Source organism: Equus caballus, chromosome 17 (assembly GCF_041296265.1).
Source record: "Equus caballus isolate H_3958 breed thoroughbred chromosome 17, TB-T2T, whole genome shotgun sequence".
NCBI lineage: Eukaryota > Metazoa > Chordata > Mammalia > Perissodactyla > Equidae > Equus > Equus caballus.
In genome coordinates, this window is record NC_091700.1 from 67242245 (window position 1) to 68395677 (window position 1153433).

Genomic DNA, 1153433 nt, shown 5'->3' on the forward strand with positions numbered 1-1153433 from the left:
GTGATCCAGAGAATGATAAACTGTTATTTTTAAGCCACCCAATTAGAAAGTGACATGCAGCATATAAACAGGCAATATATTGGCATTTTATCACCAAACATCCTAAGTTGACAACCCATACAACTGAACAAAATGTTACAGTGTGGGACAGGCCATTGTGAAGGCAAACTGCTCTCAGGCCAAGATAAATACTATTACACGTGACCTTTCAGAATAGTGAGGCTTCAAAAAAATAGCAGATGAAGTAACCCTTACTAATAATGAATATGAAGAGAGAAATACCCTAGGATGATGAAGACAGACAAATAAAAGTGAAGGCAGAATTTAGATCAAGGGTGGTTTAAGAGCATGCACTGCATTTCAAGAAACCCGTCACTTAATCAGTCTTTGTGCCTAAGGTCCAAACCCGTAAGTGGCAGTGGAGACTATTTCCTCTGCTGTAAGAGGCAGTGGGGCCCTATGCAACAGTTTCCCCATTTCCAAAGAGAAAGAGTAGAAATGATGATGATTAAGGTCACAGCTGGGTTTGAAGTTCTGTAATATTTAATGTTTAGGTACATATTTTCATGCAAGAATTCAAACACTATTGGATATTAGGAAGAACGTTGCTTTAGGAATCAGAAGCCTTGGATTCTGGTCTCAGCTCTGTGTGAATGTGTGGCCTGTGATAAGTCATTTGACTTCTCTGTCTCTTAAGTTCCTTATGTTAAATAACAAAGGTCTAAGTGCTCACTAAGGTCTTTATTATATTTAGAAAAATCTATGTTTCTACAAGGCTGGGATACCACACTATTGACTGCCTGAATAATCAGGTTGTTTTTGCCAAATAACATTAGGTACAGAGACAACTATGTTTTAGATGACAGAGCCCTTCTAGAAAACAAAGACTTCTTATAGAGAGGAGATCTGAAGCCTAGTGCAAAAGCACATAGATGATGTTAAAGAGACAGGACTGAACAAGGTGACTGAGGGAGGGAGTGTGGATAGAGAGGTCGGAAGATTGAGCCCAACCTCTTGACCTCCAAGATGGTGACGACATAACAAAGGAGACTGAAGAAGCCTGTGAGATTGTAGCAGAAACAAGAGAAAATGGAGTCCAGAAGGCAAAGGAAAGAAAACATGTTATGGAGGAGGCGATAATCAATGTTGTCAAATGCTATTGATCCAAGGATGATGGGGGTTGAGAACTGCCCATTGCATTTGGCACTGTGAGGTCATTAGCAACACTGATAAGAGCAGCTTCATGGAGTGGTGGGCATGAAGGCCCAACTGGAGTAAGTTCAAGAGAGAATGGGAGAGCAGAATTTTTGTTTTTTTGCTCAAGGGGGACGAGAATGATGCAGTAGAAGAGAAAAAACTGATGACGCAGGAGCCAATTGGCAACAAAGAAACAAATAAGAAAGCAAAGTAATTTCAGATTGTGATAAGTCCTGTGAAGAAATCAAATAGGATGTGGGATCCAGGGAAACATTTGGATCTTACTGTAGATAAAACAGCTCAAAAAGGCCTTTCTGAGATGTTTGAGTTGAGATATGAAGATTTTTTTAAAGAGGTAGGGGTCGGGGAGAGAGCGATTAGCAGAGGAAATAGAAAGTCCAGATGACTCAGTTCAGCCTGAAACATTTGGGGTGCAGGGAAAGAGCTGGTATGGCTGAAGAAAAGCGAGCAACAGAGATAAACTGAAACTGAAGAGTAGACAGGTCCCAGATCTTGTCATTGTGTGTAGGACATGACAAGTTTAGATCTTATTTAAGTGGAAAGGAAAGTTCCTGGATGATTTTAAATAGGAGAATGTTTTAATATGACCATTAAAAACATTGTTAATAGTAATTTTATCATCTTGCATTTTTTAAGTGCTTTATGGTTTCTAAGTGCTGAAGCTCATAGATGGAGGCTCCCAGAGTTCAAATCCTTTGCTAACCGTCTTAGCATAGACCCGAGCACTGAGCTTTGTGCAGAGTGTGAACTCAAACGCAGCTTGACCACTTGTAAAGCCAGTGATTGTTTCCACCACTCTGCAGTCTGCTGTTCTCACCCTTGTCCATACTCGCCACACCCGGATCTGTCCCTATCATTACTGCTCCTCAACAGAAGCTCTCTACTCCTGTCCCATTGCTCTTTTCTTTGATTCGTGCACACATCAGGATTAGCCCCCAGCACTTCTCATTTTATGCCTCCTCAACACTTACCAAGAAGGTAACCTCCGTTCCTCCTCATCCTGAACTCCTACAGTTATTGTTGTCTGTTGCCCTTCATTTTATGTGATTATAATGACTTCTTGAAGCCAAGAGCCGTGTCTTATACTTTCAATTAATCTTACTATGCACAAAACAGGGGATAATGGGGACTAACATACTCCTCGGATAAACTAAGCAATGTGTTTCAAAGGTCAAAAGTTGTTTTCCTTTGGAGCTATAGAACTTGTCCCCTATATTTTCTGACAAGGGTCAGTGAAATAACTACAGTGGACACCATTTCAGAATTTCTGGGTAAAAGAGGTCTGGAACTACTGGAAGACATTGTGTGTGTTAGAAGCGATGCTCTGTAAGACACTGGGAATGTTTACTTTTACCAAAAAGATAAGCTTTTCACATTTGTTACATTCATTGTTCGAGACACCAGAAACTTGCCTTCTAACAAAAATTGAAGAGACCGGTTTTTAATGGCAAACTTACTTTGATTGGTAAATGAAAAATTCAGTATTTCAAGCAGAATAGAATAAGAATTATGGCATATATGTAAGGCTGGGTTACTAGAGACTGATGTATTTGATTAAAATTGATCATATTTGTTATTGAAGTATATGAATTGCGTTTTAAAAGCCTATAACATAGTTCTTCACCTGACTCTATTAAATTTTCAGGTTAATTTGCCAGATGTTTTGATCATTAGTTTTGGGCATAATTCAATGAGCAAAAGAACCCTATTAAGTCTTTGAAACAGAGAGAGGACTTCCAAATTAATGACCTATTTTGATCAACACATAGTAAGGAAGACTGGCTCATTACGTTTTTAGATTTCTTCTTCTTGTTTTTTTTGAGGAAGATTAGTCCTAAGCTAACATCTGCTGCTAATCCTCCTCTTTTTGCTGAGGAAGCCTGGCCCTGAGCCAACATCCATGCCCATCTTCTTCCACTTTATATGTGGGATGCCTGCCACAGCATGGCTTGATAAGTGCTGCATAGGTCCACAACCGGGATCCGAACCAGCAAACCCTGGGCCGCCAAAGTGGAACGTGCGAACTTAACGACCATGCCACCGGGCTGGCCCCATACTTTTTTTAGACTTCTGTTTGGAGTTATTTGCATATGATTTGTTTTCAAATACAAAAAGCATTTACTATAAAATAAAACGTAAAGATAAATACCAACTTCAGGTCTCCACATAGGCATAGAGCTGATCTTAGTGAAACTGTGACCTAAGTGGCTCAGGGACAACGTGGGATTTACCTGTCAGGCTGAAATCAGAAAGTCAGTGACTGAAAATGTTCCATTGGCTCAAGTGGCCCTAACCCATTAAGATGCCCCCAAATAGGAGAGCTGAGAAGTCCAGGTGGCCGCCATCTCCACCATGGAAATGGGCCGAGATAAGTGAAGCTTACTAATATTTTATTTATTTCCAATCAGCTGCAGCCACATAGAAACAATATGACTACGATGGCTTTATTCATTGCCGAAAAGTTTAAGTTGTTGAAGATTTAGTGCAAGATATGACCATCCCTACCAAGTCGTTCAGTTTACATGCAGAGACTGTTGAGAATTTTATTTCAGTGCTGGCCGTAAAAGAAGAGCAGCACGAGATTCATCTGTCGTGTAATCTTTATCACCTTATGTAGGAATAAAATTGTTCCTTTTGAGTTTAAAGGCCTGACATCAAAAGGCAAAAGGAAAAACCTGACCCTGAAACTGAAATTGCTTTACTTGTTAAGATGGAAGAATCATGCACAGCTACAACCTTTATTATAGGCAGGTTACAAAAGTAAGGAACTACTTTTACAGTAAGTCAAACTGTTAGATCATACTTTTACACCACTAAATCCTAGCAATATAAAAAATAATCTGTCAGGAAATCTACAAGTGATTCAACAGCAAGTTGGGACTTGGAAACAAAGAGGATTGCATAGTACCCACCTGTATCAGCTTAGCTATAATTATGTAGATAAAATTATGTGTAATTTTTTTCATTCGGTAACCACTTATTCAATTCAATTCAATAGGTAATAATGGAGAGCCTGCCACATACAAAGCACTGTGTTAGGCACCCCTAGAGAAGCACAGATATATAAGATATGGTCCCTGTTCTCAGGGAGTTTACAGTCTGGTCGAAGAGATGGACAGATACACACCTAAGTCAAATAGAGGTCTAGCTGTGACAAGCGCAATTTGAAATGATAGTGTAACAGAAAGTGCTATTAATTTTGCCTGGAGGATTCAGGAAGGCTTCAGAGAGGTGAATGGTGAGTAGAACTTCTACAAGCAGAGAGCAAAGAAAGGGCTTTCCAAGTAGAGGAGCAATACGATGGAGAGTATTTAAGTTTTGCTGGAAGATAGAGTCATGGTAGGTAATGGTTACAGGAGAATTTCTGTGAGGGAGGGGTTGCAGATGGAATACTGGAGCTGAGGAGACTAGTCTGAATGCCAGTGAAGCTTTGATGGAGACTAGAACTAGAGTATTGACAGTGGGAATGAAAATGAACCAGGGGCTTTGTGGGACTTGTGATTCTGCCTTGATCATGTTCTTTCTTTGTACCTAAAATTACTTCCTGAGGATTTTCTGCTCATCCTTCAAAAATCAGCCGCATAAACACCACCAGGTGAAGCCTTCCTTCACCAACTCAGACGGCATATGGGCCTCCATCCTCGGTGCCGCCACACCATTTGGATCAAACGATGCTTGGAATTCTCACAGGCTGCATTCCACATGAGCAGCACATTGAGAGAAGGGCTTCATTTTGGATCGGTCGTTTGCAAGGGTAGTTTTAGGTGGAGGTGGGCAGCAGGCAGTTGGTATCCCCATCTGTGGCTCAGAAAGAACACAGAGTTTAAGGTAAAGATTTGGGACAAATTTGCACAGAAACGGCCATAGAATTAGATGAAATTTAGGGGAAAAGCATGACTCAGTTTAGCATAGTTTGAGTTTCAGAAGTCTATAAGATATTCATATTTTATTTTTTAAATTCAGCACTAGATGTGGACTTACGTCTTTGATGAACTTACAGTCTAGATACGTATGATCAAAAACAGAGTATGACATTTGGTTGTAGGCTCAAGGTTTTTACTGAGGAAATTTAAAACTTGATAATAGAAATTATTATTAATATATAATAAACCTTTTCTAAAAAATTCTAGGTATCTCTATTTTAATAAAACAATTGAATGCCTAATTGGGGCTTATACTACTTAGGGACTGTAGGTCATAGTTATTAGCAGAAGGATGCTGCTTATATGAAAATCAACAATTAGCATTCAAATGTAAGTCAATTTGCAACTGAATAAATCCTGTTGCAAGAATAAACTCAAGCGTGCATTGAAAGCGGTTACTAGTCCTCCATCCAATGCCAAATCACTAAGTCAGCTCAGGAAAAGGCCAGATCTGTAAAATCATTCTCTGGAAGACGTAATTGTGAGTCTACAGAAAAAAATTGTGAAGCCTCAGAACTTACCTAAAGTTACAATTTCGAGAAAACTATACAATTTATTTTGCTGCCAACTATACTGGGAAAGCTGTTCAGAAAGAACTTTTTCTAAAGGGAAAAAGAAGTTATGTCTTTGCTTTACGATTTTCTGTCCCAAGCATCAATAGATCTGGAGTTAGGATATCTTTTTTCCCTGTTGGATTCTACATAAGAGGAGAGAGGAGGAAAGTTTGGGGGTAAAGGAGTACATAAAGCAGACCCTACAAGCGAGGAAGGGAGGATGAGAGAGAGTGGAAAAGGAGACTTGGGAATGAAAAACTCGTGACAAAGTTCAAGAAGGTGGGAATAGGATCAGGAACAGAGGGAGAAGGAACACCCAGGGAGGAAGATTCTGAAGGCCATCAGGCAGCCTGAGAGGAACCGAGAAGAGCCTTAGCACAGAAGACCAGCAACACTGCCTTAAATAAGAGCACAGAACTTAAAATATAGAGCAAATTTAGTAAAAATAGGCCAGTGTAGCATGCCTCAGCAATGGTTCTCAAAATTTTTCCACTGGGCATACATGATTGAGAATGTTCCTATGGTCTATGCTCTAATGGGAGTATATAATTTCTGGCAAATTAACTGTAATTTCACCTAATTCTCACTCACTCAAGAAAGCCTATCAAGGTGCAAATGAGAAAGAGCGACATTGAATCCCCTCTCATCTAGACAAATCACTCACATGCATGAGCCAGAAAATGAGAAAGAGAAGGTCCTGAGCTGTGGATTAAGGGGATAATGTGCTATTAGGGAAATGGACAGGGGGCCTTTTGTGTTTCAGCCTTTTCAGGTATAGAGAAAGGAAAGAGCTTTGTGGAACTGTGGACTCATGAGAACCTCTGATGAAAAAGTTGTTCAAATAAATGAGTCTCAAGAACTAAAAAATGCGTTAAAGAGAAAAGCCTTGGATGCTGGGCGAAAACTGGGGAGAACTAAGGTGGAGAGGATATGAGCAAAAATGGCGGGCAGACGGAGAATGTAGGAGAGCAGAGACCGGACAGCTGTTCTGGTCTGTCCATATTTCTCTGTTGGGCAGAGAGCAGGCATCGCCCCAAGATGCAGGGCCAGGCTGGGTGATGGAGCCAAGTTGCAGGGTCCTCCATCAAAGCGGTCTTTTTGTTCTTTTGGTCACAACAGGCTGGTGGGTGAGATATACCAGTTTATTCCCCTCTGTCCCCTTTCTTTAACTTATGAAAGCTCCATGAGCAATGTGTATTTTTAAGTCTTTAAGCACCACTCAGTCGGAGGGGATTTTCCACAAGGACTTACAAAAATGCAGATTACACTGTAAAAATGCTTTTCAGTCAATAAAAGTCCTGTTTTACTGAGCAAATTTCTTTATGATGTTTAACTTCGGTGCAGGTCCTGATTCAGAGAAGTGAAATTTGGAGTGAGAAGGAAAAACAATGCGGAAAGAAGAAAACCCCAAGATAGCCATTTAAAACCCCACAATCAGACCTTGTTTATGTGATAGGGACTCAGAGCTTTCTCTTAAAAAATGCATGTGATTAAGAAAATACTTTGAGAACCTAATAATAGGTCCCTGAAACCTGAGCTCCACCTCTCCTCTTTCTAACGCTTGGGAACGCAGTTAATAAGAATGTATGTTTTTAATACACTGATTCTTAGCAACAAAGTAGTTCTTTAATTAGTACAAAACTTGAATAATGCATTGCCTATTATTGTGCACGGCACATAACATTTGGTAACTTGTACTGGCAGATTCGTTTACATATGTCACCACTGTACCTGTAATTTAGTTTAATGCCAGGTCAGTGTGCCAAGTGTAGGTGTCTGTGTGTTTTTAAAACTTTTCCCTACAGTTTGTTCATGGGCTTCACAGTAGTAACTAAAACAGTGTCTATATTAGGAAATCATTATCAGTCAAAGGGACTGTCTCTTGCAGGTATCCACAATATTCCTTCACTGACGCTAGGGCACTGAGTAACTCACTTTTTAGGGAATTATTTAATATTCTGTTAAAAAATGGGAAATACTGGCTGAAAGTGTAGTCCACTGTCCATAATTTTGCCAAGAGTGGTGCTGTCATTTAAGTGAGTTAAGTCAAAATAAAAACACAAGACTTGAAATGAACTCAGGAGACCCAGTCGGATGGTTATTTCATAGGAAAGACCAGATGCAGGGGATCTGACGAATCTTTTCTGGTTTTAATTTTATTTTGTTTCCCACATCATAAGATACAGTTTTCTGATCCAGGGAATCATTTCTTGGAGGACAAATCAAATTTTCCCACATGACTAATTTGCCCAAAAGGAGGATGTCCGATAAAGAATGCATGCCAGACCCTTTCTACATCAATCTCATCACAGCCGTCTTGTCTCCACAGGTGTTGCAGCTAGAAGCTTCAGATGAAAAAGAACTCCAAAAAAAAAGAGGCAAGCTCAATTCGCAACTATTTAAAACCAAGCTCCTCTCTCCTGAGGAACTGTCAGTAGGAAGTGTGTAGTTTATTCTCTCACTCCACACCGGATTTAAATGGGCAGATAGCAGCAGGATTTAAAACTTTTTCGTCATGACTTAAGTCCCTAAGATTTGGAGTATTTTGTTTGTCTGAACGTCTAACCAGTACAAACCTTAACCATCAATATTAAAATGGAGAATTCTTTCCTTTGGTATTCACAAGCATAACATACATAATCCTTTATCTCTGGCAAAGCTATTAGCTTTTTGGCCTTTGGCTGGTCGATGTATACAGTATCTATAGTTATTGCATGCAAGTGTTCTCAACTGACTTGCAAACCCTTTGATCAAACCAGCTAAACTTGATTTTCCAGATCATTCCAGAGACAAGGCGCACATCTATCAGCTTTACAAGTCCTGGCAAGCACTCAAGACCCCATGCTCCCCCACTCCCTTCATCAGAACCAAAGGTAAACAGGGAGCCAGTTCTCATTTAAATACGTAGCATCAGGATCTTGCCTCAACTTTCACAGTTGTAGCAGCAGAAGAAAAACAACAGTTGAAGTAAGAAAAAAGTTTCCTTGGCAAAGACGCCAAACTAAATAATGACACCCAAAGCAAAAACATGCTTCACTGAAACTAAACTTTAGTCAATTCAGCCTACTTAAAACAAAGCTTTTTTTGTGATTTCAAAAGTGAACATTGTACTTTGCTCTGGCAGCCATTTCTATGTTTTTGAATGATCTGATTATGCATAAATCCCTGGCCTACAGGCCTTTCAGCACCCCAATCCCGAGAGTGATTTGAAAACATGACTGAAAATTTCTACATACAGTGCCTGCCTTTTTCTTCCTCTTAACCTTTTAAAACATACACTTCGAGTGACAATGTTTTGACATACATTGTCATTGTGTATTTTCTCTCTCTCTCCCTTATTACTTTGGAAATATTTATAGAAGATCAAAGTCTCTACTTCCTGCTGCCTGGGAGCTCACAGTCTTCATCACCCCATCATCCACCTCTTGCTTCGTTGATGCGCCATCCTATTGACTTCCCTGAGGCGGAATTATTTGAAGATGCCATACGTGTCCACCTTTGCAATTTCTGCAATTTAGGGTAGGGAGGTAACAAACGAAAATCAGATTTTTTTTTTAAATAATTGAAGCGGTGATGTCAAGGTCTTCATTTGAACAGTGACATAGATACTTGCTTGATGAGTAGCAGAGTATAAATGGTACACGTTTGAGAATACATGGTGGCTTAGAAGAGATTAAAGAAGCAGAGGAACACTTTCTCAGCGCCATTTTTCCTTGGAGGAGTTCAGAGCTAGCAATGCTGGCACAGTCCTTAGAGAAAGTGCCCTTTGAGAGGCGACAGTTCATTGGAGAGAAATCCCTATCATTTTGGTTAAATTCCTAAATGTGCCATCACATTCTGTACTCAGGAGTTTCCTCTGACATTAACAGGACACTTTCCTTACCTCTGTCTACAGTGTCATCTGGTAGCTCTCTGTTAACTCTTGTTTGGCTTTGCAAAGCAAGTTGATTGAGGATTGCCTCTCCCACTGGGACCATGCAGGTATGAGTGACAAGCATGGTGAAGCTAGAAAGGACACTTTCTAACCAGGGCAGACGCTCCTAGGGGACCGCAGAAATTTCAAAGCAAATTTTTCACAGGTGGCTCCAATGCCCTAGTCTAGCCATGAGTTCTCTCTTAAAGCCAACTCTGGGATAGGGCAAGTCCACAAACCGTCATGGGACTTCCCTGAAAAGTTATTGTTGCTCAGACCAGCCTTTAAGAACAGATAACTATATCTAGAGAGAGAAAATTCTTGCGGGTCTCAGCAGCTGTTGACACCTGTTGCTTACTCTACCTTTTGTGTGTATGTGTAAAACTGCACTCTCCTGGTTTTTTCTCTTATCCCCTCTGACAACTTCTTCTCAGTCTTGTTTGCTCTTTCTTCTCGTTCTAGATATGCTAGCTAGATAACATTATCTACTGGGAGAGTTTCAATTGCTTACTATGTAGTGAGGATTCTCAAATCTAAGTCTTGAAGCAACACTGCTGGTTGGGGTTTCAGAGTCATGTATCCATCTAATTACCAGACAGCTGCTTTTGAATGTCCCCCAGATACCTCAGACTCAACCTGCCCCAGACTGTAATCAGATACACAGCCCCTTCTGCCCTGTGACCTGTGACCTGCCTCTCAGTGAATAGCATCACCTTTACCACATTTGTTCAAGCCATAAACCTGACAGTCCTTCTGATTCTTCCCCTTCTCTTAATTCACACATCTAGTCAAACCAGGTCCTGTTGATTCTACCTCTCCAAAATCTCTTAGATCTTCCCATTTCACTCCATCTCGTCTGGGAATTGCAGCACATAGCTCTGCACCATCTCCTGCCTGGATTCTGAATTGGACTCCTTGCCCTCAGCCTCAGAGACTGAAGTTATAGCCTTTCTAAACTATAACTCCAACCTGCCAGTCTCTTGCCTTAAAGCCATCAATGGCTCCCCTTTGCTTTTACGATAAAAGCTAAATCCTTTAACATAGCTTATGAAGTCTGCGTATTCTTGGACTCTGAATACCCCTATGGCTTTATCTCTTTCCCCTTCATCTCTCAAATGCCACCCTCCAGATTCTCTCCTTTACATCTCCATCTTCTCTCATGCTGTTTGTTGCCTTTTGCCTGGTTATGTTTGTTCCTCCTTATATATGGATGATGCCACTCAACCGTCAAGTCTTATTGAGATGTGGCTGTGTTTAGGAATCCTTCTCAAATATTTCAACTCTGGGTTTTAGTGCCTCCTTTTGCCCCTCTATACTCCTGCACATCATAACATTTATCTCTGTGTATATGATTGTAAATTCTTTAAGAGTTTCTGTTTTTCACTCTCCCTCCACTGTGACGGCAGTGGCTTGCAAAATGTCCAATATGTAGTGGGTAGTGAATAAAATATTTGGGGGAAAAAAAGAACAAATGAAGGCATCAAAACAGTGTCCATCAATACTAGAAGGCCATCTTACTGGGTGAGGCAAATCATATATCTCCTTCATTCCTGAACCTAGTGCTGGAGAATCATATTTAATTGAACAGAGAGAGAAGGTTAAGGAAATGTTAGGGCTTGAAGGATTCTTAGAGATTGTTTTCATTTCATAGATGAAATAACAAAGATCCAGGAAGAGTAAGTCACTTGATTATCAACCCATAGGATGACTCTGGTACCTCCTGTGCCAGCGTCCTCTTTTTTCAGGCTTTTTAGTTTTTGCCACTTTGCTGTGTATGAAATAGTAGCCCACTTTTTGAGTTTGTTTTAATGTGTGTGTTCCTGACTACTATTGAGTTGAAAATATTTCTAATATTTATTGGCCAATTGGAGTTTCTCTTTATTCAGTTGCCTATTTATATCCTTTGTCAATTTTTTATTGTGTCATTTTTTTCTTACACATTTTTAGGAATTCTTTATATATTCTGCATACTAATTCTTAGTAATTTATGCGACTTGCAAATATCTGGTAAATTTGAAGATAGCTATAATCTGTGACCCAGTAGTTACATGCTTAGGTATATATCCTTGACAGAAACTCTCTCACATATGACCAAAGAAACACTTAAAAGGATTGTTCTTGTGGTGCTATTTGTAAAGACACAAAATTGGAAATAGCCTAAACGTACATTCAGTAAATGAATGAATCATTAAATTATGGTATATTCACATGATGGGAATAGAAGTTTAAGTGAATGAACTGGCTCTATATGTTATCAACATAGATGATGTCAGAAAATATAATGACCAAAAAAGGCAAATAATAAAACAATACACACAGTACTCCATATTCATAAGTTTAACAATCCCACAAAACAATTCTAAATAATATTTATAAGCACATACATACAAGGTAAAAGCAGAAGACACAATGCAGAAAAGTATTTTCTTCTAAGGAAGAAAACGGGATAAAGTCAGGGTGTTCAACTGGATCTATAACACTTTTATTTTTTAAAAGAAATTTTGGAAAATATAGCAAAATTAATGTGTGTTCATTCTGAGTTGTGGGAACGGATGCCTGTTATACTATTCTCTGTATTGTTTGTGCATGGTTGAAATATGTCCTAATTAAAGGTTCTGGCAACAAGGTATGCCAGAACCTTCTTTCAGGCAGAAGTGACAGAATATGCACATCTTTGAGGCCTGGAAAAACAGGATGTATTTCAAGAACTTATAGATGGAGTGATGGGGGAAGGTTCTGGTGAAGTGGGTGGTAGGAGAAAGGCAGATCATAAAATACCTTGCTAGCTGACCTGGAGTTAGGAAGAGCTGTAGACCTATGAGCATTGTAATTCCTGAAAGGAGAAAGAGATCAGTGAGAATAATCGTGTTTGATTAAACCTTTACAACCCATTTATATGAATAGATTAGAGGAGCTGAAAGGAACTCAAAGGTTATCTCATCCAACTCCTTCATTTTAGTCACAGAAAAATGAGGTCCAGAAAGAAAAGGGAGTGCATTTTGTAGAAGGATATAGGGATGCAACTAATCCAATCATGCAATATATTTTTACTGCCTGACTTCTTAATGAATGTGACAACTAATTGTACTGTAGAGATAGAAGGTTTTTGATCAAATGGAACAGAAGATGCATAAATTTTGATTAGAAGGTATGGATATTGTTTTGACTAGTGGGACATAATGCAAACTTTTGGGCAACAAACAGGTAACACCAAGTAGGCAGCTGCCTGTGATATAGGGATTTTAGAATGGAAAGACACAGGACATTAAAGGGGGACACTGGACGTAAACCACCTTACAATTGTGTCTGGATGAGACTTCCTTGTTGGCTGATCAGTATCGTGTTGGATCCCTCTAGGCTTTTATGGCTCCAATAAAGACTATCTCATTAGGTGGCCCAAGGCCAAGAGATAACTGTGAGGACCTTCTGTGAAGATCTACAAAAGGTGACCTAAGGCGTCACCACCATTGAGGTGGGTCACTGTGATTTTTCTCAGGGACTTTCTTCTGATATGGGCAGGTTGTAAGACTGGAGAAGCACCAGTGATGCCCATCTTTGTCTTGGTGACATCTCCCAGAGGCTCACTATCAGGTCCAACCCCAGGTAAAGGTGAAGGAGCTTGCATGAACCACTCTGTCCAAATTAGCTTACCCATCACAATTGACCTCACATTCCCCCAGTTAGAGATACTGGTCTGTAGGCACAAGAGGGGCTTGATGTCTCCTTTGACATGAACATATGGAGCTGGTCAGAGAAGAGGTTCTTTTGAAGGTATCTCCAGGAGATTTTTGCACAGTATATTAATACTATGACCAATACTATGATTAATACCATGTTGAATCAGATTAGCCAATTGCATTTTAAAAGGAATAGGGAGATTTGTCCTAAAGGGGTGAGATGCAAGACTGGCAAGTTGATGAAAATCTACACCAAATAAAAAACATCACAGCCTTAAACTTCTCTTCGACAACTCTTACTCAGACTTTGCCAACTCTAAGTCAGGTTAGGTACCTCTATTTTACATGTTCTCAAAACTCTGCATTTTCTTTTGTAGCACTCATCAATATTTTAATTAAATGCTCATTTGAGTAATAAGAGTTTAGTGTTTATCTTTCTAGATAGACTGTAAACCCTATGAGTGCAGGGAACACACCTCTCTTATTGTTTGCAATATCCTAGACCCCTCGCCTGGTGTTTAGTTTATAGTAGGCGCTCAACACATGTTTGTTGAATGTATGTGATCAAGTGAGTGAATGAGTGAATGAATGAGTGTAAGAAAAAAGATGAGTGACTGAAGAATGAGTGAATTGATGGGTGGTATTGAGGGAGCAGCAGGAATACTAATGAGGAAAGCAGGCCCATATAGGCCACTATGGATGAGGCCTTGTCTTACAAGCAATCAACCTGAAGTGTGGCAAGGAGGAGCAAAGGTTTTAGTGGCAGGAAGGAAATATCCTTGAGTAGTGGGAGTACCAAGAACCTGTTTCTGAGAATAAAGGAAATTAGTTATCCCTGGAAGTATTCCAAAGTCAAATTTGACCTATTTCTTAATCTTCCTTGAGTTGACCACATCAGAATGCTCTGAGCGATTACAACAATGTCACGCCACAACCTCAAAAGACAATGACATCTCAAGGAGGACCGTGAAAGTGTCTCTTTAAATATACATTTAGTCACTATGGAATTTTTAAGTTTTGGACCTTGGTAATCCTCAAAATCTTTACACAATGGTTCGTTGTAACTGGCATTGTCTTTTATGACTTAATTGAATTACCCGTTCATGAGATGACTCAGGACATAAAGGCATTGCATAAATATGACATATTATTACTATACTATAACCATTTGATTCCAGACAACTTACCTTGAATTCACTTCCACTTTCCCATGACATTTAAATCTTGGTTTTCAAGATTCCCAGAACAGGAAGTACAAAAAATTCAGAAGAACACAGAATTCAGTTGTCTATGTGATCTAGCTACACCCTTGTTTACCTTATATCTACATTAGTCAAAAATATGTAAGTGTTATATGATATAAAATATTTTATCTTTGGTTCTGGGTTGAGGAATAAAGGTATAGATTTCATGATGATCATCACTGATCTTTACTTTAATAACTGATACTTCAATTCATTTCCTGGTTCAGAATAAACTAAGAACTCCAGGATAGTACTGCTTCTTTTGAACATGTCACATGTACTTACAAGTTAAAGGAGTAGTTATAATCAAGCTTGGTTTTGATGTACTGTTTCTGTAATAAGGTGATATCATTAGTATTTCCAAAAATGTAACCTCCTTTTGTTGAAATTGTGTATATAGCAACATGAAAGCTTTCCTTTCTTGTTTGGAATAAACAATGATTTAATTTTTTTAAAATTAATAGACTTTACTTTTAAAAGCAGTTTTAGGTTTCCAGAAAAATTGAGCAGAAAGTACAAACAGTTTCCATTACCTCCTTTCTCCTTCACTCCTATAGTTTCCCCTATTATTAACATCCTGCATCACTGTGGTACATTTTTACAATTGATTAACCAATATTGATATATCATTATTAACTCATGTCCATAGTTTACATTAGGTTTCACTCTTTGTGCTATCCAGTTCTATAGGTTTTGACAAATGTATAATGTTATGTATCCATCCATTACGGTAACATACAGAATAGTTTCACTACCCTAAACGTCTTCTGTGCTCTACCTAGTCACTCCTCTCTCTCTCCACCAAACCCCTCAATGATTTAATTTTATGTAAAATAGAATCATATTTTTCGGATAGCAACAAAGAATAATGTCAGAAACATGATAAAAACTAAAGGGACATATATAATATTTTATTCTCATTACACTATTATTTTCATCTTATTACTCCAAGCTCTGCTTTTGAAGAATACATTAATAAATTTTAATTTAATTAACTTCTCAGAATGCTTACCAAGTAATTCTTTTGATCTATTTTTGTCTCTGATGATAGACCCCACCCTTCTGGAAAAAAAGGACATGTCTAGAATAAAAAAAGAAATTTTTTTCCTTCCTTTCCTCCTCCTTTCATTGAAGGTGAGAGGCACTAAATTGTCAACTGTGGTTCATTTTTGAGTACCATTACCTCTTATCCCCAAGTTGCCAAAATAATCATATACCCCCATCAGTAACACCATCTTTAGCATTACTATCAACATCATAAAGAATCTTTATTAAGTGCCAGCCCTGATGGCCTAGTGGTTAAAGTTTGGTGCACTCCATTTTGGTGGCCTGGGTTCAGTTCCTGGATGCGGAACCACACCACTCATCTGTCAGTAGCCATGCTGTGGCAGTGGCTCACATAGAAGAACTAGAAGGACTTACAACTAGAACATACAACTATGTACTGGGGCTTTGGGGAGGGGAAAAAAGAGAGAGAGAAATATTGGCAACAGATGTTAGCTCAGGATGAATCTTTCCTAGCAAAAAAAAAAAAAGAAGAAGAATCTTTATTGAGCATCTATGTGTACATGATGCTGTTAGGTCTGACCTATCGGAAGGAACTGTTTGACAGTCATTCTCTAGATCCCTAAGACTTGTCCAGAGATTTCCCTGCCTCCCAGATGAGGTGCTTTTCACTTGGCATTAGGGAAAGTTTTCACTTAGTATTGCCAAGCAGTCAGGGTTAGATTCCTGGTATGGTACCTTTTCTTCCAACATTGCTGTAGTGTGTTGTAGAATTAAAGCAAATGTGAAAAACGGTAGAGGTGGTGTCTCTCCATTCTTGACCAAAGGAACAGGAATGTCCCAGCTCTGTAGCAACTGAACTCCTTAAAGAACAGCTTGCCTAATTCATATGAACGTTACCTTCTTTAGCAATCATAGACTCCAAAATGTCCTCTAGAGCATGGTACTTGTTGAATGGTACAATGTTGAATACATTGCCATGGTTGCTCCTCTAATTAATAAAAAGACTGTGTTGAGTTTAAAAACAACTAATTCTTTTCATGTCTGAGTTACTTTTAGTAGCTATTATAAATTATTACCTTCCTCAACATCAGAGGTGTCTTATGACTAAAAAAGGAGACAGCCCCCATGATGCTCCTTAACAATGATGCTTATGTTTCTTTTGGTAAACTCATAATGTTAATTACACTCTGCAACAGATGGAGTGCCTTCCATCAAGGACCTCAATGCACTTTACAAATGTCATGAGTCATCAAAGCCCTTCTATAATGGAGGTAAGTATCTGTGGCCACAATTTTGATTAAAGAAGCACAAAGAAAGTAAGTGTTTTTGTTTTTAAAGTGGAATTTGTTTTAGTCAAAAGATTTAGTTATCATTTAAGAAGGCAGAGAAACTCAATGAATATTTATTGAATGAAACTTGATAAGTAAAAATGAATGAAATGGTTCATCAACAAGATTTGGTTGTCCTGGCAATGAACACCTGGACCATATTAATTATTTTGAAGAGTCACAGATGAATAGGTCAGAAGTTATCTACTGCTAATTAATCCATCTTTGCAATGATTAGTGTAGAAAATAGCTATTTAACCATCATAATGAGACGGCAAATTTAGAAAATGGAAACAGCCAAAGATTTTCATAACATGATACAGAAACATTGAAATTTCAAGCCATAAGATTCCAGAGATTATTTAGTCAAGCACTTTCATATTTCAGAAGAGAAAATTGAGATCCAGAAAGGTTAATAATTGGCTTGCATGAAGTCACTCAGCTTTTAAAACCTTAATTTAAGTTCTTTATACTCCCTCCTGTTTCAGAAAGGGTTTAATGTGGCTCAGTCACTCAGCTGGTTGGTGGCATCGCTAACTAGAATCCGGGCTCCTGACCTTAACTGATACATCTTCCCACTAAATTCCATTTTAAAAAACTTTCACAAGGGTCTTTCTATACTCTAACTATCATAAAGTCATAGCATGTGCAAGTTGTAAAGAGGTTGCTTTTGTTGATCTTCCTTTTTCAATTGGTAAGGAGTCTGATATTCAGGGAGTTTAATGGAATCACTCAAGGTCCCAAGACTAGTTACTGGCAGACAGAAGCTTAGAATCCCCATTGCCTCTCCTTTCACTACTTCAGAATCTGGAATTTTAATCTATTAGTCAGGATCCTGGTCACCAAAACCACTAAAAGAATTTTGTCTTGATTTTTTTGAAAGCATCTTTTACTAAAGACAAATGAGAAATAAACAAGCTAATATTAAGGATTTTAAAATGAAAAAAAATGTCCAGGACATGTCATTAGGTCAGTAATCATTAAGATTCCACCCATTTATTTGATATTGTTTACACTTGTGGATCCAGACAATGATGACTATTATTTATCATAAGAACACTGTGATACTGAAGATCCCAAAGTGCTTACTGAATTTTTAGAGACTGAACTATCTCCATTCAAGGTTGTGTATTTTTATTTATGATAAAAATCAGCTACAGTAAGTAAAATGTATGGCAACCCTCATTGAACAAGAACATCTAACTGAAACGACACGTTGCGTCTTAACCATCATTGATAACCAAGAATTTCTAGCATTTTTATGTGTTTTAAGTTTGCATCATCCCATTCTACAACTCCAATTCTTTTATTAAAACAGGGATAATACCAAATAAAACAGAAAAATACTTGAGTGAGTTTCAAGATGGTTTTTTTCTCTTATTTTAAGAGCCTTCCTCCCTGTAGAGGTTGTCATACAAGTAAATACTTTGGACCATCTAGTCTACCTTTTTTTGAAAAGAAAAATTCCAAAATGAAGGCTTTCATATCAAATAAATCTTGCAATACAATAACACTTTTCATTTGTGTAGTGTTTTTAACTGAAGCTGGTAATGAACGTGGACAATTCTTCAGAGATCTCTATGAGCTGGTGAAATAGACTGCTCCTATCACTGAGATGGAAAAGCTGAGGACTAGGGGGTAGGGTGGAGTGGTAAGGGGAGTGATCAGACTGTCCTTGAGTGATATAGGGAACAAGTTATCAAGCGCTCCTGCTATGTCTTCAATTTTAATGCTAGACTAGCAGACCTAGGGAGGTTATATCAGGCTTTGATTCTGAAAATACTCAACTCCAGACTTACTTGCTGTTGCTCATGTTTATTCTGCTGCCTTTACGTCTTGTTTCCCTGACACACACAAGCTCACCACATGAAAATGATTCCCTGCTATTTGTATAGGAAATTAACGATAGAGCTCCTCATTACTCTGTTTATCTCTCTGTGCGTACTAGGGTTCTTGGAAGGTTGTAAGTGGAATTTGTACTGTGAGTTGAATATTAATAAGATAAGGAGAAGAAATAAGTTTCTCCTTCCCTTTAAAGCCTCAAATTGGCTGTGTGATCAGGAACATCAGCTCACATGGGTAGGCCTAGGCGTCCCACCTCTGTACCCGGTTCCTCATTAATACCTCATGACAACTTAATGGCATCACTTCAAGACAGTTTGGATTTTCTAAGTAAAACACTCAAGAAATCAATATCCTTTACTTGAGTTAAATGCTTTGTTTTATTAGGAGAACTGTGAAATTTTAACACACTACTCTTCTTTTTACCTTCTTTTTGAAGTATGGTAGAGGGTTAGCAATGACATTTAGCACAAAAAGCAAAGCATTTCAAACTCCTAAAATAAATACATCAATATGCTATTTTATTACTGTATTCTGTAAGTGCAAATGCTTGTTTCTGTAGATTTTTCCCTCTGGCAGGGTTTTACCTCCTTTCCTTGTCTAGGCTCTTAACTTCAATATAAAAGAGGCAAGGGATCTATAGAAAAACAGTCGAGGTTTATATGCAAATGAGGATTAAAAAGAGAACACTGAGATGGGATAGTTGAGACTGTTCAAATTTTTTTCTCATTCTTCCCCAGAGCTGACTGATAGGTAGACCCAGAGGCAAAGTTTTAATCAGTGGTTATCATGCTGTGCTCTTACGTCTTCCACCATCTGAAAATACCAAATTGTTTAACAGCAGTTGAACAGGAATCCTCATAACATCTTTTCAAATTAAATAGACGGCTTGAATTATTAGCCTCATTTGTTAGAGATAGAAATAGGGATATTAATTTGTATTACCTGAACTCCGAAACATTGAATCCTAACTAGTCACTCAAAGTCTAACTTAAACTTCTTGCCCTAAGAATTTGAATTCAGATCAGTTCAACAAACAGATAAGGAATTCTCAACTATGTGTCAGGCACCAGGCTGGTTAAAGATTGTAGTGTAGGTAGGAAAACAGAATCAGAGTTAAGTCAAGCTTAGTTTTCAGGCCACTGATTCTAGCTTTTAAAATTGCGACTGTTTAGAATTAAGTACTTTTCAATGTATTGTGTTCTGTAGTTGGAAAAAAAAAGTGGAGAGAGCAATGTGATGCCCCATAAATACTCAGATATGGGAATGGAGTGAATAATTGGTAGCTAAGTTATTTCAAACTGGAATAAAATTCAAATTTATTTCTATATAAGAGACATTTAAAAATTTATTAACCACGGCTCCTGAAAATTACTATAACTTTTAAGAGCCATTCTATCAATGATAATAACTGACTATCATAGGCAAAGCATGGTCCCAGGTGCTGAGAGGATCCAGAAATGAGAATCCAAGGGGCTTACTCAGAGCAAGGTTTACCGCTAGGTGCTAGCATGGAACATGTGCTTACATAGAGTCATGACTTCTATTTTACCAATAACGAAAGTCTTAACGTCATTTTCCTGCATACCCAATCAACAGCTTTGGTTTATGTCGCCTCTCACTTTCAGTACAATCTATAGAACTTTTCCATTGACAATTTCTTACTGTATCTTTTTAGCATCCAATTCAGTCATTATTACCTCCATTTTATAGACAACAAACTGAAATTATTAAGCAGTTAAGTCAGTCGTTCAAGGTCAAGCAAAGTCTCCTGACTGCCCCGTTCATTTTTTTTTCACTAAACTTCCCTGCCTGAAGAAGGGTGATTTGAGCTTCCTAGCAGAAAGTTGAAGGCACTTGATAAAATTTTGTCAGTGAAACTTTCTTTAATTAAAAATATTTTATTATAATGCTTTTACAAAGAAAAGAAGGAAAGAAAAATACATCTCTTGCCATCTTGCCACTCAGTTTCTCTTTTTAGATGAACTTCTATGCTCATATAAAATTTTTAAAATGAGATCAAATCACGTAAACTGCTTTGTGTCCAATGAATGTTGAATGATTGTATGAATCAACTCTATGAATGAACTATAAAAGAATTTTGCCCTTTCCTTGTGGCACGTATTCTCTGCCTTCCATCATTTATTTATTACATTTTTTTTTATGTGAGGAAGATTGGCTCTGAGCTAATATCTATTGCCAATCTCCTCTTTTTGCTTGAGGAAGATTGTTGCTATGCTAACATCTGTGCCAATCTTCCTCTACTTTATGTGGGATGCCACCACAGTGTGGCCAGACAAGTGGTGCTAGGTCTGCACACGGGATCTGAACCTGCAAACCCTGGGCCGTCAATGTGGAGCACGAACTTAACCACTACGCCACTGGGCTACCCCCAATTTCTTGTTTTCCAAGTGAGGATTTAGTTGTTTGGGGGTAAAATTCATCTTTATTTTGAATCTCCTCGGCATGTAGCACTGTGCACTGAGCAGAGTATGTACTCAATAAACATTTGCTGAATGAATGAATGATTATCTCCATTGCGGGAAATAAAACATGACCACGTTGATTCTCTGCTCATGGAGCTCCTTGCTGGCTGTGGCTGGGTCTTTTCTATTGCTAGTAGCCTAGCTGGGAACTGAAGGCTAACTTAGAAGTCTGGGTCTCATATTTCCAGTGTCCCTCTCAGTAGCTACCTGATTCCACACAGGTACTCCATAAATGTTTGCGGGTGAAAAGAGAAAGAAAAGGAGGAAAGAGAGAAAAGTTGCTTATACTAATGCTTCACAATTGTTGCATGTTCTGTAAGGGCCAGGAACTGTTTTAAATGCCTTACCTACATCATGTTGTTTACTCTCTGCAACAATTCTGTGAGCTAGATCCAATCAGTATCGCCATTTAATAAAACCTAAGCACAGAGAGAGTAGTCTGTCCAAGCTCACTGAGCTGATAAGTGGGAGAAACAGGATTCAAACTCAATGTTCTTTATCACCGAGTTATTCTGCCTCTTGGTACAGCCACTTGGAGTTTCAGTATAGCACAGGAGGAAAGAAGGAAAGAATGGTTCCTAGCAGAGAATCCGCGACAGCCAACGTATGAGAGTGGAGAAAGCACTAGAGAAAGACCCAAAAGTCCTATATCTCAATAATAATTTTTCCTGATTCATTTAACTTCATCTAATGTCTCAACACAATTCTCTAATCTGCTAAATGGGTATCATTATTCTAGAAGTACTTTATTCAGAGTTGTTGTAAATTTATGTGAATACGATTTGAAATGAATAAAGTACTATAACTATGAAAGCTGAATATTTTGATAGCTCTGATATACACGGCACAGTATATTTTATCTGTCATTCTCAACAAATATAATTGACTTTATTCAGCTGAATAGAGGCACCGTGCATTATTAGATTCTATAGATTCTTTACAAATGCTGTTTGATAAAATACAGACATTTTTTGTATTATTATAGACTTTTTATAAAGTTTTTGTGATAGAGCATGGATGGAATCTCAGTTTAAAACTGGGCACATCTGGCATTACCCAACTCCCTCACAGCACAGTGGTGGGGGTGGTGGCCGGGGAGGGGGTAAACACATAATCAGAGGAAAGAGCTCCACCTACTGATCGGCAAGGTCACTTCCTACCACACCCTTGAAGTCAACCTAACACACAGCAATAGGAACACAATTACCACTGCCACCACCACACACATACGCAAACACAAAAGCTCTATCATTTATTGAGCATTTATTATTTGCCAGGCAATTGAAAGTTTTGTCCATCAATCCTAACGACAATTCCAGCAACAGTAGTTAACAGACACTGAATCCAGGCCACCTGGGCTCAGAGCCTGAATCTGCCATTTTCTAGATGTGTGGCTTTGGGCAATTTACCTAATCTCCCTGGGCCTCCATTTCCCCACGTGTAAAACAGGGTTTATAATAATTTCGACCTCATTGGGTTGTTATGAGGATTAAATAAATCAATATTTGTAAAGAACTTACAAAAATGCTTGGCATTCATTCAGTTTGTGAGATAGATTTTAAAAGGAAAAGAATGGGTAAGGAAGGTGAAGCTTAGAAAAGTTTGCCTCTTTAGGATTTCTGTGACAAAGTCAGGAGTTAACACAGACTCTCTGACCCCAGTGCCAGTGCTCTTAAACACTAAGCTATCCAGCTTCTTACTATGTGCCTGTATGATGAAACACAACCTAAAGGAACTAAGGAGGCCATATGATTAGGTTCTTATCTACTGAGGATGATTTGCAATTTGAATTAAATCCAGTTTAACCTTTTCCATCTTATCTTTTCCATTCTTATCTTGGATTCCGAATCATTCCTCAATCTCCTAGCTTCGTTAATTGTTGTTACAAGAATTTTCATGAAAAATAGCAAAACTTCCCCCAAAGTATGATGATCCTGGAGCACTTTTCTTTTTATTTTCCTTATTATTTTGTGCGCCCTTCCTAAGCGTCTCCTTGCTATTGCTTGCAAACTTCTCATATCAAGCTTCTGTCTCAATCGACTTGTTAAAGTCACTATTCAACTCTTGATATAAAGGCAAGCAGCAGTGATAATAATCTGCTCATTATGTCGAACTGACTCATGGGAATGTTCACGGAAGTCATAAAACTTGGTGTTTACCATGGAATTGAATTAGCACGAACTGCTGAGGCAATGACTTAAGCTTCATTGGAAGAATATAGAATTTAGGTGATAGGGTGGAACACAGTGCTAAGAAATATTAGAGGAAAGTTCTAAACATCAGCAATCCCAAAATGAAAATAAGTCAGAGACAGAGCCATAGGAAAGCCAGCAGCATATTGCTTCTTTTCCTCCCTAAGTCAACATATTAGAAAGTGTAGTCACAACTTAATGATATATGAGATGAGATAAAATATTTATTTGGGGAAATTATTAGAGATTTATTACACCATTTTAGGTATGGTTGGATCTCTCTATATTTTACATGGGATTTACAAAATTTGTTAAGCTCCCAGGGAGAAACAAAGGTAATTAAAATGTTGGCAAATAGAATATATGAAGAAAAATTAAAGGACTGTGGGGAATTTAATCTGGTGGAAAAAAGCAATTAGGGATAACCTAAGTGGTTTCAAGTCTATGGAATGTTATTTATTAAAGAACCAAGTATTTGTTCTCTATTTCAATAGAGATCAGAAAGAGAAATGGCTTAAGTTGCTGCGAGAAAGCTTATGTTTACATACAAGAGAGAACTTCTTGATTAAACTCTAGAACTTACTAGGGAGGGAAATTGTGGGTCTTTGCTTCAGGAAATCTTTACGAATTGAAGAGGTAAGCCCTGGGTAATCTGATGTGGTGTTGGATTGAAGCAGAAGGCTTAAGCGGAATTTCTTTAGGTCTCATCTAGTATTTAAATGCCATGATTGCATAACTAAGAATTTGTCCACAAAGCAGGAAGAGAAGCAGACAGAACAATTAGGCATGGCCCATTTAGCAATGCAGTTGCTCTTCTTGAGCGAAGATTTTGGAAATCTGTTTTGAAGCAGAGTTACAATGTCATAGCCAAAACCTTGTAAACACCTTGGAAGGCCCTGGTCAGGCATTCACTTTTTTAAATCTTACTGAGAAGGTCAATTTGGGTAGCAAAAGACATGCTCATTGCTTTCCATTCATGTGGAAATTTGTGGCATCTATGTGTGTATCTAAAAAATAATTCATGTTATAATAAACATAATATTTTAGATAAATTTGTCTGATATGGACACAATTTAGTCAGTTACTTTTTGGTAGTTTTCTGATGGTAGATCTTAGATTGAAATTAAAAGCTGTTGTCAATATCTGGGGGTGATGATGAGATGTTTCCCAAGATTTGGGAAATAAAATTGCCTCCCTCCCCCCGTTTAATTAACTGTCCTTAAAGTTAAAATTAGGAAATTCCTACACAGTGGATATGATTAGCCATATGTATAAGGTGAATGAGGAGTTTGGGAACAACTGACATTTCAATCAAGGTAAACTGAGGAGAAATATCAGAAAGGAGAGGTAGGCTGTGGTTACAGCTTTATAACTCAGTCTGTGGAAACTTCAACGTTTGCTTCCTATCCTGTCTTGGAGAAAGCTTCCGTGAATACAACGAGGCTCATCAACTTTCGAAGCTTAGAAAAGGCCAAGTCACTGAAGCCAAAATGATCAGGGGAGACTTTGGTAAGACTTTCCTCTATTGGCTGAGCATCTCATGCTACTTAAGATTTCCTTGGTCCTTGTGCTCTGATTCCATCCCTTCTCACCAAGCAGCCTTGAGAAGATCTGGCTTTCCACGTCACTTGACAATCGGAGAAAATGTATTGATCTGCCAACTCAATCCTTCCACCCTTCCTGACAGTTAAATTTTTCATAGTGAATGACTTATAGATCAGTCCCTATGCGTTGGACTAATGTAAGTCTACTCGGGAGAGATGGCTCACCTGTCGGCCTGCTAATATTAGTGGTCTGAATCTTTTGGTTTCATATCCTGGTATGGAAAGTCTCCCCTGATAACTTTGGCTTCTGTGACTCTGCTTTTTAAAACATATTTGTATTCAGGTGATTCTTCTTCTCCAGCTCACACAGCTGAGAGCTCCCTCACTAGTTCTAGAGGGTGGAAGTGAGGAGACTGGGTTAAGATTTGGGGGCGGGAGGTACTGAGAGAGTCTCAGGCTGTCTGGCAAGTGGATAATTCTCATGCCAGAACTGTGGTGTGGGAGATGACTCACAAATTCTGCAGCCACGTTCATCAGACACTTTGTATCTCAACTGTTTTGAAATATAACAGCCCCAGTATTTACTCAAACACATCTTAGCCGTTTCCTGCATGCTTTCCAGTGCTCCAATAGAATGGTTTTGTCTAGATGACTGGAACTTATGGTGCCATACATCATAAAACTGTAGAGACGTATGTGTATTAGTTTCAGATGGTAATGGATTTCCTGACTCTTGCACCAGCACTCTGGTGAATCTCACCACCACGGTGCCTCCGGTTGTGACCTTATCAGATTTCATAAGCTAAACAGGCCTTGGCTGAGGCTGTTCGAATGGCAGTGGTCCAAGGAAAACCAGGTGCTACAGGAAGTGGAATTGGTGATTCAGTCAGGTGCATTCTTTCTTATGATTCAGGCTGACCCACTAACTAATCATTGTGAGTGGGCACTCTGCTCTCAGGGGCGCTTGTGAATAAGATGTATAATACAGGTCTTAATCACGTTTGCTGACTGACGGGCTTTCATAGACATTGCTCTATGCAATGCCTTCAGAATTTCAAAATGGAGGAATTGATTCTCTTGTGGTAATGAAAATTGTTGGTAATACCATTGTAGGTGTGCTATAGGCTCTACTTCCTATCCTTACTCAGTACTGAAGCGTGGAGTACGTTATTGAGTACTCGAGGCATTTTGCTTCAGAGCTAGTTTTGCGCTTGGCAGTGAGTGTGTTTATTCTGGGATTTTCTTTTTTAGTTTGTTAAATCTTTAGACTTTACAGCAATATATGTAAGTAAGGTAACTTGTTTATTTCATTTATTTGTTTATGTTCTCTCTTTAGGATGTAAAAAAGACTACTAAATAGAAGCAAATAAATTAATAAATAAGAAAACCAAGGCAAGAAGAAAATATGACTAAGAAAGTAAGGCCAGACAGGAGTGAGGAAACATATATATATATATATATATATATATATAAAAATAAATATATATGTGTTTAGCATATATATATATGTATATACTAAAATATCTATAGGACATATTATAGCCAACCTATAAAACACAATTATAACAAAAGTATTCTTGCCTAATTCAGAGGAGAAAGTCAGCATAGTGACTAAGCTCTTACTCTTTGCCGTGAGACAGGTGTGGGTTTGCATCTCCACTCTGCCATTTACTTACTAGCTGTGTCACTTTGAGCACATTACTTCATGTCTATACTGTGAAATGGAGATAAGAATAGTATCAGCCTCAAAGACTTATTCATGAGTGTCAAAGATAGCTCACGTAAGGGCTGGCCCCAAGGCCAAGTGGTTAAGTTCATGCGCTCCACTGCCATGGCCCAGGGTTTCGCCGGTTCGGATCCTGGGCGCGGACATGGCACTGCTCATCAGGCCATGCTGAGGTGGCATCCCACATGCCACAACTAGAAGGACCCACAACTAAAATATACAGCTATGTACTGGGGGGATTTGGGGAGAAAAAGCAGAAGGAAAAAAAAAAGCCCATGTGAAATGTTTAGCATATGTGTGACATGGTTTATCAAATGGTAACTATTTTTATTATGATTATTATATTAATTCCCATAACTTTATGATTGAATAGAAGAGTTCCAAGTTGCCTTTTAAAAACATGTGTCCTTTTGCAGATTGGAGGAGGTATGAGTCCAGCAGGCCTTGAAGCAGATGGCATCGTTCATGGCCATTTTCTTCCCAAGCTGCGGGGCGGGATGGCTCAGTGACACTGCTGACCCTCCTTCCGGGCTGTAACGGGTTCCTGCTTTACTTCAGGCCTGCTTTGCCCTTTTCCCTTTCAACTTTTCAAGGGCTATATCCATGTCTCCTAAAGGTTTTGATGGTCAATACAGGGATCAGTTAACAATATATTCATTAATTTTTTTTTCTTTTTTGTGAGGAAGATTGGCCATGAGCTAACATCTGTGCCAACCTTCCTTTACTTTGGAAGTGGGGTGCCTCCACAGCATGGCTGATGGGTGGAGTAGGTCCATACCTGGGATCCAAAACTGCGAACCCGGGCCACCAAAGTGGATCGTGCAGAATTTTAACCATTTGGCCACGGGCTGGCCCCAATATGTTTGTTAATTTGATAAGCAGTGTAAGTTTCTGGGAATGAAGTTTTCTGGTTCATTTTCACTCCAAGGTGGTAAGGAGATGGACTTGTCTTGGCTGCCCCTCGCTGTCCATGGCCTGGAGAAAATGGAATCTTCCCAGGGCTTTGCAAAGACCTTACGGAACCTGCAGGGCTCGTCACCTAATCCCTCCCTCTATTCTTCCTTATTGAGGAGCTGTCCCTGCTTCACTGCCACAGGCACAACCACCCACTTACCTAGAGTGAAACTTTGATCCTGAAATGCCAGAATCATCTTAATGAAGCTGAAGCTGCCCTGGGCAGGATCACGGCTCACTATGCATTTGGCGAAATAAAAATCTGCCAAGGAAGTTACAACCAAGGAAGTCAGAGGAAATTATCCTTCAAAAGCATCTTTTCAGGCACCCCATATTTTCCTTCCAACATTTCTTCTTAAAATAGAGAGATTAAAGTTTATATATAGTTCAGGTAAATTCAAAACTAGAAAAACTTTCCATCTGAGAATAGGCCAGCCATATTTGGAGTGACAAGCTAAATGTGCACATTCTAGAAAAGAGCTCCTTGAGCAATACGTGGTGTTTCCTCAGCATCTTCTGTGAATTTTCTCCCCTAATAGATATGCAACTAAATAGAGTAGCTGAATTTCTAAAATAACATTTCTGCACTGGAGTTATTTGTCCTAGGAAATTCTTACCTGAGTAAGTTCGGAGCTTACATTTCAAACTTTTCTATGGTCTCTGAACTTGTGCTCTTCTCAAATAACTAAATATGATTACTTTTGGTGGGCTGTGGAGTCAGGGTGTGTTCAAATCTCAGGTTAAGCACTGACTAGTTGTGTGACAAAGCAGAGCATCCTATTCTTTTAACCCTAAATTTTCTCATCTGTAAACTAATTATTAATAATAAGGTTGTAAAGATTAATACATGTCAGTTGCTTAGTGCACTGCCTAGTAGATACAATTCATGTTAGTTGCTACAATTATTATGGTCATCGTTATTTCAATGTTAAATGTTAACTTCAAAAGTGATCAATTTAAAGGATATGATTGTATAATTTAGTGTATAATTTACAAAAGAAAAAGTTCAAGGGCACATGAACTTGTCAAGAAATGTTCAAATTCACTAAAAATCAGATAAGTGCAAATTAAACACTGACATAATTTTTACTACAGAATTGGAAAAGACTATTGAAAATGATAATCTTCTACTTGGGCAAAAGTATAGTTAAACAGGCCAGCCCTCCCAGACCTAAAAATGAGACTGTAAATTGGCATAACCCTTTGGGAATGCAACTTAATCTGTATCAAGGGTTTTAAAAGTTTTCACACTCTTTGACCCTATAATTGGGTATGTACCATATAGAGACAGCCAGTGAGGGTGTCAAAGATTTTATTAAAGCATTATATATAATAATGATAAATGCAAACTAATGTGTGAAAATAGATGAATGGTGAAATCTACCATTGGAATATTATGAAGTTTTAAAATAATAGTTTCAAAGAACACTCAAGGTTAAGAAAAATACTCCTATGATATTGTAAAACTGAATAGCTTATGTGATCTCACTTTTTAAATATTATATTAAATATGTATCAGCCATGTCTTTTAGATGTCTCCACATGGATGGCCAATAGGCATCTCAAACTTGACCTATTTAGATCCAACGTTTCTTGTTCCCAGCTACCAATCCCTAAGTCTATTTCTCCTCTAGTCTTCCCAATCTCAATAAGGGAATTTCTATCCTTTCAGCTGTTCCAGTCAGATATCTGGGATCTTTCCTGAACTTTTCTCTTTCTCTCACACCTACAATCAATCCAACAGTCAATCCATTCTCCTCTCCTCTTAAGCCATCGAGAATCTGACCACTTTCCACCGTCTCCCACTGCTTCTTCTCTGGTTCAAGCCTCAGTCACCTCCTAGCTAGATCACTGTACAGGTCTCTTAACTGGGATCCTTGCATCAACCCTCCATGCTGTTTTCTCAGTACAACAGCCAGAACGAGCCTTAAAAATGTGTCAGATCACGTCACTTCTATGCTCAAAGGCCTCCAAAATAAAAGCCAGATCTATGTATTGGCCTGCAAAGGCCTTCCTGATTGGCATTTCTGCTCTCCCTCTGCATTCATTCTCTACTTTTCTTCTAACTCAAACTGTTGGTTCCAGCCACACTAGCCCCTTGTGTTCCCAAGACCCACCAGGCACCCTCCCTTCCCCTCCTCTTACCTCCACCTGGAATGCTCCGTGTGGCTGGTGCTGTCACTTCCTTTAGGGCTTCACCTACATCTCATCTCCTCACATGGTCACTCGTGTTGAAAGATACCCCAGCTTGATCCCAATATTTCCTCTCCCTACCTGCTAGACAGCCTTTTAAAAGAGCACTTGCCACCAAATGACTTTTTGTACCTTCCTTGTTCACTTCCTCTCTCTGAATGGAAGAATGGAAGCCCTCTGAGAGATGCTGACTTTTCTTTGTGCTCACTCTTGGATCTCCACTACTTGGAACAGTGCCTGCCATACTTGTTGAAAAAAGGAACAAGTGTACAAATATGTGATGTATCTCTACATGAATTTGATGCTTTTTATTTCCTTGTTGATACTCATCTGTACTTAAATTTTCAAAAATGACATTTTTTTCTACTTTTATTGTCAGAAAAAAACCCACTATAAAATTTTTTTTAATTTTTAGTTTGTTAATTGCTGATATTAAAGGGCTGACTGAATACATGAATCGACCCTTTTCTGTATTTTGTCTTGGATAGCTCACTATGACGTCCAAATCAAGATGAAGTTCTTTGTCTTTCCTTAACTCTCATTTTCTCTCTTTTATGGCATTATTGAAAATATCATATTTTCTGTACTTTCTAAATCGGAATCTGTATTCTGCTTGTGAGTTAGCTCCTTGCCCATCTGTCCACTATTATTACTACTCCTATTAATACTTCAATTATTTTGCTATCTGTAACCTTTACCTTTCTATCTTCTCTCTCCACTTCTTCCAATATAGCAAATCCTGTTTTGAGGTTGGTGTATCTGTGCACATTAGAAGGACACTAATATCTGTAGGATGCCCAGGTTCTGGGAACCTGGCCAAGTCATGTTACACATACTATACCTTTTCTTCCTCAGAATAACCCTCTTTAGTGGTTGTTATTACTCCGTATGATAATGGGGAAGCTGAGGCTTTGTGAGTTTAAGGAACTCACTGGAGAGCACATAGCTAGGAGGTGACAGACAGCACGCCTATCTGACTCCAAAGTCCACACTCTTTCCACTTTTCATAATGTTCCGTGGTTGCCTCCCAGCTCTGCAATTTGTTTATTTATTTGTCCATTTATACACTCCCTCCTTTCAGAAAGGATTTGAAGGAGATGACACTATTATTATTGTTACTAAGCTCTGGCATCTGCCTCCCTACTGTCTAAGCCCAAGAGGTTGGGGAGGATGGCATGAGCTACAGGTGGACTGTGGGAGAAAGTTCATCCTGTCACCACAACCCATCCTCTTAGCATCAACTACCAAGAGTGGTGAACTTGCAAGCGCATCTGAGATGTGTCCCCAGGGGCAGTGTAGGGGGTGTTTGCTATAGGACGTTTCCAAGCTTAGATTGGTAAGTTTAGTTTGGTAACCACTGTACTAATAGCTCTTTGATCTAGGGCTTTCATTAGTCCTTTCATTACTTTTCCTTTAGACTTAAAAAAAAATGCTAAGTATATCCTTATTCAATCTTCTTTGTGGAGAAAAACTCCATTAGTTTTTATGAAGGGAAAACTAAGATCTGTGGAGTAGCACTTTAAATGTATTATCTTGTTTATTCTTCACAAATCCCTGTGAAGTAGATCCCATTATCTTTTTTTTTAACAGATGAAGAAATTTGCATGGAGGAAAATTAAGTAATTTGCATAGCAGGGTCCTACTATAATTCTATTGGACTTTAAAGTTTATTTTCTTCCTACCACCCTATGAACTCATTCTACTTTTACATATGCAAATGTTGGATATGTTGGACTGTGGTTTTGAAACCCAGGGTCTTTTTAAAAAAGAACACATAGAATAGTTTCAGAATGTGACTGCTGAGGAAAACGGTAATATTTCCATCACGTAGAGAAACGCAGCCTGCTTTACTGGGCTTCACAGGAGGTACGAGCACTGGCATGCTATCGATGCATGTGTCTATGACTCCCTTTGTGATCTGAAATATGTCTCTACATGTTCGTTTGTAACATCACATGTTGATATTCCTCACCAAAATTAACATTATCAAGCCGCTTTGATGTACAAACTGCATAAGAAAGTTTAAATATTGACTTGTCTGGGGACAACATGGGCGTTAACAAAATGGCTTTCTTGGCTCCTTTTCGGATTTAGACTTATATAATGGTATTGCTAAACTAATACGGAGGCCGTATATTATTAATGATCCATCACTTATCTAGAATGTGACCTTCTAAACGTTGCTTGCACTTGGGAAGAATCAAGTTCATCTCGGATGGTATTTAAGGGACTGTAGAAGTAAACTAGTTCTACCAGTGTCGGGAAACTGTGAGTCATCTCGACTCTCATGCTATCTGACTCTGAATGAAAAAGGGCAATGTTCACATAGAAACCGTAGAACTTGTCACGTTAAGAACAGACTGATCTTGTTCTAACCCTCTTGCAGAACTCCAGATACCCTTATATGAGGAAAAATTTTCAGAAATTAGTAAAATAAGGTTCATCCTTAAGGAATGTGACTAACACATCGGGGTGAGTGACTCAAAACAGGAGAAGGGGGAGATAATTGTAGTTTTAGCATTTGAACAGTTTTGAGTTACTTGAGTTTTTAAAAAAATCATAATAACTCATTGTTTTCATATTTAGAATACACAAAAATTTCTACATCTCACAGATTTGAAGGAAAATCAACTGCTGGACAGAAAAAGATACCAAATTTAGTATCCAATGGATAATATCTTGCTATTATTATCTCATAAAAAAAGGGCAAATACTTGACACATTTGCACATTGATCTTAACGCATGATCTTAATCCCATGATAATTTCCCAAGATAATTTTCTATTGTCCACATTTCTCTGAGTGCTTCGTGCCACTCCCAGGCTTGTGTGTGAGTGATTAGGTCTACAGGCTTGTGGGGACAAGAGCACATACAAGTGCATGCGAAGGTAATAGCCAGCCCTTCAGGGATGTCAGATGTGCTGAACGTTGGAAATGGGCAATGATCCGTGTTTGATGACCTGTGCCAAATTGCAAAGAGCAAACCGGCAAAGTGAGTTTTATCACTCACAACCATAGTTTTGGAGATGGCAGAGAGGCATAACTATCTAGTCAAATCCCTTATTATATGGAAGAGTGAACTGAGGGTTTTCTTGTAGCTTATATCTCTCCTTTCATAATTATACCCTCATGAAATTGTTTACCTCACCACACCATGAGGTCCACAGTGCTCTCTGGTATGTTCTCAGCACTTATTGCCTAGCACATAGATCCTAACTAAATACCTGTTAAATGACTAAATAGATGAAGGAATAAATGGATGGATGAGTAGATGACAGAATGAGTCTCAAAGAGATTGTGCAAGTGCACACTGGGAAACCCAAATCTTTCTTATTTTTCTTTCTATGCTATAGTCCCCGTGACTTCTCTGTTTAGATGAGTTAATCAAATCCTTATTCTCTTTTAAACCTTATACTGTATTCCTGGAAACGCTGCCTACTCTTAGCGGCACTGGGCCCCGTCCTTTCCCCATTATCACCTCTTTCCCAAAGCTTTGCTGAGTAACTGGAAAAAAAGTGATTTCTTCCCCAATGCCACTTTGTCTGAACATGTAGCAACACATGAGTCAGTCTTCACTTCTAAGACACAATGGAGATTTCCATTGCTTGTATTTGCTATAAATATTTACTGCCCTGATCTCTGATTTACTTAATATTAACGCAATTGTCTGAGTAGCCTCAGACCTTTGATATATCTATACTAGTCTCAATATTTGTTTAAGATCTCAAACTACTTTAGGTTCTAAATTTGGTAAATATGGGATCCATGCCAATTAAGGCTCCTGACAAAGCTCAAAACACTATGCCTTTTTTTCTGGAATGCTAGGTGTTGTTCTAGAGAATGTCTGTCTGCTGTCCATCTATCTACTTATCCTCAAATCCTTCTCATGATCTTATGGGGTAGATGATGTTATCCCTTTTTTTTTTTTTTTTTTTTCAGATGAGGAAGCTGAGACTCCAAGAAGTGGAGCGACTTTTAGAAAGTCCCAGAGCCAGGATTCAAATTGAGATGGGTCTGATTCTTCAGATAAAGCTCTTCCCATGACATTAGGCACTTACTTCTTTCCACCCCATATTTGTGAAGGCCATTTGAAAGCACTGGGACCATTAAGAACTGACCATTGTGTGCCCACCAGGGCAGACAACTTCTGCTCCATCACCCCTTGCAGGCCTATAGATTCTGGGAAGACATAGAGAACATGAGAGAAAAGAGGATGTAGAAAGCTATTCTCTTGCCACATCTGTCAGTCCAGTTTATAGTGTCACGAAATGGGAAGTAAAGAGTAAAGAGATGGGCTGGCCCCGTGGCCGAGTGGTTAAGTTCGCGCGCTCCGCTGCAGGCGGCCCAGTGTTTCGTCAGTTCCCATCCTGGGCGCGGACATGGCACTGCTCATCAGACCACGCTGAGGCAGCGTCCCACATGCCACAACTAGAAGAACCCACAACGAAGAATACACAACTATGTACCGGGGGGCTTTGGGGAGAAAAAGGAAAAAAAAAAAAATCTAAAAAAAAAAAAGAGTAAAGAGATGTGAATATGGTTCTTCATAGTCTCAGAACCAAGGCTCATTAATCTCCCCTCCATATGTATGGGAACACTTTACTTTTTCTTAATTGAGGTCAGAATACCAAGTTGAAATAGGAAGTTCAGGGCATTCAGTCAGTTATAGCTTAAAAGCCATTTACATATTCTTTATCATTGCTGCTATAATGATATTCTCACACTTCACCTTTGTCACAGCAATCGTTCACTCAGTCTCCATCAGAATACTATGTTTGTTTTGATTTACTAGACATGCAGTGAGTGTCTATTTTGTGGGATTCACTCTTAAAAGGTACGAGGAGGATGTAAATATGCATCTTGACACCTCTGTTCCTTTTCCAGTGGAGGGGGAAACATGCAATTCTTGCAAGCTAAACTGAGATCAACAATATATATTTGCTTATTCACCAATTCCATCAACAAGCATTTATTAATCTCTATGATGTGGAAGACAAGCTATTAGAATAAAAGGCAGACTGATGATTAACTTAAAGGATGTGCAGATAAGGAGATTTAAAAGAAACAGAAACTACAAAGAACAGGGAAGTTTTCATAGAGGATGTGGTGTTTGCACTGGATCTTGATAACCTGGGAAGGGAAAGCACCTTAAGTAGAAGAGCCCGTACAAATATAAAGAGATGGGGCCAGGTTACAGAAGAACAGCAAGTAGTACCATTCAATTGGAAGAAACTTTTTTTTTTTTTACCTGAGGAAGATTCACCCTAAGCTAACATCTGCTGCCAATCTTCCTTTTTTGTATGTGAGCCACCACCACAGCATGGACACTGATAAATGAGTGACGTAGGTCCATGCCCAGGAACTGAACTCCAGGCCACTGAAGTGGAGCGTGCTGAAATTAACCACTAGGCTACTGCGGCTGGCCCTGATTGGAACAAATTTGAAGAAAAGAAGTGGGGCTAAAGAGGACTAAACACCTTCTGGAAGAGAGGGACCATATCTGACAAGATTGCTTTATGAGGACTCAAAATATACTTGGAGTGATGCTCGAACCTCACAAATCACAAGAGTAGATCAATATGCTAGCAAACATATTTGTGGAGGACTTGGTGGTGATGGTGGTGATAATAATGACGGTGATGATGATTGTGGTGATCTGGTGATAAGAAGAAGATACTCAGTAGGAAATAGGTTATTGGAAAGAGAATGGAAATCCCACATTTTTTCTACACCACATTATTGGTGAAAACTATCCTAATTCTACTTAGAGAATGCAGCATCAAAGATGGCATAAGGGAGATCATGGAATTGATAATGCAGTAGATTTAATAGGCAGCTAAACTAATTAAAGAAGGCAATGAATATAATGAGAACGATCAGGCTTCTTTCAAACAAAAGAAGACTCAATTAAACACAAATAAAACTGGTAACAAGGAAACAATCTAAGAGATATAATTAACCTGTAGAATTTAGTGTCATATGATAGAATTAATGGATAGTATTAATTTAAGTAGAACTGTAAGATTTAAAAAGCATTTGGCACGTACATGAATAAGCAATGTTATTTGTATCGAATATCCCCAGAGATAAGTACTGTTATCATTTGTTAATTTTACTTAAGATGCTGAACTATATAGTCTATTGCTTGCCTTTATGAAATTCAATGAATATGAGAAGCTTACATTACATAGCCTTGAGGTAATTAAGAGCCACATAAATTTTATAGTATAATGTCATTGAAATAAGAAGTAGAATCAACATGACAATCTATGTTTTTGCTGCCAGGAGTGTTCTGTTTTTCAAAATTTCCATTAATATTATTTCCAGTTAAATTTCAATGTTCCTATGATGGCTTCCATTACTGCCCTAGGGAGATTATTCTTTAAAATAATAGTTGTTACCATCTAGCAACTTTTCTGCAGTCAGGAGCCTCCTCTTCCTCTATCCATCAACTAAATCTCTCTTCCAGATGTACACTCTCCAAAAAATGCAAAAGTCGTCATCGAAGTCTTATATGTATTTATTTCCTCCTTCTAATAGTTGCAACCCCATATTTTAGAGTCCTTTTTTCCTGCACTTGCGTCTTGCATTTATTTATTGGTTTGACAAACATTTTTGGAACACCTGTTTAACACACTGACAAACCCGAATGGCAGAGAGGGCAATGGCTTTGGAATCTATCTATCTGGTGGGTCAAGTTGTGGATCCTGGCTTTGGTATGTAACAGCCACGTGACCTTGGACAAGTTTAACCAGCTTGAGCCTCAGCTTTCATTTGTGAAAGGGGATGGAAATGCCTGCCTAGCAGGGTTCTTGTGAGGATTTGAGGCAATGTCAATCTGGTACCTGGCATACGGCAGGCAGTCAAGAAGGGGTAACCATCTGGGCTGTTTTCTCTGCTCTATGGAAAATGTCCTGGGCTACTTTAGTTTTGCACTGCTGTGTCCTAGGAGAGAATTCAGAGCAAAGTGTCTTTTAGCTCTTCTCCATGTTCACTACTTTCTACTGCTTTTTTTAATATATTTTACTTCTGGAATTTCACTTTATGCCTAACTAGACTCAGAGTTTCCCTAGTTGCTCCCAGTGTTCTTGCCTGTTTTCCAGAATGTGGTATACTTGCATTAGCCCATTAGGCTACATGAAGGCCACCCCTCTTCCTCAGAGGGGTCACCTTGAGGTGAACAGCATTCCCTTGTCCTTTCTTCCAGATTTACAGGCTATCATAATGATAGGGAAGCAAAAAACTTTATTTTATGAAATAATTTTGTTTCTGATTTACAGGAAGGAAATGATTTCAAAACAAGGAGCGTTTTTCTAGTGTAAACTTTCTAAGAGGGGTGAACCGTATTTGTGGAGTAGCAGAGAAAATTTTTAACCATTTGTTTTGTTACTGGCTGCAAAACGGACAGAATATTACGAAGTTGAAACATAACATAAAATGTACCTGCTTGTTTTCTTGTTGTTAGCTTATATTTTTAGTGCTTGGCTGTTGTTTTAGCTTTGGATTGTTTTAGAAGTATGTCAAATAGATATTGCACCCAGATTTGCAAATGGAAGGAAAGGAGAGAAACACCCCCAGGACAAAGATAAAACAAAGAGACAGAGAACGCAACAAGATTCAGGTTGTCAAGGGGTAGGAATCAGTGAGTCTGTAAGTTTTACTGAGAAGTCAGAGTTTGCAAAGCACAGGAGCTGCAGTAAGGTTGGCTTCCAATGTCTGGTTTACTGCGTTAACTCCAGAAGTATCTGTGGACTAAGTGACAGCAGCTACTTGGCCTCACCAGTTCTCCATATAGGAGACCCTTTTCTCCTGGTCCTTTTATTCTAACCTCATAAGGCAAGAACTTCTAACTTCTTGGGACTATTGGGAAGAAAGCTTTCGCCTTTTCTATCACCCACTCCCCCTCGAAGTCATCACAGGAGCAATGGGCTGAGGTCAGGAAAGGAGACATCACAGGTGTAGCTCAGGTGTTCCAGGTCTCCCCATTTTCTAGTCTAGAGTCCCTGAAGGGTGGAGACTAGACACATCCTTGGCCTATTCCCGTCTCTCCCATGCGAGACACACCTGACTCAGGGCCCAGCACCTCCTCCCTAAAGACAGGGCGGAGGCCCATCTGGGCTTTGGGGCCTGGTGGGTGCGCTCTTTCTGCAGACTTGGACATGCTGCTTCACAGATTCTCCCCACAGGGGATTCTCAGTCTAGATTTCTGGAAAACTTGAAAGAAGCCTCTTTTCAGCTAAAAAGACAAGTCCTATTTTCCAGTCCAGGCTAATAACTAACACACAAGGTATTTGGACTCTTATCTGACTTGTGAATGTATGTTTCAATGAGTGCCAGTCTCAGAGGGGCTAAGGGGATGAGGTGTGTTTAATGATCCCCTTTGCAAAATGCAAAGCTTCAGACCTCTTTATCCCATGGTGAATTCACTGGGAAAGCTTGAGAAATAGGCCCCAGGGCTAATTTGTATCAACAACAACAACAGCAACGAAAACCCTTGGATAGATGGAGGCTTCGGGCTCAACAGTGGTGGGAGGTGTGGGTGCTTATTAAATCACACTGTTCACTGGTCTTTTAAATGTAAAATTTAAATTTTATTAGGTTGCTTATTGAACACAGTTATATTTGTGCATATAGTCTAAAGTATGGTGTAGCTGTAGGAGGCTTGTTGACCTACATGGCAGCCTGATGTCTCTCTCCCCTATTCCTTTTCTCCAGTGGAAACCACTTTTCAATTCATGTAACTGGTTGTTTTGGCATTTACCTCCAAATGGCTAAAAAATACCCTTATTTTGCTACTTCTTGATTTTGAAGTTGTAGACATTCCTTGTGTACTTAGGCTTTGTTGACTACCCACTTTGGAAAACAAAGATTTAGGTCTTTTTCACACCTCATCTTCTACCACACAACAACCTTCCCATGCCCCATTCTCCTAATATGGTTATATTGTAACATTAGTTAGTTCAGTCTTCAGGATTGGGTTATTGTGATTGTGAAAACATTCTTAGCAGCTGAATTTTATAGTATAATGTAATTGCCATTCCTTTTCTGCACTACTTTTTGGTTGTTCATGGAATTAATAACTATCTTTAATTCATGCCCAAACTTGTGCCTTTAGTGCATCGGTTATTCTACCAGTCTCACTTTTGGAAAATGTCCCTCCTGGAGATGACTGACTCTAGCATGGACTGGCCTGCCTCGTTGCTGGTGCTCCACTGTCTTCTTGGGATCTCTTTTCACTATAATCCTGAAGATTCCCTTCTGTTGCTCTTGTGTTGGATCCCTTCCTTCCTGGACACTAGGCCTTCCTTGTTCTTTACACGGAGAACATCCTCTGGTAGCTTCCTGCCTGAAACACTCAGTCTGGAGGAATCAGACTTTATTTTCCCGGAAGATGAGTCTCTAGTTGTATAGCCTCCCTCAAAGTTAATAGAAGTGAGTTACTTTCTAAGATTTAAGATTTTCCAAGTAATTTTATATTAGTCCTGGGTTATACTCCCCTATAAGAACCATCCGTCAGAACTTTATCTGAATTTAGAGATTTAGCTTATCATCATAGTGGAAAACTGAAATTTAATAAGCCTACAAATACACACACACACAAAATCTTATGTGTGTTTTATATGTGTATATATATGTAATACATACACACATACACACACACAACTTTACCTTGAAAATCCCAAATGACTGACTACACAGTGTATCATCTTGCCACTGCTGCTATAACAAATTACCACAAACTTAGAGGCATAAAACATCACAAATTTGTTATCTTACAATTCTGAAGGTCAGATGTTAGAAATGGCTTTCAATGGGCTAAAATCAAGGTGTGGATATGGCTGCATTCCTTTCTGAAAGCCCTAGAGGAAGATCCATTTTTTGCCTTTCTCAGCTTCTAGAAGCTACTTACACTCTTTGGCTCATGGGCCTCTTCCATCTCCAAAGCCAGCAATGGCCAGTCAAGTCTGTCTCACAATGCCATCTCCCAGGATCTGACTCGCTTCTCTTTTCCCCATTTAAGGACACTTGTGATTACATTGGGGACCACCCAGGTAATCTAGGGTAATCTACTTATTGTAAGGTCAGCTGATTAGCACCCTTAACTCCATCTGCAAGTTTGATCCCCGCTCTTACCCTGAAATATAACACAGTCGTAAGTTCTGGGGATCAGGACATAGACATCTTTGGATGGCCATTATTCAACCACAACATGCCGGAATTCTTCCTTCCTCTGAAATGTACTCATTTTTGGATTAGACAATCTTTAACTTTTCACACTGAAACTATCAGTTTAACAGTTTAGGACAGTTTAACAGAAAGTGAACAATAATTCATCCAATCCAAACTTGAGGGGCAATTTAAATTGGGAAACAGGCAGCTGGGACTCTGCATTTATCCTCAGTTTACCAACTTCTTTGGCTTTGATAAAAACAGATATATTTCTGTCATCATAATTTAAGTAGAGAAAGTATTTTAAATCACTTGGTCCCAAAACACTCAGTTTAAGGGGTTTGCTCAATTACATAGAAATGCAAGCTTTTACGTTCTTCACACTATTTCGAGTGGCTTTGCTTACAGATTTATTTCACACAATTGATTTAAAATAAGTCGTTAGTGTCCTTACACCAGTACTGAAAAGAATTGTAACAGCAGTATATGCCACACAATTAAAATAACATACGTGGGCGCACACACACACACACAACCATTATTGCCTCCCTATTATTAATGGTCTAAAAGTCAGAGTCAAAATGGAGAGATTTGTTGTAAAGATATTAACACACTAATCATCATAGATTATTGCTAGAAGAGATACGCTGAAAGTTAAAATAGCAGGCATTTTCCGGGAAAATGAATATGCAACATTCCGAAGGGCTGCATCTTTCATTGCTCCTTCTAATAGGCTCATGGTTTCATTTCCTTTGTTTTGCTCAAGTCAGTAATGCAAATGTTAAGCTCCTTTTCTCTATTAGTGCCCCTTAAAAGTAAATTGATACTTTGGAGCTTTTAAATGGACCTAAATGGTTTTCAGGCATTTTCATTTCTGTTTTCTACTAGCCAGGGAGACCCTCAGAGTGAGGAGCCATGCCTTCTTTGTAACTCCTCACAGCTCCTGCACAGTCCATTATGGGCTTAGTAGGATTTTTGTTGTTCACTTGGGAATACAATAGTCCGTCAGTAGATGTCTGTAGAAATGAACAGGAAATAAACATTGTTTACATGGGAGAACAGTAGAACTTCTAAACTATTTACTTAAATTTTTAAATCCTATTTTTGAGTTGCGACTCAGTATAGAAAACTAAGGGTTTTATAAGATATCTTTGTACATTTTACTTAACATTGGTGACACTGTCTCTTTGACCCCAGTGGTTAAAGAATTGATTAAAGTAAGTTGGAGTTGAGCTTAAAACCATTCATTCCCTCCCACTCCCAAAGTTTCTAATTGCTTTGGGTGCCCGATTTAGAGACAGCCAAAGCCTTATGGTTTTACCGAGCTATAAATTAATAGACAACTCAGAAAATGTGTGTGGGTCATCTTCCATCTCCAAACTTGGTGGAGCAAATTGCAACGGATGACTCATTTCTCATGGATCCAGCATGTTAAATCAATGAGCGTGTTTGCTTGAATCTTGTCTCCTAATGAGCTGAAACAGATAGAACATTTCTCATGCATCCAGATGGGATTATTTTGGAAAGTAAACTAATGCACATGCCCACACAAAATTCCTCCGCTATCTCTGGCCAGATTCTGTTAGCTGCTCACCAAGATGATTTACCAGCACTACAAGACTGAGCTGCTCCTTAATATTATTGGCTCCATAGGAATTCTTCCAGCAGACAAACTTTTCTGTTTTGCTTTGCTCAACTTAATAATACCCTGTACAATATTTTCCAGATATTGTGAGTTTGCGTGTATCCAGGAATGTGGGGCAGGATTCAGTTCTATTACAGTAGGTGGAATTCACTTAATATGGTTGGTTGACTTGGGATTGATTATTTATGTCAATAATTGCTAACATTCAAAATTATTTCACTAAGTTTATTGCCCTTCATATGTAAAATTCTCTTACAAGTCACTAAGAAAAAGTATAAACAACCCAAAAGAAAAAAGTAATTTACTTTGGTTGCGTAAATTGGAATAACTTCTGGAGGGCAATTTTCCAGTGTGTATCAAAAGCCCTAAAGAGTATACTTTCTGTGCTGCCCGCAATTGTGCTTCTATGATTATATACCAAGGAATTAATGATAGCCATGTATCAGATCTTAAAAGAAATTTCATTGCAACACTATTTGTTAAAAACTAACAAACAAACAAATGCAAAAACTTGAAATAACCTAAATGTCTAAAAATAGAGAATTGGTTCATACTAGCTCTGGGCCTCCGAAAAACAGAAGCTAAGATAAAATTAGGAATACAAGAGGTTTATTAGGGTAAATCCTTTTATTTATTAGGGAAAATAGGGAGGGAGAGCCATCAGACCATAATGCAGGTCTCACCCTCGTGAAAGAGAGAAGGAAGGAAGGAAGTTTGGGTGGAAAAATACAGCCGAACAGTTTGGGCAAGGTTGATAGGCAATGTCAAGCCAAAGCTGCCGATCAAAAAAGTCCTGTGTCTCTCAAGAATGCTCATGGGAAATGTGACCTTTGCTCAAATTCAGTGGTGGATTCAGAGGGCAGCAGCTGAAGCCATCAGTCAACTATACTCCATGCTGTAGGAGATTTGAGAGGAGCATTTTCACTGCCACCATGTGTTAAATAAGTTCTGGCATGACCACACATTTAATCATTCAAGTGAAGTAGATGAATAATTGTTGACAAGGAAAAATGTTTATAATTTATTTTTATTTATAGTTATATTTTAAAACTTATTAAAATATTAATATACTTAAATTTAATTAACTTTACATTCTTTATCATAAATGTAAAGTAATCACAGATCATTTTTATACCTTTTACAATTTGGGAAAAGAAAACAATTGAGATAGGAAAACACTAACATAATTGTCACTACAAAGACAATTCAATTACTTTGTGTTTACTTTTTTTTTTTTCTACTCTTTGAGGCTAAGATATGCTCACAATAGTGAGAAAGAAACTTATGAATTCAATATTGTGCATGGGTCAGTAATATATGAATATTAGATTGGGGAAACTATTCTAGTTAAAATATAAGGCTGTTGCTGAGGCTATTGCTTTAAAATATTTAAAACTGAAATTTATTTTATTTTCTGGAAAAGAAGTATGTATAGTGGATACAATAGTGAGTAGAGAAACAGATCTTTTTGATTACTTAGGACTTTGCTGCATAGGGAATACAAGGAGAATAACCAAGTGTAACGAAAAATACCAATAATGAGTCATACAAGTTTACATTACAATGAGTTTGGGGCCTTATCTGTTCAACCAAGGCAGTGGATGCATGGGAGATGAGCCCCCACCAAGGGTGAGGAGAATAGGTGGAGAAGACGAAAACCCTCCCACTGAGGTAGGATTTTACATATGCCTATTCTGTTCCATGTTCTTACACATCCACCTGTGAAGTACATCATTCGATGATGATTAATAATTGCTGTGATGATGACCTTTATACATGCCAATTTGCAATTAGCTACCTGAGACTGAAAAAGGAATTTTAGAGCTGGAAGCAACCTTAGATTACACTAGTCCCATGATGCTCTGTGAACAAGAGTCCCATGGTCAAATACGTTTAGATATTGCTACATACTATAACCCCCCAATTTATGATAGTAATTAGTATTTTAAAAGATGTGAGCAATTGTGTCTTAAAACTCCATTTAATTTTGTTTAATACAGCATTTCTGAAACGTAAATAAAAGTAAAACTCTTTCTTCACATAATACCTATTAACCCAGTGTGTTCATGAAAGACACTGTGGGAAACCAGAATCTTATCCAATCTTTTCATTTTCATATGAGAACTCTGAGGCTGAAAGGGGTTAAATTAACTGTGCAAGGTCACACAGATGAGTACTGGGAGACTGGGTCTTGAGACCAAGGCCAGCTGGCTCAATAGTGATACTAACTGTGTTCGTAGCTCACTCTTCCTACTATTAAAGTTGTCATGGCCATTTTACCATCTTCTTTAGATAAAGGTAGTTAGACTAAGTAGCCCTTTGGGACATGAATAAAAACATCCAAAATAGCTGTTTCAGAAAGCATCCAAATTATTTTGAAGTATACCAAAAGGACAAGTGGAAAATAAGATTTGTTATCTTTTTCCTTCCTCCTCAGCTACTGTTTTGATGATGTGTTTTAGATTATTGGGCTGAAGAGCAAGCTTCCTTGAGGAGCTGCCTCTGAGTAGCAATTTATTATTGCTTCTGAAATGATTTTGAGTTATGTTTCTTTTATTGGATTCCATCATGGAATACTACAGAGTATACTTTTTCTTTGATGCTTTTAGAGTTATTATGGAGGCGTCCATTCGGCCAAATGGAAAGCAGATTAAAAAGCAAGCATCTAAATGTGTGCTTTGGGGTGATTGTAGATTCTTTGTCTCCTAGGGAGACTGAGCAGCTGTACCCTCAGGTTGCTCCTTCTCCTGCCTTGAAGGCTGAACTAATTTCCCAAAAGATTAGAAGTAGATTGATGTAAGGGTATGCAGGCTGGGGTCAAACCATAGGCTAACTGGCTCTTCCAGTTGTTGATGTTTTTGTTAAAGTTTCCAGTGATCTTGATGCCTCATGTTGAGTAAGAGATCCAAGAATGTAGCCAGGTTGCTGGAGTGAAACCAACTATACAAATTCTGAAGCTCTGCTGGGCGCGCACCAAGAAACACAGGTGGTCTTACCGAGCCACTTCACTCAGCCCAGCCTAAGAAGAGCAGCAAATACCTGGGTGTGTTTATTATTCTCTAACAAATATTTTCCCATTATTTCATTTTTAAAACAACCAAAGATGAAGCTTGTTCAGCTGTAAAAATGAATTTCTGTCTTGATTCGGTTGACTTTTCTTTTGTATTTTTCTCAGTAAAAGGGAAAAGAGAAAGTGCTGGGAAATAGCAATTATTTATACAAGAGCATCAATTAGGGAGTCCTCAAAAGAAAGTTTAACCTGACATTTTTTGCAGAGGGGAGATAGGGGTCTCTTGGCTTACTCAATTATTTCTGGACTGTTCCACAAAGACCCTCTGAGTGTTTGTTTCCACAGAGATCTTGACAAACACTAGAGACTCATCCACCGGAGTGAATTCCCTCAGTGAAACCGCTCTCTGCCAAGAGTCAAAGGTCACCCCAGTGGAGTGCCGTCTTCGTGTTCAGCCGCTACGGAGTGTCTGGAACAGAGTGAGAACAAAAATTATCCTAGTTTGGTGCCCCTTGACTCTTTCGGGAAGAATCCCAACAAAACTGCCACTGGGAATTCAGAAAGCACATTTGGAGACTGGGAAAAGGCCAGGCTAAACAGAAGAGAATGGCGATTTAGAGACAATAAGATAAAGGAAATAAATGACTCAAAGAAGAGCTTTAAGCCAATATTTACACCCATATTGCCATATTTACAGCTTAAACACTATGCCCCGAACATGCAGGAAGTAAGTTTTTATGAGTCTCTTAATGAATGTTAAGTCAATAATATCCCAAACAATGGGCCCCAGTGAACTTTCTTATGAAGCCATACAGGGAGTTATTCAAATGGAGTCAGAGGCAGTTGAACTCTGTAATGCACATTTTCAGAAAAGAGATTTTCAAATTAGCCATTTCTAATAGGATAGAAAGCCTTTTAGACATGTTTATTATTAAAGAAAGTCATAACGTAGAATTAGAGGACCTCTCCAATGCCTGACTAAAAACATCTATACAGTTGATTTTATTGTCAACAGAAGCGATGGTCAAGGAACAAGTGCCACCATCACCACCATCATAAGAGACTAATTACCCATGTAGACAAAACTAATTAAAAGGGCTAATTAGCAAACTAGTACATGCAACTGTAAAGTTCATGGCAGCTAGGCAACTGAGTAGGCAGAATGGATTTTATCAATTGGTTGGTGCCATGTAATCAGTAACTGGTATTTTTTTGGTGGTAGAGACATCTGACCCATATTGGCTGATGGGCATGTCCAGATGAAGGATCAATAAGGCAGAAACACTCCTGTATCATACAGCACGCGCCCAGCAAGAATACCACTGAGCTCTTTGATCTTAGGGAGATGCTAAGACAGCTAAGACTTTTGAAACTTTTATTTATTTTTCATGTGTCCCATTGTTCAGTGCCATCTGGCTGCATTTACAATTGTAATAGAAAATGACAGTCCTGCCAGTCTTTCTTGAAATGTCCAAGACCACGCAAAACAAACCTCCTTCAGAGACCTGCCCCACTGGTGCATATCACACCAGATAACCAGCATCACAGAGTAGGCCTCATATTTTGGGAGCATTCAGTCTTGAAAATTCTGACTTTCTAAAAAAAAAAATCCTCTGATCAAAAGAAGATAGTATTCTGATTGATGACTTGAATACAAATTAGGAGAAAATTATCACATCTACTGACAGTCAAATAGAGCATCACATTCAATTCGCTACCTGTAACAACTGAAATCTCATTTTCACACAATTTAAAGAGAAAGTTGTTTATATAGCTGCTAGCCCTTTTTTCAAAGGAAAATAGTGTAATTATTCAGGGGAATGTTACTGTAGCATCGTAGAGGTAAAACCAGTAGAGAGAAATGAAAGTTCAAATTCTGGCCGTGGGGAATGTGGGGCTGTGCAGGCCACGGACGTATAAACTCACTTCTCTGAACCTCAGTTTTCATTGGCAAAACTGACATAGTATCTGTCTTCTAGGGTTGTGGTAACAATTCACTATTTGTGTACATGCAATTATGTTGCACGTTGCCTGGCAGCTTCCATGAATTGAAACTGGGGAACTGTTTCTTACTGTCTATTTCTATCAATTGATAGAAACCTGTGGTGGATTTCCAAGCATGTGTCCTCAGGAGACAAAGCAAATGAAAAAGGCAGTTAATAATGATCATGTTAATATTATTATGAAAATAGTTTTGACCTCATTGACTCCCTGAAAGAGTCTCACTCCCCGCTCCCAGGGTTCCCCAGACCAAGCTTTGAATGCCGCTAGACGTTTGAACCTGGTGGCTGCGGAGAAGCCCTAAGAGAAGTAGTAAGAAGGAGAAATAGGAAAGGGGAAATTGAGCTGAATCCTCCTTTGTTGCGTATTTTTACCAAAATCTCCAGGCAAAATGTGTCAGGCAGGTGCCAAATACGAGATGGTTGCTAAGGAAAGACAAATTAAAAGATGTGTTGATGATCCTCAGGAAGATTAAATGAGTTGGCAGATAAGAATAGGATTTCCCCCACCCCACTCAGGTTCTAGCCCCTTATTTTTTTCTTTTTAGCTTTTTATATCATGCTTTAGAAATCAATGCTCCTTTAAAATCGACCCCTGTTAATATTATTAATTTACTGCCATACTTGTGATTCTAAGTGACTTAATTTAGGGAAAGCCTTTACTCTCCACACTGTAGGTGCAAGAAGTTGATGAGAGGTGAGCTCTGGCCCAGAGATGAATGACGAATGAGTTGATCAGGTGATCTACAAAGAGGACTCATGTGAGCAGTGCTGAGAGTGGAGGCTGGAGCCCAGGGGTGGGTCTCTGAGAGGTAAAGGGGATTAGAGGACGTCAGGCCAGGACAAGGGGTGGGGCTCACACAGCAGAGTAAAGGAGATCAGAAACCTCTCCTCAGGTGTGTAAGAGACCAGGAATGATGCACAGGTGAGAAGGACTTTTCCTGGGAAAGCAAAAATTCCCATTATTGGGATAGAGGTAAACATACATCCAATGTTTTGTCTTGGCAATCAAAGCTTAGTGTTTCAGGTGCTCAGAGCCTCAGTTCCTCCTTTTAAGAGCTGCAAATAATCTGTTTAGGCATGTTTATTGTAAATTAAGTAAGCAGGTGAGGATCCTGTGCAAATTTCAAACTACAAAAGATTCTAGGAAAGTATGCTTATGGCACATCCATATTTTAATCATGAAAATTTGGAAGAAAAGTGACTATTTTCAATCTCAACTATTTTAACAAGTCACAGAATAAAAATCAATGGAAAGAAAATTGGCCTGCTATATAATTGATAGCTTCAAGAATTGAACTCAGCATTGTAGTTTCTTAATTTTTAGATACAATTTGTACTCAATATGATAAATCCAAATGATGTAAAAAAATGGAGGAAAACTACTATTATATTCTAAGAAAAGAGTGAATGGGCACTTAATAAAAATAAAGTATATGAAGATATATTTTTATATTCCATTTTCATTTAAAACTTAACCATGATATTGCTTGCTCACAGATTCACCCTTCTACTGACTTTTAACAAGTTTTTTTCAACACAAAGTATTGAAGTACTCTTAAAACACTCTGCTTTTTGTACAAATTTTTTTTCTTTTGCATACAATATAATAGTTCTCTTACTCCTGTTGTTCTTTAAACAATAGTATTTTCCAAAAATATATTTTGTTGACATTAGTTCTACAAGACGAATGTAAGCGTTTTTCAAAAAAAGTTTCATTATCAAAGGAGTTTGGAAAACCATGGATTCAACAAAGAAGATTCTTCATATTAGTACTTTCATGAGCCTTTGTTATGAGAATGTTCATCAAGAAATTTCAAGAAGGTTATCCGGAAGGAAATGCTTCCAAACTTGGTTTGAAAAACATGGTTTCATCGTGGATCTATTAACATTTCTGAGAACTAGTATTGTGAGTGAAAGGCTTGAGAAATGCTGCTTTGCACTAATGGACAAAATGACTGGATTTGTACTTAATATCTTTGCAGAGCTATGGCATTCTAAAATTCTGAAGGAGACTTCTTTAGGATTCAGGAAAATAAAAATGTCACATAAATATGGCAGACCTATCACTTTAATATTTTGTTGCTTTTCAAAGTGAATATCAACAAAAGAGCTTAAGTTAAAATAACTGAGGTAGGAGACTGTCATACGAGAAATTACTTTTCTCCTGCTCTCCCATTCTCAGGGAGAAAAAGAATAGGTAAGAGGGAGACTCTGCTTCTGAAAAAGAGAATGCTTCTATTGTGGAGGGAGGTGTAAGTCCTTATATATGTACATAAGAAGATAAAGTTTCAATTTTCTGCAGGTCACTTGTCCATGGCCACTTTCTCATTTGCCTTTGCTGGGGCTCACACCTGGGCAGCACCAACTGGCAACATGGTCAGTTTCTTGCGAGGACTGAGGGGGCGGGAGGGGTGATGCAGCTAATGGACAAGGAAGCTAGCTGTCCTCCACTGTTTTCAGAATTGGAGCTTTGTTATTTTGGTTGAAGTGTTTCAAATACCCAGAATTCAGACATATCTACAGTTAAATATAAACCCAGAGACACTTTGCATGGAGAAATATGCAGGATTCTTCTAATGCCTTCATTTTCAATCCTTATACTACTATTGCCCTTTATTGTCACAGATGCTCCAGAATTGACTATTCTTGCTTTATGAATATGTCCAAACATTAAATCAACAGTCTATTCAAAATTAAACGGTTCCTATTTTAAGTGGGCTTAACTAGGAAGAAACGTACATTAAATACAAAAAGCACTACAGCGAGTTTATAATTTAGTTAAATCATTGTCCCTCTTTATAGAATTCCCAACTGTCACACAACCCCAGGGCTCCTTGGATCCCTTCAGCTACTCTGAAAGTGCCTTAATTTTTGAACACACTTCAACAGCTGTTATAAACCCATTTGGTCTACAGTATAAGAGAAAAGTACCTGCAAAAAACAGTAGGAGTGTAGGAGAGGAGGAAGGCTGAGGTCTAAACCTAATTAACCAGCTCAGAAACTTACCAGCACCCATGAGTTAATATCTTCTTTCAACAGTGACAGCATTTGATTTTCTATATTTATATTTCTATGTCCTTGTGCGTACAATGTGAGCTTTGTTTTGCTGTCTCTGCTCAGTGTTTTGCATCCCTTTATGACAGGCAGTAACCGTAGCTGGTATGTAATGTACCTGGGGGTGGAGAGTTGCTGCAGTCTCCTTCTGGGCAGGATTCTAGCCAACATGACCGTGATATTTTCTTCTTCTCTGTCCCTCCAAACTTCCTCAGTTTAACGACAGTCTTATGTTTTATTTGTTTCTTCTGATCTGACATGTTTATGTGAGGGCAGTTCTAGGACACATAAAAGTCAGTTGCAGGCTGGTAATTATTGACCATGGTTTTATATAGCACCTCATGTGGTAAGGAGATAAATGCATAATCACCTGGTAATATGAAAAACTCTGAGCGAAGGACCAAAAGACTTTGTCATTTTACTCCACCCTCTGTGAGTCAGTGAGATGGATTGAATTATAAACCAGAAACCAGCACTTCAGTTTGATGAAACTCATCCTAAAGAGGAAAGTGTCGCTACATGTTGGCAGTTTATAAATGTGATGAGCTGCCCTAATCCATTGGAACCAACATGTCCTTAATAATAGCAACATTCTTTGTAAATTAAATAGCTATTATTTTTTCAAAAAACCTGTCAGGATATGCTTATGCAGTGATGCACATGTGCTCATAGGCATTTTCATTGTGTCAAACATATAGAAAAATATAACCCATTTGGGAATTTGTAAAATGATGCCAGCATCTTGGTATGTAAAGGCCTCGACCGAACCTGAGCTAAAACTATGGAGTGATTTTCCACATCTGGAAGAGCTGAGTCCTTGGTAATATATGTCACAAGGTCATTGTACATCAGACCCCCAAATCAATCCTTCAGCGAGTATTAATTGAGCACTTATTCTGTTCCAGGCACAGTGCCGAGAGGCAGCATAGAAATGACAAGGATCTTACGTATCCATTTCCACTTCTCTGCCACTTACTTAACCCTCTCTAATTAGCAAGAATATACTCTAGGTTTCTTCTTTTGTCTCATGTGAGGAGGTCCCCTGCCTCTAGGGAGATGACCGTCTCTGGGCCTGTGCCTGTAAGACTGCCCCTGCAAAGGACACTTCACCCACAGAAAAAGGAGTGGGTTATGTGGTGGCTTAGTTGAAAAGAAGTTTATTTCCAGCATGCTGCTAAGTTAACCTTTCTTTTTCTTCTTGTAACACCGCGGACCTCAGGAGAAACTGTCTAGAATTATGTTAGAGCACATCAACAATTCTTTGCAAGGTATTTAATGACCTGATGATTAGAACAGGTAGGGATTGTTACATGAAGACACTCAAGAAAGGCTTAAAATAATTCAATAATATAGAGAAATTTTCTGACATGCCATACAGATAAACTACTGCCAGAGTCATCTTAAATGTAAGGCTTTATCTTTGATACATCTGCTTATAACCTTGGTAACGACGTATCTGAAGCAGACAGGATACGGCAAACTGGGAAGCCAGGAGTATAATTAGGGGCCTTATTATCAGCAGATCTCAATGGAATGTTATCAAGGTACTGCTGAAAATTGCAAATATTAAGTTTGGAAAACCTGATGGTTGCTGTTTTGTCCATAATATTTGAAGTGAGAACAGCAAATGAACAGCATAAATCAGAACCATTGTATATTTAGGCTCTGCCTGCATAAGGGCACACAAAGGAGAAGGTAGTTGGGGGGGATAAAATCCAGCTTGCACCGTGCTACTGGGCCATGCACCCTAAGGTGAGGCTGCAGCTGCCAAGAGGGCTGCCTTCTTCATATTTGCACAAAGGTGCTGAATGGGGTGGCCCTGGCATGAGCACAATTGTCTTCCAATGGCAGATTTTTGAAAGTTCTGTCAGGCCAATGGAATAGGAGGCAGGCCTGACATGGCTAGGATTTGGAAAGGGCTGTCTTACTGCTAGTGGGGGGACTAATTGCAGCAAGGATTGCTCTTTCCCCAAGCAGGCTGGCCACACTTCAATGATTCCAAGTTACTGGGCAAATCTGGGGGTTAAAGAGTATTGTTGGTCCACCCACCTCCTTTTCCTGGAGAATTATCAAGGACCAAGATTTCCCCAGAGCTAGAAGAATTACTGAGTGGAGTCTAGCCCTGTTGAGATATTGCAGAGTAAATTTCCGCTGAAGGCCATGTCTCTTGTATCTTACCTCCTGAATCAGGGTTGTAGTTTAAAAGTCTGGTCCAAAAGGATTGCAAAAATATAGAGCCCAGACTTAAAGCTGCTCTCTGCATGGCGTGAACATATTAGTGCGTATGAGGTCCTGGGTTTCCAGTGTTATCACACACCACTTCCGTGAAATCAAGTTGGATCTCATTGACTTTGTGGAATCTTCCATATCTTAATGTGATCCTCTTTTGTATGTGTATAATATGAGAGTGTAACAGCTGAAGGATTACCACACTGCTCCACTCTACATTTCCCAGCTCAAACACGCACACACATACCAACCACTATCGGTACCAGTAAAATTAAATAAGAGAAGCTATCAGGAAATAAAGAGGCATAATAGAGACTTTTTTGAGGAGAGAGTGAGGCCAGGCAAATGGATTTTAAAATTCTGTTTCTATGACTGCACTACATTTATAAGCTGAAGGCATCAATAGTTGACATTGCTCATAGAATACCAAGGGAAAATTTCGAAAAGGAAATATCTATTCTCTTATTACCCAAATGTAAATTCTATGTGCTCTTGAAGTATGCCCTTTATTTAATTTTAATGCATTTTAAATTTTAATATGGATTACTCTACATGAATCACCCTCTTTGTTTTCAACACCATTAGCACACAAAAATTGAGGAAGGGATTCTATTTTCTGGCAATTTAAAGTATTTTATGAAGTGTAGCACATAATATTACATCTTCCATAGAGGAAGGACTCAATATTTGCTGAAGCAATTTCCATGTGATATGTTAGCTATGATCTACCATAAGTAGGTAATGACTTCCTATATTTCCAGCTTAAATGGATTCCTGTATTGCCATTCACATTTTTTTTAAATCCTTGGTTTTCAATAAAACCAAGGCATCATTTTATTAGAATATGTTCACATCTCTCTCAAAGACTTCTGCAATCAAAAAGATTCAAAATCAATTGTTCTGAGCCAAATTATTTTCTTATCCTATAAAGAAACTCTATAAGGTCTGAATTATTTTCTATTTGAATAAATCCAGTGATTTGAAAAGCCTGTATTTGAGGCATGGCTTATTTAAGTTAGTGGGCTGGATGTAGGAGCAGACAAACATATTAAAAAAAAAAAAAAACAGAAAAAGATTTGGCTCATGTTTTGGTGTACTTTTGACTTTGTAAAGAAGAAAAGACAAATACGCAAGTAACCATGATGCACGTAAGAATGCAAAAAATGTTAGACAAGAGACCCCCAAAATTGAGACGGAAGTTAGAAGGCAAGGCTGGGGCAGAAGGGAAGACATCATGGAGAAAAGTGAAGAAGATAGCATGAACAAAGGCAAAGTGGGAGGATGGCTTACGGAGAACAGAGAGCAGTTTCACTTGTTTAGAGTAGAAGGCACATAAAAGGGAGAAGTTGCAAGCCAGGCTGCAGGATAGGTCGCAACCAGTTTGAAAAAGGCCCTGAATACTGGATATAGGCAATAGCATCCTGTTAAATGTTGAATAACTAGATAATGGGGTGGAGGAAGGGTTGCTAGATTTGTAGTGCATGCTGGTTTTCTATTCCCACATGAGGCCGCTGAAAGTGGAATTGGGAAGAGATGCTAATACTCAGCCTTAGTGAGCTGGGGCAGGTCTGCTCTAACACCCAGGTGGCTGGGTATTAGTTGAAGCTATGAGAAGGGATGAAATTGCAGAGGGAGAGTATAGAAAAAAGAAAACAAACAAACAAAATGGCCAAGACAGACTCTAGCTTGCCTGCATTTAAGGATGGTGAGGGTGACGTGGAGGCAGACGGCAGAGGAGCTAGAAGTTAGGAAAACGGGAGATCATGAGCAAGAGTCACAGAAGCCAAAGGAGAAGAGAGAATACCACGACTGCAGAATTCTGCTGAGTTTGGCAGTTAAAAGAAATTTGGGGATATTTAAGAGAACAGCTTTAGGAAATTGGTAGTGAAAGAATTCAGAATATAAGGAATTAAGAATTGAGTCAGTGGTCCACGGGTTTATGTTTATTAGCAACCACTATTGGGTCATATTCAAATAATTCCACTATCTAAAGGAAAAACCGTATGGATAATTAAAATAAACATATGAATTAGTTCCAAAAAGCCAAGTTCACAGTCCCACAACCAAGATTTTGGCAAACTCTCTACAACTGAGCTGGTTTGAGATGCTTCAGTGGCTTTCAAATTCTCCTCTATTTCTTGAATCTGTCTGTTCAAAGAAAGCCTCTTCAAGGCTTATCCATGAGCAATTAGGCACGATATATGAGGTCATTTTTTTTTTTTTTTTTTTTTTTTGGCTAATCCCATATTGAAAAGAACTTTCAAAATGGTTAAATCTGCAAAGTCCATTTAACTCTTACAAGACCCTTTGGCGCTGCCCACATTTAACCTCCCACCGCTTCTCCTGCTACCTCCATCCTTTTACTGCTGTCCTTCTCTCAAAAAGCTAAGAGCACAGGAACCTCAGCCTTCAACAAGAGTTCTCCAAGCTCTTTGGGCCACAGAATTGTCTACATACTTCCGATCCTTCTCAGGCCCTTTACCTGGGTTGACCATGAGCTTTATTTTACAAACTAAGACTCTTTGGAGAGTGAAAGAGTTGTATCAGTAATTACACTGGCACTGTATGCTCACTCCACCTTTACCTCGTTTCTGAGAAGGCTTGCCAGATGAAGCACAGGACACCTAGGTAAATTTGAATTTTATATAGATAGTGGATAACTTTTTAGTATAAGTATATCCCACACAATATTAGGACTTATACTAGAACTGGGTGTAGGTTTATTTGCTGAATCTGGCAACCCTACCCATGAAACCTTTACCCATTTACTCAGGCAACACTTTATCTATACACAGAGCAGCAAGACTGTTCTGACCCAAAACTGGCTACATGATTTGCAGGGCTTGGTGCAAAACGAAAATGTGGGGTCTCCTTGCTGAAAAATTGTTACACATTTTAAGATGGTAACAACAGAGCATGAAATCAAGCATGAGGCCCTTCTAAGCATAGACCCTTGGTGACAGCTCAGATCATGTGCCCATGTAGCTGGCCCTGTTTTTACCATTTGGTATGGTGTGTTTTGCTGCAGTGAAATCTGGAGATATTTTCTCTTCCATGTATAAAATAAACAAGTAGAAACTAGCATGCTTTGAACTTGGGATTTTGATGAAACATTCTGAGTGATAATTGCATTTGGAGTGGATCTTGATTATAAGGTACATGAGAGTAGGGATCATATCTGACTTGCTTACCCAGTGCTTTGTATAGTGCCTGACACATGGAAATCACTCAATGTGTTGAATGACTGTCTTATAGGCACACAGGTAGTATGCATTTACCTTGAAGTGGCATTAAAATGAAATAAAGGACACATTTCAAAAGCAATTATAATTTCCATTTGAGTAATAAGAGATCAAATGGCAAAAATGCACCATAATATTGCATATTATGTAATATGTATGTATGTATATTATGTAGTGTTGTGTGTTTTCCTGGCTTCTCCAGTTGGTGAATATATGATCTCATTTGCAGTAAATGCCCACATCTAGATGCTCTCAGTTCACCTAATAGATAGGTCCTGACTTTGCCGCAGGTTCCCCTCCCTAAGTATTTCTGAGCAATCTTAGGAGTGCTATGTGTAAGTCAAGTGTCCCCTATGCCACGGTGTTGGTGTTAGACAAGTCTCTTGCTCTCAGAGTCTCAGGATGGTTACAAATGATGGAAGCTCCAGTGCTTGAGGCTGTGGCTGTCCCTCCACATTCCTCTCATGGCCTCTTTGCTGCTTTTGGACATGGTGTCACAGCTGCCTCTCTCCTCCGGACCAATGGCTCTCACATTGCCTGTGGTCAAGTCTTCTATGGCAGGCTCCCACAGCAGAGTGGTTTGGGTTAAAGTCACACAATCCTTCGATTTGTACCACTCAGGGGCTCCAGGGATGAAGGGCGCTGGGTCAGTGGTGGCCACACACAATCCTGGACTCTCCAGCATCAGGCATAGGAGTCAAATGATGTTCTGTTTACTTCCAGGCTCCCATTTTTCCATCTTAAGAGGTGAAGGGACATTGTTTCACATGCATCAGTCTAATCCTGAACCCAAGTATGGTCAGAGTTCAAGATCTTTCCCAGGGGCCGGTCCTGTGGCTGAGTGATTAAATTTGTGTGTTCCATTTCGTCCCGGAGTTCACTGGTTTGTATCCTGGGCACCAACCTGACACTGCTCGTCAAGCCATGCTGAGACGGCATCCCATACAGAAGAACTAGAAGGAGTGACAACTAGGATATACAACTACGTACTGAGAGGCTTTGGGGAGAAAAGAAAAAGAGGAAGATTGGCAACAACTATTAGCTCAGGGCCAATCTTCCTCACCAAAAAGCAGTGAAAAGAAAAAGAAGAAAAGAAAGAAACTGTTGGGAAAGAAAAGATCTTTCTCAGGGGAGGCTGGGCCCCAGGCAAATCCAGGATATATTGGGCTTCTGTACCTGCGGTCCCGAATAACCTGTGATAATTGTGAGGCCTGTCTGCCCAGTATACACAAGAGGCATCTGGGTGATGGTTCTGTCTGTTTTTGTAATGTTGCAGGGACAATGAAGAGTCCTCAGCTGACATTGTAGGAGGATGAACAAATATTTGCATTAAATATTTAAATTCTAGAAACTTCTTTTTTGTTCTATGCTTATTATTTATCCCTATTTTGTATTACATATTTTTTCCTAATTTTTTACTAAGTAATTTTCCATTTTCAAACTTTTTCACGAAAGAATTATCTCAGGTGAAACCAAGTAGGCAGTAGTCTTTTACTGTCCAATCCGGCCTGATCATGGCTTTACTCAGGAGTCAACTCCGGGGCAGGCATTGTGTCTTCTGAAATGTGGTTTATAAACTCTTCAAAAACCATAAACCTATTTTTAATGGATTGTTTCTTATTTATACAACTTATTGAAAAATTTATCCTTAACATTTCGTGGTTAATCAACACCAACTCAAGTGGCAGGCACCAAAATAACCTTTTTCTGGTATAAATGTGCACTACTTTGTTTTTATATTTTACATTATATATTTCTAGGTTTTCTTGGGTCTATATATTCATGTCAGATATATGTAATACTATATATATAGTTTTCCTTTTTCCTAAATTTGGACTAAATTGAATGATTGTAATAAGTTATTAAATGCTGATCAATAATGTGAACGTTTAACAGTAATTTTCGTGTTACATTAATGTTTATGTTTTCTGGTGAGATAATTATATTTAAGAAGTGACCTAAAGCATAGATGATTATTTCTAAACTGGATATACCCGTGTAGATGATGCATAAAGACATATAACAGATTACTTTCAAGACTGCATCATGAATTTCAGATGAAATCCATGAGTTGAAGACCACACATTTGTCTTAGGAGAATGTTTCTTTTCATTCTGTAAAAGAAAAAAGTTTTGGCATTCTTAAGTTTTGAGGCAGCAGGATGTGGTGGAAACCACCTTGGTTTGGGAGTGGTAGTCCTGAGCAATAATCTCCAGCAACTGCTAACTGCGTGAACGTGGGCACATTACTGATCTCTCTGAATCTCAGTTTACTCACTTGTCGACTCAAAGGCTATAAGGATTCAAGGAGCTAATGCAGGACTCACGGCTTTAGGAATGAGACCATGTGCTGTTGACTGAATAACCAACTTTTTGTTTAAAAATTTTTATTTGCTATAAATGTTACTCCACTTTTCCTCATTAGCTGTTAATTATCCTATCCTCTTGTAATTCCTTCCCAGACCAGCCCATAAACTGTGGAGCCAGCACAAGAACATAAATGGAGGCCCATATACCATATGTCTAAATATTTACAAACTATAGATCAAGCTGCCACACTGCTAAATTAAATATACGTTGGCTTCTGACTTGATAGATCTGCATTCACAATGGCCTGAAAGGCTAGTTTGAATTTAGAATTCTCTGATTCTTTGGGTGATGTGGTGGGATGAGGAGAGCTAGCCCCAGTCTTTGGCCATTGGTCTGTCAGCCTTCTCCTCCAACCCCCAGTTCCCACCCACATTATGAGGCTTCTCATGCAGATCTGTATGGATACCTCAGCTCAGCCATCCAAGCTTCTTCCACACTCCCCATAAACAGTCACTTCTTGACCACAAGCTGGGCCTAATGATGTGTACATCAGAGGGTAGATACACTCCACCCTCAGGAGAGTAGACCAGGTAAGAGGCCACACAGGCCCTGGGTGCAGATTTAGGGCCATGAGCGCAGCAAATTCTGGGATTCCAGATACCCAGAACATAGTCTAGATGTGGGATAGGGGTGGGACAGCCTCCTAGTGGATGTATACTCTAGTTCCATGGACCTTTCATTCTATGTGAAAGAGAACAGTTAAGGGAAAGCCAAGGCAGGATCAAAGCACAGAGCCCAGGGCTGAGGTCATCTTCTCCAGATCTAAAGGCAGTGCTTTCCTGTCCTGTCTAAACACTTGGGTACTGTATTTTCCAAAAATGAGCTCTAAGGATGTTACTAGCCTTGCACATGGTAATGTATATTATGAATCTCCAAGATTTATGACCACGGAACACTGGGAGTGTGTGTGTGTGAGAGTGTGTGTGTGTACACCTCCATAGGATAGGGTTTGGCAAAAGCTATTCTAATCTCTAATGTCATGCAGTATTTATTTCTCTTCCTCCAACTGCCTCTTAAATGTAGGAGGTTCTATCTTCACTTGCTTTTATTTTCTTGTCCTATATTCTTGCTATGATTTCATCTATATCCAAGGTTTTAATCATCAGCTACATTCCAATGATTCCAAACTCTCCATCTCTCACTTCTCTCCTGAGCCCCATACTTCTATCATCTCTACCGGGATACACAAATTCCACAGGTTGAAAATTCAACTCATTATCCCCCTAGTCTAGTCCTGCCTATCCCAATCTGCTCCTAGGGTGAGTTGCTTCTCTCCGTTAATGCTTCATCATCTACCACTGTTTCATCAGTTGCCCTGGTCAGAATCTCAGAGTCATCTTTGACTCTTTTCTTGACCTCACCTCCTCCCCAATTTTTCTCCAGATTTTGTTGATTCTGTCTCCTTGGTATTTCTCCAGTCTCTCAGATCTATCATTTTTCAAGGGTCTCATCATTTCTTGCCTAGATTCCTGCAATTTCCCATTTCCCCAATCCTTCTTTTACATTTCAGTGAGAGTATTCCTTTATAAATGCCAAGCAGTTATAAAAGACTGAGGAAGCTTTTCATATATTGATATGGAAAAATCTCCAACATATATTATTAAGTAAAAAATAAATAAGTGCAGAACTGGACATAGATGTTAAGTGTTATGTAAACACAGAGGAAAATAAGAATATATATTCATATTTATTTGTATTTGCAAGCAACTAAGAAAAGTGGCTATCTGTTTGATAGGAGCATTTGAGATGGATGTTTTTGGGTAGAGATGCATAAGAGATAATTCATTGTATACGTTTTTGATTGTTTTGATTTTTAAAATGTAAATGTACTAAATTCAAAAATTATTCAAAAATTTAAAAATATATTTAAAACTATATATGCATTATTTTGTAATTATTACATATAATGCATAATAAATAAAATGAAACAATTAAAGAATAAAAAGTTAAAAAAGTTATATATCTAATCATGCCATTGCTTTGCTTAAAATATTTCTTGGGTCCACTATTACCTTCAGTACCAAGTGCAGACCGTTTAGAATGGCATAGAAATCCTTTCAAGATACAGATTTTGTCCACTTCTGCAGCCACATCTCTTTCCACAGCCTCATACCTCTCGTTCTATGGTCATATTGAATGGTGTAATCATTCACATCACATATCACAGTCTCTCATGCCCACATGTTTCCACTATTTGGAATGCCATCACATCCGACTTGGTCAGCCTATTCATCCCAAATCAGTCTTCAGGACTTGCCTCAAACATCATCTTCTTTCCCCTAAGGTGAATCAAGTGATTTTCTTCTCTCCTGCTTTATCACTCTATACCTTTCTTTCTTATTGTACTCAGTTCTCCACAGTGTATTGACTTACGTGATTCCTGATCTAGGCTGTGCATACATTAAAGATGAAGACTATCTTGTATTCATCTCTGTATCTGAAGCACACAATGTAGGGCTTATTCAATGAATTTATACATGAAAAATGAATCAAAGAATAAATGAGGGAACGAGTGAATGAGTGGGGAAAGGAGATACACAATGCATCCTCTCTCCTGTAGGACCCTGCTATGGACCCAGTTGGAACCCGTGAGAGGAGGACATTGTCTTGTACTTGACTGTTTGGTGCACCTGACTTATGGAGGCTTGATTTTGGTACAGCTTCTACACCTGATTCATGTTGTTGCCAATTCCTCATACCTAAATCAGAATTATCCTTTGAAAATTAGTTCCAAGTGTTTTCTTCCCCAACCTGAATAGTTTAGCTTAATATTTTCATTTCACTTCAGCTTTCCGAGGAAGGGTCATTTTCCCTAATGATCTTTCCAAATTTTCACTCAAGTAATTTTTGTTGAGGGAGATTATAAAACTCCCATCTCAGTGTTAGGGTTCAGCTCTGGAACAAGAAGACAGAATAAAGAAAAAAAAAATGTGTTTTTTTCCCTCACAAATAATGCTCATGTGTAATGATCAAACACAGTGTTTCATTCTCTACATAAAACTGCCAAAGAGAAGAGTTCAATGTTCTAGGGAATTGAGATTTAAATTACTCCAGGGGCCACAGAACAATTATCCTTCTAAAATTAGCAATTTCTTTTTTAAGTTTTGAGAATGCATTTTAATTACTATGGGAATGAACTTCCTTAGAAAGACGTGATCTCTCCAAATAATGCCCCAAAACTAATTTCGATTAGCAAAATCTAAGATAAAAGAGATCAATAACTAACCTTTTACTCCGGGTTCTAAGTAACCTGCATTCACGAGGAGTGGCAGATTCATCTGGAACTCTACGCAGCGTTGGGCCCATTCCTCTGTTTCCCAGGCAGCAGATCCTAGAGATGAGGCTGCCCCAAGGGCTCTGGGAAGATGCTTGCTGCTCAGGACGTGTGATGGAAAGAACCCAAAGGACCAAACCTCAGCCCACTGACTTCATTTTCCAAGAGTCTGGTTTTATTAGACAAAATTTTCTACTTTGATATTATTCCACTTCTTTGGGCTCTGGACCCATCAGTACCACAAGTTCATAAAGATCTTAATATTAAAATGGATTCTGTTCATGGGCTACACTGAGAAAATTATTCTCTTGGACCTAACTACTTGAATCCAACTGCTTGTTTTTTGCATTTTAGGTGAAGTCTGATGCTTTGCCTATCATGGTTCTGATGAGATGTCAAGTTTGATCAGGCCGTATTCTCAGAACGCTTTAAAACTGAGTTAGAGAACATGCACTCTGAAGAATGTGTTAGTGTTAGGATTTCCAACTTGTGACTGAAGCAACAAAAAATTAAATAACTTGCCCAGAGCCACTAAATGAATCATTGTCAGTGTTAGACCTTAGAGTTTGGAACTGAGACTTCCTTGCTCATTCACGTTACATATAAACTCAAACACATTTCTTTCTCTCTCTTCACACACACACACGTGCGCACACACACACACATTGTATTGTACACAATAAGGACATATTTTGTTGCCTATTATAAGCTGAGCTAAAAACGCTAACTTTATGCTTTTAAATGTCAGAGTCCTCAGGAATGTGAAACACATAGTTAGAACATTTACGCCTCTATTTTTCTAAAGACCAAAAGGTAATTTTAATATAGATGTTAGTACCCATGAAAGGCATCAGATAAATGGATATAATGCCCCATTTCTTCCATTGATGTGCAGAAGCTATCCAGCCTTTTACAACATATTTTTTTGGTAAAATCAAGGGCACTGAGGCATTTTGGTACCTTCTGTTTGGGGGCATCTTTTGGGGAGAATTTGGACAAAGAGATTAATGCATTTTCAGTAGGATTTCTAACTAGATCCTTCCTGGACACAGAAGCTGTGATGACTCCTGCAACAATATCTTCACGTCTGACAAGCCTATTCGTTCATAACTTTTCTGGTTTGCCAAAGAACGACACAGCCTCACTCCTCTCCTCTCAAATCCTTGGGCTGGCACTTGGCATACCTGTCTGTGTGATTTGGCTCTATGTACCTTCCTCTGTATTTAAGTAAAGTTAGTCTATTATTAATCATGGATTTCAATCAGTGACTTATTAATAATTCTTCCAGTAGCTCGTTATAAACCTCATCTGTACTACTATTTTAGGTCATTACTTGAGTGGGTCGACCCCATAAGAAAACATTTGTTAGGTACTCTCTGGCAACATCTGTCAGGCTTGGGCTCCCTGTCCTTGGGTGTGATATTGCTGCTACAGGCCAAGATAACACGGATTGGAAGAGGTGTAAATCTGACAGCCAGAAGTCGACAGAAGAGGGGAAATGAACGTGTATAATAGGTTTGTTTTGAGGGAAGACAGGAATAGTCATAATGAGCCCCAAAAAGGACATTTACTTAGAAGCAGATTTGAAACCTGGCATATGAAAAGAGTTCTAGAGTTAAATATAACCTCGTTGCTTATCCAAGTGTCGATTTATGAGTCAGTTCTGAGAGTTAAATGAAAAACTTATCATAAAACAGTTATTAGAATATAGAATCCTTAGTTTTCTCTATGCATTTCATTGAGTTTAGTTCACATGCTGTGGTTCAGCAGCGTTCTCATACATAAATACAGGATAAACATCTGTCTAAACACATTAAAAACATTATTTATGCTTTAGCCTAGAAATTTGCTAGTTTTGTTAATATCCAAAACCTTTCTTTTCAAATTTGTGATTATGGGGTGAGGTTGCACTCCAGCTAAAATTTCGTCTATGAGGTTTAAAATATTTAAAATACATGATGTGCTTCACAATGTGAAGAGCTTTAATTTAAGACTGAGGACAAGAAGCAATAGGGGGAATTTTTTTGTAGCGAACAATCAAGCAATGAAGAAATCTAAGGTAACATTTTCTCAGTGTTTGCCACCATAAGCATTGGTCAACCCAAGTCCCAAACATTCTTCTAGAATGAGGAGAAGGATTGACGGCAGTATTCTTTTTAAATGAGAACCTTGGAGAGAAGAGAGTTGACTTGGAATTATGAAGACCAACCAGCTTTTTGGTGGACAGCCAAAAGCCTTCTTGTTGGAAATGCCCATGTCTTTCCCAAATCATTTGGCTCACCTCCTGATGTAATTGCATCTGAAAGAGAAATATTTAAATGGGCTGGAGTGAGGGTAATGGAAGGATTTCAATTACCAAGTTGCATACTGGATTACTTTAAGTGGCATAAATCGGCCTTAAGGCAAACTCACATATCAGGCCCAGCATAGCTTTCCAATGCAATATACATCTACCCTCTCTGAAGGTAACACTGTGAGCTCTTAGGTAATGTAAAACAAAGGTTAGGAGTCAAGATGTAATTTGAGCAGAAATCTATTGGGAAATACAAATCATAATTTCAAATGTGGAATAAGGCCAAGATGATCAGGCATGCTGAAATAATGGTCAAGGGGCTTTAGGTAAGTTTGAAATGATATAAATGATTTTAAAAATTCATGTAAATATATATTGAGAAATATTTAGAGGCACTGATAAAAAGCAGTTCCAAAGTTACAGAGCAAAACATAATATCTTGAATATCTTAGCAATAAAAAAAAAATCAGTAACTTTGCATTTAAACACTTAAGCAAAATAGAATTGAGCTTAGTGCTAAATGTAGATATACATGTTTTACTGTCTAGCTCCCACGTCATTGGCTGTGTGTGAGCAAAGCCTACTTATTGAGTGCTGGAACGGTTTCCAGGCACAGAGATAACTGGAGCTGTGTACATTGAGCGATGCAGTTCTCTTTCACATGACTTCTTGTTCTCCTGTTCTTCACCATTCTTGCCTCTTTGCTTCCTTCTCACATAGATGCTATCCTGTAACGCCTCCTAAACTCACCTGTCTTCCTCCTTCCCCACCTAAAACCCACCTCTGTCCCAAGGCTGGCTTCCTCTGTGAAACCATCACATTCATTTTACCCACTTGCCAGGGCCCATCTGACTGGAATGGCGTCTTCTAAACTTTTCCCTGTTTCCTCTTTCCTAAACTCCTTTGCTACCTGGTCAAGTCAGTCAGGTATATCTGCATTTTATATATGATTTTCTGAAAAAGGGACTTGAGACAAGACCATGGTAAAACAGCCTATACCTGGAAAACAGCATAATTAAAATAATACGATAAGGGTACAAAAATAGGCATATATGTTGATGCCACATTAAGAGGCCAGAAAGGGAATCTGATGAATTCATATAGATAACATTTACTGATCACTTACTATGTGCTGGATGCTACATTTACTTGTTTCATTGTCACACTGAGCTGATGAGGACGTCATTAGAGATAAAGAATCTGAAAGTTGAAGTAACTTTGCCAAGACCAGCTAAAGCTAGAGCTAATATTAAATCCAGGCCATTGGGCTCCAGAGCCAGATCTTAACTTTTACACTCTACTGCCTCTGAAAAATGAAGTTTAATAAAGTGGTTGGGAAAGTAATCATTAACTAATAAGTATTTTGGGTATAACTAGCCTTGTGGTATTTTACACTGTAAGTCAAAATGAACCAGGGAAAGTGTTACATATTTTTTAAGCCATGGAAAAACACTGGAAACCACAACATAAAATTTATTTTGACTCTGTAGGAATGATAATTTTCTAATTATTGAACAATACAAAATGTTACAGACACAAAGTCACACATTTGTCTACAATCTATTACATATTATAGTATTGACTTTTAAACTTCATTACAGTTAAAAACAATAAAATAAGACTCCAAAAACCAGCAGAACAAAAAAATATTTGTGACAAATATGATTAACAGAATTCATACCTCCAATGTATAAAGAGCTTTAATATTTAGAAAAGTACAAAGATCTCAAAGAGCTAAGTTAGCAAAGATGATTTGCCTAACAAGAAATATAAATAATGGTGAATAAATTTGTACTGGTCAGGCCACATACAGAGTGTTAAAATTATTTGTTTAAACTAATTTTATTATAAAAGGAATACAGAAAAATTAAATATACTGCAAAGACCAAGAATGATGAGAGATTTGAAACAATTGCAAATGAGGAATGGTGACCAGTGAGGCCACTGGGGAAAAAAGAGTTGGGGGCCTTGGAAAATAGCAGGAGGTGATGCCAAACAAGATGACCAGGTAATCATGTTTGGCTCATGGGGACCACCAGACTTGAGCTTGGAAGAAGGCTCAGAAATTAGGATGTGGCTTATAGCAGGAGTTATCAAATTTTAACTTGCCTCAAAATCACCTTAGAGCTTTTTAACACATAGCTGGGCTCCACTGCCAGTTTCTTATTCAGTAGGTTTGGAGGGGGCCCACTGACCACATTTCTAAGAGGTTCTCTGGTGATGCTGATGCTACTGGTCTGGAGCCCAAACTTTGAGAGTCACTGGCTTATAGAATTATCCATATGTATATAGCTGAAGTTAGGAAGTACAATGAAATCAACAATGGAGAAAAGGAGGGGTAGAAGGAGACATGGAGAAGGAGACGGGAAAGGACGGAGAAAGATAAACAGAGAGAAAGAGAAGCAGTAGGCATTTAAGGAGGCTGCAAGGAAAAAGGAAAACTTTCTTCTCACCAGAAAATATCTAGCCAGGGCAGCTGAGTGGGGCTAGAGAGAATTACAGGACAGGGCAGACTGATATCACTCTAAATTTATGATCATCATTCTCTCACCCTGCCCTACTCTCTTTCTTTCCCTTCTCTGCTAAAGATTGAATAACTAATAATCTAGCACAGCCCAGCCCCCTGCACCCCAACCTTGACTTCTTAACTAGCTCACATTCCTTAACTTTCCAAAGTCTATCTCCTACCTTCACCTCGCCATTGAAATCATTTTCTTAAGAGACACTGAATCTGTAGATCTGTTCTTGGTCCTATATCCTTAACAGATTAACAGTGTTTGATGGTTCTGTCCAGTCACTTCTACTACCGAACCAGGTTCGTTTTGCCTGTCACATGAAAAGCCAATCACCAAGACAACAAGTTTGCTGCAGAGAAAGGGTTTATTCACAAGGCAGCAAAGTGAGGAAACAGGAGGAAAAAAATCTCAAATCTGCCTCCCTGAAAAATGGGGATTGAGAATATTTATGGGATAAAGGGACAGGGTGGTCTGAAGTGTGGGAACAGATGATTGGAGGTAAGGAGAAGGAAGGTAATTGATGATCTGTGCAAGTATAGTCAAGCTTCATGGCTCTTCATAGGATGCATGTTTGCAAAATGTTGGCATTAGCATGATCTGAAGGTGGAGTTTTTGGCTCCCTGACACAAGGAGTTCACCTATCGGACACCTGTGCAGGCCCCGTTGATGGGTTGGTCGTCTTGACCAGCCTGAACCAGACAGGGGTCAACTCTTAGTTCCTGAAAAACAACTCAGACATCTGTTACCATGGTGACCCAAGCATCAGGGAGATGTTATCTATGAGGAACATAGTGGGAGTCAGATAATATATTGCCTACGCAGTGCGCCTAACAACAAGTGGGCAAACAACTAAAGACTACAATTAATAATTGCCAAAAAAACACTTTAGTTACTACCTACCCAATCATTAATGGCTAACTGTCCATGGGTTTCACTTCCCCCTTGTTTTACCTGACACACACTAACCTGGTTCTTTTTCTAAATCTTGGATCCCTGACATGATTCTCTACTTTTCTCCTTGTTTATAATGTCTTGTATCTTAGAGTAAAGCTTTTAGAATAAATTCTTCTAAGGTTCTCCAAAATTCCTTTCTTGTTACCAGAGGAGATAAGTATATTTTGCCTAGTTTAGCATATGAAGATGGTAACATTCAGTATTTATAATTTAGTAAATATTTATTGAGTGTCTATGGGGTGTCATGCCCTGGAGACACTACAGTGAGCAAACATGATAAAGCCTTTGCACTTATGAAGCTGACATTATAGTGGGGAGGATACAGACAATAAACTAGTTAACAGATAAATATATGAGGCAATTACAGCCCACAGCCCATGAAAAATACTCTAAAATGAAAATAAAACAAATTGATATAGTCGAATATCCCGAGGACGCAGTACTTTGGGTTAGGAAACTCAGGAAGACTTCTTGGAAGAGGTGATACTGAGCTGAGATCTGAATAACAAAAAGAAACAAGCCTGGTGAAGATTTGATGACAAAGCCTTTTAACAACAGGAAGGAGGTCAATGTGACTGGAGTGTAGTAAGTGAAGGGGGAGGGGGAGGTGGTGAGGCAGACAGACATACAGGACAAGATCACATGGGGCCTTGAAGCCCATGGTGACGTGTTTGGACTTTATTCTTAATGTAATAAAAATCCATTGGACAATTTTAAACAGCAAATCATTATTTTCGGTAAAGATGCTAAGGATGAATGGTTGGCTACATGTAGTTTTCTCCTCTTATTCCAATGACTTTGCTGAAATAATAGTAAAGGAATAAAAAAGACATAAAACTTTAAGAACTATGATAAAAGGAGAGGAGACAGCAGGAGCTAAAGCATTACCACATATTTTTGGAAAATGGAAACAGATGGACAGAGGAATGGTAACTGATTTAGACAGAAGCAGGTAATTATAACCTAAAGTATTTGCAGAGAATACCAAAGAGGAGTGAGTCAATTCTTAGTGCCTAGGACTGAAGTCATGAGGTATCATGAAGAGCAGGGTGGGGCAAAGGTCTGGAAATAGAAAGAATGGATGAAAGTTTGTATATGAAGCTGTTAGTCTCCAGATGCCCATGCTCAGTCACACATCAAGAGGATGTCTTCTATGGTGAAAAAAGGAACATGCATTCTATGGAGAATTTGAACATGAGTGCCAAAGGAATCAGGGGCACATGGTAGAGTGAAGGATGGGTATGTGCAGCTTGGGGATGAAAATATATGGTTAATCTAAAGCCTGCAAATTGAGTAGAGCAATTCCCATCAACTTTTACTTGCCTGTTGCATGAATGTTGGTCTATACTCCACAGGCAAGAAACTCAAGGAAATTGTTCTCAGAAGAAACAGAAAAGTCCCAGAGAGCATCCTTTCAGATGAGTCCGTGACTGCTCAGGCTACAATGAAGCCCACCACTTGATCAGTCCTAATTAGGGACTAGAATGGTTTCCAAGCACTATCAAATATAAACTAGGAGATAGTAATAATCAGACATTTGAGAAAAACCTCTAATTTATCTCCCCAGTAAAACAATGGAGATAAAAGCAAACAGAAAAGAAATCTCAGAGGAAACAAAGGAAAATCAGAGAACAGCATAATTGTTTTTTAAAAATCTCTGATATTATTAGGAAGATAAGATATTCCATATCTAATATGAGATCAGGAAACTATAAAAAAGGAATCAACAAAGAATAAAAGTTTAGATGAAATGAAAAATACAAGAAAAGAGTTGGAAAAAAAGTTGAAGAATCTTCCTAAAAGTAAAACAAAAAACAAAATGATGGGGAAAAAATGAAAAGACAAGATGTGGAGGGTCAGGGTGTCTAACATTTAACTCAGAGTATTTCAGAGAGCTAAGAAAAGACAGGAGAAGATATTATGAAAGAAATAATATAAGAACACTTCCTCCAATCCGAGGACATGAATCTTTAGGTTGAAAAAGTTTACAGAATTCCAAGGAGAGTGAATAAAAAAGACATACTTCAAGATATACCATCACGACATATAAAAGCACCATGGTAGAAAGGTTTCTAGAAATTTCCAGAAAGAAAAAGGTTACAAAGGATCAATGTTTAACATACCATTCAACTTTTCAATAGTAATGATACCACTGACAAAAGACAATAGAGGAATGCTTACAAAGTAACAAAGAACATTATTTTCAATCTAGAATTTTATACCCAACCAAATTATGGTTGTTTACAAATAAAATAAAATGATTTTCAGACATTTGAGTCATGTGAGATCTCAAAAAGATTACATCCACAAGTAAAACAAAATATGTATGAAAGAAAACTACCTAGCTGTAGATTAAAATATACTTAAAATAGAGAAAACTTTGATAAGTTTTAATAAGAAAATAGTAATATTACTATTCTGAGAGAAATGGGGGAGGGGGTGGCAGGGAATGGTAGTATAGGAGAGCCAACCATAAAAGGAAGCCAGTAGGTAGTGTCTAAATTCAGAAATAAGGGAATAGAAATCATATTATTTAGAAACGTGAAAGTAAACACCAGAAAAAAACAAGGAAATAAGGGGTAAAAATAGATGAGGTAAAGAACAGCTGTTTTCCACTGAAATTTTTAAATACTATCTTATGTTTTAAAATTATGTTTATTTATTACTTTGACCAAAAATAAACAAAATTTAAGGCAAAGTTTTCCTGTGGCAGTTTGGAGACTACATTGTAGAGAGGCCAGAAGGGAAATTGGCAACTATTTCCATGGTCCGGGTGAGAGATGACAGTGACTTGGGTCAAAGGGTAGTGGTAAAGAGAGAAGTGAACAGATTCAGAGTGTGTAATGCAGCTGACTTAATTTACTGGGCTATTGGCTGTGTGGCTGGAGGAAAAGAGAATCATCAAGGATGACACCTAAGATGGTAGATGGTAGTATCACTTGTTAAAGAAAGAAAACTAAAGAAAAACTTGATTGGTGGAAACATCAATCAAGATTTCTGGTTTGTGCATATAAACTTTGACATTCCCATCCAAGAAGTGTGTCAGGGAAGCATTTAGATGGTGTTATGGGGAATTGTGTCCCCCCAAAAGATGTTGAAGTCCTAACCCTGAGTAGTTGTGAATATGACCTTATTTGGAAATAGGGTCTTTGCAGATGATGAAGTTAAGATGCCATCATTAGTGTGGGCCCTAATTCAATATGAATGTGTCCTTATTAAAAGGGGAAATTTGGGGCTGGCCCAGTGGTGTAGTGGTTAAGTTCGCACACTCCACTTTGGCAGCCAGGGGCTTGCAGGTTTGGATCCTGGGTGCAGACCTGGCACCGCTTTTTGAGCCATGCTGTGGCAAATCCCACATAAAGTTGAGTAAGATTAGCACAGATGTTAGCTCAGCAACAATCTTCCTCAAGCAAAAAGAGGAAGATTGGCAACAGATGTTAGCTCAGGGCCAGTCCTCCTCACACACACAAAAAGGAGGAGAACTTTGAACAGAGACAGACACATATAGAGGGAAGATGATGTGAAGACACAGGGAGAATGCCAACTACAAGCCAAAGAATGTCTGAAGCTTCTAGAAGACATGAGAGAAAAATGAAATAGATTCTTTCTCACAGCCTTCAGAAGAAACCAACCTTGCTGATATCATGGTTTTGGACTTCTGCTCTCCAAAACTGAGATGTTGTTCAAGTCACCCAGTTTGTGGTCCTTTGTTAAGTATATTTTAATCTACAGCTAGGTAGTTTTCTTTTATATAGGAAACTAATATAGATAGATGTGCTTCTGGAGATTTGAGAAGAAGAAATGGTGGCAGTACACATTTTGGAATCTTAGGCACGTAAGTGGCATTCAGAACCAGGCGACTGGAGGAAATCAGTTCAGTAGTGAGTGCAGATCGGTAAGAAGATAAGGCTTAAGAATCAGGATTGAGATTGCAGTGCTCTCATATTTAGGGATTGAGCACCAGGGAGGAGTCCCCAAAGGAGATGAGAGGATAAGTGGCCAGGGAAGTAGGAGGAAACCAGGCGAGTGTGACGTTATGGAAACCAGGAAAATCTTTTTTTGTTGTTTTTTTTAAGAGGAAGTGGACAGCTGCTCAGATGACAAGATGAAGACAGAGATCAGTGCTTTTGGAAACATGGCACTCGCTATTGACTTGAGAATGCCAATTTATTCTATTCGAAGAGGGTTGAGGATAGAATTGTGGGTGAGAAAGTGAGGACAGTAACTAAAGAAAGCTCTTGTGAGATGATTTGATGTGAAAGAGATCAGAAAACATAGAGACGTGGGATCTGAGGAACAGTTTTAAGTGATGGGAGACAACGGTGTTGGCCAGATCACCTTTAGAGATGTTATGTGACAGAGATAGGTGAAGAGCAGTCCTAAGAGAGCTAAAATCCTCAATAAAAGACAGTAAGTGTCCAAAAGGAAAATGAAGAAGTAGATGAGTGGTCTGTATAGTGTCAAAGGACTGGGGACTTTTGATAGAAGGTGGAAAAAAAATGACTTAAAAACCACAATGTACCCCAACTCCAGGCTCTTGTCTATAGAGATGCAGGAGGGCAAAACAGCCTCCTTTGAGAAGGATGCAGGAGTTATGACTTGTGATCAGAGTCCCTCACTTGTGCTGGCCCCACCCAGGCAGTGGTGGTCATTTTATATTTGTCTTTTTTACGTGCATTGCCCCAGGTATTTTATATTTTATTTTACTTCTTTTCTTTTCTTTAAAAGGGCTTCCCCAAATTGTATGCATTTCAGGACTCCGGAAAACCTGGATCTACTCTTGCTTAGAGGGATGGGTGGGCCGGGACTGCAGATAGTCTCAGTTAGTTTGAGAGTCAAGAGAACATTCAGAGAAAAGGTTAATGAAGTAGGGGAATTTGCCAATGACACATGGTGAGATTCAGAGAGTCTACTAGAAAGAGAAGTCTCTTCCCAGGGGCTTACAGGTCACCATCTGCAGAGAAAAAGTGGAACACAGTCTTCAAGTTTCTCTTGATTTCCTTCATGGAAGTTCCATTTTAAAACAAGGCATGCCCGCTTATGACACTTGCCTTTGAGTATAGTACTGCCCTTCATCCACTGGTGGAACGACTTAACATGAAAAGATAAAGATAAAAATGAACCATTGATAGCTTCATTTCTTTGTGTAGGCAAAGAGTTTCTTAAGCAGGATGGGAAAAGTGCTAATTTAAAGGGGAAAAATAATAAATTGATCTGCATTAAAATTAATAGGTGTTTCTCAAAAGATACCATTAGAAGAGTAAAAAATCATGCCACGGATTGGGACAAGACACTGCTTGCAATATTATACAGACCGAGGACTTGTGTGAGAATTGTAAAAAGCTACACTCTATGTGATTTTTGTTGAGTTTCATTACAGTCTTTGTCTTACACATAAGTTTTGTTTTATTACTGTGTTTCTGTTTTATTTTACAAAAATGGGATCATACTGTACATGATGGTTTGTACCCTTCCCTCCTCATTCAATTTAGTGGTATATTACAAGTAATCAGATCTTAGAACTGTAAGGCACAAATAAAACTGTTTAGTCTAACCATTTTTTATGTCAACGTCATTTTGTTTGTTTAATTAAGATATAATTGACATATAGCCTTATATTAGTTTCAGGTGTATGACATAATGATTTGTGTCTGTATATATTGCAAAATGATCACCACAATAAGTCTAGTTGATTGCTGTCACCACACATAGTCACAAATTTTCTTTTTCTTGTGATGAGAACTTTTAACATCTACTCTCTTAGCAGCTTTCAGATACAATATAGTATTGTTAACTATCATCACCATGCTATACATTACATTCCCAGGACTTACTCATCTTATAACTGGAAGTTTGTATCATTTTGCCCACCCCTTGCCTCTGGCACCCACTAATCTGTTCTCCATTTCTTACAGAGTCCCTGAGCAGTGAAGGGACTTGCTCCAGATTACATAACTGGTTGAAACTGGTGGAGTATTGTGTCCTGACCCGTGGTCCACTGCTCCTTGTCCTGGGAGAGAGTCTTCCAGAAGGCTTTGCGTTGATCCTTTGCTCTCACCCCAGGCTATATCCATTAAGTGCCTGCCTCTTTTTAAAAAATATTTGTGAAAGTCAGCTTCATAATTTTTTTCACTAGCTCATTTTTTGGGGGTGTCCAGATTCCTGTAGGGACGAAATTTTGATAAATTATAACATCCCTTTATCCCCAGGATAAAAAAGAAAAACTCTTCGGGAGTAAGGAGGAAGAGAAACATTCACTGCTAAGAAAGGTTCAGGTTGCAAACTTCTCTTGCTTATTTATTGAGGTTAAAAGTTAAACTGGATTAGGACAATCATATTTTTCTGACACATTGACTTGCTTCTTAAGAAAACATATCTAGCTTTTTTTCATGATTCATTTCAGTAGAAAAGCCAGAAGTTATGTTCTTATGCTGAGTAGAAACACTGAAGGCCCCTTTGTGAGGGATTTAGCTAGCTACATGTATTTATTTGGCTCATTTTTTTCCCCTCTAGGCTAAATTTGACTTAAAATTTGTGCATGGAGCAGGAGGAGAAGTATTTGAGCTCATTTTTGTGATTTTCCATAGACAAAATTAGCACCAAATTTATGGGTTGTTAGCATTGTTCTTCAAGCTGTGGCGAAGGAGGTTTTCTCATTGTCACCAGATCCTTCTCTCTCAATTCCCTCCAATTACTTTTTCTCTAGGTTCTCAAGATCTGGCTCACTTTGCATTGGTGAGTAAGAAGAAATGGGGCTGAGAAGAAAATCAAGAGATGCCAACCTTCAGAATAACAACCATGTGATATGAAGAAATCTCCCCTCCAAATAGACTTTCTGCTGTACATGTGACCTTTCATTTCATATGTCCCTTCTGTTTGCAGAGGTCACAACCTCCATATGTAGAAATTTCCCATTATCATTATCCGAAAGTTTCAGGTATGAAGCACACTTTCCATTTAAGTTTTCATTAGAATATAAATATGACTGTTTTCTGGACAGAGAACTGAATTTCACACCCACCTAATCCAAAATGGCCAGAAATCACTTACCATGACATTCCTCACTTCATAATGGGAAATAACTTTATTGTTTTTATTCTGATTATAAATAATTTAGGAAATATAAAGGAGAAAGTGAAAATTCTACACAATCCTACCACTGAAGGATGACTGTTGATATAATTTTGGTGTATATTCTTCCTTTAAAAAGTGGGATACTATTATAAACATTCTTTTTGTAACCTAGCTTTTTTTCAATTAAACGTATATTTGCCTTTTTGTATGTCAATAAATATAAATTTCAGACAAACTAACAATTGGGAGAAGATATTTGCAAACCATATATCAGATAAGGGGTTAATATTCCAACATATACAAAGAACACATACAGTTCAACAACAAAAAAAAACCAACAATCCAATTAAAAAATGGGCAAAGGATCTGAACAGAGATTTCTCCAAAGAAGATATACGGATGGCCAACAGGCATATGAAAAGATGCTCAACATCATTAGCTATCAGGGAAATGCAAATCAAAACTATGATGAGGTATCACCTCACTCTGGTCAGAATGGCTATAATTAACAAGACAGGAAATAGCAAATATTGGAGAGGATGTGGAGAGAAGGGAACCCTTGTACACTGCTGGTGGGAGTGCAAACTGGTGCAGCCACTGTGGAAAGCAGTATGGAGTATCCTCAGAAAATTAAGGATAGATCTACCATATGATCCAGCTATCCCACTGCTGGGTATTTAGCCAAAGAACTTGAAAACACAAAGGCATAAAGATACTTGCACCCCTATGTTTATTGCAGCATTATACACAATAACCAAGACTTGGAAGCAACCTAGGTGCCCAGGAAGGGACGAATGGATAAAGAAGATGTGGTATTTATACATGATAGAAGACTACTCAGTCATAAGAAATGATGAAATCCGGCCATTTGTGACAACGTGGATGGACCTTGAGGGTATTATGCTGAGTGAAATAAGTCAGAGGGAGAAAGTCAAATACCGTATGATCTCACTCATAAGTGGAAGACAAAAACAATGACAAACACATAGCATTGGAGATTGGATTGGTGGTTACCATAGGGGAAGCGGGGAGGGGGAAGGGCAAAAGGGGTGATTAGGCTCACATGTGAGGGGATGGACTATAATTAGTTTTTGGGTGGTGAACATGATGTAGATTACTACACAGAATTAGAAATATATTATCATGTACATCTGAAAGCTATATAACGTTATAATCCAATGTTACTGCAATTAAATAAATAAATAAAATTTTAAAAATAAATAAATATAAATTTACATCCTAAATGAATGAGTAATAGTCCATCTATAAATGTACCATATTTATTTAATTAATTCAGTATCAACAGACAGTTTACACTTTCTGATTTTTGCCAACATGTGAATCCCTGTGATGAATATCTTTATGTATAATACATTTTGCTCTTCTCCAATCAATTCCCGAGGAGTAGTCCTTAGAAGGAGAATTTCCACGTCAAGTGATTTGTACATCACTAAGGTTTTCAATACATATAGCCATATTTCTCTCTAGAAAAGTTTTACTGCCTTACAGTGTCACCAACAATGTATGAAAGTGACATGTGTCTTTTATCCTCATCAGTATACACATTATGACTTTAAAAATTTGTTCTCAGTCTACTATGTCAAAGAACTCTATCCCAATGTTATATTAATTTGAATTTCTTTGATTATCAATGAGGTTGAGTATCTTTTACATTTGCTGTGTGTATGTCTTATGATGTAAATTTTTGCCCATTTTTCTATGGGAGACCAGTTTTTTTAATTGATTTTTAAGAACTCATGTATTAAGTGTAGTAACCTCTTGTCCATTACATATTTTACAAATTCTGTCTCTAGATTTTGTTTATGGTATCTTTTCTCCACAAAAGATTTCATTCTCGTGTGGTCAAATCTATAAATCTTTTTCATAATGATTTCTGCCTTTGAGTGTCATGTTCAGCAAGGCTATCTAAACTAATTTTTAAAAAGAAAGACACACTAACCTCCTTGTATACTCAGTAATGAAAAATATTTATAGATTAATGACAGAAGCATCTCTGGATTACTGGAGAACTTCAGGCTGAATATTTTTTAAGCATAGAATTTACAGAAATTTTTACTCATTGGGATTTACTTATGGCAAGTCAATGAAAGACAAAAAAAAAATCTGTAATTCACAATTACTTTGTTACTGTACTTTCCTAGAACTCAGACTTAAAATAAGCTGCATTCTGACATTTGGCATTGACAGCCATCTATTCTTTCTTTCTGTCTTTATTCCATGCTGAGGTATCCATTTTGTTTTCCTGGTGAGTAATAAGTTTAATAGAGATAAGGCTGAGTAAATAAATAATATTGAAAAGCACAATGCTTTAAAACTCTAAAGTGATACAGTGACATCATAACAAAGATTAGAATAGTAATACTTCGTAAACTAATGTTTAAATTTACTTAATTGCTGTTTCTGTAACTTACTTAAGTTACAAAAAGTAATAGACTTGAATTTTCTCACAAGCTAGAATTAATCCAGGAATCTCAGTTTTTAATGGGCAAAAGTATAATCACAGTTTCTCTCCTTTTCTTGGAAATATTATAAATTTTGTAGAGACACTGGAAAGGAGAGGAGAGGAGGGAGATAATGGGAGGGAAAAGGAAGGACAGTCTAGACATGGGATATTTTTCATGTCACATCATTCTTTAATTCTATGGAATGAATTCATCTCCTGGATACAGGACTTTGGAATTTAAAATGCTCAAAATAGGTTAGGTTTTGAACTTCAATAGCATTTTTGAAAAAAACAAAAAAAGCATAATATTTAGATTTTTAAAAATCACTTCATAGTGAATCAAAATACCTCTTATCTTTCTTATCAGTTTTGGAAGGAGCTTCAAAAAACATCCAGTGTGCCTGAGCACACTTAATGTCCAAATTCTCTGTACTGCCCTGGCCACCAGCAGCTCTGGCCACTAGTGACTTGGCACAAGTTTCCATCTGCTTTGGAGATGCTTTGGAGAGAGGTCTTGGTCCTGTAAATCTTTCTTTTTGGCTTTATCTCTTTTGGTATATTATGACCTATTAATAAAATGTTAACTTAAAAATTTCCCGTGAAAACATTTCACAGCCTGGGTGTTGATCTGTATAATTTACTCAGGTTGTAGGTAAATAGTAAATACTTTTTATTGCATTGCATCTAATCTGGGTTCTCAGGAGTATTCAAACATAAAATGCTTTACGTAGAATGACTAATTGTTGTCTGAACTAGGATGCCTTTAAGAGTGAGAGGATTGTAGGAATTATTAATAATTAAGCCAGAATAACAGGAATAAATTGGTAAACCAGGTCAAAGAATCACCCCATTTAGAGAAAAATCATAAAATATGTGGGAATATTGTCATAATTGAATATAAACCCTTCTTGAGATTGCTTATTTAAATTTATCTCTGAATGCTTTGATATCTCAAAGGAGGAGATAGATTCTATAACTAACTCTTTAATCTGATCATCTTCATTAAATTTAAAGCTTCCTAGTCCCCATTCCCAATAACCTATAGTTTCTTTCTTTCTTTTTTTTTTTTCATGAGGTTGAGGAGTGGCAAGTGGAAAAACCACATGGAAGAAGATACCACTACCAGAAAAGGCTTTTACAGCCTGTGTTTATGCGTCTTTTATCTGTATGTTTGCTTGTTTCTGATGACTGTTAAATGTTTGTAAACCTCTAGTTAGAGGCTTACTGGATTAGAATGTAGCTTGTGTATAGTAAATATAAACCACAGTAATAGCTAATGAGCAGTATAACACGGTATGAGTAAGCAGATAATAATCATAGTTAGTCATTCTACACATATTATCTTAAACTCATAAAAACCCTGTAAGGTACCATTAGCCCCATTTTACAGATGAAGAAAATGAGGTTCACTAGCTTGCTAAAGGTCACAAAGTTGGAATGAAACAGAATCACTGTTTGAATCCGAACCCCATGATCTTCACCCTACGTGTTGTCTCTCTCTTAAAAAAGATGTGCAGATTGCCCTTGTCTACTCTCCATCATCATCTCAAATTTTCTCTTGGATGATTAAAGACCTATAATTACAATATAATATTAAGTATCTTTTCCAGCAAAAAGAAATACACTGTTTATGTTGTCTATGGAGTGGGTCTCCTTGCCTACCTGTTACGCCTGCTTTGCCAACATGTTTAACCAAATAGAAGTGTAACAGCTTTCCACAACTGATGGTTGTATACCAGTGACAGGAGTGATATTATTTACTCACTTAGCCACAATAGTTTTGGAGGTTTTAATGGACTAAAAAATAATAATCTTTTCCTGAAACAGATTATACCCTGCTTGTTTATTCTCCCAGGATGGCAATCTGCCGTGGTAGCCAATTTAAGCCACTTCTTATGTAGTTCTGTCTATGGTACCCCGCAGCCACAGCACCCCCGTCTCCCTGAGCCCTATTTAGATAACAAGTGCTAACAGGCCCCTGATTACTGTGGAAACTGTTCATAGGAACACAGTCTGATGTGTGATGACACACTAATGAGCATAAACACGATGCCATTGATTATACATAATAAGGATACCCTCACCAGAGACCTGCCTCAGTGTGTTTGTAGCTGGAGGAAGACTAAATCAGAGCCTCCTGTAGAACCAAGGTCCAGGAATATTGGAAACACTGGTCCTGAAAATTCTAGCAACTGTTATGTCCATTCCCTTTAAGACTGACCTGCAGTCCACCTACTAATACACTCTAGAGTCACTCTGAGGTGAAAGGGTATGTGTTCCTGCTCTGAAGCATTTGCAGTCCATCTTCCTGAAGGCAAAAGTGAAGATTGTTGGTCTCTTTGCCAATCACTTTTTTCCCACTATCCCATGAAATTTGGCATGCTGGATTAAAGCATTTATTAGACCAGAGTTTTGCTGTATCTTTTCTAAGTTGGCCCTTCTCCACTGCTTATAAACATATCAAGAGTCCCCTGATTCTAAAAACAAAAACCCACAACACAAACCTCACATTTGTTTAACAATGCCTCCCATTCAAATTCTTGCCCCATCTCTAGCTTTTTAAATTGATGTTGTCATACTTTTCAAAACTTCCTTTCTTTAAAACCATTTTTAATGATTTAATTTTTTAATTTGAGACAATCCTAGCCTTTCAGGAAATGGGCAAATATAGTATAAAATACTTTTTCTCCCCAAACCACTTGAGAGTAAGTTGCCACATGATGCCCTATCACTCTTAAATATTTATGAATTGGGACAGAGACCTCAATAATATTCATCTCTGTATTCCCCACAGTGAGAAACCACACTGCCTTCTCCAACATTCTGCCATTGGAACTGCTGAGCCTTAGGATATGTATAACTCAACTTTGCTAGACAATGCTAAGTCTTCTCCAAGGGGATGTCAGACTTTCTGAAAGAGTCTTGCGTCCTCCACCTTCTTCATTAACTAATCTTTCTTTAAGCTTAATCAGGCCGGTCTTTACTCCTGGGCCTCTGCAGCAAGGGCTCCTGTGAAGATCACATCAGACCACTTGCTATTCATGATCTGATGTTCTTATTTCCTACTCTTATTCTCCTTGGTTGCTTTGGCAGCACTTAACATATTTTACCTCCTTGTACTTTTTTTTTTTTTTTGAGGAAGGTTAACCCTGAGCTAATGTCTGTGCCCATCTTCCTCTATTTTATATGTGGGACACCTGCCACAGCATGGCTTGACGAGTGGTGCATAGGTCCGCGCCTGGGATCAGAATCAGTGAACCTCGGGGCACGGAAGCAGAGTGAGTGAACTTAAAACTGCTAAGCCACCAGGCCAGACCCTACCTCCTTCTCCTTTTTGAAACTCTATCCTCCTGATTGGTTTCATTCATTTGTTTATTCGTTATTCAACAAATATTTTTTTGTTGACCACCTCTTATGATCTAGGTACTCTGTTAGGCATTGTGTGTCCAATGTTGAATATGACAGAGAAACTTTCTGCCCTTATGGAGCCAACATCAAACTGAATTAATTATTTTAAACCACATTTTGGATCATGCCACTATGTGGTCAAATACTTTTAATGCCTTTCTCTAAGAACAAACTTTATAGTCCTTTATTCAACATCCTCCTGCATAACACCCTAGCTTACCTTTCTTTTCTTGCTGTAATCTTTCCCAGAGCTATCCTTTCCTTCGGTGGTCTCAGCCCTATGTGTAAGAGACCATGTGTTACTTGTCTTTGTGTACCTCGAGTCACCTAGCATAGTGCTGGCACATCATATGAGCAGAAAACGTTGTCAAATTGACATGAAGATTGTCCCACGAATAATCAGCATCAATAAGTGTATGGCATAAGACTTCTACACTAGAGTCAGTAGGAGTAAGGTCACACATTTGAAGTATCGTTTATTGAAAAAAAAATTGCAAAAATCCATCATTGTGCTATTTTAGGGCTTTTAGAACTCTAGGATTCATCCTGCTTTTAGACTATTTTTAGTCCTTAAACCTAATGCACCAGAAGCTGAATTAGCTCACGTTTATTTCATGTGCAAAATAAATTTTCTCTTACAGATTAATATAATAATGTACCTTCAAACAATGTTGCCTAATTAATGCATTTCTATGAAGGACTAGCTTATGAAAGTTGACCCAGGAACTCAGACTTGATACTGTGTTGTGACACAAATCTTCTTATCATTATTTACTGTAAAACCATGATAGATTTTTATGTTATTATTGGAGACACAGACCCTATCTCTTTCATCTCCATATTCCCTACTCCTAGAGAAAGCATACTGCTTCACACATGTGCGTTCAAAGTATCTAGTAAGTGAATACACAAACAGGGCAGCCACAAGGAAGGCTCTGTGCTGACCTAGAAACTGGGTCCAGTTATGCCAAACAGGTCCCTGCATGCTAATGACTGACTTACTATCAAGGCCCTTTAGATAAGATAAGCTTTCTTTTATATTTATATAAGAGAAAGCTATTTAAGCTCTTTATTCCACTTTTTTCCTCCCACTTTATCAAAATTAAATGATACATCTTTTCTCAGTCTATTCACAGAGAATTATAATAGATTTTGATCAAAAAAGATACGTGTCTTCCTTCGTAAGCAGCCTTCAAACTACCTTGTACATTGAGATCTGTTACAGTTATAAGGGGGTACATCTGAGAATAGGAAACTGCAGAGCAGTCCCTGGAGACCTTCCAGAATTTCAGAATATAATTTTTGCCCATCTACATCAATCAAGGGAAACTGGTAATGAGAAGTTCAGAAATCAACTTTTCCCTTGCCCTTTATCTGTGATTTACATTTGTTGAAAGATGGGTTATTATCAGTTGAAATTCAGGATATCACTTCTCTGCCAATTTAGAGACTAGTAATTGTGACTTTAACTGGGAAATCATTTCAAAATTATAAGTAATGCTTTTGCAGACAGAAAAATCTCTTCTTGTCAAAGTGCTAATAGAGCACTGAAAAAAAATCCCGGGGCCCAAGTGAGAGACACTCTTCCTGGGAAGGGCTTAGAAGGACAAGCACTGGTGCTTTTCATACAGTTGTGACTCTGATCCAAAGCAGCTTGGTGAGACTCATTGAAACTGTCCCCCTCCCACAGTAGAGCGAGGTGGAGCGGGATTTGGGAAATCTCAAAAAGAGAAATGAGACTATTGTCAGAAGGATAGTCATGTAAATTTGGAAACTAAGGCCTCATGGCAGTAGGATTAGGAAATAGTGCTTAAGTTCAATTGATTCTATCATCAGACGAGCTATTTTTAAAAATGTTTTCTGAAACCTTCATATAGTCTTACTGGGGTGCGGTGCTTATTTCCTCCTTCCTTTATCTTGGCAGAACATCCCCATAATTGGTGTCCCACAAGGAAATGCCAAATCCTAACATCAGACGGTTCTACTCAGAGCAAATAAAAATTATTCCACATTTTCCTTTGCAGGTCAGTCATTATTACTATTACCCGTTATATTTGTAAGAATGTACCCAACTGTTTAATACATTTCTAGCCATTTGAACATAGATTTTTAAAGATCTGAGCTTTAGTAAAAATCCAACCAAAGGAGAGAGTAAAGCTTGATAGTACATGAGACAAATAATCAGATATACTTCAAAGGTTAGTGGCCTTATCAGAAACGAGGATGTTTCAAGACAGCTTTCTTCCAGCAGCTCCTCAAATCCAAGTGTGGGCTGGGAGGGGCAGGAAGGGGAGGCAGTCGCAAAGTGTCCCTGTCCTGGAGTCGAGATGGTCCATTTCAGGGTTAATCGTAATAGTTGAGAAGATGCCCAGGGAGGAAGGTGATCTTCCAAGTCGTCAGGATTTGCAGTCAAGCTTAACACCTCTTCTCACACTGAGAATCAAACAAGGATCAGGGGCAGTCCTCAGCCACAGGTGTGAGCCAAAGTAGCCTCAACTTGCCATTGGCCGTCTTCCAGATCTTCAAATCTCTGTTAAAATTGTTGCCTACTGTTGAACTCTAGTCCTAGGAGGTGGCTTGACCTTTCTTTATTAGTTAAAAAAAAAAAAAGCAGGAAGGACTCCTTCTTTTTTAGATTTTACCCTGAAGTGCATTCTGCACTGGATAAACCGGAGGTTAATGACACTGCTTGAGTTTTCTAGTTCTGTTCACAGCAAGACGAACGAAGGAGAACATTCAGATGTGCACTTCCAGCAGTATCAGTGCTTTCTGTCCCCTTTGGAAGGGACAAGAAGACTTTCTACCAAAATGTTGTTGTCTCTTTTCTTCTCATTCTTCCTTAAAAAAATACATTCTGAATATCCATGCCATTTATTATTATTATTACTGGTATTATTATGTGAGAAATGAAATATACTCAGTCACTAAGGAGATCCAACAACGGGCTAAAGTGGTAAGATGATTTTCTCTAGATTTTATTCTACATTATCAAAGCCCCCAAATTCCAAAGCGTGAAGTTTGACATCATGAGCGGTTTCAAAGAGTTAGCAAGTTGAAACAGATTTGTGTAAGAGTCATGGGTACTTTTTATGATAAATCATTATTTATTTAAATTCAAGTAAACATTATCTACTAACCTGTGTCAGAACAAGGTGTTCATATTTTACCTGATTCTTTAAGCAAACCACATTAAACTTAATGCCTCCCAGGGATTGTGCTGACACACCTGTTTTCTGAAGCAGCATGTCTTCTGTGAGAAATACATTCCAAGTAAGTAAATAGGACATGAGGCCATTTTATAATTTGTGCCAAGGTAAAACCAGAAAGTACCTCCTAAGTTAAGTCAAATAAAAACAGAAATATTTGACTGATTTGTCTACTCATAACCTTATGTCATTAATTCAGGTTATCTCTATTTGTCTGAAGCTGTTTAATTTAATCTGGTCTTATAAAATATTGTTACTGAGTTGATGCCAAAACCTACTTTGTGATGTACTCTGTGTTTTCAATACTGGAAGAAGTTCAGACGAAATGTACTTTAAATGTATCAGCATTATTTTTATTTTTGTCTTAATTATTTATAGAGTGTTATAGCAAAATAATATGAACCTAGAATATAACTTTTATTTTTTGTATTTTATTTTACTTTTCAAAAAAACTTTAGGTGCTGAGACTGGCCCCATGGTGTAGTGGTTAAGTTTGGTGCACTCCACTTCAGCAGCCTGGGTTCACAGGCTCGGATCCCTGGGACAGACCTACACCACTTGTCAGCCATGCTGTGGTGGCAACCCACATACAAAGTGGAGGAGGATTGGCACATATGATAGCTCAGGGCTAATCTTCCTCAAGAAAAAAAAGGTGAGGAGGATTGTCAGCAGATGTTAGTTCAGGGTGAACCTTCCTCAGAAAAAAAAAAAAGAACTTTATTTAGTTATGATTAACATACAGAAAGCTATACATATTTAACATATACAACTTGATGAGTTTGGTGATAAGAATACTCTGTGAAACCATCACCACGATCAAGGCAATAAACTTACCCATCACCTCCAAAAGTTTTCTCCCTTCCTCTTTATTTGCTTACATATTACATTTTTTTCCTTTGTGGTAAGAGCACTTAACGTAAGATCTGCCTTCTTAGCACATTTCTAAATATACAATACAATGCTGTTAACTACAGTGTCTATGCTGGGCAGTAGATCTCTAGAACTTATTCATCTTGGATAACTGAAACTTTGTACCATTTGACCAACACCTCTTCATCTCCCCCTTCTCCCAACCACAATTCTGCTCTCTGGGTCTATGAGTTTGGCTATTTTAGATTACTCATAGAAGTGGGATCATGCAGTGTTTGTCACTCTGTGACTGGCTTATTTTACTTAGCATTATGTCCTCCAGGTCCATCCATGTGGTTGAAAATGGCAGGATTTCCTTCTTTTGTAAGGCTGAATAATATTCCATTGTATGCATACATCACAGTTTTTTATTGATATATAACCACATAACATTATATTAATTTCAGGTGTACAGCATAATGATTCAATATTTGTATATACAGTCATGTGTTGCATAACGTCATTCTGGTCGACAAACTGCATATATGATGGTGGTCCCACAGGATTAGTACTATATAGCCCAGGGGTGTAGTAAACTATACTATCTAGGTTTGTGTGAGGACACTCTATGACATTTACACAATGATGAAATCTCCTAACAACACATTTCTCAGAATATATCCTCATCATTAAGCAACACACGATCATATTGCAAAATGATCACCACAATAAGTCTGATTAACATCCTTCACCATATATTGTTACAAGATATTTTCCATGTGATGAGAGCTTTTAAGCTTTACTCTCTTAGTAACTTTCAAATATACAATACAGTATTACTAACTATAGTCACCATTCTGTTCATTACATCCCCATGACACTTATTTTATAACAGGAAGTTTGTACCTTTTTACCCCCTTCACTCATTTTGCCCAACCCCACCCCCCACCTCTGGCAACCACCAATCTGTTCTCTGTATCTATGATACATTTTGATGTTTTGTTTTGTGTTTTGTTTTGTTTTACTTTAGATTCCACATATAAGTGAGATCATATAGTATTTCTCTTTGTCAGACCTACTTCACTTAGCATAATGCCCTCAAGGTCCACCCATGTTGTCACAAATGTCAAGATTTCCTTCCTTTTTATGGCTGAATAATATATACATATACACACACACATATATAATTGTGTATATATATCACATTTTCTTTATCCAATCACCCATCCATTGACACCCATCCATATCTTGGCTATTGTAAATAATGCTGCAATGAACACGAGAATGCATCTATCTTTTCGAGTTAGTGTTTGCATTTTCTTCAGATAAATACCCATAAGTGGAATTACCGGATTATATAGTAGTTCTTTTTTCCCCCCGAGTTTTATTGAGATATAACTGACGTACAGTATTGTATAAGTTTAGGGTGTATAGCATAATGATTTTTTCCTTGTGTTGAGAACTCAGGATCTACTCTCTTAAGAACTTTCATATATACCATACAGCAGCGTTAACTATAGTCATCGTGTTGTACATTACATCCCTAGTACTTATTTATCTTATAACTGTAAGTTTCTATATCACATTTTCTTTATCCATTCATCCTTCGATGAATTTCCTCCATGTCTGGGTTATTGTGAACAGTGCTGCAATGAGTATGGGAGTGCGAACATCTCTTCAAGATCCTAACTTCAATTTTTTTATATACTCGGAAGTGAGATTGCTGGATCAGTTGGTAATTCTATTTTTAAGTTTTTGAGGAACCTCTATACTGTTATCCATAGCGACTGCACCAATTTACATTCCCACCAACAATGCACAAGGGTTCCCTTTTCTCCACATCCTCGCCAACACTTGTTTGTTTTATTCTGTTGTTTTGGGTTTTTTTTATAACAGGTGTGAGGTGATATCTATTGTGGTTTTGACTTGCATTTCCCTGATGATTAACGATGTTGACCTCCTTTTCATATACCTGTTGGTCACTTGTGTATAGTCTTTGGTAAAAAGTCTATTCAGGTCCTTTGCCCATTTTTAAATTATATTATTTGCTTTCTGCTATTGAGTCGTAGGAGTTTCTTATACATGTTGGATATTAACCCCCTTCTCAGTTATATGGTTTGCACATAGTTTCTCCCATTCTGTAGGTTGCCTTCCTTTTGTTGATTTTTTTTTTGGTACAGAAGTTTTTAGTTTGATGTCATCCTACTTGTCTCTTTTTGCTTTTGTGTCTGTGCTTTTGATGTCACATTCAAGAAATCATTGTTAAGTCCAATGTCTGAAAGCTTTTAATGTTGCTTTAGTTTTAAAACATTATCCCATTGGGCTCCTTAAGGATCTTAACGTGTTTAGTGTATTTCTTAACTATTTCTTGAACAGAAATGTGATTGACTCTACATCCTTCAATACTCAGTTTGCTGTAAAGCCGATCTAAAATTCTTCTCTATCCTCCTATTGCCTTTTGTCCTAATCCTTCTGTCACGGGAGTTGTCAGGCAAATACATATTATTACTTGCAGACTCTTCTCAGTCCTTTCCCAGATTGTCATTTCTGGGTGTCTATTCTTTCCTGTATGTCCCATAACATCTTACATAGTGCCTGGAATATAGTAGATGCTCACTAAAAGTATTCAGTAAGCAAATGAATGAACTAGTTAGTGCCTTAATTATTTAAGGTCCTGGAATTGAATCATTTGAAAATCCCATGAACGGCGAAACAGAAATTTTTAGTAGCACTATGTAGAGATACGCATTCATAGACAGGAAGCTTCCTTGCTGCTTATGACTCTTTCAAAAGGCCAAAAAAGAAAGCAAAATAATAACCTATACATCAAAACACTAATTTTATTGGATGATCAGATTGATTGATTTAATTAAAAAAATTTTTTAGAAAAACCTAACCTGTCAAAACAAGAAAAATACTTTTACCCTTAAGAATTCCAGATGCCTGATATCAACGTTCATGTTCTGAGACACACATCTTTGGCGATGGTTTGTTTGTTTTTGTTGGTACAGAAATTGGGCTGCTGTAACAGAACCATAAACGGCTGTGTGAGATGGAATCTTGAGTATCTAAAGGTATTTAAAATAAATATTTCCACCCTCAAGCTTAGCAATTTCAAAACAGATGTCTTCTATCAAAGAAAGTAGCAGATTTTTCTTTAACTTGGCAGGGACATTTGTATTTGCTATACTCTCGATTCCCTGATAAGGAAGGGTTTCTGTTTTGTTTTTTCGTTTTTCACGGTTTAGAGTCCTCCTCTAAGAGACAGAGGTAGTGTGGTGCACTGGTCAAGGACGTGGGCTTGGTAGGCTGGCAGCACTGAGTTCCACTCCCAGATCACGTGATAACCATAGCTGACATTTGTGGAGCGTTTACAAGGTGCCCAGCATTGGGATACTTTTCTTTACATGAATTATTTCATTCAATTTTCACCACTCAGAAGCTATTATTATGCATATTTTTCACATGAGGAAACTAATGTTTAAAGCATTAAGTAAATTTTCCAAGTACAATCAGCTTATAAATGGAAAGATAGCTTTTGAATGCACGTCTGTTGAATACTATAGCCCGTATTTTAACCATTACATTGTTAAATGCCTACTAACTGTGACCGTGGGCAAATTCCTACACCTCTCTGCATCTTGCTTTGTTATTGTGGGGGGTACAGAAATTAACCTCTGCAACACTCAGGACAGTGCTTGGTACAAACTAAGTTCTCTATAAATCCTAACCTAGAAATAATTACGATTTTTGCTTTTAACAGCCAATTGTCTGTTAGACAATTAGATAAGAAGGAAAAATAATCTTTTACATTGTATCCTTCATTCCTTCCTGTAACTCTAAATTTCCATCTGGGTTTATTTCTCTTCAGCCTGAAGAACTCCCTTAGCCTTTCTTGTGGGATGCATTTGTTGGCAACAAATTATCTCCACTTTTGCTTTTCCAAAATTTTCTCCTTTTTTTCAGCTCTATTGAGGTATAATAGACAAATAAAATTGTAAGATAATTAAAGTGTCCATAGTGGTGATTTGAGATAAGTATATATTGTGGAAGGATTCCCACCATCTGGGTAACACATCCATCACCTCACGTGTTTATCTTGTGTGTGTGTGTGTGTGTGTGTGTGTGTGTGTGTGAAAACATTTAATTCTACTGTCTTAGCAAATTTCAATTATATGATACAGTGCAATCAACTAGAGTCACCATGATTTACACTATATCCTCAGACCTATTCATCTTACAGCAAATGTTTGTACCCTCTGACCAAACTCTATCTGTTCCCCCGACCCAGAACCCCTGGGAACTACTTTTCTACTCTGTTTCTGAGAGTTTGACTTTTTTTTTTTTTTTAGATTCCATGTATAGGTGATACCATGCAGTATTCATCTTTCTCTGTCTGGCTTATTTCATTTAGCAGAATGTCCTCAAGGTCTTTCCATGCTGTTGCAAATGATAGAATTTCCTTCTTTCTCATGTGTGAATAATGTTCCATTGTATATATACACTACATCTTCTTTACCTATTTACTTGTCTATGGGCACTTAGGTTGTTTCCATATCTTGGCTATTGTGAATGATGCTGCAATGATCATGGGTGTGTAGACATATCTCTTTTGATATCCTGTTTTCACTTCCTTTGGATATATAGCAATTTTTAATTTTTGAGGAGTCTCCATATTGTTTTCCCTAATGGCTGCACCAGTTTACATTCTCATGAAATTTTCCTTATTTTGCCTTCATTTTTAAAGGATATTTTTATGGAATATAAAATTCCAATTTATAGGTTTTTTTTTCATTTCAGCACTTTAAAGATGTCATTCCATTACTTTCTAGCCTCCCTTGTTTCTGATAACAAGTGAAATGTATTATTTTGTTCTTCCTCTGTATGTAATACGTTTTTTTTTCTGGCTGCTGTTAAGACTTTATCTTTGGTTCTCAGCAAACATGCTTAGGTGTGTAATTTATTCTATTTGGAGTTTGGTGAACTTTTTGGATGTGTGTTAATGTTTTCATCAAATTTGGAAAATTTTTGCCCAATCTTCCTCCAGATTTTTTTTCTCCTTCATCTCTTTCTTCTTACCTTTTGGGACTTTAAGTACATGTATGTTTGACCACTTGACACTACCATATAATTTATTATAGTTCTGATCAATTTTTTTTCAATATTTTTCTCTCTGTGGTTGTTTAAAAAATTTCTATTGACCTCTCTTCAAGTTTACTGATCCTTTATTCTGCATTGTCCAATCTGATGCTGACCTTGACAATGCTTTTTAAATTCCAGAAATTGTATCTTTTAATCCTAGGTGAATCATTTGTTTGTTTATCAGAGTTTCCACTTTTCTCTTGAAATTACCTATCTTTTCATCCATTTTCCTGAAGATCCTTTAATATATTTATTATAGTTATTTTAAAGCTCTTGACTAACAATTTCAGCATCTGAGTGATCTGTGAGTCTGTTTCTATCAATTAACCTTTTTCTTGACTATGGGTCATTTTCCTGTGTTTAATAACTTTTAATAATTAACAGTTATTTAATTTTTAATGCACATTTACTCATTAAAAAATTTATACTGGACACTGTGCGTGATGATACATTATAGAGATTCTGTGTTCTGGAGTTTCCTCTGAAGAGTACTGACGGGTTTTTTCAGCAGGTCGTTAAATGACTGGTGGATCACCTTCGTTCTGCCAATATTTGGTTTTAGTTTTGAGCTTTGTTAGGGTGGATTTATTTCAGTTTCAATCTTAGTTCTGGGATGTGATTCTTCCTGCTAAGGTGTGGCCCTTTTGGGGTTTGACTAGAAAGTTCAAGATGTTCACCAAGCCCTGTGAGCAGGACATTCAAATCAAGTCTGTCCCCCCAGAACAAGGCAGATGTTGAAATCTCTGCTCAGCTCTTTCAGTCGTCCCGCATTTGATTTCCACTGGAAACATTGTACTCTTATTTCTCATTGGTATTCTTATGTCTCATTCGTGCTGTTCAGGAGTTAGATAAGAATCTGAAGGTAATTTGGTGCAGATTTGAGGACCATCTCCTTTTGATGACTGCTTTATTTGCAGAATTTCTCCCTTCTGTTTCCAGCTGCTTTAGCAGTCTTGAACTCTGGCTTCTGACTTCTCAGCACAGGAGAACTTCTGCTTTTTGACTGAACTCTAGACCCCACATGCTGTAAGGACTGGGGATTTCCCTTAAAAGAAAAGCCAGAAAAATATGTATCTCACCCATTTGTTTCCACTATTTCAAGGATCATATCACCTCCATTTTCTGCCAGCTTTTGGTTGTTCTTCAGTACCTCAGGCAGTTGTGTTTTATATTTTGTCAAGAGTTTATAATTGCCAATGGCAGGAGCATTATTCTGGTATATGCTACTCTCCTATTACCAAAAGCCAGAAGCAAACATTTTCAATAAATTACATTATATATAAATAATCTTTTTATCAATGAGGTGCTATCAATGTTAAATTTTTTTGACATAGGACCACATCTGGCCATCGAAAGTGCTTTCTAGTTATAAGCCATCATCATTAGAGGAATGACTTAGAGCTTATAAGGACAACTAAAGGGTAGGAGACAACTACAAAAGAGAAAATCATGGTACAAGTGGAGCCCTACAGCAGTTTGAACTCATGATAACCTGCTGTCACTTGCACAGCATCCACTGCAGCTGTCTGTGGAGTCTTTCTGTAGCCAGATGTTGTTTCTGAAAAAGCCATTGTAGAGTTCATAAACTCAAGCAAAGCCTTTTAGTTCCGACCTGCTGTGACTAATATGCTGATCGTTCAGCAGAAAGAGAAATCAAAGAAAAATACAAGACTGATGAAATTTAGAAATACTATTCTACATTGAAATGAAAAAAACTCATTGGATGCAGATCGTGTTCATATGCTCCTACTTCAAAGGATGGAGAAAATCGTGATGCATAATGTGATCATGTAAAATGTGTGGTACATCACCTGTTTACGGAGTTCTATCTAGTGTTTCAGACTATAGTTGCCTTTTTTTTTCTTTTTTTGAGGAAGATTAGCCCTGAGCTAACTACGGCTAATCCTCCTCTTTTTGCTGAGGAAGGCTGGCCCTGAGCTAATATCCCTGCCCATCTTCCTCTACTTTATATGTGAAACGCCTACCACGGTATGGCGTGCCATGCAGTGCCATGTGCGCACCCAGGATCCAGGCCCGCGAAACCCGGGCCCCCGAGAAGCGGAACGTGCGAACTTAACTGCTGTGCCACCGGGCCTGCCTCTATAGTTGCCTTTAAATGCAGCTATGAAGATAAATACTGACTCACGAAACGACAGGTGGAATGAAAGTGAACAGATATTTATCAAATGCCTACCATGAAGAACCTATGCAGAGTACCTAAAACACTGACTTTGTTTTAAAAGTTGTAAATGCAATCAAAACTTTGTGAAAAATGACTGGACAGATAAAAGTTTTAGGGAGCCCTACAACTTGAACTAGAATTTTTTGAAAATTGAGAGCAGCAACTCATAGGAAAGGAGGATGATATCCAGATACAGGGATTAACATAACCAAAATCTGGGAAATAAAATGGCGTGAGACAAGACAGAAAGTCGGTTTAATTGAGGCGCTGTATATATGGAAAGACATGGGATTGAGTTCATAAACTGGGGTCACAAAGGGTGGAGAGTGTCAAATATTAGGGGGAGGAGTTTGATCCTCCCAATAGGACATTTTCTAAGTCTAGAAAGTAGTAAAGGGACAATTTTATACTTAAAGAAAATATCTTTAATGGGGAAGGTGTATTTGTTATCAGGATAATATTACACATTCAATTTTGCCTGGCATTATTTCTGAAGTTTTTTCTTAATAAAGAAGAGAAAACATAGTATACTCAAGCAGCAGAGGAAAAAGTGAGAGACACATTCTACACTTAACGGGAGCTTAATTACTGTGATAATAATGCAGATAATTATGATGCTGAAATACGAAGGGAAAGGCCTTTCGCACAGCATAGCCGCTCCTTCTTGCATTTACCCCTTTTAGGAGCATATTTCTACTCTGGTGTGGTCAGATACTTTGATGCAGCCGTTTTATGGAGCTCATGCTGAAGTTGACATAAAAGGGACATCTATTTTGTGTACTGAATTGTACAAATTCACCTTTTGTGAATTCATTTATTCAGCCAACCATTTATTAATTAACAAATATTAATTGAGCATCTACAACATGCCAGCATTATGCTAGGCACTGGGCAAACTAGATGATGAGTTCCTTCCTCCATGGAGCCTACTTTTTAGAGCTTGCTCCTTATTCTGCTCCCTCTGCCTCCCGGAAGCCACAGGCTTGCTGCCCAACCTTGTCCCTTCAGAGTGATACACAATCCAGCCTGTTTCAGTTTGAAACCTCAGCTTCTCTGTCTTCTCTCCTCTTGTCTTTCCTTCCTACTCTCGTATAATCTTGGAGACTTTCCAGAGTAAGACCTAGGCTTTCAGAAGTACTCCTTTTACATTCCAGCCTGCATGAAGAACAGCTCCAAGTTGCTCTCAGCCTCCTAGGTTGGAAGCAAGCCCGAGACCTTGTTAGGTGTTGGGAAAAATAAGCTGGAAATTGACCTACTTTACCTTGAACAAACCAGTGATGATGTTGATTAACATTCTACTTTAAGACATAGTAAGGGTTCTTTACGGCATACATAGTATAATGCCAACATACTTTTCCCTCAGCCTATTAACTTAGTGACTCTTCTTTCATGTTATCTCCTTTGTTGAAATAAAGCAACAACCATAGCTCCATCATGCAATTTTATTATTTTATTTGCTCTTTCATGGGAGGAATAAATAATGTTAAAATGAATCCTAATGTTCTCTTTCGTGAGAAGAATTAAATTATTTCTTGAGGGTGAATTATTTTTTCATATGATACTGTGCAACAACAATTCAAGGTAGATCCCAAAGCAGTAGAACCTATCATCAGTACTCTGATCTCCTTGTATTCTGGTGTATCAGTGACCTGCGTGTGTAAAGTCAAGAGAGGCCAGGAGCCACTCCAGTCCAGTGCTAAGAGCAGAGTAGGTGACTCATGGCTTATGAACTCTTGATTTGTAGAAATCAGTTTTATCTTGGGCTGACTGTACTGGTATCCACAATTCTAAATATTTCAGTACCTTGTGGATAGCCTTCCAGGCATAGTAAGAAAATGAATTTGTTTCGTGTTCATTGACAGGACATAACATTTATCCCATTCAGTGGATTTTTCAATAGCTAGTAGCAAAGAAGTTCTCGTGGCAGAAAGAAACCTGCATGTAACCATGTCAATTTAGTCCAAATATCTTAGCGAGGTCCATAAAAATATTCTATGTAATAGTGGGCATACCAAGATAAAGATTTATGAGAATGAGAAATTATATTTCACTTTCATTCTCATTCTTTTTAAAGGGATAGTTTCTGCTTTAAATCAAGAACAAATTCCAAAATAAAATGTCTATGAGTGGAACATTTAACATCTTCTGAATCTTAGCTAACACAAGGACTTTTTAATTTCTTTTTCATGGTGGGCCTTATTGTCCTCTTTATATCCAGAATCTATATTTAAAAAAAAATCAACTCTATAGTTAACAATACAGTACTGTGCGCTTTAAAATATGTTAAGACAATAGATCTCACGTTAAGTGTTCTTACTGAAAACAACACAAAAGAACACAAGGAAATTTTGGGAGATGATGAATACGTTTAGTACCTAGGTTGTGGTGATGGTATCACAGGTATATGCATATGTCCCAACTCATCAAGATGTATACATTAAATATGTGCAATTTTTTGTATATGAATTATACTTCAATAAAGCTAAAAAAAATGTAATCGTGTTTACGTCTACTTGAGTTGATCAAATGGTAAATTTGCTTTTCAATAAAGACAGTAGAAGATGATTCAAGAGTCCTCACTATGAAAAGCTGCCAGAAACCTCAATCCCCTATTCTCCAATTCCAGAGTTCAGGCTACCTCAACTCTGTCCTACTGGCATGACTGGGCCACAGGACATACCATCCTGTAAATGGGGGCTATGTTGCCAGGCTTCCTAATAACCCATTTGAGAAGCCTAACTTATAAAATATTTCATAGCTATCATTAAGTGTGAATCCAGTGGAATCAAGAAGGAGAATTTAGATATATAAGTATAGTAGACACTTGTTGGGTTATCTGACTTCCTTCTCTGGGATTCATCCTTTACCTTCATCCACTCAGTCATGGGAGCGGGTTTCTGACAGCCATCTTTATGCATCATGAGACTGTCCAACAAACTCCAGCTTTATTGGTCCAGAGGTAGACACCTGAAATCAGCTGAGCCTAGCAGAGTCCCTTTCTTGACAATTTTGAATGGATCCCAATCTCAATCTAGGAGAGTGAAAGAAGATGTAAACACTTGAGTCATGTTTTCTGCCACATAGATCAGAGAGCAGAGAAAAGAGTCTGGAAAACCAGAGGGAGACAAAGAGAAGCTGAATGATGGGAAGAAAGCTTTGGTAGGGAGTTGGGGGCTGTGGGGAGGTTCCCCATGGCTATCCCATTTCTGGCATTTTGTGAATGCCCATACGTTTTTTAAAAATTCCCTTAGACCTCTCAGGGATCTAGGGGTTTCCCAGCATGCATATAATAAATCTGTTTCTTTTTGCTTTAACTATGTCAAGTTGATTTCTTTAATTTGAACCCAAAAGTCCTAACTAATACTAGAAGAAAAGTTAATTCTAAAACAAAATTTCAAATACGTTTACAGTAGAAGTTCATTAGCTATGTCCATTTTTCCAATTCATATCATGCACATTCCCTTTGTCTAATTAACTCGAGAATTTCATGTCCTAGATTTGCTAAGTCCTTAATGCCTTAACATGTCCTTCCTTCTGCTTGTCATGCCTCCCCTTTTCTACCTAACCATCAAAATCTGGGTCAAAACTCAGGTATTCCAGGATATCATCACAACAAACCAACCCATTCTGGTTTCTTCTTAATTGTGTTTCTAGCACCTCTCCACAGTCTAGAGACCACGCTATATTGTTTTGCATGTGTTTAAGTGTTGCCTCAAAATTATTCTTAAATTGCTTTTTCTGCTAATATTTTTTCTCCAAAGAGACAACAAATTATTTGACAAAATAGATAAAATATTTTACTCCCTATTTTACTATTTAGCTTTAAATAGCTCCAGAGCTATGAATTGCATACCACAGGTGCCCATAAGTACGTGTGAACCGTCTCTAGCACATCCTAAATGAGTCATCAAAATCCCAGCTTCATGATACTAGAAGTAAATATTTGAAAACTATTGACTTAAAGAAAATCAGAGAGTGATGACGTCTGGAAAGGCCAAAATGTTAACCATCCAAAGTTTACCTATGATGCATTACTTCCCTCATAAGTTTCCATTTCTAAAAGAGAAGCATGTCAGAGTTCTAATGCAAATTCCTTTATGCATAATATATTTGGATGACTAACCACAGAGGTCTCTCCTTCTGTAAAGAGCAGCTCTCCTAAGAGTCCAGTGCCTTGGATTAGATTTCCCAGGTCTAATTCATCAATAGATGCAGTGAGTGATAAACTCTGCAGGAAGAGCACACACTTGCAGAGAAAACACCAAAACTGTGGAGAGAATGAGACATCTGAAAAAGTGTCTGAAAAAATATAGGAGGAAAATTTTTAGATTCTACTCTATAATCTACAGTCAGTCATTAAAAAAATTACCATTCTCGACTGACGAGACTGTTCTTTAATTGTTAGATGTGTCCTAAAACATTTTTAAAATTCATCGGCAATTAGGGAATAACGCGAACAATCTATAAGAATTCTTATCCTAATGGTTTCAGAGGATCAGGAGGAAGCGGTTGTATAAGGCTGGAATACATAGAAATTTTCTCTAATGAGTCTCAATTTTTATATTGTCACATGCCCTGAAGCTACTGGGATGAGAACATTTTTGCAAATCTAAAATAAATAACTGGAGTAGGTCTGTAACTCACAGAAAAACACAGCGTGTTTACATGAATACCTCTTCTACTTGATTCCTTTGACCTGAGAACTTGAGTGAAACTCTGAAAAAGCTGCCAAGTTCCAAAGCTGGGAACAGACCCAGCCCAGAGTGATTTTTATCCTTTTCCTCTAACTACCTGGAAACATCATCTCAAGTAGATAGGGGTTAAAATCTTACAATTCCATTTTTACTGATCTTTATTTGCGATACTTTCGAGACTGCATATACACTAAGAATGACAAGCTATTCTGTTTTAATCATCTGTTAGGTGTGGACAAATTTAACTCAACCAGTTTTTTTTTTGCTTTTTCTTCCTATTTCTCCATCTCTGCCTTCTCAAATCCAGTACACCTTGGATTTTTATCCCATGTTTGCTTTTGCCTCAACGTATTTTGATCTGTCAAATCTGCTTCTTCTTAAACTTGCAGACAACCAGTTTTCCCCCAGCTGGGGCTCTGACAGGACAGTATCTCTGCTTGTGTCTTGGGTCAAAAGGCCTTTGAAAGGCTTGTCTGTTTAGGAACAGCCAGTAGGGAGCAGGCAAGGGTATTACCTGAGGCAGGGCAGGTGGAAGGCCAGCAGAAGAACCGTGCTGGCAGGTGATTCTTCTCTAGCAGGGTAATGGCCACACCCACTGTTGCTGCCCTGAGACCCTCCAGGCTTTCTGCTCTTTCCTGGAGTCTGCTCAAGTACTGGCCACTTCACCCACTCGTGTGTCAATTGCTCCTTCTTCTAGTCTTAGCTCAATACATTTGACTTCAGGATCAGCAAAGTAGGCATACTTGCTGTCTGACTCAGAGCGTAGTTGACCATTTTTAAAAATAGCAATTTATTACTCTTCCCAAGTTACAGACTTATTGGCTAACTGGACATCCATCAAAAGGCTTGCCTGGTTCTTACTTGAGCAACTATAAATTGGGATTTCTCTAGCCAAAGTTTCACGTGAGGAGCCATAGAGTTTTTAGGCAAAGCCATTCCTCTATAGTCTACCAACTCTTAGTCAATGTATGGAAACATCTCTCAAAGACACTTGCCCTCCTTTCAAGAATAAAGCCTCTAGAACAGTCACTCAATTCACTCTTCCTCTCTGTCTCTCCTTATCTTAACCTGTCTCATGATGTCATGAAAAATTAGACATTTCTTATGATGTGGCTTAGGGTCATAGTAAGATATAATAATAACATATAAATATCAGACCTTAAAATAACGTAAACAAGCAAAATGTAACTTTAGCTCCATAAACAACATCTTGTTTCCTTTTTCTTTTTTGATGTCTCCTTAGATTGACCCATATCACAGCATCATTTCAGTTGAAATATTTTTTTCTTCATTGGTATTATGGTTCCCATATTTTGTGAATGATCTGCCATTTTTTGGTGTACGTTGGATTTCAAATTTTTTAAAAAATAAAATTATCTAATTTGCTTTTTAAATAAATTTTTGACCTATCATGCCTGTAATAATATTTTTCCCATGTGGGTCATTACACTTTTTATAATAGAAAGGAATAACTTTCAGATGTAGGGAGACTTTGGAATGTAAGTTTGAGTCTTTTAGAAATTCAAATAACCCCAACTTTTGGATGCAAACAAAATAGAGAGACTTGCAAATGTTTGTGACTCATAATAGAAATGTGCCCTTTCATCCAAAGAATTTTTCAGTATTTAAAAAATGCTGGTGAGAATGCAAAATGGTCCAGTCACTTTGGAAAACAGTTTGGTGGTTTCTTACAAAACTAAACATACTCTTATCATGTTATCCAGCCGTTGTGCTCCTTGGTATTTACCCAAATAAATTGAAAACTTACGTCCACACAAAAACCTGCACACAAATGTTGATGGCAGGTCTATTCATTATTGCCAAAACTTGGAAGCAGCTAAGATGTCCTTCAATTGGTGATGGTATAAACAATCTATGGTATCTCCACACAATGGGAAATTATTCAGCAATAAAAAGAAATGAGCTATCAAGCATAAAAAGATATGAAGGAAATTTAAATGCTTATTGCTAAGTGGAAGAAGCCAATCTGAAAAGGCTAAATACTGTATGATTCCAACTGTATGACATTCTGGAAAGTCAAGACTATGAGACAGTAAAAGGTTGCCAGGAATTTGGGGAAAGGGAAGGAGGGATGAAAAGGTGGAGCACAGGGGATTTTTAGGGCAGTGAAACTATTGCCGTACACACCACAATGGTGGATACATGTCATTACACAACTGTCGAAAGCCATAGAAGGTATAAAAAGAAGAGCGAGCTCCAATGTAAACTAGGCACTTTAGTTAAGAATAATACGTCAATATTGGCTCATCAATTGTAACAAATATGCCACAGTAATGCAAGATGTAAATAGTAGGAGAAACTTTGGAGAGTAGAGGTGGGGTGTGGAATAAATGAGATCTCCCTGTACTCTCTGCTTAATTTTTCTGTAAACCTAAAACTGCTCTAAAAAATACATTCTATTAATTTAAAACAAAACAATAATGAGCTTGCTTCTCCTGGACTGTGACTGGGTAAGAAAGTCTTAAGGGCTTTCAAGGACCCTTCTGGTAACTTCATGGCCCTTCAGTAGAATGGTAGGCAGAATAAATATACTCACTAAGTACGTCTCGAGTGCCAGCCTTTTTGTGAGGCGCTTTCCATGCATTAGCGCAGTGGAGCCCTGTAAGGTAGGTTTATACGAGGCGTTGAAGCTTAGAGAGATTACGTAATTTGACAAAGGCTGCGGAGACAGGAAATGGTAGAGCCGAATTTCAAATCTAGCTCTTTCTGTTTGAAGGAAGAAAAGAGGCAGGACCCCTTTCCACTCCTGAGGGGGAAGGGGTACAACATAGGGCTAAGAGGAGCTTTCCACCATCCTGCAAAGAGCTCACCCTCATTATTACTATGTGGGCCTCAGAAGCCAGTGCCACAGCAAGGCCTATGATGGCCCTGTCCCCATCCCTGGTTCCCCTGCTGGGCAGGGTACAGCTGGGATTTGAGGTCTCTCCTTGACGTAGCTGTGAGCTCCTGAGTCAGAGGGACAACACAGTAGGGGAAGAATACTTATGTGGAAGGCCTGCACAGATGATCTGGCATTAATATTATATAGTACAGAAAACACTTGCAACATCCTTTATGATCCTCTCAGGATATTTTTATTACAATTATGAGTAACAGCCCTTGAAAGGTAACGCCCGCAGCTCTCAATTTACCCAAGCAACTACATATTCTTTTCTTTACTTCTGCTCTTACATTGAAAGAAAAAAGTTTCAGTGCCTACACATTACCTTTGCTAATTTTGAAAGAGAAGGAAAACCTGCAGAATCAAAAGCTCAAATAGCTCACTTTAAAAGCCCTTGAGAACAAGAGAGAGTTTCATGTGATTACATTAATAGCAGTGACAAATGCATGTAAAACACTTAACCGTGGCCTGTGATGCAAAGAAAACCCATTTAGGTGTCATTCATCTTTTTCACATTAGCACAGTGAGTACTCTGCTTTATCTTCTTCTCAGACAACACTTGAGTTACAATGCTGCGTTTTCCAGAAACCAGCTTTCCAATTTTTCTTTCTAGCGCCCTTTTAGAGAGATGGTGAAAACTCTGAAACCGAAAATATAAAACAAAATCTTTCCTTCCCTCCAATTCCATCTCTCTAAAAAAATTCTTTGGAAACACTTTCTCTTTGAAGGGACATAATTTTTATTTACCCATTGGTTATCTCTAGTACTTTTCCTCCAAAGGAGATAAACTATGCAAAATAAGCTCTAATCCCTGATAAGGTATGTCCAAACTCAGAATCATGAGCAGAAGGGAAATAGGGGAAGGAATGAACAGGAGTGATGGGGGGGGGGGGGTGGAGAAACGGGGTAGGGGGTGGGGAGAAGACAACTGAAGAAGGGACAGAGGAATGAGAAATGGGTGCTCTGAACATGTTTCCTACATGCCCTGAACCCAGCTTCCTACAGTCATGGATCTGTAGAGCATTAAAACTTCAAGAAACTTTACCAGTTGTCACCCCCGCTCCCCTCCCCATCAAGTTTTACAGGTGAGAGAAACTGTATGATGTGGAGAAAAAAAATTTTTTTATTGCCAGTCAAGAGACCTGCATCTAACTACTCGTGACCTTGGCAGGTCACCTGACTGCTCTAACCTTCCATTTCTCTACTAGAAAGAGTAGGAGTTGGGCTTGAAGATTTCATTGCCCCTTTCATCTCTGGCTTATCTGAAAAACCATCCTGGAGAAGTTACTTGTGCAAAGCCATATAGCTAGTTAGAGGCAGGGCCAGGCTAGATCTAGGGTCTCCTGAGGAATCATTAAGGTTTTTATAGCTTCCTTTGGGTGGAGTGGTTTGCAAAGATGTTTATTCCGTGGGCTAATGCAGGCGCCCATCTTTCTGAGCTGCTCTGTGTTTCTCCAAACCTCTTTACAATTTTGTCCTCTGTTTTCAAATTTTTCTTGGCGGGTCAAGTCAGCCTGTACAAGATATCCTAGCACTGCAGCCTGGCTCATTTTTACTGAGAAGGTGAGAAACATAGAAAAGAGCAGGCTATTTACTAATGGGAGCAATGAGGCAGTGCCTTGCTAGAGCAGGAAGAGGAAATCTGGCGGGTAAGTGGTTTGGAGTACAGGGGTAGAGAATCAGACCCTCTGTCCCCACACCAGCCTCATCCCATCCCCCACAGCTGGATAGAGGGACTCTGGGACTCAGTTGGTAGGAGGTCCAATGTTGGCTGTCTCTCCTCTCTGCCATCCAAATACACATTTAAAGACTCCCAAAGGGATTTCTTGCAAACTTGAGTTTCTGATGTGGAAGGAAATGTTTCCAGATATTAAAAAAAAAAAAAAATCACAACAAGCTCCAACATCACACAAAAGAAAAGAAAATACTTACGTTGAAACTTTGAAGGGATATTAAGTAAGAGACAGAAGCTTGGTTATGCCAGATATGAATGCCAGTACTATAGGAAAGAACCTCATAAAACATATCAAGCCCAGGCAAAAATAAAACAAGCAAAAATAGAATATCATTTGAACTAGAGCAGGCTCATAAATTCAGCTCCAAAATTACAAGCCGACACACATACCATATTGTACAACTGACCCTGAAAAGGGGGAAATTAGCAATAAAACAAAAAGCTTTTAAAAGTAACATAGTGAAGTAGAAAAAAAACCCACAAAGCTACAAAAGTCAGAATAAGTACTATCTGGGAAGAAACAGCAACAAAATATGTGATTTTCCTTTTTAAAGATTCTGGATTGCAGTGTGCATCTGAGACGGTGGATGAGTCAATATGGGTGGGTAGGTTCAGTGTGTTTGACAAATAAGTTTTGCTTCTCACCAGGACATTTGGATACTACATAAATAGAAACCTTCTTTTCATCTCCAGAAGCATAAGGAAGTGCTTTCTCAGAGAGAATATTTTCCTCAAATCACTTGGAAAAGAGAAAGAACATTTATTTCCATGTTTCTCATATCTAGCAAACTCTGTTGACCTCAGCTTGAACTTGAAAACATTGTTCTAGTACAGCCTCTCTATAAATTCCACGCTTGCCTTTCTTTACCATCTGCCCATCATCTCGGAAACATCATCTCCTGCCGTGCCTCCCACATTCAAGAATGCATTTTTTGTCTTGGGTGGGTGGGGTCGAATCCCCTCTGGTGTAAATGCCAGTGTGTGAGGTTGTGCATGTGCGACTGGAGGCGGCCACAGCCTCCCAGCAAACCTCCAGTGGTTGCAGGGGCCTTGTGCTGGTTGATCAGGCTATGGTGCTGAATGCTGGGTAACACAAACTGTCGGTCGCCTTAGCAGCTACTTGTTAGATCAAGGTGTTCTTTTTACTTGGCTGAGCCTATAGCTCATACCTTCTGGGGCCTGGAGAGAACAGAGGACCCTCCTGGCACTTACGTGAGAACAAGGTCCAAATGCAGTGTTCACTGTGCCAGGCTGCTGTGTTTCTGGAACACCAAGCTACTCTCCTATCCATTTCCGCCCTGTGTCGAAAGCAGTAGCAGAGGCAGCTCCCGGGCTGCCATGTTGCTAACCTCCTGTTGCCAAGGCCCAATGTTTGTAGGGCAAGAAGTGGGTTATGTTTTCGGAAGGCGATACTCTGCTCTCCAGTTGCTACCTGCTTCTTACCCATAGCGTTCAGAGCTTTTCAAATTTAAAATTCAAATTTGCCATTCACATCTGGTATTATCAGACTTGTTTATTTCAAAAGGAGAGGGAGGGAAGATGAATATATATATGCCTGAAAGAGCAAAAGGAATTGTCCCGAGGAAACAGACCAGGTGCTTGTGTTTTTCAATTTATTTGTTCCTCTGCTTATTCTCTTTGAGTTTCTCCTGTTTAGTCTCTGACCCACAGTTGGATCTAGAATACAGATCACTATCCTTGGAAGGAACTGAATAATTAAAGGTCATTCAATATACCATCATTCTTTTATATATTCTCCAAGGGAAAGGCACTTAGGGCGAATAATACTATACGGTTCAATTTTGTGAAAGTAGAATTCTCATTGTAACCCTAGAATGCCGTGTTTTCTACTCAGCAGAGGCCCCGATGCTCATTCTGAGATAGTTGCCTTTGTGTTTATTTGCCAGGGTATGTAATAGGGTGAACATTCTAGCACTTCATTTCTTCAAAGAGCCAATGTTTGAAAATCTCAAATATTTGTACTTATCTTAATTGCCAAATATGTATATATATTTAATGGCCAAAATATATGTATTTATTTTATTGCCAAATACATATGTGTGTGTATTTATATATATTTGATTATCATATATATGTATTTCCACATATTCTGCTTTTAAAAAGCTCAGATTTTCTCTGTGTTTTCTTTTAGATCAAATCTTTTTTTAAAAATTGAGATATAATTGGCATATAACATTGTATTAATTTCAGGTGTACAACATGATTCGATATGTATATATAGAAATGATTAAATGATTATTACAACAAGTTTAGTTAAAATCCATCACCACACAGTCACAAATTTTTTTTCTTGTGATGGGAACTTTTAAGATCTCTTCTCAGCAACTTTCAAATATGCAATACAGTACTGTTAACTACGGTGGCCATGATGTTCATTACATGCCCAGGACTCATCTTATAACTGGAAGTTTGTAGCTTTTGACCACCTTCACCCATTTCCCTCACCCTTCCTTCCCTTGCCTCTGGCAACCACAAATCTGTTCTCTGTATCCATGAGTTTTTCAGGTTTTTTAAGACTTCACATACAAAGGAAATCATACAGTATTTGCCTTTCTCTGACTTATTTCATCTAGCATAATGCCCCCAAGGTCCATTCGTCTTGTTGCAAATGGCAGGATTTCCTCCTTTTTTAAGGCTGAATAATATTACATTGTATGTATATATACACACCACATATTCTTTATTCACTCCTCTGTCAATTGACACTTAGGTTGTCTCCACGTTTTAGCTATTGTAAATAATGCTGCAATGAACACAGGAGTGCAGATGTCTTTTTAGATGATTTCAGTTCCTTTGCACAAATACCCAGAAACGGAATTGCTGGATCATATGATAGTTCTACTTTTAATTTTTTGAAGAACTTCCATACTGTTTTACATGGTGGTCTCACAGTTTGTACTTTCAGCAACAGTGTAAAAGGGTTCCTTTTTCACCACATCCTTGCCAACACTTGGTATTTCTTCTCTTTTTGATAATAGCCATTCTAACAAGTGTGAGGTAATATCTCACTGCGTTGGGTTTTTTTTTCCGGCACCTGAGCTAATATCTGTTGCCAACTTCTTTTTTTCTTCTTCTTCTTCTCCCCAAAGCCCCCCAGTACATAGTTGTGTATTCTAGTTGTAGGTCCTTCTAGTTGAGCTATGTGGAATGCCACCTCAGCATGGCTTGATGAGTGGTGCCATGTCCGTGCCCAGGATCTGAACCAGTGAAACCCTGGGCCCCTGAAGCAGAGCACGTGAACTTAAGCACTCGGCCATGAGGCCAGCCTCTCACTGCAGTTTTGACTTGCATTTACCTCTTGATTAGTGATGCTGAGCACCTTTTCATGGACCTGTTGGCCATTTCTTATTTATTTACTTATTTATTTTGATGGTATCCTAATTTATTTATTTCATTATATAAATTTCAGGTGTATATCATTATATTTCGATTTCTGTGTAGATTACATCATGTTCACCACCCAAAACCAAAATACAACCCAAGCTGGCCATTTCTATGTCTTCTTTGGAAAAATATCTATTCAGACACTCTGCCTATCTTTTAATTGGATTTTTTTTTCTATTGAGTTGTAAGAGATCTTTTTATACTCTGGATATTAACCTCTTATCAGATATATGATTTGCAATATTTTCTCCCACTCCATAGGTTGCCTTTTCATTTTATTGATTGTTCCCTTTGCTGTACATGCTGTAAAGAAGATTTTTGGTTTGAAGTAGTCTCACTTGTTTATATTTGCTTTTGCTGACTTTGCTTTTGGTGTCAAATCCAAAAAGTCACTGCCAAGACCAATGTCAAGGAGCTTACCTCCTATTAGATCAAATCTTAAATATAAAATACAATAGCATTTTTTTTTTTCCTGAGGAAGATTCACCCTGAGCTAACATCCACAGCCAATCTTCCTCTTTTTGTATGTGAGCCACTGCCACACCATGGCCACTGACAGACGAGTGGTGCAGGTCCATGCCAGGGAACCGAGCCCGGGCTGCCAAAGCAAAGGACACCACACTTAACCACTAGGCCACTGGGGCTGGCCCTACAATAGCATTTAATTGCTATTTACCTATTAAATATAAAATTTCCATGAATATTGAATATTCCGTGAGTATGATATTGGGCATAGGAATTCCATAGATTTTGTATGGCAGTCCTTTTTTGCCTGTCTGTAGAAATACTGGGAAAAGGTTGAGACACATACATGTATATTTCTCCTACTGGGGAATGTCTGGTTGAATAGAGTGGCAGGATTTTTCCACTTTGGGGCAGGGAGCATGGGTTGCACTAGGGGGAAGCTGAGATTTAAGTTGCACTAATAAATCTAGCTACTTTAACTCTGGGTTGGAAATGCTTGATTTTACATTAGCTGTTGCTTCCTGTCTAGAGGGTTTCCCAACATTTTTCACGTGATGCTATTCATAGAAAATAAAAATACTTATATCACAAACTGTGGTAAACTTAAGAATATCTGGAACATAGTTGAGGATCTTCTAAGGCTGCCTAAGGACTGAGCGCACCCTGCTCTCACAGCACGCCAGTTAGAATCTGCACCCTAGGTCAGCAGCCCTGGCTAGGCAGTTTACAAAGCAGGCAAGGTTTGCTTTTCTCCCCATCTTGATCAAGATGCTAAAAGATGCTGTCACTGGGCTTTTAAATGTCCTACATGTAATGATCAGAGCTGTTCAAGGTATGAAACACAAATCAGGCAGTTGCATATCTGAATTATGCTGATTTATCTTAAAAATGTATCAAAGAAAACAAGTGGATTATTTTTCATCTTTACTGCCAATTACTTTGTTCTGGCTGTCCTGCATGTCTTACCCAGGCTTGCCAACATCCAAAAATCACTCGTTTATTGGTCCCAGTTAAAACTTCCATTCTCTGGTAATTAAAGTAATTCAGGCTAAGATGAGAACAAAGTTTAACTCCATCTATTGAGAAGAGTTGGTGACCATAAATCAATCTTTAATTATTGGAGTGTGCAGTGAAACAGCAGGCATTCTTAATTTCCTCACAAGTTCTCTGGACTTTCTCCGCCTATTTACCCCATTTTTCAGGAAGTAGAATACAGGGAAGCAGTTTTCTGTGCCAAAGAATCTCATGGGCTTCCCTCCCCTTCCTCCCTGGAATCCCTCCCTTTCTTCCCAGGTTCAGGAAGAAAAGAGCCATTAATTTGAGAGAACGTGTATTGGCACAAGTAGCTGAATTCTCAACACTTATGTCAGAACTGGATGAGAAGTATTTCTTTTATCCCTTATCAAATTGGCTTCAGTTTGCTTTCAGGCTAAAACCATCAAAATGTCTGAAAGCTCAGCTCCATGATCAAAAATGGAGACAGTGATTATACGATCAAGGAGATAAACCAGTTTGCCTCCTGCTTACAGCTGCTGCTTGACTGCTCACTGGCAGCATGGCACTATGGTGAGGGTAGCCGGGCAGGCTAATGGCAAGAACCAGACTTGGAAGTGGAAAGACTTGAGTTTATATCCTGATTTGGCCACTTCCCAGAGTGGTGATTTTGTGTTGATTGCTGAAGCTCTCTGAATTGTCTCTGTTTCCTCATCTGTAAAATGGGCCATTAACCCTAGCTCAAAGAGTTGATGTGCCAGTGAAATCAGATGTTAAAGCTGCCGAGCACATAGAATCCCATCTATAAGAACTAGTTGGAAATTAAATGGATGGTGCTAAACTGTGGTTTCTTTAAGACATTTCTCAGGCCTCCACCCTGCCACATGGTTTTGGATTTTGATTAGGGGAGTCCAGAGGTAACTATTTCTTTCCACTCCGGTCTTGGAGGTAGGAAAGAGATTAAGTAGAACTTGTCTCTACGTTTAGTCTGGCCCCAAATTTCTAATCCCAGGAAGCTGGAAATCCCTGCAGGGCTGGTTCCACCATCCTCGACACCTGCGTCTCAGAAGCAAAGTCTGGAGTCAAGATCTTGGGGATGTCTCTTGTTCCCTCTCATCAGGACCCAATCTCCATCCCTGGTGCACAAGCAACAGTAATTTTTTAAGAGCCTCAAGTGATCCTGGTGAGAACGACTGCTTTAGATATTGCAGATCTAAGAGACGTGGAGGTGTTAGAGGTCAAGGTTGGAGTTGGAGCTTTCTGATGACTCCATGCTAGAGAGCCTCCCTCTCTCAGGGGTTTCAATCATTGAGGCAAGGGCAAGAAAGAAGGAAGTGGGGTAAAATTAGCTCCACCTGGAGCAAGTCTTGGGCGATGATAAGCAGCCCTCTCTTGTCTGCTTGTAAATTCTAATTTTCTGAGTAGCTGTTGAATAACAGAACACTGCAGATTTTTTACAACATAACTCCAGAAGCCTCATTTAAGCTGATATCATTATGGACTTTCAAGTCTCCTGCCTACATTTAGTTCCTTTATTTCTGAATTAAGAAGTACTTAAAATGTAATGACTTACTTGAATTGCTTGTTCTCTAATGGTGGTTACAGCGCTGTGCTCTTCAGCCACTGCACATGGAGGATATTTTGATCAAGTCAGAAAGAGCAACATGAAAGCGTTCAAATTATGGGAACAGAACCAAGATGTCTTGATTTCCAGTCCTCTCTATCAATTAAACCACATAATAAAACTCGGGGAGGGCTACTCCTCTCCTTGAAATAGTGAGATGCACACGTTTTTCTCTTTTACTGATAGGGCTCTCTGACCAGCCAAAATGATCGCATTTCTCTTCTGCCTCATCTGAAGAAACTCTTTCTCACCCAGCGACATCCAGTTTCTGCTTTCATTCTTGTTTATTCACACCCCCAAATAAATTGAGGGTCATTTTGCTAGATACCATGGCTCCCCCTCTCCCGCCTTGTGAACAGACTCAAACTGAGTAAATAGTAATCCTAAGCATCTTAAGGAACCATAAACAATATCTACTCTGTCACTGTTAAGTAATTAGGAGCTACCTTAAGAACTGTAAAAAAATAAAATTTAATGCAAAAATAAATACTTCTGACTTAGACATCTGCGTGAAGGGATTTATTTAATTACCTGATCCCAAATTAAAGTCAAAGAGCTTCACTGTCCTTCTCCCCAAAAAAGATATTAATATCAATCATCAGGGAGAAAATTTATAACCCATGGAGTTCTGATGTAACCAAGATGGATTTAATTACCTTCAGTCAATTCGGGCAGGACCGCCTAAGGACAGTCATGAAAATAAGCTCCTACTATATCAGAACCTGTCTCTAATCTTAATGATAGGAGGGCCAAAGAAAAGAAGAAATTTTTACCGTCTAACTTGCAGATAGTGGCTGTCGTAGGAGCTGTGGGTGATATTCCTACAGAGGAGAGCACTTCAGAAAGCGAGCTCTCAAGGTTAATTACTGGTTCACTCTGCATAGTGGAGTCCTTCATTCCATAAATACATAGCGAGCGCAAGGCACTTGTTAGACACAGCACAATGAGTTTATTGGAGGTGTAATATCTCGTTAGGCGGGTGTAGTGACTCTGTTAAGTGGATCAGCTAGACTTGCTTGGGTTTAGTGTACCCTGAATTTAAAGTGATCTTTGTGTCCCCGGTCCCATGGCAGCCTTACAAATTGTTTACAAGATTCTTGAAAATCATCCATTTATTTCTGCTTTCAACTTTAGTGTTATGGAGTTGGGCTCTACAAAATTAAAATTCTTTACACTTTCTTTCTACTTATAGTTTCATCACTGATAAATTTCCTTGATTTCATTCTCTCTTCTTATATATGCCAGAGGCTTATCAATATGTTGAAGTATTTATCAATATAAAAGTGAACTGTATATACAGATGATTGTTATATATCATAAATATATAAAGCACATATTATTAAGTGGAAAAATAAGGTGCCGAACGATATCTATATTGTAATGGGGAGTGTTGGGGGACTGGAGAAGGAAGGCAGTTTTTATTCCCACCTTCTGTACCATTGACATTCTTTACCATAACCAACTTTAATAATAATATAAAATAACTGTTTTAAATGAATTAGAGAGTCCAGACTGATATTAGACAAGGGTTCATTTAGCACACTGGGCACCTATTTTTGACGTTCAGTGGTGTCAGCCCTGTGGGCTTAGGCTTCAGTTAAACTGAACTTGATTGTGCTTTTGATAACTGGCAGTGTGTCATCAGGGTGGATTGCCAAAACACTTAGGGGAAGTCACTTGATCAACTTGTCCTTGGCACAATGGCCGTTCTGAAAATAGACATACTCAAGTGAAATGAGTTATACTAAAAACTTACTCCAAACGTTCAGTTAACTGAGTACATGTTGTGTTTGAAAAACACGTTTTAAAATGTAGAATTGTTTTATACTGAAGTGAAAAGCCCTGCCAGAATTACAGTATTTACTTTTGAGACATGTCCTCCTATGATCTGGAGTGCACTTCTGGGCTGGCTCTCCCTTGTGCTGGTCCATTTAGGGATTGCTGAGCACTCAGGGCATATGCCAAAGCAGGAAAGATTCCTGTGTCTGGAAGTGACAGAAAACACGTAGACAAATTTGCTAACACAACTACAAACATACACAAAACTAGGAAAAATCTTTTAGCAGTAAATGTGACATAAATAGGGTTACCTTTTTTATTATAAAATGAGCTTTCACAAATTCATTCAACACACACAAAAATAAATGGACAAAGGCTTTAATCCAACAGTTCCTAGAGGAAAAGCACTTCATCTATTCATTAATTTAATACAATTTTGTCTGAGTCCTTGAGACAGGAGCCTGACCTATTTGTCACAAGGTCTCTCAGTGAGACTGATCAGTGTTTGAAACCAGGAGGAGAGAACCTCACCTCCTACATATTAGGAGCTTACATTGATATTCCTGGTCTTGTGACCAAGAGAACATCACTTTAACTTAAACAAATGGACTTGTTAGGAGCACTCCTGATACCTCCCCAGCGCAGAGGAGTATCGTATACTGTGCTTACTTAGTTTGTAGTTTTCATACAGCTGGACTCACTGTAGCTGCCAACAAAATGAAACACCAGTTCAACCCTGGTACTCTTCTTTAGCCTCTGGGCTTCACTTCCTGCATGCACCATTTCCATTGTGCCTCACATTTCTGTTTACCCCTCCTCACCTTCTGCTGGCTAGTTCCCATTTGGTGATTTAAGACACAGAGATTAAGAGAAGGTGGAAGCAATAGGGACAGAGCAAGTAGATAAATTTATGAACTACTTCAGAGACTGTCTTGACAGAACTTGACAATTTATTGGACGACAATTTAGTGCACAATTTAAGGGGGGAGTAATGGACGGCGCCCAGGTTTTTGGTTGAGGATCTGGGAGATCGTAGTACCAGTAAGTGAAATGGGAAAATTATAGGAGAAAGGGTATAGGAAAGAGATCAATTCAGTTCTGAACATGCTGAGTTTCAGGCATCTGCGAGATCCCAAAGAAGAGGCTGTCGCTAAGAGTTTGGTTATCACCTGGAGTTAAGTAGAGAGATCTGGGGTGGAGATACATATTTAGTTGTCATCAACATAAAGATGGGAATCAAGCCATCCATGGGTGTGGATGAGATTGCTTAAGATTTGTTTGTAGTGTAGATGATAAATAGGCCCAGGCTAGAGTCCTGAGTAACCCCAATTATTTAGGGTTGGGTCAAGGAGGAAGAGCTAATAAAAACAGCGAGAGAAGTGGAAGGAAAATTGGGAGTGTGCCTTGGTTCACACTGATCGCTTTCCCCGGAGTGACCTCCCTCTCTTCTTTGTGTAGTAAAATACAGCTAATCCTAAGACATCTCAAATGTCTCTTTGAGGAAGCAAAACTATCTTGATTCACTCTCTACTCCCCCAAGTGCCATAAAAACTGCTCTCTTTGCTCTGCTTCTATAGCACTTCAGACAAAAGCAAAATTGTGAATGTAGCCACGGAAGACACCTCTCCCCCCCACTGCCCCTCCCACCTCCACCATTTTCTGAGCTAATAGAGAGTAAGAATATGACAGGTGATTCTAATTTATCTTTGTGTCCTAGCACCAAGCAGCACATATGAAACGGTCAATAAGTGTTGAATTAATTTTATTTGCCTGGCATTGAAAATTTGTTCCTCATTCTGATAAAGATTTCAGCCCACTGGGACACACTATTCAGGAAAAATATCTGTAAGTTTTTAAGAACTCTTGCTTTATAATGAAATCTACTTTTTGTCTATGTTGTAAGTTAATTAGTTTGTTATTATTCATACCATGCCCACTTCTAGAAAGGATTCGAGATAGGTTGCAATGAGTCACATGAATAATTATATCTTGAAAAACAGCATGAAAGCATCATGCAATGGAAAAAGGTGATAACATTACCTGGTAAATTAGACCAAGGAAAGTTGCTGCAATTGAGATTAAGATATAGTTTTGCACTTCACAGCAGACAAGGTGATACATTCCCTTTTTCTGAACAGCCCCGGGATTTTGTGGGACTTTGTGTAGGTGGAGGACAGCACATGGGAACATTACTCAGACCAGCTAAAATTCTGCTGGGCTTAATTATATCCTTTATTTATTTGCAATGCCGTACATAATATGCTTATGAGTGGCCTGTGATTTAGAATAACAAGAAAATAACTCTCTCACTTGCAGAAAAAAATTAATAGGCCTTCTGTCCTGCAGAATGAGAATTCTTTCTTAAGGTAAAAACATTTGAAGCTATCTCATAATGGTGCTTTTAGAATATGTTGCTTGGGAACATTTGACAAAAAACTACCATAAATTTAGTAACCCCTAAATATTTTCTATTTATTAAAACATAATACTATCTGAAGGTATTTTTAAGAGATGGCACAAATATTTGCATAAGATTTGATGTACAGTACAGAGACACTGCTTGGTGAACACACAGATTTGAAATGTTTTTGTGGTAACCCCAGGAGGCTTCCGATCAGAGAAAGGGGGGACTGCTATCTAAGTGAGTGTTTTCCAAGTTATTATTGTAATTTGTTTGTTTAGTTGTAACTGGCTGTGTAGCTCTTTATTCAAAGAACTCATTCTTTGTTCAAAGAACTCTGGAGATCAAGAAGTCTGGTTAAGACTGGAATTGGAGTCAACCTGACTAGGGTCCAGAAAAGAACTTATAAAAAGCCTATTATCATCCCACTGAAATTATACTAAAGAGAAAATATTAATAAATATCACCAGTTTTCCTGCATGATTATGAAGAGCTTGGCATTTATCGTTACCTTCAGCATATTTGTTTAAATATCCATGACTCTAAAATAGGCACTGCCTTTATTTTTACATCTCAAAATTGCAAATGTCTTCTGAGAACTTTCCCCAAGTCCTAGAAGATTCTTTAGATCATATATTAGTCAAATGTGGACTTTAAGGGGGAAACGATACTCTGTATTTACGATATAAAGCCAGATGGAATTCAGATTTTTCAAACCTCTACTAAAAGAAAGGGAACTTTGAGATAAGTTCTCTCCCTAGGTTTTGAAGTTCCCCCTGCTGCTAGTGCATCACAAAGCCCATGCTGTAATTTTATTCTGTAATAGAATTTTCCTCTTCTCAATATTTCTAGAATTCAAAAGAGGTGACTTTGATTCACAATTTCTTTAGCTCACCTTCAATTCCGAATGATGGTGAAATACAGGGAATCCGGGCCTCTTTCTTGGTGTGTCTTAAACAAACACATACACACCCTCAAATTGCAGCTAAAATCCACACATAAAAGAACAAGATTATTCTTCTTTCACAAACCAGCACTTCTGAATCAGCCCTCAGTATCATTGTGGGACATCTTCCATCTCATGGATTATCTGTTCTGTGACTTAACATAGAATCCTGGACCCTGAGAATTTGCTACTGACTCAAGCTCCTTGAAAGCAAAGAAGGTTTCCTACCGAACCTTTTATTTTTGGCAGCATTTAGCATAATCTGGGTTTGCAGAATTTAATTAAATTAAATGCAGATCCTTATCCAAGTATACAAGAGGATAGGTGTCTTGCTGTCCTCTCCACCCTTCCAATCCCATCCTCCCATCTCATCCTCTGCCCAAATTCTACCCCCAGTCATCAGGAACTTCCTTTAATTCCCAGAATTCCTCTCCCTGGACTTGCATCTGACCTTTCGCAAATGGTATTCCCTTCTAGTGGGACATCCTTTTCTATCTTTTACCGGCTACAGCATACTAAATTTTCAGGTCTATGCTTTTTTGCCTCTTTCTGGGAATACTTTATAATTCTTCAAGTCTGATTAAGTATCCTTCAAACTTAGCTCCCATAACATGCTTTGGAATTATAGCCCTCATCAAACTATTGTAATTGAAATATCCCCACTAGCTTGTAAACTTGAGGAAGGCAGGCAGGTTATGTTACTTTATTTACCTGCATATCCTCAGGATCTTAGCACAATGACTGAGACCTAGTAGGTGCTCAATAAATACTTGGATAAATAAGCACATGGATGAATAGATAAGTGCAACGACCAGGAATTCTTTCTCAAGAATCCTTTCTCCAAGAATCTCTTTAGCAACTACTACTTCATTGTTGGCACAGTGGCATTATTTTAGGTAAAACTCTGTTACTGTGTTTATTTAAAAAAATTGCTGAAATTGCTTATGAAGCTGAAAGTGCCATAGGATCAAATCTTGCAGCCATGTTCACATCATTCTGTTCTGTGCAGGCAAGGATGGAACGTGGGCTCCTTGCCTTCAGCTGAAGAATGCTAACCTGGCCTTCCTCCTCCAGTGTCTACTTTGTCAACTGGTATGCCATTGGATATGGGGATGTGGTCTCTTTATTTTCATTCATTCAACAAGTATTGATTAATGGTCTCTTGCAAGAACAACAAAAAAAGCTGTGGACTTGGCAGCCACTCAAGAACCAGAATTCCACTGAAGCATGCCATCGTCTCAGCAATCATGAACCAACAAATGCCAGGCAAGGAAGGAGTAAAGGGAAAACCTTCACAAACCATTCTGAGAGTGCTCTTTAAGCTATAAATATGTATTGGCAAAATCCTTTGATCAAGTTTCAATATGTGCCTTTCCTCACAGAAAGAAATCATCTCCACCCTCTCTTAAAAAACAGATTAAGACACACTTAGAGCCATCTGGAAGAAGATGCTGGTTGATTAGGGTTCAGTCTCTCTCCTTAGAGAACAGCTTACACAAAATTACACTGAATAGAGTTTCAGAATCAAGCTGCTTTTCCCTTTTCCTTTTTGTGCTTTGCAGAATGCATAGTGATCTCTCTTAAGACATTTTTCTCTTTTATTTCCTAGTCCCTTTCTGACAGAAATTCTTTTCTTTGCAGAGAAATAAGGCTTTTCTTTCATTGCCTCTATTCCCTTGATGACATGAAGTATTCAATCACAACCAATTTACAGATAATGTGCTAGTTTCTTGTGTGTGTTTGTCAGTTTCGTCACCTGTGCCAGATTGTCAAATACATGCCCTAGATAACGTCGATACCTTAGTCAACAAGTTCCATCGTGTTTCTAAATGGAAACGTTCTGGAAATTTTCCTCTTGGCTTTTTTCTTCTTCATGCCTGTACCTTTTTGGATGACTCTGAATTGGGTGTTCTCTGCCTGGCTAGTGCCTTATGCTCTGTCCTTCTAGTTATAGAGTTAACCCTGTTAGCTGTTTGTTCAATCAGCTTGCGAACAAGGTGTCGATTTAATTGCCTAAGTAACTATAGGTCATCAGCTGGGAAATGCAGAAGAGATTAGAACAAAAGGAACTTTGCAGCAGCAGGTCAGAAAGGCATCTGGAGGGTCTTCACTCAGCCATCTATCCTGATCTTATCAGTGGCAGTCAGCTGAGCTGAAGCCCTTAAGGTGGTTTCTGCTTTTCCCTACAAAGGAAAGGAAAAATCCAAATGATATGAAATGCCGCAGAGTCTAGCAATCCAATTTTTCAGTGTTGTTTGAGTAAGGTAGCTTGATAAATTTTACTTGCAAGTGCAGCACAGCGGTGGTTGGAAATAATTTTGATTTTGGTGGTGGGAAGGACAGGCAGAGGGGAAGAGTTTCTTGATCACATCACTATTAGTGATCTAAATTACCTTGCTAAAAGTGAAGCAAAAGGTAAGAAGCAAGGTACCTACAGACACAGATTTCTATCTCTAGACCTCTATCCTTAGATTTACGCAGCCAGACTCTCGTTTTCTCTCTTAGCCAATAGCAGGAGCTGTGTGGACGAAGCCTGTTGCCTCTTCCTCGATAAGCTGACAACCATAATAAAAATTGGCTTGTGCCTAGATTGTGGCATGAAGGTGGCATCTAGTTTTATGATCAGCTAATGATCAGTCAGTGGGAAGCAGCTATGGTTGGGACAACAGTTAGAGGCAAAAGTACAGTCATGCGCTGCATAACAATGTTTGGGTCAATGACAGATTGCATATATGACAGCGGTCCCATAAGATTATAGTGGAGCTGAAAAATTCCTATTGCCCAGTGATGTGGTAGCTGTCATAACATCATAGCACAACACATTACTCACAAGTTTGTGGTGGTACTGGTGTAAACAAACCTACTGTACTGCCAGTCGTATAAAAGTGTAGCATAATTCTGTATAGTACATAATACTTGATAATGACAATAAACGACTATCTTACTGGTTTATGTATTTACTATAGCACACTTTTTATCATTATTTTAGAGTGCACTCTTTCTACTTACAAAGAAAAGTTTACTGTAAAACAGTATGCCATGTTATATTGGCGGAAACCTCACAGATCTCGTGTTTATTGCATCTCTTGATTGCATTATTTTCTCTGTGCTTGATTTAATCTCATGTTGTTTTGTCCATCATGGCCCCTAAGTGTACAAAATCCACTGCTAATGTTGCCAGTAAGAGGCCCTGTTGACTGACTGATCTGGAAATAAAATCAAAAGTGATTAAGGAGTACAAAGGTGGAAAATCAGTGATGGTCATTGCTCGTCAGTCAGGCATGTTCCATTCCACCACAGGTACCATCTTGAAGAACAAGAACAAAGTGACGCTAACGGATCTGCTTCATTGAAGGCAACAAGACTAATAAAAATTTGAGAAGGGCTTATATCAGACATGGAGAAACTTCTAATGACCTGTGTTGAAGACCAGACACAGAAACGTATCCCTCTTCAAACCACGACAATTGTGGCCAAAGCAAAAATTTTGTTTGCAATGTTGAGTGAAAAGGCTGGACCCAACTATGATGTTGAATTTACTGCTAGGTCTGGGTGGTTTAAACGATTCCAGAATCATTATTCATTACATAATGTGAAAGTGAATGGTGAGTTTGTGAGTGCTGATATGAAGGCAGCTGAGGAATTTTTGGAAACTCTAGATAAGCTGATTGTGGAGGAAAATTACTTGCCAGAGCAAATATTCACTATAGATGAAACTTCCCAATTCTGGAAACAGATGTCTGAAAAGATTTTCATCCGTAAGGAAGCCAAGTCAGTGCCAGGTTCCAAGGCTTTTAAGGACAGGATAACAGTCTTGCTTAGGGGGCAATACTGCAGGCTGCAAATTTAAACCCTTTGTGATCTGGCACAGTGAGAATCCCTGGGCCATCAAGCATATCAATAAGCACACACTGCTAGTGTACTACAGGAGCAATAAGAAGTGGTGGATGACTCAGCTCCTCTTACAAGATGCCCTCCTGAATTGCTATGCTAGCAACATGGAGAAGTACTGTTTGGAGAATAACCTACTTTCAAAAGCTTGCTTATTGTTGATAATGCTCCTAGACATCCTCTTTTTAATGGTGATTTTCATCCCAATATCAAAGTGATATTTCTCCCTCCAGACAACCACCTCTTTGATCCAACCAACAGATCAAGGAGTTATAGCAGCTTTTAAGGCCTACTACCTGAGGAGGACCTTTGCCCAGGCCATTGCTACAATTGAGAAAGACATTGAGAAGACATTGATATAATTCTGGAAGGATTAAAACATCTATGACTGCATCAAAGCCTTGCTTGGGCTTGTGGTGATGTCATCAAGGAGTATATGAATGGCACCTAGAAGAACATATTCAAGAGGTTCGTCCACAGCTTCACAGGATTTGCCAAGGATGAGGAGGTTGCAAAAATCACCAAGGCTGATGGTTGAGATGCAAACGATTTTAACCTGGGTTAAAGGACGAGGAAGACACCGAGCAGCTCCTAGAGGTGATTCCTGAGGAGTTGATTAATGAGGAGCTGTGGGAACTGGGACAGGAAGACATACCTGAAGAAGAACAAGAGAAAATGAAACTACAGATGAGGAAAAAGAAGAAAGTTCACAGTGATGCGTTTAGCAGAAGCTTTTGTAGACCTTAACAAGCTTCATAAAAACTTTGAAAACATGAACCCCAACACCAAAAGGGTTTCACTAAGAGTAAGACATGTTCGTGATGCGTTACCTGCTTACAAGCAAACCTGTGATGAAACAAAGAAACAAACCGAGCAAACCACCATGGGCATATTTCTGAAAAGAGTGACACGTCCTCAAGAAGAGCCTCAGGAAGGTCCTTCAGGAGGTATTCTAGAAGAAGGCATTGTTGTCATAGGAGGTGGCAGCTCCATGCCTCTTAAGACCTTCCAGTGGGACAAGATGTAGAAGACAGTGACATTGATGATCCTGACCCTGTGAAGGCCTAGGCTAATGTCTGTGTTTGCGTCTTAGTTTTTAACAAAAAAACTTTAAAAAGTAAAAACAAAATTCTTTTAAATAGAAAGAAGCTTATAGAATAAGGATATAAAGAAAGAAAATACTTTTGTATAGCTGTACAATGTGTTTGTGTTTTAAGCTGTTAATACGAAAGAGTCAAAAACTTTAAAAAAAATTAAAGTTCATAAAGTAAAAAACAGTAAGCTAAGGTTAACTTATTATTGAAGAAAAAATGTTTTTTTAAATAAGTTTAGTGTAGCCCAAGTGTACGGTGTTTATAAAGTCTACAGCAGTGCACAGTGACGTCCTAGCCTGCACATTCACTCAGCACTCACTCACTCACTCACCCAGAGCAACTGCCAGTCGTGCAGGCTCCATTCATGGTAAGAACCCTAGACAGGTGCACCATTTTTTATCTTTTGTACCATATTTTTACTGTACCTGTTCTATGTTTAGATACACAAATATTTAACACTGTGCTAAATTGCCTACAGTATTCAGCAAATAACATGCTGTACCAGTTTGTAGCTAGAAGCAATAGGCTATACCGTAGAACCTAGAGGTATAGTAAGCTGCACTATTTAGGTTTGTGTTAAGTGCATTCTATGACGTTTGCACAACAATGAAATTATCTAATGACGCATTTCTCAGAACTTATCCCTATCCTTAAGTGATGCACGGCTGTACTAGGTTCTATGGTCTCCGTGCAGGGCTGACTTCATGGGCGTGTGACCACAAACAGTTGCTTAAAGGACTCTACAGTTGGTTTAACACTCTGCTATTGCCTTCCTGAGATTTTTAATAATTTTTGAAGAATGGGCCTTTCATTTTCATCTTGCGCTGGGCCCGGACCAGTCCTGTTTTCAAGACACTATTGAGACATAAAAAGCGTTGTGGAAAAGTGTGTATAGCATGTGAAAAAAACCAGCTCTACGTACCTACACTTTAAACCACTCTCATTTTCTCCCACCCTGCTGACACACACACTTAGAGACAATTTTGAGTGGTAGTTAAGAGTACGGAGTCTGAGCTAGATTGCCCAGGTTTTGAAATTACTATAGGTAAGTTACTATACCCTTTGGTGCCTCAGAGTCCTCATCTGTAAAATGGGGTAAAAATAATGCCTATCTCATAGAATTGCAGTAAGAATTAAAATTAAAAATAAGTTAAACATTTATTTAGACAGAAGATATTTTTAATGCTGAAAAACACTATAAAGTTCAGAAAAAATAATATAATATTTTTATTTATTAATTGACTAACAAACCTTTAAAACACTTCCCCCTACATATTTGCTGCATAATCTTTGCCTAATCATGTGACAACTTTTTTTAAATAACATTTATTTTGTTGTTCTCTCTCTTTTTTTTATGCTTTTTGATGAAGAAGATTGACCCTGAGCTAACATCTGCTGCCAATCTCCTCCTTTTTTTTTCTCCCCAAAACCCCAGTACATAGTTGTATATCCTAGTTGTAAGTTCTTCTAGTTCTTCTATGGGGGATGCCACCACAACATGGCTTGATGAGTGATGTGTATGTGCGCACCCAGGATCCAAACCGGAAAACCCTGGGCTGCTAAAGCCAAGAGTGCAAACTTAACCATTATGCCACCAGGGCCAGCCCCATGACAATTTTATAATATTTTCTTCTAGGAGAAAAGAAAGATATTTCTATTTCTTGTGAAAATAGAAAGATAATTCAGTGTTTTCTGTCTATATATTTTTAATCAGTGTTATTGAGGTATAATTAACATACCATAAAATTTATCATAGTGAGTGCACAGTTTGCTGATTTTTAGTAAGTTTATATAATTGTACAACATATTTTAAAACATATCCATCAACCCAGAAAGTTCTCTTGTGCCCATTTGCACTTGTTTTGTTGAATTCATCCTTTAGTCTTTTATTCTTTTTAATGATATTGTGAATGGAATTGTTTTCTTAATTTTATTTTCTGATTGTTTGCTGCTAGTATTTCATACAATTGATCTTTTGGTTTATTGATCTTGTATCCTGCAACCTTGCTAAACTTATTAGTTATATAGTAGTTTTTTAAGAAATAGATTTCTTATGATTTTTCTACATATAGGATCATCCCCTCTGCCAATAAAGACAGTTTTACTTTCTCTTTTCCAATGTGCATGACTTTAATTTTTTATTCCTGCATTATTGCACTGCCTAGAAGCTCCTGCACAATGTTGAATGGAAGTTGCGAGAGTGGACATTCTTACCTGTTCATTTTCTTAGGGGGAAAGTGCTCAGTCTTTTACCACTAAGTATGATGATAACAGTTTAAGTTTTCTTGTTTCGTTTTTAATGCCATTAACAGGTTGCAAAAATTTCCTTCTATTCCTTGTTTGTTGAGAGTTGTATCATGAATAGGTGTTGCATTTTATCAAATGTTTTTCCTGTATCTACTGAGATGATCATGTAGGTTTGTCTTTTATTCTATTAATATGATGTATTATATTAATCAATTTTCAGACATTAAACCAACCTTGCATTCCTGGGCAAAAGTATATAGTCCCTTTTCATATGTTGCTGGATTTGATTTGCTAATATATTTTTGAAGATTTTTGCATCTATGTTCATGAGGGGACATTGTTCTTCAGTTTTCATTTCACATAATGTTTTTGTTTGGCTTTAACATCAAGGTCAAACTGACCTCATAGAATGAGTCAGCAAGTGTTCCTTCCTCCTCTATTCTCTGAATGAATTTGAGTAGAGTTGGTATTATTTCTTCCTTAAATATTTGAGAAAATTCACCAGTGAAGCCATGTGGACTTGGACTTTTCTTTGAGGAAGGATGCTTAGTTACTAATTCGATTTCTCAATTTCTTAAAGATCTAGTCAGATATTCTATTCTTGGGGGAATGTATAAAATATGTGATTTATACACAATCTATACTTGCTGGTTCCAGAAATGTTACACTTTTAAGATTTATAAATTGAAGAATTCTGATAAATTATATTTTGTGCAATTCCCATCAAAAAGGGGGGAAAAACTGTGGAATGTTTATAATTTCATCCGTTATATGACTGAGTATATTCCTGACAAGAGACAACTTCTGTTTTGCATAGACTTCAGTAAGAACAGAAACCTCCACTTATAATTTTACTTGTCTGATGTCTGTAAGATTTTGCCACAGACTAGCTTCTGGTTCTGTATAATTTATAACTAGTTTCACTTCTACTATGCATATGCCTCCAGTGCTGGGTGCTGGGTACTCTGATGCAGTGTCATATAATATTGAGCTCTGGTCTGAATACCTTTGTGTCATGATACCATGTGGGCTGAAAAAATGGTTAGTAGTAGTATTCATCGAAGTCAATTCTACTTTGAGACCGCTATTAATAATGTGACTATACACAGAAGTGATTGCAAACCACATAAAAAATATCCCACTAAACCCAAGCTAAAAATATCCTCAACTCAATTTCCTCTTAGCTGGAACCCCAAAATGCCTGTGGCCACTCCAATGCTAATGAAAAGGGAGAAAGCATGACAGAGTAGGACGAGAAAGAAACAGTTTTTTATACCAACTGAGATTAAATTATCTAACTTTTGCAAATATTATAAAATTTGTTCTATATGAATATATTGCTGGGTCCCTCTTAGAGTCTTCGAAGGGGTCCATGCAGATAAGGAGCTCTGAAGCTCACTTTATGAGTTTCATGGTAAATGGTAAGTCAACCTCTGGGTAGTAGAAAGACTGACTCCAAGAAAGACCTTCCTCTCGGCATCTTTACAAGGTATGTAACTGATCTGTTGAATAAAACTTCTGGGCTGTAATTTTCTCATGTGAAATAAAATTAGCAAAAGTAATTGTTGACATTATGAACCACTTCCTGCATGCTATGCACTTTAAGTGCATTATCTCAATTCTCACAACCTTTTAAAATAGGCTTTATTAAAATCCCCATTTTACAATTAAGGAAACTAGGTAATTTTCCTGAAACATACTAGTGATTACCTCATATCATTGTTCTGTGCAGTTAATGTGAAAACAAATACTAAATGCCTTGTACATTCTGAAACATTATACCAGTCGCCATCAGTGAAAGCCCTTAAGTGTGAGAAATTTGTCTGCTTACCTGTAAGTCAGGGTACCATTAAATGGCCAGATTGAGCAAAGTCAGGCCCTGGAACATCTCCAAGCTACCATTACTGCTCACCAAGATACAAGTCAAGATACAAGTCTGATTGCACACAGAACAGTGCATTGGTTTTCAAACTTTACTCAACATAAGAATCACGAAGGGGCCGGCCCTGTGGCCGAGTGGTTAAGTTCATGCGCTCCGCTTTGGTGGACCAGGGTTTTGCAGGTTCACATCCTGGGCGTGGACATGGCACTGCTCATCAAGCCATGCTGAGGCAGCATCCCACATGCCACAACTAGAAGGACCCACAACTAAAATCTACAACTATGTACCAGGGGGCTTTGGGGAGAAAAAGGAAAAATAAAATCTTTAAAAAAGAAAAAAAGAATCATGAAGAGGGAATTGCGCTTGCTGAATAACGATTCCTGGGAATTATCTCCAGATATTGTGATTCAGACAGTCCAGGATTGGCTTCAGGATTTGCATCTTTATTAAGTATTCTGGGTGATTTTGATGTAGGGGTTTTTGGGTTCTAGATTAAGCACAGAGGGACTGGCTCTTGGGGGAGGAAGCTACCAGCATACTCAGTGTTATTTTTCTCTGTGTCTTTATATTCCAACCTCAAAAACAGGGAATGAAAGAAAAATTTGTTTACTCCATTTACTTGCTGATGCTTCTAGGACTTCGATACCTCTGGGGAAGTGATCCTGCATTGTTAAATATTGTTTCTATCTTACTGCGAGTGAGTTTCACATGTTTTCTTATAAGGGTGGGTTTTCATAGGAAGGGAGTTATGAGGACACTAGGTCACTGAGACCTTTCCAAGGAAAGAAAGGGCATGCAGCTGGGAGGAGAAACTTGCCAATTTCTTCATTTTACCTACACCGAGTAATCCCAGGCATGGCCAGAAAGTAACTTGTTACTTTATGAGACAACTATGGGCAGACCATGGCAGTAATTCTGCCAGCTTAGAATCCAGCTAAAGGAATAGGAAGATTTGGAGTTTAGGACCAATTACTAAAGTCAGAGCCTAAAAAACAGTCTGAAAGTCACCATCAGAAGGAGACTCTATGTCAGATTTCAACAGATTAGAGATATGGTATTTCCTGTCAAGTTTGTTCACAGATATTGCTATGACCAGATGTCACTGAGGTACCTCGTCCTTTGAGGTGTAAATAAAACTCAGTTGAACCATATTCCAGGTGAATTTAGTGAACTGGGAGCCTCTGAGTTCTCTCTTTCTAGAGCAAGAGTCAGCAAATTTTTTTCTATAAAGAGCCAGATAGTAAATATTTTCAGCTTTGTAGGCCATACCGTCTGTCACAGTTACTCAACTCTGTCACTGAAGCAGCCATAGACAACATGTAAACAAATGAGCATAGTTGTATTCCAATAAAACATTATTTATAGAAATAGGTGGAATCCAGATTTAGCCCAAGGGCATAGTTTGTGGACACCTGTTCTAGAAAGTGGAGACGGCTTACTGCTTACCTGCATATCGCTAACTCTGAGCTTCTGCTTTTGCTGAATTAGTTCAGTTTATTGGTCATTTTATCATCCCATGAATCTCTCTCTCTCTACTCCACAATTTGTAAGGCCAGAAATGGAGTTCCAGCCCCTTGTGTAGAAGCTTATTTACACTGAAATCCATTCAGGAACCCATGTCTAACCATAAGACATGTCTCTTGTTGGTAACTTGCTTGGCATGTTCCAAACTGTTACATAATTTTCAGCTGACTCACTCATTTTGATGTGGAGAACAGGTTGCACCACCTCCTTCATAGTGGAGGAAGCAGGAATGGAACCGATGGCTTCTCAGCAAATTCTTGCAGGCAGGGGAGACTTCTGGGGCTCCATATATTACTCTGTAAACTGACAGTTTCCAAGTTAGTACACCAGATTAGACTGGTCTGCTATCAAATTGTCTTCTCCATGACAAAAGTATGGGTTGCTCCATGACACTTGGAATTCAAGAAATGTCACATTTCCCAAGTTTGATAAATCATGTTAAATACAGACTCAGCTTTTTATTTTCCAAGATTTCTGAGAAGTCCAAAACTCAGTGATTTTCAGTGCTCCTCTCCTCTACTTTGTGCTATAGAAGGACCTCAAGATTTAGGGGGTACAGGAAAGTAGATGACAACAGCACCATTCCTCAAGTTCTGTGTGCTTGTGGCTGCCATAGTCCATGTTTTAATGGTTTGTTCAAATATGGGCAGCTGTCAGGCAGTCCGAATTGTTCCATCCACGAGTGACTTGAGGACTTTCACAAAAGCTCCCAAGATCACAGGATTTATTTCTCAGCCCTTCTAGCTGCAAGAAGCTGCATTTTAATGGGCTTTGATCTATGTCACTGTGCAAACTAGTCTTCTGATACTCCCCAGTAGCAAACCAATTTCCTAGGAACTTGGGTGCTCCCTCACTAAATTTTAAATCATCAAGTCTCTGAACCCCTGTATTCTTAGGCAATGCAGGTCAATACTCTTCTGGGGTCCAGAATGTCAGAAGTACAAATTATTTGTCTTACACAGTGATTTATTTTGTTTTAATTGAACTTCAATACCTTTAGACTGGGCATGTAATCTCCAGTTTACAATCACCACCGCTCTCTATTATCTTGTTCCAACTGGCCTTATTTGTTGCTATTACCTGTCTAGTCTTGGAGGGGTAGTGGAATAATTCCTTTTTTTTCTTCTTGAAGAGTTTACAGTAGTAGGAAATGATAGAATTTTATTTCTCCATAGAGTATTTTACTACATAAATGTTTAAACAAACCACTTTGTTGTGAAGATTCTATTTATTCTAGCCCAGTGATTCTCAAGGTATGGGCCTTGGACTAGAAGCATCAACATCTCCTGGGAACTTGTTAGACATGCAAATTCTCAGGCCCTACCCCAATCCACTGAAATAGAGTTCTGGCAGTGAGGCCCAGTAATCTATATTTCAATAAGCCTTCCAGGTAATTTGGATGCATGTGCAAGTTTGAGAACCACTGTTCTAGAATATGTTATATTTTGGGAGTGATAATCCTCTAGAGGAAAATCTGTCATTTAGAACTAATGGTAATGCTCAGATTAGTCCTTAGTCCTCCATCCCTTTCTTTCCATACTCTCTTGGAGGGAATACTCCCACAAAATTTTAATTGATGCCCTCTTGTGGCTATGAGAATTTCCAAACATATAACTATACTCCTGACCTATTATTTTCCTTTTGGCATTTATCATTGTTTCATTCCAGGAAAGCTCAGTTTTAATGTTCTGACATTATTGGAAACTATATTATTCATCTTAGCCTCCCACACAAATTTTTCTTCCCTCTTTTTTCCTTTATCGTCAATGACCCTGTAGCAAGACTGGCTCTGGCCAGGGTAGGTTGAATGAGTCACTGACTTCAGGTGCAAAATTTAAGGGGGCACCAAAAATCTCAGCAATCAAGATAAGTAATATTTTAATGAAATGTTTTTTCAAAGTTAAAATTAGTGTGAGAAAATCCATGATGAACACAATCAAAATTTTTTGAAAGACAAGCTTAGTGCCTTGTCATACCAAACCATTTTGGCTTGAGGCAAAAGGAGAGATCAGTAACACTGATCCTGTCTTTATTTAAAATTTTGATATTTTGTTCATTGTGGATATCTTTTCATAAAATTTTATTTTAAAAAGTAGGGCACTAAAATATTATTTATCTTGGTTACTGAGATTTTTGGTCACTTAAAGTCTGTGCCTCACTCACCTCACCAAATCCCTGAAGGTTGAAGTGTCGAGGTTTCTCCTTTGTTTTACATACAAACACAGTTCTTTCAGAAAGGTACCTCTTACTCTTCTCTGTTCTCAGAAGTCTCTGCTGATTACAGATGGAGTCAGCAGGCAGGAAAGAAAGTTGATTGTATGGAGTGATTTGAGAGGCACTGAAGTCACCTAACCTGTCAAACTCATCTTCTCCCTTTGTTTTAGGTTATTATGGAATAGTTGATACTTTGGTCCCAGAGGAAATTAAATACATTTTGGTTTCAGGTTCCAAAGGGGATACAGAGAAAATTTTTGGATTCCATAAGTCTCCCTTGTATCGGTTCAGCAAGTGATGGGGCTCCTGGAGAGCAAGTTCCAGGGTCAGCGGAGTGTCAAAAGGGAAGGTAGGAGCCTTGGAGGAGAGGAAAAAGATCACCACTTGCTCAGGGCTGATGGCTGTCTGCTCATCATCTCGTTAACAATTGTAGACTCTGTGTATCTTAAACAATCTTATATTTGCTCATAGACTGCTTTGTAATTAGTCTCTAGATGAATCAGATATGTATATTTATCTTCTCCAACTAGATTGCACTTTTTGATTATAGAGATCATGTTCTCTCTTTTTTGCATCCTATTCTTTGAAGAGGATGAACTAAGTAGCCATTCCAGAAGCATCATCTATGCTACATTTGATTTCATTCATTCAGTCTTTTCTTTATTCAGTTCACAGTAGACTTGAGATCAAATAGAATTGAGGAGATGTCACTGAATCAATCAAATCGGCACTAGAAAAAGTTAAAAGCCTCGTTGCCTTTGGTGTCTACTAACTGCTGACAGTTACAGGGAGATAATCTCCATTCTCCAGGAGCTTCTTAAGCATGGAGGTAGATGCTTCTATGCAGATATATATAAATAGTACTCATAAAATAACTTAAAACATTAAATCAACGTATCAAAGGAAATTGATGGTTAAATCACATTCTTAAGGAATAGCAGCGTTTCTTTCATATGTTTCCAAACTAAATGCTATGTGTACCCACAGCCAAACTCGTGGGTCTTTGAAGATGTAAGCATTCTGAGCACAAATTCACCTTTCACGCAAAAATTCCAAAATCCAGCCCACAAACATGCCCTACATAAATCACCAAATCGTCTCTTCAGTTGTAATACCATATGAATTAAGGTGTTGAGAAGGTTTTCCTTTTTATAGCAGTCCATTCAGTATCTTTTAAAGTCCTCAAAATTGTCAGGTTTCTAGAGTTTGAACCCTAATAAATAGACTTATGCCTTTGTTTGTATTTAGAAGTTCACAACATAGAATTTCAAGCTCTGACCTGTTGAAGACGTTACCTTAGTAGAGTGAGATTTTATTACTATGGTAACTTAACAAGATAGAGGTATTAAGAGTAATTTTGCCTAGCACTTTCAGGAGAGTTTGCCATTTATGACTTGAAATTACTGTCTTACATTAAAAAAAATATTGAGAGATTATCTTTAGATAGTGCATTTACTTTTATATTCTTTTATATTCCAGAGCGAATTTACAAGCGTATTGAACAGAGCAAGTATCTTTGGAACATTTTTCCACTGGTGAAAACTTGTTCCGCTTCTGTGGGGCTTTGTGCCATCAAGACAGCAAATATGCCAATCCACTCTGCTCGGCTCAGCAACTGCAACAGGCAAGGAGGAAACTGCGTCAACTGCGTGACGACTTAATTTGTTTTGAGCTGATGAATGGCCACGGGAGATGCCAACAATTGATGGAATAACGCAATTCCTACGTCATGGTCCCAGAGATTCACCTAGAAAGCCACATGTATAAACATCTTCTAGAGGATAATGCCCCATTGCCCAGTTCCCTGGGACACAGGGTACAGAGACCTCACTGCAGTTGACCTCCAAATCTGTGACGTACATGAGCATGAACGTACAGAAGAAGGACATGATATCTATTTCTATGTATTATATTTACAGAAGACTGCAAAAGGATACCTGGATGTCTGACACAAGGAAGGGCTCACAATAGTATTATGCACGTTCTTTTCAAGATTGTGTAGCTCATGACCCGAGGAAGGGAAAGTACTCTCCAATGGCAGTACTCTCCAATGGCAGTACTGTCCTCCTGGGGAACAAATGAGTCACAATAGGAAGAAGCCAAGGCCTTCGGAACCATTTTGCACAGTATTATGTATAAACAAGTCATGAGACAACTTAGAGTGGGATGAGGTTAAAAGGAACTTTGCTTTTTAAGTTTTCAAATGATCTACAAGCACCATCGCAGGAGAAATGGGAGAGAAAAATTAATGTGTGTGTGCATGCATGTGTGTGTTTTTCTTGGTTCTTGGTTATTCCTCTGAATGTCAGCCTTCCAAGGTTTCTCTGCTCCTACAATACCTGCTGAGCATAAGTCGATTCCCTTTCAGTTGGATATAATTTGCAGCCACATTGTCCTGTCTAATAGGAACAAAAAGCAGCCAGAAAGATTTCCGGAGGAGCAGCTGGCACATGCAAATGCGAGGCTGCTCATTTTAATTTTGGTTGTCATGACATTTCCTCAGTTACCTCATTGACCTGAATCACACTTCCTTACACTGCTTTCAGCCTTACTATCTGGAAGATACAGACTTGTTTTCTTACTTGGATAGCCCAAAGAAAAACCATGAGCAAGTCTGGATGTTATGGTTCTCTTAAATGTTGGACATATGCAGAAAATGTCATTTGAAGCTATAACCTACCAAGAATATAATTGAACAAGCCTGGCAGTCAAACATTCAGTGAGTTTCTTTCTTCACCAAAGAGCCATTCCTGGATGAAATCTTCATTTTACAAATTGAGAAAGATATGCTCATAAATGATAAACATAGAGGCTGCAAAGCATATATGGCTAAGAGAAATAATAAAATATAAAGATATTCATGTGAAACCTACTGGACGGCACAGACATGAATTTATGTACGTTCTATGAAGCAATCTGCCCTCATTTCTCCAGGTAAATGTTTAAGAAATGCTATTCCTCATCTTCACTATAGCTGGCATGATGGGATTGGTAATAGCTCTCAGTTCTCTTTCAAAACAGAGCAGAAAAGTATTGGTCAAATCATTGCAATCACTGTAATTTGTCCTTAGGAAGACATTCAATGCCTATTCTAGCTTTTTTGATGATAAATATTAAAAATTTTGGTATACATTAGACAAGTACATTAACCAGTCACTGACACAAAGAAACATGATAAGCAAATTAAAAACGGAAGATGTGTTCTCATAGCAAGAGATACAGCATTGTTTCCAATAATAAAGAAAGAAAGAATTAGCCCTGATTGATATATACATGGCCAATTGTTATATATAATCAGCCTTTTGGAGTAGTACTATGGAAAAATAAGTGAAATCAATGATTACAGTAATAATCATCTGCTTATTTTATCAATTCATATGAAAAAAATTTAATTTCTTATTAGCTGTTTTCCACCATTTGTGTTTTTGCATATTGCTAAGAAACGGAGTTTACTAAACTAGTTGCTGGTGGAAACATGGACAAATACAAGTAGAACCTGTGTTCGTTTTCATTATGTCTAACCCATGAAAAAATTCAGACTAGTCTTTCCCAGAAGTGGTGAGGGTACACCGTGTCTGAGATCAGATGGTCAGGTGTGCAGCCTTTGTGAATAGGCCTGTTCTGCTAATATTTACCAAAGACCACAAGTTCCTGTAGCTGGAAGATATAGGAGCTAACCTATTGTTCGAGCAAACTGAAGCTTTCTTTGGAAAATCTTGGCAATGGGAAGTGCATTTGCGTATTTATTTATAACAACTGTCATACATTTTTCTCTCTACAGAAAAATAAGTCTTTAATTTCCTATTGAAGTTGTTCAGTTGACAGAAAATTTTTGTATGCAGCAGCCTCATGTATAAAACATGAAGTAGGAACAAACTACCAGTACTATATGAAAATCTTCTGAAAGAAAAATCTTTTTAGTTTGAGTCATTTACATTGGAAACACAAAGATGATCTTATTAAAATCGGTACTGTATGAAGTAGATGGCTGAAATAATTTTCAAGTTTCATCTCTTAGGAGTCCAGATAATATCATAGTAAATTGAAACAGGCACATGGTGATAATTTTAGAAATGGGTTTGCAACCCAATTATGACAACATTTTTTTCATAGTATCTTCTACTGTGATATTTTCCAAATATTGGAGAATACTAGAAAACATATCATGGAGATATACGATCTACATTATCTGCCTGACTTTTAGTAGCTCATATGCACTACCAGTATATATCATTTCCCAGACTTCAGCAATGCCTTAAAGTGCACCATTGTTCATAGGGAGATGCCATCTGAGAAAGGAACCTAGCCTATCAGAGAACTCGATCCTCAGTCTTGATTCTAGAAGGCTACCAAACCCCTTTATTTATTCAGACTCTCCTGCATTTGCCTTACTGGCCATAACCTAGTCTCTGGATTCCACAATTACTCCTTTTAAGCTGTGAGACTGGGTCAAATCAGAAAGTCCACAGTAACACCGGCAGGTCCTCTGAGCCTAACACATTTTTCAGAAATTCTGAACGCTCTTTACTTACCCTGACCCCTGTCCCCAGCCTAAAAACATATTTCAACAGTGATCTGGAGACCTTCAAATAAACCTCTATCTTCTGAAATGAAGCTAAGTTTTCTGAGCAGGTCTTGGCTAGCTTAAGCAGCAGCACAAGAACTCTCTGGACACAAAACAAAACAAATACAGTACTTTACCAACTAATTAGCTTTCTGATTGCTGAGAGGGAATTTTAAATTTCCATATCTTCCTCCTTTCTGACATGCTAACTTGGTCTGGTATTAGTTTAGGCATATTATGGCAAAAGACATGTGTCTTAGCCTATCTGTGTAAGTACATTCTTTCCATCCGAGTCAATCAAATATTTTTATTGAGTTGCTTCTATTGCTAAGCACTGTGTGAGGTGCTATGGGTTTTACAAAGAGGCTGAAGATTCAATCCTGAGTTTCAGGTTTACGATTCAGTTGATAAAACCAAATTAATGGAAGTCGAAAAAGCAATGCATTGCTAAATTATCCAGTATTGAATTTAGCATGACAGAAGTTCACAGAATAATGACAAAATACGTGAGAGCTGAGTTGAGGAAGGTTCAATGAATAGAGTAACACTGCAGCTGTTTAATGAAGGATGGTCCCAACAGGCAGAGTGGTGGAGGACAGTCTTCCAGAAGGGGACAACAGCATTTAGCAAATACTGCAAAATGGAATGAGCATCATAAAATTGGAGAATAGGGAAGAAAACTATTGCACTTTTATTCCATATTTATAAATATGAAAGATAAGTCATATTTTTTATTCAGACATAATTGTTTTAACCACTTAACTTCTTGCATATGCAATACATTATTCCAGACATAAAGTGGTCACCTGAAAGAGGAAGAATCTTCTCCTTGGCTTTTCTGGAATGTAAGCGCAGTTTTTTTTCTTTAAGGCTAGGAAATTGGCATGTTAAATATGCTAACTTCCTTCTGAATGCAGAGTGAGATTTAGGGGATGTAATTTTAACAGAACCCAATGCTAGGTAACTTATTGCATCAAGTTTTAAATACCATGATCAAAAAGGAAAACATATTTCTTATTAATTATGACAAAATAAGCTACCTTTAAAAGTACCTTAAGCTTCTCAGGGATCTAAAGATGCAGAAAGATAATTGCGATGTAGTTCAAATCTAGTTTGTCCCATAGGGTCCACCATGCACGCCCCATGCCTATGTGTTAGCATGTCCTAGGTTTGGTAAAACTGTAGTTACCTCCCTACGGCCAAACTATTTTTTTGTAAAGGAGCAGTGCCCAAAACAGTCAAAAAGCCTGGCTTCCCAAAGCGTTTTTACGATTTCAAGTTTTGAGCAAAGTCTCTAGGAATATTATAGTGTCGTAGAGTTTTAGAGTTTGAAGATATCATAAAGATCATTATCTGGCCCTTTCAGATTACAGCAAGGAGAGTTAAGCTGTATTGGAAGTACCATCTTGTCTTTGCTTTGCTGCAGACTCTGACCATGCTGGACCCCCTTCTGAACCTCCTCAACTGTAGACACCCTGCAGTCTGCTTCTTGGAGTGCTCTGAGTCCTGCCAAGGTGTGGCTGGACCCCTGGGACTGGGAGCCTACCCTGTGCCTGATGACACTGGGTAGAGAGCGGAGACCACAGGGCTTCCAGGTAGTCAACAAGCGAGGAGCAGCTTCAGCAAATGCAAGAATGACGATGACTCTGGTGAGTGTGAGGCCAGAGGAAGGTCCTGCTTTACTCTCTTTCCATGTGAAATTCAATCTTTTGACTAAAATTTAAAAAAGAAACAATGAATGTAGATGTGGAGGAAGACATTTACTTAAAAGTTGCAAGCCATGTTCTACCTTTCGAGATAGAGGCTCAAATCCATAAAGCTAACTGGGAGAAACCCTATAATAAGCATTTTTTGTTATGTAAAAGATAGAGCAAAACTTTATCCTAGTTCTTAAGGGGAAACTTAAATATAGTGAAATAAATTAGACTTAGATGTTTCCAACTGAAAAGTTAAGTTCTCTGTTTAATGTAAATTTAGTTTATGTTTCAGCAGTTGCTACCTAGCAGCCAATGTTTGTTTTCTCTGTGCTGAATTAGACTCTTCTGGCATATTTATTATGGAGTAAGCTTGAAGAGTGATTTCTTCTCTGAGGTCCCCCCACCCGCAGGAAAGTTGGAGACATTTCAGTGAGGGATGGCTTTCAATAAGGAAATATCTTACCCTGGAGGAGTCAAGAAATAAAGGAGGTTTGGTGGTATGCAAGTTGGACTAAAAGACTGGTGTCTATTTAAGACTGAATAAGCCAGATTTGGGAAAATATATTAAAGTTGGAGTGCCATATATGGGTCAGGTGGAGGCCACAAGACCAGACTACACTCCTAAAGAGAGAGTTGTGCTTTCCCCTAAATGCAGTGGACGATCTGCTGTCCATCCCCCTGGGAAGGGGCGAAGCTTGCGACTGCAGGTCAGGACTGTGGGCTTTAAACTGTCGGGTTTAGGGGAGCTACTGGAGGCTTGTCTCCTCTCTGAAGCCTCATCGGATGCAAGTAAAGCGGATGTGCTAGAAGACACACCTGTTGAAGGGTGGTTGGCTGTCCTTTTCCAGATGGCAGCAAAGTATCATTTAGGGACTCATGGAAGAATGTCGTCCTGGCCTTGGGGCTGAGGGCTCTGAGCATACCCACGTGTAACCTAGAATTTATTCTGTATGTAGATAGTCCCTTCTATTTTCCATAAACTTTCAACAAAGCCTGATTAAAAGTTACCACCTGGGAAATGCAAATCAAAACTACACTAAGATATCACCTAACACCCATTAGAATGGAAAAAATAGCCAAAACAAAAAGTGACACATGTTGGAGAGGTTGTGGAGAAAAAGGAACCCTCATACACTGCTGGTGGGAATGCAAACTGGTGAAGCCACTATGGAAAATAGTATGCAGATTTCCCAAAAAATTAAAAATAGAAATACCGTATGACCCAGCCATCCCACTATGGGGTATCTATCCAAAGAACTTGAAATCAGCAATTCCAAAAGTCCCATGTACCCCTATGTTCATTGCAGCATTATTTACAATAGCCAAGATGTGGAAGCAACCTAAGTGCTCATCAATTGATGATTGGATAAAGAAGATATGGTATATATATACAATGGAATATTACTCAGCCATAAAAAAGGATGAAATCGTCCCATTTACAACAACATGGATGGACCTTGAGGGTATTATGTTAAGTGAAATGAGCCAGACAGAGAAGGACAATCTCTGTATGATTCCATTCATATGTGGAAGTTAAACATGTAGACAAAGAGAGCAGATTAGTGGTTACCATGGGAAAGGGGACTGGGGGTGGGCACAAGGGGTGAAGTGGTGCACCTAAAACATGGCTGACAAACAATAATGTACAACTGAAATTTCACAAGGTTGTAAACTATCATAATCTTAATAAAAAGTAAAAAAAAAAAATGAGAAAAAAAAAAGTTACCACCTGGTGTCTGCCGGAAGGAAAGAGCAGTGTCCCCGTTCAGAAGCCACAGGGCTGGTCATATTGGTGGTCATCAGCTGTTACAGACTGAATGTTTGTGCTGGTGTGATAAGTAAATGCACAAAGAAGACTATGAGTGACCTGAACGTGAGCAAATGGATGAGAGCACCATCATCTCCCCTCAGAGAGAGCCCAAAGATACTCTGAAGCAAATTAATTTATGGTAAACATGTAGGTAGGACTCAAGCTATAATTTGGGGAACTTTAAAAGGAAATATGACCTTATTTTATATTCATGTGTATCTGAGGCTTGAACACTTAATTATACCTATTTGTGCAGGAAGTACCAGACCCTGCTCTCTCCTTTACTGGTGATCACAGAAATCATCATGCAACAAATCATTTTCCAGAAACTCTTGAATGGTTTCTTTAGTTAAATAAGTATAGGATGACTACTGGGCAGTCTGTACCTGGGTGAAAAGTATAACAGGAATCCCTTGTGGCGTGACCAAGGCTAGTTCCTCACCATACTTCTTAATCAGCATAGCTAATCACTAGAGAGGAGTCTGATAAATTGAAAAAGGAACCTAGGGACTTTTGAGAGAAAGGGACCCCAGCCCTGCTCATCTATTGGAGTGGACCACGATGGGGAGGCCGAAGTTTGCAGGAAGCACATTAAGATTCTTCAAAGAGAAACATATCAAAAAAACAAGGGATATGGGGGCGGTGACCCTTGGCATATACCAGAAGAAGGCTGTTAAAAAAAATGTGGTTGAGACTGGAATTCCCTTAGGGTCCAGCTGTGCTGGCACATTGTTGGGGGTTGGGATCCAATGCTAAGCATTTGAACCTGGGATACCTTTTGGTTTAGGTATGAGGTGTCATTGCAGGATGGATATGCTCTTGTGGCACAGTGCAGGTCTAGTTTTGAACAGCAACATTCAGTGGTAGCAGAAAACAGAGTAGTGGTGCAGGATTAAACTCCTCCTCCCACAGGACTGAGTAAGCCTTGAGGTTCTCAACTTAAAAGGGGTCTGTATGTGTGTGGGAGGGGAAGACTTTCCAGGGGAGGTCTCAAGAGTGAGATACTAGACTTCCCACTAACAAGTCATATGGATGCTTATTGGAAAAATAAAGGAATTTGACTGCTTTGTACCCCCATGTTAATGAATCAGAACATGCTTGTTACATTTGTAAAATTAAAGAGAAATCACAATGTTACATTGTGTAGGGTAATCCCAAATCACAATATATACTGGGATTTCTCTCTCATGTATATTAATTTAAATGTGAGGTTCAGGGAACCTTAGATTAGCAAAAACCCTAGAAATCTTAAAGAAGATTTGGTCTCTTCTGGAAGGTCCATGAGAGTGAGTCACAGCACAGAAATACCTTTGCATGGCTGACTACAGTCTACAGACTAATTCCTAAATCTCTCTCCTAACTGATTTCAGTGGAAGTCTGAAAGAAGATAATATGAATACTGGGTAATCTGTCGACCTGTGGCTTCTCATTATATAGTAGTTGATTCAATATTTTAGCTTGTTGCATTCATATACCTCTTCATAACTGACAAAGCACTTTCACATATATTATGTTATTTGTGCCTCATGGCAACACTGATGGCTATGTAGAGCAGTGATTACTAACTCCATCAATACATGAGGACACTGGGGCCCAGAGAGATTAAACGATACAACTATGAACATGTGCAAAAGAGTTTAAATTTAAAGAATAGATACTTATTAATTACTGAGGAAAAAATAGCAGCTTTACTGTGAAGACACATGGCAGAGACCACTTTAACCAAGTGATGAAAGTTACCATCACCAAAAATGAGACATATCAATATCATGTACCTCCTGATATTACGCACTGAGAAGCGCACATCACTTTCGTATGATTCTTGACAGAACTACTAATCTGAATCATGAGAAAATATCAGACACATTCAAAATGAGAATCATTTTACCATATTGGCCAGAACTATTCAAGTGTCAAGATCATAAGAGACAAAGAAAGACTGAAGAACTGTTCCAGATAGTAGGAACGAGAAGGAACCATGACAACTAAATGCAATTTGGGAATCTGGATCCTGGCCCTGAACAACAGATTAGTGGAAGAATTGGTGAAATTTGAATAAGATCTATAGATTATTTAATAACATCATCATCAATGTTAATTTCCTGATTTTGCTGATTGTACTGTGTTTAAGTAACACGTTACCATTTGGAAAAGCTGTGAGAAGGGTATACAGGAACTTTGTATACTGTTTTTGCCACCTTTTTTTTAAGTCTAAAATTATTTCAAAATCGAAGTTAAAGCAAATAAATAAATAGATTTTCTCCCTCAGCCAAACCCATTTTTACCTTCAATGACAATTTACAAACTTCAAAATTCAACTGGTAATCTAAATAAATGGACTATTTTTGCATTATTCAAACCCACGGATGATGCTCCTATGGGACTCTTCTGTGTTCTACTGTAGAATTCTGGGGAGGTATAAAGCATGGTGGTCGAGACTATAGGCCTCGGATTTGGATGGACAAATCTCAGCCCTGCCACTTTCTACATATGTGACCTCAATTTCCCTATCTGAAAAACGGGGCTAAGTAATGGTATCATAGGATTGTTGTGGGATTGAATGAGTCAATGCATGCTAAGTCCTTACCACAGTGCTAGGTACAGCTTCCAGCTTTTGGACTATGATTGAATTTAAATAAAAGGGTGAGAAAGGATAATTTCCTGGGCCAGTCACCACTTTGTGTCAGAATGGCTCCTTTGGTTGATATTTCACCAACTTAAATGGACATGCTTACTCAAAAACTGTTTAAAGAATGCTCGCTACTCATAAAAAAGGGAAAGGATGTCATTTACACAAATTCCCCAGGGATATTTTGAAAACGATAAGTGAATCTCAGCTAAAAGCTTGCCATGGAAAAGATCTCAGCCGTCACCACTGTATCGGTAGTCGGTTGGGTACTTTCACTGGAAAAGAGAGTGAAAAATAGAAGCTCTGCCCAGAGTTTCAGTGCCCATGATGGAGAGCAGGGAAGAAACCACGACTACTTCGGGAGTCCAGCAAAACTTGCCCCGAGTGGGCGGACAAGGCTTTCAACAACTTGGAAAGGCTCTTCAAAGAACAATTAAAAACAACTTCCCATGGTGGGAGGTGAATCTGGCTGGGAAACTCCTGCTTTCTTTCCCCAGGGTAGAATTCCCAGGCTTCTGGATCCTGGTGAAGCGCCCTTGGCATTGGACTCCAAAGTATGTTCCCGTTTCACTTTCCTGAGGCTCCAAGTGGTGGTTTGAGTACACAGGGTGAAGGACATCTGGCTCTCCTGAAGCTGTCAGAGATTTGCAGTCAGCAGGTGGGGGTTGGAGGTTTATGAAAATAGTGGAAAGAAGTTCATTCTGTGGACAACTCTTGGCCACGGGTGTTATTTATTTCAAATTTTATACCGCTGAGCTCCTGTGGGCTTACTACAGATCAATTCATAAACAAACACACGCTAAGTTGTGTCCTGGGGATAAATGATGAGTTTATGTGACTTTGGGGTTGCGTGTTAGAGGTAAGAAGGAAGCCACAGCTAAGGAATCAGTGTAATAAACTGAAATTCCAGGCTACACCCCTATTTGGGCAAAAGATTGCAGAAAAGTCCATGAACTATATGAAAGTTTTAAGACACTGAATTAATGTCTTCAACATTTCTAAAAAGAATTACTGTAGACTAAAGGCAATAAATAATTCCACAGAGCATCCAGCTTTCTTTAAGAGTGTATGGAAAGACATAATAAATACTTTGGAGACCTGAAATGTTCTATAAAATAACTTTAATATGTATTTAATATTTCCAAAAGCAGTGATCCAAAATCATATTTATTCAATCATCTTACAAATATCTATTGAGTGTCTATTATGTGCCAGAACTATATATGAGCCAAGATTCTAATCATGATAAATATTTTTTGATGACTTGATAGTTTCCCCTTCATAAGAAAGCTTCTACTTTTTGATGTAATGAGCATCAAGAGACCCCCTTCCCAACTCAAATTATATCCCCGTATAGCAATTCTTTGTGCACACACCGTTATCTTTGCGTGTTTAAAGTGATGGAAACTCATTGAATGAAAGGATGAGTAATCATGAGAAGGTTATGGATGGCAGTCCTCTCTGAGCAGTGCAGTAAAAGGGAGGCTGTACATTCCAAAATTATACACGAAAAAGAAAGATGTTTATTTCTTACTATGAGATCAATCTCAATGAGATCTTGGGAAGAAAAGCCATCATCAAAGAGAAAGAATCATAGTGATTCCATGAGATCATTTAGCCTGCAAGTCCAGAATGTCTTTTTGCAATGCAAATGTAACAGGTAGGCAAAGATATAATTGAAAGAGAAGAATGAGTGGAAAATAAGGAGGAGAAAATTACATTAGAGAGGGACAGGATCAGGCAGAGAAAGAAAGAGATTAAAAGTAAAAGAAAAAAAAAAGTGGATACCCATGAAAGGAGAGAGAGCACCCCCCCTCATTCCCCAAGTGTGATGCAGTAGTGCGTGGAGCAGAAGCTGCCCTGTCTGCTTCCTTCCATCCCTCACCCTCAAAAGAGGTTCCTGCCCACGCAGAATGGTCACAAGCTCTAGATAGGATACCACCCCACGATTTGATGTCAAGGTCAGAGAAAGATCACTCTGAGAAACTGACTCTAGATGAAAAGTAATATTCACTAGATAACTTTGCTGTTTGTCGAATAACCCAGAGTGGGAAATGGTTTGTAACTGAGTTGCTGATGGAATCAGCATGTTTCTGAGTTCCATCAATAGAACTCTTCATTATATTATGACATGTTCAGCATGAGGTAATAGTGATTTTGGTAAGTAGTAAAATAGTAATTGGACAGTTAAGAATTTGTTAGTGTAATTTTTTAGTTTATTCACCTCACACCATGGGAAAGAGGCATTTCTCTGACAAAAACAGTTATTCCAACCACTACAAGAGTGAATTTGGTATTTGGAAAGAGGATTCTCTCTCTCTCTCTTCTCTCTTTCTTTCTTCAAATCCGCATCTGCAGATTCTGCGTCCAGGAGTCCACATCCCGAGGGGGTTCTACATCCACAGATGGAAAGGCCTAAGATGGTTGCTTCCATACTGAATACACACAGATTTTTTTCTTGTCATTATTCCCTTAGCAGTACAATATAACAACCATTTACATAGCATTTACATTGTATTAGGTATTATAAGTAATCTAGAGATGACAAAGTATATGAGAGTATGTGTATATGTTACAAGCAAGCACTACATCATTATATATAAAGGACTTGAGCATCTGGGGATTTTAGTATCCATGGGGGTCCTGGAACCAATACCCCCAAGATACCAAGGGATGACTATACTCTTACTACCTCTGCTCTTAAACTACCCATCCTCTCTGTTTGGGAACACACCCTCTAATTCCTTAACCCAGCATAACAGTCTTCAGTACCCATTTTGCTTGACTTCCCTGAGATATTAAAACTACTGTTTGTGAAACTCTCTCATTATTTATTTTCTAGAACATGCTCTCTCTGTTTCTCCCCTTACCTCTCTGACACTTCGGTTTCCTGTAGTGGATTTCATTCCTTCTCTTCCCCTTCAGTGTTACCGTTTGTGCTAGAGCTCAGTCCTGGGCTCTCTTCCCTCAGCACTCTCTCAGTGTGAAACTCATCTTTTCTCCCATGTAACCCACTTATTGCTCAGCACTCTCAAACGCAAACTTCCAGGCTGGTTTCTTCTCTATCACTGCAGACCAAATAAGTAAAAGTCAACGTGTCTGAAAATAAACCCATATTTTTCCTCCCAAACATGTTCCTACCATCTTTCTTAGCTTGATGAATAGTATGTCCATCCTGTAAGCAAGCAACATGGAGCAAAACTTGGGTTTCTTAGACTCATCTCCTCCTCTCATCTCCCATGTTCTAACCTTTACCTCCTTAACATTTGCCAAATCTGTCTTCTCCGTTCCATTCTAACTTCTATGCCTCAGTTCAGACACTTAAACACCTTTTTATTTTGGAGAATTTTAATATTTTCCTAACTGATTTTCCTTCTTCTATTCTTGCATACCACTATTGACTATCCACACAGAATGATCGCTTTAAAATTCAAATCTAACTAAATTACTTCTCTAACTTATAACCTGTTAACAGCTTCTCTTTGCTTAATGGCTCTTAAACGCGCTTAGTGTGGGATATAAGGCCTGATACATCCCGCCTTCTGCCTGACCTCCAGCCTCTTTTCTTCCCACTACCACAGGCTATGGTCTAGTAATAAAAAAAAAATTGAACTGAACAGCGGGAGCAGAAGATTCTACAGGCTTTTATCATGTCTAAAAGGATGGTCTTAAATAGCTAAGATGTTTCCTTAAATAGGCTTTATGTTTCCTTTGCTGCCATCAGCATAAACTCCAATTTATGGGTTTTGTTGAATTTTGTCATTATTTGATGTTTTTTTCATAGCCTTCAATCTTATTTACACTGGCTGTGGAGGGACCATGTGTTGATCTCACACCATATATGATATTTGCTCCCCTTGAGTAAAAAAGTCTGCTTCATGATCTAACAAAAAATGGAAACATTTAACATTACATTGCCAGAATCTGAGGATCTCTAGCAATAGCATATGTCATTAATCTCAGCCTTTGATAATCCAAGAAGTATGGAAAATTCCCACCTCCTACACTTTTGCAGGATTCACAATTCTGCCAAGTTTTGTAGCTCATCAGGATATTTACAAGCTAAACGCTGAGCTGTGGAAAAAAGAAATCTTCACGTCTTTAGTTAGAAGCTTTACAAAGAGCGTTCAAACAAGGCAGAGTGGTGAGGGAGGCAAAACGCTGGACGGTCCGGATTCCACTTCCGGCTCTTCCAGAAACAATGGGTGTGATCATGGAGAAGTTCCTAAACCTTCTAGGACTCAGTTTCCTCATTTGGTAAACAAGAGCCATGGCTGATCTCTAAATTACTTCCAGCACTAAAATAAAACAAAACAAAAACTTTGACAATTTTCTCTCCAATTCCTGCCCAACTAATGACTCTAGAATGTTTCTTTCACGTGGAGGGGAAATATAAATAGGCTTTCGTATTTTTCAAAACTAAGTGCTCTTTATTTAGTGCCATCAGCCCTTCATTGACTACAAATCAAACTATGTCCATTTTTAAGTAGTTACTGAAAAGTTGAGGGCATTTTCTTTTCTCACCAACTGATCCTGTGGATAACAGTCTTTCACAAACACTGACAGTGAAGGGCACGGCCTGAGGAAAATTTCTTCTTCTTGCTTAAAAAGGGAAATCAACCTTTCATCTGAGTAAGAAAAATCCTAGAGCTTTTACTACTCTGAAGTTAGCATGGAAAGATGAATGTTTAAAAAACTGTAACCAGTGAGTGGCTCACCCTAATGAGTAAGGAGTCAAGACCGGCGAAATAAGGGGAGGGGGGGAGCGCTCATGGAAGGCGAGCTAAAGGAGCAGTTCTGCTACAGAGGGACTCACCGCGCCACTCTAACATCCTCAGTTCTTCAACACTTCCCCAAGGATATAAGACTCTTCTCTTTCCTTTCAGAAATATAACAGATAGATAATGTTTGGACTAAAATCAAACAGAAACCACAGACAGCATTTCAGCCTCTCCACGTTGGAAATCATGACATGCTCTGGGTGACCATGTTTTCTGTCACCCAGAAACACAATTACAACACAATTAAGTCATAAATCACTAATAAAAATATATCTGAAAAAGAAATCCCATACATTTGGAAATTAATATATATAACATAAAGAGATATAGGGAATCATAATGTAAATTACAAAATACTTAGAACAGAAACATAAAAAATTACGTATCAAAATTTGTGGGAAGAAATTAAAGCAATAATGAAAGAAAATTTTAGTTTTAAATGTATATTAGAATGAAAATTAATGAGTTAAATGGCCAGCCAAAAAGTTAGAAAAAACACAATTGAGTAAACTCAATGAAAAAAGGAAGAGAAGAAACAAAAAAGAGCAGAAATTACTTAAAATATACTTAATGCCTTGGAGAAAAACAACCAAATGAATAGCTTATTCTTTGAAATGCTAATAAAATAGACAACTCTTTGGTGAGATTTCTCAAGACATAAAAAGAGAAAAGAAATAATAAATAACGTTGGAAGTAAAAAAAGTGGGGCATATCTGTGGATGCAGCCTAGATACAAAATAAGAAGAAAATACTGTCAATAATTTTGTGCCAATAAATCTACATATTTGAATGAATGGACAATTTCCAGGAAGAAACTATAACTTATCAAAATTGACTCAAGAAAAAATAATACACCTGCATAGTGCACCCCTCAACACATATGCATATATATAAACACCAAGCACTGCCCAGGCCATTTCACGAGTTCTACCAAACATTCATGAATCAGATCATCCTTGTCACATCCAACTGTTCCAGGGACACGAAAAGACCAATAGCTCCTGATACTTTGTATGGGCTCATCCCATTCTGATCCTTTAATCAGAAAAGGGTAATATGAGAAATAAAAATTATACATTGATCTCCTTTGTTCTCACTAATGTAAACTTTCTTTTAAATAGAGTAAGCCAAAATCTAGCTACGCATTTATTTAAACACATTGCACCACATTAACAGATTAAAAGAATAAAAATTATATATTACATTATTTGATACATAAAAAAATCAATAAAACTTATCAACTTCTGATATGATAAATACTCTTAGCAAACTAGGAATGAGAGTGATCTCCTCATCCTGATAAGAAACGTCTTTCAAAAAAAACTTTAACAAGAATCATACAATTCAGGAAAAATTTAAAGCATTTCTTTAAAACATGGAAATAGGGATCAAGGAAATGATGCCCACTATCACTATTTAAACTGGAAGTCTTATCCAGCACAATAACATGAGAGAGAGAGAGAGATTAGAAAGAAGAACCAGTCTGGCATTATTTAGAGATGATATGATTATCAACATGGAGAACGCAAGAGAATGTACAGCAAATTAAAGAGAGTAAGGGAATCCAGAGAGGTTGTGAAATAAATGATCATTATTCAAAAAGCAATAATTTGACTTTACATGATCCACAAACAGAAAATTTAATTTTAAAAATGTAATATTAACAATAACAACAAAAATATAAGATACCTAGGAATAAATCTAATAATGGTATAACAAGACCTTTTTAGAAATAATTATAAAATTACTAAAAGATATTAAAGAAGCTCTAACTACATGGAGAGAAAAAACGTGTCCAGAGGTAGGAAGAATCAATATTAAAAATGATGTCAATTCTCTCATAATGCAGTCACATTATGCAAAGCACAGACCATTATCTGATTCATTACATTACAACCAACCAATGTGCCAAACACTTACTTTGTTCTATTTTATGTCTAAAACAGTATTAATAAAAGCCAAATCAAACTGTGTCAGTTTTTAAGTGGGTACTGAAAAATCGAGAGCACTTTTTTCCTCACCAGCTGACCCTGCTGGTAATACCATTTCACAAACTCTGACAGTATGATGTACAGCCTGAAGATAATATGCAACACTCTTTAGGCAAAGTTTTCATTGGGAGATTTTTACTAGTCAGGGAAGAGTCTTGGTGGCCAATAGGATTATAAAGTTCCCTTTGCTTCTGCTCACTCTCCTACTCTGATCTGCTGAGTACTGGCTCCACCTGTGCCCTCAAAGTAAGAGGGAGAGGCACGTTGTGTTTTGCTATGTTGGGTAGTCACAGAAGCTGAAGATTACCCACTTCTTTGTGTGGAGCTAGTTCTCTGCCTGGCGAGGAGCAGAGGAGCTTGTAGCCAGGCATGGTCCACCTCAGCCTCAACCCCATTAGCCTACAGAACCCTGGCCCATTCCTTAAGCTTCCCAAGTGAAGCTGTGGGGCAAGGCTAAGATGGTAGCAGTGCTTCCTGGACAGTTGGTGGAATCGAGCTTTACTGCTTGGCTCACAGACATAGCTGAGAGGCAGTCCTCTTGCTCAGGATTGGGACTTGTTTGCTTATTAGCAGGCCCATGACCGTGCTGTCAAAGGGCTGTGGCAACACCAGAGATTTGATCCCAGAACCGAACACTGGGGGAGAATGTTGTGAGCATTTCACTCTGTCTCTCTCATTGAAGCATCTGTCTTCTACTGCTAAACATCTTTCCTTTCTCTCTTTCCCCCTCTATCTACATCCCTTTTTTCCCTCTCATTCTCATCTGTACAACATTTCTCCTGTCATTTTCACTCTGTTTCATCATTCTCTATCTTTTTTTCCTTACTCCTCTCTCCTTATCTCCATTTGCTCTTTTCCCATCCTCTACTACTTTTCCCTACCCCATTTTCTTCAATTTCTGGGTATGTCCCCAGGCCTCCACCAATTTCCCTAGGTCCTCTTCCTCCTTGACCCTATTCCTTAGCCCTCCTAGCATACACTGTTCTAAAACGTTTCTGCTTATCATCTCATGGCAATATGTAGGCCCCTTCTAACAAGAAGAACTAGCAAAGCTCCCAACACAGCAGATGTGCATTAAGAGAAAAAAAGATCATCCAGATGAGGTTCTGTGCTCCATGAACTTCCAAGCCGCCTCCTCTCCTGGCAAACATATTTCTTTATTTTCTTTTTTGTGTAGGCAGATAACATTTCAGATAATACTCCAGAGATTAATTATCATGAATTAGCCCAATGCAGTTTTTATAGCTATGCTTTTTATTATTTTATAGTTAAATATTGGCTTAGCTGGGAACCCAGAAACTCTCACCAGAGCTCTATACCTAAGATACCAACAAGACTATTTCACAAATAACTGGATACTCGTGTGCTTATGAAAACTGTAATTATTTTCCTGTGCCTCAAGAAATTAAAGACCAATGACTAGCCTGTATTTCAGAGGGAAACAATGTCCTGGCTGACCCGATTTGGAGAACTGTTTTCATCTTTGTACCTCAGTACCTAACACAGTTCTTGGTGTCTAAGAGAATCTCAGAAAGTGCTAGTGGAAACAAATATTGGTTCCCATCCAATGTATCCTCCTGGGATCCCTAAATTCATAACTGAAAGGGTCTCATATGATTACATATTTCCACTCCTGCAACAAAACAAAATATGCATGTAAAAGATTAGCATGACTGAATTATTTCTTGGCATTTGAATAGTCATTTACAATTGCAAGCCATTTGGTAGTTTTCATGGCTATTCATCATAAAAACTCTATGGAAAAGGGATTTTTACAAATTTACTGACAGAAAATCCAAGGAAGAAAACATGCATATATCCTCACAAGGGACAGTTTTTCCCCCAGTTCAAAACAAGAACTAAGAACAGAAAGGAAAATGATCTACTGTGACATATTATACAAACACAGCTTTTTTGAGTAAAGAAAGAACATGAACAAATGGTATGAACAGGAAAAAAAATACTAAAGCAACCCCAATGACCTCAAAAATCTCTGGGTTTGCCAGTTTGCTAGACTCTTCAGCTTTCTCTCAGTTTTCCTCTAGATAACTAAAGACATAGCAGTTTAACAGCAAAGCCCAGTGCTGGATTACCCAGTGGACATTATTAGCACATGTTGGGAGCACCAGTAAGACAGAAGCACAAAAATTATTATTTTTTAAATGGTTTCAAAAAGCATTTCAAACTAGCCACCTCAAGAATCAGAATCTTTTTTTTTTGTTTGTTTCTCTTTTATGTTTTAGTTTAGGAATTTTTAAAAATTCAGAATTATATATAGCAGAGGGTGAGGGAGCTATAGCATGTGATAGTGTAGGGCCTCTAAAAGGCCAACCCAGGTAGGACTCTCTCATAAAGCTTGTCCACTGATTCCTCTCTAAAGTTCTTACTAAAATTTTTATGTTTTGAGCACATAATCATACACATGAGCAAAAATGAATAGGCTAGGTAGCCATAAAGAGAATAATCAAAACTGCCAAAAATAGTAATCTGACCCATATTGACTACTACACATAATCAACACAGCACATTAAAAGTATTAAGCATAGATACTGTGAGAGGTTGGTGGATTCCAAAAACAATCTTGCTCACAATTATGCCCAGGACCAGTTCCAGCCCTTAGCTCTCTTCTCCCCATCCCGCTATTATGGAGCTGAGACTGGAGATTTGTTAGCTAGGGCTGATCCTGTGTTTCTCACTGGACCAGGATGGTCAGGAAGAGGAGAGCAATATAGAGGTGTGAAGAACAATGGGCTTAGGAGTGAGACAGACCTCACTTTGAGTCCTGGCTCTTTTACTTACGAGCTATGTAATCCTGGGCAAATTTCTTAAAATCTCTGACTATAGGGACAATAATACCAACTTTGTAGAATGTTGGGAAGATTAAAGGAAGAAAATACATGAAGACCTAGAAAATATGTGAAAGCCAAATTAGTACAGTGAATAGGTATTGAGTAAATGGTAATCATACGGTAATCATAGCTCGGTCACCTAGACAAGAAATCATTCATTTACTCAACCAACATTAATTGTGCACGTAGTATGGGCCAAGTACTGAGTTAAGTGCAGAAATGGGCTGTAGACTGTTCCTGATGTGGGGGGAAATGTAATATGGAAACTGGCATTGAGGAAAAGATATGTAATGTCATAGAAAGTTGCTCTCAACCCCTTGTCAGAGAAAGCCAGATATTCCTGCTTCTACAGGACAAATTATCAAAAATCAGAGGGTCTGTAAAGTTGATAAGCCCAATACCAGGCAAAATTAAAACAAGTATTGCCATTTCATGCATGGCTTTCCTGTTTTAAACTCCTCTTCTCACTGGGTGAGTTAGCTCCAGTCATTTAGATGCTAAAGTCAGGCTCCTACCAAGGTTGCTTGGACCTCAGCTCCAAACAGGATTGATCGGTTAAGGAAGGGAAAGCAAAGTAGTTCCTGTCCCCTCCCTATGGCATAGAAAAGTCGACACAGGGTTTTTTCCTCTCTCCTCTATCCCCATAGTGAGAAAACTCCACTCCAAAGAGAACAATCTAGTTGAAATAAAGAAGTAAATATTTACCTCTAACACAGCCAGAAATTCAATTGTTAGAATTTTTTAAAGTTTATCATCCAGTGCTACAAGACACTATAGACTCTGTCAGCCTTTACAACCTTAGTGTTAATTTGTTTGATATTTCACTACCTTCTCCATAATTCCCTTAACCAACAGCTGAGGGAATGAGAGTTTTGCCAGGATGACAGCCTTCTCCTGTAAGGACCCTGAAAGCTCTGGTTACCTCAGTGCAGTAGACAGACTAACAGCCCTCCAGGGATTGTCCTGATCCTCGGAACCTGTGAATATGTAAAGTTACAGGGGGAAAGTGATTTTGCAGGTGTGATTAAGTTAAAGCTCTTGAGATGAGGAGAGTATCCTGGATTATGCAGGTGGGCCCAATCTAATCACACGAGTCCTTAAAAAAACAGAGAACCTTTCTCAGCTGTGACCAGAGAAAGACATGTGACAACAGAAGCAGCCTTAGAGACATGCCAGGTTGTTGGCCTTGAAGGAGGAGGAAGGGGGCCGTGAGCCAAAGAATATGTGGGGCCTCTGGGAGCTGGAAAAAAAATGGATTCTCTTCTAGAGCCTCTGGAAGCGATATAGCTCTGCTGACACCTTGATTTTACCTCAGTGAGACCCGTACAGGAATTCTGTCCTGAAAGTAATAAATCTGTGTTGTGTTAAGCCAATAAATTTGTGGTAATTTGTTACAGCAGCAATAGAAAATGAAGACACCGAGGACAAGGAAGCAAGAACTCTAGGCAAAGAGGGAGGAAGAAGAGGCAGGGCAGTGGGAAGGGGACTTGAGTCAGTCCCCTTCCTTCATGCAGAGACTACGAAGCATGAGCCCCATGCTGGCTGACCACGGACAAAAACGGAAGCTGGGTATTGAAATATAATAAGTCACGTACATGTTTGTTCACTTTAAAACAACTTGGTTCTCCATTCTGGGGCATTTCTTCTCTACAGATCTCTGTCCTTATTGTATATCACTGTTACTGTTTATTACCTTCCCGGAGTTTCTTATGAAGGTCATTATTTTGTTTCTTTTCTGGATTATTTGTTTAATAGTTTATTTCACATTTGAATATAAGCTCCCTTATTCCACATTAAACTGCAAGCTCCAAGAACAAAAGGATTACATGTGTCCATTCATCATCGTATTTGCAATGCCCATGCACTGCAGAGTGAACAGGGGCATGTCTGTCTGTCTTCTGAGCCTGTCATTCCCTCCAAGCCCACAGTCTACCATGGAATTCTAAGGAAGATAGGCATGAACAAAGAAGGAAGTTTGTCCTTCAGTATTTCATGGTTAAGGAACTGATTTGTTTACAGCAGCTAAATCATTTATTAAAGTTCATTTTGTTTTGTTCTCTGGGGTTAACCTCAGTTTTCAGATATGTGAACTATTGACTGTTAACTTTTAATATGACCATGGAACAATTCTGAGAATCAAAACACTAAAACGGTCACCGTACAAGGACAAGAAAATATGTGGTTTTATTCAGTGAATCAACTTAACATAGAAAGTCTTTGAAAATTACAAGGAAATTGATCCTAAGGGAAGCCAAAGGCTAGTAGATTGGACCAGCCAAAGGTCATATATAAAAAGACTAGGTGGAACTAGAAAAAAAAAAAGAAAACTAGGACTCATGATCTTCAGTTTAGAAGTTTTGAGCTTTTTCTTGTTTTCCTTAGGCACCATCTTTCCCCAGCAGGCCCATCTGAAAGTGGGTGGGACCCAGACAAATTCTAGTTGGCTATTTTTTTTTCCAACATTTCACTCCCACTCCTCCAAAAAATATGTTTATATTGGTGAAATCGGGTGAAAAGATTTATGAGCCCTGGTTTTTATAAGCACCAAGTGGCTGAGGTGGAGAGGTAGGAAGGGGCCCTTCCCTCATCTGCTACTTCCCTCGACCAACCTGGGGGATGTGCCATAAGCCCCTCACAGCATTGCCCAAGAGGCCCACATTTGGCCCTTTCAAAGACGTCCAAGACAGTCAGAGGCTCCCACAGGAATTAAGTTTATTGCTCTTCTCTTCCCCATCTATTCTCCCATTTCCTCCCTTTCTCCCAAGATCAGCCCGCTCCAAGTTTCAGTCTTATTACCTTATCTTGTGACAGGCTTGCAATGCTAGGGACATCTCCCTGTTTTATTATTTTTCTTTGTTTTCCCACCTTCTCTGATAATCAATGGGTGAGGTAATCACGATAGAATTCTTCTCCTCTTTTTCCTTTTAAAATTGTTTTCTCCTTAGAAACAGTAGAATGGTGGTTATCAGGCGCTAGAGGGAAAAGGGGAGTCATTGCCTAGGAGGTACAGAGTTTCAGATTTGCAAGAAGAAAAGGTTCTAGAGATCTGTTTCACAACAATGCGAATATACTTAACACTACTGAACATTGCTGGACTTTTAAAATGGTTTAGATGGTAAATTTTATGTTATGTGTGGTTTTTTTAATCACAATATTTTTTAAAGAAAAGGAAATTAAAAAAAGGTTTTTTTCTCCTGAGCTCTGGGCTTTATGCTTTTGAGTGTTGAATTAGGTACCAAATTTAATCAAATGCTTATTCACCTAAATTCTTTTAGAAACAGAATAGGTGGATTATCTTTGGGTTTGCTCAAATCATTATTTCTTACTTCACAGACCTGACTTTAACAATGTGGAAGTATACATTCCAGGAATAATAACTGAGCGCCAACTATTTGCTAAGCACTGGGGGAAATTCAAAGATGAATTGCACAAAGCCATTATTTACTGAAGTTTATGCAACTAAACAATAATGATGATATTAGAGTTGCCATTTATCATGGTTACTCTGTGTTAGAAACTATATTACATGTTTTATATAAATTATCTCTTTATTTTTTTAACAACCTAATGAAGTAGGTAATTTTTCTCTGATTTTATAGTCTTTTAGTGGAGTTAACATGTACCAACTCAGAAAGAGAAAATAGGATGAAGATCTATTGAAATCGAATTATATATATTAATGTCTATGTGCTAACAGAGTGCTGAAAAATCTTACACATGGCATTTTATCTCCATTTTACAGATAAGGGAATTGAGGATCGGCTAGGTTAAGAGAATTACTAAAGGCCATTTAGCTAATAAGATAAAGAAATGTATCTGAAACTGGTGTCTGGTGGATCCTCAAGGCTGCATGAATCTTACCACCACACCATGTGACCTTCCTATACAGCAATAATACAAATTAGAAAGTGGTTAAGTGTGTTAGGATTCTATATGAAATAATGTAGGAGACTAGAGAAGAAGAGATTTAAGGGGAGTTAGTGAGGTGAGAAAGTAATCTAAGAAGGGGAAACAAGGGGCCAGCCCCATGGTCAAGTGGTTAAATTCACGTGCTCTGCTTCCATAGCCTGGGGTTTGCTGGTTCGGATCCGCGGCAAGGACGTAGGCATTGCTCATCAAGCAGTGCTGGTGGCATCCCACATAGAAGAACTAGAACGACCTACAGCTAGGATATACAACTATGTACTGGGGCTTTGGGGAGGAAAAAAAAAAAAGAGGAAACAACATATGCAAAGCAGCAGAACGAGGAATGCAGAGTTTATATGTGGTAAACAAGCAGTGGAGTTGGCAGGAATCTTCCAGGCAAGAGGTAGAGCAATCGGAGATCAGATCGGGAAGCCACACAAAAGCCTGGGCCTGCAGGACCTGAATGTCAGTTTAAGGGGTTGGACTTCAATATCTATATGGTCGAAAACCATTAAGATTTTTCAAGCAGAGAAACTACAGGACCAAGAGCTGTGCTTTAGGTATGTTTATCTCGCAAAAGTGTGAGATGAACTGGGAAGGTGTTAGAGAATGAAAAAAAACTAGTTAAACTTCTCTCTCCTTAATTCTAACTCTTTTTAGGTTAACAGCAGCCTTAACACTGGAAACACATCATCAACATATTGAAATCAAGGATTCAATAGTGCATTTGCCTCAAACGATGTGGTTTTAAATAAATTAAATATGATTATTTTTTAACATTTGCCCTTAAAAGTCTGTAGGTTTAAAACATAATTTGAAGTTCATTTTCCAGGGAGGAATCCAATTTGGCTTTTATTGTTTCTGGTCAGATATTATATGATTTTATTTTTTTACTACAAGTCTTTAGAATGGTTCACAGATGTTGTTGCTAAAATAGATCCTTCTGGAACTATTTGGTTTGAGAGAATCTCTGTTGCCATGGATTAAATTAATAGAAGACCTCGTTTAAAATTCAAGGCTATCCTCAAATTTAGGAAATAGTATTTCCTCATATTTGTACAAGGCAGTCATGGGGGCAAGAGACATTTGGAACACTAACCATCAGTCCACATCATTGCACTTATGGTTGAGCTATGCTGTGTTCAAATTAAAGATCATCTCTCCCAAGGAGAGAGAGATCAACCAGGTTAATGGTTTTATAAATTAAGAAATACATGTTCCTACTTGGTTAGTCATACTGAAGAAATATGGTTATTAAAAGAATACCTACGGCTTAATCATACACATGAATATGCTGAAATTTAACAGACCATTCATTAGAAATAATTTAACAAAATATAGTCAAATTTAAATATCAGCTAAACATCAACTGAGTCCTACATGAACTGTCATTGCACATTTGCATCACCCAAAATGTATTCCTGGTCTTCTCTTTCACTCTTCCCCTTGGTAAGCTCAGCCATTGCCACTAAGCTCAAGCCTTCATTGTTACTCACTTATGAGGGATTTGCATGTCTGCATCTCCAGTCCTGACCTATCTCTCAAGGTCCAAATCTATGACATTCTATTATGCATCTCCCCATCAGGCACTCAATGCTCAAGATGTCCAAGCCAAATTTACCATTTTATCCACAATATTGTTGCTCCTGCATCTGATGCCCAAAGTAGGACCTCTACATCAGCATTTTCCAGATCATGTTCCAGGAACATTAATCCCCAAAAAGCTTAAATTTGAAAAGAGATTTATGGTCCACCAAGTCTGGGAAATTCTACATACCATATCACACTTTCTTGGAGTTTCACAATGAAAATCAAAATTCCTTAGGCTCTTAGGTCTCCTGCAGTAGAAAACATGTTTATTTTGTTTATCCCAGTATTTTACTTGATGTTGGACCCCTTTTGCGTATAGCATCTATTAACATTCTGAAAAACTAGTGTTTACAAAACATACTTTGAGAACAGCGACTATAGATCATTTTTGACTCCTTTAATTGCTACGTAAAATTCATCACCTCCTTGAATAGTTACACCTAAGAGTAAATCTAGAGCCAGACTACCTGAATCTACTTCCTGACTTCACCATTACCAGTTGTGAGATCTGGGCAAGTTACTTAATCTCTCTTTGCTAAGTTTTCATATCTTTAAAATGGTTGCCCTTTTTAGAAAAAGGCTGTAGGATTTAATGAAGTAATGTATGCAATGCACTTAGAATAGTGCCCGGAACGTAGTATTCACTCAAGAAATATTCACTTTTTTTTACTATTATTGTTACCTCTAAAGTGTTGCTCAAATATTTGCTGTCTCCCATTGCCCTAGACACTTCCATGGTTTCGGTACTCATCATTTCTTTCTTGTTCCATAATAATAATAATAGTAATTTACACTTAGTGTGGTTCTTTATAGATTTACTGGATGTTTTCACGTACACTATCCAGTTAACCTAATAAATACTTTACTTACTCTGTTCACAAACTCTCTACTTTGCAATTCATTCACCACACTGCCATTTAATTCTTTTTAAAGCACAAATCTGATGATGCCATTCCTATGCTCAAGGACATTTAATGACCTTCCATTATCTATGTAATAAAGGGAAGTAACAGCTCCTCATCAGGTAGACAGACCTCTGACTTCACCCTCTGCATCACAAAAATGTATAATCTAGCCACACTGTACCACTCCTCAAGTTTAGAACATACAATGGGCTTTCAGACCACTTGGCTTGGCTGGTACTGTTTTTTGTATTACCTTGGATACTCTTCTTTCACTTATTAGAAATCTTATTCTTTAAGGTCCACCTCAAACTTTACCTACTCCATGAAATATTTCTCAATTCTACCCAGTTAGCATTCTCTTGTTGATTCTACATTTTTCAAAAAGATATATGACTCATATAGTATTATGTTCCATCTCACACAATTAATTGTACAGAGATAACCTTCCACGTTAAATCATGAGCTCAGTGAGAGGTGATGTCTGATTCATTCTTTCATACTTTACAAATCAAACACAATGCCTTAGACATAGTAGTTTTCATATAGATATTTATTCACTAAATTTGCCTATAAAAAGGGCTTCTTACTACTCATTAGTGTATACCGCACCTTAGACAAATATTACACTTAAAAGAATCAATTGGTTGGTAATTCTTTCCTTGCCAAAAGTTTCTACTCTTTACAAAATAATTCACAATAGGATTCCTTTAATGGGGAAGTGAGCCAGTATCTTTAAATAAAAACACAATTACATGGAACTTTCGTAAAACACGCCTACGACACACACCTGTATCCACCAACCATCCCCAGATTCTGCGTTCTTGGGATAATACCATGTTTTTGTTGGGATTCTCTTGGAATAAATATAAAGGCCAATTAATACGCTGGCCCTATAATAATATCATATCTTCATTTTTCCAATGGAGACTTCCTGGTTGGCTCTCAGAGAGGTGATCTAATCTATAGTCTCACTCCCTAATCTAAGTTCACTTTCAGGTCAGATGTCCCCAGCTTGTTTCTGATTCAATGACCTCATCTCCTTCAAGGGAGCTGCTCTTCCTTCAAAAGCTGCTATTGGAAAATCACACTGGAGACTTACCTACTACAGAGGCAAATTTTCCAGATCTGAAGTAGAGTATTTCTTGCTGTGCATTGTTCTCAACACCTTCTCGGCCTGTTGACTGGTCTTGGAAATTCTGGCTAGAAGTAGGAGGAATAACCCTTTAATAAACCTTCCATTTTCTTACAAGTTTAATCAAGCATTTAATTACAAGCATTTAATTAATCTGTTTCCCAAAGAAGTTTAAATTCTTATGCTTGAAAAGCATATTTTCAATTTTTTCTCACTCTATGACTGCCACCGGATTCACGTGTCAGGTTTAAGCAGGAGACGTCTCTGTGGCATGAAGAAATTTGAGGCCAGTATTATACATCACATTCTCTTTGTTCATCTTAATATTTACTGATTCACACACATTACACACAATCTAATGCTCTGGACGCTCAGCCATTGCTGCTTCCCATGACTTAGATAGTTTGATTCCATTTTGTCAGTTAATGATAAACTATTATCTATGCCTGCTACACCTCTGCCAAGAGCTTTTTTCTAGAAACTACTTTATAGTTATTATCTAATCTTTATAAAACCATTGAGGAAGTTTTCCCATCTAACAGACGGTAAATGATTAAGGAGAAGACAGTTTAAGAACCTGCTCAAGGTAACACAGTAATTCAGGGATGGAATAATACTGAGGGTTCCCAATGTTCATTTTCCATAGTTCAATCTGCAAACCTCCCAATATTATCTTAGTTCAAGTTTATTTACTGTTGCCATACTTTTCTTAAAAATCATTGAGTGGCTAAATAAAATGAAAGGATGCATATGCATCTATAGAATAGAGTTACAAGTGCTGATTCTATTATTGTTGTTCACCAACTCTGGCTGATACTCACATATTTTTGAAACAATTGCTTGATTACAAAAGCAGTTATAACCATAGGTGTAAATAAGTACATAAAGTTATTAAGACTTTCCCTGCAAATTATGTGAATTGCCAAAATAATTTTGAAGGCTATATTTTATCTTTCTTTAAATTAAAAAAAATTTTAATACTCTTTCCTAGAATATATTTGTATTCATTTCAGTGGTACACTGTGCCTTTTATTAACAATTATAATTTGTTGTTGAGCAGCAAGTGGATGGAAAAAGTGAGAAAAATGCTCAATCTGGGAGGTATTTTCACAATTCTGATAGCTATTGAGTATAGCAATAGTTTGTACATAAGTAGAAAGCACATAATTAGTAAGTACTAAATGTCTTCATTTTTTCTTTTACAAATTTCATTATATCAGATTTAACATGCTCCCTTTTTTCTAGAAGATTAAAGAGCCTAAAATCACCTTGAGTTTTATGGGTTATAATAATTTAATTCCTTCCCATTTTGCAAGTATTCATAAAGTTTGAACACTGGGCTAGACACTGGAGTGTAAACCCACCAAAACATAAGTTCCACAATAGAATGGAGCTTCCATGAACAAAGGGAGTTAGTTGTTTCTGATGGACTTCTACTAGTTTAAAAAGTGCCTAGAATCTAGTAGATGCTCAATAAATATTTGTTGTATAAGTAAGTAATGCTCTGGGGAGGGAAAGAGGGATGCAAAGGTGAATATGATGCCTTCTCTCACTCCTGGGGGTCTGAGGAACATTTGGAGATGGTTCCACTATTGATATTCAAGAGCAAACCAATTTTCAAAATAAATATTACAGTCTACTTTTTTTTTCAAACCTACAAAATTTTGGTATGTGCAGTTATCTTATAAACACTGTATGATTTTATTTTAAAGACATCCTTATCTAAAACATATATGATAAAGACAGAAACATTTTAAGTCTTTTTAGATGCATTTCCACATCCTGTAAATCTTGTGGCTCTAGAGTTTCCGATTCATTGCGGCAGACCACCTCAGTGCAAGCACTTGGCTTTGAGCGTCAGAATAAATTTTGTTAAAACTCACTGTAAGATGATGGGCTTGAAAGTTAGTCACTGTCAAGAAAGGGACTTTCATATGTTATCTCAGCTCCTCCTGCATGCTGTATCAACAGCTAGGCCTTGGTGACCTGACTACAGAGCGTGTGGTGACCTTGCCCACCAATAACCTTATTTTCTTTCTCCTGGGTCCACAGAGAGCCTGCATTTCCATTCTTCTTTGCAGTCAGGTGTAACCATGTGGCTAAATTCTAGCCAATGAAATGTAAGTTGAAGTGCTGCCTGCCACCTCCAGGCCAGGTTCAAAATTGCCCCACAAACACTCCTTCCAGATGTCTGGGGTGAAGGAAACTCCTGGGATAAACTTGGAAGCTACATGGCAGAGCAACTGCTAGACTGAGTCCCTGAATGACTACATGGAGCACATCGTAGCTTATTTTCCAAGATGGCCACCATCAATTCCTTCTCTATCGCATGCACGTACCACTCCCCATCAAGAGATAAAGTCTATTCCTCCATTCCTTTTAAATCTAGGTTAACCTTATTGAGCTGATGGTCGAACAGAATAAAATGTCATTCTAAAACTGCCTTGAAGCTCCCATTGAGGCTGCTTGGAACCCAGCCACTACACTGTTAGGAATCCTAAGGAGCCCTGTACATAGGTCCCTAAAAACTAGTTTCAACTTGCTAGCCATGTGCGTATGTTATTCTGGTAGGCTATCCTCCAGGCTTAGTAGAGCTGCCTTAGCTGATATCATATAGAGCAGAGAAGAACTGCCCAGCAAAGCCTTTCCCAAATTCTGAATCAACAAAATCATGAAATATGACAAAAACAATGTTGTTTTAAAATGCTAAGTTTTGGGGTAATTTATTATGCTGAAACACTGTCTTACCTCCACCTCATCACCACCCTGGAATGTATATGTATAAGAAATAAGTTTCTAATTTTTACCAGCTTTATTGAGGTATAATTAACAAACAAAAATTATATATATTTAGTGTATACAACATGATTTAATATACGTATACATTGTGAAATGATTACCACAATCAAGTTAATTAGTATATCCATCACCTTACATTGTTACCTTTTCTGCCTGTGTGTACTGATGAGAACATTTAAGATCTACTGTCTTAGCAAATTTCAAGTATGTATTATTATTAACTGTAATCATGCTGTACATTAGATCCCCAGAATTCACTCATCTTATAACAGGAAGTTTGTACTCTAATTTAACCAACATCTCCCTATTTACCCCAACCCCAGCCCTTGGGAACCACTGTTCTACTCTCAGGTTTTATAAGCTTGACTTTTTTTAGGTTCCACATATAAATCATATCATATAGTATTTGTCTTTCTGTATCTGGCTTATTTCACTTAGCATAATATCCTCCAGGTTCCCCCATATTTTCATGAATGGCAGAATTTCCTTCTTTTCATGACTAAATAATATTCCATTGAATGTATATACCACAATTTCTTTATCCATTCATCAGTGGAGACTTAGGTTGTTTCTATATTTTGGCTATTGTGAATATTGCTGCAGCAAATATGGGAGATATTTCTTCAAGATACTGAATTCATTTCCTTTGGATATATACCCAGAAGTGGGATTGCTGGATCATATGGTAGCTCTATTTTTAATTTTTTGAGGAACCTCCGTACTGTTTTCCATAATGGCTATACCAATTTACATTCCTACCAACAGTATACAAGAGTTTCCTTTTCTCCATATTCTCATCAACTTATTCTCTCTTGTCTTTTTGGTAATAGTCACCGTAACAGATGTGAGGTAATATCCCATTGTGGTTTTAATTTGCATTTCCCTAATAATTAGTGATATCCAGAGCCCCTTTTTGTGTACCTGTTGGCCATTTGTATATCTTCTTTTGAAAAACGTCTTTTTAGGCCCTTTGCCCATTGTTTTAATGGGTTATCTGGTGTTTTTGGCTATTGAGTTGTATGATTTCCTAGTATATTTTAGATATTAACCCCTTATTGGATTTGTAGTTTGCAAATATTTTCTCCTGTTCCATAGGCTTCCTTTACACTTTGTTAATTGCTTCCTTTGCTGTGCAGAAGCTTTTTATTTTGATGTAGTTCCACTTGTTTATTTTTGCTTTTGTTGCCTGTGCTTTTATGTCATATCCAAAAAATGATTGCCAAGATCAATGTCAAGGCAGTTTTTCCCTAGGTTTTCTTCTAGGAGTTTTATGGTTTCACATCTTACAGTTAAGTCTTTAAACCATTTTGAGTTAATTTTTGTGTATGGTGTAAGATAAGGGTCCAGTTTCATTCTTTTGCATGTGGATATCCAGTTTTCCCAACACCATTTTTTGGAGAGACTGTCCTTTCCCCATTGTGTATTCTTGGCACCCTGGTTGACGAACAACTGACCACATATGCATGGGTTTATTTCTGGGCTGTCTATTCTATTTCATTGGTCTATATGTCTGTTTTTATGCCAGTACTGTACTGTTTTGATTACAGTAGCTTTGTAATATAGTTTGAGATCAGGAAGGGTGACACCTCCAGCTTTGTTCTTCTTTCTCAAGATTACTTTGGCTAATTGGGGTCTTTTGTAGCTTCTATTATTTGAGCCTACATGTTTAGGTTTAGGTTTAATTGTCATTACAGGAGAAGGGAGAGGTATATCTTCTTCCTCTAGTATGAGTATTGTGAGAAGAGAAAAGTGGAGGCAGCAAGAAGAAACAGAGTCAAACTGTCCTGATCTCCTTTCTCTTGACTGAAGTTCAAGAGGTAAGGAGAAGCACTTGAAATACACTGAGGGAAACACTCAGGGCAGAAGGGCTTCTGCCAAGCTTCCCATTTAGGATTCTTAGAGGAAATCCTTCCGCAGGCTGTCTTTGCAGTCTCGGGGCACAGCGTAGCGTGGTATGCAGGGAGAGGGCTTGCACACACACAAGATAGCCTCAAGTCGCAAGTGGAATATACAGAATCCAAAAGTTCCCACATGTTCTCAGTGTGGGGGTGGGGTACAGTTATCTGATCACTGAGATGGAGAGCTTTGGTTGGAGTTGCTCTCGGCGGGTGCAAAGTGCTTCCAAAGCCAAGAGCTGGAGAGTTGACAGGGACAAGTTTGGAGTCATAACAATACCATAGAGGAGGTAAGGGGAGCCATGTCTTTGGGGAGTATGGCCAAGTCCTGTCAAACTGAGAGTGCAGCCTACAAGTTACACATGTATTAGACTTCGACAGCAGATATCCCCAGACTATGTAGGAACACAGGGACAGGAGTCAGGCAACTTCTGTCTCCAGTCCAGGCACAGCCCAGAGCAACTGAGGACCTGGTCTCCCCTCTACCACCATGAAGTTACTTGAATCACACTTCTCTCTCTGTGTCCACACACCATCCATAAGAGAAGTAGAAGAGAGAAGGTCAGAAAAAGAGAGTCTATGCATTTTATCTGAATGAGACTGAGAATTTATCTAATGAGACTGTTTAAATTATTGAATCAAAAAGCACTTATTGAATTGGTCTATAATATTATATTATTACCTAGCATTGTGGGTATTTACGAAGAAAATCAGATCAATTACAGGAAAAAATGAAGAGAACACATTTTCTCTACACATTGGAGTGTAGTTCGAGTGCATTTGTGACCCTACATTTGGGGATATATGTAGTCATCCAAGTTTTCTAGATAAACAAATCAAATCATTGAAGTCAGAATTACATCCATGGCACAGCAGACACTAAACTTCTTTTAGCGCTCAGCCCAGTACTTTTTTGGTAGCCTCTGCTGCTTCTTGTCCCCATATTCTATATTTATTATCCTGCTTGTGACTTAGGCTTCAGATGTAAACCTTGGACTTAGTTTGGGATCTAGTTATAACTGTAAAGGGGAGAGAGAGAAAGAGTAAGAGGTGCTTTTGAGAGATTTACCACAACACACACACACACACACCCACCCACATACAAACACATACAAACTCACATAGATTTGAACAGTAAATATTTTCTGTGTATTTATACACACACACACAGAGGCAAACGTCGCAGGGTACTTGTGTGCATGTGCACAAAGTTGTGTCACAGCATGTAAATAATTTATTTTATGTAACGATCCTGTGGAACTATGGACATCTGGTGATTTTTCTTAGGCTTCGGGTGCTTGTTGTTCCTGTGCCCTATGGAAGAATGTCTGAAGAGGAATGTGGCTTGTTTGCCAAATACTCTAGTCACCTGAGGTCTACCACTTCTAGGAGGAAGTGAAGGGTTCTACATTGCCTTGATCTTGAGGGAATATCCTTGGGGAGTATAAAAGCTCACCTCAAGCTAAAAGAGAGTTAGGAAATCTATGATCTGCCTCTGGGAATCATAAATGAGTATTAAATAGCTGTTAAAAGTGTGATATCTTGCAGCACTATATAGATTTGCTTCCACAAGCAACTTTATAGGGCTGTGGACATTTTTTATAAGAATTAAATGGTCTTGGTGGGCACAAGAGAGTAAAGATGGCTCTCTTCATGTGCTGTCATGTTTCCAGAGGGTCCCAGCAGTTCTTGGCTATATGAGGAAGTGAGACACAGTGGTGACCCTACAGAAGATTGGCTAAAGGAAAAAACTATTATCAACAATTACTCAAAGGAGCCCACACAGAGGGGAGCAGCTACCACAGGAGCTGTAAGTGTGAGCCAATGGAAGTGACTAAGGAGAATCACACAAAGGGGGTCCTATAGAGGAATTCTTCCCTATAGCTTTCAGAGTGAGTTTTTCTTTTTGGGTGAGGAAGATTCACTCTGAGCTAACATCCATTGCCAGTCTTCTTCTTTTTTTGCTTGAGGAAGATCAATCCTAAGCTAACATCTGTGCCAATCTTCCTCTATTTTGTATGTGGGGTGCCTCCATAGCATGGCTGATGAATGGAGTAGGTCCACACCAGAGATCTGAACCGCGAGCCACGAAAGTGGAGAGTGCGGAACTTGAACCACTTGGCCACAGGGCCAGCTCCTAGAGTGAGTTCTTCTTAAAAGAGAAGGCAATCAATCCACATTTTCTATTTATAGTCATATAGGGGTAAAATGTGAATTTCCTTATCAAAAAATTAGATGAGTTGGAACTTCGGAATCTCCAAGTTAGGGCTTATGTCAACACAGAGACTCTGCACACAGCTTCTCAGCCTTGAGAGTAGATTCAGGGAAAGAGTGCTGCATAAATATAAGGTGGTAAGTGGTAAATGATTGCTCTTGTAACCTTATATTAAAATCAACAGAACTCCAGTTAACAGTACTTTTCTTCTGCGTTTGAAATACAAACTAGAAAACTGTTGAGTCTGAAGAGCCTCTTTTGAACACTGCTGGCACCTGTGAAAGAATTTTTTAACACTATCACTCTTGAAACAAAGCTGAAGAGTAGCAGGCTCCCCAGTCTTTTAAGAAGCCCCCAAAATCATGAAAAAAAAGGACCAGCATATAAAAGAGGAGTGTTCAGTTATTCTGCTGGCTCTTATTTGATTTCTAAGGTTTAAATAGATATAAAATTCGTCTGTTAGAAGTACTCTCTGTGTCTCCGATCTTTGTTCTTAGGTATAACCACAAGTCTTCAATTACACTGAATCTCTATTCTCTAATTTATCCATTTTGCTTTTTTTTTCTTTTCCCACTGAGGAAGATTCACCCTGAGCTAACATCGGTTGCCCATCTTCCTCTTTTTGCTTGAGGAAGATCCACCCCGAGCTAACGTTGGTGCCAGTCTTCCTCTATTTTGTATGTGGGTCGTGGCACAGCATGGCTGCTGAGGAGTAGCGCAGGTCTGTACTCTGCAACCCAACCCAGGCTGCTGAAGTGGAGTGTGCCAAACTTAACCACCAGGCCACAGGGTCATCTCCCATTTTGCTCTTTTTGACCCTCACACATTTTAAACCTTAAGTTAGTCATGCCCCCAAATTCATTTTTCACATACATGTTTTTTAACTGTTAATTTCAATTATAACTATCTAAGAGGTTGACACGTTCATGCTAAGTACAGTTGTACTTTTGCTCCTTAATACACAGTCTAACCACTTGGAAAGTCTTCCATAATCTTTTTTTTTTTTTGTATTTAATGTCTTTTGACCCAGTGGATTAGTTTTATAATGACAACTTGACTTAAAAAGAAATCTTGGAACAAGAGCGATGGCCCTTTGGAGTGCCTTAATCACAGAGCAAGCAAAGAATCAGAATGAGATCTGGAATATTTCCATTTCAGAAGATCTTTAGTAAAATAAATCCATATCCATGTTTTTTATGAAAAATAAAGAAACTGGAAACAGCAACTCCTTGGGAGTATGATGTTGGGATTTGTTGAGTGGTTGGAGTCTGTGATTATATTGGCTCTTAAGCTCCAGAGAGTAACCTTCATAGCCTGTTGCCTAAGGCAATTATTCTCTAGTAGGATACTTTTTAAAAAGAGCAAGTAAGAAAATTCAGCCACGTTTCATGCAAGTTCCCTTACCTTTCTCTTTGCATCAATGAATTACACATAGAATGGAAGTGTACTTGATCCAATCAACTGACTCCAATTGAGTTTTTACTTCTCAATATTCAAGGGAGAAATTGAGAGTATTGCTCATCTATTCTGATTACATGTGGTAACAAGACTATATAATATGATTGTAAGATAGAGAAGAGTAGGTCTTATAGCCAAATAGATAGAAAGGCACTTTCAGGATCCACTGGGAACAGGAGGAGACACTCTGGTCCAGATAGGAAAAGTAGACAGAAAAATAGAGGGAGAGAATATAGAGAACAATGGGGAAAGGATTTAAGTTTCCCTTTACTCTGGCAACTTTAGAGTTTTTGGTCTTTGATGGAAAGTAAACTACACAGGCCAAGAGCCACTGTGCAGTCTACGCCTTCCTAAAAGACAGGAAATGAAGCTATCACAGGATTCAACTGGCAGGGAAGGAGAAAGGGCTGGCACTGGTGGAGAGAAGAGAGTTGACAGAAAGGGAGCTTAAAGATCTCTGGCCACTCTTAAGACTTAGTGGATGCAGTTTGGTCTTGGGAAACTGGCAGACTGAACACAGAAGCAAATACATCCTGAGGTCATATGCTTATTTGAGAAACGAAACAAAATATCTTTGAAAGTTATTGCAGACTGAGATTTCTCAAGAATCCTCAGTATCCATATGTAACCTACTCCTTTAAGGAGTGTATGTGCATCAAAAAGAGATGAATAACTGAAATATTCAACAAAGCAAAATTAAAAATAAATTCATGTATTTCTTCAAAAAGTTTTGTTGATTCTCTAGTACTTACACATTCTAAGCACTTGGGACTCAGAAAAATCTGTTCCTTCTTGTAGCCTATATTCTTATAGAAAAAGAGAGACCATTAACCAAAATAAATAAAGCATATAATATGTAAATTGGTGATAAGTGCTATGGAGAAAAGCAAAGCAACCAGAAAAGTTCTCACCAATAAAGTCGTATTTGAGCTCAAACTTGAAGGAGGTGAGGGAGCATAGCAAGGGGGGAAAATATTCAGCAGACAAAATGACTAGCATAAAAGCTCTAAGGCAGGAGAATACTTGACACATTCGAACCAAAGTTCAGAATAGAATAGATGAGAGAAAATGTAGAACTGAGGTCAAAAAGGTAACTAGGAGTCATATTATGAAGAATCTTACAGGTCATGTACAGGAGTTATTTACTTCTACATAACAAACTATCCTCAAACCTAGCGATTTAAAACAACAGTTATGCTTTATTTTCTTACAAATCTTCAGTTTAGGCAGGGATTTGTGAAATGGCTAATCTTTGTCCCACCTAGTATCAAATGGGGCATATCATCCGGGGGCTGGAGCATCCACTTAAATGATGGCTTAGTCACATGCCTGGCAAATTGATGCTGGCTGTGATCTGGGAGGTCAACCAGAACCATGGGCTATGTGTCTCATTAGATTCTCTCTTCATGATCTCTCTACAGGTGTCTTGGGCTTCCTCACAGAATGATGGCTGGGTTCCAATGTCAGCCTTCCAAGAGAACAATGAGGAAATGCATGGCATTTATGTGACCAAACTTTGGAAATCACAGAGTATCACTTTTGATATACATTATTGGTCAATTCAACTTTAAAGTTCTGTGCAGATTCAATGGGAAGGAACACAGACACCATTTCTTGATGAGGGCTCCATAAAAGCACGAGGGACAGGAGATATTGTGTGGCCATCTTTGGAAAATACGATCTCTCATGCCACAATAATGGCTTTGGAATATACTCTGAATGAAATGAGTGGCCGTTGTAGTGTTTTGAGCAGATGAGTAACTTGAGTTTTCAATATACCATTCAGTCTTCTCTGTTGAAAATAGACTATAGTGAGAAAGGGCTGAAATAAGACCAACAGTGAAGACGCTATTGCTATAATAGGGTGACATGTGAAGGTGGCTTGGACCAGAGTTGTAGCAATGGAGTGAAGAAGTCTTAGAAAAAGAGGAGTCAAAAATAACTTCAAAAAGGTCATCCTCCTTCTGTTATAAATGACTAACTTTTATCAGATAAGGTCTCCCCCCAAAGAATAATTAGAAAATTGGATAAAACATGAAAAAACCCAAAACATCTGTATGAAGCCAGCAGAAAGTTCCCAATGCATCCAGGGCTTGAGGATATAAGATACCAAAGGGAAGGGCAACAAAAGAAGTGAGCCCAACATTTCATGCTACTCTTTCCTTTGAGTCATTTGCTGGTTTATAATTGGGGCATGTCTGAGAGCTGAAAAGCTGAGCCGAAATATGAGAGCGACTGGCAAATAAGTTTAACAGAGTTGTCAGTAATCTCAAGGGCCTAGAGAGACAAAAATTGGAGTCGAAGGCTCTGAAGGCAGTCAAGAGTAAAGGGAACAGGATCTTGGACAGCAGAAAAGTGCAACAGATGTAAAAAAGTGAGCTAAACGTTTGATGCTGCTTTCCCTCTTCAGAAGAAGCCTTCCAAAAGGCGTAGGAGCTGAGCAGCACCATTTAATAATGGTGTTAACATTTCTAAAACTGACAAGAACTCTCAAGCCACTGATTCAAGAAGTGCTATCAATTCAAACAGAAAAAATATAAGGAAACTACACTGAGTTACAACACAGAAAAACTACTGAAATCCAGAAACCAAGAAAACATTGTAAAGATAGCCAGAGGAAAAGGAAACACTAGCTATAAAGAAGCAACATTAAAATGATAAATGACATCTGAATTTTTAATAGAAATGATGGAAGCCAGAAAACAATGGATAATATCTTTGATGAAACAAAAGATTCTCAAATGGTATTTCTGTGCCAAAAATATATGTATTTTATGGATTTTGAAATCAATTTCAGAATTACACTCCAGTAAAGTTAGTTACGTTCCTACAAATGATATATGAGAGTGCTTGTTTTGTTGCATTCAATAGCACAGGCAATTATTATAGTCTTACCTTTTCTAATTTAAAAAATAAAATACTATTTAATTGTCATCTCAAATTATATATATTTTTTTTTTTTTTTTTTTTTTTGAGGACGATTAGCCCTGAGCTAACATCCGCCACCAATCCTCCTCTTTTTGCTGAGGAAGACTGGTCCTGAGCTAACATCCATGGCCATCTTCCTCTACTTTATATGTGGGATGCCTGCCACAGCATGGCTTGCCAAGCAGTGCCATGTTCACACCTGGGATCCGGACTGGTGAACCCTGGGCTGCCAAAGTGGAACATTTTAACTTAACCGCTGCACCCCCAGACTGGCCCCTCAAATTATATACTTCTGATTATAAATATGAATGCTTATTCTTTTAATACTATGTTTGGCTGCTCTACTCAAGTTTTCCTATGTCTAGCCAATCTTAGAGGTTCGCAGTTTTGTTGACTCCCCACTGATTATTACTGTCTTATTACAAAGCAAAGCTCTTTACTGTGTTGTCTTTATTTTGTATCTGACTTCTTTTTTGAGCTCAGCTATTGGATCTAGAGTTTTCAGCTGATTCTCTTGGGTTTTCCAGGTAGTAAATTTTATGCTCTGTAAGTAATGATAATTTTGTATAACTAAGAGGTATACTTCTTATCTCTTTTGTTTGCTTTTTTCATTTGGTGGACCTCCAGAATAATACTGAAAAACAGTATTATTCTATTGTAAGTTTCTTCACTTTGCACCATTTATATAATAATGTTGGCTCTAATTTGTGATAAATATACTTTGTTATATAAGTATTCTTCTATTTATAGTTTACTGAGAGTTTTTTAATTAAAAAAAGTGTTCAGTTTCATCAAAGGCATTTAATATTTATTATAATAAATGTGTTTTTGTCTCTTTTATCCTATCACTGTGGTAACTTACATTAATAGATTTCCTAATATTGAACTATTGCTGCATTCCTAAAATAATTGCTATTTTTAATGCCCTGATGAATTTGCTAATTTTTATTTATGATTTTGTATCCTATAATCTTAGTTCTGCTTGCTCTCTGTGTCAAGTTTTAGCAGCAGGTTCTGCTAGCCACAGGTAATGAATGAACTACCATGTCCATAGTTTTATGTGCTCTGTTATGGCTTCATTAGCATAAACACAATTTATTCAAACAAGATTTCTTAGAAATTTATCATGTGACTAATGGAGAGGTGCAGGAAAAGGAGCAATTCTTTGACAACTTTGTTGATTTCTTTTGCAGTTATTTGTTCCTTTGTTGTTGTTTTGACTTTTCCCTGTTTTCCATTTTTTAAATTTATATAGTTGGAATAATTATGCATTTCATCAAGATTTTCAAGTAGATTAGCAAAGAACTGTGGATAGTATCCTCTCATAATTTTCAATTTCCTTTGGGTCTATCGTTATATCATCTTTCTAATAATATTGTGTATTTACAAATTTTTCTGTTTTTCTTGATTAAAACAGGTAAATTTGTCTATACTTTTCACTGAAACTGATCTTATTATTTACAAATCCTATTTATTTCTATTTTATAAGATTATCTTCTGCTTTTACATTTTTGAATTGTAAATGCTTTCCCTTTCCCTTTCCCTGGCTTTCTTTGGATTTATTTTGTTGCTACGTTTCCAGCTTCTTGGGTTGCAAATGTAATTTATTTAATTTTATTCTTTGTTGTTTATCAAATAAGGTTATTTAAATTTACGTATATCTTGGCTGTGCCTTATAAGCATCTATTCTTTTACACAGAAATTTATACACAAACAAGAACAACTTCAAATGTCAGTTCCTGAGAAATGTATCTAAAAGCCCATATAAAAATGATGTTAATATGCAAAAAAAGTGTGAATAATTTGAGAAGTACAGTGAAATTTCAATTAGCTGTAACCAATCGACCGGAACCATTCAACTGGATTTCTGTCTTGTTTTCCATTTTTAAAAGCAAATTGTATGGGGGAAAAATTGCTCACATAAGGTATATATTAAAAAAAATCTTCAAGGGGCTGGCCCAGTGGCATAGTGGTTAAGTTCACACGCTCTGCTTTGGTGGCCTGGGGTTTGTAGGTTCATATCCCAGGTGTGGACCTAGCACCACTCATCAAGCCACACTGTGGCAGCATCCCACATAAAATAGAGGAAGATTGGCACAGATGTTAGCACAGTGACAATCTTCCTCAAGCATAAAGAGGAAGACTGGCAACAGATGTTAGCTCAGGGTCAATCTTCCTCACAAAAATAAATAAATCTTCAAGGGGCTTACTTGCACCAATGCATATTCATTCCAAATTTCCATACCTTTTTCAGTTCTTATAATGACCAATCAAGTTCAGAAGGATGTCCTGAGGCATCGCACCAATGTGGTGACAAAGTGCTCCCCAGTGCAGAGACACAATTCCTTAAAAAAGGCCTGTGACACTTTTTCTGCTATCCCAGAGAGGAACTGTCTATTATGTCATCAGCATGAACCTGGACTGTTTCCGGATTGTCTTCTAAGTCATGTACAAATTTTCCCATTCAAAGGAATCTAATTGAAAGGAGCCCTTGCCTCAGTATGATGCCACACCCAAATGAAGCATGTGGTTTTCTTTGTCTGTGGCATCAGTGTCGGGAACCAGGTGCAATGTCCCTGGCAGATCACAAGATGTGCCTTCAACACAGGCCACCCTCAAAGGATGTTTTCTTTCACTTCCATGTGTTCTTTCCAACTTGGCATGGGACGGGAACTTTAGGTTTGTTTCTGGAGCACCCTTTGTTTTTAAAATGCTAAGATTCATTTCCTCATTTTCCTTGGCAAAAAATAAAACAATAATAATAATATTAACACTTAGCACTAACAGTGAGAACCCAGAGAAAGATTAAAAGTGGCAGCTAATTAGGCCACTCCACTAGATAGCTGCATTCAAGAGGACACTCAGAAAATTCACTTTAAAACACCAATATGTACCTAATCTCAAACTTTTCCATTTTCATATACTTATCATGATTTTACTGTACCTCAGTCAAAATTAGACAGAAGATGATGATCTTATTCTGACTCTCATTCAGTGTTCACCACAGCACAAACCTTTCTTTACAGGGACAAATGTATGTCACTTTTACCGTGCTTTCTACCTTACCTGCCAAATGCTTGTGAGTTTCTCTTGGTTCTTGTACTTGCATGGTCACACAATGTCTTCTTTAAGAAGGAGAAATAAAGGAACTTGAATAAAACAAACAATTGATATTGATCTAAGCTCACTACAAAGGAAAGCAATTAAAGGACAGATCATTATTTCGCTGGTGCAATTTTTAATCACTCCCACAATAAATTCTTGACCCTGATTATCCTGCAACATTCAGAGATTTGGGCTATTGTGTTCCAGGTTTCATGCAGTATAGTTCAATTGAATTACCTCATGAATGTGATCAAGGCAGGTTTCTTTGGTTCTTGTTTTAGTAAGTACTGTCTTACTCATCAGCTGGGTTTTCTTTTGAAAGACCCTGGACAAATAACTTCAATAATGAGAAAGAGTTTACAGAAATGTAGCTGTGTCAACAAGAAATGAATTTCCATTGATGGTTAGTCTAATTGTGTCTCGTATTTACTCAATTGAATTCAGATGAGAGGTTCAAATTTAAGCTGTATCTTTAGCAACTTTCCTGCATTCTATGTAGTAGAATAAAATGGAATAGTTTAAGTTCCTGTTGGAAGGAAATAAATTTTGTTCCAGTATGACGAGTCTTCAGGGTATATTCCTCATTTTAAAAAAATAAAATAAAAATATGTATAAATCATTGTTTTCACTGCATGGATTTTCTGTTCATTGCCTTCTCTAAATACTGAGCTACTCATAATTTTGGAATAATGGCACTAGATATTGTAATATAGCATTTTGTATTTAACATGGTTTCATCTCTCATTACTTCATGTGAAAATCTTTTCTTTCTATTTTTTGCACTAAATTACTTTATTCCTAGTCTAAGCATGGTTTTGTTCTGCCACTTACTGTTTTTCGGCTATGTTTTCCCTCCCCGATTAGATTATCATGCCCCAGCAGAAAGGGGGGCATATCTTTCCTTCTTTGTATCTTTAGCATCTAGTTCAGTCCCCTAAACAGTAAAGAAGAAAGAAATTTTTGCTGATTATGATTTGGAATTTGCTCAATGAAAATCATAAAAAGAAGAGTGAGAAAATATTAATGTAATACATGTAATAGTATTAGAACAGAGACGATCAATATTTGTGAAGCAAATAGGATATACCTGGCACTCTATATGCATTACGTAATTTAACCCTTGAGGTGGCTGTTTATTAGTTCCACTTTTCCATGTGGAAATGGAGACTCGGCGAGGCGAGCTTCAGGAACCTGACCAGAGCCTAAGAACTGCAGAGCTCGGTCTCAGGTCTGGCTGACTTCAAAGCATGACCTCTTTCTGTTGTGCCATGATGCTTTTCATGACAACGTTAAAACTCAACTTCTGCTAGAAACTAGGTCTTACATTCAGTCTGCAAGAACCAAACAATGTTTCTTGCTGCCAAACATGGTGATTTCTTTTCTTTTTCTTTTTCTTTTGAATGTTAGAGGGGAAAGCAACTTGTCACCATACTATGCAGTTAGACTATGGACTATTAAAGGACAACTCTGGAGACTAGAAATCCAGGTGTTGGCAAGGTTCATTTCTTCTGAGGCCTCTCTCCTTGGCTTATAGATGGCCATCTTCTCCTTATGTCTTCATATGGTCCTCCTCTGTACCTGTCTGTGTTCAAATTTCCTCTTCTTTTTTTTTTTTTTTTTTTTTTTAAGATTTTATTTTTTCCTTTTTCTCCCCAAAGCCCCCCGGTACATAGTTGTGTATTCTTCGTTGTGGGTTCTTCCAGTTGTGGCATGTGGGACGCCGCCTCAGCGTGGTCTGATGAGCAGTGCCATGTCCGCGCCCAGGATTCGAACTAACGAAACACTGGGCCGCCTGCAGCGGAGAGCGCGAACTTAACCACTCGGCCACGGGGCCAGCCCCAAATTTCCTCTTCTTTTAATGATACTAATCATATCGGATTAGGGCCCATCTCAAAGAATTAATTTTAACTGATTACCTCTTTAAAGATCCTATCTCCAAACACAGTCACATTCTAAGGCACTGGGGTTTAGGACTTCAACAGATGAATTTGGGGCAGTGGGCATGAAATTCAGGACATAACAGATTGTCAGATCTCTTTTCATTTTTAATGGCAATACAGCTGAAAAGAGGAAAACTAAATGCCATTGATTCTTAACCAACAAGGAGGAGTGGTGTCTTAGAATTAACTTGAGCATTTTTCTGAAGTATATCTCTGTCCCCTCATCCACATGGCAGTTCTGATTATTCAACATTTTCCCCCTGCCCTAGGTGAGAGCTACCATTATAATTTTTAAAAGCTAACATTTATTGGACACTTGCTATCTGTCAGACACCATCAAGTGCTTTATGTGGACTAATTTATCTAGCCCCCATGAAAACCCCATAAGAAAACTCTATGAGATGTTAGTATTATCTTCATTTTATAGATAAGAAATCTGAGGTACAGAGAGGTTAAATAACTTGCAAAAGCTCTCGAAGCTAGTAAATTGAAGATCCAGGATTCAAAATCAGCATATCTGGCTCCAGATCCCATGCCCATACCCACTGCACTAGCCTCTCTCATCATAGTGTACCTGAATTTCAGGAAAGCATTTCTCATAATACTTCATGAACACATTGATATATGGGAAACCGAATTATGAAACAGTTAAGTAGGTCCATAACTTTTGAATGACTTTTCTTGAAGAACATTAGCTAGTGAATTAACTATAACATGGCAACACAGTCTCCACTTTCACGCCACAAGCCTCTTTCTTTGGTCCTGTTCTAGTCTGTATTTGAATCAATGACTTACAGAAGAACGAAGACAAGACTGTCAAATTAACAAATGAGATTGAACTTGGAAGGGTGGAAAATATTTGTACTTTAGAACTAGGATTTGTATTTCAGCTTTCTGTGAGAAGCAACTATGAGGTAATACACAAAGGGGACCATTTCTTTGAGGGCTAAGGTCAACGGAAGGGGGATCGCTTAGCCCATGGGTTCTCAGAGGTATTACAAAGGGAGGCTTCTTGGTCTATCTTAATGTTACCTTCAAGTCTTCCTGGTAGAAAGGTCGTGAAGAACATGAGGACATGGAATCAGAAGGAAGAGAGGTGACTTAGTGAACCCCAACATAGGCATAGAGGGATAAGCCCCACCTAAAATCTCACTCATGAACCAAAGATCTTAACTCTAAGACTTCCAAAATTTTGAAAATTTCCGTGTTTGTTTTATTTTTTAAATCTTGTTTATTTCTCTGTAGTCATTAGCAGGAAGACTCCCAAACCCTTGAAATCACAAAAGGCCTATGTGATAACCTTTGAAAAGAGCAAGTAAAGGGGAGCTGAAGATATAGTTTCTTGCTCCTCCCAGGGCGGGGCTAATGGGAAGACCCCATGGAACAGAGTGACTGGTGACAGAGGTCAAGTGCTTAAGGTCTGCCTGCAGGCAAGAAAGGGAGGTCCGTGAACTGTCCAAGGTTAGGGAGGGGCCCTGGGACATGAAAACAGAAAATCCTGATAGGGCCTCTAGTAACTGGAGTTATTCAGTATATAGACAGGAGTATTTTTAAGATAATGAGATTCCTGCAGAGGACGGATAGAGTTATAGAGGGGATGGGTGTTGAGGATAAGGGGTGTTGTAGATTCTATTATGAGTCTATTGATTCTATTATCACTGAGACATGGAAATTAAATATAGATGGATTATTTCAAAGGATAGTTCCAAGTCCAGAGGTTATGCCTAAGATTATACATTGATAAAAGCCTGTTGTATATTTGCATAACTCTTTACAGTAAACAAAGTGTTTTCACAGACTTTACCTCCAATATGCACATTATCTTCTTTAATTATTCACTAGTCAAATCACTCCAATCTAGCTTCCACTTCTACCACTCTACGAATTGTTTTCAATAAGTGACCTATTTTCTACATAAAATCAATGTTTTTCATCCTTATCTCATGAGACTCAAACTCTTTCTGCTCCTGCCTTCAGTAATGGCACACAGTTCCACTTATACTCCTGTCTCTCTGACCATGCCTTCTTGATCTCCTATTCCCATTGCAGGCTCTTCGTGCATCTTAAAAAGTCGGGAATATTTAGGTTTTTGTCCTTCCTCTTGTCTATTTCTCAAACTCCAAATCTTCTTGGACAATCACTTCTAAATCCATGGCTTCAACCAGCAACTAGTTACCCATGTTTCCCAAATATCTCCAGCCTAGTCACCGTTCCTGACCTTCAAATCAGTTTTTCCTACTGTATACTGAACATCTTCACTTGGACATCCCAGAGGATTTTCAGATCTGGCATGTCTAAAATGGAATGAATCATCCGGCCTTCTAATTTTCTCCTTGCTTCTCTCTCAGTGTTTCCAAAGTTGTTGGATTATAACATTGTTTCCCAACATCCAAACCGTTAACTCAGAGATTGTTCTGGATCTTTCCCTATTTCACACTCATAATCAGTCACCAAGTGCTGTTGTTTCCTAACCATCTCTTGAACCTGTCCCCTTTTGCCACCCCCTTTGTTATTGCTGTAACTCCCATATTAACCGTCTTTTGCTGGACAACTGTAGAAACTCCCTGCTGCAGTCTTAGATTTCATCAGTTCAACCTCCACCTCACAGCCTAAGAGCTCTTTCAAAAACACAAACATTACGGTGCCACTGCCCTGCCACACTTGCTCACCACTGCCTTCAGGATTAACAAACAAATTTTACACCTTGGCATGGAGTTCATTCTGTCACATTTCTACATTTGTACCTTACCACCCACTCCTCCTTCCTAGACACCACATGTGTAAGTCACATTATGCTCTGGATAGTTCCCCATCACATATCCTCTGCCACACCTCTGTGCACATGTTATTCCCTCTGTATTGACCATTTTTCTCATTCTCTCTTCTACTCAGCTCAGACATCACTTCCTTTCTGACATCTTTCCCAGCTGTCCCTTCCCCCTGAGGAATTAAGAGTCTCTTCCATGTTCCTCTGGCACCATGTGCAAAACTCTATATTGATCCTTATTCTGTATTTTAACAGCCCATGTATGAATCTATCTCCTTCAAAGATGTAAACTCCTTAAGCAGATACCATGTACCAACTCTCTTTGTGCCCCAGCAACTAACAAAGCACCTGATTTGTAGTGGATTACAAGCATCTACTGAATGAACAAAGCGCGTTCTGCCCAGAGAAAAAATCAGCCAAAATAAAAAATCACTGAGAAACCTATAAAAAGTGATTGACTTCTGTTGCAGTGCATTTGAGCATTAACACAGCTTGTACATCTCTGACAGGCATGCCTACATCACCTAGGATCGGTGACCTCCAAAAGTTCTAGCACTACTCTTGCCTACTGCTAGTGCTAGGACTACAGGAAGAAAGAAACAAATGAGGTTTGGGGAGGCACCCTGGCCTTTTATGATCACTCATGCCCTTGACTGGCTTCCTAGATACCCCAACCTCCACATTCATAAGCTTTACCAAGAGATAATAAAGAGGATAAAAAAGGGGAAACATTTATAAAATGAGGTTAGAAGGGCACTTTGGAGAGGCCCAACATGAGCAAACAGGAAGCAAAAGTTCAGCTCTCTAGAGAAGAAAGAGAGCATCATGTCCCATGGCTCCCATCTGCAAGGGGAGCTCAAAAAACAGTTCACGAAACAAAGTCACGGATCCATCCATGAATCAGAAGGGAGACACTGCATGTCAACTGGCAGGGCAAGAAATTCAGAGACAAAAGGTGTGTATCTCACCTGAAAGTGGGTAACGTGTGACCTTAAAGAAAATTGCAAAGCAGGTAACCCAAGGCAGGCCGAATGCCCGTGGGAGGTGGCAACAAGTTTATGCCGCAGTAGTCAGTTGTGTGGTCTCTGTCGGCTTACCTTCTGTGGACAGTGTCCTAAATCAGGGGCTGTGAGATAAATCCAACCCATGGCCTATTTTTGAACAGCCTGTGAGCTAAAATAACTTACATTTTAAAAATATTGTGAAAAAAAATAACAAAGAAGAGTATGCACCAGAGACCACATGGCTGCAAAGCCTAAAACACTCACTATCTGGCCCTTTCCAGAAAAACTTTCCTGACTCCTGTGCAGAGCCTGCTGTACAGCTAAGCCTTATATTCTACTTACTTCTAGAATAGTTTATAGAACTGCACGCTCTGGGGTGAAGTTTGTGAAAATTATGCTCTTATTACATTATTATGGCCAATTTGGATTTCTCCATGTTAGAGGTTAAAAAGTGGACTTCATTATCTTGCTTCTATGTATGATTTCTATTTGTGTAGAAAGCCTCTATGTTCCAGTGAGGGAAAAGCATAGGATGGAAGGTAGGAGAACTGGTTTCCAGTGACAACATCAGAACTGGTTATAGATCTTAGGCAGCTCACTTAACATCTAATTTTCTAACGTTCTAATTTTCTAATCTGCAAAATGGGGATAATGCCAGCCTTACTATCCTTGCATGGTGTGAGGATTCAGTGAGATAACAGATGTAGCATGCTTTGCAAAGTTGAAAGGGAGATACAAATAGAGGTATTATTATAGATGATGACATCATCAACCCTTAATTATGACTACTTTGGGGGAAGATGAAAGACAGATAAATTAAACATTAGTTATTAGTGGAACTTTTTTCTCATTTATTCTTTTATCTCTTTCCTTTTTAAATCTTTAATAAAACTAACAAGTGTCAGGGCTGATTGAATTTAAAGTTTTTATCTCTTAATTAAACAGATTTGAGTATTTGTTAATTGTATATTATGTGCTCAGTACCTATGGGAGGAGGGAAAGTGAGCAACGAATGGCCAAAGGCATCATTAGAATTAGAGGAGAAAGGAAGCAAGAAACCTAGAAAATTAAAAAAAAAAGCAAAGCAAAACAAAAAACCCCTTTTAGGATCAAAACCCATCTCTTTAAAGCTGGTTAAAATTGTTTCCATTCAGGACCTAACTCAAGGTTAACCTGCCTGGCAGTGCCATGAACTCAAATACAGTCTGACATTCTCTTCTGCATCAGAGACAATGCTATTTTTACTAGGCCCTATTCCACTTCCTTTTCCTGAGCACACAGGAAGACTGCATTTCTCAGCATCCCTTGCTGTTACTTTGGGACATATTACTGGTTCTGGCCAATGAGTTTAAGCATAAGTAACATGAATTACTTCCCAGTCAAAGGATAAAAGGACAGCGTGAGTTTTCCAAGTACCCTCTTTTCCCTTGCTCTGGAAAGCTCATGGAAGCTCCATATCAACATGGCAGAGACATAAGATGGAAATGGCTTCAGTCCCTGAACCGAGCCATAATTTGAAGGGGAGATATGTGGGCGAGATGGAAGCATCTCCTTTATATGAAGAAGGAAGTTTCTTTTTTGAAATAAGTCACTGGGATTTCAAGATCTGTTTGTTAATGCAGACTTAGCCTATTCTGACTAAGACATTTTCCCTCCAGGTTGGGTATCATAATCAATATTATTCTTTATTGAAATTCACAATTCAATATTTTAAAAAACTCATTGTTATTACTGAGACCATAGAAATGTTAATTTTTCCACGTTTGTCTTTCTGTACACCTTGTGTATCTGTCTACACTGTTATCCCTAACACTAGACCCAATAAATCACAATTATTTGTGGGTTAGGGCTTGTTCAATGACTGTATATATATATATATATATATATATTATATATATATATAATATATATACACATATATAGATAAATGACTCATCTTACATATATATTATATATGATATATATATATGATTATATATATAATGACTCCTGTCTTAGAGCCTTAGTTGTTTCTTCTACCTAAAACATTCTTGCCCCAGATGTCTCCTTCGCTAACTCCCTTATCTCCTTTAACTCTTTGCTTATGTCTCATCTTCTCAGTGAGGCTCGCTCTGACTATTCTAGTTAACATTACAACCTGCACCTATGCACACACACACACGCACACACATACTCACACATACACTACAAATCCCTCATACTCTACTCTATTTTTACCTTTTTTCTCATAGAAAATTTTACCTTCTAATATATTATACAATTTTTTTAAAAAAATTATTCTATTCAATGTATTGTACAGCTAGAAATAATTACTGAGTTATATTTGATAACCAATTCTGCATGGAAAAGTCACAGTTCCTAATACAGCAAGAGTTACAAACATAAATACAAGAAGTCAAAGGCATCAAGAAAATGTAGCTTATTTATATCCTATAACTAGTCTAATTTTCCCCACCTTGCTATAGAGCAGGGGGAAGATTAAATTTGAGAAGTACCCCAGCATCTTCTGATGCAGTTGGTTGTGGGTAACTCAGCTTAATCTTACAAACGCCCTCCAATTCAGTCTGCTCCTTCTCCAGGCAATGCTAGCTGAGTGGTGGGAGATGCTTGGCAACAGAAGATGGAGGCTTGGATCTGCGCACGCAGGTGCTTGGGCCATCTTCTGGGTTCACTGGCTTGGATGACATTACATCATGCCTTCCTGACTGCTGGGTGTCCTGCTGGCATGTACTGCTGAAGTCTGCAGAAGAGAAACTTGGGGTCTGTTCACTTGGCTTGACCAGGGCCTGATCATGTGGCCCCCACTTTAGCCCTAAATGGTTGGACCCATCTCTATCAATCTCACCCATATTCTCTATTTGGCCTCTAGATAGACCATAAGCACTATTGCCTCAGAGAAGTGTCACTTTTTCCCTTGTCATGGAAGCCTTTTGGAAGGGCTGCTGGCAATGGAGGAATTCTAGGTCCATGCCACTCCACCTGGCGGTAGAGGGAGGTTTAGAAGCGCTGACTCCAGCCCTCTCTCTGCTTAACTATTCCTTAGCATAATTTTTGCTCCCATGTGGCCACTCCACTTAGATGGTTGGGGAGGGGTCCCCCTCTGAAACTATGCCCTTCCGGACTCCCAACTGGAAAGCAAGGCAAAAAAACCATTGCTTTTGGCCTTCTCATTCTAACATAAACCTCTGGGCATCAGGAGGCTATGAGATGGCACTCAGTGATCTCTACCTTTGGATAATCATACTTTTGTGTACTTTTCTCCTTTTGAATGTGGGCTGGACTAGTGACTTGCTTCAGATGAATAGAATATATCAAAAGTGATAAAATGTCACTTCTGAGACTAGGTTTACACAAATATTGTGGCTTCTGTCTTGCTCACTTTCTCTGGCTTTCTCACTAGCTCACTCTGATGGAAGCCAGTTGCCATGTTGTGAACTGTCATACAGAGAGGCCCACATGGCAAGCAACTAAGGGAAGCTCTGGTCAGCACCCAGCAAAGAACAGGGACCCTCAGTCTAACTGCCCATTAGGAACTAAATCCTTCCAACAACCACAACCACCATGTAAGCGAGCCTCGAAGTGGATTCTCCTTCAGTTGAGCCTTCAGATGAGAGGTAGCCTTGGCTAACACCTTGATGTCAGCCTTATGAGAGGTCCTTGAGCTAGAGGACCCAGCTGGAGAATACCCAAATTCCTAACTAACTCACACAAATAAAAGCCTGTTGTTTTTAGTCACTAAGTTTTGGGTGAGGGGGAAGCATTGGTAATTGTTTATTTCCTCTACCTCTGCTCCCTTTTTCTCACTCACTCCTGGGAGAGAGGGTGTGGGATGTCTACTTCCTCTTCCTGAATGCTCAAAACTCCTTCTATGTCAATGTCAGCCCTCTTTTTCCCTAGGGCAGTGAGCCTCATGGTCAAGCTACTACAAGCACGAAGAAAAGCCTCTCCGCATTATGGCAGAAACCATATGGTTCTTTATAAATGGGAAACACACTAGCAATCAGAGACTGCTGGTAGGGGAGGAGGGCAGAGAAGAAGAATTCTTTAAGAACCTTGAGATATTAATTTTATTATATTAGGAAAGATGACTTAGAGCAAATGTTAAACACTCTAAAGTGGGAATGCAGTTCTGCCTATAGAGGAAATATGAGCCAAATTTTCTGACTCAGAAAATTATTTATTCATTCTTTTTGTAACTATTTATTGATTCCTTCTGTGTGCCAGGCAATGGGTTAAGCACTGTGAATCGAATGATAACTAAGACCCAGTCCATTCCCTCAAAGAGTTTATAATCCAGTGGTAGAAACAGACAAGTAGTCAGGCATCATAGGTCACACATTGTAGTGTAATACAGTGGGTAGCATGCAGGGGACCAGCTAATCCAGTCCTGGAGTCCAGGGAGACTTCTTGGAAGAGGTGATGTCTGAGCCCAGCCCTGAAGGACTGGGGGAATCAGTTCAGTAAAGCTGTGGGGAGAGCATGTCAAGCCAAGGGAGGAACATATACAAAGCCCAGAGAGAGAATGGGTGGCAAGTTTAGGGAAATGTGAACAATTCAACAAATTAAGATGTGAAGAGATGGAAAGTGTTGAGAGATGAGCAGAAAATTCAGCTGTGAAATTTTCAAGAGGAGCCTTATAAATTATAAGAATTTTGAACTCTATTCTGAATAATAGGAAAGTCATTGAAGAGTTTTAAGTAGTTTAAATCAAGTGTAACTATAAATATATAAAAAGTAATGGAAAACTCAAACCAAAAAAACTGAATGTATGAGAATATTTTCATACTTGGGGGAAATGGGGAGGACGTTCTGAAAAAAGATCTCAAAAGAACAAACCAAAAGAGAACAGGTGGATTTGATTACATCAAAATTACAGATTTCTGCTCAATGAAGGACTCTATAGGCAAAGTTAACAGGGAGCCAGAGATATCTTAAAAAGAGAGAGAGATTATATCTAGAATGTCTAAGCAACTCCTGAAAATTAGCAAGAGAAACACAGAGTATCCAATAAAAAAAAATGAGGGAAGGATAAAAATGGGCAATTCAGAGAAAAGAAGGCTGACTGGCTTAACCTTACAAGTGACTGGAGAATTGTAAATTAAAACAACTTGAGATACCCCTCTTCACAATCAGATGGGCACAATTTAGAAAGTCAAAGGAGGTTGTAAGTAAGTAGGGAAATGAAATTCTCAGCCATCACTGGTGAGACTGTGGGTTGGTGCTGACATTTTGCACAGCAGTCTGTTAGAACTCGGTGAAATTCAGTATACTAACAAACACCCAATGATACAGCAGGAGAATACTACTTCTTGTATATGTCCCAGAAAATTCTGCATAAGTCCACAGAAGACACGGATGAGAACGATGATTGAATACATGGTGGTTTGCGGTAGCAAAGAGTTGGAAGTAACCTAGGTGTCCATCACTAAAGGCATGCATGCACATATGTGGTACTTGCTGCTGATGGAATATGTAGAAGTGAGAAGAAATTAGCTAAATAGACACGTATCAGCATGGAAGATCACAAAAATAAATTACTGAGTGAAATAAGTATAAAATAGAATGAGGTTTATAGCACAACTCCATTTATTTCTATTTAAAAACACTGTTTATATAAATTTAACAACACGCATTTTCAAGGAGGCATATTTATCTAAATAAAGAAGGAAAGTGGAATGGAAGGACATATATTAAATATAATTAAAAGTTGCTATCAATAAGGTTGTAAGAGAATGGGAAAGAGGATAAAGAAGAAAAACAATAATAATGAAATAAGAAAATAGCATTAAAACTGTGCTGAGTTGAATAGTGTCCCCTCCAAATTCATGTCCTTCCTGGAAACTCAGTCTGTGACTTTATTTGGAAATAGGGTTGTTGCAGAGGTAATTAGTTAAGATGAGGTCATACTGAAGTATGATGGGCCTTTAATCTAATATGATTGGTGTTCTTATAAGAAAAGAAGGGTCATAGAGACAGACACGCACAGAGAGAAGACAGCGTGAAGACACACAGGGGGAATGTCATGTGACAATAGAGGCAGAAATTGGAGTGATGCATCTACAGGCAAGGAATGCCAAGGATTGCTGACAACCACCAGAAGCTAGGTAGAGACAAAGAAGAATCTTCACCTAGAGCCTTCATAGAGAGCACAGCCCTGCTGACATCTTGATTTCAGATTTCTATCCTCTAGAATTGTGAGGCAATACATTTCTGTTGTTTTAAATCACCAAATTTGTAATACTTTGTTGTGGCAGCCCTGGAAATCTAATACAAAAACAGGAAAAAAAAGGCCCTGCCCAGACCCATGAAAATGGCCATGAGCTGATATATATGCCCCTAAGTTACTAGAACAAATAAAGACTATGGTGGAATTCTTTTTGGGTTTTTTTTTTTTTTTTTTTTTTTGGTGAGGAAGATTCGTTCTGAACTAACATCCATTGCCAATCTTCCTCTTTTTTTGCTTGAGGAAGATTAGCCCTGAGCTAACATCTGTGCCATTCTTCCTCTATTTTGTATGTGGGTTGCCACCACAATATGGCTTGACAAGTGGTATAGGTCTGCACCCAGGATCTGAACCTGTAAATCCGGACCATGGAAGTGGAGTGCATTGGACTTAACCACTACGCTATGGAGCTGGCCTCTGGAATTGGGGGACAATATTAACATTCACATGGGAAGGCAACACCATGCTGTCTAAGACATACTCCATAGGATTGTTCTTTGCCAGGGCTGTGGTCCATTTAGGCTGCCTCCACGGTTGTGGAAGAGTAGCCAGCAAAGAAGGTGTTCCTTCTTCAGTACATATTTAGAAACACAGCCTGAACTTGCTTAATCAAGGTAGGAGTAGAAAAAAAAAGTCTGCCAATCATTTCTACAGAGGTTCTTAGGTCCCTATCAATGAAGTTTATTCCTGAGAGTGATTATGTTAAATTATGATGAGGAACAAAAACACAAAAACTGGCCCCAAACCTCAGTTAACTGTTGGCACTTGAGGAAAAGTAAGTGAGCATCTCAGATTATACCCTAAAATCTGATTTGTTCCTAAAAAAAGTGAACACAAATTGCCCCAGAACTGATGGTCTGAGTGTCTTCTTTAAAGTTATTGTTACTTTGATTTAGGAAGCAGAGGCCGCTAGTTCCTAAAGCAGTTGCCTGTACCTGTTAAAACTCCCAGTGGGGCCTTTCTTCCCTGCTTACACCCCTCCCACAGCCTTTCAGATCCAGGACCTTAATATCAGAAAGAGTCTCAAGACACATTCTCTAAATCAGTGGTTCTCTATCTATCTACCCTCTACCTATCTATCTAGCAACTATTTATTTACTTGTTTTCCAGATTTATTGAGGTATAATTGACAAAATTTTAAGATACAGAAATTGTATAACGTGATGATTTGATATACATATACATTATGAAAGCATTCTCCCATCGAATTAGTTAACACAGCCATCACCTCATATATTTACTCTTTGTTTTTCTTTTTGGTGAGAACATTTAAGTTCTACTCTTTTAGCTAATTTCAATTATACAATATGGTGTCATCAACTATAGTCACCGTGGTATATGTTAGATCCTCAGACCTTATTCATCTTATAGCTGAAAGTTTGTACCCTTTTACCAACCTCTCCCTATGTCCCTGACCTGGTAGTTCTTAATATAGATTGTCATAAGATTCACTGGGTGATGGTTAAACTGTGGATTCCTCAGGCTCATATCTCCCCAAACCTTCCCCTCACTTCCCCCACCCCACCCTCCACCATGTTCCCCTAGAGATTCTCATTCAGGAGCTAAATTGGAACCAAAATAATCTGCATTTTATTAAACAAAAAATACTTCAGGTGATTCTAATGTAGATTCTCTGACAATATTTTGAGAAACAATTTTCTAGACTTTCCAAATTTAATGTGCCTAAGATTCATGTGGAGTCTTGTTAAAATGCAGATTCTGATTCTCATTAAGTCTAGGGTGGGACTTGATTTCCAGCATTTCTAACAGGTTCCCAGGTGATGTGGACACAGCTGGTCCACCGACGACACTTGAGGTGAGAAGCTCTTAAAATCGGGTGCCCCAGCTGCATCACAGACCAGTGGATTCAGAATCTCTGGGAGTGGCCCCCAGAATCAGTAGTTTGCAAAAACTTCTAGATGATTCCAGTACATAGCTAGGTACTAGGCTACAATGCCAGTAGCCACTTCCAGGTGGCAATAATAACTTCTAACTCACAGACTTTATCCAGGCAGAGATTAACAGTAACTGGTATTTCGAAAGAAGAAATGACTAACTTCAAAGGAGTGAAATTTAAGAAAAATAAAGCCTTGGTATAACCATAATATTTTTTATTGAACAAAATCTTATTTCACAATTGTTTTACTGCCTCAAAGAACACTGGAATTACTCTCCTCATGTTATTTTCCAGCTAATTAAAAACTGGCAGTTGTGGATAGACCTTATGTTTTTGTCACTTGAGAGTCAGAGTTTATTGTGATATTTTTTCTCCTTTGTGTCTGGATTTCTAAGCCTCCTGATTTCTACTCCTGATTTTTAAGCCTCTTACTGTACTGGTTAAGCAGCAGAATAGTGGTTCTGAGACACGGCTGGAGAGCCCTCCACATGCCCCTGTGGGTTAACAAGGGTTAGAATGTAAAAGACATCAGGACAGTCACATACTCGGTACAAGTGTTGCCCAATTTCCCTCAACCGAGCACCCACCTGTGGTCAGGAACTGCCTTCTGGCGGCAGATAGCTGATTGTTCTGCCCAAATCTGGAAGCCGGGTTCCAAACCTTTTTTCCCTTTTTTTTCTTCCTCTTGGTGGCCTTTTCCTTTCACCCAATGATTGATCAACAAGGAAGCTATTTATGTAATTAAATTCAGATTTCTATAACTCCCACCTGCTTCTGTGGTAGCTTCAAAGGGGCTTCCTCCATGACATTAGCACCTAGGAGTCAACCTTCTTCAGTTCCTGACCATTCAAGGGGATGATATACGTGTAAAGTACCTTGTAAACTGCATTCTGCTAGGTCCTCTGATTGTTGATAGTAGTAGTTACTCAGGAGAAGTCTTTTTCTGAGGTGATCAGGAGTAGCATTTGGCCAGATAATCAAACGTTTGTCTAAAACAAAGAATTGTTTTAAAATAATGTAAACTATCAAAATGTACTTTAACCTACAATATTCGTAGGCTGAGTTGGCATTCAGCCAGCACATGCTGGCATGGCTGTACAATTGTCTAAGTCTGAGCATCCTTTCTGATGGGACAGGCATTTGTTCGAATTGGTAAGTGTCAAAACCACACTGCTTATGAAACATTTGAATATAATCTCTGTATATTCATCAATCTTTTGACGTAGGATCAAAGTCATTTCTTTGAGTGTAGGTCTTCTCATGGGAATTCTGATTCTTTCTTCCCATAAATCACTTCTATAACATATCATCCTGAATTTCTGGTTTTAGTTTCTTTTGTGTACAATGAGAACTAAAAATCACTTTAAAAGCAGAATACAGATTTTTACAATTTTAAGATAATCCCCCCAATCTTTTAGAATATCTCACACACATTTCTTTTAACAGAAATTTTTAAATCTCACCATAATGAGTCTTGACAAAACATTCAATCTAGTTTTCATAGAATCCGCAACTTTCTTTTCATACTCATATTTATATTCTATAGGTTTACAAAATATCTAATTAAATTACGCAATTACAAGAACAAGCACAACTGTCATACATGTTTGGGCACAAACACAATGATCCTCGTCAACATATAATTCAACTGGTGGGAGTGGATGTTTGCAGGCATACTAGAATTTACCCTACTAGTTGCAAGGGTTCAATCTACCAGGGATGTTGATACTTGACAGAAATACATGAAGACAATGGTATTCCATCATTTTTTGACCTACAAAACCTGCAATTCAATATGGTTCAACCAGAACTTTCACAGAGTGATGAAAAGCTGTTCTGTGAGTTAAGTGCAGATCAACTAAAGAGGCTTCTATTGTAATATTAAAAGAACAGATATGCTTTTCAACACTGTGCTTCCTCTTTAAAATTTTTGGGCTGTACTTATAGATGGCGCTGATCCTTCTGCCAAGCATTTCACAAAAGCTTTCCTCTGACTCCAAAAGAAAAGTTCTTTAAAAAAATCCTAACGTTAAATATGTTTGGGAAACACCACATACCATACCTATCTAGGAGATTCATAATGCTCATTAGCATATTAAAGGCTCTGAGAAGTCCCACAGCAAAGGCCTTTGTTTAACTTTGTTTACCTTAGGGTTTCATAAATTTATTGACCAAAGTAGGCCGTTTCATATAACATCTAATCCTGAAGAGCTAATGTTTAATGAAACAAATACACGTTAGTAAACACTACCCAACTAGTATTAAGGAAAGTATTATTCTGATTTTGCAGCAGATTAAACAAACACTGTCTTAATATCTGTTCAAAACAGCACAATTTGTGCAGGTGTCCCAAAGCACTATACAAATTTCATTTAGTGGCAATGTTTTCCCCTGTACAAATAGAGAAACAAAGATATAAAGATGCATTAGGTTGCTTGCCAGAATACACACAATATTGAGACAAACTGGAACCAAGGCCCACATGTCCGAACAATGATTTCTAAGCTGTGTTTACAAACAGAACCAAATTGCAAATCATAGACACTTGCCGTTTCCAACTGCAGTGTCTAGTTAAGTAAAGTTCTGCCTTGGTAATTGTATTTTCACTTAATGAATTTTAACTGAAAACACTTGTAAAATTCAAACATATGTAATTTTTGGTATTTTTCTTCACATATTTACTTCTTTAGGGGTAGTCAATAGTTAGTCTCTTTTGTTAACTGAGTGAAGAAAGTAGAAGGAATCCTTTACCACTCACTTAAACATACATCTTATTGAGGAGTAGATTATATTTCTTCATGTTATTTTAACATTAAATCAAATTAGAACTAAGGTAAAAAGTGTACTCCTTGAACCAGAAATAGAAGACAAGACTTTGGAGCTCCTGGGTCAGAGTAACACTGACCTATGTATTAGATTGCTGGTGACTTCCATCAGTAATTGAGAGCAGAGACTCTATAAAATCTCCAGCAGCTACAGGGACTCAAGGATCTACTCTCTTAGCTCAGAAGCTCATTGAAAAAACAGGACATGAATATATGGCTCTCTGTTGGCGAGATTCCGACCTTGAGAGAATGAATCTCAGTCATTTATAAAGTTACACAGATTTATGTGTTCTGAAGCTTGTCAGAATAATGGGTATTTCCCAGCACTTTGGAATTGCATGCTACGTGACAGGGGAATAACTTTCAGAGCATACCTGCTCACCCCTCTGCCAGGGCTGGGAGGTGGGGAATGGTGATGTGCGACTTAAGAATCAGATTTATAGACATCCTTGCTCCATATACGTTATCTTTGAATACTCTCCCACAATAGGGCCTCATTGCCTCTGTCACAAACAATATCTGTTATTTCAGAACACTGAGGTGCTTTACCTCAAGGCCGAGCGAGAGTTGTCAAATAGAGATGAAGAGCCTTTTGGCAAAAAAAGTGCCCTTAAAATGTTTACCTTCTCATACCTAATGGTTTTAGATCATATCTTATTAGCCTAGGAGACCATTATATAAAGTACAATTATGATCTCCTTGACATTTTCTAGGATTTCCAATTCAGCTTTGCTAATGGCTATAACTTCATTGCTTTTTTTTTTTTTAATTTAATGCCATACAGTCGTGGAAATGCAGTTTATAATAATGTGGACTACCCAGTGTGCACTTGCAGTAATTACACAGAATGTCAACAGCCTCTCAAGCTGGGTCCTGTGTTGATTGCTTCTTGTGACAATCTTATTTGGTCAACTTGTTAGAATTACACCTCTACCTGCAAGCTCCTGCCCCTCCAAGAGTGTTCAAAAAGTGTTCTCCAAACTTTCGATTTGATCTCATGTATTGAGTTTAATATTCCCCAGATTATAGGAAGAAATTATAGCTGGGCCTAAGAATGGGATAACTGTTCCCATGGCCAGTATCTCACGCATGCTGTCAGCAACCTGCAATCAAGAAACATCAACTGAGCGTCTATTATATATTCGACACTGTTTTAGGCACTAAGGACACTGAGCTGAATAAGATCCTCTTCTGCTTCACTGTTATGTGTTGAAGTAAGAGAGTTCAGAAGCATCTTTCCACCCACAGAAAAATTTCTTCACAGACGAAAAATCCCACAGGAATTAAAACGAGCCACTGAGTTCTATTCCAAATCCCTTTTCCTTTTTTTCCATTTACAGTTTTTTCCTCCCTGGGTCCATGCTATCTAGAGGTCTGGTTATAAACAGACTTTATGTGGTCCATGACTTGGTAAATAAATAGCTAAAATTTATGTGGTGCCTATGCTGTACTGGGCTCTGTTATAACCACTTATGCATAATCCTCATCATAAATCTATACAGCAGATATTATTAGCTCTACTTTATAGATGAGGAAACTGAGGCACACAGAGATTATTTTTTTTAATTTAACACAGCTTGTGAGTGGAGGATCTGAAGTTTGAACCTTGATTATTTGCAGTCAAAGAGCCTGATACTGCTCTGCCATTAGGAGGGAAGTCCTGATAAAGGATCAGTATGGCAAATTAAACAATATAGTCCCCAGAAGATGATTAACATATGTCATAAAACCAGGCTGGCTGAAAACCAAGCGGGTCAGGACAGGAAAAGAACAAAGACTTTTCCCTTAGCCATCCCTGCTTCAGTACCTAGGGCACCAATTCCTTTGTAAAGAGGGATGGGGTTAAAACAAGAACAGCCCTGCGTGTGATTGTTTTGTTTTAAATACACTAACACTTAGATTAACTGCTTAGTGTCCCACAAAGGTGATCCCACAGGAGAGATTCACTCAGCCAACCTACCCAATTGTGTTCTAGTTGTAAAGTCCTGAATTAAAGGCACTCCCTCCAGGATTATTATAGTAGAAGTCTGGACAGGTAAGTGGCACCCCATCTAACAACGGCTGCCACAGTTCTGGTGAATGAAATGGGCACCTCTTATAGAATCTGATTGAACACGCTCATGCAGGTGTAGGAGTACTCCATTTTATCCGTACGATTTATTATTTTGATAATAAATTACACGTAGGAAGCCAGAAGAGGGTCCAAATTACACTATGTTCCCAGTAGACTAAGGAGAGGCTGCATCTTTGCAAAAGCCTGCCAGGGGATTTTCCTGAGACACTCATTATTTTTCAGCCCATTCTGAATCTACAAAGAAGGGGTGAAGAGGTGAATAGGTTAACTGGTCAGATTAACACGAGGTCTCAGAAAGTGCTAAATTAGATGCTGGGAAGTGTTAAACCATTGATCAAAGAGATGCCCCGCCTGCTACTCAAGAACCACGTTTATTCTCAAGGCCAGAATCTCTGACGTTAGATTTTCTCTTTACAGTATCGATCATATTTTTTACCTGCTTGACTGGTTAACGAACAGGTTTGGTCCTGTCACTAGATTTCTTCAGGGTTAAAATGTGAAAGAACTGTAAAACGCTTGTGTTTATTTGAATGGGCTCCTATTTAGTTCTCATTGTCTTTGAATAAAATTTATTACATGCCACTTATGTTCTTTTTAAGCTATTTGATTATCTTTTTTTCTGACTACAAATCCATTTGAGTCTGGCTAAAATAAGCTCCAATGTTTATTTATGATTCTCTTGGTCATTGAGTTAATTTTTTGTCATGCTTTAGGTATTATGCTAAAAATTATTGGTTATACAACTTTTATATATTTTTATAATTGTGTTGGCAAAAAAACCTAATCTTCTACCAATATATCTGAATGAGTCACAGATGCATAGAAAGAAGATGAAATGTGTTTGAGAAGTTTACTTTTTGCCACATATTTATAAAAGAAAGGCTTTTTACTAATGTTCCTTCATTATACTGCATTACAGCTGGCTTTACAATCTCAGATCTATGCTGAACACTGAGCTTTCAAAGCTTTAGTGCAACTTTCTATAAGTTAATGTAACGTAGATATACTTATAGTATTAAAAATAATGAAAATATGGGGTCTTATTATGGATGAAATAGGAAAAACTACAATACTACCTTAAAGTATTCATTCAAATTAGATGAATTAACTGACTGTTAAGTTATTGCCTCTTACTCTTCAGTAACTGACAAAGTATGTATGAGAAATAAACAGATAAAATAATAATATGTCATAGCATCATTAAGATGTGCTATAATAGTATTCGCGATGAGAAAATCATAATAAAAGAGGATGTTTCTCAAAAAAAACCAGATCTAGAATTGTACGCTAAAAGTTATACATCTGTTATGTTTGCCAAAACTTGCTGAGCTATGCAACTAAGATCTGTGCATTTCACTATATGTCAACTATTTCTCAAAAAATTGTACATGGCTTAGAAGTTTATGAAAGGGTGGGCAGAAGTACACTGGTGAGCATTTTAGTGAAAATGTTTAATTTAATTTTTTAAAATGATATACAGTAAAACTGTTTTATGCACAGTTGTATAAATCTTAACACATGGATAGATTCATGTAATCACTGCTACAATCAGGATACAAAACAGTTCCATCACCTCAAAAACTCCCTCATGTTATCTATCCATAGTCACAATTTCCCCACACCCTAACCCTTGGCAATCACTGATCTGTTCTCTCTTCCTGTAGTTCTGTCTTTTGGAGAATGTCATATAAATGGAATCACATAGTATGTAACCTTTTGAGACTTGCTTCTTTCACTCAGCACAATGCCTTTAAGATTCATCCAAGTTGTTCTGTGGTTCTATAGTTATTCCTTTGTGTTGCTATATAGTATTCCATTGTATGGATACCACAATTTGTTTATCTACTGAAGCCATTGAAGGACATTTAGGCTGCTTAAAATTTTGGGCAATTATGAATAGAGAAGCTGTGAACATTTATGTGCAGGTTCTTGTGTGACCATAAGATTTTATTACTTTAGCCTAAATGCCTAAGAATGGGACTGCTGGGGCGTATGTAAGTCTATGTTTAACTTACAAGAAACTGCAAACTTTTCCAGAGTGGCTGTTTCATTTTTGCATTTCCACTAATTCCAGTTGCTCTTCATCCTTTCCAGTGTTTGGTAGCATCATCAGTATTTTTTTAAGCCATTTTAATAGATATATATTAGCAGCTCATTATGGGGTTTTTTTTTTCATTTTTTTCTGGAGGATCGGCTCAGAGCTAACATCTGTTGCCAATCATCCTCTTTTTTTTTCCCTTTCTCTCCCCAAAGCCCTAGAACTAGTTGTATATCCTAGTTGTAGGTCATTCTAGTTGCTCTATGTGGGACGCTGCCACAGCATGGCTTGATGAGTGGTGAATAGGTCTGCACCCAGGATCCAAACCGGCAAACCTCAGGCTGCCAAAGTGGAAAATGCAAACTTAACCACTCAGGCACAGGGCAGGCCCCTCATTGTGTTTCGATTTGTGTTTCCCTAAAGGTAATGATGTTGAACATTATCAAGAATTGTTAAAAGTTTGAGAATTTATCATACTTGCATGTTAACAAGTTAGACAACTACTATTTCAAAAATATTAACAAAAAACATGAGACTCCTGAGTCAAAGACAAAGGACATTTGATTGCTCTCAGCAGCAGCAGTAGCTAGAATATCAGCATTTGCACTGGTTCTCTAAGCCTCATTTCCACAGGGTGACATGAAGACAGCCAGATGATACCTGCATGTGCAGAGGATTTAGTTACACGGAAGGAACCCTGAGTTTAGAGAACCCAAATCTTTTATAATAGGCAACAAGCTGTTCTACCCCTACTGTGAGGGAGATAGCATCTCTGCCTTCAAAAGGCTGTTTGCTACACAAATATCCTTGAAAAGATTGTTTGAAACAAAGGCAGCCTGTGCCTCTGATCCAATACTTGGGGGTACAGCAGAGAACAAGATTCTTGTTCTCATGGAGATTACAATATAAAAGAAGAGCTGGGAAAGAGAGGTCCTGGAGGAAATTTGGCCAATAGCATGTTGTTAAAATAGCCAAGCCTGAATAACTAAGGAGGAGAGAAAAGAAAGGAACATTCCCAAGCTGCAAATTTGTTTTCAGTAAAACTTTATTTTTAAGCCTTTAGGCCATGTTAGACATTCAAAACGTGTATTAAATAAGGTCATAAAATTTGATATTAACATGCATTTAAACAAAAGGTATTTTGCAATTCCATCCTGGACGTTAGACTGTTTAACTTAGTGACTGTGATCAAGCCACTTACTTTTTTTTTTTGGCAGTTGTATTTCCACATATAAAATTCGGGCAAAAATATGTGTTTCTATTCTTTTCACAGGAAGACTGGGGCCCATTCAAGTAAGGGCTGCAAACTTTTAGCTCCAAGTGAAATTTTCTATTCTAGTATTATGAGAATCTTTAAAATTAGAAGTTCTTTGCTTTTTGTAAATGTTTCTAAGTGGGACTCTTTCCTAGACTCCTTCAAAGTTGTTTCAAGGTGGGTGGTCCTAGTGGGAACAGACATCCAAAGCTTCTGCTGGATGAGCATCAGGGGTTGCACCAAATTATCTGCCTGGATGTGAGTGCCTCTTCTAGGGTTCATTGTAGCAATCAGTACACAGAATTCTGAATCGCCAGGGGGATTTCACATGTGCTCAGTCAGTTGTTCCTCTATTTTGCCACATGATAGCCATTATTTCCTTCTCTCCTGTTCTGGGTCCCTGTAGAGATATCCTTTGATGCTGCTGCTGCCAACCATCTCAGTTATATTGCTGATGCCCTTAGAAGGCTCCCCCACCAGTGCCCACTGATCATGCCCACACTACAGCTGTCTGCAGTATTTATCCAGAAGGTATTAATGTCCAGGACACTCGTTTCTCTGTAAGGCTGACTTTATCTTCCAGAGCTCCTGGCAATGTCTTTCATCATTGTCAATGCTGCTAGGCCTGGGCTGTCACTTTGCACTCTTACCATCCCAAGCAAATTTTAGTAAATTCCTCCCTACATTTTTCTGTTTGTCACTTGTTTGATTTTTCTGCCCTTTTTTTGGCCACATCATGCCTTTTGGTTAAGGATTCTTTAGGAGCTAGGCCAAATATCTGAGCGGCAGACATGGTGTGCTTCTCACAATCTCTTCTCCCTCTCCCACATCAGCCCTGTGTCCTTGAGTCATTGTCTATCACTTAGGTTGAGTCTTTTCATAGGATCCCCTTTAGTCCTTCACTCAACCTTTAAGGGCTCACCTCTGTTATCCTGGAGACACGTCAGATTTGCTGAATCCTAAGTGCACACAGAATCACTGGCTAGATATTTATATATATTCTCCAAGGCTAGTGACATTTCACATTTCTGTTAGGCAGTCAATATTCTCAATATATTTGTTTCCTATATTTTTGAATAATAATATTAGCTAATATTTATTTAGCACCTCCTATATACCAGGCACTGTCCCAAGCCCTTTATAGGCATCATCTTATTTAATTTTCTCAATCTCTTGTGGGAGGTGTTTTCTTGTCCCCAATTTACAGGTAAAGAAACTGATGCCCGAGAAGTTAAATACCTACCCAAGAACACACACTAAGAGTGAAAGAGCTGAGTTTCCAATGCCAGCTGTCTGCTTCCAAAGGCTGCAGTGTGAGACCCTGCCCTCTCTCATGCCACTGGAAGGATGCATATTACAGCCACATATGAAGTCTGTAACAGGACCCTCTAGTCTGATTTAATTTTATTTTAAATATTGCTTTTAAATTGACATCATTGTGTCTACATTTTTTCTTGGCTTACTTAGTCATTCTCATACTTTTTCTCAAGTTCTTTTGCAGAACAAAATTTTGTTAAAGAAAATATTTCATAAGGAAGTAAAATTATATAAAATGTAATCTTTCCAGAGTTTTATATCCAACTTGCCCCCATTTTGGTTAAATACACTGAAAAATGGTTTGTTTGCTGGAATGAAATTGCTCCTTTAAAAATCAGAGATAAATCTGGACAAATAGTAAAGCATTATTTCCCCATAGATAACTAGTAGAAATCTCACATCAACCAGAAGTGCCTTGCTCTGGAGCTCTGGCAGGGAAATTATGCATATTGGGACTGGCAAGGGACTGCGGCTCCTTTAACCTGAGCCCAGAGATGGGAAGTTCCACTGCCCAGGTCTGCAAATCTTCTGTCTTGTTGTTTGGCAATTTGTGTGTGTTAATCATTCACCTCAAGGAGTTCTTAAAGAGTATTTATTCCCAAAATAGAGATGTGGAAGTCAGCCTATACCACTGGGCAATAACTCCATCTCCTGTAACTTTCCCATAGGAGTAAATCTGATCAATGTCACTGTTGTTGAAATTATACAAGCGAACCAACTATAAAGTGGAATTTCCCCCCTGGCGCCCTCCCTCTTGTTTTCGTGTACTTTGTAACCTGAGGAGAAGTTTCCATGAGGAAGCAGAGTCTATGCTGAAGTTACTGAGTGATGTATGGAAGATCTCAAACACAGAAGCTGCCTTTAAGACTTTGCAAAAGAATAAAACTCTGTTATGTCCACGATTGACCTGTGCAAGTAGAATGCTAAATGTTTTCCTTTGCAGTGGCGTTGGCAAGGTTCGTTCCCTCATGTGAGGATCTTACAAGATGCCCACTGTTCTCCATTCTGACATCCCCATGGTGATAGAACTACCTAAAAAGCACTGCCCATGAGAGATTTTCATCCTTTGGCAATGATGCTCATTCATGATTGTGCGGGCAGCATTCCTTACTTTACTTAGGAAAAGATTTCTTACTGTATTGTTGCCTGCCTAAATATAAGCTAAATATGAACAGAAAATGGAGAATTGAGTTAATTATCTAATAACTGTGGTTAGTATTTAGATTATTTGAAACAAAAGCGAGTAGGCTTTCTTTATTTTTTCTAGAGTATTTCTTCAAAGCCATGTAACTTCTCATATGTAGTTATACTTGAGTTTAAAGCTGTTGAAGCTTTTTTCTCCCTATTTCTTCCTTATTCAAGGCTGTTTATTATCTTTCCCATTTCGATTTTATTATGGAAATTGGTATAAACATGTGAACATTTCCGAAACACACCATTTAACAGAACTGAATCAAAAAGAAAAATATTTTACCTGGAAGTTTTAGACATTTGACAGATGATGTTTACGTTTATTTACTTTCTAAGAGAATTACCTGCAATCTAACTTGAGATCTAATTTTGAGGGTTTTGCTTTGGGTACTGGTGCTTAGACTCACAGGATGAATTCAATGCCATTTAATCTTTATCTCTGGAGTTCACCTTGGTTCTAAACTGAGGAGAACCTTTGATCATAAGTACAGTCTACTTCCATAGAAATCCTGAACAATTCCTGGATCCCCACATCTGTGACACCAGGGACTTTTTCCTTCTCCTTAGATATAAGGTGAAATTGCATAAAGGGACTTGGGAAAGCTGCTAAGGTGGGATATTGAATCCTTGTTTCTTTTGTACAGGCATCATGTGCTGGGTTCAGTACCTGACATAGGAAAATAAAGCTTAGCTGAATGAATAGGTAAAGGCTAAAACCATCCAGAGAAATAATCATTAATTTGTTTAATTTGTTAGATTTTGCCTGTTGGCATTTTCTTTCTCAGTTGAATGGTTGTGTCACTAAATGATGGCTGGTGTTGTCACTGGGAGCTAGTAATTCTGTGGTGATACTAGAAATAGCTCTAGCTAACTGTTGCTGGGCGCTCCAGTGTACCTGGCCTGGTGCTATATGCTTTACATGTAATCACTCATTGCATCCAAACAACCACCTTATGAAATTGAGGTAATTTCTATTATTCTCATTTATAGATGAGGAGTTCGCGTCACAGAAAGGCAATTATATTTTGAGTGCTTATTAAATTCGGTTGATCAGGAAGGTGGAAAAGAAAGGAAATGGAACTAACATGATGGTGAGTACCTAGTACTCACTATTTAATTAAAACCAAAAGAACACTGAAAGGAAGAAATTTTAACCCTCTTTTAGGCAGGAAGACTAAAGTTCTGAGAAATCAAATTATTTCTTGAATATACTTATCTAGAACATGAAAGTAACACGAAATAAATCCAAGATTCCTCAGAATCTGCCTCTTCACCATAAGTAAGGAATCCAAACAGCAGCCTTCCAGTGCACCGTGTGCAGTTTCACTTGATTTCTATGGAAGTAGACTGTGCTTATGATCATAAATTTCCCCTCCATTTGGAACCAAGTTGGCTATAGAGATAAAGCTTAAACGGAATTTGTATTAGTTTCCTAGGGTTGCTATAACAATGTACTACAAAATGGGTGGCTTAAACAGCAGAAATTTATTGTTTCACAATTCTGGAGGCTAGAAGTCCAAAATCAAGGCATCAGTAAGATTAGTTCCTTCTGAGGGCTGGGAAGGAAAGATCTCTTCAAGACCTCTCTCCTTGGCTTGCAGATGGCCATCTTCTCCCTGTCTCTTCATATTGTCTTGCCTTTATGCAAGTCTATTTCTGTGTCCAAATTTACCCTTCTTATAAGGACATCAGTTACATTGGATTAGAGCCCACCCTAATAACCTTGTTTTAACTTGATTACCTCTCTAAAGACCCTATTTCTAAAAAAGGCCACATTCTGAGATACTGGGAGTTATGGTACCAACACATCCTTTTTTTTGAAGAAGAGACACAACTCAACTCATAACAGAATTTAATTTCAGACTTTACAGAAAATGAGATATAGTAGTCCTGTGGTGGGGCTTAGGACTCTGGATGCTTATGAAGCATCTCACTTGACATTTAATCCTGATATTCAGGCTTGATTGAGAACTAACCACTGGCTAAGGAACAAAAACAAGAGAAATAAACACAGAGAGTGCCCGATTCTAGACACTATAACAAGTAATATTGAACTTCTCTCCTAACTGAGAGGTATGCTGCATCTCCCCACTCATGAGACCCCAGGAAGAAAAAGTACTCTTGCTTGGGTTTCCTCCTCCCAAGTTTCTAGTCCCACTGACACAGTGATCGACTGTGGCCTTTTCACCCTCTAGAGAAGTGCGGAGGGTGGGCTTCTACTGTAGTTGGAGGGGCTCTGCTGCTTCAGCAGGAAGATGGAATTGGATTCTCTCCCGTAGGTTCTTCAGATCCGGCACTGTAACAACTGGGTTCCACACTGCTTGTGTTTATCTTTTGAACAGTGATAAGCTGCACTCCCTCTTTTCTTAGAACATCTGCCTTCACATTTTGCTTAGTTGGCATGTAAGATAAATGTAATTTTGATATTCACTTGATCTACTGATGTGGGACACAAGGCAGAATCCAGGAGACACCTTTAGTACAAAGATATTCAGGTGCAGATTTATCTGGAAATATTTTCAATGGTCAAGGACATGTGTTCTCTGTAATAAGATTCTGAAAGCTTACAAGAGAAAAGATAAGAAAGATCTCTGAGGCCAAACTGGTGGTAAATATCGCATTGTTATCTCTGCTGATAACACACTTGCTGCTTATTATGGGACGTGCACTATAATGGTGATAGAGTGAGTGAGGGACTGAGAAAATTGGAAAATCCTAAAACGAGTGAAAAGTTATTATTTTGCAGACACATGCATGCCCACATGTACATGAGAGAGAGAGAGACCAGGAGAGTGAGAGAGACAAGAGGAACCCTTCAGAAGTATTTTTGACACATTCATGGCCTGCTCCTAGAATGCACAAAGGTATAATTAAGTCAACAAAGTCTCCTGAGAGTCTCGAGCCCAGGAAACTGTTTATTTTTACTCTAGGACCCAAGGAGCAGTACTTATTAAAGGTAGGTGATTTCCTAGTTGTGGGAACAGAGTCATAGATTCCAAAATCCCCCAAAGTCTGATTTCTCTCATTTACCCGCTATTCACTTTCTTGGGCCTGGTGTCCTGTCTGGAGATTCACCTCCCCCTGGTGATAGACAGAAAGAATAACCTTATCTTTTATGTGAGATCCATTCTTGACTCCAACTGATGAGGCTTGAACTTTGTTTGTCCCAAAAGAAAAACCATGTCAGATCACAACCCAATAATCTTGACATTCACATGAGAGATGCACACTAACACTCATAAGTATGTTGATACTTCATAATCTCAGTGTTCTTTTTGATTCATCCACAATGTTGTTCCTAGTATGGATTGTGCCCGTTAGCTTTTTGGCTTTATGAATCTTAGGCTATAAGGCCTGATAAATGCCTTAGGCAGGATAGAAATATGTTCAGATTTGGATGGGAAGGGCTCATAGAGCAGGTACTGAAGACCACAGGACTCAACCGACCAGGTGTTGTTATACATATCACTCTCATTCTCCCAGCTCCTGACCATCCACAGCCATCAGCAATTACTAGAAGATAGAGCCCAGTTAGCTCCTATTGTCCAAGATCCAGCCCCAACTCCTCTCTCTCCAGGCCTTTCCACTTTTAAAGCAGCTCATTTTCATGTATAACTTTTCAGCATTGCATAAAAGAGTTCAAGACGCAAGCTTCACTCTTTTAGTTGTTTGCTTTAATGCAATTACTTAAAACAAGTATTTCTTTTTTTACCATGCATATCAACACATATTTGTCCTCCTTGGGAAATGATTCCTATAACTGTGTGGGTATTTTTTTTGGCTTTCTAATAATAATTTAATTATCTTATGTTTTAAAATGTTTGAAAATACTATTTGATTCAAAAAGAGGTACATTGTCCCAATTTTTTTATCAATAGGGTAAAAATGTTTCGCTCTGTTTACCCAATTCTCCAGATTTCAATAGCTTTTCCTATCTAATCTAATTTACTCCAGACTCTCTCATAAGGCATAATGGTATGAGAAAGCCATGAGGTATAGAAAAAAGTATAGCAATGAGAAATAGTGACATATAGCGGTAATATGCTAAATTGTGGTTCATGGAGGCTTTATGATGGGTTTCTCTGTCTACAATATGTTTATCCATCTTGTCACCTTCCACATGTTCTGGGGAGGTTAGGGACTGTGATTTATTATGCATTAAAGAAACTAGCTCATTGTGGGTACAAAAAGAATGCACATGCATTTTCTTATATAAACTTTAACTAGCCAATAGAAAAGAATCTGGTTTTGAAGGGGATGATATTATTTACAAAGAAATCATTTATTAGATTTCCCTAAGGAGTATTTTTGATAACAAGCACCACTCCAGATCTGGGCACAGAGCCCTGAAGATGCATAAAAAGAAAGTCAGTTTTGGCATAAGTTATGATGAGCTGTAAATATTGAACAAAAGCAAAATTTCCAAGTAGTAACTGTTCAACAATATACAAAATGAAGGAAAAGCTTCACTAACTTCCCAGAGGGAAAACATAAGGAGTTAGGAAAAGAATTAGTATACTCTTTTGTATGTCTTTTGAATCGGAAACTTCTATTTAAGTGGAGTATGGATAATCCAGAATACTTACACAGTAAAGGCAAAAATGTTTTTTGATCCACAGATGTCCTTATATTTTGAGTCAAACAATGCTTTTATTATTATATAATGATAGCCAGTGCATCTTGTCACTCAAAAGATCAATACAAGTGTTAAAAAAGTCATAACAATTTCATATTTTAAAAAATGTGAAATCTAATAAAGTCTGAATTAATTACATACAAAAAATGAGAATAAATCAAAATTTACCTGTTTATATTGCAGTTGCAATCCATACTAAGAGCACATCTGAAAGGACAGCAGTAAGAACAGAAATAGAGATAGGACCTTAAGGTTGTAGATGTATGCCGTGATATCCATCTCCACTTTCCTCTGTACGTTATTCCTAAACCAGGTTACAAGGAAATTGATTAATGAACTATTTCCATAGTTCACTAGTGGCGAGCCTGGCATTGCTTGCTTTTTAGTGCTGTCTTTAATGATACATAGCAGCCAGGCACCTCTACAAAATGTGAAGCTATAAGAAAGAAATTTTGAGCTAGACAAAGGGAAAAAGAACTGTATCCAGGAACTACAGTTCCACATAAGCCTGAAATTGTTTTTAAAATAGCTTAATTTTTTTAAAAAAACCACCTGAATCTAAACTCTGTGAAACACTTTTGGGAGAAGTAGAACATGTAAAAGCCCATTAAGACCGTGGAGGATCCAGGGACACCACCCACACACTCCACTGTCAGTGCCCCATCTTGCTGTCCCCTATGAGCTCCTCAGTAATAAAACCCCACCCTACATGAAGCTGTGTAATTTATCTCATAAAATGAGTTTTGATGTCTGAGAACACACCCACTAAAAGGGAATCAGAAATGTGTTGGATGCCAATGGTAGAAAACTTGCATTTAAAAACTGGCCTGTAAGCAAGCAAAGCAGAGATCAGATATTCGAGGAGATACTGACAAACCATCGGTGCTGATTGTTTTAATGCTTCTGGGGTTTATTTTAAATTAATTCCTACCAAAATGCACAAAGAACTTACTTCAGGTGGCACTTTTAGTTTATAAGCCACAGTAGATGCCAAGAAGAGTAAGAGATCAGAGAGGAAATGCTTGTGTTTCTTGAGGAAGGTAGTTTATGGGAGGGAGAAGGCACCTGCTCACTAGGCACATCATTAGTTAGGACTTCACTAGAATACTGTGTTCACTTTGAGGTCCCATAAATGAGATATAACTTGGAAAACTGTGTAGTCAATCCTTAAAAAGAAAAATCCCAGTGAATAAAAACTACCTTTACAGCTATCATCTACAAGAGAAGCCTGAAGAAGAATAAAGGATATAAATTATAAAGATGTTACCCTCTTCACTGAAATAAATACAAGAGGATAATTAAGTCAACGCAATTTAAAAAGTAACGTGAAGAAGAAAGGATATGCCTTAGGAAGAATATACTTACTTATCTAGTTGTGAAACTTGGGGCTTTTAGTAAGGAACCTTATTTTTTGGAGGCTATTTAAGAAACAGTTACTCAGCTGACTTTATGGATGGTTTTCACGTACTTATGATTTAAGGGAGAGGGGGGACAAGATGACCTCTTGAGCTATTTCCAACCCCATACTTAAACAAGTAAGGTTTAAATAGAGGTGAAATTTATAACAAAATACTGTAGGAAATATAAACACATGGAAATGTCCAGCTGGCCATCGTAATACTCATTAATATGTTAAATATAAAGCAAAATTATGCCTTAATGTTGCTGATTTATTTTAATAGAACCACTCATGGAAGATGTATTGCTGTAAAAGGTTAAAATGGCCTGCTTTGCATGCACAATTTAATATATAGCCCAGGGAAAATCCAACCACAATCTCTACTGATTTGGATGTTGACATTATCATTTGAGAGAGTATGCTGCAAATGCATATTTGAAATCAGCAGGGTTTGCCAAAAGAATTAGAGGATGACTGAACACGCTTTGGATTTCAAGTAATAACAATGTAAAGAATGAAAAAAATCTGGACTGTAAAGCTGCTTCTTCTTCTAAAGATTCACATACTCAGGCCAAATTTTATCATCATCATTCATTCATTTATTCATTGACAAGCATTTATTGATTCTTACTGTGTACCAAACAAAATGAGTAGCGCTGGAGATTCAGTGGTGAGCAAATCAGGCAAAATCCCTGTTTTAGACTTGTAGTCTAATTGGGAGCTTAAATATTTGTGAGAGAAGATAGCCAATAAATAAGTAAACCAATAACATTATCTTAGGGTCTCATGGATTCAATGAAGGAAAGAAATGAGGTGATTTGATAGAGAGCAATTGGGTAGGGTTGAAAGAGATAGAGTTGGGGGCTACTAGACAGTGTGGTCATGGATGGCTTGGATCAGAAATCAGGAAGTCTGGGTTTTCACTCAACTTCTGCCACCAACCAGCTGATCGGCTGGTTGAAAAAGGACATCTGCGGAATAAGCAGGTTGGTTAGACTAAATAATTCCAGAAACTTTTTAAGAGCCTATGGTAAATAGAATGGCCCTTAAAGATGCCCCCCAAATCTTTAGGCCTCCAAAATCCCCGGAACCTGTGAATATATTATGTTGTGTTACAAAGCAAAGGGGACTTTGCAGTTGTGATGAAAGTTAAGCACCTTGAGATGGGGAGATTATCCTAGATGACCTGGGTGGGCCCAATGTAATCATGCAAGTCCTTAAAAGTAAAGAATTATTTCTTCTGGTTACAGGAAGGAAGGCAGACGAGAAATGCAGCAGAGATATGCAACAAAAAGGGAAGTTGAAGAGATTCAAAGCATGAGGAACTCCACTCGCTGTTGCTGGAAGGGTTCCATAAAGAAAGCGTGAGATGGAATTGTGCAGCCTCTAGGAGCAAAGACCAGCTTCCAGCTGACAGCTAGCAAAGAAATGGGGGCCTCAGTGGTACAACCTCAAGGAACTGAATTTAACCCACAACCTGAATGAGTTTGGAAGCAGATTTATCCCCAACTCTTCCAGAAGGGAATGGAGCCCTGCTGACACCTTAAATGGAACCCAGCCTATGAGATTCCAGGCAGGGGACCCAGCTGAGATGCACTGTGAGATAATAAATGAGTGTTGTTTTCAAACAGATAAATTTATGGTAATTTGCTATGACATCAATGGAAAACTACTACATAGCCACTGAACCAAAACATGGGAGTGATCCCCTTCTCCTCCTTGTCTTCCATCCCTCACACTCACCCACCCACATCTCCAAACAATCAATAATTCCTATCAGTTTTACCTCCAAAACATGTATTGACCCATTTTCTCATCTCCACAAAATTCAACTTCATCTCTCACCTGGACTGTTCCAAAACTGGTCCCTCTACCTCTATTTATTTTGACTCTTGACCCTCAATCTGTCCTCCAAATTGTAGATAATAATTTACTTTTAAAAATGTAATCATGACATTTCTTTTCATGAAACCTTTCAATATTTCCACTAAACCAACAGATTCAACTTCAATCTCTGTGGAATACAAAAAACATTCATGGTATGGCTCCTATCTACCCTTTCCAGCCTCTTGCCCCACTCTGCCTTATTCTTTATGCTTTCATGATGGAGAAGTGTGATTTCCCTTCAGTACCACCCTTAGAGCCAGGCACGCAGCTTATCTGTTCTGAACTGTGCTCTTTAGAGGGCCTGGTTCCGGTGCTCCCTGGTCTTCCTCACAGGTGAGTTGTCCACGTGACTAAGGGGAAGAACTCACTCAGAATCCATGCTTCCTCCTTGTGGGCCATGCTACTGATGTCTGGTCTCTCAAATTCCGTGGACAAAAGGCCCCCCAAAGCACTTCCAGCACTTGCAAGGGTCTCTCCCCCAAGTTTATGCTTCAAAGCATAGACCATGTCTCTGGGCAGGTCTGAGGTGGGCTGGCCAAGGGGCAAATGTTAGCACTGTTGCCAAAGAGAAGGGGGTGGGCCAGGCAGCTAGAGCTGAGAAAAGAGGAGGGTGGGCCATAGGCTAGGGGCTGGCTCTCTCCTCACTATCACATTTCTAGCTTGGAATTCCAATAAGTTCCAGAATTCCAATTTATAACCTGGTCTTCCAGGATGTTATGAAGGTATGTTTGTCAAGGTAGGGGGATAAAACTTATTGTATGTAGCAGTTTGTTAGCTTGATTTATAACCCTAAATATTTAGACATAAGGTATGCAGCCTCCATTTGCAATCTTGCCCTGATCCCTGCAAGCATCAGGCGTGTTTTTTCTCCACATATCATGCCTTTATGTTGTTTCCTCCTGCATGCCAGGCTCTTCCCACTGCCTGGAAGAACCTGCCACCATTCTTCACCTGGCTAACTCTCATACATGGTTCAGCATTCACATCAGCAGTTGCTTCCTCCAGGAAGCCTTCAGTGACTTTCCAGTGCCCCTTCCCAGTCAACATGCCCACATGTGAAGATAATTTCTCCCCTACACTGTCAGATGAAGAAGAGAGCATACATTTTATTCATTTTGTTGTCTCACTACCATGGTGTCTGGCACATGGTATGGGTTTAATTAAAGTCTGTTGAACTGAAAACTGAAAGCAAATGGTTCATTCAGAATATATTCAACCAACATTTATTAAGGAATAAAATAGCACAAAGTGGAGCAGAAAATTAGCTTGTGTGTTTTGGCCGGGGGGGGGGGGGGTGGGGGTGGGGGGCAGATGTGGCAAATTCCTTGTTCCAGGTCACAGAATGGTAATAGTTGACATTTCTTGAACACTAAGTATTTGCCAGAAATTGACTAAGTATTTTACATGGGTTACATTTAACTCTCACAACTCTATGAGGTAGGAACTATAATTATCTTCATTTTATAAATGAGGAAACTGAGGCATAGAGAGGGTATGCGACTTGCCTATGGACCCAAAGCCAGTAAGTGATAGAGCCAGGAGGGGCTCCAAAGCCTCAGCTTTGACCATCAGGCCATGCTGCTTCCTGACACCTCCCACACATAAAAAGGAAGCTAGACCCATAGGGCCTTTTTGAAAAAGAGAAGATAGCAATTGTAACCCTCAAGGTCATGTGTAAATGTTAGCTGAAAGCTAACTGCATGCATTTCAGGAATAAATATAGGAACATCTGAAATGTGTAAATAACAATAAGATTGAAGGACAATTTGGATTAAAATAGGAAAAGTATAGTACTCTGTTGAGAGGGAGCTGGGGGTGTGTCCCAAAGGAACCTGGGAGGTCTTGTCTAGAGACCCTCACTGCAGTAGAGTTTCTGGAAGCTTCATAACACAGGATGTAAGAAGGGAATGTATGGGGGCTGAGCTGGTCTTCAAATCCAAAATGTAATACCAACATAAGTTTTACATTAAAATGTTTTAAGACATAAATTGTTCTTCACAACAGTTTTTCATTTAAAAAAGGAGTTGCCACATTTCCTAAAATGTTATTTAAGGCCATTTTACATACCAACTAATTGGACTAAATTATTATTTTTTAAGTTGAATTCAGAAAAGCAACTATTTTGCCATTTGGGGAAACTACGTTCATGCCAAATAAGCAGTAATATTTATAGCAGGCAAAAAACTCACCCACAAACTCTTTTGTAATAAAAAAATTTCTCTATTTTGTTATAACTGAACTTAATGTTCATTTCTATTTCCGCTTTGGCCAAATGGTTGGAAATTTGATCTCAGTCCATACAGTGTGGTTTCCTACCTCTACCTTCACCTCCTCTCTGCTTCCCCCTGGCCTAGGTCTGAATTTAGGGTGGCTTACAGGGTGTTGAGGCGTCAGAAAGGCTGGAGGGAGGGATGACATGCACACTAGCATTTGTGATGCATCCTTGTCTCAATCCTGCCTCCAAGCATCATTTTCCTTGTAGGTCGTTGCTGCCTCCCTCCTCATTCACAACCTCAGACCTCTTCTGAGGTTGAGGCTCTCCCACTTTTGTACCGTGTTCTCTCTCTCACGTGCAGGGGATCATTCCATTGGTTCTGTGACAAGGAGTAAGATGAAAGTCTGGGGCCTGTCCCCCCAACACTGCTTCTGCATCCCAGTCATGAAAGCTGGAGATGCTAGAAACTCGCTCCCACTCCAGTGGCTGGGGACTCAGATCCACTTTGCTCTTGGATCTTCCAACTACATCTGGGGTTTCTATGATGTCCTGTTCCCCTAGGCATTTGGCTAAAGAAAAGCAGGTCACAGGCTCCTTGCTAGAAACCAGCAATGTCTAAGATCTCTCCATCTGACTTTTGAAATTCTCCTTCCTCATCCCAGATAATCTTTATCAAGCAGGTGGTAGGAAGTCTTGCTCTTACATCTTTATGCATTGGTCCAAATCTTTCGTCTATTCCAGGATCTAGGCTTACGAATACCAAAGCCAGGGATACACTTTTACGACTTTGCAATTTCTTCTCTCCCTTGACACTGTGTACAAGAAATTTCCAACTTGCTTGGGCTAAAGAAACAGCCACAGGAGTCGGGGAGGGGGCAGCAATGCAGTAAAACTTACATACCACTCTGCCACAGCTTGGAGAAAGGCACCAGACAAGGAATCAGGACAGTGGGAGTTTGCCCATGTGATCACAGGAGGTCACTTCCTCTCTAGGACATCGTTTCTCTATCCATATAATGAGGGGTAAGAGGAGACAATTTTCCACATTCTCTTTTGACTCTAGAAATGCTACGTTAACTCATTCTTTTGAAAAATCTTCATCTAGTTCTGGTGCCTTTGAAATTCTGCAATCATATAGTCACAGTAAGTAATACGTGGTGCCATGATCTACACCCCACTCCTACCCATTTGCCATGGAGAAGTAGGACCTCTTGTTCATAATTGAGGCTAATATCTAATTTACATAGCTAAAAAATTTCAGTAACAGATTTGTCTGATGTAACTTAAAAGTTTAGTCTTCTAAAATTTGAGACCTTATATATAAAGGCTTCTCATCACTCTCTTTTAATGTGTTCTAATTAGTAGCAATATTTCTTATTTACTTTCTATGAACTTTTCAGTCTCCTTGTTATTAGAACTGGGAAAAAATTTGAGAAGGTCAATGAGTACCTGAGTGAGAGGTGTTTTACAAAGGAATTACAATTATATCTTATGAATATTTGAAAAGTGACTTGTTTTCAGAAAAATTGGGGACTGTTTTAAACAATGTTTCCAATTTTAAAAATAAATGACACAGTAAAAATCCATCAGCCATGGTCAAGTGTCCTTTTGACAATGTATTCCAAAATTCAGAGAGAAAAACACCTACCAAGTAATATAATAAAAGAATCATGGCTGGCTTCTAGGCCACTAAGAGAAGTAGAAATGAAGTCATATTATAAATACCACACAATGCTCTAAATCAGTGTGGCAGAAAGTCTATTTATGTTGCCTGCTAGCTCCCTTGTTATTATTTCGTTCTTACTAACATAGTTGGTATGTTAAATATAGTATATGTGCTATAAAACACTAAGGGCATATTTTCAGTTCTCAGACAGCATGACAAGAAAATTCAAATAAAAGTCTAATTTCAGCTTTGATGCCAATTACTCCTGTGACTTTGAGGAAGTCCTTTAACTCCCATTTGCATTAAGAGTTTGAGAAAGTGATTTCTCAGAGTTCTATCAGCCTTAAAATGATTTCATTCTGTATCTTTATCCTTAGCTGTAAAATAGAGACAAAATATTTATTCTATCTATCTTGCAGAGTTGATATGAGAATTAAAGACTTTTTTACCTAATAGTGTCTTTAATTTTGCATTTACGTTATTGTTTGCTTAATACCTATCACCTCAGTAGGCCATTAGCTTCACAAGGGCAGGAAGAGTGTCTGTTTTACCCACTGCTGTATTTCCAGGACCCAGTGCAGTGCCTGGCACATCACAGATGCTCAAGTCATACGTCTGTTGAGTGAGAAGCCAAACATGAGTGTTTACATAGGGTATTGAAAACAGGTGAGCAATATCTTGACCTGCTTTCTCAGAAAAAAATTATAGAAATGTGGCTATGTTTTATATCAACCATTGATGGAAACCAAACTCCTTTTTTAGAAGAGAAATACCCTAAATTAGAGTTGCTTGAAGCATGGCCCACAAACCAGCCACATCAGCATCAACTGGGAACTAGTTAGAAATTCAAATTCTCTTTCCCCACCCCAGACCTACTGACAGAAACTCTGGGAGTGGAGGCCAGCAACCTTTAGCTTAACAAGCCCTCCAGGTGATTCTGACGTACACTAAAGTTGGAGAACCACCGTCTCAAACAATCTCCTTTACATATCTTCTTTACGTATTACGTGTCCATTCTTTTACTTCTCTCAGATTAGCTTAATAGAGTCAGCCCAAAGTTAAGTTCTCTAGCTTCATTTAGACAATGATAACAATTACATCAACAACACTAATAATAGCTAATGCTTTTTGAATACTTACTATGCTCCAGGCCTTAATTATAACACGTAAGTCTCATACAAACGTATGAAGTAACAAATATTATTCTATCTATTTTATATCTCAGAAAACCAAAATTGTATTAGATTTTCCTATGGTCAATGAGCTAATGTTTCAAATCTCAGTAGCCTGGTGCCAGAGCTGGGCTTTTAACTACTACATGATATAAATTCAGTGCCAAGCTCCTGATTGAAGGGAGACCCCTCATGTTTTAGATCCCAGCCATATAATGAGGGGCACGTGTGAGCAAGTCCATACAGCTGATCCCACTCCACATTCAGAGGATTCAGAAGCACCTTCCCAGGAGATGGGTTATGGGATGCCTAATATTGAGGTCAGATTTTTCCTTAAGAATTCTCTTTGGATCTTTTCTCATGCAAGGGTGAAATTGTTTAGCGTTGTCTACATGAACTTTGGTGAGTGCCAAGAACCATGATTATTTTCAGTTTGGCAGAGTTGATACTAATCAGCCATTTCTGGAAATATTTAGAGAACACTATCCATTGTTTCTTGAGATTTATTTTCTCCCTCATCAACCCCAAAGGAGAACTTAGAAAATGGAAGAAAGGAATAAGTTGATGTAGGAAGGGAACTAGAAAGGAAGAATATGTAAGAGGAGAAAGAAAGAAGTCAGATGTTGAGGCCTTCTCCTCTGTCTCTCACCGCCATTGTAGAAAGTCTCAGCTGTGATAAATCAAGGAGGAGGAGGTAGACTGAGACCCGCCTTGTCAGAGAATTATGGCAGAGAAAGTGCAGCAGAGGTGCGAGCAGCTGTACTGGAACTAGATGTGTGGGCCTAGGGAGACCTACTCTACTGAGTGGAAGCAGTCTGAGGCTAAATGGCACCTGTGGCTGGCACATCTGATACTGAAAAATAAGCAAGGAAGGCAGCAAATGGATGCTGCTCCAAGGCAACAGCTGATGGAGCTCCCAAGGAGAAGTTGTGCTAATAGAGCTGGCTGCCACAGGCTTCCTCTGAGAGCTCTCGTCGGGGAGCCTTGCCTTTTCAATACCATCCAGGGTGGTCTCTTCTAGGGGCCAGGTCCACGGCAGTGAGAAAGAGCAGAGAACACTGTTGACTGAGTGCCAACAATGCAAGGCATTTTACTACTCTACAGATACAAATCCAGTTGAACCTCCCAAACTACCTATGGGGTAGGTGGTATTACATCCCCCACTTTACAAATGAGGACATTGTGGTTCAGAGATGTTAATTAACATGTCCAAGATCACCAGCTGGTAAGTAGTAGAGCCGCTCAGCCTTCTGTTTTATTCTATCAGAGCCTGTTTCTTAAAATGATGAGAGGCGGACAGAGAATTTTAGGAAACAGAGCTACTTCCTCAGGCTAAATAGGAAACTCTTGAGTGAGATCAGACCTCTCCAGTGATTTGTTATTGCTCTTTTACGTGATCTTTTTGGAGCTTAATTAGGTCCCTGGTTGGAAATAATCAAACACTAGCTTATGAATTTAAATAATCACTATATGTAATATAATTTCATTATTCATATATATATATGAATCCTTCTGTTTTGCTTATAAAACTGATCAGTGTTTCCCAAGGGCATCAGTCTGAGGGCAAAATTGAGATCATACTAATCACTTTTCTTTGAATTTCATAGTCACATACCACTAAAGACCCCCTCAACACCACCTCTAATTATTATAGAGTCTCTAAGGATGTCTCACGTGGGCTCACTAACACATCTTCTCATCTACCATGTGGCGTCCACCATTTTCTTCTTTCCTGCTCCTGGCGATGTCAACTGCTGTGTCCGCTCATCCTCACAAGCAGAGATGCTTGAATTGGGTTGACAATTCTCACAGCTGGCCATCTGGTGCCTTTAGAACTGTGGGTGCTGCTGGCACTATTCCCGTGCCGTGGACTGGGTTGACCTACTGCCAAGAAGCATGATCATGCCTGCATCTGGCCACCTGAGACATTCTTACTAGACCACGACCATGGCTAACAACTGTCTCAGAATGTACCTTGCGTTTCCAGAGAAGGAGACATATTTCTTGCGTGGATTTTCCCAACAGTTTGCCACATGTGACCAGACATGTCTGAAATCAATAATTTATATGGCATAGGTTCAAACTGGGACACCCCTGCATGTGTGTGCATGCATGCACACACACACCCTGCACTTTATGGTTAAGTGGTCAGTATTGTTGCAAAGCTTTAAGTACAAGGAAAATCAAGGTTATATAAAATATAAAGTAGTAATGACTGCACTTTCCAATCATGTAATTATACTAATTTATTTTTAATGCTGAGAGACTTGGCCAAGATTAAGGAGGATGAGAAAACCCTATTAGAACAGGACAAATTAAATGAATAGCAAGAAAATGTTCAAAGGGTACGTACTTTTGCTCCTCTTATCACTGATGTTTTCCACAAGAGGCATGAAGCACTTTCTATCAGAATGGAGTATCCTTTGGATGCTCTTATTGGGTATTATGGCCAAGATGTTCTAGAATACCCAAATACCCATTGGGCCAGCTAGCCTCTGCTGTAGGTCCCCTGATATTGATGGAGCAATGCAAACAAAGCAATGAAAGACACAGTATTGTACCTTGATATGCTGAGTCTTGGGTTCTGAACTCCAAGACCAACCTCTAACGAGCTGGACAGGACCAAGCAGAAGACTGCTTTTCCCTAAACTAATAAAAGATAAACATTATGCTAAGTAAAAGAAGCCAGACAAAAAAGGCCACGTATGTATGATTCCATTTATACGAAGTGTCCAGAATGGCAAATACTAGAGACATAAAGTTGATGAGTGATTGCTAGGGGCTGAAGAGAGGGGAAATTGGGAAGTGACTGCTAGTGGGTAAGAGGTTTCTTTTTGGGGTGATGGAAATGTTCTGGAATTAGACAGTGATGACAGCTGCACAACACAGTACTAAATCTACACAATATACTAAATATACTAGTATACAACATGCTAAACACCACTGAATTATACACTGTAAAATAGTACATAAAATTTTATGTTATGTGAATTATATCTCAATAAAATTTAAAAAGTAAAGTTTTTGTTAAAGCAGGCCACAAAGGCTATTTTATTTTTTCACTCTGTCCCCCATCCCAAAGTCAAAACTCAGCTCTAGCCGTGCAAGGGAAGGAAAGACTAGAATCACGTCTTTCTGCCAACATCAGGGAGAAATGAAATCAGAAAGAAAATAAACAGCAAGAACAAAAAGAAAGTGGAATAAAAAAGAGCATGTTTCCTTCTAGTGTCCAAGACCAAGTTGGCCTGAGCTGGACAGGAGCAGAAGTCTTGGTCTGACTACCAAACTGGAGTGAGAAGACATCAAAAAAGAAAGTGCTGGAACCAAAGCGAGGTCACAAGAGCCTGCATCCTCCCGTAAGTGAGCAGGCCTGGCCCTTAGCAGGAAGAAGCAGAGAGAAGATAGCTAGGCGGATATGTATGGCAATGCTTGTCCCTTAGAAAAGAAATCTTCCATTCAATGTCTTGGCATTAGACAGACAACATCAAAATTCCTCCTCCTTGGGGAGGATTAAAGGGAGGAGAGGGCAGAGGTCGCTTCTTTTCCTCAGAGTCCAAATACACGTTACTAACTGCAGGTAAAATAAATGAAGAACACCCACAGAAAAAAAAAGGTAAAGAAATTGGGACAAAAATAAAACTCACCTCAGTATTTTCTGTTATCCTTTAACCCTTTTCTGTATTCCAGAGGCTGCCATGCTGGGCTCCTTGTATCAGGGAATGGTTGTTAGCAGCAAGTTAAGAAAGCTTCCGGTTTTCAGTAAAAGTGTAGGTCCTGAGGGAACCTGACAGAATTCAGAGTAGAGACAGTGTATCAGAAAGAGTACATAACGAGTCTCCACTCCACTCCACCCCATAATTCTTCCACTAAATAAAGACTCCCTGAGAGGTAGGAGAAGTGTAGAATTGGAAGTGAAAAGAGAAGAATTTAGATGCTGGTTGGTTTCTGAAACAGACCCTCAGTTTCTTTCCCTCTCATTTTGTATGTTTTTTTTTTTTTTTTTTGAGGAAGATTAGCCCTGAGCTAACATCTGCTGTCAATCCTCCTCTTTTTTTTTTTTTTTAAAGATTTTATTTTTTCCTTTTTCTCCCCAAAGCCCCCCGGTACATAGTTGTGTATTCTTCGTTGTGGGTCCTTCCAGTTGTGGCATGTGGGATGCTGCCCCAGCGTGGTCTGATAGGCAGTGCCATGTCCTCGCCCAGGATTCGAACCAACAAAACACTGGGCCACCTGCAGCGGAGCACGCGAACCCAACCACTCAGCCACGGGGCCAGCCCCACCAATCCTCCTCTTTTTGCTGAGGAAGATGTGTGCTAACACCTGTGCCCATTTTCCTCTATTTTATATGTGGGACACCTGCCACAGCATGGCTTGACAAGCAGTGCGTAGGTCCACGCCTGGGATCCCAGCCTGTGAACCCCAGGACGCCTAAGTGGAGCACGCAAACTTAATTGCTACACCAACAGGCTGGCCCATTTTTCCCTCCCATTTCTGAGGAACGCCAAGGTAGGGAATAGCAAAGTGTTCTTAATGGGTTTTAGAAAACCTAGAGAAGGGACCTGTGCTCCATTTTATGGGCTTACACCAGAAGATATCTTAGGACGCTCTTGAAGAAATGGCTTCCTCCTGTGTCTCGGTAGTTAGGGTCTTAGCCTTACTGGACCCCACAACCCAGCATGACTTAGAAGAAGTAGGTTGGTTCTTGGAGTAGCACAGAATTGGCTCACAGGGCTCGTGGAAAAGTTAAGACCCTGTGGGAAGGGCCCTATGTAGACAAATTGCAGAGGGCCAGAGGGGGCAAGTGCTATCTCAGAGAGTATAACCTTCAATAGCTGGTCAATGCTCAGTCCTCATCTTACTCAAACTACCAGCACTGTTGATTATAGCTTGTCATTCCCTTCTTCTTGAGGCACTTTCTTCACCTGGTTTCTAGCTTTTGACATTTTCTGGGTTTCCTCCTACCTGCCTGATCTCTTTTTCTCAGTCTTCTTTATTGAAACCTCCTCTTTTACTCTATCTGGAAAGCCCAGGGGTTCGGTGGTATCTTTGCTTCCCATCTACATATCTATACTTATTTCTTCTTCTACATTCACTCATTCTTATGGTCAAATGTCATCATATCAGAGAGGGCTTGTCTTGACTAACCTATTTGAAATAGTAGCTCCCACCTGGGAATTCCTGTCCTCACAGGCCCTGAGCTATTTTTCTTCATAGCATTTATCACCACCTAACAGTAAGTACATATATATTTACTTATATAAGTAAGTCTGTATATTTGTGCCTACGAAAGCAGAAACACTGTCTATTCACTGCTATATCTCAGAGCCTGAAACACTGCCTGTCACATAGTAAGCACTAAATAAACATTTCTTGAATGACTAAATGATGGCATGATGTCAGAGGATCCAAAGTCCTCCTCCTTAAAATTCTGGAAAAAAGAGGATGGAATGCCAAATAGATTACAATTGATTTCCCAGTATTGCTGATGAAAATGAACTTGTATTAAAACTAAATTGAACAAGGAAAGTTTTCTCTCTTGCAAATTTGAGTTCTGTTTTGAGCTTCATAATCACTCACAAATAAAATTAAAGTTCAATTGAGAGGTATTTATATAGTACTGAGCAGGTCTCAACTTCTTACTTTTTTAGTCCCAACACACTTGACAGATATAACAAACTTTCATCTGAAATGGTGGCTAGTTTCAAAATAAAGGTTGGGTAGGGTGAGGAGATAGGAATCCCAGAGACTCTCAGATTTCTTAATGAGGATATGTGTGTTTTAAAAAAGCTTAATGATTTTGAGACAACTTGCTATACTGCTTGGGGACACTGGTTTCAGGGTGATAAGATGACTAAGATACCAGGTAAGAATAAAGGCACACCTAAAAATACTTCAAAGTACGCAAGAAAAAAATGTGATGCTGGTTCTAAGAAATAAAAATAGAAAAATTATGGTGGCACTGAAAGAGAAATTTCGCAGAATAGAGAATTACTTTAACAAATGATTTTAGGAGAGAAAAAGACATCGAAAGAAGGTAAAAGTGGGAACAAAGAAAAGTCTTTTGTGGGTAGAGTTTTTAATATACAACATCTTATTTAACGTTAGCATGAGTGAAGAATGAAGAAGAAATGTGAAGATTCCTTAAAGAAGCATTTATTCTACATCCACTCAGGTTTAATAGTGGGGTCAGTGCTGAGGAGACTGAGGTGCCCTCACTGAGGGTCACAATCTTATTGGGAAGGCAGACAAGACCAAGGACAAGGCCAATACAATATCAAGCTACTATGGAGGCTATGTGTGTATATACACACACACATGCACACACACACACACACAGTGTTCTGAGCATACAGCAGAAGCACCTCTCCCAGCCTTGGGCAGCAATGGATATTGAACTTACTAGCAAAGTCTCCCCAGATGTTACAAAACCTAAGGACAAGGAGGAATTAGCCCAAAAAAGAAGGGGTGTTTAAGGCAGGCTGGGAGTGGAAGAAAGCAGTTCACAATATTCAATCAAGTACAAAGGTACATAGACAAGAGAGAGCAAATGATTTGGCAGCAGAAATTCCAGCAGAAGCACAAGCTCCTGGGTTGGCTGACACCATGGCTGAATTCCCCCTAATGAGTGGCCTGCCTGCCCACACCTTCAGCTGCTCTTTAGTGGCAAATAGGAGAAAGATGAAAATGACCAGACTCTTGGCATAAGGAAAGCTGTCTGGGGGTGAGGGTTAGAAAAAGACAGAAGGAAGGTAGTAGAAACAGATAGATATTGGTTATAAAATCATGTGCTGTGTGACCTCAAGGGACGGCGGTTTAGGAAAATTACAGGATCTGCTTAAATAAGAAAGGTGGAATGAACATTATAGTTCTAGCAAGAGAACACCTTTATTAGGCAAAGGTTTTCCATGTAGAAGGTTTAAAGCTGCAAGAGTACAGGGGATGTTAGATACTCCCAGTGGGTTTGGCATCTCCCATCTCAGAGTAGGACACGCAGGAGTATACAACGTGGCCCTCTCAGCTTCTGGCTCTGGGATATGTGGATCCTTCCCAGAGTCATTCTAAGGGCACTGCAAGGAAAAGTAGAAAAAGAGACTGTCTTGTGAATACCACCCCCTGGTATCTTTGGCAGGTGATGTCACATTGCAGTAATGTTTAAATACGTATGGATGTGTATTTGAATGACTGTGACTCACGACATGAGGAATCAAGTAAACCTAGGCAAGTCCGTCAAAATAAGGGACAACAATATTGCAAGTGGAAGAATGGAGGAAGTGTATAGTTCCTGGGCATACAATTTAAAGGGGAGGAAGAAACAAAGAGAATTGGGAAAATAGAAACAAACAAATGGAAAAGAACCTAATGGTGGGGAGACCTGGAAGTTGCTATAGAAAAGAGGGCAAAGTCCATTAAGCCTTTTCTGCTGCCAGGTCTCCGCCAAGCCACCTGTTTTACGGCCTCTGGAGCAAGAGGCAAACAGAAGGAGATCTGTATGCCTGCACCAGTGGAAGGAGGATTAGGAATGATGAATATAGAATTGTTTTATAGTTTAATGAGCCTCTCTTTCAACTTTAGGGAGACACTGACAATGTGTGGCAACAGTGGAGAAAAGATTTTTGAATGCATAAGAGCAACTGATGTAAAAATGTACTAACTACCCACTTCTCACCTTTATTCCCTGAAATCCATGTCTCCAGGCAACACATCTTTCCTGAATGCACACCTACAGAACCAGCCACAAGCAGGATGACTATCTAGATGTCAGACAGCACTTTGGAATCCAAAATGATCTCAGTATTTCCCTCTCTGGTTCACCAATCTGGCTCTCTTCCTGGGTCTCCTCCCAGAAAATGTCACTATTATCTAGTTGTATAGGCAAGAAACGTAGAAACTGTTGCTGTTCCATTGGTTCAATCCACACACCCAGCCAACACTTAAGTGCCATTAACAACAACAGTCATTTAATGCTCACATCAGCCATATAAGGTTTATAATTTTATACCCATTTTATTTTATTTTATTTTTGCTAGGAAAGATTCACCCTTATCCAACATCTGTTGCCAATCTTACTCTTTATTTCCCTCCCCAGAGCCCCAGTACCCAGTTGTAAATCCTTCTAGTTCTTCTATATGGGCCACCGCCACAGCATGGCTACCAACAGATGAGCGGTGTGGTTTTGTGCCCAGGAACCAAACCTGGGCAGCTGAAGCAGAGCACACCAAATTTTAACCATTGGGCCATCAGCTACTTAGTGCTAAGCTAGTTAGTGATAAATGAAATACAAGACATGCAAAACAGCTTTCATTGTACTCAGAATAAAAGTCAAAAGATTCTTTAAATGGCCTCCAACAACTAGCCTCTAGACATCCCTCCTTGCTTATCTCCTACTGCTTTCATCCTCCCACTCCCTGCTCCAGAGTCTAACCATTTTGCTGGTCCAGGAATTCAAACTAAAGCTCCTAGCTTGGCACCCGCTGGCTCCTCTTCCTGGAAATATCTCCCTGCTGGGTCCTCATGCTCCTTCACAGATTCTTCTCTGTGTCACTACATTAAAGATGCCCACTCTGAGTGCCCTCTCTAGGACAGCAGCTGCCACCCAGTGCTCCCTTTCCCCTTTCCCAGGTATATTATTCTTCAGCACATTCATCAGCACCTAAAGTCTATCCCAAAGGCAGGACCTTTGGCAACTGTGTTCACTCTGTGTCTTTGGTACCTAGAATATTTATTGCTATGGAATGGACACCTTATAAATATTTGATAAACGTGAATTCAACCTGGCAATTGCCTCTTAGATCCATCCTGTCTTCTCCACTCCCACTATTTTGCCTTGCCTCAGGGGGTCTTCATAGCTTGTCAGGATTATTCCATGACCTTAAATGATGTTAAATCATCTCCCTACTTCCAGTCTCTGTTCACTCAAATCCATTATTCATCTCTGAGTTGCCCAGGCTAAATTAGGCCACCCATGGCACCCTGGACATGCCTTTATTAAAACCCATACCATATATGACAACAGACTTTCTTGAGGAACAGAGTGTGTCTTGTTCATCAGTTTGTCTCTAGCACTTACCCCAGTGTACAGCACAGAGAGTCATTCAATAAATATTTGTTGAGAGAAAGAATAACTGTCTTCAACAACAGTATTCCCAACAAATGCAGAAGTAGTCCTGTAGAACTGATCTGAAGAGCAACCTCAGTGCCTGTTTAAACTCTGGGCCTCATCACGTTAAACATGAAAGTGATACTATTGCTTCAACTGTGTAGCCTTTCAAGATCAAATACAAAAAAGATACACTTTAGAAGGAACGAAGGAAGGGAAGAAGGAAGAATTCCCGAATTAGAAGCTTTCAACTTTGGGCACTTTGACCTGCTTCTCCTGCGCTGACCATCTCTCCTTCATAATCATCATGCCCTCAGTGTTGCGAAACTACCTCTCCTGCTAGGGCCACGTCCCCAGGTGTTTCCATGGCCACACCTTGCATTCGAGGTCACTAGTGCAGCATCATAGCCACTCCCCCTACTGAGATAGAGGCTGAGGGAGAGAACAGAGAATCCTGGGAGAGGCAGAGAATTTGGGGAGAGAATGGAATTCTGTGGGAAAGAACAGAGCATTTTGGGAGAGAACTGAGGATTCTGGGAAAGAGAAGAGAAATGTGGGAGAACATAGAGGATTGTGGGACAGCACAGAGAAGTCTGGGTGAGCACAGAGAATTGTGGGTGTGCACAAAGGATTGTGGGAGAAAACAGAGAATTGTAGGTAAGAACAGAAAATTGTGGGAAAAGGAGGCAATTTCAGGAAAGAAAACATTGTGGACAAAGAATTCATAGGCTGCTCTCCTACCAGCCTTTCCCACAGGATCCACCCTCCTCAGTTCTGGCCACGCCTTCACAGTCTGTCTGAGTCATGCCCCTCCCTCCTAAGCCGGGATGTCTTTGCTCCTTCTTGACCCCCCTCCCCCACCGCCGCCCCACAACTCCTCCAGCTGAGATACCAGGGGCAGTTAAGCATGGCCATACCCCAGCACGCCATCACAGCCACTGAGAATTCTGGGAGAAACATGGAATTGTGGGAGAAAACAGAGGCATTGGGGAGAGAGAATTGTGGGAGAGAAGGGAGACTTGTGAGAAAGAACAGAGACTTGTGGGTAAGAACAAAGAATTGTGGAAGAGGCAGAGCCTTTGGGCAGAGACAAGGAATTGTGGTAGATACAGATAAATGGCCTTCTGCGCTTCACCTGGGCCCTCCTGTAGGGGCCATATCCCCTCCGTTATGGCTACGCCCCTGCACTCCGTCTGGACCCGGCTCCCTCGTGCCCCCCACCCCACTCTCTTTGGAATTGACAACTGCCCAGCCCTGCGCCTGTGCTTCTTCACGGCCACGCCCAACCTTCTGAGGCCATGCCCCTCGGCTCTGCAGGGCCAGGATTTTCCTGGCTGAGACACACCCTTCTCCCCTGTCTATCATGCTTCTCTTTTCCAGACCAATCCTCTGTGCTTGGTCCTACCGCAGTCTCCCAGGCAACGTGGTTTTCGTTCCCTCCCGGATGCTCCCTATCTCCTATTGCCCTCTTGTGGTGGTCAGGGTGGGTCCTCAGATCTCAGCTGTGGGCACACCCATGCCCTTTGGGACTCGCTCCCTGTGCTCCATCGTAACCACGCCCCCTCCGGCCCACCACACCCCTTCTGTAAGGCCACGCCCCTACCGGCTGGGCCTTCGCAAAGGCGCTCTCTCCTGTCTACGTTCCTTCCCTCACTCTCCTTTCCTTTCCCACCAAGACCGCCTTCCTGGGTGGCCCCTGTGCTCGTCCACGGTCACTCCCCTCCCACTATAACCACAGCCCATTCACTCAGCCTATTCATGCTCCTCTTGTCCAGCCACGCCCCTTCTTTAGTCTCTGCCACACGCCTCCAGACAGGGCCATCCCTTTCTCTCTGAGCCCGCCACGACCCTGCACTCCATCAACCCCACATCCCTGCAATGCACCGTGGCCCCGCGCATCCAGTCCCTGCAAAGCTCTTTGTGCCCTGTCCCAGCTCAGCCCACTGTGAAGGGCCACGCTTCCTTTTCTTCAGAAACCCTGGAGCGGGCAGGGCCTCCAGGTCTCCTGAGAAACCCACTCAGACCCAGAGCTTAGCTCCAGCAGCATTTGTAGAGTGAAAATTGAAGCTTGTGGACCCATGATCCTTGCCTCAAAAACGACTTTCTTCAGGTTTCTCCCAGCTCCAAACACCACGACTTGATAAACAGAGACTGGATTGTGCAGTGAGGTAACACAAGTGGTAGATGCGTTATGGAAGGTGTTCCCTCCCTCCTGCGATTTTTCATATCCGCTAAACCCGTGTTCCTTCCAGCTGGGTTTCATGTCCTCTAACCCAACTTGTGAACCGTGTTCCTTCTGGCTCATTAGCGGACCTTAAGTGTTAGGCAGATATGTGGGGTAAGCACATTCCTCTACTTCCTGAGTCTCCTCCAGATGACCTTTCCTAGGCACCTAGTGCCCTGCTGCTGTCTAGGGCCTGTCAAGACAACACCACACTTAGACTGATCCTGTGGTTGCAGCTCTGAGCTCTGAGATTACTTTGCTATCCTTACTCCTTCCATTTACAACTCTGCTTCCGCAATAAAGTGGAACCCCCCCCCCCCATCAAGGGGTTAAAACCAGCTTTCTTTCTGTTCAAAAATCTCTGAACAATACTTAGAAATAAACTTAACTAAGGAGGTGAAAGACTGTCGTTTTTTGTAAGGTGAAAACTATATTGGTAAACTTTATAGGTAAAAACTATAAAGCGTTGATGAAAGAAATTTAAAAAGACACAAATAAATGGAAAGATATTCCGTATTCATGGATTGGAAGAATTAACAGTTAATTGCCTATACTACCTAAAGCAATCCACAGATTCAGTGCAATCCCTAACAAAATTTCAATGGCTGTTTTTTTTTTTTTTTTTTACAGAAATAGAAAAAGAAAATCCAAAATTTACATGTAACCACAAAAGACCCAGAATAGCCAAAGCAATTTTGAGAAAGAAGAACAAAGCTGGATGCATAGCACTTCCTGATTTCAAACAATGTTACAATGTTACAGTAATCAACAGAATGGTGCTGGCATAAAAAGATGCATAGACCAATGGAACAGAATAGAGAGTCCAGGAATGAACCCATTCATGAACTGTCAACTAATCTTTGACAAAGTTGCCAAGAATACAAAATAGGGAAAGAATAGTCTCTCCAACAATACGTGCTGGGAAAACTAGATATTGACATTCAAAAGAATGAAACTGGGCCCTTATCTTACAGCATACACAAAAATTAACTCGAAATGGATTAAAGACTTATACGTAAGACTTAACTGTAAAACTCCTAGAAGAAAACACAGGAGAAAATCTTCTTGACATTGGCCTTGGTGATAAGTTCTTGGATATGACACCAAAAGCACAAGCAACAAAAGCAAAAATAGACAAATGGGATTACGTTAAACTAAAATGCTTCTGCACAGCAAAGAAGACAATCAACAAAGTGAAAAGACAACCTGCAGAATAGGAGAAAATATTTGCAAACCATACATCTGCAATGGGGTTAATATCCAAAATACGTAAGGATCTTTTACTACTCAATAGCAAAACAGCAACAGCAACAACAACAACAACAAAACATCCAAATAACCCAATTTAAAAATGGGCAAAGGACCTGAATAGACATTTCTCAAAAGAGGATATACAAAGGCCAATGGGTGTATGAAAAGCTACTCAACATCACTAATCATCAGGGAAATGCAAATCAATACTACAATGAGATATTACCTCACATTTGTTAGGACGGTTATTATTAAAAAATAAATAAAGATAACAAATGTTGGTGAGGATGCAGAGAAAAGGGAACCCTGTGCACTGTTGGTGAGAATGTAAACCAAAGCAACCACTATGGAAAACAGTATAGAAGTTCCTCAAAAAATTAAAAATAGAACTACCATATGATCCAGCAATCTCACTTGTGGGTATATTTCTAAAGAAATTAAAATCAGGATCTCAAAGAGATATCTGCATTCCTATGTTCATTGCAGCACTATTTACGACAGCCAAGACAATGTCCACTTACGGATGAATAGATAAAGACAATGTGGTATTTACATACAATGGAATATTATTCAGCCTTTAAAAAGAAGAAAATTCTGCAATTTATGAAAACATGGATGAACCTGGAGGACACTGTGGTGAGTAAAATAAGCCAGACACAGAAGAACAAATACTACATGATCCCACCTACATGAGAAATCTGAAATAGTCAAACTTATAGAAGCAGAGAGTAGAATGGTTATTACTAGGGACTAGGGGGAGAGAGAAATGAGGAAGTGTAAGTCAAAGCGCACAAAGTTTCAGTTATACAAGATGAATAAGTCCTAGAGATCTACTCTACAGCATAGTGCCTATGGTTAACAATATTGTATCGTATACTTAAAAATTTTGCCAAGAGAGTAGATCTTATGTTGTGTTCTTATTACATAAATAAATAAATAGGGTGGGAGGAAACTTCTGGAGGTGATGGATATGTTTAGGGCCTTGATTGTGGTGATGGTATCATGAGTGTATACTTACCTCAAAACTCATCAAGCTGTGTACATTAAATATGTACAGCTTTTTGTAGATCAATCATACCTCAATAAAGTGGTTTTAAAAAAAAAGAACTTCACCAAGGATCCAGAATAATTGTCATTGAGAAGGGTATTTTCTCAAAATCCTGCAAGAAAATAAATTTGATTCTTGCTCTCAAACTCCTTTCCTCATCTTTTTCCTTTGGCTTCACGAAACAGAAATGGAACACAAAAATGTGATGAATGGAAATATCATTATGTTTAATGTTGTTCTCCTGGAATGGTTTGCTTTTTAGAAAAATATTATTAAATAGCTAACAAAACATGCCAAAAGGCAAAACATTAATTTAACTCAGTTCAATTGTCTAATACCTGTATACAATTCAAGCTCTTCATGACATTACAACTTTACTCCCTGAAATTCATGTACCCTCAATTTCAAAACACAATACTCTTATGCCTTCTTTAGGTTTCAGAAACCACTCCTCTACTGCATTTTAGTGATTATACTTTTTTCCTTTTTGCTATCTTGTATGAATCATGTAGACAAAAGGGTATATATTGTACATATATGTACATGTTTATTTAAATCTTGATAAAAACTATAAAACAAAGAAGAAGTCTCTGAACAGACTTTCCTGGGGAAAAAGCCCTTTCCATTAGCCACTCAGTCACTTATTCATTCAAAATCATATTTATTGAGTACTATGCATGTTCCAGTCACAAATAAGAGAAGCCTCAAGGAGCTTATAGCCTGAAGTTTCCCCAGCTTGGCTTGGGATAAAACAAGAAATGACTAGAAAGTTAATGAAGGTATGGCAATGGGTCAAGAGGCGGAAAAGGACCTGGTAATCACAGATCTTCTTGATCCAATCAGTAGGAATATTTTTGAATAGCAAACATAGGAAGCCACTTTTATAGTGCTTACTACAGTCATTTATACAATAAATTCTCAGTCTTCACTGAATGTTGATAAAAAGAAACAGCAGCTTTGATGAAGAAACACTAGCTGTGAGATCTGTACAAGTGTTAATAGCTAAAGCTCCAAATGTTGAAAGCAAATTGTTTTTTAAAAATAAATCAGAGTGTATTCAAGATTATCACTATTATAATGCTGCTTTCAATCATTTGCTTTGTTAAGTGTGGAGAGAAAGGGGTGTAGTTACAGTCTGCTAGTGGAAATTGAACTGGATAGAGTGATGGGAGAGTATCACTAAGGTGAGCTTCATCGATCATGTGCATGATGGTAGAAGAAAGGTTGAGACTTCTGTCTTAGATTATCTTCTTTATCATTTCTCTCACTCAGGCATTTGACAGACTGTGCAGATGACAAGTGGAAGTTACACTCTCTAAAACACATATGTCATACTGAGGTTGGATTCATGTGCTCTGGAAACTAGATGACCAGTAAAAAGTTAATATTCTACCTTTAAGTCATGAAGCTACATTGGTACTCCCTTAGCATATTAGTTTTCTATTGCTACATAACAGCATCCTACTAATTTAGTGGCTTAAAACAACTTAATTTTTTCATTTCACAGTGTTAATGGGTCAAGAGTCTGGGAATAGCTCAGCTGGGTCTTCTCAGGGTCTCCTTAGGTTGCAATCAAGGTGTCTGCCGGGCTCTGATCTTTTCTGAGGCTCAGGGTCCTCTTCCAAGCTCACTGGTTATTGGCAGAATTCAGTTCTTGTGGCTCTAGGACTGAGGCATTCAGCAACTAGAGCTCGCTGCCCAGTCTTCTGCCACTGCCCTCTCCACATCATGGCAGTTTGCTTCTTCAAGGCCAAAAGGAGAATCTCTCTGACTTCTTTTAAGGGCTCACCTGTTAAGGTCAGGTCCAGGTTCATCTTCCTAATTTAAAGTCAACTGATTAGAGACTTTAATTATATCTATAAAATTCCTTCACAGCAGTACCTAGATTATTGTTTGAATAACTGGGATAATATGTACATACTAGGAGTCAGGAATCTTGGGGGCTATCTTGGAATTCTACCTTCTACACATGAAATGGAAAACATTTCCTTATTTAAATATTTGTTCCTACTAATGTTTCTGCTGAGATTCTTGAGGATCTAAGAATTGCCTTTCACAATTTTAATTTTGGGGGAAATGTTATCTTCTCAAAACTCGTGCAGAGAACAGTTGCTCTTCTTGGCCACTTTGGATACACTTCAAATCGAAGGAACTTTATTTTTTTAATAGATTTTCTATGACAAACTGCGGGAAATTGTGTGGAAAATAAGACCGGTTAGTTGCAAGAAATGTAGATCATGAAAGAGACTCCACAAGAAGAGGTCAAGGTACCACTAATTAAGAAAAGATTGTGTTGAATAGCCAGTCACCTGGATTAAATTAAGTCCATTTCCTTGGATACAAGGCGCCTGGACTCTGACAACCAGTCTGTTCTAGAATCCCTGTGTGCCTTTTCAGTAACCCACAGAAAATTTGGTATTCAATAGTTTGAGTCCATAAATCCATTAAAAAAAATAAGAATGCACATTACTCTCTGGGAGGTCTGTTTGTTCTAATGAGCAAAGAATAAAATAATTATCTTACACAATGCTGCAGGTGTAGAATGTAAGAGCAACTTCAATAACTCTATGTGCCATTGATGATAGGTCTCCAGTGAAAGAACATTTTTAGATCTCTCTTTTCTCATAGTTTCTTTTCTTGTAAAGTAGCTGATGCCAAAATTAGTTCAACTGCTCTTTTTCGGGGCCTTCAAAAACTGCAGTCATGTTATTGGTTCTTTTGTTTAATACATTCTATCCATATGTTGCTGGCTGGCCTATTCAGAGCTCAAACCTTTGTGTAAGCCCTTGGGAAAAGATGTGTGGCCTCAATTTTGAGTCAGACAGTGCGGTTTCTCTACTTGACTCTGTCTTTGACTTATGTTAAGTTTCTTTGGTTCAATTTTTAAATGCCAATAAAGGTGAAAATATCAATGGTGTTCCAAAACTAATTTTTTTTTGTCCACAAGAAATTGTGAAGTCCTTAAACTATGAAGTCTAGTTGAGTAGCATTATTCAAAGATGCATCTGTGTCTTATGTTTTAAGCCACATGCAGAAATGGATTCCTTTGTAAATGATGATTGTCCTGTCAATAGTTTACAAAATGCCAGCTGCTCAAGTAAAAAAAACAAAAACAGAGCAAAACTTGGCCCTGAACTTGAAAAAAATTAAAAACAGAAGGTTTTTTAAAAATGAAAGCAGTTTCGTTGAATTAATCAACAAGTAAATTGAAAAACAATAAAAATTAATTTAAAACACTTCTGAGTTCTAGAAATACGGTTGCTAACTGCCTTCTCCTCCCCACCCCTCAGCAGATGATTTACCTTACTTTGCTGGGAAAATAGACCACCCCAGGCAGAATCGCTTCAACTCACTTCCCAAACCTTCACTGCACACTTACCTGCTGGTGCTCTATGAATGACTGTTGGAAGAGGAATGGATGGACGAATGCAGATCCCCATTTTTGATTCCTTTACTTTTGTCAAGTAGAAGACATCCTCTCCACTTGCTTAACTAAGCCTTTGGAGACCAAGTCCTTCATCTGTGCTTTGGCCCCTTCCTCCAAGGCAGTTCTTGGATCCTCCTTCATCGGGGACCTGGCTCCATCAGTTGATCCTTCTCTCATATAACTTCCATCTCTCTTGGCTCTTTCTATTTTTCCATTAATAAGTAAACATGCTTCAACTCTTTTCTCTGATGGGTGTTTGTGTCTGTATACACATGTGTATATATTATTACATGTACACACATATATATATATGTCACAATTTATTTAGACATTCCCTTGTTGATAGCTATTTGGTTTGTTACCAAATTTTTGCTCTTATAAACATGTCCTTGGCTCCTTGCATGCAAGTGTGACAGTTTCTCTAGAGCAATGGTCCTCAAGGATCCTATCCCAGACCCATTAAGATAAAATCTTCAAGGCTGTTTCTTAAAAGTCTTGCAGATAACTCTAATGAGCAGCTTCAGTTGAGAACTATAGCTGTAGGGTAAGAAGTAGAAAATCTGAGTAAGAGGACATGCACATTTCATGCTTTATCACATATTGTACAATTACTCCCCAAAGTAGTTGTACCTATTTTATATCCTATCAGTATGGTAAGACTTTTTCTGCTTACTTGTTACCATGTGGTATTGTCATAATTTTCATTTTTCTCAATCCAGGTGTGAAATTGTATTTTATATTATTTTTGTTTTGATTTACCCCGAGTACTAGTGAGGTGGAGCATCTTTTATGTGTTTTTTCATTCTGAATTTTGCTTCTGTATATTGCCTGTTCACATCTCTTGTCTGTTTTTCTGTTGGTGTGTTTGTCCTTTTCTTATTCATTTATGGTGGTGTTCAAAATATGTTCTGTGTAATAATCTTTTTTCTAAATGTACAAAGTATCTTCTCCCAGTCTGTTGCTGGTCTTTTAAACTTGTGGATTCTTGAGTGATACCACCTGGGTTCAGTTTCCAGCTCTACTGCTTATGCTAAGTTGTTCGTTCTTAGAACTGGAATTGGCTGTTCTAGACTTTTTCTCTTTCATATGAATTTCAGTATCAATTTGTGAAGTCTGATGAAAATACGTCAGAAGTTTTTGGAATTGCATTGAATTTGTAGACTAATGACATCTTCAAGATGTTGAGTCTTTCCTTTCTTGAAAATGGGGTATTTCTCCGATTACCTAAGAATTCTTTCATAATGACCCTTCATATCATCTTAATATTTTAAAAATTATTCCTTGATATCTATTTATAGATTTTATTGCTTTTGCAAATTAGATCTTTTTATTATGATTTTTACTTGGTTATTATTGATGTTGAAGAAGGCTATCAATTTTTATATGTTGAAACTTATCAAGTAATCTTGCAAAGTCTTATTGCCTCTAGAATATCTTGGCTTTTTGCTTGTTTTTGTTTTTGTTAGTTTATTTTTTGAGGAAGATTAACCTTGAGCTAACATCCACCAACAATCCTCCTCTTTTTGCTGAGGAATACTGGCCCTGAGCTAACATCTGTGCCTGTCTTCCTCTACTTTATATGTGGGATGCCTACCACAGCATGGCTTGCCAAGCGGTGCCATGTCTGCACCTGGGATCCGAACCGGCGAACCCTGGGCCGCCAAAGCAGAATGTGCACACTTACCTGCTGTGGCACTGGGCCGGCCCCTCTACTATCCTTTTTTATTCATGTCATTTTCTTCAGAATTAAAGTCCAGAAGGGAGTGTCATGGGCTCTAATCCTGTTGCCAGGACATGGATCTTCTTAGCTTTGCAAATGGGAGATGGTATCTATTTTTCTCCAGGACTCTTGAAATCAGGAACTCTCCAAACAGCAAGGGGAGTTCACATGCTGGGCAGCCAACAACATGAAAAAATCCATTGTAGCTTCTAAAATTTTACTAATAGGCAGTAGCATGCTAGTAAATGTTTAACAACTAGCACTCCAGGGGAAAGAAGCACTGATTTGTAGCATTTGCCAATTTCTGGGGTGAAAGTGTCCACTATGTTGAATCTCAAGTTATCAATGCCATGTTTCTTAACTCACAGTTGGGAAGAGATGAACTCAATCCTCTCTCATGAGCTGGTATGAGCAGTCTCCTGAATACCGCTGCAATAAGTATGATTGTTATGTTTGATTTCTACTTTACAACAAATGACAACAAAAAAAATCCCATGTTCTTCTTTAGTTACAGCCATTCATGGCAGATCGTCATGAGAGGATTGGCTACATATGCTAACTCCATCGCCTCAAATCATTCATTCCTCACCTCTACTCTAAGTCTATCCACTCTAATATATATTATATTATTAGGTCGTGGTGGCTAAATTCTTTGAACACTTTTCCATACTTATTGAAGCATTCTCTACCATGAACTTTTGTGTGTTTCATGAAACTCTTCCATTAGTGTCTGCAACACCAGATTCTTCTGTGGTCTCTCTGAAACTCAACCTGGTCTTTCTCATTTCTCTTATAAACATCCCTTTTACTGTCCTGCCTTTGAATGCTAGGATTCACACAGCTCTGTCTTGGTCTCTTTTCACACTCTATGCCACCATCTATAAAATAGAGATTCCTGATTCTACATCTTCAGCTTGGTTATTTCCATTGAGGTCCAGACCTTTACAAGTAGTTCGAACTGCTTTTGGACAATTTTACCTGGAAATCTCCTTGGCACTTCAAACTCAACATGTTTAAAACTGAACCTGTCACCTTCCACTCATCTTATTCCTCTGTTCCATCTCCCACCTTCTTCCACCATCCCAAGCCAAAACCTTCTCCTTATCAAAATCAGAAACATGTGAGTGGTCTTCAAGTCTGCTCTTTCCCTAACCCACATCCAATTATCACTTAGTCTCATAGATTCTTCCATTTGCAATACCATGGCCTAAGATGAAGCCACCACTAACTCTTGATGAATGCAATATCTTCCTCATTGGCTTTCTTGCCCCTCTACAAGTTATTTACCCCAAAACCTAGTGTTCTTATTCAAAGGCATATCTAATATTGCCATCTTTCTACTTAAAATCCTTCAATGATTCCCAAAAGTCCTCAGAAAAAAATATATTTTAGTAAGACATTCATGGTCTGTATTGCTAATTGTGACTGACTCCTCGACATCCATTCCCAGTCCCATCCTTTTACTAGACAGTGCGCTTTTACTAGATCTACTCTCTTGCTTCAGAGTAGATCCTGCTTAGTCTAGCCAGTCTTGATGATACCACGTCCCCCTGTCAGTGATTGATTTGGGAACCCAGGGCTGAGACAATTAATGCCGAGCATTCCACTGGTGACATTTATTGATGGAGCTATGGATATGGTGATAAGTTGACCCAATCTAAGACTAAAGTGAGGAAGTATTATTCTACAAATAGAAGAGTTCTCTCTCTCCCCATGTTGAGGTTAAAAAAAAAAATTATGTAGCCTTGGTTACTCCTGGCTGCTATCTTAATAGGCTAAAGTTGATGCTGTGGAAGGCAAAGGAAAACTATGGAAGAAACCAGTCAACCCCGAACATGCCATAACTTATTTTTTTAAGCTGATTTGAAACATCCTAAACATTATATGACTCTTCATGATCTAGTCCCTAATTACCTTCCCAGCTTCACCTCTCCTTATTTGTCTTCTTACACTCAAAGTGTCCTCTGAGGACCAGCAACATTGGTATCATCAGAGAATTGATGAGAAATACAGAAACTCAGGCCCCACTCTAGACCTACTGAATCAGAATTTGCATTTTAATAATATTCCTAAGTGACCATATGCACATTAGCGTTTGAGAAGTGCTGTTCTTGACCAGCTGTTCTCAAAGTCTGGCTCCCAGAACAGCAGCAGCAGCAGCAGCAGCAGCAATATCACCTGGGAACCTACTAGGAAGACAAATGCTCAGAACCCCAGAGCTACTGAATCAGAAACTCTGGGGGCAGCATTCCCAGCAATGTTTTAATGGCTCTGTCACGTCTCTAACACCACGTATAGGATTTGTGCTTTTAGGTGATCCTGATACGCTTCGTCTCTAGACCACTCTTTGAGAACTAGTGGTCTATACCACTGTTTCCTAAACTTGGCTCCATGCTGAAATCAGTCAGGGAGCTTTAGCAATTACTGATGTCTGCATGCCACTCCCAGAGAATTCTGACTTAATAGGTGTGATGTGCACTGGGGAGTTTTCAAAGCTCTCCAAATGATTCCAATTTTCAGCAAATTTGAGACCACTCATCTACACTCTAACCATACTGAGCTGCTTTTGCTGTTTCGCCAAAACGACAAAGCTTTCTATCTCTTTTTCTGAACCAAATCACTTGGTTTTCCTCTCTCACCTTTTCTTTCTTTACCTGACTGACTTGTATTTGCCCTTTACAACTGGGTGCAGGTGTCACCTTTTGCAGGAAGTTTTCCCTGACGGCCAAGTTTGGATTAAGTGTCCCTGCCATGTACTTATGTGGCAGCCAGAGCAGTTCTCACACTGTATTCCACTTTGCTTCTTCTGCCTTGTCTTTCTTGTGAAATTATAGTCTTTTTGAGTGTGGTAAGTCAGCCATATACACTGTTTCATTCCTTGTGTCTAAACAATACCTGGCACAAAAATGGGTGCTCAATAACTATTTGATGAATAAATACATTAGGGGAAGAACTGTGTCTTCTACTTCCTTTGTGATTGTCATAGTTACTCAAAAAATAATTATTGAATTTTTTTATAATTGCTTCTTAAAGGAACTCTTTAATTTAAAAGCCTCCAAATAAAACTACTAAGTGCTACAGATGTAGGAAGATTAGGGGAAAATAAAGCTAGAGAAACTTGGCTAACACCATTGATTTACTGCTATATGAGGACTGCACATTGTGTAAATGGAGTGAGTTTTCACTGGGACCAGGACGTGGAATCTAAGACTCGATTACCATGATGACTCCCATAGCATCAATGTGATTAGGAGCCTGGGTTGGGGGCCAACAATTCCAGCTTTGCCACATACTCATTGTGTGTCTCTCAGCAGCTACTTGACTTCTTTAAGCCTCAGAGTCCTTACTTCTATGATGGGTGTAGTAGTATTTGCCTCACAGGCATATATAAGGCTTAAAGGAGATGATATTCTTCAGGCATGGAGCACAACACCTGGTTCCTAATGAGTATTCCATGTGTGGGAGCTAAGGGCTAATAAGGTATTTCTAAATCCCATTCAGACTTGTGGGTAGAGTGTGGTGCCATCTTTGCTAATCAAACTATTTTTAAAATATAAGCTTGGTCTCCTCATTTTATATTTAACTCCTGATTATCCAGGGGCAAAACCAGAAACTGTCTCTACATCTACTCCTTCTCTGCCTCTGCATCCTCACAAACCTATGCTCTTATAGGTATTAGTTTCACTTCTTTCTTCAGAACGATAGCTGCATCAGAAAGTAATGAAAATCCCCAAAAGATGGACAGAAGGAACAGAAGGATGAGAGGGCTAATTTGTGGATAACTGGCTCACAAGCAACAAATTATTGATTCTGATTGAAAGTCTTGGGGATGCAGACTTCCACAGCAGACGCCAAGCTATGCAAGAGGAAAGGAATCATATAATTTCCCTGGAGGTTGAGTTGTGGCCCACAGATATAAAATATAGCCCTTTGTGTGCTGAATGCTGAACCAGGGCACATTAAGACAAGAAATGTTTATTTATAGGCATCAATAAAGTGAAAGCATAAGCTGTATGAACAGAATTGGGCTGGTCAAGGACAGCTAATTCCTGCAAATACCTTGTTACTCATTGAATGTAAATGATCTACTTCTGCATTTTATCATGTTTACACAGTGATATTTTGTGGTGGCTGCTTCCAGGTTTATGTGTATTTTTAATCTGGGAAAGTCCAGGGCTTATTCACTCTTATGTTGAATAAAAGGTCATTGGTAAAAATCAGGAACCAATCTAAAACAAGAGAGGGAAAGCAAGTTTTGCCAAGTGTGTCCCAACTTATTTCAATATTTTCTCAAAAACTCGTTGTCTTGAAACAAGAAACGGCTTCTCATATCACAAATAAAAGATCAGATATTTCAATTAGGTAAGCAACAACCACAAAAACAACACTCCAAATGGTGCCCTCTGTTTTCATCAGAGCCACAGAGAGGTACCTTTGCGTGGATATAATGGGTAAAAGGGAGTAAAGTGAGGGGACAATAAGCAGGATTCCAAACTTCAGATATCATATTTTATTTAAATGATCTATTATCCTATGAAGTTGTTACTACGCATTATCCCCACTTTACAGATAAAGAACTTGAACATCAACAAGCCTGATTTACTTGCCTAGGACTCACACAGCTAATAAGCCATGGAGTTAGCCGCCAAACCTGGGTTTATCAGCCTAGTCTAATCTCAAGCTTTCCTCTAAGTATGAATTTTGTTTGTTTGGAAAAAAAAATGTTGTGGGTATGTGTGTGTTTTCTTTATTCGTTATACAATCAACAGCTGGATAGAAGAGTTCATTAGCATATAGTGGTTTAAACATGAGCTTGAGTTCTAGGGCTGTCTACTAGTCACGTGACCTTTGATGAATTTGTTAAACTTTGTGAACATCAGCTGCCTTATCTGTAAAATGGGATAATATTAGCAGCAAGATTGTTCAGCAGATAAAAATAACAATTATGCAAAGCCCTAAACACAGTGCTTGGCATATGATAAATGCCCAGTAAATGTGAACTGTTGTTTGTAAGTGCATTTTGTGCTCAAGGCTTTGGGTCAAGTGTTTATAGGGGATAGAAAGTTGAAAAAGATTATTGTTCTCAAGGAACTTGGCCAGAAATTAGAGAGACCTTGCCTTTAGAGATGACATAGGGATTTTGTTTCACACATAGGAGAGACAATTGGGGGGACTGGATTTTGTATGCTGAATAAATGTGAGTTCTGTATACCTGAAAAAAATCATCATTTTCTGTGGAATTTCTACAGCATGAAAATTCATGATGAATTTCAGCCCATTACTATTATCACACCAAACATTCTGTTCAAGCATGAAAAAAACAATTGTGTCTGCCAAGTGACAGAGTAGTTTAGGAAGCTAAAAAGGACAGCGAGTGAATTTATTAATAAATATAAAATTCATAAATATGAATTTATTCTTCATATATAAGAATAAACATATAAATTATATATATAAAACATATAATCTAAAATCTGTTTTGTGATGCAACATTTCTAATGTAAATATTCCTGGTAAGGCACAGAAAATTTTTTAAAAAGTTTTAGTAATCTTTCTGCTGCCTTGACCAGTTCTCAACTACACCCCTGAGGGATGTTCAGTTCTCCTAGAGGAAATAATAGAAGTTTACAGGAAAAAAAGTACTTTACAATTCTCCCAACCCACGCTTTTGCATTTCTAGTCTTCTTCCTATTTGCTCTTTAAAAAAAAAAAAAATTAGGCATTTGATAGCAGTTTGCAATCAAAAGCAGACTGAGTAGTGAAAACTATTATCAAAATAGGTTTGATTTGCCCAGAACCCTCAAATAAGAGATATACCTTCAATAAAGCAATTTGCAGGAAACTTCTTTTCTAAACATTGTCCATTTGGACATTAGATGGAATAATCCTCCTGGGTATTAGATTGTGGCTCATGGTGTATGAATGTGTGTGTTGACAATTCCTCCTACTCAACAGGGAGTATGCAGTTGAGTAACAGTCCTGTACTTCTTAGGCAGAATTTCCCTGAACAAAACCATAAACTAGGTAACGATTATTTTCCAGGGCTCTTATCTCTCCTTCATGAACCTTTGCACACTTCCCCCTTTACCCCATGGCACTTCTGTAACTCCCAACCACTGCAAGCAACCACCACCACCACCACCACAAACACAGCACAATTGCAAGGGGGCAGTGTTTGTGCTATCATCATTCTTCCTCTTAATCCAAAATTGCTCTTCTAAAAACATTGTTACAGACTCATTCATACTAACATGTGACTGTCAAAGCAACCACTTTTGCCCTTCCAGGCTTATTTAGTAAGTGATAAGAAGCCTTTGGCAAATAAATGAAGTCTAATGTGTCATTTCAAATACTAACTGCACAAATAGGGAATACATTTACTGGGAAGTGGGCTAGAAGGGGTATTTTTAGCTGGCCCCGAACTAAAGTAGCTACTAATCTGTGTATGCTTAAGCCAGGTGGTGGGTTTATACTTAAGTAGCTGTGATGTCCTTTGTTCCAACCTTTAAAGCCCACACTTAGATAGAAAAATATCGCCCTTACTTTCCCAGAGTTCGCAGGGAGATGGCTGGAAACTCCACATAAGGCAAGGACGATGATAAAAAGATCTTTGCCTTACATCTGGTTGAGAACCTGGAAGTCCTAAGGACAAGGTGTTTTGAGAGAGGTAGAGGGGCTGAGCCACTGTGTGCTCATTCTTTCACCCAAGTTCACGAAACAGACAAGTTACTCCTGTTCCTTTGCAGGGGAACACGGAGGGGTGGAGGATGGCAGGAGTTATCTTCCTGAACTTTCCCTCCTGCAGAGTAAAGTGGAAATCGCTTCCTCTATGAACTTGACAAGCCAGGAATGACAACAAAGCCCTTCCTGAAGGCTAACTTTGGGGGAGGCTCCGGATCACGCACTTTGTTTATGTGATCCCTTATCCTGTGTATACCTTACAACACCCCGGAAGCTGGTGTTATTACCCTCAGTGTTAAGACGTCTCCTCAGGCAAGGAACTTGCAGGCCTTACTCTGCAGGTAAACTGAATAACCAATATCTAAAAACATTTCCATCTGCCTTAAAGCAAATCCTCTCCTCTCTGCTAACATTTTAAATATCTTCAATCTTCTGCAACAAAGACTAAAGCTGTAGCTCTACCGGTATATTTTATCAAGTTTCTTCCTTAACTTCTATCCTCAAAACACTCACTGGTACAGCCTTCTACTTAGCTCCTTTAGCACAAATGGCGAAGAATCCATTTCCAATTTTGGTAGAAAGTCTTTTTTTTCTCATCATGGATCAAAAATGCCATCATCACACCATTTGTCAACAACTGACTGAGGTCTCTCTCAATCTTCTTTGCATTTACATCACACATGTCATATTTGTGAATTGATGTCAACAAGCCAATGGCTTTATCTTAAGTCTAAGGTAGAGGAATCACTCATCAATAACACACTCACAAGAAGTAGGACTATAAGAAATATGATGGGAGAGTCCTTCTTTAGGTGATAAGGAAGTGAAGAGACGTCAAACACCAGTGCCTATATGGAGCTTTATGGAGCAGTTAACCTTGAGACTGTGCTGTAAGTAAAGATTAAACTGCAACCTCTGGTTAACAGATTTATAGAGCTTTACAAATACCTTGGTTTCACTATTTATGCTTTTATCTACTTCTGGACTTTATTACTGCTTTCTGTCCAGTGATAGTCTTTATATACACAGAATGCCAAAAGATTAAACAGTGAAAAGAAGTCAAAAGGTTTCCTTTGTCATCTTTGATGTCTTAAAGATTTTAATAGAGAGGCACACCTTCCATCAGTTAGAGATCCACAGAAAATGGCACCCCTTTCCCCTGCATGGGTGACAAGTATTTCACAATTCACAGTCCCCAGATAAAGGGAAAGAAAACATCAAAGTAGTAGCTCTTGAGGGTCATGGTGGAAAATAACTAGCCCATGATTAGCAGTTCATTGCACGTGCACAAAATCTCAATATTTACTTCATATGATACAGTCAGCATATTGGTAAATGAATATGTCACAGTTATACATTGCACAAAAGAGACTATTGTTTTGCTTTTGTGTGAATAAAGACAGCTACATCAGTGTAGAAGATGAATTTAAAAAAAAGAAAACGCAAACGTTTTTAGGCTCCATCTGGGTTAAATGATTCTAATATGACAGAATCTTTCACAAAAGACAGGAAATGACAATGTTAGAATGAAATACATTAATTTTGGAAGGAGAAAGAAAACATCAATTAATGGTGTGAGGAGGTGGCCTGTTCCCGCTTGCCCTAGCTCTGAGGAAGTATTGTGTAAGCTCCTGCCTTCATGTTCCTGAGGTGCCTACTGTCACAGGGGCGAGCTACCAAGCCATGTGAATGCTACGATGTGAGGGAAAACAGCATTTCTGACTAGAAAATTAAGTTTCTCTACAATTCTACCTACTCAGCAAGAGCTATAGTCAACACATTTTTTTCACTTGAAGAAAACAATTTATTTTCTGATTGCAACGAATTTTGTATACCAGCTGTCATTCTGGGTTTCAAAATACTTTATCATATAATATGTTTTTAAAACACAACAGTAATCAAATGATCAAATGAAACTATTTCTAAATAGAGCTCATATATGAGGAATAGTATCAATTTAGGACTTTCCAAATGTGAATTGTCTTAAAGATTTTCTTTGGAAGGATGAAAATGTATTAAAGTCACAGAAACAAAAAGACTTTTTTTTTATTGTCATAAGACTTGGTGGATTGAAATCATGAAAAGGTAATCAGATGCTAATGAGCGTGGGCACCGGCAGAGAGTCTGAGCAGAAACTTTCAGGTAAATTGACACCTTGTAATTTTAAGAATTTTTGAACTTTTCACAATATTCTGTCTCCGTAAAGTGCTTTGATATGTTGCTAAAATTCTATTTTTTAATTTTTGAAAAAAGGAATTTCATATTTCACCACAGTGTGTGTGTATATATATATATATATATATATATATATATATATATATATAGGGGAGTTTCAGTGAAAGATTATGGAATATAATTTGATAAGCCTCCTACTAATGCTCATTTTGACATGTGAGTAAATTTTTAATTATCAGTTATGTTATTGTGCCATTTCTTTACGAAAACCTAATGTATTTGAGTGAATGTGAGCATGTGGGTGTGTGTGTGTGTATATAAGGAAGTGCATTTAAAATATGACATAATTTTCAAAAAATTTACCAGAACATTCATTTTTAGGAATAAAAATATCACTCACTCTCTATTGCCTAAATAATAAAGGTTAAATTTCAGAATTTAGCCTTATGGCCTTCTGTTATGGAATCCAAAAGCACCCTTTCCATTTTATTGTTTCTGTTCTCCTCATTAAAATCCTACTTATAAATTGGATCATTTATGTAGCCATCAAATATTTATTGAGTGCTTACCACATGCCAAGCTTTGTGGACTCAAAGATGAATAAGGCACAATTTCTGCTCTCAAACAGCTCACAGTCTAACAAAGAAAAAGATATGTAACCAGCTACTTACAGTATTATAAGTGCAATGTTTGATGTGTGTTTAAGGCACAAGAGGAAATGCCAGCCAGTTCTGTCCAGATAGGAAATAGATTCAGGGAAGATTATATAGGGGAAGTAATAAATAAATTAGAATTCACCAAATAGACACACAGAAAATGATGTTTTAGGCTAGGGGAACATGAACACAGGTACAAAAGTTTGAGATAAGAATGTAGGTCTGTTCAAGTGCAGATGTTTGACTATTGCTGGAATACAGAGTGCAGGGGTTCACCATCTTCCAAATGCCATCCATCCATTAAATCCTTTGTTCTTTGCTCATTCTGTCATTTCTGCAGATTAGAATGGATAATGTTGGTTGCTTATGGGAACCTGATGACTTTGACATGACCTTGGACCAGAGTCTCTCAGCCTTGGCACTACTGATAGTTTGGACAGAAGAATTCTTTGGTTTGGAGGACTGTCCTGAGCACTGCAGTATGTTTATTAGCATTCTGGGATTTTACCCACGAGCTGCCAGGAGCAACTCTCTCTACTAAGTCATGACAATCAGAAATGTCCCCAGTCATTGCTGAATGTCATGAGGGGGGAAAAATCACCCTCTGTTGAGAATCACTAACTTAGATCTCTGTGTCCATACAGTCACTTTAATATTGATAAGGGTTATAACCCTACTAATTAGGAATGATTATAAGGAAAAAAAAAATTCCATCATCTTCAAAAGTCTTTAGGACTATATGGATACAATTAAATGTATCAAGAACCAAATAAACGCAAGTCCAATCAAATAGAATTGCATTGGGTGTGTCTGTGTGTATATATGTGCATGTATAGACTACTCTGAGGATATGGAAGAATTAGGTAATAAAACAATATAGCCCAGGAATATGGGGTACATAACCACCTTTACTAAATTATAGATTTCCTATTCTGTGTTAGAAATAGATCTCCGTGTTTATAACCCTATAGGTTTCCCATCAGTGTTGAGAATTATGTATCACTGTCTCAAATGAGATCTCTAGTCACATTCAACTTCAACCATCTGAGAAGGTAGCCCTCAAACTATTTGAAATCTCAAAATTGTTTCCTTTTAATTCCAAGAAAATTTATAATTAAGTATAGAAATATTTGGGAATCAAAATCATAGTGTTAATATTTTTGTGTAAGGAATTTCTGTATATTTGGTATTTTATACATTTGTAATAAATAAGAGAATAACTAAGAGAACGTGTCCCGTTAGAAGCAAGTCTTGTGAATCTAATTTAAAATATGTAATTTAAGCAATGATTTTAATTTTTAAAATTTTAAGTTGAAATCTTATAAAATTTATATACAAAATTGGAACACCTAAAGAATTTAAGAATCACCATATCTAAAGTTGAATAGATTTATAAAAGCATTTAATTCTTGGTACTGCTTGTTATTAATCTATTAAAGTTCTTAAAAGAGAAAGCAAATACATTACATTTACAAATTCAGTTTTTAATGTTTAAGGGAATTTAATTGTTTGGAGCCCCCTACAAATAAATGTTACATTTGCTAGATTTATAAACATAATACCATTTGAATATTGAAGTAAACGGTTAAAGCAGAACTAAACTTTGGAATTTTTACTTTAATAATTACATCTTTATTTTTTTAATGAAATAACTTCTGCAAAGTCTTTTCTGACTAAGGATATAACCTCAACCTCAAGGACCGAAAAACCTCAAGGACATACAAAACACACTAGAGGGATAAGGCATCTTCATAATGATGATCAAACCTAACATTACTAATAATGGGAGAAACTCACCTCATGTCCCTCCTGATGCAAGGCACTAAGGAGGGTACATCACCTATGTAGTCCCTGCTAAACAAATGTTTAGTCTGAATCTAATCGTAAAGAAAGAAATCTAAACTGAGACACCTTCAAAACAACTGTCCTGGATTCTTTACAACTGTCAAAATCATGAAAGAACATCATCAAAACAAGCAAAAAAATAAAACAAAAAAACCAACAAACAAAGCAGGGAAAAAAAGCAGGGAGGGGAGGCTAATGACTCTGTAACCCTTGATTGGATCTAGATCCAAAAATTAAAACTCTATAAAAGACATTACTGAGACATTTTCACAACTTTGATGGGAATAGATCCTTGTTCTTAGATGATAGATGCTGAAATATTCAGAGAAGTCTAGAGATGTCCACAATTTGCACTTAAGCAGTTAAAAAATGTGTATACTTTGTGCACTGTGAATCTAGGCTGGAGAGTATATGGATGTTCACTGTTCTATTTTTGAGCTTTTCTGTAGGTTTTTAAATTCTCGAAATAAAAAATTGAAAAAACATCTCAACTCTCATTGAACCTCAGTTTTGCTCCCTTATGAACCTCATGAGTCTCAGGAGAAGTTGACCCCAACTTCCAGCACAAAGGAACTGGCCTTATCTAAGGATTTCCTTGTTAAAGATTGGCTCAGGAATGTGCTTCTTTCTGAATTTGGACCAATGAAACTGGAAGAAAGGTTTGCTACAAGTTTTCCTTCCTGTTTCCGCTTGTGGGAGAGATTCTGTGAGCAAGTCTCTCTCTTCCTCTTTTATGCTTGTACATGAGTGTGAGGCCTGGGAATTTTGCAGCCATCTCACTTACAGTCCAAGGAAGAAGCTCCCAGAAGGAAAGAAAAGGGATAACAAAAGTTTCAGGGAGGTAGAACAGGAACCACTGGATAAACGAGTGGTCTTTCTTATGGGAATCAACTGATTCCTCTATTGTTTAAGCTGGTTGAAATACTTGCAGCCAAACACATCACCTGATATGAGCCTTAAGCTGAAGCTGCCTTCACACTCAAATGCCACATCCCTCATCATATGACCTTAAGATCTCCATTCCAAACTGTAACTGGCACCAGAATTTTCATGAGGAAGGAGCTACCTTTATTTAGCAAAATATTTTGGTAGGGCAAAAGGTAAGACTCTAAAGTCAGGGAGACAAAGACTAGCCTGAGCAACCAAACAGATGGGTGTATTAGCCAGGGTTCTCCAGAGAAACAAAACCAACAGGAGGTGTGTGTGTTTGTGTGTGTGTGTGTGTATCTATCTGTATCTCCAGATAGATTTATTTTAAAGAATTGACTCACATGATTGTAGAGGCTTGGTGAGTTCAAACTCTGATGGGGTGAGCTGGCAGGCTAGAGACTCAGGGAAGAGTTGCAGTTCAAGTCCAAAAGCATCTGCTGACAGAACTCCTTCTTTCTAAGAGGCAGTCAGTCTTTGTTCTATTAAGGCCTTTAACTGATTGAAGGAGGCCCATGCACATTTTGGAGGGTAATCTGCTTTACTTGAAGTCCACCTATTTAAAATGTTAATCTCATCTGGAAAACACCTTCACAGAAACATCCTGAATAATATTTGACCAAATATCTGGGCATCATGGCCCAGTCAAGTTGACATATAAAATTAACCATCACAATGGATAAATTGCTCAGTGCGAGAAATGAGCACACCTGGATTTGCCCTAGGAGATGGTGGGCACAGGAAAAGGAGAGAGACCAGTCAACCAGAGGTTTTCAAACTATATTTTTTACAGTGTGCCTTGTCACATGCATGCACATGTTTACATAACTGAAACAAAGGCTACGCTTCATCTTCTATGCTTTCTTCTCTTCCATTCCATTCCATCCCATCCTATCCCATCCTATCCCATTCCAGTCTTTATTTAACTTCTGAAAATGTTCATCTTGACCCACAAAATGGAATTCATTGCCACTAACAGGTCACAAAACTTCAGTTTGCAAACAATGAATATACAATTTACATGTGCACACTCGTGTGTGATGTATGCGTGCATGCATGTGTAGTAAGTCAAGGAAGAGGCTGACAGGACAGGAAACAGAGATAGTACACATCAGACCTTGAAATGATCCACAAACCAAGAGAGTGAGGTGATTGTAATAATGCAAGCAGTTCCGCCTCCCTTCCCTCCAGTGCTGCACACACCCTCAAAGTTCGCAGAAATCTTGGGGAGGGCTTTGGTCTTTCACTGGGCATGGAATTATGGATCCAAGCACCTGCATGCACTGTAGACCTCAGGGGACATGGAGGCCCAGCTGACTATCTGTGTTATAGAAGCCATTCTCTCTACCTTTAAACTTCCATAACACCATAGCCAGTTCTGGTAGTGATTTTCCATTCATATTTTATACTATAGAAACTGTGTATTTATTTTTCTTGCTTTTTGGTGAGGAGGATTGGCCCTGAGCTAACATCTGTTGCCAGTTTTCCTCTTTTTTTCTCCCCAAAGCCCCAGTACATAGTTGTTTATCCTAGTTGTAAATCATTCTAGTTCTTCTATGTAGGATGCTGCCACAGCAGGGCTTGATGAGTGAAGGTGTGTAGGTCCATGCCCAGGACCCAAACTGGTGACCCCCGGGTTGCTGAAGCGGAGTGTGCAAACTTAACCACTTGGCCATGCAGTTTGCCCCCAGAAACTGTATTTATTTACCCTAATAGGCTGTAACCTACTTCTGGTCAAGAATTATGTCTTAGGCACAATTTTCATGTCCCATATCAATTAGGAACGTATCTATACAGAGTAATAACTCAAATATGTGCTTTTCCTTATTTTATGCATGCAAAAATTGTTAGTAGTAACCACAATAACATGACTTGTTATGAGTGGCAAAATAAATAAACTTTATGAAATTTCCTAACCATTCTTCCATGTTTTAGACATATCAAATATATTAAATGCCCACTTAAGATACATAATATTGTTATGTGTATATATATATATATATATTACAAAAGAATTAACATCAATGCCCAAGTGAATGTGTGGATTCATGCTGAACATATTATAAAGCAATGGCTCCAAATCAGCAATGAAAGGTGAAGTAGGGTCCACCAACCCCAGTTCGGCAACAGAATATACTGGCCACACTGCATCAAGGGCCCTGAGGATGATCACTAATTTAACCCTTCATGACCACATCTACCTCATGACCTCGTCTATGATCAAGATCAAGAGTTCAGATGAATCTGGGGCAGGAGCAAGGCCACCCTTGAGATGCTGAAACTGACTTGAATCTCTGGTACAATCTGAAAGCTCTAAGGTACCTGGACATCACAGTAAGTCATGGGACAGACAAACAGTGCCTTGCAATCCTCTCCACAGTGATGGATTATAATATATGCATGTAAACTGTAGTTATAATAAGAGTAAAAGGGGGCATCATGATGGCTATACATGTATTTAAGCAATTCTGGTACATTGCTGAGTGAACCCGTTTTTAGCATACTTGCTTAAATCTGATGCTGTTGACATCATCATAGCCTGATAAAACTGAGTTTCACATACACACACACACACACACACACGAATCTAACACAGTGAAACTATAAAAGAAAAAGATGATGTAAAAGTTGTTCCTGTACAAGGAAAATGTAATTTATATCAGAAATAGACAATCACTCAAGTGTATGGGGTGTGTAGGCGTTCATTGGTGAATTTAGACTAAACAGGAAGTGATGTAAATTATACTTATTACACTGCTGGGAGAGAAATATATTAAATCCAGACAGCACTCGGACAAAGCACAAGGAACTCATTGTGTTTAAGGAAACCAGGCAACTGGTGGGAAGACAATGTACTATACGGTATGAAAATCATCAGTGGCCATTTGGGACTAAAATAATATTTTAGGAAGTATGATTTTGTTCTACCACTGAAATATTTTTTCTTTTTTGATAAATCCCCAAGGTATTCTAATCTTAATCACATTGCTGTTTCAGTACTTTTAACTATTTCATGCTGTTGTTTTGTAATCATTAAATTGGACAGAATAAGAAACAAAGAAACCATCAATGTTTAGGTTAGAAACATCCAGAGAGAAGTTGACGATTGAGGAAGTTTTGGAATTATCTAGCACCCATATAATTCCACCTACTGTTGAAGTATCCAGGAACGAGTTGGTAGAAGAAACACTGACAAATAAATTACCTTGAGAGTACTAAATATCATGTGATCTATTCCATGAGATTTGTCTCATTGGTCTATCCTTAAGACAAAGCCTCCTGAGGTGAACTGTAAAACAAACAAACAACAAAGCTGGTGAGCTGGTTTGGCTGCTTGTGTGGCCTACAGACAACTCTAAAAAAATCAGGCTAAAGATGTATAAATCTAACGTCCAACTTACCATTTTGTTACAAAGTCATATCCAAAATGAAGTAATTGAATGAATTAGGTTCAGCCTTGCAAGTTACCACCATGCTTCATCAGTGTAGAACAAGACAGACTTTCCTAATTTATTGTCCCTGCCTTAATAGAATATTTCTAAAATGGCATATCTAAAATCTTCACAAATAATTTAGTAAAAATGTACTTATGGTTTATTGCCTCAATTTTCAATGAATCTTACAACCTTTTAAAGGTGAGTAGTTTCTTTTGTAAAGTTGGTATTACGACTATCATGAAAGTACCAAGGAAGATGTCACTGGGCGAGGAAATCACTCCCCTAGGACCCTTTCCTTTCATAGTGCTCAAAACAGCTGGCTTTGGGAAAGTCAAAATAACAGTGCACTGAGCTTCCCAATGAATGCGGAAGGAGTGTGCTTAGATGGGAATGAAGTGTTAAGAGCAGCCCCCATGGCTTTCTCTTGCAGTGTCCTCGAGTGGAACAGAACGATTTCACAGAACTCAACGTTCATTTGGAAATGGATTTGAATCAGTAACAAAGTGAGTCAAAATCGACTTAAGTCTCTGATTTTTATGAGTTGTTAAACTATGGTTTACTGAGTATGAAATGGATAGTATTTTGTAGGTTTATTTGTATTTATTTGCATGTACACAATCAAAGTTATTTGTTGAATATTTCTACGATATTCATTGCTATTAACTCTCTCTCCCATCTTGACCCCTGCTCTCTACCTCCCATCCTTTCTCCATCCCCTTAACCCTTAGCCCTTTACTAGCTGAGGACACCAATCCTGGAATCAGACTGACTGGGAAAGTTGCCTAACCTGAGTGCCTCACTTTTTCATTTATAAAATTAGAAGAATAATAGAACCTAACTGAGGATTTTTGTAATGAATAAAGGGAACAGATACAATGCTTAGAACACTGCCTGGCATCTAGGAAGTACTCAAATATTGCTTTAATTATCATCTATCACCATTCTACATAATTGTTAGTAGTATTTACTGCCATTCTCATTGTAGAATGGATTTTCCTAGTACATCTTCAATTGAAGGACACTATATAGGAAGATACTTAAACAGATTTTTTGACTGCTTATTTTAGCAATTATTTAAAAGATATTCTACTCATTAATGACCTTATTTTCAAAAGCCTTATAATCCAGTTTTCTTAAAAATTTACAGAAATAAACCAGCCTTGGCATGGCCTAGACGGATCATTCTACACTTAAATGATACACAAAGTCTTAAAACTTCAATTTTAGACTCCAAAAGATATATTTTTTTATATCACTTAATATTTCTGGACCACTTTTTAGTTTTACATTCATTAAAATATCAAGTTAGGAATCCTGATTTAGGTGCTAGTTTATGAAATAAAAACTCTGTTCATTTTTTAGTATAGAGTCTATCTTGTTCCGTGTTTTAAATTACTATACACAAGTGGTAAAGCTTTTCATAACAAAGGTTTAATTAGAATGCTTAATAACTATGATTTCCAAAGTGTCTGAGTCAGCCTTAGTAATAATTAAGGAGTTTTGTTCCATACAAAATGCTTTATTTAACCTTCATGCCTTCATTCAGATAATTATACAAATGCATACAGTTAAAGGTTTAAACTCTATTTCGGTTCACAGCTCAATTCATAGGAAAGTTGAATACAGAAAAGCAATGCACCAACAGAATATGTCTGAGACACCATTAAAAACGATAACACTTGTTCATTTAAATCTGAGAATAGACTGGAATAATCATCCTCTGAGAGAATCTCATTAGGAGGGTCTCCCTTTACATTATCATAGGGCAAAAAAAAAAAAAAATCACCATTTTACAGTAAAAGAAAAAAAGCTCTGAGTATATTTACAATACATACACTATACATAAATACAAGAACAACACTTACATAATATTAATAAACTTATAACAGGGGTTGCCTAAACACTACAGAGTATATAAATGCAGAGGAAACTATTGGGAAATTAGATCTTTAGATAAGCTGGAGAAATAAATTCATTTGCAATTAAAACTCTGAACAGAAAACCAAATGAAGATTTAAGAAATTAACACATTTGCTTGCCAGCATCATTGGGGGCTTTCTCCTTTAATGCGTAGGACCTCCTCTGGGCACTCTAACTCTCTGGGGTCAGAGACCCAAGAGGCTTTTCTAAAATTACATCTGTAAAGTGAATCAGACGCAGCACATCTATTTCAATTTGCTGTTCAGAGGCTTCAAGCCTACAATAACTGTTTTGTAAACTAAAGGATGTTTTTGTATTTTTACACAGACAGATCTTGTGATCCAAACATCATGTATAATAAGCTAAGTGTCAAGGAAAAGGAAAAAGATGCCTGCTTGGTTTGGCCAAAGATAATATTTTTCTTTATTCCCATGTATTTTTTCAAATATGACTGAGAGATTTATTCAAAAGAATATGACATTTGAATTGACCCCCACACACCAAGAGCAATGTCTAGACTACTACTAATTATAACTAAGTCATTTTAAGTGGCAGGTGGGTATCTTAAAGGTGGTCTGTTCTCATCGTTTCACAACACAAAGTTCTGAGTACATTCTTCTATGGACAAACATGGATTTGCTGGTTTCTCTTTTTTTAAAATGAGCATGTTATGATACACATAATTGCATTATGATGCAGGATGACATAATACATAAGACGATGTTTTCAAGCTGGTTTTGTAAGTAGTTATCTCACATCCACGGAGAGTTGGTTTGCCATGTGATGCAATGTGTCCCACATAAACATGAACAAAACAATACAGCCACCATTCCATGGGAGGATGGTGATTTTTAGAAATGAATTTTTAAACACAACAAATTGTGGACAGACAAGTTGATAGGAAAGAGCCTTGAATATAGGCACCAGTGCCCCAGTTCAACAATATCCATCCAGTGTAATAACGTTTGAGGAACAAAATATATATTGTAGTCTGGATGTAATTACAAAATTCTATGGGAAAACTAGAAATACAAGTAGGGCAAAAGCATTTTCTATAATGTTTTATGCTGTATCTTTGGAGCATGAAATTAGCAGAAAGGGAAGATGTTGGTATGTCCCTAAAATACTTTACTTTTTGATTACTTGAGCACTTTTACTAGAATTTGCCCCCAATTCTACCCTTCTATTCACCCTCATTTCTCAACAAAAATGAATCCCTGTGAAAGTCTTGGTAAGCCTGCTTTGGAAAAAGCAAGATATAATAATTCACACAAAGAGTCATTGGTTCTCGCTTTGCACAAAGGGCAGACTCTGTTGTCTCAAATATTTTAAATTTCTAGATATGAAATTCAGAAAAAAAATACTGATGTGACTATTTCCACTATTCATGTCTTTTCAACTCACCTAAAGTTGTGGTTTTGTTGTTGAGAAATTATTGCTTGTGAAACCCAATTAACCGAGAAGAGAGCCCCTTTTCACAATGGGTCGTGCACACGGAACGCTTGCTTTCAGCAAAGAAGAGAATTTGTTTATACAGGTTTTATCTCTTCCCTCAGCCAAGTAACAAGGAGAAAGATCATAATTCAGGAGATTCATTTCAGAAGAAGAAACACCATGAGAAATGACATTCTCTTAATGTTTTCTGAGTCCATTAGTACTTCCATGAATCAATACTGTCAGAGACCTTGTTCTACACAGAAAAGGGGAGGGAAGGTTCATTTCCCTGATGTTGCACAGCTTTTTACGCAAAATTCAATTAAAATAACAATAATACTATAAACCAATTATTTATAAGACTATTTAAAACATTCCAAGGCAGTACTGTTAAGTGAGAAGTCTGAAAAGGACTTACAGGTTCTCTCTCCTTGCTCATCATCTGAATGTTTGTGATTGCCACCCCATTAACCACCACCAGGAGTAGGCTCTGTTATTAACAACTAGTTCCATGGAGGTTAAAATTTCAAATGCAACTTAAGCAGACTCTAGAAGGTCACATAGGTGGCAAAATTTTTACTATACCTACAAAGAAATAGGTAGAATCGAGAAGACCCACTCTGGCTCAAATGCTACGAAGTAGGGAAGAGTTTCGATGCTTTTGGATCTCTAGGCCAAACATTTAGGTGGAAAGCAACAAGTTCAGGGAGACACCTGGTTGTTGCTGTTTGTTTACAATGATCCTTCGTGTATGACTTTCCAGAAGACTGATTTCAAATATTATGTACCACCGTCAAGTTATGTGGTATATCATGTAGATATATCTTGGAAAATATGATGACTACAAATCCATAATAGAACTACTTAAGAGTTAGAAATACGGAAAGTTGGCTGCTGGGAACACACGTGCAGTGTGGTGTGGTGGAAATACAGGTTTCAGAGCCAGAGATAGGTAACTTCACATTCCCACTCCACCGTTCACTATTTTTGTTTGTGGACAACTCTGCCACCCAATTCGTGCCTCAGTTTCCCATGCACAAAATGCAGAACTGTTGTACAGATTATAAATAATGTGTCTAAAAATTACCAAGTACAGTGCTTGGCACACAGTAAGTGTTTAATAAAGAATAGTTATTATTTTCATGGTTTGCTGAATTTTTGACCTTTCAAGTTCTTTTAGTACTCTCAGACAACTTGCAGAAAGCAGTCCAGTCAGAAGACTTGACTTCAGTGAGTTTAAGGAACTCACCAGCTTTTCTTTGACACTTAATTATTTTACACCCTTATCCTGGCACATTTCTTTCTCCTTTTCCTTCTTTCTGAAACTTGGAAGAGGAAATGGTAGATGGTTTTCTAGGCCTGTGGTCTGCTTCTGGAGAACACTGTCCATCATGGTAGTCTTCACTGTCTAAAGCCTGAGTATTTAATCACAGTCATACTTTCTAAATTGCTCTTACCAAATGTTTGGCTCAGAAAGAGTATAATTTTACTGATAGCCCTCAATAGCTTGTTTGGGTGGATGTGTGCTCTGAGATGGTAGGGGTGGAGAATTTCCAGGGCTCTTGACTATTCATATAATCTCACTGTATATTTCTATTCATGACTCCACTTTTAGCAGTAAAATAATTATAGCAAAAATGTGTGAAGTTCTGAATGTAAATCTGGTAATTTCCAGGACTAACTGCAAACCCTGGTTAAAGGCTAGGCTTACTAAGTGTCAGCTGTACTTCAGTAGACTGTTTAGGGAGAAATGATGTGCCAATATTCATTTCAAAATTAGGGAAAAAGGAAATGAAGAAATGCAAAGATGGATTTGTGCATTTGGTATTCATGGATAAAATAAGGTAAAACAAACAAGTATTTCTAGTGTTTTGCTCTAAATAAATTGGCCTTTGTTAACTGAGCAAAACTTTCTGAGCCACATACAGTGATTCATTAAGTTTGGGGCAAATCACAGTGAAGTTTTTATCTCAAAATTATAATCGCCATACGCCATTAGTGTACACTGAAGATAACCTTAATGTTCAGATTTGCATTCTTACATTCTAGAAGAACGATTAAATTAGGAAATGCTAACGTAAACAAGATTAGGTATATTTAATAAGACACAAAAGAATTTTTGAGGGAGTGTGCACAGATTCAATTTGCTACATGCATGTATTTACTCTAAGAGCGTGTTTCCCAAGTGTGGAGGAAAAACCCAGTCTGATGAAGAATTATTGCTGTGGAAAAGTAGAGGAGTATCTCATTGGTCATAATCTTTATTGACAGGCACTTTCAGCTTTTAATTCATTTCTGAAAATGGGCATTAGCTTATTCCTATTGCCAGTATAGATTCACTTAACATGTGGCCATATCCATAGCACTTAATCTTGTTAACATGTAGCTACTGCTAAAAGTATTCCCTCTGGAATTCAACAAGAATAAACACCTGTATAGTTTTTTTGATCAAGAACTACTTCGTTGAGGAGGAAGATGACTGAGAAAAGAAAACCATTGCTAGATGCTTCTCTTTACCACAAGTAAAATCCTGTGCAGCTGTTTTCCCCTTTTTAGACAAAGACATTTTGAGTTTGGAATCAGTTGTCTGTAACTTAAAATGACTTCATTGTGTTTTAAACCATCCTGGCTAAATTGAGACAAGTGGCCACTCCATTTTGTCAGAGCACAAGGAATGTATTCTGACAAAGTGGAACAGAGTTCCCATGGCAATATCACTAATTGTGTGTAAGATATACAAGGCATATCCGAAAAAGTTTTTTTTTTTTTTATTGTGATGAAAACTAGAAGCTCTTTTTCCCAACATACTTCATCAAACTATTTACAACCTCTGTAAAATTTGTGAGTTTGAAAATACTTTTTCCACTATCACGTTACGAATACAATAAAATATCTTCCCTCTATTTTTTAAAGATGCAGTATCCTCCTATTTCATTTTCTTATGAAAATCTGAATTTCTATTGCAATTGCACGGTATTTAGCATATTTAAAGTACCAATGGACATGGGTTACTAAACACACATTACTCTATAATGAAACTGAGAAAATATAGCATTTTAAATTTTTTATGTACACTTCTTAACTATAAAATGCGAGCAAAGTCATATATAGCATTATAAGCTGATTCCCTAAGATAAATAACTTACATTTCTACACAGCATGGATTATTACAAATTCACTCTTTTAAAAAAGTTCTTTGTTGATATTGATTAGCCCATTGGCTGCTGCATATGCAGGTGTGTATACAGGTGTGCATGTGTTGGGGGTGCCTGTACAGGTAAGTGGAAGGCAGTGTGGGATAAGTAGAAATGTGACATGAAAGATATGACTTACCAAATCCCTTTTCTAAACAAAACCAAATCAAACTGAAAGATTTTTTTAATGAGATGTACTACCTCAGAAAAACTGAAGGAAGAGATTTGGTCAATGAAGCTGTAGACCACGTTTACCTCCTAAATTTACAGGCATCAGTAAAGAGCAAAATCTGAGACTAGATCGTGGAACATGAGTATTAAGGCTTCCTGGGCCTATTACGAGTCATAAGAATTATGTCACGTTCAGTCCCTTATCCGAAGGCTATAACTCAACATATCATGGATGCTGGTATTCTTAACACTGCTTAAATTCTGTCAACCCTTACTATAAATGTTAAGACACCTTTATAACAACATCATGGCTACGCTGCTAAGCAGTCATAACAACGTAACAAAGGCGTATTAATACATTTGAAGGCCTCACCTCACCAGATTTATTCAATTGCAGCTTTGGTAAGTATAATAAAGTACAGAAAAGGAATACTGCATCTTTATCCATATACATGTTGTCATTCTAATGAACTGATTTCAAAGTGCAGAATTATATTTATGTTTAAAACACAAATAACAATTTGAAGTTAAAAAAAGTTGTATAAAAATGAACACAATCTTTGTATAAGCTATTCCAAATTTCAACTATCATGAGAATGGCCTTTCTAATCACCCAGAACTGGCATTTGTAAACACTGTGGCATTTTAACTTCCCCTCCCCCAGACAATCCTCGTCCTATTTTGTACTTAAACTTCAAAGTGAATAAAAAGTGCTCTTTTTCTTAAAAAAAAAAAAAACAACGTGGTTCATGTTACTGTTATTCAACTGCTTTTGAAAATAAATGTCCCATAGTGTTTTGTGAAAAGTAATGCCAGGCAATAGTATAATCTTTATGGTGAAGCCATTAGGAATTTCAGTCTAAATGCCTTAATAGAACTTAAGACAAATCATCAAGCAGGCTTCTCAGAGTCCACACACAATCGACAGGATGGGGCTGGAGATGGAGGGGGAAGCGTGACTCTTTTCCCAAACAACTTAAGATTAGAAGAATATGAAGAGGGAATCTATTAAAACCTCAAAGTCTGAACCTCATAACTTTTCAAATAACATTAACTTCCTTGAAATCAATCTCGACAATGCAAAGAGACAGGTCTACTGTAGCTTCTCAAGCCAGCATAGCCACCTGTGTATAAGTTCCCAAACATGCATGTACATCCAGCTGCAAACTGAGCAGCTTCAAATTTAAAACCAAAGAATGCTTCTAGTTAGGGAACAACTGACAAGCCGTTTGGATTCTACTCCTTTTCTGTTGTTCATCATCTACTGTGCTTTTTCAAAGAGGCTAGAATGGACATAAGACGAAATGGAGGAGGCTTTCTCATGCCTGAAGATATTCCTACCTAAAAATCCAATTCCTTCTCTCCCAAACCACTTTCCTTTCCATGGGGAAACATTTGTAGAAAACGCAGAATCTCCTATGTCCCAAGACAAACCCCAAATAAGTGTCAGCCCTGGGGTGAGGTCAGCAACTCATTCACTGCTTGTGCTTGGATCCCTCCTTAGAAGTACTGATACGTCAAAAGGGGGAAATGGCGTAATGCTGACAGGTTTATCAGTGAACTTACCGTCTCAGTCTGGTTTCCACTTTCAGAGGGTGAGGAGGAAAGCTCACTTCCCTGAATCTTTCCTGTGTTATTAGAGAGGAGCAGCTCATTTAGTTCTGTGCTAAATTTAAATCAAGCTGTCACTCAGGAAGCACCCACTGCCTGTCAGTTCTGTGAATTCTAAAAAAATTCCTACCTGTAACACTCTCGAGACATGTCTCAGCAGAGAAAAGAACCGGCCTTCTTGTGAGAGCAGGCAGAATTAAATCAAGTCCACACTTCACCTGAGCGATTCACTTACTACCTGCCAACCAGGTTCCAGGACTAGCAGAAAGGGCTTCAGGGTTGTGTTCGCCACTCTCTGAGTTCTTTGCCACTGACTGGTAACCAAGGCTGGCATGCACCAAGAAAGCTCTTTCTATCCAAACTGGGCACAGGCAATGAGAAGTAGGAGTTGCATACAGTACAGATAAAAAACTTTCCAGTTGGTAAAAAAACCCCAGTGCTTGGTGGGTAGTAGATTGTGTAGCTAAAGAAGCTATTTATCAATAGAATTGCAGCCCTTGTTGGAGGAAAATTGCCTGATGAATTTTTCAGACCTGGCAGAAAATGTAGAGCACATAGTTTTGAAGACAGAATTTGACCTGAAAATCATTATGCTGTTGCTTGAACATTAAAAAAAATTCCTTTTGATACCATCCAACATAATTGTCCTTATTTCACTGTTTATAGTTCTTGCTTCATCAGAATAAGATTATCTGAATTAGAAGATGATCCTAAAAAGGATAATTCTGCAACCAGGAATTATTTCAGAATGTTCAAACATTTAAAAATGAGCTAGTAATATTGTGAGGTTAATTTGTGCAATTCCCCAAATCAAGTGTTTATAATTAAAATATATTGCAAACGTCTATGCTGGCAACCTTTTACATCTAAGCTATAAAAAATCTTAACAACAACAATAACATAAGACCTTGCCAATCCCCTTAGTCACATAAAGCTGAAAAAAACAGCTTTTAGTGGGGAAAAAAATAGGATAATTTTTCAGAAAGAATGCTTGTTGGTGATGTATTGCTTTGTTTACTGTATACTTTACTAATCGCAAAAAAGGCTTGTAATTTAGGGGGTTGACGGGACTATAACTTCCTCTCACCCTCAGCATAGGGTGAGTGGGTTCAACATCCCTGCGGATGCCAATGCAGAACCACTGGGTCCTAACACAGTTTAGAAAATGAAATCTGTAAAGAAGAACCTATTGGAGAGTCACTTGTCCTTGGCTCTCCAAGTGAGGAGACTAGCACCATGTCAGGCTTTCCTCAGGGAGCACTCCCTTTCCACTGACTCGATTCCAAGGAGAACTGACCCATTAACCCAAGAGTGAATTCCCTGCTATGCCTCTCTGGCCTTTCTAGTCACTAAATAACTGTTTTCAAACAAGAAAAGGGGAGCATAATCTTTAATTGTGGTACTCAACCAAGCAGGACAACAAACAGCAGAAAGATTACCTCAGTGCTGTAAATGTAACCAAGACATCTAAAATGCTGGGGTGTTTTTCACAATCCCTTTAGAAAGTATGAAAATTGGTAACGTGAGTCCTCAGTGAAGTTATTGTAGGAAAGTCCTTTTATTCATTATTGCTTTTCTCCTCAAGAGGCGCATTATTTCCATCTCTGCTTTGTCTGATTTTTCATGTTCACTGACTTTGCCTGGGCAGCCCCACCTCTTACCTTGGTGCCAGTGTGTCTAAGAAAAGTTTTTTTCCCCCGATTCCTTGTAACCAAATACTAGGGGCAGGAAGAGATGATGCCTAGGTGACAGAACACTGCAATTTGAAGTGGGGCAGTAGTTTTTTAGACAGGCTCTTCCTATTCAACTACAGAACACCTCTGTGCCAGTCCATGCCAGGGCAGACACCAGGACTAGACTCCAACTGAAATGTCGCTGTCCCTCTGCTTGAACAGATGAACAAAACAGAATCAAACAAAACAAAAACAATCAACAACAAACAAATGAAAGCTTCAATGTTGGGTTTCTTCAGGGCATGGCATAATGACAAGGTGCGGGTGATATCTACTTGTTGCCATCACTATTGCAAAGGGCTGCCTGAGTGCCCCTTTCTTTTCAGGTAATGGAACCTCTCCAACAGCTTCTTCTTTTCTACTGTCATGCTGCTTGCTGGTAACAGATTGGATGTGTGTTCTATCTCAGATAGCAACTAAAATTTTTGTAAAAAGGGGTTAAGGGGTAGGATGATGGGAGAATAATCCAAATTTAAAAGGTCTTGCTCTAGCCATCAATTTGTGGTAGATGACCTTTAAAGTATCGATAACAAAATGTCTGACAGCTCAGAAAATGTACAAGCTACAAACATCTTTAAATGGCAGAGTACACAGCACGGAAAACAATGCCTGTCTCTTCAGCATTTGTGTCACCAATCTCCCAGGCCAGCGTGAAGACGTTTCTTGTGTAGTCGCGATGGGGGTTACCTTCAGACCGAAAGGAGAAGTGTTACTTCTTTTTCCTGCTCTGGTTTCAGACATCGTGGGATGGTGATGCCCTTTTGTGTTAACACTGTGAAGGGGATTCAGCCCTGCTGAATTGGGTGCTGCAAAGAGACCCAGCTCTTACGCTCAGCTGGACAGGTCGCATTCCTCACACCAGCATATGCCTCCGGCGGTGCAGTGCCAAGTGGTCTGACCGGGAAAAGCTACGATCGCAGTCCGCGCACTTGAATGGCTTTACTCCCGTGTGTTTGCGGTAATGCCTTGTCAGTTCATCCGAACGAGCGAACTTCCAGGTGCAGCCTTCCCAGGTACACTTGTAGGGCTTCTCTCCTGGAAGAAACAAAGGGACACACGCTTTGGTGCTCTGTCACTTTTCCATAATACCAAGCGAGCACTGTATTTTGGGAAATGGTTGGTCTCCATGGATCTTCTATTTGGTAATCCTCTGTCAGGAAACCTCACCATCCCAACAGCGGGTGTGGGGTCAGACAGGTTGGGGTTTCAGTCTCGTCTCTCCTGTTGTGACATCTGGCAAGTCAATTAACACTTGCATCCTTAATTACAGGTAAGTTACTTCACAGTCAAAATATCAAAAGGCAGAGACTGATTGCTACTGGATATAATCACCACTGACAGACTCAAAAGGCATCTTAGAACTCTACTTAGGTTGATTTGGTTCTAAGGCTGAAACTCACAAAGAATTACAAAGGGTAATTAACTATGTTTTGTTTCAATACTCCCCCAAAATGTCCATCACTTAGCTGGTTTAAGTCTATTTTCGGATACAAAGTCCATTTATCAGTCACTGAGAATATCTGCAAAATTTCATTACGATAAAGCATTCCACCCCACCGCACCCCCAAACCAAGTGTTAAGTACATACTATTCATAAACATCTACTTTTTGCTTGTCTATTGGAAAAGAATCCTAGGTATCTTAATAGTATAAAGTTTAAACACCATTTTCAGTGACTTAAGAATTAGGGCGAGCCCTGAGGAATCAAGTTGGTCCTAGTGTTGAAACTCACAGTAAAAAGCAGTCTGGAGAAGTATGTAATTTGACCAGGTCCTCAGCCAACTTGTAAGGACAGTAAAATATGCAAAGGCTTTGCTGGGAAAAGATACACTATCCATTGTCCAAATGAGCTCCCAGGGGGAGCGGGACAATAGTTGACCCAGGTGTGCTTTTTCCTGGCTCTCATTCAGAATGGAAGCCCTGTCCCCATGCAACCCCACAAAAACTGATCTCTCCTCTGCCCCTTCCATCCGATAGTCAACAACATACTGTTTGGTCACACATGGCCTCTGGTGAAGAAGGCCTCCGACAGAGAAGGGATCTATTTGCTGTTCACTATGAATAGAGCTGCAAAGTGAGTATTGATCACCCCTCTTTACAGATGAGAAAACTGAGGCTCAATGTAGTAAAATAACTTGCCCAAAGCTGGTAAAAATATGAGTTTGCCTCCAAATCCAGCACTTTTCACTATGCTATGGTGGAATGGCTAATTCTTTCCCCACATAAACTTTGTCAAATCCTCAGACAAAGTCACTTCAACTTTCTTAGGTACTCCCAAATTACTCACTTCCTATTTCTAGCCAATCACCTATCACAAAATATCATACAGATTTTGTTTAGATGCCTTTCTCCTCTACCAGTTTCCGAATACGTGGAGGTCAAAGACCATGCCTCTACCATTTCAGTATCTTCAGAGCCTAGATAGGTGCCCAGCAAGTGACTGAATGAATGAAAAAAACTGCCACACACACACACAGAGGCAGGTAGACAGGAAGCTACTAAGCCCTGTAAATGACATGTACAAGTAATGCCTACATGGGAAAACTAGACCGAACTGGACCAACATTTTTTATTCAACTCTTCAATAAATGCTGTTTATATGGGTCCTTTTTGGATCAAGTGGCCCTTTCAGAAGTGAGTGAATAGTATAGACCAGTCGAATCTAGAAATGTTGATGCATTAATTGTGGCCCAGAGAAAGCTCCAGGTTACTCTGAAAGGGCTTCTTTGAAGTAGAAGCCTACTCTATATCTTTGGCAACTGTTAATATGCTTTTATTTACATGTCATCCCTATAATGCTTTGAAATTTACATCATGAGCATGGGTTCTAATGAGGTGACATTGATATAAATCATGTCTCCAAAAACACATTCATCTCTTGGGCATTGAGCTCAACTGAACTCTTCATCACCAACAGGCATCTCCTAGCTATCTCCTGTGTTACTATGGAACCAGCTACAGAGTTTTCGGCCTAAGAAGGAAAGAATAAAGGATTTTCTTAATCGGGGAAAAGCATTTCTCAGTCGTGTGGTAGGAGGACATGTGTCTCTATCCTGGTGAAGAAGTGTCATATGAGTCTGACAGGGATTAGAAAAGCTGTTGGATCCTCACCTTGCTGTTCCAGATAAAGTGAGAGGAAGGGCTCCATAACTAGGATGGGCCAGGAAGTAAGGAGGGGCAAGGAGAAGGAGACAAGAGCTTCCAGACTCACTTCAAGCAAGATGTTAGCGACTGGAATAGCCCACCATCAGGACAGTTTATTGGCTCAGGAACTCTCTGGATTTCCTTGCACACCCAATTTAGGCACTTAATATTCTCTAATTCCTTCCTCAAAATTATAATAGCCATACTTTCACTTTCATTTTGGCTCTTTAATAATGGTATTTGTGTCTTTTCCACTTGAAAATTTATAGCAGGGGGTGGTAAACTGTGGCCCCCAGGCCAAATTCATTCTGTGGCCTGTTTTTTTGTAGCCTGCAAGCTAAGAATGGTTTTTCCACTTTTAAATGGTTGAGGAAAAACCCCAAAAGTAGACTATTTTGTGGCATGTGAAAATTATATGAAATTCAAATTTTAGTGTCCATAAATAAGTTTTCATTGGAACACAGCCACATTCATTTGTTTATGTATTGTTTATGGCTGTTTTCCAGTGATGGCAGCATTGAGCTTTGCAACAGAGAATGAACAGCCTACAGTGCCTAAAATATTTACTATCTGGCTCTTTACAGAAAGTTTGCTGACACTTGATGGAAGGGAGAGGCACCTCTGCTTTTTGTATGCTTTCTGATTATGTTAACTTACTGAATTGGGGTACATAATATACATTGTGAGTTTGGGATGGGTTGGGTGAAGGAATATTTTGGCCATAGAATAATCACTTATTTTCAACTTAGGATTCTCAATTAAAATTCTAATAGTCTCTCAGTAACAAACACACATGATATTTATGTCAAATACTTTAAATTGAGAGTTCTGGGCAAAAGGAAATAAGTGATTCTCTGAAAAGGCTCACCCAATTCAATCAGTTTTCAAAATATCTTCAGGATCTTTTCCGCTTGTTAAAAAAGTACAATAATGAATAAGGTCTTCCCTAAGAGGGTGAGGGTCAGGATGGAGTAGGGTTCGGAATGTCTCTATATGCTTTACCTGGTAATCAAAAGAGCAATGATTCTACACAGTGATGGAGTGCCACCCCACCCCCTTTAACTCAGTTGTGTTACAATGGCCGCGCTGATGAATGATGATGAATTACTATTCTACTGAATTGGGGGAGGTGGACACATGGAAGGAAGTTCCTAGAGAAAGTGGGAGCTTAGATGTTTGGCATAGTTTCTAAGATGGATATTTTAAAGAAGGAGGGGCAGGGAAAGCAACAACTGACAGCAAGGATTTTGGGGAACCCACCAATGTGGAGCAGAAAACTTAGCGCAAATCTGAAAAGTAGCCTGTGAGGTAGAATCAAGTGCAATAAACGATCACGAAAGACAGGGAAATAGGTCTCAAAAACACAAGAGGCAGCTATGTCCCCACATTGTGAGTAAAACCAATGAAAATGATATGTAAGCTTACAAGCTGTTAGAGGCAATGGGAATAATAAATGTATATAAGAAAGAATGCTGGGGCCAGCCCGGTGGCATAATGGTTAAGTTCCTATGCTCCACTTTGGCAGCCTGGGGAATGCAAGTTTGGGTCCTGGGTGTGGACCTATACACTGCTCATCAAGCCATGCTGTGGCAGCATCCCACATACAAAACAGAGGAAGATGGGCACAGATGTTAGCTCAGTGACAATCTTCCTCAGGCAAAAGCAAAAAGAGGAAGATTGGCAACAGATGTTAGTTCAGGACCAATCTTTCTCATTGGGGAAAAAAAAAAAGAACGAATGCAAACCTTCTCCACTGGCGGAGGGAGGAATGATATCAGAAAATAGCAGACAACTATGTGAGTGATAAACGAGTTTTCCTTGAAAATTTTCTTACAAAAATGTATGCTTTCTTTTTTATATCCCAAAAAAGTCTCATGCATATTCCCTGCTGCCATTAATGAAACTGGAGTTTGGGTCTTTCTCCACGCTTAAAAAAAAGAAAACAGGATCCTCAAATCTCTCTTCAAAATTAGAGGCTGAGCTCTGGGGGTGGGGGAGAGGAGAAGGCTCCTCTGACCAGGCAGAGAGCTGGCTTCTGCCCCTCACTCAAGAGAGACCTAGGTATCCATGATAGCCGCCCACTGCCTAGCATTTCATTAAAAAAAAAACAAATCAGTAAATGCTCTCTTTGGACTAGTCAAGTTTTAGACATGGATGCAAGAATAATCTTAGTGGCTACTGCATTGTGTTAAACTGCAGATTATATTTTATGCTTGTACTTTGAAGCGATTTAAAGGGTACAATCTTATAAACAAACGAAGATAGAAACTAACCGCATGATGTGAATCAAAACTAATTAAAATAACTACGTTTGTAAGATATATAGTAATATGCATAAACAAGCCCTGAAAGGACATGAGGAAGAACAAACAGAATCCTTCTTCCATCCTGCCTGCTTTCCTTTAAAAACCTGGTAGAAAGTAGAAGGCTAAATTTAATGTCAAAAAGTCAGTGGTTGGGACAGAATGGTAGGTGAATTTTCCATGAAAATTTTCCTATGGAAAGAGTTGGCTTGGACAATAAAAGGGGTCAGGCACCTCCCAGAGTGCGTGCTTCTACTGTGCACAGCTGCTCTGCATCAGGCTGAACGATGGTGACAGTAAACACAATTTCCAGTAATTTCTTCAGGAATAGTGAATTGTACTTAAACTCATTTGAATTAGAATTCTGCAAATGTGTTATTCAAAACTGTTTTCCCTAGAAATAAGCTACAAATAAAAACAGCATGCTTACCTTCTTCCTTCCTTGTGTCTAACTCACAAGTACACTTAGAATCCCTAGTGGCAAAATCTTTGAAAATATATTTAACATTTTTCAAAATAATCGGGTTTTGACTCTACCATCAGGTCACCTTTGATTTTTTTTCGAATCCTGTGAAATAATGAAATTACAGAAAATAGTATGGTACATGTCTTTACCAACAAGTCTTAGTAAGCGATTGTTTTGTTTAAGTTGAGACATTAAGTTGCTCATGGATAAGAAAAATCAAAGGACACAAGCTGGTGAAAATGGCTTCATACCAGGATACACCCTGGGGTGGAGTTTACTAACATCTAGGTCTTCAGTTCTGAAGTGAAGGTCTCTATGTTCCATGTCAAACCCATACGACATTTCCACCTTTTTCATATTTTTTTAAAAAAAGAATCCGATCATTTTTCAGCGCCTTGTCTTCTTCCAGTTCTTTAAAAAGCCTGAGCCAAACTATGAAAACTATGAAAAAGGAAAGTGTTAACCAAAACTAATAGCAAGAGCTTCTATTTTTTTAAGAGAAAGAATCCCATAAAGACTAAAAAGAGAACATACCAAAAAAAAAGAGGCTTTGTTAATTTTCATTCTAAAACACTCCTTTTAATTCCATATTGGGGGTTCATGTTAAGTACAATTTTATATGCATATTAACCTGTGTGTGTGTGTGTGTGTGTCCTGGGGGAATAAAGACTCCCATCAGGGTTTTTTTTTTTCTTGAAACAGGCGACAATCTGATGTATTATGAGAACCACTGTCTCTTTCCATTTTAGTTAAAGAAAAGGATTAAGAGTCACTAAACGTGTTTCCATGACATTTACCCAGCAGAAGACATAATAAAGTCTAAAGAAAACACCAGGGATTGAATAGATTCCCAAAACCCACGAAACAAAAATAACGTTTTCAGGTACCTCCCATTTCACCACCTGAAATGCTGAAAGGTAAATGTGTACTGAGACAAAAGACAGGTGTCCTTTCATATTAAAATGACATGTGAGCAACACACATAAGAGGAATGTGCAGTTGAAAAAACTTGGGTCAAACAAAACACCGACATTTTCCTATCAGCTTCTATTATTTTCTAAAGCAACTGAAAAGAAACACCTTTTGCAACAGGAAACACAGGCATTTTCTTCAGTTCTGAAGTGCATTTCTGAAATATGGCCCTGTTTAACTTTTATAAGGTTACGGGCCCCAGACACTGACAAATGAGCTTCATTACACCCTAGGCTCAACATATTTGCTGTGACAATCTACTTCATTTGAGGAATGGTATTTGCATATGAAGGGAAAAAAACCCAGAATCAAGATTCCTATCTTGTCTTCTGGTTTCTGTTACGTTAAAAGTTCACAGAATTTTAGATGTGGAAGGAAATGAGGTGCTTTTAAAATGAAGAAATAGAACCTGAGAGCTGAGATTACAAGACCCCTGACTTGTCCAGAGGTAGACAGGCTGCCTTCCCTCTTGGTCGTGTTAAGGTGGCATAAAAGTGCACAGATTTTGAAATGAGGCAGAATGCATGGTCAAATGCAGGTTCAGTCACCAATTCACGATCCGATCTCAGGCTAGAGCTGAGTTTTCTGAAACACCATTTCCCCATCTGTCAAATGGGAAGACTCTTGCTGCTGTGAAACTTAGAAGTACACGTGCCACATGCCTGGTAAATGAGAGGTGCTCAATAAGGGATATCGAAATCTTATAGTTATGAAACTCAAGATTTTTGTTTTTGCTAAGAGATGTAAATAGTATAAAGTTAAAAAGAGATCCTGTTTGTTATTTCAAGGAATGAATTAAGGTTTTCAGGTAAACGGATGTCAAGCCCGATCCTGATTTTCCTAACATTTTAAGTAAAAACCTACTTTATAGGCCAAGTAGACCAACTGATTCTACAACTTGTTTGATCAGTTTGGTTTTGCCAATTCAAACAAGGGATCAATATGATACTCTCCTTCCAGCTGAATGGGCTGGACAGAATTAACTATCTTTTTCATTATGTGTCAACAAGGCCAAGTGGGTCTGTTCTTTCCTCTCCGTGCAATTCTATAATGGATTTCTTTGATAAAAATAATATTTGCTAAAGCATATAGCACTTTCCACGTACCACACTTTGCTCTAAGAGCTTTATGGATCTGAACTCTGTTAACTCCGACAGCTTCCTAATGAAGTAGTTGCAGTGACCAGGCCCACTTCACCCAGTGAGTATGTGGTGGAGATGAGATGTGAACCCAGGGAATCTGACACCAAAGACCATGGTCTTAACCACTACTCTGTAATGTTCCTCAATACTTTCAGTCACTACTTTAATAAACCAGGCTATCTGGTCAAAACTGGACAAGAAGACTGAGAATATGAATTAGCACTTAAAAGACAGACAACGTGTTAACACAGAGGCTTGCCCTCCTCATCCAGAAATCGAATATAAATGAACTAAAATATCCCATAATAAAAATACACTTTACTGAAAGCAGAAAGTTCAAGGTCTAAGGATAATGCTTTATTCGGCTATCTGAGTTTATATTTTCATGTAGTGACAATATTTATTTTCCTATGTTTCTAGTTACTTTTTCCTCAGTTTCTTTTGTAGAGACCTCATCCTTTACCTGTTACGTAAATGTTTACCAAGATTTTGACCTTGACTTCTTCTCACCTGCACATGTTCTCCTTGGCTCCCACCACAACTTCTAAGAGAATGATTACTATGTCTACCCCTGTCTTTTTCCTAAGCTCCAGAGAAGGGTAAAGAGCATTTCCAATTGGCAGTCTGAAAGCAACCTCAACACGACCCAAACTTTACTCACCATCTACCACTTAAACAAGACTTGTTCCTCCTTCTGTTTGCTCTCTGGAGAAAAGGGAACCTCATTTACTCAGATATCAAGTCATAAATCTCTGCAGTTGGAGAGATTTCTTGGGCTCTTTCTTACCTGTTATTCTCTACCTGCCGCAACCCAAGTACTACACCTGCCAGTTCTGCCTTTCAAATATCTGTGCAGGCGTCCTCTGCGGCACATCCCCACAGTGGTGGTCTGCCTGTCCTTAGAGTCTCACCATCTTTCACCAATGTCAACTTCTCATGGTTCTGTTTCCCTGTCTTGTGTCCTACTCTCTCCAATTTATTGTCTGCACTGTACTGAAGGAAAACTTTCTGAAACACAAGATGATCATGTCACACCTTGTCACCCTGGGCAGACCTATATTAAAACTCTCATCAACCCCCACTGTGTTTGCTGGTTGTCCTGTCTGCTCACCCCAGTCAGCAGTGTAGTGCGGACGATGGCTCTGAGCTTTCTTCATCTCTATATCCCCAGGGCCCACCACAGTGCTCTGTGCTGATAAACGCTCGTTGATTAACTGAATGAAACTACTTTAATTCAAATATCTTGTATTCTTTTAAAAATATAACAGACAAAAGTCAACTTAAGAGTAATCTATTTTGTGAAACAAAGAGAATCCATCACTTGCGTTCTACCCCTTCTATGATCTTTTCTATTCTAATGAATTAAAATACATATTTTTAAAAAAGGGAAATAAATTTGGGAGGTTTTATTTAAAACTAGTGTCATTTAAAGGTCCAGTCTGCAAACAAATATCTCCTTTTAACCCTTTAAAATCAGTAATATGATGTGACTGATGAGCCTTCTATTTTGTTGCTCAAGTGAGCATTAATTATTTTAATCTTTAAAACAATATATTTACTTTATAATTCTTTTATTTATTTATTTTTTTTGCAGGGAAAGATTCACCCAGAGCTAACATCTGTTGCCAATCTTCCTCGTTTTTTCCTCCCCAAAACCCCAGTGCAAGGTAGTATATCCTAGTTGTAAGTCCTTCTATGTGAGCTGCCACCACAGCATGGTAACTGACAGATGGGTGGTATGGCTCTGTGACCAGGAAGTGAACCCAGGCCACCAAGGCAGTGAGAGTGCCAAACCTTAACCAGTAGGCCATCAGGGCTGGCTCTACTTTACAATTCTTTTTATCTTAGTTACAAAGCTTTTTTTTATTGAATTATCTTAAGTATTATAAATAAACATTTTCTTATATTCTTTAATGGTGAATATATTTTCTACAAAAGCACAGTTCCTCAGTATCTTTGATAATTCCATTAAAACCATATATTTTATATTAGTAGGAGTTAATTTTGCCATTCAGGATAGGACGACCAACACTCATAATTTTGTCATTCTTTGGCAGAACATGAGAAAGTACAAGGGCTGGGGATATTATTACTCTACTCCTTACAACACAGTTTTGATGGCTGAATGGATAAAATAAACCCAAAAGCAAAGGATGGAAAATGGGGTGCATGGTCAGAAGATCCCATGGCATTTTTAACTTTCCACTGTTGCTGAGAATCTGGGTGCTAACACAAACAGAATTAAGAAACAAAACTCATTTAGCAATTGATTTACTTAACTGAGGTAATAATTGGTAGGCTGTTTTTAGCAGCTTTTACTTTTCTTAATCTATGAAAAAGATGAATTTATTTTTTAAATAAGTAAGATAACACTTTAAAAACCAAATTGAACCAAAGAGGTACAGTCTTGGTATCTACATTCAGATAATTGTAAATCTTAGGTTCAACATGTTTCTAAATAGTAACTCTCTATGACAGCTTAAAGTAACTCTCTCTCCATGAAGGAAAACAAGTGTAACACTTTCACAGCATTTTGTTACTGATCTAGATTTTTTGGATTCCTTTTTAGAGATGGTACTTTTCCGCTTGTTCGCATGGGTAGGTGATGTTCACCACATCCCTGTCCTCAGGACCAGTTACCCCTTCAGTGCTTCTGTAGCAACTTGTATGGAGCTCACTCATGGCTCTCCCATCCTGCTTTACACGGCGGATATTTGCAGACGTAGCTGTCTCCCCCACCAGATTTAGAACTCCTTGCTGTCTTCCTCTTTACAGCACACCCATTACTATTCAGAGAGCTGGGCACTGAGCAAGCACTCAAGAGTTGCCTATTTAATTATTAATGCTTCTGGTCCTTATCTTCTCACTGGCTTTCTAACAAAGTAAAATTTTAGTAGACTGGGAAAAAAGACCAGTTCACATTAATGAAAAGCCTAAAAACAGACCATTTAAAGTCGCTTGCTATCTTATTACTTCAAAGTACCTTAATGACTAACTCCAAACAGGCAGGTACTGTTGGCTGGACATGCACAGAATGTGGCTCTAGTGGGGAGAAGACTGGCAGGTTATTAGCGGATGCGTCTGAGCCTGGGTGTAATGACAACAGCACAGGTTCTAGAGAAACTGGAGTTTGAATCCCAGTTCCACTACTTGTCCACTACATGACAGTGGACAAGTGCTCCAACCTTTCAAGGGATTTACAGATGCGATTAAAGTATGTGGCGCGCTAGCAGGGCTGAGCACTGTACCTGGGACCCTGGCAGGTCCTCAGGAAATGTCAGCTCTCTCCCGCCTATGGTCTGTATCTGTTCACGGCATTCCTTACTCCTGACCACACACACCAGACGTCTTCAAATCTCCCTCTCCCCTACCCTCATGTCCAGTCAGATGCCATGCCCTGTGGTTTCTCCTGCTCCAATGTTTCCCACATGCCTTCTTTTTTGACCACTGAATTGCTGCAACAGGGAAATGTCCAAGTGCTCAAGGGTCGGGGAGGAAGGAATTCTAGGGAAGGAGGGCAGTCACAGAGCTTAACAGCCGAGGTGACACTGAGGCAGTTTCCAAAAGTAAACAGGAGTTTACCAACTAAAGAAGCATGAAGAAAGGAAGCCCCTTGGCAGGCCAGTCCAGGTAGCGGGAAGAATGTGTGGATGAGTTCCACATAGCTGGGCGCATCTGGCGAGTCATCCATTTCTATGGCTGAGGAGTAGGGGGAATTGGGATAGGGCTGGAAAATGAGGTTAACAGATGAACAGGAATCAGATGAGAAGGGCCTGGCATGCCCAGATTAGGAAGATGTCCCCAAATTCCCTGACCACAATAGACAGCTGCCATTGTATTCTTTTGTCATTTCGCTTGTACCTCAATTATAAGGCTTTGCACTCTTGGCCTTTGTTATGATTACTTATACGAATCTTATCTAGTAACTTACGGACAAGTTCACTGAAGTTCATTGAAGAGGGGGCTATGCCTTTTTCTGCCTCTTTCAAGAAATCATCTATATTGCCTTAAGCATGGAAAATGCTCAATAAAGGTTTGTCTTGTTGAATTTGTCTATGAATGTGTCCTTTCAAGTGGAAGACTATGTTTTACTACATATTTTAAATATATCCCTTAAAAGATCATTTATACTACCATTTTATTAAAATGATGCAAAAATGGCTTATTAAACAACAGCTTTACTCCAACTTTTTCTGAATTATATACATTTTAAATTAGTAGAGTCTGAACTAAAGAGATTATATAATTAGAGTTGATTGTGATGAGTGTATACTACATTATCCAAACTTTTTGGCCTTGAACCCACTGGTGACAATAAGAACACATATCTTTATCAGCGTCCATACACACACAATTTCAATACGACAAATAATTATTGAGTTCCTACAATGTGTTAGTCACTGTATCTACTGGGGACATAAATGATGCCCTCTGTGGTAATTATGCAACAACATGCTATGTTTATCTTCAGAGTTAAAACTGAAACAGAAAACCTGAGATTCACTGAGTTAACTAGCTTGTCTAAGTTCACCAGTCAGTTAGGGGCCAATGACAGATTGAAACTTTTGTCTCCTGACTTCAAATCTAGTGCTATTTCTATTATAGTTCCCTATTTCTCAGCAGTTACCAACATGACTCATATTTGTGAGTTGTTTAGCCAGGACTTACAAACACTTTACCAGGAGAAGATTTTTACCGGAAAAATGGCAGTTTGCTCTCAAGTGATTAATTACCTGGGCATCACTAAGCCCTACGCCTTGTCTAACAATGAATCCTTACAGAGCGTCTGACATGGACTTTTACATAGAATGAGTTACTTAATTAATGAAGAGAGATGTGAAATTATAAGCAGCATCCCACTACTGGAAGGTAAGATCTAGCAACTGCAAGACTTGTGAACAAAAAGCCACTAAGAGGCACAACTGTCACAAAGCCCATGACTTTCCTCGTAGGAATATCATCAAATCATTTCAGAATCTTATCCAGTGAAATAAGATGTCAAATTAGAAGCAATAAATATAGAAATAGTAGTGAGAAGTGATGAGGCAAGTAAAAAAGTGGAAAAGCATGGAGTCTGTAAGCATTTAGGATCGGGGGTGTGTGTGTGTGTGTGTATGTGTGTATTCCAAGATATCAATATCTGATATTCTAGCACACACTAGTTACAAAGGCTTCATTCCTCAAGGCAAGAGGTAAATAATGCATCATTTCCTTCATCTTTCAAGGTAGGGAAGGACATATTTTAGAGACTTTAAAATCAAAATTGGTTAATATTTTTAAAACACCCATATGAATGAACTTCCTTGATGTGTAAAATTTAGACATGAATTATTTTTGATAAAGCCAGACACATAAGAAATGGGATTGCTTTACATCTGCTAATTTTGAAAATTTAGGTGTATAGTTTTCACATGAATTAAAATGAATATTAGACAAGGTTGGCTAAATGAGCCTCACAGATTTATTAAAGAGCAAGATATCAAGTGTGAATATAAAATAATTCCAGATTAATTTGAAACTGAATATTTTTATATGTTGAAATTACTTTTTAAAAAATCTTGCTTTAAGTTTATCTTTATCTTGCCTTTTCCTTGTTCATCATTAAATTGCAATATTCTGCAGAACACTGATAATCACGTCATGTCATACATACTATCAGAGGATTCCAGCTGACTGTTTTTCAAACCCTCTTAGACTAGACCCAACATCTGGTTGCGGTGCACCATCTAGTGGCTGCAGGAATCACTGATGCTGGGTGGTGTTTGCTTGTACTTACTTTTTAGAAAATACTTCAGCATATATTTTTAGAAAATAATGAGAATTCTGAACAGCAATACCAAATTCACAAAACTATGTTCTTCAACAATTCATATTTGAATCATTTAATAAGCAATAAAATTCTTAAAATGAAATGAGAGAAATTCGTAGTACATAGTAGTTACGTATAGCACAGATTTAAATGACCGTTAATTTAAATACACTGTATATTCATTTAAATACACTGTACACCGCTTCATGCAGAGGAGACATACAATTTATACCTGTGAATAGAAACAATGTACCTGCTGACACTCACACGTATGTGAGTGCTGAGATATTTATTTTTTCCTCCTTTTTAATGTGCCTTAAATGATTTACCACAGGTAGGTGTTAGAAAAGGCATTTAAAAATATTTGGTCAAACCTTTATGGTATTATCTAAACTGCACATTCATGAATATACACTTTATTTTTAAATTTAAAAAGGTACTCTTTAGGATTTCTTTTTTTAACTCTAAATTCCTTGCTAAAATCTAGAAAATATTCTTCTTTCACATTCTTACAAATATGTTTAATTTACTGTATATGTCCTAAATAAACAGATGACTGATCATGTACGGAAAGCACAAAAGATCAAGTGTTACAGGTAAAATTAAAGTGAACTTTCCAAAGAAAGTTTCTCATTGCTACTTGCTCACCTCCCATAGCGTGCGTAGTTCTCATAAGTCATCTGTTATAATCCCAACTCTACATTAATTATTATTGGTCCCACACAAATAACTTACTCAACATGCCTGAAGCAAAGGTAAGGCTAAGAAGATATTTATTAAAAGCAATGCAAGCCAGTCTGAATCCCTATAGAAGTAGTGTTGATTTCAATTTGAACACAAAGTTACGAAATCTCACATATAATTATAAATCAGAAACTGGTATGGGCTCACTTTGAACCACTGACAGCAAATCAATCAAATTTAATTCTTTCTTTCGAGAAGTATTACTTGACTGATAGTTCAGGAGATTACGCCTTGCAAAGAATTAAGTATCTCTTTGCTAAGTGGATGAATGGATTTGGCATATCTTGGTTGGGGCAGGAATTCCACAAGGACTTTTTGATGTAGCTGTGAGATGGAGAAACGTAGACCGGAGGGAGGACAATTAGGTGGATTCTTAGCTGTTGGTTAATGAATTAAGACCCACTTTGATGGAGGTCTCTAGGATCACATCTCAGGGCTTTTTCTTGAACCTGTTCTACTCAATACCTGGCAAAAATGGAGAAGCTGAAGGAGAGAGCTAAAATACTAAAAGCAAGGTAGGCAGGGAGAAGTTTCAACGTCATTTCAATTTATTATAATAATGGGCCCAAATCAATAAAATGGATGTATAATAATTATTTCCCAGAGTCAAAAGGATATGTGCAGCCTTCATAATAATGATCCTGTCTTGTATCTCCCACAAGAGATGAGCTAGCCTGTGGCTAAACACTTCTAGTGAGAAGAAATCTACTGCTCCCAAGGGAGCCATCTTTCAAGGGACAGGTCCAACTATAGTCACAACATTGCATGCTTAGGTGTAAAAGAAATCAGTTATAGGTAGAGGGGATGGAAAAATCCAGTTTTCAGCAGTTTTTGATTTAGATGACCTAACAGAGAGAGTCAACTGCTAAAAGACTTAACATTATCTTTGCATCTATTAACAGAAGTCCATCAACAAGGCCTCTTTCCTCAGTTTGTGGTGTGAAAACTTTGAGAGACACAGTGATAAGATGGAGTCTATCTATAAAAATGTGGTTGAGAGAACTAAGGGGCTCTGACTTAGAGAAATGAAGATGCCAGGGGTTCATGACAGTGTTTGAGGAGCACCAGGATGAGGAAGTAAAAATCAGTGTGATAACTGGAGCTATCCCATTCAAACAGAAGGTACTGAGAGCCAGACAATGCCATAAGACACAATTCAACACTGTAAGAGATGAGGACGCTGCCCTCACAAATTTCACCCAACTTGTCTTGCAGAAGAATCAGCTCTCTGTCGCTTGAAGTGCTTAAGGAGAAGTGAGAAAATTACTGTTGTGAGAACAATACTCAACCAGGAGGCACACTTGTGCAAAGGAGATGATGACAACTACCACCACCAGGTCTTATGAGGATCAAATAAAAGATGTAAGTGTGCAGAAAACTGCATAGTAGGGACTTGCTCTCTGTAAGAGATGACATGCAAGGGAGTCCCCTAATAGGAAACAGACTAGACTCTGACGTATAAGGTCCATTTGGAGTCTATGATTTCATCTTATTAATAAGTCAAGATAATTAATTCTGCTATAGCATTTGAGGTTTATATTGCTTTGAATTATAATGTATACATCAAGTCTCCCTATTTCACAGTATATGTTAAAACCTGTAAGATGCAATGCTATAATGCCATGGAATTAAACCCTTTCATAGTACCTAATAAAACTTCTCTTCTCTTTCTTTTTTTGTTTTTAATTTTGTTTTTTTAGGAAGGTTAGCCCTGAGCTAACTGCTGCCAATCCTCCTCTTTTCGCTGAGGAAGACTGGCCCTGAGCTAAGATCCACGCCCATCTTCCTCTACTTTATATGTGGGATGCCTGCCACAGCATGGCTTGCTGAGCGGTGCCATGTCCGCACCCGGGATGCGAACAGGCAGACCTCGGGCCACCAAAGCAGAACGTGCGCACTTAACTGCTGTACCACCGGGCCAGCCCCTCTCCTCTTTCACTGTTCATCACTTTGATAAATGGAATGGAGGTGTCTGTGTGAAAATGAGACTAATATGTATTTCAGAAAGTTCAAGGAAAACAGGAATAAATCAAAATATATGATGATTCACTGAAGAAAGATCATTCTCTTTCTCTCTTTTTTTTTTTTTAACAGAAATGCTCCCATAAAAAGTCAGTCATATGACCTGATCATACTTATTACTATGATTTGTGTTCATTATCTACTGACAGGATGGAACATGTTTATTTCACTTTCATGTCTTGAGACTCATTCTTTGCCATAATGATAAAGAAATTGATTCAAAAATAATGCCTAAGAAATAGATGAAAATCTCTCCTGGGGAAGCTCAGGATCAATGGAGAGGGAAGAATCTGGAATTAAGTAGAAAAGGGAAAGGAGTGGGAGCAGGCAAGAAAGATGGAAGGGGAGTTTGCAAAATGTGTTGAATTATCTCAGAAATATTAAAAGTATAATGTGTTAGATGAGCAAAAATAAACTCTCGATTTTATAATGCTTTTCTGACTTCAGGCAAGCCTCCTGTGCCATAACTTCACTGCAAAAAATGGCGCCCCGCCTCAACGCTTGAGACATGAAGCAGTCTCTGTATAGCAGCTCTGGAAATAGTCTGATATCAGAACATGACTAAATAAATGGCAAAGAATGCTGATTTAAATGATTTTGCTAGCTTGACTAGGAAATGGTCTATATAGCGTGGTTATGTTAAATATTTGAGAAGGGAGTACTATTTACACAGCCCCATGGAAGTCTATTATATTTGAAGTTTCCAGTTAGAGGCAGGTGCTGGAGTCTGATTCCTGTTCAGGACAGTCACTGGCCTGGGTTTGCTCGATCTGTGACATGTTGCTACCTGGAACGTGTATAAATGAATTTCCCTCTTCCATCTGCTTTGTTGACCTTCACATATTCCAGTCACTAGTCACTTTTCCTACAAAAGACAGCGTAATTGTGGGGCCCTCCTCCCACCTTCAATCTCTTCCCAGAGCCTCCCACTGGCAGCACCCAACAGGATCCAGAACAGAAGGAGGCCAGGCGATGCTGGCTGAGGGTCACATAAGACGGAGGATGGATGGCGTGAATGGGGTTAAGTGAAGAGTCACCAGCTTCTTTCCTAAGTGGGTGGATGGGGGGGTAGGTGGATGGGTAGACAGGTAGATGGGTAGATGGACGGATGGATGGACGGATGGACGGACGGGTGGATAGGTGGGTAGATGGACGGATGGACGGACGGGTGGATAGGTGGGTAGATGGACGGATGGACGGACGGGTGGATAGGTGGGTAGATGGACGGATGGACGGACGGGTGGATAGGTGGGTAGATGGACGGATGGACGGACGGGTGGATAGGTGGGTAGATGGACGGATGGACGGACGGGTGGATAGGTGGGTAGATGGACGGATGGACGGACGGGTGGATAGGTGGGTAGATGGACGGATGGACGGACGGGTGGATAGGTGGGTAGATGGACAGATGGACGGACGGGTGGATAGGTGGGTAGATGGACGGATGGACGGACGGGTGGATAGGTGGGTAGATGGATGGATGGACGGACGGGTGGATAGGTGGGTAGATGGATGGATGGGGTTGGTGGACGGATGGTGACAAAGTTAGTGAATCACTTGTGGTCTCAATTTCCTTCTTTTTAAACTGTGTATATTAAAAATCCTCTCCATATATTAAAAAAACACAGTAAGAATCAAATGAAATTATGTGGAAATATTTTTGTAAACTCCTCATAGTACTATGTATATGCCAATTTTATTTTTTTTTTTTGGTATTTATTTGGTATTTGGGGGATGAGATTGAGGAGAGAAAAACATGATCTAAGTGGCAGTTAAAATGCTAACTTTAAGAGAAGAGAATAATTTTGTTCAGTTTGTTGTTTGATGTGCTATGTGAACATTTTAAAACCTGATAAACTAGACAATGATTAAGTGGCTGGCGACGTTGATTACGAAAAACACTAGATCCCTGTGTTCACATCATTATAAAAGTCCTTAAGGCATAGAAGAAATACTTCATTCACTGCTAAAGGTCATTAAATCTTAAGCCCTTTCAAGTGAGAGAGAGAATGCATTCCACTTAAACTAAACTCAAGATGCACGTAAGATGGGTGAGTACAAAACACCATTCCAGCACACTCATGGCTCTGGAGTCAAGCAGCTGACCTTTTCTGGACTCTCACTGACCCTCAGGTGAGAAGCCCTGTGGAGCTGTACCTGTATGTGTCCTTCGATGAGCCTTCAGGTGAGAACTTTTTGTGTACACTTTGTTGCATCCCTCAAAATCACATCTGTGGATACGCCGTTTTCTGGAGTCTGGGGATTCAGACCGTCTCTGGCGTCTTGTGCTCTCAATACTAAATGGTGAAATTGAACTGGAAAAAGAAAAAGTGGAGTTAAACAGTGAGAAATACAGCACTCTGCTTTGGTTGTAGTGATATGAGACCTTAGTCTCATAGTCTATAGCTTCAAATAGACTTAAGGTCCCATGTCCACATTTCCCACTGTCACTTTCTCGGACACATTGCATTTCTTAATCTCAAAAGCAAGCAGCTGGACCTGTTTCTGGTGAAACACTCCTAGGGAGAGAAAGACATGCTGAAAACAACAAGACAAAAATGAAAACAGTGGTAGGTGAGCAGATCCTCATCATCAAAAGAAACAATCTGATGGTGTTAAACCCTCAAGTTTTGAACTTCTGCACACTTACAGAGAATATTTTAAGAAGCCCTGTTATAGACAAATGACAAAATGAATGCACTTAATAAGTAACATGAGGGTCTGAATTGCATGTGACAACATAAAAAATCATGTAAAATCACAATGTACATTTCAAAACAAGCGAGGTCGGGTTGAAAGAAATGACATCAGTACATCAGTAATATGACTCATGACAAGCTACATCTCTTCGGTAAAATGCACCTGACATTTAACTTTTCCAGTTGGTGGTTTTTCACGGTGAGGAATAAAGAGTATTGTATTTAAAGATTAGCTGTACCACTATTATAAAAAAAAGTTTTAACTATGAAATTTGGCCCTGACTTGCATGTTGTTTAATCTTAATGCCACAGGAGAAAAACAGGATTAGTCTGTAATGTCAGGTAATTGATTAACACGTACTCCTTCAAAGCTTAATTCTCTTTTGATTGAGATAGAAATGAAGAACATGACTCACCTTTTTTAGTTATTCATGAAGTTCTTTAAAATTACAGTGAAATACAATAAAAAAGCAATCATCCTTATTTGTACTATAAAAAATTTACCACTGTTAATATTCTGATCTATTTTCTTCTAGCTTTTCCATGTGTTGATGCTTTTAAAATTTACTTTTTAGAAATAATTACCTCTTTTTAAAAAACCAAACATTACAGATAAAGATAAATCCCCCTTGTCTTCCATCATCATCCTGATCCCTTCTCCTCCCAGAGAAGTTTCTTTATCTTTATCTTTTATCTTTATCATCAGTTTTCTTTACATACTTCCAATTCTTTTTAACTATGCTGACGTATACATATCTACATTCACAGAAACTCATAATATTGTTTTTTTTAAAGAGAAACAATATCATGCAGTTCACATCATTTTGCAAGTTCTGCACCTGCCTTTTCACTCAACATTAAGCATCTGAGATTTATCCATGTTGATACAAACACTGTGATTTATTTGAAGAGCTATATACCAAAATTCATTGATTCTAAGATGAATTTTTTCATATTTTAATGTCTCTAAAATCAGGATGCTTCTTTGAACTGATGGCTTGTCATAGTTTGATATAATTTTATTCTTTATTAGTGGTACATAAAGTAACGGTACATCTTACAATAGGGCAAAAGTAATTCATTTCTTGAATATCTAGTCATGAAAATAAATATGAATCTTGGCGCTGAGGATCTCAAAGACAGAAACTTTTATGTTATGATATGTTGGACTTATTTTAAATTGAGAAAATGATATGGTATTTGTTTCCTTCAAATTATAACAAAGTCTATAATAAGAACATTTTGTTTTGCACAATACTTTCTACACACTAATATGGAGAAGTCTAAATGTAACTGCATAGTCACACACACAGATCGTTTGGCTTGGAGTTGATTTCAGCTATTTATTTTGCTATGTATTCATGTATACAGAGAAAAGTAAAAAATAAACCTGGAATCAAAATCAAGTAAGTACTAAGCAAGTCTTTAAGGGACTAAGGAAGTAATGTTGCTATACAGTCCACTGACCGCTGAACTATACCCCAGGCTGAGAACAGAAAACAAGGGCTGCAGAGCAGCATGACACGACTTCACTAAGAGTTCTGAATTTACATCAAAATAATTAAGGACATGTTAGGTGGATGGCCTTAATGCTACAAAACGTCATACCCTGGTTTTCCTATTTTAAAGTGAAACATTTTAGGACATTATGAAGAACAACCACTTAAAGGGATCTGTGCAATAAAAATTAAAAATGTTTTAAAAAGGTATGTGCAATGAATAGCTGCCCCCAGCAAAGCTGGCTTTGAAATGACATTCCGTGGGTAAAATTTCTCTTTGGTTCCCTTTTTTAAATGGCAGAGATGTCTTCAGAAGGTGTCAAAGAACCGGCTGGGCTGTACCCTTCATAACTACTTATTTGATCTCTTTGTGGAGAGGTAGGAAGGTAAGTGAGGCTGAGGGAAAAGGGGATCAAAAGTGCAGAACTTAGCAGAGGAAGGGGAGAGGACAATGCAACGCCACAGAGCTCTGCTGTTATACTGGGGCCCACAGCATGGTCCCACGGCTGGCGGGCACTGTAGGTGGATTTGGGATTTGGGGGTTTGGCCAAGCTAAGTCTATGGCAGGAAATGTCACTCGAGGTACTGGTACCAAGTATTTCTGTATCTCTAGAGCCTAGAAGATTCAAGAAATGTTTGCTAAATAGAGTGAATGAATGAATGAATGGACGGACACACATATTAAATAAATCACGTATTCCTAATTTCTAATTTGATATAGTCAATCAGTTAATTAATCCTTAATTGGCTAATTAATCCTTACTAGGATCATTTGATTGCAAGTCTTCGGAAAATAGTCACTCAATTCCTCACTCTTACTCTCATTTCCCTAAGTTTCATATTTTAAATGCTATACAAAGTGGCTACTGAATATCAGGGAGTCTGGATAATCATTAAAACCACATGTACATAAGTGCCTCAGTTCTTTGCTCTAAGTTCAAGAGAAGGGAATTTTAAAGCATTGCTTACAACTAAAATTCTCAGTGGGAGGCCACTGGGATTCTTCTGAACATGCATAAGATACAGGTGAATGAAATAAAAATCTTCTCTTTGATCCTAGTAGGCGTCTGGGTAAGTGGGAAAGGGTGAAGGAACGATCCCTACTCTCAGCAATGTCATCCTGACCGATCTCACTTTGAGGCTCATAAGCATGGGGTTTGGTAACAGAACAGCTATAATTACACTTCGGATGTTTCGATTCTGCCCTTTCTATGCTTTCTGAGCAATGTGCCCTTTGTTTAGAAGGCACTTAAGGTACCCTCAATAGCTTGCAAGCTGACTTCTGTGCTTTAAAAGTTGGTCTTGTTAAAAAGAATGGAAATGCGTAAGCAACTACTGCACGCGCCAGCTTAGGATTCTTCCAACAGTCCTTAATAATAAGCTTGGTATGATGAAAATGGTGGAGGTAAGACAGTTGTTAGTGTGTTCCCAGACTGTACTAAACATATCTGTACAGTTCAAAGGAACAATAACTAAAGCCCCACTCCCTTCCCCAGAAGGTGAGCCCATTTCAAGTGTTGAATGAACACCTGAGGGGCCTCACAGGCACCTCAATGTAATAATTAGAACCAGAGAGAACAAATGAGTGACTCATGACTTCAGCTTCACAACAGTCCCACTTGGAATGGCAAGTTAAATCAGAATTAAACCCAGAGAGGCTTGAAAAGTCACATCCAGGAACAGCTCTATTTAAATAGAAGGCACTGCCTGGCTGCCATGAAGGAAATGAAGTTTAACTGTAATCAGCAGGTAATAAAAGACCATTTGTCATGTGTGACCTTAGTGTGATGAGATGCCCTTCAACTAAAATTGGAGTTTCCGCAGGACTTAAAAAAAGCCAGGATATTCTTTTAAGGCTGGAAAGAGGACTCACACATCCCAAATTTTAAAACAAGAGCAGAAAACAGTGGAATAGAAGGTGCTTTAACAAATTCACACATTCAATCTCAAAAGAACTCCAAGGAGCAGGGCTGAGGATAACAATGACCGCCGACATTTACAGAATGCTTCCCACGTGCCAGGCACTGCTCTGAATGCTTTAAGCTTCAGAGCAACTCTCTGAGCTCGATATTATTAGTTTCTTTAGTTTACAGATGAGGAAACTGAGGCACAGAGAGGTTAAAGCCAAAGCCAAAACAAAGCAGATGGCCACACCAGGATTTGAACCCATGTGGTTGACTCCAGAACCCAATCTTAGTTATCACGTTCTACTTATTCAGACAGATGCAGGTAATATAAACCAGCATATGACAAAAGATGAAAAAACAACAAAATAATCTGTATCATTTAAATTTTCCCTCTAACCCAATTATTGAAAACAATAACACATAAGAGCATTCTTAAATAGAGGCTGCTGTAATGTCATATACTTTTCTCTTGAGAACTTTAAGGTAAACTGTTTTATAAATACTGCCAGCAGAGGTATTCAACAAAATTACTTACTATTAATCTACCTAAGAAAATACTTTCTTAAGATTTTTGTAAAATATCTACTTATTTCCAGAGACATGTTTTCAGAAGGCTGAGTTTGGCAGCAGCATGCGACTATGTCTCCTTTGACCATCCAGGCCACAGAACTAATTCTTCGCCGCCAGTTCAATTTATTTACAATTGTACCAAAAAGGATTTCGAGTTGGCTGCATAATAGAGTTACCTTGAGGGAATGGGGAACATCCAGTTTTAAAAGTCTATTTTGTACTATTTTCCAAAGTTTATTTTACAATTATTTTGAATAGGATATTAAATGTCACCTACTGGAATTCTGAATTGGCTTCTGCCACAGAATACATGTAAATGAGAGCCGTTTCCTTGTTAGTAAATCAAACACCAGGTTGCGAATAAAATATGGAGGCCATAAGCCAAAAAAAGAGTTGACGAGGGTTTCTGTTACCCAGGAGTTACATAAGTCTTAGTAATAAAGATTCTATTCACGGGGACAAGCCAGACATTTGCATTTTTTTGCAGGCCTCCTCTTAGCCAGCAGATGGCTCTTGGAAGCAGGAATCTTCATACTCATCTTCCATACTATGACAGACTCGATCTAGCTCCTGTCAAACCACGTCAATGACTCTTCTATGATATTCATTGGGGAAAAGGTGCTTCTTAGATACACTCTCGATCTCATCCCCAGAAGCTACATTGCAAGGCAGCACAGATTCACAGGCAGGAAGTTCCTCTTTCCTTCCTGCCTGTAGTTTCCTACAGGAAACTACTTTTGAACAGATTGAAACTGTAAGATTAGTAGTTGCCATCCTTTCCAGAAGCTGTGACTAAGGCATTATACCACTTCACATTCAAATTTGGATTCAATAAAAATGAATTCATTTTCACAAAATGTACAAATCAAGAGTAACACTTGTTAAAATGTCAAAAAAACCTCAATATTGGCATATATTCAACTAGAATTTGGTATTTTTTATCACAAAACAGAACATGTCCAAATGTATTTTTCATTATTGTTTTAATTTATAAGTGAAATCTACTAATTAAAAGATAATGGGTTTACAAGTGAGGTTTTTTTGGGGGTGGATTTGTAGATAGAGTCACAGTATATCACGAATCTATTTTACTTAAATATAATATCTGCTACTAAGTATTTTTATTACTTTCTAGACCATTAAAATACTCAAAACAGTTACCAGCTTATCCTTCTGCACTTTTTCGATTCATCATGTTTTAGCAAGTTAAGATCATAGGCTATATTAAGCAAAAGGTTTAAAGATAAAATAGAAAAAAATGAATCATTAATGACATTAGCAGTGATTGGTTTTATTATCAAACTTTTATGATGAATTTAGATTACAAGTTGATGGTCTGCTAACAAAAAAGATCCATTTCAGATATACAGTATCTATCCAAAATACTTTTGGGGGAACACTGTAAGCATTGAAAAGACTTTACCCTATAAAATCAATGCATAGTGTACGATGGAATGAGGGCTCTGAAGCAAGAGTGGATTTCTGAATTACACTAGACACTGAATGGAACACACATACCTCAATGAAACATTCAGATGAACTTTTGCACAGAATTTCTTCAGAAAACATTGAGGTTTAAAGTAAGTTTAAAGCCAGAGTTGTAGCTTGATGGATCATTTGAATCTTAAAAAAACTTTCTAGGCTTGAACAGGATTCATCAGTTTAATCTGAATGCCTTTAAGGCAGGCCGTGTCCTCCCCAGTTTCGCATGAGCCCTATACTCCATATTGGCTTATAAGGGCAGCACTTTACATTAATCCGGTGGTATAGCCCTTGAACCCATCTGATACCGAGACCCTCTAGAACAGTGCTGTTAGAAAAATAAGTTCTCCTTATTTCATTAAAGATAAACTTTATACTCTTCAAGAATGAGGAGTTGATCTTGTGCAAGACTCTCTCTAGAAAAGCTGGCATCTCGACAGATGCTTGAAAGAGTGAAGGGAAAGGAAGGGAAAAGGAGCATGGGGAACACAGTTGACCCCATGAGGACTTTACCAAGTGCATACACTGGAGTCTTACCATAACACTCCTCTAGGGCTGAATTTCATACAACGAGGCTAATTTTTCTCATTCAGGATCTTATTATAAGGCAGATTCACTAATAAGGTAGTGCTATGGATGTACCCCAGACAATGACAGTTTATAATAAGTCTATGTTTTAAATATTAAAACATATATAAAATTTTTCAAATATACAGTTCTAATGAGATATTGTAATGCAACCATAAATAAGCTTTTGAAGTGTCCATCAAAACAGGTCTCCATCTATTTTATGCTCATCATTAACCAGGTCTATGTTACACTAGAGATTTGTTTTATTAAAGAGCACTGAAATTATATTAGTTAACTATCTCGTACTTAAGCTTATATGAATAATTTAAACAGTTTTTATTGCTCGTATGGGGATATATAAATAACAAGACCAAGCAGAACACATTGGTGATATTCCACTTAAGTTTTCGTTGGCCAAAAGGGCTATCTGGTGACACAAACAGGCACTTCTCCTACCATAAAATGTGTGTGTATTTGAATTTTGGAGAAAAACAAAAATCTTCCCATCTAATGAAGAAAATATTTTACCTGTTTTTTATTTCTTTTCCTGGAAACTTTACTTATCTCTGAATACTCTGCCAAATTAATGCTGAAAAAGTAAGAAGTAAAAAGTAAGAAGGTATTAATGTGGCCCAAATTCATACTTGAAAGACACTTAGAAAATGAGGAAACTAAGGCTTAGAAAGTTAATTAAACTAATTACTGTTCCAAGGCCACACAGCTATAGTGGCAGAGTCGGAACCAGAGGCCCAGTTTCCTGACTCCTTGAGCTAGGACTTTTCTACTTTCTAATGAGGTTGTAGAAACATCTGTGTTATAATTTATACTTAATATAAAGGAAAATCTGCTTGGTAATACTGATACTCGTTTTTTTTTTTTACATCTGATAGTTACAACTAGAATCCCCACCTTATTTACTTTTTTGCTTTGGCTGCCAGGAAACTCAGTCACAATAGCCCAGGATGTGATGTATTTATTTTCCACTCTACTATACAACTCCCAACCCCAAACGATATAGTTTTAATTTTACATAGTAATTTTTAAATGTATCTCATTACATTTTTTCTGAACTAGGTAAAATGTTAATGATAAACAAGGGAAACAAAACAAAACAAAAAGCACAACATCCTGCTCAAAAATAGAGAAAAACGTGAAATTAGAATCTGGACTTTTTTTATTTTTTGGTGTGGAAAATTGGCCCTGAGCTAACATCTGTTACCAATCTTCCTCTTTTTGCTTGAGGAAGACTGGCTCTGAGCCAACATCGATGCTAGTCTTCCTCCACTTTGTATGCAGGATGCTGCCACAGCATGGCTTGATGAACTGTGTATAGGTCTGCCCCCAGGACCCAAACCCATGAACCCTTGGCTGCTGAGGCAGAGCATGCAAACTTAATCACTGTGCCACCAGGCTGGCCCCTGAATTTGGATTTTAATATACAGACTTCTAAATTAAAGTTTTGTGACCAATAAGCTCATATTACTATCTTTAAGAAAAAAAGAAAACAAGAATCCTATTTTTTGTTGCTATTCCTGCAGAAAAAGCATAGACTGTAATCTGAAAATCTAGATAGGAACTATAGCTTATTATAATTTATTAGCTACAGTATCTTAGCCATTTAATCTCTTTGATTTTCAGATTCCCATAGCTCAAATGTGGAGCTGTCAGGAAGACTAGCCTAGAGTAACGTAAACCCAACTCAATGTCCAATATATCTCCAACACTTCTAAACCTTGGCTTCCTTCTTCTTCCTTTGTTGGTTAATAAAAATTTTATTAAGATCTAATTTACATACAATAAAATTCACCCTTTAAAGTGTACAATTGTGTAGTGTTCATTATAATCACAATGCTGTGGAACCAATCACCTCTATCTAGTTCCAACATATTTTCATCACCACAAATGGAAACTCCACACTCATTAGCAGTCATTCCACCTTCCCCTCAGCCCCGGGCAACTACTAATCCACTTTCTGTCTCTATGGACTTGTCTATTCTGGACATTTAGTAGAAACAGAACCATACAATATGTGGCTTTTTGTATCTGGCTTCTTTTGTTTAGGATAGTTTTTGAGGTTCATCCACGTTGTAGCATAAATCAATACTTCATTCTTTTCTATAGCTGAATAATATTCCATTGTGTAGATATATCACACTGTTTATTTGTTAGTTAATGGATATTTAGGTTGATTCCACCTTTGGGCTGTTATAAGCAATGCTGTTATAAACATTTGTACATGTTTCTGTGTGGAAATATGTTTTAAATTCTCTTGGTATATACCTAGGAGTGGACTTACTAGATTAAATAGTAATTCTACGTTTAATATTTTGAGAAGTTATCAAACTGCTTTTCAAAGTGGCTATACCATTTTATAATTTCACCAGGACTGTAAGAAGGTTGTAATTTCTCCTTATCCTCACCAACACATGATGTGTTTTGATAGTAGCCATCCTCTTGTGTGTAAAGTGCTATCTCATTGTGGTTATGATTTGTAATTTCCCTAATGACTAATGAAGTTGAGCATTTTTTCATGTGCTCATATGATATTTGTTTATCTTCTTTGGAGAAATTTCTATTCAAATACTTCGCCTATTTTTAAATTGTGTTGTCTTTTTATTGTCCAGTTGTAAGATTTCTCTATATTCTGGATATGTCATCAGATAAATGATTTGAAATATTTTCTGCCAATTTGTGAGTTGTCTTTTTAGTTTCTTGACTGTGTCCTTAAAGCACAGAAGTTTTAAATTTTGATTAAGTGCAATTTAATATTTCTTTAGTTGCATGTGTGTTTAGTGTTGTATCTAGGAAGGCTTTAACTAACCTAAGGTCTCGAAGATTTACTCCTATGTTTTCATGTGAGATCTTTATAGATTTAGTTCTTACACTTAGATCTATGATCCATTTTGAGTTAATTTTTGTATATGGTATAAGAAAGGAATCTAATTTCATTCTTTTGCATGTGGATATACAGTTGTCCCAGCATTATTTGCTGAAAAGATTATTCTTTCTTCATTAAATTGTCTTGGTACCCTTGTGAAAATCAATTGACCATAAATCTAAGGGTTTATTTCTGGACTCTCACTTCTATTAAATTGATATATATGTGGACACTTATCCTGGTACCACATTGTCTTGATTTTATATCTTTGAGATAAATTTTGAAATTTGAAAGTATTAGTCCTTCAATTTTTTTTCAAGATTATTTCCACATGAATTTTAGGGTCAGTTTGTCAATTTCTGCAAAAGAAAATGCAGTTGAAATCTGAATAGGGATTGCATTAAATTTATTTACCATTTTGTGGAATGCTGCCTTCTTACCAACATTAAGTCTTTCAATCCATGAACAGGGGATGTCTTTCCATTAAGATTTAATTTTTTTAATGATCCTTTATACTTTTCATTGTTCAACTCTTTTACTACTTTTGTTAAATTTATTCCTAGGTATTTTCTTCTTTTTCATGCTACTGTAAATAGAATTGCTTTCTTAATTTCATTTCCACATTGTTCATTGTTAGTGGACAGAAATACAACTGAATTTTGTACATTGATCTTGTATCCAGCAACCATGCTGAACTCATTTATTAGTTTTGATGGTTTTTTGGGGGTATTCATTAGGATTTTCCATATACAAGATCAAGTCAATTGCAAATGGAAATAATTTTAGTTCTTCTTTTCCAATCTGGATTTCTTTTGTTTCTTTTTCTAAACTGCCCTGGCTAGAATGTTGAATGAAAGTAGTGAGAATGGACATCCTCGTCTTGTTCCAGATCTTAGCGAAAGCATTCAGTCTTTCACTATAAAGTATGTTAGACGTAGGTTTTTCATAAATGTTGTCAGGGTGAAGACATTCCCTTCTATTTCTAGTTTGCTGAGTGTTTTTGTCATGAAAAGATGTTGGATTTTGTCAAATGCCTTTTCTGCATCTATTGAGATAATCATTTGGTCTTGTCTTTTAGTCTATTAATATATTATATTGATTAATTTTCATGTGTCAAAGCAGCCTCATTCCTGGGTTAAATCCCACTTGATCATGGTATATAATCATTTTTATATGTTGCTAGATTTAGTCTGCTTGTATTTTGTTGAGGACTCTTGAGTCTACATTCATAAGGGATATTGTCGTCCAGTTTTCTTGTGATGTCTTTATCTGTTTTTGGTATTAGTATAATGTTGGCCTCATAGAAGAAGCCAGAAGTATTCTGAGCTCCTCCTTGACCTTAGGTTCCATGATACCATATTTACACCAAGTATTTCTATGCTACTCTCACCTAGAGCTTCTCATATACCACTAAAGTCTCGGGCCATATTGTCCATCAAATGAACAGTCCTGGTTTGTCTCTATTCACCTAAGAAGAAGGGTTAGATAGAAACTTTGCAAGTTTTAAAGCATCATGTAAATATTACTTTCCTAATTTCACTCTTTTCCATTATTGGTAAAACACTGTCCACAGATCCCAGGATCAGAGTATCGTTAGATACTACTGGTAGTCTCTCAATGGTACTGTACTGTTTACAGTAAACTTACTGTGTACTAGAAAATACTGTGGGTGGCATAATATCACCATATATAAACTTAGAAGATCATCACAAAAATTATGGACAGGTAGATAGGACAGATATTGTTACTGGCAGTCTTATAATCTGAGAAAAGAGTAGCTCAGAATGGTAAAGTGCCTGGGCAACGATAGACTAAAGAGCTCCAGCTTACACTTCTCCCCACATCACATCTTTCCCATAGAAAAATGAAAAATCTTTAATACATCGAGATGACACTACTAAACCTCCTGCACCATATTTACTGATGATTAAATATCATTTGCACTGTTGGCATTTTTCTACTTGGCTTCTTCCTGCTGAGAAAATCAGTAAGATGAGAGAGTTTAAATTAGTAATAGTCAGTAGTATAGGAATTTTTCATTTAATGCTATTGACTCAATGAAATAAAACCACAAATATTTCCTGTGAGTTCACCACAGGAAAGCAAGTGAGGCATGCAAAGGCATCCTCAGAGAGTTTATCATCTGGAGAGGTATAGGATATGGATATTTACCTACCTAAAAGAAGTGAAAAAAGTCTAAAATCTTTGCCAATTCTATGACGTGCACATCTAAGCACTACCCATCGTCTAAACTTCTGGGAGGTTTATAGTCTCAGGGCTATGTTGGCCTCTAGCATTAATCCTGAAGCTAAAATCTCCACTAACTCCAATTTTCACATCAAGAACCACCACATAAGTTCATCTGAGTGTTTAGTAGCCTTTTTTACTACAGCTGTTGAGGGGCCCCTGTGGCTGTGGCTCTCTTTCTTGTGCTCCCTGTATTTGTAAAACGCTTTTGGCTACCTCTGTGCTGCTCTCTGGTCCCATCCAGCCTCAGGTAACTCTTCATCTTGCTGGCGTTCTCTCTTTCCTTAATCTCTTCTCTGGTTTCTTCTCCCACTTCCATCTCATCTTTATTCAGAGAGAAAAACAACAAATTCCTTCCCGTGGCACATGCAGGGCAGCTTTCCACTGCCAAAAGCTTTGAGGCTAAGGTTATACCCGAGTCCTTGGCTGGAAGTGGGAGTGGGGTTCAGCTTTCAGTGTACCTCCAAGCATTCCTAAAGGCACATTTTCCACATCAAAAGAGTTTTGTTCTAGAGGAACTTGGTGCCAGCTGTTAAGATAATGAAAACTTCTCCAACTCATTATGTATGCAAATCGTTATTCTATGAGCCATAAAAATGATATGTGATAAAGAGAGGAATAATAAAGTGCTGTGGGAATAAAGGAAGAGAGTGTCTAATTCTGTTTGAGAAGACCAGGGCAAGCTCAATGTAGGACACCGACAAGTGGGTCTTGAAGAATACTGATAAGCAGGCATGTGAGTGGTAAAGAGAAGGCAGAAGAGAAGAGAACAAGGATGGCCAGGGCCAGGTACCATGGACAGTGAATGTTCCCTAATAGAGAACTGCATTTTGTAGGTCCTGGAAGTGTCAGGATTTTTTTTTAAGTCTTAGGAAGAAAATTCTGCCTTATGAAAGTAGAATTCATAGGTAAGGAAGTAATTAAAGTCAAAGCCTTTATCAATTAGGGAGCTATTTATTGCCATCATCTAAGCAGTGGATTATACCTGAAGCAGAGCAGTGTCTTTAAATCTGAATCAGAGGGGACCAATTCCAAGGCTTTTCAGAAGTAGATCTCTCAGTTCTTGGTGACTGACTGGATAATGGCTGATACGGGAGAGGGAGGAATGAAAGGTGACCCCAGGAGCTCAACCTGGGTGACCAGGATAAGAGTAAAGGCATTAACCAACCCAAAGTCCACAGAAAGAGTGGCAAGATAGGAGAAGCTGGTGATTAAAATTAATCCACATATAAACAACAGATTTATGTTTAAAAGACAACAGAGTGGCACTTCCTTTTCATATGCTAGACAAGCAATAATTTAAAAGGGTAGTAGAAAGTAGTAATAAAGAAGTATTTTCAGGGATAACGTGAATGGATTTTATAAAAGAAAACTCATAAAATAAATTTAACTTAACAGTAATGGAATTTCAGTAAGAACTGTCCAATCTGTAATTCTAAAGGCCAGGTACTTTGTAGAGAGAATCAGACTAAAAATGCAAAGTTTTTGTTTATTCAGTCAATTAACATTCATTAAACTTGTTTAGGGATATTACTAAGTTTGTAGTTGACAGTTTACGTACTTGATGCCCTAGGTGATTGCTTTTCTGATTGGTTTTAATTATAGGAGTTTGTTTCTCAGGACCTCAAAGAGATCCACTTAAGCAGAGGAGAGGATGAAGGGATGAAAGAAACAAATGCTAAAGCACTTGCTAGCACCTCCGGCAGCTTGCTGAGTGTTTTACATGAGTTCAGAACAATCAGAGTAAGATCTTGCTGTTCCATTTTTACCTGTGTCTTAGAAAAATTTACTAGCTTCCCTAATTCTGGATTTTTTTTTCTATAAAACAGTAATACCGATCTTCCAGGGTTATAAGAAAGATTAGGGTCATGAAAATAAAATACCTTGTATGGACAGGTGGGTATTCAGGAAATGACTGAAGTTTCCGTTGTCTAACTCTGAGCTAACCTCAATTATGAACCCCATTTTACAGATGAGGAATCTGGGATTCAGTCAAATTAAGTGACTCATCCAAGAGCACAGAAACTAAGAGGTGAGTGCTGTCTGTTTTTAGTAATTGTTCCCCCAATCACCTAAAACAGCGCCTGGCAGAGCAGGCACTCAACAGAAATCCGGTGAATATTAATGAAAAGCATCGCTCGTCTATGCTCCTCCCCTTCTCTTCACCTCTGAATGCTGCAGGGTCCCTGAGCTCAGTCCTCTGGCCACTTCTCTTTTCTATTTTTTATTTGCAGATGTTGTTATTGTCTATAATTTTAAAAATAATTTTTATCTAATGAATTTTTGAGGTAACACTGGTTTATAACATTACACAAATTTCAGGTGTACATCATTACATTTTGACTTCTGTGTATGGTACATCATCTTCACTACCCAAAGTCTAATTACCACTTTTCTTTTCTGTTTCAACTTTTTCCCTGGGTGATGGCATTTGTTTCCAGGCTTCCTAGGGAATGCTTCATACACCATCTTTTTGCATGCCACTCATTTCTATTTCTATAGCTCCTCTTTCCTGAGCTCCAGACTTATGTATCTTTGTGATCTTCCACTTGTGTGTCAATTAGACATCTTTAATTTAACACGAAAGTTGAACATGTGATATTTTCCCCAAACTCACTCCTTCTCCAGTTTTGTCTTTCTCAGGAAATGACTGCTACTCTCCTGGTGGCTCAGAACAAAAACAGGAGTCTTTTGTGATACTCTCTTCCACTTACGAACTATTAACAGGACCTATTGGCTCAACTTTCAAAATGTATCCCAAATTTGAATCCTTCTCCCCTACTTCACGGCCATACTCAGCTCTTACCAGCCTTTCTGCTATAGCAGGAATCCCTGCTTCTGTGCCCTTCCTCCTTCCCCCCAAAGTCTTTTTGCTTCTTTTATGGTAAATAGACAAAGCATAAAATTTACCCCTTTAACCATTTTTAAGTGTGCAGTTTAGTGGCATTAAGTACATTCACACTGTTGTGCAACCATCACCACTATCCAGGGCCAGAACTTTCTCATCATCTTAAATAGAAACTCTGCTTCCAATATAGTGTCTCCTTATCTTCCCCATCCCGCTCAGTCTCTGGTAACTTCTACTGCATTTTTCTGTGTCTATGAATTTGACGACTCTAGGTAGTACCGCATATAAGTGGAATCACACAATCTTCATCCTTTCGTGTTTGGCTTATTTCAGTTAGCATAACATTTTGAAGATTCGCCCATTCTGTAGCGTGTATCAGAATTTCATTCCTTTTTAAGGCCAAATAAAATTCCATTGTATGTAGATATCATATTTTATCCATTCACCTACTGATGCACGTGGATTGTTTCTGCCTTTTTGTTATTATGAATAATGCTGCTATGAACACTGCTGTAGAAGTATCTCTGTCTTCAAATTTTTGGATATAAACCCAAAAGTGGAACTGCTGGATCATAGGGTAATTCTACGCTTAACTTTGAGGAATTGCCAAACTGTTTTCCACAGCAGCTGCATCATTTTACATTCCCAACAGCAATGCAGTCGGGTTCTAATTTCTCAACATCCTCACTAACACACGTTATTTTATTTTATTATTTTTTTTAATAATTGCCATCCTAATGGCTGTGAAGTGGTCTCTCATATTCTTCTTAATAAATGAAACAATGTCCTTTCAAAACACCAATGGTTTCCCATTTCACTTAGAACAAATCCCCAAGTCTTTTTTATCACCTCCAAGGCCCTATAGAAACTCAGATCACATCATTCTTTCTCTAGCCTACTCTGCTCCAGCCACAATGGCCTTCCAACTGTTCTGGAATAGGTCAAACTCATTTTACTCAGGGCCTTCAATCTGGCTAGTCCTCTGCCTAGAATTATTTCTCACCATTATCATATGCCTTCTGGTCTCACAATTCATTTCTCAAATCAAATGTCACTTCTTCAGAGAGGACATCCCCAGCACCCAATCTACACAGCCTCTCCCATCCCCTACACCCACACTCTCTTACTGTCCACTGCTTTATTTTTCTTCATATCGCTTATCAGTCCTAACATTATATGGCATATTTATTTGTTCATCATCCATCTCTTTCAGCAGAATGTGAGGTCCATGTGGGTGGGGACCTTTTCTTCTTCACTTTTGTATCTGAAGTTCCTAAAACAGTGCCATGCAAATCATAAGCACTAATTACTGAGGAATGTGTGGCTATATGTTTACAGAGGCTTAGTAGTTTGGTATATTTTAAGGTCGTAATCTACTTATTTTGTCATTTTCATCAGAGATGACCAAATATTCTTTGATGCCTGGAAACATATATATCTTTTCCTCTCTTTTTGTGTGGGCAGGTTGCTACTCTCTATTCTTCAGTCAAGAAACAAGTATCTACTGATATATATTCTGGATAATAACAATAAGACCGTTAAGCATTTAGTTGTGCCCAGCATTGTGCTAGGTGCTTGCTACACGTTACAACTCATTTTCAGAGAAATTCTATAGGGTACTTCCACTTTACAGATGAGAAAGTGAAGCTCAGAAAGGGTAGACTGCCCAGGATCACACAGCATGTTAAGTGGCAGGTCAGGAATTCCAACTCTGCAAGACATCACACTCAGCGATTTGGAGGCCACAGAGAACTATATCCCACAATTCCTACCTTAAGGAACATGCTGTTTAGTTAGTACCATGATGAGGCATATACCCACACACACAATTTAAAAGACGTGACAATAGAAGGGACAATGAATCGGTGTTCCAAGATTGTCTGTGGTCATTCAAGGAAATTAGAAGAGGGAGCCACCCCTCCAGGTGGAAGTCATCCCAGAGGAAGTGGGATTTGAGCAGGCCCTTGACCGTTGAGTGGGAATTAGATAAGGGAGGTGTGCGGTGAGGTGCAGAGGGTCACACTCCAGACTGGGTGACTCACCTGAGCACTGGCCAAGGACAGAAAAGAATGAGGGGCATTTGGTCAAAAATGAACAAAGCAGTCTCCAGGAACTTCAGAGTTTGCCTCTGGAGAAGCAGAGGAGGAAGAACGTGAGCTGATGTTTATCGAGCACTTCATAAATGATGCCGAGCACTGTGCTATGTGCTATGGAAGGATTACCTATTGAATTTTCAGAACAACCCTAAGAGATTGAGGCTATTAGCCCCATTTAACAGATGGGAAAACTGAGACTAAGGGCAAGATAGGAACGCATAGGAAGAGATAAGGATGCATAGACTGTCTGGGTAAAGATTTCGAATGTTGTGATAAATGACTTGTCTTTGTTCTATATGCACCAAGAGTCTTTTCCCCCGTGACTTGAAGTTTTACTCTCATCTGAATAATGACCAGTGCTGCTACCCAGGAGTGGCCTTAAAACTCTATCAGTTCTCCCTTCCCAAAGCTATCGTGAACATCACATGAAGCATGCACGCATCAACACAAGTCTGCCAGCTTCCATTCATTCTAGATTGTCACTCTTAAGCCCTACTAATTGAAATTCCTTTCTTGCCCCAAACATACCCCTGGTTCCTACATTCAAGAATCTATTTTCCAGCCATCAAAACCTATATAATGTAACTCATCTTTAGAGAAAACGAATGTGCAGTTTGAGAACTGTTTCATAGACTAGTGACATTAATTAAGAATGTTGTCTCCAGAAAGCCAGAAGTTTCTGTGAATTACAATCTATTCCTTCCAAGTCAGAGAACTAATTGTCAACAAAATAAATATTAGCTTCTTCCAGCTACCAATATAAACTATAGTACTTTAAGACTATTTGTCTGACTCCAAGAGTCAGTAAAATGACTTATAGGTTAAAAAATTCAGTATTTTATGATCTTCTCCCATTATCTCATAATTTCTACAAGTTTACATAGTATCAGGTGATGTAAGTGTCTATATGTTAAAGATCATATTGTCAAGTAGGAACTTCATATACTACAAAGCATTTGTGGTACTTTTGTTATAGGTAAGGTGTATATCTCCACATAATGCATATATGGCTTCTGAAGAACAACATAAAGGTTGGTTGTCAGGTGGGTTGCTGCCATGCAGGATTAATAGGGTATGTTGTGATCAACCAACTGTTCAAACGTGTTTGACATCATTGGTGCAAGTTCAGGTTCATTCAAAGCGCCAGTAAGGCAGAAAAGTGAAACATTGTTCTTATTATGAAAGAGGATAACCAAAACAGAAGGGCTTCCCAGTGGAAAATTACATACTAATAAATACACTCCAATATATATCATATAGTTTCTCGCTTTCATTAAAAAAATTTAGAACCTTGAGGGTATTATGCTGAGTGAAATAAGTCAGAGGGAGAAAGTCAAATACCATATGATCTCACTCATAAGTAGAAGATAAAAACAATGACAAACAAACACATAGCACTGGAGATTGGATTGGTGGTTCCCATAGGGGAAGTGGGGAGGGGGGAGAGCAAAAGGGGTGATTAGGCTCACATGTGAAGGGACGGACTATAATTAGTTTTCGGATGGTGAACATGATGTAATCTACACAGAATTTGAAATATATTATTATGTACATCTGAAAATAAATAAATTAATTTTAAAAAATTTAAAGCAATAAATGAAACATTTTCTTGTTTAAGTTGTAGTTCTTTATATATACTAACTTCTAAAAATAAATTGATGCTCTAATACAAGAGATTATGATTTCTGAGATTTTTTCCCCCTATTTCCCAATCAATACAATATATTTCTTTTTCTTTTGTCTTCTATCTAGACTACCTGAGGGCAACTTCTGGGGCCCTTCAAAAAGCTGATGTGTCCATAAATCTAATAAGTCACTATGGAGCTTAATGTATTCAATGTATTACTGGCAATGACACTGCAGGACTAAGCATGAGTTATCAGAAAACATCTGTGAATCAGAAACAAAGTTCGTACTAATTATGACTTTAATTTTCCTTGTTTATTGGGTAATTAAAATATACTTTGAGGTAGAATAGCAAGGCTTTGACTTTTGCTAATTCTGTGCATGAATATGATGCATTTGTGGAAATATATGAAACTGTCTCATTTAGCTTTACCTGAAATGTTTTTTTTTTTTTAAAGATTGGCTCCTGAGCTAACAACTGCTGCCAATCTGTTTTTTTCTTCTTCTTCTCCCCAAAGCCCCCCAGTACATAGTTGTATATTCTAGCAGTGAGCGCCTGAAATCTTTTTTTTTTTTACAGCAAGAAGATTAGTTAAAGAATATGTACACTATCAACGAGAACTAACTAAGCATCTTCTTTGGAAAAATTTCTGTGTGAGTCTCTTAGAAGGTGACCAAATTGGGCAAATGCACTTTGGCATTAACATGTGACTGCAAACCAATGATACAAAAACATCTGAAGATTATATTCTGGCAGATGTGAGAAATAGCTTAATTATTAAAATCAAGACTATTTAACTTTCTTAAATCCACTCATTCAGCATACATTTTTAAGTGCTCACTCTATACCTGTTTTTGCATATCTTTTTATGAAAAACAGACAAGTAGTAAAAGACATTGTCTCTGATCTTTAGAACTTAAAATGTGGGTAAGTAAAGTAAATGTGTATTATGTTTGCGAAACAACATCAATAATAAAAGTAATGCAAAGACCAAATGTGAGCAACTATGGAGTGATTCAGGCAGAATCTCCGTGTGCCCAGGAATGTAAGAGAGTGTACGATTATCCTAAAAGGGCTGCATCATTGAAAAGTTATAAAGGACAAAGACCATGATAAGCATTGCCATGACGATGTTCATGTAGCTGCCACTTATGACTATTATTATTTTTGCACTCCGGACTGCTGGCCGTCTGTTATGGGAGGAGGGAGTTTGTGGTTAAGTCTTTGGCACTGCAGTCAGGTCACCTGGCCCCACCCACCTAACTGTGCAACTCTGGAAAAGTGACTTAAGGCCCCAATGCCTCAGTTTCCCTTTTATAAAATGGGACAAGTAAACGTATTTGCCTTATAGGATTGCTGGAAGGATGAAATGAGTTAATACACATCAAGCATTTAAGACAGTGCCTGCTACTTGGTTAGCCTCAATAAATCTTACCGCACTGTGTCCCCCAATTCTGGGCTGGGAATATATTAAATATTTTGTTGTTTATCTTAAGGGAAACTGCAAAAGGGCTCAAATAAAATTCAGTTAAAGAAAAAGCATGTCAATATAGTCAACAATACTGTATTATAAACTTCAAAGTTACTAAGAGACTCAATCTTAATTGTTCTCACCACAAAAAGGAAATTATAATTTTGTGACGTGATAGCGATGTTAGCTAATGCTATGGTAGTAATCATATTGCAATATATAAATGCACCAAACCGACATGTCATACACCTAACACCTCACAATGCTATACGTCAATTATCTCTCAATAAATAAATAATAATAATTTAAAAAAACGTGTGTCATATAGCCCATACAGGATGCAGAAGTGAAGGCATAAAGTCAGTAGAAATTTTAAGGAGTTCTATGTCTTTCAAAAGGTTGAAAGTGCTCCAGGCAAAGGTTGAAGGAACTAACACACCATTTATGTTTCTTTTTTCATTACTGTTATCTGATATTCTCTAAAGACTCTTTTGCCCCACTGTAGACTACTAATAATTTCTGAATCATTCTTACATTTATATTGAGATGATAAACAATCAGAAAACACATTAAACTAGCTTTGCTAATAATGTCAGTATGTGTAAATTTATCTGGGGTTAGCACATCCTTGGATAATTTTGTTTTTAAAACAAGCTGTCTAATTTTTGAATCCAAATCATAGTTTTTTTGTTTTAGCAGAAACATACTACCTTCTGAGGTGTGTTAATTAAAAACTGACAGCATGCACAGGAAGACACAGCCGGCTATTTGTCCAGACCTGATCTGGTGGGCTATGAGGATACTGCACTTGTACAACTATCCCACTTTGTGGACTGTGTGACCAAGAACCTGTGACCTGTTTGCATGTTCTCAAAGTAAGAAGTCTTCCCAGAGACAGTCACACGAGAAGGGACTGAAACACTGTTGACAGTCGCAGGGTAAAGCTGCTTACGCCTTATCACAGAAGATGATTTACAACTAGCCATGTCATGCAGCCTTTTGTTTTGTAAAATGAGTTCAATTCTTGATTTAGTGTTTCAAAGTAACTAGTTAGACTTTCTTTGCCAAATGTTCTGTTATCTCAAGAAGCAGGAATCTGGGAAAGCAGTCTTGAAACACCATCTATGAGTCCTGAGGGGAAAGAATGCTGTGCTCCAGCATATGCGTAAGTGCGAGAGCCTCTGCAGCTCACAAGTGTGTGGGCAGACTTTTAGGAAAATGCGGGAGAAACAGCAGAGCAGTCTGCTCTGACAGACAGTACAACTTATGTATGAAAAGCTTCCCCATTGCTAATGCAATTTACACATCCATAAGACAGGCTTAAAAATTCCAGAAGCAAGGGCAAAACAGAAGGCGTAAAATGGGACACAGTCTTCAAGTGCTAACAGCAGTTTTACATATCCCATTTTTTTAAGTTTATAATAACCCCTTCCATTCCTGTAGCATCTTTCCTCTGAGAAGTGAAACTTCCTCTAGAGATGTTTTATTTAAAGTTCCCATTCACCTTGACAATGTTTCCATGGAACAGAAAGAAACTTTCCTGCATCTTATAGGAGGCAGAAACCAAAACCCAATAAGATGAAAAATGTCCACGTGATGAGCACAGAAAGAGAGTGACTGAAAAACTCATGCATGCTCTGCCGTGGCAACCCAGAATGCCTCCCATGCTCAAAGAGCCTGCCAATGTAGGTCCCTACAGTGGGTTCCACCAACAGTGCTCCAAAGACCCGCAAAAGCTTTGGGTTGGTCAAATATAGCTGTGATTTCAAAGCCTTAAACTCTGGTTTCCTTGTGGGTCAAGAACTTTGCTTTCAGATTTATAAAGACTAATAGCAAAGACTTCTTTGCAATCTCCTGGATCACAGTTATTCTTACTGTCCTTAGGCCAACAATACATTCTCTCTTAACTCCATGACAGCTGTCTTAAACCACGTACCATGGAACCTTTAGAGCTTCAGGATCACTGTTTTGAATTATTTCAATTTCAAGTATGTAAGGCTAATAAAATTAGACTACAACTCTCATTTTGACTCCCAATTATAAATTTTGCTTATCAACAGCTCCTTTGCTCTCAGCAGTTGACTTCAATACAAGAAATTAGACATCTAAATCTATAGGAAAATTTATACTAACAAAATACTGCCATTTTCTCTTTAAATATTCCATGTAAGGTTTAGTTTTAAAAATTATCTGTTGCTTTCAAAAAATCTCAAGAAGATGTCACTGTGAGAGTGGTCACTTATTTAGTGTTTCACAAATTACTGAGCACCTACCAAGGGCGAGCACAGTCCTAAGCTCTGGGGATTCAGCAGGGAAGGAGGCAGTGATGCTCCTGCTCTCGTCTGTTACACATCAAACACGTGCCACCAAGTGACAAGAGATTTCACATTCCTGCAGCCACTTACAGTGACCTTTTAAAAGAGGCTGGAAAGCCTATTGACATGGTGAGTTTCAAACCCAAACTGCAGAGGATTCTCTGGTTTTGTGGTTGTTGAGCAGAGTCAATTTAATAAAATGCAGGGTATTTAGAGACATGAGCAAACGGAAAAAATGATAGAAGCAAAGGGCAGGCTTATTATTTTAGATTCTTGCTATAGGCATTAGAGTTGGGGAAGATTCCTGAGTATTTAAGGTGCTCTGTGGAATGCGCACAATTTTTCACTTGGAAAAGCAGAAAATTTTAAGAAGTGAACCGGACCTTTGAAATTACCTGTTAGCTTTACTCCAGTCAAATGTGAGTTCAAAAGAGATTTCAGTCTCTACTTAGAGCATTACAAATAGTAATTTCCTTTCACTGAGCTTTTTGGTATTAAAATCCTAATAACTAACAATAGCTAATATTATACAGCAATTTAATGTTTGCCAGATACTTTGTTAAATCGTTTACAAGTATGATTTTATTGAGTTCTTCTAACACTCTAAGATGATAGCATTATCATCCCCATTTTACAGATGAGTAAAATAAAACTCAGGTAGATTAACTAACCTTAAAGAGAATGAGGTCAAACAGCAGAACATCAATCTTCTTAGGCACCGAGGATATGAAATGGCACGTCATAGTTTTTCAAGTGAGAGCTCAGTATGACAATCTGATATTTCCTTTAAGAAAACATTTCAGCCAGAAGAGACAATAGTCAACTATCCTGTGAGGGACGTGATAGGGCTCAGCCTCCCACTGCTCACAGGAATGATTATCCCTCAGTTCTTTCATATCACCCTCGTATTAATTTGGAGAGCCATAGTTTAGTCATGTTCTCCTGAGAATAAAGGAAAAAGTTATCCTTAGTCCCATGCCTCCTCTGCTTTTTTGTTCTCTTACATAAGAAAATCCCCTATTTTTCTGTTAGCTTCTCCACTTATGAGAATAGTTGCTAAAAAGGAGGCAGGGAGCAGCATGTTACATTTCAGATGGACTGAGGACATCAGCTTTATTGGATAGTAGCTTCCTCCTCTTCTCTGGCTGCACTCTATTTCTAAAATCTGAGCTTAAAGTATGAGCAAATGTGAATGAGGCACAGTCATCTATGAATTACACAAGCATTGCATGTACCAGACGTTGTTACTATTACTCACACTTACAGAATACTGGCAGAAGAGGTGTAATATGACTTCCCTCAGGATAAACTTTTCTTATATACAGAGTCTTAAATCCTGTTGTCTGATCAGTGCTATCTTCTATAAAACAGACTATGCTTTAAGATCCTGAAAGCATCAGAGAATTCAGCTTTGCCTGAAGACTTATTATGTGATTATTTAACAAGTTGAATATGCTTAGAAATTAAGGGTATAAAATACTAGAAAGAATGATCTCTTATTCAACTAAAATTACACATAAACTTCTTTTGAAACGGCTTCTAAAAAACCTACAAAAAGATATAATATGCATACTATATTACATGCATGGGTTTATGAGCATTTATGTGTATTTGGAAAAACCTGATTCAAGAAGCACATTTAAAAAATTGTTTTGCTAACAGCCTACTTCAGAATCACCAATAATTTCAGAATAGTCACCTTATTTTTAAAGTTCCACTGTGTTAATGAGAAAAACCAAGGCTGTGGTTTCTAAGAAAGTTGTGGCATCCAAGAAAAAGATAAAAATCATATTATTAGAAATACAATTAGAGTTCTTATAATTCACTAGTTCCTTGTGGCAGGATTATTTCAAGCATTGCAGAGAGAAAACTAATCTAAACCTTTACAAAGGTTTTGAAAAGCAGTTTCAAGAACTTCAGTAACCTCTCATGTTTATCCAGAAACTCTTCTTTCTCCCATCTACAACTATTTTTCCATACTTCAAACAAAACCAAATGCCAAGATCTAAGGCATCTTTGTAATGAAATAAAATAGATCTGGTATGTTTGCTTTTAAATTCTCCTTCCATAAACAAGGACTCAAGTCTGACTTTGAGTAGCATAGGTTAGGAGATCCAGTGCTAAATTTGGAATGGAAAGATCTGGATATGCCAGCTCTGTTGCACAGTGACTTTGTTATGTGCAACAAATCACTAAACCTCAATTTTGGACCTTAATTTCATCACTGACAAAACGGGGTCAATAATACCTAATGTTGAGGAGTGACATCAGCATCATGACAGAGTGAGCTCTTCTCTTAGACTTCCCCCCCACAAGACACAATGAAAAGGACACTCATAAACCAACAGAAGACATTCACAAAACACAACAGATGTTTAAGAGACCCACACAACCATATGTGTGACGATGGAGGTGCTGGACCCTCCAGGGGGCAGTGGAAGGAGGTAAGGGGACCTCCTCTGCTTCCCCCAGTGGTAGTGACCTAGGGTGTGGGATAGCATGCAGGTCTAAGAGGAGAGGGGGAAGTGGGAAGTCCTCCACAGGAACATCTTCACTCTCTGAGATGCCTCCCAGCCCATGGGAAAGCTCTACACTGAGGATGCTAAGCAATTGCAGGGGCATATTCAACAAGCCAAGTACCCCAGGAGGGCAGAGTGAGAGTGCCGCTGGGATTGTGCACATGAAAGAAAGTGCCCTTCCCCACACCTGACACACCAGCTTGGCTGGTCTGCCAAAGCAAGGGACCCTCATCAGAGTGCCGGCGCATACATGTCTAAAGCAGCAGCAGCCAGCAGGCAAACGCAGCCAGGCTCTGTCAGGATAGCTTCCAAAGGACAGGCACAGCTGCCAGGGATCATGGCAGGCTCAGAATAGCCAGGTCCTGCCCCCATCCAGTGGTGGTAGGTGGATCTGCGACCAGATACTACCACTATGTGAAGGCACAAATCCACCCCATCAAATAGTATGAAGACATACATTAATAATCCAGACCAGAAGGAAAATGACAAGCATCTAGAAATCAACCCTGAAGGCACAGAAATTTACAATCTAAATGACAGAGAATTCAAAATAGCTATCATAAATAACAAGTTACAAGAAAACTTAGATAGTTCAATGAAATTGTGAATAAAATTAATGAACAGAGGGAATTTTTCATAAAAGAGATTGAAACTATAAAGAAAAAACAATCAGAAATGTTGGAGATGAAAAAGCAATGAATGAGATAAAGAAAAATCTGGAGTCCTTAAATAACAGAGCTGATATTATGGAGGACAGAATCAGGAATTTAGAAGACAGAAATATAATGCTTTAGATGGCAGAGGAGAGAGAACAAAGACTAAAAAGAAATGAAGAAATTCTCCAAGAAATACCCAACTCAATTAGGAAATGCAACATAAGGATTATAGGTATTCCAGAGAGAGAAGAAAAGGAGAAAGGATCAGAGAGCTTGTTCAAAGAAATAATAGCCAAGAACTTCCCAAACTTGGGGAAGGAGCTGGAACTACAAGTAAAAGAAGCTAATAGAACTCCTAATTACAGCAAAGTAAAAGGCCTTCTCCAAGGTATATATTAGTAAAACTAGCAGAAGTCAATGACAAAGAAAAAGTATTAAGGGCAGTAAGGGAGAAGAAAATAACCTACAAAGGAACCCCTATCAAGCTTTCAGTGGATTTCTCAGCAGAAACCTTACAGGCTAGGAGAAAAGAGACCGATATATTCAAAATTCTAAAAGACAAAAACTCTCAGCTAAGAATACTCTATCTGGCGGAAATATCCTTCAGATATGATGGAGAACTAAAAACTGATAAACAAAAGCTGAGGGAGTTCATTGCCATGAGAATCCCCCCTACAAGAAATGACCAAGAAGGCCTTCATATGTGAAAAAAAAAAAAGGATTTATAAAGCCTTGAGCAAGGAGATAAATAGGCAGACAAAATCAGAAAATTGCAGCTATGAGAACAGGTTAGCAAACAATTATAACATTAAATATAAAGGGAAAGAAAAACATCAAAAATAACTATAATCACTTCATTTTAACCACAAACTCACAATACAAAAATGGAATGAGCTGTGACAACAATAACTTAGATGGGAAAGTGGAAAGGGATGGAACCCGCTTAGACTAAGGAAATAAGAAGCTATCAGAAAATGGACTAGCTCATCTATGAGATCTTTTTACAAACCTCACTGTAACCACTAAAGAAAAAGTCAGAAAAGAAACACAAATGATAAATAATGAGAAAACCATCACAGAGGACCACCAAAATGAACTGGCAGTTCGAAATACACAGGACAAGAAACAAAGGAAATACAGAACAACCAGAAAATAAGTGATAAAATGGCAGCACTAACCCCTCATATATCAATAATCACTCTAAATGTAACTGGACTGAATTCTCCAATCAAAAGACACAGAGTGGCCGGATGGATTAAAAAACAAGACCCAATAATATGCTGCCTCCAGGAAACACATCTCAGCTCTAATGACAAACACAGGTTCAGAGTGAAGGGATGGAAGAGGATACTCCAAGCTAATGGCAAACAAAAGAAAGTGGGCGTTGCCATACTTACATCAGACAAAGTAGACTTCAAGACAAAAAAGGCAATGAGAGACAAAGAGGGGCAGTATATAATGACAAAAGAGACACTCCACCAAGAGGACATAACACTTATAAATACATATGCACCTAACACAAGAGCAGTAAAATACATAAAACAACTATTAACAGACCTAAAAGGAGATAGTAACAGCAACGCAATAATAGTAGGGTACCTTAACACCCTACTTACATCAATGGATAGATCATCCAGACAGAAAGTCAACAAGGAAATAGTGGACTTAAATGAAAAACTAGACCAGATGGACTTAATGGATATATATAGAACACTCCATCCAAAAACAGAATACACATTCTTCTCAAGTGCACATGGAACATTCTTAAGGATAGACCATATGCTGGGAAACACGGCAAGTCTCAATAAATTTAGGAAGATTGACATCATCCCAAGCATCTCTTCTGACCATAATGCTATGAAACTAGAAATCAATGACAAGAAAAAAGTTGGGCAAGCAACAAATATGTGGAAACTAAACAACACGCTACTGAACAACAAATGGATCATTGAAGAAATTAAAGGAGAAATCAAAATATATCTGGGGACAAATGAAAATGAAGATACATAATACCAACTCCTAAGGAATGCAGCAAAAGCAGTCCTATGAGGGAAATTCATAGCAACACAGGCCCACCTTAACAAACAAGAAAAATGTCAAATAAGCAATCTTAAACTACACCTAACAGAACCAGGAAAAGGACAACAAACAAAGCCCAAAGTCAGCAGAAGGAGGGAAATAAAAAAAAATTAGAACAGAAATAAGTGAAATTGAAGCCAAAAAAACAGTAGAAAGGATCAATGAAACTAAGAGCTAGTTCTTTGAGAAAATAAACAAAACTGACAAACCCTTAGCCAGACTCACTAAGAAAAAAAGAGAGAAATCTCAAATAAATAAAATTAGAAATGAAAGAGCAGGAACTACAATAGACACTACAGAAATACAAAAGGTAATAAGATGATACTATGAAAAACTGTATGCTAAAAAACTGGACAATCTAGAAGAAATGGATAAATTCTTAGACTCATACAACCTCCCAAAACTGAATAAAGAAGAAATGGAGAATCTGAATAAACCAATCACAAGTAAGGAGATTGGAACAGTAGTGAAAAATCTCCCCAAAAATAAAAGTTCAGGACCAGATAGTTTCTCTGGAGAATTCTACCACATATTCAAAGAAGATTTAATACCTATCCTTCTCAAACTATTCCAAAAATTGAAGAAGATGGAACATTTCCTAACACATTTTACAAAGTCACTGTGATCCCAAAGCGAGACACGGATAGAACAAAGAAGGAAACTTACAGGACAATATGGCTGATCAACACAGATGAAAAAATCCACAACAAAATATTGACAAACCAAATACAGGAATACATTTAAAGGATCGTACACCATGATCAAGTGGAATTTATACCAGGGACACAGGGATGGTTCAACGTCTGCAAATCAATCAATGTGATACACCACATTGACAAAATAAAAACCACAAGATCATCTCAATAGATGCAGAGAAAGCATTTGACAAGATCCAACATCCATCTATGATAAAAACTCTCAATAAAACAGGTATAGAAGGAAAGTACCTGAACATAATATAGGTCATATATGACAAAGCCACAGCAAACATCATACTCAATAGGGAAAAACTGAAAGCTGTCCCTCTGAGAACAGGAAGAAGAAAAGGGTGCTCACTCTCACTGCTTTTATTCAACATAGTACTGGAGGTTTTGGCCAGAGCACTTAGACAAGAAAAAGAAATAAAAGGTATCCAAACTGGCAATGAAGAAGTGAAACTCTCACTGTTTGCAGATATGGTTGTATATATAGAAAACCCTAAAGAATTCACTGGAAAACTATTAGAAATAATCAACAATGACAGAAAAGTCACAGGTTACAAAATCAACTTACAAAAATCAGTTGCATTTCTATACTCTAATAACAAAGTAACAGAAAGAGAACTCAAGAATATAACCCCTTATGCAATAGCAACAAAAAGAATAAAATATCTAGGAATAAATTTAACCAACGGGGTGAAAACTATAAGACATTATTCAAAGAAATTGATGATGACATAAAGAAATGGAAAGATATTCCATGCTCATGGATTGGAAGAACATAGTTAAAATGTCCATACTACCTAAAGCAATTTACAGATTCAGTGCAATTCCACTCAGAATCCCAACGACATTCTTCACGGAAACAGATCAAAGAGCCCTGAAATTCATATGGGGCAACAAAAGACCCTGGATAGCTAAAACAATCCTGAGAAAAAAGAACAAAGCTGGAAGTATCACAATGTCTGACTTCAAAACATACTACAAAGCTATAGTAATCAAAACAGCACGATACTGGCACAAAAAGAGACACACAAATCAATAGAACAGAACTGAAAGTCCAGAAATAAAACCACACATCTATGGACAGCCAATCTTCAACAAAGGAGCCAAGAACATACAATGGAGAAAGGAAAGTCTCTTCAACAAATGGTGTTGGGAAAACTGGACAGCCACATGCAAAAGAATGAAAGTGGACCATTATCTTACACCATAGACAAAAATTAACTCAAAATGGATTAAAGATTTGAAGGTAAGACGTAAAAGCATAAAACTCCTAGAAGAAAATACAGGCAGTACACTCTGACATCAGTCTTAGTAGCATCTTTTCAAATACCATGTCTACTCAGGCATGGGAAACAAAAGAAAAAATAAGCAAATGGGACTGAGAATAAAGAGCTTCAGCAAGGCAAAGGAAACCAAGAACGATACAAAAAGACAACCCACCAACTGGGAGAAAATATTTGCAAATAATATATGCAACAAGGAGTTAATCTCCAAAATATACAAAGAACTCAACAACAAAAAAACAACCACCAGATCAAAAAATGGGCAGAGGATATGAACAGACCTTTTTCCAAAGAAGATATACAGATGGCCAACAGGCACATAAAAAGATGTTCAACATCACTAATCATCAGGGAAATGCAAATCAAAACTACAACGAGTTATCACCTTACACTTGTTAGAATGGTTATAATCAGCAAGACAAAGAATAACAAATGTTGGAGAGCATGTGTAGAAAAGGGAACCCTCATACACTGCTGGTGGGAATGCAACCTGGTGCAGTCATTATGGAAACAGTATGGAGATTTCTCAAAAAATTAAAAACAGGAACACCATATGACCCAGCTATCCCACTACTGGGTATTTATCCAAAGAACTTGAAATCAACAATTCAAAGAGTCTTATGCACCCCTATGTTCACTGCAGCATTATTCACATTCATTATTCACAATAGCCAAGACACCTAAGTGTCCACCGGATGATGATTGGATAAAGATGAGGTGCATATATATATATATATATATACAATGGAATACTACTCAACCTTAAAAAAAAGACAAAAATCGTCCCATTTGCAACAAGATGGATGGACCTTGAGGGTCTTATGTTAAGGAAAATAAACCAGACAGAGAAAAGACAAACACCGTATGATTTCACTCATATGTGGAAGATAAACAAACACATGGACAAAGAGAACAGATTAGTGGTTACCAGAGGGGAAGGGGGTTAAGGGGTGGGCACAAGGGGTAAAGGGGCACATATGTACGGTGACGGACAAATAATAATGTACAACTGAAATTTCACAACATTATAAAACTATTATGACCTCAATTAAAAAATAATACCTAATGCTAGTGTCCCAAAGGTTGGTTGCAAATTTCCCATGAGAGACTGGATGAAACAGCATTTTAAGAGGAAAAGTGTAGGCTCCTTCTAGTAGGGATCTTTTCAAGACAGGTCTTCATGAACCCTTTATGGCAAGTCAGTGCTAGGAGTGGAGAAGAGGTAACAGGATGGTGGACATCTTGGAGCCTGGGTCAGCTACATGGGAGCTGGCCTAGTATGTGGGTGAGGGTAGCAATGGTGAGCCACACTAGAGTAGGGGAGCACAGGAAGTGTGGAGCCCCAGGGCTGTAGGAACAGGTATGTGGGCACTGAAGAGCAATGCAGAAAGGAAAGGAAAGCATGTGTTGCCAGGGCCGGCATGGCAACGTGATGCTCATCACGAGCAAAATTTCTATCAGGATATTAAGAAATAAAACTACAGAGTGAGACAGACATATAGATACAGATACAGATATAGACACTGTAGACACACGTGAATGTTTGGGTGTCCCCCTACTTTCTTAGAGTTCATAATTTTCTGCATATAGTCAGCCTTCAATGAGGGCTAGTGTTTCAGAAATGAGGAATGCTGATTTTACACATCCTGCTGTTAAATCCTGAGGTGATGGTTGCACTTAGAGGTATAGAACACTCTGGCTTTAGCCAGCTACATCCTCTGGACCAAGGCCTGCTAATATAGTCAGTCACTTTATGAGCACCTAAAATTATGGCTATTATTGATTGATTAGTATAAACAACTCATTCATTTATTACTTGAGAAGTTGTGGTTAATGCATCTGTATTTAATTTTAAGATATGGCTCATTACCATAAATCACCAGCAGTATGGGGCTATTTTTGTACGTGTGTTCTTTGACCCCTGGGGACATAAGAGAATGTACATTGCAAATGCACATTCATTTAAAGGCTATGTTTCCTGTGGGAAAGAGGTGAACTACTCTTATCCAGTTGTGACTAAAATCAAGAAGTTTGAAAGAGTTCACCAGGAATGGGCCGTGTCAATAGCCAGGGAGCAGGTTCTGGTTTTCCTCCTCCAGCGCACTAAATCAGATATTTAGGTCAACTGGAATGAGAGCTGAAGGACATACTCTAACCAATATAATTACAATCATGCATGTTTCTAACTGTTAAATGTAATTATTATTATCCCCAACATGTATCTAAGGTCATATTATACCCAGACTTGTGACAATGACTGGTTTCATATTTTGTGAAAGTATCACATGCAAGAATTACTATATTTCACATACTAAGTCAAAGTACCAAGTACACAAAGAAAAAGGAAATGCTCCTTTGTCAACACTTGTTATTGTGCTGCACATCTGTAATTTCTAGAACTACAGGCCCCCAAATCCATTATGAGCACCGACTTATAAAACTAAACAACTAAATCAACAATGGTGGAAAAACATTAGTGGTCATGTGATAAATGATATATCATTTTTACATTTTAAGGATAGTAATGTCCTACTAAGTAGGTAGTACATGCTGTCTACACCAGGCAAAAGACTGTTATTGAATGTCTGATGCCTTCAAAATGGGTCTCTAAACCCAGGAGAAATCAGCCTTCTAATGACATTTCACAGTGGGGCAGCATCAGGCTGGTGAAGATACACAGGTGAAAGCAACAAATGAAAACACTGCATAGCAGTGTGTATATGTACAGGTGGGCAAACAATGATGGGACTGTATTAGTCCAATTATTTTTCAGTTAACACACGTGGTAAACCACAGTAGGAGAAGCACTGAAGGGGCAAAGGCAATGGAGACAGACACATTTCTTTAAAACTTAACAATGAAATGAAAAAACGTAAATAATTTCTACTCATGAATTCTATTATCTTGAACAATGCTAACTCCCAGGGCCAACACATGATGTAGTATTTAAATATGTTAAACTGGTAAGGCATATTTCATCAATGACCCTACCTGTGACAAAAAGGTGACATTATCTTTATAAAAGACCATTAACACACAGCAGCAACATAACTTTGCTAACTCATTCATGGGAGTCTGATCTTTTCCCCCAACGACAGAAGCTCCTTGAGTGTATTTCTACATTCCCCACATTAGACACTATGGCACATAGTAGGTGCTCAAAATATGTCAGACTCCAAATTAACAAATTATTGTAATTGAGCAAATCTTGGAAAAATTATTAAAATATTCCAGAAAATATTCTAGAAGAATTAGAACACTTAAGTTTAAAGTGATGCCCCATCCTCTTCTTTCTTCCTTCTTCAAATATTTCTTGAGTGCCCTCTAGGTAGGGGCCAGACCTTCTGGAAGGTACTGGGGATGTAGAATCTAAAAGACAGAGGCAGACATACCTATGCATAAACATTCACACACTCAAGGGTGTGATGGAAATACTTGGTAGAGACCCAGAGGAGTAAGTGATCAATCTAATCTGTCATCAGCCAAAGGGTAGGGACTTAAGTTGTGGAGAAGGCTGTTATCATTAAGAGAGATTATGCAAAACGAGATGGAACTTGAGAGAACGTGAACAGTTAAAAGGTAGGTAAAGGAGGAGGAGTGAACAAGAGGGATGTAGTAGAAATTTTAAGGCCAGCTTAGTGTATCATATTGGAGAATTCAGTTAACCAAGGGCTCAAATTGATGATCTGTAAAAGGATCAAAATACTTTGTAGACGTTGAGATAATTAATATTAGTTATATATTAGCTATGGCCCTACATAAACTAGTTTTGCATCCCCTTAAAATAATAATAGTCAACATTTATTGAGTCTGCTAAAACACTGTCCTTAGAACTGTATATGTATTAGCACCTTTAATCCTCACAATAACCATGGGACAGCTATTAAGAGCAAGCCCTACTTTACAGATTAGGAAACCAAGGCACAGAGATTGGAAAAGATTTGCCTAAAGTTACAGAGTTAATATGTGGAACTGAAATATGAAAATAAGCAGACTGATTCTTTAATCTCTACTCTGTTCTGCCTCTCCTCATTTCAAAGATTAAGATAACATCTTGTAAGCTATTTCACAGAATGGTTATGAGGAATAAATGAAAGGCTATGTATAAAACTGAGTGAAACTATAAAAAGCTTAAGAATGTAAAATATCATTGAAAGGTGGTTCTGACAAAGTACACTGTCCATTTCCTGAGGAAGTCAGACTTCACTGTTTCCCTTTGGAGAGCAGTGTTGAAAACGAGGAGTTTGTGGAGAATCACTTTGGAGATGCACCTATCACCAGAGGATGAATTATTCACCAGCAATATAACCAGGCATGCCTAGAAGCAAATTACTGATTTAAGGATCCATTTCTAATTCCGTATCCGGTTCCCTCTGGCACCAGGTAGCACATAACCCACACTGAAGACAAAGACACACACAAACGACATTTAGATGATTGTTTTTGAGGGAGTAGATAATCAGGAGTTGGAATTTTAACAAAAATAAGAACATATATGATCCTGCTCTGTTCAGACCTTTAATCTGAATTAATACTTTATGTTTTAATCTGTTGAGCTCTGAGAAAGAGACATTTTGTTGTATTTTGTTGTAGAGGAAAATGGTGGTAAGGAGTTTGATGACTTTCTTAAGGCCAAACAGCCAATAAACGTAGCAGACAGGATTTGAACTGGCATCACCTGATCCCAAAGCCTGTGCTTTTGCCACTGAGTTGCTTGCATTTGTGTTTTTTATATTTATTCACCCAGGTCAGTTTTAAAGGCCTGAAACAAATTACTGGAGGATAGAAATCTACATTCAGTACTTCAGAGGCCACATCTCCCTCTGTGGCCAATTACACTACTAGATTTGCTTTGATGGACATTTCCTATAGAGTAAATGGTCTCCCCTTATTATCATCAGGAGGCCCTTTTTCGTGTGTGCTCTCAGACCATGTGCCCACAGCTGCTATGATCTTGGGGAGGTCCAACTTCTTAGCTCTTGGAAAGGTAAATTATTTAACTCTTCACATCAACATGCATTGACACTTCGCACAGCGCCACTTACTATCTGTTGAGTGAGTAAATGGATTAAAAAGAAAAAGACATTCATTCTTTGGTTCATCTGAGGACGTCATATGCCTTAATCCCGTTAAACCACAGAGCCAGCATTTAAATCTTGTTCCAAATCCTATTTCCAGAGTTGTGATGTTTGTGGGTGCTTGCATCGTTGACAGTGTGCCAATAAAAACTAGCAAGTTGATTTTTAAATCCATCAATGTACACAAGAAACAAAAAAGCCATTGAATGAGCACATCCAAAGGACAAAGAATTAAAAAGAAAAAATTACCCATACAAAGTCCATCCAGGAGGTGACCCTTTTTTATCGGACTAATTACAAGGAAATATAAAAGGGCAAGCTTTTATTAATCAAGCTTTTTTCACTCAGCCATGAAGAACTGCTAGGCAGGAAGAAAGCAAAGAGACAGGGTGTTCATATAAGCCTGAGAATTACGTTCAGAATCAAGTGGATCAGAGGGAAGGGAGTAAATGGAAGTCAGGTGGAGGTAAGAATTGGCATCCTAATCCTTTATAATACTATATGGTTTGTGGAAACAAGAAGAGAAGAGGAAAGCTATCAAATATATAATTTTAAGGCATCAATAAAGGAGGTTACACTTAAGAGAAAAGTGAACAGTGACAAATAATCTTGCCTTCCATAGCATAAAGTACTTTCCTATCTAATCTCCTCCATTTATTTCCATATCATCCTTGAGAAACATATAAGCAAGAGCAGGCATGATGGACTCCATTTTGCCCCAGATCACATAATTAGAGACTGACAGAACAGGTCCCAGATCTCTGAAATTCAGGTCAGCATTCTACCATTATCCTTCAAACATTTTGTCCAGTATAACAAACAATTATAAGCAGAGAAAGGGTAGAGATGATGTAACCAATGTTTAAAGATATTCCTAACATGAAAAAATTCTTGTTGCCTTCTGAATCTGAATACTTTTACTTTTTTAAAAAAATACTGAATAAGGAATGAGAAACAGCCGTGAAAAAGTGGAGGGGAAGGCACCAAAGCTAGGGGATCGAAGTTCTGATCCTAGCTCAAATTCACTGTGTAAACTTGAATAAAATTCTCTAAACTCTCTGGGTCTCAGTTTTCCCAACAACAAGATAAGGATGTTGAAAGAGATTATTCATTTCATTATCAATATGCCCTGAGCCTGATGTACCATGTGCTGTCTTGGAAGCCAGTAAATGATGGTCCTCACAATGGAGGGTCTCCATCTGGAGATGAGAAGGTGGGAAGATCATTATACACAGGCAAACAAATGATGACAATAATTCATGATGAGTGTGATAATTTAGTTCATATAGTGGCATTAGATCAGAGAGGAAGAAAAGGCTAATGGGATGGGAAATTATAGGGAACACTTTGCACAGAAGAGAATTCTTAAGCTGACTCTTTTAGAATTAGTTTCCTTGGTGATCAAAGTGTTTTGGAAAATATAAGTTTGGTGTGGCTGGAATGTCTGGTCCATGCAGGATGGAAAAAATTTAGGAAAAGTGAGGTGGGAAAGGAGGAAAAGAATTGTCTTGCAAAGGGTTTCAAAAGTTATGCTACGGGCTTTAAATTTCTAAGCAATGGCAAGGCAGGACAGAGTTGTAAAGAGAGGAGCAATCTCATTTGCATTTTACAAATATCACTGTAGGCATGACGAAAGTTGGATTTGGGGGTGGGGGGGGGAGTAGAAAGAGCCTGAATCCAGAGACCAGTTAGGAGCTTAGGTTAATATTTCAGGCTAGAGATGAAGAAGAGCGAATAGTGCCAAGAAATATTTAGGAGACAGAATACTGGGTGATCAAATAGATGTTGGATTGACAGAGTTGGAGTTCCTGTGAGGCTATGAGGCTTCTGGCTTAGGTGACTGTGTGGATGGGGAATAGAAAGAAAGTTGGGCTTGGAGGATGTGAACAAATAGATTCTTTTCCAGTGCTAAAGTCTTTTCATGGAAGGAGGTCAGGGTCACTGCTGTTTTGGGAAAAGGTGCTTTCATGTATTAAGATCTATTTATTTAGTTGTGGTTGGGTGTCTCACCAAGCAGCCCTGGGCTAGACATATATGGGGGCAAGTGGCATCATTTTATGATGGGCTGTTGACAGTATGCACAGGTGAGGCAAAGAAATTGACTGAAACTTGAGTTATCTGCATCCTGAGGACACATACAGGCTGCCTTAAGTGCATCATTATAGCTTCTGTCTGATTTACCTGTGGGTACCTGTGGCTTGACCACTGCACTTTAGATCCACTAGTTGATACTTTGCAAAAACTTTTATCTTCATATTTTTTTCATCTCAAAAACTTTCTGTCCCTCATCATCAAATATAGACACACGTATACACCCTAGGTGATTATCATTTATATGCCAATGGTGCCCACATTTGTATCTATATACTTGCCCTCTTCTTCACGCTCCCAACCACAACCACAAGTTGCTCAGACAAAAACTAGGTGTCATCCTTGATTATTCTCTTCTCTTCATTTTCTTCCATAAGAAATTGCTGTTGACAAGGCCTTCAAAATATACTCATCTACTTCTCTCTCTCCACTGATACTAGTCTCAGCCATCATCCTCTTTCTCCTCAACCACTGGCCCAGCCTCCTCACACATTCTCCTGCCTCCAGTCTTAGAATCCTTTCTCTACAAAGCAGCCAGAGTGAGCCTTATTTCATTCTCCTCCCATGGCTCCCATTACACCCAGACTACAGACTGCATGCTTCTGTCCTGGCCAACCTCTCTGACCTTATCTTATTTCACCCACCTCTCACTTATGTTTTTATGTTCCTTCAATGTTCCAAATTTTTTCCTATCCTAGGGCCTTTGTGTGAGTTGTTTCCAGCACCTGGAATAATTTCCCCCAGATCCTCATGCAGCTGGTTCCTTCTCACTCAGCTCCCAGCTTCAGTGTCACCTCCTCTCAAGAGGCTTTTCTCTGACCAAACTCCTTGGATAGCTTTCCAGTCAACTCGAGTCATATCCCTGTTGTATTTTAATCAGAGCACTTCTGCTACTAGACACTTGCTGCTTGTCCGTCTTACTCTACTACATGGTAAGCTCCACGAGAGCAGAGGTCCTGTTTGCCTTATCAAATATGGTGTCCCCAGAGTGCAGAAAAGTGGCAAGATCATTGTGGGCACAACGATTTTACTGAATGAAGGAACAAATGAATGAACGCAAATATTCTAGAAAAGTGTTTATTTGAGGAAAAAAAATCTATTGAGTAAAAAGAAAAATAATTTCTGGCAATTCCAAAAGTGATCAGGTTTGTAAGAGACATAAAATGTAAATACTTACATTGTAACTTAAAATTAAATACACGCTGAGAGAAAGAACAAAAATGGAAAACAAGTGAAGGCCCACAGGGCACCAAGGCAGAGAAGAGACTTGGCTAATGCATTCTAAGGAGGCAGTAGGGTTTAAAATAAACAAGGAACTCTCTGATTGCTTTCCTCATTTTCTGAAAGTTATTGCTGAAACCTTCTGGTATTTTTTGAAGCCCTTTACCCCCTGATGACCATTACCATCATCAACAACATTCAGTCAAATCTTTCATTCAGGGGACGGGAGAGGGACAGACATGTAAACTCACACACATATTCTCTTCATGTTTTCTCACCATTCCAGGCCAGTATGTTTTGCTTTAGTGTTCCAGGAGGCACCCTTCACAGTCTCCAATGTGAATAGTGCCCCCTGGGGTTGTGCAATATGGCAGTCCTGAAAAGAGAATCACAAGCCAAATGTGGCAGCACCACCTTTCTGGCTGTCTAGGTTTCTTTAGGAGGGAGGCTTTTCCATTAAAAATGTCCTGACAAGACAATTAAAAAAAACTGTCATTGCTATGTACAGTCAGTTCCTAATAACCAAAACAAAAATGGGCCAAAGTGCATATTATTCTTGCGGCTGGGGCTGCACTGGTTTTAGGTTTTAGCATAGCTTGGGCGACTCAGGGTCCCTTTCTCTTAACGGTATTCCCAGGACTCTCTGCTCTCATATCAAAGGTTTCCCTCCTACCTGAACTATCCTGAGAGAAAGGAGAGCATGAGCCCCACATTTCAATGAGAATGGAGCCTTCAAGGAGCTCCTGAGGTAATATCTGTGAGATGGTGTGGATTATGGAAAAGACATTCTCTGTTAGCCAGGATAATAATGACTCTTTCAAATAATTTAGATTGTATTGTACCGAAGGAAGACTTCCAATGACTTCACAAGCTTTTATGATCAATAACAAGGCTACTGTTGGGGAAAAAAAAAAAAAGCACTAGGGTAAAATTTCATAGGAAACACTGGCACACTATCAATGGGGAAGGGGATAGAATGAGTCTAGTGCCACTTAGAGTAGAGACTGAGTTGACTGGCTGCATTTCAGTGCTATGATGATATGACATCAGTGTCTACAAGATCATTTCATGAGCGCTCACAGTCCATGCTAAATTTATCAACTTTTACCTCTAGGTGGCAGCAACTTTCTTCTGTTCTCAACAGGGTTGCCTTTGGCCTTTGTTTCCTACCTCCAGTCTAATTCCATACTTCCTTCTCTTTCTCAAATAAATACTTCACAGCCTGTAAAGTTTGGGGAAGATTACTGTAAGGCACTTTCACTGTAAGAAATCAGTCCATTCTTGCGGTTAAGCTACAGGGTTCTTTAACGAGCACAAAATAATTCAGGGCTAAAGTGAAAAACAACAGAAAGCTATTTTTCTTTCTTTCTCCATACCTATCAATTGCAAGCTCTAAGGAAAGCAAGATGTCTTTTTCATTACAGTCCTCTGAGGAAAAAAGGTAATGAGTAGAGAAATGGGAAAATAGATGGAACTGGAGAGATTTCTAGCTTACAATAACATTAATCCTATGGGTGATTTAAATCATTGCTTTCCAAAAGATGTAACCCGATATGTCCATTTATGAAGGCATTCCAAATATAGGAAGGAAGAGAAGATTTAGTCATCATACAAAATTGGTAACATACGGAGAGTTACCCTTCTGTTTATTTGGCCTTCACAGAAACCGAAGTAAACTGGTTCCATCTATATTCTAAAAAGCTATCATTTCTCACTAGATGTAACATGCGCCCTTTCTGAAGCACCTATTTACCTAATGTATTGAACCAGAGTCCTACCTACATTATTCACCTCCTCAGGATTCTAAATTGTTAGCGTTAAGGACTCAAGAGAGGTGAAGTAAATTATGGATTCATTTGAGGCTACAACAAATGCTAGGTGTGTCAAAGGATCACTCAGGTGGTAGTAAAAAGATTCCTTTTATGTAAAGTCAACATTTGATTACGGGCTAATACCTAAGGTTTATGAAGTACTTTCTTTCAAGGTGATGCTATGAAGTGTATTATCTCTTTTACACTTTTCACAAGACCTAATTTGAATGCTTTGGGTCAGACACCATTCGTTCACTCATTTAATAGAAATACTGACGTGTAGGAAGCATGAAGACTAATTTAGCATAAGTGACAAATTTATACCAGAACCCAAGCTTGTTGACTCTAGTTTTATTTATTTCATAGGCGGTTCCTCTGTTTTTGACTATTTTATGTATCTTATCACAATGCGTATTTGGTTTTAAAGGCTGCATTTTTAAATATGGGACTCAAAGCAGGATTTCTGGGAAAATGGTTTGAGGGGATTAGAATCAAAAACTCTAAGTTTCAAGACGAATGGAGTCTATTTTGATTAAACATTGTTCTTATGCTTTGGCAATTCAATAATCAAGAATAAGACCTGATAGAAGCCACTTATTTTAGTTACTAATTCTACAGTACCTTCATTTCATCATCCAAAATACAAGAAAAGATGGCCTCCAAGGAATAACATTAAAGTTCATTAACTACCTTTAATGACAGCTTCTAGTTCACTGAATAGTAGGGTGAGTGATGGGGCTAGTTTATGAAGCACAGTCTTTCCCATCACTGTTGGGTACCAGCACCTCATCTTCCCGTAGGAAACTCCTCATTACATGTGGTCTTAGTGGGATTGTTAACCAAGGCACCCTCCCTCTCTTGGCCAAGGCAGGACACGTGAGCCAGGGTGGGGCCAATCAGACTTTGGCTTCCTCAATAGATATTTTGAGAGATGATTTCAAGGAGCTGGAGCTGACGCTCTAGGGATGCACCTGCTTATTAAATCCTGCTCCCAGGATTCTGGGTACGTCCTGCTTCCTGTGTTTCCTGAAGCCCAGCTCCTGTTTTCCCTTCGACTCCATAACCCACCTCGGGTCCTTCTATCAAATTACCTTTTGCTTAAGTTGGCCAGACTCAGTTAGTTTCCATTACTTCCAACAAAAGAACCTCACCTGATAAAGGAGACTAAACTGAATGAAAATTTAGATAGAATACAAGCAGACAGTGGATTCCAGTAGGATCCTCAGCTCTCCAGCTACTTATTAGCTGTGGGCTTATGTGGAATTGCTGTGACTAAAACCTGTGTGATATTGGGTGGGTTTTAATCTACTGTTCTCTCCAAATTGATTAAAAAATATATTAATTATGAGGATATTGATCCTACCTTAGGTAATCTAGGGCTATATTAAGAAATGTAACAAATACCCAATTTTAAGGAAATTACTAAGAAACTTTATGAACATCTAGTGGTCAGTTGAGAAAAATTATAGTGAGATGAGAACATACATAATTTGAAAATTGCTAGTTCACTATCCATGTGTATACAGAGAAATCTCCATTGCTAGAAAGATGACACTGCAAATATGACTGACAGATGAAAACCAAAACAAAACTGCTGGTATACACCCATCATTCTCAGAGGGGAATCCCTTAAAGATTGATGATCTTGAGCAGCATTTCCAGGATATTCAAGAACACATTAGGATTTTTGATTGGCTCCCAATATTAGCCATTATTCTTTCAAATATATATTTAGAAGACAGTTATAATCAGCTAATATTTTAGCCCAAATATATACACTGAAAAATATTATGAAAGACATAAAAAATGCAGCCTCTCTAGCTATATATAAAATAAGATCTTCATTTTAATTTGATATGTTAATTATAACATGGTTCATACTGATGCTATCATAGATAGATTTTTTTTTCAAATTGGGACACAGTTTTTTTTCTGCATTATTCACTGACCCCCACCTCCTCTTGTTCTTCATGTTTTAGTACAGCATGACCATTATTTTAAAGTTCTACATCTGAACAAGTTTAACAGGGGGGGATTGTGCTGGAGAATAATGCACACTGCACAATTTAAAGCTCTAGATAAAAAGCTGTAGTTTAAGTAGCTTTCCCAGAGTAAATCATGATTTGCGATTATATAATTTTAAAATATCCTTAAGTGTATAAAACCAACCTAAAAAAATGACAGTTACATGAAAAATATGCTACAAATCCCAGAATTATGAACAATTCATTTTGTTATTTCTTTTTCTCCTCCCTAGTTTAGATTTAATTTGCTCTTCTTTTTCTGGTTTCCTAAGGTGGAAACTTAGATTATCCATCTGAGATCTTTCTTCTTTTCTAAAAATGCATTTGATGCTATAAATTTCCTTTGCTGCATTGCTTTTGATGCATCTCACAAATTTTCATAAGCTATGTTCTCATTTTTAGTTAAAAATACTCTTTAGAGGCCAGTCCAGTGGCGTACAGGTTAAGTTCACGTGCTCTGCTTCAGCGGTCCAGGGTTTGCCGGTTTGGATCCCGGATGCAGACATGGCACTGCTCATCAAGCCATGCTGTGGCAGGCGTCCCATATATAAAATGGAGGAGGATGGGCACGGATGTTAGTTCACAGTCAATCTTCCTCAGCAAAAAGAGGAAAATTGGTGGTGGATGTTAGCTCAGGGCTAATCTTCCTCAAAAAAAACCCCAATATATATATATATACATATATATGTTTTTTAAATTTCTCCTTTGACCCATGTTTTATTTAGAAGCATGTTGTTCAGTGTCCACATATTTTTAGATTTCCCAAACAAGTCCTTTTGAATATTGAACTAATATCTCTCAGTTATGCTAAAATCAGTTAATATAACAGAGATGTTTTATTACAAGATAGTACCACATCTAACTACAGTGCTGAGAAGACGCCAGGAATCAACAGAGAGGATACTGACACGCCCTATTATAGGTTCTTATATCAGGTTTTCAGCCAGATACTAATATTATTCTGAGCAGCAGGTTGGTAAAAAGAAGACTCATGGACTTTTAATAGAAAAATGTCTCAGAAGTGGTGATCTTTATGGCTCAGTATGTTCTTAGAGTGCTAATTCTCCTATAATTAAGGAAATAATTACAGAAAATAACCTACTTTAATTTTTTCCCCCAAATCATCTTTATCATGACTGAAGCAACACTAGACACAAAAATCAGTTGATATAAATGGAATGTGAAACACTTTGATCATGAGGTTTCGTGCTAAAATTCTAGGTAATAGAATTTAGGCGAATTAGACCACAGGCCTTTAATAAGGTCAATCTAAGAGATAGTACACAAGTTTAAAGCATACATAATCATCACCAAGCTAAATCTGAGGAGGTGGTGGAAGTAATTAAAGAATTTAATAGCCAATACTGGATTATAACATAAAAAAAGACATGAATTTGGAGGGATTTAATATGTAGCAACACCCTGGGGGTACTTCTTTTCATTGTAATTCAGAGAAACTGCAAACTGGCTCATGATTACACGAACTGCATCCCATTTTCCAAATCTGTTATCAAACATTGGAGAGAACATGCTTTCAAACCAAATCTAAAGGCAACCTGCTGTTACTTATTTGCCAACACATATGGATTAAAAAAACCACGAAGGCTAGGCAGACATTCTGGGAACCAGAACTTTCACATATTCAAGTCCATACACGTTGTCATAATTTTTGCTCTGTAAGTCAAAAAGCAAGGCAGTAGAATGGTCTGGTAATTAAAACAACATAATCAATATTATCTATAAATAATGAGCACGCAAGGATCTGCAAGATGATGAGTAAACATTCTGGCAGGGAGCAGCCGCCACATACTGGAGTGGGCAGCAATGTCTTCCTTAAGCCTCTCCTATTTCTCCTCTTTCTCCGCCCATCAATATCATGGGGATTTCCCAGAAAAAGCCTTCTGCTTAGCTCGTAATGAATTAAGCATCCATCTTACTTAATCCTTAGCATTTCTCTTGCTCCACCCACAGGTAGCCAACTGCTACACAGGGAAAGATGACTGGACAGTTGTGCAGAGATCTGGGTTTATGTCTACATCTGACACGTTACATTTTTGTCTTTGGGCCTTATTTCTACATTTGGTAAGTGAGGAGTTGAACTGAACTTGATGATGTTTACCTTTCCTTTACAGCTCTGAAACTGATAACCACTACATTTGGAAACGCTCTGGCCCTCCTTAAGGGGATAGCTCTACTCCAGCTCTCTGAGAGGTTTCCAACATCAGCAACCTGAGTGCCTTCCTCTAATAACGCAAAAGGTGTAAACAAGAAGGAATGTTCTTATTTTTATGACAAAAATCCATACTAGTTACATCCTTCAGAAAGATTCTATGAGGTCAAGTCTAACATTTGCAACTGTATACATACAAATATTTAGGTTCACTGTAGCACTATATATCCAACAATATAACATCAAAGTGTAAAAAGGCTCTTGCTGCCCTCCACAAAAATAGATGACACAGAACTTTTTCACATCCAAATGTGAAATGTGATTCACACCCAGAATGTGTCATAATTTGCATAAATACTCTGTTAAAACTAGAGCCTCTTTGTGTACATAGCTACATAACATCTCGGGGATGCTGGTAAGAAATAAATTATAATTGAGACTGGTAATGGCAGCATCCAATGGGTTAGAGAAAATTACTTCTATTTTCCTGATGACAATTCCTATTAATAATACTTTATTTTCTGTGTCATTATATAAGTAACCCAGAAAGTCATCCACTACTGATCTCACATAATAGCCCTTGAGAGATGTTTTGGGTGCACATCACAACCACTACTACCACCATCATCAAACAAGGGGATATGCCCAAATCCTTGAAAACTTTAGGAATGGAAAAGCGTGGAGGGAGAAGCAAAGAGGAGAGAAGAAAAGGTGAAAAGCTAAAAATGAGCATATACTAATGAGTGTGTCTTTGGCATGCTCACACTGATCCCAGAAATTTTTGGAGCCTTAAGTCAACTTCAGTGTTCAGTTCAGAGATATTCCCCACCAAGCCCGTCCCTGTCCTGCTCCAACCTACACATACACACCAAACACAGGTTCCAGATTTCTATTATCTCTTTGGTGATAAAACAGCTGAAGGATGACTTGGAAACAGCCACTCTCTGGGTTTGATATCAGAATAAAATAGCTTCATGCAAAAAGATCTGCAAAGAACAAAAGTCTATCTGCACATTCAACTCTCTAATAAGGTTTGTCCCATTTTCCACATTTGCCCAAAATGGAGTAAAATATTTTTTGTTGGCATTATCATACACAAGAAAGAGTGGCAAATATTCTAAAACAGGTTTATATAGTTATTGGACAAGGGAGGGTATGATCACCTTTACTGAAGGCCAATGATGAAGGAAAATGGAGAGATGTGACAAATGAAATAGAGAATGAAGTTCACACGCTGAAGTTCAAAGGCTTCATCAATCCTCAAATCAATAAATATTACTATAGCGGAGTGGCAATGAGGGGAGGGCCATCCTGACGGACAGAGTTTATGTCTGGCCTGGATTGCTACCTTTGATTAACTAAATATTAAATGAGTCATACAATGACCTCATGTTCTTTACTGGAGTGCTAATATATCCTGCAAGAAGTTCCTATTACCATTCTTTAATCCCTGGGAATTACCATATAATTATAGCAAACCTGGGTCCATCCTAACATCTGTCACTGGACCCCTGACATCCTGGTGCTTTCATCTCCTTCCTGGATTTGTACATCTGTTACCACACTTTCTTTCCATCCCAGCAGGTTTGTTTGCCTTGAACAGACATTCTTTTCCACACATTTCTTCAACTCCAGAGGAAACGCTCCCACAGGAATGAGGCCAGTGGATGCGGCCTCTCATATTAACATTATGCAAAGAAAAACACTACTTAAAATTTTAAACCATCTTTACTCAGTAATAAACACTGGTTTGATAGCTCAACCACAGCCATTGACACTTACAACCTACCAATTGTTATGCATTCCTTATGCATGACTTATAACTTCAAGGCTTTTTATCTTTTACTGAGGTTTAATTGCTTATTTGATGAACAATATTTTTTAAGTGAATGGAGCATTTGCTAACCCAACTTCACAAAATCATCCAACATCACTCACGTGTAGTGTTTGCAGATCTACCTCAAGCCTGAGCCAAACGAGCATTGAATTTGACATCTAATTCTATAAACTATCCCAAACTTCTATTTTGGGGAGAGCAACTATCACTTTCCCTTCATCTCCATTGCTAGCATGAGTATTGAAACTTTCTGGATTTTCAGAGCCAATATTTCATAAAGAAATAGCAAGTGTTTATCACTTAATAGATGTAGATGCTGAGTGAGTCACTGGGCTTCTTCCTAGCCAGGAGATTTATTTCCATCTACCAGCCTCACAGTATCTACCTAAGGAAAATTCAAGGTAGTATATGTATAATAGTAATTTTAACTAATTCATGACCAAACAAAGCACACGTATTAAATCCATGTATGTTCTTACGGTGGTTAATTTAGAAATGTCTCTAGGTCCTTGCGTATGTGTTTCAATCTATAAAGGAGGCACTATCTCAAGCTCTCTGTTTTCCTACTAATTCTGGGTCTTTATTCAAAAACCTTCTCTAGGATGGGTTTTCTGGAAGTCCCTTCTTCTTTTATAATTTCCTCCTTCTCTACTAGGCACTCTCAAATTGGTCTTAAACAGAGTTGATAACATGTATCTCTGAACATTACACTTTAAATATATCTCCTTAGAGCATTATCCACATTTTATTATATATGTTGTCTGTGTGATATCATATAACATTGTATATTATATATGTGTGACAACACACACACACTCTTCCCCTGTAAGACATTGAGCCCCGTGAGGATAGAAACCACGTTTTATTTATCTTTCTAATCTAGTGCTTTTCACAGTGCCAGGGACTGTAAATAAATGTTGCTGAATTGTAAAAGTCAAATTTTCTCAAAGCTAGTAGTAAAAATCCTTTTTGTTTTTCATGGATTACTTCACTGGAGATAAAAGTAGTTTAAACTTACTAACCAAATAATGTGCTATGAATTATGTAGGAACAAGTTATGGTATTGCAATACTGCAGAAAGGAAAAGGGAAGGAAAGAAAATTTGTTATTTAGTCAGTGTTCCACATTTAGTTACCGAGAAATAAGCTGTAGAAACTGGATCTCATAACTGACAATGTGGTACTCTATCCATTAGCTTAAGTTGCTCGCTTGAGCATCTCATATTCTCTATATGGAACAAGGTTTCTTTAGTACAATATGTCTTTTCGTGAGAAGAAACATCAATTCCATGCAGTCAAGAAAGGACCTGATTTCTCCCTTTCCTTTTGTGTAATGGCCATGAGCATGATCATTCTCTAAGCTTTCCAGGTTTAACGGGGGACAATACGCTTTAGTGGCTGTGAGAAACCACGAAGGATGCCCCAGCTTTCAGAGAGTGTGTAAGCAAATGGCTGTATCCTCTGTGCTCCATTTCCCCCTCTGTGAAAAAGAAAAGCATAATATTTAACAACATCACCAAGCTATTGTGAGGGTTAATTAGATTTAATGGGGGAAGGGAGGCGAGCTGATTAGGCACTATTCAAAGTCAAAGAATCATTATTTTGTGTCTAAAAATAATCCTGATTTAGGAGTAAAATTAATTTAGGAGCTCCATCTTTGGTAATCATCTTCCCATACTTTAAAAAAAGCCATAGTTTTTAATCAAAATCCAATTTTAAGCACAACCCAATGAAGTAAAAATGGAGTTCTGTAAATTTCCATTCACCTTTGAAGAAATACAGTATACAGTTCAATTTTGTCTTTTTCTTCTCTTCCCTTCTTTTGAAGATATATTACATGTAGAAAAGTTAATTTTGTTGATAGAGTAATGTAATCAAATATGGATTTTAACCCTACATTAATTTTTTTTTGTTTCACATGAAAGATTTGTGAAACACCTTCAATTGCTTCTTTAAGGAATCAACAATCAATGTTTTGTGGTTGAAATAACTTTTCAGGTCATTTCTGGTAAGTTCCATCCATATTTTTGTTCAAGAACTAGTTAGTGAAAGATCTTTGTATTCCCTAAATTAAAAAAAAAAAAAAAAAAATCCCTGGATATTTAAGGCTCAAGTCAGAAAAAAATAATACTAAATACTAATCACCAAAATTAACAAAATAGATTAACTAACTACGAAAATCTTCTTGAGAAGTGGAAGTTGGTACTTGAGAAAAATCTGAGTGGTCACCCATATCTCACTAAAAAGCTTACAGTATCTTTGAAAAAAGGGAACTCTATCATGTTTGTTTAGAACTTTCTGAAGGAAAGGGACACTACACAGCTCAGTTAGTGGAAAAGTATTCTCTATGGAGCAGTGGGAAGAGTCCTCTTTTGTTTGAACACAGCCCTATTAAAATTTCTCGTAAGACATAAATTCTCTTAACTTAGACTGTATACTCACCAAGCAAACTTCTGATTATTCATTCGATTTCCCCGGACCCTTGACACTGGGGACGGATGTACCCTGTAGGCAGATGAGAGTAATCCAGTCACTGAAAGAGCATATTCACAATTATAAATGAGCAAACAAAAAGGGATCTGGTTTATAAATAACCTCTTTTAGATTTGCCTAATATAAAATCCCCCAGGTTTGATCACATCTTAGTAAATGGATGCAATTAGATTTCTTTGCCTGCAAACCTGCTCTCTCTCTTTCCTTCTTTACTACTTCTAACACAACAAGGGTTTATCATAATGTTCACTGTGAAGACCCCCCAAAAGCAGGACTGCCAGTTTTAATTGACTGATTCATTCTTTCAGTTCAACAAAAAGTTACTCAATACCTAATCCTCGCCAGGCGTAGGAGTGGCTAAAAGTAATGTAAGCTATGATGCTAACCTTCAAAGGGTTCTTTCTGGTATGTGTTCCCAGAGAGGGGGCACAAAGAAACAGTCTTAGTACACACCCTTCAATTTCTAGATTTAAAACCCTAAAAAGCAAGATAAGGGGCCAGCCCAGTGGCACAGCAGTTAAGTTCCCACTTTCCACTTGGGTGGCCTGGGGTTTGCCAGGTCAGATCCCAGGTGTGGACCTATGCACTGCTTGTCAAGCCATGCTGTGGCAGGCATCCCACATATAAAGTAGAGGAAGATGGGCACAGATGTTAGCTCAGGGCCAGTTTTCCTCAGCAAAAAAGAGGAGGATTGGTGGCAGACACTAGCTCAGGGCTAATCTTCCTCAAAAAAAAGCAAGATAAAATTCATCAGGATATGCTACTCCAAAATATACTACTTTGGCATAAGGATTATTTTGAGCTGAAGGCAACTGAGTAGATATAGGAGGAGCTCTCTACCCTCACGTTATATGCCTAAAAGCAGGACATAAATTTCCCTTTTGTAAAGGAAATTTTCATTTGTAAAGGTGTCCCCCTCTCCCATACTAGGAAGAGGAGTACAATGCACAACTCCTATCACCAGAGATGGCACCAAGACGTGTCTGCATAAATAGCCCTTAATTACGATTAGTTTCCCCCATACATTTTTAGTCACCTTCCTGCAATCTACCTCCCTAGAAGGCCACATTCCCTTCTCTTTTGACTACTCACTTCTCCACAATTTATTACCCTTTGTTAAAATGGTATATAAGCCCCAAATTCTAACCACCCCTTTGAGTTACTCATCACTGAGTACTCCCACATGTGGGCATGTTACATGAATAAACTGTTTTTTCTTCCCTCTTGTTGATCTGTCTTTCGTCAGTATAATTTGCAGGCCCCCAGACAATGAACCTGAGAGTTCATTAATAATAATGAACTACAATAATCTCCTCTATAATCCAAATGTCCAGGAAAAGAATCCGTGGGGATGGGGGAAGAAAGAAGGATGAAGAGGTATTTCTAGGAGAAAAGTCTTCTAAAGTGATGCTCTATAGCTGGAAGAGGAAGGCAAAGTCAATTCAAAACTTTAGCCACATAGTGGAGAAGTGAAGACTATATTGTTTTATAAGCTTCCAGGGTTGGACTCATCCACTGGAAATAGTTTAAGCTTCCAGGAACTGCTGATATCTTCCAATCAGGAGCTAGCTGCTGAGCCTCCAACCCTTTGTGGGTCATTAACTGGCGACACAATATGCCCTACTTCCTACTTCCTTGTGGCCAACTTCCTGCTTTGTTCTATCTTTACTGAGATTTGTGAGACCTAGGCAGTCTTTAAGTTTGTGTTATCTTTCTTGCTATGTCTCAGACATTTCTCTTATTTACAAGACAAGAAGGAAAGAACACAGGGATTTTAAACTGGTCTTAAAGTCCAGTTAGAACCAATAGTTCTAAGGTTCATTAGAACCCCAGCTCCCCACAGTTGTTTAGCAAGTGAAAATCTTTACCAAACAGATAATACACCTCTAGCCCCTCGGTAGGGCCAACTGCAATCTTCCTGTAAATTCAGAGCCAGATGCACTTTGCACTCAGAAGGCTTATTTCTTCCAACATCCCTTATTAACATTCTTTTCCTCACAGCGCTTCTCAATGGCTGCTGCAGCTGAGCTGCTCAGTACAGATTTTCCGCTTGGCATGGGGGAGGGGGTGTTAATTATGCAGAAAGATGGAGAGAGGCCAGACAGCCCCTCTGGTGAACTGTCTCATTCAAGCACGGCCCACTTCCTGCTGTTTTGCAGCTACAAGGATCACCTGTTGGTCTTGGCATCCATCCAAAGTGAGGCCTAGCGGAAATGACAGACTCGGCTAGCAATGAAAGCCAGCTCATATTCCAGAACCCCAAAATGGGAAGAGAGAGAAAAAAACATGCAATAAAAATGCATAAGAATTATACAAAAGGTAGCAAGACTCATATTTTCTTCTCTTTTCCTCTTTTTGTCTGTCTGCTTGAACTATCAAAATGGAATTGCAAGGCAAAAAATGTCTCCCCACTTAAAGCCCCCTGACCCAAGAGAAAATGCAGGAAACCATCTTGAACCTTCCCTATAACCCCATTGGGCTATCGGAGTCCTACTTTATTACTAAATAAAGCTTTAAGGAGTAACAGCCCAAATACGCTCAGTTCTTTAATTCACTCTAACATCCTTTGAATGTTTTACTTTTATTGCCCCTCCTTAACCCTGATATTTCTAGTCTGATGAGAGAAGTATTCTCTTATTGATGCTTCTGATTGCATATATTAATGCAGAAAAATGGGCCTGTTTAACCTATAATTATAATATTCTCTAGGTATTTGTGTATTTTAGCAAAATTTCATTGATCCATAGGTCAAATACTGTAAGTAAATAATTTCTATAGCAGTTTAACACTCTTTATAGAATTCCTGATTGTGTGCGTATGACCAAATAATTATAAGGTTTCCTAAATTAAAACAGTAAAACAAGAAAGTGAGTAAATTGATAACCTGGAGCCGATTTCATCCGATGAAGTAGACCATAAAGGTTGGCATTTCAGCTACCCTCCAAAATTTCTCTTCAAAAGGATATGCAGTATTTTTGTGAGCTCAGTCTCTACATTGTGACACTTTTTGCCATCGCCTACCTTTTTTCCACATATAGCAGCCAGGCAGGTAGCAAAGTCAAAACCCCAGTAGGAGAAACCACCAGCTAATCTGCATGTCATGCATTATTCATGACCTCCTGATTCCTGCACCTGCATCTAGGCAGGAAGCTTGCAGGGAATGTTCATTATGCTTCTCTTAGCCTCACACAGGCTCGATTACTGCTAAGCTACTTTGTTCTGTAACTAAGGGTTTCAGGCCTTAGTACTAACCGCTGGATACAGAAAGAAAAAAAACCCACGATGTTGAAGAAAAGGGCAATCTTGGTTGTTGTGTAACATACATTGCATCCTACAATGTGCTCTTCTGAGACTGACAGTTTATCAGATGGAAATGCTCACATTTGGTGATTTACATTATATGGAAAAAAGGAAGCTATACCATTAACTATACATATATATAATGTACACATGGTTGGTATACATTAACCATGTATACCAACTGTTCTATTTATATACACTGCCTCATCTGAGGCAGAAAGCATGTTTATAATTTTACCCAATGCAAGGCTTAATTTAGCTTTCTTGCTAAGCATGTGAGAACTTTTTAGATATCTTAATATAAAAAAGACTCTTCCTTCTTTGGGTAAACCACCAGAGAACCTGACTTTCAAATCTTACCTTTTAATGACTGACACTTACAGTTAAGAGAATATGACCACTCTGATTTTCAATGTCTTCACGAACCCACCTAATAGGCTGGTGGCTAGAGATGGGATGTGAACCCGAATATCCAACACATACTATTGATTACACTAATGAACAGCTGAGGAAGGATATCGATCCTACCCTTTTACTAGCGCCACCACAAAAAAGCTGTGACAACTTAAATCCAATCTTATAGTCCCGAATGGAATTAGGATGAAGTGGTTAAGAATACAGACTGTGTAACCAGTCTGCCTGGGATTGAATTCCAGCCCCACCATTTACTATCAGTGTCATTTTAGGGCTAGTTACTTAACCTCTCTGTGCTTCAGTTTTCTCCTCTGTACAAATGGAGGCAATAATAGCAACCACTTCCTAGGGCTGTGAGATTTAAATAGGTTAACAGTTGTAAAGTGTTTAGAACAGTGCTTGGTACCTAGGATACAGTCAATATATGTTAGCCATTATCACCAGCAATGCTGATTGCATCAGAAAGGATGGTATGAGGGAATTGGTCTATCCAGCTAATTCCAGGGCATTGAGATAATGTCCTACAGAGCCTGCAGTCCTAACTACTATGCTTATGTGACTTTACAAAAGGTGAGGAAATAGCAAAGGGAAATGAACACATACAGAGTAACATGAACCAAATACTGTGGTTTATAAGGTCTGGCTTACTCTCTGGTATCTCATTTTTCTGTTCTATGTTGGAGGATCTATCTTCTGTTTACTCAGTTGCATAGTATTTCAGTGATGTCCATTCAAGAAGAAATCACAGTAATCACAGCAATACAAAACCACTCTCATTGACTAAGCTCTTACTATGAGCCAGACACTTTAACTGTAAGTACTTTAGACACATTATCATATTTTATCCTCATATCATCATTATTCACATTTTATCTTTGATAAAATAGCCTTAGAAGAGTTAAGTAACTTGCCAGGGTCACACAGCTAGTGAACAGCAAAATCAGAACTTGAACACAGGTATGTCTGACCTAGTCTATTCCAGATTATTATCCCATCCTTATGAATTCATATATATTCTCTCCACACCACCCTAGAGGATGCAACAAAGTAAATAAGCACCAGGGGCTTTAATGAGAGATTTAGCATTTATTTAAACCCAGCTGAACATTCTACAGTGTAAGTAGATACAAAATGAAAGAACTGGTTTTCCTGGCCTAAAATCCGCACTGGACTGAATAGTAAGCATGTGGTTACTCACAAGAAATAGTCATAGTAATGTACTTCATTCTCACTTTAACTGTTTATGAAAATTCCTTGTTATTAGCACCGCTATTTAGATACATAATGTACAATACATGTAAGTTTTAGACGGTGAAATTCATTCTAGCTAAATCCACTTCCTCACTTCCAGTTTTTTCTAGAACTCAATCCAATCCTGTTTGTGTCCACACTCTCTGATGAAATCATCCTTATCACGGTCATGAATGGCCTCCAGGTTTCTAAATCTAAAGGTTAATTCTCAGTCCTCATCTCAAATTCTCAGCAGTAACTGCTGTAACTGATCATTCTATCCTTGAAAAGGTATCTTTACTCAGCATCAGTGATATTCTTCCGGCTTTCCTCCTCTTCTTCTTTTTTTTTGCCTGAATCTCCTCCTCTCATTCTTTTCAACTCTAAAGGTCGGCATGGCCGGGGGATCACTTTCCCATTACCTTTTTCTTCCTAATTTCAACTCACTCTCTAGGTGAAAAACTTTACACTATAGCTACCCTCACACCCTTGATGATATCATCCCATCTAAAGGTTTTACAGGGGGCCGGCCCAGCGGCGCAGCAGTTAAATGCGCACGTTCCGCTCCCGGGCGGCCCGGGGTTCGCCGGTTCGGATTCCGGGTGCGGACGTGGCACTGCTTGGCACGCCCTGCTGTGGCAGGTATTCCACATATAAAATAGAGGAAGATGGGCACGATGTTAGCTCAGGGCTAGGCTTCCTCAGCAAAAAGAGGAGGACTGGCAGTAGTTAGCTCAGGGCTAATCTTCCTCAAAAATAAATAAATAAATAAATAAAGGCCTTACATACTATCCATATTATAATGACTCCCAAATTTCTATCTCCAGCCCTATCCCAAAATATTCTCTGAATACTCAGGGTTTTCAATCCAAACTTTTTCCTTAAAAAATTTTTTTTTTAAAAAAGGTGTTCCTTTCCATATCTTCCTAGTCTCAAAAATGGCATCATTCACCCAGTTGCAACCTTGGAGTGATACTTGAGCCCTTTTATGCTCTCATGACCTATGTGCTAGAGAGGCTGCTTAAGACTGACAAAAATCAGAATAATTACATCACAGCCCAATAAAATATTTATTGTAGAAAATTGCTCATCTAGTAAGATCAGAGATTTTATATCAAGGTCATGAGAAATTGTGTACAAATATTTTCTATTCCTAAGTCCAATTTTTTTCTGTTATGTAATAAAATTATTAGCCCATACTTTCATACATAAATTACTCCAATTACTTGACATAATACATACTTTAACAATTCAGTTTACTACACGTGTGGAAGAAAAGATTAATCTAAAATAATTCCACAATTATTCTTAAATACCAGAATTTTTCTATTCAGAATCACATCAAAGATAATTTTAAAATAATTCTTGGTATTGCTCCCTTCTTTTACACAGTTGTTCTGAATACAAATTCTCATGATTACTCGGGTTAATTTGGATGTTTTTATTTTAACATGTATACATTACACTTGACCAAATGAAAATACGAGCATGACTCCAGTGTTTAAACGAAGTGGGCCTTTTTTATTCTCAGCTTATATCAAGCCAGTGATTAGATGACCATTAGGAATGCCATATATTATTTAAAAGTTCTTTTTTCTCCCTCATTATATTTCTGTCTCTCTCATGCAAAGCCACTGATGTTATTTTTAGAAGAGTGGCTGAACTTAAACGTCATAGAGAATTAATATGATTATTTTTCTCACTGTTTTGAAATACCAGTATAACTTTTGTTAAAAATATAGTGGTTTGAATGGAACAACGTGAATTTCTGCTCTACATCCATAGAATGAGGAATTCTAAAAAGAGATTATTTGGTTTGCATAATTATGTTAATTAATCCCAGCCTCACTGCCCAACATCCCCACTTCCTCTCTCTGTGGTAGTAACACTGAAGGTTCTCCTCCCTTGTCACCTGGTTAGCTGATGCTTAACTCTAAGAAGCCACTCCCAATCTCGAAGTCTAAGTCAATTCACTCTAAGTTCTCACAGCACAGGATATTTAGCACACGTTAACTGAAGATTACATCTGCTTGTCTGTTTAGTTTATTTTGTCTGTCTCCCCAACTAGACAGTGTGCTCCAAGGGGACAAGGGAGCTTTTCTCTTTTTGCTCACTATCATATCTCCATTACATGCCACAAAATGGGCACTCAATAAATATCCGTTGCATAATCAGCCCTATTTCACTACTAGACTATAACGTCTAGGGTGGATGGCAATGATAATGTCTGTCTAAGTCACCATTGCATCCTCAGAGCTTAGCATAGTGCACAGGAGATAGATAACAAACATATGTTAAGCCACAAAATGTAGAATAAGGATAGAAAGTTTTAGACTTAGAAATGTGAGCTATTTCACTGAATTACTGGACACCTGTAGAGCATGCAGAGCTTCAATAATTGCTCAATATTAACTAAATCCAACAAACTTGACTCAACAGCTCCTCTCCATGACGTCTGGCATCGTGGAGTAAGATAGGCTCTTTGTCCTCAAGCAGCTCAGAGTCTAATTGCGATAAACAGGTAGAAAATATCATAAAAGAGGGTAGGAAAATTAAAAGGGATATCAAGTTTTATTGGAATAAAGCACTATTCTCAAAACCTTCTCCCCCAAACCGTTTTCTGCACTAGAGCCACAGTGCTATTTTTAAAAGGCAAATCTGTTCTTCTTGCTCCATTATCCCTTTAGTGGCTTTTTATGGCTCCTGAAATGGACCTAAATCTCAACATGGCCTAAATGATTATAACCTGGCCCCTGCTCACCTCTCCAGCTTCACTTTTCAACAATATCCCCCTCTCCACTCCCCTGATTTCTGTGATCCAGTCACCCTGGTCTCTTTCAGTTTCTCTCTCTCAACTCAGTGCCTTTGCACATGTTGTTCCTTTTCTAGAGAACCTCCAACAGGCTAGTGAACTCTTACTCATTCTCAGCTCTCAGCTCAAATATCACGTCGCTTTCCCTGACTCACTAAACCCGATTAATCTCTATTTTACAGACTCTCATTATTCTCTGTGTTTGTCCTCCATAGCACGTATTAGGCTTGTAGTTATATATAGACCTGATTGTTCAATGAAAAGCAGAACTATTTCTCCTTAGCTCTCCGCTATATGCCCAGTATTGGGGCCCATCTCTGGTACAAAGTAGGTACATATTAAATAATGCTCTGTAAATAAAAGGCGATGACGAGAACTCATAATAGTAGCCTTTCTATCTTTCCTAAGATTTGCTCTTGTAGTAATCTGGAAAAATAAATATGTAAATATATATAATTATTTAATGCATATATTTAATATTTATTATATTTAATGTTGTATTTATATTTTATATGTGTATTAAAGATAAAGTACAAAGTGGAAGAGAGGCAAGTGAAAAGTGATGTGGCCTGGGTGTTGTACAAGAAAAATTTTGGCCCCACAGGAGATGGATTCTTTGGATGTACATGAGCCTGTGTCCAGCAATGTCTGCACAGAGACCTATAGCAGGCCAGGATGCCAAAGCAGACATGCCCATCACTTTCTCACCTATGGAGAAATCTGTGGAAAATTAGGGAACGTTGTGGAGAGACTGGTGGAATTCAAACGAGGTCTGTTGTTTAGTTAATAGCGTTGAATCAATGATAATTTCTCAGTTGGGATAACTGTACTATGATTATGTAAGACATAAACATTAGGGAAGCTGAGGGAAAGGTATCTGTGACTCTCTATAGTATTTTTGTAATTTTTAAATTCTAAAATTATTTCCCAATAAAACATTTTTGAAAGTGCTATTCCTTTGTTGGGATAAGTATATAAGTATATAAGCAATACAGATCTTCTAAGAATTACATTTTCCCTGTTTTATTTGGGATGTCGTTTTTCATTCTTTTCAACAGTTATTAGTGATAACATTAATTCTACATGTTTATAAATATAGAGAATACATGTGTGTGTACACATGCTCTCTTCTTTTTTGTTAGTAAATAAATTTATTAATCAATTCTACTACTTTCACCATCATGGTTTTTGCATACACTGGGTACAGAATTAATAACAAGAGGTATGTTGAAAAGTGGTAGACAGAAAGGGGTAAAAGAAAAAAGATGACAACATTTTAAAAGGTCAATAGAAATAATGCTATGGTGAGATTTGGGGCGGGGGGAGGCAGAATTTAGACTATGTCTACTGAGCAAAAACTCATATTGTGGAACTGACATTAATCCAGGTAATATAGATCCCAACATCCTGCTTTGACCTGAGATACCTTGATAATTACTTCAATTTTCCACTTCATTTTGCACGTATATAAGTCTGATATATTATTTTTCAGCGTTCAGTGTATGGTGCATTAAGGTTCCTGCCCTCTAACGTGTAAACTGAAATACTTAGATTTAGGCGTTAGTGCGGACTGAGTTGGAGGGATTTCATGAAGCGACAGACATTCTGACTGGCAGTGATTCTATTAGTCACACTGGTAATGCCTTTTACTTGGTGTGTTCTGTGGGAAAAGAATAGTAAGTAGTTGAAGAATCACTTCAAATGCTTTTACTGCCTCTGGTTGCATTAATTTTGAGATGCCTCATTTAGGCTAAAAAAAGAGGCAAAGTTAAAGTATGTAATATGGGCTTTTCGTCACCCCAAATTGGATCTATTACAATTTAGCATTTTCTCCAGAAGGTGTTATAGCTCACTAGGCTGTACGATTTTTCCTTCGAGTAGGACAAAATTTTACATCATTTGGTTCACAGGCATAATGAAAATGGCATAAACTAGACTCTAAAGATGACAAGCCATCTCTAAGGAGAAAATGTAGCTTACATTTCACTTACAATAAAATTTAAAATGCTAGAAAAACCTCAATTTGCTAATTATGTGTAATCACTATCTTTAATTATTTTAAATAATGCGTTTAAAGAAAATGAATCTATGCATTTGTGTGTGTGTGTATGTATAAATCCTGATTTGTTGTTCTTTAAGTGGACACCAAATGAATTAAAGGGAATGGTACCCAAGAGATGGATTCAGTACAGAATCACAGAGCAGTCTGATTTGTAGACAGCTGGAGAGGCAGTCCTCTGTCAAAACTGACAGCCAAGAAGCTTGAAGGACTTTAAGGCAAAGGAGCCAGGAACTGACCACTAGCTTATGCAGAGACATCTTATTTCAGAACTTGGCACCTGAGACCAAGAGCTGCCAAACACATCAATGAGTACCCACAGTGCTAAAGGTCTTGTGGAGATTAACAAGGAGTACATCAAGTATCACACACCAGCTTATTGACAGGATTGGACAAATAGCAATGCACCCACCATGTAAGTGCATCCAAAATGCACCAGGCCTTCTACAATTGATCAACATTCTTTACACTAGTTGTGTTCAAATTCACCATTCCCTCCTCTGCCCCACTGCCAGCCACTAGTATTCTCTTTCCTCTGCTTCATGTCTCATTGGCCCAAGAGGCTAGAGTTTATCCTGCAGAAACACATATTGGCTATTATTATATTAACAATATAGGCAAATTAGAGCACAGCTGGTTTCGTTATTTTGGTTATTTCTGAATTTGATACAGATCACGACATCATTGCTGTGGTTGCTTATGAAGCACCCTACCATCATTGTGACTGGAAACAAAATGAACAGGAAAGAACTGATTAAAATGTATTAAGTGCTACTATGTTTAAGGCACCTGCCAATCATTTTAGAATAGTAAAGTAACCTAAAATATGGCCTCTGTCCTTAAACAAAGACTGTGGTCCAACTGGGTCAGTATACAAAAGCACCGGAAAGGTTAGATAATAACACAAGATTAAGATCATCAGGTTCTCTAAACAGAATAGCTGTCGCAACACAGTAGACAATGAAATAATGGAAACATTGGTTACTTGAAGAGGCCAAAGGGAAAAATCACTTCAAGTGAATGGTGTGACATTTGGGCTGCATCTCACAGAGTACAGCTTCTGAGAAAGCACAGGGAAACAGGCAGGTGTGCAGGTGAGGAAAAAGCTATGAGCCAACAGGAAGACTTGGAAAGATAAGCCAAGTATGTCACTACTTTAATTGGAAGAAGGAGCTCATGCAAGGGGGTGCAGCCCCAAAGGTGGAGTGTCTTTGTGACTGGTGATAGATGTTTTGGGATTTTTCTTCTAGAAAGTGCAAAGCTCCTAGAAGATTTCATTTCAGAGAAGTAATGTTATCACATACGAACTCATCTGCAAGTCGCGTGCACAATGACTGGAAAAAGGATGCCTAACATCAAGATAATCTTGATGATACCACAATAGTTCACATGTAAAGGGACAAAAGTCTAAACCAAAGAGGTCTTGAGGGAATGGAGAGAGACTAGATGACATCATAAGATTTGGCAACACCTGTTGACACTGGATAGTGGAGGGTAAAGGAAATACTAAAATTCTGAGAGACTAGAGGAACGGAGGGACACGTGGTTTTAATTTTAGGCAGCTGGAAACGAATGACTGCAGTTCAGGAGGGAGGGCAGACTTACAGGAATGGATCCTATTTTTTCATAAACAAGAGGGGAAAGCTGCAGCTGAAAAAGTAAGATTTTTAAAGAAAAACTACCAAGGCAGGGGGTGTGAGGATGCTGATTGACACACTTATGGTTGGGGCAAGAGGAAAAGGAAGAATCAAGGAATTAGAAAGAAAAGTCAGTGAGATAGGAGGAAAATTAATAGTAAAAAGACTATATGACATGTAAACAGAGTCAGTTGGTTAAATTTTTTAAAAGGAATGGGAGTGAAGACTGAGTAAGAACCATTACAGAGGTCAATCATGCACCATCATAAGAATAGAGTTTTGGTAAAGCTACAAAGAGATGATACGTATCAGGCTCTAGAGTGTTAATGCTTCAAATTGGGGATAAAAGAGAGAATGTCGAAAAACAACATCTGTTTGAGCAGCATTTCCCTGAAAGGAGAGAAGCAGCTGGGATAGCCTATTCCAGACAAAAGTCATTTGGTTTTTCTTTTTTTTATCAAGAAAATGGAAATATAATTCTGTATGTTAGATGGAAGGTGCAAATGAAAAGGAGAGATTGAGAAGGGAAAACTGAGTAACAAACTCTAGGGGAGCGAACTGAGCAGGTGATGTTCCCTAACACTCAGCAGCTACACAGACACAAATATTTTCCTCAAAGTGAGAGCTTTGTACTGTGCTAAGAGTTTTAGCAGACAGCCTCACTTATCCACCCAATGCCTATGAGGTAGGCGTCATCGAGCCCATTTTGTAGATGAGCAAAGCAAGGTTGGGGGGTTGTTGATATCCAGCCTGAGGTCACACTCTAGAGCGGAAACTCAAGTGCAGACCTGACAGACTCCCACATCACCCTCTTCAACAACGCCCCACTCTGTGTATATTATAAACAAAGAAGTAGCTCTATTTTTAAAAGACGTTAAGTGAAGATTAGCCAGAATAGTATATAGCAAAATTTAGTTATAATTTCATGTTTACCAAATGATGTTTGCTTGCAATTGAGAATTATCTGTATAAGTAGTCACGAAGTAGTCTGAGATCTTTAGATCTTTAAATCTAATTTGTATATCGAAATATTGCTTACAATATACATATCAGTCTGTACATATATAGTATAATATAAAAAAATATTGGTCCTTGCCCCAGGTGCCTGGCACAGAGCTCCTAAAATCCTTGCAATTTCCTAAGTGATAGCAGTGTCTTTCATTATTCATAACAGGCTTCTTTTGACTATATCTGAGTTTATGCTAATAAAGTGACTCAGGGTGGGGCCCCTAGACAGCTTCAGCATGAGGGCTGGTCACCAGAAAGACCAAACAAGTCACTGCAGGGCTAGAACTTTCAGCCCCATCCCCATGGAGGGGAGAGGGGCTGGAGATTGAGTTCAATCATTAATGGCCAATGATTTCGTCAACCATGCCTATGTAATGAAACTTCCATAAAACCCCCTAAATGACGGGATTCAGAGAGCTACCAAGCTGGTGAACACATCAACATACTGAGAGGATGGTGCGCCTGGAGAGGGCATGGAAGCTCCACACCCCTCTTCCCTACACCTTGCCCTATGCATCTCTTCCATCTTGCCGTTCCTGAGTTGTATCCTTTATAATAAACCAGTAGTCATATGTAAAGCACTTTCCTAAGTTCTGAGAGTCATTCTAGTGAATTACTGAACTTGAGAGAAGGTTGTGGGAACCCTCCAATTTGCAGGTGGCCAGACAGAAATGTGGATAGCCTGAGGACCCCATATGTGGCTGACATCTAACATGGGGCAGTCCTATAGGACTGAGCCCTCAGCCTGTGGGGTCTGTGCTAACTAACTCTGGGCAGTTGGTGTCAGAATCAAATTGAATTGTTGGACACCTCGTTGGTGTCAGAGGATTGGAGAATAGGTGCTGTTTGGAAAAACAACCATACAATGCATTATTCAAATAATTTTATATTGAGCTTCCAGAATACTCATATTTTCCCTGTGGTGTGGACAAACATGAGAATAATGCATATAACATCATTGTTAACAAGTGCAATTATGATTTTTGAAGTCTGGGTAAGTTAAACCATCTCTTAAAAAATCTGCCAAATTTTTGTTGGGACTATTTTCCCCCAATCATCATTATTAGAAAATGTGGAGGGATAAATGGCCATAAAATAGAACTAACCCATATTTAAATCTACCAATCCTGATACTCTCTTTTAAATAATCAAGACAAACTGAATTTACAAAATATGATTAGAGCAGTTTGCTTAAATTTGTAGTCCCTGATTAAATACAGATGTTATGCAAAATAGGCTGGGTCTGGAAATTGCCCACAAATTCAACTTTATTATTTAGTATTATTTTTGCTTTGAAAAAAAAAAGAAGGCAAAAGCCTTCAGAGTCCTTGAGATATCTGTAGAAATAAGAAGAATAGAATAAAAATTTCATACATGTACTAAGAAACAACATACAAAGCGTAGGTCTAAAAATTGCATATTACCAAACAGTGAAAGAGAAATACCATGATTGTGTAAAAAAAAGAAATGATAAAGTTGAAATAGAACCAAGTGATGTTTTCACTCTTGCATTTCTGCCCTGGAGATCTGAGAAAGAAAGCAATAGGATTCAGCTAGTTGTACAGGGGTAAAGTTACCATTCAATATGTGAAAATAATAATTAATAAATCAAAACAATTTCTTAGTTTTTACTGTTTGTCGGGCCCAGTGCTAGGCAGTGGTCATGTAAAAGCACATCAAATATTGCCCCCAGCCCTGAAGGACTTTCCAGGCTAGTGAGTTCAAACCTCATAGGAATTTCAAGAAAGGGCTACACAGGGCATGGTTAGGAGTACAGACTCTGGATCAAGCTACCTGAGTTCGTCCACTGCCGGATTCTACCACTTACTGGTTGAGTAGTCTACAGGTAACATATCTAATCGTTATGCCTCAGTTTTGTCATCTTTATAGTGGGAGTACTTACATTCTCTCATTCAGAACAATGGCCGGAGCACAGCCTGTGCTAGCTAAGTCTTAGCTGCCATTATTGTCTTGTCTTCCCCTCCTAGAGTCCCCATGTTGCAGTGGTGATGTCTGCTCAGGGCTGCCCCACATCTCTGGGTCGCATCTTCCTCTTAAGCAAGAGCAATTACTAGTAAGAGGATTCTATGTCTCTGGATATTGGGTACGGTGCTAAAAGCTAAGAGACTACCATAGACTATCTCAAAACATCTAGCTCCCAATTTGTATGCAACTAGGGGACTTCACCATGAAGAAACGCTTTACAATAGCTTAATTTTTGAATAAAAAGTAACCAGAGTATTGCAACATCTTTTAAATAGCAAGATAAACTCAAATCATTGTAGGTGTAGCAGACTGCAAAATCTATAAGAATCCCGGAGTAACCAGTATTTTGGACATTAAGTGTTAAACCAACTGTATAAATTATCTGCTGATTAGGAAATACGGGCCAGTGGTTGCAAGGTGACTTTAGCTTCTTTTTAGTTTTGAGCCTATTCATATTCAGATTTGGTGCTGATTTCACATCAGATGAGTGGCTGGCACGGGAGTCAAGAGTTTACTGTACTGGTGTCAGGGGCTCTAATCTGCCAAGTCGTCTCCTAATTGTGGCTGTGTTTACAAAAGTATCATCAATCTGGGCAGGGCAAAACAGGACAGTCAGTCGGACTGATTCATTATATTCTGTATGCTGAGCAGTGCTAAAGAGCAGGGACCTTGAAATTCCCTTCGGCTCGCATAAGCATCACTATGCTGAACACATGCCTGCTCCCCTCTTTGATTCATTCATACCATGCAAAGCAAATCACGGACAGATTAACTTATGGCTTTTTTAGGTAACAGCATGACCAAGATAAGGGTTCAAAGACTCCGAAAATAGAATATTCCTATTTTGCCAAATGACTGCGAAATACCAGTATAGTCTCACGAGTGTCTGCATATACCTGACCTTTTTACCTTGACCATGAATTAATCCACAAATATGCAGTTTGGAAATATATTTGCACAACATTAAATTCAAATTATGTCTTCCTGTTCTTCCTATTATCTTTTATAAAATCTTAACATCTTCGTGAACTTTAATATGCTTTGCTTTTGCAAACCATACACAGGGCTAACACAGACACATCCTTATCAGTATTGGCTATCATGTTTAATTTCTGTATGTATATTATGCTAATTCAAAATATTTCAATGTAACGAGCTCACAGAACACTGCTGAATTTACTTGGAATCCCAACAGCCTTTTTAAAAATGACACCAACATTTTTATTTCTGAGAAGAAATGCCTGATTTAAATCATTTCTCTTTAGTAACTGTTCCCCCCGGCTCTCAAAAATATACAGAATAGGCTTTCTATGAAATAAAAAGAGGGAAAAAGTCACAATTTCTGCTTCTTCTTTCACAGCTTAACCTCTGCAATGAGTGGTCGACATCCGACCTAACTCTTTTGCATCTCTTTCTCTTTTTACCCTTTTATGATCTGGCTTCTATCTCTACTGTTTTAGTACCAGTTTTATTTCAGTAAAAGTTCACTTCAGTAATTAGCCTTGTTGACTCCCCACTTCCCTCATACCAGACCTGAAACCTGTGTTCTCTTTGTGCCCACGTCTCTGTGCTGTCCCCCATCTCTGACACACGCCTCGCCATCTCCTTCTTTTGCTCCTCCTCTCCCCTTAGTCGCCACCGGCTTCATTAGGGTACGCCATGCTGGCGTCTCCCAAAGTCACATCTTTACCTCCAATCTTGTCCAAATTCTAATTTTGCTATTCCAACTCCTCACTAGATAATGTTCACTGAGATATCCCACTATTAATACAAACTCAACGTATAACAAATTTATATTCTCTCCGTTACCAATTCTCCACCTATGTTTCTAATAGTAAAATGAGCATTTTTCAAGTTAACAGAGTTCAGAGCCATGTAAGTATTGTTGATTTCTTCCCTTATCCCTTATAGCCAATAACATTTGTTGATTGACTCTGAAATGTCTCTGAAATGTCTCGACTCGCCTTTATTTTCTCCTGCTCTTGCAATCCTTCTAAATGAGGTGGTTACTATCAGACATTTAGTACACTTGTGTCTGCTGGATGCCATGCATCAGTCTCTATCCCTACTAATCTATATGACATACTGCTACGAGATGAGCCATCTGGGCAGATATGGAAGTGGCTTACTCAGCATCCATTCCAGCCTCTTGTTTTTTGACTTCCTAAAGAAGAGGGTCTGGAAACGTAAAAATTACATTTCCCAGAACCCCTTGTAACCATGGTTCTGTGTGAGCTAGCTTCCCCCAAGCTGAAGCAAGGCAAATGTGAGGATGTGAGGAGGCAACTCTGTGCCGGGGCGGGGGGGGGGGCGGTTCTGGCAAGAATGACAGCAGAGGCGTAAGTTTTTCTGCAGCAGCTGGGAGGAGATTCCAGCATCCAATTTAGAGGTGCAACTGGTAGGTGGGGGCTGTCAGAGGTGTTTTGGTAGAAGTGCTCTGTTGGCATAATATCATTTAATAACTCTCCTTCGGCATAAACTGTTAGAGTGGATACTACTATCAGTAACTAAGAACCCTAGAACACTTTCCTAAACTACTCCTCTCCTTGTATAACCCTCAGTTCAATAACCATCAAGGGGGTTCCTGGTGTCTAAAGAATAAAGCCCTAACTCCTTAAAATCACATTAAAGACCCTGGTCCTAAGCCACTAACGTACTATTTCACACCACCTTCCATAAGAATCTTTCCCTCCAGGCTTGTGTTTTTTGGGCTATAGGGCTTTGGCTTACCCCATTTCACTTATTGGCAATGCCTTTCTTTCTGCCTCCAACATATACATCCTAACTACCTTCCAAAGCACAGAACAAGCCAACCTCTTCCATGAAGCCCTCCATGACCACCTTAGGCAGGAGTCATTTTTCTGTCTGGCCTCCTCTAGACAGACAGGCTATATTATATTGGCAGAGTACATATTTTTCACTTATGTTTTTATGTTGACAATTCTTTATGCATATATTCATAAAATTTCTCTCTCTAATCTTCATTCTTGAGGAACTAAATTATATCATCCATAATAACAACTCTATAGCTAATTTATTCAGCACCTACTATTTACCAGGTGCCTGTTGTAGGTGCTTCTCATGTCTCATCCCTGAAACAATCATGTGACAACCTTGGTTCATCTTATGTGTGATGAAACAAACTCCGAGAAGTTATATAGCTTGTCCAGGGCCATACAGTTAGTGAGAGAAACAGGATTTGCTCTCTAAGGTGGAAGCCCAGGCTATATTCTTTCCAGGGTGAAGTACAATCCCTTTCACAAAGATGGGGCTCAATCACTAAATTATTTTTTTCAAAGGAACATTTCTTGAGCATTTACTATCATGCCCTCTGCTAGGCAAGTTGTAAGCATTGTTTTATTTAATACACTCAACCACCGATGATTTAGATACTTTACATGTTGCAAAAGATGAAAAAAACAAACAAACTGCAAGTAAGAGAAATTAAGTAACTTGTCAAGATCACAGAGCCAGGACAGGGCAGTTCTGGGGTGGGGAGCCAAGCATTCGGCCCCAGAGCACATGCACTGCACAGCAGAGCAAACACTTCTGTTCCCAAGACACAAGGATTTGACAGGGAGACCATTCAATAAAATGGTTCATAGAAAATGTTTTACTTTTAAGAAAAAACAGTAATAATAAGGTACACACAGTGCATTTTATTACAAGAGCCATCACGAGTACTGCGACAATTAAAAATTTCTAGTTTTCAGAAGGTAGAAACAGTCAAACAACCGAACATTTAACAGGAAGTCAGGGAAAAGAGAAGGACAGGATGAGCAAGAGGAAGCTGGGGAAAAAGAATCTCAAAAAATGAGAGGGTGTCACCTGACACATTAGTCCACCCCATACCAGCCCACATATATCTTCTTTAATAAAAATAATTTCTGGCTGAATTTCTCAGGATACTCTTGTTAAGTCTCCTTGCTAAACAGGATACTCTTCTTTGACTAATTCTTTTCCTATTTAATTTAAGCTTAATATGCAAATTTGTAGTTTGTTGTTTACCTATTGGTTTTCGTAAAGTTTTTTCCCTGGTAAAATTATCACTACGTTAAACTTAGCAAATGCAGACAATTATATTTCTTCTTGGAACTCATACATAACTAAACTTATTTCAAATCTTGGATTTCAAAGCAACAGATGTAGAAGTTTCAGCAGGGAATTTGAGTAGTAAGCTGTAGTGCAACTTAAATTTGTCATCCCTTTACGAGGGTCTTTTTGTTCCTTTCTCCATATTCTTTTTGTCATTCAGGAAATCAATGAAGAGACAAAATGATGGCCTACAGAAAACAATAGATATACCCACGTTTCAAATGCATGTGAAGGCAGGTGTGTTTTAGAAGCAAACATTCAGTGTGATAATACAGGGCGGTTCCCAGTGTCTGCCAAGAGCAATTCCACAAAGGATGGGCCTGCACTGGGCATGTAGAAACCACCTTTGTGCTCCGGTACCACACATCACACTCCCTTTGTCTACATGCCTGCTTTCCAGTTCTTTTTGAAAAGATTTTGTTCCTTTCATGAAATTGCTTGTATCTCTTTTTGCATTTTTGTTTCAGAACATCTCAACTTTATATATTAAATTTCAGATTAAGTAACCAGCTAGACAAATGTAAATTCTCTGCAATTAATTTTCTTATGAAGTGTGAAACTTGAAGCTACACCTTCTGCTAATTACGATACACATAAAAGTCAGAGTCTTGTGAAAACTGACTTGTTTTCATGCCTTCACACTCAATACCATACCTGTAGTTTCAGCAAACTGTTGAGTTCCTGCTCAAGACAATTTCACACTTTGTGTGCATTTCAAAATAGTATGTTGCTATTTCTGAAAGCTATTAAGACTTCATTTTCTTCGAATTATAACAGTTTGAGTCATTAATAAAACTCACAAGTACTGAGAATGACTTTTTATTTTAGAATGGTTGAGTTAAGAGCACAAATGCTCTTGATAACACACAATGGTTTCATACATTGCATCCTCTAAAGGGAAGGTTTGCTGCCTTTGTTTTTCTACAAATATTTTCAAACATCCGTCTTTAAGTGAGGCTAGGACTGCTGGATCATGTGATATCCTACATTTGGGAAGTACTTTAGAACATCCTCACACACGTTGTCTCGTCTGATCCTCATAAAAGTCCTACAGCAGGAACACAGGGGCCACTGTATTTCCATTCTGTAAAAGAGCACTTTGAGGGGTTCTGAGACTTGTTAGGCATCACAATAGTGCTAGTCAGACAGACATGAGCACCAATCCTAAACATCTTTCTTTCTCTGGTACTAAGACAGAATTTGGAGCCAGAGAACACTCTGGAACTCATCTGATCCATGCCCACCTCATCGCCAACCTGACCAGAGATAATACTATATGACTTGTTCAGGATCATAGAGTGAGATTTTGGCCACACAGGGATTAAGAACTCCTGTGTTCTTCCAGAATGCAATGGAAAGGAGGTTTCAGAGTCAGATACGGCTAGGTTTGGAGCATAGTTCCAAAATACATTTATGATCTTGTGCAAGTTACCTAAATTCACTCAACTTTAGGTTCCTCATCCCTGAAATGAGAATACTAATACCTACCTTATGTAGTTGTGGGGATGAAAAGAGATAAGAGATGTGGTGTGCCTGACTCTTAATCATTACCCAGAACACATTATTTTCTTCTCTTCTTTCCAACTCACTATTTACATAATGGTACCTAGCTTTCAAATTTCATTTCATAAACTAAAACACGTCAGCAATCCATAGTTGCTTACAAAAATAGGTTTTAAATGTCTTTGTTGCTGACCTTTATAGGTAATCCTTACATTTCTTTTAATTAATTGCTCAATCTTTTCATTATATATCGTCCTTTTCATTAATACTAGACAGTAAAACTTACTATTCTTATTACAATTTAAGGTTTTTAAAATGGAAGCCAAAACCCACATCAGTCTGTTCCAGCCAATACATTTGTTTTAACCTTGATAATTTCTTTTTAAAATTGCACTGACATTAGAATGAAGTTAATCATCCCAATTATCAAGTATTTTGTGAAGTGACCCATGCTGACACTATTTTGCAGCAATAAAGACCAATACTCTCTAGGGTGGTGGTATTCAAAACCAAGTAAGGGAGGTACACACACCTGTATATTACATTCTATCTACTGCACGTAGTATTGGGCATGATCTTCGGTCACATTGCATAGAAAGCATCCTTAGAGAATGCTGATTGTTTCCCTCCTCGTAGTCTAATGGGAGAGGAAGGAGAAGGGATCCTTATCTCCATTTTGCAGATGTGAGTACTGAGGCTGGATGACCTGCATCAGAGGCAGCAGGGCATGGAGGCAGAATTTAAATTCAGGATTAAGGACTCCCAGTGCCTGGGCTTCCACGAAATCATATTCTCTCTTCCATGCAAGTCCTTCCTGTTCTTCCAGGAAATAGAAATAACACACAGCATGGATAAAAAATTTTCTATTCTGATCTTGACATTTTTGATGAAAAGGAGGAACTGTCCCTTAGCAAGTATGTTCTGCATATCAAGTTCACCAGAAATCAATTTTAACAGAGTGCATTTGCATTCCTCACAAGATTCCTAAAACAGCTCCCTAAAACACTTATTTTGTTTTCTTGAAGTTATCTGAAAATTAAATGGACACACAAAAAATATGATAGAGTATGTGTAATCTACACTTTTTATAAAAGAGAAAATTTTTACTAGATTTAATTAATGCAAGCATATATTCATGCATCTACTCAGATGTAGTGAAAGCTACAATTTATTATTACGCTATTGTCTAAGGATGCAGTTGAAATTAGAGGTGTTTTTATATAAGTGATATTGTAGCAGAATTTCTATGCAATTTGTCATATTTCCTCACTGAATTGACAGTGTTGCTGCCACATTAACTGTTTGTCATTCCAAATAAGCTGTCAGGTCATAAAAAAAAATTTCTGTCTTCTTTAGGGCAAAATTTTATGGCTATTCTCCTAAAGTCTTGCAGAAGTGACTTTGGGTGTATATGGATGACACCAGCATCCTGCCTCTAGTTATTACGCAGAATCTCATGCTCTGCATATCTAGGTATTAATAGTTCCCTACCTTTAACTGTTCTGGCATTATTTTTCCTGTACTTTGATCTGTTTGTCTGGTTGTTAAGTTTTCAATTATACTATACTGGATACATTTATATAAATTATCTCAAATTTCTTTTGACATGGGAAAGGGAGTAAGTAAAGAAACACAATATTCAGTCCTATGTCAGATCAAACGTCATGGCTATTAGTCTGACATTATGATCCTCGCGGACCAGAGAATACAGTCATCAGAACAGAATCTAGTTCACTAGCATCATGCTGGACTAATCTCAAATATTATTCTCACAACATGCTACCTTGGTTGGTAGAATGCACTACACATGGCAAGCCACTGACCTAAATCAGCTGTTTTCAACGGCTTTTCTGCCTGTGTCCACAGACATGTAATTCCCACATTCACATACACAGTCATACAGACACAGGCAAGTAGACACAAACCAACCCAGCTTCTGAAGGTCACTCAGTATGGCTATGGGAAAGACAGCAGGTTAAATACATTTCCGGCCAGTGAGTTGCAACTCCACTCTTTCCTCTCAACCTATTCCAACATACCAGCAAGTCTTAACCCACCAATGGTACCCACACCTTAGATGAAAACTGCTAGCTCTAGAAGAAGTCTGTTTACGATGAAATTGTATCCCAAAGTATAAGAGATAAAAGCGAAATCTACTTATAACAAATTTATTTTATGAATGAAAATCCTTAATTACTATAAAGTGAATATGAAAAGAACAATGTGTGTTGATAAACATTAAAACCTGACAGTTTTACTAATTTCAATGGCAGCATCCAAATTATCTTGCATTTTGTTTCATTTAAAGAGTATAAAAGAATATGGATCCATTGAAACTCATAGTTAAAAATAGTCAGAGTGTTTAACAAGCCACCTACAATCTCAGAATCCTCTTCCATTAGAATAAATTATCACACTGGGCAGAGAAGTATTAAAATAATCTAGGTTATTACTGGGTAGAAGGGTATAAGGAAACTTCTAAAGTATTCAAAATATTCTATATCTTGATCTGTGTGAAAGTCACATGAGTATACTCATCACTGAGCTATATATTTATCATCTGGATACTTAAGAATGTGTCATAACTTAATAACAAAATATTGACCCAGAAGCCTGAAAAAGAGTAAGGGAAATTTTTTTCCCGCAAGATTGGCCCTGAGCTAACATCTGTTGCCAATCTTCCTCTTTTTTTCTCCCCAAGCCCCCAAGTACATAGTTGTATATCCTAGTTGTAGGTCATTCTAGTCCTTCCATGCGGGATGTCACCACACCACAGCTTGACGAGCAGTGTGAAGGTCCATGCCCAGGATCCAAACTGGCGAACCCCAGCTTGTTGAAGCAGAGTGTGGGAACTTAACAACTCGGCCATGGGGCCAGCCCCTGGAAATTTTTGTTTCAAAGTTAATTATTAAAAATTTCTAAAAAATTTTGACACTGTTTATCACTATTATTAAAGTTAGAAAATAAGAACCAAAATGATTTCTAATATATTACCTTGGCCACACATGCTAAACATTCACTTGTTCTTATATGACTGACTGCTAGGCCACAGGGAGGACACGTGCTGAACACACATGCCTGACTTTGCCTGGCGTTTAATTGAGTCTGGCACATGTGTGCTTTCGTGGTGTACTCAGCTGTGCAAGTTTATGTGAGTGGACATCTGTAGACATGAATTTGAAAAGAACTAGAGCAAAGTGACAACGTTTATAACCAATGATATGTAATAAAAAGAGTGATAACAGGAAGCAGCAACGACTAATGTTTATTGAAGCTTTACTACATTACAGGCACTGTGCCAAGTTCGTGCATTCATCACCTCAAGAACTGCTTTTACGGGAATTTTCAACATATGAGCAGAGATGGGAGGAGATCTGTTTGGTGATTTGGCCCCAAATAAAAGAAGCTGGTAGTACAAATTAACATACTTATAGGCTCCAAGTCTGCAAAATTTTGGTAGGCAATTCCAATAAGTGATTGTGTTATAATTGCAATTTTAAAAATAACTAAAATTCATTAAAATGAACCCTAAATACTTAAAATCCAGGATTCTATTGGTGCCATCTTGAAAAGCATCATTGAAGCAACGTTTCTGGCACAGAACTCTCATATCCTCCTTCTAAGAGTTTATGGTTGACAAACTCCTTTTGTTGGCTCACAATAACAGTTAATAAGCTTGGAGCTGTGGGTGAATTTCTTGGATTAGGACTCCTTTCCTTAACACCTACTGTCTTCGTAATTAATATTTTTCACATGTAAAGTTCTTGATACTTTTAAACTGTATCTCTTATAAATCATCTATTACCCTTAAATTAAATCTTAAGAGTTTTATTTCTAAAACTCTAAATTCCAAACTCTTACTTGATTATTCAAATTGAAGTAACTGACTGTTAAAGAACAGATATATAACTGTGAATCAAACTGTGCTAAACCACAAGATGCATGCTCTCTTACGTAAGGTGAAGCTCTCATTCTAGACATAGCTGTATATCATGATAGTAGAGTAGAAATCCAAAGTTTGGAACCACAGGACTAAATGGCAAAAGATACTGAATGGTAGCCAGAAGTTACTCTGTATTTACCAAGGAGGGCTCAGGTCTTTCAAGCGTGTTGATAAATTACTGACTCAATATGTAATAGACCCAAATAGGACCTGCGAGATAATTTCGTCCTTTGTTTGCTTGTTGGATAAAAAGAAAGGCCTAGAGAGGTTAGGCGCCATGTTCTAGGTCTACTGCTTGACAGCTGTGGAGAAGAACCAGTTTTTCAAGCCACAGTCTATACAAATAACCATCACTACTCTGGCTGTCATCTTATTTTTCTCATCTCCCTTATAGCCACATTTCTACATTGGCTTCCTCAAAAATCTTAGGTTCCCACTCCTTCAGCACTCATAATTCCATCCCAGCCTGCTGCATCCAGGCTTATCCGTCCTTTTTACAACTCAACTAGATCTGTGCTGTCTTGAGTTCATTTCTTGCTGAAGTGAATAGATTCTCATTTTTCATTCTCCTGGAACCTCAGAGGGACAGGACCTTGTTGAAAACCACTCCTCCCTATTGTCTCCGTGCTTCTCTTAGCCTCTCTTCCCTTTGATTAACTCTTCCTCCTTCACCTGCCTCCTCTCTGCAGCTCTTCCTCCAAAACTGGGTCCTGGGCATCCTGTTCTTCACTGTGAAATATTGAACAGATCCTATTTTAAAGATTAAACAATCATTAGAATGCCTAAAAAAAAAAAAAGACTATCGACACCAAAGGTAGTTGAAGACGTGGAGCAACTGGAACTCCTGCACACTGCTGGTGGGAATGTAAAAGAACACAACTACTTTGGAAAACTCTTTGGTAGTTTCTTATAAAGATAAACATCTAACTTTTGATCCAGCAATTCCTCTCCTAGGTATTTACCAAAGAGAAATGAAAACATCTGTCCACAGAGGAGTTGCCCACATGTTCACACAGCTTTAGTACAATAACCCCAAACTGGAAACAACCCAAATGTCCATTATCAAATGTCCATACACTCAAACGACTGGATAGGGGCTGGCCTGGCGACATAGTGATTAAGTTCATGCACTCCACTTCGGTGGCCCAGGGTTCGCCTGTTAGGATCCCGGGCGCAGACCTACACACTGCTCATCGAGTCATGCTGTAGCAGTGTCCCACATACAAAGAATAGAGGAAGACTGGCAGAGATGTTAGCCCAGGGAAAATCTTCCTTAAGCAAAGGAGGAAGATTGGAACCAGAAATTAGCACAGGAACAATTTTCCTCACCAAAAAAAAAAAAAAGAAAAAAAAAGTGAATGGATAAACAAATGATGTTACTTCCACATAATGGAATACTACTTAGCAATAAAACAACATGAAAGAATCTCAAAAACATTATGTTGAGTGAAAGAAGACTGGAAAAAAGAATTCATAGTATACAATTACACAAATGAAGCTCTGGAACTAATCCCTGGTGATAGACACCAGAAAGTGGTTGTTTGAGGGTTGGGAGAAGGCAGTGAATTTACTGGGCCGGGGGAAGGACGAGCATGGGGACACAAGGCAACTTTCTGGGTGATGGAAATGTTCTGTATCTTGATTTGGGTAGTAGTTAGATGAGTACAGTATACAACTTTGAACTGTACCCTTAAAATAAGTATCTCTTATTGTATGTAAATAATACCTCAAAAGTAAAAATAAATAAACCTCAATAATCATCCTTATGCTAATGACTCCCTTACTATCTTTCCAGTCGTCTCTAATCAGTTCCAGTTCAAGAGCTCCAAATACCAACAGGACAGTTCCATCTGGATGTTTCATCGTTAAACAAACAAAACAAAACAAAAAATCACTGTCTTCCTTAAATAGAGTGCCACCACGCCCTCCTCTCAATTAGATTATTCAGTTCAAAGGCACAGCCATTCTTTTTTCCTTCATCTTATCCTGTAGATATCCCTTAGTTATCACTAAAGCTATTCATTCTTCCTTTAAAATACAAATCATAAATCCTTTCCCTTCAAGACAGAGCACAAGAAAGAGCACTTTTAACAAGTAGAGGGAAATCATATCCGATTGGGCAATATTAGTGTCACTCCTTACTAGTTCTATGATAGCAGCTGTCACTTAACTTTACTGAGTCTTATTTTCTTCACCTGTAAAATGAAATAATTCATTCATTGCTATATGAAGGAACATAGTGAGATACACAAATAAAAATAAATTGATAATTATAAAGCACTACATTTTTAATACAACACTTAGGGTTATTGTTACTGATACTGGTTCAGAAGTCACCACTGAAGCCTGGCTCAGGCCCAGAGCTGCTCACGTCTGAATGATTTCAATAACTTCCGATACGTTCTTCCTGATTTTTGTGGGCACATGACCAACGTGTTACTCATTTTCATGACTAATAATTTACCATGTAATCTCTTTTAAAACACTAGTATAATTTTGATCTTTTAAAGATATAAGTGGCACAAACCTCCCATTTGTTTCAAAGTAGCTGTCAATCTGGAAGCTTGGGTAAAATGTAGGGGTAAAACGCCAAAGCTATAAATATATTTTTTAAAACCAGGTTGATTTTAGTACGTAAAGAGATTACATGCTTTTAATTCAGTAACTATTTCATTTGTTCTCTTGAACATTGGAACAATTTCTAATTTTGCTGGATAGTCTCACATTGTAAAACTTTTACTGGTCTGCTGACTTTACTTAGATAATCAGCTTCATAAAAAAGCTGTAGTGAAAAAGTAATATTTTAACCCACAATGTAATCTATACAACAGAAGATGAAAAGAAGATATTTTAATCTCTTTACTTAAAAAAATCATTTATTTTTTCTAATCGACTTTCTGGTTTGCATTTTCCTATCATATATTAGGAAAGTTTCTCTAAATGTACAACTTAAAATTAATTTTATATTTGCATTAGAAAGTGGAAAGTGCAATGGGCCAGCCCAGGGGTGCGGTGGTTAAGCTCGCACGTTCCGCTTTGGCGGCCTGGGGTTTGCCAGTTTGGATCCTGGGTGAGGACATGGCACCACTTGGCAAGCCATGCTGTGGCAGGCATCCGACATATAAAGTAGAGGCAGCTGGGCATGGAAGTTAGCTCAGGGCCAGTCTTCCTCAGCGAAAAGAGGAGGATTGGCAGCAGTTAGCTCAGGGCTAATCTTCCTCAAAGAAAAAGAAAGTGGAACTTGCAAGAATCACTTGCCCATTTTCTCTCACTTGTCATAGTGCTTACATATTCAGAACAAAATGGAGAATGGAGGCACAATTGAAGACCAAAACACTTTTTTGCTGAAAGGTCATAAAATTTTAGCTGAAAGATTTTGTTTTCAATTATCTGCATAATAGCTTCAATTTTATATTTTATTTGTGTTTTGTCACTATTATAGCCTACAGTAATGCAATTCCAGAAATCCAGGGGGAAAGGCACAATAGCTGGTGTTATTTTTTGTCATTTTGTGCACCGTAAGAGGTTAATCAATGTTAATTTGGGTTTAGAGACTGAACATAACTATATTTCACAGATTTTGCTTATTCAGCTAGAATCAGCCTCTTGTCAAGCTCTATATTTTTGTAATAGCACTCTATTACACTTGGCAAAATAAAACATTTCCAATCCTACAGACCCAGGAGATAAGGTTTTACACTATGGTAATCCAGATGTCAAGACACTACTTGTTATTACTGATTTAAAAAAGAAATGTCATTAAGTGACTCTAGGGAGAAGAATTTATGAGATCCACCAGAACTATCTAGAAATTTATAAGAGAACATGACTAAAATTTGCTAAACTTAGGAAATTTGATTTTTTAAACAGGTAAATTAATTTCAATTGCTTTATAAACAATAGTTTTTCTTTTCCAAAATATTAGTACATTAGTCATCACTCCCCTAAAGCTCCCCAACTCCAGGGGAGGAATATATTTCCCTACCCCCCAATGCGTGGTTTGGTCACATGACTTGCTTTGGCCAATGGGGTGTTGGCAGATGAGTGATGCGAGCAAAGGCTTAAAATGTGTTTGTGCTATTGGGCTTGCCCTCTTCTCCTTGCCCTGAGAAATATATGACCTGGGTTGTCTGTTGGGTTTAGAAAAGTGAGACACACGAACAGTGCTGCCCCAACAATCTGTGGACCCACCTCAACTGGCCAGTTGATGCATGGAAGAGAAGTAAATGTGTTATGGTGGTACATCACTCAGTTTTGGAACGGCCGTCCAGACAACATTATAGCAGCAACAGATAATTGATTAAAAAACCACCTTGATATTAGATTTGAGGTGGTGCTAGTAATTTTTTTAAGTATTAATTTAAACTTTAAGCTTGATGGCAGACATTACTGGTTAACTGACTCAGTGCTCGTCCATATTTTTCTTTTCCTTAGCCATAGTCCAATAACTGGGTCCATGTAAACCAGTTTTGGCCAAGGAGATATAACCAGAAGTCACAGGGTGAAGCTCCTGAGAAAGCTTTTTAAAAGTGTCATGGCTGGCTGATGTGTTCCTCTGGTTACTTCATTTGTTTGGCTTCCATTCCTTTCATTCTGACTGTAATAAGGACAGGATACCTGGAGATGTGACAGTCTTCATATAACCATTGGGAAGAAAGCCACAACTGAAGGACAACAAAACAGGAAGAGAGAGGAACCTTAAGAATATTCTTAGGAACTCCACCAGCCTGTCCTGCTTACCCCGGACTCCTTGTTATACTAGAAAAATAATTCTATGTTTGACCTCTCAAGTAAGGTTTATTGTTATTTGCAGTCAAAAGTAACACTAACCAATATTTAGAAGGATATATAGATAGGTAAATAGGTAGACAGATAGGTACTTAAGGTAAGTAGAGAGAGAGAGAGAAAATTTTATTCAAATTATTAGAAAAGATCCAGGATTCTATGTACAAATATTTTTCGAGTCAGTCTAATATAAAAAATTAGGTCAATAAAATGATTGGTTCAGCTAAGATTATCTAATTATTTTTAAATTAAGTCAAAGCTTCAGTTTTTATATATTAGATTTACTTTTCCATAAGTAGAGATAAAGTAACACTAATGATATATCAGATAATTTTGAAAAAACATTTTGACAGAATTAATTTTATTTTATAATTTAAAGTTTGGAATTCTTTCCTCCACACTAATAATTTTGCAGAAGATTAGTCATAAATGTGCTGGCATTTTTACTATACTAACTGCACTTGGTTTGGGATTTAACTTTTAGGATAAACCATGACGCATGATGTATTAGATTTCAACTGGGTGGTAACTCTCAGCCACTTGATTGTGAAAGTAGATGGCAAAATATCACTGCAAAATGTCCACGAGATTCACTTTTATCTAAGATATCTTTTTCCATATATATCAGATTTTCTGATAGAGCAGCAGATTCTCCATGAAAATGTATCCTTCAACTTTTTACTTTCATTTGATACATGTAAGTAAATGTATTCAATGAGATTCAAATGTGTGGAAAAGTGCTATAAAGTAAAGGAAAATGACGGCACAATGGCTATAACTCAAGAAGAGTAATAAGAAGAGTGTCTAGACTATTTGACTCAACATAGAAGAGATTATATCCTGGTGAATTGAGTTAATTTCAGATATATTACAGCATGGTTTTCTATCATGTATACTCTCTCTGACTATATTAATAAATGAAATAGTGATGAATAGTTCCAGGAACTTGTAGTGAAACATTAATATTTCAACATTATCACTGAGTATCTATGTCAACACACATCAAAAATGCATGAGAAATGACTACCTACGCCCACTAGTTACACCCATTAAGAATATATATATGAGAAATATAAACGTGTACATAAATTTGCAATGTGATTATAGGTGGAACACACAGCAAGAAAAAAGGCTGCATGAGGATCTCACATGGAGATCAAGTAATTGAAAGCAAATTAATACTTGCAATCAGTTTGGAGTAGACTGTATGACCATATGAAATACCATTATATTTTAGATTATGATTTATCTTAGAAATTACCAATGCTAAAAAATGTGTTAAACATAAAAGTAGCAAAACTAAGTAGCCACTCTCAGGTAAAAGTGGCTCATCAATTCTATCCATGATGTAACTTTGGAACGCCCTACTTAAAAAATAAAAATAAAACAAAAAGCTTGGCTTTAAAAAGTCTGATTTCTATCTATTTTTAAATTGATCACCAAGAAGTAATAAACTCACACGAGAATGAGGCATGACAGTTTGAAAAACAAGTCAACACCCACTTAAACCAATAACTTCCAAGTGAATAGGAAAGCTAAAAAAATGTTTATAGTATATCAGAAGAAGAAATTCAATTCAATTCAGGTTGGTTGTTTTTTTTTTGTTTTGGCTAAATAACTGCAGACTACCTTAGAAAAAGATAATTTTTATCATAGCATAGAGGAGAAAGTGTGAGTGGATAAAGAGATCAGTCCTGGCTCCTTCTCCCTAGAGATGTGATGCTAGAATAATTAGGTGGTCTCCATGGAGCTCTGTTTCTTCTGTAAAATTAAAGAATTCTAATTAATGTTCTCTAGTTGGTCAGTGACTTTATTTGTTCATTCATTCATTCCAGAATATTCCTGCCTTGGGGTCTCCGCACTTGTTATTCCCTCTACCCAGAAAGCTCTTTCTTTAGATATCCTTGTGACTTGACCTCACACCTCTTTAGGTCTCTCCCAAAACATAACCTTATCAGAGTTCTTCCCTGAACACCTTACATAAAATAGTAAACCCTGTCGACCACCTCCACTCTGCCTAGCACCCACATCCTGCTACCCTGACTTCCAGAGTACTTACCTTCTTCAGAAATACTGTATTTTTATAGTCTGTCTCCTCCCACCCCCACCACTAGACTATAAGCACCTTGAGATCAGAGTGATTTTGTCTATTTTATTCAATGCTATTCCAGTGTTTAAAGAAAGTGCTTGGTCAGGCACTGTGCTAGCTAGCCCAGGAGATACAAGAAAGGCTAGAATATATTACCTGCCCTCTAAGTAGCTCAACTTATCAGAAAGTCTTACATATATAGACATGGGAGCACATATATACATACATATATAGAAAGATAAATTTACAAAGATACATATATATGTAAAATGTACAAAGATAATATAGACACACCACAAGATCCTGTGTCTAACTGTGGAAGTGTGGACATCTAGGCAGCACTATCCCTATCCACATATTCACAATGATGTACATGGCACCTTTTGGGATGTACAGTGTACAACCTGCACAAACATATCCAGCTTCCTTGAGACTGGTATCTGTAAAACACAAAGTTGATCATGCTATTCCTACTTAAAACCTATTGATGTCTCCCCACTGTCTACAGAATAAACTCACCCTTCCTGATCAAGTCCCTACCTACCTCCTCAAGCAGCCTCATCTCCCATCTCCCCACCACACTCACTTATGCACCAGTCATTATGAACTATGCCCCCCTACCACATGTCAATGCGGTATTATCTATCCAGACAGTTACGGGCCCTCCTTCTGTTCTCTCACTGCAGCTCTTCATGCTTTTATCCCATTGTGCTTGAATTCATCTTACATATTTTGATTCTGAGCTCCTTGTGGTAAGGTACCACGCAATCATTCACCCTATATCTCTAGCATGTGACACAGGGTTGAAGAAATGAATTAATTATTCACCGAATGAATATGTGACTTAATTTGGTAATTCAAGAAACAATTCAAATATCAAATTATTGGCCACACTTGATCACACTTTTCTTAATTTAAAGAGGGAACAACACTGTCTCAGGGACTGTGTATGGCTGTACAGTCTCATCTTGCTATTAAATACCCAGGGACTGAGTTATTTAGTGATTACTGTTTTTAATTTGTCTTTTTTTAGGCTTGCAGGGCTGTTGGGCTGATGAAGACTAAGTATACTCTTTAGGCTTTATCTGTGTTCATTCACAGAAAATTAGTAGCTTTTTCTGACCTCCTTCAAAAGAAAAGTGACCTAAAAGCGTTTATCTCCTCTGTCAAGAGAGTGAACGTCTCTCAGACTTACCCATCAGTAGCACCCAGATCAGCCATGATAGTCACTACTAGAGAGCTTGACTCCCATCTGAGATCTGAATCAAAGTTACTTCTTTGGTAAGACATGAAGTGGGGATTTAAAGGTATCCCAAACACGTTAGGCTTATTAAATAAAAATATAAGTTTTAATGAGACAAGAATCTGGGAAAGAAGAGGAAAAACTGAAATCATCTGACATATTGAGCTCTCTAGCTTTTTCTCTGGGCACAATCAGCTCAGTTGGGTTCATTCTAATCAGCAGATAAGGGAAGAGACATGATTGAAATACTATCAAATCTTTCAGTCATAGGGTGCAAAATAAGATGACATAGTGCCATTTGAACACTTGGACAAACTTTTCCTTTTATAGTTTGACAGAAAGCAATTCTAAAAGGGATGTCCATTTTTCTGGTTTGGGAATGTCAGTGCATATGTTTATACTGAAACATACCTGAAATCACATTTTTCCCAGCAATAATTTCTTTAAATAAAATAATAGTAATAGTGAAATTTATATAAAGAATGATATATTTTTATTTTATTTTCTCACATTTCAATATAATGTTGTGTGTGATTCACAGAAGCAGAATGCCTTTTAAAAAATATTGAGAAGGCATTTGATAGAATTATTTCTCCCTAAAGCAGATTGCATATAAAGTAACAAATTTAAAGATGAAAAAATTATGAAACTTTTTCATAAAAGTTGTATTCTTATTGAGGTTCATGGCTCAAAAACCCTTGCTAATTTTAGATAGCTACGGTTTAGAGATTTTAAAGCCACAACATAAAAACAGGAGCTGCCTTCATAAAGTAATATGAGTTTATAGTCAGATAAACTTGGATGTGAATATGAGCTCTGCAAATTATCAGCTGTAGGACGACCTCTGGGGATAGAAGAAACCTCTCTGGGCTTCCATTTCTTTACACATAAGATAAAAACACAATCATAGGGAAAATTAAAGGAAAACTATGAGTTTTCATAGAATCTGCCAAAAAGTAGGCTGTCAGTAAAAAAAAATGAAAAAATGAAAAAAAGAAAAATGAAAAAAAAAACCCAAACACCCAAGATTTCTAATCCTTCTTTGATCATTAAATGTAATTTTCTAAATTAAGAACCACGATGTGTGAACTAGCAACAAAGTATGAAGGAAGCAATAGGATATATACTATATCTGTTCTTTCAAAGAGTATTTCAATGAAAATGTACTGAAGATAACACTCATCACTTCCAGACATCCTTAAACTGTTTTCCTTTAAGAAGAGGGGCACTTCACATGAGCAATATAATAAAAACAGGAGGAGGAAGACAGTGAAGTGTATTAATTAGCTTAAATGTAACTGACAACGAAACACTTAAAAAGAATACCCTTTTAACAGATGCAAATATCAGGGCTGCTGGCTAAAGCAAAAAGCTACTAACGCTACTAATTTATGTTTTTTTTGTTCCCTCTGAGAGTTATAATCAAGGTGAGAGAGGGTAGAGTACTCAGATATGGTATGTGCTAAACAGTGACATGCATGCACCAACTTTGAAAGGACTGACTCCTGAGAAACACAGGTACATCTTAACATCTTCATCTGCTTCCCCCACTCTCCACTCTACCCTTCGCTACTTCACTCTTACTCAAAGTATTATATCTAGATCTGTATCCTTTTAATTTAAGGCTTGTTCCTGGTGAAATAGAAATCTCTCTGGGGAGAGCCCTCTTTCAGATATTCTTATTCATTTACCCTTTAGTTTGAAGGAAGTTGATTATTCTACTCACATTAACAAACGAGGAGTATGAATGTTTGGAATTAGAGAAAAAGAAAAAGGGGTACAGAAAGAGGCTCTGGGAACCAGAGCCAAACTTTACCTATTTAGAAAATATCATTATTTTGCCTCGGGTTAGAGTTAATTACAATAATTTGCTCTAATCATGCGCCTGTACCTCTTTTTTCCAAACACTTATTTCATAATTATGTTTGTCAAGTTGTTAAGGGTAATGACCCTATTTTACCGTGGAGGAAAAAAACCAGACCAAAACACAACAGATGTTCTATGAATTGCTGGAAGTTGGCTTTGTCGGAATTACTGAATATATGGTTTCTGACTCAGACAGTTATCTCTACAATTGAAATAAGACAAGGGCAGAGCCTGTCTGAGGACCTCTCTCTGTGGCCTGTTCTTCCAATTTATCTGAATTCACTGACGCTGCATTGATAAATTGAAATCAAGTGAATCAGTGAAAATTTCCGACATGATCAGTTCAAGCACAGTTCAGGAGCCTCAGCACATAAATCTGTATAAATTGAGGTGACCTCAGGTTGCTGCTCCAGCCAGCAAGCAATGTTCTTTTGTATTTAAATACAGGAATATCTGAATATTTGGGGGAGTGGGGTGGGATGCAATTTTGGCTAACAACTCCTGCATATCAAATCAAAGCAAACATTTTTTAAACCCAAAATTTAATAAAAGTTCATTTGAAAAACCAGTAAAATGCTTAAGACCAGACATTTAGGAAAAGAAGCCATTTATTAGCATATTAAGGTTTAGCTATGTAAATATCCTAAAAGCAATAAAGTAAGTCATGAAATTAAAAATTCAAATTATAATGGTTATGGCATGAGATAAGACTGTGAACCTGAATGGGAAAAGAGACAAGAGCTTCAGTTAGAGATATTTACCCAGCGGGTTAGCGTCTTGTTTTAAGGGCTGGCCTAGCACAAGGCAATTTCATCCCTCTCTAGTGTCAATCTTCCTCAATAGCCTTGTCCTTTCCCATCTTTCCCCTTCTCTTCCTACACTCCACCGGTGGCCAATGAAATAAGAGGCAAGCCTGTGACTTCTTCCTGGACCATGACTCCTTATGTCTTTAATTGGAAAGCAAATGTGAACTGGTTGCCCAGGGCTTTTAAAATGTGTTACCTCTATTGCACATGTCACCCCTCTACCTGCAGACATCCTTCTCAACCCAATTCTTGGGAAAGTTCTGCAAGTGTGGGAAATAGATCCACAAATGCTTTTTGAACTCCTCTCATCTTTTACAAGCCAAGCTGATGTTTTAGTCTTTTACTATTTAGTACATTATTTTATTGATCATATTATACAGGAATGTTTGTGGGTTTTTTGACAGCCTTTTAATTAATAGAAGGCATCAAGATCCAAAGGCAAACAGGAAAAAGAGAAAAGAGAAATTAACAGTGAAACAGTGATATGTACTAAAGAACCAAAGAGAAACTAAGAGAAGCGCAGATAGACATGTTCACAATTGTACACACTGGAAGTTAACTTTGGGTAAACCTAAGTACAGATGTTTTTTTAATTCTTTAAAAAGAATTATATATTTATTTGTCCCAGAATAAAATTTTCCTCAATATATTATTGCAAGTTTTGAAACGTATCTATATTTAAAAGGTCTATCTCTGTAGAACATTCTTTTTGCTTCACCTAACAGTATCTTAGCACTTCCCAGTGTTTACACACACATACTCCTTCTTGAATGATGGTTAATTAACTATTGATGGGTCCTGGCATTCAAGGGCTTCCCAGGTGACAGCTCAGTATTCTCTACTAATCGTTTAATGAAAACACTTACATGAATAATGGATCTGGCATTTCCCTAGATACACATGCAACTTTTGTAATAGTAATAAGGGCAGGCAGATGCACAGTTATACAAAATATTGTGGCTTGAAAATGTTTTCACAAAGCAATTCAGAGAGATTATGTTGAAAATAAAGATCTAGTTTCTGAGGTTGCTATTAAAAGTTTCACATTAAAATACACTATGATATCATAAGCACATAATATTAAAAGTCCAAAAATGGTAATACTTAGGAAGTTAGTATCATTATTTGCTATATGAGCCTCAAATGGAGTAAGCATAATTTAGATTTTAGTAATCACAGTTCCAAACTTTAAAGTTTGAATTAAAAGATATACATATCTCTAAGCACACACACACACACAAATTACATATGTATTATAATGATACAGGAAAACAACGTTATTAAAATGTCTATGAAACTTAGTACCAACCTCAGAATTAAAACTTGTCATCTAATTTTACAGATGAGAAAATGGATTCCTGAATCTTAAGGTTTAGCTCACACAGAACCAGCATCACTCTGCTGATCACTCAATTAGCCAGGAAGTGACTCGGCATGCTACCACCTTAAATACAATTCTAGCAACTCCTTTGATCAATGCCTATCCTGGTTCAAGTGAACATTTACTTTGCAGAAACTAATTTACTACAACCAGTTATTTCAGCAAATGAGAGAAAAAAATGTTTTTATAAGTGTTCAAATGGAAGTAACAGATATTATAGGCACTCTTAGAAAAAGATGTTTTTGGAGTTGGAAGTCCAAAATTTTGTCTTGTTACCATTTACTATATGACTTTGAACAAGTTATTTAACTTCTCTGATCCTCAGTATCTTCATCTGTAAAATCAGAATAATGACAGTTGCAACATCTGTACTTCCGAGTTATCATAAACTTGTAAGACACACCATTACTGCTACCACTATACTGCTACTCATCCACCATTAATCGAAGCCGAAGCCTTCTACGTGCCAAAACTCTGTGACTTGTTTCTTTCACATTGTAACTATATCACAGCCTCACAATAGTCTTGTAAGGTAAATATTCTGATTTTCTTATTATACATGAAGAAACATCTCAGTCGTTAACTAACTCGCCAAAAGTCACATCGCTATTAGGAGCTGGAATATGAATCTGAATTGAGATCTGACTCCAAATTTCATTTTAGATCCATTATATCCTGTTTCATCTACTATATCATATATATTTGTGTGTATACACATACATATATAATGTAAATACATATTTTCTATATAACAGAGATAGCATTCATTTTATACACACACATATACATGTATGCTTTAAATTCTAAAACGTTACACTAATTTTTTTTTTAATTTCAAGGCCTAATGAATGGAACAGAGTAGGTACTTAACCAATATTTGGGAAAAAGGAATTAATAAATGAGAGGGTAACCAGGATCATTTTGAGTAAACTATTAATTAACATGTGTGTCAGCATAACAGTAGCTATTTAAATCTTCGTCTTCTTCAAGATTACGTTACTAAAAATTATTCTAGAGAAAAATACACATGGACTAGCCGTTAAGTTCAATTCTAGATACAGAATTGACAGTAACAGAAAAGCAGCTATTTTCAACACACAAGGGCTGAAATCAAACTCTGTGGTGCAACTAAAAGGAGAAATTTTTCAAAGTGGTAACATAATATATCCCAAATTTAAAATTTCAAAAAAGTAATTCTGTATTTTCCTATCAAAACAAGATAATAACACTCGCCATATTTTATTTCTCTTGACTATTCTATATAAATAATAATAATGATGATAATTAGATAGTGATATTCAAAAAGAACAAGATTTTTTTTTTTCAGAGTTAAGGAGAAGGGGCAGGAGGTATTTAAAAAGATGCACAGAAGTCTTATTTCTAATCAAAACACAAATTTTCAACTCCGTAAAACACTCCACACTTTCCCCTAATCTCCTCCCAAAGAACATAAGGCTGAATGGAAAGATGCTGGCAGGTGTGCCAGTTCAGAGCTAGAATGACAGGTCTGGGGAACAGGAGAAGCTGTTGTTTCCATTATCCATTGAACACCTTGGCAATTCTTATTTCATCCTGAGAATGTGATACTTACTCTTGTACTGCTCTGGCTATGGAAAGGGCCGTAGATCCAGTTTCATTAACGCTATCTAAGGTCACATTTGGCAGGTCATCATCATCACTGTCACTTTTACTTTGTCTGGGAGATAGGCCTCGAGGGTCCATTTGTGCTGGGGAAAAAAGGCATATATAATGAATTAAAATTAGTGTGCAGAAAGTTAACCTTGTCCTGGACCAACATCAAGCATGGAATGTCTCTTCTGTGTATATCACACACATGGAATTCTCTAGAAATCTGGGAATTAGTGAAAGTGACGTATTTTATGTACTGAGCACTCACTGACTCTTTTCCTTTGTTCATCTGATTTACAAAACTCCCATTAGCTCTCAACAGTTTCAGGGTACGATTATAGAATAGAAACTACAAAATCCACAGCATTACCAACTCCTGAGGGGTCAGAAGCTGATTAGGTAGCTCATGAGTTACTGTTCAACCCTCTGGCTTCTCCTTGCTTCTGCTGCCAGAGTTCTGGCCATTTCACTGCTCGTTAGCTCTTTCCCTGGAAAGTAGGAGCATGACGGAGAGGAGATTTTATTTGCTTATAGCTCTCACAACAAGCTTAAAGAAGAACAAGGTTTACAAGACTAATGAAGTTTTAGGCATTTTTTATACTTGAGTGAACTGTTGTCTCGCAGTTCATTATTGCTCTACGTGGAGACATGAGTGTAGAAAAATGACAAAAGTAGTAGCATTTTAAATACGGGTTTATATGTTCTAGGAAGTGTTTTCCATCTCTATCTTGATTTCATTTCTCCAGAAGGCATTTCCAGATGATTCTCCACCCACTGTGAACTTGCCAAAGCAAGAAACAGCCCAATGATCTAACCCCTGTTGATCGAGATGAACAGATCCTTTCAAATGAGAGGATGACCATCAACATTTAACATGTTAACACATATTTTTAAAAGTTAGATTTCATTTCTACATCCGTCTCTCTATGAACAGCTTTAGCAACTACTGCCTAGGATTTCCATCAACCCTCACCTCAAGCACAAAATAAGCACATCTTCTAAATGAAAAGTTCTGCACTAGCTATACAATTGCATTGTTAAAATACACGACTTCAACCCCAGTGAGCTCCAACCAGAATGGGACTCCTCAAACCTGCCTACGTAAGATTTCTAAAACCACCACTGCCCACAAAGGAAAGCAAAATTCACTTAAAATCATGGTTACAATGACATTTGGGTACATTTACAATTCCATTTTTTTCTCAAATCAACTGTTTGTCACCGTGCATCATACATGAGGTAGAGACACAGGGAAATGCTGATATTTCACCACGTTTTACTCACAAGAACACAAATTCTTATGATTCTACCTAATATTTACAGTATGAATAGAACAACTATACCTAAAGAGTTTCAACCTATTTCTTGCTAAACTTAGTTAGGAAGGAACTTATATCTGTTGAACTTAGTGCACTAGTGTATCTGACACACGTTCTGCCTGTAAGTACAAACATACCAAGATATACTTTGAACAACAGAAGTCTTACTAAATATTGGTTGAATTAAAGAGAAAATAATTCAAATTATCGAAAGCAGTGGTCCTCAACCGAGGAAAAAAGTGCCCCCTAAGAGACATTTGGCAATGCCTGCAGACACTCTAATTTGTCACAACATGGTGGGAGGGGAATGCTATTGACATCTAGTGGGCAGAAGCCAAGGATGCTGATAGACATCTTACAATACACAGGACGGTCACTCCCCCACAGCAAAGAATTAACCAGTCTAAAATATCAACAGTACCAGGTTGAGAAATCTCAATCTAGAGATTTAAGAGAGTTTGGACACACAAAGGCATTGCATCTTATGACTTTCAATTGCATAATGATGTTCTAGTTTCAGTCAGTAGCAAAGAAATTAAATCATATATTGGATTATCCATGTTTTCTGGTCCTGTCCTCAAATAAAACAATTCACTGTCACGTGACTCAGCACTCACAACTTCTACAAACACAGCATTCACTTCCTCAAATGCCAGGACTTATACAGTGACACTTAATAAGTTTTTCAATGTTTTCTTTGTACCACACATGATGTGACAAAGACTATTTTCCATCTGATATCTACAGAATAGATGGGAGATGTTGGAGAAACTATTTGCAGAAGAAAGCAACCAGTTCCACAACCACCTGATAACAGAGAGTTACTTAAGCATTCATTCACTCCACAGGCACTGAAGACATCATATCATTTAAGATTTATTTTGGCTGCAAGCAACTGAAACTGCCTCAGACTAACTTATATTAAATGAAGTGTACTGGAAAGATATTGAGCAGCTCACAGAATGGAAGGTAAGATGAACAACGAGCACTCAAGTAGCACAGAATGATGTAGGCATTTCAACCAGGAATTCATAGACAGTTCTTTTTTTGGACACTCCTGTTACAGAATGATTCATTTAGCAGTCATTCATAACTACTCAAATTCAGCCAAGAAAATGAGTATCAGATCTACCTAGGCTTCCAAATCACATATTGTGTGGTGTTACATGTGCCTGCAAATGTCAACAATTTAACAGTTAAAGTTGTTGAAACATCATGTGTGAAGACTCCCTTTGCCAAGATACCATATTAACAAATAGCTAAAGAAAAGAGAATATTCTGGTGGTCCCATTTTGTCCAAGAGAACTAGAGCTCTCATAGGTAATTAATACGATTCAAGGAAGATATGGATCTGGCTCTGAAAGTTAAAGTCTAGCTGTATGAAAGATTCCAAGTAACTGGTGTGAGAGTTGATCATCTAAATTATGTTATGTTTATATCTTAATGAAAGTTTAAAATATGCTAAATATGGTATCTCTTTCAATGTACTTTTCAGGAACATTATAATTGGTGATTTCTTTCCAATATTTTCAATAAATATTATGAAATACATCTGCTACCATCATGCTGGGAAACTCTTTTTACCCATATCTTCAGCCAAGTTGAGGAAGTAATTAAAAAGGCTTTTTAAAATCTGCATTGCTGATTAGGTCAGATGATTAGCTTATCTACATACTTGCATAATTCCATTCTATTTTTATTAAATGTGGGATGGGGACATCTACCCTAGTTAACTTCCAATAGTCTTTGAGTTTCTCAGCTCATTTAAGAAGCACTGATTCTCTGGGGTGCCCACTCAGAGAAAATGGAAAAGTTGCCTGGGTACCACAACCAAAAATATATCTACTTCCCTAAGTAAGACAACAGCAGATGATCTAAGAACATCTGAAAATAATTTACATTTAAGAATTTTCTCCTCTTAAATGAAAAAGAGATCAGACAGTTTTGGGTATCCCAGCTCATTGCTGCTGGAAGTGTCATTCCTCTGAGTTAGAGGTATGGTGGAACACTGTGTGAGCTTCATCCCATATGACAAAATCCCTGGGAAGATAACTACAGAATCACAACGCATGAAGCTGAATCTACTTCACTCTTACTCTCAAATACCCACCTCCAGTAAATTGTTACTGGAAAGATCCCCCCAATAAAACATGTCTCTCTATATCCAGGCCTTTTTGTGATTGCTTCCCATAATGACTCTGGGCTTGGCTATATGACCTGATGTGGCCAATGGGACATTAGTAAATGTTACAAAAGCAGAGGCTTGAAAAGCACTTGCAAATTGGGTTTCCTCTCTCTTGCTGTTTTTGGAACCTAGGTACCACATGAAGAAGCTCAGGAAAACCTAAGACAGATGCTGCTCAGCTGGCAGCCAACCCCGATTGATGTCAGTGAGCCATTTTAGAAGACTGGCCACATTCCAGCCACCAGATGACTATTGCCTTATGACTGACCGCAGGTGAGACGAGCATGAGAACTTCCCAACTAAAAACTCATTTCAAATTTTTTGACTCACAGAATTGCAGGCAAATAAAATAGCTGCTATTTTAATCAACTAAATTTTGGGGTCATTTGTCATACAGCAATACAAAATCAATGCATCACGTTACTCTCCTAGTTCCTTCCGGAGACATCCTGACAATTCCTGGCAATGATTTCCCAGAAAAACTTGTGCCACAATTACAGTCAGCCTATCACACTCTTCTCTATTTTCCTTCCAAGAGTCAACCTTGCCATAGTGACATAAATTTAACTGGGCTATTAATATTAAAAGGAAAATAAAAGCCACATACTATATATTTACTTCTCAATCCAAAATATGCAAAATGTATTCACAGGTATTTTGGCTATAGAGGCATCATCTTTGATCCTGCCTCAGAGGCAGGCTTCTGCTGGAAGGGGCCATCCAGTTGGTATCACTGCTCAGGTGAATAAAGTTTTTCTCTTCCTTCTTCAAGCTCATAGTTGATGAGAGGCTCGTATGAGTGGATCCTCCCAGGAATGTGGTTACCCAAAGCTATTATTTCATGTTTGCCTCTCTGTGACTCACATAAGACATTAAACTTTTCTTCCCCACCATGTACCAGTGGGCTGACACAGACACAGAGGCATCAATGTCCATTCTCACCTCCCCAACCTCAGCCTACATGCTGTCAAAAGATTAACTGCTCTCAGAAATAAACTGGCCCATTCAACTACTCTTAAAGGAAGTTTTTCCATAAGTCACTGTATCAAATGTGTACAACAATCTATGAACACACATTGAAACTTACAGACTAACATTTCCTAAACAGAATGAATCACAGAACGAATTATTCAATCCCCTTTACCTCTGCCCACCAGGGTTGGAGGGGAGAGGGGCGCACACAGATGGAAGGGGTGTGAGCTCAGATGGGCAGCAGCAGAGTGCTGCTAGACTTTCTCTTCCCCTCTTTCAGCCACTGACAGGCTGCCTGCTACCTGCAGTGGCCCTCGTTGTTCACCCTGCTGAGGCTGAAGCATGTCCCAGTTAGAGAAACCTTGGCTTCCAAGAGGGCTGCTGCTTTTTACTAGAGAGAAGGGCAGTGGGACAATGAGGGAAGGGGGCTAACTGTGTTGGGGGGAAGGCTGTTCAGGGGGAAACTTCATAGCATCAGAGTTCTGGCCTTAGAGAACAAGGGTGTGACTTCTGGCACTGTCTCTTGCAGCCTTCTGACCCTGGGCAATTGATTTCCCACCATTAATCCTGTTTCTTCCCCTGCCACTGCTGTTGTGAGAAGTAAATGAGATAAACGATGCAAAGCATTTAGTACCCTGTCTGGCAGTCAGTAGTCCATCATCATTCCGTTTGATCCTGACAATACATCTGGTGCTTCTTTAACCACAGCCCCTTATACAACACTTTCTAAATCCCTCCCTATCTCCTGGACTGTTCAAACTGGTCCATGTACCTAAACTGAAAATACCATTACAGAGGCAGAACATATACTGGATACTATATAAAACCACTGCTTCGGGGCAGGCCCAGTGGTGCAGTGGTTAAGTTCATGCGCTCTGCTTTAAAGGACTGGGGTTCGCTGGTTTGGGTCCCTGGTGTGGATCTAGCACCACTCATCAAGCCATGCTGTGGCAGCATCCCACATAAAACAGAGGAAGACTGGCATGGATGTTAGCTCAGTGACAATCTTCCTCAAGCAAAAAGAAGATGATCGGCACCAGATGTTAGCTCAGGGCCAATCTTCCTCACAAAAAACAAACATAAACCACTGCTTCTCTTGATCCAAACATTCAATTATATATCCAGTCAACGGATATTTATTGGGTATCTGTGAGGTACCAAGAACTCTTCTGCGTGCTCGGGAGAGAGCAGTGAACAAGGCAGATAAAAATTTCTGCTTTCATGGGGTTGGCCCAGTGGTGTAGTGGTTAAATTCGCGTGCTCCACTTCAGCAGCCTGCGTTCATGGGTTTGGATGCCGGGTGTGGATGCACACACTGTTCAACAAGCCATGCTGTGGCGGTGTCCCACATATAAAATAGAGGAAGACTGGCACAGATGTTAGCTCAGTGACAATCTTCCTCAAGCAAAAAGAGGAAGATTGGCAACAGATGTTAGCTCAGGGCCAAAAAACAAACAAACAAAAAATTCCTGCTTTCACACTGGGGGGAGACTGATAACAAAAAAATAACTAAGGAAAACACATTCTCTGTCAGATAATGATAAGCTCCAGGGAGAAAAATAAAGCAGGGAAGGGGCTGCTGAGAGACAGGTGGGCAATTTTAGAGAGGGTGGCCACAAAACCCTCGTGGAGAAGATGACATCTGAGTAAGGGGCTGAGGGAGGCCTGCAGATATGGGCGGGGGTTTTTTGGAGAGGGGGAGGTGGCATTCCAAGCAGAGCAAACAATTGGTGCAAAGCTCTGACGTGGGACTGTGTCTTATGAGCCTGAGGACCTACAGTGAGGCTATTGCTGGAGCCAAGAAAGAACAAAGTGGATGAGGACAGACAGAGGAGGGTATGCAGAGTACGGAAGGCCCTGGTGACTAATGCAAGGGTTCTGAGTTTTGCTCTGAATGGGAAGGGACACCACTGGAGGGCACTGAGCAGAACGACATGATCTGAAGTATGTCATTTGATAAGGATCACCCTGGCTATGTGAGCCTGGAGCACAGGGGGTGATCCAGCTAGAGATACAGGCATGAGACTCATTGGTGACATTAATATTAATATTCTCTAAAAACCACACCACCTTTTTTTCTCTTTGGCCTCCTCATGCTGGCTACACATATATCAGTCAATTAAAACTCAGGACTATTACCTGAAGCATGCTTTTCATAATATATTTGTACAACTCATATTCTGACCTCATTTGGTTTCAGAAGATCAGTTGTTCAAATATATGCCTGATTTTTCTAGCATATCAAAATACATGATGAGAGAAAAATTCATGAGCAAATAAAGCTTGACTCAAAGTGCGGTGAAGTCCAAGATTAGAACCAGCTCTCCAGGGTCCCACTCTACTTACTGATGTTTCAACAATGCTGTTTCTTACCTGCTTTACTTTTGTTAATGCTAATGAGACTGTCTGCCTCTATACAGTGGCAGTGGTGATTGTCTACATAACCCCAAATGAAGATTTAAAAATCCAATCAATTACATAAATCCTGGGATGTTGATAATGAATAGATAAAATATGCAATTTATGCATATTTCCCCCAACTCCTATCTGCACACTTGACAGTATAATTCCTTCTGCTTCCATTATATTAAAAAATAACCTCCTACCATTCTTATCATTCCCTAGTGCAAGGTCCACGTCTCAGTTATAATGCCACTGGACTTCTCTACAGCTTTCAAGACTGTGGTTCTCTCTCTTCATTTTCACTTCCAGCCTTTAAAACTCTCTCCCCACTTGGTTTCAGGGATGGGCACACTAAGGCCTGTGGGCCTTGTTTTTGTAAATAAAGTTTTATTCAACCATGCTCATTTATTTGTCTCTGGCTGCTTTAGTGTTACAATGGTAGAGTTGAGTAGTTGTCATAGAAACCATATGGCTCACCAAAAAATACCATTTGGCCCTTTAGAGAAAGCATTTGCTGACTCTGTTGTATATTATTTAATTTCTCTTGGGGGTCTTTCTCTCTCACCTTCCTCTTCACCTCCTCTTTCTACATACATCTAAACATTAGTTTTCCCCTTCAGCTTCCACTATCTACTCTGTTCTTTTACCTCTCTTTATTGGTGAGTTTCTCAGTAATTCCAACAATTTCTACAATTTGAATTCCTATCTCAGAGGAGATGAATACCAAATCCATGGACCAGCTCTAACCTCTCCCCTAAACTCTAGTCTCATATTTCCAGCATCCTGCTGTACCTGAATGTCCAAAAGTCATTTCAAACTCAAGTTCTATTCTTCGAGTGTCGATTTTACCCATCATTGTCCTGGTCACCCAGGTTCAAAACTCTCCTTCATTTCATTTGTCCCCCTCATTAAATCAGCTGCTAACTACTGCTGCTTTTACCCCACAATTTTTCTGGAGCCCCTTCCTTTCTTTTCCTACTGCTTCTCAATGAACTTTCTCAAAAGTATTGCAGCATACATTCATCCCATGTAGTATTTCTCTAGTAACTGAATGAATGCAGGACTTCCCTCAAAACATTTCTTATTTGAAAGCCTTACATTTTTCCCACCATCTAACAAATAAGATTCAATAGCCCTCCCCACCATTTCCAAAATTTGTTTTTCACTTGAAACTCTTATGAGTCTTATTCCCAAAGCCCCTTAATCCAGCTGTATCTGGCTATTCCCTTCCACCCATAACTTAGTCAACAAAAATCTACCCTTTCTACAAAAGACATCTTCTTCATGAACTTTCCTTTCATTTTCTAATAAAATGCAAACATTTCTTTTAAAAAATACCCTTATTTAGTATTTATTTATTTTTATGGCACTCTTGCACTTTCTATTTTGAATCATACTTAAATAAATACTTATTTTACATCCCTTATTATTCTGTCTACTCCTTGAGAGGAGAGACCGTATCAATTATACTCCCTTGTACACAGTAAAAAGTAATATTTACTGATGAAGATGATGGTAATAAATGCAGGTCTCACAGTGCTTCCTAGATGGCAAAAGATTCTGCAAGATAATGATAAAAGTGTCTATTTCACATTTTATTTTAAAAGTTACATTCTAGCTTATATTCTAATATTAACATTTGTGGGGGGAAAGTCACAATCATTAAATTTCTATTACTCTGTAGTAAAGTCTTAGATAATTATATTTGGGGTTTGAATAGGCCAAGGGATGACATGGAATGAAAATGTTCATGATTTTTATTTGCTTTTTAGATGAATTACATTTAACAGGCTTTTCTTCCCTTTCTGGAAAATATTTTAAATACTTCAACATATCTATCATTTCTATGACATGACTTACTCCTTGGAAATGGCAATGAAGCAATTCAATCTTTTAAAATACAGCTTAAAAATCGATGCTTGTTTAGATTACCACAACAGCGACTAGGATTTCATTTTTCTAAAGAATCATGACTAAAACTACTTTTCTCATTCGTAAGAAGAAATTGAATAAAAATTTACAATTGTCTTGTGTTCATTGGAAGGATGTCGCAGAGCACAAAAGGCTTTTGGGATTAAAAAGAGTTCATAAAATTTTCCATTAATAAGTTGGCTTTTCACTATGCTTGGTAACCTGATATAACTCTCCAGAGTCGGCCAAGAGCCCTGAACTCTAAGAGCCCTCTGAGCTATCACTATACCCATTACCATTCCATTTTGTCAATTCCTCAGAACCGCTCAAAACCCAGGTCAACCAGCTCCAACTGATTTATTCAAAACTGAATCCATTTCAGGCAGAGATGACTTAAAATACTTAATAATAAAATGATTTTGTGGTGTGTACATACAGTGAATAATAAGATCACCAAACTCATTTTCATCTGTAATCCACATAGAAGATGGTTTTAGGCATTAATCCATGGCCTTTTAATTTACTTTTCTTATTTCACTTAGTTGGTCTTTTTGCTCTATCTGTGTTTTCTGATTCGTAGACCACACAGAATTGAATCTTTCAAGAAATAGCCTGAGATCTGCTGTAATAGTTTTAAGTACCACTGAATCATGGTCCTCGTCTTAGGCACTTTAGATACAATATTTAAGAAAGGGCAGAAAATCTACCTTGGACTTAACAGTTCTCTTTCTACATCGGCTATGCCAGGTACAGTTGGTTGGCATGTAAATAATTTACCAAAGAAGGGTCTTTGCTAGTTTAAAAGTAAAAAGATTTTTTAAAAAAAAGTTGGCATGCAGAACTACTGTGGTGCATTTAGAATCAATGTTGCTGCTACCCTCCACCTCTCTTCAGATAGTTTGTTCTCCATGTCTCATTTTATAATATACTTAAACCTGCAGATTAAAAGTAAGTTCTTATATGTAACAGTGACTTAATTCGTCCTCTTAGACACCCTTGGAATTCTTGAAGATATGTTCTAACACCATCAAAAATCCTCACAATTGTGAATTACTTATACACGCCACTGGACTTCTCTACAGCTTTCAAGACTGTTGGTTATCCCTCTTCATTTTCACTTCTGGCCTCTTTTTAAAACTCCCTCCTTCCTTGGGTTCAGGAATGGGCACCCTTGTCCCCACACACTGTAATATATTGCCATCTAGAGTTACATATTTGTTTTGCACATCCTCACATCATTTTTTTTAAATTTTATGAACATTTTCTCTCTCATTTGATTGGTAATTTACACCCACAACCACATACAAGCCTTTGCCCCCAACAATTCACAAGAGTTACTGTGTGGGCCACAAGCAGAGAGCAGAGAGCACCACTAAGATGAGTGCTTGTAGATGTGGAAGCTCCCTCATGAACTGACTCCCAGTGTGGTCTTATGACTCTAACTTGTAATTCAGCAAAGTATTTATGTGCTACGTAACAGACTTCTGGGACAACTGTGACCAGCAGAGATCTTAGCTGTGCTGTCTGTGAATGCCCAGGGTTAGTGTGCTAAAATCACATGTAATTTGTCTTTATGAGGACAAACAGAGGTGCTGACTCTTCTCTTTCTAGTGTGTTGCTTAGCATCATCCTATCCTGGGGTGAATAACTATTCAAAAATGACCTGTAAATATCTTTGGGCCAAAAAAGCAAGTATTGCCACATTTTTTTCCTCGGTTTCAATCCAGGTTGAAGGATGCGTGTGTTTACATCCTCCTTTTATGCAAACTCCAAAGAGAAAAGATTGCTCTGTAAAAGTGGATTAAAGGTGTTTCCCATAGCAATTCTATGTTTGGTATGCTTTTATAAGAAAGCATAATTATATTCGTTTCCATTAGTCCATAAGAAACACGTATTCTCTGTAGTTTTGGTTTTAAAGAGATGTTATGTTGATAATATGCTAAAAACTGCAGCTTGAGATGATAAATTATCTAGTCTCTGAGAAAGCCGGTGAGATCCCTACCACCCGGGAATGGAGTCATGACCTCCTTTTGCTTCAGGTACCACCTCTACACTGGCACTCATCTGCTCAGACCCTTCCTGAGCCCAGGGACTCAAGCCTCCAACATGGTTAGGGAAGGAGCCCATACAGGCAGGTGGCGCTGTTTTCAGAAATGACTCGAAGAATAGATCAAAGTTGTAATTTTCTCTAGAGACAGACTACGTAAAACAAAAACTTTAAGAACATAGCTATAATATCTGCTATATTTGGAGCAGACATAGAAAGCAGACACTAGTCTTTTTTGCTTTCCTAAACTTAAACTGGGCTTATACTAACTTCTTTATGAAGATCATCTTGGTGCCATGAGGAGAAGAGACAGTTCCTGAAGAAGACAGGGCTATGACGGAGGGTAAGGTCTTGGGCTTTCCTAGGTAAAGGTCTCGTAGGTTTGCAGTGCTTGAGGTCAGTATGTCAAGGGGTTAAACACAGATGTTTGATATTGTTTTCTTTGAATACAATAATAAAGACAAACAGAAGTGGTAAAAACCAATAACATTTATGTTTGGGTAACTTCTGAAATTTATAATGTGCTAATAATATGCATTTTGAATATCATTTACCCCAATTTCCTTTAACCAAAGCTGCCAAGTCACCTCAGCACTAAGCCTTAGCTGTCTCTGAGGCCAAGCTGAAATCTGAGAGGCCCGGATGGCTCATTACAATCCATGCACATTCCAATGCTAATAATAAGAGAGATCTTCCTATGTGTCCACCACATTTACACTATTAAATAAGGCATCAGGGGCCAAATCGACTCTTCACTATTTTTATTCCTTTTTCTCCTTTGACTACCTCAAATCCTGAAAATTGTTTCTTCCCATTGTCTCTCATTCCCAACCAACTTGGATGTAAAAGACAAAATATGAAGAACCATTTAACATATGATCCAGTATTTGCTGTCTCATAAACTTGCTTACAAAATGAAGTTTAATTACTTAAAGCTTTTCTTTTATGTCATTTTTAAGAAATTTCAAACATACATATAATGACCACCTTATTTATTCTCCCAAAAGATTTAAAAAATCTTAACATTTGCAGTATTTCCTTCAGATCATTAAAAAAAGTAAAATATTAGAGGAGTCAGCTCTTTGTATTTTTTTCCCTATTTTGTTTCCTCTTCTTAGTATCCTGGTGTATATCCTTATGCAAGTTTTCATGCTTTAACTATGTATGTGTCAATGAACAATGACCAATACAGTTTTGCTCCTTTAAAAACTGTATATAATGATATTATATTCTACAATTTGGTTATTTTCACTTAACATTACATTTGAGATTTACTTATACTCTTTCATTTTATTTGTTGAATATAGTATTCCATTTTGTAAATGGACCACCATTGCAGTCATGCGCTGCATTACGATGTTTTGGTTCACGACAGATCACATATACAACATTGGTCCCATGAGATCAGTACCATATAGCCTAGATGTGTAGTAGGTTATACCATATAGGTTTGTGTAAGTACACTCTATGATGTCTGCACAAAGATGAAATAGCCTAACGATGTATTTCTCAGCACATATCGCTGTCATTAAGGGATGCATGACTGTATTTATCTGTTCTCCTACCGATGGGAAATTAAGTTGTTCATAATATCCACTGTTAGAAATGCTGCTGCAAGATTCCTACAATGTATATCTGGTAATATAATTATAGGGTATGCATATCATCAGTTTTATTAGACATTGCCAAATTGCTCCCCAAAACGGCTGAATCAATTAACTCTCATTGATGTATGAACATGCCCATTTCTCCATATCATAAGACAGTATTGCCAGATTTAAAAATTCTTCAAAAGTCTACAGTCATTTTGTATATCTATTCTCCTCCCAAACACAAGAAGGACTTAGCATGCTATAACTACCCAGTGAATATTCCCACCTTCCTCAAGTTATTTTCATTATAGTCTTAAATTTTGGTTCATGTTTTACTGTCAAGAGTTTATCAAAATTTCTCTCTTTATGCAGATATTTATTTACATTTTTAAAACCAGTTCTAAGCTCACCTTTCTTTTTTTCAGTTTTTTTACTTCTTTCAAAAGTATATCCTTTAGTTCCTACAGCAAATTTATGTGCATGGTAAACTCTTAGACAGTCTAGGTCTGGATTTTTTTTTAACTGTCAATTGAATTTGCTTTAGCTGAGAACAGAATTCTAGGATTCCTCAGCCCTTTGAAGAGACTACTGCATTGCTTTCTGGCATTCATTGTTGCTGCAGTCTTTGCCATTCTTTAATTCCTTTGTAGATAAGTCTTTGAGATCTTCTTTATGACTCATGCTTGACAACTTCACTGCTATGTGTCTTGATGTAAATTTATTTTTAGTTATTTGTTTATACTCTAAGATTCATGACTTCCCTTAATTCCTCCAAATTTCCAGATATTTCTCTGAACATTGCATTCTATCTACTGTTATTTTATAGAAGTCCTTTTAGATAAATTTTGGAACACTTCAATTCATGTCTCAATCTTTCTTTCATGTTTTTGTCAGCTTTTCCATTTTGTGTTATTTTCTAGGTAAAATCCTCAGGATGATCTTTGAATTCATATTCTTCCACTGAAGTTTCTCAACATGTTCCAGTTGCCAAAAAAAGAACCTGGGAATTATCCTAGATTTATTTTTACCTTCATCCATGACATCCAATTGGGCAATAAGTTCTGTCCATTGGATTTCCATTCATACTGCCTCTGCACAGGCCTTGAGGAATTCCCATCTGGCTTCCTAAAGTAGGCTCCTAACTTTCCTCCCCTCCTCTAGTTTTACTACATTTAATCCTTCATCCACAAATCTGAATGTTACCACGTTATTCCCGCCTACTTACAGGCTTTCTGCGTCTCCCTGTAGCATTCAGTAAATATAGACTCCTTAACTTGGCACACAAGGCCTATGATAACCAGATCCATGAATATCCCTGCAGCCTCATTTCCATTTCTTATAAACACCCTTCATTTGAATCATACCAACCTACATAATCTACCCATCTACCAGGATGCACTATGCTCTTTCATATTTCCAGGACATTGTATCTTGCTTTAAAATTGCCTTTTTTCTCTGAGAAACACCCTTCTCCTGAAGTCATCTGAACCACACCCTCCTGACCACCAAGCTTAGTGCTCCTTCCTTTGTGATCCTCTATGGGTCTACACTTATCTGCATTACAGAACTCTTCTCACTATCATTGTTTCGTCTCCTTTATTCACTGGACTATAAGCTTCCTGTGGGCATTATCTGCGCATTGTGCACTGTACATGTGGCTGAACCACAAATGTGCATTAATCAAATAAATAAGTGAATAGGAAGGGATATACTGGACAATTCCTGGGTTAGGGAAAGGTTAAAAAAAAAGAAATTAGATATTTTTAAAAAAATTTCTTAATATTTTAATCTGGCAGTTCAAATTTTATTTATTTTTTTGCTAAGGAAGATTCACGCTGAGCTAACATTTGTTGCCAATCTTCCTCTTTTTGCTTGAGGAAGATTTGCCTTGAGCTAACATCTGCACCAGTCTTCTATTTTGTATGTGGGTCGCCAGCACAGCATGGCTACCAACGAGTGGTGTAGGTCACACCCAGGAACTGAACCTGCGCCGTCGAAGTGGAGCACATGGAACTTAACCATTAGGCCACAGGGCCAGCCCCAAATTTTATTTAGTTTTGATAAAAGAATAAGAAAGCAAGAAAGAAAATAAATGGGTGCTGTAGTTATCATATTTATTTAAATAACAAATATGAAGACTTTTTTTTCACCATTTAAATGGTACAACACAGGGAATAAAATTCAAGAATTTTATAACTTGTCACCTAATTTCATTTAGCTTATAAAGTACAACAGTTCCTAGGTAGTATCATTTTTTTAATATAAATATATATACATATACATTATATGTCTGCATGTATTCATGTGTGTGTATTTATATTTATATATACATGCATAAAATTTAAGGTACAGTTCCCAGCTCTTCTTTGAGTATATTCTAACATGCCCAGATATGAGACGGCTACTGCATCCTGTACCTTACAAATATGCAAGACCTCTCAAAATAAACTACCCACTGACTGATTAGTAATAATATGGCTGATATTTCTTCTATCCTCTCTGGAATAAGGTATGGAATAAATAAGGATAACAAGTAGAGTCCCAAGTCTGTGGTGGGTTACTCTTGCTGTTACGAAGGACGATTTTATTCTTAATGCTTGTTGTAATTAAAAATACAGAGCACAACACCAAAAAATAGCTAAAACAATTCAGTGGCCTACTTAGACTTGTACACGGAAAACACTGCACATTTCCACTTAGATCAGATCACAGAAAATTATAGAGTTAAAACTAGTTTAAGTTATAGTTGAAAGAAGGTTTACTCTTAAGTAAGAGAGACATATTTTGGTGATTAACATAAAAAATGATCACAATTAGCCAAGGAAGGGAAGAAATGGGCCTGTTAATAGCTGCCCTAGTTGTGCAAGGTGGATAATGCGATAATAAAACACATAATTGGAGGTTTACTACCTTGATTACTGTAGATTATACCAATGGGCACAACAATGCCACTAAGCAGAGCATCACCAGTTAGAGCTCATTTGTTAGATGATAAATGGATCATGTTCCAGTATAACCAGGACTTTGAGAATGTGTTGAAAAATACTCGCTAACACATATCATGATATCAATCAATTTCGGACAGCAGAAAGTATTTTATTCTTTGATAAACTTAATTAAAATAGTAAAAGAACTAAAAAACATTAAAAAAATACTATATGAGACTTTGAAGCTATTCTATGTAACCAAACACATTTTATGCAATTTTATGTCCTGATTTTGAAGAAGGCATTTCTGAACATCTGCCATATAAACTGGGATAATTCTAAAATTGTAATGTCATAATGATTATTAGCTATTGGATAGTGCTAAGAATTTTATTGAACTCATTAATCTAAGAAAAGTAAATAGAATTACAACAGTAATAATAAATGCTGGCTGTATTTTTATTTTGTAGTTTCCCCTTGTGTTTTTCAGAAAATAACTACTACCACAACGAGGCAAGATATAACAGGCACGTCTGTGTTGTGTATGTCTGTCGAACCAATTCCCTGCTCAAGAGAGCTCCAGGCAGAGACCAGATATGTCTAAAAATGACACAGACGTCAATCTCTGAAACTCAGTGAACCACATTTTGACAAAATTTCCCTACACCTAGAAATGTTAACCTATAGCTTGAGGCTTGTTTTTAATGCTGCAAGATGCTGGAGAAATGGAAATACATAATATGGTACCACAATGCCAATATTTAGCAACATGGAATTGTTTCATGCAATTTATATGCATATATACTTCATTTTATATATGCAGTAGATTTCATACATAACAAATTTTAAACTCTGACAAAAACCAAAATAATTAAAAAATATAATGTACCTAATTTGAGGAAATATGGAACTGGGCTATTTAATATTGACAAATTCTCTAGATAACTAAGGCACACCTTTTTAAGTATTAAGGCCAAGTATGGCAAAATGACAAAATGTTTTGATTTTACTCAAAGCTCTACCACTAATAAGCTGTGACTTTACAAGGAGTAGAGGAAATTACATGAGTATCAGTTTTCTTTTCTGTAAAAGACTGGCAAAAATAGCTAGACATTGGTTATTGTAAAACTTAAAGATGACGAATGTCAAGCACAAAGAACATGCAGGCATTCAAGAAAGGTGAATTATTTAAATGATTTTTAGTAAATATCTTTATGAGATTTATTATATACTTTGTTGCCTAGTTCAAATAGATTGACCATAATTTAACCTTTCTTTCATTATTAATGGTCATTATTTCAAAAGCAATTATTATGCCGTAATAAAGTATTACCTCCAAGGACTGAAGAGGTGTTGTAAACCTATTTCAGCTCGAAAGATCTTGCTGTGATTTTTCAAGTTATTTTAATAATAATTTCGGCACCTTCTTTGTTGGCTGCCACATGTTACCCTTAGTGTACCTAGAGATAAAGGGAGTTTCCTATTCTGGCAGGGAAGTTGGCACATGAGAACCTCAGCGGGTATCAAGCATCTGTAGACAGGTAATGCAAAATCAGTAGATCTATTTTCTTTTACTACAGAAAACTACAGAAAATGAAATGCTATAAAATGTTTGTGGCTATTGGGAATACATAAGAAATCTATTAAGACAACATTTTAGGGGACTCGAATTATAAAAGTAAAAACTGAGAAACATTCCTCTCAGCTATTTCTCTTCCGCAATTTTTTTCCATTAATTTCTCTCTATGCACAGCTGGAAAATCGTGTTCACAAAGAATGTAAGAAGTATATCTAAACTAAGAGTTAAAAGCCTTTCTCTTTCACAGAAGGAGAATCTCAGATGCTCTTCTATAAGTAATTCATAGTTTATATCATGCATGCAATAAATATTTTATATCCTATGCAATGTGTGTGTGTGAGGGCATTACAGCCTAGAATTCAGTGAAACTACGCTACTCTTCATCCTTTATGTGGCCTCCACTCTCTGCCCTCATTGTTCACTCCAATACTTTCCCCTACTCTGGGTAGCAAAATCGTATGCTTCTTTAACTTTCACCTCAAATGCCACCTACTCTACCTTCATTATAACCTATGACTTGCTCCAGAGTCTAATTCATGTTCTCTGGAGATTTACAATCTAGGTCTCTAGAAGGTTTCCTTTGTTTTAAAGGGCTCTGTTTTTACAGAGGACTGATTTAAAACACCCACTCCTGACAAAGGCAACACCAGAGATGATTAGGGAGCCCTTGGAGTTAGCACAGAAGAGAAAAAACTGCAATCACCAAGTTGACAATTCCTTCTAAATACAGAAGATTCGACACAATTCAGACAGAGCTCCTTTCGATTTGTGCTTAGGTTTGCTTAATATACCTTTAAGATTAGAGATCTCTGGAAGGAAACCAAATCTTTGTTTTATGGCTACAACAAATGGCCCCACCACGGTAAATATGTCATTTATTCTTTCTCACAAAGACACATTCACTGCATAGTGCAAATAAAAGTTGCATTTTCCTTCTACTTAAGGTTCGTTAGATGAAATTTATGTTTTTCAAATGCACTGCAAACACCAAAAACTGATTGTACTGTTATCAGCTTTTAAATCAAGACAGCTTGCTATCTGGTAAGGACAGGAGAACTGGTCGATTTATTTCATAAAATTTTATGTACAAAGAGACAGTGTCTATGAACTTAATGGAGAGAATATAGAGTCTGGAGGGGTAATTTTTATTACAGTTTATAGTAGGATTATCCATACTCCACAGTTTTCAGATTTTATTGAGATTTTATGGGACTATGATGCTGACGCAGTTAACTGCAGTGGGGTAGGAGGTATAATTTGCTTCACCCTGACTGAGAAGTGAAATTGGAGTTACTACTATATAAGGAACCCAGGCGACTCTATTAATTGCCTGGATCCAATCAAAGTCATTATTTACCCTAGTTTCACAGGTAAAATATTTTACCTGAGAGTAAAAGAATACACAAGAACCGACTCTAATTTTCATACAGCAGTATCTTTTCATTTAGACTGTTTCGAAGCCATAAGAATATGTCTCACTACAGGGATTTGACTCCAGAAGCTAGTAAAACCTAAACCATATCAAGCAGTTATAATGTGCCACCAAATATCATTCTTTAATATGAAGTACTATGAAATAAAACAAACTTGGGAAACAGCAGAAACAACATACCCAAGAACACCCTGGAATAACTGATGGCCCAGTGACATAAAATAGTAACAGCTTTGGGAATGGTATTCATTCATTCTGCAGACATTTACTATTTATTATGTATCAGACATTGGATAAAGCAGTAGGGCAATAATATAGAGATCATTATAATATAATACAACTATATGTTATAATATATTTGAGTCAAATATATTGAGCCAAGATATTTTATATATATATTTATATATAAAATTTCATATATACATGAAATAAATTGCTTACAATTTGGTATGCGTCTTTCTACAAAAGAAAGCATTTGAACCACGTCTATTGCCAGAGAAAGAAAAGGCCTCCCAGGAAAAGGAAACCACAGGGATAAAGGCAGAGTTGTCATTATGAAAAGCCACGGAAATGGTGGCTGGGATAGAGGACATATTTGGTGGAATGGCAATAGATGGGAGTGGAGGGGTTTCAGAAGCCAGACTGTGAGGATGTGAGACTCCCTGCTGGTTATCATTTTATGTTGCTGTTTTGTCTCCTTTACCATACAAAGGAAGGATCCTTTTATGGTTAGAGTTTAGGACTATAGACCAACACTGGCCACAGCATTCCTAAGCATCTCATACAAAACATGGTACCTACAGCAGGATACATTCATTCATTCATCCGTTTATTCATCTCTTCAATCAATAAATATTTATTGAGCATTTACTAGTGTCAGGCACAATGCAATGTGTTAGGGAAATATTAGCTAATGAGGCTTAGATGGATTTTGGGAAAGCTCAACCCTATTTTATTCTTGGAAGTGAACATTTATAACAATACATACCACGTATAAACATATGTTTATACAGACATATGTAAAACAATAAACATATAAACAATTACAGCTTTTGTCAACAGGGGAGCTTCTTCTTATTGTAGGTCACCCAAGTCCCACTAGGTCTTTCTCTCCCCCAGGAAACTGAGAAACCCATTTGCCATGAGGTTATCTTCCTAATTCTACCCTGTTTCTACCGAACTTCTCCTACACCCCCAGCTACTGAGAAGGCAGTTCCTTTGATGAATTCTCCAAGGGCCACTCCCAGTTATCCCAGTTTCACCAAATTCTCCTATTTTCTGTCTTCCTGAGTTTTCATTGTTTTAACACATAATTCTCCATTTACCTATTATTTTTTCTCTATGACATTCAAAAAAACATAATAGCACACAAGTTGACATATACATGCTTCCATTTATCCAACAAACATAATCCATCGTTCAAAAAAAAAAAAACCTAAGCACAGATACACAGAAAGTAGCATTTTATTCCTACTAAAGAGAAGCAACATATAAACACACAGGACAGGAAGTAGGACACAAGTAGATAAAAGTTATGTTTTTTCTTTCTGGTCCAAGTTAAGTACAGTCCTTTCTTAAAAAGATACCAGATCTCTAAAAACAAAGTAGATAAGTTAGGTTTCAAATTCAGGTTCAAGTTTTACTTCAAAAGGGCACAATTGGGGCTAGCCCCGTGGCCTAGTGGTTAAGTTCAGCATGCTCCACTTTGGCAGCCCAGGTTTGGTTCCTGGGCACAGACCTACACCACTAGTCAGTGGCCATGCTATGACAGCAACCCGCATACAAAATAGAGGAAGACTGGCATGACCCACATAGAAAATAAAGGAAGATTGGCATGGATGTTAGCTCGGGGCAAATCTTCCTCAGCAAAAAAAAAAAAGAAAAAAAAATTCACCATACTACCTTACAACCTCAGGCTAGGTGGGAAAATCTGGGAGCAATTATAGAATATATAACTAGACTATAGGGTTTCTCTGACTTTCATTGTTTTAAAATTCTACCACTAGATGGCAGTACAAAGACTGCCCTTTTCAATGCAGGTCTCTTAGTTCCACAAGGCATCACTTCTAGGATTGGTGATTTGGTGAGATACAGAAGAGAAAGAAGAATCAAGATTCAGAAAAAGGTAGAGTGGTGAGGGGTAGAGGGAGATAGAGAAGAACAACTGGGAGGAGGGAGAAGCATAGAGAAATGGAGGTAAGATGGAGAGTGAGAGGGCAGAGAAAAAAGGTGAAACCAAAGAGGGCACTTGGAGAATGAGGTATGGAAAGGAGCTGAGGTGAAGATGAGAGAACTCCATTACGGTCTTTTTCAAACCTTTTGGACAGGAACCACAGTAACAAATACATGTATTTCAACATGACTCAGTACACACGCGCACACACACACACAGTTACCACATCTGCAGGTACATAAATAAATAGGTTACTGAACAAAAGTTTCACGATATAATACTTATTTGAGGGATACTCTCAAATATTTTTTTAGTTTACTCCATTCTATTTAATTTCTTTAAAACTGATGATTATGAGCTACTAAGTTTATTTCAAGATTCACCAACAGAAAAATGATCTGCAGTGTGAACAATACTGTTTCAGTGTACTGTAAACTAAAGCCGGCTTTTAAGGGAAGTTATTTTAAAAATTGCCATAGCTGGGAGTAGGGGACATTCCTGGCCATATAATCAATCCATAAAATAATTGTTGAATAAATGAACTAACGAATAGAAAGAAAAAGATGGTGAAGCCACCTGGTCATGAAAAACACATACAGTTAGCCAGTGATCAGAGTGGCATGTCACCCACATACAGGTGGCTAGAGGAAAATGGAATATGTGATCATTACTCTGTAAATTGGTAGCTCTTCTTTTATTTAGTAGATAGAAAGGCAAATATCAACTTACTCTTTTCTAAAGAACACAAAGCAGAATACCAGTTAATCAAATTATTCATTAACAATGGAAAATAGGTAGAGAGAAAAAGCTGAGAAAATAGTGACATAGTTTGGAACACAAGAAGAATTACTAAGGGAATAAGAAAAAATAAGGAACAGAAACCACATCCAGAGAGCTGTAAATAATTAAACAGCCAACTTAACACAGTGCTGGCAAAGATTCTAAGACCAAGTTTCCCTCTTGGATCTTATATTCTTCCTTCTTTCATTTGTTCCTATAGGTCTTAAGAGACACTCGGAAAAATGCTCATTTGCTAAATATATATAAACATATGTATGTGTATACAGACAGATAAATAGATATCTCTGGAAGTTTCTTGCAATGAGTATTATAAACATCCAAATATCATCAAAATATTCTATAAATACCTGCAATCTAATATGTAAAATAAGAATTTCCTTGTAGCATAATAGCACCCCTACTACTTGAAATTAGAAGCCTTACATTTAAGCAGGAAATATATTTTTCATTACATATATAATTTTATATTTCTCAGGAAAGAAAAAATTTGCTTTTTAAAAATTAAACCACAAAGAAAATGAAAGATATATTTCAAAATCCAGTATGTAATGTTCAATGATTTAAATATCAGTACAGAAAACTTTTCAGGTGTGGTGAAAAATGAATGTAGAGACAACAGAATATTATATTAGTAAAATATCACATTTAAGCATACACTTGAAATTAGGTCCTTCTATTATAGGAGAAACTTGTCCTAACAAATTAAGATGGCGTGGTAGTTATCACATCATAACAGAATGAACACAAAGTTCACTTTGTTAACCCCTTGCTTTAGCTACGTTATCTAATAAATGAATCTCTCTCTTGTTTACATCTTTACTTCCTTAAGTAACATCTACCTCTGAAGTGTCATCTCTCTCTTAACATGAAATCCCTCCAGTGTCCATACTTTCTCCTTTTCTTTTTCCCTTTGTACCTTCGTTTACTATTTAACTGTGGGAGGTGGGAAGGCCAATCAAACTCACTCCTGACACTTTACACTTTACAAGGAGCTTACCTAGAGTTTTCTGTTTTCTGCTAATTCTCTTAGAACAATATGGACAATGTCTCCTCTGTGAGCCAGTTACTACCATCAAATCTCAGAAGTAACCCAGTCAATGCCAGAGAAAGCAGAGGAACTGACAGACTGTAGGTATTTCAGATACATAAGAAGATAAGAAGCCAATTTTTTAATAGAATCTATTCAACCTCTTGCACATGCCCAAGTGAAAAAATATGGATAAGTTTCTCTCCATGTTGAAAATCCAGTAAAAGCAAACAAATGACCAATGAATCTGTATAAAATAAAGTCTTCTGAACTCCTATTATCCAAAAATTCAACTTTTCTTAAATATTGGCTGACTGCCTTTCTCACTATTTAACAAGTTCCTGTCTTTGTTTTCTAAGGACAGTACTGAAACACTCAAGTCCTATCCAAGTCTCTATTTAAGAACAAGGAGCCACAAGTCAGCAACACTCCAGTCCCGTTTCCCAATAAGCAACACTAAAAAAATTAATTAAAGAACATAAGTAACTAGATGGTTTGTCAATAAAAATCAAATTCAGAATTAAAATATGAATCTATACCTAGTAGTTATCATTCTTAAACATAAGCAGGAGAATAAATTTACCAAAGGAAGCTGTGGTAGTTCATGCACTCAAGAAGCAAAGACAACCGTACACACAAGCACAGGTCAGCTGCCCCGGACTATTCTGGTCATATGGACAGATGACACCAGGATTCCACTGAATGGTGAACTAAAAGAGGACGGTCATGTGTAGGGTAGACAGAAGAAGCAACTCTGTGACAAAATGAACCATGGTCTGAAAGAAAACATCATTAACATCAACAAGTGAGAGAGCTGACAGCAGAAGAAAATTGATGAAACAAAGACATGTGAAATGGGGACTTTCATGGGAGCAAAACTACAGTTGCATTCAATGGTCAGGAGCTACAGTCATAACCTCCAACCAGCTTTGCAGCAATCACTGCGATGACCATATTTCCTTTCACAAATATAAATGGCACAGGACTAAAAATACACTTGTGGCTTCTTCCTGTAGGCTGCTGAGAAAAGCAACAGCCTGCAGGAAGAAAATGGGGTGTGAGTATTTCAGAGTTGCCCATGGCCACATCCCTTTGAAACTCCCGGATGAGTACTACAAAAATAAGGTATATTTTTGGAAGATTCTTCACTTCATCTAAATATATTTAAAAAACAACACTTTTAAAGGAGATGACCGTAGAAATCACGCGCCCAAGTGGGGTTGGTATCTTAAAAGGAGTATCAACATGGTCTAATAAGATATTTGGGGGAAAAAACACTTTATGCTTAAAGATCTAATCGCATATACGTTTTAAGTCAGGAATAATGCACTTATGACCTATAATAAGTTACTTCAAAAGTGACCCCTACAACAAAGTCCTAATGCAATAAATATGTTTTCTAAAATTCTGGTGGACTGGGCTGCTGGGATGTATTTTAATGAAATAAAATGTGGAGGCATAAGAAACTGGAGCTGAACTCTTTCCTCTAGGCAATCTGTTTTATTGCAGTCATGTGGACATTTGACGGGTTTGGGTGACTAAGGAGAAGACAATAACAGAGAAAGGTGGGAGAAATAACAGACCATCTATATAAACTAATAAAGAAGAATGGGATAGTGGTCGGGGAAGAAAACTGGGCAATAGTGAAAAGCCCACCTGGCTGCCCTGGGCTTTTCAGTCTAAAGCCATCGATCAAATACGCCCTAGCTGGAGCCTCATTCCTGGGCATCAACGTGATATTACTTGTTCCGTCAGGTACATGGAGAAAGAATCAGCTCAGGTATGGGAGGGAGGAGATAAGTCTATTTTTTTTTAGCTCTTTAGTTGGATTTTCACAGACTTGGTATTGCCCCTTAAGTATTTTGAATTTCTAAAATGCAATATCTATTTTAATACTCCAATGTAAAAAATGTCTTTAAACCACAAATACACAAATTATACTGGGCTCATCTTTTGTTTTGAATTATTCTGTACATTCCACTAGGTGGTGAATGAGAAATGTTTGATCTTATCTTTATATTAATTCTAGTATCGTTCTTACAATTCTCAATGGAACTCAAATTTTACTGAACTTTTATTTTTTGCTTTTCATTGTCTATCTTAGATCACTATCTTCTATGTTTGCACTTCCTTTCATTTTCCACTACGTATCTTTTTTCCTAAGTATTTTGTCAATCTAATAAATTGACTTCAGAATTTGGGTTAATTACTGCGAGATGCAGGTTACTTCCACAGTATAATATAAGCAGCTAACATGCAATTAAGGACTTTGCTTCTATAATTCTTCCTCTCTAGAATTATCCATTTTCAACTATCTACTGGATTATTCTTGACAGAATACAAATATGCTGTATTATCTCTCTCTTTTAAAATCCCTCCCTTGAGAGCTTAAAAGCCTCTCCAGCTATCATTCCATTTCTCTACAACTCTTTCCAGCAAAACTCCTCCTAAGAGCTGTCTTGGCTTCGTCTCCTCTCCCTCACCCATCATGTGAACACGAACTCACTTCAGTAAGTCCTTTATCCCTACCACTCCACTGACACACTGTCAGTGTCACCAATGACCTCTACTCTCTCGCCAAATGCTCAATTCTCAGTCCTTATTTTATTTGGCCCCTTAAGCAGCTTTTGCTACAACTGATGACTCCTTCCATGAAACACCTTCTTCACGTGCATTCCCTTTAACATTCTTCCTCTTACCTCACTAGCAGGATCAGAAGGAAGGAAAAAGAATCCTAAACACACCCACTCTTCCATCAAGGCCACAACGAACCAAGAACAACTTTGCTTATAATTTGTTATGGCCCTCTATGCTTTTCTGCTACTAAGTATCTGTAAAACCCAATGAAAATCTCCTGAGAAATCTACCAAAAACTTCCCCAGGCTGGACTGAAATTCCTTTCTGAGGTCAAATAATCCCTTGAGGGTCTTGTTTATAAATAACACGTCTCAGATTACGTAGTAACAAAACGCGGGGCCAGATCAGTCCATAGGCTGTTCCCTCTCCATGCACAGCCCTCCACCTCTCAGCATGACCACTTTGGAGGCTAACTGCTACTTGTCCTTCTGGTATCAAGAGGAAAAATGTCTTCCTCAGGAGACTTTCTCAGACACCCTCTCTCTCATAGCTCTAGTGTGTTTGTTTATGGTACCTTCCAGAATATCACGCTGTTTTTCTTCACCTCATGTATTTCATTCAAGGCCCAACTGAGATATCTCGGTGCCCTGGGCTAGCTAACAACTTGTCATTCCTTTAGATCAAAATTCTTTAAATACTTGGATGTGCTGAGGTTCTATCCTCCTTAGACAGCTTTCTCAATCCTCTGCTGTTAGCCAGGCACACCCATGTGGACGTTTCATTCTACCACATCCCCAAACCCCAACCATCTCCTTCTGAGCAGCACAGTAAAAACATTTCTTCTGACCATATGTAACACCTTCTGTGAAAACACTTTTCTCAAGTACAACTTTCTCTATCTGCAATTATAACTACATTCTCTCCCCTGGGCAAATCCATGGCTGGTCTATGTTTTAATCCAAGTTTGTCCACAATTATCAGTTAATTGTTTAATGTCAATATCTCCCAGTAGAATATAAACACTCTGAGACAGAAATAGCATCTGTTTTGTTCAACACTATATTCACGGTGCCAATAAATAGCCTGTTACCTGATAGATACTCAATAAATACTTGAATGGACAAATGACTCAATTCACATGACACTTTATCTTAGACACGGATGTGTACATTCACAGTTCTTGGTGTAATGTGACATATAAGGTAATTTATTTCTCTACCAGAGACCAGATATGTTATATCAACTTCAATAGTAATTAGCCAGTATAGTCATTTACATTTACGTGAGTTAGTTTTATATTTTTATCAGTAGCATTTTGAAAATCCAAATCCACTACTGCCCTTTCTTTTGCTCATCCATACCAGATACACAAGTCCTAAGCAGGAATGAAAACAGGGGCTCCCTTTATCACTCAGTCATTTCATCCTGGCCCCCTGCCCACTGGATATCTGCAAAATAAAGACCTGAACATTACTGAAATGCCCTTTCCTCTACTCATTCTGTGAGGTAGGCAGCCCTCCTTCAGTAGACATTTTTACCATCAACTAATTAATCAGTTAAACAACAAAAAAAAACATAAAATGCTATAGCAATATTTGTAGAATATGGTGATTATAAAAACAATACAGACTAATAAAAAGAGAAAATATGGAATGTTTCCAGACAATTTCTCATATTAAACTCTCATCCCTTATAATATGTTATAGTATCATCTTTGAGAAGCATTTCTTTTTTTTGAGGAAGATTAGCCCTGAGCTAACATCCCCTGCCAACCCTCCTCTTTTTGCTGAGGAAGACTGACCCTGAGCTAACATCCATGCCCATCTTCCTCTACTTTATATGTGGGACTCCTAACACAGAGTGGCTTGCAAGGTGGTGCATAGGTCTGCGCCTGGGATTCAAACCGGTGAACCTGGGCTGCTGAAGTGGAGTGCATGAACTTCATCACCACACCACCGGGCTGGCCCCGACAAGCATATTCTATACCAACTTCTTGGGAGCAGTTTTTCATTTTTAAATTCAGTAAGTTTTTTTCCCTCCAACTTTCTGTTTTCACAGGACAGAGAAAACATTTCTGAACATTGTTGCTTCAGGTATTTTTAGGGGAAGATAATAATGATAAATAATTGCAAACATTTGATATTGATCAATGCTAGACATTGACACATAAGCTCTTAATTAATCTTCCCAATAATCTTCAAAGATAAATCATGTTCTTATTACCATAACAAAGGAAATGAAGATTAGCGAAATTAATACCTTTCCCAAGTCCAAAGCCATAAATGAGAGAACTAGGATTCTAACTCATCCATTCTTGATCCCCAATCTCATGCTCCTAATGTCCACATCACAGTCCAGTATGTTTACAATTATATAAATTTTTATTCTTTTTTTTTTTTTAAGGAAGATTAGCCCTGAGCTAACATCTGCTGCCAATCTTCCTGTTTTTGCTGAGAAAGACTGGCTCTGAGCTAACATCCATGCCCATCTTCCTCTACTTTTTATATGTAGGATGCCTACCACAGCATGGCTTGCCAAGTGGTGCCATGTCCGCACCCGGGATCCAAACCAGTGAACCCCAGGCCACCAAAGCGGAACATGCACACTTAACCGCTGCGCCACCAGGCCAGCCCCTAAATTTTTATTCTTGTGATGAGAAAACTACTGAGTAAAAAACATTGCATGAAACTAACAAACATACAGCACAAGTCTTAACAAAGTTCTTCTGCAGAGATATATTTTCTAGAGAATTAAATTTCAGCAGTATACATTATATAATATAGACTTTAAATAGAAATAACCCTCTCCTATAAAATGATAATGGAAAATAAAAGAGACCTCTCTTTCATTTCCTTCAATAGTGCATAAAAATTGCAAAAAAAAAAAGAAAAGGTCACGAACAATGTTAAGATCCTTATCAAGCAACTTCATAATAAAAGCAACATTTCCCTTAAGCGGTATCATATGAAGACTGGATTCTATGGTATACACACATATATAAAATAATGTAATATGCAAGGTTGAATTTTACTACTTGTTAATTCCCAATTCTTAAAAAACGTATAGGCCAATCTGTAAATTACAAAAGCAAATAGATACTTGATGTGGCCTTCAGTCATGTTGTTATTATTCAAATCAACGAGCTCATCTCGATCAGAAGTGTCAGTCACATGAGAGGGTTAAGCTCAAGTAAAATCCATGAAAGCCTCCCTACTCCCTCTTCTACTTACTCATGAAGAGGGTGGTGGAATTAGCTCCTGGCCTTTGCTCATAACAGCACACAAAAGAGAGGTTGTCTGGTAAGCACAGAGGGCCTGAATCTCAAGTTTGCAGTCTAAAATCTCTGATTACTGTAATAAGTCATGAGATTTTCACTTGGTAAAACTGGGAAGGTGAAATTTATTTCATGCGCTGTGAAGAACCTCAATGCAGATAAAACAATAACTTGCCAAAGGTGAATGCACAATTTTATAGGGTATGTTTGCAAAAATTTCTCTAAGTTCACAATCAGATGTTATTCCTATGCATTGAAGCCTACCTTATTATACAAGAACCAAAACAACCACGTTTACTAGCATTTTATGAGAATGTTTTATGTATTCGTCAATCATATTTTAATTATGGGCCTCAGTAGTAATATGGTATCAAAGCAAAAAGTAATACAACATAAGTCTTAATCCATCAACATTTCTAGGCTCTGAAGACAAAATACACACATTGAACTCAGCTTAAAAGGGAATAAATCAATGATCATAGGCATTTTACATTTCCATAGGAGAGTGACTTTTTTTTAGATTCATGGGAAGGGAAGAAAAAAGTTGACAGTATGATACTATTATAATTCATTCTAGTAAAAATAGGAAAGAGAAAAAAGAACTTCGATAATAACTTCATGATCAGCTGCATAACTATCGTACATAATTAAGTAAGTAGGTATTATTAAATACCATCATAAAATAAAGTATCTTCCTGCCTTCTAAACCCTAGAAGGGAATATTAATATTGCATGTTGAAATATTTCCATCATACTGAGTCATCCTGTCATTTAAAATGATAATAACTTAGACTTATACAAAGATAAGAACTCAAGCTACATGAGACTTTCGAGTAAAACACCTAACTTTAAAATTATTTTAATGGCAACTTAATTGACAAGTTACTCAAAAGTGAATGATCAGATTCCAAGCACTACAACTTCATGGCCTTTTATATCATTGTCATCCAAATAGTTACAGTCTGAACAAGTGAAAGAAGAAACATCCTGATTCACTTTTAAAAACCTCACAATGGATCATTGCTATGAGGAATTTATGCATTTATACTTTACAAGCAGGTACACTAACTACAGATTGTCCTTCCCATCTGAGTATTTGAAAGTAAACATTATTCTGCAAATTTAGATATCTGAATTATGACATTAAATAACTTGATACATAAAAATACAGACTAATACTGACTCATATACCTATATAAACATGAGGTTGGTTCCTACTAAACTGTGTTCTACTCAATAGCAATCAGCTGGTGTCTCTGTGATGTGCACAGAACTTCTTTGGATGTAGTGATTTAGGGTCTACACACTGAATAAAAGAATAGTTACCTCTAGTGCTGAAATAAATCAAGGCTTCGCCTGTGTCCCTTACCTTTGCCATGGCTTCTCCCATCCTCCAAAAGCGGCACTACAATAGTGTTGTTCACATTTCCAGGTGACCGCACAGCTGTGTAGACAACAGGCACCGACTGTACCACCACGGGGATGCGGTGAACATGACTCAGTTTGTTAGACTGTAAATTCATGGGACTTGAAGGCGGTACAGGATGGATAATGTGCAAAAACTGCTGGCCTCCCACACCAGATGCAGAGGCAACAAGGGGCCCTGGAGTTAATACTGTTGACGAGGATGATGCTGAAGATACTGATGTTATAACAGTTGGGGATGAGGCTGGACGACTAGAAGACGATGAAGAGGTTGAAGTTGAAGAAGGTGAGGAGGCAGACGCTGTCATGGAAACTGGGGAGGATGAAACGGCTGTGGGGGATGTCCTGGCTTTGTTGATTGACAAGTCCACTGGCTCAGTTTGTGTTTGGAAGTGATCTACAGATAATGAGTCCTCCGGGGGCTCCCCTTTCACATTATTTAGCAACAAGGGAACAGCTTCCATATCGGGGTAGTTGTGGACGTTTGGAGACTGTGGGGAGAAAAATGGAACATATATTTGTATTTGTTAGTCATACATTTTAATAGATACATGATTTATCACTTGAATGTTAAAAATTTTTCTCTTATTGCTGTGGAACATTAATTCTTTCTCCAAATATCGGAAGGACTGTTCTGTAACAGTCATCATAATTAAAGCTGAGAATACAAAAGTACAAAACAGAGTAAGAGAAGGCCTCTGTCATACAGACATTTTCATCCTACTGAGAGAGACAGATAAAACTGTTAAAATCCAGTGAAATAAGTGTTCTATGAAGGAGAAAGAGGCCACGGGAACCTAACAATGAACAGCAGTTTTACATAAAATCTTCTAAAAGACAAGTTGGAAAGCAAAGCATTAGCTACTTAAAGCTCTAAATCCAACTTATTTAATTAAAAACATTCATTTTGTTGGTTTGATCCATCACTGAATTTATGAGTCTCAGTTTCCTCAGTTACAAATTAATGGGAATTTTGATTAGATAACCTTAAATGTTCATTCAAGCTCTAAAATTCCACAATTTCATGATTCTAACTTTTACTCAACACTATCATAATGTGGAAGCATAATATTATCTGGGAACATACTAGGAAAACTCACTGGGACATTTCACCTTTCACATTTGGTGCAAGAGCTATCATATCATTCTCATTATGGGCAATAAAAAGGGGCCTAAGGTTTTCCAACCTCCCACATCTGATTACTAAATGATTCAATACAAATCGTGTCTAATAAGTGGATTACAACTTAACTCTTCGTATGACAACGTTTTCTCAACATATAGAACTACAATAGACATTTTAGGAAATAATAATTTTAGAGAAAATGTATTTGGAAAATTTAAATTGTCTGTGACTGTTTTGTTTAATTTAAGATAATGATAATAATTGTGTCCAAGTTAATTTTTGTTCTTTTAAGTTTTAACGAGCAAAATTTAATTGTAATAATAATGAAGACGCTAAGATTCTACCCAAACTAATGGGTTCATATGTTATTTCTGGGCATGACTATATTTTATTCTTACACTTACTCACTCATAAATTCAACAAATATTTCTTGAATGCCTACTTCCAAGGCCCAAAATGACCCAAGAATTCTATTAGCATGTGTCAGTCTAGCCTTAACAGAGAGAATCAGACTATAACAGATTATTTTGGCTACATCTCATTTGACCAGGCTAACACGGACATTATTGTTCTATTATATGAAGACTAAAAAACCCTTTTTCAGCTTCATTATGGTATCAGAACAACAATATCTAAAATTATACTAAATTGGTTCATTTCATTCTTTGTTTAATAAAAGATTTTGGTTTGCTATTCCCCCACAAACTTGAACATACACTTAAAGGAACAAAACATGTTTCTTAAGACCTTCTTCATAGAATATAAATTACAGCTCCATTCAAAATACACAATAGGCAGTCATACAAGGGAATTTTATTCAACAACAATGATGAAAGAAAGAAAATAAGTCAACAATGGTACCAGATGAACTTTAAAAAGGAAAATGGGCTGATTTTTATTGGGTTTTTCTTCTGACTCTAAGTTAACATGGTTACTTACCCACGAAAAGATAAGAATTAGAAAACATAAAAATGAACCATCCAAAATATCTTCTCTATGAAATTCTAAATAAGATTGCATTTTATGTGCTGAAATTGAGAAATAAGTTTTTTATTCTTCTCAGACATTAAAAAGCAAAAGAAAACAACAAACACCATAAACTGAACTACTTACACAAAAAGTTATTAGCATTATTTACTCTTCTAACTAAGATAGCGTTTCAACTGGTTCCCAGCATTATCATTTAATTTCTTTGTAGAACAATGTAAGATGTTTCTTATATTATGTTATACCCATAAAGAAATTATTTGTTGAGGCTGCTTTCATAAAACATACCAATTGGTTGGTCATTAAAATTATAAAATACATCACTAGGCACATATTATCAAAAACTGTTTGACTTCAAATATAGTCTTGATTAGTTTCTCCTTTTACTGTATTAGGCATATCAAAAATTCTAATTTTGAAAGTTTTTCTCTTCCTAACTATTTAGATAGAGAGAAGGTTCCTACATATGTTTACAAACCAAGGGCTAAGGTGTGATTCATCACTGTAGAAACATTTCATAACGTAAATGAAAGACTACTTCAGCACAGACTATGACAATACAGGAGGTAGTAAATATGGAGCTTATTTGTAAAGCGATGGCTTCTGAGGTATCAAGCTTCACTGAGCTTTGCAAACTGCTCAGACTTCTCTAGCTTATGAACAGGAGTCACCTTTTGTAGGTACCTGCTTAATCCCTCACTAAGAAAAATATTTATTCCTTAAGCTGTTTTACAGCAAGAAAAGAGTATGCCTCTTATAATTCTGTTGTATATACTACAAAACTATGAAGATCAAATATTAAGAGCCCCTAGGAACTTTCAAATACTTGAGAATTACATAGCTTTTGCATGAGCTCAAACCAAAATACAGAAAATGCTCATAAGAATAAAGAAGGATAACCCAAACCTTTGGACCAAAGACATATCTTATTTGGAACCTTGGACATATTTCGCATGAATTTATAAGCGTAAACATCACAGAGGCACATGTTGGTTCCTTTTCCATATGTAACAGTTGAAATGCAGCCAGCATGTCCAAGAATAATGCCTCATCAGTATAAAGAGGACAACATCCTTATTGTACCATTCATCTCTTTACAGTGTTGATATAACATTATATCTTCACATACTAATCTCTTCTACTGTGATAATGTGGCAGGTAAAGCCATCCATAATTCCAGCTTCAGGCTGCACATACATATATGTAAAGCCAGCGGTACTGCATAAATATGGCGTCAAAACAGTTATAGTGTATTCTTGATCCTGAAATTACCTTAGGAATTCATTTCTTTACTTATAGAAAGTGGAAAATTGAAATGCATTGGTTCTAAGGTATGAATCCATCAATGTGGAGCTGTAGGGAGGCGCCGGGCATGCAAGAGACAGCCAAGAGAGAGAACCACAGCTGCGAGAAACCAAAGGAAAACACCAAATAGGAGAAATTAAATAAAATAACTACAAGTACTTGAGAAAATAGGAGAAGATATGAGTATGTTACTAGGAAACAGCCTTTAAGGGGTAGGGACACTGGAAAAAATAGAAATAATAAAGAAAAGTTATATGTTTTAAGCATGATGGGGAAGTGAAACTTCTGAAAAAAGAACAAAGGATTCTATATTAAAATTTTACCCTTGGTTACCAACTACTCAATTCTTGATACAAAACTGAGGGACTCCTCATAGCAAACTCAACTAAGCATTGTTGGTTGTTTGTTTTAAATAAAAGCCTATCAAGATTTTTGCTTGGGGGTAGGTCCTGTGGCCGAGTGGTTGGGTTCACACGCTCCGATTCGGAGGCCCAGGGTTTCTCTGGTTCAGATCCTGGGCATGGACATGGCACTGCTCATCAGGCCATGCTGAGGTGGTATCCCATATGCCACAACTAGAAGGACCCACAACTAAAATATGCAACTATGTACTGGGTGGATTTGGGGAGAAAAAGCAGAAAGAAAAAAAAAGAAGATTGGCAACAGTTGTTAGCTCAGGTGCCAATCAAAAAAAAAAAAAGATCTTTGCTCGGGACTGGTGACTTCAGCTGAATTTTTGCTGAGAGTAATTTCATTTTCCAAAAGATTATATAATATCCCTCGAAAGGTTCCACAATAATTTTTTTCATAAAATGTCTTAAGAAATAATTGCATAAATACACACAAAAGTGCAGCAAGGTAAATACAACAGTTTGTTTAATAAAAAATGTGTATGTGAAAATCTAAAGATAAACATAAACAGGAATATGTCATCACATATTATCATTTTCTTCAAAAGTTTGAAAGTCAGTTTTATTCATAATAGTCCAATCAATAAAATATTACAAATACTATCCTAGCAAACATATTCCTTTCAGTCATCTGGGCATTACATGTGAGCTTTCCTAATCAGATCATCTTTTTCCTGAATGAACTTTTTAAAAGGTAACTTCACTTTCAGGTATTTTGTTGAATGAATGTAAAAAATGAATTCAAAACCTCCTATGTGTTAGTACCCAGAGTACTAGATGCGTTTCCCACAGTCAGCCATTCCTATCAGCTGAATCTTATTATGATCTGCCGGCCAATAAAAAGCATTTTTAATACTTAATGGTCATATATTTTAATCACCTGGTAATCTTAAAAAAAAGAAAAAAAAAATATCTGGACACCATCCTATGTCTGGAAAGCTCTCCAGAGATTCTTACGGGTAGTCATGGTTGAAGACCACTTGGGTAATATTCTCCTGGATGTTATCCAAGATTTCTATGCTTTCTGTTTCATCTTTAATGGCCCCAGGCATTTTGAGAGATGTGGCACCTGTGCACACACACACATGCACCCACAGACACAAACAAGATGACCCCAACTATCCATCCAACCATCTCTCCATTCACCGATTCATCCATCTATCTTGTTTTAAAACAAATTATGTTTAATTTTATTAATTTTTCGAGAAATAATCTCATGGCAGTTTTTAGAAAGGATTATAAAGTGACTTGCCCAATATTACATAGCTCGTGGCTTAACTGTTACAAGAATCTTTGCTTCATGGCCTATTGTGTGATTATTATAGAAAGAAAATTTGATTTGGACAGAAAAAACTTGAATTCATGACCTACACTGTCACTTATCAGCTGTGCAATTTTGGTATCGTCATTAAAATTCTCTAGGTCTGAGTTTATCCACCTATAAGAGAGAAATATTAATTCCAAAACTATAGAATTGTTGCACAGATTGAATTAAGAGAATTAAGTACTTTTAAGTGAAACAGAAACGTGGGAGAGAAGCAAGTGAGCTTCCCCTGTTAGAACTAAAAATTCCAAACACAACCTAATCTGTTAGGAAAACTCTCAGAAGGGACTTGACTCACTGAACTCAGCATAAGATACATTCTGATGCATAGTCACATAAACACAGCCACCGTGGAGGTAGAGTGTTTGCTAAACAACCAAACCGACGTCTATAGTACAAAAGTAGCTGAACCAGTTGAAATATTGTGGGTATTTTTAGGGTCTGCATATGACTTAGACACATTTTCTCTTAAAATATAGAAGATGGTTTCTGAACTTTATTTTCCGTATTTTTCAGCTTAATTAGATTGACCCACAGGATGATCATGTAATAATTGATGGAATATGTTTTAATTGATTGGTCTGATTTCTTAATTCCACAATATAAATAACCTATATCAATCCATAGTTCAGTTTGTATCGATTATGACAATAATATATAAATATATAAATAATTGTTTTGGTACCTTGGCCATTCTTTAACAGTCTTCTCATGGGATGAAACAGCAGGGCATTATTCGCTTCCTGTGTCTCAGTAGAAAATTAGCTTATATAAGTTGCACTGTCTGACTTGGTGATTAATTGAGCATGTACTCTTCACGGGAGGTGCTTAGAGAAGTTTACTCTGCACTCATGTAAAAAAGGAATTAAACTAAATCTGTGACTCCCTCCCTGTGCTTATTGGAGCCTTTAAGTTATACTGCATTATTTTCAATGCAAGTATATTTTAATTGAGCCAGCGACAGTGGTCTAGTGGTTGAGATTCGGTGCTCTCACTGCCGTGGCCTGGGTTCATGTCCTGGTCAGAGAACCACACCACCCAAGTGTCGCTTGTCAGACTGTGGCAGTTTCATGTTGTTGTGATGCTGAAAGCTGTGCCACCGATATTTCAAATACCAGCAGGGTCACCCATGATGCAAAGGTTTCAGCAGAGCTTCTAGACTAAGACTAGGAAGAAGGACCTGGTCACCCACTTTTGAAAAAAACTGGCCGTGAAATCTCTATGAACAGCAGTGGAGCACTGTCTGATACAGTGCCAGAAGATGAGAAGATGGTGCAAAAAGACTGCACGCGGCTCCGCTCTGCTATACACTGTCGGAATCAACTCAAGGGCTTGAGACCAACACTTTCATTAAAGTGCTGAATTCCTTTTTTTAAATGAAGTTCACAGTAGGTACTTGCCTTAGTTTTCATGCCTTAGTTTTCCTCAATGGTAAATGAAATTTTAAAAACATGAGCACCAAACTTAAAGCAAGCAACCTGCTAAATCTGGCCATTTTTGTTCTAAGTGTAAAAATCACCAAAAAGAACATTGCGAATAGAGTATGCAGATCACTTTCCTCTCTACTGTTTTATTGTACTAAAAAGAAAAGTCTGTTTTTCAAGAATCGTCTTGCGTGTGCCCTGATGGTCATCATTCACCTTGCTTTCAGCCCAGTGAATTTTCTTGACTCTACATGTTCAAGGGCAAACTCTTAAATGCCGTGAAAGCGTGACTTGATAAAAGAAACCAAGAAAAAAATTACAGCAAAGAAAACCAAAGAAAGGAGAAACAAATTGTAGTTCCTCTGAAAGTACAGATGAGAGAATAAAAGGAAACAAGGAGAAATATCCTACAGTGACAATCTGGAACTTGGTTTCAAAAGTACTGAATGAGTTATCTATTGCATGTAAGGGGAAGGCATTTGAGTGAATATTTAATGCAACTGTTTCATCTCAAGTGTTAGTTTGAGAGATGATTAACTCCTTAAGAAAATTCAGAACATGTGTGTAATGTCATGGACTCTCTGTCCTTCTACATTTGTTTTTATGCTTTCACATTTGAACTGAAAATGCTAGCCTTTAAAAAGGGCTCCATACACATATTTAAATTTACACCGTATTTCCCTTATTTCCTAGATATTTTGTTTTTCCATGACCTATTTATTTCCCTGGCTTTCATGAGTCATAATATTTACTCAAAGGAATCAGAATCTATGTTAACAGTTGACTGCAAATCTGCAACTCTGGTTTGGCATGTGTGTGCTGTGAAGTCGGGGCAGTGTCAGGCGAGAAAGATTCTCCTCTAGGGTGGTGGAGGATAGACGGCATTCTGTTCATGCATTTTTAAAGTAAATAACAGACATTCCTAAACAATGAAGACTGACAAACACGTTTGGACATGAACATAATGTATTATACGTTATATGTAAATATATAAACATTTAGCAAATAAATATTTTATTTCACCACATAATCAGTGAATACTCATCACATTTGCTAGATTAGAACATTGTCCTCAAGATATTAATTCACTTAAGTCCTATTAACCTGAACAAATGACATAAGGAAGTAATGTCACTAAACCAAATGTCACAAAAGGAAGTCTAGGATAGTTTTGTTCCTATTCTCTTACAATTACTTTTAAACTGAACCTCACAAAGCATGAAAATATGTCTTAAAAATAAGATTTATGTGGGGCTGGCCCTGTGGCCAAGTAGTGAAAGTTCCATGCACTTCACTTCAGCGACCTGGGTTTGCGGGTTCAGATCCTGGGTGTTGACCTACACCACTCATCAGCCATGCTGTGGAGGCATCCCACATACAAAACAGAGGAGGATTTGCACATATTTTAGCTCAGAGCTAATCTTCCTCAAGCAAAAAAAAAAAAAAAACCACACACACACACACACACACACACACACACACCCCCCAAAGAGAAAGGGGCGAATCTTCCTCACCAAAAAAACAAATAAATAAATAAAATAAGTTTTATGTCAACTATATGAGACTTTGGAAAAAGCAAAACTACAGAGACAGTAAAAAGATCAGTGGTTGCCAGGGGCTTGGAGGACGGGAGGGGAGGAATGAGTAAGTGAAGCGCAGGGCATTTTTAGGGCAGTCAAATTCTTCAGTATGTTACTGCAATGGTGGATACTTCGCTATGCATTTGTCAAAACCCACAGAACTGTACAACACAAAGAGTAAACCTTAATGAAATAATAAGGTGTGAATATAAGTTAATTAAATCATTAAGTGTACAAATGTACTGCACTACCACAAGATTTTAATAACAGGAAATTGAGCAGGAGGTGGGAATATGGAATGCTTAGGTAGAATCTGCCAAATTATTCTTATTTTTTTAATAGATTTATTTATTTTATTTTAATTTTTATTTTTTTCGGATGTACATCTTATTTCGAATTCTGTGTACATTACATCATGTTCACCACCCGAACACTAATTATAGTGCATCCCCTCACATGTGAGCCTAATTCTTTAAGTCTAAATCAGTACCACAAAGATAAATTCCTCTAATTATTTTTTAAAAATTCAATTCAACATTAATGCTGTTAATGAGATTCAATTGTCTATTATTTTGTCTACCATTCTTCACAATTAATCCAAACCTATTACCACAACACTTGTAAATCTAAAAAAAAGAGAGAACTGTTACAGGCTTATCTTTTCTACCTCATGACAGGAAATTTTTTTGTTCTTTTGGTTTTAAATTATTATTATTCAGCAAGTGATTTAAAATATTAAAGTTTCACTATACATGAGATGAAAAACATGTCTTACAGACTTTTAGAGGTAAAAAGTTCATTTGCAGGCCAGCCCCAGTGGCCAAGGGGTTAAGCTGGGTGTGCTCTGCTCCTGAGTGCAGACCTACACCACTTGTCTCTCACTGGCCATGCTGTTGTGGTGGCTCACATACAAAAAGAGGAAGACTGGCAGTGGATGTTAGCTCAGGGTAAATCTTCCTCAGTACAAAAAAAAAGAAAAAAACAAGAAAAGGGTCATTACATCTTCATCCTAGGCCATTGCCTCACTGAAGTACCTTAGGCAAATGTTTTGTGCTAGTTGCATATTTTAAAATATGCAATAGTGTTTACCATTCTCAAACAGGTTAATCTTCTTTGTTATTAGATAGACTGCTTTCGATTTCATAAAATGTTCACCTTTATGGTATTTCTGAGTTTTCTCTCTAAGTTATTTTGATAATGATACATTCACAGTAGAATATATCAAATTTCAGAGACAAGAAAACTTGATCTCAGAGAGGTTGAGATAGCCAGATGATACATTTGGAAACCCTAACACATTACAAACATAAAAAGCAATAATATGTAAAGGGAGGTATATTTGCAAAATGTAGGTTTTACTTTTGGCATATTTAAAGCAAGCAAGTAGTTAAGAAAAGCCTCTATATGTTTCTCTTCTCATAGAAAATGCCTTTCAAGAGAGTTTGACACCCAAGCCAAAACAAGACTAACGGCAAAGTTGAGAGAAACGTCTCTTTTCCCACCTATCCCTGGTATCAGAGGCGGAAAGTGGCTCTACTAGAAAAGCAATAGTGTTTAAATGCCCCAGGATATCATGAGCCGTAGATTTAATTCCATCTCAGCTCACTAAAAAATTAGTGAAATGTCCTCATGCAAACCAACATTTTTAAAAGCCTGGGTTTTTGGCTCCCTGGTAAATGAAGTATAGATTCCAGCAGGTTTTTCTGAGGATCTCAGAGGGCAAAACTGTCTGACGGTGTTTTAAAGTGGGCCCCTTTTTAACTGTGATGGCCACAGGGCACACACAGGTGTACATAATAAACACATTTATTTGGAAAATGAACTGTACAAATCAAGTCTCTGTTGATTTGACCCATCAAGACCGGCATATGAGAAGGCGAGAAGGGGCAGCCTGGAGCCTAAGGGATGGCAGAGGCAGAAACTGGAGAGCAGAAAGGAGCACAACTGATGCGACTGAAAAAGAGAAGCTGCTGGCCAGGCAGGACCCCTGCTCAGTGGGTGTAACTTACAACGACAGGGGAAAGTTCGGCTCAGTACTCCTCTCGGCTGGGATGCTTATTTATGAGAAATAAGGATTTTTTTACATGATAATAGTAATGCTGACAATAACGTAGTAAAATGGACACAATCATGCTGCAGGATAGCAATGTTAATGGGTACACACTTTTAGGAATGCTGTTAAACTATGTCTTAAGAACCGTAAAATACCTGAAAACCAATAATTACATTTTTAAGAATCTAGGCCACTGCCACGCCCCCTCTCTTCTTCCCTCTCTCCCCTCTCCTTATATATGTACACGAATACCCACAACACACACCCTCTCAAGCAGGCAGGGAGTGACTTTACATTCAGGGTCCATTCAAAGTCAATTCCTAATTATTTTATTCTGAAAAACAAAACAATGTTTGGAAATGACATCCTCAGTCAATACCAGTGTTGGCTCTACGAAATCACCAAAGAGAATATGCTTAAAAAAAAAAAGGAGCCAAGGGGGGAGGGCACTAAGGGTGAAGTGGTGTACCTACAACATTAATAATAACAATGTACAACTGTAATTTCACAAGGTTGTTAACTATCATAATCTTAATAAAAAAAAAAAGGAGCCAAGGAATGTTAACACAGATTTAGTCATGATTCCTGCGGAATAACCTCACAATTTCAAGTGCTGGCACTGTGAAGAAGCTTTCAAAAGACAGTCATTCTGTTAGAGAGATTATATATTTACCAATTATTTCAATATCACGCAAATAAGCACTTCAGGAGGCTTTAAATCATCATTGTCAAGCAAATTAGACAAGAATTGAGATGACGTGTTCCAGAAAACTCTATTAGATGACTTAAAAAGTGAGGACAGACATTGACGTTGAAGTTGCATATGAATACACTGAATGAAATAACATCATAAAATTTGAGAGTCTGGAAAAATTTACCATTTTAAAATGTATACACTATTTTATACAAAACGTGATTTTGAATTTGTTGTGTAATCTATCAAAATATTTTAACTATTAAAGCTGAACTATCTATGAGTTTATATATTCAAGTTGGTTACAAAAATTTCCTCCTGGGAAAATAGAGGATAACCTAATGTAGGGACTCACATTTAGACATAGATGGCAATTTGGGATTCTGACAAAGATGTACCCAAAAATATTTAACTTTGCCTTATTTATAGGAGTAGTAAACATTAGAAACAACCAAGTGGGCTTAAAAAAACAGAATAAAGTTTGGAACAATGGTCTTAACCCTAGCTATGAACTAGAATCATCCGTGAAACATTTTAAAGTTTCAGGCCAGAGATGCAGTAGGTCTGGGATATGATTTAGGCACCAATGATTTAAAAAGCATCACAACGTGATTCCAAAGATCAGGCAAGTTTGAGAAGTAATACTCAACAGCATGAGAAATACCATCTATACAATGTTAAGTTAAAACATATTTAAATATAAAACTGCACATAAAGAATGAACTTAATTTTGGCCTCCCCCCCCCCAAATATTTTTATTTATATATGAAAATAAGAAAAAAGGGTAGAGGAACTACTCCAGAATGTTATAATGGTTTCCCCATCTGGTGAATTTGTGGGCGGTCTATATTTTCTTTTTTACTTTTTTCCTAAGTTTTCCATATCTTCTACAGTGAATTTGTGCTACTTTTAAAATAAAAAGAAGTGTTATATTTTCAGAGAGATAAAAATATGATATATAAAATATATTTTAACGAAAAATCTAAAAAGGGAACAGAGGCATTTATAATTTTTAATCTGGCTTTTCCTAGATTCTAGTAAACCATGTTATTAGAAGAACATTACTATACTACACCGTTATTAGAAGAAAACAAAAAATTATATTAAAAGTGCAGTTTGCCAACGGTGTTACTACTATCAGTTTTAGATTGGTGGCATGGTTATTCTACAGAAATTAATGTATCTACCCATATAACTGGAAATTAAAGAAAAGAGCTAAATATAATTGACATGCAATTTCAGTAACCCCAGTGGGTTAAAATTACAGATTTTTCTGGAAACCCCAAGCTGCTGCATTACAGTTTACAGGGAAAACATCTTCATACTTGACAAACTAATGCAAATGATTATATAACAGTGTATAGGTACTACAAAACTTTTCATGTTTGTGATGAAAAGCTTTCACTCACTAAGTATTTAGTGAACATTAGCGCAGAATCAGCACAGTACTATGATAAATGCGAGGATTCTACAGAAGGGTTTTAACGCCCCCCTCCCCCAGAAACAAGTCTTTCTTTTTCCCTCTGTAGAGAATTAACGAGAATTTCATCACTTTTTTAGTGAACTGCATTCAGAAGACATGCAACGTATAAGCAATGGGGAACGTTTCAACCCCGTGCTGTAAAAAATGGAGGGCATTAAAAATGAATTTGAGGAAACAAAATTGTGCTCTTTAATTGAACTTCTTCAGAGTGTACACACAAAATAAGTCTGCATACAAATAAGTATTATAGAGACTTTACAATCATAAATTAAATACTTAATTACTAATAATTAAATAATAAAGATTATTAAAAATGCAGGAAAAATAGATGGTTATACTTCATGTTTACTACAACATTATCTGGTAGAAATTTCTCCTCTAGTGTTATAAATGAAGAGAAACAGTCTCACAGAAGGTGGAAGAATTGTCCGGGGCCACAGTGTAATGTGGGTCTGTGATGCAAACCTAAGAGTGATTCCTAAGACTGAACTTATTCCCCCACGCTCTTATCAGCCCTGGGACAGTGGGAGCTCATGTCCTTATTTGAGAAATCTTTTTCATGCAGTTCATGCGAAATTAGTATTTGGCAATAGCCAACTGAAGAGAGTATAAAAATGAGCACCGCCTGAGCAGCTGTCTTCTAAGCACCCACTCCCTTCCCTGCTCTATCCAGCAACATACAGACTTAATGGCATGAGGCAGGTATCGGTGACCCACATCATGATGTCGATTTCTTTAATTTCTTTTTGTTCTCACATTAAGCTTTAGCTAACAGCAATGAGAAAAATCATTCTTAATTTACGCATAACATCCCACATTTTGTGAATATAAGTTTGAAAGAAATGAAAAAAGATGGGAGAATAAAATGGAAAAAAACAAAAGCCTAATTAGATTTGTGAGCGGTACAATTACAAATCTAAGTGGAAATATCAGCTTACCACTTAGTTAACTTCTTTTGTTCCTTTTCTTTTAAGCCAAACACTCAGAAATGAAAAAAACATACATTGTCTTATTTTTAACCAATGACGCAAGTCTTTTGATAAAAATAGTGTAATAAAGTGTAACTTTTGTAAATGGAACAAGAAGTGAGAGGCAATGCAGATTTGTAAAAAGGGACTTGTCTGAACTCTAGTTTAAGCTCTATCTTACATGACCAGTTCACTCACCATCTCTTTTCTAATTGAAAATGACCTGATTATGCTTTTGCACACTCAAGTGTCTCTTATCAACTCCAGCCTTACAGATTTCACTTGTCTTGAGTTAGACACCACTCTCCTGTGCTTCCAAAGCGCTCTGAGGTTTGTGTCCTTCCCTAAGGAAGCTGAGAGCCACTGAAGACACCATTGTTATCTGGTTCTTTCATAGGCCAGCACCTATCACAGTCCCCGGTACAAAGTAAGCACTTAATTAAAACTCATTAGTAAAGCTCTAATTGCTCTCTAATGCCCTGATTAACTCTGAAATCAAATAAATCTATGAAATTACCCCATGTCTGAACCTAAAAACAAAAAATATACTTATTAACTTAATTATAACATATAAAAATTAGAGTTGAAGTTTCCATCAGCTCATTTTCACTAAAAAAAGAATTTATTAATTGTCATTTTATTTTATTTTTGCTGAGGAAGATTCACCCTGAGCTAACATCTGTTGCCAATCATCCTCTTTTTGCTGAGGAAGATTTGCTCTGAGCTCACATCTGTCACCAATCTTCCTCTGTTTTTTGTAGTGAGCCACCATCACAGCACGGCCACTGATAGATGAGCGGTGTAGGTCTGTGCCCAGAAACCGAACTTGGGCTGCTGAGGCAAAGCACACCAAACTTAACCACTAGGCCACTGGGGCTAGCCCTTAATTGCCATTTTTATTAATTCCTCTCACTATAGCACTTTGTGACTAGTTTCAATATATTAAAAAATAATTTTTAAAAGAAGAGAGTATAGAACATTTCCAAAGGGCCTAAAACGTAATGTACGAGTTACATTTTGTATTTTTGTTAGTAAGTACATCCCTTTTGTTTTTTTAAATAAACAGAAAATGCATAGATAGAATTACTGAGTATTCTCAGTAATAGAAAGTTAAAAGATAATGTTCTCTCTTGTTCCAAAATTTAGTTTTAATATCTATCAAAGTCCCCGAAGTTAGTTATGATTCTGTATGTATTTTTTCTGTCAATTGGGAAATAATACATAGAAGGGATATTATAAATCTTATAATTAGATACGATAAATGTAAGTGTCTGATCCCTGTTAATTTTCCAGCCCATGGTAACAAATAATAAATGCTACTTTAATCCCTTGGGTGGGGATGCCCTGTACCAGGAAACTCATTTCCCTCCTTCCCTCCAAACTCTACCGCATGCTTTCCATAGATTTTATTCTGCCTCCCTTTCTCTCCTCTTCCCCTGATTGCTTACTGTGCTCAGCTCCTTTATGCTAATTTTATTTGACTAGAACTTTTGCCTACCTCCATTCCAGGGTCTCCAGTTTTACCTACATATCTGATATCACAACTCAGGGCAGGGGCGATCAGACAAGTCTCCACAACAAAGACCAAAGGTCAATACTGCCGCAGTTGAGAAACCTTGCACTAAGCTAGCATCCTTCTGCTACCATCTCTTTTCCTCTACCATCCTGCTTTCCTCTCTTTTCTAAACTTTTTTAGATTCTTTTGTTTTCCTCTCATTTTTTCCTCCTCAATTTCTTCCATACGGGATAATCATGTAACAAATCCACACACTCCAAACATGAGTACGTACATCTCTGTGGGTATGTGGGATGGTTTATGTATTGGGATGAATGCTAGTTAGCATGTTGAGAGTCCTGTGACTTCTTAGCATACAGTCTACTTAAAAACTATAGGAGGAGTGAGAACATGCACAAAAATTAATGAGGCATTTATATATGCAGATGTGTGTATTGTGTGTGTCTGTTCATATGTGTCCATCTTGTAAGTATTTATTGTTTAGTTTTCATACTTGTGCTTAAGTGCATGAACAGAAGAGTGCAGATATACCTGTTTTTTGTAAAAGTCAAGGGGGGCTGGTGTTGGGTCAGAGAGCTCAAGTCACAAGCACGGTTGACGATTCCCAACTCCATTAAGCATCTGCCTTTCCTCTAGGGATTCTGGATATCAGCCCAGAGGATGGCTACTGCCAGCTAAATCTAGACATCAAACCTGAATCATCTTTACCACATATAAAAGCTTAAAGCATGTATATCTAACACTTAGAGACATATGTACACGCATTAAAGTGGACTCATTTAATCCTCACAACATCCCAATACAGGAAACTATTATTAATCACATTTTACAGACAGGAAACAGAGACTTGGAGCGGTTATAAAATGTGCCAATGGCTCTACAGGTGGTAAGCGGCAACGTCAAGACACAACTTTTAGTGATCTCTGACAACAAAACCCATGGCCTCAACTGTAATGCAATATTGACTCCTATGATTGACTCTATAATGTATGCCTACAGGAGATTAGGAGAGACAGAAATTACTGCCATAAAACAGTCTCCTTTTATTTCGTGCAATTTAAAGAAGACTATAATTTTTAATAAAGAAGAAAGGGTCAAAAAGTAAAAGCTTTCATGGACTTCACAAACATATACTAGCAGGGTTGTTTTCCTTTATTAGTTTTCCTTATAATACCTCAAAGAAAACAACTGTACATTATTCAATTATTTATTACTGAATAAATAAGAAAAAAGAATCAGGCACATTAATCACTTCTTTGATCCTATGAGATAAAGTTACTCTGTGTTTTTTGGATTTAAATGATGCCCGTGATGAAATCTCAAATTAACTATTAAATAAATAAGCAAGCTCACATTTACATGGTTCATTCTCTTCTTAGCATCACTGCTTTCAGTTGCAGTAAAACAGCCAACGTTCAGTTATCTACAGTCTTACAAGGGATCGCAGTACAAGTAATCCCAAATGACAGATAATCCAAAAAGCATTTATGTTGGGTTTTAAATTCATTATATGATTCCAGCAGATTTACTGCCATAATTATATTCTTTTTCTCAGGCTCATATTAAAATTCATTTGCATTTCTTGAGCACAAGCCAACTGACAGCAGAAGGGGGGTATCCCAGACACATGCTGGATGACAAAGGAAGTCGATTTGCCATTAGCAGCTTTTCCTGTAGATAATCGACATGAAGATAATCAAGAATTGATCGTGAAATTGCATTCTGTATTTATTAAATGTCTTATATGATTACTTAAAGAGGATATAATACAATATGACAGCAGAGGTGTGACGAGCATGGGCTGGGGACACTAACAGACTTACGTTTGTGCCCTGGCTCTGCCCTTGTTCTGTGATCACAAGCAAGTTGCTAATCTTTCTAAACTTCAGTTCCTCACTTACAAAATAGTGCTAATATTTGTACTTGCATTTTAAGGGAATTCTGAAGATTAAATTATTGAATGCACACAGCCTGACACAATTAAAATTAGTTGCGGTTGTATTTTTTTCTTGTAACTATTATTTTACCAGTTTTACACTAGCACTGAAACTAGAGATTACCACATCTGATAGTTTGTATCAGTTTAGCTTCCACAAAATGACACAGCCTTGATTATTCAATAAATTATATAGCACACTGTAGGGTCAAATGTTAAAATTTGTTCACAATCTGCTGCAACAGAAGACAGCTGGACATATTTATGATGTAAGTATCAAAACTAACTGCAAAATACTAGAGACACACAATTTCTCGTTTTAAATCCCTGGGCCATATATGTTTCAGAATTCCAACTTTTAGCATTTTAGGAAGGTAATAGGATACTGTCAAGAGGGTTTGGGGTGGAACTGCATTCTCAGACACATGAATATTTCTTCAGTAAAACAAATGAGAATTTACATTGATACAAATAAACACTATAAATATCTGCACATCAGTTCAGACCAGGTTTTAATTCTAAATGAGTTTTTTACAAATGTGAACATTTTAGGACTTTTAAGGATTTTAGAATTACAGATAAGAGATTGTAAAACTGGATTAAATAAAAGTATACCAAAAATACCAATTCTACAATTTTTCATTAATATTCTGCTACATATCACAGAATTATAGGGTCAGATAATTGAGGAATAAAAAATCCTTCTCTTGGTTTGCATAAATGGCCCTGGATAATTTCTTGTCAGTGCAACTCTAAAACGCAATTCAAGCGTAATTTTATGAAGGATATGGCATTGTAGAAAGGTGACAAAAAGATGGCAATATCCATTTACCCTTGTATTTCAATTAGGTATTAATTTCTCTCATAGCTGTATTTTACTGGTGAGCTGGATTAAATGATTTGATTTGAGTTTTAATAGTCTATTAAATTTTTTGATGCTTTGACTCATGAGTAGATGAGATAGAACACAAGCAATATGATAGGAAAAGTGGCTGGGTTCTTTGCGAAAAACACTGATTTATACTCTCTTTTCCCACAAATACACTCAACTTGAATCAGGTTGTAAATATTCCCCTAAGATTATGTAGAAAGATAACATTTTGTCGTATATTTGCAAAAGACTGAAGGGAAGGGTTTATACCATTCACTGACACATGAATATTCTTAGTATAAGAAAAAGAGAACATTATTAACTACAAATCTACTATATCCAATCAGAAGGGTTTCAAATTACAAAGGAATTCAGAAGTTCGTCTGACTGCCAAGGCAAGACTTGCTGAAAATTCTGTTCACCAGGAACATCAATCAACACAAAGTTCATCATTCAGGCTGTGCTAAATTTTCTAGAACACCTGACGTGAGAAGTTCACAGAGAAATGATGAAAAATATGTGTAATAAAAGTGGTATATAAAGAAAGACCATAAGAACAAGAATTTTGTAGAAGAATTAATGTTGGCAACTCTGAATAAAGTTGGTTGAGAGTAACAGTTTTCAATTTAATCTAAAATTAAGGAGTAATTAAGAATTAACAAGTTTAAAAGCTTCAATTGTCCAAGTACATGTATAGGGAGAACCTTGATAGAAACTATATGACGAAAGACATATATACCATTACATAATAATAATAATAATAAAAAGAAAGAACGAAGGCAAAAAAAGGAATCTCCAAATAAAGCAAATGTTAAAGGTCAACTTGATAGGTGAATTTTAAGCATGACTTTGTGCTTCTTGTTACTATACACAAGTAATATATGAGTAGCTCTATAGATCACATTACCTCAAAAGGGGACTGCACACATTTTTCACCATTGTTTCAAAAGACACATTAAACGGCAAAACTTTTTCATGAGGGCCTTCACGGCTAGGACCCAAACTGATCTGACAGAAAATAACCTGTAATAATCTAGACAATTCATATCAGAGAAAATGGGGGAGAAGGGCTAAATTTAATTTCAGCTAAGGCAGACTAGTTTGTATAAGATCAACTTTCCTACTGGGAATAATAATAATAAAAAAAACTGGATTAAACTTCAAAAAGTGCAATTCTAAGACACAGGAGAGCAGCTAAAGCACCCAAGACTCGAAGGTCCAAGATCCAAAAAAGAAAGAAACACAGTGAGAGGAGCAATCATTCTATACTACTTTATCTTTCAGGCATAATCACACTGTCTGGTATTCAAGTAAATATTACAAAATATTCTAGGCAACTATTCCAAATCACTTAAAACTAAAAGGAGAAAAATTGACAATAAAAACACTCACTAGTGATTTAGAATTTTCAGTTATCAAACATAGCCTTTCAAATAGCTGTCGTAATATACTTAAGAAAACAGAGACAGAAAATTTGACTCCAAAGTTGGAATCCACACACACACACACACAAGCCAAATATAAATTCCAGAAGAGGGTCAGCCCCAGTGGCTTAGTGGTTAAGTTTGGGGCGCTCCACTTTGGCGGCCCAGGTTCAGTTCCTGGACGCAGACCTACACCACTCATCAGTGGCCAAGCTGTGGCAGTGACCCACATACAAAAAGAGGAAGATTGGCAGCAGATGCTAGTTTAAGGTAAATCCTCCTCAACAAAAAAATAAACAAAAATTCTAGAAGAGAAAAATACAATACCTGGCATTGAAAACTTGATACCTATGTTTAACAGCAGAATAGACACAGTGGAAGAAAAGATTAATGAACTGAAAGATGACTAGAAATTTGCCAGAATGAAGTCTCTTGGAAGGGAGGGGTGAGTGGGATAGTAAGATATTTTAAAAAGCATAAGACATATGAGATAGACCTTACGTGCGTGTAATTGGAGGCTCAGACAATTGGAGCTCCCAACTGGAGCAGACAGAATAGGAAATAGGGCAAAGTAACACTGAAAAACATAATGGCCAAGAATTTTCTAACCTGATGAGAGATATTAAGTTGTAAATTCAAGAATCTCTATGAATATCAAGCAATAGTTTAAAAGAAACTACTCAAAAGTACCGAGTAAAACAATGACCTTGAAAGTAGTTAGTATTTGAAAGAAGAATTAATTTTCAACAAAAATGATGAAAGCCAGAAGAGAGTGGAAGGGCATCTTTAAACTGCTGAAAGAAAAAAATGCAATAACTGACAATGTTGATACTTTTCTACCAAAAAACAAGATAAAATAAAGACATTTTAGGGGCTGGCCCCGTGGCCGAGTGGTTAAGTTCGCGCGCTCCGCTGCAGGTGGCCCAGTGTTTCGTTGCTTCGAATCCTGGGCGCGGACATGGCACTGCTCGTCAGACCACGCTGAGGCAGCGTCCCACATGCCACAACTAGAAGAACCCACAACGAAGAATACACAACTATGTACCGGGGGGCTTTGGGGAGAAAAAGGAAAAAAATAAAATCTTTAAAATAAAATAAAATAAAATACAGACATTTTAGACAATAACTGAGAGAATTCATAGCCAGCAAAACCACAAAAAATGAAATACTAATGAGCATTCTTCAGGCCCAAGGCAAATAATCTCAGATACAAAATTACAGAAATAAAAAAAGAATAAAGAGAATTGAAAAAAAGAAAAAAGTAAATATGTAGGTAAATCTAACTGAATAATGACTGTACATCAATAATAATTGTACCTTGTTGGGTTTAAAATGTAGGACAAAGAAGGGGAGAAAAATATATAGTTAAAATGTCCCAAGATCTTTGCATTATCTAGAAACAAGTGAAAGTACCAATCTACGGTGGACGTTAACAAGCCAAAGAGGCGATGCAATCTCTAGAAAAATCCATTAAAAATAATAAAATCATATTTACACTAAAAAGCTAGAAAGCCTAATAATAAAAGGGAAAAACAGACAAAAGAAAATTTCTTGATTAATGCAGAGGAAGCATGCAAGGATAATAGGAAATACTACAGAACAAAGGGAATAAAAAACATACAGTAAGATGGTATATTCAAATGTAAAATATACGAGATTCTTAAATTAAGTAATCTAGTTTTTTTATGCTTTTTAAATTTTTTTATAGTTTAGATTTTTTTAACAACTTGAAGTTGCAAATCTTTTTTTTTTTTTTAAAGCTTGGCACCTGAGCTAACAACTGCTGCCAATTATTTTTTTTCCTGCTTCTTCTCCCCAAATCCCCCCAGTACATAGCTGTATATTTTAGTTGTGGGTCCTTCCAGTTGTGGTATGTGGGACGCCGCCTCAGCTTGGCCTGATGGGCAGCGCCATGTCCGCGCTCAGGACCCGAACCAGCGAAACCCTGGGCTGCTGCAGCGGAGCGCGTGAACTTAACCACTCGGCCATGGGGCCGACACCAAAGTGGCAAATTTTGAATGTAAGAACATAAAAGTTGAAACTGAAAGAATGAAAAAAGTATTATTAGACAAATACTAAGTATTTTTTTTAAATACTGGTATTTAAAACAAGTATTAAAAAAAGGACTGATATAGCTGTAGCAATACCTGAAAATCTAGACTGTAAGCCAGAATAATTACTATGAACTAAGAAGGACATTTCATTATGACAAAATGACCTCTCCAACAGGAATATATATCATAATTCTTAATTTGTATTCATTTAACAAGAAAAAATATCAAGGACTAAAACGAGAAATAGACAAATTCATAAATATGGTGTGAGATTTTAGCACAACTCTCTCAATAGCTGATAAAAAAATGAGTAGGGGTATAGAAGATGGGGGGAAAACCCACAATTAACAAACTTACCTTAGTTGACTTATTTAGAACAATGTATCTGATATCTGCCTGATAAACACTGTTTTTTAAGTACTCATGAATTACTTATCAGAATTTGACCACAGAGTGAGCTATAAACTAAGTCTTAACGGATCCCAAGACTTAAAATTATTCAGCATATGTTCTCTGACCACAGTGCAATTAGGCTAGATATCAATTACAAAAAGATAACTAGAAAATTCCCAAATACTTAGAAATTAAGCAGTGCGTCTTGAAGTCAACCTACAAGTTGACAAATTAGCACAAAAATTAGACAATATTTTAAATCCAATAAGAATAAAAACATGATATGTGAAATCTGTGGTATATAGCTAAAGGTGTGATTAGATAAAAATTTATGCCCTTAAAGTACATATTAGAAAAGAAGAAAGGTTCATAGTCAATGATCTAAATATCTATCTAAAGAGGTTAGAAAAAAAGCAAATTAACTCTAAATAAAGGATAAGAAGAAAAAGATGACAGCAGAATTAATTAAACAGAAAACAAACACACAATGGAAAACTTGAACAAAACCCAAAACTTGTTATTTGAATAGACAAATAAACACATAGTAAAACTGATTTATAAAAAAAAGAGACAGAGAGAGGGGGCAGTCATTACCAACATCAGGATTGAGAAACAGAGATTTAAACCCACAGACATTAAAAATATAATAAGAGAATGTTAAAAACAGATTTATGCTAACAAGTTTTAAAATTCTGATAGAACGAAGAAATTGTTTAAGTACAATTTATCAAAACTGACACAAGAAAAAATGGAAAATATGAAGGGTCCTGTATCTTTTCAGAAATTGATTTGACCCTGACTAAAAGAACCCTAGGCCCAGATTTGCTTCACAAATTAATTATTTCAAACACATTATTATAAAATAATTAACAAATAACACAAATCTTACACAAAATTTTCTAGAGAATGAACAAAGAAGAAACATACTCTAAACGTTTTTATGAAGCTGACATATTTTGTTATCAAAACCTGACAAAATTCAAGAACAGGAAAAACTATAGTTTTAGAAGTCAGGATAGTCATTATTATTGAAGTTGAGTGGTGACTTTGATGGGGCATGAATGGGGCATATAAATTCCTGTTTCTTTATCTGAGTGGCAGTTACATGTCTGTGTTCACTTTGTGAAAATTTCACAACCACACTTATACTTTGTGCACTATTGTGTGTGTATGTTGTACATCAAATTTTAAAAAAAGAAACTTACTTGAAACAATAAATGAGAGCCAAGTCCTTAGTTTAGAGTTTTCTGGAGGTCAACATTAATCCATTAAACAACATTATGTGTGCATTGTCTGAAGAATAAAGTCATTATGTAGATGTACCGTTATTCAGAGTAATTTTCCTGCTCCTGTCCATCAAAAACAATTATTAAAAAAAGAGAAATGCCCTTGCTGAAATCTAGCCCAACTACACTGATGACATTTTTCCAATGTCAAAAATGAAAAACACATTTGATGTGATTCTCTTAGAAAATCCACTTAAGTTTTTATGGCTATTAATATTTTTCTAAACATGAGCCTACACTATGCATGTAATAGTACACTGTAAATTTCAACAAATAGAGCAATACATCTTTTCTAGGGTTTAATTTACATTTGAAAATTATACTAGAAATATCTGTCCAATTTCTCATAGATTTTCTACAATCATTCTGCAATTACATAGCTAAGATGAATCAGTATACATATATGTAATGTATTCAGCACTTATATTTCCTGGCATCTTGTCCTTATAGGTACTCATTAATAGTCACTAAATGAAAGAATGGACTCGTGACAAACCAGATGGTCTCTCAATTTCTCTCCCACTGAAGATTTCGATTTCTTCTGAAAAAAATTGGTCTCTCCTTTTCTAAAATTTAGAGGATTGTTCTTTGAGGGAACAAGTACTGAACAGTTCTATATTTTCTGACCCTGACTAATTTATCTTTTGTAATTCAAAATCAAGAAGTTTCTAGTAGAGCCACTCTGATTCTTTCTGGAGATCTTTCTCACATGACCCAGTTAGATCACTCATAGAACCTCTCATTTATTGTGAACCAGAGTAACTTTTTTGCTGTTTGAAGCACTCTAAAAAGTCAGCTTTTCTAAGTTCACCCCTTTGCTACCATCTCCAGCTTTTCTTTTCTTACATTTACAAAGTTCAATATAAATTCCTTTTCTCCTCAGGTTGCCATCATTTTGACATCACCAACCAGTTCTTCCTTCTTATTCAGAACCTAATCAGAGCCTCATCAGTTTCACCTCATTGCTTCCTTTTCCATCTGGCAAAAAATAAACAAATAATGTAGCAAGTCAGAGATTTCCCAGATGCCCTAACACTACACTCCAATATTCTACTTATATGATTTAAACAATTTACACATTATCTCACTGATTTTTACAACATTGTAAAACACATGTCAACACAAATTTAGTTCCATTCTATAGTCTTTGCTTTTCAAATATTTCCCATTTTGAAGTCCATAGCTTGCTATTTATTCTGACATAGAAGAAAGACATTCTCGAAGTACTTAAAGGTAACTGCCAGAGGGGGGTGTGTGTGTGGGGGGGAGGGGTTGTCTGTAGACTAGTGGTCTTAAATATAGTCAAAGTGATACTTTGTCCTCGTGCCTATATTGTCATTCAGCTTTATGATGTCCATAATGCCAGAACATTTGCCTTCAGAGCTCTGATGAGGTTTAAGTAGAGAAAAACAGAAGGTTAAAGTGGAAATTAGTGTAAAGGGATGATCATTGAGAACACTCTAAAATTAGCTACAATGAAGATTTCCCTCTAAACCTTGCCATCTCTTTTGTCCTTCAAATGTATTTTTGCTATCCAGTGAAAATCCTAGTCTCCAGACTTCTTTGCCTTCTCTTGTTGATATCCCTTTTTTTTATTTCTGGTCACCTTTGTACTAAAGGTAGTTTTTTGTTTGTTTGTTTTTGATTAGACCTGAGCTAACATCTATTGCCAATCTTCCTTTTTGGTTTTCTTTTTTGCTTGAGGAAGATTAGCCCTGAGCTAACATCTGTGCCAATCTTCATCCATTTTTTCCTTTTTTTGAGGAAGATTAGCCCTGAGCTAACGTCCACGACCAATCCTCCTCTTTTTGCTGAGTAAGATTGGCCCTGAGCTAAAATCTGTGCCAATCTTCCTCTATTTTATATGTGGGATACCTGCACAGCATGGCTTGATAAGCAGTGCATAGGTCCACATCCAGGATCCAAACCGGTAAACCCTGGGCCACTGAAGCAGAGTGCATGAGCTTAACCACTACACCACTGGGCCAGGCCCCAATCTTCCTCTATTATATACGAGGGTCACTGCCACAGCATGGCTGACAAGTGGTGTAGGTCTGCGCCCAAGATCTGAACCCATGAACATGGGCCGCCAAAGCAGAGCACACTGAACTTAACCACTAGGCCACAGGGCTGGCCCCCTAAAGGTAGTTTCTTTAGGGGATTTAGGAAAAAATCCTATTTAGCATTTTACACAATATATAAACAAGTACACAACAGAATACTGTACTAGATACAATCAGCTACTGCTTACCATCCATTGCTACTGCTTACTCATATCTCCCCAAAACACAGGAGCTAGAACATCAAAGTCTCTTATATTACGGTTCTCAACTCTGCCAGCGAGATGTCCTCATGCAAATACTAGAAGTTAGAAGTGAGATGGAGGTCATCTTCTTGCTGGTGTGGCTGCTAGTCACAATACTCAACAGGTCAGGGTGAGCCTGCCCATCTGTGGGAGAGGCAGTTGTATCAGCAGCAGTAATGGCAATAGCATCAGCTTTCCAATCTCTGCTTCACAGCTTTGGTGGTGTGTCCTGAAATCAATGGTACAGAGGCAAACCCAACTCCCATCCCTCCCTCTCTTCAATGGATTATGCAAACATCTAATTCTCTACAGTAAATTCCTGCCTGCTTGAAATTCCACTCAATTCCTAGAGTGGTTACTAGTAACTGACTTAATTGTTAGGAGGTTGGAAAAGAGATAATATGAATACAGATAAGAAATGTAAAGAGGAGGAGTAACATGCACAATTACCCATCACCAAGCACATGCTTTCTAGGTTCTTAACTCAGTGTAAATGGAGCTCCACAGTCCCACACCGCCTCTCACATCCCTCCACTCTCCCTGTCTGAAACCGCATGTAGTTTCCTTACATTCTTGACACTTCTGGGTCCTTCACCTATTCTGTTACCTCTGAACCGAGCTACACAATTCTCTCCCAACCACTTTTTCTCCACCCTCAACTTTTTCCTAATTCCTTTTTCCTAATTTCCTAATTCCTACATCTTTAAGATGCAGTTCAGACATCCCCTCTTCCAGGAAGCTTTCTGATACTCACTCTAGGCCAATAAGGAGCTTTCTTCTGGAATTTCTTAATACATTGTGTCCATCCAATTTTTCCACTCACCACACTGTATTAAAATTATCTGCCCATATATGTGTCTCTTTTAAAAGACTGTGAGTTCCTGGCAGTGTGGGCTTACATTCAATAAATGTTTGCCAAAGGAATAAATGAGAGAATGCCTCTGCATTTTTCATTGCTCCATCTGCCTGAAGAGACTAATCGTATCAGTTAAAAAAAAAATACATCCTCCATTTGATACAATGGAAGGTTATATTTTTGTAGGGTTTAGTTTTCAAAGGGAATGAGGAAAACTCATGGAACTAACCACATTGAGGCAAGAGTCAAAGCAAGATTTCCTAGGGAAACTCTGGATTCTCCTTGTAAGCTAATTCCCTAAGTGTGGAAGACTACATGCTCAGGTCCTGCACTCTATAGAAAAGGAAGTGATTCCGACACATCTTATTCATGGTGAATGATGAGACTTTTAGTTTGGAATTTCACTTATGTTGAGCCATTCACACTGCAAATTTATTTCAAAATTTAATCTACTCATGTCTATGTCAACACCTCCCACCTTCACCCTGTGTAAACTGATTTAGTGGCCAAAGTTTCTCATTTAGGTTTTCAAATCCCTTTCAAAGTGAATGACATACGTAAATGCAAAAATAGGAATGAAAAAAAAAATCAAACTGAGTTTTGTTCAGTTTTGTGAACTCTCAAGTATTTGGAGACCGTTAGTCAGTTTATGGATTACCAAGATGACTCAGTACCTTACCTGAGGACAGGGTTTAAGGTGGGCGGGTGCCAGAACTGGGAGTGGGGAATTGCAGTTGGACCCTGGCAGGAACCTGGACCACTGCCCAGGATAGAACAGGGAATGAGGGTCAGACTCTACTGATTAGAAGAAGGGGAGCAAATCTGGAAGCACAGAGGAGGTCATGGCCATTGCTAGGTCATGAGCTCTTGGTAGTGCAGAGTTCGGTTCTTTCTGTTCAGAATCCTTTCTGACTGCTCACTGTTCTACGCACTGTTAAACAGTTTCAATACCTCACTTGGCTAAGATGTTCTGCTAAGTGGGTACAGAAGTGGTAAGCAGAGAGAGGAAAGGAGGGAAGTCAGGAATCGTCTGACAAATTTTCAAACGCTCTGGAAAACAGAGTCAAGCTTTTAGGAATGGAGCTCCCAAGGCTCAGCTATGGGATCCAAGATAGTCAGAGGCAGAAGAAATGAATGAAACTTCATGACAGTAGAGATTCTTACTTCACTCACTGCCACATCTCCAACACCTGGAATGTTTGCTGAACAAAAGAGTGAAATGAGGCTGGTGCTGTTAAGTGCTTCTCTTTATCCTCTTTGCTTATCTCTCTCTTGATGGTCTCCTTAGGTCACTGACCTGACCACTGCATCTACCATATTTTCATGGTTTTAAGCCTAAAGCAAGAATTTTCATTAAGTCAAATTTGTGTGTTTGGGTGTGTATGGGAGCATGTATGTACACACATGTGTAATAACAAATGTAAGCTGAATCACCTTAAAATCAAAGGTGAAAAACTAGTCACATAATTTTACCATAGAGCATTCTATAGATTTAGCACCTGATCTAGATGAGTGATTTTATTAGCCTTGGCCATTTAATAACAACCTGTTAAGACAACCTAATCAGTGATCAATTTGACCTGTTTTGCTCTCATCTCTGCTTCCCCGTTAAATAAGAACTTCAATAGCCAGAAATCACTTCAGTAGATTCGACCTCTAAAAATAAACAAAAGAGAAAATAAGCCTAAACATGAAACGAGCCAAGAGAATCATTTATCAAATACTGAGAAGAGAGGCTTCCTAACCAAGCTTTATTAAATATGGTCTGAGATTTCCATCTTTTTATCATTAGTCTAATTTTAAATAGAAGGCAAATTCTCAAAGTACTGTTTGTCAAATTTTCTTTTGCTTTAGTTTTAGTGTGGTGGTAGTGTTCTTACTGTTTAGAAACAACATGCATCTTATATACAACAGCTTAAAATCAACTTTTATAGTCAGGCTCTGATCAAAATTATATTATGTAATCAAAGCACGGGGAAATGAGTTATTAAAACTCTACTTTATTATTCTTTCCCTATGTCTGTATTTGTTTTTGTGGATTTTTTGAAAACTATCTAAACTTTTGCCCAGCCTCAACTCTTTAGTGAACTATTTTCTTAAAAAATAATAATAATACATGAACTTAAGTGTGTTCTATTTCTGCTCCGAGTAAAAATATGTGAAATGAAAAGATTTAATACACTGTTCTCAGAAGAAAGAAAATGTAAGGTTATGAAGTATCAGTAATATGTATTAATACGTCTCAAAATATCTAAGACGAATTCACATTGAAGACGTATTCAAAAGCCCAATTACAGTGTTTAAATTAAGAAGGCACTCAGAATTTATAATGTGAATAGTAAACATATGGCATCACTCAAAAAAGAGCATTGAAGCAAACAATTCATTAAAAATGCAAATGCATACAAGTGAACTTGGTTAGAAAAAGCAAGTCAAGGAACTGAAGGCTACAATGGCAGTGGGAAGGGCAAGGCTGAGGACTGTTCACAGGGGAGAATTCTGATGAGGTCAAGTGCAGCCTCCAGACCTGTGGACGACTTATTAAGGAAGGAGCGGTTCTGAATTTTTATTACCGAGCTTTGCTCACACTGTGACGATTTCAGATAAGGTATTTATGGATTGTCTGAACATCTGACCTTGGGACTATTTTATGGACACTAGATATATTGCTTTTTATGGGGAAAATAGGCAGTTCTATAAAGGTAAATCATTCAGATTATCAAAAGAGAAAAGGGGGGAGACATCTCCTGTGAACCATTTCATGCCTGTTCACTAAGTCTAAGTAATTATGCACTATAGTAAATTAGAATAGATTATAAATTAATTAATCAATCTCACTAGAAGCTGGATAGTCATGTACAATAAATGACATGATGCCCTTTTAGAATAAAATTCAGTACTGATAAATTAAGTTATTCAGGAAAATGTAACTGCAGCGATGTCAATCTCTGCTGAATTATAATCTACCCAATAATGGACTTTTACTTTCTTTAGCACAGAGCACTGACTTTATACCAAAGCAAAGTAAGTACTTGTACAGGCTCGAGAAGCAGACAGGCACATCCTATTATGCCACCCACCAACTCAGCAAATGGCCTACCTTGAGTGAAACCATCAACTGCTACCAGTTCAAGTCACTGAAACTAAGAAACATAGGACAACTGACTATCGCAACTTAATAATTGTATTGTTTTCCTCAGTACCAAGTGTTAGTTCTAAAGTTTTCAGTGATAGCTTCCTTTTAAGTAAGACCTCACGAAAACATCTTTTGGATTAAATATTAACTAAAGAGAGATTTTAAGAACCATAGCTCTTCCTCCTTACCAAGTTGCAAATATCTAGAGCCACTGCAAATACCAGATTTTAGTTAGGAATTTCAATGACAAGATATAAAATAAAAACATGATTAAGAATAATTTGAGTATCGTTCACTAGTCTGTTTTCACAACACCGATCACCTCTGTTTCAACATTGGTCATCTTTCTTCTTTTATATTTTTTGGTGAGGAAGATTGGCCCTGAGCTTAGATCTGTGCCAATGTTCCTCCATTTTGTATGTGGGACTCTGCCACAGCATGGCTTGATGACCGGTGTGTGGGTCCATGCCCAGGGTGAACTCCAGGCCGCCAATGCAGAGTGTGAGAAGTTAACCACTATACTACTAGGCCAGCCCCTCAACATCGGTCATCTTAATTTTTCACATATCATCTGCAAAAAGAATATTTATAGTAATTATTGCCAAATTAGAAAGATCATTATACACTCAATAAAAAAAATTGACCACATTTACTTTCGTAATACTTAAAATACACAAAAAAATAAAATTAATACATGTAAGCATAATAAATATTTAACTTTTTATTTAAATTAAGTATTTGAATAAACAAAGTTATATGAAGCATAATAAAATGAACAACCATGGGTAGCTTTTCTTGTTTTCTAATATATGCATTTATTCTTTTTTTAGGCTATAAATACCATTTTTATAGCACCCTACAAATTTTGATATATAGTTTTTTCATTATCATAAAATCCTAAATATTTAATTTCCCTTATGATTTCTTGTCTGCATGATGAGTTATTTATCAAGATGTTAAATTCCAAAATGTACTGTTTTATGTTATTGACTTCTAATCAAATACAGTGGTCAGAAAATGTGGTCTGTGTGGTATGAAGTTTTAGAAATTTGATGAGGCTTGCTTGTACTGCATATTTTTGGGTACATTTTTGCATTTTGAAAACTTTGAAAGAATGTTTATTTTCTAAATTATTGATGTAAGGATCTATATATGCTTATCCCATTTACCTTATTATTTATGTTACATAAATCATTATCTTCACTAGCTTTTCGTGTTTGACATAAAAATAATTGACACAGGTATACTGAAATCTCCCTTTATATAATGGAGGACTTTTGAATTTTTTATATTCAATCAATTTTGCTTTATATATTTTCATACTACTCTTTTTGGTTGCTTACAAGTTTATCATTGTTATATCATCCTGATAAACTATGTAGTGAAACTCTCTCTCTCTAACTAATTATGTTTTCTATACTAGAGTCTGAATGGTTTGAAATAAAATTGATATATTTTCTTGGTAAACCTGTCATCCTTCCTTTACTTTCAACCTTTATTTGTTTTTACATTGAGGTGTTTCTCTTGTAAACCACATATGATCACATTTTTAATTCCAAACTAACAAACTTCACCTTTTTTGATTTTGTGTTTAGTCCATTGTATTAGTTTACTATTGCTGCATAAAAAATTACTACAAACTTAGTGGCTTACACCAACACAAACTTATTATCCCACAGTTATCATGGGTCAGGAATCCAGCACATTTAAGCTGGGTACTCTGCTCAAGGTTTCAGCTGGCTGAGTCCTCATCTGGAGATTCAACAAGCAAAGATTCACTTCCAGACTCCTGTAGGTTATTGGTGGAGTTCCTTTCCTTGTGGTTGTAGGACTGAGGTCCCCATCGTCTTATTAGCTTTCAGCTGAACTGCTCTCAGCCCTTAGAGGCTGCTTTACAGTCTTGGGCATGTGGCAATCTCTCTGACTTCCCTTTTTAAGATCAGCCTAAGAAAACCCTCTGCTCTTGAAAGACTGGTATAATTACATCAGGTCTACGGCTATAATTTCTTTTTATTAAAGTCAGTTGTGCCATATAATATAATATAATCACAGGAATAAAATCCGTCAAATTCAGTTTCAGGGAATATGCAGGGCATGCACCCTCAGATTAGGCAGACAGAAAATCTCGGGGGACAGCCAGAATTCTGCCTGCTACCTTCATTTACCTTTATCATGATTAGTGATAGTTGGTTTTATTTTTCTCACCTTACATTTTGCTTTCTATTTGTCCTATTTGTTCTCATTTCTGATTTTAAAAAAATATATAGAAAAAGAAAGAGAACTGCTTATCCTTTTTTGTTTCTTTGTTGTCTTACACATTTTTTCCCATTCTACTAGTTTTGGAAATTATGTCCTGCACCTCTATTCTTTTAGTGATTACTCTTGAATTTTACCAAGCATAATTAACAGTGTCATAGACAAATAACATAAGGACATTAGGAAACTAACTCCCAATTTCCTCTCCAAACATAAATGTTATTGTAGTCCAGTATTTCAGTTCTAGCATTTTATAAAAGTCCTACAATTCAAATATTAGTAGCAGCAATTTAAGAAGAAAACATCTGTGCACACTTATGAAATGTTTACCAACTTATTTGGTCATCATTCCATTTTACGTTTCAGATCACCCTTTGGGATTATTCTATTTCTTCCTCAAGTTCTAATATGCCAAAATTTCTTAGTTGAATGCTTTAGAATTTCTCTTACTTTAGGTTCTTGATTTTTGTTCACTTGAAAATGTCCTTATTTTTGCTCATATTTTTGAAAGATATTTCACATAATCATAGTGAGTGACTACACAACTTTACGTTGACATTTTGAAAATATTATCCCACTGTCTTCTAGTGGCCATTGTTGATATCGAGAGGTTAGATGTCAGTCTATTGGTGTTTTCTTTGTAAAGTGATGCCTGTTTCTTGCTATTTTTATGAATTTCTTTGACTCTATCTTTTTTCAGTTTTAGTAGTGTGGTTTATCCACTGAGTCAGTTATATTTTTCATTTTTAAGAATTCTATTTGGTTCTTGATCTCAATCAGCCTTAGCTCTAAAACATTGTTCTCAGGGTAATTCCAATTTATGGCTTCATGATGTTTTTAACGTGTGAGTGTTGTGTTGACTGGGAAGGGAACAACTGGGAACAGTGGGAGGACTGGAGATCTCCTTTATTTGTTCTCTTCTCTAATTGTTTTGTAGCAGGATGACTTTTCAGAGTACCCAGTCCTCCATCCTGCTGGAAGTAGCATTGACTATAAAGAATAATTCACTAAATCATTTTCATTAACTATGGATTTTTTGTTTGTTTGTTTGTTTTTTATTATTGTAAAGATTTTATTTTTTCCTTTTTCTCCCCAAAGCCCCCCAGTACATAGCTGTATATTCTTCGTTGTGGGTCCTTCTAGTTGTGGCATGTGGGATGCTGCCTCAACGTGGTTTGATGAGCAGTGCCATGTCCTCGCCGAGGATTCGAACCAACGAAACACTGGGCCGCCTGCAGCGGAATGCGCAAACTTAACCACTCGGCCACTGGGCCAGCCCCAACTATGGGTTTTTTAACAAGTTATTTCCTTCATTGTTCTTGGAGTTTTTTTATTATGACAACTTGCACTGCAAGTAATACAATTTCTCATAATGCTAAGTTACTTCAAAGAAAGTGCATGCCAATGATTAAATCCAAATGACCCAGCATGCTAAGTCTCCCTGCCTGATAGAGCTAGATAGGCCATCAAAGCAACCCTTGCACACAACATTAAAATGGCCAGAAGAGTCTTCTTTAGGTATAATTATGCAATTTGGGCAACAAAATTTGAAAAAGGAATTACTACTTCATATTCAGTGGTGTCTTGCTAAAATATTCTCCCCCAAACATTTTCCTGTCACGGTTTGTTTGATACATGGATAGACATAAAAATTAAAAAAAAAGTTTGCAAAGCTATCAACCCAGAATGACTATGAATATGCCTGTGTTTATTCACCACTTCCTGAACTTCATCTAGGTCCTCTCACACCTTATCCTGTGCCCCAGAAGGAGGCAGGGGGCCTCACAGGGTGTCTCTAACCGCTTACTTGATAGAAAATAGTTGTTTGGTAAATCCTTTCCTGGATCTGGAGTACTTTCCCCTCAAACAGATGTTATCTAGTTAATAAATCCTTATTCGGAGTGATCACGTTGCTACTTTTCTTAGTATTTTAGCTGAAGTCATAAAGGACTTCATGATAAAATAGTAATAACCCTACTGGCATTTTCTCTTAACCTTCAAATCTGAAAAAGTGTTAATGGAGATTTCTCATGAATTTTAGACTCTTCAAGGATCATGAGAGTTACACTGACTTTATACCCAGTTTTGGAAAAGCATAAACTCAAAGTAAATTTAATTAAATTACCTACTGTATAACCTCTATTCACAATAGAAAATTACATTCTATATGGATAATCACATAAATTTATACAGAGGCTAATAAAAAGGGAAAAATCTCTTTTCATTTTCTTATAGCAGCCAAATAGACATAAAATTTAACCTTAGAAATTTGATGTTACTTGCATAAAAACAGACTTTCTCATTTGGACTTGCTATGGAAGCTGTTGTAAGTAGGCAAAATTAAATGAGGAATGAAGAACAATAAAAATGTAAAGAAGGTACAAAATTTCTATTAATTATTTAAAAATATTTCTGGCCTGAATTATCCAGAATTTGCTCTGAGCTGTATACTTCTCATAATTCCTCAGCTGACCTTCTTATCTCCTTATCTGACCGATGGTTCTCAACTATTTTGCAGTCCAACTTTTATAGTGACATCAGATTTAACTTTCTAAAAGAAAGATTTTCTAGCGAGAAAAAAATAAGACAGGATAAGGGACCAGAGAGTGTCGAAAAAGAAGTTTCTATTTAGATGGAGTGTTCATAGTAGGCTTGTCTCATAAAGCGAGACTGGATCCGAAACCTAGATGAAATAAGGGAGCTAATCTTCGTGACGAGTAGGGCCATAAGCAGGCTGTGTGCTGGATATACTTAAGAAATTCCAAGGAGGCCAGTAGAGGCAGAGCAGGAATCATGGGAGAAAACGAGTTCAGATAGGGGAGTAAAGAGTCAGGTCACAGAGAATCTTTTGGGAGATGGGAAGGATTTTTATTTTAGTTTTTGAGAAGAAAAGTCTTAGAATAGAGGTGTGATATGATCTGATTTACGTTGAAAAGGATTATTTTGGCTGTGATGAGGATAACAGACTCTGGAGAAGAGCAAGAACTTTCTACAGGCTGCAAGAAATATCCAAACAACTGAGAATGTCAATGAAGACACCTTAAACCAGGACAGACCTACATCCTCCAGGTTTTCTGATGTTCAGGACTGCTGGATGTTCAGTGAGCATGCCATCTCCTTTCACGTCTTTATTCCTGCTGATGCTATTTCTTATGCCCAAAATATCATTTCTTTTTTTCATCATTTGGGAAAAGTCTACTCATCCCTCAAGGGCAAGCTCAAATGTTACTGCTTGGTAAAGCCTACTTCTGTGACCCTGGGATACTCAATGTTTTTTCCGCTACTCTTCTACCGTGACACTTTGAATGTGACACAAACTTGGGAAACAAAAAGAAAATAGAACAAGAGATGCGAAGGTAGTGAGACACTGTAGGCAATTACTATATATAACTCTATGCTAATAAATGTTTGAATCTCCATAATAAAAAGGAAACAGATATTAAAACACACAGTAAAACCACAATACTGAAAACGTAGAAAGAAAATGTTTTAAAGAGGAGGCATATAAAAGTTTCCATAAGTCTACCTGCACTATGCCATGCAGATCAATCCTACAAAGACATGAGCAAAAGTAAGAAGAAAATCATTCAAAGCAACAGGGGGTCATGGCACCAACACAACCACGACACCAGGGGTCTGGTAAACTGGAGCCTTCAGTCCAAATCCAATACATCAATTTTTGAAAATAGCATGGAACACAGCCATGCCCACTCATTTACATGTGGTCTGTGGCTGTTTCTACGGGACAATAGCAGGGCAGAGGCATCATAACAGACCATGTGGCCCATCAGGCTTGTACAGCCTGAAATATTTACTATTTGGCCCTTTATAGAAAAAGTTTGCTGACCCCTGCTCTATCCCAACTCCCCAGAAGCTCCTTAACTACTTGGGGTTCTCAAATAAATCCTGTCCCTTCTAGTCACTGTTCATGCTAATCCTTCTGCCTAGAGCTCAGTTCTCTACTTCCTCTGCCCGGCCAAGCCCGTTCCTCCTCTGAGACTCAGCTCAGGTCATCTCTCTAACAAAACGCTCCTCACTGTCCAGTGTGCACAAAGAGGCCTCCTCTCACGTCCCCATCGACTCATGCAACCCTGGGACTTCACACATAGCTCTCTTGATTTTAATTATTTATATCCTTGCCACCTCAATTAAATATCAGATCACTAAGAACAGGAAATGTTTTGTGGGCTTTGCATTTCTTCTCCAATGAACTAATATTAAACTTTCCATTTTATGTAGTTGGCATCAGACCCAGACTAAGAGAGAGATGAGTCAGAAGGTAATTCAAATTTAGTTCATTTCCTCACACTACAAATCAGCATGGTAAACTGATCACATGCTATAAGTTTAGGAAAAAAGTTTATAAAGAATTATTCCTATAAGCTATATCTGTAGGGCCTTCTGAGGAACTGCCTCCAACCTGTGATGAAGGGTCCTCTGTCACTTCCAGCTGCTTCCCGATGCCTCGAGCCGGGACTCACCCATCCCCTTCCAAATTTGCTGTCTCAAAACTACTTTTAGAGTAGGAAAACCAAACAAACATGTGGTAAAACTGGTGTCTAAAATTAGAATAAATAGGCTTTTAAGGATCTATGGGTTTTTTCTTTCACAGGTGCATGAACAGAGTTGCTCTTCCAAAGATAATTTTTCTAAATTCCAGATTCTTGGCTGTGTTCTAAATGGGTGTTTTTCTTGAATCAGAAACCTAGTACAAGTAACTGAACTATTATGGAATGGAAAACTACATCTTGACCCGTCTAAAGAAAAAAATCTATAAAGACTTTCTGCCTTTAAAAAGAATAGATGATAAATAAAAAGAATTGATGTTATTAACAAACAGATGTTATACTATTATGTTAAAAGATAAAACACACCCAATTTTAAATAAGCCTGACACTTAAAAATGTTTGATGCTTGGGGATGGCCCCGTGGCCGAGTGGTTAAGTTTGTGCACTCTGCTGTAGGCAGCCCAGTGTTTCATTGGTTCGAATCCTGGGCGCGGACATGGCACTGCTCATCAAACCACGCTGAGGCAGCGTCCCACATGCCACAACTAGAAGGACCCACAATGAAGAATATACAACTATGTACTGGGGGGCTTTGGGGAGAAAAAGGAAAAAATAAAATCTTTAAAAAAAAAATGTTTGATGCTTAAAGTAGATTAGAACTCTTTTATGTACCTATTTACAATCATTAATTCCTGAACACACTCTCTAGAAATAACAAAACAAAAGTCAAATTTCAGGAGTCATTCCCAAACAAAAACAGAAATTAAGGGAACACAGATTTGGAAATGAAAGGTAAATTAGAGGGAACTATCTAGCAAGGTACATCTTTTTCTTATATTTAGAAAGAGGTAAAAAAGTTTCAACCACCTTATTCACACAAAAAACAGAATCTAGGGGCCAGCCTGGTGGTGAAGCAGTTCAGTTTGTGCGCTCTGCTTGGGTGGCCCAAGGTTTGTGGGTTCAGATCCCAGGAGCAGACCTACACATAGTTCATCAAGCCATGCTGTGGCAGCATCCCACACACAAAATAAAGGAAGACTGGCACAATTTTCCTCAAGCAAAAAGAGGAAGATTGGCAACAGATGTTAGCTCAGGGCCAATCTTCCTCACAAAAAAGAAAAAAAGAAAAAGTATCTAGTCAAAGCTCTCCTAATTTATACATCTAAGAAAACAAATGACTTAATATAAAAATATTGGATAATTATAGTTTTCGAAGGTTAAGAGAATTTCACCTTCTAATATTTTATGGAGAATTACTGTCCCATGAAAGTTTCTCAAACAGTATTTTCTTCTTTCACTGTCTTTGAAAAACGCTTTTGCTGTCATATAAACTTCACCTCCTCTGTATATGAGAGGCTTTTTTTTTGGCACACTGTGGTGCTTTTGAGATTTTTTGTGAAGGGCAAACTATGCTGTTTATCTAGGTTGTTTACAGATGCAGCTAACAAGCACCCACTATATACAAGGCCTAATTTATACTGACAAACTGAAAACAATTCTCCACATTGGCTTTCCCATTCCAATTCACCAGTAACTAGAAATCTGGCCCTGGTGCTAGCACAATGTCATGAATGTTCTTCTTCCATTTTTTACTTATATTGCTAAGGGAGGGGTGGAATTAAATCTTAACTCTAGTAATGTGGCATTATATTATCTATATGACATTAATACAATTCATTATAAAAATTAAGTCAGGTAACCAGGTCTTTTTCATCAGTACAACTCAAAATAAATAGCTTGATTTGTGGTTTTGTCTACAAAGTGAATAGAGAGGCCAGCCTGGTGCAGTGGTTCAGTTCACACACTCCACTTCTGCAACCCAGGGTTCATGGGTTCAGATCCCGGGTGTGGGCCTACACACCACTCATCAAGCCATGTTGTGGCAGCATCCTATATGAAAAACAGAGGAAGACTGGCACAGATGTTACCTCAAGCCAATCTTCCTCACCAAAAAAATAAAAAGTCAATAGAAATTTAAAACTAAGGGCTTATAGAATGTTTTATTGGCTTATTTAATCTTGCCCTCACTACAGTTTAGAAAACAAAGTGAGCGGGTGTTATGCTTGATCACAAAAGCAGCAGCTTAGCTCTCCTTGTCTTTTCCCTGGTCGGCCCTTTCTGATTTCTGCCGCCTACATCCACCGCAGCCTTTAGAAATACTGACAGCTGCAGACAAATCCTCAAGTTTAAAAACTCCTGTTCCTTAACATTTGAAGGAGATATCCTTTTTAGAGTTTTCAAAACTATATTTCTGTCCAGTTTGTTGAGATTAATTGACATATAACATCATATTTGTTGTAGGTGTACAACACAATGGTTTGCTATATGTATATATTGCAAAATGACCACCACAATAAGGTTAGTTGACATCTATCACCTCACACAGTTACAATTAGTTTTTCTTGTGATGAGAACTTTTAAGACCTCTCCTGGCAACATTCAAATACACAATACAGTATTGTTAACTATAGTCACTATGCTGTACATTACATCCTAGAACTCATTTATCTTATAGCTGAGAGTTTCTATCTTTTGACCACCTTTACCTATTTCCCCCACCTCCTACTTCTGGCAACCACCCAACTGTTCTGTTTCTATGGGTTTGGTTTTTTAGATTCCATATATAAGTGAGATCGTACAGTATTTGTTTTCTCTGACTTGTTACACTTAGCATAATGCCCTCAAGGCCCAACCATGTTGTCGCAATGGCAGGATTTTCTTCTTTTCTATGTGTATATACACATACACACCACATTTTCTCAGAAGTTTATCTTCCTAAATCATTTCCATTTGGCTATTTTTAACTTTCGTCCAAATTATAATCACACAGAATATACTGACATAGACACAGAAATGGAATATATTAAAATAAACAAATTTGTATTTAGATTTTATTATACAAATGTATATGGATTTAAAGAATTAATTCTGAATTTCAAAACAAGTAAATGAATTTAGTGAATAAACATGGAAATATCTTTTAAATCACTAGTAAATAAGACTTTTGTTTTGAAGATAATCTGTATGAGAAACTGTCAAGTACAAAACAATTTTATGTACTTTAAATTTTTGTTTTACTGACAAAAGGATACTTAAGTAACCACATTTCATTAGCCCATGTGTTACTGCTAAGAGGTGATTTAAATAAAAATTATAGTATTTGAACCTAGAGAGTCAATGATAAAATCCAAAATCAGTGTTTCTAATGTTTTGATATTTTATCTTATAACCATTTTAAAAGAACTACAAATGTTTCAAACTAGAAGCAGTATGAATTAATACACATTGACAGAGTTCATCATTTACATATTACAAAGCAAATTACGGAAGGAGACATACATCAGGATCATGTACAGACTGGTTTAGGGAACCATCTCATGCTCTGGCAAACAATCTTGAGGACAGGAGTCATACTCACTCTTCATTCTTCTTTTCATTTTATTGTTCCATCAGTGTCTTTGTAAACTGTTTTCTGTGAAATGAAACCATCATCCCCGAATACAAAATTTATTAATCCAGTAATTGTGAGGATGATGCTAATTAAGAATACCTTCTCCAAAAAAAACACCTTCTCCAAATAATTACCATTGCTAACATCAACATTTTATGGCCTCCTCATTTTTACACATTCTGAAGCTTGCTGTTAGACATTAAATAAACGATTATGCCTTATTACACATCTTTTTATTAATAAGCGAATTTAAGAGAACAAATTCATTAAAAACTAAAACAGTTACTTGCATGAATAAAAAGTGAGTGATTCTATCAAAGTCTCAAAGTTTCTCTTTGTTGAAAAAGACAAAAGCACCAATTCTTATCACATAAGCCTCAGGAATGTGTGGCATAGTACTCTAGTAGATAGATAAACTTCAATGTTCTTATTTAATTTGGAAATTGCCAAATTGGTCACTTGCCTTACATAAACGGGATGACATTAAGTTGAGAAGACTACAAGGAAGTATAGTTAGGGATTTTTCCGTTTTTGTAAATTAGAGAGATGTGACAGGGAAGGACACCATAAGGTCAAGCACAAAAGGAAAGTAGATACAAAATATTGCTGGTCTGGAAACTGATTCAGCAGCAGTAACACAGTAGTTAATTCAATCCAACCCATACCTGTTCAACTTTCTAATTATTTCCAAAGCTGTAGGCAGGGCCCTTCAGGGTAAAGCAAATATAGACATCGTTATCTCAAGGACCTTAGAACCCAATGTGAAAAATAGGCATGTACATAGCAAATTCAGTCGAAAGACATAATGTGACAAAAGGTAGGATATTTGTCCCTAATGGACAGTCAATAAAATAACTCATATTTTAACAAAGCATTAATTTTTGCTAGAAAAGTTAAATTTAGAGCATGTGCTATATGATATTATGTGAGATAAACCACATTCTTGTTCCACTTTGAGTGGCTAGTCTACTATAAAGGACAAACTCTGCTCAGGTGGAGAGGCAGCCAACTTAATTATAAAGACAATAATTTCTTAATTATTGAAGAAAGCATCAGCCTTTCTGGGTACCTTGCCCAAATTTAATACGGTTGAAAAAACCAGAGTCCTTCTTGGAAGCTTTTTAACTCCCCTACTGGGTTTTCATAGTTTTACAGGAAAAAAACCCTCAGTTTATCTCATTTCTCAAAATAAGATGGAACTTTTTTCTTATCTGGAAGATGAGGATATTATCAGAACCTACCCTCCTAAAGTTGTTCTGAGGGTTAAATGTGTTGATATTTTTAAAACACAACTGTACCTGTATTTTGCTCTTCCCTCAGCTGAAGGGCATATGTCCTTGTGGATATGAATCTTATTCATCTCCAGCCTAGCATAAGTACTGCCTACTGAATAAAATTTTCCCAGACAATCTAAGCCCTATGATCACTTGCTCCAGTGTCCTTAACCTCCCACAGATGTCACTGCACAAAACAATTTAACACTTATAGTCAATTAAAAAAAAAAAAAGACATGATAACATTGTCTTCAAAACCAGAGTGGTCTGTAGCCTGTCTCCACTTCCTCCACTCTGCTGGACCACTCCAATGTTGCTTTCATCTTCACCACTCTCCAGGGCAGTAACCCCTTTAGATCAGGTACACTGGATCCAGTGCCTTCGAGGGTTTGCTCTGGTCTTCCTCCAGCCACACCCTTCCCCACAGGGAGAGGAGTCTGTCAGGCCAAGAGAGGATGCGCACACTCAGAACTGTACTCGCCTTTGGGAACTATTCAACAGAACTTTCTGTGATGAGAGAAACACTAGATATCTGCACTGTTCAATATGGTATCCACTAACCCCATGTGGCTACTAAACATATGAAATATGGCTATTATGAATGAAGAATTTTAAATTTTATTTAATTTGAATTAATGTATAGTTAAACATAAATAGCCACATGGGACTAGTAGCCACAATATTGGCCACCGAGATCCTCTTATCAAGACAACCAATGATTGCTTTGTTGCCAATCCATTATTTACTTCTTTATTTTCATCTTCTTTGATGTTTCAGTAATGTTCAACACTGCTGAGCAATCACTTCTTCATTAAGTACTTGCTTCTACTGACCTCTTGGGTATCTGATTTCTGCCTATATCCTCGGCAGTCTTCTAAGTCTTTTTTACTGGCTCCACCTACTGTGCTCAAACTCTCAGTACTGAAATGCGTCAGGGCCTTGTCCTGTCCCTTTTACTTTATCTATACTCTCTTAGGTAATCTCATATGTCAATATGTCAATCACTATGGAACCTCCATCTTCAAATACAGATTCTCACAGCCAATGGTATATTTGAAATCTTCACTAAGCATCTAAATGTAACAAATCCAGAGCAACACTTTTAATTTCTCTCCTCTGCAAAAAGCCATCTCCTCTTATAGTTTTCTCCGTGTCATTATGGCATGAACATCTGCCTAATAGCTCAAGAAAACTAAAGGGTTATCCTTGATGACTGTTTCACCAGCTCCAAAGTCCAATCCATAAGTGAAAACTTTTAACTAAGCCTCCAAACACATCACAAATTGGTTTACATCACTTTGTCTCTAATATCACAAACCTGATCCAAGTCGCCACCACCCAGTGTGGACCATTACAGAAGCCTCCAAACTTGTCTTTTTACATCCCTGCTTGCTCTCATCGCCACCCAGTCCTATAATTCCTTGCCCAATGAAGCAGCTGTACTTTTAAACAGGTGTAATTGAAGCGTTTGGTGATGGTGGTCATCTGAATCAAGACTTGAAATAAGAGGAGGAGGAGTAAGCTGTGCAGACATCTAGGAAAAGAGAAGTCTAGGGAGGTAGACAAGCAAGAGCCTTAAGCTATTAATGAAAAGCAGCTTTTATTCTAAGGGAAATAAAAAGATGCTGAAAGGTTCTAAGTTTGGAAGAGAAATCTGCTATGTGGAGAAAGGGTTGAAGGGGGAAAGAATGGAAGTTAGAGAAACCCATTAGGAGGCCATTAGTGCAGTTTGGGTGAGCACTTAGGGAGGTGGAGATGAATTTAAATAAAAGGCATATTTAGAAGTTATGAATTAGATGTGGAGAGTGAAGGAAGGAAGGGTATCAAGGATATTGCTTAAGAAACTTGACGAAGGTTGGTGCTACCTACTGAAATAAGGAAGGCACACTAGGGAACCAACCATTCAGATGGATGGTGGTGGCAAGGTTTTGCAGGGGCATCCCAAAATATGAGTTCCAAAAAGGGACAAAGGTCACCAGGCACCAATCTATGAAAGTGCTACAAAGATGAAACTCTTTGAGATTCTAGCCCCCAGATGCCATTTACCCACAATATGCCACTGATATTTTGGTTATGGGAGGTCTGTCATTCCTACTAGATAGTTAAGTAGAGAGGCCAGTTTTACATATGAACATGAAGTGTATGGAATCTTTCCAATTCTCTCCAGTTACCTTACAGGACATTATTTAATTCTGCATGAAATCTGTGTTCAATGCTGGAAAATCTGTGCTCAGTAGTAACCAAACAACAAAATTAACAAGTAGCAATATGGCACCCAGTGAGGGCTCTTTTTGTAAAAGGACAATAGCCATATCACAAGACAGAGAAACAAATCCACTGGATACTTCAAAATGACAAATGAAGAAAAAAATCAATATAATTTTTGCTAGTGCATATAGTCAGATCAAAACCACTAACGCACTAGCTGTGATAACACACACTCACACCGTTAATTATCACTGTCAGAAACATCCAATATCTTCAAAAATAGAAATTGGTGACATATGTGCTACTGAGGAAGTGTAACTGCCCAGTTTTAATCTAGATAGTCTAATCTAGAGAAACTGCCTAAAGCCATCCATAAACACTACAAATAATCTAAAAAAAATTAAAGAAAGCAAAGCTAAGAAAAGGTATCTTCGTTTTCAAAAAAGGTTCAATTTGTTCAAATTGTTTTCTTAAAAAAAAAAACTATTCTTTTTTTTTATTTTCAAAGATTTTATTTTTTTTTTTCCTTTTTCTCCCCAAAGACCCCCCGGTACATAGCTGTGTATTTTTAGTTGTGGGTCCCTCTAGCTGTGGCATGTTGGATGCCACCACAGTGTGGCCTGATGAGCGGTGCCATGTCCACGCCCAGAATTCGAACTGTCAAAACCCTGGGCTGCTGAAGCAGAGCTCGCGAACTTGACCACTCCGCCACGGGGTTGGCCCCCAAAAAACTATTCTTATGCATCTATACATCTAACCAACCTTTAAAATCTTTGTAAACTCCAAATAAACCTGTCTGAGGTTTGCCAAGTTCTATTCTCATGTAAAAACAAGTAAATTCTGAAACACCTTCCTTAGGAAAACCAAAATAAGGATTACATGACAAGAAGTGATGGAATATATAATAACATGATGGTCTTTTGTAAATCTGTTTTATTTATAATAAAAGAAACATGGATTATTGATCATTACATTTAAGTACCTATGACAAAACTTTATCATTTTTAGACAAAAATAATTTAGATTAAAATGACTTTAGGTTACCTCTTTTAATATTTTTATGATAATATTTTTATGAAGTCATTAAGACTGGCTTTTAATTACGAAGGCTTTTGATGGGAAATCAGATCTTGCCGCTCTTCACAGCACTGAGGACAAGCCTCCGCATGAGTAATTCTCTCAGACCAGGAGAAGAACAGACTTTCCTCATATTTCATCTGTTGGTTAAAAAGAGGTGATTATGCTTCCATTTCTTGAAGAGAATAGGGAAGTAATTGTCCAAAAACAAGGAGAATGGAAAAGAGATATGCACATATCTTACTGGAATTGTCAAAAAAGAAACCACCATTCTACAGGAAATAAACGTTTTTATGTTTTACGAAACTTTCTTACAAGAATGAAATGTCATTTGAAAGGGAAGAAATCTCATCAGATTTAGGAGACTTGTGAGGACTCAAAACCTGGTTCTATGTTACTGTCTGTCATGCTTTGTACTCTTCCTTTATCTTCAAAAAGCCTAACTACGGAGGCTCCACTGCATTTGGAAAAGTCACTTAGAAACAACAAGGGAAAACCACTAAAAATTCTAGAATCATGTTTGTATAAATCTTCTGCAAGACAGTAACCACATCGATCACATTAGCTAATGGGCTTTTACAGATTATTTTAGATCCAGACTGATCTATTTAGACTTGCCAGAATCTTATCTTACCATGAGTCTTCTTTCATTATAGTTTCTAGCGGAATCCAAATGAAAAGTATACATGTCTCCCCTACTTTTAGAAGGGAACTTGAAGGCAGGGCAGAGGCAACAAATGCCACAAGATAAAGCTACATTTACATATAAAATATACATGCATATATATGTATCTATGTGTGTGTATACATGTGTACATACATACACATACACACACTGCAGGCAAATCTCCACTTTATCTATACATATATTTCCTTTGCAACGACTTACGACATTAGGAGTATAAAGTTCAAATTACACTAAGCAGTAGATAGTAATGTCGTTGAACACCTGGGGAGGCACCCATGCACTATAATACCTCTTAATATCTACACTGTGGGGATTATTATGTTCACTACACTCATCAAGAAACTGGAAATCTAAGAAGTTAACTTTCTTTTACTTTTCCACATTATAAACTTAGAATCCAGGCAATTATTCTTTGTTTTTCTCAGTGACCAAGTACATGATTTTAATGCCTGATTGCTAAAGCATATCTACAGAAAACCCAACAACAGATCTGTGATTTAAATTTAAAAGTCAGGAGTTTACTCATTTCCTAGGGAGCTCCCATGCATACATAAGGCATGACATGTTAATAAACTTGTTTTTCTCTTGTTAAAAAAAAATACATTCATACATTTAAAAAGCAAGTTTTAAAACACTATCTTCCATCCAAGTGAACCCAAGAGTATCATTAAGTTTCTGAAACATTTTACATATTTAAAAAATATCAGCAAGGATAACGTAAAGGGTTAACACAGTAAAAAAAATCTAGAAAACTCGGGTCAAGAACAAAATAACTTTTTAAAATATTTAAGCAAAATGTCACTGTGCTTCTACTTTTGTTCAGAATATTGCAAGATAAAAGGAACTAAATGTAGTCACACTTTTTAAAACAGTAGTTGTGAGAGTCTCTTTCTAATATAAAATAGGTTTTGCATTTTTTTCAAATCAAAAAAGAATTAATTAAAATAGTGAATTTCTCGGCCTACTTTTTTTTTTACAAGATTTCCTCGAAGTAATGGTTTATGGTATTAAATTAAGAACATTATTAAGATATGACCATATGATTTATCAGACATATATTGACCTTAAATACATTTGAAGTAGAGAACATGGAAGGACATAGTCATTAAATATGCCCATAGCAGGATAGCATGTAGTCTTATTTGTAGTTTACTATCAGATAAATAATGATACATTTCCTCTGACTCATTCCCACCCACTAAACTATATTCTTTATCTTCTGCCTCATATAAATGTCAAGGGTCACGGATTTTACAAGCCTTACTTTGGGCTATAATTCAAAAATTTATCACCAAAAATGCCTCTCTCTGTCAAGCAATGAGAAATTAACCTTACAAAGTTTCATGTGTTTGCTTAAACTTTCTGACTAGAAACTCAAATATACTTTCCATAAAAAAAGAAAAATAAAAATTCATTTGATATCGGGATTTTCCCATAGAAGAAAATAACCTTTTGTATCTCATTGTTATTTTTAAAAAATCACTTTAAATACTTGTAAGTGGAGTTGTTTTTGTACAATTTTAAACAATAATGACTGAAGGGGAAAAGATTTTAATTTTCTAGTGAAAGCCTTAAAAAATTAAGACACTCACTTTAACAGATATTAACCATGTACAATCCAATTGTTTGTCCTAAACAAAGAATTCAAAAGAAACTAGTAATCTTACACTTTTAAAGATAATGTAATTTTATTTACTTATTTTTTGCTGAGGAAGATTTGCTCTGAGCTAACATCTGTTACTAATCTTGCTCTTGTTGTTGTTGTTTTGTTGTATATGAGCTGCTGCCACAGCATGGCCACTGACAAACAAGTGGTGTAGCTCTGCGCCTGGTAACCAAACCTGGGCCTCCAAAGCGGAACATGCCGAAACTAACCACTAGGCCACCAGGCCTGGCTCAAAATGTGGAAGATGGAAACAAACAAAAAAATACACATCTTTTTGAAAGTGCTCAAAACCCTTCTAAATATCTCAAAGAATCTGAATTCCAACATTTTAGCTGAAACATCAAAATATGGAATTCATTTTCCTATGCTATTCCAACACTTCTTTTCACATGAATAAGGAAAAAAATTGAAAGGCCAAAAAAAGAAATATTTCCAATAGAAAGCTGAAAGCAGAAAATATTGTGCTAAGGCATTCTACTTTTTTAGGAGATATGCACATATGTACAAATACATTTTCATGAGTATAAGTTAGGAAAGATCACAATAATAAACTTTGGTCAAAAGATTTACATTTTTATATTAAAACTCAAATGCTATTTAAAATATATTTTCATATATTTCAGAAAATGTAGATTGCCCTCACATTGTTGCTATATCAGGATAAAAGTCCCACTTGTCTAGAATGACCTAGAGTAAGAACCCTCTCCTCTCCTCTGAACAGACGAATACATTAAAGTTGGGACAAATAAAGGTCACTTTCTCAATGTTTTTTATATTAACACATGCAGTAACTGAATTACTTCTGCCTTAAAAATGAAACTTGAAAATGAAATGAAAGTCCAGAAATATAGTTTCCAAGAACCATGGGGAATAAGTTCTGGACAAGTACACTTTCAAAGTAATTATAATCAACGCTGGTTCCAAAAGAAAAAAACTTCTAAGATACTTACGCATGTCCTTGCCTCCTTAACCAAAATGGAGATATTACAACCTTTTCTTGGGTAGGGCCCATTATATGCAGCAATTTTTGTCTTCGTCTGAAGACGCAGTTGCTGTTGCACAGGTAGATGACAAGGAAGACAGAAATTGATAAACTCTATGGTTTTCCTATAACTTTTATTTATAAGAAGTTTCTTTTGATAGCTTGCACTGTTGGATCACTCATCTCTTTCTCAGGAGTAAGGCACAGTAACCATGTACAAACTTCTAAGCACTGTAATACGATTGTCTTCCACCAGAAAGTTAAAATGCTGAATTACTGAGTAAATATTGAATCAAAAGCCAAAGTTATAATTTCCCACATAGTCACCAGCCTTCTAGAACACAACTCCCTCAATACTGTCATGTATGGTCCATTTCTCAATCACCCACAATACTTTATTTCTGTGTTACTACAAGAAGCAACTCCATGGCAAGAATTTATCTTATGGCCAGGTTTGTTTTAATTTTATTAAATTACGAATTCAAAGAGTTTGGATTTGGATATTTTACAAAGGCCTTCTTTTAAAATCTACAAATGCCTCTTCATCATCAGAAATTGCTTCTGAACTATTTCATAATCTAAGTATTACTCTGAAATAACTCGTGAAAATATTGTACCACAATGGAAGGCAAAGAAAGTAAAACTGTTAAGAAACAGTGGTCTCACTCCTTCAGGATGAACTCTAACTCCTTTCAGCAACAGAATAGTGTTCCTGTTCTCAAGTAATAAAACTGATTTCTTTTTGGTGAGGAAGATTAGTCCTGTGCTAACATCCGCCACCAATCCTCCTCCTTTTGCTGAGGAAGACTGGCCCTGAGCTAACATTTGTGCCCATCTTCCTCTAATTAACATGTGGGATGCCTGTCACAGCATGGCTTGATAAGCAGTGTGTAGGTCCGCATACGGGATCCAAACCCACAAACCCCGGGCTGCCGAAGCAGAGCATGCAAACTTAACTACTACACCACCGGGCTGGCTCCTAAAACTGATTTTGAAAAGAATTTTTAGAGAAGATTTTAAAAGCTGCCAGAACCAAGTGTCCACATATATATTCAGGTGTATTTGAAAACCGTAGAAGTTTCACAGCCACTAAGATATTTATCTACTCTAACAGATAAGATGTTTATATAAAATAAGAACAACATGAAACTATGGCAAAAAATAAACTAAGAAAAAACTCTTATTTTATTTAAAGTTGCCATCTGCTAGGGTAGAAGCCATTGCCAATAATTTAATGCCCATCAATAAGGAATCTGACAAATAAATTAGGCTATTATCCACACGACAGGGTACTATGCAGCTATTGAAATGAATGCATAGGTTGTGGATTGCTAGAAAGAGATGTCCGCTGTTCTCTTTAGTAAAAAAAAGAAGTTGCAAATCAGTATAAATAGCAAGATGTAATTTGCACATTCGTAATATATGCACAGCCCACTGTGTGGTTACAAGGCACTATCTACCTTGGTTACATTTGTGAGGATGGAGGTGAGTGGGGTGAAGCTACTACTTTTTTTTTTATTTAATTTTTTACTAAGATTATGATAGTTTAAAACCTTGTGAAATTTCAGTTGTACATTATTGTCAGTCGTGTTGTAGGTACACCACTTCACCCTTTATGCCCACCCCCTACCTCACCTTTCCCCTGGTAACCACCAATCAGTTCTCTTTGTCTACATGTTTAACTCCCACCTATGAGTGGAGTCATACAGAGTTCGTCTTTCTCTATCAGGCTTATTTCACTTAACATAATACCCTCAAGGTCCATCCATGTTGTAGTGAATAGGACGATTTTGCCCTTTTTTATGGCTAAGTAGTATTCCATTGTGTATATATACCACATCTTCCTTATCCAATCATCAGTTGATGGGCACTTAGGTTGCTTCCATGTCTTGGCTATTGTAAATAATGCTGCAATGAACATAGGGGTTCATGGGACTTCTGGATTGCTGATTTCAAGTTCTTTGGATAGATAACCAGTAGTGGGATGGCTGGGTCATATGGTATTTCTATTTTTAATTATTTGAGAAATCTCCATACTGTTTTCCATAGTGGCTGCACCAGTTTGCATTCCCACCAAGTATGAGGGTTCCTTTTTCTCCACAACCTCTCCAACATTTGTCACTTTTTGTTTTGGTTATTTTTGCCATTCTAACAGGTGTAAGGTGATATCTTAGTGTAGTTTTGATTTGCATTTCCCTGATGATTAGTGATGAAGCTACTACTTTTTAATCACAACATCCTCTGAATTTTTCTTATCACAAGAATATGCTGCTTTTGTTGAAATAAAAAATAAAGGGGTAACTGAAATCAATCACTTTTGCTAGCGACATAAATGTTCAGATAATACACTGTGTTCAGAAGAGAGAGCTTTCAAAGTAAAAACAAAAAACAAAAAACTCTAGCTGTTTCCTATTTTGCTGACTGCGTATTAGCCCCAAAGCTCACTTCCTAACATCTTACTCTGCAAAGGCACTCTTCAAAAAATCCATGACCCACACACCTCTGCATTACTTTTCCAATTAGCACTGGGTCAGAGAGAGAGGCCCCTTCCAATCTCTTTCCAAATGACTAAATAAACACAATCCATATGATCTAATTTAATTATGTGTATGCTACAGATCTTTTCATTAGCTTGACTGAATATCTGAAAATAATTTGACCAGTTCATTTTCCCTCAGCTTCATTGTTTTAGAATCCATTCAGTTAACAATATTGTTTACTATGTGCCAAATACTGTTCTATATAGATTTTGAAAAAGAAAGAAAGAAAAACACAATAGTGTGCTTCTCTAAATGAGGGTCCAGTCAAGAAACAGTTGGCCTCCTGAGTACTTAAACAGGAAATTTAACGCAGGTGACAAGATAGCTGAGAAGCCAAAAGGGGAATAGTGAAGAACCCAGATTAGCAACGGCAAAAGAACAAAAAGCCACTCTCATCCCTAGGACAGGAAAGACAAAGGACGGAGAGGATGTTATAAGAATCCAGGGCTCGCTGCATATGAAGGGATCTAGAACCACAGCAGGGGCCTGCTCCAGCAGCTGGGCGACACAAGACATAGCCACTGCTGAAAAATGCTGCCCAAGGAAGAGAAAGATGGAGAGAGACAGAGAGAACGAAGAGCCCTGGTTTCTCCCCTCCTGAAACCTTCACAGTTGTCTGCCAATGCCTCCCATTGGCTGAACTTCTTGAGAAGCCAGTGAGCAAGGGAATGTGGAAAGCTGAGTTTGCAAGAGAATGGATAAGGCAGAGAGACAAGGAGACATCAGTAATGTTTACTTAGCACTTAAACTTTCCAAAATTTATAAAACCGTTTTCACTTTCTACATGTCTACGAACCACAGACACAGACACAGACACAAAGACACACAGACACAGACACAGACACACACAGAGGCAGTGCACAATGCACATATACATGTCCACCCACTCTGGCAATGAAATGATGCCCTATAAGGAGTTTACAGAGTTCGGTCTTTAGGGTCTACAGGGATAAGAGACTCTCATGACCTCCCAATCTCATTGCCTTTTTTATTCTTTTTAACATTTATCTTTAGATAGTTCATAATAGGTTGCTACCATGAAGGCTTTTCTATTTTTAAGTTAGTTATTAATCAACCACAGATAGACTATTTACTTTAACACCCTTACTTTACTAAACTCATGTCAATCAATTCTAACCACTTTTTTCTCTAATTTGAGGTATTCAAACACATTCTTTCAAAATAAAATTTTTTCTTCTGGGGCTGGCCCAGTAGCATAGTGGTTGGGTTTGCACTCTCTGCTTTGGCTGACCAGGGTTCACCGGTTCAGATGTAGGGTGCAGACCTACACACTGCTCACCAAGCCATGCTATGGCAGCATCCCACATAGAAGAACTAGAAGGACTTACAATTAGGATATACAACTATGTACTGGGGCTTTGAGAAGAAAAAAAATAAAAAGAGGAAGATTGGCAACAGATGTTAGCTCAAGGCCAATCATCTTCACCAAAAAAAAAAAGGTAAAAGAAAAATAAATTTTTTCCCTAAGTTTATCTAGTGCTTACTCTTTTTCTTTATGTTCCATGTACACACTAAGTATGTTTTCTATAATAAAATAATAATAATGATTGTGATAGCATGTTGTTTATTTTCTGATTTTATGGAAACTCCTCTAGTTTTTTTCCATTAAATATACTATTAACTATTGGTTAGAAGAAATACCTCTTCCAATATTAAATAAGTTCTATTTTCTAGTACTTTTATAAAGAATAGCTGTTGAATTCTATCAAATATCAGAATTTATTGAGAGGATTATAGAGAGTAATAGTTCTTATTTAACAATGGATTTCCTTTTTATTCATCCTTCTATCTCCTTTTCCTCTTAATCCTCCCATATTTCTTGGCCTACATCCAAAATGTCTTGGCATTATATTAAATTACATTAAAGCCAACAAAAGTATTTCTTTCTTTCTTTGTGGTTATTCTCCTGGTTATGAACCACACAATCAGAGTCTGAGCTTTATCTGTGGTTCTTCAACATTCCTTCATCAGTTTCATCATCGCTGGATAATGAGAAGTTGCTTCTTTGCTGCGCAGTCCCTGCTTTTATTCAGTTTCCAGGGTCAGAGCTGTTCTAGATAGCTGAGGTTATTACTGTCCAACTTCTGTGTCATAAAGGAATTTACTTTTACAGATCCTAGAACCGTCAGGGAACTCAGAACACTTTTGTTCTCATTACCCAGTGCAAACAAGAAACAAATCACCATTAGACTGCTGGGAGCGAGCACGATGAAGTGTATTCAGAAAATAATAAACAATAATGTACATCCGAAATTACACAACGTTATAAACCATTATAATCCCAATAAAATTACTCGGAAAAAAAACCTCCAAAAACAAATCACCTAAAACCAAGAGAGTTAGGTAATTTTTCCAGTTATACACAAGAGTCTAGTAGTCTTAGACCAAGATCTTAGCCTGCCAACCAGGTAATATTTTCACACACCGTAACTTTTGTCTTGTCCATTTGGTTTGGGTAATGGAACTTTTCCCATATGAAATTATATTTAAGACCTGAAACATTAGAAAAGGAAATTAGGTGCTTTGATCTATGCCAGCCATCCTACTATCTTCAGAGTGGTTGATTAGTAATGCTGACATTGAAGAGAAAGGTTACAGAGTGAATTATGAGCCATGTGTCAGTGGATGGCAGTATCTCGGGCTCAGGAGGAGTGTCAGGGATACAACAGGGAGGAATGAATGACGGGGACAGTAAATGCCTGACCTGACTGAAGTGGAGGGAATGGGCAATAAGGTAAAGTTTGTTATTAGATTAAAGTTTTGCTGCCATAGGTCAGAAGTTTGATCATAATAAATAGGTCAAAGGGAAATTACCACAGGATTCTATAAATGGGAAGAAAACTAAGTGGCTACAACAGACGATGAGTTTTTGAGCAATATGTCCCAAGCATTCTCCACATTCAGAAGAAGTTAATATTAAAATTATCTGCTAGAAGGCAAGACACACTGCCTCCCTTATGTTCATTATAACTCAGATAGTAGGTTATACTCAACAAAGGGTTCCCAATTAACTGACTTTAAATCTTTGAATAAGAAATAGTTTCTGATGAATCTTCGACAAAGGAGCAGAGGGCCTACAATGGAGAAAAGAAAGTCTCTTCAACAAATGGTGCTGGGAAAACTGGACAGCCACATGCAAAAGATTGAAAATTGACCATTCTTTTTCACCACACACCAAAATAAACTCAAAATGGATCAAAGACCTAAAGATTAGGCCTGAGACAATAAGTCTTTTGGAAGAGAATATAGGCAGTACACTCTTTGACATCAGTTTCAAAAGAATCTTTTCGGACACTGTAACTCCTCAGTTGAGGGAAACAATAGAAAGAATAAACAAATGGGACTTCATCAGACTAAAGAGCTTCTTCAAGGCAAGGGAAAACAGAATTGAAACAAAAAAACAGCTCACTAATTGGGAAAAAATATTTACAAGCCACTTATCCGACAAAGGGTTAATCTCCATAATATACAAAGAACTCACACTGCTTAACAACAAAAAAACAAACAACCCGATCAAAAAATGGGCAGAGGACATGAACAGACATTTCTCAAAAGAAGATATGAATATGGCCAATAGACACATGAAAAGATGTTCATCATCGCTAATCATCAGGGAAATGCAAATCAAAACTACACTAAGATATCACCTTACCCCCGTTAGATTGGCAAAAACATCCAAAACCAAGAACGACAAATTTTGGAGAGGTTGTGGAGAAAGAGGAACCCTCATACACTGTTGGTGGGAATGCAAACTGGTACAGCCACTATGGAAAACAGTATGGAGATTTCTCAAAAAGTTAAAAATAGAAATACCCTATGACCCAGCCATCCCATTACTGGGTATCTATCCTAAGAACCTGATAACAGATATCTCAAGAGTCCGTTGCACCCCTATGTTCATCGCAGCATTATTTACAATAGCCAAGACATGGAACCAGCCTACATGCCCAGAAACTGATGATTGGATAAAGAAGATGTGGTATATATACACAATGGAATACTACTCAGCCATAAAAAAAGACGAAATTGGCCCATTCACAACAACGTGGATGGACCTCGAGGGCATTATGTTAAGCGAAATAAGTCAGTCAGAGAAAGACGATCTCTATATGACTCCACTCATAGGTGGAAATTAGTATATTGAGAAGGAGATCTGATTGGTGGTTACCAGGGAAAAGGGGGGGTGGGGGGAGGGTACGGAGGGGGAAGTGGTGTACCCACAACATGACTAACAAAAATGTACAACTGAAATCTCACAAGCTTGTAATCTATCATAACATTAATTAAAAAAAAAAAAAAAAGAAATAGTTTCTGATGAAATCAAACTGTCACACTGAAAACTATTTTTTCACAAGTGATGCAAATGTAAGGGAAGGGAATTAATACTTTCTGAATGTCCACTGTGTGCCAAACAATATGCTGAGGATGACTGCTAAATCCTGCTACAGAGTCAGAGAGCATCCCAGTCTTTGACTGAGACGTTATAAAGGCTGACAGTAAAAGTATGCCATTTCAGCTTAAACCATGAAGGAAAAGTTCATATAAAAATCATTAGAGTAGGGGCTGGCCCTGTGGCCAAGTAGTTAAGTTCGCACACTCCGCTGCAGGCGACTGAATGTTTTGTTGGTTCGAATCCTGGGTGCGGACATGGCACTGCTCATCAAACCACACTGAAGCAGCGTCCCACATGCCACAACTAAAAGGACTCACAATGAAGAATATACAACTAGGTACTGGGGGGCTTTGGGGAGAAAAAGGAAAATAATAAAATCTTTAAAAAAAAAAAAAAGAAAGAAGACACTAAAGAGTGTGTCACTCATATTTAAAATTAAAAAAAAAAAAAATCATTAGAGTGACATAAACTAGATCTGAGTTTTCATCCCCATCTAATTCACTTCTTCCTTGAAGCATTTTAATGTCTAATAAAAATTTCCCTAAATCTAGGTGCTCTTCTTCAGAATCAGCAATTTTTTTTCACATTTTTTCTTCACCCTAAAACCTAAAAAATTGTTTTTGTTCATGGAGATTCATTAAATCTATATATACAGACCCTAAAAGATAGACTCACATTTTCTCCTGCTGTAATACAATGGTCAGTGGTTGGTTCCCTCCAAGAGAATGAGAGATTGGAGTATTCATAATATTGAAGACTTTCACTTTATTATTTCTGTTCCATCATATTAAAAATTCTAAACTCATAATACAAAAAGCTCTTTTCCTGGGCAAGGCTTTTGTCATAGCTCATATCTAGTCTCAAAAGGCAACAGAGCTAGCCCTGATGGCCTAGTGGTTAAAGTTTGGCACGCGCCATTTCAGCGGCCCGGTTTCAGTTCCCGGGCACAGAACCACACCCCTTGTCTGTCAGTAGCCACATGGTGGTAGTGGCTCACATAGAAAAACTAGAAGGACCTACAACTAGAATATACAACTATGTACTAGGGCTTTGGGGAGAAGGAAAAGAAAAAAGAGGAAGATTGGCAAGAGATGTTAAGCTCAGGGTGAATCTTTCCCAGCTAAATAAATAAATAGATTCTTCATTAAAAAACAAAAAAAGTGGGGCTGGCCCCATGGCTGAGTGGTTAAGTTCGCGTGCTCCGCTGCAGGCGGCCCAGTGTTTCGTTAGTTTGAATCCTGGGCGCGGACATGGCACTGCTCATCAAACCACGCTGAGGCAGCGTCCCACATGCCACAACTAGAAGGACCCACAATGAAGAGTATACAACTGTGTACTGGGGGGCTTTGGGGAGAAAAAGGAAAAAAATAAAATCTTTAAAAAAATAAAAAATTTAAAAAATTAAAAAAAAACAAAAAAGGCAACAGGCCTGCAAAACTAATGGGTACTTTTAGATCTAGCATGTCTACCATGGTCATCTCATTTACGCACACTCACAGCTATGCTCTAAATTTGTTTCCCATGGCAAAAATCACCTTAAAATTTCTGAGTTATGGTGGAAGGAGGGAATATCCTCCTTTATTTATGGCATATTGAAAACATTTAATAGATCCTTTTTTTTAGGGGGGGGGGGACGGGGCACAAATGAAAGTTGACTTTGCTAACCCAAACACCACAACACGTCAGTAAGAGCAGTGTCCCCTTATTCTTATTTTGAATGAGCTAACAGCTTTGGTAATGAATCCAGCTTTCCAAGCACAATGTGCCTTTGAAGGCCAGAAAGGTTCTGGTATCTCAAATGCCTATGTGACATCTCCACATTTATGCCCTCAGGAACTTCAGACCAGGCTCATGTAAAACTAAATCCACCACCTTATTCATCCTAATCAGGTCTTGCTCCCTCCTGTGTTCTTGATCCCAGTAGAGGACACTGGGATGTTGGCATTCCAGGACAGAAATCTGCACCCCATCCTTGACTCTTGCCTCGTCTTTAACCCCGACATGCCACTGGTCTTCAAATGCCAACTACTTCACATCCCAAACTGCTTTCTAATTTCTCTATTTCTCCTCACACCAGCTACACCACCCTATTCAAGGCCACCATCATATCCCACTTGGTTACCACGATAGCTGTTTAACTCTCTGAGTTTCTCTTGCCCTCTTTAATCTATTATCTCCCGATATACCGGCCATCTTTCTAAAACACAAATATTACGATGTTATGGCCCTACTTAAAACATTTCAGTAGTTTTCCAGTTCTCTTAAGATAATTTTCAAACTCTTCTCACGATCTGGTTTTTTGGGGGTTTTTTTCCCTCTAAAGTCATATAAGACCAGTCCTATCAGCTCAGAATATTCTGGACCTTCAGTTCTTCAAGATTGCATATTCTCTCTTCATTCTAGGCCCTTGTAAAGATGGTCATTCCTACCAGGAAACACTCTTCTCCCTTGTTCCTGTCCCCTCCCTAATCTTACTTCTCCTTTAGTCAGCTTCTTAGATTTTACTTCCCCTAGGAGAGTTAGCTTGACCTCTAAAATCTGGGTTAAGCAGCCCTCCTTAATGTAAACTTCCTATTAAAGCATTTCTCTTCCTCTTACTAAAAATCTTTCTTCCCTTTTGTATGATCTATGCCTGGCACAGAATAAACTACTAAAAAATGTACAACGAGTAAATTACCCTATGTTAAAATAGATATCAGGTTAATAATTTTCAGCTGCAAAGGACAGCAATACATATTTTCTTTTTCCTCCCTCCCTCTCACTTTCTTTCTTAAAGAAAACCTTATTACAGGATACTTGTAGGATATCTTCTACAGTACTTGATTTGTCCACTAACCCAAAGCTGAAGACAAAGAAAGAAACTACTTCCTATTTAAAGAAGTCATAAATATCTAGTGGCAGACAATTCCTTCAGGGCTTTTAAAAATGTGGCTGAAAAAACTCGGCTACTCATAAGCCTAATCCAAGTCTGGCCCGCTTCTTAAATCCTTAAGAAAAAGACTAGAGAGAAAAAGGAGAGAATCATGAAGTCATGTGTCCTCTGCTGGGGTAGGGAGAGAAGAGGGACTAAGTGCTTACCCCAACCAAAGGCATATGGGACAGATAAAAACAGAACCCACCCACCAGAAATATGACAATACTTGCAAGTGATGCGGGGTCAGTGAGCCGAGGAGTCGAAAGAAAGATTTCTTGGACTCTCAAGATCTGGCAGTAGTGCTCTTTTATTTACAGAATAGTGTGGAATAGCATGGGGACAGGACCCATGGGCAGTCAGAGCTGCTGCTGCTGGCATGGGGACAGGACCCATGGGCAGGAGGACTGCTGCTGCCACCGGTGCTGTTGCTGCAAACACGGGTGGAGAGTAAGGCTAAATTTAAGGCATAGGTATGTGAGTTATCTCTTTACAAGACAAAGGAAAGAATATGCAAAAAGAGTTGTTAAAATGGTATCAATGCCAGTAGAGTTCTGGTTATTGGGTGGTCCTATAACCAGATTGAGTAAATGGCAGAAGTCACCGCTTAAATATTATCTTCAGCAAAAGACAAAGGAGGATGTGGTGGGGGGGCGGGGGGGAGGAAGGGTTCAGTTACATGAGGTTGCCAGACAGTAAACAACTTAAGTTCTTGCCTTTGGCATTGATTAAGAGTTTCTAGAGATAAGGTCATCCCCCTTCTTCCTGGCACAGAGAGGAGGCATCTCTACAGATGGAGGTTTCCCTTACAAATGTAAATGTTTCCCAACAAAGGGCAAGCAAACTCCACTCCTCAGAGTTGCTTTTATTAAAGGTAACCAGCGTCCTTCTCATCTACAGTTTTAAAAGTAACCAGCCTAAAATAATCCTCATCACAAGAAAGTAAATTTTATATCTCAAATCTTGGCTGGACATGCACTTAAGCAATATGCTTACTGACTATCCTTCTACCTATCTGTACATGGGCAAAAAGAAATCAGAGACCAATGAAGGGTGGAGTCATGGGCGCACAGCTGACACTCCCCCCTTTTGGCATTACAATACGTGAGAGACCCATGAGTTAAGGGATGCTGCAGAAAGAAATTGGGCTTGCACCTCAAAATAGTTATCCAGCCATGCAAGGTAACTGTAGCAGAAAGAAGCCCTGAGGGGTGCTCCTGATAGCAACAGTCAAGGGAGGTGGGGTGGAAAATGTCATGGTAGCATCAGATGTCCCACATTAGGGAACTATACAATGCAGCTTCCCAGGAGGCCACCAGACAGGGGTAACCTTCCCAGAGAGAAGGCTGGAGGAATGGACCACTGAATGGCAGACTGAAAGGAAACATGGCTGCCTTGCTTTGGGAGGTCCTCTGAGAAGGTGGAATAAAAGCCAAAATTGTCTAAACGCAGAACACAGCATCACTGAGGCCACCAGCAGTAAAGAGCGAGACCAAGCCAGATTAAACTGTAAAATGTCTCTCATTAGTGCCTTCTCTCCCCTTCCACCTCCTATTCCCATCTATTAGAAGGAGGGGAAGAAAATGATCCAGAGGCCAACACTTGACCCCTCCCCCAACCCCAAGACACACTACAAGGTAAGGAATAAGAAGGTGAATTAAAAACACAAAACAAAACAGAATTTGCTTCTCTCCCCTGAGCCATTTGCAAAAGAGCTTAAAGTTGGATATAAGGTTGACGTTTAAAATTAGACTGAAAGGTTTTTTCTTGAAATGGCCAAAAGTCACTAAGTTATAGAAAACATCTGAGATGAGATGTCAATTAACGGACAGGAATGAGAACCTAGTAGACTCGGGAAAAATATAAAATAATTTCATGTTTATACTGTACCAAATTCAGATAGTTCAATAAACTGATTAGAGATCTATTCATCATAACGGGTTTCACACATACATGAAACTAAAACTATCCAAAGTGAGACAATGATTTGCTAGAGTCGAGTTAGCACCTAATTAAAACTCCACCTATTAAAGACAACATTTATTTAAGCTATTCCATCATACTCAATAGACAATCATTTTGTTCCTAACCACCTCTCTTTTCAGTAAGTTTTATTGATTGTCACTACCAAATAAGTGCCTACAAAACATGAGAACACATTCTAAACCTTTTAATACATTTTTTTCAATATAATACATTGTAGAACGATTTTAAACTTCAGTGAAATTTATTCATTCAGGGTTAGACATCTTAATGGGATGACGACTTGGTTTCCCAATAAAGTCCTATGCAACTACATTATTACTTACAAAAAAATCTCACTAAGTACATAGACTAATGACTTTGAAACTACTAGAGTTTCTAACTTCTAAGAAAAACTAATCACATATAGTAAGAAATTGGTTTTTGCAACACTACCATGGAAATCTCATACTTGAAAAAAGTGAAGAAAATTCAACTGTGCCGCCAAAATTAGTCAAATTCCTACACGTTTTTCCTTTAGTAAGGACACTGTATTGGCTTACTACATGTTCTGCTCATGACTACAAACGCAGGCATACAACACTCCACATACATCCTAATCAGAGTGAGATTTTTGTTGGCCCATCTGCTTTAAATTTTATGCCAAGAACCAAGAAAAATCTTGGAAGTCCTGAGTCCTAGTTGTAAAAACAGAGGATAAATTCTGAATCATACACTGTTAGCCCTGGAAAAACACTCCAATGACATCTTGATTAATTCAAAGGCCATTCTGACTGAAATATCTTTTCCCCCAAAAGAAATAATAGACTTCTCTAAACAGTATAACTGCATACACACTAAAATCGTTTAAAATGGACCAATCACTCTTAATTGTGTTTTTGTGTTGTTTATGTTTTCTGTTCAAAAACTTCATCCGCATTCAGCAAACATCCTATAATTAGCTCCAGCTTCACCTAGAGACAAGTAGCACAGTGATCTCAGGTTCTTAATATTCGTTTGAAATTTATTTCTCAGCTGTGCTAAACAAATCAGTCAGAAAGCTTCAGCCAAGTGGTCCACCCACGTTCAAAATCTTTCTCTACCTAATGATAATTACAGTCTGTAGAACAGGCAGTCTCTAATAAACAGCATCAACTTTAGAAGAGAGATATCTATAGAGGCCTTTCTGTTGCCATAGAAATATCTTCAGGCCACCTTGTCCTCAGCATGAAACATTACCTTCACATTAACTTCCTATTAAGGGGTGTGTGTGTGTGTGTGTGTGTGTGTGTGTGTGTGTGTGTGGCTAGGTTGGGCTAGCCCAAATTATAGGATAATTCACCCTTATTCTGACGGTTACAAAGGATATGTGGTCCTTAGTTCTAAAACACTCCCCAAAATGGAGAACACAAATCTTCTCAGTGACAGTGGCCCCTAACTAATGGGTTCTTGCTCCCTTGGCTCAACTGAAAACTTCCATAATGCAGCAAAGCAATAAAGATCAGCAAAGCGTCCTGCATATTTCTTTTCTGCATTCTAAGCTCTGGGGTCAGTGGCTTCCTGAAGTAAAGGTATCATCTGCAGTTGTGAAACAGAGAAATAAATCTCATCATGTCAACCCAAAAATGAAAACCATTTTAAGAATCATTAATGGGGGATAAGGAGGCTGGAATACTGTTTTATAATTATTTTAAAGTTTTTTTTTTTTTTTTTAAAGAATCAAATGAACTTCCCTGGGGCATACTCATGGCTAAAAAAATACAACTTCATTTTACATATCTGTAAATACCTTTAGCAGAAATTCACAGTATACCATTTGGGACCACAGGTACGAAACAGAATTAGTCATCTATCATGCTTATGTTTTAATGCGTATTTTTAAGCCCATTTAAGCATAAAATCCTAACTAAATATAAAGGATAATTTAAAAAGTAAAACAGCAAAAATGTGATTACTTGGACTTTTATTATCCAAAATACTTATGGAATGTCAGGGAGCAGGTAAGAAGGGAAAGAATGGAAAAAGCATTAGAAGTGTAGGAGATTCAGAAACAGTGGAAGGAGGTATAAAAATTGTAAAGCTCAACTACTCAGGGGTAGGCATTGTGTTTCTTAGTCACTTTATATACCTAATTTGTTTAATTCAAAATTTCCAGGCATTTTAATAGGCCCTTTGACACATGTTCTCCCAATTATTTCTAAAATGCTATCATGGGAGGAGGTGGAAATAGATTATCTTTCCATTTTTACAGAAGCAGATACGAAAGCTCAGGAAGATTAAGTGACTTCCCGAAGTTCACAGACATGCTCACAGGGCTGCCAGGAAATAAAAATAATTCTAACTTGATAGCCTGTGCTCTTTCCAGGACTTCCTTATGGTATTAGTTTAGGTGTTACTTTATTTAGCATAATAGCCACACATTACATTCTAAAATATCTTTACACAAGCAATGAAGAAACTTCCTCAGTATATGGTAATAATTCATTGCTAAATCAAGAATATTAAAGATTCCTTCTTTTTAATGTTATTCTCAAAGATAATTCCTAATTGTATAAGCACTGAAGATCCAATCCATCAAAAGCTCTTTGTTACTGTCAATGAGATGATGATATTACTAGGATTGGCAAAAGTTTTATACAAGGAGAGATCTAAAAATAAGTGCGGTCCAGCAATATGACCCTGAGTTTGGTTTGTTTTCGTTTCTTTTAAATGTCATTCCTTTTGGAGAATCGCTAAAGCGTCTATCTATACTGTCTTTACTAGTTTATCCTAACAGGATACAGCTACTTTGTTTAGATCGGTTCCTTTGGATGTGCCACTGAAAATTTATCTTTCTAATTTTTTAACCAAAAATTTGGCCCATAAATCAAGATATTATACTTTTTCACCTGTGCTAATAAGTGTTTTTATGTAACACGACCTAAAACAAGATATCTTCTCACTTGGCCGATGTCTAATTGATACCATTTATTTTAAAGAGATGCTGTCCATGCGTGGCATTTGTGTGTGCCAGAACACGCTGAGACAGTGATGAAGTGATCTTCACATCAAGAGATGGGCAATAAACACTAAATTTAGCCACAAAGTCTAAGTCGTTTTAATTATGACATTCCACAAATCCATGATAAGCCTGTAAGTGGAGGGATACAAATAAAATAAAAGGGAATGATAAATTTGACATGATATTTAAAAAATACTAAAAGAATAAAAATCTGGCCATATTTCTAGGATATCCATATTACTAAAGCCAAATTCAAGAATAGGACTAATTGTTTACAGAAGTTTCAATATCCGCTTATCAAGTCAGACAATTCTCAAATAGGTAGATCCAGTAAATTTTAACAAATGGGGGAAGTTCATGTCCCAGAAGTTTCAAAATGTTCCACCACTCTTGGGCTCAGTTTATAACAAAGTCAAGCAAAAGATACACTAGAGAATATAAGAAAGTGGTCCACATCAAAGAGGACCATAACCAGATGTTTTTTAATGACAATTACAACACAGGCAATCAACAACTTTCAAGCAAACCTTTGGACAGCAGTTATAGACAAAGACAAGGCTAGAAATGAAGCCTCAATAGATGCAAACTAATCACAGCCACAGACTTCAGCAAAAAAAAAAAAAGACTGTCATGTTTAAAGATTCTACATGTTAATTACAGTTATTAAGGGTCATTAATAAAACCCACTCCCCTACAACTCCTCCTAGCACAAATGCAACAAATGTTTTCGGGGATGTATAGGTTTATTTATGTAATAGTCATTTCCCCCAAATCTCTGAAATTCTGTTTCCTTGGATCATTCAATACATAGCAAATGCAATTTCCACCGGAGAAGACAGATTAACACACTATTTAACTTTATCAACTTCACCAAGAGATGGAAAGGTAGTTTCTCACATGTATTTTTTTTTATTACAAACTCAGTTTATTTAATTTTGATTCTATTAGCTCACTGTGAAATTTGGGTCCAAATAGGCCAAAGGACATAATGTCAGAAGTCCTATCTACAGGAAAATTTTGTCATTTCATTTCAATGATGATCTTAAAAATTCATACAACCATATTCTGGATTACTCTATTACAGGACTGTCATATGATTTCAGTGTCTGAGTTTGTACCTGTGTTTGCTGTTGTATAAGCAACACGTTAAGCTACAACTCTAACATCCAGGGCTAATTCAGCGGCAGAGGAATGGAGGCAGACTTAAGAGAGGCGCCTGTGAGCTGAGCATAGGCCAAATGACAGCGCTGGGAGCCATAATGATGGTTCACTAGTAGTTCAAATTGAGAAACACAGCAGAACTCAGCAGACCAGGACTGTCAGACTCAAAAACCCCTGTGCGTTAGCAGTCAGGCGCCATTCACGTTGACAGTAATTTACACTCAGCAAAAGATCATCATCCAAATTTATCAGTTGTACAGCTACGTGAGACGTACTACACAAGGGTTTTAAGCATATTTTTAATATATACTTATTTAATGCAGTATCATAAATAAAAGATCATATACAATTTTAGAGGTACTGAAGTTTTTCCCCGTTTTAGGAGGAATTCATTCATTACTCATATTTAATTTGCAGTTTACCATAACTCTTCTGTTATTCAGGGCACCTCCGGTTTTCAAATCATCGTTTTACTTGCGCAAATAAAAGGTTTTTGGTCTTTTCTGCCTAGCTAAACCTGAGGCAGCACTAACATTTTTTAATTTTCATGAGGCTCTGTTGAAGTGTCTTTCCATCATGGTTAATCTTTCCACTGCTAAATTAATAACCTGGGTAAGTAACAGGACAAGATTTAGAAATACACAATTCAGAGTAAAACCAACATATTTATGCTCAAGTCCAAGAACTTCTACAAGCATTAGTTGTGGTACTCTTGCCATTGTTTATTTATGTTAACAAGAAAATTCCAATTCCAGAGATTTCATTCCCAATTAATTTAGTAGCTAAACTTACATTGTACTGTCCCCTTTTCATTATTTCATTTCTATACATACTTAAAAGCAGGGAACATGCTGTAATCTGCATTAATAGTGATCCTTATATTTTTAACTCTGGATATATAATAAAATAAAACTTCGTGGTGTCTAATACATTTTTCTTCAGATTAAACATCAGAAAATGTTTAAACGTTCATAAGGATGGGTTCTCTTCATGAAATTTTCATTTCAATATGCTACCATCCCCCCAAACTTAATTAATCTACCTAAATTAAATATCTCTTTTCCCTACAGTTATTTAATCTCGTCTTCCTAGCTTTTCTTAATTCCTTTGTTCTAGTCATAAAATCCAGAATAAAAGTCACTGTTTGAATTGATCTTTTCTTCCACCCTCAAGTCAGATCACTCATGTATCACATTGGCTTTTGATTCAAAATGTGTACTGATTGCCTCTTCATCATTACCTTATATCATCAATTCAAGTTATCTTCTTACAATCTAATCACAATAACAAAACTCTTAGCTGCAGTCTCCAACTCCAGGTTTTTAGTCCCCGAATACTCCAAAATAAATAAATAAACAGATTTCCCTGAAAAATACTGCCATATTCACATTTTTGTTTATCCTACTTCGGATACTCTGTGCAACCTGAATCTTCAAATTCACGTGTTTCATCAGTTCTAAAATTTGTCAGCCAACAAGTTTTGAAGTATTGACTCTCCTCCATTCTCTCTAGTCTCTACACTTTGAGAAGTCTGAGAACACATACATTCGACCTCTTAATTTTTTAGACCTCCATTTCCTTTTATCTCTATATTGCCTTATAGGTAATTCTTACATGTATTTTTCCAGTTTACCAATTCTCTCTTTGGCTGTGCCTCATCTGCTTCCTAACCACTCTATTCCATTTTTATTTCAACAAGGTTTTCCATTTTTAGAAGTTCCATTTGATTCTTTTCCAGATCTTCCCGGTCATTCCCAATAGTCTTTCACTACTTGTTCACTTTTATAGTTCAACTTTTATTTCTTTAAATATGTATACACAGTCACTCTATTTTATATATTTGATAACTACAATATCTGAACTCCTTAAGTGTCTAAATGTTCAATTTATTGCTTCAGCTAATTCTCACTCAAAATGGCTTGCTTCCTCATAAAGTTGGTGATAAATGATTATGACCTGCTTGACTGTAATCTGTTAAAATCCTGCAAACCTAAGGGTGGATGCTTGAGAAAGGACTTCTGCCTGCTTCTGCTTAGAGTCAGCGTGCTACTGACCAGGAAACATTTCAGCCCATCTCAAATGTCCCAACTTAATGTGAGTATCTCAGGTTGACAATCCCTCCCCTTATTGCTTGCCCAAGTCTCAATATGCAGATAGCAGTGTTTATATACATTTGCCCTCAGAATAATCACCATTCCAGTTCTCAGCTCTGATTTTGGCTCATTTGTTCTACTTAGGTAAGGAGGATGGACAAGGCACATGCTTTAGAGATTTTCCTCTACTTAATCCCTACCAAGGCACCAAAAATTGTATTTATCAAGAATGTTGTTCGTTTGAAATGATACATCTATCACTGGAAGCAAAAGTCCATGTTTTTTTTTTTAAACTGTTATAATCAACCTGTTAGTCTTCCTCTGAAATATTTGATGGCTTTTTACTCGTTGGAACATATTAATCTTCTTTGCCTGTTGTTCAATAATATGCCCACAAATGACATGTACCTACAATTCATCTAGGAGCTTCCTTTCATCCTAATCGAACCAGTCTCTATGGTTCCTCAAGTTCCTCATGCTCAGTACATATTGTGCCTCAGTCACATAGCATTCTCCAGATCTGAACTATGCCCTCCTCTTTGCTCTACTGATCTAAAATCTGCCCAGTTTAAAGCCCAGCTTAGACACACTTTCCCTCATGAAACTTTCCTACTTCTGACATTTATTTGCTCACTCTCAGTTTCCACAGTCTTTTATTCAAAACATAACACAAAATGATACTTAGTCAAGGAATTTTTAAAATAGAAGGATCCTTATAGGTCACCTATTTCAATCCTAAAATTAAAATCCATCAAGACCCAGAGTGGTTAAGTAACTTGCTGAAGGACATCCACGTGCCGGATGGCAAAGACTACGCCAACACCTGGTTCCTCTTCACCAGCCCGGGCCTCTTTTCCACCTATACTTTGCTGGTCATTCAATACGTCAGTTCTCCTCTGTGAACAAGATTTCTCCGTTCAAGGTTTCTCTTGAATGAAAGCCAAAAGGATGGCAATGACCCACATGATCTGCCCCTCCTTTCTCCTACCAGTCACCAATCTCTTCACTCACACCATCTCCCACATCTCTCTCTGGCTTTTCTGCCTCAGACACACTGGCCTCTTCACTGTTCCTCAAATACAAAAGTGCATTCCTTCTTAAGGTCTTTGTACTAGGTCCTCACGTGCCTGGAATGATCTAGATATCTGCTTGGCTTACTCCACCACATCTTTCAGGTCTTGACGCAATGTCTCCCTATTAGAAAGTCCTGAGCATCTTATTTAACAGCACCTCTCATAATCAATCTTTATCCCTTTAAACATTTTCATTTTTCTTTACAGTACTCACCACCTGAAATATATTTAGTTGTTATCGCTATACTGTCTGCCTCATTCCCCAAGAAATCATGACTATCTGTTTACTTCAATGTTTCATCCCCACTCCCTAAGACAGTGCCTGGGTCATGGCAGAAGCACAAGAAAATATTTACTGAGTGAACAAATGAATGAATGGCAACACAAAGTGCAGGTGTTTAAGTTATGTCAGCATAGGGGCCGTGATCAGAGTGTAAGATCGTACAGAGCTTACCCTTCTTCAGCAGAGGTCACAGTGCAAGCAAAACAGACCAATAATAAGCACTTATCAATAGTACCAAGGACTCACGTGTGAGCTCTTTCATGGAATTACAAATCTTTGGAAGACAAACTTAAAAGATGACCTTCAACCTTCCCAGATCAAGGAATCCCAAGTAAAATGTGTGCAAAATGTTCACCTAGAGGGGCTGGCCTGGTGGCATAGTGGTTGGGTTCACGCACTCCACTTTGGTGACCTGGGGTTTACAGGTTCAAATCCTGGGCATGGACCTACACCACTTGCCAGGCCATTCTCTGGCAGTGTCCCATACACAAAATAGAGGAATACTGGGACAGATGTCAGCTCCTCAAGCAAAAGGAGGAAGATTGGCAACAGATGTTAGCTCAGGGCCAATCTTCCTCACACACACAAAAAGAAGTTCAACTAGACTCTGTTCCCACACTACCAATGATGGAACACAAAGCACTTGTCAGAAAGAGGATCTCAATTTTCAAACAATTCTACTTGTTACTAAGTTCTTGCTTCCTCATATATATCAATCTTGCCTTCTTTCACTTCCAAAGTTTGTACTAATACTGCCTTCTGAATGACATATAATGAAATATATATCATCCATAATAATCTTTCAAACATCTGAAAATCTGTTGAGTCTCCTCATATGTCTGTTCATCTGCGGGCCAAATACACTGTTACCTCAGTTAATCATATGGGATGATTTTCAAGTCCCTCAGCATCCTGTCCACTTGTATGAAGAGATTCCATTTTCTCAAAGTGTGTTGTCCTAATAGGACAGATGTAGCATTTTCAGCACAAAGTCAAAAGAAATTTTAAGCGTTTTGACATCCAGCCAGCCGTTCATCATCAATCTACATGTTATGAGCATCCATTATGTCCCAGACATAACTTACTTTTTTAAAAAAAAAATCTTTAAATGTTGATGTTTACCTATCTGTGAATCTACTTGGTGCTACTCTCTGTCAGTCCACATTTTTCTATCTTATCCGAATGACTTAAAGGAATATTCCTTTAAAATTTTCTTAAATGGCTTGCTGAAATCAAAGTCTTTGGTTTTTCCTTGACTACTCTTCCAAGAATCTTTTCCATTATTTTATATATCGTCACTCTATACTTGTAGAGTTCTTTATAACTCATAAATTTTTAAATTTAAAATTTTCAAACTTTATTTCTTTGGACGCATCCAATGGCTCAGCAATGTGAGGAGAATAGCAATTATTAGCCCCAGTTATAACGGGGCTCACAGAGGCTACAGCAAGTTGGCTGTTTGGCTGGTATTAAATTCCAAGGCTTTTGATTCCTCCTTTGTACTAGGGTCTCCACCCTGCCCAGCTTCTCAGCATGCTTTGTTTTTAGGAAATAGCTATGTTCACTCTCCATTAACACACAAAATCTAGTTAGTATTATTCTCCCCCCCAAAATTGGGGGAGATTGACAATAACTGTTAACGTTCTATAGTTTTTGGAATCCATGTTTATTTGTCCCATATTGAAAGGTAGAACATTTGACAAAACAAAAGCAGATTTCAAGCTGCATTTAGTCTCATGTTCTAACAGACAAACGTCTAAATATGGTGGGCAAAACTGTGTAATCAAAACATGAATGTAACACTATTTAATAAACTAAAGCTACAGATTGCTCTGTTACTTGTATTAAGGAAACCTGAATCTTAGCCACACAATTTTTAGCTAATGGGAAGACTGAACTATACATAGCAATGAATTCAAACTCTTGACTCTTAAAAAAAAACAGTTAGTAAGAGACAAGAGGAAAAGGTATGGTGGTACATGAATGAATAAGAAATTTTAAAAAGTCTCTTGGCTTGTTAAAATGAAACAGTTACAGTACGAAGCTATTTAAGCTTTTGTTCATAAGGTCAATATAAGATGATAAGAAGGAAATAATGGCCCCAGTCTAATAATATAAATTCAGTGGAAATGCAGGATAATCTTTGAAGATGCAGTGCAATGCAAGGCCTCAGTACTGCCCATGCACCCACCAGATTAACAGTCAAACACATTCCTACAGTCAGCAACAGAGAAGAGCGGTTTTAGAGAAACGTTCCTGAAAAAAAGCACATTTGTAGGGAATTTCCAGATTCCCTTATTCTAAGCGAAGAATTGGTTTTTTAAATGTACCCAAAATGTAATAAATACTTTCGGAACTAAAGAAAAAAGAAAAATATGCAGATAATGAGAAATAGTACAAATACTATCAAAACTTGCATTTGCTATGTTTTGACCCATAGAAACCTACACTGTGTCTTTGTGCTTTCATTATATGGCTCTTTATTTCAAAGCTAACATAAGCTTTTAAATAAGACTCAGTTTGGTAGGTCAGAGGCCCCATGGTTTCCTCCAATGCTTCTGTTCCTTTTAAGCTTCGATAAGGTACAATGACTCAGGGCAGGATGTGTCCGGGATATGTTTTTTGCCCCAGGTAAGGATGTGCTGAAGGCCTAACTACTTGCTGCTCCTTCACAATAACTCCCAACAGGTCGTTTCTAAAATAGCTTCTCAGAAAAACGCTACCAAGTTTTTACTTCATGAGGCCTAACAGAGCTATTAATGTTCAGTGTCCTGTTTCTAAGTTCATTATAAACAAGTCTCCACAGTTTATCAGCCCACAAGTGTAGGTTCCCACTGAGTAGCTTTCCTTTAAGCAACTCCCAAGAGAAAATATTAACTTAACACTACTTCATGGATACTATTTTGGGGTGAATTGTGTCCCCCAAAATCGTATGTTGAAGTCCCAACCTCCAGTATCTCAGATGGTGACCTAATTAGGAAACAGGGTCGTTCCAGATGTAATTGGTTAACATGAAGTCATACTGGAGTAGGACGGGCCCTTAATCCAGTGTAACTCGTGTCCTTAAAAGAAGAGCAGAGACACAGAGACAGAAATACAAAAGGAGGAGACAGATAGGGATTGGAGTGAGGCATCTAACAGCCAAGGAACACCAAGGACTGCTGGCAAACACCAGAAGCTAAAAGAGGTACTCTCCTGTACAGATTTCAGAGGAAACACAGCCCTAACAGCACTTTTAATTTTGGACTTCTAGCCTCCAGAGCTTCGAGAGAATAAACTTCTGGGGTTTTGTTGTTGTTGTTTTTTGGGTCTTTTGGCTGAGTAAGATTAGCCCCAAACTAACATCTGCTGTCAATCTTCTCCACTTTAGTTTTTTTTTTTGCTTGACGAAGATTAGCCCTGAGCTAACATCTGCACCAACCTTCCTCTACTTTATATGTGGGTAGCTGCCACAGAGTGGCTGACAAGTGGTGTAGGTCTGCGCCCAGGACCTGTACCCGCAAACCCAGACCGCTGAAGTGGAACGCACCAAACTTAACCACTACACCATGGGGCCAGGCCCAAATTTCTGCTGTTTTAAGATGCAAAGTTTGTGGCATGTGTTAAAGCAGCCCTGGGAAACTAATGCACATAGTTACTCACACAGCACCCTTCTCTCTGGACTCTTAGTCTCTCACCTCTTCAGGGTTTTACCTTCCTCCTACAATGTCAAGCTACTTACACTGCCCTCACTCACAGCATGCAGCCTTGTGCTTCCTCCTCTTGGCTTGTAACATTCTCTCTCTCTTCAATATCCTTCTCCACTCCTTCATTCATTAAATTAACATTCAAAACTCAGGAGTTACCTTCTCGAACTAACTGTAGGGGAGGAAGACATTTCCTCTTCCCAAATGTGGGCTCGTCTGGCCGGAGAACGAATTGAATTCACATGAGACAGAATAGCAAGAGAAAATTAAACAAAGCTTTATGAGGAACCATGGCCCGGGGCCTTTCTTCCCGAAGGAAGAAAGGGCACCGAAGAAGTGGGGTGCGCACAGTGGTTATATACCCCCAAATGGGGTGTTTCACATGTGATTGAAACGTCCCTCCCACAATAGTCACAAGATTGCCCTGTCGGCACAGTGCTTGATGGACATAGCAGGTAGTGGTCTGCTATCTCGGAGGGCGTAGCAGGAGGCAAGTCTATCCTCTGGAGCTGGGCGGTCACAGGTGAGCACAGCAATCAGTTCTTAGCCTAAGGAAAGATGCTTAATCCTTAAAAAATGCCAAAGTTGGGAGGGGGAGGGAAGTCAGTTACAGGAGGTTACCAGACAAGCACAATAAAAATGCAGATTTTAAGTCCTTGCCTTTGGTATTAAGAGTTTTTAGAGAAAAGGTCATCTCCTTTCTTCTTCCTGGTACAGAGAGGGAGGCACCTTTTACAGATAGAGATTTACCTTACAAAGGTAAACGTGTCCTAACAAAGGGCAAGTTCCATTCCTCAGAGCCTCCTTCCCTGTCCCAGTTTATCAAAAGCAATCAGCCTCAAATAATCCTGATGCCAAAGAGACATATCTTGGGGTGGCCAATTCCAGGTCCCCACATAACCTTCCCTAATCTCCCCCCAGGCTGGGTTCATGCCGAGCTCCTGTCTTCCCCAAGCATAACATACACTTCTCTGACACATGTCTGTCCCCCACTAGACTGTAAACTCTTAAAGCTCAGCAACTGTTCCTCATCCTTGTACCCCCAGGACCAAACTTAACATTAGGCTCTCAGTACCTGCTGCATGGCTGAACCACTCCTATCTAGCATTTCCCTGCACTTTCCTTTCTTCTTCATATGGCCTCCTCTTTTCTTCCCCATGCATCACTTAATCTTCAATTTAGAATTTAGCAAGTAATTTTAGGGCTTCCTTTCTTCCAGAAAATCCTTAGGTGTAATTCTAGGAACAATCAGCTGATGCAGCAGTTGAGAGCCACAGCCCAGCTACAGGAACCTAGGCTGTTTCTCGGGTTTGCCATCATTTTAATCATCGCCTGTAAATCATGGTCTGCATTCCACTCAGCTTGACTGTCAGTGCTGGTGGGCAGCAGGCAGGCTAGCAAAAGCAGCATGCTGTGGGTCTAAGCATGAATAAGAGAACCCTTTCCTTCCACCAACATAAGCGACCATGAGAGAGAGTTCTCACTCCTCTATGACTCCCACAGACCATGTTGTTCCTCCCATAGAGCAAAAAAGGGAGGACAGAACTGGATGGGTCATCAAATCAAGGAAAACACAGATGTTCGCAATGACCAAAATAGCATATTTGATCTTAGCCAAAAAACCATAAGCTTTCATACCTTTAAAATAAAACAGAGTTAAATTTTTATTTATTTTTAGAAAGCACTTTAATGTATAAATTAATTACTTGAGTATATTTTCATCTGTTACTGTTTTAACTACAGCACTTTAAGAACTGTACAATATAAGCAGCATATGCCAAACTTCTAAACATGGCAATACAAACTTAGTATAACTGCATTTGAAACAGCTTTATAAACATTTCTCTGGTAAAAGAAAAAAGGAAGTAAAAAAGGAAAACAGTCAAGTGTTTTCTAAGAAACCATTTACACTGCATATCTATGAAATAAATGAATTTATTTTTAATCTTTGCTGGTCCCTGGCCAGCCCAGCCCTGAGTCTTTAAACTCACTGGCTTGTTTCTGCCAACATTGATAAACCGTCTATGACACTTTCATTTTCCCAGCCTATACCCTAAACTACTTTACTCTGACCTACTTTAAATCCCATTTCTGACTTATTTCTGATGTCTGCTCCTGATCCCTTGAATCTCCCATTCAAGGCCTTTCTCTTGCACTCCGGCCCTGATGACTTTCTTAGGTCCACCAGCACAAGCCCCTGGCTTGCACCTTGCACAGGCCCACTCTCCCTGTGTGGCTCATTCTGCAATGAAACCTAGCAGCCACGAGGAGATTGATCCACTCGTCCTCCAAGACCTTAAGCCTGGTGCACTCTCACTGCCACGGGGGTGTGGGGTGTGTTCCACCCCAAGAGTTTCACTAAAATGAGACCTTTTCACTAACTCCTACCTCCACTGCACTTAGGATAGTGCACACAGTGGACTCTCAATAAATATACGTTGAACGCGCAGATGAATTTTTTTCCTTCAAAAAGAAACGAGTATTTACAAAGTTACGAGTATCAACAAAGCTAAAGTCTCCGGCTAGCTTTTGATAATAAGCATGAGCCTGGAAAACTGAAACAAGGTTGGAATACGTCACTGTGAAGGGCCTCTATCTTCATGTTTATTCTTCAAGAGGAAAAATACACAGAAGACATTACTCAGGGCTATCACAGTACATTCTCTCATGACACCCCCTGTGTCATTTTGGGAGTAGCCTTTCCTTTGAAATAATTTTAAACTCACATAAAAATTACAAGATACAAGAAACTCCCACACACCTTTTTATTTGGATTTCCATTCACTGTTACCCTTTTAACATCCATTTGTACATGATTACATTCTTTTGCTTAATCATCCATCTCTTTGTATATTTATATCTACCTAAAGGTATTTATATATGTACACACAAATGTGTATATAGATATATACACACAATTACATATGTATGTACAAACATATCCATTTTTTCATGAACATTTCAGACTAAGTTTCAGATATACTGCCCCTTTATTCTTTTTTTTTTTTTTTTGAGGAAGATGAGCCCTGAGCTAACATCTGCTGCCAATCCTCCTCTTTTTGCTGAGGAAGACTGGCCCTGAGCTAACATCCATGTCCATCTTCCTCTACTTTACATGTGGGACTCCTGCCACAGCGTGGCTTGCCAAGCAGTGCCATGTCTATACCCAGGATCCAAACTGGCCGCCAAAGCAGAACGTGTGAACTTACCTGCTGTGCCACCAGGCTGGCCCCTGCCCCTTTATTCTTAATATTTCAGCATGTATATGCTAAGAACAAATACACTCTCTTACAGAACCACAATCTAATTATCAGAATCAGTAAATTAACAGATGCAATAATTGCATCTACTCCATGATTCATATTCAAATTTAATGATTTCTTTCAACTTTGTCAGAACATTTATGAATGATTTTCCCATTCATGTACTCATCTTTTTTTTTTTTTTTTTCAGGCTTAGTTCTATAAGTAATTGTATTAAATGTTCACCATCACACCATTTTGCCAAAATTTCCCAATCTTCTCTTGCTTGTCAAAACTTATTCTCTTGATGTCCTCAACAGGGGCTCATTTGGTGCTGAAATCTTTGAGTTCTTGCATGTACAGAACTGTTTTTCTATAGCATTGATACTTGATGAAGAGCTAGGCTGGATATAAGATTCTTGCTTCACATTTCCTTTCCTTGAATTTCCTGATAGTTGCTTCTTTTGTATATCCCTCTGGAGAGATGTGATGCCAGTCTAGTCACCTCCTTGTACATTATTTGCTTTTATTGCCTATAGGCTGGGGGTCAGCAAACATTTTCTGCGAGGGACCATGTAGTCAATATTTTAAGCACTGCAGGCTGCACATGTTTTCTGACACATAGTTTTCTTCGTTTATAACCCTTTACAAATATATAGAAACTGTTCTTAGCATGCAGGCTATACAAAAACTGGCCATTAAATGTAGTTCGCCAACCCCTGCTATAGATCATGAGGATATCTCCTTTGGAAAGTTCCCTAGTTTCTATAGGAGTTGATCATTCTTTCTCAATTTTCCTAGGGACTTGGAAATCCCTTCTGATATGTACCTTCAGGTCTTCTTTTAATTCAAAACAGTTTTCCTGGATTATAGTTTTAAATGTCAGTTCTGTTCCACTGTTTTGTTTTTCTTCCCCAGGGATTCCAATTATCCATAAACTAGATCTTCTCTGCCTGTCTTTATTTCAACAACTTTCTGTGAGACCAGTTTTACCTCTACCTTATTTTCATTCTTTAGTTATTTGCCTATATTTCTTCAATGCCCCTTATTAAGTTTTCCTCCTGATCCAACCCCTCTTGAGCATCTTGTAATCTAGTCTCTATTGTTCACAATTTTACCTACCTTTCCATTTCTTCCGAAGTTCAGTTGTGTTTCACTTCCTGTTTATAGTCCATTTCTCTTCTCAAATTAAAAATTTTTGACTTAAGAGTTGTTTCCCGCTACAGTCCCAAATAATGATTTGAGAATATTTACTTCAGTTTGTGGTGTTGTGGTACAGTTTTCTCCTGCTTTATGGTTGATGCTTTGAAGGGAATTTTCATCAGTGGACAGATTTTGATTCTCGGTTTTTTTGTTAGAATAGTTCTGAAGACTGCTCTAACTGCATTTTGTGAACAAGAGTGGTAGTTTGGAGTAGTTAATCCAATTTTTAGATTAAGAGAGCTTCCTTCTGTTAGTGTAACAAAAATGTAGTTTCTTTAATGATTGGTTGGTGGGGGGTGATGGGCAAAGGGGCTATGTGTTTCACATTTATTTTTTGGCCTTTTTATGTCTTTCAAGATCTTAAATTCCCCTCTTGCTTCTTTATGCTTTCACCAGAGAGTTCCCAAAGGTAAATTTCCCATTTTACCCTCAGTATTAGTTTCCTTTTGATACTGTAACAAATTACCAGAAATGTAATGGCTTAAAACAACAGAAATTTATATTCTTTTATAGTTGTGGAAGCCAGAAGTCCACAATAAGTCTTATGTGACTTTAATAAAATCAAGGTGTCAGCAGAGTTCCTTCTGGGGAGGCTCCAGGTGAGAATCTATTCTTAGTCTCTTCCAGTGTCTGGAGGCTGCTGGTACTCCTTGGCTTGTGGCCGCATCACCCTAAGCTCTCTTCCATGACCTTACATTGCCTTCTCTTCCATAGTCAAATCCCATCCTGCTTTTCCCTCTTATAAAGGCACTTGTGATTTCACTTAAGGTCAACCCAGATAATCCAGGATAATCTCCCCATCTCAAGATCCTTAACGTCATCACATTTACAAAGTCCCTTTTGCAGATAACAAGGTAACATTCACAGGTTCCAGGGACTCAGATATGCACAACTTTAGGGTCATTATTCAGCCTCCCATTCCTTGCCCCTAGACATGCTGTCTTTCCAGGACTGCCTGAATAGGTCACACACACATTTAAGGTCTTTCCCTGCAGTCAGTACTCTGATCTACCCAGACCTCTTTTTCAGTAGTTTTGAATTTAGGATTGATTTTCGCGTGAGGGGTGATTTTAGCTCAATTATATCTTCTCTTTTCTGTATAATTTTTCCAAAAACCCAGTTCTCCACAAGGGCTTGGGAAGGGAACTTAAGAAATATCTTTTCTAGAATTAATGTTTACCTTTCTACTTACAGATAATTTGAAGCTTATAGTGTTCTCTGTCTTCTTGCAATGCTTAAAGCATGGGGTTTTATGGTTTTATCTGTTCTTGCTGCTCTGCATAGATTTTTAGATGATGTTAGGCGTGATTTGGCTGCCATAAGTAACTAAGCATAAATTCTGTGTGAAACAGGCAAATAAACAGTATTCCAATTTGGGGAAGATCTGCTATTTACAGGCTTTGAAAAGCTAATAATTTAATATAATGGCTGAAATGTTATATAGTTTTTCACAGAAATAACAACTAATTAAAGTATAGATTTACTGAATTCCAGAACTAGCACAGACCACAAGGACCAGAGCAGTCAAAGATTTAGTCAATATCTCCATCTGGCTACAGCAGAAGAGCCACCACAGACATCTCCTCAGCGAGAATGTACATTTCAACATCCCAGGACCCAAAAAAGCAAAAAAGTCAGGAATGAAATTCATGTCATTACACTGAGCGTAGCAGTCTGGGTACAATGCTTTATCCAGTCAATGTAAACAAACACTGCCGATGTCTTTGCCTCCTATTCTCTGCCTATGAAATAGCAATCATAATATTTAAATAAGAACCCTTTAGGAAGTGTTACGATAAATTAGCCAGAATGTGCAAGTTACTTTGTAAATGAAGGCTTAAGTACTGTCATTTAACTTTGATGTATGGAGTGACGAAGCAGAAGCTTTAGTGACAGACTGGGGTCATAAAGATGAGTATATTGAGACCTAACAAAGAAATGGGAGATGCCTGCATCTCGCTGTTAGTATTCCAGGCTGTAAGTACAAAGTTGGCTTTGAGATCTTGTGACGATGTAATTGTTTTCATTTAATTGTTAACGCCATCTGTCCCCAACTAAAAGGTATAAACATATTTTCAAAGCCATTATTTTGAAGGTAGGAACATGTACACTGGGATTCCCTGGGCCACTATTTACCCAACGACATCAAACAACGGTCATGTCTTTAAAGGAAACTCTGTAATAACTACTGTTCAAATTTGAATAAGCATCACCAAAAACATATAATCCAAGGTCCCGTATAGGTTGTCTACTGAGTGTCTGGTTGGCCCTGCCTTAGGAAAACACTCTATTTTCTTAGTGTCCACTTTACATGCTGGAAAAATGATTATTTTATAAGTGGTATTAAAATAGTCAATACATAGCATTCTTACTTGCATAGAGGTAGACTCATTATGCTAATAGATCTTGCCGTCTTTCCTGGCAGCTGCTAGTCCCTCTGCTTAGAATGATTCCTCTCATGCCTATACTAACCCTTTCATGGTCTGTATCAGCTGTCACCACTTTGGAGCTTTTCCAGGTCTTCAACAGCAGATAGAATCACTGCATGCTCAGGAATCTCTTATTATTTTTAAATATCCATATTTTAGTACTTGTCCATACTGCTCACCACATACATACATGATGGCAACATAGAGATATATTTAAGAGCCTGTCTTTGGTTTCTACCAGGCACCAAGGTGGACTCTGCCATTTACTTGTAGTTATCACAATGATTGGCATATCTTTCTTGAGACTTAGTAAGGGGGAGGAGGATAATATCATCTAACCCTCTAGGTTTGCCAAAAGAATTAAATGAAAATGTATGTAAAGTGCTAAATACAGCAAGTAAGTAATAAATGCATATGAGCTAATACGATTCTTCCTGCTGCAATCTCATTCTGCTTTCTGAGTGTAAATTCTCTTCCTATCAGAGATTATGTATTATGCAGCTGGTGTTCCTGAAGCACCTAGGACAATGCGTTGCACATAATAGGTACTCAGAAGGCATTTTAAAAATAAAGTTGATGGAGCCGGCGCGGTGGCACAGCAGTTATATGCGCACGTTCCGCTCAGAGGCCTGGGGTGCCCCAGTTTGGATCCCCGGTGCGGACATGGCACCACTCGTCAAGCCATGCTGTGGCAGGCATCCCACATATAAAGTAGAGGAAGATGGGTACCAACATTAGCTCAGGACCAGTCTTCCTCAGCAAAAAAGAGGAGGATTAGCAGCAGTTAGCTCAAGGCTAATCTTCCTCAAAAAATAAATAAATAAATACATAAAGTTGAATTAAAAATATTAATCAAACATTTGTTGAGCTCTTCCATGGTGAAGGCATAGCAAGAAATGAAAAAGACATCATTTCTGACCTTTATTTAAGTCTTTAAGGGCTTAGTCTAGTCAAAAAGCTTAGTCGAGTCACCACGGGCAGTTAATCTTTAAGTGCTCAGCCTAGTTAAAAAAGTAATGTATGTGTATCTATATTTCACTCACAAGTCTAGGAGTGAAAAGGACCAAGTGAGCAGTACAAAAGTGAATGCTGACTTGGCAAACAGAATTACAAGGGAGTTAGACTTAAAACTTATTTTTCCGTCCATCATTTTTTCCAAATACCCTTCCCTCTGCAATTCTTCTTACTCCCACTCAAATCTCTGTTACCATGGCAATGTTTCCACCTTGAAATTCCATCACTGGAATGTCTATATTCGGTCTACAACTATTTCTACTGCTCTTTTAAATTACTCCTACAAAAATTCAATTCTCCCCTCTATGATGTGGATGAACTACACAAATGCCTACCAACTTCTGAGGCACAATTCTCGTCCCATCCCGCAGTACCGTACAAGAGTTCTTACATAGCACTATTTTAGGTATATGTTAATGCTTGATAACAAAATAAATAAACACAGATTCTGTGATCTGAACTACATATGATTCAAACTTGTTCAGATTCAAGCTCTTTACCCAATACAAAGAGAATATTTAGAGAGCTACTTAATAATCAAAACCAAGAAAAAGGAAGATTGCCAGTAAAAGAATCATCCAACAAGGACTTATTTCCTACCACCTGATCCTTAGTTTGGCTAGACACTGGATTTCTTCTGCCAGAACCTCAGAATTGTTAAGGGAACTCTAATTGCTATTGAGGTTTTCCACTGATGTGGTCTAAACTCTACTCCTATTAGACTCTTTAATGCTGCTTGATTTACTCTTAATTCCTCTGTTTTGAGTTGTGCTGCCAAAGTCCTGAAGATCTGAAACACGTCATTACCTCTGAATAGATGGTCGATTTGACTATTCTGAAAACCAATCAGATTCTGCAGAACACCTGCCAAACGCCACAAGCTAAATGGGTGCCCTGTAATCAAACTGTTGGTAGTAACTCCCAGAGCAGGTCTTCCCCCGAGCTTCTGAGAGCCAATGGAAGTCCTTGCAACTACCTCAGCTGTGTAGCTCAGGTTGAAGGAGGCCCCCAGATGCCAAAGGATCATGTTTAGAAAAATTTCAAAGTTGAGAGTGGATTCATAGATTAAATTCTGGTGTTCCTTCAAGAATTCTCATGGAGAAAACTCGTAATTAAAGAGCCACCCAAAAATTACCAAGAAAACTTCTAGAATGGTTATTCACAAATCAGATTAACACCTTAGAAAATTTGCTGACCCCAAGACAGAGTTCCGATTGCCATTGCAAGACCTAATACTGACTATACGATAATGACTCATACGTATGATACCTCCACACTGCACAGAGGCAGCCTGTATTTTCTCCATTGACCCTGCTTATCTTGATATAGGGAGGCAAACTATCTTTCTATAAATCCTAACTCTAAGACCAGAGTAGTTAGAAAATGAAATGAACCTATTAAAAAAAAGCCTAAATTTACTCAACATTTAAAACTCCCTCAACAAATTAAAATTGGCTATATCATTTTGCAGTTTGCCCTAATGGATCAAACGATCCTGATTAATTTATTGTTGCATTTTACTCATCTTCAATTTCTAACTACATCATTTACATAATATACCATACTGTCATGAAGTAATCCTTAACATTCCATTTGAACACATCCAGAATTCTGGGTATTATAATCAATACGCCATGGAAAGCAAAATAACGAACTCCCCAATGATTTGCAGCGTTGAAAAGCAAATGTTTTCATTCCTCACATGAGGCATGTTCCAGTACATCAGGGTTGCCCTCTAAAAGACTTTGACATATCCTTAGATTCTAAACCCTTATCTGAGAGACATCCAAGGTGACTGTGTTACCCCACAAAATTGAGGTTTTCTTGCTGAGTGTGCATAAACAAGCCAATTAATTATGGCATCAGCCTTTGGGAAAAGAGATCAGTTTTATTCCACGAGATTGAGCTGAAGGGAGACGGGGCCATGTGTCTTCAGATCTGTCTCCCCACTTCAGGATTTGGTGCATAACTTAAGAGATTAGGGAGAATGGGCTGGCACTAGGAAATGCTGGTGGGGCAGGTTTTGTTTGGTGGGCTTCAAGCATTTATGGGAAGGTTCCAAACATTTATGATGAAGTTCTAAACTTTTATGTAGGGTGGGGAAGAAATTTTAACACGGTAGCTTCCTGAATGAGGGACCCCCTCGCTTCTGATAAGAGTTCGACTTTTAACTTCCAGTCATGTCCTGGTTGTTTGCTTCCATGGGGAGGAGGATCTTTCATTCCACAGACATTTCAGGTCAAGATTTCTTCTTCTGCACATGCTCTGGCTACGTGACTTCGCAAATTTTCTGAAAGGCAATTCTTAATCACACTGTTGATAAGAGATGGGGTCAGTTGAACTGGTCCTCAAGAGCCCACAGTTACAATTGCTACTCTGAATTCTTTATCTCTTACAGATCTTTCTCCCCTTAATGTCCTCAATATATAACAAAGAGGGCAGTCCAGCCAGCAGCAGCAGTTACCCCTGGATTCCATTGATGGATGTCACCATCAGGACATAGCCCATCTCCTTTCAGGGGCTCCACTGTCGGCATCTTTCCCCCTTCCAATTCATAAAAATGTAAAGGAGTTTGAAAAGCCCGTTTTAAACAATACAGCATTGCCAAAACTGTAAAGAGTATTTGGGGTTTGTGCATAGAAATTTATTTATGTATATAATAAGAATATATATGTATAAATTATATGACTATATACACATATATAGCATATATATTTTTGTATGCATAAATTTATATATGTATAAATACATAACATATATTTACATATGTATAACTATATACATATATGTAGTATGTGTGAGTGTGTGTGTGTGTGCACATGCTCATTTATTTTTAAAAATACACTATAATCTAACTGGAGGTGAGCTGCCTTATGGTCCAGGCATAGCAATACGTCATTCAAGGAAATTCTAGTCCAGTAGTCAACAAACAATTTCGATGTTTAGTCAAGTCTCTCCACAAAAAATTAAAAACTAAAATGTGACTGTAATGAGTAAACTTCTAAAATGCTCTTTTCTCCATTTTCAAATCTGGAACCCGTGGCAGATCTATCCCTCCCTACTCACCAAACTTTTTAATCCTCTATCCAAACTCATCAAAGCAGTTACTAGATCTTATGTTCCATCTCCCTACCCCCACCCCCACACACACTTTCACAATCAACTATTCTCTCATTCGGGAAGAGTTCCCTGCCCTTTCTAGAATAAATCAAAGCATGCTGGTTTTCCTGCTTTTTCACGTCTATCCTTACCGCCTTCAAAAATCATCTTTCTCCCGTTCTCCAGATTCTGTATATTAAGGCCCACAGCAAAACAGCAGTAGCATAAAGGAGAGTCTAGGAATACTTACACATAAATACATTTTCCTATCTCATATGTCTAATCAGAGAGGATGCTCAAGATAGCATTTTTTCATTATCTGTGTATAGTGGAAAGAAGAATCCTAAGTTGTGACATCAGGTGGACAGTTATACATTCTGCAACTTAATTTCCTCAACTGAAAACGTTGTTTTAAGAATCAGGTGTAGGGCCGGCCCGGTGGTTCAGTGGTTAAGTTTACACGTTCTGCTTCTCGGTGGCCCGGGATTCTCTGGTTCGAATCCCAGGTGTGGACATGGCACCACTTGGCAAAAGCCATGCTGTGGTAGGTGTCCCATGTATAAAACAGAGGAAGATGGGCATGGATGTTAGCTCAGGGCCAGCCTCCCTCAGCAAAAAGAGGAAGATTGGCAGCAGTTAGCTCAGGGCTAATCTTCCTCAAAAAAAAAAAAAAAAAGAATCAGATGTAATCGTGTATGTTAAAATAGTACAACACACAGCTGTTAATAAACACTGGTCTCACCTGCCCTGTCAATTCAACAGTATCTCCTAACATAAACTTGAGTGTTTTAGCTTGATAAGTTTTAAAGTAACTCAAGTTTTTTAAAGGTACCTCCCCTAGGGACTAAATAACAGACAGATTGAAAACCCATGCGGTAAGCTTTCTGGACACCAGGACTTTCAAAGTTATTTCAGTTATCTGCCACATCCTACTCTTAAGAGGAAGGAAGTATCTTCTTGATTTGTTAAGGATCAAAAGAAATATTAAACCTCTATTATTACATCTAGAAGTTACAAAGAGAAAATGAGCTTCAGAATCTGTGGACTTTCTATTATGTGCTTGCAGGACCAATAAATAACATTATGTTTTCTTTGCTTGTTTGTTTTTTGCAGAGGAAGATTCGCCCTGAGCTAACATCTGTGCCATTCTTCCTCTATTTTGTATGTGGGTCACCACCACAACGTGGCCGTTGACGAGCGGTGTAGGTCCACACTCGGGAACCGAACCTGGGCCACCGAAGCAGTGCACGTAGAACTTAACCACTAGGCCATAGGGCTGGCCCTGGATTATGTTTTTAACTGCAAAAAATCTCTTTTTTTCATAGGGAAGTCATATGCTTTGAACAGTGTAAATAATCTGAGGGATTTCTACTACTATATAGAGTTGTTTTTTGGTACCTAGTTTCCATTCAACTGAATGAACTTATTGTCTAGTTTCAACTGAACTGCTTTCCATTTATATTAATAATACCTTCAAGAAGTAAAACTTTCACATTCTATATATACCAAAAATTACTTGATTCTTGCCTATCTTTGCCTTAAAGATTTTACATATGAATTCAGGGTCAAAGTTGTGTTTGCTTTTCTTTTTTCCTTCAGTGGTCTATGTTGAAAGTCCTACAGATGAAGATCATTTATGTATTCCGAGTACACTATACCACTGAAGATGAGCTTAACATCCCTGGATCCATAGAAAAGACCAGCAAAATCAACAAGCTAGCCTTGACATACTTGATTAACGAAGGCTTTAGTAGGCTTTTCTTCAATAATTCTAATTTTCCTCAAAAATCCAGACAAAAGCAGTACTGTTTCTTGCCTCAAGATGATTTCAGTCAGGCTTAATAATACCAATGATAGAAATTATAAATGATTGTTGCTGTTTTGCCAACAAGGGAAATAGTTCATAAGTTACCCCATATCTCCAAAGACGAGCCACAATTTAGGGTTGTTCTACTGTGGCTAAATAAAATGTCACTTGCCAGGTATTAAAAGTAAAATATAGAATTAAGCAATTGTTATTAATATTATTTCTATTATTTAGAAAACTTAAGTTAAAACTACCATTTTCTCAGTTGTTCAGGCAGAAGCATTTTTTTTTTTAAAAAACCATGATTATTTAAATAAATATCATTAGAGTCTTTCCTTTAGCTAAGGCAACCTAGACTTCCTCTCTATCTCTCTCTCTCTCTCACGCACACAACATATTTATGACACAACTCTTTTTCCATCTTAGAAAAATAAAATGTTGACTGAAAAACACTGGAGTATGCGTGTTGACTCCTACATTAACATTCAGCTTTCACACAGCCGCATCTCTGAGTGTGAAGGAACAACAAAGGCAACCAGACTGCATGCCAAAGAGAAATCTGTGATCATATTTTGGAAAACGAGAGAGAAAGAGAGAAGGGGGCATAGTGTGAGAAGGGTCTTGTAAGATTTTCTAAAATTTGTTCCTTTATTTTGTTTTGTTCTGGGTGGGGGGATGTGATCCATTTTCTTACAGACAGGAAAAGGCAGACTCTTTGAACCATTCACGTCAGAGGTGAGAGAATTAGGATTTTATGTAGCAATACTTTATACCATGTCACAGGAACATGAACACAGAATCTCAGATTCCTAGTCAGGATGAATAAATTAAAATGAAACAAACGTTTGTTGAGAACCTTCTTTACCCATTGTCACGGATATTGCTCAAGACTTCAGCTAACCCAAAAGCCCTCTGTTCAAACTTTAAAATATATATATATTCGAATAAGACATCTCTTCAGATGAGTAAGTAGAAAAAAATTACCCTAGCAAAATCACGTGCTAGGGTTCCTGATTGGCCAGGAGAGCAGAGAGGAATAGTAACCCCCAGGCCCCCTCCTCAGGGCAGCTTTATGTGGCGCTCAGAGGCCCCTGCAGCCCGGCTTTCAGAAGTGGAGTCGGAATCCAACATCGCAGTTTCACTCCTAGAGCGAGTCTCATTCTGTACAAAAGATGAGGAATCTTTGGAGACATCATTTAAATGCCAATTTTCATGCTTCCTCTTCTAAGTTATGGCACTTAGAACATCAATATTTTAAACAGTTCAAGTATTTTTTAACTTCTAAATGAGTCATTTGCTCTCCTAGTAGAGAAGAGGTAAAATAAAACGTCAATACTAAAATGTGAACTACTTCAAAGATAAGAGTTAAGTACATTTCTCATGGTTCAATGGTAATTGGCTTAGAACTTGAAGGTACAACGCCACACCTGACAAGGGGAACTCACTGGGCTCCACAGGAATTCAACGGCTGCTGGAGAAAGTGGGCCCACTACTATCAGCATCACACTTATTATACTTCTTATGCAGTTTCCTCACAACTCTCACTGAGTTTTAAAGGAATTACTTGTGCCATTCAGAATTTACATGCATCTACTAATCAATTTCAGGTACTAAAAATTCCTAAGATGTCTCCAGATTGCAGTGCCTTCTGCTCCTCTAACAAGCCCAGTGCATCGGCCAGGGCAGACTCTCCATCTGAGGTCTTCCACTGCTCCATGACAGAAGGGAGGTTCTGAGATTTAGATGATAGTACCTTGGAAGTCATAGTCATGAGAAACCTAATGAACCAGAGCCCGTACGTCCTCACTCCGTATCTCCAAATGCTCTCAGCATGAGAACCACCTGGGGGATTTGCTGAACACCCAGGCTGCTTTCTTTCCTGTTCCCAGAGATTCTGATTCGGTAGATCCAGGGTAGGAACCCAAGGGATTTTGAAGCCATGGTCACCAGACCCCATTTTGAAAGACCTGAGGCTGCTTTCCATGCCGCAGGTTTCCAAGTCCTGAGACTGACATACTCTCCCACCAATTCAACTTGGTTCACAATCTCATCTTCAGTGTCATGCAAGAACATCTGCGTTCTCTGGCCATCCCTTATACACAGTTACCAAACCATACTACACCTGAGTAAAAACAATTTCTCAGTTTTCCATCTGAAAAATGATCACAATACTTGTTCTATTCCACTTTCTCATTGAATTGACACAAACATCAAACTATAATGCATAAGAAAAGTACTCTGAAGCATGAAAAGGATATTCACAGATGTAAAGTGGTACTCAGGTATAGCATGGCAAATCTTTAAACAATAAAGTACCTAACAGTACTAACAAAGTGTACCTAACAAAGTGTAACATGCTAAACCTCGAATTATACACATAACTTCATATTTGCAGGGTTCTCCCATGTATATCTGTTCAATCCTTCATGCTCAGGTTTTGTTTTTTTTTTAACAAATGAATAAATAACTGGGAACCAAAGGTGGTGTGGAAGGATAATGTATTTTGCAAAACTAAGCAGACTAAATCACTCTAACTCATGAGAGACACAGAATAAATGGCCCAGTTTTAAGCGCATGTGGTTTCTCTGCTTGAGTTGCCCAAGTGATTGTAATGGTACAGAATCAGGCTAAAGTCGCTGCACGTCTATAGTATCGTACGGTTTCAGTAGAAGGGAGCGTCTCCAGAATCACACTTACATCACCTTAAGACTCTAACTGAGAACATAACAGGGCAGCACTTACATAATTCTCTGGGTCCATAAAAATACTAGGCCCACAGGACTCCCATGGATTATTCCCAAAGTGTTACACAGAATTATAATAAAATCATATTAGATAAATAAAATGGCATAAAGAATCTGAAAGAGTGTGAAGCATGAAACTCAAATGTCAAACCAGTTAACCATAACACAGCTTCTACGTGAACAAATATCGGCAATTCCAAATTTATCTAAATGAATTCTGGAACAGCTGAACAGGCTTGAAAATTCAGTATCACAGCAAGAAGTAGGGGATAGTATAATGAAGTGAGGAAGGGAAGAGAGAAACCTATATGTCAGCTAAGAATGAGGAGAGCCCCAGAGACAATGGTTCCTCCTCCCAAAACTGGTACTAAGCCAGCATTCTTCCTTTACGAGTAACAGAGTTCTGCTGTCCAAACAAAAGGATGAATTATATCCTTTTACTCTGAAAAATCTGCTCTCAGATGGCAGCCTATACAAGGAGAAGCCCCATTCCTACCAACGTTTTTCCACACTATCTCTGCCTACCCAAGAATGTCCTTCCTTCTTCTCTATGCCTCCTCTCCAAACTCTCACCTCAAGACTCAGGCCCAATTCCACCTATGTTATCAGGCCAGGAGCATTTCCTGGTACCAACATTAACCTATACTACTTAAGTCCATAATGACCTCTGGGGATCTTATCTATTCACAGCTCTACTGAAAATCCTAAACTGTACACATATTGGCACTTGAAATATGCAGGTGGTTACACCCTTTAGCTAACAGCTAAATGTTAGAAGCCTTGAGTTATAATCTTACAACTGACACTGATTATGTCTGGGCTTTAGGCAAGTGACTGCATTACCATGTTCTTAATTTCTCTTGTGAAAAATGGTGACCACAATACTCTGCTCCATCTTCTCATTGAATTTATGCAACTATCAAAGGATAACGCACAATAAGGTAGTCTAAATTATGCAAGGGATACCTATAGATGCAAAGTAGTATTGTCGCCATCATTTTTCATCAGACTATGAACTCTGAAGAAGCCAGAGGAAGTACAGTTCCAGCATCAAGGAAATGCACAGATTAACCAAATTGATTCAGTGAAATAATCGACAGACAACATTATTTCAATATGTATTTTTCATGAAACATGAAAATAAAATAACGAGAACGATTCTTCAAGACCTGCAAAAACCACTGATTCTCCATGATTGCTTCACTTAGGACATTTCTAGAATTTTTTAAATGGCAGCTTAGTATTACCAAAAAAGCATCTTTTTTTGAGTTCAAAAACAGTCCGTTCTGACACTGAGAAGTCGCGTGATCTTGGAGAAGTTACTTAACTATTATTAATTACAAATGTCCTCATTAGTAAAGTGGAGATGATCACCACAGGATTAGCATGAGTGTTAGATGAGATTTTATCAATGACCAGACACATAGTCGTGTCCATAAACGGTACCCTTCATGGCTATTCCTATGAGAAATTCTATATTAGGATTATCTTCCAAATAAACTGGGGCTCAAGTCAGACTATCGTCTACCTGGAGCCTCAGCAACGTGCACTGTAAGTGATTGTTTTGAGGCTGAATTAACAAACGAATGTGCCTGAAATCAAGCTGAGAGTTAATACACATGATGCAATCTGAGCTCAATTAAGTGCTAAATTGGGTGAGCAGTGACTACAGATAGATTCAATAAAAGCGCAGAGAAGAGAGACACCAATGGGAATGCTTTATAGAAGAGAATTTTGTTCTGGGACTGGTCATGGGATAACCATGACCTAAATAAAAAACAGGAACAGTGAGGGTATTAGGTGAGGCAACAACTAGCAGCCAATAAATATCATATATATTAACTCTTTTATCCTCCTAGAAACTCCATGAGGTAGGTACTATTATAATCACCACTTTACAGATAAAGAAAACGAGACAGAGAGACATTAAGTAGCTTGTTTAGTCGCAGAAAAGCTGCCAGAGCCAAGACATAAACATAGTCAGTCTAGCTCCAGAGCCCCCACACTTAACCACAGAGTCATCGAGGTAAATCTATGTGAATAACTAGACATATATTTTAATTTACGTATACAAAATATTTTATATCATGAAATTAAGCAGAAATTTAGACTAACAACAATTGTAAGAGCAGTTGCTTTTTATTGATTACTTAATACATAGTGTACTTATGCTAAGCATTATGTATATAATTTCATTTACTCTAGCTGAATTCTATACCCTTTACTATATCTGAATTTAAATATAGGAAAATGCTCACATTCTTCTCAGAAACATTTCTCTAGTTCAAAAACACTGCATAGAAATATGACTATGCCCCAAGGACAATAATCCAAAGAAGCTAAAGACAAAATCTCTGCTTATATGTATTTATGGAATGTCGATGTGGAAATCAGAAGCCGACGCAGCAAATAAAATTTGGTGGGAGGGAGATGAGAGCAAATGAGGGCACATAGTCATGCAATGTGAATGGACAGAGACAACTGCCTCTCTATATATTTTATGAAGATAAAACAACAGACATTAAGGGTTTTGCCATACTCATTTACCATACTAATAATGATGATGTATATGAAAATGATGCTCCGTTGCAAAATAGTTGATGCTGAAAGGCTGGAGAAATTTTCAGGAACACATATAAGTTTTTAGTGAGTACAATATTGATGGGGGAAAAATATATGATCTTGTACATGAGGAGGTCATAAGTATGAGCCTGAAAATAATGTCCAGACTGTCAGATGCCTAAAATGTGCCAGTAGCCACTGTACTGTTTGTAGAAAATACTTCACCTCAAATACTTGGCCTCTTTATTTTTTTAGTAAATACAATAATATATTGATGATCCATTTTTAAATGATCTGAATACTCATCTTTTCATGGAATTTATAACAAAACTTGAAGCGACCCAGGAGACTTTTCCACCATCTTCTAACAGCTGCCTTAGCCGAGAGAGGCTGGAGGTTTTAAATCACAGTTGCATTAATTTCTTTCAAGTTGAAAATAAAAAAGCATATAACCAAGGTTAAAAAAAAAAAAATGAACCAAAGAAAATGACTTTATCTTTATTTTAAAGAACAGTAAGATTGTCTTATTTAGCAAATATAGGCTTTAAGACTGAATAATCTCAATCACCATCTTCATCGCTTTGTTGAAAAAGATATAATTAGTTATGACAAGAATATAGCAACGAGAGTGAAGTTTCAGAGTTGGAAACAGAATTGATCATGGGGACTATGAGTCATCTGAACATCAGAGTTCATTTACGATTGACGAGAAGCATATATTTCTTTACTAAGAAAATCTTTCTTCAACATTCCCTTAAGACAAGAAAAAGGACTGACCAGTGGATCAGAGACAGATTCATTTTTCCAGAGGCCACAGACACAACCACTCAGCAAGTCATTAAACCGATCAAACTCGCCACCAGGTCGAATGTGACTTGGTAGCAAAGCAACCATTTTCGTCAATGATTCTCCCCCACTCCGTACATTTGTAGACAACTTGACATGGTTCCATAAGTCACTGAGGCCCCATTCATTTTTTCAGTCTTTTTTTCTATCTGATCAAACTGATCAATTTTGACCAAATGCCAGACATTGTGACTTTTACATTACTGAGGGCTAGATCTTGTTGTCTTCCTTAGGGTGCTGGATGTTATTCTGGCAGAACTATGTAACTTGCAGATCAGTTTGATCCTTTCAAATCTCCATTTCAGGTCTGTCACGGCAAGTCCAGATCAGACTACTCTGGGACTAACTCAGTTCCATTGCTAAGCTGTGGCCCTTAGACCTCTACCAAATGCCCCATGTATGAACAGCTCTCTCCATTCTGGTTTGTGTGAACTTTCTATGAACTCCAAGAATTGTTCTGCCTATTGCCTTCATTCTTTCCTTGCCTTCCTCTGCACAAGAGCATTACTTAGCCAAACTCTTAAGCGGACCATTCTGAAGATCTCCAGAGCTCTGTGTACACCTCCTTTGTCTCTGTTATTGTTCTCCTTAAAAATTAGTTGCCTTGACCTCTCCAAATTCCAATCCCTGCCTGCTTAACTCAGTGCAACTGCTAAGCCCTGTGTGGGTTCTCCCTTCCTGCTTTGCCTCCAGGCAGGAGCCTGAGGCAACAGTAGAGTTCACCTCCTTTTCTACCCTACTCCCAAGGATCATAGTCCCTAACTGTCTGTTGTCCAATATGTGAAAAACCTTTCATAGATTCTGTCTGGTTTTCTAGTTGTTTATGTTGGGAGGTCAATTCCGATAACAGTTAATCCTTCATGATCAGAAGCAAAAGTCCTCCAAGGGTTAAATAAAGTATTTTTGTGAGACACTTTATAAAGTGTGAATCAATATGCAAATATTAGCACAAGAAAACATATCTAGATAAATACATGCCTCATGGTCCAGATTTTTTTTCCTTTTTTTAAGTTATTTTATTGAGGTCATATTAGTTTACAACACTGTGTAAATCCCAGGTGTACATCATTATATTTCAGAGGGAGAAAGGGGTAAAGGGGCACATATGTACGGTAACAGATGGAAACTAGACTTTTGGTGGCAAACACGGTGCAGTCTACACCGAAACAGATTTTTTTCTTATTCTACCAGAAAGACTAGTACACGAAGCAGAACACGATCTTGCATACACTAAAAATGTTCTGGAAAGATTAATTTCCCCAAAATCAAAATTCCCAAATTACTCAGAGTTTGAAATTTCTTTAAGAAGTGTTCCTTTTTACAAAGCACTGACCTATAAAAATGCAAATAACTCTTGGAAAGAAAATCATTTTATATTCTCCTCAATGAATGAGACTGCAGTTAGAACTGGTCATCCGTTGGTACCATGACCCATCACAACACAGAGAGTCTGGGTTTCGGGACTCTGGGGGGAGGAGAGTAAAGTTGAAGGAGAATGTACATTGCTAACGGGAAAGAAGCGGGGCAGAATCATCAACTTCATAGCTTTGCCCAGGGCAGGCCCAGAGGGAAAGAATTCGTCTGCCTGCTATATTTCCCTTGGGTACTATCTGTAATTACTATCACAGCTCATTGATTTTCAATTCTTTCTATTAATACATTTATTGGCCATTTTGACATAATCTTTTCCTGCTTTTGAAAAGATGGTCTTCTCATATTAGCAGTAAACGCAACTTCTGCATATGTTTTCCTTTGAAGCCAGCGAGTGACATGCAAAGACTTCACTACAGATCAAAAGATCTCAAGCAGTGGGTCATCAGAGAATATTAAATGATAAGCAAATTCATATGTCTTAAGATAATTCTACCAATTCACTAGCTATGCTGGCTCCTGTTCCACAGTAGGGGAGGTAATAATGAGACCCTGTCAAAGGGTAATGCAAGTGGCATTTTTATAGTGCCTTTTCTTCTCTTCTGAAAAAGTCATTAAAGTAACACTGTCTTACTAATAAGCTTTTACACACAGATGTATATTAAATCTTTTATGTTAAATTAAACATAGAGGTTTACTGAGGAAAAGAAGAAGGTTTGTTTGTTGGACTTTTTTTCTCCAAAGCCACTGAATTTTAATGTAACGCCCTGTCTTAAATAAGCATTCCATAGCACATGTCTAGGTTCAGCTACAATACTTGCACCTGCCTCTATTTATTTATTAAGCCTAAGGATTGGGGTCTTTTCTAAAATAGCCCCTGACTCAAAATATTCTCCATTTCAATATGGCACTGGCTCTCACTTACAATAAACAGCATCTGAAATAATTACTGTTTATTGAGCCCTGCCTAACTATTAGTTTCTTGTGCTGGGATGATGAGGAATAACGAGAAACATAAACCGTAAGTTCTGCTCTTAAGGAAGTTACAATAGAGTTGGCTTAATGGTGCTGGTCAGTTCTCTGTGATACAGAAATGCCTTCAACATCTTGTTATACAGAACGGTTTGCAAGCCGCCTCTAGGGAAAAGACCATTATTCTCTGTTGTCCTACCTCTAAAATCAGGGAGCTCAGAGGAATCTCTGGTCTGACCAGGCCTGATATTTTTCTGCTAGTAAGCCATGGATAATACAACTGAACCTACAGCTGTCTGCTGCCAGACTCCTGCCCTTCCCAGCCACATGGCTGTGGTAGAGAGACATCAGGCTTTCTCCCCCAGCGTGCCACAGAGAGGTCTTCTACCACCCAATTACTGACTGCTTGCAGTACTTTAAACTGGCAAAATATCCAATCTCCTTCTCTCTCCCTGCCACACCATTGCCACTATGCTCGACCCACAGGTCAGAACTGCACCTGCCTCTACAAGAGAAGAGAGAGGAGGAGGCACCAAGGGCATCACACTGCTGTGCTGGTGGAGGAACTCAGGTCACCTCCTTCTCGGGCTCCTCCAGCTTTAGGAAACAGGGAGGGTGACTGAGTGAGGACTGTTTCTTTCATGGCTCCCTCTAATATCTCTGCACCTACGTCTTTTTTTATACTTTTATTTACAGAGCTCTTCTTGTCTTTTTTTTTTTAAACATTTTACTTTAAAGAATTTCAAACATATACAAATACTAGGCAGAATAATTAAATAAGCCCCCTTGTACCCATCATTCAGCTTCAATAATGAAGGAATCATGACCAATCTCATTTCATCTCTAGCCCCATCCATTCTGCCCTCCCATTTTATTTTGCAGCAAATCCCATTTAATCATTTCATCTGTAAATATATCAATAAGTATATTTAAAGTAAATGAACTCAGAACTCCTTTAAAATTGTGGTCAAATACCATTATCATAGCAAAATATTCTATCATTTTTGTGTTAATATGATAATTGATTTCTGGCTTCATTGTTTTATTTTTTAAATGATAAAATCAAATCAGAACTTGAAGCATTTCTCTGGATATTATTACATAACAATTCAAATAAAAAATAAGGGTTCCAATCTGAGATTTACCTGAAATCTTCTTTTAGAATTATAAACGAATACAGATGTTGAAATCTCTATTAAATATCTCATGAGAATTGTAGTAACAGAAACCAAAGCAATGGGGCCCTTTTTATCCTTGTTTTTCTTCAAAAGGAGAACATTTATTTAGCATCCCCAAAGCAGGCAGATGCTTGTGAGGTTGGATGGTTCACTTGACTTCCCAGATGAGGAGAAACAGGCAGACAAAGATCAAATGGGACCCACACAGGTGGCACCTGGCTAAGCAAGCATCTTTACTCAGCTCTTCTCACTTTAAAGTCTATTCAATACTACTTCCACACACAGGTAGCTTCCTTGTAATATGACTGTCAAATCCATAATTGGAAATACTTCTCTCACTCCTTGCCTGTTACCAGAATCAAAGAATGTCAGGTTGAACCTGGGAAGGCCTCTTCTCCAACACACCCACTGTACAGATGAGGAAACAGAGGTCTGGAGATACAAAGTAACTTCATAATGCTATTCAAGCCAGTGAGCTGCCGAGCCAGGAATAAAATCACAGTTTATGTCTTTGAGGCAGTACCCTTTCTCTGCACTCCACCTTATCTTTGGGTGTAACAGTTGCAGGATTCCTCATCCTGCTGTAGTCCTCTGCCTAATAACATGCTAGAACATCCAAAGGCTGATGGCATTTGGGAAGCTCTTATAACAGCAGGACACCACACCAAAGGTCACAAAGTCATTCCAACACTCCTTGCTGTGCCCTTGAAGCCTATCACAAGAGCACGTGCCCTTCCCATGGACAGCTCAGCAGCACGTGCTGTATTACTGACAAGCCTGAAGAGAACCGAAGTCACATTTCAGGAGACTGCAGTAATCATCTACTTAGATCTCACAACACTAAGTATGCAAGTGCTACAGAATTCCAAACAGAAGGAAGGCACACAGAGTTGGTGTCAATATGCCACCGTATCTACCCAGTTCACATGGCTACAAGATGAAGACTCTTTCATCAATGAGAATATGCATTTCCAATTTTCATTTCTATGTTCACACAACCCTACGAGGTAGATGGAGCCACTTTATAAGCCCCTATTGACTGGTTTCATATTTTTCACCATGCCAGTTATAATGTCTGGACAAGCTGAATATATTTGCTGAGCACTTACCATGTGCCAGGAAGTATAAGAAAAATACAAGAAATAGTTCATGACCTCTAAGAGTTCACAGTTTAATTGAGGAGACACGACCACACACACACACCACAAAACTGTTAAGACAATGAGGTAAGGCAGTCAGAACTTTTCAAAGAGAGAAAGCCAGAGAGGCTAACTTGGACCTGTTCCACAGGCTTTCTTTAGGCTCTGAAATGTGCTGATCAGGTCCTGAATTCCTTGGAGGGGTGGGGTTACATGTAGAGACCAGCTGACAGGAGAAGACCTAAGGGACTATTTATAGATGGAAGGAGAGCACAGGCATATGCCTTCATGGTGCACTGAAACAGGAGGTCCACATAAAGAAGTATATCTCTACAATGCTCCCTGTAGCCTAAAAGGCAGACTAACTTTTCTTCCCCAAAAGACTGGATGCTAATGTCTGTCTTAAAAACAGAGTCTCAAAACTAGGTTTTCCAGAGTGATTATAGAGTCCAACCAAGGCACCAACTTCAGGCTTTCTCATTCACTGCTGTGACGCATAGGTGCATTTCTGTAACTTTTTCTTCACTGTAACTAATATCTTTTTCAAAGCCCATAATAACACGATTATTTTAATTTCACCAATACATCGACATTTTCTTATGAAGAATCAAACTTCAACCAGCCTTGAATAACAAATGAGGAAAGACTCCCATAAGACTGAAATCAAGAAATCATCAGAATTCTAGCACTCCTTATGTAAAAATAATTCTGAGATTCTGAAATCATACAGTATGTCACCCATCCCATTCTCCCTAATGAAACTCCAGTCAGTGACCAAAAATGAAGTTCATTAAAAGTCTAGATTTTATCTCTAATTTTAAAGAAGAGTTTATTTGAAGTATTACAAATGACTAAATACAAATTATTGTATTCTATAATACATTTCATCAAACACTGTGCGCTGCTTCTTAAAGCTTGACTGTCAAAGAGAACAAAATTATATCTGTCATGTATTTAAGAAATACATACAAAAACTTAGGAAAAGAATAAAATCAAGTTTCTATTTTCCTTCAACATACACAATCTAAATTAGGGCGAAAATACCAACATCAGCTCCACTCAATAGGAGGAAAATTGATTTTGATGAACAGACATTAAGCACGTAAAATCTATGAAACTACAAGTTTTTCTGTCCCTATTTGAGGACAGAAAACTACTTTTAATAAATAATGTGACATGAGGTTCTTATTCACACTGTAAAACCTCTGGGAATATTGGCTTTTTGTTTTTTGTGCTCCTAAATCTTTCACACAAACCTTACCTTACAAATGAAAAATGATAGTAAAGAGGAGAGAAGTATCTAGATATCATTAAAGATTTGCAGGACTGGTGACAACAATGCACTATCCCGGCTTTGACTAGTAGCTTTGACAGGTAGTATTTTCTGACTGGTTTTCTGTACTTTTTTTGCCTTTCTCTAACATATAGGACTTGAGTAGATTTACCGCCACTGAAGTTGAAGAACATACAGTCATGCACTACACAACGACGTTCCAGTCAACAACGACTGCATATACGACAGTAGTCCCATAAGATTAGTACCATATAGCTTAGGTGTGTAGTAGGCTGTACCATATAGGTTTGAGTGAGGACACTCTATGATGCTCATACAATGACAAAACCGCCTAATGATGCATTTATCAGAATGTATCCCCGTCATTAAACAACGTCATGACTGTATTGAAAAATAAAAGCAAGATTGTGAAATACATCACTTTTTCACTTTTCCATCAGCAGTGGAAAAAGGCCATCCTCTCTGAGTGAGATGTTATAATCTATATAATTTGTTGAACTTAAACATGAGGTGTGCAGAAATTTATTTTATTAAACTGATGTTAATGCATCTAGATTAAGAAAACAGAACTCTAAAGAAATAAAACAAATCCTTCTTGTGGTTAGGTTAAACAATAAAAATAAAGACTAAATCGTGTGGAGGATATAGAGTTTAACTTGATGAGTCAGGCTAGAAAATCCAGGTGAACACAAGACTTTTTCTGAAGGTTGGTCTACAGTCAACAAATACTACTAATAACTGCCACATAGTCTTTGCTCTCTCATCGTGTTCTATTGCGTAAGTTTGGGGTTGAATCTATGTGAGCCAGTCATTATGTCATGGATAGAACTGTGGAGCTGACATACTCACAAAGTCCATTTCAGAGCTGCGACAATCAACACTGAACACAAAGGTGAAATGATGTCCTCTACCACGGTGGGGCTCTGTTTCAGACACAGGCTTACACTGAACAAGAGAAATATGTATTGAAATGCCATACACCCTGCCACACATTGCTCAGGAATGGAGAAGTTACTGGAGAAGCCCTCTAAGTGTTACCATCTAGATCTATGCCCTCGGATGTCCTCATTACGAAATCCTTTTGGAACATCAGTTTTCTAATCCCTTGAATGGGGTCCCAAACGAACTCATGCACACTGATTTTTATAACAGTGAGCTTTTATTCACATTTAAAGTTTCTTTTGACTGCTCAATTAAAGAACATTGCTAATGGTCTACGTTGATTTTCTGAATAAGAGAAACACTAAAAGATTAAGATAAAATACTTATTTATGTCCTTTTTTCTGTCTTCGGTACTGCCTCAGTGGTGGTGGTTTAATAAGACAGTTACACAGTGTGCACTCAGGTCCATGAGCAGTGCTTTCTCCCTTAAATACAAAATGCGGTCAGCTATCGCTGCAAGCCATCAAACTGCCCTTATTATGATGTTAACTAGGAGAGCTATAAATGTGAACCTCCTACATCCTTTTTAAAAAACCTAGCTGTGCTCTTAAGTCTTCATATTTTCAGTAGCCATAAATTAATTCGTCAATTTGGTTACATATTGTTAAATAACCTTTCTTTTGCTTTTATGTGCTTTTCAAACTCACTGACCGGAATTTCATCAACTGTTTTAGCCCTCATTGAGTAAAAAAGGGTAAATACAAATGTCAAAAGAAAAATCCATCCAACAAACAGTAGCATTCCCATACCTGTATTCTGCAATTTCCTAATTTAGGAAGAACCAAGCTATTTCGACATTGAGGTTATACTCCCACCTTATTTTCTAATACTTCCTCTTCGCTTTGGATTTCTATTAGCTGTTCAAAACATTCACCAATTTAAACAAAGTCATCTGGTTCTTATAAGGTCATGATGCCTTCCTAATCTCAGGAAGTTAGTAATATTTGAGGCTGGTAAGAATCAAGCACAGTCTCAGACGATTTTAACTCAAGAGAGAAAACCTTAAGCAAGTGAAAACCAGAAGTGTTCTGCAAACCTAGGCTCTGGAAATGACTGCCACTATCATAAAGAGAAGGAGGTGGGGCATCCTCAGAAACTTCTGCTTACCCCTTGTTCAGATTCCAAAAGCTCTGTTTTGACTCTGACTGCCGGCATCCCATCAAGCATTAACATTCTGTTCTCAAAGGAGTTGATATTCTGAGAATAAAAAAGAGAGAGAAGGAAATTCAGCTAAAAAGCATTCAAAAGAGGACATCTGAGAGAGTCTTCCTCCACCGTAGTACATTGAGCGCTGCTAACCTAATTTTTTAACAATGAAGTATGATTAAATGAGACTATCAGCATAACCAATTATCCCCCCATTCTGAACTTTCATTTGAAATAATGACCAAGAAGTTGAATTAATCAGTCTGATTCTCTGACCTCTGGGTTGGAGGTCAGACTGTAATAAACTGGAATAAGGAAACCTTACAGTAATTTATATTTATGGGGCTGAAACAATTCATCACACTTCTGCAATAGTGGAAGGAAATATAAGGCAAGTTTCTTTCTTCCTTATTTCTAGAGGTTGTCTTGCTTGCAGAAATCCGTAAAACAGAAAATAGATAAAAATAATTTATAGACTCTCATATTATTGTCAAAGTCTAAGTAATTTTTTAAACAAGATAATATAATTCTGGACACATTGAATTTTGGCATCATGGCAATTCTGATCAAATGAAAATTTCTACATATCAACCCCAAATATCTCCTTTAAAAACAACCAGCATAAGTCTTGGATTAAGAGTAAATTCCTAAGATGAAGTCATAACCAAAGAATAAATAACAATTTGCTTTCTGTTCTGGTATACGTTTGGCTCAGTATGCCACCTCTTGAAAGAAAAACTTTATTTCTACTGTGGCCCGATAGAATTTCAATAACATTTATAAAAAGATTAAATCAAGGTTATTTTCTACTAATTTTCACTGCTTTGGGGATTCTTCTGAAATCAATAACCTATGAAGGGAGTCAGAAAGCCACATATCAGTGCTTGCTTAAGGCCAAAATCAAGCTCCTGTTTTAAAAGATGTTTAGCATGCCAATTTTACCCTCATATACTGACGAAACTAAGAAATTGAAATGAGTAAATTTGACTGAGTTTGGAGAACGATTCCTTTGCTCAATTATAGAATGTAACCACGTGACACTAAAGTGGCTGTATTAAAAGAAAGAGATCTGTTTCTAAATATTTTGCCTACATGGTGACAAAGGTTAATATCATTTCTAAACCTTCAGGTTTTCACCTTTCATGAAGTTGCTTTTCTACCAAATAGACAGTTAAATAAAAATAACTCCCACTTCAACAAATCATAAATTAAATATTTTTATTACCAAATAATACCAACAGAGTGCAGTATAGTGAAGCTCTAATTATTTCTCCTATTTCTTGACTCTTTTTGTTTAAGAAAAGTACTCAAAGAAATAAAATTTATAGGGCCTCATCACAAATATTTTCTCCGAGAAATCAACACTAAGAAAAAGCAAATTTACTCTAGAGATAATGAGCATTTAAAAATTTCCTGCTACCTAGTCTTTTAAGTAATAAAAAGAAGAAAAATTGCTGTCATGTTCTTTTCTTAGAAATACAGACTATTATTAAAACTGGCAGGATAAATTTAAAAAAATTTTTGCTTTTGACTTGTCTAAAAGATTTAGGGCTTTTGCATCCTAAGAGCTTAGGGCAGAAGGAGTTGAGGTATTACTAGCCAGCTCAGTTAATTTGTTCCACGCTTAAAATCCTTTCATGGAGGCTAGTAAGTTGTTTACACATCAGGCATGGATCTCAAATCCTCACGTGTCACTTGCTTCCGTGGTTGGAAGCAGCCAGCTTGGCTTGTCACCACCGAGTCTCTGAGAAGCCTTCCTGCCGCGGCCAGCCCTTAACTCGCCCGCCTTTCTCAGCAGCCAGGAATCTACCGTAACAAAGCATCCCGTAGGCTGTTTGGTTGGTAGACAATGAAGGATGAGTTGATATTGCTTCCTACCCCAGAGGAGGTCTTGCCCAGACAAAAAGGGAAGAAGATGCTTTGCAAAGGAGGGGAAAAGACAAAGAGCGATTCTGGAAAGGCAGGTTTAATGAACTGTTAGAATCTGATTAGAGGCTAATGTCCTTTTAGTGCTTTGTATCAATTTACAGCTGAAATACTTCAACCATTTTCCTTACTGGCTGTGATAAACTCATTAGTTTAAAAAATGCAAGCTAACCAGAGACTTTGAAGTTAAAAACTGATAAATCACGAAAACCTTGACTGTGTCTATGTTCCATTTAGCACATTTAAATATCCCTGCATTTTCATGATGAGTCTTTTTTTATTGCTGTTTTTGAATAATTCTACATGGGTTAAAGATAGGATGCACATTTTAGTTTCATGTAAAAGTGAAAAAATAAAACATTTTCAAAAATTTTTTAAGAAATTAAGTTTTCCTGGAAGTATTTCTCTTTCTATGATTTTCCAGGATCTCCACAGCCACAACCACAATAAACACCATAAATAATAATATTCACAGCTAAAGAACCAAGCCTTAACTATTAAACTCTTTTGACTAGTGCAGATTCAACCTGTCTATATGCTCAAAGTTATACTGTAAATATTAATATATTTATTAAAAGCATATTATTCAATATATTCAATATATAATATTGAAGCATATTAATCTCTGCATTCATGATTCTAACCCTGTTTAGCATAAACATAAGCACTGAGCATCACGCCAATATTCCAAACCATCCAGGAAGGTGTATGGTTTTTTATAGAGCCCATGATAACTGAAAAGCATTGAAAATATAGTCCTTGGAACAAAATATTGATAGATTTATCTCTCTAAACTAAAATCAGATATACAATCTCAGTTGAATGTAGACTTTAAATATGTAATAAACTAATAATTTAGAATAGCTGTCAAACGCATCTTGCCACAATCTTAATCAAACACATTTGCTGTGGAATCAATTGTTCAATTGATTCCCAATAAAATTACAGTCATCAATTTTAGCAACATGGTACTTTTTCCGTATTTGTTGAACCAAACAGTTTTATATTATAGAACCCTTGGAATTAATAATTTATGTATATACATATAATTCATACACATATAAACCACACACATCTGTGTACACCTATGTTACTTGCTTCGTATGAGTAGATTTTACCAATTAAAGCAAAATTTATTAGCTGGCTATTGACCATTACATGTGCACTGAATGAGAACGGTACTCTGGATATTCCTATTTGCCAAATAAATTTTGGCAACACGGTAGTCCAGCTGACAGTAGTTCTACTCAACAGCCTTATGAGCACAACTGTCACTGATCCCACCATTGCAAAATATTTTGAACAGAATTGCAGGAAGGAAAGGGACTGATGCTCAATGATGATAATTTATAAAAACACAGAACTCATAAAAATATAGAAAGCTGACTTTCTGGGTCAACTACTACAATCTACCCTCCTACCGGCATAATGCAGGTCTCTTCCTTTCTCTCCTCCTGACTGTGGGTCGTCCAGTTTGCACGAATGCAGTGATAAAGAGTCAGTCAGCCAATATTCAATAGACCTAATTTTTAAACAAAGTTTCCTTTCATAAGCCAAAAAGAACCTATTGGTATTTGTTTTGATCTTTCAAGGTACAGGACGTATTCACTTAAATATGTATCCATCTTACATCTTCATGTTTGGCTACAGGTGATGAGAAATACCAACTGCCCTCCATCTATGCTTGTGTTATGTTAAACAGCGATGGGAGGAACATAATGAGTAGCAATTCGGGATTCATTGCACCAAGCTGATTAAGGCACTTTCAAGGAAGATTCTAAAGGTTTGTAACACAAATGAGTCAACTGGTTAAAAGTATCATCCTGTGGACAACTTTTCCTATAGAAAAAGGAACGGAATCAGATTACAATTAACTTTTTGTTCAAAAAGATTTCTGAGAAAAGTCAACCTCTACCCTTTCTTGACTCAACTCTACCCTAACAACCACCATAAACACTAACAACAATACCAATTTTTTCAATTTACTATAGATGTGCTAATCCAACCAATTAATAGGTCATTTCTTTGGAGAGAAAACAACTCTTTTACCCCAACCCCAAAACTTGTGCTGAAATACAAGAGAATCAGTGAAATCCTCCTGCTCTTTATAGTAAGGATCAACAAACCTAATAGAATAGAATCATGCTTAGCCAACGGTTTCAGTTATCTACTGCTGTGCAACAAATCACACAGTAGCATAAAACGACAATCATTTCATTATTATCTTGGTAACGAACATAATAATATTACCTAATATTTGCATATTTACTATGGACCAGACCCTGTGCTAAGAGCTGTGCACATAGATACTGATTTAATCCTCACAGCAACCCAAGAGGTCGATGATATATTATCTGAAGATGAGGCATCTGAGACACAAAGAGGTTAAACTGTCCAAAGTCACAATGGTACAGCTCTGTCCCAAACTTAATGAGTCTGAGCCCAAGCTGAGCTCCTAACCACTATCACTATCTTGCTCTCTCCACTCATTTTATCAAAATGGGAAAAAATATAAGCAACTTATTGAAGGCCCCAACAAAGGAGCTCTGGAATCTCAGCAACAGCTTCTTTCAGGGCTGAGCTGCTTTAGTCATCAAACTGAACGTGCAACTTCTGGTCACTGGTGAGTATCAACATTATGGGGAGTAACAATAAGAGGTCAAAGAAGCTCCTGTTTCAAAGCTGCTTCACTTTTTCTTTCTTTAAATCAAGCTTTCAACATATTTTATTGGCTTGATGAGATTATACATACTGATCCCAGAAATATCTCAAAATTAATTTAGCAAGTCATTCCCATCCTGACTTCAATATCCAGAAAATCTATGGTAATCTCATCTACTACCCAGTGTTTTGAAAATATTCATGTCCGTGGGGGCTCATTCAATATGTTCACAACAGTTTCATGTACTTGAATGATAGAGTAACTTCACCTCTACATTTTATACTCAAGAGAGATAACTTTTGGCATCACATTTAATTTATAATTGCTTAGATTACATGAACGAGCATATCTTCCTATGCTCACATATCCTTACACTGCTAACACAATTATGTAGAGGGCATATGCATAATCAAAGCATCTGAAATGGTACAAAATAAACATCAGTTCAAACACAGACTTTCCACTCTAATGTAGCCTTTCATCTTTCATTCCTTTGCAGCATGGGAGAGTGGTTATCACCTATTTGGCCATATTTTATTGGCAGAACTAAGAGCCAAAACTATAGACCTACTGGGGCTCTCAACTTAAATCCCCTTTAGTGATTTCAATGATCCATATATACATTAGTCTGAAACGTTTGTCTTCAGTCTCAAAAACAAAACCCTTCCAAAGATATCCTCACACCGAAACATGGAATAGTGTCTCTCACAGGGACTAGTAAAACTCTAACTGTGATGCAGCAACTTACATTTCCCTGACAGCAAGGATCACTCTCCTTCCTATGTTGGTAAAGTGCTAAATTATCACAGCAACGTATAGTTTACATTAATATTTAGAAATGTTTCCTATAAGTGACAGTTGCTAATCTAGCCATGAAAAACAGAGAAATTCTTATCCAAGCTGTAAATGGATGCTTTTCAAGAGGAGAACCAACTCAACCCAAACTGGGAGCCAAAATTCACTACTAGCATTTTCAAAGAGGCTCAATATATTTTCAGAAATTCTAATGGATGCATGCCTTCTTTCCTTTGTTCATTGCGCGAAGATGGTTAAAATAACATCTAGCTTAACATTTTCTGCCCCAGCATTAATACAAATTGTAACAGAATATTATTTTTTGTCATTCATATTGTGAAGAGCTACACACACTTGGGGGTTGTGAGTTGGCCAAATCTCCCCATAAACATGCAGTGAGGGGCTCTGCTATGCCAAAGTCATCTCATTCCATCCACATCCCATGACGCACTATGGGAGATCACAGGGGCAACCCAGCGACGGGAGAACAGAAACTAAACTCCAAAACCAGGAGAATATTATGGCAAGAGAAATGCCAAGCTACCACCAATCAAACCCTAGAGAGGGAGAGAAAACTTCAGTTCAGCTGGGCAGGTATTAACATTCCAGGGAGAACTTAACTAACATGCAGGCTCAGGTATCCAAGTATCAGGATGGGCCAACAAATAGACTTGATGTCATGTAAAAGATAAGAGATGGAGTTCAGTTCTGGAAAAGGAAGTCTGAAATAAGATTCCCTCCAGGAAACAGGGTTAGCAGAAACTAATTCCGAGGGCCAAGTCCCAGCAGAGGCCACAGCTAGGAACAGGAGTAGACAGGAATCAGACAGCTACTCACTTGCTCCAGCCAATGCCTCCCAGCCTCTTGCCCTGAGCACACACAGAGACACTGAAACAAGGCACCTTCAGCCTGGGCAGAGGGCCCATCGCAGTAGACAGGCCCCACACATAGACAATCATGTGCAACACAACCACAATATGATCACAGGGTCTCATAATTTAACAAATAACAACTATAATAACAACAACTAACATTTACTGAGCACTTATGTCCCAGGTGTTGTTTCATGTGCTTTACATTAGTTACATCATTCATTTGTTCATTCACTGATTCATCCAAAAAATATTTACTGAGTGCCGCGCTCTGTCTAGGTATTTAGGATATATCAGTGAACAAGAGAGAAAATTTTACCGAGTTTCATTCTGGTCATTTAGTCCCCTAACAACTTTGTTTTACTATGTCCATTTTAGACAAGAAAATTAAAGTTAGAGTAAGCAATCTGCCCAAAGTTATGAAAATGGTCAGCAGTCTAACTCTATCTTCCATTGCTCCCAGAGATAGAGACCCTCAGCTTCTGGGTATGCTGACATTGGCTGCAAAGCTATATGAGCCCAGAACTGTCCAAGCCACTCTCGCTAGTGTACTTCAGGCTCCTGACATAACAAAAGGCTGGGAAGTGGCACTGAGGTGGGAACAGTAAAGCAAAGACAGGCTGATTACAGATACAGTGAGGGGAGATAATATTAAGGTCATTCTGAAGTCCTTCCCCTGCCCTACAGCAGGTGCCTCTAACCATTTATCCAATTTGCCTCTAACCAGTTACCCAATCCCACTTTCTACCATTCTGCTCAGGCTACATCTCAACCATGTCAAAAAACGCTCTCTCCTCCAGGCCTCTACATTCTACTCCATCTTCGTATTCATCACTATCTGACGGATTCTTCATTTGCTATAACACTGGAATGTAAGTTCCAGGAGGGCCATGACTTTATGCTTTTGTTCATAACAGTATCCCTATCCGCAGACTTATAACAGTGTCTAACACATAGTATGAGCTCAGTAAATATTTGTCGGGCTAATGAAAAGGATAAATGTAGATAGATGTAAGATCAGTTCATTCTCCTGGGTCTAACTGATCCAGGTGATAACTGATTGTTGACAGACAGACAAGAAGAAGAGCAAAAGCAAAATCTTAGGGCTATGAAAGTCCCCAGATATGGGGAAGAATAATGAAGGATTTGGTACGGCTGGAACATAGTGTTCACTGGAGGAGAAACTGGAGATGAGACCAGATAGGTAACTTGGGGTCAGGTCATGAAGGGTTTTATATGTTATGATAATTCATTTATTCATTTAGAAATATTTCTTTAACACCTGCTATGTGCTAGTTGCTAGGAGAGCAAGTGAATAAGATAGCAAGGTTCTCTGCTTTAAGAGACTTGAGGTAAATGTGGAAGAAATGTGTTTGGGCATCACACACATAACAGATGATGGGAAGTCATGAAGGCTTTATTAAGTAAAAGCAAAATTTGTTTATGCTTTGTGTTTAGAAAGATAGCACTACAATTAATCTGGAAGACAGCTTATAAAGATACAGGATTTATTCAGCATGGAGACGAACCAGTTCATAGGTAACACAATAGCTCAAAGGAGAGATGGTGAGGGGATAAACCAAGGCAGTGGTAGTGGGAATAAAGAGGAGGAAAAATATTTGAGAAAGAGTTCATAGGAAGAATGAACAGCCTTTGATGACTGATGAGGAGGAGAAAGAGCAGTGATAAGACAGAGTTGGGAAGAGTATCAAGGATGGCATTGATTTTTCTAGGTTGTACACAAAGGTTGAGGTAGGAACCCAGTAGGAAAAGCAAACCATGCCATACATTCCTCCAACATCCCTTGAAAGACCTATGACACTCTGGGATATATGGATATTTAGCAATATTGTTTAATTTCAATATATTTTTTGCTTAGGATCTGTTAGGTACGGAGGAAGATTTCTCTTAAGCTGAGTACGTTCAAATCTTACAATAGATACTAACAAAATCAAATTTATTCAAGCTTGTAAACACTGGTTGAAATAAAGCAAAAAAAAAATCCTATATAAATGAGTCTTCTTAGCTACACGTTTAAGACAAGAATTAACTCTGCTTTTACTAACATTTTTCCTGGGTTTCATCAGTTTTACAGATTTTTGGGGTTATCAAAACTTAAAAAAACCCAACAGAATAGATATTTGCCAGAGTACAAGTTTAAGAGTATTGTATATTAACATATTCATCAGCCATTTCCCTTTAGGAAAAGTCGTTTGGATAGTAATGAAAAAAACATCCAGAACATCGAATAGAATATGTAATGAAATAACATCCCTAGTCCTCTGTGCCTAAAGAAAATGAAGATTACTATCAAGTATTAAGTCATTTATTTTTCTGTAGGAAACAAAGGAAATGACTATTGACCTATATTTCCACCTTTCCTTGTCTACAATGATGTCAAGTGGCTCCTTATCAAATCCAAAATGGATTATCTTATTAAAACATGGGCGGTTGAGTGTTTGTCTCCTGTACAGCCTGAAGAAATAGTACTGAAGATTTGAGAATAAGTAAAAGAATTCTGAGGAGAAATAAAAATACAAGTTAATTCTTTTTTAAATTATGACTCTTTTAATGAAAACAAAAAAGAGAAAGATGGAACTCAGGCTCTCCTTGGTGGCCCAAAAAATATGTATACTGCTAAACAGGTAAACTAGGTTTCATATTCATTCCCAAAATATTTATTTACTTCTCATTTTATATTTTAAACACTTATTGTTAAGATTTCATACCAAAAAATATATTACATTCCTTGAAAACCTGAGGCATGATCTTGGTTTCCAAAAAACAAAGGTAGAAAAAATGATCTTCACAGTTTATTTCATCCAAGAAGGATTCTCAAAGCATATAAAAGCACTATAAAGTGTCTGTCATGTTGTCAAAAGGTGTAACGAAAGTAATTGACACGAAAAGATTATATCAACAAAGTTGCAATCATTTGCACTGCCTGGACAGTCATGTCAGACGCATTACAAGAATGCCCTGCCCTTCCTCTTTCATTTTTCCCCCAACACTCCGGGTTGTGGAAATGCAGTGGAGAAAGACATTACCAGTTGACTGCCAAATGGCCAAATGCATAAGCTTGACCAAAATGTAATCTGCCAGTCTCTGAGGATATCCACCTCTAGCTATGGTTCTTCCAGATTCCCCAAATGATACCTTTAGTTGTAATAATCAAATTCTATGTAAAATCCAAATTCTGTACTAATTTGACATTTTTACTGGCAAAGCTTTTCCCACATCTACTTGCATTCTATCTCAATACCATCTCCAAGAAGTCTGACTACCTTAAGCTTTTTTAAAAAATGCATTCTATCTTTTTTCTGTATACTTTCATAATTGTATAGAAATAAGTTAGACTAGAATAGTGCCTAGAACATGGACCTAATAAAGACTTCCTGGGCTATGATCTTCTCATGGTTTCCATTTTCTTATCTATAAAATGCAGATAACTTTCTACTTTACAGACCTGTTTTAAGGATTCAGTGAGATAACACATATAAGGTGCTTTAGCACATGACAAGTCTTTTCTGTGAATAGTTAATATTAAATGATTTTAACCAGTAAGTAGTATTAGAAATACTATTTCATCCCTTCTTCCCAAACATACTTTCAAGAATGGATGTCCTAATCTGATATTTGCTTGACTCTTTTCAGAACCCACTCTCTATGAACTCTTATAGAACTAGACTGGAAAAGGTAGATTTATTAAAAATAATGATGGTAGGAACTGACAGAAGATTGATCTATACAGTTAATATATATTTCTCATGATGAATGGCAACAATGAACTATTTTATCTGTTTAAAACCGTGAGGATGCACACCAATCACCTAGGGACACAAGTGGCCTCTCCACGGGCATTCCCAATGAGGACATTTAATATTCTGACTCCTAAAGACAAGCAGGAAGTATCTGATAGCCCTGCCTAGCAATCAAATGCTATGTGATGCAGTGCTAAAAAGCCTTTGCTTATGGTTCCCCTTTACATGATTGCCCAGAAATACACTGTTTTAAAGAAAGATATTTACTATTACAACATATTTAACATATTTGTTACTAGAGAAGATACCTACAAGGTGGTGTGTATTTGAACTGCGGAAAACTTGCAAAATTATTTGAGGAAAATAGAAGAACTACATGGGAAATAAAACAAATGCAAGTTGCTAACAGTTTAAAATTTACCTATATTTAGGGCAACGTGAAGCCAGTGATACTAACACCTCCATGCCATTATCCACGCTGCTGTCATCTTGAATGCCCTTCTCCCATCTCTGCATTTCTTCATTTCATCAACCATCCTTACCCCTTCTTAGAATTTCTATACGATGTGTGTATGTGTGTATGCGCCCGCGCATGTGTATATACATAAATTAAATCCAGGGCTTTTCCCTTTTATGGATACTTCTCAAATTCTAAAATGTAACACAATGAAAGTCGGAAAAGAAACAAAATTCATTCAACAGAAATCTGGAGTAGACTTTTTTATTAGGGAATTATGTAACTGCACAGCATTTACTCAGACCTTGTTACTTCCTGCCAGCCTCTTAATAAACCTGCCCCATAAAAATAGAAAGAGTACAATTTTGAACCTGTATAACTTATTGTACACAGGAAGTTTCTATTACCTTTTTCTGCTACTTGATACTAAACATGGCTAAAATAAATGTTGCTCATAGAAGAAATATGCTCTGTTTAGGAAGTCCAATGCTATAACTGAGATATTCTTTTAGACCAGGGCTTTTCAACATCTGCACTATGGACATTTAGACCAGGTAATTCTTTGTTGTGGGGGCTGGCCGTCCTGTGCATTGTAAGATGTTCAACAGCATCCCCACCTTCTACCACTAGATCCCAGTAGCACTCCCCTCACTCCTCCCACAGTTGTAACAATCAAAAATGCCCTCAGAAAATGCCAAATGTCGGGGGGTGGGGGGCCAGAAGGGGAGGAGGGTGACCCATTTAAGAGCACTGTTTTATAATTACTAATATTATGAACTCATTAGGAAATAATCTTAATTTTAGGCTGAACTATGTTGCCCAACAGTATAAACATAACCTCAATATTAAAAGAAAATAATACCTGATATAAAGAATATTTATAGTTTACTTTAGAATACATTTCCTGGAAAATTAGAAACATTTTATAAGATGGTTTTATTATTTTGTTTGAATTTCTCCTCCGCTTTCTGCATATCCAAATTTTCCCACTAAACAAATACAAACATTTCAGAAAGGAAATGTGAATTTGCTTATCAGTTCAAGCTATGGGAACTGAAAGTTTGAAACCTTTAAGGATTTCAATATTAATATGGATCTCAAGGGAGATCTCTGGCCCCATTCTTAGACATGGCCAGTGAGAATCTACCAAATTAGCCTCGAAAATCCCCAAAGTAAGAAACTGTAATTACCCAAATGAATATGGTAACTTAACTTTCGACAAGAAACTACAAGATAGAGTTTTCATTCTCAGCTCTACATCTGATTTGCTGGATGACATTTTATACTTTGCTTTTCTTCACAGAAACCAGGACTGACTCCTCCATCAAGAACAATTCATATTGTATTGTGAAATACAATATGAACTGAAACATAAACCTGTCTATGTTTTATTAATTTGTTAGGAATGTTAACTTTTAAATAACATAAAATTCAGTACATCCTTGTGGTAACAACTCATCTTTGTGGAACTGCAGGATTCAGTTCCTCTAGTTGCACTGGACCAAGAGAACAAATTAAAATCACCAAAGGTTATGTAAATTATTCATAGGAATAAAAGAAGGAATTCTTTTTAGAAGAGAACATGCTGGAAAGGCAAACCACAAATTCACTTCCATTCATACACACACAGTCTACACCCATGGTGCCTGGGTAGCGACTAGCTATAAGCAGCTACCAAGCAGAGGAAATGTGACTAGTCCAATTTAGATGTGCTTTACATGTAAAATACACACTGGATTTGAAGACTTAGTATGAAAAAGAGAATACAGAACATTTTATTAACTTTCAATTGATTACATGTTGAAATGATATTTTGGTTATATCAGGTTAAATAAAATATATTATTAAATATTTTTTTTTAGTATTTAATGTGTCTACTAGAACATTTAAAACTACACATATGGGCTTCAATCCGTGTCTATAGGAAAAAGCTGTCCTACGCTATCACTTCAGGAGACCCCAAACTGTATCGGTATCAAGATCTTCCCTCCAGTCTCTACCCAATCCTTCTGGGAATTGGGGCGGGGGGGGGAGCGGGGGGGGGGGGGTCCATGGGTCAGTTTGAATGTCACAAAATTGGAGGAGTGGCACTGGCCTTTACTGCCCAGGGATGCTCACAAGTCCTCAATGCAGGAGTCATTCCCATAAAACGAAGAATTAACCTATCCACAATCTCAGTTGTGTCTTCACCCAAAAATTGGCAGGTGATGTGATCAGGCAGAGGGACTCCAGCAACTAACTGCTGGGACTCAACTTTGTATTTTCAGTCCTGACCTCTTTCTCTCAAGACCAAGAACTATATTCCAACTGACTGGTTGACGTCTTCAACTGGACATTCCATGGGCATGCCACAATGTACAAATCCAAACCAAATTCAGTATCTCTTATCACCACACCCCCTAAAAGAAACTTAAAAAAAAAAGAAAACAATGAAAACTTGCACTGTCTCATGAATTGTCCCTCAAGGAATGCCAGCATCACCAACTCTGTTTCTCAGGCTAGAAACCTTTGCCTTGCTAACTCACATGAAATATGTTACTGACATCCATGGCCAGTCACAGCCAGCCTTTCCTCTCAATTCCCATTAGTCTTTGTCCCAAAAATGGTATTCCTGCTACCCTCTTCTTCCACTCCACTGCCACAGACATCTTGGGATGGAGGGGAACTGTTCTCCTAACAAGGTCTAAGGCTTAACTAACTTAACCTTAACCAGCATCAGAGGGAAAACCTCCATCTTTGATACCAGATAAAATTTAAGGTCACAAAGAAGCCTTAGAAAATTTGACTGCATTTTAAGCAAGAAGAGTCAAAGAAAGGAAAAATCATAAATTAAGTCTATTAGTACAAAAGGATTAACGGTGACTTAGAAAGGAGTTAAAGTGTTACATATGGTTACATATTATATATGTGGCTATATATAATACATAAACCTGGTTATGTATTATATATGTATATCATATATTTACATATTACATAATTAGCATGTATGCTTATTTAAATTAAATATAGAAAGATTTACTTTAGGCGCATTATTTTTCAAGACGTCAGATAAACGCTATTTTTAAAAACAAAGACATTGATGCTAGATTTTCAAAGGGCAAGGCATGGTAAAATTTACCTTGCTCGTAAGCATGTGGATCATTTCTAAAGATCAGACCATCTCGAATCATCGCCACCTTTTGAGTGTACAAAAGCACAGAAACAACAGCCTCAAATACTGAAAAATGCAATTTGTTTCTTTCAATACTAACTTGAAAGCCTACTAAACTCTGAAAAAAGCTGGAGAAACACAAATGGATGAGAAACCTCAAGGCCTACTAGCACCCTGGGAAAAATAATGAAGTTAACTGTAAATGCTAATCTAAGAAAATGACTGAGCAAGCACATACTTAAGAGTATAACACAATACTGCTTATAGCATTCAAAAAAAAAAAAAGGAATCAATCTAAATGCCAAACAGTCAGGAACTGGTTAAGTGCATTATGGGACACACAAACCACTGAATAATATTTATTCACTGAATTTATGATATGCAGCTTTTTGTCTTGAAGTAGATGAACAATGAATGATCATAATTAAGTGAGAAAGAGATGACAGAAGAAATGTTCCCATAGCTTTAAAAATAATGCTCATTACAGAAGAGAGAGAGACAGAAAGAGCTAAAAGGACACACATTCAGGATTGGAGCCAATAGGACATGGAGTGATATTTTTCAATTTGCTTTGACAAATTTTCTCACTTTTTATGAATTTCATATATTATTTATGTAATTAAAAGAAATACAATCATCCCTCGGTATTCACGGGGGACTGGTTCCAGGACCACGCTGCAGATACCAAATCCACAGATGCTCAAGTCCTGTATATAAAATAGTGTGGTATTTGTATATAACCTACGTACATCCTCTCCTATACTTTAAATCATCTCTAGATTACTTATAACACCTAATACAATGTAAACGTTATGTGAATAGTTGTTATACTTCATTGTCTAGTGAATAAGGACAAGAAAAAAAGTCTGTACAAGTTCAGTACAGACATAAGCATCGTAGGCCTTTCCATCCGTGGTTGGTTGAATCTGCAGATGGTCTGCAGACGTAGAACCCACAGATACATAGAACCAACTATACCCAGGTGTTCAAATTTTACAGTAAAAAAGAGCCAAATGGGTTAAAAGAAAAATAGACAAGAGAAATGAAAGTTTTCATCCAGGGGGCTGGCCCAGTGGCGCAGCATTTAAGTGTGGACATTCCGCTTTGGCCGCCTGGGGTTTGCCAGTTCAGATCCTGGGTGCGGACACAGCACCTCTTGGCAAAGCCATGCTGTGGTAGGCGTCCCACATATAAAGTGGAGGAAGATGGGCACAGATGTTAGCTCAGGGCCAGTCTTCCTCAAAAAAAAAAAAAAAAAAAAGTTTTCATCCAGATTAACTCTCATAAAGTGTAAAAAGGTCACATCAATTCTCTAACCAGGAAAGTGCATATATACAGTCACGTGTATATTCATTTTACACTTAAAATTTAACTACTATAAATCTAAAAAGTATGGAGGCAAAATTGAAAGGAACTTACTAAGTTACATTTATAACTAACGTATTGAATTCTCGTACATTGTTTCATACGGGGCTATCAACTGTTGTTTGCATATATTTTCATTATGTAGAGATCTGTAATATACTGCTACCTAATCTGCAAATATCATCATCTTTTTTATGTTCTACGCAATTCCACGACAATAAGAAACTGGACACATTGTACTACTATCTTGTGCTAAGAATTCAGCATCCTGAAAAAAGGAAACTACAGGCCAAATACTTGTATTTTTTTCACTACACACAGCAGCCAGTGATTTTATTTTAAAAGATTTTATTACTCTTATGGAAAATCAATCTTGTCTGTACTTGTCTGGAAAAGCGTAGGAGCAAAAAGATTTATACTCATCAGATTTTTAAACAAAATATACTATCTTGTAACAACCACAGACAATTAGACTCTCTGCCCTTTGTGCAGATCTCCCAGTTCCCCGGGCCTTTCATTGTTAAGACCACATTCTCTGATTACATAACAATATCGGAATTGTTATTTGAGAAAATTCCTAGAGAGTTATGAGGAAAAGAACTAGTTTCTCAACAATGCATTTTTGGAAGAACTAAAAATATCCACAGGGACTTTCAGTTTCCGGTCCACCACAGAAGAAGCTTCAAGTCACCAATCTATCGTAACAAGTAAAAAGCTGAATAAACAGAAATCACAACTTTTGTTATATCCATCAGAGAAGTGAGGTCATAAGGCAAACCGCTGCCCCAGAAACTGGAGAGAAAGACCAGAGGATGCAGAGAACCACAGCTCGCCAGAGCAAAAGCCCCGGAACAACTCTCTCGGGAACCAGCGGTGAGGCAGAAATACCTGAACTGTAACTGAAGTCTTACTGGAGGCTCAGGGTGGACAAGCTTGAGATTTTAAAACTCCAGGGGACTGCAGTTACAGGTGATCCCCATACTTTTGTGAGTTTTATCTCCAGGAGCTGTACAATGTCCTTACAGAGAATGTCGGAAAAAAATCCCCACATACTTCTGTCAGGAGGAGGGTTTCCATTTGAAATATGCCAGAGCACTAAGTTCTTTTCTTTTTAATTTAATTTTTACTGAGTTAATGATAGGTTACAATCTTGTGAAATTTCAGTTGTACATGATTGTTTGTCAGTCGTGTTGTAGGTGGACCCCTTCACCCTTTGTGCTCACCCCCCACCACACCTTTCCCCTGGTAGCCACTAATCTGTTCTCTTTGTCTACATTTTTTAATTCCTCATATGAGTGGAGTCATACAGAGATTGTCCTTCTCTATCTGGCTTATTTCACTTAACATAATTCCCTCAAGGTCTATCCATGTTGTTGCAAATGGGACAATTTTGTTCTCTTTTTACGGCTGAGTAGATTCCATTGTAGCTATATACCACATCTTCTTTACCCCATCATCTGCTGATGGGCACTTAGGTTGCTTCCACGTCTTGGCTATTGTAAACAATGCTGCAATGAACATTGGGGTGCACGGGACTTTTGGAACTGCTGACTTCAAGAACACTAAGTTCTTTTTAACAAGGCCTGCACTCAGGAGAAACTCTCACCAGAGCCTAATCTGCTGGGGTCTTATCAGCACCTAACCTCCCTGTGGGAAGGGAAATACACAACTCCAGCCCTCTCTAGCCATCCTGTCCTAAGGCGGGTGGAGGACAGTAAGAGACACTGGTGAAGCACACAGCTGAGAGGCAAAGGCTCACCAAAACCCTGAGACCTAACCACAGAACTACAGAACATTTCTTCCCTCCCTACACCTTGCCAGTACATTACTAAAAGCCTTCTTACTGTAGTTCATTTTATCCAGTATATCATGTCCACCTTTCAATAAAAAATTATAAGGCATACTAAAAGACAAAAAACACAATCTGAAGAGACTGAACAAACATCAGAACTAGAGTCAGATATGGCAGGAATGTTGAAATAATCAACCCAGGAATTTTTTAAACTATGATTAATATGCTAAGGCCTTTAATTGAAAAAGTAGACAATGTAAGCAAAGAAAAGGAAATTTTAAGAAAGAAGCAAAAAGAAACGCTAGCGATCAAAAACACTGTAACAGAAATGAGGAATGCCTTTGATGGGCTGATACAAGGAACAGGAGGGAAGAATTAGGAATATCTTGTTATTATAAGGTACTCACACTATCCATGAAACAGGACAGTGTTATTTCAAAGTGGACTTGGATTAGTTGTAAATGTATATTGCAAACTCTAAGGCAACGACTAAAAAGAGTAAAAAAAGAAGTATAATTGATATGCTAAGAAAGGAGAAAAAAGGAAATTACATAAAATGTTCAATTAAAACCACAAAAGGTAGAAAAAGCGTGGAAGACAAAAACAGGAACAAGGAAAAAATGGCAAAAAATAGAAAACAGTAGCGAACATGGTGGATATTAATCCAACCATAGACATAAGTACTTTAGATATTAACGGCCTAAATATATCAATTAAAAGACAAAAATTGTCAGAATGGAGCAAAAAACAAGACTCAACTATATGCTGTCTACAGGAAATTCAGTTTAAATATAAAGATACACATAGGTTAAAAGCAGAGGGATGGAGAAAGATATACCATACTAGCACTAATCAAAAGAAAGCAGGAGTAGCTGCATTATTTCATATAGATCAGACTTCAAAGCAAGGAAAGTTATTAGGGATAAAGAGGGAAATTACATAATAATAAAGTGGTCAACACTCCAAGAAGACATAACAATCCTTAATGTGTATGCATCTAATATATGTGTGAATGTTTCTAAGGCAAAAACATAGAGGAACTTCAAGGAGAAATAAATGAATCCATTATTACAGTTGGAGACTAACTTCTATCAGTAAGGACATAGTTGAACTGACTCAACAGCACCATCAGTCAACTGGATATAAGTCACATCTATAGCCTACTTCATCTAGCAGTAGTAGATTACACATGCTTTATAAGCTCACATGGAACATTCACCAATATAGACCACTTTCTGGGTAATAAAACACAGCTTAATTAATTTAAAAGAATAGAAATTGTACAATGCCTGCTTTCAGATCACACTGGAAATAAACCAGAAATCAGTAACAGAAAGATAGCTGGAAAATACCAAAATATTTGGAGATAAACAACATACTTCTAAACAACAAATGGAGGGGCCTGCTGGTGGCGCAGTGGTTAAATTCGCGCGTTCCGCTTTGGTGGTCCAGGGTTTGCCAGTTCGAATCCCGGGTGCAGACATGGCACCGCTTGTCAAGCCATGCTGTGACAGGTGTCCCACATATAACGTAGAGGAAGATGGGCACGGATGTTAGCTCAGGGCCCATCTTCCTCCAGCAAAAAGAGGAGGATTGGCAGCAGATGTTAGCTCAGGGCTAATATTCCTCAAAAATAAATAAATAAACAAACAAACAACAAATGGGTCAAAAAAGAAATCTCAAGAGAAATTTAAAAATATTTTGCACTATATGACAATGAAAATACAAATTATCAAAATTTGTGGGATGCCCCAAAAGAAGTACTTGGAGGGAAATTTATAGCATTGACTGCATATATTAAGAAGAAATATCTAAAATAAATAATGTAACATTTTGCCTTAGGAAACTGGAAAAATAAGAGCAAATTAAATCCAAAGTAAGCAGAAGAAATGAGAAAATTAAAGTAGAAATCAATGAAATTGAAAAGAAATCAATAGAGAAAAGATATCAACAACCCAAAAGCCAGGTCTTTGAGAAGCTCAATAAAATTGATAAGCCTCTCACCAGGCTAACAAATAAAGAGAAAAGATACAAACCAATAACATCAGAAATGAAGAGAGAGGACATCATTACAGATCCCAAGGACAAACAAGAATACCATGAAATTTGATTAGCTAGATGAAATGGATCAACACCTTGAAAGACACAATCTGCCAAAACCCACACAAGAAGAAATAGATGATCTGAATAGGCCTGTATCTATTAAAGAAATTCAGTCAACACTTAATAACCTTCCAAAACAAAAAGTACAAGGCCCAGATGAGTTCACCGGTAAATTCTACTAAACATTTAAAGAAGCAATTATACCAATTCTCTACCATCTGCTTCCATCTCTCTTCCAAGCCAGAAACAGAAGAAGCACTTCCTAACTCATTATATGAGGCCAGTATTACCATATTACTGAAACCAGACAAAAACATTTCAAGTAAAGAAAACTATGGATCAATCTCTCTTATGAACACAGACGCAAAAATTCTCAACAAAATATTAGCAAAAAGGATACAGCAATGTATCAAAAAGAACTATACACCACAGCCAAGTGGGAATTATCCAAGGTATGTAATGCTGGTTCAACATTAGAAAATCAATTAATATAATCTCTTACATCAACAAGCTAAAAAAGACAAAAAAATCATATGATCATATCAGTACATGCAAAAAAAGCATTTGATAAAATCTAATATCTATTTGTGATAAAAACTCTCTGTAAACTAGGATTAGAGAACTTCCTCAACTAGACAAAGAACTTTAGGATGGTTTTTTTTTTTTTTTTTTGGAGGAAGATTAGCCCTCAGCTAACTACTGCCAGTCCTCCTCTCCCTGCCGAGGAAGCCTGGCCCTGAGCCAACATCCGTGCCCATCTTCCTCTAGTCTACACGTGGGACGCCTACCACAGCATGGCTGCCAAGCAGTGCCACATCCGCACCCGGGATCCGAACCAGCGAACCCCGGGCCGCCGAGAAGCAGAACGTGCGAACCCAACCACTGCGCCACCGGGCCGGCCCCAGGATGGTTATTTTTATATGTCATCTACATATAGCTAATGCATGCCCAAATAGCTGACAAAACATTATTTCTGGGTATGTCTGTGACGATGTTTCCAGGAGAGATTAGCATTTGAACCAGTAGACTGACAAAGGAGCAAAGGCAATGCCATGGAGCAAAGACAGTCCTTTAAAATAAAACAGTACTAGAACAAATGGACATCCACATGCAAAAAAAATAAATCTGGACACAGACTTTAAACCCTTCACAGAAATTAACTCAAAATTGGATCACAGACCTGTATAGCTATAAAACTCCTAGGAGACAAGATAGGAGAAAACCTAGATGATCTTAAGTATAAAGATATCTTTATAGACACAACACCAAGACACAACCCATGAAAAAGATACTTCATAAGCTGGACTTCATTAAGTCTCATTCAAGAGAATGAGAAGAGAAACCACAGATTGGGAGAAAAGATTTTCAAAAAACACATCTGATATAGGACTGTTACCCAAAATACACAAAGAACTCTTAAAACTCAACAATAAGAAAATGAACAGCCTGATTAAAAAATGGGCCAAAGACTCTAAAAGCACCTCACCAAAGATACACAGATGGGAAGTAGGCATATAAACAGATGTTCAATATCGTATGTCATTAGAGAACTGCAAATTAATACAATGATATATCACTACACACCTATTAGAATGGCCAAAATCCACAACACTGACACCACCAAATCCTGGAAAGGATGTGGGGCAACAGAAATTCTCGTACATTACTGGCTGGAATGCAAAATGGTACAGTCACTTTGGAAGATAATTTGGCAATTTCTTACAAAACTAAACATACTCTTACTACAGGATACAGCAATCATGCTCCTTGGAATTCACCTAAATGAACTGAAATGTATGTGAATAGAAAACCCTACACATGGATGTGAATAGCATTGTTATTCATAATTGCTGAAACTTGAAAGCAACCAAGAGGTCCTTCAGTAGGTGAATAAATAAACTGTGGTACATCCAGATTACAGAATATGTATCAGTCCTAAAAAGAAATGACGTTGGGGCTGGCCCCATGGCCGAGTGGTTAAGTTCACGCACTCCGCTGTGGCAGCCCAGGGTTTCACCAGTTCAAATCCTGGGCACGGACATGGTACTGCTCATCAGGCCATGCTGAGGCGGTGTCCCACATGCCACAACTAGAAGGACCCACAACTAAAAATACACAACTATGTACCGGGGGCTTTGGGAGAAAAAGGAAAAGCAAAATCTTTAAAACAAACAAACAAAAAAGAAATGACCTGATTATCAGGCTGGCCCGGTGGTATAGTGGTTAAGTTCACACGCCCTGCTTCAGTGCCCTGGGGTTTGCGGATTCAGATTCCATGTGCGGATATACACATGGCTCATTAAGCCATGCTGTGGTGGCATCCCATAAGCAAAATAGAGGAAGACTGGCACGGATATTAGCTCAGGGATAATCTTTCTCAAGCAAAAAGAGGAAGATTGGCAGGAGATATTAGCTCAGGACCAATCTTCCTCACCAAAAAAAAGAAGAAGAAGAGGAGGAAGAAATGAGCTATCAAGCCATGAAAAGACATGAAAGAAACTTAAATGTATACCAATAAGTTAAAGAAGCCCATCTGAAAAGGTTATATACTGCATGATTCCAACTATATGACATTATAGAAAAGGTAAGACCACGGAGACGGTAAAAAGATGGGTGGTGGCTAGTGGTTAAGGGGGAGGGAGGGAAGGATGAACAGGAAGAGCATAAAGGATCTTTATCCTTTAGGGGAGTGAAACTATTCTATATAATCCAACTATGGTGGGTACACATCATTAAGTATTTGTTCACACTCGCAGAACGCACACCACAAAAAGTGCACCCTAATGTACACTGTGGACTTTGGGTGGTAATGGTGTGTCAGTGTTGGCTCATCTTTCACTGTGGTGTGGGATGTCAATAGCTGGGGAGGTTGTGCATGGGTGGAGACAGGAGGTAGACAGGAACTCTCTATAACTTTCTGCTCAGTTTTGCTGTGAACCTAAAACTGCTATAAAAATAAAGTTTATTAATTAAAATTCTCTGCTATAACTTTAATTACAAATTCCATTTTTAAATTAAAAAAGAAATATTCTGTAGATTAGTCGCAAAAAAAAGTTAAAATGGACAATTCAATAATGCATTTATTTTATTCAGAAGACATTAGAAATAATATTTAGACATATATAAGAATACTAATTCCTAAAAGCAACCATTACTGCCAAATCTATAAAACTATCAAAAGTAGCAAGATGCTATCACAAGAGTTTTGAGGATAGAGACCAGTGCCCTACACTACTTTATATCATTTAAGCATACTTATAACACTGATTAAAATGTTATTCTATTACCCTACATTAATTATAAACATTTTGTCAAGACCAATAGAAGGGATCGGTTAATAATCCGAAATACTCGGTTAATAATCCGAAATACTAGGCAACATAGGCAAATATATCATTCGGCATTTAATAATTTTTCTCCTGGCAGTAAAGAAAATTGTCACCCAGTGTACTTGTTATATATAAGACTAAAATACAATAAAGCAATAAATAGTCACTTTTATGCCAAAAGATCAGAAGGATATGGATATATGTATATGTGTGTGTGTTGGTATATAAGTTATATCTGTTATAAGTATATGTATGACTTTGATTTGCATGTCCTTGAAAAATGTCTAGTGGGAAAAACAACAGTAGGCTTTGAGTCACAAAACTCTGCCTTGACTAACAGTAACTTTTCAATCTGTTTCCAGTTTTAGAATGTATTCTATAAACATTAAAGAAATAGTTTTAGGTTGTAAGTCTTACTACTTCTCCTAAAATAGGACAGGTTGTTCAACGTTTTTGGTATGTTTCTTTTCACCCATCATTCTTTAAGCTAAAAAGTGTTCAAAATAATTCCATTTCTCTATATGGAAAAGTATTCTGATAATTTAATACTTGGTATGATTCTAGTAACAGCAATAGATAAATTTTTCAATTTAAATACTCATTGGGCAAACGAGTATTTAGACAAAAAAGAAGTTGTCAAGGAGAAGCACGAATACGAATACCTTTCTCTAAATGCCATTACTTTATACAGCATTCTGCGTTACAATTCTTCAAGCTATTAGTTTTTAATTAAGAAATCATGTACAATTCTGATGCTAAAATCTGGTTCACTGGTTGGTAAGTGCAAACGTCCAGAGTACTGGCAAAAAGATTCCACTGCTCAATGACAGAGGGGAAGAAAACCTAGCTTCTGTGATTATGAAGGGGAAGGTAAGCAGTACAGCAGCTTAGGTTTGACTCCTGGGTCTGTTTTTACCATTTATTGCCAGTGAAGCCAACAAATACAGAAACTAACTTGAAAGAGCTGACAGATAATTCCTACAGTATTGTCACAAATATCTAATGTCTAATTTTATACCATTCAGAATCTTCCATCTAAAACATAAACAATGAGACAGTGACCTGTGCTATGGCATAACTTTTAAGAGGAAACTTAGGTATCCAGTATTTTTTCACATCTACATAAATAAATTGCAACCAAGGATGCAGAGATATACACAGTCTTCAAGAAAACAAATATTAATACAAAGGTCCATGCAACGGCAAGCTCCTTAATGGTTCCTACCCACAACTGATTATCTTGGCGTCTCCCATCATTCGTGGGACAGTTCACAGAACACAGGAATGCAAAACCAAGCCTAGCTGGGTCTCTTTTCCAGGGCAAAGGGCATGCAAGATAGCAAAACCACCCTGATTTTCAGAATCACTCTATGAGAATCTTAGGTAACTCTCGTTCTAGTATACACTCCAAAACTTTTTAGATCTCTCAGTTCTCCCAAAATGGTACCAGAGTAAACTATAGGAGGCTGAATAAGGACGCTCAGGCACACTAATGTTGATCTGAACCTGGAGCATAATATTCCAAGGAAGCCAAAGGCCAAAACAGGTCAATAAGCAGTGCGTCCTAACTGTTTTTACATTATGGAACATACAGAACAGGTAATGGCTCTCCTGCACAGTGGGGTAATCAGACAAGGCTGGCTGCGGCAGACATCCTGAAGGCTCAAGGAATGGATATCTCAAGCACACCTGTAACCCATCTGTGGGGCGCCAATGTGACTTGATACGATACCAGGGCTTTGCCTTAGGATCAAATACACTCAACATGGCTAGGGTACAAACCAAACAAACAACAGCAAAAAGCAGTGCTGTGAATCAAAGCACCATCAATATCTTTATACTTTAATAGACAAAAGCTGCCACCATTAAAAGTACATTTTCCTAAGACAATAAATTTCTCACATATTTACTTCAGATGAAAGACTCTTCTGGGAAAATATTTTAATCAGGTCTCCATAAGAAATATTATATTTTAAAAGCACAATTTATTTTTGATGGCCCATTTCTTCATTCTTCCACAACATTTAGAAATTGTATTAGCCTGATTATTCTAACGAACGAACACAGGGCTTCCAGTCTCTAATTACCTCTATACAGTTCTGTACAGAGAGAAACTGATCAGGTTTGCAGGCCAAGATGAGAGACAGATGGGAATCCTAGTTGTCACCCATTCAGAGACCTTGCACTCTTATCTACATGACTGTTTATGATCCCACTCCACGCGATTTACAAAAGAACATTATGGAAGCTGACTCATCCCTAGGGTAGGTAAGGCAGAGACCACTCATGCACACAACTGCACACTGCTCCCAAACTCCTCTTCCTTTTTCACCATTCATCTTTCCCTTTCCAAAGAGAACAAATACATTAAAATTTCCCACTCTAACCCAAAAGCATGAGGTGACAAATTTTGCTAAGAGGAAAAGGATGATTATGATTAAGCCCCTATTACACCACGCTCTTCAAGCTAGGAAATGACCATCTCATGCCAGGGAGCTAATTTTTCCAGGTTCTTGAGATGTAGCTGCAATGTAAATTAATTAAGAGCAGGACACTCATACTCTAGTGGGTGGGGCTGTAAACTGCAGGGCAATTTGGCAGAAAATATTAAAAGCCATAAAACGCACATGCCTTTCACTCTAGTATTCTAACTCTTGGAATTTATCCTAAGGTAATAATTAAGGATGTGCAAAAGAATATTTCTCTGCTATTTGTAACTATTAAATCTTAGGAGCAACCTACATGTCCAAAAATAGGAAAGTGGTTAAATAAATTATCACAGAGCCATAAAATAAACTACTACAAATGGTCATTTTAAAAGATACAGAAATACGCCAATGGACATGTACTGGTTTATGCAATATATTCTTAAGTATAAAAATCAAAATACGAATAGCACATAGGAAGTTACCTCATTATTCTGAGTATGATTAAAATTTCGGTATCTTTACTTTTCTTGTCTCTGACTTCTTTTTATGTTTTCTGATATTCCTCTAATGAGTTTGTATTGTTTTGATAAAAAGAAACTAAAACAGGGGGAAAACAGTAAAAGTTTAAAAAAAAAAACACCAGAGAAAAGAAACCGAAAGAGGAAGGATTAGGAAGGGGCTTTAGGAAGAAGTGCTTACAAGAGTGATTGTGAGGCTCTGAAATGTGCGGTCAGCCGAGGTCACGGAATCTCTTTTCCTTGGGGATTTGTAAGAAAAGGGTAGCCAACTCTCATTCAAGGACAGCTTGAATGCAGTCCTAACCTCTGTGGCCTCTTGCAGCTCCATGTGCAAAAGGACTGAGCCAAAATACAATTTTCACTCAGTGACACACAAAGTACTCAAGTCCAAACATTGCCCCGATCCTCCACAATCTTTTACCCTATTCAAGAGAAAGTAACCTTTAAGGTCTTACACCCAGCACTGAAACCTAATGACCTTGAATTTATATGCCCAGCAATTTGCTAGCACTTTACTCAGGAAATACAGTAGAACGTTAGTTAATATTCTGCAATGGACAAATAATTTCTATCTGACTTTTACACGTTAATAAAAAATTCTAGCTAATTTCAGTCACTTAAATATCCTAAACTGAGACAAAGAAAATGATAGTGCCTACTTACAATCTTCTGCATGTTTACCTATGTTTTATAGACAAAAATGTTATAAATAGTGACCAAAATAAATACTAGGATACGGTTAAAGACAAACAAAAATGCTCAACTCTGACAAGTTCCTTTGCTTTAAAAAGGACAGCAATTTTGTTTTCTAATACTTTCTATGAGTACAAATGTAACATTTTCCAAGTCCATAATTAAATGCATTTTTGACTTGGGAATCAGTTTCCTGTTCTGGTGGGAGGAGAAGATGGAGAGGTTGACAGCCAAATGGGCTGAACGAAGAAGGATCAGTTAAAATAGGGGTATGCCAGTCGTTAAAACTGAGAAAATGAGTTCAAATCAGTGCAAAGAGTCACAGAAATGCCAAGATGAAGGAAATCAGCCAAGGTTGGAATACACAGTCACATGACAGAAATCAACCATGGTGGGACTCAGAGACAGAAGAATGAGGTGGACAACATGTGAAGGGCAGTTTAAGGGACCTGGTTCCAAGGCAAAGTCAAGTGGCAACAAACAAATAAACACAAAACACTTTTCCTGAGTCCTTCATGCCTTCCACCCAGGATGAGTCTTAAGCCATCAGCTTTGTAAGCAAGGCATCGATCCCTCCTCTAACCATTTCTGACGGCTTTGGTTCTAAATAAGTCATGCAAACTTTAAGGTATATAATTCTCTACACAAAGTATCTGAATCTCGTCATGTTTATAACACAGTGGTGGACAGCAGGTCACAAGAGAGGTCTGTCCCTTCAGCAATAAGCCTCACTTATACAGTATTCTTGGAATATTGTGCTCTGGAGCATTTAGTTTTCTAGATGGATGAAGGTTTCTCTTTTAATTTGTAATTTAAAAGAAAAAATATTAACCGCTTGGGATGGAAATATTCCTAATATATTTCATATAAAAGGTGAGGGACATAAGTTAACGTTTTCCTGATGACTCAGACCAATAATTATGAACCTCAAGGACTATGCAATGCTGCACACAGAGATAACTTCAGGGCCCACTGAAGTGTGTCTATGCTAAATGACCTGAAACTGTTGGCCTTCTTGAGTTCTTGTATCTGCATTTTATAGTCTGTCAGGGTGTTACTTCTCAATATTGTCATTTTCTTTTTATAGATGCTCCTTCTGCCCTAGGGGAGAACAGAAAGAACACTGAACTAAGAGTCAAGTCAATTTAGGTTATTAGTCTAGCTAAATGACCTTGGATATGTCACTTAACATCTTTGGACCTAAGTAAGATGAGAAAATTCAACTAAGTGACTCTTAAGGTCCTTTTCTTTGCTAAAATGCTTAGTTCAAATTTGCTGTTTCTCATCTGTTGTATATATTTTTCTAAATAAGCCAGCTAAACTTGCATGGAAAGTAATATAGATACTTAAGCATGCAACATGCTCTCAAGTAAGTGAAGTGAATATACCTTGTGATATCTACTTGTCTTCTCAGAGGCCTAACTGTATAATTCCCTGTAGTTAGTGGGGTCTCTGATAGCTATGGTTTCTGGATAACTAAGACCCTATAGTGATGTGTCACTCTACTTCTATATGCCTCTACTTTACCTAATATTCTTAATGCAAATAATTGATTATTTGATACTACTCTATCTCAGGCCACCACGAGCAGAATCTCTCTGTGTCATCATCTACGTCTGTCAGTAAACTAATTACAAACTGCATACTCTATTTTTGAGACTTTCTTTGCCTCATTAAATATTTGACTAGATGTCAGAATTAAGTTTTCTAAAAGATGTTTTTGTGAAAATACTTAATAAAACATAAAACAAAGTGCAAATGTAAAGAATATTTCTGCAAACTTCTCATGGGAAGGGAATTTATCCATCTTTTATTTTTCTGGAGTCCCTGGCACATGATTTCCATTTATTAGACATTCAGTGTCACCATCAGGAGCCCACACCACAGTCTGCATCTCTTCCCCTTCCACCCACTCTTCCCTGAGATATCCAGGTCATGCTCACTGCTATAATTCCATCTCTAGACAGATAATCCATCTCCAGTTCCCATCTCTCTCCTGAGTTCTAGATTCCTATTCCCTTTCATATTTGGATTTCCCATAAGTTAAGACGTGTCCGAGAAAGTTTATAAGGCCTCCTCATCTCACTTATTTCCCTCCCCACCTCATATTTTCAAAAACCTTTCTTTTCTTCTCCATTATTCTCTACTTATATTAATGATAACATGTACCAAACGAGAAATCTAGGAGTCCCCCTTGATTCTTCTCGCTTCACGATCAATTACAAGGTTGTTTTAATGCCACCTATGAAATCTCTCTCCACGCCTTCCATGATCACTATCTCCACTGTTACAGCCTTAATTCGGGTCACTAACTCTTAGCTGATCATTAAAAACCTAACTGGTTTCCCAGCTGCCAACAATTTCCTCTCCAGTCTCTATATACATCAGCAATGAGTTCTATTTCTATAAAACATATAGGCTGATGGATTTTCTCTATTTTATTTACATACATATACAAAAATATATGTCTTTCTATAGCTTATGGCAACTATTCTCAATATATTCTGCCATATTGGAGCTGGAAGACATTAATCCAAGGGAAATACTGGGCTACTGCTGAGCTAGGGCTCCCATCATGTGTGTGAATGTGTGTGTGGTAGAAGGGAGAGAGGGAGGAGAAGTAGTGGCCAAGAAATATAGATCCAAACTGCGAAGGGTCAAAATACAAAACCTACCTTCTCAGAGATTCTTAAGCATATCCTGGACAACTACTATGAATAATGAAAGTTTACAGTGACTGAAGTGAATTGAACATATGAAGACACAGAAGTAGAAAAACAGGTTAAAAGCCACTGGACAGGGTGTTATGTGCAACTCCCTTCAATAAATCCATATTCCATATTCAAGAGAACTGCTGGCAAATAGGCCTCAGATTAGCTTCTAACTTCTCCTCCCACCCCCCCTCCCCACAACAATGTACAACCACTAGAATCTTTTACATTCCTTTCTATACATGAGGGCATATCCACACTTAGTTTATCTTGGTAGAACATCCTTGCATCCTTATTTGGTGCCGGAACTCCTACTCACCTTTCAAGCCCTCATTCAAATATGGGTCTGTGAAGATTCTTCTCTCTATATATATTGTATTAGTCAGTTCAGGCTGCTGTAACAAAACATCCTAGACTGGGTGGCTGAAACAGAAATTTGTTTCTCACAGTTTTGGGGCTGAGAAGTCTAAGATCAAGATGCTGGCATATTTGGCTACTGCTGAGGACTCTCTTCCTCACTTGCAGATGGCCATCTTCTTGTTGCGTCCTTGACATGGTGGAGAGAGAGATCTCGCACATCCCTTCTTCTATGGGCACTAATATCATCATGAGGATTCCACTTTCATGATCTAACTACCTGCTAAATGCTCCACCTCCAAATACTGTCACATTGGAGGTTAGGACTTCAACATATGAATTTTGAGAAGACACAATTCAGACCATAGCATCTACCAAACTGAAGGAGTCATTTCTTCTACTGTATTCAGGTTCTCTACGAGGTTATAAATTCCTCTATGTATTAATTACCTTTGTATCCCCAGACCCCAGCATACTGCTTGGCACCAAGCACATCTACAGAAAGCACTCAGTGCATATGCAGAACAGAAGCCCTGTCACTGATCTCAGTTAACTAACAATACCCCACTCTCAAAATCTTTCTCATAGGGCTACCATTAAATCTTCTTCCTCTTAATGTACAATACACAGAGACAGAGAAAATACACCATATATGTCTGTTAGATACGCACAAACATGCATCTTCACTTACTTTTGTTCTTCTGATATAGAGATCTACTTATAGTTTCAGATCTCATCTAAACAAAACTTTACAAATCCCACAGTGCTTAGTTAGAATCAACAAATGCTTGTTGCTGATTGACCTTCTGATGCTGGTGGTACAAGCAGAGTTCTTGGGTCCTGAATTTGATACATTTGTTATTGTCAGTGCTGTCAAGTCGATTCCAACTTCTAGTGACCCTCTGTAGAGCAGGGCTGAACTCTGCTCGGTCTGTTCTGCACATCCTCTCATCTTCTGGCACTGTATCAGCTCCACTATTATTCATAGGTTATTCACGGCCAACTTTTCTGGAAGTGGATGGACAGGTCTTCCTTCCTAGTCTGTCATGGTTGGGAAGCTCCAGTGAAACCTGCCTGCCAGGGTGACCCTACTGATATTTGAAATACCAGTGGCATGGCTTTGCAGTTTCAGAGCCAACACGCAGCTGCCAGAGTATGACAACCAATAGATGGGTGGTGTGGTTCCCTGATCGGGAAAGGAACATGGACCACAGAGGCAAGAGCACCGAATCTTGACCACAAGATGACCAGAGCTGGCTAATCTGATATATATTTGACGCAATTTTGTATTACACTAGGTCAGGCCCTCTTCCATTGGCCATGCCGTATGTCCTGTGTAGCACAGTGAAAGAATACAGAAGGTGGAACCCGATGGTGAAGATTTAAACCCACAGTGTCAACATTTTCAGCTTGTGTGACTGATTTCTTATCTGTAAAATGGATATAATACCATCTACCTCACAAGTATTTTTTTTGATTGATCAAATGAGAAAACACATAAAAATGTACTTTATAAGCCATAAAGCACTACACGAGTATTTTTACCATAATATATCTTGGTACAAAAATGACATATTAGATCACAGTTGTACTAAATGTCTTGACTACCTTAAATCCAACATGCTTGAATAAGTTGTCCTAAGGGTGCTGAGTCCCTTGGATCAATGTCACAGGGGATCTGGGTGGGCTTCCTCAAGCCACTTTGAACAGACTAAAGAAGCTCGTTAGTACCTAAGTGCTTTCAGGTTGATAGAGTCAACTTCTTCCAGCTCTGTAACATGCCAACTGGCTACACACAGGAGCATTCCAGTGCTACCAACTCCTCACACACACACCCACTTCCACTCCCCGAGAGGTACCAGACTGTTGGACAACCTGGCCGCTAGCCTCTAAAAATGTGGAAACACTGTAGGAACATTAGCCAATGAAGCACATACTGGCAGCTGAATCAAGCATTTAGGCTCTTGAATGTACCCAAATAAATCGTTTGTGTGTTCTAACAAATGTTTGATTTGGAAAGCATTTCCCAGTGCAGATGCTGTCAAAATCACCCATTTTTAGTGGGTTAAATCAAGGGCTTAACGTAGCAGAAGGGTGGAGAATGTTTTTTAAACAAAATTGCATAAGCTGCAAAAAAATATGTTAATATCAACTGTGGGAGAGCATCCTTGAAAAACAAGAGTTGTTAGTGGTTTTCAAAGTTAAATTTATACCATTTGCAAATGGTAAAAAATTACAAACATAAATACCACAAAATGAGAAAGTTATCAGAACTTGGCAAGGGATAAAAAACTGAGCTATTTTTAAAAATATGTAATATATCAGTAAAAATAGATGCCAAAAAAAGAGAGAGATGCAATCAAGCAGGGAGTCAAGAAGTTAAGCATTATAAATTAAACTCATCACTTGCCAGAAACTTTTAATAAGCAATCAATCATAAACACATTTAAAGGTTTTTATATTGAGGTTAATAATTTGGGGGAAAGACATAATGCAATCCAAATACATGAACTTCCTTAACAAAATAAACTCTGGGCCAGACAGAGACTCTGATAAGCTGCCAGCCTCTAAAGCAGGCGCAGTAATACAGTGTAAGAGACGGCAGAACTATCGACCCCTGTTCTTAGGCAACAATGTAATGCATATGTAATTTATCTGGGCTACCTCACCCTTTTCCAGTTTAGTTCCACCTCCATGACACTATCTTTCAAGACAGGAAAAGTTACTAAATTGTAAACTCTGAAGCTGATTCCTTTACGGCCCTGGATTAAGAAAGGCATGGTGAATATTTTTCCTAAGGCTCAAAACAAGGAAACTACTTCTTCATTAGCAGTGGCTAAATAGATTTCATTATCATCAATTTTCCAGTCGATGTTTTATAACTACTGATGGTAATGAAACTACGACATTCATAGTGGTAATATAAACTGTGAATAAACAGAGCCACTAGATTTTTTTTTAATCTGAATTTATCAGAAAACTCAAAGAAAAAAATAGGAATTTAAAGTTTTTGTTTGTTTGTTTGCTAGTTTTTTTCCCCACTGACAAATTAACTGATTTCACAACTATACTGGCCAAATCAATCATATTTTGGTGTTACACAATCAATAAATGTTTATTAAATCAAAGTGAATGCTACAAAAAGACTCTCAGAAAAAGAAATTCCAAGTTATAATGCCAAAGAAAATCCTAAAATTCTGGAATGCTTTACTTTGATAAAAAGCAAAAATAAAAACAATATGCAGGAGTATGTAAAACCACAGAAATTTGTTAAAGATGACATAATTATCACATGCAAATTTTAAGACTGTTCTATCATCGTGAGTGTTGATTCATCAGGATAAAGAAACACTGACAATAAATGAAATTCCCCCCATTATCCTGATACATTTTCAGTGTGAATGTTCCATTAAAGAAACATGAGAAGTCTTTAAAATAGTCTTCGAAGTTTGACCCCCTATAATTATACCAATCAATAAAATTATCAAAACAATTGATTAATAATTATCATAAAGAACGGTCTGGTGGTTCCTCAGTCACAGGCAGTCGATCCAAGACATATGACAAACAGTTTCCTTAAGGGCCATCTCAACAGATGTGAGTATTAACACCAAGTGCATTTAAATGTTTATAAACATAATAAATTGGAAGTGAAGGTTGATTTCGGGTTTTTTGGCAAACTTTATAAATTTCAGCTTATTTTTATCATCTGGTATGTCTCAGATGGAGCTCACAATAATCACAGCTACAGCGGAGCAACTTCAAACATAAATGAAACAAATAACTGGTAGATCGATAAGAGGTGACAAACTCCCGGCTAAAATCTTGCCCCAGTGTGACCCACCACTGCCCTTCTGCACTCTAAAGACTTAACGAATCACCAGGAGCACAATGAAACTTGTGGATGTTTTGCCCGTGTGAGAAGTGGATTTATATCAGTACCAAAAAAAGATAATCCCCCTTCCACGAGATAGAGTAAAGCACAGAGTATGTTACTACAAGGTACTGGACATAATGATTTCATGCAGCTTTATGTAGCTAACTTATAAATACTTTATCATTTTAAATTGAAACACCAAGAACAACAGAAAGTCAGGATGCCTGAGAGAATAATTTAAAATAATATGCACTTTATAGTAAGTTGTTTCTATGCTGGCAAAAGGAAATGGCATGACAGCAATATACAAAAATGAGAAATGTAAAGCCCATTTAGTATTTCTGAGTATATTTTGCTCTCAAAAAGGTGTAAAATGACCTTGTCATTTAACACAGAAGATGCTCCTACTGGCCCCAAAGTCATCTTAAGTACTTAAAAGAATTACCCTGTGGAGAAAATTTCAGTTCTTTAATAAAAAAAATCCATGCAACAGGGCTCATATGTGTAAAGAGAGAAGTCACAGAATGAAACAAAACACCACCAAGCTCCCCACAGAGTTAGCTTCATGCCACTTAGCTGAAAGGTGCAGAAATAGTAGCATGCCTTTGTAAGGAACTTTTGTACCTGAGCACTCCTTTGAAAGGGCACCACTGTCCATGCATGGTCAAAATGGAGAGAGAAGGCACAGAACATTTTGACACAGCTTGCACATAAACCAGCAGGGCCCTTTCCCTCCTCCACTTCCCCGAAATGAACGTCATTCCACTGCTCACCTTGAATTACAGCAAAAATGGAAATGACAATAACTAATTCTCGAAATGTGGCACCAAAGGGAAAATAGAGAGGTCTCAACTATGGTATGAAAGATAAGAAGAAAGACTAACCAACACAGTATGCTAGCAAATAGAATATCTGCCCGTATGACAAGATGAAACAAAACAAAACGGGAAATATGTAAACATGTCACAGGATAAAAAGGAAGGAAAGAAGGAAGGAATAAAAGTGAGATTGGAAATGAAGGAAACAAGCATGCAAAGGAGGGGAAAAGCCCTAATTCCTAAAGAAAATACAACCTAAACACAGAAAGCTTCATATTATGGAGGACTTCAAAAAAATGATTATAAGTGAACAGAGGCTCAAAGATGAAATGATAAAACAATAGAAAGAAATTAAAAAGATGTTGTAGAGCCATCAAAAACATGCTCAAGAGCAAAAATATATCAATTCAGTACTAACAAAATAAAAACAGCAAAGGAATGAGGAGACATGGCTAAAACTGAGGTGATATGGCTAAAAAACTGAATTATTGATGTGGAAAAAAGGCTTAATTTAATTCCAGTGAATACAGGAGAAAGACAAATACATTTTTTTAATGGAGAAAAGATAAGAGGTAGGAAGAACAAACTGAAAATTGCTGATCTTGTAGAAAAGAACCCAAAAACTGGATAGAAAAATATTTCAAGCAATAATAGTATGAATTTTCCCTAACATGAAGAAAGAACAAATTGAAATAACAGACAGTGTTCCAGGAAAAACTGACACAGAATGATCCAAAAGAAGTTATATCCTTAAGTCATTGAACTTCAAGATGAGGAAAAAAATTCTGCAGATGTTCAGGCAGAAAGAGTAATTCACTACACTGGGGTTGAGGAGGGTGGGATTCAGACGGGCCTCACCGTTCTAGGAGGAACATTCAACATCAGAAGACAAAGAAGCAATGTCTACAGGTTTCTAAGTGGAAGTCAAGAATTTTACAACAAGGTAAAATATTATTTCAATATAAAAGAAACAGACATTTAAACATGCAAGAAGTCAGAGAATACAGCAGCCATGAGTCTTTCCTAAAATAAACTATTCAACAATAGAATCCAGTCAAACAAGTCATTAACTCAGAAACTACCAAGAAATAAATTAAAAGAACTCAGAAGGAAAAGGCCGTGGAAAAGAACCGAGATGAACGTCAAATCGATTTAACTGATGAACACCAAACCAATTTAAATCTTTTGCTGCTTAATAGTTGATAAACTTTAAGAACACAATGCAGGCTTCCCACTTTTCCAGAGGACCAGGTAGACAGTTCTACACAGCCAAGTAATTTGCTAATTTCTCAATGGTGTAGTAAAAAAAAAATCTTTAAACTTAAGAACTGAACTTTGATTGTAATATTATCAATGTATGCTCTTATTAAAAAATAAACAACTTAATTCTTCCATTAAAGAAACACGTATTTGCATCTAAATATCTAAAATTACAATCAACTACATATCTACTGTAATACAAAAGTAACCTCATAACTCTAGAAGTTCCTTTATCCTAATAAAAATGGATACAGAAAGTTTGGAAAGACTAAAGTTTACTCCATTTATTCATCCCCAATTTTTTGTTAATATTCGAGATCTGGCAAGTAGAAATACATGTCTGCAATTACCTTTCATCATTTCAACTACATTTTTTTCCTCTAAATATTAGAATTTAATAATTAATGTATGCTTACTCACTTTATCAAAATGAGTGAAATGAGATGAATGAATTCAGTGTTAATGAATCTCCCTACATACACCCTGAATACTTCTTTTAAAAAAGAAACAGATTTTCAGAAGCATCTCAAAGGAGTATTCAATTAATAAAATCAAGGGGAAATACACCAAGAATAAAAAACACCTACAACCTGTTAACTGTCGCCTTATGGTTAATAAAATGTATAAAAGACAGAAATTTTTACAAGGTATGCTAATGGAATCAATTCAAATACTTTGAACTGTATTCTAATATTATAATACATTAGGTATTTTGTAAAACAACCCCACCTGATCTTTCTGCCCTGTCCTAAATTACTCATTGGTCTCTAAAGCTAAGCTTTTCTTTTCTCCCTCTATGTGACCGTATTATTCCTTCTGCCTGGATCATCCTCTTTCACAATTTTTCAATATTAACCATCATTTTTCAATGATCATCTCACTGGAAGACTTTGCTGTACTCTTACCAGGTAGGGACTACTCCCTTATTTAAAATTAGACAGACAGTTTCTCTCTCTCTTACTGCATTCCATCATATTCTTGCATTATAGCTTTTGTGTATTTGTTTCATTTGCATTCCCTCCATGCTTGACCCTCCTACTTTTCTCTTCTCTTTCCATAAACATTACTTAAGTGACCTCCTTTACTCTGACAGCTTCAAATGCCATATATCATTGACTCCCTAAATTTCTAGACTGGAACTGTCTCCTGAGCAACAGGCCCAAATATACCTACTGGAAAATCCCCTTGGACTTCTCTGAGGAAATTCCAGTCCCAGAGATTTAAAAGATCACATCGTATTTTGCAAACCTGATCCTCCCAGTAGCACCATCCATCCAGCGGCCCAAGCCGCACTTTGGTAACATTTCCCACTTCCATCTTTTCTGCAACCCCACTTAGACTAAATAAATAAACCTTCATTATTTTATATCTTAAATATCCTCCAAATCCATCCATTTTTCTCCATCTCCATAGCCAAGCCTAGACCCAGTTCAAGACAGCATCATCACCAGCCCATTATCTGGTGGTCCTCCCTTCTTTCCCATTCCAGTACTTTTTACATAGACTCAAGAGTTCATTAAAACGCAAATCTCATCATGCCAATTTCTTATCTAAAGCGCTCCAAAAGCACCTCACTGTTTTCACAGGAAATACCAAACTTTTTAAGTTATTAGGCTCTATAATTTGGCTCCTCCTTCCCTCAACAGCCATTATTTCTCTTAGCACTCTACTCTCAAATCCTACTTACTTCTTTACAGTTCCTCAACGGTGCCATGATCTCCTTCTTGCCTATGTTCTTCCTCCGCAGTTCCTAACCCTTCTCTGGTTTGCCAATCTTTAGGTCACTTTCAACCTAACCTTCGTTTTCACTGGAAAATCTTCACAATACTTACCCAACCAAGCCTAGCTTGGGTGCCCCTACTACGTGCTATCATAAAACTATATAGTTCTCTTACCAAAGCTCTCACACTGTATTGATAAATGTCTCTGTGCTGGTCTGCATTTATTACTAAACTCAGTGCAGGCACACACCATACTCACGATATTCACTGCTGAAAGCCCAGAAAAACTGGCACTGTGCCTGAAAATATTGAGTCATCAAAAAAAAAAGTCAAGGAATTAATGAATAGGACTGGACAGAAAGTTCTTTCATAGCGTACCCACAAACTATTAGGCTTATTTTTATCCTCCCTAAAGCCACAAGTATGAAAACTGTTCTTCAGAGACTCTCAATACATTTCGAAAAATAAATAAATGCAAGATGTACAAAAATGAACTTTAGGAGCATGTTCTTCCAGCACTTCAATCTTGATAAATGATAATTTCAAGGAACAAGCTGTGCAAGGTAGATATCAAAGCTTTATCCTTCATGCATTCTTTCTTTCACATCATGCTTGACATCCAATCACCAATGTCTGTCAATTCTCCCTCTGAAACATATAACTTCTCTTTATCTCCATCTCAGGGGCTAATATACCAAGCCAAGCCATCACCACCTGATGCTGCACTACAATAGCCTCCTCGACTCCAGTTTTTTGCAACTCTCCAATCCATTTTCCATAGATAAGTCCGTCATTTTTTCAGAACTCTTGACCATGTGAACCTTCTGCTTGCAATCTTTCAATGACTCTGACTGCATTTAAAGTGAAATAGAATAATATCCTCACAATGCTGAAAGAGAGTAAGTGGCTGCAGTATGTATATTAAATTCAGACAAAAGAGGCATACAGACAAAATGCATTATAAAAGAAAAGGAAGAACACTAAGAGATGAGACATAGAGTCAATTTTCTAGGAGTATTAAAAAAATTCTAAATGAGTATGTACCTACTCAGCATAGCTCAGAATATATAAAGCCAAAATTTACAGAAATAACAAGAAACTGACAGAGCCATGATTGGAATTGGAGATTTCAATCAACTCTTTCAGCCATGAATAGATTAGCTAAGCACAAATCAGTAAGTTTACAGAGATTTTCAACAAAATAATTAAAAGTTTTATCTATTGGACAAAATAGAATAATAAGAGAATATACATCTTTTCAAACACATACAAAGCATTTATAAAAACCGTCCTTGAACAAGACATATAGGAAGCCCACACAGAATTAGTCATCAAGCAGCCAAACATATGAATACATTTATACATACAACAAAATGAAGTTAATGCTTGGTAATTAAAAAATAACTAAAACTACATTTGGAAACTAAAACTTCTAAATGACTCAAGACTCTAAGCAGAAATTATAACGGAATACAGAAAATAAACAAGACTAAATGATACAGAAAATACTTCAGATCAAAACTCATAAGCTACAGCTAATGCTGCGTTTAGAGAGAAATTATATATTCAAATGCTGAGAGTATAAAAAAGAAAAGTTAGAAATTAATTAGCTCAGCAACTAAATTTGTAAGACAAGATTATGAGAATAAACTCAAAGAAACTGTGAGAAAAATAAAAGACAAAAAATTAACTAAATATAGAAAATACAACAGAAAGAAACAACAAAATAAAAAGGAACTCTTTAAAAAGATATAAAATTGCAAAATCTCTGGCAAGACTTCTCAAAGGAAATAAAAAGAGAAATGAAGAAAGTAAAAATGATTGTGAAACAAATAAAATGAAAAGGGAGATTAAAGTACAGATACAACAAGATTAAAAATATGATTAATGGAAAACTTTATACATCCTTATTATGGGCTCAAATGTGTCCCCCAAAAATTCTTATGTTGAAGTCCCAGTACCTAAGAATCTAACTGTATTTGGAGATAAAGCCTTTGAAGAGGTAATTAAGGTAAAATGTAAAATGGGTGGGCCCTAATCCAATATGACTAGTGTCTTTATAAGAAGAAGAGATTAGGACAGAGGTATACAGAGGAAAGACCATGCGAAGGCACAGGGAGAAGAAGGCCATGTATGAGCCAAAGAAAAAGGCCTCAGAAGAAATCAACTCCAACAACACCTTGTCTGGAACTTCTAGCCTCCAGAAATGTAAGAAAATAAATTTCTGTGATGAAGCCACCCAGTCTGCTGTACTTTATTATGGCCGCCCTAGAAAACTAATATAATATTTATACCAATAAATTTGAAAACTTACAATAAATGGACAAACTTATAGAAAATACAACTTACCAAAACTGACTCAAGAAGAAATCAAAAACCTAAATAATCTTATCGTTAAAAGAACTGAATTTCTTTTTAGAGCAATATAAAGAAAGTCCATAATCTTGGAGAAAATATTTCCAACACATTTAATCAATCCTGAATATCTATCCCATTAGGGGGAAAAAAAAAAGACCACCATAAAGGCAAAAGACATGAAAAGAAATTCCAGAGAAGATGAAACCCAAATAATCAATAAACATGAAAACTACTCGTAACAGGAAAGTGTAAGTAAGGCCACAAGGAAACACTATTTATCACACATCAGACTGAAAAACCTTTAAATGTCAGCACACAACAAAAGGTGGTAAGGATGTGGAGAAATGAAACTATTAAACAGTGCTATTTAAGTGATGCAACTATATGGGAAACAATTGGCCATGATTTAGTATGGGTGAAAATGTGCATACTCTACAATCCATCAGTTCTACTCGTAGGTATATACTCCAGAGAAACTCTTCTACTTGAGCACCAGGACACATTCGAATGACTGTCCACAGCAACACTGTTTAAAATAAGCAAAACGCTGGAAAGAATAGATATGCCTATTACTAGAGAATGGAAAAAGTAATGGTATGGTCATATAACAGAACTCTGCTCAGCTGTGGAAGTGAATAATTTCAACTATTTGCATCCATATGGATGAATATCAAAAACAAAAACTTTTGAGTAAAAACAGCAAGTCACAAAAGAACATAGACAGTATGGCACTACTCATATGTCCCAAAACAAGCAAATGTACACAATATATAGTTTGTGAATATGTACTTATACTTGATAAAAAGCATTAATAAAAAGAAAAAAAATTATAATACAAAATCCAGTATAACATTTGTGTCTGGGACTAAAAAGAGTCTTTAAAAATACTGGAAACATTCTATTTCTTAAGTTGGGTTTCTCTTTGTTATTATGTGTTATAACTAACATATTCATTACATATATTCTTTCACATCTATCAAAATACTTAACTTCAAGAAAGCATCTAACCCCTACGTTTGCAACTAAAGTGATTCATTCATTTAACTAATTAAATAAGAATTTTCAAAATTACTGATCTTGAAAAAAAATTGAGTGTTAGTTAGCTGTGATTTGCTTTACTAAGACTATACAGTCATCACACAACACAAGCAATTATTTTAATACAAGAATGTAAACTTAATGTGCAATACAAAAGTATAAGAAAAAAGAGGGTAGAGGGTAAATCCTTAGAACACTCAACTTATCAAACTAAGAAAAGTACATTATCCATTAAAAAAACATAATAATAAGCCAGATGCTTTTTGCTAGATGCCTCAACATAAAATTATGGGCCATTACAAACATGTAGACTAACGGTCACAAATACACTTAGTATAGGAAAGTACATTCTTCATATTTGTTATTATATTTAACGATAGCCTGAGCAGTAAATTCAGAGCATTTGGACCATGACATCAGCATAGCTGTGTAAGGTAAATGTTTAGGAAAATCTTTCTCTTGCCGTTTTCCATAGTTAACTCTTGTAAACTAGATCTTTTCCCTTGACTACTACTGACTGGAAAAGTCAACCTTAATAAAGTAAATTTTCAGTGTTTCAGGTTTTGTGTGACCCATTTGCCAACTTTTCGGGATCTCATCTTCCTTTCTCTTCCATCACACATGACCACGCTCTGACACTTTTGTCAAAGAAGTGAAAAAGTAACAGTGAGATCCGTTGTCATTTTCTTTCTCTCATTCTCTTTTCTTTTATTCTCATTCACACTCCATCCCTCCGCTTATTCAAACAGTCACTAAAAAGATACGTATCAGGTACCTTTTATTATAAATTCAGGCTGAAGTTAAACCTACTTGCTTCAATTAAAATCTGTGAATTGCAAGTAACCATGTTCCCCTTATGCCTTTCTTTCTCCCAAACCTCCCAGTCTATAATGGGCCGTGTAACCTTGAGCAAGAGCTTCATTTTTATTGATTTTTCTCCCTTCTATTTACATATCCAGTTAAATGAAATAATTCTTATAGTACCATCCAACTCCAAATTCCTACAATTCTAAGATATATGTTTGAAATTTTCAGCATAACTTGAGAAGAAAATCTAACAAGCTGCTGCTCTTGATGCCAACAATAGCGTCATCACCTTGATGCGTAGACCCTGCATCCTGGGGTATCTCAGTTTCACAGTTAGAGGCAAAGTAAGATCGAGATTCAATTTCTCATTCTAAAAGCATTAGAGACTTGTCCACTATAATTAAATTCTTGCATTACAACAACACGTATTGTTTCTGGCACGACAAAAAATAACAGCTCCGCATAATTGATTAGAACCAGAAAGAGGAGTCAAGTCTCACTCTTAGTTGCAACACAGAAATCTCTTAGCCTTTTTCTTTGCCTCCCCTTGATTATTTGCACCACGCTGGCCAGCGGTGGGCTGTGCAACTGCCAAATTGCATGCCAGGTCCACCTCTCAATGTCTGATATCTCCATTTTCTTCAAACTCTATGGGGAGAGTTGAGAGGCAAGGTGGGTCTGCAATAATTATCAAGTTAGACAAGTAAACATTTAAGATGCATTTAAGCCCTAGTGTAGAACCAGGAATTATAAATGCAAATCTATCATTTAATTGCTTAAAAAAATAAATTTTGCTTACTATCCTCTACCTGTAATCACTCAATCTCTCCTCCTCCCACCCGGAGGCCTTCGCAAGCACCATCTCCACAATAATTTCTCTACGGGGGCCTTCTACTCTAAATGGCACTTTTAGAAATGATGTACAAATAAACGTTACAAAACAGAGATTAGATATATGTAGTTCTGCTACTAACTGCTGTGCGACCTGAGGCAAGTCCCTCAGTATTTCAGACCGATAACGGTTGTCACAGATGGAAGTAACAAATCTGGCCAGCAGCCAGACTCCCACCTATTTCCACCATCTTCTCCTTTTTAGAATGAGCATACAGTGGAGGAGAGAGGAGTTTACAAGCATAAATATGATATATTCTACAGACAATATTTTCTTTCCTTCATATCTATAGTTTGGCAATATTAATCCCAAAGAGCAGCCACCACCTGAAAGACCTGAGTCTACAAAGAGAATAACCAGGTAAAGTATCTTAATTCATGTGATCCTGGTGTTTAAGGAATGTGAATTATATTTGCAATTCAGTTTTAAAGTAATAGAGTAATTAAATTAAAAAATTTAAAACTCAGAAAAATCTAGCAAGCATTTGCCCGTAATCTAGAATCAATCTCTCTCTCTCACATACACAGACACAAAGTACAAATGTGTAAATATAAACTGATATATCCTACCAGTAACTGATTTTTCTTTTTCTTGGAAACGTAATTGCTCATCTTCTCTCTCTAATTAGAATGCTACTTCTGAATTTATTCTACATCACAAATTAGAGTCAAATCCTTTCTTGGGTTACAGATGGAACTTTGGTAATTTAAGTTGGTTTGTTTCCAAAGGTTATCTTTTTTTCTCCCTGAACCCAACAAGAGGCTAGTACCCTCTCTCTGTCTATCTTCTCTCGCCTCACCAAGTGCCCCCTTTGTCTTTGTTCCAGAAAGTCCCATTGTACAGGATTTCCTAGTCCCTGGTGTTGCCCTTTGCCCTCTAACAAGCACCCTGCTCTGCCCTCCAGCATTAGTGCCTCCCGGCTCCTGACGCCAGTCTGAATTAACACACGCCTCCTTACTAGCTGCTCTCCAGCAACTATGTCCTCAAGTTACAGCCTGTCAACCTCACCTCTAACCTACCGCCGGCCCTGATATCATTCATTCTTACTCTAAATGTAAACTGTTGATCTCATTGTTTCCCACAATTTTACTCTAAACTATACTACTTGGATAAGCCCCTAATGTCCAGGTGACTCATATATTTCCACCAGGCATAAAATCAGAATCCTCCTCCTTCTCATGTTACGTTTTCTTTCCTATGCTCTCAACCACAGCTCCCTGTGGCCACATGGCCCTAGCCTAACAGATGGACAGACAAAATCTAAAGAGCAGAGTGGTCTCAGCCACTATCGACACCATTAACTGAGTCAAGTACCACATGAGGCCAGAAAAGATGCTGCTGTTTCTCAAGAGATGAGCAGAGCTCAAAACCAGAATCTAGGCAGGTGGTATTCCAGAGCAGATGAGCGGTCCCTGTGTGGGTCATCATCTCAACTAGAAGGAAGGGTCCCAGGGGCAATGCTTCAGGTCCTCAGACAGGATTGGAAAGATCAAGGAAAAAGGGCAGGAACCAAAAAAGGTCTACGACATTCAGGTGGAGGGAAGGGTAGGAAAGGAGACCCATGTGTGAGAAGGGAGGGAACAGGCAATGTGGGACTCAGTGGTGGATATGAACTGTCACAACTGAGCTGAGCTCGATCTGCATTTCCTGGCACTCTCTTCCGTGCATAGTTCCATAGTTCTGGGTTATAAGAGACATCTTGGTGAGATTCAGAAGGCAGAAGTGCAGTGGCAGTCATGTCCATGTCACACTTGGCAGATCAATGCAGGGCTCCAGATGTGGGTGCAGCTCACACGCTTTGTCACTGATCTGCTTGCTCACCTTGCTGGTGCAGGGCCAGAGTCACCTGCAGCTCCTCCAGCTCCCAGAGGATCTCCATCACCTTATCTGATTCTAAGGCCATGATGCGTCTGACTCAGTGAAGGATGCCAGCTTCTCCTGCGGTTTCCAGCATCCTTGAGGTTGGAGGCTCATAACAGTGAGCAATCCGGGTGGACAGCAGCTCATCCTCACCGCTTCAGGTTTGTCCCTGCCCTCTCACACTTCCTGCTTACCCTTCCTTCCTGCCTGCCTGCCCTACTGCCTTAAGGCCTAGCACCAAAGATACAGAAGCAACAGCCATACACAACTTGCTTAACTAGCTCCTACAACTGGATGGGGTCAAATCCTGATAATAAATCCCATATTCAATACCATTCCCATGGTTCTGTTTCTCTGATCAAACCCTAACTGATACAGAATTTGGTACCAGAACTAGCTCCAGGAAAACAAAGGATGTTGAACATTAATAATCAATTGACTCTTAAATTGGAGTATTTGTGACTCTTACTTCCATTAGGCTGTAAGGTATACTGAAGGACTAAATTATGTATAAGATAAAGAATTGCACTCATTGTTGAGTCAATAATTATTCATGATTTTATTAAACAAAAGTCTCTTTAGAGAACAGTAAGAAATTAAATCTCAGCTAACATCAGCTGGGGAGACGGGAAAGAGGTTACTATTTTTTTTATTTTCATTTTTTAATGTACAGATGTTAACATAAAATTAACCAGAGAGATATTATACTTCAATAAATGCTTTTAGTAATCAATTACTACACTGTTTTAATAATATAATGTTTTCATTAAATGAAAATTGTTTAACTAAAATGGTTATGTTTAAAAGATCCCTATATCATTTTTACAACCATTCTTGAAATTTTCTGGTAAAATATATTATATAAACTACTTTGATAATGTACTCAAGTAGGGTGACATAAAGCTTAGCTAAAGATATCATAATTAAAGGGCGAGAGAATGGAAATGTGTGAGCAAGGAAGAGAGTGAGTATACCAGAACAAGTGAGCAAGAGAGAGACAAGAAGGACAGAAAGACAGAGAGGGAAGAGAAAGAGAGACAGGGAGAGAAAAAATCATTTGGACTCATAAATGAGCCTCAACAGATTCTGGCTGAAATGTTTAATAACACCAGAATATCACATTTACCCTTAACTCCAAGAGGAAATTTTGCAAAGCGTTTCTGTGCCTAGTCGAAGAAAAGAAAATATACTTTTACATGTACTAAGAATTTTTTTTTAAACAAAAGATCGGACCTTTTCTTGGTTGCTCCCTTTTCTTCCAGCCAGTGTGACACTATCATTCAAGGCCCAGGTCAAATGTCACTTCATATGTGAAGCCATCCATGGCCCCCACCAACCTCCTAGGTTTCATTAAATACATTACAGCACTAATCACATCAAATTGTAGTAACTTATCTGCCTGTACCTGAGATGATGAAGCCTTGAGGGCAGGCTCTAAATACAATTTGTCTTTGTAGACCAGTGTCTAACAAATAATAAACACTAAATATACGATTGCTGGATTTAATCACACTACAGGACAGGTGTGATAGTTAATTTTATGTGTCAATTTGACTGGGCTACAGAGTGCCCATATTAAACATTATTTCTGGGTGTGCCTGTGAGGTTGTTTCTGAATGAGACCAGCATTTGAATCAGCAGACTCAGTAAAGCAGACTGCCCTCCTCAATGTGGGTGGGCATCATCCAATCTGTTGAGGGCCTGAATAGAACGAAAAGTGCAAGAAGGGAGGGTTCAGTCCCTTCTTGCCTGCGTAAGCTGGGAGATCAGGTTTCTGTCTTTGGACCTGGACTTACACCATCAGCTCCCCTGGTTCTAGGGCCTTGGGACTTGGACTAAAACTATACCACTGGATTTTCTGGGTCTCCATCTTACAGACAGCAGATCATGGGACTTCTCAGTCTCCACAATCACATGAGCCAATTCCTTATAATAAATCATATATATCTTATATACATATATATATATATATCCTATTAGTTCTGTTTCTCTGGAGAACCATAATACAATAGAAGTTGTCAACATTCTGTGAGTGAACCAGATAACATGTGCACCACCTACCACAGCATATCCAATGACTTCCAGGATTTTATTTCCTCCGAGAGAGCCAGATGCATCTATTCCTTATCAACAGAGAGCAACAATTTGGAAGTCTCCAGTCAGATCCTAAAATCAGAGGCTGACATATTAAGTAGGACACCCAGTACCCCCAAGTCTGCTGGTACATCCCGGCATATCTTCAGTCAAAAGAAAATATATACATATACTAATACTGGTCTGAGCAGCAAATTTTCCTAAAGCCAAACTGACTACATTCTAAACACAATTAACATGGCTTAAAATAATAAAAATGGCTATTTTAATGAGTACTTAGTAACTTCCAGGCAATATGCAAATGACCTAGCATTTCTTTCTCATTTAACTTTCACAACAACTGTATGGAGTAGGCATTATTATCATCAACATCATCCCCACATCACAGACTTGACAATGAGATAGAGAAGTCAGGTGGAGTCCTGGCAGAGCCAGGATCGAAAGCCAGAAGGCCTGAACACAGAGCTAAGCTCTTAAATACTACAGCAAATACAATAATCTCCATGGGTTCCTTAAATGCATCTAAAATATTACTTATTAAAAATGGTGGTGTTAAGGCATGTTTATACCCTTCCTTTAAAACTTACTGAAAGCTTTTCAAGCAAATTCGAAAAAAGAGAAAAAACTCTATCTTTAGTGAAAGTAAAAATACTCAGAAGAAACTCGGATTCCCAATTAAAGCATACCTGTCAAAGACTGAAATCTGGGAGGCCACTGGGAGCTGAAACACACCTCCTCAGACCTCAAGCAAGACACAGAATCTCCTAAAAGTAAAATCACAGTTATGAAAGGCCTATCCAGTGAATGCAGAAAAAGTGGTGCTAAAAGGGCAAACACACAGACACAGCATTTTACAGAGTCTGGGTCCCTCCTCAAGGGGCTCCTCTGGAAGTGACAGAGGGAAGGAAGACAGGAGGCTTTGTCTCAAGAGGCTTTGCTACATGATGGACACAGACATGAGACTCTGGAAATGACACCTTTAATTAGAGAGTATTTGAAATAACAAACTCAAGTCAAATATTTGGACCCATCTAGCTCACACTCAAACTACTGGTGCCCGTGCCCACAACACTGCCTGCAATATTGGCAACTACTGGCCCCACTTAAGAATGGGTAATAATCAGAGAGGCCACAAGGGGATTGTGCATAAAGCAGCAAATATCAAAAGCAAGAGAACTGTAAGCAAAAGGCCAGTGAAGAACAAACATCACAGGAGGAATTACCCAAGGAAACAGAGGAAGAATAACATCGCACAGACTCAAAAAGAAAAAAAATCACAAAAAGGGTCTTTCTTTAAAAAAATGTTCAAGGAAGAAGTTCAAGGATTCAAATGATAAAATACAAGATAACCAAAACAGATGAAAATCAGCTGACAGAGCTATGAAATACTACAGAGATGAAAAGCCACTTTGGGAACCAAAAAACAATAAAGAATTTGACTGAAAACATAGTAAGAAAAAAATGTTTAATGGGAAAGCACAGTAAGTGAAATAACAAAGTTAAAGGTGAAGACCACAGATATGGAAAACCAAGGAGAAATATTATACATATTTTCAGGGTTACTAAAGAAGAGAACAAAACAAATAGAAAATATACTTTAAATATAATCTCAAAATCTGAAGACATAAAAACACACTCTACTCCTCAGAGTTTAATGGCCGGATCCAAGAAAAGCAGATACAGAATGATAAAAAACCAAGACAAGCTGATGAAGTTACTGAACTTCTAGCTTCCTAAAAATAGTCCATGGACATCTGAACAAAAAGCAACACAAGAACAAGAGAAAGATCAGTTTGCTGCAGCCTTCATAGTGACACCAAATGCCAGACGACAGTCAAGCAATGTTTCTGTGCTTCTGAGAAAAATGAAAATTAAGACTAAATAGCTTGGATAATTATAGTTAACAATCAGAAATAAATGGTAATAACTTTAATTTTAAAAGGATAGTAAAACAAGAAGAGGGAAAGGGGAGTTAGAAAGAAATATCATAACTTTTCCCATCTTTCTTAGAAAAAAGTCCAAAGATGCTGTTTCAAGTTAAATTCAGTTATTTTTTTAACACAGAATTACCAGAAGTCAAAGTTGTTGTTGTGGTCCTTAACTCTTACGTAACAGCATCACTTTGGTGAAGGAACATTAACTCGAAATGAATAAACTCCTTCGGTTTAAATTCAGTTTCTATTTCTTCCATTATAAGGGAAGTAAACAGAAAAAAAATAACACTTCATTAGAAACACAAGGTATAAATATGATCCTATTTTTGTAAAACTATTTCTATTTACCTGTATACATGCACACAGAGATGCTGTAAATAATGTTCACCAAATGTTAAGAGGTATAAGCTGGGGAGGTGATGGGGAGTTTTGCATGCTTTAAGGTTTTAAAACAAGCAATGCATTATCTTTCCAAATAATAAAGTCATTATGCTACTTCAATAATTGCATAACCTTTCTCAAATCCCTGTATATCACTTTGTTCTTATTTCCCAAATAAAAGAAATCTGACACCCAAAGGTGAAGTGATTTGACAGAAGAGTGTCCTAATTCAGGATGATATTTTAATAAATATGTGATAAACCTACTAGTTCATATCATTACCAAATCTATTTATTTGGCTCAGTAAAAGGAAGAACTTTTAATATAATTATATTTGCCTGGAAATAGGATGAAGTGCCACATGCAATAAGAAATCACAAGGAGTACTCAACACAACACTAAAGTAACCAACCAACTCTTACAGAAGGCGCCACACACCAAGCACATGTTAGAGTTGGTGACCTTTGTGGGCACTTCCAATTCTGAAAGAGTTTGACTGTGATATCAAATCATACAACAAAGTCATCTCTGTTTCATGCTATAAAAATAATAGTATCAATACCATGCACCTCTTTAGAACTCTACAGCTTTAAGTCGTTTTCACAAATATGTCATATTTTCTTTCACTCCCATAACAACTCTTGAAATAGGTAGGACAGGTGTTATTAGTTTCACTTTGCAACTGAAAAAATTAAAATTCAGAAAGAAGCCACTGGTCCAAGATCACATAGACAGATAATTGCAGAGCCAAGATTTGTCTTTTCTTGATTCCATGTTTACTAGCCAGGCAGCCACTCTACATAAGCCTATAACAGCCCTGACAATATGTTTCATTTATATCAACTGTGGCTTTTGGAGCAACTGTGCCTACTTAGTTCAAAATGGAAGATGGATAGCTGCTATTACAATTTTTCTACCCTGTATGAATAAAGAGCCTTGGAACTTCATGGAAAAGAAATTTAAAGGAACCGTACTAGATATGTCCATCACTATGAAACAAACCTTTTTTTGTAAGGACTTAAAGCTTTCTTAGAAAGGCTTGTTATTGTCCTCTTGGTTTCCAAATGTAAGAAGTTAAAGTCACCCCACTGCTAATGCTGGATGGGTTAAGCAGCTGTTCATCAGAGGTAGTCACAGAACAAAAGTTTTAATGTGAACTCTGATAAGCTGGACTAATGTATATGCATGCGTATGTTTTGGACACCTGCTCTAAGCCAGCTGCTGAGTAGCACTTGGTAAACATACTGAAATGGCTGGAAAATAAATGGACCAAAGCCAGGTTGTGGAGCCAGATCCACAAACAAGCTACCACATTCACAGTGAGAACAAGTGCTGAAATACATTAAAGAATATATAGACCTGATTTTATGCTGATATTTATGAGCAGGAAATAATGGATGACTGAAATCCTTTTAGAATTTATTTGATGTTTTCTAATGGCAGATGGTAAAGGGACAAATTCAAGTGTAATGAAATTGAGTAAAAAAAGGAAACTTAAAAATTGAGTAAAGAACATAAATATATATTTTCTTTTTTTAGGAAAAGGCAGATGAAGATTGATCCTGGAAGTAAGACTCCTAGTAGAACAGACATTTTACAAATGCTATTTAGGCTGCTTAAATATTCAAACCTAAGCAGAAAGGCACAGCATGATATTCCGTGGCTCTTGGCAAGATTATACCACCACTGGCAAACTGGAAATGTACAAGAACCATATTCAAACCCCTTTTCAATTATGTAGACAGTGGCAACGTTGCTTCCACTGATGACATTTCTAAAACTTCATCTTAATACTGACCTTGTCAATATATTTGAAATATAGAAAAGATAAATCTTCAAACTCTATAATTTTCTCCTTGAATCAGATTTCGTTAAAACTAAAACACTTGATTCAAGCAGCTTTAAAAATAAGCATCAATATATTCTCTGTTGTAAGGCATCTATAACTGAAAATATGGGTCAAAAATGTGAAAAACAGCAATAAGAAAAAATAATTCACTGGGATACATAAATTAAGTGAAATACCCACTGTTCCTCTATAAAGACTTTTGAACTCATGAATTATAAGCCATGAGGCGAGATCATTTAGAATGAATCACATATATTATAATCAATCATGATAATATTTTCAGAGTTTATCCTCAGGGTAAATAGTAATACAATGATTCTCTTTGCCATCATCTTCAGTTGTCATAAAATTAGTTACAGAATCATGACATTGTCAGATGTATAAACTTACAAAACTAACCTTAATTCATTCAAACGTAAAAACTTAACAACTGAACAAAAACATAAAGTAATAATATGTTAACAACATACATAAGAAAACGGATAAATACATTTTGCATGATAATCTGTGAAGAAGGCTTCCATGTCTACATAGGGATGAGCCATGAAAATTTTAATTTACTATCTTTGCCTCACTTGTCTTGAAGAGTACATGAAATTGTTTAAGTTCACTTTATAAATGAAATGATCGATGGTGTGCTGGAGCTAGCTCATGCCCTCATGACAGCCAACTGTTATATTCTAAGGAATCTTGCAAACTACTCGCTAAACCTTTGAAACCATCCATAGTGGGAGTATTTACATCATGGGAATTAACACACACTACAGATCAGGCCTCCTCACCTTATCCCAGAGCCATTTTCTAGCACACCACTGATCCACATACAAATAAGTACATGGTACAACTAATTCTCACAAAGTAAACGCACCCATATAGGCAATCCTGAGGTCATGAAAAACAACATTATGATACACCAAGAAGGCTCCCTTGTATCATCTCTGTCAATACTCCCTCAAGAGGTATGAAAATTTTCCAGATATAAATACTGAAAAGGAGCAAATTTAGCAATGAGGAGAGAAGACAACAATTTTAAGTGAAAGATATAACCTGGAAAATCATTTGTAAGTAACTGTGACAGTGGGCTGGCAGAAAAACACATGGCATGACATACATTTATTTGAAAGTAGCAGGAGTAATGCGGGAAGGAAAATACAAAATTATATGTGTTGTGCAGCTATCTGAAGCATTATGAGGCTCACGGCTATGTAACAGATGTGTTCAGTGTAAAAACTTTATGAAATGGAGATGGTTTAACATATTGTAATTTTCTTAGTATTATCTATGATTTTTATGTTATAACAGTATGCCGTACCTGAAAAGCTCAAATAACTACCACAAATAAAGTGACAGCCAGCATTTGACTACTGTTGATATTCACAGGACTTTTCCCCCTCGAATTATACTGGTACTTGTCTGTAAGAAAACAAAGTTAAAGGCCTTTCATAATTGTCCTACTCCTCTGAGGAAAGCCGAGACTGCAGGCGCAAAGAGGACAGCATCTGACAGCAATCATACACCATACAGTGCTGGAATTAGGATTATGTTTGTAGAAACTAATGTATATTAAACAAAATCTGGCTTCTTTTTTCTTCCTTTGTCCCAGTGATCAGTTGTATCGAGTGGTTTACCATTTTTTAATATTCATCTGAAACGTGACTCTTAAAATACCAGCTTAAGTTCTGGAAACTGGTAACAGCTAGACTTGCATAAAAATGCACTGCCTCCTTACAAATTTCTTTATGTTTAAGGGGTTAAAAATAAAAATTACACTTTACAGATAGATTTACAGAAAGTATTGACCTCTGTCTCACATTCAGACAAGGAAGTGCTCTAATAACTGCCCAAAATAACGTTCAAAATAGGATTTTCACTGCAATTATACAATTTGACTAACCAACCTTTACTGTTTTCCTCTTCATATGGATATTCATTCATCCATTTGTTTCTAGAGTCACATTGATCCTGCAAGAAAAGCACATGAAAACAAATAATGAGAAAAAGTTCCACCAGTTGATAACATTCTTTCATTGGGGGTGGAGGGGAATCTTACTTCTGCCATTCTTTAAGTTCTTGACTAATGGAGTGACATAATAATAGCTGGGGAACTTTTTTTTCTTTAGTTGTTTGTTATTTGCTTGCTTTTTAGCAGTCACGTATGTAAAGTGTAAAATGCAGAAAAGAAGGAAGAGAGGCAGAAACATTAGCTATGACACTTAAGACAGATCCCGGGTACAAGATAATGAAGGTTTGGACAAAGGTAAGAGAGAGAAGGGACAAAAAAAGAAAGAGATGCAAAAGAGAGAGGAGCCTGAGAAGAAAATGGCAGAAATCTGTTTAACTGTAAACTTAATATACGAAAGTCACAAATACTCCCACCGGAGCACTTGGCTCCATTATTCTTAGCAACTAAGAGATTCTTAAAGTAATGCTGTTTTCCAGAGGAAACAATTTTTTCTTCTCTTTACAGTTGATACAAATGTGTAGAATAATTAATATGAATACTTTGGGGTGGCTCCATGTTGGCCAATACCCAAGTGACTTTTAAAAACTGATCTAAGTTAATACATGTCACATCCCCAAAACTAAACAAATATAAAGTAAATATTTATATTGCTTCTAAAAACTTCCAAATCCACAGGGCCATTTGAATCTTATCAAATAGAGTTAACCATTGCATTGGAAAGTTCTGACTACAATAGACTGTTTGCCTCATTTGGATGTATCTTGAAAGTCCTCCTATTGATTCTCTCAGCATTATGTAACTTGCTTCAGAATTTCCATTTCATGAGGCAGATTTTCTTTGGCATTCAGTGAAGCCAACTTATTAGGCATAGTTGATTTTTTTCTCGTTTGGAATTACACTCAAGAGGGGACACGCCCTGGAATTCTTTGCAGCACCATTCTGTGCCAGCGTCTCCGTATGGCAGCCCTGGGCCAGGCTTCCTTTGCATGTGTTTCCATACATTTGAACAAAAAAAGAGCTCCCTCACTCATAAAGCCTTAAAAGAAATGTAGCAGAATTCACAAGTGCCATGGGCTGGGCCTGTAAAGTGAACTGGACTTTAATTCTATTCCAGTTTTAAATCTCTATCTATGTCTGTATCTGTCTGTCTGTCTCTCTCTCTCTATATATATGTCTCTTACGTCTCAAAACACAATCCTTACTAAATACTATAGCTTTTATTTACTACTACCAGAAATGCTACTAAAAAGTAAAATAATATAAATGAAATATTTTAATATTGTAATGGCAAACCAGAAATATTCCCTTGAAATTCAGTGTATGATTTTTATTTTACATTATGAAACCATAACATGGTATCCCTTGAAAGAATTAAAAAGTCATCTAAAACATCATATTCTTATCACACGTCTTATCCTTTCTAGACTTCAAAATATATCTAAACCACTCAGTTCCACCTTCTTAGCAGAATGTACCAGGAACTTCAAAACTGGCTTCAATCCTATATTCTAATTCTTTATATCTCAAAATGTTGTTTTGTAATTTTTTTTCACATTTTTAGTATACCATAAGCATTTTCACACGATAGTCAACTTATTAATGCTTAATCCAAAATTTATAATACTCTTTGGTAGGAGCCTATAATACTCCACATTGTAGGAATATTTACTCCCTAATTGTGGTCTAATGATTTATGATTTTTTTATACTATTACCAATAACAATTAAACATCCTTCTACGTAAATCTTGTATACACTAGGGCTCTGCTAGCCTGGATGACACCTTTGTGCAACTGGAAAGGATGCCCTCTCTGGACAGATACAGACAGACTCTAATCAGGAGGTGGGAACCAATGATTAGAGTCCAGTGTAGATATCCACTACCACTCACCCCTCGGCCAGGCACCCTCATTCTATACTACTGTACTTAGCTGCTCTACTCTGCACCTTTAATCATTTCCTTACAATATAATTAACAGAAGCATAATTACTGGATCAAAATAATACGAATTTTTTTCAGGCTTTCAAAATACATCACCAAATTGCTTTTTAAACAGACTATATATTTACACTAGAATAAATAGTTGCTAACATAGTGCCATTCCCATCTTTATTTCCTAACACAAAACACAGGACCTAGCAAATTTTAGGTGATCAAAAACTATTTGTCAAATGAGTGAAGCTAATAATGAGAAATGGAAGAAAAATCCAATAAAACTCCCCTTTACATCAGTTATGTGGATATTTCTTACCCAAGTAACTCAGGCCTAAATTATATAATTTGTATTTTTAGGTACAATCTGCACACTAAAGTAAACATTAAATTATGTGAACCATACATAACACAGTATCATTCACTTTTAGAGTATTTTGGGATTTACAAAATATCCTAATGATATCATTTGTTCCGAAAGCAGTTCTGCGAGTTGAGCACATGAACTATTTTAAGATCCATTTGACAGTGGGTGATGATCAGAGGTTAATTTTGTACCCAAGGTAACAAGTTAAATAATGTCATGGTCCTCAGTCTTAGTCCCAAAACTTAGTGCACGGCTCCCGGCTCATGGTGGTTTCTCTTTGCAACCATGTACAATTTAAATGCATACCTCTGCATGTTTTAAACCTGAGGGGAGCCTGGTACAATGCTAACTTTTGTTTTCCATTAAACTCAAGCTTCTCAAAGAGCATTCAAGATCATCTTTTGCTCTGCAGCGCCCATCTCACACCCCTACACTTCAAGGAGCACAAACGACAGCAAATGAAGACACAGTTCAGAGTTTAGAAGACCTAGTCTCACCTCTGTCATCTACTGGCTGCGTGGCCTTAACAACTCTTCCAACTTCTCTGAGGCTCAATTTCCTTCTCCACAGAAGCAGGAATAATAATCATACCTGGATTATCTACTCCACCTACCCTAATTGAAGGAAAGTTTGTATAGCAATCTGTTGTCCCACAGGTAAGAATTAGCGCTCCTTCATCTATGACCCAGATATCAAACAGGAAAACAATAGGACTTCCCTGAAATGAGCCTACAAGATACAACAAATGAATCTCTAACTTTATTCACGCTAAGGGGCCTTTGGGTTGTTCCCCTAATCCTCACTAAAATCAAACCATGATATAAAATAGGAAAATGGCACATTTCCAATAACAAAAAATATCTCACCAATGTCCTATTTAAAGGATTACTTAACTCTGTCAAACAGGTTTGTGAAATTATCCAGTAAATCTTCCCAAAGCACAGAAGTTTTAAAGGCCACTGTCCTCATCAAAAGACTTATCACACGTGGTTTTGGTTCTCACTTTCCTGGCTTCAGAAACGACTCTCAATGGCCAGGCGAGAAAAGCAAAGGTTGGTCACTTATTTCAACATGAAAAACACGAGAAGGAAGAATGGCATAAAATATTACATATTGGAAAGAATTTTAGATTTAAGCAGAAATATTGCTGCCTGGAACCACTGGTAAATACTCGTGTTTTTAGTGGCGAGTCTGGAGAAACTCTAGTTACCTGTTTCTCTTTAGTAGCTACAAGCAACAGAGAAGGATTTTCTAAATTCTTCACTTTCTAACTCCTGTTTTCTCTCCTAAAATTTCTACACACGGTCAGCCAGCTTTCCCTTAGGATTCAAAGAGAGTACCCTGGACAACAGGAATGACCTTGGCCAGAATGAAAGTGGATGCTCTCCACCTTAATGAATAAGGAGTTACCTCCGAATAATTACCTCAGAGTACAGGCATTATATTACCCTGTGGTAACAGGCTGCTGGCTCTTCCTCACATCTGAAATGATCTATTATGTTCTCAATCTTTAAGGGTTAGTGTTTAATACATTCTAAATACTTCAGGACCCATAAGTACACTTGTTGCTAGTTCCTCTGAGAATCCCTTTATGTATCTTTAAACAGACACAGAGAAACACATTTTAAAGGTGTTTATAGACATCTAACTAGTCAGGGTATTCCACTCTCTGCCCAAAGGTAATTTAGTTGTTCTGTTTCAAATAAATTGAATTCCAGTGCTAGTACAGCAATCCTATTTGGAATTCTGTCGTCTAGACTCAGCTTTACAAATCATTGCTTCGTTAGTCGTGAGCCTGTGTTTTCAAGCACTGATTTTTAAAAGTCAAGAAATAAAGGTTTATAGACATATTCAATTCAGTTACCATAATTTTTAAAGCTGATTAGGGAACTCGACAGGCAGGCTTTGGGCATTTACGTCTTGAGATATTACACAACAGATACGTGTCGGCCCCCCTCTGCATCAAGGTTTCTGGTATATAAGTTGCCTTTTTTCATTTAAAGTTATTTCTGTTTGATCTGTCGCAGTGAGTTATCTTGGGAACCAAAAATATTTGAAGGTTAATCTAAATATTTCTGGAGATAAATGCAAATCTAAGTACTACATTTTCATAGCTATTTTGACTTAAAATGAAAAGAGATGCTAAAGGCACAAGCAGTAAGCTTGTTGCTAGGTGACAGGTGACACCTACCGTATGTCTTCTGAACTTGTATCGCATGAGACATCTTACCGCTGAGAAAAGACACAGGGATTTCCATGGCACACACATCATTCTCTATATAGGGAGGCAAACTAGTGTTCAGGTATTTTTTAATATAGACCACAGGTAGTCAGCAAACGTCTGTATGAATATCTGATTTTAGAGATGCCTCTCACAATAAACAGGAAAAGACAGTTCTTTATTTTAATTTTGGATATACGTGGTTCTACATACAAAGTATGGTCTACATACGGAAAACATAATTTTCATGATTCATAATTAAAAAGTGATAATTCTCCGCATCTCAGTTAAGAATTTTCAAACTGTTAATAGAAATCACTTCAACTAGGACAGGTACAGTCCATAGAGAAAGTATTATTCTTATAATAAGGAAACCAATTTTCATTAAATTTATCAACACAAGACCATCAAAGCAAACATCTGATGAATTAAAAAAGAAAAGCACAAAAACTTCAATGTAGATTATTTCCTGGATATGTTATGTAATTACATATCTACTTTCTAGCATTACCTCCCTTCCTGGAACCAAAAACCCAGACACAAAGTTCCACCCTCCTTTGACTCATCAGGCAAGCCAGGTAACAATATAGAAACGTCAAAGGGCAAGTTGTTTAATTTTTACATGCCCCCTTTTCCTCATTTATTAAACTGGCATTGTAAAACCATTTTGGGGGGGGCAGGCCTGGTGGCATAGCACTCCACTTCAGTGGCCTGGGGTTAGCAGGTTTGGATTCTGGGCATGGATCTACACACCACTCACCAAGCCATGCTGTGGCAGCATCCCACATATAAAATAGAGGAAGACTGGCACAGATGTTAGCTCAAGGCCGATCTTACTCACCAAAAAATACCACCTTTTTTTGGCTAGGGACATTGAAAAGGAGAATGTATACAATATACATACCAGATTATCTGGCACATATTAGTTATCCAACAAATGTCAGTCCCATCTCTACTTCCTACGTGTATAAGTCAAGTGCCAAAACTCCTATTTCCAATTAAACTATCCTGAGGAACGAGCAATGACCTAATCCAGCCTAAATTACACTTCCTCAATCCACCTTCAATTATGATTGCACATTTCTTAAGGGAAGGTCCTGGGAACACACAGACAACAGGATCTCCACCCTAGGATCTCACAGTACAGTGTCTATAATTCATCCACTAAGAGAATGCAATGATGTAATAGCTAATAGAAACAGGAGACAGGGAATTCAGGGTCATTAATAGCCCATATTCAATAATAATCCCCTTGGAATTCTGTTAGCTACATACAAAATCAATTGAAAATTCTCCATTTATAAAATTGTTCTTCCTCATTTCCAGCTTTATGTTTCTCTGAAATTATGCTTCCACCTAGGAATTCTTCACTATTAAAAAAAAAAGCAGACAATAATACAGAATGAGCAAACTTTAAGAATTAAGGTCCCACTTGGAGTAAAGTATGCCCTGGAGCTTGAGCAATCATATAAGAACAGAGTTCACTGAACAAACAGCCCATTTTCAGAGGGAGAAGGCAAAGGAAAAGCACACTGACATGGAAATTACTCCTTTAATCTGTTTTCAGCTTCCATTACACCTCGTCATTCTATGCAGACAGAGAACAAATAAACCTTTAAAAGAAAGTAACCATAGCAAACGAATTCTGCATTTCTTTTCGTATATTGTGCTCAATATAATGGTTTGAAAAGTAATTTACGTTATGCTCGTACTCAAGTGTAATTGCCATTTTATCAGGAGTGCATAGTCAAAATTCTGATTTGTATCGCAAAGGACTGACAGGATGATTAAATTTTGTCTTCATATGTCTAATTTATGTGATTTAGACTGCAACACAAATATGAGCATCTGCAATTTGTATTTGCACATTAAACTACTGCATATAACACTACATTCTTGGCCACACACAAGTTCGCATTCCCATATGGAGAACATTCGCATCCTCTCTTAATCCTCCATCAGGACATGTTTTAAACCACCATGCTAAAGAAGTTAAAATCTTTGATGTTTTTAAGAGGCTGGTGTGAGAAAGGGAATAACAGGGTGCCCAGCTATGTATTAATCTCCAGTTCACTTCCCAGCACTTTATGCAAGTATAATGTGGTGGTGTGATTTATATGTAGGAAAGCAAATTTAAAATTTTGAAAACAACTGAAAATAAAATGATAAACACATATGTGGTACCAATTAAAAATGCATAAATCACACAGCTTAAGAATTTTCCTACTACTTCATTTCAAACGCTGTTGTCTGAAGACAGCTGGGTATATATGTTATGGGGTCATTACAAATTTTATACGTTAAAGATCTACGACATATTCAAGAAAACTAAGTTGCCTTATTCAGTATGCAGTAAACATATTTGTTCTTCCTATTAATTACTGCCCTCTATGTTTAGCTTGCCAACACTAAGATAAATCCCATTGAAATTCACAGTAAACAGTTTGCTTAGGGAGTAAATTTATTTTCTAGTCCATCACAACAATAGATGATTAAAATATGTTGCTTTTATCCAGTTTTGAATTAATTCATGTGAAATAAGACAAATATTTATTAAATTGTGGGAAAAACATTCCATCAAACTGTAAACCAGAATAGAAAAACAAATGGCACGCACTTAATTACAGTTGACATTTGAATGAAATCTGCAATCTCAAAATATTTAACAATAATTAGAAAATATCAAACAAGGCATTTTGAGGATACTTTTATGTTCAACCTCTTCACATATCTGAACCCAAAGACATTTTAACATAGGCAGATTTTAAAATATAATTTGAAAGATGGATCAAAGAACTGAATGGATTTGCTTTACTGACATTTTGACATACTGATACAGAAACAAGAAGATTTATTTGATATTTTTAATGAACATCTTACAGGTTGCTGAGTGTCTTACTGAACAATAGTTTTGACCAGCTGAACTCATCAATCTAGTTTGTGCATTCAGACATCATAATCATTGCCCTATGTAGCTCATAATCTGGTCCACAACAGATAGCCAGCTGCCATGATAAATACATAATCAATTAGTATTTTTCAATGATGAGCAAATTAGTAGACTATCAAATGCACTGCATAACTATATGCTTCTCTCATAACTAGATAATACCAGAAATCAAAATACTATTTGTTGAGAATGACAATTGATACATTGGGCTGATTCTTGTTTATTAGGATCAAAAAGACCCCTTTAAAAATTGAAAAATACTGAAATTGGAGGTCAACTCAAATATCATCCAAGCAATTTGTAGCAGGTGATGACGGTCCACTGATTTATCACACGGCACATACATTCTGTTATTAATTCATCCGTGAAGAGCCTATACGACAGGAACCAAGGACATCAAAAATCATACGCCTCAGTACCTGATTCAACGAAGCTCACAGACAACAAAGATGAGACAAATATAAATAAGCAAAATAATTATAACAATAATAGCTGCCATCTACTGAATGCTTACCAGATGCTTTACACTGACTAGGTGCTTTTACATATATTATTTAATAAATTCACATGCAAAGCACGGCTATTTCAATGACCTAGGATTAATACCCAAATTTTAAAATGAAAACAATTGTGATAGAAGTTCATATTCCCTAACCTGTATCAAGCTGACATCCTTAATAACATCATAGGAGCTCTGGTGAAAGAACCAAGTACAGTGGGCAGTTGAGGGAACCCATGAAGGTTTCACAGAGGAGGTGAAACAAAGCTGAGCTTTAAAAAGTAGCAAAGACAAGGCATTTCAGGGGAAGGGGATGTATTAGGAATTAACACTTTTAAATCTGAGTCTGAGAACGTTCATGTGTATATGTGCAAGCATGTATAATTTACTAGAAATGAATGTGTATACACATACACACACGCACATATATGATGAGCATCCTAGGAATTGGCGTATTTATCCCAGCCAGCCTATGGCACCTAAAGAGGGGCTCTAACATGAAAAAGCAGTCTGTAATGTGGAGAGAAGATTCATTCCCAGTAAATAATAAAAACAATCCTGAAAACTTAACTTCTAGTGTCTTAGGTGCCCATCTGCCTTACAATGTAAAGGGATTGATATGTATGCTAAATCAGGAACACTAAAATATGATTTAGAGAAGCTAATTCTATTTAAAATGACTTTAAAAGACCTTTCTCATGAACTGTTATGTTCCATGATTTAAGATACTTCTGACATCTCTGACCCTCATAGATCAGATATTTCAAAATATTTATTATTCAGAAATGAATCAATGAAAATATGCTCATAGATAGCACACACATGTGCACATACACACACACATACAGCCAAACATTGGTGAAAAACTCTGACTAGAGAGAAATTCCTGAAGTGTATGTAAGTTACACGAGTCGGCTTATCTTTTTTTAAAATACTCCAAAAAATTTAAGTGATTTTGAAAAATAACAGTGTCACAGCCAAGGAGTATCAAGAACGTTTTGAAAAATAATCCCAAAACAAAAACTGGCCAACTGCAGGCTTAAAAACCTATTTGGAGACATACATAAAATACTAAAATCAAAATTACCCCTATAAATAAATAATATATGGATTAATCTCTAGTCTAATTTTAAAGAAAAGTTCACAAATGAAATAACTTTATCAAATAATTATTGGGAGTGAGCAGGTTAAGTGCTCACACGTGTTTCCCGAATATGCATGGGGAAGGTACTTTTACAGGTTCGTTTAAATACGGTATCGTTCAAAAAGCATCTGATTTTAAAAGGACAGTCCTTTAAATTTTCTAACTTTACTCCCAAAGGCAGATAAATACATCTTGGGAGATACAGTCAGGGAGCGCTGCGGGCCAAAGAACATTTTGATGGAATGTTTTTCCCACAATTTAATAAATATTTGTTTTATTTCACATGAATTAATCCAAAACTGGATAAAAGCAACATTTTTTAATCATCTATTTTTGTGATGGCCTAGAAAATAAATTTACTCTCTAAGCAAACTGTTTACTGTGCATGTGAGTGGGATTTATCTTGCTAAGCGTTGGCAAGCTAAACAAAGAGGGCAATAATTAATAGGAAACTGTTCTCTGGGTACAGCGGTGTTAGTTCTCAGTAGTAGTAGTAACAGGAGTAGAGGAAGAGAGGGAGGAGGAGCAACAGTGGTTGTAGCATCAGGAAAAACACTGAATTAACACATGCTAGCAACTATTGTAACTACTGACTACTCGTAATATTTCTCACAACCTTCTGAGGTGGTATAATTATTCTCATTTTACAAACATGGAAACACAGAGCAGGTAAGTAACTGGCCTAATAAAATAGCAAAACCAGCATGTTAAAATCAGAAGTCAGGCTCCAGTCTTCAGGATTTTAAGTTCTACTCTATGATGATTCTTGTACGTAATCTTGGTATGACTTCTGCATGCAATGGCATCTCTATTTGTGGAAAACAGATACGCAAGCCAACTGCAACAATAGTGTTGGTATTTTCCTCTCAAATAGATTAAAACAAGGTAAATATTTCCGAACTAAATGCATAATCAAGGACAGTTCTCCAACAGAAGAAAAATACATTCCAAACCTAAGGTCATTTGAAATCTTGCCCAAGACCATAATGCAGCCAATGTTTTAAAAGGTTTTTTCCCCCAATTAGAAATTAACACTTTCAATGACTTATTTTTTTTAAGTTTTTAGAGATTTTTAAGATTTTAGAATGTCTGTACAATCATCTACATGAAACCCAAAATTAATGATCTTTTCCTTTCCTCGCCAGTGATATCTAAACACATGCACAGATATAAAAAGAATTTAACTTTTCACATCACAAATAAACTGCATTTGTGGCGGCCCCATGGCCTAGTAACGGTTAAGTTCAGCATGCTTCCCTTTGACGGCCCGGGTTCAGTTCCTGGACACGGACCTACACCATTCGTCAGCAGCCACACTGTGGCGGCAACCCACAGACAAAATAGAGGAAGATGGCACAAACGTTAGCTCAGGGCTAATCTTCCTCAGGAAAAAAAAACAACTGCATTCTTTGATAATGTATTCAATATAGTCAATCCTGAAAATACATTTCAAAGGAGTATTTCTGACCCGTGCTTGAGTCTGTTACACCAAACAGCTATTAAATTACATAATTTCAAAAAGTAATTTATTTTAATTTTGGCAAAATGTTTACCACAGCTCAGAGTGTTTAATTGCAACTAAATTATATTGGATTCTTTTCTGATTCTGAAGGTACTAACATGAATATAATTTTAAACAATCTCAATAAATTAGCCAAATAAAGCATTTACTTTCATCAATAAAGCTAAGCCAAAATAATACATGCTTTCAAATAGTTAACTTTCTAAAATTCCATTAAAATGTAATATATATATATAACAAACAGGAACTACAAAGTCCCATATCATATGTACTCATTAATTCTCTCATTTATATAATAAATATCCCTCCCTATCACTGGGGATTTAAAGATAAAAAAAGACCTTTTATATCATATATTTTAAGATTAAAAAAAGGTTGGAGACGGCATGCCGGCTATCTGGAAACTACTGAGCCTGCTAAAAAAGCATTGATAAATCTGGAACAGTAGCTACCAGGTGTTGTGGTCTGACACACGCTTCATCTCTGCAAAAAGCCATGGTATGGAAGACGAAAACAATGCATTTCAGCTCAGGACAACCAAGCAGATGACAACATGTTCGTAATCAATAGGGCTATGAAGTAGGCACATGAATCTGCTGTTCAACTTAAATTTGAAAAGAACATTCAACCAGCATCTAAATGAACACAGTGCCACACAAGAGCGAGCCATACGCTCTTTGGAGATCTTTCTGGATGCCAATCTTTGTCCAAAATATATTCGTTTCCTTCATCATGAAGGTTACTGGCTGCTAACTTCCACAATGACATTTCTTTTATTTTCACTCATAAGCTTCCAACTTCAGTATGCTTCCACCTTCAGGCTCAGAAAATGCTTTATGACGTACAGCCCTACTCCAGCTATCCTTTCCTTATTTGGTTCAGGGACTTTATCTCCCCTCACCATATCTGGGTTCTCATTCTGTACTCTTCTCCAGCACAGACATCTTCTCTCCTATCTTAAAAACATTCAGATAATCTCCATCTCAACACTAACTTCCAGCCAGCGCTACTACTACGTGTAATTACACGTAACTACAACACATTTTTTGTCCTTCCTCAGACATGTGATCACAACTCATTAACTCTACTTGTATCCTTCCCTTTTAAATGGTCTCTTGATCACTGATGTATATTTAGCATTATAGAAAACCTGCACCTGGAAAATTCTCCACCCTCGTTTCAATGAAGTCTCTGATTCTCTTCTCCATTGGATGTATTTTAAATATCCTCCCTCCTACAGATGGGTATCTTCCCAAATTCTCCTTAATTTTAAGATGTGCTTCCTCTCTGTGTTTGATCTCTTAGGAAATTCAACTACCAGAGACTCAATTATTATCTCCCAAATGAACCTCTCTAAACCTAATTTCCCACTTAAATCTCACTCTACTTTTTTTCCACATAGATATCACTGAATAATCTAACAAACATTTAGAATCTTTTGACTCTTATCCAGATATTCTTATCATGTCTGGAATTGTGATAGGCATTGGAGATTTGTAGCCAAGACAGCTCCCCCAAACACAAAAGGGCTAACCATCTAGTGGTGGAGGCGACAGTCTCACTTCCAAGCACCCAAAAACGAAGTCATAATTTCTCCCTGAAAAAAAATCCTTTTCCCAGTTTCCTATTTCAGGCTGTGAAACCATCAACATCCAGTCCCCGGAACCTTATCGCTGAGTCAATTTTAAGATCCTTTTCTAATCAATACATTACAACAATTCTGTCGTACTTCCTTCCGAACCTCTTCAGATTCAATTCTGTAATTTTCTTCCAGCACTTTGGCTTCTTTAGGCCCTGATTTAACAAGTTTAGATTATTGTTAATCTATCTATCTTGAGTCCCAGCTCTTTGCAATGCACATTACAAACACAAGCTAATATTTAAAATATTGCATCATATTACTTTGGTCTCAAGAATTTATAATGTTTTCCAATTAGTCTGAATTTCTGGTGATGATCAGGGTCCCCCCAGGAGAAGCTGAGGTTCCTTCTCTTTCCTCTGGAAGGAGTTTCATCACTCCTTCCAGCCAAATTCCTCCTGCATTATCAACAGAGACACAAAAAAAGTATTTGATAAAATGAACACACAGTAATCATTCTTTAAGAATCAACCTTAGACTGTAGAAACAGAAGGAACTGCCTTAATTCGTTATAGAGCATCTATTTTAAAATCTACCATAAGCACCACATTTAATGGTGAAACATTAAAGCTTTCACTACTGAGACCAGAAATAGACAAGGATATTTATCATCACTACCTCAATTCAACTTATGCTGAAGGTCTCAGCCAGTGTCATAAAGAATAAACAATTTTAAAAGATAAAGACTTTATATAAAGGAAAAAAATAAAATTGTAATTATTCACAGAAAATATGATTGTATAGTAGAAAATCCAAAGACTCTATAGTCACAATACTAGAATTAACACATGAATTTAGTAAGGTAAACACACAAAAACCAATAAACCAGCAAAAAAACAATTACAACAGGAAATTTAAATGCCAATAAAATTTATGACATTAAAGAATTAAACACCTAAAAATAAACTTAATAAAAGATGTTCAAAACATCTACTCTGAAAAAATGAAACATTACAAGAGAAATTTAAAAAGTCCTAAATAAATATAAAGATATACCATGTTCATGGGTGGGAAAACTGAATATTAAAATGTAAATTCTCGGGGCAGGCCCTGTGGCCGAGTGGTTAAGTTCGTGTGCTCTGCTTCGGCAGCCCAGGATTTCGCTGGTTCAGATCCTGGGCGCAGACATGGCACCGCTCCTCAGGCCATGTTGAGGCGGCATCCAACATGCTACAACTGGAAGGACCCACAACTAAAAATGCACAGCTATGTGCTGGGGGGATTTGGGGAGAAAAAAGCAGGACAAAAAAAGAAAGGAGGATTGGCAACTGTTGTTGGCTCAGGTGCCAATCTTTAAAATGTAAATTGTCCTTATATTGATCTGTAGTTTCAATAAAAATCCAATCAAAATCCCAGGGCTGTGTGTGTGTGTGTGTGCACTGGAAACTGATTCCAAATTTAAAACAGACATGCAAAGAACCAAGAATAGCCAAGGTAATCCTAAAGAAAAATGACAAAGTTGGGGGATATAATCTCATATATCAAGATGACTTATAAAGTTCTAATAATTAAGATACTTCGGAATTGATAACACAGGTCTCAATAAACTGATCAATAAACTCACACATAACTGGTCACTTGATTAACATAGAGGTGGTACTGTCTTGCAGTTAGGAAAAGATGGCCTTTTCAGTAAATGGTGCTCAGTCAACTGCATATCATATGAGGAAAAAAAGTAAATTTTGAATCCTGGGGCCAGCCTGGTGGCGTAGCGGCTAAGTTCACACGCTCCACTTTGGCGGCCCAGGACTCATGGGTTGGGATCCCAGGCGTGGACCCACATACTGCTCATCAAGCCATGCTACGGCAGCATCCCATATACAAACTGGAGGAAGAGTGACACAGATGTTAGCTCAGCAACAATCTCCCTCAAGGAAAAAGAGGAAGATTGGCAACAGATGTTAGCTCAGGGCCTATTTGTCTCACCCAAACAAAACAAAAAAAAAAGTGAATTTTAATCCTACCTCACATCATACACAAAAATCTATTCCAGATGGATATAGATATAAGTATGAAAGGTAAAATAATAAAGTTTCTAGAAAAAAATAAAGGAGAGTATCTTTATTATCTTGTGATGGGCAAAGATTCTTCAAAGCGGACACCAAAAGCACTAATCATAAATGACAGACTAATAAAATGGACAATATTAAAATCAAGAACTTCCCTTCGGGGGCTGGCCCCATGGCCGAGTGGTTAAGTTTGCACGCTCCGCTTTAGCAGCCCAGGGTTTTGCAGGTTCAGGTCCTGGGTGCGGACCTAGCACCGCTGATCAAGCCACGCTGAGGTGGCATCCCACAAGCCACAATTAGCAGGACCCACAACTAAAAAAATAATCAACTATGTACTGGCGAGCTTTGGGGAGAAGAAGGAAAAATAAAACCTTTAAAAAAAAGAGGACTTCTCTTCATCAAAACACATCATAAAGAAAGTGGAAAGGCAACTTGTATACAGAGAGAAGATATCTGTAAATACATATGTCTGACAAAATATTACTATCTAGAATATATAAAAAATTTCTACAAATCAATAAAAAAACAGAAAACTCAAAAGAAAAACTGAGCAATTTGAAAAGGAACTCTAACAAAATGGCCAATAAATAACTTTGCTGGTCATCATAGAAATGTAATCTCAACCATAATGAGATACCATTGCACATCCACCAGAATAGCTAAAATTAACAACACTGACAGCACAAAGTTCTAGTGATGATGTGGAGGAACTAGAATTCTCATACACAGATGCTTGTATAAGGTAAACTACATAAGTAATTTGGAAAACTGTCAGTCTGCTAAAGCTGAACATACACATATCTTATGACACAGCAATTCCACTGTCTATTCCTAAGTATATACCCAACATAAATAAGTACATGTATTCAACAAAGTCAGTACACATACGAAAAGATCACAGCAGGACTCTGCGTAATAGACAAAACTATAAACAACCCAGATGCCCATCAACAATAGAATGGATACATTGTGGCATATTCAAATAATGAGGTGTTATACAGTAATGAAAAGTAATAAACATGAAAAAAAATGAATAAAACTCCTAAGACAATGTAGAATAAAATTAGACCAGTTCAAAACCAGCTACAATAGGACACACAGTATGATTCCATTTACGTATGATTCAAAAAGACAAAACTAGTCGATGGTGATGGAGGTCAAGGTAGTGTTTATATTTGGAGGGTAGTAATGACTGGAGAGGGATACAAGGGAGATCTCTGGGGTGGTAACATTTTAATTTTTTATCTGGGTGGTAGTTACATGGATGCATCCAATTACTAAAATTTATCAAGGCACACACTTAGGATTTACGCAATTTTTACACGTTTTATTTCATAAAAGCTAACAAAATTTTTTCCTGTAACAATTTGATTAGGCCAATTCAAAATTTTAAGCCAGATTATCCAAAGTACAGGGTGGCATCCAGTGGATGCATGAGTCACTCCAAAGTTAGCTATCACCCATGGACCAACCAATTACCAAGAGGAGGCTACATGAGCCACTTTTGGTCACAGGAGGGCAAGCAACTTGAAACACATCTAGTACTCCGAATCTCTTAAATAACCCTTTATACCTAGGAGTAGTTTTTAATGCAAGCAAATCATATGATGCATTTTGTTTGGAGTTTCTATAGTTCTTGGCAATATGCTGAACTCTTGTAGCTGACCAGTAAACACTATTTGATTGTTAAGATTCGTGTCAAATTAGATAAAGAAAACAATAAGGTCATCTGTTCTTAACTGTACTGCAATACTACCATTAACTACTATGTGCTAGTTGGTAAGTTAGCTACTCTGCCTGGGGCTCAGCTTCCTTGTCTAAGAAATTAAGGGGTTGAAAAAACAAATTTTTTAATTGAGTTCATAACAGTTTACATCATTGTGAAATTTCAGTTGTACATTATTTCTTGTCTGTCACCACATAAGTTCTCCTCTGGGGTTGAAAGACTTTTGAGTCTCTATTTATAAAGTTGTGGATCCTATAAATCCTATTTTTAAAAATGCACAAGTCTGCAAGGCATATGCTATGAATAAATTAATATACTGGAATAAGTTAATATTGGTTAACAGAGTTTGAGTTCTAACTCTGAATTGGTGAACTCATGAAATTTAACCGAACTTCTCATTCCCAGTGGCTCCTCACCTGCTTTGGGCAGGAATATATGGCTAAGCAAGATGTCACTTGTAACTTCGCATGCTGCATCTTTACTATATGGCACTCTGAAGAGAAATTCTTAGGCGATAAATGGGGACAATGAGGGGCTGGCCCACTGGTGTAGTGGTTAAACTCATGTGCTCTGCTTTGGCGGGGCAGGATTCACAGGTTCGGATCCTGAGCACAGGCCTAGCACTGCTCATCAGGCCATGATGCGGCAGCATCCCACATAAAATGCATTGATGTTAGCTCAGCGACAATCTTCCACAAGCAAAAAGAGGAAGATTGGCGGGCTGGCCCTGTGGCCGAGTGGTTAAGTTTGCGCACCCTGCTTTGGCGGCCTAGGGGTTTCATCGGTTCGGATCCTGAGCACAGACATGGTAATGCTCACCAGGCTATGTTGAGGCAGTGTCCCACCACATGCCACAACTAGAAGGACCAATAACAACAACAACAAAAACATACAACTATACACTGGGGGGATTTGGGGAGAAAAAGCAGAAAAAAAAGAACAAAAAAGAAGATTGGCAACAGTTGTACCTCACACGCCAATCTTTAAAAAAAGAGGAAGATTGGCCACAGATGTTAGCTCAGGGCCAATCGTCCTCACAAAAAAAAAAAGAAGAGGGGACAATGAAGTGAAATATTTTCACTATTTCCAAAGCTGAGCCTGTGGACACACCAGTAGCTGAGCGATCCTCTGGGGGTGGCGTTAGAGAACTCTGAAGGTGAGCAGGGAGGATTTCTTTTCTAAGCACAGTTCCATAAAGCACTGTATTATCACCAAGTTTACCAGTGACTATAAATAATTTCTTTCCCTATAGTTATACCACTGCCACTTGGAATGCTCAGAAATTTATCTGTCACTTTGTCTTGTATAATTTAAGGAGTATATGATTTACAGTAGTATCTCAAGAGTAAAAATATAATCCATAAATCAGGTTTGTGCTAGACAGTGTGGCAAGTACTTTACACACATTATCTTAGGTAATCCTCGGGGTGAAGAAGGGACATCAACCTCCGCCTTACCAGTGAAGAAAGAGAGTCTGATGGCTATCGAACTGCACAGCCGGGATCTGAACACACTTTTGTCTGATCCCAAAGTCCATACTCTTTTCATCACGCCACAGTGTCTCTCATTGGAAGCTTCTGAGCTGTGAGCTTGATGGAAGTGCTACGCTGCAACAAATTTATACAGTTCCAGATGTGGTCAGATTTCAGGAGAACCACCAAGCACTGAAATGGCACAAACCATAATGCAGCGCACACTTTGTGGATCCAAGGAGCCACTGGAGAGACTGGTGTTTTCCTTCTCAGTTCTTTTTTTTAGGAAGATTAGCCCTGAAGCTAACATCCACTGCCAATCCTCCTCTTTTTTGCTGAGGAAGACTAGACCTGTACTAACATTCGTGCCCATCTTCCTCTACTTTATATGTGAGATGTCTACCAGAGCATGGCTTGCCAAGTGGTGCCATGTCCGCACCCAGGATCCGAACTGGCGAACACTGGGCCGCCGAAGCAGAACGTGCGCACTAAACTGCTGCGCCACCGGGGCAGGCCCCTCCTTCTCAGTTCTGACCAGGAACCCCTGACGGTCTGAGTCCTGCTATTGCTACCATTTGGGCAACATTTCTCCACGTGTGTTCTGTGGACTAAAGGGGCCTAAATTAAACAAAGTATAACAGAGCTCTTATTTACCAGTGCATTTTGTTTTTAATGTATGTTGTCTCAGAAATATTAGGTAAGAATACTGCCACACACACCCCAGAAGTCCCAGGAGTCTCAGAAGTTATTAGAAAGTTAACCCTCTCGTCTTTGTAAGATCACGAACAACTGCCAAGGACAGCAGAGGGAACTTTGCTTCCTTAAATCACTTTACTCACTTCCTGATGCTGGATGACGTTTAGCAACCTATAGCTTTGAATTTAAAACCTAGCTCTTCTATTTCCAAGTTATATGGCCATGGCCTAGCCACAGTCTCTCTAAAATTCAGTTTTTCAACATCCACAAAAATAGCTAAAATAATGCATACCTTGCAGTATGTTTGTCATGTCTGGAGAATTTAAGAAATGTAATTTGCAGAAGGCACTTGATAAAGATAGTAGTTATTATTAAATTATCATTTTTCTTATTGATAAGTACTACTTTGGTTTTACATCACAAAACTAAGCAATACTTCTAGGCCATAGAATCTGCTAGAGCCCAAAGGAGATCAGAAAAAAAGCCACATGAGCCTCTCTGGGTATCCTATATTATTAAATTACGCTAACTTAAGACCGAAACAGTTATTAAAGACAATCAGATTTCCAGAAAAGATAAACTAATATGTCATACTCTCCTTTTACGGAGAAAGATGCAACAGAAGATGAGTTTACAATTTTTCATAGTAATACGATCCAAATAAACCAAAACCCACAGAGCTAAAAATCATTCTGAAAATCCACCACCCAGAATTCATTTATGGAGATATTTTTGGCTCTATTTTTAAAAACGTAATTACTTAATACTATATCCATTCCAGAATTGCTCAGACTTTGATTTTTAATAACTTCTCCATTCTTTCATTGCCTCTTTAATAGCTGCCATCTTATTCCCTTCATCATTAGGAATCCATGCAGTGATCTCTTTCACTGTGAACTTTAATCACTCATTCACCGAATCAACAACTACTTATCCTCCTTCCAACTAAATCCCCGGTCTAGTTAAAAATCAAGGAGGACTCTATGCTTCAGAAAGCACAGGTTTCAGAATTTTAAGAAAATTACCATGAAAGTACAAATTGGAACAGTATAAAAATCTCTGCTCACAGTACTAAAGAGACTGAAGGCCAAGAACTGCTAGTGGATACTCCAGAAGCCGCCAGTCACGAGGCTAGTGAGCGTGTGAAATGAGGCAGGTCCAAATTAAGCTGTTCTGCAAGTGGGAAATACAGACCAGATTCTGAAGACCTATTACTAAAACCGCTAATTTAAAATATTTCATTTATCATTTTATATTGATTCTATGTTCAAATGGTAATATTTTGCATATAGTGGGTTAAACAAAATATATTAAAATTAATTTCACCTGTTTCTTTTTACTTTTTAATGAGATAAAAATAGAAGTTTATTAACATGTATACCTCATGTATACATGTATACATGGGAGACAGAAAAATGAGTAACTCTCCTCTCTTTACTTTCTCATGTAGCAATTAGGAGAACTCTAAAATTACACAACTTGCATTTTATTTCTATTGGACAGTACTGGTCAAGGTCCCACATTTCAAAGCCTTGCACAGGACATGAGGAGTTTTCCTGGCCTCTAACTGTATTTTATATAGACCTTAATGACATGTCTACTTTGTCCACTCTATTCCCAAAAGATATGTTTTCCTGTTTAATCTAGCATTTAATGTATCTGGATGTAAATGTATCACAACATGTCCTGTTCATTGAGCACAATCTTCAGCCCCTTGGAGAGCTATAATTGTGCAGAAGGAATTTGATGCTTGCTGGTACCTGATTTTTATCTCACCAGATTATCAATCTTCAGTTCTTTGAAAACTCTGCAAAGTGATCTCAAAAGTGCTGTGTGTCTTCCAAAAGCACAGTCACTCACACACAGCCATGCCTGAACTTGAGTGTCAAGAGCTTTCCATAATCCTCATAGCCTATTAAAGCTAAAAGAGTCCCAGAGGACCAGAAATATAACCGAACATCTACTGTTATGTCCTGAAGCACAGCTGTATTTAAATTGATAAAACAAAATGTAACATATTCTGCATCACATACCCACTCCACTGCTGATGGGAAATGCACTGGACAATATATACATCATTAAAACGAACACAGCCAGGTAGATTATGTTACAGTGCCATCTGGAAACTCAGGCTAAACAATCCTTCTAAATTTCTAAATGTCAAACCTACTGACAATAACATTTTCATCCATTCTGTGTCTTACTGTTGCTCCTTCCATGTTTCTCCTCAGGCATTCTTCTGAGTAAACAAATTTGACGAACAGAGTTTATAATTTTCATAATGTATTAAAGTGGTGAAAGAATTCATGGTACATTTAGGGAATTTTCCAGCTCTTTTATAGACAAGCAGCATTAAGTCCTTAAAAAACAATCACATATTGTAACTTTTATCAACCCTCATTTTGTTCATGGAGTTACATGTAAAGTCAATGGTTTCAATCCTACGATCTTTCCCAAATATCCCTGCCCCGCTCAGTTCCCCTCAGAGGCACTTTAGGAGCGAGCATGCTGCCAGTCTGGACCCATGCCTATCAGGCTACACAACAGGGCTACGCTCCACAGGCACTGGTTCACTAACGAATTAAAACCTGTGACATCAGAGAGAGGACCTACCCGCTAAAGAGCAGACGCATTTATTTCTTCGAAGTCTGCAGAAGGCCTTTAAGAGTTGACAATTCTCTACAGCTTGGTATAAACAAGAGAGGCCCTCATTTGAGGAGTCCCTGAACCCACAACCTTGGGGGAATCGTGGGGGGTGTCAGGCCATGCATGAAGTCACCAAAAGGCTAACTCAGTGCCTTCTCCCCATCATTCTGAAATGTCTCAGGAAATCAGTATCTCAGCACACCTGTAACCAAGCCACAGCACACCAGCTGGGAAGCTCTGGCCTAATTTACTTAGGGAGCTACAAATGCTAACAGGAGCCAAGGGGTTGAAACACAGGCGTGTAGCCAGGCAGATAAGACTGGAAGTGGCAGGGAGAATGAACGCCCTCTCTCTGGAGAAGGCCACTGCTCTTCAACTTCTGACAACGGTTGCCCTGTAGTCATATTCAAGTGAAATGAAGAATCGGTACTGTTGATGAAATCTCCTAGTTTTTAAAATATTGGCTGTACTGCTGCACTAACAAAAAACAAAACACTATCTACATATCAGCCAGTTCATGTGTTGTGCCATTCTGACCTTGAGATTCAAACTATCCAGGAGGACAAGGAAATTACAAACTATAGAGACCCTAGATTTATCTGGGGCCTTCACAATGGTGTGCCTGGAAGAACATAAACTCACATAATACAACACAGTGTTACAAAGAGAAGCATCAATTTTACTTGCAGATTTTTTTGAGAATATATTCAAACAAACAGTTTATTACGAATACAGTTCAAAACTCACATGATTTAAAGTAAAATATGATTAAAGAGTCAGAATAAATTTATTGCATGCAGCAAGCTACTTTCAACCACACACCTGCAATTATTTTCCTTTTCTGAGGAAAAGTTTGAGAAGTATGGACAAGTCTCAGAGACAACAAGAACCTCTTAAACGGGCCCTGAAAAAATAAGATTTTTAAGGATTCTTCCAGAGTTTGGAGTTCTTATCAGCTCTGGGCCGCTGAGATCGCTAATTCAAATATAACTTGCATTGTCAAAATGTTCTAGAAGGCTCCTGGAACTCTGCATTTCAGCAGTTCATGCCCGCCAGCTCACTGGATAGAGGGCACCCCACTAACACAGCCGTGGATGTGCCCGTTCTACTCTAATAAACAGTTTTCTTCATGTGTTCTGCATTTGTTTACCGGCAATGAATAAAACATTAAAATTGCTATTTGGAATATAAAGCACTGTAGTTCTTGCAAATGGTAAAGTTATGCTGGCTGTAGTTTAGGGTACTAAGGCTGTTATTTATAGAATAAAACCCATTATCACTACTCAAATATTGAACAAGAATTGTTTGTATTCAAAGATAAAGTTGCCACAGGGGACTATTGATATACAAAATACGGCTGGAGAGATATGGGATGCATATTAAAATTTATATACCGAAAAGAAAAAAATGTATTTAACAGGTTTATTTAATATTCTAGTAGCATCGACTGGAATTCTTAAAATTATATTTGCTGACATTTCAATTATAACCTTCTATTTTCAGTGCCTTCAGTTCAATCCAAAAATTTTCTGCAGGCCCGAAAGTAATGTACTTCACAAGGTCTCAGTCTGCAAATGGTTTTTTGGTTAGTGTTCAGCACACTGAAACTTTCAGGAAAAGACCAAAAGCAAATTTGAATGTTTTTCCTCACAGGACCACCAAATTTTGAAACGAATATAGTGGGGATTTAAGACAATGCTTTTCCAAGTGAAGCAGACAAGTTAAGAATTGCCAAGTTGAGTTTAATAACAAATGGTGGGGCCAGGAATCAAACTCAAGAATCTGACTCCAGAGTCTGTGCTCTTAATTACTATAGTTTACTGCCTTTTCATCATCATAATTGGATAGAAGTATTTTTATACATAATAATTTATATATACACTATTAATGTATGTAGTATTGCATTATTTACCTACAACTTTAAAACAATACTATAAAATGTTTATTCTTCTCATAATCTATTCCAGTATCTTATAACTCTGTTAATCACATACAGACCCACAACTAATTTAATGCTACTGTAACCCTCAATGCAATTACAGTTTCTATGTGTAATTCTTTGTACAATTTCTCAAGTCCCCACAAGGTTATGTAATCAGTGGGCATAGGGGCATTCTAGGGCTTACTGAAGTTACTTAGCCTCTCTAGGACCCAGTTTTCTCAAATATAAAACAGGAATAATAACAGGGCCTATGTCAAAGAATGGCTAAGGGAATTAAATGCAATAAGGCAAGTAAAGTGCTTCGCACAGGGCCAGCACACAGGAAGCACTCAGTAAATGCTATTATCACTATTGTTTAATAATTTTATCCACTCTTGTGTCCTTGTAACTTACAGAGGCTTTGGCACATGAGAGGTGCTCAGTAAATAGTATTTAAATAAATTAATGAATGCTTTAAGACTTTTTAAACAACACCCCCACCCCTATATATACGCAAACACACCCTTTCTCTCCACAGGGAATGCCACCTCTCAAACATGATTTTGTTTCCTCCACCTGAAACGCTATTTCCCCTCCTAATTTTCATCTGGCTAACTCCTATTATTCATCTAAGTTTGGGCTCCTTTCTTCTCGTATGGGAAGTCTTTTCTTAAACTCAGAGCTTATCATAAGCCCCTGCTTACGCTTTCTCACTGGGCTCTCTTCTAGTCCCAATTATCAAAGCACCCAGTCTTCCTGAGGTCTTTTTACTTGCCTTAATACCCTACTAGACTGCAAACTCTTGAAGGCAGACACTACCTTTTACCAGTGTAAAGGTACAGAACATAAGAGATGTTCAATAAACATTTGTTAAGTGAATGAACAAATACATATTTCTATCTGAATAACTTTTCCATGATTCTCACCCTCCCCAACAAACATCATACTGAATTTAGGATTTGGTTCAATTTTAGAAAAGAACAAAAAGGGAAAAAGATGGATAAGCCAGATTTTTTAAATGGACCAAAAAACTTGGACAAGTGCTTCCCAAAAGATGGCCAAATGGCCATTAACATATGAGGTATGCATCGAAATTAATCATTAGGAAAATGCAAATTAAAGGCACCATGAGATACCAATACACAGCCATCAGAGCAGCAAAAAAAGAATGCTAGAACATGGAAAAGAGTGAGAGACTATGGAGAAGAGAAAGAATACAGAGCATCCGGAAGCTTCATAGACTGTTGATGAACGTCTAAACTGGCACAGTCACTTAGGAAAACTCTTGGGCAGTATCTACTAAAATTTAAATATATTCTTTAAGACTCAGCAATTCCACTTCTAGGAACATGCCACCCAGAAGTATGTACATATGAGCACCACAAGACATTTATAAGAATACTAATGGCAGTATATTATTAACAGCTGAAAATTGGAAACAACCAAAATGTCCATAACAGTAAAATGGATTAAAAGAATCTGTCAAAGCTTTTTGATAAATCCACATAGTGGAATACTATACAGCAATTAAAAGAGAACAAGATGGATGAATCTAGAAACATAATGTTGAGTGAAAGAAGCCAGACTCAAAAGAGCACAAGTTGTACTCATGTGGGGTTCAGGGACAGTCGTCTGTGGTGACAGAGGTGAGACAGTGGCTAACTCCTGTATGAGTGGCTGCTAGTAATGTTTTACGACCTGATCTCGGGCTCACAGACTGCATATGCTCACTTTGTGGGAGTTCATCCATTTGTACTCTTGTAATGTGTGCACTTTTCTGCATGTGAACTGCACTGTGGTGAAAAGGTAAACTAAAAATAAATGAATAAATAAATGCCCTCGGCCCAAAAGAGTAAGTCAACACAGATGATTCACACAACTCCAGGAAGTCTGAAATCCTCGGAACCTGACTAGTCACTTGATTCTGAGATCTCATCTTGAGCTTATTCCTAACTCTTCTCTTTATTGGGAAATTCTATTTTAATCTATCTGTTAAATATAGATTATATATACACACAGGTTTAATACTGCCATAAAAAGTGATGGAATAGCAGAAATGGGGTCATTATCTTTTCATTACAAATGGAAGAAAAAGGAAAGAGGTTTTCCTGAGATAAGTTGGCAACCGTCGAAAGAGAAATGATACACACACACACACACACATTTATACTTACACATACATCTCAAACAAATGGTCTGAGATGGAAGTAATTGGCCAAAGAGCAGTGAAAGACATGAAAAAGCAGAGGCCCTGGCATAGTGACTGTCACCCTCAGGGAAGAAGAAAAGAGGGAATAAGAAAGCATAGAGCAGACAGTTCCAGAGCTGTCACCAAGGGGCACTGCCGACTCTGCTACAGACTGGGAGCGTCCACAGGACACAGACTATTTAGTGATGCCTGTCAGCTCCACACTACCTTCCAGAATACTGTCATAGGAGAATGTGAGAAATTAGGGTTGGAACAACCAAGGCCATGAGAAAACTTTTGAAAGTCCTTATATTATTGCTTTTATTTCTTTTTTAACTAAAAAAAAAAACATAAAGGCAACATCCTCAATACGGCAAACTTCAATGGCATTTCACCAACTTTAAATTAGTAATGGGGCTGGCTGGTGGTATAGTGGTTAAGTTTGCGTGCTCTGCTTGGGTGGCCCAGAGTTCGCAGGTTCAGATCCCAGGTGTGGACCTAGCACCGCTCGTCAGGCCATGCTGTGGCTGCATCCCACATAAATTAGAGGAAGGCTGGCAACAGAAGTTAGCTCAGGGCCAAGCTTCCTCACAAAAAGAAATAAATGAATCAGTAATAATGTTACTACACAGTAAAGTCTTCATTTTCAAACCCTTGCTAGCAAGAAATTTTTCAGGCTCTCCCTACCTCTCTTCCCTCTCCCTCCAGTTATTCTGCTTTCTTATGCATAATACATGGCTAATTATCTCCTGCAAAAGTGACTTAAGATGCAAAAATGCCCTAAGGAGGAGCTCACCACTGTTGAAAAGGTATACAAAATAAATCCATATATGTAATTTCAACAAGGCAAGTTCACCTTTGGGAATGAGTCACTGTTCAAAACATTTCATTTCTGTTTCATTGGAAATTATGTTCCATAATATTCAAATATTTAAGTAACATCCTGGTCTTGTCATAGATGATTCAGCAAGACATATTACTTTGAAAAGTGACATCATGTTTTTATTTTTTACTAATGAAAATAAACCACCAATGTCAGGCATGCTTTACTCATCTACTAGAAATGACAAAAAAATTTAAAAAGGGTACATATTTCTATTTCCATACTATTAACTCTCCATAAGAAGACTTTAACAGAAAAGTTTTTTGGCTATAAAAAGTAACTGAATTTAATTCCATTTCATTGTAACTCTCTTTTGATAACAAATACATTCATCGTAAATCAGTACAATTATCACAGAACTATCACAGAGAAAAAGCTGTTTCCATTGATGCTGTTCATGTTGAAAATTAGATTTCTCAGTCAAGAAGCTTACTCATAATAGGTCTTTTTAACTTACAAGTCCCTTGCAATCAAAGATCTATACATTTAAATAAAAGTAGGAAACAGATCAATAGAACTTTGCATCTCTTCTTGTAATTAGACTAAAAAATAAAATGTCCTCTTTTCTTGGAAATTTCTTTTTCTTGTGGAAAATGCTTCCAACTTCAATATTTTAAGAAGATAAAAATCAACTCCTTCTAACTATGTCCTCAGTAAAAGCAAAATAAATTGTCCAGACTGCAAACCATACTGAAACCCTTTGGTCTTTTCTTTCAGGCTCCTCTGTAATAGTAACATAAACTCCACCTCCAGTCCCTGTGCCCATCTGCTCTCATGGCTCAGTGTCACGGCCTGCAGGTTAAATGTGTCAGGCCATCACAAAATCTCAACAATTCCAAACTCTTTGGGGATCAAACATAAAATGACATTCTGTAGAGTGGGAAATCCCGGGACCTGTGGGCATGTCTTAAAGGGGTTTGTCATGCTGGAAAAGAAAAATGCAGCCTGCCTTTAAAATGAGGTCATTCTTACGTGGAATTTGGTTGTAAAGGGGACTTCACAAGCCTAATAACTATATTAGCTAAAATATCTTTTTGTGCATTTCAGAAATTTTAACATTATTTTTCAATTGCACAGTACTCACAGACTAAAGGAATTTCTCTATAGTCAAAGTAATGCAGAAAAAGCAAGCAGTGCATGCCAGTGATGGATTCAAGCACTCTTCTCCCATTCAGCCTATCACCACTCTGCTGAAGAAAGAAGATGGGGATCCTAAGCACTACAGGGCCAATCCTACAAAGATGGCAACTGCGCTTTACAGATGCCCAATACATCACACTCGAGGTCTTAGCATGGGGAGGACACTTGACAAAAGGCAATGATTTAGAATGCACTCCAATTTTTAAGAAAGTTAGGGTTATAGCCAGAAACAGGATAAATAAAAACTCTAAGACAAGTGTGTTTTCTGAGATTTATAATCAGGGAAAAATAGAGAAGGAGAAGCAGATTAGACAAGTGTTTACACTTTTCCATCAAAATACGGAATGGGAAGGAGATTTTAACACCTGACACTTCCTTAGCAATTGTGAAGAAAGACGACCGACAATTCTCATGGTTTTTCATTATCATCAAGATCCAGAACCCTTCCAAGACTGCTACTACACAGCTGTGTCAAGCAAGCCCTATTTTGGAGAAAAAATGGTTTCAGGTAAAGGCTATGCAGAGAAAAAGCAGGCATGGAAAGACAAAAGCATTTTGAATCAAACTCAAAAAGAATAGTTGGTTTCATGAGTAAAATCAATTTGCTTCATTACTGATCGGTTCATAAAATGGCTACTCACATCTGGAATGATCAGGCATTTGACTTGATAGTATACACACTTTTCTTATCACAAACGAAAAATAGATGACTTAATATGATAAATCCTATTCTATTAATTCTATTTCAGTTTAAGCTATCAGGGTCCTGGAGTTGACAGTTGATGATAATTCCGTATCTCTGAGAAACTTTTAATAGAAGAAGCCACAAAACAGAAGTTGACGTTCTTTGAGACGGTGATGCAGGAGATTCTGCTAAATGACTGCCTGGGGAAGCAAGGAAGTAGAAAGAGAGAGAGAAGAGCGGAGAGGGAAAGGGGAAAGGCGGGAGGAAAGGAGGAAGGTAGGGAGGGAGGGAAGGAGGGAGAAAATATAACATAATAGAAATCTTAGCTTTGGTGTAAGATCCAGAGGGGGGTTTGAGCTGGCTAGTACAGGTACGTGAGAGCTGACTATATACATCTCTACACAACCCGGTAACTATCCTTCAGTAGCTTGAAATCCATCATGGTTCACTGGATTTAAAGAAATCAGCAAATGCAAGGAATCAGAGCTTTTTCTTCAGAAAGCCCTTTATCAGTATGCCACTGGTTAGATCCAAATTATAATGCTCAGTGACAGTCTCCTACCTATAAAACAGAAGCGCTAACATCTACCTCAAAGGATTCACATGAAAATTAAATACAATAACGCAGGGGTGTTTCATAGACATACAAGAATTTCAGATGGCTATAACTATTAATACTTTGAAGAATTAACCATCAATCGTACATCTCAGCAATCAACCTCTAAGAATTTCACCAACAATGAAGTCTCCTTAATGGCAGCGCTAGCTAGACCACAGGCTTCAAACAGTTGAACTGTGGCAGCCAGATCAGCAGTGGAGTTTAGAAACAAACAAACAAACAAACAAAAAGTACTTATGACCACCGGGAGGCTAGCAAAGCATATGAACTTGACATGGAAAACAGAACAAAATGAAAAGTCAATACAGTGGCAGTCATCCCAAGCCTTCTACATGAAACAGACCTGCATTAAATCTGATGTTTCTATGTCTTCTTACATACGTTAAATATACTACCATTATGTAAGAAATGGCAACAGTGGAATACTAGAAATAAGCCACTAGGAAGCACCGGAAGTATTAACAACCACCCAACTCAGTCAACAACCCTATAGGCACAACCCAAATGTCAAGTCTACGTGGAAAAAGGTGGATCACAAGACCAGGAAGGACGCACTTTTATGAAACCATCACATTAATACAATGGTAACACTTACTGCAAACACAATTTCAGAAAAAAGAACGTAATTTATTATATGCACACATTTTTATGTCACAAAGGAAAAATTTTCCCTAAATATCTGTACATATGCCCATATACACACACACTAATTCCTCTCTCTCTCTGCAGACTCAGTGGACATTCCTCACACTCATGCTTAAACAGCCACCAGTGGCCACGGTACCTCTTTACCTCCCCACTTCTGCCAGATGGCATTTTTCCTATTCTGTTCCTTCTCACTGTAGAATCCTCCCATCTTCCATACTTTTTCAACTCTACACTTTCATTCTCATCTCCTTAATTTGGGCCCACGACAGGTTTCCTAACAGTAGAAAAGGCAATGGTAGAGAGAAAAGTAGAGAGAAGGGTAAATCTAAAAACCACACCAAACCCCACCCCAACTTAGATGCCGCCACCAGCGACCACTCCAATCCCCCCACACACCCAACACACGCATACCTCATTGGCCCCCTTTTTCAAAGACATCCAGGAAAGGCTTGCCTTGTAAAGAAGGAAGGAATCAGATAAAGAATGTGTTTTTGTCTTGCTGAAATTGATATTAATCTAAATCTATCCATTGCATAGCCCCCCAAAAAACTCTGGAAAAGTTTAAAATTATAAGTATCCCTGCTATTCACTGGAACATAAAGACCTTTACACCAGTATTTCTCAACTTTGGCTGCACATCAGAACTCACCAGGAGCTTTTAAAAACTCCCCCTGAGCCATCTGAATCCCTGACCACTGACAAGAGAATCTCTGGGGGTCAGAGCTCAAGCTTCAATAGGATTTAAAAGCCACCCAGGTGATTCCAATGAGCAGCCAGGGCTGAGAACCACTGCCTCTAGACCTTGTTGCTCTCATTCTCTGGCCTACACTAGTGAATTTCAACCCTAGCTGGGTATTTCCAAATTCCCTCGCGCAAATTTTAAACATACAGATACTGAGGCCCCACCCTAATCCAACTGAATTAGAATCTCTGGGGATACGACCCAGGAATGGAATGCTTTCCCACACATACTAAACTAAAGCTGTGTCTGAATACTAATGCTCTTTAAACTATAGATCCTCAGCTTTGTTTTTGGAATTCCTTGAATATTATAACTTTCTCTATTTTATATTCCACTTTTGTACTATTTCTAGTAGTATGAACCTGGAGGAAATTTTAAAATTACTTAAACATTTGCTTCAAGAACAAAGAAATGGGGGCCAGCCAGATGGCGTAGTAGCTGAGTTCACACTCCGCTTCAGCAGCCTGGCATTTGTGGGTTCGGATCCTTGGTGCAGACCTACGCACTGTGCATCAAGCCATGCTGTGGCAGCATCCCACATACAAAATGGAGGAAGACTGGCAGAGATGTTAGCTCAGCAACAATCTTCCTCACCAGAAAGAAAAAGAAAAGAAACTCAGGTGTATGAGTTTCCTAAGGCTGCTGTAACAAAGTACCACAAAAAATGTGGCTTCTAAAATTAGACACTTATTCTCTCACAGTTCATGAAGCTAGAAATCCAAAATCAAGGTGTCTGTAGGGCTATGTTCTCCCTGAATGCTGCAGGGAGAATCTGTTCCATGCCTTCCTCTTAGTTTCTGGTGTTGCCAACAATCCTTGGTGTTCCTTGGCTTGAAATTGCATCAGTTCAATCTTCCCTTCCATCAGTTACATGGTGTTCTCCCTACGTGTCTGTGTCTCTCTGACTCCTCTCTTATAAAGAGACCAGTCATATTGGATTAAGCACCCTTCCTACTCCAGTGTGACCTCATCTTAACTAATTACATCTGCAACAAGCCTATTTCCAAATAAAGTCCCATTCTGAGGTTCTAAGAAGGACATGAATTTCGGGCAAACACTATGCAACCAAGTACAGCAGGGAAGGGGGGGCAAAAAACAGCAACTATGGTCAGAAGCATCAGGTGTTGACTGTGAATAGGTAGTACACTAGCCAAGTTTCTAGGGACCTCAAAGAAAATAAAGGGGTATGTGAAACAGAACAAGAATTAAGAGTGTCCCTAAGAGATTAACCTGGAAAGAGAATCCAAGCCTTAACAGTTCATCACTACAAATACAATGGAAGACCTATTCCAACTTCCAGTCCTGGAAATATCAAGTTGCCTACGGCTTATAACTTATGGATCCATATTTGTGCTGTCAGAGCTACAGCACTGTCTCTAAAACGTCATATGAAAACGCAAACTTTTCCCAATAGCTATACTGTTATATGTAGGGTTACAATGGTAGTACCATATTCTGATCAGGATGGGCATTATAGAGCAAATGTGCTTTGTAGAATTAATCACCTCTAACACATACCCAATCACCAATCATATTTCAGGGAAAATACTTTCTGAATTCCAACTTCATACTCTAACAAATACCCAGCAAAATAGTCAACTCTCCATGATTTAGCAACATGGTTGGTTTATACATTTAATTGTCTTCACTAGCTATAGTCAGCATAGAAGTTTGGTTTTCTTCTGATAATCAAAGTAATAAATGAGTATATGTATCATTTTGTCATGCTCAAGCGTTAAGTGCCCCAAAGATGACAGGGACAATCGGACTATTGCAGAGAGAGAGCGAGAATACATAATGAATACATGTACTGCAAAACGTTTTGACCAAAATCAGAATTCCATAGGTACAAATTAATTTGGTCCCCTGATATATTTCATCTTCTTTGGCCTTAAGTATCCTATAAAATAAGTGGCAATATAAACAAGTTAGTATTGTTCATTCAAGTGCTACTTTAAGGGACATAGGCAAAAATAATTTATTTTAGGCAAATTTTATTTTTATGAATGAAAATGCACTAAGGAATTAAAAAAAGACAAAACCTTTCTAAAACATAGGAAATTAGGAGAAACTCCGAGTAATCAGACAGATTTTTAGCAATTAAATTATTTCAGCATCAACAGACTTCAAATATTTGAGGCCCTACAGAAAACAGCACCCACCTCCTCCCTGACACTTTTTGAACCTCAGTAACTCACTGTTTTCCTAACTACATTACATTCTAAACATAAGTAAAGTAAAAGAAATCTCCCTGTATAAACATAGCTCAGAGAGGAAAAAACCTCTTCTATTTACCAGGCTGACACTTACTTTGATCTCTTACAGACCCTTTCAGGTAACAATTTATATATGATAGAGTTTACAGTAAGCACACTCCTTTGGGAATTTAGAATACCTTAGAAGTCATGAACAAATGCAAATAAACTGAAAACACGAGGGGGCTGTATCTCTATTGCTTGCCTTTGCTGACTCTGACAGCAGTGTTTTAAAGTACAGGCAGGGAAATAAATCCTTCAATTTGGCTGTGATACTTGGAAAGAAGCTTAGAGCAGTTTAACAACTGGGGTAAGATTAAACCATACTTCTAAAAAAAAATTTCAAAGGTGGCAAAAGGAAGTGCCTTTATGCAAATGTCATTCCTTCCCAACTACTTCTATTTTCCGAGAAGAGAAATCTCTGTTGCTAATCCATTCAGATGAAGTGTTCAAATACACTGAATGCCCCATCTACTGCAGTAGCTTCAAAGTCATTTTGAAGGTTCCTAATTGTGCTACTAATTGGTTAGGAAGATTAGTAAATTACACATGTTGGACATTTCTGTTTTTTCAGAGTTTTAAAAAATCAATGAACGGTCTAAGTAGATGCAAAGGCTTTGCTACTTCATTGCCATAGGCCTAAGTCCATAATAATAATTTACTAACATATACCAAGCACCAAAGATACACAAGGGAACTGAGAGTAACACAAGTTTATGCTCTGCCTTTTTATAAACAGTCTTTGTCATAAACACAAAATAGTGTAGCTTATATCATCAATCAATAAAACAAAATAAAATGCATTAGACTGATCTGATGAGATAATCCAATGACTGCAGAGACAGCTAAATGAAGGGACCAAGCAGATATGCAGGCATCTGATTTGATTATTGCCATATATGATCACTCCTCTAGAGTCACTACAATAGAAAGAAAGCATTATTTGAAAAAACGCAAATGTTACTATCTCCTTAAATCATTTAAATTTGCTAAGATTTTTCCAGTAAAACAGTTCAATTTTGGGTACACTTACTCAAAACTTCACTTAATTAATAATCATAGTTCATGCCAACTGAAACGTATCCACATGTCAATTTTATATTTTTATTATTATAAAATTATTATAAATGATTGCACAAGGATTGCAAATAAAACCCATGAAAAAATTATCTTTGCTTTTGAGGAAAAAGAAGAGCTCTACCTTAGAGAAAAAACAGGTTTAAAAGAACCTGGCAATAGTTCAACTACCAAAATATACATATAAAAAATGAAGAAAGGAGGAAGAGGAAAGAAAGTCAGTTATTTTATTTTAATTCCAAAAAAAATGTGAAAGATCTGCAAATCAACTTTTTTAGCTTCATGCTTCTCTAACAAAACTTTATATAATTCCCTGGAAGCTTAAATTATATAGTGAATAAAAATCCCCTTGAATTATACACTTAAAAATGGCTAACAGATCAGTTTTATGTCATGTACATTTTACCACAATTAAAAAATAAAGTGATATTTAAAGGTTCTTCTATTCACAAAATAGGGAAAGAATAGTTTTCATCTTTGTAATTTACAAATGCATGCACATACTTCCAACTTAGATACCATGATGTGAAAACACATAGATTTAACTCTACTTTTGCTGTTTGAGGCCAAGAATCAGATCCCATTCATCTCTGAATTTCCATTATTTAGATAAGTGCTTTGCAAAGTAAAAAGCTATAAGTAAATAAATAAATAAATAACACGTAAAAAAATTAGTTAAAATGGTAAATCTTATGTTATGCATATTTTACTACAATTAAAAAAAATCACCCAACTTGAAATTAAGTATCAGTATCATTCGACTTGATTTCAGTCCAGGTGAATCCAAACATTAATTCTAACCTTCTGTCCTTTGTGTTGTAGAATATGGTTACATCAATTTCTGAACTTTCTAACCACTCTAATCTCAGACCCATGGGAAGCCAAAAGGTATGGAAAGGAGGGACCCATTTGTGCACCAGCTTGATCAGCTCGTCCCACAATGAACTCATGTGCCCTGTGAAACTTTTCAGGTCCTTTCCTGTGTGAATCGCCACCTAGAAAAGTCAGGGGCCTGCCTCTGGTTTCTGACAGGAAACGGTGCCACTGAAGTGCAAATTCACACGGAGGGGGAAGGTGCAGGGCTGAGGCTGCAGCAACAGCAGGCAGCAAGAAGCTGCAAGTTGGACGGTGCTTGTCTTAAAAAGAAAATAGAATGAAGAATCAGAAAAGCAACGTGCAACGGGAAAGAGATGTAGAATTAGTTTGGCCAAAAATACAAATCAACCGTGTATCAATAAACCTAAAGGACAGCCTATTTTAGGGCTTACAGAGGAATTTGAGAAGCAATCTGAAGGCAATGAAAATTCAATCTATTCCCGTCCATACTTCCACGTCTTTCGCCATTATCTCCGTCTTCTCTTTTTTTCTCTTTAGTTCTCACACTTTCCTCTCCTTTTTTCATCTAATTATACATCTCAATAAAATTCCCTTCCCCTTTCATGTCTATTCATCCAACGTGCCTACATTTTGCCTTTGGGGGGGGGGGAGCTGCCTGTGATTAAATACTAAGATCTGTCCTCCTACAAATTAGGTAAAAGAGAGAGCAAGCTAAAATACTTTGTGCAATTGGCCTTAATAGTAAAACTCAAGATAAAGAACCCATAAGGCTATTTTTAAATGCCCCTAAAACCAAAACAGTGGTTTCCAATTCTACATTTGGTCACTGGGGCTTCAGAAATAAAAGAGTTTAAAGCAAATGTTGCATTAAGTCAAATAATCAGTAATTGGATCTATAAGCCGGAAATATATTTTTAAAGGTTGTTTTTTTTTACTTCAAAGACTTTAAAAATGTTCCTCTAAGTAGTTTCAACTGTGAGCATACAAATTTATCATATAAAAAGCCAACAAGTTGCATTAAAGAGTTTTTCTTCACATTAGTTCTAACATGTGCTTTATTATAACTATACAACTAATTCCAGAAAATTACAAGGCATGACCATCTACTTCAATCAGAAATAAGTATATGTCAACAAGATCATTTCTGTCCCTTGTAAAGAAATAAAAAGAGGTGAGATACTGCTTAGCATCAATTCAATTAGTCAATTTAAAACTAATACCCATTACATCCATTGCCAGAAAGTGGTAGAAACGACCTTACTCATACACTGCCTCTGGCAATACCAACTACCAGAACACTTTTGAAAGGCACTTGTGTTTCAAGAGTCAAAATAGTTGATAGTCTTTGACCCAGTAATAACATTTCTGAATTAATCATACAAAAAAAACGAAGAAGAAAAACTGTAAGCATAAAAAGCTCTTTGAAACAACATTTGTAACCTAAAAACTAGAAACAATCCATCACAAGGAAATGGTCAAATATGGTAAAACAATGTAATGGACTATTATGCTGCCATTATAAAAGAATGTGAAAGAAAAATGGGAGAAAGCAATATTAAGTAAAAATGACCAGCATATGAAGAAGAATTAGTAATATACATGAAAACATTTGTTGAATAAGTGTGGTGTGGTGGTGTGAGTAAGGTTTTTCCCTATCGTAATTTGCATTACTGACATAACATTGTAATGTTTTTCTAAGAAACTAAATACACCATATATATTTTTTGTAAGTATATTTCCTAATATTATTTTAAAATACTAATTTTAATACATTTCAAATGGCAATGATTATTGAAAAGACAATAAAGAGTAATAAGGTCACTTTTGGAATTTGTCTTAGTATGATAAATAATATAATCAACATGGCTTTTATGTAGAAAATGCTTCAAGATTTAAAATGTTCGATTAGTCTTTACGTTAACGAGATTTTAAAAAACATTTTGCTAGGTGCTGCAAAGAATTACAATGTGTTAAGAGAACGAGATCATTGCATAAGTTTACATTATAAGAGAGAAATAAAGAAAAAGAGCATTTTCAAAAATTTTAACAGGGCATACATTACACGACCAATTACAAAACTCTAGAGAAATAACCAGCAATAATATACGACGTTTAAAAGAGTTTGCAGTTATCACTATTATTAATAGTTAATATTCATTGAGTACTAAAATCCAGACACCTTGCCAGAAGTTTTACATAGTTACTATTTCACACTCAGTACAACACTACCAACTAGACAATTTTAGTCACTGCATTTTATATATGAGGAAACTGAAGTTCAAACAGGAAACAGACCTTGTCCAAGGTCACTCAGAGGACATGAAATCAACAATAACCGTGGAACTAGGATTTGAACCAAGCTCTGATCCTTTATTACATACTTTCTCCAAACACTTTAAAAGAAAAAAAACACTTACAAACCAAATAAAACCAGCATTTTTATATATATTTCTTTCTATAATCCCACTAGGTTAGCTCTTCCTTGGGTGTTTTTATCTGTTCTTCCTGAAATGGAAGAATTGCTCAACAATATGAGAAGAAAATGTCATCATGATTGGTCATCTACTTTATTTTCAACATGTCTCCTATAAACATTTCCAATAAAGAGAAATTTTATCTTTAAGTTCATAAAATTAATACAGGCATCTTCGCTGATCATATTACTCTTTAGGTCAGACTTAGCTACACACCAAGAATTATTTGCCAGAATATACTAAATCAGATATATTTTTACTTTTTTCTTTGGTGTCTAGGTCGCTTGTGATTTCTAAGGTAAGTATTTAGGAAAATTTAGGAATGGGCTTGAGCATCTAAGGCACCCAGCATCATTCTTACAATTTGTTCTCGTGTATTTTTCTAAGCATGTCTTATTCTGCACGCCAAACTGAGTCTCACCCTCTAGGAACAGCCTTGCATTCTAACACTAATAGCACCTTCTAATCATCTCCTGAGCAGTTTGCTCCCTTCCTAAGTAAAATCTTTGGTTTCCTATGAGTTAAGTTCTCTAACAATCTCCCAAGAGCATCGCTTATCAAATCTTGCCTCTAGACCATGGTTAAGCGCAGAACCAGCGCCAACTGAAAGGCAGTGGCTTGAGACATGTGCAATGGCAAGAGCTGCTGCTGCAGACAGAACCTGATTCAACCACAGATGGGTCTAAGTTATTTGAAATTCTGTATTTTCTTATAAACAGATGTGAATTTTCTCCATACAACTCTACAGTAGATCTTTTTATATTACATCTAAAACGTTTAACAGCATCATTTATCTTGAATTAACTGAGCAAACTGATGGCCAAACATAAAAGTCAGATGCCCTCTGATGTGGACATCTGGGACTAGAATAAAGTGGAGCTACGGCTGAGAAGGGAGGCTGGCGGGGCACGTTTTGCTTTATCCAGTATAGTGGAGGGCGTACCGCAAAACAGGAAACAAGAGAGATTACCAAGAATAGAGTCCACTGAAGATAGAAGGGCTAGCCCTTAGGATAAAGAAGGAAAGAGTCAGAAAATAAGCCACTGGAAAAGAGCTGGGGAGGGGTGGACAGGGCTCTGCCCAGCCTGGTGTGATTTCCCTCCTGTTAACTCTCTTCCCCTCCACCTGAATCAGACTCTAAATCTTTACTCATGTCAATCTCTGGTCCAATGAAATACCCATTCCTTTCATTAGCACAGGGACATCTCACCCTACCTTAAGATGAGCCTTAAAAATTTTAAACCATCTACAAGAGGAAGGGACAAAAAATCTGAACAGCTCCACTGTTCCAGAACAAAACCTGGCCCTCATTTGCTCGCCTCCCACATCCTCCCTAACTCTGGCCCATTTCCAATCAATAGAATTTAAAGAGACAATAACCATATTCTACTGATAATATTCAAGCCACTTAGCATCACATCTTTGAAGCTTATGGCAGACCATAAAGAATACATTTATATGTTAATGCAAACCACAGAAGTAGCATTCTGCCATACCCCACGTCTCTTTTATTTAAGGGTAACATTTAAGCTAACACAGTGCTAAAGGCTTTGCAAAATTTATCTCATTAAAATCATAAGTTTCGAATAGGGACTCTTGCTATACCACTTCACAGATGAGGAAACTGTAACTTGAAGGCACAGATCTTGCCTAACATCACAGAGATGGAAACAAGTGATTAAGGCAGGACTCAACTTCAACTTCTCCAATTCTAAATTGAATTTTGAACCACTACACTATACTGTAAGTTGTTAAAATCTACTTTCTACCTTTTTTAACATATGAAAGGCACTATATTGAATAAAAAGGAGGAGGAGGATGAGAGGAAGAAGAGAAGAACTGAGTCTCAATCTGTACAAGGCACTATGCTATATCCTGGAACTACAAAGATTAGGTAAACAGTCTAAGCCTTGATGGGTTCATAGACTCCAACAACTCCTCATTCCTTCCAGATGGAAACCGTCCTTGGTCCACCTAACCCCATCCTTATGCTCTTTCAAAATCTTGCTCACTTTCTTCACAACGCATTCCTTAACCAATTCTCCTTATTTATTCAGTCAGTCTAGCAGTGCTGTTGTATTTGATATTGTATGTGATTTAAAATTTACTCTTGTAATTTCTTTTGTTTGAAGGTTTCATACAGTATATTTACAGTCAACAAATACAGAGATGGTGTCTTCTACTTTGTTCTAAATGACCAGTTGTACCTACAACACATTGTATACTGAGAAATCAAGTAGAGTACAGAATTCAGTTTGATGGGGGAATTTCAGGTGCAGAGAACTGGATTAATCTTAATCCTAAATTTATGAGAAATTTTCATCATGGGTCTCTTTTATTTTATTTAGGGGATATGTATGTTACTGGTAATAATCTAGTTTGGGTTTTTTTATTGCTTTTTGTTGTTGTTGTTGATGAGGAAGATTTGCCCTGAGCTAACATCTGTTGCTAATCTTCCTGTTTTTGCTTGAGGAAGATTCATCCTGAGCTAACATCTACGTCAATCTTCCTCTATTTAGTATGTGGGTCACTGCCACAGTATAGCCACCGATGACTGATGTAGGTCCATGCCCGGGAACCAAACCTGGGTCACCAAAGTGGAGTACACCAAACTTAACCACTATGCCATGGGGCTGGCCATGTAATCTAGTTTTTGTGGGAGGCACACAAGTGTTCATTACTTTATTAATAAAAATAATCACCTTGATTTAAATCATTACTATGAAAGAGATGTAATCTTTTAGCAAACCAGAATTTTTTACTTTTTGTATATACCCTTAACATGCTACCTGTCAGTCACAGATATAACTTTCTCTCATCTATAAAGAGTACATTATAAAACAATAAAATAAAATTGTAATATCAATATAAACATGATAGTACTTAATATTTGATACATTATTTTTACAGTCACACCAAAAGATCAAGCAATATCTTATGTTACTTAACAAAAGTTAACTGAAATATTTTTGCAGCCACTGACAAAAAACAATATTCAGTTTGCCAGATTAAAGAGATTTAAACATACTCTTCCATGTTGCAATAAAAGATTAAAAGGTTTTGAAAAAGCATTGCAAAGATTAAATTACTTAACTGGTAATCTAGTGTCCCACATGACCCTTTCCCAAAAAGTACAAATCTTATTAAAAAAAATGTGTGTGCTTTTAAATTTTCATTCAGTTATAAATATATATTTCAACAGAGAAAACAGGCTACTTTAAACGTTGATTTAAGTTATGAACGCAAGTCTTCATCTTCCTCTCTCTATTCATAAGTTTAGGTAAATAGTTAGGAAGAATCCCCTTTTGGGATTATTACAAAAAAAACATCTTTTTACGGAGGTGGAAAGTCAAACTCAATGATGTCCCAAGCCCATGCAAACCAGAGTTTCATAATTAAGAACTCTGTTCACAAGTGTGCAGACCCCAAGTCAGACTGATCAGCTTCATTATTTCTCACACACAATCATCAGAATACTGTTAACATATTATAAAAATACAGTTTAAAAACTGAAAATAAAACCCTGTGATATGTTATAGGAACTTCCAAATCTGTTAGGCACAAACTCTTCTTGATTACAGAATTTTCCTTAATATATGTATAAAACTGAAGAGAAACTTTTGGAAAACCAGTATAATTAAGGCTTGTAGAAGGCCTTGAAAAAAATTTTTTAACTTATCTGTCAAACATTCTACATGAATGCTTCACAATGGAAGTTCTCTCTAATCCGGCCTCACCTTTCTTCCCACCACCCCTGACCAACCACTACTGAACTAACTGCCTGTTCCCATTCTGCTCATTCTAGCTTCTGCCACCTGCTCAGGCTATTTGTCACTCCCAGTTACTACCTCCCTCGTGTTCAGTGTCAACTCAATACTTACTTTCTCCATATACCTTCCCAACTACACACGAGTATTATTCAACCTTATCCAGCTTACATACAACCCTACCCTCACAACTCAGACCTATTTCTATATTTTATGAAGTTTACAATTTACTGGCTAATTATATATACTGTCTTAAATATGGATTACCTGTTTCTAAAGTTTTGTTTGCACAACTAGATTGCTAATTCTGCATCTTAAGTGTCCTCTTTAATCCTAGAAATTCTTAGTATTCTATAAATACTTGATAGTTTATTGATAAAAATAAAATCACCTCTATGTGGACTTTTTTTTTTGGTTTTCAAAAAAATGCATTTAGATTTTTAAACTGATCATGTGTTTAAGGCTCAATTGTTTTTATTCTTTAAAACTCACCTTTTTTTTGGATCTACCCTAAAAAGTACCTCAGAAATCATTTACTGATTTCCCAATAGGCAACACCTCATAGATGTAATTAAAAATGCCAGCTATAGATGCTAACCATTCATACATTTTTCTTCATCTCTTCCTCTTGAAATAAAACTTGACCCACACTATACATAACTAAAATTAGTGTTACCTGCCCTTCTAGAAATCACTATTATATAATACAAAGATTAAAAAGTAAAAATAGCTTTGCTTTCTTTTCTGATCAGAAAAGTACCAGTGCATATTCTAAAACTCTCAGACAATGCCTAAAAGTATAAATAGGAAAATTAAAATCACTTAAAATACTAGTAGCAAATAGTGAGCATGTTATCATATTTGGTATATGCCCTTTCATATATGCATATACATACACAAAAGTACAAATCCCAGAAGCTGCTCATTAAATCCTGGCTCCACACTTCCCATTGGTGTGACTTTGAGCTAGTTAGCCTCCTGATGCTTCTGTTTACTAATCTGGAAAATGGAGCTAAGGTTTACTCCGAGGAATGTTGTGATCATTAAATGAGATAATGTAACACACTTAGCAAAGTATCTAACATACAGCAAATTTTCAATGCTACTATATATCCTTGACATAAATGCTACTTTGTAATCTGCTGCCTTCAGCTGATAATACTGCATAGACAAACTTCCCTATCAACAGAATCAAAAATATTTTGTTTTTAACAGCAGCCTAGTGTTCCTTCTATGACAGATGCATCATATTTATTTAACTATCTCTTCATTGGACACTTTGACTGCTTCACAACTTTTAATGAAAATACTCGGGTGAACATAATTATAGCCAAATCTTTGCACATACTCATAATTACATTTTTGGAATAAATTCCTAGAAGTAAGATTTCTGGTCCAAAGGGTACTCACATTTTAAATGTTTATACATGCTTCCACAGAATAGTGTAAGCTTACACATGCTTCATTAGTGCACACAGACGCATATTTACCGTAGCCTCCTCCACATGTGGCACGGCCACCTTTTTTTTTAAGGATTGGCACCTGGGCTAACAACTGTTGCCAATCTTTTTTTTTTTCCTGCTTTATCTCCCCAACCCCTCCCCCCCCCACCCCCACACACACAGCTGTATATCTTAGTTGCAGGTCCTTCTAGTTGTGGGATGTGGGACGCTGCCTCAACGTGGCCTGACGAGCGGTGCCATGTCCGCGCCCAGGATCCGAACCCTGGGTCGCCACAGCAGAGCGTGCAAAATTAACCACTCGGCCACGGAGCCGGCCCCACAGCCACCTTTTTAATCTTACCCAATCAGACAGCAAAAAAACCCGTTCTACTTTGTACTGTGTGGACTACCAGTTAGACGAAACACATCAATTCATCAGTTTATTGGTCATTTGTATGTCTTCTTTTGTGAAATCCCCATTCAAATCTCTTCCCATCTTTATTTTGGAGCAGCTGTCTTATTCTGGTTAAGACATTTCTGCCTTAAAAACATTAAATTTTCACTGTCATACGTTGCAAACAGTTTTTTCCAGTTTATGATTCGGTGTTGAAATTTACAAAATTTTTATTATAGAGATGTGTTTAATTTTTCAGTCAAATATACCAATCAATTTCCAATTTATGATTTCTGGATTTGGCGTCACTCTTTAGAAATTTCTTTTCCATACAGATTTACAAAAGTATTCATCTAAATCTTTCTTTAGTATCTTACATACATTACTCTGATTCCGTTTTTATGAAGCAAAGTATTAGGGAGATGTATTTGAAATCTTGGAGTATTATTTCTGAAAATATCTCAGGTTGGACAAAGCATAATCCCTAGCCTAACCTCTGTATTAAGGATGATATAGAAGCAGCTTTATCTGAGCTTCCAGAGTAGAACACTATAAAAAGGCGCATCCTATACACTGGCTTAATATTTTTAGCAATTAATTTTTATCCCAATCCATATACTTCTGTTCTGCTTTCCAGGCCTGTTTATCCCACAGCTTACTTCACTTCTGTACTGAAATATTACTGCTTCAGGGAAAAGGGCCTCAGGAGGTTCCTGTTATAAGTGCTCAGAATTTTCCCCTTTATTCTACAAGAGATCTTGGTGGGAAATGGTACATTTACTTATATTAATTTGATTATCTGAACCATGGCAGAGACGATGACTCTTTCTGATCCCTGTTGCAGTAGTTGACATATCAGTAGGTGCTCCAGGGAAGAAGGGAAGTTCCTGAGACAGCTTTTTTGTCTCGTTTGTTTACATTTGTTTTTCTAAGAAAAATATAAAGTCAGGTTGAAGCCAAGCAAAAAGCTGGTACACATTCCTTCTTTGGAAGTAATCAATCTTTTCCTTGCACATTTTTAGAAAAACTGAAGAGGATCATAATCATTCTAAAGATTCCTCCCTGATGGGTTGAAAGGGGAATACATATGTCCTCTTAAAGTCATCTGCTGAACTTTGTCATTTCAGTATCGTTTCATGCTCTTAAAAATAGGTAAATAGCATCCTTTTAGAGGCTCTTCAGTTTTAAGGTGTACACAAAAGAAATACACAACATTTGATTTCTAAGACTGGTAATCAAAGATTAATAACTCACATTTGTACAGGGTTTTGCAATTTATAGCTCTTTTTATACACATTAGTTTATTTAGGATTCACAACTTAGTGCAGAGGGGGATTTTATAACCAGGGAAGGAACACAAGCTGAATGAACAAATCTGGTAAGTAAAAGGACTGGAACCCAGGACGCCTGCCCCCACCCCCAGAGCACATGTTAGCCACCCCGCAGCCACATCCCCACCTCCTGCCTCTCAGAAGGAAAGCTGCCTTCTTCAATGCCCAGCATTCAACTCCGTGTGAACCATCTCAAAATGCGTAGTCTCCAAGTCCTCACAGATCTCCCTCAGACAACTTCTATCACGTCAACGATGTACTCTCTCGGGACTTAAATATTCTGTGGCCCAATATTTTCCATTACTGGTAAATCTCTTTTTCTCTCACTTGCAGATAAATCCTCTGAAGAGACTGTTAGTTCCTCCAAGATAAAGGCTTTTTTAACTTCCCACAGTGCCTAATGTAAGAGTTAAAAGCTGATTGTTAATAAATTGGAACAGGCAAGTTATGGTCCCAAAAATGAAAAACAAGCCGTTTCTAAAGGCCTTGCCTGACGGTAACTCAGACTCGGTGTCCCCACACCCAGATCTGCTCACAGTGCACACAAAAACACACAGGAACACGCCCAACAGGGACACAGTGTTCCCAAGACAGGCTGAAGGTTTCTAAACCTGAGAAGGTGGCAATACTTTTCCATCCCAAGACCTGGGGAATGTGGCCTGGAGTCTTTTCTTTGCGAAAGACAGTTTTTCACACTGGCTTCAGCCCCATCTTGAGCTCTAGAGTGGGGCAGGAGGAGGCAGGGAAGGAAGAAATGTGAGAAGAGTCAGCACGGGAAGGTTTTTTCACGCCCGATGGTGAAATTCCCAAGAAACTTCCACTACATTATCTGCCAGCATACCGAAGTGAGAAAGAATAAGCAGGTGAGGGAAGAGGGGGAGACAGTGCCTCTCTCCCACACCAAGACAGGTCACACGTTGATGAGTCTATGGCCCAAATGTCAACTTTGCCATGCTATTTTTATCTTTGTGATATGTGAGTAAAAGAAGTTCATTTTCAAAAGTCCAAACTATTTCCTAAAGAAAAAACTTCCACAAGCATCTGTTTGTTCCCTCTTACACCAGAAGCTTCCTCCTTGCTTATACAAACACAGGTGGTTACACCTGCAACCCAGCCGGCTGTATTCACTCCAAGAGATGGAATCCTTGTCAACACATACAGTTACATTTAGACACCTTAGGCCTACTGCATGCATCCACTTTACAGCCTCAATTATGCACAAGACATCTGCAGTCATGCCAATTAAAACCCACTGGACACACCAATTCACTGACATGAGACTGCATCAATTTTTTGCTTATAAGATCATTTTCTAAGCTGTACTTATCAATATTTAACTCATTGATACTGCAGATCTCCATTTTTAGCATTCTTTTTACATTTTGCAACCTCATGTAATTTCTGGTTATTGAATATATCACGTGGTCTCTAAGTTCTGATTAATGGGAGTGGACTCCTGTTACGATAATGTTGACAGTTCATAACTTTGGGGAAGCCAACTTTAAGATAATGCTTCTTTATAACAGAAAATGTGCAAACTGGCTGTCAGTGAAGGATGACCTATAGACTGGGGAATAGTTATGAATGCTATCATTGCTGCTCTGTTTTGTTGAACAGGACATAACTCTTGTCCAAGCCATAGTTAATAGATAAGTGAATGCAAAGCAAAAAGTCAGCATTCTTGAAAACCTGCTGTGTGTGTTTTGCGACGGGGGTAATGGAAGCATATAAGGGTAGCAGAAGGAAGCCGTGTGGGGATGCAACTGTTCTGTATCTTTTTTTTTTTTTGGAGGAAGATTAGCCCTGAGTTAACATCTGCTGCCAATCCTCTTCTTTTTGCTGAGGAAGACTGGCCCTGAGCCAACATCCATGCCCATCTTCCTCTACTTCATCTGTGGGACGCCTACCACAGCATGGCTTTTGCCAAGGAGTGCCATGTCCGCACCTGGGATCCAAACCGGCGAACCCTGCCTGGGCCACTGAAGCGGAATGTGCGCACTTAACCGCTGCGCCACCAGGCTGGCCCCTGTTCTGTATTTTGACTGAGGTGGTGGTTACATTAATCTACACATCTGATAAACTGCATAAAACTAGACACACAAATGAGTGCATGTAAAACTAGTGGAATCTGAATAAGTATTGCAGGTTGCACCAAAGTCTTGGTTTTGATATTGTACTATAGTCATGCAAGATGTTACCATTGGGGGAAACTGTGTGAAAGGATGCAAGATATGTTTTTTCTGTTTGTTTGTTTGTTTTGAGGAAGATTAGCCCTGAGCTAACTACTGCTAATCCTCCTCTTTTTGCTGAGGAAGACTGGGCCTGAGCTAACATCCATGCCCGTCTTCCTCTACTTTATACGTGGGACGCCTACCACAGCATGGCTTTTGCCAAGCAGTGCCATGTCCGCACCCAGGATCCGAACCGGCGAACCATGGGCCACTGAAGCGGAATGTGCGAACTTAACTGCTGCGCCACTGGGCCAGCCCGCAAGATCTGTTTTTGAGGGGTTGGGGCAGAGGAAAATTCCCGTGAATCTATATTTAAAACTAAACTTTACCAAAAGAAAACCTGCCAGTTGCAAACAGTGTTTGTTATACATACATACATTTAGTCAGTCATGTATTTATTCAATCAACATTTATTAAGCAAATACTATTGCCTGGCATTGCTCTACATGCTGGGGCCATAGACACAAAACCAATATAGTCTTTGATCTTGAGGAACTCACAGCCTAGTCACCCACTATGAAAGCAATGTGTGCAGGAAAGGGAAGGTACAACTGTACTCCATGTGGAGAAGTCATGTAATGGCCTGCAGTTGGTCCCTGTCATGGTCGAGCTTTACATGAAAGCAAACGTATTTGCCAATCACCATTTCATTCACAAAATAAATGATTATGTACGACCCGTACAAAATGGTCTATTAACCTAAGGTTCACATCATTAAAAACCTCAACCCTGGAGAGAAGATTTTGCTGAAGGTATTTCTAACTTAAGACCAAAGAAATGTTCAGTTAAAATAAGTTGACTGTTTTTGTAAGAAAGGGAGTTTGTATTTCACTTCAAAGACTTAATGTTTCTTTTAAATTGCTTTCTGAAGTACGTCTTTGGAAATGTTATTAAAATTGTTCAAGTTAAATTTACAGCTTAGTTTAAAACACGTAAAACTGAAGGGTGATAACCTCCCAGGGAAAAAATGCTGTGTGTTATTAGAATTTACGCATCTATAACTAATGAGAAAACATTAACTAGAATAAAGGTTACTATTATTCAAAATACAGCTATAGATTCACCTCGCACGTTAAGTGCTTCCCTGGAAAAGTTTTGTAAAAGCTAACAATTTCATTTTAAATTAATATAATTTTTTACTTAAGAAACACCTCCTTCTTAACTCTGATTGATTTTCAATTATCAGTATCTCAACACTTTAATTTTAATTTACTGGTCTCTCAGCCAAGTTGGTCTAATCAGATCTTTGGGTTCCCTCATATTTCTAATATAACATCTAGAAAATACTACAACAGGCAACATAATCCTGTTAAAAACTTAAAAATAAAGAAAGAACGCCATTCTTGTGCTTTGGCATTATTAAAGATTTATTACAAAAATATTACATTTAGAAATACAGGAAAATAAAAAATAAAGAACCAAATATTAGGTTTCAAAAACATAATACAATTAAGAAAAAGATATAAATTCTACATCCATCTTTATCCTTGGCTTCGATGATCTCTGGACTCAAGAGGGAAGAGGCGAAGACAGCACCACTGACTACTGAAATTGTTGATGTACAAATACTGCCAGCTGTAATGCCCCAAAAATTCCACACATGACCTACTGTCCAAAAATTCAGCATAAAATAGTGCCTCACAGTTGTCAAAATGTATGAAGTACGTAGTACGGTTTGTCCAAAAACCAAAATGAATGTCAAAAGTTCAGTGTGGTGTTAAACAGACATTCTGGTTAAAATAATTCAACTACAGATATCACATATTAAAATATATAAATGGTAAATCAGACATACAAGTCCCTTAGTTCAAACTTTCCCTAATAAACGGCCACCAGAATATCATGTCTCTGAAAACTTAATCTGCCAGACTATGGGAATAACTCATCTTAACTTCACTTACATTGTTTTGAGTCTACTGTGCAACACATATAGTTCCAGGTGCTAGAAATTCAACAGTCATCCAAAGTAGACAAGATTCATGCCACCATGGAGAGCACTTACAAGGAAGAGAGAAAGGTGTGCTGCATGCCACTTGTGCATGGAATATGGGACTGTGCAGTTTGGACCACCCACCACGTCTGAAAAAAACTGATGCCCTGAGTAAACGCACTGAACATCCACAGTCCTGGACTAGGACACAGGATTCCAGAGACCTCAGGAGCCTCCATCAAGCCAAGAACAGCTTCAGGAATGAAACGCACTTCCAGCATTATAAACTCAGCACCAATCAGTATGCCTACAACTTGTCTCCCTTATTTCCAAACCACTTAAGATTGAATAAGAGGTTCTTAGAATACCTCATTTAGACACACTGAATGTAGTACATAACAAAGCTGTTGTTATTAATAGGCATTTTCTACACAATTCCTTTAGGGACCTATCCCCTCTCCTTAAACATACACCCTATTTACATTAAGTCATACAATCCAAGCTTTCAAGGTAGTCAAAAAATGTTTGTACTGAGCATCACAATAATCCTTGTCTTAGCAAAGCAGGCTAGAGTGGAAATCAGCTCTTCTGATTTCCAGGCACCCTCTAAAGTCTCCTTGATTCAAAAGCTTGACATCATCCTTGACCTCTCCTCCTCCACCTAGACCTTTCTCATTCTTAGTTGCCAAGACCCATGAGTTCTGAGACTGACTCTCAAAATTGATCCCTTCTTTTCCATTTGCACTGCCACAACAATTGTCCAGACTGGCATTAAATAAAACCCACAATATAACCCCACACCATATCTTGAAAATTATTCCCCACCACGTACATATCTTACCCAAGAACTACACTCAACTACTTGGGCACACCTATCCTCCTGAGCACATTTGTTCTCATCGTTCCTTACACCTCAAGTATCTCTGACAGAAATCCTGTCTCCGGGCCAGCCCCATGGCCAAGTGGTTAAGTTTTCATGCTTCACTTCAGCAGCCCAGGGTTCACTGGTTCAGATCCTGGGCGCGGACCTACACACCACTTATCAAGGCATGCTGAGGTGGCATCCCACACAGAAGAACTAGAAGGACTTACAACTAGGGGCTTTGGGGAGGGAAAAAAAAAAAAGAGGAAGACTGGCAACAGATGTTAGCTCAGGGCCGATCTCTCCTCACAAAGAAAAAAAAGGAAGCTCATTGTTTAAAAAAAAAAAAAAAAAGAAAAAGAAAAGAAAGAAAGCCCATCTCTACAACTGAGCTCTAAAGCAACTTTCTCAAAGAAGTTATGTCCTAATTCTCTACCATCTCTGAACCCCCACAATATCTTATACCATTCACATGCCTTGTAGTATAGTTACTCACGTATTTATTATGCAAGTATTTATGTAAGCATAAGACTTGTAGTGTAGTTACTCACGTATTTATTATGCAAGTATTTATGTAAGCATAAGACTTGCCTTCTCCCACCAGTTCAAGGATGTATCTTTCTTGTTTTTTTGTGAGGACTGTGTCTCAGATGGGACACTGTATACAAGAGATGATTAATAAATATTTATTAAATGGAAATGACTTTGAACGTTCATGATAAAGATACTGACATTCTCAAATGCAAGCATTGTGTAAATGGGGCTAAAATTTTGATGAGTGGGGAGGACAGAAACTTTAATATCTCAGTTGATTGCAGCAACCATTATTTCCTAAAACTTATTATCAAAATCACCAACATCCATACCTCAACTTCATGAAAAAGGAATCCAAAATCAGACTTACACTCACTCACTCATACACACTGACTTACACTTATACACACATACACACACCCCAAAAGTGTATGGGGGGTCAGGGGCATAACTCAGAGCAGGATAGCAAAGCTTTTACAGTCTCCTGAATCAGAACACCTTGGTCCAGTCTTTGCCTCCACACTTGTTATTGTGCAAATGTATGTAAGGTATATAAATTCTCTGCACCTTAATTTCATCAGCTGCAAAATGAAGGTTATGATACTGTATCTCCTTCATATAAAGCATGTATATGCTAAATAAGTGCTATATGTTTGCTATTATTATTTTCTGTAATGTATATGGTTTATTCATAACTTACTTAAATATTTAGAACAAAGTTATCTACTGGCTAATTCTTAATAGATAAGGTCTCAAGTACAATTAGCAGCATGAGGACCTAATCCTGAAAATGGAAGTGACCTGGTAGCATCTCCCCCTGCCAGGTGGTATTCCATGAAGTTACTGTAACAATGATATCAAAAGGTCAGAGTGTCCCAAAGACTGCCAAAAAGCAGCAAACTGAGAACAGGATCCCTGTTTTGAATCGGTGATGTTGAACACTGTTGTAGTTAGGGCTTTAAGAATCCTAGTTACAGCCTGCGTTTGAAGTGACTGAAAGACTTAATGGATTGCTGAGTCTTAACATCAATTAAGTAAGCCCTGATAAGTATGTTCAAAAGGGTAATAAAATAATTCAGAAGGTCCTCATAAATATGTAACATTAAATATTTGCAATGTGTCATTCAACCAAATAGATAAGATCTATGCTTCAGAGAACAGGAACTCATAAAGCATTTAAATCAATATGAGAAAAGCATTAACTGAGGCACAAATTAAAACTGAGACAGCACAATGATCTCTACGGGCAGGAAGACCTTCTAGCACCTCGATATCCCAGGAGACATAGCAAAGTAGGAAGAAATAGAGTAAAATAGAAATCAGAGATTCAAGAAAGCAGCAAAGATTAGTCAGGATCTTTCTCAAGATTATCCAAACACCAAAAAAAAGGAAGAATGGTAAATAAGATTCCATGCATGATAACTAACATTTGACTAATTGACTGAAAAACCTCTCCACAAGGTTAAACTGAGATTCCCTTCATGAAATATTATTTTTTCATTAAGTCTGCAAACTTGAAAGATTGGATGAAATAAGGGTCCAGTGCTGCTCAAGCTTTTCTAATTATCCCGCTAAAGGCCAGAAGGAAAATAAAATTAAGACCCTCATCCTTTGACAGATTGAACCATTTCAAACATCAAAAATTAATGCACTCAAATGCTTCAAAAGAATGGAATATGTTTAGTGATGAGTAAAGAAGACAAGAAAAACATAATTCATAGTACCTTCACTGAGGACCATTCTGTCTATGATAACACAGGAACAATGAAACTGAGACAGTTAAAAAATTCATTCCAACTTCCCTACAAACACATAGCATGTCCCAGGGGAAAAACAGAAATTAACCTCTGTGTGTGTGTGTGTGTACACTCTCTCCTTTCATAATGGTTTCAGTGTTGCCTGATATTTTACTAAAATATAGTAAATTCGGATTATACAAGTATCTTGCCCCTCGACAATGACAACCAGTAAAAGCTATCAAGCTCCCATTTCTAAAGAGCATTGATTAATTAATGAATGCAAAGGGACAAAAGTAGTATATGTTATACAAACATGTAGTGGGTTTAAATTTTTCTCTTAGGAAAAGTTCCCTGAGGAAGGTTTGCATTTCTCTATTCAGGATAATATTAACGTTTTCAAGAGAGATTAAACTGTAAAAATTGGGCAATGGATCCAGTTATAATAAGTTAGGCAAGTCTTCACAGCAATTGCCGTTTAGGTTGAAAGAAGAGAGTGGGAGAGCATTACACTCATTAAACACTCCTAAAGGGTTCTATGTTTACTGACAATCTTGTAAGGAATTTTGCATCTATTCTTATTGACATCAACAATATACGACACCCTTTTAGCAGATCATATTTCATTTCTACGCCTTTTTGGCATACTACAAAAAAAAAAATGATGTGGTCGATCAATGAATACCTTCTCCAGTCAGAACACTCATAAAACCCTCTTACACTTTCCCCGTAGATAAATGACCCACCAGAGCACCTAGGAAAATAAACCACCTCACAAAAACACCGGTCAGAGAGAAAACCCCATCAGTCCCCAAAAGCGCAGAGGAATGGAAAGGAAACCACCCAGAAACAAGCCCTTTTATTCCACAATCTGACCACAACTACTTCTACCCTCTTCCTTTACCAGCATTGTTATTTGGGATCTCCAATTCTACATCTATAAAACAGAATAACAAAAATGCCTACTTTGTAATACACCAGCAGCAACAAGCACACCCACCACCCAGATCTTGGCTTCTAATACCGTTTTCCAATAAGAGGAACCAGGTCTCCTTGGAGAAATGGCTGATTCTAGGACTAAAGGAGGAGATCTACAAGATGATTATGTAGCATCTTGCAGTGCCAGAAAGCAGAGAAGTACTAAAAAAAAAAAAAAAGAAAGAAAGAAAGAAAAATTAAAAAACACACAAAAACTATAATGAGAGTTTGTTAAAGGGATACAAAGGTCAACTAAAAGGGTTCCCAAAGTTGGAACAATTTGAGCAACAAAATTAAGTAGTATTAGATTAAAACCCAAAGTATAAAATAAACATTCACGAGCCTACACTGGTGTAAATGCTTAGATAGATAAGATGGATAGACAGATAAATTAGAAGAGACAAATCTCATGAGACGAAGATTCTAAATACTTCTGGAGCATACTTCACCTGCAAGGAGGTGGAACGTAACTCCCCACTCCTTGGGCCTGGGGAATGCATAGTGACTTCCTTCCAAAAAGTAACAGTAAGGAGAGAGGGAAGGAAACTAACCTACAGTAGAGAAACGTGACAAGCCCTATCTCTGCCAGGGAATCAAAGTCGGCATCAACAGTGATAAGTCCTTTTGATAGCATACACCGTTGACTGGACGTAATGACAAGGGCACTAACCTCTGTAATCCTCCTCGCAAAAACCTATAACCCCAGACTAAGGGTGAGGACATCAGACAAATACCAGTTGAGAGACCTTCTGCAAAATATGTGACCAGTACTCCTCAAACTGTCAAGGCCATCAGATACAAGGAAAGTCCGACTAACTGTCACAGCCAAGAGAAGCCCAAGAGACATGACCACAAAATGTAGTGTGGGATGCTGGGTGAGATCCCAGAAGAGAAAAAGGACAGCGGGAGAGACTGAATAGAAACTGAAGAAATCTGAATAAAGCACAGACTTTAGTTTAATAATAATGTATCAATATTGGTCCACTACTTGTAATAATTATATCATACTAATGTAAAATGTTAGTAATGGGGGAACTGGATGCGGGGTATATGGGAACTCTCTGTATTATCTTCATAATTTTTCTGTAAGTCTGGAACTTTTTAAAAATAAAACCTATTTTTTAAAATGCCTGTCTCATCTTCCATGCAAGGCTAAATTTTTAAAAAGCTTATGGAAGGGGAGGAGTTGTTCAATGGATATAAAGCTACAATTATACAAAATGAGTGAGTTCTAGAGATCTGCTGTACAACATGGCTCCTAGAGTTAGCAACAGTGCTGCGCACTTAAAAATCTGAGAGGGTACATCTCATTTTAAGTGTTCTTACCACACACACAAAAAAAGGAAAAGAGACACAAAGAAATTCTTAGAGGTGATAGATATGTTTATTACTCTGATAATGGTGATGGTAACATGGATACATGCATATATTTAAATTCATCAAATTATATACATTAAATATGTGCAGATTTTTGTATATCATACCTCAATAAAGTTGTAAAAACGTTTATGGAAAAATCTTTGAACTGTGAACAAAAAGCTGTGAACAAATACAAGTTTGTTTGCAGGTTACAACACCTACAAATGTATTAAAAATACATACATACTTTTTCATTTGTTTTGGAAATGAAACAAGATACTCCATTTCATTTTAAGGGGTTCTTAGAGATTTGTTTTTCCACCTGAAAAAAAGAAACTCGGGTCAACTGTGACACTGGGTGGGGCCTTTAGAGAGGATCCCAGTAGAAAAGAAGAGTTAGAGATTATCAATCTCATGGGAGATTACAAATTGGAAAGGAAATTATATAAAGTTGTTCGTTTCTTGACTGTGGTTGAAACGGTTTGCTCAGATACTCTGTAACCACTCTCATAAGGGATGTCTAATTATCACTAACAGAAACGATCTCTATTTAGAAAACATTACAATTTTTTTTACCACAGATTTTTTTTCTCTGATTACACTACTACTGTATTCTACTAAAGACAAGGAATACTTTGTACTTCCTTACTACACCATTATAGGCATTAAATTTATTTTTTATTTCTTTACTGTCAATGATTCCCCTATAAATATTCATTTTAACACTCATTGCTTTCTTTAGAAAGAACTACTGAAAAAAATTTTTAAAGCAAGAAATTAACATATATACTGGTTTTTAAAGTCATAGCAATCTGAAGCTTAATTGTATATATTGCAACTGGACATATATTTATCTTCTGGGCTCCTTCATCCCAGAGAAATTGTGTTTAGTCCATGTGTTTGGATGGACTAAGCCCAGAAGTCTTCAAGGGGCCCCGGCCTAAGCAATCTGAGTATTCTCCCCCTGGTCACCTTGATGGGTTCAGGGAATGGGTGACCAGACCAAGTGTTAAGTTATCAGAAAAAGTGTCTGCTCTCTCTCTCTGAGGATATAAAATGTTTTTATGATAGAAATTTGAAGCAACCAGCAATCATACTGCTGTCCCATTTCGATAGTCTGTCTGAGAATAAAGCAAGCAGAGGCAACAAAGCTGAAAAGTGAACAGAGAAACAGATTACTAACGACAGTTTAAACTGAGCAGGGGGCAATACTTAAAAACAGCCTCACCTCTTGGACGTCCTCGTTCCATAAACCTGTTTTTGATTAAGTGAGTTTGAGTCGGTGTATCTGTTGGGATTGGGTTTAGCTGCAAGTGTCAGAAGACTTAAAATGACAGAAGTGGCTTAGACATGACTGCAGTTTCTGTCTCTAGCATTCAGAGTGGAAAGTCAGGCAGTCAGGGGCTGGTATGGGAGTTCTGTTCTCCCAAGTCTTACAGAATCTATGCACATTCCAGCTCACAGCTCCACCATGCCCAGGGTTTGACCCCATCTAATGGTTCAATGTGACAGCTAGACCTCTAGCCATAGCATCCACACAACAGAAGTGAAGAAGGGATGAAGATGTGGGGTAAACGGAACACACTAGGTGACTTTTAAGGTGAGTTTGTAGAAGCTGCTACGCTATACATCCACTTACATCTCACTGTCTGGAACTTTCTTAGCCACATCTAGACAACTTTCTAGCCACAGTTAGAAGCTAAAAGATGTCATCTTTATTCTGGGCAGCCATGCACACAGGTAAAAATTCTATTATCATGAAAGAAGGAAAGAACAGATATTGTGGAACAAGAGCCCCTGTCACAGCTGGGTTTCTATAATTTCCAACCAAGACTGCTCATACAAATCATATGCTATACAACAGATGCTCTTCCAATGACTGTAATTCAAAAAAAAAAGAAAAAAGAGAGAAACTTTAAGGCATTAAATCATTGTAGTACTTACATTTTGGGAATTCCACACAACAATGACACACACTTAGAGTCCAGCAATGTTAACATCCAATTTCATATCTTAGAATATTAAAACTTTGACAGTAGAGCTTTATCATATGGCCCAAAGTTGTTAATGTAAGAATATATTCAATAAGGAATTAACATCTAAAATATAGAAGAAAATTCTACAAATCTTTTTCTAAGAAAAAGACAAGAAACAATACAAAAACCTGGTAAACCAAATGGATAAATGATTGACAGAAAGGGAAATTCAAATGGCTAACAATATGACTTTTGGGTAAAAAGAGAGCAGACTGTCATAAACATTGACTTTTACTCTCTCCCCAATTCAAATAAAATGAGAGGTAATAGATTTTCCTTTAGGCTGGAATGTGACATGAGTCAATAACAGAAAAGAATTTCTGTAAAGGCAAAAAAGCAGATGCAAGAAAGGTAAATGATTGAGCAGACCCTAGAAAGCCACATGAGGCTAAGCCAATTGTGAGGAAAACTGAGAAGCAATGTGACTAACCCGACAAAACCTCCCAGAATCTGGAAAGCTGTCAGCTCCATATGACTCTAGAAATGGGGGTCAAATTTAGCTGAAACAGGAGAGATTGGCTGAAAATCTCTCTAAGAATTAGTTAGATCTCTAGTACATTATCTTAGTGAACAGTTAGATGTCTACCCTTCCGAATCCAAGAAGAGCAGCAGTTTATTCTCTGCATAGAGTAAAACACACGGCTCCTATTGAGAGACCACGGACACCTTGCAGGTGAGGGAATTACAGGGAGAACAAAGGAAAGGAGGGAACAGAGTGAGGGGGAGAACAGAGTGTGGGAGCAGTGCAATTTTCTTTCCATTCAGATTGCAAACTGCTGCCTGGCCTATATCTATAAGGAGGAGTCTGGAAGGTCTTTCTATGGAGAACCTAATTAGCCCTAAAATCAAGCCTGAAGATATTTCCTGCCATTAGCAGCTCAAATAGTAGCCTAGCCAGGTGACGCTGAGAAGGCCAAAGACCAGCTCAGAACATCCAGGAAGCCGTTTAGTGCTCCAACCAGGGGTTACAGAGATTATGAATGCATCCAAAAAACAAGAAGACGACATCAGCTAAAAAGGATTACTGTCAGAACAATAAGAAGTGCTGTTAGAAATTAAAAATACGATAGTTAAAGAAAATGAAATAGCAAATAAAAAGATGGGAAGACGACGACACGATCTTTCAGAAAGTAGAACAAAAGACAGAAAATAGGAGCAAAATAGTAAAATTGGACTTTGAGCTCAGGATGTCCAACATCGAAATAGGGGAGCTAAGGAAAAAATAAAGAAAACGGAGAGAAGGAGAGCATCAGCCAAACAGGGAACCTCGTGGTTCCCAAACTCTCATTCCCCGGACTCAGGAAGTCAACAGATAATGAAAATAAATTTTGAGGCACTACTCTGTGGAGGAAAGAGTACTCCTGGATCCTAGCATATGTCCCTATCTGATTGATTGCTTGCTATCTGAACTCAGTAAATGAATCAATTTGGATAACAAGACATTTTTGTTATTTGAAAAAAACTATTCCCTAAAACAAGGATTTAAGTTGACAGAATGATAGGGCCAGCTAAGTGCCCTGCAAAACTTGAGGAAAGCAGACCACATAAAGGCACATCAATGAGAAATCCAGAACATTTGGAACAAGAAGACATTTCTACAAGATTTCAGAGAGAGAACACAGGCGAGTTGGGAGAGAAAAGGGCATTAACAAAAGCACTGGGAATCCTAATGGCATTCCAAACGGAAGCTAGAGTGGATGAACACTTTAAAATCCTACAGGGAAATTACTTGTAATCCTGACTTCCAGACTCAACTACACTATCAATTAAACATATAGGTAAAGATATTTCTAAACATGCTAGATGTCAAAAAATTTACCACGCCTACAACCTAAAAGGAGGATATGCATAGCAAAGAATAGAGTAAACAAAAAAGCAGAAGCCATGGGGTAAGGAGACAGAGGGTATGGTACGAGAGAGAGGAAAGGACAGCGGTAGGGCCTCAGGACAAGAGCTGTGCACAACGCAGAGCAGGCTGAAGGTCCCCAGAGAAAAGACTTAACAGAACACCTCATGAATGTGAATGCCCAGAGAGGAGAATTAGACAACTGGGCGACAGAAGCAGTGATAAGAATGCTCAAAACCTAGCAAACCAACCAAAAAAATCAGACAATAAAATTTACATGAAAGAAAAGTAAACACTGCACAGCACAGTTCTGAGTAGCATCTCCATTGGTGTAATTATATAAACGCTTAATATTGATTTAACCACAGTTGACAAAACTTCATTGGAAAGACAGGAAAGTTGCCTGTTTGGTCCAGGGCATGAGGAAAAATCTTCATTTTACACATTGGGAAGTCCAGAGACAGGAGACAACACAAAAGGAAATAAAAAGAAAAAAGAATAAGCAATGTATACAAGTTATGTAGAGATACAAAGTTTAAAACTCAAAAGAACCAGGTAAAACAGTAAAGCGTAGTTCCTCAGAGGATAAAAAAACAGGGAAGAAAATAAGGACAGAATTGCTGCTTTTTCTTAACAAGCTCTGTTGGTCGATTTGACTGTTAAAGCTAAGCGCATACAAAATTTTGATCGACATCAAAACTAAAAAACAAAATGAGGAGGATTTCTGACAGAAGCAGGAGGGCATTCCACGTGGAGTAACGCACAGTGTGGAGACCTAATATGTATCGGGGTCACAGGGAGATGTCAGGGCCAAGACTAAAAACACACTGTAAGACCAACCACACTGTGGTGGGGGGATTTACTTTCTCCCATAGACAATCTGAAGTCATTAGAGATTTTGAGCAGAGAACCCATGCGACAATTTTAGGAGGATGAATGTGGCAGTGCTGAGATAGGGGGGTTGGGGAGTGACAGGTAGAGGCAGAGGTTCCAGTTAGAATGGTATTTCAACAACTCAAGTAAGAGTTAATGGGGATCTGAATTTCCATAAAGCCAAAGGATACCATAATGAGTGGGAGAAAGGTTAAAACTCGCTGGAAATTACAGAAATACACATCAAAATAGAAACATATTACTTTATACCTATCAGAATGATGAAAATTAAAAAAGAGAATAATACCAAGTTTTGGCAGTGATTTGGGAAAAGGGAAAATTTTACACACAGCTCGTGGATGTTTAAACTAGTACAGCCATCCAGAAAAAATAAAAATATGGCAGTAATTAGTGAAATTAAGGATGTTTATGCCCTACGTGATCAGGCAACTCCACCCTTCTAAAGAACAAGTTTGGAAATGTTCAAGGCAACACTGTAGTAATGGGAGTTGAAGGCATTTGAGACATAGACTAGGGAATAGAAAAGTAAACCACGGTAGGTGAATGCTACAGAGTATTACAGAGAAGTGAGAACTACTAGGTTTTCTGACACTCCACAGAAAGGAAATAACAATGGGTCCATTTATCAAAGGTGAGGATCAAGTTAATAGCCAAGGAAGCGGACAGTCTACCCTGCTCAATGTCACACTCTACCATCTTGGCCAGATCGCAGCACACGAGTCAAAGGGAGAATTCTTCCCCTGAAGCAAGTTTCCATTCCAGTTACCTAAGTTTTAAAGTCAATACCATTTGGACATGACAGCCATGAGTAAAGAATCAGGAAGAATCAAACATAATCACCTCTAGACAAGGTCACCCCTACTGGTGTCTTTCCTTTTCTCCCATCACCAAGCTGAGATGAAAAGTTGGAGGGCAAGTGGCTTCCTCTCCCTTGCATATAAGCTGCTCATAAACTACAAAACACTCAACTTCCTTGCTGCTAGGCCTTTCTTCATCATCTCTAGCAATCAATAGTCTTGCTTTCCCTGTAAAACCTTTGGTTTCTTCCCTGGCTGCCTTATACACTACATCCACAATAGCCATACCAACAATCATTAAGAAAGCACACGTAACTTACATCTAAACAGGAGAAAGCCATTGTATCAGAAAACTCTATCATCTATGTTTTTTTTGCCATATATGTTTACAATGAGCATCATCAGATACCTGCTATAATAAACTGAAATGCCTAACATAATTAATGATTCTGTATCAAAGTATACTTATTATATAAGCTAATTATACTGAATATAATATTAGAGAGAAAAAATTTCATTTGCCATATATGGGGAAAAACTGACTGTATTCTAAACATATTTTATTTATACTTAATACACATTCCTTGTAACAGATAGATCTCTCAGCTTTCCATTAAACTATAAAAACCATGATGGCAAGAAATACTGTCTACCACTATAAATACTACTACTGCTAATAATAATGATGATGATGATGATGATATTAATAATAACCAATAAGGATTATCATGTGTCAGGTATTGGAATCAGTCCTTTCCATGTATTAATTCATTTACTGCTCACAACAACTCTATGACATAGAGTTAACACCTGTATTTCATAGATGAGAAACTTAAAAATAGAGAAGTTAAAAGACTACCCAAAGTCACACATTCAGTAAGCAGTGGAGCAGGATGAAACCCAAGCAGTCAGAGACTAGTGCTGTTAACCATTCAACATACTGCCTCCACCAGCTTCGAGAACAGCCAGAACAATGCTTTACAAAAGGTGGAGTTTAGGGGCTAGCCCAGTGGTGCAGCGGTTAAGTTTACATGTTCCACATCAGCAGCCTGGGGTTTGTCACTTCGGATCCCGGGTGTGGACCTATGCACGGCTTGTTGGGCAATACTGTGGCAGATGTCCCACGTATAAAATAGAGGAAGGTGGGCACAGATGTTGGCTCAGGGCCAGTCTTCCTCAGCAAAAAGAGGAGGATTGGCAGCAGATGTTATCTCAGGGCTAATTTTCCTCAAAAGAAAAAAAAAGTGGCGTTTACTTACCTGGACACTGGACTTGGCACAGAGCAGCTGTTCAATTAGTGTGGAACGAATGGCTGCAAGCTTAGATTATCACATGAATCTCTTTCGACTAGAAATGTGTTAAAAATATTGCTCAAAACTGTTATCAGTACACTGTTGATAGGGAGGATAAGGTGGAGGAAAAGCAGAAAACCTTTCAGCATGTCTGCATTTTGCTCACAATGAAGGGTAAAATAGGACCTAAAGACTTATATTCATCGAAAAACTGGAGCAACCTTACTTTGTGGGACTACTGAGTACAGAATATTCCTATGAACGTTTAAAGGCATATTTATTAGTTATAAGTAAGAAAAGTAATTTGAGTCATATTTTTTTAATAAAATTCCAATCCCAGTAAACTTTTCCACATATTCCATCATATAAAATATGATTAAAGGGGCTGGCCCCGGGGCCGGGGGTTAAGTTTGTGTGCTCCGCTGCAGGCGGCCCAGTGTTTCGTTGGTTCGAATCCTGGGCGTGGACATGGCACTGCTCATCAAACCACGCTGAGGCAGCATCCAACATGCCACAACCAGAAGGACCCACAACGAAGAATATACAACTATGTACCGGGGGGCTTTGGGGAGAAAAAGGAAAAAAAATAAATAAAATCTTAAAAAAAAAAAATATATGATTAAAGTATGCTCAATTCGAAACTGCTCCTGAATATCTTCAGCAGGTATTTCAGACTACCCACAGAATCAAAGGTGGTTAAAAACAAAACACATAAAGTCCACTCCTAACTCTAAAGGATGACAACCACAAGGCCAGTGCAAACAGCAACGACAATTCATAAAGAGAAGTCAAAGCAACAGACTCAGACTGATCATTTAAACTTCTAAGTGCTTTGGCCAAAAATAATTTATACACAGTACAGAATGGGAAAAGATCATTAAGGGGCCTGTTGTCAGGAGCTGAAGTTTCCCATCAGCAAGTGAAGTGCCACGGAGAGTCAGCTCACTGAGGTCTGCACCCGCTCCCTTGCAGCAGCCAAGCCCAAGACCTGACACTGACAGGAGACGCTGCCACGGAAGGGCAGGGGAGTGGATATTTGGTTTTAAAATGACAGAACACAAGGGAACTGTGGGATTAGCAAGTTCAAAGGACTCATTTTACAAATGAGAAAACAGCTCATGACTGAGCCAGGAGCGCACAGCTCACAAGAGACAGCTTCAGGATCAGACCAGGTACCCTTGCTGGGACCATTCTTACGCGGTGCTGCCTTCCTGTTCATGTAATTTTTGGTGTTTTAAATACATTAGTGTGTCTATATATTTTAGTGACTCCATTAATATCAGGGGCTTTCAACTCACTGGACAATATATTTTCCATTCTTGATAGAACTGCTTATTCCTCATTTTCCAAAATAAAAACAAAAGGAATATATTTATGATATTAAGAAAAATGACTCGCACTTAAACATCTTCAATGCACATCTATCCTAATTTAAAATCAGCGAGCAAACGTTTAACATTGAAGAAAATAAAGTTCCATAATTACATTGTACTTTGTATTTTACACATGATAGTTATTCCACAGCATCACAGCAGAGCATCATGACATCCCTATGAAGAAAGTGGGAACAATTACAATAATAAACATCGTATAGACAGAGAAATTCAGATAATGAGAAGTTAAATTTCTTGCTCAAGAGCACCTAGCAGGATGTGCAACAGTGAATAAAACTTCTCAAGTCCCAGGATACCAGCCATTGACAACATTACTAAATATTTAAAAAGCATCAGAAAACTCTTGTTAAGAAAAACCTCCAAAGGAAAGTTAACAAGTTTTAGTAAGCCAAATTCTGCCCTTTACTCTCACCAAAATGGTTTGTAGTCTTAGCATCAAGTAAGTTGGCAATTTAGACTTCTATTTGTCAAATCCATTCCATTCACTTAAATTTCTTTAAAACACAAAACCCTGGCTGCAAAGCAATTTATTAGAAGAAAAAAATGATGCCTGTGCTGATGAGCCACAATAACAAACCAATGCAAGGCATTTACTTTGCCATCAAAGTATCTGAGGATACTTCTAAATTGTATTTTCTTGGTTCTTTATAAGATGCAACAGAAAGCAGCAAAGCTTGCCCCAGTAGGTCTCATCTCTCTATCACTGTGCACATAGGATGCTCATCACCAGAGTATGGAGACTAATGGGAGGCACAATCAACTCCCTTTAACCTACTTCCCACAGCGATATTACAAGGCCCTCTGCCTTTGGATGGTCTGAGCTTCTGTGCAGGCAGAGCTCACCGTGGCTCAGCACATGCAACAGTCAAGATGTGTCCGCAGAAGATTTTTCACTTAACACCGGAGGGTATGGAGAAGCAATGGTGACAGAAGAAAAACAAGAGCATCAATTTACCCTAAACACAGTTGTAGCAGGCGGCCAGTAAGCAATGGACACAAAGCACCAAGCCTAGAGCTAGGAATAAACGGATGCACGGTAAGGCCCAGAAATGAGTCTGAGGTGCAGTTGGCAGAGCTGGGTAACCCAGCTGAAAAAACCCCTTGAGCAACAGTGGATGGTACAGATGGGCAAGAAAGGCAGAGGAAACAGGCACAAGCAGCACAGAGCAGGAACGGTGCCAACCACCTTCAAAAGCTATTCTCAACCCAGTCCAGGGAAGATGGGTGTGCTTGGGACCACAGATAGACACAAACGCCACATCTGCCTGAAGAGTGGAAAGGAAGAGATAAGAGTCAAGTGGTTCCCAAACAGAAAAGATGTTTTTAATAGGATTTAAGAGGCATGGGAGGTATAGGGGAGGAAGGAAGGGGGAGAGAGAGTGGGGAGAGAGACGGAGAAAAGAATGGAGCCCACATTATGACTTGAAGTGAAAACCAAGGACCATATTGAGCGTACACAGCAGCACATCAGTTATGCAACATACATGTAACCCAAATTTCACTGACTGTCACTTCTTTCTGAAGCATCTGTTAGGGGATTTTTTTTCCTGTATGTTTGTTGGTAGTTTTTTAAGGCCTGCTTTTATTGCTCACTTGTCATTCTACTTACAGTAAAGATTAATAACACTGCATATGGTGTGTGATGAATAAGAAATTCAACTTATATGGCACTAGGTGTAAAATTATGCAATATATCCCTTTGTGTGTATAAGAATCCTATTTAACATAAAGAGTTTCCTACATAGAGGACAGAAGAGAAACTTATTCAAGTATTTCCCATGCTTTGGTCTACAAATAGGCTCAGAAAAGTAATCTGTGAAAATGAAAATTGTGCTACTCAACTATCTTGTCAAACTAAAAAAATGTTATTTCAGAGTTACAGTAAATTCCAACTCGACTAAAACCTACTCAACCAAAAAGCCAAGATTACCATAATTTGTTTTGGCTTTAATTCTACATTTAAAAGAGGAGTGGAAAAATATTTAGAAGCCATCTCTGCCTTCTTTGGGAAGGAAGGGGGGTGAAATTCAACTCAGTGGAAAAATAAATCTGCAGACTTCCCCCTCCATTGTGGGGCCTAGTAAAGAAGGGGAAAGGAGAAGACCCGGAGTTAGAAAATACTAATGAGTCTTCAGATGAGCAAAAGGAGGTACAGAACTGGGTCTGGGCATGAGGGCAGAGAAGGGTGGAGTGCTCTGCATAACTTAAGAGCTCACAATGACGAATTTTTCAAGTTGCTGGCAGCTGTTAATGAGAGAGAAAGAGGGTCAAGGACCACATTGGGCTGCCAGGCACAAATTGTTGGATCCTAATGAGGGAATTTTAACAACATAGTCTAGTATTCCATTTCAAGCTTTTTTGCTTCTGAACTTCTAACTTTTCAGTTTCCCTTACCTTCATAAAGTCGACTCTACATGGGCTTTGTAATTTTTTTTCTTAAAGCAAGGGAAACGGGTAGCGTGCATGTGTAGGCTGGTAAAAAGGGTAGCACGGACAGCCAATTCCAGACGGTGAGACAGAAGCAGGGCTGAGGGGCCAGCTCCCCACAACCTCCGGCCCATCTCCAGAGACCAGGAGGGAACTCTGGCCTCCTATCACGACTTCTGAAAGGGGTCTCATTCATTTCACTGAACTCCGAAAGAACAGGTTACAGCAGGTTTTGTAGTCTGAGAAGACAGAGTGAAAGCAAGCAAAATGGTGGCTACTACGATCCCTTTTAAAACCAGAGAACTCAGTGAGTGTACGTTGAAATAATTTTCAAGATATATATCAATGAGTCACCTCCATGTCCTAATAAGCAAGAGTAACAAATTACTTTTTTCTATAGCTAGTCATGGACACACAGGGGAGGTGAATCAAATCACTGGGCAGAAATTACATCTTAATTCAACACTTTTAAAAGAAAACCATATTATCTCCTTTAAAAATTTCTCTAAAAGTTCAAAAATTATTAGACAGCAATTTTGTAAAAGTTATCTTTGCTATGCACAAGAGAAATGAGGAAAAATAAAATAGGAGAATGGTCATATGCAAAGGGAGAAGAGAAAGACGAAGGGTGTAAAAGGAAGGAGGCCAAGAACGTAGAGTGAGGGGAAGAATCAGATGAAAGAGAGATGGAGGTACAGGGGGAGAGAAAAACAAAAACTGAAACAGAGTTCATTCAAACACTTTGTAACTATGTAATTTTTGATAAGTTTCTCAGAGCCTCAGTTTCCTCGCCTGAAAAACTGGTATAAAGAAATTATCTCATGATTTTATCATCATTTAAATAATATATGCAAAAGAAACATAAAAATGCATACCCATACACAGTTAAGAATAAGAAACAGAAGAAGGAAAGAAGAGATCTTAACATATAAAATAACTGTGAATGAAACACGCTACTGTGAACTTTGGATAGTTGTTCCTATTACCTACTCTCTGTCCACTGACTGCTATTCACAGGTTTTAAACTTCTTGAACTTTATTCCTGATAGAGCATTTATTTCAGCCCACCAGAAGGAAAATTACTTTCCAGTAGAGAGGGGTGAGGTCAGTGAGCTAAATCTGGACCTTAGCCCCTGGATAAACTGTGTGGTCCAACACTTTGAAACAAATGAAAACGGATCTTTCAAATGAGGGCTTGGAAATATTGTACAACAAAATGACATTATTAGTCACCAGAACAACAGTCCACATTTATTTTGCTCTTTCTAAATACCAGGCACCACACCAGGCATTTCAGATCTATTCTTTCAAAACATCACAACAATCCTTTTAGGGTAGATTCAATTATTAAATTCATCTTACAAATGAGGAAACTAAGGCCCAAATATGTTAAATCACTTACCCAAGGTCCCACAGCAATAAGTGGGGAGTTAGACTTCAAGCCCAGCTTTTTAAAAAAACACCTCAAGTACCTTCTAAGTATCAGAGGAAGACTCACTTATGTCCAGGAAAGCTTTAGCATAAGCATATTTCAGTTTTTCATAATTTCCCCCTCAAAATGGAAAGTCTATTATTGGACATACAGTAACTCTCATCGACACTCATGCATCTAACTCCCATGATACTTTCTAGATTGTGAGATTTCAGGTAAAAAAGACGCTTTCGGGCAGTTTCTTCATCTGCAATTGAAAATGTTCCAAATCACCCCCCAAATTCTATCAAATAATAAAAAATTACTCTGCAACCCCTTCCCCATCTTCTCTGTAATCCCAAAGCAACTGTGATCTTTTTCCTGCTGAAATATAGTGGAAATCTCAATAAATGTCTTCTGGAGTAGTCTGAAGGATGTACCCATCTAAACAAAGGTTATATTGCTTTGAATTTGTAAAGTATTGTAGAAATCAAGGCCATGCACTCTTTCATACCTTGACTTTATATAAAGAGCTTTGTTAAACTTTTAACCATTACTGAATAATAAATGTAAGGGTTGTGGCTTTTTAATCAAAAATTTTAAGAAGTAAACAAGAGCTCTGTAAGCTTTAGTAATAGATAAATACCTATAGCAAATCCTTCGACTTTTTTTTTTTTTTTTTTTTTTTTCTGCACTAGGTCTTGCTATTCAGAAAGAAAGTGCCAGCAGAATCTTCCTCAGTTGTCTGAGACTGTGGTTACCCTACTTCTAATAAACAAGGCAGCTTCCTGTCTCTGGCTTCCCATTGCTCAACCCGGGGTGAATCATGGCAGCTTTCACAGTCATGACCCCTGAGTGCACTCATGCTAGAGTGTCCGCTTTGATTCACTCCCTATTGTAGGAAACTACTTATCACAGAACACCTCCTGCTTTCCGAATTTACAAGACCCGCATCAGTGAAGCTGAAAAAGAGTTAATTTCTTAAATGTTCGAAACTTAGTATCTCATTATCTCTAAATTTATCTCCATTTGGTTGATGTATCTGGACTTTTTCTAAGTCTCTGAAGGGATGAAGCTCTGTATACACTTTTAGATGGTTTCAGAAGTGGTGAAAACAGCATCCGGTAGATGATTCTCTAATCAAATATTCATTTACACTTTTATGAAGGATCTCTAGTGACAGAGTCTATAAGGCAGAGTTCATAATCAGAAAATTAAAACGCATTTCAGGTTACAAAAAAATTTTTATAAATGACAGATCTTTTTTTCTTAAGGGTTTAAAAAAAGGCAATTTCACAGTATTTTCTCCCTCTTTGAGGCTGTTCGGAGGTAATTCCTGTCCAGCACGGTATTCAGCTTGTTTTCAATATGTTGATTAACTACATATGATGTATGTCCCACTTTCTTTACTTTGCTCATAACCTCCTGTGGGATTGTGTCAGCAAAAGGGCAGCTTTTGGATTTCTGACCTTTTTGAGTAAAAAACAAAAAGAAAAAGAATCCACCTTGTTGTATAAACAAAACATTGCAGCTCCAGCTTTCCTCTATCACTATTTTCCTTACCCACGGCAACCTATTCTGTTGGATGGTCTTGGTATCTTGATATTGAGACATCGCTTTAGACAACCTATAAAGGCTAGAAATCCTCCTCACCCTCCTTCTGCCTGGGCCATTACACAAGCCCTCATGCTTCCTGAAGATGTCAGAGTCCCAGCCGGTGTGAAATGGTGATGCTGTCAGTCAGCAGGGACATTTTCTGCTTCTAAAAACCTCTCTCTGGGAGCTTCCTCTGTGCAGCACCTCCAGCTGCCTTGGAGCACGGTGTCAGTGTATTAAAATAGCTCTGGCCTGATGACTTCACTAGTTCTCACAAACAGGCCAGTTGGCAGAACTCTCATGCAGTCTGCTCCTGAGGGGAAGACATGTTTTCTTTCCCCACCATCCCCTAATATGAATACTTAGTTTCATTTTGACTCTGGAAGAAGACTACTTTCTGAGGTTAGATTCAGCACAAACCTAATGCAAAACATTTCAAAATGCTGTAAGGTGGCCAGAACTAAAGGAGCTAACCTATAGGTAATAACAAGCATCAGAGCCTGTGTTAGTGTTTCTTATGCTAAACTTCAAGGATATGGAAACTGCTAGGTAAACCAACCTTATATAATATATATTCTTACTTCATTCACTTTAGGGCCAAATATCTTCCTGAAGATTATTTGTGATAACTGACAATCAGCCAAATTTTTAAAGTCATATTTCTCATGTTTACTCCTTTTCCACAAGAAGGCTGACATAAGGTATCAACGTAAGAATTAATACCACTACACCAATCAGCCTAAGATGACAGAGGGGGCATTTTTTGCCATCACAGCAAAGCTTTGGTGATTAATGCTCAAATGGATTTTCAAATTAAAAAAAAAGTGTGAGGCATTCATGCAATGGAAAAGGTGTTCTTCTGTATTAGATTACCAAATTTTCTTTCAATGTTTATAATTTTCCCTTATAGAGTTTTTCACTTCCTTTTATAGTTATCACATGCTAATAAGAAAATATTCTACGAGAAAAGTAGGATCCTCTGACGTTCCGGTATTATAACTCAGTGCTATGTCCACACTGCACTTTGATTCCAAAAGAGAGCATTTAGATTAACTGCTTCAGTGCCCTATGGACACAAGATTTATGCCCAGAGAAAAGGCTCCCATATGATTCTATGGACATAGAGCTAATGAAATAATTTGGTTCACTGGTTTAAGATGGTTCCTCTAAAAGGGGTGCAATCACTGTTCCCAAAAGAGAGAAAAGCACTAACATTTACTCCCACCACCTCCTCAGCTCCTCTCGCTATCTGCCACACTTACACACAGCATCTAAACAGCACTGCTATCTTGCAACCATGATGGTGAGAAACCACCTCTCTCCACCAGTCTCAAGCAAAACTTCACAAAGGAATCTTCAGAGAAGATACGGACACACACATGACAGTGCATCTTTAAAATGCATTTTGTCATACAATAATTGGTTCATTCCATAAATATTTGCTGAGTATCTAGCATGTGGCAAGTACTATCCATATACTGCCTACAAAGATGAATCCCACCTTCAAGCATTTCACTTAATCATTTTTAGTTAGGTATTATATAGCCATGTTGCCTTAAGATGAAACATAAACTGCTGCAATTTTTTATGTTAATCCAATGATTTAGAAAATTTGGTTTTGATAGTATATCCATGGAAGTATTGGATTCTCTTAATTATAAAAAGCAGGGCCATTTGCGGCATAGTTCACAGAAATAGTCATGAAATTAGAGTTATCATGTCTCTCTCCTGCAGAGGCTAATAAACAAAGATACAATGGAGATTCTGAATGCTGAAAGGTCAGTCATAAATGTTATTACAGATATAATAATTCACACAGTGATGGAATAGGCTAACTAGCTGTGATAGTAATGGCACTAACAATCAAATTTCAGAACCATAAAGGACCTTAGTTAGACCTAGTCAAAATCTCACATTTCACTAGTGGTGCCTGGAAGGCTGTATGATTTGTGTGGTCACATAGGTTTTATCATTTCAGAATCAACATAAGTTTATTTATTTTGTGTTTTTCCAATTATACAACTCTGATTCACACACACACACAGGCATATATATTATACTACTATGCATCTGAATCAGACACAAGCAGACACATGCACACATACACATCATCCCTGCCCACCTGATTCACACACAGACACACACACACATACACATTACAGTACTGGGTCTGATTCATACACACACACATTATACTACTTGGTGTTTGATTTCATATGCATACATACACACATATATACACATATGTACATCATATTACTGTTTGATTCATACACACAACTTATATATATACCATACTACTTTACATCATCTATATATATATATACACACTCAACACTTTATACCACTGTGTATCTAATTTATATGCACATACTTACCTACTGGCATATGTATACATATACACTCAAATGTATAATAGTAAAACATTTGGACTTGAAATGGATTTGAAAGGAAAGGAGACATATCTAGGTATATATGATGACGTGGAAATTCAGTGAGCCCATAAATATCTATTTGCATGAAGACTTTCGTTTCTTGGCTCGAGGAAGAGGATATTAGTATTGTTTGTGTTGTACTGTTTTCCTTAAATGAGGTAAGGGAGTGGAGATGCACAGCAACCAGGGACAGAGAACAGTTTTATGTATCCTTGCTTCAAGACAAATTCCCAGTTTCTGAGCCTCTAAGACAGAAGAGTGATGTAGAAAAAGTGCATGAGCAATATGGCTTGTGACCCAGCCAGAGAGAGTGACTTGAAGGGACATTCTTCCTTCTGCTCAAGAGCTGACAATATAGAGAGTTCTGAATGATCTCTTTAGATACACAAAATTAGGAGTTACAATTAGCAATGATGAGGCCCTCTTAGAGGTTTTACGAAGAGGGGATATGAGCATGCAAGAGACTGAAATGGAGAAGATGCTTCAGAGTAACTAGCTGATGGAATGATACATCAGTCCATATAAGATGTCCCTGGGGACCCAGACATAAAGGACTAGGGGAGACTTCAATGGGGTTGGAAGTTCTGCAGGATGCAGGTAGGTACATAAACAGAAATGTGAGTGGTGTGGACAATATGACCTATCCACATCCACAGTCTAGAAAGGGCTGTGGACCTAGAGGCGATACTGAGAAGATGAGATTACAAAGAGGAAATGCAGATGCCTGTGTGTGTGGGTTTCAGACCGTACTATGTTATTCTCAAAAAGTCTACTGAAGCAGATGGTGAATATTTTGAACACTTGCTTTCTTAAGCTACTTGCTCTAATAGTCTCGTATGCTTTTCTTTATCCATAAATAATTTCTCTTTATTATAAGATACAGCCATTACCAACTCATATACATTATATTCAAAGAGCCTAGATAGTCAAACTATGAGGTACGGCTTTAGGTAACAGTTTCATAATTTTAATTAAGATAATGAAAAGACAACACCAAGAATAACGGTAATACAATATGAGTATATACATTTGGGTGTCAGGCAGGAGAGTTTCACCCAACATTGAAAAATCAAAGACAGCTGCCCACTGGGAAAGAGTCCTGACAAACCAGAGAGCACCATCACTCCAGCCCTGGAAGACAGCTACAACAGGACACTAGTCAACTCTTAAAAATGGGGCATTAGGGGCTGGCCCCGTGGCGGAGTGGTTAAGTTCGCACGCTCCGCTGCAGGCGGCCCAGTGTTTCGTTGGTTCGAATCCTGGGCGCGGACATGGCACTGCTCATCAGACCACGCTGAGGCAGCGTCCCACATGCCACAACTAGAAGGACCCACAACGAAGAATACACAACTATGTACCGGGGGGCTTTGGGGAGAAAAAGGAAAAAATAAAATCTTTAAAAAAAAAAAAAAAATGGGGCATTATTCCTTAAAAGGAAACAAGCAGCTGTAAAAAAAATAAACCATAGGTACTTTTTTTTTTTTAGATTTTTTTTTTTAATTTTTTCTCCCCAAAGCCCCCCAGTACATAGTTGTATATTCTTCGTTGTGGGTCCTACTAGTTGTGGTATGTGGGACGCCGCCTCAGCGTGGTTTGATGAGCAGTGCCATGTCCACGCCCAGGATTCGAACCAACGAAACACTGGGCCGCCTGCAGCGGAGCGCGCGAACTTAACCACTCAGCCACGGGGCCAGCCCCATAGGTACTTTTGAAAACCATTTTAAAGAGCTTATCCATAGCCCAAGATAAACATCTGCCAAGGATCAAAATGGTTAGGCCCTGGGTCAAGGTGCAGGGGACAGGGATAGGGTCAAAATGGACATAAATAGCTAACTGCTTTTCAAAAACTGGAATGAGAACCCTATCAAGGAATACAGGGAAACCCTCAAAGATTAGCAGGTCAAGGACAAACTAATAATTAGGTCTGCCAAGAAAAAATCTGAGAGTAACCTTGGAAAGTGCTCCAAAGCTAATAAAAAACGTTGCTTAAAAAGATAAAACCTCTAGAAATAAAGTAAGATTTTCTGTAAAGCATGCACTTAACATGAGAGAGAGAGAGAGAGACTGAACAACTGTTTCTTTGGTCTTTATTAGGAAAAGTATTAAGAATATTGCAAAGACCAACTTATCTTTTGAAACAGCTAAGTTGCAGGAACTAAATCAAAGAGTGATTAATTTAAGGGAGAGTCTAAACCTAATTATTAAAGTATGTGTAACACAAACCTGACTGGCACTATCACAGAGTGAAAGACTCAAGGTGGAATTTGTAAACTCTTGGCTCAAATGTAAACTTCTAATTATAACCAGCCACTACACAGAAGGATGCAGATGCTAACAGGGTGCCCAACCACAAAATTTTCAAAATGAAGGCCTTTCAAATATTGCAGAAAACAACACAGTGAGGGACAAAACAAACAGGAATTAATGGTAGAATATGGCTGAGCACTCACTCTACTTGACAGGAACCAACAGACTGGAACAAACCAAAGACCAGTTTTAAAAATTACATTTTGCCATGGTTAAAGCAGTAGATGCCAGCCCTGGTGGTCTAGTGGTTAAGAGTCAGTGCCCTCACCACCAAGGCCCGGGTTCATTTCCCGGTCAGGGAACCACACCACCCTCTACTGATTGTCATACTGTGGCAGTTGTGTGTTGCAGTGATGCTGAAAGCTATGCCACCAAGATTTCAAATATCAGTAGGGTCACCCATAGTGGGCAAGTTTCAGTGAAGCTTCCAGATTAAGACAGACTAGGAAGAAGGACCTGGCCACCCACTTCCAAAAAAACTGGCCATGAAAACCCTTTGAATAGCAGCAGAGCATTGTCTGATACAGCACCAGAAGGTGAGAGGATGGCGCAAAAAGACCAGGCAGGGTTTCATTCTGCTGTACAGGGTCACTAGGAGTGGGAATCCACTCAACGGCACTAACGACAGCAAAGCAATAGACAAATGACAGAGAAACAAACGTATACGCACAAAGACATCCAGGAGACAGGTGCTCAAAGTGGTCTTATTCAACATTTTTATAAATGATGTGGAGGAGAGAGTACACAGGAAAGCAAGCAAGTTTGTATTAAGCTCTTTTAGTTACCAAAATGCCAAGTAACGGAGATAACCATCCTTTCAGCATCAATCTGACAAACACGGTAGAATGCTTTCAACCAATTTCCACTTAAACCAACTGTCCAGATTAACCAACGATCTCCATTCACTTTGTAAATCACACTGATGATACACCTGGAATCTTCCCAACCAGGAGACTCCTTTCTGAGCAGACTGAGTGCCTCTGCTGCCATCAGCTGAGCCATATTTGCACTGAGTAGTTTTGATCCAAAACTTGTTTATGCAGTTACATTTTACTATAATAATGATTTTATTAAATAATATATTACTTAAAGAAGTGAAATAGAAGTATGAAAAGAAGCACAATATCTGTTTCTATGAAAAATAAGTTGAATGCTTTGAAAATTTTTAAAGATTAGTCTGTAATAAAATAATTTTTTAAAACTGCCATTGAATTAGGTATGGGGGGCATCATAGTTGTACACCAATGGAAAAAATAAATCACAAGTATCTTGAAATGTATTTCTAAGTTTTTACTTCACTTTAAAGAAACAAATCAGAAATAAGAGACAATTCACTATGAGTATGATTTTGGTAAGAAAGATAATACTGAATCCCATCTGTGGAGCCACACTGGAAGAAAAAGTCTTGGCCTTATATTAAAGGTTTGCCAAAAAATATATATTTATAAGTTTTATGCTTCAATAAAATATTTGATATGTATACATCATTTTTATGCTCCTCTACTTTAAGAACTTTTTTGACTGACCAACTATTGATTCTTCTTCTTTTTTTCTGCTTTTTTTCCCCAAATTCCCCCTGTACATAGCTGCATTTTTTTTTTTAGTTGTGGGTCCTCCTAGCTGTGGCATGTGAGACGCCACTGCCCAGGATTCGAACCGGTGAAACCCTGGGCCACCAAAGCAGAGCATACGAACTTAACCACTTGGCCACAGAGCCAGCCCCTTGATTCTTATTCCTTTTGTCGAGAAGGTTCCACTGTATTTACTAGTATGCCTACTACATGCCTGGCACTATGATAGGCACTGTGAACACAAAGGAAAAGGTTTGCAGCCAACCAAAAGTCAAAATATAATGGGATAGATGGATATGCTAACAAATAATAGCCATCCGTTATAATAAGCACCATAAGTAAATGTTAAATATTACAAAGAAAATAACTAACTTGGCCTGGAAAGCAGTAGGGTGAGTTGATATTGTCAGTGAGACTTTAGACGAGGCCTTAAGAGTGAAGTTCAGGTGATGTGCATTAGGTAGGATAGGAAGGCACATTCTGACAGCACATGTGCAAAAGCAGGGCAGTACTAAGAAGTGCCATGGCTCCCAGATGCGACAGTTCCCAAAGTGTGAGGAGGTTGGAAAGGTAGGGTGAGAGATGCCTAACGAGGGACAAAGTTACTTGACTTTTAGACCACAAATTACGGGGAATCATTATATCTTAAACAAAAGAATGACACAATCACACCTATATTTTAAACTATCTTTCCAAACAGTTTGGAAAATGAATGGAGGTAATATAGGAAGGAGAGACCAGTTATGAGAACAGGAAAACGGTCTACTAAAATATAAAATAATAGAAGAACAATACTGAGGAGGTAAAAATCAGCCTGACTGGTAAGAGATATAAGCGGTCAGGGATAATGATGAATCAAGGATGATTCCCAGGTTGGAGCATGGTCAAAGATTCATTAATAAAAACAGGAAATGAAGGTATTTTGAAGAAATAGATAAGTAACACAGTTGTGGATATGATGAGTTTGAAATGCTATTATATATCCAGAAGGAGATATTTAATAGGAAGTTGCCTATCTAGATCTAGTAATCAAGAGAAGGTGGAAATGTCTATTTAGGATTCATGACTATACTGGCAGAATTTGAAGATGCAGAAATAAACGGGCCCCCCAACAGAGGGCGAATAAAGAACGGAGGGAGAAGATACAACTCTTCCAAATATCAACTGTAGGGTCAAGATAGAAAGGAGACATCCATACAGGAGACTAAGAAATAATGGAAAAGCAGCAGGAGCACAGGAATGATATGAGAGCCAAGAGAAGTAAACTGAAGAAGTAATCAACCATGTCAAATACAAAAGCAAGGTGAATAAAATCACTTATGAAACCATTAGTATTTAGCAGTTAAGAGACTATTAACAAAAGAAGTTGCTGCGTGGAAGCAGGTGCACAAGCTCCAATGCCTTGAGTTGGAGTGTGAATTGGAAGATGAAGAAGTGGAAACGAGCTCTTTTACAGAAGCTCTCCTTCAACTGAAGGGAAAGAGAGAGTGAGGGTACTTCCTAGAGAATGGAACAAAGTAAAGGAAGAAGGTTTTTTAAGACTATATAACTTTAGAGATTTTCATAAGCTGAGGAGGAGTCCGTGGAGGTGAAAATGGGCATGGGAGACACAGTGAGAGCACTAACCTCAGAAAAGCCAGGAAGGAACCAGATTCTAAGAGGATCAATGTCAGGAGAGCCCCAATCCAAAGAAACTCACAGAATGAGAAGGCAGGAGGGGGACAGAACCAGGCAGTAACAGGCCCATAAACTGATGAAGTGAGAAGCTGAGGAAGTTCTTGATTGACACATACCTACTGTCTGGATGACAGAAACATCAATCTCTGAGAGTGAGAATAGCACTGCTCAGGTAGAAGGAATAAGGAAGGCAATTAAGTTTTAAAACACCCCTCTGTGGGCAATGTAGTGGACCTCCTGAGACTCTGGGAGTGGGTCTGTAACATTTCCCTTACGGATAAGTAAAGATAATTCATTTCATGAAGGAAAAATATCAGCTTCTATGTTTACAGAATCGTGGGTGTCAAGTTAATAATAAACTTAGGAAACGGGTCCAAAAGTCACTAAGAACAACTCATAAAAGATATCTCTCTAATACACTCTTAACACACATAAAAATATAAACAAAATATAAACATTACCCAAATAGAACTGTAAAAACAGCATACATTACCTTTACAGAGTGATACTCTTCATAGTATTAACCACCAAACCTTATTAAATAATGTATGCTAAAGATAATACCTACTTACAGTTTAATGATCATGAGAACGTAGGAGGGCTATGTAAAAATAATATGGAGTTTTGGTCTAGAAACATAAACCAAATAATCTATGTAATCAAAATTGCCATGGATTTTATCCCACAACTTTTCCATCTAACCCCGACAGCAGTACCCTCAGGAGTATCTCATTAAAACCTGAGAGCAATATAGGTAAGATATAAAGGAAAAATCATTTTTTTATACCAGAGTTAGAAAACCCACATAAAATAATTCCTTAATCTGTGAGACTAAATTTTCTTAAAGTTCCAAAAGTTTTAAAAAATTAATGGATGGCAAACTAAAATGGATCCAACAGAAACAAGTAGTAGTTTAAAGATATTAAGATGTTAGTGGACTATTTTAGGGGGTAACCAGGTCACGGTGTTATCAGAGACAAGCCTTTCCTTGTTTGGCCATGAATCTGATCCTGTATGGTGATTTTTATTATTTTAAATCGATGCCAGTGGAAAAGAATGAGCAATTCTATGTGTACTAACAGAAGTGTAAAACACAATGTAATCTAATAAACAGCATCTCCTAAATTCTCCTTCCCCCTCGAACAACTGGGCAATTGAACAATTGAGCAAACTACCATAGAAACTTAGATTACAAGAATACAGAATGAGAGATAGTGTTCAAACCTCCTTATGAACCCTCAAGTTCTCTCTACAAAAGAAATTTTACCTGAAAATATAAATTTACCTGGAAATAAAATAGATGAAAGCGAGGGCCAGCCCCGTGGCCGAGTGGTTAAGTTCGCGTGCTCCACTTCCGTGGCCCAGGGTTTCACCAGTTCGAATCCTGGGCATGGACATGGCACCGCTCATCAGGCCATGCTGAGGTGGCGTCCCACATGCCACAACTAGAAGGACCCACAACTAAAAATACACAACTATGTACCGGGGGGCTTTGGGGAGAAAAAGAAAAAATTAAAAAATAAACAGATGAAAGCAGATCTATGCCACGTACCTTCTCCCTAAATTATATTCCATCTTTATTTTTACTTAACTGTTTGCATATTATGCATTTCTTTTGTACCTTTTAGCACTTAACAGAGTGTCTGGTATATGGTAAACATTCATTAGAAGAAAAACTAAAGCATGGTTATGATAAAAAAAAAACAATGAAAGCATGATTTTTAAAAAATGTATGAATGAATTCTTGCCAATTCCTGATCCCTACCATTTCTAAGATCTTTACAGAAGAAAAACAAATTTATATAAAGATTACTTCCCTTAACTATCTACAAGAAACAAAATAACATCATACATAAAAATAGCACACAATCACTACACGTAAGCTACAATTTTTGAAACTTTCTTGTTCTTAAATTAACCAGCATTTGTTGTTATCTCACTCTTCTGACATGACTAACGATTATCTAGGAATAGCTGATATGACCATCATGTACTTAACTGGTTAATTCTTGTGGTTTTTTTTTTCTTACAGATTCTGAGCTTTTTTGTTTCATACGGTATTTTTTAAAGGAGACAATTTCCACGGATTAGGCGTAGTGGAGGAATCCTGAGCAGTGCTGTTGACCTTTGCACTTCCGTAAACCTTTCTAAGACTTTATTTGAGGCATAGGAAGTTTCAAATCCTGCTCAACACTGCTTAAGGAAATGCTTTGTTCAGGCTGTTTTTAGAGAAAACAGTCAATAACTATGCTTGTTCCTTTGAATTCAGCTGCACCAGCTGCTTAGTTAATGACACTGAAATTACGAAGCTTTGTTCCAATGGTGACCACACAGAAGCTCCTTTGGTATACTTCTAGTTCCCAAACAAACAAAATTCTTTAAAAGGCACCAATCCACACATGTCCAGAGAATAAATTATTTGCAAAATGAAATAAGTCACATGTCCCAACTAAAAAGTGTAAGAACTGCGGGGGGAGATGCAGTGGGAGGAATAAGCTCAACGACTGAACTTCAATTACTTCATTTACAAAGTAAAAGCAGAATACATTTCTTAAAATATTTCCTTAAAAACATGGGGCATGCTATGGCTCTGGATAATATAATCCACTATGCATATATAAACTTAATAATGCCAACAGTGGCATCAAAGATTCAACCAGAAGGAATGCCTTGTTAAACCTTGCAATCCTTCCTCCTTCTCCCATTTTATATTTCCATTAGGAGTACCACAGCAAGATACAAAAGCCAGCAACACATATCCATTTACTCTTATTCAGAAGGTATTTTCTATATGCTGAAAGACTGGAAAAGCGAGAAATAACCAAGCAAAAAATAAAAAGCCACGGATTAAAAAACAAACTATTGCCTGTTCTACTACTGCTTGCTCACTCAAACATGTGCCGGCAAGCACTCACATGCACACACATGCACATTTTGCTACTTAGTTCTAAGCACTCCTTTTTTCCAATAAATCAACTCTAACATATTCAAGCAACTGTCGGGGAGCACAGGAGAGATGACCAAACCCATGTCAATTTATGAACTGCTACAGGATCACACCATGCCTCCTCCTTCCCTGCTCCCAGAGAAGAAAATGCGCCATGGGGCGGAATGGAAGGCTGAGTTCTAAGACCTGTGCGGCAGGCTGTACAAGTCCTTCTAGGACAGCCTTCTCAGCCAGAGTGCCCCTTCCTTGTCTCTGTCATCGAACTTGACTCTGAGCTTACTCAAAATCCAGCTGTTGGTGGGACCCAGGTGAGTTTATGACACATGGAGAAGTCGGACCTAAATTACCAGTCCTAGCTAACTATATCCTAATGGCTTCAGTCTGGCCAGATTTGGGGTGTCCCTGAATATAAACGGAAGGAGGCAGACAAATGAGGAAGTGACAGACAATGCTTGGAATGTTCCTGGATATCAAAAAGGCAGAATTTCTACAAAGGATTTGAGGCATAGCATAGCAGTATGCCAAGAGGGCTCAGCTGTGATTCTATTCAATTCAACAAATATTTATTATGCATCTTTTGCCAATTCAAATCTAAGAAGGACTCCAAATTGTATTTATATCCTCAGGGTATAAAGCAGTGCTGGAACAGGCAGTAGGCACTCAATAAATGTTGAAGGAAGGAAAGAAAGAAAGAAAAGGAAAGAAGGCAGAGGAACAAACTTGCACAGAGCAGACATTTGCTAAGTACCCAGAATGCAAAGATGAACAATATGGGAAAATGAGCTGAAGAGGTGCTGGCTAGTGATTTAATCAGGGTTCCCTCCCCATCAATTTCGAATCTAGCCTCGATTAAATCAGTCTTTTTTCTTGAGGCATCAGATATACAAAAGGTAAACTAGTTTTTAAAAAATTTTTGACAGCAAGAATCTAAAACAGGCTTCTAATTCTGGCCATACATGAGAATCATGCAGAAAAATTTGCCAGCTACTGGCACCTGGGTCCCATACTGGATTAAATTATCAATTAAATGACAATCTCTGAGGAAAAGGTAAAGGTACTAGTATTTTTAAATACTCATGTGATTCTGATCTGCATCAACTATGGAGAACTACTGCCCAATAAATAATGCTACATAAGGTTTTCTGCCCAGGATTTAGTGTGAACTGTATAATCTCAAACAGAAATCTAACCTACATTTAATAACCACGTGTATATTTATAGCTCCTACAGTAATATATGAAACTCATTTGTTTAAGGAAACATCATCCATTTCACATCCCTGAACAAAAACTTATAAAAACAGGAATGGAGAAACATGAAGACATTGCTATAACAAAAAAAAAAAAAAAAAGCTTTACATATAGTAAAGTTTTCCAGCTCAGCACACTGGCACAAAATGTCTCTAAATAGCTAAGAAATAATTACAATATAATTAAAGGTTTCAAACACATGATTCTGACACTAACTTGAGGATTAATTATTTTGTTATAATTACCTAGACTTTTTTTAAAGCAGCTCTATTCATAACAGTCAAAAACTGAAAACAACCTGGATGTCTCTGAATACTTCTACTTTTAGAAGTAGGTTTTCTTATATTCTAAAATTGACTGTGGTGATTCTTACACAGCTCCGTGAATATACTAAAAACTGAACTATACACTTTAAATAGGTGAATTATATGGTATATGAATTGTATCTTAATAAAGCTGTTATATATCTAAAAAGGAAATTTTTAAAGTAGATTTATTTTCTTAACTATTTTAAAATGAGTTTTTTCATAATTGTACATGGAATATGGGTATTCTACAAAATATTAACATAAATCATTTTTTAATGTTAAATCTCATCTTCTTTTTCATATTATTCTAAAATCAAAGGTGGATTCCATACTGACATAATTTTGGCATCAACAGCTTTAAAAAATCACAGCCTACAGCAAAAATTTGAAACTATAAAAATTAACATTAAAATACTGAAATTAATGATATCATAATTGGGGAGCGGGGGATGAAATGTGATTAAGTTATTAGTGAATCACTAAGTATGATGTGGTAGAAATTTCTAAATGGGCCTAAGAATCAGAAGTCCTGAATCCTAGTTCTGACCCCGACATTTGTAAATGAGTATTCTTGGACAAATTACTCAAAATTGCTGTAAAAATTATAACTCAGAAGTTCATTGTAAGACTAAGCTGAAGCAATGTTTGAGAAACCATTTGAAAATTGTTCGGTGCTTGAAAAAACAGTGTTGAAATTATTTTGGCTTTGTTTCAAAGAGAGAGAGGAAAGAGTTCAGAGAGAGACTATGACTTTCTCCAAGAATCTCTAATATTTTGTTCTCCACCCACTTTTCCCTGTAGCATCACTTACACTGCTTAAATTTTTCTTGTCTATGTATTTTCTCATCTATAAAAGAGAGACATAATGTCTTTTAAGATGTTATTGAACTATAAATTAACTGGGAAATAAGCACAGCTGATGAAACAAACTGGTGTCTGGCTTCCTTCATCTGCCTTTTGGACCTAGGAAGACACACTGTGTTTTTATAATATTGCAATTATAGGCTGCAAGTGGGGTTTGTTTGTCAGTTTGTTTTGCGGTTTTCTGACAAGAGTCCCAAGCAGGCAGGGGAAAGGGAACGAGCCAGGAGGAGCGTTACTGAGGGGCATGGGAGTTCTGATAACTAGAAGAGCAGATTGACACAGTGGTTCTCATCAGAAAGAGTCCATATTCACAGGAAAGGCACAAACCCAAAATTCCATGCACAGAATTGTAACTTTCTGAGGGTAATTAGTCTTCTCTTTTGGAAATCCCATCACAGTGAAGCTCTGCAAATTAATCGATCCCATTTCAAAATATAGCTAACTCTTTTCTCCAAAGCATGTAACTGTTAGCCCCAAAAGATAAAAACCATATTATTAAAAATGCTTTCCCTTTAGAAACAGAAGGCATATGGAATGTTTCTCCAAAATTTTTCAAGCATTACTTAAAACCGTTATAAGGCATAATTATGAATGGTTGTGAATTTAATACTATTATTTAATTGAATCTTCACCTCTTTTGTAAGGATTAATTATTTCTTATATTAAATTTCCCTCATTGTGTGATGATTTGGAAATATATATACGCACACATGTGTGAGCTGCTCAACTGTAATTAATGATGCACTTTTATTCTCTATTATTGTGTGGAAAACATTCTGACACAAAATAAATGAAGCATAATCATTCAGAGTAATGATTCCAATGTACTGATTAATGATACCAAATAGCTCTTCTGTTCTTTAGTTAAATTAAAACATTTACAGTCTGGGCATCCATAAATGAACATTTTCTACGTAATCATTTTCCCTTACAGAAATCACCTACCCTACCATCACTGAAAATAAGTTCCCATCAATTGTAAAATGCACCATTTTTTATCTGCAAGAAATAAAAATTCTGTCAATTAAACTATTATACAATGCTAAGTTGCCTTCAGAGATGTTAAAAAGAGTGTGAGAGGGAAGATGTGGAGAGGATGTGCATTCGAGACTCAATGATATATAGTATTCTATTCCCAGAGCACTCAGTAAGTGTTAATTAAATAACATTCGTAAAATGTTGCAGAAAATATTTTCAAATTTTATTTAAAATAAGCCTGTCACAAAAAATTGTATGACTTCACTTGTATGATACAAAGATACTGAATGACTTCATTTACATGAGATACCTAGAGTCACCAAATTTACAGAAAGAAAGTGGAATAGTAGTTGCCAGAGGCTGGGAGGAGTAGGAAATAGAGAATTACTGTTTAACGGGTACAAAGTTTCAGTTTTGCAAAATGGAAAAAAGTTCTTGAGATGGATGGTGGCGATGTTGGCACAAAATCTGAATGTACTTAATGCTGCTGAACTGTACATTAAAAAATGGTTATGATTGGAAATTTTATGTTATGTGTATTTTACTACAATGCAAAAAATAATAAAAAAAAATTTCCACAGGAAAAAAGCAGTGTGCAAAACAGAATCACAAAACTATAAAAATCCTGAGATAGAACCTAAATTCAACCCAACCAATTAGCTGACTTGACAAGGTAACTTGTCCCTGGAAACCTCTCTCTTTGAAGAAACACTGAGTCCTCTTCTCAATGGATTAGAGAGAAAGTTCTACGTTCTTTTACTGATTCCTGAAGTTGGCACTGTTGCAGTCTCTGAAGCACAAAGATTGGCTGAGAGACTGGTTTACACACCTGGCCCACCATCAGAGTCACCAGTGGGCTTTTAAAAGATTTCCTGACACCTCACACCCATTGTTTTGGCGAGGATGTGGGGAAACTGGGACCCTTGTACACTGTTAGCAGGAATGTAAAACGGTGGAACTGCTATGGAAAACAGAATGGCATTTCCTCAAAATATTAAAAACATAATGACCATATGATCCAGCAATCCTACTTCTGGGTATATATCTAAAAGAACTGAAAGCAGGGTCTTGAATAGATATTTGTATAACCACGTTCACAGCAGCACTATTCACAATATTCACAGTAGCCAAGAGGTGGAAGCAACCCAAATGTCCACTGATGGATGAATAAATATCCAAAATGTGGTCTATACATCCAGTGCAATATTATTAAAAAGAAAAGAAATCCTGGGGCCAGCCAGATGGCATAGCGGTTAAGTTCATGCACTCCACATCGGCAGCCTGGGGTGCACAGGTTCGGATCCTGGGCACGGACCTAGCACTGCTTGTCAAGCCATGGTGTGGCGGCATCCCACATGAAGTAGAGGAAGATTGGCATAGATGTTAGCTCAGCAACAATCTTCCTTAAGCAAAAAGAAAACTGGCAACAGATGTTAGCTCAGGGCCAATCTTCCTCACACACACACACACAAAAAAGGAAATCCTATCATATACTACAACATGGATGAAACTTGAGGACATTATGTTAAGTGAAATAAGCCAATGGCAAAAAAGATAAACACTCTATGATTTCACTTATAAAAAGTACCTAAAAGAGGCAAACTCACAGAAAGAGAAAAGAGAATGCTTGTTACCAGGGGGCAGGAGGAGGGAGAAATGAGGAGTTGTTTAGTGAGTATAGATTTTCAGTTTTGCAAGATGAAAAGGTTCTGTGTATCTACTGCACAAGAGCATGAATATACACTACTGAACTGTGCGCTTATCAATGGTTAGGTGGTAAAAAAAAGCAATACATGTATGTGTAAATCAATAAATACATAAATATGAAAATAAAAAGATTTCCTGAATGCCACTGCAAACCTACTGACTTAGAATTTCTGGGATTGGGCTAAGGTAGCGGTATTTGTAAAAAGCTCTTGAGGTGCTGGACCTAGAACCAAAAGACAGAGATCTATCAATTATGTCAGTTTCCAAAGTGAAGTAATTCAACGCAATGGCAGCCATGTGTAACACTTCCATTTGTTTTTAACTATTTATAGATGTATGTAAAATATTCCCTACAATGGAAATTTATCATCTTAAAAATATCACTAGGGGCCGGCCCAGTGGTGCAGCGGTTAAGTTCGCACGTTCCGTTTCAGCAGCCCAGGGATCACCAGTTCGGATCCTGGATGCAGACATGGCACCACTTGGCAAGCCATGCTGTGGCAGGCATCCCACATATAAAGTAGAGGAAGATGGGCACGGATATTAGCTCAGGGCCAATCTTCCTAAAAAAACAACCACTAAAAAATGAGTGGATTTTAATACTGATACTGATGAGGGCACAGACAAAGGAAGCACCTTAAAGTCTCTCTACAATATTTCCTCTTCCCATCACCGAACCGATACCAATGAGTGGAGCCCAGGTCCACTGACAACAGTATCTGCATTACATTTCTGGTTTAAGAAGAGCTCCAAGTCTTCTATTGGGTCTGTAGGTGTCTAGAGAGCCTCTGGTACCCAACTACCATCCTGAGCCAATCCTGGTCCAGACAGCTCTAGAAAACTAGAAAAGCAATTACACAGCAAAGCAGTAAAAAAAGGCTGACAGATTAGGTCTTATAACCTAGCTCTTCCACTTAGCTGCTAGGTGATCTTGAGAAAGACACTGAACCTTGTTTATCTCATGGAGAAATAACAGAGGTAATAATCAAAGATTTGTCATGAAGATTCACTGAAAAAATATATGTAAAACTCTTAGCACAATAAATGGTGCAAAGTTGGTATTCAATAATTAGAAAATGACATTATCATTATTGCTGCCTCTTTTATCTATGTCTTGCTTTAGTAACAAATTACTTTATGGGGCTGACCCAGTGGTGTAGTGGTTAAGTTCATGTGCTCCACTTTGGCAGGCTGGGTCGCAGGTTTGGATCCCAGGCATGGACCTACATACCACTTATCCAGCCACGCTGTGGTGGTGTCTCACATACAAAATAGAGGAAGACTGGCACAGAGGTCAGCTCAGGAACAATCTTCCTCAAGCAAAAAGAGAAAGATTGGCAAGAGACATTAGCTCCGGGCCAATCTTCCTCACAGAAAAAAAGAAGAAGAAGAAATTACTTTCAATACTACAGATTTCAGTACTAATCATTCTATTAATATGCACTGATTTTTATCTCTATTTCTAATTTACAACCTCAAAGACTATGTTTAATATTACATTTTTTTCTATGTTCCTCAGAGCTCACCACATGGTATTAGGCAACTAGTAGTTTATTTATCAACTCAACCATTCACTCAACTCATAATAATTATGGATTTGTCATGTGCGAGGTACAGTCCTATGCACAAGGGATACACTGATCTCTACTCCTGAGTTTATAATACATGCTCAATAAGATCTAGTCTGTTTTACTGAATAATTCACTGGAACAGAGAAAGACACATATATCATTACATACAGGCACGGAAAGCCTCCTTCCATACGTTTACAATAATCTGCTCCCCTACTCCACTTCTGCCAGAAACTGTCAGAAAAGAAGCACATCATTTAATTATTAAAACTACCAATTTCAACTGTATAGACTAGAGAGCTTCAAGTTCCAGCACCTTCAACCAATGGGCTCAAAAAATGAAAAATATTTACACAAGCCTCATGGCCTGCAAAAGAGCCAAGCAGAATTTTTACCTACTTAAAAGTATTATATTGCAAAATCGTTGATTCAACAAAAGAAATTCACAGAAATAAAAACATTTATATATCATGCTGCAAAATATTTCAATATATTCAGACTGACCTTTCTGTGCAATTTCAAAATCTCCTTTTCTCATGTAAAATTTCTTAAGAGTTAGGAAAAAAGTGTAAGTGAGCTGGAAAAAACATGGCTTGAGGAAATTATACTGTACTGTAAGTAGCTAGGAAAGACATTATGTGGTATTAAACTAAAGAATCTGTCAATAAAGAAAGAGCACAGTTTTCTCCATTCTTTCAGCACCATACCTTGTAACCCCCTCCAATCCTACCTCATCCCCCCCACGCCCCAGGTTCCACACTATGAACTGACTTAGACTTCTACTCCTCTAAGAATGACCAAATACAAGATGTTTTTAGTGAGGATGAACATGCACATATTTTTGTACAAGATGAGTATCTGGTTTGCTATTTCTGGCAAAGGACAGGGAATGTCCAAGGTTGTCAGTACAACTTTCATCTCCTGTGATTTAACCGAACCTTTAGCAAGAACAGAATTTAACTTCAAAAGAGGAAAGGATTTTTTTTTTCCTTGATTAAACAAAGCATGCGAGGCAGCATTTTCCGGGGTGGGGGGGACACTGACAGACCTTTAGCCAAGAGTTAAGCTGGTAAAACATTTTGAGAGAGTAAAGCTAGAAAATAAAAGAATTATTACTTTTGCATTAAGCAAAGCAAAATAAGAGAAGTACAGGAAAAACAAAGAAAAATGTTTCAAAAAAGGGAATACAGTATAGAACTAAAATATAAGGAACAATGACTTTGAGACGAGAAGTTTAACTTTAGGTATCTGACAACGCTGAAATGGGTGGACAAAATACACCAAATTATACAGTAGACTCAACTATCCTGGCTTTAAAAAGGTGTGGCCCACAGAACAGGCATCGTTCCTAGATCATCAATTATTAGCTGTCTTACAAAGGGTAATGGTAATTCAGACAATCCAATTGATCTCATTTCAACAAACAATTCTTGAATACATTTGTCACGTACAAAACTCTGTAATTGCTCTAAGATGGAGAGATACATAAATCCAAGTGCAAAATTGTTTTAACTAACTCAGACCCTAGTTTATTTTCAAAAGTTTGCGCAGTTAATATTGAAATAACTATTAGGTTCAACCGTATGAACTGGACATGCTTTGAAGCTCAAAAATAGTTGCATAATGGTAATTTCACATGGTTCAACTTGACAAAGGATAACCTATCACTGAAAGCTAACGAAATAACTATGAAATGGAAGTCTAGGCAAAATGTCTCTAAAAGTACAGAAATTAAAATGCAAAAACACAAATTCATTCATTTTGACTTTGGAAAGCAGGACAGCTTCTTGGAGCAGATGGCATATGAACTAGGAATCAGGTTTTGAGAGCTGGAATAGTTAGAAAAGGGGAGGAAGCGGCAGATGGGAATTTGAGACTAAGGAAAAGCAAGAACATAAGTACAGGATCATAAAAGTGTAACAGAATAATTCAAATGGCAAAATCACCTATTTTAATGTCAGAGAAAAAGTATGTGAGGATCATTATTAAAAAATCATTTAGGGGCTGGCCCCGTGGCCGAGTGGTTAAGTCTGTGCGCTCCGCTGCAGGCGGCCCAGTGTTTCGTTGGTTCGAATCCTGGGCACGGACATGGCACTGCTCATCAAACCATGCTGAGGCAGCGTCCCACATGCTACAACTAGAAGGACCCACAACGAAGAATATACAACTATGTACTGGGGGGCTTTGGAGAGAAAAAGGAAAAAATAAAATCTTTAAAAAAAAAAAACCATTTAAATTCAATTCACTTGGTGAATTTGATGTTATGTCTCATAATCCAATAAAAATCTAGGATAATGAAACACATAACACTTTCTGATAAACAATAAAAAGAAAATGAAATAAGAGCAAGTCAACCATTCCCTAAAAAAGGGCTACAAACATTCTCACAGAAGTTCACAGAAGTCTCAATATAAAATAATACCCTAAAATCTATACATGCTATACATGCATGGAAACTATGCATTAGATACTGTTCTGCTTGGTAATGAGCAATAGATTTCTCCCTGACTATTGTCCTTATGGATGCTTCTGTCACTCCCCAAACATCAGGGTTTTAGGAAGTTCCAGTTGGATTTAAAGGTCAAGTTCTCCCTACCACTCCATGTACAAATCACTATAAGTAACCATTATATATGTATCATGGTACTGGCAAAATTTAATAATCACTAGAACTTACTGAGTGCTTTGTGGGAACTTTTGCTGGCTTTTGCATGGTTACGAAGATGGTAATGAAGTCAAATCTACTGCTCCATTACACATATTATTCTTAGCCACAATAACAGTGTTCCGTTTAAGCTTTGGGACTGTATTTAAATAGATGGTTTAGGAAACAATAAAGCCTAAAAGAATATTGTAGGTGTATTCCAAATTTAGAGTGAGTAGGAAACATCAGGGGAATTTTATCTACTCCATCGAACAATAAAACACTCTGAGCCAGCAACCCAAAGAGGCCAAGAAAATGGTATGGGAACTTTTTTTTACTTCTTATTGGAGAGTCCGTGAGCTAATAAAAATATTAATCAAAGGGCACATAAAAAGACTTTTAATTATTGTTCAGTAGGAAGTTTGGTCTTTTTTAAGAGAAATGTTAAATGCTGTGCTAGTTATACTGCATAAACATTGGTCCCAAGGGATGCACTACATACCGTGGACCAGTTAAAGGAGCAAGACAAGGGGAAGAATTAAGAGGGCCAAGTGGAGGAGGAATGAGACACACATGCAGAGAAAGACACAAGACACCAAAGAAAAAAGAAATACACAGAGAAAAGCACCTACAATCAAACCCACATGAACACAGGAGAGCATTCTAATCGCGCAATCTCTCAAAACATTTTCACCGAAGACAGTAAGATGTCTACTGCAGTTTCACGAACATATGCAAAAATGGGGATACTTCATCAGTAACAATCATCACTGGGGATACCTTCCCCCCCAAGGGCCATATAAAATTACATTAAGAGCTGAATATAAAACCCAGTCTAGAGGTTCTTTCCCAAATAAAGTCTATGACAATGTTAGAGCCTACTGCAACAAGGACATAACCAATATTTTTGGGAAAATGAGATATTCCTATTCAAAGTGTTGGAAAATAACAAAACATTATAAATTGCTGCTTTTATGCTTGAGCATGACACAAAGTTTGTTTACGGAAGTTCTAGGAGATGACCTTAATTTGTGAAATGTAACCACAAATTTCAACAATCATATCTCCATTTGGAGTTTTAGGTTTAGAGAATTTGATTGTGATTGTTTATAAGATCCTTCTACAATTTTACGTCAATTTCGTTGTTTTCTGGTCTGATAGTTGGGTTTGGTCTTGGTTTTTATTTTAGAAGTGGTAGCAGATGAATGATAACATGTTCTAGAATTCAATGTGAATTCGAACTTGGCAGTAAGGAAGCCCACTAGGGCATAAGACTGTGTTTAGTCTACACTTTCTCTATATACTATTTCTCTTTCCCATGTTACTATTTGCGGGAACTCTAACACCTGAGTCCTGAGAGCCTCCAAAGTATTCACCCAGCTGGCTTTCCGGATGTGAAAATCATACAGGACCCTGTCACTGATTTTTAGGGAGAGTGAGAAGGCAGTGACAGAAAGGCACAATGAAGGGCTGGGCCTTCTTAAAGACCTGAAGCAGCAGGTATGGTAGGAGCACCAGAGCCCGGAGCAGGAAAACTGGCCACTGTTGCCAGCACTCTTCTGTTGCCAACACCTGACTGCCTCTGTACCGTGGACTGACATGGAGGAAGCTTTCACCAAAAATTCACACTAGTACAGAGCAGGAGCCAGAAAAGTGTTTCTGTTGAGGGCCAGAAAGTAAATATTTTTGGCTTTATGGGTCAGAGTCCAAAGCAGCCATCCACAATACTTAAACAAATGGGGTGGGCTATGTGCCAATAAAACTTTATTTATAAAAATATGCTGTGGGCTGTAGTTTGTCGACATCTGTCACTGACGTCATAGCTCTTGGAAGTTATTTTTCTGGTAACACTCTCATCCTTGTTTTGAGGGGATTATGAGTCTGAGAGGCTATTCTGTTACTTGGATGCAATGATAATAGTAACAATAAGAATCACTGTGACTGCCCCTATTACCAAGAGCATTTCTTGAGCACTTGCTACCTACCAGATGCTGCACTAATTATGTAGTTTACATGTAATTCACTGAATCTTCACTTCTCCTTGACGTAGTTACTGTTATCATCATCCCTATTTCCAGACAGGAATATCGAAGCAGGCTTCAGTGGTAGAGGGACTAAATCCAAGATCTCCGTGACCCTGATCCTTAGCAGCTATCTACTAGCCCTTGGGCATCTAACTTAGGAGTTGCCACAGTCAAATGGGAGCTTCCTGAAATGCCAATTCTTGGGCCCCACCTTCGAAGGTTCTGATTTAGTCATCAAGGGTTAGACCCAGGACTCTGCACTTTAACACATACTTCTGGTAAATCTGGCACAAATTATCAGTGGAACAAACACTGAGAAATACTACAATACCATGCAGCATCCAAGCAAAAAGCCAAGTATCTGTACTGGAATAGAGATTGCTGATGCCTGATAAAACCATAATGTGACCAAATGATTATCCTCAATGAGGAAAAGCTGCAAGAGATTTTAAGATAAATTTTACTTTCAGCCTGCTTTATATTTTTGTGCATTAAAAATTATGAAAGCTATACTGAGTTTTTAATATATAAATACAAAAATGGTTTAAATTTTTAAAACCAATTTTGTAAAAAAAAAAAAAGTATTAGCTGAAGAAATCACTGATATTTTAAGCATGGGGAGAAGTTGATGATCACCTGCTAGCATTTTTGTTTTAAATATTTAAATCTAGGGGCCAGTTCCGTGGCCAAGCAGTTAAGTTCGCACGCTCCGCTGCGGCGGCCCAGGGTTCGGATCCTGGGCGCAGACAGGGTACCGCTCGTCGGGCCAAGTTGAGGTGGCATCCCACATCCCACAACTAGAAGGACCTGCAACTAAGATACACAACTGTGTACGGGGCGGGGGTTAGAGAGATAAAGTAGGAAAAAAAAAAAAAACGGTATTGTTAAATATTTAAATCTATTATATCTCTCTCCCTGTATCTTCCAAAATATATACTGTCTAGAACATTCTACGTATGCATCACTGAGGATGCTGGAGAAGAACTATGACATTGTTTGGCAATAATTTCATTTGGAGTCACTGCTAACAACACAACTTGCTGAACAGGGAGTAGAAAGTGTGGCCCAAGACATGAGTTCAGATATGAAGCAGTAGCTACATAAATTCTGCCATCAGAAGCACACAGGACCAGAAGCTCAGTCACCAGCAAGTGCATATGATGTGAATGTTGACACAGGTCCTCTGACAGAAGTTATGTAGGTCAGAGACAAGACAGCAGAATGGTTTAAAAGAAAATCTTGGGAGGATTTTCTCATCTCTCAAAGTAGCTGATGTCCCTGAGCCCTAAGAAGAAAGCCTCAGGTCCCTTGTAAGAGTCTAGAATCTTCTGCATAAGCAACCTCATAATAGCAGAGTTGGGGTCAGCCACATGGAATGGTACAGGGGCTCAACATTTATTCAACATGTGCCTGGGCTCCAACTATGGGCTAAGCTACGTGCTAAGTGCTGGGCTAAACCAGTGATTAAAATGTACTCCCTATTCTCAAGGAGCTTCTAATCTGATACAAGTGAGGTTTCTGGCATCAGTGTGTGCCAGCTTCTGGTCATGTCATTCAAGTTCCTGAGCCTTGAGGGGTTTTTATTTGTAAATTAGAGATAAATTCTTCAGTTGTTAGCAACAAATGAGAATTTCTGTAAAGGGTAAGGTACTAACATATAATTAAGTGCAGTTTCTCAGTGCATTGTGGAGAGGAAGCCAGAAATGGGCTATCAAGGAAGCCCCACCGAATGCACAAATCATTAGTGAACAGAAAAGAAGGAACTGCCAGTTACCACACCCAGGTGTGTTCTTAATGAGGAGAGCACTAACGACGGTATGATCCAGGGTAGTTTGACCAATATACTCTGATTCTTAGAAACTTCACAGGGATGAGTGATTGGAGGAGGGAGTGGTATCCTACAGACTGGGGACAAAAGCATTGTCCTGCTCTCTCTCAACATCGTGGAACCGTAAGAGGTAAGAGTCGGCTATAAACTCCCTGAAAGATGGTGAGCTCAGGCCCAGACACCAAACAACTCCTTCCACTGAGCAAACCTTCTGTTTGGAAACTCCACTAAAGATAAATACCATCCTTCAGAGGAATTTAATAGAAACTACTGCACTATGAAAATGTTGCCTGCTGCTATCTTTCTACTCTAAAATATCAAAGGACAAAAGAAAAAGACCAGGGCCATTCAGAAATCAGAATACAGTCATTAGGTGGTACTTTTATGGACAAAATTTGACTTATAAGATGGAGCATACAGCTGGGATTCTGAACCTCTAGGTTACTATCTTTCTAGTGCCACTATACTATAGATCTACAAACCGAAGGTCTTTCAATGATGGAATTTGTCTAACAAATTAAGATTATAATATTAACTCTACCATTTTTTCAAGGCTTTGATGATGATCAGATTGGATAACAAATGTGAAAGCACTTGGAAGTGTCAGAATCACTCACAAGAAATTATGTTTAAAAATACAAACTTCAATTGCATGCATCTGGGGATGTTTCAAGACAACAGGCTGTAACTTTTTGGATTGTACCATGAACAACTGTATTGTGTTCTGAGCTCTTAAAAAAAATAAGGAACTTTTGCAATAAATTACTCTACCACCTCTAGTGGAACTGTGCAATTATCATTTGTAAAATTCTCACGTTCTAATCATCCAAAAAAGTAATAAAACTCTAAATACAAATCCAAGCTTAATCTCCATAAAATTCATTTACTTTATTCACACTGTACCATACTCATTGCTTTTGGGGTAAATGAGTCCTATAAACACAAACACACAAAAGTCAGGAAACACTTCTACACACACACACACAAACAGTCAGGAAATACTTCCACCAAAATAAAAAAGGTGGAGAGCAGAAAATACACCAGGTTCATGAATAAATAGATTCTGTCCATTGTAAAAACAGTTGTTACTGTGTTCTCTTTCCAATCCCAAAAAAAGAAGAAAAATTCAAAATGGAAGAGAATGTTAATTTCCTATGCCATTTTATTTAATAAGTGTGTACTCAGATAAGCCCATAAAGAAATATTACATTACTCATCAATAACATGTTGAAAATTCCACAATCTAAAGATCTAGGCATTTAAAAATGATTTCCAATAAAGACATTACAGGAAAGCTACAGACTATTATCTCTTATAAATATACACGAAAACCCTCAACAAAATATGAGTGAACCAAATCCAGCAACATATAAAAAGAATTACATACCATGACCAAGTGAGATTTATCTCAGGTATGCCAGGTTGGTTTAACATCAAAATCAAATAACGTAATACACCATATCAACAAATTAAAAAACAAAAACCACATGATCATATAATAGACGCAATAAAAGCATTTGACAAAATCCAACCCCCTTTCATGATTAAAAACACTCAATAAACTAGAATAGAAGGGAACTTCTTCAACATGATAAACATCGTCTACCAAAAAAACCCAGATTGCATCATGCTTACTGGTGAAAGACTAGAAGCTTTCCCCCTGAGATCAAGAAGACAAAAATATCTGCTCTCACCACTTTTATTTAACATTGTACTGAAAGTTCTAACCAGGGCAATTAGGCAAGAAAAAGAAATAAAGTCATTCAGATTGGAAAGAAAGAAATAAAACTAACTCTATTCACAGATGACATGATCCTGCATATAGAAATTCCTACGAAATTCATTTAAAAAATTAGAATAAATGAGTTCAGATCAATATACAAGATCAATATACAAAAATCAATTATGTTTCTGTACACTTGCATGAACAATCCAAAAATGAAATTAAGAAAATTCTATTTACAATAGCACTGAAAATAATAAAATACTTAAGAATACCTTTAACAAAAGATATACAAAACTTACACTCTCAAAACTATAAAACATTGTTGAGAGAAATTAAAGATCTCAATGAATGAAAAAATATCCCATGGTCATGGTGAATTACGGCATCTTAGTCACTAGAGGCACCTGAGAAAGAACCTTCCTCGCCTTCTGAGAGAGCTGACAACAGCCAACTTCTTCTCATTCTACAAATGAAAAACCAGATAACTTCCTTCTCACTCCCGCACAATGAGGAGCCAGACTGCGGTTAAAGCTGACAAAGAGAGAGAGAAAGAAACTGGAGCCAGCCTTGATGATACTGTTGAGATGTTAAACCAAACTAATCCTGAAGACCTACCTATCGCTGGACTTTCTATTATCAGGTAACCAAAGTCCCCTTTATTATTAAAGCTAGTTTGAGTTCATGTCTTTACTCATAATCGAACACATATTAATTACTGAATCACATAGCTAGGAAATGCTGGTGGATAAGTGGAGGAAATATCATCTTGGAGGCAAGGGTTGAAATAGCTATTTTTGAAGAAAGGCAAGCTACCTTTCTCCTTAGTGTACTGTATCATGTCTCAAAGATTCACCCAGAACTTTATGCTCAAATGTTTTTCCAGCTCAAAGTTCCTACCTGAGTTCCAGTTCCATAATTTTAACGATGTGAGCACACATCCACTCAGATACCCTACTATCAGCTCATACATAACATGACCAATATTGAGCTCAGAATCTAACCCAAATCAATTCTCCTGCAATGTTCCTATGTGAATAGCATCACCATTCTCCCAGTCACCCAGCACAGAGACTTCAGAATCCACTTTGTCTCTTTCTCTATGTTTATATTCTCAAGTGTAAAACTCTCTTCATGAAATGCTCCTAAATCTACCTATTTCTTGGATTCCAACACCTTCTTATTTTAGGCTTAGACCAGAATTTTGGCTTTCTACCTAGCGTCCTTAACTCTAGTTTCTCCCCATTAAATCTAATCTGTAAACTGCTCAGATTTTTTCATATTAATATTCTCCCCGCATTCGTTGCTGTCATACTCAAAAAGTTCCATTACATCCCTCATTGACTACAAAATAGTGCTCCATAATCCACCACCACCTGCCAGAGTCAAATGCCTGGTAAAGACTGCACTGGATAGTGGTAGCAGTGGTCGTGATGGCTTCATTGGCTCTAGTGAGATACTAAAATGTCACCATGGGCATCTCTGGGGGGTTACATCTCCTACTTTAACACAAAACATGCAGGTTTTGTGCTCACTTTTTCCATGTTTGTGCTCCTCCCTAATCAAAAATAAGTCTTTCCTCTTCCCTCCACCACCTATGTGAAGAAATCATACCCAGTGTCTCAGTTCTTACAACTACTTCCCGTTGACTAATTGCTATATTTGACATGGAGACTTACAAGAATCTAAAAAAGTCTTCCAGTTCCCATAAAGATTCCACTGCTCCTTTTTTAGTTGCCTTTGCTGACATTAATGTCCAAAATAATACAACACAAGGAATAAAGAAATTAAAACACAGAGGCCATAGATTTGGGCAAAGCTGGAGTTCCATTTAATGAAAACGAACTTCGTAAACTACAAATAACCACACTATACACCATAACAAAGTATAAATAACCATAATATAGTCATTATCATTTGCATGTAAATAACTTGAAGGAGTTAGACTTTTTTTTTTTTTGAGGAAGATTAGCCCTGAGCTAATCTCCACCACTAATCCTCCTCTTTTTGCTGAGGAAGACTGGCCCTGAGCTAACCTCCACCACTAATCCTCCTCTTTTTGCTGAGGAAGACTGGCCCTGAGCTAACATCCATGCCCATTTTCCTCTACTTTATATGTGCAACACCTGCCACAGCATGATTTGACAAGCAGTGCATTAGGTCCACATCCGGGATCAGAACAGGTGAAACCCGGGCTGCCAAAGCAGAGCGCACAAACCTAACTACTACACCACTGGGCTGGCCCCTAGACAACATTGTTAAAGAACATTCCAGCTATGAAGTTCTAATTCTAAGGCTCTCCAAAATATATCATCAAATGCAAAATAAATATATGCAGTCAAAATTGACTCTAAAAATTATATATCGTGAGAGGGCCTACAATCAACACATTATATAAATCTCAGGTCAATTTCTCTATCTAAGTGAAATTTTAAAAAATACAAAATAATGTAAATGAGCATTACTTTGGCTTAAATAGCAATCCACTATTTATACCACTCTGATTTCAACAGAAGTTACTAACTAAACACATATGAAAGTAATTTCTTAAGAAGGAACAGGTTTTCCCAAATATTTCAGAGCTCAGTAGGTGTATTAGTGAAAAACAAACAAAAAAAAATCTAAGAGATATTTCATATTTAGACTACATAAATATGTATTCAAGACTATAAATCAGTATATTTTTATAGATTCTGGTGTATATCATTTTATACATCTTAAATAATCTTTTATATATGTCTACTATATTCATAAGTATTTGTCATGTACACACACAAATACTGATGGTCCCCAACTTAGGATGGCTCTACGTAATGATTTTCTTACTTTACAACGGTGCAAAAGCAATACACATTCAGTAGAAACCATACTTCGAATTTTGATCTTTTCCCAGGCCGGCGATACGCAGTACAATCCTCTCTCGTGATGCTGGGTGGTGGCAGCAAGCCGCAGCTCCAGTCAGCTACACAGTCTCGAGGGCGACAACTGATACGCTACAACTACTCTGTACCCACACAACCATTCTGTTTTTCACTTTCCGTATAGTATTCAATAAATTACATGAGATACTCAACACTTTATTATAAAATAGGCTTTGTGTTGGTGATTTTGCCCGAGCGTAGGCTAATGTTAGTGTTCTGAGCAAGCTTAAGGTAGGCTACATTAAGCTATGATGCTCGGTAGGTTAGGTGCATTAAACGCATTTTCGACTTACAAAGAGTTTATTGGGACTTTAACCCCATGGTAAGTTGAGGAAGATCTGTAGATGCATATACAGCAGAAAAAACTTACAATGTTGCTCATTCAAATTATCTATACTTTAATCCCTTGGCAGCTGAGAAAGCAAAAGATAGTGTTTTTATTATTAATAACTATAAAATATACTTTTCCGCAGGTATTTAGAAAATTATAGCTCCTGGCTAAAAAGCATATGCACATGCCTTCATGAAAGGCAAGAAATGATCCAAAGCAAAATGGGCTCCTACTGCACTGTGCACTTTCCTTTACACATCTCATATGTATCACATACATATCATAGGTTGTCTTCTCTCACCAGCTTGTGTGTTTCTAAGGAGAAAGAATGGGGCCAGTAATCCCCAGAACGATGCACAAGGCCTGGCACATTAGGAAAGACTCAGTAAATGTTTTTTCCAAAACTAGAAAAGCTTTTAGAGCTCTTCTTCTATTGCTTTAGCTATTATTTTTAAAACATTTCTGAAGCTATGTATTTTTAGGATAAAACACCTCATGGAAGTAATATATTCTATAATTTTTCTACTTACTGTATACAATATTATTTCCTTTCACTTGTTTTATACTTAATATCTTTCAGATTTCACAGGTAAACTCAGTTCTAATACAGATTTCTGAGATTTGATCAATAAAGTCTGCATTTTACAGACTCTGATCATATACCCTCCAGCCTGAAAAGTTCACATTTTTCAAATCTCTAGACAGAACAAAGATCAGTTCATTTCCCTTTTTTCAGATCCATGTGAAAAAAGGGAAATGATCACATCTTGAGATGTGATTGAAAACCCCACATGGGATTTCAGATTAGAAATGTCAGGGGTTTATACAATAAAATTGTATTCAGTGAAACCTCAATTATCTAGAATCCTCAAGGAATAAGTCCTCTGAGATGGCTGAATTTTTGCTACAGTGAATACTTTCAGTGCCATATTTTTTATTGCAATTTTTAAAGGAAATGTTTATAAATTGCATTACATATTTCCAATTCCTTTCAAAGAATATACTGAAAAGAACTTAAACTATTCTATTTTTTTTTTTGAGGAAGATTAGCCCTGAGCTAACATCTGCTGCCAATCTTCCTTTTTTTGCTGAGGAAAACTGGCCCTGAGCTAACACCCGTGCCCATCTTCCTCTACTTTATATGTGGGATGCCTACGACAGCACGGCTTGCCAAGCAGTGCCATGTCCGCACCCGGGATCAGAACCAGCAAACCCCGGGCTGCCGAGAAGCGGAACGTGCACACTTAACCACTGCGCCACCAGGCCAGCCCCGAACTTAAAACTATTCTTAGTGACTTGGGGTTACCATTTTGAACATTGATTACATTGACAGTGAGTTCTGCCAAGCCATATATCTAATTCCAAAATAGCCCTGGGTGTGTTGGGCTGTCCTCAGCATGGTGTTGTGCTACCATCAAGGACACACAGTTCCACAGACACACAAACACACCCTGTATGTCTTATATCTTCATAGAATTTTCTGATGAACGTAACAGTTTCCCCATCCAGATTCCTACCATCTTCCACCATGTCATGAGCTAGCTTTTGGTCTGAAAAGGCTCAACTTTTACACACATCCTCAGCAGTTCCTTTCAGTTATGTTAACTTGGTGACAAGGGCTCAGAGGCTGTTTCTGGAGGTTCTCTTCTTCCCCTTTTAGTTATAAAACTCAGAAAGCTTCCATCTAAATTGGTGATACTGAAAGGTACCAAGTTCAAACAGCTCCAAAAGTATCCCATAAAATGGACAAGAGCTCATCATTCTAACTCTAAGCTGCATCTTAAACTCTGTTTACCTTCCTTTGTACCCACTGCCCCTTTCCCTGCCATACAGCACAGCGCTCTGGAAAATCAAGAAGTGACTGACTAAACTACACCCAGCTACAGGATAAAAAAGTTCCCCCTTTCTCCAGTAAAAACAAATGAGAGACAGGCACCAAATATTACAATCATAATGAATCTCAACCCAAATTTCACAGAATCACCTAATTTGCAAGATGTATACTAATAAAATGTGATCATTCAAGATTCAATTATTTAACTTGATCTCTTCAGAGAAACTATTTTAAAGGCAGAAACAATGGCCTAGGATTTCCTTCAAGCTTTTTCAAATCAATATTTGTAAATCATGTCTCTGTTTCCTAGGAAACTAAGTAGGTTATACCTACGGCAAGAAAACTCCACCAGTGTCATTTTTCCTTTTATCCTTGGCTCACATGTGTGGTTACTGCTTATTAGATGAAAAAAGTTACCTCCCAGTATCATTGAAAATCACAATGAAATGAGAAGGGAGTGAGAATGCCACTTTCTCAGCCTGCTGCTTCTTCTGAGGTGTGATGGAAAACTAAACGGAATAAAGGCCAGCCCAGAGAGCTCCAAAAAGCTGGAAAGTGGTTTATGATCTAGTGCAGTACGTGCCCAACAGTTTGGGCTATTCAGCTTAATTCATTACGGGAAAGGTGAGACAAAAAGAGTTTTAAAAACCCGGATTTATTAGAAACATCAGGTCAGACATTCCCGAGTTCAAATTCTGAATCTCTTTCTTTGGGTAAATTACTTCACTTCTCTGAACCACGGTTTCTAACTCTTTAAAAAGGGAAAACACCTAGCCTCATACCGTGATAATATGAATTCAGTTAAAAAGTGAATATAAAATACTGAGTTCAGAAACAATTTTGTCTCTATTTTTATTTATTTATTTTTTTGGTGAGGAAAATTAGCCCTGAGCTAACATCTGTGGCAATCTTCCTCTATTTTGTACATGGGACACCACCACAGCACAGCTTGATGAGCAGCATATGTGGGTCCTCGCCTGGAATCTGAACTGGCGCACCTGAGGCCCTGAAGCAGAGTGCGCAAACTTAACCACCATGTCACCAGGCCAGCCTCATAATTTTCTCTCTTAAGACTCTCCAAGAGCATGTTCAAAGATGGCAAAACTGGTAGTTTCTCAAGGACTTTACAACTAGTGTAAAATAAGGTTTTGGGGGTGCGGGGTTTGAGCTCTCATCTTAGAGGGTTTACATGAAGACATGGCATTTTCTGAAGCACAATGGAGCATCACTTCTATAAACACGTGAGAATGAACTTTTAACTCCAAGAAGGTGATGAGTACATATTTACATCTTTGCTGGGTCCAGAGTACCAAAGCTTGCTCTACCTTTTTTTTTAATCAACAACCAATTACAGGAGGAAAACTGAGACACAAATCCCAATATGCACTGTAAGCAGGACCGTAGAGTTTGTTCAAACAGTCTCAAATTTCTAAAAACCATTATTAAATCACGGTTAACTTGTAAGGCATCACATCTCTGGCCCGAAGATCCAAAAGCTACATATGCTGCGGAGATTTGCTGTTTAACAAGACTCAGACACTACATCCCAACATTTTTAACACATTTTTAAGTTTTAAGTATTTTCCCAAACATTTACATTTAACCACACAGCGTACTTTAAAATGTTATACATATATTCATGTGCTTTTATGATTTAAATGTCTGCAATTGCAAAGCAACTTTTTTCTAAAGCAGCAACTCAGTATTTTCCATACTACAGGCCCCAACTCTACAAACTGCTCCTCCGAATACTTTTTCTGAAATATTCCTTTCACTTATCGGTGCATCTATTGGCCCACCACACAGATATTCAGAACCCAACTTTCTATTCTCGCCCCTTTATAATACATGTAAATCCAAAACAGAAAGAAACTAAGAAATCGAAACAGCCAACTAGCTAAACTAACTTTTATAGACAACTAGCCTCTATCATCAAATGCTGTTTAGAAACTGCAGCTTTAAATCTCCCTGTGGACAATTCACCTCCTCAGAGGATCCCAGAAATCCTGATCCCAGTAATGTAACCATTTCAGCCATAATACTAAAGTTAATTCAGATTTTCAGTTTATCATCCACAGCTCAGAATCTTGAAATTACCTACTGACGAGAGGACACTGTGTCTACTTCAATTAAGTGCTAAAACAGTCAAGGTAATTACTAACCATCAGTATTGCTTAGCTCTGGCAAAAGCTTGGTGTGACAAACCTCTAAGCTATTCAAATAATAATAATTAAATAGTAAATAATTAATAAAAATAAAATAATTAAATAACAATATAATTATCATTATTACTACCACCACCACCATCACCAAATCCAGGAGCACTGACCTCGGATATGGATTTTGACTTAGAGCCCTGCGAGCTAACTTCCTGTCTGGGCCCCGGGCTCTACTGCATTCAAGCTCTATAATCTAGTACAAGTCACTTTACCTTTATCTACAGAAGAAAGAGGATTTCTAAAGCTCCTTCAAGCTTCCATTGACTCTTAAGGCCTAATGCACTAGAACGCTATGCACTGAATAAGGAGCGGCTGTATCAAACCTCAATGGGTTTTGCCCCAAGGCAGGAATGCAAACTTCCCAGATAGTTAGTCAATACCCTAGGAAAGAGCCATTATTTATATCAGACCTTGGAAACCTTTGTTTTCGAAATTTTTAGGCAGGAATCTTCACTATAGGCTTAACATTGTTTAGAAAATATTTTGCTAGGTAGTTTATGTAGCATTGAGCTATTATTAAACATTTATGTTCAAAACGTAAAAAGGTTTATATTTAAGCAAACAATACATAAGTTCACATGGAACACTTCGCATTTTCAAATCCTTAAAGTTATATGCCATATGCCTTATGTTATATGCCATAGGCCTTGTTTCATAACACCCATGAGTGGATTTTTATTAACATGTGTTTACTCTCTGAAGGTTAGAAAAGCCTAGTTTCACGACTCGTTTTTTGCTCTTGGACTTATAATTCTAATTATCATCCTATAAACGGTTTTAGAGAAATCTCTTTGCCCCACATCAACCCCCATGAGCACAGAAACCCGACGACACAAATCTTACCCTGCCCAGAAACATGAGCTAGTACCCTGTGACCAAGAGAGGAAGACTACATGAGATCATCAGATCAAAGTTCTGGTCTTTATACTCAGATCCTGCAACTCTCCACTCCTTTAGCCTGGCCACTTACGTACACCCACACCACAAATACCAAATAATTCATTCAGGAAATCTTAGAGGACAAAGACGACACAGTATAGCGTACTAGGGAAGCACTTCCAACGTACTTCCGTAACATTCGTTCTTCCCTTTTTATAAAATTCATTCTGTGTAATCTAGCTGTTTCACCTCCTGGGCGTGGTTCCATATGGGTGGAGACTGTGTCTATCTTCTTCACTTCAGCAGTATATCCAGCATGATGTCTCACACAAAGAAAGCACTTATTGGGGGAAAAAAATGGGGACTTAAACTGAAAATAGAACATACACACACATTCTAACAACAGTGCTAAAGGCATAAAAAGGTACAAACTCAACCATAAAATATTATTGTATTTTGTGCACAGAAGCACCAGAGGACATGGAGTGCCTTGGGGAGAAGGAGGATGGCACATGCAGGTAAGCATGCCCACTGGTATCAAGCACCTAGAGTGCCGAGGGGGAGAAGGGAGCAGCTCAGAGGCACGTGGACATTTATAAAACACATATGTTTTAAACATATATGTATATATACATAGATATAGGCATAGATGTGGTGTAAATACTACTATAGATGTAGTATTTATGGGTGTCTGTATGTGTATAAAATATGTGTGCATACAAACATATACATACACATATTTCCTAGTGTCTGCTGAGCAGGCTCAGATGTTAGTTGCTAAATACCATTCTCCACTAAAAAAAAAAACAAGGTTACCCAAAGAGATACAGCTTATTGCAAGGACGGGGCAAGGAAAGTACGAGGTGAGCCTGGAACTGCTTATTGTGCCTTGAAATAAGGAAGCACTCAAAGATTGATGATGATGTGTCAAAAGACACATGAGCTACTTTGAAGAGGCTCCCATTTGCCAAATTTGGGACAACAGTAGCATCAAAATAAGACAGTAACATATAATAACCTGTTGAATAAACTAGAAATTGGTGATAAACAAAAAAAATAAATAAATGAAGGAGAAGGGAAAGCTCTTCTATAAAGTAGATTATGAGGAGAAGAAACAACAGAAAATGAAAATCACCATTTGGCAACTATCACCGTGGTGGCTGATTCAGGAAGAGTAGTCAATGGAGAATAAGACTTGTAGATGGATCATTGATGAGGGAAAGGATACGTGGTGTAATCTTAGCTCCTCTGACAGCACTAGTCAATTACAGAGGGTGAAATGGTGCCTTTATGGAAGGGAAATCTGTCAGACATTAACATGATCAGAAGATCAAAATTAACATCATCACCGGCTCAGCATCATCCTACAGAATGTAAGGGCTGTACTCTGTAAAACTGTGGAGGACATGAGCGACAGGGAATGACTGGGGAAGTGTTCCCAACTGGAGGAGTGTGAGGAGACATGTCCACTGACCACAATGTATATTCTTGGATGGGTTTCTGACTAGAAGGGAAAAAGAGACAGCAGTGGGACAGCTGGTGAAATCTGAATGAGGTCTGTGGATTGGATGGCTGTTATATCAATGTGGACTTCCTGATTTGGAACTCACCGGATGGTGGTTATGTACGAGCATTCTTTTTTGGGCAAACATCAAGTAAAGAATTTAGGGATGATGGAGAATCATGTCTAAAGCTTGCTCTCAAATGTTTCACTAAAAGACCAATGATAATGGGAGAGAGAGGCATATAATGGAGCAAAAATAGAAAATTATTTCCAAGTAAATAATTTTAAAAAGTATTATTTCCAAAAATTCTGTTGGAAAATTCATTCTAGGACATGGTACAATTTCATCCCAGGTGTTGAAAAATTTTTAGTTAAAATGTTTAAACATCCTTTTAGCTGGTCATTTGAGGGTTTCTTCATGACGTCAAATTAAAACAATGATTTGACCTAAAAAATTTGTATAATTTTAAAGATTGTTAGTCTAGGTCCTAAGAAGTATCAACACTGCCACATGGAAAATGCCTGTTCAGAGGTACTCTAGATTTAAAACAGCAGAGTGACAAAGGAGCAGGGACACACGGGCCATCAGCAGTCACTAACACAATCTTCTAAGTGGCCTAAGGACACCCCACAGAGAATTCTGAAGAACAAAGTCCCCATCTTCCATGAGATGTATCTGGCTAAATTATAATATGTTACGGTATCTGGCTTTATAGATCTTTACGAGGGAAAACCACAAACAAGCAAAATTAAGAAAATGTTTCCTCTTCCTTGAAATGATCCAAAATGAAAAAACCACCTCAAAATCACTATGAATATGTATTGATGAGCCATAATTCAATTCTGCCTAATTTCAAAAGGCTTGATCTACTATGATACTATCAAACGACAATGATGACACAAACGACATCACAACATGAGACCTACTTTATCACAGCATCACAGTTTACATAACGATTTAAGAGATAAAAGATAGAAGTTTTGTTAGGAGTACATGGAGTTAGCTAAAACATGACTTTGTAATAGATCCGAAAGCGAATTTAATACAAGAAAGGTGAGAATAATTTTCCCAGTGGGATAACTACCTTTCAAAACTGGGTTATAAAATTTATTTTATCCTGTTATTAAAAAACACACACACCCATACAAAAAGAGAGAAGCATTTACAGATAAGGAAATTTCTCAGATGAGGTGTTCGTTGGGCTTGTGAGTCATCACAGATGAATATATTTTTAGTACATTATTTCAATGATTTGTACATTTCATTTCTAGACAGTTTTGTGTACTGCATCATTATTCCTCTGTGGACAGGAAGAGACATTTAGTAAATGATTAAACTCATGCTCTTTGTTATCCGACATTTATTCAACCATAACTTTACAGTCTGACATTTCTGCACATTCACATAAATTGAGATTCATAAGGATGAATAAGTACCAAAATTTCTTGACTTGCGTGTCCTCTGAATCATTAAACATGAAATGCTATTCAATATCATATGGTATCTGTGAATTAATGTACCCAAAGTTCTGAACGACCAGGACCCCACTTTCTCAGTCAAGTCAGATATGGTTTTTACTGTATTTGTTTCCAGCTCCCCTACATTTCTCTCAGCTTTCTTATTTCTGTTCATGGCACCACCATTTTCCCAGTCTCACAGACTGAAAATCTAATATAGCTAAGAGTTAGTATACAAGTTCAGGAGTCAATAATGTTCTATCAAGAAAATATTTTCCTAGTTTAGTATATAATTTCATGAACATATACAGTATTCCTAATTAAATTAACAACTTCTAAATTCATTAGATTTTAAGAAGCAACAGACTAGCAGTATAAAATAGAACAGCCAAAGGAAACCAACAGATAGTGGTGGCTGTGAGACAAAATATGGAGAAGATAGGATCTTATATTTTAAACTTGACTAGTAAACATTACTGAAGTAGGTTAGGTCCCCCTTGATGCTCTGTAGAGGTTTCGTATGGGTTCCACAGTAGCATGGTGTATTTTCCTTCTACAGTTCTTTACCCTCTTCTATTAATTTAATTAATTTCTGAAATTGTTGGATGTCTGTCTCTTCTTTTAGACCAAAAGCAGCACAGTTCACAGTAGGTTAGGTCACCATTATATTTGGTACATCCTCAGGGCCAAACACAACATAAGTCAATAATTTCAGAGCTGGTAAGAGAGATCTGTTCTTTTACTAAATAAATACAAGTTTTACGGGACGACTGTACTTATAAATCTCTTAAGAAAGTTGCAGACACAATTATGCAGTTCTCATGATCTGTAGGACAGGTCAGGAGATAGACTGTCAAATGAAACAGTGACGTATTTAGCCATTTCAGAATTCTTAAAATCCAAGTATTTTCTAGAAATACAACATGAGTTTTATATGCCTAAAAAAGAATTGAGTTTTGTCCCTAATTATCTCTAACATTATCACAGATTATTTTTTTAAATTTATAAAAAATATCAATCTGATTAATGAAGGGAAGATGGGAAAGAAAGCTAAAAACAATAAAACCACATCATCATCATATTTAAAATGGTCTAATTAGAAGCATCATACAGTACATACTAAAATAATTTGACATTTATTGCAGGTTTATCTACGAAGCAAAACAAAATTACTGAGAAGCCAAGCAAGTGAAAGGAAAGGTAGAGAAGAGTGGTAAAAGAGTAAATTCATAAATTAATACGGAATGGGAGGCACAGGCCGAATTCTTGGCTTCTGTGACCAAGTGTACAAGTGGAGGAGACAGCATTACTTGCCTTCCAACTTAAACATGTCAACAGAAACAGAGTTTCTGAAGGAGAATCTTTTCTATGAAAGGATGAAGTGCTTGTTCAAATAATTCAGTACTCAAGCACTGAAAATAAAAGGATAAAAACTAATACACACTGTGCCTAATTATCTCAAAAGGGAAAGGGAAGAAGCCTTTTACAAAGTGAGAGGGAAAAAAACGTCTTTCATACTATGTGTAAGGAGACAGTGTGCAGAGGGGGGAAAAAAAGAGAACCTCAAGCCCAAACACTGATGCTCTCAACATCACCTCTTATAAAATTAAGGTAGTTACAAGATGGCAATTTCTTATCAGCCTTAAAAGAAATGGTGTAATTGAATTTCACACACTTGACTGAGCCCCTACTCTATATAGCTTGTACCACGGTAACTGGGAATTCAAGGCTATTTATAAAGCATTGTCCCTGTCCTCAAAGCACTCATAGTCAACTATATTTCATAATTACATGTGGTGCTTACTAGCTATTAAAGGCTTCATCTATGCTTTACCTGTAGACAGGAAATGCCCGCAGAGCCTTAAGTATCTATGTCAACAGATATTTGAGACTGTACTTCAACAGCTGTCTGTATCAATTTTTTTAACTGGATATCTTAGACATTAAAATTGAGTTCAAATATTTAACATAAAATTTTCATTGAATTATCGGGAAAGTTTACTTTAAATACTGGTGAAATCATGATGAATATACTTCACTACAAGAGGAAACTAATGGTTTCTTTTTTTTTTTTTTTTTTTTAAGATTTTATTTTTTCCTTTTTCTCCCCAAAGCCCCCCCGGTACATAGTTGTGTATTCTTCGTTGTGGGTTCCTCTAGTTGTGGCATGTGGGACGCTGCCTCAGCGTGGTCTGACGAGCAGTGCCATGTCCGTGCCCAGGATTCGAACCGACGAAACACTGGGCCGCCTGCAGCGGAGCGCGCGAACTTAACCACTCGGCCACGGGGCCAGCCCCAAAACTAATGGTTTCTAACAGAATAAAAGTGAGACTAATTTAGAGCACTTTATAACTGAATTCTCATTTCTTTTACTCAACAACTACATTTCAAGACATAAATTGTTTAATTTTCAAACGTTCAAAAATTTTCAAAACGTTCATCTTATCAATAAGCAATAATGACATTTTCTGGAGATAAAGTCAACGCACACTTACAAAGCTGTTCATAGGAATTCTCCATTTTTCACTGGGTTATCAAGACCATAAATGAAACCATATTCAACAAAATATAACTGCCTAGAAAACAGATGATTACATTATGCTAAACAGATGATTATCAGGCACCTGCTCCAAGACTAGTATTGTTAGGCATTTTTCTCTATCTGTAAAGACAGTAAGGAGTTTAGCATCTCAAATCCATCTCTTCACTGACCATATAATACAGACAAGCCAAACAATTCAAGAAAGACTTCCTTATTCTTCCTCTGTATTGTAACAGTAAAAGGAGTTACTTCCAATTCAAAACAGCTTAAAGGAAAAAAGAACAAAGATGCCTCTAGGGGACACACGTGTATTCAGGATTCAATTTCTAAGAGCAAATATTGTGGGTAGAGTCCCTGTGCAATTTTTCTCCAAACTTTCCAATCAAAATTTGTAATTGCAATATCTCTAAGCTAAAATAAAGAAATAAGTTGAATTTCAAGATAATAATATCTCTATAGACATAAGAAAAAGGAATGCTAACTCATCACTTAGATCACTTTATGTCCCACTTGTAGTCTGAGGTCTCTAGGTACACATATCAATTTAAAGAATAAAAAGCAGCTTAGAGAAATAAACCCCGTATCAGATACTAGAAATTGGGGAAAGCCAAGCAAAACCATTAAGACCTGCCGCCCTGAACTCAAAGGATGGTGCACTTAAATTTAGTCAGAGCACGAGCTGATGAGGAGCAGAGGAGGACCCAAAGAGGAAATGTCTACACAGGAGCCTTTACATTCTAGAGGCAACAAATGGTGGAGACAAATGCACTTTACAAAGTTTCAGGAGAGAGAAGCAACTGTTAAGACAAAAAATATTTAGTCATGAGGTACATTTAACAATTTGTCTTTGTAACAAAGTTTAGGCTTATACACTGTCCATATGGCCCTTTAACTTCCATTCCATAAAAATGCTGGCGAAATCTTCAGTGTACTATTAGGTCACTTTTTTTCTTTTAATGCTTTACTTCTTCACTTGCAGCAGTATTCACCTCAGAAACTAAATGTATCATAAACAATTAACGCTCAATAGAAATGGGATACAAGGGTTAACACTCAAGAGAGATCATAAAAAGCCTCTTCCAAAATTAACGTTATGTCCCCCATCTCCTTGAATATAAGCTTATGCTCTCTGCAACAGCAATAATAATAATTTATCCATGTCTAACTCACTCTGCTTTTCTCAGAATCTCTTTGGACGAACTTTTCAAAACTCTTAGGAAATGAGATGGTCAGTGAATTCCTACTGACTCCAATTGCTCGACAACTCTGAAAAATTCTAAATGTTCATTTACATATTATTTTTCTTCGAGAAGAAATTTTGTCTTTAAGAGCAAAACATGAAAGTAACACATTTATATCAAATTTTATACTAAGAGTAAATACAGTGTTTTTAAATATACATGGAAGTTTTATCTAAATTTGACAAAGAATTTTCAATAAATTCCAAAATGCAAAAATTGTATCAGGTTTTCCAACTAAAAATGAATAACTAAACGTAAAATCCAATCACTTTAAAAAAAAATTTTTTTTTAAAGATTTTATTGTTCCTTTTTCTTCCCCAAGTCCCCAGGTACATAGTTATACATTTTAGTTGTGGGTCCTTCCAGTTGTGGCATGTGGGACACCACCTCTACGTGGCCCGATGAGTGGCACCATGTCCCCACCCAGGATCTGAACCCACAAAGCCCTGGGCCGCCACAGTGGAGCGCACGAACTTAACCACTCAGCCACCAGGCTGGCCCCCTAAAATCCAATCACTCTGAAATAACCAATAAAAAATGCAACAGAAAAAAGTACTTAAATATTTTTTTAAATAATAAATCATAAACCAGTTTTGCTCTGTTTTGTTGTGAGGAAGATTGGCCCTGAGCTAACATTTGTTGCCAATCTTTCTCTTTTTGCTTGAAGACGACCGTCACTGAGCTAAATCTGTTGCCAATCTTCCTCTATTTTATGTGAGATGCCACCACAGTGTGGCTTGACGAGCAGTGCTAGGTCTGTGCACGGGATCCGAACCTGTGAACCCCGGGCTGCCAAAGTGGAACCTGTGAACTTAACCACTATGCCACTGGGCCGTCCCCAACTGAGTTTATTTTTAGAGAGATGAAATACAAAAATCATGAAATTAAGACTTGCTTGTAACTACCAAATGGAAATCTTTTAAAAATGTTTAAATTTATGCTACTAAATTTGAAAAGAGCCACAAAATTATTTTGAAAGTAACAATGAATGTGAATCAATATTGATTTAAAATAAGTAGGAAATCTGACTGGACTGATCACTACAGAACAGATTTGGCAGGGTACAAAGGGAAAAAAAATGCAAATAATTAATTATAAAAAAAAGACAGATACAAAGAAGTTTCCCAACATTTAAAGTATAGATAATATATTTTACAATAACTTTTAAAAGAACAGATTATTCTGATTCTATTGCAGAGAACAGAAAAACAAGGGAAACTTACTAATTCATTATCAAAAAGCCACATAACTACGACCCAACATATCAATATGTCAAAAAGGGAAAATCATAATTTAAGATGCCCAAAAGCATTAGATAAAATTCAAAATCTATTCTTGATTACAATTCTTAGTGAAAAAAGAAAAGGACGTTTCCTTAACATAAAAATATCAATCCGCCACAACTAGAAGGACCCACAACTAAGAATATACAACTATGTACTGGGGGGCTTTGGGGAGAAAAAGGAAAAAGTAAAATCTTTAAAAAAAAGAAATATCAATCCAAGCCAATGGAGATTTCCTACAAGAAGATACCAATAATGACTAGTTAGAAAATACAAAGGGTTAAGGGAGATACTCACAATAGCAACTACAAATATAAAATATCTATAGAACTCAAATCATGAAAGCTGCTAAATTTTACTGAAAAACAACATAAAATAAGGTTTGAATAAACTGTAAATAAACATCATATTTCCAGGAAAATAAAATTATTATAAAAGTCATATGGAAGAATAAAGTAGCAATAATAGCCAAGACATTTTTGGGAAAAAAAATAGTGGAAGATTTTAATTATACTATATCAAAATGTCTAAACTACAGTAATTAAACTAACGTGAGGCTAAAGAATGGCGGTACACTTCGGTGCCTGTAAGATCTTCAAATTTTTCAGAAGAAACTGGAAATCTAGATTTTTTTTAAATGACGTCTCTCATGTTTCTCTGAAGGCTTAAATCTATGAAAGCATAGTATATTCCCAAAGAAAGCATTTCTGTGGGCTAAAGGGGCCACAGTGGACCTCAGCCCTACACACACCCAGCACTTCCTGCCTCACCCTGAGCTCAAGCTGCTTCCTGTGTCTGGACAGCCCTTTCCTCTCCCTCCACCCATTCAAAAGCAACCCACCCATCAAGGTGTGGCTCATAGGCCATCTCTCTACAAAGCATTCTTAGAACCTCCAGGAGGAATTGACGTTACTTTCCCCTCTACTACAAGGATTACAGTTGTTATCATAGCTTAACTTTAGAAGTTATCCCATGTGTTCTGTCTCTTCCTCTAGATTGGAGAGAAGGAACAGTGTCTAATAATAATACTATACTCTTGGCTGTACTCTGTGCCAAGCACTGTGATGAAGTTTTGAATACAGTTCTGTAATCCTCTCAAGAAACGTAAAACAGATACTATCCCCATTTTACAGATGATGTAGTGGGGTCAAATAACTAAACAGGCCCTGGAAGAAACAAGTCTAACTCCTTTTGCCAGACTTCACCAACCATTTCACAGCTGGTCTGAATTGAATTGAACTGATTTGGGATTTTCCTCTGAAAGGAGGTCATTAGGGTGAGAGGTACGGCTAAAAGGAGGAAGAAGCTGAGGGTAAGGACTTGGGGGGACTTGTAATCTAGAAATAGGATTATGAGTACCACGTGAAGCACAAGAGACTAACTACTAAATATTCTAATTATGTATTTGAGATTGACTTCTAAAATATAATTTGCATCCAAAATTACCTTTTGCCTTAGCAAATTTTATTGATTCACTTGAACTCTATGTACTCAGGAGGAAAAAAGAACAGATGGGAACTGTCCTATAGCCTGAAAGAAAATCTCAGTTGTAAGACATCTTTTGAAATATCCTTAATATTCTTTTCATTTTAAGCTCAGTATAAAATCTCTGAAATATCTAATTTGTAACTGTTTTGTTGGAACTAAAAATAAGTCACCTTTGAGATACCTATACTAGCTTACTTTAAAAGAATTTAAAATAATCCTAAAATAATTTCATAGTTTCCTAAGCTAAAAGTACTTTGTTTGGGATGTTTCAGGAGCCGTGAGTGAAAAAAGAGAAGATAATCTAATAACAAAGCTCTTTCACGAGATGATCTGAAATGCCCAGTCAGTCATTCACCCTAAAGAACACAATTTTGTTGAAGTGTCTTGAAATATACAGCACATCTCAGATCTGTGCCAATGAAAAAGAAACGGTCTTTTAAAAGTGTTGTTAGTTACCAAACTAGAAGAGTAGTCTTTTAAAGTGGTATTATTAGAGAATAGTCAAGATGGCATGCTTCCTCTTTCTTTTTGGATCTTTGAAATACATGTTCTTTAAGTTCCATTTATTAAAAAGGCAAAGATAGTAAACAAAACTTAAGCACTTCTCTGGCTATTTTTAAACTTGTTCAATATTTGTTTAAGGTTAGAAAGCCATAAATTTCAATCCATCATACCTTGGCTCTGATTTTAAGTTGTTCATATTTAATAATCTGTTCATTACAGCAGAAATACTTGAGTCTCCTTTCAAAAGCAAAAGGGACCCCTAATTCAATATATTATCATAGAACAGGGGTCAGCACACTACAGCCTATAGGCCAAAGAGAGTCCTGCTCGCCAAGAATACTTTTTACGTTTTTAAAGGGTTGTAAGACACATATATTTTGCAGGGTTAAAAACATATACAAATATATATATATATTTACACACACACACACACACACACCCTAGAGACATGAAGTGGCCAGCAAAGTCTAAAATATTTACTGTCTGGCCCTTTACGCAAAAGTTTGCTGAGCTCCCCACCATCACAGAGTATAAAGAGTTCTTTATAATTGTGGCCTCATGTGTAGGCCACTGACTTCACACTACACTCTAAAGCTGCCAAAGGGACTGAGCCAGAAGAATAACTGACGAAGCATGGATGGAGGGTGATTTTTTAAATATCTTTTATATTTACCACAGAGACAGACTACTATGGCAGCTTCAAGTTGACAATGTGACTTCAAGAAACTGCTCTACTCTCAATATGTGAAAATACTGAGATTTTAGATGGTGTGCTCATCTCACAGGTGGGAGTTAAAGGAAGAGGACATGCTATTTCATACACAATTCCCCGCTCCACCCCTTCTAATCCCCTTTCTTCAGGCACACTCTTACTCCTCATTCAAACCCAGATCAAAAGTGCCTTCCTCAATGAATCCTCAAAACCCTCCCAATCAAAGTGAGTTGCTTCAGTGCAAAGCTAGTTCCCTTCAATGCTTTCAGAACACTCTGTAAAACTTTTATCACACAATTTACTGTAATACTTATGTTTGTTTACTTTTCAAAAAACTTTCAAATTTCTGTTAGCAAGGACTTTGTCTTGCTAAACTCTGCACCCTTAGCATTTAGCAGAATGACTTCCCCATAACGGGTGGGGATTAGTTTCCTGTGGCTGACCTAACAAATTACTACAAACTTGGTGACTAACAACAGAAATTATTCTCTTGCTTTCTGGAGGCCAAAAGTCCAAAATCAAGGTGATGGCAGGGCCAAACTCCCTCAGAAGGCACTAGGAGAGAATCCATTTCTTGCCTCTTCCAGCTTCTCGTAGCTTCTGGCATTCCTTAGCGTTCATCGGCTTGCAGCAACATCACTCCAATCCCTCCCCCTATCTTCCTATAGCCTTCTCCTCTTCTAACTCTTAGAAGGACACTTGTCACTGGATTTAGAGCTCACCCAGGTAATCCAGAATGATCTCATCTCAAGGCACTTAATTACATCTGCAAAGACCTGTTTCCAATTAAAGTAACGTTCTCATATTCCAGGGACTCAGACATGCACATATCTTTTTGAGAGCCACCATTCAACCCACTACATTGTGCACTCAGTAAATATGTGTTCATTTTTCCTGCCTTAAATCCAAATAGGATAAACTTATCCTCAAGATAAACTCCAAAAAAGAGGAAAAATTGAAAAAGAAAAGCCTTTATTTCCTTCCCTTCTTTGCTAACGTCCCGTATGAAAAGCAACCACTGAGGCATAGCCAGAAGCTTAACTAGCCTTTTCTTGCTGAACCCTAAGAATTGGTCTACACAGTGCCCAACAACATATCTTTGGAGAACATTTCTTTACTCCTAGGGAAAAAAGCCCAGTTATATATCCTTGCTCACAAACCATGGGTCACATTTACATGGTTCCCAGTTCCCAGTGTAAGATTTCACAGCAAAACTTCTAAGAAAATACTTTAACCATATGGAGATCAAAGATTGCTATGACTTCCAAAATAGGGTTAGAAACTGGGATAACAATTTCTTAATTATGATGTTTTAGTCATTTCTTCTTCATACTTTTACTTTTGTGAATTTTAGCAAATTGATATTTATTTCCTGTCTGACCCCCATCAATTTGGAAGATACACTGCACTATTTCATTTGACTAATGGTCAGTATTCTTTCCTTAGCCTTATGTTTATAGCTGCCCTTGGGTCGTACTGTATTGATGAGTGAGAAAGCAAATGCACCATGTTCTTAAGACAACTCTGATGGATAAAAACTTGTAATATACTGCCATCACTGGAACATTTTGGTAACAGATAAACAAGTCTCTGATGTCTGCCATGCAGAGGGCTCCCTCTCAGATATGATGCCCTTGGTTGAATATAGCTTGCTGTGATAATAGTAGGGAAAACAGATTTTTCACTACATCCTATAGTGATGTAGGGGCTGCCATTTTTCTTACATTCTCTTCTGTGTGAGTTTTCCTTATCTTGGTGATCTGGTACTTGGAGGTACTAGGGATATTCTAAGAATGAGTGTATAGATATATTGTACTGCTAGCACTATTTCATAATTTGCAAAGCTATCAGAAATTTAATGAAGACATAAAACAATGAAACTTTCAAAAGAAAACATAGGAGAAAAGCTTCAACATAAGGGATTTGGCAATGATTTCCTGGATATGACCCCAAAATCACAGGCAACAAAAGAAAAAATAGATAAACTGGATAAAGCAAAATTAAAAGCTTTCATTCAAAGGATACTATCAACAGAGTGAAAAGGTAACCCACAGTATGGGAGAAAAATATTTGCAAATCATATATCTGATAAGGGGTTAACATCCAGAATATACAAAGAACTCCAACAACTCAACAACAAAATCCAACTAAGAAATGGGCAAAGGACTTGAATAGACATTTCTCCAAAGATATACAAATGCCCCATAAGCACATGAAAAGATGCTCAACATTAGTAATTATTAGGGAAATGCAAATCAAAACCACAATGAGATGCCACTTCACACTCATATGAACAACTTAGAGCAAAAAAAAAAAAAAAAAATCCAAAAAATAAGTATTAGAAAGGATGTAGAGAAACTGGAACCCTTATGCAATGCTGGTGGCAACGCAAAATGGTGCAAGTGCTATGGCAAACCGTATAGCAAGTCCTCAAAACTTAAACACAGAATTTCTACAATATACCAACTTCTGGTTATATACCCAAAAGAATTTAAAGCTGGGACTTAAAAGATATTTGTACACCCATGTTCTTGTGGTATATAGATACAATGCAACATTATTCAGCCTTAAAAAAGAAGGGAATCTTGATACATGCTACAACATGGATGAACTTTGAAGACACTATGCTACTTGAAATAAGCCAGACACAAAAAGACAATCAATACATGATTCTGCTTATGTGAGGTATCTAAAATAGTCAAACTCATAGTAACAGAAAGTAGCATGGTGGCTGCCAGATGCTGGGGGGAGAGGAATGGGAAGTAATTCAATAGGTGTAGCGTTTCAGTTTTGCAAGGAAAAAAAAGTTCAGGAGATCAATGGCACAAAACGTGACTATACTTAACAGTACTGAACCGTACATTTAAAAATGGTTACAATGGGTCCAGCCTGTGGCCGAGTGTTTAAAGTTCCACACGCTCCACTTCGACGGTCTGGGTTCGCAGGTTCAGATCCCGAGCATGGACTTACTCCACTCATCAGCCATGCTGTGGAGGCATCCAACATAGAAAACAGAGAAAGAATGGCACGGATGTTAGCTCAAGGCTAGTATTCCTCAAGCAAAAAAACAAGAAAATTGGCAACGGATGTTAGCTCAGGGCAAATCTTCCTCACCAAAAACAAAAAAAGGGGGTTAAGACAGTAAATTCTGTTACTTATATTTTACAATTAAAAATAATGAAAAATAAATTTTAAAACTTTAATAAAGATATAAAAATATGATTAGAATGTAGAACTTAATACATCACTTTCTGAATTAATCAAACTTTGAGAAAATAAGTTAGAACACAAAATAATTCAAAAAAGTCATCAGGGCTGGCCCCATGGCCGAGTGGTTAAGTTCACATGCTCCACTTCGGTGGCCCAGGGTTTCACCAGTTCAGATCCTGGACACAGACATGGAACTACTCATCAGGCCATGCTGAGGTGGCGTCCCACACAGCACAACCAGAGGCACTCACAACTAGAATATACAACTACGTACCAGGGTGCTATGGGGAGAAGAAAGAGGAAAAGAAAAACAGAAGACTGGCAACAGATGTTAGCTCAAGTGTCAATCTTTAAAAAAAAAAGTCAATAAACTCAATTTAAGAGATGAAAAACGGATAATGATGTTCCTCAATAGAGAAGATACCTTTATTCAAATCTCTATAGAACATTTAAAAACTACATTATATACTTAAATATAAAGAAAATTATAGTGATTTTAAAATGAGAATATTTTACAAGTTACAATCTGTGTGTATAAATCACAATTTAAATGTAAATACAAAACTGAAGACCTAAAAATAGTGAATACTCAGAAATCTAGAAACACATTCCTAGAAATCCTTGACCCAAAGAAGAAATAAAATTATAAACTAAATTACAATAATAAAATTACAAAAATCAGAAACAATGAAAAGGAGAATAATTCCTCCACAAAAACATATAGAATATACCAAAGGATATATTCAGAACAACTTCAAAGCCTTTGGAGTTAAAGGAGTTTAAAAAAAAAAAAAACTAAGCAAATGGGCCAGCTCAGTGGCATACTGTTTAAGTTTGCACGCTCCATTGCAGGAGCCCAGGGGCAGACCTACATACCACTCATCAAGCCATGCTGTGACAATGTCCCACATACAAAACAGAAGAAGACTGGCACAGATGTTAGCTCAGCGATAATCTTCCTCAAGCAAAAAGAGGAAGATTGGCAACAGGTGTTAGCTCAGGGCCAATCTTCCTCACCAAAATAAAACTAAGTAAAAAAAAAAAGGAAAGAGAATTGAGAAAATATAAGCTAAGTCATGAATGAGAAAACAAGGAAAAAACAGTAGAAATGATGAAAAAATTCAAAAACTTTATAAAAAATAAAACAGTAAAGCAACTAGTGGAACATTTAAGGAAAAAAAACAGTAAAAAAAATAGACAATGTAAACAAAAAGAAAGAAGTTATATATGTGTTACAGTAGAAATGTAATTACATATTAAGGAATACTACATGTTCTCCTGAGGCGACAAACTTAAAAGCCTATAAAGCAAATAGGTACATACAGAGATCGTAGCAGATCGCTGCTTGTCAGAGGTGGAATGAGGCGGGTAAGCGAAATGGGTAAAGGTGAACAAAAGGCACAAACTTTCAGTTGTAAGATAAAACCTTGGGATGTAATGTACAGCATGATGACTACTGTTAACAATAATGTACTGTGCATTTGAAAGTTGCTAAGAGAGTAAATCTTAAAAGTTCTCAGCACAGGAAAAAGAAACAATTGTAACTATAAGTGGCAGTGATGTTAACTAAACTTACTGTGGTAATCATTTTGTAATACGTACATATAACAAATCATTATGTTGTGTACCTAAAACTAATACAATGTTGTATGTTGACTATATCTCAGTAGAAAAATAAGTAATTTTTTTTAAAAAAGCAAATGGGCAATTTCTTAGCCAAAACATGATCCAAAAAGAAGCTGAAAACTTTAACGGACAAATACACAGAAGAAATTGGAACAAAGAGCACATGTCTACCACTGGATAAAAAGGAAGCAAAACCATTATCCAATGGTTCACACCTGAGCATCACCCTTTAAGGGACAGTTCCAATTACAGCTCATAGAAAGACATGAACATTTTCTAAATTAATTTATGTATCCCCCAAAATGTTTACACAAAAACCTGACTCAGCACCAAGAAAAATACAATAGACCAATCCCATTTGTGAATACAGACGTATATATTCTAAATATCATTCCAATTTATCAAATAGAATCAAGCAAAGTTATACAAACATAACAAATTATGAAAAAGCAAGGTTTGTTCCCTGACGCAAGGATAGTTCAATTTTAACAAATCCTCCAACACAACACTTTATAACAGTCAACTAAAGGTGAAAAACAGATGATTTATCAGTAGATGATAAAAAAAAAACCTACAAAAAATTCAACAGGTATTCCAAAAAAAGAAAAAGGAAAAGAAATCTAAGCACATTTAAGCTAAACGGGTATAGAAAGAAAAGACTTAGGTAAGCTGAATACACTACAAAATCATGTTTTTGAGACCAAAGAGTTGAAGTCACAAGGCAACCAGGTGAACTAGGTAGGTTCCAGTGGGTAACAAGCCCCTTCACAGAGGAACAGGACATTGCCTATGGCCATGATAATGGAAAAAGAGTGAACAGTCCTAAAAGCAGATAAGAAACAGAAAGTAGAATGGTGGCTGCCAGGGGCCCAGGGGAGGGGTAAATGGAAACTTGTTCAATGGATATAGAGTTTCAGTTTTGCAAGATGAAAAAGTTCAAGATCGGTTGCACAACAATGCGAATGTAGTTGACATTACTGAACTGCAGGTTTAAAAATAGTTAAGACGAAGAATTCCTTTTTAGGTGTTTTTTACTGCAATAATTTTTTTTTTAATTTTTCAGCAGATAAAAAAACCACTAAAATTCTAACAAATTCTTAAAAGCTGAATGTGGGCTAGCACAGTTACTGAGTATCCCAGCAAACCCCTGATGCAAGGACACTGCACAGCCACTCACCTGCTCTTTTGCACAAGCCTTCAACAGGTGCTAAGACAAAAGACTGGGAAAAGAACAGGAGACCAGAGAGCCCCCTTGGAAGTGCTGGTATGCAGGTAGGGATCAACAACCACTGGAGCACAAGCATAAAAACTGGCTTCTTCCCAGACTCTACTACCAAAAAAAGCAAATGCCATCTGCCACAGGGACAAGGACAGTAAATACTCCTGTTCCCTCCAGGCAGAGGTGAACTGCTGCTAGAGGAGGAGAAGAAAATACCTGCGCTAGGAGAGAAAGACCCTCTGCCGATCCCTCTCCCCAGGTTCAAAGAAGAGCAGCCACTGAGTAAGAGACAGAAATCACACACCCCTGACCCTGGACTCAACACTAAGTAAAACTCATCTGCTCCTGCAGTAAGGCAGGAAACTCACTCAGGCCCAGAATTCCTCAGTGATACAAAAAAGGTCAACCACATTGATGGAGGAATTAGAAACTCACTGGCACAAAAGTCTGCCATTGTTATGAGGCCTAGTTTAGCTACCACGAGAAGGTACAGGCATACCGACCAAGTCCCAACTCAGGCTTAGGTATGCCAGGCCTGCCTAAGACTGCAGCTGGTGTAGGGGAACTGAGACCCCACTCACTCACCCAACCACAACTCCACCCAGACTACTACTGCGATAGAGGCAAAAGCACAGAAAGAGGCCCCTTGTGATACTAGAGGTGAGGGCTGGCTGAAAGTTGAGGGTATAGCAGGAACACTGAGAAGAAACACTATGTGGCGCTCCAGTTCTCACAGAAGTCTCAAGGTAAAAGCAAGGCATTCCTGAGAGAACTTGAAGTCTCTGGTGATGTGACAGTTCAGCAGCAACAACAAAGCAACAACTCAGCACATCCACAGACCAAACTGATTCATCTCCCCCCTCCACAGACCCTAATATCTTGCAGAATAATTATTTACCTCAATTTCTACTGTTCTCTTACATATAACATCATGCAGTCAATCAAAAATTACAAGACACAAAAACAAAGCAAGAAAAGTTTCCCATTGTCAAGGGATAAAGCTATCAACATAATCAGACCTCAAGACGACCGAGATGTTGAAATTATCAAATAGAGACATTAGAATAACTGTGATTAAAATGTAAAGAAATCTAAAGAAAAAGACAACACGCATAAACAGAGAAATTAAGCAGAGATGGAATTTTTTAACGTGATATGAAAATGCTACAAATAACTTTAGATCAAAGATGAAGAATTTTTTCACTGAGCTTACAAAAGACTAGACACAATAGAAAGAATTTGTAAACTTGAAGATCTAGCAATAAAAATTATTCAGACTGAAGACTGAATATGACAAGAGGAGATGCAAAGGATCCAAGACTTCTGGGACAATATAAGGCAGACTAATGTACTTGTGAAAATAGTTTGGAAGGAGAAGAGAGAGTAAAGGGAGAAGAAATATTCAAAAAGCTAATGGATGAAAAATTAGGAAGGACAAACTACAAAGAAATTTAGAAAACTCCAAGCAGGATAATTAGAAATGATAACTATGCACACTTATGCACATCATAGCCAAATTACTGAAAACCAAAGTTAAAGAAAAAATTTTGAAGGCAGTCAGAGGAAACAAGAACCATTACATACAGAGGAAGAAAGATCAAAATCACAAAGACTCCTCTTCAAAAACCATGCAAGCTAAAGGATAATATAGAAAAATGGTTAAAGTAATAGGGAGAAAACTGTCAAACTAGAATTCAAAATCCAACTAAAATATTTCAGAAACAAAGACAAATAGACTTTTTCAGACAAGCAAGAGCCAAGAACAGTCACTGCCAGCAGAGCTGCACTACAAGATATATTAAGAAATTTCATTAGGCAAAAGTAATATACTAGATAGAAATTTAGAACAAAGAAAGAATGAAGCTGGACTTAGGAAAAAAAATCAATAAATACAAAAAAGACATTTTTTCTGATTTGTAATCCCTATTAAAGATAACTGACTCTTTCAAGCAAAAACAGAACTAGGAAATGTATGGTTTATAACATATATAAGTGAAATTTATTAAGAAAGTAACACAAACAATGGGAGCGAAAAAATGGGAGTATACTGTTGTAAGATTCGGACTTCACAGAAGTGGTATGACATCATTTGAAGATAGACTGTGATAAGTTAATGATGTACGTTGTAAACTCTAGAGTAACCACTAAAAATATAAAAGAGATGTAGTTAATAAGCCAATAGTGAAGATAAAACAGAATTTTAAAACACAACCAAGCCCAAAGAGGGCAAGAAACAGGGAAAACAAGAGCAAAGATCAAGTGAGACAAATAGAACACAAATACCAAGTCAGTAGATAGAAACTGTCTTACAAAAATGTTTAATGTAAATGATCAAACCATTTCAAATAAAAGTTGGAGACAGTAAGATGGAATTACAAACAGTATCATCCAATTATATGTTCTCTACAAGGGAAAAAGAGGGATATTACACGATGATAAAGGTGTCAATTCACCAAGAAAACATAACAATCCCAAACATGTATGCATCTAATAAGAGAGCTTCAAAATACATAAAGCAAAACCTGATAAAACTGAAAAGAGAATTAGACTAGTTCATAATTGTATTTAAACACTTAAACCCTCCTCTCCCAATAACAGTCAGAACAAGGAGACAAAAAAATCAGTTAACAATAGAGAAGACCTGAAGAACATTAATTAGCTTGCCAAACTGACATTTATAGAATATAGACCGAACTGATATTCATAGAATGCGCCAATGAAGACACATTATTTTCGATTGTGCATGCAACATTCACCAACATAGACCATATTGTGAGCCACAAAGCAAATCTCAGCAAGTTATTAAAGAATCAAAAACACAAACTAATTTGGTTATTTAGAGGAAGGAACATCATTGTTTTGTTCTGGAGGGAAATTCTTGATGGTGTCTCTTTCCCAAAAAATTGACTTAGATATTAAAATTTGATGCTTATAAGCAAGAGTTAAAAAATGAATAACAATGCTTTGATTAAAATTATAAATGAGGAAAATAACACAAACTAAGTCTGTACAACATTCAAAGATTAGGCAATGCAATTAATTCACTATATCAACAGAAAAAAAAAGAATATCTCCGTAGATATAAAATAGCCAAAAATACACAAAGTACTTAGAACTAAATTTAATCAAAGAGAAAACCACCACAAATAAAATATTAAACTCTATTTGAAATATAAAAACTAAGATATGAATAAAGAGAAGGACATCCACATTCTTGAATCAGGATAAAATAATGCACTAGAAATAACATTAAAATGTTAATTGTCTCGATTACATGTAATTTAATGCAATTCCAATTAGAACAACAACAGGACTTCTGTGTATTTTTTGCTTGGGGGAGTTGGGACAATAGATAAAATATTCCTTAGATGTGAACATCAGTTATATGTCTGAGAATATCTAAGAAAGTTATGTTAAAAAGAAAAGAATCTGCTATCATAGGATATATGGAAACATAAAATATGACAAATTATGTTAAAAAGAAAAAAATCTGCTATCATAGGATATATGGAAACATAAAATACGACAAATTTTATTTACTGGGGAAAGGATACATTACCTTAAAAATGGTGCTGATACAATGGACTGGATATGAATCTGAAAGTAAGTAAAGGTGGACTCTCCTCCCCTCTCTTATAGTATATAAAACTAAAAATTCCAGTGGCGCAGCGGTTAAGTTCACACGTTTTGCTTCTCGGCGGCCCGGGGTTTCGCTGGTTCAGATCCCAGGTGCAGACATGGCACCACTTGGCACGCCATGCTGAGGTAGGCATCCCACATATAAAGTAGAGGAAGATGGGCACAGATGTTAGCTCAGGGCCAGGCTTCCTCAGCAAAAAGAGGAGGACTGGCAGTAGTTAGCTGAGGGCTAATCTTCCTCAAAAAAAAATTCCAAAGGGACTAAAGTCAAGACCAAATGGAAAGAAAAATTAAATCTAAGTGTAGGAGATTACATGTCTATTTTATCAATGGAGAAATCCTTTAAAAAAAAAAAAAGAAGAAAACAGGGAACCAGACAAAGAGAAAGAATCAATTACATAAAAACTTTAAGTGTTATATATCAAAAGATATTTCTTGAACAAAGAAGAGACAAAAAATTAGTTTTTGAGAAAATTATTTGCAATGCAGATGTTGGACAAATGGTCTCATAAAAGGACAACAACCAAACAGAAAAATGGACAAAGAATAGGAAAGGGTAATTCTTAGAACAATTCAAATTTATCTACAAACATAGGAAAAGATGTTCAAGGTCACTAGCAGTCAGGAAATCCTAATTTAAAGCAACAATGAGGGGCCAGCCCAGTGGCATAGTGGTTAAGTTCGGGCACTCCGCTTCGGCAGCCTGGGGTTCACAGGTTCAGATTCCGGGCGCAGACAAAGCACCACTCATCAAGCCATGCTGTGGTGGCAGCCCACACAAAATAAGAGGAAGACTGACACAGATGTTAGCTCAGTGACAATCTTCCTCAAGCAAAAACTGGAAGACAGGCAACAGATGTTAGCTCAGGGCCACTCTTCCTCACAAAATAAATAAACCTGTGTGCATGTGTGTGTATAACACTTATGGATATGGGAAAAAATATACAAGGACACATAATAGTTCTGATGGCATGGCTTATGGAGGAATGGAATGCTACTGCTGACTAGAGGATGAAGAGGAGCTAAGTGAGAGAGAGAGAAAGGAGTTCACTAAGAAAAGAAGTTTACAAGTCTCCACACACGTGTACCTGGTTTTATCAGAGAGAGATATTTGTAAACACGACCCAGGAAGCGAGGTTCTGCAAAACAAAGCTTATTTCCTGCAAAGCTGAAGTTGTGTTCCTTTGAAAAACTAAGTCATAAAAGTAATAGCAAATTCACATTTAAATACCATAAATACCCAGCAGAGAGTTAGCTATAAACATTAAATGAAATAATGCCTTTAAAATGTATCATACACATTCCATGTACACTAAATGCATGATGTACTGTTTTTGAAAGAGAAAAAAACTTAGAAAATCACATGCTTATATGGAAAAAGATTTTCTGATAAGATTAAAAGTACTTCTTTACTAAAGCATCAATCTAAATATATCTAGGGTATTTTTTCAGGCACATTAAAGATCTAACTGAGGAAAACAAAATAAACCAGCACACACTAGCATGGTCCTTCCTTTGCGCTCAGCCGTGCTGCTGCTTCTGCAGTCTGCCTAGAAATTAGGATAAAGCCCATGTTTCATTTGCCTTCACATTCTCAGCGCCTAGCACAAGCCTTGGGACATTTTAAGTGTTGAACCATATCCCTAATTTTCTTCAAAGAGTACAGATGCCTGTAATTGCAGTCTCTTCTAGAACTGATCAGGGTGGTCTCTCTGGGCTGGTATACATGAGGTTTTTTATGCCCTTTTAAGTGCAAAAGTTTTGAAAAGAGGTGAGAATTCACCCAATAACATTCAATGAACATCCCCTATGAGGTAAACACTAGACAGTGGTACCTCTTTTGTACAACATGGACTTTCAGAATTTTGGTTTATTAAGACTCAATGAAAGTTATAGGAAAACAGTAGAGGAATGAAAGAGAAAAAATTATCTTGCTGGTGTTGGAAACCGAGGTTCTAGTTTTGACTTGGCCACCTTCTAGTTACTTTACCTTCGCTTGACTTTAATATCCACATCAATAAAATGGTAACATGTCCAATCTATCTTATAGGATGGTCAGATGAAATGAAAACCACTCTGTAAACCACCAAGAACTAAGCTATTTTTTGCTAGCCCATACTTCTCAAGTATTCTAAACTGTCTTAATTACCAGGCTATGTATAAATAAAACACAACTGCTTTAGCCTAGAGCCTTGGTATAGTCCCAATATACTCAACAGAGGGCTGAGTGCACAATAAGAATTCCATCAATGCTCTTTGTAGACTCCTCAAGAGATCATTTCCTTCCTGTTATACAATCTCTCAAAACGAAATATTCTGTGTTTGCTTAAGTGTCCCATATTTATACCTAAAGCAGAAAAGCTAATGCACATTTCAAAGGATGCCACTCTTTAAATATCCAACCACACTAATGTAAAGTTTTTTTCTAAATATCGCTTCAAGTAACACCTCTGATAAATTACAATCAACTCTGATCTTCTGTAAAATTGATCAGTTTTCAAGTTTTTCCTTCCATGGTTCTTATGTAAAAGAACTCTCATTCCTATATTCGAAGGTTTTTGGTGAAGGCAAATATTCCCACCATTTATAAATATCATACACCAAACCTCTTCAGCAATAGGAAATAAATTTCAGTAGATAGCTTCACATAAAGTGTATTTTTAAAGTGTGATTAACCAATCAACACTATTATTTTGGTCTTGCCCAAATAAATCTACTCTAAACTCATTATAACACTGTATGCCCTACTGGCCAAGTACATCCAGCATCTGTTTCTAGAAAAGAAAATTTTCTGGTGACATGGCAAATGATAGAAGTTTGCCAAAATATCATAAAGCCATCAGCTCTAAAAAATAACAGAAAAGGAGGTGTGAGATCACCACAGTTGTCCAAATACCTGGAGTTTTTTGGTGAGGAAGACTGGCCCTGATCTAACATCTGTTGCCAATCTTTCTCTTTTTCTCTTCTTCTTCTCCCCAAAGCCCCAGTACATAGCTGTACATCGTAGTTATAAGTCAGTCTAGTTTTTCTGTTTGGGACACCACCACAGCACGGCCTGATGAGTGGTGCGTAGGTCCGCACCCAAGATCCAAACCAGCAAACCCCAGGCCACCAAAGTAGAACACGTGAACTTAACCACTCAGCCACAGGGCAGGCCCCCTCAAAATACCTGTTTTTAATTTACTTTCATCTCCTCGCAGGTTTGCTTTCTCTTTTCCACAAAAAGTAAACTTTTTCCATTATGTTTTGTATTTGCTTGTTTGTTTTCGCCACATATTCAATAAAACACTGAAACTTTTGATTTCCAAGACAGAAGCAATTTTTCCCCCAAGCATTTTGTTTAAGCAACTTACAGCATGCACTTGGTCGATTTATCACAAATTACTTTGTATTATAATTTTCTACATGTCTTTCCTCCGCTACTTGATTTTCAGCTCATTAATGATAACGCCCTAACCTTTTCCTATATGATTCCAGATAGGTGTTAGGAGCTAAATAAGTATAGGTCAAACGGATAAGGTATTTTTTTTACATAGATAACATGTTTTTTATTACTTTTATTATGCTTCTGACTTTAACAGCTTTATCAAACAGCAAAACGCATATTGGCCAGAATTTATTGGTCTACTATTACTACTATGGAACATCCTGTAGCAGCTGCCTTCTAAAATAACTTTTGGATTAGGTCTCATAACTTGTTTTAGTACCTGTATCAGCAAACACAGAATTGGCTTCTGAATTGAAGTAAATATTTTAGTAAATACATTCTAGTAAATGTAGTATGTCAATATAATCTACAAATAAAATACAGCTTCTAAATACAGTATTTATTTGTATAATATTCTCATTTTTTGCTCTACTCTACAATCAGATTAACTCTAGAATATCATATTTAACGCTGAAGAGAGGTAACAGTCACAGAGGGGAAAGTTCAAAGGCTTTCCAGCGTTCAACTCTCTGCTTTAAAACTGGCTATGGGGATTGGCCTGGTGGTGCAGCGGTTAAGTTCACATATTCCGCTTTAGTGGCCCAGGGTTCGCCGGTTCAGATCCCTGATGCAGACCTAGCACTGCTTGGCAAGCCATGCTGTGGCAGGCATCCCACATATAAAGTAGAGGAAGATGGGCACGAATGTTAGCTCGGGGCCAGTCTTCCTCAGCAAAAAGAGGAAAACTGGCAGCAGATGTTAGCTCAGGGCTGATCTTCCTCAAAAAAAAAAAAATGGCTATGGATCATGATGTCCTTTCTTTGGTGAAAATCAGTTTCCACATCTATAAAATAAAAACCTTAATATCATACACATGGACTCAATGAATATTTATTTAATAAATAAAAGAAGGACTCTCATGTTTTTTATATATAACGCACTCCTGAAAACTTGTAAAAAGTCAAATATGTCTATGTCAAGGGACCAGACCAAGGTTTTAAAGGAGAGTCATTCCCAGAGACAAAAGAAAACTTGCAAAATCTGTAATTACACACACTCTATTAGACAGTGTCATTTAAAATAGATGTATAGCATTTTGTACGTTCTATAATCTTATTATTTTTCACACTTTATCAGCTTAACTCCATTAAGCACTATCAATAAAGATTCACCACTTTTCAGTACACCTAATGATTTCTTTGTCTCAATTGTACATCAAGATAATAAACCCTGTTTCTCATAGAACTACAAGTAGCACTTTCATTTTCCCCTTTTTTCTATTCATTTTGTTAATGAAAGGCAAAAAGCAGTAAAATTTTCAAATAGTTTCTGAAATTACTGTCAAAAGTGGCAAAGTCAATGGGGCGGGGGTAGTACTGTTACTTGGCAGACAGCACCATCACACAATAGCTACAAAAATGCACTCATGAACTGGTATTCCTAAATCAAAATCCAGTGAATAAAAGATACTTTAGGGGTCTCCACAAAGAGGACGCAGAGTGTCAATTATTTGAAAGTCAACTATACATACCTGTTTTCTAAAGAGTACATATTAAATAACATATGAAAAGCCCCGTGCCTAACTTCTGTATTATAGTAGCTACACAATAAAGAGCAGCTATTTTATTTTCTTGCTACTATTTACTCTGAATGGCTGCTTTTAAGAGAGGCATCAATACACTGGAGCAGACTAATATTTATCAAGTGCTAAATATGTACAAGGTTCTATATACTGGATGCTTTAAGGACATTACCACAATTTTAATCCTCAAAAACACTCTGCAGTGTTGACATTATTTGTTCTTTTGTTTTTATTTACCAACGAGTAAACTGAGAATTAACTTGCCCAGTTAGACAGCTAAAAACTGGATAGCTTGAGGTGTCAAACCCAGAACTATCTGACTCCACAACAAGGCTTCATTTTGCAAGAAAAAGAAATTCCAGGAAAATGTAGTGAATTGTGGAACGGCTGATAGAGTTGAATATATTTAGCCAGACACGAAGACTTGGGTAGGAAATGACCATCATATTGGCATTTAGCTACTGAAAGGACAGTCATATGGACTGTCCTCCTCGATTTGCTCTTTCGGTAAGTATTTCAGCACTATGTGATCAATCACTATGTTAGGTACTGTGTTAGAAGTCAGTAAAGTAACTGCGAAGAAGATTCATTTCCTGCTCTCAAGGGACTTATTGGGTGGAGACAAGGCAAAACAACAAGCAATTACACCAGCAGGAATATCACTAGCTATGAGGCCATAGAACACAGACTGGAACCCAGCGTATTCCTAAAGCAAAGGATGATAAATAAGAGTCCCACAGAAAGGGATGTTTACAGTCATAGTTGTAACACGAACAGGAGTTACGCAAGGTGGAAGTGCGACACAGAAAGACTCTAAAATGAGTTATATTGATGAGCTACTTTAAATCTGGTTCTTTGCTCTTGCAAGAATAGAGTGATTAGGCAGAGTGTGAAAAAAAGTCTTTTTTGTTTCTTAACTGGAAAAAATGTAGCTGGGAAGAAATTAAGTAATTAATTTTCTCAAATTGTGTGTGTAAAGAAAAGTACATGGCAGAAAAATGTGTGATAAAAGTGAAATACGTGTTCAATAAATTTTCAAATACCCATTTAAGATCTCCATCATCTACCTCTCCTTACTGAGCACGTTGTGTTGCAACAATGTTTGAGTCTAATAACCAAGAGACTTTAAGCCATAAATCAGACAGAGCTTAATCAACAGAATCTTGGCTTAACTAGGGATTTGCAGTTCAACAGACTGTTCTAAATTATAGCACAACAGCACAAATTTAATGATTCTATAAAAAAAAATTAAGGGCATTTCTAATGACCAGTTGATAGAAGTTTCAGTTGATTCATTAAAGAAGTAGCCTGGAGGGTTATAATCTCTAAATAATCATTGTTCATCTTTATTTTCTATTTTCCGTAAACGATCATGGGAACTGTAGCTTCATGTATTTCTTTCCTCTGAAAAGCTGAGATACTTCACCTGCATTATATAAACGTTAATAGTCAGTAACTTTTATACCAGCTACATAGAAACTTTGTAAAAGTGACTTTCTCAAGGTCATAGAGCAAATCTCTGGTGAGACAGGAATGGAATTCATGACCTTTGACTGCCAGAAGTTTTCTACCCACACTCGGAAATTCCTTCTCCATAAGTGTAATTTATAGGCTCACTTTGAGAGGCTGGAAAGTTCATCCCTTTTAGGGCAGGGGGTGGAGAATGGGGAGGGAGTGGTTTTTCTGTCAATCAGTTGCCACACCAGTACTTCACAGTTTACAATGTGATTTTTACCGACCTTATCTCATTTTACCCTCCGCAGCCCCGGAAACTACATATTATTTTTCCCATTTTGCAGACTCACTTAATCGTGTAAATCAGTCCTGATTCCAGGAGGTATAATCTTAGCAGACACTTGATTATGAAATGAATGAAGGTTTTCTTTGCAGTTTATTTCATTTTTTACAATAATTCATCTTGATTGTCATTTAGGTTTATTGGTTTGTTTTCTTTGGGGCAGGGCTGTTTTCATGTTTTGTTATGAGTTTGCTTGTTAATCTCAAAAATAAAGTGAGAATAGTATTACTAAACATACAATTTGAAAAAACAGACTTTACGTGTATTTCTTCTTTTTTATACAAGAGGGGGGCTTTTTTACTATAATTCTTGGCCATAACATATATGGTGTAGGGAGTATATGCCAATATAGATAAAGAATATAAAAACGCATTCATAAATATATTTTATATATATACACATACATATATAAATATATAAAATAGTGAACATATGTATATATAGTATATACATACACACCATGCCAGGAATTATTGTGAAAGGTCATACATACTGATAAGCAAGGAAAATGTAGCACTCTGAACACAATTCCTGACTGTCCAGGCCAGGAAGCAGTAATACTGGCAGCTTCTACAGCTTCTGATCGAGGCAGGAAAACTATCTCAAAGCTCTCCCATTTTTCCCTTCTCACCTTCCATGCAGCAATATGAGCAAGGGCTTTCTGCTACTCCATCTGTACCTAAACAATAGTACTGTTTGAGCCAGTCCAATTATTACACTAATAAATATTTTAAAATATAGACCATGAAATTAGCAACAAAATAAAAGTATAACTTTAAGTTGGAAAAAAGACAGGAGAAAGACCATACCACAGCAGCATTGTTTGGGTGAAGATCCTGTAATCTACTGCCAGACCAAAACAAATTTTTATAGAGCAATACGACTACTCAAGTAGCCACTTTTATGACAATAAACACCCAAAACCGAAAAATCCTTTTGTAACATAATTACTGAGAATATATAGAGAAAGTAACCATTTAATCCACAGCATGTGTTCTCCACCACAAGAACTCAAAAGCTGACATCAGATGGGGTGTGGCTGGTCCAGGCCCTAAAAATGAATTCTGGTCGGTTGAAGTCAGACAGTTCTCTGGAAGGGCTTGGAATCTAGCAACCAAGGTCTCACAGAGCATAAGGCTGTTGACCTCCTGGGCACAGGGCAAGGCCCATCTGTTTACTTGCATTTTGATTTTGGGAGGGGTGACTGTGGCAGATGAGTTAAGGCTGTGGTTACAGGGTGTTGCCAGTGATTTAATTTTAATATTTTTACCCTTACATTTTGTACATACCTAAGACCAAAAGCTACATGACTTATAAGCTGAAAAATACGTATTAATATACAGACGGAAAATAAACGAACATTGGGCAAAAATACAGATATTTCTACTATCATATGGTAGTTTCAAAATGTAAATGATAAAGGTAAGCAACTGCAACCTATTTTCAGAATTATTTACAAAACTGAAAGTTTTGTTTTCGAAAAGAAAAAGATAATCATGGTGTGAATGCTGAAAGACTGTTTTGGGATTTTTAGCTCTTGCTCATTAATCAACATGGAAGCACAAGTGGGGAAACTTATTCAAAAAAAAAGAATAACTTTGCAAATGAGTTTGTGCCATTTCTAGCTTTGGAGAATTCAACTATTCTGTAATACACAAATCACCTACAGCTAAATTTATGACGCTGACACTCTAAGAAGATCGTTTCTCTCACATTATAAAGAAAACAAACCATTTGACACCTCACATTTAAGCTGATCAATCTAATTCCCATAAATATGAAATACCACACTTCCCATTTTGTACGATGGAGAAAACGTCCAGTGCAACTATTTACAATATCACCTCTCTGATAAGGTTACTCAATTTTCTAGATTAACCAACACTGGCTTGAGTTCAAAATGTCCTCAGCATAGGCCTAGAGGCCTAAGCATTTATGTCGATTTTGTGGAGATAAGAAACACACCTATATGTAAGACCAAATTATTTCATTAAGTTGATAACAGCCTGCTTCATGATATAACATCTAAAACTCACTCTGAAGCTGTTAAAGTGCATGTTTACCTTTTACAGGAGGCCAGGAAGTAATCCTGGAGAAACATACATATTTTTAAAGGACCAAAACACTATCGTTATTATATGCCTAATGCATGTTCCTCGGAATGACCGTCAAGCATCCCGATTTGTTTTCCCTTGGCCTGGGGAGGGTGAGCACCCCTGTGTTTGCAGTCCCTCCCTTTCTGTACACACATAGGCTGCAGCTGGAGTAAACAACCACCAGCCAAGAGTTGCTAAGGTCAAGGTCTCAAACGCTATACCCGCTCCAGTTTTCTCCCCAAATGACATTCATTTCTTGCAAAGGAACTTTCTGGAGAAAAAGTATTAAAGGATCATTAGCACAACAATTTTCATTCAATAAACAGTTAATACAGAGCATTCCAAAACAAAGTTTAGCTGGCTGAAGTTTCTTTTAAATATGCATTACTAAGTAACAGATAAATAACTGAAGCACTTCAAAAATAAACAGAAACCCCCCAAGAATGTTTTGTTGATCTGACACAGCTATATTAGTTACGTGAGTGTCACAGCTTTAGTTCACAAATTAGGAAATTTTATGTGAACACATTCCAAACTTTACCAGCTTAAGTACATGTCATTATAGTTATGAATTAGAAGGTAGAATAATAAACCTCTTTCCTAAACGTATTACAAATTTCTGCCAATTCCTGTATGCTCAAATTGTTCTCTCTCCAACTCAAACCTAGTCTCCAGACTCACCAGGCTGCAATGATAAAGATATAAATTATGCAACGAAAATGTTGTCCTTCAACATCCTATTTCTACTACTCTTCTACAGTTTAACATTTTCTAGACTAAAAGTATATACCCCTTTAGCATAACCAATTTCTATGTGGTTTTAAAAAATGTAAACAAAATGTGAATGAGGTCTGCAAATAGCACAACCAGGCTTGGGGGGCGGGGGGGGGGGAACTTTTTATATTAAATGCTAATTCCAAAGAGCATTTCTTAGAAGATGGTATATACCCACTCTTCAAAGTGACCATTCCTACTGCCATCACAAGCTGCTGCCTGCAAAAAGCCACCCAATTTATTTGAAAGCATTTACGTATCTGAACAACTCTATCCTCCAGTAAGAAAAGGGCATGGAGGCGTCTAGGTGGATTTGCAGAATGACGTGTATTTGATTGGCAGATGTCTACCGAAGCCACGAGATGCACATGCACTAAATGTAAATAAAGCTGCTCGTCTCCGTGGTGTTACAGGGAAACTGAGAGAATATTAAACCTGATTTAAAATAAAACATCCCAGTGCTCGGCCGAGAATTCTATTAGCCAGTGGAATTGCTTAAAACAATCCATATAGAACGATACTTAAACCATCTGTACAGTTAAATCAGAGAGCTGACAATATTAACCACACAAACTGTTTATCCAGATTACAAATTCCGTTGTACTAATACTCTTTAACTCAACACAGTCAGCTTTTATCAGCTAAATTAAAGCTATTACTATTAAAGTATGCAAAACTCGAAGCGCAGGGTGAAGGGGGCTGGGAAGCTGCAGGGCATATAACAAAGGAATCGGTACTTTTTCCAAGCATTTGCCTCAAATGCACTTCGAAACAGAACTGTTGAGTGCACCCCACCCTTTTCCCCAAAGATAAAAGTTTTCAAAGTTCTAATAGGCAGTTCTCTATCCAACAAAAGCAGGGTTGATTCTCCCCGTAGGAGAGCATCTAACACGAACACCAACTAATGTCGCGGAGGTCAAGTACGAGTCCTCGGAGCGAGCTTCTAAGGCAAGAAGTGGCTCCCAGGCCGGCTCGGCGGGCTTCCTGGCCCGGGTGGACGTGCAAAGTTGCCCCTTGTCAACTCCGGCCGGGTCCCCAGTAATTGAAAATAACAGTCACGGACCACCCCCTGGCTACTTCCATGGACCAGGCACTGTAGCAAGTGACAGTTACACATCATTACGACCAGAGACAATAATGAATGTAGCACCAGGACCACTATTCATGCCAGCAGTGTCATCTCCGCCTTAACCCCTTCTCGTCCACTCTCTCCAGCGCACACCCACAGCCCACACAGCCCCGGGGCGGCAGCTATTCAACGAACTGGCTCTATTCCTGGGGGCAAACTACTTCCACAGCCCCCCCCCAACCCCCACCCCTCCAATTCAGCTCTGGTGTTTTATTTCTCATCCTTGGCAACTGTCAGGCAAACACTAAAACCAACAATCCACTAGGGGTAGAAAAACATTTGCTTAATTCACGTTACTTGATAAGTTCTTTTTTAAAAAAATTTGGGTGGGGGGGGGGGACCTCCTTCTTTCTTCTCCACGAATCCGACCGACGCTCCTTGCTTTGCAATAGCATCGTCCTCCCTCGGCCCCCTCCCGCTTCCCAACACTTTCCCCCTTTAAGAACACAGACCAACCAAAATGATTTAACTTGAGCAGATGACAGAAGAAAAATAAAACATGTTAAGAGAATACGGTCTGATTTGGGATGGCAAAAAAAAAAAAAGAGGAGGGGGTTGTTTATTTTGATAAGAAACGGAATCGGCACAGACCTGAACAGAAGCTGCAGAGCAGGAGAAATTGTTTTCTTTCCCTCACACAGAGTCCCCCTCTCTCTCTCTCCCTTTCTCTCTCTCTCTCACACACACACGCGCGCACACACACTCTCGCACACACACGGCGTCACCCGCGCACACTCACACGCACACTCGCACACGCACAGGCAGAGTCTCTCAGCTGCTCTCTGCAGTTCTCAGGAAATGAATGGGGGGCAACCCAGGGAACTGTTGTACTTGCAAATGACTTACCCGGATCACATGATGCGCTAAATGTAGGGTGGGCCGGTGGGTGGAGGCTGCCGAGACGCGAGCCCCGGTCTAGCGTGGGGAGCCTCGCCAGGCCCGCATCGAATTACCCCGGGGCCCAGCCGAGGGGGTTGCAAGACGCCGCTTCTCCTTCCTTGCAGCCCGCAGCTCAGGAAACCGGAGAGGCACGGGGGGTGGGGTGGGGTGGGGTAGGGTGAGGTAGGGGGGTGAAAACACCAAACCCCCAAACAAAAGAGCTCCGGGTCCTCCTCCCCAGAAACAAAGCCCCGCCGCTGCGGGCGAGCCCCGGGGTGGGGCCGAGGGCGGGGGCGGCGGCAGGGAGGGGCTCGCTCAGCAGGCGCTAAGTCGCTTTATTGCCATAAAATGGGGCCCCCGAGCCGCTCCGCCCGAGGATTAGGAGGCGGGCTCTGAGTGTGATGGTTGAAATCCCCTGTGGGAAACTAACCCCTCCCCGCTCGCAGAGGTAGAAGGCAACACCCACTGCCCAGCCCTCGCCTCGCCGCCCGGGCCGCCGGGCTGGGGGGTGGGTCCGCGGAGCCTCCACCCCGCCCCACCCCGCCCCACCCCTGCCCCCGCCCCCCGGCCTCCGGCCTCGGCCGCGCTTTCCTTTCACCTGCACCACCTTGGTGCGATACCCAAAATAACCTACACATGGCCCACGGAGCTCTGGGAGCCGCCGGCCGAGGGGCCCGCGGGGCCTCGCCGAAGGAGGAACCCCCCGGTTTCAACTCGCCAGGCGAGGACTCGCGCTCAGCCGCGAGAAAGTCCCCTCTTTTGTGTCAGAGCGCGCAAGGCAGCCTTAGGAAGAGAATTCGGAGACACAGAAAGCGCGGCGCCCGCTCGGCCTCCCGCCCCCTCCCCGGCCGGGTGGGGGCGCGCAGGGAGGGGGTCGGGCACCCGAGCAGTCCCCGCGGCTCGCCCGCCGGCTAAGTTGGAAAGGTGTGGGCGGAGCCGGCTCCGGCGGCCGGCAGGGGCTGGGAGGCTGGCGGCGCGGCCGCTCGCGGGGACCGCCCCCGGGCCCCGGGCATCGCCCGCGCCGGGCAACAATGGGGTCCGGGCAGGGGCAGCCCGGGCGTGCGATGCCCTGGGCGCGGGGGTGGGGCAGCGGAGGGCTGGGCGAGTAAGGAAGGGCCATCATTGTTTGGGGTGGGGAGCGACGCCCTTCGCGGGCGCGGCGCGGGCGCCCTCCCTCCCCGGGCTTCACCTTGGCCGGATGAATGGGGGCGAGGCGGAGACGCGCGCCTCGCCTCGGAGCCCCGGGAGAAGGGGCGCCCGCCCGCGCTAGTTCTGTAGGAAAGCAGGCGAACTTGCAGGAGAGGAAGGAAGCGGGAGCGGCAGACCCCTGCCGAGGCCCCGGGGCCGGGGGAGCGGCGGCGGCGGAGAGCCCAGCCCCCCGCCCTGCGCCCCCGAAGGGAGCCCCGAGACGCGGGCGGCCCGCAGCCGAGTCCTTGACGCCTTCCCCGGGGCCCCTCCCGCCCCGCCTCCCCGCCCGGGGGAGCCGAGCCGCGGGATTCTGGGGCGGGGGGGAGCAGAGGCAGCCTGCGCGGCCCTGCCGTTCCCGCGGCGGCCGGGAGGGCGCTGGGTCAGCGCCGCGCCGGAGGGTGGGCGGGGGCGGGCGCGCGGGCTGGGGTGGGGCGGCGGGCGCGGCGGTCGCTGGGGGAGAGGGCGTGCGACACCTTCGTGCCAGCCTAGGGGCCGCGCTGGGGCTCGCGGGTTGCTGGACGCCCCTGCGCGGTGCCCCTGAGCCCGGCCGCGTGGGAAACCGGCCCGGCGATTGGAAGGCCGCGGAGGGGAAGTTTATGTTAGGAGAGGGAGATTCGCAGTAATGTGGCATGAAGTGGAGTGGGAAGAGAAACAAGGGAGAGGCCGAGAAACAGGAAATGAGAGCGAAGGAACGAATGCTAGCCAGGAAAAGCCATGTTCTGCGTTTTGTGAGGCATTCTCCAAACACTTCTCAAGGCCCGGTGTGCGTTAGTAATGAAAACAAAGGCAGCGCGCTGCCCGGTGCGTTCTTTGCCTCTTGCCACATTCTGCAAGTGAGAAAGATGGTAAAGGTGGTCCAGCCTGGAGGAGGATTCCACAGCCCACTTCTAGTCCACACAGGATGGCTCAGTGGGCCTGCGTATTAGCAAAAAAAAAACAGAATTGAGGGGAGGGGTCAGAAATGAGGTAAGTGTGAAAGTGTCTGAAAATTGTGGACCGCTCCTTTAGCGAAGTATCCTTAGAGAAAGAAAGCAGCGGGAGCGAGAAGGCGATGGAAGCCCACATCTGGAGACGGACGTGGGTGCGGCAAGGGACTCAGGAACTCCGAAGGAAAATGGAACCTAGAGGCTGAGGGGTCCGTCGCTCGGGTGAGGTCTCGCTTCCGGAGAAAGCAGCCCCGGATCCCACCCCCTGGTCTGATCCTGGACACAAGACTAAATAGCCGTTTACACTCCACTACATCTGGATAGATAGAACATGAAAAGACAAGTTTGGAGAAGGGTAGAATATCAACAAATGAACAGCATTTAAACGAAAAACTTGCCTCTACTAGAAACACTGTTAAGTTTCCCTCTAGGTGGGGCAGGGAGTGAAGGAAGTGAGTTTAACTGTAAGCGTGGAAGGATACTGTAAGAAATTATGTCATCGTGGCAGTTCTTGGACTAACAGCTCTTTCTCAGAGACAGCTGAGTGGCGGACTGGCCATAAATATATTCTATAGCAAGTGCTTCTGCACGTGGAAAAGCATTGCAAATTGCACTCCCTTCCTATGGCAGCAGCCACCGGCATGTAAACAGAATGATGAAAGGTAGAAAATAAAGTACAAGAGTCCATTCCAGAGGGATAAGGAAATTAGGGGTAGGTCAAGGTTAATATCTAGAATCTGGATAGTGTGGTTAAGAGAAGGAAATACACCAAGTACAGTATTAGAAAAGATGCTTGCAGATTAAAAAATTGTTAACATAAAAAAGAACAGAAATGTTAAATTAAGGCAACTCCCCAGATATAAAGAGGAAAAGGAGAAAGAACAAAGATGCAGGTTGAAAAGGGAGAATCACTTCATTGTGTGAACTGGGGATGGGTGGGGAAGAGCAAAAACAATGAAAGAATAAAGAAGCATGGATATTATTAGGAGTTAGGACACTGGGGGAAGTGTGTGTGTGTGTGTGTGTGCAGGCATACATTTCCAATTCACTTCATAATAATTCTGTCTCCCTATAGAACTTAGATTTAAACAAACTAAGGTGTGAACAGAAGGGGAGAAGATAAGAAAAAAGTACACCTAGTCTGGTAAAAATATGTGCAAGTCTTTATGTTGTCCTTTCTCCTCTACTGTCTGTGCTGGGATGTGGAAAAGCCAGAAAAAGGTTAAGATGGCAAAATTATTTTATCAAGAGAATTCTGACGACGTAAGAGAACGTGTTGACATTACAGAATCATAAAATTTCAGTGTTGAAAGTATCTGTCAAGTCTAATTATGTGTCATACTTCAATTCTGTTTAAAACCAAGATGATCTGGGTCAAAGATGATGACCCATTTCCCTAACTTTGTATACTTCATTTACTTAGTCTTTATTATTGCAAACACCAGAAGAATGAATTAACAAAGAGCATAAAAGTTGGTATTCTGAATTTCTTATTTTGGGGGGATGGGGGGGGAGATTAGCCCTGAGCTAACATCTGCTGCCAATCCTCTTTTTGCTGAGGAAGACTGGCCCTGAGCTAACATCCATGTCCATCTTCCTCTACTTTATATGTGGGAGGCCTGTCACAGCTTGGCTTGCCAAGTGGTGCCATGTCCACACCCGGGATCCAGAGCAGCGAACCCTGGGGCCACCTAAGCAAAACATGCGAACTTAACCACTGCGCCCCCGGGGGCCCTGCTGAATTTCTTATACATACATACATTGGATTTCTTTTACCTAACAAATTGTCCAGAAAAGAAAAGTGCGTACAGAAGCACCCCCAAAGCAGATAATATATCTCCTTAAATGTAAGTGATGCAACAAAATTTACAACTAGAGATTTTAAGTTGTTAATGTGAAAGTAAATGTTACCTATTCAAAAACTTTTTACCAGCTCGTATACTTGCCCAGTGGTGATACCCTTTTTGAAAAATTAGTGTCAGTGGTAGAAAAATCTTCTATAATATTAAAAGTATTACCTGTACCACGCTCTAATTTCTCTACGTTAAAGACTCTCTTCAATATCTATGTACATTTAAAGTTCTTAAGCCCTTGGATTACTGATGCCAAAGATCAAATGGATGATTTAACGCTAATAGAATTCTGGGTGGGGGTGGAAGGAAATGGAGTCCATTTTCAGAAGAAAAAGCTGTGTTGAAAGATTAGAACTGACTAGAAGTGAAAATAAAAGTGATTCCCAGAGTTTTAGATAAATTAAAAAATATAATCCTGACTTTTCCTGGACCCAGAAGTGAATATGTTCTATTGGGTTTTCAATGGCTATTTTTCTCATCTGTCATATTTTGGCAATAATGTGTAGCAAAGGGGAATTTTCCGATTTAAGTATGAGAAAGGCATGTAAAAGCCTTACTACAAATTCAAACAGCTGGTGATGTTATGTGATTACGTGCTAAACAGCATGTTTTGATTTGAGAGAGGAGCTGTCTCAGAATTAGAGAAAATGACATTTTATAACTTTGTTTTGTTGCAATCAATACAGTTTTTGGTCCTTCTAGCTTAAATATCTTCATTACATTCTCTGATGTGTCTCTTCTTTTCCAAGGCCCTGCATAGTCACTTTCATTCCAGTCTCCTCCTGCCTCCACTACCACAGCCCCGCCCCATCCCCCAGCTCTGAGCCTCTGGCCCCTCCTCTCAGATCCGTTCCACCTCTCCTACAGCAAAACCTTAATTACAGCATACCTATGTGTAAGTACCTGAAGTGGCACAAATTAGTTTCAATACAATACTGTGACATTTAAGGGCTCCACTTACATTTTCGTATCTCACTTCCCTTTCCAGCCCATGTGGTCACCTTGCCATACCTCATCCCTCCTGGATGCCTTTACTTGATGGTCCACGTCCCCCTCCTTCTGAGGAATCTTCCCCAAATGATCCCATGACACCCCACACACGTATACATATCCTATCCCCTCCCCAAAAAATCATCTTTGCCTTCTTGGCGCTTCTTTTGGTATCATGGAAAGAGTGCCTCAGCCACTGACCAGCTGGTTTTTCATCTTTTTTCTGATTCTCAATTTTTTCCACCTACTTAAATAATATTTCCCTCACATTGAAAGATTAACATTTATTGGATGCTTACATGGGCCAATGTGAGATATATTGGCCCAAGTAGGCATCCAGCAAATGTTAATTCCCTCACTTATTATTAAGGTACTTACACCTTTTTGCTTTCATTAAATATTGTTGGCTCCCCCTCATAGGTAACCCTTTGAGAGCAAGAGCTACTCCTTAACCATTTATTTAGCCTTCCTTTTACCCCCACACTATTTTGTACATAGTAGGTGATTAATGAATGCTTGTTGACTCAAACAATTATATAAAATTAGAATAACATACATTAAAACACAATCTAGCAGAAAACAAGTTTCCACTTGAGTGCATATATTGAAAACAACAAGCAAAACTGGACTGTGTCGATAAATCCCTTTTGAACATTAATTCTGGTAATATTCCTCAACCAACTTTCTTTGAAATTTGAAGTTTTTACATACAGGAATATATCAGATTTGGAGCATTTTTATTTAATTTCATTATCCCTATCATATTTAATCATTTAAAAATTATTCAATTATACTACTTCTAATTCTTTTTAAAATTAGAATTAGAATTATATTGTATTAAATTAAAATTCAATTTTTCAATACCAGAGGGGAAATTCATCACAAATTTGTTTTTAAAAGTACCACTTTGCAAGTTTTTAGATTGCAAGCGTTGGAGTTATAATGTAATAAATAGAATCTGCATTTGTAATTACAACAAGTCGAGGCATATCAGATTTTAGCTATAGTTATCCTTGCCTTTTTTAATTTTGCAAATGAAAACCATACCTCCATGGAAATAATTTAATTTGGCTTAAGTATATATATTTTACAGAATATCAGTTTAATTTCATGCTATAAACAAGGCACTAACCTTGGCATTCTAAGCATGTGAAGAAGATAAGCTTAGATAAAACTAATGAATAGCTATAATATGAAGTACAATTAAAGTACTCTGGATGAAATTATATCTGTTTGGAAATATTAAGAAAGGCTTTGTGGAGAAGGTTGTACTTAAGACCTTCAAAAGATGGATGGGATTTTTATTTTTTAATAATATGAACTGTCATGCATGTAAAATAACATATATATCATGTGTATGTTAAGGTATTCTCCTGTGGCCTCTCGCTAGTTTAAGAAATAGAATTTTTCTGATACTCTCTAAACCCCCAAACTGCGGTCATCCCATTGGTATCACTCTCCTGTCCCTTCAGGGATAACTACTTTCTGACTTGGGGTTTATCATTTCATTGCAATTTTTTGTAAATATTTTTGATCTTTACATAAAGTCTTCATAATCATTATTTTTCCTAATAGCAAACTGCCATTATTTATTTAACTTATCCTCATCACATTAGAATTTTCCCCAATTTTTGTAATTGTACTTAGAGTGAACATCTTAGCTTCTTTCTTTTAAAAAATATTTCTTGTAGATAGTTTCCCCTAAGTTGTGTTACTGAAATAAAGATTATCAATTCATTTTTACTGTTCTAGAAACATACTGCCAGATGATTTTTCAAAAGTATTTTACCAGTTTACCATGATACCATCATATATGACAGTGCCACTTTCTGTGTGTTCTTGCTAAGGTTGGGTGGTGCTTTGCAATAAAAAGCTTTAAATTGGTAGACAAGAATGGCTTGAATTGTAATTCTTTGCTTAGTGGAGATCAAACCCTACTCTAGGAATATAAATATGACATTGGTGGGCAGGTGCTTGGGCTGAGCCTGGCTGAGAGGATGAGCGTGGCTACAATGGGAAATGAACATTGGAACCGCTGTGAAGGACGTTACAAATACAGCCTCTAAAATTCAACAAACTTGTTACTTTGGGGAAGAGGAACAAGGGAAAGAAAATGGGAAGCTCTGTCTCATATTTCAAGCCTTGGAAATAAGAGAAGAGGGTCTTAAAAGTAGGGAATTCGGGAACAGCAGCTTGTTTTTACTTTAACTTTGGAAGTTATCTAAATGGATAATTAGTTCTGCCGTATTGGAAGCTAAGATAACAAAATAGCTGATAAAGAAGAATAGAGAGGAAAAATTAAAACTTAGAAACTTGGGAATAAAATAACATGAAATAAAAGTAGGGGGACCCTTGTTGTTTTGTCCCCAGGAAAAAAAAAAGAAGAAAGTAGGGGGAGAGATGAAAGGGAGGGAGAAAGGTCACTGCATTGATTAATATTGCTCTACATTCATCTGCAAACAACAGAAAATCTGACTAATGCTTGCTTAAGATACATATTTTTTGTACACACCCCCTTCCCCATGCAATGAAACAAGAAGTCCCAAGGCAGACAGCCACAGTTCACGACTGCGGCTGCTCTCTGGTGCCCCAAGACCCCATGCTCATTTTCTTTTTCTGCCCTCCCTCTTAAAGGGTAACTTTTTTCCTCAACAGTAGGATGAAGGAAAAAAGGCTAAAGATCAAGGTCAAGCCAATTCCTTTTAGAAAGGTTATCAGAAGCCTGGCCCCGTCATCTGCTTATATCTCTGGCCAGAATTGGGTCACATGGCTTCCTGGAGACCAATTACAGGAAAGTGGATATGGACAAGGACATCTTAGATGGAACTTGGGACAGCCAACGGACAGTGTCTCCTTGTGTATATAATTTTGCATGATATTTTAGTCTTAAATTGCAAACCATTAGATTATTGAGGCTCTCTATTGAATTTTTGCTGGCAGACTGGTAAAAAAAGAAAAACATACCATAGGCTTCGAAGTTATTGACACCATTATTATAAAGACATCAGTTCATAAACCACACACACAAGAAAAGATTTTGTGATGTTTCTTAAGATGTACTTTTCCACACAATGTGGTAAAATAAAAATCGTTAAAGTATACAAACCATAATGTAGTCAATTTTAGATTAATCCATGCGTGATTTACCTAAGGCAAAATAAGAATCCTGGTTTAGCTTCACTCAGTCATGTAGCCTGGTTTTGGCGCATCTTTCCACTCCATCAGTTTCCATGTCTTTGAGAAATGAACGTTAATTTTTAAAAGTTGGATGCGCAAGTCACAATCAGAAAGGTAAATGTAAACTGCACTTGTATGTCATATTCAAATATTAGTGAGTCAGCAGTGTACGAGCTTGCACCTGTGAACCGAAAAGTCCCAAATCGATTCCGGATTTCATCCCTTGATTCAGTGATGTCTGACAGCTTGCTTAATTTTTCTTTGTTTCAGTTTTCTTCCCTGTACGACTGAGATGGCACCTTCTTTTCAGGAATGTGAAGAACTAATGAGACCTTACATACTTTCCCCTACAAGGCTGTAAGCTCTGTGAGACTTGGCAAGAACTGTATCTAAGCACTTCTCAGGTATCCCAGCCAGTGCCTAACTCAGTGCCCAACGCCCAACACCCAACGAGTCCTCAGAACTTTTTGATGGAACGATGAAGGTTACTTCCAAATTGCCTAGCACATTTTGAGTACCCTATAATTATTTCTTTTCCTTTGGTGTTAGCTAAAACTGTTAGCTTTTTTGTTTGTTTGTTTGGGTGAGGAAGATTGTCACTGAGGTAAGATCTGTTGCCAATCTTCCTCTTGTTGCTTGAGGAAAATTGTCTCCAGGCTGACATCTATGCCAGTCTTCCTTTATTTTGTATGTGGGATGCCATCTCAGCATGGCTTGATGAGTGGTGCATAGATCCACAGCCAGGATCTGAACCCGTGAACCCTGGGCCTCCTGAAGCAGAGAGCACAAATTTAACTACTACGCCAGCAGGCCGGCCCCCAGTTAGCTTTTTTAATACAAATAATTTATTGTTTGTTTACTATTAAAATATACCTAAATATAGGCACCTACTAGAATAATAGAACAGTTTGTCATAGAAAATAATCTAAAGGAATATATGATTTCTATAGGTTAGTTCAATAAAATGTTGAGACCCAGTTAGTTCAATTAGTAAAGATTAGTATTTTCCTAGATTTGACATACATCTGTTTTAACTGACCCATCTTCCAAGTTAGAATACATATAAAGTTAAAATAACTTAAATTATATCTATGACTTAAAACAATTTTATACTTAAAACAGTCTCTTCATAAAGAACTTTTCCTTCCTTCCTTCCTTCTCCCCTCCCCCCCATCTCATTTTAAGACAGCGACAAATTGTGGATAATTATCCATGATGACTTAGGTCTCCCAGTTCTTTGTTTTTATCCAGTTCACAAATTAGATTTTTGAACCTTTTATGTGAAATTCAAATACAATTCCATTCTCAATTCCAAATAAAAGTGGCCATGGCTAGTAAAGGAAAGTTGTGGCAGAACAAACAAAAGACCTTTCTCAAAACAACCTTAATGTCACACCCTCTTTTATAAACTGGCATTTATTAACCCTTTACTTTGTGCCACACACTGTTCAAAGCATTCTGCATATAATTCATTTCATCTTCACAAGAATCCTGTGAATCTATACTATTGTTTTTACCTCCTCAGGATGATTCTTGCCAAACTGTAGCAAGTTGTAAGTCCCATGAGTGCTCCTGGTGCTCCTTCCCTTTAATCTTTCTCTATACAGTACTTACCACCATCTAATATGCTGCACATGTTGCTTTTTGTTGTTGCTTATTGTCTGTCTACCCCTCTGCAGCCTACCTCCACTAGAGTAGAATTTCCACAAGGATAGGATTTTTCTCTCATTTCACTGCTGCAGCCCATTGTGCAGAAAAGTACTGAGCATGTAGTAGGCACTCAGTAAATATTTGGGAATGAGCACAATTCCCATGGCATAGCTGAGGACACTGAGGCATCTGATGCTTTACTGTCACTTTATCTTCAAAACTACAGTTATAAGGATTTTGTACAATGTGTCATTAATTGTTATGATATAAATCATTTCCATATAGCTCTTATTGGCAAGAAAGAGCTATTGATAACCTCAACAGACCCATCAGATGAGTAGGAGACTCGGGAACTAAACTGGGAATCACAAGATCATGACTAGGGAGACAGTTTCTTTGCAAATGAGAATGAAATCAGGACAAGAAAAATCAAAGACATGGCCATTAGCTAGCGCTACAATATCTGCATATTTGTATTTTTTTGTATTTAAATAAACTACTGACTCCTTTTTGAATTAAAATACAGTGTCACACCTTCCTGTTTCTTTCCCTCCATAAGGCATTCTTTAGTCTCAGAAACTAAGCAGTGTAACATAGGGGAATAAATGTATGGCTGAACACTGTCTATATTTTAAGTCACTGAGAAAGAAAAATTAGATGGAATCATCATATTTTCATCCTCACATTATGCCTGGTACTTTTATGCCTGAGTATTAAGATGATAGGTGCTATAGGAAGGGTAAATAAATACAACAGAGGAAGTCTATTTAGTTATTTTAGAGCTGTTGTATTGAAATACTGTCTTGTTTACAATTTTCAACTCCAGAAATCCTCATCAATTATTAAATATTTTTCTCATTGAATTAAGCAGGGTGACTGTATTTTCTCAGGAGAAAACATCAGGTGAAATGTGTCTTACTTTTAACATGTAAAAATTTTCATATATGAATGAAGTTCTTTAGCTTTATTACACACCCATCCCACCCCCACACTAAGGAGAAAGTAAACATTCCATTTATTACATAAAAGGAAAAAATTTAAATATCAGTATTTCTTTGAAGCTGGAAGCAGTTCTTTCCTATTGCAATGACAAAATAAAATATTTCATAGAATTTAACCACTGTTTATCAGACACCATACTGGTACTGTCCTGGCTGACTCTAGAGAGGTTACAATGAAAATAAGTGTAGACAAAAGTCTACAGGATGTAGAGAGGATGTGCCTGTCACATCTTACAATGCAAAATGCTACGCGATCCTTCACCGTCAAACAGTTATTTTTTTCAATGAGATTATGATATTAATGTATCATTTATTCATTATTAAAGTTACTCATTAAAAATGTTTGGTTAAGTAGTGTTCTATAGTGATACAATTTGCTATTAGCATGCCTCTTTGTTTCATTATGAGTTATGCTCATTGTTTATATGGCTCCTTGCCCGCTAGAGCTGTTATCCACATGCACGAGTTTGCTGGGCAGCCGCCTAGACAAGAAACATATGGCTGGGTCTGCTGTGAAAATCTAGACACACACCATGTGTAATTCTATCTCTTTTTGTGGGTGTGTATTGACTTGTGTCCATTCATGCACATCTACATTTGGGATCTATATCTCTTACAATCATGTACTAATAAAAATATTTGTATAATTCAACCCCAACAATACTTATAAATATCACTTTTATTTAGTAACATATAATCAAGCAGCAAAGAAATATCTTGCCATTTTATCTAGAAGCATCAAAGTTAGAAAGGAGATATGTAATTCTTTATGGATTTGGCAATAAACCCTAGACTTCACGTTTTTAGCTCCTACTTCTGAGCCTGGTCTTGGACCAGGTTCCAAGGTTAATAGCAGACGTATTCAAATACATTTTAAACCTATATGCAAAATGTAGTGTATTTCTTATCCTCGGCATCAGGAAGACTAAGAATCATCTTCTCACAACAAGCAAGCAAACTTAATTCTTTGAAATTTCAAATCTAAAAGAAGATATTATTTTTAACTTGAACATGTTTTTAAAAAACAATTGCTGTAATTATCCTGGAATTTTGTCAAAGTAGAACTCTGAAAATTGGTAGGTCCAGATCTTAAAGTGAGCATAAAGCAAATACTTAAAGGACATTAATAGCTTGCAAAGCACATCAGCATTAAAGCAGGAAAGGTTTAAATGGTCAGAGACCTTTGAATAAAAAAGAACATTAAACGAACATCTTAACCATAGTGTTATAAATATGACAGAAATACAGACTTTCCCGCTGCTCTATGAGCAGAATGACCGTGACATGTTGTTGACCTTAACTAACTGAGTTAACCCTTCTATAACCTTTATTTTCCCATCAGGAGCAATACCTGCTTGTAAAGAAAATGGTAGACCACAGATCTAAAATAATGTTATATTATTAGTAGTATTATCCTCAACAGAAAATCCATTCCTTTCTGCAATAATGCAATACAAGCTTGATAAATTTCTGATGTAGACTGTGGTCAAAATAATGGAGAGAAAACAGGTTAGGAATATTGGTGATAGGTTAGCTTCATAGCTTTAAGAACCAGACCTATCTGTATTATATGTTTTCTTTTAAAAAATTTTCTTAAGGGGTTGGCCCCATGGCCAAGTGGTTAAGTTCGCACGCTGCACGTGGCCCAGAGTTTCGTTGGTTTGAATCCTGGGCGCGGACATGGCAGTGCTCATCAAACCACGCTGAGGCAGCGTCCCACATGCCACAACTAGAAGGACCCACAATGAAGAATATACAAATATGTACCGGGGGGGCTTTGGGGAGAAAAAGGAAAAAAATAAAATAAAAAAATCTTTAAAAAAAAAACTTTCTTAATTTAATTTCCTTTGCCACACTGTTAATAAAGAACTAATGCTGCTTTACAATTTCATAGGACTTTTAATTTAGAAAAGCGCTACTTATCAGTTATTGCATTCTCGTGTTACAATGTATGTGTAAAAATCAATGTGCTAAGCGTTTGACGTGTTTTTTCTCATTTAATCCTCACAATAGCCAGTGAGGTAGGTGATATCTTCTTAATTTTACAAAGAAGAAAATTGAGATCCATGGACGTTAACTTGTTTCCAAGGTGACATGGCTAGTAAGAGACAGAGCTGAGATTTGCTACTAGGTTGACAGACTTCAGTTGAGTACTCTTAATCACTAAGTATTCTATACCCACAACTGGTGGAGGGAACTTAGTGCACATTTGGATACTTAAGTGCTGAAGACTTGCCAAGATCGTCCAGCCTGTGCATTGTCAGTTGTGAATTCCTGGGTCCCAGCGTATTGTTCTTGTCATTAGACTGAATTGTCATTGAAGGCTTTTTACTCCCATTATTGTTCATGAATGAGGAACTCAGAAGAAGATTAGTTGCTCTTCCCTAATTGTTTACCTAGAGTCTCTCAAGTTTTGCATCTAGTTCAGATGTTGCCCTTAGTAGATGGAATGGTGGTGATTGCAGAGCCCCTCTTGTGGAACTGGTGAACACCTTTGATGATGCTGTCTTGTGACAGCTCATTGGGAAAAAAGTTGCTTACACATTGTTAAACATCTTTTTTGGAAGAGTGTGCTGTAGTAGCTGATAACCTATTAATTGACGTTTTGACTCTGAAAGACAGGGCCAACATATTATGTAGTAGTTCCACAAAGTATTTAATCACCCAATTTTTCAAAGACACTTTTTAATACTCTAGGAATATGTTCCCAAGAAATCTGAATTCCAAAATGCTCCTTTGGGATGTAAATACTGCCAGACAATCCTAGGACATTTCCTGACCCATTGACTGTTTTACACCTCCTCTCTCACCTCAAACTTCCAACACTTCATTTTCCATCCTCACTCTCCTGACAGGCTTGCTTCCTATTTGCCTGAGAAAATAGAAGCTCTAAAGAGTGAATTTTCACATATGTGTTCTCACACCCCAACTCCCCATCTTTTGACAGCTCCGCCTGCCCTCCTGATAGCACGGATAGAAAACCAACTCCTCCGCCTCCAGCATTAAATTCTTTATCTTCTCACCCGTTGTGTTTACTCCTCCAGTAATTGTTTCCTCACTTCTTCATTACTGGTTTTTCCTTCTCCACTGAATCATTCCCTTCCTGTGAACTAGCATGCCATAATTTACCCAGTCTTGGAAAATAATAAATTTTAAAACCATTGTCCTGACCACACAGTCTCCTCCAGCTCCTATCTCATTTCTCTATTCTTTGTTTAACCAAAGTCTGCCTGGAAATGCTCTATTTTTTTTCTGTACTCAATTTCTTTCTCGCATCCTCTCTTGAAACCAATTCAATAAGTCTTTTATCTCCACTACTTTACTCAAACTGCGTTTGTTAAGGTCAACAACAATTAAATGTAGTGTTTAAATCTGTTGGTAAATGCTCAGTCTTCATCGTCTTGACCTATCAGCAGTACTTGGCACATATAGGTCAAGAAGCTGAAGTTTAACACTAACACTGCCCAATAGTTAAAGAGAGAGTTTAACACCCTCTCCTCCGTGACACATTTTCTTGCCTTGCCTTCCACAACACCACTTTCTCTTATTCTCTTTTTTTCCCTGATTTTTCCAATGTTGGAGTGCCCATGTTCACTGTTGGATTTCTTATCTATGTTGGCCCACTCATTTAGTGACCTCACCTGGTCTTGATGGCTCTTCATGCCATTTGTATGCAGATAACTCTCAAATATGTACCTTAAGGCACCCTTAACTCCCAATTTAGGTATTCTACTGCCTACTCTATAGCTACACTCGTAGGCGTAATGGGCACCTAAAATTAACTTGTCTAAAATTCAACTCCAGATCTTACCCACTCTCACCCTGACCCCATGTCTCTTCCTTGTAGTCTTCTTTATCTCAGTAAATAGCAATTTCTTCTTTTCCCCCATTGTTTGAGTAAGAACCTGAGTATCATCCTTGACCCATTCTCTCATAGTTCCCAAATAGTCAGTCAGCAAGTCCTATCGACTCTACTTTCAAATTATATCCGGAATCTGATAATTCTTTCACCACCTCCGTTGCTACTACTCTTCATCTTTCACCTGGATTTTTGCAGAAGCCTCTTAAATTGAATCCTTGCTTCCATCCTTTCCTCCTTGCACATGCTTCTCAGGATACCGTACTATCCAGATGGAACCTCTTCAAACATAAATCAGATCTAATCTAGTCACTCCTTAGCTCGAAGCCCTCACAGTAGTCTCTCTTCTCACTCTTACACCCAGTCCTCACAAAGACTTCCACAGCAGTTTTGTCAGGGCTACCTTCTACCTCTCCAAATCTCATCTCCCACTTTTCTCCCCCACAGCTTTCCACCCACTCAGGCCTCCTTGTTCCTGAACACACCAGGCCATCCTGCCCCAGGGTGTGCACCTGCCCTCCCTCTGCCAGGTACACGCTGTCCTTAGATCTGTGCCTGCTGCAATCCCTCACCTTCTAGTGTCAGCTCACCCCATCAGCGAGGCCTTCCCACACAAGCTTTTGAAAAATAGTGACCTCTTCCCCACCTCATCCCATCTCCCTTCCCTGCTTTATTTCTCTCTATATATCAACATCAGCAGTAAACATAATTTGTCTACATTTAATTTCCTAAGTCCCCCTACAATGTTGTAATCACAGTAAGGATAGATATTTGTGTCTATTTTGGTCACTAATGTATTCACATCACCTAGAGAGACTGGAATACAGTTGGTACTCACTAACTATGTACTGAATTAATTATTGAATGAAGTAATGAATACCTCTCTAATACATGTTGAAGGAATTCTTCCCACCCAAATATCATCATACATGAAATGGCTAACGCTCATACATGGAGCATTAGTATTGTAAATAAGAGGGTTTTGTTGCCATGAATTAAAAAACAAAACTCCTGTTATCACTGTTAATCAATTATAATATAATAAAACAGTAGTGCTCCATCCCTGATTACTAATTTTAAAACTTAAAACAGCTGCTGAGTTTATTTACAATTAGTCATATAAATACAAACTCATTTAGGTAGTTACAAGTGTGGATAAAGAATTTGTTTTAGGGTCTGACAGAAGACTGACGGCTAAAGATTAATAGTTCTAAAGGATAGGTCTTGAGAAAGCATGAAAAAAATCCATTTTGGGGAGCATTTTCATGTCACTATTCACATTTAAAATTGTAATTTGAACTGGATAAAAATAAAATGCAATTAGCCATTTACAGTCAATAGACAAAGCTGTACATGCCCCAAACTAAGAAGAATCCCCAAATCTAGGAGAAAGTCAAAGGAACTAGTAAGAAATTCTGACTACGAAATGATTGAAGCTTAGAATACATGAATCAGGAAGTAGACTTGACAGAAGTCACCTACCTCCAATGTGATTTGGAGTTACTGCAGTAATTATGTGAAGAATCAAGATAACTCCGTATATGCTGATAAAGGTAACCAGCCAAAAATATTAGGAATAAAAAAATAATCTGTCATTACTGTGCAATGTGTTAAAAATGCATGCTGAAAGGAAAAGGATGAGGTGCACCACACAAACTAAAGAGTGGTGGCACTCCTAGAGAATAAAAAGAGGCAATTAATAATGGAAGAATGTTTCATTTTTGGCAGTATTTTCCAAGAAATAGGGTGGCCTGACTTTGGAATATAAATAGATACTCTGGTCCAGTCCTTTAATGGAGAGAAAAGCAGTCCACTGGGCTCCTACAATGTGATGAAAATAGCCTGCAAGACCACCCAACACATTCACTCTGACCCCAAATTTACCAAGCCATTTCCAAAAATTTGGTTTCTCAGTATGGACTGGTTGGCAGGGATGTTAAGCTAAGTTTCTCATTATTAATTATTTAAATGTCATCCTGGTACAAATAATTTGTGTGTGACTTGAAGGCCAGATGAGCTTATTTTCCTTTCCAGGCAAAATTAGCAACTAGATAAGTTTGTCTAGAATGCTCCCCTCTCAAATGTTAGTCTTTACCTTCAGTCTTTTTTTTTTTTTTTAAGATTGGCACCTGAGCTAACAACTGTTGCCAATCTTCCTTTTTTTTTTTTTTTTTTTTTCTGCTTTATCTCCCAAACCCCCCCGATACATAGTTGTATATCTAAGTTGCAGGTCCTTCTAGTTGTGGGATGTGGGAGGCCGCCTCAATGTGGCCTGACGAGCAGTGCCATGTCCGCGCCCAGGATCCGAACCCTGGGCCACCACAGCAGAGCGCGCAGACTTAACCACTCAGCCACGGAGCCAGCCCCTACCTTCAGCCTTTTACTCCACCACATCCCATAATCATATTACTTCCCTAAGATTTCCAAAGATTTTATTTGCCAGTAGTTTTGTGCTGCCTGGTAAACTAACAGGATGTTTTAAAGATGTTGCTTTTATGGAGGGTTCTTAAGACCTAAAATTTGATGGAACCAAAGCATAAAGTTCAGATAAAAGTGTAAAGATATAATAATACAATATAGCAATCATTTATGAAATGTTTGCTATGTACCTATCACTCTACTTATATTTAGAGTTTAATTTTCACATAGTCACAAAATCTGGATGTTAAAAATGAAAATTCTCCCCCCCCCCAATTATAACATAAACTGCTTAAACTTAAGAATTTTCAGTCTCTCTGATGGTGGAAATTTTTTATTGCCAATTCAAGTTTATTCTGTCATTTCCTAAGTTCAGTGAAATCAATTTACGGTTTCAAATCAGTCAGTTCATGATTCTCCCTCAATATCTTTGAAGCCAGAGATTGAACTCAGACCTTGGTCAGAAAGGGGTTGAGGAAGGGACTGAGAGCAATGTTGTCCTGGCCTAGGGATGGATCATCTGATTCAGGTGTTATTCTCTATGCTTATTTGGTCCACTAAGTTTCAGCTAATCCTGCCTGGACTTGAACATCTGGGGCATCCACTGTTAAGTCCATACCCTTCCAATGGCCTCCAATTGTCGGACCATGCTTTCTTCATCTTCCTTGTTCCAAACATGAGGTCTCCTTTGGTCCACCTGTTCTCTCAGTACAAGCCCCCAGTGGCTTTCCCCACACCACACTGAGGAAAGGGACCTCAAAAGTCCCAGAGCCCAGAGATTTATTCAGCCGCTATTAGTTAACAGCGTTTGGTTTAGTGTTGGATTTAAACTTTCTGTACAACATTCGCAGTCCTGTGGGCTTTACCTGGGGAAGCCAAGCAATTCCTCTTCTGCTCTTGGCTCCCCTTGAACCTGTTGCCCACCACCCTGCCCCTTGTGAATTGCCCTCCTGCTTGCTTGCTCTGGATTTTTAAACTTCTACTTTCAAACTCAAAATGAAATGGTGACTTTTTGTTCTAAATTGGATCCGGCCCCCTCCTGAGGCAGTGAATACTATTTATTCAGTAAATAGTGTCTTGAAACCATTAAGAACTTAAGAATGACCGCAAACATAAATTGCGTTAGTTAAGTTTTCAAAACTATTTTCTTTCTTTTGTCCCTCTAATAAATATTTGCATCCCTAGGAGGAAAAATATTTTGGCAAGAGTATCATACCTAGGTCCCTGTTCAAGTTTTGTTTATCATAATTTACTTCCCAGAGTCTCTGAGATTATGGAGTTACACATGGATTGTGGGTAAAGTTGTCACTTGTTTCCACTGTAGGATCATCACTGCTTTCCTAAGAATTTCTCTTTGCTGGTTTTACTCTTCTAGGTAGTCCATACTACAGAAGAGGCTTCCCTGAAGCTGGGATAACTAAGGGTAGGCAGGTGTCTTTTCTTAGGGTTGTAGGAAATGGTGTATAGGACCCCAATCTAAATCTCCTGGGATGTCCATTGGTTCCCAGGAGTAGTGACAGTCCCAGTCTGGCTAAGGAGCTGATATATTCTGACCAATCCTTGGCATCATCACAGTGTCTTTACTCTTCAGAGTCTCAAACCCCCTCTAGTCTATTTAGCCTCTAAATCACTAGCTGTGAGTTCTCCTCACAGCTTGAACATGGGATCTTGTTTCTTCTTCCAAAGCCAAACTCTTCACGCATACTGCCATCACCACGTTTATGGGCTAGCCTGGAACTCCTAGAATCAGCCTTCTCTCTATGAGTAGGAAATTTACTTCCATGGCATTTCACAGTCAGAGCTGATGGCCTTAAATATAACTCTCTATGCCTCTCTAATTCTTTCTTCTGCTGACTGTCAATATGAAATTAATGCTGCTTAATGAAATTAATATCAAAGTTTGGGCTTCCAGTCTTTGGCTTTCTGCATACAGTTCTCTCACAGCATCCTGGTTTTGACTTGTTCCAATTCTTATCTAAGGTTTGAATTAGTTCATGGTGCAAGTATGCCTTGCATGAATGTTCCTGGGAATTTCAGGCAAGCCCCCATATGTAGCAGATTTTAATTTTACAGTCACTAACCTACATGTGTAAACTTCTAAAACTGTTTATTTCTCTACAAGTGAAATTAGCTCAGTTCCATAGCTCCCATTTTGAAGATGCCAGAAAGATAATCTGAGCAATTCAAGATGACTCAGTCATTTACAACTTACGTGTGGTGAAATCAAGTTAAATATTCAGTTGGTTAAATATTCCATTCCTCTCCTTCCTTCTCTTCTGGGATAATCTGTGTTGGGAGAAACACTGTTGCTTTTGCATCACCCTGGCGTTGGGGAGGAGTATTTGGTCCAAGTGATGTCTTCTGAACTTGATGGCCTCCAAGGAGGTGTAGCTCATCTGACTGATTCATGTTTTAGTGCTCTGGCATCTGTTACTGACGCCTATGGTTCCTCCATAGCCTGTGGTCTCAGAGTCTACACATTCTTGCTTCTCTCTTGGTTGTAACACTTCTATGTCAATGAGTACGTTTTGCATGGACAACTTCCTTAGCTCCTCTTTCCTATTCTTCACATGCTATGTTGGAGACTTGCTCCAAAACACATCTTCCCAAGTTATATCTTAGGAAGCTAAGCCATAGTCCTTTCTGTTCTGAGAATCTCCCCCAAATATGGGGCTTGTACTGCTATCCCTATTCATAATTTAGATTCTAAATTGGGACAGAGCTATGGGCACTTCTCAAAGGCCTCTGTATGATCTAGTCATGTTTCCTCCAAGTCAATTCATTCCAGCCATCTGATTCTTCTCTTATCTCCTTTGGGTTGAGGGAAACTGCTCTGTAATGATCATATAGGATTTTCAATGGTACATTTTATAGTGTAAAATCTATGCTCTGAGTGAACCCAGCTCTGCATCTCTAGCACCCACAAATCCTTTCCTTTCTCATTAATTCCAGTTCTTGCAATCCAAAAGTGTTTTGAAATATTTGACATGAAAAGGGTTGCATAAGTCAGCTTTTTTCCCCTTCCTTTAGGAAAAAGGCAAGAGCTTAATGAAGAAAAAATAGACCTTGAAAACTTTATTTTTCTTGAAATTATATGTGTAATCTACTATAATCCGCTGTCTTCAAATCATATAAGAATGACCAGAAGCCACAGGAGGAGATGGAGAGAAGCCCGGAGAATGCCAGAGCTCAGATTGAGCCACCTCCCTAAGATAAAGGGCTCTCCTAGGTGCAAACACCACCTCACTTAGTTACAAGAATACGTCAGGAGCTGGGGTGAGCGGGGCTGTAGCAGAGGCCCTCTAGATCCATCTGGTTCAGATAAGCAGAAGACGGAGGGCTAGACAGAGAGTCACGCAGATGAGCCGTAACTGCAGACGATTGTCTACCTCTGTGCTAGACAGGAGGAGAAATATTCCTTTTGGAAGGATGCCCCAGCTTAGCCTTCCAGACTTGATGACCTGCAACCAAAAGCCCAACTGCTAGAGCATCATGAAAAGATCCTCTAAGAAAGAAAATTATGTAAAAGAACAGCACATTTTCCCAGCAGATAAAGAGCATGCACCAAACTGTCAATATTTTGAACACTTGTACAATACTCCTGGAGGGAAGTGTGAGCCACAGATTAAATATCCAGAGAAACTATCCTTCAAATATAGACTAAAGTCTGCCCAGGCTGTTTTGAACATGCAGGAACACAGGGACTATTGTCCCAATTAACTCTTTTTGATGAAATTCCTGGAGATGACTTCGGAAACTTTGGCTGATGTGGGAAGCACTGAATCTGTTTAAGTGTAGGCAAAGATGAAACCATATGTGAGGGAATGTGGCGACAGAACAGATATGCATGTTATATGTCCTAACCATTTAGAAAGTATATAGCCAATTAAAGTTTGGAGAGGAAGAGACAAAACGGGAATTAGAGTAAGTTTGCTGATTGCTTCATCTGTAATAATTGAGAGTCAGAAGATATTCTTTAAAGTTGCCAGATCAAGTAATAGATATATTAGCATATGTAACCATACTATTAAACATTAAAAAAGACAAGACGAGCAGAGAGGGGGGAAAGAAGAAACAGGAAACATGCTGATTTTATCATTGCTCATAATAGAAAGTTAATAGGTATTGTCTAAAGAAATGGAAAACTAAGGATATTATATTATTATAATTATATAGGTTCCACTAGTATGGAATACAAAATTTCTAGATAGAGATAGCCACCTCCTTCACTCACATTTCTGGTGCCTGGAATGGTGCTTCTATCTGTGTGTCTATCTGTGTATCTATCTATCCATCTATCTATCATCTATGTATCCATGTATCTATCTATCTACCTATCTTTCTATCTATCTATCACTTCTGTATTTATAGCTCTTATAATGTCTGGAGTAGAAGACACTCAATAAATATGAACTGACTGAATAAATGATAGAACTAAGACATGGCTCACTGATGGATATAAATAGGTTTCACTCTTTAGGAAAGGAGAAAGATTTCAGACTCATCTCAAAGAGAATCCAAAGCTATGCTACATATGAGACATACCTAAAACATTCTGATTTTAAAAGTTTGTAAATAAAAGGACAGGCAACCTTACAACAAACAAGCAAAAATTAAAGAAAGCAGGGGTCATGATCTTAGTATCAGATATAGTGTGTTTCAGGCCAAAAAGCAGTATATAAAACTAAGAATGTTTGTAATTCACAGTGGAGATATAGGTATGGATATTTGTGCTCCTTCCAAAACAAGAGCAAAATAGTAATAAAGCAGAAAATTTAAAAATTATGAAAGAAATAATCAGAAACATACTAGCAGTACAAGCCCTAAATTCACCCTTCTCACAGATCAAAACTAAGTGCGTAGAAGACTTGAATATTATAATTAGCAGGGAAGATCTGATATATACATATAGATGTATATATCAAATATTGTATCTTGAAAATAGCAAATACACTTTTTTTTTTTGATTGGCTCTGAGCTAACATGCGTTGCCAATCTTTTCTTCTCCCTTATTCTCCCCAAAGGCCCCCAGTACATAGTTATATATTCTCATTATAGGTCCTTCTAGTTCTGCTATGTGGGGTGCTGCCTCAGCATGGCTTGATGAGCTGTGCTAGGTCCATGCCCAGGATCCGAACTGATGAAACCCTGGAGTGCCAAAATGGATGGCATGAACTTAACCTCTCAACCACAGGGCCAGCCCTGCAAATACACTTACAAGTGCTCAAGTCGCGTGCACAAAAATTGACGCATCTATTATGCTACACAGAAAAACTGAATGAATTTTGAAAAGTAGAAATAATACAAGCATTCTCTTATTCTCATGCAATGAAATCAGAAACTAATATCAAAATCTAAAAAATATTGTACTTAATTTTTCAATAGGTTTTTTTTTTTGAGGAAGATTAGCCCTGAGCTAACTGCTGCCAATCCTCCTCTTTTTGCTGAGGAAGACTGGCCCTGAGCTAACATCTGTGCCATCTTCCTCTACTTTATATGCGGGACGCTTACCACAGCATGGCGTGGCAAGCAATGCCATGTCAGCACCTGGGGGATCCCAACCGGCGAACCCCAGGGCCACCAAAGTAGAATGTGTGCAGCTAACTGCTGTGCCACTGGGCCGACCCCTTTTTTCAATAATTTTTAAAATAAAATTTTATTGTTTTGTTTTACTTATTTTTGGGCACTGAGAAAATGATATTATACAGTAAGAACTTTTCTGGGACTTGTTCTTTGTTTTTACCCAAGGTCATTGTTCTGGTCATCTCTCCTTGTGTTATGCGTCACTCCAAAACTCAATGGCTTAAAACAACAGCCATCATTTATAGATGATGGACATAATGGATAGCTCATGGCAATTCTGGAATCTGGAATTCAAGAGAATCATGGCTGGCTGGTTCTGGTTCAGTCTTTCAGGTGTTTGGAGTCACATCATTTCCAGAGCTGGAGTCACATCTGAGTCATCTTCACTCACATTTCTGGTGCTTGGGCTAAGACTAGAGCTCCTGGGGACTGGAGCAAGCAGAGTTTCTTAGGGCATCTCTTTCTGTCTCTACATGTTCTTTCCATGGAGTCTCTCCAGTTTGGTGGCTTTAGGATCACCAGACTCTTTATAAGGCAGCTCAGGACTCCAAAGGCCAGGCAGAAACTATATTGCCTTTTATGACCAGCCCTCAGAAGTCACAGATCTTCAGTCCTGTATGGGTTGAGGCAGTCACAAGGACCCACCCAAATCCAAAGGGAGGAAGTAAAGACTCCATCGCTTGGTATGGGAGGTTGTGGGGAGGGTGGTGATAAGGTTCTGGGAGAGCATTTGGGACTGGAAATTTGTGGCCATTTTTGGAAAATACCACCTGCCACAATGATCTTTCAAAGATTTATCCATAATATTGCATGCAGTGTAGTTTATTTGTTTTCATCGTTGTCTGAAAACACTTCATTTTATTAATCCATTCTTCTGTTCATGGACATTTGGGGTGTTTTCAGCTTTTTGTTCTTGTGAACATCTTTGTTGCACACATTCTTGTACAAGTCTCCTGATACACGTGTGCGAGTTATGTCTCTTGGGAATGTACCTAGGAGTGGAGTTGCTGTGCCTTAGAGTACCCAGGTATTCAACTTTGCAGCATAATATGAAATCGTCTTCCATATGAGCTGAATCAATTTAGAATCAGTCACAAGCAATACGTTAGTTCCAGTTACTTCACATGCTCTCCATTCTACGCCTCCCCGTCTATGAATGTATGTATCATAAAAATATATCGCTGATTTTAAGAAGTACATTTTAAAAATTAAGTAAAAATGTTTGTTTGTTTTTCTCACTGCTATGTTCCCAGTGCCTAGAAAAATGCCCAGAAAAAAATATTTGTTGAATGAATGAATGAAGTGTTGTGTCCTGTGACAAGTAATTGAACTTGGTTTATTTGGAAATTTGTCTGGAAGTTTGAGGTTCAACTATTCCCTTTTAAAATTAAAAATATGTTGTTTTAAGAGTAATACTTATAATATGGAAACATAAAGCATTAAAGGTAATTTTTTAAACAGCGCATTGGTTTTCAAGTCTCGTCTCTTCTAAAAATTTCAATAATTTACTTTAGAATTCAAAGACAAAAATGTAACTGCTGATTCCACTGTATTTTTCTCACTGTTTTCTTCTTTTTATTTTCTTTTGAGGAAGATTAGCCCTGAGCTAACATCTGCTGCCAATCCTCCTCTTTTTGCTGAGGAAGACTGGCCCTGAGCTAACATCTGTGCCCATCTTCCTCTACTTTATATGTGGGACATCTGCCACAGCATGGCTTGCCAAGTGGTGCCATGTCCCCACCCGGGATCCGAACCGATGAACCCCTGGCTCCCGAAGCGGAATTGCAAACTTAACTGCCGCGCCACCAGGCCGGCCCCTCACTGTTTTCCTCTATGTCCTTTTCCTGAGACTATAAGCCTCAGCTTTCCTCATCTAGTTTTAGTGGTGGAAGGGCTCTAGCTTAAAAAAGGTGGTAAAGGAAAGATACATTGGATAATATTTCAAAACATTTTGCCCCTGCTCTCTCATGTTATCCTGAAGCACTCCTTGTGGTAGGTGAAGAATAACCATATAGATGACGTGCTTGAGGCTCAGCATAGTTAAGTGACAAGACCAGGGTCATATAACTAGGAAGAGAAGATTTGAACCCACTTCTGTCCATTTCTAAAGCCCGTACACTTTTCCTTTTCTTAGCCTCAAAATAAAGATAGCTAATTAAGTTTTTTCCCCAATCCTAAAAAACTATTTGTTTGACTGTAGAATTTTCAAAGAATACAGAAAAATAGAAATAAAAAATTGGAAGTCACCTGAAATTCCACTCTGGGGATTTGACAGGGAGTGTTCCATGTTTTGATTGACATCTCTCTGTGTCCACGTGTGTGGGAGTAGGCCAGTATAAACTTACCATAAATGGGATCATACATGTTTTTTGACTTTCTTTTTGCGTTTAACAGTGAGTCATAGGGGACTCTCTTTCTCAATGATTAAGATATATAATTTTAATGACTGAGGGTCCTATTACATGTAGGCACAATATTTTATCAATCCATTGATATTTGGTTTATTCATCAAATTTTGCAAATATATGAAATGCTGTAATAAACACTCTTGTACATGTATCTTTATGTTTTCCCCCAATTATCTCTTTATGACAAATTTCTAAATTTGCAGAGCTCATACGGCTAACACTGGTTTACCTGATGCTACAGCCAATAGCCCCATAGCAGGACTGAAGGCCTCTGTGAAATAAAAATATTGCACTGATCAGGAGCTGATTACATAAACAATTGTCCTCTTTTTAAAAACATGTTTTCCTGTAGCTGTGATTTAACTTTTGGGGCAGGGGGCGATGGAGCTTGGCTGTGCTCGCCCACCCTGAGATAGAGCAGCAGCTCGTGACACAGTGGACACAAATACTGGTGCAGAGCAAAAAAGAGGAGCTCAAAGTGGTCACTGGAGACAGTTGACTTAGGGCCATATTTTGCCTGATCTCTTATGCTTCCTGTGAATTCATTAAAAAATCCTGAACTGTACCCCATGCTTGTCATTAATCCTCATCCTGCTCCTAAAATGTTGGACAGAGAATGTCAACATGCTGGGATAGGCCAACTGTTTGGATCAGAGAAAACTGTTAAGCACAGGAATTTAGTGCTCTGGGATTTTGGTTTTCTTCGGTCCCTGGTTGTGACCAGGGAAGATACTTACTGATTCTGTAGACATTCTACTGCCTCAGGTGGCACTCAGCAGGTAGACTCATAGCCAACACCTCCCTGCAATGGTTACAGCCCCCTTTTACTTTCCGGTGCCTCTCCCCTCTTCCTTCTTGTATTCGTTACCGTGTGAGTTGCTGCTGCTTCTCCTGCACTTTGTTGGTTTGTTCTTATTCAAATTTAAATGTTATGATGCTGGAAATCATGTGTCTCTTTCAAATCTCCCTCATAACGACATTGGCGGAAATAAGTGGAGCTCGGATTGTGCATGTTCGGGCATGACTGAGAGATGAGAGAGCAAGGGAGGCCTGTTCAGGACTTCGGGGGGGGGGAGGGCCCTGTGGGTGGTCCGGGGAGGTCTGCGTAAGGGCAGCGACCTGTAAAGGCTGCGGGGGCTGGAGTATGAGTGAAGACACATGTGTGGCTGCAGGATATTTGGCTGGATTCCTTCCCAGCCACCCTGTGGGGGGCTTGCAAGGGGGTGTAAGATGGAAGGGATCTGGGAGTTGCTCTGAGTTCCTGGAGCAATCTACCACTAGGAAAAAGAAGCCAGAGCAACCTTGCAGTGTTGCAGATGTGAGCAATTCACAGTCCAGGATTAGGTAAGTGGAAGGCCACTGGGATCCCTCACTCAGACTCCTGCTTTTCCCTTAGAATCTGCTTTTCCTGAACTTCTGAACTTGGATTACAAAGCAGTATTCAGGCTTCTTGACAAAAAGAGTTCAAAACAAGTGAGTTCCAGAGAGAAGTAAATCTTGGGACAATCAGGGGAAAGGGAAACACGTAGGGAAGGACTTGGTTGTAAAGAGAGGGTTTTAGATTATTAGAATAAAAAGAAGGTCATTTGTGGAGCATGGGGGAAAGAAAGTATAGAATATGAGGAAAAAACTTGAAAGTATGAATTTCAATAAGCTCTTCATGGTCAGGGACCTTACCTGACACATAGGCAGTTTGCAATGCTTGTTCACTGAATGAATAAATAGAAATCTACTATTAGAGAACAAATGAATTTGTAAAAAGTGTTTCACCAATCTGGATTTTAATTCACCAAGATTTTGTAGAAATTTTTAGAGTTAAGAGAGTTATTAGAGATGATTCGTTGATTCAACAAGCGTGAGTACCTACTACGTGCTAGCTAGTCAGAGGGATTGGGAAATGAGCTACCTCAGTTCTCTTTCTAAATATGAAGAAACAGGCATGAGTTTTCTTCACCTCAGGTACCTCGAGGCAGAGCTGAGACCAGAACCCAGATATCCTGAATTTTAGTCCTTTGCCTGTCTCATTCAGCCGTGTTACTTCTCGGAATTAAGTACACTGGAGACCACTGTCTTCATGTGTCCTTGAGACCTTATGTGGTAAATACACAGGACCACATATTCCAAAAATGGTACACCCTTCAGTCTGACCAATATAACAACAATTCACACAAATGACTGAGCGTAGCCTTTTGGAAAGGATATTTTTCCAAAAAGTGTAACTTCACCCCAAGATGAGTCATATGAGCGTGTCACAGGTAAGATAATAATACCTTCCTAAATTCCCATCAGGAAAACCCGAATCAAAAAATCTACTAAAATCAAGGAGGGAGGTATGCAATAATGTTGAAAATTCTGACACTAAGTACAATTTTAGTCACAGAAACTTTTGTATAATAATAAAGAACATTGAAAATTGAGAGCAGGATAATGCGCATATTTCGTTATTGCTTTAGCCCTCTCTGGAGCAACTGAGAAATCTTTTGATCTGCGTGGCACATGTAACCCCAAGGTAGAGAGAGAAGTTTCTGTATGCCTTAAGGTCATTCACTTTCTTTTATTCCCATTCAATAATCACAAAATATCCTCTAATTTTGATTTTATTTCTCAAGAAGACATTTCTATTAAGAAGGTACCATTCCAAATAGTCAAAGTGAGCATAGTCCGCCTGGCAGTTATACTTTTCAGTGTAAATTAATATATTGGCATTTTGGTTCCTTGGTACTTTGCAGTTTGGTTAATGTAAATTAGCTCCCCAGAGAGAATGAAAATCCAATTTCAGAATTTAAAAATGTAAGGAATATAATGTCTTCTTTAGTCTAGGACTATGGCATGATGGCATGTGTTCCCACACTCTTTGCATGCGTGATATTTCCCTTTCCAGGTACTGATGGTGAAATTCTGGACCTGTGGAGACCTCACTGATACACTAACACCTAATGGAACTCCATCTAAACTAGCCAGCTAGCAGGTCTCTCATACCCGTCTTATTTACACCACCTTGTAACTAGGTGCTCCCTGAATATAAAAAGTGGGATATGTTCCTGTATGTTCTTTGTTGCAGAGAGAAGAGAACTAGGAAACTTATCTACAGTGAAGTTTCTGTGTCTTTATGGAAGCTCTCAGCCTAATCTGTGTACATATCCAGGCATTTCTAGAGTGCAGAGAGCATAGAACAAATAAAATGTCTTTTTGTAAGTGCCAAACGAGCCTGAGGGAGATAAAAATGATGAGGGGACACTTAGGGTTTCGACTCCTTCTCTGTAGCCCCACCTTCAGAAATCAAGGTACAGGGTTCACTCCTAAGGGTCTTAGAAGCATATGTGCTGTAAAGGGAAGAAACTTAACGAGGTGGGGGAGACAGACTGGGGACACACTGAATGAGATCAGTGAATAATAATTCTGAGTAGTTGACTCAAGAGAACTTTTGACCCAGAAGGCTTGAATTTGTGTCAGGTTGTGGTCTGCTCTAATTAACTCAAAGAGCAAGTGCACAAGGCTCGCTGTTTTGCGGAAATGTAAAAAAGTTCTGATACGCATGAGGAAGGAATAGCTCCTTCTAACACTCTTCAGCAAGGCTTCCATTAGATCAAAGGAGTAGCCATGATGGAACCATGGGTGATGTTATAAACAGGAGTCCATGCCGTTCATGTGGGCGATGTCTGTAGGACAGATCATGGGTGTCAGTTTGGGACATTCAGGAGTGTTTGGATATATCCTGGTAACACTTCATTAAACTGAACTAGCAGGATTTGGGAAAGGTGATTGAATGAGAGTTTTTGCCAATTTGTTAGTCTATGCTGAGCCATATTTTTAAAATTGTTGTTATAGCCTGCAGGGGTTTATATAGTGTCCCTTCAAATTCACGTACATCCAGAACCTCAGAATGTGGCCTTATTTGGAAAAAGGATTTTTGCAGATATAATTAGTTAAGCTTCTAAGGTAAAATCATCCTGGATTTAGTGTGAACCCTAACTCAAATAACTGGTGTATTTTATTTATTTATTTATTTAATTTGTTTATTTGCAGAGGAAGATTGGCCCTGTGCTAACATCAGTGCCCATCTTCCTGTACTTTATATATGGGACACCTACCACAGCACGGCTTGATAAGTGGTGTGTAGCTCCACCCCCGGGATTCCGGCTGGCAAACCCTGGGCCACTGAAGCAGAGCAGGTGAACTTACCCACTGTGCCACTGGGCCGGCCCCAACTGCTGTCTTTTTAAGAGAAAAGAGAGGGAGATTTAGATGCACATAGAGAAGCAGGGAAAGAAAGCTGTGTGAAGATGGAGAAAGAGATTGGAATGAAGCAGCTACAAGCCAAAAAATGCCAGTAGTTGCCAGGAGCCACCAGAAGCTGGAAGAGAAGCAAGGAACAGATTCTCCCTCAGAGACTCCAGAAAGAAAGAACCCTTCCAACACCTTGAGTTCAGACTTCTGGACTCCGGAAGAAACATCCCTAGGAAGCTAACACATAACCATATTCCTCAATTTCATATCCAGTCAGGGGTGGCCCATGGAAAAATGCGCTGCATATTTATTTATTTAGCTGTTGAATAGAGATGAATTTTCATTCCTCCTCATCTCTTCCCTCCTCAAGCAGACCATATACGTAAGCAAACCACACACCAAACGTACTCACAGATAAACCCTCAAGCATCAAGAGTCACAAGAAATATTCAAAATAGTTCTTTTTATTCCCTGATTAATCTAGAGACAAGATATTTAAATTACTGTATTACGAACCACTATTTTTTAGTCTCTATTATTTTAGTAACTTCTTTTATAAGAAAATATTTTGGCTATCAGGTAGTGTTGCTCTTAATAAAGTATACAAATTCCATGGTGGGGTGGAACACTAGATACTTGGCAGCAACAGACGTTGCTTCCATTTCCAAAAGACAGAGGTTTCTACTACAGAATCACAAACCAACAAAACCTGTCATCGCAAGAAAGTTAGGACAATTGGACGTTTCTTGTAAAGGATGTTAAATTATGTGCTCAGATCAGCTGTTAATCCCACAAAAATAATATCCTCCTCCCTGTTGTTTGTGCAATGCCCTCCTCCTCCTCAAACAGTGGATGAATGACCACAAAAGAACTCTCTTGTTTGGCGACACAAGTTGATCAAACACTGAAGAGACTTTGACCAATGTCTCTTTTATCTTTAACTTTTAACTCAGGTTCTTTCGGCCCTAGCACTGGCTCTTCAGATCTGGGTCTTCAATTATGCCAGGTGCTTTTAATTTGGGGGTTCCCTGTGCCTTCCTCCAGTAGTCAATCCTAACAACCCGGAAGCTCGCCCATTGTCTTCTGTCTGCATGTGTGAAATAATATGGTTCTGAAATAGGATACAATGCTGTTTTTTTTCTCTCTTTTCTTTTATTTCTCTCCTTCACTGCTCTCTTACATCCTTGGATCCTGCTTGCTTGTGCTTACCCCACTCCTCAGCATTTGCACGGTCTATTTTCCACCCTGGCAGAAGTCTGCAGGTCAACTGTGGAATGCAGTGGCTTTGGCAAAAGTGCCAGGCCTAGGTCCTTATGATTATCACTGCTCCACTAACATCGGAAAATGGCAGGATGTATTGAATAATACAATAAATACAAAGCTAAAGTATGTTTTGAAAAAAGCATGTATAAGGGAAGGGATTAGAAATGAAAATAGACTACATCAAAGAAAACACAGGCAAAAAATAAATAAATAAAAAGGACCAGTGACAGTAAATGCGTTGCTAAAGTCCTACGAGTTTATATTCAGAAGAGAAAATGGTTGACTTGAAGCTAGGATTTGGTGGAAGGATAGAGATAAGAGTAAGAAGTAAGCAAAACAAGAATGGGAAATCAGAAGAAGATGGAAGGGAAAGTTTAGGTAAGCAGAATAGAGGAACAAATGAAATGGTGAGAAAATAAGAAAGAAAAATGAAAAAAGAAGAAATCTCAGTACAAGACATAAGGAAAAGAACAAGAAATAACAAGGGAAGAGGCCAGCCCGGTGGCTCAGCGGTTAAGTTCTCACATTCCGCTTCAGCGGCCAGGGGTTCGCCAGTTCGGATCCTGGGTGCGGACATGGCACTGCTTGGCAAACCATGCTGTGGCCAGCGTCCCACATATAAAGTAGAGGACGATGGGCACGGATGTTAGCTTAGGGCCAGTCTTCCTCAGCAAAAAGAGGAGGATTGGCAGCAGTTAGCCCAGGGCTAATCTTCCTCAAAAAAAAAAAAAGAAATAACAAGGGAAGAATTGAAGGTAATAAAGAGGTGCATTTCAGGAAAAGCCTCATCTGGCCACTGCTTTCTAGTGGGCAGATTTCAATAATTATGACAGTGTTTCTCCGTCTCCTTTTGGAAGGCAGTATGATGGAGCAGAAAAGCTTTGGCCTTAAAGATGGATTATACTCTAGTCCTGCTTGTTACTGTCTTGTTGAATGCTCACTGATAGGTGACAACCTCTCTGTTTTGTTCCCTAGGTAAAATGAAAGTATGTTTATGGTCTTTTTGCCCTCGAAGGAGCCATGACTTTATGTATTCTTGAATAAATTTTAATTAGAATGATTAATCAGGAGTCAACATGGGAATGTTATTTTTAAATATCTGTATTTATTCATATACTTAGGTTTTTATGGCAATTTGCTCATATTTTAATTTTCTTGTATATCCCTTTTTATAACTCCAGTGGAAGGTGAGAACACATGAAAATAGGTACAACAACTTGTCATGCTTAAGCTATCTGGATCTGTGACAGCAAGAGAATGTGCTAAATTATTTTTAAAGATGTTAGGTTGAGGTGGCTCATTTAAATAGTTCCTGGAACTACCGAACAAATGTTTTCTTTTAAGGCCTAAAAATCACAGTGAAAGTTATAGGTTGATTGCCCTGTCCAGATTGAGAGACTAAATGCTTTTGGGTTCAAGCAACAGAAAATCCAGTTAAATAGTGGCTTACACATGTAACACATCTGGTAGTTGGCAATTGCTGAAATACCCTCAGCTAAAAAATGAGATCATCCAGATCATCTTCAGCTTTGCCATCCTTTTGTACTTGTTGCCTCATGGTTGCAAGATGGCTGCCACATCTCCAGGCATTGTCTTTACATCAGTACCACAAGTAAGGGATAAGCTCCTGCATGCAACTTTTGACACTAGAAGGGAAATGCCTGGTTTCCCTTGATGTCTCATGACCAGAACTTGTTCACATGCCACTTCTGGACCAAACCACTAAAGGAAGGGAATGAGATTATTATGAATGACCTAGACCAATCATGACTCATTCGCTGGGACTAAATCAAGATCCTACATTGCCTGAGGTCAGAAGATCTCTGTCCACTGCAAAATCAAGTTTCTCTTAGCAGGGAGGAAAGGGATAATGACCAGTGGGTAGGCAACTAACTGACAGACTTGTGCTAGCTAAGAGACCCATATGGGCAAAATCTAGAGAAGCTGTTTAATTGGTAGTTGGTAGTTCAAGATGCATCAATTGGATAGGATTTTGCACTAACATATACACACTTTCTTTTCAAAAACTAAAAGACACCCTAAAAGAACAAATTGAATGCTCCATCTGAGAATGATTATGAGACTAAAAGCCCCCAGTAAATTCTCATGTAAGACTGCAACTAACAGATAATTGATAGAAAGAGATTCTGAAGGGGGGATGATCAGTCCTGCTTAAGTAGCTCACTCCTGTTAGAAAACAATAAAGTCCTCCTCACACCACTTTATATCCATTTTCCTCTCTCTACATTTATTTCCATTATTTGTTTCATCTTTAATTCTATTTCTGCACTGATTCCCCCCCATTTTCTTTGTCTACTAATTACCTTTCAGTTTTGTTTCTTTCTTTCGACTCTGACTCACTGTCTCCTTTGTTCTAATATTGAATACGCAGCACTGCACATTGGGTGCCTATAACAGCTCACTGGTTTTCTTTCACACCTTCCTTCCCCTCTTTCAGATATATGCTCAGACTCTTCTCCCACCAAAGCCGGGTTACCTCGCTGATTTATATCACCAGGCATCTTTGCCCAACACACGCTTTGATTCTCTCCATTCTTTCTCTTCGTAGATATTTGTGGCCGACATTGTGCCCTTGTAATTATGCAGAAGCAAGTGTAGGCAAACAAAACCATATTTTTTTCAAAACCATATTTTTTTCTTTCACCAAACTAGAGCTATGTATCGATCCTTCTCTCTTCTCACCTTGAACCTTTTCATTCTAATAAATTCCAGTCTCTTCTTCCACATTTACACACTCTAATCCTGTGTCTTGTTTATTCTTTTCTCTTTATTCTTTGCCTCTTCCTCTGGCCAGCTATCAGATAGAGGTGCTCAAGCAAAGAATGCATTAGAGCGTAAATGAATTGGCTCCCTCGCCCACAGCATGTCCTGTGGGGAGAGGCAAGCCTTGCAACATCTGGTGTACCTCCCTCCTTTGCTTACAGAGGCCAGAAGGGAAAGGACAGAAGACCAGAGGTTTAGTATTAGGCACAATGGAACCAGTATAGGGTCAAGTGGAAATACCTGCTTTACCCAGAGGCTGTTTCTAACTGCAGTTGGGGAAATAAATAAAATAAACTGGAACCTCACAGATTCTAAAGAAAATTATTGCGGCAGGCCGGTGGCGCAGTGGTTAAGCGTGCGCGTTCCGCTTCTTGGAGGCCTAGGGGTTCGCCGGTTCGGATCCCGGGTGCAGACATGGCACCGCTTGGCAGAAAGCCATGCTGTGGTAGGCGTCCCACATATAAAGTAGAGGAAGACAGGCATGGATGTTAGCTCAGGGCCAGTCTTCCTCAGCAAAAAGAGGAGGATTGGCAGTAGTTAGCTCAGGGCTAATCTTCCTCAAGAAAAGAAAAAAAAAAATTATTTCTTTATCTACTCTCTCACTTCTCCACATCATAAAAACAAGATTGGTAGGATTCAACATGAAATGAAAAGTTAGCAAAAATCTGGTGAGTCTGAGGTGGATGAAATATCAATCAAGTCAATTTGGTAATGAAAATGAATTTCTCATTTCTCTAAAAGGAACTAGTATTAACCAAGTACCTAACATATGCCAGGTACTTTGACTTTATACCTAATCTCATGTTTACTTTAATCCTCCATTGTACTTCATTGTGCCTGATGTCTACATAATAAAATCATAACAGATCTTTTCTTTATGAGCATCAAAACAGCAGCGCCTCATTAAAAGGGAGCAAACACAGGGTATTTGTTAATTTACTTAATCACTTTATATAGTTTGTAAAAGTATTTATTAAAGAATGCAGGACACTCACAAAAGATGCATTTAGTGAATCATCTATAAAGTTATCATGGGCATGTTTTAAAAATATGAAATTAAAGTGAAAGAATGCTTAGACAGATTGGCTAAACATCCTTAAATGGTTCAAAACTACTAAATTGTTACTGGAAATCAGAATTCAAAATTTTCCAAAATTGGTTGGAATGGCTATATCAAAAATGAAATGCATATTTCATTTCATATACAAATAAGTGACTTTATTATTCAATGAACTGGCCTTAAGACAATGTGTTTTACATGTATTTACTCGATAACATAACAAGGCTTTGAAAGGGTAGGTGTTCAAATGCTTTGCATCCTGAGTCATCTCTGCTGTAAGTGGCGTCTGTGAGACACTGTATGGCCCTGTATGTGATACGCTCTACTTGCAGGTGGTTCGACACCAACAGCTTCAGCAAGGGGATGACAGTTTTAGCTGCTCTGCAGCCTGTTCCTGTCCTCTGACCCCTGGCTGGACTCTGGCTCTGGATCTTATCTTGCTCCCTGCATTACAACTTTCTTTTGGCACAGACGCGCTTGGCTCTCAGTGTTTACTTGTGTACACCTATCCCTGACTCTGAGTTTTAACTCCTGCCCAGTCTTCATGCCAACCTGAGTACAACAACTTGTGAAATAGTGCCACTGGTGATATTTGACACAGAGACCATGTGGCTCTCAGTGAAAAGATCAAAGCACTCCCCAACTCTGACCTAGTGCTGGCTGAAAGGCTGGGCTACATCAGCAAACATAGTGACCACAGTCTGTGCACATTCTCAAGGCCGTGGCTGGCAATTTAAAATGAGGCGTGCTATTAGAAATGGAAATAACTAGCGACAAAGACTCACCGCATTAGGAGGCTGCTGAAAACGTTGGTGGCTTGTTTGCAGATAAATCACCTTTAAACAATTTACTGACCTGAAGAAGCTGGGCTATTTTGGCAATTCTAATCCCAAACGATAATCCGATGCCTCCAGGATGAATCAAATAAGAAAAGGTTTTGCACACTAATGGTCAAGGTTCCCATAATATGAAAATATTAGATTAAAATTCGTAGTCCTGGAATATTGTAGCCGCCTTGCATTGACTGAGTACAGAGCACAAACCAACCATGGCTAGAGACAGAAATGCTTCTCACTGACTTAATCACCTCTTGATAGCTTCATAGAAAGAGTCCTAGAAGATTTTATGGTTTATTCTGGAGAAATAGGTTTGTGTTTGAGGACTCTTTTTTTTAAACCAATGTTATCCACTAATTCAAATTATGGATCAAAATATTATTAAGAAAATAATATTACCTGAGAAAAGATTTTAATAGAACATAACTGTGACTTACAATGATATTGTAACATTTTAATATGCAATTTGTAATTTTTTTGTGGCTGCAAGAGTTCTGTTCAGGTTACATCATCATCATCATCATCAAGTACCTACTCTATGTCTGACACTCTGAAGGCACTTCACAGGTATTAACACATTCAGACTTTACCACAACCCCAAAATGTAGGTATGTCATTCCTTTTTTTTTTTTTTTGGTGAGAAAGATTGTCCCTGAGCTAACATCTGTGCCAATCTTCCTCTATTTCGTATGTGGGATGCTGCCACAGCACGGCTTGGTGAGTGGTGTGTACGTCCACACCTGGGATCTGAACCAGCGAACCCCAGGTTGCTGAAGTGGAGTGTGCAAACTTAATCACTGCCCCACTGGGCCGGCCTCTCATTCCTGTTTAATAGGTAAGAATGTTGATTCACAAAAATATTAAATAGTTTGCCTGAAATTCCATCACTAATAAGGAGCAGAGGCAGGATTCACATCTAGATATATCCTAGTCTATCTGCAAAATGCAGAAAATCGTAACTAATATGCAGAGTAATTGTGAGGATCAAATGACACTATGGTGAAGGAAGTATTCTGTGAGTTTTTAAGCTGGTATGTAACTGTTAGGTGTTGTTAATATTATTGACAAGCTTCAGAATCAACTAGACCCTTTGCCATTGGACAACTTCTTAAAGTATTGTGGCACGGTTTTTCTACATACTGCATCCCCAAACTGAGTCAATGACTAAAGAGGAACTCTAAGGCGACAAGAAGACACCCCTGGACCATTGAGTTGTGGTGCAGAAACAAAGAATAGTGCTTTGAATGGTGTTGAGGAGGAAAAGATGCAGTCGCTGTGAAGTTTATCCAAGGGGTGAGGAAATCACTAGGGACAAGGCTATTTGCTTCAACTTCAGGTTCACGAATTCGTTTTAGAGAAAAGCAGCTGTGTTGCATTGCCCAAGGGTCAACAGCTGCACATTTTTCACTCCACCTTTAGGAAAGTTAAATTGTTTAAAAACAAACAAATATTGGTGATTTTTTTTTTCCTAGAAAGCAAGTGTCGGACCCACTGGTGTGGTCCTTTCCATTCACCCCTATATGCCTCATAGTATTTTTCACATCTACATTTACAGCTATAGATATTGCAAACTACAACCGTTAACGTTAACAATGATGAAGTGTCAAATCCCTTCTAAAAGTAATATTATGCCCTGTGTGATCTGCTTAAGAAGACAAGAAGGCATAGAGTATATTCTAGAAATGCTTTCCACTGAAAAGAATTAAAATGTTACAACTCTGCTCTCTGCTTTCAACTTCAGTCTCTAGAAATATGTCTAATTAATATTTATATATTAATTAGTGTTAAATAATAGTTTGCAATTTATAAAAGCTTTTATATATACTGAATATACTTAACAACACTTATAAGCTTTCAATTGCTTTGAGAATACAGTGCCAGGACAATGCTATGTGTCCTCAGAGGAACTGATATTCACTCTCCTTAATGAAAACCCAATATATGTAACCTCATTTTTCCCTTCATGCCCTGGCTTCTAGGAACCTCAGATTCTAATGTGATGAATATTTATGGCTATTGTATCAACCTCTATAGTTAGCATGCTTTCTCTCTTTTCTTTGTTCTTTCTATTTTTTTCATCAGCCTCAAGTGATTACTGCATACATAATTTTTCATAATCTGCTTCAAATGTTTTGAAAGAAGGTACATATGAGAAAAAGAAATGAATGGATGAATAATTTGGCTATTGTTTTCTTAATCTTAGAGCTAGGCAAAGCTACCTGAGCAAAGCTATAAAGCTTGTAAGTGGCAGAGCTGGGCTTTACCCCAGGTCCCTTGATTCCAAACCCCATGTTGTTTCCAGAATGACCATCCCTGGAGAATAAGGTGAGCTAAGATTTTACTCATCGCCTTGCCTCAAGAAGTAAAACTATCACATTTTCTGCCCAAGGTTGTGCAAATCTATACTGTTGCCTCTACTGTCTTCTTGAGAATCTTTAATCCTCTTGAGAAAGAAGGAAAAAGAAAGGAAGACTACTGCTCTTGGCATTCCTAGATGTTCCGCACATTCAGTTTGGATATTTTCCATGTTGCAAAATGGGGATGGGTTGGATTTTGGAGCATCAATATGGCCACTCCACATATTCCCTGCCATCTCATCCTAAATAGGAGGAAAAACTGCTTCTTTCTAAACGGTCCACACATCTTTGTCTATTGAGATATTGCAGCAGCTGCCACCACTTCTCCCTGCAGCTCAGCATGAATTTTTCTCTTTGTTGGAAAGAAGATATAAAAAGTCAATGTATTATTTATAGTAGCTGTTTTCCTCATTACATATTCACAATAATTGAAAGGTAGAAGAAGAATATAGTATAATAGAATGGGAAAAAAATGGTCTGCAGTAACTTCAGAAACATTCATAGGAAATGTTCAGCTGCTAAAAAAACCCCAAAAAACAAATACTGGATCTTAAAATACCATGTAAGCCACCCATATCTACAAAGCTTTGTTTCTCCTACTTATTTGTCCAAAGCAATGCAATTAGTGTAAAATAGAACCTGAAGGATAACCTTTAGTTCCCTCTATGTTAGAAGGCCTGTAATGAAGGTAGTTACTCTCAGAATGAGCACAGCTTCTGACAGTTAGCCCATCACCCTAATGAGGCCAAGACAGTGTATTCTACTCTGACATAATTTTAGTCCATTTCGTAACCAAGCAGTACATCATTGACCCCAGCCAACTGGCTATCAAATACATGTTCTCAGTTACAAGGAAAACTGGTTGAGAAAATGTAGATGGATCAATCTAAATTTATCACCCTCATGAAATACATACCCTGCTCCACATACACATTCTTTGCTGACATGTGTTCCCAGTGCTACCTTCATCTATACAGGATAGTGTATACTCATCTGATGTAAACAACGTATTTTCTGCGACAAGACACTAAACCTTAAGTTCCCCATGTGTGATATGAAAAGTTTGGACTGGATAGTACAATGGATCTTTCTCATTTAGAAGGGTTTCAGCTAAAACTAACAGAAACTTTGACTCAGAGTGTCATAAACCCTAGTAAAAACGTATTATCTTACATAATAAGAAGTCTGGAGGGTCTTACTGGGTGGCTCCAAGGCCAGTAAGTTTAGTGGCTTAATGACATGATTGTGGCTGAGGTTCTTTCCATCTTTGGCTCTGTTATGCTCCTGTTGACTTAGCCTCTGTCCATCTCCCTTCGTGGTCACACATGTTGGCACAGTTCCAGATATTGTACACATACATAACAAGGTCAAATGGAAAAAAGAGGTTCTTTTTTCTTGACAAGTCTTTTTTTTATTAGTAATGAAATCTTTTTCTGAAGCCCTCCAGCAGACTTCCCCAAATGTTTCATTGTCCAGAATTGCATCACATACCCTTCCCTATACCACAGGCAAAGGGAATGAGATGACCATAGTTGACTCAATGACGTTAAGAAGAGAATGGGCTACCTGAACAGAATTTTAGTTCTGTTAAAATGGAGGAAGCAGGGGAACTGATGTTGGGCTAGCAATCAAAAATGTCTCCTCAAGTCCACACTTTACCCTACCAACATGTAAATATATACCCTTTGCCCCATTCATACTTGGTAAAAAATGCTCACATATACATAAATTATGCCTACCACCTCCCTAAAGGGAGACAGCCCAAAGCCTCATCAGTCATTACACCCAAGTCTATATCCAGGATTTCTCAGATTTATTTTTAACTTCTTCCATCATGGTCTGTGGACATATGGCTAAAGACAAATTTTCATCACTAGCATATCTAATATAAAATAGAATAAATTCTCCCCTTGTCCTCCCAAAAAATCAACTCTGATTCTGAAAACAGGACAATAGGAAGTGGCTGACAACAGTCATTTGTCCATAGCACTTACATTCTGTGGGATGAGAGTAGTAAGGACTTCCTATCCCAGCAGAGATACTTGGTCACCCAATTGCACAGCCCCAGTTCTACTTTCAGGAATGGTCTTTCTTTTCTTTGTCGTGGCAGAGAGTTTTAGCTGCTCTCCAAAACCTGTTTTGTCTTCCTCCTGGGCACACAGCCAGGCCACCTTTCTCAGTCTTCCTTGCACTTACTTGTAGCCGTGTACACTGAGATCTACTCCACAGAATATTAATGGGAGTGCCATGTGTCACTTCCAGGCTGGGCTTAAAAAACTACCAGTACATAGGCCGATATGTTCTTTTTTCCCTCCTTCCAGCTCACTGAAGTAGACACCTAATAAGATTATCTTAAAAGATTTTGTTCAATATAGTAGAACCTCTTTCAGTGTGGATCCTTGAATAAATGCGTGGATAAAGACTGTGCTAGTTACCTCTTCACTTGCTCAGTCTTGTTATGCAAATAAGAAATAAAATTTCTGTTGTGTTTGAAACATTTAAATATTGGGTTTATTTGTTATGTCAGTCACCCTACCCGGACCAATATAAATCTCCTTTATGGCAACATTGGAGATGAACATTGAGGAAAATGTTCTTCCTGGGAGCCACACAGCTTTAGTATTCGATATCCTGTTGGTGGGAGTTTAGGAACTCAGGGAATTGCCTTAGTGACTGAGTAGTTACAGGCCATTGTTTATTAACCTTGGACTTTCTTTGGTAATACAATTCCTGTAAGAACTCAGTCAGCTTCAGGTGCTTCCAGTCAACTCCATGGGCTAATAACACAGCCAACGATCTTTTCTAGAAATAGACTGTGAGCCTGAGAATTCCTGACGCTATGCCATGGACTTCTACATGATGCCGGTCCTCCTAGACCTCAGATTAATGACCTCTGCCCTGAGGCAATTTAAAACAATAACCTTGGGTGGGAAGACAATACCTATAATCCAATCTTGGCCATCTGGGTTTTTCCCTGTGTCAGACAGAAACAACTTTATAAAAATTCTTTAAGACAGGCCTGGAAGATTAGGCTTGTCTTTTGCCTCAAATTTATCTGCTACTGCTAAATCTCCTGCTTCCCACTTTAAGATGGTCCATCCTTAGTCTTCACTTGTTTCTTTCCCATGGAATCTCACTGAAAGGCATCCATTGATGTTCCTACCATTTCCCCTAATACCAAAGCCTCCCTAGGGCCATGATCTCTGTTCAAGAGCAACAGATAGTTTAACCTATTGCTTCACAACTACATAAAAAAGAGTCACTAACTTCCCAGTCAGTTGCTTCACCACTAAGTACAGCACCTTCTCCATTTACCCAATTCCTCATTTTAGGTTCTGTTGTTTTCAGCATGCCACTTCTGAATCAAATATCTGTATCAGTAGGTTATTTAGTTGCCAGAATAAAAAGAAAAATCTACCTGATTTAAGGAGGAATTGAATTTACTGAAAGGATATTGGATAGGAATTATGTGGGGATGAAAAACTGGACCAGAGGATGTATAGTCAGGAACAATGGCGCAAATCGTGTGCAGAACTGGCTTGGTGAGAACACAACTCTTACTGTCACAGAGCCCAGCATCCTGCAGCTCACACTGCTGATGTCACCAGCATGCAGCACTGGGTGCTGCCACTGATACTGCTCTGGGAAATTAATCTTGCTGCCATAGCCCTACCACAGAAATATTTCTTTGCCATTCCACATTCTAGATCCCAGCGTAAAGCCTGAACATTGCATCTCGTTGGCTGAGCTTAAGTCTCGTGCATGCTCTTGACCTGCAAGGGAGGCTGGAAAAATGAGGAGCTGGCACTAGTTTCTACTCCCAACTCATAAAATGGGAACGCCTCCAAGTAGAGAAGTGCCTCAGATATGGGGTAGCCAGAAAGAATGACAAGTATTTCCTATAGTCCTTTTACGAAATTTGAAAATGTGCTATTAAAGCTTCTATTTTCTAACAAAGTTAAAACTTACAATTCATATTAATTCATTCAATAAATACTTTGTTGTGCTTCCCTTGTGTTGGACACAACAATTAGTTGTTTTTCTGACCTTTTTATGTCTCTGAGAGTGAGAGTCTCCTTTTCCTGGAACTCACCTCTCATTGATGCTGCCAGTGGCATCCCCAAGATAAGACATAGTTTAGGCCACAACATATTCCTTCAAAAGCTAAAGTCATCCTTCCTGTTGGGAGGTTTCCACCAGGAGGTTAGTATCTGGAGACTGTGTGATTTTAGTGCCAATCCACTTGGGTTAGAATTTCTTTAGAGACACTTCTCAATAATGTTCTCATATGAACCCAGAACAAAGGCCACCAAAGGCTTACCCTACGTGTCCTAGAACATCCTTGAAGCTCAGCCTGAGCCAGCTGCAGAACACTTGTCCCCAGCATTTCCTTAAAATCTTGATGCCAGCTGATTCACTGTGCCTTACAACCCATCATCTTTGTGAACAAGGAAACTCCTCGGGCTGTCTATTCTCTTCATATTTTTTATACTCATGATTTTCTGTTTCCTCTCCCCTAGCCAGCCTCCTACTATTCAACTCTTTTGCAATATTTGCTGTTTTCAAGAAATCCCATTTCATGACGAAGAAGAATTCCATCATCTTAATCATCTTCGTAGAATTATTATGCCTTCTTAATTGGCTTTAAATCTGGTTTTCTCTCAAGAAGACATTCTCCCTTGGCCCTTTCAACTCAAACTAATCATTCCTCCTCTTTTTCAGCATTAGGCTTGGGGAAATGAGTGTGAGTGACACGGAGTGGGAAGGAATCCCCAGTACTGCTCCGAAGCATTGTTCTCTCATCGTTGTGTAAATACCCCTTGTCCTAAGAGGGCTAACTATTCAGCTCGCATGCTCTCTACGCTTCCCTGTAGATGACCTTCCACAAATACATAGAATCTTTCATCTGACTTACGTTTTTCATCTTCACCCCTCATCCAGCCACTATTTTAGATGACTTGTCTGTTGTTGAGGACAAGCCCAATATTCTAGCCTCATGTGCCTTGTCCTCCTCATCTCAATGACTGGCAATCTCATTCTACTTCATACCCATGACTACTCAGGGACTGGTCTCATCCCCAGAGACTGCTTTCACACTGAACCCTTCAACTCAGATTTCCCAATGGCTAATCGAGGTCTCCTCTTCTTTAAGCATTTTTACCTATTACACCCACTGATTCTTTGCCTGCATTGAGATATGCAGCTGCTTAATCTCTTGATTTTTCTCCCAATTTTGTCAATCTCTTTGAGTTCTCATTTTCTTCCATATCTAATCTAAACTCAGGGATGTGATAACTTTTTCTCTTATCTATACTCTCCATTCTCTTCCCTCATAATCTTACAACTTTTCCTCGCTCCCAACTCCCCAGGAAAACTCCTGCTTTATGTCAAACTGTCTACTTTGTCAGCAACTCCACCTAGGTCCATACATTAGGTGCTTAATAAAGGTTGAATTAATTAAATTAGTTGCACTTTCTACATTAGATGTTACCGTTGCCTCAGATCATTGTAGAGCTGAATATTTTAGCTGGCTTTGGGTCACCAGGAATCTGTTACAATCAACTTCCCAGTATATAGCCAGTTCTAAAGAATCTTCCTTGATCTCTCTGTAACAGTGCGTTAATACCAAAGGTCAGCTACTAGAAACCTAACTGATTCAAAGTGAATTAAGAGCACTTGTGAGTAATTCTTTTCAACACTTGTAGCGACTTTTCTGTTCTAGGATGTGGAAGGAAGTTATGAAGCATAGCAATTGATTCTCCCCCTCACCAGGGACACCTAAAGCTGACACTATTGAAGCTGAATGTTGATCTCTGAATAGAAGGTCTTCTGGGAGGGAATGTGAACAAGAAATTTTAGGCAAAATTATATGCAAACTCAAAAGGTGCGAAAGTGTATGGTGTGTTTGAGGAAGGGCAGAGGAAAGAAAGCCACATTTTCTAAGTGCCTATTTTTGCCAGCCTTGCATAAGGCACTTTAAATACATTACCTAGCAAGCAGTTCAGTGAACTTGAAAATAGGGACCTGGGAAAAAACAGTGATGAAAGGTGGCAAGATGAGGTTGGAAAGTTAGCATATTGCAGGGTTCTGAAAGCCCTTAAATGAAATTTAAATTTTTTAGTTTTACCTATAGGTTATGGGAAGTCATTTTAGGCTCTTAAATAAGGAATAACATGATCATGTATACTTTTCTGGAGGATCACTGATGACACTAAATAGGAAGAATCCAAGATGTTTAATGACATGAGCCACACCTATCTACTTCACTACTCTTTCTCCAGCATCTACCATTGCTCTTGACATTCAATAAAGAGTTGCTGCATGCATAAATGAATGAATGAGACATAAAGTAAGGAGAATAATCAGGAGGGCTTTGCATAGTTTAGGTGAGGAAAATCTCATCTAAGGTCATGGTGGTGCAGGTGGAAAAGAGAGACCAGAAAGACTTGGGGAAATTGGATTTGTGATTTAAGAGAGAGAGAAAAATTCAAAGTAACTAAAAGATTTGTTGATAGGTAATTCACATTAGTCTTGTAATAATAATTCTTACCCCAGAGGATTTTACATCATCAAATGTGAATGAGTATGCAATACATTATATTAATGAGTGAAATACACTTGAGGATTGTGTTTGGCTGCGAGCAAGAGAACCCTCTAAAACCTAGGTTTAAATAATTAGGGCTTTTATTTTCTCATATAAAAAAGTTAGAGTCAGGTGGTCCAGGACTGGTATAGCATTCTACAATGCCACCAGAGAGTTAGTTCCTTCTAGCTTTCAGCTCTGTCATTTTTCTTAATGTATGTGCTGTAGACTGAATGTTTGTGTCTCCCCAGAATTCATATGTTGAAACCTAATGCCCAACGTGATGATATTAGTAGGTGGGACCTTTGGGAGGTGATTAGGTCCTGAGGGCAGAGCATTCATGAATGGGATTAGTGCCCTTATAAAAGAGGCCTTAGAGAGCCCCTTCCCCACTCCCACTGTGTGATGATATAACAAATTGGGAGTCTACAACTTGGTAGAGGGATCTCAGAAGAATTCGACCATGCTGGCACCCAGATCTTGGACCTCCAGTCTCCAGAACTTCTGCTCATAAGCCACTCAGTCTATGGTATTTTTTATGGCAGCCCGAAAGTACCAAGACCATTTTTACCTCACGGCCAGCAACCAGTGTTGGGTGCATATTCCATGAAGAACAAAGGAGGGGAGCAAAGGGCAAAGGATGTGTGCTTGCTGATTCTGTCCCCTTGAGTGGCATTCCCTAACGTTCCATCCAGTGGGTGGCTGCTTCATCACATTGTTCCCTGGTGCAAGTATGGCTTGGAAAATAGCTTTTTCATTACACACATTGCAAGCCAGAAAAAAATCAGAGTTCTCTTAAAAAGAAAAAGTGCGAAACAAATATGAGTAGGCAACTATTAGTAGTGTCTGCTATCACATATGAAAAAAGGAGATTGTATTATACCTTGATTGTTTCGACCATCTCTTTCTTATGAAGACCAGAGGTTTTCCTTGTGCTGCTTTGTGGTATTTACAAGAGCAGAGAATTCAACTTGATATTAAATTTCAAGAAATTGAATAAGGATGTCACAGAAGAACGATAATATCTCTATAAAAGTATTTCTTGCATTTACGAATACCGGCTGGCTCGTCTCCTTAGTTCTTGAAGACGCAATTTTCCTATTCCTATACTTACTCCAATCCGTAGGCTGGAACTGAGCCTAGGACATCCCCTCTGTCAGATGTTCTTCTAGTTGGCCCTCTTGAGTCCCAGAGTGTTCTTGTAATACCTTGTTTCCTACTAACGCAGTGGAAGTACTGGTATCCCATTTTTGCCCCACCTCCAGTTTCACTAACATTTTATAATCTGTTGCTCTTTAGTTATCTAGATTCTTTTTAGCTTTTAAAAATATAACTTCTGCCTTATCCTTAAAAAATGAGATTATAGATTCTATATGCAGTCAGCTGCTGGTCACTAAGTATTTGTTGAGTGTCTACTGTGTTCCATGTGCTCTAAACTTCTCTAGTCCTTTGAACCTTCCTTCCTTTGGGCAAACCTAGGCTGCCTGGACCATCAGACCTACCGCTTAGTTCCCTCTTGCCAGGGCTTTAGATTCCATGACCCACAAGCATTTGGTTATGAAAAAGAGAGAGAGAGAAAGCCTCATGTGCGTGATAAGAGCCCCTTTGGACACAAGCCATCACAGCCTCAGAGGTTGAGAGATATGCCTATTAGCAAGAGACGGGTAAAACCATGAGGTGTCTCATGTATACATTCAACATGATTGGTTATATCTGTCCTACAGGAGAGATGGTTGCTTCTCTGAAAATAGTATTGTGTCAAGGAGGGTACTCTTACTTATATATAACTGTCCTTTTCAAGCACCAATGTCACATCTTACCCATCTTCCTTTTAGTATGAAGCAAAATGTAGAAATAAAATTATGTAAATAAATGTATCCACACAATCTTGCTTGGAGATGTACTGAAAAATTAGGCTATACATCAGAGGAAACATTTTTACCCATTTGGTCAGTAATTTAACTTTTCCCTGACCTCCATTGAAAGACATATAGATGCCATGATTCTTCTGCCAGCCTGTTAAATTCTAGTGTTTTAGTGGTTTATGAAACTGAGGTTGCTTTATCAAGATCAACACTGGAGAATAGCATATTCCATGTGGCTAGAAAACTGACAGCTTTATCCCTCCTGTTGGTTTCAGTAAGTGCGTGGAGTTTTTAACTCATAATTCCTTTATTATGTCCCAAGAAATGAGACTCCAGGTATACAAATTCTCTTTTCCAAACAGTCCTCCAAATCAGCATCTAGTAATGATGAATGATTACATAATTAACTTACATTTAAAAGGAGGGGAAAGTTTCTTACCTGTGTTAGAAGAAAATGGCTTACAGGAGAGCTATTCTATTAAAGTTCAAAGGAAGAAGGAGTATCATAGTTGTAATAAATCAGGGAGAAAATTTAAAGATATCTTTACAAATCATTTGTATGCCTACTTAAGACTTTCTGGAACATTCTTTGGCTGTTATAAGAGTTTTGATTAACTGGGTTGTGAAGTTATCATGCAATGTGTAGATTTCTCTGTGGAAAATAATTCCAACCTACAAATCACACCTAAACTAATAATCAGTGTTTGGTGTTCTTGACTGGGCCAAAGCCTTAACAAATTGCAAAGAGTATGTCAAAAGACAGATTGAGGTGGCTTGTGGAATTTAGGGAAATGCTTGGTCTGACAGTTAATCAATGAAATACCTGCAATTGAAAGACTGTGTTACTAATTCTCTTCACAATTTATCTTTCTTTCCTCATCTCTTCTAAATAAAGGCTCAGAAATTACCACCTTTCCTAGAAAGTGACCCACTGAGCTTGTAGCTTTCCTGAAACAGGGATGGCTAACTGGAAAACTCTTAAAAAGGCTGAATCCTGTTTCTGAAAAATCATCAGATTTTGTTTTGTAAGGTTTTTCCCAATCATGGCAAAAAAAAGGACGAAACATATATGAATTATATAACTCTAATAATTTCAAATAAATTAAGAAACCTAGATGGATATAGGCAAGCTTTTTGAGAAGAACACAAGGTTTTGACTCATTTCATCGAGAATGGGCATTCTTACACCCAGGAATCAGTAGATTTGGGTCATTGTCCTGCCTTACCTACAAGAATGATTAATTACAAATTATAAAATATAACTGTTACTCAGAAACTGTGCTTCCTGAGCATATTGCTTTTTTTTTTGTTCCCCACAAAGAAATAGCTGAGGACAAATAAGTGATATTCACAACATAAAGGATAAAATATAAGGTCTATTTAATTTTATATGTACTCTGCCCAAATTTTAAAAGATGATCTACTTATTTGATTTTTCATGTCCTTTGATTACATTAAACCTATAAGTTTTGAAAAAATATCTAAAAGTGCATCTAGCAAAAATGAAAAACATAAAGTAGAAAATAATGACAAAAAGGAAAAGGGGACTAAAGATTGAGAATGAGACGTAAGAAATAACAACTGAATATATCAGAGCTTTGTTTGGATCTTGATTTGATTTGATTATACACACTGTATAAATATATCTTTGACGTAATCTTGGAATCATGAATATGAAGTATGTATCAGACGATATTAAGAAACTACTATTAATTCTGCTAGATTTAATAATAGCATGGTATTTATATGGCGTGTTTTATATATATATAATATATGCCTTACCAGTTAGAGATGGATAGAAAAGAATTTACAATGGAAATGGAATAATGTCTGGAGTTTGCTTTAAAATAGTTTAGAAAACAAACAAAAAAGGTAGGAGGGCATAAGTGAAAAGAGATTGATGAATATCATAATTGTTCAGTCTGAGTGAGGAGTACAAAGATTTTTTTTTATACTATCCTTCCTGCTTCTATTTACGTTTGAAAATTTTCCACAATAAAAATTATAATCTCAATTCATTGCCTTAGAAATGAGTAAATACACTGGAAACTTCCTTTTTTTGTATTAGTTATTAGTTTAGGCATTTTTAACAAGAGATGTCTTTCGTAGCTACACACATAAGGCTAGAGTCACTTTTGTCCATGGTGATTTCATTTTCTCCACACAGGGTTAGCAGAGAATTAGAGGCCAAGCTGATTGCAACATTGTTACACTAGGTTTAAATCTGTCCAAGCAGTCGACTAACACCACAGATATGATGGTCCCCTCCGGAGCTACAGTGATCTCAGGGGAGGTGCCAGGATTTACTTCACTTCCCCTTACCTCTGTGGGGATGTCGGGGGAGGAATGCCTTTCCGTTACCTCTTAAGTGGGAGAGGTGAAGGGGAGGAATGCCTGGGATCAGAAGCCCGTCCCTGTCTTTACCAGCCACTGAGGGAACCCAGGAATCCCCTCCAACTGCTATGGACAGTGCAGTGAGAAAGAAGAGCAGTCTCATTTTTGCTGCTAGGAATGCACAGGGAAAGAAATGTTCTTGGCATTCTCATTCTGGAACAAGTGATACATTTCCTTATAGAAACCAAGACATTGCTTCCACAAAACATTAATAAACATTGTGTGGAGCAGCATGAGGCATGGGCTTATGTCACATAAGTTTGAGAACTGTGTGGTTAAACACACGGAACATTTCTTTTTTCATGTAATTTGTGTGTAATACTTTAATACATCTGACAAGCCTCCTTTGGAACAGGTATGGGGGACACTGAATACAGTAATTCCCAAACTGTTTGAGCACTAACTCTTTTTCTAGGAACATCATGTGAGAGTAATATTTTTTGGAATGCAATTTGAAAAATGCTGCCCTTGACCAAACCTTTTTTAACTCAAGCCACAAGTGTACAATGGGCTCTTAACTTTGGTCTCTTTTTCTTTTTGTGCCTAGCCATATAAAGTTCTTTTGTACATTAATTTATTGAATAGCACTGATTTATTGAACCGGCCCTGGTGTTCTACTGGTTAAGGTTTGGTGCTCTCACTGCTGTGGTCCAGGTTCATTTCCTGCTCGGGGAACCACATCACCTGTCTATCGGTTGTCATACTGTGGTGGCTGCATGCTGCTGTGATGCTGAAAGCTGTGCCACAAGTATTTTAAATACCAGCAGGGTCACCCATTGGTGGACAGGCTTCAGCGGAGCTTCCAGACTAAGACAGACGAGGAAGAAGGACCTGGCCACCCACTTCTGAAAAAACTGGCCATGAAAACCCTATGAATAGCAGCAGAGCATTGTCTGATACAGTGCTGAAAGGTGAGAGAATGGTGCAAAAAGACCGGGCAGGGCACCCCTCTGTTGTACACAGGGTCACTAGGAGTCTGTACACATGGTCGCTAGGAGTCAGAATTGACTTGACAGCGCTAACAACAACAAACTGATTTATTGAGTGTCTACTCTGTGCCTACTCTCTGCTTGGTGCTGGAAATACAAAGATGAATTAGACACATGGTCCCTGTCCTCAAAAAGTTCATACTCTACCAGAGGAACCGGACACGATGCAAATGATCAGGTTAAATGTTCACAAGCCGTATGAACATGGCAATGATAGCACAAAGAAGAGGAACAATGTGTCCTGAGGGCAGGAGAACACTCTCTGAGCAAGCTGCCACTTATTAACTGCCTAACTGATATCCATTCCTCACCTCAGAACAGTCCCCTTATTTCTGCTTAGAAAATTCTTGTGTTTCCTGGGAAGCTGACTCTACCAGTGCCAATCTAGTCAGCACTTCCGTTCCTCTGTGCAAGGACAAGTTCAGGAGCAGCAAATGCCACCAGCAAGTCCAATTAGAATGAATCTCAGGAATTAGGCCTGGAATGTTGTGACCCTGCATTTTTGCCTCTTGATATACTGCAGCCTTTTCTGCTCCTCTGAGAAAAACCAGACTGGAACAAAGTACGATATAGAGGAGGGCGAGGCTGGGAGAATCACAAGGAGATGAGCCAAAGACCTTTGGATTGAGCGCATCGAAGTCTATCCTACCTTATACTTTTCAGTTCTCTGAATAATACATTTTCTTTATTGCAAAGCCAATTTGCCTTAAATTTTTTGTTTCCCATTTGAAATATCCTAAGTGATATAATCCTGTGCCCATGCCTTTGCCTTGTCATTCTCTCCAAATAAAATAGCCACCTTTCCTGACCCAGGTCCTACTCAAGTTCCACCATCACTTTGTATCCCTCCTGGGTCAGCTGAGTTTACAGCGCTCTCTCACTCCTTTACCACTTATTTGCACTATGTTCGTTTAGTACTTAAGTACTCCTGTGTTAACACGCGCACTCACGTGTATATCTTGTCTCCTAGACTAGACTATACATTTTTTGAAAATAGAGATAATGGACTTATTATGTCACATGGAATAAAGTACTCTATAAACATTTGTTCAATAAATATTACTCTTTCACAGCATACCCCCATTTCCTGCAGTTCTTAGCATAAGGCCTAATGTATAGCAGAATCATAATAGTCATTCACATTTTACTTCTCAGCTGTCACGCCATCTTGGCATCACCCTTGATTCCTCCCAAGTAAGATTGATCACTCCCATTCTTGTGCACGCATAGTATCCTCACAGCTATTACACTGTTGCTATCACTTATTTCCGAAGCTCTTCCCCTGCTAGATTGTAGAGACAGAGACCGTATTTGTCCATCTTGTTTCCCCAACACCTGATAAAGGTACATAGTAGATATTCAATAGATCTTATTAAATATACGAGAGAGAAAATTAGTTTATTTCTGGTTCTTACAGTGGTACTTAAAATATCTATACAATTCCAACTGATATAATAATTCTTCCATTTTGTTCAAACATATCACAGACATATAGAGCTAAGTAGTAAAATGAGCTTAAGCAGTATGTTTCTATCATTCATTCACAGATGAAGGATATTAGTTCAAGAATAATCTTATCAGAAAAACTTCTATGTCAAAGTTCAGTGCTCAATAGTAATTATTTCTATGTCTGAGTGACAACCTATACTAACACCACTTTCCTCTCTATGATAAAATGAATTGTATTAAATCAAAGAATCTGTACATAAAGTAGAAGAGAAGCAGGTATTACAAAATTCTTTTAAAGAACCATGACCCTTTGATAAATATTGAGTGTACCCTGTGTGATAGCTGGAATATCAAATGCCTTGAGTGATTTCCTCTAGAAGATAAAATTTCATTAAAGGAACACAGTAGCAAAAAAGCCAAAGCTTCCAGCAAGCCTTTATCTTTTCTCCACTCCCAGTCTTCTTGACTTGTCATAGATTTACATCTGTGTAGACCCTACTCTCCGTGCGTCTTCGTCTTTGATGTTGCCTTCACATCTCTGCCGCTTTGTTAAGATTGTATAATATATTTCTTTTCTAAATTCTGCCATTTTCACTGTCATGTTACTCCCCATCAATTTTATTTGACCATTGCTCAGAAGAGACTTCCAAGTTCTTTCCTGAATCACAAAACATTTTTTTCTCCTTAGTAGAACACCGTCATGACTACCAAAATATGCACCAATTTCTCATTTCAGGATAACTTCAAATAAAGAAAGAAAAAATTCCATTAATAATACATTTAGAAAAACTGTCAAAGATTTTAAGAGCATTTATACTGCATTCTAACAAAGTTACAGCAGCAGATATAAATATAGGCCATATTATTTAAGGTTGTGATCCGTGGACCGTCAGCCTCAGCATCACCCGGGAGCTTGATACATATACAGAATCTCAGGCTCCGCCTTCACTTTCTGAATCAGAATCTACATTTAGCATGATCCCCAGGTAACTCATATGTACAATAGTGTTTGGAAAGTACTAAATATAAACATTAAAAGGCTTTTAAACATCAAAATACTTCTACTGATACTGTTGACAGACTTCTATTCTTTATGTTGTACTTTCTAAGCTTTCTGCCAAGAAAATCCTCAATAAATATTATTTAAAAGATAATTAAAATATAGTTTCAGTCAGTTTAGAGCTCAGAAACTTGTAGGGATGACAAACTTCTATGAAAGCCCAGAAATGGGTGTGCCTAACTCAGTATGGTAAACCAGGAGAGGCTTTAGTTTTCCCAAACTATCAAAAAAAAAAAAAAAAAGGAATATAATATTCCCACTTGACTACCTCCCAAGGTTGCTGCAATATTTAACACTGTTATTTATGGAACACAGTAATATGCATTGAGAAAGAACTGTGTAAGCAACATACTTGCAAATAATGTTTTGATGAGAATTTCCTCCAGCAAATATTTTCTCCATTATAAAATGTTCAAAAGTATGCAGAGATAAGTCCTAATTACTAGAGACTTTGTAATTATGCATGCAAGCTTAGTGCAACCCACAGTAGTCTAAGGGTTGCGTTCACAAAAGGCCACAACAATTCACTGGAGCTGAGAAACACAGAGCTCAGTAGCACAATAACCAATAGAATTCTGTTGACCTAACCAGAAGGGCTAACTAGAAATAAAAATATTTTTATTGGTTCTGTTTATAAACCATATTTAACTTCCCCATCAGTTTGTATGTAGGAAAAACTGCAGTATTTGTCTAAAAGTATAAAGTAATTTTTTACTTTACTAAATGCATTGCAGATTGGACATTTTACTATTAAAGTACAAAGCTGGCACTCATTTTATATAGTGATTGGATGTAAACACTTCACCATCATAAAAAAATATGTATTAAGTGCTTCTTGAATGAAGTACTAGTGATGTAGATACATGTGGCTGTAGCCACTAGGAGCATATTCACTCTGTCGTGTTTATCTTTACTATTCTAGTCCAGGTCAAACAAGATGGAGTCAAGTTTCCCAACAGTGTCTATATGTGTGCCGATATTTTCTTTAAGGCCTGTTAAGAAACAAACTACAACAAAATAATATCTATTTTGTTATAAACTATATTAAATTAAATTAAATTTTGTTGTAAACTAGATTGAATTGTTATAAAGTGTATATTTTGTTATAAACCAAAACAGACTATAACAAAATAAATATTTGTTCCTGTTCCATCAATAATAGACTAAGAAATTCCATACTGAGGTCTTTCTCTCTCATTGCCAAATGCTCTTAAATTATCTCAGAATTTATAGCAATAAACTTTAGAAATCACAGAGGCCTCAAGAACAACAAATGAGACCAAGCACAGAGTGAGGCTGGCATATAGAGTAACTGGTTCACCAGTAAACATATCAGTCAGTCAACAGTATTTATTTCTGACTTGATCAACAACAACTTGGAGTGTAGTTTCACGTCAGTGACAGGTTATAATGCATTGTGAGTTGACAGGCTTAGTTTAGGGCCAAAGCAGTTTGGGCTGTTACACAGAACGGTGGAAGAGGCAGAAAGGGTCAAGTAACAGTCTTGGAACTTTTGGCTCAGAATGGTGCTAACACTGGCCAGACTAATGACTTTGACTCCTAAGACCTCTTAACTTCGCTGTAGGTCTTCTGGAGTTCTGTAATCAGAACAGTGATGAGCTAAGATTGTTTCCATGACTAATGATTAACCAAAGTTCTTTAAAGTAGTGAGGTTGTTATACATACTAGTTGGTATTGTATCCTTTAAATGTACAATCATATAGCAATCACCAGACTCTTCCAGAAAAAGAACATAGCAAATAACTCAGAAACACAATCCTAATGATCATCTTTTTAAAATAGTTTTTTTCTTAGGACATATATAGGAAACCACAATGCTTTAAGATTGGTAACAGCTTCCTTTGCTGATATATGGCTCATTTTAGTCTGTGGCAATTGTAATATATTTTATTTAAAACTTAGTCAGCTCAATTCTTCTTACTTAGCCACCTTCCCTTCCAAGATGTTTATACGAGGCCATGAAGACTTAACCAAAGCCCTGTTTTCAGATACGGTGAAATGGATAGGTGGGCCCTGGGCCAGGGTCCTCCCCGGGAGACCAAGCAGTAGCCCTGGATCCAGAGACATCTTGGAAATTCTCAGAAGGTGATGGTGGAGGGTGCATTTGATAGAGACCCAAAGTTGTCCTGAGGTTCAGAGACACATCCTCTAGGTGATATTGGGAACTGAGGATATTGACTATATAACATCCCATGGTGGGGTGTGGGGCAGAGGAGTTATCTGTCTGCTTTCCTCCAATCCTTTCATTTCCCTCAATGATTTTTTAAAATGCCTTTAGTTGTTTATTTAAACTACATTTTACTGAACAAAAACAAATAGTTAAGACAAATAGTGTTTACTATGTGCCAGCCATGGTGTAAGTGTTTTATCTATATATTTACTCATTTAACAATACTGATTCTATAAGGTATGTATTTTTCCCTTCTACAGATGAGGAAACTGAGGCAAAGAGAGGTGAAAGAAGTTGCTCAAGGACGTAGCCAGTAAGTGGCAGAGCTGGGATTTGAACCTCGAAGCTTAGCTGGCTGGTCTTGTGCTCTTAATTCCTGCTCTCTATTGCTTCATTTGCAACTTTGTTAAATTGATATTCTACAAAAAAATATAAAACACAAGACCTGTGCACAGACGATGCTCAACAAATTTTCTCTCTCCTCATGTAAAAATGTCGATGTACATGCTTACTTCTAGGGAGGGCAGAGTCCTTTATTACTCAGAGGTTAAGATTGTAGGCTCAGCAGTTAGCCAACCTGGGTTCAAAATCCTACCATTCCTTACTTGCTGTGTGGCCATGGGCGAGCTACATAACCTGTGTGTGCCTTAGCGGACTTGTTTGTAAAATATGATAACAGAGTAGTGATCTCAGAGGATTGCTGTGAGATTGAATGAGATAGCATGTAAAGTTCTTGCACAATTCTTGTTACGTAGTAACTACTCATGAAATGTTGTTGTTATTATTAGGGAGCCTACAAGCTGTGATTTAATACCCAGCATTCCATTGGGAACACAGTAGACAGTGAGTAAATATTTAATGAATGACTGAACGGACGTATGACTGACTTAATTTGCCCAAGTTTGATTAGCTCCAGGGATGACTAGGGGCCAGAGAGGTTGTATAGTATTTTCCTGGTCCCTGAAGGATGCCAATATGACTCAGCAAATCCTCATTCTGGCGTTTGACAGTGATGTGCTTAGCTGCTTGGGCCCTGTCTGACTTTGACATGATCCCAGCTCTGACACATTTCATAGTTTTAGACACTGACAAACCCAAGCCAGGTCAGTCCCCAGATGCTGAGAGTTGCTGCAGGTTGGGGCGTAGCTGGAAGAAAATTTAGTTATTTAACATTGCTCACTAAATGCAATACATGTGTCTTTCTAATGACCTTACTAAATGACAATTATTCCTCTTTTTTAGATGTCTATATAACAAAATTGTTTACAATGCTGTCCCTTTGAAGGAGCATAAAGTCTGGGAGTATTTTTGGAATAACAAAAATAAGGAGAGAAAAAGTGGCTTAGTATAGTTTCAGTGTTTTGTATATTTAATTCTTAGATAATTCATGTATTACCAAGCATGTTAGTTAGTGTATTCTATTCATGCTGTCATTTATTCATCTAAAAAATACTTATTAACTACCTAATATATGCTAGACACTGTTTTAGGAGTTGAGGAGATACCAGTGAATGAAATAGATCAAAATTATATCAATCAACCTGGCTGTCCAACAGAAAATTTATATTAGAATTACATTACTTCAATGTAATAATACTTTCCTGAAAATGCCAGGAAGTTGATATTCAAATTCAACAACTGGAAGTTCTATAGCTCTAAGTTCCATAATCTTTAATAAGTTGTAAATTTAATTGAAAAATGTTATCGTTTCTTTTAAAACTATATCTATGAAATTGTGGCTCAATTATTATGCTGGGCAAAATATGATGGTAAAATCTGGAAAGTTAAGAGAGGCCAGTTCCTCTAAACCAGCATTTTGAGTATTATTTTCCATGGTCTGTTTATAGCTTAAAAGCAGAAAGTGACTTTCTTGCATGAATAGCTTTGGAAATACATCTGTGCCTCACGAATATTTAAGCATGAAGAGTGATGCTCAAGGTTTCCCAAATGTATTTAATGGCGGAACCCCCTTTCTGGTGGATCTTCTGGTTGGTCAATTGTTTTACTGAACACATTTTGGAAAAATATTTGCTGAACCTCCTCTGTCATTTATTTTCAGGGCATAAAGGAATTATATACAATGGTACGCACATAAGAAAAAAATTGTAGAACCAATTTTTCATCTTGTTTTGTAAGATGAACAACAGAGCAATAAAAATAGATCAATAGCTTTCCTTCCTAAACAATGTCTCTACCTGGCACATCTTCTTCTCAGTATTGAGGCAGCAGAGATGCTTCACTCTTTCTATTGATGGCAAGCACAAATCTACACCTCCCTTACTTCAAGTATCTGACCTTGTAGGTGGGACTGCCCCCACTCAACACCCCCCATTCAACATCCTCCATGGTCTCTCATCCTCTTTTACTAGGCCTTGTTCACACAGCAAACTATGGGAAGAAAAAGTTACTTTTGTTTTTGTTTTGGAATAGGTAATACACTCACATGGTTCAAAATTCAAGAGGGTCAAAAGAATGAAAAATCTCTCTTCCACTTCAGTTCTCCAACCACCCACTACAACCATTGTTGTTAATTTCCGGTGTATCCTTCCAGCAATAGTTTATTCACATACCAGCAACATATGCATGTATATTTTCTCTGCTTGCCAATGTATATTATACATACTTTTCACACCTATTTTTTCCCTTAACAAGTTATGAAGATTATTTTTGACCAGTCCTTGGGGAGTTTCCACATTCTTTTTTGCTTAATGTGTGCAAAGGATTCCATTAAATAGGTGTGACATACGTTAATCAATAGTGTACTCGTTAAGTGCCATAAGTTATTTAACCAGTACACTATTGATTAACATTATTATTTCCAATATTTTGCTATTCCAAAGATTTTTACAAAGGGTAACCTTGTCTCACATCTGTCAATTCACATGCTTGAGTATATTTGTAGTATGCATTCTTGAAGTACACTTTTGAGTCAAAAGTATGTGTGTTGGTAATTTCATAGATATTGTTAAATTAGCTTCCACAGGAGTTGTACCAATGTACACTCTTACCAACAATATATAAAAATGCTTCTTTTATCTATACCCATCACAACAGTACCAAACTTTTTGATCTTTGCAAATCTAATAGGTGAAGAAGATATTTTAGCATAGTTTAAATTTGGAGTTTAACGCTTGGAAAAAGCAATAGTTTTTTTTAATTGAGAAAACTTTCATAGAAATCATTCAAGAATATACTACATATTTCCCTTGCCTTCTTGTACAGCTTATATTCAAGTTAATCTTTTTAATCTTTCTTTGACATTTAGCCGTGATCATTATGGACATCAATTCTGTGCTTTAATGATGTGGTGTCTTAAGGGGTAGTGGGACTTTTTGCCAGGAGCTGAGTTCTGAATACTGTGTCTCTATTGGTTGGTTTTGGTTACTTAATTTCTTTCAGCTGTTGCTTTTTATGTACATGAACATCCTCTTGGCTTCTAATCTGTTTCCTTAATTAATATTTTATCATCTGAAGGAGAGAATGAAAGAGGTTCTTAGTCTTCAAAATAATACTTATAATAGCTACCATTTAATGTGTCTTTTATGTTTCAGGTAGCTGTTTATATGCGTTATCTTATTAAATCGTCATGGAGACCTTAGATAGGAGTTGCTGTTATTTGCATCCCACTGATAAATTTTACTGAGTCAGGCTATCGACAGCTTATAAAGGAGAGAGCTGGGATTCAATGTTCCAATGGTCATATCTACTCTTTCCTCCCTCTGAAGGAAGTCTGTGAGCTTTGTAACAATTGTCTTCTTCACTGTTCAAAGACCCTTTTCTCCAGTATGTTTGCATTCCCAGATATGTTCCTGGGGTCTGGGGTTACTCTACATGTGACCTCTGGAAGCACAGGGCATTACTGCACATTACTTTACACTCAATGTGCTTTTGAAGCCAGAAGCTAGGAGTATTTTAATGTGAACCAAAATAACTAAAAAGCCAGGTCAACAATCATTTTGGCAATAAATGTCTGCTTCAGTATATTGTGAACTCTCTCTCTAATGAATTCCCTTTTCAAAGGATTTTATGTGAAGCATGTGACAAGCAGTATATTCTGTTTTTGAATTAGCAAGGAGATTCAAAGAGCTTGGCATCTATGGCATACAGGTGGCTGATTTATCATTTCCTATCTGGCTAAGCCACCTCTGAAGTTCCTTTATTTGTTGCTTTATCACAAGATAGGATTTTCCTTCTTGACCACTCCTGGTGCCACAGAATATAAATGCCCAGAGCTCTGAAAACCTTTTTACTTTATGGGGTTAAATTCATTTTCTTTCTACTTATGTTAACAAACTAGCACCAAAGCATTCAGATGCAATCCTAGGAGTGACTCATTTCCCCTCTTGCTTCTCTGTCTCCAAAGCCTGTCTCAGGAAAAGCCAGATTCCTCTCAGGTTAAGGGAGTCACATGTTTAGCAGCCCAGATTCAGGAGGTCTCTTGCTATAAGGAAATAAGTGGTCTTGGAGTTTTCCTTGGATTGCTCTGAAGAAATTCTCACTGGATGTCTGCACAGCTCTGGTATACAGCTCTGTTTAGACGACAGGTTAGGAGGTACAGAGCCCCTGATTCACACAAGTGGGTCATTCCTTAACACCCTTGAGACAAAATTTCTTAGAGTGTCAGACTGGCCAATTCGGGGAGGAAATATTTGGTATATATAAGCTATAAAATGTTACCTCCCCACTCACGCTCAATAATTATTTTTACCTTTATCAGTTCCACCTTGAAAACAAGAATGGTTTAAATTCCTCCTTTCAAATTTTTATGATTACAAGTTTTCTGTTATTGTTAAGGGAGATTAGCTCTGAGCTAACAACTGTGCAAATCGTCCTTTATTTTGTATGTGAGATGCTGCCACAGCATGGCTGATGGGTAGTGTATGTCTGTGCCTTCGATCCGAACCTGCAAACCTGGGCCCCTGAAGCGGAGTGCACAAAACTTAACCACTATGCCATGGGGCCGGCCCTTGATTATAATTTTTGAAAGAAATTATTAAGGATTGGGTTATTCTCCTTTCAATTCAAATCACTTGTGTTGACTGGACATCATCGCTTTTTGGTTCATTGCCCATTTAAAAATCTCAACCAACACACTCAAGCTTAAAATAACTAAACCTTGTAAATAAAAGGCAGCAAATCGATGAGCACTAGAGGAATTTGTCCTTCCCCAAAGAGCAGAAGAACAAATTGAGGAGTACCTTGAATATTGACTATATTTTAATCTTCTCTTTTTTAAAAAGGAAAATAGTAGAAAACTACCAATATTGGACCTACAAGAAAAGCAAAGCAAACAATCTGTTAGTGAGTATCCTTCCCCTACCCAAAATACTGCCTATACCTGGTCACTCCAGTTCAATTCCTTTTGCAAACTACATCAGGTGTTTAAAGAGCCACCTTATGTTAAACTCCTAGGAGTAGAAGAAACATTTTAAACTAGTCTAGGATCCCTGATCTTCTCTTTCCAGTGTTACTACAGCCCCTAGTTTTGCTTTTAAAAAAATCACTTTCCAGAAATCTAAAAACAGCCATTGGATTTGTTAAAAAGATATTATGAGTGTGTAAGGTGTCGAGGCTCTCTAATGTGATTTATGAATGTGTATTATGCTTTGGCTTCACACAGCGTGAGATGTGATTACAAGGTAATGATATGAATTTTTGTATGGGGCATGAGAAATCAGTTTCATTACTTCATATTTTTATAGTTTGACACACGTGAAATGGATCTAAGTTGCCAATTCAATGGCAAGGCATTCAGATCTGCACACCTCAAATCTGCATTTGGATGCCTTACACTAAAAAGGAGGCAGAGTTGAGATTATTTTCATGCCATGAGCATTTTCGGCAGCTAGTGAAATCTATGGACTCCTCCATATAATTTAAAAAATTCTTAAGATACATAGATTTTCAAAGAAAACCAGTCGTGTTGACATAGAGTTTATTCTTATTTCCCACTGCTTACTATCACCTCTCAAATTGTTTGTTACCACAGACCCTAACACAACGTAGATAGGCTTCTAGGTTAGAATCAGACTGAAAACTCTCTTTTAGAGAACTTTCCTTCTTAGAGAGCTAGGAAAGATGTGGAAGAGGCCAGGAATATAAACCTGTCTCGTTCTCCCAGCCAAGGGAGATACTTCCTCCCTTGCTCCATATACCTCAGGATTCCTATTCTCTGTCTTTCTTCTGGTCCTCTCTGTTAGGAGGAAAATCCTGGTGACTGCTAATGCATCCTTATTAAATAATTTAAAAGGCTACTTGTATTTGTAACAGAAATGTATGTTTGTGTTCTTTAGCTTGGTTTCTTCGTCTTTTGTTATCACCTTCTGAGGATACTGGGTGCCATTAAGTGGATGGGATCTTTTGTTTGGCCGAACATTTTAATGGGTTTGGATATATATGTTTGTTGTAAGGGAATGACTTCATTTCTCTTTTTCTGGAAGGGAACATAATTTGGAGAAATGAGGGCGCTCTGGGAAGGAAGGAGGAGAGAAGGGAGGACAAGGAAAGAGAAAAGAAGATGTGAGAAAGGTGCATGATATATGATGTAACTCCTTATTGTGCTTGCAAATTTCCAATTAGGTTGTGGGGTTTTTATTTGGAGGGGGGTGGTGAAAACAGGTGAAGGAGGTGATTTTTGTATGCTGAGCAGAGCAAGCATGACTTCAGGAACCAAAATAGGGTAAATAGAATAGAATTTTACATAAAATTTGGCCCATCACCTCTCGAAGAATTAAAGGAGATGACACCAAATAAATGTTGTGTTCCAAGGGCCAAAAGGGGCCTGGATGATATCTAAGTTTCTTTTAAAGATGCTCAGAAAGAGGAGAAGACAAAAGAAAGAAACTCTAACATCTTTCATTTGATGTAGCTGTCACACCCAGACGTCACTTTATTTTACTACTTACATTGAAAAATAATCTGATTCCTTTATTCCTTTTCCATAGACACAGTTGGATCAATAACAATCTCTCAATTAATAATTATTTGCTTGCTTATCTCTCTCTAAAGCACCTCTTTCAGGACTTCCGCCTTTTGAGGAGTCCGTTATTGACTCTGTAGGTGAATTAGCTAGCAGACTGGGCAGAGGCCAATGTGGGGAGTGGATTTCTGTGGTCAGCCCTTTGACCACTTATAAGCCCTTTGACCACTTATAAATTGTGTGATCTTAACTTTTCCAAGCTCCAGTTTCCTTTATTGGCAACAATATCTCAGAAGATTGCATTAAAATATTAATTGAAAATATGTATCGCCCAGATTTTTTTTCTTTTTTTGGTGAGGAAGATTGTCCCTGAGCTAACATCCGTGCCAATCTTCCTCTATTTTTTGTATGTGGGGTGCCACCACAGCATGGCTTGATTAGTGGTGTGTAGGTCTGCACCTGGGATTCAAACCTGTGAACCCCTAGCTGCTGAAGAGGAGCACATGACCTCAACCACTATACCGCTGGGCTAGCCCCCAGATTTTTTTTTTTAAAACATTTACAAACAACAGAACTTAATTTAACTAATTTTAATAGAAAATAAAGTTATTAAAGATGGTTTACAGAATCTTTTGGAGGGCTGGAAAATCAGGCAAAGTGGCTTCACAGATGAAAAAAATATTGAATTCACACCCTTGCTGGGCATGGGCACTGCTGTCTACACTGCAGGGCTGAGCAAGGGACACTTCCTGCTATGAACCCTGTCACTCTAGTCTCTGTGCCAGGAAAAGCGAGTCCTTGTGCAGTCTCCTTCCTTCCTTGCTCTCTTGCAAACTCAGTCTTGTTCAGATGAGTCTGGTCAGCTTAACCCAGACCATGTGCCTGAGGTTGGGAATTCAGCCCTGGTTTCTACCCTGGGATGCAAGACTCACAAAGACAAACTTTATGTTTGAGGAGATTTTTATAGCTAGTGGCCACAAAGCATGACATACCCACTACAATCTGAAAATGTGTGGTACCTGGCAATGATGAAAACAAAATAAACCACAGAGTATTATGAAAAGAAAATAAGGCAAAGTATGTTACTCTTCATATGCATGCATATATCCTTTCATTAGCTCTTTCATATTTTTTAAGCACACATCAGGTGCAAAATATTTTAAATGGTGCACGTGCAACCATGTGTCCTCTTAGACTGTACATTACAAGGCAATACACTGAGTGGGTTAGGTGCCTTGTGTTTTTCCCTTGAGCTTCACTTTCTACTCTCCTCCATGGTACTCTGGAAACTAGGACTCTGACAGTAGTGGCTTCCTAAGCCTCTGATTTCTGGTTGAGTCTTCCAATGGGGAACATCGGCAGGAGATGAGAGGGAGGAGGGAGAGGAAAGACAGGGAGTTTATTCCTCAGGCTCTTTTCTTGTAGGGTATTGGGATCACTTTGTGTTGGCTGCATCCCTTGACCCAAAGTCATATAATGTTTACAATATTATCAATGAGAGGTGACAGTAAGCAGTGGGAAAGAAGAATAAACTTTATGTCATTTAATGTGCTGCTTGACTATGTAACAGGAATATATGTTTGTGTCTTTAGATTGGTTTCTTTATTTTTTGGTAGAGCCTTCTGAGGACGGTGAGTTATTAAGCTTTCTCCATCTCTGGGTTCTGCTCCACTGGCTTCTTTTTGCCTGAGGATGGTAACAATGTCCCTGGTAACCAGCCCCGTGGTATTGTACTGTCTTTTGTGGTCTCCTTACATTCAGATCACATCCTTGAAAGCAATCCCTTAATTAAATTCTCCCCAAATATACAATTTAACTGTGCCGTCTCTTTCCTACCTGGACCCTGGAAAATACCCTGAGAATGCATTGTTGGAAGATACTGTAGAGATATACAGCAATATTTGTTTAGAATTAAAAAAAAATTGTTTCCAATACTGTTTTTATTGTTAGTTTAATTTAAAATGTACACACATGTGGGGATAATGTACCCAGTAGAAGTTTGGAGAAGGTGAGATTTCACCCCAATAATTAATTAACCTGGTGAACATTTATTTGGTTTCTTCACTATTCCAGGCCCTGAGCAAAAAGTTCAAATTGTACAATGAATTTGACCTGTGTTCAGCTCTAAGTCTTAAAAAGATAAAGTGTCAGAAAACTAGAACTTATTTTTTAAGGCAACTTTCAAGTATATAATAGCTATTGAAATAGAAATAATGACTAGAATTATTCATGTGGTAATAATAAATAATTGATAACAGGAAGAGAAAACGTACAAACACTGTCTTGATTTTCTAGGTTCTTTTGATGGTTATTTTGAATTAAAGTAATTTTCAAGCCATCTTTACAAAATTGTAGCTTTTGAAATATAAAAATATTGAGAAAGAGCCATCCAATTTTCTCTGGGCAACTCAATTTTCATGAGAGTAAAGCAGAGGTTAATTCATATGTGAAGTTAAAATTCCAAGAGGGTATAAAGATCCCCCAGTTAAAAACTAATTCTCTGTCCAATTGCTTACACACACACACATACACACAAAATGCATAACTTTTACAATTTTAACTTTATTTTATTCTAGTGCTATTATTTTGGGTTTTACATGTGGAAAGATACATATCATGGGAACTCTTCATGTCTCATCGTGAGCTGAATGTATACTGAAGGAACATATAAATGTTTCCATCTAAAGCATCATTTCATGCAATTATCAAGCAAGTATAATGTAATAGTGATGAAGAGTTTTTAAATCCTTTATAATTACTCCTTTTTGTATCCCCCAGATGTGAATGTAATAGGCGTTTTATGAAATATTTTCATATCCTCTACATTTTTTTTTTTTGCCTCTGAGGTTTCCCACCCATTTTGTCAATGGCAGTTGTTCTTCTAGAAGGAGGGCGGGTACCATCTGGAACAAAGTAGGCATTGATCAGCTTTGAGTTCCAAAGCCAACTTAAAAAAAAATCCAGCAAGAGAGTTGAGCCTTTTAGAGAGTGAAAAAGAGTTTTCTAAAATGCCAAAAAAGAAAAGAGAGAGAAAGACAGAGAAAAAAAAGAAAGAAAAAAGCAAAAGCAAAAGGAAAAACATCCCTCCTCTTTACATATCAAAAGTAGCGATGGGAGTTTTGTTTATCAACCCCAAGTAGAGGGAAAGTGAGAGGAGAAAGAGTGGAGAGGTTCCTGGCCAGAGAGGCAGACACTGAGAGAGACCAAGGCAGAAAAACACTGCTGTTTTGGCTTAACCCCTGAGGTGAAAACCCTGGGGTGTGGCAACAGCAAATATAGTTGGGTGTGGCATTGGAAGGCTATTAGAACAAACGTAGAAGACAAAGTGTGCAGAATTCCAGAGTAGTGGAACTTGTTCTTTCCTTCCCTGGGTAATGCCTGGGGAGGTTAAAGACCACCTCAGAGAAGCGCCCCATCCAACATGGCACATTCCAGGCCAGCACTACTCAAAGCGTGGTCCTGGGGATGCGTTGGCCTGCAATCCATACCAAGATATGTTCTGAAATGGAGAGTAAGCATTTAGGAACTTTTATAGCAATTTGATAGACTAGTGTTATAAACTGAAGATTTGTGTTTCTCCCAAATTCGTATGTTAAAACCCTCCCCCTCAATGTGATGGTATTAGGAGGTGGGGCCTTTGGGAAGTGATCAGGATTAGACCAGGTCATGAGGGTAGAGAGCTCACGAATAAGATTAGTGACCTTGTAAAAGTCACAGAGAGTTTGCTTCCACTCTGCTTTCCCTCTTGTGAGGAGACCACGAGGAGCTGGCAGTCTGCAACCTGGAAGAGGGCTCTCACCAGACCATGACCATGCTGCCACCCTGATCTTGTACTTCCAGCCTCCAAAAACTGTGAGAAATATATTTCGGTTGTTCATAAGCCATGCACTCTGTGGTATTTTTGTTATAGGAGCCCAAACTAAGAAAAATAATTTTATGCCTGGTGAATCAAATGATTTTTAAAACCTGTATTATGTACTTTATTATTGATTTTTCTGGTAATTAATTTTTATTGTATTTTACAAAAATATTGGTCTGCCATGGATTGAGGGGGAACTCACTATAGTTTGAGAACATTATCCTAGGGGACAAGGGAGGAGTCAAACAGAGGACTGGAAGTCAGACTCTTCACTTTTCCTCCAACTCTCTGCACATGCTTGAGCCACACGTGCCAATGGAAGGAATCCAGAAGGAAGTGTGTTTGACCGGTAGGAGACATAGAAAGTACCTGGATGGATTATCCGTGAGTCAGCTGTGGGAACAAGAGCAAAGTGACCTCACCGCACAGGCTGCAGGGGAGATGGCCTAAATTAGAGCTGGAGGAAGGACTTGGCTGATACTCACCCAGGCCCACAATGCCAGGGAGAGCCAAGATGTTCTCAAGGAATCAGTGTGAGAACAACCCATGAGTCCACCAGACACAGACTTCAGCACTGCGGGCCTCCAGGACGTTCATATAGGACATTACCATAGAGGTCAATGAGGACCCAAAGGTCATCCTTTCCTGGGGTCTCTAGGCATGACCCCGAGATGCCTTCTATCCCAGTAACCTATGGTTCTGAAAGTCCCCCATACATCCAGGAACCATCTTGGCATGGGGGTGGGGAAGAACAGAAGGACCGAGGATTTGCTCCAAAGTGACTGTCCGAAAGAGATTATATACTGTCATGTAAGAGTCATGTTTTCTCCCATTACCCAGGAGTGTGATAGCTTGAGAGCAAAATTAAATTAGATGTAAAAAACAAGCAAAAAAAACTACATTTCTTTCACATCTGACTGGTAGTGCATAAATTACTGACCCTGCCATACACCCAATAAATTATGACAATAAAAATCATGCCTGGCATATAATACACTCTTAATAAAGGCTTGCTGAAATATTGAAGAGAACTCTTAAGAATGTTACATTTCAAAAATAGACACATAAGCAGAATTAGGATGTTATAGGACCTACAGAGTCACTCTCTACTTATAGGGTGGCTCAAGCACTTCACTTCCATTACCCAATATTTTAAATGAAATAAATGAATTATATAAGAGAGTCATGGCCATGCCGATTGGCAACAAAATCCTGGATATGCAGTCAGATAAGAAGTTTTCCAACTCATGGGTATATGCATTGGAGGAGGGGAGTCATATTTAATTCAATTTTAAAGAATTTCTGAGCTTCTCAAAAGGATGGAATACCACAGGTGGAGGGGGTGACTTGCCCCTTCACTCTACACAGAGACTTCATTTTAGCAATTCCAGGCCCTCTTTCAGGTATTGACTGTGACTTTTGGTGACTTTCAGTAGTAATGATCACTAGGCATTCTTTCAATAAACATTACAGCATCCTAGTGACTGTGCCAGGTACTTGGGATTTAAAGATATTTAAAGATGATTTACAGATTTTAAGAGATTCTTTCCAGTCTTAAGGAGATCATATGCTAGTGGGAGAAACAGGTATATAAATGGAGACACAGCAATGTAATTACTGCCACAAGCAAGAGTGAAGGGAGCTACAGAAGAACAGAGGTAGGGAAACATCTTTTTCTAGCCTAGTCAGTCAAGAGTTCCTTAAGAAGGCAGTGAACTTTTGGGCTAAGTCTTGCTTAACTCAGAGTGCATCAAGGGTGGTTTGTAGAATCAGGCAGGCCAGGGGAAGGAAGCGATGAGGGGAGAAAAAGCTACATCTAAGTTTACCCGGGCAATAGAGCTGATACACTTGAGGACACGAGATGGTTCTGCGACTAGAGCCAAGAGCATCCGTGGGGGTGTGTGAAGAGCGAGAATGGAAAAAGGTTGCACAATCATACTCAGTGTCATAGACAGGTTTGAAGGCTATAGATGAGTCAGAATAACCTGACTGGATTTTGTTTTAGAAATATTATTCTAGAATTCACATGGCAGGTAGAGTGGAGTGGGAAAAGACTGAAGACAAAAGAACGTAAGACCAGCTTTCGTAAGACGTGGTTAGAGATGATAGTCCCGATCTTCGCTTTGCCCAAATCCTACTCATTCGCTTCTCCTTAGGAAAAAGGAGATCTTATCACATGCAAACTAGACACGGAAATCATCAAGACTGGCTAATCTTATGTCTGTGACATGCATTCAATCTCATAGAGAGTTTTTGCTTCTCTCTGTTGTTATACACTCCTCCTCTTGATGGAACAGCCTGTTTCCTCAGTTTTCTTTATTCCAATTCCTAGAAGATATTTTGTGTATTTCTCTTCCCCTTAGCAGGATGATCTTTACTAGACTGCCTGTTACTTTGGTTCTCTCAAAGTTCTGGAGCTCCAAGCATAGATAAATGAGATTTAGGGTTCATTTTATAGCACTGGAAATGTCACGCCTACTTGGGTGCTGCTCTTCCATTTAGTGCAGATATACTGCATGATCCATTTGGTTTTTTAATAGCTGTCTTCTTTCACTATCTACAAATCCTAGTCAGGAAAGCAATTTTCATTACCAAGATGGCTTCTCTTATTATATTATTTTTAATGATCAGGAGAAGAGTATGTCTTTCAGCCCAAATAGGGAACATAGTTTGGAGCCGTTGAGTAGGACACAAGGATGGAGAAGTGTTCTAATATTCCTATCCCCTGCATCATTCATAAACTTTTTCACATTGGCCATTGGTAGTCTGGCTCTTCATTGTTACTGGTTGGGTCACAGGTGATCCTAGTAAACCTTTGGAACCACAGAAGTGTGCTCAGGGTAGAGATGTGGCTGAAGATAGTCGACTTAGGAGTCATTGCATATAGATTACAGATCCCAACCTATTGTTTAGGAGTGGTTGTCCCCATGGTTCCTCAATCTTCCACAATCTTGCAACCACAATCACATTTCCTCTAAAGGTCTGTTGCCTGCAAGCCTACCCCAGCTCTCCATTTTAGTTGCATCCTTCTGGTTGCAAGGTACCATAGACCTCTGAATGTGCCTGTATAGGTGAAACCCTTTGCCTCTTCTTCTCCTTCCTTTCTCATCCCAAGCTTGGAGTGAATTGGCTGGATCTTTTCAAACTATATTTTGTGCTCCTTGGTTAAGCAAATGTAAAATTCGTGTCTACATATTGTCCTGAAGCTCTTCCCCATACTCCTGAGACAACTCGTGTAATTTCTTTTTGATGGTATTCTTTTTTTTCCTATCCTCTGATTGCGCACATCACTGGATCTAATGCTGTGTTTGAATCGTTACGACTACCCTGCACCCTACTCCACTCTTGGGGGAAGCAGATGGATGCAGAGACATAATTCAAAGGGACCCAGGAGTCAGGAAATCGAGTACTCTGGCTCTTCTCAGATGGTTCCAATTGCTAGCATGACAATCTTTGCCAAGCAGGGCATTAATTTTAACCATAGAAACCTGGCAAGTCAGACAATTCAGCTTGACATTGCAATTCAGCAGTGGGAACTATTAGTTTTGGATCTGATTTTAAGTGGTCTCAGAATACTGGTTACAAACAGAAAGGGTATCCTGAAGCCAAGTCATATGGTGGCCCTGTGTTTCCTTATCTGCTTTCAGCCAGGCAACCTGGGACCAGAGCATGCGCTTCCCCACCACAGCTGTCTCATCATATGAAAGGCAATCATACAGCTCTGGTGTTCATGAATTTTATTTTCTTCTGCGTTTTTTTTCAATCTTTTCATTTTTGCTTTCTTATTTCTTTATCCCCAAACTAGTGCATGTACATTGTTTGGAAAAAAAAATACAAATAATTTTAAAGATCTTAAAAGTCTCTTCTATTTCCACCATCCAAAACTTTCTACTTTTAACAACATGGTGTCTATCTTTTTAGGAGGCGCAGTGCAGGGAGAAGGATACAGAGGGAGGGAGAATTTTACTTGCTTTTCCTATTTCCTTGGAATTGTTCCAAAGCAAAATCATTAAAGCCTTGCTTTGGCCAGGACAGTATCCACTTTATCTTTGCTGCATATGGGTGGCTTGCTCTTCCATCCTGGAAGGGGTTATCCAATCTTCCACAATTCTACAAACAAACTTGCAACTCCCTACCCCCCCCAAAGGGATTGTGACTGCAAGGCTACTCCTGACCCCTCTATCTGTGTTAGTGACCTCCTTCTGGTTATAAGGCTTAGAGACCAATTTTCCTAATAAAAATGACTGTTCATTTATGTGCACTTGTGCACCAGGTTTCCAATCTTCAATCTTCAGCAACTCCAAGGACCAGCTTCTCCCTCTGTTTTTCTGGCACAAAATTCTTGGCTTCACTCTGCATGTCTGCTCTGCTCTCCTCTTTCTGTGCATAGGTCAAGCCCTCCCATATTCCACATCCAAATTATGGCAGGAACTAATCTGCTAGATGCTGCTGCCTCTTCTGAACGGAATGTTCTGAGTTAAGTGACCTCATTAATCACTGGCTAGACTCTTGGCACAGGTGTGTCTGCTCTGGTCCATTTATTGTCAACCCTTGTTCAAAAAACAGACTAATGTTTCTTTCACAAAAGCAGCAAGGTGGGAAAGGTCTAGGTGGGTGTGGCAGACAGCATGACTAGCATGTTCAGTAATGAGATTGCCAACAAAAGAAGTGGCAGGAGAGGTAGGAAGGAGTGTAATTGAAAGCTATTTAGGAGATGGAAATGACAGGCTAGACCTTAATGATAGATTATTAAACTCTTAGATTTCTGTTTTACATGAATGGATTACAGGAATATAAAAGAGGTACAGTTGTGCATCTCTTATTGACAGGGATACGTCCTGAGAAATGCATCGTTAGGCAATTTCCTTGTCGTGTGAACATCATAGAGTGTACTTACACAAACCTAGGTGGTATAGCCTAGTACACACCTACGCATAGTACTAATGTTATAAGACCATTGTTGTATATGTGGTCCGTCATTGACCAGAACATCATTCGTTATGCAACACATGACTGTCATTGGTTTTGAATTTATTTCTAGGTATATTTAGTTTGAAGAATGTGGGGGCATCTAGGAGATGTTATCTCTTTGCAAACACTAATACAAATCTAGAGCTGAGGGTAGAGATCTGGCTGGAGATAACTGACTTGGGAGTAATTGTACATGGATTGCAGATTTTAATCTATTGCTTGGGAAACTCTGCTCTCTCCACCCTGGAATGAGGCCAGATGCAAAAAGATGGTGGTGGCAAATTGAGTTTCAGAGGGAACACTACTTTTTAAAGACATTTCCTCTCCTCAGATTTATAAACTAATAGTACCAGTAGTAAAAATCAAGCATTAATTCCCCAATAAAAAGTTTTTTAAGACCAATATGATTCTTGATAGAATCTAAGACAACATGGCTATTTTGATAAAATAGTTAAAGGTAATGCTGATGAATTGCAGCTGCCATTGAGATGTATAATTATGAAAACCAGGAAAGGTCCTGATTCTAGGCAATGTGAAAAGCTGTATTCAGCTTGGTGGAGTATAAGCAGGAAGTGACTCTTCTTGGCAAAGAAAGTTTAAAATGCCCTCTTCCCAGCCATGGGACACAGGAAATTAATAATTATGGCAGGGAAGCATAGCTGCTAAGGCAAAGGCAGACCCAGCATTGAGGTCACAGAGATAGAGAGCTACAGTATCACCCAGGCACTCCCACTGACCAATATGGGAGGCAGCTGGCAATTTGTAAAACAGCTTTATCAATAATCAGTCCCCAAAGACTCTATTTTGAATAGTACATAAGTGGAGCCTCAGAAGAAGCATGGCTTGAATGACTGGATGTACAATGACCTTCAAAAGAAGACGCGGAGACTATGTAGACATCGTTCTTTCTCAAAAGCTGAAGGGAGAAACTCCAGAAAAGCATGGAGATATTATAGGAAGTAAATGGAGATTTCAAAGTGCCTCCCCCTCCTTCCGCCAGCTCTACCATCATCACAGCTGTAGAACGGGCTTAGAAATGATACAACTCTGGTTTTAAATCCTAGTTTTATTATTTACAAAGGTATGACGTCGGGCAAGTTTTTAAACCTCATCTGTAGAATAGGGATGTTGCTTAGCATTGTTGTAAAAACTGAGACAATGCATGCAAAGTGCCTGGCACACAGAAAGTATTGAAATGTTTGCTATTATTAGTTTAAAAAACTTCCTTAGTAAATACAAAAATACCTGTAAGAACTTTTCTAGATTCACAAAATTAATCTTCTCAATTCATTTTCCTTTAAGTTTGAAAGTCTGTCAAGCACAACATCTTTCTTACTAAAAGCATTTAGATTTTTAGGAATCTCACCCTACCATTTGAGGGGAATTCACTGAGGTTTTGAGGGGGAAATTGAATGACTTTTATTTTTCTCTAAATCTTAAGCAATTTTCGGATTTAAAAACATGTTGAAGATTCTATTTGTGTATGAATCTGACGTTTCCTTGGGTGATTCAGAACCCCAGGTTTCTGCGTGGCATCTGGAAGGACGTCAGGAATTTGTGGTTGGGTGGATGACTGCACCGCCGTTGCTGCATGTTTGGGATATTTGGGCTACTTTGAGTTGTGTAGCGTCTTGCTAGCAACTTCTTTTAAGTTTATTACCACTATTTCAAACTTCAAGAGGTCTCCCCAGCCCCTCGCCTGTTGGGCTGGTCAGAGCCAGTCTAAAATAAATCACTAGGCATATGCCGATGACAGAAAATGACTGTAGAGTTATCTCCTCATTTACCCTTTACTGTTATATTTAGAAAGTGAACTTCCTTCAACCTCGACATAGCTGCCCTATATTTTTTTGGTCCTTGGTTAAATTTTGCTGTATAAATATTCTAAAGGTTGTTTTCCTAGTGGTCATCTACACTAGCTAGAGGGTAAATTCCTGAGGGGCATAGACTGACAGCAAATTTGCTCAGTGTGGAAAGAGAAGAAATCACTAAATACATTTTTTCAAATTAGACCAACTTAATGAATTTATAATTAAAACAATCAGCAGAGTTTTATTGCATCAGAAAATGTTGTCAGATGAAGTTCTTTGTGACCGAATCAGGGGTGGAACGGAAAATAACTCATTCTCCCCAGATAATTGGAATCTTTATTCCTGAGATTTACTTGACTTCCTGGGAGCAAACATGTAGGGTGAGGTTTCTGAGAGGCCCAGCCAGGCATGTGGGCACTGAACTGTGTGACCTTCCTACCCAAGTGTATAGAGTCAAGAAAAAACTTATCTAAAAAATGATGTTGACTGGCTTTGACTCAGCAAACATGTTTTGGGACTCACGCAAACACATAAAGATTTGGTAACCATGTATGATTAAGGATTAACTTCCTTTGGCCTGCCCATGTAACTTTCCTGACCCTTGCATAGACAGAGAGAAAGGACTTGGTGCTTTCTATATATCACTTATAACAAAACTGAACAGTCAACTGAAATAAAAGCTTCTGGAGACTGAAATTCATTACTGGGTAGGGAAAGTGAGGACATGCTTAGCTGAATTTGAAGCCTATACCAAAGGTGAAGGGCCAAGGTCAGTTGTAAAAGGATGAATCTGTCCTCCAGATTGTAGAGATTTTAGGATTATGGTAGTGGGGGAGAACTGTCAAATATGAATTCTAACACTGGTAATTAACGTCTTCCAAATGTGGTGAACTGGGTTTCCAGTTGTCTCACAGGTAATGGCTGATTCTGAGATATCATGAGATGCAAGTTTCTTCATACGACATCTGAATTAAAAAGTCATACTGAAGAGATCATTTTCTCTCTTTTTTCTTTCTATTCTTGGTTGTGACCCATTTAATTAACCAGAACTTCAAATTTATACCATGGTACCCAACCATGATAAAATCTACGGATCTAGTTGTCAAGAAAGAATGTCTCCTCTGTTTTTATTACCCATTATAGGTCCCCTCCTATTTTAAAATACGTTAAAAAATACATTGCAATAGGTGGTTTACACAACATACCTTATAATATTAACTCTAATACTTATATTTGAAGTATTTTTAGAAGGAATTATGGCTTCTACTACTCTGGTTATCTTTGTTATAAAAACATTGACTTTTCTTAGAGGTTATGGACTTTTCAAATATTTTAAAATAGCATTAAACAATTGCCTCATTCAGTTTCAAACAATTGCCTCAGGCTTTCATTCCCTACATTCCAGGCAACCACTTTTGAGCGGCCCATTTGTCTCTGGCCACTCTGGTATTTTCCTTCCCTATTCTTCCCTCCTCCCTGTGTTCCAATTCACCCACAGGAAATTGGGTAATCCATACAAATTATCTCTTCCCTCCATCCACTGATCCTAGGGATATGAGCTGCATTGCTAATTTTCTAACAAGGAAAATGTAAAGTGTTGATTCTAGAATAAGAACAAATGAGCCTGTGGTTTAAGCTATACTTTGTTTTTTTTTATGGAAAACAAAACAGAGTACAACACAAACCATTGGCAATTCATTTAACCCTGTGCCCTAGAACAAAACCCAGAACAGTGATGAATCTAAAGCCAATCTTCAAGAGTTTCTAAACATTTGGCATCTGCCTCTTTGCCAACAATAATATACTAATTAACACTTTTGTTCTGCTTTACAAACGTTCTGTAAGTTATCCACAGCACACAGCATGGGAGAGGGAAGTACAATAGTCCTGAGTCCTGAGGACCGGCCATGCGGCAAGCGGTAGAAAGAGGATTTCCACCCTCAAATCAAGTGACAGCCTGTTCACGACTCAAACCGTCAGAGCATAAGCTTGTAACTTTCCTTCTCTTATAAGGATCTCTTGTTAATTCAGGGCAAATTACTTTACCATCTGAGTCTATGGTAAAAAATAGACAATGAAATTCTTGCTATGCTACTCTATTGCCCTAAAGTGATTAAGTGAATTGCAAGTATCTTTGTAGGAAGTATTTCACAGATCTTAACTCATCATTAAACTAGACATTTCCCCCTCCAGTTTTAATGAGATATAATTGACATATAACATTGTATTAGTTTAAGGTGTACAACATAATGATTTGATAGATGTATATATTGTGAAATGATTACCACAATAAGTTCAGTTAACGTACATCACCTGCATGGTTGCAATTTTTTTCCTTGTGGTGAGAACTTTTATGATCTACTCTCTTAGCAACACTCAAATATACAATACAGTATTTTAACCATAGTCAGCATGCTGTATATTACATCCTCAGAAGTTATTTATCTTGTAACTGGAAGTTTGTGCCTTTTGACCCTTCCCTCATTTCCCCCACCCCAACACCTCTGAATTAGACACTTTTAAAGCTAATTCCCAATGAACCAAAAACACCAAGATGAAGAATTTACAGAATGAAGAAAATGACAAAAATATGGTTATTAGTTTAAGTTCAAAGAAGTTAATTCTATATTTGCCATTATGAATGTTCACATTCAAGATCCTCATTGGCTAGGTCAAAAGGTATGAAATAGTAAAAACATACAATTTTTATGATAATAATGTGATTCAATTATTAGAATCAAACATATTAAAGAGATTGTCTTTTCTCTGTAAAATCTGTCTAACGTGTATCTTTGAAATCTCAATAGAGAAATGACTCTCAAACCTTGTAAAATAACCTTACAAACAGAGGCAATTTAGAGAGCTCTCGCATGGGACTTCAAGGATTTGAACCCTTGGTGGCCAAGCTATCATCAATTGTGTGTAATTAGCAAAGAAAGAAAAATCTAGTACCACAAAATTGAATGTATATCTTAAAAAACAGATGGATTTTTTTTTGTCTGAGAATTTTGCTAACATTAATATTTTTGGTAGTGATATTATAATATTAAAGAGATTACACATCATTTGAAATTTAGGGACTCTGTTGAAAGGCAGAGTCTCTAAATTCAAAATATAATCTTTCAAACTTCTACTTTCCTTTCAAAATGGGTGGTAAGAAAATCTTTTGGATTAATAATTTTCAGTGTAATGAGGAAGTCCTGTTAGAATCCAGGAAAGGGGTCATATACAAAAGCATGCAAAACACTTCCTTGAGAAAGAGAAAAGGGGCTGAGCTTTATTTGGCATTGGGAATGAGAATTGTGGGCAAACTTTAGATTGGTTATCTTTGCAGTGGCCTAAGTGCTGTGAAAGAAAGAAAGATGAGAAATTTCCCAAGTAGTTCATGAAAAAGCACTAAATACTGATAAGAGATCCTATCTCAATTCAATTAAACACAATCTTGAGTGACACAACAGTGCACAAGGCTTTGTGGCAGTATAGAGGTGTAAAAAGAGTCTCAGCACTTAAGGAACTTACAATCTTATCACATAGACAAATATATTAAAAATATGTTCCACAGCCAAGGATAATGACACAAATCCCGTTTGTATTCAATCGATATTGGATTCTATTCTTCACAATGTTCAAGTTACTCTGTGAAGTGCAGTGAGAGCGACTTAATTTCCTTCCTGCAACATCTGAAATTCCTAGGCTAACTCTGAGGGCCAAACATCCAGTTCTCTTTATTTTTTTTCCAATTAAAATGTTGTCATTTTAATTGGGAAATATGAAATATCTACCATAAGCTTCTGAGCACTGGGATTAATTTTAGCCATTTCTCACTCTGATTGAATACCCTGCATATTGGTGAGCACAATAAACGTTCAATACACTTCTGTAAAAGGGAAAAAAATTACGTAAAGAAATGAAGGAAAGAGAGAAGATTTTGGTATCTTACACATACACACACAGAAACGCACACAACACTGTAGTACAACTTAAAAATTTGAGCACTGTGTTAAAAATCCCAGCTCTATCTCTTACTAACTGTGTAATATTGGGCAAGTTGCTTAACCTAAATGGATCTTGGTTTTTTAATTTGCATAATGGTAAATATAAGAGTGTGTACTTGAGAATACCATGAAAAGCTATATGCCAAAAAATTGGATAATCGAGAATAGATAAATTCTTAGAATCATACAACCTTCCAAAACTGAATCAAGAAGAAATAGAGAATTTGAATAGAACAATTACCAGTAAGGAGATCGAAATAGTAAACAGAAACCTCCCAAAAAATAGAAGTCCACAACCACACACTTCCCTGCTGAATTCTACTAAACATTCAAAGGAGACTTAATAGCTATCCTTGTCAAACTCTTCCAAAAAATTGAAGAGAAAGAGAAGCTTCCTAACTCATTCTATGAGGCCAACATTACCTTGATACCAAAACCAGACAAGGACAACACGCAAAAAGAAAATTACAGGCCAATATCACTGATAAAGATTGATGCAAAAATCCTCAGCAAAATACTAGCTAACTGAATATACCAATACGTTAAAAAGTTCATACATCATGATTAAGTGGGATTTATTCCAGGGATGCAAGGATGTTTCAACATCTGCAAATCAATCAACATGATACACCACATTAACAAAATGAAGAACAAAAGTCACATGATCATCTCAATAGATGCATAGAGAGCATTCAACAAGATACAGCATCCGTTTATGATAAAAACTCCGAATAAAGTGGGCATAGGAGTAAAGCACCTCAACATGATAAAGGCCGTATATGACAAACCCATAGCTAATATCATACTCAATGGAGAAAAATTGAAAGCTATCACTTTAAGAACAGGAACCTGACAAGGATGCCCATTTTCACCACTCTTATTTAACATAATATTGGAAATCCTAGCCAGAGCAATCAGGAAAGAAAAAGAAATAAAAGGGATCCAAATTGGAATGGAGGAAGTGAAACTGTCACTTTTTGTAGATTACATGATTTTATATATAGAAAACCCTAAAGAATCCACCCAAAAACTATTAGAAATAATAAATGAGTACAGTAAAGTTTCAGAATACAAAATCAACATACAAAAATCAGTTGCGTTTCTATACACTAACAATGAAGTAGCAGAAAGAAAAATTAAGAATATAATCCCATTTACAATCACAACAAAAAGAATAAAATTCTTAGGAACAAATTTAACCAATGAGGTGAAAGAGTTGTACACTGAAAGTTATAAAACATTGTTGAAAGAAATTGAAGGCACAAAGAATGGAAAGTTATTCTGTGCTTTTGGATAGAAGAATGAACATAATTAAAATCTCCATACTTCCTAAAGCAATCTACAGATTCCATGCAATCCCTACTGAAGTTCCAACGACCTTCTTCACAGAAATAGAACGAAGAACCCTAAAATTTATATGCAACAACAAAAGACCCTGACTAGCCAAAGGACACCCAAGAAAAAAGAACAGAGCTGGAGGTATCACACTCCCTGATTTCAAAATGTGCTACCAAGCCATAGTAACCAAAACAGCATGGTACTGGCACAAAAACAGACACACAGATCAATGGAACAGAATCGAGAGCCCAGAAATAAACCCACCACATCTACGGACAGCTAATTTTCTACAACGGAACCAAGAACATACAACGGAGAAAGAAAAGTCTCTTCAATAAATGGTGCTGGGAAAATTGGGCAGCCACACGCAAAAGGATGAAAGTAGATCATTATTTTACACCATACGCAAAAATTAATTTAAAATGGACTAGAGACTTGAATGTAAGACCGGAAACCATAAAACTTCTAGAAGAAAACATGGGCAGTACACTCTTCAACATTGGTCTTAGCAGCATATTTTCAAATGCCATGTCTGACCAGGCAAGGGAAACAAAAGAAAAAATAATCAAACAGGACTATATCAAATTAAAAACCTTCTGCACAGCAAAGGAAACCATCAACAAAATGAAAAGACAGTCTAACAATTGGCAGAAGATATTTGCAAACCATATATCTGATAAGGGGGTTAATATCCAAAACATATAAAGAACTCATACGTCTCAACAACAAAAAAACAAAGCCCCCAATTAAAAAATGGGCAAAAGATCTGAACATTGTTTCAAAGACGATATACAGATGGCCAACAGGCACATGAAAAGATGTTCAACATCACTAATTATTAGGGAAATGCAAATCAAAACTACAGTGAGATATCACCTCATGCCAGTCAGAATGGCTATAATTAACAGGACAAGAAATAAATGTTGGAGAGGATGTGGAGAAAAGGGAACTCTCATATACTTCTAGTGGGAATGCAAATTGGTGCAGCCGCTGTGGAAAACAGTATGGAGATTCCTCAAAAGATTAAGAACAGAACTACCATATGACCTGGCTATTCCACTTCTGGGTATTTACCCAAAGAACAAGAAAACACGAAATGCATAAGATATATGCACATCTGTGTTCATTGTGGTATTATTCACAATGGCCAATACCTGGAAAAAACCTAAGTGCCTATCAAGGGATGAACGGATAAAGAAGATGTGGTGTATATACACAATAGAATACTACTCAGCTATAAAAAAAAGATGAAATCTTGCCATTTGCAACAACATGGATGGATTATTAAGGGTATTATGCTAAGTGAAATAAGGCAAGTACTGTATGATCTCACTCATAAATGGAAGATAAAAACAACAACAACAACCAAACACATAGATATGGAGATTAGATTGGTGGTTACCAGAGAGAAAAGGAAGAGAGAGGAGGGTGAAAGGGGTGACTGGGCACATGTGTGTGGTGATGGATGATAATTACTCTTCCGGTGGTGAACATGATGCAGTCTACACAGAAATGGAAATATAATGAGGTACACCTGAAATTTATATAATCTTATAGACCTGTGTTACCTCAATAAAAAATAAAGATTGCATTTTTGATGGAATTTTGTGTGGATTAGATTTAATAACATAAATAAAGTATCCAGTATAAGTTCTTACGCATAATCAGTACTCAATAATTATTAATGAGTATGTTATTATTTGCCACCTGCCTATGTTTAAAAAGATTTGAGGCAACTAGCACTAAAAAACAGATACAATAAAAGCAAGAATAAAAGATAAGAACCAGGTTATAGAGTTGACACCTATTTTTCCACTTTGATCAAATAAGTGAAATTGATTTGTAGCTCTTAAAAAAAATGCCCCAAACCAGGTAGTATTTTATGGAAGAGAAAGATAGATTTTGCTGCACATGTAAGAATTGTGTTAAAATTTATTTTTTGCAAAATTACTTGAGGAACATGATGATATTCTAAAATACAAAATGTGGAACACTCAAAACACCAATGCAACACATTTAGGCAAACTTTCAGGTCTTTAATTATTGGCTAATCAATCTGAAGAGTGTTTAGCTTAGGTTTTTGTCAAGTCATAGGAAACTATACTCCCTGGGAATCCAGATGCATGATCCTAAAACATGCTGACTTGATAACTGACAAATTTTTCTTAATTATTATGGTGAATGAAGAAGCTTCTGGAGCAGTGCTCAGCTCAATAGAATTACGCTTCCCTCTACTCCACTGCTTACCACCAAAACCGGTTCAAAGATTCTAAAACCTGCTGTATTTTAAAATCTATTTTAGGAGACTAGCCCGTTAATCTTTATGTTAGCTATGCTACAAAATAATATCAGCCCAGTTTCTAAGTTAAAGTCTTCTTAACTCTGAGGCTATACTATTTTTCCCATCTACATCTTTTCCGAGCTCATAATAGCTGGCTGGACTGATACCCTACATGCAAGTTATGATCAAACCATTTTCTGAGCATTTTCTAATGCAGGAAGTATCTACAGCTTCAGTGCCTCCCCTTTAGTTCCCCCTTCTTCCTGGTTTAAAATGAAACACTACTCCACACATGGGGTCTGGTGATCCAGTTGGTTGCCTAGGCTCTCATGGTAAATGGTTATTTCTGTTAGTCTAGAGACCTGACATTCTGTGTTCCCTTGGGACCCCACTATCTGCCTATGTTACCTCCAAGTTCTGGCTGTCTGCCAGCTCATAGACATGTTTAGCCTATTTTGATCTAGCTTTTGCATTGCTCTCTACACACCAAAGTTGGCCTGGTAACGCTGCACAACCAAGGTTGGGAGGAGAGAGGTCACACTGATTGCATGGTCCTGTAGTCTGCACCGGGTTGGAGTTCCTGTTGGGGTCTATGAGCAACTCAAGGATGATGACAACCTTCCACCCAGATTCACGGTTGTGCTCCTTAGCCTATTATTGCCTTTCCCATGCTCTGGGCTTTTGGCAAGTCTTGGGCTGGCTCTTGTCTGAAACATGATTTAGCTATCATGCTGCCAGGAGCTGTGTCTCAGCAGCTCAGTGGCATTTCTGAACTTCTGCATTTTGTTCTGAGTCGAGTCAGTTCCCTCAGTCCAATGTTTGGGTCTTCTTCAGCCAGTCCGAAAATTTCCCACAGGAGCTGACTTATCATAGCTTATGCTTCAATATCAAAATACGAAAATAGCCAACCACCAGGTCAGTTTGAGGGAGTCGGGGAAATCGTTTCCGAGGAGGAACACTGCACACTGAATGACTGTCTCAATGAGGGGTATGGTTGGATAGGATATTGAAATTAGACAGAGGGCATTCTGAGGGGAAGAACCACATGAGGAGAGGCAGATGAATGTATATACATATACATTTTTATTTTGAGGAAGTCAAGCAAAAGAGTTTGCCTGGGGCTTCAATTTGGATTTATGGAGTTTAATAAAAATTTTGTGGGAAATTTAGAAAGTAAAAATAAGGAATTTGACAGTATATTATTTATCCAAGGAGAATCCATTGAAAATTTTTATGAGGCAAACATTTATTAAGGGCCCACTTCATTGGTGCTGGAGAACAAGGGATAATAAGATCACTATATGATATTTTCTCTCAAGGAGCTCACATTCCAGTAGGGGAGGCAGAGAAACACAAAGAAATGATTTTTATGTTCACTTTGGAGCTCTTTTATCAATGCAGTTGTCCGGAAGTTGGTTTACTAAACAAATAAGAATTTGGCTACAGGAGGGAATTTAAAAATACCTTTTAATATTTTAATTTAAAACATAAAATTGTACATTCTTTCGCTGATCTTTTGATATAAGTCAAAGCATTTTCCTTGCACTATTTTTGTTACATAAACCACAAACGTAACACAAAGTGTGCGGTTTAATGTTTGTATTTTTTAAAGTAGAGTGAAAACTAAACTTGCAAAGTAATGAGGCAGATATTCCTAGAGGTATCCTAGTTTTGTAAACTAGTATTTTAGTTACCTTGCTAACACTTAACTCAAAAGTATTATTTTTCAGCAACTCAACTTTAGTCTGTTAAAAATATTCATATATTTTCATAGAAACAAGTCTCTTTTCATGTAGTATTTCATTAGTTCCAATACGGAATTCAGTTATGTAATTAAAAAAGCAAAGGCGACTGGTTTGGGAAGAAACGTGACCAAGCTTTCAGTAAGTATACAACTCTATAGGCAGGAACAGAAGTCCGTGGTTATACCGGAGAACAGCTGGAAGCTGGAAGATTTTAGCATGCCTTGGACATCAGCCATTATATTTTACCGAGGGAACAGACAATATTAATCATTTAATTTGGGCATATGAATTGGAGTTCCATTAAGCAAATTTCTACAGTACTAAAACTAAGGCGTGCACGAGATGCTGTGAGCTCACAGTCTAAGAGCAACTGGGTATCTATTAGATCAAGTAGGACCCAGGTCAGAGCCTGGGGAAGCATCAACTTTGGGATGAAAGGCTTACAAGACTATCCGGAGAGTAAACAACAACAGACTTCCTCAGTGAAAAATCAAATCATGATAGCTTTAGCATTATGGTGTGGCATATTTAGGATGCATGAGAAAATAGTGTTGAGTACAAGAAAACCATGGAAAACTGAAATGGAGGTAGCATCAGCAAAAAACGGAGTCAGAAAACTATTGAAAACAAATCTCTTTAAGTTCACAGTTTTTCCTGGGATCAATCTTTCTCTGAAGTGTAGAAAAATACAAAGAAGTGACGTAAAAATAAATATTTTAATTCACTTTTTTGGTAACAATTGTAAGTCATTTATAAACAAACACAGGAGGAAGAGAGAAGAAGGAGATGGGTTATGAGAATATGTTTTTCAGAAAAGTAAAAACATAAGGGAGTTTCTGTAATCAAAATGAGGGTGGTACTAATCAAAAAATATGCATGTATAAAATACAATTTTTATGTGTAGCACGTGGTAGAAAATTTAGAAAATCCTGCAATAATAGAAACATTTATATATATATCAGCAAATAAAAGCTACATTCTTCTGCCCAGAGATAACCTATGTTAAATTTTGTTTCATATCTCTTTTTAACATTATGTACATATTCACATACGCATACATACTCACATATATACATAAACGGGAATATACTAAAGCTTTTTTTTCATTTAACAATATAGTCTGGCCATTTTAAAAAATGGTATTTATTTATTTATCTTTATTGAGGTAACATTGGTTTATAACATTATATAAATTTCAAGTGTACATCATTTTATTTCGCTTTCTTTGTAGATTACATCATGTTCACCACCCAAAGACTAATTGCCATCCATCACCATACACATGTGCCCAGTCAGCCCTTTCACTCTCCTCCTCCCCCACTTCCCCTCTGGTAGCCACCAATCTAATCTCTGTATCTATGTGGTGGTGGTTGTTGTTTTTATCTTCTATGTATGAGTGAGATCATACAGTGTCTGACTTTCTCCATCTGATTTAGTTCACTTAGCATAATACCCTCAAGCTCCATCCCTGTTGTCACAAATGGTAAGATTTCATCTTTTTTATGGCTAATATTCCATTGTGTATATATACCACACATTCTTTATCCATTCATCCCTTGATGGGCACTAAGGTTGTTTCCAAGTCTTGGTCATTGTGAATAATGCTCCAATGAACATAGGGGTGCATATATCTTTATGCATTTGCGTTTTTATGTTTTTTGGATAAATACCCAGCAGGGAAGTAGCTGGATCATATGGTAGTTCTGTTCTTATTTTTTTGAGGAATCTCCATACTGCTTCCCATAGTGGTTGCATCAGTTTACCTTCACAACAGCAGTGTATGAGAGTTCCCTTTTTTTGCGACAACTTATTTATTTTTCTTGTCTGTGGCAATGGTTATGATCATGAGTACATTGCTGAATTTTAATGTTGAGAGCAACTATTCTTGTTCTCATCTTGTTTGTCATTTTAATATCACAGTGGTTGCTGTAGGTTTCTAGAAGCTATTTTGTTATGTTCTTTCATTTATATCAGCAATGAGTACAGAATTACATCAAAATTTTTTTCAGCATCTATAGAATTGACCATACATATTATTTCCTTTAACTGGTTGATGTAATGAAAAGCTTGAATGGAAACTTCCTTCCAAGGTTAATTCATTTCTAATCTATTGGAAATATTATTTTTATTTTTCCCAAGTAATATATGTACATAACTTAAACAATAAAATACCTTTACAAGACTAATATTGAAAAATAGCTCTCCAAGCCCCAAATTTCCTATGCCTATGTTTTTGTTCACAAGCTCTCTTGGCTATTTCTTTTGCCATTTACTTTCTTTATATTTTATAGTGCTATTTCTCTCTTTTTTTTCCCTGCTTTTTTCTCCCCAAATCCCCCCAGTACATAGCTGTATATTTTAGTTGTGGGTCCTTCTAGTTGTGGCATGTGGGATGCTGCCTCAACATGGCCTAATGAGCAGTGCCATGTCTGCGCCCAGGATTCGAACCCTGGGTTGCCGAAGCGGAGCGTGTGAACTTAATTGCTCGGCCACGGGGCCGGCCCCACGCAGTGCTATTTCTTAACTTGTCAATTTTAGTTGTTATATATTTTTCTTGCGAAATGAGGATTTAGCATTGTTATCTCATCTCATGTTTCCTCTCTATCTATTGTCTCGATATAGTCTTATCAATGAGCTTTGTTGCATTCATGATGAGTACTTACCTCACCATGCCTATGTGTGTTTTTTAGAGCTGAGACAAAATTATAATTATATTTTCTATCTTGCGCAATTTTTATTTTTCCTAGAGCTAGTAATTCCTTTGTTTTTATTTTTATTTGCCTAGGTTTATATATCATAATCATGTCACATTCTCCAGTTGATCACTAAGACTCTGTGAATTCTAGTTTCCATATGATCAAACACATCTGGTGCTTTATCAATTTTTCCCTCCAGCCCTTGGAAGCCTTCCTTCTGGAGCCCTCCATCCTCCTGCTGCAGTATGGACTAGTTTCTCTTTAGAGCTATTGACCTAAAATTTTCCTTTCTCCTGTTCTGGGTCCCTTATTTTGAAGATTCAGTGTCTTCCTCTATTTTAGTTTATGTTTTCATTGTCTAGTAACTTCTTGAGATGGCGTGTGTGGGAGATAAGTTTTTTAGGACTTGTATGTCTGAAAATGTTTTAATATACCATCATTTGATTGACAGTTTGACATAGATTGCTAGTTTGTTTGAAAACAGAATTTTACGTTGAATAAGTTTTCCCTCAGAAATTTGAAGGTGTTCCTTCATCATCTTCTAGCTTCAAATATGGTTGTAGACTTGTCTGGTGATATTCTGATTTCAGACCCTTTTTTCAAAATCTATTTCTCTCTGAAAGCATTTATAATATTCTTCTTATCCCTAGTCTCTGAAATTTTATGGAGATGTGCATTAAAATGGGTATTTTTCATTTATTTTGTAGAAATTCCTTTTGTAAACATATTCTTCAATTTTGGAAGAATTTTCTTGAAATAATTGTTGGTAATATCCTTCTATCTTTTCCCCGGTTTATTCTCTTTCTTGTGCTCTGATTTGTTGGGCATTTTATCTCCTGAACTGATCTTTTAATTACTTTATTTTTCTGCTCCAACATTTCATATTTTTGTCTTTTTATTGTGCTTTCTGGACCTCTACTTTATCTTCTTACATGTCTGTTGACTTTTTAATTTTAGCAATCTTATTTTTATTTTCCAATAAAATTGTTCTCTGATTATTTCCCTTTTGTACCCTGTAAATATTTCATGGATGCAACATCTTCCCTCAAACCTCTGAAGATAATAATTTTAGGATTTTTAAACATTTTTAAAAAAACTCTACCATATCTTTGTTTCCTTTGACTTATTTTTCTTCTGTTTATTTCTTTGTGTCTATCCCTTTTATGAAATTAGATGCTTTCCTCAAATTTCTGATGATTTTCAAAACTTTCTATTTAAGAGAAAGGCCCTGAACATGCGCGTGTGGTTAGACCCTGCACCTGACAGGCTAGCTCGCGGAGACTTGGCCATTTCTTTCACCCTCTCCTCCCCTCTAACGTCTCCTTCCTACTATTAAGTCCATGTTATTCCTCTCTTTTCTGTATCTGTGGATTTATACCTAAAAAATCCATTTAATCTTCTTTCAGTGGTGTTGGGTGCTAAAAAAAAAAATGCATGTATTTCATTGGCTGTGTCTAACTGGAAGTAAAAAAATAATATAGTCAAACATACTAACCTTTTCCTTTATGGTTTCTGCCTTTGCTGTGCCTGTGTGTGATGTGACGTTTAGAAGTTCATGTATTCTGAATTACAAATTCAGAAACACCTGTGACAATTTTTATTAAGAACATTGTATATTACATTATATGGACATATTAACACTATTTTACGTGTATATGTTGTGCTAGAAAGAGCATACCATAGTTAAACTTGGCTTACTGTACTATACATCTATATATATTTAGAAGTTGGCTAGCCAGATTTTCTCATCGAGAGAAATTCAGTCACATTCCACATGTATTTAGCGTAACGTTGTACCTCAGTAAGTGATTGTTAAATATCAGCAGAATGGAGAAACATAGTTCATGCACACGGTCTAACTTTGCACTGAAAATTAGAATAAAAAATAGCCAAATACAAACACCAGACTTTTTCATGTGACATCAGGTTCTACCAGGAATACGACATTTGAAAAGGCTTTTTTTATTTGGGAAATGAAATTAGTTAAAAACAGATAATAAACTCTGTTCATATGAGATTGTGTTGAGGATTTGGGCACAGTATCACATAAGAAAAAGAAGAAAGAGGTATAGAGTAAGAGTTAGGTAAATTCATCTAAATACATGTTTTCTCTAACAAGAGAGGTATAAGAAAAGGAGTGGAGGCCACTGTCCATACAGATTATGATGGGAATGGCATCCCTGAGAATTGTGCAACATGGTAGCTCTGGCTGAGCCTTAGCAGATGCCCTGGGTGAAGGACCAGGATAGTGCATCTGCAATCTTCATTTATCCTTACTTTCTCATAGAAGTGTACACCAAGAGACACAACGAGGAGAAAGATGTGAAAAGAAGTTATCAACCTATTAAACCTATTATCACTCTAAATGAGAGTGATCATATAATTCTTGTTTCAAACTTCTGAAAGTGAAAAGAGACACTATCAATAGTTCAGCCAACCAAGACTCTTCTAGAAGCTGGGATGTATGTTCACCCTAATTAAAATCCTCTGTAGCAAGAAGTCTTAATTAACCTTGACAAGAAGGAGAGTTTAAAAAATAAATATAATTGATTGACAATGAATTCCCCTTCTGTACTTTTTCTCTGAAGTAGTTTTCTATGGAAATATATGGTTTTATATTAATTGTCTAGCTAACGGTCAGCATATCTAAAAAAAAACTTGAGAATTATTTTATTTATCACATGTATTTCTTACATATTTTCCAGAAGAAATTTCTGGAAATCCCAGAAAGGGATTTCTAAAAGGAAAACCCAAGTCATAAATTTTTTGGAACTTATGTATTTTCCTTCTTGGTTATCAGAAAACTAAATGTTAGAAAATACAATTTTTTTGCAAGGAAAAATTGCCCTACAAACACTAGTGGTAATTTAACTATTATAAACGTGTAGAACGCCTTTCACAAAACAAAGACAAATGAATAATTATTGGTGATCAACATGAAGAACCAGGACATGTTGCAAAAGAAACATGGAGAATGCTGTAAGATCTCATTTCTCCTTATTACATATCCATGTGCTAGATATTCGTTCCAGTGAAAAAACCAATACCCAAAATTCTGAAATGTCTTGCTTAGAATTTTACCTGGTACATCATTTACAATGATGTGCTGGAATGTATAATCCCAACTCTTCCATATATTTGATATAAACAATCCAACAAGCTGCTCAAATTCCTTTGATGATTCTGGTTATAAATTGACAGTGATATATTCCAACTGGAATGAAGCTGTAGGCTTATATGGCAGCCTCCATCTTAGACAAGTCTCCAAAAAGTTTCAGCAGACTTTACTTGTTGCAAAGTTGAGGGGTAAAACCACAGGCCTGAAAACTGTCAGGTTAGAATCCCAAAGCTGTTGGTGTTCCTCACATAACTCAAAAAGTTAGAATTCCTTTTTGAGGCAATAGATAGTGGCTAGGTCAGCCTCTGTTTCTCAAGGTCATTTGTTATGAGAATGAATATGGGAAAAAAAGAAGAAATCCTCTTAAACAGAGAAAGTGAGAGAAAGCAATAAGGCAAAGGAAAAGGAAGTGCTAAGAAATGAGAGTTTCTAGCTTAATGCAGTTTTGTTTTGATTTGATTTGTTGTAACCTGAGAAACATGGTGGCATGGAAATATCAAAGGTAGATTTTTCAAAGAGAGTAAGATATGAGTCTTTCTTTGTAGGTGAAAGTGATACTAACTGCCCCCACCCTCTGGGTTCACATGGTTTGAGTTGTTTTTTCCAGTTTCTATGCTCTGCAACATCCACGCCATGTCTCCTGCCATGAGACACAGGTACAGACTTGAAAGCCAGGCTCTTTGGGCTAATAGATATTGCACAAAAGAGTCGTTTTGTTCTCTGTGCAGAGCTAATTGACCTACACAGGAAACAAAACTTCACAGCAGACCTCATTAACACCATGGCCTACCCAAATGAGATAACAAGTCTAGATCTAAAACATCACGATGTTAGCTGCATAAATGTAATTTTTATAGCAAAGGTCTCGATAAATATGGGATACTCCTGAAAAGCTCTTTTTTTTTTCCAAATGAAAATGAGGATAGTAAAGAATGCAAATACAACAGAAAATGTGAAAATTTTCCCTCATTCCACACCCCAAGAGTAATGATTATATGTATATCCTTCTCGACTTTTCTGGATATGTAAACTTATAACAAATAGAGATTTATAATTTTAAGCTATATCGAATAATATGAAACATACTGCTCCATAGCATGCTTTTTACTTGTTTTTTCTATTTATTGTAATATTGAGACTATGTTTCCACATGTGCACACAAAAATGTGTATAATGTTCTTAATGCAAATTATGGATGCATCATATTTTATTTCAATAATTCCCTATTGATGTACATTTCACTTGTTTCTAAATCTTTGATAATATAACAAAACCTGTAACAATAAAGGCCTTGTAAGTACATCTTTTCATGCTTGTCCTATTATTTCTCTGAGATAAATTCTTAGGATTGGAGTTGGAGGAATTCTAGGTGAGTACATTTCATGTCAAAAACTTAAAAAAAATTTCTTTAATGTAGGTTTTCTCTCTGAAAATGTCTTTATTTCAGTTTTATTCTGAATGATATTTCTGCTGTGTTTAGAATTCAGATTAGTCTGCTGAAGAGAACATTCCACAGTCTTCTGAGTAAGATTGTTGTTGAGAAGTCAGCTCTCAGTGTAGCTGCTGTTCTTCGAAGGTAACCTATCTATTTTTGTTGGCTACTTTTAAGAATTCTTTGTTTGTTTCCTACTGTTGCACTCAAACATCTTCAAGTGTGGATTTCTTTTCTTTTCTTTTTTAACTTGAGCCTTAAATCTAACGTGCTTCAGCAGTTCTGGAAATTTGTAAGTCATTATGTCTTCAAATACTGCATCTGCCTCAACTCTCCTCTTCTGGAAACTTCTCACTATCACTTTTATATCTTTTTCCAACTTTTTGTCTCTTGGTGCCTTGTTCTGATAATTTCTTTTGATGAAACTTCCAGGCTAGCAGTTCTTTCTTTAATTATGTCTCAGCTGCCATTAAACTCATGCTTTAAGTTATTAATTTTGATTATAGTATAGAAAAATGGCTTTGAGTGCTTTCCTTACTTGTCTGGAATCTCACGTTCTAAATTTTGTCTAGAAAATAAGTCATTATTCTATCTCCTCAATGCTGTTGAGAAGATTCTTTAAAATATTTTGTCTCAGGTTTTCGGTTGTTCTTAGCTGTCTAGCCTGCCATCACTGAAAGCTTGTTCAACACATTTAGTCTTTTTTTTTTTTTTTTTAGTAAGGTTATATATTCTGTTTTTAATGCTTCCTTTGTTTTCTACTTTTTGATATTTGGTCTAATTTTTTTTTTTCTTTTAGTTTTCCTCCCCCTTTGGATCATCTGAAAGTTCTATAGCCTTTATTTTAGTCCTATAATGTTACTTCTATAACACAAAATAATTTGCTTAAACCTAATTTCCTTGATGTAGACACTTTGGAGGGCATCATTAATTCTCTAACATAAAAACGAGGAAATTAGCAAAATTGTGCTTCCTTATTCATTTGTATTCCTCTATTTTCTGTTTCTTGTCTTGTTTTTACAATCCTATGGTTTGTAACACTTATGTTCTATTTTGTAACAGGGTGGTAGGTCCAGTTTGTATGACTTGGTTCTATATTTAAATCGAGTCAATACTAGATTTGAAAAGAGGCACAGTATCTACCGATAATATTAACTTAGGGGAGAAAGATCTTGGGAAATTGGCGCTTTCAATTTGGGTTTGTTGTCTCAGAACAATTTCTTGCCCAGGTCTACTCTGTCCGATGGCTCATTGCTTCTTAGCCTTAGGAGCTCACTTCTTGGGCTGGGCAGACCACACTGGTCAGTAAGTTTCACTGTGCAGCCCCCTAGCTCACAGGTCATTTATTTGGTGATTTATCTCTGCTCAATAAATTCTACTTGCTGGTTCCCTTCTCTTTTCCTCACCACACCTGAGGCTATTTCTCCAGTGTTGGAATTAGTTGGATGGGAAGAGAGAGAGAATAAATATGGTTGTCTTCACAGGTATTTCAGTTATCTTCTTACATCTCCCACCATTTGGTAGTGTAGAATTTGACCCTCACACTCTCCCTTCCCCACTCATGATCCTGATTCTTGTAGTTAAAATTTTTAAAAAGTTGGTTAGCCCCTTGGGGTACTCTAATTTTTTTATTATTTTTTTGATAGAGATATAATTAACATATAACATTATATTAATCTCAGGTGTACAAAATAGTGATTCGATATTTATATATATTGTGAAATGTATCTATTACCACATATAGTTACAAATTTTTTCTTGTGATGAGCACTTTTAAGATCTAGTCTCTTAGCAACTTTATTATTTATTATCTACTCTCTTGGCAACAGTATTATTAACTATAATCATCATGCTTTACATTACTCCCATGATTTATTTATTTTATAACTGGAAGTTTGTACCTTTTGGCCACATTCACCTATTTCTTCCCACCCCACCCCTCCGTCTGGCAACCACCAATCTGTTTCCTGTATCTATAAGTTTAGTTTTTTGTTTGTTTAGATTCCACATATAAGTGAGATCATACAGTATTTGTCTGACTTATTTCACTTAGCATAATGCCCTCAGGGTCCATCCATGTTTTCCCAAACGGCAAGATTTCATTCTTTTTTATGGTTGAATAGTATTCCGCTGTATATATGCCACATTTTCTTTATTCATTCATCCATTGATGGACACGTAGGTTGCTTTCATGTCTTGGCTCTTGCAAATAATGCTGCAATGAACATGGGTCTGCAGATATCTTTTTGAGTTAATGTTTTCATTTCTTTTGGATGAATACCCGGAAGTAGAATTGCTGGATCATATGGTAGTTCTATTTTTAAGTTTTGAGGAACCTTTATACTGTTTTCCATAGTGACTGCACCAATTTACATTCTGATCAACAGTGTACCAGGGTTCCCTTTACTCCACATCTTTACCAACACTTCTTATTTATTGTCTTTTTGATGATAGCCATTCTAATTGGTGTGAGGTGATATCTCAGTTAGGTTTTCGTTTGCATTTTCTTGATATTTGGTGATGTTAAGCATGTTTTCATGTACCTGTTGGCCATCTGTACGTCTTCTTTGGAAAAATGTCTGTTCAGATCCTCTGCCTATTTTGTTATGGATTGTTTTTTGCGATTTAGTAGTATGAGTTCTCTATATATTTTGGATATTAACTCCTTATCAGATATCTGATTTGCAAATATTTTCTCCCATTCAGTAGGTTGCCTTTTCATTTTGTGGGTGATTTCCTTTGCCCTGTAGAAGCTTTTTAGTTTGATGTAGTCTAATTTTCTTTCAGAGAAATTTATACTTTAACCAAGACCTGGAGGGCAGTGAGTTAACTTCTGAAATTCTCTTTGGTTTTGGAGCAAATTTCGCTGTATTTTCAGGTTTTATTTTTTTTTAATAGTTTATGGTTTTGATTTTCACATGTTTTGGAAAGTTTCATGGGAAGGAACAGACTAAACATCTGAATTCCACTATCTTTTACAAAATATACCCGAGTCTGTTTCTGGAATCTTTATTCCTATATATTGACCTGGTGATCAGGGCCTGCACCACTACCACCCTCCTTTAAATACTGGAATTTTGTGTGGTATTTTGATATCTGGAGGGCAAATCTACTCCCATTATTCTCTCTTCAAAATACCTTGGTTGGTTGCCAGCACTTATGTGTCCAAAAGAGCTTTGCAATCAATTCACAATTCTGAAACAATAACATTAAAATCTTGATTATAAGTGCATTAAATTTTCAGATAAACTTGGAGAGAATTGACCTTCACTCAAATAGAAAATTGGTTGACTAAGTAAAATAATGTGTAAATTTCGTACTCTTTAAAAAGAGGTAAAACTTATGTGTAACTAACTGAAAAGGAAAATATGTGATTTCGTGAGAACAGTGATCATGTTAATCTTATTCTTTCAAATATTCCCAGAACCTAACACAGTGCCTGGCACAGACTAGGAACTCAATAAAAGTATAATGAATCAACAATTGAATTTAGTAAAAGTGAATTCCTCTTGTAGAAATAGCGTTCTTGGTCTATAAGACTTTGAAAAGGAACTGCTAACCCTAGTTGATCTAACAATAAAGTACTTTGAACCAAATAATCCAAGAAAAGAAGGAAACAAGCACATTATGCTCCACCGTTTTTCCTTTTGTCAACATCTGGACCTTTTTTGTGGTGCTTTGCAAATTTTAAAATGGCTTAATTTAATTGGCTAGGATGCTCTTGGTGGAAAGGGGGAGGAAGAGTAACTTACATATGAGTGAACAAAAGTATTGTAAATAGCTCTGTTCCTTACATTATGGTTTAAACAACACAGTCACGTTCTTCTATTGCAGAGCATGACTTTTTATGGAATTGATGGAACCACACATGCTGCAAATACTATCTGGGAGTTTACGGGTAGAACTATCAAAATCTACTGAGAACACCTACCTAATTCTATAGGCTCTTCTGACAGTTTATGTTTCCCAGCAAAGCTAATAGGCTTTTGTATTCATTTACTCTGGAGTGAGCTGGGAACTCCTCTCCAGATCTTGCCCAACACAACAGGACAGTTTCCAAACGACGGTGAGGGATACTTTGCTATGTTAAGGGCTAAATTTCACACTCTTTAAAAAGAGGTAAAGTTTCCTTGAACTGCCTTTGGGATCCAGTAAGCCTTTCTCAGGTGTATGACCTGAATGAATAGAAATGGAAGAGGGACTTCCCTATGGTCCAAAACACTCAGGGCAGTCATTCCCTGAGGCAATTAATGTTGAGCTGCATCAATGTCAAGATATTCTCATGTAGATCAGTCTTAGTCAATTTTCTTTGCTCTCCTTTCATCCTTGGAGTTTTGTCTCTTTGTTGCTGACCCTGCTGCAATGGGTCCAGCTGAGGATGATGGCTTTGCAGGCCTCCATGGCCACATGGCTTTGGCCAGCAGTCACCAATTCTGTATTATGCACACCTGCACATTTCTTTTGTTTTAATTTTCCCATGTTTGCCACCTGTGGCGTTTTAAGAAACACTGGACCTACAGTGTCTTGTTTGTTAGGCAAACCCACTCATTTACTAGAAGAGGACATTATATAACGAAGAACTGAAATGTCAGCCGCAACCACTGTCTGCTCCTCCTACTGTGTATTTCCCCTGCGAGGCCAAATCTTCCTCACTAACCCTATCCTTTCATCTAGGATAGGCAAGCCCTGGAAGATGTGGTATCGTGTTCCCATAAATATTCTCACCCTACCTCATGCAACTCCCAATAATTCAGAATGTATATGCACTAATGAATTGATAAATAAGACAATGTAATCAACATTTTTATTGATCATCTGCAGAAACATAAGAGAATTTTGACCATTTATTCCTTCAAAAAAAAATTTACTGCAGGCCCTGGGCTACCTACTGGAAATAAAGGAAAGAACAATACAGATATGTTTCCTAGACCCTAAAATCCCTAACCCCAGGACTTCAGACCCCAGGCTAATAAGATCTATAAAAATCAGGATCTTCTAAGTTTCTATATGGCAAAAACCAACACCCTATTAGTTCAACCAGCCAGCCAAACAACAACTCGTACCACATAATATAGTTAATTGATGCTAATTGATGGAGATAAAACAATAGGAAATGTTCTTTCTTTTATTTCCTGAGCATTTCAGCTCTTCCCAAGTTTCATTACCTGTAGGACCCATAGTACTCCATAGCACATAACTGCTTGGAACTGGCTGTTTTAAATCTGCATTAGGTAACTGAGAACACAATGCATGAAAAGATCAACTAGAGAGGAAGTTTTTTGCCTTTTTGAGATTCTGGCTTTTTTTCTCCTAAACTATCTTATAACCAGTTATTTATAACTAGTATAATGAATAAATATTATGAGGAACATGTTGAACTTAAGATGAATATTGTTGTAATTTTACCAAGCATGCCAAGATGTCAGTTTAACTTCATCAGGAAAACTATTTCAAGAATTGGCGGGTAATTGGAATCTGTGTACATGCTCAAGTGAATGGGAAAAGAAGAGAAGGGCATAAAACAGGAAAGGCAGAGCATTTTGATATTGCCTCCAACTTTATTTTTTGTTTGAACAAAATACCCAGAAAAAATGGGGCTTTTAATCAGCTGAAAGCATTCTTACTCTTAACTGGCTTTCTTCTTGATTGCATACAAATTAGAGAATATCAATCCAATAACATAACAGAATTAAGCAGGAACTAAAACATAACTCTACAACCACATTCAGAAACAGAAATGTTTTGACTGTGGCATCTTCAGGAATAATTTGAATATCCACATGGATTACATACTCTTCTCTCCCTACACCCGATCCCTTGGTATCCTCACCCTATCCCAAAGTTCCAATTACCACCTCTTAAAGAAGACACTCAGGACCAGAATGAGTATCCCTAGTTTCTCTTCCACAACCGGAATCTTGATTTCATACTACCTTAAGGCTGTTAGTTGATTCTTTGCTATCAAAGCTATGTTGTTAACAAGGATATAGTTATGTTTTCTTCAAAACATTCCTTGCAGATGAATCTCTAAGACTCCATGAGATTTATTTTCTACCACTTGTCCGTGAAGTATTGTGTGTAATCCTGGTCTACATTGTGCTTATTCCTATTGGTTAATTACTTATTTGTACAGTATTCAACAGTGATAGTAATAATCAGTCATTCATTCAACAAACATTTATTGAACGTGTGCCGTTTCCCAGGCTCATTTGCGATATGGGAGACTAAAAGGCAATGAAATCCAGCCCATACCCTTGAGAATTTTGTTGTCAATTGGAAGAGCTCTGACATATAAACAGGTAAAGTTACAATAATATGGGATTAAATGTAAGAATAAAGGTAGAGACAAAGTGCTCTATGGATGTAGGGAGAAACTAACTTTGTCAAGCAGTGGTAGGGAAGAAAAACTGATTTTTGATATGGTTCTTGAAGGAGGAAAAGATGTCCAGGGTTAGAAGAGAAAAAGGGGACATTTGATGCAGAGCAAACAGCGTGTGCACTGGCCATGGAAGGATAATCATCTATTGCGGCAAGTCATCAAAGACGGTGATTAGTTCAGTGTGGCCGGGGCCTGGAGTATGTGGAATAGCTGTTGTAAGTTTGTACTCCAATCACTTTTAAAATGTCCTTTCATGCCATACTCAGAAACTTGAGTTTTGTTTCTCAGGCATGTGTAAATGTCTGAAATTTTAAGCAGTCGAATGATGGAAATAGATTTCTTTTAAAAGGAGGACACCTTTGGGAGCTGTGTGGAGGATGGCTTTGAGGAGGATACTGCAATAACGTCAGATATAAAACCAATGTAATAATCCAGGTGAGAGTTGATGGAGCTCTGAAGCAAGGAAAGGCAGAAGCTTGGCAAGGAGAAGAAGGGGGCGGTCTCAAGAGAAGTTTCTGAGCAAGAATTGGCAGGACTTGCTAACGGTTTGGATATAGAGTTCCAGAGTGAAAAAGAAATAGTGGATATCTTTGGAATTTTTGGCTTGGGAGACTGAGTGCATCATGAAAGATAGTAGGAGAAATAGGTTAGTAGAGAGGAAGGTGAGTTTGACCTTGGATGTGTCCATTTAACAAGTTTGTGGAACATCCATGTGGACATATCCATTAGGCAGTGTGAAATATGAGTCCTTGCTGGGCAGAAAGACTAGGGATGGAGTTTTATGAGTCATTAGCAAACTGATCATGATGAAAACCAGGGGCTTCAATTTAGAAAAAGTCAACTGGGGTGCCAGCCTTGTGGCCAAGTGGTTAAGTTCACGCGCTGCCCTTTGGCGGCCCAGGGTACCACCAGTTTGGATCCTGGGCGCGGACACGGCACTGCTCATCAGGCCATATTGAGCGATTGTCCCACATAGCACAACCAGAAGGACCTACAACTAGAATATACAACTATGTACTGGGAGGCTTTGGGAAGAGGAAGAAGAAGGAAAAAATGAAGGTTGGCAACAGATGTTAGCTTAGGTGCCAATCTCTAAAAAAAACCATAAAAGAAGTCAACTCATTTCTCTCCTACTAGGCTGTGGAAGGGACCCTAACTTTCATTCCTGGATGTGCTGTGTCTTAGGCTGTACTCGACACACAGAAGATTCACTTTTCTCCTGGGCTGGCAGGGATTGGGAAGTGATAAGATGCCTTTGTTTGTTACTCACAATTCCGCTGAGATAGCCCCCTAACAGATCTGCTTGCCTGCAGTCTTCCCCACTCCAAGGCTTTCCACCTGTTGCTCTCAGACTGTTCGTCCTAATTAAGTACTGGGCTAAGCAAGTCTCACCATCATTTTACTCGAAGATCTTTTAAGCTACCTCACCATTTCATATATTAGAAATCCCTTCCTTTTCATTTGTTTTTATTGCTGTAACTTTGGTTTATAAAATTATATAAACTTCAGGTATAAATCATTATATTTTGATTTCTGTGTAGATTACAGCATATCCACCACTCAAAAACTAACTACAATCCAGCACCACACACATGGGCCTAATCACCTCTTTCTCCCTCCTCCATCCCCCTTCGCTTCTGGTAACCACCAATCCAATCTCTGTTGCTATGTGTTTGTTGTTTTTATCTTCTACTTATGATGGAGATCATACAGTATTTGACTTTCTCCCTCTGACTTATTTCAAAGCCCTTCTTTTTCAATGGTACTCTTTCCTTAACTTTTTTCTTTCCCATGCATCCTACATAGCATCAACTGCCTTTCCTCAAACATGGCTCTCTTGATGGTCTGAAATGGTGCTTTTTTCCTTCTTTCTGGAATACCCTTCCCATTTGCCCATCCCTGTCACAATCATCTTGCTCTCAAGAACAGCTCAAATATCAGCAATCTGTACTCCTATAGAGTGTTGTACGTCTATCATAGCACTAAATGACATTATGCCTTAAATTAGTGTGTTTGTGATTTATATCACACAAACAGTTTGAGAAAGTTTGCCTTGTTCATTTTTGTATTACCCCGGATTGAACCATGCTGCCCCTTACAGGGTAGCTGTGCAGTAATGGTGGACATTGTCTATACCCCCCACAGTCTTGTCTCTTTAACTTTATAAAGGCAAATATGATACCTCATTTTGACCTGGTGTATTCATTTTGATTCCCTGATCAAAGTTTTTCCATTTTTAGTCAAAGTGACTCCCTGCTTAAAATTTTTTCCCCTTTATCTCCATCCACAGCCAAGGCTAACAGTAGATAAGAACTCTGTGGTTATAGAATCACCAGCCCACAACCCTAGGCTTCTCTTTCTAGAGTGGAAAACATCAGGAGAAAGAGGATGACCCCCAGAAATTTACAGTTTATCCTGATAATGAAATATATTTTCATATTTAGGAAAATAACTCCTTTAGAAGTTCCCAATTTCTTTGGGAAAAGGAACAAATAAAAATATAGTCCAACCAAATGAGATTTGGGTTGATATAGCAAGATAATAGAAAATCTAACCTTTACAAAAATATGTCCAATTTTTTAGTTTTCCTCTCTGGTAAAAGGAAATCTAGTCAATTTTCATGGACCTTAGACAGAATCAAAGATCAGTATGTTGAAGTTAATCAGTAACTTGAAATGCCTTTTTCGTGTATTTGGAAGAAAGAAAAGGAGACAGATTGCTGTGGAAGTGTAAGATGTTATTTCTGCAAAAATACTTGTATCTCTACCAATTTTAAATGTCAGTTTTCTTCTCTCTAAGTATATTTTACCTGTCTACTTAGATGAGATTCATAACTATCCATGTCTGAGGAATATTATCTTTCTCTTATACGTTTTGCTGTAGAGCATTTTGTCATACTTTGTGCACTGTATGTTGAAAATTCTGAAACTATATTATATACTAGAAACAATTCAAGACTTGACTTGAAAAAAGAGTCACAAATTGAACTGGAATGAAAAATAATATATTTTTGAAAAGCAAACCAGTAAGAGCTGTACCTGTTATGTTCTAAAATAATAGGTTACATTTCTTTAATCCTTGAGATAGTATTTATGTATTATTTTCCCATAAAATATAACATGTAGATGCTATTTTGGAATAGGATGAGACTTTGGAGGTCACCTAGACCGATTGGAACACTCACGCATAAGGAAATCTTAAGCTTGGAAATGTTAAGTCCCCTGTCCAAGGTCGTGCAGAAATCAGTAGTAGAGTTTAAATGAGAATTTAGCTTGTGTGATTTCAGATCTGTGTCTCTTTACTCACATTATGGTGTCTGTGTTGCCTGAGTTGAAAACTAGGCTGTCTAGTATGACAATCTGATTTGACTTAAATGGAAACAATGGGGCAGAGTATTTGAAATCAAAGCTGTCCCCCCAAATCTGGACACTTGATAACTAATACGCAAGTTTATTTGTGTCTTAATTTATTTGTGCCCCATAGTTATTTTTTTCCAATGTGAAGATTATATGTTTGCACTTTATCAGTTTTCATGGTCTTCTTTAAACGAGCCAAACAGAAAAATAAAGGAAACGAAACACTGGTGCTCCACACTTAGTGAATAATTTTAATACCATCTGAATCTCCCTCATCAAATATTAAGAACTCTCAGTACATGAGGCTATTCAAAGTTCAATACAGTGGATCCTTATGATCTGCGATCTACATGCTAAAACATGTACTAATGCACAGCATCTTAAAAATAAAACGAACAAGGAAACAATCCACTTTAGAGTTGCTAGTTGGGATGGCACTCTGTACTGAACAAAATAAATAAGTTGCCATTATCCTGGCTTCTTGAATTCTTGAGCTCATCTTCAAAGTTATGTCATCTTTGTGTGAAATTATAAGGGGGATAGCCCTTCAGGAACAAAAGCTTTGAAGTTAGGTAAAAACATATAATAGGAAATATGTCCCTAAACATTCTGAGGAATATCTCTCTCTTTTTTCTTTTTTTGCTGAGGAAGATTCACCCTGAGCTAACATCTGCTGCCAATCTTCCTCTTTTTTTTTTTTTTTTTATGTGAGCCACTGCCTCATCATGGCCAATAACAGATGAGCGGTGTGGTTCTGTGCCTGGGAACTGAACATAGGTGGCTGAAATGGAGTTTCCCAAACTTTAACCACTAGGCCATTGAGGCTGGCCCTGAAGAATACTTTTTTTCTTTTTTTGCTGAGGAAGATTCATCCTGAGCTAATATCTGTGCCAATTTTTCTCTATTTTGTATGTGGGTTGCCACCACAGTATGGTTGCCAAGGAGTGGTGTAGGTCTGTGCCTGGGAACCGAACCTGGCCTACTGAAGAGAAGCATGCCAAACTTAACCACTAGGCCACAGGGCTGGTCCCTGAAGAATACATTTTTGAAGAGTGAAATCCTGGCCAAAAAAAGACCTCTGAGTTTGGATTCATTATTCATGGTTTTGAATAGTCAGGGTTCACAGGTCCAACCTGTACTTGACAGTAATTCTATGTTTTCCCAAGCTCCATGGTGTGCACAGCTGCTCCTAAAAGTAAGGAAGTACTGGTGGAGGTGACACATGGTGACAACACTTTTTATTCCTGTCAGGTTTGAAAGGGTGAGAATTTGGAAGAGGTAAGAATCTATGATGATAGTCTTAATTAAAGAAAATTATTCAGTCATACTAACACTTGCAAAGCCATCTGAAATAATAATTTCTTTTAGATTCAAAAACTTAGAAGGTAAGTTTTCAGTTTGCAATTTTTTCATTGGTCCCTGAGAGCAGCCTGGGAGCCACTAACAACCAACAGCTGAACCTGAGTAAGCTACAAGGATTGGTTTGGAAGGCTGAGAACCTCAGCTGACCCCAACTCAGTTCTGTTTCTTGTACAGACTATTCTAGTCCTGTCTCCCTAGCGTTCCTGATGTTGTGTTTCTAGCTGATCCTAACTCTTCACCTTCTAAAAGGACGTGTGTCTCCACGGCCCTTCAAAGCATAATGGAAGGAGAGAGAGAGTCGCATCCTGGTTTTGTCCCTTACTGACTATGTGCAGGTAGGTAGATGAGTGTGCTGTTTAATTGCTCTGAGCCACACTTTTCTCATCTTTAGAATGGGATGATAACATCTTCTAGGTTTTTCTTGTGAGACTTAAATGTGGCAGACACAGAGTAGGTGCTCAATAAATAACAGGTATAAGTGTATATATTCCACCTCTTCAACTACCAGGCAAAAACTCTATTCCAGGGCTAGGGTTCTCGTCCTCCAATTCAGACCTCTTCAGCTCTGCTGTGTTTATCTTAGTCCCTGAGCCAAATGGATAGCAGCTGGTTTTGCATGGAAGGGAGTAACAGTGAAGACAGAGATTTTCTCTCCTATCTACCTGGGATGAGTTCTGTTCTGAGGCACCATATCCCCATTGATCTAACCATATGGACATTCCGTGTATTCATGCCTGTCGGGCCTTATCCATTGCCCCAAAAGCAAACCTTGCTAAACCTGGTGTTATTTTCCCTCTTACTCTTCTTTCTCCTGTTGACTTCCCTCCCCAATCTTTCCCATGTGCTCTATGGAATTTTCATTTTCTTTAAGTAACCCTTTCTTGGGCCCTTTGCTTTGATTGAACTTTATCTCTGCAGCAAAGATCCCAATTCTCTTTTTGTCATGCCAAATCTAAGACTCAGTCATCAGACCTCATCTCAGTTGAATTCTCACCACTTTCACCACTACTGTCTTTGTCGAAGGCACCATCATTTGTTGCCAGAAGTGACACAATGTTCTATAACTCGGTATGGCTTCTACCTTTACCTCCCTATCAGGCATTCTCAACATAGCAGCCAGAGTGATCCTTTTAAACCAAAGTCAGATCATGTCACTTTATTAGTGCTCCAGGGCAAGGACCATGTCACTTTATCTGTGACTCTCTTGTGCTTATCTTTGGAACTTAGCAGACACTCAATAAATATTTTGCTGAGCAATTAAAAACTAAGAGAAGAAAGAGGAGGAAGAAATACGCCAATCACCACCTCCTCTCTTAATCTCTTGACTATCTGTAACAATGCCTTATTTTATCTTTAACTTCTTATAATTTCATTTGATAAACAAACCACCAGCTAGAGAGGTAGGGCAGTTTTGTAAACTGAGACCCAGAATGGTTAAGGGATGTGCCGAAGGTCACAATGGCAGTGAGATTGCGAGCTTGGACCTGAACTCAACCTTTTTCTTTCAAATAGCGTGCTTTGTCTGTTATGCAATATTTCACATACAAGTTTGGGGGGTTTCCAGGCTTGTCTATCCCAAGGTGTGGTTTTACAATATATGTCATCTTTGGAAATATCTCCTGTGAAGGCCAAAGTTTGACATTATAGGAAACTGTAAGGTAGACATGGAAGCTTGGCAGCCAGCTTGGACCCTCTTAACTGAGAACCTCTTTCCTGCATACCAGCTTCAGAGTACACATCATTCAATATAGAACCTCAGAAACAGGAACAATCATTTGTTCGCAAATAGTCTCAACCCAAATTTTAAATCTGTGAATGAAAATGGTCTACTGTCTAGGAAATCTAATTTTGTTATTAGTTTTCATTATTACATTAGGTCTGTATACTCAGGAGAAAAATTGGCAGAAAACATCTAACTAATTAAAATCAGATATTCAAAAGAAATTTAATTTTTTTGTTTGAACTGATAATATGAGGCAGTGAAGCTAAACTTCTAGAAGCTGTGTTCACTAGATGAATTCATAGTGTAACAAGATCTGGGAGTAACATAAACTAATTTACTTTACCTCGTAAGTCATCATCTTCCTTCAGACCAATGCTGACACTGGAAGAGGTTGTGGGGCAGTGTGGGAAGGGGGAGGGAGTCAGAGTTAATTTTATTACGTGCTTCCTAGAGAACGGGTAATTAAACAACAAAAAACAACAGTGACAAGAGCAACAATAAAACTATACCTTTCCAAAGTGTACAGAAGATTAAGATGATATTGAAATAAATTTATGCACAGCTTTTCTTTTTCCAAATTGGCGATCACGGTCAAGTAGACTTTCACAATTCTTTGTAACCAACTCTGTTATGTATCCACTTGGCAGTTTCAAGTTTTGCCACATAAAATTGACCTTGATAGTTTGTTCCTTCAAGTATGTTTGTCCTATTGCTTGAACTAGACTATGATAAGAGACTCTTGTTCATGTTATGTCTTCATACTCATTCAAACTCCCGTATCTCTAAATAATTTCCTGAATCTAAAAGATGCTCAATAAGTATTTTTGAGAAATTTATTTTGCATTCCAAAAAGAGTGTCCTGTCTAGATCTAAGCGTTTCTAACCTCTGAAAATTGAACCCACACTGCTTCAAAAAAATTTTTTTTAAGTAGTAGTAGGCATCCACTGTATGGCATCAGAACTTTTTATTTGTGACATTCCAGGTAGGTTGACAACAATTGCAATAGAATCATGTTTTCTCTTTCCAGGAGCAGATCTAAATAACAGAATACACAGTCTCACCAAGGTCATTGTCAAAGACAATGGGGCTCCTCTGCTTAGCATTAGGGAGCTTTGATTTCCCAGTTCTTGCCTGGACCACTGTGAACCTGGCTCATAGACAAGGGATCGCTCCTTAAACAAAACAAATGAACGAATCACAGACTCACAGCCTGGTGAAGCTACTTCTTTGGTATTCATAGGTTTTATGTAAATAGCGACAGCCATCGGTGGGACAAGATCTTCCTGCACAAGACACTCCCGCCTGTCCAGGGCTCCTCTGATCATTCTGATCCCATGGCCTCGCAGCCCTGACCTGCTCCATCCACTACATACCCTGAAAAGCGTTCTTGCAGCGGGCAACAGTCCCTGCAGAAGCCTATTTCACATGTCCGCAGCAAGAAGAACAGGAGAGTGCCTTGGAGAGAGTATTTTGTAAGCAATGGGAAAAGGTATTATTGTTACTAGTTCTTCTGGAAGCATATTTGCCTATGCAGATTCATCATCTGTAATAATTAAATGCAATACTTTTGTTTCTGGCTATGTATTGTAGTTTGGAAAAGCATGACAATATTCAATTAAAAATAACTTTGAAAATGTATACAGAGATCCTTCAGCTGGCTAAATATTCTACTTGAAGACAGATGAATAAATAATTTTAATATCAAATCTAGACTATGCTTTTTAGAAGTAAAGAACAGAGAATCTTTTATAATAAGGTAGCTTGTCACCTTCTGGGCATTTTCAGATCATCAAATGATACGGGTGTATTATAGTATTGAAAAGTGTCATCCTATTAAGCGGTTATAGCAAAGTTGCAAGACACAAGGTTAACATACAAAAATCAATTGCTTTCTTATTTACTAGCAATAAACAATTGGAATTTGAAATTGAAAACACAATATCATTTATATTAGCAACAACAACAAAAGAAATACTTATGTATAAATCTAACAAAGTATGTACAAGATTTATGTGAGAAAGACTACAAAATTCTGATGAAAGTATCAATATTGGCTCGTCAATTGTAACCAATGTACCACACTCATTCAGGATGTTAATAATAGAGAACACTAGGGTGGGGGGCGGCGAAAGGCGAAAGAGTTTTATGAGAATTCTGCACTTTCCGTTCAATTTTTCAGTAGACCTAAAACTGCTTAAAAAATGAAGTCTATTAAAAATAAGTGCTATCCAAGGAATATATATTTAAAAACTGCTGGTATATTAAATATAACCCCTAGATAAAAATGCATCCCGAGAAGCAGTACAACATATTGAGATGATTCTCGGAGAAGCAGCAAAACACACTAGGTAAGATTCAGACTTTAGAAGCAGAAAGATCCGGGTTCAAATTTAACTCTGCAAATTACAAAAGTTGTGTGAAACTAAGCAAGTGACTTTATTTTTTCCTGAGCCTTATTTTCATCATTGGTAAAGCACGCGTAAGAACAATTACCTCATTTAAATGAGAGTATGCTGGCAAACCACATAAAACGCTGTGTGGCACCCTGGAAATGTCCAACAACTAATACTGTCCGATCCTTAATTTATGAAGCTCCATTTAAAAGCTGTCCGAATTTCAAAAGCTAACAGAATCATGCCAGCAATAAGAAAGATTATTAGAGGAAAGGAAAAGTCATTAATTTGTTTGGCTATACTTATATTCTCGACCATTCAGTAGATTTGCTTACTCAAGCTTTGTGAGTTTTGTTACTCATTCGCAATTCTGAAAAATGCTTCAGAAATCTCTTTCCAAAATCTCTTTTCCCTTCTCAAGACCATGATACACACACACACACACACACACACACACACACACGTATGTGTATATATATCTCAATACCTCATGTTTTGGATTTCAATTGAAATATCTTTCTCTTTTATTTAGAGTTTGTGAAAAGATTTACATTTAACAGTATGTAATGTTGGTGACTTAGAGATAGTTCTCAAGTTCTCTTCTGAGTATTACAGAACATGTGTGTGTAAAAAAAATATATATTTAAATCATTTAAATGTGACATAACATAGTCCAAATGCAAGAAACTAAAATGAATTCAATGACCATTCCATCCCTGAATTTTTTTTCTTTTTTTTTTGTGAGGAAGATTGGCCCTGAGCTAATATCTGTTGCCAACTTTCCTCGATTTTGTATATGGGACACTGCCACAGCATGGCTTGATGAGTGGTGTGTAGGTCTCTGCCTGGGATCTGAACCCTCAAACCCCAGGCTGCTGAACGGAGCGTACAAACTTAACCGCTACACCATCAGGCCAGCCCCTCTTCCCTGAATTTTAGTGAGACATTTACTGGGGGTGTTTCCTAAATTCATGAAGGCAGATGCATCTCAGAGCTTTGAGGGCCATAGAAAATATTTTAACCTCATTGAGTAAAGCAAAAATTGGGCTTTTGTTCCTTTTGTTTTGATACTTGCTGTAAATCACTGAGGTATTAAACTATGTTACAAAGCACACGCAGCTAATTGCAGTAGGTGCTGGTAAGGAAAACCAGAAAGTATTGTTTATATTAAATGAGATAACACATGTAAAGGGTTTATCTCAGTTATTCTGTGTAGCAAGTATTCAATAAATGTTATAGTTGTTCTAATTCATTTTCTTCCTTTCCTTATGTTCATTTTAAAATGTTTACTAGTTATGACTTCGATTTATGACTTGAAGTGACATAACATCTCAGTTGCCTCAATCACAAAAGACAGAGGAGAAACAGAGGGAAATAGTCAGAAAACATCTTTGACTAAAATACACACACCTGTTATGATGACTGTCGCTCCCTCTCTCTCCATACATGCACGTGAGGCAGTACAGAAACATGAGACGAGATCTTGATCTAGCAATAATAACTGAGTTCTATTTACATTTGTTTTTTATAACTAAAAACGTCATCCTTTTCATAGGAAGTATTTCTCTCTTTTGGAGTAGGGAAGGCACATTCACAAAAGTAGAGAAAAAAAATCAGGTAAACATCTTCATCTCCTCAAATATTATTATCCTGGCATTTTATCTTAAATAAGAATCCCTTAATAGCATATATGAAGGCATCTTAATAGAGGGTCAGCGGGGCAATTTGGAGACCCACACATCCACTTTGATTCTCAGCTACTGAATCTCTAAAGCAGGGATATTCAAATCCCGTCTGCCCACTTCACAGAATGTTATTGGAGAACTAAATTTAAAAATATAAATTGTATATTTGCATGATTATTGCTTATTTTCCCCTCAAATATGTTTTTTAATGACATTACGACTTACAGCAAATATGTATTAGTTGAACAGTTAGATTTTATAGGAGGTACATTTAATCTTACAAGACAGACATTTATTTTGAAGTGAGTTTACCTATCCTTGCATTTTCTTTTCTTTTTTTTTTTGAGTAAGATTAGCCCTGAGATAACTACTGCCAATCCTCCTCTTTTTGCTGAGGAAGACTGGCCCTGAGCTAACATCTGTGCCCATCTTCCTCTGTTTTACATGTGGGATGCCTACCACAGCATGGCTTTTGCCAAGCGGTGCCATGTCCATACCAGGGATCAAAATCGGCAAGCCCGGGGCTGCCGAGAAGTGTAACGTGTGAACTTAACCTCTGTGCCACTGGGCTGGCCCCAATCCTTGCATTTTCTTTGACACGTACATGTATATATGAGGTGTAACAAAGCAGGGAGGCTGGTTTCTTTCTGAGTTTTAATTCTCTAATGTAGTCATCCAATAAACTAATATGTGGAGCATGTGCCAGGCCTTGGGCAGGATGCTGGTGACACAAAGGGAAAGAGGGTGTGGCCTTACTCTCAAGCAGCTCATGGTCTAAAGGGGGAGATGAGCACTCAGAAACATAATTATATTACAGAGAGTGAGGCCACCAGGGCCACGTGTACACAGAACTTCTGGGCACATGGACATGGAGGCTCCTGACACAACTGTAGTGGGTGGCAGTGGCGTTCTTTTTTTTTCTTATGCTTTGCTTTTTGGTGAGGAAGATTGGTTCTGAGCTAACATCTGTTGCCAATCTTCCTCTTTTTTTCTTCTTCTCCCCAAAGCCCCAATACATAGTTGTATATCCTAGTTGTAGGTCATTCTAGCTCTTCTCTGTGGGATGCTGCCACAGCATGGCCTGATGAGCAGTGCTAGGTCCGTGCCCAGGATCTGAACGGGCGAATCCCGGGCTGCCGAAGTGGAGTGTGCAAACTTAACCACTTGGCTACGGGGCCCCCCGGCAGTGCTGTTTTTTAAGGAGGCATCTTTTGACCTGGGTTTTGAAAAGCAGTTAAGGGTTCCACAGTTGGAATAGAGTCTAGGGTGATAGGGCACCCTAAGCAACAGGAACAGAATGCACACGCGATGCTGTAAAGGCCTGAAACTGGTATAGAAGTGCTTTGTGATCTGTCTCATGGCTTTTAATCTATATATGTTGGAGTTAGAAAAGCTCAACGTGCTGTCACTAACATGGGTATCTGAAACATCTACTACAGGATGTTTACCAAATGAATCATTATCACGGTTCCTGTTGTGGTTGAATTTTTTGTTTTTAACCTCAAACCCCTAGTGTGAAAAGTGTCACTTTTATTCCCACGGTCAACTCTTAGTGATTGTTAAGAATTTCTTCTTTGACCTGGACCATTGTCTGGAATCTCCACTCCAGTCTTTGACCCATTCATCGTATTACCACCAGAGGTATTGTAATGTAGCTTAGAGCTTTTATTTCTAAAAAACAAATGTTCCTGTCATTCCTCTACTTAAAACATTCAGGGGCTCCCCATTGCCTACAAGATTAAGGCTTACTGTGGGAGACAATGCTCTTTACAAGCTGGCCCCAATAATTCTTCCCAACCTTTTTCCGAAATCATTTCTTTCTACTTCTGGCCAGGTCCCCTAAGCTTACACCATCGTGAATCACTCATTGTTCCTTCCTACCTTACGCCCTTGTCTAACTCATGCCTTTGTGCATGAAATGACACAGCATGTTGAGACAAAGGTAACTTGCTATGGCTGGAGCCCTGGGTGGGAGGGGAGCAGGGGAAGAAGATGAGGCTGGTGAGGTGACAGGTGTGGAGCAGATGACAGAGAATTGCAAATGCTGTGCTAAGAAGTCTTGGTTCTATTCTGCATTCACAGTACTTCTCAAACGTTTTGTCTGTTCCAAAGTGTCCTAAAGAGGAAAGAAGAACATCCTACGTCCCACAATGGGTTTTGGGTGCATAGTCTAAAGTGGGCCATCACAAGTGAAAAACTTATTTGAAGTCTCCTTTCATAATTTCGTATTCTACTTTGTATTCTCCTACTAGTTTCAATACTAAAATAATATTTTAAATTTCTTACCATCAAGTAAAATTGAATTTGCAACAAGATGTTATCCTGGGTTTTTAATTCTCCCAGTATCTTGCCAGAACTGCTGGGGAATGTGTATCCCACATTAAGAAGCACACTTGGGTCATGGGGAGCTATTGGTAGATTTTAAGATGTGGTGGCTGCAGCAAACTTGAGGTTAAATGTTTAAACTTAGAAAGGGAATGAATTAATATTGTTGGAATTTGGAAAGGTCACTCTGATAGTAGCCTAGAAGATGGGTTGGAGGCACGAGAATGTAAGAGGAAGAATGGATCGCTTAGGGTGCAAACTGGATGGTGATACAAGCTACTGAAGAAAATTCCCTGTTTTTGATTTCTGTATTTGAGTAGATAGTATTATTATTTATCAAGATAGATACAAAAATAGAAGAAGATTTTCAATTTTTTACTTGAAAGTGTGAGATGAATTTGGGACCTACAGGTGGAGACATTCAGTAGAAAGCTGAATATTAGGTTTGGAGATAAGTCTGTCTATCTATCTATCTATCTATCTAATCATCTATCTATTTACTTTTGGGAATCATAAATCTTTAAGTGGAAATTAAAGCCATGGGAATAGATGAAAATGCCCAGGGAGGTATTATAGGGTCAGAAGGAGAAAGTGCTGCATAGAAGATCAAAAAAAAAAGAGAAGTCCGTAAAGAAAGCAGAAGTAGTAAGGGAGAAGAAGCACCTATGAAGGAATGCTAACACTGTAAACAGATTTAGACACCTCCTAACATATTTTCTGATTTAATAGATTAAGAAGTCAAGGCTTAAAAATAGCAATTGATTGCCCTAAGAACTTTGTTTTATTTTCTCATTCCTGGTTGAGCTTTCTTACCATATTTTAATGATCTTGTTTTATCAATAAAATTTTTAGCGTTTTACTAATCTCATATCCACCATGACATATAGCAAAGTGTTTTACAAAGAGTAGTCACTTAATACAGTTTTTTTAAAGAAAGAAATGAATTAACAAATGACTTCTTGGAAATAAGAGTGGATCACAACTTTATTTTGGGCAGATCAAATTAAAATGTAAGTTTAATAGTGGAATTTAAAAAAATCACAGCAACTGTATATTAAAATATCGGTGGAAAAATAAATTAACTACCTAAGATCCATTGCAAAAGGAATTTTCAGTAACATTTCCCCAGGCACGTCTTCTAAGTGGAAGGGTTATTTTTGGCGGTCGTTTACCTCCCTCTGGAACTTCTCTCCTTGCTCCTAGAGTTCTCTTTCCCAGGCCCTCCTCCACCTCAGTGCCCCAGACCTCCTGCTTCCACACCACCACACCCAGGCCTGCCTTCTCCAAATGCCCACACGTCAGCATCACCCCTAGAACTCCAGTCACAGATGTCAGAAGAAATAGTCAACAATTTCAGATCTCCTTTTGTTATAAGTGAGTGGATTCATCCAGCTTTAAACACATGACAACTGTGTAGTTTTCAAGGAGGGCCCCCTGGTACTAGGGTTTGGTCACATTCTGCTGAGGAGTCCCAAGATGAAGTAGACATAGCACATTCTTGTACTCAGAGTGTCAGAAGGTGGGTGGCTCCCCTGGAGTAGAGCCCATTTTCTACGCCACATTTCTGTCCTCTGGAAAACAGAAGTTGAAGCATTTAGAATGCTGCCCACGCTTATTCTTTAGGCACAAAAAGCCGTGGGCTCGATTCTTTGATATCATTCTCTAAGTAACGGTTAGGTTGAATAAGGCAGCATTTGCCTTTTTTTTAAAATACAGGGGAGCCACTCTCTCGGCATCTGAGAAAACTGAAAGTGGCCGCTTGCCAGAGATCTGTGCAGCTTACTGGCTTGGTGGGTGGAAGAAAATAGCACAGACCAACGTGAGGGAAACATCTACTCCTCCTTCCAGCATGTGCCCGTCATGCCTCCCCGGAAACGCTGGACAGATGGCGAAGATCACCTTGGTGGCACTTCCTTCTGAAATCAGAGTCTGTGTGCAGGAAGCCTCCAGTGAGAGGGGGTCTCAGCAGAGTCATGCACCTCGACATTTAGAAGTCAGAGTGCTGTGGCTGAGTTTTGCATCTGTGTGTGGCAAGTATGAGAAAGCACATCTGACACTATGCTAACGACAGTAGTTCACAGTGTTAAAAAGAGGACGGAGGGTCAGAGGAGTTAATTACCTATGTTAAAAACTCCAAATGCTCAGAGGCATTAACAGGCATTCTGTAGCTAATTTCAAAAAAGACTATTTTAGTTGAAAAATATGATCTTAATATAGACATCACTAGTTAGAATTCCATCCATAGTTATTGCGTTCTGTGAAAATTATCTTATTGTACTAATAATGAGTTTGGAGACAGTAAGCTACATTCTTTTGACCAGATTTCAAGGAAAATAAATTGAGAGTGCAGAAAAGACAAAGCAGAGAAAACAATACCTTTGATATCTTGCTTATTACACTGCAGTAGAATGAATACCACATACGCTCTTGGTGATGAAGATGGTTTAGGTTACTTTGAATTGAAAAGACAATATAATATAAAATAGTTTTTTGGTGTTACAGATTTTCTGGTGTACTGGGATGACATGGATTAAATAATAGCATTTCTCTGTAATGATAATCCTTTGAAAAAAATATCAGAGACATTTGGGCAATTTAGAGGAAACTTCGCTGCCATTAATTGAGTTTTCCTCTTTAATCAGTTTCTGGCGCATGTCAAGATGTACCAGCCCTGTGCACAGATGAAGAAGGGAGATGAAATACTGTAAGTGAACTGATTTTTCTTATCTCCCAAAATAGACCTATGGTCGCACTTTCCCCTTATTTCTTCTGGAATCCTCCACTGATGCCGTGTGGAGGCTACAGAAAGGGATTCCCTCCAGGTGTGTAAATATGTCGTATACAATTGAACCCTGAGAATTTATCTATGAAAGCAATATACAAAAACCAGCTATATCAAATTATCTTGAACAGACAGAATGTTGTTCACATAATATGAGACTTAACAGTATCCAAATTGAATGAATTAATGTTACTAAAGATTGTTTATTGTGTGGGAGGATCACAGAGGCCAATACTGATAAGTATTCATCCAAGCATGGGGGAGGGGCGTGGGGGCCAATTGATGATCAACTTCCACTCCCAGTGGCAAGGCTATCAGGTTTGTGGCACTGGATGTCCTGGGCTACCTTCAACTCATGACATTATATACTCAGTTAAGGTAACTTCTCTTCCTTTGATTATAAGCTGACCAGTCAAACTTCTGCTTATGATTTGGCTTCCTGTATAGAGGCAGAATAGTGGTTATATCAATTCTAGTACTGGCGACATCGTGGCAGGCCTATTTGTAGTTGGATTCTGGTTTTAGACATCTGTTTGAAAGTTTAATTACCGTGAGTTTACACTAAGAGCCTGTATTTGCCCTGAAAACATTAGGCTTCTGAGCTTGAGAGGCTGAGGGTGAAAATGCTGTTGCTGTGAGGACGCTTGGAGGCAGCCGGCCAGTTTTCCTCTGCTCACACTTGTATGCGACACCTTTGGCCAAGATAAAGACTAGTCACACTTCCATAATAGCCATTCGAGTTTCTCTTTCTGTTAATTCAGCAAAGGTGGGGACATTGGTTCTAAAAGTAAGGTTCACATGTTACCAGGAAGGACAAAGAGAGCTTAAGAAAAGTAGGAGAAATAGTCATTGTCAATTAATACAATTTCAGCTGGTGATTAATAGTCTACGTGCAAGCTAGGCATGATCTTGGGAAGCACTCGGGAAGTTATAGAACTTATTTCACTCAAGTTTATGTTCTAGCCAGTCTTTTAAACATGTTGCAACAATCATAAAAGTGCCCACTATTAAGGGCTGACCTGAAGTTTATGGCTCACCAGAGGCCAGTCCTCTTGGTTGCGTGTTTCTTTCCAGCCATGAGCAGCTGGGAGGGAGAAGACACAGAGGAGGTGGAGCATTGGGTTTAACCAGGGTTGGGATTTTTCCAAGTGAACATGTGAAGGGAGCAAAGCACAAAGGAACTGGAGGTGTGTGCCCAGGAATGTTTATGATTATTAACCATGGATTTTAAGCTGGATAAGGAGGGGAGGAAGGACATGAGAGGAGTAGGAGAGAGTGAAATTTGGTAGGATCAATGGATTGTCAGTGTTGGGGAGGCTGAAGGATTGATGGAGTATTGATACTATAAGATGAATGGAAAGATGGAAAGTGGTGGTGGGAAAGTGGGTTGTTTGAGAAAACCCATGGGCTCTGGAGCCAGGTGAACATGAGTTAAAAAAAAAACCATTCTCTGACATTTGCTATGTGATGATGCAAGTTATTTAGCCTCTCTCTGTCTCAGTTTTTTTTTTTTTAATTTCTAAAGTGGGAATAATAATATCTATTTTGTTAAAAAAGTTGCAAAGATTAAGTGATATAATGGATGTAAATAACCTAGCACAGTGAATAGCAAATATTTGATCTTTTAGTAAATGTCAACTCTTAGATTTCTACTACACAGTAAATGCTTTGAAAGCAGGAGCGTCTCTCTCTCTCCCTCTCTCTCTTGTGCTCTCTCCCTCTCTCTCTCACTCTCTCTCTCTCTCACACACACACACACACACACACACACCCAGTACAATAAATGTTTGCTCAAAGAGAGCATTGAGCTAGGCTCTGAGGCACTGGGAGTAGGTGAGCGAGTCTGGATCATGAGGCTTCTCAGGGACCAACCCAACAGGTTGGTCCAGGGCTGGGTTTTGATGAAGGCGCGGGTAGGTGGGAGGAGCTTGAACACAGTAGGTGAGAATTGGGAAAAACAACAAGCTTTCTTACTTTTTAATTGTGGTTTTCATCAACCATAATTATGTTTGAGGAAAATATATGGAACCTGAAAGTTCTGATGAGTAGTTTAAAAAAAAAAACCACAAGAAATACTTTGAAAAAAATTTGTTCCTCGCTGTTCTTTTGAGGAGTACTTGCTTGGGAAGTGCTTTATGGGTTCCTTGGAGAGTTTTTTCTGTATATGAGCATCACAAGGAGGAGTTATCCACTGATGAGGCAGATGGAGTCAGTAGACATTTTCTGGAAGTTCACCATGCTTGATTGCATCACGCTGGGGGGTGGGGGGAGGAAGAATGGGGGGTGGGGAGGGTGGGATTATCCCTGAGGGTGAAGGGTGGCTGTTCTGCCCTGTGCTGTAATTTCAAGTTCTCTCTTTGGTAATCAGCTCATTCAACAGTCTCCAAACTTTGTAATCACAATAGCCTTGCTGGAGACAATCGTTCTGGGGCTCAGTAATGAGACATATTTGAGACATTAATGACATATGTCTGAAGTCCCGAGGTAAGTTTGAAGACACGTCATTATGACAAGACAGAGCAAAAGCTAGTCAATGACTATGAAACCAATAGATAAATGGATGCATCGAACTCCTAGTTACAAAATAAATAAGTCCTGGGGATGTAAGGTACATTATGGTGACTATAGTTAATAATACTATATTGTATATTGGAAAGTTGTTAAGAGAGTAGATCTCAAAAGTTCTCATCACACACACACACAATTTTTTAAGTACGTATGGTGACAGATGTTAACTAGACCCATTGTGGAGGCCATTTCACAATATATACAAATACTGAATCATTATATTGCATACCTGAAACTAACATAATTGTATGTTATATGTCAATTATATCTCAGTAAAAAAATAAATAAATGGATGCATACATGGAAGAAGTCATGCTTTGAGAGAGAATGTTGACTAATTCAGGGTGGGATTAATCCATCAGGGAATGAGGGAAATGAGGACAAGGAATTCTACAAACAGAGCTCTGTGACTGGAAAAGGAGTAGATCTGTTTTTTTGTGCTTTAGGTAGTAAGAAATTTTGATGACAGAAATGTCAAATTATTCCAGAGAGATCTTGGAATCATGCACATAGATGTTTGTGAGGTCGTGAGCAAATGGGATGCAGACAAGAATCATGAAGTAAGAGGAGGAAAGTGTGTAAAAACGGAACCCTGGACAGGGCTGGCCCTGTGGTGTAGTGGTTAAGTTCAGCACACTCCACTTCAGTGGCCCAGGTTCATGGGTTCAGTTCTACACCACTCATTGTCATCCCAGCTTTGGTGGCGACCCACAAACAAAATAGAGGAAGACTGGCACAGATGTTAGCTCAGGGCAAATCTTCCTCAGCAAAAAAAAAAAAAAAAAAAAAAAAGGAAACCCTGGAGGATTTAGGAAGAATGGGAAGGTGAAGAAGAGGGGTATAGAAAACTAAAAAGGTTAGAACCATAAGAGACTGCTAAAAGAAGTGCTGAAGGATGTGTTAGGGAAGAGGTGGGGCAAAGCAGGGCAGAGTTGGCTTCTTGGTGAAGGAGCCTTACCCCCTTTCTGGGAACTGGTCTCTGGTATTTCAGTTATTGTGCTACATCTGTCAGGCACTCATTACGTCTAACACACCGGTGACTGCTGGACTCATTACATCAAACTTCAAAAAATATCAAGGCTGCAATAAGAACTAATCCAGTATTGCATAGTTTTATGTTTTTCTTCTAAACATTAGATGCATTAGTCACCACACGGAAAAAGCAGTGAGAAGACAGATGTGCCAAAAGTAGTAGAGAAAACATGTCAACATTCAAAGAATAATTAATGAAAAGTGTTGCTGTTTTAACGCCATAAATGAAAGTCAGTTTCAGTCTTCCCTAGTTCTTCTCAAGAGTACCCAGGATCTCCACCCCCTGGATACAGCCACACCTGCTTTCTAATCTAACCCTGCCCTAGGTACAAGTTTAATGAAAGCTTCTTCACTATAGACCTGAACTTGGCATCTGACACATCTGGATAAATCACTCAGGCATCCAAGTCCTCACTAAACTGAGGCATTCCCGGCAATCTTCATCGTTGGTTTTCTAATTTTCACTTTTTGTGGTTTGGGTTTTTACTTTCCAGATCTTCACTGTGACTGGGCCCATGCCTGAAACCACAGTCAGCTTGGCTAAGTTCCCAACGCATTGCTTCCCTCTTCCTGCCTCCTTCTCCTTGGGGATTAAAATTCTCCTCTCCTCCCCCATCTTCCTACTCTCCCCTGACAGGTGAGAAAGCTCCAGCTCCTGAGTTGGCTGAGTGTGTTCAGAATCAGGTTCCCGATTCCCCATCTTGAGGAAGACAGTCTCAAGAGAAACCAAGCGCTGCAAACTCAAACTGAAGGGTTGGTTAGACAGGCTGGCTGTGACAGTGAGGGTTAGTTAGGGAATCTGAAATGGAATATTCTTCCTGGCACAGAGGATTCTGTTGACCTCCAGACTCTGTGACTTAAGACAGCTATGGATAGTTTCCAGACCCCACTTGCAAGTGGGCAGGGGCGAAGCTTCTAATTCTGCTGGGCTGAGTCAGTCATGGGTGCCCAGATGGGTGTGGCTGAGAACACAGATGGCAGGTAATCACTAGGGGAAGTGGGGCTGGGGCTGGGATGGCCTGAAATTGACAGCTGTGGTTCTGGTTCCCTTAGGAAGGTACCCCCTCCCCTAAGGACCGTGCAAGCCATACCATCGTGTGCTATGTTTTGTGTGTTTGTTTCCCTTTTGTTATCCCTTAGTTATTAATAAACAATATTGGAAAATAGAATTACTGATGCTATTTTCCAGAGGCTTACAGATATTAACGCAGACCTTCATCCTTGGATGATTCTTGTTGCTAGGCTCCCCACTCCAAAGGACCCCTTGGGTGGGGCTGGGAGCAGAGTCAGCTGACTTCATCTGTCCTTAGATAGGAGGACTTGGGCTGTTGCTCACTCCTGCAGGGCCTGCCACAGAAACCTTGTTAACCCCTCACCCCAGGCTCTGTTTTAGACATACCTCCCCTCCTCACTGTGCTTAGGCTCAGCCAGAACACAACCAGCACAATAAAAACTGATCACATCACTGCCACTAACTGCCTCTGTGACCTTCAGCAAATCACAGCGCCGACATTCCATGTTCCTCATTTGGAAAAGGAAGAGGGAGAGGTCGGCTACGAAGGACAATGAAACTAAGCTGCCGCGATTCTATGAGATTTTAATTATTACTTCTTGTTGGCTTTGGTTTCAGTGGCTTTAAATCAAATTATTTATAATAATTAACCATGATTATATAAGGTTAATTCTTCCTTTTAAACCGTCTTAGTAAAATCAGAAACATTTAACTACAGCTACCAGCTCTGTTCTCTCTCCTTCCCACCCTCCCTTTCTTCCCCTCCTCTGTCTTCCTCCTTTTCTTCCTTCCCTTCTCGCTTTCCTTTATCTAACTTTGAAACAAATAAGTCAGAAGTTTGAGTCATCTCCTTGCTGGGACAGATCATTCCAGCATAGAATTAGAAACCCCCAGTTTAGCTGTATTTCATCTGGAGGTAAACTAATTAAGTATAGGAGGAGAGTGAATAAAAGCAGAGACTTCATGGAGACTGTCTTACTTTTGTTCCCCAAAGACGCAATTTTGGAACTTAGTACGTGTACTGAGTGCAACTGTGACAGTATCGCAGAGATTGGACAACAGAGGTAATGGATGAAATAAATTATTCTTTCAAATTTAATAAAAAGAAACTCCTAGTTTAGATTATTCCTATTCATAATTTATGTTTTTAAACCTCTTGGGATCTATCTATCTATCTAATTATCTGTCTATCCATCTATGTATCTATCATAGTCTATCTATCTAGAGAAATATCTATGTTTTCAGAGTGTGATGAGAGATCAAAGTTTGTGATTATATATCTTTTCTAAATAACATTAAGCCAAAGCAACATTTAAAAAGTGTAGTCTTACGTTACCCGCACGAAGTCACCTGAGATTCTTGCTAAAAGTGCAGGAATCTGTGTGCGGGCTGAGCATCAGTATTGCTGGCAAGACTGCCCCCCTCCCCCCCATCATTCTTAAGTACATTGTACTTCCAGAACCCTGCAGTGGGGACTGTAAACCACAATGCATCACATAATGGAAAGGACTGTTTTGAAGTGGTAGCTAAATGGTTGTGAGGGGTAAACTTACGTCTGGGAGCCACTGCAAATCCCTTGGGGATATTAAAATTATGAGGGAATAAAAATGGAAGGATATAAACCAATATGTAGAAAATATCTTTAAGTACTACATATCAGTTTATTTATTTTTCCTCTTAATAGGCATTGAATGCTTTGTCCTGTCCATTCTTCAAAGAGATTAAATCTCTTTCCCATTAAAACTTTCCAGCCTGTTAGAGCCCATAGAGCTATCTGTCTTCTAGAATAATAATACTTTTTTTTGAATTTATCTCAATGTTCCATAGACCACTAATTTATGAACTATCTCTACCACCATAAAAAAATTGTGACATATTTACAAAAGTCCAGCATACATAAATTAGGGACATACTACAAATTATATTCTTACTATTTAAGCTCCACAGTGCTCATTAGCTTATTACAGATTATGAGAATTCTTGCAGCAACAAATTTCTTACCTTTTTTAAATCAGAGTTTCTGAAACTTGTTTGACCAAAGAGCTTCTCTGAAAAGCATACATTTACCAACACCTCTCTCTCTCTTTCTCGGGAACCTGGTCTATATGTTTTGTGTTTGTGAATTCTGTGAAGCCTTGAACTATCTCTTACATTAATTATTGTTTAGCCCTTTATGCATTTGTAACTAAATTATCTCCACTCAGTATATGTATATGTCATGTCGGGTTGTAAGTTTAGTGTATTTTATTGAGTGAATTATCCTGTTCACACCTGCTAGTGGGACAACTGCTAAGTGGCAGCATTATCTTTTTTGATGGGAGTGGACTTTTCTGGTGCCAGTTAATGCGGGTGAGGTAGGTCCTGAGACAGAAAATGAAAAGTGAGATATCAGGCTTTAGGTAAGGCAAGAGGGAACTCCATTCCCTCCAGGTCTCGCTATCTTTCATGGTTTTTAAATGATCATTATTATAACGATGATAACATTAACTACCATGTATTGTGCACTTACTCTCTGCAGTGTGCCAATGACTTGTTATTCCCTTTAATTCTGAAAACAGCTCAGTGAGGAAAGCATGATGAATGCCATTTTCCAAAGGATAATAGATACTGATTGGTTTAAGGCTACACAGATATGTAGCTAGTCAGGGATTTGAACTCATATCTATCTGACCTCAAAGCCCATGACTGTGATCGTTCACCTGCTGAAACTAGAAGTCCTTGAGTGTGCTCTCAAGGTGCTAAGTTTAAAGGTGGCCTCTTCCAGATGGAGTGAGACTACGAGCTCAGCAGGAAGGCAACTCCCCAAGCTGAAGATCAACACATACACATTCTAAGCCACATTCTATTGTTCCATGGTTGGTTTGTGTGTGTGTGTGTGTGTACGTGTGTTTCTCTTTAGTTCTCCCTTAGCTGCTAATAAACTACATCTAAATATTCAGGCTTTACTTCAGTAATGCTATCAGTAATTTAAGGAAAGATAAGATGGCCATAATTGGATCATTGAGCTAAAAGGGAAACAGTTTATCCGCTCAGAATGGCAGTGACTGTGGTTATTAGCCAGACGTTGCCAAGGAGAACGTCCGGAGGAAAGATTGGTGCCTGCAAGAGTTGACTGCTTTCGCTTCTCCCAAGATGCTCTTTCTAACATCTAGAACTTCTTTTTAGAAATTTTGCATTTTTTTACATGTCTTCTTTAGCAAATATGTAGTAAACTACTTTAAGGAAGTGTTAATTTTTATTTTCCCTTTTAAGAACTCATAACACTTAACATGGTAACTTGTACCAAGTAGCTGCTCAATAAACACTGACTAACAAGAGAGAATAAGCCTTTCTCCAAGTTGGTAAAGCATATTTGGGAATAAAAGAAAAAGAAAAACTTCCCTCAGCACATTGAATGTGCCAGACTGTAATTCTGAGATTCGCGATGAGCTGGCACATCATTGTTTTTGAAGTATACCCACTCTCTTAAGGTATATAGACTAGTTGAGTTTTCAGTTGCTGATCAATTATGTGGCATTTAGCCTTTTATGTTGCACCATTTAGCAGCAGGCTACTAATCAGAATTTCATTTAGCTTTCAATTGCATGATATCCTGAGACCCAAAATGGATATAATTTCAGGAAGGTGTTTTACCAAATTATTTTTGACCTGACAACGATATCCACAAAGCAGTAATTTGTAGCTTTTTATTATATTGAATGGTTTCTACTTAATTAAAATTGTGTCTCTAGTCTAGAAATTATTTTCTAAGAAATGCTTTCTTGCTAAATAAGACTGTTATACATGCGGGGAAACTAACTCTAGCCACTGACTGCTGCCGCACACTGAGGAGAAAACGCATTTCCATAGAAATCAAATACAATTTTCTTAGGTTCCATTCTAATGCCATCCCTACTGAGATGATACCTACTTCTCCCAAAGAAGTCAAGAATGAACAGCTTTAAGTTTAAGATACACTTGGTTCAAGCCTCTGCTAATGGGTAACACTGGACAGCATGGACCAGGGAGTAAAAATAAGAAGAAAAACAAATAAATAAAAAAAAAACTTCCAAACACATGACTGGAATAAAGATACCTGAACTCCATCCAGTCCCAGCTTTGCCCTGTCTTGCTTTGTGGCTCTGGGTCCTACACATTACAAATGAAGAGGCTGAAACGTGCCCTTCCCACCTTCGTTGTGAAGATGAAAGTTGAGTACCGTTGTGGATCTGGGGGGCACTCTTAAAGATCAGTGCAGTAGATCAATTGTAATGAAATAATTAGTATTGACGCTCAACCCCATAGGTAAATTACTGTGGGTGGGATAATGAGGCTTTTAGCCTACCAGGGAATTAGCAAGGTGGAGCTGGCACTTCCACTCATCGGTGGTGGTGAGGAGGGGTGGGTTTCTCAGCATTAAGTTTTTCTCTTACTAGTGGAAGATTCTGAGTAGTGCTTCTCTCTTTTTTACAATTGTTGCCATGCTGTTTTGGAAATGTCCTAAGATTTGCAGATACACTGTCATTCGCTACTCTGAATTTTTAATCACACTTTACATCTTGTATTACATGTGAAAAGGCAGAGTAAGTATTAAATTTGTATCAATGTCACTGGAGACATATTTTTATATATTAATTGGTGATTAATCTTTACTTTTTTGGTTGTTGTAGTTGTTATTTTGTGATGCTTTCTCTATTCAAGCAACTGATCCACGAGACATCAAAGAACAGAGAGAAAAAAGAGGGAAATATTTGTCTTTTGGAATCTTCAAAAGTTAAGGTCAAAACCTAAGGCCAAGTTTGGAAGAATCTTTAATCAGCCACGGTTGGTTTTCCCAATTATAGAGTCTAGACTGGGGGAGGTGTGTAGCCTAGGGGAGCTGAGAGCATTAGAGGTTGGCTTGTTCCCTGGAAACCCTTTGCCTGTACTCTTTGGCCTGAAGCCCAGGACCTGAAAGAGGCTGGAAACCTGAGACATAGTATAGCGTGGTGCCACCTTTCCTGAGTAGGGCTCAGGAAAACAGCATGGCTCAGGAGCAGAAGAAATGTCATGAGCAGTGTCTAGGCAGGCAGACCTGCATCAGCTCTCTGGGGTCCCCGCACTCCCCAGTGTGGCATGAGGAGAAGCAGACTATCTTCCCATGCTGCTGAGACTGGCGCAAACACGGCACGGAAAGCTAGCAGACCTCAAGTAGCTTAATAATCGGTGTGAGCTAGAGGTAGCAGGAAAATGTGCGGACCCTTCACCAAATCTCCCCTTCCCCCATGCCCCCATTGACGCCCAGGTATTTTGTCAGACCCCCTGGAAAGTAAGATGCAGCCCTGGCACATCATAATTGGATGGAAATTAAGTTTTGTCACGTGGGGGACTATGAGCTTGATATGGAAATCAATTTTGGTTATAGATTAATAAAAATAATGTACTTACACATCTGATTTTGTGCACCCAAATTAGTTTCCACAGAGCGACTGTATGAACACCCAAGCAACTCCAGTGCAATACTGGGAGCCTTGTTGCCTTTTTCTAGATGTGTTCAGCTCAAACCTATCTTTCCCCTTTTGATTTTCATTTCTGAATTCTGGTGAGTGATGTTTTGATAAGTAACTAACAGCCGCTCTCTGTAGGACTTGACCAGTCTGGTTTGTATCAAATAACAAAGGTCACTTGGATACATACCTTATCATTATCTGAGGGTGCTGAACTCCTTCTTTTACACATTAACTTCTATTATCTTTCAGTCCAGAAAAAAACAAAAAAAAAACTTATGGAAAGAGGACAGGCCTTTATGAATTGTGATTTTTGTGTCTAAAATCTGCTGTTTTGTTAGCACTAAGAGTAACTTCCTTCAATTAGTCTATTACCAAATATACGGCAAAACAATAGATAACCATTATCTTTTAGTTTTTCCCCTGTTGGCAGAGAGCTGCGGGCTAGGGTGCACTTGAAAGAGAGACAGAGAATCCAGATCTTATTCGCAGGTCTCCACTCACCAACCATGTGACTTTGCTGAAGTCATTTCTCCTCACCTCAGTTGTCTTACCTGTAAAATGGGTGTTTCAGCTAAGTGTCTTTCAGGTCCTTATTAATGCAGAGATGTCCTGGTTCCATGGGTGCCCATTCTCTGTGAGATGGTAACCCAAACAAGCTGAGGTCAGTAACTGGGACACAATTATGTAAAGCACTAAACATTATATTTGTGTAAATTTTTGTAAATTAAGGATCATGTCTCCTTGTCACTGTCAGCATTGGTGATCCACAACTCTACATTTAGTGGATAAACAGTGCCATTTGGAAGATCTATCTTTGCTACTAGGAGAAAGTGGAATTGGGTGTATGTTATGGGTATGGGAAACTAATTCATAGGTTGGATACCCAATAACGGGCTATCTATCACCATCTCCAAACACTGCTCCTCTGCCTCAGTTTCCTCAGTAGCTAACTGCTCAGTTTGTGTTCCCTCAGAAGTAGACTTTGAGACAAAGATTTGGTACAAGCAACTTTTTTGGAGGTGATCCCAGGAAGACTGATATGAGAGTGGGAAGTACTACAGAGAGGAGAAGAGAGTGAGTGTGAAGTGCTTTGTACTCCATCTTGCTGGGGACCTCTGGAAGACTGAGTAGAACACGCTCCAGAGTTGTCCCCATCTGCTGGGCCAAAAGAAGTGGGGTAAAACGCACTAAATTTCTATCCTTTTCTGGTTAAGGGCATTAACTCCCCCAAAAGTCTGGCCTGTGCCCTGGATAGGCCAGGCATACTCCTGTGGTCAGAGAAAGCTCTAGGGCAGAGAGTCGCAGATGCTTGTGGTAGGTAGCAGGTGGTGTGTATGGAAACAGGATTGGTGATGCCAAAGGGATGTGGGCAGGGTACCAACAGCATCTGCCACACTACCCTAATCCAGACAATGATACTTACGTTCTTCCAAGGATTCTTCTTCTAGACTCCAGTTCTTCCTACTCTCATTCATTTTATATTTATCTTCTAGAACATGCTTCCTTAGATATTAAGAGTTCTGCAGACTTTCCTCATCTCTGTGCAACTTCATTTCACATCACTTGCCAGCTTCCTTTCTATGCTGAAGCCAATCTACACTTATAATTTTGCCTTCCATTCCTTGCTAAGCTGTTCCTTGCACTTGGAATATGTTCCTCAGTCATTTATACTAACCCATGCCCTTCCTAGCACACAGAATTTTTTATAAAGAATACAGCTACGCTTAAAAAATTTTTTTTAGCTTGAACTACACACTATCTCAAAGGCCCTTCCCACACTGGTTTAAGTATTCCTTGAGTCAATACCCCCTCAGTCCTTGTATTCTACTCCTTTCCCTTCGCCTATCCAATGTTATTAATCTTTTTAGTGGAAACATCATTAATTCAAGGAAGCCTTTCCCGAGCTGAATGGTTAGATTAGATTTTCACGTTGCCTGCTCCAAGATCATTCAATGCCTGTCCTTTGCCACGCTCATACTTGTAATTTCTGTTCACCATCAGTCTTCCAGGAGACACTGCAAAGGCTATGAGGCCAAGGACAATGATTTTACTGCACTCCTAGAATCTGGCCCGGGGACTGGTACATGATAGGCATCGATTAAAATTTGTATGAATAAACTATGCCATTTTGGGCTGATTAACATTTTAAAGAATAATTGATTTTACTTCTTCTGAGCATTTTTCTCATGAATTTATAAATATAATAAAAGTGGAGATTGTTTCTCTTGTATCCCCTCTAGAGTGCTATATACAATGTCGTTCCTACAGTAGGAGCTTCAAAATATTTGTAAATAAATTAGCTCAAGAACTCCAAGGTCCCGCATCACGTGCTTTGGTAAGAGATAACGTGGACCACTGAGGGATGCTGCTCTCTCCAGGTGAGCTACGGCAACAGTTCAACTAGAGCAAAATATTAGCAGGAGAGGGACGAAGTAATAAAATCGGGTTTCAGATAGAAAAACAATGAAGAAATATCCTGTGATTAGGAAGGATAATGAAGGTACTGAAAACAGACACTGATTCTAAATGCGTAGGGAATGCTTGGAAAGAAAAATATTGGGATATGTGTACTAATTGGTCTTAGTAAATCACACCAAGAGAAACAAATGAGTTTAAAGAGCAGAAGCAAGCGCAAGATTTGCAGTCATTAATTTTGGAAAAAAAAAGCAAGTAGATGATGGGAGCGAAGCAAACTATATTTTAAAAATATAAAGTAAGTTAATCAGTTTAGATCAATATACATTAAAATAGCTGAGACACTTTTGAAAAGACCGAGTGTTTAACAGAATAATATCAATAATCATTATAAAAAGAAAATTTCTCTGAAATGTGTTGTGTTTTTATGGTAAAAACACAAAATTAGAGAATAAATAGAATAGAAGAATATTATTATCTTCACATCTATATATTTTATCTGTTTATGGATTCAATTTTCATAACATATATGAAGATATTTTCTAAACAGAAGCATAAAAATAAAAAAAACTCAAGATAAAAAGTACTTCAGTTAAGTATTAATAGAGTATGACAGGAGATTTTATTTGCTCATACTAGTCAAACAAGATTGGGTGAAAGCCTGCTAGCTTTTTTGGAATGTCATCTAAATATATATATATATATATATATATATATATATATATATATATATGTGTGTGTGTGTGTGTATATATAAGGAAGTGATAAATGGGCAAAATTTCAAGTAAGAGGCTATATATACTCTCCATCTTTTAAAGACTATATATTAACATATATATGTACTTAATTTAAAATTCAGTGCCTTTTAACATCTCCTATATTTAAAAATTCTATATGTATATGTATAAATATATGTATATCCATAGAAATTTAGCTGTACCCCACTTTGTGTCTCTTTGCGCAGGATTGATTTGTTATAAAGCCATTCGTCTCTGAAATATCTTTCTGGAAAATGGGTACATACAAACATAAACATATGCGTTACAGTACGCTGGTGAACTCTACACTTGCTGAGTGTTCTTGTAAGCTCCTAGCCAGTGAGGGCTAGGTGGCAGATGACACTGAGGATGCTCGACAAATGAGAATTAACACGATGCTGCAAATTCTCACTGTCAGAGAGCACTAGACTGGGCTGCCCTGATTTGATTGTGTTCTGCAGTATGTGTTGCTCACTGCATTGGGGCCTCTTTTTTTACCATGTATTTTGTGGTCTGCTCTACAGTTTGAACAACTGTGACTTACAGAAGGTGTGTAAGGAATCAGCTTGCAAGGAAACACAGGGAGAGTAACATGGTTAATGTTAAAATGTATGTTCGTATGTTTTATATTGATGAGATATTTTCAAAGAAATGATCAAGAAGTAGAATTTAACAAATGATAGGCAATTAAGAATTATTATTGATACTTTGACATTGTGAAAGGCATCACTCATATTTCAACTGTAGCTGAGGAGGATCGATCAACGTTGTGTGAATAGTGGCTGGAAGAACCTGTGGCCTGAGACATGTCATAAATTCATGGCATTCGAAGAGAACAGAACGGCAATTGCCAATTCTAAATGCTAAGAAAGCATTTCCATAGAAGGCCTGCATAATCCAGATTCAGTTAGCACCCCCAATTCCAGGATGCACCCCTCTAAAAAGAGTATGTATACCACAGGCTTCCAAATGATATTGATGAATATTAATTCATAATATTTTTTAAAAGATTGAAAATACAGCAGAAAATAAAATAAGATTCAGGATAAAATAACAAACATCAGCCTCATAGCCAAATACTTTCTAAGAGTCCCAAGACATAAAAAGAAAGGAATGACTAAATTTATGACGATTATCAAAGACAAGGACATTTCCATTTATGAAAGAGAGAATAGACATTTAGGATAAGTTCTTTATACTCTAAAATACTTTTAATTTGTTACTCATAAAGTTACTTTAAATGCAATTTAATTCTCCATCTACAGCTCTTTACTCATACCAGTCATGAGAAAAATCAGATACAGGTTTAAGTAACTTGCTCAAACCATACAATATTCAGGGAAATTGAAGAAAATCATACTGAAAATTGTGTTCACATTTAAGTTGCTACTATGTGCAGCAGGATATTTAAAAAAAGAATTATAAGATAAAGACTCTGACCTCCACGAGTATACATTCCAGTAGAAGAGCTTATAGAATTAGGTTTGAGATCACTGCTCTCCTAAGTATGAGTCAGCTGACACGTAGCCTCTTATCCTCATCCGGTGCTATGGTACTAATCTTCACTTGTATCTAGCCTGCTCCATACTTCTTGTGGAACACTGAGTTTAACTCTCTCCTCTTTCTAAGAAAGCTGATGGGGGTCCAGGATGAGCAAATCTTCCCTCTGTCTGCTCCATCACCTCAGGTCTGGTCATACGAACCTAGGCTCAGCTGGCAAGAAGCTGTACTGAATGGTGATCACGTTAAAGAAAGTTAAGATGCTATAAGTGATTTGTCATAATATACAGAAAGGAATCAAAAGACTAGCTTTATAATATGAATCTTACCTATTTCCTGTGTTCCCTATACAGACGCAGAAAACCTTCTCCTTATTAAGCCTTTGAGAAATACTTCAAAGAGGGAAGCACTGGCATATTTTAAAAATGTGATTGCTGTTTTTCTTGTAGGTTGGGGATATTATTGAGAGACACTAATATTGAAGTGGGCTGCCTGCTTACAATTGAGATGGGGAGATCCTATGGTGGGGGAGCGCAGGTGCTGAGCCCAAGTCAGGTGCTTAACTTCTAGAGGTTACATAGTTAGGCTTTCTCTAATAGAGCCACGTGGGTATTTCACATTAGTTTATTGATCATGGAGTCTATAGATCCAAAATGTGTGGGCAACTCACAAAGTTCCTAATAAGTTTGCATAAAAACTCCATGTCTCTTGATAGGGCTCCCCCAAAAGGAGACAGTCATTCTGCCTATTTCCAGGCTTGTGGTCATTTTCTGGTGTAAATATATTCTGAGGAAAGGAATATAAATAGACCTTTCACCTGTTTTTGGATAATAGCTCCAAAATAATACATTCTTGACAAAGAAGGATGGTATTGTGTTTCAATGGTCAGAGCAGAAGCTTATGGTGGTCAAGTGATCAATGGAGTCTTGACGGAAGTTTGTCATACAGTAGGCACAGCGGGACCTGCAGACACATCCTTTTCTTTCTCCCTCAGTTTCCTGAGTGTATTCTGGGAAAAGATATCCTAAGCAACTGGCTGGGTACTTACATTTGACTCATAAATAAGAGTTATTACAATGGAAGGATCAAGGATGGAGGTCCTGGATCTCACCTTCCTCACTAAAAGAGTAAACCAAGAGCAATAACACATTCCTGTGGAATCCCAGAGAGTAGTGCTATCATCAGTGACTGGGAAGATAGGGACTGGTCATTTCTATCACAGCTCCATTTAACTCTCCAATTAGGTTGATGGGGAAGACAGATGGGTCTTGGAGAATGAGAGTGGATTATCATAAGCTAAATTGGGTGATGCCTCCAAGTGCAGCTGCTGTTCCAGATGTTGTCTCCTTACTAACTAAAATCAATACAGCCCTTGGCAAACAGTCCAGGTTGCAGTGCAATCAGCTTTACCAGGCAGCCCATATGACCCAGCAGATCCAATGAAGCTTGAACCATTTTTGGCAGATTGGGGTGCTTTACAGAGCCTCAATAGTAAACTCGCAATTAAGACCCCTAATATTGTTTTTGCAATAATACCTATGACCTTTTCAGCAAGTAACTATTTCTATTTTGAGAAACAACTCTTGAGTTGTTACTGGACCTTGGTAAAGACTAAATGCCTGACCTTGTGACCTGAGCTTCCCATTGTGAACTGGTCATTAACTGATCCACCAAATCATAAAGTGAGGCATATCCAGCAGTACTTCATCAATTGGAATATACATACAGGAAGATAGATACAGGAATGGACTCAAGTCATTCTTGAATGCACAAGTTCAATTGCACAAGGAGGATGATTATCCTTCCTATGTGTGTCTTCCTGCGCACTGCTGCTCTCTCCCACTATCATAGGGATGGACTCATGGAGGAGTTCGCATGACTAAGCCAAATAGATGGATAGAAATATAGATAGATAGATTAGATATAGATAGGTGATAGACAGATAAATAAACAGGTAGACAGCCTGTTTTACAGATGCTTCTTCCTGATTTCCTGGGTCTAGCATTAGGTGGGCTTATGCTACCTTATTGCATCACTTAACTTCAGTGGGGGTCCTAAAGGGAGGTACATCTTGTCTTGGAAGAAGTCATGGATTGAGTTAAGTAAGAACACGAACCATGGAGGGGGGAAATGTCAAAAGGCACAAAATTCCAGTTATAAGGTAAATAACTTCTGGGGATGTAATGTACAGCATGGGGACTATAGTTAAAAATATTGAATTGTATATTTGAAGGTTGCCAAGAGAGTAAATCTTAAAAGTCCTTACCACACACACAAAAAATTGTAACTACACGAGGTGATAGATGTTAACTAAACTTATTGTGGTAATCCTTTCACAATATATACATATACCAGATCATTATGTTGTATACTTCAAGCTAATACAACATTATTTGTTAATTATATCTCTATAAAACTATAAAAAAACAAGGGGAAAGGACTGTGAAAAAAACAAAAGAACACAAACCAATGGGTAGTGGTTAATGGTTGAGCAGGTGGTGAGAAATTCGAAAGTAACAAGACGATTTTGGTAGAGATATGTAGATAAACCTCTTGGGATGGACCCAGAGTGGGAAAATATTAGTATATCATTTAAATGCTCACCAAGAGTCTCTTAAGGGTCAGACAAATAAGATGACCTACTCTCTGGATGTCAGTCAGCTTCCTTCCCCTTTCTCTTCTGTGCTTGCTTAAAGGTCTCAAGAATGACTCAGCAATGGTGATAGTAATGAAACCTATTGTAGTGAGTTGAATGGTGGCCCCCAAAAGATATATCCTTGTCCTAAGGTTACTTGTCACCCAAATTAAGTGACAAGTATCCCTACGTGAAATTAGAGGAGGAGAAGACACAGCGAAGCCCTTGTGAAGATGGAGGTAGAGATTAGAGTTATATGGCCATAAGCCAAAGAGCACTTGGAGTCTCCAGAAGCTGGAAGAGGCAAAGAAGGATTCTCTCCTAGGGCTTCGAAGGAACAGGGCCTACTGACACTTTGATTTCGGACTTCTGGCTTCTGAACTACGAAAGATGAACTTCTGTTGTTTAAATCACCAAGTTTGTGGTAATTTGTTGCAGCAGTCACAGGAAAAAATATACCAAGAATTGAGACGTCTCTACAATAAGCTTATTTTACTGTCACCATTGCTGAGGCTTCCATTTTCCAGTAGAACTAGTACACCGTGAGCAAAGGGGCTAGGACCTGGGTGGAACTCCTGGCAGGTTGATTGGACACTTTCCATCAAGTATTTGTGCCCACTGAAGAAAACATTCAGGATATGGATTTGCTTTTGCCTGCCTTTGAGAAGAACCATTGATTGTAGACTTAACAGATACCTTTTACTTCATCAAAATATTTCTCTAGCCATGAGCTGGTTTTTAGTGAATGAAATCAGGCGAGTTGCTGCTGCTCATGGGATTATTGGCTTTATCAAATAGTCCATTGTCCTAAAGCAGCTCACTTATAGAAGAGTTGGATGGCCTATGGAAGGCTCCCTTTTAGTCCCGGCCAGGAGAGCCCCCTTGTGAGATTGGAGTGCCTGTTCAGGAGACTTTTACGGAGCCATTTTCCTCAGAGACGGAATATATGAGTCTGGGGAAGAGGAGACAATAGAAGGTTGGTGCTTCTCAAGATTACACCTCATAATGTACTCTAAAAAACGGGGCTGACTTCAAACACTTGTGGCTTAGAGGTTTTGACTAGCAAAGGATGACTGTATCCACTAGGCATCATAACAAGGCTTCTTTTGAGTTGGGAGCTGAGACAGCCACTGGCCTTTAAAGTTCCTCGCCATGAGTTGACTATATTAAAAAGAGGGATTATGTGCTGTCTGGGGTAATTAATCCTGACAATGAAGGGAAAATGGGGTTGCTGTTTCACAATGGAGACAGAAAGGAATATGGACAGAACTAGCTAAGCTGAGGTGGGGGTAGAGATCTTTGTATGACCATTTCTAGCAGTAAAAAAAAAAAAAAATTTAAAGGTGGCTTCAGTTGTATACAGCATGATCATCTCGGTCTCAGAACTCTTAGGAATAAAGGTCTGTGTTATCCCAGGGGTAAAGTTACTCGACCAGCTTTTGTGCTGGCGAACGACAAAGAGAAAATGGCACAGATAGCGGAGGAGGCATATTTGTCTTCGTGATTTTAGAGAAGGGTATGCACTAGAGAAGGAATGGACACTACCCAAAGATCTGAGACATGTAGATGGATTTGTATATAATGGAACTTTGGATGGTCTCCTTGTTATAAGAGTAGAAAAGGGTGTTTTAATTATACAGAAGATAGTATTATATTTTACAGAAGTGGATTTTTGGGAGAGAAAGCATATATATGGATTTTATTTACTGAAAGAGGTGGAGTATAGGGATATTTGTCATATTTTTGCTGCCTAGGGATTCAAGTTCCTAGGTTAGGGGACTCCTCCATTGTTTGAAGCGGTATCCTTACTTCCACCTTAGAAGCCCACATGGGATAAATGTTCCTGTGTCTCTGTGAGCTACGGTGTGTGCACATGACCTAAATCTGGATAATGAAATGCTCATGTCAAGGAGTTGTGAATCTAGGAGAAGTGATGCAAAAGAGGTAGACAATACCCAGTCATTTTGAGGGTAGCCTCACCACTGTTGGTGTCCAGTGTGATGGTGTGGTTGTGGCAATGTCAGTGGAGGAAAGTCTATGTGGCAGCTGTGTCCTAAGATGGCCACTCTGGTGGAGAGGTTTTGCCTGTGATCCTGGTTCCCACTGATTTCCTGAGCCTAGGTCTTCAGGGTTGTATAACATAGAATTTGCCTGGTCTTTGTGTTGCTTACTATGAGGGAACATCCAAACCCTTGGAATTTCCCAAGTGATGGGAGAGTCTTAGTTATTCATGGTGGGCCCTTCAGACCCTCCTTCAGACTTGATAGTTTATGCTAATAAGGAGACTCATAGCAGACCCCTAGATAGCTTATGCTAATGAGATGGATAGGGCTGGCCATACTAGAAAAACTAACCACGTGATTAGAGTGTTGTCACTTTGAGCTACACTATATCAGCCCAACCTCCACAAAAGTGAGAGAACTAGAGATTTAGTTCTATCACGTGGCCAATGATTTAATAAATCATGCCTGTGGAATGGAACCTCTCGAAAAACTCTGGACATCCAAAACTCCAGTGAACCTCCCTGGTTGTAATCATACATCCATGTGCTGGGAGTATGAAGCATCCTGAGGACATGAAAGCTTTGTGCTTGGGATCCTCCGAGACCTTGCCACACACATCTCTTCATTTGGCTGATACTAATTTGTATCCCTTATAATAAAATTGTAATTGTAAGCGTAATGCTTTCCTGAGTTCTGTGAGTCATGCTAGCAAATTATTGAACCTAAGGGGCTAGTGAGAGGCTCTGAATTTGTAGCCAGTTGGAGAGAAGTACAAGCGGCCTGGGAACCCTGGAGCTTATGACTGGTGTCTAAAGTGAGGGGAGTCTTGTGGAACTCTGTACCCTTAACTTCTGATATTTGAATTAATTCTGAGTAGTTAGGATCAGAATTGCATTGCATTGTTTTCCTGTCAAGTCTGTGAGCCACCTGATATCATTCTAGTAAATTCCTATTTTTCTTAGCTTAGTTAGAGCAACTTTCTGTTGTTTACAATCAAGCACCCTGGTAGGTAGAAGTAGTAACAGAGAGAAACCGTACTAAAGCTTTAGTAGGAACCGAGGGTAAGCTTTGGATATTGATCTGAAGCCTCTAATTATTCCATTTTCTTTTCTTCCCTAGGTAAACTCATGATCAATAGATAGTAAAAAAGCAAAAATATAGTGAGATCTTTTTATATTTTCATATCACAAAGAATAGATACCTGTGAAGCAGAAACGTTTTAAAAATAATTAATGGGTTGCATCTATAATGATAGTTTAATTTTTACTCCAAATGAAAGTCACTGTCTCAGTGATCAATACTACTTCCTGAAATATCTTTGTTTAAAATTTCATATCCAACTTTTTATCAAGTGTATTTGTTAATAACGTGTTGAACTCCTAGCCATAAGAACCTAAAAAACATAGGCATAACAATTTTTTTCCCATCATGTGAGGAGTTGATTTTTCTCTCATGTGAAAGAAATCTGGAGGTAGGCAAACCAAGTGTGCTATACACAATGTCATCAGGGACCCAGGCTCCTTCTAACTTTCACCCGGAATATATATTCTCTTCCTCATTATTGCAAGATGGTTCTTGGGCATGGCATCAGCCTCTGGCCAGGAAAATGGGTGAAGGGCAAGGGACAAAGAACTCATGCCAGTGGAATCAACTCCTTTAAAAAATCTTTTCTACAACACCCTCCAATGACTTCCATTTACATCTAGCTGGGTAGAACCATATTCCTTGCTCAGCCCTAGCTACAAGAGAGTCTGAGAATACACTTTATTTTTTGCTGCATATATTGCCATCGCAAATAAAAGTCAGGGTTGTGAAGAAAGTTAGAGTATTGTTTTCTTTAATTTCTATGAGCTACTTATGATTACTCTTGTCAAATAAATTTTTGTATAATCTGGAACTTATTTTATATTTCTACCAATTTAACAGCTGATTAATAGATGGATACTCAATTTAGTATGTATTTGTATAATTGCTAAATCTTTATTTGGGTAGTGTTAAGACTCCCTTCATGCTCCTTTGGTGGAAAATTCTGTTGTTGGTCACTCTTTTGGATTGTGATTGAAGAATAAAGTTAAAACATTTGGGAGGGCAGTGTAGCAAATCAAAAATAATTGTATGTGTTGAGAATGTATAGTGCTACTGAGTCAAACTTAGGTGTTATAAATTGCATGTACGATGGTTGTCATATGAAGGTATTTTGAGAAGGGAATATGTCTCCGCATGAAGGCTGGAAGATAAGATTGCAGAGATTAAGAATGAAACTCTGGAAACGAGGGTCAGAGTAGGTGGTAACCCTGACCTAGGAAGGGACATAGGCAGAATGCCATGGAACACTTAAAGAATGTGGGAGGAGACAGTGGAAGAAAGAAGAATGAATCCTTCATTCTTAGGAGGCAGGAATAAAGAATATTTTGAGAAGTACAATCATAAAGGTTTAGAATGAGGCTGTGTGTCCAGAAGGGAGAGTGAGTGATCCAAGGAATATTGTCAGGTTGGAATTTGGGCAATTTGTGGAGCAAAATTTTTCTGAAGTCAATGAGGGGTCTGACGGGTCAACAGAAAAGACCTTGATTTGCCAGGTACCTGGATTTCTAAGCAGGATAAACCAGGTTGTAGCCAAGGAATAAACGTAAAAGTGAATTTTAAAGGTTAGGACTTAGGAAGAACTACATATTGCTTTAAAGTAAATTCGTCAAACTGAGTTAAATGGGTCTGGGAAAACACTAATGCAGTCTTCTTCTCCTTCTAGAAGGAGGGTGCTCTTCTAGTATTCCTTCAAATAGTGCTCATTTTTGTTTTTTTCTTTCCTGCTTGGAAATATCTAAAGACTGAAATAATCGCTAAGTAGTCATTACAGGCTTCCTTATTTTGTGGATATAGCTATAATGAAACTGGAGAAATGATGCCAGATTCTTTTTGTTTGAAAAAGGGGAATATTTTAAGTTTATTAAATGTGAAAATATAATTCTTTAAACTGTAAATAATACAGTAATATCCCTTCTACTTTCCACATGAGCAATTTATATTCTTTTCTCCTTAGGCTCCTCTTTTCCTTGGCAAGTGTGTCTGTAGTGCCTTGAAAAATGATTAGAATTGGCTTAATGTTAATCTATTCCTATAACACAGTTTTGATATCCAGCTTTTTTTCTTGAGTATCTACAAATCCTTTTTTCTATATTTGTGAAATTTCCCCTTTATATCAGATCTTTACAATGGCTGCGTCTACTTGTGTTATATTCTAATAGAACTGTGTCTAACATTTGTTACAATCTTAGTGATCAGTGCTCAATAAAAATACTATAATAACAATAATAAAAAACCCGGGGGACGGCCCAGTGGCGCAGCGGTTAAGTGCGCGCGTCGCGCTTTGGCGGCCTGGGGTTTGCCGCTTTGGATCCCGGGTGAGGACATGGCACCGCTTGGCACGCCATTGCTGTGGCAGGTGTCTCACATATAAAATGGAGGAAGATGGGCATGGATGTTAGCTCAGGGCCAGCCTTCCTCAGCAAAAAGAGGAGGATTGGCAGCAGATGTTAGCTCAGGGCTAATCTTCCTCAAAAAAACAAATACAAACAAACAAAAACCCGAATGAGTTATGTGAACTAGAAAGCTTACTTGCACTGTAACTGAAAAATAGACGTGGAATATCTTCGGCCTTTCAGAGGGTTGATAAATTGATTTCAGATTCACAGTTTTCTGCAAAAAGCCAAAATCACCCAAAGGAGTTCAAATATTACTGGGATTATGTAATGCGTGGCAGCTGGTGGGTTGAAGACAGTACCCCACCCGAATTCTTACTGAGAAACCTATTCTATTTGGATGATAAAGAGTAATTCTAAGTACTATTTTAATGAGATTTGGCAACAGTTACTGTAATATGAACCCACACCACCCAACACACAATGGACTGATCAAACATTAAAGTATCATTAAAAATAGAAGACTGAACATGAACTTCAACAGCAAACCTGCTTCTTGTAGGCACGCACAGAAAATCATCTTAATTTGACAGCAATCTCTTCTGTGGTAAAGTCCTCCAGGGAATGTGATTACGCCACCTCCTTCTTTACCCAGTACCAATGTTTACAAATCTTCTTGTAAGGAAATATTTTCTTATATTTAACCCAAATCCCTGTGTGGAAGCTTAAGCCCACTACTTCCTCTTCTAGCTTTAGTGAAGATGCAGTACAGCTGCCTCTTCCAGATGGTCCTTAAAGAAAAAAAAATCCTAAGGCTTATTTACATGTAATCAACTCAGATAGCCCCTCTCTCTATCCCCATCAACGAGAAAGAAGAGATTGCATTGCCTCCTCTTACATTCTTTATTCCCTCTAAGGTTTGCACATTACCATCTTATTACATCTTCGTAGTTAAATATTTCCACCTGTCCCTAATTATTTCCTTATGATCAATTTCCAGAAGTGAAATTCCTGGGTCAAAAGGTAAGCACGTTTCAAATATTTTTAAATTTGTATTGCCAACTTACTCTTGAGACAGGTTGTGTTTATTTATTCATCTTCGGACTGTGTAAAAACAAAAAGTCTCTTTCTTTTCACTCTTACCAATGTTGTATATTACCATTCTTTTTATCCTTGCCAATTCAGCATCTCATTTTAATTTTCACTTATTTTCTTATCAATGAGGTTGCGTATTTTTTCATGTATGTTGGTAATTTGTTTTTTTGTGTATGTAAGAATTTTCTTTTCTATTCTTTTGCCCATTTTCACGTCGGCATTTTTCTCACATAATAGTTTTTTTAATAGGAAAGAAATTAACCTTTGTTGGGTACATGTTACCAATCTACTTGTTCCACTTGTTGCTTGCTTTTTTATCCTACCTGCCATAGTTGGAACAAGCAGATATGTTTAATTTTTCTATAATAAAATTTATGAATCAGTAAATTGTGAGTCTTGCTAAGGAGCCTGTTCACACCCCAAGATTATGTAGATATTCACCTATATTTTCTTTCTTAGAACTTTTATAATTTAAGAGAAATAAGGAAAGGCATCCCTGAGAAGGTGATACTTGAGCAAAGATCTGACAAGAGGAGGAGGGAGCCACATGCATATTTTGGAGAGAAGTGGTCCATGCAAAGAGAGCCACAATTGCAAAAATCTTGTAATTGGAACCTTTCTGTATTGTTTGAGGACCAGCAAGGAGGCTAGTGAGTTGAATGACTGAAGGGGTAGAGAAAAGAGAAATGAAGTCAGGGAGAAAATAAGGGCCACGTTACATACGGCCTTCAGGGTCAGTAGAAGTCCTTCAATCTGCGGAGATGGGAAACCATGGGGGCATTTTAAGCACAGAAGTCATGTGACTTGACTTTCCTTTTAACAAGATTACTCTTTATTTTTTTATAGTTTAATAAGTTGACTTCAAATTATTTACTTAATAATCTTATTTTTTTCTACAGATAGAAGCATATCTTTTTTTTGATGCAACTTGTATAAATTATTGAATTCTTATGTATACTTAGAGGTAAAATATCCTTGAAACTTTCATTTTGTTTGCTTTACTCTCTTGACTTTTTCTTGCATAAACACAATACTGTTTTAATTGTTGTGCCTTAAAATACATTTAAAATCTTGTTGGGAAGACTCCTTTTTGTTACTCTTTTCTCAAATTTTTCTTGCTTCTTTTTGGGCATTGTTTTCCTCTATACAAACTTTAATGTTATGATCAAGTTAAAAAAAAATCCCTTGGCTTTGGATGTTTGAATTAACTGCCTAGATCATTTCCAGCAAGAATTGAGATCTATGTAATACTGTCTTTCAGTAATTTAAGCCTCATTTAAAGTCCTTTAGCAAAGTTTTGTAATTTACCACATTTCGGTCTTGCACATTTGTTGTTATTTCTTAAGTTTATTCTATAGTTTTAAGATATCTCGATGTTTATCTGAACCTGAATTCAGTATTATGAAAAGTTTTTTTCCCCTTAATTAACCATTATGTGGATGCCTGGTGTTTTTCTATTTCCTTTGCTCCTTGCACTTTGTACTAAAAGACATCTTGGTATTTGGAAAAGCAAGGTCTTTGATTTTGGACAGGTCTGGATATGAATCTAGGTTCTGCCACATACACTGCCTTGCAAAATTCACCTGATCTGTTTGAGTCTCAGTTTCCTCAACGGTATGATGATAATAATCTCTTAGAGAGCTTTTATGGAGATTAAATGAGGTAAATTATGCAGGACATAGCATAAAATAGTCCTTAAGTACATTTTTATTTCTTGACTTTTCTAATGACTTATGTTTTCTTCCTAGCCTTCCCATCTATAGCTAATCTTCCCAGGGCAGACCTAATGAAACATGAAGAGAAATCATGTTTCCATTTTGTGCCTAAAGTCTTGGGCTCTTCAGAGCCTTCATACTTTATTTTTCCCTCCCTTTTCTCAGTCTTATATAAGTTGGTTCTCTTTAAATCATTCTAAAATGTTAGTAAATAATATCCTAAGAAATTATCTTTTATGACAGAAGGGAACTTCCAGAAAGAGGCATTCCAATGGTCTCTATCATGTCACTTCACTGAAATAACTTTCTATTACCATCAACTGGCAGAATTGAGGGATTTCCCTCAAAAGATTTCACTATGAAATAACAGCCTTGCCCTTCTCATGTTATCTGAAGTAGTGCACATATCAGTGAGACACAAGAGTCAACCATTTAAATGAACACAAAAAAGTTTATGACAGAGTTCAGAAGTTTGGGGTAACAACAGACTATACACAGAATACATAACTATCAATCTTATTTAACCCAGTTTGTTTGGCATAGCCAAACTCATCTTTCCATTTCATTCTCTTCCAGTTGGCTTCTTCTCCATAGTTGAGTTGAGACTTTTGTTCTCATGGTTTTACCTTTAAGTCCTTCTATCAGGGTGAATTAATTCTCTTTTGCTTGCAAAGTTGGTTATTGGAGAAGCAAAGTCCTTTTCTGTCTGGAAAATAAACCTGTTCTATAAACTTCAGGTGGACACTGGCCTCCTCATTAAACTTGATCCCCGATTTGGCAGCATCCTCTGGACAATGCATATAGCAGTGCCTTTGATGGGCCTCTGGTGTGTTTCCCAGCCTGTTCTCTTTGAATAAGCTTCATCTGGTTGTTTCAGGACCTGCCAGCAGCCTGATGGCCTCTTGTTCTCATTTACTATAAAATGATTATACATGTTTTCACATTGCCATCTACAGCATGGTCACTCTCATTTCTGGAGGTTAACTGCATCTCTTCATCTCTATGCCTTTTCTCCTGCTATTATGTTTTTCTGGAATTCTGTTGGTTTAAATATGTACCTGGTGGAATGATATTAATCTTTTTTTTTTTTTTTGTGAGGAAGATTGGCCCTGAGCTAACATCCAAGCCAATCCTCCTCCATTTTGCATGTGGGATGCTGCCACAGCATAGCTTGACGAGTGGTGTGTAGGTCTGTGCCTAGGGTCTGAATCTGCAAACCCTGGGCTGCCGAAGCAGAGCACATGAACCCAACCACTACACCACTGGGCTGGCCTCATGAATGATATTAATCTTAAATTGCCCATGTCATATATGACAATGTCCATGAAGTCTTCTAGATCTATCCAACAGGACATGGTTCCTCCCTCCTTCACTCTTGTAATTCTCTTCACCTTTTCCCAGGTAGTCATGGTATTCTCCTATGTATTACCCTGCAAGTGCTTAGTGCTAACCATTTGTAGTTACTGGACTAGGTACTGAGAATACAAAATGAACAAGCCAGAGTAGCTTCCATCAGGGATACCAAAGTGGGCAGAGAGGCATGTAAAAACATTATATTGAAACAAAAAATATTATACTGACACAAACATGGCTCAGGGGATGTAATCATAAAGCAACTGTGGCTTATTTCCCAGAGCCCTTTAACATGAGCTCTGCAGGGTCTGTCCCTCCGCTTCTCCTGGATAAAAGTCAGGAAAGAACTGTGACTTTTAAAATTCATTCTTAGGGCACAAAACCCTCTCTCAATTTAGTAATAAGAATGTTCTGTCACCAGAAATGTCACAAGCTCAGGCTTGCTATCAAGTTGAGGCATCTTCTACCGCCTGAAATCGAGGGATGGAGACTAGAGGCTTCTCCTTCCCTGCCTTGCACATCTATACCTCCACCTCTTCCTATTAATGGAGTTTTCTTTTCCCTTCAGAGTCAGAGCTGGTGGGGGAGAAAGGTAGGAGGAGAGATAGGTTGGGGCAAGATATTCCTTCTATGCCCATTACTGCTGTGGGCCGTGTAGTGCTGTTCTCTCATTCTGGTGGATGCTTAACGCTGGCACTTTCTATTACAGGTGCTTTTATGGTTCTTTGGAGCCTCTCCCTCCTCTAACTTCCCAACTTTCCCAGCATCCCTTCCCTTGCCTGAACAAATAGCTGAGGATTTCTATCTTTATTGCGGCTCATCATTTCCTGCTCCCTCAGCCCTAGGAATCCCATGATACTGCCAGTTTCTCTCTAGTGAGTCTGCTCCTGCTTTGAGTAGCTTTATAGGGCAGGACCTAAGGTGAACCCAGATAATCACTCTTTCACTCATTTGGCTACATCTGGTCCAATGGTAACTTTCAGATATTCATTGCCTACTCCTTTCCCCCATCCCTCATATCCTGCCCCAATAAACTCTGGGTCTACATACTGATCTCAATTCAGCAACAACCATTTCACCCTTCCACAAAGGAACCTGCCAGCCCACCTCTGACACTTAAGGTTTCCAAGCAAGAACCAGGAGCCAGTCCACTGTATCTCCCAAATAGTTGGCTTTAAGGACATATATTGAACCCTTCTAGTTGTTCTTTGAAAACTCTGTCTTTTGACTTGAGGCAGAGGGTAAGCACCACAACCTCCCCCTACAGCTATCTCTCAAAATCTTCCTCAATATCTGCTTTCACTTTTCTCAACTCTTCCTAACTTTTTAAAGGTGTGCTGTCATCTCAGGGGCTACAAAATTATTTTTGCCATTATTACTTTTTCAAATCTCGATTTGAGTTGTAGCATCTATTATTTTCATGCCTCAGCCAAAACAGAGAGAGAGAATCTCATTTTAATATCCAGTTACATAATTATATTATAATGTCATTGTTAAGGAAGAACACTTATTCCCTGTCTCCTTTTATTTCCATGGTGGGGAGGTAACGTTAGCTGCTTTCTCCAGGAAGGGGCAGTACATCTTTTCCCACTGCTGCCCAAGGAGCGCTGGTAGTGTCAATACTGATTGGTGAAATTGGAGAGAGCTTGTATCCTTTGTACCACATCCCACATATTGGTGGGTGAGGGTACTTTGCCTAAACAGGTTCTAGACTCACTCTTTTCCTGTCTTTAAAATCTCCTGGGGGAGAGTCTCTTCCATCACAGCACTGGGATGTTAAACCATAATGGAAGGTAAGAAGTCTCACTGTGCTCTTTAATTTAGTTGCTACTAGACAGCTCTATCTAAAGGTAATACATTTGGCTCATTTCTTTGTGCTTCGACTCTTGGCTAGAACTCTAGATGGAAGAAGTGTTAACTAACATCCTGAAACTAATTCTTCACATTGGTAAAGTGAGTCTAATTTTTGATGGTTAAAAAAATATCTTTTCTGCACAATATTCAGTATCTCTTACAACAGATTGAATAAATGGAAATTTTGTTGACATTTTCTTTAGTAGTAAGTGCTCTTTGAAGAATAAAATCAAAGTGCTAAATAAGCACAGAGAGGGGAGCATCAGGTCCGTAAACAATGAACAAAAGGGTGGATGACATTACAGTCTGAGAGTTTAGTTGGAACAAAAACACATAGCATAGGAAAATACATCAGAGGGTTGTTCCATAGTGGGCTTAATAGAGTGAGAGCATAGAGTACATAATGGGCATTGTCAAGTGTTGTTAAGCTTGTTTGGTCTGCGATTTTAAGAGCCCTTAAATTCCATGTTAAGAAGCTTGGACTTATTCTCATAGGCAAAGAGAATCTGAGGCTTGGGCAAATATATGGTAGCAGATGAAAGTCTCTGAAAGCTGAGAGATGTACAAGGATGCTATCTGAAGCCCAGAACACCAGAAATGTTGAATGCCATTGGTGTGGACAATGGGACAAGGAATGGATTTCAGCAGTGATGTTTCTTGCTACCAGCCACTGTGGGATGCCCCTAGGGTTGAAAATGGATGGGCAAATCTTCTTTTTAAAGTTTATCCTGGGTGGTTGGTGAGCATATTAGTAATTGTTACCCATTTCTTAAATTCCTACTATGGGTCATATAAACAATTACCAATCCTCACAAAGCTGCAAGTTGTTCTTGTGTTTCCTTTATAGATGAGGAGACAGGTGCTCAGAGCAGTTAAGAAAGTTGTCCAAGTTTCCAAAACCATGAATGCAACCTGGTGTGGTCTAATGCTTTTCTGGGCAGAGTCTGATGAGCAGCTTCCTCCCTGCTATCCCAATATTGAAGTCCCTGAAACAACTGGAGACAGGCTTAACTGAAATCTGTTCCTTAGATTGCTGATAAAAGCTGTGGACAGGGAGTGAGCAGGCATGATTACCTGATTTACTCTTAAGTATTATAAAAGTACACTGGAAGTTTACAAGTCTGTATACAGATTGTATCCCATGGTGGTGAAAACTGAATACTGCTATGGGTGTGGTAGGAAAGGCTAATGAAAGAGACAGGGTGGGGAAGCAGACCTAGGGACAAAACACCATCTCTGGTCATATTCCCTGGTTTTCCAAAAGTTGATGGTGGAAAGTGCCCTACTGGATGTGGTCAGACCTGAGAGTGAAAGAGCCGCCACTCTGTGAGAATCATAGGAAATGCTGTTTTGTGAACATTTCTATCTATTCTTTTCCCTAACAGACTTTTGAAAACAGTCTAGCTGCGCAGAGAACCCACACTCACCTTTTCCGGCCAAATACTGTACCATAAAAACTGAGAAAAAAGGGGAAAATAAATTCAAGTACAAATTAACTTTCTCTGAAGCCACAATCAGATCGCCACCACTTTTTGTCCGTCTGGTACTCTCTCCCATGACTAATTGACAGGGAGGTAAAAATCTATCTGTAATCCATTACTAGTTGGTCATTACGTTCTCCTAGACTTCTACCTCCAATGTTCTTGTATGTCCGTACTTTGCTGTAATTTATTTTTCTGCCCATTTTTTTCCTTTAAAATGTCTCCTTTTTAAGAACAATTTTTAAAACTGTCTTCTCTATTTTTTTAAAAAGTATCATCTTGAGACGCACACACACAATTTCACACTACACTTCAAGAATTGTCTCGCTAGAAATGTCACTTGCTGGGAATGCTATTTGCCCTCCAGGCTGGGATGCTGAAGTAGTTTTTGCAGAGACTGTCATCAGAGGAGAAGGCGAAAGGTTATTCTGGCCCTTGTTTCCCTCAAAACCTTGAGATGATAAGAATTAAGACATAAGGAATATTAAAGAATTTTGGCATGACAAGTGGAGATGAGAGGCATTTAAAAAGTGGACATGAATATAGTTATTTGTCAAAGAAAATTATTTCTTGTCTAAGATAAAGAGGAACAAAGTAAGAACTAGGATATATATTTTGTTGTAAAATACATTAAATTGCTTTTAACTATATAAAAACCATAAATATATTTATAAAATTAGCTAGAATCAAAGTTTAGAAGTAGATGAGCATTTTCTTCTGTCAAGATAATGGAATAAGGCTACAAAAGGAATGGTGTCAAAATATGTACAACTCAATGGCTCACATAAATCAATTTTTGATCTATGTGCTTGGTTACAAGACATTCTCCATTTTGGGAGATTGTTGCAATCTTCTTGGTGGGTATGGAAAAGATTTTTCCTGCACAATAATTCAATATCTCTCACAACAGTTTGAAATAAATGGAAACGTTGACATTTTCTTCAGGTAGATGTAAAATTGTTCTTACTAAACATTGTCAGCAACGGAGAGATTTCCTTGGAAATTCTTGTCAGCGAGGGCTCCCTTCTGCCTTCACAATGGCCTTTCTGGGCACACACCTTCAGAAGCGCAGCTCAGCCTATGAACACTTGGGACCATCTCAAAGTTCAGCCCGGTCAACCTTAGCAAGGTTAGTCAGTTACTGGAGGGGGTTGGCGGAAGGTGGGGGTGGGACCTGCAATTTGACCACAGCCCTGGCAAGTATGACTCAGTTTCTAATCAACAAGCTCAAAGCTCCTCTGTGGCGCAGCTTCATAACTAAATGTTAAAATAAAAGTGCTTTTCTAGGAAGGAGCACACTCTACTTGCCAAATCCTAATTTAATATTTGTCTTCAGAGCTCAAAGCTTAGTAGAAAATTTAGCCATAAGATTCTGAGCATTTAAGCAGGTGGTATACAATTAAGATGCTGCCTTGGTGGCAAGACTTTTAAATCCAGTGCTCTTGTTTGTCATATAGATGGTTTATGAATCTGGGCAATCAGATCTCTGTATTCCCTCCATGATAGTCCCACATATTATTGTCAGCATTTCCTGTGGATTCACCTTGCAAGGCTGGGGACCTAGAGAGTGAAGCATGCTGATGGTCTGGGGTTCCCTAGGGCTACAGGGTTACAATGTTAAGATCTCTGCACACCAGCCTGGCCTTAGTGTGATGGAGGTGCCTCTCCGGAGAGGCGGTGTGGTGGAAATCAAATCTATGGGTGACTGCACACAGCATGTGCAGAAAAGGAAATATGGAAATAATAACTTCAGGGAAGAGGGGAAAAAGTAAACCAAAGAATAGGAATGAACCAAAGAACCAAAAATGAATAGGAGGGGTAATGACATAGGAATGAGTCCCAGAGGTTACAGACCTTCAGTATGGTTTCACTTCTCTTCCTGAATGCTCTGAGACTTAGAACAATTTCTCTTAATTTCTCTAGGTCTTAGTTTTGCTCCTGGGTGTGTTTTGACTATCTGATTTATGTGGTATTTTATAAGTATAACATCCTAGTGTTCTATTATCTTTACACTCACATTTTGATTTTCAATATGTTTACAGATTTTTTTTTTTGAAGATTGGCACCTGAGCTAACAACTGTCACCATTCTTCATTTTTTTTTCCCCCTTTTTCTCCCTAAATCCCCCCAGTACATAGTTGTATGTTCTAGTTGTGGGTCCTTCTAGCTGTGGCATATGGGACGCCGCCTCAGCGTGGCCTGACGAGTGGTGCCATGTCCATGCTCAGAATCCGAACCGGCGAAACCCTGGGCCACCGAAACAGAGCGTGCGAACTTAACCACTCGGCCATGGGGCAGGCCCCCTATAGATTTTATTAAAGCAGAACATAAATGTGTCTTGATTCTTGATGATATATTATAATGATTAGTAAAAATAGTAGTTAAAAAGTGGCCAACCAAAAAGACTTAAAATTCACAAAGTTCCTTTACCTTAAAAACTAAGAATATGCACCTTAGTTCCCAACCTACCCAACTGGACATATCAGAGGAAACACAGACCACAACCTGCACAGAAAAATTTTTCCTTTCTGTGTAAATCATCTTAGCCGTTTGAAAGTGTCTTCCGAAAATTTAAGACTATTGTTCCAATACTTACTATTTTCAATGGTTACATCATAAACAAGACGCTTTCCTTTGATTAATAAAACTACTAAGAAGATACTATTGGCATAATCTAAAAGTTCTGTGAAAGCCTCATTGCTATTTCTTGCTGAACTATAATTTGGAAAAGAGCAAAACAAGTGAAAGTGCAAATAAATCCAATGGAATAACCCAAGAGTTTTGCATTGATAAGTCAGAAAAATCAATTTATGCAGCCAAGGCATAAACTAAAGGTTCACACCGTGTTTCCATGCAGCCACTCTTTCATAGGTGTTTTGAGTTTCTGCTAATTAATAAGAGAGCATAAGTGAATGAGTAGACTGAGTATTAGGCTGGAAGTCAAGGGATTCTTCCATTTTTTTACTCCATGACTTTATCCACTCTCAAATCCTGTGCCTCTGTTTCCACATCTGTGAAAATGGGGATAATGATATTTACCTGACTAATGTGAGATTAAATTATAGACTTTAAAGAACTAAAGCATATGCATTCCTAGAAAAAACACATGATTATTGCTATTTTAATGAGACTGAGGCTTTTGGCAAAAATATAATCTATAAGCATGGATAAAAGTCCTGTAAGTTTCTCAGAGCCCTTAGAAATCTCCAGGTGTGCCTATGATCTTGTCATGGATGAACTCACTCTTAATGCCCTCAGGTTATCCAGCTGACCTATGCCTTTTAGTCCCACAATGAGGTTGAATGCCAGGTAAAAAATCAGGGGTGGGCAAACCTTAAAACAGACTCAGAAAGAAAAAGTCTTAGAGTGGATGTGAGACTGTTGTTATTCCAAATGTAACCTTCAGGCGAGTGGAATAAGCCCCGGTTCTCAGAGAACAAATGTAAAGCAGTGCCATGATTCTCGTAGAACACAGGACTCCCAGGGTGGTAAGTCGGCCCACTCTGCTAAGGTGATTCCTTTGTTAGAGTGCAGAACGTCATGCTCACCTTGAGGGTGATGAGACCACAGTCCAGTCTTCCTTTTCCATTGATGGAGTAGGAGAGTCAGAGGCCAAGGCTCTGCTCCTTCTGGCTTTGCTCAAATTGCTTCTAATTCATCCCTCCCTAACAAAGAGACAGAGTGAACCCAAGTCTCTAAGCCTTGTTGGCAATGGCAACTTTGGAGGCTGGAGGAAATCCTTTCAATGGGAATACCATTGAAGGGTGGACATGTGAAAGGGGTCTTTGCCCCACTCCCATGGTCTCAGCTCTCAAATATACTACGATGCCCATGAGAATTATAAGTTGCATAGTATGCTTACAATATGTCACAGAATTATGACAATATTCCCACTTATCCAACATCCTGTATTCTATTTGAAAGTATAAATACGTTTGCTTTCACCCATCATGAATATGACCTCTTAGGTAAGCATGAATTCCCTGAACTGTGAGGTAATATATTCACTCCATTGTCATGGTCATGAAATCAGAGGTTTATGAAAGTTCCTGTCAACTCATCAATTTTCTCTCCATATGGAGAAGAAGTTAGTGCACATATCAATCTTCATGGGGTTCAGGGTTTTTATTATGGGCATGTGAAATCCACTTATGACCCTTTATAACACTTTCACAAGATCAAATATGTATAGCCAGCCTTACCTGGTATTTTTCACACCATAGAGAATTTGGCTTCTTGTTTATTGCATCTGCAGTCTCAAAGCTCTTTATAGGATCTTTCCTAAGTGATATTAATAGTAATGGTGGTCCTTTATTAATAATGCATAATAAGAATAGCTTTCATTAAAACAACATCAGTTAAGTGATTAGAGAAATGGTCAGAGTTGTGGTTAGAAAATGGACCTATAGACATCAATGCTACTAAAGTCATTTATTCTTTGCCTCATAAAACAGAAATAAATATAATGACCAACTAAGATCTTAATGAGATTCTGCCACAATTGCATAACTGCAGACTGGCATTTTCATTTGTAGGAGCGTTTCCTTGGTGGTATTGTGTGATGGGGCATCCCCAGGAAAAAGAACAGAAAACAAAGGATTATTTGCATGATGTCCCTGCATGCCCTGTGGTTTTCTTTCGTTCTTCCCAGGCTAGAGTTACCATCGGTAGCAGAAATGTGAGCAGGAGGCTGGTTCCTTGTCCTGATTCTGTTCCATAATGCTGTGTGACTAAATGACAACATCCCTGAGCCTCAGTTTCTCTCATCTGTGACGTGGGAAAGATTATATCTATTTGTCAGAAATTTCATTTAGTTTGCAAGTAGAACTTTGCACCTAATGATGCTTTGTAAAAGAACCATAAACACTTCCCTGATAATTCCCAGCAAAGCTCTGAAGCAAGTGCACTTCTTTCCTGCACTCAGACCCTGACTTCCAGTGTAGGGCCATGGCGGCTGATTTTGATAGTGGGAGTTCTACCATCGTAATCATTTTTGGCACTTGCTTTGGCTTCGCATGTGTATTTTCCGCATGGTGTTCGATTGGGTATGCCGTCTGTGAGTTTTATGTCCACGTCTGCTTTTTAGAATGGGGACTCAGAAACAGAGATAGACCCAGAAATCATTTATACCAAGCTGTAGCTATCATTTTTACTTCCCTTGGAAGGAAAACTCCTTGGAATTATTTCATATATAAACTCTCAAAAATATTTTAAAGTAAGCTTCATTAATCACGGCTTGGCTGTTTCCTAGGCCTTGTCCCAAAGGTCTGGTAAGCTTTAAATCCCTAGTGACACCTGCTGGGCAGACCTTGCTCACGGCTGCAGGCTTTCCATCAGCCTACCTCTTCTTTAACATGCAAAGCTGCAGGCCGCGAGGTAAGGGGCTGGCCGCCGCCTCCTCAGCTCGCAGCCAGTCTGCTCATTCCTCATGCAGGTGACCTCTGCCAGAACAACGCTGCGCTAGATTCTCCCCAGCGCTCTCTCGGGAATTGATTTCCAACCTGTCCACCCCCCAGGAAACAAACAGGGATCTTTCAAAGTTGGAGAGCAAGAAGGAGAGATAGAGAGGAGAGATCCAACAGGATCCGCCCCCACTCCCAGCCCCAAGTTACTATAAGCTGCTTCTTTGTCTGAAAACTCGGAGGTGAAAGATGCTACTTGAGCCGTATGTTTTGTTCAGCACAAACCAAATTATGCTATACTTGCTTATATCTGAACATATTGGTTTATCTTACATAGAGTTTAATTGATGCAAACTTGAACTTCAGTATGTTAAATTCTCAGAGAAAACACCATCCCTGTGATTTAGATTGCTGTGTTTTTCTTTGAACAAAGCAAAGAGGAGCAAAGCAATTACACCTCAGCTTCTGTTTATTTCTTCCACATTCACCAACCATTACAAAAATAGCGTTCAACCTCTTGTAGTGTTACTTCTTGTGTCCTTTACTGTCCAATTGCAAAATTTCTTTCTGAGCCGACATCTGCATCCTTGGACAGATCAACTAGTGTGTAAAGTCCGTGTTAGCCGATCAAGCATGGCTTTGTTTGCGCTTATTCACTGCGCATCCAGCACTGCGTAAGTGGTTTTGCATATTAACTAAGTGCACAGTAACCTTCCTTTACCTCCTCAGAGCTCCACCCCCTCCCACCCAGCCTCCTCGGGAAATCAACACTGTTACTCGCTGAGGAAGCTGCCAAGAGGTTGCCATGGCAACTGTTCTGCTTTCAGCAGCTACTTTTCTGATTTGAAGAGGGGTGGGGGGTTGGGGGGGAGAAAAAAAAAACCTGAGGAGAACTAGGTGGCTTTCTGATCAGAGTTCAGATAAAGAGGGTCACAGTAATTTGCGGGCACTGCCTAAAATAACCCAATGGATTCGAGAGTTGCAGCCAAAGAAGCAAACAAACAAAAAAGGTAAGTACAGTGGAAGGGCAATAATTAAATTATTTGGTAGTGGTCTGAAGCTGAAGCATTTCAAATTCATATCAGTCCATCTCATCTAGGATGCTATTTCATGAGGCTTTTCATTTTTGTCCAGAGCCAAACAAAGATGATGAGCTTTATGAGATTATAAACGGCAAGGGGGTAAAACAGCACCAGAATGGGAATCTAACATCTGAAAGTCATTTTCCAAAACTTCATTCAGCACGGGAACAATGCCGCATTCAGGCGTAATGAGCTGAGAAGGCGTGGTGCGCCAGGTCAAACTGGCGGTCTCTGAGCTCCTCTCAACGGAGTGCTTTGCCAAGGTAGGCCATGAAACAGTCTCATTTCAAAGGAGGGCTGGGATTAGGCAGGGAAAGGTGGAAAAAGCCAAAAAATGGAAGGCTGGGCCCATAAGACTGGTGGGTTTCAGCGACATACAGAGAGCTATGCTAAAAACTGCCCCAGACACCTGGTTCCTGGGATTTCTGCAGCTCCCCATGAAAAAGCTGAACAGTTCACAGTGATTCCTGGCAGAGAGCTGGCCAGGCTCCAGTAGGGCCAGGTTGTGAGGGTGGCAGTGACTTAGTGAGTCTGCGCCTCATCCCTCCTGCCTCTGTTCTGTCCACCGCCCAGCATACACCTGCTCCCCACTGGCCAACAAGCTTCCCAGCGCTCCTCTGCATTCCACCTTCTCTTTCATTATTTATTCAGCAGTGTTGGAAACATAGTTCTGTAACCTTCCTCACACAAGCTACTATTTTCTGAATCTATATAGTTTTGTGCAGAACCCAATAATAGCTACAACACCCATATAAATTTAAAGGAATTGTAAGTTACAGGCAAAACAAGTGTAGAGAGACCAAATGGGATTGTACCATGCAGCGTCATTCTGGTGACATTCTCATTAGCGTTTGATGACAAGATTATTAATATTCTTAGTGGAGTAGCAAGGGAAGCACTAAGATCTCAGAGGTTAGCAACTCTGTAAGGATATGTAAGAGTATAGCATGGAGGACTGAGTTTGGAGCAAAGAGAACTAGCTCTTTGCACATAGCGACTTGTTTCTGACCTGAAATACAGCCATTTTTGCCTATGGTTGGAATGTTTGTGTCTCCCCCAAATTCGTATGTTGAAATCCTAACCCCTAAAGATGATGAGATTAGGAGGTGGGGCCTTTGGGAGGTGCTTAAATCGTAAGGGTGGAGCTCTGATGAATGGGATTAGTGCCTTACAAAAGAGACCCCACAGAGCTCCCTAGCCTCTTCTGCCACAGTGAGGATGCAAGGAGAAGTCTGCACCCAAAAGAGGGTCCTCATCCTGATCTCAGACTTCCAGCCTCCAGAACTGTGAGAAATAAATTTCTGTTGTTTATAAGCCACCCAGTCTGTGGAATTTCATTTTAGCAGCCTGAACGGACTAAGACACCCCATGTTGTGGCCAAGATAATAGGTTTATTGTCAGCTTTCTGTAGACTGTTGTTGCTTGCATTTTTTATTTGTTCCTGACAAGTAGAGACGTTTTGAGGTAGGAAGGAAGAGGTGAAAAGGGAAGGGAAGAAAATATAAACATCAGAAACAGGAAACAACTAAAGCAAATTTACCCTAAAGCAAGATTCAAATTTTTCATGGTTTATATCCTGAATGATCTTCGCAGATGACAAGAGGGAATGAAACAGAAGTTTGAAGATGCAAAATAAAATAAGGCCAAAGACCTAAAGCATTTTGTTTGAGCAAAGTTGTGCAAAGAACTAGAAGCCAGTCTAGAAGGGGAGTAGATGATATGGACTGCACCCTACATCGGAGCTCTCCGAAGTTAAAGCGAGGTAGGTAGAGTTCAAAATGGTGTGGGTTCTCCTGTGTATCATCGATGTAGCTGGAGGCCCTCTGTTATATAAAAGAAACAGGATGGAGAATGACAGTTCCTCTCAGACTACAGTAAATGTGATTAAATTATCTCATCAGCTTCATACTCCTGAGTATTTCTGCAATGCCAGGAAACCATGCGTGAATCTGACCTGTCTGCCGGCCCCTCAGACAGCACAGGCTAGAGGTATTAGTATTCAAAAAAATCCCTCCCTCAAATGGCCGGGTGGACGGCTACCAAGTTTTGTCTGTGTAGCAACTGAGTCCAGGAATGAGACGCGGAGAAATAATAAGGGGGGAAGGAATGAAAGCAAAGAGGAAATTCAGAAATTTGTTTTAACTCTGCCACAGCTTCTATTTCATCTCTTTTCACTGACCTGATCTAATTCAAGCAGCTATTATCCCTGTGAAACACTGCCACAGCTGAATGTATTTTTATTTTCCCTGCTCAAAGGCGATGTAAAGGGAATTTGAGAGCACATCACCTTCAGGGAAAAGACTGCAGCGTATTACTCACTGCCTCCCTCCTCCCCTTTGCGTGAAAAGGTTAATTTGAATAAGGCTGCTGCTGCCACAAATAGAACAGTAACCAGCGCACAGAGGAACCGCCAATGAGAATGTTTTTCAATGATGTCATACTTATACCTGCTCCTTATTATTTGCTGAGTCGTGACAATGTGTTCCTTGAATCTCACATTTTATTGGTGGAGAGCCCTGTCATTTTGAGTGCTTCTGGAGACTTTTAGACCCTGCAGTTTCTTTCCAAGCCCAGGATTTTTTCAGCTTTTGTACTTCTACTGTTGGAGAATACAGAATATTTTAAACTGTCGTCCTGAGAGCAAATGAAAACCTTTTATAATTTATGCCTGATTTCCACGGCCCCTGATACTAGACCCATTTGCAGTGCAAAAGCAGCACAAAAAAGACTGATTTTTGTTAAAAAAAATAAAAAACAACCTTTGAACCAAACTTTTATCAAAGTGTTCATAGAAAGATCATGCTTAGCTTAATATTATCACCACTGGCAGAATGGAAAACAAAATGATTCCATTTATTCTACAACAACTTGTTGCCCCATGGGGCAGAGCTTTCTTGAAAAGACCTGGTTCTAAATTTCCCGGATTGTAGCATGGATGGCATTGGAGGAATGGAAACGTTCCTGGGTTATTTTTGTCCTAAGTAGATTTTATTTTTTAAATCAGTTAGGTTTTTGTGTCATTAAAATGTGTGCCTCAGGTCACTCAGATTCCAGGCCTTTTCCAAGGAAACTCCTGGAAACAGGTTTGAAAACCACACTACCCTATAGTGAAGGCCAGAGTTAGAGAAATCAGTTGTTCATGAGTTAGGAATTATTCAATGAACTGAAGGATTCAAAGAAATATTCTGGTCATCAGGAGATACAGATGTGGTTGGGAGAAAGAAATGTTGGTGCTCCAAAAGGTCTCAGAAGCTATGGTGGTGAGTGGGCAAAGTCAGGTCCTCAGAGACTTAGAAGAGCAAGTCAAGCCGTCCATGGTGAGTTGGTGAAACAGAATGTATATATTGGAGGTTAATCTATTACGCAGGCAGCCAGTATATTAAATGCTCCAGTGAGAAGCGCAGGGCATGAAAGGAACAGGCGCATTGTAATGGGCAGAGAGGGACTGGAAAGGGTTCTTGTGTGGGACGTGAGATGAGAAAGGATGAGTATGTATGGAACAGACCTCCTTGAGTGGATTTATGTATTGTGAGATAAATTTAGAAAAGCAGGTGCACAGATTAGCAAAGACAATGTAATTAGAAGGAGAAAGTACCAGATATTTTGAACATACGTATCTCAAATTCAGTAACTAATATCAAATATTTTAAAATGGAAATGTCTTTGCAGCTGTGTATCATGGTGTATTGTTTTACCGAGTCTGATGAGGGGTTAACTAGATGTTATAAAAATTTGATTATTTTGTACCTTAAATAAATGCTTGTACAAAATTAACGTGGACTTTGAACTTTCAATGAGAATCTTACTGTGTTAAGAACATGAAAAATGTGACCAAAAATAAAGTATAATTGTGGTAAAGACTAGAGAATATAATTCTACCCTTCTATTATAGTTAGAAGGACCTACAGCCGTATTTACCGTACTTGAACTTCACAGAACTTCCACCAATAAACTGCATGGACATTTTGATTCCAGACATCTGTCTATAATGATAGCATCGTGGAAAGTATAGTGGCCTCTAGTGTCAGACTGACCTGGGTTCAAATCGCAGCTCCAAAACTTAGTAGCTGTGTGACCTTGGTCATATTAATTAATGTCTCTAAGCCTCAGTTTTGTTGAGGGATAATGATGACACCTGTATATAGGATTATTGTGAGGATTAAACTGGGTAATGTATACATTTTTATTAGTGTTGTGCCTGTTGCAGTAAATGAAAGATTTTTGTTTGTTTGTTTATTATTTTAACCTTATTACCTTTAAGGTCCTTCAAGTGCCTACATGATCTGGTACCTGGCTGACCATTTCCTTTCACTCTCTGCCGCTCTGTTCCAGCCATGTTGGCCTTCTTGCCACTTTCCAAACATGCCTGATGTGCTTTGCCTTTGCTGATCTCCTTTCCTAGAGCTCTTCTCCTCCCAAGTTTAACCTCTGTACTTTATTCAAGTCTCAGCTCTTATATCACCTCCCCTGAGAAATCTGACTTAACCTGTCTACACCAGCATCCCTATTGCTCTCTTTCCCATTACACCATACCATGCTCTTTCATGGTCACTTACAACTACCAGACATTACTTTACGGTTGCAGTTTTTATTTGTTCATTATCTGTTTTGCTCAGTTGAATGTTAGGTCCATTTGAATAGCGGTGTTGTTCACCTCTGTGCCCTAGAGCCTAGAACAGTGCCAGAACATAGTAGGTTCTCAAAGATCTTTGTTAACAAACAAAGATGAAGACAGCAATGGGAACCCCAAGTTCTTCAGGACAGTGCCATCACAGGGATGGAGTGCATTGACAAGAGAGGGGTTCTGAAGATCCTCGCCCCTTACCAAAGTTCAAGATGTATGCAAGCTTTTCTTATTGAGCCAAGAGGAACCATTTTAATTTGCCCATCACATCTAAAGGATTAAATTATAAGACAATGAGAATATATAGTTCTAGTATTCTTTACACAAAGCATGCCAATGCTTATCAGGGTAGATGAGATGGGGGGAAGCTGGTACAAATTACCGGGCCAATGGTCCAGAAGAGATTCCAGAGCAAATCCTGGGTGAAGATTTTGGGCTGGTGTACTCTTTCTGAGGTCTACCATGTTTTCCCCCACCAGGCTTTCCCAAACCTACTCGTGTTGGCCCCGATTTTCATGATTTTTTTGGTACCATCTAGGGAATTTGGATCAGTAACAATTAGAGAGCAAAATAGTAAATTCAGGACAGTATTCAAGACATTCTCAACATTGCACACACTTACACATTAATACACATATGTATTGAATGAACCAATTGCAAATTCAGAAAATATTTTAAGATCTTTCTACTCTGTCTCCCAGTCAGTCAATCATGATGATAAAACACACCCTCTTTCAGATTTCTATTTTCCCGGTAGCTGAAGGACAATATCAGATAGCATAGAGCTTATGTAAGCATTATCCGTGCTGACATTCCAAATGAGCAGACCTAATGCCACCTAATCATTTGGTTACAGCTTGGACTTGGCAGTCTTTTATAAAGTACTGAATTTGAAGGAGCATCTGCCTTTTACATCTTGGCTATGTCAGCACCTGTGGCTGCTGCTGCTTCTTGAAACTTCTTAACATAATAAAAGTAATATGAAATAAAATCGTTGGTAACCAGAATGCTTTTGAAAGATTATAGATTCGTGGGCAAAATTCAGAATGTAGAGCCTATTTTTAAAGAAAATTGCCTCTCTTCTCTGACACCTTCCTCCTCTGGTTCCCTCAGTTTTAGTTCTCTTAGGTTAGGGCTTCTTTCACCTGGAGATCTTGTTAAAATGCAGATTGTTTCAGAATGTCCGGAGTGGGGCATGAAATTCAGCATTTCCAACAAAATGTCTAGGTGAAGCAATGTGCTGGTCTTGGAGTAGCACGATTTAGATAGCATAATACCACATGTCTGCTTCTGCTCTTCCAAATTAACATAACATTTTAAAACGAAGCAGTTCAGTGTTCTCCTCCACCCGCATTTTATCCTATCTGGGTTTAGAGATTTTACTCTGAGGTGTATTCACATCCAATTGGTACTCAAGCCTTTTTGAGTCTCTCTAAAGAATGTTTCTCTGCCGTCCATCTGCACAGGTACTGGCTCGCTGAGACCATCCTCATCTTTCTCCTGCAAAGCTACAATAAACTGTAACTTCTCTCTCAATCCCCAGCCTTCTCTCCTTCCAACCCATCATCTATATTCGGTCACCCTACTTTCCTTACAAAAAAGTTGTTTTTGATGAGGTCACTTCCTTGATTAAAGACCCCTGCTGGTTCCCCTTGCTTAAAATAGAGGTTGATGTGGGCTCTGTCATCTGACAAACCTGGGCTGGAATCCAAGTTCTTTCAGTGTCTTTTTATGTAACTTTGGACAGCTTCCTTAATTTCTGAGAGCCACACTTTCCTCATCTGCACGACGGAGATAAGGCTATTTATCTCATGGTGTCATCACAAGATTTAGATGCAAACTTGAGGTAAAGCATCTGGCATGATGCCAGCCATAGTAAATGTTCAATAACTTAACTACTTCCCCCCCATTTTTCTGTCCAGTCTGACCAATTTGGCTTTTTCAACCCCTTAAATGGACACTCTTGAACCTCTTCTTGTCCTCCCTCCACATCACACATACGCATTCCCTAGCGTCACTGAACATTTCCTTTTCTGATGCATCTGCTGAAAGACTCTTCCCATTCTCCTCCATCTGGCAAATCCCCTTGGCTCTTCAGGCCGCAGATCCTTTGCTTGCATCCCTAAGAAGCCTGAGCCTGCATCTTCGGGCAGAATTTGCCATTCCCCTCTTGTCTTCCCACACGACTGTGCTCACACTTCTCCCATAATGCACTTGCTGTGATGTGCTGTTATGATTGATGCCATGGCTGTTGCCCTGACTCAATTGTAACCTCTCAGTGGCCAGGACTCTCTCTTATTTCCCAATCTTTAGTGACTTGAGCAGTTGCTGAATAAAGGAATGGAATCAATGTGGCGTGTGGTTTAAAGAAATGAGTGCTTAAATATTATATTGTAGAAACTAGAGAAAATAATTATGAAATAATAATAATATCTTAAAGTAATAACCCCCATTTTCTAGCTTATTTGACTGCTTTCCAGGCCCTGTTTAAAATGCTTTATACACACTATCTCACCAGATTCCCTTGACTGTCTTTTATTGTAGGTGCTATAATACCATTTCACAGATAAAGAAACTCACATTCAGAAAAGTTGCAGTTTATAATTGTTAGATTAGGGATTTGAAGACTTGTCTGACTCCAGAGTTTCTCTTCTGTACAGCACTGTCTCATGCAATCTGCTGCCCTAGCCTGGTTTCAGCTTCTTAGATGTAGATGAAGATCATGGACAGAGATCTTTACTAGAGAAGAATCTGTGAAGCAGATAAAGGCATCTCTGCCGAGTCATAGACTTAAGTGGTCTGGAGATAGCGGTTATTAGGTAGATAAAACATAACTCAGAACTCTAAAATTCCAATGTCTGGACACCTCGTAAATCCTTTCCTTTTCGCTTATTATTTGTTTTGAAAAAGCCATTAAACAGTCTTGTTCCTGAGGGAGGACTATTTTAATGATGCCTTTTTGACTTTGGAAGATACTTTTCATTTTCCCCACACCGTAGTTTCATAGGCAGGCCTCACACAGATCATTTCTTTAACTAAATTTTGTAGGAGAGCTCATTCCTGTGGGCTCAAAGAAACCAAGCTAACACTAAGGCAAATCGTGAAAACTGCTGTGTGTTCTCTGCTCCTGGGAACTGCTCTTTGTAACAGATCCTCCAGGTATTTTCAGTAGGGGAAATCTTGTCTACAAGAGCCTGATTATAGGAAATAATCATATAGCTAATTGCATCTGCAATTAACGACAAATCTGTAGCTTGATGGGCAATTGTGATCCCAGATATTTGAAGCCTCTCAGCAAAGCAACTATAAACTGTTAGAAAAGTTCTCAGTGGCAACCCTAGGAACAAACGGTGGAAGTTTATTTATTTATTTAATGGTCTTATTGACCCCTTGGAAACTTCTCAACCTAGACATACCTGGCATTCTGTTAAATCCGTAGGATTTCTGAATCTGTTGAACGTATCTAGATGTAGAATAAGCCAGAATATTTGGAAATAGGAAGTGGATACTTAGAAATACTTTAATACCTGGACCTTATTTCTCTAAGAGTGTTCCCTGGAACATTAGTTCCACAGGCTGTTAAGAGATGTCAGGTGAGAAAATAAAGTGTTCCAAGGTCAAATTCACAGAGAAACACTGAGTTTAAAGAAAGCCACTGGTTTCTTTGCTCCTGGACGTCTCAGAATCTTTACTCTGTCAGTGTGTGTTATGAGTCTCCTGGGATAGAACAGTGGTTGTCTTTTTGATTTGTTTTGTTCAGGGAGCATCTCAAAACACTGATCTGCAGAGTAGGCACTGTGGAGCTGTGGGCACAAGTTTTCTGCCCCCTGGGCTTTCAACGTATTTTGTCTGGCTATGGCTAACGTCCTACTCACTGGTGGGCACCATTGTAGCAACTCTGCAGAGTTGATATCTAGAGAGTAATAAAATAGAAGTCCTACATACAAACACAAAGAAGCAAAGATAAATAAAACTTTGGTATGACCCATGACATGGAGGGATTTCTGTAATTATAAAGATTGAAAATTTAAGAATCAAACGAATCCCAAATAGTACCATAAACACAATTTAAATTGAGTGAATTCATTTGGATAAGCTTGAAACTTTATATTTTCTCCAGATTATTGCTAAGAACACTGCTAATTTTCAAAAAATGTTAAAATATCACACGCAATAATAATGCATTGACAAAAATAAGAAAATTTAAATTTACGTAATCAAGCATATGGATAATTCAGAAGTCTGGTTATCAAGGTCTCCAAGTCACTTTCTATTTCTGTTCCAAATCTTACCATCAGGAAATCATGGCCTATAAGTACCTGTACAGTGTGGTCATGAGGAATAAAGTTAGGCATATTCTACTATTGCAGTAGCAGAGTCAATGGGCAAGAGTCTAAACCCAAAGTTAGTGTGAAGTCCTGGTTTCATTTTATTATTGATAAACATGTGCTCTCTCATTAGAGATACTTGAGTGGTGGCTGGCAAAGTAGTTTTGCATTTTATGCCTGAAAACATTAGGAGTAATAAGGTGTGTGACCAAGAGATGGTCAAGTGTTGATAACCATATGGGGTCTGGAGGTAGACATAGATGTAGATTGCAAATTGGTGGAGTGTCATCTGTTCTTTCCCCGTTTGGTAGGAGAAATTTATTTTCATTAAAGACCCCCTTCTGGAAATTAAAAACTCAGTTCCTCAGTTGCACTAGCCATGTTTCAAATGCTCAATAACCATGTGTGGCTAGTGGTTACTGTATTATAAACAGTGCAGATATAGAACATTTCCATCATTGCAGAAAGTTCTATTGCACAGCAATGCTTATATACAGATTCAAACCCATGGAAGTGTTAGGAGTAGGGAAAAAGAAGAGAGACTAAAATGGCAGGATTCTTTTCAACAAGTGGTAGTTTGTGAATTTATAGAAGATGGAAAAGTATAATGTCCTAAATTCTTTTAAAGTTTAGAGCTCTATAAAAAGAATTTTATACCAACCTCATACTTGCAGAGAATAGATTGTTGGTTGCCAGAGGCAGGGAGTGGAGGGTGGGAGAAATGGGTGAAGGGAGTCAAAAGGTACAAACTTCCGTTATAAAATAAATAAGTCATGGAGATGTAACGTACAGCATGGTGACCATAGTTAATAATATGGTATTGCATATTTGAAAGTTGCTAAGAGAGTAGATCTTAAAAGTTATCACAAGAAAAAAAAGTGTTGTAACTATGTAATGTGACGGATGTTAACTAGACTTACTGTGGTGATCATTTTGCAATATATACAAATATCAGATCATCATGTTATACACCTGAAACTAACATAATGTTCTGTGTCAATTATACCTCAATTAAAAGAAATAACAGGTAAAAAAAAGAATAAAACATTCAGAGGAAGGAAATAGACAAAAAGAGTTTCATGCTGAAGAGCGAAAAATCATAAAAAATTCAGAAACACTGAAAAAATAGGTTAACCTTTAGCTCTGTATTTAACAAATTTCTGCTTCTCAACTTATTACTATTAAGGAAAGGAACAATCCAGCTTGTTTTGAAGCTCATCTTTCACATGACTCATCTCAATCAGGGGCCCCTCTGCTCAAAAGGCTTCATGAGAATTCAGTTCCATGAGAGCTCTCAGTCCGCTGTATTCGTCTAGAGATTACAGTCAGATTTACCTCAAAGAGCTGAGTTCCCACCAGGGAAAGGCCAGGCCATGTGCTGAGTAAGAGGAGGACCATGGCAGACAGAAATTAGAAAAGTGAACTGAGAGAGAACAATTCCTAGTTTCAGGGGCTTCAGAGACATGGATGGGAATGGGGAAAACATTAAGAATGAAGAGAAGATGGAGGAGAGTTTTCTGTGTGGGAGCCAAATGAAACACAGATTGAAACCACTCAAGGAAATTATTGCATGAGAGTTCGCTGAAAAGACCAGTGAGCACTACTATTTTAGTTTTTAAGCAAGGAGAGAAGAGTGAAGGTGGTATGTATAATAATGAAGGAACAAAAGAGGATTATATTTGGAAAAAAGTCACTGACATCAATGTATAATCTTAAATACGAAAAAACCTCTTAAATATGAATAAAAATAACATTAAAATTAACTCTCATTTTAATGTTAAATATGTCTGATTAGAACTTCACTGATTTAAGACTTAGGAACAAAGATAAGTATGATTTTGCGGTGAAGACACAAAAGTAGAAGTCTTAGAAATATGAAATTATAGCAGGATTTGAAAATTGGAAGTTCATTTTTTTCTTCATTCATTTCTTCAACAAATATTTCCTGAGTCACTTCTTTGTGCTGGGCATTGTTGTAGACACTGGAGAGCAAAGCGAAGTCCGTGCCGTAATGGAGCTTGCCTTCCAGTGGGGAAGGCAGATAAACAAACAAATCAACAAATACATAGAATGTCAGATGTTTATATGTGCTCTGGAAAAAACAAAGAAGGCCACAAGGGATCAAGGATACTGGGAGCAGCAAGTACTGTGGACTGATAGTGGAAACAGCTGTTCTACATAATGTGCTCAGGGAAAGTCTCACTGAAAAGATGGCATTTGAGCAGAGATATGAAGGAAATGCAGGAGCTAGCACATGGCTGCCTGGAGGAACATTGTTTCAGGCACAGGAATTAGTTTATGCAAAGGTCCTGGGGTTGACATACATTTGGACTGTCCAATAAACAGCAAGGAGTTTAGCGTGGCTGGAATTGAGTATATGAGAAGGAGAGAGGAGAAGCTGAGGTGAGGCAGGAAGGACAGAGTGCAGAAGGCAATCCAGGCTTTTGCAAGGGTATTGCGCTTTCTCTGAAAGAGAGGGGAAGCCACTGGAAAGTTCTGAGGAGAAGAGCAATGTGCTCTGACTCAGGCTTTGTTGATGATTTTCTCTCCTTGCAGCCCATATATGCCTTTCACAATACCTTTTATTTGCTTGCCTCATAAATTGGAGTGGATATATGCAATTATGTCAGTATTATGGGGTTCTTTTCTAGCAAATTTTGGGCAAATTTAATTAAATGTAGAATTTCCATTTTATTTTCTAAATAACATCAACTTGTCTTAGGTTACACAGAAATTATCGGGAAAAGCAAATTGAATTTAGATTTCTTTACATTTCCCAATGTTTTCCCCTTTTTCATAAACTCTCAGTTTTAAGTGCTAATAAGACATATTTTGAAAGGAAATCCCACAGAGAGTTTTGATGCAAAACTTTCAGCATGTTCATGCCCAGGAGAAAATTCAAAGCAGAGGCAGTAGAACTTAGAAACTGTCAGTGATGTTCCTATTTTCTACTTCTTTAAATTTTTAAAAAAATTTTAAGCCTCAAGCACCTTTGGGCTAAGGGAGAGTCCAAGCAGCCACTATGATCCCAAGTTTCTAGCTCTTTTTCTTCAGGCCCAACAGTTCAGGAGGGATGAAAGAAAGACAAAGTAACAAAGAGGAAATTCAGAAAGAGGTAGAAAAACGCTGGAAGTTCTTACTTCTACTTTCCTCTGCCTGGGATGGAAACTCTCTATAAGTAAGTAACCCTAATGGAAAAAAAAAAAAAAAAAGATTACAGTAAGAGAATATCACCTTCAGTCCCATAAGAAGAGCTAATTGAGGATTTTTTACAAATGAGAACAATTTCAGATAATTGAATGGATAAAATTATGAAGAAAAATATGTTTAAAATTTTCTTTCAGAATGAGAGGACAATTTTGAAGAGGAGGGCAATGAAAATAAACAAATGGTATCATCCTCGATAATAATGACATGCTCATTTAATTACATAGTCTATTGCATTTCCTGATTAGTAAATGTATCTTTATTTATTTTAGAGATTGTTCTTAATTGCCATCACGTGACTTCCTTTGGGTTTACACAGTAGCTATCAGTTAATTCATGCCATGAATAAGAGTGAAGTTCTCAAAGATGACCTCTAGAGTTTGAAGGTCAAAGGGACTATGTAGAAACCTGGAACCGAGGCAGAGATGTAAAATTAATGTACAAGGGGGAGGGGAGGGATGGCCATATGGACTTATTTCTTCATTTCTCTTCAAGATTCTTCTTGGACTAACCAAGTCTCTCATTTCAGAGAGGAAGGCAACATCGTCTTGCCTGTGCTTCTTGAATAAATCACTATGAGTTTGGGGGGTGTATGGTATCATGCTCATACCTCAGTTCAAGTCATCTCATGTTGTTTTTAACATAAAATTCATTCTTGTAGTTTGAGATTTTTTTTTGTTTGTTTGTCATCTGGTAATGATATTGAAGAAAATTGAACCGAAAAACTTTTAATAGTCCACTCAGTAAAGTAAAGCAGTTTCCAGAATTAGTGGAAACTGATTTTAGGAAGGCGAACAGCGAGGTCTAGGTTTTTGGGGATGGAGAAAACCAAGCAGGCTTTAAGCCTTGGTGAGCTCTCCCCGTTCTCGCCCATGCAGTCTTACAGGACTGGCCTTGACAGAGAGGGAACTTTCTGGGATGTCTTTTGGCTAAGGATCGTAATTAAACAAATGTTTTCTCCATGAGAAAATTTCCATCACATTTTGGGATGTTGAAGATTCACTCTCGTGTTTCTAGGTATCTAGCTTCTTAAACAATATTTTGAAAGTCAGCTAACTCTGCTGTGTTTTAAAAAACTGTCAGATTCACATATCTTTTATTTATTTATTTTTTGTAGATTTCTACAGTGAGGACCAGCACAGCTAGAACAGTATTCCAATACAGCTCTTACCTGACTAGCTTAGCTAGCACAGGTCCTTGATTACTTTTGCAGCTAACAGTGCAAACCCAGAAAAATCCCTAAATGGAAATTATAGTCCTCCCAGTCACCAGCACTGCACCCCGTACAACGAAGGCCACCCAAAATAAATCAATGCTACAATTTCCATGATGACAGTCCCCAATACAGCATTTTGTTATTGTTTCCTTCAAATCACTAGAATTCTTCCCATGTGCTGTCATGTCTCTAGATAACAGCCGTGTGGAGATTAAATGTGAGTTTAAATGAACTTTTACATGCCTCTATATTTTCTTCTTGGATTTTATTATTTTTAGAGGTGAGTGATGAAAGGTTATTCCCTGCAAGATTTAGCCAGTTAAACGTGCAGCATAAAAACCTGAAGCCCTGCAGTCAGACACAGAAAGAGCAAAGGGGAAAATGTTCCATTGGGGCTGCAGCGTTTCAGAGTATGCAGGAATGATGTCATTTGTTTTTACAAAGCCCAGTTTAGATTTGTTCCTGCCTTTCAAGAACTGCAGCAGGGTGCATCTGTGGAGACTTCCTGCGTTCCATATTTCAGGACGTTAGAGTGGATGCTGCATCAAAATCCAGCCAATCGCATGGTGTGCTCTTGCCCTCCCCAGTTTTCATTTGTTCCCCCTACCTGAAGCAAGGGTGTGCTGCGTGGGTTAGATCACCACGCAGCCCCCTCTTAGATCACTGCTCAGCCCCCTCTAGCCGTGTTACAACTGCAGAGCCATCACTCCATGGCTTGAATGGTTTAAAGGAGAACAATGTCAAAATAAAAACTTCCTTCTGGCCACCCACCCGCATTTGTTTCATTGACAAATAACCTCCCAGAAACGGTCTGTCTGTGAAGTATTTTGTTTTAAACGAAATCTTAGCTTTTTGTTTTTGCAGCCCTTGATGTAGTACTGGAACCATCACAAGAGGTAAGGAAAGAGAAATGCTGGGCTACTGGATTCTCAGTGGCAGAAGCAGGACCTTCAAGTCCAATATTAATAATTATCTTTTTACAAAGCAAACTCCATTTCTGTGTGTATATTCATATATGATGGTTGGAAAATAAGCAATGAAGTAGATACAGCATTTTATGAGCTATAGTAAAGTGATAGAGGGAGATTATGGTGTGAAGTTCACTTACAAAGAGAATGGTTAAGATACAGAGTGGAAACGAAAAGTGCTAGCCAGTGAGTGTTATCACCCCACTTTTCCTCCCTGTATAAATACGGCATACTGACCACAGTGGTATCAGTGTGGAGGGATTTCTGGTTGTGAGCAGCAGAAACTGAACTCTGGCTAATTTAAACCAAAACGTTACTTATGGAAGGCTCTGAGGAAACTCACAGAATAAAAAGAAGGCTGAAGAGACTGACTCAGAGACAATAGGGGCCATCACTTTAGATGGTCTCTGCAGCGGGAACTCCTTGTCCAGATTGTCAGTGCACTGCTGTTAGACTCAATGGTCTCCAAGCTTCTCTCCCTCTTCTCTCATCTCACCATTCTCCTCAAGGGGCAAAATTCCAGGCGATAACGTCCCATTGGCTTGTTGGTCACATGCCCCCCCACCCTGGCTTAGAGAAAGCAGAGAGACTTTAATTTACTAACACACAGAGACATCTTGCAAAGGGACAGGAGAAATTCTCCCACAGGAAGTAGGGGTGCAGTTTCTAAAAGAAGAGGAAGTGGACACAGCTCTTCTTCCTCACCGTGACCACTGCTTTGAGTCAAGGTCTCAGAATTTCTTGCCTGGGTTAATGGTCCTCCTCCTTTAACTCATATTTTACATGTTCCTCTTTTGTAAATGACAAGCCAGGGAACTTTTGAAAGTGAACAGAAGTCCTCTTGATAATTATACCGGGACAAGAGGCATGAACCGAGACCATCTTTGGCAAACTGGGATGTACGGTGGTCTTCCTTTCAAGACACATTTCTACTTTTCCGTGTGTGATAAATACCTGTTCAATTCGTTAAGACTTAATAATTCAAGGAAACAGAAAGCTCCTTAAGGATAGAAATGATGCCTTCTAGCGTAACTATTAAACTCCTATCCTTCCTCCTCCCATATGCTCCCACATCAAACTTTCTATGCATTTAGCAAATGCACTATCTCCCAATATTCACACTGGGGAGATGTAGCTAACTTCTTTTTCCTTGCCTCCTATCATCCTTTCCTTATAACAGTGGCATCAATGTGCTTGCCTCTCCATCAAATAAATAGGTAGGATAAAAAACTAAATGAGCCCAGACCATTTCTATTTATGGAAGATGCTATTGCTTAACGAAAAAATACTTTTTGGGTGAAATGGAAAGTGAAATATTTTAGAAGATAGTTCTTAAAATTGAATGACACCTATTTTATTATATACAGTGGAATACTATAATAGATTTTTCCCAGCCAAACTTATTTTCTGGGTTACAAGACTTTGTGAACTTACAAATCCTCTAGGCTCTCTTTCAGAGAGATATAACCTTCTGATTTCAGGAATGCTAGAATTGGACTACAACCTTCTGACCTTATGAGCACAAAAATATCTACCCTGGATTGTCTTTCCCAAGGCCTGCTCTGTCCTCAGGATGAATCACCAGGGTGTGTTATTGGTCCCCATCAGTGCTCAGATCATGTCCTAAGGTCTTTCCTTAAGCAGTATCTTCATTATAAAACAGTTAAAAAAATTCCTGCATTTTTCTGCATAGTCATATCTCAGAATGAGGATCAAAGAGGTTTCCTAGATCAAGCAGAACCCCAAGCGGATTCCTCCTAGGCCTCTCCAAAGCCTCACTTGACAGACTAATGAGTTGTGCTTTACTCCACATGGATGCCCTTTCAGCTGGGTGCTGTGGGAATTGGGAACCCAAGCCTAATGAGCTACAGCGTGCCGCACCAAAGCTCTGTGATAAAGGCTCTGGCTTCAGCGTAGACCAAGACCCCAAAGCCAAATACATTCTGTATCAGAAGCCAGGTCATCTCCTGTCATTCTCACTGTTCTCTACCTTATTCATACTGTTTCCCTTTCTTGGAAATGTTTTTTCTTTACATCAGTCATTCTGAAGCACCATTCACTCATTCACTCAATTCTGAAACAGGACTTTGCACCCCTTCTTGTAACTGTGTTGGCTCCATGCTCAGAACTTACAGTGCGAGAAACAAAGCACAGGATGCTATTGGAATCTGGAATTTTATCTATTAAGTCCCAAGTGTCAGAACCAAGTACTGCACCAAAGCAATAATATGGAAAATTGTTGTAAAAAATGGAAAATGAATTGTGTTTACATTATGCTGACTCACAACATTTTCCAGTTATCTAAGGTTTACTTGATAATACCAAATATTTGGGATTTCAGTTATTAATGTCAGAGAAAAATAAATTAATGTGGAGCAAAAGAGAGGAGGATAATTTCACGTAAGGGGTGAGCATCTATTAACCATTTAGAAAGTATGATAGAGAGATGACTGAGTTCTTTGGAAGCCAAGTGAATGAAAATGCAGTGGAATGTGATATGCAATTGATCAACTCAGCTGAGGATAGAGCAGAGGAGCTTTTAAGCTAGAAAGTTGAAAACTTTTTCATAGAAAACATGCACCAGTACCCATCAGACATCACGTTCTACAAAACAAGAAAAAATATTTTTCCTCTTAGAAATACTACAGCACTTAACATTTTCTGCCATTCCTCCTTGCTGAAGATAATTCTCTTCCACACTCTTATTTTAGATGTTCTTCTCAGAGTCTGTGTCTATACATCAGAGTTAAGGTGAAAGATGACTAATCACCTGGATAATTCAATCAGTGTCACCAGTAGGGCATTGTTAAACTCCTTCCCTCCCTCTGGCCCACTCCCTGACTCATTCTCTTTTCCCCAGTAGCACTCTTGAATTTTTTTTTTTTAATCTTGAGTTATCTGGATAATTGTCTTCTGTAATTCACGTTGCTTGAATATACACAGCTTGACTGATATCAATGAATTCTTTAAACATCTCCACATTTGCAGAGGGTATCATGGAGAGAAAATGAAGAGCTACATTTCCTTTGGTTGGGGTTGTTAGCTAGTTCAAATTCTTAAAATATTCCAAATTTAAAAATGCCACTTATATATAAAAACATCTGCACATCCGTGTATTGAAACTGGCTTATTTATTTATATTTAACTTTTCTCCACTTAACTTCATATAACTATTAGGCTACTAAAGGTCACTAAGTCTTTAGCTTTTTTTCTTTTTAAATTGTTTTTAACTTAACTAAAAATTGGAAAAAATAATTAGCATGTACTCTCTCTCTCTCTTTCTCCTTAGGGTTTGATCTTTGTGAGGGCAGGACTTATATATTCTCTACGTATAATAAACACTGAAACTTTATTCTCTGCTTCCAGTTCAGTGGGTCTCACTTCATGATAGAAGTCAAATTCAGTGTGAATCCTTAACAAGAAATCTCTCTATCCCCCTGAAGATATCTTTCTGGTAAAACTTGTCTGTTAAATGACTAGAGCTCCCCTAACAAATCAAACAGAACCGAGTTTGCTGCTCTTTCCCTCTGAGGTGATGATAAATTGCTGAGGAGTAAAAGGCTTCATGCTAATAACAGAGGAAAATTGACTCTAAGATCCCATCATTTTGTTTACCAGCTGTCTTTACAATTCTATAATAACCCTAGCCCACATTAAAAAAAATTGTTCAGAGATAGTAAAATAGATGAGAAACAAATTATCTCTGCTGAAATTAGTTTAAGCAGGGGAACAGGCTGGAAAGAAAGATTTGATCCAGAAACTTACCTATATCTCAGGCATGATATCCGGTGACCACATACTCGGTGCTGAAACACAACTCAGGAGCATTACATCATCATGACAAACTTTCATTGGCTGCAGAAACTCCAAGGATAAGACAGGCTTTTAAGGTGCTGTGTGAAAACTCCTGTTGGTTCTTTATCAGGCTATTGCCAAAATATTGAAAGACAGATCTTTCTTATGTGAATAGTGTCATGACTGAACTTACAAAACATTGTTAACCATTTCTTATGCATGTTTATCTCCACTTTAGTCACTAGTTTTTAATTTAACTCTAACCTGCTGGGAGATTTTTTTTCTTTAAAAATTAAAAAAAAAATCTTTGGTTTTGTTTAGGTTGTTTCTATTGAAGGTGCACAATATCACTCTGTGACTGGCTCTTATTTCCCCTGTTACTCTTCAGACCATCTTTTATATTTTTAAACAGTATTTGAATCAATAAATCCACTTTCCTCTCTATTACTTATTCTGTCCTTATTCTCTCTAGGCAAAGAGGACCAGTACCCACAGATTCAAGAAAGCACAAGTGTATTTATTTATTTTGAGCAATTTAATTGGAACTAGTGCACAAAGCCCTTACTTCCTTATTATTCATTTTCACTGTTAATTTATTTTTCTATTGAACTCTATGAGTTATTTATGTAGTGCTCATTACTATGGTGATTTACAAACCAAAACCATGTGCGTAGTTTGAGAGTGTGAGGAGCTCTCAGTCGCTGAGGGAAAGTGACAGGGCACCAGCTCTGCGTCCGTCTCTACTGCCCGAGGCTGAAACTTTTGATGTGGGAGAAAGTGCTCTTGTTATAGACAGGGGAACATTTTAGCAATTAGATTGGTCATTCAGGAAATGACAATATTATCACATTACTAGTAAGTGTCAACCTCTCTCTGTCTGTCTCTGTCTCTGTCTGTCAGTTTGTCAGTCTGTCTGAGGCTCTCTTTCTATCTCTTTCTCCTATACTTAGGAGTGCAGAGAAGGACCAGGATGATGACAGGAGTGACTAAATCAGTGTCTTTTTAAGAATCTCATGCTTGCTCTCTCCTAAGAACTTGACTGTCAAGTTTCTTAAAGACAAGAAAATACACACATGAACTAATATCCTACAAAATTCCCAAGGCTAGGAACTGAGAAATACATTTCTAGTGCATGTCTGGCCTGCTCAGCTCTGTTGTGAATGTCCTTCTAGTCCTCTCAGACTCCTATTCTCAGCCATTTGTCTGGGAGGGGGCCACTTTATCTGCTGCAAGAGAAGGAGTGGTTCCTGAGGATGTGACCTCCAGACAGATCCTTGTGCTATCGTTCCTCAGACTCTGGTCTGGAAGAATAACCAGTGATCGTTTTTCCATTATGTAGAGTGACACTGAGGATTTAAGGCCCTAGATTAGAGTTTTGAGATGTTTAGGAACATTTCTAACAGAGATCAGAAAAAGAAGGACAGGATAGAGAACTCTTTCTAATTTTGTCTCGGCTAAGAGGAGGGAAGGGATGTACCAGTCAAGAGCTCTCTGCTTTGTAGCTAAGATCAACAAAGTAAATAAGTCACGTTCCCTGCCCTCGGAATGTTTCAGACTAGTGGGGAGAAAACATTAATCTATAGTTACTACTAAAGTCTGATAAAAATATGATAGGTATATATACATTGGTGGGCATATAAATGATACTGGAAGATCCTATAAGAGAAGACATTTGAACTGAATTTTGAAGAAGTAGGAATTAGCCAGCTGAAGGGAGACAGTAAAAATTCCATTGAAAGAAAGCAGAATGGAAAAGAAAGGAGAAATGTAAAGTTTGGTTTGTTTGAGCAAAAGCAAATTGTTTTCTGTTTATGGAAGGAAAGAGCAGGGAAGAAGATAAAGCTAGATCAATAGATATGATCAAATCATACAGAGTTTTGTCAGCTAAGCTAAAGGATATGGACTTTAACTTGAAAGCCACTGTAGGTCATTGAGGAACTATAATCAGATTTGTGACTAAGCTGTATTAGTCTAGTGGAAGCATGGAATGGATAGGAATGAACTGGAACCAGGGGTACGAGTTAGCTTGTATTTTAGTTAGAGTCTTGGCAGGAAACAGGTGGCACTTTCAAAGGGCATAACTATAGACAGATTACTAAAGGACTATTTACAGGGGTGTGGACAGGGTCAAGGGAATCAACAAAGGATGACAAAGCACCCAGGGAACCACAACAGTACGAAGCTGTTACCACCCTAAGCTTGTTACCAGAAACTGAACCCAACAGGAAGCCACAGAGAAGGAAAGCTGGGAGTTTCAGTAAGCAGAGGTTAACCTCTTGCGGCATAGAGGAGGATAGTGAAATGTAGAGGAAGTATCTTGAGGGTGAGGATGATGGGAAATAAAGAATGACCAGCATGGCTAGCTAGGATACTAGTCCAGGACGGAAAGAATCAAGACCTGAACTAAGGTAGCTGGGCTGGAGAAAAGTAAACAGATGTGAGAAATTTTAAGAAGTTAGACTCAACAGTGCTGGTGAATGTGTATGTGAGAGAGAGAGAAAATGAAACCCTCTAAGTAAGACAACCTGTGGATTGTTTTTTAGTCCTGACAAATGGATGAATAGTTGTTTGTTCATTGATGAAAAAGACTTCATAGATATATGCTAGCTTCGGTCTAAGAAAAGTTACATCTGGATTCTTCTGGAATATCTAGATGGAAATGTCTACTCTATCTGTGTCTAGGGCCTAGAGGAGAAATCAAGGATCAAAGATGGGGCTGCACGCTGGGGAGACATGAGTATATGCATTGTCGTTGAGGCCATGGCTGTGGATGAGATCACTCAATGAGAGAGTGCTTGATGTGAAGAGAAGGGAGCTGACATGTGAGCCTAAGAAACACTGACATTTAAGGGGCAGCTGGAGTACAGGGGCCCAGAAATGAAAACAGAGAAGAAAATGTTCAGACAGGAGAAAAATAAAACAGGGAAGAGTAGTGTTACAAAATGTGAAGAAGAGAAGAGCTTCCAGAAGAAGGAGTGATCTAGAGGACAATTCTGGAGAGAAGTCAAATGAGGTAAGGGTGATAAAAATACCCATTGGTTTGAACGTAACATGGAGATCGTCAATAATGCTGCAAAGAATAGGTTTACAGGGGTTCAAAAATGCCCACAGGTCAAATCTGGCCTGCCACCTGTTTTTTTGTGTCCAATAAGCTAAGAATGTTTTTGTATTTTTAAATGGTTGAAAAAAAATTAAAAGTACAATAATATTTTGCTACTCATGAGCATTATATTAAATTCAAATTTCAGTGTCCACAAAAAGTTTTATCGGAATACAGCTAATAGCATTGTTTTTTTTGTTTTTGTATTGTCTACGTCTGTTTTCATGCTCTAACAACAAACCTGAGTAGTTGCAACCCAAACCATATGATCTACAACACCTGAAATATTTACTATCTGGGCCTTTACAGAAAATGTTTGCTGACCTCTGGTTAATAGAATGGTAGTACTGATGCCAGTTTATGGAAGAAGGTGTTGTGAATATGTGATGAGGAATTGAAGAGATCAAACGTAGACATCTTTGGCAGAACCTGGCTATAGGAAAGGCAAGAATTAGGATGGTTGCTGGAAGTAGTTGCAGGGCTAAGGTTTTTATTATTGTTTGTTTGTTTTATTAATAAGAAATAAAAATACTTGTTTGAGACAGGATAAGATCAAAATGTTTTAAAAGTTTGCAAGAAAGGAGAGAGAGGGAAAACGGAGAAAAATATCCTCTAGGATGCAGGAATGAATGGGAAAGTTTGCTCCTTCGGAGGTGATGGGAAAGGCAAACCCTGAAGTCCTGGATTTCTCAGGGAAGCTGGAGGCAAAGTCATTTGCTGAAGGCTGATGAGGGTGATAACACTCAAGGAGTCTGAAGAAGGAAGTGCAATGTTTGAAATTAGGAAAGTGGGAAAGGAAATTGAAGAGAAAGATGGGCAGCACGAACCTGTGGAGATGCCAGACTAAACTTGCTTGATTTTCTTCAGGAGTGATTGTCAGAATAGGTGTTAGAGTGGAGAAATGAAACAGTTCTATCAATTCAGGTTTGGGGTCTTGGACGGCAGGTACAGCATGGGTAAGACATTAAGTAGGGTAAGCAGTTAAGGAAAATGGTGAGAGATTTTTAGAAGAGATGGGTCCTAGGCTCCACCCTTATTTTCTGATAGTATATGTTGTGAACTGTTACCTGGTGGATGCAGAAGCTTCCTACTGATGGGACCTATCTTATAAATAGCTGGAGAGTGACTAAAGTGAGAAGAAAATCAAGGTTTGGGGATTGGAGTTCTCAATGAGCTTAGAGAGGATAGTATTGGGGAGGAGAGGAGTGGCAAGCTGGAAGGATAGACTGTTGTGGTAAAGGAAGAGTTTGGACTTCATTTTTTTTTTTTTTTTGAGGAAGATTAGCCCTGAGCTAACTGCTGCCAATCCTCCTTTCTTTGCTGAGGAAGACTGGCCCTGAGCTAACATCCATGCCCATCTTCCTCTATTTTATACGTGGGACACCTACCACAGCATGGCGTGCCAAGCGGTGCCATGTCCATACTTGGGATCCAACCCGGTGAACCCCGGGCCGTGGAGAAGCAGAATGTGTGAACTTAACCGCTACGCCACTGGGCCGGCCCCTGGACTTCATGGTTTTAATGGTCACTCCTGGTGTGTTAGTCTGCTAGGGCTGCTGTAACATATATCACGACTGGGTGGCTTAAACAGCAGAAATTTACGTCTCACAGTTCTGGAGGTTGGAAGTCCAAGATCAAGGTGCTGACAGGGTTGGTTTCTCCCCAGGTCTGTCTCCTGGGCTTACAGATGGTCATCTTCTCTCTGTGTCCTCACACGGCCTTTCCTTTGTGCACTCACATCCCTTGGTGTCTCTTCCTCTTCTTATAAGGACGCCAGTCCTATTGGATTAAGGCTCCACTCTTAAGACCTCTTTTAAACTTAATTATCTCCTTAAAGGCCCTATCTCCAAATATAGTCACATTGGGGGTTAAAGCTTCAACATGTGAATTTTGGGGGAACACAAATACCTAGGCAGAGTGTGGGTTAGGAGAGTGAGTTGCTGAAATGAAGAGTGAGTTAAGATCATCAGAATTGGGGCAACCCAACAACTATTACTTTCGCAATAATGCAACCCCACATTCTGTGATTAATATTTTTGAATTATCATGTTTCAGTGGAGTTTTTACTAAATTTGCAAAATGAGGCTAGTAGAATAATGATAACCACCAATAATAATAATTAAATATAATTATCATGTTTATGTATAAACATGCAAGATATTTATCTATAAAATTTGGAGATCAGCTAAAACATTTCACATAAAAAGCTTGTTCTACACTTTAGGTCAAGTTGAGGAGTTTCTCTTTCTGTATATGTAAGTAGGTGTGTATATCCATATGTAAACCTCATTCACATATTTTTTCTTTTTTTGCCTCTGGAGAAGCTTGTTTGAAAGTGAATGTAATTGATATGGAAATACACATGGAATAGTCTAGAATGAAAGTTCCATAGAAATTCACATAGCATAGTCTAGATCTTCCGCATGGAATAATGAAATATTGAATAGTTTTATATGGAATAATCTAATTCTGTAAATGGTCAGTACCTGCTTAGCTTGCGTTTTTATGTATTTATATGTTTCATCATATTATATTTCATAGCTGGTAAATGCCAGAAAAAAAACTACTACTAACTACTTGTTACTGTCATTTCTCTAAAGAGGAAACTGAGGCTTAAGAACAATGTATAATTAGCAACAGATTAGAAAAATACTGTCAAGAAAGATTAGCCACCATTTTTTGCTACTCTTGATGTTGGCACATATTTGATTATTTCTTTCTCTAAGTAAATCAAGGTGCTTTAAAGTTGATTCGTTACACATATCTTCCTTAAGAGGCACAAAACTGTCATTTTAAAGTAAAGAGGCTAAGGTACCATCTAGCAAGCTAACTTGTTAGTCTTCAACTCAGAAACAGAGCAAGGAGTGATATCCCAATGCATGGCTCCTGGTGCTATGAATTGGAGTCTAGACCCTGGGCATGTCCCTTCACTGCTCAGGTCTCGGTTCAGTCTGCTCTTCTGAAAGACGAGGGGTTTGGTGCAACAATCTCTTCTCGCTCTACTCCTATGTGTCCATAACTTTTGCTCTCCAAGAATATTAGGGATGTCCAAGGACCTAACTCTGATACAGTTATAATCCTTAAATCTAGAAGATACTACCAAGGCTACAGCATGACTAGCCCTGGAAACAGTAAATTCTGAAGGCTGCTTTTGTATATGAGTACGTCAGGGTATGTCAAAAGGTATTATGGAAAGTCTCAAAACACGATTAATTGTGTTTGACTTAATTTGTACATGTCATAGATGAGAAAGCAATAGAGTGCATTGATTAATCAAATATAATCATTGCCAAAATTCAAAGGTGATTAGAAACCATTGGAATAAGAGTTATTACAAATAGACCAAAATAAACTATTTTTTTAAATAAGGAGGAAAAACTGAGGTTATACAAATATTGACTGTGTAAAAATAGAAAGAATAAATTTAGCTATAAAAAAATAAAGAGGTCTGAAATTTAATAAATGCCAAAAGATCCTTGAAAAAAATAACCCAATGAAATTTAAGATTGCATCACTAGATAGTATCTCAAAGGTAGGGTAATGTGATATAAAAATAAGGTTCTCCAAAAATCGTTGAACTACACTATAGGCAACACAGTTTTGAAAATCCTAAAACACTCACAAGACATTAGTAATTAGTGTTTCTTGGCTCCAACTGTAACAGATATCGAGCAGTTCAAGGACAATTTCTGAGGCATGCCATTTATGGCAATTTCTAAGTACAACTTTCTCATTAGGCCAAGAATGTACATACTTTAAGAGCCCTGAATGAAAGAGATTGGAGAAAAGAATAAAACAGAAACAGCAATATCAATTCAAGGAGATGTCTGGATTACCAAGCTTCTATTCAACGGAAAAACAAAGCAAGGTAGATTTTAAAACTGATGGCAGAGAATTAAGAGTGCTATACAATTTCACTAAAAATTCTAAATCCGGTAGAAAAGTAAAGAAGCAACCTTAGGACTGAAAGATTAGTTTCTAAAAACCCAACTGAAATATTTTTCCTATTGGGCAAAAATTTTTTTTTACTGAAAAGGAAAGTTATTTTCTAAACATCATTAACTCAATTCTTTTTTAAGGATATTGAGTATGCCAATCTTACTTTCTATTTTATCTTCTGAATGAGGGTCCCAGGCTTGTAAAGAACCCTGGTAGCAATCGTTCAGCCCCCTCCATTGCTTTCTTACACATATACACATATATGAACGTGGAGTGGTCACCTGCCTTTTCCACTACACTTTCTTACCTCCTGTCCTAGAGAAAACATGGTTTTTGAAAGTTTAAAAACATTGTTTTTATATTTTACCAAATTAGCTAAAACTTAATCTTAGAAGCCTCCAGGTTCTTTGGAATGCATTGGGAAAGTATTTAGGGAAAAACGAAGCTTCCTTATTTCAATTCACAGAAAGCTGGATCTTGAAACCCTTCACAGTTAATTTACAAAAGCATCTTCTGCAATTTTTCCAGGAATCTCCCCTCACCTCGGAATCAGATGCATGATTGTTGAATCTTTCTAGGATCATGCAGTGCATAAAGTTATTAATTCCGCAGTAGGCATTATTCAAAATTACTCAAGAGGTTTCAAATTCTAAAACATTTCAATTTAAATTTGCTTTGTGAGTCTGGCTTGGCATTCATGTTCTGTAGAGGAAGTCTTATAATACTTAATTTTAGGGTGAATATTTCAAAGTAGGCATTCTTTGCAGACCAAATCCACAGTTTTCCCAGGAAGGTTTGCCTGCCTCCCTAACTGTGCCACACAGTGTGCCAATTGTACCTTTCAGATAGGTTAACTTCGTATGTATTTTATTTTCGGTGGTAGACCCAACATACGTGAGAGAAGCAAGCATCCTCTGAGGTGTGAATTTCAGTAGCAGCAGGGATGCACATAAAATTGAGATTTGTTCTTACCTAGGGATTATCTGTTATTGGTGACTAATGGACACTTTTTGTCATAAAGAAATCAAGGTATTACTTATATGGTTGGGTCTGTTTATCTACTGCAGGTACACTCAGGGAGTCCATTTCTAACATTCCCTTCTTTTGTCAGGAAGGAATTTCTGTCATTTATTTGAGATTGTAGTACTTTCCTTACCCACTACACATCAACCAAACACCAAATCCTCCCTCACACAGCATCCATCAAACGGCAGTCATTAAGAAAAGAGAGAGAGAAGGAGAGAAAAAAAAAGGAAACCTTCCACATTACTGACAGTCTGCTTAGACAAAGCTTACTCTGCGTTAGACAGTTGTGTTAGAAGACACTATTATGAACACAGGCAGGAAGCGCAGTGCTTACACCGATTTTCCCTATTAATAACTAAAAATAATATATAATTTAAAACTATATATTTAAATAGAATATGGCTCAGCTTGTTTATTGAACATAATAAATGGGGCTCTTGCTATACATATTATGAATAATTACATTAAAAAATGCTTGACCTAGAAGAAAACACGGCATAGACATGACCTCAGAATCTACCAGGGGGCATGTTAGCTCATTTTCCTAATAACTCCTTATTTATTTATTCATGCATTCCCAAACACCAGTGAACAAAGTAGTCTAACATAATGGCTAATTTAGTGAGGGACAGATTAGACTTACACCGTGTAGAAACCTGTGCAATTATGACTTTATAATTACTGACTCGGGGGAGCGCACTGAGTCCTATGAGAACCAAAGCCGTAAACTGGAAAGAGTTTGTTTCCTTGTTAGAAGTACATCCTGTGGATCCCAGTTTGGTAATTGCAGTTACACATTGGCTGCAATAGTCAACCAGTCATACTCAGTTTTATTATACTAAGGCTTATTTAATATTTGATTCAGTATTCTATATATGTATGTGTGTGTGGTAACAGATACTAGACTTTCTTGATATTCCTATTATATCCTGTATAGTTTTAAGCCATAGTGCAAAGCTGCAGTTTCTCCGTGCTGACTTAGTTCTGTAAGAGTGACTAAGGTTCTGCAGTAGTTGCTTTGATGATGGTGATGTGGGATAATGCATTTGACTTCCTAAAAAGAGTACATCTATTTAGAATGTATTTAGTGTGGGATTCCAAAAGTTAAGGTGATAAAGATGAGAAGGATTGCATGTCAAGTTATGAAAGATAATTTAATTATCAATAACAATTTAACCTAATTAAGATAGATTAATTATCAAACAATTTAATTATCACAGCAATTTAATGATATAATACACACAATAATATTTGCTTAGTAGAGTCAGAGTTGTTTGAAAGCAAAACATCTGTATGGAAAACGCAAATCTTAATGTGGTCCATACTCTATTAACTTGTGTTTTACCTGGTTTAGTATACCTGGAAGGAAATAAGAAAATGAACCTTTACTGAATGCCTGCTATGGTCTAGACATTATAGTAGGTACTGTATGTGCCTTAGTGCAGTTAATGTTCGCTTCAACACTGGCAGGTAACGAGGAAATGCAACTTCATGGTCAAAGAGACAGGATTTACTTAGGTCTGTTTTACAAAAGCTGCATGGTATTACTTCTCCATTTAAATACACCAAAAGCCACTTTAAAGATCATTAAATTGGATAAAAACTATAAGAAAAATGAATGCTTCTCTTTTTATTGCATATTTTTGAATATTTTCGGTAGTAATGATTAGAAGCTGAATACAGCTAAATGGTTGAACGTACATAATTTGCTTCTTCTCACAGAGCATGGTTCATCTCATGACTTTAATTACAATACTAGATTTATCTATTAATTTTCAAAAGAAAGTAAATACAGCTATGGTGAGAGTACATAAATACCAACTTGGTCCTGTAGGAGCTGGTCCCCACTATACAAAGCATTTAATACCCACTACCAATTCAGGAGCGAGGAATTCTTCAAGCACTGACTCTAGATGCTTTTAAGCTCTCTAGCAAATCCCCTAGACAACTCAAGGTCTTCTTTTTTCCCATGTCCACTAACCTGTTTTACTTTTTTCTAATGTTTCATGTCCAGTCATCTCTTTTCAGTTTCATAATCTCACAATGAACTCATTAGAACCACAACTCTAGATTTATTGGATGTCTGTTGATGGGCGTCTTTGCCTTTTTTACCTGTCTTTATTGATTGATTTCACTTATTCAACATAGAGCTATTGAGTGCTCACCATGGGTAAGGCTCTAATCTGATGGTTCTAGGGGAAATAGAGATGACTATTAATTAAAGCCAGCTTTCAAGAAGGTTAGTTATTGTCTTATGGGTAAGATAAGCATAGGAAGAGCAAACTATAATTCAAATCAGAATTAGATTAAACTACATGTTATGGGAGGAAGGAGAGATTAACTTTTCTTTGAGGGAGAAAACCATATCATTTCTTGGCTCAAAACCTTCAGTGCTTCCCCACTCTCCTTAGCCTTACACAATCTGTATCCAATAAATCATTTATTCAATGATGGTTTAATGTTAAGCATTCAAACCTTATCTAACCATTAGCCTTCAATGCTCAATGTCTCCTAAATATATTCTTCATAATCTTGCTAAAACTACCTCCTCCAGAAAGTGTTCCTTGACCAGATCCCATCTACAATGCTTTCTTCCTCTTTGCAATCTGTACAATTAGTGTAGTTTAATTCTTTAATACATTGGATTGATAAATGCCTTTTTCAAGGACTTGAATGCAATTTGTTTCCCCATCAGATTTCAACTCTGCCTAAGAAGAGATCAAGTCTATGCTTCTCTGAATTTTGTATAGTATCTCGCATTATATATAAAGACCCAATAAATATCTGTTGATTGATTGATGTCAGAGATAAGAGAGCATGTTTAATCAACTATTTTTACCTTTGTCAGAGGCTCCCAACAGGTGTAGTTTCTGAGGATGATTACATTGCTGAAGTTAAAATGCAGTAATATTATCTATTATAAAAGGTGCTCCTTTCATATACTCTGTGAGACTTGTGATAGGATGGGGCCGTGCAGATGGCAGTTTTATATCCATGAGCTACCAAGACCTCATGTCCAGAGGATTGTGGAGGAAGCTGATGTGGACATTGAAGATCAGGGTTTAGTAGTAGATAAGGAAAGACTTATAAGGGTGGCGTGCTTTTTAACTTCTCTGTTGAAGTCGTGGCTCCCTGTCAGCTGGTCTGTAATTGAGTCTTTTACTCTGGGAAATTCGGGATCCTCAGTATAACCGTACTACCATAAATACCTTTTCTTTCAACCAATTGTGTTAGAAGTAGATGCGCTGCAATCAATTGTGACTTTCTTTCTGTGAGTAACAGTGGAAAACATATAAACAGCAGTCACTATGTGCCAGATTCTGTTCTAAAAATCTTTACATTTATTAAATAATTTTATCTTCACAGGAAACTCATAAGGATATGAGACAAATATAACTGGTAAAACTGATAACCAGAGAGTAAGAAATCCCAAACAATCTTGGTCTAGAGTTCAAGCTCCCATCTGCTGTATTATAGTAACATAATTGTAACAATAAACACCCTTCAGACACTTAAGGACATAATCTCATGCATGGGAGAAATGAAGATTATTCCTCTCCTCTAGATCTCCAGTTTTAAAGGTGGAAGATAAAAGTAAAGGATGGAGGGATTTTAAAGAAAAATAAAGAGAAATATCTTGGAAGTGAGTTGTCAGATAAGCAATGAGATGAGTTTTCCAAGAGCATAAAGTGAGTGTCACAGCTGTGTTTCAAGTTGGCATTTTCACTAGAGTTTGGCCATATGTCTATATAAGAACAATGTTAAATAAAAGCTATGGAATCACACAATTTTACAGGGTGACTACTGCGTATAAGCACTTCTGCCCAGTCTATGATTTACACATCTTTCAATCACAGATAAACACAGAGGAGCTCTCAATGTAGCCAAGAACTGTCTCTTAGCGTGGCTCTCTGCCAAAACACTCAGCTTCCCAGCTCTGTCTGCTGTCTACATTGCTGCCCGCCCATGGAGGATGTGAAGGCTTCATGGCCTTTTGGTTCTCCTGGTGGAAAATTTCTACAGACTAAGCAGAGAGAAAGTTAGCACAAAGTGGATGATTTGCAAATGGATGCTGTTCCATACCAAAGGACCTCAGGATTATAAAAAGAAGCAGACTCCTATGGTGTGAATTTGCTAGCTTTATACTATAATTGGAAATTGTTTTTAAAATCTAAAGGAGTTGTAATGACTAAACATCAATACCGTTTGTCTTTATCCTTGATGAGAAAATGGTGAAAGGAAATGATTTCAAACTAGCCAAGGAATGATTTAAAAAAGCTCTAGGCAGCTTCAAAGGGCACCACAGAAATAAACACTGTAATCTAATTGCTGAGAATGGAAAATCCATTGGAAGTTTTGCAAGAATATGTGCGTGTCTCTGTGTGTGTATTCTCCGACATAATTAAGGAAGAGTCCATTTATAATGTGATGAAAGACAAAATTTTCCTTTTATTCAACGTGAATAATTGTGGCTGTGTCTGTCTGTTTAAAAGATCGTCTAAGAATGGTCAATATTGTTTTTTATTCCTTTTTTTTGTTGGGTTCAGGGAAGATTTATATTGTAATGATATGAATCTGTTCTGATTAAGAATTGAAAGATCCAAAATTACCCTGATATCATTGATTCAATGACTGCTTATAAACATGCCACATAATTCCACTTGTCTTTTTAGGCAGAAGAGGCCTTCAAGTAATCCTGAGGGCCCTGAAGGAGCTGGCAACACACACATTCTATGATATTTTATTATTATTCTCACTTAAGATTATGTAGTTTGAAGCGAATATGATTTTTTCCTCTAAAACTAAGACTTGCATAGGGGTTACATTCAGTTAGCTTAACGAAATACAACATACATAAAACATGGCATAGCTTTAAGAGATAATATTTGAATGTAATTTTTGGTAATTTATTATAATTGGTAGGATGAATATAGTGTTAAACTCATATTAGGTGATTTATTTAGGTAACTTGAATGTAGATTGGGTCTTTACATTTTCTTCCTTTTCTGTCTATTGTTAAAAATATAAGTAAACTTGATATATTCTTGTGCCAGCTGGGTTAAATTAGGTTATGCTGTGGTAGCAAAAAATCCTGAGATCTTATTGGCTTTCAGCCACAAAGGCTTATTTCTCATTCACATGACTTGCCCATCAGGGGTTGGCTGGAGACCCTGGTTCATGTGTCTCTACTCCAGGACTCGTGCTGATGGAGCAGACCCCATCTTGAAGGTTGCTGCTGCCAATGCAGGAAGAAAGTGTAGTGAATTCTGCATAAATTCTTAAAGCTTCTGCCTGGAGGTGGCACACATCACTCCCACAACAGATCACATGGGGAGAAAGCAAGCTCGGTCCTACTCCATACTTTGAAGGAGAACCAGAAATATACGATGAATAGCACTAATGATTATAATAATCTTCAGTCTCTCAAAACAGTAAAAACCAATAAAGCAAATCCAGCATGTAAATCAGCATATCAGAGAGGAAAGCCATCCAGTGGGCAAAGAGAGCATCATCGAAAGTTTTCTCCGCTCCCCTTTCCAGCAAACCTCCTTGTGAGTTAGCTATACGTACTTTCTTTGATTGATCACTTCTCATTCTCCTCGCAACCTACTCTTATCCTATTATTTTCTTTTTACTCACTCTGCTGGAACCACAGTGGCCTCTTTTTTTTACCTCTATGAGAATGTTGGTCACACTTCCATCTTAGGACTCTTCCCTCCACCCCCCTCCCAGACCTGACATATCCACTGATTTACATGGAGGCTGAGGGACTATCTGAAAATAATCCCATTTCATCATTGAATTCTGATGTTTGGACAGATGCAATTTTGGCTGACACGTAGGCGTGAACGTGGTGGAAGTGCAATTGCGGGGAGGAAAAATGGAGGTCTTTAAGAGCAAAATGAAGATGGCATTAAATGGAGTAAGCTAGACTGAACAACAAAACCTGAGTGCTGGAGAGAAGAAATGGTTTGGGTATTGCAAGGCAGCTGAGTGGGAAGTTCATTCCTATCCAGCCATTATGATGTATACATGTGTCCTGAGAGAAAGGTGTATGTGTGTGTGCATGCATGTGTGTGTGTGTGTCTGTATGTGTGTGTAAATAAAAATCTATAATATGGTGGCTGCAGCACACATGTCTTACAATGGCATAAAAGTAGTGCTCCAGTTCACTGACATTGGGTCCCATTGGCACCTGGATGGCAGTACTGGAAATGGTAGAAGAGTTTTGTTCTTGGAGTAACACCTCTGGGAGCTCTCAAGCCTGGGTTTCAGAGTTCTGGCTGAGCTGGCAATGGCGGGGAGTGAATAAACAGCAATGCTAACTACTATAACATTTTAAGGTTTAAGAAATCTATTTCAAGAGGATCTCAACTGAGAACAATCCATGAGTAACCGAGAGTAAATGAGTTGTGGATCTCTGGGAGAATGGCACTATCTTGGGGCACAGCAGCATTACAACTTGTCTGGTAGTGGTAGCCATCAGGATCCAACATGGTCCCTGCTTCCCTAAGAAACTGGAGGTCTTTTGTCATCCTTCCCAAGGCCTCAGGTTTTGTGATCAGCCCCTCAGCATCCAGGTGCCATACTATCTCATCAGAGTTTCTTTACTTTTGGGGAGGCTCTGCACTTGTGAAACCACACACTCTTGCCTTACCCATGTCCTGTTCCCAGGAAAGCTAACTGTCCTTTTCTCTGGAATCATTCCCCATGTATCCACTTTGTACTTAGAAACATAAGCTTTATTTTCATTCAGCATATCCTTTTAAAACCCACAGGGGAACCCTCAAGGATCTAAATCATTCTGTTTTGTCCCTTTTGGAGAACATATGCATGGCTTTGACACTTTGGGTACTAAAGATGGAAATCATTTCTAAATAGAGCCAATAGTATCATCAACAGTTTGGTAATAATGCGCGATATATATATATAGCGTGATACTGCAGCTTGGAAAGTCTTTGTAGAAATTCTCACAAAGAAAACATCCCAGTATATTTTTTAAAATAGTATGTAAGATTGCCTTTACTTTACTTGACGCAGCTGCCTAAATTCTTCCTTCCTCTCTTCCCCTCCCTCCCCTTCGCATTCTTTTCCTTCTCTCCCTTCCTTCTCTGTACTTTCCTTCTTCTCTGCCTTTTCCCCCCAAATTTCTGACTCTGGAATTCCAGGAGACAGCTTTCATGAACTTTTTTTTATAAGCTTGTACAGTGGTTTAAAATACCCCTCAGTCTCTGGGACAATTTCACTTTCCCTTTTAGGTGCTTCTCTTCTATTCCTTCTTATTCTCTCTTGATCTTTGACTTTAAGATTCACATATGATCTCTTTCACTTTTAGTTGTTTTGCACTTGCTAGTTTGTTAGTTTTGTCTTTTGGTTTAAAAAATGGTTCATCTTTTACCTTTTTTTTTTTTTAGGGACCCAAGAATATGTTTTAATGAATATTTCGCTTAAAAAGTTCTGGTTAATTGGAAATAAATGTGCAAAAGTGACATCAGAGTCTTTGAGTCCTGGCAAAGACTATCCTTTCAGAGCAAGGAAAGAGCTCTCATTTCTAGGGCATGTAAGATACTGGCCTATTGTATCTGAAGATTATTCTGTCCACTAGAGTATTTTGTTGGGAATCTTAAATACTCCAATCTCTCTAGCTTACTCTTGTGTGTAGACTCATTTAGACACCATTAAAGAATAGCCATGTTTCCTCTTTTAAGACAAAGGCAATCAACCTGAGCCGACACTTGGTTTTACGTGACCATTAGATCAGGCAGAGCAAAAACAAATATAATCAACTTCATAGCTCTCAGTACTTGGGTCCTTGTGATTCTTTGATTAGATCCACCCAAAGACAAATATATTCTGAGCATTGTTTGAAATGTATGATATAGAACAAAATTAAATAGATGTAAATCTCATTGAGTCATAAAATCCCAACTTAGCAAACTCCATGGAAAGCTGACTACTCTCAAAAGACCAAATGAAAGTTAGCTCTTTGTACTTTTGATCCTTGACATGGGTGTCCCGTTTGTGAAAACAAGGTCAACCTGTGGAATAATTCATTTATTTGTTCTATAAATACTAAGACACTATTTTAGTTTTGTGTTGCTGCCATAAAAAAATTGCTGCAAACTTAGTGGCTTAAAAATAACACAAATATATGATCGTACAGTTCTATAGGTCAGAAGTTCAACACAGGTCATGCTGAGCTAAAATCAAGGTGTTGGCAAGACTATGCTCCTTTCTGGAAGGTCTAGGGGAGAATATATTTCCTTGCCTTTTCCAGTTTCTTGAGACCACTGCTTTCCCTGGCTTTTGACCCCCTTCTTCCTCCACATTCAAAGCCAGAAATGCTGCACGTCTCTTTAATCTTTCTCTTGTCTTCACATCTTTCCCTCTGACCAAAGCCTGGAAACGTTCTCCATTTTTAAGTGATTAGATTGGGTCCACCTGGATAATCTAGGATGGTCTTCCCGTCTCACCAGCTATACCCTTAATCACATCTGCAAAGACCTCTTTTCCATGTGAGGTAACATATTGGCAGGTTCTTAGGATTAGGGTGTTGATAATTTTGGGAACATCATTCTGCCTCCCACAGCTATTAGCATGTTTCATGTCTTGATCTAGGCACTAGGGATATAAAGCAACAAAACAAGCTTTTTACTTCCAGGAGCTTTTATTATTAGAAGGTGAATGATAGGCCAAGATCTTGATACATCTGTGAGGAATGTATAGCAATCATTTAGGTAACATACTCATCAATGGGCCAGGTTAAATCAAGCAGTGTAAATAAAGACTGGGAGGCATGAATCTAGGTTCCAATTTTGGGTCTAATAACTGAAAAAAATTTGAGATCTACCTAACCTTGTTGAGCCTCAGTTTCTTTAATTGTAAAATGGAGGAAAATAATACCCACTGAGCAGGACTGTTATTAAGGATTAAATGAAATTGCATATGCAAAACTTACAGTACATAGGCATAGAGTTAGGCCTCAAGAAATATTATTTCTCTACTTTAGAGAAAGCATATCTTTATATGAAATTTGGAGACATAACTCTAAGGTCAAACGACAGGACTGACTTCAGTTGGTGTTATTTAGGGGCATAAAGAAAATCTCCCTGTCTCTAATTTATCTTTTATCTCATTTCCTGAAACTTCAGAACTAGAAATACATTCTTTTGGCTTAAGTGGTTTGCTTTCTGCATGTGCTCATTATCTATACAGTTGTTATCAAGAGGGATAGAGCGTGAAGCTTTTATAAGCAATTGCCACTGTAATGTGAATTTGTTTGTCAAAGGAGGCTGATTGAGAAAACGTTAGAGGTCATTTTTGTTTGTTCGTCTGTTTTGAGTGAAACAAAGAGGAGAATAAGTTTATATGATAGTACAGCTCCCAAGAAGGGCAGACCTGATTGAGGTGCCAAAGCTGCAGACTTTGGACTTTTCTTTTCTGGAGAGGGAAGAAAATGGAAGAAAGTGAAAAAGAAAAAAGCAGAGGGATTCAAGTTCACATTTCCCCACTGCTTTATGTATCTAAGGATGTCCTTGCTGGCTTGATTCATTAGAGATCACCTATTTGGGTGACACCAAAGGATGCTAAAAGAAAACTTTAATTATATTACAACTTTCGGTGCAAACTCACGCTTCTATTCAAGAATAACACTTCTGCTGAATGAATACTGAGTTTGAAAGTATCATCTATATGGGTTTTGGAGCCAGACGTATTTCTGAAAGTTTCTTTCTTGGGGGGGGGGGGGGGTGGAGGGAGGAGGAAACCATACCAGACTTGGGCAGTGACTTCCCTCTCTCTGAGGATAGAAGCTGAGTGAGCGAGGAGCAGAACCAACCTGGTTGTATCCTGGGGAGAGTGGGCACTAGGACCCGGGCAATACCACAAGGGTCCATTGTGGGAGATAGACATGAGGATGTGAGTCCAGAAGATTGGATTAAGACCTGGAGCTTGGTTCTGAGGATGAGACAGGCAGGTTGCTTGTACCATGACAAATGACAAAGTCAAATGCAGACATTAGAGTTTCATTTCATTAAGGAAGAGAAAGCTAGGTTAAATTTCTAGGACTGAGATCATGTTCAATAATAGTTTCTATACTGTCCGAAGATTAGCATTTTTCAAGGAAAGATGGTGAGCAAGGGTTACACGAAAGGCTACTTGTTACATTATGATTATGGGCAAGTGAATGAGCTTACGTTAACTAGTTACGGAAGGTTTTGAGAACTTGCCACTAGGGTTTGGGATACAGGCCATGACATACATTGGAGAATAAGTGCTAAGATAAGGTCCCATGGAGAGGAATTATTTTGGGGAAGAGGCTTAAAATAATAGAGAGGCAGTACTAAGGAAAGCTAAATGTGGGGGTTCTAGGTTAATGCTCCAGGGATCTCAGCTCCTTAGCTGCAGTACGGACATAAAATGATATCCACCTTGTAGGTTTGTGTTCAAGTTAAAATAAGATGATGCTTGCAAAGCACCTAGTGTGGTGAAGACACATAGTGAGCACTCAATACATTCTATGTATCACTTATTTTAATGATTCTGTGCCATAGAGCTCCTTCTCTACTTCACCTAGGGGCTGAGACCTGAGGTTGTTGAGTGTTGATATTCAGGCCTTCCAGCATCTGAGAGGAGTACAGAGGGGACCTTACAACCCAGTCTTTCCCCTATTGTTTTCTCCTATTGGAGATTAAAATTTAAGTTGGAATATCATTTCATTTGGATAGTGCTTTCTTCCAAATATTGTCATAGAGAAGTATCTTCTTTCTGGCTCCTTCATGAAATTAACATCGTAAGTCCATCAAGTACTTAAGGAGCACATATATGTTACATACTAGCCTATATTTAGGGGAAACAAGAGTAAACAAAAGTTGGCAGGCTGTAAAAGAGTTTTCAATTGAGAAATAGTGCAGGAAATGATAACCTTTAAAAGTTGTAATACCTCCAGATATTTTAATAAATATTGTCAAGCTTATTTTCTTCGTAATATTATCATAGAGTAAATTTTAATACCAGATTTTCAGAGAGTAGCATACTGTTTCTATCAAGAATAATGACAAATTCCATATCACTTTCATTCACATGTTTGTCACTGTATATGATCACTATTAAAATCACAGGCTTGAGTGGAAAATGAAAAAAATATGAATGGCAAATCATACAGAGAAATTGAATTGGCTCAGCACATAAATATATTCCATTTTCAAATGCCTTGCAGTATAAATGAAATAGATTGAGTAGTGCTATTTTGAGGCTGTCCTCTACTCAGCATTTATGATGAACTCTCTTGAAATAAGAGAGAACATTCAGTCTTCATTGAAGTGTTCCTGGTACTTCTTAAGGAGATCATTTTCAGGGACTTTTTAGAAATACACATCAAAGAAATCTATCTCAGAACTATTATCATGATTAGGTAAATCTTAAACATTGAAGAGTTTAAATTAGAGTCTTGATTTTTAAAAATGTGCTAAGAGGCTGTAGGTTATTAGTAAATTTCTCTTTGGGAGAAGTTTAGCAATTTGCACCTTTAAATAAGTGTATTCCATGCTGAGAAATTCGATCCAGCATTTCTAGACTCATGTTGACATCTGACCCCTCTAAATCCATTAATAAATGAATAAATATTTATTGAGCACTTGCTACATAATCAGTTCTGTGCCAGATGCTATGAAGTTTAAGACACAAGTCAATTATGAATTATAATCCTTGTCCTATAGGAGCTTTTGATCAAGTTGGTGAAACAAACATGGAAGAGTGTGTATAATAAAATCTTGCATGGTGAAGGGTAAATTATATGAGCAATAGAGTTAAGAAATGGGAAGGTCAGGGCCCAGTCTTGTGGCATAGTGGTTAAGTTCAGCAGGCTCTGCTTTGGTGGCTTGAGTTCACACGTTTGGATTCCAGGAGCAGACCTACACCACTCAACAAAGTGTGCTGTGGTGGTGACCCACATAAAAAATAGGGGGAAGATTGGCACAGAAGTTAGCTCAGGGCCAATCTTCTTCAGGCAAAAAGAGAAGGATTGGCAACAGCTGTTAGCTCAGGGCTGATCTTCCTCATCAAAAAAAAAAAAAAAAAAGGAAAGAGAGAAATGTGGAGGTCACTGTGATTCATATTTCTCCAGGGGGACTTCTTGAAGGAGGCTTCACTTGAGCTGAAAAAGAGGTGTTGATTTTGAATGAGGGGCAGTGGTGTTCTAGACCTGAAAGAGGCAAGCAGGGGTTTGAATGCAGTACCAATGAAGGAGAGTGAGAAAGGAGGACTGACCAGAACAGAAGACACAATGGGAAGCAGTTTGGGTTTGTAGGACAGAACCAGAATATAGAGGGCCTAGAAGTGCAAGTTGAAAAGCAAGAAGCAGCAAGATGTGTTCTAAGATTCTGTCTGTCCTGGCCCATGTGGTCACCTAAAATAGACACCATTATTCCTGTAGAACTTGAACTTGGCTACTGCCAAAGGAAGATGATAAACTTAAATGTGTGTGTGTGTGTGTTTTACTTTGCTATCATGTAAATAAGCCATATGAGTTACTTATTTTTAAATTTTCTCGCACAGGAATATATGCAGATAGAATGATATGATGTCTATTACTTCAAAGTAATCTGACAGTGGGATAAGGAAGTAGATGAGGATAGAGATGAAACAAGATGGGCCATGAGTTGGGAACTTGATGTTGAATGGTGGGCACATGGAATTTGTTATGAAATTCTCTATATTTTTTTGGATGCTTGAAATTTTCCATAATAAAAGAATTTTTAAAAACATCCTCCTATTTTATCTGTATGACATATCGTCCTTGTGAAATTTGTGTCTATCTCTCCTACAAAATTTTATGACTCCCCACAAGTGTATAAATCCAGAAAAGTAATGTACGAGAAAGTAAATACACACACACACACACACACACGTCCCTAAAAAACATCTCTACAGTTATCTATTTATTAATTTCATTTTTAATTCCTATTGCCTTTAAAGAGAGTAGGGCCTCAGCCTTGCTGATTTATAATCTTGTGGGTATAGTCTACTTTGATGCTTTGCATTAGGGATGTGTGAATATTCTTTAATCTTATGGTTTTGTTGAGCAAGTAGGCACACAGGACATTTGTTCTGTCTTGGACTGTGTGCCTTGCCAAGTGTTAGAATCAATATTCACATCTTCACGTAGTTACTCATTTAATTGCTTTCTAGTTAAATCCTTTTTTTGGTAATAATCACCACATGTATCAATTGTTTAAAAATTGTTTACTGTACAGTGTAGCTGACACTGAATCACTTATTAAAATTGCCAAAAGAGCCAATGAACAATTTGCTAATTTGGAGGGCTCTTGGGGATATAGATTTGGCTTGGATTAGAATCCCAATTCTTCCTCTTATGAGCACTTTAGGCAAATTATTTAGTATGTCTGTGCTTCAGTTTCATCTATAAATGGATTGAAACCACTTACCTCACAGAGTTGTTTAGAAGATTAAATTAGACTTGCCTTTGCCAAATTCTCTTCTCCCATTCTCTCTTGAACCCACTTCAATCAAATTTTCACCTCTGTCACTCTACTGAAAGGCCACAATGACCTCCATGCTGGTAAATCTAAAAGAATTTTCTCAGTTCTTATCTTACCTGTCCTATCATTTGTTCCCCACCCCCCACCCCCTCCACATAGATGCACAGCCATCACTTTCATTTTATTTAGGTCTTTACTAAAATTCATCTTCTCAGTAAGATCTGCAATGCCCATCCAATTTAAAATTTCAACCCCCTACCCCTACATTTTATATTCATGCTTCCTGCTCATCTTCTGAGCAGTTAGCACTATTTAATATATTTTACTAATTTTTCTTATTTACTTTCTGTCTCATCCCCTCCCTAACCACCCTCTACCCTGTGCCCCCCGTGTTAGTTCCACAGAGGCAGGGGTTGCTTTCTTTTTTGTTTGTTTGTTTTTACTGTGTGTCTCCATTGTCTCAAACAGTTGCTGGCACATAGTAGGCACTCTGTAAATAGTTGTTGAATGAGTGAATGATGAGACTAATATTTGTGCTAGAAAAATGTATGCTCATAATAGATGCTGAACCAAAAGTAACTTACTCTTTCCTCTTTTACACATCAGAACATTAGAATAATTATGATGGTTAATGTTGACAGTAATTCGGGATAAATTAGACCCCTAAACTAGTATCCCTGCAATTCAATGATGTGGCATTAAATATTTTCATAGATATGATGATATTTTTTAACTTACTAACATATTTTCAATGCAAATTTCTTGAGTATGCATCATATACCAAGCATTGAATTAGGCATTTCTATATAAAGAGGAAAAAAATGCATCACTGCCTTCAAGGAGTTCCCAGCCTAAAGGGGAGGCAGACACAAAACGTAATGAGGGAAATAAGCAGAGGAGATGGCAGTCAACTCATCCTGAGGGGTCCAGAAAGATCTCCACAGGAGATAGCAGCTGGACTGAGTGTTAAAAATGATTATGAGCAAGCTGAGGGAAGAGAGGATCCAAAGGCAAGCCACAGAGGCAAGCTTGTTTGAGCAAAGAACTAGGCGAGAAACAGCATGGTATATATGTGTGTGCGTGTATGCATAAATACATGGTATATACATATACATATATACATGATATATATATATATATGTTAGTGGGGAGTGTTGGGACTGGATGTAGTATTGACAGATTTTTAAGTGTGATATGCTTGGATGCATATTTGTTATTTCTTCCTTCCCATACTTGCCCTTTCTTTGTGGCTAATGTATAGGCACAGTAATATGTAGGTTCTATGTTTCTTCTATGGTCATAAACATTGCCTTTGCATTTTCTTATGCCTTAAAATACTCTTTCTGTGGGATCAGGACTGTTTAGAGCACATAATCACTACATGAGAAAACAATATTTTACAGCTATAATTGTCACTTGAGACGTGTAGAGATGACTTAGGAAGGTTAAACATTCAGGTTGAAAAAAAATGTGTCAGGGAAGAAAATCTTCTTGCTTAGTTCTTCTAGAAACTCATAAAGGAGAGAGTTTGTTCTACATGACATTTCGCATACAGAGAAAGAATTTTGCTTGTACTGCCTACAACAAGCCAAATGAGACTTGTAAAACAAGAGCATCATACTTTGGTAAATGACAATTACGTACAATTTGGGAAATTAAGAATTTGAAAATTAAAAGCCATGAATATTCAAAAAGAGAATTTCTTACAGTTTTATTAAAAAAGAAGCATATTAACATTTTTATTTTATTTTCTAGAGAAAAATGCTCTTGTATTGGTCAAAAAGGAAAATTGTGATACTTATATAATGACTTGGTGCAACTCTCATATGAGAGGCAGCCTATTAAGCTCAAGAGAGCAATGTTGAAAAACATCATCCTCTGATTATTCATCACAACAACCTTATAAGGAAAACATAGGAAAATCCATATTAATTCCATTCTGTGAGTGAGCAAATACATGCATTTCAAAGGAGACTCACATTGCATTCTGGATGCGATGCAATGATTCAGGTGATCAGAGAGCTGCTGTAATTTGAAGTTGATTTGTCACCTTAATCAGGATAAACTGATTTAGTGTCACTGCAGGTTACCAGTTGTTCCCATAATCTGTTTCTCCTTTGGTACTCAGCTCATGCTGTACAGCTAGAAGCTAGATTTCATTGCTTCCTTAAAAGTTTGTGGACCTTGTCGTTATGTTTGAGCCAATGGGATATAAGTAGAAGTTATTGCCCTGGACTTTGACTCTTCCCTTCTTCCTGTTCTCTGGAAAATAAACATGTCCCTGGCCCTGTTTTAGCCAAGAAGACAAGGAAAATGCCTTAGAGATGACGCAGTTGGAAGGCAGAAAGAACCTGGGTCTGTGAATGACTCTGTGGAACCGAGCTGCCCTGACAATTTGTACAGGCCAATTGTTGTGTGAGAAATGAACTTCTGCCTTACTTTAGTTATTGTATCACTGGCATCTTTATTACATCTACTTAGCTTTTACCCTGATTAATACAATTATTAAATACATTTCTTTGTGACTGATTATTAGAAAGTCCAGACAATTGATGAAGTCAGAAAACTAAGAGCAAGTTATTAAAGTCAATGTCTAAAAGCAACACTGGATTAATAAAATATGAAGATAACTAATGTCCTCCTTTGTTTGTAGTTAATTCATCAGTAACTTTTTAAACAAATATTTGAACAGTTTCTGTGGCTAGATATTATTCACAAGAGTTTCTTTTTAACATCATTTTAATGACATTTTCCTGATCTCAAGGGACATATATTCTAGGACAGAGAGAAAACAATAAATAAGTAAATTAAAAATGTGAGATAAAATTTCAGATTTTGGGAAACACACTTTTAGGTGACTCCTATTTAGTCCTGCCCTTGTATAATCCCCTCCCCTTGAGTGGGGACAGGCTTGTGTTAAGCCATCGAATATGGCAAAGGGGATGGGATGTTACTTTTGTGATTATGTTAGAGTATATTAGTCTTCATTTCAACAGATTGTAGACATTTTCCCACTAGCCTTGAAGAAGCAAACATCTATGTTGTAAGCTATCTATGGAGAATCACGTGGGTGGGAACTGTGGTGACCTCTAGGACTTAAATGTGGCTGCCAGCTGACAGCTAGTGAGAAAGTAGGTGCACGGTCATACAGCTGCAAGGACATGAATTCTGCCAACAACCAGGATGAGCTTGGAAGTTAGTTCTTCCCCAGTCAAGCCTCCAAATGAGAACATATCCAGGCCAACACTTTGACTGTAGCCTTATGAAACCCTGAGCTAAGTCAAGACGGGACTCCTGACCCATAGAAACTATGAGACAATAAATATGTGTTCTTTTAAGCCACTAAGACAGTTGTAACTTTTTACATGGCAATAGAAAACTAATACACTGATAGTGAAATATTTTATGGAAAAAGAAGCAACCAACAACCCACACCAATCCAAAATATCACATAACTAAGTCAATTTTGGATCTGTATGGATGAAATTATCACTAACTCCACTCAAGTTATTTTCCTACAGCTTCAGCATTTAAAATGATAAAATTAAGCACTAAAATAATTAAATTATATAGCAACAATGATAGCAAAACAGCTCATCTCATGCTACAGCTCCATCTGGATTGCTACATCTAATAGATGTAATTTCTTTCTAATTTGGTCTTCTTTATTTTCTGCAGAATAGTCATCTGTACAACAAATTATGTGACCAATTTTTGTTTGTTTTTTATAAGCTATTGCAATCTGACTCAACAAATTGTAATAATAAGGACAGACAGAAATATAAACATTTGTAGTCTGAGGAAGTTCTGTTCTAACAATTTTTAGAAATTACTTATATTTCTTGTACTTAGAAATTATATAAAAAAAGACATTTTTCTTAAGAAAGTATAAACACAAAAATATTCCATTAAATTAACAACCTGTGGTTTGGAGGTTTCAAACATTATTAATTTATGAACATTAAGAAAAATTTTGTTTCCCTTGGTAAATATGAAAACTCATTATTCTCTAAGGGCATGTCTACATAAGGACAAATTTTTGTTTCAGTAAAATTGCAAATGGAAATGCACTTGTGTGCAAATTTCTTAACAAGAAAGCTGTTAACTTAAATGGAGAATTTCATTTCTTAGTTTGTCAAACTCACTCCTTATCACCAGGAATTCTGATTCCACAGGTTTGGGCAAAGATGTGGGTTCAGGAATGGGGATGGAGGGAGGTGGAATGCCTGTGCATCTGAATTTTTATTGTCTCCCTGAAAATTCTGATACACTCTCAAGTTTGTGATCCACTTGTTTGTTTAGTCTCAGCTCAGTATATCTGCTGTGAAAGGCACTGGTTTCTGCTGATGCTGTAATCACGACAACCAATTGCCTGTCACCATCTTTTAAATGAAATTTGCTGCTTCAAGTTCCAATAATTCTCAATAATTGATATAAATTATGTCTCTGATTAGTAGATGTTCTTCTCCATCAATAAATTTAAGTTTCTAGAAAATAGGAGAAGTAAGAGAATGGGAAGGCAGAATTACGTGTGTGTGTGTGTGTGTGTGTGTGTGTGTTTGTGTGTGTGTATACAAGCATTGATGGTTGAATGGATGATGGTAGGAGAAAAAATAGTTGCATGCTGTAACTGAAATATCCTTGCCTAGCTGTCTAACTTGTACTCAACATCCAAGGCTCATTTTAGTTATCACCTCCTCTAGGAATTCCGTATCCTGCATTCCTTGGGCAAAACCATGCTCCACTTGATCTCTGCTTTCATAGCACCCTGAAAATAACTCTCCTACACACGTCATGATATTTCTTAGCTGTCTTTTACCAGGGGAAGGATTTCACCTTGTCTGTCTGTGGTGTCCAGAGTCCCCAGCACAGTATGTAGTACGGAGTAGGTTCTCAACTCATGAAGGAAGTTGGACTTGAAAAGTGCCAGAAAAGGGTGAAAATAGGAAAATATGTGGCTCAGGAAGAAGAAAGGGTATATTGGATAACACTGGCCTTGGTAGCTATTTTGAACATCTTATTCATTTAGAGTTTGTTGCCTGATGCTCTTTTTTATCCCATTCATTTTTCCACATTCCTCTCATTTACCCCTCATCCTATCATCCTGATATTTAACGTTTTAAAACTGATGATGTAGTTATTAATAGTTTTCTTAATGTTGGTAGAGTTGTTTAAAGTATAAGCACAATCATAATCCTCCTCTTGAGTCCTCTATTCAATAGTAAAGTAGATGTAATCAGTATTGTAAAGTGAAAGTGGATATATGAAAGAACAAATTCCTTTAAGAGGGCAAGAAAAACTGACATTTACTGACCATTTATTATATCCCAGGCACTGTGTTGGACACTTGGACTTAGATTATTTTCTGTAATCCTTCCATCAATGTGTGAGGTAAGTGTGCCACAAAGGAGAAAATGGTGCTAGAGAGGTTACAAAAATGGCCCAAGTTTCCACAGCTGATGAATAAAGGAGCCAAAATTTGAATGCAGATCTACCAAATGTAGAATGCTACCCAATTCTTGTGCCTTGAACCCTTAATAGCCTAGACTAAATTTATTTGTAAGGAGTACAGTGGCCCCTGCAAAGCCACCTGTGCAGAAAGGATGCCCCTGCTGTGGGGAAGGGCTTGACTAACTCATCTGTTTTGGCTTGAATACTTTGAATATTTTAGCACCTTCTCATTTTCATACCAGCCACCACCCTACACCCAAACCATAATCTCCAAATTCTTGGCCAGTGAGTGTCTCCCATACCTAAAGATGCCCCCATTTCTACTCTCAGGACATTATAGCTTTATTTTAGAAAATGGATTAATATCTTCAGTTTTCAGTGTTCCATCTTGACAGTAATTTGAATGAATATGCAAGATTTCCATACATATGAGGATTTAGCTTATGTACAGTTGTCTATTTTTATATCATATTAATCATTTCAATCTAGTCTCTGAAATAAACATTACATTCCAAACAGGCCTGCTTTCTATTCACTAACAAAATTTCTATATCCTTGCTCACCGCTTTTTCTGAAACATCTTTAAATATATGTCTAACAAAATACTGCCCACCTTTCAATAACCACTAGAAAGTGCTTATTCCTCTGCACTGAGTCAACATTGGAGAGAAAAAGATGCTGAGGCTTGGTAATAATCCACTTTGAAAAGCACAAGATGGAAAGATACTGACCTAGGCGGCAGCAGAAATGGCCTAAGACTTACTGTCCAAAGGACATGGCAAGATCAAATACGGTTTAGACAAGCTGTGGAAAGTCCCACCCAGATTCCATGCGACTTCCAACCTTGAGATTTTGTGAGATTGCAGTGGATTTGGGGAGATACTTGAAATAGAGCAAGCCCACTTGCTAAAAGGATGGGCATACAGAGAAGACCACTCAACCCTCTGAAAGAATGGTTGCTAAAATTTAGTTGGCCTTCAGATCCTAGTCACTGGCTAGCTTTTTGGGTGGGATCCTAGTCCTTTAAAGGAACTGAACTAGTAGATGGGGTAATTAGGCAAACGACACAGTGAAGGAACAAGGTGGAAGTCTGCTCCCAGGTACAGGGACAAGAAAGAGATGGATAGGGAATGCTGTGATTGAGAGATCACTGTGCACCTCATGGCCTGCAAAGGAGTGGAGGATGGGAGGCGCATATCAGGAGCTAGGCAAGGGTGGTGGTGGTTGGTTTCCTGGGAAAGTTACTCAACAATGTAGAACCCTTTGTTGGAGATTTTGTTATAGAAAAAAGGAAATGATAAGAGATAGGTAGGGTACTTGAACCCCATCCAAACTATGCAGATTTGAGAGGTTAGGACCCAGACTTTAAAGAATAATACTGGATGATGATAACAATGATGATGATGAGTTTTGCATGCGTTTAGAATGTACTTATCTCTCCCTCATGCACACGTCACTGTTTTGAGACTGGATTCGAAGTAGGGAAAGCAGGCAGTCCACAGAATTAAATTAAGGCAAAAGAATGCTGGAAGTGTTACTTGGAGCCTATGTGCACACTGAGTTCTCCTTCTGGACATGTATCCAGGCTTTATTTGGTTTTAAAGGGTGTCAGCACAACCTGAGTTGAACACACATGGTCTCGCTCCTGCTCAGCTCCATCCTCATCTCTAAACACTCTGCTTCTTGCTCATCCAACTGCAGCCTCAAAACAGGCCAAACATGTTTCCATCAAGGCCTTTGTATTTGCTACCACCCTGGCCTGGGATGCTCTTGCTGCAAATGTCCACACAGTTTATGCCCTCACTTTGTTCAAGACTCTGTTCCAATTTCATCTTGTTGGAGAAGACTTCACTTTCTTTCCCCTCATTCTCTTTGCTTTTTTCCATGGCCCTTTTATGACCCGTCATACTATGTATTTTTTGGCTCATTTTCTGTCTCGCCATACCCAAGTACAATCTCTAGGAGGGCAAGGGCTTTGCTTTGTTCACTGCTACGTTCCCAGGGCCCAGAACTGTTCTTGGCACATAGCAGATGCTTAGTATATATTAGATGAATATATGCCTGACCACCAAATTTAGATGTAGGATGCAAACGATTACGTGGACTCACCAAGAGGTGGGGCCAAGGTGTCTGTCATCTTATGAGCTTTAGGATTATTTTAGGAAACTTAGTAGGCTCGAGGCTGCTTTGTAGGGTTGTTAATGGACACATCCGTGAATAGCTGCAGTAGGCAGATGCAGGAGAAACAAGGTGGGAATGACATGTTGCGTCATTTCTGATGGTAGACAAGCAGGTTTGATCTTTATATTGCTAGATTATAAGCTCCTTGGCAGTGCTTATGTCATGCTTAAGTATCCTTAATGCAACTAGCCCAAAGCTGTACATATATGCATACTCAAGACATTTGTTGAATGAATGAATAATTTGATATTGAAATTACAAAGCTGCATGTTGAAAATTATTTAAAGTAAGAATATCTGTAAAACAACTTCCTTAAAATTACAATTTGGGTTCAGATTTATTGCAGAATGAACTATTGTCATACCATTTCAGAAAGGAGAAAGCCTTCGCATTAACCTGAAGCATGAGCTAACATAATGTTCAGTCAGATAAATGGAATGATCTATCACAGGACTGTGAGAATGAAAGAGCTACTGCATGGGATGTTTTTAAAACAGCTGGACACATAGTAAGATCCCAGCGATGAGAAGCAATTATTATTATTAGCAGTAGTGTGCTGTGGGGTATGTGTGTGTGTGTGTATATGTGTGTGTGTGTGTTGTCTTCTCAAGTAGAGAGTAGACAGAGGGACAAGGACAGTTCTACTGTCACTTCCTCAACATACTTCTTCCTTCCTCTTATATTTTATGGAGTTAAGAACGCTGACAATAAAATGGGTTAAGTCAGTAGGTATTTCTCCTTCATTCATTTGGAGATGCATCATGTTCTGTTTTGGGACCTCTCCTGAATTCTTGTCTTGTATTATGATGAAGAATTTCACTTGTTTGGTTTGTAATCCACAAATTAGGCTAGGAGTTTGTGGGGAGACTGTGTCTCTGATTGTGTTAGAGTCCCAGCTGTGTCGGTGATTACTCCTTATATTGGACATCCTGGTACTGTAAAAGTGTGACTTAAGGAACTCTAGGCTGCAAGTTCTAAATTTGGGTCCCAGTCTCCCTATTCCTGTCAGCGGTAGGCCCACAAACAGGTCTCTAAGCCCTCTGCAAAGCCATTTCTTCGTGTGTAAAATGAACATAATAATCCTAGCTCTCTCAAACGCCTGTTGTGAGATGAAAATGAATTAATGTACATATAAGTGCTTTGTAAGCTGTCAAATGTTGCATAATTATAAGGTAATATATAACTAATAAATCAACAATGATTTATTGATTGGTGCCAGAGTGAGTGACTAATTTCATCATTGCCTAAGGCATTTAGCAAGTTAAATTTGTTTAGTATTTTCACAATTCCAAGTACCTGAATTAGAATGCGTTTTAAAAAATGCTTAATTTGGGAAAACTATCTCAAAGATACCTTATGTTCCCTTATGTTATGTCTCACACTTAGATTTCATTTTCTGGTTATTCATCATCTTTGGAATTTCTGCTTATTTCGTATTAACATTGAGGAAAAATAACTATTTGTGGTTTAGCTGTATCTCCTACTTGAGGGTTGTGAGGAAACCTTTACTACTCAGATGATTGAGACATACCAAAAAATGCATTTTGGTCCTTCATGAAGAATACGTAATGGCCAAGGTCAATAAAGAAAAATTTGGTGGCATTTTACCTGTAATCATTTCAAAGATGCTAGAATGTTGCCACGGATTGAATACCTCAAGCAGTAGAGGAATGAGATGTAATTAAATACTTTTGTTACCCAGTTTTAAAAAATTGTTATGTAGCTGATAAAATTGGTCATTTTTCTCTTGCACCTAAATCCATTACTAATGTAATGACCATACCCTTGGCTGTAACAAAATGAGAATCAAGACAATGTTGATTCAGTTAGCATAGGAGTAACTATGTTGATGAATTTTTAAAGCCTGCATATTTTTTTTGCATCCTTTGTCTCACCATTAATAATTCCCACTATAGTTCTCTCTCCTGAGTGAGGGTCAACATATGCTGAGAATAGGATTTCTTAAAACATTATTTCAGAGCAAAGTGTCACATACCGCTGAAAAGAGAAAAAAGTCTTGAAAAACAAGATCCATGAAAATATCAGCATCTGCCTTTCTAGATATGGAATTAAAAATATCAAATTATATAATAAGCAAAAAAAGTTTTCTTTTTTTTGCATGAATAATTTTAAACATACCCCAAAGATGGAAGTATAATGAACTTCAACGTATCTATTACCCAGATTCCAAAATTATTATCAAGATTTTGTCATTTGGGCTTCCTCTGTTCTCTCTGTTTCTCCCTGTTCCCTTCCCTCTCCTCTCCTCCCCTTCCTTCCCCTCCCCTGTTCCTTCCTCCCTCCTTCCCTTCCTTCCTTTATTTCGGCAAATAGTTTTAAAGGAAATCTCAGGTATGCTATTCCACCCCTACATACTTAAGTATGCATCTCCACAAAATGTGAACCTTTTTCTATGTAACCACAGTGCCATTATCACATATAATTAACTTTAAAATAATATTTTCTTGAAATTATTTAGTAATCAGTCCATACAAAATTTCCCATACTTTCTCAAAAATGTCTTTTTGTACTTTTTGCACTTTTAGTTTGAATCAAGATCCAAAAAATCTCCACAAGTTACATTTGATTGTTTTAGCACCTCACCTGTCTCTCAATCCACCTTCCCCCCTTTCTTTCTATGCAATTGACTTATCACTGGCACTGGATTTATTGTTGTATCGTAGAATTTCTTACATTTTTGGATTTGTTTGTTTGTTTTCTTGTGGTATCATTTGATTTTCTCCTCTATCTTCCATAATTTCTATAAATGGAAGTTAGCCCTAGAAGCTTGAATAGTTTTAGGTATGCAATTTTTTGGCTGGGGTACTTAATCGAAGATGCTGTGGCCTTCATGTTACGTCATATTAGGAGGAACCACATTTCTGGTTTTCTATTTTTAGTGGGACAGCCAGATATCTCCATTGGAAAGTTCCAGTCAGTTTGTCATCTAATGGTTTCACCCACTGATGATTGTTGCTTGAATCACTGATTTCTTCAAGGGTTGCATGATGTAGTTTTTATCATCCCTATCATATGTGTTAGCTGCAATTCATCTTGAAAAATAACATTCTCACATTATTTAGGGCTATTTGGTTACTATGAAATACAGTTCATACAGAAAGGCAAGATAAATGACTACTTCTTTTTCTTCTAATTGCCAGTTTTCAGAGCAGGAACTAGTGCTGCCAAATGCAATGTTTGGGTCTAGCTTTTCCCTCCATTTCTACCACCACAGCCTTGTTCTGGCCCTTGTCACCCTTCAACTGTACGTTGCTGTAACTTCAATGGTTTCTTTCCCTAAATTGTTTTTCTTTCTCCCTCTGTCTTTTGCTACCAAAATGGTGCTTCTAAAACCTGCAATGCTTCTTATTGCCTTCAGAATAAAGGCCACCATCCTTTGGTAAGACATATCCAACTCCATGATGTCTATCAACCTACCTTTCTACTTTCAATAGCTACCGTACTCCACAAGCATAAGGAAGCTCGACAGACAGTCCTGTGTTTTCCCTCAAGCTACCTGCATGATTCCCTCAGATGACAATGCCATTCTACCTTTGGTTTTCTCCCTAAATCCTACTGATCTCTCAAGACCCAGCTCTTTGACCCCTTCTCCAGGGAAGCCCTGTTTGAACCAATCTCCTGCCATCTCTAAACATGAAGTGATAGCTTTCTCCTCTGAACTGCCTTAGCATTCCTAGGAACCTCGATTTTGGCAACTATTAGTATAAGTGTCTTTCCTATACTTTATTGCACATGTGAATCTTCCTTACAAAACCATGTATCCTTAAGAAGTTTCATTTGTGTAACCTTTGTATCCCTGTCACCACCCCTTACATACAGTGATCTCAGAATATCATTATGAAATAATTTTTACATGACGTCTTGTGATTTGTTACCTATAGATCAAGAATATACAGGTAGCATAAATAAAAATAGTTCAAATGTTGATAACCATGATCAAACATTTTAACAAAATGTATTGATTGAGTACTTAGGAATCAGGCAACACACTCAATGTTTTACAGGCCTCACCTTACTTATTCACCATAACTGCCGTGGGAGGGAGGTTCTGCTATTATCTCCATTTTATTAAAGAGGAAGCTAAGAGTTAGAGAAATTGTTTAAATTGCCAACATCGTAAACTAGTAAAAGGAAGAATGAAGATTCAGATCCAGCTATTTCTGAAAGGAACCCATGCCTTCCACATCACATTAAATGCTTCCCTCCTCCAAGATTGTCGAATGGAACAACTGGTGTGAGGTATGAGTTGAGAAAGTTGTTACATGTCAATAACTTGGTATGTGCTCCTTAAGTTCAAAACAAAATTTTGTGCATTTGAAATCTTACTAAGGACAATAATTCCTATAGTGGACACATTAAGGGTAAGTCTAGGAATACCATAAAATGGAAAAGAAGTAGAATTTGGAAGAAAAGATAATTTATTTATAAAGAAATATTTTGAATTTATTAGAGATTTTCCATCACTTTTAAAATTTATATACTCTAAGTTACTGACAATATACTACTTAAAGAAGACAAAGCAGCAGTTCCAAGAGAGGAACTATATACGCTTTAAAATTTCGGCCATTTATTCAGTAAATATATTAACGAACATTTATTTTGTGTTAGGTGTTGTAAGGAGATAGAAAGTTGTATAAAATGTCTATACATTGCTTTTAATCTAATAGAAGGGATAAGAAATATACTTGGCAGTGGACAAAAGCTAGCAATAATCCACTGTTGCTATAGCAGGGTTCCAGTTCTAACTGTAACATGTATGGCCATTCTGTGGAAGGAGACAGAACTTTCCATGCTATTAGATGTATAGTAAATGGATTTTTGCTGAAGAAAACAACTGGTGGCAAAGTTAAGGAAATACAAAATTTTCCTATGATCAGACTTATATCTTAAGTAATTACTTTAAAGGACTTGAAAAAAAAATCCCTTTTGTGTACTTCAGGCTCAGTTAGTTAAATAATCAATACATCTAGTTTAGTTGGAATTGTATAAGAAAGTCATATATTTTTAAAACATCTCCACTATGCCAATAAAATTACAAATGATGAGGTCTGTCAATACAGAGCTTCTTATTACCTTTAAAAGAAAAGCCCTAACTATGATCTGGTTTGCAAGTACTCTATGAGGTAGTATGGAAACTGCCTCATGTTTAACGAAAGGAGCTTACTCTCATGCTGAATTGAGAGTGACTCTGGGTTCTGCCTTCTACCCAGCCATGAATTAGCTGTTCTTGAGATTTTGTACAAGTCACTCAATCTCTATCATTTAAATCAAGTAGCTAGGTTATCTCTAAAGTCTCCTCTGTCAGTTAAATTATGTGATTTAATATCATCTCATCTAAGCACATGCTAATGATGGAGGTTTCTCTAATTACTGCAAGTCTGTATAAAGGTTTATCATTACATGGCATAAAGAAATACAATGTTCCTATTCTTAAAGCCAGACTATACTTTCCTGCTGCTAATTTGGGCTTTGGGCAATCATGTTAAAGAAGATTTTTTTTTCCTCAGAAATTAATATATAGAACAGAATTCATTTATCTAACAAGTATTTATTTGTTGAGCACCTATTGTGTATCAGGCACTGTGTTGGGTGCTGAGGAACACAATAGTGCACAGACAAGGTCTCTGGCCTCATGGAGCTGCCAGTCTGCAGGGAGGGGAGCTGTAAAATAGTGTACAAGATGCTGCAACGAGGCTCGTTCTGTCCTTGTTTCCTCTCTCAATGGCAAGAAGGACACAAGGACTGCCAAGTAACTCCATATCCTTAAGGAAGGGAGAGATCACACATGAGTGACGCCTGGAGTAAGCTGTTTCTGCCAGCACCAGCCTCAGCTACTGTTAAAGAAAAAAAAATTACATGATACTTGTTGAAAAATTACATGATATATTCAGGACCATCACAATATATATAGGAACCACTACAATGGGATTTTACAGTTGGGGAGAGAGATTGGGCTCAACTCTGAATACAGCATGGGTGAGTAGGAATTTATAGCCAAGAAGAAGGGTGGGGGTCAGTGGATGGAAAATTACTAAGAGGAAACATCATGGGTAAGAGGGGTTCTGGCTAAATCTGGCTAACAGGATTCTTTGCTGAAGACAGGCCAGGGTGATCAGGCTTCACCTGGGGGCTGGTGGGGAATGAGGAACCTGGTCAGATATGGAGGGTTCTGGTTAAACTGACTTAGCAGGGTTCTTTCTAAAACTAGATTTTATAAGGAAGTGCACAGACGGGCTTAGGAGAAGGTTCAGGAACTTGGTTAAAGTTTGTTCAAGTAAAGAGTCTTTGTCATTACCACTCACCTCAGCCTGGAAAACAGTGGAGATTCAAGAGAGTGCAGGAGCGAGAGTGAGAATCAGATGGAGAGCAAGAGAGCAAGAATGAGGATGAGAATTCCCTAGGAAAGAGTTGTGAGGAGCTTTGAAAGAACCACCTGCGGTGCTTGATATAGGTGCTCTGGAAGTGGGGACTGCCATCTCACTCCTGCCAAGAGACTATAATAGGGGTGTCCCTGTCTGGTAGCAAAGAGAACAAGGACTGCTCTGGGAGGAGGTTCACTTCTACCAATGTGCGGCGTAGGAAAGGATGAGTTCGCTTGTGTGCCCGGTGGCTGCATGAGACAGCTCAAGAGCACTGCCTGGAAGAACAGAAGGACCACCAGGAGGAATGAGTGAAGTGGATCACTGGATGCCCCCACAGGTGAGCGAGGGGAGCCTAAAGTCAGTTGAAGGAATGATATGATCAGAGAGATGGCACAGGGGTATGCTTCCTCCTCCCCATTTAAAAAAACCCCATAAGGGTGCTCCATGAAAGCAAGGGGTAATTTTACAGTGGAGCCCATCTAAAAGGAACCAGTGGTGTATCACTACTCCATCTGCACCTTAAGAGTGTGCTGTTTCCCCAAAGACCCTCTCCTGCTTGGTTTGATGCTGGCTGGTGAGGGTCAGGGAGCTGGAGTTAAGAAAGAGGGGGCAAGACCTACATGCCGTGTTCTGCTACTGAAGGCTTCCGTGCCTGAGTCAGACCTGGGTTGCAGGAGAAAGCTTTAACTTGAAGGATGTTAAGAATTATCCTCATTTCATTAATCTGCTTCTTTTCCTAACTAACATGAGACTTTTCTAGCGGCTGCCAGGGAACTGAAAAGCTGTGGGACCTGCCTGAGATTTCATCTAGGAAAGAAAAAAAAAACCCAAAAACCAATTCAAAAAGAGGGTTTAGAGGGACCATCTGAGGAAGGATGATGTTGCCTTGTGATCATAAATCCTATACATTTAACAAGGAGTTTTCACACCGATCACACAAACGTATTTATCATACATCACCAAAAAGCATTATAATGAAAAATGTAATAATACATGAAAATGGGGGTTTAGACTGAGATGCACAGAGCACTTCTTTCAGAAACTGAATATAGCAAAGACACTGAGCATTGCTTTTCTTTCTCCTCCCCCCGCCCCATCACTTCCTGTCTTCCTTCTCCTCATTCATTTCAATCATTTGCAGCACTCGGGGACATTTTTAGTTTAGTTTGGTTATTTCAGATTCAGCCCCACAGTGGGGCTGTATGGAGATAAATATATCTGTAAATCAGAAATATCACAAACTACCAAGATGAATCATCAGATTGCCTTGTCATGTTGCTCTCAGTCGGAAAGAAGTGTCTCAAAGCTAGAGAGAATTATCCTTAATATGCAGTTCTCTTCTAGGGACTGTGTTTGATGTTAGATCTTTGGTAATGTTTTCTGGGAAGGGATCTTTATCTTATATATCACATTAAAAGCAGAATTACATAAGAATGAGCAAATTGAAGAAAAGTGAGCGTAAAAGGTCTCCTTTTCAGGAATGTTAAGTAGGAAATGAAACTGGTGAATAGTTATCAGGGTGTTTTCTTATGGGATTTACACATTTTAAAGTGTTATAACAAGCATTTGATTCCCCAAATATGTAAAACTTTGATGTTTAACAATTATTATGGTTATAATTTCACTGGACTTTCAAGTGTCCCTCAGATTTATCTAGTTCTGTATCTATTCATCTTTTCTCACTTCCTTCATCTCTTTACAGTCTTAGGGAGAGGTGTTTATCCCTCTGATCAAGGTCACAACCTCCCCCCTGCCTTAGGATCTCCTCCATGACCTTTGCTCCAGGACTCATTCCTTTTCTATTCTACACTCATTCTGTCTGTAACGGCTTCTTCTCAGCCTGTAAAACATGATTAAATCTCTTTCTGGTCCTAATATAAGAACAAAAACCTTCCTTGACTTTGCATCATTGTGTAGCTACTATGCAACCATTCCTGTGTTCTCAGTCATTTGCTAGTCAAATTTAATGGGTATGTTTTCAGTTCTTATCATAAATGTGATAACACTAGTTCTAATAACAAATCCCTCACCCCCCAACCCCCAACTTCAGAATCTTAACAGAAGTTGATTTCTTGCTCATATCATAGTCTGAGTGGGTGTTTTAGTTGAGAGTGGCTTTCCTCCATGTGGTGATTCAGGGACCGTGGCTCCTTCGTTGTTGTTGCTCCGCCATCAGCCAGTGCCTTGGAGCCCTCTGCTTCCAGCTCTTGGAAGTGGAATGACAGGACAGAGATGGCATCTCTGTTTTTAAATTGCTTTGGCACCCACATTCTGTTGATGAAAAGTGTGAAAGGGCACCACCAAAATTCACTCGAGGCTGGGAAATATAGTCCTGGCTAGGTGACCAGTGTGACTTTCTACTAAGAAAGTGGGAGCACAGATTTTCAATGGAGAGTTAGCTGTTTGGACACAGTATTGTTGCCACTTCCTATTTCTTGAAACTCTCTACACTTTTAGATAGCTTTTCAGTAATTTTTCCTGCCTCTCCTTCCACCTCTCTGACAATTTTTCTTGATTTCCTCTGTAGCACCTAATTTTTATTCCCTCCTTTCACGCTTCACTGTGTGCCAGAGTTCTCTATTTCCACTCTATATTGGCCTCTCCACCTGAACTGTTAGAGATTGAACTAAAATCTATACACTGACAGTTTATAAATTTGTATCTCCCGCCAACCTCTCCTTAGAACTTCAGACTACATATTAAACAACTTTTGGACACTGGAAGACCAATAGTCTCCTTGAATTTGATATGTCTGGAACTAAACTGATTTTCTTCCCTCATCCTAATCCTCAAACCAAATTCTGCTCCTCCATTAGACGGTTAATTACATTACCATATACTAAATCAACCAACATAGAAACCTGGCAATCATTCTAAAGCACTTTTGGTTTCTCATCATTCTCATCCTTCCTACATTCCTCCTCCACCCCATTAAAAATCAACCTCTAAATTTTAGTGACATGCCAACTGTATTTCGCTTATGTCACCTCTTCTTCAACCCTGGTATCACTATCAAGTAATACACTCATGATGGGCATTCTAAAGCCCAGGAATACTCTAATCAACTCCTAAATATTCCATGTTTGCCCCTCTCAATTTCACCAGCCATACTGCTACCAGCATGGTCCATCTAAAAAGAATATTTACTAAACCTGCTACTCCACTCAAAATTTGCCAGTCATTCTCCGTAATTTATCAGATAGCATTCAATTTCTTTGATGTATTATATGAAGTCAGGATTATCTGGATACCATCTGGAGTCCAAAAACACTGAATGAGCCCTTTGAACAATGTATGTTATTTTATTCCTCAGTGGCCTTGTGTGTGCTCTTTCTCCTATGTGAAGTATTCTCTATTCCCCTCTTGCTCTCCTCACCTAGTACTCAAGACTTAGTTCAGGTACTACATCCTCCAGGAAGGATTTCCAAGCCTTTTTAAGCAAGCTGAGTCTCTCTGTGCTTTCTTAGCATCCTGAAAACATCCTTATCATTGGTTTTACCATGATATATTTAAATTATGTATTTATTTTCCATGTTGACATAGGCAGTGAGTTCCTCAAGGCCATTATCATCCCTGTTATACTCAGGGCCCAGCATGGTGCCACCCGAAAGGATAAATACATAGTAAATGTTCGTTGAACTGAAATTAAACACGACTCCATTATACTTTTATCATTTCACCTCAAAATGTTTTTTGTGTCTAACTTTCTTACAATAAGAGAAAGCACCTCTCTAATTTCTTATTTGGCAGAGATAGACAATTTCTCTTTTAATTTACTTTTTATTTTTCAACTCTGTCTAATGTTTTGTCCTCTAAAATGATTTTAAACAAATTGTATTTGTATCTGCTTTTGCATAATAAAGGGGAATATAATAGATAACCACTTTAATTCATATAAAATAAGTTAAGCTAATTGAAACAATGGATGAAATATCAAGTTTGTGCAATATTTTGAAAGATTGCTATGAAATTCTGGGTTCTCCAGAGAAAAAGAACCACAACCTCATTTATTATGAGGATTTGGCTTACATGGTTATGGAGACTGAGAAGTCCCATGATCCGCAGTTGGCAAGCTGGAGCCCCACAAAAGCTGATGGTGTAAGTTCCAGTCCAAGTCTGAGTCTGTCTTGAAGACCAGAGAAGAACACTGTCTTCTAGAGCAAATTTCTCTCTAGAGAAAATTCTCCTTTACCCCACCTTTGTGTTCTGTTCAGGTCTCCAATGGGTTGAGGCCCACCCACATTTGGGAGGGCAATCTACTTTACTCAGTCTACCAATTCAAATGTCAATCTCATCCAGAAACATCTTCACAGACACACCTAGAATGTGTCTGATCAAATGTCTGGGCACCCCTGGCCCAGTCAAATTGACACATAACATCAACCATCACAATAGTATATCATTAAATATTTACTAGAGCCATGATTTTGTTACCTGAATAATCTTAAATCTTATGCCTGTATTGTTAATCATTATTAAATTCTCCTACTGCTGAATATGAAATTGCTGTGAATTTTCACCAACTTAAGTAATAATTGAATGGCCATATTTGTATGAATATCTTTGGTTACATATCTTTCATTTTGTAGAGATATGCCGTTGAGTTGTCTGAATTGTTGAGTGGTCTGTCCGCCCATCTTTGCTTTCTTTTAGGAACTATCCCTCCCCAGCTCAAGGTGAAGCTGGTGGGGCTATTTAGCCTATCATCCCCAAAACGCTAACCACCCCCATCACAAGAGTGGAAAGCAGATATAACTGGCCAAAGTACCCCATTAAACCAGATCAAATTGGCCAGTCAGAAAAACCCATCCTCGTGGCTCAGGTATGGTTCAGAGATGGGCACGGGACTTGGAGTTCTCCCTGAGACTTTGCTGCTAAAACCGTCAGGGGAGATTTCTTATGTTGGGATTGCCGACTGTGAGGATGTGATCTGGATCCTAGGTGGCCATCTTCCTGGCCTTGTGGATAGAATGTCTCTACAGAATAAGGTCAACACACGGAGGAAAGACTAAGAGATGCCGAGAAAGACAGACTTCCTTCAAACTTTATTGATTCCTTATGCTGTGTTGCCTATAGCAAATTTTTCAGAAATTTTCAGTTACTTAGACTAATAACTCCCTGTCTTGTGCATACATTATTTTGAATTGATCTCTCATTTTCTATCTAGGGGTAAAAATTCTTAAAAATGAGATTGTTTAGACTCAGGTAATGAACACTGACCAAATAATTTTACCAGATTACTTTTCAAAAAGATTCTATCACTTCGTATGTTTATCAGCAGTTCATTAGAAATAATAATAGAAAAAACATAAAAATAATAGAAATATAATTATAGCATTAGCGATAAATATTTAATTGGGTACTACTATATGCCAGTCACTGAATGTAGGCTTATATTTGCCAGGGAGCTAATTGTACATATATTTCCTTTTCATCCACGCATATACTCATTGAAATGGACATTAGTGAAACGGGTCCAGGGTCTTAAATATATATAATAAATCAAATAAACTGCAATTTATTGTGTATGTTTTTGCTTTCCATTTAAATTTTTAAAATAAAAATAGTCTGCTTATCTATTATATGCTAAAGAAAATAGATAGTATAAAACAAACATAACCCAATGGTTTAGCTAAGGTAATGCTATTTGTCATAATATATAAATCTCTGTGGTCTAATACCACAGGGACCATATTTGTTATTGAAACTGGAGCATTTGGGAATGAAAGGGGGAGCATTTGGTAAATATACTGGGACAAGAGGTGTAAACTGGGACAGTTCTTGGCATACTGCGACATAGAGTCACCTTAATTCATACAATAGATGTCTATTTCTTATTTAAATAAAGAGGTGCTAGTGCAGTGGTAGAAACTTTGAATTCTGTCCCATGCAATTATTCGTGGGCCCAGGCTCTCAGAGACACTTTTATCTTCAACATGTGGCTTTTAAGGGTATGCAGGGTGTTACCATTCAGGAGAATTTATGGACCCTGCCTGGAAATGAGGAAATTGTGTTCACCCACATTCCACTGGCAAGCACTCAGTCCTTTGGCCACATCTAAATACAATGGTGGCTTCAAATTGTAGTCCAGTTAAGTACCCAGGAGGAAAGGAGAAATGGTCTAACGACAGCCAGCCAGTGTATTTCCACAGCCAAAAATAAAACATTTAAAATGATATTTATATGTTTATAGAAACATGTTAAAATTTTTTGCCTAGGAGAAATAAAACTATAGATTTTGATATTATATTTTATCTCTTGAACATTCTGTTATTCTTGTATTTCTAAACTACTAAAAGAGACTCCATGAAAATATGTTGGACAAACTTTGTATCTCCCATTAGGTTCAACTCTTCAAAAATCTCCTCATGTATTATTTTTATCAGAACCCATGTGCCTAATCCCATCTATTTAGATAGTCTTATGCAATATAAAGGGCATAGGCTTCAGGGTCAGAAAGACCTGAATCACAATACTGATTACTATTTACTAGACACAAGATCTTGAGCAAGCTACTTCACCGTTCTGAGCCTCAGTTTCATGTCCTGTCAAATGGAGGTAAATACCTGTCTCACAGGGTGGTTGTGAGAATTAATAAAGATGAGTGTTTAATGTGCCAGTTTTAGTGTTTGACCCATAGTGGGGCTCAATAATGTTGATCCTCTTGCCTTAGAGTAATTGATGTCTGTCGAATATACTTAATTAATTGCTGCTCCGGACAACCATTCCCTCACTCTAATTAGTAAAGCACAACAGCTGGAAATAAAACATTTTAAATCCTGAAGTACAGAAATTGTAGTTGCTAAAGTGTTGGCAAAAGTTACTCTTCTTCAAATAAAAGACAAAATATACTCTAATGCCACAAATCCTAGTTCTCCCCACATCCTTAATTTTGTATAGACAACATCACACAATGAGTTCAGTGTTCAAAAGATTTCCGGGATGTTGTGTGAGTGCAGGAAAGCAAATGCGAGTCTTTGTGGTGGAGGGCACCAGATTGACATAAGGATTATTTTGAGTTGAAGGCAGTTGAGAAGAAGCAGAATTAAAAAAGCGAAAAACCGAAACCAAAAATCCTCTCTGCCCTCCTCCTATTTGCCTAAAAGCAGGACATAAATTTACGAAGGTGTCCTTCCTCCCGCCCATCTCTACCAGAAAGGACACGAGTTAATCACTGCAGACAACCTTTATCAATCTGGACACTTTACTAACTAGCCTTTATCTACTGTTACTTTCCCGTATATTTGCCTCCCCACGAGTTGCTGCCCCTAGAGACTCAAGGTTCTTTTTCTTTGTCTTGTCACTTCTTTAAAAATTTATTGTTCCTTTGCTAAGATGCTTTATAAACCCAAGCTCTAGCCACCCCTTTGAGTTACTCATTCCTGAAATTCTCCCATATATATATATAGGATACCCTTGTTAATAAACTTCTGTTTGTTTTTCTCTTGTTAATCTGCCTTTTGTCACAGAGCCCCAGCTGAGAATCTAAGACGGGTAGAGGAAATATTTTTCCTCCCTTAGAGTGGCGAGTCAAATTAAATTTTTCATCAAAGGAATGAAGAGAATTTTGTTGGAGATTGAAATGCCTTAAAATATAGATGAAAAGAGTGAAGAATTATGTAGAAAAACAGGATAAACTCTTAGGAGTTGACAACATCCCCCTGGAGATTACATTCTCTCATGCTATAACAATCAGTGTTTGTCATCACCTGGTTTATTCTTCAAGAGGCTAAAAATGGAATATAATCCTTGTAGTCTTCATGTCTAAGTAGGCTCTACGGTAATATATTTATTTTGGAGCATTGATAACCTGTGCAATCTACTTGTGTTTTAAGGCTGCTTTCTACCAATGTCTCAAAACCAACTGAAAACCTAACACAATTTAAAACCAGCTATTAAAATTAGGACATGCTGTCACAAAGTTTAATTTTTTTCTGAAAATTAGAGGCATGTTGGTTTTCCAAAACCTTTAATAGGACAACGTGGATGCATGTCTAAGCAATTTTCAAAAACATTGTCTTCAGGGGCCAGCCCTGTGGTATAGTGGTTAAGTTCAGCATGCTCCACTTCAGTGGCCTGGGTCTGTGGGTTCAGATCCCAGGCACAGACCTACACCACTCATCAGGCATGCTGTGGCAGCAACCTACATAAAAAATAGAGTAAGATTGGCACAGATGTTAGCTCAGAGCAAGTCTTCTTCATCAAAAAATCAAAAACAAAGAAACAAAACAAAAAAAGCATAGTCTTCACTTAAATCTTCTCTTTAAAGGAACGCAAGTGCTACCAAAATCTAACATTTCCATTTAGAGGATTTAAAATAATATTAAAGGAATAATTTCATTCTAGGTTACTTTTAGTTTCTTAATAACTTTAGGTAAGAAAAGAATCCACTTGGAGTTAAGAAAATACAGACAATTCTGTGAAGGTGTATTTGGTTCAGTTCCTCCTTCCTTCCTATCTCCTCCACTTTCAACCACCGCACTGTCAACCCACATATGCCATTTAGCCATCACTCTCATTGTGTCTCTTTTCTCGATGACTTTTCTTCCCATGAGTTTGTAACTGTAACGTTCTCCACCTTCTTTGCTTCTCACTTGTTCAGAGTTCAAGATTCAAACTGTATACTCTGATAAATGAATCTGGGACAAAGTTTTAATGAGCGAGGACCAGAAAGCTGATTTTTGGTGATATATACATTTTAGCTGAGATGTTTAGATGAATTTATTCCATGCTTGTTTTCTAAAACATAAACGGCTAGCGTTTTAGGCTTGCAGAAGAGCTGTGATTCTAATGATGCTCAAATTACACTTCCTGATGGCTGCATACCTTATAAAGCATAGGGTGGACCATGGATATTATCAACTCTATGTTCCTTTGTGGGAAGAGAAAAGGTTGAACCAGTTGATTAGTCTACTGGTTCTACATTAACATTTTTGGAAGAAGTATCTGTAAAAGAAATTGTGGTGTGGTTCCATGTGCCTACAGGGATATCTAACACATTTTTAGTTCTTGTTAAATTCAAAATGATGCTTAAATTATAGCAAAGTTATGACAGACTGACCAAGGTTTAACAGCAAACTTTAATTGTCTACTTCAAGCATTTGCTGAATACAGTTCTAGAAACTTAAATATGGCCTTCTTTGGAGAGGAGCAGTTCTCAGGAACAGACTAAGACATTGGCCTGTAGGCCTTCAAAGTTTCACTTGAAGCTTTCCCTTTACTGGGACAGAAATTGTGCCTTTTCCAATTTCACACTTTCTTTTCCTCAGTCTTCATAGCTAATATAACTCTAATTTTCCCTCTTTTCTCATGACATTTTTCATAACTTGACTTAGAGCATCTCCCATATTTCTGCTCAGATCAAGGGCAGAACTAGGCAGATCAAGGCAGAATTAGCCGTAGCTAAATGTTTATGCCAATTTTTCAAATTTACAGCTTGCATGGAACATTCAAAGTGGTCATAGAAAAACATCATTTTTGTTTTTTACTTAAATTATTTTAATGTAGTCTAACAAGCTGAGAGTCAAATGTTATCAAACCTATTCTATGGTTCATAATTTTCTAAAATAAAATAGAAATTGACCCCAGAAGGAAAGACTAGAAGGCGTTCCAATGTTTTCAAAATGGAAGATAAAAATAATCTTTTATTCTTATCAAGTAAAGTATTCCTTTTGAGAACAATATGATAAGGGCAGATTCCATGGCCAGATGGGTGGCCTTGTGTAGACAAAATAGTGGAACATCTGACAAAATTTTGTACTTTGCTGTTAGGTAGACACAACAAACATAAAAGATAGCTGATGCTACAATAGATTCCTCATCTTTTCCAGGTTCATATGGTCAGCCTACTTCTGAAAATTTAAGGGATTATAACTGTTTTTAAATAACAATGAACAAAATGTGATATGCTCAATAGTAGAATCATAAATAAAAGATTTAAAGTTTATGTTTTCAAATATCTCCCTGAGTTTGCGCCTTGATGTAGCAGATTCATGATTACTGAAGCCTAAATAGCATTCAGATGTGATAATTACAAAAACTAGATCTCTGCAATTACACCTGATATATATTCAACTAACTAATTTTAAGAATGGCTTAAAAATTTCTCCAGGTCATCTAGAATCTAGGTTTTCTTTTCTTTCTTTTTTCTTTTTTTGTTTTACCGTATTGATTTGAGTGATAATATTATTGTCATCCCAGTAAAATAAGCACTGGTTTTTCCATTCATTCTTGACTGTATGTAAGTGTGTATGTGTGTGTCTGTGTATGTGCGTGTTTTAAGCACTGACCAAGGATAGCAGCTGATGCAGATGGATGACAAGCTTTTTCGTTTTGCCAAAATAGACCATACGTTATATGATTTTTAGAACAACCATTTTGAACATTCCTTAATTTCTGTCTTCCTGGAGAGAATCTTAAGGCTTATTATCTCTTAAAAGTTTGTAACAAGAGAGCTTTCCTGATATTCCTCTTTAACCAACATGTTCTCATTGTCTTTCTTTGCAGGCCCCCAGGCTCTTGTTTTCTGAGATAAATCACTCTCTTTCCTCCCAAAGCAAAATGAAAGGGGCAATTATACCCTTGGTGATTCTTAATCGTCCCAATTAACTAAGTCAGTTTCTGGAGTCTGAGCTGAAAATGAAGCTGAGAATGTGCCTTCAGTAAATGGAATTTGTTAAGTCAACTTGGTCCTCTTTTTTTCCCCCAGGAAAAGCCAGCTATTTGAATATTGAACTACAGCACTCTACTGGTGTCCTCAATTTAGGTTAGAATAAAAGCAATGTGCTTTCTCCCTATACCGTTAGTTAAATTAAAAGGAACAATAACAACAAAAATTCAACACTGAGTAGCTCTTACACAGATTTTATTTTAAGCAATAAGTTTTCATCAGCATTTAATTTTTTTTCTTGTCTTCATGCCAGTTTGTTTGTCAGTGAATATCAATTTATCAAATAAGTTTTCCTAAGTACTAGTATAAAAGGTACTGCTGGTCCAATAGAGAAATTAAAACCTGGGTTATGTAACCTAGATGTGCTCTTCTCTTAGATGTGATAATTTTGGAAAGATTTGTTCATTAGTGATTCTGATAATCAGAGGAATTTAAGTTAAAAAATGTTTTGGAAAAACAAAGATTATAACTAGGGTAATTAAAATGAAACATATATGTTTCAAATCACTGGATCAGAAGAAAGCAAATATAGTATCCATTTACCTAAGTCAAAAAGGGAGTGACATCATCAAGATGGTGTCATTGGTCATTACTGACTTCAGGCCCTCTCACAAGAAGGCCAGCTAGCACCTATCCATAGGTAAGATGCCATTGTAGAAATCTCAGAAGCTACGGGTGAGGCTGAAGCAACCACCTGGACAACAGAGACTGAGGAGGACCACCTTAGAAGAGTAAGAGGAATGGCTGCACTGTGACCACATTGCTCCTCCTCTAGGTCGGCACAGTGCTGTACCCTGAGGGCCTTCCTGGGGCCTACAGCTTCTCCAGCGAGAAAAAGAGAGGCCCAGGTTGACATCCAGCTCTGCCAGCATAGCAAGACTCTGCCTGAGGGGCTGACTCAAGACTCACCTCACAGGAAGTACCCAAGCAGAGAAGCAGGAAGTACCCAGTGGCTCTGCCCATCTGCAAAGCTGAGCTGGTGGCCCTGTCTGGCTAGGGAGCTTGGTACACAGTTCTGCCTGATTTGGGTCCACAGCCAATGAACCAACTGTTCACTGAACTTGGATCCTGTTTTACAGCCCCACTCAGGCAAGGAAACAAATTCATAACCCTGCCTGCTGCTAAAGATAGCCCCCAGTTCTGGCTGACCAGAAAGCTTAACCAGAACACCTAGGAAGCTACCTAGCCCATTCTATAGCCATGATAACAGCAGCCCCTGAGCAGAGAGCTCAGCCAGTGGCTTTCTCCACCTGCAGAGCTGAGCTGGTATCCTTGTCTAGCTAAGGAGCTCAGTAGGCAGATCTACTTGTTTTGGGTTCCCAGCCAATGAGACTTACTAGCCTTGTAACCTGTTCTACTTCTCTGCCAGGGAAACAAATTTCAAGTCATGTCTGCTGCTGAACATAGCTCCCAGCCCTGCCTGACAAGGAAGCCTAACCAGAGCACCTGAGAAGCTACATAGCCCATCCTACAGCACTGTTTATAACAGCATCCGAGCACAGAGTCCAGCCAATGGCTTTGTCCATTTGCAGATCCAAGCCAGTGGCCTTGTTCAGCCAGGGAACTTGGTGGGCAGATCTTCCTGATTTAAATCCTGAACCAACAAGCTATCTTGGCCTTGGAGCCTGTTCTGCCAGCTTGCCTGGAAAGAGAAGCAGATTCACAGCCTTGCCTACTATTGATTATGGCCCTCACTCCCGCCTGACTATGAAGCCTAATCAGAGCACCTGGGAGGCTGTGTGGCCCACCCTACAGCCCTGCTTGCAGCTCTTGCCTGAGCAGAGAGCCCAGCTAGTAATTCTGCCCATTAACAGAGCCAAGCTGGCAGCTGTTTCTGGCTGGAGAGCTTGGTGAATAGTTTTGCCTTATTTGGGTCCCCAGCCAACAAACCATACCAGCTGTGGAGTCTGTTCTATGGCCCTGCCTGGGCAGGGAAGCAAATTTGAAGCCCTGCCTATGGCTGAATATAGGCTCCAGCCCTGCCCAAACAGGATCCAATCAATGGATCAAAGAAGAAATCAAAAGGGAAATAAAAAAAATCTTGAGACAAGCAAAAATGGAAACACAACATACCAAAACTTATGAGATGCAGCAAAAGCAGGTCTAAGATGGAAGTCTATAGCAATAAATGCATATATCAAGAAAAAAGAAAGATCTCAAATAAACAGTCTAACTTTACACCTCGAGGAACTAGAAAAAGAAGAACAAACTAGCCCAAAGTTAGCAGAAGGAAGGAAATTATAAAGGTTAGAGTGGAAATAAATGAAATACATGTAGAGAACAGGAAAACAATAGAAAAGATTGACAAAGCTATGAGTTTGTTCTTTGAAAAGATAAACAAAATTGACAAACCTTTAGTTAGACTAACCAAGATAAAAACTGAGAGGACCCAAGTAGATAAAATTATAAAATAACAAGGAGACATTATAACTTATACTACTGAAAAACAAAGGATCATAAGAGACTATCATGAACAACAATATTCCAACAAATTGGACAGACTAGAAAAATGGATACATTTGTAGAAACATACAACCTACTAAGACTGAATCATGAAGAAATAGAAAATTTGAATGGACCAAAAAAGAGTAAGGAGATTGAATCAGTAATCAAATCTCCGAACAAAAAAGAGCCCAGGACCAGATGGTTTTACTGAAGAATTTTACCAAACAGTCAAAAGAGAATTAACACCAATCTTTCTCAAACAATTCCAAAAAATCAGAGAGGAAGGAACACCCTCAAATTCTTTTTACTAGTGCAGCATTTCTCTGATACCAAAGCCAGATAAGGACATTACAAGAAAGGAAAACTACAGGTCAATATCCCTGATGAATATAGATTCAAAAATTCTCAATAAGATATTTGCAAACTGAATTCAACAGCACATTAAAAGAATCATATATCATGATCAAGTGGGATTCATCCCTGGGATGCAAGGATGTTTCAACGACACAAATCAATAAATGTGACACATCAGATTAATAGAATGAAAGACAAAAATTATATGATCATTTCAGTAGATGCAGAAAAAGCATTTGACAAAATTCAACACCAATTTGTGATAAAAACTCGCAACAAATTGGGTAAGGAAGGAATGTAACTCAACATAATAAAAGCTACATATAACAAGCCCACAGCTAACATCATACTCATTGGTGAAAGGTTGAAAGCTTTTCCTCTAAGATCCGAAGCAACACAAGGGTGCCTACTCTTCCCACTCCTGCTCAGCAGAGTTGTGGAGCCCTAGTCAGAGCAATCAGGCAAGGAAAAGAAATAAACGGCGTCCAAATCAGAAAGGAAGAAGCGAAATTGTCTTTGATTCACAACATGATTTTATATATAGAAAATCCTAAAGATTCTACCAAAAAACTGTTAGATCTTATCAATGAATTCAGTAAAGTTGCAGGATACAAAATCAGAAGTGTTTCTATACACTACCAATGAATTATCTGAAAAAAAAAAATAAAGAAAACAACCCCATTTGCAACAGCACCAGAAACAATAGAATACTTAGGAATAAATTTAACCAAGGGGGTGAAATATCCTTATACTGAAAACTACAAAACATTGATGAAAGACATTGAAGAAGACACAAGTAAATGGAAAGATATCCATTCATGGACTGGACTACGTTCATGGACTGGAAAAACTAATATTGTTAAAAAGTCTATACTATGCAAAGCAATCTATAGATTCAATTCAATCCTCATCAAGAAAAAAAATTCCAATGGCACTTTTCACAGAAATAGAAAAAACAATACTAAAATTTGTTTGGAACCACAAAAGTCCCCAAATAGCCAAGGCAATCTTGAGAAGGAAGAACAACACTGGAGGCATCATGCTTCTTGATTTCAAACTGTATTACAAAGCTATAGTAATCAAAATCGTGTAGTACTGGCATAAAAACAGACACATAGATCAATGGAACAGAATTGAGAGCCTAGAAATAAACCCATCCGTATACCTTCAAGTAATATTTGACAAAGGAGACAAGAATGATCAATGGAGAAAAGATAGTCTCTTCAATAAACGGTGCTGGGAAAATTGAATATTCACATGCAAGAGAATGAAACTAGACTCTTATCTTATTCCACCCACAAAAATTAACTCAAAATGAATTAAAGACATAAATGTGAAGCCTGAAATCCTAGAACCTCCTGGAAGGAAACAGGGCAAAAGCTCCTTGACATTGATCTCAGCAGTGATTTTTGGATGTGACACGTAAAGCACAAGCAGCAAAAATAAATAAATGGGACTAAGTCAAACTGAAAAGCTTCTACACAGCAAAAGAAATGATCAACAAAGTGAAAAGGCAACCCATGGAATGAGAGAAAATATTTGCAGACCATATATCTGATGAGAAATTAATATCCAAAATATATGAGACTCACACAACTCAAGAGCAAAAAAGAAAAACAATTCAATTAAAAAATGGACAAATGACCTGAATAGACATTTTTCCAAAGAAGACATTCAAACAGCCAACAGGTATATGGACAAGGTGCTCAACATCACTAAGCATCAGGGAAATGCAAATCAAAATAACAATAAAATATCACCTCATACCTGTTAGAATGGCTATCATCAAAAAGGCAAGAGAGAAAAGGTGCTGGTAAGGATGTGGAGAAAAGGGAACACTTGCGCACTGTTGATGGGAATGTAAATTGGTATAGCCACTATAAAAAAAAGTATGGAGTTTCCTCTGAATATTCAAGATAGAACTACCACATAATCCAGTAATTCCATTTCTGCGTATATATCTGAAGGAAACGAAATCACTATCTTTAGATATCCGCACCCTTATTCACAATAGCTGCTTGTTCAATACAGTATTATTCACAATAGCTACTTGTAATAGCTAAGACACGGAAACACCCTAAGTGTTCATCAATGAATAAAAGGATAAAATGTAATATATATACCCATTATGTATATATACATTATATATATTTATATGTAATATATGTATATTATACATAATAATGAATAATTATTATTCATAAAAAAGGATATCGTGCCATTTGCAAAAAATAGGTGAACCTGGAGACATTATGCTAAGTGAAATGTTAGGCAGAAAAGGATAAATACTGTATAATATCATTTATATGTGGAATCTAAAAACTGAACTCATAGAAACAGAGAACAGATTGGTGGTTGCCAGAGGTGGGAGGTGAGGGTGTGGGAGGAAATGAGTGAATGTGGTCAAAAGGTACAAACTTTCAGTTGCAAGATCAATAAGTTCTGGTGATATATTGTATAGCATGGTGACTATAGTTAGCAATATTGTATTGTAAACTTGAAGGTTTCTAAGAGAATAAATATTAAAATTATCATGAGAAAAAAATTATAACTGTGAGTTGATGGATGTGTTAACCAAACTTATTGTGGTGATCATTTTGCAACGTATACATGTATCAAATCACCATGTTGTACTCCTAAAACTTATATAATGTTAGAAGTCAATTAAATATCAATAAACTGGAAAAAACCAGAAAAAATCTAAGAATAAAACAAACGGCAAGAAAATACAAATAAAACAAGATATGGATAAACACATATGTATTGATCATTGCAATAAATATAAATAGTTTATGCTCTTTATATGCTACTAAAAGACAAAGACTCTTAAAAAGATTTAAAATCCAACTGCATGCTATGTTACAAGGGACATACCTAAATCCAAATGATACAGAAAAGTTTAATATAAAAGGTCAAGAAAGCATTTTTCACACAAGTATAAACAGAAAAGGCAAGTGTCACATTCTTTGTTTCAGGTAATAAATGTTACACAAGACAAAAGATACCATTTTGTATTGTTAAATGGAACAAATGTCACTGTAGTTCTGTGAGTCTTGATACTTTATGAAGAAGTAATATAGCATTATAATACTTGAAACAAAAAATTTAGAAATACAAGGGAAAATGAAGAGAAATAGAGTTGTGGGACAGTTAAGGCAACCTCTCCAGGGTTATTCAGAAAGAAACATAGGTACTATTTCCTTGGGCAGATTTTGTGGAGCATGACTCATCCAGTTCTTGGATGGGTCTAGAGTGAGCAGCCTCAGACCTTTATGTCAGGGTAGTTTATATTCTGTCCTAATAATATTATCTGTCTTAACAACTATTGTAGAGTTACCAACATCTATAGAATGGAATTCATTATTTTCCCCTCCAAAGCCAGCAGTTCTGTCTTGTGTGCGATAACTCATTTAATTATGATGCAATTCACTCAAGCTACCAAGCTATAAACCTGCCGTCCTTGACTCCCCTCACCTCTAAAAATCTATTGAATCTGGCTCTTCTCCCTTTCACTGTTGCCGCCTTATTTTAGGCTTCTTTTGGCCTAAGCAATTTTATCTCTGGCACTGGACTCTTATTAACCCCATGACACCACTTTCTCCAGAAAGTTCTGTTGGTTTCTTTTGCCCAAACCATAGGATCAAAATCCAACTCCTTACACTGTTATAATATCTTTATCAATCTGCTCTTCTCTCCACAGCTTTTCAGATTTATCTCCCACCATTCTTCCCATAATCTTCCATTTATTAAGATGTATGTTATTGCTTTGCTAAAATTTTTACAGTTAACTAAAGCACCAGACCCACTTATGACTGTCTTTTCAACTGCCATTCTCTCCTTTTGGAATAGCCTTCTCTGATTCTTTTTTATTCATTTTTATTTATTCTTTAAGATGCAGACTCAAATGTCACCTAGTCTCAGAAACATTCTACAACTTTCCCGGAAAAATTCAATTCTGTGCTGTTCGTATTCATTTTAATATCCCTTAATCAGCGAATATACATATAATTTTATCCAGCTACTGATCTGCCTTCCTCACTAGTAGTGAAACCCCAGAGGTTAGAAGTGTCTTATTTATCTCTGAGTTCTTAGGTACGGGCTCTCATTAGGCTCTCAGTGAATATTTTTAAATGAATGATAAGGAATATAGAAATTTTAAAAGTAAGGGGAGGTATCAGACAATAAAATTGTAAATCCTGACCGTCTGTATTTGTGATCTAAGCTCTGTGGACTGAAAAAGCCCACACCACCAATCACTTATGGATAGAGTGATCTTAATTCCCTGTTTGCCTTGGGTAGCCGCATTTTTATATCTATTCTTCTGGCCTAATTATTAGTAGCACCTCCTTTCACTCTCAAAAGTGTCCCAGTCTGAACAATGTTCACCATATTTATACACAAAATGAATTTCTAAAGACAATAATTTTACAGCTTTAATTTTTTTTGATCCAACTAAGTTTCCATCTAGGAAATGTTGTTCCCTCTTCATCCTCACCACTTCATTCCCATTTCCCCCTTCTTACCACTCTTTCCCACCCACACTCTGTAGGTAACGAATCTCTTTAGTTTCTGATTTACCCTTCCTGTATTTATTTTGCATAAATGAGCAGATACATGTGTATTTTCTTATGTCCTCTTCTTTCTTTCTTGTTTTAATATAACAGCTTTATTGACACATAATTCACATACCGTAAAATTTACTCACTTAAAGTGTATATGTCATTGGTTTTTAGTATATTCACAGAGTTGTGCAACCATCACCACAATCCATTTTAGAGCATTTTCATCACCCCCAAAGGAAACTCTGTACCCATTATCAGTTATTCTTCATCCTCTCCCAACTTCAGCCCTAGAAAACCATTAATCTTTGGTAACTAGCTTCTTGCACGTAGCAAAATATTTTCAAAGTATCTATGTTGTAGTATGGATCAGTACTTCATTTCTTTGTATGGCTGAATAATATTCCATTGTATGGATATACTACATTTTATTTATCCATTTTGATGGACATTTGGGTTGTTTCCACTTTTGGGCTATTATACATAATGTTGCTATGAACATCTGTGTACAAGATGCATGTTTTCATTCCTCTTGGATACATGACTAGGAGCGGAATTGCTGGGTCATTAGGTGACTCTATGTTTAACATTTTGAGAAACTACCAGACTGTTTTTCCAAAGTGGCTGCACCATTTTATATTCTCACCAGCAGCATGTGAAGATTCCAATTTCTCCATATTCCCACCAACTTGTTATTATGTCTTTTTTTTTTTTATTACAACCATCCTCGTATTTCCTTCTTTCTTACCTGAAGTGTAGAATACTATAGATACTCCTTTGCATTTTATTTTTCTCACTTAATATATCCTGGAAATATCTCTAAATCATTTTAGAGGGATCTTCCTTCCTGCATAGTGTTCCATATGTAAATATATCATGATTTATTCAACCACTTTCCTATGTATGAGCATTTGGCTTATTGTCAATATTTTTCAAATACAAACAATGCTGCAATAGACAACCTTATGCATATGCATTTTCATATTGTTAGAAGAGTATCTTCAGGATAGATTCCTAGAAGTGGGATGGCTGAGTCAAAAGATAAGTGCATATGTAGTATTGTTAAATATTGAAAAATTTTTCTCCAGAAGAGAGATACCAATTGTCATTCCCACAGCAATGTATGAGAATGTCTATTTCCCCACAGCTTCGCCAAAAGAATGTGTCATCTTGGTTTTTAACTTTTCGTACTCTGACAGATGAGAAATGATATCTTTGTATTGTTTCTATTTCAATTTTTCTAATTTGAATGAGATTGAATATTGTTCATGTTTGAGAATTATTTTCAAATCTTTCTTCATGAATTTTCTGTTCACCCCTTAATTATCTTTTAAAGAAGTTAATAAATAACAAAAAATGTCTTTCATATTCATTCACACATTTACCATTTCTAGCACTCAGCTTTACTTTCTATGGATCCAAGTTTCTATCTGGCAGCATTTTCTTTCAGCTTGAAGAACTACGTTGAACATTTCTCTTAGCATAGGTCTGCTGGCAACACATTTTCTCAGCTTTTTTTTTCCTAAAAAAGTCTTTGCCTTCATTTTTTGACAGATATTTTTGCTAGATGTAGAAATCTAGATTGCTGGTTATTTTCTTCTAGTACTCTGTGGTGTTCTGTTGTCTTCTGGCTTATGCCTTCTCTGACAAGAAGTCTGCAGTCATTCTGATCATGTTCCCCTACCTGCCCAGGTTACTGGTGTACAACCCTTGAGCAATCACTGAGGATCTCTGGGAAGGAGTTTTCAGGTCGGTGCAGTCCTGGATTGTGTCTGTACCTTCCTTGAGGTTTTATCTGCCATGCTTGCCCACACTTTGCCAATAAATGTTTATGAATGGTTTGATGGGTTACCTTATCATCCTGCTACTTTTCAAGAGATGACAGTAGCCTCAGGTCTTTTCTTCTATAGGAAAATTTGCTACTTTCTGGATTTTTGTTCATTCAGATTTCTTTGTGTACCCAATTTTGTGATGAGTTAAAAAAAATAAAAGACTGTGATTTTGCAGCTTCTCCAGCTTGCTAGGGTGAGAGCAATATTCTCTTGTGACCTAGATCTAATGAAGCAGAAGTTCATGGCTTCCGATGAGAAAGGTTGTAGTATCTCTAATTAGCTCATTTGTACACACACTCAGTGTTATGAGTGCTGTGAAGGCCCTTGTTAAGATATGATCACTCTTTATTTTACTATAGGGAACGTGAGTTTTGGCAAGGAGATGTAAAGTTTAATTGTTAAACCTAGAAATAATTCAATCTATAGTCTCCTAGTGGTAATCAAAGAGCAACTGACTTGTTTTCAAAGCTTAGTATTGTCAAAAGGATTCAAACAGTATCATGGTTAAAGCTACTACAGTAAATATTAGCAAAATATTTGTAGATCACGATGCTCTATAACCTCCAATAAATTGAAGTTTTGGTTTTCTTTTGAGTTTCTCTTGAGCTGACACTCTTCTTGCACAGACATCTGCTCAAATTCAGCACCATACTAGAAAATGTAATTTTGGGGAATGGGTACAGATTTCTAGTTTGCATCACTTCTTCTCTCTTTTATTATACGTCAAATAAGAAATTTCACCACGAAGATCATGTCACCTCCACAAAAGTTTTAACGGTTAAGAAAAGTTTTGACCATACTTTCCACTTGTATTAGAGAGTGTATTTATCTACATTATTTCATTATGTTAGATTCAAGATGTAGTCATTTGCATGAATGAGTTAAATATTTCATTTCCAGGAGTGAATGACATCTCTAACACTTTGGTTTTCTGAAAGAGTAGCAATTCAAGAGAGATTATGTTACTTTTCATTTGAATAAATGTCAGATATCAGAAAATGAAATGAAATGCCTTTACATTTAATTGCATCACAGCTGATTTTGGAATTGCTTGGTACTTTTATTGTTTCAAAAATATTAGTGTGCTGTAAAATCAATGTTCTATTATTCTTTCCAAGGTGGATATTCTAAATTTATTAGTTTTTATTTAGGGATTGATAATACAATAGTATAGTGCTATTCATAGCTGGCTTAGAAAAGGATCTGAGCATTCTGTTCTCTTGGTGTTTACAAACCATGTTTAATCTTTTGATGTTTGGGCAATGTTTATATGAGGTAAGTGCATTTTGTTCAAGGCATACTTTCTCCATGTTGATTTTCTATCCATTGCTTGAAAGGAAATGGTATGAAGCGTATGGGGAAGAAAGTTGCTTTTGCTCTCCCACCCTGTCCCCCTCAATTGCTACCTTTCCCAGAGAAAAAGAGTCACCATCAGCCACCAAAACTTAGGGCTTTGGGGAAAGTCTTATGTGTGTGTGGCAGGAGTAGGATGCCATGTGCAGAGTGAGAAACTAGTTTTTCTCTCTTCTCCTTTAATAAATCCTCCTCTTGTATGGAGGGATTTACCTGAGTTCTTTTTCATCATTTCTGTTACAGCATTTTTGGATGGTAGGGCAGTGTAGGAGGGAGAAAGCAGGATTAATCTAGCAAAAAATGCCCTGAGCCTTGAGTGTGTTGCGTCTTCATTCTGCCTAGAACAGATGGGTAGGGAGGCGTAGTCCATGAGACTTTCATCTTCCATCACCTGTTGGGTGGCTCTAGAAGTGTGCTAAACTTTCCCCACTGACAACTAGGTAGAGTTGAAGGTAAAAATGCTTTCAGTTTGCTTAGGGATTTATCATTTATCTTATTATCTTTATCTTTACAATTTGCTTTTTATAAAGTTCTAAGGTAAGCAGAACCCAGACTGTTAATTCGACTTTACCTGTCAGGTAACTAAGCTGAGAGAATAATTAACCAAGTTCATACAGTCTGCAAATGGCAGAAGCAAATGCAAACCCAAGGTGCAGACTTCAAATTGTTCTATTGCTGGATAGTGCTGCCTTTTCCCCTTTGCGACCAGCAATTCACTTTCCTGGGTGACTGCAAGTTTGAACTTCTAGGGGAGCTCAGCACTGTTCTAATATTTGTTTTGACTCAATGCATTAGCAAAATTGCTAAAAGCAGACAGCTTTAGGTTAAGGAGAAAAGCTGCGTTGGATGCATTGAGAAAAAATGCAAGGAGAAATTAAAAGAGAAATGAATTTCCGAGTACTCTGAATGTTCTTACTTGTACCTTTTTCTCTGGTCTCTTTTTAGATCTCAACTATGTTCCTGTTTTGCCTTTCCTGAAGTCAAACAAATGTTCAATAGCCACGTGGATATTTGGCTTGTTATTTGTTCATTCATTCATTCAGCATTTATGGAATCCTAGCTGTATACTAATCATTGCATTTGGCCCAGGAATTAAAAAATGATTAAAAAGCATCTCCTGCTTTCAAAGAGCAGGTTGTGTAGTGAACAAGACAGAAAATTTAGCAGAGACCATAGTCTTTCTATTGATTACAGATTAGAGATCACATGTGTTAATTTCTCCCTCCCCTTGCCACTGTCTTTCCCATTGCCACTTTACTCAAGAAAATGGAATTCTGCTCTTTTATATGTCTATTGATTCTGAATGGGCTCTGCAAATGTGTAGGGTTCTATCTACCTATTTTATAAACTTAGAAAGGGCATAGCTGTTCAGTCAGAGAGCTTCTCCAAAACACTCTGCCTCTCTTCTTTAGAAAAGATTCCACATCCGTCTCTGTGCCACTGTTGTCGAGTATTATTTTGTAGAACAATGCATTTTGCTATTGTGATAGAGTGGAGGTTCTCAAAATATGGTCCATGGAAGCCTGGGGGTCCCTAAGGCCCATTTAAGAGTCTGTGAAGTCAAGCTATTTCATAATTAAAGGAAAATATTTTCTCTACTCACAATACTTCTGATACCAAATGTGTGGGTTTTTCCCCACACCAACAGCCAATTCTCCAACTCCTCAGACATCATTTGGGTGTCCAATGATTCAATTCAATGCTGACACTACCTAGAATTAACCTCAGACTCTGCAAGGTAAGGGTTCAGTCCCACATCACTGCCCCCCACTTCAGATACAATCACAAGCCTAGGTCTCCTGTACTCCTGACTGACCACCTACAAATTGGAGGTTGCCTGATCCTCTCCACAGGTTTGATAATTTGCTAGAACAGTTCATAGAACTCAGGAACAGCTTACTTATATTATTGGTTCATCATAAAGAACACAACTTAGAAACAGCCAAATGGAAGAGATGCACAGGGCAAGGTATGGGGAAGGGGCATGGAGCTTCCATGCCCTCTCTGTGTGAGCCACCCTCCCAGCACCGCAATGTGTTCACCAGCCCAGAAGGTCTCTGAACCCTTTTCTTTTTTTTAAAGATTGGCACCTGAGTTAACACCTTTCTTTCTTTCTCTTTTTCTTCTTCTTCTCCCAGAAGCCCCCCAGTACCTAGTTGTATATTGTAGTTGTAGTCTTTCTGGTTGTGCTATGTGGGATGCCACCTCAGCATGGCCTGAGGAGCATTGCCATGTCCACACCCAGGATCTGAACCAGCAAAATCCTGGGACACCAAAGCAAAGCACACAAACTTAACCACTTAGCCATGGGGCGGTCCCTCTGAACTCTTTTGTTCAGGGTGTTTATGGAGGTTTCATTACATAGGCATGATTGATTAAATCATTAGCAAATGGTGTTTAAGTCAATCTTCAGCCCCTCTTCCTTCCCCAAAGGAAATTTATCTTTTGTTAAGGTTTATATTTATAAAATAATATACTCATAGTCTTTTTAGCATATGAAAAATTGACATCTTAAAAAAAGGAGGATCACCTAAAACAGACCAACTTGCCATAGTAAATAGTCAAGAAAAAAAAAGGTTTGATTATTATGTCATCTTGAAAAAATGAAACTATGTATTATGCAATAAGTTATGTATGCTGTTTTCACATGACCAAGAATGAATCAAGGTTTAATTTTGATTGGTATAATTTTTCAGACAAAATAATGTGAAAACAGATTATCTTCTTCATTCCGTGTTTGCATACTGTAACCATGAAGGGAGTCATTCTTTCTGAAGATCAATTGTCCTAAATGTTTCTTTTAATCCTGTTTTAGTTATCATTCTTGCCTCTTCCTATCATTCTTTCCGTTTTCTCTAGACTGATTGTTGACCAGTCTAATTTTGCCAGATATTAATTTGTCAAAGGCTTTGTGTATATTTTAAGTAATCTTCTAACTTCAATTTCTGTTTGTAAGTGATATGCATAGTATTATCAGATGTCCGCAAATCAATGAGAGCCCCTTGCTCACAGATATCACTAGACACTAGAGTCACCTGGGGAATGATGTCAGTTCATTAGTGAATGTTTTCAGATTAGAATGACTTTTGCTTCTACATGCAACCTCAGAATAGAATGAACTCATAGAATGAATAGCAAGTTCAAGTTTATGCCTAAGTATTATAGAAACTCCCAAATGTACTTAGTTCCACTTTTACAGTTTCTTTTAGGCCTTTCCAGAACTCTGTTTTCTTGGGCAGAGAGATATACTATTCATGTTGAGATAGATTGAATTGATGGATGCTCTTCTAACATAGAGCATTCTGCTACTCTGCTTAGTTGTGGCTTAGGAAGGATGCTCATTATTAAAAAAAATAAACAAATCAATATGTATCTTACAAAAAAATAGAAGGAAGAACTTAGGAGAGAGAAAACTTTAGGAAAGCAACTATGAATACAAGTAGGATATACAAATATAATCTTATTTCTCATTTGCCATAACGAAACAAATGTGTACATAACCATAATTATATACCTATGTCTTTTAAGTTCAGGAACACTTTTTTCCATTTAGGAGCACACTGATTTTATGATATTATTTTAACTTACTATTTTAAAAAAATGCCTATTAGAAGCCTCTTTTTTTTGTTTTTATGATAGATTCCAACTTATATCTTAATTGACATACTGACATGTCATATAATATTGTAATTTTCGTGATCATCTGCTTGGGTTTCTATATAAAAACATTACTCGTATCAAAAAGAAAACAAGAATATAGAACTTTTTAAATAACTTCTCTTTATTTTAAAATGATGGTAATATTTCATTATGAAAATGGAACATATCCACTAACAGAAAACATAAAGAATGTGGGAAAGTAGGAACAACTCACCAGAACAAGTACTGACATTTCTAATACTTGCTCTCAGTTTTTTCCTGTGCTATGTGAATTTTTTGTATTTCAAATTAAGCTGCAGATGATATTTTGTTTTCCTATTTTCTCTTTATTGCAAGAAGAAAGTTTTAAAAACTCTTGAATGGGGTCTTACATATACTAAGCGTCTTTCTCCATATTCCTAGTCAAAAGAGAACAGTATGGCTTAGTTCATTGTGGTCATGCTTATATTGTGGTTGAGATATTTTGAGTTTAAGAGTTTACATACATCATTTAATTCAGTTTTCTCAAGAACCCTGTGAGACAGTTATTATTACTGTAGCCATTTTACAGGCAAGAAAGCCAAGGTTCTTAGAAATTAGGCAACTTGCCCAAAAGTCCTATTGATAGTAAGCACCTGGCATTGGAACCCAGGTTTCATTTGACTGCAAAGCCTCCAATTTTAACCCCACACTCTATAGCCGGCCATGTTAAAGTGGTTCATTAATATTTAAAGTGAAAAGTAAAACAGTTTAGATTGCTTAGTGGTCATCTTTCCAGATTTGTGCTCTCCTGGTTGAGTGATCCTGGTTGTGGTTCTCCTTTGGATGGGAAGTTCCAAGTTTATCTTACTGAGCTGGTGCTTTTTCCATAGTCTGTGGGAAAATTGAGAACATCACTGCTCCAAAGATCCAGGGACTGCACTGGCTGTGGCAGGTGACCCTCTAAAGGAGGGCCAGTGGGATGCACAGTGAGAGCCTGCATAAGGCATAGGCTGTCTTCAATGGCACCCTAGTGAATGAGCAAACCCTGATGGCAGCTCCCCACTGAGTAACCAACCTGGGGAAGTTGACCCTGATCAACACAGCCGACCTCAAAGTCATCTTGGGAAAATATGACCAGGATGACCACTAAGATGAGAAGACCATCCAAAACTTGCAGATTTCTGTTATCATTCTCGAACCCAGCTGTGATCCCCATCCTGCTTGATGCTGACATCACCATTCTGAAGATCCTGGACAAGGCTCACATTAGCACCCCAACCAGCCCATCTTCCTAGTGGCCACTTGGGACTGCAGCACCTCCTTCCACATGTCCAGCATCACATAGCCTGCTGGAAGGTGCTAGCAGACCTGAGGAGCACTGGGTTCAAGAATGACACATTTGCATTTGTGAGTGGTCAAGGTGGTGGAACTCGCTGCTGTGTGTGGCGCAGCATGAAGGCCACAGCATCCAAGTTAGTGTCATGAACAGCATGTTCTGTGCCAGCTGGGACCCCAATATCCCTTCTGACATCTGCATGCAGAGACTGTGTGTGTGTGTGTGTGCGCGTGCTCACGCGTGCACGTGTGTGTGGTACCTTCATCCATCCATCCATGAGTGTGTTGCACGAGGCAGTGTAGACCTGAAGTGTGATTTTGCCCATTAATTTGGCTGTGCCAGGGAGAAGCTTCTGATTTTAGGGACGAAACAGTGGAGAAGGAGTAAAATGCAGACCCTGGGAGTCCATTACCCCCGACTGCTTGGACAACTATTTGGAAGACACCAGGGCTTACAAGAAATGTTTCTTTTTCAAAAAAAGAGACCATATAAATAGCAAAGAAAATCTCCCCCTTCAACCAACCTGGCGGCTTCTCTACTCTTCATTGGTGTGAACGTCACGGTCAGCTTTGGTTGAGAGAGAGAAAACTGGGGAGTTCTGGGCTTCATGAAGTCTCTTCCAAGGCTCCAGCCAAACCAAGTTCCAAAGAGCCACCCGTAGGACAGCCCAGGACAGCGGAACTTGGATGTGGCACATGCTTTTGTGTACATTGCCACAGTACAGTGTGTTCCTTTTCTTCCCAATCCTCTGTACACATGTTAATAAAATGATGGCTGGTTTCTGACCCACAAAACAAACAAACAAACAAACAAACAAACGAAAAAGTACCCCAACCAACCAACCAAACCAAACAAAAACAAAAAATCCTGGTGTGGAGTGACTGGTTGGTATTTACAGACCATTGCATGCATGGAATAGAAACAAGAGATAGAACCTGAGTCTGACGAATGAACACAAGGGGAAATGCCCTCAGGAAGTCAGAGGGAAAAAAGTTTTCTGGAGGAAGCGGAGCTGAGGAGTTGGCTACAGATCCCATGGATCACAGCCAGGAGGGACGGAACAGAAAAACTATAAAAGTGACTGAGACAAAAACTGAAGTAAAATGGCTCAAGGCTTTTTGAGATCCGGTACCTGGCGGTGTAATCAACAGATGATTTCCTCTGAAGTTCAGGGGAAAAGAGATGCATGAAAGGCTCTCCAGGGACGGAGTGGAGGTGAAGAAGCAGTGTTGTCGACGCCACGTACACAGGCAAATTCTCTAATGAGTGATTTCCAGTATCAAGTTCAACTCACACTGAAGATATATGCAAAAAGCAGGTCAATGATTTCAGCATGTGGTTATAGTTTTATTTCATCAATTTTGCCATTTGATGAGGCTAGTTGCTTTTGTCTCAGTGCATTGTAGCTGATGCAGTATCTTTATGTATGAGACATTGAACGGTATATCTTCCTTTAAATACATTAAAAGAAACCCTAATTATACAATTTAAGATTTTTAAGATCAGCCTTTGGTTGAATCTCTTTGCTTAATGTCTTCTGGAGGTCATAAAAATGGTTAACTGTTTAAGTTGATTGCAGAGAAAGTTACTGTTCATTCCAAATGTAGGTTTTTCAGAGAGTGTTCCTGGCAGTTGCTACAGTTGGCTTTTTCAAACTTAAATGGGAATCAAGATTCAGAACTGGTTTTGGTGGACCCGGGGGAAGAGTCTGGAAAATAGGCCATTGGTCGAGATGAATCTGGCCCAGATACTTTAAAGCCTGGGGGTATATTTGGAAGATAATAATTTTGGACAAAGAAAAATCTTAATGCTGTTTCTCTCTACAAGCCACTTCATAGTGAACTTTGTTATTCTTTTTTTCCTGAAATATCTTAAAAATATGCCTTCTTTAAGGAAAAGTTTATGTAATACCTATGTTTTGACTTATTTTATAGAATGCTCAAGTAATATTTAACAAAGAATTTTTATTAAGTGTTTACTATTTTGTATTATCACTGTGTTTTGTAAATCACCGTATTAGATGCTATTTTTAATTTCTTTATCAATATGCTCCATTTTGAAACTTCCACTATTAAACATTTTGATGTTATTTCCAATGTCACTCATTTTCTCTCATAATAAATCTGATACCAAACCTTGAGTTTTGAGATGTTACATTTCATATCTGTGTGCCTGCACAGAATTTAGTTGAGTATCGCATGTTCTCAATGAATATTCTCGGTCCTTAGTTCTTCCATGCCTAGAATATTTGTAAGAATATTTTGGTACATGATTTAATCCACAGAAAACATAGATCTTAATAAAAAAATTATTGAGTGGGCAAAAAATATATATATTGAATACATTTTGGACTGATTACCAGTGCAATTAAAAAAATGGAGAATCAAGAATGGGAATATAACAATATTTTTTTTGTTGTTTTTACTCAAGTTTATATCAAAGGAGTGAAAATATAATAGTTCACAGTGCCTAAGAGTATGAGTATATTTTCAGCATTTAAGAACTACTAGTTGAAACGCATCATGTAGGATGATATCTCTAGAATCGCATTTTTGGAGATAATTTTAAAATAAACAGTATCAAAGGCTTCATTTGATCTCATGCAGAACAGTAAACAGAAGTTCTACTTTTTCCCCAGGGCCTTTCTCATGATTAAACAGGAGTTGTTCATCCAGAGCTCCTGAAATAAGACATCCAATTAGGGTACCTGCTAACTCATCATGAAACTGGCAGAGGAGAGTTGAGCATACAGGTTAAACATTACCTAAGATCGTTGGAAAATCTTCTAGGCATTCATTTTCAAAGCAGATAATGTGAACTATGATAACCACTAACAACACTATCTATTCCTTCAATATTTTGCAGTTGTTCAATTTTAAATAAGTATAAAATGTAGTGTATAAAGAATTTTATTTGGCTGAACAGTGTTAGGCAATATAAGTGAATGGACTATTCTTCCTTCAGTGTAACACTTTGAAGCCAACAAATATTTTACTAAAGTATAGAGTACCTATTCATTATTACTCTGTGTCTTATGTTTATGATGTTAAAAATGAATCAAAGAGGTTAGCTGCCTAGGTATCCACTCAAAATTCTGCTCATTTAAGCTATGCATTATAAAGGAAGTTTTGAGCATTTCAATAATTCCTAGGAGAGTCACTTTTAGTTTAGGTACAAGTAATTTATGTTCTAATATGGGTCAAACAATTTTGGTGAAATCTTCTCTGAAAGTTAAGCTTGACCAGGAGCACTGCTAATTAACATTAGAGGTAGGCCTGCATTCTTTCAATCTTTCATATATATACCTTGTATGTAAATTTATTTTTCAAGTATTCAAAGGAATTTTTAAAAATTCTGAGGAAAGCAAACTTGGAGAACTTTGGAAAATATTTATAACTGAGTCCAAATCTGTGAAATTCTTCTTGTCTTGAGCCTCATTTATGAGCATCTAACTCAGCACTCGATGGCCAACTTGAGAGGTGGGGTGCTGGTAGAGTGAACTGTTGAGTCTGATGCTGGCCATCATCTCTTGCTTTTAACCCAACCCTCAGGAAGAGGCTTTCAAACCTCACTGTTTTGCTTTCTTATGCTTGCAAATTAAAAACAGCATCAAACAGGCTAAATAACAAACAAAATTTTCAAGAAATATTTTCTAAACAGAAGGGCCAAACTCACTGATGGATAAAAAAAATGGCTATGCTTTCCTCTTTCATTATCGGATCAACTTATCCAGATAGATTATTCAATACTCTCAGACGTAAAATTCTTGAAGCATCTTTTTAGGCTAATATTTTATATTTTCTTGCATTCCTCAATCTATGATTAATGAACAAAGCATGTACACACAATTCCTTTAAAATAAATAAATGTGAAGGAGTTTTAGAAATTTTCTAGAAATTTTCATGTAATTGAGTTTTGTAAAGAGCCCTTTAGAAGTCAAACTTTGGACTCAGTTGGAAGTAAGGGAACTGTAAGCTCTCTAGCAAAGAGACAAAAACAGAAAAGAAGAAAATCCTTATTATACAGAGAGGGCTCAAGTCAGTCCAAAAAGTGATATTTCTTTCTTGAATTGAGTAACTTAACGTTCATAAGAGGTATATCTCCCTCCAGCCCCATAACTCTCCTACATAGATCCTGCTTTGTAGCCTTAGCGGTGGACTCTACTGTAATTAACTCTTTTTATGTATGTGTGAAATTAGTCAGTTCTGAAATGGACTCCAGGCCTGTGGGTCCTCGCCTCTCTTCTATGGAATTACCGGGGGGCTGTGAACTACCGTGTCATGAAGGAGGACAATAAAGGCCAATTTATTAATCTGCATCTGCGTATATCTTGTTATTTTTTGTAAGTCCTAATGCTAACCAATCACTTCAGGTTTTATAGGATGTAATCTGGTATATGTAAATAAAACAGGGTTCTTGAAACAAAATCATAAAAGTACCACATTGCAATCAAAGAGCAGATGTTTCGTGATGTCAGGCTGAATATTTATGGTCTTGCTTTAAGCCAATCACTGAAACTGGACACATCGCAAATTATTTGATTATTTAAAGAGAGCAATTGCATTAGAAAGATGTTAAAAACTTTGCTTTGCAAACAAGCAAATAAATAACAAACAGATTTTTATTCTTAAGAAAAGAAAAGAAACCCAATACAAGACTCAGGTAGAAACACTCTACAAATCTATTCAAGAGTTTTTGATTAGTAATGACTAGTGACCAGTAACAACTAGCTTAGACATCTAGATTGTGCTAAGTACTCCAATTTACCTGCAAGTTGAAAAAACTACTCTCAATTTGGTTCTTGACAATTTAAATTCTCAATCAAAATAACTTTAGTGATTAAATTTGATATATAAAAACAATATTTAATGAACATCTTATTTGTTAGTTGGTCTTGGAAGTGTTTCCAGTTTACTCTGGCTCTTTATAGAAGAGCTCAGAAAGGAACTTGAGAATTTTCTTTCTCTTGGACAGACACATGACTCTTGCTTTTTTTAATGAGGCAGAAGGGATAATATTATCCAAGAGGTTATTCTTATGTTAAGATATAGAAGTTCACAATTGAGTAGAACCATAAATAAAGTCACTTCAGTGAAACTTGAGCCCCATATGCAACATCTCTAACATATTATTCTATCTCTGCTGGAGTATTCCAGAAACCTGTTAGCCCGATCCATCTTTAGAGAACTGCATTATTCACAAGTTCACTCACTTAACAGATTTTTAATTGAGTGCTTACTATATGACGCACATAGTCCCAAGAAATGGAAATACATGTTGAACCAAACAAACACAATCCCTGTTGGTGTGGAATGTATAGCGTGTCTTTTTATATTATGACAAACTCTACCTCTCTCTTTTATCAGTTCTCATCACATCCACCTTCTACTCCTATCATCTGCAGATGTAAGCAGGACTTCTTTTGTAAACTGATTTATAAATTGATAATCTTCATATCAAGTCTGATAAAAAAAAGTTTTGAAGGTGAAAATTTGAGCTAGCAGTGGTATAGTTTACCTGTAAAACATTTCAGCTAAAACATGCATGATTCTGAGTCATTAAAACAGATACACTGAAAGTTTTATCATTTCCTTCCTCAAGTCCATGTTCCTGAGCTTGCTTCATTAAAGCTCAGTGAGTAAAACTGACTGACAAGTAAAGCAATGTAAATGCAAATGCCTGAATCCACAATAGGGCAGCTCCCTCAGAAGGGAATTGATGGCTCTGTAAATACAATGCTAAATAAATACTTGCTCATGTATTGAGAATTACCTACAAAAAACCATTATTTTCTAGTTAGAAATATTTTGTTGTTGCTTTATAGTCACCAATATTATTTTTAAAAAAGGACATAAAATAGACATCAATTATCTGCAGGTTAGATGTGAGAAAGAATTCAGCATATAATCTCATGCACCAGAAGACCAATTATTCTTTGAACCAAACCTTCCACCACCAATAATGGAATGCTAGCCATATTTTCTTAATTGGTTCATGAATATGTTAAGGAGACTAGAGTTATGATCCTTTGCATATTTATTAATTCTATGTTTTTCTATTTATCTAGAAAGATTAACTTTGACAAAGAAAGAACTTATATTGACTTGACTTTTTTTAATTTACAAAAAACATATTTTATGTCTCAACTTACTATCTTCACAGTGTATACAGAATAATTAATGATTTTATCATTCAAAAAAGTGGTAGTTGGGTTATTTCAAGATCTGCTGTTTATTTTATATTAATGTAAAATCTCCTTTTAAATATTTCTAAATGTTACTTCTACCTTGTCAAGTAGTTCCAGATGTTGTAACTGCCATCATACAGAATATTGTCTGACATTGTTTTCATCACAAATGAATGCATCCTTTTTATTAGCATAATCCTCTATCAACACTCTGGTGCTAAATGTGTTCAGTTGATAAATATTAGCAAAAAGGATCATCTGAACGGGAGGAGGAGAATGTTGTCTGAAATCTCTTTGTTTCTGTTACAATGACCATCTTATTTGTTTCTGACCAGGAAGAGCCATAATAGGTAGGGTAACACTTGCCATTCTGAAATAGGAGGGCAGGCCCAAACCATGAGGACAGTTTAATGCTGGAAGAGAAAGCAAAAAGGAGAGAAAAATTTCCATAATTTCCATGCATGATGAGATCTAAATGGGGAATTGTGTCAACCAAAGACTTCTATACCCTGTGATTGTTCCTCACTCCCAAGCACTGTTGCCACGGCCGGCTGTCAGAGTTAAAGGACTGTTTCCTGAGGTATAGTCCTACGTACTGTGACTCAATGGGGAACTGGCCTGTTCATATCTTAGGATCACATTTTTCTCTACTAGTAAGTGAGACGTGGAAATCATCTGTTACTACTGTGCACCACCACAGTGCTTCTCAACCTTTATTCCAGGCGTGGGCATTCTAGAAAATAGGACAAAAGATACAAACCTTCTTAGAAAAGTACACATGCACGTGCACACGCACACGCGTGCGTGCACACACACACACACGTGAATTTTTGTAAACAATTTGAAGGGAATCACATACTTCCTGACACTCAGCCATGATTCTCTCTGGGGCCATGGATACCAGGTTAAGAATCTCCTACACTAGAGAAGAGGGAAATTGCTTTTATCAGTGTACTCCATGTGTCAGATATTATAATAAACACTTTATATGCACCATATTACAATAACCCTGTGAGTTAGTTTTATTGTCTTCATTTTTAATTTTTTTGCTGAGAAAAATTCACCCTGAGCTAACATCTGTTGCCAATCTTCTTCTTTTTGCTGAAGAAGATTTGCCCTGAGCTAATATATGCTGCCAGTCTTCCTCTATTTTTTGTATGTGATCCACTGCCACTATATGGCCACTGATAGATAAATGGTGTCGGTCCGTGCCTGGGAACTGAACCTCGGTAGTCAAAGAGGAGTGCACCAAACTTAACCACTAGGCCACTTGGGCTGGCCTGTCCCTATTTTTTCAATGAGCTGGTGAGCATCAATGAATTGCCCATGGTTAGGGAACACATAAATGAAAACCTCAGAATACGACATAGTCTGTTAGGTACGTATTGCCGCATTCTTCTATTCTCCTTTTTCTGTTTTCCACCCTGTGTAGCTAATATTCCAAACTGTATTCTGTACGGATTCCTGGCTTCCAGCTCCCTAGAGTATAGTTTTAGTTTAGGCCAATAATTACTCATCTTCTTTTTCCCACTGGGAGCTGCTATCATGCTTGATGGCTGGCCTTCTATGCCGTGCTATCTCCACTTTCGCCAGCTGCCTAGAAGCTGAATCTTCTGACATACAACCTCCATATCCTCATCTACCCTCCCCCCACCAGTTACCCCTACATGTTTAGTCTCACTTCAGTTCCTAAGCCAATACTAATTGAGGTAGAAAGTAGACCTTGGTGTAGTAAGTCTTGGAATTTAATTACTTTAACAAAATCTACTGATCTAGCCTCCAACATCTGGGCCCCCAAGTGTCTATTTCTGCCAACCAGATAATCCAATGTTTCTAGTATATGGCTTTGTATGCCTCTGTAGTTTTCATTTCATGGTATTCCTTTTGACAGCATTTGAAGACTTTTACTATCTTATAAATTAAATAAGGGAATATGACTTGAGAGTTAAAATGTTAGGTTATAAGCCAGAGTGGAGATAACTAAAGTCATGGGAAAGGTAAAGAATGGTTCCATGCTAACAGGATTTGACTGTAACTTGGCTGTCCATATAAATTTATTTAAATAAAAGATTGTGTCTATCAAAATAAGGATAGAAATATAGAAAAGGAGAGTTGAAGAAGATAAATTTTGACAATGCTAATACCAGAATAGTCAAGCGAATGCATACCCCTAAATACTCCTTTGAAACTCCAAAGCTTCCTTCTCAAGAAAGGCATCCCTCTTGTGAGGAGAGAGGCGAGGAACTGCAGGTAATGAACATGGCATGTTCTGGATCCATTCACAACAAGAATATTTTATGGTGAAGTGGATGTGTTTTATGTTATCTTAGCCTAATGCCATTAAACAATTTCTATATCAAATCACCCCTGTACTGATTCCATGCTTACCTAGTTACTATCTAACTATGATTCGATTTTCCACTTAGTTCTTTCTATGGGCAAACATTAATTGGTCATTTAGATGATAAGTATCATTGGTGTCTATGACAGTGATTTTTCAAGATGACTTAATAAAGTGGTCCTTGAATATTATTTGATTTCTCTTAAAGCCAGACTGTAGCTGAACGCTTACTGTGGTCAGTACTGTAATGGTCTGCAGAGAGCGGCAGTTAGATATCTCATTGAATGTTTGCAAGTCAGGATTTACAGATCTTCCCCGTATGTAGGTTTTGGGTGCATTTTAGTTAGGGTCTTTCAGTCTCTCATCACCTGTTTCTCTGACCACCATTGAGAAGGAGAGATTGCACATTTGTTGCAGAGGGCAGATCCTCTGCAGTGACTAACCTAACTGAGGCAGTTCCCAAGAAGGCCTATCCAGCACCTGGCAGCCAGCCTTCCCTTTATGGTAGCAATTTCATCCTCTGGATAGATTTTTAGTGTCTGCTCTAAGACCGGACTAGGTTTCTCTTTGCTTCCAACTGTGTAGTCAGTCTAGTTCCTTGGCTTATCGTGTATCCATTCTCTTGCTCTGCCACAAACTCCAGCCATTTGGATGATACCCAGATGCCTAGAAACAAAGCTTTGGCTTGACTGTAAATTGCTGATAAACCTGCTGAGGGCCTGGCTCGTGAACTGTGCTATAGCCTTTTCCTGTCCCCTTGGACTCCTGGCTGAGGGCCTTTCTTATAGACAAGAAAATGCACATGATGCCCCTGGCCACCCAGCGTTTGATGACCCTCTAGATCTGCCCCTCTGGTGTCCACTATTGCTAGAAAGGTGAGCAGGCACTGATATTGACCTGTTCTGTGACTGAAGTTTCTATATCTTTTGAAAATTCTCCATGGACTGTCCTCACCAAAGCCAGAACCTATGGTTAGATTAGTTTTTACAACATTTTCTTCTCTTGGTTCCAGTTTTCTTTCTCTTTCTGATGGTCATATTACAGAGGGTCTTAAATGCTAGGCTGAAAAACAGGTAAATGTTTAAGTTGTGTCATATCAGCAGGGGAGGCTGTGCCCTCTGAAGATTAATAGTCCAGAGAGTACAGAATGAATTGAAAAGGGAGGACATTTTTAGATAGGGACCAGATAGTCTAAAACAGGTGTCTGACTCTTGCTTGTTTTTGTAAATAAAGTTTAATTGGAACATAGCAACACTCATTCATTTGTGTATTTTCTATGGCAACTTTTGCTCTACCACAGAAGAGCTGAGTAGTTGCGACAGAGACTGGATAGTATGCAAAGCCTAACATATTTACTATCCGGCCCTTTGCAGAAAACTTATGCAGACTCCTGGTCTCCATGATGAGTATGGAGACCTGGACTAATTAAGGCGTTAGCAATAAGCATGAAAGAAGCAGTTATGAGAGACACTGAAGAGCTTTTATTGCAAGGTCCTGATAAATGTTTAAGAGGTTTTTATGCCCAAGTCTACCTCAGTATTACATTGAACTCTCTGCGTATTTTTGCCCTTATATGCTACAGGCAACACACTCCCCCAATTCCCCAAAGAAGAAACAAGAAAAGATAAACCTATTCTGGTTCTGCAATTTGTTAGAAAATAATAACTTATTACCTTTGAAACAATGATTATCTTTCACCTGAAACGCTATGATTTTGGCAACAAACAAGGTATCCAATAAACTCAATGGCAGGTAAAGCGGAATAATGTGAAATGATAAGCTAGAAGAAACGTTTTATGTGTTTGCTGAAGTACAGCTTCAAGCAAAGTGGAAAGATTGTAGAATTCTGAGAAATAAGAGCAATGGATATGTCTGAATTCTCTAGAGTAAAAGAGAGAAAGCTAGAAAGATAAATAGATAAGTAGGCAGATGGATAAATAGGTAGATAGATAGATAGATAGATAGAATTTTATCATGTTAACTGAAGTTCTTCTCTATGCAATACAATCTATTTCTCTTTTTGCTGTAACCTTTTCCCTATTAATTCATTAAGATGTAATGTCTCAGGGGAGAGATTGCATTGAATATAGAGGACAAAATGTCAATACGTTGGCTTCTGAGTTCCAAGATAGACTCTTGAGACTCATAGCAGAGACATATTCCTGAAAACCAGGGCTTTTGACCTGTAAGGGTCAGGATATTGTATTTCTAAAAGGCTAAGCCAGAAGACATCTAGTTGCTTCTGTAACTAAGAGTTTGGAAATATAATAGGAGCTTACCCCTAGACATTAGGTAAGGGTTGTCCAAGCTGGGGGAGGGACGAGAACTGAAGAGGATGTGGCTTTATTTTAAAAACGTGTGTTGAGAAGGTGTCACTCCCCTAAGGTCACCTGGAACTGGGCTGCAAGTAGGTAGAGCTCTAGAACCTCCAACTACGCTTGGGGCAGGGAGTGCCGGATACAGAAGGTACTTATGTCTTTTTTTCAGAGACTGACTGGGGAGTTGATAAGCCTTGTAGAGAAGCCCTGTGTGATGCATAATCCCTAAGAAGTCAAGTAGCAATGGCCACAGAATTTACCTACGCAGATAGGTTTCAGGCGGCTCCACAGAGTTTTAGGAGAGTAGCAACACGTCTTCCATATCCCTCAAACAGGGTATGGATATAGCTGAGAGGAATCAAGAGTCCTTGTTGTTGGGAAGAGGAGGATGTAGAAGCCATGGGCTAATGAAAGGAGACTAGATGGCATATAGGATGTCTCATTAAAGACCAGCAAGAATAAATGCAAACACAAATGTGGTTGAACAAATGATATGTGAGAGAACCCACATCCCCCACAGGGTGGTACTGCTTGAGCTGAACCAAACCTGTATGTAATTCTAAAGATTAAGGAGAGGGGAGAAAATCTAATTGACTGAAAAATTGTAATTTGTCCGAGAAAATACTGCATTGACTCTAAAAACTGATGGAATAAGTTTACAGTGAATTGAAGAAGAGGAAGTTCTTGCCAGCAGACAAAATTATTATGTTATATAAGAAATAGGATTTTAAAAATACACAGCAGAATTTTATACTCAATATTTGTACTCACCATTTGTATATCAAGAGAAGGTTCAAAAGTTGTTTGCCTTTAGGTAATAGAATGATAATTTCTTTTTGTATATATTATGTTATACTCAATAAATTTTTACAATAGATACTTATTATTTTAATAAATATGAGCACTGATATATCTCAGAAGTAATGGGTAGGCTTTAAAGCCAAAAAAAAAAAAGTGTGCACAGATTGTACAAAAGGAATTTTGGTCATGTCTACACACATAGACATGACTCTCATTTGTGGCTACATTCTGGAAAAGTAATAGTGTCTTTGTTTCTTTGAGTGCACACACATGAAGTTGCCCCTTTCAATCCAGTAGGATAATGTGGGTACCCTGAGAATATACATGGGGATACAGCAGCCTGGAGGAGGAAAGCTGGTATCACAAAAGCCTGTTTGTGGGCCGCCTGGTGGCACAGCGGTTAAGTTTGCATGTTCCATTTCAGTGGCCCGGGGTTCACTGGTTTGGATCCCGGCTGCGGACATGGCACCGCTTGGCAAGCCATGCTGTGGTAGGCGTCCCACATATAAAGTAGAGGAAGATGGTTACGGATGTTAGCTCAGGGCCCGTCTTCCTCAGCAAAAAGAGGAGGATTGGCAGCAGATCTTAGCTCAGGGCTAATCTTCCTAAAAAAAAAAAAAGCATGTTTGTTATTGCTACTATTTGCTCATGCAAGTTGACTAACGACAGAGAGAGAGAGAGAGAAAGTGGGGGTATGACACAATGAGCTTAAGAGGTAAATTACGCAAGTTCTTCCCTCTCCCCTGAGAGCTGTTGCTGTCATAGAGGACACCTCAACACACCAAATCAATTGCCCTGATGAATCATCTCATTGCTTGTCTTTTTTTTTTTTTTGAGGAAGATTAGCCCTGAGCTAACATCTGCCACCAATCCTCCTCTTTTTGCTGAGGAAGACTGGCCCTGAGCTACCATCTGTGCCCCTCTTCCTCTACTTTGTATGTGGGACGCCTACCATAGCATGGTTTGCCAAGCAGTGCATAGGTCTGCACCCGGGATCCAAACCCTGCCGAAGTGGAAACTGCGGTGCCACAGGGCTGGCCCCTCATTGCTTGTCTTTTTAGTGTCAAAAGCAGCTATGAACAAGACCAAAATCTCACTTTAACATTTTGCAGAAGATTCATACGTTTAATATTCTCATTAAAAAATGAAGAGAACCTTGAAACTGAGCTAGAGTTCCTTTTTATGGCTCAATAGGGAACTGTTTTCCCAATAAGCATTAAATGCTTTTATCGATATTAATTTTCTAGGTTATTGATGATGATGTGAAAAATTTATTATTACAATGAGTAAAAATATCTTAAGGACAAATTTTTTTGACATAAGGGCTGAAGGGAAACTGTTTTTATATAGAACTCTTGGCAGCACATTTAGAATGCTGTTTACTAAAATTTAATTCTGCTATTTTTAAGTTGATTTAATAATATATTTATTCGAATAATTTAGTGACAAATAATGACATGTAACGTGTTTTATGCTAATTTATTAAAAATCAAAATCAAGTGTGTATGTGTCAAGGGGCACTAGATAATTCATTGGCATATATTTGTAAATATCCTGGGAAGTAGAAAGGTTTATTCCTGTTGAAAAATAGGAGACCCAAGAAATACATAAATCAGTTATCACAGAACTAAATGAAAAGAAGCTGGCATCGAGATGTTTTTCTTTCTTCTACTCAGATGCATATTTCAGGTATAATTATTACCCAAAGGGGCTACATTGCATGGCTGATTTAGGATAGCTAAGCAAAAAAGAATTTTATACTTCCAAATTCAGTAGGAATAGGCAATGACAATTGATGTCTTTACTGCCAAAGAAACAAGGAGCTTTAGGAAGAAAATTAAATGTAACGATAGTTTAAAATTTTTCACTATTACTAATAAAATTGTCAAAATTGAAAACTAGGACTGTATATAATGGAACTTGCCTTAACTTTAGCAGTAAAATGCTAAAACTGGAGTTGGTAATTCATTTCTGCCTTAACAAATTCATTGCTTCTCTTTTAGTCAAAATGTTTTTGCTTTTCTTTTCCCCTATATTCCTAGATTTTCTATCTGATTTGCCATAGGTTGAATCTTATTGACAGGTGTATGTATACAAATACAAACACCAGTGACAACCCATTAAATAAACTCTTTGGAGGGGCCAGCCTGTTGCTGTAGTGGTTAAGTTCGCATGCTCTGCTTCCGCATCCTGGAGTTTGCCAGTTCGGATCCTAGGTGCGGACCTACGTATCACTCATCAAGCCACACTGTAGCAGTGTCCCACATACAGAATAGAGGAAGATTGGCACAGATGCTAGCTCAGCAACAGTCTTCCTCAAGCAAAAAGAGGAAGATCGGCAACAGATGTTAGCTCAGGGCCAATCTTCCTCACACACACACACACACACACAAGCTCTTTGGAAATGCAATATATGGCTATGCTTATCAATAGTGTTTATTGAACAGTTCTGTCCCTAACATTTTGCTGTGAGTTATGAAATAAGAGTTTTTACATTTTCCATATCTAATCACTTGATACGCAAAATACTCTGTCAGTTAGGGAATTGGGTGTCATTCCCATTTGATAGATGAGGAAACTGGGAGCCAGAATTTTATACCTAATTGGTGTTAGAGCCAGGACAAGGGATTATCTTTTCTTTCAAGGAGAAAAGAAATTTAAGGGAGGACTGATGCTTACTTAAAGCTGAAGAGCAAATTATAAAACCACATCCTAGCAAGTTATAAAGGTAGAAGAGTAAAATTATTCTGCGTGCCTTTTGGTCAAGTGTATCGTTAAAATATGTTTCCAGATATTCTTGGTTCATCAAATCATGAATGGGTGGAGAAGCTTTGCCAGGTTAGCTTCTGAGAAGTTGAAAAGTTCCAGGCTTGAAGAGCTGCTCCGTTTGTCATCTTTAAGCATGTAGACGGATCTCACCCCTGCTTAAAAAAAAACTTGGCCCTGAAAAAAATAATTTATTATATTTGAGTGCTTCCTTTGAGACACAATTCGAGTGCTATTTCAAGGGCATCTACCTTCTCATTCATCAAGCATTTATTAAGCATCTATAATATACCTGCAATAGACCAGAAATTGTGTCAGAACCTTGGGATAGAACACAGCCTAATAGAAAAGCAATCAATGCATTCATAGTACTTAAAAGTGAGGAAGATCGATATTATACGAACAAATTGTTGAATTAATACATAATTAGAAAGTATACCTTTAATTGAAGAAAACAAAAGAGTGCGATGATTTAGGCAGCTCACTTAGATTCAGAATCAGTAAAGGCTCCCCTGAGAAGGTGATATTAAATTTAAGACCTGAAGGAAAATTAGGAATTAGGCTAAGTGGGGAAAAGAATTCCCAGGTAGAACAGGAGATGAGACTGGAGATATAGGCAGCACTATGTTGCTGACAAATTTGATTTTCCTTCCTTGGGAACGTATAGCAGAATTTTACATGGGCAGTTACAAGGTTAAATTATCATTTGTAGTTAATTCAACTGCTGGAAGGAAAATGCATTGAAGGGAAATAAAAAAAAGACGCATGGAGTCTAAATCAGAGAGTATGGTGGACTGAGCCATGGTTGGGGAGATAGAGATATGAACCTACTTGGCATACATCTATCTCACCAAAAAGCGAGCACTGCATGGACAAGTACTAATTATCGTTATTTGGCCAAGCTTATATTTTTGTTAATATGTACCAATATTTTAGAATAAAATCTATAACCTGAAATATTAGTGGAATACTATTATTTCCATAACTTTGCACATCTGATGCCAAATTTAGGGAAAGAAGTTGAAAAGAAAATGCCAAAAAGCATGAACTGTTTGAAAACCCTGGGTGTCTGGCCTAGTGTTCAAAAGAAGTGAATCCCAGACTTGCTCAGTTTTGAAGCCTCACAATAATTAAATACCTAAAAAAACAAAAGTGTAAGCCCACTCTGCTGGAGTTCAGGAAGTCCAGTCTTTTACATTTTATTCCCCAGGTGTTTTCTTAGAATCCCCAGGGAAAACCGACATGTTTCTCAAATCTGTCCTGGTGGCCACCTGCCACTTTAGGCAACCAAGGGTTTCTAGACCACAGCAGGGACTATGTGCCTGTCATCACTTGTGGTCTTGCGACTGGATTCTCTCAACAGGCTGTAACTCCTTTCCCATCTCCTCCCTACTGATTACGTTCTGTGGCCTCAGATTCCCCATGGTGATAAGTGAATCTATAATCCTTAAGAAGAGTTTTCTGAAGGCTTGGGGATAAGAGAAGAGATCTGCAATTCAGAAAGAACAAAGATGGAAACTGTAAATAGCCCTTCTCAGTCCACCACCCAAGCTTCCCCAGCAGGGACCACCCTTTCTCTCCAGCCCGTGGTCTGCAGCCTGGGTACCTGCAGGTGCAGAAGTCTTTTTGCTTCCAGAGTGACTCTCCTCCAACTATTACTCTCTTGCCAGGAGTGCACTTCCAGCCATCAGAGGGAAATGAATGTTTCTAAGTGAAAAACACCTGCAGGCATACAACTCTATCCCCAGAGAAGGCCATCTTACTGTTATTTTGCAGAGGGCTTTAGCCTCTTGATCTTGAGTCTGTCCATCATGGGGTGAGATTTGTGCTCAACATTTGCCAAGGCAAAAAAATCATTAAGTTGTTACCCCCTGAACAAAACAATAGTTGCCTTCCCGCATGGTTTCAACTTTTAGAGAAACAGACAGCTGGTCACAGTGTCAAAAATGCTTGGGTCTGATTCCTAGGGCCGCCATAACAAAGCACCACAAACTGGGTGGCTGAAACAACAGAAGTTGATTGTCTCACAATTCAGGACACAATGAATGAAATTCTAGAAGTCTGAGATCGAGGTGTTGGCAGGGTTGGTTCTTTCTGAGGACAGTGAAGAAGAATCTGTTCCATTTCTCTTCCCATGCTTCTGGTGGTTTGTGGGCAATCTTGGGCTTTCTTTGCTTGTGGAAGCATCACCCCATCTCTGCCTTCATCTTCGCATGGCGCTTTTCCTGGTGCCTTCACAGTGTCTTCCCTCTATGCGTGTCTCTGTGTCTACATTTCCCCTTTTTATAAGGACACCAGTCATAGTGGATTAGGGGCCACCCTGTTCTTGTAAGGCCTCATCCTAGCTCAACTAATTATATCTGCACCCATCCTATTTTAAATAAGTTCACATTCTGAGGTACTAGGGGTTGGGACCTGAAAATATGAATTTTTTTGAGGGGACACCATTCAACTCATAACAGTTTCTTAGTGCAACCAGAGCACCTAGGGGAGGAGATATTTCGAATCATGTCACTTTACACAATGATTTGATTAACACCTCACCAGGAACTGAGCCTTTAGTTGCTTGGACTAAAGGGAAGGGAACCTGGGGGAACCTGCTTCCCCTTTTTGTTGGTTTAAGTTCTAAACAGTGGCCAAGGTTATGGTTGAGTTTTAATAACATATGCATGGCTTCAAATTAGTACATTTTAAAATTACTTATCACTGAATAAATATTATATTCTCTATGGGAGGTAATTCAGAGAACTCCAAATTATGCATTTGGCTCCTAACACACAGACGTTGGCTACATGCACTTGTTTGAAGAATAAATTTGTAAAGGAAGAATAAAATTCACAATCCTTCAAGCTTGCTTGGGGAGCAGTTTCCCAACTCCTGAGGAGCTAGATCTTCTTGCATTTAAGTACACAGTACATATGAAATGAACAGGAGAGCACAGCGATTGTAAATTGGAAGAAACAGAACGTGATGAATTTTCTAGTGAAGCTATTTTAGTGGAAATTTTTTGACTGCAGAAAGATTTGAGAGCTGCTAGAATAAATTCTGAAGCAAAAAAGACATGGGCAGTATTACACCTTCTGGAATTTATTGTAAAATGCTATTTCTATAAACATCTGCAAAACTTAGTTGTATACTTAAGATTTTCCTCATATGTATATCTGTTTGTTCATTTGAAAGAACATTTTGAAATTAAAATTGATATAAATAGATTTGGTTAACTATGAACAGCTATAGATTGACTAAGGCTGTCCTGTCTATGAATGTGATTGTGTGAAGAGAAAATGGTTTTGAAGATGTCATTTACTAATTTGTAAACGTTAAGTTCTGTTACCGTTTTTATTCATTACTGTAAGACAATATGTAGGTTTATGTTTTGTTTTCATTTATGAGTATTACTCCATTACTTATTTTCCCTTTTAGTATTGTAATATTTATTTGTTTTTAATTAATTAGTTTATTTTGTACAGGAACAATTTTATGACAAAGTTAATAAAAGGAAATTTTCAATATCTGTGATTTTTTTCCTGGTCATTATTGTAATTTGCTTCTTTTCATGATTATTACTAAAAATAATTTTGTTGCATAGAAGAGAGGGTGTTAAAAAGTGCTCTGTTCCAGATTTTAAATATGCCAGGTGTAACTGGTTCTAGGTAGTAGTCCTCTCTGGACAAAACCCTTCCCCTTTGTCAGCATGTCCAGCCATCATCTCAGAGAGGAGCCTCTACTGCGTCTGTACTATTTGTACCTGTCCTGTGGCCTGCCCTCACCCTTGGTTTAGAGGATGTAGAGATACTCTGCAGTGTGCCTTCTACTAACTTCCCAGGCATGTTAGTTGGCCAACGATGCCTCCTTCAAGTCATCCCAAACATATCAAAGTCTCTGGTATATAGATGGCATTCTTCCTGGTTTCCAGTGCTATTGCACATTTCTACCACCCTTCTCCCAATTTTATGTTTTGAAGGTTGGTCCCATGGCATTACCTTTCCAATGTCTTATCTGGAAGTCAAATACTGATCATTAACAACAGAAAAGAGGGGATAGGGAGGCAGCAAAAGACTATTTCCAATGTAAGACGTGACCAGGTAACTCAATATGTTTTTCTTGGACAAAGGTGGGTGGGCAAAGGGGAGTGCCCTTCTGAGGGATAAAGACAAGGTAGCACATCCTCTGCAATGACGCTTAAGTCTCTTGTGTTATTTCTACCTCTGGTAATGAGAATTCTGGCTTTAAAATGAGTGGTTGGAAGGCATTTTCTTTCATGAAATACGCACAGAATTTTAGAGCTAAAGCTTGCAGTCTAAGCTCTTCATTTTAAAGATGAAAAATTAAATTCCAGAGGAACCAAGTCACTTGAGTTAACTTCACAAGGTAGTTAGTGGCAGAATTGGAACCAGAGCTTGGATCTACTTACTCCTAATTAAGCATATTTTCGAATAGAGATATTGTTGTGCTGGTTTTGACATCGCTCTTAACCTTTCTTGACAATTCCCGCCTCCTGGTTGTTGGGAGGATTAAGTATGATAATATATATTAAAAATATGCCTTACCTTCTTAAAGCTCTAAAAAACCTGACATCCTTACCGTTATCCTAATAATGCTCCACATGATAGAGGATTCAAAAGGTACGTAAATTGTGGCTTTTCTTTCATTTCTGCATGGAATACAACGTTTTTTTTTTTTTCTTTTAGAGTGATATTGACATACTTCTGCTCCAATGAACTAATGTTCCTACTCAAATGACTTCTTTGGCAGGAATAAAAATTAACACGTTAATGTAAAAAAAGACACTGGAAGAGATTAACATGGGGAATGACAGTATGTCTGAAAAGATATCAAGAATCAAATGCCAGTGCCTCATTTTTATTTTAAAAGAAAGCTGGAGCATCTATATAATAACCTTAAATATACAAGCAATTGTCCATGATCATGATCATAACCTCTCTCCTTCTTCCTTCCACTTATGTACTTGATGATTTGCTAGTATTTTGATTGGTTTCTGCTTAATTCATTCTTTTCTTCCCTCAAAGAAATATTTGTGGAAACATTATTGTGTGCCTACTCTATGGGTACAACAATGAAATAGATATAGGCACAGTCTAGAGAGAGAGAAAGAAGTAATTAAATTAAATTATGCAAAGAATTAGGTCAGCAGAACTAAGGTGTTGGAGAAGCAATGAAAATAAAATTTAGTGAAATTTAGTACATTCAGATCTGCTGAAAAGTAGCCATTCTGTTAAAAGTATTTTGTTGGGAGATTCAAGCGAAACCAAAAGTTTAAAAGTCATTTTTGATGTCAAGCAACACAAAGTTTTTAGCCTATCCTGACTGAGCATAATTAGGAGATGGCTACTTTTTGAACGCATTTGAAATTTCTTCTCTGAGTGATTCTTCACTTTGTGAACATGATTCTGCTTTCTTGGATTTGAGATATATTGAATAAGGAGCTGAATTCTTAATATGTTAGGATTTGAAGGCTCATAAAACATTTTCTACTACCAAAATATTATCTATTGAAATTGAGAGGCTTGGGTTGGAATCTTTGGATATATCAGCAATATGATCAATGGCCAACAGTGACATGAGAGGCAAAGACAGTCAATAGGTGGAGATTTGGAAATAAGGAAACTACAAATGCATTGCAGATAGGCAGATTAGAGACAGGTGGTAGAAAGCATTTTTTTTTTTATTGAGGTTATGATAGTTTACAACATTATGAAATTTCAGTCGTACATTATTGTCAGTCACCTTATAGGTGTGTCCCTTCACCCTTTGTGCCCACCCCTCACCTCCCTTCCCCCTGGTAACCACTAAATAGTTCTTTTTGTCCATGTGTTTGTTTATCTTCCACATATGAGTGAAATCATACAGTGTTTGTCTTTTTCTATCTAGCTCACTTCGCTTAACATAATACCTTCAAGTTCCATCCATGTTTTTGTGAATGGGACGATTTTGTCATTTTTTATGGCTGAGTAGTATTCCGTTGTATATATACACCATACCTTCTTTATCTAGTCATCAGTTGGTGGTCATTTAGGTTGCTTCCTATCTTTGCTATTGTGAATAATGCTGCAATGAACATGGGGGTGCATAAATCTCTTTGGATTGCTGATTTCAAGTTCTTGGGATAGATACCCAGTAGTGGGATAGCTGGGTCATATGATATTTGTATTTTTAGTTTTTTGAGAAATATCTATACTATTTTCCATAGCAGCTGAACCAGTGTGCTTTCCCACCAGCAGTGTATGAGGGTTCCCTTTTCTCCACAACCTCTCCAACGTATGTTATTTTTTGTCGTAGTTATTATGGCCATTCTAACAGGTGTAACGTGATATCTCAGTGTAGTTTTGATTTGCATTTCCTTGATGTTCAGTGATGTTTAGTATGTTTTCATGTGCCTATTGGCCATCTCTATATATTCCTTGGAAAAATGTCTCTTCATATCCTCTACCCACTTTTTGATCAGGTTACTTGATTTTTGTTGTTGAGTTGTTCTTTATACATTATGGAAATTAACCCTTTGTTGGATATATGATTTGCAAATATTTTTTCCCAGTTGTTGGGTTGTCTTTTTGTTTCAATCCTGATTTCCTTTGCCTGGTAGAAGCTCTTCAGTCTGATGAAGTTCCACTTGTTTTTTTTCAGAAAGCATTTTTATAAGGAATCGTTTTATTAAAATGTGATTTTGACTGACATGCTAAACTTGTTCACTGTTCCTAGAGATAGTACATAAAATATCTTTCCAGCTGGTTAAGAAATAAGAAAAGTAAATAATAAGTGTTATTATTCTCAATTGTAAGAATGAGGTCCAGAGGGGAATGTGTAATACTCAATTATGAACTCATAAAAAGGGCATAATGTGGTGACGAACAGATAATTCCTTTCTGTGGGTGAATTCCTGTAATAAATTCTGAGGACATACAACCTTAACATAGCTGAGTAAGAAATACCAAAAAGTAACCAAGAATAAAAATTAACAGAGAAGAATTAGAAATGCAACAGAATAAACATAGGAGAGGGAGGGATGAGTGAAGCTAAGGAGAGAGAAATAAGAGTGCTCGAAGACTATCATATGTTCCTTTCGTGTACAAGACCTATGAGCAAAGTCAGCAATGAAGACAACATGAACACTGAGAGACTGGAGAATATTTTATTTCCTATGGACAAGGGAAATATAATGAACATGTTATTCATTTTTTAAAGATTCAACTGATATAACTACAGACTCCTAGAAATGAGTAAGATTTTTCCCTAAATGAAAATGAAAATTTTGAAGTAAATTGGATAATGTTAATATATATTCAAGGATTTAGGCTACAGATTGAATCCTTGAGTCTGTCATAAACTGAAGCAATATAGCAGAAGATAAGTGAGATTGAATTTACCATAGAACCTCAAATCCTATTATTTTGAGGTCTGTACGCAGGCATAAGAAATAAAATTTATTTGCCTGTTAAGGAGCTTTATCAGATACTTTGCGGCCTCCTCAGTGATGGATGGGGACGAAGTTCAGAGAAAAAGTGAGGAGAGTGTTTTCTATGCTCTTCACAGTCTGATTGTCTGATTTCACTCTCCCATTTCCGATACACATAAACACACACATATCTATAAACTTCATTTTTCTCTTCCTACAGAACTATACAGCCCTATCACTTTGCTAGATATAAAATGAAGACTATCACTCCAACGGATTTTACACAAATATTTAAAAGTACAGAGGACATATGAAAATAATTATAAGTGACAATGTATGCCAGTCACTTCCAAGTTCATGTATGTGTATTAAATTATGTCATCTTCACAACAATCTGTGAAGAAGGTGCTATTTTCAGATGAAGAAAGAGAAATATAAAGAGAGGGAGGAGCTTGTTAAATTTCACATAACTGGGTGTATGTGGGACCAGATGCAAACCCAAGCCATCTGATTTCAAATCATGTCACCATAATGCCTCTCTTACATGGGTAAAAACTGAATGACATATTTTTTCCTAGTTTTAATGAGATGTAATTGACACACATCATTGCATTAGTCCAAGTTGTACCACATAATGATTTGATACATGAATATATTGCGAGACGTTTACCACAATAAGTTTAGTTAACATCCATCACCTCGCATAGTTATAATATTTTTTCTTGTGATGAGAACTTGTAAGATCTACTTTCTCAGCAACATTTAAATATACAATATAGTATTGTTAACTATAATCACCATGCTGTACGCTACATTCCCAGAACTTACTTATCTCATAACTGGAAGTTTGTATCTTTTGACTCATTTTTCCTAGCTCCCATCCCCCACCTCTGGCAACCATCAATATGTTCTCTGTAACCATGAGTTTAGTTTTTTGTATTCCACATATAAGTGAGATCATACAGTATTTGTCTTTCTCTATCTGAGTTATTTCACGTAGTATAATGCCCTCAAGTTTCATCAATGCTCTTGCAAATGGCAGGATTTCCTTCTTTTATATGGCTGAATAATACTGAATGAAATATTGAAGAAAACTTTTCTACATATATTTATCCATTAGTTTCAAATATGGAACAATGTAGAATTCCTTTTAATCTTGTTATTTGAAAACAACCTAATCCTCTCTGCTAATTCAGTGCCTAGCTTTTTTTCTCCCATCTCTTACACCATTTCTTTATCTCTTTTTAAACCTGAAAATTTCTCATCTATTTTAGGCATTCACCAAAGAGAGTTCATGGAAATTTCTATTCTGTGGGTAGCCAATCTTTGTCAGCTGGAATCAGGTTGCTTAGTTAGAATTATTGAAGAGGTGTTACACACAGCGTTTATTCTTTCATGTAAACAACAACAAAGTTTAAAGGAGATAGTCTGCAGAAAGCAAACAATCATTAGAGACGCAGTATCTTTCTCTCTTTCTACTCTCCTTGACTTTCACTTTCAAGATACTTGTGCTGTGTAAGATTGCTGCGGGAATTCCATCTGCATCACTGGGGTCGAAAAAAGGAGAGAGAGAGAAGAAAGTAGAAAGAAGAAGAAGACGAAGAAGAAGAAGACGAAGACGACGACAACGAAGACGAAGACGAAGAAGAAGAAGTAGAAGAATATGCTGCAACAACAGCATTATTTCCTATTTAAAGAACCGCCCAACATAACCCACAGGACACTTCCCCTTCTCAGTGACCAGGAATTAGTCACAGGGCCACATCTAATTGCAACAAAATCTGGGAAATACAGTCTTCTAACTGGAGACATTGTTACCTTGAATAAAACTGGAGTCTGTCACTAAGGTGGATGATGAGAATGAAGTTGATAGAAAGAACTAACGGACTTAATAGCCTCTGCCATTGTGTCATAAAGCAAATTATGGGACTCCAGAGTGCTATGAAAGAGGGCTGGGAGTCAAAGCCCAGTTCGGAAATCCACTCTAAACCTAAATGTGTAATGGGAGGCAACCCTGGGCTAGGGAACTGGATTAAGTTTATTTGTACTCATTTATAATGGATTCACTTTTTTAATTGTTGAGAGTCAACCTCTACCTAAAGGGGCTTCTTAGAGGTTGGATTTACATGGCAATAGTTACTTTAAAATTCTTCTAGGGATGGAAGAAAGTCCCAACTTAATTATTCTAAGTCGGCTTTCCCTGAAATCAATCAGACATGGACTCAGCCCTCCCCTTTCTGCTCCTTAGAATATAACACAATGGCTTAGAGGCAAGGAAAGGACCTCCCTTCCTCTCCTTTTTTTCTTTGTCTTAAATCACCATCTCTGAGTTCCAAAGTACAGTAGAGATACACGCCAAAGAAATCTTTAGATAATTACATTCTATTCTTTTCATCTCATTTCAAATTATAGGAATGAAACTACCACCAGATAAGGACATTTTCATAAACACTTTACTTCTATGTTCCAGTAGATGTTGATGAGAGAACATATGTACACACAGCCATAGTCACAAACATTTATAACCTACAGCCACGATAAAATCTCATCTGTTCTATAAAGAAAGGCTCTGTTCCCAGTGCCATTTGCCAGCAGACGCTGATCACTTGACAGTTACATTTAAGGGCAGCAGGCTCTTGACTCTGAATTCTATGCACTAAACACCTGTTCCCTGTCAGATACTGCAGCTCACATTTTTCTAAGACACCTAGTTATTTTGTTGGGACAGTTCCTTGCCCCATGAACCCATAAAGAATAGTCCCGGGTTTGCCTGAGATTTCAACAGACTCCAAGTCGAAAGCAGAGCCCTGCAAGGCTGTTGCCATGTGAAGACTCACAGGAAGGGCCAGGTTTACCAACAGATAGAATATCTTTAGCTGCCTCACTCCCAGGCCTTCTGGGGGTCATAGGTCAGCATCATCTGATACTATTGTTGGCATATTATTGTGACATTGCACCTGGCTTTCAGATTCTTTCAAAAAACAAGAGTAAACATCTGTTTAGAAAAGTTATCCATATTTATTGTAGTAAGATAGAAATGTATAAAAAAAATCACAAATTAAAAAATATAGATTATCAGGAACCACCAGCAGTAAAGTTAGCCAGTCATAGTTACATAGATGTCGGTAGAAGACACGAGACTCCTAGGTTAGAGATAAAGGACAGTTTATGACAGCAGTAGAGGATCAGTGTGTTTTGAATCAGTTCCTGAGCCCTAATTCCCACATCTGTATAGCAGCATCTGTATAACATTTTCCTGTTAATGAATAATAACAGCCATTCACTGATTTGTCCATCAGTTTATTCACCCATTCAACAAATATTTTTCAACTTTCCTTTCTTCTCCCCTCTTTCCTTCCTTCCTTCTTCAATTCTAGGTGTTTCCATCAAGCTCTTGTTCCTATAATTGAGATTTTTCAGGGAGCTTAATAGAGAACAGTTCTTTCCTATCCCCTCAAGTTTAGAACCAAAGGAGAGGTAACCATAGGAATCAGGCACATGAGCACCAAGTCATCCACTTCATTACTGATAAAGACCTCTGAAGAATGTGCCTTAAGATATGCTCACACTTTGTCTCAGAATTAAATTTACTCACCCAGTCATAGTCTGTGCTAGACAACCATAGGCTTTTCCAGCAGAGGTTTGCCATAGGAAAATTAAGGCACAGAAGAATGGACACAGTGTGCTTCCTGGGGTCAAGCTGATGTCCATGGGGATGAGCTTCTAAACTCCTTAATCAGAAGAGATGTTACGGAAAGGCCTGGAATGATTCATTTTGGAAGTTCTTCCATGTGGACATGTAAGAGGAGGGAATTGAATGTTCTACTCTGATGCCCATGAGTTATGAAAGCAGGGAAGAATTTTAGACATCTCTTTAACCAATCTTCTCTTTTAATGGAAGAGAAAAAGAGGGAGAATAAACTGCCCAAGAACTCAGTGAGGAAGAGGCAAAACCAGAGTTAGATGCCAGTTTTTGTGGAAGTCAGTACCATGATATTCTGTAAAGTATTTGGCAATCTGGCAAAAATGAATCTGCATTTTAAAAGAATAGTCAAGATTCAGGCTTAGCAAAATTTTTGTTCTTTTTATTTCCCACCACTCAGGTAGTTTTAAAAATTAATTATGACTATTTTTTACACTTATGATTTACATTTAAAGTAGAATAATGTTTTCTTTAATCCCTATCTAGTTTTTCAGAGAAGAAGAAATTTAATTTACAAGGAATTTACAGGTGTATTATTTCAGAATACAATGCTTTAAGATTAATATAGACGATCTTGGCCTGAGAAGAGACAATGGAGGCTGAATCTCCAGGGCTAAATTCTACAGCTACAATCATTTTGATGAACTGACTCACTATTATTTATACTTTGGTGGAGGAAGCTTAGAAAAGGGGGAAGTATGCAGGCAGCATCCTAGGATAACAGCTTTGAAGAATTCACAGTATAGTGGAGAAATTGGCTAAACCACCCTATAATTTTTATTTAATGACTTTGCACTAGGAGGAGAAAGGCAGTTTCTCAAAAGTTCTTTGTTAGGAGAGGAGGAGGGTGTGGCGCAGTAAAAAAATGGCAGAGGGAATGCTTATTGTTTATGGTTGCTTGTTATTTCATAGATTTCCTGCACAAAGTCGCAAATGCACGTGCGTGCGAAAAATCGCAAAAGAAGGGGAAGAGCGAGCGATCATCTTGGGATTATCCTATAAAACAGAAACTGCATAAGAGAAGAAAATAACTGGCAATCAAACCCCTGAGTGACTCCACATTGCCTTTAATTCTCCTCTAATCAAAGGGCAGCACGCGGTTGTGAGAGATGGCCAGAGCGGGGAGAGATTATGCAGAGAGTGACTTCATTCAGAGAAATCTTGGCACGATTCCTAACCTCTTAGCCTGAGGGAGCATTTCTAAATTTTATTTGTGTTCTTCACCTGAGAGAATTGATGCCTTCAAGAGCGCACAAGACAGAGGCTAAACAGACATGCAATAAAATTATCCTCCTTGGATGGGTCAGGAGCTGCCTGATAACTTAGTCTACGCCTACATCAATCCAGGAGCAGCAAGGAGCATCCGCAGTCAAGGACAGCTGAAGGTGGCAGAGCTTACAGTGGCAGATCTTCTTAAACAAAGATACAGAAGGCAGACTCAAAAAAGAAGCCAGATATGGAACTATTAATAATGATGGCTGTTTATCATTCTGTGCTGTTTGCAACATTCACGACATTTATTTAAGCTGTTTTCTTAAATAAAAAGCAATGAAGATGTGGGATCAAATTTCACTGACTACCCTCAGAGGAAGCCTTGTTTCGCCTGTGCTTTTGTAAAGATCACAAGTGGATTTCTTTTTTTTTTTTCCTTTTTTTTGAAAGAGTACATTCAGGCTGATCAGTGAGTTCGTGCATCTGGGTAAAGGGATAAGCAAATATTAAGTTTGGTGTTACCATTTTCATTATTACTTGTTTTAGAAATTCAGGTTTATAAAATGTATTCTAGCAGAGTTTTAAGGAAATCAGGCTATCTTGTGGTCATCAGAATTTATGGAACTCTGTCCAATACCCTCTACTGGATTAGATTTTAGCTCTGCAAACAGTCTTATCTCTTAAGAACTGGACCTGAAATTAAATTATAAATTGATACTATCAATAGCAAAAATGTTATCTTGAGCCTGGAAGGCCAGAAGGCTGATTGAATCTCATTCATCACAGATGTACTTTGCTAGTGATGGCTATGCTTGGGTGTGAGGGTGTGTTTGTGTGTTATAACCAGCGGGCTGGTTAGCTGAGCTGGTTAGCACACAGAGCTAATGTGAGTAGTAAGAAAAGCTCTATGGCTCCATAAGCCAGTTAACTCTACTTTGTTTAGTGATGATTGATGGTGATTCAGACCCTATACGGCAGTCTCATATCCTACTGATGATCCCAATAATAGAACCAACTTTATGAATGAAAACTTAAAGCTATTTTTTTCTTTTTATATTCAAGGAGATATAAAGAGTCAAATGGATAAGCTAGGCAATGCACTTATAGCCCTTTTTTGAGAATTCATGGAGAATTTGCCATGCTCACTGTCATCTTCTTAGAGATTTCTACACATAGGCTGTATAGACACTATGCCTTGTTCCATTTGACCCAGAAACACTGGCATTCTTGAACTAGATGTGGAGTGAGTGTCAACTAAAACCCAACCATTTATGACTAGTCAGTGGCCTTAATGAGGGGGCCTACCATGAGAGCTGGACCCAAAAATTAAGTAGCAAATCTGATAAGATCCTCTCTTTTAGGAGGTTTTAAATATAAAATACACAGAGAGGACACAAACACATGTGTGATGCAGAAAGGGAGCTTGATACAGAGAGAAGGTAGCAAGGAGAAGTGATAATCCAGTAGAAATTATGAGGTAACAGATGTTGTGAACAAGCAAGAATTGTGTGGCAGATTGCAGAGCCGAGAATATTTCATCAGGAGCAGCCGAGCACAGGAAGTAGCGACAGAGAGCAGCAGAATATCCATACTGAGCAGTGCATAAAAGAAGCCTTTCTTTCACTGGGGGCATAAAATGATAGCAAGGTCTTTACAGCCATGCGATATACTGAACGGCATTTCTCTTCTCCATGAAGCCCAACTTTGTTATTGTGGAAGGATTCTGAAAGTTATTCTAGTCTCTTGGAAGCCTGGCTATGCAGCTGCTTCTAATCTCTCTTACTTACTTGTGCATCCTTTATAATAAATCTCTATTACTTGAGGTAATCTGAGGGTGGCTTTGCACTTGCTACCTGAAAGGTTTAAACAAGCAAACATTATTTGCATTAATGAAGATATTTTATTGCTTGGGAATTAGGTTTTAAATCCCTGATTCTTATTAAATTTCTACTAGTCAAGCAGTGTTACTGGCCTCTACCCACCTTTTGGGGTGCTATTCAACAATTGAGAAACAACAAACTCATCAAAGTCCTCAAATAAATTCAAAATATTATTGAAAAAAATTCCATTCAAATTGTCATACATATTAAGTGAAAGTCTTTCACTGCTTTGGTGGGCATTACAAAATCATTCCTCTTGGCTTTGAATTTATATAACCAATAATATTTTGATAGTGGCTCTGAAGGTGGTATTTGGGAAAGATTTCATAAAGAAATATGACCACAGTCAAATTGTGCTGGGACAACCCATGTGTAGAAGTGCTTCAGCTACAGATTGCTACCTACTTTATTGATTATGACTCTCTATTTCTCCACTGGAAACGTATTGGAAACCGAAACAAGTTGTTGTGTCAATCTATGGTCATGAGGTTGATCAGCACTTTGTCCAACTGTGCATATCACTTGAAGGCTAAATTTTATTTTGTAGGGAAACATGTAAATTATATGTAATGGAAATGAATTAAAACAAAGTTGGTTTTATATGCAGAAATCCATTTTTCATACCATGCATTTATGTATTTTGAGTCTGCATATGTAGGAAGGTTAGAATTGGGCATTATTTCAGAATATAAGAATAGGGATGTGTAAAATAATAATGTGGTAAAAAGCACTTATCACTAATAATCATAAGATAAAGGAGAATAAAAACTAACTTTCTAATTTAAAAAACTAAATGTTTCTTTTTACAAGATAAAAAATTAACAAATAGCAGATCTCGTCAAGATGGCGGCATAGGTGGACTCTGAACTCACCTCCTTCCATGAACACAACCAGGTTACAGCTATTCTTGGAAAAATTTCCCTGGAGAGAGAACTGAAAACTGGATACAAAGAACCCCCACAACAAGGGACAGTCCTGACTGAGGTGGAAGAGGCAGAAATTACTTCTGAAAAGAAAAAAAGCCACCTTTGAGAGCAGCAGAGCTTCACAGCTAGCTTGGTGGGACCCACTCTAAGGTACATATCCCTCCCTGGAGGAGTTCGAACCTGAGTGGGGGCCCGTTACTACTATACGCATTCTTCAGACAAGGCACAACTAAGATGAGTGTCCTACTGTCTAGCTTATCTGAGTATTAACTGCAACAGGGAATACTCCCAGAAAAGCTATCAGACAAAAGCCAAAAACCCCAACTCTTAAAGGGCCATGCACAAATTCACCCATCTCAGTGAGCAACCTAAAATCACTATAAAGAAAGCTGCACAGTCCTTTGGTGAAAAGAGACTCACCTGGTAGGCTCTGGGGGCATCTTGGTGAGAGGTGAGACCACTCTGGAAACTGAGACATTGGTGGTGGCCACTGTTGTGACCTAGTACAGGCATGCTGACACAGATGCTGGCTGATGCCATTGAAGTTCTTCTTCTGGCTGGTTAGCCGAGGGGTCTGCCATGCTCACTAGAATGCAGATTTAATTCAGTTCATCCAGGACAGGCAGCCTGCCCTAAGGACTAGACCCACCCAACAGTAAGTCCTCAGGTTACTTGTCAGCCTGCATAGACTGAGTGCCTTGATCCTCTATAGGCTGGCAAGTATGTCTGCCTCTGTGGGCCAGGGACTTTGTGAGGACCAGATGAACTGTAGGGGGAGTTGGTGGAGAAGTGAGGGTCTCTGTAATGGGGCAATTGAGTATGCTCCTGGGTATTGGGAAGAGTGCACAGGCCCAGACTGTGTTGGCAGTGTGTGTGGATCTGTGTGTGTGGGGGCTTATCAGTGGCAGAAGACCTGTGCTTCACAAACAGTCACAAGGAAGATTGGCCCCATCTTCCAAAACCTGAAACAATTGGGTGTTCCCGTGCCTAGAACCAGCTGCACTCAGCTGCAATTCTAAGAGAGCTGACAACAGCCTTGCAGGCCTGAGGCTTACAGTAAACCCCTGAGCCTAGCAACCAGCTATACTGGATGCCTACTCAATTGACAGGAAAACTTCAACCAGAGTGTGCTATTAGACCTTGTAGCCAGTGATGCTGGGGATCCCCAAACTTGATTTACACACAGCCAGCCAGGGAGGGAAAGCCTAGACTCCCTGGGTAACTGCAGTAAGAGCAACCCTGTCACAGCAGAAGGACACAAGTAGCCCACACAGGGGTCACTCCCGGAACAGTTAGACTGGTGACGAGAGGGAAGCACACTGCCAGGCTTCAAAAGGTGTCTCGTACATAAGGCCACTTCTCCAAGGTCAGGAGACATAGCTGACTCACCTAATACATAGATATAAGCACAAAGAAACAGGCATAAAGAGGCAAAGGAACACATTCCAAGCAAGGGAACAGGACAGAACCACAGAAAAAGAACTAAATGAAACAGAAATAAGTAATCTACTTGAAAAAGAGTTCAAATAAAAACTCACAAGGATGCTCACTGATATTGGGAGAAGACAGGATGAACACAGTGAGAATATCAATAAAGAACTGGAAAATATAAAAAAGAACCAATCAGAAAAGAAGAATACAATACTTGAAATGAAAAATTCACTAGAGGGACTCAATAACAGAGTAGATGATACAGAAGAATTGATCAGCAAGCTGGACGAAAGACTAGAGCAAATCACCCAAGCTGAACAGATAAAGGAAAAAGAATGAAACAGGAAGAGAACAGTCTAAGGGAACTCTGGGACAATATCAAGCGCACTAACATTCATATTATAGGTATCCCAGAAGGAGAAGAGAAAGAAAAAGGGGCAAAGAATCTGTATGAAGAAATAATAGCTGAAAATGTTCCTAACCTAAGGAAGGAAATAGACATTCAACTACAGGAAGCACAGAGAGCACCAAACAAGATAAACCCAAAGAGGCCCACATCAAGACGTATTATAATTAAAACGTCCAAAATTAAATATAAAAAGAGAATCCTAAAAGCGGCAAGAGAAAGGCAACAAGTGACATACAAAGGAAAGCCCATAAGGCTATCAGTGGACTTCTCAGCCAAAACTTTAAAGGCTAGAAGAGAGTGGTATGACTTATTTAAAGTGCTGAAAGGAAAAAAGCTACATCCAAGAATACTCTATCCAGCAAGATTATCATTGAGAATGAAGGAGAGATAAAGAGCCTCCCAGACAAGCAAAAATTAAAGGAGTTTATCACCAAGAAATCAGTTCTACAGGAAAAGCTGCAGGTACTTATTCAAGTGGGAAAGAGAAGAACACAAATAGGGATAAGAAAATTATCAATCCACCCTCAAAAAAAGACAATAAAATCACTGGTAAAGGCAAAAATACAGTAAAGGTAGCAGATCAACCAATTATGAAGATAACATGAAGGTTAAAAGACAAAAGTACTAAAATTACCTATTTCAATGATAAGATATAATGGATAGACACACAAAATAAGAGATTAGATATGATTTCAAAAACATAAAATGTGGGAGGAGGGGAATAAAGTAGTAGAGCTTTTAGAAAGAGTTCAAGCTAAAGAAAATATCAACTTGATATAGATTGCTATATATGTAGAATATTATTTAGGAATTTCACAGTAATCACAAACCAGAAACCTATAATAAATAAACAAATAATAAGAGGAAAGAAATCAAACATATTATTAAAGAAAGACATCAAACCACAAGGAAAGAGAGCAAGAGAAGAAGAGAAAAGAACTAGTAACACACCCAGAAAAATGCGTAACAAAATGGCAATAAATACGTATTTATCAATAGCTACTTTAAATCTCAATGGACTAAATGCTCCAACCAAAAGGCATAGGGTGGTCTATTGGATTAAAAAAAATACCCATATATGTACTGCATACAAAAGATACATTTCAGACGTAAAGACACTCACAAACTGAAAGTGAAACCATGGAAAAAGATACTCCATGCAAATGGCAAAGAAACGAAAGCTGGGGTAGCAATACTTATATCAGACAAAATAGACTTTAAAACAAAAACTGTAACAAGAGACAAAGAAGGGCACTATATAATGTTAAAGGGAACAATCCAACAAGAAAATATAACACTTGTAAATATCTATGTACCCACATAGAAGCACCTAAATATATAAAGCAATTATTAACAGACATAAAAGGAGAAATAGACAGCAACACGATAACAGTAAGTGACTTTAATACTTCACTTACCCCAATGGATAGATCATCCAAACAGAAGATGAATAAGGAAACATTGGCCTTAAAAGACACATTAGATCAGATGGACTTAGTACATGTATACAGAACATTCCATCCCAAAACCACAGAATACATATTCTTTTCAAATGCACATAGAACATTCTCCAGGATAGATCACATATTAGGCCACAAAATAAGTTTCAATAAATTTAAGAACATCAAAATAATACCAAGCATCTTTTCTGACCACAAGGGTATAAAACTAAAATCAACTACAGGAAGAAAATCAGAAAAGCCACAAAAATGTGGAGATTAAACAAAGTGCTACTGAACAATGATTGGGTCAATGAAGAAGTCAAAGGAGAAATTAAAGAATACCTGGGGACAAATGAAAATGAAAATACAACATGCCAAAATCTATGGGATACAGCAAAAATGCTTCTAAGAGGGAAGTTTATATCAATTCAGGCCTACCTCAACAAACAAGAAAAACCCCAAATAAACAATCTAACAGTGCACTTAAAGGAACTAGAAAAAGAAGAACAAACAAAGCCCCAAATCAGCAGAAGGAAGGAAATAATAAAAATCAGAGCAGAAATAAATGAAATAGAGACTAAAAAAAAATAGAAAATATTAATAAACCAAGAGCTTGTTCTTTGAAAAGATAAACAAAATTGACAAACCTTTAGTTAGACTCACCAAGAAAAAAAGAGAGAAGGCTCAAATAAATAAAATCAAAAATGAAAGGGGAGAAATTGCAACAGACACCTCAGAAATACAAAAGATTATAAGAGATTACTGTGAAAAGCTGTACATCAACAAATTGGATAATTTAGAAGAAATGGATAAAGTTTTAGAATCATACAAACTTCCGAAACTGAATCAAGAAGAAGTACAGAATTTGAATAGACCAATCACCAGTAAGGAGATCAAAACAGTAATCAAAACCTCCCCCAAAATGAAAGTCCTTCTTCATTCAAAGAAGACTCAATATGTATCCTTCTCAAATTGTTTAAAAAAATTGAAGAGGAGGGGAGGCTTCTTAACTCATTCTATGAAACCAACATTATCCTGATACCAAAACTAGACAAGGATAACACAAAAAAAGAAAATTATAGGCCAATATCACTGATGAACATCTATGTAAAAATCCCGGACAAAATACTAGCAAATCGAATACAACAATACATTAAAAAGATCATACATCAGGATTAAGTGGGTTTTATTCCAGGGATGCAGGGAGGGTTCAACATCTGCAAATAAATCAACATAATACACCACATTAACAAAATGAAAAATAAAAATCACAAGATTATCTTAATAGATGCAGAGAAAACATTTGACAAGATACAGCATCCATTTACACCAAAAACTCTAAATAAAATGGGTATAGAAGGAAAATTACCTCAACATAGTAATGGCCATGTATGACAAACCCACAGCTAATATGATTCTCAATGGAGAAACACTGAAAGCTATCCCTCTAAGAACAGGAAACAGACAAGGATGCCCACCGTCACCACTCTTATTTAACGTAGTATTGGAAGTCCTAGCAAGAGCAATCAGGCAAGAAAAAGAAATAAAAAGAATCCAAATTGGAAAAGAAGAAGTGAAACTGTCACTATTTGCAGATGACATGATTTTATATATAGAAAACCCTGAAGAATCCACTAAAAAACTTTAGAAATAATAAATGAATACAGTCAAGTTGCAGGATACAAAATCAACATACAAAAATCAGTTGCACTTCTATACACTAAGAATGAAGCAGCAGAAAGAGAAATTAAGAATATAATCCCATTTACAATTGCAGGAAAAGAATAAAATACCTAGGAATAAACTTAACCCAAGAGGTGAAAGATCTGTACCCCAAAAACTATAAAACATCCTTGAAAGAAGTTGAAGAAGACACAAAGAAATGGAAAGATATTCCATGTTCTTAGATTGGAAGAACTAATATAGTTAAAAAGTCAGAGTTCCGAAAGCAATCTATAGATTTAATGCAATCCCTAATTTCCAACAACATTTCCACAGAAATAGAACAAAGAATCCTGAAATTTGTATGGAACAACAAAAGACCCCAAATAGCCAAAGGAATCTTGAGGAAAAAGAACACTCCCTGAATTCAAAATATACTACAAAGCTATAGTAACAAAAACAGCACGGTACTGGCACAAAAACAGACACACAGATCACTGGAACAGAATAGAGAGCCCAGAAATAAAACAACACATCTGTGGTCAGCTAATTTCTGACAAAGGAGCCAAGAACATAAAATGGAAAAAGGAGAGTCTCTTCAATAAATGGTTGGGAAAACTGGACAGCCACCTGTAAAAGAATGAAAGGAGACCATCATCTTATACCATGCACCAAAATCAACTCAAAATTGATTGAAGACTTGAATGTAAGAACTGAAACCATGAAATTTCTAGAAGAAAACATAGGCAGTATGCTCTTTGACATCGGTCTTAGCAGCATTTTTTCAAATACCCTGTCTGACCGGGCACGGGAAACATTAGAAAAAATGAACAAATGGGACTACATCAAAGTAAAAAGCTTCTGCACAGCAAAGCAAATCATCAACATAAGAAAAAACAACCTAACAATTGGAAGAAGATATTCACAAACCATATCTCAGACAAGGGGTTAATATCCAAAATATACAAAGAACTTGTACGTCTCAACAACAAAAATGTCAACAACCCAATTAAAACATGGGGAAAAGATCTGAAAGAGATTTCTCCAAAGAAAATATACGATGGCCAACAGGCACATGAAAAGATGTTCAACATCATTAACTATCCAGGAAATGAAAATCAAAACTACAATGAGATATCATCTCACTCCAGTCAGAATGGCTATAATTAACAAGACAGGAAACAACAAGTGTTGCAAAGAATGTAAAGAGAAGGGAACCCTTGTACACTGCTGGTTGGAGTGCAAACTGGTGCAGCCCCTACAGAAAACAGTATGGAATTTCCTCAGAAAATTAAGAGTAGACCTGCCATATGATCCAGCTATTCCATTGCTGGGTATTTATCCAAAGAACTTGAAAACACAAATGCATAAAGATACATGTGCCCCTACGTTCATCGCAGCATTATTCACAATAGCTAAGACTTCAGAGCAACCTAGGTGCCCATCAGGGTACGAATGGAAAAGAAGATGTGGTTTACATACACAATGGAATACTACTCAGCTGCAAGAAATGATGAAATCTGGTCATTTGTGACAACATGGATGGACCTTGAAGGTATTATGCTAAGTGAAATAAGTCAGAGGGAGAAAGTCAAATACCATATGATCTCACTCATAATTAGAAGATAAAAACAATGACAAACAAACAAATAACAACAGAGATTGGATTAGTGGTTACCAGAAGGGAAGGGGGAAGGGCGGAAGGCAAAAGGGGTGATTAGGCACATGTGTGTGGTGATGGATTGTGATTAGTCTTTGGGTATTGAACATGGCGTAATCTATACAGAATTCGAAATATATTATGATGTACACTTGAAACTTATATAATGTTATAATCCAAGTTTACCGCGATAAAATAATTAACAAATAATTGTGTCAATTTGAAAATAACATTTCTTTGGTTAATTGCTCTTTTAATTAAAACGAAGGCATAGAATAAATACTTATTTGTCTTAGACAGTGTCTTTGTCTGTTTGGGCTTCTCTAACAAAAATACCATAGGCGGGGTGGCTTAAACAAGAAATATTTATGTCTCATAGTTCTGGAGGCTGGGAAGTCCAAGATCAAGGTGCCAGTAAATTTGGTGTCTGGTGAGAGCTGGCATCCTGGTTCATGGATGGCCGCCTTCTTGCTGTGTCTTCACATGGTGGAAAGGGTGAGAAAGCTCTCTGGGGTTTCTTTTTTAAGAGCATGACCTAATCACCTCCCAAAAAACTCACTTCCAAATACCATCCCATTGGAGGTTAGGATTTCAACACATGAATTTTGGAAACATTCAGTCCATAACAGCGGGTTTACCTGTAGATGGAGCTCTGCAGGGTCGTGAATGCACCCAGATGTGGAGAGCAATGGTGCTGGCGTATCAGTTAGAGCAGCAGTACCACTCTTCCCTCTCTCTTTTTCTGTTTTTCTATTCTGAACATTTTTTTTTAAAGTATGCTTTTTGGTGAGGAAGTTTGGCCCTGAGCTAACATCTGTAGCCAATTTTCCTCTTTTTATTTTTTTCCTCCCCGAAGCCCAGGACATCGTTGTATATATCCCAGTTGTAGGTCATTCTAGTTCTTCTGCATGGGATACCACCACAGCATGGCTTGATAAGCAGTATGTAGGTGTGTGCCCAGGATCTAAAATGGCAAACCCTAGGCCACTGGAGCAGAGTGCATGAACTCAACCACTCAGCCACGGGGCTGGCCCCCCTGAAAATTTTTTATACTTTCTATTTTGATATATTTTAGACTTGCAAAAAAAAGTAAAAATAATACTGTAGTTCTTATATACATCCCCACAAATGTTAACATCTTACATAATCAGAGTATAGTTATCCAAACCAGTAATCTGACATTGATACAATACCATTAACTAATATGCATACTTTATTTGAATTTTGACAGTTGTCCCCCTAGTGTCTTTTTTGTGGTTCAGGATCCAACTCAGGGTCTCACATTGCATTTAGGTGGAGTATCTCTTTAGACTCTAATCTGGTGACGTCAATGACTCTTTTTCTTTGTGTTTCATGAATCTGACAAATTTGAAGACTACTGGCTAGTTATTTTGTAAGATTTGACTAGAATTGAGTTTATGCATTCTTGGCAAGACTATCACAACAGTGGTGCTGTGCCCTTCCCCATGCACCACACAGGAAGGTACGTGATTTTGCTATGTCTTATTACTGGTGATGTTAACTTCAATCACTTGAGTAAGCTGTTGGCTAGGATTCTCCACTGTAAATTTACAGTTATCCACTTGTACCTTGTACCTTGTGGGAAGATAATTTAAGAGACTACAAATATCCTGTTCATCATCTTATTTTTGCCATCTAATTTTAGCATCCAAAGATAATTCTAACCCGCAACAATGATTTGTGAATGGTATTTGATAAATGGTGGTTTTTCTATTTCCATTATGAGTCTATTTTTATTAATAGGAATACTATTCTAAGAAAGAGTTATCCTTTCCTCCCACTTATTTATTTATATGGATTTCCTCTTATTTCAAACTCAAACTCTCCCTCCATCTGAATTATTACCTCTCTTTGGCAATGTCACCCTTTTTTCACTGGGGGTCCCAGAGTTGGTCATGAACATAACAGTGTACTGGTCTTTCACATGTTACTCCACTCTCCTAGCTCATTTGGTCTTAGGTTGTGTCTTCACTGATGGGCCTGACCCATTGCCTTGGGTTTCCAGTCTAATTCACCCAACTTGACATTTAATTCTTGTCTTTCATTAACTCTGCTGGTCCTGGTTTTCAGTATTATATTCTCGACTGTCCACTGCCCTTATTTAAGCCTGACTTTTACCAGAAAGTTCCTCTTACTGTTAGAAAAGTAATTCTATTTAATTCAACAAACTGGAGAGTGTGTTGCTATTACTCTTGATAGACGGTATTTTGTCTGCTGGCTTCTACTGCTTTTCATTTTAGTAATGAGTTCCATTGGGGAGTGACCTCTTCCCATTGTGTGTGAGCTTGGTGAGCTTATGTGAAATAGGCAAGGATGGGTATCACCATTCAACGGGGGCTGCTCACACTCTCTCTTCCAGAGCTCTAAACTCTGGGTGGGGTGAGGCAAGGACAAAGAGACTGAACAGAACAAAAGTAGTTTCTGATATTCTCCCAATAAATACATTTTGTGTACCTTAGCCAGAGTCATTTTCTGTAGCTTGGGGGAAAGGCACCCCCTCCCCACTAATCCACTTTTATAAGAGAAGTACGGGAAAGATTACTGTTCTTCTGAAGCTAAAGACTTCTAGAAAGCAATACTAGGTACTCTGTTGATGTGAACAGGATTAGCAGCAAGGTTATGAGGCTGATCTTTCCTCACAGGCATTTGCTGATTGTCCCAAGCCAGGGGGCGCTTATATCATTACACATGGCAGCCTTGGAAAAACAACCAGTGAAGACTTAAATGCCTCAGCTATCCGAAGATCTACATGTCTCTCCTGATTTCTGGTTTCCCCTGCACTGCCCCCAAGTCCCATTGTGTGTCTGCTGAACTTGGCTTGCCTTTGTCCCTCCTAGCCTTCCACACTCAACCAGGGCAAGTTTTGGCTGCTCTTCTCTCACCAGTCCCTCACCTGGGGACTCCACCCTACTTTCAAGGTAACTCTAGTCCTCAGATTGTGACCCTAAGTGCTCTGCTGAGAGTGGAATGGAAAATAAAGCCACTAGCCTGGCATTCCCTTCCATCTTTATTACGTCTAGAAGAAAGAGAAGATATTCATAACAAATTCTGTAGTGACAGGAGAAAACGGTGATCACTGTACTAAAGTTTCCTTCATACCCCTGAAAAAGAAGCCCTACGCTGCAAACTGGGCTTCTGTTCTCCCTTTGTATACCACCGTGCCCCTCTCTCTCAGGGCTAGAATGTATCTCACCTTTTAGGCAAATTTACTTATAACAGCGTATTCCTTCTTCACACTAGACGAGGGAGAGAGAGCATCACCGCGTGAGAAAGACACAGTGGGTAAAATATTTTAATACCTTGAGGAGATTATGGGGTGCAAGAATAAAAGGCGAACTTTACACAGGCTTATGTGTCGGAACTATGCAGACTCCTTCAGGATGCATGAACTAGAGTTCTCCAAACAAAGATGTTAAAATGAATGAAATAATTTTATGAGTCAATATTGAGAAAACATGTTATGCTCACATCATTTTCAAAATATTTTCCAAAGGCCAAGGGAGAAAATTGTGTCAGGATGGGATCAAAGTAAAGAAATAATTACTGTAATATTCATGTTCTCAGATGTCCTAATGTTTTATTTTGGAAAACTCTGATAGCCGGCCTAGAGGAAGGGACAAGCAAGGGGGGCATGCTCCTTTGTACATCTTTCAGAAGTGAGACACTTTCTCTCCCTGTCAAAAGAATGTGTATGGCCAGTCACCCAAACATTTCTGGAATGGACATGGCCAGGACTGCTCAGAAGTAGGGCAAATAAGATGGTGACAATATACTAAATGGATATCTTTGATGTGAACTCTTATAATGCCAATAACCTCCTTGAACAGGAAGTACTGTAGAAGCCCTGAGGAGGCTTTTTAAAGTGATGAGGCCCAAAGAGACACCCTACCTGACTTGACTGAAATCTTGCCCTGTGTGTCAGGGGCAGATCCACGTGCAGAAAACTGCCCTCCAAACAGAGAAAGGAAGCTTGTCTCTGTGAAGCGTTCTCCTCCCTAAACCCACAAGCTGAGCACCTCCTAACGCCCCCTCTGTGTTGCCCTGAAGGCTTACGTTACTGCTATTAGCACTGTTCATGTGGTTTTATAATTGTTTATGCATTTTTCTTCCCTGCTAAGCTGTGAATTCCTTAAACACAAATTGTGGCATTTTCAACTTTCTATCCTCAGCAAAGTTTGGCCCCATACAAGATGATTAATAAACAGATTAAAAATAACTTTCTGACTCTGACCTTATATTATCCTTGCTTTTCTGTACTGTCTCAGACTATTTTTTGTGTGTGTGCCAACTCTTCAAAAAGCCTATGTCCACTGCAAAAATTTGAAGTTTTTAATTTTAGCTAGAATAGGTAACTTTAAAAGAAATTTAAAAACAGAACTCCTCCCATAGTGTTTTATTTCAGATTCTGTAAAAAGAAAAGAGAAAATACTGCTATAGAATCGGCTTATATTCACCATGAGAAAAAATGTCAGTGCTTGTTTCTAGAAATGCTACAGATTATTTCTCTCACTACAATACGAAGGAGGAACCAACACAAGAAGAAACTAACTCCCCTAGCTTGCCTTGTCTGCCCTCCTTGGATGCCCATAGCACGTCTGTCCCTCTTTGCTCCTGGAATTTTCCACAGGCTATCACCACAGTCAATTACAGGCTGATGAACACCTGACTGAAATGGGGAAAATATCTTTTCCGCTTAATTCAGCAGAGAATAGATCATAATTCCTAACAATAAACTTATAATAGAAACTAAGAGTAAATAAAACAGAAATGAGCATATGCACAGAGAACAGCTCCTAAAAGTTGCCTTTTTTACGGTTTAAGCAACATTGGATCACTGGGTCCCTAGACCCCATCCCATACCTTTTCTAGGCTTCTGCAATTTTCCTCCCATTTTCCCCAGGGATATATTCTTTTACCTCACACTATTGGGGCAGCAAAGCTACTAGTATTTGACTATATGAATCAGTGGTAGAGAAAGCACTTTCAGAATGGTGGAGTAAGAACCTTTGAACATGACTTCTCCATAAAAGCAATGAGGACTCTGGTAAAAATTGTCAAAATCAACTTTTTCAGAACTCTAGAAATTAACAACAATAAGAAAAGTGCAGCCTAGCTAATTGCAGTAGTGAATTCTACCCAATGTTCAAAGAAGAATTAACCTAATCTGTCACAAATTCTTCCAAGGAATATAAGAGGAGAGAACACTTCTTAAATCAGTCTCTGAAGTCAGTGTTAGCCTGATTCCAAAACCAGTCAATAATATCAAAAGAAAAGAGAACTGTAGACCAGTAGACATTATGAATATAGACGTGAAAAACCTCAACAAAATTCTATTGAACCGAGTCCGGCAACATATAAAAAGGATTATGTGTCATGATAAAGTGAGATTTATCCCGAGAATGCAAGGCTGGTTCAATATATGGAAATTGATTAATATAATATGCCATATTTATAAAATAAGGGACAAAAATCTCAAGATCATCTCAATAGATATAAAAAAAGTATTTGACAAAATATATCACCTTTTAATGATAAAAACACGTAAAATTAGCAATAGAAGGGAACTTCGTCAACCTGATAAAGAGAATTTATGAAAAACCCACCGTTAATATGATATTTAATGTTGAAAGACTCCTCCTCATCATCTTTCTCCTCCTCCTTTTATTCCTCCTCCTCTTTTTCCTCCTCTTCCTCCTTCCTCTTCTCTCTCCTCACATATCAAACTCAAAGCCATGCAGAAAATGAATCTGCATGCAGACTTTTGTCTAAAACTTTCTCCTAGCTAACCAAACTAATTCCTAATTCTTTTAAGAATTAATTTATTAACTCCCACTTCTTATGTGTTTCATAAGCACCCTGTATATAATTATTACTACTTACCTTCAGTATTGTCATATATTATTGAAATAATTTATTTAATATTCTCTCATCCTCACTAGACTTTAAGCTCCTCAAGATCAGGAACACATGAATATATTCCTGATAGTTAGCAGGTATTCAGCAAATGTCCATAGAATGGCACTAGAACCTTAGAAACGTACTTTCTTATTTCGTAGATTCTCCTTTATCCCTACATATAATCTAGGTAATAAAAATTTAAAATTTAAAAATTTATCAAGTACTAGGACTTGATGAAATCTCTATTACACAGACTAACTACTTGGGGGAGGAACCGTGCTCTATTTCTCTGCTTCCTCCGTCAACATTTGTGGATTTTCCAAAGCTGATGAGAAGCACATCAGTAACTCTGGAATACTTGGAGCTAAACACACTAACAAGACCTCAATCGTTAGTTTGATGTAGATGATTTACTTGTAATAAAATTCCTTCTTATAGAAAACCAAATTTATGTCTTGCTGATCATGTTTTTGTGATCATATCCTTGGAGATCATATTTTTTGAACTTCCTGTGTTCAAATACCGGCTCTTACTCTTCCTTGCAGTGTGAGCTTGGGCAAAGCAACCTCTCCATGCCTCAGTTTCCCCCTGTGTAAAGTGGAGATGATAATAGTACCTATCTCATAGGATTGTTGAGAGGCTTAAATGAATTAATACGCATTGATGTGTCTGGTACATAGTAAGAGCTCAACAATTGTTTGCTATCATTCTTACAGTTAAGGAGTCTTATCCATGCAGTGCCCTGTGTAAATAGTGAATCTGGAACCTCCCGTGGAGAAATGTTATATAATGGGGATGGGGAGCTTATACCACATAGTCTGTGATTGCAGATCTTTACACACTTTATCTCATATGATTCTCCCAGTAACTCTAGGCGGTAGATCAGGCAGTAATTATTTATTAGTATACTCATTTAATAGATGCAGAAACCGACCTAAGTTAAATGACCTCATAGCTCTTCAGGAACTAGGTAATTAGTTTATTTGAACTACATCCTGAAGAAAACCAAAGGCTGATAAAAATCACCTGCTTTGTTTTTCTTTGGTAGACGTTCTTAGGCTGTTTGAAATCCTCTTGTCACAGTTTAAGGGAGTGAGGTTTCAGTTTGCTTTATCTCCTTTCAGACATTTATACTCTGGAATTCCTAATCGGTTATTTTCTTCTTCCTTTGGTTAAAGAAAAAAAGTAAAAGAAACTATATGCTTCTTAGCTTCAGGAATCACTGGCTTCTAGATATCTCCAGCAACAGCACCTTAGTTAATAAGCATCATTTAACTGCTCCGTGCCTCACTTTCCTCTGTAAAATGGGAATAGTACCCATCTCCTCGAGGTTCATGAGTGCTAAGTGAATTAATACAAAGCACCTAGAAGAGTGCTTAGCACAGAGTGAGTGCTCAGACGGTGTTGGCCCGAACCTTTAAGACCAGCACTCTTCAGATAGGCACCAGGCTTTGGGAACTCATTTAGGCCATCCTCCCTTTTCTATCTGCTCCCTACTTGATGTCCCTTCTCTATGTCAATGAAAACTACAAATTACCCAGACCTTGAGGCAAAGAATAAAAGAAGAAAGCACTTAAAGAGAAACCAAGCAAGAAGAAGAAGGAATGAGGCTGACATACCTTGGCGGAAACACAGGAAGTTTAGAGGGGGCCTTTGAGGGACTCCAGGAAAGACTTAGGAAGAAACCAGTTAGAATCACTGTGGGATGATTTGAATTTAAAACATATTTTTTCCTCTCTTATCTTTTCCCCTTAACATTTTAATGAGCAATATGTGGAGTTTTGGTAACACCTATTTTTGCTACAAAATTATGACTATGCATATGTGTGTGCAAGGTCAAAATTATTCCATATTTTAAGGTCAATTATCAAAAGATTCAGACATCAAACACACCCAGGGATATGGACTACAACGAAGATTTGGATACACAAGAGTAAGAAAATGAAGCCTCTGGGGAAAATTAGCATACTGAGCCGCTGCTCTATCCCACTTTGCCTTATGAAAATATTTTTCATCTCTATTATGTACCATGCTGCTGTTTAGAATTCTTAAATACTTTCAAATAGTTACTGGCTAATATTGAGACAACAGTGCTTCTAATAAATCCTTCTTCCTTAGCTTCTAAAACAAGTTTCTCTTTCACAGAAATACTTTATGCCTATAGGTCTGGTAAAATTTTTCTATTTCAAGGGAATGACTAGAACAAAACTTTTGAGCCACTAGAAAATGATTTATATGTTTTATTCTAAAAAAAATTTTCCCATGCGCTTGTACATTATTTAACTACTATAAATTCTCAGAACTCTAAACTTGGCTGGGCACCGATAATGACTTCCTTTTGCCTCTTCAGAGTCACTATCCTGCCCTCCATGTCTTTCTTGAACTAAGTATAACTTAACATGTCCTTCCCTCTAACTGGAGGGAGATTGTATGAAGTAGTTAGTAGGGAGACATACACAGAGGTGGATTCATAATACATTTAAATATGTAGGTTCTCGAGCTGGGGCTCATTAAACCTACTGCAGGTAAGTGACTATCCTTAGCAAAGGGAATGGAGAATTTAAAATGTATCCATATCTTCGAGACAAGGTCTTGCTTCTAGATCTTTCAATTGAAAATAAACATAGCTTAACATTTGGAGCTTTACTGGTTGCATATTAACCCAATACTTTCATTTAACTATATTAGAAATATAACAACATACAGAAGTTACCCTTTATTCTCTTTATAATTATCACAAAGATTGCAGTGTGTCTATTCATGGAAAATTAAGTTCAAGTTGATCATATTGATATGTGTGTGATGTATTTTTTGTTAAATACTATGGATAACCATGAGCTCTGTGTTTTTATAAATAAAATACTAAAATTCCCTGGACAACCTGAGTTTGGTAGCCTCTGCAATTCAGTACTTGCTGTTTTTCCAGTTTCTTTGATAAACCTACAATGTGTACATGCCCGCAAAGGAGGTGGAAGCTTTTTTTGTACCCATGGTATGACTTTTAGGATAAACAGTGCAAGAACATGGAGTTTGGTGGCACACTGAACAGAGACCTTCCTGAAGTTTTTACAGTAAGGGCTTGCTGGGAGAATTTGATGCTGTTTTGTCTGTCAATCAATAACCAAGTTCTCATCTCTAAGCGAAGAAAGTTTGCTCCCACAGAAGAAATGCGTATATATTTGAGAATGACTTACATAGGCAAAACCTGGTAAAAGTACCATTTTTGTGCAAGAAATGCCCTTTAATACAAGTCCAGAAATGATAAATTCGAAGTTTTAGTAGCCACAGTAAAACAGTGTATCTGCGATAGGGATGGAGGAAGTGGACAAGACGTAGAGAATGAGGCCATCACTGAATCAAATGTTGGCAGGATGGGGTTTCTGTCCCTTGTCCTCTCCTGCTAATTCCCCTGCTGTGGTTCCCAGGGAGGTTTCAGCTCATGGGTTTCTGTTCCAGTTAAGTTGTGATTCTCTGCATTTGCCTGTCTGTTTCTCCGATTTTGGGGCCAGCGATTTGTCTTGTGACCTCACTCCTTTTACAGATCTAAGAGGAGTTGTTGTTTTTTCAGTTTGTTTAGCTTTTTACTTGTTGCCAGGACAGAGTTGCGACTTCCAAGCCTTTTACATCCCAGACCGGAAACTGCTCTTCATGCTAATAGGAATGGGGACTTCTGGCAAAACCATGAGCCATGAGTTCACTGCCCCGTGTTAACAAGAGAAAGCTTAGTTTGGTTGGTAGAATCACATTTGTGAAGAATCTGAAAGAAGGGCGCCTGTGAGCAGGGCGGCCTGCATAGGAATCTCTACCTCACTCTCCTGGGATGAAGGGTGCTGTATGCCCTCCCAAAGTATGACTAGAATCTCGGTGGCATTGCACAGAGGTAGGAAAGGGAAGTAGGGCAGAGAAAGCAAAGAGGTTCCCAGCTGTACTGTTGGGACTGTGCTGTATTGCATACACGGAAAGGGGCCCAGAGAGGAAAAATAAAGATGAGTCTGGGAAGGACTATTAATTGATGTTTTCTCTCTGTAAATGGATTGTGTCTCTCTCTACACCCTTGGCAAAATTACATGGTACCAGAGAGGGGCACAAAATAAAGTCTAAAGTGTTTCTCAAATGTGACCATTCTTGGGATTCCGTGCCTACTATTTTTTGTTGTAAAAATCAAATTTCAAAAGAAGAAAGTCCATTTAAAAATCTTGTATCCCATATTAAACTGTAAGCCAATTTTATTTTAGATGCATCTTTCCAATTTACTCCCACATTGCAGGAAATTTTGTTAAAATTTCCACCAGAAAAGAATATCGTGAACTTGGCTCAAACCCTGGGGCTTGGGGTGTAGCCCAGAAACAGCTGCTAGGGTAGTTGTTTCCCTCCCTGCTGCTTCTCCCTCATTCACAGTCCTGGGGTTTTGCTAAATGCCGCCCGTAGAACAAAATTATCTCAGTGCTGGTTGCCAACCAAAGAAAGGCAGTTAGCTGGTAAAACAAAGCAGACGATGTCTTCCTTCCTTCCTAAAGGTGTTAAATCAACAGCGTTTTTGAAAGGGATAACAAATAATAGAGGGCATACAGCAGGTGGTAAGTAGAAACCGCAAATTCCACCAAGTCTTGGTTGTAAAACCGCCCATGGCCATCCTACACTGCGGAGTGTGTGGGGATGCCTGGGACTGTGGGGGTCTCTCAGGGCCCAGCCTGGGTTCCAGCTACTCATCATTTTCCCTGCTCTGATTCCCACCTAATTGGACCTACCTGTCCCCCTTGTTCACTTCCTACCTCCCTCATCATAAATAAATTTCCCTCTCACGCTCACTCTCCTCTCTGTTAAATAGGGTCCAATTTGAACTTGTCATTTTTACCCTTCAAGTCCTACTTTATACTGAACAAAAATTTCTACTGGCAATCAGGCCTTCCCCGGGGCTGCCCAGCTGCCATTGGGGTGATTAGGGTGTTTCCTGCAGCTGAAGTCTCTTGTAATTAGTAAGCCCTTCAGGCAGTCTGGACTGTGAATTTAGCTGCCATCTGGTATCATCGGTAAATGACAATGGCACTGTATCTTCTCTGTTGACTCAGCCCTGCCTGCGCCCCCCTACCCCTACCCCAAGCAACTCTCAAAGAGATTTCACTGCCCAGCTTCTCTTGTCAACCCATAACTATCAAGGCACGTTGGACTCTAGTTAACTTGCCAGGAGTTTCCAGAGCCATCAAGAGACTGAAGCAAAAGGCCACAATGGGCCAAGTAGGATCTCCTGTTACTCTATACCAGTGTTTTCCAAAGTATGGCTTCAGGACTGGCCACATTGGAATTATCTAGGAACTTAATAAAAAACAAATTCTCAGGCCTCACCCTAGACCAATAGTCGGAAACTCTGGGGATGGGCCCAGCAATCTGTGTTTTAACAAGCCTTCTAGGTCATTCTGATGTATGCTAAGTTTGTGAACCACTGCCTTTGGATTCTCACCAGTGCTTGATTGACATTTTGGGAGGATAATTCTTTGTTGTGGGGACTGTCCTGTGCATTGTAGGATGTTTAATGGTATCCTTATCCTCTACCCAATAGAGGCCAGTAGCATCCTCTCACTTGTGACCATCCAAAATGTCTCCAGACATTGGGCAAAATCATGCTCCAACTGAGAAGCACTGCTCTACAGTGGTTCTCTACGGGCTCTATGTTTCATTGCTTACTGCTACTTGACCAATGATTGTTGATGTGAAAAACTCTACGTACATTGTATATAGAGTGCTGTGTGTGCAGTACTTCTCAAGCCTTAATGCGCATACAAGTTATCTGGGGATCTTGTTAAAAATAATTCTGATTCAGGAAATCTGAGTTGGATCCTAAGATGGGGCATTTTTAACAAGCTACAGGTGATGCCCCTGTTCCTGCTCTGCTTTGATTAACAAGGTTCTATAGGATCTTGAAAGATTTATTGAATGAACGAATGAACAATTAAACGATAAGGATGCTTTTTTAAGAATGCGCAAGCACTGTTTCCCTTTCTCATTAAACTCATTTCTGGAGTATCTTTCTTTTCATCATTTCTATGTTTTAATATTAAGAAAGATCGACTTTATTTTAATAAATGTAGTTTATATATATATAAAAAAAGTACCAAAGATCTTTGCATATGAATTATACTACATTTAGAGATACATAAAAGTATATGCCCCCAGTCTATTTCCCAGCCAGTGAAAGATACAGCATGCTGCTCTAAGTCCTAGTTCACTCAACTGGTATCTCTTCAACACTTTTTCTGTGTAGGGCATGCCGGTCAATTGCTCTTCTAAAAATATATGTATGCCTCTTGCAATAAACACATACCTACAGCTGTATGTTTTTCCATACATATTTCCAAATAATGTAAAAGTCGTGTTTACTGGTAAAGGTTAATTCCTCACGGCCAAAAACACACGTAAAAGAGAGAATTAGCCAGCAGAGCTAACTTGTTTTCATTGTCATCTCAGTTAGTGAGAAACTGGTTTCAAATGATCTTCTATCACCATAGGAGAATGATGGTATTTGCAATTGCAGAAGTGGCAGGGTAATTTCCTCCTGGAGCTCATGAATGCCTGGTACTTCCCTTGCTTCTCAGTTAATCCATTGACAGATGTGGCTCTGTGCAAAGAAGTCTGAAATCTCAGGGATAGAGAACTATTTTTTTTTTTTACAAGTTAAAGAGCTTTTTGTTTTGGCTTGAAATTGGAAAACACACAGTAAAAGGCACACTACCAAATATTCCTGTATACACAATGATATCGTGTGATAGATAATAGGAAAAACATCAAATTTGACATGCTCTTTTGCACCAAGGCTTAAGACAGAACTATGTGGGGTGCCACAGTTTCAAGAAGATATGCATGGGCTCAATGGACTCATTTTCATTGGGGCATCCCAACATGCCACTGCCCTTTGATTTAAATTGTGCTCATGTTGCAAATAAGTCACTGGTCACTGATGAACACATTATACTTAAAGTACACTCTTTTTTGTTTTTGAGGAAGATTAGCCCTGAGCTAACATCTGCTGCCAATCCTCCTCTTTTTTGCTGAGGAAAACTGGCCCTGAGCTAACATCTGTGCCCATATTCCTCTGTTTTATATGTGGGACGCCTACCACAGCATGGCTTGCCAACTGGTGCCATGCCCGCACCTGGGATCTGAACCGGCGAACCCTGGGCCGATGAAGTGGAATGTATGCACTTAACAGCTGCTCCACCAGGCTGGCCCCCTAAAGTACACTCTTTTTAGAAGCATATACATTCTCATTTTACAATGTGTGTCAGAGACTTACTGGCTGTTCATTAAGTCTGTTTCCTCTCCCTACTGGGCACATGGGTAGACTATATTTCCCAGTCTCCCTTGTATGTAACTGGTTTTTGGTCATTGAAATGTGGGTGAATTGGATGTGTTCCTCTTCCACACCTGGTTCATGAAATCTTCCCATGCATGATCATTCATGCTCTTATATCTTCTGCTGGCTTGATGCAGAAGAGCACAGTGAATTTGGAAGCCATGTTTTGAAAGTGGAGAAGCCAAAATATGAAGAATCCTGGGTCCCTGTTTGGAGGGAGCTGTCCACCAGTCCGGAACACTTGTTTTGGTGTTATGTAAAGTGAGAAATAAATTTCTCTTGTGCATGAGCCATTATACATTTTGAGATTCATTTATTCTAACTGTTGGCATTACCCTAAGTAAATACAATGTATTTCTCATACATAATTGGTTACTCCAGCAGAGATGCCCTTTTTCTATCATGGATGCTGCTGCCACAAGTTGATTTTGGTTACTTTTCTTCCTTTTCTGCAGATCCTAGACCACATCACCTTCTATTAGGTCCTTATCACTGTTCTATACTTACCTAGCCTACATATTTTTGGTCCCTGTCTCTAATCATCTCATTTTAAAGTTCTTTGGTGGCAAGATGTGTGAGACAGCAAGAGGGAGGGAAAGGCAACATAAAACCCTGCCTCACCACTCCTGTTCCTGCCCTCTCTGACAATCCTTTCCTCCTTCTCTTCTTTATCTCCTTACCCTTTATCCGTCTTGGATGCTCTTCCTATTTGGCATCATTTCATAGAACTTTTTTTCCTATTTCTCACCGTACTACAGCCTCATTATTGCTTTTGGTTTTATAATCTTAACTCTCTTGCTCAACCAGCCTCTGGCTATACCATGTTCTCTCCATCATGGGGCATCTCATCATATGAATGTAAAATTTTAGATGTAACAGAAGGCACGAACATGGGAAGATCATATAAGAAAGTATAGAACAAGAAGGAAAGGATCCTGAGGCACTTCAATCAGGGCAGTGTTGGGTCATAGAAGACAATGGCAGAGATTGTTTAAAGAAGGAGGGAACGATCCGTTATGTTCAATGTGGTTTAGAAGTTAGCTCCCACAAGAACTGAAAAATGTCCTTTACTCTTGGTAATGGAGGTCACTAATGACCTCCATGACAGTGATTCTGATGAAATGATCAGAAAGAAGATAGACTGCAAAGGTGTTAGATGGTTAGTGGGAAATAAGGAAATAAATAAGTGCATACGGAAAAATCTTGAGAATTTTTCGAAGGATAAGAAAATTAGGGACCTAAGAAAGTGGAGCAAAGAATAATTTTTCATGGAGAAAACAGAGTGGTGAAGGAAAGGGTCAATAAAGACATGGATGTGCAGAGTTATAGACCCAGGTTGAGGGTAATGAATAGCCAAAGGGAATAAAAATGGTCCAGAGCAAATACGCAGAACAAAGAAGGGGAGGGGACTCATAGGAAGTGAAAACTGAGAGGGCCAAATGAAAACTTTTTCTACTGAATAATCATGCCTATGGATGAGTCTGGTGGCATTTTCTTCTCTAAGGAAGTCATATTCCCATAAATAAGAAAACATTATTTTGAATGATCAGAGATAGGAAGAAGGAGATGAGAATTGTAACCAACACTTAAATTTACATATACTACATATATTTACATATATTTATTTACACAGTAGAGAGATTTACTGTTAAAAGCCTATCGAAATGGAGCTGAAATACTGAAAAGATAAGTTGGTTTCTAGTTTTGTCAGAATTCATGTGGACATGGAAAAATATCATTCATTTCTTCTTTGCATAACTGAGCATTTCATTTTTAATACCACAACCATCTACTATGTTCTAGTCTTGCTTGTTTAAAGATTACAGGGAGTTGACATAATCAGCACTTTAAAGCACAGGGATGCAGTGTGACTTTAGCTCAAGTGCACAAAAATGGAGATCAGAAAATATCCAGGAAGGACATTGACCTTCATTCTAATGAGCAGGCTGTGTAAGATGCATCACTTTGATACCAGTACCTAAAAAAAGGAATCACCAGGGAATAAAACAAATTTATCTGTAGCTGCTAGGATTCTAATAGACAACAATAATGAAGTAGCAGGACGGCAATGAACTGATCACTTAACAATAAAGGTGCCCATGAGAAAAACAGATATTTTTTAAAGTTCTATTTTATAGCTAACCTTCACTAAATAAGCAAAGCATAGTTCCACAATTCAATTTGATTTGATTTGATTCAATTCAATCCAGTTCAGCTGTATTCTACTCAACTCAAGAAGCATGTATTTATTTAGGAAGCCAAAGTCATTTCAAATCTTGGGCTTGGAAAAGAACTGAGTTCTTTTCAGGGTACAATACACACACACACACACACACACACGCACACACATATACATAAAACAACATCATTAGAGTATGAAAACATATTATTTTGAGCTTGGAAATTTTGGAAAAAGATCTTACTGCAGGAATGGCACCAATGAAAAAAAAATGCATGTACTAATGTATGCTTGGGGATATTGTGGAGAGACCAAATATTTTCTCAATCACAGCTATCACACAATTGATGCTTTTTATTATTGTTAGCGACTTCATAGGAATGAAACTCCAGAAATTTTGTCTCAGAATTATACAAACTGAAACAGCATTCTGGAATCTCTATTTTTTCTGTTGCTGTATAAGAACATTGGGGAATTTGGAAGAGAGAATATTTTTGGGAGAGACAGGAGTGGCTTCTTGATGAGCAACTTGGAGACATTAGGAAGAAAGTAGTGGCCCAGTGAGAAACTTCTTGTGGCTGTGTATTAGTTTGCTGGGGCTGCCATAGCAAAGTATCTCAAACTGGGTGACTCAAAAAAACAGAAATTATTGTCTCACAGTTCTGGAGGCTAGAAGTCCAAAATCAAGGTATTAGAGATGTCCTGCTCCCTCTGAAATATTTAGGGCAGAATCCTCCCTTGCCTTTTTCCAGCTTCTGGGATCCTTGGCAATTTCTGGTGTTCTTTGGCTTACAGCTGCATTGCTTCAATTCCTGCCTCTGTTGTCACATAGCATTCTTCCTGCATGTCTGAATCTTTCACGTGGTGTTTTCCTCTTTTTTAAGAACACTAGTCACATTGGATTAGGGCCGACGCTAATGACCTCACCTTAACGTGATTACATCTGCAAAGCCTCTATTTCCAAATAAGGTCGATTCACATGTACCAAGGGTTAAGACTTCAATATACCTTTTTGGGGGACACAATTCAACCTATAACAACAGGTATGACTTGGATACTTTTGTGTGAGAGTGATGTCTAATATTCTGTCTTACGCTCTCGGTAGAGCTGTCCTGTGTCTAATGTTCCTAGCGCTATTATCCCCAAATCTTCAATTAAGTTCTACCACTTCCTGAGTGAGCAGCATTTTCACAAAATCAAGGTAAAGGATCTTTGTTCCATGCCTTACCCAGTGTGGATGGAGAGAAGAGAGTAGGTTTGAGTGTTGAATAACATAGAATACAAGCTAAGTTTCTGTAACAAAGAAAATGCAAACACAGTGGCTTAAATTAAACAGAAGCTTGATTCTCTCGCATCTTACAGTCCACAGGTAGGCTACAGTCCAAGTCAGCCAACTCTGTACAAGGTCTTCAAGGGGCCCAAGTTAGGGGCATTCCTGGGTCCAAGTTAACTATTCCATCGTTACCGTTTTCCAGTCAGCAGAAAGTGAGCAAGGGAATGTAATGGAAACAGTATCCCCTTTGAAGGACATGATTCAGAAGTTGCAAACATTGTTTTCCCCCAAATATCCCTGGCCAGAACTTAGTCAAGTGGTCACATCTGTGTGCAAAAGAGCCTGGGAAATGTAGACCCCACCTGACCAACGATGTGCCTTGCTGAAGCCTGGTAAGAAAGGGTAAGATACTTCAAATAATGAGAGAAAATGAATACTGGGTGACAATGAGCAGTCTCTGCCAAGGGTAACAATAATATGAATGAGACTAGGAGTTTATGAGAATAAGAAATTGTAGTTAAAGGCAACCAAGTTATGCCCCCAGGAATTCTCAGAGACCCCAGAACTTACAAAAGACAGCGTGACAGTTGAAAGTGTATGGGATGACGGAGAAGTGTGGTGTTTGGCAAAGTGCCTAACGAATAATATTTTATTTTCAAAGTACAAGGTGACCATAGCTGATAACTAGATTTTATACAGTAAAAGAGAGAGGCTTATTTTGGAATCTCAACATTAAAAAAGTGAAAAAAAAGGAACCACAGTAAATTACATTAAAGAAATGTTGCAAGTTTGGTTTTAAAAAATGGGAAGTAGGGCCAGCCCCATGGCCTAGTGGTTAAGTTCGGTGCACTCTGCTTTGGCGGCCCCGGTTCAGTTCCCAGGCGCAGACCCACATCACTTGTCAGTGGCCATACTATGGCGGCAACCCGCATACAAAATAGAGGAAGATTGGCACAGATCTTAGCTCAGGGTGGACCTTCCTCAGCAAAAAAGATAAAAATAAAAAAGGGTAAGGAGAGGATTCAGAGTTGTTTTATAATCAATTAACACATATTTATTGAAAAACAAGCAACTCAAGACTTTTAGGGAGAAATTACAGGAACTATAAGGGGTAAAAACAACAACAACAACAAATGAAGTCACCTTCATTTTGAGATTTAAAACAAGGCATTAAACTTACAACAATAATGCTAATATATATACGCTGCTATATATATTATTGATCTATATCTTATAAAGATATATATATATTTCTTATAAGATTCTAGTAGCAAGCCCCAAGAAGACCAAAACATTCTGAGTAATGAATTTAACATGTTGTCTCCTAAACCACTTAGAAAATAGACATTCATTTGGATGCATAAGTAATCTAATATTTGTTTTAAAATCAATTTAAGAAGAACTACCACAAACAGAATGCCTGATGGTGAAACATCCAACACTTTTCCTTCAGCTTGAGAACAGACAAAGATTATTGTTATTACATTTGTTGGTGGTTCTAGCCAGTGAAATTAGGCAAACAAACAAACCCTCCCCCCCCAAAAGGCAAAATAATTGAGAAATAAGACTTTGAGTTTGTCTTTTTATTTTCTGATAGACAACATAATTGTGTATGTGGGAAAATGCAAAAGAATTTACATACAAACAACTAGAACTTAGCAATGTTGCTGAATAAAAGGTAGACATAAAAAATAAATTTTATTTTTATATATCATAATAAATAGAAAATAAAATTTAAAAATATGCCACTTACAGTAGCATCAAAAAACATTAAGTATCTAGCAGTAAATCTAAGAAAGATACTCAAGACTTCACTGAGTAAAAAATAAATAAAGTGAAAATAAAGTTATTTTCACTTTATTAAGTTGTTAAGGAGGGCTGAAATAGACACATGATGTTCATACATTGGAAGACAATATTATTTAGAGGTCAATCTTCTTCAAACTGTTCTATAGATTAATCACAATCTCAATGAAAATCTCAGCTAGTCATTTGTGGAAAATGATGATCTTTAATAACATCTATAGGAAAATGGAAAGGCGAAGAATAGTTAAGTCTATTTGCATTAGAAAAATAAAGCAGGAGGCCTTACTCTACAAGGTATCAAGACTTACTGAAAGTCACTTGGAACAGTATTGGCTCAAGGATAGAAAACTAGATCAATATAACAGAAGAGAGAGACCTCCCCTCCCCTCCCAAGAAACAGTCCATACGTACACAGACACCAGATTTATGTCAAAGTTGATGTTACAGTGCAGTGGAAGGTCTTTTCAATAGGTTGTGCTGGGTCGGTTGATATCCACTTGGAAAAAAATTAATCCTAATGTCATATCATACCTAAAAATCAATTTCAGATGTATTGCAGGTCTAAATTTAAAAGGTAGAAATAATAAGACTTTTAGAAAAAAATCATAGGAGATATCTTTATGACCTTGAAGTAGGCAAATATTTTTTAAATAGAACACAGAATTCACTAACTCTAAAAGAAAAACAATGATCAATTTAACTATATTAACATTATGAATTTTATTTTATTGAAAGACACCTTAATGAAGTGAGAAGGAAAGCCTCACCATGGGATATGGTATTTTAAATTCATATATCTGAAAAAGACTGTAGCTAGAATATACAAAGGATACCTATTAATCAATAAGTGCTAAACATCACAGAAGAAAAACGGGCAAAAGTCTTGAAGGTATATCACAAAAAAGTATATCAGAATGGCCAATAAATGCATGAAATAATAACACATGAAATAGCAATAAATCTATGAAAAGGTACCGAACTTTGAGGGAAACTCATAAGGGAAATGAAAATTAAAAGCACAATGCTATAGCACTACACACTCACATGAATGATTAAGAAGGAAAAAGCAGACAAATGAAAGTGTTGACAAGCATGTGGAACAATCTAAACTTTCAAAGACTGCTGTGGGGTGTAAATTGGTACAATCACTTTGGAAACTGGCAGTATCTGTTAAGCTGAAAAGATAACAACCCTATGACTCAGGAATTCCACTTCTGGATGTATATCCCATTGAAATGAGTACATATTTTCACCAAAAGTTGTGTACAAGCATGTTCATAGCAGCCATATCTTTAATAGCCAAAAGCTGGAAATTGTCAAATACGAATCAAGAGTGGAGAAGAAGTAAAATGTGGCATCGTCCCTCAATAGAATCGTAAACGGAGATGAAAATTGATGACAGAAACAATATGCAACAACATGGATGAATCTCACAGACACAATGAGAAAGAACAAGAACAAGAGCTGGACAAAAAGAGTGCATAATGTATGGTTTTATTTATTTAGTGTCCAAAATCAGGTGAAATTAATCTATGATGTTAGGAAGTCAAGATGGGGTTACCTTTGGTTGAGGTGAAGTGATGGAAGGGAGTATGAAGAGATCTTCTGGGAATGCTGGTACTGTTGTTTCTTGATCTGGTAGGTGGTTACATGAATGCATTTAGTTTGTTAGCATTCAGAGCACTGTGCACTTATGATTTGTGTACGTTTCTACATAGAGGTTATACTGCAGTGCAATTAAAAAATCACTCCTATTACCTTATGGTTACATATCGTATAAAATAATTAGAAGGCACAATTTTAGCTCTTAAGGAACTTCATAAATCCAAGTGAGGAAAATGAAATTCATGCCCTGATATGATTCAAGGGACATAGAAGCAATAATTATAAGAAAAATAATATGCCACAACTTAAATGAGGAGGCTGAATTTAAGGAAAAGCAAATGGGATTAAAAGAATTCCAAGGATTCCGTTCTTCAGTTTTGCCTTGGTTTGGATATAGTGTTTAGAAAACACAGACATGTTATATTTTTAAAATGTAGATATTTTTAATTTAAAAAAATGTGATTTTTGCAAATTAAAACTTACAAGAAAGGACTCTAAGGAGATAAAGCAGGCCACAGGAAATCCTGAAGCAGTTTCGATCAGCAGATAAAAACAACAACAAAGTTTAAAAAGATTTGCCTAGATTCATGAAGAAGAAAAGAGTCCATGACTCCATGGCACTTCTATAGCTATTGATCTCCTGTGTGCAGTAAAGGCTGTCTGTCCTTCCTTCAGGATTTTTTCCAGTCTGCTACTTTTCCATCTTTTTCTTCCCTTGGCTCACTCAAGTAGACCTGTATATGTGGAATTGAAAGGAATTTTTGCAACCCCAAGTACTGATAATTATTACAATCGCTGTGACTTCAACAGAAACCTAGAGAGAAATGATCTCAAAATGCAAATAACATCATCCTTTTCAACCACAAATCATAGCACTCTGGGTGACCTGACACTTGAACTGCAGAGTAAAATTAGGGCTACAAAATTAGACACCAACCCTAACTTGTATGATATACTCTAACTTCAAGGCAGTTTGCAACTCCTGGTCTCTTTTCTGGGAGATCTATTTCTCAAATCAGAAGTCGAGTTGTCTGGGAAGATCTGAAGCTTCGAAATTCTCTTCTTATCCTATTCCTGTAAAAATCACTTTTGTGGGGTCTGAGGCAATGATGATCCTCTTAGCAGGTCTCAATCAGGCCACTTGAGAGATTCTAATGAGTTGAGAGGATTCATAAAGCAGTTTCTCAGGAAAAGATTACGTGTTTATTTTGTACGTGTGCCCAAAAGCTTTGCAATGAGTACATTTTTATAATCCTAATGGATTTCCGGAGGACTACCTATTCTTTTTCCTATACTAACGGCCAGAGGCTATTGAGAAGGGAGCAATTTTAGAAAAACCTGAATAAAAACAAACTAAACATCCCTGCCAATTTGTGAATCAGCCAACTTTCCAATTGCCTTTTTTATTTTATGTTTTTGGTTGGTTTGGTTTGGTTTGTTAAGTAAGAACAGCAATGACCTCTAGTTTATTCCCCCTATTTTCTGTGCCAATCTTTATCTGGCACGACCTACTGAAATTCAGGTTCCACTATTTCTTAAGTCATACTCTGAAAAAAATTAAAACTGAAATAGAAAAAATGACTGTGCATTAGGGTAGATGGAAACTTCTTTAAAAATGGAGTGGAAGAATATTCTTTTGGGGTGTGGCTGTTTAGCTTCCTGCTGTCTCAGGCACTCGATCTTATTTTCAAGTGCTGTACCTTCTCAGCAAAGAACAGAAAAGCAGCATTTATACTGCTTAAGATTGAAAAAAAAAAAAAAGACAGTGAAAGGAAATGAGTAAACTTTATATTCTTTCTTGCTATATTGAGAAATTCCTGAAATCAAGAATCGCTCTTGAAGAGCAAAGTCTCTTTAGTTTCATGCCCATTAATAGCTCATTATGTGGGCTTACTAAACCCATGCAACTCAAGTTGCTTGTTTCAAATGCTCTCTTTCCCTTTTATTTTTAAGGTGCATTATACAAGTATGTAGACACAATCAAGGATAATGCCGAAGCTTTCTGTCTTTTGGGTTCCAACTTTGGTAGCTAATATAATGGTTTTATAATGGCCTGCAAGGAATGCAAGGTCAGAGGGTTAGCTCTGAATGATCATCTCTAGTCTTTATCCACATATCACAGCTTCCACCTTCAATTTCTCTCTCCTACAAATTCTCCAAGTTAACTTTACTCTTGCTCTTCATACTTACCACACTTAAATTTCTTCTCTCATTTTCTTCTGAAAACTTCAAAACTTATTTTTTATTTTAAATCATTCTAGTTCTTTTCTCTGTCCGTTAACTGAGTCTGTTTGTGTATATTGTAATACGTGCATATATGTATTTACCTTACAATTAAGCTATTTAACACTAAGTAAAAAAAAATTATATTTGGCCTATTGTTCTTCTACGAAAAGAACTGGGAGGGGTTGTAGTGGGAAGCTGCTATTGCATTTTGTTACTCAGAAGTTGCTAAAGGGACTTCGCAGTCAAGAACTAATGCAGAACTTCATGACTGTACAGATCATTAGACTCAGATGCTTGAGTGCTGTGGGAAAAGGAAAATTACAAAAATTCTTCAAGATTGTTCTAGAGAAAGAGCCATTGCTTCTGAAAATAGATGTCAAATGAGCCTTCATCAATTCTTAAGAGCAGGTATTCTACTAGGCTTTTTAATCCTTCTTTTTCCCTCTTGTCGCATGCCTACAAATGAAGCATAATCTTTGAGAAAACACAGGATGAACCAGACGTAGTCATAGCCTTTAGAGAAGTAGATCTGAGAGATCTGAGATCTTTTTACCAATGTAGAAACAGGCCCAAGAGAGGTGAAATGAGTTGCTCAAGGAAAGTAATTGATGGAATAAGAACTGAAACACACAGCTTGACTGAGTCCACTGGGCTTTTCACTACTTCACTACATGGCCAGAGTCAGATATAGATGACCACACTTATCGCCAGTGTCTGTGATTCTCATTACATGGAAGGGAAAAGCAAAGAAGTTTCCATAACGAAAATGTTGAGAGAGATCAGAATTGGCTCCCGCTATCGTTTATAGCTGACTGTAAAGAGGAAGCTACGTGCAGGCACTGAGGAGTAAATGTTAGCCAGCATTCTCAGACCCTACAGAAAGACCAGGTTAAAACAAGAGACTAGAAAGGGAGACTATGCACTGCAGGTTAGACTTTTGGGTAACCTTTGGTGAGAAAGGAGAAAGAACTAGGTACGGTAGGGATGAAGTTAAGAGCAGTTTCTCTCCAGGCAGGGCAGTGATGGTTACATGGGAGTTTTATGACAAAGAACCTTTACAATCTTGTCCCAAACTTCATCTCTACAGATTCTGATTGATCTCCGTTTTCCTCCTATATCCAGCTAGACTGACTGGCCATCCCTGGGTGCACTATGCTTTATGATTTATTTTTTAAGCTCTCCATGTCTTTATATTACTATGCATGAATTCAATTACCATGGTTCAGTTAAATAACATCAGTCCCTCAACAACAAAATTCAAATTTCAGGTACTAGGGTATATAAACTATAAGTAATTGTATAAAGTATGAATTTTGCTGCTAGCTCTTCAGTGCACAAATCACTACTTAAATAACATATGTGCATCATGATCAGTAACCAATCACACAGCTTCTTTTAAAATCTGTTGCTGATTGGTCATTATACAGGTGTTATTCAGTTGATGCACAGACTGGAAAACATATAGTTGCATTGCTTCCTTGTCTCTCAGTGATAAATCCACACGATATTTTACAAAATGGATAATGTAAGAGGGATTGACCATCAATGATGAAAGTGTATTGGAGAAATGGTAAGTGATAATGCTGGAAGTGAAATTTGAATTGAACACAAATAGAATTACAGGAGAAATAACTGAACAAGGGAATACCGAACACTGCCGCTGTTTGAGACATTCCAGATGTGCTGCCAGGGAAATTTAGTGAAGATGAACTTACCAACATAAATACAGAAAGTGGTTGTGATGAAAGGTTGAAGATGTCTCAGAAGAAGTGACATGGGCAAAAAACCTTTAACATTAACGGAATTCTTCGAGAAATTTCATGACACTGAAAGCACAAAGGACAAAGTAGTGGAAGTTGAGTCACACTTAGAAGGAAATGTGGCTCACCAAGGCATAAAAAAGATGCTTGTTACATATTGATGAGAAGAAGGAAAGCAAGATTAAAACTATTTTGACAATTATTTTTTACAATGAGATGAAACACTTTAAATCTCAAAGTTTCTAACATTTAAAATTATGACATACTAAATAAATATTGACTTTACAATTTTTTTCATTTACCTATGTGTTATAACCAACAGTAAGACAGCTTTAATGTTTTGAGAACAATGTTTTAAGTTCTCAGAACAATCGCAGTTTTTCCTATTGCTTATTAAGATTGCTTTGCACAATTTCAGCTTGCACAGTCATCTTTACAGTTCCGCATGACTGTGCAAAGCAAGAAGGGTGTAGATAGCATTTTGTATCTACCTCCGTCATAACACCTGTCATGTTGGGTTCTCATTATTTATACGTGTCTATCTCCCACGTATAAATGAGATCATTGAGCTTTTGTGGAATAGGAAGAACGTCTTTGCATGTTTCCCCCAAGGCCCTCTACAGCAACTGGCACACAGCAGATCCCCAATAGTTTTTTGATCGAATGAGAGAAATATCTTCTATCTAATCTCAGAAATTTTACGTGGAAAGCATATTGAACAACACATACTTTCCACATTTGTGCGTTCTTGTAGTTCGTAAGATCATTAAAGAATATGAGAACTGTCACAACTTCAAGAATTTTTACCTTTGTAAGACCAAAGATATTTGAACTCTGTCCCTCAAAAAAAAGATTGACAAGTATTCACTGTAAATAGTTGATTCCTTTCACTATTTGAATCAAGAATGTCCCGATAAATTTTATATAAAACTTTTGGCCTCAAACCAAGTTTAAGGGAAAGTGTGCCCTTATTAGGTTTGTCTAACTGATTAGTACACATTACAATGTGCACATTCATGGATCTAGAGTGCCTCTAAAAACACGCTGGATCTAAAGTAGATTTTTATTTTTGGTTACTATTATTTAGTCAATTTTGCCAGAAAGTTGTGATTATAGTGGATCTAGGAGGCTATGCCAACTCACTTGAAATTAACTGTTGGTAAAATAGCAAAAACTGTCAATATCTTGCCTTCTATGTAGTCTACTCAGTTTCTCCAGGTCTCTAAACAGCCAATCAATTGTTAAAAGTCATTAGGAAACAGATTAATTGAGAGTAAAAGAGATTTTGCAGTCTGAAGATTGTTATATGCTTCTTATAGGCCAGTGCTTTGCAAATTATCTACTGAAGAACCGTTGAGGACTTACATGTGGTCTTAGCGTGCATAACTATTACACAGATCATGTTACAGGTGACTAACCATACAGATTCAACCACACCAAACTTGTCTATATCCTGTTCAACAAGATAAGTCCACTGATCACATCAGAGTTACGTCAAATTGCTATAAGACTTTCTAAGAGCTTACTCTCAAATTCTATATCTATCTCGTTGTGGACAAGTTCATGGTCCATACTTTGAGTGGTGGGGCTTATAGTCCAGTGTTGTGTTTAAATTCAGTATTTGACATTTCTTGACCACCGCACCTTCAGCTTCTCCCCTCTTCAGCCATTCATCCTCACGCTCCCATCCTTCATCATGCTGAGCACAAAGCAGATCTTCAAGAAATGTTTATTAGATAAATATGCTAACAAACTAGTAAGTGATGAAGAAATCACAGAATAAATGATGAGGATCTGTGAAGGGAATCGAAATTCAAAAGTGAGATGCCATGAGGTGAACCTATGCTTAGGTCAAGGCATTACCTAGTTGTTGCTGGAGCCGGGACTTAACATTGGGGTGGATTCTCAGGACACAACTCTGTTTGAAGTGTGTCAAATCAAAGATCAAATTTGTGACCCAGCTAGAATAATGGTGGCCTCAAAGATTTCTGGAAACCTTTCCTTCAGGATTAGACTAACAGACTGACTTCAGAAGGATTCTTCTAAACCAGAAGAATTCTCTGACTCCATTTCATATCATATGGTCTCTAGCCCTCTGAGGATTAAAATGGTGTTGTGAGTTGCATCGTGTACAGAACTTAAACTCCTCAAAACCCAAATCTACTGTTATCATAAATACAAAATAAGAGTAAAACTTACTAAAGTAGATGCTAATAGCTTACATGTTCAGAAGAGAAGGATACTGAAAGCCTAATTTAGAATAGATTGTTTTCTAAAAGCTCCTTCTCTTTTTGGCATACCTATGATACAAGTTTTTTTTCCATGGGAAATGTAGAAAAATGGAAAACAAATACTTATTTTTTAAAGAAAATATTTTCCTTTTGTGGTAAGATTATAAACGCTGGAATAAAAAGCAAATAATCTTTCTCAAAAGTGTATTTTATATATATTATACACACACACACACACGCGCGAGTGAAGGTGGATTAAATTAACAATCGATAAAGAAGTAAATATTTTAGCCAGCATTCAGTGTTTGCATGAACAACTAGCACGATGAATTATAGGATAATGAGTAAAGGAAACATAAAATGCTTAATGGCCCTGGTACTCAGTTCATGGCCATTAAAAACCTACTTTGAGTCATATTTAATTGAAACATATGCTTTCCAACAGTTTGCGCATTTATTTCAAAAGTTAATCTACTTCATTTTTTACATAAAGAAAAGATACATTGAGACATACAAAACATTTATAGAGAATTTTAAATATAAAATATTGCAATAGATGAAGGTAAAAATAATAAAAAACTTGGTTTTCTTAAGAATCCTTGTGATGATTTTTCATTAAAAGAACACTTTGTTGGTAACATCTCTGCCAAAACTCTCTTTTCAGTATTCAAGTCATAATTATGTTACTCCTGCTAGTCTTCTATGTTTTCCAAGAGAAGTTGAAAAGCAGCCCAGGCCTCCATTGATGGGCTGGTTGGCATAATGGTGACATCATTCTCAGAATGTTCCATCTCCAAAAAAACATGAACCAAATTACAGTTGGGGACTAAAGAGGCAAAGAAAAACAGTTTTATCTTCCCATAGGAATAAATTCTGATAATGTAGGCACCCAATTGATTTCAGCTTCTGCAGCGAGTTTGAAATTAAGATGCTGTAGGATAGGATCATTTTTGACAAAAGGAAAAGATTCAGTGTGGAAGTGAAAAATAAGAATGAAATTCTATCAGGTAATTATAAAATCTTAAGCACCCAAACTACCAATATTCTTCATCTTATATAATAGAGTGTCTTGGAAATTTGGATGTAAATGGAAAGTAGCTGGAATTCTACTTTAAGAGAAGTAGGGGAATTTGATCTTTAAAGGAATTTTGCTTTAAAAGAATTCTTCTGCAAACTGAATAATAATGCCCTAAATCAGACTAATTTCTGTTAATTTAGATGACACTGTTTTTTAGATATAGTTGAATAATTTTGATTATGTGACAACAAATTTATATTAGGTGCTAAGAAACAAAAATAACCACAAAATAAGACAAAGATAAGAAGAAAAAGTCTATAATCTGCAGAGGAGAAAGAAAATTTCATCTATACTTCTAGGTTCTTCTGCTTTTTTTTTTTTTGAGGAAAATTAGCCCTGAGCTAACATCTACTGTCAATCCTCCTCTTTTGCTGAGGAAGATTGGCCCTGAGCTAACATCTGTGCCCATCTTCCTCTATTTTATATGTGGGAGGCCTGCCACAACATGGCTTGATAAACAGTGGGTAGGTCTGCTCCTGGGGTCCGAACCAGCAAACCCTGGGCCGCCGAAGTGGAGCGCACGAGCTTAATCGCTACAGCACTGGGCTGACCCCTCTAGGTTCTTCTGACTGATCTAGGAATTAAATTGACATGAGACAAGTAAAGGAGAAAATCAAACAAGGTTTAATAATATGTATACATGGGAGAAACCCAGGAAAACCGAGTAATTCACCAAAATGGCCAAAGCTACCACCTTAAATACCATCTTCAGCTAAAGACAAAAGAGGACGTAGCAGTAGTGGTTTGGGCTTCAAAGAGGAGGAAGGCAATTCACACAGAGACAGAAAAGCAAATGTTTGGTGATGGGACACAATGGGACATGGAGAGGATTTTGATTAAATGGACCTTGCTAGGTTCCTGCTTGTCTACCATACCTAGTTCATATCATACTATTATATAAGTATTTATGGTTATAGCTCTTTCCTGGAACACACCTTCTATCTTAAATTATTTTAGGCAGTTGGGGGAAGGCCAAAATTTCTTCCTGAGTTTTTGTTCTTAAAAATACTGAGACTAAAGAGACACATTTTGAGGTGGCAAATTTTGCTCCCCTACAAATAAAAATGCCTGAAAAGGTAATCTATTATAAGTATGAATTTTCTTTTTCATGAAAAGGGAAAAAATTTTTTCCTTTTCAGTTTCTTCATAAAACTACAGCAAAAATAATATGATAGGCAGTTGTAATTACTTGATAAGTTTTTAAAGTCTTCATTCCTTTGAAAAATAATTGAGGATTTATAGTGTAATTTCATAATTATATTTTATACATTTTAAAAACTTGATACAGTTTAAAGCACTACTTTAAAAGCTATCAGCTAATGTTTCTCTTCCAGTGTCATCTGATTATGTACAATTGTGATTAAAATCTAATTTTGCACACATATTTGGTGGCCATATAATGAGGAGCTATTAATTCTTTTAAACTCATAAATGGTATTTTAGAATAGTGAAATCATGTCTCTTTGAAGTGCAAAGGTAATTGAATCCAGTTACAATAAGTCAATGTGTAGAGCATGGACAACCTCTGAATAGTGTCATAATATTTCGAGAATTATAAACCATGAGGCTAATGTCAGAGATTCCTGTACCTAATTAATCACTCAGTTTAGCAGAGAGGTATTAGTCTTAGACTAGATCAGGACCAGTGGTTACAATGAGAAAACCGACTGAGGGGATTCTAAAAGAGATAAAGGATGCCATAAGAATCATAGAATCATTTTTAATCTCAAAGTGGAATCAGTTTCAGGGACATTATTCCCAATGCTTATGCCCCCATACATTCCTTTTACAACATCCTGCCATTTTATCCAGCCTCTGCTCATGTTCCTCCATGAAAGGAACATGCTGTCCCTCAAGACAGACCAGTTTAGAGGCACGTGAGTGGTTAGTTTTTCATATATATTTGAAATCTACCTTTCTAAGCTTCTTCCCAATAGGTGGGTACAGTCAAGTAAGAGAATAGGACTCTTTCTACAAACTTCTCCATCCTTCCTCTGTCTGCACCAGTGTTTTCCTTTCAAATTTTCCTCCTCTGTTTTTGAAGTTTGAAAAAGGGAAAACAAATTATTCTAGGAAAAAAATTTTTTAGGCCAGTGGAACAAACATTATAAAAGAAAAAAATGCCTATTCTTTGCTTGAGAAGTTCATCTATTGAGTATATCTTTTGTGAACGAAAGAACGAATTGCTAAGATTAACTTGCAAGAGGCAGCATAGCATAACTGTTAAGAGCCAACACTGAGCAAAGGGCCTGGTTTCAAAATCTAGCTTTGCCATTTACTAGTTGTATGACTTTGGACAAGTTACTTAACTTCCCTGCACTTAGTGTCTTTGCTGCTATTGAGATTTCAATTATTTAACACAACACATTTGGAAATTGCCTGACACACGGTAAGCATTCAATAAGTGTGAACTATTAGTGTCATAGCACACATATGGAGATGAGAAGAGAGAAGAATCGGGGAGGAGAGAGGAGTGAGAAAGTAGAGATAGCATGGTAAAGTGAAGAAAGACCAGTATTCTGTGGATTGTAGGCCTTGCTCTCTCGCCTAGCTTTATTCCTGGAATTGCTCATCCAAAGTAGGTTTCAGCCAGGAGGATTATGGCAAGTGTGGAATGAACAATAGAGTCAAGGGGATCGGACGTGATGCTGGGCAATGCTCAATGCCCTGCTGAATAACATTGAGTATGCTTTGATTGTCTTTTATGTCACTCATTCTAAAAATTGTAATTTTTATGTTAATTTTGTTTAGATAATATAGTTACATAATTCAAAATTATAAAGATATCCCCAGATAGATGGGGAAAAAGTTATCCACCCACTCTTTACCCTAACCATCTGGTTCCCCACTCTGGTAGCCACCAATTTTATCATTTTCAAATGAGAAACTGTTATTAAGCCACCAGTAGAGGCTTTCAGGTCTTTAATCCTAACTCTGATTTTGGAACCCTGGGACAGCAAAGAGGCAGTTTTGAGATACGCTTTCCAAACATGTCTTCATTACCTGTTTTTGCACTTCTTAATAGTGTAGTAGTTATTCCCAGTGAATACATTTTGGAAACTGAATAAATCTTTCAAGGATGCTCTTTGTTGAGTTAAATTGTCAAGATTTTATGTATTCCATGCAGACTGTATACATTATCTGTACCGTAACAGAAAATCTTTTACGAAGAAAAACCAAGTATGTTATATTTCATGTAGGCTTTGATCTATGAATTTATCTTAGACTTGTGTTTCATGAAAGGAAAAAAAGAGCAGCCAAATAGTTTTATCTATCAAACCCAGCTTCTTTAACAAAGTCTGAGGAAACCAAATCATATTATATTGGTCTGATTTGACTTTTCCAGGCAGTATATAGAAGGGTAAAAGCTCTCTGATTCTATCAAATATGCCCTGAAAAATAAATCTTGTGATTTGTTCATCTTCTCTCCATCTATCAAAATGAAACTAATAAACAGCCCCAGATGCAGCAGTAGAAAAATGAAAAAAACATTTTTTTTTCCCCTATAACAACCCAGTAGAAGCTATCTACCAAAAAGAGCACTGATTGTCAGTTTCCCCTCACACCCAACTCCATTGACTTGAAGAAGAATTAACACAGGTGAAAGACCAGATGTACTAAACTCCTCTATTAGCAGAGCTTTGCTGGTAAATATTGGATTTAACCTAAAAGTTGAAATGTGGACACATACTGGACTGGTGAATAGTGGCATGCATCATGAATTACTCTCTTCAGATTACCTTGTGGGAAAAATTATTCTGTAAGCCTTGGCTTTATAATCATACATCTCACATGTTGTTGGCTTGCAGTGAAAATGGTTCGGAAATGAGCTATGTATGCAAGGTTATACACTTTTATACATATGGGTATGCATAACAATTGGTATTGTGGCATGAGGGCACTATGATATCATTTTGAATAGATGTTTGTGTGTGTGTCACCCTCAGGTGACCAAATTGGGCTCTCTATTTCACTGATATGCTAGTTGCATCATCTCCCTTTCCTTCATGACCTCATTATGGTGCAAATGGCCAAGATGATTTTCAGTTTACCAGAGATTATTACACCAAAATTAAGATGGAAGGGTACATCAGTCAGGACTTTAATCCTACTATATGTCTATAGTGGGTGGGAAGGGGCCAGCATGGGGGAAGTCTCTGCTCCATATAGTCACCCAGGGATCCATACTTTCAGAAGATCCACCTTCTTGTGATTGCAACACCTGCAACACACAGTCCCCTTGGTCATCATAGCAAGAGAAAAGAATGCATGGATATCTTACATGTGTTCTTGTGTGCTTCAGCCTGAGTCACATGTTTACCACAGCCTACCTTCCAGTCACTATATATAAAGTTGACTCCTCCTACCACATGTGGCACATACTCATCTCCTCCTCAAGACTTCTTCCAGGAGACCTCTGCCGCCTCCTTTGAGACAGCTCAAGCCCATTCCTGAAGATCAGAGTTTCCAAACCATAGCACCATTGACATTTGGGCTGGAAAGTTCTTTGTTGTGGGAGGTTGTCTGATGCACTGTAGGAAATTTAGCAGCATCCCTGGACTTTACCGATGAGTACTCTCCCAGTTCTGAAGATCAAAAATGTCTCCAGATATTGGCAGTGTTTCCTTAGGGGCACAAATTGCCTTGGTTGAGAACCACAGTACATTAGATATATTGTCTACCCTATGCGTTAGATATAATCGGCATCATTTTTATTTAATGTTTTGTCCTTGCAACCTCTGATGTTATTTTCTTTGCTCCTGACACATGATGGCCAAGTCAATGTGACACGTTTTAGGTTTTTGCTACAGAAGCACTCAACTTGTCTTACTAATTTCTATATTAGGCAGGGTGACTCAGTGTCATAACATAACAATAGTTTATTCTACTCTTGCATTAAATTTACAATGAGTTGGTAGTGTGGGAGGGGGGATGTCTCTGGTTTACAGTGATTCAAGTACCCAGGCTGATGGAGGCTCCACTATGTTACGACTGCACCATCTGGAACATGCAGTCTTTCTTAGTATATGCAGTAGAATATCTGGAGATCTCTCCCCAAATATTTTATGTTTTTCCTGAAAATAATACATGTCATTTCCACTCACAGCCCATTGGCTACCTGGCACTGTCTAACCACAAGGGGATGGGAAGTATTATCTTCATGTCCAAAAGGAGAGGAGAATAAGATATTGCTAAGTACTAGCAGTATCTACCACAGCTTGTTAATGATGGAATTATTTTAATTTTTATAGTCAACATAGAATGAAATTCACTTTTTTGGGGTGTGGGGTCTACGAGTGTCAGCACATGTATAGATTATTGGAACTACCATCACAATCAAGATACAGAACAGTTCCATCAGCCTAAAACACTCCCCTGTAATGCCTCTTTATAGTCCCACCCTCCCCCATACCGAATCCCTAGCAATCACTGATCTGTCCTCTATCACCATAGTTTTGACTTTTCCAGAATGTCTTATAAATGGAATCAAATAGTACATAACCTTTTGAAACTGGTTTCTTTAACTCATCATAATGTCTTTGATTCATTTATGCCATTGTGAGTATTGATAGCATGTTCCTTTTTTATTGCTGAGTAGCATTCCATTGCATAGATGTCCCACGGTTTGTTTATCCATTCACCATTTGGAGGATAGTTGCATTATTTCCAGCTTTGGGCAAAAATAGAGCTCAGAGAATAGAGCTTCTATGAACATTCATATATAGGTTTTCTGAATGTACATGTTTTTTGTATGACATAACTTTTCATTTCTCTAGGGTATTGATTCTGAAGAATGGGGTTGCTTGGGCACGTGGTAAGAATATGTTTAACTTTATAAGAAATTGCCAAAACTGTTTTCCAAAGTGGCTGTGCCATTTTCTATTACCACCATGCACTAGTCACCTTAGGCTGCCATAACAAGACACTGTAGATTGGGTGGTTAAACAAGAGAAATTTAGTTTTTGCAGTTCTGGAGGCTAGGACTCCAAGATCAAGGTTCCAGTAACTTTGTTTCTGGTGAATGCTCTCTTTCTGGTTTGGAGAGGACTGCCTCTTCACTGAGCCCTTACATGGTGAAGGAAAGGAGAGAGAGAGAGAGACAGGGAGAGATGAGAGAGAGCTCCCTGGTGTCTCTTCTTATAAGGACACTAATCCTATCTGATCAGAGTCCCACCTTCGTGGCTTCATTTAATCTTATTTATTTTCTTAGAGGCCCTATCTCCAAATACAGCCACGATGGGGATTAGGGCTTCAATATATGAATTTTGGGGGGATACAAACATTCAGTCCATAACTTAGCAGCAGTATGTGAAAGTTCTAATTTGTCCACAGCCTCTCCAGTACTTGTTATTGCCAGATTTCTAAAAACTTAGTCATTCTAATAAGTGTGTAGTAGTATGTCAAAACAGTTTTTATCTGATTTCCTCTAGTGGCTGAGGATGTTGAGCATCTTTTCATGTGCTTATTTGCCGTCATAACATCCTCTTTGGTGAAGTGTTTGTTCAAGTCTTTTGCTCATTTTTTTTTAGTTCAGTTTTTGCTGCTTTCTTACTATTAAGTTTGAGAGTTAACAAACAAATTCTATGTACAAGTCCTATGTTGGATATGCAATTTACAAGTATTTTATCCCACTCTGTAGTATATCTTTTTGTTCTGTTAACAGTGGCTTTCACAGAGCAAAATTTTTTAATTCTGAGGAAGTCTAATTTATAGATGAAAGACTATTCAAGTTATCTTTTCTTCTTGTGTGAGTTTTGGATGTTTGTGGACCACAACGAATTGATTTGTTTCATCTAAGTTGACAAATTTATATGCATCATGCTGTTCCCGGAATTCCCCTACATTCCCTGTAATGTCTATGAGGTCTATGTAGATTTCTCCTCTATCATTCTGGTAGGTATTGGTAATCTATATTCCTCTCTTTTTTCTTTGTAAGTGTTCTAGATGTTTATCAATTTTATTCATCTTTTCAAAGAAACACCTTTTGGTTTGATTTATTTTCTCTATTGTTTTCTCTTTTCAAATCTATTGATTTCTGCTCTTATGTTTCCGCTTTTCTTTCTTCTGCTCACATCGAGTTTATTTTGCTTTTTTTCTAGTTTCTTAAAGCAAAACTTAGATTGCTGATTTGTGATATTTCTCCTTTTTATGATAAACATTTAATATTATAAATTTCCCTCAAAGTACTCCTTTAGCTGCATCTGATATGCTGTTTGAATTTTGTTAATTTCAAAATATTTTCTAATTTTCTTTGAGACTTCTTTGACTCATGAGTTATTGATAAGTGTGCTGTTTAATTTCCAAAAGTTTAAAGACTTACCAGTTATCTTTCTATTATTGATTTTTAGTTTAATCTTGTTATGTCCAGATATATTTGGTATATCAATTCTTTTTAAAAATTTCAGGTTTGTTTCATGACCTTGATATGGTCTATCTTGGTGAATATTCTACGTGTATTTGAAAAGAATATGGATTCAGTGTGGAGTGGAGTATTCTATAAATGTCAGTTAGATACAATTGGTTGATGGTGTTGTTCAGTTTTTCTACATCTATGCTAGTTTTCTCCTTATTTGTTTTGTCTATTATGGAAAGAAGAGTGCTGAAACATCCAATTATAACTGTGAATTAGTCTATTTCTCTTTTCTAGTCTATCACTTTTGGTTCATGTATTTTGAGGCTCTGTTTTTAGATACAGGTATATTTAGAAGGTTTTTTTCTCTTCTAGTTAAATAGACTGTTGAATCATTCTGTAATGTCTCTCTTTATCACTGGAAATTTTCCTTGCTCTGACATCTACTTTGTCTAATATTAATATAACTATTCCAGCTTTCTTTTGATAAGTGTTAGGATAGTATATTGTTTTTCATCCTTTTACTTTTAACCTATTTGTGTTTTTATATTTGAAGTGAGTTTCATTTTTTTTTAAGAATAACTGTTTCCTTTTATTTTTTAAATTTTTCTTTAATTTTTTATTTTTTTAATTGCGATAACATTGGATTATAACATTGTATGGCTTTAAGATGTACACTGTAATATATTTCAAATTCTGTGTAGATTACGTCATGTTCACCACCCAAAAACTAATTATAGTCCATGCCCCCACATGTGAGCCTAATCACCCCTTTTGCCCTCTCCCCCTTCCCCTGTGGTAACCACCAATCCAATCTCCACTGTTGTGTGTTTGTCGTTGTTTTTATCTTCTACTTGTGAGTGAGATCATACGGTATTTGACTTTCTCCCTCTGACTAATTTCACTCAGCACAATACCCACAAGGACCATCCATGTTGTCACAAATGACCGGATTTAATCATTCTTATGGCTGAATAGTATTCCATTGTGTATAAATACCACACCTTCTTTATCCATTCATCCCTTGTGGGCACCTAGGTTGCTTCCAAGTCTTGGCTATTGTGTATAATGCTGCAATGAACATAGAGGTGCATGTATCTTTATGCCTTTGCATTTTCAAGTTCTTTGGATAAATACCTAGCAGTGGGATAGCTGGATCCTATGGTAGATATATCCTTAATTTTCTGAGGATACTCCATACTGCTTTCCATAGTGGCTGCACAAGTTTGCACTCCCACCAGCAGTGTACCAGGGTTCCCTTCTCTCCACATCCTCTCCAACATTTGTTGTTTCCTGTCTTGTTAATTATAGCCATTCTGACCCAAGTGAGGTGATACTTCATTGCAGTTCCCTAATAGCTAATGATGTTGAACATCTTTTCATATGCCTGTTGTCCATCCGTATAGTTTCTTTGGAGAAATCTCTGTTCAGATCTTTTGCCCATTTTTTAAATGGGTTGTTGGTCTTTTTGTTGTTAAGCTGTATGAGTTTTTTGTATATTTTGGATATTAACCCCTTATCTGATATATGGTTTGCAAATATCTTCTCCCAATTGTTAGGTTGTCTTTTCATTTTGTTGATGTTTTCCTTTACTGTGCAGAAGCTTTTTAGTTTGATGTAGTCCCATTTGTTCATTTTTTCTTTTTTTTCTCTTGCCCAGTCAGACATGGGACTTGAAAATATGCAGCTAAGGCTGATGTCAAAGAGCGTACTGCCTGTGTTTTTCTTCTAGAAATTTCATGGTTTCGGGTCTTAGATTCAAGTCTTTAATCCATTTTGGGTTGATTTTGGTTCATGGTGTAAGATAATGATCTACTTTCATTCTTTTGCATTTGGCTGTCCAGTTTTCCCAACACCATTTATTGAAGAGACTCTCCTTCCTCTATCGTATGCTCTTGGCTCCCTTGTTGAATATTAGCTGTCCATAGATGTGTGGGTTTATTTCTGGGCTCTCAATTCTGTTCCATTGATCTGTGTGTCTGTTTTTGTGCCAGTACCATGCTGTTTGGGTTACTATGGCTTTGTAGTATATTTTGAAATCAGGGAGTGTGATACCTTCAGCTTTATTCTTTTTTCTTAGGAATCCTTTGGCTATTCGGGGTCTTTTGTTGTTCCATGAAGTGAGTTTCCTATATGCAGTAAATTGTGTCATAGTTTTTAAGCTAATCCAATAATCCCTTCTTTTTAATTGAGAGTTTAGTCCATTTACAATTAATGTGATTACTAATATGGCTGGGCTTAGATCAACCAGCTTGCTATTTGTTTTTCATTTGTCCCATTTGTTCTTTGTTCCTTTTTCATATTTTTCTGCATTTTATTATTATTTTTGGATTAGTTGAGTGCTATTTCATATCTGCATTTATCTCCCTTGTTGAAATACTTGCTATAATTCTGTTTTCTTATTTTACCACTTATTTCTGTATTCTGTGGTTTCAATATGAGTTCAATTTTCAAAGCCTTTGCACTGCTATTTGTATCTGCCCCACGTATGTGCCACCAGTGGGCAGTCTGGGGCCTTGGAAATGCTCTAGCCCATATTTCCATGTAAAACCTTTGGTATTCTGTTTAGGGTTTGATCCAGAGGTGAGCCCAGAAAATAATGCACCACTTTATGTGTTGGTTCTCTTGAGCTCCCTCCTCTCCAGGATATCCTTGACACTTTCTGGTTTCCTGGGCTCTCCTTTTTACCTCTTCTGGCTAAAAACCTGAGGCTTCAGTTTCTCCACTCAGTCATTTCCTGCAACTGTGTCTGCAGATTTAGGGTTAGGTGGTGAGAGGACAGAGAGAGAATAACTCAACAGATATCTCCCCCTGATTTTGGGACCACAGGTAGTCTGGTCAGATGGACGGACTCTTCTCTCTTAGAATTTCACACTTATCTCTAGCCTCTATTTCTGCCCTGCCACTGCTTGATTGCTTGGAGGTTCAGGCACAAGAGAACAATAAAGGAAAAAAGTCAACAGGAGATTTCTTTCACTCTTTCTAACCCTCAGAAGTCCCATTTACTGCTCCTCAAGCCAGAATATGAGGATATCTCTTAAAACTTTTTCCGTCCACACCTGGTTGCCTTTGATTCCAACTAGGTGATATAAGAAGGAGGAAAAATGGAAACTCATTGCTGGCTTGAAGGTACTTTGAAATCTGGTCTCCTTCCCCAATCTGTCTGCTATCATCTATTTTTCAGAGTCCTCAGACAGTCACTCATTGAATTTTGTGAAGATTTTATACTTGTATTCAGTGAGATAAGTGGCAAGGAGTCTGTTACTCAGTCTCGCCTGGAACTAGAATTGCACTAGAGGGTTTTGAACAATGGATTTGTAAGCATAGCAGCTGTAGTGGAGTGTGGGAAAAGGAAAGTCAAGGGAAAGGATCTAGGCCTTTTCTTGGTTGAATTTACAATTAAGATAACTAAGCAAGATCCTATGTATCAGCAAAGTAAAAACAATTTTTTTCCAAAAGAACTTGGTATTTAACATAGTTTTTTAAAAAAGCATCAAAATACTAAGTATAAGAAAAAATGTCATTGGATTTTACTACATTTATTTTGAAGATTAGTGTATTTTTTATTTTGAATTATGCATAGGGACAGCACTATACTCTGTGTTTAGGGCCTCTAAAGCCAGGTCATTAGTTATATCATCAGGCATTCCCAGCTAATCCAGTCCCTAACCACAGTCTCAAGGTCGGCAAGAGCCCTCACAACCTGAGTTCTGGAAAATAACTCTTTAAGTTGGGATCAAAATTTGGATCACAAATACCTTTATCCCCTCTTCTCCTATCTCTTTCTTGCCACCTCCACTCGTGATATATGGTTGAAACTTTTCACATGACAATTTACTTGGTAATTGGTGAACTAAGGAATTATCAGTAAAAGGAAGGGGAGCAAATAATTAAATAATCAAGTGCAATGTGAAAGGTACATTTGTTATCTCCTTTATTCCCCACTACAACATAGTTATTAATTCAGTATCACTATCATCGATGTACAGGTGAGGAAACGAAGACTCAGAGAGATTCAATAACCTGGCCAAGGTTGCAGCAAATTTTGCAAAAACCAATTCCAAAATTTACGTTCTCTTGTAATGCCACATGCTTCCTTCCATCCATGCCACGCATCCTTGAGAAGATAGATTCAAATATATAGCTTAGGGCTGGAGATAGTTCAAGAGATTAGGATCTGCTGGAGTGGAATGGGGTGGGAAGGAAGCAGAACTTTTAATAAGAGACTCAAATCCTTTACATCTTTGTGTCTATTATATGTTCTCCCTTTGGATACTTGAAATAAATAATCTTTCTGATTTATTTACTTTCTTTTTTGAGGAAGATTGCCCTGAGCTAACATCCATTGTCGGTCCTTCTCTTTTTGCTGAGAAAGATTGGCCCTGAGCTAACATCCATGTCCATCTCCCTCTATTTTATATGTGGGATGCCTAGCACAGCATGGCTTGATAAATGGTGCACAGGTCCGTCCCCAGGATCCAAACCGGCGAACCCCAAGCTGCCAACATGGAGTGTGTGAACCTACCCTCTATGCCACTGGGTTGGCCCCAAATCTTTCTAATTTTTTAAATTAGCATATCTTTAGTGAGGATGTGGTATTGGGGTGAGAATGCCTTACCACAATCCTTCAACCTTACTGCTTCCTTTCTCTGTTTTCTGGGACCTCCAGGAACCTACCTGGAACCTACCCAATAATCTTGCTTCTCTTGCTCCTTCTCCATTTTCTAGGTCACAAATGGAAAATAAAAGGTGAGGAGTCTGACTCCTGGTTAAAAACATATGTGTGACTTTTCAGGCCTGACCCAAGGCAATGACAAAGGCTTTACTTAGCGGGCCTCAGTGGGAAAGCTATCCTCCCCACCCCAGACTTGGAGTACCACCAACGCATTACAGTCTCTGAAGGGAGTTGCAGCCAAGGGCTCAAGTCCCTCTAGCCAGTCTTGCTTCCCCATGTATTTGCATTTGTAGCCTCAGTGCCTTCATGCTTAGGCCTTGAGCAGAGGTCTTCTTCAGGAGGCTTTGCTGAGGTCCCCTTTCCAGGAGAGGAGGGGGAAACTTGAAGACAGTTTTCCCCACTCTGACGGAGCACTTTTCCACTCACAGTCCTTCCCCTTCCCCCTCCCCATGACCCCAGGGTTCATAAAACACCTGGAGCTTTTGTTTGGAGCTCCTTCAATAGTGAGATGACCTCCATGTTTGTGCTGGTCTGCTTGATCCTGGACCCATGTGCCATTCCATGGAAGGAAATGAAACAAGGAGAGTCAGTGCTTCTTCTGGTTTTAGACTCTTGCTTATACCATAACAGTAAATGGTTAAAGGTTTAACTCTTTCACTTTTGACTTGTTGCTTTAATTAGCTACCCAGACACCTGACAGCTTGCTTTCTTCTCTCTCTCCCAGCTCACCTGAGCTCATGACAATAGGAGCCCACCTGGAACTTAAATGAATTTGGAAGATGTGGACCCCATTGAATTTTCTTGAAGCAAACTTGTAGATCAACTTTCAGGGGCAGAAGAAGGACAACTGGTAGCAAACAGTATTCTCACTCTTTTATTTCTCAAGCTTCACTGGATTTCTCCTAAATTCTAGCTTTCATAGTTGCCATCTTTTGGCAAGCTTCTCATGGTAGGAAATAGTTTCACTGTGTTGTCTGCTATATGCCTACCACATCATAAAATAGTTCTGCTTTTACTTCATAGAATTATACAAATAAGATAAATAATAATCAGATACTAACATCCCACCCAACATACATACTCATATGCTTGATGAACAACTGACTGACTGACTGAATGAATGAATGAGCAGACAACCATACAGGGACCTCAGTACTGAAATTGGGAATGAGAGCAGAGGGTAGCAGTCAGCAGAGGGGACTTGATGATTGCGGAATCTGACAGGGGATGGAGAGAAAAAACAGAACAGCAGGTAGTAGGTAGGAGAGGAAAAAATGTAGGAAGTAGAAAAGGCAATATCTTCTGTTTTTACCTCAAAAAATCAATTCTCTGTCTCTTGATTGATGTTTCAGAAAGCTTAATATGCTTCTGAAGAACAAGACCAGGAAATTGGAGAATGTCCCCAGCACTACCCTGCTGAGTTCCACCAAGTAGTTTGAATGAAATGAAAAATCAAAGTATGGATATGTTTCATTTCCAATGGAAGCTAAAAGATTTTTTCCTTTTATTTTTCTTTTTCTCCATGAAAATTTTACCCTTTGAAAAAACTATTACTACATCTGGGTCCAACATTAGTCCTCTCCCTTCAGTAAAAATAATTTTGGCCAACATTATCTTGGATATTTCATTGTCTTGTCAACAACAACATGGTAATTGGTATGAATGTCTGAAAATCAAAGCCTTTCATAAATTATAGGCTTGATTTAGTCCCACTGGCATGGTGCTCATTAAGTCAGTGAGGACTGTGTAGTACAAATGTACAGATTCCTTTATTCATCACTGTAACAACCTCAGGGAGCCTCATTGAAAATGTACATGACAGATCATGTAGGTAATGCTGTTGCCCAAGTAAAGAGAAAATAGAAAATGAGAGCTAGATAATATAAAATTTACCTTACAGAAATCATTAAGTAATCATTACTTGAATAAATTACGTATTTTATATAATCTGAAATATTCTGTAGTTAAGAGCCTTGGAAGAACAAATATACTTTTCACTAAATGTTTGAAGATTCTGAGTTAAAGCTGAAAGGAATCCCTCTTCATTATTATCTGCTAACATAAGTCGATTGGATTAATTTGGACAAGAATACTCAATCTCATTTATAAAATCCATGAAGTAGATTTCTACCTCAATGATCACTACTATCACAATCTCCAATCCCCAGCATGCCTATTCTCAACACACATGCACACCTGCACTGTTATAGGCTGAATGTTTGTGTCCCTCCCAAATAGTATGTTAAAATCCTAACCCCCAATGTGATGGTATCAGGAGGTGGGGCCTTTGGGAGGTGGTTAGGTCACGAGGGTAGAGCCCTCATGAATGGGATTAATGCCCTTATAAAAAAAGAGCCAAGAGAGCTCCCTTAACCCTTCTGCCACGTTAGGACACAGCAAGAAGACAGCTGTCTATGAACCAGGAAGCAGACCCTCAGCAGACACCAAATCTGCCAGTGCCTTGATCCTGAACTTCCTAACCTGCAAAACAAATATTTGTTGTTTAAGCCACCCAGTCTATGGTATTTTTGTTATAGCAGCCTGAACGAACTAAGGTATTCACTCATATGTGTACAAATACACACAGACTCACGTGCGGAGAGTGAGGATATGCTGTATAGAAGTGTATCCAGAAGGAGACCAGTATTGTGTCACTGACAAGAGGACTGGAGGGAGAAGAAACCATAACTAGTAAAGGCAGATGAGGAATAACAAATGAAACAGATAAGTGGGGAGAAAAGAAAAACATGAGACTATGGGGATAAATTGTGAGAGGATGTGAACGTATGGGAAAAAGAGAATTACGTATATAAGTAGCGGGGCAGAGCAGGATCTAGAGATGGGGTCCAGTGGAACATGTACATAGAACTGTAAGTGTGCATTTCTTTGCTACAAAGTAAGTAGTCCATTTTTAATCTCACCAGATGGAATATAATTATTGAAGCAACAAAAGACATTTTAATCTATAAGCTTGTCTCAGAGACTAATGGTTGAGAAAAGTGAGCAAGGCATGAGCTTACTTAATGGTACAGCAGGGTTCAAGGCATGAGAAGCTAATTTGCATGATAGTACTGGACAATAATAATATTATTACTATTACTAATAGTAATAATAATCCTCAGCCGTAACAGTCCTATTAGCCTGGAGATCTAGTGGATATCTTAGAATAAATGATATTGAGGATTTTGAAAAGGCTTGGCAGTGTGGTACCCAGGAGAGGGGATTAAGACTGAAATGGACTGTTTCTAAAAATCCCAGAGCAAAACTAGCCTGTTTGGGACTCCCCCAAAAGAATAATAATGCAATTAGGGAGAGTGTGCTCCATATCCTCCTTTCTGGTGGGAATACCATGGATGATGAAGGTGTGTGGCCATTCCACGGTGAAGACGAGTCAAATATCTTCCTCAGTGACAGACCAGGTGCAGCAGTGAAGACCACAGAGGGTGACGAGGAGGGAGCTCAGCTCGTGACTACAGCAAGCACGTTTGGCTTGTCTTGATAGTTCTCCTGATAGCGCGAACAAACTCAAGACTATTTTCCCTTTATTGTTATTGTGACCAGTTCCTTTGATTGACCTCTTGTGAATCCAAGCAGCCTAGGGATTCCCAGATAAGGCAGCACTTGCAACAGTACAAACCACTATAACAGAGGAAGCTCGGGTCGTGCTCAGAGTACAGTGCTTCAAAATTCAAAATAAACCAGGATGAAAGAGAAAATCATCACTGTTTCATAGATTATAAATAATGCAGCAATCTTCCAGAAAGAAGGCAGTTTTTTATTTAAGACCATGTTTGCTAGTTGAGCTATTGGAAATGACATCATGCCTAGAAAGCTGGTAATCTAATTTTTAAAATTGTCTCTGAAATTCATATGTCGCTGCATCCTTGAGGAGACAGGAACAGTTGATTTTGGTCCAGAACTTGATGCTTTACAGTTGTTCAGCTGTGTGATGTGGCAATGTCCACTCTTATTTATGTGACTGGGACACTTATAAATGCCCCATTTTGTTATTTGGGTGAGTTCTGTTCTTACCTCTCACAAATTGTTCTTCATAACATTTGGTTGGCAAAGCTTTTAGCATCCAGGTTCTCAAATATTGGAAATTCTCTCTTACGGGCTCAGACACGTTAGGATTATGAGTGATGGAAGAATAAAGTACACTGAAAGTAGCTTAGATTAAGCTATAGGACGTTGGATGAGCATGAGTGCCTGAGAATGCATTTCAAGGATTCACTGAATCACAGCCTGAAGCGATGTAACATCACAGTAGAGAGCTGAGAAACAACTATAGTGGAGAGAATGTGCTAGGATGTGGCAGTCAAGGACAGGGTGACTGACTTTGAACAAAATTGCTGTCTACAGCACAAGAGCACCATTCTTCAAATAGCAACAAGGCCCATAAGTGTGCAAGTAGTCATAAGCTACGGATATTAGGGAAAAACTTTAAGTCTTATCAATGTGATATGGCTTTAAAGTCAGATGTTAGGTATTTAACCATTCTGCATCCAGATAGAAAAATCATTAGTATATTGTCTTCATTTTCAAAAGGAATGAGTTGTACGTATATAGAAGGATGCACACAAATGTTACAACCTTAGAATAACATTATTTGATGGAAAATAGAATTAGGCTTGAGAGAATAAGACATATCCATGCCAAATGAAATGGCTTAAACAAAACAAGTGCTAAATTACGAGGCAGCTTCACAAATTGGTTTTGTGCCATGAGTTCCAAAGAAAGTTAGTAATTAGGGATCAGGGAAGATCATAAAAATGTCCACCAGTTATTTCATACGCTCTATCTACATCTTTGGAAGTGCCATCCTGCACTGACTCTAGACCCTTGTGATCTGTCTGGTAATTTGCCTCCGCCAAAGAGACGCGAGCAAACATGATATGAGCAGAGGCTTGATAAGCATTTGCATATCAGGGCTTGCTCTATTGATCCTATTTGGAATCCTGAGACTGCTGCGTAAAGAAGCCCAGACTAGCCTGCTAGAGCATGAGACACCATTGGAAGCATAAATGAATTGTCAAAGATGAGGTCCTCCTGGACCAATAAGATGCCAAACTGCCAGACATGTGAATGAGGCTATTTTGGATAACCTAGACCCAGCTGAGCTGGCCCCAAAGAACTGCCAAGCCGATCCACAGAATCATAAAAAAAAAAAAAAAGTTATTTTAGGCAACTAAGTTTGGGTGGGTTTTGTTTCGTTTCAAAAACTTATCATTACATGTTTAATATAATGATAATAATAATAACATCTACTAACAATTGAGGGGCTACCATGCGATGTGTCAGGCGTTACATTATGTGATTATATACCATATTATTTCTTACCTTTACATAAGGTAGGAGTTCATAACACCATTTAAAAAATGATGCAATTTACCTTGTGAGATATGAATCTAGTCATGCAAATAGTAACAGTGCCAAGATTCATCCCCAGGCCTGCCAGGCTACAAGTTCCACACCCTTTCCATTGTGCCAGGACATGGTGGGAGCTCTTCTTGAGTAGGGCAATGAGGCACAGATTTAGATGGGCAGCTCAGATTTACTTGAAGTGGTAAAGCACTTCACACTCAACTGTGGTACTCAGTAATTTCTTCATTCACTTAGTGCCTAGCTAAGCAAAAGATTTTCAATAAATACTTCTTGAATTGATGTGAAAAGAACTGAAATGCATTTCAGAACAAGCTGGTCTATTCAACTTATCTGAAGATAAGATACAATAGTGGTAATAGAACAGGCTTTTGCGTCAGAAAACAGGAATTTAAATCCTAATTTGAGCTACTCATTCAAATACATGACCTTGCGCAAGTTCTTTGCAATCTTGATTACTTTGATAGAAAATGGAGGTGATAATGCTTTGCTCACAAAATTGTAATACAAGTTAATTGAGTAATGTTAAAAATAAAAAAGGAATTACATATCTGGCCCATAAAGATATTTTATAAATAGTGCATATTATTAATTATTGATCAAAAATTGAAAGTTTTTCTTTTCTTTTTATTTTTGGCTGAGAAAGATTCCCCCTGAGCTAACATCTGTTGCCAATCTTCCTCCTCTTGCTGAGGAAGATTCACCTGGAGCTAACATCTGTTGCCAATCTTCCTCTATTTTTCGTATGTGAGCCACTGCCACAGCATGGCCACTGACGAGTGATGTAGGTCTGCTCCTGGGAACTGAACCAGGACCGCTGAAGCAGAGTGCACCAAATTTAAGCACTAGGCCACTGGGGCTGGTCCTGAAAGAATTTTTTAATGTAAAATATGCAATTCATTATTGAGTATATTAGCACATTTCATATTTACACTTTTTTTTTTTTTTTGCAATCAGGGCATAATTGTCAAATATAAAAAAATTCTTTCTAAGTTTGTGTATCAGACATAACTTTTTCAAATGTTTGATAATGATATAAATATTTCATTTTCTGTATAAATTTTATGAATTCCTATTTTTGAATTTATTGGTCATTACAGGAAATATTTTAAAATATTTCATTTTTCTAGTTTAGCACTTTGGCATAACATTTTGAAAAAAGTTCTAAAAATTATTTACAACAAATTAAAACACATTGGCATTGTAAACTTGGAATTTTTAGTTCAAATAGAAATATTGTTTCCTCACTCAGCGGTAGCTAGAGTCCAGTAGGAAAATCCCTATTTGTTCAGTCCACTTGCAATTTCTTCAGGGGCAAGGGATTCCCCCTGGTACCTCCACTCACAGGCTGTCTTGCTCCCCTCTCCTCTGTGCCAGGGGGCTCACAAGTGTCCAGGACTGTTAGGCAGCAGTTAGTCCAAAAGTGAGGAGTGGAGGGCTTCATGGCACAGTCACATCTCCCATGCTGGGAAACCCACAAGGTTTCCACAAAAAACTTGACAGCATTCCATATCTGTCACCGATGAGTTATAAATGGGCATTTGAAACAAGAGCATCCCAATGGAGTGCATTCTCATTTAAGGAAAAAGGCTTTTTGCCTTCTCCCCATAGTTTTCCTTGCTGCTAACATGGAGGAACTAAGTCTGTATAAGAAGCATCTATACCTCTTCCCCTAGAAAGTTTCCTCCAGCATGGGCAAAGCTTGAGCTGGGAGGGCCAGAGGAAACGAAACTGAGATTTTGCATTAGATTACTTAATACGAGACCTGATTGAAGAGCTATTCCAGTTGCCAGATGGAGGAAGGGGAGCAGTCATTACAGAAAAATCAAACTATTTCATGTTTCATGACTTCAGACCTTTCACTCAACTGATGACATCTGATTAATTAGGGATTAGAGCTCTATTAAGTGATGAGGCCATATTTCTCTTCCATTACAAAACAGTTTAACCATATTTCTTGGCTTATGTGCTTCACAGGGTAGTGAGGATTAACTAAACTTCCATTTGGAGAAAGCTGTTTATAGACGCTAAAAGTGAGGGCTATTTTTCTCACAAAGATCCAGGGTTTTGGATTATTTGGGAGAGGAGAGAATATGCAGGAATAAACATGATTATTCACTGTACTTTAAAAATTAAAAATAAAATTTTTTAAAGGAATAATATTACTTTTTGAATAATTTCAAAAAACTATTCAAATTGAATATATGGTTCAAATTATTTTTGAATAATAAATTTATCTGGAGAAAGAAATTACATCAACAAACCAGTCCATTTCTTTGCTTTTAACTCAAATCTTTTATGACTATTTTTGAAAGTTGAGCTTCCAATTTTATTTAAATCTCAATAGGCAAGTCTGTAAGAAAACATCCTTTATGCTGTAGGCAATGATGAAATAGAAAGCCCATCTTAAGATGGTTATTTGCTTTCCTTTACGTCTAATAAGTTTCCTTTTTATTTAATATATTTGTATCACATATTAGACTGTCTTTCTATTTACGGTAGTAATTTAAATAGGGGTATAGGAACATAACTCTGACAATTACTGGAAGGGTATATAAAGTCGTCTCAATTCTCACAAGTACTAAATGAACATAAAAGAGTGTCGAAGAATGAGGTGGCACAAGCAACATAGAATTTGTCAACTCTTTACCCTGATTTATCCACACATGCAGACGTACATTCTTCAAATGAAAGAAATGGATCATTGCTATTAATTATGGTACATCTAGTTGCTGTTACAGAAAAATCTCAGTGGTTTAACGAAATAGAATTTTATTTCTTCACTCACTTAAAGTCCTGTTAGCTTCTCTAAACTTTAAATGTCTTAAATTTCTGGATTTTCCCTATTCTCTTTCATTTTTACTTGCAAACCAACCAATTCTCTCCTGAGTTTATATCCTCACCTTATAATGGTTTGCTGAAAGAATAAAACAAGCTATACGCTATTACTCTAACTTATACTTCTCCCGGGTCCTAGGCATAGTAGGCATGTGATCTGCCCTCTGTTTCATCATAGATCACAGCTTTACTTGATGTTTTTTCCTTAGTTTACTTTTATCTGGAAACGTCTTTATTTTGCCCTCATTCTTGAAGGATTCATTAGATTCTAGGCTGACAGGTTTACCACCACCCAACTCCTGCCACATTTTCCAACATTTTAAAGATGTTGTTGCACTGTCTCCTGGCCTCCATTGTTTCTGATGAAAAGTCTGAGATCATTGGAATTGCTGTTCCCCTGTATGAAATGTGCCATTTTTCCCCGGCTGTTTTTAAGTTTTTCTCTTTATCTTCGGCCAGCAGTTTGACTGTGATAAGCCTAAGTGTGGTTACATGTGCATTTATCTTTCTTGGGCTTTGTCCAACTTGTTGAATCTATAAATTTACATCTTTTACAAAATTTAGGAAAATTTTTGCCATGATTTCTTCAAATATTTTATTTTGCTCTATTTTTTATCTCCTCCTGGGACTCTAATTAAGCATATCTTCTTCCTTTTGATATTGTTCTACATGTCTCTAAGACTATTTCCATTTTCTTTACATCTTTTTTCTGTTTTTCAGATTGAATGATTTTTATTGATCTACCTTCAAGTTCAGTGATTTCTATGCCATCGCCACTCTGCTGGTAAGCCCATTCAGTGCATTTTTAATTTCAGATAACTTTTTCAGTTCCAGAATTTCCATAGATTCGTTCTTACAGTATCTATTTCTCTGCTGAGATTTTTTCACCTTTACTCATTACAATCATAGTTTTCTTTACATCTATGAGCTAAGCTATAATAGCTGTTTCAAAATTCTTGTTTGCTAAATCTAACATCTGGGCCATCTTAAAGTCAGTCTCTACTGGTTATCTTTTCTCTTAAGAATGAGTTGTATTTCCTTGTTTCTTTATATTTTGAATATTTTTGGGTTGTATCCTGCATATTTTGAATGGTTTGTATGGAGACTCTGGATGCTATCATATTGCTTTGCCAAATCTTGATTTTTTTCCTCCTGGTTTTTTTTTTCGTAGTAGTAGTTTGGTTGGACTCAAACTGAAAACTCCATCTCTTGGGTGGGAGTTAAAATAGCATCTCAGTTCTTTAATCATTAGTTACACTGCTTGGTGTCATCCCCATAGATGTGTGGTTCAGAGGTAAGTCAGAGACTTGGGCAGAAGAGAATTAGAGGTGTCATCTCTCAGGGTCTCTTCTTTCCAAGAGTACTCCACACTCTGCAGCAGGTGTGGTTGCCCCATGTCTATCCACTGGTTCTTCATCCCAAAAATACTGTGGGTTTCCTATCAGGGTTTTAGTTACTCAACACGTCCCCCACTGAAGCTTATTCTTAGGCTAAAAGCTGAAAAATGGAAAATTCTTTTTGAGGCCATTCTCTTAGGCCAAGTGTTGACTCCTTTCCAGCTTCTACCCACTTTTGTTCACTCTCTAGTGCATTCAGGTGATTGTTTTCTGCTTTTTCATTGTTATCTGAGGAATGGGTCAATGTAGTTTGGCCATTCTAGAAGCAGAAGCATCTTTACCAAATGATTTGCTCCTGCATAACATGGGTCTCCATTTTCCAAGTCTCTGATATCAGTTTCCTGCCAACATCTGAGCACTAAGCTAATGCCTCATATTTTAGAGTTTTGCTATGGAAGCATCTCACTTCACAGTACAAATTTCTGTATTAATTAAGATAACACTAGACTCTGATAGACAAACTTTCTCACTTTGGTAGCTTAACACAGTTTAAAAGTTTTAGTTCTCCTTATATAACACTTCAGTGTGGCTCTTGCTATTGAGTGGCTTCCCTTGAAGAGATAAATCACGGACCCAGGCTCCTGTCTTCATGTGGATCTATCATATTGAACATGTGCCCCGGAAGGTCATCTCTATTCCAGCCACCTGGTGGGGCAAAGCCATGGGGAATTGCATAGGAGACACCTAGAAGTGGAATATACTATTTCTGACCACATTCTAGAGCTTAAGAGTCAGGGTCATGATAAAATTTAATTGTAAGGAAAGTTGGGAAATGCATTCTATGTGTATTACCAGGAGGAAAGAGGAACGGGTTTTGTGACCAGAGAGCCAGTCTTTTCCAGAACAGATGGACAGTTTTTTATTGCTTACTATATCCTAATTTGTGTGCATAGCTTTTCGGTGGGATTTTCTCAACCATTGTTTGTTCCAACTACCCTTCACCAGCAGAGATCATCGTGGATAGTGGAAGATGATCTCAGGAGAATCACCAGTGAAAAAAAGGCTGGAGTGGAGGGGTCTTTTCCTGAGCACACCTCTTTACCTCGTGTGAAATTGAATAGACATTCAGTGAAGCCATGGCTAACTATTGTGAATTACATTGCCCAGGGAAGGAATGGTCAGAGGGAGAAAAGTGTGTCTAAGAAACTCAAAATATGTGGCTTTGGTTAACCGCTCAGATTTTGGGTGGATGCATCAGTGACTTTTTAAAAAAGGACCTGTAGAAGGAGAATGAGCATCCTGGGAAGGCACACGCAGGTGGCGAACTTGTCTCAGTATACTCTACTTCGAAGCCCAGGGCCAGAGGTCCTTTTTTGACAGCCAGTTTTGTTCTTGGTAAATGTCCAAACCATCAGTTTAAGCTGCAATGAAGTAGTTCATAATGTCAGCAATTTATATCCTACTTACAACTCCACATGGGTTGCTTTTCAAAGTGGCTGATTATGTCTCGGACTTTCTACAATTTGACTCCACCTTGCAACTAAGTTAGAAAATTGCAAAGTGGAAAAACAGACTCAGTTCACTCTACCTCAACAAATGGGAAAAAATTAACCCCTTAGTTTTTATTACCACATCTGGAAAATCATGTCAAATTTTACTGAGTATCTTTCATGTCATCAAAAGAGTGAAAATAGAAAGGAGATTACAGACGTTGAGAAGTTTATCTTCTTTTGTAATTTGTAAAATGACAAATACCCTCTGTTCCTCAGGTATTCAGGTTGGATACTGTGTTCAAATAGAATGTATGCTAATTTTTTAAAGATAAGTAGAACACATGAATGTATTTTTTCCCTTTTTTTGGTGAGATATGGAAAAACCTTGATATATCTACAAGTCTTATTAATTTGAGTGTTACTTGTATTAGAAAGAACACTTATGATTTTATACTGTGTGTTGCTCTATTGTCATCAACATTGAGGTACTTATTAAGGACAAATAAATGTTTTGGAAATCGTGGAAAGTTGAAGAAATAGTAGCTTCTGCTATTTGAAAAGTTCACAGGTAAAACGGGAAATGAGAGAGATAAAAGGACATAAAAATATTCATGCAAAATCATTGAACTGTCAAGTAATGGTTGTCCTTGAATAGAGTTATAGAAAATTGTGAAGGAATTGTGTGGTGGTGCAAAGAAGGAGAGAAAATATTCAAGAAACAGCAAACAATTTACAAGAAAGGGGAATTTTCAAAGTCTATATATACCAGGTGAGCTTAGTTACCAGGGGAAAAAAAAAAAAGAAGTTATGGAGATGAATGGAGGAACAGCCCTTCAGGGCAAGGGAACTTTGAACAAAAGCTCTGGGTAGGCTCTGAGTAGATCTGGGACAGTCCTTAGCGAGGGCAGGAACAGTGGAGGCGGAGTTCTCACATAAGATGAATCGTGAGGAAATAGGGAAGTTCAACGGATTGTGTTATAGAGAGCGATGTAACTAAAATGAAGTCTGAGGAAGAAAAGAAGAGAAAACTAGAAACTATTACACACAGTAGTAGATTATATAGAGTATTAGACCAAAAGATCCTCTGTACAGCGTTAAGAGGATTATTATGTTGCTTTATGCTCATAAGCCCAGCAGAGTTTAAATTTAGTGAATGAGTTCATAACAAACAAACTCCCCTAATGTGATGTTAATGGTTTCGGCATCAGCCAGAATTAAGTGTGAATCTTGTTCCTGTTCACTATCCGGTTCATGATTTGGGGCAAATTACCTTAGTTTTACCGAGCCTCAGTTCCCCATCTCCATAAGGGGGCTAATAAAATTTCCTTTGCAGGGTTACTGAGAGTTTCCACGGAGACAATTAAGTAAATAACCTAGTATGGTGTTCGACGTATAAAACAGCATCAAAAGTGACAGCACATTCTTTTTATTAAAATGGTAGTGATTCTACACCCAGGGATATAGTCACTGGATTGGTTTAATCCCAGAGCTCATCTCTGTGCAGTGGTGCCTTTCTGGGCTCTGTATCATGCATATAATTTGAGCAGTGAAATATACTCATACAGACAATTTAACCTCTTAGGGACTCTAAATCCTTTAAAGGGGGAAAAAAACCCAAGTATAAATAAATAAATAAATAGCATAACTACTCCTCTAGATTTTAGAGCTGGGGAATATGCCAGAGGGAGAGCCTAATTAAAGTCACTGGAGCCTTAACAATCCATCAGTTATAGACAGAGAAGGAAGCAGGGGAAGAAAAAGAGGTATGGGAGAGAAAGGAGGGGGAGAAGGCAGCTTCCAAGAGTGATGAGTGAACTCCAAGATCATGGTTCACTGGGCTGTGAGCAGCTTGTAATTTCTACCTGCATCTCTCACAAGAGCAATAGTTTCACAGCGTCTCACCTCCATCCTGCTAACTGAGAACTCATGCCAGAATGAATTGTGTCAACCAAGTTATGATAATTAAAACAACTTACCTGTTTATGATGTGCTGTGGTTTACAAAACACCTTCATAACTACTATCTCATTTGATTCCTACAGCAACTAGATAATCTGTAGAATTGGAATCCTCACAATTATAAAATTATTGTTTATGGAGAAAAAGGCAAATGAGAATGTTAAAAACAGCAACGCTGTAATGTCTTGAATATTTACCATATCTTAGTTTATTTGTATTGTGTATAAGAGCTATCAAATCCAATTTACAGTTTTAGAAAAATAGAACTGATGTTGAGTTTTCTATTTTTAAAAATACTTTAAAGCATGTTTCTCCTTTGCCTTCACTTCATTTAGTAAAAAAAGATCAAGAGCTAAGTACAATTATCTGAAGCTATTCAACAGCTGAGCTAGAATTCACTCCATCTAGAATTAAATGCCATCTTATATTCATGACAGCAAACCTTCTCCTTATGTTTGCTTTAAAATATGATTCATATTAAGAACTAAAATAATGAATGCTCTTTTACTTGATGCTACAAACATAGGGTTATTTTGCAAGCTCTTCTTTCGTTGACTTGCCTTCCACCACTGACCTATTTGGCTTTTTAAAAAGGGTAAAGGAATGCTTTCTGAAATTTTAATTGAAGATTCAGAATTCAAATTCATAGTGCCAACAAGAAAGTAATTTCCAAATATTACAAGAAGACAGTTCTAAGTACTATGTATACAACATAGTGACTGATTATAGCAATTGTAAATTTAGGGGTCATTTGGTGAAAGCTGGAATGGGAAATCCATTTAGTGGTTGCAGGTCACTAATTGGTACCTTGTAGAAAACTTATTGCCAGAGAGGAACTCAGAGCACAAGGAAATGTCCGATGGGAAACGCGATTCAAACTATCCATTAATTCGGCTCTTGGGGAGCTTTGTTAACTTGGACAGGACTCAAGATCATTATTTTGGTCACTAGAACAGCACAGACTTGAAAGCGTTAATTTAATTTCCTAACATGTTCATAAGCCAGCTGAATGATCAAAACTGCATTACATTTTATCCCTCAGATAGGGAACCAGAGGGCAAAGCTGATTTAGATGAAGCATTTTTATGGTGCCCATGTAATATTATAATTAAAAGAAGAACAATTAAGATAGCATCTGGCAGTGTTAAGTTTTAAAGAATATCAAATAATATCATCACTGACCTATTAGCAGCCACACCCTATGGCCTTTCTAGTCCTTTTCATATTTACCTTTTCTGCAAACTTTGGCCCGGTTAACTACCTCCTCTGATTGATCCAATGCTCTCTTTTCCTTTGATTCTTTTCACACCTCACTCTTGCACTCCTCTGGTTCAATTCTTCCTTCTCCGACTGATTCTTCTCAGTCTTTCTTAGGTTCTCATCTCTGCCAGCCCTGACCTCACCACTCCACACACATCCTCAAGATTGGCTTTTATGATTATTTTCTCATCTTTCTTTTCTTTTTCTCATGTACTTTATTCCAGGGAAGTGTTATGGGCTGAATATTTGTGCCCCTCCCCCAGATTCATATGTTGAAACCCTAACCCTCAATGTGATGGTATTTGGATGTGGAGCCACTGGTAGGTAATTAGGTTTAGATGAGTTTGTGAAGGTGAGGCCCAAATGATGGGTTTAACGCCCTCATAAGAAGAGGCAGATCTGTCTCCACGTGTGCAACAAGAATAGGTTGTGTGAGCACACGGAGAGATGGTGGCTTTCTGCAAGCCAGAAAGAAGGCTCGAACCAACCCTGAATCTTCTGGCACCTTGAACTTGGAATTAAATATCTTTCGTTTAAGCAATCTAGTCTAAGGTATTTTGTGAGGATAGCCCAAGCTAACTAAGACAGGAAGTAAATTTTATTTACTTCCAGTTTTAATCGTCAAATTTGATGGGATGATTCCCCAATAGAAACCACCACCCAGACTCTTAGTTCCAGCTGCTTTCTGGGCCACGTTGGTAGTTTAGAGTCAGCAGCCCTAAACAGATCCTACCAGTCCCACCTCTCTATCTTGTTCCCTAACTTGATTACTGAGATCATTATGCTCCCTCTAATCCAGGTTCAAAAGTCTGGATGCTGCTGTTTTATTCCCCTGATGCATTACCCTTTACTCCCACCCCATCTAATCAGTTAGCACAAGCTGTTGCTTATGTAGTGCTTGATTATGTGCAATGAACATGTAGTTTTATGTTCTACATAATTCTAATATCACTTTTCATCTCACAACTTCCTTATTCTAGTGATGGTGGTACGAGAGAAGGGGGTTTTGGGGGTGCTTAAAATTGCCAGTTTGAGGTATATAATCTCTTCCTGATTAAAGCAGCTCTTTCAAGTTCACGACAGTCTCTTCTGCAAAAGTGATCAGCCTTTCCAGGTTCCATTCCATTTCTCTTGGTGTAACAGAGCTAGTCTTTAAGAATAATGTCAAATTCTCTTTTAATGGTTAAGGGCTCACATTGCCTTTTTATTTCTCTTTCCCTCCTATTATTACAGTCCTAATAATTCTTAAGTCAAATGTCTGTCCTTGGCTGAATAGGAGGAAAGTCATGGAAAAGCAAACTTCGAAGAAGAAAGCACGTTAATACATCTCGTAACATAACTCTGTTAAAATGATGTGCCTATGATGCCTCTTGAAGGCAATTCGTCCTTTCCATTCCCATTGCTCTTCTCTTGGACTTTTGTGAAACTTTTCTAACCAGTTACCATGGCTCTATTCTCTCCCCTGAAATTCATCTTGTATACTCTCACCCAAGTAACAATCACATTCCATCACTACCCTGCTCAAGTATGTTCCGGAGCCTGAGTGTTGTCCACATGGTAAACCCAGGCTCCTTTACGTCAAAACCAAGCCTTCCACAACAGGGCCTTATTCTATCATGGCCTGAGACACGCACTTGTTCCATGCTTTCAGTAATAGAGAGTATTCACTATTTTGCAGGTGTGCAGTCCATATCCCTTACCCCATACATATTGGTATTGCTGCCCAGAATGAGTCTGCATTCCCATATCTGCACTCCTATATCCTTAAATGCCCTCCTCACTTTTTCCATGGAGTATTACCATATTCCCTCTCAGAGACTAATCTTCCTTCTTCTATCCTGCCCATGTTACTTTCTCTAGATTTGTATTGTGTTATTTTTCACATTACAATTACTAGTGTATAAATCTTCTTCTTTAAGTTTTGATATTTAAGTTCCTTGAGGGTAGGAGTCAGGGCATATTTCTCTTTTGGATCCCACAGAGCACCTAGAAATATCAGGTTCTCAATGACCGTGAGCTGAATTGAACAATAAAAATGTCAGAGATAATAAAAGTCAAATAGTTGCATTTTATTATCCCTAGTACATTGGATCTATACCCTGGAGACTACATTGCTGGCACATTTTGTATTCCTTAAAGTTATGTTTTCAATTCCCAGAAGGTTCTTAGATAAATAGAAAAATATTCACTTTTCTCCTTAATGGAATAAATATAATGCCTTTATCAGTGAGATTAATAACGTCATTTCAGATTCCAAAGAAGTAACTTCGGAAACCTTGCCAAAATCTATCATGCTTTCTTTTTTCCCATTGAGCTTAAAAATTGGGTTCTTGCTAAAGAAACTAAAAGCAAGTAATTTTTCCTTCCAGATAGATTTTAGGAATAAAACAAAATTCAGACAGCCAGCCAAAACAAACTAGCTGAAAACAGTTGAAGAAGTCCCAGACAGAGAGGTTATTTCATTTTGGGGTTCAAGTGGCAAGGCAGTTATTGTATTATGTGAATCCTAAATTGGCATTTGGCAGCAAACAAGAATTGTTTGCAGGAAATAATATCCTTCATTTCCCTAAATGCCAGTCACCTCTGGGATTCAGTCTAAAGTCCCTAATTGTATCTCTTCGTGAGCAAGCCCCTCTGCCTTTATTGTTCTAGGGCATAATAATGATGCAATGTATTATTCATTACGCCTTAAGGAAACTCAGACAAGTCACACAGACTATCATTAGCTCTCCCCATTTCAGAATTGTCCCCAATAAAGTCTATAATCACCTGTGTTGCAGTTGAACCAGGTAAGGTAGGAAAAATGGCTACTATAAGCTGAAAATTATGATGCTCTTTGAGAAGACACGTAAAGCACCTACGTGTTTTATCAACGTATTTTTCAAAGCCTCTCTTTAGATGTTCAGTGACTTTCTTAAAAGAGTGATTTGCTCTCATTGAAAAAAATAAAGTTTCCAACCCTTCTGGTTGCAAAGATAGGCCCTTTTACTGTAAATCAATGTGTTGCTGTCTTGTTTGCTCTCCTGCAAGAAAGATGGACACAGCGCAGAACCAATGGTACTGCTTCCTCGCCTCATTTATCTTGTGGATCTGTTACCACTGCAGCCCAGTCTTAACCATTTCACCTCCCCTTTGCTGCCATTGTTACCAGGGCTATGAGTACAGCTATTTAAAAACAGGGAATGAGGTTATCTTATTTTTCTGGATAACAAAAGATTGGATTAATTATAGTTCTCAGTTTATGGCATTCTATCTTTATTTGTCCGTGCCAAATTCCTTCCTTACTATTATTTTAGTAACAATTAATTTATTTCTTTTTGGTCCCATTCCTCACACTCACGTCTTCTCCACCCCTAGACACAACAATAGACAACCATTCTAATATGTTGGTCACACAGCTTTCTGCTTTTATGTGTTCTTGGAAAACGTGCATTGTTATTTTGTGTGCATGAATTAAGTTTACATAGATGATATTGCAGTAAAGATCTCATTCTGCTTATTTTTTCACTCAGAAATATGTTTTTAAGATCTTTCAATGTTGTATATGTGTTCACTTGTTGCTTCTAATGCTGCTTTGTATGCTACTGGTGGCATCTAATTGCCATTGTGGGAGACTTTAATTGACTCCAATTCCTTATCAACACAAGATATGCTGCAATAATCATGTTGTAAGTGCTTGTTATGCATGAGGATATATTTAGGACAAATTTCCTAGTATTGAGATTGCTGGATCATAACATATACATATATGAAATTTATCAAAGATTCTGTGCATTTTTATTGTTATTTGATGTTTTTGCTGCTATTATAAATGATGTATTTTTAAATCTATTTTCCAGGTTATTTCTGGTGCAGAGAAATGCTATTGGTTTTTGTTACTTTATCTTGTATTCGGTTACTTTGTTGAGCTCTTATTATTTCTAATAGTTTGCTGATTGTTTTTTCATCCAAAAATAATGATAGTTTCACCAGTTTATGTCATCCTTACATCTCATTAATTTTCCTTCCCTTTTAGTGCTGGCTAGAATCTCCAGTACTATCTCAAAGAATAGTGCTGAAAGAGATATGTATACTTGTCTTTTCCCAGTCTTAATGTTTATGTACTAAAGAATTCATACATCTCAACAACAACAAAACAAACAACCTGATCAAAAAATGGGCAGAGGATCTAAACAGACATTTTTACAAAGAAGATATACAGTTGTCCAACGAGCACAGGAAAAGATGTTCAGCATCACTAATTGTTAAGGAAATGCAAATCAAAACTACAATGGGATATTACCTTACACCTGTCAGAATGGCTATGTTTAACAAGACAAGAAATAAATGTTGGAGAGGATGTGGAGAAAAGGAAACCCTTGCTGGTGGGAATGCAAACTGGTGCAGTCACTATGGAAAACAGTATGGAGATTTCTCAAAAAATTAAAAATAGAAACACCATATGATCCAGCTATCCCACTACTGGGTATTTATCCAAAGAACATGAAAGCAACAATTCAAAGAGATTTATGCACCCCTGTGTTCACTGCACCATTATTCACAACAATCAAGACGTAGAAGGAACTCAAGTGCCCATGGACAGATTAATGGATAAAAAAGATGTGGTATATACATACAATGAAATACTACTCAGCCATAAAAAAGACACAATTGTGCCATTTGTGACAACATGGATGGACTTTGAGGCTATTATACTAAGTGTAATGTCAGACAGAGAAAGACAAATACCATATGATTTCACTCATATGTGGAAGATAAACAACATATGGATAAGGAGAACATATTAGTGGTTACCAGAGGGGAAGTGGGTGGGGGGAGGGCAAAAGGAGTAAAAGGGTGCATATGTATGGTGATAAATGAAAACTAGACTATTGGTGGTGAACATGATGCAGTCTATACAGAATCTGATGTATAATAATGCATACCTGAAATCAACACAGTTATAAGCCAATATTATCTCAATAAAATAAGTTAAAAAAAATTTGTAATATGTTTTTGTTATATAATCTTTACTTAGGGAAATTCTATTTTATTCCATATTTTCCATGAGTTTGTGTTTTTTAAATAATTATAAATTAGTCTTGAACTTTATCATATGCATTTTCTGCAGCCATTGTGATAAATAGGTATTTTTCCCCTTTGGTTATTATTACAGCAAATTAAATTGATAAAAATTTCTGCTGTTGACCTATTCTTGCATTTTTGCAATAATCAGTCTTGATCATAATGTACTTTTAACTTTTCTTGTAAAATCACTATTTTATTTAACATACTTGAATTTGCATTTATAAGTAAAATGGGGCTATAACTTTATTTTCTATGATTGCCTTTATCTGGTTTTTGAATCAGGATTTCATCAGACTCAAAAAATTAGTCAGGCAATTTTCTTTCTTTTTTCCTTCTAACTTCTGTAATAACTTGTATATGATAAGTATGACTTCAGTTGTTGGCAGAATTATCTATAAAAAAATAAGGGTTTGGGGCTTTTTCTGTGGGGCATATCTTTGCCTTTCATTTAATTTACTTGCCGCTTGTTGGTTTATTTAATTTTGCTGTTTCTTCTTGGCTTTTTTATTTTCATAGTAATTTATCCGCTCGATTTGCTTTTTAAAATATAATAGTTTATATTATTCTCTCACTAATTTCACCATTTCATGGTAATTATTTCACTATTTTCCTTCTATACTAGTATTTGAATTTTCTCCCAGTTTTTGACCATTTTTTCCAGAAATTTATTTTACTAAACTGTTCAAGGACAAATTATTTAATGATTTTGTTAATAGTCTTTTGTTGTCTGTGCTCTATTTTATTAATCTCATTTCTATTTATATTATTCCTTTCTTCCTCAGTTGTCAAATTTACTCTCTTGCCCAATTTCTATTTTTTTTCTTATTTGCGGATAAACTTATTTGGAGTTGTACTCTTGTTCTAATTACTGCTTTGGCATAATATTTGCCTCACAGATTTTTTCTTTTAGTGTTTTCATTGATATTCAGTTCTAAGCAGTTTTTGGTTTCTTTTATAATTTCCTTTTTAATTCAATGACAGTTAAGTGAAGTGTTTAGTTTTTCAATTATATGGTTTTTGTTAGTTTTTCATATGATTGAAGTATAGTTAAGAGAACATTGTTTGCATGATGCTGATCCCTTGGAATAAAATGAAGCTTTCCCTGTGGCTTAATAGATGGACTTTTTGTTTTATTTTAAATAAGCACGCATAAAATAAGAATATTCTCTCTTTTTTGATTGTGCAGTTTTACATTATCCAATAGCCTGGCTTATTAATTGATTTGTCCAGATCTTTGATATCACTGTTTCTTTTTTGTCTGCTTAACCTATAGATTTTGAAAGGTATATTAAAATCTAAAAATTTATAATTAATGAGATATATAAAGCAATTATTAACAGACATAAAAGGTGAAATAGGCAGTAACACAATAATAGTAGAGGACTTTAACACGCCACTTACACCAATGGATAGATCATCCAAGCAGAAGATCAATGAGAAAACATTTGCCTTAAACAACACATTAGTCCAGATGGACTTAGAAGATATATATAGAACTTCCCATACAAAAACTGAAGAATACACATTCTTTTCAAATGCACATGGAACATTCTCCAGGATTGATCACATATTAGGCCACAAAACAAGTCTCAGTAAATTTAAGAAGATTGAAATAACACCAAGCATCTTTTCTGACCACAAAGGTATGAAACTAGAAATCAACTACAGGAAGAAAATCAAAAAAGTCACAAGTATGTGGAGATTAAAGAAAATGCTACTGAACAATGATTGGGTCAATGAAGAAATCAAAGGAGAAATAAAAAAGCTCCTGGAGACAAATGAAAATGAAAATATGACATGCCCCATGTTCATCACAGCATTATTCACAATAGTCAAGACTTGGAAGCAACCTAAGTGCCCACCAAAGGACCATTGGATAAAGAAGATGTGGTATATATACACAATGGAATACTACTCAGCCATAAGAAATGATGAAATCCAGCCATTTGTGACAACATGCATGGACCTCGAGGGTATTATGCTAAGCAAAATAAGTCAGGTGCTTCTATGTTGGGTGCATAGGCATTTACAAGTGTTATATCCTCTTGCTGGATTGTTCCCTTTATCATTATGTAGTACCCTTCTTTGTCTCTTGTTACAGTTTTTGTTTTAAAATCTATTTGTCCAATATAAGTATTGCTACCCCAGCTTTCTTTTCATTGCCATTCTCATGGAGTATCTTTTTCCATCCCTTCACTTTCAGTTTGTGAGTGTCTTAAGGTCTGAAGCATGTCTCTTGTATGCAGCATGTATATGGATCTTGTTTTCTTATCCAGTCAGTCACTCTATGCCTTTTGATTGGAGCATTTAGTCCCTCGACATTTAAAGTAGGTATTGATAAGTATGTAGTTATTGCCATATTGTTTTTTTTTCTCTAGTTGTTTCAGCAGTTCTTCTCTGTTCCCTTCTTCTTCTCTTGCTCTCCTCCCTTGTGGTTTGATGGCTTTCTTTAGTATTATGTCTGGGTTCCTTTCTCTTAATTTTTCGCGTATTTATTATAGGTTTCTGGTTTGTAATTACCATGAGGTTCATATATAATAACCTACATGTATAACAATCTATATTAAGTTGATGGTCTCTTTAGTTTGACCTCTTTCTAAAAGCTCCACCCTTTTACTCCCCTCCTCGCACATTTTATGTTTTTGATATCATATCTAATCTCTTTTTGTGTGTGTATCCGTTACCCTCTTATCATGGAAATAGGTAATTTTAGTACTTTTGAGTTTCATATTATCTTTGTAGGTGGTTGATCTGCTACCTTTACTGTATTTTTGCCTTTATAAGTGATTTTGTTGTCTTTTTTGGATAATTTTCTTATTCCAATTTGTGGTCTTCTTTTTCCCACTTAAATAAGTCCCTGTAGCATTTCTTGTAAAACTGATTTCTTGGTTATAAACTCCTTTAATTTTTGCTTGTCTAGGAAGCTCTTTATCTCTCCTTCCATTCTGAATGATCACCTTGCTGGATAGGGTATTCTTGCATGTAGGGTTTTTCCTTTCAGCTCTTTAAATATATCACGCCACTCCCTTCTAACCTGTAAGGTTTCTGTTAAGAAGTCAGTTGATAGCTTTACGGGGTTTCCTTTTATGTCACTTGTTGACTTTCTCTTGTAGCTTTGAGGATTCTCTTTATCTTTAATTTTGGACTTTTTAATTATAATGTTTCTTGGTGTGGGCCTCTTTGAGTTTATCTTGTTTGGCATTCTCTGTGCTTTCTGTACTTGGGTTTCTGTTTCCTTCCTTAGGTTAGGAAAGTTTCCAGCCATTATTTCTTCAAATAGATTGTCTGCCCCTTTGTCTCTCCCTTCTCCTTCTGGGACACCTGTAATACATATGTTATTGTGCTTGATGTTGTTCCAGAGTTCTCTTAGACTGTTTTCATTCTTTCAAATTCTTTTCTCTGTTTGGCTTGGGTGATTTCCTCTAGTCCTTCATCCTTGCTGATCTGTTCTTTTGTATCATCCACTCTGCTATTGAGTCCCTCTAGTGTATTTTTCATTTCCAGTATTGCATTCTTAAGTTTTGATTGGTTCTTTTTACATTTTACAGTTCTTTATTAATGTTCTCACTGAGTTTATCCATTCTTCTGCCTAGATCAGTGAGGATGCTTGTGAGTTTTTGTTTGAACTCTTTGTCAGGTAGATTGTTTATTTCTGTTTCATTTAGTTCTTTTTCTCAAGTTTTGTCCTGTCACCTTATTTGGGATGTATTCCTTTGCCTCCTCATTTTACCTCTTTCTCTGTGCTTATGTATTTGTATTAGGTGGGTCAGCTATGTCTTCTGATCTTGGAGAGGTGGTCTTATGTGAGAGATGCCTTTGAGTCCCAACAGTGTACTTCTCTCTCATCACCAGTTCCAAATGTTCCAAGAGTGACTTCTGTGTGGGCTACATGTGTCCTTCTTTTGTGGTGGGATTGCACTTGCTGCAGGTGCCCAGGGAGGCTAGTCTGTCCCCCTGGCCAGCTAGTTGTAATGCTCAGCTGTGTGTGGCTGCTGTGGACCCTTCAGTCACTTTATCAGGTTTGGGGAACCCCAGCACAGTTGACTGCCAGGTCTAATAGTGCATTCCTGTTGCAGTTTTTCTGTTAAGTGAGTAGGCACCCAGCGTGGCTGGCTGTCATGCTCAATGTCTTACAATTGCTGTAGGCCTCCAGCCTACAAGGCTCTTATCAACTCTCTCAGGATTGCAGCTGAGTGGGGCTGGCCCCAGGCATGGGAGCACCAAATCGTTTCAGGCTTTGGAAGGTGGGGCCAATCCCCTTTGCAGCTGTTTGAGAAGCATAAGTCTTCTGCAGCAGACAAGCCCCACCACCCATAGTGCCACACACACCATCCATATAGTCCTACCTGATGCAAGTGCCCTGGCCCCCCCAAGAAGACTCAGTCACCCCAATGCAGTAGCCCCACACACTCCACCAATGTCCCACACATTCTACCTGCTCCTTGCATATGCCCTGCCCCACAAACATAGACCCACTTGCCAGGCTGCAGAGGATCCAGGCACCCAGCCTATTCAGGTCCATAAGTTGCCCAAGGGCTTGCTGTTGGGTGGGAACAGTCCCTAGGGCAGGCTGCCTACCCTGGCTGAGCTAGATTAAATCTGTGCTCCAGAGGGTGGGGCAGACTCCTGCACTAACAGGCTGGGGAAGAACTCCAGTGGTGTCTGTCAGCCTCTGTGTCAGCATGCCTGTACTAGGTCAGAATAATGGCTGCTGCCAATGTCTCAGTCCCTGGAGAGTTCTCACTTCTCACCAAGATGCACCCATAGCCTAGCAGGTGAGTCTCTTTTCACCAAAGGACTGTGTACCTTTCTTTCTGATGATTTTAGATTGCTTTCTGGAATGGGTCAATTTTGGTGGGCTCTTTAAGACCTGTCTTATGTCTAATTGCTTTTCTAGGGGTACTTCTCGTTGTAGTTAATAGCCAGCAAAGCCAGATATTATGACACTGATCTCAGTAGTGCTGAATCCAAAGGATGCTTATGGCAGCAACACTCCCCATCTTGGGTGCCCCACTCCTGCAGGAAAGGCTGCATACCTTAGGATTGCTCCCAACCAGCCATGAAGTGCATGGTTTGTGAATGTGGTGTTTTTTTCTCTCTATAAAGGAGTATCTGCCCCTTCCACTTCAGTCAGGACTGTCCCTTGTGGGGGTACTTTTTATCCAGTTTTCAATTCTCTCTTGGGGGTAATTGTTCCCTGAGTAGTTGTAAATTAGTTATGTCCACGGGAGGAGGTGAGTTCTGAGTCCATCTACGCCACAATCTTGACTCTTCCTCCTCCATATTTTCTACTTTTATACATTCTGTTTCTTCTTTCTTGTTTCTTGGGCCATTCAAGTTTTTTTTAGTTAGTTAAAGAGTTATACATTCAATTTTGTTTTTATTGTAGTTGCCCTTAATTAAGCCCCACATTCACATTTATTTATACATGCTAATTCTTTAAAACTTACGAATGTTTACAGATCTCCCTCCATTAAACATATATTTTATCATATTCTTGTGTCCATTTAGTTTCTGCCTATCCATGCTGATATTACCTAGAATTTTGATCCTGAGTTTTTAAGAATTTCTATATTTTTTTCATCTCAGCTTTCTTTGACAACAATGTTTACACTGGAATTTGATGGTATTTTATCATCCTTATTTCCTATATCTCTTATAACAACCTCCAGCATTTATTACCCTTCTTATTTCATCATTTCCTCCAAGAGCATTTTTAAAGTGGATTGTTTTGTGGCAAATCTTTTGAAGACTTATTTGCCATAATTGATTTTATTATATCCTCCCACTTAAATGGTAATTTGGTTGCACATCAATTCTCATTTCGTAATTATTTTACTCTGAAATATTACTCCATTGTCTTTTTATTCTAGAATTCTTGTTGAAATGCATGTCAGTATGATTCTTGTTTTTCTTTTTAGATAATTTTCTCTTTCCTTTTGAACTTTTAAACTTTTCACTTTGAAATTTTTTAATGTCATTGTTTGTATCTGAGCGTGGGGCTTTCTTTTGGCACTTTGTGTGAACTTTCAAACTCAAATTTTTCACCCTTCTTTAATTCTGGGAATTTTTTGACATATTGCATTCTATCCATTCTTTTACTATTCTTCTTGGGTATCTAATTTCTAGATTTGCTGTTCTATGCGTATCTCCCATGTTTCTTTTTATTTTTCTCTTTTTCCTTTTCTCCTGCCACCAGGGAGAGTTTCCCAATTTGATATTGTTGCTCGCTAATTTGTTCTATCTGTGGGTTCATCCTACTTTTTTCCCACCCATTGTGTTCTGTAATTTTCCTGTTCTATTTTTTATGCTTAATACTACCACATGGTTCTCTTTGAAAAATAATTTTTTTGTCTGTTTCATATATACTATATATAAATAATGTATATATTAGACATAAATATACATTTAATGTCTCCCTTTATCTTTTAAGTATATTTACCATCCTTTAGTGTATTTCTCCTTGTGTATTTGAGGTGCAGGAGGGGATGAGCTCCAGCACAGAGAAATCCAAATACCACAGAATCACTGCTGAGGAACCTGTTTACTAATTTTTAGTCAGCTAATGCCTCTTAAAAATAAGTAGCATAGGGGCCAGCCTGGTGGCGTAGTGGTTGAGTTCCTGCACTTTGCTTCTGTGGCCCAGGGTTCACAGGTTCAGATACTGGGTGTGGACCTAGCACAGCTCATCCAGCCATGCTGTGGTGGCATCCCACATAAAATGGAGGAAGATTGGCACAGATGTTAGCTCACCAACAATCTTCCTCAAGCAAAAAGATGAAGATTACCAACAGATGTTAGCTCGGTGCCAATCTTCCTCACAAAAAAAAAAAAAAAAAAAGCAGCCTACAGAAAAGGCAGTGCCCTTAGGTTGTGTTCTACCAAATATGGATTGTGCGTGGTGGGGAGGGTGGGGTTTGGGGTTGATATGGAGCTGGTAGTGAATGTCTGAGGGCAGCTGATCAGCATGCACCAGTTTTAATCAACTCTACACCCCAGCAGGGCTTCTGAGCTGCCCAGCTATTATACCCGCAGTGATTCTCCCTGGGCCAGCAAGGCAGACACAAGAGCAGAAAAATAAATAAAGATATTATTTCCTATAATGAGACGAGCCTCAAAGAAAATAAACTGTTAAGGGACCTTAGAAATGATGGTCATTGAAAACATTGCTGAGGAGGTGACATTTGAGATGAGGCTACAATGAAAAGAAAAGGCCAACAATGTGAATATCTTGAAGGAATGTGTTCCAGGCTGAAGGAAGAACAAGTGTGAAGTCCCTGAGATGAGAAAAAACTTCTCATACTCAAGGGTAGTTGGAAAACCATCAGTGAGCAGGAAATTCATAGATGAGTTTTCTAGCTATTTGGGAGCAAGATCAGGTAGGGTTTTAACCATCAGGCCATAAAGTTTCAGTTTTATTCAAAGTGCAAATGAATGCCATTGAGGATTTTAGGAGGTCCTGGCAAACCATGATTATTTTGAAGTAGCGTGCTTACGATGAAGATGGAAGAAACGGGCAGCAATTTAAAATACAATTGGCGAATATAGTTTCTAGCATAAAACATTATTTGCATCATCTTTCATGATTTCTTTTTTTTCAACTTCATTTTGTTCTGGAAAATTAAATCAATGTCTTCAGCATTTCAGAATGCTGATGTTTAATCTAAGTGTTCTTTCGTTATTGCCTGCCTGTCAATCTTTATTTTTCTAAAATCTTTATGTATCACACCAACTCAATGGTAAATGATTTACATTGAATTCTCAATTTTTCTCAACTTAATGTACACACTCAGGCATAGATTATAAATAATTTAAGCAGGGAAAGGACTGAATTTCTTCAAGTCTAGAAGGCTCTTCCTTTATTCACTGTAGAGCTCCTTAGAGTCCACAGTCACATGGTTCTCATCATTCCTCTCAATGCTATGCAAACTTTCTCGAGTCAACCTTAAAAAGCAGACATAATGCCTCCTTTCACATCCCAAGGCATAAGACAGATTTTATATCATAAGAGAATTATGATGCCAAAGTGGATAATTAAATTATGTCAGATGTCATTGCTCTAAAGTCAGTAGCCACACTCTATCCAGAGAATCCCCTAAGGGTAGTTTCTTAAGATCTGTGGGCTAGTCAATGATGAGAGTCATTTTCCATAATGAGTAAAATTAAATGGCCATTCTGGTGTCCTTTTCAAAACAGTCATCTTCCATAGTGGCGGTGTACTATTTCTACTATTATCAGCTAGCAACTTTTAAATGCAATCATTTTGCTGAAATAATTTAAAGTTCTTCACTGGGCACCACGGTACACAAAAATTTTACAAAAATTAGACTATATTATGCATACTCTCTTATCTCCTGCTTTTTAAAACACAATATGTATTGAAATTAAAAATTTCAATGAATATGTCCTTAAGGTATGATTTTAAATAATAATCACAATAATGTTAACAATAATAATAGCTTTTGACCTTTTTTTCTATGAGGTTTACATTTATTTACTCATTTAATTCTCACCATTTTATGATGTAGGTATTATTACAATATCCAAAGCTATATGTTTAAAATAGCCAAGTTTATAATTTCTAATGATAGCTAACATTTACTAAGTGCTTACAATGTGCTAGTCCTTGTTGTGATGATTGCTTAAAATAAATTATCTTATTTATCTTTTTTCTGATAATCCTATGAATTCCTTCCGTTTGTTAACTGGGAAAACTGCTCATCAAGGCAAATAACTTGATCAAGCTAATTAGTGGAGCCGTAATTCAAACCCAGGTAGAAAAGATGAGCCTTTAAAAAATGTTATAGCAAATGTTCTTAATAGATTCTTCCCATCATTTCAGTGCCCAAGGGCCAGGAGATCTGATCCCAACCAGAAGCCAAGGTAGAATTGGCTATCTGGTACTCAGAGCTTCCCGGAATATGAAAAATCAGTGTTGTCAACCTGAAAAACAAGCAGTGATTTCCTGGTTATTCTGCCTTTGCCTGTCTCCCAACAGAGCCATTTTCCTCACTTCCCTGCTCTGTGCCTAGAGGCTGCCCATCTGGCTCTTCCTTGAGGTTGGCCGATGGAAGGAACCAACAGAAGATAGGGGATGAGACGGAAGAATATCAAAGCATTTGTTCCACCTCCCTTGCTTGGTGCCAGATCCCTGGCAACAGCTGTGTCCTTCCACCTTTACAGCTCCTGACCTGGGGGCTCTTCCAAGTTGCCTTTCTCACTGATCTCTGGAAATGCCTTTTCTTTCCCTTGTCCTTTTGGCCCTAACTGTGATAATGACTTCCCACTGCTGCAAGTCTCTGGAATCTCATCATTCCTTATTGTTCTTCTTCTTCTTCTTCTTTTCTTTTTTTGGTGAGGAAGATTAGCCCTGAGCTAACATCTGTTGCCAATCTTCCTCTTTTTGCTTGAGGAAGATTGTTGGTGAGCTAACATCTGTGCCTATCTTCCTCTATTTTATGTGGGATGCCACCACAGCGTGGCTTGAGGAGTGGTGCTATGTTCACACCTGGGATCCGAAACTGCGAACCCTGGGCCACCGAAGTGGAGCATGTGAACTTAACCACTACACCACCAGGCTGGCCCCTCTTTATTGTTCTTTTAATCCTGCTCATCCCTTTTGTAAGTAGTCCCTTTATTAGAGTCTCTTTGTATGAATCTTTGAGGATAAGTTCTGTTTCCTCCCAGGGCCCTAACTGATTTAAAAAAAAAAAAAAGACAAACTAGATTGATCAATAGACTACATTTTCTAGTAACAGAGATTATTAAAGCAGGATATTTCGACAATGGTGCTTGGAAGTTATGATGGCAGCCAAAATAAGAAGTATCTGCTTGTGCAGAGAGAACAGAAGAGAAACATTTAGTCAGATATTCCAAGGATTCACTTATCAGCAATGAGATCCATATTCTGTGGAAGTTTCAGTGTCACTGGGAACTGCCAATCAGGGTCTAGCCACTACAGAAATGTGGAGCCAAGAAAATCGAAATGTTGAGTAATAAAGATGCTGTGAAATATAGGCATACCTCATGTCACTGCACTTTGCTTTATTGTGCTTTGCAGATATTGTGTTTTTTACAAATTGAAGGTTTGTGGCAACCCTGTGTTGAGCAAGTCTCTCAGAGCCATTTTTCCAACAGCGTTTGCTCACTTTGTGTCTCTGTGCCACATTTTGGTAATTCTGGCAATATTTCAAACGTTTTCATTATTATTATATTTGTTATGGTGATCCATGATCAGTGATCTTTGATGTTACTTTATAATTGTTTTGGGGCACCACAAACTGAGCCCATATAAGATGGTGAACTTAACTGATAAATGTTGTGTGTGTTCTGACTGCTCCACTGATGGGCCATTCACCCGAATCTCTCTCTCTCTCTCCTCAGGCCTCCCTATTCCCTGAGACAAAACAATATTGAAATTAGGCCAATTAATAATCCTAAAGTGGCCTCTAAGTTTTCAGGTAAAAGGAAGAGATGCACATCTCTCACTTTAAATCAAAAGCTAGAAATGATTAAGTTTAGCGAGGAAGGCATGTCAAAAGCCAAGATAGGCCAAAAGCTAGGCCTCTTGCACCAAACAATTAGCCAAGTTGTGAATGAAAAGGAAAAGTTCCTGAAGGAAATTGAAACTGCTGCTCCTGTTAACACACAGATGATAGCACAGCCTTGCCACTGAGATCGAGAAAGTTTTAGTGGTCTGAATAGAAGATCAAACCAGCCACAACATTCCCTTAAGCCAAAGCCTAATCCAGACCAAGGCCTTAATTTCCTTTAATTCTGTGAAAGCTGAAAGAGGTGAGGAAGCTGCAGAAGAAAATTTGAAGGTAGCAGAGGTTGGTTCATGAGGTTTCATGAAAGAAGCCATCTCCAAAACATAAAAGTGCAGGTGAAGCAGCAAGTGTTGATGGAGAAGCTGCAGCAAGTTATCCAGAAGCTCCAGCTAAGATAATTAATGAAGGGGGCTACACTAAACTACAGATTTTCAGTGTAGGTGAAATAGCCTTTTTTGGGAAGAAGATGCTATCTAGGACTTTCATAGGTAGAGAGGAGAAGTCAATGCCTGGCTTCAAAGCTTCAAAAGACAGGCCGACTCTCTTGTTAGGGACTAATGCAGCTGGTGACTTTAAGTTGAAGCCAATGCTCATTTACTATTCCAAAATTCCTAGGACCCTTAAGAATTATGTTAAATCTGCTCTGCCTATGCTCTATAAATTAAACAACAAAGCCTAGATGACAGCTCATCTGTTTACAACATGGTCGACTGAATATTTTAAGCCTACTGCTCAGACGAAAAGATTCCTTTCAAAATATTACTGCTCATTGACGATGCACCTCATCACCCAAGAGCTCTGATGGAGATGTACAATGAGATTAAGGTTGTTTTCATGGCTGTGAACACAACATCCATTCTGCAGCCCTTGGATCAAGGTGCAATTTTGACTTACAAGTCTTATTATTTAATAAATCCATTTTGTAAGACTCTAGCTGCCACAGATAGTGATTCCTCTGATAGATCTGGGCAAAGTAAATTGAAAACTTTCTGGAAAACATTCACCATTCCAGATGCCATTAAGAACGTTCATGCTTCATGGAAGAAGTCAAAATATCGACATTAACAGGAATTTGGAAGGAGTTGGTTCCAACCCTCATGGATGACTTTGAGGGGTTCAAGACTTGAGTGGAGGAAGTAACTGCAGATGTGGTGAAACTAGCAAGAGAACTGGAATTAGAAGGGGAGCCTGAAGACGTGACTGAACTGCCACATTCTCATGATAAAACTTTAATGAATGAGGAGCTGCTTCTTATGGATGAGCAAAGAAAGTGGTTTCTTGAGATGGAATCTATTCCTGGTGAAGATGCTGTGAAGACTGTTGCAAGGACAACAAAGGATTTAGAATATCACATAAACTTAGCTGATAAAGCAGCAGCAGGGTTTGAGAGGGTTGACTCCAACTTTGAAAGAAGTTCTACTGTGGGTAAAATGTTATCAAACACCACTGCGTGCTACAGAGAAATTGTTCATGAAAGGAAGGGTCAATCGATGCCGCAAACTTCACTATTGTCTTATTTTAAGAAAATGCCACAGACATCCCAACCTTCAGCAACCACCACCTGATCAGTCAGCAGCCATCAACATCAAGGCAAGATCCTCCACCAGCAAAAAGATTATGAGATTCTGAAGGCTCAGATGATGGCTAGCATTTTTTAGCAATGAAGTATTTTTTTAATTAAGGTATGTACAATGTTTTTTTAGACATAATGCTATTGCATACTCAACAGACTACAACACAGCGGAAACATAATTTTAATATGCACTGGGAAATGAAAAAATTTGCATGACTTGCTTTATTGCGATATTCACTTTATTGCTGTGGTCTGGACCTGAACTGCAATATCTCTGAGGTATGCCTGTACTCCCCAGAGACATTCCTGCCCTTTGAGGGAGAAGAAGTGATGGATTTTGCAGTATAGTTGGGAGAGATGAACTAGGGAATTACACATCCTACTTTACCTGCCAGGCTAGGGGCATGAAAATCCCCTATTACATGCTAAAAGCAGCACTACTGTGCTGCTGTGGTAGGGGAAAATAAAACTGCCATTTTTATTTAAACTTTCAGGAGAACTCAATCTAAGATTTATTGGGGCTTCCACTCTAAGCAACAAGTTTGGGAATTCATATCATTTTGTTTTGAAAAAGGTTTCTTTGATAATTATATTGCACCAAGTGTTTTCCTTTCCACCTGAGTTTAATTTTTATATTCCCTCATAGCTTTGTGCGACAAAAGAAAATTGTTTGGTTGAGTCCTGTAGTAGCAGGAGGACACTAAGCTCTTTGACTCCTGTGTGATTTTGCTTAAGCTTATGGAAATGTCCTATTTCCTCCATAACACCCCAGGCAATCTATCTAGCAGATGCCTGCTTTCTTTCAAGATACTGCTCAGTGACTAATTCTGGCATGAAGTCATTCCTGGCACTCCGCTATCTAATCTCCCCAGGTAAAATTTATCACTTTTTCTATTGTTGCTACTGGCCACTGTAAAAAACCCTGTAGGGGAGGCAAAACTACCTCTACCCATCTTAGGTTTGCAGCTGGGACTCCTTAACCAAGAGATTAGCAAGAGAAAAAAGAAACAGTTTATTACTGCGTGTAGCACACATCAGGCAGGAGAAACCTAAACCAAAAGTAACTCAAAATGGTGACACAGAATTCCAGCTTATATAGCATCTTCAACAAAGAACAATAAATGTGCAGAGAAATGACAAGACAAAGGAAAGCAATTTTAGGCTTCCAAGGGCAGCAAACTGTGGGAAGGAAACTAATGGAGTATCTTTGGTTGCAGACGCCTCTTGTGCCACCTCTAGGTTGATAAGAGTCTGTCTTCCGTAAAAGGAGAATTTATATCCTACCTTTAGGCAGAAAAGAGAAAGATTTTTCTGTGTTTGCTGATTTTTAGTTGAATTCGGCTCAAAATAATTTTTATGTCAAAGATGCATATTTTAGGGTGACATATTCTGGTTTCCTTCACCCCTTTCACTTTTTTTTATAAACAGTCTGTCTCATCTATCAGATTGTAAGCTCCTTGAGGGCAGGTTTGTAGCTTATTTGTGTCCTGAACATCTAATACAGTACCTTGTCAGAATTTGTAAATAATAATGACCTTTGAGTGAAAAAAGAAATATCTTGTTAGTCTAACATATAATGTGAAGAGCAAGTAGGTTTTTGGTCCATCTTTTCTAGAATTTCCACAGTTATAGTTTTTTTAATATTATAGAGAAATCTTCTAGGAATAACTGAGGCAGATATTCCTAACTGCCCACACAGTATCTATTTTTCCCTTACTCACTAACAGAACCCTAACTTTTGGAGGGAAGCAAAGTATTGCATTTAAAACACTCCTCTCTTTAGACTCACTGGAAGCTAAGGGTGGTCATATTTTCCAGATTTAGCTAATCTGACTTAAGGAGAGGTCTTCATGGAAAAATGGGGCTTTCTAGTAACTTAGTCTGTAAGTATGAGTGTACATTACATACACACACACACAATAAATTGGTGTGAATTTTTGCCACTCCATCTGCACCTTTCTTCCTTTATTAAACTTAGATGTGATGGCTAGAAGTATAACAGCCTTTCTCTTTTCTGTGTCCAGAGATAGAAGTGGCCTGGGTTTTTGTGCCCCAGTCCTACGTGACTTTCACCTTTATTCCTTGTTATATGAAATCAAAAAAAACAACAAACTTTGCTTGTCTGATCCGTTGCTTGTCAGATTTCTGTAATATACAGCTGAAGATAATCCTGAACGATTCACCAATATAAGTCTTTTGGTAGCTTTTGTTAACTTTTCACTTGTCATCTTTTCTGTGGACAGGAAAATGGCTGTAGGCCAAGATGCAGGACATTAACACCAATTTGCACTTAGTCTAAAGAATTTCAAATATTGCTTTAGTTGCTACTCCTTTTTTTTAAAATTACACCTTAACAAACTGATCACTTTTTTACATAAACTATGTACAGAACCCTCTAGTAAGTGATGACAGCTTTAACAGCATGAAACCAGCATGGCTTTAAAAGAACAATGACCCTAGATTCTAACTGCTGTCAGAAAAGAAGTGCTCAGTATCCCTGTAAGAAAACCTAAAGCATAGTTTGTGACAGACATTCCCTAATGTTGAATGGGTCACTTTAAATTACATATTTAGAAGATTTACTTGGTACGTAGATGGTAGATATAATGGGCCAATAAGCCATCTTGGTCTTCAGTTTGACAATTATATAACATTACTGAGATTACCCCATGGCTACGGTGCTGTGATGGTAACACATCCTCTGAAAATGATTTAGGAAAAAACACACAGTCCTATTCCCTAGTGTGGAAGGTCACGGTCTCTGTCAAGCATTTTGCCTAATTGCTAGAGCCTATTCAAAGAGGCATCCTTAGGCGAAAATTGGTTTTCTCTGTAGGAACTCCTCCAGTCTACCTCTCTGAAGAAGTTAGGTGGTCTTCCCCCTGGTGACAAAACTTCACAATAGATTGACAACCCTCTCGTCTTTTTGACTAGTTTTCATGCTTGTGTTTCTGATCTACCGTTTCAAAATACTAACATCCAAGTTCCACATCATAGAAGTAACCTAAAATAATTTGCTACCTACTGCCTAGAGTAAGTGTTTATTAATACAATTAGGAAGTGCTGTTTAGGCAGGATTGTTTACCACATCGCATGGAAGCTTGGCCTCTCCCCTGTTTTCTGTGTTCATGGATCTTGCAGAGTAGTGGCTCCCTCCGCCTCTCCCATCTTTTGCTTCCTAATTTCTTGAATCTATATTATGGAATGCCACCAGGTGACTGGTCTGAAGTTTAATTCGGGTTAGAAAACTCCAGTCAAAGAGAAATGCTTTCAATTTATTCACTTAGGAATTCTCGGTTCAATCTCACTTAGACAAAGTGAAATAATCAGCCTTCATATTTGAATCTCATTAGCCTTGGCTGAGATGTCCTTTCATCTGAGTCCCTGACTCCTAACAAAGATGAACAAGAAATGGTCACATAAAATCCATCTTGGTGATTGTGGCAAAGCTGATGACAAGGACATTTTTCATTAAATCATTGAAATAGGCAATATGTGTTGCCTGTAACAGCATCCATCCCTTCTTCCTCTTTTCTAACAGAAGTCAGTTTCGTTACAGTATTCAGCCTCACTTCACAGAGTACACAAATATTGGGCTAGCTGATTCCTCCTCTTTCTCCAGGGACTTATTGATATGAGGAAAAAGTAGCCCGAACTGGGCTAATGAGACATGAGGAGAGGTTTTCTAGGGGATTCTGGAAATGATCTTCCTCTCTTTTTCAAGGTTAGCCTTGTTGTTTAAACTAGTTTGAGCTGAGTTTTCCATTACTTTCAGCTGAATGGATTCTAATTGATAAAGTCACTGCTTATTTTCCAACACATTTCTTCCTGAATATAGCAGCAGGAAATACTTTGTACCCCCATTTTTCTTCTTTCTTTTTGAAAATAAGAGTTATGTGAATTAACTAGTCTATTTTGACTTCTAGGAAGACTAGAGCCAATTTTATCTGCAGTGGCAACAACTATGTTGATATTTGATATAAGCATATATTCTCCTTTTTATCCTTGATCTTGGAATTCATCAATTTGTCCTTTTTTTTTTCTTGCAGGGAAAGATTTGCCCTGAGCTAACATCTGTTGCCAATCTTCCTCTTTTTTTTTTTTCTGTCCCCAAAGCCCCAGTACATATTTGTATATCCCAGTTGTAAGTTTTTCTAGTTCTTCTAAGTGAGCTGCCACCAACGCATGGCAACTGACACACGGGTAATGTGGTTCCACAACCGGGAAACGAACCCGGGCCACTGCAGCAGCGAGTGTGCCAAACTTTAACCACTAGGCCATCAGGGCTGCCTCCAATTTCTCCTTTTTCGTTTGAATAATCATATTTGTGTCTTGTTGCAATCCACATTTTTGGAATAATAAAAAATATACAATCTTATGTAGAGTTAATGCATGAGAGATAATTCTAGTTAAAACATTTTATTTCTTCTCTAAAGTCAGAAGTTTTTGAACTGTTTTATGGGCTGCAGATCCTGTTCTATAAAGAAAATTTACATTGAATTCCAATATATACAGTGAAGTGGAACTGTTCCGGCTGAAGCTTGGGCAACAGGCCTGGAGTTTCACACAGTCAGCCCCACATCATACTGGCCTACTTACACATAACTTTATCAACGCTTCTGGAAATTCTTTAAGACTTCTGGAAAATCCTTAAATCTTCTGTTTCTTTCCACAGTGCTGACGCACCATTTCTCAAAGATATTAGACCATCATCAAATTCCATGTATGAGCTTTGAGTGTTCATCCTAAAATCATTACAGATGATACTTACACAGGCATACCTTTAAATGGCAGTACTATTCATGTACCACATGAAGAGAGTTGATCCACTTGGATGTTGGCTGTAGAGGGTCTGCTATCAAGGCATTAAAACAACAGCTGTAAATAGATTTAGGTTGAGCATAGATATGGGTGTGATAGTAGAGATCATAAGCAAAGCAAACGCCCAGAAAGCTAGCTTTTATTTCTATCCTCTTCACCCTGTTCCATCACTCCATCCTGTAGATATCAACTTTTTTTCTGAATTTTATGATTTATTCTTTTATTCTCTGCTTTTCTTAAAAGATAAATATTAGAACATACGCACACACACACACATATGTATATATATTGTCCTTTGTTAGATAAGTGGTCAAGTGCTGGCATACTTTAGGTACTTTTCTCTACTTTCTTTTTAACTGAACAGTATATTCTAGAGATTACTTCGTAGGAGTATATATTCCTCAATCTTTTTTTACAGCTACATATTTTCCCGTTGGATGGATGTTTATTCAGTCATTCCTCTATTAATAGACATTCAGTTTGTTTCAAGTCTTTTGCTTTTACAGGTAGTCTGGCAACAACTATATGTGTATACGGTGCTATCTACTTTGTACGTATCTCTTTTGTAAAATTTCCAGTGTATTTTTCAGATAGAAGTAAAATTTGGGGGTTAAAGTGTAATTGCTTATGCAATTTTGGTAGATATTGCCAACTTTCATTCCATGTGTTATGTATCTTTTTGCATTGCATCAGCAATATATGAAAGTGCCAATTTCCCCACAGCCTTTCCAAGAGACTATGTTGTCAAAGTTTTGGCTATTTGCCAACATAGTATGTAAAAAATGGTAACTCAGTGTAGTTTTAATCTTCATTTTTCTTCTTATGAGCAACTTTGAGTATAATTTTATATAGTTAAAAGCCAGTTGCATTTATTTCACTGTAAACAGTTTGTTTATTTTCTAGCTCAGTTTTCAGTTGTTGGTACTTTTCTGTATATTTTTGGAAGCTCTTTGTGTATCAGCAATATTAACCCTCTGTATGGGATATAAGTTGTAAATATTTTCCCAAGAATATCATTGCTTTTTATTTTGCTTATTTTTTCCTTTGTCATCCTTTTTTTGAATTTTATGTAATCAATTGTATTTTTATTTGTTATCTCTGGACTTTTTTGTCAAATTATGAAACATTTTCTCATAACAGGTATCCAGAGGTTTCCTGTTGTTACTTGCATGGCTTCATTTCTACAATGAAACCTCTGATTCTTTTTAAATTTATCCAGGTACTTTTTCAGTCACTTTTTAAAAAAGTATATATTCTTTTCCCACTAAAAATGCTGCCTTTAATGTAGACTAAGTTCACAAGTATAATTGGGTCTAACTTTTCTCTTCTATTCCCTTGGATGTTGTCTCTAATATCAGACATTTTCTAATACAGACAATAATATGTTTTAGTATTTAATAGGATTAGTCCCTCTCATTTCTCCTCTTTTTTGCTATGTTTTTATTTCTCCTTGTATCTAGTACAAATTCTGCTTCATGAAAGATGTTGCTGTGGCATTGAATGCATAAATATTAATTAAAATTATTATGAAATGTAGTCTATGGCATCATAAAGTGGCCTTCTTTGTCTCTTTTAGTGCATTTATTTTATTGTGAATTCTATCTTATCAGATATCCAGATTACGACCCTGCTATCTTTTTAGTTGTATTTGACTGGTATGTTTTTGTCAATCCTTAAAACCAAAAAGAAAAGTATTTTTCTGAACCACTTAAAGTGTGTGATTTTGCTTTGTCAATCTAAAAAGTTTTCTTTTATTTATAAGATTTTTATATTATGTAAATTTATTATATATATTTATGTGTGTGTGTGTATATATATATATCTTATAAATAAAAGGACATTTCCAGATTGTATATATATGTATGTGTGTGTATATACTATATATATATCTTTTGTTTAATAATATTTTTAATGTTATATTAATATTCATACTAGTGTTTTGTATAATAGTCTGTCATTAAATGGTCTTTTTTCTCTTCTCTCTTTCTTTTAAATAGATATTTGGTATTTAGGAAGGTTTGTATAGTATTTGTTCTAATGGGTACTTTTGTATCAATACTGCATCCAATTAGACTCATAGCTTCCTCTTAACCCAACCTCCTTTTTCTTTTGTTGGTTATTGCATATTGGTTGCTTATGATGAGCTGTACTGAGATTAGCCACTAATTTTCTCTTTTCCCTCCACTCCCTGCCTTCCAGTATGTAATTTGAAGTAATATCTCTTTATATCCAATAATTTTTTATGTACTTTTCATTTGCCTTCTCCCTTTTGTTTGATAACTGTCCTATATCTACATTGTCAGAGTATACAGCCATTACACATTATAATTTCTTCCTTATAACCATCATTAATCTTAGTTCTACAAGTAAACATATTTTTAATGCTTATCATGAGTCCTTAAGTTGATGTCTGTCTTGTGCTTTTGGTTGTTAGAAGCTGATTTTCTAGTAGCTTCCTCTCTAGGGGTTCATGGGAACATGAACAATATTCACAGACATATTTTGATGGCCTTTATACCTCACAGTCAGTTTGGCTGGATATAAAATAAATCCTCAACTTTAATCTCTTTTCTAAAGTAGCTAAATATATTACACTATTGGCATTTGGTATAAAGGGTTACTGTTGCAAATATGATGAAAATCTGCCTTTGTTTCCCCAATAAGTGACTTGATCTTTTATGGATATCATCACATTTAAAAAGTTTATTTCTTCTTCTTCCTTTAAATTTTTTTTCTTGTTTTTAAGACCAGTAATTTTACTAGAATATTCCTAGTGTTGTCATTTTGGATCAATTTTTCTAGGTATGTGATATGTCATTTTAGTATATAGTCTCAAGTATATTTTATTTCAGGAAAATTTTTTTTAGTTTCAAATATTGTTTCCATTTCATTCTTTGGTTTTCTTCTTTGGGGACTTCTATTATGCATATATTGGATCTTTTTTTTTTTCTGGAATCCTTTAATCTCTTAATTTCTTTTTGATTTTAAAATTTTCCTTCTTTTTTAACTTTCTGTTTCTCCTAAGTTATTATTTATTATGTTTACTTGTTCCCTGTCCTTTCTAGTTTAGCCTTCATTTCTGAAATGAACTATTTGTTTTTTAATGCTTTGCTGAGTGCTATCACATCATTTCTGTCTTTTCCTAATTCTAAGTTGTGTTGTTCTTTTATATCTTTACCATTTTCTTAATTTCTTTTAGCTTGATTTGAATTGTTTTCTGGCCATATTTTCTATGTGGCCCAAGATATGGTCAATTTATGGGGATGTCCTTTGAGCCCTTGAAATGAAGTTGTGTTTTATTAACAGGGATCAGGGTTTGAATAAATCTGTAAGACCTAGATTGAATATATTGATAAGGATTTCTGTTTATTCTGCAGACTTCTCATTGTATTGTTACATGGCAGAAGGGGCTAGAGAGCTCTTGGGGTCCCTTTTGTGACAGTACTAATCTCATTCCCAAGGGATCCACCCTCATGACCTAGTCACCTCCCAAAGGCTCCACTCTCTAACACCATCATTAGAGGTGGGCATTAGGATTCCACATGTGAATTTTGAGGGATACAAACATTCAGACCATGGCAACAGCTTTTTTAGTTTTATAGTTCTCTTTAGTGATTTTCATGAAGTGCTCAAAAGTATGCCTTCTTACTTTCTGAGTTTTCCTGGCTATGTTCCTTTCCTTTATATTTATCCGGACCTTTAAATTTGTTTGCCCCTATGATCCTTGTCTTGTCAATTTCAAGTCTACTGCCATCAGCTTCTTCTAATTGGGAAGCTTTTTTAGAGGAAAATTTGGCTGATTATTTTGAAAGTTCATAGAACAGAATGCTCCAACTTCTCCAGAATCTATGGTGAACATTGGTGCTTACTCACAAATTGGATCCTTCATAAACTCCTCCCAATTTCAGCTTCTCTCCTTAAGCTGGCTTGCCACACCTTCCAGAGTATGTGTTGGCAATTTTGGGTTTCCTGTTAGGGTCTATCAGACATTGTGTTGTTTCTCTCTATTTCTTCCTGCACCAAACAGATGCTGATACAAGGTAGGTATTTTAGCTGATTTGTCTCCATCAACTTTTTTTTTTTTTTATTTTTATTTTATTTTTTCCTTTTTCTCCCCAAAGCCCCCCGGTACATAGCTGTGTATTCTTCGTTGTGGGTTCTTCTAGTTGTGGCATGTGGGACGCTGCCTCAGCGTGGTCTGACGAGCAGTGCCATGTCCGCGCCCAGGATTCGAACCAACGAAACACTGGGCCGCCTGCAGCGGAGCACGCGAACTTAACCACTCGGCCACGGGGCCAGCCCCTCCATCAACTTTTATTTTGGCATTCTTGGTGATATCTTGTTACCTAGTTTTGAGGTAGCTGATGACCATGAGTTTTCTCGTTTGTTTGTTTTATTCTTCTCATTAGTCTGTCTGTTTTCATAGGGGGTGGGGGATTTGGAGAGATTATAAAACATATTATCGCCATATTCTCAGAATTCCCCAAGTAATTTTTCCAACTCTGTAAGTCCTCAAATTTTCAGAATCTCGGTCAACATAAATCTCTGGTCTGAAGCAGAAAGCTCCCTTTATCAGAGCAAATGGGGTGGATCTAGCCGATATACATGTATTTCATGTTAGACTTTGCTGAAAGCCACAAGAGCAGCCAATACATATCAAAATTGTAAAACTTCCTACCCACTTTCCATAATGCTATTGCCTTGATTAGTATATAATCTGTTTGTAATAGCTCAATAGTAACAGACTTACAAATATTTTTCCATGGAATATCTCTGGTCACCAGCATTCCAGACTTTCTTATCTGTGTCCTTACCAGATCACCATAGCTTCTCTTAGATGCAGTCCCACTCTTTGTATTAAATTCGTTTCAGTGAAAAAGAAGTTTTAAGGTTATAGCATTAGAGAAAGTGGGTAGGAAATTTCAAGATCCATACACATGAGAAAAAGACGAACTAGATTCGAAAACCAGTTTCAAAATTGACTAGCTCAGTGAACTTTGTTTTTTTAGTTTTACAATAAAGATAACAATACAACTCATAGAATTATTGTGATGAGTATGCTACTTAATAAATGTAGAGTCTGGTATGATGTCTTGCATTGTTCCATGAAGTACACAGTCAATGAAAGTGATAATGATTACTGTGACACTTCAAAATTTATACTCTCTTGGAAGAAGTATTTTATAAGACCTTAACTGAGTTTAAGATGACATCACTTACAATGTATTTATTCACTAACTCACGTACTTCATTCACATTTTGCAATTTTACAAAGACTTTAAGTGCTCTCAGATTATTTTCTTTTCAGATTTAGGCTGTGTTCTTTGCCAAAAGAACTATTGTCATACATTGACCTTTTCTGCTCATTAGCATGTTTACATAGTGACATTGCTAACAGAAGTATCTCTACAAACAATGAACGACAATGAACATTTTATAGATCCTATATTAATAGAAGGATGAATGCTTTCTGAATACAGAAAAAGATTTTAGGGCTTTTCAAAGGCAATTGCACTGTTAAGCACTTTTGACAAGAAGACAGTTAGTAATGTAGAGTTGATTTTCTGCTTTGGGCTAAGCAAAAATAAAGAATATGATGACTGCACTTTTTCAAAAGCTCACAGAGAACACTTTCTATGTTTCTTCTGCAAATTGAAATCAACAAATCAAGAAGGATTGCTAAGTAATTAATATCTACCAAAATGTGTGCTAAAAAATACATTTTACAAATAATCAATTAAAATATTCCACGATGATTTTGTTGTTTGGAAATATGTGGTTATTAATTTATTGACTAGCAAGTCATGTTTCTATAACATAGCTCAAAATTTAAGATAATCAGAAGTTTTGGCAATAATCTAATGTTTTGTGTCTATTTTCGATGTGAAAAATTCCTAGAGCAAACAAATGATCTCTCCAGTTATCTACAAGTTTCATAGGTTAGATATATACATAAAAGAGACCTGTGGTGCTCAGGACAGAATTTGTGAAATGCCCAAACAGTAAAATTGTTTGCCTGCTCTTCCCATACTTTTGTTCAGGAATTCTCAAAGAATCCATGTTTCAGGGAATTGGGAGACATTATTTCTGCTTATATCTGCTATAGGAACAGCAGTTACTCTTTCTATCAAAGGCTTTGATGGTATAAAATTCCCCCAACTGCGATTGCGCAAGACAGACTGTAGAGCTGACTATACTGAGATCCAAGATAGCAGAATGAAAGAGTGTCCTCGAAAGAGAGTGAGCCAAGAATCATCAATCTCACAAATAATTAAAAGAAGCTCTTCCCAGAAGTAACAAGAATAAGAAGAACCAATGTTTTTTTAGTGCTGACTTGACAGACATTGCACTTGACATTCATTCACTCATTTAATCCTTATAAGACCCCTATTATTAAGTAGATCCTATTATGGTCCTCATTTTACTGATGAGGAAACTAAAGAGTCAGAATTTAAGTCCAAGGTGACAAGCTAGTGTGTAAGTAGCAGAGCTGAGATTTGAACAGAGGTCTTCCTATATTGGGTACAAATATGAAAAGTGATGTGGCATCAGTTCCATTACTATTAAATGCCTTCAGGAAAAGACACAGTTGTCTGAATGTTGCCGGGGTGCCAAATTATAATTTTCATTTGCAAATTAAGTTTTTGTTTTAGGCAGAGATCTATAGATATACAATATAACTTTTAATAAAACATGTGTTTAAGCAAAACTTTTTATGACCAAACATGCAACATTAAAAAAATGAAAAAGACCATTAACTAGGCCACAAAAATTCCTTCACCCCAAAACAAAAATGAAATCACATTCAGTGACCATAACAGAATTAGTAATAACAAAATTTAAGAAATAAAAAGGAAAAACGATAGAAATTAAGGAGTTCCTAAAGAAGTATTGTATCAAAAAAATCTAAAATAATATCTGATTATGTAGAGCATAAAGAAAATGATAGTACTGCTCATTAACAATCCAATTTATTCCTTAATGCTTCAAAACTTAAACAAGAAATGGAGAATAAAAATATATTAATTAGGCAAAAAAATTAGAGAAGTAAATTTAAAGAAAAAATAGGAATCAATAAAAATAACAAAAGTTAGTGAATCGGAATACAGAAAACAGAAAAAAATGATAAATTAAGTCCTCATAGCTTGAAAAAACTGCAGACGAAAGTATGAAAAGTATAATCCAGGAGCACTAGAAACACTCAGATATATAAAATAAAGAATAATAAGGGGAACTAATAGACAATAAAATGTAAAAATGCTTTGTCAATATTTTTAAAATATCATTGAAATGTTCATTTTCTTTATTAGGAAGTAAAAACCCTAATTTAAACAAAGGAATATAATTAGAAAGTTATTAAGAAAACACACAGATGGTTCAATGGATAAATTCTTTCAAACTCTCAAGAAATAGATAATTCCTATTCCATGCATACTGTTTCTAAGTTCATAGAACTTAAATAAATATACGCTTTTAAATTAAATATAAAAAGATAATTACTTAATTTTTTGTATGTAGTTAATACAGTCCTAATACTTAAGTATGACGTCTGCTCATTTCCCCTCCAAAATTATGCATCAATTCCTGATATAAATATAGAAGCAATAATTCTAAATAAAAGATGTACAAACCAGATTCTACACAGTGCACATACAAAAGAGTTTTCTGAAGAGTGCTGGTTCCAGGAATGTAAGGATGACTTGTATTGGGAAATCTACAACATAGCAAGGCGTGATAGGCAATGACTTACCAAAGGCAAGATAACGGGAGCCATTAGTCCAGCTATGGGTACCAAAGGGTTCATTGTTTTAGAGAATTTAAAAATAATAATGAATAAAAGTTCCTCTGCTATTTATTACACATGCACTGGCAAGTCTAAATAATGTCAGTGATAAAATACTTCTCAACAAAATACTTTTGTTGGTCTAAATTCTAAACGATTTTAGAGCTGCCTGTAGCCAGCCCAGACAGCTCCCACTGCCTGCCCTTGCTACCCCACTGCTCAAGAGCAAAATTTACAAAAGCAAAACACATGCTAATATCAATTAAAGACCCTAGGCTTTTAATAAAATTCAACATCTCTTCCTGATATTTTTTTGGTAAAACTAGATATAGAAGAATAAGTCAATGTAATAAAAATTGTGATTTTAAATTTGCATTGTAATTGATGTAAAATATTAGAAGCATTTCATTAAAATCGTTAATAAAGCAATGATCTTTGTTAATAGAATTATGATTCTTACTTTGCTCTTAAAATTCTGAAATATACAATGAAGTACAAGGTAGAAATCAGTTGAGGAGTGACAGGAAAGACAAATCATCATTCCTAACAGATTATATGGTTAGTGTAGTCTCCTCTTATCTGTGAGGGATTTGTTTCAAGACCCCCAGTGGGGGGTTGGCCCCGTGGCTGAGTGGTTAAGTTCGCGCGCTCCACTGCAGGCGGCCCAGTGTTTCGTCAGCTCGAATCCTGGGCACGGACATGGCACTGCTCATCAAACCACGCTGAGGCAGCATCCCATAAAATCTAAAAAAAAAAAAAAAAAGACCCCCAGTGGGATGCCTAAAACCACGGATAGTACTAAACTCTCTATATATACACTATGTCTTCTCCTATACACACATAATTATGATAAAGTTTAACTTACAAATAAGGCACAGTAAGAGATGAACAATAGTAACTTCTCTTTGGCACATCTGATTGCCAGCATCACTACTTTTTTTTTTTTTTTTAAGATTTTTAAATTTTTTTTTCCTTTTTCTCCCCAAAGCCCCCCGGTACATAGTTGTATATTCTTCGTTGTGGGTCCTTCTAGTTGTGGCATGTGGAACGCTGCCTCAGCGTGGTTTGATGAGCAGTGCCATGTCCGCGCCTAGGATTCGAACCAATGAAACACTGGGCTGCCTGCAGCGGAGCACACAAACTTAACCACTCGGCCACAGGGCCATCCCCACCAGCATCACTACTTTTGCACTTCAGGGCCATTATTAAGTAAAATAAGGGTTACTTGAACACAGGTACTGTGATACTGCGACAATTGGTCTAATAACACAGAGGGCTCCACATTGGACTAATGGGTAGATAGTGTATATAGTGCAGATACACTGGAGAAAAGGATGATTCACATCCTGGGTGGGACAGAGTGGTATAGTGCAAGATTTCATCAGGCTACTCAGAATGGCATAAAATGTAAAACTTATAAATTGTTTGTTTCTGGAATTTTCATCTAATTTTTCAGACTGTGGTTGACTGCGTAACTGAAACCATGGAAAGTGAAACCTTGGATAAGGCGGGACAATTGTATGTACTTATTAAACCCAGAAAAAGAATGGAAAGTAACTTAAAGTCATTAAGAATTTGATACAGACTCAACCACAAGTGAAAAAACTCCCATGCCTTATTTTCCTATAGCTTATAAACTAGGAAATATAAAGTGAGAGGAAAATAAGACAGATCAAATCATAATGGAAACAAAAAACCATAAAATACTGAGGCATTACATATAACAAAAAAAATGAGAATTACATGAAGAAAATGATGTGTTACAGAGAAATAAAAAAGACACAAAAAATGCAGACATGCCATATTAGTAGAAGAAAAGATGGACTCTCAGAGATATATTTATTACTTTAATTTAATGCATATGTTTAATGCCATCCAAATAAAAGTCCCAGTAGTACTTTTTTGACTTGATTAAAATGTTAAATTTCCACTGGAGGAAGAATAAACAGACAAGAATTGTTTTTTCAGAAAAAAATTGTTTCATAAAAGGAGAAGAGGAGCTGTTTCCTTATCAGATATTAGAGCATATTTTATACCTCAATAAACAGTATGATATTAATGTAAGAATTAGTTGACAATGAAAATAAGTAGCCATCCATGACATGGACTAATACTATACCTAAGAACTTCGAACGTGATTTGAAATTTTTAGAAACCAGTGGGTGCTACAAGGGACCAAGGTGAAGCAAGAACATTTTATAGAACAATTCTGGGCGATGTGCTCCACTACATATAACCATTTATGATGAGGTTGTGATAATGACATATATATGATATTGGTGCAGAAAAAAACAAAAACAACAAGTAGCCAGAATAGAATGCCAGGCAGAGACCCACATAGACAATGAAATTTTGTAGATGACAGAAGATATTGTAGAGCAGTGAGAAAAGTGTAGGGGAGGAAAAATCTTCTTTCCTTCTACCCTTCTAGGTCCTCACATAGGCCTCTGTACCAAAGACAGACACACAGGAGAAAAGCAAACGGAAATTTATTAACATGCATATCTTGTTATATATGGGAGAAACTCATATATGAGTAACTCAAAGGGGTGGCCAGAACTTGGGTTTATATGGCATTTTCACCAAAGAACAATAAATTTGTAGAGAAATGACAGGACAAAGGAAAAACTGTTTTAGGCTTCCAAGGGCAGCAAAGTGTGGCAAGGTAAATATTTGGGGGGAGGGGAAAACGAATGGAGTAAGGTTTGTTTGCAGAGTCCTCTGGTGCCTCTCTGGGCTGATAAGCGTCTGGAGTCACCTCTAGTAAAGGAAAATTTATACCACGCCTTTAAGCAGAAAGGAGGAGAGTAGACAGCACTTTCCTGGGTTTGTTGTTTCTTAATTGCCTTCAGCTCAAAAAAAAAAAAATTCTTAAAGAAGCATATTTTGAGGTCACATATTCTGGTTTCCTTCAGAAGCAGAGACTATTTAAGCAGTGGTTCAGGAATAGATAGTTAGCTTGGGACAAAAGGGATTCCTCCCTTTACTATCCCCCCCAGTTCAATTCTATGTGGATAAAAGATGTGTAAAGGAAAACTTCCAAAATTTTAGGGAAAAATATTGGGTAGTATCATAACGATCTAGGGAAGGAAGAATATCTAAAACGAAACATGCAAAGCACAGACCACAAGGCGTAAACCCAATGACAGGAAAATAGAAACTTCTGTGAATCAAAACACACCATAACAATGTGAAAAGATAATATACAGACTTGGAAAAGGTATTTGTAATTAGTATAACTGACAAAGGAGTAGAATGCCAAAGGTATAAAGAGCTCCTATGTATCAATAAAAGACTTTTAAAAGTTATAAAAATGGGCAAAAAAATATGAATGAACAAGTTACAAAGTGATACTCAAGTGCCAGTAAATATATAAAAGATTTCTATCTTTACTATTAATCAGAAAAATGCAAAAAAAAACCCAAGAGATACAATATTATGCATATCAGATGGTCTAAAATTTTTAAAAGGACAAAATTGTTGGCAAATATGTGGAGCATTGGGACCAATACAAAATAAACAATTCAACAATACACAGTGTTAAGAATATAAATTGGTTAAACCATTTTTTTGAAACAGTCAATATTTTGAAAAGCTGTAGATATATATAGACTATGATGTAGTTATTTCACTTCCAGGTATACATAATAGAGAAATTCTCATACATGAGCATAAGAAAACAGGTTCAACAATGTTTATTGCAGCAATGTTTGTAAGTTGCATGAAATTGAAAAGCATTTAAATGTCAATCAACAGAAGACTGGATAAATAAGTTATAACATATGCATACAATGAAATTCTATATAGTAATAAAGTGAATTACTTACAAATAGAGACACGTGGATAAACCATACAAATAGTGAACAAAAACATTGCACTGCAGGAGAACCCCTAAGTATAATACTGTGTACATGAACGCACAGTACAAGTGTGTTAAATGCCAGAAAACGTGAATACATAGTAAAAGTTTTATTTCTTGTACTGGATAGTAGGTATCCACAAGTATTTGTTGATTTTTTTCATTGTAACTCTGAGTATGTCTGAAATATTTCATTTAAAAAAAGACCAACAGGAAAAGGGAGATATTATTCAACAAATAGTTTGGGAAAATTGGTCCTTGGAAAAAAACACAAGTCAGAGTTTTATTGGCATAGACATTTCTAGAGATTACCAGTTTTTCCAGTACTCTTTCTCTCTGTGGACACACAAGATAACTGTGTTCTGTAAGTCCACGTGTCTATTTCTGACCAGTGGGGCTAGGGTAAATCAATCAAAAGCCAGTGAATGACTGTTCATGCTCTTTCCTCTGTTGCGGATATCTGTGTCTAGAAAGATAGAGCTCCATGTTTTGCAGCAGTAACACATTTGGGAAGGCCATCACTTCTGATAACGTGAGAGGCAGAATGTGTACCTGATGAATGTGTATCTCTCGCATGAGAATTTGCAAAACAGAAAGTAATGTGTATTGTTTGCTTTGAGTTGTTCTTGGTAAGTAATTACAAGAAAAACAGCTCAGAAAAGAATTGCCTGTTTGTAAGCAAGAATCAAAGAAAATAGTGAGTTCAGATATTTAGGGTCTTGCATGAGTGGAAAAAGTAATTGCTTCTCAACCTCAAATAGTAAGAGAGAAAATGAAAGACTTTAAAACTGAGCCTACTTATAGAAAAACAAACAAATAAACAAAAACAGTTTAAGGATTTGGCCTGCGCTACTGTTAAATATATTTAATGGAATAAAAGAGTTTAATGGAATAAAAGATCAAACTAAGGACCTGAGGCCCAGTAATATTTTCAATTGTATAAACTGGCTCAGGTGAAAGAGCTTAAGGGTTCAGCTCTCCTATCAAATCCAGATAGATTCAAGGTATCCACATCTTCCTCAAACTGGGAGAGGGAAGAGCATAAGAATGCAAAGAAATGTAATTGATTTGAGAACTATGTTAAGTAAAGAACTGTAGCTGTAGTTACTGGCATGTGAAATTAATTGATATCAAATAGATCAGAAACCCACAAGTTTTAAGAGAACTGTGTTGCTAAAGAGACTGTGAACCTGGATTAAAAGTCTTTGAGACTGTTAAAGCTCTAAAGGCACTCTTGGAACCCTGGGAAGGGGGTGGTCTAAGAAAGCTGCATATTCCCTAGGACTCTGAGTCCAAGAAAAGAAAAGAAAAGAAAAAATCTCCCTGAGGGTGGAGCCAAGAGTCATAGAGAATCAGGACAAAGTCAGATCCTCCCAGAGAGCAGTCAGGGTCTAATGATGGTAGGGGCTCACAAAATGTCTGCATAGAAAGAATTCAGAATTTCTCAGGAACAGAGACTCCTGTTTTCTTTCTCAACCATTGGATGTGTGGGTGCCTGATAACTTTTCATTTCAGTTTACAGTTTTCCAGAGCCAGGAGCTACCTGTAGAATGCATATAGAAACTATTGCATGTTACTCAGAGATTCTGGACTTCGAACTCGATGCCATGACTGGAGAAGACTTTTGTATTATCTCTCTTAGAGGAGAGGTGGGTGTAATTGTAATATCCGTGCAGGAAGGAGAGTGAACTGAATCTTTGGAGACCAAAAGGGTAGACTCTGGCAGATCGTACAAACCCTTATCAATATTTCCAGTCCTCTTCCTTTTCTAGCCCTTTATGCAGCAGGTCATGGCTAGATGACTGGTCTGCAGCAGGGCTGTGTCTGTTGAGAGGTGAAGCATGACTTCAAGTCCCAAAGCACTTAAGAATGGGTGCAACTTTCTCCATGCTCTCTTCCCCTTCCACAGTGAACCCAAAGCTTTGGGTTGAGATGGAGTTTCCATAAGAATGAAGCATTCTGGAAAACTGAGCTTACCACATGGAGGACATCAGTCTAAAAGGTTCCAAGACTCACATGGACTTTATATGAGCAAGAAAAATAATCTGTGTTTATCCACTGAGATGTTAGAGTTTTTGATAACATAGCCTATCCTCATAGGTACATTTATCTTAGACCATTCAGTACTAAATGTGCATACATACATATCTGATGGATTAAATAGTTAAAAGAAAACCATTAAAACAAGAAAATATAAGCAAATATTTAACTTATCTCAAGTGAAGAAAGACTTTCTATACATAAAGGAAGTGAAAGACAACACAGGTGGAAAAAATAGACCTGACTACCTGCAAATAACAACTTTTTTTTTTTTTTTTGAGGAAGATTAGCCCTGAGCTAACATCTGTGCCAATCTTCCTCTACTTTATATATGGGACCCCACCACAGCATGGCTGGTGAGTGGAGTAGGTCTGCACCTGGGATCCAAACCTGCAAACCTGGGCCTCCGAAGAGGAACGTGTGGAACTTTAACCACTCAGCCACAGGGCCAGGCCCAACAACACTTTTGAATATTAAAAATACCATAAAGTAAATTAAAATTAATGCCGTACTGGGGGAAAACAGTTTTTCAGTAAAGGGTTAATATCCTAATGTATAAGAAAGTCTTAAAAATGAGTAACCAGAGCCCAAGGCCAGATGGTTTCACTGGTGAATTTTACCAAACATTTACAGAAGAATTAACACCAATCTTTCTCAAACTCTTTCAAAAAAAATCAAAAAGGAGGGGACACTCCTAAGCTCATTTTACAAGGCCAGCCTTATCCTGATACCAAGCCCAGAAAAGTAGACTACTGAAAAAGAAAACTACAGACCAATATCCATGATAAATATAGATGCAAAACTTCTCAATAAAATACTAGCAAGCCAAATTCAACAACACATTAAAAGGATCATTCACCATGATCAAGTGGGACTTATCCCTGAGATGCAAGGATGGTGTAACATACAAAAATCAATGCAATACATCACATTAATAGAATGAAAGAAAAGAATCATATGATCATCTCAATAGACTCAGAAAAAGAATTTGACAAAATTCAACATCCATTCATGATAAAAACTCTTACCAAGTAGGCATAGAAAGAACATATCTCAACATAATAAAGGCCATATATGACAAGCTGAAAGCTAACATCGTACTCAATCATGAAAGGTTAAAAGCTTTTCCTCTAAGATCAGGAATAAGACAAGGGTGCCCACTCTCACTATTCTGATTCAACATAGTACTGGAAGTCCTAGCTAGAGCAATCAGGCAAGAAAAAGGAAAAAATTGTATCAGAATTGAAAAGGAAGCAGTAAAATTCTCTCCATTTGTAGATGATATGATTTCATACATAGAAAATCCTAAAGGCTCCATCAAAAAATTATTGGATCTAGTCAATGAATTCAATAAAGTTGTAGGATACAAAATTAAGGTACAAAAATCAGTAGCATTTCTATATACTAGCAAAAAAATTTCTGAAAAAAAGAAATTGATTCCATGTACAATAGAATCAAAAACAATAAAATACTTAGGAATAAATTTAACTAAGCAGTTGAAAGATCGCTATACTGAAAACTACAAGACATTGCTGAAAGAAATCGAAGAAGACACATATGAATGGAAAAGTATCCTATGTTCATGGATTGGAAGAATTAATATTGTTGAAATGTCAATAATTCCAAAAGCCATCTATAGATTCAATTAAATCCCTACCAAGCTTCCAATGCCATTTTTTAAGAAAGTAGAAAAAATAGCCTAAAATCTGTATATAACCAGGGAAATCCCAAGAAAGAAGAACAAAGCAGGAGGCATCACTCTTCTTGATTTCAAGCTATACTGTAAAGCTATAGTCATCAAAACAGTTTGGTACCGGCATAAAAACGGACAAACAAACGAATGGAACAGAATTGAGGGCCCAGAAAGAAATCCAAGCATATATGGTCAATTAATGGAGCCAATGGAGAAAAGACAGTTTCTTTAATAAATTGTCCAGGGATAATTAGATATTCACATGTAAAAGAATGAAAGTGGACCCATATCTTACACTACTCACAAAAATTAACTCAAAATAAATTGAAGACTTATATGTAAGCTCTGAAACCATAAAACTCCTAGAAGAAAACAGAGGAATAAAGCTCCTTGACATGGGTCTTGGTAATGAGTTTTGGATATGACACCTAAAGCACAAGCAACAAAATCAAAAATAAAAAAGTGGGGCTACATCAAACTAAAAAGCTTCTGCACAGCAAAAGAAACCATCAACAAAGTGAAAAGGCAACCTACAAAATGGGAAAAAATTTGCAAACCATATATCCAATAAGGAGTTAATATTCAAAATATATAAAGAACTCATACAACTCAATAGCAAAAAAACCCAAATAACCCAATTGAAAAATGGGAATAGATATTTCTCTGAAGAAGATATACAAAACGTCAACATGTTCATGAAACGATGCTCAACATTCTAGTCATTAGGGAAATGCAAATTAAAACCAAAATGAGATATCACTTCACACCTGTTAGAATGGCCATTAGCAAAAAGACAAGAAATAACAAATGTGGATGTGGAGAAGCGGGATCCCTTGTGCATTATGGGTGGTGGTGTAAATTGGTACAGCCACCATGGAAAACAGTACGGAGGATCCTCAAATACTTAACAATAGAACTACCATATGACCCAGCAATTCCACTTCTGGGAACATATCCAAAGAAATGAAAACAGTAACTCAAAAAGATATCTGTACCCCCATGTTCATAGAAGCATTATTTCCGATAGCAAAGACATGGAAATAACCAAGCGTCCATTGACAGATGAATGGAAAAGAAGTTGTGGTATACATACACAATGAAATATTATTCAGCCATTGAAAAAAACGAGGAAGTCTTATCATTTGCAACAACGTGGATGAGACTTGAAGGAGTTATGCTAAGTGAAATAGGTCAGATAGAGAAAGACAAATACTGATTGATCTTACTTATATGTGGAATCTAAAAAAAAAAAGCAAACAAACTCGTAGAAAAAGATATCAGACTTGTGCTTACCAGATGTGGAGGGGAGGGGGCATAGAAAATGGAAAAAGGTGGTCAAAAGATACAAACTTTCAGTGATAAGATAATTAAGTACTAGGGATGTAAGTACAACACAACTATAGCTAACACTGCTGGATATACGGAAAAGTTGTTAAGAAGAAATCCTGAGTTCTCATCACAGGGAGAACATTTTTTTTCCTTTTTCTTTTCTTCTTCTTCTTCTTCTTTTTTTTTTTGAGGAAGATTAGCCCTGAGCTAACATCCGCCACAAACCCTCCTCTTTTTGATGAGGAAGACTGGCCCTGAGCTAACATCTGTGCCCATCTTTCTCTACTTTATACGTGGGACGCCTGCCACAGCATGGCTTGCCAAGTGGTGCATAGGTCCGCACCTAGGATCCAGGCCGGCACCGGGCTGCCCCTTCTTTCTTTTCTTTTTATTCTATCTATATGATAAGACGGATGTTAGCTGTGGTAATCACTTCACATTATATGTAAATCAAACCATCAGGCTGTAGCTTTAAACTTATACAGTGATGTATGTCAATCATTTTTCAATAAAACTGGAGAAAAAAAGAAAAAAATGAGTAATTTGAAATACCAGCATGTCAAAACAGGGCAAAGAATATAAACTTATCGCTTTTTTAAAATTTTTTATTATTTTATTTTATTTATTTATTTAATTTTTAAGATTTTATTTTTTTTCCTTTTTCTCCCCAAAGCCCCCCGGTACATAGTTGTATATTCTTCGTTGTGAGTCCTTCTAGCTGTGGCATGTGGGACACCGCCTCAGTGTGGCTTGATGAGCGTTGCCATGTCCGCACCCAGGATTCGAACTGACGAAACACTGGGCCGCCTGCAGCGGAGCGTGCGAACTTAACCACTTGGCCACGGGGCTGGCCCCTAAATTTATAATTTTTATAATTCACTAAAGCTGAAATGCAGACAACCACCTTCCAGAGCCATCAGCTTCTGAACAAGTGATAAGAGCACGTTTGAGTTCCTGCTCAATTAGCAATCATAGAAGTTTGCCCAAATTGACCCCTGGGTGCAAGTAGGTTCCCTGGAAATATTGGACGTATCAGAGTACACGTACATATATACACATATACGTATGCATATATATGTGTGTGTGTATGTGTATACACACACCAATTTGGATGAGGCAAAAGGAATACTGTTGAATCTTCTACTTGCAAACCATGGGATCTAAAGATAACAATGAATGTCCCCAGCTACCTCCCATGTAGGAAGTTTGTTGAATGGCATGATCTGTAAAGGGCTCTGACCTCCTGGTAGAGAGCAACTCATAAATAATTATTACTTTTTATGATATAAATGTTTTTGAGGGACAGCTAAAGTCTTTATTAAAAAAGCATTACATCCCTATGAGATTCTTCCATCCCAAAGATTAATATCATATTTGAAGAGGCCTGAGTATTTTTCAACCTTGTAATCTGACGTGAAGAATTATTTTGTGCGTGCCACAGGTTAAATGCATATCATGAAATTCACTTTCCTTCCTCCTGCCGTTTCTATCACTTAATTCAATGAAAGCCCACAAAAATACAGTATGACTCAGAATACTGAAGCTGTGGCTAAGCAAGAAAAGTTCATTCAAAATTGATTTTCTTTCAGGAATCCTTGATATTCTTCATTCCAATTGTTCACCTCTACTGTAGGGCTCAGTAAACACTTAAGGAAGTTGCCATGCACTGCAGCCTGCCGGAGACATGAAGGAATGTAGAGCGGGATAATCACAACATCATCAACCCAATTCTCCAAGGTAGCTGGCCAATAATGCTGTTCTAATTGAATAACTTATCCACAGCTATTTCCCCTGGGAGAGCCGAAGGCTCAGCCTCAGCGAAGAGGCAGATGGTGCCGCATATACAATGAAACCTGTAATTTTCTCTTGCCGTTGGACATGTTAACAGTGGGCCGTTTCTGCTTATTCTTTAATATTTTATTTTAATAGCCCCTTCTCAAATTATAATGTACCATGAAGCAGCCAAAGACGGATTCAGTGATACATATCATGTTTAATTTATTATACCTCTCGCTCGCTGAACAACTCACTTAGTAATCAGTCGCAGTATATGTCAGTCAGGTGCAAACCGAAATGAAAGCAACAGAAAAGAACCCAATTAAAACCAAAAGGGGAGATGAGTCTTTAGGGTGGCATGGTATTAACTAGCAGCAGAGTATGGAACATTATATGCATTCTAATTCTGATTTTTTTAATGGTAATTTGCTGTGGAATATGCACACCCGATGTATTTGGTAAGACAATGGAAAGGCTGTGTCCCACTTGGAGACTGATTCAACTGCTGGGATCTGGAGGAGGATGAAGGGCTGTGTGGCTGCTTGAATTTTATCATCTACTGGCAGCCAAAGTTGGAAGAGGGAAGTGCAGGCTAAAAGGGCAAGTGGCGACAGCCCATCAGCGGTCTAACAACGCGACAGATGACAGGCCCAGAGGCAAACCCAGGCCCGCCAGCCCATCACTTTCGAAGGCTGCCAAAAAGCAGCTGCGGTGATGGAGGGTTATTTAGCCTTGAATGTTTGGGCCTTGCTGGGGTCTTTTTGCCCTGAAAACAGTCTTCCATACAGAGAACCCTTCCTAGAAAGGTGAAAAGGAACCGAGGTAGAACGGACACAAAGAAAGGAGACCTCTCTATCATTCTTGTGCAAACACTATGTCATAAAGAATGTTCTAGTTGCAGGGCTGGCCCTGTGGTCTAGTGGTTAAGTTCACATGCTCCGCTTTGGCCGCCAGGGCTTTTGAAGGTTCAGATCCTGGGTGCGGACATGGCACTGCTAATCAGGCCATGCTGAGGTGGCGTCCCACACGTCACAACTAAGAAAAAACATATACTACTATGTACTGGGGGAATTCAGGGTGTCGGAGGGTGGGGGAAGAAGAATGGCAACAGTTGTTAGCTCAGGTGCCAATCTTTTTTAAAAAAAGAATGTTCCAGTTGCAGAGATAAGTCTCTATGGTTTACCTAAGAGGACGGAAGCTTTTCTAGTGTAGTGAATAAGTGGACCATTGCTGATGTTTACCAGAAATGCCAGGACACAGGAAGAAAGCTGTTGGGGGTCCCAGGGCAGCAGAGACCTGCCTGTGTAACTGAAAACAGGCAATGAGATTGGGTTGATTTTACTCTGGAAAAGGTAAATGAGCACTGTCGCACTGGGACATGGATAATTCATGAAGCCTCTGGTTTGTGTTAGACACTCCACATGCCTTTCAGAAAGAAATGACACAACAATTAATGTGTCAAATAATAATGTGCCGCTTGGAGAAAGATAATTGTACCCAGCGTTAGATAGTTACTAGGTCAGAGCGAATGCTCATCCTTTCAAAGGCAGCACCGTCTATTCACTCTGGCATCCTACTGTAAGTACAGTATTGTGTTCATAATCACACAGGCTGTAGCCAGGAACACTGGGTTTTATCTGATTTTCCTCCATTTGGAACAATATTCTGATGATTCCCTAAACAGTAAACTCAGTCATGTGAAACACAATGAAAGACTGAAAGATTGTAAGAGATGGAGGAGGGGCTTTGCTTTTCACATCAAATAAAGCAAGAGCAGTGTCCCTAAGAAGGTGTGAGCATCTGTAACAGAAACCTTCAGACCCGAGTTTACTCACGTGTAAAAGCTAGTCTTTCCTTCTGTTGATTTCATGTGTAAGGTATCAATCAGTCACATCATGGCCTCGAAGTCCTTGTTCAATTCCCGGTGCCGTAACTTACTCAGTGTGGGATTTGGACAAGTCATTCAACCTCACCAAGATTCAGTTTCCTCATTTGAAAAATGCAGGTAGAAAACCCCTGCTATGTATTTAGCCCCCAGATCTGTTGAGGAGGTCAACATGAAAGGATACGAGAAAATATTTTGAAAATATAAAGGACTGTATCAATATAAGGCATTATTTTACTAATGTGCCTATTGGAGATCAAATGTGTTACCTTTTGAGTAGAGACAATTTCACTTTAAGAAAAACTGGGCAATGGCTGAGGTCCTTAAAATTAAAAGAACTTTTAAAGAATAGGGAGGCCCTCAAGACTATCTGCCCAAGACTGAACTAAATACTCCCTTCAAGAAGGAGGAAGTGAAATACATGATTATTATATATGCATATGTTTCTGCTTTATTTACTCAAGCATGGTTGTGGTAAGAGATGAAAAAAAAATTTAGCCATTTTTGGAAGGAGAGAAACGTTGTGTTTGGGACTATTTATCTACACAGTCCATTGAAGTGGTTATCGTCATAAAAGTATTTAAAATAAATAAAATGTGATGATGTGGTATGTAAAATATTCAAAGTATTCAACAGTACTTCATGGACAAGAATAGGACAACACCTCCTCCTTCATTAGGATGCTTTCCCAAGTGGCATCCGGTCTGTACGGACCACAAATAGTAACAAAAAATCTACACGGTGTGGTCCTTGACCTTGAGTAGCTCATGACAGACGTTCTTACCTGAAAGAGATCTTGTTAGGGGAAATCAAACTAATACATAACAAACAGATAATTAAAGTAGGTAGTGCTGAGAGAAAGGAGAGATAGTGACGAACCTGCTGAAGATAAACGTTTCACTAATTCAGATTACGGAATATAGGTATGTCTGTTCTAACATCATGTAAGTGTTCCTGAAAAACCTTTGTACTCTGCAACAGAGTGTCTAAAAATTAACAAAGCTTGCAGGCAAAAGGTTGGGGCCAATCACTCAAAAACTACGGTTTGTCGTAAGCAGAACACCAACAAAAATGAAAGCAATCTTAAATTAAATCTTCATCAGCATTTGCACGCATCAACACTGTCAATCTATCCTTTGCAGTCTTAAACTTGAGGGCTTGTGTTTCCTCCTTCAAAATTTAGGACATTGAGGGACATTGATCAAAATTAAAAATTTGAATTCTTCTAGTTTCTCCAAGATACAGTAGCCCCATTCCTCCCAGCTCCTGCCCTTTAAAACTAAAAAAAAAAAAAAAAAAAAAAAAAAACCCTAGACATAATACAATAAACATATGAAGTCTCCAAAAGGTGAAATAAGGAGGTTGATTGCCTAGGACCTCAGGACTTGTAAAACAACATGGTGGTGGATTCCCCAGGTTTCCTTATTATTGCCCATAAATCCCAGATACCGTACTTCAGAAGCAGCCAACACATAACCACTCCCAGGCGTAGACATAAAAAGCTCCAAGAAAATCCTGTTCCCTCTTGCCAAAGGACTGAGGAAAAGTGGTCTAATAATAGAAAACCTTTTGGCAACCCCATCCTACTCCAACCCAAACTCTATGGAAAAACTCCTGAACCTCCACATCTATGTGGCATCAATAAAGTTGAATGAGGTGGTGGGAGGTGGGGTTTGGGGCTCATTGGCACTCTGTTTGCCCTCCTTGTCCCCTCCTTGGTGGCAGTGGGGGCCAGAGAGCAGCTGACCTTATATCCTCTGTGTGAATTGGTGCTTCACTGTCACTGGAGAGTTATCATCTGGACAAAGGGAGAGCTGACTTCAACCCTACCCATCTGCTATGAGACAGTGTGAGTCAGTGCCCCATGTGAAGTCTTTTTATAATCCTATCTCAAAAGTGATATCCTACCACTTTTGCCTTTTGATATTCAATAGAAGTAAGTCACTAAGTCCAGCCCACCTCGAGGGGAGGGGTTAAAGGCTCTGACTCTTGAGGGAGGCATACCGGAGAATTAGGAGTGAGGAATACTCAAGAAAGAGGGACGACATAAGAGGAAAGGCCCAAGGTTTGAGTTTCAAAACCCATAAATCTTTGCTCTTTGTGATCATCTGTTCTTGGCAGCCACTGAGTGAGGCAGTGGCATGCAAAATGAACAAACCAGCATGGACCCTGTCCTCCAAACTTTAGAGGACAGAGGGAGGCACTGGCAGTGGTCCTAGAGTTTAAGTAACTTGGGAAAGGGGCTGTAAGGCAGATTCTCTTGAATTGGTTGGTAATTTCTGGTATAATTCCAAGGTATAAGCAAGCCTGCTCTTCTTTTAAGCTGTTCTCTAGAAAAGCCATCTTATATGTACCATTTTAAAATAATAAACAGTGACATGAAGCATGGCTGTCTTAGACCTGATAATCCTTTCAGGAGGGTGAAACCTTGGGTGCAAGAGGTTTAAGCACAATTTTATATGTTTTTTTGGTAACAATACTTATTTGGCCATACCCTGGTTACTATAATCCTTCCAGGCTTGGAAATCACCAGGGGCACCAAAGTTTTCACATGGCTTTGTGGTCCTGTTTGCCATAAAACTGCTAGCCTAAGGAGTCACACACTGTCCTGAGGCCCCTACATCATCTCTTGCCCCCAAGAATCATCCCTTATCTTCTTAGGTTTTCACCCTCCCTCCTACCACTGGGGACGTCCTTTGCCACTCTGGCCTCTCATCTCACCTCCATTGATTTTTGTCCTGCACTGTACCTCCATATCTGCCAATGGGCCCATGGTAACATACGTTCTAGATGAGTGATTCTCAACCTGAGATAAAACCAATTCCAGGAAACCTCCCAAGACAATTAAGTCAGAATCTCTGATGATTCTAATGAGTAGCTACGGTTGAGAAATCCTAGCCTTTTACTACTAATACTGAAATCTCAGTTTTAAGCATCTCACTGACTAGCCACTACTTCCTATCAATCCTCATTTGAACGTCCCTCCATTTCAATTACTTCTTAACCCTATGGTGACCTTTAATCCATTGACACTTTTTGACAATTCATCTCTCTCCTCTTGTCCTCACCTTTTATGTGAGGACTTAACCAACTTATAGTTCAGCACTCCATAGCCAGTTCCTTGCAAGGTTCATAATATCCTTGCCATTCTCTCTATTGATCATACCTGCCTGACAAAATTCCAACCTTGGTTAAATTAACTATTTACCTAGTTCGTTAACTATCCCCCTAGAGCATAGGCACCCATGCAGCAGAACATTGCTGAGGAAAATGACACAACTGAATGGATTGGTCTTGTTTCAATTTATAATCAAAAGTTTATATGGACCCTTGACATTGTCAGATAATCCTCCTACACTTCCTTAGTTATTTTACTTTCCCGATTCTTCTGGATGATTATTACATATCATCTCTGTAGTGGGTTCAATTGTGTCCCCCCAAAAGATATGTCTAAGTCCTAATCCTGTGAATGTGACCCTTTTTGGAAATAGGATCTTGGCGGATGTTATCCAGATAAGGATCTCAAGATAAGATCATCCTGGATTTAGAGAGGGCCCTACATTCAATGACAGGTGTCCTTATAAGATAAATGAGAGGGATACGTGAAACACAGAGGCCCAGGGAAGAATATCATGTGAAGGTGGAGGCAGATTTAGAGTTATGCTGCCACAAACCAAGAAAAGGCAGGAGCCACCAAAGGCTGGAAGAGGCAAGGAAGGATTCTCCACCAGAGCATTCAGAGGGATAATGGCCCTGCCAACACCCTGATTTTGCACTTCCAGCTTGCAGAACTGGGAAAGAATACATTTCTTTTGCATTTAAGCCTCCTAATTTGTGGAGATTTGTTATAGCAGCCATGGGAAACTAAAACAGCCTTTCATCTCAAAACTCTAATCCCTCCCCATCCTCCTCCCCAACCCGTGGATGACCTCATCCTGCATTTTATTAATAAAATAGATGCAATCAGATTAAAACAATCTCAACTTCCCACCAAGCCCATAAATCTACCTGCATCTGTACACATAGATGGGCTTCTCTTCTCTTAGAGTTCCTCTTCCTACCAGAGCCCACCACTCCACTATTTTTTCTTTCTCAACTATTTGCTCACCTAATTATCCTGTTTTCTGTTCTTTACTATCACCAGTCTCTATTGGATCATTTTCATTTGCTTAAAAACATGCCTTCATATTGGCTATCCTAAAAGATATAGACACATATATCTGTATATTATTTTTCCCTTGACTTCATACCCTCTCCAAATACTATTAACTTTTTATACTTCCCCAACAGTTAATATCCTTGAAAAAGTTGTCAATATTCACTCTTTCCACTTCTCTTTTCTGCATAATTTTAGTCAATTTTTCTTTCCACCACTCCACTGAAACATCTCCTATCAAAGTCAGTAACGTCTTGCATTTTGCCAAACCCAACAGCTAAGTCTCTGTCTTCATTTTACTCCAACTTGCAGGAGTGGACACAGTTTACCACTCTCTCTTTCTTCAGGCGTCTGAAATCTTACCCTGTCATCATTTCCATGACAGGTTGATATAATTTGAAGAATGAAATGTGCAAGTAGCTACTAATTTTCAGTCTTTTCTTTGTGCTTTTGGGTGTGTCTTTTAAAGCTTGCTGGAAGGTTTTGGGTTGATTATTTTGTTTTATTTTTATCATAGTCACGTACATGGGCCAAATGTTCTAGAAACTGAAGGACATTTAGAGATGGCCTGAAAAACCACAATCTATGGCCAAAATAATTTTAAGCAAAATGGAATTTCTGTCAGCAACGGTTCACTGATAGAACATAAATACAAATTAAGATTGCCAAATACTATACGCAAGCAGATTCTAAGTTTTTTTCGCATCTGTTATGCCTGTTTGTTTTTCTTAGTGACAGATAAAGAATGTAGATAGATGTGCATAGTTTCCAGACTAAGATGCTAAGTTGGGAACATAGCTCAGTATCCAGAGTGGGGCTGAGCTGTGGATGATTTTGTGATGCCAGATGTCAGACTTAGAAGAGAATCTTATTTAACATGAATGTTTCTAAGTATCATCCCTGAATATGACACATGAAGACTAGCAGAAATTCAGGTTAGTACTCACAGGGAGCAGGACTAGAAGTGGGACATGATGGTGGTTTGTGTCTTTGCTCAAGTTTATGCATTCTCCCTAAGGATAGTTGGTCTAGGCTAAAGCAAAGAGAGAGAGAGAAGGAGAGAGAGAGAGGACACAGCAGCAATGAACCAATGATAGACAGGGAAATTGGTATTTAAATCCTCCTGATCTCTTATCTCTCTAGAGGGATAACACTGCTTTCCATTTTCGCCCCATGGGGTTAATGGGCATTTCCCAGTCACCATTGGGGTGGCTGACTTAACCATGTGACCTTCTCTATGTCACTTCCCCACTCCCCTGACCATGTTCTTGTACTTCCTAAATAACTACTTGTACTCAAAATCTTGCCTCAGGATCTGTCTATGGAGGAATAAAAACCAAGACACCAGCTAAACTGCTAGATGTCCTGGTCCAAGGAAAGGGTACACACATGTTATGGGTTGAATTGTATCCCCACCTCCCACACGCAAATTCAAATGTTGAAGTCTTAACCTCTAGTACCTTAAAATGTGACATTATTTGGAAATAGAGTTAAATTTGGACACAGCGACAGACATGCACACAAAGAGAACACCACGTGAGCATGAAGACAGAGATTGGGGTTGCTGTAGTCCGAACTGTGTTCTCTTCAAAATTCATATATTGAAGCCCTAACCCCCAATGTGATTGTATTTGGAGATAGGGCCTATAAGGAGGTAACTAAGGTTAAATGAGGTCATAAGGGTGGGGATCTCATTTGATAGGGTTAGTGTCCTTATAAGAAGAGACACTAGAATGTTCTTTCTTTCTCTCTTTCTACCATGTAAGGACACAGCAAGAAGTTAGCTGTCTACAAGCCAGGAAGAGAGCTCTCACCAGAAACCAAATGGGCTGACACCTTGATCTTGGACTTCAGGTCTGTTAAACTGTGAGAAAATAAATTTTTGTTATTTAAGCCACCCAGCTTGTGGTGATTTGTTACAGCAACCCTAGCAAATTAATACAGCGCATGATTGCAAGGTCGTGGCAGTGGATGCAACCTTAGGCACTCTCTGTGGCCCATGCCTTGACTGAGCTGGGCCTCTGTTTTAGTGCATATCCACAGGAAAGCTAGAAACTCCAAAGTCAGACATTGGACTTACCCCCGAGGGTGGGACGTGTGTCTGACACAGTCCAGACTTTGGCTGTTGATTTTCTTATAACATCTCCCCTGCCTCTTTATCAGATATTAGGCTTTTATCTTACTGATTTTTTTCTTCTCATTACTGCTTTAGCAATGTGGTCTATAGACATAAGAAAATTTAGCAAATTATATCAAATTGCTATAAGATGTCTTTTGCTTTCGTACAAAAGCAAATAAATAAATTTGATGCTCATGAATCTCTTTTCCTCAACCCTCAAGGAGAGAGAATCACCAGCTAAGCTTTTAAAGAAAACTCTTATTCCCAGAAAAATGAAATAAGCAAGCTCATTAAAACTTAATAAAAATAAATGAATATATAAATAAATAACTAACTCAGGTCCTGGGGCAGAAAGAGTCTTGGAATTGGAACCAGAATATCTGAATTCTAAGACAGATTTTGCCACTACTCATTAGGTAAATTTGAAAAAGTCAGTCTCCGCTCCTCAGAGTCCCACGTCCTCATCTGCAGGAGGAAGAGATTGGACTTGGTTCCCTCAAAAGCGCATCATAGGCCTTTACAATTCGAGTATTCCTGTGATTTCCGTGATTCATCCTTACCTGTGCCAGACTCAGCTCCTGGCAGGATCTGGGGTCATGAAACTGACGGAGCCATGGAGTGGAACCAGGTGGGTATGGAAGGCTCTGGCTCACCTGCATAGTTCGAGTGACAGGCCCAACCAACAAAAATGCATTTGCCAGCAATGACCTTGTAGAGAATTTTCAAACGCTGAACATTTATACCCATAGATTTTCCTCATTATTATTTTCAGCCTCACTGAATGTTTTGTTTCATTTTGTTTTTAAAAATTTTTTGGAACTCTCTCTATTGCTAGAAACTTTGACAGTATTGGCAATCGTGGTTAACTTTCTCCCCCACACTGTGATTTAATGTGGAGTCAACCTCTTTCCAGAACATTTACCTATTGCAGAGGTGTGAGCTCTGTTTTTCTTTTATCCCAAAATCAGTTTTCTTCCCCTCAGACACAATGACTCAAAGAACCATTTTCTTTCTTCTAAGGTTTTTTGGCTCTATTTTCATTGAAATAATAAATTGTGAAATATAAATTCTATGTTCAATATTATCCTTACAGAAAGCATAGTCTTTTATTATTGTAAGATATGTCAAAGCTGGAAGGCAGAGAAAGTAGAAAACCAATCCAATTTATGGCATTGTGGAAACTTCATGAATGAGGTGCAGTTTGGTTCAAACCTTAAACAAGTTTTATATTTAAAGGGATAATTGGAGAAGGCATTGCTGGAGAAGGACCAATGTGAGCAAAGTTGGGAATGAGAAAGGCATTGGCCGTATTCAGAGACATATCCAGCTCCCTACTTGGAGCCACATTAAAAAGGATCTTAAACTCCTAAATGGGCATGTGGTTTCCTTTTGAGGAGATACGATTATTTTGGAACTAGATAGAGGTGTTATTTTTACAACGCTGTGAATATATTAAATGCCACTGAATTGTTCACTTTAAAATTGTTAATTTTGTTATGTGAATTTCTCCTCAACTTAAAAAAATAAAAGATTTTAAATGGAAGTTCCTATATGAGTTTCTGCTTAATCTAAGAAGCAATATGGGGCCAGCGAAATATATGGAAGTGGAGAAGTCACATGATCAAAACCAAAGAAGGTAGTGGCAATTTTGAAGATTAATTGAATAGGGATATGTATGAGATGGGGAGACTGGTCGCATGGTTATTGAAATAGTCTACCTAGTAATTAAAAACTCAGGTGTAATCTTTTCTTTGAACATGCTTTTGTGGAAATTTCCAACCATACACAAAATTAGAGAAAATAATTTAATGAGTTGCACATACGTATCACTCAGCTTCAATAATTTTCAACATTTTGCTGAGCTGCTTTCATCTACCCTCCACCCCCAACTCACCTCCACACATTTTGTTTCCTGGAGTATTTTAAGGCCAACTCTAGACATCATACCATTCCACAAGAAACGAACAAACAGACTTCAGAACACATCTTCAATTTATAAGGACATTTTCCTTTCTCCTTCTTCCTACCAAACAATTAGTACACCTAACAGAGTTAAGGGCAAATTCTTGATACTGTCCAATGTTTTCCTGATTATGTCAAAGATAGGTATGAGCAGTTGGGTTGTTCTAATGAGATCTAAACATGGACCATACGCTGCATTTAGTTATTATGTTTCTTAGATGTCTTTTATCTTACAATAGCACACTGATCTTCTTTTTTTTAATGTCAGATTTTTAGGAGAAATTGTGTTGTCTTTCAGAATACTCCACATTCCGAATTTGGCCACTTGCTGCCAAAAGGTCCTATCACGGAGCCAGTGGAAACCACTTCAAGTTAGATCTTGTTTCTTGTTGACATGAAGATAGTATTGAGAGATAATATCAAAGAGCTGGAGTGCTTATTGCTATAGCTTGTCATTGTTTCTAGGAAATTTCAGAGGACAGAGCTAAATATGCATATGTTTACAACAAAAAAATCATGAGTTTATAGCAACTTTTACAATCAAATTTAAGATAACATGGTTTCACTTAATTTCTTTGGCTAAATTTTTATATTTATCATCTCATGCTGAAAACATTAGTTTTTAAATTAATTAATGAAATCATTTATCTGTAAAATAGTTTTTATTTTGTAAAATAGAAATAAATTTCAAAACTAATAATAGTATAATATTATTATTAACATTAGACTACTGATAGCATCTGGCATTTTCTTTGCCAGGAGATCTTTTGGATCACTGTTTCCACATCACTGGATCAGTGGTGTGCCAATTCCTCTTGGCTTTAGTTGCAAACGCCTGTCCAAACTCTGTCTCCATTTCGATTCTTACTGCCATTGCCCTCATTCAGTTGATCAATTCTTCTAAACCAGATTACTTCATAGTTTCATAATCTGTTTCTCTCCTTTCCAGCCTCTCCTCTTCCAAGATATTCTGTACATTTCTGTCAGAGTATACTTCTAAAACACAGATTTGATTAAAGCAAACAAAACAAGTTAAACTTCGATGGTTTCTTATTATCTGCTTAATCAAATCCAGACTCCTTGCCCTGAAGGGTAAGGCCCGCCTCCACGGGGTGACACATTATCATCAAATATCATCAGTCCTCATGGTCCCTAGCTTCCAGGCATCCTGTTAGGAGTTCTACCCCTGTGGGTACAGAACTCAGCCCTCCTGTGTATCTGCTATGGAGTGTACTACATATGGGAGAGATAGACAGAGGGACCGATGGCATAATGCCTTCAGAAAACAACTGAAAAATTTCTTGTTAGACATCTCTCTTTTTTATCTCTTAGTCTCTCTTTGGCTGCTCTTCAACCGTTTCTTTTTTTTTTTCTCCCTTGACCCTTTTTCCAAACAGTATCTAATCTGACTCCTCTGAATCTTTTTCTTGGATTTTTTTTCCTGGAAACTTTACATTTTTACCTGTTCTCTCATACAGAATAATTCCCTCCCAGCCGTCACCATGAAACTTCTATCTGCAAAAGTATCTGTATATGTAGTAAAGCAATGGTATCTCCTGATACTAGGATTCATTATCCTTACAGTTTCGAAACCATATTTTATAACTTAAATACATCTTTTTGTTTCTCATCTGTCCTTCAGTGGCTTATCTATGTTTTATACAAGCAGTCTTTCAGATGTCAAAGTTTCCTTCTTGTTTTCCACAGGATTTACCCCAAACTGCCTTCCCCATGTAATATTCCAAGATCATTGTACACTCCAGTGAGACAAAACTCTTTTACTTCTTTCTTCTTCCTTCTATGATATTAAATGTTCCCTAAGTGAATCACATTTCCCATCATTTCCGCTAACTGAAATCCCAAACATCATTCAAAATTCCGCTTATATACCATCTTCCTCAGGGTTTTTTTTTTCCCTGTTCTGATTTCAATCTAGCACTCTCAGAATTCCAAGAGAATTTACATATGTCCCACTTAGATAGTTTACATCATCATGCCTGGTATTATATTTGTCTATGTCCATATGTCTCATTTATTAGGGTATATTTTGCCTGAGGGAGACCTTATTTTATTCACGTTAAGGTGACCCAACGACTTAACAAATCCTACATTGAAACAAATAATGCAGCTTACTATTACCTGGATTTAAATAGCCCAATATCATCTATAGTCTCATGATGTTACTGAAACCGAAGTGGGTTTCCTCCTGGTGAGTTAAATCAGACTCTCCACCAGAAGTAGTTGTCTCACAAAGTAAAGTGTCTTTGCAGCAAATAGAAGATCATGAGGCATCATTTCCAGAGTCATGGTATCCCCAAAGGGAAGCAGGGACATTTATTTGGGATGGGTGATGAATATTCAAAAGGGAAAGGTGGGTATTCACTTGCACAGGCTCAGTTGGAAAACCTGCTTCCACGTACACTGCAGGTTATGGTAATAAGGCCTAAGCTCCTCCGGGAGAGAGATCTTAGCATTAAAAATAAGCGTAACTCTTATGGTGAGGCTTGGTGTGGTTCAGGGTGGTTGGTGATTATGTCTCCTTAACTTAACAAAAAGAAAAAAAAAACAATTTGGAAAAACAGTTCAATGCTTCCAACCCACCCTTGAGTTCCTTGGGGCAGTTAGTCCATAACAATGATGTCTTCTGAAATTCAATAATGACTCATAGTAAAGAATAATATAAACAATAGGACAGTTTTTCGCTATTCTCATCTAGTGAATTTTATAGATCTTCTTCCTAGAAAAGCAACATATCCCCCAAATTTTGCAATCATTTGCACGGTCACACTTGTTTCCTTTTGCTGCCTCAGTGGAGCTGAAGAACTACTGTTCCCCTTGTTATTTCTATTTCCATGTCTGGGCTGTTTAACTCTTCCCCATGTTCTGTCTAATTGTTCCTTAATTTGAAATTAGTGTGACTAGTGACAGTTTCAGAAAATAATTCCATTACAAAAGAAGAGTTTATGTATTGGAAAAATGTGTTCCACCCAACAAACTACAGAGACTCATTATGGAACTGAATCTTATTGACTACTCACTGAACGAGTGTGAGTCTGCGTGGTGGGGGCGGGGCGTATTACTAGGGATTATCATTCATGTCAAGTACTCAGAGACAAATAAAAGAAAACAGAGCCCATTGGTACCTGAGAAATTATGGGCTGCTTACAGATGTGCAAAAAAATTCACACATAAAATAAATTGTTCATAAAAGTAATTATTCCACTGCTTTCCCTGTTAAGTCCTTTCCTTAGGGAACTATGAAAAAGCCAGATGCTGATCTGGGAAATGTCCCAGAATTATTCTTTTGAAAAATATTAACACTCCATTACAAAAATGTCTTGCCTGGAATTATACTGAAACTCAGCACCTGATGACTACAAATGTTCAGAAGTAGCAACATGTTAGAGCAAAACTTGCAATTCGAAGGTGAACATTTTACAATGGGTTAGGAATAATGTGAGCTCTGGAATGATCTTTAAATATTATCCCATTTCCAGTGGCACAGATAGATCTCTTCTGGTGATTGGTGGTGTGAGTGCCTTCTGAGACCTGTCCCTCATTGGTTCAACATGACAGAGGTGCTAATTGCATAGTTTTAGCACAGCATGGCTGCCCAGGCACACTGTTTCTTCTGGGGCAGCTGGTGTGGTTGGCAGTGAATGCTATCATTGTCGCACACCTCAGATCCTAAGCAAATTGTGAACATCATCTTCTCTATCTGCTGGGTATTAGTAGAATTTGTGAACTTGATTTGAATTGAAGGGCGGAAAGAAGAGGATATCATTTCTTCTTTCTTGCTAAAAGTAGAAGAATCCCTTATGGGCATAGTGCCACGGTGGTGAACGTGGGGCAAGGGTAACTCTGAAACCATTTCATGGAAGCTCAGAACTCAGTGTTTTGTTTGTTTGGTTTTTTTTAATGGGAATTATAGTATCTAGTTCGGTACCCTGACATAAAAAGAACTTACATATGTTTTTGTGGATTAGGCTATTTTGAATTTTGAATGAAGGCCATGGGCTTACAAAAAGGAATAAAATGGTAACGCCAAACATCAGTGCCAGTGTAATTTTGGAGTGGAACTTTTAAGAAAACAGGACAGAAGACTTCTGATGACAGTGACTCTATGCACATGGAACAAGACCTGTGTCGTACAGTAAAGAAGTTTGTAGTGTGTGTTAACTTTACACGAAAGGATCAAAATATAAACAGCCAGCATGATGATATGTCTATAATATGGAGCATGATGATATGTCTAACTCTTTTTTCCATTATGCAAAAGAAACATGTTATGAATGGCAAGGACCTTATTGAAAACACTGAGAAAGCTAGATTAATGTTCATAGAAAATGAACCACCTGGTTCTTATTAAGAACAATCCACCCACTAAATTACCTTTGGTTCTATATGTTATAGTTGGTTTGTGGGACAAAAGTGTTAATTAAACATGTTTATAAAATATGCTGTTTGGATGATGAAAAAATTAAAGGTAATGAGTGATTTGAATCTGAAGAACACAGAGACTATTTTTACCACGTGGTGACTTAAACTATATCTGAATCCAGAACCACTCTTAAAAGTTTGTGGTGAGTACTTATAGTGAAAGGAGCCAATCCTGCTTAGTTAAGTAGCCTGTAACAACAGAAAATAATTGGGCATACTCAAAAAGGGTTCAAGCTTAGAAGGAGAGATTTTTAACTACTATAAACTACTCATAGTAAGTAAGATGGAGAATTTTAATTTCAGCTGGATAACATTAGATGCCTCAGTGAACTGTCAGCAATTTGCTTGGTGGATAATCTGGAGCTGAGGGAGGAGATAAGAAAATTATGCTTCCTCTGAATCATCAGCCCCAAATCTTTGTAATTTGCCCAAATTGGAAATATTCATATCCTGTCAAGGTGTTGGGCTCAGGTTCCCTGAGTCTGCCCTTTTTATGTTTCTTTAGAATTTGCCATTGTAGACATTCCACAGAGGTATATGCTCAACTTACTTACAGGTCTTCATTCCTAACAAACTAGTACGTGGTTGAAGGAAGGGTCTGTCTTGGATTTCTTTGTGTTCCTAACACTGAGTTCAGTGATTGATGTTTATAAGATACACAATAGATGGCAGAAGGCCCAAATTCCTTCAAGCACTATGAGCTGAAAATCTAATGGAGAACTGATTTTGGACAACTCCTAAGTACTTCAATTAATTATATAACTTTCAAAATTCTTATTTGAGATCAATCATTCTGAGAAAATCCATAGGTCTCTAATGTGGATGAACTGAAGTATCTTAACCATCTGAGGTAGGAGGGAAATTTATATGCCTTTCCAGGGATTATAGAGGCAGTGGAAGATTGCGATTATTGTGTCATTTGGAGGGCCTAAGCAGGAAGAGCTCCTTCTGGGAGGCTGGCAGAGGGCTCAATAATACCAACCATTAGTTTAGCTTATGCAGATTTTGTTTGAGGTTTTGGCATTACATCCAGGAAATAGTTGATAGCAGTTGGATTTATGGGACTTGATATTGGGGAAAAGATACATTTCGAAATGTAAATGGAAAAATTATTCACATACGTTGTGTTATTTAAGGGCAGGAAAACTGGAATGACCCAAAGAAAGAATGTAAAGAATAAAGAGAAGGAAAAAAAAAGAGTATAAAAATACACAAAATTTCCTTGGTAAAGGTCGCTGATGAGAGAGATTAGGAGGATTAAATGGAGGGAGATGAGAGGATGTAAAACAATGAGGTGTACACCCTGGAGGTGGGAAGGCATTTGCTAGTTATTGATGATGATGGTGATGATGAGAATGACTATGATGATGATGATTGTAGAAGAGTCACATGTGGCAGGAACTGTTTTGGGATGCCATTTGCATTGACTCATTTCATATTTATAGCAATTTACAAAGCAACAGAACTATTATCCACATTTTGCAGATGGGGGAACTATGACTTGCCCAAATTCACACAGCTAAATAGTGAAGGATGCAGGATACAAATTTAAGCAACCTGACTTTAGAGTCTAGATGAAGAGAAGTTGGGACAAAGCTGCAGGGAAATTGGCTCTTTCCCTAATATAGGAAGTCACCAAATGCCCACATGAGGGCTGGTCATGGCATCTGCTCTAAGTTGCAGCTACTCGTGAGAATATTGTAAAGTTAGCTCAGTTGTACTCTAATAATTCAGATATATATGCATGTTCTAGAAAAATACCAGTAAAAACAGATAGATTTTTCCATTTGGACCATAAACGCTATTTTCATCTGTAATGTAGCTGATACTAACTATTCATTTCAACTTTTACTAAATCTACCTACTGAGACCTTACTTCTTGCTGCTTCCTTTCCTTGATGTACCGTCTCCTGGTTTCTTGTTCTGCACTGTGTGCGTGTGTGCTTGTGTATTCCAGGTTTGAGAGCACGGATCAGTCTAGGATTGTAATCACTATGTATACAATAGTTTCCATAGACTATTCTGCCCCATGTGGCATGGTCACATGGGGCTGTAGTAGCTCATAGACGACCCATGTTTCTTGCTGCAGCCACATCAGACATTGGTGGACCGACTCAAGGAAGGAAAAGAGAGCAAGAGCAGTAGCCTCGCTTAGCAGGCCTCCTTCAGCGCACACTGAGGGGGGCGCACAGTGACTTAGGGAATAAGTCTCCCACCTGGACACTGTGGGTGTTCTCTCCCGGCACCAGCATGTTATATATTCGGAACGTGAGAGGTGACTGTAGCTTTCTACCCAGAAATATTAAGTACACTTCTGCAAAACTGATCATTTGGTTTCTTCCCTATTCTGAGCACTGAAATTATACTTAAAAATGTTTTCATTAGCGAAAGGAAAATGAGAAGAAAGGAAAAGAGACAGCTAGATCTGTCCCCACTTCTGCCTTTGACCAGTAAGAGAAGAGACCAGATATATAATATTTTAGTATTTAGGAAAATAGCAAGACTAAATCTTCTAGGTAAATGTGTAAGTGAGCACCAAAACCGAGCTACGCACAAAAGAGCTACAGGTTGGGTGGAATATAAGCTGAAGAAGCCCTCCCAGGAAAGTGATAAAGGACAAAGGCTGGTCACTATTTCTTATGCAATTGAAGCTTAATGTTTTCGTTGTTCGTTTTTTGGGATCAAGAGCCACAAGTGAATTACCTTTACATCCATGGCAGCACTTCTACCAGCCTACCACAAGTCTTAAAGAAACGAAAAAGAGTTTATAGAAAAAGCAAACAGCTTAAACCAAGAATTTTCCAGCTGGGTCCTTGTCTAACAGAAATTCTTTAGAGCCCCCTTAATACAATCAAGTTGGGGGAGGGCAGGGGGGCTGCAGGCCCTGCTTAGCCCCTGGCTTCAACCTCAGAAGCCCTGCTTTTCTCTGTTTTATCACTTTACACTTAAATGACTGAAAAGAATGATTATTGTCTTAGTCAATTTGGCCTGCTATAATAGAATACCACGGACTAGGTGGTTTACAAACAACAGAAATGTATTTCTCAAGTTCTGAAGGTTGGGAGTCTGAGATCACCATGGTGCAAGCATGGTCGAATTCCGGGGAGAGCCCTCCTCTGGCTTGCAGACTGCCAACTTCTCGTTTATCCTCATAGGGCAGAAGGGGCAAGGTAGCACTTTGGGATCCTTTTTATAAGGGTACTTATTCCATCATGGAGGCTCCACCTTCATGACCTAGTTACCTCTCAGGGGCACCACCTCCTAATACCATCACATGGGGGGTTAGGATTTCGACTTATGAATTTTGGGGGGATACACATTCAGTCCACTGCAACAAGGATGATGATAATGGTGATGATGATAATAATTAAAATCCAATGCCTTAAAGAATCATACATCTTTGAAGTTTTTATCACTTATTTTCATTATCTTATAGAAGTCGGTACCAGAAATATTTGCTTAGAAGTTCTGTTCAATCAGGTCATGTCAACACTGATGACAAAGATGAGCTTAGACAACTTAGATTTGATTCAGATCTTTAGAAATGCCTGAAGGTGATATTTTTACTTGGGACTTTCAAGAGACAACTGACGGATTCATTGAGAAAATAAAATATTTCATAGTATGAACTTCAGAATTCACTAACAGTTATTTTCAGTGTATTATAAATACAAACCAGGCAACACCGTAAAATAGGGAAGGGTGTGGTGTAAGAGGTCGGTCTTTAGAGTTAAGCATACCCAGGTCCTGTTTCTTGATCAACTGCTTAACAGAGGGCCCACAGGTAAATTAGGTAACCTCAGTTTCTTCCCTTTAAAATGGTGAAAATATATACTTTCTGAAGTTGTGGGGATTAAATGAGGTTTGCAAATTGTCTTACATGATAGGCCTTCTCATTAGCTGCCATCCTTTCTCACCTGTGGGCAGAGGCAGGTGGGGTCGTGTTTTTGTTCTGTGCTGGCTCTTTATTGCCCCGGTTTACTGTTTATGACCTGCATCATTCATTTCAACATGCTAGTTGCCTCATTGATTGTACCAGTTCTTGGCCTTAACATTCTACCATCAGGAAGCTTTTGTATTGGGTGAACTCTGTCTGTAATCGAGCAAAGAAGTTGGATTTCAAATTGCCCAATTTGAAATTGCCAGTTTCAAAGTTCAGTTTTTCTGCCTCGGTTATAGGTAGCTCATCAATTATATAGATCTTACTAATTCTGTCTGTAATTTCCATTGCACATATCCCTGCCTTCCTTCATAGGCATGAATGTTTTATGCAATTCTTCCAGGGCTAATGGACATCACGTTCTCTTTATTGTGAAGGAATGAGCTTTATGTTCTTCTCAAGGTAGGATGTATCCTCAGGTTGGATTGCTATATGGAAGATTCCTTCCCATTATTCAAGGACTTTTTCTGCAGAAATATCTGTTTTGTACAATAAATGTTCTCACTAATGAGGCTGAAATATTTCTAACCTACTTGGAAGGAAGCAAAAACACACTTATTGAGCACTTACCTTGTGCCTGCCCCTGGCAGATATTTTCATATACATTTAATCTAATTTATTAATCTCATTATTTAATCTGACGTATTCTTAGAAAAATTCTGTGGAAAAAGGTTTTTAGAAGCTATCTATCACAGAGGGGGAAATGAAGGCTCAGCGACTTTCAAACTCTTTATGATCACTGCATAATGTTTGTGACATTTTTGGTTGAAGTGAATGAAAATGGTCTTTGATGGACAATACTTAGAAAACGACTTTAAGGCCATGATGTGTGCATATCAGGAGTCCATCCACCTTCACAACCAACTTATGCTGTGGACATTACCTTCCACGTCCTGATCCTTGTCTGGGTAAAAGCCACCAGTGCTGAAGACACAGCTTCAGCTGACCTGGGGTATTCCAGCTCAGAAAGGATTGCGGCTTCTTTTTTATGAAAGACAGCGAAGTTGTCACTAATTTTGGCTGCTTTGAAATTTTCTTTCATATGCACAATAGAGAAATACACTTAGAAATCAAAAGGAAAGCTTAATAATTCATTCCACATTCACATAATTTGGTAAAATTACTCAAAAATCAACAACAAAAATGTTTTAAAATCAGCCCTCTGCAATTTTTCACATTTAAAGTCACTAGTATGGCTCAAAGATTCCCAAGGTAAAGCTATCCAGGCAAAGAACAGCACTTTTTGTTTTTCCTTGACTTTCCCCCACATCCTTCCCATAGAATTCAAGCTCTCATTGAACAATTCTCGTCAAAAATAAGCAGTCCTTTTCCCAGCCACACCCTACCTTCCTTTGGGGGCCTCCAAGAGCCCTATCATTAAAGGCTATGTAATTTGGTCCTACCTGGCATTCTCTGCAGGAAATTTAAGAGAAGCAGAGAGATCTAGGCTGTGATGAATCACCTTATCCTAACATCAAGCTTAGTGGAGCCAGATTCTCTTGCCCCAGGCAACGAGGCCTTCCTCCATCAGTACACTTCAGACTGGTAGCTACGGAGAGTACAGGAAGGTGCATTGAAAAACAGCAGGAAAATACTGGAAGCATAATTATGGAAAGGTTAAAAGAACTTCTCTTCTTTCTCCTTTCCCTTTCTTTTCACTCTTATTGCTATAAAAGGTTGCATTTGGACCTGAAAAAGTGCTTCCACCCCTCCCGAACACAGTATGCTAAAGAAGCGTTTGTTTCATCCATGTGCAACCCGGCTTCCTAGGTGGGAATGTTGCTTGTGTGGCCACCCAAGCTCTATTTAAAAAGAATCTTCAATGGCCAGAAACTCAGAAGTACCTAGAGTTAATTGGGGCTGCAAGAAAAAGGAGGATGAAAAAAATGCATTCAAAGCTCTCAGCTGCCTCTCGCAGAAGATGAATGTAGTTTTCAACTTGCCTCTTTCTTATTTCTTAGCTAGTGTGCGCCAGCAAGGGATTAAGTCAGCGAGATCCTTAGAGGCCCTGGAGGTGTTTTGGGGAGAAGAAAAGGCATCTGCTCACCCCTGTCTCTCAGGGGATTTAGTTTAAGCTTTAGAAGGCATTTGTTTCTTTCCCTTCAAATACCATCGTCTTTATTTCTAAAAACCTTTTAAAACAGTCGTCTTGATTTGGCTTGTTTGAGAAAGTTCCTTTTCCATTTACTTTGCTACCTAAGAAAGTGGGAGAGACAACTGTTTTGAGGAAAATTAGAAGAAAACCTTCTCCCTGAATAGAAGAAGCCAAGAGAAAAAAATAGGACTTCTTGACATTCTATGTAATCGTTACATGGTGCAACCGGAAGAGGAAGTTGCCTATAAATATCTGCAGCTTACTTAAGCCTGGACTATATCACACACCTGTGAAAAGGAGGCAAAAACATACTGGGAATGAAGTAACCAGTAAAAATTGCTCCGTTTATTGGGGTCTAGAAAGAAAGCAGGATTAAAAGTAGGAGGGGACAGGGGCTTAAGCCTGAAATAATGTGTTTATATCAGTAACAAAAATCAAAGTTTACCTTTGCACTAGGATGTGCACCTCACTAAAGCCATATAAACCTTCTCTGAGAAGCCCCAGCTCAGTTTGTATTTCACATCTGCAACTAGACTGATGGCAGAGAAACGGGCAATATTCCATCTGTGAATTTACTGTCTCTCTCACTGGAGAGCTGGAAACAGTTTCTGTTTTTTTCAAGAGAGGGATGATAATTCTTGGGGACCTGGATGGAGACTCCATGGCGGTCTGATAAATGTTCTTCCTGTTCCTGATCTTGGACCAGAATAGCCCATTTGCCGTTTCACGTACATTTTAAACACACAGATACCTATCTTCAGGAAAGTTTAACTGTGTCCTAGGCACCCTCTAGGTGATTTATACATCTCTCATTGATTCCTCTCAACAATCCTGAGAAATAGTTATCATTTTTTATAAATTTAAAGGTGAGACAATTTAGAGTCAGGGGCACTCAACTAGAATGCAGAGACTAGAAAGCAATACTGAGTTGGCTTGATTCATGCTTTTCCTCCCAAACTCTGAGTTTAAAGTCACTCATGAGGTATGATTTGAGGGTCTGCAAGAAGTTGTTCTCCTTAGGAGCCCCTGCATCCCGTTGATTTTCCATCTTGTTTTCAGGCTTTACCTTCCGCTCTGCGTTTAGATAAGACCCAGGTGTTTTCTCCTCCAGTTGGTGGTGATCTGGGCTGCTGTGCATGACCAACTCCAGGGGGCGCCGTTTGCACAGCCCAGGTCAGACCCAGGAGTGATAGCCAATCCTCCCTAGGCTTTTCTTTTAAGTGGCTCCAATTTGTTGTTGTGATTTTGTCTTTCCTACTTCAAATTTGAAGCCACTTTGTCACATGATCTTTGCCTCTTCTTCAGGGTTATCAGTATTTCATACTGTAGTTCAACTCCTGGAAGGGACCGTAACATATATCAGTAGCTCCTGTTATAAGAAGGAAAAATTCACCTATGGGGCAATGTGGTGGAGGAAGGAAGCTGTTTTTCACAGATAGGAGATTTTTTTTTTTGGCTTCTTTGTGACTCTTTTCATGGTTCTTCCATCTCCCTAGTGACATTGGAAACTTTTTTTTTCCCATTCTTGCTCTTCCTACCCACAGGCTTGTTTTGAGAATTAAACAAGATAATAGATGTGTAAAGATTCTGAAATCTTTACCAAAAAAAACTCCCAAAAAACACTCAAAACTATCTTACCCCCAGCCCTTAAATGTATCTTTCAGAAGCATAGTTCTGATCATGTCACCTCCCTGCTTGTGGAGCTTCAAGGATCACCTCTTACCTGAAAAATCTGTTTAATGCCTGAGCCTCACTGGTATTTGGGAGCCTGTATCCACTGGTCCCTTATTTCTGATTGCTTCTTTCTATTCAGCCCCTGCTCCAGTCACTCAAAACTACTGAGTGTTCCTTTTATTTATCCTGAGTTTTTCCACCTCAGTGCCTTTGCTCATGCATTTTCTTACTTAGAGCAGCACTATCCAAGGGAACGTTCTGCAGCGATAAAAACCACATGCACTATCCAATATGGTAGCCACTAGCCACATGTAGCCAGTGAGTACTTGAATATTGGGTAGTGTGACTGAGGAATTAAAATTATTTTATTTTAATTGATTTAAATTTAAGTAGCGGCACGTAGCTTGTAGCTGCCATATTGGATAGCATGTTGGACAGATAGTTCTTCTTTATCATTTCATGTCCAAATAATACCCATTTATCATTATCTAGCACGTAAGTTGCTTTATCCTTAAAGCCTCCATTTGTGCCCTTACCTAGTCAGCTTCCTTTTTACCTCCTGTCTAACTCTATTTAGGCTTCGTTTTGTAACTTGCATTTTGGATTTGCTCTATCTCATCTTCCCTACCAAGAGATAGGCTCCTTCTAGTGGGATCTGACCTCGTTCAGCGTCATCCCTAGCAGGTTGACCACTCTATCCAACAAACATTTGCTGAGAGTCTATCACTGCTGCCCTTGGAGAGCATCCCTCACTTATCCAACCAGCCCACCCGCACACCTTTCTGAGGCTCTCTGTCTGTCAGGCCGCGTGTGGAGCACAGGACCCATGTTGAGTCTGAGAGTTTAGACAATTAACCAAGAAGTCGCTGAGACAACCTGATCCTCAGCCTACAAACACATTCTTTTGTTGTTCTAATCCTATTTTTTAGTACCTAAAATAAGGCTCCACTTAGTGAGCTCATTGAAGCAAACATTTCTGAGGACCAAGCCCCTATTTGCTAGGCGCAGGGGATGGAGATATGAATAAAGAACTACCTGGCAGTTGGAGGAGCTCCCAGCATTTCAGGGAGGAGGGGGAAGCAACTGAAACACCAGATGCGAAACAAAGGTGGCACCCCCTGCCCTGTTCCACGCCTCCCCAAACAAGGAAACCTCTCCCAGTCCTTTCAGGCAAAGTTGCCCTCTCCGGGAATTTCAGTATGGAGCCCGACCAACCTAGGAAGGAGAAGATGATGAAAAGCTCAGCGTGTCAACGTCCTTTCTTCCTAGCAACAACGTCTGAAAGCATAGACCTTCGTCAGATGGGGCACACTTGGCAAATGTTCAGGCGCGCAGCATTTCAATTGAGGAAATTTCTTTGTGGAACCCTGTTCCCAAGGGTAGGGGAAATTAGAGGGTGAACAATTAGATGCTGGCGCAGCCGAGCGGCTCCCCGATGCCTTGCCGCTCGCCTCTAGAGGCTGTCATAGCCTGCGGCACGATCTGCTCTTGTCGCTATCAGTATCCTGCAGGAGCCCTGCCCGCGCCCAGCCCAGCCCGGCCGCAGAGAAGGGAGCGGCGCGGAGGGGAGCTGAAGATAAGTCTCCAAATCGGGAGGAAGCAGCGACTGGGGACAGCGAGGGGGAGGGCTGGGCAGCAATGAAGTCAGAGGCACAGCAGCTACTGCAGCTGAATCAATTTGGTGATAAAAATAGTGTCTGCCGCCCCTGCCTCTGCAGTGATTTCATAAAGGGCTCAGCTGCGCTGGAGAGAAAGCCAGCATGTGTGTCCCTACCTCCTCTCCAAACTGGTGAGAGGAGCGAAACAGCAAGCACAACTGAAACACTTTTCTCCCTCGCCTTCTTTCTCTTGCTCTTGCTTTGTTTTCCTGCCTCCGCCTCTCTCCCGGAACCCCACAAGTGCCTCTTGCCTCACCGGTTCTTTTCCTTGATGGGATAATTAAAGACGGGGACAAAGAGATGAGATCTTTCGAGTCTGAAAGAAATAGGGATTCCAGACATTCATAATGAATCCAGATGGCACTTTCCCCTGATTTCAACCCTGAGACATCAACTGAGATGACTGCCCTCTCTAAAGATAGGCTCTTCACCAGCCAGGAGATAAAAACCCTTCAAGAATGGGCCAGCGATGGTAGCCTAGTGGTTAAGTTCAGCACACTCTGCTTCAGCAGCCTGGGTTTGGTTCCCTGACAGGGACCTACATGGCTCTGTTTGCTGGCGGTGCTGGTGGCCCACCTACTAAAAAATAGAGGAAGATTGGTATGGATGTTAGCGCAGGGCAAATCTTCCTCAGCAAAAAAAAAAAAAAAAAAAGGAATGGGTCCCACAAAGTCAAACCCATCTACTATTTTCACAGGTTAACTTTCCTTCCTGAGCATTCACAGAAAACAAAACCAGGGATTGCCAATTAGTGTGACTGTCTCAGGAGACAGAGATTTAGGGATCAGTTTCTGTGACTGACGTGAGAAACCTCTCTGGAATTGAATCTGAAAAGGACATCAAGTGAATAGAGCTTTGCTACTTTGCAGAATGATTATCCCCGCAGTGCGGGGAGGTAACCTTTCTGCTGCTACGTTCTGACATTTGCATCAAGGCAAATGCATCATTGGTAATTGCACCTGAGTGTCAAAGCCACTTGATGTGTGTGTTCCAACCAAGGTATGAATGAGGACTTTAGCATTAAGCGACGGGAGGCAAAGAAGAAGTGCAGACAAATTATAGGAGAAGAGATAATGGAATTGGCTATAAAAAGTAACAGTTTGGATTGATGTTTCCTTCGCACTCCTGCAAAAGGAGTATGTTCAGATTAAATAACACGTTACTTTTGAAAGTGCCTAAACTAGTGTCTTGCTCTTAAAAACACTACTTAGTATGACACCGTGCTGTATGCTTTCAAATTGAATATGTTGTGTACATCCTTCAAGAGGAAATTTAAAACTAGTAGCATTTTAATAAAACCAATAAAATCAACAGTGTTATGTATAGGCAAAATGTTCAAAGTAGAACCCTCACATCCTTCTGTTTTCATCTGCTTCTTTTTATGTCAGGAGAACATTAGCCATAGACCTTTAACTCAGTAGGTATTAAATACAGGACCTAGAGACATAATAAAGGCACAGGACTCAAAGGGCTCTGAATCAGTGGAACCCAAAGCGAGCATCTTGTTATTGATTTTGCATATAACTCTGAAATATTTTCATTCTGTTAGAAGGAAGAAATAGCTCCTGACAGAGAGAGGAGTAGATCAGCGCCAAACCCTCCAGTTTGGCAAGTATAGCAAACTATTAGTCGACCACATTGGGAATCTGGCTTCCTCATAGGGACCTATTGTCTACAGAAATATCTCAGCTGAGAAATAAGCAAACATTCCCCCTGAACTACGGTGATACAATTCACATGGCTTTTCAAGGATATTTACAACCATTGAGGGAAAATCTACGGAAAATTTAAAATCATTACAAAGACCCCTTTTGATGCTTCTGAAAATTTTGACGCCCTTTGAATATCCTGATGACTGTTTTCCCACTGACAAACAAAGACATCTGAAGCAAAGCCAGTTTATGCTGTGCTGTGTTCCTCATACAAATTAATGAAAATAGAACAAGCTTACGATGAATGAAGTGTACTCGATAAAAATAAAGATTTGAAATACAATTGAACTGTGTTTATTTTCTTATAAAAACATACTTTAAAATCTAAAATACTTTTTCGACATTCAGCCAAACCACCTTAGTCCTATGAGTATTCAAAATATAGACGGTAATTTTACAGACCATTTTAGGAGTACTCTGGGACTGCCTGCTTCTGGTTGCATTAGGACAGAGCCAAAGCTGCTTGACTTGCAGTGTCGGTCTGTCGTTAACTACAGTAGAGAAGGCTAGGACTTGCCAGAAGATTCAATAAAGCAGTGAAGCTGTGTTGGTCTCTGTTGTGAAGCAGTCTCTTCTAAACTTGTGAAAGATGTAAGCACATTCTTCATAGTCCCTCTCATTAGCCAGGGCTGTCATCATTTTGCCTATATAGTAATCAAAAAGCTCAAGTTTACCTGACAGAGGTTAGAAGTGAAAAAATCAAGGGAAGACAGTTGACGATGGAAGCACTCCAGACATCTGGTTCCAGCACCACGGCAGGATAGAATAAAGAGGACAGTCCATGCCTCTAACACATAGATATGCTGCATAATATTATATCCACTATCTCCCTCTGTCTCTCTCTCTATTTATCTAATCTTGAAAAGAAAAATGGAAATCTTCAGATACCAGAAGCAAAGAGGAAACTCCAAGTCTGTGCAGTAAGCCTTACACTGGGACAGCTTTGGGGATATCAGGCTCAGGTATAGGCCCAAATGCCAGGGCCTGAGATTTCACTGCCTATGCGGGGTCAAAGGCATGGCAATGGGCATGTGCAAGGAAAGGGGATGGAAATGATGCCTCTGCGTAAGGCTAGGACTTTGGAAGGGCTGCCTTCTCCATGAAAGGGGGTTAGAGAGACCCTCCCCACTGGACTAAGGAAGGTACCTGGAGTTGTGAGATGTTGAAACAATAAGGTAGCTTAACACAAGTGTCAAAGTCAACTTTTACATTACCCATAAGCCATTTGGTGTAGGACTCCAGGTTTGAGATTAACAAAAAAAAAAAATGATCCTGATTGATAATACCCCTGGTAATCTGATGATAATGATATAACTCTGTTGGAATGCTATGACAAAGATTTTTCTATGGGCCTTCCTTGGAAAACAAAACTGCATCACATAAGAATCTAGCAAGTCAACAAGGCAGAAGACACAAAATCACAAGTAAGGAGAAAAAATAGAATATCCTAAATAATAAGCAGGTTACTATGAAAAAATGAATAGAAATTTTTAAAATAGCTTCAAGAAATGGAAAAAAGTCATTGAAATGACATCAATGAATGTTAAATAGTATATTTGACATAGATAAATGGAAAATTAGTGAATTGGAAAATAGACCTGAAAAATTAACTAGAATTCAGTACATGGATAAAGCAATGGGGCATATGAGTTATCAAGAGGCATGGAGGAAAGAATAAGAATAACCAAAATTGAAGTTCTGAAAGGAGAACAGAGAGAAAATGTGGTAAGGACAATATTCTAACCTATGATATAATGCCAAGGAATTTTCTAGGATTAATGAAAGACATGAATCATCATATTGATGAAGCCCTCTTAATTCTGAGAGATAAATTAGAACAAATCTATATCTAGACACGTTAGTAAAATTTCCAAACAAAAAATAACAAATAAAAAAATCTTATAAGCAAATCCTATATTCCCCACCCCTATCCAAAAATATACATTACCAAACTTGGGTAGGGCAATATAAGAAAGAGAAATCGTAGACCAATCTCATTTACGATCATAGATATAAAAAGAATAAAGTATTAGCACATTATACATAACAACTGAAACATTTACCTGAAGAATGAAAGAACAGTTTAATCTCTATTAATATAACTAATTGGAGAGGTATTAACTGAGTAAAAAAGAAAGAATGAGAAATTAAATAGATGTAGAAAAAAGTACATGAAAATTTCAAACCCAATTCATGATACAAATTCTTAGTAGTCTGCAAAAGAAAGTACTTTCCATAACCTTACAAAATGCATTTGCCAATACATTACAAGGAACATCATACTTAATGGTAAGAGGTTAGAAGCATTTCTTTTAAAGTCAGGGCCAGAACAAGGATGCCTTGTTCTTTTACTCCTACTATTCAACATTTTATTGGAGACAATTAATGCAATAAGACAAAAGAAAAGAGAAAGAACCAAAGAAAGGAGAAAAAAAAAGGAGGTACAAGAAATGCAAAGGATGAAATCTTCATTTGTTTCAGATGGTACGATTATCTATAAATAAAATCAATGTAAGAAAATGTTTGAATCATTACCAACAATAGTGTTCAGGAAGTTTGCTGAATTAAATCTCAAAATAGAAATTTTGGTGCATAACCTTCCTATGTACCAGCAATAACCAATTAGAGGCTGCAGTGATCTCATCCTCAACTGCAACAAAAACATCTAAGGTACTCAGAAATGAATCTAACAAAACACAGGCAAAATTTTATGGAAAAAATTCTTAAACTTAAGAGGTAAATGAGGGACAATGTGTATATATATATACAGACACACACACACAAATATGTGTATATGTAATCACACACACGCACACACAACGTACAATGAATACACAGTATTCATGGATAGATGTAAGTCGATATAGAAAAGTCGGTTCCACTGAATTTAATCTAAAGATTTAATGCACTTCCGATCGAAATTCCAACAAGATTTTTATTTTTGGAGAATTTAGCCTGCTTATTGTAATAATCACATAGAAAAATAAATGGCCAAAAATAATCAAAACAATTTAAGGAAAAATAAAATGGGAGAGCTCCGGCTATGAAAAATCTATTCAGTTAGAATAATTTATATTCATTGATATAAGTGTAGTGTCAGACAAATATAAAAGGAGAACAAAATTTGGAGCATAGAAACAGACTAACGCACATAAGAAACATACTAAATGATAAAGGTCATTACAATTCAATGAGGAATGACTAGGCTATTCACTGAAAGATGTCGGGACAACTGGCTATCCACATGGAAGATGATAACGTTATATCAACAGACTGTAAACAAAAGTAAACTCCAGATGCATAAAATACGTAAGAGGAAAATTTTTCTAAAATTTAGAAAAAAAAATAGGAGAATGATTTAATGATACAGAAGCATTGAAAATTTCCTAAGCAAGCCAAAAAGCATGAAAACATAAATATTGATAAATTAGACTTGATTAAAAAAATTCTGCACTAAAAACGATACCATAATAAAGGTTTTATTTAAGACACAAACTGTGAAAAGATATTTGCAACACCCATAATCGGCATAATATTAGTTTTAGGACATATACATCATTCCTACAAATCAATTGGAAAGAGATAAACAGTTCAATAAGATATAAATAATGAAGATGAAAATATAATTCACTGAGGAAGAAATCTAAATAGCCAACGTAAATGTGAAAAGATGCTGTATTTCTATTAATCAGGGAATTTAAATCAAGATGATCATAGGTTTTCATTTCATACTCATCCAATTGGCAAAAATGAAGAAATCTGTTAATATCAAGTATTGGCAAGTATGAAACAGGAATTCTCATGTGTGGGTATGTAAATTGGAAAAACGTTGTATTGGTCAGGGTCCCAGCAGGAAACAGATGAGACACTTAAAAGAAGTAACAGAAGACAGTTTAATGAAGGGACTATTTAGAAAGCTCAGAGTTAAGGGTTAAGAAAAGCTAACAAGGGATGGTGAAGCACTATGCGGTTAGTAGCAGTGGAAAGCTGTTACTACCTTTAGGCATGAAGGGTAATGACCAGGACAGCTGTCTTTTTAGGAAAGAGACACCTAGCTGGAGCTGTGACCCTCGTAGAAGAATGCAGAGACTGATGAACAGCACCTAACCAGGCGGTGAGCCTACTTCACCCAACTTCTGCCTTCTGATCTCCTGCTGTTACTTCCCATTGGCCAAACCCCATAGAAACCTAAGGGTATGGGAGCAAGTTGGTACAGTTCATAAAGGTTGGTTTCCTGGGTTACAGAACAGTGTGGGAAAGGATGGACAGTGTCAGGAAGGGCAGATAGAAAATATCCAGCACAACTACAGGGAGAGAAATGTGGTAATATTTAGCAGTTTTGAACACATGTGTTTCCTGTAACCTACAGTACTGTTTCTAGGTATATACTCAAGAGACTCCCACATGTGGACAAGAAAATATGAGCATTCTTGCACACTGAAGCTTGTTTATAATAGCAAAGGATTTTGCAACAATCTAAATGTTCATTAATAGAAAATTGGGTACATATCAGATATTTATACAATGGAGTACTACGTAGTAATAAGTATGAGTGAACTAGAGTTACATTATTAACATAGATAAATCTAAAAATAATGCTACGTGAATTAAGCAAATTGCAAAAGACTACACCCAGAATTATATAATTTCGTTGCATTTTCCTAAAAAAGTATGTACAAAAAACCCCTCTTTTTTGCATGGAAACATGCAGGTGCAGTAACAGAATAAGCTCTCATAAAAGAAGGGAACACACTGCCTTCTGGATAGTGACCTCTGGAAAGAGAGTAGAAACAGAAACGTGTAAGGGAATTGCCTTTATTTGCATCTATAATGTGTTTTTTAGTAAAGAAATTTTTAAAAACTGCTATGAACTTGCAATGCAAGTCTATGTGTGGGTATGTGTTCAGTTTTTTTTCTCGGGATGAGATTGTTGGGTTTTATAATAAGGTTAACTTTATAAGGTTATAAAGTTATAATTTATATATATGTAAGTCTATGTAAGGTTAACTTTATACAAATACTGATAAACTTTTCAGAGCGACTGCACAATTCTACCTTCCTACTAGCCTCGTTACAGTTGCTCCATATTCATACAACAGTTGGTATTGTTAGATTTTTTAATTTAGCTATTCTATCACTAGTAGAATGTATGTAGTAGTATCTGATTATGGTTTTAATAGGCACAATTTAATAACATTAATTACCTAGTACCAGTGATGTTGAGTACCTTCATTTTCTTTTTGTGTATCTTTTTGGGGAAAGTATTTATTCAAATATTTTGCTCAGTTTTCCCCCCATGGACTATCTTACTGAGTTGCAAATTCTTTATATATTTCAGGTACAATTCTTTTATTAGATATATATTTTGCAAATATTTTCTTCCAGTCTGTGACTTGCCTTTTTGTTTAAAGCAGATAAGTGGTTGCGAGGAGCTATGTCAGTGGGAGGGAATTGGCTGCAAAGAGGAATGAAGGAACATTTTTGAGGGTGATGGAAATGTTCTATATCATGATTGTGGTGGTTACACAACAGTATATATTTGTTGGAACATCTAAATTTATACTTAAAATTGATTAATTCAATTACATATGAATTATACTTTGATAAAGCCACTAAATAAAGGTTTTATTTAAGTATGGTAAATTTTAACAAGTTGTTTTCTTAACAGTAGATACATTAGAGCTATATTGACCTTTGTACTTTGTTGTATGTTTGAATTATTTTGTTATTTTTAAAATATGGGAAAAACAATCAGGATCAAAATGAAAAGACAACCTACCAATTGGGAGAAAATATTTGCAAGTCATATATCCAAAGAGGGGTTAATTTCCACAATATGTAAAGAACTCACACAACTGAACAACAAAAAAAACAAACAACCCAATCAAAAAGTGGGCAGAGGATATGAAGAGACATTTTTCTGAAGAAGATATACAGATGGCCAATAAGCACATGAAAAGATGCTCAACATCACTAATCATCAGGGAAACGCAAATCAAAACTACACTGAGATACCACATTACACCTGTTAGAATGGCTATAATCACTAAGATAAAAAATAACAAATGTTGGAGAGGTTGTGGAGAAAAGGGAACCCTCATATACTGCTGGTGGGAATGCAAACTAGTGCAGCCACTATGGAAAACAGTATGGAGATTTCTCAAAAAATTAAAAATGGAAATCCATATGACCCAGCTATCCTAACACTGGATATTTATCCAAAGAATGTGAAATCAATGATTCAAAGAGATTTATGCACCCCTATGTTCATTGCAGCATTATTCACAACAGCCAAGACATGGAAGCAACTCAAGTGCCCATCGACTGATGATTAGATAAAGAAGATGTGGTGTGTGTATGTATGTGTGTGCATATATATATATAAGGGAACACTACTCAGCCATAAAAAAGACAAAATCATCCCATTTGCAACAACGTGGATGGAACTTGAATATATTATGTCAAGCAAAATAAGCCAGATGGCAAAAGACAAACACCACATGATTTCACTCGTATGTGGAAGATAAACACACAAACAGAACAGTTTTGTGGTTACCAGGGGAAAGGGGGTTAGGGGGGACATAAGGGGTGAAGGGGCACATTTATATGATGACTGACAAATAATAATGTACAACTGAAACTTCACAATGTTATAAACTATTATAATCTCAATAAAAAATACGGGAAAAACTGTGTAATTCTTGTTCTAACTTTGTAAATCTGGCTTCCTTAACAAACCATTGACTCAGTGGGGAAAGTGATTTGGAGTGAAAATTACTACAATGAAAAACAGACCCGTCCCTTCAGTGTCTGAAAAGCTTAATTGTTCTATGCAGATCCTGGAATCTATAAGCTTCTGGACATTAATTTACCAATTAATTGCTAGTGAGCTAAGAGTGCAGTTCTGCTCCATTGAAGGGAGGGCAGCTACAGAGTATCATGTATAAAGACTACGGGAACCTTCATAAACACTGCCATTTGGTGAGAACATTTTAGGCTCCCCAGCTGCTTTGGTCAGGGAAGTTCTTTAAACATTAGTAAATTGATCATCTGATTTGCAAAGAGGAAAGAGTGTCATTTCAGCTGCTTTTCTGAGAATACAGTGTGAAACACGTAGGGGAAATAGCACAAATGCCAGAGCTTTTTCCTCAGTTGCGAAAGTTCTCCCGCAAATATACAGTGTGGGTATGAACACGATCTCCACTGGGCACCAGTGTCACCTGTGAGCTTCCTATAACTCCAGACGTCTGGGTGGGACCTGGGCAGAGACTAGGTGTCTAAACATACGATTATATGTTTTTAATTCTGTCTCGTTTCTTTTTAACAATCTCTAGAGGTGACTCTCACATATACCAAGTGTCTTAGTCTGCTCAGGCTCGTATGACAAGTAGCATAGACTGTGTGGCTTAAACAACAGAGATTAATTTTCTCATGTTCTGGAGGCTGGAAAGTCCAAGATCAAATGCCAGCCGATTTGGTTTCTGGTGACAGCTCTCTTCCTGGCTTGCAGACAGTCACTTTCTCGCTGTGTCCTCAAATGGGAGAGAGAGAGACAGAGACAAGAGAGACAGAGAGATATCTCTGGTGTCTCTTCTTACAAGGACACTAATCTTATCAGGACCACAACTTTATGACCTCATTTAGCTTTACCTCATTATTTCAAACACAGTCACATTGGGGGTTAAGGCTTCAACATTTGGATTTTGATGGGACACAATTCAGTCGATAGCATTCCACCCGTGTCCTCTCAAAATTCATGTCCTTGTCTCGTGGAAAATATATTCATCACATCCCAACACCCACAAAGGTCTTAGCCCATCCTAGTATCAATTTTAAAGTTTAAGTGCAAAGTCTCATCTGAATCAAACGCAGGTGAAACTCAAGGTATGATTCATCCTCAGGCAAAATTCCTTTCCAGGGTGAACTATGTAACCAGACAAATTATGTGCTTCCAAACTACAGTGGTGGCAGAGGGATAGGGTAGACATTTCCATTATAAAAGAAAGAAATAGGAAAGAAGAAAGAGTGATGGGTCCCAAGCAAGTCCCAAGCCTAGCAAGGCAAGTTCCATTAGATCTTAAGGCTTAAGAATAGTTGTTTGTAGTTTGATGCCCCACCTTCCAGATCTACTGCAGAGTGGGAAGGGTGGTCCTACTCCCAACACTCTACTAGGTGGGTGCTGCACCCCCAAGGCTCTGTGGGGCAACTCCACATCCAAAACTTCAGGCAGAGGCCATCTGGCCTTCAAAATGAGGAGGCAGCCCTGATGATCTCTGAATCACCTTTGGGATCATTCTTCTCTTTTCTTGAAAAATAGCCCATGTGCACTGCTGAATAGCTCTATGGATTGGCTCCTGTAGGGTCTAAGAAGTCCGACAGACTTCCTTCATTTTGCCTTTTTTTCCAGTCCCCTTTAATCTCAGCTGGCAGTGTTTCTGCTAGTGTAATCCCATCTCTATTCCTAGTTTCTGCTAAGATGACTGATTAGGTCCATGAATTGCATTCATGATTTCGCTAACAAACGAGTGTTCAGCCACACCAGGGTAAGAATTTTCCAGGTCTTCAAGTTGTTTCCCTAAGGTTTAACAATTCCTTCTTCAATTCATCTCTCTCCTTTTGCATTTTACTATGAGTAGTTAGGACAAACCAAACTACTTCTTCAATACTTTGCTTAGAAATCTCAGCTAAATATCCAGTTTCATCACTTGCAAATTCTACCTTCCAAAAATACTAGAACACAGTTCAGCCAAGTTCTTTGCCTCGTTATAACCAGGATCACCTTTACTGTGGTTTCCAATAACCTGTTCCTCATTTCTATCTGACCCCTCACCAGACTCACTCTTAACATCCACGTTTCTATGTACACCTCAAAATTCTTCCAGTCTCTAACCATTATCTTGCTCCAAAGCTCCTTCCACAGGTTTAGGTATTTGTTACATCAGCGTTCCATTCTTGGCACCAAAATCTGTCTTATTCAGCTTGGGTTGCTATAACAAATAGCCTTAACAGAAATTTATTTTCTCATAGTTCAAAATATGACAACTTTTGGAGGCTAGAAGTTCAAAATCAAGATGTTGGCACCATTTGTTTTCTGGTGAGGGCTCTTTTCCTGGCTTACAGATGGCTGCCCTCTTGCTGTGTCCTTAAATGGTGCAGAGAGAGTAAGCAAGCTCTCTGGTGTCTCTTATGGGGTATTAATTCTAGCAGGGCCACATTCATATCACCTAATTACTTCCTTACTCCACATACAATCCCACTGGGGATTCGGGCTTCAACATATGAATTTGAGGGAGGACATAGTTCAGTCTATAGCATCAAGATTTTATAAAAATTAGTTAAAGAGAACCAATTTTTAAATCCCTCAACCTTACATGGAATACCGCCTACCCTGAAAGATTTTCCCTATCAAATATTAACTAATGTATTTTAAAAACTAAGATAACCATGTTAGTAGCACTGAGCTGATATTACTTCAGTTAAAAGAGAGGTAAGTTTAACATGGTATGGTGGCTAGCCTGCAGACCTTTGGGGTAATGATTTTCTTAGTCTTCTTGAAATATTAAAAATAGCATAGGAGAATTCATTCAAGTTGTGAATTATTGCAGATAATTCTTATATGCCTTATCTCTGGTGAGATTTTAACATCTTTTTTCTTCCTCAGAACACTATCTAGTTCATGTGGAACACACAGTAAGTTGATTTTACAGTAGATGAAACAATGTTAAAAAGCACTTTTTATTGGGGAGGGTCCTGTGGCGAGTGGTTAAGTTTGCGTGCTTCACTTCGGCAGCCCAGGGTTTCGCAGGTTCAGATCCTGGGCACGGACATGGCACCTCTCATCAGGCCACGTTGAGGCGGCATCCCACATAGCACAGCGAGAAGGACTCACAACTAAAATATACAACTATGTACTGGGGGGATTTGGGGAGAAAAAGCAGGGAAAAAACCACTTTTTATTATGGAAAATTTTATAAGTTGAGAATAATGAACAGTAATGAATCCCTCATATACTACCCATGACCCAGCTCAAATAATCATCCCCATGTGGCCAATAATATTTCACCTTTTCGCCCCAAAAAATCACTGGATTTGTTTTTTGAAGGAAGTACCAGAAGTCATATCACTTCACCCATGAATATTTCAGTATAAATCCCTAAAAAATAAAGAATCTTTTAAAAATATTTCCAATATTCCATGATCATACCTGAGAGAATTAACACTAATCCCGTAATACAATCAAATGTTCCATCAATATTTTTATGATTTCTTTTAAAGTTTCTATTAGTATCTAAACAAGGTCCATAAAATACAACTCGTTGATTTGTTTTTTTAATATAACAGTTTCCTCATCATCTTTTTTTTCCTTTTAATACATTTGTTGAAGAAACAGAGCCTTTTGATCTGTAGAGTGTCTCACACTCTGCATCTTCTGATTGTAACCTATTTATTGCTTAATAAGTATCTTTATCCTTTACATTTCTTAATATTTGCAGGTAGATCTAGTTTTGATTAGAATTTGATTTCATTTTCGGCAAGAGTGCTTTAGAAGTTTTGTCCTTTTATTGAGAAGCAGCTAGTGTCTGGTTGTCTGTTTTTTGAGGAAAGCAACATTAATGATGAAAATTTTATTAGGGCCTGATTGCAGGAATTTTGAAAATCAAAGGCCTAAGTGGATCTCAGTTCATATAATTGTTAGAAAAAAGTCAGGATAAGAGTGGAGGTGGAAAGAAACTGTGCAAACACTTTTTAATTTACTAAAGTTATTCCCTCCCCCCACCCCCAGAATATTGTGCTTTTCGTTGAAGAAGAAAAATGTGGATATTAAAAAGGAGTTCTTGATAAAGGAGCACGGAGTTAGTGTCTAGGCTCCTAAAGCCAGTGTTTGTGATTGGTTGTCTCTCTACTTTCAAAGACATCATAGAAAAATAAATGCTTCTTTCCTCTTTCTTTGGAAAATTTAGTCATAATTCTGATTTCTTTTCATAACACTCTTTCTGACTCTTCTTTGATTATGGATCTCAGAATTCCCTGATTCCACTTGGAAAATACGCTGGAAAGATATTTTCTCATCACTGAGTCAAGTGGCCATTTAGCCTTTCTCCCATTTGTTGAAAGGGCAAGTGTAAACTCTGCACTACCTGTACCCAAGGCATGAGTGACAGGCGCACAGCACGCTGGAATATACACGGCTTTGAGAAGCAAACAGACTAGAGTTCAAGTCCTCTCCTAGTCACCAATTAGCCTGGATGCCTGGGGTAGGGCACTTACTTTATCTACGCCTTGGTTTCCTGTCCTACAAAATGGAGATCATAATACCTACCTCACGAGTAGATTATTAAATATCTACTTAGCACCCTATCTGTATCAAGCATGTGAGATAATGCACTGCTCTCGTCACATGGAAGATACTGATCAGTGGAAGTATTATTATTACTAATATAATTAGTATTTATTCAATGAATAGTTGTTTCCTACCTTTTCTATGTCCTTAACTCCCCATATGTTTATTATTATCTACAAATATAACAAAAGTATACAGTAGGCTATTTCCAAATTAATTCTTGGTAAAAATTATTAAAAAGGGAGTATTAAACATAGAAAAGACATGAAATAATGGTAATTGAGAGCACTCAGAATATTTCAGATTAGAGAAAATAGATGTTTTAAAGTAAAGGACATGGAACTATTTCTATTTTATTGATGTATTTTTTAAAGTGCAGCCTAGGCTAAATGATTTATGACAGCACTTTGAGGTATATTAGCAAGTGCTCTGTAGTATATTTTGTAAATACAGTGACATTTTAGCGATAAGAGCTCTCATTACATGTCTCTGTTATTAAATCATTCCTCCAAAGACAGGTTAAACTGCCAGGTTTGGGGTAAGAATTATAGGGTTTATAGATTCACGAAGTGAAAATCAGTATGCTTGAGGTGTGTAATGTATATTCACTGTGAAGGTGGGACATAGAACAAGAAATGGTTACAATATTATAAGGATGCAAAAAAGTGAGCAAAAGAATTTTTTTGAGTGTGTAAGTCAAAGAGTGATTTGTACTGTCACTCTTTGCTTCAATAAGAATAACATGCTGTTACCAGAGCTATCACTTGCATTTGGCTTAGTCAAAAAATTGTGACCATGTTGGCAGTATCTTCATGAATGACTTTAACTCAGACTGAGATTAGGACACCCTGCTGGCCTGCCTGACAGAGAAGGGGCTGACGGCTGCACTTGAGCCAGAATTCTGGCAGTTATTGAAAAGAAATAAAAATAAAATTGATCAAGTATACATTTTGATGAAACATTACTGATTCCAATATAGCAACTGCCACATTTTCATTTATTAGAGAATTGAACCAAAGAAGCCCATAGAAAGCCAATGTGGCAATCTGGTCTGATTTGACACTTCTACTCAAATGCAAGTCAGAACTGTACCCTTAAGGCGTCGGTGGGTCAAGTGTGCTTCCCAGGAGAGTCATTGAGTTGATCCCATGAAACAAGTACTTGTTCATGAAATGAAGTTAATAAGCATATAGGTCTTTTATAGCTAGATGAGTATTGATTATTGAGTTTTCTACTCAGGATAGCAACAGTAAACGTCCTCATGTCATACTATTCTTGTCCTATAGAACCTTGCTTACAGATTTGGGGCCACAGAACACCAAGTCAGGATTTCAAGCACAGTAAAAGAACATAGGGCACATGATCTCTTAGCAAAGGCGTAAGTTACTTTTGGGATGGTAGATATCAGTGGTTCTCAAGCTTTAGCTTGCAACAGAATGACCTGGAGAACTTGTTAAAACACCAATTGTTGGTGTTTAACCCAGAGTTTTTGATTCAATAGGTCTGGGGTGGGGTCCATGAATTTGCATCTCTAACCTGTTCACAGGTGATACAGCTGCTGCTGGTCTGGTCACCATTCTTGAGATGCTCCGGTGTTTATGTTGTGGACGTGAGTAGATCAATTTCCCATTTCGTAGCAGCTGGGAGAGTGTAGGGTCTACTTGAGCAGTCTCAGACAGTTATCTTTCATTTATTGACCCACTCAATAAATGCTGATTGCCCACATCACTAGGCCCTAAATATACAGCTGTGAATAAGATGTAGACCAGGATTGCTTTCAATGTGCCTAAAAGCTAAATGTGGAATTTTGATAAAGTGTATAATGATCATCAGGAGGCTATGAAACAAAAGAGAGTGACACCACCCAGACTGGTGGGGTAAACAGGGTAATCTTGGAGGATGTGATATCTTCACTTACTTTTCTGATATCCTCCCTAAACTAAAAAAAAAAAAAAACCCTATAACTTTTGGGCCCATGTCCTTTCCCCTGAATGAATGTGAGAGCTTTCTTAGAATGTTAAACCTGCCACCTCTCTCAGCTCTTCACAAAAACCCCACAACACCACTATCATCTCATGAAAAATGCAAATATGGTCACATCACTCTCATGCTTAAAACTTCCTCTCTCTTCAAGGTAAATGCCAAACTTCTCCTTCATGATCTTTTCCAGTCTGCACTTTTATCCTTCAGACATGCTACTAGCCAGTCAAACACCTTATTTTCCAGATTTTCCAGTCTTGGGGTTCTTCTTGCTCATCCTGAACATGCTCTTTTCTCTCTCATGTTTAGGATATTGCATATGCTATTTTCTCTGTCTAGATTTTCTTTTTGTGCTTGTATTGCCTGCCTCCATTTTATCTGTCACAGCTCAATGTTCTGGTCCTCTGTGAAGCCTTTCTTGATATTTCCTGGCAGATAAGCACTTCTTTCTCTTCATTACAAGCAGTTGGTAGTATATACTCCATAGGTGTGGTAGGCTAATTATTTGTTGACTTGTCTATCCCCCAGATTAGACTTTGGATTCCTGGATGACAGAGACTATGAATCATTCATTTAGTAATCATAGTTCGTACACAAAGCTAGGTACATAATAGGTGCTCAATTAATTGGTTGCTGACTGAATAAAGTCAAAAAATGGGGATAACTGAAAAAAAAGGGAAGTCAGTTATTTCTACCCTGCAGATCACCATAGCCTAACATTTTTCACTTAATACCAATTCTAAATATCTGGGTAAGAGAATCTGACAGACACAGCTTGAGTCTAGAGTCCATTATTTGTCCCCTAAGCTGTGACTTGTGGGGGATAGGGTAGAGTTGTGTGGAACATAAGTTTTTCTCTTATCAGCTGTGGGTAGGCAAGTTAACCTCCAAGGGCAAGAAAGGGCATGAGTGAAAATTATAGATTCATGTCTTACATTTATTTCCTTTCAAAACCCCAAATATCACAATATCAGTGTAAAGATATTAATCCACAAGAACAAAAGTAACTAGAAAATGGAAAAGAGCAGATGAGAGGTTCAATGAAATGTGAGGAGATGAGAGGCAAAAGGAAAATAATAACCAATTTAGGAGAACACAGAATGTTTAAACCTAATTATCTGCAGAGGGGAGTTATGGACGAGCCAATTTGCTGCATGGACTCCTGAGAGCCTCAATCATCAGAGGCACTCCAGATAGAGAGAATGAAGGGTTATGCTTGGAGTACTGATTCCACAAGGGGATTCTTTTCCAGAATTTTCTGGGAAATTTATGTTTTTCTGAATCCGGAGGAAAATCAGTTAGGAAAACAAGAAAAAGAATTATAACTCCCCTGCTAGAATTGAAGCTTAATAATCACCATAGAGATATTACCAGTTTGAGGAAATAAACTGATGTCAAGCTGGAAGCAAAAGCAGGAATCATTGCTCTGCAGAGTCCAAGGAGAAGATTGGCATTTCCAGATCTAGGACTTAGCAGAGAGGAGGGAGGCAGTCACAATCTAATCAGTGACTGTTGCCATAAGTGAGTGTTTGTGGCCCCATCTACTGCTAAGGGTGCATGATGCTTGCAAGTAAAATAAACGCTAATATATTTATATGCACAGCATACTTTATACCAATCCTTAGAGAATTGTTCCAAGAAGTAATAAGCTTTAGAAGCAAAATAAGTTCTTAAGTTGGCAATTTCCACACTTGACTCTGCATAGCGCTATATTAGGATATCAGAATGTTATCGTACTGTAATACCATCCAATAATGTTCTCTGGCCTTTCCAATGCTTGAAAATACTCCACAGTGGTTTGTAAATTTTAACAGAAGAAATGCAAGGGGAAGAAGACAAGAACGTTGTTGTAGAATACTCAGATAGAGAATTAGTAACTGACCTAAAATCTGAATCAGCAAAAGCAATATAGATTTAAATGGCAAAACCAAATTCAGGGCAAGTGAGTGAAACGTTTTCATCATTAAAAAAGGAAATGAGGTTTTCTGAAGCCATAGATACCCTAGCAGTCAACTCGAAGATTTTTTGGACTCTCTCTACGGACATTGCCACAAAATGAATAGAAGTTTTCTACTAAATGGTATATTTGTTACAAAATAAGGATCAAGACTATTGGATAAGGCTATAAATAGTTTGTGTGTTTAAAATTTTATTTTAAGAAAAGTAACTAAAATATTTTACATATTTGTGGTATTATCTTTCAATACTTCGAATGATATTTATTTAGCATTTACTTTTATTTTGTTTCGTCTTTTAATGTTTTCTATTATCAAATGTCTATATCAAATAGAGATCATTTTTACACGTTATTAAAATATAAAATCTTGTCATAATGTTGGTTCATCATAATCATAAACTATGCATTTATTACAGTTTTTTACCAAAAACCTCTGCAAATTTAGTTTGACTCTAAGACAGAAAAATGATTTACTGATTATTATTACGGTCACTCATTATTTAAAAACATTCAAATAAAGCATTATGAAAAATACAGATTAACTTATGATTTAGAGAATTTCCAAGAATTCCTGAGAATTCTGATTCCTCAGTCCAGAATCCTATTGGAGAATCTAAAAGCACAAGAAGGTAGTTGAACACAGAGGGGCTGGCGGAAGGTCTGTATGGAGAGAAACCCTGCTCCATCTTATAGTCAAGAGACCAGCACACCTCTCCCTCTAAGCCCAAGCCCCTACCCAGCCACATCCCCAACCATGGGATGCTGGGAGTTAAGCTTTTGGAGAAATGTCTTCAGGCTTGGGGAGTCTGCAATAGAGATCTAGGGTGTTCTGTGGGTCGAAAAAGGCATATTAAGTAAAAATGTAGATACTTTACTTTGGAACCTGTCTCACTCTTTCCCCATTTAAGTCCCAAAATGTCACTAGCTAGATAGAAACTGTCTCTAACTTGCTTGTCCTCTCTCCACCTTGTCAAATTCAGGAGCATGGAGAAATCAATAGCCTTAGTTTATGAGGCTACACCCCCAACATAAAAATCTGCTGGACCCTCACCCCCCATCCACATCATTGCACACCAGTTGGCATTTCAGTGACTCATTCTTAACTAAGTGTGGGTAGCCATGTGAAAGAATTCCCAAGAATTTGAGGAAAGCCTCCATCTAGAAAGAGAGAGAGAGGCCAAAACAAATAAGCCAACCAATAGAAAATAGGAGGGAATTCTGAGGAATCAGAGCCAATAGGGAAAATTTGGGGAGCAGGTGAAAATTTTAAAATAAAATGGTTAATATCTTCAGAGAGACAAGAAAAAAAATTTCACCAATAAAACAAACACAAAATGAAAGAAAAAAGGAAACAAGCATGAGACAAGAAAGAACTTTTGAAAATTAAATAAAGAAAAAAGAAAATGAAGAATTCAGTACAAGATTTGGATGATGAGCTTAATGAAATCTCAAGGAAAATGCAACAAATGCTTAATTTATGGAAAACTTTGGAGAAAATATTAAAAGTGAAAGATTAAATCAGAAGGCCCACTATTAAAATAGCAGGTGTTTCTAATTAAAATTAGAAAACAAGAAAGAAAGAAAAAACAACAGAGGCACCAAAATTATCTAAGAAATGGCACAGAAAAAGTTTTCAGGACTAAAGAACAGGTTTCCTGATTGAAAAGATTCAGTGAGTGCCCAGCACCATGAAACATACAACCACCCTAAAACATATGGATTTCAGAATCCCAGGAATAAAAAGGAGTTCCTGAAAGAAACAAGCAAGTATAAAACATCATACAAAAAAGTTGGAATGACAATAGCTTCAGATTTTTCAACATCAACACTGAAAATTAGAGGCCAGTGGAATATTGCCTTTAAAAGTCCTTTCTGAGCAAAAATATTTTCAACATAGAATTCCACATCCAGCCAAAATATGAATTGTGAAGGTAAGAACATTGAAGATCATGTGTTATTTCTTAGGAAAATATTGGAAAATGTTCTTCAAAACAAATGAGGAGTGGCGCTGGCCCAGCGGCATAGTTGTTAAGTTCTCGTACTTTGGTGGCTGGGGGTTCATGGGTTCAGATCCCAGGCGCAGACCCAGTGCTGCTTGTCAAGCCACACTGTGGCAGCATCCCACGTAAAACAGAGGAAGAGTGGCAGAGATGTTAGCTCAGGGACAATCTTCTTCAAGCAAAAAGAGGAAGATTCACAACAGATGTTAGCTCAGGGCCAATCTTCCTCATACACCAAAAAAATAAAGAAAGAAAAAAAAAAAAAGAGGAGCTGTTCAAGAAAGAACACTTGGAATCCAGGAAATGAAAGACCATCTAATTCAAGAGAAATCTGAAGGCAAGCACCAGGTGTAGGGAGCAAGAATGCACATTGGAATCGGACGATAAGACACAGGGGGAAGAATGTCTCTAAAAACAGAGAGAAAGGAACTGATAGTATATTTCATGTATTGGGGCACTTGGGAAAATATTTGCAATTGTTTGAGAGATCTGTTGAGCATTTGAAAAAAATAATGAAAATTTCATAAAACATTAAAAAAAGGGAAAAGCAACACAAAAAACTACCATAGTATATTGCTTGACTCTGTCTTGAAAAATATTTGTTGTTCTAATAATGTAAACAGTTGATTATTCAAAATTTGTGATAAAACTATATGGGAGGGGCCTGCGTGGCAAAGAACCAAGGTCTCTGGCCAACAGCTAATGAAGACGGGATGCCTGCCAATAGCTGCACAGTGAGCTTAGAAGTGAATCCTCTCCCACTTCTGCTGTGAGATGGCTGCAGGCCTGGCCAATACCTTTACTCCAGCCTTCTGAGAGACCCTGAGTCAGAAGTAGCCAGTTAAGTTGCTCCGGGATTCCTGACCCACAGACACTGAAAATATAAACGCTTGTTGTTTCAAGCTGCTAAGTTTAGCAGTAATTTTCTATGCAGCAATAGATAACTAATACACCTTTCCTTTCTTAGATATAATATTATAGCCAGCAAGGATGATAATCTTCAATTATATAAACATCGTTTTGCTTGATATAAAACTATGGAGTCTTTTAAATTTGAGAATTTGTTCGTACCCGCAGAGAATGCTTTGCTTCCTTCACTTTGTGAGTCAGGAGACATAGTGGAAGAATCAGAATCAGGCTGACTATGGATGAAATGCTTCTGATGATACTTTTTTGTCTAAACATGTTGGAGAGAATGCATTGCAACTGGCATGCTATAGCAATGTCCATGCTAAGCTCACCCATCAGCACTGTGGCCCGATGATCGCAATACAGATAGCATCACAGCCTGGAGATACAATCCTATGAATCACGGAAACCCATCTTCTGGCTCACAGAACAGAGGTTAGAGTAGACACCTGATTCTAGTTGAGCCAGTCAGATCCTCTCTCCCAGAAGTTTAGAACTGAGATACATTGATGAAGTGAGTTAACTGTGAGGATCTAAAAGGAATGTTATGTAGACCTAGGGTCTACATGCGGCCATCATGAGACACGTATGTACAGACAAATAAGAAGACAAGATAGTTTACAGAGTGATAAACCTGAAGCCAATACATAAAAAGAACCATGGTCAAGCACACCCAGAGCTTTCTGTACACACACACATTACACACACTCTCAAACACACGGTTCCTTCAGCTAACTTTCTTTTAAATAGGCTCTGTGAGCATTTTTTACTCGTCACTTTAGCTTTGATGGGTTTCTAGTCCTTGCAAATAAACTCATCTCTGGCTGAGATGGAATTTAGAGACAACCATAGGTTTACCTGAAAGGTGAACTAGAGGAGACACTTCTTCACTTCTAAGCTTTAATCAGGACTGTCTTCCTGAGATACTGCCTCCAGGAGAGACAAGAACAACATACTAGCAAGAACTCCATAAAAGCCACCATCAATAAACAAGCAAAGAAGTCATGATTTGTTTCTTTTGAAACGTTTCTATATAAATAAAGCTTTCTAAGTATCAGTTGATCCTAATAGGATCCTAACAAATCCATTTTATTCAGCAGTCTGTAGCATGGGAAAACTGACATTTCTGAATTTAACAGGCCCTGCAGTTACAAAAACTTCCTATAATGACAGGTTATTTATTTTTATATATTAACTAGTATTATAGGTGCATATCGTAGATTATCTTGTTTTCTTATTGCTGTGAAATGTTGTGGATTGTAACTCTAATTTTCAATACATTTTAAGATTTTGGTATTTATTAGATCACATTCTTGATACTGTTTCTGCGAGAGAAAGTTATCATAATTAAGTGAAAACCAAGGATAATCCCAAAACTGACTTCAACTAAATTCACCATTCCTGCCCATCCCCTTTATGTTGTAAAAATATCTGGTGTTTTGAAATCAGACTGCATTCAACAACATTCATGCGTTTAGGAAATATTTGTTGAACCTCTCTTATTGGCATATGCTTTGTTAGTTTTTGATGGATGTATAAACACAGGTGATTTCCACAACTTCTCTGAGCTTTGGTTTTAGGATCTATAAGGTAGTAATATTTTTTCTTATTTTCTTATGCTTGTGTGTGGATAAATAATTAGCTTATTCATGGGTACATAGCAGATACACAATAACTGTTATTTCCTTGTAATTATACATACTCATGACCAAATTAACTTGAATTATTTGGCACCCATTTGGTCACTGGAACTACAAAAATGCAGGCAGTAGGAGGGAAATGTAATCAGTACTAGAGGAATAAGATGTCTGCAACCTGAGAATAAGTCAAATACTGAGAATCAGCTACTCATTACAATACCACATGCATCGATAGAGCCCTTTCTTAGGCACGGTCTGAGCAGAGCAGTGACTCTGAAAATAAGGACAGAAGGTTGGTTAGTGATCTAAAAGCAGTCAAAAGGCCCGTTAGTAAAATTCATGCCCTTCTCTCTAGATTGGTTGCTTCTTTGAAGATCCTGACTCTTATTTGACACAATTCTAATAAATTAATCAGGATTTTCCTAGCCCACATCAGATTAGGAAAAGCAATTTAAGAATGGAGCACAATCCTAAGGCACGCCCATACACTCAAGCAGCAGTAGACCACCTAACCAAGAGCCAGTGTAGGAGAGTCAGTGAAAGTAGGTACAGCAACAACCTACACACATGACTGAGCTGTTACCAGCTAGCTCAATAATTCATGTCCAAAATAAAGGTTATGAATATAACCAAACTGTAGAGAAAAAGACCAATAATGTTTGAAATACTCTTAAAAGCTGAAGTCTTGAATATTAAGTTGCAATTTTGGGTACTCTTTGAAATTCAATTATATGGAATACAAGAGTCTCTGATACTACTGAATAATAGAGACACTATTTAATATATTCTATACAAAATTGAGCTATCTTTTAATAATACAAATAATTCATTTCTTTTAGCAAATACAAAAACATCTAATAAGGGGTTATAAGAGGATATATTTACAAGCACCAATTCAAATAATCTTTCAGCTAACTACTCCCAGCACATGAACTAGGGGGCTATAAATTCCTTTCAACATTTACTTAAAACAGCTAAACACAGGAGCCGGACCAATGGCGTAGTGGTTAATTTCACATGCTCTACTTCAGCAGCCCAGGCAGGGTTCACCAGTTTGGATCCCAGGCACAGACCTACGCACCACTTATCAAGCCATGCTGTGGCATGTGTCGCACATATAAAATAGAGGAAGATGGGCACGGATGCTGGCTCAGGGCAAAAGAGGAGGATTGGGTGGTGGATGTTAGCTCGGGGCTAATCTTCCCAGGAATAAATAAATTAATTAATTAATTAAATAAAATAAAACAAGTAAACACAGCAGGAAACTGTATAAAGAGTATACTCAGTCTGGTGTGTTATGGCATTGAATCTTGAAAGATTGTTACACGTAATATGGCCCCACAGTCAAGCAAAAGCATAAAAATATGTAAAAGTCAGAGATTCAAATTTATGATTAGAGAATGGGGAATAAAATCAGACCAATTAAAGATTAATTCTTCCCCTTGTTAGTAGTATGAGCCCTTGTCATTACATGTATATTGATTAGTATTAAATGCAATTTAGTGTTAAAAATTCTACTGATTCCATGCTAAGTGTTTAATTTCTTCTAGATAATCTATTTTTCCTGATTGGAAACTATTTTCTGTAAGCATCTAGAGCTTATTCTTGCAGCATTTTGTATTTTTCCATAAAAACAGAATTATCTTATCACATTTTACCTGCAAGATTGACTTCATGGATATGTGACCAATGCAGTTGCTCAGGGCCCCACACTCAAAAGGGGTTCATGCTTGGTTTAATGCTCTAATGTCACCATCTTGAAATTCTTAATTTTTTAACAAGGGGCCTTGCATTTTCTTTTTGGACTGGGTTCTCCAAATTATGTAGGGTGGTCCTGTTACTCTGTCTTACAGGCCTGCCCAATTAGTCTATGAAATGGTACCTTTGGTAACAAAAAATAAACAGACCCAATACTTATATCACAATCAACCACAAATTAATTCTAAAATATGTGTGGTTCTTTCCTCTTTTTCAAGTGCCACTTCTCTCTTCTCTAGTTGCATTATCCTGTGAGACAAGTAGACCAATGAAACTGAGATAGAGAGCTCGGAAACAGATTCCCACATATATGTACGCTTGTTATTGACAGATATGCTATCGAAAATCAAGTGGAGGAAGTGCAACGGACATTGCAGTAAACGGTGCTGATGCATTGAGGAAAAAAAGAAAACTATATTTCTAACTATTATCAAACCAAAACACCAAGTCTGGGTAGATTAAGAAATTAATTGTGAAGAGCAAAATGTAGAATAATAAATGTGATTATAATAAAAATGAGATCTTCTACCCATCAAGATACCCTAAAGGAAGTGAAAACTCAAACCACAAAATCTGAGAATATATTTACATCACATAAAGTTTAGAAATGATTAAAATCTGGAAGAAAATTTCAAACAGTTCAATAAAAAATAGGGCAAAAGACTTGAAAAGCCACTTCAAAGAAGAGGAAATTTGAATGAACAATAAGCATGTGAAAATATACTCAGATTCAGTAATAACCAGGAAAATGCAAATAAAAAAGTAGAATGAGATACCATATCACACTCACCAGACTAGTAAAAATTTTAAGTCTATATATTACCAAATATCAAAGAGGACATGAATCAACGGAGACTTTCATATATTGCTGGATGAATCCCAAATTGGAACACTTCTTTAGAAAACAGATTGGTCTTACCTGAGTATGAATCACACATGCCCATGACCCTCTAATTCTGTCATTAGGTTTCAATAAATTAGATATACTCTTATTTATGCATACAAATATGTGTATAAGAAAATTCATAGCAACATAGATCTTAATAGAGTAGATCGAATATACAAAGTGGGATATCATTATTCAATGTCATAATATAGTAAGGAAAATGAATTAACTATAGCTACAAATATCACCAGAGATGAATTTCACAAACATAACAGTGAATGAAAGATACATAACTCAAAATATTCATACGGTATCATTCCATTTGTATAAGCCTCAAAAGGAAGTGAAACCAAATAACACATTGTTAGGGGAACATACACAAGATGTTAAAATCATAAGGAGAAAGATAATCACTGTCACATTGGTGAGGATAGCAGTTACTCTTAGGGATAGGAAGAGAGGGATATGCTATCAAAGACAACTGGATCAGGGACTTGTAAGTTACTGGTAATATTTTCTTCTTAATGAGAGTTTTGGCTACTTTGATGTTGGCTTAGTTATTATTCTTTAAAATATACATGTAGGTGTTATACACTCTTCTAACATATGACTATATTGCATAATTTAAAAAAAATGCCTCATGTTTCAAGGCACTATGTACCTAATATCTACTGTACTTAAAGTCAATACCTTTTTAGGAGAGCTACATATCATTGACAAACCTTCAGTGAAAATGACAAATTAATTCCTAACTCTTGCATATACAATCTGCCAGGAGAAACACGTATTATATTCATTTATGCATTAAAGATTTTTTTAAAGAACATTGTATGCTGGATTGGTGCTAGTTGTTTTTCTAATACCCATGAATATAAATAATATCCATCTGATCATAAAAAGCACAAGGTCTTGATGGAGAGAAAGGATGTAAATAAATTGGTAGGAGTGTTGAGTTTCACACTGATCTACACCTTCTTATCTCCAATAATATTTAAGGTTATGGGTTCCCTCTAAAAAAATTCACTTCCTAAGAAGACATATTATTAAAGTTCTTAAATACAGAGTAGAGCTGGTTTTCTAGGAATGAAGACTTTGAAGGAGACAGATGTCATAGGTGTATACTTGAGTGTGGCCTCTACCTCTCACGTCCCTGCTGCCCTTGTGGTAAGGGCCAAAGTCTCTTCCATAATGTGGGTAAGAAGAGGTGATGAGGCTGATAGAAACTGAGGCTGAAAAAGTAGACACAAAATAATAACAGGGCTTTTATGCCATACTGTGTTTTTTGGACTCTAAGTTATGGAGAACCGTAAAAAGATTTTAAATAGGCACCACCAAGGTGAACAGTCATACACCTACGCAGCTTAGAGTTAAAGGAAGGGAAAAGGCAAATACAGACCTTTCAAGAGATAGAGCATGACAATGGAAAATGATGGGGAACTGTGAATACAAAGTTCATCAGCTGGAAATCAAAAGGTGAACTTTCGTCAAAATTTTGAGTCTTTTAAAGTTGAGTATATGGTCTAGATACGGATAAGTGGAAGTTTTTCTCTTTCTCCTTTCTTTTTTGATATAAGGATCTTTGAAGATTGCTTTGGATAAACTGGAGTGCAATAGGAATTTTTGCCTAAGGCACCATATTCTTACCGTGAAACTAAAGCAAAGATTCTCTCTGCCTGGCTTGTCTGCCTTTTACTCCATGGTTCCTTAAGGAATAATCCATAGTATTTACCTTTAAGTCCATGGTACTGTGGCTCTACGTGCTTTACAGTGTCTATTCCACAAGAACATTATTTCAAATGGGAGATGACATTACTGGTATTAAGCTATTGAACAAGCAGTATCTAAAATCATTACTGCTATTCCAGCTGGGAGATGCAAAGTCTGAGCTGTTTATTTTGGTTGTCTTACTTACATTTTCAATTGGAGCCACTGAAGACTTGGTTATAGAAAATAAGAATTTGAAGCATGTAGCTAAATGCTGTCGTCTCAGCAAAGGAATCCGATTGGCAATTTCAGTGTCTTCACATAGGTCTCTCCAGTTACACTGAGAAGGAGGTCTTGACTCAAGCTCTATAAATGCTTCCTTTGAAAAGGTCTATTAAGCCTCCAAAAGACTGGAATCATACCTGTACATTTCTACCTGGTTTTACAGACATAGTGTTGCAAAATATCTTTAGCATTGTAGAAATAACACTTTAGCAGCTAGCATCAGAAGAATACTTTTGGAGTCAGACACCAGCATCAATATTAGTACTATGAAAACCAGTATTCTATATTTAAGTTTTGAGCCAGAAAGAAAAAAAATTTCTTAAAGGACTCCATATTTTGAGTATTATGAAATAAACCTTTCCTCTCCTAGAGATACTTCTTTCTTGCATTCCTGCAGTGAAGAAATTATGTCAGCAGAATTTATGCCTATGATAAATGCTCGTCTTAAAATTCCAAGAGGAAGACATCATTGACTTGATCTTCAAGTGCTAATGTGATAAAGAGATATGACCATATGGTGTTTCCTACTATATCACTTAAACTGCATTGTTCTCAGGTTCCAAACTGATATAGTCATATGTATCTTTGCTCTATTCACTTATTTTATGACCAACTGAAAGAAGAAAAATGTAAAACTTTGGTATATTTTCCAACATCAAAATCGAAGTGTTATTAAAGTAATTTAAGTCACTTAAAATTTCTAAAGAAAAACAAAATAGATTCTTCATCTCCTTGCTCCTCAATGTGTGATCTGAGGATCAGCAGCATCAGCATTATCTGGAAGCTTGTTAGAATTTCAGGATCCCAGACCCCCACCCCAGATCAACTGAATCAGAATCAGAATTTGAATAAGGTCTCCAGGTGATTAGAATGCAAATCAAAGTTCGAAGAGCCCCTCCATGGCTGACCTTTACAAATGAACTATTGTAAAAATTTGGTCATGTAAGCTGTAACTTTACGCAGAGAGTAGGACCCTAGAAATGTAAATTCTTTACAGGAAATAATACGATTGTAGTATAGCAAGGATCAAATTTGGGATCTCTTGGTAAAAATAACCTACCTGAATTAAATTGTACATAAGTGAAAAAGTAATTTCCCTGGTAACCCAGGTTTCCTAGGGTGTCTAGAATTAGGAAATTGAAAGGTAATCAGTATAGTTACTAGGGTACAATAGTAATGGATGAAATTCTTTGCCAAATGGCAAATGAGTGAATGGCCACAATTTGGCACTGAACTGAGATTCCTGTTGTTTTTTTGATAGTAACACAGGAAGTACTTGCTACCAATTTTGAGATTGCTGAGAATGATGAAATATAAGGAGTCATCTTGACATCTGAGAGAAAAATGGTGTCCAAAATGTCCATATTTATAGCACAAAGGCAAGAGTCTTCTGACACACAGCTAATTTGTAATGACCAAGAACTCACAACGATGGTATCCATCTTGAATGTGCAAAAACAATGTTTTGAAAAGAAAATATTTCTGGAAGAGGTACTCATGATCATTAACATATCATTTAGATTTTTTTTTATACTGTAAACCAGGTTTTAACCATAGTAAGTTTGAATCAAAACATTTTGTTGTTACAGTGCTGACAAATTGACTTATGACTGAAAGTCGTGGGCAAGTGCAAAATATCTCTACTGTCATTTCAAAATGCTTTAAGCAACTATCTGAGTTGCTGCTCTAGACACTAAACATTCAAAACCTAAAGAAGCAAGAAAAGGAATGCATTCTTTTCATGTTAAAGGGATCGTTCTGTAAAATATACATTCCCTCCCCAAAATGCTTTGGTGCTACTATTTCCAGTGGCTAAAAAGCCAGAGTTTTAAGCAATACTGAATTTTCAATGTCCTCACGTGTTCTCTGATCTCTGACAAAAATTCATTTGTCAACCTTCTCTAGCCCCTGGCCCCTGGTATGTGCTGTATTCTGGTGTGTGCATCAGTGGTTCAGGGATAAAGCACACTCTCTTCAAAGAACGAACTTTGGCATTTCCCTTTGCCTCCCACCATTCCCTACATGTATTTAAGAATTGCTACTTAAGGGGCTGGCCCCGTGGCCGAGTGGTTAAGTTCGCGCGCTCCGCTGCCGGCGGCCCAGTGTTTCGTCGGTTCGAATCCTGGGCGCGGACATGGCACTGCTCGTCAGACCACGCTGAGGCAGCGTCCCACATGCCACAACTAGAGGAACCCACAACGAAGAATACACAACTATGTACCGGGGGGGCTTTGGGGAGAAAAAGGAAAAAATAAAATCTTTAAAAAAAAAAAGAATTGCTACTTAAATAGTCTCATGGCCCAGGTAAATCAGCCATGCTACTGATACTTTCTAACTTTTGCATATCAGTTTTCCAAAATCTGAATTCCATCCTTGAAATTTACTTTAACAAGGCCTGAGATCTCCAGCCACCCTTTAAAAATTATCATTTCTCCTCTAAGCGTGCCTATCAAAATCTTACCCATACTTCAAGGCACATTTCTAATTCACCTCTACCATGGAATATTTTGCAAATGATCCCTTTAACACTCCTACATTTTCAGTATTTTCTCCCTCATAGATATTCCCATAACACCTTTCTCTTACATCCCTCTGTTAGATTATTTCCTTCTTTGGGATAGAGTCTGTGTTTTATTTATCTTTGCATTTGTATTACAGCATCCAGTGGCTTGAACATAATAATTACTTGACAAATATTTATGGGATTTAATTCAACATGATCTCCCGGTGTCCAACACCTTGCATACCAATTGTTGGATTACTCAACAGTTTTCATGTTCCCAGCACCTGGAACTGACTCTGGGTTCTTTGGCTCCTGACGGTGATGTCTATAGAATTCTAATTCTAGTTACCTGAGATTTGTACTTGATGACAATTGCTTCTCACCTTCTTGGTGAGATCTTGCTCTCACTTTGACCTTCACGTAACTCATGACTTACACTTGAACTGAGCTCCGGCCTTGAATATACTTTCTGAACTCATCTCTCCACACACCTATTCCTTGAGGAGATTGCAAGATGAGTAAGACACAGGCCCTGTCTTCAATGGTTTCATTAGCACAATTCAGACATTCTAGCTCTGCCACTTGCTAGCTGTGTGATCTTGTTCAAGCCATTTAAGCTGTTTACCAGTTTCTTCAGTTGTCAATAGGAGGATAATTATTTATACCTCACAAGTATGTTTTAGAGAGTATCCAACATACTGCATACTTATATATTACATACTGAACAAATGGTAGCAAAAAAGTTGCCCAAATCTTCTCTTCTTTGTTTGATTATTTCCATTATAATTAACTTAACACACATTTTAGATGTGGCTTTTGTACATTTCTCAAACCTTGTTTTTCCACTCCGGGGGCTCATTGCAATCACTTGGGAAGCTTTTCAGATCGCCACCCAAAATTCTGATTTAATTGGTTTGGGCTAGAAACGAAGGAAGAAGAAGTCAGTACTTTTTAAAAGCTCCCAGACAATTCAAACATGCAACCAAGGGGTAGGACCAGCTTGATAAGACACCTGAATTCAACTCTATTCTCTCCCTCTTTCATACAAATATTGAGCTCACTTGTGTACTCTGGCTGTCACAGACCTTTTCTCAATACCTTTCCCTAAGTTAGGGAAATGACACCAAACGTGTCTCTCACAGCAAAATTGCCATGGTCTAGGAGGAAAATGTGGATAATTACTATCAAGTACAACAGGATGTTGCTTTTCTCCTCAGCAACATTTTGAATTTGCTTTAGAAATAAGGACCAGGAGTTCCCTTGAAACTTGTGGTAGGTGGAGGTAGACTCTGATGCAATAAAGTTACCGACAAGGATCTCGCTTTAACTCTGAGGACCATATTGTATGAATCCTTGTCCCAAAGTATGAGTATACTTATGGGGATAATGGAATAGAATATTCGAAATTGGTCTGACCCTGAACACCTGGAATGTATGACTACCATACATTTAGATCTGTTAAAACTGTAGGTCCTACAGAAGGGCCAATAAATCTCACTTTAATCTGAGAGGCAAAATCACTTCTCACTTCTATGATGCCTTCATTTTCAATATCCTAGAGATGTCCCCTATGTTTCTTTACAATTCAGCGTATTTCTAAAAACTGGGAGCCAACGTTCTTGAAGTCGTCTCTGAATCAGTCTCTGATTTTGTTTAAACTGCTAAAGCCTGAGCATGAAGAGTAGCTATCAGAGCCCCAAGAACTATCAGTCATGAAGCTGGTACTAAGCCACAATGCAATAATCTTCAAACTTATAATGAAAGGAGTGATAAAGCGAAGTAGAATACAAGGTCCTGTCCTCCCCTGAGATACTATGAATTTCTCCAGCTTTTGAGAAATTCTTTGGAAGCCAAGATGCAGGAGATATCATTCAGTGGAGGTACCACTCATATCCACTTGGCTCTGGGAGACATTTAAGAAATATAATGGAAAAAAGAGAGAGAGAGTGAGTAGGAGAGAAAGAATATTTTTAAATGGAAGATATCAAAAATCTTCCTTAGTGGAGTCAACATAAGTTTTTATCTAATAAGAATCTCTTTGGATCAGCACTCCTTTCTCATATTTAGTCCTTGTAGTTCAGGTGGGGTTGACACTATCTCTGGCTCCAGGCTCCATCCATGGCCAACTGCAGGATGATACAAGCCTAGAGTTACCCATGGCTTTATTTTTCCTTGTCTTGGGAATTATTGTCCAAGAAAAAGTATATCTAGAAAGAAGAAAAGCTCAGAGATTATAGAAATAAACACTGTCCTGATGCCAGATTTGTCTTGTTCTATTCTGCTTGCAAAATATCCGCATTAGTCACATGAAATAGCTTTGATTTCTTTGTTAAACGGGAGATAGATGAACTTTATTCCTTTCAGCTGTGAAAGTCTAGTTGTTCATTGTAACATATATATAGCTATCTAGACAATTAGTTGTTGTCTAAAGTAGCTATCCCTACACTACAAAGAGGATTTGAGATAGTCAGTACTAGTACTGAGTCTCCAAGATCAATCATAGAAATGGTTTGTGTAATTCTCTGTGTCTCATCAAGGATTGAAATCAGTCTTAGTTTATCTCCAACCTAATTTCAGATGCAGGTTGGTAGATGGACAAAGAAATACAGAGAAATCCTTAATACCTCTGGATACTGTTTCTCTAAAACTCTCTCAATAATTTCCCCCAAATAAAAGATTATATCTGCAGCAATAATTGGCAAACAGGGAAGTGTCAAGGGGAGATATGTTGAATAATGAAATAACAGCCATCTGTTTAAAGAGGGCTTGGCAGTCTCATCCCATAAAGAGAGCACTTATTTCCTCTGCCAAAAATTGGTCCCAGTGATGCACAGTAAACCCAGAAGTACTATGGCTTTATTTCACACATTAGGTGCAAAAAATCTAGCACACTTAAGGCTTCTATATACCCAGATCTTTCTGTAACACAATCAACTTTAACCCAAGTCTTCATGTTTCCTGTTTATAGCCTTATTGTAAGTGTAACTGGCTTATTGAATTAACTGGGCTCCACAGGAGCAGAAAGCAATTCTATTCTTCCCTAACACAGTTCCTTTAAATGTACTCTCTCAACTTATATCATCATTCCTCAACCCCTTAGATGAAATCTCTGCCATCTTCCATAGCTTTTATTGTCAGTTTTAGATAATAAATGATTTAATCCAGTCTGATAATCAATAATGCCACACCATCTTCCTGTTAAATCTTCTCTCCTATCTCAGGTGTAGGTGGCATCGTGGGGCATCGTAAAGTTTCTTTATTTTCCCACTTAATTCTTCTACTGTTCCTGTTCCATTTACCAGGCTGTAACTAGCCACTCCAGAGTTTGAACAGAGGAAAGAATGACATAAGGCAGAACAGCTTACTTGACTAGCACAGTTGTAATCTGGTCTTGGTGCCTTCTGAGTATAGAGGATCCCAAATGGTGGGTCTTCTCATGAAGGTGGTGTTATAGGGTCCTGTTTGGGATCCCTCACCTGTATATACCTTAATGGAAGTGATGTTTTCTGTAGCTGGACACTTATGGCTCCATCCTCAGTCTCTGGTTGTTAATGGTTCGCCCACTGTGGGACTCACCTTACCTGGCATTCCGTTTGAGTAGAATTCCTTTCATAATGAGTAGTCTGGTTTCCTTTCACTGGGTCTTCAGTTAGTGCACAGAAAACTCACATTTGCTTTGCCCCACAAAATTCTGTCATAAGAATAGCTCCTGCTTTTAGACTCTTCAGGTCTAAGTTAGGTATGGGGTACTGGTGTCAGCATAAATGCTAGCTGACACTAAATCAAACTCCCTAAGACATTCGCTTGAACCCCACCACCTGCACCCCACCCCACCAATTTGGCTTGAGTTGCAGGTATAAGGAACTCTGCCCTTCTAAGATTGGGCTCTCTGGGAGTTTTTAACTCTCAAGCTAGTCTTAGGAGAGCCCTCATACTTTTGAAAGTTTTAACCTCCAGCAGCCCTACTGGATTCTCATTGTGAAGATATGAGAAAAATCTCCTTCTGCTTCCAGCAAGGAGAGGGGAAAAGTAACAATGCTGAAATAGGCCCAGAACTCTCTGTTCTCTAGAATAAGACCTTCTCTTAAAGGAAACTATTTTACTCAAACCTAACCAATGTGGAAGAAGGGAAATATCCAACTCTAGCCCCCTCTAGTCTTTGACTGGGGGGAAGGGAAATACCCAATTAGCCTCACTAAAAGACTGAAATCTAATCATTGTACTAGATAATATATCCCTGCCCCACACCCCACCTACACATCAATATGGCTCCTGTACAATAACAAGGGATTGCAACTAAAAAAACTGCAAGGCTGAAATGCTATTTAAGGAATATCTAGGAAAACTCAAAGACAAGAGTAGAGACAAAAACAGCACACTAGAGGAAATTTTAGCCTCTGACACCACAGCTACAGCAAAGAGGAAACACAGTCTAACTCCTAGCTAGAAAAACATAAAACCTCATCCTATCTACCTCAATTCCTTTTACCTGATACGTCATATATGAATTGCAACAACAAACTACGGGGCGTACTGAAAGGCAAAAAACACAGTCCGGAGAGATAAACACAGCATCAGAACCCAACTCAGAAATGATAGAGATTTTGGAATTACTAGACCCAGAACTTAAAATAACTATGATTAATATACTAAGGGCTTGCTATGACTTTTTTAAATTAACATTTGCTAAGTGAAGAACAAGGTGCCAACTGCGAGCCAAAGTTCAACAAAAGACCACAAGAGAAATTGAAATAGAGAAGTTTATTGTTTATAGGTCCTGGAGGAAGTACACAGCATGTCTTGAGGGGCCAAATGGGAGTTCAAGGCAGAGTTCAGCAGAGAGAAGCAGGAAACGCGGTGCTTGGCTTTATTAGAGTCTGTGGGTGGGGTGCTTTGGAGCTCCTGGTCAATTCAAGCCAAGAAAAGTGGAGTTTGGGTAAGTTCCATGGAGACTTCATCTTTGGGGCACACAAGGGGTAGGCCCTGGGAGGCAGAGGAGACTGTTGATCACAAAGGCTGTTGGGGGAGTCATATCAGGAACTTACATTTGTTTGTGAATGGTGTCAGTTTAAGTCAGTGGCCTCTGCAGGCCACTTGGGCAAACAAAATGAATGGCAAGGTGACAATACCATGGAGCAGTTTAGCTAAACTCTTGACAGGGCTCTAATGGAAAAAATAGACAACATGCAAGAACAGATGGGTAATGTAAGCAGAGAGATGGAAACTTTGAGAAAGGGCCAAAATGAAATGCTAGAAATAAAAAAAAACACTGTAATAAAAATCAAGAACATCTTTGATGGATTCATCAGTAGACTAAACATGGCTGAGGAAAGAACCAGTGAGCTTGAAGATATGTCAATAAGGTCTTCCAAAACTGAAATGCAAAGATGAAAAAGAATAAAAAACATAGAACAGAATACCCAAGAACTGTGCAACAATTACAAAAAGTGCAACATACACATAGTGGGAATACCACATGGAGAAGAAAGAAAGAAACAGGATAATGTCTGAAGCAGTAATGGCTGAGAATTTTACAAAATTAATGACAGAGCCAGGAAACTCAGATCCAGGGAGCTTAGAGAATACTAAGCAGTATAAATACCAAAAAGTCTATACCTGGGCATATATGTAAACTGCAGTAAATCAAAGACAAAGAGAAAATCTTAAAGAAGGCAGAAGAGAAAACCACCTTACCTATAGAGGAACAAGAATAAGAATTACATTAGACTACTCTTCAGAAATCATGCAAGCAAAAAGGGGGGAGTAAAATATTCAAAGTGTTGAAAGAACAAACCACCAACCTAGAATTCTATATCCAGCAAAATTGTCCCTCAAAAAATGAAGGAGAAATAAAAACTTTCTCAGACAAATAAAAACTGAGAGAATTTGTCACCAGTAAGACCTACCTTGCAAAAAATGTTAAAATAAATTATTCAGAAAGAATGAAAATTATATAGAAACTTGGATCTACATAAAGAAAGGAAGCATGTTGGAGGACAAATAAGTGAAAGTAGAGTCAAATTTTTTATTTTTCTTATTCTTAATTGATCTAACAGATGTAAGTTTGTTCAAAAGAATAACAGAAACAATATATTTGGTGATTATTGCTTATGAATAAGTGAAATGAGTGACATCATTGTTATACAGGATAGGAGAAAGGAATTGAGAATTCTCTGTTCTAAGGCACTTGTCCTACTCATGAAGTGGTATAGTATTAGGACTTGGATTGGTTGTAAATATATATTGCAAACTCAAGGGAAACCACTAAAAAATGTTTTAAAAAAAGTATAACTGATAGCACAACTGAGAGGAAAAAACTTTGGAATCATATAAATTGTACAATTAAAACCAGAGAAGGTATAAAAACAGTAGAAGACAAAATAGAGAAGAAAAGAAACAAAACACAAGGGCAATGGATAGAAAACAGTAACAAATATTATACTTGTTAATCTAAATGTATCAATGATCACTTTAAACATCAATGGTCTAAATATACTAATTAAAAGACAGACTCTGTCAAAGTAGATAAAAAACCAAGACCTAACTATATGTTATCTACAAGAAACCCACTTTCAATATAAAGCCACAGATACATTAAAAGTAAAGAGATGTAGAAAGATATGTCATGCTAACATTGATCAAAAGAAAGCTGGAGGGGGCCAGCCCCATGACGAACTGGTTAAGTTCAAATACTCTGCTTTGGCAGCTCAGGGTTTCACCAGTTTTGATCCTGGGTGTGGATCTAGCACTGTTCATCAAGCCATGCTGAGGTGAACACATAGCACACAGCACAACCACAAGGACCTACAACTAGAATATACAACTATGTACTGGAGAGCTTTGGGGAGAAGAAGAGAAAAAAAAGGTGGCAACAGATGTTAGCTCAGGGCCAGTCTTTAAAAAAAGAAAAAAAAAGAAAGCTGGAGTAGCTATATTAAGGACAGACAAAGGAGACTTCAGAGCAAGGAAAATTATCAGGGATAAAGTAGGGCATTACATAATGATACAGGGGTAAATTCTTCAGGAAGATGTGACATTCTATACTGTACATGTGCCTAACAACAGAACATCAAAAATATGTGAAGCAAGAGGCTGGCCTGGTTGCATATTGGTTAAGTTCATGCACTCTGCTTTGGGGGCCCTGGGTTCGCAGGTTTGGATCCCAGCGTGGACCTACACACTGCTCATCAAGCCATGCTGATGGCATCCCACATACAAAATAGAGGAAGATTGGCACACATAGGTGTTAGTTCAGTGACAATCTTCCTCACCAAAAAAAAAAAAAAAAAAAAGTGAGGCAAAAACTGATAGGCCTGCATGGAAAAATATATGAGACCACATTATAGTTGGAGACTTTAATACGCCTCTATTAGTAATTGGCAGGCAGAAAATCAGTAAGGATGTAGTGACTAAACAGCACCATCGGTCAACTGGATCTAACTGACACCCAACAACAGTGGAATACACAAGAATTCTCAAGGAAGAATGGAACATTCACCAAGACAGACCATATTTGAGGCCATAAAATATAGCCTGTAAAAATTTGTGGGATTCAGGAAAAACAGTGCTTGGAGGAAATAAATAGTATTGAATGCATAATTGGAAAAAAACAAAGACTTAAGATAATAATCTACACTTCTACCTTAGAAAACCAGAAAGAGAAGAGAAAATGAAGTCCGAAGTAGGCAGAAGAAAGAAATGGATTCTTGGCATATATTAAATTTGTAAGAATTACCTTTATAGGGGAAATTCAGTTCAAATGGAATTTTTACTGTGTTTTAGACAATCAAGTTCAAATGTTGTACCTACCACTTAATATCTGGGTAGCATCAAAAATCATCAAATTTCTCTGAGGCTTAATTTCTTCATTTATAATAGAGACAATAATATCTATTTCTTAAGTTTATTGTGAGGATTAAATGAAATAATTCATGAAAGACACTTAGCATAGTAAGCATTCAAAAATGGTAGGAGCTGTCTTCATCACCAACCTCATCATCACTATTACTGCTGTCACCATCATCATCATCACCACCATCAACATCATCACAATCAAATGCACATTGATGGACAATATTGAAAACACAAGGATGAATGAAACCTGATGAGACAAATAGACAAATTATGGAATCTACAAGAGAAGCTTCTTCTTTGTTAGGGAATCTGTATAAACACCACCTTCTTCAGGATACTTTCTTAGGTGAATCCATCCTAATGTTAATGGCTTACCTTCTCCTGGTCCCCATAGTGACCCAGCAGTGACAAACTTGTCTCTTCAAGTTCTGCTGAAATATTCCACTCACACACATTCTTTCACAGGAGATTTTGTAGCATAAAGAAGAGGCTAATATCATATCCCCCATAGAAAGTAATACGGAAACTCTTACTGGACATTTCTGTTCTATCAAGGTCCTTCTCAGCAGCCCTGCCAATAATGGTTTTGCTTTCTGACCTTTTCTCCCATAATGTGCTGATTCCCCTGCCTTCTCTCTCCCTCTCTTGAGTTTCCCTTCAGAAACTTCAAATTCCTCTCAGGCTGTTACACAGAGTAATTCAGCTTTCCTTGGCTACGCTTCTCAAAACATGTATGACTTGGACTGAAAAAGTTATCTTTTTCTGGACAGCTCATTTCGCCCTGCTTTGTAGACCCCTTTTTGCCAGTCATGGATGAAATCTTAGGCCAGTACCATAGCTTTTCCGGGTACTTTAGGTTTTTGTTAGTTTATTTATGTTCAGTCCAATCTAACATCAAAATTATTCTCATCCACATCGAAGCTTCCCCAAACCTAAACCTAGCTCACACTGGGAAAACTACAGTGGGGGAACGCTTTGCAGTGTGCTTCTTCATGGTTTTCAGTCCTAGCTCTTCTCACTGTGTATCTCTTGGTGGAGAGGGAAGAGAGGTGAGGTTCAGAAAAAGTTTGGAAGTTATAGCTTTAATCTGTTACTCACGCCCTCTAGGAGTGTTGGATGCCCAGCTGGTCCTTTGTTTGGGTGCAGGGCAATTCTGAGGGCACCTCAGTGATTCCCAGTGAGAGTCTTCCAACTGTGGCACAATGATAGGCTCATGTTTCTTGTGCTCTTGGATTCCTTTAGTCCATCCCTGTAGGGGCTACGTCATTCCTTCAAGCAGTCCTCACAGGCAAGGCCCCTCTGAAGAGATCCAATTCCTGACCCTTCTACTGGGTTCAGATCTGGCCCACTAGGAAATGCAAGCTTTTTTGCTCAGGCTACACTCTGGGAAGTGTAAGCTATTCCCAGAGCAGCACTGTCTTTTAGCTCTATAGCCACACGCACCTCTAGACAGCTACTTACAGACAGCTGTCACTATCTCCCAGTGTTCAGACGAGAGAGAGAACACAGTACTCTAACAACAGACTCTCTAAAGAAACCCTTTCTACCAATACACCTTCATCAGTCACATCCCTTCTATATATCCTGGAGGTGGTGATGGTCTATGTTATACTGGACCAGATTTTGCATCACCCCTTAGCAAATTGTGCATAAATGTTTTGGCATCATTATTAAAAGTGTGTGATGACCAAACATTGTCTTTTTAGGGCTTCCTCCAAAACTAAGACAACAGGATAATTCCCATTTTAACATCCTGTTTCATTTGCATATAGAAATCCATCAGTATGTTCAGCAAAACCTAGGAGTAGAGAGAGCAATTTTGTTCTTTGCTTATATAGCAATTTAATGCATTAAGTTTCTATTTTTAAAAACATTATTTTTGCATTATTTTTCATTTCTTTTGCTTTGTGTTAAATTATAAATTCTTTGAGGGCATGCTCAAGAGATATAACCAATGAAAGAGTTGGAGAAGGCAATTCAATTGTGGAGAACTTTCCTTGTGGCAAATTCACAAGGAAAAGTCCTTCTCTGATGCTGGTAGCTTGGCAGGCTAGGAGCTCTCTCGTGTTTTAAATTTTCCTTACCTCTGTTTTCCAGTGTCTAGAGGTCCAGAGAACACTTCTAGGCACACATAATATCTTCTAAAAATTGACATTCTTTAAAAGATTGGTAGTAAAAAACAATGCAAACCGAAGAGTTTACAGCCTTCATTTAAAAAAAAAACCCTCAAAGTTGAATTAACTTTAAAAAAATAGCTTTAATCTCTTTTCATTTGCATTATAAAATTTGAACTTAATAAACCACCAGTGGTATAAATACATTAGAAGCTAGGTTGCCAATTAACATCTTGTTGCCTGTGCGGAGATAACCAAGCATAGAAAAAGTTAAACAAGTTTGACTTTAATGTAATTATGTTGGAGACAAATTTAATCAGATATTTATCAGATTTCCCTGAGGATCCTCTGAAGCAGCAGCATTAATATTGTTTTCCTAAATATTCACCAGAGCCAAACCTTCAATGGAAATAAACAAAGGAGCTCTCTTGCAAAGCTTTTGAACCTAGTTTCTCCTGCGTGTTCTCACGCTCTGCAAGCATAAACCCCTTTACTGGCAGTGGTGCTGTTTGAGTTAAGTACTTTGGCTGTTGATCCCATGTTGACCAGCTAGTGTTGAGACTGCATTACAGTAATTGCTTGTCTGATTGCTTGTCAAATCCCATAATGACCATAGCGAGATTAGGGGAACAGAAATGTAATGGCAGGGGTGCACGGGGCGTTAGAGAAATGTGTCATCAAGTCAAGAAGAGCCTTTAGCATTACAGGTGGAAAGCCTTGCTCCAATCCATCTTCCTATTTATATTGCCTTTTCAGCCCATCAGAATGGTTTCCTTCTCTTAGAAATGTGAACAGCAGTGCTTGAATTGTAAAAATTTGTGACCATTTTGTTTCTCGGGATCTCGTATATGATAGCATTCACATCAAGTAAACAAGTTTGCAATGAAAGGGAGAGAAGTAGAAAAGCTTGACACTTGACTAAACAGTTTATGTTATAGTGCTGGTTTTCACCTACTATCAAGATCATTCAAGTCTCTGAAATTTAGTACTAAATCATCATTTGAATGTTTTCAAGCTCAGCTCCAACTGCGATGGATCCTAAATTGTCTATTATAGATTCTTCCCTGGAGCAAGGTTTTATTCACTTTTTGAAATGTTTCCTAAATATATTATAGACCATCTCATCCTCCTTTTATTTTGCATTAAGGTTTCAAATAAAAACCATGATAAATGCTGCTTTGATTTCAGCCTTACTGTTCACAGATACCTTATGCTAAGTTGCTAGGGAGTTCGGAGATGAATGGCGCTGGCTTCCCACTCATCTATTGTGCTTTGATGTAAGGGACAAAACAAGATGCCACCTTGGCATTACCTTTCTAAGAATACACTGAGAGAAGGAAGGTGAGGAGGAATATGGTGCATCTCTTAATTTCCAGGGATCACGTTTTAGAAGGAAGTAAAATTTGAATGTTTTGTTTTTGCTTACTTTTGCAGATTATTTTAAAACATTTGTTCAGTAAAAGAAATGATTTTTAAAAATGTGCTTGAGTTTCTAATACAGATCGATGCACGCTTCTGAGTGGAAGAAACAGGATAGGAAAGAGTAAGAGCCACTGACTCAGTGGCTACAAACAGCTTCACACTGAAGTCCGGTGACATCATTGTCATCTCATTGCCTGCTGCCATTGAGTACCGTTGCATTTTGCATGTGTGTATTCCAGTTTCTGAGGAAATGATGTGCTATATGACCAATTTTCATGCTTTTAGGGGAAGAGAAACTGTAAATTATTACACAAAGACATGAACATGTTTTTCAGAAGCAGCAACAGACTTTAGCACAATTTTCCCCGGCTTACAAGGTGCCTGAAATGTACTTCTTCTAATTGGTGTTCTGAGTTTATACTTATTACATCTGTTTGTCGGCTACACTACAGCCTCAGGGAGTCAAGGAAATCCTAGGATACTCAAGTTAAACAGTAAAAAAGCATACCCTTCCCTATTTCCACAAAGAAAAAAAACATCCTTTCTCACATCCTCCACCCCTTATTCCCACTTTCCAATGGAATAGCAGCTGTGTTTAGCTTGATGAATTTCAATAAGATATCACAGATGTTGGAGAGACCTATGTTAATAAGAATGATAAAAAAAAATAAATATCCAGAATTTCTGTTCTCCAGATACAGTTCCAATTTTTTAACCATTCAGAATTCAAGGATCTGAAGTAAAAAGGAAGGGCAATTCCAATCCAGGAGGTCTGCTTATGTCCTGCCAAAGGTAACAGAAACACTCTAGGTTTCCCTGGGAGGCAGGGGGAAGGGAGGAACAGTACTTCAGATATGAAAGATTAACGTAAATTTATCCCATATTCTTTCAAAAAGCAAGTGATCGAGTAGCAAATATTTAGATTCATGGACAAACAGGAGATGTTTACAATTGAATCTTTAAGGCTGCTTGAACAGTATGCTAAAGATTGTGTTGTTGAGGTTTGAGGCAGGAAGCTGGGCTGCGAGCAGCTCTCCATATTGCTAACAAGCTGTAATTGTGTGCCTGGCTAATTCCCCGTACACGGTCCCAAACACAGAGCCAAATGTTCTTTTAGTACCAACTCAATCTTCTCTATTTATTGCTGTATTACAGAAGAGAAGAAAGAAACTAAGATTGAATGAATCCCTACTATGTGCCAAGCATTAAATTAGCACCATACCTATTTTATTTCATTTAATGCTTATTTCAATCTGTCCCAGAGTAAACTGATCCTGGGAGGATTTTAGACATTTGTTCAACTACCTGGCAAACTGCCTGACTGTCTAATTCCTAATCCTCCTACCCACCTTTTTTTGAGTGATGGCTGCACCATACTCTATTTTAAGGAGTCACTATAGAGGAGAGTTTCTATTACATGTTATTTAGAATTTCCGTTCAGGCACGTCTGTGTTAAGCCAGGCCTGCATATTTCTGCATTATTTCAGTGTTGATTTACTCAGATTTTGAGGGGTTCAGGCATTTATGGAAATATCCCAATGTTCTCTGTTAGCATCTCTCTTCCTTTGTTAAAGAAATAGTAATAATATTCATGTATTTTGCTGTTTCACTCCACTCTTGGTATAATTTTTGACTTTCCTGAAAACTTTAAATATACAAGTTCCTTCAAAAGTAGTATTTTAAAGGATTTAGCATACAGGGAAATTGTAAAACTTGGTCATATACATGGTTGTATTTAGGTTTCACTTAATTATATTCTGAGAAATCTAAAATGAATTCAAATAATCTCCAAAACCTGAATTTTTCATAAGCTTTTACATTTTCCGAATATACAAAAGATGCTGCGACTTAACTAGAAGAACTTATAGTACCAGCATATAGTAATGAATGCATGAGCTTACATTAAGGAAATTCTTATCTTCCACACAAATCAGAAAAATAAGAGTTAGATTGATTCAACAAGCTCACAGCTGGAAAGTACATATGTTTTGGCTTATTTGCCTCCTATCGAAAGTTTCTCAGTCCAGATGTTTAGAGACTGCAACATTCTTTTTCATTTTACATCCATGGTGGACCATCACCCACTAGGAGCAGAGAGGACCTAGACTGTCTCGGAATCCAGGTAGACGACAGACATGCTTGAGGTTTTTATTAGTACCCAAAGTCTTATCTGTCTAGTACCTCTTGATTTAAAAAGTTCATTTTCCAGGCTTGAAAAGAGAAAGATATCTTCAATATTTTATGACGTGATAACTAATAATTCAGTCTGAATTTTCACATAATGCATGGGGCATATCAACATATACTGCACATTCATGTTGGAGAAATAGTGTCTTACGTAGTTTCAGGATAACAAGTTCAATTCCTTCTGTAAATTAGACGGAAATGCTCTGTAGAATTCATTTGTCCTCTTCCTTACTTGAAGAGAGGTAACGGTTTAAAACCTCTATGTTTTGTTTCTCCCACGATGTTCCCTTTGCTTGGAAATTGCTCCTGGACTTCTATTTCCAATGCCCCCTCCACTTCTTGAAATCTTATAAATTGTTTAGAATCTAGTTTAAACACCAACTTTTTAGTAAAACTTCCCTCATTCTTAACCCAATTCTAATTAATACAAATACCACCCTTCCCTCCTATAGCCTTTGCGTACCACTCTTAGAGCATTCACCATTTGCCACATTTTGTAGTCATTTCTATCCCTATTCATCTCCTTCATGATAATTAAGTTTCCTGTGGATGGGATTTTGATTTGCCCATCATTCCATTCCCATGTATAGTACATTTATGGGACAAGTGCTTCACACATAGCATTTAAGAGTCGTTTTTGGTTTTTAGTGGAATTAAACCCAAACAGAATGTAGACAATCGGGGAAGAGGTTTCTACAACCATTATTTGAACTCAGTCCAGACTTCTAGGAAATCTGAGCCTCCATTTCTCCAGCTGCAGCCACAGCTTTTCATTTCTTTTTCAATTCCTCCACCTTACACAGAGCACAGTGGGTATCGTGGTTCTGACCTCATCAGTGCTAATTGAATTTTTGCTGGATTTCATGGTACAAATGGCTAGGATACTAATCTGATGCAAAACTGAGATAGCTTATAATTTTGCTTGAGATCAGGCTAGGGAGAAAGGGGTCACAACAAACTTATCAGTTGACACAAGCTCTACTGGTTCATTCAGAAAGGCTTGTGTGAAGGAGGTGTCAAAAACTCTGATAACATAAGTGACTGAGGTCCACATTCCATCTTTTGTTGTACAAACTCTCTAGGATTCAGTTGTGAATAACCTTTCCATTATTCTCTGATTTAATATACTTTATGCTGTTCTCAGAATGTGGGAAATACGAAAGACCCACTCCCGTAAGATCTTTCTTGAGCAATAAGTGAAAAATGTGTTAGGCACAGTATGCCAAACATGGCACTTATGTAAAGGCTGGTGAAGTCAGAGTAAATTTTAGCTGCATTTTGACATTCACCTGACAAGAGGAGTTGCCCAACAAGTGCATTGCAAATATTTTATAAATAAGTAACGTAAGCAGACTTTCAGAATGAAAAATTTAAAAAAATAATAATCTGTCTATAATTTTTTTTAATTCTAGAATTACTCATGCTCATTTAAACCCTTCTTACTGAACATTTTTAGTTCTGAAAGTTATATATATTCCCAACCACTAAACAAAAACAAATGTAGGATTTCTCAACTTCTAGGTCAAAACAATTGCAAGCAAAGAATTCGTTTCAAATATTTTCCCACCCCATTAAAGTTTCTGCACAAAAATCAACCCTGATAAAAGAACAATTTTGTCAGGTTTAAACTAAAGTTATGGTAACACATGTGGAGCATGGACCATTTCCAGTCCACAAATTCTTTTAAGGTCTCTCTGGAATGAATGTCAGGGTGAGATGGTGTCATCCTAAACATAATGGCTATGAGTAAGCTCCTTCTTTATAAACAAATAATTAGACTAAGTTAAAATCTTTTCTCTGTAAGTTCTACTATGTGTAGAACATGTACCTTTGAAGGATCAGACACCACTGCCTTTGCCTCTATGTTAGTGATACCCTCTTGAGTTTTCTAGCTGATAGCTTTAGGACACCAGTTTGGATATGACTCAAAGGCAAGAAACTCAAACAGGTTTGTACCTTTTTCTCTAGCTCTATGTAGTTGTGGAAACAGGAGCGAGTAGGGAAGATTGGAGAGAGCGGGCGTTTGGATTTAAACAGAGATGGTGTTTTCTACTGTTTTTTTTCTTAAATTCTACTATATTGAATTCAACCTCATCTATTGGGCATCCATTATGTGCTAGGTATTGTCTTAAATGCCATGGGGGAAACACAGGAGTTATCATTAAAGGAAGTAATAACTGAGTGATGGAGACGTACACAAGTCCTCTGCTAGTCAGAGTGTGATCCACACTGGGTGGAGGTAAACACAACGTTTGGTGTGGATGGGAGAAGCAGTTCGGGTAACAACTTTAATTTCAACTGAGAGATCAAGACAACCTTGTACTGTATCTTGAAGAGCAGGAAAATTTCAACAGGCAGAGACGGGAGAAATGCGCTTCTTAACAGATGAAAAAGCAGAATAAATGCTTAGAAACACAAGATTACATGTTGGGTTGTATATGGCAAGAGATATAGTAAAGTTGGAAAATTGAATTCACGGAGGTATGGTAAGCGTATGGTTATAAAAAGAGAGTGGTGTCTGTATTTTGTTCTGTGAACAAAGGGAAGTCATCGAAGCCTGGTGGAAGGGAATAATGTTCTTTTGTTTTGATTTTCCACAAAAGTCTTTTATAGAATAAGATGAGGAATAAATAGAGAAGTTTTAGGAAGGTTATTTGTACCACATGCATCTTGTATTTCAGGGGTGCGGACTTGAAAGGAGAGCAACCAGGCAGGATGTCATTGCGGTTATCTAAGTGAGGACCTCAAGGTGATGGCAGTGAGGATTCAAAGCAGGAAACCAATGTCAAGTACACTATGGGGAAGAAACTAAGATCTCTTAGACACCAAGTGGGTGTGAAGAGTGAGAGAGAGAGAGGGAGGAGACCCAAATGTTTCAGAGTAGAAAGTTTCTAAAGAGAATTCTAAGGTGGGGAACTAAGGAAAATTGCATGCACAGGAGCTGTGATTATCAGATTCTGTCAACTCCAGGCTGGTACTCGGGATTGAAATGCTAAGGGAAGATTGCCCCTTGAGGCAATGGAGGAGTACAAAACTGAGGGGGTGAGCAAAACTGACAATACGCAACAAGTTAGGGTACACAACTGAAGTACAGAGTGCCGAAGTGCCTGATGAAGCTACCAGATCCAGAGTATAAAGTCAGAAATCTGGATCCTTAGAGAGAGGGAGCCAGTGTATATGAGCCAAGAGCAAAAGCAGAGAAGTTCTAGGGAAAATGCTGTAATTGTGTCTCAGCTGGCCAGAGTGAATACGTAGACCCAGCCTAAAGGACCCAAAAGGAAAAGCATATTTGTATCTTATGAGAGAGTCTGAGGTGATTATATAAATAAACTGCTAGAAATTGGATTTGTATTCAGGGAAGATGGAGACTAAAAATGGAGAGAGTTTATATTCATCTTCACAGAGGTGGAGTCAATATCATGGGGAAGAGTACACCACCAAAGAGAAAATACAGAAATGATATACAATGAACTGTGATGGAATGGCTTCCAGCAGGAGTTGAGTAGAGGAGGAGTTACAAGACCAGTAGGGATGAATTTTCCAGTCAAAAAACACCTAACTTAGTAAAAAATGTAACTTGATTTACTCTTCCATCACTAAACTTAAATATCTTATACTTCTGTTTTTTTCCCAGAAGACCGAAACCTTACTCTGGTGAATACATTCCAGGTTTTTCCAGTCATTTCAGGATTAAAGTTCAGTTAATTCAGGATTTCTCCTTGCTTGTGCCTTACCCTTGGGAGGCATCTTAGTTCTTGGAGGCATGCATGGCACCACAGCACCAGTGAAGATGGAGCATCTAGTCCTGAGTTGTCAGAGGGGGCTAAGCTAGTAACCCTTTCTATTTGATTCTCATGTGCCTCAAGTGGGATTCATCTGTTCATACAGGATCTGATGAGACGTCCATTCCTCATAGGATGGCTGAGCATCAGATCATTACCAGATCTGCTAGCCATTTCTTAACTAACTTTTTCTGTCTTCTAGAAAACACAGATGCCTCCAGGGCTAAGTGAAAACCTTTAAGGCTGTCTTAGGCTCTCTCTGAGGAGTAACGCCCAAAGCAGGCATTTGTATTCCCATCATATCTGAACAGCAAACCCATTTTGTTTGTAGCCATCCAGGTGTCAGGTGAGAAGTAGACATGAATCTTTTCTACTCAAGGATTGTTCTACACCTCTCTAAGTTACCATATTCAGTCACCAACCACTATAATAATCACTAACGTAAAAGACTAACTGGAATCAAAAAAGATAAAGAAGGCAAATACATTTTGAAAGATTTTCACTGACCATAACCTTTAATTGAATGTTACTTAAAATCAAGATATATTTATTGAAGCTTTAATTCTGAGCATTGGATTATGCTGGACTCTATTAACCTCCAATCAAATTCATGCGTAGAAAGTGAATTTGGTTGGTCAGTTGATGAAAGCCGTGAGTTTCATGATGGTCTAGTTTTAGACTCCGCTGTGTATGCCTGGAGCCCTGCTGCAGGAATTTCCTCGAGTCTTCCGTGGCAGCAGGAGTGTTGGCGATTGGATTGCCCAGCTGCATGAGGCCAAGCAAAGCAGGATTTTAACTGTTCCTCAAATAAACTTTCAGACAATCATCCTGTTTTCAACCTGACCCCTTATCTCCATTTTCAGAGGTAACTGGTGCTTCCAATTTCTGATCCTTTCTAGAATTCCGTGATCAAAATTAGCTCTCACTGTAGGAAGTTATGCTTCAATGTTGCTGCTCTGCTAATAGTTACACTCAACTATCTGCATTCTGACTTTCAAAACGTGTTAATATTTGTTATCTGTTTTCATCTCGTCTCCTCTTATCATTGCCTTTATTTAAAAATTTTGCATACCTTTAAATACTTTCTTCTTTATCACCTTTAATTTTATAGTAGTGGGGTTTCAGGATGGGGCACAGAAAAATGAATATATCTTATCCATCTTCTTCAACTGAATTTCCTTCCAGAGCATTCTAAATCCCTAAGAACCTGTGATGCTGAGTTAGGTATGATTCAAAATAATTAAAGCAGTTTAATGCCGTGTTCAATGAGCGAAGTCTAAGGATAGACTCTGGGATTAATAAAGGTAATAATTACAGCTATCATTTACGGAGTGCTTACTCTATGCCAAACTCTCTTTTAATCGCTTTTTATATATTAAATAATTGAATCCCCACATCTATATGAAGAATGGTCTATTTTAAAGATGAGGAAATTGAGACAGAGAGGTCTCACAGCCTCGAAATTATAGTGCTGGAATTCAGACCCAAGTTGCTTGACACCTTAAATAGAAACACGTTAATATCTACGTTGGCAGTAGGAGTTTAGGGGCTAGGATTTGGACTGAGTAGAAGCCAGACTGTTGCCTTTTCCTTCTCCGTTTAAATTATACATCTATTTTTAAGTTGTTAGTATGCAAGACAAATAACATAGTCTGTCAAACCTAGGCTACCAGATTGTACAACTCCAGGAAGGCCATTTAAAATAGTCTAGGCTTATCTTTCTTAATCATGATGTAGAAGAAAGAGGCCTGCCCTGTAAGTGACTCTCTTGTGACATGAAGCAAATCACTACGCCATTCAGGGATCTGGTGTTCTTATCTGTAGATCAAGAGATTATACTGAGATGATAATCACAGACAAGGTTTATTTAGCTCTGTTGTATGCTAAGAACTTCATATATACATATATGTACTTTTTTATTTGATAATTTTTTAGTTTGAAGATGACATAAGTAAATGAATATGAATTTGTTCCATTACTCTTCCTTTCAGAACACCAAAATAGATCCCAATTACCTTGATACCCTAAGTATCAAGTCCAAATTGTTCTCTGTGCTTTTTGGGACCTATGTATTATTCATATTTGTATTTTAACAGTCATTCAAAGACTAATTCAGTTCTCTCAGTTTCATGAAGTCTCTTTTTATTCATCCAGCCCACACTGATCTCTTTTTTGAATTAAAGCATATATACAAGAAGTAATGTAGATATGATGAAATACAGGGTGTATTCACCTTCTTTTGTATGTTTGCTTTGATTTACAAAAGAAATTATAACCTCATGGTGGGTACATACAATATCTTGTTTTTTCTTTTAGAAAATCCCCCTTGGAAGCTCATACGATGCTTGACAGAAATTGAAATACTATGTTTCTAATGTTGGTTCACAAATTAGAAAAGACCAAAATATAAATTTTACATCCAGGCTTGGGGATAAAAAATGTCTTTCTGTGTTCCTTGAGAGACAGAAAATTCCAAATATTTTGGATCAAGATTTATTTTTAATTTAAAGTTGATTTTCTATTTTCTCATTTCATATTTCATATGCATGGATTCCACTGTAACATCTGAGACTTCAGTGGATTTGCCAGATTTTCATCCTCTTTGCTTCTCAGTTCAGTGGTTGGCAGAGAATGTGACATATGAAATAGTAATAAAGTTAGAAAGTAAAACAAACTTACATCCATGAGAAAAGGAACAACCCCCTAGAAGAGAGCCTCGCCTCCCTTTTAACACTCGCCTTTTCTTTGACAGAATGATAGTGACTAAAAACAACTCAAGGGAAGACCCTGCCAAAATAAGAACATTTCTTACAGCTTTTAGTCTTAGCTTTTCTGCAAACCTGTGTGTCATGTCAGCAGATAGTTATTGAGCATATGTGATGTCGTTAGTTTGATCCACAAATTTAGTGGCTCCAGTGAAGTGGATTTCCAACCCAAGATTATCAACTTCCTTGTCATAATTTATACCTTTATTTTCTTCACTGTATTGTCCTGTAATATTTTTATGTCTATGTATTGGTGCCCAAGTGATACTAGAAACTTTTTTAGTATCACATGATTTTTTTAAAAAAAATCTTGGTATTAAGCTAGGCTCTTGGGGCTCCATTAAAACATTATTGATTTAGTTGAGTAATTATGAGAAACAAAGTGGTTGTATGGGAAAGCATCAGGAAGTTTTAAATTTTTTCCAAAGTTTATAGGAGATAAAAAGGAAATGTCATTGAAGATTCTACTTCCATAATCAAATCAGGAAAGAAAAAATCTCCAAGGGCTGGGATTGGAAGAGAAATTCTTGAAGAACTCTTCAATTGCACTTCTCTTGACAGTCCTCTCAGCCCAGTATGAAATTATAGGTTACTCCAGTGTAGCACAAGCTGGTTAATACACTTGGAAAGCAAGTCCTAGGCAGAAAAAACCTTTTGTTTGTTGCATTTCAAAGCTGAATACCTGTTCTATTTATTTAGATCAGGGGTTGCCAAACTATGACAGGTGGGCCAAATCCGACCACTGCTTGCTTTTGCAAATAAAAATTTGTTTTATTTTGCACAGCCACAGTCATTCGTTTACATCTTGTGTGTGGCTACTTTGGCGATAAGACAGAAGAGTTGAGTAGACCGCAGAGCTGAAAATGTTTACTATTTGACTCTTTACAGAAAGAGTTTGTTGATGCTAACTTAGATGATCTCACAGACTCCTCTCTCAAATGCTGATGTGTACTCTGCACACAGTAGTTGATTAATAAATACCACTGACTAATTCACTTATTCATCTGGTGTTGACTCTGTCTGATTTGGACCACAGAGCAGCTTCAAAAACAGGAAACACAAGACTGAACCTGGTGCCAAAATCCTCTTTCACATTTTCCAAATTTCAAATGATCAGAAATTATGAGTTAGTATTATAGAAACCAAAGCATGAATTGAAAAATCACAATTCCCAGACTGGCCATGAGGAATATTATTCTGAAGGTAAATCTTATCCTCTTACATTGACAAAACACACATTATTTGATTGATACCATGTCCTGCCAAGTCATATTGTACGTATTTGCCTAAAATTAATGGCTATTTTAATAAATAAAGAATGTTTGCATAATTGTAATTTATCAAATTCTATAGCAATTAGAAGTCCTACAAATGTATTCATCAGCTCTAATACAAAAAAGAGTATGGGGGTAGACTTTGCCCTGGACAGTGTAATGTTGAGAAAAAGTGGCTTCTCCTGATGAAATCAGTCTGCTTTCTTTTATTGGTTCCTTTCTCCTTTGGAAGAGAGTTTGATGATCAAATGGAGTAGTTATTCCAGCTTAGATTTTCAAATACATCCCCTCCTTTGTTACTTGTCTGTTATTTTTCTATTCTTGTTGTAAGGATTCTGCTTTGCATTTGTCTTTTTATTGTACACTATTTTAATTTTATTTGGGAAATTAGTTTCTGAGAAATATACATATATGAGAAACTAAAAATATATAATCAGGTTTTCACCTCCAGCCCATGTATTAATCTATATAATGCCAATTAAATCAAGCCAGCCTTGATGGCCTAGTGGTTAACGTTTGGCGCGCCCTGCTATGGCGACCTGGGTTCAGTTCCTGGGTGTGGAACCACACCACTCCTCTGTCAGTAGCCATACTGTGGTGGTGGCTCACATAGGAGAACTAGAAGGACCTACAGCTAGAATATACAACTATGTACCAGGACTTTGGGGAGGGAAAAAAAGAGAGAGAGAGAGAGGAAGATTGGCAGCAGATGTTAGCTCAGGGCTAATCTTTCCCAATAAAATAATAATAATAATAATAGTTCAGATCCTTTAAAAAAAACAAAGACAATTAAATCAGTTGATCGACTTGGGGCCCATTGCTAGAAGCCCAAAGTAGGTATCCCTGATTAGCTGTGAGATAGGGGGAAATCACGTGGCTATTCCAGTCATGGTAGAGAAGATATTTAGTTTCATCCTGTAATTAGCATTTTTAGAAGGACCATAATTATATATTACATTACTTCTCCAGGCCATTGCACACAAAGGGGTCTTTTTGTGAATTTAGAAACAACTGTAATAACATGAATTTTAATGATTGACAGTCATGGGCTAAAATGTAATCATGAACTGATGGCTTTTTTCATCTGAAAAACTTTACTGACTTGCAAGTATATTGCTTGCAATAAATACTCCTTATAGGCTCAGTAAGTGAAAATATAAACAACATGTCTTCTACAATAATAAACAGAAATAAAAAATATTTTTTTTTCTGTTTACAAATAAACAGAAACAAAAACCAAAAAAGAAAAACACCAAAACTTTCTATTGGATGAGAAGTCTTGTTCTTGCCAATTACTTAACTTTTAGTCTTGTTTTTATAACTTTATGAATTCACATCTATAAGCATGAGTTAAAGAAATATTTATTTCCTTTTACCCCATCTTCAAGTAGTATAGTAACTTGAAGATTATGTTATAAAGAAAAGAAATTGAGTTGAGACACAAACATGCAAGGTGCTATGATCAGGATTTCCAAATATAATTTGCTTTGTATTTTAAAATTTATTCCTTAAATGCAGAGCAACAAAAGCTGAATACATATGACCCCTAATCCACCAACAGTTCCAGCTATCAATCCAGAAGTGCTGGTTAGTAGTAAGATATATGCGCCCCCAAAATAAGGCTGTAAAATCTGCTTCAATTCTAATTCGCATTATCAATAGTGTTTATGAAAAGGCTGAGCGGCATGGCTTTAATGCAAGGCCAATTCTGTGATCAGAAAGACCAGCTCCTTTTGTCCTGTCATGGAAGTTTTCTTCATAAAGTAGTTCATATTGTTTATTGAATGCCTAAGGGAGGCCATAAAATGCCCTTTATAGGTCTTCGGTGAAAACTTCTTCTCTTTGACGGCTTTATTTCTTCTCCCAGATTGGAGAGACATCCTCAGTTGTTTTCAGAACTTAGTGAGAACCACACGCAAGGATTTTTCTGATACATATATTCCTTTCTGACAGGCTTAAAACGCCAAAATGCAGCGTGAGAGGGGCTTTAAGTTTTACTTTTCCACAACACCAAAAATCAGCGTGGTAGGAACTCCATAGGAAAAAAAATTCTCCAGCAATTAGGGTATATTGCTGGAGCAGGAAATTTTAAAATACATCTAAAAGGCTGGGCCAACTCTGGTCACTACTGTAAGCTGATATTTATTTTATAAGAATGAAAGGATTGATGTTAACACCCACAAAAACAAAATAAGCATCCCCTGATTGGGAGAATGCTCTTCATTGATCGTCTTTCAATCTGATCCTCTGACTGATACGGCTGTGCGTGTAGATTGGGTATTACTCCCTCTGATCTGAGCTGGTATTTTTCATGGGTGAGAATTGTAAAATCAGGTAGCTATGAGAATGCCTCTGTAAACTTTGTAGTAAAGCCATTATATTTCCACTTGACTCAAAATGTTTTTATATGAAGGCAGTTGCCAACTTTCCTAATTTCGTCAACTTTTATATAAGCAGTTTGAGAAATATTATCAGCAAATAAGAAAGGAGAAATCAATCATAGTATGCAAACTATGCTTCATAAATATCTGAATGCCTTTATTTTAAAGTGAAAAGACTATGAGAACCTAATGTAACTATTCAAGATTCATGATTTTTGAATGAAAAAGAGTGATTCCATTAAAACACAATAATAACAATCACAACACTCCAAGATACGTGCTGATTTCATAGAGGGCTCTTTATTGAGTGTTGGGAGAAGGAAGTATTATACTTGCTTCCTGCCCTTCAAGAAATTAAAAATATTATTGTTTACAATGGAAAATTTAACAGAAACAAACCTTAAGAATTTCCAGTTTCAAGATTATTGGGGATTTCTATACCATTATAACTAAACTAATTCGAGGAACAGCAAGAGAAAGTTATGGAAGAAAATCATTAATCTCAAAAAGACATTCTCAGGTCCTGGTAGTGTAGTGGTGAAGTTCACTCACTCCGCTTCAGAGGCCCCAGGGTTCTCAGACTTGGATCCTGGGCATGGACCTAGCACCGTTTGTCGAGCACACTGTGGCAGCATCCCACATAAAAGAGAGGAAGATTGGCACAGATGTTAGCTCAGCGACAATCTTTCTCAAGCAAAAATCAGAAGACTGGCAACAGATGTTAGCTCAGGGCCAATCTTCTTCACACACACAAAAAACGACATTCTCCCCATTTTTACACAGTGATGGTTAGATTTTCTGGAGCAAATCCTGTATATTATAATTGTGGGATATAGTGTTCTTACATTCCCATTTATGCCTGTTACTACCACTATTAAATATAAATAATAATATAAAGCATTTGTATGCATGCGTACTTAAATCAATGCAGATCTTATATAAAATAAAGTTATTATAAGAACTGGCCTTATCTTCAAGGCTGTCTTAAGGCATAGCCTTTTGTTATCTGAGCTCTGGCCCTGTATTTCAACAAATCATGTTGCTCACCTCTACATAACTAAAAATAATGAGCAGCAACAGATATTGAACTTTATATAACATTTATTAATATAAACCAGGATCATGAATGAAAGCAATGACTACAGCACTGTCATTAATGAGGAAATATTTTTAAATGCTATGGATTTAATAGCACACAGACCTTGGCTGACACAATTTAAAATGACAGATAAAATTTAAAGACTAATATTTTACCTTTATGATCAATAAATTATCGAGTAGTCATGTCTTATGGTCTAGTCATTAATTTTAAAAAATTTGGTAGTAACACAGCATAGTTAACTCTTTACACCTAAAACTATTTTTTAATTTGGAATAGTTACCCTACATTCACAGTATATGTGAATCTATGGTTGCATTTCTGTTTCAAAAAAAGCTTATCAGTAGGCGTATATCAATTTATTGCATTATAACTGACTATGTATAAATATACATGAGTACAGACGTATACTCCTGTATATTATCCCTACAAAGAGACAATAACAATAATCATCTGCCAAGTGATTATTATACAAAGGACTTAATATAAATCATCACATATGTTCTTATCCCAGACCCTCTGAGGTAGGTTCCCTTATTGTTACTGTTGCTGTTGCTGTTATTCCTACTATCATTATTTTGTAGAAGACAAAATTGAAACATGGAGATGTAAAGTAACTTGCCAAAGATTACTTCCCTAGTAATCAATGAGATTGCAGGGCTGTACTCCTTACCAGTAGGTACTCTGCCTTCCCTCTGTCTTTAACTATCTATACTGCCCCTTCACCAAAATCACACCTATAATCTCCATGACTGGCTCTAGGGTTTTGCAGACACACTAGGCATGAGAAAAAGAAATAACAATTATTTAAGCTTTCAAATATTATTCATCCTCTGCCGGTAGGGGGCAGATGCCCTTTACTTGGGGAAAATCCCAGAATAAGCCCTGTAGTGATCAATGTAAAGCATGTTTACGGAAAAAACTATAAAGTCACCATTAATGTGAATGCAAATGTAAATACTGTGCTTTGAAAAAGTAAATTGCTCCAAGTATGATTGAGCTAGAACTATATCTCTAAAGCCAAAATGCCCTTTACTTAGGGTTTTGGAGTAAGGGGGAGTACAGAGGTTTGAAGAAATGTTTTTCCCTAGTTGCAAAATGTTGCTTGTTCTTGCACAGCTTGCCTGGGTATGAAGGAACAAGGGCACATATCAATGCAAATAGAGAAAGGAACTCTATGGGAGAAAGAAGCACATCAATAGAATGAAAGCATGAGCGCCAATACCTCAAGTTTCATAGGTGAGAAAACATCAACTGCATAGATGGTTTGTATACATTAAACAACCCTAACTTAGACCTACTGTTGTTTAGGAGGGGCACTATCAACTTTCTGAGCACACAGGAATGCTACACACATGACTAAACGTTGCAATTTTACGATGCTCCTGTGATTTTGAAAGTGCTCCAAAACACACTATTGAACTCAGCTTCTTGGATTGATATTGGAAACAGGACACTCAGCGACGCTTTTCACTTCTCTAGTCTTTGGTGCACTGAGGGGAACGTACCAAATAATCTCTCCATTTCTTTCAGTCCTAATATTCCACAATTCTAGCTAATTTGTTCCCTGTCAAAGAAGTTGTAACTATCCACCTGCCATCCCCCTCGTTCTGCCCTACATTCCATTCAAACTCTGTCTTCCTTCAATGCCTACCACTCCTTCCTAATTAACCTCATTTTTCTTCGCTTTTTTTGTAAACTGTTGTTTATACTAGGATTTTACCAGGGCTGTCATATTGTTTACATTACTCTACATATTTACTAGTCCATCGTATTTATTATATTAAAGTAATTGGATTCTAGTTGAGCTGCGTGGGGGTTAGAGATTTGTATGCATCTGATGCAGGAAAGAGTGAGGAATTCTCATAAACTCTGCACAGTAGACAGACACCAATACCAAGACGTACAAACAAGAAAAGATGCATTTTTCGGAATCAAACAAGGTGTCGGTTTGCAAAATAGAAAAATAGAATCAACAGAATGAGATTAAAAGCAGAGCATATCAAGAGAGATAATGAATGCAGAAACTGACTAAAATGCTGAATGGGAAATTGTCCTATCTTTAGAACTTTTGTCAGCTCTGCCTATTAGAAAATAAAAGTTTGAAAGAATGTATGTACATGCTAATATTATAAAATATACATACATATATATACATAATCTATTCTGGCTAAAAAAAGTAGATACATACTAAATTTTAAAAGCACTATAAATACCTGCAAAGAAGGCCTTTGGAAGATGTTTACAGAGCTATTAGTTAATAAATTTTTTAAAAATTTCTGAGTAATGGCTTCTTCAGAGGCAAACATAGTTACAATTAAAGAAAAAAAACCCAAGTATCTAATATTACAGCATGATGGCCTGTAAGTCCTCAGTTTTATCAATCAACTCAGAAAATCAAGCCAAGCGAAACCGATGTGGCGATAGACACTGCAACGACATTTTCAGGCAATGAATCATTTTTTATCACCATAGAATGTCAGCTGAGGTCAGTTACAGCAGTTTTTCTGGATTTACCAAGAGCTTATACGGGGTTAGCATGACTTTACCTTTTCAACATATTGATGCTAGTTTTCAGGCCTTTGTCCATCCTGGATATTTTTATCCATCATTGGAGCTTGTGTTAACTCTTACAGCCTTTTTTCCAGCTAAAAGGTTTACCAATGACCTGCATGTTAAACTCTATTCCCATGAGCTTCTAATTAATACTCAAGAAGAAGTTAAAAATGGAAAACATCTTGTTTAACCCAGTCAATTCGTGTTTAGGAAACCACTGGAGATTGGCATCTCTTTTTGATGCTACATGATGAATGCTATTCAAATACAAAAAGTGTATTCTGAAATCTTATTTGGAAAACTTCCACTTTATAAAATAATTTTCTTTTGCATTTAAGGATTATCTATCCACCAGTGTACTGGATTGTTTCCAAAAGAAATTTCCCATATTGGATTTTGCTCCTGGGTCTTCCAGCTCTCCTCTCATCTCCTCCTCTCTGCTCTCTGCTTTCCTTTTCTGTCGCCTCCCCTCCCTGCCCCCCCCCCACCCCGTTCCTTCCTTCCTTCCTTTCTTTCTTTCTTTCGTAAGCATATAGACATACTGAAAATCTCTCTATACTAAATATTCACACAAACCCCTTAAATTCTGAGTTTTGGCAGGCTATGGCAGCACTTCCCTTCTGTCCTTCTCTGCTAATCTTTAGAAAAGATTTTCCAGATATGCTTTATTTGCTTTCTACCTCCCAGTACTTCATTGTTTTTTTTCAGTGTCATGGCACACATAGAAAATGATAAATGGCTGAAGCTACCAATGGCTCTGGGGACTGTCTCAGAGGATCTAGCTGTCCTAGGCCCCTCCTGGCTATTCCAAAGGGCCGAGAGGATCAATAACACAGTGGACCTGTCACCCCACCAGGGCTCACCACTGTGCTGAGGTGCAATTGAGGGAAGCTCTGCTCGGTTCAACTCATACCAACCTGCATTCTGCCTACAATGCAAACCTGACATGTTTCCATCCAAGGTTGCTCGAAATTCTTTTGCTATTCAACATAATACATGCTTTTGCCGACCTTATTTTATGTAAAATAAACATTTCCTGTTGGCCACCTAAAAAGTCTTGTATCCCTTTTTTTCTCTAATCTCATTCCTTACTTCCCTTTCTCCTTGTACTGGACACATTTTGTGTTCCACTGTACACCCTCTTGGCTCACTTTTACTTCAGCAATTGCTGTAGTAATCAGCAGAAGCCTCATGCCATGTGACTCAGAGGTCTTATGACACTAGAGGCCCTTATGGTGGAAAACAATTCCTATGCCTCTTGGGTAAGCCCCCGAAGGAGAGTTCTAGTACAGATCCCTAGGTTCTGAAGCAGGGCATGCTCTCCACTGCAGAGAACTACTCATGTTGAAAAGCATTCTTGGCAGGCCACTGGGATCAGTAAGGCCTGAGTGCCTCATCACAGGAAACTAAGCAACTGTGAGATCAGAGATACCATCTTGAGCTGGGTGTTATTAGATCCACTAGCTCCTAAGTTTGGGCTACCGTCATAGCAATCTATCGCATGATGGGTGCTTCTTTGGGAAATGGGCCTGAGCAGGCCTGGAGGACATGTGTAAATTTTGGGAGCATGTGGCCCAGGTTCCTATGGCAGCCACAGCAATTGTACTGATGCTTTCACTAGCGCCTCTCTCTCAGTCTGCACCTGTGGCTTCATAGTGGAAGTCCCTATAACCAATTAACAGAGAAGGAAAAACGTAGGCCCAATTCACAGATGGGTCATTCCCGATATCTCAGCCCTGTTACCACATTGTAACTTGACTCAGGGGTGACCCTGATGGAGAGTGGTTAGGGGAAGTCCTTCCAGCAGGCAGAACTGCAGGCTGTGAAGTTGCTCATCCATTCCCCTTGTGTGGAGGTAGACGTGGCCTGAGATACAGATATACAAAGTCTCCTGCACAGCAGTGAGTGGCTTAGCTGGGTGATCCAGGGACAGGAGGGAGAAATTTTGGAAGATTGGAAGAAAGGAAGTTTGTGAAAAAAGAATGTGGATGGACAATTAAGAATGAGCTCAAAGTGTGGCAATTTTTGTATTTTATGTTAATGTCTATCATACTATTCTCCAGAGAGGACCATTAAACAGCCAGGTGGGTGCCACAACTAGAAGGACCTGCAACTAAGATGTACAACTATGTATCAGGGGGATTTGGGGAGATGAAGTAGAAAAAAAAAGCCAGGTAGACTTGTCCTGTGCATGTCAGCCTGCCTCTCTCCTCTGAGACCTGGTACTTGTGCAATGGGCCCAAGAGCAGTATGGCCATGAGTGCTGGTTATCATTCTATTGTCTCTCAGCCCTAAACTCACCCTTTTTTTCCTACTTTATGAAAATAGATCTGGGCCCTTTAAATATTTTTCCTTTGCCAGGTGGCACAACGTTGAGCTTTGTTAGTAGAGGGAGTCGAAGAGAACTTGCAGGAGGAAACTGTTCCTTCTTGGTTCCAGTGTGCCTCCTTGCCAGGCTCCTGTGGTTTGCTGCCTTCTCCAGCTCTGGTCTCCACAGTGCAGGGCTGCCAGCAGCACCCAGCAGCTAATAGCTTCCCTTCCCTCTGGTGGTTTTGTAGCTCAGTGCTTGTGGGGTACAATTCTCCACGAACAACTTTCCCCAGCATCCTAAAGAGCAGATTTCCAGCAAGTTCTACCATCATGAAACCACAGTGACTTTACTGCCATCCAGTAACTCACAGCTGTGTCCCCTCTGACAAGGTCTTGATCACAGCCCTGGGGTCGGGGGGCTTCTTCTTTGGGTGGTCTATCTCAACCCTAGGATAATGGCTACTCCTTATATTTGCTATTCCTGTATTCTTTAAAATTTTCTTTATTTCTAACTAGCTAATCTCTTGTTATTCAAATAGTCACTTATAGTTAGTATCTTTTTCCAGCTTTACTGAGCTATATTTGACAAACAAAATTATGTATATTTAAGGAGTACAACTTGATGTTTTGATATATGTATACACTGTGAAATGATCACCACAATCAAGCTATAGTTAATAATTCTTTAATTAAACTTTTCCATTCAAATTATGGTGTGATTTATCTTCCTTGATTGAACCCAGACTAATAAACCATGGTAGCAGGGAAGAGAGCTATGCACAGGCCCAACTGAATGGGCTCCTTCTCGCTAAGCTTGACCTTGCTACTCGCACTGCTAAATGCCTTTCTTTCAGCAGCAGAAACCAATGCTGAGATCTTCTTCTGCCTCCCTTCCTTGAGGATTACAGCCAGCCACTTGGTCGCAATTTCATTGCCATCACCCCCCAAGGAATATACCTAAGTTCCTGCCTAGTGATAACTATAAGTGAGCAACTGTAACAATCACAATGCAACAAGAATTAAGCAACTGTGAGCTCTATCTTCTCATGGATGAAGTGATCCCATCAGACAAGCAAGCAAGCCAAACCCACTTAAGTGCTCACTGAGGATAAAGGAAATCCTGAGTGGGTGGTAGAAAAAAGAGATGATGAATATTAATGATGACATTAGTTGGAATTCTAGCTTGTTCCACTTACCTTTGTATGTTAAGTATTTTTTTAGAGATTGTAGACAGCTACTAAATTGAAGTAGGTATGATGGATTATTTTTAATGTGGGGCATGAGCAGATATCAGTGGTGTAAGGAATAGACTTATTCCTGCCCCACCGCTTATCCTCTTGGCCCTCCTTTTTACTCCTGGTATTACTGTGGCACCCAGCTGCACACACTGGTAAAGTGAAAGCCTCTCCCATCATATATCTCTCTAATTCTGTCCCAGGGCTTCCCACCTACTACCCCATGAGATATCTATGAGGAGCCTTTCAGTCATTCTGACACAAGCACAAACCTGGAAGTGCAAGGGAGTTAACAACCCCAAGAGCATAGCTTGACCACTGGGGACAGCTGCCTATGAATAAACGCTGCCCCTTTAAGTCCTCTGGGGTGGACAATTTTGGGATGTGCTATACATGGCTCCTCAGAGGTCCCCAGCTAGACTGAACCCCTGTTGCCCATAGTAGCGGTGAGCTCAATGAGATACTTCAGATTGACGATCCCTCCTCATTCAACTCTTCCCAGTCCCCTACTCCTAGTCTCTGGAATAACTTATCAAAATAAACTGCCCGTACCAAAGTATTGTCTCAGGCTCTGGTTTTAGGGGAATCTGGGCTAAGACACATCTTTCTCGTCTTTTATTCTCAGCTCCTAAATGTGTCCCTCTTCAGTTGGCTGTTTCTTAAGTGTTGATATTCCACAGGGTTTCAACCTTGGCCTACTTCTTCTCCATTCATATTCCTGCTTCATCTCTTATGCTCTTGCACCTTAACCACGATTTAATTGCTGCAAACAGTCAACCTGTTCCTCCTGTCTACTTCATTCTTCTGACCTGTACAACCACAACCCATGCTCTATTAGACATTTCTACTTAAATGTTGTAACATAGATTAAACGTAGCATCAAAAGGAAAACTGAACTCATGTTTACCAGCCCTGGCTCCCAACTGCTCCTCCTCTGGGATTTCTTATTTGGTGATTGGCATCATCATGCTCTAAGTTGCACAGGGTAGAAAGCTGTAAATGAATCTTGATACTTCCCTTTCTACAATCTGCCTCCCACCCCGCTCCCCCAGGCAAACAATAAGCAAGACATGTTAATTTCTACTTTCTTAGTGTCCTCAATTTTCTATCTCTACTTGCCATCACTGCAGCCCTTGGTCTACTACCAACTCTCTTCTCTTCATCTCTCAATTTCTATACTAATTATTGTGAATAGAAGTCACAAGAATGAGTTGTCAGCAGATGCAACAGAAGTATGAGATAACTAGCTGTCTCTTGGTTGCTTGTCTATGTCAGGAGACAACGCTGAACTAGCTTAGTTTCTAGTAGATACTAAACATTCAATAGACATTTGTTGAGGAACTAAATACATGCTTGACACTTGGAGCAGATGTTGTACACAATACGGGTTTGCAATTTAAATGAGTGAGAAAAAGAGGAAGAAAGGATCTTACTGGAATACTTTAGGTTAATGTTTTATTGTCTTCAAAACACTGTCCTGGCATTAATCTGAAAATATAAAAACATTTCACTTGTTGATGTTCATTGACCAGTAACATAGAGTTAAATGTAAATTGTTCATTTGCCAGTAACATGGAGTTTAATATCATTTTACTCTACATGTTGGTGAATTGGATCTGGAGAGTCTTTCATCCTCATGAGAATACTGGAACGCAGTTGGCTAATGTTTATGCTGACGTGTCATATATCTCTTATATACCCCAAATCTCCAGAGATTTCTCAGCTTTTAAAAAACACAATGTTTGGCACACTTTTTGGTGGGCACTGGTCATAGAATGGAGGGAGAATACAGAATTGTGGGAGGAGCAAAGTGTGAGCCATTAGTTCTGAAGCACAACCTGGAAATGTCCATTGTCATCCTTCTCAATTTCTTCATCTGTTTATTTGTTTTTTGTCTTGTACATATTTAAATGCTTTTTGGAACAAGTTAGGAAGAGGGCCACTTTTCCTTTTATTTAAAAAAAATGAAATTATGTTGGAGACATATATCATAGAGGAAACAATATGCGATTTATAGTCATGAGTCTAATCGAAATAATAATTTTCTGTTAAGAAAAACTTTAGTTCACATGTCATTAATTAAGTTAGTAAAGCAGGAATTAAGCTACACAGATGTTGAATTATTCTCAAGTACCCTGGGTCTAGCTGAAGGACCTGTTTTCCAAGTGTGAACATACCTATGTTTGCGACAGTTTATGAACTTACAGGTCAGTCTCTTTGGTTAGAAGTTGTAGTTGGCATTTTTATTGACATAAATAATGACACATTTTAAAATATTACTAGAGAACACTGATTTGGAGGGTTTTTTTTTTTTTTAGAAAAACACAATCATCTGACCTCGAAATAATAATGCAGCACAATTATTACTAAAAGCATTGATGGTATTTTTTGCCATCATAGTTCAAAATGAAACTGCTTCCTGAAAATATTATATTATTTCTCTAAAACTTCCTGGATCGACTGGAATATAGTTATTGGGCCTAACATATTAAACTCTTTATTTTTGCCCTGGACTGAAGCCAAACAACAATAATTGCTTCTATGCATTGCCTAGAAGCAGGTGACTCTGCCATCTGGATATGTGTCCTCCACTTCACTGAGCAGGGCTCTGATAAAATGCTGTATTCCTGGCCTCCAGGCAAAGAATAATATGGGGAGTAAGCAGCCCTATAGATCCTGGTAATAACTTTCCTTTCCCTTTGGGATTTAGAGCCTGCTTGTATTTTGTGAAGATTTTAAAGAAAAGGCCCAGGATATGGAAATTGTAATGTGGCTGTTGTCCCAGACATTCAAGCTTTGTTTGCCATTGAACGTTTCAGAATACTAGAGATGCTTTATTTCCTGGTTGTGATCCAGAGAGTTTTCAAAGTTATAGCTTCACAAAATATTGTTGGGAGGCCTGCTGAATCTACCAGCGTGGATCGTGAATGGAAAAGCTGTGGGGCCCATCTGGGGGCTCCTTGTTTGAGCAAGTCTAACTCAGTAGTGCCAGCAAATAAACTAGAGTGAGAGACCTCAGCGTTGTCCTGAAACAAGCTATCCATCTTTCCATGTTTGGCATAATAGTCCATTTTCTAAAAATTCCAGCCCTTTCTCTCCTCAGATCAAAAAAATTACAATCTTGGTCTTGTCTCCCTCTGTGATTTATATGCTTTCCTCCTTAAGTGTTATTTTCTAATCCAATTGGTCGGAATCACCCAAAATTCACTAGGAGGGCAGTCACTGGTTGCCTCGTAGCCATTACTTGACAAGGCTGTAATTAGTTGGGCCATTTTACACCTGCTTTCCCAGCTGGGCACTGCACTTTACTGTACAGTGATTTGCAACAGAACTGAAAGGGCACTGCTTCGAGAGTGAGCTTACAACATCCAGTGACAATGTTACATGGTACAGATTCTATATTGTATAGAACTTACAGCAAGGAGAATTCATTCATTCATTCACTTTTTTTTTTTCTTGCAAGTGTATCTTTCTTCTAGTGTTTAACTCTTTTGATAGTTTTCAGTGGACGGCTTCTAACAGAGAAACCAAACTTGGAACCCCCCTTTCCCCCCCACATTGTCGGTAGCTCCTTATTTAATATTTCAGTTGGTTTTTGGAGAGGTGCATCAGTTGGGGCTAGTTTTCATAGTAATCATAGTTACAAGTTAACCTTTAACCCATGGAAATAGGCCTTTCAAATAATTCAGAGAATATATTTGATAATGCCACTTGCATAGGTTAATTCTCATGCTAAATTAAACCCTTTTAAATGGAAACTACATAGACATTTTTCATTTAATGCCTGATGTTTCTATTATTGCTCACAAAGGACTGGTCACGAAGGAAGGTGGTCCAGGAAAATTACACAAATCCTTTTCTAAAGACTCCTTGTTGTCAATGCAGAGCACTTCACATTTTTCCCACTCTGAAATCCACTTTATTGCAAGCATTCTATTCCCTTCTGTATTATGATAATGTTTAGTGTAGGCTTATTCACTGAGATTATTTGATGGTAAATCGATATTTGCCCATGTGAGTGATCCAGAAGAATCTTAGAAATGCAAGTAAGCTCCAGCAAATATTCTCTAAACTCAGTGGTGCTGCCATTGTCAACCCAGTGGGTTGTCCCTTGAGCCAGTAATAAGTGAAAATTTTAGATGACCATTATGTAGCAATTAGTTACTCCTCTTCAATTAATTCTTTTACCAAAAACACCGTTAGTGGACCTCTGCAGAGTGTTAATCCAAGCCTTAATGGCCAACTTAATAATGTCAAAAAGCTCCTCTCAGTTTGTTTCTATTTAGAAGATAAAAACACACATTTACCCTAGCCTGTTCTTTTAAAGAATTAAGATGCAAAAGTCTTGCCCACAATTTTGTATATTTTTTCCCCCTTTGGAGATCTATCTGAAAAGAAGTCAAATCTCTCTTTTTCTCTCTCAATCTCTCTCCATCTTTCTCTCTTTTATCAGGAAATAAAAATAGTTTTATCACTCTTACAAAGCTGCCAATTATTTCCTAATAAGCACCAAGTTCTCCTTTCTTCTTTAAAAAATGTCTTGCACCTCCATACCCCCCTCTCTTTACTCACAGCCGTCGGTCTAGTTTAGACCCTCAGCAAATCAAGACTGAGGGTTTCTGTAAAATTCTCCTCCAGCTTATCTTCCTCCATACAGATTATCCCACTCATGTTGCCAGACCCCTTTCAACTTTTTACTCTCCTGCTGAAGACCCTGCAGAGGTACTCCCCTATCCATGAGCTCCTTATCCGGACATTCAAAGACCTCGAAAATCTGTCCCCCAACTGCATTTTCTTTATTTCTATTGGTCCCCTCTGAATATTCTCTACTTTAGCAGTATTAGCTTTACAGATTCTTCCAAACGTATTTTGATCATTCTCTTTCCCATCCTGAAATGCCCATTTCTTCTTCTCTACTAATTTTGTTCAATTCCTGACATCCTCCCATCTTCCACAATTTTTGTATTTTTGGTCCATATTAGGCCGTGGTAATCTCATGTCTCTGAACAGTAACATTTAACCTGTAAAACCTAGTATATATATTTACTCATGTGTTGCCTTGTATTTTTGTCTTGTTTATTTAACTTTGAGTGTTTGCCTTTTCATCCATCTATAATTTGCCCCACCAACTAAATTGAAAATCTCTAAAAGTGGGGCCTCATCTTAAACTTTGTATTCCTACAGCACCTCGTAAGTGTCAGGCTTCGAACGGAGGCTCAATAAATGTATGTTGAATATACTGTTTTCCTTGAATTCTGGGACCCAGATGTTTATTGCAATTCCAGATAAAGAACTTCTGTTAGACCCTTGACTAATCATTAAAGAGTATTCCTCTCTGTGAAGCACCTGGCTATATGAAAGGAAGTAAGTTCATTCATCCTAAGAGGATTTAGGAAGAAATGTCCCACATAGCCTCTTCAGAAAATCTTTAATGATAATGTCTTATTAAAATGAGTATTCTTCTAACACTTTTACAAAGATATGAAATTCCACATAAATTGGACTCTTTCTTGCCAGATTCAGGTTGCCATAGTCATGCATTTTTGAATGTACCTATGATGACATTTCCTATGGCTGCCTTTAATGCTATACCATGGATGCAGCCTACTTTGGATTTACTTTTGGGAGCAACTAGTTTTGATATATTTTTGGTTTTCAGTTTTGTCCAACTCCTTCTTTATCACACAAATGTTGAATAAGAGCAGCTGAATGAATGCCTGATTACTCACCTTATTTGCTTATGGAAAAAATAGCAGCAAAACAAAAACTAAAAAGCCTTATCCATTTTATCTGTAACCATATTTCCTCTGAATCCTAGAAGATGTTATGACCTGTGATGGTTTTCGTTTTTAGATATTAGCTTTGCTGGAAAGATCCACATGAGTCCAACAGTGTTTTCCACGCTGCCCTCTAGATGATCCTGTGTTTGCTACTGGCACTTTCTATTTGTCAAGCCTGCTCCTGTCTGTGAGAATTGCACCTTCCAGTCTTTATAAGGGCTTTACTAAAACAAGCAAACAAAAAATCCTCTTTCTGCTATTTTTTCTATTCACATACCATACTTTTTAACACCTTGTAATTGTTGGTTCTTCTAAATTAGACTCTACCTTGAGAGTTGGAATTGGGTTTTATTTTGTCATACATTCACCTTAGGCTCTAGAGCTTAGAACAGGTATTAGATAAAAATTTAATTTATTAGTTAAGTAGCTATAATAGCTGACATTTATTGTACATTTAATATGTTCCAGGCGTAATTTCTAACCCAATTAACCCTCAGAAAACTCAATAAGCGATGCACCTTTATCTACTCTATTTTATTGATGAGGAAACTGAGGCACAGAGAGGTTAAGAGATTTACCAAAGTCATAGAGCTAGTATGGTCTGGATGTCAGCTTGGTCTGCCAGCTGCAGCAGTTTCCATTGTACTAAAGTTGTGCTACATCTTATGAAATCATTTTTTCTTGAAACATTCTTTTTTCTACTGCTCTATTTATACTTCTATTTCTGCTAGAGTATTCTACTGCCTTCTATGCTTTGTAACTGTTAATGAAGCAAAATATCTAATCTGAGAGTGGCATTGCATTAAACATAGCTTTCTAAGTATATTGCGGCATTCTGGTTTAGGGATTTGGTTTCACCATTTCATATGTGACGGGCGGGTGATGAGGAAACTAGTCAGACTTCACACATCTAATAACTTTGGATTTGTCTAATGCTCGATGCCATATTGCTTGACCTTCTAACTTATTAGGAAGGAATTGGAAAACTGAATTCAGTGCAGCACTATGTTTTTGGGGAGATGGAATTTCTAAGCCGTTTACAGTGAATTGCGTGCATTTATATAATGTTGAGGCTGGAATGCTAAATTACATTTCCCAGAATCCCTTATAGCTGGTGTTCTTGATGTACTTTAGATTCTATGGATCAGATACATTTCTGTGAGTCTTGACTACAGAACTGAATTAGCTTGGGAAAGAGGCTGGGTCAGAGATAACAATTTTGTTTGCGTAGATTATGGCAACAGTAATCACTAATTTCTGTCTCACTGGCAACATTCTGATTCTACAGCCTCCTAATCAAGGCAAAATTTCCATGGCATCCCAGTTTGTCCGTGTTCTTCCTAGAAGCTCGGTCTAAAGTCCATTTCTTTAGCCCTCCTAACAATTCTTTAGCTGTTTAATACACTATTACAAATCCCTTCTGCTCAAGCTTGGCAGAGGGAATTCTGTGTTCTGCAAGTGAATCTGACTGATGCAAGTGAATCTGACTGATGCAACTGTATCTGACTGATACACCCTCTATATTTGGTTTCATAGCTGTGTCTTAGGGTAGAGAAGTAACAAACCTTTGCTTTAGAGTAGAATGCTTTGGACACTGGTTATTTATTCTGGTTGGTAATCCTTTCATTACTCTCATAAAAAAGAAAAACTCTAAAATAATGTGAATAATTTAGCATTCAGGTTTATTGTTTTCCTCAGTGTGTATTTGCTGAGTGCCTGCTCTGTGCCCACAACAGCTCCTTGGTGAGAGGGACACTGCAGTGTGCAAAACAGTTGAAGTCTCTACTCACATGTAACGTACAGTCTTCCCCATCAGCTTACGGATTGAATGAATTTACCGCACACGCTTAGGTTGCCAAATCAGTTAAAAGTATTTCAAAATCTTAAAGAGAATTTGATGATACCTCAGAATAGAAAGAGCTCAGTTTAGCATTGACATGACTAATTTAAAAAGTGGCCTGCTTACTACTCCACAGAATGGGGATTTATATTTATTTCTCATGAGAGTGGCAAAAAATAGCTCAATGGGGAGATGGTTATGAATTACTTATATGTGGAAAAAATAAATTTGAAAAAAATCAACTTGGCAATAGTGTTGGGAATCATAGTCATTTTTAACTCAATGCTAGCAGTAATACAGAAAACATGATGAGAAGCATTAAAAGCTTTCTTCAACAGTTTATATTAAAATTAAGCTCAGGTTATTATGTAACATATATACCACTTAAATCATCACAAGTGCAGGAAAGCCCTATAAAAATGGTCTATCAATTTTATCTGCAATATGATCATATTCAAAAAGATTATAACGGAACTTTTCAAAATTGTGTTGAATTAATTCCAGTTTCAAAAGCAGTGATATCAAAATGGACTATGCATGCAGTTTTGGGTGTTAAATTAGGAAAGAACACGTAGATATTTTCAGCTATGAAATGATTGGATTACCTATTATGCATTGAGATATTTTTCTATGGAAATTGTCAAGCTTTATATAATTTATTTCAACAGGTCAGTATATACATATTGAGCCAAAATTAGAATATGTATTTTATGTTTGTTTTTGTAAAGCAGAAATAGGGAATTATGGCTCTAGCTCTTTCACTGGGGATGAATGTTAATAAGGTTAGTCTCAAAACTAAAATCTTCACAGTAAAGAAGTTACTTGCAGTTACCAGTGAAGTTGCATGTGTGTGCCTGTGTGCATCTATAAGTGTAGATCTCCTAGGATTGAGTGAGGGTAGGAAGAAACTAAAGGATATTACAAAATTCTCAGTCCAGCAGTAAGAAGGGACAAGATGGTGACAGTGTAAAGGACACGTGATGATGGCAAAGCAGATCAACAGAGAGAGATGAAACCTCAAAATCAAAGCATTTTTCTTAGAACATTTATTACAAAAGAAATTGAACACAATGGTTAAGAAATTAATGATGAAGTCTTCTAATGTATAAAATGGTTCTGAACTTTGGAAAGAATGGTACAGATCTCCTATGACCAGTTCATGCCTACTCATCAGCCCCCCATTTTCTCGCAATTGATGGTGAGTTTTATAAAGATTTGCACGTACCCCATAGAATTGTAATGAGATACTCAGCCTTGACATATTACCTGTATTTTTAATAAATTCTGAATGTGTGAGAATTAATTAGAATGTTGAATCTAATTTTTTTGGAAATCAGGTGAATATAGAATATCAGAAGCTGAAAATGAAGACAAGAGTTGAATTGTGTGTTTTTAATCTTTAGTAAAATTTTTGTGTATCCATTCAGGAAGATTGTTGAAGGGATTAAATGGTCTGTATTCAAAATAAAGTGCACTATGTGGGAACTAGTAAATATTTTCTAAAACTTAGCAATTATAACTATTAACTATAAGAAGCATAAATATAATTCTCTCTGACACCTGAGTTATTGTCTGAGGACATACGGGAAATGGTGAGCCATCCTAAATATAGCTTGCATCCTTTTATGCCAGATTCCATCACTGGGTTCTTGTCTTATTGTACTAAGTCATTTCTTATTTGGTAAATTAGTTACTTCAAACTGAGTGCTTGTATTGATCTTTCCATCCTTTTTGATCTCTTTCACACCAAAACTGGAGTTCAGCCCCAAGGCAGGGTCTCGCTGCCAGCTGTTGATGAATCCTTCCTGAATTTTCACAGGATGTCTACTTCCAAACTCCCCTGCTCCTTCCTGAGCATCCACACGTTCCTCACTCTTGGCTTCCCAGGTGACATCTCTTCACCATGTGAAACTGTTATACTACTCATGTTCCTCATCTCAGTGGTGTGTTTAGTCTCCAAGCTACCGTTATCCCAAGTCCTGAGCTCCCCCATGACATGAGATGATTTGAATCACAATGTGATGAGGAAAATTTTTAACAAACAAATGAAAAAAACAGAAAGAGTAGAAGACACACTTGCTGTTTTTCTCTGTTTGTATTACAGAGAATGCTGGATAAAAACCTATTTCAAATGTCAATATAAGCCATAAAGAAAAAAATCCTTTAATTGTCTTGTTAAGAATTCTATTCTATTCCAAGAATTAATTTAAAATTAACCATATTTTTTATAACTCTTGTGTTCTTTAGGCCTTCTTGTCTTTCTTTCCCGAGAGTAATGCATTAATAAATTATTTCCAATCATTTGGGAATTTTAGATTCTTTTTAAAGACCTTCATTTGGTTTGTTTCCTGAAGGCATATTTCATATATTCCTCATTTGGACTCACTTTAATTTCCATTATGTCAACAGGAGTGATGTGCAAGTATTTCCACTTGTCCCCTGTAATTCAAAGGAAATCTTTACAAACCAAGACAATCTGAAGAAACTTTCCATTTCTGTGGCAACCCTAATCACTTTTATAAGACCAAGTTTGCTTTAGAACTCAATGCTTAGGTGGGAATAAAAAGATGTGATGTCTTCAGGTAGCTTTCTTGGTTATGCTATCTAGACAGTGAGTTTGAATAAATTATTTACCTTATGTGAGAGCCTGTTTTCCTATTTATATATATTATATAATATAGCTCATTAGAAAATATATGTATGCACATGTAAAGTTCAGCCTTTTGCCCCGTTGCCCTTCTGAAAGCAAGATGGGTCCCCGGCAGCTCTACTGGAGCCACCAGCAAAAATTTGGCCAGGGGTCTCATTCCTGCCACATGAGCTCAAACTGGAAAGGTCTGATCCAGAAACATGCCCTCAATATGTGCCATCAGTGTTTCCATCAGTAAGTAAAGGATATAGGCTTTATCAAGTTGAACTAAGTGATCTTTCATGAATAGATCATCACAGACATCTTTCTAATGAAAGAAACAATGTTAGGTCTTTGTACATTAAAAAAAACAACTCTTCAATTACGAGTGTTTTAATGTGAATGGAATACTTAATTGGTTATACAAATATCCTTTTTAAAATTTACTATGATCTTCTCAATGGATTCATCTTCAAAATATGTGGCTCATTTTCCCTCAGTTATATAAAAGTATTCATGCTAAAAAAAATAGAAATAAAGCTCAAATCACTTTGATTCCTTATATGCTATGTTATATAAATTCAATTTCTTACCATCCAACAAAGACCTGAGGCCTACCAACTAGCTAATATCCATCAAAGACTATCAAATTGCTAGATTATTCTTACTCTTCTGTCTTCTACTTACCAATTTTCCAATTATCCACAATAAATTTTTTATTATTCCGATCGTGAAATTAATGCATACTCCTTGCAGGAAAAGTTCAAAGAGAATAAAGAAGAAAAATGTCTGTAAGCGTAGTACCAAGCAGTAACCAATGTTAACAAAGACTTTAACTGATATTTTAAGCTGCAAAATTCTATTTGAAGATTGTAAAATGATAGATTGTGCTTTGACTTTCATTTATCCTAAGGCTTATTGACTTTTCTCTTAACCTTACCTTTGAATGTTAATTGTTTCTAATGAGAATCCAAACATTTGTAGAATAAACCTTTCAGTTGTAAGAGTTAATTTGCTTTCAACCTGCTATCCCAAGGAATAATGATAGACTTTAGCCACGACATATTTAGTATAACGAATAGAAATATAAACTACAAGATTTCTCAAAAGTTACAAAACTAAGATATAATTTACATTCAACAGGGTTTTTTTTCAGTGCATTTTTACCTGCAATTCAATTTATTGTTTGTCTTCTTATTTTTGTCCTGTTTTGTGTTTTTTAATCACTTATTATTAATTTAGAGTCTTAGTCTCATTCTCTCCCTTTACAGAGGAAGAAATTAAAACTTAGTAAAGTTAAGTAACATAAAAATGGCTACAGGACAATGAGAAAAATAAAACTCAATTCTATTCTTCCATCATTTACCACATCACAGTCTTTTGACCATATCACGGAGAGGAAAATGAAATACATTTTAATTCACTGGAATCTGAACTTGTTTAATGCTTTTTTCCTTCAACAGATTTGCAAAGAAGCTTCCTAATTAGATTTCGTGTAGGCTAAAACTCAAATAAATTTCCTTTCTCAAAGTACACACAAATTAGGTGGATGGATGTGAATGGAGGTAAAAATAGAGAGGATTCTTATCTGGAAGCCTGCAGAACTTTTGGGAAAAGGCCTCCTAACAAGATTAAAGACTCATCATGGGTGAGTCATAGGCAAATATATATATAAGTACCAGACATTTTTGCCTGGTTTTTGTTAATACTTCCTACCTTCACCACTCCCCTCCCCCATACACCCTTACCCCTACTGACTCACCCTTTCTCTCAGACTATGGATGACATTCCATATATACATCAGGATGGCCATACAGATTGTTAATACTTAATATTAGTTGACTTATAGCTTCTGCCCTGAACCCCCAAGTGCCATTCCCTCCTTCCCAGCCCCTCTGCAATGCTGCGTCATGACCCAGCAACTTAAGAGTTAATGCCAGGTGGAAAGGCAACTCCAAGACTATCCCAGTGTTTGCATCCATTCTCATTGTCTGATGCCATATGATACCACTGTAGATACTTTTAACATCACTCTGTATACAACAATATATGTTAGTCTTCAATCGTTTCTATAAGAACTTCTGGGAGAAAGGAAGAGTTGGATGGAAGGAAAAGTCAGAAAGGAAAGAAAAAGGATAGAGAGGTGGAATGGTGTCAGCCAGGCAGAGGTAAGACAGAAGCTAATGAATTCTTCTAAAGGGACTTTGTGTGCTTGGGGGAGAAACAGGGCTGCTTCAAGGACCTGGTTACAAAATATGGCGTGCAACTGGGGATGCGGGCCTTCTGCCAGTCCATACATAGAAACCCTCACCACTTGGGCAATTGGTAGATTGGAAGTTGAGGGGATCACTCATGCACTTAAATAATGATAGATGACTACCAAGCCTATTAACATCTTGATTTTCCCAGGAAAAGCTTACTAGTGTCCTTCCTGTTCCTCTCCATTTCCCTCTCTGTTATAAATTTTCTTCAGCAGAAGTTATCTTTGTGATAGAAGGGTTCTAGAGGTCACTCATTCAGTTCAAATGTCCATTAGATGGCTGACTCCCCTCCACAACATACCTAACACCTTATCAACCAAGTTTGAAAGGGAAGAAAAGTAAAACCATCTATTGCATGCTTACTGTGTATTTAAACACTCTGCATGTGCTTTACATACATTATCTAGTCTAACATGTGACCCCTTGAGGTAAGTGTTATTACATCCCAATTGATAGGTATGGATACTGAGTCCTGGAGAGATTATGCATCTGATCAAGGCCACAACCAGTAAAGTGCAAAGACAAGAATTTGAACCCAAATGCTCCAAAATGCCCCAAAGCCCATAATCTTTGTACTTCATCATGATTCTCCCATAACGTGTGAACACCTCTTTAGGTAGAGGGTCCCTACCTATGAAATAGGACAATTCTCACTTTGGCCAGTGCTAAGTTAGATGAGGGAGCAGGGGAGCATATTTTGTCACAGCTATATGTCAGGCATTCAGTGCAATCCACTTTCCTTAGGGACACAAGCTGCACCAAAATTACCCTGTCATTCTGGACTTTGAGTAACATTGCCTCAAACTGAACCACTGGATACTGTGCCAAGCTGATGGGCCCACTAATGAGTATCCTGAAGAAAGACTGATGGTGATAACTCTACCCCAGGCAAAGCCAAAGTACTTCAGAAACTGGAGTCCTGCTCAAACCCACACTCCACACACCCACACTCCTGCCACATATCCCAATCCACGTTTCCCTATTCATAGTCAAACAACTAACATTGCAATAGGGGCTACATTGTGTCGGGAAGATTCCCTCTCTCTCCTGATAAGGGCCACGCTTTTTTCCTCTAGCTTTATTGAGATATAATTGACATATAACATGGTGTAAGTTTGACATATAACATCGTATAGATTTGATACACTTTTATATTGCAAAATGATTGCCACCAGAGTGTTCGCTAACACCTCCATCATGTCACATAATCACCACTTCTTTTTTGTGGTGAGAACATTTAAAATCTACTCTCTTAGCAACTTTCAAGTATATAATACAGTATTATAATTATATAATTACTGTGCTGTACAATAGATCCCCAAAACTTACTCATCTTATAACTGGAAGTTTGTACCCTTTGACCAATATCTCCCCATTTCCCCTACCTCCCAGGCCCTGGTAACCAAACTGAAATCTCTCTTCTTGTGCTTTCCACCATTGGGTCCTATTTTTATTCCTTAGGGCTTTATAGAGAAATCTAATCCTCCTATAGGGTAATTCTTCGGATAATTAAATAGTACAATCTCGTGTCCACAAAATCCTCTCTTGTGGGTAAACACTGTTGATTTCTCTCATTACTTCAAGTATGACTTGGTTTCTTGTCTTCTTCATCTTATATCTTGGCTTTGAATTTCCTTTAAATTCCCCTTAAAATGCAGGACTTAGAACTTGGCACCATACTGCTAAAAATGGCGATCTCAAAATAGAAACTGCCAGCTTCTATATTCTAGACATTTAAAGAAGACTAAAATTACATGGATTTTATTTTTTAAATGTTTTTAGTAACACAATACCATTTTATCATATAATGCAAAATGTAACTTGAAATCACTGTTTTTCAAACACTGAGTCGTGTCTTGCTCTTCCCCCACATACTTTTCCTTAATTAAACTTTTTATTTTGAGATAATCGTGGATTCACGTGCAGTTCTTAGAAAGGGTACAGAGAGATTTGTGGATTCACATGCAATTGTAAAAAATAGTACAGAGAGATCGTGTGCACTCTTTACCCGGTTTCCTCCCATGGTAATAGCTGATAATACCATGACCAGGATATTGACCCTCATACATTGAAGATGCAGGATGCTTTTTATCACCAGAATCCCCTCATGTTGCCCTTTTATAGCCACATCTGCTTCCTTCCTGCCCCCAACTCTTTCTTAAACCCTGGCAACCACTGAACTGTTGTCCATTTTGATAAAGCTGTCATTTCAAGAATGTTATATAAATGGAAACATATAGCATGCGGTATTTTGGGACTGGCTTTTTACCTTCAGCGTAATTCCCTGGAGATTCATCTAGGTTGTTGCAAGAATCAAGAGATCATTCCTTTTTGCTGCTGAGTAGTACTCCAAGGGATGGATGTGTCACAGTTATTTACCCATTCACCCGTTAAAGGACATCTGTGTTGTTTCCAGTTTGGGGCTATTATGGATAAAGCTGCAATATACATTCATGCACAGGTTTTTGTGTAAACGCAAGTTTTCATTTCTCTGGGATAAATGCCCAGGAGTACAATTGTTGGGTTGTTTGGTAGTTGCTTGCCTAGTTTTGGTTTTTGCTTTTTTCTTAACGTGGCAGTACATTTACATTCCCATCAGCAATGTATGAGTGGTCCAGTTTCTCTGCATCCTCACCAGCATTTGGTGGTGTCGTTATTTTTATTTTAGCCATTCTGATGGTATGAAGTGATATCTCATCGTGGCTTTAATTCACTTTCTCTAAAAGCTAATGATGTTGAACTTCTTTTCATGCACTTATTTGCCATCTGTATATCCATTGGTAAAATGTCTTATCGTGTCTTTTAGCCGTTTTCTAATTGTATTACTTATTTTTACTATTAAAATTTTTACATATTCTATGTATTAGTCCTTTGCGGAACATGTGGTTTGCAAATATTTTCTCCCAATCCATAACTTGTGTTTTTCATCCTTTTGACAGGAATTTTCACAGAGGAAAGGTTTTTAATTTGGGTGAAGCCTATCAAGTTTTCATTTTATGGTTAGAGCTTTTGGTGTCAAGTCTAATAACTCTTGGCCTAGTTCTAAATCCCTTACATTTTTTCTAAATTTTTTTCCTAAATGTTTTCTAGTTTTATATTTTAAAGTTAAATGTGTAAGGTTGAGGTTGAGGTACTTATTTATTTATGCCTATAGATATTTAATTGCTAAAGCACTATTTGTTGAAAAGATGATCTTTCCTCCATTGAATTGCTTCAGTATCTCTGTCAAAAATCAGTTAGGCATCTTTGTGTAGCTCTATTTCTGGGTTCTCATTGATCTATATGCCTATACCTTTGGGAAAATTGCACTGCCTTAAATACTGTAGCTATATAATAGGTGATTATGTAGCTGATGGGTAGACTGATTCCTCCCATTTTAATCTTCTTTTTCAAAATGTTTCAGCTAGTCTAGTTCCTTTGCCATTCCATATTCATTTTAGCATAATCTTGTCATTCTTGCTGGAATTTTGACAGAAATTGTGTTATACATGCATACCAATTTGGGATACTAGACAACTTCAATATGTTGAGTCTTCCAAACCATGAATATGCCATATCTATTCACTTATTCAGATCTTTGATTTCTTTTATCAGCATTTTGTAGTTTTAGCATATAAATACTGTAGGTGTTGATTTGTCAGATTTATACCTAAGTATTCCATTTCTTTTTTAATAATTGTAAATTGTATTATATTTTTTTTAATTTCAGTATCCATGTGCTTATTTCTAGCATATAGAGTACAACTGATTTTTGTATGTTTCTCTTATATTTTGTGTTTAGTGTGGGGCTGCCAGTAGTCCCTGCATCTCTGTGTCATGGGAGGGGTCTCTCTCTACTCTTTGTCCCTTCCCCAGTGGCAGACCGCTGTTGATCCTGCTAGGCTCTTCCTATCTCTCTACCAGAGGCAGGATGCTTTCACTCCTACCCTTTACCTTGGAGGCCTTGGGTGCAGGAGGTATTGCCATCTCTCCCCTGGTGGCTTATGGCATTTGCTTCCTATGAGCCAATGGTCTAGGGAAGTGGGTAATGTTTCACACTTGTCTCCTAGCAGCAGCCGATCACCTCTTTCCTGTAAGCCCCTAGTGGAGACCCATGGAAAAGAGCCAAAGAGTGAATACAAACTCCCTTTCTGTCTGGGCCGCCAGATACTCTAAAATGATATGCAAGCTCATGCTCAACACTTAAGAATTTGTTAAAATTTCAGATGATTTTGTCTTACTTGCTTCTACCACTTCCTCTTGTGCTGTGTCAGACCTGAAACAATTTGAGTTTCCTGATTTCCCTCAAAGAGGCTTGCCACTCTGAAATTAAGTTCACCTGGTTGCTTTGCAACTTCAGATCTCTGGTGGGTTCAAGAAAATGTATGATTTTGTAAATTATATATTCATTTTTTTCTTTTTGTTAGGATAGAGGTAATGTTATCTTAAAGCTTTCTAGTTCATAAGTGGAAGTGGAACTCCTGAGAAAAGATATTATAATCAGTTCACAAATAAAGTAACCAGAAGGAAGAAAACAAATGATATTGGACTTCATAATTAAAGATGTTTATTTGTTGGCAGACACCGTTAAGAGCATGAATAAGCAAGCCAAAGCATGAGAGATGATATTTCCTACATATATAGCCAACAAAGGGCTCAAACCCAAAATATATAAAGAAATTCCACAAATTAACAACAACAGCAACAACAACAACAAAAACAAGAGAAATATGGGCAAGAGTGAATAAGCACTTTACAAATGAGGATATCCAAATGGCCAATAAACATATTAAAGGCACATAACCTTCTTTGTCATCAGGGAAATGCAAAAGAAAACCACAGTGAGGTATCACTGTAGATACAGGAGAATTGCTAACATCAGGAAGATTGTACACTGGGATAAGCACTGTGGAAAAGAGTTTGATATATCTGCTAATGCTGAACACATGCATCCACTATGATCCAACAGTTCCTCTCCTAGGCATATAATGAGCAGAAACATGGGGAGTGGGACAGTGTAGGATTGGGGGGGGTCTTGGATATTTATAATAGTACTACTCTTAACAGCAAGCTCTGGAAACAACCCAAATGTACCAGAGTAGAATGGATACATAAATTGTAGTAAATTCATCTGGCTGAATACTATGCATCAGTGGGAACGAACTACATCTATACCTGACCATAACTGAGCAAAAAAGCCAGGCACAAATGAATACCTACTGTATAACTCCAATTATATAGCATTGAAAACCAGGCAAACCTAAGCCAGAGAGTAGAAGTCAGGACAAGAGATACCACTTGGGAGGAGAATGGACCTTGTGAGAGGACAGAGGCATGGGGAGGCTTCTGCTGTGCAGGTGTTGGCCTATTTATTGATTTGAGAGCTGGCCTCATTGGTGTACTCATTTTGTAATAATTAATCGGACTGGATACTTATCATCTGCCCACTTTTCTCAGTGTAAGCTATGCTTCATTAACAGAGGTCATTTTTTGAAATTACTCTATTTTTTTCTCTTCCCCTGCCCCCAGCCAGGGAAAGGTGGCCCTCTAGGACAACCAATGAAAGATGAGATTTTTCTGAGACTCACTTTCGGCATATATCCCTGAGATTTTATTGGCATGCATTAGTCATGCATTGAGTTCAGTTATTTTCAAGGAGCTCTCTGTGACAGCTTTAGATAGTCATCCTCTTATTGTTGTAAAAATCACACTCAAGAGCTGCAACCTTCTTACAATACCTTGAGAGTAGCATCTTAAGGTTTATTTTCCTCAATTCACAGTGAGTCTCTCAATATTCTGGTTCCAGCAACATATTTCTCCAATTTTATTAATAGCATATTTACGTCTATGACTTTTGAGCATGATGAAAGCACAATTTGCCAGTGGGCATGTGAAACATTCAATGAGCTGCCTGATGGTAAGGAGTTATGAATTTCCCTCCTTCTTCCGAAGGATATGGCTGTGAAATATCTCTCACGTCAGGGTGCCTGATATCTTGAAATCGTAGAAAGTCTACGTGAGCCAGATGTTAGCCAAGCCTCTTGCTGGGACCCCTTGGCGTTTGGTTCTTCATGATCACTTCTGGTTCTGCACTCATTTAGAACACTTGATCTCTCTTAGGTCTCAGCTCCCAGGCATGTTCTCATTTCTCTCTTGTGGGTAGAATTTTAAGATGGCCCCATGAACCTTTATCCCCTGGTGTTACTCCCATGGTTATGTTACATTATGTGGTACAAGGGAGATTGCAGATGTAACTAAGGTTACTAGTCAGTTGACTGAGATCATCAAAAGGCATATTACCTGGGTGGATCAGCCCAATTACATGAGACCTTTAAGACAGAGCTTTCTCCATAATAAGCAAGAGAAAGATTAGAAGCGTGAGAAGGATTCAATATGCCATTGTTGACTTTGAAGATGAATGGCGCCATGAGCAAGGACTGGAGAGTAGCCTCTAGCTGCTGAGAGTGACACTCAGCTAAGAGCCTGCAAAGAAAGAAGGCCTGTAGTCCCACAGTCACAATGAACTGAATTCTGCCTGCAATCTGGTAGAGTTTGGAAGTGGATTCTAGTCCAGAGTTTTCAGATAAGAACCCCGCCCTGCAACAACCTGATTCTGGCCTTGTGAGAGCCGAAACGGAGACCTCTGTCACACCTGCCTGCACTTCTGACTTATGGAACTGTGAGCTAATAAATGAGTGTTCATTATCCAAGTTGAGCTTCTGAAACAGAATGGTGAGCTAATAAAAGAGTGCTGTTTTAAGTAGCTAAGTCTGTGGTAATTTTTATGCAGCAATAGAAAATGAATACACCCTCCCAGTTGTGGAATTCATCATGTTTTCCTTTTATTTCCATAATAGAACAAATAAATGTGTACATAAGGCATTTGTGCTTTTTTAACAAACTTTTAACGAAGATTAAAGAGGTAATTACCAGAGACACATTGCAAATTGTTGTAACAGTTAACCAAAATTTTGAAGTTAATATTCTCTGTTCTTTCAAAGCCACGTGACCCTTTATGCTAAATCAAGAACCATTTTAAGTTCAGAAATTCTTTTTCTAATTATTTCCTGGGAGTGTATTAATCAGCTCAAAATAAGTTATTATTATTGTGTGCTACGTAAATGGTACTCTGCTTACTAGATGCTCAGTTTTACTTGTATGATCTGATTTAATCCTTATGACAACCTGCGGAAATAGTGATTATTCTGCTTATCATAAAGATGAGAAACCTGAGGTCCAAAAAGTTCATCAGTTTTGTTCAAGGTCACATAGTTAATAAAACTCAGAAACAAGATTAGAAACTAATCGCTCCAACATTAAATACTTTACTCTTAAATGTCAACATTAAATACTTTGCTCTTAACACTTTGCCATCTCTATGGGTTCAGCAATGATAATAACTATCCTATGAGTGTGAGGATATCTCTCAACTCTTCAGACAAAATTGCAGTCGACAGAATGATTATCTTTAGCATTGTGGACACTCTGAGCAAAGTTAACCTAAAAGCCCCTTGAAAAACCTGATATCTATATAGCATGTCTGTAATAAGGGTTATGAAGAGAATTCACTCATGTAGCAAATATTTTTGCTTGACACTCCTGGGCTAGGCACTGAAGATACAATAGTAAACAGATTCCTGCCCTCAAAAGACTTATAATCTGGTAGCTGGAGGGTTGAGTCGAGACAGTTAAACTAACTTGGTCACAATGAAGATTCCCACTCCCTCTGGTTCTGGATTTCCCTCCCTCATATTTTGAAAGTGAGCACCTTTATATCTGGATTAAGCAAAAGCATTTTCCTGCTAAACATATAGGGGACAATTTTAAACAAAAGCGCTATAGGTATCCTCAGAGATTCCTACCCACTAAGGTGTTTCCACTTCAGGAGGAAAAGATCCTCCCTCGTGCCCTCAATGTCACAGACTCACGAAGATGTCTTCATAAGATGGGATTTACCTGAATCAGAGGCCCTGGTAAAGAACTGGATTTGGGAATCAATTGTTTGGATTGTTTACCTGCAGGGGTTAGGGAGGTAAGGATGCAGAGTTAGGGGAAGGAGGTGCATCTGCAGAGTCACTTCAGGAGACGTGCTGCCTTTCCACAATCTACTGCTCATTGTATCGACTTGCAAGAGTGATTATCCAAGTCTATCTTCAGAAACAAGGAACAGTCCTCAACGCAAGGTTTATAAGAGACTTTAAGATTTGGGGATGAAAGGTTTATGTACATACTGATTTTACCATTAAAATACATTAAAACCTTGCCCTCTGAAGGAAAAATATGTAAGAATTAAAAGTGAATCCACTATAAAATAAGGAAATTAACTGAGTATCTCTTTTTGGTCTATTTCATTATGAGGGAAAGAATACTAGAAATCATTATAAAACCCAAAGCAAACTCTAAATAGACGATGGTGATTTTTATCTACAAACTGACACTATTACTAACATTTCTCTGGCTGATACAAAATATCAGAGTTCTGATCTTGGTAGTACATTTCTAAAGTAATCGAAAATGAGCATATTGTAAAATATATTCTTCTGTAGCAAGTTTTTAATATTTAGTACAACCTGGCAGTAAATGCCTTGTTGACTTAAGTTACTGATGACTACTTAAGTGTGTGTTTGTGTCAGAATTTAAACATTGTGACTGGAGAATATTGATAAAAAGCCTAAAAAGCTCAAACAGCCGTGTTACATAATTGTTCCTGGCTTTTGATGATTGAGTTTCTAATAAAAATTCTAGATGCATATTATTTGGATCCAAATATCAGCTCTCTTCAAGCTCGACTAAACTTAGAATGAGTGAAATATGAAGTTTTTAAACATTCAACTGAATTCGTGAAAGATTGTAACACTTGCTGAATGACTACATTTATTTGCCTCAAGAACATTTAATGCTTAGAGACAGTATATTCCACCAAATGGTACATTTCCAGATAAAGAATGTTCTTCATTATAAAATGAGCAGTTTCTTATAGGAAGCAGTTTGTTATTGTTTCTGCACTAGAACACGTTATTTACTGACCTCATGTATTCTATATCAAAAGGGATACTACACTTTAAAAAGGATGTGAATCTGATATAAACTTTTATTCCCTCGAAATCACAACTTAGGACAGTTTTTCCTTGCCTACAAGGTGAATTTGTTCATGGAAAATACTCATTAAAGGCTGAATTCCTTAAATGCCCAAGTATAATCACCATTAGTTTCAAGGGAAAAATGTTTTTGTATCCCAAACCCCCAAAAAACCCCATTGTTGCTAATTCAACAGTAGTTCTCATTCAGATGGAAACAACTATTTTGATGGTTAACACAAATTATTATAATACAACTTCATATGACAGTCTCTCTTCATTAATGTGATTTAACTAATTAAATTAAATTAATTTAACTTGATGTAGTTCCTTGCCTGCTCTGGTTTAGTCCTTTGGGAGCTACCATGAAACTTACACTTGACCTATTATACTTATAAACAAATCACATATATGACACTCTCTCATCTCTGTAGTGACTCAAATTGCAACATTTCCCGAATGGAACAGTGAAGACAGAAATAAATCAATAAACAATAGAAATGCTGTCAGACCCAATGAACAAGTTAGTATCCAGAAGGTCTGATACAAGAATTCGTTGTGGTTGAAAATTACAGCACTAGGACACAGAGAAATTAAAACTTACATGAGCTCCACACGTATGAAGACGACTAGGCTCTAGTTTTGAGCTACTCATCTGTTTATGAGGTAAGAGAAATCCTAAAGCCCTATCAACCCAAATTCCCAAAGTCCAAAAGGGTATACTGCGTTGACTACATTCAGTCAGTGTGCATTTATTTTTTTTGAAGTTACATTTAAGTTATATTGATTGTTAATCTCCTTACTTTTCCAATCTAAGAAATCAGTGCAGTGTTTCTCTTTCATCTTAAAATTCTCTGAAATACACCTATGAATGATATCATTTAAAGAAAGAACTTTAAAAGGACATTATTGGCAATTCGTGTTGTCTTTTCTAAATTATTTTCACCATATATAATTTGGGGGAGAGTAGTGGGAAAATGTCAGACTCTATATGAGTAAATTTCAATTCAAAATAACATTCATATCCCCTCTATTTTTCCAGTTACTGCACTCTCTCCAACAAGCTTAACAGTCAAACTTAAAAAATTATTTTCTACATTTATTTTCATCTCCTTTTCCATCCTCAATCTACTCCAATATGACTTTTGATTCCATCACACTATCAAAAATTCTCTTGTTAATATGCTAATGACTATCCATGTAACCCTTTGCTCCCAACTTACTTGACTTCTAGCAGTTTCTCCCCATTTAAACCTTCCCTCCTTCTTGAAATCCTCACATCTTTTCCTTCCAGAACACTATACTCTTCTAATTTTTCTCTTACTATGCTGTTTGCTCCTTAATGGTCTCTTTAGCTGACACTTCCGTATTCAATTTTATAGGTACATAGCTCATACTTCTCTCTTCAAGACTCAACAAGTTCCATCAAGTCCACCTCCTAAATATTTCTCAGATCTGTCCATTTCTCTCCACCTTCCACTTCTATCACATCAGTAAAAGCTAATGTACTCTCCCAACTGGGCCATCTGGGCTTCCTTTTGGTCCCTCCACATCAACTTTTACTCCTTTCCAATCCATTCCTAACATTACTACCAGATTGAACTCTAAAATGTCAATCTGATGATGTCACTCCTTTCAGTGATGTCAAGTGTTCTTAAGAATTCCAAAATCCTCAACATGACACACCAGATATTCCATCATGTGGTGGTCTCTTCTTTCACATTTGATTTTTTATGTGCACTTGCTATTTAATATGCATGACTTAAAAATCATAAACATAAAGATCAGGAAAAGAGTGTTTTCAGATAGGAAGAATATCATATGTAAACTCCTTGTGGTGAGAGAACAATTTCATATAAAGAACTAATGATTACATAACAGCTTTCAAGTGCCAGGCTTGGGGAGTAGTTGACACTTGAGCCTGGACTCATGTTAATGCTAGTGGATGAATGAAGCTTCCAAGCCACCAAGTATTTGGGTTATGGGAAATTACAGGTTGAGTGTATTCAAAACATATGCTGTATGACAGTTAATTTTATGTGTCAATTTGATTAGGCCCTGTGGTGTGCAGATATTTGACCAAATATTATTCTAGGTATGTCAGCAAGAGTATTTCTCTTAATTAAATGAAATTAACATTTGAATTAGTAGACTGAATAAAACAGATTACCCTCCCCAATGTGGATGGTCCTCATCCAATCAATTGAAGACCTAAATTGAGGAAGAGAGGTTGAGTGAGAGAGAATTCCTCCTGCCTGATAGCTTGAGGTAAGACATAAGTCTTTTCCTGCCTTTGGACAAGAGCTAAAACATTAAGCCTGCTGGCTTGTGGACTGAAACTTACACCATCGGTTCTTCTGGTTCTTAGGCCTTTAGACTCGGACTGGAGCTACATCACTGGCTCTCTGCGGTCTCCAGCTTGCATACTATAGATCTTGGGACTTCTCAGCCACTGTAATCATGTGAGTCATTCCTTATATTGATGCAAATAACCCATAATCAATCTATAAATAAAAATCAGAGTGAGTTTCTTATAAACCAAGTCTGAGGACTATAGCCTGGGGCCTTCCTTCCCCAAGGAAGGAAGGGAACCAAAGAAGTGGAGTGTATGGAATGGTTATGTACCATCTTGGAACAAATAGCATACATCATATATGATAGGAATGTCCCATTTACAATAGTCACTTGATTGCTTTGCTGGCACAGCAGATCAGTGGTCACAAGGTGAGCACAGCAGGTCGGTAATTAATCCTTAGTTTCTAGGAAGAGATGTTTATCCCTAAGGAAATGCTGATATGGCGGAAGATACATGCCTATCTTTAAGGGCATCCTTCTTATCTTTGAGACATTGTAAATGTTTAAAGCAGATGTACAATGCATGCTCAACAGGCTACATCAGGACCTTTTGGAAAAACAAGGTCAGACTGAATTAGTTTTAAACCAAATGGCCTCATTATATATTCCAATATATCCTAATGCTTTTCAATATTTATCACTTGTAATACCTCTCTAGATAGACAGACAGATAAATATAGTATCTGCAGATAGATTAGTACCTATCTGTCTATCTCTCTATTTATCCATCCATCTATCCATCCATCCATCCATCCTGTTGGTTCTGTTTCTCTGGAGAATCCTGACCAATACAGATTTTGGTACCAAGAAATGGGGTGCTTCTGTAACAAATACGTAAAGGTGTGGAAGCAAGTTTGGAACTGGATAATGCATAGAGGCCGGGAGAGTTTTGAGATGCAAGCTAGAAATACGGGTGTTAACGGCGATTCTTGCGAGATCTCAGACAAAACGAGGAACATGTTATTGTGAAATTGCAGGAAAGGCAATCTTTGTTATCAAGTAGAAAAGAACTTGGCTTAACTGTATCCTAGTGTTTTGTAGAAGGTAGAAATGTGAGCCATAAAATTAGATAATTAGCTAAGGAGATTTCTAAGCTAAGCATTGAAGAAGCACTTGATTCCTTCTGACTTCTTATAATAAAATGCAAAAGGAGAGAGATGAATTGAAGAAGAAAATGTGAAGTATAAAGGAACTAGAATTTGAAGATTTAGGAATTTCTCAGTCTATCCATGTGACAAAAAATGAGAAAGCTTGTTCCAAAGAGAATACTAAGGATGTGGCTGGACAATGACCTGATAAAGAGATCATGGTTTGACTCATGGACTTAATCAGCCATCTCAACAGAATCCAGGAATAGAGATGGAATTATGCTAGCAAATATACTGCCAGTTTGAACTAAAGGGGACAAAGAAAGGGGGATGGAATGGAGGAAGGTTGTTGGACTTCTTGATTCTACAGGACAGAATCATAGAGCAATTCAGCTGCAAAGGTGCATTATTCTTCAAGGAAAGGGAAGAATGATTCTGAAGGCAGTGTAGAGATCATCAGAGCTGTCACTCCCACCATAGGCACTGGAGGCAAGGCTGTTTCCTCCTGGTTTCAAAGGGTGAGGCTGAGAGGATGGGGTTATCCCTCACATCTGTGTGGGTCATGATGCTACCCTAGTGGGCTGAGAGGGCAGAGTATCAAACCAAAGGGGATTATTCTTGAGCCTTAAAATCTAATGGAATTTGCCTTTTTAGGTTTTGGTCTTGTTTGGGACCCATAACTCCCTCCTTCCTTCTGATTCCTCCCTTGTGGAATGGGAATGACTGCTCTCTGCCTGTCCCACCATCATATTTTGAAACACGTAACCCCAGTTTCACAGGTTTGCAACTGGAGAGGAATTTTGCCACCGGATGAACCATACCTGTGGTCTCAACCATATTAATTTAAATGATATTTAGATGAGATTCAGGACTTTAGACTTAAGAGTTGACGTTGGAATCAGTTAAGAAATTTGAGGCTGTTGAGATGGAATGAAAGTATCTTGCATGTGATAAGGACATGAATTTTGTGGGGCCAGGGGTGGAATGTGATGGACCCAATCTCGTCCTCCCAAAATTCATCTGTTGAAGCCCTGCCCCACAATGTGACCGTATCTGGAGATAGGGTCATTAGGAGATAATTAAGGTTAAAGGAGGTCATGAGGATGGGGCCCTAATCTGATAAGACTATGACCTTATGAGAAGAGATCTCTCTCTCTCCCACTGTCATGTGAGGACACAGTGAGAAGGCTGTCTGTAAACTACAAGAAAGTTCTCACAAAACCCAGCCATGCCAGCACTCTCATCTTGGACTTCCAGCCTCCAGAACTGGGAGAAAATAAATTTCTGTTGTTGAAGCCACCCAGTCCATGGTATTTCATTATGGCGGCCCAAGTAGAGTAAGACGTGCTGGAAATAGAGGGTGGACAGTACTGCCATAGTGCTTACGTAGAGGAATCCAGAAGCTTTTGCTAGAGTTGTTTTGTCCTTTATTGGTTAAATAATAAATCAACAGTTTTTATTTTTTATTGTCATAATTTTTTTTTTATTTTGCGGTAAATCCTTTTGGCAGCAATGAGCTCAAAAATGAGAGTGCATGTTTAATGAAAAATTAAATACTAAATTTCTGTTTCTCAAGATAGTTGATGATGAATGTGTAACTTGCAAAAATTGCTTGTTGACATTTACTATGATGGATGGTGCAGAAGCAGCTACAGAAGGTGTGTTTACATATCAATCCATGAAACACATCTTTTCATCTAAATCAAATTGCCTGTTATTCCAAATTAATGATGCTTCCTTTGTTTCCAAGTTCTCTTGAACACGTTTGAAACCTGAAGTGATAGTGGTTAATGTATTGGTTTTATGATGAAAAGACAGTCACAGACAGTTAAATGATGCCAGGATAACATCAGGGTCACTAAATGCTGCAGGTAGAAAATAACTGAATTCCAATAATAAGTGGTAATAGGTTTTTTTATTCATGAAATCAAAGAAAAGCTTTTGGAAGTTCATTCTGCTGAAAGTGAAACATCTGATATTATTGTGAATGTTATTGTAAACTTGATTAAGTTCAAAATTGAACAAAACTTATTTGTTTTCGTGGTGATAATATGAACACAGTGCATGCGTGGTGGAGCACAGCATTTTGGTAAAAACAATATTCTTACTAAATTAAGGAACCTATGGGGCAGAACATTTCCTCTCTCTGCTGTTGTGCACATATAAGTAATAATTACATCCAAACAAATAGCAGTGTCTACTAATCAAAATAGAACCTGTAGATGTCACATTTTACAATATTGTTATACATATGCACAGACTAACTGAACTATAAAATTGCTGTGATGAAGCAGATGTTGAATTAATTAGAAAAAGCTTCAGCAGTGCTGTATATTCTTTCTCACTTTGTGCTCAGCATTGTTTGGATTTTAGAAATGTTTTAACCTCTGAAGAACTACTTGGAAGTCAACCTGAGTGTCCTACAATGATAATAAACCTCTTTGGAAATTAAATCAGACTTTACATTTTGGTTGCATTTTTTCAAAATTAGTTGAATATCTTTAATAAAAGTGTTTAAACAAGGTGATGTCAAAAATTTTAGTTTTCAAGCTTATAAAAATTGCAATTATTGGGGGCGGCCCCATGGCATAGTGGTTAAGCTTGTGGTGCTCCACTTCAGCAGCCCAAGTTCGTGGGTTCAGATCCTGGGCGTGGACTTACACCACTGGTCAGCCACACCATGGAGGCAACCCACATGTAAAGTAGAGGAAGACTGGCACAGATGTTAGCTCAAGGCTAATCTTTTTCAAGCGAAAAAAGAACAGGAAGATTGGCAACAGATGTTAGCTCAGGGCTAATCTTCCTCAGCAAAAGAAAGAAAGAAAGAAAGAAAGAAAGAAAGAAGGAAATTACAATTATTATAACTAAATCTTACAAGCAGAAATATACTGACATTTATCCTCATAAAAGCAAGAAAGGAACTTAACAGATTAAACAGTGAGTACTCAGATGATGTACAAGTCTTTTCTTTTTTTTCAGGTATAATATACATAAAGTGTGTACATTGATCATTAGGGTACAGTTTGATTTTTTTATTGTTTGATTGTTTCATAGCTTGATTATATAAAAACATAAGTATATATATTTATATCCATGTAATTACCACCCTGATCAAGATACATAATATTCCAATACCCCCTAAGCTTTCCTCATACTTCTTTGCAGAGTTTCATTTTAAGATTGAATAATTCAGCTTTTAAATATACAAAGGAACTTTTGATTGTGCTATTTTTTTTTTTGAGGAAGATTAGCCCTGAGCTAACTGCTGCCAATCCTCCTTTTTTTGCTGAGGAAGGCTGGCCGTGAGCTAACATCCATGCCCATCTTCCTCCACTTTATATGGGGGACGCCTACCATAGCATGGCTTGCCAAGCGTTGCCGTGTCCGCACCCGGGATCTCACCCGGCAAACCCCAGGCCGCCGAAGCAGAATGTGCGCACTTAACCACTGCGCCACCAGGCCGGCCCCAATTGTGCTATTTTTAATTGTGTAAATTTATATTACATATCAGAATGCAGTGGAATTTTCTCACTTCTTCTCGGCCCATCATTTTGAACAGCTAACTTTGGATAAACATTCAAGATTCACAAATTAAGTGAGACTTTTTAACTGGTTTTGTCTCATGAAAAATATTAAGAAAGGTACTCAAATGGAGGCAAAAAGACAATATCTGTAAAAACCTTCAGGCTGAAATATTTACACAATTTAATACAAAGCAAATTAGAATTAATAAGACCTTTTATTTGGCAGAATTAGCTCTGTGTTTACCAGGTACTTCATCAACAAACAAGAATATTTTCTCAATTAAAAATACTATTATGCCCTATAGAGATGTTTCAGTTGAAAGTGTCAACAATTTCAAATTTATCAGCATAAAGTGAATTTTAAAGAAGATTGCCAGGAATTTTGTGAAAAATTTAAGAATAGATCATAACAAAAATATATTCTTTGGAAAAATACTCTTGTGATATCAGATACAGATAAAGGTAAGAAAATGATTAAAATATACGAATAAGCACTAAGAATGTTTAATCCCATGTTATTTTTAATGTTCTTATGATTAATTTAAAGATTTAAAATTTTGCTTTAATGTACAAGGTTTTATTTATCTTAATTTTTTAAGAAAACATGTTTTAACTTTTTGTCAGGGAATAACGTCAAACATACAGAAATGTTGGAAGAATAAAAAATTGTACGTAGATAGCCATATATCCTTTAACCACATTCACCTGTTGTTAACACGTTATTCCCTTTGTTTGAGTCATTTTTGCCCTCTCTCTCATCTCTTTTTCTATTGCCTTTGAGAGTAAGTTGCATATATCATATCCTTTTTCTTTTATTCCTAATTACTTCATCACATGTTTCCTGAGTAAGAATATCCTTTTATAAAATCACAGTACAGTTATCACTACCAGTAAATGTAATACTCATATTATATTTTTAGCTAATCTGACATCCATATAATAATTTTGTCAATTGATCCAAGCCAATTTATAGAATTTTTTCCTTCTTGGGCAGGATTGAGGATCAAGTGTAGGATCAGCAAGTGCATTATCTGTTGTATTAGTTATTTATTTCTGTATAACCTTACCCCTAAACTGGATGGCTTAACACAATGAGCATTTATTATCTATAGTTTCTATCGGTCAGGAATTTGGAAGCAGCTTGGGTGAGTCTGTCATGAGGTTTTGTTAAGGTGTTGATGGAGTTGCATGCATCTGAAGGCTTGACTGGGGCTGGAGGATCCACTTCCAAGGTGGCTCAGTCACGTGATTGGCAAGCTGGTGCAGGTTGTTGGCAGAATTTCTCATTTCCTCCCCACACAGGCCTCTCCTCAGGCTGCTTGGGTGGCCACTGACTTCTTCCAGCATGAGCAATTCAAGAGTCTGAGACATAAGTGACAATGCCTTTTATGATTTTGTCTTGAAGATCTCATATTTTCACTTCTACCACGATCTGTCATCACACAGACCAATGCTGATTCAGCATGGGGTAGACTACACAAGGGTGTGGATTCCAGGAGCCAAGGCTAATTAAAGGGCATCTGGTAGGCTGGCTACCAAACTTGTGATGTCTGTTTTTATCTCTCTTAATTAAAAAGACATTTTTTAAAAAACAGCGTTTCAAAGAACTATTTTTTAAGCCCACCAAAATAATAAAACGATCAGTCAAAATTATTTAATTATGCTTATTACCCCTTTTTACCCTTAAATGTGTCCCAGTTTGGACAATAGCTTATATGGTCACCCTAGTCTTAGCTCAAAAAGCATTTCTTTCTAGAATCTTTTCTGAACCACCCAGAAACATTTAATTTCCCCCTTTACACTCTCCCCTTGTATCTTAAACTTTTCCTTAATAACACTTATTCAATATTATCTTCCCGTCTAGAATATAACTTCCACAAGGCAAGAGCTATGTTTAAAATAAATAAATGGATTAAAGACTATACTAATTATCAACACTGTTTTAGTATTTGATCATTATATCTAACCATAATTATACTCCAGGGAAATGTAATAATATAATAAAATAGGAAAGTAAATATAGCCAATTAAAATGCCAACTAAAAACCATTTATTTATGCATTTATTCACTCAACACGTTTACTGAGCATCTCTACTGTATGCTAGAGACTCTTCCAGAGGCTGAGGACTCAGTACCCAGGGATATGTAAAAGGTTCTTTCTCTCATGAAGCTTCCACTCAGGAGAAGCAAAACTAAAAATGAGGCACATAAACTAATAGATCAAAAAATTATTTCAGATAGTGGTGAGTGCTACATACAATAAAAGATCTTAACGTCATAGGTAGTTACTGGGAGTAATGGTAAGAAAAGATTACTTTAGACTGCTCTGAGGAGGTGGCATTTGAGCTTCGACTGGATCCATTCCCAGCACAGGACTCTCTTTTTACAAGGGGAGACTGTGTGTGAAATATAGGCTAAAGCATCTGGTGTAGAGATGCCGATATACAACAACTAGAGATTAAGTCATTTTCAATGATAAACAACATCCTTAATTTTCTCAAAATGCATTTAATTTCCTTAAATAGAAGACTATTTCTCTAGATTATTGCTATTACTGTTATTATTACAACATTATTACTTGCCTTTATACAGTTGCTGTCGTCTGGTGAATACAAATGTGATTAACGGACTTACTCACCATGCGCTTTGTAAATGTAAGCCATCTGTGAGTGTTTAATATGTTAATACATGTACCTGGTTGTGTCTCAGCGAATAATAGAGTATGAATCATCACATGCTTAGTTTTGAGGGATTGCAGAAATCCTTGCCTTTTCCTTGAAGTCATTCTGATGTATTCAAACTGCTCAAACAAATAAGATTCTGACATGAAAATACAGTCGTAACTCATTCAATTCAGGTCATGTCCTTAAACGGATGTTTTTGACACATGTGTTCCTTACCAGTGGGGGAGGCGTATTTACTTTATAAATTAACTCTGACATGGAATTTTGTTTCAGAAGAGCTGAAACTGGAATTTTATATTGCTGAGTATACACTTGGGTTTATAAATCTTAATTATGATAATACATTTGTCCTTACTCTGCACTGTAAATAATCAAAATAAACTAAATAGTTGGTTGCATTGGGTTGTGCATATGATTTTATTTGAATTTTTTTGTTTTAATCCTCTCTAAGTATTACATTTATTCAAGTACATTTATACATGGTTCATGGTACATTGTGCAACACATATATTCCTGACAAATCTTGAGGAAATCCAACTATTGTACATGGATTTGCTTTCTAAAGGCATGAGAAGAGCTTGCATTTTAAAGGAATCCTCTGGAATCATTTTTCTAAGCAAGAGTCTTTGTATAGATTGACTCATCACTGCTTATATCACCTGTAGAAAGGTCAGAAGTTCATAGATCAGGTTTTCTTGGGATACATCCATATACGTCATGGTCCTTGTTCACAGACACTGCTGTACTTTAAAAAACACTTCAATACCTGCATATAGTCTATAATCATGCTGTCCATTTTAGAAGCGATCAAAGATGACGACAAACAGACCGTGTATCTATGTTATTCATGAAACAATGTCCATGGTACTGCTCTTTGATCTCTGGCCTTTTCTAATTGATTTTGGATCTGGACGGCCTCAGCACTGCATACCAAGAAAGTCTGTGATGCTTCATCCTAGATTTTTTCCCAGCATTTTATAACTATTTATTAATTTCTTGAAATTAGACTTGGGTGTCCTGAGTGTTGTTTCATTCACATTGGTTTTGGTCATAGAGCTTCTGTTTGACATAAAACTGGTAGTTCTTAACAATACTTAATAGTGCAAAAAGCATGGATTTTTAGATTCAAAAAGTTTTAATAATGGCTCTGTTTCATATAAACTGTGTGGTCTTCAGCAGTTTATTTACACTCCCTGGACTCTGACCCCTCATCTCAAAGTTAGATAATGATAGCTCACAGGGATTTTGTGTTGATTAAAGGAACTACATCTGATAATAACAAGTGGTATTATTACTTGAGGGATTTTTAAAATGTTCTTCCTTCATGTATAAGGATGTATGTAAATATACATGCATGCATATGTATGTGTGTGTATCCTCACTACATAGTTACCCAGGGAGAAAAATCAGATAGTGTCACACCAGAATTTCAATCTTCAATCATCTTTTTAACATTGCTTTTCTTGAAACTTAAAAAAAAAATGTATTAAAATAAACATAATTTAAAAATGAGATAATCTTAGAGAAGGTACACACTCAACATCCTAAATACTTTAGCAATCTTTCATTAACTACCAGAATCATTGAGAGACTCCATCTTTCTTGGACACCAATTTATTTCATAAGGATGAAATAAGACATTTATGGCCATCTTGCCTCAACATAACTTACTATAACCTCCTGCATCATGAGTTTATGTCAAGATATTGCTGATAATTCCCTACACAACATTTCTCTACAAACATTCGTCTTATCTTGCTAGCTAATATTTTCTGGTTGAAAGGAGTTCTATAATCATTTCTAACATAAATCCTGCATATTTCACTACACTAGAACTTATGAAATGATGCCAAAGGCAACTTTTCCCGTTGTCTCTCATTAGTATCAAATAGAGGAGACTTTAAGACTGAAATATTACTAGAGATGAAGAGGGACATTTCCTAATGATAGAACGATCAGTTCTCTACAGCCATGATAACCTTAAGTTTGCATGTAACTATTAAAATAGCCTCAAAATATACAAAGCAAAAAGAAATAGCTAAAAACAAACAGACAAGTTCACAATTATAGCGGAAGGTTTTAACACCAATTTCTCAGTAACTGAAAAATTTAGTAAGGATATAGAAGATTTTAACTAGATAATTAACAAATTTTATCTAACTGATCTAAGCAGAATATTGCATTCAACAATTGCAGAATACACTTTTTTCTATTTATTAAAATTGATACTCACTCTCTAAGTCTCAATAAATTACAAAAGACCACAATATAATAAGCTAGAATCCAATAACAATAAGATAACTAGGAAAATCCAATATTATGAAAAATTATAAATAAAATGCAAAATAATCTTGAGAAAAAGATATTAAAATGAAGAATGGAAATAGTTTTGCACTAAATAAAAATAAATTTTAAAATATTGATTAAATGGGCAAATTTTCAGAGAAGCACAACCAACAAAAAATAACCCAAGAATAAATAGAAAATCTTGTAGTTGTAAAACTAGTAAAGGAGAATATTTCATTAAAAACTTCTGCAAAGAAAACTCAAAGTGAATAATATCTTTTATACTGAAATATATTCTTTTAAATTATTGTTTGGTTTAAAACCGGACAGTTTCAAATTTGATCCTTTAATTACAGTCTGATATAATAATATTCTATGTAAATAATTTTCTAGTAGTAATTGTCCAGTAATTTTTTTTTTTGAGGGAGATTAGCCCTGAGCTAACATCTGCCGCCAATCCTCCTCTTTTTGCCGAGGAAGACTGGCCCTGAGCTAACATCCGTGCCCATCTTCCTCTACTTTATATGTCGGATGCCTGCCACAGCAGGGCTTGACAAGCCGTGCATAGGTCCACACCTAGGATCCGAACCAGCGAACCCTGGACTGTGGAAGTGGAACGTGCAAACTTAACTGCTGAGCCACTGGGTGGCCCCTCCAGTAATTTTTTAAAAACAAATGCCTATAAAAGTTGCAATTACAGATACTACTAAATCATGTTCCAGACATAACATTTTGTTTTCTTGATTTGTTCAGTATTATGAAAATTCACTTAGTTCACAGACAATTATTTACATAGAATATTATTACATCAGAGTGAAACCAACAAACCAAAGTTCAAACAGTTAGGTATATACAAAAACTATTGAACAAATGGTACGGTTATTTTCTCCTGAAATTATTTGTACTTTTGTTGAGAAATCAGTACTTTTGTAGAGAAATTTGTAAAGAAATTTTGTAGAGGATTTCAAGTAAGCTACTGGTATCATCATAGAACAATATTGAGTCAGCGGGTGCAACAATAGCAAAAAAAATCCCCAAGAGAAAGTAGCATAATTAAAAAGATTCACATATTGCTGCTTTCCTTTTGAATGGTAGCATTTCTTTTACTCTTTTCTTTTACTTTAACTTTTCATTAGCATAATTATATATCAGAGTTCAGCAAGGGAAAGTTTTTGCTGTCTCAATATATTATTTCTTTAAATTCTTGATTCTTACTGAAAATAATTTAGTTTACAGGGGAAAAGAGGGGTGTTAAATACACTGAATAAAAGACTGATAAGTGAGTAATAAATAAGAACTGCTGTTTCAAAATATACCATTAAGACAGTGAAAAGGTAAGTCATAGACCGGGAAAAGACATTTACAACACATATAACTGATGTGGGGCTTATATTCAGAATAATAGGTAACTCCTAAAAATCAGCAAGAAAAGGATAACTCGCAAGGGAAACTGGTAAAATACTTGAACGGCCTCTTAGAAAGGGTATCCAAAGAGTCAATAACTATATAAAATTAATGCAAATTATATGCACAAAGAGAATCCCACCAGCATCACTAAATTAAAAGAACTGACAATTCCAAGAGTTGATGAGGATGTGGAGCCAAAAGGAACTTTAATTCAATGTTATTGGCAGCATAGACTGGCACAACCCCTTGGGAAAAGTTCTAAAGTTGAAGATATGAATTTTCTATGACCCAGCAATTCCCCTCCTAGATACATCAGTATGTGTGCACCAGATGTTTACAAGAACATCCAAAGAAAGTACAAGGATATTCACAGCAATATCACTCATAATAGCCAAAAATTGGAATCAACCTAAGTGTCCATCAACAGTGGATATAATAAATTTGGGTACAGTAGAACACCACCTAGGAATAAAAAGGAATGAACTGCAGCTGCAAAGAGCATGGAAGCATCTTGCAATCACAATGACGAGCAAAAGAAATCAGAAACTAAACAAAACATACTGTGTGATTCTTTCCATAAAAGCAGATTAAATTAAACTGCAGTCCTTAATGATTCCTAATTAGGTGGTAATTTGAATGAAGAAAAGCAAGGAAGGTTTACTATTAGAGTCAGGACAGCATTTATCTTTGAGGAGAAGGAGGAGAGTCGGGTGGGGAAGGAGCATGTGAGGAAAGTGGTGTGCTGACAGTCTGGAAGCCCGGGGGTTTGCTTTGCAATAGTTCAATGAGCTGCACATTTTTATTTTGTCCACTTTATGAGTGGTCTGTTTCACAGTAAAAGGTGGGGTTTTTTTTTCTCTTAAAGGAAAGAGTTGTTGCTGATAATTTTTTTGGCTTCCAGTTCTTGATAACTTTATGTAACACTGGCCGAACGATAGAGTGATTCTAGCAGCCACGGCAGTGGAGGGTTTTTATGAAAACAACAATTAACCCATCAGTCAACAAAACACCGAAACCACAACATCTGGAAGACATCAACAAACAAGTCAGCTCTATAGCTCTCTCTCTTTCTTGCAGAATGCGTGACCTAGAACAGACAAATATTTCAGCCTTCTACCACCTAAGGTCTAAGGAATTTGGCCATTTGAAGGAGAGATCATAAAGAGTTTCACCTCAAAGTGTCCTACCATCTCTGCTGAACTGGCATAATGTCTTGTGAGTCCCTTGGCTGTGTCTGAAGCACCGTATGCGCAGTTATGTACAACTACAATCCCAATCAGTGGAATATCATGCTCTCTGAAGTGTTAAATGCTGCTTCTTGGTGGAATAGAGCTTCTTTATAGGGCCTTTTAGTGAACCATGAAAAGGTTGTTGGTTCCATTCCAATTTAATAAAGGCACTTTCATCACTGCTGCAAAAGAATATTATTTTAGAAAACAGATTCTGGATTAGTCTGTGCCATTTTTTATCTCCACTAGCTTTTTTCTGTAATTAGTAAAGAAAGAAGCATGTTCTATGATTAAAAACCACAACCCTGGAATCCCTAAACATATTCTGCTCTCCCTAATGAAAAAGTGACAATAATATAAACAATTTTAGATTTTGACAATCAAATTATGGATATTCCTGTAGAAAACCTAAACTAAGGAACTTGGAAAGTGATTGCACTTTAAATAACATTTAATCTTTAAAATAATATGCCAAAGAAAGTACAAAAACAATCAGGGCTACAAAACAAAAAAGAAAACCAACGTTCTACAAATATCAAAAGCAGAAGACTTTCCACAGATAAGCGGAAAATGTCCTGCGTCACGTTTTCTCTAAGCTAATAGTCCACTTCAACATTTTTAGAAAAGGTCTTTGATTTATAACTGACAATGGGACAAAATTTCTGAAGAGAGAAAATAAGCAATGGTTCCAATCAGAAAGAAATCAATTGCTAAGCAAGTGGACAAATTGAAAAATAAACGTCCTTTGGAAATAATGACATAAGCTGAATTTTATTCCAATATTTAAAAATATAGTGTCAGTCTTATGAAAAATATATACTCTTTTACTATTGTGGGATAAGTAATAGATTCAACAGCAGAGATGGCCGATAGGATTCAAAATACTCTGTCCTACTTGATAAAAGTGGTCCAGTTCTTGCACAGTCTGCATCTCCCTCTACCACCTCCTGAACTCTCGCCCTCCCTCTTACACACTCCCTGTGAGCACTACTTCCACTCTTCTTTCATGGCATTTCTGTGGTATCCAAATTCAAAAACGTTTTCCACGAAATGAGAAGATCCCGTTCATTTTCTTTTACCTTTGTTCAATATACAGGGTGCATTAAGCCTATATATTCTTTTTATATAAATGGTCTTGGTCATAAAATTCAACATGGTTATATTATTTTTCTGCCTGTTAGGCCCCAACCAATATTTCTAGCCTGATGGTTTCTCCATTTTCAGCTTTGGAAATCTATTATCATTCAACCTAAGTGGGTTACTAACCCAGTCATCTTCTAGTCTTGCATTTAAGTGACTATTAGGACATACTTTATGAAGTTTGAAGTGACCCTCTATTTTTTCTCATATAAAATATCTATAAGATATCAGTGACAGTCAGATATTTCTAGGGAAAAGCTACTGTATTTTCTCCAAGGTCATAATTGTACTAAAGCATCCAAGGGCAATGTTTTCAGACTGAATTTTCTTTTTTTTTCCTGAGACATATAAAAGAGGATTGATAAGCCTATAATTCAGAACCCACTTACAGACTTACAGGAAAATTATATATTTATAACGTTCCTGATGAAAGAACATAGGTCAAAGGCAAAAAGAAAACAAGAGCAAGAGAAAGTACAAAGTAGAAAAAATTCTCTGAATATTTCTTGACTACAGAATACATTTCTTGGAATGCTAAAGAGCTCTTTTAGAAAATACTGATGGTATGCCCTGATAGGCCAGCACATGCTGTAGCTGAGCATCATGGTAAGCATTCCATGAGCACTGAATGGATTGGATTTAGAGAATAAAATAAACTGGTGAGCTGTACCAGCTAGATTCCAAAACGGTATTTCCAAAATGTCCATGTTACAAGTCTGTAATACGAGTGTCCAGCATTAAAGGTTTCCTAAGGCTGACTGGTTTGGACACAAAGTTCTCAGTGAATGTCATTTTATCTTGCATGCCATAGTCTAAATCATTGGAAGTACAAGGACTTGAATTCATTTCAAGTCTTTGGGGGAGGAAGGGTTTCTCCAAAGACTTTTTTCCATTTTTCTCCATTTCACCCAAGATACGGTTAATATAAGGAAAATTAAGCCATCAAGTGTGACCTCTATCTACTTTCCATCCCCTTATCTTAGTCCCCCAAACCGCATACACTTCCTCTCTCATCCTGGCCCCCTTCCTCCAAAGTGGGAGGTGGTTAGTCCTTCTTGACTAGGCCAGTGCTTCCATCTTTACTCTTGATAACACCCAATCCCACCTCTTTAGGAATCTTACTCCATCAAGTGTCCTCTCTTGCTCCTGAATTTCCCCCTTTCCAACAGCTTGTACTTTTCTTAGTACTTATAAAATGCTCAAAGTTTCTCATCCTAGAAAGAAATCTCCTGACTACATATGTATCCTTCATCAATGCACTACACTATCTCCCTCATCTCTTTCTCATCAAATTCTCAAAAAAGTAGTGTCTACTAACTGTTTTCCTTTTACTTTTTACTTTCCAATTCCATTGTCCAGACTCTTGCTCTCAAAAAATAACCAATTGCTTCCTAATTACCCAATCAATTGGCCACTTTTTACACCTCTTTTTACATTAACTTATTGATAATGTAATTGACTACCTTCTTAAAACATTCTCCTTCTTGTTTGCTTGTTTGAACCATGTATTATGCTTCTGTCATATTTCACTGACAGTTTTTTTTCAGACTTTTTAACTCTTTGCTTTAGGAAGATAGGAGTAGGCAAACTATCTTCCAAGCTTATTTGAAAAGTTCTAGGTTTTGTATGAAAGACTGATTGACATTTCTCAAGATGTGGAAATGAAACCCTTTGGGGGAAAAAATCATCAGATAGAATCAGATGTTTCTGTAAAACAATTTACTTGTTTCCCTGTGTAGAGTCACCTGAGAGATGCCAACTTCAACAAGTAGCTGAGCAACTGTCACGTAGATGTGCACTTTGATGCTTTAAACTATAGCAATTATCATTATTTTTAATATCATTTAGTTTCATCTGTTATTTTCCCATTGGAGTTTGAAATGAGCTCTATTTCCTAGGAAAGAATCTGGAAAAGCATTCTAATAGTTTTTGTGAATGCTAATAGGACTAGTGAGCAATATTTCCATGCTCACAATCCAAAGGCTCCCTGTTCCTCAGCTGAGATCATCCCATTAGATGCCACTGCTTTCCTGAGCTGTTGTCTTCTGCAGGGAGTCTAGGAGAAGCTGACCAGAGTTTCCCAGTCTATTAGATTCATTCCTAACTCAAGGCCAAAAATAGCACTTCAATTGCACAGCACAAAACTAGTCAATATTTGACCTACTCTGGAAATTAGCCAAAACATATTCACAAAAACTCGAGCTGGTCAGAACACCACTAAAGATGAAGCTCTAAACCCTTGGCAGTCCTGACAGCATTGCTGGCTTCAGGGTGTACCACTGTTGTGTTTCCAGCTGGCATGAGTGCAGGCTGAAGTCCTACTCATTTCCATAGACCTTTACTTCCATCCATACGTTAAGAATGGGACGCACTCTTAAAAATCTCTAACACCAAGAAAAGTGCCAATTTAAAATTTCCAGTAGTTTCATACTTGGCAAACATCATTATTTGCTGATGATCTCATATTTGCAAAAAAGAGTTCATGTTAATCTTAGTAGTCATATCCAAACCATAAGACTTAACTAATGTCAGGTGCCCTTTCACATGATGGTGCCCGAGCTAACTTATTTCACTAAGTAAATAAATGATTACATATAAGCAAAATATTACATTTAATGTAAAGTGAAACATATATTACGATATATAGAAATAAGTATTGAAATATATACTATACATATCTGTATACCTTTACATATAGTTTAAATAAACTGAAATTATCATGTGTAAAAAAGCACCAGATATCTGCAAGAATTTTTCCTAAAGAAAGTGTTCGAGTTCCAAGAAATTTATGCTTCAGCAGCTTTGTAATAATAAATAAAAATCTGAGGGTTAGAATGTGATTCAGAGATATCCAGAGTCTACAATTTATTCCTAAACAGAAGGAGTCAAGATAAATCCTGTGAATTTCATAGTCTCCTGCCAAAAAACCTATTTAATTATGAATAAGAAATGCTTAGAAATGTTGCCTCTTTAGGGATCACAGTCCTTATTTGGAACACAAGACCTTGTAAGCCCTTTAAGAATTACCCACCGTAAGCGCAGCACTGTTATCTTAGTTCATCATGAGGGGATTCTGCACGGGAGTAACCCCAGGGCTACTTAGTGTATTGAAAAGATAGTCATGAGAGTTTATTGAGGCTTCTTTACATTCTCAGAGATTTTGGTTACCGGACTTGTTTTTAGTTATTTTTTCACTTGAGTCGGCTTGGTGTGATTTCCATATTATGAATTGGATCCAGCTGTGCAAATAGTAACTTTGACGACACTTTAGTGTTTTATTTACTGCAAAGATACGTCCTCTAAATATGTTAGCCTACCATCATATGCCAAAGCAATTAAATTAAAACCATGGTACAAGTACAAAGATATCTTATCCCCTTCTGACCCAATTCTCCCAGGTACATTCCAGAAGACCAAGAGGTTTTGAAGCTCTGCTCAAGTTTGGGTGATCACAGAGTAGTACAAATGTGAGGCTACTTTTATGACAAGATACATTTTGCATGGGTTTAAATCTGCACTTAGTATGTATCATTATTAGGGTGTATTAAGTCTTAAATTACAGAATGTGGCTGAAACCAGAACTTGTCAACCAGTGTGCTACATTGTGCCATGAATGGGTGGTAAGTGGCTGAGATGCTAATCTTAGGCACTGTTAACAGCAGCCAGGAGGGACTGCCTGAGACAATTTAAATACCCGAGCAACTTGTCCCTTTCTGTGAGGATTCTTACCTGTTTACTACAGTGTACCACACAAATACATTTTCTATGTAGCCGTGATGTGCAAAGATTGAAAAGTACTAGGTCAATAATAGATATTTAATTTTCACTAATGCGAAATATTTGGAGGTAGGCTTTCTAGAATTGGTTCCAGAATTTGTTCCATGGCTCAATAATGTCATCAAGGACCCAGTCTCATTTCTTCCTTCTATTTCACCTTCTTAACATGTTGACATTTGCCTTTAGGCTTGTCATCTCTTGGTTGCAAGACAGCTGAAAAAACTCTAGACTTCACATTTTCAAATAGGAGCATCCAAAACAAGAGGGAGGGAAGGAGTCAAAAGAAATCTTATCTGCATGTGGCCCTCTCTTTGACAAGAAGAAAAGCCTGTCCCCAAAGTGCTCTCCCACACTTTCCTTTGCACCTTTAATTGTATTGACTAGCGGTTACGTTCTTGTAGACATTGGCAAAACCATTACCATGAATGGCTTGGACAATCACAATTCATTCACAGGGGTGGCCATACTGCCACCTGAATAGAATAAAACAAGAGTGCACTTAGCAAGAAATACGGGAGAATGACTGCTAGCTGAGCAAGACTGTCTGCTGCTTGGAGGTTAATCAAAAGAAAAGAAACAATGTTGCTTATAATCTTAAGAGTCATAAGCAATTTCAATTTAAAGGGAATATGTAATTTCTTAAGTCTAACTGGCTTTTTCCCAAATCTTCAAATCCACTTGTTTCAATTTTTTATGTCAAATTTAGGATTTTCATTAATGTATAAATAAAGTTTTAATATATTCTTGTAGACACAGTAATATTTACTAAAATACTTGCAAAACAATACTTGATAAAAGACTTGCATCTAAAATATACAAAGAACTCTTAAAACTTAACAATAATAAAACAAACAACTCAATGTTTAAAAATGGGCAAAGGTTCTGAACAGACATCTCATCAAAAAAGATATACGGATGACAAACACATGAAAAGGTGCTCACGTTATTTGTCATCAGGGAAACTAAAACAACAAGATACCACTAGACACCTATTAAAATGGAAATCCAAACAACAGACAATATCAATAGCTAGGGATGATGTGGAACAACAGGAACTCTCATTCTGCTGTTGGGAATGAAAAATGGTAAAAATCACTTTGGAAAAAAATTTGGCGGTTTCTTAAAAAGCTAAATATAGTCTATAATGCAACAATCATGTTCCTAGGTATTTAACCAATCAATTTGAAAACTTAAGTCCACATAAAAATCTTCATGCAAATATTTATAGCAACTTTATAATCAGCAAAAATTGGAAACAACAAGGTGTCCTTCAATAAGTGAATGAATAAACAAACTGTGGTACTTCTATATAATGGAATACTATTCAGAGAAAAAAAAAGGAGTGAACCATCAAGTCATTGTAAAAACATGGATGCATTTTAAATGTATATTGCCAAGAGAAAGAAGTCAGCCTGAAAAGGCTATAGAGATAGTCAACCAATTAGTGGTTGCCAGTGGTTAGGAGAAGTGAAAGGGTTGAATAGGAGAAGCATAAAGTGTTTTTTTTTTTTTGTAGAGTAGGAAACTATTCTGTGATAGTACAATAGTGGACAAATGACACTATGATTTGTCAAAACCTATAGAACTTTACAGCACAAAGAGTGAACCATAATCCACATGATATGTAGACAGGGAAGTGCAAATTAAAACAGCACTGAGATACCACTATACACCTATTAGAATGGCCAAAATTCAGACACTGACAATATCGAATGTTGGTGAGGATGTGGAGCGACAGGAACTCTCAAACAATGCTGATGAAAAAGCAAAATTGTACAGCCACTTAAGAAGACATTTTGGTGGTTTCTTACAAAACTATGCATACTCATACCATAAAATCCAATAATCTCACTCCTTGGAATTTACCAAAAGGAGTTAAAAACTTATGTCCACACAAAAACCTGCACACAGATGTTTACAGCAGCTTTAATTGTCTAAACTTGGAAGCAACCAAGATGTTCTTCAGTAGATGAACCATAAGGTAACCTACGGACTTGAGTGAGTATGATGTATCAATATAGGACCATCGATTGAAATAAATATTCTACTCTGATGTGGGATATTGATAATGGAGGCAGGGGGTGTATGGGACATCTCTGTACCTTCTGCTCAATTTTGCTGTGAACCTAAAACTGCTCTTAAGAAAAGTCTTAATTCAAAAAAAAAGAAAGAGTGAACTTAGCATATGTAAATTTTTAAAAAATCATTCCACAAGTCAGGAAGTCCCAGAGCAGAATGCAGACTGTGACAAAAAGAATCTGTGTAACAAATATGTGAAATAATCTCACTGGAAGAGGTTGGGCAAAACAGTGCTGCCCTAAGTAACTTTGTAAATTGGTGGAGAATGCAAGACCAAAGACAAAGGAACTGTACATAAAACTGTACTCTAGTTAATAAAGTTCTTTTTTCATGGGTGTACAAGTTGATTATTCTGAAAAGACTATAAATGCACTGGAATTGAAAGATTAAGTAAATGCATGGCAGATTGTAGAAGCTAGGTTTCTCACTGTTGGAGTGAGAGATTACAGACAAGCAAGAAGAGACGGCTAGAACGATCCATGAAGTAACGGATTAGCATTGGAGGCATTGACATGAACTCATATTTACCTTGATATAGATACATGGATACATACAGGTGGATACATATATAAATATTTAAAGGTGTGGATATCTATACAGGTTAGTATGTACACATATATTTCCTTTCTTTGCCAACTGAGAGGGCCTAGAAGCAACAATATCTCTCTAGCAACAAACACACCTAGGGCCCAGATCTTGGTTTCTAATACCATTCTCCAACAAAAGAACAAAAGCACAAAGGCTTCTTAGAGAAATGGATGATTCTATAACTGGGGCTGGGAATATACTAGATGAGTCTGGACCATCTGGAAGTGCCAGAAAGTAGGGAAGTGCTCAAAAATACAAATAACCACAATGTTAGGGCTATATCAAAGGGATAAAGGAGCCAACTGAAAGAGTCTCCAACAGCCAAAGCCACAACAATTTGAGCTACAATATAAAGAAACTAGTGTTGGATTATAACCCAAACTATAAACTAAGTATGTGAGTCCATACTGACATAAATAAATGGTTGAATCAGTAAATAAATGGTGAAGAATAGACAAATCTCCAAAGTAGAAGATTCCAAATAATTATGTAGGTTCTCCTCCCTCAAGGAGATGGAACATAGCTTCCTAATTGTGAGCTGCCAACAGGGACTTCCTTCCAAAGATAGTATGAGAAATGGGGAGAAAAGAGTAACGTTACAGTGGAGAAACCAGACAAATGCTACCTCAACCAGGTGATTATGAGTAACATCAACAGTGATGTCATATTGATAGCATGTACCATTGATATGAGGTGATGAAAATGGTAATTTATCTCGGTGGTCTTCATCCCCAAAACTCATAACCCCAGTTTTATCATGAGGAAAACATCAGTCAAATATCAGTTGAGGGACATTCTACAAAACACCCGACTAGCACTCCTCAAACTGTCAAGGTCATCAAAGAAAAGGAATGTCTGAGAACCATGACTGCTAAGAGGAGCCTAAGGAGATGTGATGACTAAATGTAATGTGGTACCCTGGATGAGATCCTCAAGAAGAAAAAGAACATTAGGTACAAACTGAGGAAATGTGAATAAAATATAGAATTTAATTGATAACAATGTATCAACACCAGGTTATTAATTGTGACAAAAGTACCATACTAAGAGAAGATGTTGATAGGTAACTCCCTGTACTATCTTCACAATTTTTCTGTAAATCTAAAGCTATTCGAAAATTTTAAAAGTTTATATATATTTTTAAAATTGGAGAAGTTAATGTTGCTACTTTGAGGAGAGTTTACTTACTAAATTAATTACAAAGTGTTAAAATACACGCAAAAGAATCAGATTAATGAACACTGGCAGACAGCAGAGTGTAATGAACAAGACCATTGTTCAGGACCTGAGTTCTAGTTTGCCCGGTTAACTATAGGTGTGACCCTCAGACAAATCCTTTAATCCTTTAAGACCTTGATGTTTTCTCCTGTAAATTGTGGAAACTCCATAAAAAGTGTCCTTCCAAAGCAATTCTATAAACAAGCAAAATACATAATCAAAATCAATAAGATTGTCATTGAGTTGATCCTATCATATCACACATAACTTGGGAAATATTTAATGGCTTCTCCAACTGACAAAACACCAGTTTTAATTCTATTTAATGAAGTCATTTTTTTTTTTTAAAGATTTTATTTTTCCTTTTTCTCCCCAAAGCCCCCCAGTACATAGTTGTCTATTCTTCGTTGTAGGTCCTTCTGGTTGTGGCAAGTGGGACGCTGCCTCAGCGTGGTCTGACGAGCAGTTCCATGTCCGCACCCAGGATTCGAACCAACGAAACACTGGGCTGCCTGCAGCGGAGCGCGTGAACTTAACTGCTCGGCCACGGGGCCAGCCCCTAATGAAGTCATTTTTTTGAGATTTGGATAGTAAGTTACACTGGAACACAAACAAGAAACAATGATGCTCTATTCTAGTGAATAGTAATATCTTCTTTAAAATTGTACTTTTCTCTTGAAAGCATGGAAGGTAGGGGTAAAAAAGAGAAGACTTTGTACATATTACATTGTTCATATATTCTCAAATAATATCACATTTTAAATAATATCGCTTCAGTTCCATAAAATGTTGTGCTTCATTGAGAAACCATAATTAAGATGCAAGGTATGATACCGGCTCAACAGAAGGTTGACATAAGGGAAGCCATACTGTAGAAAAGAAACCATATTGTAACTTTGAATGACCTCTGAATAACTAACCCAGACATGCTCTGTAGATTTTATGGACTCTCCCAGCTGCTATAAATTGATAATTTTGTTCTTCTGAGTTCCTTAGGAATGTGATGACCCCCAGGCGGAGAGTCCGCACTGATAGCCATCATCACTGACAACTGAAAGATCAGGGTATAGGGCGTTGCTCTGGTCTCTGCATATCCAGTAAAAAAAAAGACTATCAGGAACTGAGGCCAGATAATTGTCCCCACTGGAGATCAGATGGAGGCCTCGCTGGCATTAGGTCTACTTTCAGGGACTGTTAAAATTTGGGTTGTCTCTATTTTTTATCCTTCTGGTCAGACACTTGATTATAAAATGTACTTTTAGATGTTCCAAAACTGTTGAGCAAGATACAAAATTCTAATAATACATACAAAAGTGTTAACATGAAGCCAGGAACAAGAGAATATTTCCAAATGAATGTTAAACAATTTCGTTCCTCTAACCCAGATCTACGCCCCAATTCAGCAGGAAGTAGCTAGATCGGTTGTGGCCCCAAATCCTTCAAGAATGAGGGATACCAAAGAATAGGAGGGATTGAAACCGGCAAACGGTTAGCCATTGATGATTAAATAGCTAGGAACTAATTTTTTTTCCCTTTTGCATTACTGATTATAGCTTTTAGCTGTTTAATCCACCCATTGTTAACTGTGCTGTTTAGGCAATATGCTATCTGACTCCCACTAGGTTCCTATAGATAGCATCTCCCTTGACCCTGGGTCACCATGGTAATGGATGTTTGAGCTGATTCTCAGGAGTTAGAACCCCTTTGTCCACTCCAGGCCGGTTGAGACCATCAACGCATCAACTGGGCCCATGCAGATGTCCAATAGGCAACATTTTGATGTGAAGAGGCTAAAAACTCTCCCCTCAGATCATGCTAAGGCCACCATTTTGTGACCATGGGTCCTATGAAGAGGCATGGAGTCTGACTACACTTGCGCACATCATCAATTACCTCACCTCTCCTCACCTCCAATCACCTCTCTCCACTTTTCAGTCCACCTTGCCCCCATCCCATAAATATCCCTGAGTATTTTCGGGAAAGCAGATTTGAGACTCATGCTGTCAATTCCTTGCACGGCTGTCTTGTGATTAAACCTTCTCTCTGCTGCAATCTCATCATCTCAGTGCTTGGCTTTCTGGACAGTGGGCAAAAACGAACCTGGTGCAGTAACAGGTACAAGAGTAAAATGTGTCATCAGTTTTGTGGGGGATCAAAATTGGCCACCCCAAAATGTTTCTCTTTGGCCTAACAATTATTTTGGGCTGGTTACTTTTAAAAACTGCAGACATGGGAAAAGCTCTGAAAACCAAGTAGAAGCTACCCTTTTAAGAGACATTTACATTTGTAAGGGAAATCTCCATTTGTAAAGCTATCTCCCTCTCTATACCAGGAAGAAGGGGATGACTTTATCTCCAGAACCTCTTATCAAGGCAGAAGGCAAGGAGTTAAATCTGCGTAATAACCTTACTCTTGATTAATGTGCCTTTCTGGTAATCTCCCATAACTGACTCCCTGCACCCCCCACCCCCCAACATCCTCCTTTGTCTTTAGCTGAAGATGCCGTTTAACCTTGCAGCTTCAGCCATTCTGGCTGATTTACCCAGTTTTCCTGGGTTTCTCCCATGTATACATGTTCTAAAG

The 1153433-nt window shown here is 37.8% G+C and overlaps 1 protein-coding gene, 1 long non-coding RNA gene and 1 pseudogene across 9 annotated transcripts; 2 read left to right on the forward strand and 1 right to left on the reverse strand.

The window, feature by feature from the left end:
• Positions 1-245036: 245036 nt before the first annotated feature.
• On the reverse strand, positions 245037-830240 carry KLF12 (KLF transcription factor 12). 7 transcript variants are annotated; one of them, XM_070239860.1, is made up of 9 exons: positions 830186-830240; positions 785917-785997; positions 532261-532324; positions 480514-480603; positions 383144-383690; positions 353518-353653; positions 315719-315781; positions 267753-267910; positions 245037-250028 (listed from the first exon to the last, which is right to left on the reverse strand). In XM_070239860.1, exons 3-9 carry the CDS (start codon positions 532291-532293, stop codon positions 249847-249849), a joined length of 1209 nt encoding a protein of 402 aa, XP_070095961.1. In that variant the 5' UTR covers positions 532294-532324; positions 785917-785997; positions 830186-830240; the 3' UTR covers positions 245037-249846. The 7 variants fall into 7 exon arrangements, with proteins under 7 accessions (XP_070095961.1, XP_070095962.1, XP_023477457.1 ...); XM_070239861.1 differs by lacking the exons at positions 785917-785997; positions 830186-830240 and adding exons at positions 531675-531775; positions 664971-665506; XM_023621689.2 differs by lacking the exons at positions 785917-785997; positions 830186-830240 and adding exons at positions 531675-531775; positions 664716-664968.
• Positions 811836-894101, forward strand: LOC111768602 (uncharacterized). 2 transcript variants are annotated; one of them, XR_011427827.1, is made up of 4 exons: positions 811865-812005; positions 812130-812340; positions 813671-813839; positions 887952-894101. It is a non-coding gene; the product is annotated as an uncharacterized lncRNA (long non-coding RNA). The 2 variants fall into 2 exon arrangements; XR_002801048.2 differs by lacking the exon at positions 887952-894101 and having other exon boundaries at positions 811836-812005; positions 813671-815851.
• A 222177-nt stretch (positions 894102-1116278) lies between these two features.
• On the forward strand, positions 1116279-1116449 carry LOC100629428 (small ribosomal subunit protein uS14-like; annotated as a pseudogene).
• The last annotated feature ends 36984 nt before the right edge of the window (positions 1116450-1153433 follow it).

Coding starts and splice junctions, on each gene's coding strand:
- KLF12 (XM_070239860.1), bottom strand. CDS start 532,293: ATGAATATCCATATGAAGAGGAAAACAGTAAAG. Junction 480,604..532,260: donor TGAAGAGGAAAACAGTAAAG/GTTGGTTAGTCA, acceptor TTTTATTCTCAG/AATATCAACTCCTTTGAGAA. Junction 353,654..383,143: donor TGGGAGAAGCCATGGCAAAG/GTAAGGGACACA, acceptor TTTTTTCCCCAG/CACAAATGGACCCTCGAGGC.